General features: G+C 43.1%; 8 protein-coding genes, 6 long non-coding RNA genes, 2 other non-coding genes and 1 pseudogene across 44 annotated transcripts; 6 read left to right on the top strand and 11 right to left on the bottom strand.

Moving 5' to 3' along the window:
- Positions 1-112,701: 112,701 nt before the first annotated feature.
- On the bottom strand, positions 112,702-114,270 carry LOC114116704 (golgin-45-like). The gene is given in 2 exon segments (XM_042255041.2): positions 112,702-113,804; positions 113,807-114,270. Coding segments are annotated over 2 exon segments (1,203 nt in total). The 5' UTR covers positions 114,087-114,270; the 3' UTR covers positions 112,702-112,881.
- A 45,103-nt stretch (positions 114,271-159,373) lies between these two features.
- LOC114116643 (uncharacterized) lies at positions 159,374-188,780 on the bottom strand. Its single transcript, XR_003590508.3, has 3 exons — positions 188,608-188,780; positions 160,554-160,631; positions 159,374-160,091 (listed from the first exon to the last, which is right to left on the bottom strand). It is a non-coding gene; the product is annotated as an uncharacterized LOC114116643 (long non-coding RNA).
- On the top strand, positions 187,920-244,155 carry TMTC4 (transmembrane O-mannosyltransferase targeting cadherins 4). 3 transcript variants are annotated; one of them, XM_015098258.4, is made up of 18 exons: positions 187,920-187,998; positions 194,637-194,852; positions 198,688-198,803; positions 200,092-200,308; positions 205,877-205,964; positions 219,097-219,194; positions 222,378-222,470; positions 222,700-222,864; positions 224,209-224,411; positions 225,906-226,077; positions 226,167-226,298; positions 231,743-231,822; positions 231,993-232,100; positions 232,194-232,335; positions 238,025-238,139; positions 239,191-239,303; positions 240,963-241,032; positions 242,918-244,155. In XM_015098258.4, the coding sequence occupies exons 2-18, from the start codon at positions 194,691-194,693 to the stop codon at positions 243,064-243,066; spliced, it is 2,223 nt and encodes a 740-aa protein (XP_014953744.2). In that variant the 5' UTR covers positions 187,920-187,998; positions 194,637-194,690; the 3' UTR covers positions 243,067-244,155. The 3 variants fall into 3 exon arrangements, with proteins under 3 accessions (XP_014953744.2, XP_042110973.1, XP_042110974.1); XM_042255039.2 differs by lacking the exon at positions 222,700-222,864; XM_042255040.2 differs by lacking the exons at positions 198,688-198,803; positions 200,092-200,308.
- An 11,233-nt stretch (positions 244,156-255,388) lies between these two features.
- On the top strand, positions 255,389-308,267 carry GGACT (gamma-glutamylamine cyclotransferase). Of its 11 annotated transcripts, none has more exons than XM_042255037.2 (5): positions 255,389-255,415; positions 297,022-297,076; positions 303,475-303,628; positions 306,805-306,955; positions 307,301-308,267. In XM_042255037.2, the coding sequence occupies exons 4-5, from the start codon at positions 306,894-306,896 to the stop codon at positions 307,740-307,742; spliced, it is 504 nt and encodes a 167-aa protein (XP_042110971.1). In that variant the 5' UTR covers positions 255,389-255,415; positions 297,022-297,076; positions 303,475-303,628; positions 306,805-306,893; the 3' UTR covers positions 307,743-308,267. The 11 variants fall into 11 exon arrangements, with proteins under 11 accessions (XP_042110971.1, XP_027829557.1, XP_060250645.1 ...); XM_060394662.1 differs by lacking the exon at positions 255,389-255,415 and adding an exon at positions 255,516-255,988; XM_042255036.1 differs by lacking the exon at positions 255,389-255,415 and adding an exon at positions 274,560-274,635.
- On the bottom strand, positions 308,088-686,638 carry PCCA (propionyl-CoA carboxylase subunit alpha). 2 transcript variants are annotated; one of them, XM_015098256.3, is made up of 24 exons: positions 686,506-686,638; positions 671,308-671,385; positions 664,728-664,775; positions 664,551-664,619; positions 624,485-624,598; positions 622,326-622,379; positions 580,453-580,584; positions 557,255-557,291; positions 532,752-532,830; positions 523,105-523,207; positions 518,594-518,688; positions 516,171-516,321; positions 497,908-498,051; positions 496,488-496,562; positions 492,273-492,341; positions 490,486-490,561; positions 468,342-468,452; positions 457,938-458,046; positions 434,403-434,505; positions 399,987-400,085; positions 381,519-381,572; positions 324,222-324,362; positions 312,805-312,882; positions 308,088-309,704 (listed from the first exon to the last, which is right to left on the bottom strand). In XM_015098256.3, the coding sequence occupies exons 1-24, from the start codon at positions 686,608-686,610 to the stop codon at positions 309,636-309,638; spliced, it is 2,193 nt and encodes a 730-aa protein (XP_014953742.2). In that variant the 5' UTR covers positions 686,611-686,638; the 3' UTR covers positions 308,088-309,635. The 2 variants fall into 2 exon arrangements, with proteins under 2 accessions (XP_014953742.2, XP_060250641.1); XM_060394658.1 differs by having other exon boundaries at positions 309,358-312,882.
- Positions 686,639-694,258: 7,620 nt separating this feature from the next.
- LOC121820486 (asparagine synthetase [glutamine-hydrolyzing]-like) lies at positions 694,259-711,249 on the top strand (annotated as a pseudogene).
- A 3,403-nt stretch (positions 711,250-714,652) lies between these two features.
- LOC132657309 (uncharacterized) lies at positions 714,653-740,802 on the bottom strand. The gene is made up of 3 exons (XR_009595294.1): positions 740,065-740,802; positions 717,170-717,300; positions 714,653-716,166 (listed from the first exon to the last, which is right to left on the bottom strand). It is a non-coding gene; the product is annotated as an uncharacterized LOC132657309 (long non-coding RNA).
- An 11,324-nt stretch (positions 740,803-752,126) lies between these two features.
- On the bottom strand, positions 752,127-757,147 carry ZIC2 (Zic family member 2). The gene is made up of 3 exons (XM_027973755.3): positions 755,737-757,147; positions 753,743-753,906; positions 752,127-753,539 (listed from the first exon to the last, which is right to left on the bottom strand). The coding sequence occupies exons 1-3, from the start codon at positions 756,806-756,808 to the stop codon at positions 753,198-753,200; spliced, it is 1,578 nt and encodes a 525-aa protein (XP_027829556.1). The 5' UTR covers positions 756,809-757,147; the 3' UTR covers positions 752,127-753,197.
- Positions 757,148-759,040: 1,893 nt separating this feature from the next.
- LOC132657308 (uncharacterized) lies at positions 759,041-762,431 on the top strand. Its single transcript, XR_009595293.1, has 2 exons — positions 759,041-759,178; positions 760,499-762,431. It is a non-coding gene; the product is annotated as an uncharacterized LOC132657308 (long non-coding RNA).
- Positions 762,432-767,206: 4,775 nt separating this feature from the next.
- Positions 767,207-775,936, top strand: ZIC5 (Zic family member 5). The gene is made up of 2 exons (XM_004012344.6): positions 767,207-768,830; positions 773,196-775,936. The coding sequence occupies exons 1-2, from the start codon at positions 767,285-767,287 to the stop codon at positions 773,636-773,638; spliced, it is 1,989 nt and encodes a 662-aa protein (XP_004012393.4). The 5' UTR covers positions 767,207-767,284; the 3' UTR covers positions 773,639-775,936.
- Positions 775,937-781,728: 5,792 nt separating this feature from the next.
- LOC121820466 (uncharacterized) lies at positions 781,729-879,217 on the top strand. Of its 2 annotated transcripts, XR_006061014.2 has the most exons (3): positions 781,729-781,814; positions 865,427-865,660; positions 865,842-879,217. It is a non-coding gene; the product is annotated as an uncharacterized LOC121820466 (long non-coding RNA). The 2 variants fall into 2 exon arrangements; XR_009595292.1 differs by having other exon boundaries at positions 865,427-879,217.
- LOC105616228 (uncharacterized) lies at positions 783,673-787,751 on the bottom strand. The gene is made up of 3 exons (XR_001043210.5): positions 787,636-787,751; positions 785,221-785,360; positions 783,673-784,782 (listed from the first exon to the last, which is right to left on the bottom strand). It is a non-coding gene; the product is annotated as an uncharacterized LOC105616228 (long non-coding RNA).
- CLYBL (citramalyl-CoA lyase) lies at positions 819,754-1,060,918 on the bottom strand. Of its 15 annotated transcripts, none has more exons than XR_006061010.1 (11): positions 1,060,844-1,060,918; positions 980,185-980,275; positions 936,812-936,998; positions 866,867-867,055; positions 862,827-862,928; positions 861,039-861,132; positions 859,533-859,700; positions 854,727-854,851; positions 835,684-835,803; positions 827,266-829,670; positions 819,754-826,510 (listed from the first exon to the last, which is right to left on the bottom strand). XR_006061010.1 is itself a non-coding variant. In XM_060394657.1 (9 exons), the coding sequence occupies exons 1-8, from the start codon at positions 1,060,903-1,060,905 to the stop codon at positions 835,708-835,710; spliced, it is 1,023 nt and encodes a 340-aa protein (XP_060250640.1). In that variant the 5' UTR covers positions 1,060,906-1,060,918; the 3' UTR covers positions 819,754-829,670; positions 835,684-835,707. The 15 variants fall into 15 exon arrangements, 6 of the variants coding, with proteins under 6 accessions (XP_060250640.1, XP_027829555.1, XP_027829554.1 ...); XR_003590505.2 differs by lacking the exon at positions 980,185-980,275 and having other exon boundaries at positions 819,754-825,574; positions 826,369-826,510; XR_006061008.1 differs by lacking the exon at positions 980,185-980,275 and having other exon boundaries at positions 819,754-821,944; positions 826,369-826,510.
- A 28,331-nt stretch (positions 1,060,919-1,089,249) lies between these two features.
- Positions 1,089,250-1,089,356, bottom strand: LOC114116734 (U6 spliceosomal RNA). Its single transcript, XR_003590561.2, has one exon. It is a non-coding gene; the product is annotated as a U6 spliceosomal RNA (small nuclear RNA).
- A 134-nt stretch (positions 1,089,357-1,089,490) lies between these two features.
- On the bottom strand, positions 1,089,491-1,089,563 carry TRNAG-CCC (transfer RNA glycine (anticodon CCC)). Its single transcript has one exon. It is a non-coding gene; the product is annotated as a tRNA-Gly (tRNA).
- Positions 1,089,564-1,098,740: 9,177 nt separating this feature from the next.
- TM9SF2 (transmembrane 9 superfamily member 2) lies at positions 1,098,741-1,148,781 on the bottom strand. Its single transcript, XM_004012221.5, has 17 exons — positions 1,148,477-1,148,781; positions 1,132,271-1,132,338; positions 1,130,480-1,130,573; positions 1,127,032-1,127,159; positions 1,122,440-1,122,569; positions 1,121,012-1,121,136; positions 1,119,946-1,120,057; positions 1,118,324-1,118,403; positions 1,117,433-1,117,541; positions 1,113,377-1,113,509; positions 1,110,963-1,111,082; positions 1,108,305-1,108,362; positions 1,107,564-1,107,723; positions 1,105,657-1,105,808; positions 1,104,496-1,104,607; positions 1,102,398-1,102,569; positions 1,098,741-1,099,440 (listed from the first exon to the last, which is right to left on the bottom strand). The coding sequence occupies exons 1-17, from the start codon at positions 1,148,639-1,148,641 to the stop codon at positions 1,099,373-1,099,375; spliced, it is 1,986 nt and encodes a 661-aa protein (XP_004012270.1). The 5' UTR covers positions 1,148,642-1,148,781; the 3' UTR covers positions 1,098,741-1,099,372.
- Positions 1,148,782-1,149,643: 862 nt separating this feature from the next.
- On the bottom strand, positions 1,149,644-1,151,997 carry LOC114116703 (uncharacterized). The gene is made up of 2 exons (XR_003590549.3): positions 1,151,909-1,151,997; positions 1,149,644-1,150,070 (listed from the first exon to the last, which is right to left on the bottom strand). It is a non-coding gene; the product is annotated as an uncharacterized LOC114116703 (long non-coding RNA).
- Positions 1,151,998-1,153,433: the final 1,436 nt, after the last annotated feature.

The raw sequence follows: 1,153,433 nt of genomic DNA, 5'->3' as shown, positions 1-1,153,433 counted from the left end.
ACCAGAAATTCAATTTCCTAATATGAAAGTTCAATGACCATGTGTCTTGGAAATGAAATATCTAGGAGATCAATAGTCACAGCATCAGATCCAAAAATGCGATGCTTGCAAATGCACAATCCAAACTGCTTTTAAGAGATAATCTATAGAGGAAATAAAAGTAAAATGAATCATTGAAGTTCTAATTAAGGTCTTATAGGAGATTTCTCACTAACTTAAAAGAATTAACAGGAGACAACCATATCTCCTCAAGCTATAATCATTGAGCTTTAAATCCCCAAATCTTTCCATTAAAAAAACAAAATTTCTTATATTACAAGATAAGTACTTTCTCTTCTGTATGTAAAAACCATGACCAAATTGAATGCCTATTATTAAATCTTTATTGAGAAATCCTTTCCTAACTTTTTCCAATAAAGGAATTGCAAAAATGAAAGCACTCCAGGATATAAAAGTGTGTGTTGGAAATAGTGACACTTAACTTAGGACCTTAGGCTCTTTGGAGGGATTTCAGGTGGGGGGTCGCCAGCACTTGGATATTCTTGTGGGTTGAATTGTGTCCCCTCTCCCGAGAATGATACAGCAAGTGGAAGTTGTGACCTCTGGAATCTCACAATGTGGCCTTATTTGTAAATAGGATAATTAAGGTGCAATCACGATGAGGTCTTACTGGACTTACGTGGGCTCTTGATCTAGTATGACTGGTGTCTTTATAAGAAGAAGGAAATGCAGACATAGAGACACCTGGGGAAAAGGTCATATGAAAACAGAAGCAGAGACTTGAATGAGGAATCTGCAAGCCAGGCACGGCCAGGGGCAGCCAGCCACCACCAGAAGCTAGCAGAGAAGCGCAGAAACAGAGTCTCCTTCAGAGTTCTTCCTCCACAAGGAACCAAGCCTGTTGATTTCGGACATCTGGGCTCCAGAGGGAATGAATTTCTGTAATTAAGCCACACAGTTTGTGGGACTTCTTTAGGACAGCCCTAGGAAATGAATACAAATGTGTGTGGAACTTGGAAGCTTGTCTTAGCAGATTTCAACTTGTATCCACATCCTACACGTTGCATTAACCATCATTTTCGCTTTCTTACAAATCCAAGCAAGAGGGACTTCCCTGGTACTCCAACGGTTATGAATCTGCCTCCCAATGCAGGGGTTGTGGGTTCGATCCCTGGTTGGGGAACTAAGATCCCAGGCGCCACAGGGCAGCTAAGTCCATACACTGCAACTAGATAGCCCGTGAACGGCAAAAAGACCCAGCATGGCCAAAAACTTGAAAAAATAAAATAAATTCAAGCAAGAGTCTTGGGTTCTGGAAACCTTGGGAATCACCTTTCTTTCCTTAGTTCTCCAAGAAACAGGAGAGAGGAAACTGTTTTCCCTGCTGTTTCATTGTTCAGTCGCTCAGTCCGACTCTTTGCGACCCCATGGACTGCAGCACGCCAGGCTTCCCTGTCCTATACCATCTCTCGGACTTTGCTCAAAATCATGCCCATAGAGTCGGTGATGCCACCGGCGGTCCACTGGAGGAAGGAATGGCAAACCACTCTAGTATTGTTGCCTCGAGAACCCCAATGAAGAGGCAACACCACTTACCTTCCAACAGAATTTCATAGATGATTTTCTGTGGGTATACAGGGGCTGAATGCACAAATCCATATTCCAACACAATCCTAAATAAGAATGCACATAAAAAGAGGCTTGGTGAGAAGCTAGCGGGAGTCATTCAATTCTATAGCACTTTTTGTTTTACAGAGCATTTTTACATACATTTTATGGTTAGCTTGTAACAGCTCTGCTAATGCCACTATTTTAGAGATGTAGGCAGTCAGAAAAATTAAATGACTTGCCTGTGGGCACACAAAAAGTGTAACTCACATCAGGCCTTTCAGTTCATATGTCCTGATACAAATTCCTAAGACAGAGCTTCTCATTGTCCAAGTTGATAAAGAGTCCAATGTGATTTAGTTGCCTGTAGCAAACTCTGTAGGCACAGGCTTACCTGCTATTCTTAAACTATTCTAGGGTCCTATTACTGTAATATCACCTTTATTTATTACTTTTTTTACTTACTGGGGATGTTTGCGAAGTCACTTGAGTCATGTCTGACTATCTGAGAGCCTATGGGCTGTAGCCTGTCAGGCTCCTCTGTCCATGGGATTTTCCAGGCAAGAATACTGGAATGGGTTGCCATGCCCTCTTCCAGGGGATCTTCCCTACCCAGGGACTGAACCTACATCTCTTATGTCTCCTGCATTGGCAGATGGGTTCTTTACCACTAGTACCACCTGTCACTGGTTTATTATAAAAGAATGGAATTCAGAAGCAGCCAGAGGGAAGAGATGCTTAGGGCAAGGGGTATGGGAAGGGGTATGGGCCTTCCATACCCTCTGCAGGCATGCCAGTCTCCCCAGATGTCCCCATTTTCACCACTCTGTAACAAGCTCTGTATCACTACTTCTGATAATGTCCTTTTCGGGGAACTTTTGTCATCAGCACCATCATCAACAGTGTTTCTCCTCGCTCAAATGAGAAAGTAAAGTGTTAGTCGCTCAATCATGTGTGACTCTTTGCAACCCCATAGGCTATAGCCTGCCAGGCTCCTCTGTCCAAGGGGATTCTCCAGGCAAGAATACTGGAGTGGGTTGCTATTTCTTTTTCCAGGGGATCTTCCCAACCCGGGGATCGAACCCCAGTCTTCCCCATTGCAGGTAAACTCTTTACCATCTGAACCATCAAGGAAGCCCATGAGAAAGCTTTATATGAAATTGCTTCCTTCTCAAAATAAAGCTCTAGGGATTATCTGACGGAACTGTTTCTGAAGAGGGGAAGTGGGATTATGGATGGCCCCAGGCCTACCATTATTCCAGATGTCACCTGAGGCATCAGAAACACGAGATCATGAGGATTGACTTCCCAGATGGTCCAGTGGCTAAGAATCTGCCTTGCAATGCAGCAGATTCACGTTTGATCCTTGGCCAAGGAACTAAGATCCCACATGCAGAGCAGCAACTAAGCCCATGAGCCTCAGCTAGAGAGTCCATGAGCCGCAGTGAAAAATCCCACGTGATGCAAGGAAGATCCCAGGTACTGCAGCTAAGACCTGACACTACCAAGTAAATAGATATTTTTTTTTTTAAAAAAAAAAAGGGGGAAGAAACACAAGAGATCTACATGCTTATATTTGACTGTCCTATATCCTGGGCTTACCAGGGGGCTCAGAGGCAAAGAGTCTGCCTGCAAAGCAGGAACCACAGGAGATGTGGGTTCAGTCCCTGGGTTGGGAAGACCCCTTGGAGAAGGACATGGCAACCACTTAATGTTGTTGCCTGGAGAAGCCCAAGGAGAGAGGAGACTGGAGGGCTACAGTCCATAGCGTCCCAAGGAGTCGGACACGACTGAAGCAACTTAGCAGGTACCCACAGACCATTCCATAAGCCAAGAGACTCAAACTCAATTGTTCAAATACCCCATAAAATTAGTTTGAAAAATAATGTGTCCCATTTGCACACTTTCACATTGACATTTATACTTCTTTCTTCATAAGCTTAAAGAGTTGTAAAGAATGTGGATTCTAACAGGTTGTAAATGCTAAAATCTTGAAATTAAAGCTATGGCATCCTCTTAAATATATGTAATGAAATCTAATATGCAATATAGTTTGAAAGCCACCTGTCAGGAAACAGTTGCTTTTTCTTGTTGCTTCTGACCCTGGTGAAACCCTGCAGCAACCAGGGCCCTTCATCACGAGATATGAACACATAAACTGGCCCAGGAGTCAGAAGCTAAGAGAGGATGCTGGGGGAGCTGGAATACCTAAAGGCCTCAAACCAACAGGGTGCATCAGTAGGTCAGGAACAACATGCATGAAACACAACATAGCTGCCACTCCCCTTGGGCCCTGCAACTCTCCCACCCTGACCAGAAACGTAAAGGAAAGAGAACTGGGAGAGACGTAGTCCAGCCGAAGCAAGCAGACCCTTTACAAAGTCATCCACACCATAACCCCTGCCGAGCCCGGGGAGCCAGCCCAGACTTGAGCACACGCTGCTCACTGTGTCCTGAATAATGAAGTCTTTTGTCCCAGGAGTCTTGTGTCTTCTGCCAGCATCCATGAATGAAGCTGTGGCAGGCTGACTCACTAATTTGTGGGGAAAGTAATATGACCCTTTATGACCCTTGACAGTACTATTATCATTTTCAGTTCAGTCAGTTCAGTTCAGTCGCTCAGTCATGTCCGACTATTTGCGACCCCATGAATCGCAGCACACCAGGCCTCCCTGTCCATCACCAACTCCCGGAGTTCACTCAGACTCATGTCCATCGAGTCAGTGATGCCATCCAGCCATCTCATCCTCTGTCATCCCCTTCTCCTCCTGCCCCGAATCCCTCCCAGCATCAAAGTCTTTTCCAATGAGTCAACTCTTCACATGAGGTGGCCAAAGTACTGGAGTTTCAGCTTTAGCATCAGTCCTTCCAAAGAACACCCAGGACTGATCTCCTTTAGAATGGACTGGTTGGATCTCCTTGCAGTCCAAAGGACTCTCAAGAGTCTTCTCCAACACCACAGTTCAAAAGCATCAATTCTTCGGCGCTCAGCTTTCTTCACAGTCCAACCCTCACAGCCATACATGACCACTGGAAAAACCATATCATTTTAACAGTACACAAATGAGGGACTTGCCTGGTGGTCCAGTGGACCAATGCAGGGGTCCTGGGTTCGATCCCTGGTCAGGGAACTAGATCCCATGTGCCGCAAGTCAGGGCTTGCATGCAGCAATTAAAGACATGCACGGCCAAAATAATAATAATAATAATAATAAAAGAACATGAATGAACTTTTTAAACTTTCAGAAATGTTTACATTTCCTTTCTTTTATTTCTATTTCCATGGTTTTTCCTTTAGATTTATACCCTAATGTAATAAAATTTAATGCTTGGAATTCATTGATCACATTATCACTCTTTGTTCAACACAGATATGTTTACAGAAATTGCATTTTAAAAATTTGTTTCATTTCCTATGATTATAATGTTCTAAGTGTTACATTAAAATTACTATTACTGAACAACAGATCAATATATAAATACATTTCAATTTTGAATAAATACTGAAGTGGGTTGCCATGACCTCCTCCAGGGGATCTTCCTGACCCAGGGATTAAACCCACATCTCTTATGTCTCCTGCATTGGCAGAGAGACACGAGTTAACCACTAGTGCCACCTAGGAAATCTTGAATAAATAATTAATAATCATTAGTAAAAACTTATTGGAAATAAATCATCTATTAATGCAATAGTATTAGAATCAATCCATGCAGAAGCTACCATGTATAATTTCATGTTAACAAGTTGAAAATATTAAAATTTTATAACATGAAGTAAGATTAACTAAACCTAGAATAAATATTTTATAATATAGTATGATAAAATAATTTTTAATCATCTAATTGAAAAACACATCCTGAATCTAAACGAAATGACATAACAGTTTTACCCAAGGGCTCCGCATAATGTATCATAAAATTTTGGGTAGTTCTATAAGCATTCCACTTATATTTAAAGATTCTGCAGCACTAACCTACTGGCAGGCTGCTCAAAGTTCTCTTCTTTCCAGCCAATAAAACAGACTAAGGTAAATTCCTAAGAATAGCTACAGAGTTGCTTACAGTGAAGTACATGGAAAAGGTCATTTTTAGCATTCATTATGTCTTTCAGTGCACTTTGCTTCTGCTCTCAGGGAATCTTACATTCTTTGGCAGAAGGAAAGGAAGGCAAGAAACGAAGTCATTAAACAGAAATTGTCATAACTCTCGGTGTTCCTATATCTGAACCAGAACATTCCACTCTCGTCTAAATCACTGAACCGTACCCTGAACAGCATCATGATGGAGAAATATAGGAATCCTTATGGGTTTATTGAACATTGATTAATTTTTAAAGAGGACTTCCTTCCCTTTGTTGGAATCCTGAGAGGTTTGCACATTTTCAACCCGTGGATAAGATTTGGGATGGGTGAGGCATCCGCTTCGGGCTTATCAACTGAAAGAGACTCTTGCAAATTCAGGCAAGTTCTCCAGGAGTGAGTTATAACAGAGGGGACCTATGGAATTTCAGGAGTCCCTGAAAATTTTCTTTGGCCATACACCCCTTGAAAAACGTATTCCAGTTGAAACCGCTTCTATAAACCTCTTGATCTTCCACCAAGAAGCTCCACTATTGGATGATAAATCACAGGAGAATGAGAATAGTGAAGAAAAGAACCAGGAAGATCATGCGCTTCTGAAGGGGTCCAGTTCAGTTCAGTCGCCCAGTCATGTCCGACCCTTTGCGACCCCATGAAGCACAGCACATCAGGCCTCCCTGTCTATCACCAACTCCTGGTGTTCATTCAGACTCGCTTCCATCGAGTCAGTGATGCCATCCAGCCATCTCATCCTCTGTTGTCCCCTTCTTCTCCTGCCCCCAATCCCTCCCAGCATCAAAGTATTTTCCAATGGGTCAACTCTTCCCATGAGGTGGCCAAAGTGCTGGAGTTTCAGCTTTAGCATCATTCCTTCCAAAGAAATCCCAGGGTTGATCTCCTTCAGAATGGACTGGTTGGATCTCCTTGCAGTCCAAGGGACTCTCAAGAGTCTTCTCCAACACACAGTTCAAAAACATCAATTCTTCGGCGCTCAGCCTTCTTCACAGTCCAACTCTCACATCCATACATGACTACTGGAAAAACCATAGCCTTGACTAGCAGGGGTTAGAGGGTGGCTTTCGGTTGGCCAAGGGCAGAGGTAAATTGCGAATGCCAAGTCTCTGAGGAGCTGGAGGAAGTGTATGCCGCCTTGGTAAAGGGGTCTAGGCGGGGGCCCAGTTGTACTCACTTCGCTAAGGGCTGAGAATGCAAACATAAGACCCAGCCTGTGCCTTCCAGATGCACTCAAACACAGGATATGTATCTATAGATAAATAACTCCTCTTAAAATCTTTTTTTTTTATAAAATAGTGCTCTTTCTGCCCTGTTCTTTGAGATCAAAAGTATATCTTTTATTTCATTCAGTAAGTATTTGTCTGCCCCTGGTTAGCCAGGTACGCTACTCAGAGCTAGGAAAGGATTCTAATGGAAAGCGGGTATAAGAAGGAATTCAGGCAGTATCTCTGTCTCACAGAATCTAGACTATTCCCGTATCTGTCATAGTGATCACATCTAGAAAAAAATGAAAGTGTTCGTTGCTCAGTCGTGTCCAAAGTCTCTTCGCAACCACATGGACTATAGCCTGCCAGACTCCTCTGTCCATGGGATTCTGCAGGCAAGAATACTGGAGTGGCTTGCCATTCCCTTCTTCAAGAGATCTTCCCAACCTAGGGGTCGAATCTAGGTCTCCTGCATTGCAGGCAGATTCGTTATCATCCGAGCATCAGGGAAGCCTGCTCACACCTAACCGACTTTTATAATCCCTGTTTACTTGCCTACTCAGTTTTTCTACCTATTTTTAATTATGTAAACTATATATAGCATAACATTTACCATTTTAACCATTTTTAGGTGTCCAATTCTTGCTAACGCCTTCTAAAAACAGTGCTGTCTTCTACCAAGAGCTGGATGCTTGCCCTGGTAATAGGAGTCAGATAACCCTGCCTTTGACCTTTGGAGGAAAAAAATCCCTTACGCTCTGGAGTTCTTACGGCAAAATTAGCTTTCTGCCATGCTACCAGTTATGATTTTTGGTACAGTGATCTCAGGCTTTCAGCATGTCCATGTGCAGAGGAGATCAATTAAATCGCCCTTCACCAGGCTAACTGTGTCAGCAACTGCATTTTGACCCCCTAGTCTCCACATACCCTATCCTCAGAAAACGGATGAGGGCTCTGTTTGCTGGAAGAATATAAATAATTAAAATCCTGCAGGGAGCAGCTTTGTATCTGCAGGGCTCCATCGTCTTTCTTGTACCTGGTGGGAAGATGGGAAAATTACACAAGTTTATTAAAAAAGCAAAAATTGATGGTTCCAGCTCCCATACCTCTATCCGGTGGAATGAGACAAAACAAGAAGCAAGAGCTGTCAGTGTTTAAAGAGCTGTCACTGGGATGAAAAGGGGAGCTAACCAGCATTTGGCAGAATGACTTCTCAGATGGACACCCTCCCCATCGCACCCAGCGCCTCCCGGACGCCACCGCCTCTTGGAGTTCAGATGTTCACGCTAGGAAATGTTGCCAAGCCGAACCCTAGCTCTCGCTGGATGTTCTATTTCATCATCCCCTCTTTATTTATGATCCCCCCCAACACACACACATTTCTTAAGATAAAAGCTTACACTGCAGACACAGTCTAAAACTTACCCCCTGCATACAAACTGATCCCCAGATTACCAGTGAAATTGCTGCCTTTGTATACTTACAGACTGACGTGATAACTGAAAATAACTTCCATTAGCACGATAAAAACTCCAGCTGATACCAAATGAATTTCATTTGATACCAGCAGAGAAAAATATTGGCTACTGAGATATTCTTTGTTCATGGTTATTTACAGGTAGCTAGAATCCGTGTACAATGCCGCCAGCCAGAAGGCACAAAAGTGATTTTTCTCACTCGAGGACCTTGTGTGGAAGGACTTCCACAAAAGACTGGCTCACCTTTATTTATTGAAACACAGGGACCACTCTTGTTGCACCTGGAAATGTGCGACATTTCCATTGCTAGACGTGGAAATGTCTAGCAATTAAATTCTTTGGAGTAAGAAAGATGCCAACAGGAATTTGAGAGATGCGTCGTGCGTCGACTCTGACGTTTCCCCTCCTCATCTCCACCCCATGGCTCTCCTGTTTTGTAAATCTTGGAGTCAACTAAAAATGATCAGAACATTCTCCCAAAACTCTGACTTGGGGCATTTTTAAAATGTTGATATTGGGTTGGCCAAAAGGTTCATTCAGGGTTTTTTTGTAAGATGTTATGAAAAACTCAGATGAACTTTTTGGCCAACCCAGTATTTCAAATGAACACGTATCACCACTGAGAATTAAGGGTCAAGATTGTGCTATGTTCCCTTCAGAATTTTTGCTTTTTTAAGAATCATCACAGTTACCACTGAGGTCCCTCATTTAGTATCTGCCCTCTCCAAAGGAAATCGATATCTCAAAATTGTCCAATCATGTTGTTATAGTTTTAACACATGTGTTTATCATAAACAATTTCACCAGTCTTTAAATAATATATACCCCTATTTTTCTACAGATTGTCTTCGTTCAACATTATGGTTTTTAGATTCTTTGTCATAAACATACGTGCAGTTTACCATTTAATCAATTTTACCTGTGCAATGCAGTGATATTAATCACAGTCACAATGTTTTGTGACCATCACTGCTAGCTATTTCCAGAACTTTTTCGTTATCCTAAAGAGAAATTCTGTACTAACCTAAAAATAATTCAGTGTTTTCCCCTCCCCCTAGCCCCTGGCCACCACCATTCTACTTCCTGTCTCCATGAACTTGCTGCTCTAGGTAGCCTATGTAAGTGGAGTCAGGTATTTATCCTTAAGTCCTTGCTTATTTCACTTACTATCTCAACAGTACTTTTTAAGCTTTTTATTTTGTATTGGGGTATAGCCGATTAACAATGTTGTTATAGTTTTAGGCAAACAGAAAAAGGATAAGTATCCATTCTCCCCCCCAAACTCCCCTCCCATCCAGGCTGCCACATAACACTGAGCAGAGTTCCATGGGCTCTCCAGTAGGTCCCTGTTGGTGATCCGTGTTAAATACAGCAGTGCTTACATGTCCATCCCAAACTCCCTAACTATCCCTTTCCTTCATCCTTCCCCCCAGAACCACAAGCTTGTTCTCGAAGTCTGTGAGTCTGTTTTGTAAGTAAGCCTATTTGTATCATTTCTTTTTAGATTCCACGTATAAAGGATGTCATCCAATATTTCTCCTTCTCTGTCTGCCTTACTTCACTCGGCATGACGCTCTCTAGGCCCATCCCTGTTGCTGCAGATGCCATCATTTCGCTCTTTTTAATGGTTGAGTGGTGTTCCAGTGTACATTTGTATGACATCTTCCTTACCCATTCCTCTCTGGATGGATGTTTAGGCTGCGTCCACATCTTGGCTAATGTAAACAGTGCTGCAATAAATATTGGGGTGCATGTATATTTCCAGATCATGCTTTTCCTTGGATATATGCCCAGGAGTGGGATTGCAGGGTCACATGGTAGCTCCATTTTCAGTTTTTTAAGGAACTTCCATGCTGTATTCCATAGTGGCTGTACCAATTTACATTCCCACCAACAGTGTAGAAGGGTTCCCTTCTCTCCACATCCTCTCTAGCATTTACTGTTTGTGGATCTTTTGATGATAGCCACTCTGGCTCATGTGAGGTGATATCTCATTATCATTTTGATTTGCATTTCTCAACGCTGGGCTGGAAGAAGCACAAGCTGGAATCAAGATTGCCAGGAGAAATATCAATAACCTCAGATATGCAGATGACACCACCCTTATGGCAGAAAGTGAAGAGGAACGAAAAAGCCTCTTGATGAAAGTGAAAGAGGAGAGTGAAAAAGTTGGCTTAAAGCTCAACATTCAGAAAACGAAGATCATGGCATCTGGTCCCATCACTTCATGGGAAATGGATGAGGAAACAGTGGAAACAGTGTCAGACTTCAATTTTTTTGGCTCCAAGATCACTGCAGATGGTGATTGCAGCCATGAAGTTAAAAGATGCTTACTCCTTGGAAGGAAAGTTGTGACCAGCCTAGATAGCATATTGAAAAGCAGAGACATTACTTTGCCAACAAAGTCTGTCTAGTCAAGGCTATGGTTTTTCCAGTGGTCATGTATGGATGTGAGAGATGGACTGTGAAGAAAGCTGAGTGCCAAAGAATTGATGGTTTTGAACTGTGGTGTTGGAGAAGACTCTTGAGAGTCCCTTGGACTGCAAGGAGATCCAACCAGTCCATCGGAGATCAGTCCTGAGTGTTCATTGGAAGGACTGATGCTGAAGCTGAAACTGTAATACTTTGGCCACCTCATGGGAAGAGTTGACTCATTGGAAAAGACTGTGATGCTGGGAGGGATTGGGGGCAGGAGGAGAAAGGGATGACAGAGGATGAGATGGCTGGATGGCATCACTGACTCAATGGATGTGAGTTTGAGTGAACTCCAGGAGTTGGTGATGGACAAGGAGGCCTGGCGTGCTGTGATTCATGGGGTTGCGAAGAGTCGGACAACTGAGCAACTGAACTGAACTGAACTGAACTGAATAATTAGTCATGTTGAACATCAACAGTACGCTTTTTATGTCAACACATTGATACGTGCTGATCCAGCTCATTTGTCTTAAATATTGTATGTGTGTGCTTAGTCACTCAGTCATGTCCGACTCTGTGACCCCATGGACTGTAGCCCACCAGGCTCCTCTGCCCATGGGATTCTCCAGGTAAGAATACTGGAGTGGGTTGCCATGTCCTCCTCCAGGGAATCTTCCTGACCCAGGACATCCAGGTCTCCCACATTGCAGGCAGATTCTTTACTGTCTGAGCCACCAGGGAAGCTAAATATTATATAGTGTTCCATATACATATTTTATACTATAAAATGATAAATACTATATAGTATTCCAGTATATTAGAGACAATTATTTAGCCATAACTTCATAGATGAACATTTAAGTTTTAAATTTTTGCTGCAACAAAAGCAAAGTTGTAGTGAACAGGAGTGATTCACTGCAAGTAGAAATGAAGGTGCGTGTAACTTCAGTGTTACTAGAGAGCTGCCAGGTTGCCTCTATTGTCACTGAACCAATTTGCAACCTACCACAGTGGATCCGAGTTTCTGCTTCCCCAAGTCCTTCCTTGCAGTGACAGATTTTCAGTTAATTTTTGGCAATCTGATGGGTGTGAAATGTTATGTCAATTTTTTAAAATTCTCATTTTCCTAATTAGTAGTGAAGTTGAGCATCTTTTCACATTTATTAACCATTTTACATGTTTCTTAAGAGCTCAAACCAGTCAATCCTAAAGGAAATCAGTCCTGAATATTCATTGGAAGGACTGATGCTGAAGCTCAAATACTTTGGCCACGTGAGGCGAAGAACTGACTCACTGGAAAAGACCTGATGCTGGGAAAGATTGAAGGTGGGAGGAGAAGGAGACGACAGAGGATGAGATGGTTGGATGGCATCACCGACTCAATGGACATGAGTTTGAGAAAGCTCCAGGAATTGGTTATGGACAGGGAAGCCTGGCACACTGCAGTCCACAGGGTCACAAAGAGCCGGACATGACTGAGTGACTGAACTGACTGACATGTTTCTTTTCATTTGAAATGTCTGCTTATAACCCATTTGCTCTTTAGATAATTTTTTATTGATTTCTGGCGGGGATAGATACATTCATTCATACAACCTGTCAGGTTCCTCTGTCAATGGAAATCTCCAGGCAAGAACACTAGAGTCAGCAGCCATTCCCTTCTCCAGGGGATCTTCCTGATGCAGGGATTGAACCTGGGTCTCCCACATTATAGGCAGATTTTTTTACTGTCTGAGCCACCAGGGAAGCTCCTACATAGAAATACCTAGATTACACAGATGGACGTTCTGCATAATAATCACTTGACTGCTATGTAAACTTCAGATAACTTTGCCAAACAGCCCTGTTATTTAGTTTTCTTGTTCATTAATTTCTAATTATATCCTTATTATATTTTCCTTTCTACTTTGGTTTACTGTTTTTTCTATGTCCATTTTCTTGATTTGGACACTTTTTTCTTTTCCAGTTTTTCTTGGTTTCTCGTTTGTGCATGTGAGGCCACCAATTTCTCCCAAAGTAAATGCTTCGGCTCACCCACAAGCATTGATAGGTTGTACTTTAAAACATTTTGGGGGCTTCCCTGATGGTCCAGTGGTTACGACTCTGTGCTTCCACTGCAGGGAGCACAGGTTTGATCTCTGGTCAGGGAACTAAGATCCTGCATGCCACGCTGCTGCTGCTGCTAAGTCGCTTCAGTCATGCCCGACTCTTAGCGACCCCATGGCTCTTGGGCTCTGAGGCTCTTAGGAGCCTATCAGGCTCCTCTGTCCATGGGATTTTCCAGGCAAGAGCGCTGGAGTGGATTGCCATTGCCTTCTCCGCGAATGCCACACAGTGCAGCCAAAAACCAATTATAATAATTTATAATTGTTTTAATGTCCCTGTTGCGGAATCCCTTATTGTTCCTTCAGTAGAGGCCTGGGGCCGTACACTTTCTTTTGTAGATCTGAGCAGGTCTTGATTTGCCTTAACTCTTACCTGATCCTGGGTGATCAGGAGGATATGTGTTCTCTCCCAACCTCTTTTTAAATTTTCTTATTTATTTTTGGCCGTGCTGGGTCTTCACTGCTGCTTGCAGACTTCTCTCTAGTTGCAGGGAACAGGGGTTACCCTCTAGTTGGGGTGCGCAGGCTTCCATAGCTGTTCCTCACTGGCTTAGTTGCCCTCTGGCATTTGGGATCTTAGTTCCCAGACCAGGGATCAAACCAGTGTCCCCCACATTGGCAGAGGGGTTCTTAACCATTGGACCAACAATGAAGTCCCTTCCCCCAACCTCTCAAAGATGATCTTCAGGCACCTCTTGTTGCTTTGAGGAAGCAGCTGTCGGTCCAGGTGCCACGTCTGTCTAATTCATCCTGGTAGGTAGAGCATAAGATGTCCTTTCTTGTCCTTGATTCTTCACAGTTTAATTTTGATGCATCTGGGGTGATTTTTCCATTCCTTTTGGACTTGGGTATTCCTTAAATCTAAGAGCTTGTATCCTTCCTTTGTGTGGAATATTCTCCACCAACATGCCTCTCGTCTAGTCTTTCCATTTCAGGGTGGTACATAGGAGACGGGTCAAAGGAAATGAATGATGCCAGAAGTTAGCCGCAGTGAATGTATTTGCATCTTCTTTAAACACACAGACTTATAAACAGAATGCAGTTTTATACTGTGATAGACTAGCATAATGCTAATAAGATGGCACACACATAACAAGATAATTTGAGGAGGTTTGTAGGGAAAAGGTCTGTATACAAAGGCCTGGGCCAGGAAGAAGGGAACCGCAGTGCATGAGAGCACAGTAGCCTGGGGTTAATAACAGAGCTAGCCCCACATCTAGGCCTAAAGGATGAGCGAAGGTGAGACATTGGCACTGAGAAGACGAGACACTATGGAAAAGCCACTGGGTATGATCAATGGACCTTTGATCAAGGGTCAAATGACCTTTGCTCCACGGTCACAGCCAGCCTGATGTGACTTCACAAGGAGGAAGCCAGTGGTTTTAAAAAGGACCTCATTCTTCTGCTCCCTCCAATGTCCTGCCAACATCTCTCTTGGCCAAACCCAAGTGGGAGCCAGAGGACAAGGAAGCTCTGACAGTGTTCTTGTAGGTCAGCTGTCCAAGCGCTAATAGAGACCAGGTCTGGAGAAACAGGTGACCTCATTTACCCTTTATCACCTCCTCACAGGCCCTGTCTCCAAGTATAGTCACGTGGTGATTCAGGCCTCATCGTGCGAGTTTGGGCAGGGGACACAAAACTTCAGTCCATAGCAAAGAGTAAACAGTGAAATATTTAGGGGCTATGTCCCATTTCAAATGAACACATGACGATCAATAGGGACCTTTCTCCAGAATGAACATCTCATTCTGTTGAGAGAAAAATCCTAACAGCACCATTGTTGTTCAGTCGCTCAGTCATGTCTAACTCCTTGTGACCCCAGGGACTGCAGCACGCCAGGCTTCTCTGTCCATCACCATCTCCCAGAGTTGGCTCAAACTCTTGCCCATTGAGTCAGTGATGTCATCCAACCATTTCATTCTCTATCACCCCCTTATTCTCCTTCCTTCAATCTTTCCCAGCATCAGGGTCTTCTCCAATGAGTCAGTTCTTCGCATCAGGTGACCAAAGCATTGGAGCTTCAGCTTCAGCATCAGTCCTTCCAGTGAACATTCAGAGTTGATTTACTTGAGGATTTACTGGTTTGACTTTTTGCTGTCCAAGGGACTCTCAAGATTCTTCTCCAGCACCACAATTTGAAAGCATCAATTCCTTTGGCGTTCAGTCTTTTTTATAGTCCAACTCTCACATCCATACATGACTACTGGAAAAACCATAGTTTTTACTAAATGGACCATTGTTGACAAAGTGGTATCTCTGCTTTTTAATATGCTGTCTAGGTTGGTCATAGCTTCTCTTCCAAGGAGCAAGCTTCTTTTAATTTCATGGCTGCAGTCACTGTCCACAGTGATTTTGGAGCCCAAGAAAATCAAGTCTGTCACAGCAGCATTGAAGTAGACTAAACCTCAAGTTTTTGTTTCCCCACTTAAGTCAACAGGCTGAATCTGAGATGTGGCCCACTTGTTTCAAATGCTCTGGACGCTCATCTCTGTGTAACCAGCCTGCTATACAGCACACAGCAGAGTTCCTGTCAGCTGCCTGGAGCAGATACATTGTTTGCAAACAAAATGCATTGGCTGGTATATAGCAGCTGTGATTAAGTTAATGACTAAGCGCTGTTTTAAGGTGCCATATATCCGAAACCCACATATCTTGCATGCTATTATTTGGTTCTGTAAATGTTTAGACAGCTGGCGGAAGTTTGCCCTGACACTGGCATTAAACTGCACCCTTGATGAGCACACCAGGCACTCCCAGTGACTGAGTTTCCTCTTTTTCCAAACAGGAGAGACTGCTGTTCCAAGGCAAAGCCATCAGAGCACCACCCTCTGTGCTTGTGAGCCACAGTTTGTGTTCCATACGATGGAAAATATGCAACTGCCCCTTCGTCACTGTCTCATAAGAGCACAGACACCTTTTAGCTGAAACAAGTTTACTAATCTCCCGATCCAGTGGAGTCCAAACTCCCTTTAGCAGCAGAATTCTGTTTTCAAGTGAAATAGCCTGCAAAAAGGGCTTCCCAGGTGGTGCTAGTGGTAAGAACCCGCCTGCCAATGCAGGAGACATAAGAGACGCAGGTTTGATCCCTGAATCAGGAAGATCCCCTGGAGGAGGGCATGGCAATCCACTGCAGTATTCTTGCCTGGAGAATCCCATGGACAGAGGAGCCTGGTGGGCTACAGTCCATGGAGTTGCAAAGAGTCAGACATGACTTAGCAACTAAACAACAGCATCATTTTAGGGAATAGAATTAGGCCCCTCCTGTAGATCTTCAAAACTGGCAGCCTAGTAGGGAGGACTGGGCATGAGAATTAAGACTGAGAACTTCCCATCACCTCTGAGCTGACATCAGCTATGAGGTCTACGTGCAAAATAGTTGAAAGGAAAAGTAGAGCCCATCTCTCCCGGGTAGGAGATAAACGTTTATAAAATAATAGAGAATAAAATATGGAACAGTGGATTCCTGACTCAGATGGGGCAGGTGTTCATCCAGGTGTGGATCCTGGTTGACTAGGTTGGGAGTAAGAGGCCTGGGACCTTACTCACAGGTCATCTGCCCACCCCACTCAGTGAGAGTGGAAGTCTTGGAAACACTTGTACAGAAGGCTAAGTCTCCACCATTAATATATTTCTTTCATTCACCATGAATATACTTCTTTGTGATAATCATAAGTCAGTAAGACCATCACAGACAGATGGCCTCTACAGTGCTGGAAAGGGTTTTACCTTTAAAGCACATCCACATAGTAGGTGGGGCTGGTAGAGCACGGGGCTAGTGAAACCACCGCCAGAACGGCAGAGATGCCCCCACCCCCGGTCCCAAGGCTGTCTCACTTCCCCCGAGCCTCTAAAACCTGAGCTTGATTCAGGAAGGAGCAGGTCGGCATCGACTGGCCTGAGTCAGGGTCTCAGTTTCCAACTGCTGGGGGGAAATCTCACCTAAAATTCTAAATTAGAAAGTATACAGCTTTAAAGCCAAGAACATTCAAAATGCCACCGACAAACTTCTTATCCTTCAGGGACCATGTGGAGTGAAGCAAGAATTCAGCTCCACTTCCCCAGACAGCAACATCTGTGCCTGCCATCATCAAGACAATGGCCCCAGGTATTCTGCGAGAAGAACCTGAGGCTGGAGTTTGGGCGTCAGATTTGCCTCCTTTCTCTCTTTACTCTTTGGGACACACGGGGGCGGGGGCCTGCTGCCAGGATCATCAATTCACAGGACACGTTTTTTGGGTTTTGGGGACTGTGGTGGGTCTTCATTGCTGAGCAGGCTTTTCTCTAGTTATGACAAGATGGAGCTACTCTCTAGCTGCAGTGCATGACCTTCTCATTTCAGCGGCATCTCTTGTCATGGAGCACGGGCTTTAGGGTACCTGGGTTTCAGCAGTTTCGGCACATAGGCAGGAGCTGTGGCTCCCAGGCTCTAGAGCACAGGCTCAATAGTTGTGGCTCCTGGGCTTAGTTGCCCTGCAGTATGTGAGATCTTCCTGGATCAGGGATGGAACCCCTGTCTCCTGCATTGGCAGGCAGATTCTTCACCACTGAGCCACAAGGAAGCCCTGCAGGACACATTTTGAAACCTGTGCTTCAACACTGATGCCCATAATAACAACAGTGGGTGTAGGAAGTTACTAGTGAGAAATAATGCTTCTATCATGTCCAACTCTTTGCGACCGCATGGGCTGTACAGTCCATGGAGTTCTCCAGGCCAGAATACTGGAGTTGGGTAGCCTTTCCCTTCTCCAGGGGATCTTCCTAACCCAGGGATTGAACCCAGGTCTCCCACATTGCAGGTGGTTTCTTTACCAGCTGAGCCACAAGGGAAGTCTAAGAATACTGGAGTGGGTAGCCCATCCCTTCTCCAGCGGACCTTCCCGACCCAGGAATCATGCTGGGGTCTCCTGCCTTACAGACAGATTCTTTACCAGCTGAGCTATCAGGGAAGCCATAATAATAATAAAGGGTGTAGTAAGTTACTAGTGAGAAATGATGCTTCTAGGTGGGGCCATCCAAAAGAAATCATGCCTCAAATCAAGTCAGTCTTAGCATCTTCACTCTTCTCCTGTCCTCCTGCCTACTCTCAAACATGAAATGTTCTATGCTGCTGAGGAAAAAGCTACCAGATAAACTTCCTTACACTAAAGTTTGGGGAACCACAGTTCAGTCTGTTTATGACACTTGTAGAGAGACGAAGAAAGAGGGCAAACTCGCAAACAAGCCAAGAAAGCCTCTAAAGAAAACTGAAGATGCAAGGAATGAGGAAATTAACAACCACAGGTCAGTTCAGTTCAGTTCAGTTCAGTCGCTCAGTCGTGTCCGACTCTCTGCGACCCCATGAATCGCAGCACACCAGGCCTCCCTGTTCATCACCATCTCCCGGAGTTCACTCAGACTCACGTCCATTGAGTCCATGATGCCATCCAGCCATCTCATCCTCGATTGTCCCCTTCTCCTCCTGCCCCCAATCCCTCCCAGCAGCAGAGTCTTTTCCAGTGAGTCAACTCTTCGCATGAGGTGGCCAAAGTACTGGAGCTTCAGCTTTAGCATCATTCCTTCCAAAGAAATCCCAGGGTTGATCTCCTTCAGAATGGACTGGTTGGATCTCCTTGCAGTCCAAGGGACTCTCAAGAGTCTTCTCCAACACCACAGTTCAAAAGCATCAATTCTTCGGCGCTCAGCCTTCTTCACAGTCCAACTCTCACATCCATACATGACCACTGGAAAAACCATAGCCTTGACTAGACGGACCTTAGTCGGCAAAGTAATGTCTCTGCTTTTGAATATGCTATCTAGGTTGGTCATAACTTTTCTTCCAAGGAGTAAGCGTCTTTTAATTTCATGGCTGCAATCACCATCTGCAGTGATCTTGGAGCCCCAAAAAATAAAGTCTGACACTGTTTCCACTGTTTCCCCATCTATTTGCCATGAAGTGATGGGACCGGATGCCATGATCTTCATTTTCTGAATGTTGAGCTTTAAGCCAACTTTTTCACTCTCCTCTTTCACTTTCATCAAGAGGCTCTAGTTCTTCTTCACTTTCTGCCATAAGGGTGGTGTCATCTGCATATCTGAGGTTATTGATATTTCTCCTGGCAATCTTGATTCCAGCTTGTGTTTCTTCCAGTCCACAACTCCCCTCAAATCACAACTTAAAGGAAAGACCTCCTTCACTTACTAGATAAAGCAGAGTTTAAGAAGCTGGCATGAAACAGCCTTGGGGAGACTCCATTTGAGCAGATTTTTCATGCACTTATAGTTTAATCAATACTTTAACCAACATTTATTGAGTACCTTAGCTCAGACAGTAAAGAATCCGCCTGCAATGTAGGAGACACAGGTTTGCTCCCTGGGTTGGGAAGATCCCCTGGAGGAGGGCATGGCAACCCACTCCAGTATTCTTGCCTGGAGAATCCCATGGACACAGGGGCCTGGTGGGCTACAGTCCCTAGGGTCGCAAAGAGTCGGACACGACTGAAGACTTAGCACACACATACGTATCAGGAAAACATTGATGAAGCCCTGTGGTGTCAAGACAAAAACACAACGTGTAAGACAGGTATCTCTGTGGAGCCTCAGAAAGAAAGAGGCGTCCTTGATTTCAAGTGTGGCACATTCAGTCCGTGATCACGCTTTTCGGGCCTGGTGTGTCGCTCCTTTCTAATCTCCAAATAAATCAGAACGTCACATGCCACAAGAGCTGTGAAATTCTGAGCCTGCCATGGAAGTACGACTCCTGATGCATGTCAAAAGAAACTGGTCAAATTCAGCAGAACTTCTTCCAAGGGAAGCTTTGCCTTTTTCAGCCCATTGTTTTCACCTCTGTATTAACTGCACTAAACATAACATTATGGGTTAAAGATTACCCTAAAGTTTACCCTTACTGTTATTCATTAAAGAAGTACTATTTATCTATCTGTGCATAATTTGCGGTTAAAAATTGACTCTGTCAAAGACTCTATCAACAGTCTCTTTCCATTACATGAGATAAACTGTGAAATTTGTCATTTATCCATGACCATACCATAAAAATCTATTGTCTTTCTCCATGGTTTCCATCTTTCCTTCCAACTTTATAGACGAGTTGGAATTTTTCATGGAGTATCAATGGACTTAGATCAGTAGTACAATTTATAATTGCACACCTCTGATGAAGGAAAAAGGCTAAAATGGGGACATGCCAATATTTCCCCTCCAGTTAAGGTGGGTTGGCTGATGATGAGGGAAAGAGGTCATCAACTTATGAGATATACACTCAGTTTAAACCTCAGATACTTCCAGGAAATTCTAGAAGCCTTTAGCCAATAAAAATCAAATGGCTCTACTCTATGTCATCTGAGAATTATTTCTCCTTCAAGCTACACCAAGATTATGACTACCTATGTCTCATCTAGTTATGAGGATTAACTCACATGATGTTTTTGTCTTACTAGGGGCAATTCTAGCACAGATATGGCCCTTAGCCTGGACAGCAACCCCTCAGCCCTCAATGATCAAAAGTGCTGATTCTAAGATGAGAATCTAAGTCTCTTTGTAAATATTGTGATGATGCTGAGGGTAAGTTGTCATTTCTGCCACATGTTTATTTACAAAATATTTGAAACCCATTAGAATCTTTAGGACATGAACTGTTTACTTTTAATTCCAGGAAAAGGAGATTTCCTGTAAATTTCACAGGGAAAGGAAAAAGGAGAGGCAGGAAGGTAAAGGGGTTTCCAAAATCAGTACTTGAGCTTGGAACAGGGTTCCCTGGTGGCTCAAATGAATCTGCCTGCAATGCAGGAGACTTGGGTTCAGTCCCTAGGTTGCGAAGATCCCCTAGAGGAGGGCATGCCAACCCAGCTCAGTATTCTTGCCTGGGAAAATCCCAGAGACAGAGGAGCCTGGTGTGCTATAGTCGATGGGGTCACAAAGAGTCAGACATGACTGAACAACTTTCACACACACACACACACACACACACACAAAGCAGACTGATGGAAAATATCTTGCAAGATCAGTCTGCAGAGTTTCAAATTCAATTCCCAGCAGCTTTTTATCCTTTTTCATGAAGGTGAATAAACAGTTGAGACACTTGTATGTTTCTATGGTACTATAGTAAATGCAAACCCAAATATGTTAGAAAGATGTCATTGTTTCTATTCAGGAGTTAATGTTATTTTTTTTTAATAGGAAAATAAGCCCAAGGGCATCTGTAACAAGGAGAAAACCGTGAACAGCAAAGAGACAGCCCCTCCAGAAGAGCACAAAATGGAAGGTGTAGGTGTTTACAAGGTGTGAAATTTCAGTGCTGTGGGGTTTCACACAAAAGACTAGACTGATTTCTACAAGGAACATTACATTTCTTCCTCCTACGAGAGCAGTTCTCCAAGCATGTTAAAGTGTGCCTGCATCCATTAACGCTTCATTCTGAAAAGCCTGCCTATGACAGAGGGAAAAGCTGAAATCTCATCTCACCCTAAGCATCCTGCTTAGTTAGAGGTCAGAAAACAAAGATTTCGTTTCAGCAAAGCACAGGGAGTACAGCTCTGATACTCTCCGGTAAGAGCAGAATTACACAGAGGCACAAAAACATTTCCTTCAGGGAAATGAATGCCTTCACCTAACAGTTGCGTTATTGTTGTTCAGTCACCAAGTCGTGTCCGAATCTTTGTGACCCCATGGACTGCAGCATGCCTTCATGGATCACAGCCTTGTTGCGGCAAAGGGGCTTGTGTAACCCAATGAAGCTATGAGCCATGCCATGCAGGGCACCCAAGATGGACAGATCATAGTGGAGAGTTCTGACAAAACATGGTCCACTGGAGGAGAGAATGGCAAACCACTCCAGTAGTCTTGCTGTGAGAACCCCATGAACAGCATGAAAAGGCAAAAAGATATGATACTGAAAGATGAACTCCCTAGGTCGGTAGGTGCCCAATATGCTTTTGGGGAAGTGAGTATTAGTCACTTAGTTGTGTCTGACTCTTTGCAACCCCCATGGACTGTAGTCCACCAGACTCCTCTGCCCATGGAATTCTCCAGGCAAGAATACTGGAGTGGGTAGGCATTTCCTTCTCCAGGGGATCTTCCCAGACAAGGGATCAAACCGAGGTCTTCTACATTACAGGTGAATTCATTACCAGCTGAGCCACAGGTGGAGGGCAATCATTAATAGCTCCAGAAAGAATGAAGCGGCTAGGCCAAAGCAGAAAACGACGCTCAATTGTGGTTGTGTCTGGTGGTCAATCTAAAATTTGAGGCTGGAAAGAACAATATCGCATAGGAATCTGGAATGTTAGGTCTACAAATCAAGGTAAATTGGATGTGATCAAGCAGGGGATAGAAAGAATAAACATTGACCTAGAAGTCATAAACAACTCTAAATATTCTGCTGCTGCTGCTGCTAAGTCATTTCAGTCATATTCGACTCTGTGCGACCCCATAGACAGCAGCCCACCAGGCTCCCCCATCCCTGGTGGAGTGGGTTGCCATTTCCTTCTCCAATGCATGAAAAGTGAAAGTGAAGTTGCTCAGCGACCGCATGGACTGCAGCCTTCCTAGCAGGTCCCATATCCCACGCAAGGAGAAAACAGTGACCATGGAGACATGGAGCCATTTTGAGCCGCCAACAAGAGCAAGAAGGCTCAAAAAATGGTATAAGACAGAATTTTCTTCCCTTTGTACTTCATCTCCTTGGGATGACAAAGCCATTGATGTCCTCAACAAAAAACTGCCGTCATGAAATGATTTTTAAGAGACACAATGTGCTTGTGTCTTGACAACAGGAAGTGTGACCAAGTCAGCTTCATAGCACTCAGCTTGACTCCTAGAACTCGTGTCCAGAGGTCAGGGCAGGGCTGAGACGGCAGCATAAGGATGTGTGTCCACTTCTAAATGGATACAGATGAACCCCTCATCACAGGGTTGTGCAAGATCGGAGACTGGAAAGACGCAGTGGAAGAACAGAACATGGGACACAGAATATTTCAGTCTCATCCTTAGGAAAATGTAGAAAGAAGTCAACTTGGGACTTTCACTCTCTGAGAGCCGAGCACTGGTCTCAGAGATTTAGAGTCAGACTTCTGTGTCCACCAAGGTGAGAAGGACCAACAAAGATAGCCTTTGGTCTTGCTTTCATGGGTTCTCTTCCCTCCACCTAAGGCTTGCTGTTCCTCTTAGATCATTCTTTACCTCTGTGCCCTTGACTTGCCCGTCTCAAACACATCCCCCCCGCCACTCACACACACAAACCCCCAAGCCTGTCCCAGATCCTTTATTCTTTCCATTCAAACTCAATCACTATAAAATGTGTCCCCTCCCCCATAGCTAGTGACACAAAAGCCTCCACGGACAAGACTATATTTATCATGTAGGCCAGGGACTGAGAAGAATGGGCTTCCCAGGTGGAAGCCTGCCAAGCAGGAGACGCAGGTTTGATCCCTGGGTAGGGAAGATCCCCTGGAATAAGAAATGGCAACCTGCTCCAGTATTCTTGCCTAGAAAAAGCCTATGGACAGAGGAGCCTAGCAGGCTACAGTCCATGGGGTCCCAAAGAGTCAGACATGATTGAGCACTCACGCACTGAGAAGAAAATGAGTCACTGCCTCAAATTCCCAACCACTCAATTATGTTGCAATTTTTATCCAATTAATCTCTACGTAGCCCTTTGAGACAGGAAGGAGCAGTGACTTGGATAAACCAAATACCCTAAATCTATCTTTTTCATGTAGCCCTTTGCATGCTAAAGCCAAAGGCAGCCGTGTCTTCACTCAACAGCTATTGCTATCAGTTGACACTGCCAAGTTCAGCCTTAAAGAGGATGAATACAAATAAGGCATATCTTGAAGTTTGAGTCGGCTCCTGAAATTCCAATTAGAAGGATTCAAGCAAAGGACCATCCATCCCTAAAATAAATAGTATTGCAACCTTTCAGAAAAGACACACACCCTATGATATCACTCATACATGGAATCTAATTTTTTTAATATACAAATAAACTTAGTTACAAAACAGAAGCAGACTTAGAAATACTGAAAATAAACTTATGATTACCAAAGGGAAAACCTGGTGGGTGGGGAGGGAAAAATCAGGAGCTTGGGGCGAACACAAGCACACTACTATATATAAGAAAGATAACCAACAAGGACCTACTGTGTAGCACAGAGAACTCTATCCAATATTCTGATAACCTATATGAGAAAAGAATCTAAAAAGAATGAATATAAAAATAGGTATACCTGAATCACTTTGCTGTACACTTGATACTAACATAACATTGCAAATCAATTGTGTGTGTGTGTTCAGTCAATTCAGACAAGTCCAACTCTTTTCGACCCTTTGGAACGTAGCCCACCAGGCTCCTCTGTCCCTGGAAATCTCCAGGCAAGAATACCAGAGTGGGTAGCCATTCCCTTCTCCGGGGGATCTTCCTGACCCAGGGATTGAGCTTGGGTCTCCTACATTGCTGGCAGATTCTTTACTGTCTGAGTCACCAGGGAAGAAGCTTGTCTTGGGGATCAGACAAAGCTTGGTCGGAGTTACACCACCACCACCACCCCCACCTCACGATGTGAACTTGGGCAAGGTGCTTTACCTTTTTAAGACAAGTTTCTTCTTCTGTGAAATGTGGCTAATAACGTCCAGCTCAAAAAATGTTGTGAGGATTAAAAAAGATATCACACATGAGATTCTGGGAATGTGATAAGGGTTCAATAAGAGTGACTCGGTGTTGATTGCTGCCCAAGTCTTTGACCTTGATAGACCATGAATATAAACAGCAATGACATTAAGAAAATAATCTCGCTGGATGCTGAAAATGTCAATCTTTGTAGTTTATAAGCTCTTCAACATCAAAGGAACATGAGTCATCATAAGCTAACGGTATCTTGGATGAATTATGAATAGTTCTGCTCACAGCCTCATAAGTTAAATATGATACTTTCAGTAATGAACTGATACAATGGATTCAATAAATTTTAAGAACTTTTCCAAGAGGTGTTGAAATCTGAGAGCTCGTCAATCTTTAATGCAAAACTATTTAGTTCCTAAACCCTAATCCAATTATTGTGCCTTACTGGATTGTCCCACTGGGATGGGGATTTGAACCAAGCCAGATGACCAAGAGGTTAACAGAACTATAGGAAGACAGACTCTTGCTAAAGGAATGCAAAGAGTAATTTGGGAAATGTTGCCAAATGTCATACTTCAATCAACTACCTTGATTTTGGTAGTCTTAAAGATAATACTGTTGTTAAGTTTAGAAAAGTTTGAATGAAAAACACAGGATTTCCATCAACTCAAGAAGATTATAGCTACTTGGAGAATGGAGTGTGTGCCTTGGGATGCAGGCAGGGGCACTGTAATTAAAGACAAGGGCCTGACAGACAACATATCCTGACATGGATATGTTGGAATAAACATAATTTGGAAGGTTCCAAACCAGCACAAATGGCTTCTTGATTGATTTATTCAGTTTTATTTTGTTGTTTGGCTGTGCTAGGCCTTCACTGCTGCACGGGCCCTTTTCTCTAGTTGAGGCAAGCAGGGGCTACTCTCCAGTCGTGGCTTCTTGATTGATTTATTCAGTTTTATTTTATCATTTGGCTGTGCTAGGCCTTCACTGCTGCACGGGCCCTTTTCTCTAGTTGAGGCAGGCAGGGGCTCCTCTCCGGTCGTGGTGCCTGGGCTTCTCACTGCAGGGGCTGCTCTTGTTGTGGACTGTGGGCTCCAGCACCCGGGCTTCAGTACTTGTGGCTCCTGGGCTCTAGAGCACAGTCTCAGCAGTTGTGCACAAGCTTAGTTGCTCCAAGGCACGTGGGATCTTCCAGGACGAGGGATCAAACCCATGTCTCCTGCATTGGCAGGTGGATTCTTTACCACTGAGCCACCGGGGAAGCCCCAGCAGCACACTTTAAATATCTGTCCACCACTTACCTGGAGCTTCCCTGATAGCTCCGTTGGTAAAGAATCTGCCTGCAGTGCAGGAGACCCTGGTTCAATTCCCGGGTCGGGAAAATCCACTGGAGAAGGGAGAGGCTACCCCACTCTGGTATTTTGGGGGTTCCCTTGAGGCTCAGCTGGTACAGAATTCACCTGCAATGCAGGAGACCTAGGTTTGATCCCCGGGTTGGGAAGATCCCCTGGAGAAGGGATAGGCTATCCACTGCGGTATTCTTGGGCTTCCCTTCTGACTCAGCTGGTAAAGAATCTGCCTGCAATTTGGGACACCTGGATTCAATCCCTGGGTTGGGAAGATCCTCTGGAGAAGGGAAAGGCTACCCTCTCCAGTACTCTGGCCTAGAGAATTCCATGGACTACAGTCCATGTGGTGGCAAGGAGTCGGACATGACTGACTGACTTTCACCTCACTTCACTCTCTTCACTTACCTGGAGGACCACCACTGGGAGGGCAGGAGAATAGTGGCTCTGGTGGGTGGCTCCCTGGTTAGCAGAGCAATTATCCCCACAGCTAACCTAAGCCACCTCTTCTAAAGAAAGTTCATAGCCTACTTCTGTGACTAAAGTATGCCCTTTGGGTGTCTCAGTCTTACCTCCAGGAGAGTGTTCAGTTCCCTGAGGGAAGTTCTAGCAAGGAGCAATTTCCAAAGCATATTACATTTCCAGTGAGGCTTTAGAACCCAGTATGCTGTCTGTCTTTTTCCTTAATTCAAGGAGCCTGGGTACCAGGTCAAAGGGTAGGGTTGATGAAAGTAAATCCATGCACAATTCACAAAAAAATGTACTTTAACTGAGGAAGAAGACTGTAGGGAAAAGAACTCTCCAAACTCATCTGGGAGGTTGTCAATATCTGGCTTAGGTCCCATAAGGCCTTGGAAATCCTCGGATGGTGAGGAAAAGAAATGACAGGAAAGACTGCTACCCTCTAAGGAGGAGGAAGCAGGGATGTGAGAGGCAAGAGAGAACCATTCCAGTGGGTTGATCTGGCCTGGCAGCTCCATAGTGGTGCTGATGTCACAGAGAGACTGCGCTGAAACACTTCAAACAAGGGTGTTGTGCTGAGCACAGTCCTCAGACTATGGGTGCTATGGCCTGAACACTGTCCCAAGTTCATATGTTGAAGCCCTATTCCCCAGGGTGACGGTACTGAAACAGGGTCTACAAGGAGGTAATTAATGTTCAATGATATCAGAAGGGTGGGGCCCTGATCAATAAGATTCAATTCAGTCGCTCAGTTATATCCAACTCTTTGCAACCCCATGGGCTGCAGCACGCCATGCTTCCCTGTCCTTCACTGTCTCCCAGAGTTTACTCAAACTCATGTCCATCAAGTCAGTGATGCCATCCAACCATCTCATCCTCTGTCGCCCCCTTCTCCTCCTGTCTTCAATCTTTCCCAGCATCAGGGTCTTTTCCAATGAGTCATTTCTTCACATCAGGTGGCCAAAGTATTGGGGCTTCAGCATCAGTCCTTCCTTACAGGAAGAAATGCCAGCAGCTCATGCTCTTTCCCTCCCTCCCACCTGCCTTGTGAAGACATAGTTAGAAGATCTCTGAAGCGTAAAGTGTTAGTCAGTCAGTTGTGTGTTCTTTGCAACCCCATGGACTGCAGCCCGCCAGGCTCCTCTTTCCATGAACTCTCCAGGTAAGAATAGTGGAGCAAGTAGACATTCCCTTCTTCAAGGGCTCTTCCCCACTCAGGGATCAAACCCAGGTCTCCTGCATTTGAAAGGTGGATTCTTTACTGTCTGAGCCATCAGGGAAGCTGAGTCACCCTAATACCAGGTCTTGGGCTGGACCCCAGTTTCCTTCCTCCATGGCTGTGAATCTCTGAGATGAGCATCAGAGTCCCCTGAGAGGCTTTTTCAATCTGCAAATGTCCACTTCCCACCCCAGACCCACCAAATCACAAACTCTGGGATGAGGCTGGGCAGTCTGGGTGTGACAAACTCTCCAGGTCATTGCAGGGATTCCCAGGTGGCTTAGTGGTAAAGAATCTGCCTGCCATTGCAGGAGATGGAGGAGACCTGGGTTCAGTCCCTGGGTCAGGAAGATCCCCTGGAGTAGGAAATGGCAACCCAATCCAGCATTCTTGCCTGAAAAATTCCATGGACAGAGGAATATGATTCACTGCCTCCAATTCCCATCCACTCAATTATGTCACGTTTTTATCCAATTAATCTCTAAGCAGCCCTTTGAGATTGGAAGGAGCAGTGATTCAGATAAACCAAATACCCTAAACCTATCTTTCTCATGTAGCCCTTCGCATGCTAAAGCCAAAGGCAGCCATGTCTTCACTTGACATCTGACACTCTCAGCTGACACTTCCAAGTTCAACCTTAAAGAGGATGAATACAAATGAGGCATAGCTCAAAGTTTGACTCAGCTCCTGAAATTCCAATTAGAAGGATTCAAACAAAAGACCATCCATCCCTAAAATAAACAGTATCGAAACCTTCTAGAAAAGACAAACATCTATGATATCACCCATACGTGGACCCTGACCAGACCCTGAACCTGCCAGCACCTTGACTCTTGAAGTTCCTAGCTTCTGGGACTGTGAGAAATAAATGTTTCTTGTTTAAGCCCCTCAGTCTATGGAATTTTGTAAAGGCAACCCAAGCAGACTAAAAGTGTAAGGAATTTATTTAAAATAAGAGGTATATTTCTCCCGGTAGGAAGTAAGGGAAAAGATTGTCCTCCCTTCTTTTTTCATTTACTTTAGAAACCTTAAAGTTGTAAGTAATTTCTCCTCTCTTTGAAACATAGGTAAATCCTTTCGAGAACAAGATAGACCTTTTGTCAGCTTTATGACTCAGAAATGCCTTTCTCAAAGATTGGGACCCATCTCTTTAAAAATGAACGTGTCAAGACAGATGGCACCCCTATCTCCCATTTTCTGCAGGCATCTGGCTCCAAACGGTATAGCTACCTTTGATCATAAAGAAAGGAGAAATTTGATTTCCCTCTGTGCACGTGTTCTTGGTTGTGTCCAGCTCTTTGAGACCCCATGGGCTATAGCCTGCCAGATACCTCTGCCCATGGAATTTTCCAGGCAAGAATACTGGAGTATGTTGCCATTTCCTACTCCAGGGAATCTTCTTGACCCAGGTATCAAACCCACATCACTTGAGTCTCCTGCATTGGTAGGTGGGTTCTTTTCCACTGGCGCCACAGCTAACACAGACAGTTACCCAATTACCAGATAAAGTTTGTGACAAATGCTGCTGTCAAGTCCTCCTACTTGAGAGCTAGTTATTGTTTATCTTCAGAACATGTCTGTAATGAGTTGTGTCTTCTTGGCTATATGAAAGGTGAGATTGCTTTCTGTTTTGCAGTCTCTTAGCAGGTTGTCCATGACATACATCACGATCTGATTTAATCCTTATTCAATAATAAAGCTGGTTTCTTTCTCTACTACCTTTGTGGAGAGGATCTCTGGGGTGGGAGAAGACTCTTTTTTCTTCCTTTAGCCGCAGAGTTTATTGTTTGAATATTTGCAACTATTATTCTATACACAACTATTCAGTTCAGTTCAGTCTCTCAGTCCTGTCTAACTCTTTGTGACCCCATGAACCGCAGCACGCCAGGCCTCCTGTCCATCACCAACTCCCAGAGTCCACCCAAACCCATGTCCATTGAGTTGCTGATGCTATCCAACCATCTCATCCTCTGTTGTCCCTTTCTCCTCCTGCCCTCAATCTTTCACAGCATCAGGGTCTTTTCTAATGAGTCACCCCTTTGCATCAGGTGGCCAAAGTATTGGAGTTTCAGCTTCAACATCAGTCCTTCCAATGAACACCCAGGACTGATCTCCTTTAGGATGGACTGGTTGGATCTCCTTGCAGTCCAAGAGAATTCCCTACAAAACTCTATATTCTATATTGCTAGGTCACTTTACTGTCCACTTTCTGCCACAATTCCATCAAGAACTGTTACCCCCAATCACAATCTGCCTGATTGTGTGTTGTTGTTGAGTTGCTAAGTTGTGTCTGATTCTTTGTGGCTACCAGACTCCTCTGTCCATGAGAATCCCAGGCAAGAATACTGGTGTGGGTCACCATTTCCTTCTCTGACTCTATTCTTAATTCTATTTCCCCAACAGTTCAGTTCTGGACGCCCTCTCTGCAGCCTGAGAGACAACGTGTAGGATACAGGATTGAAGGACTCCGGGTAGCATATAGTACTAGCAAACTTATTGTTGGGACTGAGCTCTGGAGATGTTTTCTAACTTCTGATTTCCCCTCTAGGCTGCTGAACCTTAGAGAAGCATAGGTATTTGATGACTACTCACTCAAAGAATATGCAGTCACTGCTGCCCTGTACCCCAGATGCTAAGAATGGTGTACTGCTGCAGTAGTTTGACCTCTGAAGTGTGAAGTGTTAGTCACTCAGTTGTGTCCGCTTCTTTGCAACCCCATGGACTGCAGCCTGCCAGGCTCCCCTTTCCATGAATTCTCCAGGTAAGAATACTGGAGCAGGTAGACATTCCCTTCTCCAAGGGATCTTCCCCACTCAGGGATCAAACCCAGGTCTCCTGCATTTGAAACGTGGATTCTTTACTGTCTGAGCCATCAGGGAAGCTGAGTCACCCTAATACCAGGTCTTGGGCTACAGTCCAGTTTCCCTCCTCCACGGCTGTGAATCTCTGAGATGAGCATCAGAGTCCCCTGAGAGGCTTTTTCAATCTGCAAATGTCCACTTCCCACCCCAGACCCACCAAATCATAAACTCTGGGGATGAGGCTGGGTGTAACAAACTCTCCGAGTTATTACAGGGATTCCCAGGTGGATCAGTGGTAAAGAACCCGCCTGCCAATGCTGGAGACCTGGGTTCAATCCTTGGGTCTGGAAGATCCCCTGGAGTAGGAAATGGCAACCCAATCCACTATTCTTGCCTGGAAAATTCCATGGTCAGAGGATCCTGGCAGTCTACAGCCCATGAGGTCACAAAGAATCAAACACGACTGAGCAACTGAGCACACACACAATTCAGATTATTGTATGCTCATTAGAGCTTGAGAACCACTGCCCCAGAGCAATGGTTTAAATCTGAGGAACTTTCAAATGACTGATGTCTGGGTCTCATACCAGGTGATTCTGATTTAATTGGCTTAGAGTCAGCCTGCTTAAAAATTCACATGGTTTTTTAAAACTATCCTGATGTTTTTAATATGCTACCCAGGTTGAGAATCTCTACCTCAAAAAGTCCACACAAATGGACTCATTTATGAATGCTCATGCACGAACATTCTGAAGTTTTATGTAAATTTGGATATATGTGTACTTTTCTGAAAGAGGATCCTTATATAACTTTCATAAAATTCTCAAACAGGTCTGTTATCCCAACAGTGTTGAATAATAATGAGACAGTGCATTTTCTCTTATTTACTTAGTAATGGGGAGATTTCGTGAAGAAAGTGGTTCAAAATTCAATGAGTGCCAGAGGTGCTAAATTCATATTAAATAACCTTTTGCAACCAATGACAATACGGTTTCATACATTTTAGAGCAGGGAAGGGAAGAGTGAGGACAGCTATTACTTCATACTAGTCTCTATCATTGTCATCATTAGAATTTATTCACCACCATAGAGATCAGGCTACCATGCTGGCTATTTGCTTAACTCATCTAACCTCTGGCAACCTTATGAGCCATGACAGGGCGGGTTATTATGATCCTATTTATATATAAGAAATTGAGTGAGTTGCTCAAGTTGCTCAAGTGTTTTGCTCAAGTTGGAGCCAAACAAGAACAGTGTTCGGTCTCAACTATGACAGAATGAACATAAAATGGACAATAATCAGATCATATATAATATAGAACTCTGACCCACAACCTGTAGCAGCCTGCCAGGAAAGCCAAACTCCTGTCTACAATAGACAGCCCAGGAAGCCCGCCTGCTGTCAGTCAGACTTGCAGAAGCTAGGTTGCCATCTCTAGTGACAATCCAGGTAACTAAAGAATAACTGCTGCAACAGTAGGCCCCAAATGGCTAGGACTTGCTTAGCAACTGCCAGTTTCTCTAATTTTTGTCCTAACTTCCAACTTGGGCCAATCAGAGAAAGCCAAATATGGCCCCCAACCAATCACATAGGGACTCTGCTCCTATTGGCCTGCCTCCAGCTTTCCAGGCCAGCAACCTCCAATCAGGGCACATGGAGAGCCTGCCCTCTTCTCTCTGAAGCTCTGCCACTCCCCTATTGACAGTGGCTGACTCTTGCTATAACAAGCTCTGAACAGCCTTTGCTTTTGGCATTGGCCCAGTCTTCCTTTATGTCCACAGCTCTCAACCCAAGCTTGCCCTTCACAGTTTAAAACACAAAGAATATCACTAACAGCAAAAACACTTCACACTTTCATACCAATACATGAAGAAGATGATACTTCTTCAAGTTAGCCCAGGGTGGGGCTTTTTCCAAAGAACTTTCTGTAGACTCTACCAGTGTGGGGGTCAATACAACAGCTGGATCTATGGAATAGATCCTAATCCCAAAGTGATTCCCAGAGTGAGGATCTAAATCACATCTGAAATGAGAGTCCTAAATCACACCCTTTCCCCCTCCTCCCCTGAGGTCATATCAATCTGACCTTCAAATTTGGACATCTCTCTAGGGCAATGGTGATTTCTCAGCTATGGATAGGTTTGTTGTTGTTTTTGTTGTGGTGGTGGTGGTTGTTCTTACGTACTCAAATTTTTACAGTAATATAGCCAAATGACAATATTATGTTAGTTTCAGGTGTACTGGCTTCCTTGGTAATTCAGCTGGTAAAGAATCTGCCTACAATGCAGGAGACCCTGGTTCGATTCCCACGTTGGGAAGATCCTCTGGAGAAGGGAAAGGCTACCCACTCCAGTCTTCTGGCCTGGAATATTCCATGGACTGTATAGTCTATGGGGTCACAAAGAGTCAGGCATGACTGAGTGGCTTTCACTTTTAGGTGTATTACTTAGTGATTTGGTATTTTTATAAACTGTATTCCTAAAGCATTCTTTATTAGTATTCACTCCTCTTGTTGAATGTGAGGTGTGTGGGGCAGAGAAACAAAAGGAAACTGATCTATAAAGAGGTTGTGTAGCTTCCTCAAGATCACACAACCAGGGTCTAGGCTTCCAACAAGACTCTCTATTTCTTTCCCAAATACACAGCACCACCCAAGGCAAAAACATGGGACACTGCTGTCTTCACATTGTCAGCCCTTATCTTGCTCATAAGGCCCTCCTGTTTCCAAGAAAAGGCATTCTCTTCCCTCATTACCAGCTCACCTTGTCCCCAGGGAGTTTGGAATAAGTTTCCTTCACAACCTCTTAATATCTCAGTGGGATTGGAGAAGGACGTTGCTGAGTCATTTCCAGCCAAATGAAGGTGTTATTTACAGCAACCTGCACAAACCAACTTCAGTGTTTGCTGAAATGACTTCCTTCTGGCACAAGGTAAGCACCAGACTAATTGTCACCAGTGCCTTCTAAACCAGTTCATGAATGGGCTACAGTCCATGGGGGTCGCAAAGAGTCAGACACGACTGAGCAACTAACACGTTTACTTTTCACTTTCACGCTGCACATAAGCAGGTTCTTTAACCTCTCCCAAATGGTTGCATCTCACACAAGCTCAGACGGTTCTTCTTCCAATATAGTTTAAGTCAATATTGTTCATTCCTGACAAAGGATAACTACAGGAGGAAATCTGCGATGTTTCCATCAGTGGATGGTCTCCATAAGTTGCTGCTGTGCTGTGCTTAGTCGCTCAGTCATGCCTGACTCTTTGTGACCCCATGGACTGTAGCCCACCAGGCTCCTCTGTCCATGGAATTCTCCAGGCAAGAAGACTGGAGTGGGTTGCCATGCCCTCCTCCAGGGGATCTTCCCTAGCCAGGGTTCAAACCCAGGTCTCCCGCATTACAGGAAGATTCTTTATCATCTGAGCCACTAGGGAAGCCCAAGAATACTAGAGTGGCCTATCGCTTCTCCAGAGGATCTTCCTGACCCAGGAATTGAACTGGGGTATCCTACATTGCAGGTGGATTCTTTACCAGCTGAGCTACCAGGGAAGCCTGCCTCCATCTGTTGCTATATAACTACTATCTGACCCTCCTCTGCATTTCCGTCATTCAGCCTTTCACTGCTTCCTTGCCCTTGCACGTTATCCTCCACTGTGCTCACCAGGTCTCTCATCTTCCCCATGTACCAAAAAGGTATTAACTCCAGAGGCAGGACTCATTTCTTGCTCTTGAGCTTCTCATCCAAGTGCCTAGCCGAGGTTTATGTACCAGAGCACAGGGTGAAGTGAGCAAGAACGATAGATGATCCTTGACAATGGATGAGTTCTAATTACTCATTGTCTTGCATTCTACCCAGCGAGACCATAAAGCAAGTTATATGTACTGTCCCTTTATATTACAGCTCTAATAGCTGTCACTGAGTCAGTGCCCAAATAATTTGGTTGAATCAATGTCTTTATTATACAGTACACCCTGTTCCCAGTATTTGGAAAATAAGCCTGTGTGATTTTTCTAAGGTTCTCACACATGCCCATTTTCTTTTTTTGCTTGTTCTGAGATCTGCAGGAGTAAATAGTAAGGTTAAGTTTTCTCTTTGTCCAACCAACTCATTTCACCTAGCATAATTCCAGCAAGGTCCATCCATGTAGTCACAAATGGCGAGATTTCAGCTTCTTATGGCTTAATAGTATTCCATGGTATTTATATACCATATTTTATTTATCCATTTACCCCTTGATGGGCACTTAGGTGCCCATCTTGGCTGTTGTAAATGTTTTGATGTAACATTGGCCCAGATAATTAAGGACATTTTTCTAATAAAAAATAAAAATACATTTTCTCTCATATTTAACTATTACTAATAAGAAATAGTATCAAAACTCTTATGCTTGAAATTTGGAGTAGACATATATACATGTATAAAACTTTACTTGAGACTTCAGACATAAATAAATGCTTGAAACTCTCATTTCTACATTTATACATAAATATTATAAAACCTAAAGCGTATGAAAATTTTAAAAAAAAAGAGATGATCATTGAAGTGATATTTTTACCTTGGCCATGGGATAAATTAATGTTTGAGGTCTCTAAAATGCTATGATACACCATTTAAAGGAGGTAACATGAATTTGTAGGACACTACACATTATTATTATTTGTTCTACGCACACATGCTTATTGATGCATGAAAATGTACTTTTACTCTCTTCATTCTTTTTTTGAAATTTTACAAATGAGTGCAGTTATATTCTAACATAACTTTCTTTACAAAAATAAGCAGGAGGCTGGATAGGTCCATGGGCCATGATTTATTAGCCCCTGGTCGAAACCAATATTGTAGCCACTAACCACAAGTGGATATTTACATTTAAATTAGTACAATTTAAAATTCCTTTTCTCAATTCCAGTCACTCAAGCCACATTTCGGGTCCTCAGTGACCACATGCAGCCAGTGGCTGCCATATCGAGTAACACAAACACAGAACATGTTCATCACCACAGAATAAACTCATCGCCCAAGATCTTCAAATTACATTAGAATTCGTTGGGTAAGAGTGGGGAGGGGGAAGCATTTTATTTCTTAAGATACTAAACCCTAGTCATTTTTGACACCCTGAATATGAATGATTTATAATAGCATCAAGTAGTGTGAAAGCTTCATGTTCTGTACCAAATTGCCATGGTGTGATTTTAAGCAACATTTTCATTTTCACTAGAGACAAGGTGTTAAAAAGCATGCTGGAATTTTATTTAGAAAATTTAAGAATGGAAAACCAAAACCATCTATACAGTGAAGATTTTAAAGTTGGCCTCCATTTATCTTTTTTTTTTTTTAAATAAAAACCTGGACTTCCCTGGTGATACAGTGGATAAGAATCTGCCTGCCAATGCAGGGGACACAGGTGTGATCGCTGATCTGGAAAAACCCCACAGGCCCAGAGCAACTAAGCTGGTGTGCCACAACTACAGAGCCCATGAGCCCACAACTGCTGAAGCTCGTGTGCTTAGAGCCTGTGCTCAGCAACAAGAGAAGCCACTGCAGTGAAAAGCATCGCTCACCGCAACTAGAGAAAGCCCGAGCAGCAATGAAGACCCAGTGCAACCAAACATTTTTAAAATAAATAAAGTGATGAAATCTGAAATATAGTAATTTCAAATAAACTCCCAAATTTGACATAACCATGTCTAGGAAATATGTCTTTAAACGCTACCATCTGGTTCCAGAAGTATTTGAAATGGACTTTGTTCCGATATCACTTCCCATGACTTCTACTCAAGAGCTTGTCCTGGTTTGCTCCGGAATCAAGAGTGGAAGCATGGTGGGCCAGGGACACCTTTTTAAAACTGGAGTTTTAAGAGGCTCCAACTGATGAAAAGGCAGCTTGCAAAGCTACACAGGACATGGAGAATAAGGGGAAGGACTTTCAGAGAAAACACCTCCATCACATCCCCAATCTGTTCATCAGTTCAGTTCAGTTCAGTTCAGTTCCGTCGCTCAGTCTTGTCTAACTCTTTCTGACCCCATGGACTGCAGCACACCAGGCTTCCCTGCCCATCACCAACTTCCAGAGCTTGCTCAAACTCATGTCCATTGAGTCAGTGATGCCATCCAACCATCCCATCCTCTATTGTCCCCTTCTCCTCCCGCTTTCAATCTTTCCTAGCATCAGGGTCTTTTCTAGTGAGTCAGTTCTTCACATCAGGTGGCCTAAGTATTGAATCTGTCCATCCAGATCTGATCATCAGATCTGCATAAACTGTCATTTTTCCCATGCATTTCTTGGTGAGTTAGGATACACTTCTTATTGCCTACCTGTAATTCCTTTTATAGAAGGAGAATTCACACCCCAAGAAAAATAGAAATTCAGAGTCAGCAGAGTGAAAGCAGGTCAAGTTCATCCACTCCCCTAGCAGCCAAGTGAAGTTAGTCTCTGCAGCAGCCCATTTGAAAGAGGGTGGGTAGGCAGGCGGCCACAGCAGCAGCAATCAGCATTTGTGCTCAAAAGAATCATAACTGCCAACTACGGAAGGGAAGGTCAAGAGTCAGGAGCAAGGCAGTTTGTTTTTGACTTTGAAGCCCGCAGCATGTCGAAAGACCAGAGAGAAATGTGTTCAGTTAAACTTGGCACAGAATGGGGGACCAACAGTCTCATTCTAAACTGCATGACTTTATAATTAAAGACCAGGGGTGGCCAAAATAAACAGAAAGACATTAATCAGGGCTTAAAAATACCAGTGGACAAATCGATCTCTTGGCTCTCAAAGAAACTTTGATGGCTTCCAACAGTATCATCTTGTGCAAATGACACCCTGTAGCCTGTTTGGGGCTTCCCAGATGGCGCATTGGTAAAGAACCTGCCAATGTAGATGACGTAAGAGATGCAGGTTTGATCCCTGGGTCAGGAAGATCCCTTAGAGAAGGAAATGGAAACCCACTCCAGTATTTTTGCCTGAAAAAATTCATGGACAGAGGAGCCTGGTGGCCTACAGTTCATGGGGTCACAAAGAGTTGGACATGACTGACTGAGTGCACACACGTGCACACACACACGTGCACACACACGTACACACATGTATATCCTAACTGTTTAACTAGCTCAGGTATCAAAAGGCTGATGTGTCGCCAGTGGAAATCCCAGCATCACCTACAGCAAGCTGGGAAGCAGTGACAGCGGTCTCTGCATGATTACGCTCACATTCCTCATGACAGTCACCATCCCAGGTCTCTCACCAAGCCCTCTGTTTTCTCTGACTCTGTTTCCCTCTATAAGCATGGCCAAAACATGAGCCTCCATGGGATTTTCCCCCATGGGAATTCTCTGGGCTATGATGTGGTTTCTGGGGACATACTTTGAAGGTGAAGGCAGTGAGTTTCACGTGAACAAGCCAAAGTGAGTTGAGGTTCTCTAAAGCAGTGCTTCTCAAACTTTAAGGGGGTGCACGTTACCTGGGGACTCTGTTAAAATTCTGATACAGGAGGCCCAGATAAGACTTGAGATTCTGCATTTCTAACTAGCTCCTACGTGATGGCAATGCAGCTGGTCCGTGGGCCATACTTTGAGTAGCAAAGCCAAGTAGCACATTCATTTTCCGTGATCAAAGAATGGTCTTTAGGTACAGGATTAATAGAGGGTATTACTCTTTAAAGGCAGAATTGAAAAATGCTAGAGTGAGATGGGACCTAAGAGATTTCCCAGAATATACTCCCTTCTTGAGGGGAGGTGGGGTGCAGGGCCAGGTGCCTTATAGAATCTTAGTTCCCTGACCATGGACTGGACCCATGCCCCTGCAGTGCGAGCACAGAGTCCTAACCACTGGACAACCTGGCAAGTCAAACTCTTCATTTTTAAAGAATTAAGGGACTCACCCAGAGTCTCAGTTCAGAGTGGTGAGAGATGCTGAGGCTGGCTTCCTTTTAACAGATACGACAACACAGATCCCCCTAAGTGTGTGCTGTGAAGGAAGGGAGGGGAGGGTGACTGAGCAAGGAGAGGACGAGGGCGACTCATTTCTCTCTCACCCACCTGCATAACTGAGATAAAGATCCTGGTCCACAACCTTAAGAACCATTGGAAACAGGTCTCAGGCTTGCTAGGTTCCCATGAAATAAATCAATCCGCAATGACTATATCATTTTTATCCACACTTTCCCTTGTAAGCAAAGCTATCACATTGTGAAAAAGCAGGAAAGATGCCATGAATCCCATGCTTGGGCTCAGTCGCTCAGTCATGTCCGACTCTTTGCGACTTCATGGACTGTAGCCCACCAGGCTCCTCTAGCCATGCGATGTCCCAGGCAAGAATATTGCACTGGGTTTCTATTTCCTCCTGCAGGGGATCTTCGCAACCCAGGGATCAAATCCAAGCTTCCTGGGTCTCCTGCACTGCAGGTGGATTCTTTATCTCTGAGCCACCTGGGAAGCCGTGCTTAATGTCTAGTAAAAGTCTTATTTCTCTCCACTAAAGAGGAAGGAATCAGGTTTGCCCTAGCACCTACTTGCACCTAACACCTTGCTAGTTTCTTTACATCCCATTTAATTCTTGCAACAAATCTGTAAAATGGAGAGAAATATCCTTGGTTTCTAGATGCCAAAAGTGAATTTGAAAATGACTAAGGACCACGTCTGTGGTAAAACAGCTAGGAAGCGGCTTAGCTAAGATTCAAATTCATGGCTGCCTACGCCAAACCCTGGGCTATATTTTCCTTTCCAAGCCTAAAATCATGTCAGGCCCATAGCACACATCAACCTATAATTAGTCTCTAAATTTATACAGGTATACCTCAGAGATAATGCATGTTTGGTTCCATACCATTGCAATAAACTAAGTCACAATAAAGCAAGTTACCCAAATTTTTTGGTTTCCCAGTGCCAATGAAAGTTATGTTCATACTATCCTGTATCCCATTTAGAATGCAAAAGCATTACATCTTTAAAAATATACATACCTTAACTAAAAATTACTTCATCACTAAAAAATGCTAGCCGTAATGTAAGCCTTCAGTGAATCACAGTAGTAACATCAAAAGTCACTGCTCACAAATCACCATAACAAATATAATAATGGAAAAGCTTGAAATACTGTAGGAAATAACCGTAATGTGACCAAGTGAGCAAATACTGTTGGGAAAATGGTGCCAACGTGCTTGCTTGACACAGGTTGTCAGAAACCTTCAATTTGCAAAAAATGCAGTATCTTCAAAGTACAATAAAGTGTAATAAAATAAGTCATGCCTGTATAATTTCCATTCTCAAAAACTAGAATTATTTCTAAAAGAAACTTCCTGCCCCATGCTTTATCAGCTTGTGGACCTAGGCTTTTAATAAAGAATAATCCAATTTCATCTTTCAGACTCTCCAGCCCATGTAAGTTCCCTACATACTTGAGTGCTTATATACAAATGTTTTGCAGTGGGCAATAAGAACTTTAAATTCCCCAAGAACTGCCATCAAAATTAGTAGATAAATCAATTTCTGGAGTCCACCCATCATGAGAAGTGGATGTAAAAGGAGGAAAGAACAGGAAGCATTGCATGTCTGAAAACGCAGGGCCTCCGATGAGAAGAACAGCATGAGTGATTACCAAGAGACAGTAATAACAATGGTGAATATGCATCTTCTGAGAGACAGTAATGACAATGATGAATATGCATTAGCTTTTATCAACTGAGTGCTTAAATAGATCATTCTAGTGGAGGTCAGTCCACAGATGGAAAGTTATCTTCTATCTGGTTTTTAAAATACCCTCTGGCAGAAACACAACGAGCAAGACCCTATGAGGCCATCCCAGAAAAGACCCTTATTCGTGTTATTTGCTTGCCTTTTGTCTTTATAGGAAAAACTTTAATTAAAGAATAAATTCAAACAGAAAAGTGAGAACATGTAGAAAGAAAGGAAAACAGTCAAGCGAGACAAAATAATAATACTTAAGCCATTAAACAAAGAATCTTTAGTTCTTCTTCAAGGACTATAGATAATATTCTGACCCTTGTTCTTTGAGCTGTGTAGCAGTTACTGCAACCTCTACCAGGTGGAAGACATTCACTGTTATGCTGCCCACAAGCACTTGGATCCCAGACCAGTTGGAAACAGAAGGTTGATGATGCTGACTCCCGATGACCTCACCACCAACCAATCAGAAGAATATCCATGAGCTGATCACGCCCTGCTCCTGGGACACTATAAAGACTCCTCACTATCCCCTCCAGGGTGGGACACACAGTTCTGAAGGCACTAGCCCATTGTGGCCCCCTCTGCCTGGCAAAGCAATAAGCTGTTCTTTTCTACTTCTTCCAAAACTCTCTCGGCGCTGGTGAACGGAGGCCGAGTTTCGGCAACAGAAGCAGAGAGAAATAGAGAGAACTGGGGCTTTCAGGGGGATTGGGTCAGCTTCCTCCAGGCAGGAACAGTCATAACTTATCAATGAAATCAGGATACGAGATTCAAGTGGGGTCTCTGAAGAACCAGAGAAGGAGGGATTCACTCCAGGTTATCCATTAACTAGTTTTTATTTTCCCTTTAGGATCTTCACTATATAGATTTTTAATTAATCATACCTCTTTGTTCAGGATGTATTATAATAGTTATTTCAGATCCTATGGACTGCAGCCCACCAGGCTCCTCCGGGATTTTTCAGGCAAGAATGCTGGAGAGGATTGCCATTTCCTCCTCCAGGGGATTGTCTGGATCCAGGGATCAAACCTGAGTCTCCTGTATTGCCAGCTGGATACTTGACCAGTGAGCCACTTGGGAAACCCTCAATTGGTCCATGTGGTGGTGGCTTAGTTGCTAAGTCATGTCCAACTCTTGCGACCTCACGGACCGAAGCCCATCAGGCTCTTCTATCCATGGGATTTTCCTGGCAAGAATATTGGAGTGGATTGCCATTTCCTTCTCCAGGGGATAGCCATTTGCAAATCAAATTTGCATACGATACTGCTCTTTTTTTTTGAACAAATATTCCCCAAACAACATGTCCCGCTTACTGCTGCAAATGCACTCAGGGAGCAGTTTTAGCCATTTCATTTGGGCATAATGCATCTGAAGTGAAGCAGAAAAAGAATGCCACTCAGGAGTGGAGAAGGGAAGGGGTCCAGTGGAATTCAGTTTAGTTCAGTTGCTCAGTCGTGTCTGACTCTTTGCGACCCCATGAATCGCAGCACGCCAGGCCTCCCTGTCCATCACCATCTCCCGGAGTTCACTCAGACTCACGTCCATCAAGTCAGTGATGCCACCTCATCCTGGGTCGTCCCCTTCTCCTTCCCCCAATCCCTCCCAGCATCACAGTCTTTTCCAATGAGTCAACTCTCCGCATGAGGTGGCCAAAGTACTGGAGCTTCAGCTTTAACATCATTCCTTCCAAAGAAATCCCAGGGTTGATCTCCTTCAGAATGGACTGGTTGAATCTCCTTGCAGTCCATGGGACTCTCAAGAGTCTTCTCCAACACCACAGTTCAAAAGCATCAATTCTTCGGCGCTCAGCCTTCTTCACAGTCCAACTCTCACATCCATACATGACCACAGGAAAAACCATAGCCTTGACTAGACAGACCTTAGTTGGCAAAGTAATGTCTCTGCTTTTGAATATACTATCTAGGTTGGTCATAACTTTTCTTCCAAGGAGTAAGCGTCTTTTAATTTCATGGCTGCAATCACCATCTGCAGTGATTTTGGAGCCCAAAAAAAGAAAGTCTGACACTGTTTCCACTGTTTCCCCATCTATTTCCCGTGAAGTGATGGGACCAGATGCCGTGATCTTCGTTTTCTGAATGTTGAGCTTTAAGCCAACTTTTTCACTCTCCTCTTTCACTTTCATCAAGAGGCTTTTTAGCTCCTCTTCACTTTCTGCCATAAGGGTGGTGTTATCTGCATATCTGAGGTTATTGATATTTCTCCTGGCAATCTTGATTCCAGCTTGTGTTTCTTCCAGTCCAGTGTCTCTCATGATGTATTCTTCATAAAAGTTAAATAAGCAGGGTGACAATATACAGCCTTGATGTACTCCTTTTCCTATTTGGAACCAGTCTGCTGTTCCACATCCAGTTCTAACTGTTGCCTCTTGACCTGCATACAGATTTCTCAAGAGGCAGGTCAGGTGGTCTGGTATTCCCATCTCTTTCAGAATTTTCCACAGTTTATTGTGATCCACACAGTCAAAGGTTTTGGCATAGTCAATAAAGCAGAAATAGATGTTTTTCTGGAACTCTCTTGCTTTTTCATGATCCAGCAGATGTTGGCAATTTGATCTCTGGTTCCTCTGCCTTTTCTAAAACCAGCTTGAACATCAGGAAGTTCACAGTTCACGTATTGCTGAAGCCTGGCTTGGAGAATTTGGGGCATTACTTTACTAGCATGTGAGATGAGTGCAATTGTGTGGTAGTTTGAGCATTCTTTGGCATTGCCTTTCTTTGGGATTGGAATGGAAACTGACCTTTTCCAGTCCTGTGGCCACTGCTGAGTTTTCCACATTTGCTGGCATATTGAGTGCAGCACTTTCACAGCATCATCTTTCAGGATTTGAAACAGCTCAAGTGGAATTCCATCACCTCCACTAGCTTTGTTCGTAGTGATGCTTTCTAAGGCCCGCTTGACTTCACATTCCAAGATGTCTGTTATCTGGGTCATGAAGATCTTTTTTGTATAGTTCTTCTGTGTATTCCTGCCACCTCTTCTTAATATCTTCTGCTTCTGTTAGGTCCATACCATTTCTGTCCTTTATTGAGCCCATCTTTGAATGAAATGTTCCCTTGGTATCTCTAATTTTCTTGAAGAGACTCTAGTCTTTCCCATTCTGTTGTTTTCCTCTATTTCTTTGCATTGATCGCTGAAGAAGGCTTTCTTAATTAGTTTCCCTCTATTGGCAGTTTTGCTTGATCCTTACTGTCTTTCCTCCTAGATATGTCTGTGAACATAGACAGAGGAGCCTGGTGGGCTACAGCCCCTGGGATCACAAGAGTCAGACACGACTTAGTGGCTAAACCACCACCACTATAGACATAGCACTGGAAAACGACAGGTGGATACAGGTGAAAATGGTGCCCTTAATGCATAAAATTCAGACATGACAAATTGGCATAACAGATTGACTTTACTCCATCGAATTCTTCTTTAAAATTTGTTTTACACTTTTTAATATATTTACAGGATGAGAGCTACTTATTTTTGCCTTTTACTTAAATTCAATTATAAAGATTCAGGCCATAATCACCCAGGAAACTGTCAGGATGATCTTAGACTGGAGGTTTATTATAAAACAGACCATCACTGAGATAATGGAGCACAAATGTGAACCATGTGTAAGCTTTTATTTTCTATTGCCTTGAGGACATCCAAACCAAGGAGGGCAGGCTGGCTTCAGAGGTCAGATGTGTGCTGGTGGGTCTCACAGTTGAATTGGCATCAGAAGCCCCCAGAAGGTGTATTAATTTGGGGTTCATTTTCAGAGTTGGTGACTCAGAGGGTCTGAGGCTAAGGCAAGGAATCAGCTTTTCTCACAAATTCCTACATGACGCTGATGCTGCTGAACCAAGGCTTTCACTTTGAGAACCCCTGTTGTGTCAAGATCCCCCTGTACTGAAAGATTAAACAAAGGACTGGGCTTCTCAACTGAATATGTTTTGACTGTACATGGGCTTCCCAGTGCCACTAGTGGTAAAGAACCCTCCTGCCCATGCAGAAGACATAGGAGATGTGGGTTCAATCCCTGGGTTGGGAAGATCCCCTGGAGGAGAGCATGGCAGCAATCCACTCCAGTATTCTTGCCTGGAGAATCCCATGGATGGAGGAGCCTGACGGCCTACAGTCCATGGGGTCACAAAGAGTCAAACACGACTGAACTTACTTAGCACACACGTCCAGACTTATTTATAACACATGATTTTTAAAATCATGTCCAACATGTGTCTCCTCATTTTTCTAAGTCCTTATGATTCTCTCCATACATATTTATAACAAATGTTACCCGGTACTCCAGAAAACTTGTAATGGGGTATTTAAACACTCTGTACCCTCAATTTTTGTCTACTTGATGTGCCAGGTGCTGAGAAAGAGGTGTTAAAATCTCTCACTATGAATGTAAATTGTCACATTATTTCTTTGCCTTATTTGTATTTCAAAACTATAATGAGAATTGTAAATTGCTTTATGATTCTCCTATTTTCTTGGTAGGTGTTTTATTAATATAATGCATCTTTTCTTTTTCCTTTTCAATGCTTTTACCCTTGAGTTGTATTTTGTCATTTTAACATTGTTACTCCTGTTTTCTTTTTTATTAACATTTGCCTGGCATATAATTTTCTTTCCCTTTATTTTCAGACTTTCTGCACCATTTGATTTTGCATTTACCTCTTGTAAACAGCTCATGACAGGATTTTAAAATTCAATTCTGGGAGTCTATGTGGTTCACACAGACTGTGGTTCCTGACTTGTTTTTTCCTTTCTGCTATCTTGTTTTGGTTTTCTGTTTAGTGTGCACCCTTTTAACTTTTATTTTTCTCCTGTCTCTCATTGGTAAAATTTTCTTTATTCTATCTTCCTCCTTTAATCACTTGGAAACTACGTCTGTTGCTTACTCTTTAAATAGTTACCCTAAACTTTTTAACATGCACCTTGAAGCATATTTTCCAAAGCTTTCCAAGTATTAATTCTTTTAATTCAAGAAATATCTGATGCCTGCTTACACAGTCCTGGAAGGAGAGATTCTGAAAAGTATTACATGGACAATAATCTCATGGAATTTACATTTGAGTGGGAGCGGACAGACAATAAAATGGCCTGTGGGTAGTGACAGGCCAGCAAAGAGACCAGTGAAAAAGAAGGCCGTGAGAGGTGAAGTAAGGAAGGTAATGGGGGCCAGGTCACAAGCGGCCACATGGGTCAGAGTGAAGACCTTGGCTTCCACGTTTTGTGACTTCACAACCACTGGAGGGTCCTGATCAGAGGAGAGAAGCCCTCTGACTTGGGCTCACACGAGGTCACTCTGGCTGCTGAGCTGAAAGTCTAATAAAGGGAAGCAAAACCAGAAACGGGAAGCTATTGCAAAAATCAGGTGAAATATAACGGTGGCTTGGAATGGAGGAGTGGCCAAGGTAGTGACAGGTGGTCAAAAGATTCTGGATGTACTTTGGAGGTAAGGGCCAAAGATAAACTTTGCTGGGAAACCAGATTGTTGTAGGAGCAAAAGAGAGGAAGACAAAGATTCTCTCTGTGAACTAACCAGTCAGGTTCCTCTCAACCCTCAGACCCCAACCTTGGGCTGTGCCCTTGGCTCATTTAGCTTAGCTTTAGCAAGAATTCTTCTAGGTTGCTTTAGTGAAAAGCCCTCACCCTTCATAAATGTATCAACACTGAGCAGCCGCCGCTTGATACCCCACGTCCAAGGTCAGTAGCAGTGGCCGTGAGGAGATACGTCATGTCCGAGGCAAGGAGCAGCAGCTGTGCTTTGCTGGAGCAGCCGTAAAGAGATACCTCCACGTCCAAGGTAAGAGAAACCCCAGTCAGACGGTAGGTGCTGAGAGTGGGCATCAGAGGGCAGGCAGACTGAAACCACAATCACAGAAAACTAACCAATCTAATCACATGGAACATAGCCTTGTCTAACTCAATGAAACTATGTCAGGCCATCCAAGACAGATGGGTCATGGTGGAGAATTCTGACAAAATGTGGTCCACAAGAGAAGGGAATGGCAAACCACTTCGGTATTCTTGCCTTGAGAACCCCATGAACAGTATGAAAAGGCAAAAAGATAGATAAACTCCTCGGGTCAGTAGGTGCCCGATATGCTACTGGAGATCAGTGGAGAAATAACTCCAGAAAGAATGAAGAGACAGAGCCAAAGCAAAAATAATACCCAGTTGTGGATGTGACTGGCGACAGAAGCAAGGTCCGATGCTGTAAACAGCAGTATTGCATAGGAACCTGGAATGTTAGGTCCACAAATCAAGGCAAATTGGAAGTGGTCAAATAGGAGATAGCAAGAGTGAACGTTGACATTCTAGGAATCAGCGAACTAAAATGGACTGGAATGGGTGAATTTAACTCAGATGACCATTATATCTACTACTGTGGGCAGGAATCCCTTAGAAGAAATGGAGAAGCCATCATGGTCAACAAAGAGTCCGAAATGCAGGACTTGGATGCAATCTCAAAAACAACAGGATGATCTCTGTTCGTTTCCAAGGCAAACCATTCAATATCACAGTAATCCAAGTCTATGCCCCAACCAGTAACGCTGAAGAAGCTTGAAGCTCAATGGTTCTATGAAGACCTACAAGACCTTTTAGAAGTAACACCCAAAAAAGATGTCCTTTTCATTATAGGGGACTGGAATGCAAAAGTAGGAAGTCAAGAAACACTTGGAGTAACAGGCAAATTTGGCCTTGGAGTACAGAATGAAGTAGGGCAAAGGCTAATAGAGTTTTGCAAAGAGAATGCACTGGTCATAGCAAACACCTTCTTCCAACAACACAAGAGAAGACTCTACACATGGACGTCACCAGATGGCTAACACCAAAGCCAGACTGATTATACTCTTTGCAGCCAAAGATGGAGAAGCTCTATACAGTCAGCAAAAACAAGACCAGGAGCTGACTGTGGTTCAGATCATGAACTCCTTATTGCCAAATTCAGACTCAAATTGAAGAAAGTAGGGAGAACCACTAGACCATTCAGGTATGACCTAAATCAAATCCCTTATGATTATACAGTGGGAGCGACAAATAGATTCAAGGGATTAGATCTGATAGGCAGAGTGCTGATGAAAGATGGACATTCGTGACATTGTATAGGAGACAGGGATCAAGACCATCCCCAGGAAAAAGAAATTCAAAAAAACAAAATGGTGTCTGAGGAGGCCTTACAAATAGCTGTGAAAAGAAGAGAAGCAAAAAGCGAAGAAGAAAAGGAAAGATACACCCATTTGAATGCAGAGTTCCAAAGAATAGCAAGGAGACATAAGAAAGACTTCCTCAGTAATCAGCGCAAAGAAATAGAGGAAAATAATAGAAAGGGAGAGACTAGAGATCTCTTCAAGAAAATTAGAGATACCAAGGGAACAATATGCCAGCAAATATGGAAAACTCAGGAGTGGGCACAGGACTAGAAAAGGTCAGCAAGAGAGTTCCAGAAAAACATCTATTTCTGCTTTATTGACTATGCCAAAACCTTTGACTGTGTGGATCACAAGAAACTGTGGAAAATTCTGAAAGAGATGGGAATACAGGCCACCTGACCTGCCTCTTGAGAAATCTGTATGCAGGTCAGGAAGCAACAGTTAGAACTGGACATGGAACAACAGACTGGTTCCAAATAGGAAAAGGAGTACGTCAAGGCTATATATTGTCACCCTGCTTATTTAACTTCTATACAGAGTACATCATGAGAAACGCTGGGCTGGAAGAAGCACAAGCTGGAATCAAGATTGCCAGGAGAAATATCAATAACCTCAGATATGCAGATACCCCACCCTTATGGCAGAAAGTGAAGAAGAACTAAAAGCCTCTTGATGAAAGTGAAAGAGGAGAGCAAAAAAGTTGGCTTAAAGCTCAACATTCAGAAAACGAAGATCATGGTATCCAGTCCCATCACTTCATGGGAAATAGATGAGGAAACAGTGGCTGACTTTATTTTGGGGGCTCCAGAATCACTGCAAATGGTAACTGCATCCATGAAATTAAAAGATACTTACTCCTTGGAAGGAAAGTTATAACCAACCTAGACAGCATATTCAAAAGCAGAGATATTACTTTGCCAACAAAGGTCCATCTAGTCAAAGCTATACTTACTCCAGTAGTCACGTATGAATGTGAGAATTGGACTATAAAGAAAGCTGAGTGCAGAAGAATTGATGCTTTTGAACTGTGGTGTTGGAGAAGACTCTTGAGAGTCCTTTGGACTGCAAGGAGATCCAACCAGTCCATCCTAAAGGAGATCAGTACTGAGTGTTCCTTGGAAGGAATGATGTTGAAGCTGAAACTCCAATACTTTGGCCACCTGATGCGAAGAGCTGAGTCATTTGAAAAGACCCTGATGCTGGGAAAGATTGAGGGCAGGAACAAAAGGGGGCGGCAGGATGAGATGATTGGATGGACATGATCAATGGACATGAATTTGAGCCAGCTCTGGGGGATGGTGAAGGACAGGGAAACCTGGTGTGCTGCAGTCCCTGCAGTCTTGAAGAGGCTGGTCCTACTTTTCTGGACTTGCTGATTCTTCCCCACCCCCCCAAAAAAAAACCTGTTATGGAGAGAGAAATATACTCAAAACTCTGGAACGCAGTAGCTTAAATAAAAGCTCCACATTTCAAGATGAAACAGATCGACTCCAGTGACTTCCTAACTCAGAGTTCTCACGTTACCAAAACTTCAAATAATTAACCATTAATCAGCCCTGGGATTTCTTTGGAAGGAATGATGCTAAAGCTGAAACTCCAGTACTTTGGCCACCTCATGCGAAGAGTTGACTCATTGGAAAAGACTCTGATGCTTGGAGGGATTGGGGGTAGGAGGAGAAGGGGACAACAGAGGATGAGATGGTTGGATGGCATCACTGACTCAATGGACGTGAATCTGAGTGAACTCCAGGGGTTGGTGACGGACAGGGAGGCCTGGCATGCTGCGATTCATGGGGTCGCAAAGAGTTGGCGACTGAACTGAACTGAAATACTGTTCCCTACCATAAGTTCATAAACTGGGCATCAAGTCACATTTCCCAGTTTCTCTTCTGATACTGAAATCTCCACATGGATTTTCCTCTCTTCTTCAGTTCTGTCCCTGCATTCTAATTGCATTTTTATTATCTCAGATAATCAAAATAATCTCAAATGACAAATAATAATCAAATAATGACTAAAATCTTAGGCCATATAAGGACACACTTCCTTGATGCCACACCCAGAGACAGAACACATGGGTTAATCTCCCACTATTGGAATGGGAAACTGTGAGCAAGCAAATGAAGACTAGAGTGATTCTTGTAGTAATGAATTTGAGTTCAAGAACATTAGTGTGATCATATGGGTAAAGCTATAGTGAGAAGCAAAAAAGAAAAAAAAAGATAATTAGCATCAAAATAGTGGGTCTTCTCAGGGGCTGGGAGAGGGATGAGCCCAGAAAGGAGCCCATGGGAGACCCCAGTGGTCTTTGTGAAGCTCTGCTTCCTGTGTGAATACCCTGATATTCATGTACAGCATCCCTTTTCATATGCCCTTTCTTGTGCTTAAAAATTTTGTAATAATAATCTTCTTTTAAACAGAACATTTCAATATGAACTCATGTTTAGGCTATTTAGTTACAGATAGATACATACAGAAATGTTTTTAGATACACGCATATGCATGGGTTAGTGTTGCTGTTGCTGTTGTTTGGTTGCTAAGTTGTGTCCCACTCTTTGTGACTCCATGGACTATAGCTTGCCAAGCTCCTCTGTCCATGGAGATCTCCCAGGCAAGAATACCAGAGGGCACTGCCATTTCCTCCTCCAGGGGATCTTCTCGACCCAGGGTGGAGCCCTCATCTCCTGCACTGGCAGGCAGATTCTTTAGCACTCAGCTACCTGGGAAGGCCACATGGATTCGTATACACACATATATTTTGTTGCCGTCTCAGCTGGGAAGCCCTGGAAGCAGTGACATGCCATGAGCCATGAGCACACCTATTAGGCTCTATTAGCTTCTAATACCACCGACCAATGAAAAGAACCAGGATTTCTTGAAGAACTGGCCGATTCCAGGGATGGGAAGGGGATTATATAGGATGAGCTTGGAGAATCTTGTAATGCCAGAAGTCGAGAAGTGCTAAAAAAAAAAAAAAAAAAAAAAGATGGGTTTATGTAAAAGGGACACCGGAGTCAACCTGAAAGAGCTCCCAACGGCCAAAGCTGGAAGAATTTGAGCAAAAAAAAATAATTTATTGTTGGACTACAACTCCATGTATAAAATATGTGTGCATGAATCCATACTGATAGAAATAATCGACTAAATAAATGGGGAAGAAGAGACAGATTTGTCACATAGAAGAATCCTAAATAACTTACATAGATATTCCCCCCTCCAAGAAGTTCAGTGTGGGCTGCACTGAGCAACCTGCTTCTAAGAAATAGAGAAAAGCAAGAGGGGGGAAGAAGTCCAGGAGAGAATCCTGGCAAACACTGCCTGAGCCGGGGGATGAAGGTTGACACCCGCTGTGATAAGTCACGTTGGTAGCAAGTGACATGTCCCCTTGATCTGATGTGGTGAGAGGGACACCACTCCTCTGCTGTCCTCCTCCCCAAAACCAAAAGAACCCCAGTTATACCGTGAGATAAGAAGCATCAGACAAAGCCAACCTGAGGGACCATTACAAAATACCTGACTAGTACCCCTCAAACTGCCAAGATCCTAAAAAACAAAGGAAAGTCAGAAACTGTCAGAGACAGAGGAGGCTCAGGGGACGTGATGATTAAATGCAATACAGAATCCTAGACTGCATCTTCCTCTCCATTTCACTGTAAACGTGAAACTGCTCTAAAAAACAGGCAGTTAAAAATGCAATCAACTTTCCAAAATATGAACTCTATCTTTTATCACATTTATACAAATGGGCTTACACATTTAATATGTGTACACATGTACATGTTTTTACACACAAAACATTTCACACACATACATAAAACATACGTACAAAATCTCCTTTCCAAAAGATCACCATTGGACAGGGTTGTTTCTGCTTCTTTGTTGTTTTCTGTTGTTTACTTTTTGCCCTCTAAAAAACAACACTGCAAACAAGCTATGGTGAAATCCATACTTTGCCTGAAATGCAATCTTTTATTTCATAGCATGCCCACTTTTTTTAATATGCTGCCAATCATTTTACATATTTCCTGCTGCTGCTGCTGCTGCTAAGTTGCTTCAGTCATGTCCTACTCTGTGCAACCCCATAGACGGCAGCCCACCAGGCTCCCCCGTCCCTGGGATTCTCCAGGCAAGAACACTAGAGTGGGTTGCCATTTCCTTCTCCAATGCATGAACGTGAAAAGTGAAAGTGAAGTCCCTCAGTCATGTCTAACTCTTAGCGACCCCAAAGACTGCAGCCCACCAGGCTCCTCCGCCCATGGGATTTTCCAGGCAAGAGTACTGGAGTGGGGTGTCATTGCCTTCTCCATTACATATTTCCTGAGTGAGTGACGTTGCTTAGCCGTGTCCAACTCTTTGCGACCCCATGGACTGTAGCCTACCACGCTCCTCTGTCCATGGGATTTTCCAGGCAAGAGTACTGGAGTGGGTTGCCATTTCCTTCTCCAGAGGATCTTCCAAGACCAGGGACTGAACCCGGGTCTTCCGCATTGTAAGCAGACACTTTACCGTCTGAGCTACAGGGAAGACCATCTTGCAAATAAATCTCTAACACACACAGTTCAACAACATCCGGGGAAGGGAAGGGATGCTCTGACTCCAAGGCGATAAAAATTCACAATATAGCCACAGATGTAGCAGAGAGAGAATTGCCACACCAGCAGGAACTGGAGATAAAAGAGGATTACACATGATGAAATGCGGTAATTGACTAGAAGTCACCGAAAAATACCAGATGGATGTCACTGCTCTATACATCTCTAATGTGCCCGTCAACTTTATTGAGTATCACGAGAGCTTCCCTTTTAGTATTTTCCTGAGTGTAGTTGAAGTTTATTGATATGTTCTTATTGCCCAGTTTAGATGTAACCATAAAAAATACAGTTTGATACACTTGCGTCTCCATAGAAATCTTGGGCTTCGCTACTTAAAATAAAAGCTCATAGAAATAATTGGCATAATATTTATTCCTCTTCTTCCATTAGACCTTTACACAGAATATGGACAGTAACTGCTCCAGACAGCATTGAAATTGCAGGGTATTGGGGTATTTTCAGGAGTGATTGGCGCATAAAAGATCAGACGTGCAATTTTGGATACTCCCAAGCGAGACTTACAAAGGACTTTTATGTCGAAGGTAGAAGAAAACAAATTTATATGCTAAAGTGAGTTGCCATAGGTGGTGTGGTTCCCCATTAGTCATCAAGGATTTATTTCCTATTTAGTTTTCAATCTAGGAAGAGGATGAAAATCACTGTCCATCTGAGCTAGAATATTCATTCTATAAACACAGAAGCCTCAGATCTCAACAAAAGACCTTTCAGTATAATAAGCAAAGGCCATTTCCCTCCGCAACAAACAGTTTAAATTAAGCTGGACATAATGGGTGTGAAAATGCTTGCTTCTCAGAGCAGCGAAGAAAACCCCTCGGTGGGAATTCCAGGTGCATCTTGGATCATATCACCGATGAGTTAGTATCAATCGCTAAGAAGCTGCTCTAAGGCCCAAGTCGAAGGGCCATGCAGTTTTATTATATTTTCACAAGCTGAAAGTCAGATTTCACTAGTAAGGAAAACCACTGAATTCTGGACTCTGGCGAGGTGCTTGGAGTCAAGTAAAGCTGACAGCAATGTGTGGCTGCGCCCTGGCAGCCTGAGGCTTCCTGGAGGAAACGGACAGGGAGCCCCAGCTGAGGGGGGCTCCTTTTCTTTTCTCCACCCACCCCCTTCTCCAACCCACAGACACCCCAGCCCCCCGGAACTCCCCGCAGGTCCCACCCAACACACTTGTATCCCAGGCTGCACCTTCAGTGTTGAAAGCAATGTGCCAATGCAGATGGCATCTCAACCTGCGCTGCCAGCCTGGCAGCAGGGCTGCTCAGAGGGCTTCATACAGGGACCACCTGTATGGGAACCTCTGCAGGATTCATCAGAAACCCAGGTTCCTAGGGGCCACACTGCACCCACTGAATCAGAGTCTCAGGAATCTCTGCTTTTGTAATAAGCTCCCACAGGAAGTTCATCCACAGAAAAAGTATAGGTGGCACTGACTTAGAGTTTACAAAGTCAACTCTTCTGCTTCTGGACAGAAGGGTAACCAAGTAAAGGAAAAGAGGACACCATGTTCCCAGGAGGAAAAATCGTCTAGACATATGGTGCTTAACTCTGTATTTGGCACATAGTAGGCTTCTGATTGGGCTTCCCTGGAGGCTCTGATGATACAGAATCTGTCTGCAGTTTGGAAGACCTGGGTCAACCCCTGGGATCGGAAGATCCCCTGGAGGAGGGCATGGCAACCTGCTCCAGTATTCTTGCCTGGAGAATCCTATGGACAGAGGAGCCTGGCGCGCTACAGTCCATGGGGTCGCAGAGTCAGACACTACTGAGCAACTAAACAACAACAATAAGGCTCTCGATAAATCATGCATGCATGAATAAATAAAGGAAGAAATTCAAATGAATAGAAGACTCCTTTCTTTCTTGTAGGCATCAACGTATTTTCACAAATGATGTTGAACATATCTGCAGCTACTTCTAATCTACTTGGGGCAAAATCAATTCAAACATGCAAAGCAGTTTGCTGCTCTGAAAATGAGATAGCCACAAGTCGGCCCAGAAACACTGTGGAGCTGGCTGGATTGGAACAATCAGCCAGGGGTTAAGAGGAAAAAAGCAAGAGAGACGAGTTAAAGCCTGGAGCGGCTCAGCTCACCTGGGGCTGTTTGCACACAGCAAGCCCCAGGTGGGGAACATGTCTTCTCTCTCTCTTTGTTTTCCACCACCTCAAGATCTTGACTATGAAACAAGACTCCTCACATATCCATAGGCATATTCCCATTTTGCAACAACACAGAGATAAGAGAACTATGCTGAGAACAACAGGCCATATGCCGTTACTGTTACTGTTGCACGCTGGCATACCTTTCCCATCTGGCCCATCTGGTCTGTTTCTTTTCCTTGTTTACTCCTGCTCTTCCATATGTACATTTTCAACACGTGATCCAGATTTCAGTTTGGGACCGGGGGCTGCTGTGGACAGCAAGCACAGAAGCAAACACCAGATTTGTTTCTGGTTTTTTGTTTTGCTTTCCCCTATAGAAATCAATGGAGAAGGGAATGGCAACCCACTCCTGTATTCTTGCCTGGGAAATCCCATGGACAGAGGAGCCTGATGGGCTACAGTCCAGGGGGGTCGCAAAGAGTTGGACATGACTGAGAACACAGAAATCAAAGCACATTCACTCAACAAAAGGGCTGAGCATTGACTTGGGACCAGGCTCTACATTAGGCTCTGGAGGTATCCCAGGGTGTGCCATGCAGTCCTTGCCCTCAAGGAGTCCTCCTTGGTCATGGGAGGTGTTAGGGCCTGAACTGAGTCCCCCTAAAATCCCCAAGTTGAAGTCCTAAGCCCCAGTGCCTCGGAATCTATTTGGAAATAGGGCTTTTAAAGAGGTGATTAAATTAAATTGAGGGCATGGGGCTGGGCCCTGATCCAATATGACAGGTGTCCTCATAAGAAGAGGAAATTAGGACACAGACTCGCACAGAGGGAAGACCACGTGAGCACACAGGGTGAAGAGGGAGAGAGGAAGCTAACCCTGCTGCCACCTGGGTCTCAGGCCTCCCACCTCCAGAACAGCGAGGCTACACATCTCCCTTGTTGAAGCACCCCTTGTGTGGTACCTTGTTACCGCGGCCACGGCAAACTCACACAGGGAAAAGCACATGAGAAACAGCCAGCCTTTCCTTCCATTCCAACTCTGGCTGGATTTGCAAGGCCAGAAACTGAGTAAGGAATTGTGCCTTCTCTCCCGCATGGCCCTTGCCAAGAACACCAGAGCATCATTGTGACATCTACAGGCACCAAGGGAAGGGCTCCTTGTCTCAGCCAAACCCAACCCTTCCCCTTCACCTCTGTGGAGCAGGAACCAGAGGTGCTGGGTAACTACCCAGCTGGCCTCATAAGTCTGTGTGGAGAATGGAATTGCTCTTTTCAAGGAAGGTTCGGTTCCGGAACAGAAGGCCAAATCTTAGCAGCCCTAGAACCTGAGGCTTCTGCCAATAGCCTCTCCTGTCTGCATTACAGATGGCAGCACAGGGCATGTCTAGCCTGGCTAGTGAGTAGCTTGACATCACTCACCACGGTTACCCTACAAAACCATGCTTGAGGGCTGGGTCCACTAACGGGGTCCTTGGGAGAAAAACATCACACATGTGTGGGTTTCAGGTGTCCACTAAAGATAGGATGAGAGGAGAAGCCGCTGTGGTTGTGTGCACTGCCTTCCCCACGGAAGCTTGTCAAAGTGAGCCTAGAGCCACTTGTTGTCAAGCTCCCCAGGAGAAAGGAGAGTGGATGGCACACAGGCTGTGGTTCAGATGAATTCAGGTTCAAATATACTTGAGAAGAACACTGAATCTGTCTGACTCTTGAGTCTCCTACTTGTGAAAGGGGATCGCTAAGAGGCTCTGGAGAGTTTAGACCTTAAGAATCTCAAAGAAGAGAATGCTTCTGTGTTCATTTCCTCCAGCCGCCATAATGAAGTACCGCAAGCTGATTGGCTAACAACAGAGATGTATGGTCTCACAGGCTAGAAGTCTAAAATCAATGTGTCAAGTCTAAGATGCAAGGTCCCTCTGAAGCTCTGGGTAGAATCCTTCTTTGCCTCATCTGGGTTCTCGTGGGGGCTGTTAACCCTTAGCCTTCCCTGGCTCACAGGTGTACCCCTCTAAACTCTGCCTCCAGCATCACGTGGCCTTCTCCCTGTGTGTCTTCACTCCATCTTCTTATAAGAACACCAGTCATGTTAGATTAAGTACTATCTACTACCAGTTTAAGAAGCAGTTTAAATAGCTGATTAAGTACCTGCTACTACTACACATGGTTTTTCCAGTAGACCTATATGGATGTGAGAGTTGGACTGTTAAGAAAGCTGAGGGCCAAAGAATTGATGCTTTTGAACTGTAGTGTTGGAAAAGACTCTTGAGAGTCCCTTGGGCTGCAAAGAGATCCAACCAGTCCATCCTAAAGGAGACCAGTCCTGAATATTCATTGGAAGGACTGATGTTGAAGCTGAAACTCCAATACTTTGGCCACCTGATGTGAAGAACTGACTCAGAAAAGACCCTGATGTTGGGAGGGATTGAAGGAGAGAGGAGAAGGAGATGACAGAGGATGGGATGGTTGGATGGCATCACTGACTCGATGGACGTGAGTTTGAGTAAGCTCCAGGAGTTGGTGTTGGACAGGGAGGCCTGGAGTGCTGCAGTCCACAGGGCCACAAAGAATCGAACACAACCGAGTGACTGACCTGACTAACTACTACACTACTCCAGCACCATCTCATGCAGCTAGTTATATTTGCAATGACTCTACTTCCAAAGAAGTTCCCATACAGGAGATGAGGACTTCAACATGTCCTTCTAGGGAACTCAAATCAGCGCAGGGCAGCTTATTTCAAACACATCCAGTATGAGGGGGTAGACAGAGAAACTCCCCCCTCAGCAGTACACTTATCACAGGACCCTCAGCCAGGATTTCCTGACTCATACAGGTCCAGCATCGCGGGCAAACAGGAAGAGCATTCACCATCACCAGCGACAGCGGCAGCTTGAACAGAACCCAGGCTGCATTTCATTGTCTTCTCTGCATTCTCCCAGGATGAGACCATAGGAGTTGGTTTAACATCTCCCGGAGGTTTGGAAGGATTCTCTTGGGCAAAGGAAGCGTCTCCATTTCAGGGGTGACTGGACCGCCTTGGCTACTGTACTTGTGGGGCTCACAGTCTAGTGGGGAGACTGTGCTTTCCCCGCTCTGCTTTCCATGAGGAAACCATACTGCAAGCTCTCCAGGCCTCCTGATCTACTACTAAAGTGAAAGTGAAAGTCACTCAATCGTGTCCAGCTCTTTGCAACCCTAGGGACTAAAGTGTCCACGGAATTCTCTAGGCCAGCATACTGAAATGGGTAGCCTTTCCCTTCTCCAGGAGATCTTCCCAACCCAGGGATCAAACCCAGATCTCCCGCATTGCAGGCAGATTCTCTACCAGCTGAGTCACAAGGGAAGCCCAATCTATTACTAACCTCTATGGAATACGCAGAAGGACTTACCTGGTAGGTTTGGTTCAAGCCTCCACTGTGTGGAGCTAAACTCAAAGATGTGGGCAGAGGACATCTGCCCACAGAGGGGAAATTTACCTTCTTTCTTTTCCACATGGCTCACAGAAACAGCCTCTAGTCAAGTGTAGACACCCTGAAGGCTCTGACTTGCCCCCCAAGAGGGCTGTCCAAGGGCTCAACTGAGGGAAAAGAAGGTGCCCGCCCATCTGGGCACAGATATTAACACTCTCCAGTTGACATCCCAGCCTCCTTTGGTGATGAAGGTGCTACTTCCATTTTCCCACTGGGACTCTTTGTATCTTATGTTCCAATGAACCCGAAACTTAGGTGGAGAAGAGGGTGTTGTGTGATAGATTCCCTCAAAGATTCTGACACCATCTGATTAGAGGAAACAGGAGAGAAAAAAATAAGCCAACTTCTAATTATACGGTCATAAATTGAGTACTTTGGCACATATCCTGCCTTCAAGGACCTTACAGTCTATTAGGGAAAATAAGACATGATGACACACGGTTTTAATGCTTAATACACTGTGGCACTAAAGAGACAAAGTGCTATAGGACCATGAGAGAGAAAGCCAGACATGAAATCTACACAGAAACCAAATTCCATGAACAGCCAGGCCCTTTTTGTGTGCATTTCCTTGGCAACTTCTAGGCATCTTCCATGACAGGGGCACTCAGGATTTGGAACAGTGAAAATGACATTAATTCCATGTTCCCAAATGAACACTGGCACCATTGTGGTTTCTTATTTCACCTTGTTTCTTGGCTGAGACAGAAATTTATGTTTTGATTTTCTGATAATTCATGTCATAGTAGCAATAATTATAACTTCTCAGTTGCAGCTGTTTCCTTCCTCTGCTTTTGATCACACAGCTTTAAGAGAATGTTTGCAGCTTTGGAGAATGACAAGAAAATACGGTGCAGAAGTCATAAAACAGGCAACTTCATTGCAAACAAACTGGGAGAAAAAGAGGAAGAGGAAAGTTTGAAATAACAGGACAAAGCAGAAGCTAAACATTAGGAGACGGCAAGGAGCCACAGGTAGAATCAGTGGCCCTGCCTTCACATTTTTCATTATTGCTGTAATAAAGACTGTCTCATGTGGACCACTCAGTCTAAGATGGGTCTAATTCTAGAGGGCTCTCTGACCAAATCTTTCTGTTCTATAGACGCAGAAATGCTGTACGGACTTTGATCTAGCTCTCCAAAGCATCTTGGGCTCAGTCTGACATATCACAACTTTTTTTCTGCTCCCTGCTAGCTTGTCAACTCTATGTACCAGACCAGTTACACTAACCCCCTCCTAAGTGACTCCTTTGGAAAAAAAAAAAAGTCTGAGTTCCCTTTGCTTTAAAAAGATGAGTGTCACCCAGACCTCACCATCATGGTCCTGCTTCTCACGATCCTCTTCCTGATTAGGAAAATCCCTAGTGGAGTCACACCAAAAAGAGGCAGAAGCAAAGAGACAAGGGCACCTGGTGTGGGTGTCATCAACTGTTCCCACTGGCCCACGGTGGCACTTGTCAGCCTGGCCTGCTCCCATGTACAGATAGACACCGATGCACATACATTCTCCCAAAGATGTTTGGACTATGGGTAGGCAGGGCCAGGGTTCCCTCTCTGAGAATTCAGATTCGAGGAGGCCAAGGAACAATAAAGACAGAGGTTTTGAGGCTGGATCTGTACTTGGTAGATTTCAGTGGCCTCGGCTCTGTTTGCCTCGTAGACAGAACAGCAGGGAGAGCCGATCAACCCAGGGAAAAAAATAAAGACAAACCACAGCAAAAGAGAGACCAAGAGATAGGTAAGAACACCCTCTGGGATTAAAGCAGGATTCCTGCTTCCTGCTACGATCGTCTCTGAATCCCAGCTGATCCCTGACCTTACGTTCTACAACACATCCCTGACTGTGGTTAAAAGATAAACTGATGTATATTAAAATTTTTTAAGAGATTATATGAGCAAAAATCATTTTAGGCAGCACCAACCTGGTTAGGAGGGTCCAGTGGTCTTGTCAGGAGCTGGGGCAGCAGCAAAGCAAGAAAATGACTGATTGGCTGGAGTTTAAAGCCTACTTGGCTGTCTGTGGGGCTTTCCAAGTGGCTTGGCGCTAAAGAATCTGCCTGCCAGTGCAGGAGACACAGGGGAGGCAGGTTCGATCCCTGGGTCGGGAAGATCTCCTAAGAAGGAAAGAGTAACCCCCCCCTCCCCTCCCCCCCACACACACACAACTGTCTGTGACTGATTGTCCTTCAGTTGTTCAGGTCAGTCACTCAGTCGTGTCCAACTCTTTGCGACCCCATGGGCTGTAGCACGCCAGGCTTCCCTGTCCATCACCAACTCCCGGAGCTTGCTCAAACTCACGTCCATCGAGTCAGTGATGTTGGGTTGTCCTTAGGTTTTGCTTTTGTAATGTTGAGGCGTTTACAGGCTTTGTCAATTTGGGTTTGCTTACTAGATCACCACACACAGGATTAGAGCCGTCTCAGGCTTATGGCCTCCTTGTTGAGTTAGTTTAACCCTGTGCTCTTGTTGCAGGAAGGGGGACCCCTTCCAGGGCCCAAAACTGGGCACTTGTCTAACACTCGGAAATGAATCGTCCGAGGAGATGCATGTGCTGACAAAGCAAGAGATTTTATTGGGAATGGGTGCCCAGGTGGAGAGCAGTAGGGTAAGGGAACCCAGGAGAACAGCTCTGCCATGTGGCTCACAGTCTCGGGTTTTATGGTGATAGGATTAGTTTCCGGGTTGTCTTCAGCCAATCATCCTGACTCAGAGTCCTTCCTGGTGGTGCATAGCTTGTTCAGCCAAGATGGATGCCAGCGAGAAGGATTCTGGGAGGTGGTCAGACATGTGGTGTCTCCTTTTAACCTTTCCTGAACTCTTCTGGTTGGTGGTGGCTTATTAGTTCCGTGTTCCTCACCAGGACCTCCTATCGTAAAACAACTCATGCCAATGGTTACGATGGTGCCTGGCCAGGGTGGACGGTTTCAGTCAGTGTGCTTCCCCTAACACTTTTATGATAAATTCCTTTTTTTTTTTTTCACTTTTTTATTGCTTGAAAGCCAGAGACCAGTACAGTGCAGAGCTGTTGTAAGAAGTCCCTGGGCATGTCAGTTGTAGCAAACGTCATCATCAACAGTAATGTCTTGCCTGTGTGAGACGTCACCCTCCTTGTGACCTCCCCTGCATGTCTCTCACTATCAACAGACATTCTCCAACCCCAACCCAAGTACCTCCAGCCCCTCCTTGTTGTTGTTGGCTGGGATGGGCCCAGCCACTCCCATCTCCATTAAGATAATAGGTGGAGACAGTGCGTCTCAGATAAAAAACACGGGGCTCAGCAGTGTCCAGCCCAGAACATCAAAACACAAAGGCAATCATTTACATCAGTCACAAGTGGCTCCACTTAACAGCCTTTTTGAGGGGGAAAAAAAAAAAGGAGAAAAGAGCATTCTTGTGGCCGCATTGAGAAGTGTGAAAATGATCATTTGTATAACACAGCTCCTGGCTTGAACACCAAGATGCCCACCATGCAGATGGAGATCAAAACAGCCCAGCAAACAAATAGCACAGAAGTGTCTCAAGAAGAACACCCAGGGTTTCGTTCTCAGATTCATTTAAAAGGCTCGCGGGCTGCAAGCATCCTTTCTTTCTCATTTCCAAAGGGTTTGTCATGCCTGTCCCGTGCCAGTGTGTCTGAGCTGGGTCTCCAGTGCCCTTCTTGAAAGCCTGCATAAAGCCAAGGTGCCCACAGCTTGCCCAGAGCACCGGACCCAGCAGCTGCCACTGTCCTGGAATGCAGGCCACCTCGGGCCGCAGAGCAATGAAAGCCCAAATCAGACATCTCTGACGCTTTGATTTTCAACAACAGCTTGACACCCATAACAACGTGGCTAACGTGCAAAACACAAGATAAAAACATTCCATTTAATTAAAAGCCCACAGTTCAATGGTGGTATAATTATTACAAGTGCATTTTATGGCTGTCTGCGTTCACTTTGGATACATAAATTAATATGCAAATTACCAGTCCCTCTCGTGTTCTTAAGAAGTCCCCTATCAATCTTTTCTCCAACATGTCAATTGCATAAAACATGGCTTTTAAAATGCAAAATAAAATTCACATTTATGGTTCTGAAATCTCCCTGTGCCAGCCAGCTTTGTTTTAGATGAGGAGTGTTTAATTAACAGACCATACCCATCTCTGAAGGCCTTCAGGACCACAGAGAAAAGGCCAAGACAGGCACACACGGTCTTCTGACTAATCAGGATTAGAGACTATTTTTCATCTCAAGGACCACCTATCAAGGTATTTGTGGTTCTCCGTTCATCCCATCAAGGACTTTGTTATGGGAAAATACGGTTCTGATTTACGAAAAAAGCAAATTCCCAAAGCGAAGACGGGCAAATCTAATGTTATTCACTGGGAAATTCTATACCGAACCACTTAATAGATGGTTGGTAGGTAGAAAATCATTTGCACACAAGCAGCAAACACTGAGAAGCAATGTGGCCTCTCAGAACACAGCGTGCCCAGCTGCCCTCACATCCCTCTTTGAAAGAGTTACCAACATGGCTTGGCGGCAGCATGCCGTAAGTTTGTCTCACTGCGACTAAGGTTCTGGGAAAACTCTCTCGTGACTTCCTAGCAGACGTTATCAGAAGATGAACCAGCTGTTTGAACAGTCACATCGGTTTTTCTTGGGCTTCTGGCGACTCCAAGGTGGGACCTACAGGTGAACTCTGACCCCAGGCTTGGTACCAGTCCATCATTACCTGCAGTGTCAGCCTGAATAAAGAGAAGGACACCAGAATATGTCACCCCAACCTATGACTCTGACATAAGAATTATTTTTGAGCTGAAGGCAATTAAGGGGCAGCAATCATACAAAAAGCTTCCTACCCTCCCCTATGTGCTAAAAACAGAACATAGATTTACAATGGGGTCCCTCCTCCTTTCCATCAGGAAGGACCAGAGTTAATCCCTGAAGACAACTGCAGATCCTCCTCGGCCTGGAGATGGCGCTAAAGGAATCTGCAGAATAGACACCCCCAACCAGCCTTGATCCCTGTGATCCCCTGCATCTGACGTCCCTCCGTCTGTCTCCCTGAGGGTCACAAGGTCCTTTTGCTTTGTCTTCTCACTTCTCTAAACCTTACTATTCCATGACCCAGTGAGGCAGGGCACGCATAGCTGGTGCTCTGGGACAAGCCAGATGGAGGGGTTGGGGAGGGAGGTGGGAGGGGGTTCAGGATGGGGGGACACAGGCACGCTCGTGGCTGATTCATGTCAATGTATGGCAAAACCACCACAATACTGTAAAGCGATTAGCCTCCAATTAAAGTTAATTAATTAATTTTTAAAAACTTACTATTCCTACACTAAGATGCTACATAAACTCAAGTTCTAACCAAAGCTTTGAGTTCATCTCTGGGTACTCCATATGTTACATGCACCATGAGCAAGCCAAAAAAAAAAAACTCAGTTGGTTTTCCTTTTGTTATTCTGAAAGTCTCATTTAGAGGGCCCCAGCTGAAGAAGCTAAGAGGGAGAGATTTTTTCCTCCCCTACAAAAGTCAGAGCAAATATGCTTGCCTGCGCTGGGTGCTCAGTCATGTCTGACTCTTTGCGACCCCATGGACTGTAGTACACCAGGCTCCTCTGTCCAAGGAATTTTCCAGGCAAGACTATTGGAGTTGGTTGCCATTTCCTTCTCCAGAGGTTCTTGCCCACCCGGGGATCAAACCTGCATTGCAGGTGGATTATTTGGTGGCTCTGCGGTAAAGAATCTGCTTGTAATGCAGGAAACATGGGTTCAATCCCTAAGACATGACTTAGCTACTAAACAACAACACAAAAGTCAGAGGAAATATGCTTGTGTGATGTATAAATGTCTCAGTACTAGAAGAGACAATTAATATATTCTTTGTCAGAATTAAAACTCCTGGAGTAAAAACATCTCTGGAGTCTAAGCCTATTTAATGGAAAAAAAAAAAAGTTGCTTTTAAAGAACAAGAATGACTTACTTCATTTGGAAAAAATAAAAAAAAAAGTTTTAGTTTCCTATGAATCCAAGAGTGCCTGTTAGCTTTCCATGGATGAATAAAAAATGATAGCAGATTTCATTAAATAAGAATTATATAAGCTAAACAAGGGCAAGACCTTGGTCTTTCTCACTGCCAGTGCCAAGAATAGTGACTAGCACATAGTAGGTACCTATTATTTATATGATAAACAACATATTTTCCATCCAACCTTTTAAAATTATAAGTAGAATTAATATTGATTGTAGAAAATTTGGAAAGCATAGAAAAGCAAAAGAAGAAATGAAAAATTACCCTGAGTCCTGAAATAATCTTTCTTAATATTTTAAGAAAGTGTAGTTCCTTCAAGTCTTTTCTCTATGTACTATTCACATGGGCTAAATAAATAATTTTCTATCATAGCTTATTTATGTTATAAAAAAACTATTTTCTAAATCACTAAAATCTTCATAAATGCAATTTATGTAACTATACAACAGTCCATTTTGCTGTTGTATCACCACTAACTGTTGGCTATTGAGATTGCTTTAAAATGTTTTATATACTTAAAGGATGCTGGGGAAAATACCTCTATGTGTGAAGTTCTAAGTTTCAGAAAGAGTGAGACTTTCTTGCAGATAGAGATCTCCAGAAGGAAATAGAGTTCCCTTATGAAAATAGCCAAGAAGGCAATTGTCCCTCCTAAAATACAGTGCCTGCCAGTGAAGTGACAGAGAGTTAACTGTGGTGAAGCGTGGGCTTTGGAGCCACAGATTTCTGTTTGCTTTTGGCTCTGCTGTGCACCAGGGCCATACAAAGTTTTCTGGTAACCAAGGCTCAGTTTCCTGTTCTGTGAAATGGGAGTGATCACATGGGCTTTGCAGAATTGCTGGGAAGGAAAACGGGAAATAGTGCCTAAAGTCTTGGTGTAGTAACTTAGGACACGGTGGCTGTTATTGTGAATGGGTATGTGACTATGTAAGCTTCAAGAGACTGTTTACAGAATTCTGTAACTTTGCTCCCTGGAACGCATAACCAATCACTGTTGGGCAGAAAGTTCCTCCAAGTCAACTGATCAACCCAAAGGCTTGAGAACAAGGCTCATCTCTTGGAGGGCACTAAATTCATACCACATCTGCCTCTGTTAATAGTCTGCCACTACCTTCCAGGATATAGAGTTCTGTCCTTGTCTAAAAATTTTACCAGAAGATTCCAGAACATTTGTTATCAATGTATACATATGTCAGACGTTTAGTCTCTCCGTCATGTCCGACTCTTTGCAAACCCATCAGGCTCCTCTTGCATGGGATTTCCCAGGCAAGAATACTGGACTGGGTTGCCATTTCCTTCTCCAGGGGATCTCCCCGACTCAGGGATGGAACTCAAATTTCCTGCATTGCAGGTGGATTCTTTACCACTGAGTCACCTGGGAAATCTTCTCAATGTATACTAGTAGCTAATAATTTCATTCAACAACAGCAGAAGCAGTAGGGCTTTCCTCCCATCTCTAGAATCTAAAGCAATATTGCTGCAGTTTATGAGAACTATAGGGGAGGGAAAATTATTTTCCTTCTGCCCTTCTGAGTTCTTGGCTGAGAATGCCACTTGGAAAAGATTGACAAGAGTAAAACAAACTGAAGCTTATTAACATGTATACCTCACATATATATAACAGAAATCCAGGAAAACTCAGTAATTCCCCAAGAGTTAATAATAATTTTTTATTGTAACGGTTTTAAAACACAAAAACAATGAAGTATAAACTCCTTGTGCTTATAGCTCTGAGACAACTCTACAACCAAAATAAATTTACAAAGCATGTACAAGTGAAACCAATATGACTTTTCAAAAGTCATTAATGTGATGGATGATGCTTACTGAGAGCAAATCACTAACTGCAAGGTTAATAGAAAAAAAGACGTACACATGCCTCTGGATTTCCCTTATTCTGGAACCTCTTGACTTTAAGAAAGATGGATCCTCACTGAAGATTTCACTGTTACTTCTGTTGCTATTTTTCCTTTCCAGCACTGAACTGAAATGTGACCCTGATTCATTTCATTGGTGGGTCTGACAATGCTGTTGTTGTCACTGTTCATTTGCTTAGTTGTATTCGACTCTGCAACCCCATGGACTGCAGCACACCAGGCTTCCCTGTCCTTCACCATCTCCTGGAGTTTGCTCATACTCATGTCCTGAGTCAGTGATGCCAGCCAACCATCTCATCCTCTGTCGCCCCCTTCTCCTCCTGCCCTCAATCTTTCCCAGCATCAGGGTCTTTTTCAATGAGTCAGCTCTTCCCATCAGGCGGCCAAAGTATTGGAGTTTCAGCTTCATCATCAGCCCTTCCAATGAATATTTAGGGTTGATTTCCTTTAGGACTGACTGGTTTGATCTCCTTGCAGTCCGAGGGACTCTCAAGAGTCTTCTCTAGCATCACAGTTCGAAAGCACATACTTTCAAATAGAAACAAAATATTAGTAGAACCTTTTACATTGTCATTTAAAGAAAATAATTCATAACTTCATATTTGAATGAAATTATTAGCTACTAGTATACACTGAGAAGATTTCCCAGGTGACTCAGTGGTAAAGAATCCACCTGCAATGCAGGAAATTTGAGTTCCAGCCCTGAATCGGGGAGATCCCCTGGAGAAGGAAACGGCAATCCACTCCAGTACCATTGCCTGTAAAATCCCATGGACAGAGGAGCCTGGTAGGCTACAGTCCATGGGGTCACGCAAAGAGTCGGGCATGACTGAGCGACTTCACATTCACGTTCATATTTCATACTGTAATCATTGCTAATAAATTATTGAAAAGATATATGTGCACATTTGGGATCAGAGCAACAGCAATCAATATTCTAACATATTGGTTCTTGCATGTTGAGCAACTATAAGCCATGTGTTAACTCAACTTCCAAATCACTTTTTCATCCAGTGTCCTAGCACATTCCTGGCTCATGTTTAGTACAAATATGACGGTAAGTAGGAAAGCAAGTGCCAGGCTGCAATTTCTAGGCAGTACCCACTTAAAAGATAGTCATGCAGGTCGCTCAGCTTGTCGTCAAATAAACAGAAGTGAAAATACCAAGATGGTAAAATTTTATAAAACTCAGGGACCCTGGAGAATATAGCCATAAGTCCCAGGGGCCATAAAAGCCATCTTGACAAGTTTTAATCTAGCCTTTGCTCATTGCTCTACGTTCTTTTTTTTTTCTCCTCCAGTTGCTGTAATTATTTTGTTCCCATAAATTTTCCTCCTTCCCTAAGGTGGCCCAATATGTTTTGCTTCCCTCTCTCTTGCCTGATGGAAAACCCCACAGATATTAATCTCCCACCTGGCAATCCTTCCCTCCTCATCTCTGGTGGAGCCCAGGCCACCTGGATGAGCTGAGAAATATAATAAGCCAAGGGCTGCCTACTAGTGACGATAACAGGCATCATTCCAATTTCCTCTCCAGCAAATGCACCGATGATACATTTTTCAGTGTTTCTTCCACTACAGTTGCTTACAGGGTGTTCAGATGACTTACACCACAGTATTACCTGGTGGTGGTGTTCTAAATACACCGACTCCTTCTCGGGGGACTTTCACAGTCGTGACAGTGAACATCTGCTGGTCTCTCCTCACCCCGTACATCAGCTGGGCACCTTGTGAGAGAGTCTACGGCTGTAACACAGCAGCTACCATGCATCGGACCTGGGCCATCAGCCTTATTACGATCCATCCAGGTGCGCTCCACCTCCTGAGTGAAACAGCCGGAGATGCGGTCATCATCATTTTTATTCAACTAAAATGACTGCTAACATAGCTGTTTCAGAAAAGAATTTTGAAGGTACTCATATCACACAAGCATATTGTCACAACATGACTGAACAAAACTACTCAGTGCCAAATATTGAAAAAAATGGTGAAGTGAATGGTTGAGGGAGGAACAAGAGAGTAAATGAATACAAGTGAATGAATGAATGCTGCCCTTGGGTAAAAGGGAAACAACCATCAAGGAAACAGGAGAGATGAATGGTACTTCCAGTTTGGAAAATTTAAGGGGAAAAATTGGCATGTGTTTTGGAGTCAATGTGCAAATGAGAGGGAGGGGTATTGTTTGTTTAGAGCTTCCCTGGTGGCTCAGAGGGTAAAGAATCTGCCTGCAGTGCAGGAGACCCAGGTTTGATCCCTGGGTCGAGAAGATCCCCTGGAGAAGAGAATGGCTAACCCACTCCAGTACTCTTGCTGGAGAATTTCATGGACAGAGGAGCCTGATGGGCTACAGTTCATGGGGTCGCCAAGAATCAGAGACGACTGAAGCGACTTAGCACGCATGGAGGGTGTTCCTAAGAGCTGAGCGTTTAGCATGCATCAGGAAGAAATCAAGGGCAGAAACTGAGAGCAGCTGTCTGTCACCAAGGACTGCAGGCTGCTAGAGGCAGGCTTCTGTGAAGGGACAGGAGTGATCACAGCAAATGTTCACTGAGGCAGTGCACACGGCTGCCGGCTTCTTTCCACACCTGTGACTCATTCATTTCCTAAGAGGAGGTTTTTATTAATACCTCTTAATCTCCCTCACCTATTTCTCTCACATGGCTGCTGTCTTGCGATAACAAAGACTGAGTTCCTCTGAGTGCAACAGTTTCATCACGGTTTGCTAAGATTCATACCATTCCTCTCAGATACAGTTTTGTAGCGATAATCAAGTTAATATTACACTATAGTCAGAACCCCTGTGTCCCCCCACTTCCTGTGTTGAAATTCTAACCCTAGTATGATGGCATTTGGGGGTGATGCCTTTGGGAGGTAACTAGGTTTACATGGAGCCATGATAGTGAAGTATTATCCACAGTTCAATGGCACGAGTACCATCTTATAAAAAGACGGTATGCCAACAAGAGAGCATGGCGGGGACACAACCAGGACCCTCTCACCATGCACCTGACCGCACTGGGACCCTGAACTCAGCCTTCCAGCCTCCAGACTCGAGGAATAAAAGTCTGTGGTTTAAGCCCATTAACATGCAGTCTGTGGGTGTTATATAAAGTCTAGTATGGTATTCTATAGAGTCCCCAAACTGAGCAAGACAGTGTGCCAGTGACGTGTGCCAATGACTGTGCCAGTGACTGATGAGAACAAACTATTGGATAAGACAATTATCAGTTCAGTTAAATTCAGTCTATCAGTTGTGTCTGACTCTTTGCGACCCCATGGACTGCAGCACGCTAGGCCTCCCTGTCCATCACCAACTCCCGGAGCTTACTCAAACTCATGTCCATTGAGTCGGTGATGCCATCCAACCATCTCATCCTCTGTCATCTCATTCTTCCCCTGACTTCAATCTTTCCCAGAGTCAGGGTCTTTTCCAGTGAGTCAGTTCTTCACATCAGGTGGCCAAAGTATTGGAGTTTCAGCTTCAACATCAGTCCTTCCAATGAATATTCAGGACTGATTTCCTTTAGAATGGACTGGATGGATCTCCTTGCAGTCCAAGGGACTCGCAAGAGTCTTCTCCAGCACCGCAGTTCAAAAGCATCAATTCTTCGGCACTCAGCTTTCTTTATAGGCCAACTCTCACATCCATACATGACCACTGGAAAATTTAGCAGAGAAATTTTTTTCTTGCAGCTTGCAGGATCATAGTTCCTCAATCAGGGATCAACCCTTGGCCCTGGCAGTGAAAGCACAGAGTCTGGGAACCACTGGACTGCCAGGGAGTTCCTTTATTTCACCCATTCTTATGGACATACATGCATGCCTGCATTTTCCATAGGAACTGAGCCACCATCACTAGGGCAACTAACAATTCAGAGAACCCACTCAGAGAAGGAATCTCCCCAGTAGTGATAAAAACTTAAATAGCTAATTTTTAAAAATGTATCCAAGAGGAAAATTTTACAAGCCCTGGGCAACTAATTCATTTGAAATGAAAAATAAGTTCTTTATTGATTCTCACTGAATAGCTTAGTGACATTTTCAGAAATTTTTTTCTCCATTGTCACATTCTCATTCTGGCTACATGACAATATTTTTACCAGCTTTGACATGTTCTCATGTAAAAATTGCAAGCTGAGATTAAACTTAAATTTTTCCATTTTCTTTATGGCAGAAAATATCAATATATTTTCCATCTTCATCAAAGTTGTCCTATAAGATTTTTGTTACAGTGGGGATTCTAAAACTTGATACGTAATGAATAGCAATGAGTATACACTTGGAGAGGCTAGTGAGGGTTTAATCAGACCATTCCTGCCTTCAGATTTGCACTTATAGCTTTCTAGGAAATGAAAGGGGAAATATCCTCCTCACTCGTTCAGCATCAGAATGCTATCCTAAGTCTATTACCTGAAAAATCAATAAATTGAGCTCTCTTTGTGTGCTCCCCTCAAATTCAGGCATAATACTAGCAATTACCAATCTTCTGTACAATAACACTTTCTTTTTTATTTATTTGTGTTTATTTCTTGGAGGTATTTATGGATTTTTTTAAAAGTTTTATGTTCTCTTAAATTTATAGGAATGATATATACCCATGGCCTTCCTAAAATCAGAAAATACAAAATTTTTAGGAAAAAAAAATAACAATCACCCAAACCCACAACCCAGAGTTAACCACAGTTAATCTTTGTGTTTGTAGCCTTTTAGGCTTTGTATATTACTTTGTATATTGATTGTATATTGTAAAATTGATTATGAAGTAGTTATATTATACATGCTTTGTATGTATACACACATAGTAGGTACATAGTTTTATTATGTATGATTTTTTCCCTTAACAATTTACTATGGATATCTTTCCATATCCATGTCAATAAACATAGATCCATGCCATCATTTTCAACAGCTTCATAGTATCCCACTGCCTAGATCGAAGATTGGCAGACTTTTGTTTCTGAACAGACAGAAGATGAGCAAAGTGGGTCAAGTTTGACCCACTGCCTGTTTTCATACAGCTCACAAGCCAAAGATGGTTTTTATAGTTTTAAATGGTTATAGTTTAAATTATCATATTAATGCCTATATAGTATCCTCAATTTTGACTCCAAAACCTAAAACATTTTTATCTGGCCTTTGAGAAGAAGTGCTGACCCCTGGTTCAGGTGTATCATAAGTCACTCAGTCCATCCCAGACTGATGGATGTGCTTGGCACTTCCTGCATCTCTCTAAGGTAAGCACCACTGCAGTGAAAAACCTGTAGGTATACTTTTGAACACTGGTCCAAGTTCTTCCGTAGGGGAAAATCCTATCAGTGGGATTGCTGGAGCAAAGTAGCTCTTTGTTAAAGTTTTGACACATATTGCCTAATTGTTCTCCAAAAAGCTGGCCTCTTTAAGTTGGACTGAATGGACTGAATGTTTATTTTCCCTTAAGGTTCACATGTTGAAGCCCCAACCTCAAGGTGAAGGTTTTAGAAGGTGGAGCCTTTGGGAGAGGGTTAGGTCATGAAAGTGGTCTGGTGGGATTAACGCCCTTATCAGGAGAGAGAGAGAAAACTTGCCACGAGGACACAGCAGGAAGGTAGACACTTGTAAGCCCGAACTTGCAAGATAGACTCTCCCCCACTTCTGCAATCTGTGGTAACCCTTCCTCTCACTCTAGCCTACCAGTTGAGAGCAGGTCTGTTCAATCTTTGCCAACACGGTGTGTGAAAACTAAGTCTACATTTTCTCTTCATTTTCCTCTTCTATTACTCATGATGTAGACTCTTAATAAAGTAGAATACCCATTAGTTCTTTTCAGGAAAACCAGCTTGTCCTTTGCCCATTTACCCATGTGGTATGCAAAACCAGTAGACTTCCAGAGAATGGTTGTGTCTTCTTGGTCTTGTCTTGTGAATAATTAGAGACCCTGACTAACATGCCCTCTTTTCCAAGATTTTAATTATTTTGTGACTCTTCTCTGAGCGCTTTCCAGCCACTTTCTCTCCACACAGGTTTGTAGACAGATGTTTTTAAATGGCTTCCATCACGTTAATTACTCCTGGCTGATGGTAAACTCTCATGGGAAGTTCCTGGAACTGAAGGCGCAGAAACGCAGAGTGAGAGTGAAATGAGGTTATCTCACTGTACTTCCACATGAAACCAAGTCCAACAGCTTGAACAGCCCGCTCCTGCCACTATGAGGATGCGCTGAAAGTCTCATACATCAGCCTTAGAACCTTTAGCCAAAAGAAAACTCAAGAGAGCTTAGTTGGTATCTACTAATTTTCATCCTTGGAAATGGAGGTGCTTTTCAGAATTCTCTGCAATGCCCCAAACTATAAAAATCTCACTCTCTCTAGCCAGTGAACAATCAGTATATTCTCTAAATCTCAGAGTTCACTTGAAAATAGAATTCCACATCAAACTACAATATGTGAATATCTAGCTTCCCTGGATGACTACGGTACATGTCTGATAGAACTCAGTAGCAATAACAATCTCCAAATTCTATTAGGAACTGTCAGTTACACCCCTCAAGTGTCATGAATTCACAGGAGTATCTCCACACTAACTCTCTAATATTGCATAGACTATAAGTAGTAGCAAGATAACGAATTTCTAATGAAACCCATCTGTAGTATAAAAACAGTGAATCCTGAAGATCTTGGAAGAGAGCTTATGGAAATCAAAGCAACCATCACCCCTTTCCATCCTCACTGAGAATGTCATTTACCCACATTGGGAAAGCTAAACCAGAAAAAAATCAATAGCTAACTAATTAGTAGGCATTACCTGTCTGCTCTGCTTGAAAGGCCAATCAGGATTTAGACAAGAAACACTAGGAGATTTCACACTGGTGCTTTAATTCTAAATGAGGCCACATTAAAGACTGAGCTATTTTCAGAGTATTAAAGGAAGCTGCATCAGGCTATTTGCTTTTTGTTTGGCTGGCTGATTAGTTTGCTTTGTTTTTATTCAGTATGTGTATTTTTCATTTATTAATGCATTCAACAGATATTTTTTACTAGAATAAAACCTCTGTATGCCTGCATATAAGTAGAATTTGAAGTTGGCCCCTCCAGCTTCAGCGGCCACCTCTCCACATTTCTTTCTAGAAACTCGTAGCAGCAGGATGATGTGTCTGAAAGAGAAAGACAACTTAACAAATGCTTGGAAAATGTGGAAGGAGGAAATCAAAGAAAAGGCTGGAAAACCTGAGCTCTCAATGTCTTCATCTATAAAATGGGAGTGTCAGTATTTTTATTTTAGATGTACCCTGATGATAAAGTGAATTATTTTATGTGGGGTTCCTATAACAGTGGCAGGTGGTAAACACTCAGTGTTAGCTATTCTTTTTTTTTCTTTCTTTTTGGTTTAAATTTTGAGTCAGGTACTACACATGGTGCTGGAAAATACAACCATAAGTCCCAATTACTGACCATGTGTTACTTACAGTCTAGAGCAGGGAGACATTCAAGTAAATTACATATTACAGCCCCATGTGGTACCATTCAATAAGAACACTGCATGCCAGACTCTGTGCTAAATTTTATATGAATTATCTTATTGAATCCTATTCAATTCAATTGTTATGCCCATTTTACAGATAAGGGCACTGAGTCTCCGAGAGATTACCCACATTGCTCTAAGGGATACAAAATACCATGTCAGGGCTGAAACAGACAAAAACTCAGTTCTATCTAAACCCAGTGCCTACGCTACACATGCTCTCTTAATGTCATAGTCTCCCTCCTTGAGCAGGTGACATTGAGGACAGAAAGCTCTGGGTCCAAATAAAAGAGTGGAGAGGGGATCCCACGGCAGAACTCACATCTTGCTCTGAGTCAATTAACTAATTAGCATTGGAGGGTTCAAAATATTCTTCAAGATTTCTTTGAAGTTTAACTAGATAATCTCTCCACCTGCAAAATAATGATTTTTTGAGTATGAGATGGGACAGGGAATGCTGGTGGAAGGGTCAGAAGAACGGAATTCGCATCCTAGCTCACTCCCTCCTTTGCTCTGTGAACTCTGGCCTTTCTATCTTTATGAGCCTTCCTTTCTCATCATATGAGAAATGAAGAGGCTGGCCTAGATATTCCTAGGATTCCCTCCAGCTCTGACATTCTCTGATCTCTATTTCATGGTCCAATGTGAGCAGTATGTGTGTGCAATCACTCAGCCTTCTGAGTCTAGACAGTGCTCTTAACTATGTTTCCTAAGACACCCACCTACATGCACCTCCCCTTCCAAATCCAGTTACTCTTTGAGCCGTGTCATTGGCTGCTTCATCTTTTTTTCGCTCTGGACCATGTATTGGATTCCTATTGCTGGTGTAAATTAGCATGCCCTCTGCGCCTTATTGCATTTATTATCTCACAGTTCTGTAGTTTAGAAGTTGAAATGGATTCTACTAGGCTGAGGTCAAGGTGTTGATGGAGCCGTCTCCCTTTCTGGTGGCTCTAGGGGAGAATTCTAGAAGCTGCTCGCATGCCTTGGTTTCTGTCCTTCTTGCTCTGTCCTCCACGCCAGCAACAGCCATGAGCAACTAAATCTCAGCAGCTAAACCCTGAGCCCACCTGAATAATCCAGAATAACCTCCCTAGTTTAAGGTCAGCTGATGAGCACACTTAATCCCACCTGAAACCTTAATTCCTCTTTGTCATAGAACAGGTTCCATGCAGAGGAATGAAGACATCTCTGGGGTCATTACTCTGCCTACCACAATCCTTTAATCCTTCATAGTCTCTATGGTACTTTCAGCAAGTTTGGCCAGCACAGATAGGAGAACATGAGCGATTTGTCTTGCTTTAAGATCAGGTATGGAAACTAAGAGTAATCCAAGGATTACCTGGCCCAGTCCCAGAGCCATCACACCCCGAACAGTCCCAGCACTTCACTAGGACCTCTATCCCACAATGCCTTGCTCTCAGCTAGGCATCTTTAAAGCCATTATTTACATTTAATGAAGCTCAAACCAGTATGTGAATAAAGAAAAGACCTAGAAGATTAAAAAACAACAACAACAACAACAACAACTCTCTAAGAACCACAAGAATGAATCTAAAGGAGATCGCTTAGGTAAGGTACCCTACCTATAGGGTAACAATATAAAACACTGAGTTAAATTTGAACCTCATGTTAACAGCACATAATTTTAGTATAGGTATGTTACAAATATTTGATGAGATCCCCTGGTGAAGTAAATAGCAACCCACTCCAGTATTCTTGCCTGGGAAATCCTATGGACAGAGGAGCCTGGTGAACTACAGTTGTTCATCTGAAATTGATACTTAGCTGGGTGCCTTGCAGTTTTATTAGCTAAATCTAGCAACCCCATCTATCTGAACCTCTTCAAATGATAGTATCTTAGCTACATATTCCTTCTCTCCAAAGGTCAGACGCATTTCCGATGTTTGCTGCTGACTAGTCCAATAGAGAACCACATCGTACAGATCCAAAACTATGATAACAATAGTTGCCAGAAATTGTAAAAGCTGCAGAATGGCAATTACTTTTTCTGCACTCTTTCCATGCAACCTTCCAGTCAGTCCTGTAAGGAGCAAATGCAGTCTTGGAAAGAATCTTGCCTTATGTCATCCAGCTACTGAAATGCAGGAGTTCAAACCTGCATCCATCTGCCTCCAGACACTAACACCATTTCCCCCGGGGAGTCACAACTTATTTTCCCTCATATGCTTCCTTGGTTTTGCCATCCACACACTCCAATTCTCTTCATCAGGGCATTCTTTGGCACTAATGAAATCCTATCTGACTGTCATCAAACCAGAAATAGATGTATACATGGGCCCCAGACAGAAAAAGTTGAAAAGGGCTACCCAACTATAGTGAAAGTGAAAGTCACTCAGTCGTGTCCGACTCTTTGCGACCCCATGGACCATACAGCCCATGGAATTCTCCAGGCCAGAAAACTGGAGTGGGTAGCCTTTCCCTTTTCCAGGGGATCTTCCCAACCCAGGGATCGAACCCAGGTCCCCCACAATGCAGGCGGATTATTTACCAGTTGAGCCACAAGGGAAGCCCACCCAACTCTAAGACCAGAGCAAATATCTTCCCCTGTCACACAGCACAGTAGCTCAGAGATTCCTGTATTGGTAGTTTCTTCTGTATTCCTGTTTTTAAAGTCGGAGGTGTATCATTTACTAGGCCGTCTTTGACTAAGTTGACAGAATCAACTTTTACTTAATCCCATTCAATATTGAATGTGCTCCAAAGGCTCTGATTATCTGAGCTAAAGGAGGGTACTGCCAAATTCAAGAAAAGGCAAAAATTAAATTTCGCTTCAGAATCTATTTCTCCACTTACCATTCTGTCCAACACTGTAAAGCAGTGAGTCAGAGGCTCCCCTACCTGAATCCTGTCTACCCCTACGCTCTCCCTCATGTTCGGCTCTCCAAAACCCCAGACAAGAATGGCACTGTACGCTCTGATCTTCCCCCAAGACACAGGGATGGGGCAAACTTCTGGCCTCCAGAGGGCTGCCCTATTGAGGCCCAGCTGAAAATAGCAGCTTCAGCTTTCAGGGCTATAGCTCCAGCCCAAGTCCCGCCAAGTGATGAATGAGCTATAACACCTTGCCTATCACTAAACTGGGGCTTCCCAGGAGGCACCAGTGGTAGAGAATCTACCTGCCAACGCAGGAGACCCAAGAGACTCAAGTTCAACCCCTGGGTTGGGAAGATCCCCAAGAGAAGGGCATGGCAACCCACTGCAGTATTTTTGCCTGGAAAATCTCAGGGAGAGAGGAGCCTGGCAGGCTACAGTCCATGGGGTCGCAAGGAATTGGACATGACTGAACAACTGAGCAAACACACATATAGTTGAATTATCAATAAAAACCATTTATCCTTTCTTCCTCCAACTCCGCAGGTGTTGGGAAAACAAGATACACTATACATTACCTCTGCCCTCCAAGGACTCATAATTTGGAGAAGAATTAGAATAACAACAACAACAAAAATACAGTGTAATATGCATGCCTTAAAAAAAGTAGTATGTATATAGATGAACCTTGAAAATATTATGCTAAGTGAAATAAACCAGACACAAAAAGCTAAATACTGTCTGGCTCCACTTACATAAGGTAATTAGAATAGTTAAATTCATAGACACAGGAAGTGGAAGGGGTGAGGGGGAGTGGGGAATGACTGTTTAGTGGGGTATGGAGTTTCACTGGGGGATGATAAAAATTCTGGAAATGAAGAGTGGTGATGATTGTACAACATTGCAAATGTACTTAATGTCACTGAACTGTACACTTAAACATGGTTAAAATGATCAACTTTATGCCATGTCTATTTTGCTACAATAAAACTCTCACCAAACTGAAATTTTCCTCTTAAGGTAACTGGAAGGTGTATAAAAAACCAACAGCTAATTATTTCCCTGCCAAAAGGAGATAAAAAAGGAAAAGTGCTATAGCAGATAAATTCTATAATTATGAAAAAAAATCATCTGAACATATAAAACCAAGGTGGCTGCTTAATTCACAAGGAGGCTAGTAATATCGTTTTGCTTTATAACATTCAAAGCATAGTGAAGAATATCTTTCACTTAGGAAACTAGATCATATATTGGGCTTCCCTCGGGGCTCAGACAGTAAAGAATCCGCCTGCAATGCAGGAGACCTGGGTTCGACCCCTGGATTGGGAAGATCCCCTGAAGGAGGGCATGGCAACCCATTCCAGTATTCCTGCCTGGAGAATCCATGGACAGAGGAGCCTGCGGGCTATAGTCCGTGGGGTCGTAAAGTAACTAAGCACAGCACACACAGATTGTATATGACTCAGATATAAGCTGCTACAGTGGGATGGAAATTGAGTGTCAGTCAGTCAATTTGCAAGGGGTTGGAAGGAGCTTTCTTGAGATGTGGCAAGAGAATCAAGGAGTTAGTCATGGCCCTCAAAGAAATCTATCAGAGATCACAGCTCGGGTGTTTCCCTAGGACATGGCCTCCCTTCACACCTGACTCAGCCGCTAGTGTTCAGCGCCCAGGGATCTCCATAGTGACCACTTTCCCCAGCTCTTGTCATCATTGACCAGGGCTTCCCTCCCAGAATTATGCATAATATTGCGGTTCTGGTGATCTACCTATTTCTAAATTGTTCCATTTCATATTTCATTGGCAAAGAAAGAACAATAAACCTGAAAGTATAGCTTTCCTTGGGAAAACTAGATATGAAATACGAAAAGAAAAACTCCATAGTGTTAAATCTTTCATGCCTGCTTGAGTTAGACTTTGAAAATATCTTGAGCCGTAATAAAGATGGCCTGTACCCGTGTATTCCTCTTTTCATGTAGTCCTTCTCATATCACATGCAAGGTATGGGTTTACCCTGCTGCTGCTGCTGCTGCTAAGTCGCTTCAGTCGTGTCCGACTCTGCACGACCCCATAGACAGCAGCCCACCAAGCTCCGCCATCCCTAGGATTCTCCAGGCAAGAACACTGGAGTGGGTTGCCATTTCCTTCTTCAATGCATGAAAGTGAAAAGTGAAAGTGAAGTCTCTCAGTCATGTCTGACTCTTCCCAACCCCATGGACTGTAGCCCACCAGGCTCCTCCGCCCATGGGATTTTCCAGGCAAGAGTACTGGAGTGGGGTGCCATCGCCTTCTCCCCTACTCAGCATCAAAACACCAGGCTCATTATTTACAAAACACAAAGAGACTCACAGACTTAAAGAACAAACTTATGGTGGTCAGGGAGAAGGATGAGAGGAAGGGATAGTTAGGGAGTGTGGGATGGACATGTACACACTGCTGTATTTAAAATGGATAACCAACAAGGAACTACTGTATTGCACAGGAACTCTGCTCCACGTCATGTGGCAGCCTGGATGGGAGGGGAGTTTGGGGGAGAATGGATACACGTATATGTAGGGCTGAGTCCCTTTGCTGCTCACCTGAAACTATCACAGCATTGTCAATCGGCTATATCCCAATATAAAATAAAAAGTTTAAATAAAAAACCCACTTGGCTCAGTTGCCAATATGTGTGCAAATGATATTTGCAAATAGTAAGGCAGAATTAGGAAACATTTCTTTAAAAATATTTTTGAGCATGTTACTAAGAATAAGTATCAGTTCAGTTCAGTTCAGTTCAATCACTCAGTCGTGTCCAACTCTTTGCGACCCCATGAATCGCAGCACGCCAGGCCTCCCTGTCTGTCACCAACTCCCGGAGTTCACTCAGACTCGCGTTAAACTAAAATGTTGCTTTAAATATTGCACAAATAAATCCAAATTCTACTCAAAACTGAATTCTTGCAAAACAAGGTCAAGGTACCCAGGACTTTTGGCAGCTGGGCAAGACTAATCTTGGCTTCCGTGATTTAAAAACAAAGAAAAAATGATTGGAGATAAGATCAGCTTCTCCTAGGTTACACTGTCTGCCTTTTCAGGGATCCACAGCAATGTGCGTTCCCCCTATAGTTTTCATTTTATCAACTGGCTCATTTTCTCGTTCTTAATGTGTGTTGAAAATATTGTACTGTTAGGGTTGATTTTATTAAATGTCAGAGAGATGGATATAAATGTGATTAATAAAACGGATTATAAAATGCTTTACAAAGCATCATACCCTTTTTTTCCCAAGTAATCAATTCAAAATGTTTCACTGAAACGATAAATGGCCTGGAAGAAGCAACATCTTACTAGTCAATGGATATATACCTTTATCTGAGTTTCACAGAGAGGATTTTGTTTCCACCATAAGATATATTGGTTCAAGTCCCTGGATGTACATCTCCAAATTATCAGTCTCAGAATTAGGGGACCATTTCTCAGGAGTGCACATCACATTCTGATTTCAACTCTGAAAGTACATTTGCTGCATACCCTAAAAAGATTTCCTACCCCAACAGTAAGTCATAGTAATACTTTGCTGCTGATAATGCCTCTACTGTCAGCATCAATCAAGATTATGCTGCAGGCAAATTTTTGCTACAGAAGTAATCTCTGATTTAAGTAAGAACATCATGACTGAAAGAATAAGAAAATCACAAACTTACTGGAAGGCTATAGAATGGCATTGTCCAGTAGAATTTCCCGCAATGATAAGACATATTTTCTGTCTTCACTGTCCAACATGCATGGAGCTACTGAGCACTTAAAGTGTAGCTGTGAAAGTGAGGTGTGTTAGTCACTCCGTCATGTCCAACTCTTTGTGACCCCGTGGACTGTAGCCCGCCAGGCTCCTCTGTCCATAGAATTCTCCAGGCAAGAATACTGGAGTGGGTTGCCATTCCCTTCTCCAGGGGATCTTCCTGACCCAGCATCGAAACTGAGTCTCTTGCATTGCAGGTGAATCTTTACCTCCTGAGCCACAAGGGAAGCTCTGAAGTCTGGCTAGTGCACGTTAAACAAACATTATATTTAATTTAAATGAACTTATACAGCCATTGTATGACTTATATCCATCACATTGGACAATGCAGCTGCAAAACCAGGAACCAGGGTGGGTTGGCAGTAGCCACCACAGCTAAATCCCTCCCTAAAAACTAACACAGAGAGGACTCGTTTCCTCTATAACACAAAGCAGCCCAGGACATGCAATTACAGCCATCGTGACCTCTAGAAACCGATCCTGCTTCTACTGGGACAAGCCGCCTCATTGGAAACTCTGTGATCCCAGAATCTCTGTACAGGATGCTGGCATCACATCCTGGTTGGTTGAGCCTGGTTTAAGGACCCACTTCCTTTATCACTGCACTACCTGGGAAGCCCCTAAAGTGTATCTGTAAGCCCCAAATCAATACTCAAGTCACTTTCACAATCATTCGTGGACATGCTTCAGAGCATCAGAAGTTCAAGGTGCCTGGCATGCACATTCCCAGTTGAGGCAGAACAAGGTGATGTTCTGCCTTCTTATTTCAGGTCAGGCTGTAAACAGGTGTCCTTGTCACTGTTTACACGCCTTGTTTTTCACATGCCTTGTGTTATTTCTTGGTGGTTTCACCTTTAAAATGGCCGCAACTGCAGCCCTAAAGTACTTACTGCCTACAGAGAAAATATGTGTTCAGTTGGGTCTTAGAAAAGACCCTGATGCTGGGAAATACTAAAGGCAGGAGAGGGGGATGACAGAGGATAAGATGGATGTCATCACCAACTCAAAGGACATGAGTTTGAGCAAGCTCCAGGAGTTGGTGATAGATAGGGAGGCCTGACATGCTGCGGTCCATGGGGTCTCAAAGAGTGGGACGCGACTGAACTGACTGAACTGGAGCTTCCCAGGCGGTGCTAGTGGTAAGAACCCACCTGCCAATGCAGGAGACATAAGAGACAAGGGTTCACTCTCTGGGTTGGGAAGATCCCCTGAAGGAGGGCATGGCAACCCACTCCAGTATTCCTGCCTGGAGAATCCCATGGACAGAGGAGCCTGGCTGGCTGCAGCCCGCAGAGTCACATACAGTCAGACAGGACTGAAGCGACTTACCATGCACGCATGCAACGTTCATTCAAGTGTGAGTTACAGTCTTTATACAGAAATACACACAAAACAAGGTTATGCACTGATCAGTTAACAAAAGTGTTGTGATCTGTGGGTCATAGGAACCTAGCCCTGTATTTCCCCTAGGCACTGTGGGTACAGTATTCGCTAGCTCTCTGTTGGTAGTGACCATAAAGCAAAACTGCCCTGACTGTTGAGAACTGCTTTTTTTGTTAATAGCTGGATGGGAAATGACCACAGTAGTCACACTCACAGTTGAGGCCTTTGTATCAAGAGTGACACTTGGCAAAGTGAAAAGACAGCCTTCTGAATGGGAGGAAATAATAGCAAATGAAGCAACTAACAAACAACTAATCTCAAAAATATACAAGCAACTTATGCAGCTCAATTCCAGAAAAATAAACGACCCAATAAAAAAATGGGCCAAAGAACTAAATAGACATTTCTCCAAAGAAGACATATGGATGGCTAACACACACATGAAAAGATGCTCAACATCACTCATTATTAGAGAAATGCAAATCAAAACCACAATGAGGTACCACTTCACATCAGTCAGAATGGCTGCGATCCAAAAATCTGCAAGCAATAAATGCTGGAGAGGGTGTGGAGAAAAGGGAACCCTCCTAACACTGTTGGTGGGAATGCAAACTAGTACAGCCCCTTTGGAGAACAGTGTGGAGATTCCTTAAAAAATTGCAAATAGAACTACCTTATGACCCAGCAATCCCACTGCTGGATATACACACCAAGGAAACCAGAATTGAAAGAGACACATGTACCCCAATGTTCATCGCAGCACTGTTTATAATAGCCAGGACATGGAAACAACCTAAATGTCCATCAGCAGATGAATGGATAAGAAAGCTGTGGTACATATACACAATGGAGTATTACTCAGCCATTAAAAAGAGTTCATTTGAATCAGTTCTGATGAGATGGATGAAACTGGAGCCGATTATACAGAGTGAAGTAAGCCAGAAAGAAAAACACCAATACAGTATACTAACACATATCTATGGAATTTAGAAAGATGGCAATGACGACCCTGTATGCAGGACAGCAAGGGAGACACAGATGTGTATAGTGGACTTTTGGACTCAGAGGGAGAGGGAGAGGGTGGGATGATTTGGGAGAATGGCATTCTAACATGTAATACTATCATGTAAGAAATGAATCGCCAGTCTATGTCCGATGCAGGATACAGCATGCTTGGGGCTGGTGCACGGTGATGACCCAGAGAGATGATATGGGGAGGGAGGTGGGAGAGGGGTTTATGTTTGGGAACACATATACACCCGTGGTGGATTCATGTCAATGTATGGCAAAATACAGTATTGTAAAGTAAAATAAAGTAAAAATAAGAATTAAAAAAAAAAAAGAATTGATGCTAAAAAAAAAAAAAAAAAAAGAGTGACACCTGATATGGCAGTGAGTATGCAGGAAGTATTCTTGGAATAAAGAAAGAAACTAATTCATTCACTAAAGATCAAAGCAGCCAATAACTTGTGTTAGAAATTTTCTTTGCTCTTAGGAATTAGTTCTGAAACAACGGCAATGAGTGTCCCATAGAGGGGATAGCACAGAGGTTTTAAAATCGCAACCTATCAATTGTCACCACTGCTTCAAACACTCCCAAACCACATTCAGTGGTTTGCATTGAACTTAAGCCATATTCATATTCACATTTTTATAAGTGTTTGACAGTGTTTCACAGCCAATGCATAAGCCCCAGAACAAGAGAAACAGACGCGGTGAGTCTAATTTGCTCGTCTGAGGTCAGCAATAACCCAAGGGAGCAGATTTGAAGCTCCCCATGTGTGTGTGTCATAACCCTTAGCCAGTATTCATTTCTTCAAAGTGAAGTCATTTTCCAAAGAGAATAACTTCACATTTCAGTAATTGGAGGTGTCACTATACCCAGAACTGCAATTTCAGTGCTTCCGTGTTGGGGCAATTTGGGACTTAAATTTTACTTCGTTACATTTCATTATAAATATTTCCACTGTCAAAACAGAGTTCAGCTGGCAGTCTTTTCCCAGAAGCATCTCAGAACTAATCTAGCATGAGGAATTCAAAGCTATCTTCCTCCATCCCCGGTTTCTAGGTCGCATGGAACAAGAGGACGGAGGGGCCCCGTGTTCACGGCTCCCAGCGTTCACTTCAGTCCTCTCCACAGTGCAATTGTCTTACTAGGCACTGAAAAATCTATTACGTGAATTTATGGCAGCTCTGGAGTCCTAAGACAGCACAAATTGTTCCCATTTTGATTGGAAGGATAAACTGCAATCAGTTCAGAAGGAAGCTCCACGCTGGACGCCCTTGTCAACCAGAGCGATTCTCATTGGGAAAGAAAGCTGGTCATGGAGGATGGCCAGCGTGGGGGTAGGATCACTGTCTCTAAGGTAGCATGGTTCCTATCACAGGTGAGAAGGGATGTGTTCACTGAGCAGGCTGCAGAAGCCTCAGCAAGTGTAAGTTTGGAGGGATTAATAAATGACTCATATATTGTATGTCAGATTCACATTAGCCGTAATGAAACAGATTGCAAACACCGAGTAAAGTCATCAGCACAATATTTGCCATGCCCAGAGACGCCAGGAACGATATTATGGTTCTCGCCTCAATTTTAAACATGAGCATCAAGTCACAGTTCATGGTAAAAGATGAAGCACATGTTAGCCTCTGCCAGGGCATACAGATTAGGGGAAGGAGGGGAAACAATGAGAGAAGTAAATGCCCACAGTCTTATAGGAAGACAGATTTTAGAGTAAGTCACAGAGCCTGTGTAGACCAGTAGAAGAAGCACTGAATTGACAGTCTGAAGACCTAGGTCTGAGGATCACTCTGCCTACCATAAATGGATTTGCCTTTTGAGACCAGTCACTTATGTTTTCTGGCTCTCAATTTTGAATTCGGTGAAGCGAGTACCATTAAAACCTTACCTCTCTCTATGAAACAGTTGTGAGGAAATGCTATAAAACTATGTCCAAGTTTGTCAGAAGTCTGCATATTACCTGCATAGGACATTTAAAGGTTAGAGGAAAGTACCGCTCCATTCATTGCAGCACTATTCACAATAGCCAAGAAATGAAGGCAACCTAAGTGTCCATCAATAGATGAATGGGTAGAGAAGACGTGGTGTATGTTTGCAATGGAACACGACTCAACCAATGAAATGAACAAAATATTGCCATTTGCAGTAACCTGAATGGACTTGGAGGTCATTAGAGTAAGTGAAATAAGTCAAAGACAAATACTGTATGATACCATTACATGCGAAAGCTGAAAAGTACAATGAACTCGTGAATCTGACCAAAAAAAGCAGACTCACAGATACAGAGAACAAACTAGTGGTTACCAGTGGTGGGACAGGGGCCAGTTTAGGGGTGGCAGAGTGGGCAGTACAAACTATTGAGGGTACAGTAGGCTACAAGGATGTATTATTCCACGTGGGGAATATATCCAATATTTTATAATAACTGTCACTGGACCACACACTTTAAAACTTGTAAAAAAGTTAAAAAGATTGGAGGAAGGTTAGCTAATGTAAATTTGGATTTTTATAAACATAGATGTTCACAAAGGGATTGTTGGCTCTGATCCTGTCCCTACCCACAGTCAAGGCAACTGTTCAGGAAGAAAATCTGTCAAGACACTCAGAGTACTTTCCCAGCCCTGCCACTAACTAGCTAAGGAGTTTGAACATCTCACAGCAACTTTGAGACTTACTCATGGACTTACCTGTAACATGAAGTAACTGGACTAGGTGGTTTCTAAAGCCCTTTCTAGAAAGTTCTAAGGTTTTATGGAGGATACGTTTCCATGTGCTGTTCTGAGTTACAGATACTGCCAATCTCTTCCCCTTGCTTACGGATCTTGTCCATTCCAACTTCCTTGGAAATGATACTGCCCTAAAAAAAAAAAAAAAAAAAAAAAAGCTTTAGGCAGAGAGAGGGTCAGTTAAAAAAAAAAAAAGAATTTCTTTTTCTTCTCCTTTGCTGAGGTCCCATTACAATTTGTACGAGTAGGAAATGGGGACGACTGAATTCTTGATAGGAAGAGGGTGCTTGGAAGGACAGCTGACTTTGCCAAGTGTCACAAACTCCTGAAAGTGATGCTATCTGAGCGGAGTGCTCCTATGAAGCATGTTCAATGAAAGTATATTGATTGACAAAGCAGTCTTCCACAGCCGAGAAAAGAGGAGACAGCGATCAGAGGACGAAAGCTCCCCAGACTTCAATAATGTATTGTTAACTGGTGTAATCTTCTGAGAAAGTGCGAGCTCTCAAATTAACAGCACTGTATTGAGCCTAATAACTACATTGCCCGACATCATATCTCCTCCTCAATCAATACTTAATTTTCTCACAAAGCCCTCAGCCTTCTACAAGCTTTTATTATGTTTTGCAAGGAACAGCATTGACCTTGAGGTGTGCCAGTCACCTTCAACCTTAAAATCCCCAAACAGCTGCAGATGAGTCTGGAAGCATTCCCCAGATAAATAGAGGCTAAAATCCATACCCAGAAAAAAAACATATTTTCTTATGATGGTCACTTCATATTGCGTCAGAAGTGTCCGTTCTTCATCATATGGTAAGCTTAGAGTGGTTAAGCCTGGGAAATCAACTCATGCTTTTAGAAGTCACTTTGAGTCACTTTGAGGTCACACAAGTCAGATCAACAAACCCACAGTCTGAGGCTGCATTTTGCTGCCTAAATTTCACATCCCCTAGTCCTGGCTTTGGTCACTGAGGCTCAACCAAGTCTTGAGGGAAAGTGACTTTTTTCCATTTCAGTTAACAAAGATTACTCTGGAGGGTGACGATCGGATTAACTTTGAATCTTCAGTTATTATTTTGTTCCAGCCTCTCAATGTTGTATGTTCTATAGGAGAGCTACATTTTAAAGTTAGGGGAGAATTCCACCCTCCCCAATAAATCATCTTTTCTCTATTTACTCATTTAATTCATAAATGAAGTGCTGATTTGACATTTCTTCGCAAGGCAAAATAACCTCAAAGAGACGGGTCAAGTCTCATCACAGCCTCCAAAACGTTCTGTGGTTAACTCTTCAGTAAAATGTTGCCATTCCTAACATCTGGTTAAACCTTATTTTAACCTTGGCATCTGCGTTGGATTTCGGCCAGGCTTCTGTTGTCAACATAACAAATGACTGTCTGCATCCAGCAGGAAATACGTGCGTCTTAGTCTGAGCATTTCAAGAATATTTCTTGAGATTCACTATGATTAGACTGGGTTAGTTCTTATGATCGCCAGACTCTGAGACCAAACCAGTCTCTGATTGGTTTAACCTGTGTCCCCTGTTCCACCCCTTGAGCAAGACAGAAGGCAAGGCTCTTTGATTAAAGTAGACATAAGTGGGTGTCAGGCAGCAAAACATTATGCAATTGTCCACGGGCTCATTATGTTTGAATGCTTTCATCAGCTTTGTTGAGGGATGAGAGTATGTTATCTGCTTAACTATTACCTCATTGTTGAATATATTAGGGTATTTCAACTGTCTTACTACTAAAAACTAGTCACCCAAACAGTCATGTTGCTCTGGAATATTCATTTTATTTGAGAAAATTTTCCTGAAATATATTTGCAGAAGCAGAGATACTGACTCAAATATACTAGGCTCTTTGTTCTTCTTTTGGCTCTGCTTCCCTGGTGGTTCAACAGTAAAGAATCTGCCTGCTAATACAGGAGACAAGGGTTCAATCCCTGGGTCAGGAAGATCCCCTGGAGAAGGAAATGGCAACCCACTCCAGTATTCTTGCCTGGGAAATCCTATGGAGAGAGGAACCTGGAAGGCTATATAGTCCATGGGGTTGCAAAAGAGTCAGACACAACTTAGTCGCTAAACAACAACAACGTATGGCCAGAAAATATTCTTTAGGATTTCAGAAAGAACTGGCCCAGTGACCCTTCCTTAGAAGCCCGTCCCAATGTCTTATTACCTTCATAGACCTCAGACAATGATATATGTGAGAGGGAAAATACGGATGGGAAAATAAAAAGTACACAAGAGTAAGTTAACCAGACAGACAATTTTCTGGAGGTTCTAAGATGGACTCAAATTACCCAGGATTGAAGCAAATCTACAGTTGCAGTGGGCACAGCTGCTGGAACCGGTTAGCCCAATGCGTTGTTGGCATTGAAATGGCCAAGAGAATGTTTAATACAATCAGGATCAGAACTGCACAGAAAACAGAACCCATAATCATCATCCATGCAGTCAACCTAGTAATGATGTGTCCCTCCTCACAAGAGATAAAACTAGAAAAAAGCAGAAAAGGGCAACATCTAAGGCAGAAAAAGATTCATTCAGCAAGATGGATTGGTGGAAATCTCTGACGTTCCTTACTAGCTAGCTACAGGCCTGCCTCCAGCCACAATAGAGAAAGCACAGCATTATACAAAAGAATGAATCTTCCAGTTTTACATTTAAAAATGTAAATGTAAAAGTCTTTCCCTCAAGACTTAGTTGCACCTCAGTGACCAAAGCCAGGATTGGGGGATGTGAAGTTTGGGCAGCAAAATGCAGCCTCTGACTGCGGCTTTGCTGATCTGACTCGTGTGACCTCAGGCAAAGTGACTTCAAGTTACTTCTCCGAAAAGCATGGGTTGATTTCCAAAGCTTAATCACTCTAACTTTACCATCTGATGAAGAACAGACACATCTGACACAATATGAAGTCAATATCAGAGGAAAATATTTTTCTTCTGGGTATGGATTTTAGCCTCTATTTGTCTGGGGAATGCTTCCAGGCTCACTTGACACGTTGGGGATTTTAAGGCTGAAGGTGACTGGCACACCTCAAGGTCAATGCTGCTCCTTGCAAAACCTTTACACCAGTTGCCGACCAGTGGGTTTTGGCCCTTCAGTTGGCATACACTGGCCCCAGCACTGAAGAGAAGTTGCATTCCCAGCTCCTGGGAAATAGAGGCTGCTTTCAACAGCTGCTGTCACTTTACATAAACCAGTCCCAAGATGTTGCCGCACGTACCTACAACAGGCAGCCTCCTCTCTCGACAGAGGAGGGCCTGAAGCTTGTGGACATTATAGACTAAGCGAGGAGGATTAATTAGACCATGTCCGCAACTCACATTGAGCTCCTTGGAGGGAGGCCTTTTAATTACAGTATTGGCCAGGAGCAAGTGGGAAAATAGGGGAATAATATCAGTTTTGTCAGGAGCACAAAGGAATACTCCATTTGGTTTCCTTTCTTGCTTGCCTCAAGTAATCCATCTGTATTTTCCCACCTTCTTATTCGAGAATCTAGATATGTTTTGAATAAGACACAGTAATATGTCTTCATTTTCTTGGAGGATGTGCTGTGTCATTCTTTTTACTGTCATTATTCAGACATATTATTATTCTGCTCAACTGATTTTTGAAAATTGCCTTTTAAAGGCAGAGAGATGTTTCTTTTCTCTGCCTATTTTGAATTGTGTGTGAAATGGAGAGTGAGAGAATATTTACCCTAACTTGGTTACAGGATTTGGTTAGAGATGTAATTTGTGAATTTATTCCATTTTGAGAAGTAAACATCAGCTACTAACCACCTGGAAAAGGCACCACTTAAATTTCTAGGAAATTTAGCTATACTTCAAAGTTCAGATTTAGAAAGCCAAACAGGGCTTTCCAGTTGAAGAACAGATTTCCTCTTTAACAGATTCAATTCCACCTGCACAAAAAGCCAGTTTAAAGAGTTCATACTGATGCACCTTTCATAAAATGTTGACATAATCAGCATTTGGGCCCATATAGCAATTTGTGCATTAAATCATTTGCACTTGGAAAGTGGGCTCTTTGACATTGTTTTGTTTTGTTTTGTTTTGTTTTGTTTTTGCCTAGCTGCTCTGGTAGTTCAGATGGTGAAGAATCTGCCTGCAATGCAGGAGACCCAGGTTTGATCCCTGGGTCGGGAGGATCAGGAGGGAATGGCAACCCCCTTCTGTATTCCTGCCTGGAGAATCCCATGGACAGACCATGGGTTGCAAAGAGTCGGACACAACTGAGCGGCTAACACTCCACTCCCTATTATGATTTTGGGATTAATCATTTAGGATTAGTTTTTCAATTAATGATATGAAGGAATTCGATTTGGTGAATGATGAACAGAGGAGAGATTCTCTAGCATCCTCAGATGTGTTCTAATTTTGATACATTGAAAAAGAACTTGGATTGGTGAGTCCTACCTTGGCACGATGGGCCTTTGGACGCAGAAAGCAGCATAGAGCTCCAGTCGACGTACTAGAGGATTAGGGTTGAAATGACAGGGGCTCATGGACGAAGGTTTGCACATGCTTGGCACAGACACACCCTTCCTCTTTCCTTGAAGTCTGTTAAGGCAGAAAAATAAATATAGGGTTCTTCTATCCTGGCCTCCTCCAGAGTAACTAGCAACTAAAAGTGGAGGAAGGAATGTAGAGTCTGGAAATAAAGAGAAGCCCAAATACAGTCACTTAGGGCTTCCCAGGGGGCTCAGCAGTAAAGAATCCACCTGCCAAGCAGGAGATGTGGGTTCGATTCCTGGGTCAGGAAGATCCCCTGGAGGAGGAAAAGGCAGTCCACTCCAGTATTCTTACCTGGGAAATCCAATGGACAGAGGAGCCTGGCAGGATACCCTCCATGGGGTTGCAAAGAATCAGACATGACTTAGTGACTAAACAGCAGTCACATAGCTCACCTGTTCAAAGTCATTTCACCTGTGAGTCTGAACACTTGAGCAGGAGAGGACCTTATTGATGATTAAATTGCAGCTAGCTGCCTGCAGCATTGGGCTTCCCTTGTGGTTCAGCTGGTAAAGAACCCGCCTGCAATGTGGGCGACCTGGGTTCGATCCCTGGGTTGGGAAGATCCCCTGGAGAAGGGAAAGGCTACCCACTCCAGTATTCTGGCCTGGAGAATCCCATGGACTGTCTAGTCCACGGGGTCGCAAAGAGTCAGACATCAAATGACCTCTAGCATCAAATGTCCTTTCCTGTGGAGCCTTCTAGGCCCCGCCTGCATGTTAGTAGCCACAAAACAAGCTATGGATGCCTACTGAGGGCTCCTGCCCCAGCAGGCATGCCCAAAGCCAGGTTCGGGCCTCCTTCCAACATCCCCAAGTTCTGCTCAGTGTGCTGTTTCCCAGAGCTCTGCGGTTCAACTCAGAGATGTTTTATCCTTAATTAGAGAAAAAGCAGCGCGAGCTAGGGAATTTAAACCTTTTGACCTATCAATGAAGCGAACAGAAATCTTCACAGCTCAGCAATTCCGTTGCTTTTGCCTCCTTCCCTTCAGTGTCAATCCTTCTAGGAAGCTTCCCAGAGCCACTGTCAGAACCTCAAGGTCATCTCTCCCGGGAGGTTCCCTGGGCCAAGGGCACACAGCTCTAGGTTGGATAACTCCCAACTATAGACGGCCTTTGTCATTTGCATTATGGTTTCTTCTTTGATCCGTTGGGCTATTTAGATGTGTGGTTTAATTTCTAAATGTACAGGGTTGTTGTTGTGTTTTTTTTTCAACTTAATCTTCTTACTATGTGTGCTGTGTGCTTAGTTGCTCAGTCACATCTGACTCTTTGTGACCTCATGGACTGTGATCCACCAGGCTCCTCTGTCCATGGGATTCTCCAGGCAAGTATACTACAGTGGGTTGCCATTCCCTTCTCCAGGAGATCTTCCCGACCCAAGGATCGAACCCAGGTCTCCTGCATTGCAGGCAGATTCTGTACCGTCTGAACTACCAATTTCTAACTTAACTACACTGAGAAAAGAGAACGTGGTCTGAATAATACCAGTTCTTTGAAAGTGGCTGATATCTGCTGGAGGTCTATTATGTGGTCAGTTTTGTACATGTTCGATGCTTGCTTGCAAAGAATGCACCTTGGAACAGAATTCTACACATGTTCAATAAATCAAGAACAGTAATTGTATTATGCAAATCTTGTTTACTATCTTTTAGTCTCCTTGATGTATCAATAATTCAGAGAGATATGTTGAAATCTCCTGCTGTGCTGATACATTGTCAGTTCTTCAATTTAGTTCTAACAGTTTTGCTTTATATATTTGAAAGGTATTTTATTATGTGCATGCATATTTAAAATATTAAATCTTTATAGTGAAATAAATCTTTGTCATTAAGAAGTGATGACACTAATAAATCACTAATAATGCCATTTGTCTTAAAGTCTACTTTTGTTTGATAATAATCAGGCTGTCCAACACTCTTTTTAATTGTATTTGACAAGAATGTATATTTCCATCCTCTTTCAACCTTTCTGTTCTTACAAATGTGTTTTGTGACAACATCATAGTGCTAAATTTGTTTTGATTTTTTCCTGTCTGACTGCTTTTCTGAAAATCTCTCTTAGATTGTTAATCTAGCTTATTTCTTGTTTTTGAGATTAACGGTATACTTGAACTTGCTTCTACCATCTTATTTTTTAATTTTTATTTGTCTCTCCTTCTCCATGCATCATTTATTCTCCTTCCTCACCTTTCAGTGCTTTTTTTCCCTTTGGTCTTCATTTTGAATTGACTGAGGATATGTTTGCATTCATACTACTTTTCCATTTATTACCTTTGCAAGCTTGGAAATTAAAGCACCCTAAACCTATTCTTTTAGTAATTCCTTTGAAATTATACTATGTACATTTAACTTAACAAACTCTAGTAATAGATTATATCTTAAGCTCTTTACCAAAAATACAAGCACTTCAGGGCAGATTTACTGCTGTGTCCCTAATATTGTTAACAAGCTTACAGCTAACCAGTGCTTTCTTTCTGGGTCTTTTTTAAGGACAAACAACACTCATTATTCATTTATCAGAAACACTTGTTTAAATGTATATGTTTACCATTTTACTGGCTGGCCATTCCTGTTTACCTCTCAGACCTTCTTTCTTCAATCATTTTTCTTCTTCCTGAAGTATACTTTTCAGAGGGCTATTTAATGATAACTTGGTGGTGGTAAACCCTATGTATTTTTTATCTGAAAATCTCTTTACTTGTCTCTCTCACTTTTCCAAGGTAATTTTGCTAGGTATAAGAATTCTAGGATGACATTTATTTTCTCTCATAAAGATGTTACTCTATGCATTCCATCATGGCGATTGTGACATCTACTCTCTAACAGCCTGTCTTCATTAGTAATCTCTCTTTGCTCCGCCAATTTTAAAATCTTCTCTTTGGCCTTAGTATCTGAAGTCTCACTGTGCTATATGCAGAAATGGAATCTATATTTTCATCTCTTTCAACATTTTGGAAAATGTTCAGCAATAATCTCTTCAACTATTGTTTCTCTTTATCCACTCTTCCCTTCTACCTAGAATCTCTTAGACTTATCATATTACTTGTCATTCTATTTGTCCTCTTAAATTTCCTGCCATATTTTCCATCTCCTTTCTCTGTGTATTCTGAGTAATTTCTTCAAACATATCGACCAGTAATTTTCTCTTCAGGTATGTCAAACTCACTGCTCCTTTATCCCCTGAAAAAGTGAAAGTGCCTCGGTCGTTTCCGACTGTTTGCGACCCCGTGGGCTTGTCCATGGAATTCTCTAGGCCAGAATACTGGAGTGGGTAGCCTTTCCCTTCCCCACGGGATCTTTCCGACCCAGGAATTGAACCAGGGTCTCCCGCATTGCAGGTGGATTCTTTACCAACTGAGCTATCCGGGAAGTGTCCCCTGAAGTTTTCTTTTTATTTCCAACAATTAAAGTTTTCATTTTTAGAAGTTCTATTTTGTTTTTTCCTGAATCTCCTTGAACATTCTTGATGTCTCCCATTGCTTTCGCCATGACTGGTAAGGGTTAACTTGTCCAAAACAGATTCTCTGAAAGTTGGCCTTCTAGAAAAGGACTTGGCTGCCTGCAGAGTACCATGGAAGCCAGCCACCAGCTCAGTGCTTAAGGTAATCAATCCTAGTCAGCCTCAAAGCTTGGCCTGCAGCCCTCTGACCATGCCAGGGGGCGGGCTGAATCGACAGTCCAGCTCTGGAGCCAAAGTTCTGCCACATCGTATTGCTATTGTACCCCTTCCTGAAGCACACCGCTCAAAGCCCCCCAGCCCAAGGGCAAGGTCCTCCTTGTGAGATTTGGCTCCGCACTACCTTTAATCTGTGCATTCTACCCAATAAACACTACTCCAATGAATCAATACGCAGATGATGCCACTTTAATGACAGAAAGTGTAAAGGAACTAAAGATCCTCTTGATGAAGGTGAAAGGGGAGCGTGAGAAAGCTGGCTTAAAATTCAACATTCAAAAAAAAAACAGATATCACGGCATCTGGTCCCATCACTTCACAGCAAATAGATGGCAAAAAAGTGGAAACAGTGTCAGATTTCATTTTCTTGGGCTCCAAAATGACTGTGGACGGTGACTGCAGCCATGAAATTAAAAAACGCTTGCTCCTTAGAAGAAAAGCTATGACAAACCTAGACAGTGTATTAAAAAGCTGAGATATCACTTTGCCAACAAAGGTCGGTATAGTCAAAGCTATGGTTTTTCCAGTAGTCATGTATGGATGTGAGAGTTGGACCGTAAAGAAGGCTGAGCACTGAAGAATTTACACTTTCAAACTGTGGTGCTGGAGAAGACTCTTGAGAGTCCCTTGGACAGCAAGGAGATCAAACCAGTCAATCCTAAGGGAAATCAATCCTGAATATGCATTGGAAATACTGATGCTGAAGATGAAGCTCCAATACCTTGGCCACCCAATGCCAAGAGCTGGCTCATTGGAAAAGACCCTGATGATGGGAAAGATTGAAGGCAGGAGTAGAAGGGGATAACAGAGGATGAGATGGTTGGATAGCATCACTGACTCAATGGACATGAGTTTGAGCAAACTCAGAGAGATAGCAAGGGACAGGGAAGCCTGGCATGCTGCACTTCACAAGGTCGCAAAATCAGACACAACTTACTGATGGGACGATAACAGCACCAATGAATCAATGCCAAGTTTTCTGGTCAACTGCCCTCCAGCTGCTGGCCCTCAGATGGTACCCACTCATAGATCAAGATGCTACTGTTGGCAATTGCTCCCCTGATAACCCTTTTCCTCCTGCTAACTTACTACTCAGAGTTGCTCACAGTTTGCTTCTTTGGGGAAGGAAGGGAGGAAAAATCCCCTCCATCCTTCAAGCTAACCAATTCTTCAAAAAGTAGGTATTAATTAAGATCTACTTGGTCTTCAATAGAAAGACCCCCACCAAAGTTCTCAGCCTCATGCTGAGCGAACAGATGTCTAGGGAACACCCCAAAATTAATTCTAGTTGTGAGGCCTGAAATGCAGCAGTGGTCCCAATACGGCTCCCGACAGATCTTAGGTGTCTACTTAGCTTACGCACCTTGTCTCCCACATACACTCTGACTTTACCGCAAAACCAAAGCCAGAGGTTGGTTTCAGCATCCGCCCCTCCATCTCCAACATCAATTCTCAGGCGCTGGTGAGACTGCTGGGAAAACGCTAGGATCTGAAATATTGTTGGAGGCAGTTGTTCTCGGTCTACAGGTTAGAATCATGGGGGCAGTTTTTGAATACCCCAGTGCCCAGGCAGTGCCCCTGACCAATTGCTTCAGGATCTGTGGATGTGATCAGCATTTGGATACAAAGATAAATAATTCATCATGCTGTACTTAGATGAGCTCCTCCACCAGAGGAGGAAACAGATAAAGCAGATTAGCAAAATACTATGGCCTTGGCCACATGAGAGAGCTGAAAGAAATTGGAAAATGCCATTCCAAAATATGTCACTTTGGCCTAGGGATTATCTTGAGTTGAAGTCATTTGATAATAAATTTGTGTAGAAAGAAGCCTTCTCAAAACTTCCCTTATCTGAATAAAAGCAGGAATTTCTGAGAAATGAGGACTGCCATAAATCTCTTGTCCCTGGAGTTTTACTGCCAGAAAGAAACTGGAACATCAGCCCTGAGATAAGTCTGCACAAACAGACCTCACTAAAATAACTCCTGTCTTCCATTAGTTTCCCTGTATAAATACCTTCACACAATTTACCCTCCCTAGAAGCCCAAAGCCCTCCTCCCTTTGTACAGTCATTTCACAGTTTATTGCCCTTTGCTAAGACGGTATATAAGATTCTGAGTCTAACTACTTCTTTGGGTTTTTACTTCTTTAATGTGAAGCCCCCATGCAAGTAAAAATATTAACAACAATAATAATTTTTAAAAAGCATCTGCCTTTACGGGCAGAGGGAGGGAGGAAGGGGAGGGTAAGGCAAATAGAGAGTCATAAACTGGGTTAAAGGTTTACTGAGCGTGGCCTCACCCGCCAGTGCAGTTTTCCCCATAGCCAGTCCCTCCCATCAGGAAGCTTGCACAAGCCTCATCCTCATCCATCAGAGGACAGACAGAACACCACAATCACAGAAAACCAACCAAAACGATCACAGTTTCATGAGCTTAATGAAATTATGAGCCATGCCCTGTAGGGACACCCAAGATGGACAGGTCATGGTGGAGAGTTCTGACAAAAGGTGATCCACTGGAGAAGGGAATGGCAAACCACGTCAGCATTGTTGCCTTGAGAACCTCAGGAATGGTATGAAAAGACCCAGGGATAGGGGCAGACATACACAGTTTGATTCCACTTGTACGAGGTACCTAGAATAGTCAAGTTCATAGAGTCAGAAAGTGCAGTGGTAGATGCCAGGGCCAATGGGGTGGGGTGGTGAGGACGAGGGACGGGGAGTTAGTGTTTAATGGGGACAGAGGGTTCAGTTTGGGAAGGTGAAAAATTCAGGCGATGGATGATGGTGAGAACTACACAATGCAAAGTACTCAGTGCCACGGAACTGTACAGTTAAACATGGTCAAAATAGTGTGTTTTATATGATGTGACTTTCACCACAATATTAAAAAAAAAAAAATTAAAAAAGAGAGCAAGCTCCGGAGTCTGCAAAGTAGAAGCCATGGATGACAGGATAAGTCTGAAGTCAGGAAACTCCATCAGGAAGATCCACGCCCAGTTAAGAAGTGATGATGACCTCAGACCGTGGGCATGGAGAGAAAGCAGAAGAGACCCTCAGGAGGCAGACTCAACAAGGCATGGTGAAATGGGCCAGATGCCAGGAGCAGGGGAGAGGAATGATCCGGCAAACTAGGATACACGGAGCGCACATGAGAGGCAGCACAAAAAGTCTAGAAGAGAGTGGAAGGAAGCGACAGGCACAGCCTTTTCTGGTCCATTGTTCCAACCTGAAACAGCGTGAGGGGGTACAGACTTGGCAGGGAATACAGGTGCCCACTCCTCTGAATGATGAGGGCAAACATCATGCCCATATTTATATCTGCCAGGCCCAGCTCGTTCCTGAATAGGTGATTAATAGACTAACAAAAGAAAAGGGAACTTTATATCTATCAGCTAATGGCAACATACTGGTCCAGCACCAGTGAGCCTGCTGCACAATAAGAAAGTGGAAGTGTTGGTCCCTCAGTCCTGACTGACCCTTTGTCACCCCATGGACTGTAGCCCCACCTGGCTCCTCTGTCCATGGAATTCTCCAGGCAAGAATACTGGAGTGGGTAGCCACTCCCGTCTCCAGGAGATCTCCCTAACCCAGGGATCGAACTCGGGTCTCCTGACAGAACCCAAATCAGTCTTGCTCCAAATCCTGTGTTTTTTCCAGCATCTAGTACACTGGGGGGTGGGGGTGGGATTCAAAGTTTGGGCTTTGTTCTTATTTTTCCAGTTTTTTTTAAAAATTGGGGATGGTCTCAATTGTGTTTAATCAGCACGGTTCTCCTAATCAGGATCATATGCCATTTTGCAAATTAGACACGTGTGTAAGGAAATCAAAGCTCAGAGTTACCAAGAGTCACAGAGCTAAGCAGGGTGTGAACCTGAGCTCACATGCTTGCCTGTCCTGCTCCAAATCCATGTTCTTTCCACTGCGCAGGGCAGGTTCAAATACTGCCTCAGTTTCTGCAGGTCACGTTCTCAGCCTTCATGCCCTTGTCTGTGAGGACAGTACAGGGCTTGCCTCACGGCGCTGGGCATGCGCACAAAGGCCATGGTGCAGCCTCTAGTCCCAAGCAGGTGTTCCCACCCATCAGTCCTCATGCGGCAGAACAATGGTCCCCAAATACCCCCGGCCTGATCCCCTGGGACTGTGGCTGTGTTGGGTCACATGGCAAAGGGGACTTTACAGATAAGCAAATTAAGGACCTTAGGACAGACCTGGATAATCCTCGATTAATCAGAGGAATGCAGTATAAGCACAAAGGTCCTTCCCAGGAGAGGAGGAGGAAGAGAGGCAGAGAGTTCAAGGAGAGCGTGAACAGCCCATGAGTGAGTGGCTGGGGACTGTTCCTCAGAGAGGTCTGGACAGGCCAGCAGGTCAGGCTTAGTATGAGTAGCCGGGGATACAAGGGAAACAGGTAAGCAAACAGCACAGGTGCGTGGTATCAGGTCATCCCTCCACTTAGGAAGACGGCATCTCTCAGCCACACCACTGGCCCGCGGGCCACAGGTACTATTCAATTCAGCCCACACAGTGGGGCGTTTTTTTCTCATTAGCTGCCAAAGTTAAAAATTGGAATGGTTCATGTAACACTCCAGGAAAGCTGTCAACACAGGCTCACATCCCATAAAGCAAGAGCGAGCTGGAGAGCAGAGCCTCCCCTTTATAGAGACTTTTACTCGGTGCCCACCTGGCCACCTGCCCCACCTGCCCCACCTGCCCCACCTGCCCCACCTGCCCCATCTGCCCCACCTGCCCCACCTGGCCACTTGCCCCATCTGTCCACATGTCCATCTGTCCACCTGCCCCACTTGCCCCACCTGGCCCACCTGTCCACACCTGTACACCTGGCCACCTGCCCCACCTGGCCACCTGCCCCACCTGGCCACCAGGCCACCTGCCCCACCTGGCCACCTGCCCCAGCTGGCCACCTCGCCATCTGGCCACCTGCCCCACCTGGCCACCTGGCCCACCTGTCCACCTGGCCACCTGCCCCACCTGACCACCTGCCCAGCCCTGGAGGCTTGAGAGCTCAGTCTCACTTTTGGGAAGCCATGGAGGTAGTGAAGAGTCACCAGGAGGCAGAGGCTGAAAGCCAGACTGCAGGGTGTTTCCGTCACCCCCTGAGTGGTCAGGAGACACAAGCATTGCCTCTTATCCCTATAACTTGAATAAAACGGGATTGAAAATAAACAGGAGAGGTGGGGAGCACAGGAGATGTCCCCACCATGTAACGTGGCTGAGAGGCTAAAGGCCTTTGGAAAAAGCCAGGCCCGGTTTACCTGCAAGAGGCCCAGCTGGCCCAGCCTCTTCCCTTCTGGGTCTAGCCTGGGAGGCCCCCGAAGAGGTTACTGTTCAGTAAAATCCATCCTCTAGCCCACACACACAGAGCACGTGCTATTGTGGGTGGAACTGTGTCCCCCCAGATTCATGCACAGAAGTCCTTACCCCCAGTACCCCAGCAGGGGCCGCAACTCAGAGTTAGGGTCTTTACAGAAGTAACCAAGTTACAGTGAGGTCATCAGAGCAGGCCCCAACCCTACGTGACTGGTGTCCCTGTAAACGAGAGGGGTTCAGAGACAGACCCTCAGGAAACCACACCTTGATCTCAGACCTCTGGCCTCAGGAACCATGAGTCAACATTTTTCTACGGCTTGAGCCACCCAGTTTGGGGCTCTTTGTTACAAACGAATACACATGTGTACACACATGAGCACACGTACACACACACACACACACACACACACACACACACACACACACAGAGGGCCCCCCACCATCGCATCTGCTCTCTGACTGCAGGGAAATTTGGAACTCTGAGGATGGCTACAATTTAAGGAAAAGTTCAAAAAGGAAATGGATACCACCGGCTCAGATTACTGCCTTCTTTCTCGCATCCGAACCCCCTCATCACCACTACCATAAAGAAACCTCTGTGGTCAGCCAGCTACCTGTGAAGAGCTGGTGGTGCTAGCTGGTAAACCGGCATGACTCTCGCTGCACAGAGCTCCATGTGGGTGAAGGGTGACACTGCCTCTATTTTATTTTATTTTAGGCTGTGCTGGGTCATCATTATGGTGCACTGGCTTCTCTTGTTGCAGAGCCTGGGCTCTAGAGCACACAGCCTCAGTAGCTGCGACGTGTGGTCTCTCTGCCAGGGATCGAATCCGAATCCCCTCCATTGGAAGGTGGATTCTTAACCACTGGACCACCAGGGAAGTCCCGGCTTCTACTTTCTTTAAATGAAGTAAAGGCTGGCTCTGAGTCCCCTTCTGCGCAACTGCTAATTTTGCCCTACTCATGATTAGACTCTCTCAGCCCCTGACCCCTAGGGTCTTGGAGAAAAGAGAGCATTTGAGGAGGTCACAGAAGGGTACTGCTCAGGCCCACGGGGTACTGGAGAGTGAGGGGGCCAGGAAACTCAGCCCTCTCTCTCGAGAGGAATCCCCTCACTGTCACACGTTTCCTCCTCTTTACAGCAGGTGCTGTTGTTCACTCAGTCATGTCTGACTTTTTGTGACCCCTTGGACTGCAGCATGTCAGGCTTCCCTGTCCTTCACCAACTCCCGCAGTTTGCTCAAACTCATGTCCGTTGAGTTGGTAATGCCATCCAACCATCTCATCCTCTGTCATCCCCTTCTCCTCCTGCCTTCAATCTTTCCCAACATCAAGGTCTTTTCCAATGAGTCAGCTCTTTGCATCAGGTGGCCAAAGTATTGGAGTTTCAGCTTCAGCATTAGTAATTCCAGTTCATATTCAGGGTTGATTTCCTTCAGGATTCACTGGTTTGATCTCCCTGCTGTCCAAGGGACTCTCAAGAGTCTTCTCCAGCACCACAGTTCAAAAGTGTCCGTACAGCAGAAATCACCCCATAGCTGAGTCTTCCTGAAAACCACAGCCATGGGAGGCTGGAGTAAGCAGTACCTGCCTGAGGCCAGTGGTTGAGGAGCCTGCTGCCTGTGGACAAGCCGGGAGGAAAATGCAGCTGACTTCTCAGTAAGCACCAGGCTATGCCGGGCAAAGGCAGCATCCCATCCTCTTAACAGAAATAGCTCCTGCCTATCCAGTGTCCTGGTAGCACTCTCTGTAGTCTCAGCTTCATCTTCACAGCAGTCCCAGAAGATGCATGCTGGTAGTATCCCCATTTTAAAGAGAAGAAAACTGAGGCATGTGAAAGTTCAAAGCTTCTGGCTCTAGGATCCACGTTTATTCTCTATCTAGCTTTTCACTGTGCCCTGATGCCCTTTCTCAGGCTGTCAAGAGCTAGCCAGCTGATATACATATAAATATATATATACACTTTTTTTTTAATTCAGCAGAGGGGGACTTCCCTGGTGGTCCAATGGTTAAGACTCTTCCACTGCAGGGGGCATAGTTTCAATCCCTTGTTGGGGAGCTAAGAGCCCACATGCCAAGTGGCCAAAACCAGAAAATGATTAAAATAAAATAAGGTTCAACAGAGGAAGAATGTGGTGGTCATCCACACTGCTCACCAATATTTCTAATTGTGTGCCCTTCCAGGGGCCTGGAGGACCGCTTTCCAGCTCTCTTAGAAGTCAGGCATGACCGCATGACTGGCCAGACCAATGAAATGGGAGCAGAGGTTTCCGGCATCATTTCCAGAAGGAAGTATGAAAGGGTCTGTCACATGTCCCCACACCTCTGCTTCCCACCATGGCGGCCTTGAAAACACACGTAGAAATGGAAAGGGTCTCCGGGTAGCCCAACAATGTGAATGGACTTAATGCTACTGAACTGTATGTTTTTAAATGGTTAAGATGATAAATTGCACCTTAGGTATGCTGCTGCTGCTGCTAAGTCGCATCAGTCGTGTACGACTCTGTGCAACCCCATAGACAGCAGCCCACCAGGCTCCTCCATCCCTGGGATTCTCCAGGCAAGAATACTGGAGTGGGTTGCCATTTCCTTCTCCAATGCATGCATGCAGGCATGGTAAGTCGCTTCCAACTCTGTGCAACCCCATGGACAGCAGCCCACCAGGCTCCTCTGTCCACGGGATTCTCCAGGCAAGAATACTTAAGTGGGTTGCCACTTCCTTCTCCAATCTTAGGTATATTTTGCCACAGTTTTAAACAGTACACACCAAGGGAGGTCCCTGTAAGATGACAAACAGCAAAGCTCCCTGGATAGTTAGCAGGAGCTAAAAATAACCTGTTTGTTAAGCCACTGAGATTTGGGGATTGCTTGCAGTTTTGCTTCATTTTACTGAACACAGGGTAGATTTAGCTTCTGTGATTCCTCTCAAAAACTCCAGTACTCAACCACAGTTAAAACTCACTGTTTACTTGTGGATGTAGCAGGAGAAGGAAAGAGTGGAATGAACTGAAAGGGTAGTATTGAAACACATATATCACCATGTTGAAATAGATAGCTGGTGGGAAGCTGCTCTGTAACACAGGGAGCTCAACTCAGTGCTCTGTGACGACCTAGAGGAGCAGGGTTGCAGAGGGGCGGTGGTGTTGCAGAAACCAGTACTCAAGAAACCAAACACCACACACGGAGAGCTGGAGAATCACGTTTATTACGCCGACCAGCCCAGAGGAGTTCACACTCCAAGCTCTGAGCCCCAAATAAAGGGATGACAGAGTTTTTATACATGGACGGGCATGGTTAAGCTGGTTTGCAGGTTTGCAGGAGCTAGGGCGATTGCAAAGAGCAGGACAAGGGTGAGTGAGATAAGTTCCAGTTCGGACATGGAACAACAGACTGGTTCCAAATAGGAAAAGGAGTACATCAAGGCTGTATATCGTCACCCTGCTTTCCAATTGAGCTGTTTCAAATCCTGAAAGATGATGCTGTGAAAGTGCTGCACTCAATATGCCAGCAAATTTGGAAAACTCAGCAGTGGCCACAGGACTGGAAAAGGTCAGTTTTCATTCCAATCCCAAAGAAAGGCAATGCAAAAGAATGCTCAAACTACCGCACAATTGCACTCATCTCACATGCTAGTAAAGTAATGCTCAAAATTCTCCAAGCCAGGCTTCAGCAATACGTGAACTGTGGACTCCCTGACGTTCAAGCTGGTTTTCAAAAAGGCAGAGGAACCAGAGATCAAATTGCCAACATCCACTGGATCATGGAAAAAGCAAGAGAGTTCCAGAAAAACATCTCTTTCTGCTTTATTGACTATGCCAAAGCCTTTGACTGTGTGGATCACAAGAAACTGTGGAAAATTCTGGAAGAGATGGAAATACCAGACCACCTGACCTGCCTCTTGAAAAATCTGTATGCAGGTCAGGAAGCAACAGTTAGAACTGGACATGGAACAACAGACTGGTTCCAAATAGGAAAAGGAGTATGTCAAGGCTGTATATTGTCACCCTGCTTATTTAACTTATATGCAGAGTACATCATGAGAAACGCTGGACTGGAAGAAGCACAAGCTGGAATCAAGATTGCTGGGAGAAATATCAATAACCTCAGATATGCAGATGACACCACCCTTATGGCAGAAAGTGAAGAGGAGCTAAAAAGCCTCTTGATGAAAGTGAAAGAGGAGAGTGAAAAAGTTGGCTTAAAGCTCAACATTCAGAAAACGAAGATCATGGCATCCGGTCCCATCACTTCATGGGAAATAGATGGGGAAACAGTGGAAACAGTGTCAGACTTTGTTTTTTTGGGCTCCAGAATCACTTCAGATGGTGACTGCAGCCATGAAATTAAAAGACACTTACTCCTTGGAAGAAAAGTTATGATCAACCTAGATAGCATATTCAAAAGCAGAGACATTACTCTGCCGACTAAGGTCCGTCTAGTCAAGGCTATGGTTTTTCCTGTGGTCATGCATGGATGTGAGAGTTGGACTCTGAAGAAGGCTGAGCGCCGAAGAATTGATGCTTTTGAACTGTGGTGTTGGAGAAGACTCTTGAGAGTCCCTTGGACTGCAAGGAGATCCAACCAGTCCATTCTGAAGGAGATCAACCCTGGGATTTCTTTGGAGGGAATGATGCTAACGCTGAAACTCCAGTACTTTGGCCACCTCATGAGAAGAGTTGACTCATTGGGAAAAACTCTGATGCTGGGAGGGATTGGGGGCAGGAGGAGAAAGGGACGACCGAGGATAAGATGGCTAGATGGCATCACGGACTCAATGGACGTGAGTCTGGGTGAACTCTGGGAGATGGTGATAGACAGGGAGGCCTGGCGTGCTGCGATTCATGGGGTCGCAAACAGTCGGACACGACTGAGCGACTGAACTGAACTGAACTGAACTGAGTATTGCGATTCCCCACTTTCTGAGACCTACGTGATACAGACTTTGCAAGGAGCAAGCTGAGTTACAGAGGCAGAAGGAGCAGGAGGTTCTGCAAAATTTCAGCTTTTCCTCTTCGGTAGTGGGGGTTCAAGAGAGAGGGGACATATGTATACTTAAGGCTGATCCATGTAGTTGTTTGGCAGAAACCAACACGATGTTGTAAAGCAATTATCTTCCAATTTTAAAAAATCATAAAAAAATTTTGCTGTTTAACTCTGCTATGTTTTAGGATTACTACAAATAACCTATTTAAAAACAAGAACAGCGGTTTTTTATTTCAATAATTTCTGATAGCATTTTTGTTACATTTTAAAATCCTCCAACAACAAAAAGTAAAGCTACCCTAACATCAAGGCTTAAACCTACTTGCAATCTAATATTTACAAAACTCCTTTACTTGCATTTGAAATGTGTCCCCTCTAAACAACCCTGAGCTAGGAATCATTCCTTATTGCTGTTGTTCAGTCGCTCAGTCACATCCGACTCTTTGTGATCCCCTGGACTGCAGCACACCAGGCTTCCCGGTCCTTCACCATCTCCCGGAGTTTGCTCAAACTCACGTCAATTGAGTTAGCCATGCCATTCCACTATCTAGTCCTCTGTCTCCCCCTTCTCCTCTTGCCCTCAATCTTTCCCAGCATCAGGGTCTTTTCTTATTACCCACATCCAAGAGCTGAGAACACAGAGGTCCAGAGAGACTGGGAAATAAGAGAAGTAGGACTAGAACCCACGTTCAAGGGCCCAAGGGCTCCCCTCTCTGCGCCTCACTAGTTAGGAGCACTGCCAAGACAATGTTTTCATCCCATTTCTAAACACCCATGCCTTATAGTTAAGACAATATAGCCAGCATAAGGACTAAAAGTACTTTAATCCAAATTACAGCAATGTAGTGCAAAGCTTAGCATAGCGTTACAAAGAGCTCATTGAACCAAGGCCGCTTGTTTGCAGGGTAAGCAAGCAGATTTTCTGCAAAATGCAACAGTGCAGCTGATAATAGCAGGCACTGAGATAAAGGAGGAGGTGGGGAGTGGGGGTTGGGGGTGGGCGCTCATTTAGGAACAAGAGGTAGACTCTAATGAAATTGCATTTTGGCCCGGATCATCATCCTGAGAAAATGCCCCTCGAGGTTTTCCATCGGATTCCGGGGCATATTTATGAAGATCAAAGTAATGGCTTTTTTAAATTAATTACATGGATTGGTAGCTTGACAACACCAAGTGGAAGGCGGGTGTTGTACCCCATGCCTTGTTACAGCTGCGTATATCACATCACACACATCAAAAGCCCAGGACGCGGTGTGAGCACGCTCCCTGCCCCATCAACCCCCCAGCAGCTGGGACAGACGTGGAAAGAGTGCACAAGCTCATCCCCCAAGTTGTTGTGACAGCTTAATTGTATTACAGCGCTTGGGTAATTCCCACGTGTTTGGCTTTTTCCTCCGAGTGAATGCTGGCCCCCCAAGCATAGCTATTACCAGGAGAATTAAGATTCACAACTTTGATGGTTCCTCTTGCTCCCTCTAATACCAGCCCTGCTCAGGAGACCCGGTAATTGTTCCGCAGTGATCAGACTTCCCCCTAGCCCTTCGGCATGCTGAGACCCCACAGCAGCTAACTAATTGCAATTAAAATCTGCCACGTGAGTGGAAGAGAATAACATAAATTAATCAGTACATTAGCAGAATTACATTTAAATGTTCAAATGTGCATTCAACATGGTGGGACATTTTAAATTATAAAGCAAAGTACTTCATTATGGATGCTGATATTTTAATGAGGAAATGTGATGTTTGGTTAAATAGGAGTGCAATAGAGAGACTTCCTTAAAATTAGCATCAATGATGCATTTTTAATTCAAAAAACAAGTTGTGGTCTGTGTCAGTCCAGCATATCAATGTGGAAAAATTGCCTGGGGCTGTGGAAACAGTTGAGCATCTCATTCTCTGAAGACTTAATAATTTCGGCTGCACTAACTAGCGCTTTATGTAAATTGTCAGATAAATCACAGCAATAAATACAGGTTTTAGAAGAACAGAACAGTATGCTTATCCTTAATTTATTCAATCATCAATTCATGTACACTGAAGCTGAGGGGATATGAAAGATTAAACGTTCCAGGCGGGCGAAAAAAACAAAAAGAAAGGAAAAGAGGAGAAAATGGCTTTGATAGCAACATGGAAGGAGACTCCAGAATAAAGGTCTCGTACAATTTTACCAAAAACATGCATATTAAAATTGCTCTCTGTGGCATGTAAATATAAAAGATGGGTTACAATTTTACTGCTTGTTCTCAAAGACACAGAAAGATTGGTAATCAACACACACACCGGAGTTTTAAGACTTCCTTATAAAATCACTGTCTTATTTAATTGCATAAAAGAGAATTTAGGCAATACACATGTATTGAAGACTTCTTCAGGTTGTCTCTATGGTTTTTATGTATCATTTGAAGCTTATGCTGTTAGAGGTTCAAACCTAAGGACAGATGATAAAAGTTGATAGACACTTGACTTGCTATTCTTGTCACTGGTTAGAGATGGGGCAAGCCCCAAAGAGATTTTGTCTTCTTCTGGGGTGGCCTCTGATTATGTTAGCTGTGAGATGAATTCTTGCCAGTTTCTGTGATATATCAAACCCAGGGCAGAGCAACACATACATATGGGACCACTCTATTTACTGGTGGCTCAGAGGTTAAAGCGTCTGCCTCCAGTGTGGGAGACCCAGGTTCGATCCCTGGGTCGGGAAGATTCCCTGGAGAAGGAAATGGTAACCCACTCCAGTATTCTTGCCTGGAGAATCCCATGGACAGAGGAGCCTGGCAGGCTACAGTCCACGGGGTCGCAAAGAGTCGGACATGACCGAGCGACTAACACTTATTTACCTAGGACAAGGCCAGACACGGAGCCTCCAGTTCCTCCTGTTGGCCCCTCATGAGACTAGCTGAACCACCTATGCCCAGTGATAAAAATGCTTTTTAACCAAACTTTCCTTAAGCTTCACTCCTTCCTCCAGGCTCTGAATGTTGACCCACTCTTGGCCTGAACAGCAGACGATCCCTTGTGAGAACAGGCTGGCTTCTGGGTCAAACATTCGGTGATCCTTCATCTCATCATATCCCCATACCCAATCCTTCTAGTCTTGACTCCTCTTTACAAGAGGAAAAACCCTTTTGGCCTAATTCTTGAGGCACTCACAGACCTTATGGTTACTGCTGGCTCCCCCAACCCCTGCACTCCTTTGACATAAAGTCTCTCCCTACTAAGTACAGACTTGTGTTTTATTTGACATCATCGATAGCCAGGGTTGTCTAACTGCCCCCACTCTATGCAAAGAAATCTCCTTCTATTCTGTGTGAATTGTGAGGACTAACCCACAGAATGAGCTAAGGCTATCAGAAATTGCTACAGACAACAGTATTTGGGGGGTACGATCAGATTTAAAAGCTTATTATTTTTGTTGACCTGCAAACACAGCAGCTGACCAATCCCACCAGTCTCCATTCACAGTGGCCTGGGTCTAGTCTGAACAAAGAATTAAAAAAGGAGCGAGGCCTTTCCAAAGATCCCATCAGAGTAAGAATGAATCCTGAATTGTCGGAAGAACATATGCACAGTGGTGCTTTGTGTATTAATATGGCAAAGCTCCAAAGCAGATGTAGGAACAATGACGGCTATAAAAGCTATCATTTCTTTATGGTCCCAGCTTTCTCAGTGGCTCAAGCAGTAAAGAATCTGCCTGCAAAGCAGGAAACGCAGAAGATGTGGGTTCAGTCCCTGGGTTGGGAAGATCCCCTGGAGGAGGAAATGGTAACCCACTCTAGCAGTCTTGCCTGAAAAATTCCGTGGACAGAGGAGCTTGGCAGGCTACAGTCCAAAGGGTCACAAAGAGTCGGACATGACCGAGCAACTAAGCACACACACAAGCTACTTACTAAAGAGCTGCTTATTATACTTGCGCTCGTGTCTGCTTTCATAAATATGTCTATGAATTTTGTTTAGTTTATTTTTCTATTCCACGAGTATACGTAGAAATATTCTCAGGAAACAAAATAGCTATATTAGTCACATAATTTCCCCAGTCTGCTAATGAGAATGGAGTAGTTATTTCATCTCCTCCCAAAACAGCCAACAGTGAAAGCGAAAGGAAATGGAGACCAAAACTAAGAATACTTTCCATATGGTGACCTGGAGGTTGGACCTGTCCACTGGTTGGGGCTTAAGAATGTGACATTGTATTCCATGAGTCTGTATTTATTGTGAGCTCCATTTTTCACCAAGAGCAAGAAATGACATTGATAAAAAGCAAACGAGTCACAGCAAAACTGAAAACGGATTTCGTTCTGGCATTGTTTCTCTTTTCTCATCTTTCCAGTAGAACTGGTCTACCATATACGTTATTTTAATAATCCAAAACGAAGCCCCGCGTGGTAAAGTAAACAAAGAAACAAGAGTGGAAAAGCCGCTGGATTTCGACTTCAGAGCCCACTGGAATGAAGAAAGAGACAAAACGACACTTCAGAACAGTGAAAGATTGGTTACCAAGTGCAAAAACTAGGCAGAAGGGGAATGAGAATCATATACATAAATCAGAAGTTTCCTGTTGTGTGAGCTTCAAGGTAAACCTCTCAATAATTAAAGTTAGCTTTACTGTACACAATTTTGTGAACCGAGCTACGTTCACTTTCTCCTCACCCTTTTTCCTTAGCAGCGTAGGAAGACAGGTGCAGAGAAGAAGAAAAAGGTTCTCATGTCACGATGGAATGGGAACTACCTCATTTCATTCACCAGGCAACAAAATTTTATAAAAAGGGCCCAAGGCATCCACAGAAGCCGACATTCAGACGACTTTAAGGACCGTGATTCTAGCTCATCCCCTGCCCTTACAGTAGTCACCAGCTCCATTTTTTGACTAAGCTGGTTCTGCCATTTGCACCCAAGAGTCCTAACACATACCTGCTGCTGCTGCAAAGTCACTTCAGTCGTGTCCGACTCTGTGCAACCCCATAGATGGCAGCCCACTAGGCTCCTCTGTCCCTGGGATTCTCCAGGCAAGAATATTGGAGTGGGTTGCCATTGCCTTCCCCCCTAATGCATAAGGTGATTATTATTGTAACAACGCCTCTGTAGCACTTTCTATACGGCAGGCACTCAGAGTGCTCTTAGTACACAACCACCCAAAGTGGGGACTGACCATTCCTGTGCTACAGACGGCATATCCAAGGCATAAAGAGGTTAAGTACATTGTCCAGCCCCTTCATGGATCACAGCTTTGACATGTTGAAGGGGCTTGCATAACTCAGTGAAGCTATGAGCCACGAAGAATTGATGCCTATGAACTGTGGTGCTGGAGAAGACTCTTGAGAGTTCCTTGGACAGGAAAGAGATCAAACCAGTCCATCCTAAAGGGAATCAACCCTGAATATATATTGGAAGGACCGATGTTGAAGCTGAAGCGCCAATAGTTTGGCCGCCTGATGCAAAGAGCCAACTCATTGGAAAAGACCCTGATGCTGGGAAAGATTGAGAATGGGAGGAGAAGGGGCAAGCAGAGGAGGAGATGTTTAGATAGCATCACTGATTCAATGGACATGAATCTGAGCAAATTCCAAGAGACAGTGGAGGACAGAGCAGCCTGGCATGCTACAGGGGTCCCAAAGAATCAAACACGACTTCGCAATCAAACAACAGCAAGCATTGTCCAAAGTCACTCACCGATGAAGAAAGGGAGTAATGACACAGACTAGAGGACCATCTGGATCTTTGCTTTTTAATGTTTTTTTATTGTGGTAAAAGTCACAAAATGCAAAGCATACTATTTTAACCATATTTAACTGTACAGCTCAGCGGCACTAAGCACGTTCACATAGCTGTGCAACACTCGCCGTCATCCATCTCACGAATTGTTCACTTTCCTAAGCTGAAACTCTGTCCCCATTAAACAGTGAGTCCCCATTCCCCAGGCGTTCCTGGTGGCTCAAGGGTAAAGAGCCTGCCTGTCAATGCAGGAGATGAGGGTTCGATCCCTGGGTTGGGAAGATCCCCTGGAATGGCAACCCACTCCAGTATTCTTGCCTGGGAAATCCCACGGACAGGGGAGCCTGGTAGCTGTCCATGAGATCACAGAGACTTGGACAGGACTCAGTGACGGAGAACACGTGCACGCACGTGTGAGAGGAGAGGCACCAAGCTCTGGGCCAAGGTGTCCATGTGCAGGGAGAGTAGAAAATTTACTGAATAAGAGGATTTCCACCCATTAAGTCATCAAGAAAAAACACTCTGCTTTAACAGGTATTCAAATAGAAGTGGCAAGAACAAGCGCTTGAGTTAAGAGCGCCCTGAAAGTCAAACTGGAAAGTCATTACAATTGCTGTCTATCAGCAAAGATAAAGAAATAGGGCATTTGTTTTATTTCTGTTCACAAATTAGGCAAAGGTGAGGATTTGATAAAATTTTAAAACCCAAAGAAATAGAATCAAAGGAATTAGGTAATATAATCCAAAATTCTTATAACTGGGGACAGAGTTGGGTCTCATAAAGCTTACAGACCTAGAGAGCCACAGAGCCAAGTGTCGTCCAACCCCAAGATAAAGGCTGATTCCTAACAAATATGAAGAGGGGACTTGGGAAGTCTAACATCAGCAAGATGGCAAAACAGGAGATTCCAACCCTCATATGCCACAGAAACATCCATTTTGACAAACACCCAGAGATATATCTCTATGAGGGCCTGGGAGTCCAGTGGAGAGGTCATGAAGCCCTGTTTAAGCAAAAACCAATTCAGAGAAATAGAACAAGCAATCCTAAAATTCCTAGGGGGCCAGATATGGTTAGGCCAACAGATCAGGAGATGAGTATCGTTGAAGAGACAGTTTGTTGTCCTTACAGGACCCAAGAGGAGGAAGCACACCCCATGGGGCAGGATCACTCGGGGAAGTACTAAGGTTGGACAGGAGGCCAAGGAAAATGTGGGCAAGACAATGATGTAGGTACAGGTAGCAAATATGTCTCGTTAGGAATAAGTGAAGGATAAGCATATGACATAAAATAAAATCCAAACAACTCTCTTCAGTTAGTGTACATTGCAAATGCTTCCAGGAATTCTGAAAATACATCTTCCATGGTAGCTCAGTGTTTAAAAAATCTCTCTTCCAATTTCCGATCCAAGGGTTCAATCCTTGGGTCAGGAAGATCCGCTGAAGAAAGAAATGTCAACCTACTCCGGTATTCTTGCCTCGGAAATTGCATGACAGAGGAACCTGGCGGGCTACCGAGCATGGCGGTCACAAAAGATTCAGACTCGACTTAGCAACTAAACGATGATGACAAACAATTCTAAAAATAAAATGATGGGCATGCTGACCCCCATTCTAAGTTCAGTTCAGTCGCTCAGTTGTGTCTGACTCTTTGTGAGCCCGTGGACTGCAGCATGCCAGGCCTCCCTGTCCATCACCAACTCCTGGAGTTTACCCAAACTCATGTCCATTGAGTTGGTGATGCCATCCAACCATCTCATCCTCTGTCATCCCCTTCTCCTCCTGCCTTCAATCTTTCCTAACATCAGGGTTTTTTCAAAGAAGTCAGTTCTTCACATCAGGTGGTCAAAGTATTGGAGTTTCACATTCAACATCAATCCTTCCAATGAACACTCAGGACTGATCTCCTTTAGGATGGACTTGTTGGATCTCCTCGCTGTCCAAGGGACTCTCAAAAGTCTTCTCCAACACCACAGTTCAAAAGCATCAATTCTTCGGCACTCAGCTTTCTTTATAGTCCAACTCTCACATCCATACATGACTACTGGAAAAACCATAGCCTTGATGAGACAGACCTTTTTTAGCAAAGTAATGTCTCTGCTTTTTAATATGCTCTCTAGGTTGGTCATAACTTTCTTTCCAAGGAATAAGCATCTTTTAATTTCATGGCTGCAGTCACCATCTGCAGTGATTTTGAAGCCCCAAAAAAAGAAAGTCCGATACTGTTTCCACTGTTTCCCCACCTATTTGCCATGAAGTGATGGGACCAGATGCCATGATCTTCATTTTCTGAATGTTCGTTCAGTCTTAAGCCAACTTTTTCACTCTCCTCTTTCACTTTCATCAAGAGTCTTTTTAGTTCTTCTTCACTTTCTGCCATAAGGGTGGTGTCATCTGCATATCTGAGGTTATTGATATTTCTCCTGGCAATCTTGATTCCAGCTTGTTCTTCATCCAGCTCAGCATTTCTCATGATGTACTCTGCATATAAGTTAAATAAGCAGGGTGACAATATACAGCCTTGATGTACTCCTTTTCCTATTTGGAACCAGTCTGTTGTTCATGTCCAGTTCTAACTGTTGCTTCCTGATCTGCATACAGATTTCTCAAGAGGCAGGTCAGGTGGTCTAGTATTCCCATCTCTTTCAGAATTTTCCACAGTTTATTGTGATCCACATAGTCAAAGGCTTTGTCATTCTAAAGCAGATAGTATTTGAGATCTCCATCCTTGTAACTTTCAGAAAGCGCCATCTTATTCTTGTATAATTTTAGATGCTATTATCAAAAAGACAAATTATATTACATACTGTTGAGACTTGATAAGTAAAATATATCAGCTGTAATTATGCAGACAAAAATGTGGTTTCTGTGGGAAGCAACCTGCAAGGTGGGTTTAGGATTGGCCAGTTTGAAAAGTTACAGCAGGATCGGGGGCCCGGGGCCATCCCCAGTTGCTGGGTACCCAGCCCTAGGGTGATAGACAAATGGTCTCAAGTGTAAGAATTGAGTGAGGGAGGTGGTCAGGTGCATGGCCTCTGGAGGGCTTGGTTTGCATGTGAAAGGCATGCAAATAATTGAGTCATTTGCTGTCTCTAGACAGTGGCCAGTCCTTCCAGGGCCAGCAGGGCCCCAACATGTCAAAGCATTGAAAGCACAGAAAATAAAAAAGCAGGGTTAATACATACTGTCACCAGAAAAGCCCATTAATGATGCTCAAAACTCAAAAATGGAATCCGGGTAACAGGACAAAGTCTAACCTTTTCTTTTCTTCTGTGCTTGGTCTAGTTTCATCACTCACAGGCCTTGTACCAGGCACTTCAGACCAGAGTTCCTGGAGCTGAGATGGTGACACCAAGCTGTACCATCCGCTTGGTGGGCTGAGTCCAGAAGCTGCACCTGACATCCAAGATGCCAGAGTAGGCCAGGTGCACAGATGCTGCCCCGGGGCACTGGATCCAGAGAGTGAGCAGTGAGGCTGTACCCACCCCTCGAGAAAGCCCTCCCCCCACCTCCCCGATGCTGAACTCCGTTAAGTAGCCCCACCTAGCCGGGGAGGGCGTGTTGTTCCAAAGCAGGGATCCCTGGCTGCTGGAATCTAATGCCTAATGATCCAAGATGGAGCTGATATAATCAGTTCAGTTCAGTTCAGTCTCTCAGTCGTGTCTGACTCTTTTTATTTTTTTTCTTTACCCTGAGGTATTTATTAAGAAAGGGTAATCTGGAGTCCAGTACATGAAACATCTTTGGGGATATATATTATTAAAATAGATCATCCCCATGTACCAGCCCCAAGCATGCTGTATCCTGCGTCAGACATAGACTGGTGATTCGATTCTTACATGATAGTATACATGTTAGAGATGACCCAGAGAGATGTTATGGGGAGGGAGGTGGGAGGGGGGTTCATGTTTGGGAACGCATGTAAGAATTAAAGATTTTAAAATAAATAAATAAATAAATAAAATAAAAAATAAATAAAATTTTAAAAATAATTTTAAAAAATCAAAAAAAAATAAAATAAAATAAAATAGTGATTTTTTTACCATAAAAAAAAAGACATAAAATAGAAAGTGATAATACTTCTAGCATCCAAAGATCCCCAGCTCCCAAATAATAATGACTCTTGGGTAAAAAGCAAGTGGCTATAGTGTGTGCCTCCACCATATTGATTGTTAAAGGGCAATAAGTTCTCCCTGGCAGTGATTGCAGCAATTGAAAGTTATATTTTCATATCTTGTATAAGGATGAAATCGTCCAATATTTTTCTTTGTAGCAAGTAAGATGGTTGGTGAAGACTCAGAAAATGGATTATCAGGTGAGCTTTCTGTACATGTAACTGGATCCAAAATGCGTAGAACCGTTTCAGCGATTTTTTCTGCTGGAGTACTGCAGAATTCAACTGTTGATGGAACCTTTTTTTGACCATTAGTGCCAACATTTCCCAGAAGATGAGAATTTACTGCTTTTGCCAACTTGTGATTTGTTAATGCCAGTTCTGCCATGCTGTGAGGTTGCCCGCTAGGGTAGTAAGTTTGCTCCCTTCCCCACTGCAAAGAGACCAAGAGCTCCTCCAGCAACTTCTGCGTAGCTATCATTTCCTGACGAAACTGTTCCCATTCACTCAGGAGATCTTGTATAGCGCTCTGTGCATCACGGTTCTGATGCTACAGAACTGCTCTGGAGTTGGTTAACTCATCTGCCATAACCCTGCTTGCGAGGAATTTACTTCGCCGCACATCACACTGTATCGACATCCGTTCTAACTGTTCAGAAAGCTGAGCAGTGTTTTGACCCAGGGCTTCATTTTCTAAAATAAGCTGATTTTTCTCACGGGCTACACATTCAAAGTGATACTGAAGGTCATCCCCAACAGAAGCCACCAGCAGCTTTTTTAACTCAGGATTGACCTCTGACTGTACTCTGAGCTGATTTGAAAGGCCTTCTTTGTCCTGTAGCAATCTCCTTTCAGAGTTCTTGAGCTTTTCCAATGTATTCTTTACCTCGGACAGTTCGTTTCTGGGTTCTATGACTCCCTCTGGCTGGCCAAGGAGTTCTCCTTTATGATGTCCCAGAGACATAACCTTTGCATTTTTTAGGGGATACTATGGCTTATAGCGGCTTTGGGAACTAATATTCTTACAGCTTCAACTTCCACGGCTTTTTCAGCAAGAATCTTCCCTAGCTGAAGAACTCCTGGGCTCTCTGAAGGGACTGCTTTCTTTCGTGGACTCTGAAGGATGTGATGTGTTATAGGTTGGATTCCAGGAGTAACTTCAATAGATTTAGGTGGCTCCTCAGTTTCCATTCCATCTCCCGCTCCTCGGATTGGGGATGAAGTAAGGATGACTTTGGTTTCTAAGCTTTCAAGAGTAGTCATTGTTTTTCACCAATGAAAATGTACCCCAAGACTTCTACTGAAAAACCGCTCAGATTCTTACTCTTCCTATTGCAGGGGGCCTCACTTTACAGATTCTACGTCCAGATCTCACTGGTTTAACGACAGACACTCCTCTAGCATTCTGAAGCCGATCCGCCCAGGCCTTGGTGACATCAAGCTTCTCCGTGTCTGACTCTTTGTGACCCATGGACTGCAGCACACCAGGCCTCCCTGTCCATCATCAACTCCCAGAGTTTATTCAAACTCATGTCCATTGATTGAGTCAGTGATGCCATCCAACCATCTTATGCCCTGTCATCCCCTTCTCCTCCCACCTTCAATCGTCCCCAGCATTAGAGTCTTTTCCAATAAGTCAGCTCTTCACATCAGGTGGCCAAAGTATTGGAGTTTCAGCTTCAGCATCAGTCCTTCCAATGAATATTCAGAACTGATTTCCTTTAGGATGGACTGGTTTGATCCCCTTGCAGTCCAAGGGACCCTCAAGAGTCTTCTCCAGCACCACAGTTCAAAATCATCAATTTTTCAGCACTCAGCTTTCTTTGTAGTCCAACTCTTACATCCATACATGACTACTGGAAAAACCACAGCTTTCACTAGATGGACCTTTGTTGGCAAAGTAGTATCTCTGTTTTTTAATATGCCGTCTAGGTTAGTCATAGCCTTTCTTCCAAGAAGCAAGCATCTTTTAATTTCACGGCTGCAATCACCAACTGCAGTGACTTTGGAGTCCCCCAAAATAAAATCTCTCACTGTTTCCAGTGTTCCCCCATCTATTTGTCATGAAGTGGTGGAACCAGATGCCATGATCTTCGTTTTCTGAATGTTCAGTCTTAAGCCAACTTTTTCACTCTCCTCTTTCACTGATATAATAATAATTGAAATAAATGAAGTGAAAGTTCCTCTCCTCCTTCGCTGATACAATAATAACTGAAATAAGTGAAGTTAAATTTGCTCAGTCATTTCCCCATGGGCTCTTTGCAACCCTATGGACTGTAGCCCACCAGGCTCCTCTGTACATGGGATTCTCCAGGCCAGAATACTGGAGTGTGTAGCCACTCCCTTCTCCAGGGGATCTTCCCAACCCAGGGATTAAACCCAGGACTTTGGCAGATTCTTTACCATCTGAGCCACCAGGGAAGCCTTTGCACAATAAATGTAATTCACTTGAACCATCCTGAAACCATCACTACTCCCCATCAGTGGAAAAATTACCTTCCATGAAATCAGTTCCTGGTGCCAAAAAGGTTGGTGACCACTGCTCTAGCACCTCCCGTTTCTCTGATCAGAGAAGGAAGTCTCCCTTCGCTTCTGACCCAAACTCAGGCTCATTCTGTTGGCTCTCCTGACACAAGGCAGGAAGACCCTTATTGCAGGCTAAGCTGGGAGAATTAGCAACAAAATATCTAAGCCCTTGCAGATGGCCCCTCAGGCCTGAAATGTTTGCTAAGCTGACCTGAAAACGGACAGGTAGGGCCCTGAGGAGTGGGAAAGGGTGGGGTTGACAAGTGAGTCAGGAAATAAGGAAGGGTCTGGAATCTTTGGAAACTAGATTAAAGTGGTAGTCACTCAGTCTGTTCCGACTCTGTGACCCCCATGGACGGTAGCCCACCAGGTTCCTCTATCCATAGAATTCTTCAGACAAAAATACTGGAGTGGGTTGCCAAAGCCTTCTCCAGGGGATTTTCCCAACCCAGGGATTCTGTGTCTCCTGCATTGCAGGCGGATTCTTTACCATCTGAGCCACCAGGAAACTACATCAGTTCAGTTCAGTTCAGTCGCTCAGTCGTGTCTGACTCTTTGCGACCCCATGAATCACAGAACGCCAGGCCTCCCTGTCCATCACCAACTCCCAGAGTTCACTCAGACTCACGTCCATCGAGTCGGTGATGCCATCCAGCCATCTCATCCTCGATCGTCCCCTTCTCCTCCTGCCCTCAATCTTTCACAGCATCAGGGTCTTTTCCAATGAGTCAGCTCTTCGCATGAGGTGGCCAGAGTACTGGAGTTTCAGCTTTAGCATCATTCCTTCCAAAGAAATCCCAGGGTTGATCTCCTTCAGAATGGACCGGTTGGATCTCCTTGCAGTCCAAGGGACTTAAGAGTCCAGTTCAAAAGCATCAATTCTTCTGCACTCAGCCTTCTTCACAGTCCAACTCTCACATCCATACATGACCACAGGAAAAACCATAGCCTTGACTAGACGGACTTTAGTTGGCAAAGTAATGTCTCTGCTTTTGAATATGCTATACTTCAGCCCTATTCTGAGAACTCTATGGGCTGCATTAAGAGCCAGGGAAACTTACAGGAGACCACACACACCCCAGGACCCTTGGGAATAAGGAAAGATGCCCAAACAATCAGGGTTGGCATCCTCCAATTTTTAAATACCTTGGCAGTCACTTGAGAGGCGACCTGTTTACCAAGTCAATCATATGAGGAATATTGACTCAAAAAGAGAAATTCAATTGCCCATATCATCAGGTAAAATGAAACCTAGATTATTAATATGAAAGTTTTCATCACTGTAGACCCGTCAAGATGGATCAGAGCAATTGATATATAAAGATTGGCCTATTAACTATTAACAAATTAATGTTTAAGATTCTCCACACAATTTAAAATTCTTTTATATTTGAAAGAATCTTTACTTTGGATAGGAAAATCCTGGAGAATTGTCAGTCTCCTTGATGACATAAATGTGTTTGCCCTCAGGATAATTAATCATAAAATCATGCTGGTCACTGGGAACTCCCACATGGCACAAAGGACTTTTCAGAGCCCTGTGCTAAGGGACCCGACAAAACTTCAGCCTGACTTCTACCCGTACTGTGCTGTGTCCCACAGGTGACCCCAGCCGTCCATGCTGCATGTTTCTTCAAGAAAACACAGTGCTGCCAAATTGAGGTGCGTCCCAGGTGGCGCTGGTGGTGAAAAACCTGCCTTCCAATGCAGGAGACGTAAGAGACACGGGTTCTATCCTTGGATTGGGAAGATCCCCTGGAGATGGAAATGGCACCCCACTCCAGTATTCTTGCCTGGAGAATCCCACGGACAGAGGAGCCTGGCGGGCTACAGTCCACGGAGCCTGGCAGGTTACAGTCCCTGCAGCCTCAAAGAGTCAGACATGACTGGGCAACTGAGCATGCACACACCAAATTGAGAAATGTACATTGTCCCAGCTCACTTTGCTAAATCATTATCAGTAATTTCCGCTCACTCGCCTGCAGTCTTCCATTTCCCCATCTGCCTCCCAGCCCCTCTTTTCTTCTCCTGCCTTCACTTCTCCACAATTCCCTTTTGTTCCGCCTCCCTTGACAAACCTCAGCCACCTTGTCTTAATTGCAGTTGAACTCAGTTGACCCCGGACTCTTACTTCCCTCCTGCAGGCGTCTGAATAAAGGCTACCTTGCCACCAGCATCCAGCACTGGTTTCCTCTGACATTGGCAGAATCAATTAACCAGAATCATTCGGTCTTATCCCCAAAAGGTGGCTCCCTGTTTCCTTCACGTTCCCACGTGTGTAAGCTCTAGGTCAGGGATTGAATCTTCTGGCAGAAAAATCAAAAGAAAATCAAAAGATAGCTTCCGGAGAGCAGCGTTCCAGACATTCATGAGGCCATGACATCACTCTGAGGTGATGTCACCACCTGCAGACTGTCCCTGGGGTGGAGATAGGATCCCCAGGACAACTACAGCCCAGCAGCAGGTGACTTTGTGTCAGCCAGCTGCCAGCCCAAGATCCAGCTGAACAGGAATCGACTGTGGAGCACTAACTGGAACTGAAAAGCGTAATTTAATTGTGGTTAATGTCCTTTTTCTCACAGCTATTGACCAGACACAAATAGACTGCCAGATGTTTCTCTAGCAAACTTGGGTTTGTTTGGGATCAGCAGAGAATTACAGGGCTTCCCTGGTGGTTCAGTGATACAGAATCTGCCTGCCAATGAAGGAGATGTGGGTTCGATCCCTGGGTTGGGAAGATCCTCTGGAGAAGGGAATGGCAACCCAATTCCAGTATGCTAGCCTGGAGAATCCCACAGACAGAACAGCCTGGTGGGCTGCAGGCCATGTTGCTACTGCTGCTTTTATTGTTGTTTTTCAGTCACTAAGTCACATTGGACTCTGCAACTCGTGGACAACAGCACGGGAGCCTTCTCTGTCCCTCACTGTCTACTGGAGCTTACTCAAACTCATGTCCGTTGAGTCAGTGATGCCATCCAACCAACTCATCCTCTGTTGCCTCCTTCTCCTCCTGCCCTCAGTCTCTCTCAGCATCTCATTGGGTCTTTTCCAATGAGTCGGCTCTTTGCTTCAGCCTTAATCCTTTCAATGAATACTCAGGGTTGATTTCCTTTAGAATTGACTGGTTGGATCTCCTTGCTGTCCCAGGGACTCTTAAGAGTCTTCTCTAGTCCCACAATTCGAAAGCATCAATTCTTCAGCGCTCAGCCTTCTTTATGGTCCAACTCTCATATCCCTATACAACTACTGAAAAAATCATAGCTTTGACTACATGCACTTTGTCAGCAAAATGATATCTCTGCTTTTTAATACACTGTCTGGGTTTGTCAAAGTTTTTCTTCCAAGAAGCAAGCATCTTTTAATTTCATGGCTGCAGTCACCATCTGCAATGATTTTGGAGCTCAAAAAAATAAAGTCTGTCACTGTTTCCACTTTTCTCCTTCTATTTTCCCTGAAGTGATACGACTAGATGCTGTGATCTTCATTTTTTGAATGTTGAGTTTTAAGCCATTTTTTTCACTCTCCTCTTTCACCCTTATTAAGAGGCTCTTTGGTTCCTCTCTGCTTTCTGCCATTAGAGTGGTATTATCTGCATATCTGAGGTTGTTGGTATTTCTCCTGGCAATCTTGATTCCAGCCTGTGAGTTTTCCAGCCCAGCATTTCACATAACGTACTCTTCATAAAAGTTAAATAAGCAGGGTAACAATACACAGCCTTGATATACTCCTTTCCCAAGTTTGAATCCGTCTAGTGTTCCATGTCTGGTTCTAACCGTTGCTTCTTGACCTGCATACAGGTTTCTCAGGAGACAGGTAAGGTTTCTCAGGGGACAGGTATTCCCATCTTTTTAAGAATTTTCTTCAGTTTATTGTGATCCACACAGTCAAAGACTTTTATGTAGTTCATAAAATAGAAGTGCATGTTTTTATGGAATTCTCTTGCTTTCTCTATGATCCAACGATTGTTGGTAATTTGATCTCTGGTTCCTCAGCCTTTTCTAAATCCAGCTTGTACATCTGAAAGTTCTCAGTTCATATATTGTTGAAGCTTAGCTTGAAGGAGTTTGAGCATTACCTTGCTAGCATGTGAAATGGGTGCAATTGTACGATAGTTTGAACTTTCTTTGGCATTGCCCTTCTTTGGGATTGGAATAAAAACTGACCTTAGGCCATGGGGTCACAAAAGAGTCTGGCAAGACTTAAGCACTAAACAACACCACCAGAGAATTGCAATTCAGGGTCTGCAACCACTAAGATCCATGTTCAAGGCCCCTCATAGCAAGGGAAGGACACTTTTATAGAGAGGAAAGGAAGTTGGAAGGGTTGTAATCAACAAAGAACAGCTTTTCATTGGCTGAAATCTTGCCAAGGGAAAGGAATCTACCTTCTTCAAGCAGTTCAGTTCAGTTCAGTTGCTCAGTTGTGTCCGGCTCTTTGCCACCCCATGGTGGCAGCACGCCAGCCTTCCCTGTCTTTGAGTAGGGGTTGGACAGTATTCTTGCAGGGTGTCAGAGCTCCCCCTTCTGGCCACTCGATTCTAGCCTGTTAAATTAATTTTTTGATAAGTCTGTTTATTAACTTTTTACACGGCCATAGGAAAAAAACTCTTTCCTTTCACTTCAATCTATCTTTTCTTTCTAGTATTTAGCAGGCTAATCCTATGCAAACTGCAAGAAAACACTCATGGAATGGTACCTGGCTCCCAATCTCTTTTCGGAATTCAGAGGAAATACTATATGAGAAATTTCTATATAAATTATAGGCTAATAAATTGACAAGAGAATAAGGATGATGAGTCTGGAGTACCTACACTGAGTCCCTTACTTCTCATGGCAGGGTAGTCATTTATGCAGGTTCAATTAAAATCTATCTTTGTCAGGATGTAATATAAACCAAATCTATAACCATTGCAGAAATGTCTTATTAAGTCATATTTAATTGAGTATGAAAGGCCCACTATTAAAGAACAAGGACTCTATTTCACATGTAGAAACGATGCCTACAAAAACCTTGAGGGAACATGGCTGATGCTTGCTCTCTGATTTATGCAGCCCAGTACTCTTGCCTGGAAAATCCCATGGACGGAGGAGCCTGGTGGGCTGCAATCCATGGGGTCGCTAAGAGTCGGACACGACTGAGCGACTTCACTTTCACTTTTCACTTTCATGCATTGAAGAAGGAAATGGCAACCCACTCCAGTGTTTTTGCCTGGAGAATCCCAGGGACAGGGGAGCCTGGTGGGCTGCCGTCTGTGGGGTCACACAGAGTCAGACACGACTGAAGCAGCTTAGCAGCAGCAGCAGCAGCAGCAGCCTTAATAGAAGTCAAGGCGTATACTTCCTGGCAAGCTGGGACAGGCAAACCTGCTGCTATAAATGTTGATGTCTTCCAGTTCATATGTGGAAATTCTATTCTCCAGTGTGATAGCGTTAGTGGGTGGGGGTCTTTGGGATGTGATTAGATCATGAAGGTGGAGCCCTCGTGAATAAGATTGCTGCCCTTCATAAAGGGACCCCAGAGAGCTCCCTTACCGCCCCCCATGTGCAGACGCAGTGAGAAGATGGCAATCTATGAACCAGGAGGCAGGCTCTCACCAGACACCCAATACACAGGCACCTTAATGTTGATTTCCCAGACTCCAAACTGTGAGAAATTTCTGTTACTTAAAAGCTGCACGGTTCATGGTACTCACTACAGCAGTCTGAACAGCCTAAGACAGGAGTCCCCAACCTCGAGGAGCTAATGCCTGATGATCTGAGGCAGAGCTGATGTAATAATAATTGAAATAAGGTGCATCATAAATGTAGAGGGCTTGAATCATCCTGAAGCCACCCACCCCACCACGGAAAAGTTGTCTTCCGTGAAAACAGGTTCCTGATGCCAAGAAAGGTTGGGGACCACTGGTCTGACACATGGGAAAAAGAAAGAAAATAAACCTTACTGTTGCTGCAGGTGAAACCTGCTCAGCATTCTTGGTTCTTAGAATGAAAACAGATGAACAATAAAAGTAATACAGGATATTTCTGGCATAATGAAAGTGTCCACAAATATGACTCGAAGAGCTTTGTAAAGGAATCATGGACACAAATTGACTCTTTAACCTGCTGATAAAAAAATTAATCAGTTGATGTAGGAAAGAATTGGAAAATTTTATTTGAGCCAAATTTGAGCATTGTAACTGAGCAGAGCACCTGAAAAATTTCTGAGACCTGCTCTACCGGTTAGAAATGAAGGCACAGTTGTATAAGTGTTTTGAGACAAATGGCTGTACATCAAATGATATATTCTTGACAGTTTACATAGTCCAGATCTAAATGTCATATTGGTGGGTCTTGAGACCTCTTACAAGATTAAGAAGGAATGCTATTTTTAAGGAGTTGTCCATGCAGGTGATGCAACCCACTCCAGTATCCTTGCCTGGAGAATCCCATGGACAGAGAAGCCTGGTGGGCTACCGTCCATAAGGGCACAAAGAGTCGTACACGACTGAGCACGCACACACACACACACACACACACACACACACACACACACACTCTCTCGTTGATGCTGGGTGAGTGTTTCTCTTTATGGTTGAGCAGGTATTGCTAGGGGTGGAGGAGTTTTGGTTGATGCAGAACGCAGATGAACAATGCATGGTGTGGGGAGAGAGGTGACCAAGGGGCAGAGAAGAATTTTTATGTTTAAATTTTTTTCTCTGGCCATAACATATAAATTTTATTTCACAAACCGTAACATCCAAGCATAAGACAAGCAGGTCTTACTGTAGTTACCATCTCTTCTTTTTGTACCTCTATCAATTAAACCACCCACACAGAATAAAACATCAAGTTAATGATTTTCCATCAGAAAATCTAGAGCAGATGTATTTGGTCAAATGTATGCCTTCCTCATAAGAGGACATGAAAAAAAAAAGAAACTGACATTCTTATCCTTAGCTTAGCTTCATCTGATAGAAGAATATGGCAGCTACCACAGCTCAGGGAAGATTTACATTTTTAAAAGCCATGCATTCCCTGAGATAAGCCTTGAATCACAGGGCCATTCTAAAGCCTTACAGAGATAAACTCTGATCCTGTTTCCTATTGTCAGAGACAAGACTTTCAATCAGAACAGAGCTGTCAACTGCTACATAATAATTTGAACTATAAATATAGCCTTTTCTCTTTATTCTGGGAGTCCAGTGACTCTGAAAGCTTGACTAAGTGATAAAAAAAAATAAAAAGTATATGAGTGGAATTTTGTATTGGGGAGAGGGAGGATATATTTCTTTAGAAAAACAATATTTTTTTAATGAGTGGGAGGAGTGAAAACAGTTCAAGGTAACTGCCCAGCCATCATCCATAACAACTAAATCATGGTTTGCACAGCCTTTATTGGAATGGTTAAAGAAAACCAAGGTTGGATGGGAAAGCAATAAAAACAGATTTTACTCAGGAAATATTGCAATAATGCTAACGAGACCTCAGTGTGGAACTTGCTCAATTCCAAATAAGACAGAGATAAGTGGGAGTTTACATCCAAAGAGCAGGGTGCGGGTCACGCGTGTGTGCTAAGTCGCTTCAGTCGTGTTGGACTCTTTGTGACCCTATGGACTGTAGCCCACCAGGCTCCTCTGTCCATGGGGTTCTCCAGGCAAGAATGCTGGAGTGAGTTGTCATTTCCTCCTCCAGGGGATCTTCCCAAACCAGGGATCCAACCCCTGTTTCCTGCATCGGCAGGTGGGGTCTTTACCACTAGCGCCACCTGGGGGTCAGTAGATGGGAAATTACTGAGAAAATAGGGACAGAAGGGATTCTGGTCAAACAGACCTAACAGGACTCTTGTTGCAGGCAGACTGGGTGATCAGAGGAGCCTTGCGGCATGGTGGGGGATGAGATTTGATCAGATATCTGGGGTGATCAGGTAGGAAGGATGGCGGATTCTCGCTAGACTGACTTAACAAGATGCTTGGTACATCTGGGCTCTGAAGGATAACACCCATCAACGGGGCAGAGTCACAAAAAGGGCTCAGAGCAGCCTGTCTTGAGTTTGGTCAAGGAGAGAGTCAGTTGGCAAGGAACTGTGCTGGTGAGTGTCCTCACGCTTATGTGATGGAGACCCGAGTTACCCTGGCAACAGAATCCCCCACTTGGGAATCTCTGCTGCCTTGACCGTGGAAGGTCACAGAGAAACCCCTCCGTGCCTGGCTTTGGTTCTGTAGTAGGGACAGGTGGGCTCAGTCAAGGGAAGGTGATGTTTCCTGGAGAAGGAGCCAAGATTGGGGAGAGAAAGAAAGGAAATGGGGAGCGGGAGGAGAGAGGGCCAGGCAGGAGAAACTGGTGCAGGGAGTGAAGAAGTCAGGACGGGTGACAGGCGTCTGTTGGTGCCTCCGCTCACCTTCGCTGCTTTTAAAGTCCATCCAGGGGACCCTTAATCTCCAAAGAGTGCCCTCTGCGGTGCTGAGTCCTCAGATAACTGGTGTCATACATCTGATGCTTTTGCACTCCTAAGTCTGAAACTAATTGGACTTGGACTGAGGTTTTGCTCGCCAAGTTGTCAACTAAGCTCCATCAGGACGCCCCAGAACCATCACGGAGAGACGGAGCCAAGGGGATTGACCACGCCTGTCTCACGAGCTTTCCCGGAGAGTGGGGCGAGTGGTCGGGAGCGGCTCTCTGCCAGGTGCTCCCTCCTCCGGATTTTGCATCCAGCCAGCGGCTGCTCTGACCACATGCCTTCAGCCACAGTGACTTTTTACAGGCTTAATGTGCACGTCAAAAGCCAGATGGGGGAATCTCCTGGTGGTCCAGTGGGTAAGAATCCACCTCCAACGCAGGGGACACGGATTTGATCCCTGGTCCAGGAAGATTCTACCTGCTGCAGGGCAGCAAAGCCGGTGTGCCGGAACTATTGCGCCTGAGCGCTGGATCCCTCGAGCCGCAGTCACTGCAGCCCGAGAGTCGCACATGGCAACTACTGTGCTTGTATGCTGGAGCAGATGAAAAAGCCCGCACACCTAAAGCCCGTGCTCCGCACCAAGAGACGCCACTGCAGTGAAAAGCCCATCACTCCAACTTAAGATAGCCCTGCTTGCCGCAATTAGAGAAAGCCCACAGGCAGCAACGAAGACTCGGTGCAGCCAAAAAGAAATATTAAAAAAAAAAAAAAAAAGACGGAACTAAGCCAGTTTAAAAAAAAAAAAAATCCCGTCTCGTGTAACCAAGCCACCCACGTCACCACTAACATCACAGAGACCTCCTCAGATGGGCACCTCCGTCCTTCCCTGCCCTGGGGAAGGGGGGTCTCCTCCCCAAGAGACCCCAGATGCCCCCGGACCGCCTGATTCATGAGGCTGAAACTAAGCTCACCTCCCCTCAGCTAAGTGGAATACGCACTGGGCTGGTTATGAAGAAATTCCATTTTTCTGGGGCTTCTCTAGTGACTCACAGTAAAGAATCTGCCTGCAGTGTAGGAGACTCAGGGTTCAATGCCTGGAACAGGATGGATCGTTTGGAGAAGGGAGTTACAACCCACTGCAGTATTCTTGCCTGGAGAATTCCATGGACAGAGGAGTCTGGCAGGCTACAGTCCATGGTGTCGCAAAGAGTCAGACATGACTGAACAACTTAACACACACCGAGAAACACATACACAGAACATCAGTTTTGATTCTTGAAAGTCTGACACCAGCGAAGGACTGAATCAGAATTATCCTGAACTGCTGTCTTAAAGAATCCACATCCAGAAAGGAATTTTTCCCAACAGGCTGAACACAACTTCCAGCACTTTCCCAGCTCCTCCTTCCACAAATGTCCCGTGAGGCTTCTTGAGTCTTGCTCCCCCTCCAGCCCTCGGGCAGTTAGATATGAATGAGACTCAGAGACTCTGGGTTACAGACGAATACAAATCTACCTGAACTCTGGTTTGACCGAAAAACAAGAATCTTAATAATGCCTGATCATAACTGTTGGGCTTCTCTTGTGGCTCAGCTGGTAAAGAATCCACCTGCAATTCGGGAGACCTCAATTCAATCTCTGGGTTGGGAAGATCCCCTGGAGAAGGGAAAGGCTACCCACTCCAATATTCTGGCCTGGAGAATTCCATGGACTGTAGAGTCCATGAGGTCGCAAAGAGTCAGATAAGAATGAACAACTTTCACATTCACTTTCATCAGTTCAGTTCAGTTCAGTCGCTCAGTCGTGTCCAACTCTCCGTGACCCCATGAATCGCAGCACGCCAGGCCTCCCTGTCCATCATCAACCCCCGGAGTTCACTCAGACTCACGTCCATCGAGTCAGTGATGCCATCCAGCCATCTCATCCTTTGTCGTCCCTTATTGGTTATAAATTCCACGAGGTAAGAACTAGATCAACCTGGTTCACCATTGTACCAACAGCACCACACAGTGTGCCCAGAACCTGCTGTTATTTAATGTGCATTTGTTGAGTGAGTAAAAGAATGAAGGAATGAAGGCATCCCGCCTTGTTAGGTTTTTGTGAATATCAATTAAGATCACATATGATTTGCAAACAACACTTCTCTGCAAATAATAGCTAAAAATAAATTAACTGTTATTGTTACTCTCAGAGGTCTCTACTGTAAGCATGGTTTATTACAAAAATTAAAATGAATCATCTTTATTGTAGAAATCATTCCCCAGAAAGAGCACATTTTTCTCAAATGCTAAAAATGGAAGAGATTGCTTATTTTGAAAGGCCTAATATTTAAGCCACTCGTGTATGATAATAAACACATTTTATATTGAAGCCATAAATACCATGTGCAAAGAATTCACAGTGAAATTAAAAGTATCTTCAACCTTGAGAATCAGTGCAGGGAAATAAAAATAATAAATGTCTTAGAAATAAGCATCTGACCATGTTTCTTCTGCTCTGAACACACACATACAAACATACCTCACACACAAGTAATGAGAGAAGGACTGTGAGCCATTGTTAGGTGCTACAAGCTGGGAAGCTAAATGGTTCTTCCAGAATGGAGGGAGAAATTGCTAGAAGCAGCAAATAAGGGCTAGAATTAGGCATCTCCTAGGACATTCCCAGAAACAAGCCATCCTCTGGTGTGATGGGAAGAAAATTAACTGAGGACCTGGGGTGTCCAGAAGTAGCCATCATAAAATGGAAGGAAAGCAAATTAAGCTGTCATCACAACTGTGACACACGAGAAGTGAGGGACCCTGAAAAGGCAGGTTTCTCTAATGCATAAGAAAAGTTATCCTAAAAAGGAGTGCTGGGGCTTAGAATTTGGCGGCATTTATGCGACACAGTCCCAGGAAGGAAAACACTTGCCTGATGGACATGAAGAAGGTGGCTCTCTGACGAAGTGGAGGAAGAAATCCTCAGGCAGATGATAGAATTCTCCTCCTCGGCTTGTACCGATTCTGGGCTCCGCAGGCAGGTGTCTGGAGAGCGATTTCCACCACCAGACGTGTCCATACTGAGAGGGTTCTCTAGATTTCTCTCCTTTCATGTCATCAGGGTTTTCTCCTGGGGCCCTAGGCTGCACGTGTAACAGGCCACATTACCGCGTCCACACTGGATTGACCACGTGACCACCGCCTGGGTGCCAAGGAGCGGAGGCCGCCAGCTGGAGGACAGCCAGAGCCACTCAAGGCCGGCTCCTGTCTCTCCGCGTACCTTCTGGAAGGAGACTGGCCCCTCTCTGCATTCATCCTGCCCCAGCTGGTCTATTGAATCAGCTCTGGGGTTGTTTGCAGATCAAAGGGGTTGCTTGTTGTGCCCTGGGGAGCGGGGGCAGTGTGGGTGTGTGTGTGTTTTCCTCAATTTCCAGTCCCTTGCCATCGCTCTGACAAACACACCACTCGGCAACTCAGCCTTGCTGAGATCACAGCCTGAGGACCAGCTTTATTCAAAGTGCAAGCAGAGTTCTGTCTGCTAAATGCTTATGGGAGAGGTATGTCTCTTTAATGACGTTGGTTGCTGATTTCCAGCTTACAGTCTTCAAACTGCAGCAGAAGGCATTTTCAACCATGGGAGGTCTCAAAGGTAAACAGATTAGGTTCTCAAGCTTTGGGAGTCAGTCTTCTGAAACTCCTCACAAGGATTAGTGTAAACCCGTAAATGGAAGATACGTGGTTACAGAAGCACCTTCTAACTTCGGGATTTTTCGGCCAGAGAATGGGCTTTCTTAAGAGGAATGGATTTCTTGTCAACAGAAGAAGCCACCATGCTAGCAAGCTCCCAGACTCCTTACTGTTGTGGCTCAATGGCTCAGTTGTGTCTGACTCTTTGCGACCCCATGAACTGTAGCACACCAGGTTTCCCCGTCCTTCACCGTTTCCTGGAGTTTGCTCAAACTCATGTCCATTGAGTCAGTGATGCCATCCAACCATCTCATCCTCTCTTGCCCCCTTCTTCTGCCTTCAATCTTTCACAGCATCAGAGTCTTTTCCAATGAGTTGGCTCTTTGCATCAGGTGGCCAAAGTATTGAAGCTTCAAGATCAGTCCTTCTAATGAATATTCAGGGTTGGTTTCCTCGAGGATTGACTGGTTCCTTATAGAAGGTGTTTCAATTACTGTGTTTCTAGATGCATAGATACATACATTTGAAATTTTAAAAATTCACAACTCGTGTGATTATTTCAGTCACCAGAAGAAGAAATAAATAAGTAAAATGGAAATTGAAACCATTCTTTTTTTAAATTTAAATTTATTATTGGAGGCTAATTACTTTACAATATTGTATTGGTTTTGCCATACATCAACATGAATCCGCCACAGGTGTACACCATAAATTACCTTGACTGCTGGTGCTCGAGGGGATTTGGTTTAGTTAAATGCAGGTGGGCGAAGCATGGAGATCTTTGCGGATCTTCCAGCAGGATTTGAGAATGCTGTCCTACTTTCAAGACGGAAGTCTGGCCCTCTGTCTCCTGATCCCCTTTCCTCAGCGTTTGTGTTCAGGCATGTCTGACTCTCTGTGACTCCATGGATTGAGGCCTGCCAGGCTCCTCTGTCCAAGGAATTTCCCAGGCAAGAATACTGAAGTGGGTTGCCATTTCCTCCTCCAGGGGATCTTTCTGACCCCCTGCCCCCAAGGATCAAACCCATGTCTCTTGAGTCTCCGGCACTGACAGGCGGATTCTTTGTCTCTCCGCCACCTGGTGTAGACGTCTCCATGTCCTTAGTTTTGGGTCCTGATTGAGGGGAGCTTCAGCCTTCAAATGGCCACTGTCTCTGTGCGTGTCAGCCAGCTTTGCTCTTCAGGGCCAACAGCACTGCCCACAACCTTCACAACACAGGGATTATGGATCTAAGCCAGCAGGAGAACAAAGTCCTCTTTTCCCCAAAATGAAATGTCACATGAACACAAACCCCTTACAGTTGAAAATGAATAAATAAGGACTGAGAATGGAATGCAACATTGGCTATTTGTTGTTGATAACCTTTCCTGGCCCAGTTATTAAACAGGGAATTGTTGAAACAGAAATACTGACACATTGTGAACAAAACAGATTTGTTGCAGAATCATGCTGTGGAAAGGAGCTCAGAAATCACCCAGCTGATAACCAGTATTCATAGCCCGTCCTAAACAGCTGTTTCCTAATGCCACTTGTTGTTACTGTTATTGCTATTGTGGGGTTATTATTTGTTTTCAGGCTCATCTCCTCCCTGGAATTAAAAGTGCCCTAGGCCTTTCTCTGGTTCCATTTTTCCTACTCTGTCTCCATTACCCATGTGCCAAATCCCCAACCTGGGGAACTTGAAATAATCAGACCTAAATCAAATCCCTTATGATTATACAGTGGAAGTGAGAAATAGATTTAAGGGACTAGACTTGATAAACAGAGTGCCTGATGAACTATGGACGGAGGTTCATGACATTGTACAGGAGACAGGGATCAAGACCATCCCCAAGAAAAAGAAATGCAAAAAAGCAAAATGGTTGTCTGAGGAGGCCTTACAAATAGCTGTGAAAAGAAGAGAAGCGAAAAGCAAAGGAGAAAAGGAAAGATATACCCATTTGAATGCAGAGTTCCAAAGAATAGCAAGGAAAGATAAGCCTTCCTCAGTGATCAGTGCAAAGAAATAGAGGAAGACAATAGAATGGGAAAGACTAGAGATCTCTTCAAGAAAATTAGAGATACCAAGGGAATATTTCATGCAAAGATTGGCTCAATAAAGGACAGAAATGGTATGGACCTAACAGAAGCAGAAGATATTAAGAAGAGATGGCAAGATTACACAAGAGAACTGTATGAAAAATATCTTCATGACCCAGATAATCATGATGGTGTGATCACTCATCTAGAGCCAGACATCCTGGAATGTGAAGTCAAGTGGGCCTTAGGAAGCATCATTATGAACAAAACTAGTGGAGGTGGTGGAATTCCAGTTGAGCCGTTTCAAATCCTGAAAGATGATGCTGTGAAAGTGCTGCACTCAATATGCCAGCAAATTTGGAAAACTCAGCAGTGGCCACAGGACTGGATAAGGTTAGTTTTCATTCCAATCCCAAAGAAAGGCAATGCCAAAGAATGCTCAAACTACCACACAATTGCACTCATCTCACATGCTAGTAAAGTAATGCTCAAAATTCTCCAAGCCAGACTTCAGCAATATGTGAACTGTGAACTTCCAAATGTTCAAGCTAGTTTTAGAAAAGGCAGAAGAACCAGAGATCAAATTGCCAACATCTGCTGGATCATCAAAAAAAGCAAGAGAGTTCTAGAAAAACATCTCTTTCTGCTTTATTGACTATGCGAAAGCCTTTGACTGTGTGGATCACAATAAACTGTGGAAAATTCTCAAAGAAATGGGAATCCCAGACCACCTGACCTGCCTCTTGAGAAACCTATGTTCAGGTCAGGAAGCAACAGTTAGAACTGGACATGGAACAACAGACTGGTTCCAAATAGGAAAAGGAGTACGTCAAGGCTGTATACTGTCACCCTGCTTATTTAACTTCTATGCAGAGTACATCATGAGAAACGCTGGGCTGGAAGAAGCACAAGCTGGAATCAAGATTGCCAGGAGACATATCAATAACCTCAGATATGCAGATGATACCACCCTTATGGCAGAAAGTGAAGAGCAACTAAAAAGCCTCTTGATGAAAGTGAAAGAGGAGAGTGAAAAAGTTGGCTTAAAGCTCAACATTCAGAAAACTAAGATCATGGCATCTGGTCCCATCAGTTCATGGCAAATAGATGGGGAAACAGTGGAAACAGTGGCTGACTGTATTTTGGGGGGCTCCAAAATCACTGCAGATGGTGATTGCAGCCATGAAATTAAAAGACGCTTACTCCTTAGAAGGAAAGTTATGACCAACCCAGACAGCATATTAAAAAGCAGAGACATTACTTTACCAACCAAGGTCTGTTTAGTCAAGGCTATGGTTTTTCCAGTGGTCATGTATGGATGTGAGAGTTGGACCGTGAAGAAAGCTGAGCGCCGAAGAATTGATGCTTTTGAACTGTGGTGTTGGAGAAGACTCTTGAGAGTCCCTTGGACTGCAAGGAGATCCAGCCAGTCCATCCTAAAGGAGATCAGTCCTGGGTGTTCATTGGAAGGACTGATGTTGAAGCTGAAACTCCAAGACTTTGGCCATCTGATGGGAAGAGCTGACTCATTGGAAAAGACCCTGATGCTGGGAAAGATTGAGGGCAGGAGGAGAAGGGGATGACAGAGGATGAGATGGTTGGATGGCATCACTGACTCAGTGGACATGAGTTTGGGTAAACTCCGGGAGTTGGTGATGGACAGGGAGGCCTGGCATGCTGCAGTTCATGGGATCGCAGAGTCAAAGACGACTGAGATACTGAACTGAACTGAATCTATCTTACTCCTCAGTATTCTGATCAGAAAAGAGGGACACACTCCAGCCTTTGATATTCACCTTCATTCTAGTCTCTACTGATATCAAGTTACCTAGTCTGCATAGCTGGATACAAAGCTACATTGCGTAGATTTCACGTCAGTCAGATGGCATTTGCAAAGAAATAAATATTCACGAATATTCTACCACTTTGGTGATCCAGTAACAAGGGAGGAATAAAACACCTGCTTTCAGTCTTCTGAGAATTGCATCACTGTAAACTAGGACGGAATGACATAAAATATGCATTGGAATCACATCCTCCAAAAAAACATTGCAAAGAAATATTTCCCTTGAATATGATCACCCAGCCACAGTGGGAAGAGGTTCTAGGCAAAGTATAACCCTGGAAGGAGGGCCAAACCCTACCGCAGTCTGTTTTTGTACAGCCTGCAAGCTAAGAACGGCTTTTCACCAGTTATAAGATAATAAAGAAGAACATGAGATGGAGAACATGCATGAACAGCCAAGACAAAAGGTTGTCAAGCCCTGAACTAGACTATCATAGAAAAAAGGTGTAAGAAAACTTCCCTCTGCTATGGGTAAAGTTGATGGCATTCACGTTTCCAAAGTGGAAAATAGAAGCCATCCACCTAAACAGATTAGATGAAAGGAGGGATAAGAGCTAGTGTATATAATAATTATTAGCCATTGACCCTATTTGTTCTTGTCATATTGACAGTTGGCAAAGTGCACATAAAAAAGATGCTTTTCCGTGATACCACGGACTCTTTGTGACCCCCATGGATTGTAGCCCATCAACCTCCTCTTCCCTGGGATTTCCCAGGCAAAATTACTGGAGTGGGTTGCCATTTCCTTCTCCAGGGGATCTTCCCAAACCAGGGATTGTAACAGATTGGTTATTACAAATGTACTACATTGGGGGAATGTTGATAATGGGGAAGGCTGTGCACATGGGCTGGAAGGAGGAGTCAGGGAATAAATGGGAACTCTATACTTCCTGTTCCGTTTTGCTGTGAACCTGAAACGGTTCTAAAAACGGAAGCTTAATTTAAAAAATTTTTTTGTTTTAAGATACTCTTCTGCTATAATGGGGGGGAGGGGTGGGAATGCCCCCTACTGTACCAATAGGCAGATATATTCCTCACGCATCCTGGTAGTAGTGATTCTGTGCTCACCACTACACCCACTACGCTTAGAGAAAATAGTCCCATCCCCGGGCTGATGGTTTTTCTACAAGGAGGAATCCTAGACCCAGACGGAAGTAACAAGCCCTGAGCTCCTGTGAAAAGCCCAGACACCCCACGAACAAGGAGGGCTGGACCGCCGCCACTGGTCTACTTAACCACTCTAGTCAATAAAGTCACTAAAACTTACAGCCCTAAAGGCCAAACCACGATATCCTGGCGTAGGCACCAGAGTTAGCTCCAGAGATGCCGGGGGGAGTCAGAATGGTATCCTCCTAGGCACCAAGTCGAGTCGCATGCGGCTGCCTGGCTCCAGCGGAGATTTTATTTACACCCCAGAAGGCTGGAGTTATGATTAAGGACAGCTGCCTCCTGCCCGCTTATAAGCAGAGACGACTCAATTGTCCCTCCCCTCATCTATGGCGTGCCCACTACTCATGGAGGAAAAATTCCCGTTGGCTTTCATATGTCACTCAGGAGTGACCCCTGGTGCAAGGGTCGAGGTATGTATTATTTACTGAGCGGTAATAAATCCAGAAGACTACATGTGTGTATTCAGAATCAAATTAATAGAGATCAACATTAGAGACTCAACAGACACAGTTATTCCTGGAGTAGGAAATGGCAACCCACTCCAGTATTCTTGCTTAGAAAACTCCATCGACAAAAGAGCCTGGCGGGCTACAGTCCATGGGATTGCACAGAGTCAGACACGGCTGAGCACGCAAGCGTGCAGACACATTTATCGTGTCTATCAGTCATTTTAATCTGAGCTTTCACTAGAATGAGCGTAAAATGCATCGCATTTCTACTTTTTTCTGTCTCCCTGCTAATGCAGATATTTACCTGACCGGAGAGCCCAAAGCAGTCTGTGAAAGATTTAAAGTTTTCCCATCCTGTTGTAAAGAACCTCTTTCCCCGCAGGTTTCCAAGGAGATTTCTAACATAAAGATTAATACAGTATCAATAATCTTGACAGAAATAGGTAGAAAACATATTTTGTTTCTTAAATATGCACATTGTGCTATGTTCCAGGATTCTCCAGTCAGCCAGGAAAAGCCAAAACTATTAAAAGCTATAAAAACAGAGACATAGGAATCTGCAGGCTAAACTTCCATTGGAAAAAATGTCCTTATCTATGGCTTTTTTTTTTTTTTTGGTTGCACCTTGCAGCACATGGGATCTTAATTCCCCAAGCAAGGATCAAACCTGGGCCCCCAGCATCGGAAGCACAGAGTCTTAACCACTGTACAGCCAGAGAAGTGCCCCTGTGGTTTTTTAAATGTTATTTTACTTTGTTTTATTTTTAGATCAATGCTTTCCTTTCCTTGGGAGAAATTAAAATCTAACAATAAATAAGTAATTAATTATAGAAGTGGTGCCTAAGCAAATACAAAAAAAACCTATAATTTTGTATGATTCCATTTATGTAAAGCTTTATTGTAAAACAGGCAAAGCTAATTTGTGGTACTGGTATTAAGATTTTGATTATGCTTAGAAAAGAGGATGAGAGTAGATGAGAAGGGGGTTTCTAGAGTTCTGCTGCTGCTGCTGCTAAGTCACTTCATTTCTAGGAATGTTCAATTTCTTGATTTGGGTGGTAGTTACAAGGGTAATTTCACTATGAGACTTCCTCAAGTTACACACTTAGAATTTGTATACTCTTTGGCAGGTATATTACTACTCCTCAAAAACAAAAAAGTTTATTAGAAACAAGGGAAATATAACTAAGCAGAAGTGGACACATTTTAAATAGAAGGGGGCAGGAGAGAGAGCAAAGGGCAAGAGGTGAGGTTAGATGCAAAGACATCACTGTGACCTTGGAGAGGTTCGCTTCATGAGCATGACAAAGTCAAGCGTCACCATCAGGGAACCAGGAGAGGGAATGGGGGAAGGAAAGGGAGGAAGTGGTAACGACTGTTCAGGAAAGAAAATAAAGCAGGAGGTAGTGGTAACGTTGAAAACCAACTGTGTCTGAGGGCATAGAAGATGAAGGTCAAAAGCACCAGTGAGGACTTCCCTGGTGGTCCAGAGGTTGGGACTCTGTGCTTCCAAAGCAGAGGATGCAAGTTTGATCCTGGTCAAGGAACTAAGATCCCACATGCCACTCAGCATGGCCAAAAACAAAAATAAATTTTTTTAAAAAAAGCATCAGTCAAAGAAGGAGAATGAATGAACTGAGGGGTACGTGCATGGGTGGAAGAATGATCACTTATTGTGGCTTCCTCTGTATCAGACTCTGCTGTTAGGGAATTTTGAGTAAAAAATAAAAGGACAGGATATAGAAGAGAAGAAATGAGAAGAGCAGTTTTGTTCCCTGAAATGGTCAGGCTGCAGCCTGAATCGATGACACTTCAAGCGTTCATCATATTACAGCTAGCATGTCAGCTGAAGTCAAACTTGTCACCACACATAAGGCAAAAACCATCTCTGTAAGACGCACAAGACAGAGCAGCTGCCTTTGAGGCAGGTTGGTGAAAACTTTCATAAGGACTGCCTTTGTTCTCTAGGGCTGCTGTAACAAAGGACCCCAAACTGCAAAACAACAGAAATATTCCCTCACAGAGTTCTGGAGGCTCCAAGGCCCAACTCAAGGTGTTGGCAGAGCCTGACATCGTGGGCTTTTTCTGTTTTTTTTCACCATAGTGAAAAAATACAATGTTAGAGTCAGGAACTGACTGATGAGCAAGCCATACAAATTTTAAAATTCAATCTTTTAGTTGATATTATCACAGTAATCCACATCAAAAATTTACTGCAATGATTAGATCAAGAGAGCAGATTCTCATGGTATATGGAACATCATTGCATTTGATTTAAACAAGGATTTGTTTCATTTGCCCACTCCCTTCCTTTCAACTTGTTCCTGGTTTTTTGTTTCTTTGGGTTTTTTTTCATTTATTTCTTTTAAGCTGTGCAGCATGCAAGATCCTAGCTTCCTGACCAGAGATCGAACCTGGGCCGCCTGCAGTGGAACTGCAGAGTCTAAACCATGGGGCTGGCAGAGAAATTTCTAGTTTCTCAGTTTTTAACGAGCCAGCTATACGTCACACGTTAGTTGGTGAAGGTGAACTCAGTTTGGGAGGGTAACACTTCTGCAAGTTGGTACTTATGTAATGGAAATCTTATACATTTTTTTTTTATATTGTGTAGCCTTTGCTTTGAAAACTTAAGATAGTTAATCTTGCAAGAAATATGACAAATATGCCACAGCAAGCATTCAATCACTTGTCACAAGCGTAATTGGCGCAAGTGGTATTTTCCATTGCCTTCCCTTATGCTACTATAAGTGTCTGTTTTATTTTAGATGCTGTCAACAAATGCTTCTCTCACTAACTCAGTTATGGAGCCCATGTAAATAAAATCAAAAGCAACTTGGGTTTTTGTTGTTTGCCTAAGAATGGGACCCTCTCATATTTGTAGCCTGTATGTTTTGAATTGCAATCAAGATAAACAGAAAACTGAATCAGGGATCAGGCTCTAAGAACAGAACAGGAAGCTTTTCGCATGGCTACTGATGATTGCCTGAGTGTCATGAAGAAGCCATTTCCACAAATCCAGCAGAAAGCGTGCAAAGGTGTGTCAAGAATTTGTTTCAAAGGATGCACGAATCTGCAGTGTGATTTTGTCTACAAGCTCCTAAAGAGAGCTCATTCATGTGTTTGTGCTAACTCTCAATTGTGTCCGACTCTGCAATCCTATGGACTGTAGCCCGCCAGGCTCCTCTGTCCATGGGGATTCTCCAGGCAAGAATACTGGAGTGGGTTGCCATGCCCTCCTCCAGGGGATCTTCCCGACCCAGGGACTGAACCCGTGTCTCTAATGTCTCCTGCAGTGGCAGGTGGGTTATTTACCACTAGCACCACCTGGAAAGCCCCAGGAGAGCTCTGCATCTCCCAAAGCTTGTGTCAGGAGAGGAAAGAGGGAACACGAAGCGTGTCAGGGGTCATCTTCTCTGAATTCAGGAGGACGCAGCAATCTAAGAAAAAGAAATGGCAAAAAGCAAATAGTTTAAAAAGAAGAATTTCACCGGATTTTAATTTGCTCAGACGAAGTGTTCCTTTCTTTGTTCACTGCTCACACTGGAATGGTACATACGGGGTCCATCTCGGAGGTTTCCTGCCTCTGGTTCTCTTCCTTTATTCAGTTTGTAAACAGGACCATACTCCTCAAACACCATAATTCTTCCCATTGAGACTGGGGGTCAGCGAGAGAAGGCAGGGCACAAGCATTGAAAGAATCACACACAAACATACGAGAATGACGCAGATGTTGAAGATAAGACAAAAACTGGGTAGAACCTGTTAGATCCCATTTTCCCTCATGCCTCGTTCTCCTGCAACACCGTTTGATTTTTTAACCAACTTGAAATGTAAATTCATGAAATAAAAATGTGTATTCTAAGACAAGTCAAGAAAAATTTGAACACAAAAATGTTTTGCTGCCCTTTGACCTCCTCTCTCATGCATTATGCATGGACCACACCTCCCCATTGGCAGAAACACCTGCTCAACCAAAAAAAAAAAAGTTCTCCTAGCAGCAATAAGATAATGCCTTAGGAGATAACTTTCCCGCTTTACTAATCTTGTAAAGGGCCACAATGATCACATAGACCCGTACTGTGTAAATTGTCAGTAATATATCACTGAGTGTACAGCCCTCTGTTTCAAAACCTTATGTAGCTATGCTTAGATCTCTAATGGGTAGAACAGTCCTCAGAGCTTTCTGAGAGGCTGCTTCCAAGGTTATAATCCTCAGTTTAGCTCAAATAAAACCTTTTCTCTCTTTCTTAGATGAACAGATCAATTTTTTCATCCACAAAATCAACTCAGGTCTCCTATTAATAAGTGTACGCGTGCTCAGTCACTCAGTCGTGTCTGACCCTTTGCGACCCTATGAACTGTGGCCTGCCAGGCTCCTCTAGTCCATGGGATTTCTGAGTTAGGAATACTGGAGTGGGTTGCCATTTCCTCCTCCAGGGGAACTTCCCGACCCAGGGATGGAACCCAAGTCTCCTGTAGCTTCTGAATCTCCTGCACTGCAGGCAGATTCTCTACTGCTGAACCACCAGGAAAGCCCTATTAGTAAGTATCATATTAGTAACCGTGGAGGCTGGCCAATGAGCAAGCACTTCCCCAGCTCCAGCCAGTTAGTTCTCTGGCTGCTGCGGTTCTTCTGGGTCTAGCAAAACAAGCAGGCACCTGTCAACAGGTCCTTTCCTCCCCCTCCTTCCCCCGCACCCATTTGATCCTGTCTCCGCCTCCCAAGGGATGCAAGTCATTGCGCTCCAGGACTTCACGATACTATTTTTGTTTCATGAATGGCAAACGGCAGAATGTTGAGTGTACTATGATCTTATTCTTGCAATGATTTTTTTTCAGTAGACAGTCAGGTATGTATCAAAAAGTTGCAGGGCTCTTGCACAACACTATGGTAAGGCGTGGTTATACGGGAGATTTTCACTTTTATTCATGATATTTAAACTGCATATATATTTACACATCTGTCATCTCTAAAGACCAATTTTTCTAAGACAACCTCTTCTGTGAAATGTTATCAGATTGCCCCTTTTTAACACTGCTCACTCTCATCACTTCTAGAATGTTTTTGACAGCTGGATATCTTTGCCACTGTTTACATGTGTATGTTGTTGCTGTTGTTTAGTCACTGAGTTGGGTCCAACTCTTTTGCTTCTCTGTCCATGGGATTTCCCAGGTCCAGAATACTGGAGTGGATTGCCATTTCCTCCTCCAGACGCTCTTCCCAGGGATCAAATCCTCGTCTACTGCATTGGCAGGCAGATTCTTTGCCTCTGAGCCACCAGGAAACACCATATATATGTATTATATATATAATACATATATATAAGCCCTTATATATATATGCATATATTTCTCCTACTTTTTTTCTGTTATTTTCCTCTCTTCTCGCCTATATTAAAAATCTTAAGATTAATGTAAATTTTATATCAGATAATAGATGAAATATTCTACAATCAAGAGATACAGATGCCTATTTTAATATTCCCTAGAACCCAGTTCATGGTAGACAGTCTTTTGAATAAACGAGGAGTGAGTGTATACAGTAATGAGAGAATCACTCCACCCCTTGGACCCATGTAAAACCTGCTTCAATATTCAATTGTTCTTCAGCACTTGTGTCTTTTCTCCAAAACGTATATAAAATGTATTGTTACACAAATCCCAGTAATTCCTGAAAACCTCTTTTTTTAGTAGCGGCCAACAAAGTTACTTTACCAAAGCTAGATTTTCTTACCAACGATTTCAGTCATTCCTGCCAACTGGTTAAAAACCCAGAACCCGTTTCAAAATCCAGAGATGTGGCAATAAGGATTGCCGTGCTAATGCAAGCTCAGCAGGATCCATAGTGACATATTCCACTTAGCTGTCTCCGATTGGATGAAACAAGATTTTACAGCTTTTTCCAGCCTTGAAGTTGTCTATCAACATTTAATTGTACTTTCAATGACTACAGACAAACCATTTTTAATTCTTTCCAAATGAGAATTTGTAGGGTTTTCTAGTGCCATTTGCCACCAAGAGCTCATCAGAAGATGAACATCCTAGTGGGAGGTCAATGATAATGAAAATCAACAACAACAACAACCAATAGTTCAGTTCCCTGGCCCAGTGATGGAACCAGCAGAGGGCCTTACCCAACTCAAGTTGCCATGGCAAAGCGCCTAATGAAAAATGCTTCCCTTCGGAACTCATCACTAGAGGGTGATTAGAATGTAGATAATAGTGAGGCATATAGGTGATAACATTTTTCTATTAACAAATGTGATGCAAAACACTTTCCCGTTGTTAATAAGTCACCTGTGATAGGTGTGACTACTGTTTATCCCACACCAAAGCCCTGAAACCTTTTACAAAACCCACTGTTTTCCATCGGATCTGTCTGCAAACTTCCACTACATTGCATTAAAAAGATGCAATAATTAAGGCAATTTAAAATTTAAATGGGTTTTGGGCGAGTAGAGCGAAGCCTGTCATTTTTCTCACTGTAGGACGTGTGTAGGGTATGGGTTCGCATCTGTTCCCGGCAATTCCTCCAATTCGATTACAGAACATTTGGAAGCTGCAGAAAGACATGAAGCATCACTTGAATCACAATTTATCTTTTTTTAAACTGTATTTATTTACATAAAATTCAGGATATATATCCCTAACCAATGGTGGCTCAGAAGGTAAAGAATCTGCCTGCCAATGCAGGAGATCTGGGTTCCATCCCTGGGTCGGGAAGATTCCCTGGAGAAGGGAATGGCAACCCACTCCAGTATTCTCGCCTGGAGAATTCCATGGACAGAGGAGCCTGGTGGGCTACAGTCCATAGGGTTGAAAAGAGTCGGACAAGACTGAACGTCCAACACTTTCATCCCTAACCAAAAGTGGGAATTTTACATTTTCCATTCTCTTCTATAAAATACCCCCAGTAATGAAAATCATATGACCCACTGTTGTAACAGCCCTCTTGTTAACCACAGCTCTTGTCTTCTGGACTACCTGGACGCCTACCACAGGAACTTATCTCCTGCGTGGGAAGAGCTGACACTATAACTTCACTTTGGGGTTGAGATGAGGTGAAAAGAGTGAGTGGCGACAATAGCAAGTTGAATAATCCAGAGAAAAAGAGCCCAGAATGTTTGGGGCACTCATTTATGTCTTTGTGCATGTGTGCATTTGATAAGTGTTACCTACTTCAGTTCAGTTCAGTTCAGACGCTCAGTCATGTCCAACTGTTTGCGACTCCATGGGCCACAGCACACCGGGCCTCTCTGTCCATCACCAACTCCCAGAGTTTACTCAAACTCATGTCCATTGAGCCAGTGATGCCATCCAACCATCTCATCCTCTGTCATCCCCTTCTCCTCCCGCCATCAATCTTTCCCAGCATCAGGGTTTTTTCAAATGAGTCAGCCGTTCACATTAGGTGGCCAAAGTCTTGGAGTTTCTGCTTCAACATCAGTCCTTCCAACGAATATCCAGGACTGATCTCCTTTAGGATGGACTGCTTGGATCTCCTTGCAGTCCAAGGGACTCTCAAGAGTTACCTAAGCACCTAGTATAATTGTCATCTGTAGACTAGGACTTTTGTTGGTGTTCAGTGACTAAGTTGTGTCTGACTCTTTGTGACCCCGTGAACTGCAGCACACCAGGCGTCCCTGTCCTTCACTATCTCCAGGAGTTTTCTCAAATTCATGTGGAGGGGGAAGGAAGGGGCTCTCCGAGTTGGTGATGCTATCTAACCATCTCATCCTCTGCCACCCCCTTCCCATTTTGCCTTCAATCTTTCCCAACATCAGGATCCTTTCCAAAGAGTCAGCTCTTCACATCAGGTTCTCTAGGTGTGTTGATTAAGCCTTACAGCCTTGGCCAAAGGCAAGAGGCTACCTTCTCAAAGGGTGTCATCCCAACAGGTAATAAATCTCATCCTGTAACTGCCTACATACTGCCATTTGCTCCACAGAAGGAAGTGTAGGTCAATCACCTAATTCTCTCCAAGGCTGCAGCCATGAGTCACTGCTAGCATCGTGTCACATTTGTGAGAACTACAAAACAGCACCTTCTGAGTGAATAAATTACAAAAGCCACTCTTCTCTCTGAATTTCAGCCCCTGCTTTCCCCCTCCACCAACATACTTTGCAAGTGAAACTCTCAGTCGTGTCCGACTCTTTGCGAACCCATGGACTGTACATGGAATTCTCCAGGCCAGAATAATGGAGTGGGTTACCATTCCCTTCTTCAGGGGATCTTCCCAAACCAGGGAATGAACCCAGGTCTCCTGCATTGCAGGCAGATTATTTACCATCTGAGCCACGAGGGAAGCCCAAGCAAGAATACTGGAGTGGGTAGCCTATCCCTTCTCCAGCAAACCTTCCCAATTCAGGAATCGAACCGGGGTCTCCTGCATTGCAGGAGGATTCTTTACCAGCTGAGCCCATTAGGGAAGCCATGTTTTGACCAACGTACTTTGACCACCTGCTATATATGCACACTGCAGAGAGATGCTGGTTTCTTCCCACTAGTCCAGACCTGGCCCTGCCTCCCCCGTAGAAGCCCCTTCGTGCACATCCTGTATCACAGGATGGAAATTAATATCCCCCTGACTAGACCAATTGGGCTTCCCTGGTGGCTCAGAGGCTAAAGCATCTGCCTCCAGTGCAGGAGACCTGGGTTCGATCCCTGGATCAGGAAGATCCCCTGGAGAAGGAAATGGTAACCCACTCCAGTATTCTTGCCTGGAAAATCCCATGGAGGGTGGAGCCTGGCAGGCTGCAGTCCACGGGGTCATGACTTCACTTTGAGTTGGACACAACTGAGTGACTTCATTTTGACTAGACCAAGGTGTCTTCTGTGAGTCGAACAATGTGGACAAGGTCCTTAACTCTCTCTTCCATGTCGCTCACTTTCATGCCATCCAATCAGCAGAGTGTGACCTCACTAAAGATTCGAGTCCATTGCAATGCAAAGGGCATCCTCTCTCCACATACCAGTCAACTCAGCTGCTGCCAGGAGCCTGCAGTACTGGAGAGCAGCCAGCAGCTGTCATGGATGTTACAAGAGCTTGTGGTCCTCGGTCCACGCCTGTTCCACAAGTCCCTAACTTCGGGGACCTGCCATTTGCCAGCCCCTTCCTCTTCCATCATGGGCTGGCATGGGGACAGTTCTGCCTGGGGCAGGGTCTTCTTGGAGGAGGTTCTGCAGATACTCAGGCTTCAGGGCACATCATCCTGCTAAGTGAAGAAGCCCCACTGCCTTTGGGGGTCCCCAGGGGTCTCCAGGGCAGAGGGACACATGTACTGTCCCCTTACATGGCTCCCACTGGCCTTGTGAACAGCTCCAGCTGCAGCATCAGCCTGACTGCCCGGCAACCCCCTTACAGTGGATACAGATGTCATGGCCCCCATGCCACCTGGTGAAAGGTTCTGCGACCACTACAGCTTGAGAGCCTCAGCAAAGGCAGCAAAGAGATGCGCACCCAGCAAGCAGGCAAAGGGTGCAGCGCTGACAGGAAGCACTGCGGAGGAAAATGAGAAATGATGTTTCTCTGACCTCAGTCCACTACCTCTGTCCGCTCTCTTGGAGGAGGTCCAAGCTCCTCGCAGCCTTCAGAGGAAGCTCTGGAAGAAGTCAAATGGGCTGGGTGTGCTCAGAAGGTCATCAGAGTCTTTCCCTGTAGCCTCACACCCCCCAGTCTGCACCCCGGAAGGTGGGGTGGGGCTCCAGGGGGTTCCCGGGTGATGGGTGGGAGGGGGAGAACAGAGAGAGGGGTGCAGGCTGAGAAGACCTTTCTAGACCTCCAGGCAGTTTGTAAAGGGGAGGAGGAGGGTGATGCGGCAAGACTATGGGAGCCAAAGGCCAGGAAGAAAATATGGTAAGTGTCATTTATTTTTGCCAAAGTTTCAGCTGGGGAGCCGCCTGGAAGCTCACATGGGGGATGGCAGACTTGCTCCTTTGCATCAAAACCTAGTAGGAATGGTTGAATTACAGTTGAAAAAGTAGCAGAAGAAAGGATTTGCCTTTAAAAAAAAAAAATGAGTTTTCTAAATCTCTGTTCAAAGCAAAGAGCCTGAGGCAGGAAATGAGAAACACATTGATCTGAAATCAAACCACCATGATGGCTGTCTTTGGGCAGCTGTGTGTGACTGTGTGTATACGTGTGTGTGCAGGCGGGGGTGCAGCGGGGGGGACCCTGGAGGTAAGCGAGGGCAGGATGCTATTTGTGTTAAATAAGATAATTTTCATATATTCTTTGCACAGGTAGATGGGAACCGTCGTTCACATTAGGTGATTTTCTTGCTTTCATCATTGTGAAATGCCAGCAGCTTTGTTATCTGCTGCTTAGTCACTTCAGTAATGTCCAACGCCATGCAATCCCATGGACTGTAGCATGTCAGGCTCCTCTGTCCATGGGATTCTCCAGACAAGAGTCCTAGAGTGGGTTGTCATGCCTTCCTCCTGGGGATCTTCCGAACCTAGAGATTGAACCCAGGTCTACTGCGTTGGCAGGCAGATTCTTTACTGTCTGAACCACCAGGGAAGCTTTGTTACCTAGATCTAGTCAACCTGATCAAGTCATTGATGGTGACCTATGAGGGTATTGCACCCCTTGGCTCCCACCCCAGCCTACCCAGTCCCTGGCAGCACTTTGTTAACAAAAACAAGCATAGACCTAATAAATTACACAGGTTAATTCATAACCACTGTAAAAACTGGGTGATTAATCCAAACTCCTGGTTCTTACATAGAGTCTGTTCACTGAAGTTTAGAAAGGGTCTCAAATTTATACTCTGCACTATGTAGGTTCTAGATACATAATAGCAAATAAAAGTGACCAAGTGCCTCCCCTCATGCAGCCTGGAATGTAGCTGGGGAAAAAGACTTTATATAAATGAATGTGGAATTTAAATGTGGATAGCCAGACAGAGAAAGTTCAGTTCAATCGCTCAATCGTATCAGACTCTCTGCGACCCCCTGGACTTCACCAGGGGTGAAGCACACCAGGCTTCCCAGTCCATCACTAACTTCCAGAGCTTACTCAAACTCATGTCCATTGAGTCGGTGATGCCATCCAACTATCTCATCTTCTGTCGTCCCCTCCTCCTCCTGCCTTAATCTTTCCCAGCATCAGGGTCTTTTCCAGTGAGTCAGGTCTTCGCATCAGGTGGCCAAAGTACTGGAGCTTCAGCTTCAACATCAGTCCTTCCAATGAATATTCAGGACTGATTTCCTTCAGGATTGACTGGTTTGACCTCCTTGCAGTCCAAGGGACTCTCAAGAGTCTTCTACAACATCACACTTCAAAAGCATTAATTCTTGAGCAGCGAGAATCCCCAGGGAATTTGACTATGGAGGCCAGTGGGACTTGATTACAGAACTTCCACAGGACTGAGGAAACAGACTCTTGGAGGGCACAAACCAAACCTTGTGGGGACCAGGAACCAGAATAAAGGAGCAGTGAAAGAAAGGAGACAGAGACAGATAAGTATATGATGTCACTTGTATGTGGAATCAAAAAAATTTTTAAGATGTAAATGAACTTATTTGCAAAACAGAAATAGACCCACAGACATAGAAAACAAATTTATGGTTTCCAAAGGGAAAAGGGAGAGGGAGGGATAAATTAGGAGTTTGGGATTAACATATACACACTACTATATATAAAATAAACAATAAGGACCTACTGTATAGCGCAGGGAGCTATAATCAATATTTTGTAACAGCATAAAAAGAATCTTAAAAGGAACATATATATATATATAAAACTGAATTACTGTGCTGTGCATCTGAAACTAACACAACATTCTATTTCAACTATACTTCAATAAAACAAAATTTTTAGATGTAGTAAAAAAAATTTTTTAATGTGGATAAATGTGATGAAAAAGTGCAGGACCCTTTGAGAAAGATTTGTATAAGGACTTTATTTAGATTGTGGGGCCCTCAATCTAAAGGCCTAAATTAGGAGCCAGCCAACCAAAGAGGGCAGGAAGTCCTGGCAGAGGGCACAGCATGAGCAAAGGCCATGGGGTGGGAAGGAGGTTGGAGAATCTGAGGAACTGTAAGAAAGGAAGCTTGCAAGGAGATGGAGAGATGGAGGCAGACAGAGGCCAGATTGCATAAGGTCCGTTATGCGACGCGTACCCTTATCACGGTACCATTACGTATTTTGAAAATAGTAGCTTCACAGTGAAAAAAATCTGGCAGATACCATGTTGACCAAATAATAAAAGTTAACACCAGCAGTGGCATAAAGAGTCATTCCACGCCTCCTGGTAGGATGCACTGAGAAGGGCATCACATCATTTCTCTGGTATTCTTGCCAAAACCTGCATAATCAGCATTAGTTATGAAGAAACATCAGGAAAACTCAAAATGAAGAGCATTCTTCCAAAAAAGTCAAGGTCACAAAAGACATAATTGAGGATCATTTCCAGATGAAAGGAGACTATTGAGACAAGGTGACTAAATGTGTGGTCCTAGACCCCAAAAATGAAGTTGGTGGGACAATTGCTGGCAATTAACTAAGGTCTACATATTTGAGACTCCTACTGCATCGATGTTAACTTTCTGGTTTTGATAACTGGACCATGGTTTTGTAAGATGTTAACATTTAGGGGAGCTGGAAGGGAAGCTTATAGGAATAATTTGTACTATTTTTGCAATGATTTTCTAAAGTCTGAAATATTTCAAAATGAAAAGTTAAAAAGTAAATTGAAAAAAAAATGTTAAGCTTTAGATTTCCTCCTAGGTATAATGGCAGGCCCTTGATGGAGTTTAACTAAGGTAGTGTTTAGGTTTTTAAACATCTGTGTGCTCAGAGTATGGCAAATGGATTGAGGGCAGGACCACAGGAGGCGGTCATGATGCAAGAGCTTTGACTAAGTGACAACTGCCAAAAGAGAGGGCTGAACTGTCTGTACTTACAAGGCAGGTTCACGACTTACCTGGGGAACTTCCGCCATTCAGATCCCTGGCACCCAGCCCTTCATGATGACCTGCAAGAGGACAGTGGTGTCTTGGTCTGCTCCAGCAGCTATAACAAAGTACCACAGGGGCAGGGGCTTAAACAACAGGCATTTACTTCCCATGGTTCTGTGAGAAGTCCAAGATCAAGGTTCCTGGTGAGAGCCCTCCCCCAGTGTGTAGATCACCACCTTCTCCTGTGTCCTCATTTGGCAGACAGCGAACTTGGGGGAGTCCCTTTCTTTTCTTATAAGGTGCCAGGCTGATCATGTCAGGGTTCTTCTTTTTTGTCCTCATTTAACCTTAATGATCTCCTTATGGGGGCTTCCCAGGTGGCGCTAGTGGTCAAGAACCTACCTGCCAATGCAGGATATGCAAGTTCAATCCCTGGGTTGGGAAGATCCCCCGGAAGAGGGCATGCTAACCCACTCAAGTATTCTTGCCTGCAAAATCCCATGGACAGAGGAGCCTCTTGGGCTACATACAGCCTAGAGGGTTGAGAAGAGTTGACACAACTGAGCATGAGCACACGTGTGCGTACACACACACACACACACCGGGGCATCTCAGGACAAGAGCCACAGAAGAGATTCTGCTCCGAGACCAGACCATTCTTGGGTGGACAGTTTGCTCCAGCTCCTTGGAAGGGCCAGTGGGACTTCACACAGTTGCCCACAGCAGCGACTACTCCCACAAGCCTCCCTCCTACTGGCTTTTCCTCCTTCCTCTTTCTCTCTCCCTGGCCCCTCATTCCTACTCTCCGACTTTGAAAAATGAGCAGGTTTACACAGAGAGGAGAGAGCACATTCTAAGCAGAAGGAAAGGCAGAGTAAAGACCAGAACAAAGGGAGGCTGGAAAGACAAAGGACGAGAGACATCACTGTTTGTTTGTTGCCATTATGTGCGTGATTCAGAGTGAAGCTTGTCACACAGATCGTGGGACAAATGGATGCAGGTACCAGACCCACACTGGTTATCAAATGCTGTAAATGTGGCAAGAGGGATGTGTGTACAGGCATGCTCAGTTTGTGACCCCGTGGACTGTAATCAGCTGGGCTTCTCTGTCCAAGGGATGCTTCAGGCAAGAATACTGGAGTGGGTTGCCATTTCCTCCTCCAGAGGATCTTCCCGACCCAGGGATTGAACGCATGACTACTGCGTCTTCTGCATCACAGGCAGATTCTTTGCCATTGAACCATCCAGCAGGAGCGGGGAAGATCACAAAATAGCCTGGGCGCATGTGTGCATTCGGCAGGAACCCTGGCAGAGAAAGTCACCTCCGTGGGTGCTCTCCTGTTTCATCACGTGAAATTGCCCTGCCGAGGCTGTTCAGGGCATAGCCTATCTTGCAGCTTTCCAACCAGCTCTAAATTGGCTTGGTCAGCGCCCAACGAGAGGACCACTGAGCCACCTTCATGACGCACGTACCAGGACATAAATATGTGAGCAGTCCTATATTAGCATGAATTAGCAGCAGTAGCCTGGAAATGCTGAGCCTGACGCTGGGAAGCTCTAATGGAACTGTGCGTCTTTTTTCTACCGCAGGAGCAGTCAAGAATCATGCATAATATAAAAGCGCAGAGTGCAGCTGGTAGCCGCAGGCTGGATCACAGGAGATGGTTTCAACTGGGTTTTGTGATCATGAAGAACTACCTTTCATTCAGGGCCCCAAAGCATCTACAGTCCTCCTGCCCCAGGGAGGCGGGGGGGGGGAGGGGGGGGCGCGGTGGGGGGCGGGGCTGGCAGTGCAGAATTGTAATACACAACAGTAAATACATAACTGAAGGAGGGCTACGGGCCTCCTACTCAGAGGGCCCGAAGCCGGGCTCTTTATTGATATTCAGTCCATACTTATAGAGTCTAGCAGAGTGGGTGGCGGCTACATAAAGCAGGGCCACCTGGCCATCCGTGAGGCTGATTCAGACACATGGATGAGCCATTCTCGGATCAGCCCGGAAAAGTCTGCCTCGGACAGGCAGTCTTCTAACCTCAAAATTGTTCAGACGTGGACAAGAAGGGCCAGAGCAGAGGAAAGCCTGTTTAATGGAGTCAGCTCACCTCCTGGTCTTAGAGCATCTCGGAGAAAAAGTGAGGAAAATTCCAGGAAAATTCCTCAATTTAGTCTGCTGTTTATTGCTTTTCTTTTCTCAGCCACTGTATGGATTTCGGGGTTTTTTCCCAATAGCTTTATTGTGACATAAATCACATCCCAAACAACTCACTCATTTAAAGCAGGTAATTGAATGTATTTTTGGTTTATGATATTTTACCAGTGCGTGCTCAGTCACGCAATCTTATGTCCAACTCTTTGTGACCTCATGGACTATAGCTCACCATGCTCCTTTGTCCATGGGATTCTCCAGGCAAGAATACTGGAGTGGGCTGCCATTTCCTTGTAAATTTTGTAATATGTACATACAACAAAATCTGCCATCTTAATCATTCGGGGTAGAGTAATTTTTATTGTGGTAAAATATACATAAAATTTGCTGTTTTAACCATTTTCAAGGGTACAGTTCTGTGTCATTAAGTACATTCAAATTGTTTAACTGTCACCACCATCTGCCTCCAGGACTTTTCATTACCGAAGGCATAAAGTCTCTACTGGTTTAGCAATAATTCCGCATTCTCCCCATTTCCCCCTAGCCCCTGGAAACCTCAAATCTATTTTCTGTCTCTATGAATTAGCCTAGTCGAGAAGTTTCATGTGAGTGGAGTCATACACTATTTGTCCCTTCATGTTTGGCTTATTTGACTTAGCATAACATCTTCCAGGTTTGCCCATGCTGTATTAATAGCATGAATTATCAACAAAATTTCATTCCAAAGAAGTGCCATTTGCAGCAACATAGATGGGCTTAGAGAGTATCATACTAGGTGAAGTAAGTCAGACAAATGTCATATGACATCACTTATATGAGGAATTAAAACAATATGATACAAATGAACTTATTTGCAAAACAGAACAGACTCACAGGGATTGAAAACATATGGTCACAAAAGGAGAAAGGTGGGGGAGAAAGGAATAAATCAGTAATTTGGGAGTAACATATATATGTATTATACATATATAATAGATAAGCAACAAGGACCTACTCCATAGCACCAGGAAATATATTCAAGATCTCATAATAACCTATAATGGAAAAGAATCTGAAAAAGGACATATGTGTGTCTGTGTGTGTCCGAATCACTTTGCTGTAAGCTAACACCACAGTATAAATCAATTATATTTCATTTTTTTTAATTCATCCTTCTTTATAGTTGAATAATATTCCAAATATGTATGTATTACATTTTGTTTATTCATTCATTTGTTGATGAATCCTTCAGCTATTTCCACCTTTTAGCTACTATGAATATTGGTGCTATGAACACTGGCCTGCGAGTATCTGTTCGAGTCACGTATGAGTTCTTTTGGATATATACCCTAAAAGTGGTATTGCTGGATCATACGTTAACTTAGCTTTTTTCTTTTTTTTAAACAGAGGTGCTTCATTCATTTATCTGTGGTTGCACCAGGTCTCCACTGCTGCGCGTGGCCTTTCTCTGGTTGCGGCGAGCGAGGTCTGCTCTCCATTGTGATGCTCGGGCCTCTCGCTGTGGTGGCTTCTTTTGTCGTGCAGCACAGGCTCTAGGGCACACGGGCGGTTGCGGCTTGTGAGCTCTAGAGCACTGGCTGAGTAGTTGTGGTGCGCCAGCTTAGTTGCTCCGTGGCACGTGGGATCTTCCTGGAACAGGGTTCGAACCTGTGTCCCTTGCTTTGCAAGGCAGATTCTTAACCACTGGAACCACCAATCTCTTTTCCATAGCAGCTCTACCATTTTGCATTCCCACCAGCCATGTATGAGGGTTCCCATACACTTTCTATTTTGTTTTTTTTTTTTTTTTTAATTTTAATTATAGCTATCCCAGTAGGTATAAAGTGATTTCTTGTGGTTTTGATTTGCACTTCCCTAATGACTGGTGATGTCAACCATCTTTTTGTGCACTTATTGGCCATTTGTATAGCTTTTTTGGAGAATGTGGTATTAGTTTGCTAGGACAGACATAACCATAACCATAACCAAGTGCCACAGACAGGGTGGCTCAAACAATAGAACTTTATTTTGTCACAGTTCTGAAGGCTAGAAGTCCAAGGTCAAGGGGTCAGCAGGTTTGGTTTTCCTGGGGTCTCTCCCTGTGGCTTGTAGACAACCCCCTGCATGTGGTCATTCTTCTGTGCCAGCCTGTGTCCTGTGTCTTCTTACAAGGACACAAGTCTGTTGCTTTAGGGCATACCCTATGACCTCATTTAACCTTAATCACCTCTTTAAAAACCCAAATACTGTCACTGTCTGAGGTCCTGGGAGTTAGCATGTCAACATATTAATGGGGAAGATTAATATGTGGGGGTACAACTCAGCCCACAATAAATAACAAATGTCCACTTAAATCCTTTGCCTAATATTTTTAAAACTGAGTGGTAACCACAAGTGTTGATGTCGTATGTGTGGTTTAATTTTTGTTTTTGAGGGGTGAAGATCCAGTTAGAAAAAAAGAGAGAAAGGTTATTACTAGGTTTCTAACCTCAAAATGTTTCTTTTGATCAGGTCTAAGTATACTCACCAATGGCACCCCACTCCAGTACTCTTGCCTGGAAAATCCCATGGACGGAGGAGCCTGGTGGGCTGCAGTCCATGGGGTCGCCAAGAGTCAAACATGACTGAGCGACTTCACTTTCACTTTTCACTTTCATGCATTGGAGAAAGAAATGGCAACCCACTCCAGTGTTCTTGCCTGGAGAATCCAGGGGGCGGGGGAGCCTGGTGGGCTGCCATCTATGGGGTCGCACAGAGTCGGACACGACTGAAGTGACTTAGCAGCAGCAGCAGCAGCAAGTATACTCACATTGTCTCAAAGGACACATCTCCTTCAATTTTACACATTTCACTGATGAGAATCCTCTTAGTACTGATACTATAAGCCAAAATTATTTTTTGAACTAGGAGTTTCTAATGTCAGTCGTAAAGGAGTATATTTAATTTCTTAGGTACATATGAATAAATATTACATTAATAAAGAAGGACTAAATTCAATTAATATGCTTTATTCGTGGTAATTGTAATAAAGACAGAGGATTTTTTAATTAAATGATAGGATGGAGGGCAAAAGGCTATGAGATGAAAGTTTCAATACACCAAAAAGTTAAAAATACTCAGTGATGTTGGTTTGTTTGTTTAGTTGCTAAGTCTTGTCCGACTCTTGCAACCTCATGGACTGTAGCCCACCAGGCTTCTCTGCCCATGGGATTCTCCAGGCAAGAATACTGGAGTGTGGGTTGCTCTGCTCTCCTCCAGGAGATCTTCCTGACCCAGGAATCGAACCTGGGTTTCCTGCACTGCAGGCAGATTCTTTACCGACTGAGTATGAGGGAAGCCCCAACAATTATGATATTTTTTAAAAATTCTCCACTTAAGACAATGATAACCACATTCACAAATTATCCACACTGGTTTCAGGCCTCTGCTGGTGAAATACGTTACTTTTTTCGCAAACATCCAAGTAGGCCTGGGCTCCTGTTGGTAGTGGAATAAGAAGGTTTGGCAGACAAGTAACAGGCCCCACCTAGGAGTCTATGGAGCTGCTTCACATAAGGATGGAGAAGGAACTGGCAACCCACTCCAGTACTCTTGCCTGGAAAATCCCATGGATGGAGGAGCCTGGTGGGCTGCAGTCCATGGGGTCACCAAGAGTCAGACACGGCTGAGTGACTTTACTTTCACTTTTCACTTTCATGCATTGGAGAAAGAAATGGCAACCCACTCCAGTGTTATTGCCTGGGGGCCATGGGATTGCAAAGAGTCGGGCATGACTGAGTGACTTCACTTTTCACTTACACATTAGGAAGTTGCCTGACCTCTTTGTGTCCCCCCGTGGCGGTAACTTGAGCCCCGGTAAATCCAGTCAACCCTCTCTGACCTCACCTGACAAGGTCTAATGGAGACCCCTTCTCCTCTGGCTCCATTCACCATCAGTCACCAAAACTGTTGAGCAAAGAAGAAATTCGTCGAAGGAATTTCGCAGATATTACACATTCTTCCTTTGCCAAGATAGCTCTTTTTCGAGGAAGGGCATATGGAACCTTGTGATCACAGTTTGTTCAGTCCATCTTTTTTTCTTTAAAGGGAAGGAAAAATAAATAATTACACAGATAAAACATGTCAATGAAGACCTCAGCTCATAAAGAAGAATCTGATCCAGGAAATCCCAGAACATCTTTTGACATCTCGATGTGCTTTTGTTTTGTGCTTTGCTTTACTTTCTGATCCCCACAGGCTAGCTGCTCTGGGAGAGGGAGAGCCCACTACACGCTGGGGCACGGCCAGCAAGACACACCACACTCTCAGTGTCAGAAAGACCTCTTGTAGTGTGTCACCAGCTCTGACTGATGGGGGTCATGGGCGGTTCCATGAACCAAATCACATGCTCTATCAAAATTATCTGACTCTTAGTTTCCACAGTTCTTCTGGTGAGGGACTATTCAGGTGTACTCAGAAATCAGCAGGGTAAGATTAGCTTCTCTGATCAGGCTGGACAGTTGCTCACAGAGCTAGATTCAAAGTCTGGTTTCATGTGTGGGCTTCTAAGAACAGGATTCTGCAACACTCCTACATACGGATTCGGGCTGGGCTGTCTGACAGTCACCCTGGTTCTTGTTTTCTTACCTTACTTCCCCTTTGATCCCACTCAACGAGTTGTGTGTTGGTGAACGTCCAACCACTCTCCAAAAAACATGCAAATATACACTAACGTTTACTGTCTCTCTAAAATGTATTTGTTTTAAGAGATGGTACTGATGAGCTTATTTGCAGGGCAGCAATGGCGATGCAGACATAGGGAACAGACTTGTGGACCCAGTCGGGGAAGGAGAGGGTGGGTCGAATTGAGAGAGTAGCATGGAAACGTATACAATGCCATGTGTAAAACAGATCGCCACTGGGATTCGCTGTGTGACACAGGAAGCTTAACCCAGGGCTCTATGACAACCTAGAGGGCTGGGATGGGGTGGGACATGGGAGGGAGCTTCAGGAGGGAGGGGACCTACGTTTACCTGTGGCTAATTCATGCTGATGGATGGCAGAGACCAGCACAGTGTTGTAGAGTGATGGTCCTCCAATAAAAAAAATCTTTTTTAATAGATCTATTCACAAAAGTCAATGGTAGCAGGAAGTAAAAATGTGAACTAAGATGGCAAAAAAAAAAAAGATGTGTATATTCAGTATTCTTCACTGTGAATTCCATTTACTCAACTGATTCTCAGAACTCTTTCCTTGATCTTTTTCCAAATTCTCACATATCTAGTCAATCCACGCTTGCAGCTAAAACATAATGTAGTTTTGAAAAGAATATTGGTTGATATTTTTGTCTGCGTGAGTCAGGTGAAACAATAAAGATATATCTCGAAGGGTCACCTGATTATCAACACGATCAACTTCTTTGCTGAATCAGATAATTTTCTAATGCTGGAAGAGTATTTCCTCAAATTTTTGTGCTATTCACAATGTAATGGCTGTGGATGTGACAATTTTAAGTTTTACTCTGCATTGTTAATATTTTCCCCATCTCAAGTCTAGACAGTCATTAAACCAATGAATCAAGCCCTAACTTGTAGCAGTTGTCAAGTTCCATGGCAGATTTCAAGCTATGAAAGTGACACTCAACATGGATATGGGGAGAGAAGCGCAGTAGATAGGATCATAAACTAGTATCGCGTAATATAAACCCAATAGATGTTAATAATCACAAGCATTAGGTAGTAAAATAGGTAGGAAGCAATGAACTTCTTAATACGCATGATTTCACGATGCATGCATGCTAAGTCGGTTCAGTCGTGTTTGACTCCGTGCAACCCTATGGCCTATAGCCTGCTAGGCTCCTCTGTCCATGGGATACTCCAGGCAAGAATACTGGAGCGGCTTGCCATGCCCTCCTCCAGGGGACCTTCTGACCCAGGGATCGAACATGCATCTGTTTCATCTCCGGCATTGGCAGGCCAGTTCTTTACCACTAGCGCCACCTGATTCTTCCTGATTACAAGATAATTACCTTTTAAAGGACATCTAGGAATACTAACTTTTATGTACAATTTGGCTGTACAAGGTCTGTATCAGAGTATCACAAGTCAGATTCCTAGTATAGTAAACCTCATTACAAAGAAAAAAAAAAAAAAACCTCCCTTGTAAAAATTCTCTAGTCCATAGAATATTCTGACGAAATACCATAAACACACTAAAATTTCACAGGGAATTTGAACGGTTCTTTGGAATATGTTTCCCTGGGTTTTGATCCACATTAGTATCATTAAAGAAAGCAACTGAAAACCATTCACACACAAAATGTATTCAAGCAACCCTCAAATATTTTGAGGAACCACCCCCCCAACCTGATACTTGGAGTCCAAGGAAATAGAGCCAGCTGACTTGGGGCTCCCAAGGCTGTCAAGACAGATCTGGTCACTGAGGAAGAGTCTTTCCCATCTGTCACTGTCCAGACACATCTGAGGCAGAGAGAGTCTCTGAGTTCAGAAAAAGGCGGCAAATAAATGTCAGAAAGAATAGTGTCTGGGGTGGACTCTTCGGACTCAGGAAAGAATCGTGGGATGTAGAAATGCAGCAGACCCTTGAGATTATAGCTTCGCTTCTAAAACTGTGTTCTCGGTGGTCAGTTCATTCCGCAAAATGGTTTTACAGGGAAGAAATTTGCGGTCTTTTCTTGAGACTTTTCAGAGGCCTTGTGTGCTGTAAATCTAAAAACAAAACAAACATAATAGCTAGATTTTCTAAGCATGATGTAATAACCAAGGAGCACTCTCCTTTTGTTTTGAAATAACGTACATTTAAAATTTTTTTAATTTAATTGTGTGTGTGTGAGACAGAGAGCTTCCCAAGTGGCATGGTGGTAAAGAATCTGCCTGCCAAGGTAGGAGATGCAAAGAGACACGGGTTCGATCCCTGGATTGGGAAGATCCCCTGAGGAAGAAATTGCAATCTGCTCCAGTATTCTTGCCTGGAGAATCTCAAGGACAGAGGAGCCTGGTGGGCTACAGTCCATGGATTTGCAAAGAATCAGACATGACTGAGCAACTAAGCAAACACACACAGTGTGTGTGTGTGTGTGTGTGTGTGTGTGTGTTCAGTAAAGTATATTTATACACTTATGCAACCAATTTCCAGAACTTTTCCATCCTACAAAACTGAAATTCTGTAGCCATTAAACAACAGCTCCCTGGGCTTAGGTTACATTTTCTATAGCCTCCAATCTTCTCAGCTGAGCATCTAGACATCATGGAGCAAAGACAGGCCATCCCTGTTTTTCCTGTCCAAATTCCTGACCCTCAGAACTTGTGAACACTATGGAAAGGTTGTTTCATACCACTGAGTGTTGTAGTTTGTTACAAGGCAATAGTAACTGAAACAGATAAGATTGCAACCATTCTCTCTTCATACTGTCTATGCTTGCTCCTTGGAAGGAAAGCTCCGACAAACTTAGACAGCATATTAAAAAGCAGAGACATCACCTTGCTGACAAAGGTCCATATAGTCAAAGCTGAGGTTTCTTCAGTAGTCATGTACAGATGTGAATGTTGGACCATAAAGAAGGCTGAGCACTAAGGAACTGATGCTTTTGAACTGTGACACTGGAAGAGACTCTTGAGAGTCCTTTGACTGCAAAGAGATAAAACCAGTCAATCCTAAAGGAAATCAACCCTGAATATTCACTGAAAGGACTGATGCTGAAGCTGAAGCTCCAACACTTAGGCCACCTGATGCAAAGAGCTGACTCGTGGGAAAAGACCCTGATGCTGAGAAAGACTGAAGGCAGGAGGAAAAGCAGATGACACAGGATGAGATGGTTGGATGGCATCACTGACTCAAGGGACAAGAGTTTGAGCAGGAGACAATGGAGAACAGAGGAGCCTGGTGTGCATGGGGTCGAAGAAGAGTCAGATACAAGTTAGGGACTGAACAACAGCAACAAATTTCATTCTGTGGATTTTCCCTTGCCCACTCCACGGAAGCCTCTGTGTCTTCTTTCATAGAAGTAGACTTTTCTAGAACTCTATTGCTCTTTTGCAGATTAGATGCCAAGGATGGAAAGGAAGGAAAAAGAGTGTCTGGGGTGGGGGAGGTGGTTTTATAGAAGGAATGGAAAAAAGTTAAGAGTCCCCAGACTAGAAAACTAGAGCAGGGGCAGAGCTGCAAACTTACAGCCCAGCACCAAACATCCACTAATGGCCACGGAAGGGGTCAGACCTTGATAGGGGAGGCCAATGCCGTGCATGGAGAGATGGGACCCCAGGCGCAGAGCACAGCATTGATGAGACCTCTATGCACAGCCGTATGAAGTAGCAGAAGGAAGAATGGGCTTCTCAGGGGACCAGAACCAACCAAAGATCAGCTCCCAGGACACCCATCTCTGTACATGAGACCCCCAGGACAATATATATATTGCTATATAATGAAGGTACCCCAACATGACTGAGGTTTGTTTTTTTTTTTTTTTTTTGCCAACCTGATAGGGTGGTGGCTTGAAGTTTAATTGGGTATAAGGAACCTGTTTTATGGCAGATTGCCAAGACCTCCAAAGTGAAATTTGTGGAAATTAGACCTTGAAAAGTAAACAAATAAATACACAGGGATGATAGAAAAAGGAAGCTCTGGATCAACCAGAAACTGTGAAGAATTTCTTCAAGTTAGAAAGTTTAGGCAAGAATAGATTGAAGAGGAAAAAGTACAGCCCAGGACAAAGGTGGGAGAGTTCTGCTAAAAAGACTGAGGGTCCCCCAGCCTGAGACGGGGTGGAATCCAGCAAGAGGAAAGGGCAGCTCAAAACCAGAAAGGTGAGATGAGCCGGCTGAGTGTCCGAGCATCCGGCCTCCTCCCTGGGTGTGGGAGCCGGCAGCCGAGGTGTGGTCCTCACTTCCCTCAAGGCAATGGGCACAGGAACTCTGGGAGCGAGAAATGTGCAGTGTCCTGGGGTGCCTTAAAGACCACCTTATCCTGACGCATCACAGAAGCCCCTGCCACGCTCGCTAACAACAGTGAGTACAAGCCTCAGCGGCAGTCCCCACACCCGCTTGGCCAGTCTGCATAATTTTCCGTGTGTCTCTTTTAGTCGCTCGGTCATGTCCAACTCTTTGTGACCCCAAGGACTCTAGCCCGCCAGGCTCCTCTGTCCATGGGATTCTCCAGGCAAGAATACTGGACTGGGTTGCCATTTTCTTCTCCAGGAGGATCTTCCCGACCCAGGGATCAAACCAGGGTCTCGCACATTGCAGGCAGATTCTTTACCATCTGAGCCACTAAGGAAGCATCATTTGTTACAGATGCTATAACAAGGAATTTTAATATTAGGGAGCATAATTAAGAATCAAATATCTGGGGAGAGCCCACATCATAGGATGTGGAGGAAAAAAGGAAAACTAAAGAAGCAGATTAAATAGTGCGATCACAGAAGGATTTTTTTTTTTTAAGACAACTATATCAAAGCTTTAAGGAAACAATGTGGGCGAATGAAGAGACAGAACCAATAAAAGCTACGAGGCATTAAAATTATAGTTATTGAGTTGAAAACTTAATATGATGGGTAAAAAAGAAAAAACAGAACAGGCGCAGCTGAGGAGCAAATCATTTGGGAAATGGAGCCACAGAATTTGCTCAGAAGACAAAATTAAGAGGCTTAATAATGGAATAAATCTAGTTCCAGCATCCATATAATAGGGATTACAAGAGCCCAGAGACTGAAAAACAATAAGAGAAAATAAAATTTAAAGAAATAATTAATTAGAAATTTACAGAACTAAAGTAAGACATGGTGTCTCTTAAAAAAAAAACAACTCACTACCCAGCAGGATAAATTTTTAATCAGACACAGCTAAGAATAGAGAAAGGTTCATTGTACCCACGTAGCTTAACTACTGGGACCACGAATTAAGACCACCTGTTCCAACATGATTTATTTTTTCCAGGAAATCCTTGCCCAGAAAGATAAGACAGTAAATCAGCAGATAATTGTTGCTTACCTCAGAAGTTCCTGAAAACCAAATTGTCTGGGCAAACGGTTTGTACGTCTGGGCAAACAATTTTCCTCTCTGGACAATTGTGTTTACACCTGAGCAAACATCTCATTTATCAAGCAGTTTACATATCAGTTTCAGCTTTGCGCTTCAGTGTGTCCACTAAACTTAAGCAACTAGTTAGGAGCTTCACCCAGTCCCAATCAGTTCCCTGGCCTTGAAAAACCTGTCCTAAATTCCTAAATCACATGAGCCCTGACCCCTCCACCCCCCAAAACAAATCCTGTAAATATCTCGCCCAAATTTTCTCCTTCTGAGACATTGCTAAGATCTTCTCAAAGTGATCTTAGGGTTTTTTGTTTGTTTGTTTTCACTTTGTTTTGGTTTTGTGGCCACACCACTCACCAGCTCCCCAACCAGAGATCAAACCCACGCCCCCTGCTTTGGAAGCATGGCGTCTTAACCACTGGTCTCTGCATACGTTTAATAAACACCTCTGCTTTATCAAAAAGTTGCTTTTGATAGACAATTTGGGGGAGCAAGGTGGCAGTTGCAAATCCGTGAGGAAACCATTAAAATGAAAAGAGAACCCTAAGGCCGTCTACAGAGGCGGACGCTAGTCATCTACAAGGAAAAAGAATCTGGTTGACCTCGGGCTTCATGGCAGCAGCAGTGGCACCAGGAGACATTTGAGCAGTTCTTTCCAATTTGTAAAGGAAAATAATCTGGAACCTAAAATTCTATATCCAGATTCTATATCCTTTAAAATGGAGGTCAGCAGACGATGGCCAATGGACCAGCCACCTGTTTTCATTAATAAAATTTTATTGGGACATGGACATACCTTTTCAGTTACGTGTTGTCTTTATATACATATAAGGACAAAGCATATAAATACTGTTTATATACAAAAACAGTCAGGGCCTGCTTTTGCATTAAGTGGCAGTGTTGAGTAGTTGTAACTGAAAACTTATGTAAACTTAAAACACTTATTTGAACCATTAAAAAAAAATGGGTGCTGACACCTTCTTTAGCATAAAGACATTTACAGGTATAAGATCTCAAAGTTTGCTACCCAATGACCTTTTTGGGAAGAATTGTTATGAAAATTTGGGGTGTGGGGAAAGGGAGGCTCCAGGAGAAATAGGTGAGATTTATAAAGAAACAAATCAAATACAGAAGTAAAATGTACTGTTACATTTAAAAAGTATTAAATAACTGTGAATACTCTGACAGTCCAGTGATTAGGACTCCGTAAGGATTTGATCCCTGGTTGGGGAACTAAGATCCCACATGCCTTGCAACAAGCCCAGAAAAAGAAAAGAAGAAGAAGAAAAAAAAACAGTATTAAATAAGAAAAAGTTTTAAATAAAATGTCCATACAGTGTTGAATTCTATGGAGGCAGGGGAGATTGCAAGAAGGAGAACTAAAAAGGGCAATGAAGTTCTTTCATTTTTGGTGGGAGTGAGGAGGCCTGAGGATAAAGACAACTGCAGAAAAAGTTTATTCATTTTAGCTTATTTCTAGATGATTATTCATTTTAAGCAATGGGTAAGTATTAGAAGATTAGAGGTAAGGTGTACAGTGTTATGCCCAGAGTCCGAGTCCCCAAAACTGAGAGAATAAGACGTCCACAGCAATGCAAAAGCATAAAGGGGTTTATTGCTAACTCGAGTTAGGGCTCAAGTCTCATCCAGCACAGTGGAATCTTGACGAGGGCCCCGAGCTCTGAATCACAGCTGCTTATATACAGGCGGTCTTTTGTCTCAGCAATAGTGTAGTTGGCGTGTGGTGATTGACTCAACCTTGGGTCATCGTGGTGATTGACTTAACCTTGGCGTCATCGGTGGCCGGGGGGGGGGGGGGGGGTGGAGCTTGGTGTCATCAGGGACCTTGGTGGGGCTTCCCAGAATTATGGCTCATGCTTACAAGAACCTGAGGCCTAGGCCTAGTGTGGCCTGTTGAGCCTGTCATGGCTCAGGTCAGGTTCCAACATTCCCCCCGTCTCTCGATCATATAGAGGAATCTTCCTCTATCTGATGGTCCAGGGTGATTCGTCTGGGTCCTGTCGACGGGTGAACTTCATCTTTAAAGGGTTGGAGGGATGTGGTGTCACCTTTTGTTTTTTTCCGGGCCTTTTTTTGTTCCTCCAGAGTGGCACAGCGCACGTGGTTACAGTGCACCCAAGGTCCAATACCGTCGACCTGCAGGGCAGTAGGGGTAGTAAGAACAACATAAGGGCCCTTCCATCTAGGCTCTAATGTCTTGATTTGATGCCGTTTGAGGGGGTATTACGCACTCGGAAGAGAGCGAAGGGAAGGAGAGTCACCCAGTCCCCACCAGTCTCTATTGCCAGTTTTGTCAAAGTTTTTTAGAGTCCGATTCATTCTTTTTACCTGTCCTGAGCTCTGGGGATTGTATTTGCAATGTAGTTTCCATTTGGTCCCCAGAGCTAAGGCCAGTCCCTGAACAATTTGACTCACAAAAGCAGGTCCATTATCAGAGCCAATGGTCACCGGCAGCCCAAACCTAGGCACTATCTCTTCTAGGAGTTTTTTAGCTACCATTGTTGCTGTTTCTCTCTTAGTGGGATATGCTTTTACCCACCCAGAGAAAGTATCGACCAGAACTAACAGATAACGGTACCCATACTTGCCTGGCCTTACCTCTGTAAAATCTATCTCCCAGTGTTGTTCCGGCCTTTCTCCCTGGTACCTTATACCCGTGTGCTGTCCTTTTCCAAACTTACAGAAGGGGAAAATGAAAAAACAATATATCGATTAGCTCAGTTAAGGGCACACAAATTAAGATAGTAGGACTAAACCCACATATATCAGTGAAATCAATAGTTATGATTCAGTTACTTTTAGCTCAATTTCCTGTTGATTACCTACATACTTTGTGCTGGCATTACTAGAGACACTTTCTAGTGTTTCTACACAATTAGCAGCTCTCATGAAGCTTGAATGCATGTGTGCTAAGTCGCTTCAGTCGGGTCTGACTCTATGTGACCCTATGGTCTGTAGCCCGCCAGGCTCCCCATGGACGGGATTCTCCAGGCAAGAATACTGGAGTGGGTTGCCATGCCCTCCTCCAGGGGATCTTCCCAACCCAGGGATCGGAAGCTTATGTCCCACTAAAGAAACAAACCGTGAACCCATATGTATGTAATATAACCTCAGATACAAGGTGCTATTTTAAAAGGAAATAAATCAGAGTAGAGGACTGGAGAGTGATGTAAGCTGGTCACCTTGGAGGCTACTTCATCGGTCCAGGCAATGTGTGGCGGGAGCCCGATTAGCGTGGTTTTTGTGGAAGCCATAGCAAGTGATAGTATGGGTGGAGGTGGTGAAGGAGAAAGATGAGAGGATTTGCTGATGTAATCTATTGAAGAGGTGAGGGTCAGGGCATATGACAAGGAACATTCAGTTTTTTGTTAAAACACATACAGAGAAGCATATAATCAACTATCTTCAGTTTACAAAAGAAATGGCTATAGACGCCAAGGGGACCCACCCATGTCCTTTTCCAGCTGGTGCATCCACCTCCACTGTGAGCGCCGGTTCTCAGGCTGCCTCCCTTCCCAGAGGAACTGCTGATGGCAGCTGCTCATATGAGTGGTTATCCAAGCAACCACCCCCGCCCATGTACCAATTGGAAGAGACTTCTCTAAAGATCGGAGAGGAACACACACACACACACACACACACACACACACACGTCCCATAAGGCGCCCTGGATTTCCTGCATTGTGCACACTTCTGTTAACTGTTTTCTTGTAAGAAAGTAAGGATTTTGAGCCCTGCTGGAACACTGAATTTAGACCTGGAGTGGAAAGCCATGGTGAGACTAAAACATTTCTTATCTCTGTTGCCTCTAATACCCCAGACCATTCTCAAAGCATATATTATCTTGAAGAAGAGTTCTCAGGAGAGCAAAGCAGAGCTTTTGTAAGAAATATTGAATGCAAAAAAAAAAAAAGGCTGTTTCTCCTTATTTTTAAGTATAAGCAATTCTTTCCAGCTGCTCTCAATAGTTGTACCCTAGGATATTCCAGCAGCTAGAAAGAAAAACATTCAAATAGTGAAAACTGCAAGTGCTGTGATTTTTTTTAACGTAACTGAATTTTTTCTGAAAATACATTTTTTCAACATGTTTTTGACAAAACTCACAAATGAAGTTTCACATTATTTCTTGCAGATAGAGGCAGTTATAGAATTTCATGAAATCATACTACAAAATTTTTATTCCAACTATAGTCACGCCTCATACTAGTTTATAGTTGAAGTTTTCCTTAAAGTTCTCTAGTTCCTATTAAAAGAAATAAAAATGAAATTGATGCTGCACCCAATCTCATTTAGGCAATATCTTCAACTATAGGATTCACTTCCTATTGCTGCTGTAACAAGTTTACATAAATTTAGTTGCTTAAAACAGGGCAGATTGATCATCTTATCATCTATATCATCTAGAGTGTATGTGTTGTGTGCTAAGTCGATTCAGCCCTGTCTGGGTTTTTGGGACCCCATGGACTGTAGCCCACCAGGCTCCTCTGTCCATGTGATTCTCCAGACAATACTGGAGTGGGTAGCCTTTCCCTTCTCCAGGGGATCTTCCCAACACAGGGATCGAACCCAGGTCTCCCTCTTTACTATCTGAGTCACCAGGGAAGCCAGGTTCTTTACCACTAGCGCCATCTGGATAGCCCCTTTATCATCCTGTGCTGAAGTCCAAAACAGGTCTCACAGCATTAAAATCTAGGTGTCATCAGAACTGAGTTCCTTCTGGTAGCTCTAGAGGAAGAATGGATTTCCTTGCCTATTTCAGCTTCTAAGGACTGTTCATGTGCTTTGACTCACGGCCCAATCATTTATCTGCACAGCCAGCATTATCGGGTAGAGTCCTGAGGCTGCCATCTCTCTGGCTTCTCTCTCTTCTGCCCCCTTCTTCCACTTATAATGATCTTTGTGAATACACGACCGACCTGGGGTCGTGTAATAATAATTCAGGATCATCTCAAAATCAGGCAATTACAAATTTAATTCCTTCTGAAATCTTAACTCCCCTTCACCATGTAACCTAGCATACACACAGGTTCTGGAGATTAAGAGTGGCCATTGATGGGTAACTGGTATTCTGCCGATCCATGTACTAAAAAACTACCCCAACAAAATGGACTTTTATGTTTAACAATTATTTATCAAAATGTGCAGTATATTGTTACTTTGCTCAATTACATTCTCATTTAAATTATAACTACTTATAGAATAAAATTCTTATCCCTAAGAGCCTGAGAGTCATAGGAAAAAGATTTTCAATCAGGAGGCATAATTTTATTTGTTACTGTTGCTATTTAGTCACCAAGTCATGTCCCAGCTCTTTTGAGACCCCATGGTTTGTAGCCCGCCAAGCTCCTCTGTCCATGGGATTTCTCAGGCAAGAATATGGGAGTAGGTTGTCATTTCTTTCTCCAGGGGACCTTCCTTACCCAGGGATGGAATCTGCATCTCCTGTATTGGCAGGTGGATTCTTTATCACTGAGCCACCTGGAAAGTCCCATAATTTTATTACAAATATGTATAATAGGGTGAACAATAAAGATTTTAAAGCATAAAATTGTATTACATTAGGATAAAATTCAGTGGGAAAAGGAAATGGAAATGCAAGTCAAGGAGAAAGAGAAAATAAGGGTTTTCCCAATGTTTAAGGAAGATTTGTGTGTGTGTTTGTAAAGGATGATGGTGTTTATCAAATCATTATATGGCATTTAGGTTCCATTGAAACATTCTGAAGCGTGATTAATAGGTTTACCTTAAAATGTTGATACCACTGAGCCTCAAAAACTGATTTTGAATAAAAGGAACCAAACTATATATTCCGTTCATATAACATTCAGAAATAAACTGACCAGTGGCATGAGAAGTTAGGATAGCAGTTCCTTGGGGTGGAGCAGAGAGTGACCAGAAGGGTCCAGGGGTCACCTATGTAAAGGCATAAATTAGGACCTGTTTTCCTGTTTGAAATTCAGTCTAGTTATTTTTCAAAAAATCTCATTTTGTTATTTATAGATATAGCTGATAAGCTCCCCAAAATCTTGCTTGTTTCAAAACATTTGACTCCCAAAAGAAATACGTTCTAGCCCTTTTCTCTCTAAGCCCAGGTAACAGAAACACAAGAATTCCTGTAACAAAGATTTAATGTTTCCCAACCTCCTCGTCATTCATCTCTGCTTTCAACTCCTACTCAGTGCATTTCCCTGAGGGAGTCTGACTTCTTATCCAATTCACAAATGGAATCCTGACACAAAGAGCAGCTGCAGAACCTGTCAGAAGAAAGACGGATAGAAAGAGCAAAGAAATCGGCACACAACTGGAAACAGACCCGCTTTGGGACATCACCTAGTAGCCGGGTGACTAGATAATAGAACCGTTTCCCCGGCTTGGTTTCCTCCCCCCAAGGTGTGAGTGTTTCCATACACACAGACCACCCTGAACCTGTACACACACAACGTGAGGTTACTTGTAGGCACTGATTCACAGGTCTCTCCATTTTTGTTAACTTCCTGTAAATATCACATTTATACATGAGTTACAGTCCACAGACTCAGGTGCAAGAAACACCCCATCTCTATATAAATCAGCCTGATTTCTGATTCCCATGCCAATGATATAAGGCTGGTAAAAAAATGTAAACTCAACCATTTTCAGAGTTTCCAGACAGTTCCTTAGAGCTACCAAAAGGTTATGGAGGGACTGCCCTGGTGGTCCAATGACTAAGATTCCACGCTCCCAATGCCGTGGGGGTGTGGGGGGGAGGGTCACGGTTCGATCCCTAGTCAGGGAACTAGGGCCACATGCTGCAACTAAGAGCTCACATGCCACAGCTAAAGATCCCACATGCTGCCACTAAGACCTGGCATGGCCAAATAAATAAATTTAAAAAAAGGCTATGGAGGTTTGTCATGGTTTTGGAACTAGCCCTCTGGACAAGCGTTGGGGGGTTCACCCAGATCATGGCTGAGACATCCTCTTCTCTTTGCAATGTCGGGCTGGCCACGGAGCTCTGCTGCTGGCGTACGCAGGTAGGATTCCACCTGCCCACATGAGCTGTGTGTCCGCTCCCTCTCCCACCTGGGGTCCTCCAGTGCCTCCGGGAAGCCATAAACAAGACCCTCTCCTCAAAGACCCCCAGCTTCTCCTCTCTTCTTACCAAACTCTTTCTAATCCGTGGTGTGAAGTGGCTCAGGTGATCAGGGGGACCTCTATTGCACCTCTCTCTCCTGATTCACCAGATCTTCAAGCAGAATCCTCTTATTGGAAGTTCCCCTCAGGGATTGACAGCCTTATCTCCTCAGTGGGTTTATGTTTTGGAAACAAATCAGTGGGTCACAAGCTTTCTCTGAACAAAGAATATTAGCCTCTGCTGTCTGTCTGAATAAGGAGAATAAAGGCGAGAAACTGGGCTGAAAATATCTCATATATCTCCCATAAATATCTCAAAATGCCATTTAGCCAATAGTAATGAAAACACACAGCCTTTCTCACCCAAACCACAGTTCATGCTCACATCCAACAGAGTCCCGAAGTTTAGATGAACTCCCGTCAGTTGCTGTGATTCAAGTTTGTCTTCGAGTCCTGCGCAGGCGGGAAGATCTAAAGCGTATATGCCAGGATTACTCTTTCCCTTCAGAAGCTGTCTCGCCCTTCGTGAAAAGTCTACAAGTTACTTTGGCATTTGGAGAAGGAAATGGCAACCCATTCCAGTATCCTTGCCTGGAAAATCCCACGGACAGAGGAGCCTGGCAGGCTACTGTCCACGTGGTTGCAAAGAGTCAGACACAACTGAGCAACCTCACTTTACTTTAGCATGAATGTCCCAGAACGTAAAAGAAGAAGTTATTTAGGAGCGTATGGGTGTTTTTTGGCTGATTGCTGCAACTCTGCCATTCCCAGTTTTCTCCAACAGAGTGAATTACTCTTTCTTTTATTCCCCCACAGTGTGAAATTTTTAGGTATTCTTGGCACTGACTTTATTCTGCCTTGTCTCTGGGGAAACAAATGAAGATCATCCAAAGGAGAACAGGCAAAGACTATTTATCCAGTGCTTGTTATAGCAAGAGAATCAGCCATCACCACTTGCCTCTGGCAGAAACTCAGGGCAGGCAGGGGCTGGGAGAGCCTCAGAGAGAACAGGGAGGGCTCCTCCCTAATTGGAGGCTGTTGGCCTGGGAAGCTGGGGGTGGGCCAACGAGGAACAGGGTTCCTATGTGGTTGGTTAGGGTGTCTATTTGGCTTTCTCTGATTGGTGAGAAGGTGGAAGTAGAGGCCAAAAAAACAAAAAAACAAAAACAAAAAAAAAACAAGGAAACTGTCAGATATAAACCAAGTCCTGGCCATTTGAGGCTGTTCCCTATAGCTGTTATTGTTTGGCTTCCTGGACTGGTTCCTAGAAATAGCCTTCTTACTTTGGACAAGTCTAACTTACAGAGAGCAGGCTGGCTTTCTGAACTGGTTACTGTAGATAGTGGGCAGGTTTCTTGGGCTAACTGCTGAAGATTTGGGATCAGAATGTTGTTTTTGTAAATTTTACACCATAGGTCTGGCTAATGTTCCTTTGTGTATTGTCTCCCATGTATTGGAGCTGGCTGTTTAAATTCATGATGATAAGCTCCTTGAGGGCAGACACTAACTCTTTGTATTTCAATGTACAGGGTCTAAGACAAACATATTTTAAAAATAAAATTGAATCCATACCTATTTGTGGAAGTAAATTGAATATATTTCATTTTCCCTAGTACAGTCATTGGGTTTATTTTTCCCTTTAGCACAAAATTCTAAACGGATGATATCACACAAACTTCCATTTAAAGCAAGGCTCCCCTCCACATGCTAAACCTCCAAATTTCACTTATGACCAATCTGCCCTCAATTACATCTCTGTCCTTCCATCATCTTCCTCTATCTTCCCAGGCCTGAGTTCCGTCCAACTTAAGGCAACAGGCCATGAGACGTTGGCTTTGTCCATCCGTATTTTATTGTTGTTAGGAAGTTGAATTTCGTCTACATTTCCCACACTGGCTTAAAAACAAGATGCTCTTGTAGTGAACCAACATTTTCTGGGTATAATTTTTTCCTGGAGCGTATTTTCATTGAATTATACATTTTTGTGTCTTGATTTTGATTGCCTATGTGACATTTTCACACCCTCTCTAAGCAAAATAAGATAGGACAGTTTCAGGGACAAAAGAGATGTTTCAGTGATACTTGAACTGTTTTTCTCTGTATTTTTCTATGGAAACATCCGTACCAGAAACCTGACTCTCCTTGACTCTCTCCCTCATTTCCCACATCCAGGCATCAAATTCTGCCATTTTTACCTAAATATTTCAGTTCCCTTTTCTTTCTCCCCACTGCCACCACATTAGTATGGCAAGGCGCCCTCAGCCCCATCCTAGACGTATCCTAAATGTATCCTGGTTGGCCCCCTGACTCCAGTCTACTTCCCACCCTCGCAAAGAGGATTTTTCTACAGTGAAAATCTAGGCATAGCATTACTCTGCCTATAGCCTATAGTGGTTCCCCACCGCTTGCCAAATAAACCAAAATTTTAGCCATGATCTTGGTGATTGGCACCCACCCAGCACCACCTCTTTGGTCTCTTCTCCACACCCCTAGAAGCACCCAACTTCTGCCTCAACGGGATTGAGTGCTATTCTCTAAAACAGGGGTCCTCAGCTTCTGGGATCTAATGCCTGATGATCTGAGGAGGAGCTGACGTAATAATAACAAAGTACTCGAAAAGTGTAATATGCCCGAAACCATCCCTCCCACCCCCAATCTGTGGGAAAATTGTCTTTCATGCAACCGGTCCCGGGTCCCAAAAAGGTTGGAGACCACCATAAAAGACCCAGAGTCTCTTGCTCACTTGCCTTTGCCCAGCTCTTCTATTTAACTTCATAATTCAGATTCACGACTAGTCTTCCTGACTCCCTTTCCCCAAGTCTGAGTTCTCTGTGTTTTTTAGTTCCTAGTCTTTGCCAAGTCCCTGAGGCAGGAGAGGCAGTCATCACATATTTCTTTGATTCAGTAATAAATGGATCCATAGCTCACTGTCATCCTATCATCTAGGCCAGGAACTCAATAGACCTTTTCCTCTGGCTCCCCTAACTTCCCCTTCCATGTCCAATCATACCTTGGAAACTCTACCTTTCCTAGAAGGGAAACCCCTGGTTCATGGTATTTGCCAATTTCTGTACTGTAAATTCTTCCACCCAGGACCAGCTACATAATTTCTAGGGCCCTGCACAAAATTAAGATATGGCGTTTCTTGTTTAAACATGATTCAGAATTTAAAGACAGCAGCAAGAGAGCATTAAACCAAGCACGGTTTGTGCATACGTGCTAACTTGCTTCAGTTGTGTCCGACTCTTTGTGATCTCGTGGGCTTAGCCTGCCAGGCTCCTCTGTCCATGAAATTCTCCAGGCAAGAATACTAGAGTGGGTTGCCATGCTCTCCTCCAGGGGATCCTCCCAACCCAGGGATAGAACCTGTGTCTCCTGCAGCTTGTACAGTGCAGGCGGATTCTTCACCACTGAGCCACCGGGGAAGCCCCTCTCTATAAATATTTGAACTAAAATTCACATACCTAAAATTCGCCATCTTGAAGAGTACAGTTCAGTGGCATTTAATACACTTGTGTTCAACATCACTTCTGTCTTGTCCCAAGACATTTTCATGACCCCAAAAGGCAACGCTGTACCTTGATAAGCAGCCACTCTCCATTCCCCTCCCCCAAGTCCCAGGCAACCACAATCGGCCTTCTGTCTCTTCGGATTTATCTATTCTGGATGTTTCATATCAATGGAAGCATACAATCCGTGCCCTTTGCGCCTGGCTTCCTCCCCTTAGCCTCAAGCTTTCAAGATTCATCCATCCACACTCTCGCCCGCGTTAGTGCTTCATTCCTTTGTCTGGCTGAGTCCTATTTGCTTTATGGATCTCACTTTACGGGTAGACCACATCCGAGTGTCCACTCATCAGGTGACAGGCATCTGTGCTGTTTCTACCTTCTAGCTTTTATGAATGATGTTGCAATAAGTTTCTGCGTGAATACATTTTCATTTCCCTTTGATGTACATCTAGGAGTGCAATTGCTGGGTCATAGACTTATACTATATCCAAATTTTTGAGTGAATCTTCTCTCAAAAGGGCCTGATGTAAGGTGTGCTCAAACTGATTGAAACACACAGGTGGGAAGAGAGACCTAGAATGGGCTTTTCAGTAACCCCCTGAGGGCTCCCTCCTCTTTGCAGCCGAGTGAGACCTCCAGGTACCAGCCCAAGCTGGACTGAAATCATTCATTTTACATCTGAAACCTCGATTAGCCTACAATTCCCCTTGAGTGGGGGCCACGCTTCATCTGTGTAACCTGAGTGTTTAGCATTTAGCACTGGGTCTAGCACAAAAGGGTCAGTGAGTCTACATCGATTTATGAATAATTTAATTAAGGCATCCATTCCTTCTGCAGTTTGGTCCTTCTTTTCTAAAACAAGAGAGTCAGAGAGCTGCTGCTAGGACATTAGCACCATCATCCAACAGGAGGAGCAAGTAAATCGGGAGAGGTGCCCAGACAACGATGGTGATACCTCCACTTTAGGATGGTCCACTTAACCAGTGTGTAGGTTGGAAGTGAGCACCTTTGAGTATTTCCCATTTCGTAGTTCCAGGGTTCATTATCCCAAGCAAATACAGTCTGAGATTAACACTGACACTAAAGCACAGTATCGTGTCTGAGAAAAATAATTTCAGTGATACACTGGTTATATTGTGTCGTTACTGCTCAGAATTTCTGGGTCTACAAGTTCACCCATTCTGCTTCTGCAAACTGATGAGTGTCTCCTGGGAGCATGAAGAAGGACATAGTTCATCTTTAAAATATGCAGGAAACTCAGCCCCAGTGTTAAATGTAGCCATCTAAGAGCGCAAAAGGAGAAGGCAATAGCACCCCACTCCAGTACTCTTGCCTGGAAAATCCCATGGATGGAGGAGCCCAGTAGGCTGCAGTCCATGGTGTTGCTAAGAGTCAGACACGACTGAGTGACTTCACTTTCACTTTCATGCATTGGAGCAGGAAATGGCAACCCACTCCAGTGTTCTTGCCTGGAGAATCCCAAGAACGGGGGATCCTGGTGGGCTGCCATCTATGGGATCACACAGAGTCAGACACGACTGAAGCAACTTAGCAGCAGCAGCAGCAGCAGCAAGAGCTCAATTCTCCGCTGCGGACTGCTGGATTGACATTACATGTTACCTAAACACAGTGCCTGCCACTGAAGAACCTAGAAAAGAAGCCAACACACGGCTCTGTGTTAACTTGCTGTCACTGCAATGAGATCTTTCTTTTCTTTTCCCCCTGTAAACTCCCTTGATGTTGAAGAGCCAGGGCTAAAAACAATCAAACACCAATTAAGCCATAGCAATCTAAGAACTAGGAAAGATGATGACTTGGAAAGGACTGTCTGCGCCTGAAAGATAAATTGAGAACATGCAGGGGAAGGAAATATTAATTCCGGGTTAAAATGTGGGACTTCAGTGTGGCAGGCCATAATCAGAGACCGAATTCACCATGTCCGTCTACATCAGCCCTTCTCTCTGCATTTCCCATCACTGTGCCTGGCGCCTCATCTCCCCAGAGACGTAAGACTCAGGACTTGGCATCAGTTTTGATGCCTTCTTCTCTCTCATCCTGGGAGTCGGTTTCCATATCAACCAATCCAGCTTCCGGAATCCCTCACGTGCACCCCGTCCCTCACCGCCTGTTGCCACATCCTACAAATTATTTGAAGCCTTCAGTAACTCGGGATTATTAAAATAGCCTTGGAGCCAGCTTCTTGCCTCCAGCCTCCTTCCTGCTTTGCCTGGCATTCAAAGCCATCTGTAACATGGTCCTGACTCACCTTTCTTTGCAGTTAAAGTGAGCTATGCTTCTTCCCTGCACACATTCCTAACATCTCACGTGGGTTTCACATGAGATGAGAGTGCATATGCGGGTCACTTACTGAGGGACCTAGACAGGGGAGGGGAACAGCCTGGAAGAGGGGTGATTTCCGACACAGGGGAGCAGAGGGAAGACTTAGGGAGCTCTGTGTGAGGAGACAAAGCTGCTGTGGGAACCCCTGGACAGGCCTCTCAGAGTCCCAGGGACAGAGCTGTTGGAGGCAAAACACACCACAGTTTGTATAGGGGGCGGGGGTGGGGTGGAAGAAGAGAAAAGAGGCCCTGGGAGGATTCAGGTGGATGATGGCAGAGCCTGCCTCCCCCACTTCCCTGCCTGGCATCTTACCCAAGTCACTAGGCAAGGCCTTCCCATCTCCACCTGCCTGACTCCTGACCAGTTTCACAGCCCAGATCGAAAACAAGCCAACACATGAGTGTGCATACATACACACGCATGCACACGCACATGTGCATGAAAAGAGACGTGGACCCAGCCAGCCCTGGTGATCAGCTGAGTGGTCTGGGTACAGAACACTTCCGGTCCCAACCAGAGACACGGGCATCCGAGATGTAAGGGGGAGCGGGCAGCCCAGCAGGTGTCCTTATAACAAAGGAAATGTGGAGTCTTCCCTGGTGGCTCAGTGGTAAAGAATCCACCCACTAGCGCAGGAGACACAGGTTCAATCCCTGGTCCAGGAAGACGGCTTATGACATGGAGTAACTAAGCCCGTGTGCCACGACTATGGAGCCTGTGCTCTGGAGCCTGGGAGCCACCATCCTGCGCCCACGCACCCTAGAGTTTGTGCTCTGCAACAAGAGAAGCCCCCACATCCCAGCTAGAGGGGAACCCTTGCTTGCTGCAACTAGAGAAAAGCACACACGCAGCAGCAAAGACTCAGCACAAACTAAATACATAAATAATTTTTAAAATAAAGGTAAAGGAAAGGAAATCTGAATACGCCGAGAGACCCCGGCAGCGTGCACAAAGACCATAGGACAGTCTGCAGCTGTCTGTAAGCCACGGAGAAAGGTCTCGAAAAAAGCAAAGTAGCTGACACCTTAATCAGACTTGCAGCCTCCAGAGTCGAAAGGAAATAAATGTCCTGTTTAAGCCACTCAGTCTGGGGCATTCTGCTCTAGCAGCTCCAGCAAACCAACAGACCAGCCTTTCTTACTTGCCTGGGAGTTGGCTCACAGCCTGCAGGAGGTGGCTTGAAACGCGTCCCCACAGTATGACCATCTTCATCTTCCCACCCAGGATGCCAGAAATCAGGGTGCTAAATCCATGGATGTCCCTTTCTGTGGGAAAGACCCACAGGAGAGCAGAGATAATACGGAGATAATACCCGAGTGTCCATTAAGATCTGAGCACAACCCCCGCTCTTGTGTGATTGAGGGAAGACGCCAGAGGCGTTGGTTCTTCCAGACCGAAAGCTGGCTCAGCTTGATAAAGTGTATACCTTAGCACTTAAATCAGCTCTGATGGTTGGTCTAAATGGAATCACGCAAGCATTAGGCACCAATGATGTACAGTCCAATTGCAACCTCCGCCATTGATAAAGGCAGGACCTGTTGGAGCAGAGAGTGAGTGAGATGGAGTTGATGGATTTACTATCAGTTTTGTTGCCAATGTTAAGAGCTATAATCCTTTTCTACTGTTTTTTTTAAATACACTGCTGCACTTCATGGAAATCTGATAACATTCTGGCAGGTCTTAGGAAAGGGACTGAATAATAGTGGCTTAATTAGATTAATTGCCTGCTGTAATTATCTGGAGAATGTCTTCATCCTTATTTTTCTTCTTTTTTTCCTCAGCTCTTGCCTTTCAGAGTTTTTACCAGTGGGTGATATGTTTGAGACTGTTGGGATGGTGGAAGACAGAAAGGAATTACTAAGACACTTGTGGCTCTAAAGACACTTGCCTAAGCTTCTTCCCCTCTTCATGTACCTCTGGGCCCCCAGGACCCACCTCCAGGGAAGCCAGAATTACCTCTGAGAGACATAGGGTTCGATTTGCAGCTGGAGAAATGAAAGGGAAGCTGGTCTGTGGTGGAGGTGACTCAAGACGGAGGATTCCAGTGTGCGGAAAAGACAGGAAAGTTACAAATGGGAGGGGCTACCCTGGTAGCTCAGTTGGTAAAGAATCCACCTGTAATGCAGGAGACCCCAGTTCAATCCCTAGAAAAGGGATAGGCTACCCATTCCAAGTATTCTTGGACTTCTCAGGTGGCTCAGACAGTAAAGAATCCACCTGCAATGTGGGAGACCTGGGATTGATCCCTGGGTTGAGAAGATCCCCTGGAGGAGGGCATGGCAACCTACTCCAGTATTCTTGCCTGGAGAATCCCATGGACAGAGGAGCCGGGTGGGCTGGAGTCCTTAGGGTCGCAGAGAGTCAGACACAACCAAAGGAGGCAAGCAGCAGCAGCAGCATAGCATGGGAAGGAGAGGTTTAATCAGAAGGAAGAGAAAGAAAAGAGGAGTTGTGGGTTGAATTGTGACCACCCACCCCAAACACACGTTGAAATCCTAATTTCTGTACCTGTGAACATGATCTTATTTGGAAATAGCAAAAGTGGAAATAGTGACTTCTTTGGAAGTTGCTCAGTCATGTCTGACTCTTTATGATCCTATGAGCTATAGCCCACAAGGCTCCTCTGTTCTTGGAATTCTCCAGGCAAGCATACTGGAGTGGGTATCCATTCCTTTCTCCAGGGGATCTTCCCAACCCAGGTATTGAACCCAGGTCTGCCACACTGCAGGCGAATTCTTTTCCATCTGGCCACCAGGGAATAGAGTCTTTGCAGATGTCATCAGGTTAAGATGAGGTTACACTGGAGTGGCTCAGTAGTAAAGAATGTGCCTGCAAATGCAGGAGACACAAGAGATGTGGGTTCGATTTCTGGGTTGGGAAGATCCCCTGGAGGAGGGCATGGCAACTCACTCCAGTATTCTTGCCTGGGAAATCCCACAGACAGAAGAGCCTAGAGGGCTACAGTCCATAGGGTCACAAAGAATCAGACACAACTGAAGCTACTGAGCAAAGCTTCCATACTGGAGTAGGATAGGTTCTAATCCAACAAGACTGGTGTCCTTATAAGAAGAGGAACCTTTGTGTCCTTTTTTATTTTACTATTGGAGAATAAATGCTTTACAATGTTGTGTCAGTCTCTGCTGTAAGGAAGAGGAATATTTAGATATAGACAGACACAGAGGGACAAGACGGCGATGAGAAGGCAGAGGCAGAGACTGGAGTGATGCTGCTATAACCCAAGGAAAGCCTGGAGCCACCAGAAACTGGAAGAGGTGACGATGGATCCTCCCCTAGAGGCTTCAGAAGGAGCCAATGCCTTGATTTTGGACTTCTGGCTTCCACAACTACAAGAGAATATATTTCTATTGTTTTAAGCCCCCAGTTTGTGGTACTTTGTTACTATAGCCCCGGGAAATAGAAACAAGGAAAGAGCATAAAGAAAGACGTTTCCTACAGGTGTCTGCTTCTTAAGTGGCTGACACGCTGGGAGCACCACAAACATATTTGAATTAACACACTAGGACGAGAGTGACCACACTTGTACACAAGGTGCTCAGAACAAAAATGGGAGAGGAACTAAAGTGAGAACCCATTTCACGTATCTCTTCTTTCTTCCCCATCGGCTAGCTCAGTGCCTTGCAGAAAATAGGTATTTAATGGAAGCGTTAATCAACTGATGAATTCATTTCCACCATCAGCTAAAGCTTATTTTTATGGACTTAGGTTGTACAGTTCTGCAATGAGGTAATTTGTTCTCCGGACTTAGAACAGTTATTTCATCGATCTAAAAAAACGACTGGGATCTCATCATGGATCATTTTATCTTCTGTACAAAGGGATGAAGGAGAAAGAACCAGGAGTCCAGAAAAGAGGAAGGAGAAGAGGAAGAAATAGAGGGGAGAGGATGAACTATGAGAAGGAAGAAAAGGAGTTGTTTCAACCTTAAATGCAGAAGTAATGAGGGCAGCTTACTCATGGTTCGTTGATAATTGTAACATTTTTGAAATAAAATTAAACTTTCCTTGCCTCTCAAACTGGCAAAGATCAAATATATTGATAAAACATATTTGGGGAAGATATGGAGAAATAGATTTCCATGGACTGTTGCAAGAAACATAAATGGATATAACCTTTCTAGAAATCTTTCTGCAAAACGTTTGTATATTTTTACTAGCAATCCCACTTCAAGGAATTTATCTTCATATGATAATCGCAAAATGTGAAAATGTAGGCACAATGACATTTAGCATTGTTTACAAGGATAAAAATTGGAAGCAACTGACGTGGCCTTTGATAGGAAAGTAAGCAAATTATGGTATGGACAACCTGATAATCTCCAACCATCATAAGTGATTTCTAGATCTTAGATTTACAGAAATGGAAAGATGTCCATCACAAATTGTTGAGTAATGGTGTTGGTTATAGAATATGTATAGTATGGTGGTGGTGGTTTAGTTGCTAAGTCGTGTCCAACTCTTGCAATTCCATGGACTGTAACCCATCAGGCTCCTCTGTCCATGGGATTCTCCAGGCAAGAATACTGGAGTGGGTTGCCATTTCCTTCTCCAGGGGATCTTCTCAACCCAGGGATCGAACCTGGGTCTCCTGCATTGCAGGCAGATTCCTTACCCACTGAGCTACAAGGGAAACCCAATGTATAAACACACAGTATACACTTATTAAAACCGTGTACATATATAGTATATATAGCACACATTTTTAAAACCATGTACATAAATGTACATACTGGTCTGTATGCACCAATATGGTCACCATTGTGAGGCAGAATTTCTAGTGTTTTGTCTCTTTATTATTCTGCTTCATATTAAATGTTTTATGAAAAGTAACATTTTTAAACAAAAAGCTAATTTTAAACAGAGCTACCAAAACAGCAACAATAACAGCATTTGCAACAGCTCCACATTATACCTAGACCTTTTCTATATCAGCTACTCCTTAGAGATGACAGCATCTCTGCCTTTTATAAAACACATGCTCTAAAAAAAAAAAAAACAAACAAACAAACCAAGAAAAAGACACAAAGTGCACTTTGGCAAACGCCGGAAGAAAACTAACAGAATGTGTGTCATCGTTTGTTCTCAGTGAGATCATTCTGCCGAACTCTCTCGAATGCTTTTCCAGAAATAAGAATGACACAATTGTAGGCAGGAAGCCAGAGTTTTCATAACAAGAAGGGGGAAAGGAAGGATTCACTTACCTAGTGGTGACTTGAAACAAGAAGAAAATTGAGCAAAAATGTCACTGACAGCCTTCCAACTGGCTGATCTACTTTATCAACCTGGAGAAAATTAAGATCCTTATCCATGTCATTTTTCTCATTTCTTGCTTGAGTTATCACCTACCCTATTCATCAGAAATGTCATTATCTCCTTCTGGAAATCTTCCATATACCTGCCATTTCAGTGCCAAGAATTCAAAGTTGAATTGCTCAGCCCCCAAAGACCAGGCAGAGGAAAACCTGAGTTTTGCAGGTTAAGCCCGGCACCCTTGCTGCATAGAAATTATCATGCTTGACAGATGCCTGGTTGGCAATTGAGGCTTCTTGGTTTCGGACACAACTCTACCCTAGACCAGAGCTTAGAAGATAACACATTTAGTTCAGCCATGTGCTCAACCATTTCTCCACCATGAGTCTTAGCCAGAACATTTAGATTTAGGAAGCCTGCAGATATTTGTGTTGTGCTGAGCCTAGTTCACCAGCGAAGATGTCTTCCCTCCCAAACAGATCAATGTAGATGGATAGAGAGGTAGATAGATAGATATAGACAGGCTGATGAATGGATAGATACACGAGTTCCCATTTGAGTCCTAGGTGGGTTTTCCCATCAACAGACTTCAGCTGGGTTGGGGCCATTCTGACTCATCAGAAAAAGTCTGAAGAACACGGAATCTCAACAGTGAATGTGTAGGGGGACTTCCCTAGTCATCCAGCCATTAAGACACTCTGGTTCCACTGCAGAGGGGGCAGATTCCATCCCTAGTCAAGGAACTAGATCCCACATGCCGCACAGCATGGCCAAAACATGTTTAAAAATTCAAAAATGAATGAACACTGAAAGTGTAGGAAATGAGCCTCAATCACTTTCCTCTCAAATCTACCTGCCTTCTGATTCAGTAACCATCTCTGCCAAACCACAGGTGCTGTTTGTTTGGGGAACAAAGTCTCAAAGACCTCCTGCTAAATTACACCAAAATCTTCCCCAGGGTAATGGATCCCTATTCACCTAACATTCATATCACTAACAGCAGGCTTGGAAGTGACTTCCCAACCGTCCACCAACAAAAGTCTACTCTAAGGAGATTTGTTACAGACTAACTTAGATGAACAGTAGCACCTTAGTCGTGTCCACTCAGTTGCTCAGTCGTGTCTGACTCTTTCGCAACCCCATGGACTGTACCCCACCAGGCTCCTCTGTCCATGGAATTTTGCAGCCAAGAATACTGGAGTGGGTTGCCATGCCCTCCTCCAGGGGATCTTCCCTACCCAGGGATCGAACCCCTGTCTCCTGCATATCCTGCATTGGCAGGTGGATTCTTTACCACTTTGCCACCTGGGAAGTTTTTCTCTGTTATAAAATCCTTAATTCTGCCTAACTGGACATCCTGTTTAGAAGCTGTCATTTAAACCAAAATAGGAGGGCAGGGAAGCTGCCTGTATAGCTGCCTTAAAATTTTAAGCTGCCTTAAAATCCCCTCCTCCGTTTTTAATGTGAGTCAAGACGGACTCTCCTGAATCTGTCCAAATAACTCTAGGGGCACGCTGCACATCAAAATAGTTCAAGAAAATGATTTCTCCCCCGAGTAAGACCACTGAGTGACCTGAGACCTGCACTGGAGGTGAGGCTTTTGCATCGTTACATTCAAGCATTCTTATTTTATCTCTACCTTTGGCACAGAGTTAAAGAATCCGCCTGCCAATGCAGAAGATGCAAGAGACACGGGTTCCATCCTGGCTTGGGAAGATCCCTTGGAGTAGGAAATGGCAACCCACTCCAGTATTCTTGCCTGGAGAATCCCATAGACAGAGGAGTCCGATGGGTTACAGTCCGCTGGGTCCATAGAGTTGGACACGACTGAGCACACATACATACATAGTATCTCTCCTTTGTATTTTATCAATAAGCATGGAGATTCTTGCAGCTGGGTGACTAACACCGAAACACATAAGACATCAGTTCCATTCAGTTCAGTCATTCAGTTGTGTCTGATTCTTTGCGACCCCACGGACTGCAGCACACCAGGCCTCCCTGTCCATCACCAACTCCCAGAGTTTACTCAAACTCACGTCCATTAAGTCTGTGATGCCATCCAACCATCTTATCCTCTGTCGTCCCCTTCTCCTCCTGCCTTCAATCTTTCCCAGCATCAGGGTCTTTTCAAATGAGTCAGTTCTTCCCATCAGGTGCCCAAAGTACTGGAGTTTCAGCTTCAGCATCAGTCCTTCCAATGAATACTCAGGACTGATTTCCTTCAGAATGGACTGGTTGGATCTCCTTGCAGTCCAAGGACTCTCAAGAGTCTTCTCCAACACCACAGTTCAAAAGCATCAATTCTTTGGCGCTCAGCTTTCTTTATAGTCCAACTCTTGCATCCATACATGCCCACTGTAGAAAACATAGCCTTGACTAGACGGACCCTTGTTAGCAAAGTAATGTCTCTGCTTTTCAATATGCTGTCTAGGTGTGCTTCCCTTGTGGCTCAGCTGGTAAAGAATCCGCCTGCAATGCGGCAGACCTGGGTTCAATCCCAGGGTTGGGAATATCCCCTTGAGAAGGGAAAGGCTACCCACTCTGGTATTCTGGCCTGGAGAATTCCATGGACTGTATAGTCCATGGGGTCGCAAAGAGTCGGACAGGCCTGAGTGACTTTCACTTTCACAGGTTGGTCATAATTTTTCTTCCAAGGAGCAAGCATCTTTTAATTTCATGGCTGCAGTCACCATCTGCAGTGATTTTGAAGCCTAAAAAAGTACAGTCTGTCACTGATTCCATTGTCTCCCCATCTATTTGCCATGAAGTGATGGGACCAGATGCCATGATCTTAGTTTTCTGAATATTGAGCTTTAAGTGAACATTTTCCTCTCTCCTCTTTCACTTTCATATAGAGGTTCTTTAGTTCTTCTTCGCTTTCTGCCATAAGCGTGGTGTCACCTGCATCTCTGAAGTTATTGATATTTCTCCCAGCAGTCTTGATTCCAGCTTTTGCTTCATCCAGCCCAGCATTTCTCATGATGTACCCTGAATATCAGTTAAATAAGCAGGGTGACAATATACAGCCTTGATGTACTCCTTTCCTTATTTGGAACCAGTCTGTTGTTCCATGTCAAGTTCTAACTATTGCTTCCTGACATCACGGAGAGACTAAGAAAACTAGTGAAAACTGCCACAGCTGAGTCTTTCAAACTTGGAAATAAGATGCAAATGTAGCTGGCATGTCCTTTTACTGTCATAATGAGTATACTGGGTTGAAAAGTGTCCCCTCCCTGCCTCTCAGAGCCATGCCCTTTCTGGAACCTCAGAATGTGACTGTGTTTGGAAATAGGATCTTTGCAAATGGAATTAGTCAAGAGGTCACACTGGAGTACCATGGGACCCTAATCTAGTATGACTGGTGTCCTTATCGAGAGGAAACACAGGGAAACGACAGGCTCACAGGGATGAACACCATGTGATGACGGAGGCAGAGACTGGTGGAGTGTCTACAAGCCAAGCAACACCAAGCATCGCCAGGCACCACCAGCAGCTCGAAGAGATGCCTGGTTCCTCACTCACAGCCTCCAGAAGGAACCAGTGGTGGTGACATGCTGATTTCAGGCTTCTTTTCTCTTGAACTGTGAAAGAATAAACTTTACGTGGTTTTAAGCCACTCAGTTCATGGTGATTTGTTACAACAGCCCTGGGAAGCTAGCACACTGCAGGTATTGTTTAACAGGCTCAGCCAAGTATTACTGACTTTTTTTAGGTGATTCCCTATAGTTGCTTTTTTCTACTTACTATTAGGTAAGAGTTCCATCACTGTGAATTTACATGTTAATCTGTAGACCTTGTCCACTGAAGATCCAAGTCATTTCTGTCTGGTCAAAGGTTGCAATTTTACTGTCCTGAATGACATTAACCAGTTTTAGCTCAAACTCAGCAAAGTTATATCAGAATGTCTTATATATGTGTTATATCTGGTGGAGATAATTCTCTGTGCCCGTACCATCCTAGGCTTGCTGTATACATCAACTCATTTGGCCCATACATCCATAAAATCAGTAATAATAGCAAACTCCAGGCAGGTATTAGGTTCATATAAAATAATCCATGAAAGCATGACATATGCTGACACATGGTAAGTTGTCAGTGAAGATTAACTGTTATTATTGTTCATTGTTATGTTAGCATAATATTTATTTTAAATAGAGATTTAAGGTAAGACAGCTGAGATGAAGAGAAGAAGATTAGATGCAGGAAGACGGCAAAGACTGAGGAAATAAAAATGCAGATTTTGAAATTCTTGGCCATGTCGGGGAAAGCGAGTGAACGGATAAATCTTGACCTGTTCCTGGCCAGGCTGTCTGACCTCACCTCCCAGCTCTGCCACGTCCAGCTGTTACATAACTCTGCTGTGTCTCAAGGCCCACATCTATCAATAGAGGGGTAGTAACAGTTGATCTACATTATACAGTAAATACAGAGAAGGCGATGGCACCCCACTCCAGTACTCTTGCCTGGAAAATCCCATGGACGGAGGAGCCTGGAAGGCTGCAGTCCATGGGGTCTCGAAGAGTCGGACACGACTGAGCGACTTCACTTTCACTTTTCACTTTCATGCATTGGAGAAGGCAATGGCAACCCACTCCAGTGTTCTTGCCTGGAGAATCCCAGGGACAGGGGAGCCTGGTGGACTGCTGTCTATGGGGTTGCACAGAGTCGGACATGACTGAAGCAAGAGCAGCTTCAGCAGCCTACATTAAATACGTTATACATTAGGGTTTCCCAGGTGGCACTAGCATTAAACAACCCACCTGCCAATGCAGGAGACATTAAGAGACAAAGGTTTGATCCCTGGGTCAGGAAGATCCCCTGAAGGAGGGCATGACAACCCGCTCCAATATTCTTGCCTGGAAAATCCTACGGACGGAGAAGCCTGGTGGGCTATTTGAGTTAATATATACAACATGCCTAGGATGCTGTGGGCACAGAGCAAGCTGTCTATGTTAACTATTTATTTCCTCCTCTCATATCACACTGCTTTCACCAATTATTTTATGATTTAAAGTTTAGGTTCAAATATAACCACATAGGGTACACAAGCTCTGTTGTTTAATTTATGGTTACATAACTAGTGTTGAAAATGCACATTAAAAATGAAAATTTATAGAAATATCATGTAAATATGATGCTTTGTTAAAAATATGATGCTTTAAGATTAAGCAAATGAAACCCTTTGGCATTCTTTCAAAAGCATTTTTTTAACCCATATAAAAATACCAAAAAAAAAGAAAAATTCTACACCAGACAAATATTGATTGACCTACAAAAGTTCTCACAACTCTTACAGAAATCAGGGAATTCTAAAAATAGAAATGATCGTGAGTCTCTTGCAAAGAGGAACACTCAGGAGAAATAAAGACAGGACGTAGTTAATTTAAGAGAGAGCAGATAGACCGCTAACTGGTTAATGTGGGTGAACAGGTCAAAATATAAGATGTTTCAAAAAAGTAGACCGTGCACGAATGGGACGTTCATGTTATTTAACATCATTAAATTCTTTTTAGCTCGGTGGGAAAAGAAGTATCTATTCCAACCTGTCTCTGGGTTAAATTTTTTCTTAGTTTTAAGAGACCATGATCCATATTATTTATTTTTTTCTCCTTCACCTTCAGCCTCTCCCTCTCTTCCAGTTCTTACTTCTCAGCATACAAACAAATTTAAATCTTTTATGTGTTAAAAATAAAATTCTCAGGACTTCCTTAGCAGTCCAGTGGTTAAGCCTCTGTGTTTCCATTGCAAGGGGGCACAGGTCCATCCCTGGTAGGGGAATTAAGATTCCACATGCTGCATGGCGAGGTTAAAAAAATAAAAATCTCCTTAGATACTCTACTTTTCCATGTGCCATCTGATAAAACATACTGACGGGGGACTTCCCTTGTGGTAGAGTGGACAAGAATCCATCTGCCAATGCAGGGAACATGAGTTCAATCCTTTGTCCGGGATGATTCCACGTGCCCAGAACAACTAAGCCCATGAGCCAAAACTACTGAAGCCCGCGTGCCTTGAGCCCCTACTCTGCAACGAGAGAAACTACCTCAATGAGAAGCCCGTGCACCATAACATAGAAAGAGAAACTAGGAACTGCAACCAGAGAAATCCCTCATGTAGCAGCAGACCCATCACAGCCAAAAAATTAAATAAATAAGTCTTTTTACAAATATAAAATAAGATCACATTTGCAAAGCATCCGCACAGTGCCTGGCACACATTAGCTCACTTTCCGTGAGTGTGGTGACCCCAGAGCTCCTACCCAAGGGGCTGGGGCTGGGGGGTAGGGGTCAGTGGATGGCCCAGCAGCAGGGAGATGTTCTTTGTAGCTTACACTTCTTATTAAACCGTAAGATTGTAACAGGCAGAATCAGCACCCTGCTTATCTTTATATTCTCCACAGAGCCTGCTGCCGTGCTCAGTACGTAGTATGAAATCATTTTGATCACGGCTAGCTCAGCAGTTCATGGAGCAGAACACCCCTGGATTAAGCCAGGAGATTCCAATTCTGACTCTAAACACTGCTAGTAACACGCAGAATGACTTTCAGAAACGTACTTCTCTCTGAGAGACACCGTGGCCTGTCTGCAAATGCGGTCCTTGCCTCCGTGGAAGTCTAATGATGGAGATGGACTTGATATAATGAGCGTGTGGTTAGTTAGCAACAATGGTGATAAGAACTATGGGAGCATATTCAGAGGCACCTAAAGGGGTTGAAAGAGAAAATTCAAGGAAGGCTTTATCTGAGCGATGGATATTTGCACAGAGACCTGAGTATGGAATAGTCGAGTGTCATGGAGGTGAGCAGAGGGGAGCACTTTCAGGTATGTGAAAGATCCAAGATGGACAGGAGCAGAGCGCCCTGTAGGACTAGAAGAGGCCCACGTGGCTCAGCTCAGGAAACAGAGGTGAAAGGGCCATGAGATAACTCAGAGGAAGCAGGCAAGGGGCCAGGTCAGGCAGCAGCATTGGGGCCTTCAGACTAAGAACACTGGGAGCAGCGAATCATCCTGGGGGTCAGAAGTAAGGAGAATATTGTCTATCGAGAATTGAAAGGGAGTCATAAAACTAAATATAACCTTTAATTTTCACCATTCACTCACTGGCAAATTTATGTCAACCAGTAGTATGTTAGTAAATGCTTAACAACTTATTCTCACAATAGATATATGCCTACGCACACACGCACATGCACACTCACACACACAGGTGTATGTATTATAAATGTTACAAATGACATAAAGGATTGTAACACGCAGCTTGCAAGTAATGATAAAAGCAGGCAAATACTCTTTTTCCTGAAAATTCTACATAGTTGATGGAATCTCATGGAATACTTTTGTTGCTTTTTGCTAAAGGCTTGTGTGTATATCAATCTGATTGCAGTGCTGACCATCTGGCAATGTCCATGTGTAGAGTCTTCTCTTGTGTTGTTGGAAGAGGGTGTTTGCTATGACCAGTGCGTTCTCTTGGCAAAAGTCTACTAGCCTTTGCCCTGCTTCATTCCATATTCCAAGGCCAAATTTGTCTGTTACCCCAGGTGTTTCTTGACTTCCTACTTTTGCATTCCAGTCCCCTATAATGAAAAGGACATCTTTTGGGGGTGTTAGTTCTAAAAGGTCTTGTAGGTCTTCATAGAACCGTTCAACTTCAGCTTCTTCAGCATTACTGGTTGAGGCATAGGCTTGGATTACTGTGATATTGAATGGTTTGCCTTGGAAATGAACAGAGATCATTCTGTCATTTTTGAGACTGCATCCAAGTACTGCATTTCAGACTCTTTTATTGACCATGATGGCTACTCCATTTCTTCCAAGAGATTCCTGCCCACAGTAGTAGATATAATGGTCATCTGAGTTAAATTCACCCATTCCAGTCCATTTTAGTTCACTGATTCCTAGAAAGTCAACATTCACTCTTGCCATCTCCTGTTTGACCACTTCCAAATTGCCTTGATTCGTGGACCTAACATTCCAGGTTCCTATGCAATATTGCTCTTTACAGCATCAGATCTTGCTTCTATCACCAGTCATATACACAAATGGGTATTGTTTTGCTTTGGCTCCATCCCTTCATTCTTTCTGGAGTTATTTCTCCACTAATCTCCTGTAGCATATTGGGCACCTACAGACCTGGGGAGCTCCTCTTTCAGTATCCTATCATTTTGCCTTTTCATACTGTTCATGGGGTTCTCAAGGCAAGAATATTGAAGTAGTTTGCCTTTCCCTTCTCCAGTGGACCACATTCTGTCAAGGAAAGTTATGACCAACTTAGATAGCATATTCAAAAGCAGAGACATTACTTTGCCAACACAGGTCCATCTAGTCAAGGCTATGGTTTTTCCTGTGGTCATATATGGATGTGAGAGTTGAACTATGAAGAAAGCTGAGAGCTGAAGAATTGATGCTTTTGAACTGTGGTGTTGGAGAAGACTCTTGAGAGTCCCTTGGACTGTAAGGAGATGCAACCAGTCCATTCTAAAGGAGATCAGTCCTAGGTTTCACTGGAAGGACTGATGCTAAAGCTGAAACTCCAATATTTTGGCCACCTCATGTGAAGAGTTGACTCATTGGAAAAGACTCTGATGCTGGGAGGGATTGGGGGCAGGAGGAGAAGGGGACGACAGAGGATGAGATGGCTGGATGGCATCACCGACTCGACGGACAAGGGTTTGGGTGAACTCCGGGAATTGGTGATGGACAGGGAGGCCTGGCGTGCGATTCATGGGGTCGCAAACAGTCAGACACTACTGAGCAACTGAACTGAACTGAACTGGTGTGTATATCCAACCAATGATTGTACTCTTTGCAACCCCATGGACTGCAGCCCGCCAAGCTTCTCTGTCTGTAGGGATTCTCCAGGCAAAAATACTGTAGTGGGGGGCCATGCCCTCCTCCAGGGGATCTTCCCAACCCAGGGATTGAACCCAGTTCTCTTGCATTGCAGGTGGATTCTTTACCATCTGAGCCACCAGGGAAGTCCAAGAATACCGGAGTGGGTAGACTATCCCTTCTCCAGGGGAACTTCCCAACCTAGGAATTGAACCAGGGTTTCCTGCATTGCAGGAGGATTCTTCACCAGCTGTGCTGGTAGTTGATGGAATCTCATGGAATGTTTTTGTCGATTTTTGCTAAGGGGTTGTGTCTATATCCAACCAATGCTTGTAATTCAGCCATGGTTTCACAAATGGAATTTCATCTCAATCTGCTCTTTTCCCAATACATTCAGTCATTAAATCTGATATGTCATCTGTTCAACTATGTCTCACCTTTGCACGAATTAAACCCACTAAATTAAGATCTTTTCATGTCATCACTAAACGCAACACATTTTTAAGTTTCATCTGCATTATTATTTCCTCCATCACTTTCTTAAATCTAGCAAAGAAGACAGTGGACAAAACATCAAATTGAACCCTGATTTGTGTTTGCCAATGGTGTAAACAACAGAGGATGAGATGGTCGGATGGCATCACGACTCAAAGGACATGAGTCTGAGTAAGCTCTGGGAGATGGTGATGAACAGGGAAGGCTGGCATGCTGCAGTCCACGGGGTTGCAAAGAGTTGGACACAACTGAGTGACTGAACTGAACTGAAATACTCCCACAGTGGCTGACCGCAATCTCCCAGTGTGACATCACTGACTGTGGGTTAGGAAGACACACGCAGTAGCACAGCACTAAACGCAGCGGTGAAAAGGAGAGAATTGATCAGATTTGATCCACATATCACAAGGAGAGTCTTGGTGACTTGTTAACATACCAAGGGGAAGTACTGGAAGCATCACCGTGACAGGGAGACCTGAAGAGGAGCAAGCAACGAGAGCACACCTCTCACTTTACATGAGTTCCATTTGAGGTCCTGGTGACAACCAAGTGGAGAAGCTGAATAGGAAGCTAGATACACGGGTTTGGACCTCAGAGAAGGAAGGATCCGAACTGTAAATTTGGCAGATATTCACTGAAATGTTGGCAGTGTGTTAAATCATGCAGGGAAAAACTGTGGCTTCAAAGCAAAGGGCTGAAACCTTTCAAATACATCACTTGTAGACCCAGAGCAAGCCAAGGAGACTGGGGGTGGGGAACGGGGCGGATTATCGCTCTTACCAGAGTGTTCTAAGGAGGAAGAATGAACTTTGCTAAGCGATTAGGTATAACGAAGTAGGACAGTGTTCTTTGTGTTACTGACTGCAGGTAGCCAAGACAGTTTCAGTGGAATGCAGAAACCAAGAACTGAGTGCAATCTGGGAGACTAGAGAAGCGTGGGCCGACAACCTTTCAAGGAGTTCAGCTACAGAGAGCAGCAGCAAGGCAGAGGGGCAGCTGGAAGGGCACCTGGAGGGGAAGAAGGTTTGGGGTTCATGAAATGCCTATGACTCGGGTCCAGTGAAGAGGGAGATACTGAGCTAAGATAGGACTCTGATACTGGGGGAAAAGCAGGATGGAGGAAGGGTTCAGAATCAGTGTTTTTAGTAGCAGGAGTAGCTTTGTAGGTTTGAGATTTCCCTGGTGGCTCAGACAGTAAACCATCCGCCTGCAACATGGGAGACCTGGGTTCAATCCCTCGGTTGGGAAGATCCTCTGGAGAAGGGAATGGGCCACCCACTGCAGTATTCTGGCCTGGAGAATCCCAGGGACAGAGGAGCCTGGTGGGCTACAGACCATGGGATCGCAAAGAGCTGGACACGACTAAGCGACTTTCACTTTCCATTCTTGGGTCCAGGAGATTCCCCTGGAGGGAATGGTTACCCACTCCAGTCTTCTGGCCTGCAGAATCCCATGGACAGAAGCTACAGTCCATAGTGCCTCAAAGAGTTGGACACGACTGAATGACTAACACTTTGTAGGCTTGGCAGTGGAAGTGTAGAAAGTTTCTCTTTTTTCTTGACACGGGAGGCAGAAAAATCTAGTAAGAATGGGGGTTATGAAACGCGCGGAGTGGCAATGCGGTTGGGAGCGGAAGTTCAGGACAAAAATGACTTGGATACAGGAGCCGGAAAGGGTTCGTGGGTCAGCGGGAGATGCGAGACTAGAGCCGTGGAACAGGGTCTGCTAAAAACAAAGGCCGGGTACCAGCAGGGCCTTGGACGGAAGAACGCAGTCTCATCGAGTCTTTCCCGAGATGCAGAAAGTTGAGACACACACTCGAAACAGCTCCTCCCAGGCAGGAGGAAGTCTAGCGTCCGGATCGCTGCGATCCAGCTCCCTTTCCTGAAGGGACGCGGCAGCACCCCTCCGCCGAGCGCCACCGCCAGCGCAAGGAGCGCCGGACAAGCTGGGAACAGGCTCCAGCGCCGCGAGGGACAGGGAGGAAGCGCCTATAAGCCCACGGCGGCCCCCGCAGCCTGCTGCCCGGGGCCGCCCCCTCCAGCCCCCCTCCCGCCGCCCGTGCCCTGCCCGGGGATCCGCGCCCAGGACTCCGCTTCCTCCTCTCGCGCCGAGTCCGCCTCTCAGTCCCTGGCGGCTCCCTGCGCCGCGACTCGCGCCCTCTGGCCTGACGTCACCGGCGCGCCCGCCAATGAGCTCGAGAGGGACCTGCGGCGCCCGCGAAAGTGACGGCAGGTGCAGCCAATGGCCGCGAGGAGGGGGCGGGCCGAGGCGGCGGGGGATGTGAGGGGGGCGCCCGCGCGCGTGGGGAGCTGCGGTCCGTGCGGGCGAGCGTGCGGCGCGGGCGCCGCGGGGCGGGGAACGCGGCGGGGGGCGGGGGCGCGGCGCGCGCGGCCCCTCCCCCTGCCCAGCTCGGGGCAGGCGCCCGTAGCCGCCGGACTTCCCGCGTCCGCCGGGGAGATGCGGCCGCAGCTCGGGCTCCTTGCAGGTAACACGCGGGGCGGCCCCTGCAGGGCCGAGGGCGCCGCGGCTGGGCAAGCGGAGTTGGGCGCCGAGCGGACGCGGGCGGTCCCCACTGCCCGCCGCGCCCCGAGCCCCTGCAGTGCGAGCAGGGCCCGGCGGCGGCGCCGCCGAATGAGTTGGCTCCGGGACCTGGGCTGCGGCCGGGGCCGGGGTCACGGCGGATGCGGGCCCTGGAGCCGTGCGCCCGGGTGTCAGCGGCACGCGGGACAAAGGGCGCGGCGTGGAGGGGGCGCGCTCACCGCCGCCCCAGCAACGCGGGCTCCCCGTCGACCCCGGGCGCACGGGCGCCTCTGGCGCGTCCCCCGGAGCGGACACCTGGCCGCGGGCCCCCGCTCCACCCGCCAGCTGGCCGCCGCGCAAGCGATGGCTGGGCGCAGCCGGGCCGCCTGGCCGCCCGCCCAGGGGTAAAGGCGGCGCCCTGGCCGCGCCGCCAGTGCCAGCCTCCCCGCGCTGGCTGCCCGGCCGAGCGGCGTGCCCTGGGCCGGGGCGCCCGGGGCCACTACCGAGCTGCCGCTTTCCTGCGCCGGGCTTGGAGTTTGGGGAAGCCGAGCGGGTGGCGCAGCCTCCGCCTCACCTCCTGCGAACTCCGCGGGGCTTCTCGTCTTGTTGATGTTGTGTCTGTAGGCTGTGCGTATTTTCTTTCTTCTTTTTTTAACCGCACACAAAAGAAAGGAGTTAGAGGAACGAGCTAGCCAGAGCCTCGTGAGTCATCCCACGCTGCTCTTTTCTCTTGGAGCGCAGATGGATGGGAGTGTTTCTTGAGAAACAGTTAACAGTGAGGACTCACGGGGTCCCCCTCCCTGTCCCGTCTCCCCGCAGCCCCGACCGCGCCTGGGGCGCCCCAGAGGGAGGTGGGGTGAAGTATCACCCGTTGACTTCGGTGGGAAAATGGCTACAAGCTAGCAAGCTGTAAACTTTCTGGGACAGTGGAACTGGGAATGTCGAACCTCCCGCAGTCATTCTTGCTGTCGGCAGGCGTGGCTCTCGCGCGTTTCTGAATTGAGAAACAGAAGGCGATCCGAAGAGGAAGCTACTTGGAGTAGCATTGTGTTCAGCGCTGCGTGGGGGGAGGGCGGGAGAGATGAGTCTCCAGTACCTTGGGGGCCCCGAGAGAGGAGCAGCCAGCTCAGGTCTCCAGGAATGGTTGTGTTCTTTATTCTGGTTTCCAAACGCACTCTCATTTCGGGCTGGCAGAGGGCAACCGGTGTGTGGATGGATCAATACTGATGAGCTGGAAAGGCCAGTCTGAGGCCAGAAGGCCCTTCAGTGCAGCTGGAAGAATATTTTTTAGTAGGTGTTCACTGCTAATTTTTCCAGGGATCGTGTAGGTTTGATCTGTATCTGTCAGCCCCTTACTGCAGTCCAGGCTGCTGTGTCAGGCGGCACCGAGTCCCCAGGGTTCAGAGCTCAGTGACTGCTGTGTGTTTGCTTTTGAGGGATGGTGTGCCCTCTCTAAGGTCTCTTTGACCTTTTCATTGACGATTGATTGATGGGTTTTAACCCCCTGAAAATAGAAGCTTGGTATAAGGAGTTTAAGATATTGAAAATAAAGAGGCTTGTGCTTCAGTTCCCAATCTAACTACATCCACACGCCAGTGAATTCTCAACACGGTGAGGATAAGCACAGGAATGGGACAGGAATCCCATCAACAGTGTGGTCACTGGTAGAGCTAACTGGAGCCCTGCATGGGCTGAACCTGAGGCCATGATGTTGTTCCTTCTCTGTCCATGAGGCAGACTTCCAGGGCTCAGGAGCCAGGGCTCGCAGGCAGGACATCCCCTGGGGAAGACGAATGGGGTGATGCCGCCCAGGCCCCATCCAGAGTGAGAAACAGGCTCCTCTGGTCCATGGGATTTCCCAGGCAAGAATACTGGATTGCCATTTTCCTTCTCTTGGTACAAAAAGGTGGAAGGGCCCCGTCTCCTTCCAGGTGCCACTTTATGCTGGCAGGGCTTCTTGTACCTGAGCTTCCAGCCTGCCTGCAATCCTTGCAGGAAAAAATCCATCTACTGTTGGAGGAGGAGGATTAATGTGTTCAGCCATGGGGTTTATGCAGGACATACAGATGCCTGGTCACAGAGCCAGTGCCCTGCTGCTGCTGCTAAGTCGCTTCAGTCGTGTGCGACTCTGCAACCCCAGAGATGGCAGCCCACCAGGCTCCCCCGTCCCTGGAATTCTCCAGGCAAGAACACTGGAGTGGGTTGCCATTTCCTTCTCCAGTGTGTGAAAGTGAAGTGGCTCAGTCATGTCTGACTCTCAGCAACCCCATGGACTGCAGCCTACCAGGCTCCTCCGTTCATGGGATTTTCCAGGCAAGAGTACTGGATTGGGGTGCCATTGCCTTCTCCAGTGCCCTGGGTCTGCCCAAAAGAAGGGAGCCCTTCTCTCAATTGCATCAGGTTACCTGATGGGCTACTGCTGGCCTTGGTTGGCTAGCCTATCCTCAAGAATAAAAGTTGACAGCAACATGTTGTTCAGTCACTCAGTCGTCTCCAACTCTCTGCGACCCCATGGACTGCAGCCCGCCAGCCTTCCCTGTCCTTCACTATCTCCTGGAGTTTGCTCAAACTCATGTCCATTCAGTCAGTGATGCTATCTAACCATCTCATCCTCTGCCACCTGCTTCTCCTCTTGTCCTCGATCTTTCCCAGCATCAGGGTCTTTTCCAGTGGGTCAGATGTTTGCATCAGGTGGTCAAAATACTGGAGCTTCAGCAACATGATGGCAATATGGGTGATCCCAAGACAGGACGTCAGGGACTGGGCACTGGGAACTAATCTCTGCAGAATAACGAAGTGAAGTGAAAGTCACTCAGTCGTATCTGACTCTTTGGGACCCTGTGGACTATACAGTCCATGGAATTCTCCAGGCCAGAATACTGGAGTGGATAGCCTTTCCCTTCTCCAGGGGATCTTCCCAACCCAGGGATTGAACCGAGCTTTCCCGCATTGTAGGCTGATTCTTTACCAGCTAAGCCACAAGGAAAGCCCAGTAATAACAGTAGTGGGAACCAATTGTTTCCATATATGCTCTCATTTAGTTCTTAGCACAACCTCCTGGTACCCTATGGTGCTGATGAGGAATGGATCCTTGGAAAGACCAGGCAACTCAAGGTCATATAGGTAGCAAGTTCAAGTCTGTCTGCCCGCAGGGCCTGTGCTGTTAACCACTGGGCTAGACTAAGGTTCCTGATGCACTGTAGCAGCATTTGCTGATCCACAGTATTCTCTGAGCTACCCTACTCTGCCCATTAGCAATCAGGCCTTAAATGGAAAGGGCATTTGTGAGTGTCCTTGGGGGCAGCAGAGAAGTGGGGATCTTGGATCAGGGAAGGGAAGCAGCAATGAAGAGGGAAGAGTCAGCCAGGATGGGGAGCGGGGCAGAGTCTAGGCTCCCTGATGTCCCTGCCAGAGAAGAAGGGGAGCCCTTCTGAGATGGGCTCATCCATCCTGTTGACCCTCCAAGAGTCCAGGCCTAGTCCCCATGTTCGGGTCTGTAGTCTGCCTTCCGTCTATCTCAGCAGCCCTTGCCTGAGTACCAAAAGCACTAGTGTGTGTTACAGATAATCTGATATGAAAAGGGAGGCACAGCAACTAATGTTGTTCAGTCGCTAAGCTGTGTCTGACTCTGCAACCCCATGGACTGCAGCACGCCGGGCTCCTCTGTCCTTTACCATCTCCCGGAGTTTGCTCAAATTCATGTCCTTTCAGTTGATGATGCCATCCAACCATCTCATCCTCTGCCGCAACAACTAATTCAGGAGCACAAATTAGTTCCTGATGCAGTACTCTTCCTAGAGGGCCATTTGAACCTCAGAGATCCACTTGTAAAATACTGGCATCATCAACTCAATGGATATGAGTTTGCGCAAACTTCAGGAGATGGTGAAGGACAGGGAAGCCTGGCATGCTGCAGTCCATGGGGTCGCAAAGAGTCAGACACATCTGAGCGACTGAACAACAAACTCAAATATCTGGGCCTGAAGCAGACAACATGAAGACCAGTTAATGGACCATCTGTCAGCTCACAGCTCCATTTCACATTTAAAATTGATATGAAACTAATATAAACCATTTGCTTTCCTTCATATTCACTTTCTGAACCAAAGAACTCATATTCCCTCCGTATTACGTCAGGATAGCTTCCTAACTGTCCAATCTTTTTTCACTTCTTGTAGCAGGAGTAGTTTCTGGAGCTCAAATACAGACACAGTGGTTGGGGCCTGCATGGTGACCTCTACTGTGTTTGCAACTGTAATTTGGATTTGACCAGTGGTTTATCCTTTCAGTGACAAAGTAGGGGGGCGGGGGGCAGGGTGACACATAGAGGCTGGAATATTCCCCCTGTACTTGCTGAAAGCATGAGTTACAAATGAGTTACCTCAGGTGGAGAAGCTAGAGGGCCCAGCACCGCGAGAGCTGCAAAGCCCTTCCTCTCTGGAGGGTAAGACTGGCCTCTTCCCCGAGCCTGGACAGGAACAGTGCTGCCATAGAAGAGAGGGTCCTGTTGACTGTTGCTGGATCCTCAGCACGTTCACTCAGACAGAGGGCTGTGGAAAAGAGGCCCGTGACGTCCAGTGGCCCGGTGGACTGACTTCTCATTGATTCCGTCATCTGGGGCATTCCCTGGAAGACCTGGAAACAAATACAGGTTCAAACTCATGTTGACCTTTGAACTGTGTGGGTACACTTATATGCAGATTATTTTCTGTAGTAAAGACCTCAGTACTAAAAAAAAAAAAAAAAAAAAAATTGAAAAAAACAAAATTGTAGGGGGTGCAAGTTTGATCCCTGGTCAGAAAACTTAAGATCCCACATGCCACACGTGGAGCCAAAAAAAAAAAGACTACATGGTGTGTGGTTAGTTGAGTCCCTGGATGACAAGGAACTGCAGATACAAACTTACAATAAGCTCTACATAGATTTTCAACAGCGAGGAGGGTCAGTGCCCCTAACCACCGAGTTGTTCAGGGGTCATCTGTACGTCTAAAGTGACTCCCAGTCAAAGGGCCTGAAATATTCTTCCATCTCAGTGTGAAGGAGTGGGGCTGCTCCCTTAGTAGGGAAGACGAGAGTCTTGGTAATTACCAGGGGATTCTCAAATTATTCTCAAATGAATGTGCTTCCTTCTTCCTTGAAGAAAGTGCTTGTAATAACAGTTAACCTTCCTTTGGCATCCGTTAAACCCAGTGCTTCTAAGCACTTTCAGTGGGTGTCCTGGTTAGCCTTCATGACAACCAGGTTAGGTGGGCCTGGTTATCATCCCCATTTTAGAGGTGAGGAGACTGAGGCCCAGAGAGGTGAAGTAACTTGGCCAAAGTCAGGTGGGATTAGACCTAGACAAGATCCTTGTAAAACCAAGGAGGGTGCCTATTGAAGGTGTGGTGGGCATGGGGACGGACATACAATGTGATGGGGAGGGGAGGTGGTTTCATAATTGGTGAATTCCAGGTTAGGAAGTCCTTAGGCAACTGCTGGGAAGTTCTTTTGCTTTGCCGAGTGCACAGGACGTGAACTCAAAGATAGGCAGCACACACAAGGCCACCGAAGTCAGAAATGGCAAGGCTGGGAGACAGCATTTCATTTTAATGTTTTGCCTATTTGAAAGAAAAGCTAAAATAAGTGTCTTTATAACTTGACTCCCTCACCAACATTGGAGGTCATGTCCTCACCTAGAAGAGGACCCCACACTCTCCTTTAGGACACAGCCTAACAATGCTGTCCCCAGCATCAGTCTGCAGTGGGCCCGCCTTGCTCTGTCTGTCCCCTGGGTGAGAACCACGGCCGTGTACCTGCCACCTCACCTCTGTTAAACTCTTCTTTGTCCCAGATTTTCATTGAATGGGCGGGAGTGTCTGTGTTCTGCAGAGAGGCCATAAGCTCTTTCACAGTCAGGACCAGGCTTCACATGCACACAAAAACACACACAATTTTTGTGCTAAGACTCAACAATGAATATGTATTGAGTTTTCTTGATTGCATGAAGCAAGATGGTATCTTTTTTTTTAACTTTGTAAACTGGTTCAAGGACTATAAAAATGATCTGCCTTATGGGGCTGATAAACATAGGATTCCCTTAAGTCAGTGTTTCTCAGGGATAATCCAGCATCAGAAACCCAAGGACTCCTGACGTAGTCGGTTGCATCTGGGCCCAGGAGAAGCTCCCTGTGCCCAAGGTGATGGTTCTGCCCACTTGAGTTTTCAAAGTACACCTTAAAGGTGTTTAGGATCACATCCTATAAACTCACATCATGAATAAATAATTGACCGTCTAGCTGTTTTTCACTTGGGGCAAACATGCCTACTGTATGTGTGCGTGTGTGCTAAGCTGCTTCGGTTGCATCCAACTCTTGGCAACCCAATGGACTGCAGCCCACCAGGCTCCTCTGTCCATGGGATTCTCCAGGCAAGAATACTGGAGTGGGTTACCATGCCTTCCTTCAAGGGGTCTTCCTGACCCAGAGATCGAAGCTGTGTCTCTTACTTCTCCTGTATTGGCAGGCGGTTTCTTTACCATGAGCCCCACCTGGGAAGCCCGCCTACTGTATGTATAAACCTGCCAAGGCATTGATGAGTATTGATGTCGTGTTACTTATCTTGCAGGTTTCTAGCCAGCAGAATGCTGGACCCAGAGGCCAGCAGGGCACAGCTGTCAGGATGGCTGAGTGGGACGCCAGTCTGGACCACATCATCCCATCCTCTGTTCTTCCTCCCTTCTGGGCGAAGTTCCTTGTGGGTTTTGCTTCCCTCGTGTGTTTTGCCCGGAGCTACGATGGAGACTTTGTCTTTGATGACTCTGAAGCCATTGTTAACAATAAGGTGCGTATCTTGATGTCTGTCTGGTAAACTGACTTGCCTGCATCTCAGTAATGATCTGCATCAGTTATTTTCTGTGGCCGTGGTCCTCAACTTCTCTGACACCAGGGACCAGCTTCCTGGAAGACAGTTTTTTACTCGGACTGGGGCAGCGGGGGAATGGTTTCAGGATGATTCAAGCGCATTATATTTACTGTGCATTTTATTTCTATGATGAGTACATCAGCCCCACCTCAGCTCACCAGGCATTAGATCCCAGAGGTTGGGGACCCCTGCTCCACTGAACTTTGGCTGAGCCTTTATCTGAGCCCTCATCATGTTCCAGATTTCCCATCTTTTTTTAGAGAGCATCTCCTTGATTTAGGGCCCCTTTTATTGCTGGCAGCAGGGTCTCCCAGCCTTGCCTAACCTCAGGCTTTACCTTGGCTGGGTGCCCTGCGTGAGGTCCCAGCCCATGCACATATCAGAGAGACCGTTCTTCTGACATGACAAGGCCACAGTATTGCAGAGCCTTGCAGGCTATTTCAGGTTTTGTGAGAAAATTTTACAGAGCTCTAGGCCAGAAGGATGCCCCCATCAGACACACACACACACACGCACACACACATGCACACACACATCTCCTGCAGTGATGGGCAAGTCTGATCCCCCACTGGAAGGTGTGTCCTTGGCTGTAGGCAGTGAGCCGGCCCCTTCTGTGTCCTTCGCTGGGAGCATCAGGACATCCTGCTGACAGTTGCGGATGACCCGGAGTTTGCTGCCCGAGGAGACTGCAGTCCCTGCTCGTTTCCTGTGTGGAGACTCAGATTTGCTGAATTTGCAAAACCCCAGCCAGTTCTGCTCACCAGTGGGTGCAGGGGAAATGATATTCCTTTTCAGTCGCTGACTATAGAGGTAGGGAAGAAGAAATCGGTTTGTGGGAAGGGAAGAAAAGGGTTTCATTGAGCTAAAAGAAAATCCGAGCAAGAAACCTGGAGGCAGAGAGAGCCCAGAGGAGAAAGAACGTGGAAAGAGCGTAGTTAGAACCTTTGTGACGGGAAATGGCTACCCTTTCCAGTATTCTTGCCTGGAAAATCCTATGGACAGAGGAGCCTGGCGGGCTACAGTCCATGGGGTCACAAGAGTCGGGCACAACTTAGTGATTAAACCAAACCAACCCCTACTCAGCCGATGTTCTGTGTCTGCCTCAAGGGGCCAAGAGAACCTGAAGGAATTCACTCCTCTCTCTTTCTCTAGTAGATACAATCATAGCATCTCTTTGTAGCACTTTTCCTTAATGCTCTGCAAATTTTGAAGTCATAGATTTTCCCGAATGTGGAGAGAGCCATTTTCCTATTAAAAGTGTTGAGGAAAATTCTCTGTGCAAGGAACGTGTATTAGGTGGGGTGGAGGGGAGAGGGGGCGAGGGGAAAGGGGGTGACTGTTCGGCAGATATTTCATTTGTTAACACCCTGTGAATGATTTGCTTCATTTCCACGGCACAGACTTCAGTCGTGGTGTTTATTTTGAATCCAGGTTCTTCACTTGTAATTTCCCTCAAGTTCATCCAGCGGTTTGAAACATCCAACTGCCGATGTTTCTGTTTCAGTCCTTTTTGCAACAGCGCTTAGGAGCAAAAGAAGTGTGTTAGCTCTGAGCAACTGTGTCACAGGGGTGGCTTCATAGCTATTTTCCAGCGGGATACGTGGCTTAATAGCTGCTTTCCAGGGAGGACACATGACTGTGCCTTTGTTTTCTTGGCTGAGCTGGGCCTTCCTTGCTGTGCGGGCTTTTCTGTGGTTGTGGGGAGCAGTGGCTACTCTGTATTTGCGGTGCTCAGGCTTCTCGCTGCCGTGGCTTTTCCTGTTGGGAAACACGGGCTCCAGGGCACACGGACCCAGCCGTTGGCTGCACGTGGGCTCAGGAGTTGTGGTGTGCGGGCTTAGTTGCCTCGCAGCATGTGGGATCTTCCTGGACCAGGGATCGAACCTGTGTCTCCTTCATTGGCAGGCAGATTCTTAACCACTGGACCACCAGACAAGTCTGCCTTTATCATTATTATTTTTTAATTCCATTTGCTGAGAGTTTCTTGGCCCTGCCACTCCTGGAGGATGTATGAAGTGTCGATTCTGGACCCTCGTTGAAGAGCTCTGGTGAGCGAGGCGGGGAGACACAAACCATGTCCTGCGTGAGATGCCCTGGATGAGGTTGAGCTTCTCTTTCCTTCTGGGAGCGAGGGCAGAGGAAGGCGCTCTGTGACCCCGTGCGTTGTCTTGGCAGCGTTTTCTGGAGCATCACACTGTGCCCCTTTGTTCACTTGCGAGCCTGCTTTTCTCCCCTTCCCTGTCTACTGACAGGCCCTCCTCTGTGCATTGGCACCGTGCCTGCAGTAATGTGAAACAGGCTGTGACTGGAGTTTCTTGGTGTTAAAGGCTGTTTTCCAGATGCTTCCTTGTAGTGTTGAGTTGCCTGTAGTGTTGAGTTGTTCACGGAGATGATGATTTTCTTTGAGTCAGTGGAATCAGCATGCATTCGAGACACAGCACATCTTTCCTAGAAATCATTAGGAGGAAAAATTGACCTTTCTTCCTGTGGCGCACCTTGCTGTGAGGGCTACACCCAATCAAATATTTAGAGCTTTGTTGGCGTTCGTTTGCTGCTCAAACGGAGGGAAAGATCCTTTGCTCCTCCCTCCCTACTAGCTGAGCCGGTAGTTCTGGGACAACGCAAAAGTACAGGACTTCCAGTGGGGTAATGGAGTAAACGGAGTTAGTAGGTGGATTGCATGACCCTCATGAAATAGCGACTTGACTCTTAGAGAAGGGTGTGTGCACTCAAGGCCCCTGAAGCTGATACCCACCGAAGTGAAATTCACCCACAAAGTGGGTGTCAGGTCACCAGCTTGCCTCTGTCCCACGTGGTCAAGCTTTTCCCTTTGCATCATTAAGCACCTAAGGCTTCCCAGGTGGCACTAGTGGTAAAGAACCCACCTGCCAATGCAGGAGACACAGGAGACACGGGTTCGATCCCTGGGTTGGGAAGATCCCCTGGAGGAGGAAATGGCAACCCGCTCCAGTATTCTCGCCTGGAGAATCCCAGGACAGAGGAGCCTGGCGGGCTACAGTCCATGAGGTCACCAGAGAGTCGGACACGGCTTAGTGGCTAAACAGCCGCCTTACATATTGGCTGTGAGAGAGGGCGATAGTGACCTCACTTAGCTGCTTGGTCCATTTGTTCATTCTGCATGGATCAAGCGCTTTCTGTGCACTCCCCCCAAACACGGGGCGGCCCAGGCCTGGAGGAGCCCCAGCGCAGTGGGGCAGATACCAGTCACGTGAACCTCCTGGGAAACAGGCGCTGTGAAGACAGGTAGAGGATGCTCTGGGCCCCCCAGGAAGAGAACCGCATCAGCTCTGGAACGTTGTAGTCCAGTGCCTGAAATACGATGAGCGGGAGGAGCTGAGCTCTGGGGAGCTGAGGGGTGACCATCCGGGCACAGACCCGTCTTGGGGCGGGTGGCAGCAGGGGCCATTTGGGGACCAGAGACCAGGAGCAGAGCCAGCGTCTGGGAGATGTGCCGGCCACGTGCAGCTGAGGGGCCAGAGCACCCCAGCTGCGGTGTCCCCGTAAGATGTCGGCTTGGTCCTGGAAGGGGTGGGGCTCTCGTAGGGGGTGGGAGAGATCCCTTGGAGAACGCGCAGAGCGGGGCACAGTGGAGCCCTGAAGAGGCCCGGCCGGGTGCTAGGTGTGAGGGTGGCGGGGGCTGGACCCAGGACTGGCGGGAGACATGGGGAAGAGAGGGCTTCCGCCCAGGGGGAGGGCGCAGTCCCGACCCCGCCGTCTGCTGTGTTGCCTGCAGGACCTCCGTGCAGAGACACCTTTGGGGGACCTGTGGCATCACGACTTCTGGGGCAGCCGGCTGAGCAGTAACACCAGCCACAAGTCCTACCGCCCCCTGACCGTGCTGACCTTCAGGTGAGGTGCCGCAGGACTGCCGTCGGGGAGGGGAAACCTGAGGCTTGTGCTTGACGTTGCACTGGGTGGGGTGTAACCAGGGACCCCGGTCAGGGGTTCCCACGGACGTACAAGCCGCGGTGCAGACACTGACCCATGCAGCCGCACAGAGGAGACCTGCCAGGCCCCCGGCATGGCTGCTCTGACAAAGCGTTCCCTACGCTTTGCACAGTTCTCTCAGGTTGGACCCTTTGCCACTTAAGCTGGAGGAAACAATATTTCAAGGCAACAGGTAGCCTCTAATTAAATTGTGTTTGCTTTCACTATATATAAAAAGTAAGTTATAAATCTTCCTCCTGTGAACCACATCAGGCTTCCCTGGTAACTCAGAGGTGAAGCATTCACCTGCAACGCAGGAGACCCGGGTTCGATACCAGTCAGGAAGATTCCCTGGAGAAGGCAATGGCTACCCACTCTAGTTTTCTTGGCTGGAGAATTCCATGGATGGAGGAGCCTGGCAGGTTCATGGGATCACAAAATGCTGGACACGACTGAACATCTAGCACTTCACTTCTGTAACCACATCAATATCCAAAAACAAAATGAAACTAAAGATAATCTCGCCACCCCACCATGAATCGGGGAACTGTTTGCATTAAATAGATTAATTGATCTCACAGAAGTTCCCATGCATAGCTGTTTCTCAGGTGTATTGGATAACCTATGTGTAGATCCCTCAAAAGTGAAAGTGAAAGTCGCTCAGTCGTGTCTGACTCTTTGCGACCCCATGGCCTATACAGTCCATGGAATTCTCCAGGCCAGAATACTGGATGAGTGGCCTTTCCTTTCTCCAGGGGATCTTCCCAACCCAGGGATCGAACCCAGGTCTCCCACATTACAGGCGGATTCTTTACCAGCTGAGCCACAAAAAGAAGTATAGAAATGATGAATCAGAACCATTCATGATTGAAAACGAGACAAAAATCCTTGACAGGGACAGCCTTGCCTTTATCTCACCTGAATAATTGTCTTTTTTTTTTTTTTTGGCATTTCCTCTCCAAGTATTTTCTGTCCCACTCCTCTGAGAGGTCCTTATCTCCCGTTTTCCCCTCTGCAGTTAGTTACGTTCTTAGCTCTTCTTCACCCTTCTTGGCTTAACAGGCATTATTTATCTTGACGCTATTTTTATCAACTGCGCACACGCTCTCCTCCTTCAGTATGTTCACACACCAGCCTTTCCCTCCAGCCGGTTCGTGTTTTATTTCACGAGCTTCTGCATCTCCGTTGTGAATACCTTCCTTCCTTGCAGGATGAACTACTATTTGTCAGGAGGCTTCCACCCCAAGAGCTTCCACGTTGTCAACATCGCCCTGCATGGCGGCATCTGTGTGCTTCTGGTGGATGTCTTCTCTGTGCTGTTTGGGGGCCTGCAGTACACGAGCAAGGGCAGGAGGCTGAACCTGGCCCCCAGGTCGTCTCTGCTGGCCGCCCTGCTGTTTGCCGTGCACCCGGTGCACACTGAGTGTGTAAGTACCGTCTGCCAGCCATCTCTGCCCTTGTGTAAGATCGATGCGGTCCACGCACTGGTTTGTTCCCTAAAACAAGCTTCCCTTGGCTGCTTGTACGGCTCTAGAAGGCCAGCTTTCAGACACCCAGAAGGGTGATTTGTGGGGACAGCAGGTCCCCCTTAGGACAAACGCAGGGTCCATGATGGGCCAAGACTTCATAAAGACCATATGGCATGATCTCTGGTGATACTCTCTGTGTCCCTTATTAGACCACACTGGGAAGGTGTGACTGGTGAACCTTGCCCATCTTCTGGGTCTAAAGCCAGAGGCTGAGATTGCCTTTTTTTCCTGAAAAGGGGTCTGATGCAGCTTTCCTCTGTTAGCCAAGAGCTTTTGTGATTTCCAAAATACTCCCTCACACTTCATACGATTATCACCAAAACACTGTAGGTTCAGCTGGAGCAGCATAACAATTTCCACTTTACGGAAGAGGAAGCAGCCAGGGAGGACAAATTAGGGACTTAACCAAGGTCGGTCACATGGCCGAGGAGGGTAGGGACAGAATTTAAGATCTGGTCACCTGAACCCGTCCCAAGGAGAGGTCGGTGTGCTGCCAGCTGAGCTGGTGAGTGGGTCCCCACGTCCTGCCGGGACCTGCTCATGAATTTGCCCCACCTTGCTTCTCATCTCCCATCCCACCATTCCATTACAGCCATTCAAACTCAAATATTTGAGAAAAAGCTATCGGTCATTAAAAATTAGCATTCCTAAGACAAATCAGCTGTGTGTTCACCTTTCCTTGTTTCTTGGCAAATAGGCAATATTCAGTTTCATCCTATCAGTTCGGTTTAGTTCAGTTGTATCCAACTCTTTGTGACCCCATGGACTGCATGCCAGGCCCCCCTATCCATCACCAACTCCGGGAGTTTACTCAAACTCATGTCCATTGAGTTGGTGATACCATCCAACCATCTCATCCTCTGTCATCCCCTTCTCCTCCTGCCTTCAATCTTTCCCAGCATCAGGGACTTTTCAAATGAGTCAGCTCTTCGCATCAGGTGGCCAAAGTCTTGGAGTTTCAGCTTTAACATCAGTCCCTCCAGTGAACACCGAGGACTGATCTCCTTTAGGATGGACTGGTTGGATCTCCTTGCAGTCCAAGGGACTCTCAAGAGTCTTCTCCAACGCCACAGTTCAAAAGCATCAATTCTTCAGCACTCAGCTTTCTTTATAGTCCAACTCTCACATCCATACATGACTACTAGAAAAACCATAGCCTTGACTAGACAGACCTTTGTTGGCAAAGTAATGTCTCTGCTTTTTAGTATGCTGTCTCAGTTCAGTTACTCAGTCGTGACCCCATGAATCGCAGCATGCCAGGCCTCCCTGTCCATCACCGTCTCCCGGAGTTCACTCAGACTTAAGCCCATTGAGTCCGTGATGCCATCCAGCCATCTCATCCTCTGTCGTCCCCTTCTCCTCCTGCCCCCAATCCCTCCCAGCATCAGAGTTTTTTCCAATGAGTCAACTCTTTGCATGAGGTGGCCAAAGTACTGGAGCTTCAGCTTCAGCATCATTCCTTCCAAAGAAATCCCAGGGTTGATCTCCTTCAGAATGGACTGGTTGGATCTCCTTGCAGTCCAAGGGACTCTCAAGAGTCTTCTCCAACACCACAGTTCAAAAGCATCAATTCTTCGGCGCTCAGCCTTCTTCACAGTCCAACTCTCACATCCATACATGACCACAGGAAAAACCATGGCCTTGACTAGACGGACCTTAGTGGGCAAAGTAATGTCTCTGCTTTTGAATATACTGTCTACGTTGGTCATAACTTTACTTCCAGGGAGTAAGCGTCTTTTAATTTCATGGCTGCAGTCACCACCTGCAGTGATTTTGGAGCCCAAAAAAATAAAGTCTGACACTGTTTCTACTGTTTCCCATCTACTTCCCATGAAGTGATGGGACCAGATGCCATGATCTTCGTTTTCTGAATGTTGAGCTTTAAGCCAACTTTTTCGCTCTCCTCTATCACTTTCATCAAGAGGCTTTTTAGCCCCTCTTCACTTTCTGCCATAAGGGTGGTGTCATCTGCATGTCTGAGGTTATTGATATTTCTCCCAGCAATCTTGATTCCAGCTTGTTTCATCCAGTCCAGCGTTTCTCATGATGTACTCTGCATAGAAGTTAAATAAGCAGGGTGACAATATACAGCCTTGATGTACTCCTTTTCCTGTTTGGAACCAGTCTGTTGTTCCATGTCCAGTTCTAACTGTTGCTTCCTGACCTGCATACAGATTTCTCAAGAGGCAGGTTAGGTGGTCTGGTATTCCCATCTTTTAAAGAATTTTCCACAGTTTATTGTGATCCACACAGTCAAAGGCTTTGGCGTAGTCAGTTAAGCAGAAATAGATGTTTTCCTGGAACTCTCTTGCTTTTTCGATGATCCAGTGGATGTTGGCAATTTGATCTCTGGTTCCTCTGCCTTTTCGAAAACCAGCTTGAACGTCAGGGAGTTCACAGTTCACATATTGCTGAAGCCTGGCTTGGAGAATTTTGAGCATTACTTTACTAGCATGTGAGATGAGATGTGATATGCTGTCTAGGTTGGTCATAATTTTTCTTCCAAGGAGTAAGTTTCTTTTAATTTCATGGCTGAAGTCACCATCTGCAGTTATTTTGGAGCCCCAAAAATACAGTCTCTGGGCTTTGGGCTGGGTCCCCAGGGGAGGGAAGAGAGCTAATGGAGGGGGTTTCCTTGCCTCTTGTCTTTTTAGAGACCAGGGCATCGGCCCCAGGGTATTCCCTGAGGATACTAGCGCCGCTGCAAGATTTTCTTTCCTCGAAGCATTGGTGAGGATTTCAGATTGCGTGAGTTCAGATTGCAGAGTGTCAGAGAGGGACGGCCAGATGTCCTTGCTACTCCTGCTCATCCAGTGAAGCCAGAGTTTATGTTGAAGGAATCAGGTGGTGAAATACCACCCCCTCTTCCCTCATTCCTTCTATGGCTCCCGCACAAATCGTGCCCAGTAGGGAAACGCCACCACCTTGTCTGTTACAGATTCAGGGAATGGCGGTGACTTCCCCAGAAAACTCTGTTGGGAGTGTCTCAGGTTATTTGTAAGAAAAAAAAAGTCTTTATAAATAGCTTTGCCTGAAAATACATATTAATGCAAATAACAGAAAAGAAAAAAATCTCTTTGTACCCATGCACATTGGCCAAACAGTTCAACTCAGTACCTTCTTGGAATAGCCTTTAAAATTTTCTTCCTGTAGAATCTCTTTCTGCCAAAAATTCACTGAAGGACTAAATACTCTGTACACTGAAACACTTGTCACACTCTTTTTTGAGACTTATTTTCTTTTTTAAATTACTTTTTATTGGAGTATAGTTGCTTAACAATTTTGTGTTGGTTTCTTGTGGCATAGCAAGTGATTCAGTTATCCTTACACACATATCCCCTCTTTGTTGCATTTCCTTCCCAGTTAGGTCCCCAATGAGCACTGAGGAGAGTTCCCTGTGCGATACAGTAGGTTCTCATTAGTGCCATACTTTTTAAAACCTGTTTTTCTTCATGTCAGATGATGTAATGTACATTCCTTAAGACCTGGGGGTGTCTTCACTTAGCCAAAGGCAAAGTGTTTGTTTTAAAAATGAGTTTATGATATTTAAAGTTCATTTTAGTGGAAATCTTTTTTTTTCTTCCAGATTTGGATGATTTACAACATTATATGTTAGGGAGAGTCTTTAAATGTACCTCAACTGCTCAGATAATGAGTGGTTTAGGCTGGCCTTTTTGCCTCCTACCCCTGGTATTTAACCAAGCCACTTCCCTCCCCTTCACTCAGTTCAGGAAGCCTTGTTCTCTGACCCTCCACGTTCCCAGCCCCTGCTTCCCAGATGCTCTTGCTCTCAGGACCTTCTTGGATGCCCTTCTCTGAGCTGGCTTCTCTTACTGTCTCCTCTGAAAGGCTGTGGGATGCAGAACCATCCTCGGGCCCTGTGAAGAGCCGCAGCTGGCAGATGCTGCTCACACTTCTCTCTGGTCCTGATGGGAGGCCCACGGCACCATCTGCTTCCTCCATCGCTGGCCGCGGAGCCGCAGAGCCCACACCTGCTTCTCCCTAAGCTGCTGTGTCCTTGGTCCACTGCTCTTTCCCCCCGAATCCCTCCAACCATGTGTCCCTGTTGGATTGACAGTGAACCAGCACCCACTGTGGGCCGGGGTCTCATTGCATCCTCGATTTCACCGCATCTCTGAGCAGGTTACAGGCCAGAGGATTCCAGAAGTCTCATGATGTATTCGCTACCTTCGTGAAGTAATCATTCCATTTACCCCTCCAGCACACTGGCCTCCTTGGCCCAGATCTGTTGAACCTGTATTTGTCTTTAGCTTCCTTCCCGGGAGGAAGTTTTTTCACGTGCCTGGCAGTCACAGGTGGGACTCAGCTGCCAGCCTTCTTAGTGATCGCGTCCCCCGGCATCAGGAGCTCGCCATTGGATGGGTGTTTGCCCCGCCAGCATCGGGAGCCACGCTGGTTGGATGGAAACTGCTCCTAAAAGGCATTCCTTTTAGCTGTGGCTTGTACATGCCCTGGGCACAGAATATAAATATAGTGATTTTCACATTCATTGTGAAATATACTCTCTTACCTCTGTTTGTAGGCTAGACTTTACTTTGGATCCAGCATCACACTTCTCACTTTTAAGATGAGCTTCCCAGGAACTAAAATGAAACCTTGAGAGTCACAGTGCAAGCTCTGATACATGTCCTGTCCGGGTGCTAGTTAGTAAAGGATGCCACATAGACTAGACCAGTACTCGGGAGCACAATTCTCTGTCTTTGGTTGACCTGAGACTTTTGGAGAACAATTGTTGGAGTAATTAGCTTGAAAGAAATGAAGCACCCATTCTGTATTGCCTCTTTAACACTAAGGTGGAGAAAAGGGCCATCATCAGATGCAGAAAATGGGGAGGGGCACACAAGAAACGATGGAAATCGTACTCTGTTTTCATCTTACTGGTCAACCTCTTTTGAAGCCTTCCACTTTCCAGGTTAACCCGCTTAATTGATTTTGGTCTAAAGGGAGGGAAAGACAGTGACAGAGGCTTTGAACCCCCTGTGTCTTATTCTCTCTGCTTGATGACATGTAGCGCTTACTTCCCACCTGTCTTTCATGTCTCCAGTCAAATTTTCTTTCTTAAATATCATGCCTTTTGAGCTGATAACATTTTCCAATTGAAAAATGCACCCTGGGCACCTGATCAGGGCAGAGGTATCTAGGGCTGTGGGCACAGAGTGCCAAGTGACAGGGTTTTCCCTGCACATGGGCATCGCTGCCTGTGTGCGACCCACAGAAGAGCCACAGTAGGTCAGAGTCAACCCAGCCTTCCCATGGAAGCAGCTGACCCAGATCCTAGACCCAGAGTGAAGAGTCAGTTGTCAGATCACACCACAGTTACAGAGTTTATTTTAACAGATGGCTGAGTCTCATAAGGTTTTCTGTTTCTGAGGATGTTTTTGTGTTTCCAAAGTTTCACGTAAATGTTTTTTTAACATAAATCTCTTTCCTCCGTCTTCTTTGAAGGTTGCTGGTGTCGTCGGCCGTGCAGACCTCCTGGGTGCCCTGTTTTTTCTGCTGTCTTTCCTTGGCTACTGTAAAGCGTTCAGAGAAAGTAAGCATGATGTTTTACCCTCTCAATTTTGCATCTTCTTCGTGTTTCTGTTCTGTCGAGCGTGTTTTAACAGATGGGAAGGTGTCCGCTCGTATAAGTTTATCACTTTGAAGGAATGTAGGTCAAAGGTATCAATTGTTTTTAGTGATGTCTGTTACTCAGGTTGCTTTTTTGACGACACAAAGGTTGTGCTTCAGCGTTCACAACGTTCAGGAAGCATCTTGCTGAGTAGTGAAACCAAGAGCTCCTGCTCTTAGTGCTAAAGCAGTTGTGATTGATTTTTGTGATTTTTTTTTTAATTTCCAGTAAAATTGAAGAGGGGAAAAGCTTTTTGTTATTTATTTATTTTTAATGAAAATATGTTGGAGGAAAAATATAGAAAAATTGTAAAAATGTATAGCTATGAATATGCACCTGGAGCATGAGGTTCTTATTTTTTGTCATGTTAATGGTACTGAGAAAGTCTTTGTTGCTGGAACCAATGGAGCTGAAATGACCAGTTGTGTGTGTGTGTGTGTGTGTGTGTGTGTGTGTGTGTGTGTGTGTGTGTGCGCGCACGCGCATACATGCATGCAAGTGGCGGGGGTTGAACTGCCTGTTTGTTAGCACCAGTGTATTTATTGAGATTCAGTAGAATCCCCATATAACTCTACTAATTATATGAATTCTGATCGACTCCAAGTGACATCATCCCTTCCCAGTTGTCTTACAGTAGAAATTGGGTATGATACATTTATACATTTTGGCCCTGGCAACAGTGTTATAATTTCAACTTCTGTTATAAATTCAGTTCATGACTGTAGAACTCTCTCCTTATATAACACAATCAATTGAAAAGGGAAAGTCAGAAGAAAAGGGAAAGTGAGAGGAACAATTTCTGTGGGATGCTTGACAGGGCTGTTTCAGCAGAGTGAGTGAAAGTCACTAAGTTGTATCCAACTGTTTGTGAGCCCCCCATAGACTGTAGGCTACCAGGCTCCTCTGTCCATGAGATTTCCCAGGCAAGAATACTGGAGCAGGTTGCCATTTCCTTCCCCAGGGCCTCTTCCCGACCCGAGGATCAAACCTGGGTCTTCTGCATTGTAGGCAGATGCTTTACTGTCTGAGCCACCAGGGAAGCCAGTTTCAGCAGAAGCTGATATAGTAGTACATTGGTTTCCTTGAGTCCTTTCCACAGCACTTCTCAAAGCTTAGGTGTGGTCCCCTGCCAGGGCCTTAATGTTATTGTTCATGTACTAATGCTTATACTTGGATTCCTCTTGTAAGCTGATATCTTATTCATAAGCAAGGACAGACCACTCATTCAGGATTTTGTCTCTGCTGGGGCTGGTTGAAGTGGGGTCACTCAGGACTGGTTTTTGCAGAGTTAGGAGTTTCCATAGAGGCTGCCTGGCCTATGAAGCCTGAAATTCTTACTGGCCTATCCTTTGCAAAGTTTGCTAATCCCTGGGACAGATGACTGACACGTAACTGTCACCGTGCTAGTGGTTCCAAAAGATTTTTTTAGCTAAGATTAATAGGGAGTTTCCAGCACGAAATTTTTCTTTACTCATGAAGGTAGAGGAGTTTCCTGTAACATAAGTTACCATTTTTTGACTGTCTGCTGTCACACATATGTGTGTGTGGTTGTCAATTATGTTACAGTCTTCAGTTCAGTCGCTAAGTTGTATCTGATTCTTTGAGACTCCATGGACCGCAGCACACCAGGCTTCCCTGTCCATCACCAGCTCCCTGAGCTTGCTCAAACTCATGTCCATCAAGTTGGTGATGCCTTCCAACCATCTCATCTTCTGTCGTCCCCTTCTCCTCCTGCCTTCAATCTTTCCCAGCATTAGAGTCTTTTCCAGTGAGTCAGTTCTTCCCATCAGGTGGCCAAAGTATTGGAGTTTCAGTTTCAGCATCAGTCCTTCCAATGAATATTCAGGATTGATTTCCTTTAGGATGGACTGGCTGGATCTCTTTGCAGTTCAGGGGACTCTCAAGAGTCTTCTCCAACACCACAGTTCAAAAGCATCGATTCTTCAGCCCTCAGCTTTCTTTATAGTCCAACTCTCACATCCATCTATACATGACTACTGGAAAAACCATAGCTTTGACTAGACCTTTGTTGGCAAAGTAATATCTCTGCTTTTTAATATGCTGTCTAGGTTGGTCAGAGCTTTTCTTCCAAGGAGCAAGTGTCTTTTAATTTCATGGCTGCAGTCACCATCTGCAGTGATTTTGGAGCCCCAAAAAACAAAGTCTGACACTGTTTCCCCATCTATTTGCCATGAAGTGATGGGACCGGATGCCATGATGTTCGTTTTCTGAATGTTGAGCTTTAAGCCAGCTTTTTCACTCTCCTCTTTCACTTTCATCAGGAGGCTCTTTAGTTCCTCTTCACTTTCTGCCATAAGGGTGGTGTCATCTGTGTATCTTTAAGATAGGTGGAGTTACTTTCCCTGCTGTCCACATGTAAGACACAGAGTTTAAGTAACTCACCAGGATCACACGGCTATATATGGCTGAACTGGGTTCACCCTCTGTGTCTAACTCACTTCAAAGCCAGCCCCAACTAAATTGTCTTCATCGGCTTCCCTGTCCTCATGGGACCAGTGAGGCAAGCTTGTCAAAACAACCATTAAAAATAAAGAGGAGGTGCATTCAGTTCTGTTAATGAATTATTTAAATGTTAAGTGTGGTAGAAACATCAAAAGTATGATTTAAGAACTCCCCCTGCTACTCACGTTGCCCACGTAAGTGTGCAGCCAAGAATCAAAGCTCTTTTGTGGAAGAAGTTCAGTCTGGTACTTGTGGAATACAAATAATAATAAATGATATTTGTTGTTTAAACCTATGATTTAAGTTACCTGGTCTTTGTTCTTTCAGATCTGAACATCAATTCAAAGAACAGTCAAGCATTCATTCCTCATAAACTTGAAGTTTAAGAGAGGTTTTTTACAGAGGAACAAATTTAATATTTTTTATAAGGGAACAAAAAATTGAGTGTTCTGAAGTGAACGATTTAACTAGGTAAAAAGATCTTTCGGAGAATACGTTCCTTTTTAATAACCTCATTAGCTTTTTTTAATAGATGCACTGTCTGTATTATAAAGCTCTGGACAATTTTTAACTGCCTGAGTTTATTGTAACAAGCAATTCTGTGCTAACCTCTGGAATCCTCGCATTTTTTGAGAGTGAAAAAAGAGTCTCATGTAACATTTCTGGGTTTTTTTTTTGTTATGTAGAATAGCTCCAAGTGGGCTCTTTTAGAATAGAATTTTTTTTTTAAGAAGAAAATAGCCTTATAGAAAAGGATAATTATTTTAAAGGGAAAAAAGAAAGAAAAACACTAAGTCGATGATGCGCTGGTTATTATTTCTGAACACCCAAAATGAAAAGTATTATTCTAATGATGAGACATCCTTCTCTGTTAAAGCCTAGTACATATTTTGGATTGGAAAAAGGTAATCTGTCTGTATGGGCTTCCCAGGTGGCACTAGTGGTAAGGAATCTGCCTGCCAGTGCAGGAGATGCAGATGTGGGTTCAATCCCTGGGTCGGGAAGATCCCCTGGAGAAGGAAATGGCAACCCACTCCAGTATCCTTGCCTGGAGAATCCCATGGTCAGAGGAGCCTGGCAGGTGTCAGTCCATGGGGTCACAAACGTCACATACATAATCCTTCTGCACAATAAACTTGATAGAAGAGCCAAAACAATTTCTTTTTATAAATAAATACCTTAGAATATTGTTTCATGGGAATTGGGATGACAAAGAGAAATTTCATTAGTCTCATTTATATAGTGGGGAGGAGAGAACCTTTTCAAGAGGAAAGGAAATGGGTACATTTCTAGAATAACCATTTTAAATCCTAAGCTATTATGAAACACAAGATCTCAAGTCTCAGTTGTTTTAAGTTCTTCAAATTTATTTTAGTCACTCTCCCTACCATAGTTCAGGGCTTCCCAGATGGCTCCTTAAGAAAGAATCAGCCTGCCAATGCAGGAGACGTGGGTTCGGCCCCTGGGTCAGAAAGATCCCCTGGAGGAGGAAATGGCCACCCACTCCAGTATCCTTGCCTGAAAAAAATCCCATGGACAGAGAAGCCTGGCAGGAATACAGTCCACGGGGTCGCAACGAGCCGCACACGACTAAACACAAGACAGTCGCACCATAGTTCAGGCAGCTAAAACAGGATAACTGTCGACTCTTGGGATCTCGTTTCCTGCTCTTTTCCACTCTGATTCAAGACACGTTTGTCTTTGGCTTACACAAAGTCACACAGCTTAAACGAGGGCAACTGTGTAACTCACATAGTCTAGGACGCCTTTTTTTTTTTTTTTTTTTTAGATTTGGGATTGCTGCCATCTGAATTGTGACCGCGGTATTCACGTTGGGTTCTCTTTCTCAGGGGTTGCTACACTGGCTCGATTCTCCCAAAACGTGCTTTTAGTTAGGAGATTGGCCTCCGAGTTGCCTCATTCCGCAGGTAGAAGCGCCGCTTGCTTGGCTCCCACTCCTGGGAGGGGAATCCAATGCGTGTTGTACGGCTCCGTGCTCCAACCGAGGGAGCCGGGGCCGCCTGACGGAGTCGAGTGACTTCCGCCCACGCACCGCGACGCACGCCGGCTTCCGGGCGGCTAGACGCAGGCGTCGACTGGGGAAGACGGTGTCTCCTGGGATGCAATGCTTTTTCTTTTCTGAAATGACAGCTTCCCCATCGAGCGCCCTGCCAAGTCCGCCACGCAGCGCTTCCCTGAATTGCCCGCGTCTGTTGGGCACTTGAGGGTGTTGGCGCTGGCCAGGGTCTTGTTAATGCTTGTGGGGTTTTTGTTTCCCCCACCGTGCTCCTTCCCCTGGCCGCCGCCCCTGCTGCCCCTCAGGCTTTGCCTCGGTTTACTGACAGGATCGCCTTACCTAAGAGACAGACACGGAAGCAAGGAAAGCATTTTCCAAGCCAGTCTTTCTGAAATTCTGGATTATAAAAGGTTCATGTTTGCGAACGCTGTACAGTTCTAGAGCAAGTTGTGAGAGATGTTGCATGCAGTAGGAACAGTTTTTTAGGTTTTTTTGTGTTTGCTTTTTTCATTTTCTCTCCTGGACCATTGTTGCTTAACAGCTTAGCAGACTGGACGGATTTGAGATGGAGAGTTCTTAGCCTGAGACACTTACACAGAGTTTGGCTTCCCGCAGTGGCTCAGGGGTAAAGAATCCGCCTGCAGTGCAGGAGACTCGGGTTCGATCCCTGGGTGGGGAAGGTCCCCTGGGGAAGGAAATGGCAACCCACTCTAATATTCTTGCTGGAAAAATCCCATGGACAGAGGGGCCTGTTGGGCTATAGTCTGTGGGATTACAAAAGAATTGGACACAACTGAGCGAGTAAACAGCAAACGATGCATCAGTTAGAACTCCCTATTTGGGGGAGACTTTTTGAATAAAAGTACTCATAAATGCAGTTGTACTGGAAGTGATATCCACCTCTCAGGATTTATTTTTACTGTTTTTAGCTGTTAATTCTAAAATGAAAATGATCCGTTTTTCCTGTCTTTTTAATATTATGTAATTTTTAAAAAACAATTTTTTAAGATCTCTTACATGACAGATTATTCCATTGTGAGGAGGTTCAAAGACTAAAAATGAAAGGAGGACTTCTGGCTGTATTCATTCACATTAACAAATTACTGACTTTTCAGTGTTAATTACATCTCAATTGCCTTTGAAATAGAGTAATATAGTAAAGCTTCTAACAGACATCGAAATAAAACGGTTGACTCATCCAATATTTATTGAGTGCCAGCTATATGCAAGGTGGCCTACTGTTTTCAGTTTCAACTGTCTTATTAAAATGATCAGGCAACTTCCCTGGTGTTCAGTGGTTAAGATTCTGCGCTTCCAACGCAGGGGGTGCAGGTTCCATCCCTGGTCGGGGAACTAAGATCCCACATGCCTCGGAGGCATGACCAAAACAAGAAAAAAATTTTTAAATAAAATGCTTAAAATTGGGAATAAAAAAAAATAGCTTACGTTAGTTACTAAGTAAAAACATATAAAAACACAAGTCCAGATTTATCTAGATTATTTTATATATTTGCAGCTGTTCACATTAGTCACCTTGACAGATTAATACTCAAAGAAAATAATAATTTGACAAACTAAATGGTAAAACTGCTAGAGGAGGTCTTATGACCATAAGTCTACTAGGCTGTGCTGTCCCTAAACTCAGGACCACTTTCCCAGTTGATTATTTAATTTTTATAAGGCCTTTCTTGATTGTCCCCAGTACGAGAGATACTTTGTCAATACTTTGTAGGCTGGCCTTGGTTTATCATGCACCTCCCTTCCACACATTTGTAAAGAGGACCCCTTTGATTTATATGAGATAGTTTAAAAGTGCAGTTAGTGCGTGGGTATGAACTGCACAAGTCCATTTGTAGGCGAATTTTTTTCAATATGCACTTCAATAGTGCAGAACCAAAAGTTGGTTGAATCCACAGATACAGACCAGCAAATGCCAAGCAACACAGTGGGGGCTGACTGTGAAGTTATATGGAAGGCTTGGGCCCTAACTCTCCAGTTTAAGAGTCAACGGTTAAGCTCAGCTTTCCAGTTTGAATTGTGGAACAACTGAAGTGTGTGTGCATGCTGTCTTATGACTCCTGATAGCAGATCAAGTGACTAATCTGGTAGGGGTTGGAGGAGAAAGAAGTGAATTTTAATAAGCAAGTCACTTCATATTTTCCGAGTTTTTGAAGGCAGACTTGGATTAGAAACAGCCGTGTAGACCATTTCATGGATGAGCTGGGTCTCTGAGCATGTGTCGTTGACAGTGCTGCGTAGGAAATACGATATGAGCCCTTCAGGTCATCGCAAAATTTCTAGTAGCCATGTTATAAAAAAAAAAAAAAAGAAAGAAAAAACCAGATTAGCTGAATTTTAATGCTAGTTTCTTAGCCTAATATATCAAAAGTATTTGCAACATGTAATCAGTATACAGATTATGAGCTGTTTGACATTCTTTCATATGGAGTCTTCAAAATTAGGTAGTGTGTTTGACCCTTCCAACATGTCTCAATAGGGACCAGGTAAATTTCAAGTGCTCCCCAACCACCATGCCTCCTCTTGGACCGTGGTGGTCTAGAATTGGTTTTCTGAATGTAAAGCCATCGCTTGGTTTATAACTGAGCCCTGAAATTACCATTGTTGAGAAGTGACCTGCCTTCCTGCTAAGTTGCTTCAGTTGTGTCTGACTCTTTACGACCCCATGAACTGTAGCCCGCCAGGCTCCTCTGTCCGTGGGATTCTCCAGGCAAGAATACTGGAGTGGATGGCCATGCCCTCCTCCAGGGGATCTTCCCGATCTAGGGATCAAACCCGGGTCTCCTGCCTTGCAGGTGGATCCTTTATTGCTGGGCCACTGGGAAAGTGACACTCATTTAATAATCACTGAAACTGAAAACACTTCTTCAGCACAGAACCATTGTCATCCTCTTTCACAAGTTTCCATACTGGAATCAAATCAGAAGTATAAGGCAAGTTAAAGAGTAGGATGCTCCCAGAACAATTTGCTGAGGATTTGAGAGGTGGAGGGAGCCTGAGTCCCTTAAAGAAACTTGGAGTTCTAGCAGTATGATGGAATTATGCGGTGAGATTAGAGAGAAGGCTGTCAAAGAACCAGGAGGTTGTGGTTTTTTAATGTGTTTTTCTTCTTCTTTCGGTGAAATCTCAGATTGAGCCATCTAAGGAGAAATCCACTTTAAATTCCAGGCAAGTGGAATGTGAGTCTTGGGGTAGTTTACCTTTGTGTTCACAGAGTGCTTTCAAGAGCAGTCCTTTGGGTGTTTTAATGGAGGAACTGGGAATTTTTTTCCTATCCAAAACTACTGAGCCGTGGAGGGTGGGGTGGAATTAATCCATGTTACAGTCAAGTAAAACACAAGCTAATTCAGTTTTTCTAGGAAGAAATGTAAAATGATCAAGGGACTAAAATGTTAAGATCAGGGAACATTACACTGGGAAATCACAGTATATTTCAAGACGTCTGAACACAAATTGTGGGAATAGAAGCTTAAAAAAATCAAATTCCACTAAAGGGGTGAGGAGGGAAGTGGTCCATTTTTTGTTTTGTTTTGTTTTTGGAAGGGTTTTCTTGGCCGCTCCATGTGGCTTACTGGAGCTTAGTTCCCTGACCAGGGATGGAACCCATGCCCCCTGCAGTGGAAACCTGGAGTCCTAATCACTGGAACCCAGGGAAGTCCCTCCATTATGGTTTCTAGAGAACTACTGAACCTAATGCCTAGTGGATATGAAAACAACAGCTGGGTCTGAGGTGGGGGTTTTCGAGGGCGCAGGAGCCAGGGTGGGAGACTCCATGGTAATCAATGTGTTCATTTATAATTAAAGGGTATCTATTTGCATATAAGGGATTCCTGGGTGGCTCAGTGGTAGAGAATCCGTCTGCCTTTGAGTCGGGAAGATCCCCCAGAGGAGGAAATGACAACCCACTCCAGTATTCTTGCCTGGAAAATTTCATAGACAGAGAAGCCTGGTAGACTACAGTCCATGGGGTTGCAAAGAGTCAGACATAACTGAGCACACACACATTTGCATCTAAGCTGCTGATACGAGCAAATCCCAAAAGTGGTTGGATGCAGACTCAGCACGAGCTGTTACAGGAGGAAGGGCTGAGAGAACACCCTCCACTGAGAGGAGAGGGCAAGCCCTGTGGGGTCACCCTCCGCCCATCGCTGTCGTGTGGCAGAAGGTGTGGGATTCCATGCTCTGGCGTGGTGTGGAATGAGCGTGACCCCTCTGCTTGGCCTGGACCCTTGTGCTCACCTGCTAAAACTTGTGGGACTTTTCTCAAAATTATATCCTAAGAGGAATTAAGTGATCCATTAGCTTTGCCTCCTCTTTGGCTGTATTTTTTTTAGAGGTCTCAATGCCTTGGTGTCTATAAACACTTGTCTGCTGCTGATTGCTAGCAGATGCTCAAAGTAAAAGTCGCTCAGTCATGTCCGACTCTTTGCGACCCCATGGGCTATACATAGTCCATGGAATTCTCCAGGCCAGAATACTGGAGTGGGTAGCCTGTCCCTTCTCCAGGGGGTCTTCCCAACCCAGAGATCAAACTGGGGTCTCCTGCATTGCTGGCGGATTCTTTACCAACTGAGCTATTGAGGGAAACCCCAAGAAAATAAGAAATCCCAATAAATATATGAATACCCCAATGAAATCATGTCTAATGTAACAGGGCTTTGGGCTCGTAATTGTGATCTCTTGATGTTACGTGTATAATGTAATTAATTTCTACAAGTGGAATTATCCTTAGTTTGCTTGATAGAACTAAATACTCTGATATACTGTGGTTTTCAACAAAGACAACTTGGCTTCTAGGCACTGTGCCGCCTGGGATATTGGAGAGATGCTGCTCAGGATGGTGGGAGGAATGTAGAAGGCAGGTATGGGCTCACTCGAAGTTAAAACTGAAATGGACTGTCCGTTCTGGAAGTCACAGCCATGTGGCCCCCTGCCTGAAGCATCTTGGGAGGGATTCCTGCTCTGCCCTCACTGCCAGGGAGATCACAGGGAGATCCACGACCTCCTGGAAGCGCTCCAGCTGTTCCTACATTATGGCTATATGATTTGTCAGTTCCTTGCCCCTCCTGATAGGTAATCAGGTACCCCAGATTCTGGAGCTTGGAGAAGATGCTCCAATGAGCCAGACCTGGTACCCGGGATGCAGCTGTGAGCAAGCTTCCCACTGAGGTTGATGCTCCTCGACCCATGGCATCAGAATCACCTGGATGGCTGGTTAACAGGCTTCCAGTGTGGCTCCACCCTTGAGTCTCTGAGTCCAAGGGCCTGGGTTGGGCTGGGGTGGCCTGAGCATCTGCCTTTCTTAGAAGATCCAAGGGCAGGATCACACACTGTGAGTAGCACTGGTTAGTTTAATGGTCTCCACTGGGTGTGATCCCCTCCCACCCAGGACATCTGGCAAAGCCTGATGTTTTGGGTCATCACAACTGAGAGCTAGGAGGGCTGCTGACTTCTCGGGGGGGTAGAAACAAGGGAGGCACCGAGCATCCTACAGTGTTGAAAATTGACCCACATGTCAGCAGTGCCAAAGGTGAGAGCTTAAAATCAAGCATTTGTAGTGACGTGTGAAAAGAACACGCTGGCAGATTGTGCTGAGGGCCATCTAGGGGGCTACTGCTCGGCCTGACTTAATGTAGGGGGTCAGTTAGGGTCACCGCGGTGCATGGGACAGACCCTGCTACTGGGCAGTCAGGTGTGCACACAGTAGGACCATTTGCTGTTGTTGCAACTGTGAATAAAACAAGTGAATCAGAAGGGAGGCTGCCCAGGAGGATGGGTTGCACAGCCTGAGTGACCTTTGATGGCCACAGGATTCTTCTGGGGCGTTCTAGCTTAAGAGAAGGGAACATGCAAAGCCCAGTGAGAGTAGATTGGCCTGTGTGCTTGGAATTTAGACCCAGGGAACCTGGAGAGGCTGTGTCACCCCATAAGGAAGGCCTTAAGTGCCGTTCTCAGCATTGGGACCCCTTCATCCTGTCGACCGCAGGAAGAATCAGATCAGAAAGACTTAAAACAAGAGTGCTGGTTGATTCGGGACAGTGGAATCCGAATCAGTGAGGCTTTACTGTTTATTGATCAGTTGGGCTGGTGAAAAGCCTTCAGGTGCCTCGACTGTACAGCCAAAGAAAACTTTTTTGTATTCCGTCAGTTCTGCCTGTTTGTACATTAATCCCGGAAATCCAACAGAGATTCCCAAGAAAAGCTGAAAAGATCAGACAGTGTCAGCCTGTGTGTCCTTTTGCTTGACTTCCAAATCTCCAGCCCCCGAGGCCTATGTGTGAGTGAGGACGTTTTCCCAGCCAGCCTACTGGGCCCTCAGACAGCACAGGGGTCAGTCCTGCTCACAGTTTGTTGAAAGTCCAGGGGGCTTGGCTGGGTGCAGCCCCTCAGCATCCTAAGAGGAGTTTCCAGCCATACGTGGAAAGTTCCCAGTTAGCAGCATCCCCTCCCCCCGGCTCCAGACCCCACAGCTGATCCCAGACAGGGAGCCCAGGACTTTGGTCTGGGGCTTTGCCGATGACTCCCAGATACCCACTTCATTCAGGATTGCCTCTCTCTGTCTCCCTGTCTCTCTCACATATGTACTTTAATTGTTGGTTTTCTGCTCAAGCAGTTTATTGAGAACTTGGTGTATCTTGTCACCGCATAGCGAGCTTGGCACATTTCGGTGACAACGTGATGGATCAGTCACCCCCTTGCATCAAAGCCCCATTGGAGACCCTCTCCCTTGAACTTGGGGTGGTTTTGTGATTTATGTGCAACAAACAGTGAATGCTTTCTGTGGTCCCAGCAGTCTACCAAGGTTTTTTGTTTGGTTTTTTGATGTTTAGTTTTTAGTATGGTTTTTAATTCATGCACATAGTTTTTAAAAAATGTACATGATATGAAAGGTTTTGCAGTGAAAAGTAAGACTTCTTCCCTCTCCTTTCCAAGGTTTTCTTAAAGTTGTTTAGAGGGGATTCACTGGCAGGCCAGTGGTTAGGACACAGGCGCTTTGGCTGCCAGGGCCTGGGTTCGATCCCTGGTCAGGGAACTAAGATTAAGCTGCACGGTACAGAAAACAACAATAACAACAACAACAGTTTAGAAACTACTGTAGTTGGTTTCCTATGTGTTCTCCAGAGATATGTTTTGCATGTACAAGCAACTTTTATATATAACTTTTAACACAAATGGGCAGGTATTTCTTGTATACCTTTTTTCTCACTCGAGTAGGGAAGGTACAGTTATTGTTGCACCCATTTTATTGATGAGGACCCTGAGGCTACAAAAGTAACTTGCTCCAGGTCACACGGTGAATGGCGGTGCTGGGATTTAGGCCAGGAGCTCTGGTTTTAGGCAGAGCTGACCCAAGACCCAGGGGCACCTCCTCCAAGCAGGTTCACTTTGCCCCACCTCACACTTAGGTCTTTATAAAATGTTCCATTGACCTCAGTGAGGAGCTGAGGGCCTCACAAAGGACAGAGAGAAGTATTGCACAAGCCCTCTCCTCTCGTCAGCTCTGGTCCCCGAATTGCATCCTCCACACCCCCTGCTGGTAGAGAGCAGACCCTCCTTCCTCAAAAGGTGTTCAGTCGGTCAGTCGTGTCTGACTCGTTGCAACCCCATGAATTGCAGCACGCCAGGTTTCCCTGTCCATCATCAAAAGGTGTTCAGGGACCATCGGTTATTACTGGAGCCTAGCCGCACCTAAACCAAGCAGCTTACTGCCGCGGTCACATTTCTGCCGAGGTTTCAGTTTCCTGTTGATGCTTGAGTATCCATGCAGGTGAGCTCAACAGTCCGGCATCCTTCAGAACTAGTCCACGCTGGAAGCAGAGAAGGTGTTCTTAAGGCATCTAGGGTTCAGAGAGCCCAGACTCCACCTGGAAGTGGTAGACACTCTCAGAGCAGTGCTGGACCCCGACCCCGGGAGGTGTAGAGATTCTCAGAGCAGAGGGGGGTAGCCAGATGCAGTGCCTCCACCACCAGTGGGAGTCCTCGGCACAGGCTGTCAGGACGGCCTGTTAGGTGACTGGTGGGCTGGGAAGAAGAACCTCGCCCCTGGAAACTCTGCCTTGAGATGTCTTTGTAGCAGGGCTGCATTGCAATGCCTCCTGAAGGCTCTGTGCTCCTGCTGGGGGACCCTTGAGAAGGAGATGTGTATGTCACGAAGAAAGTGAAGGTATTAGTCACTCAGTCGTATCTGAGTCACAAAAAGTCCAAAATGTCCAGCTTTTTCCCACCCCATAGCCTGCCAGGCTCCTCTGTCCATGGAATTCTCTAGGCTAGAGTACTGAAGTGTTGCCATGCCCTCCTCCAGGGGGATCTTCCCAACCCAGGGATCAAACCCTGGTCTCCTGCATTGCAGGCAGAATCTTTACCAGCTGAGCTACCACCATCTAACCAGAAATGTGGGTCTAACACCCTGGCCCACAGAGAAATGCCGTCCAAAGACCAAACTGTGTTTTTAAATGGTGACTGTCGAAGGTGCACACTGAGAATTTGAGTTCCAGGAGCTCCCAAGACTGAGCTGAGTCATGTGACTCTGTGTTTGTCATTTCTCCTGGTCGGCAGCCACCAAGGAGGGGACCCACTCCACGTTCTGGGTGTTGCTGAGCATCCTCCTGGGAGCAGTGGCCATGCTGTGCAAAGAGCAAGGGATCACCGTGCTGGTAAGACCCCAGGCGCCCTCACGGGGGTACCCATGCTCCCTACGCCCCTTTCCCTCCCGTGAAGACACTTTGCACTGCCCTGCCTGTGGGACCCCTCTACTGCACCCCTATTGCCGGTCTTCACCCTAGCCCTCTCTGGACTGATTACAGGGGCCACCATGTTCCCGGTGGTTCAGGTGGGAATTGACTATCTTGGTTGATTCATTAGAGCTGGTGGGCACGGAGAGGGGACAGCTCTGAAGAGCAGGTGACTAGCCCCTGTGGAGAGGTCCCGGAGGAAAGAAACAGTGGTGTGGCCTTTCTGAGGTGCTCTCATGTTTCAGCAGTCCTAAGTACAGCCATGTTGTGACCCTGCTGCTGTTTCTGGTCCTGATTAACAAGCATTGATGTGTGTTCTGTTATATCTGCCTGTGTCCGGAAATGTCAGGGAGGACAGGAGAGGGCTCTGAAGGGTCCAGGTGTGCACCCCCTACGTCTGATCTGAGTAAAGCCCCTGGAAGGGAGAGGCGTGGAAATGCACTCTTTTTCTCTGTTCTAGCTAATTTTCTGCCTTACATTATCAGAGGGAAACTGAGACATTAGGGATGTGAAGAGATGTAGGCAAATGGAAAATAGCGATGTGGGGTGTGCCCATATGGGAAGCCGTGGGAAAGGATCTTCCTTTCCCAGGTCCAAGCTCTTTGGGGCTGGACACCAGCTGAGGCAAAGATAAATGGTTTTATTGAATTCAATCTGTACGAATAAGGTCAGCTAGCTAGGAAACAGTATTGAAAGAATTGCTGTGCAAAGATACTAGAACTTCATGAGTTACTTTTTTAAAAGTTTGCTCTAGACCAGTGTTTCTGAACCTTGGCATTATTGGCATTTGAGGCTGAGTCATTCTTTCTTTGGGGTGTGTCCTGTGCATCATAGGATATTTAGCAACATCCGTGGTCTCTACCCACTAGATGCCAGAAGGACACCTCCTCCCTCAGTTGTGACAACCTCAAATGTCTCCAGACATTGCCAAGCACACCCCCCTGGTAGGGAGTGAAAATCATTCTGTGAGAACGGCCGTCCTGAAATCCTGCTTGTCTCAGTGTGGCTTGAAGACCAGTGGCGTTGACACCATCTGGGAGCTTATTAGAGATTTAGGATCTCAGACCTCCCACCGCCACAGGCCTGCTGAAACAGCACCTCCATTTCACAAGGCCCCCAGGTGACTCCCACCTCCTTTAAGAAAATCACTAAAAAATTAGGTTGAATTTTCATGAATAAAGATAGGGTGATGTTGAGCAGGTTTCCAAAAATCTGACTAGAATGTGGCCATTTTGATGACGTGTTTAAATGGGAAGGGAGAGAGAGAGCCAGGCTCATGTTTGGTTCAGTCCTCGTGAAAGCCTGACCGCATCAGCACTGGGTGACTGTCCTGTAGCTCCCAGGCAGAGAAACACATGGCATAAGAAGACAGCACAGCTCAACAGGGAGCTTCCTGCCTTCTAGAAAATGGTTCACACCTGGGCAGAAGTGGTCCTCTGTGACCCAGGAAAACCATGCATCACACGGGTGAGTAAAATGAGGATTCTGTGAAGTGATTAACCCAGCGCTGGCCCGTGTGCTGGATAATTAATAGCTCCCAGCATGTGTGGGAGGGGGCTGAGGAGAGATGTCACCCTTGCGCTGAAAACCACAAATTACCACTGGCTTCTGACGACTTAGGATTGATCCTCTTTGCCATGAAGCTCCGTGTTTGGAGGCCCCACGTCATCGAAGGGCAGGTTGAACCATCCGCACAGTGTATATTCTGACCACTCTGCCGAGTTCCAGCAGGGAGTTCAGCTGCATGGCGTTGTCTACAGCAGCCACGTTTATGGAAAGTCCACTGCAGGGTAAAGGGTAGAGCCCAAGGCCAGATGAGCCCTCAGCTTGTAACCACAGGTGTCAGAGCTTTAAGAGCAGCCGAACCTACTAGAAAGGAACTATGGTGCCGCTGCTGGAAGCTGTTAGCATTAATGCAGCTGCAGTATCACACTTCCTAGAGCTGGGGGTTTTGCATACTTGGAGTTATTGACCTTCTCCCTGAAGGTCATGGGCAGAGGTGGTCATGATTGGAGTTATTGATCTTCCCCCTAAAAGTCATGGGCAGAGGTGGCCATGCTCCACACAGTGGGGCTCTGCCATCCTCAGGGTATGGTTTCCAGTGCCACTCCAGACACCTCCGTCATCTCCTCCACAGCCAACTGGACGGGAAACCAAGGGTGGGGCGTGCTCTGGTCCATGACCAAACCTCCAAGAGGTGCGTGATCACTTCTGCCCACATCCCATTGGCTAGAACTCAGTCACATGACCACGCTCCCCTGTGGGGCTGGCTGTGTGCCAGGCAGGAAGGGACAGCTGGTGGGTGACGAGGAGTTTGAGCCTGGGATGTCTCTGCAGCCCCACCAGGGTCTGTATGTTCTGTTCCCTCTCTTCCAGGGCATATGCCCTCATCAGGCAGCACCCCAGGTTCCTGAAGTGTAATTACGTACATGGCTGGGTTTTCAAGGTTGCTGGCTGCCTTATTGGCTTAGGCATAGCCACTGCACAGGTATTGGCTCTGCTGCAACTCTGGGACAGTTTTAGGGGGAAAAAATGGAAGAGGGGCCTCTGCAGAACTTCTCCTGGGAACCCCAAAGCTCTAGCTCTCCTGCCTCTTATCATACTCTTGCACGCAGGCTATGAAACTGTGACTAACAGGGGATTTACTAGACAACAAATCTGATGGGACTTTCTTGGTGGTCCAGTGGTAAAGAATCGGCCTCCCAATGCAAGGGACACGGGTTTGATCCCTGGTCCAGGAAGATTCCACATGCTACAGGGCAACTAAGCCTGTGCGTCACAACTACTGAGCCTGTGCTCCGCAACGAGAGAAGCCAGCCCAATGAGGAGCTCCTGCTCACCGCAGCTAGAGAAAGTCTGTGCACAGCATCAAAGACCAAGTGTAACCAAGAATTAAATAAATAAACAAGTAAATTTGATATGAATATCATGAGCTAATTTCATAGGAACCGTAGGATTTGTTTTGTTTTTAGAGCTGAAGAGATTATCTACGGTGATCTAATCCAGGATATTTCTCGTCTAGATTATGCGATAGAATTGTGGCGTATCCTGGCTACCTGATCAGTTAGGCTGTCCCATGGCTGATTCCTTGCTTTGCTTTCTTAGGGTCTGAATGCCATCTTCGACATCTTGGTGATAGGCAAGTTAAATGTCCTGGAAATTGTCCAGAAGGTCCTCCGTAAGGACAGATTGGTAGAGGTGAGTATCTTCTTTTGTCTCCAGCCGAGATGTGGAAAATGTCACGTACCTGCTGGCTTAAAAAACCATTTTCAAAGTACTTCTTGCAACTTTGAATTCTAAAACAGGCAGCCTTTTAAAGCCCAGTGTCAGCGAGGTTCAGCCAGAATTGCTGCACATTTATACCTGGCTTGGCCACACTTTTATTTGAAAAATCCTCAACATTGCGGGCCTTGCGCTGTCCTTTCAGAGCCCTGGCATGCTCCGGACAGGGGGCCTCCTCTTCAGAATGACCCTCCTGGCTTTGGGGGGAGCCGGGGTACTGTATGTACGCTGGAAGATCATGGGCACCGGCCCACCCGCCTTCACCGAGGTGGACAACCCCGCCTCCTTTGCCGACAGCGTGCTGGTCAGGGTGAGTCCTGGGTCCATCCTCCGCTGGGTCATCTTTGCCCACCAGATCCCCAGGTCTTCCCTCCCTCTTCCTCCTCACCTCCCTCCCCAACATACCCACAAAACCCCCCCTTAATCAGAACACTTCCACATGTGTTTCCGTTCACCAACGAAGTTCTGGGGTGAAACCAGGTTTTTATCAGGGCTTTGAAAGGGTGTAAAGTCTTTGTATTTACTTGTGGCTCAGACGGTAAAGAATCTGCCTGCGATGCAGGAGACCTAGGTTTGATCCCCGGGTCAGGAAGATCCCCTGGAGAAGGAAATGGCTACCCACTCCAGTATCCTTGCCTGGAGAATTCCAAGAACCAAGGGGCCCAGTGGGCTGCAGTCCATGGGATCACAAAGAGCCAGACACGGACTGAGCAACTACTATTTTCACTTTCACTCTAAACGAAATCAAGAGGAGTGGTTTAGAAAATGTCAGGTTTCTTGCCAGACTCCTTACATCGTCCCCTAACCTACTTTTGGTATAATGGAAATTGATGTGTTGAGGTTAAGATAAAATATAGCAGTATTGATGGTATCTTTTTAAAAAGTCATTTATTTATCTTTGGCTGCACTGAGTGTGTTGTTTTGTGCGGGCTTTCTCTAGCTGCAGCGAGCCGGGGCTGCTCTCTAGCTATGGTGCGCGGGCTCCTCATTTTGGTGGCTTCGCCCCTGGCAGAGCACCAGCGATAGGCGCCCAGGCTTCGGTAACTGCGGCACGCGGGCTTCGTTGCTCCCAGGCATGCGGGATCTTCCTGGACAAGGGATTGAACCCGTGTCCCCTGCATTGGCAGGTGGATTCTTACCTATTGTACCACCAGGGAAGTCCCTACTGGTGGTGTCTTTAAAAGTCTTAACGCTGTCCAGACTTTCTTGTCAAGGTTTGCTTTTTCTGAAGGCAAGGGTGTCTTAGCTGTGCGTTTCATACAGACAGAAATCTAACACCATAAAACCCTCCGCTTGTATCGTCAGACACGTGAGAGACCCCTGGACAGCAAGTTTCCTGGGTCACGGACTTGGGGCATCAGTGAATAATTAGGACATAGCATCCCCAGAAATATAACAAATGTAAAGCGGAGTCTGGTGGCTTTGCTGTATTTTTAAAATCTATTTAAAAACAAAAAAATCTCAATGTATTTAGTCAACTGCACACTTCAGCCTGGTGCCCAGGGCAGAAAATGGCAACATTTTATTTTATATAACTGGGCTCCTTGAGCAGAAACATGAAGGCCTCCAAAGGGAAGCTAGGAGATGCATATATATATATGTATTTTTTTTTCCAAGTTCAGTATCAAATGTTTATTTTTCTTTTGACTGGCAGGCCATGAACTATAATTACTACTATTCATTGAATGCCTGGCTGTTGCTGTGCCCTTGGTGGCTGTGTTTTGATTGGTCGATGGGTTGCATCCCCCTCATTAAGTCCGTTGGGGACTGGAGGGTGATTGCTCTGGCAGCGCTCTGGTTCTGCCTAATTGGCCTGATACGCCAAGCCCTGTGCTCTGAAGACAGCCACAAGAGAAGGTAAGAGGCCGAGCTGAATTTTAACTTCCACACTGGGTGGAGTCTGAGCATGTTGCTAAATCCAGCACCGCGGATTATCATAATGATTTTGTGCAAGGACGGGTGTTTCAGTAGAGATGCTCACGTCTGGGCAGGATGAGCTCTGTCCACTCGGAATCCATGGCTGGCTTCAACTCAAGGGGAGTGGACTGGAGGGGGCGCCTGATGACTGCTTCATCTCCCCGCCCGCCCCCCGCAACCGTGATGTTGCATTTTGAGATCCTTCTCGCCATAGGTGGTAAAGAGTAATTTATGGTCTGAACGGAGAGTGTAACTGATGTGTGTTGTGCCCATCATTTCACAGTTCCCCTTCAGAAAGCCCTAGTGGATGTGACAGCGATTCCTTCTCTTGTTATTTGTACAAAATAAGCTGCCACCCCAGAGAGACTCTTATTTCTCACCAAAAAAAAAAAAAAAAGCAGGAGGTGGGGGGAGGGAAGGGTATTGAGGAAATAATTGGGAGGAAAAACCTGTTCTGGGGAAAAGAAAACTATTTAAGATGATTTCCTTTAGGCATAAGTGTTTCTGGAATGAGATGAGTAATTTCTCAAAGTAAATTCAGTTCTGAGTTTACCCTGTGCCTTAAATCGGTTCGTAATTCTAAAGGGTGACACACCTCTGTCCCAATTCGCTGTGCGTGTGCCAGCGGGAATTTTCTAACACTGCAAGCACAGGTTTGTGGGAAGGAGCTATCAGATTTGACCGGCCTTCTTTTTGTTTGGTTTTTAATTTTGTTGAAGTGTAGTTGAGCTGCAACGCTGTGTTTAGTTTCTTTATACATCTGTGTGTTGCTTTCATAGTCTTCTCCATTACCGTTTATCGCTGGATTTTGAAGATAGTTCCGTGTGCTGTGCAGAAGGACCTTGCTGTTTGACCCAGCCTCTGATTCATCCTCTTAACATCACCTGGGACTCTGGGAATGCTTACCTGCTTCCATAAGTGTCCCGCTGCTCTCAGCTTTCTTTTTGCTCAACTGAAATTTATGCTGGAGCATCCCCAAATGATACGAGTTTATTTCAGATCTTGTAAAGTTTAAACCAGTTAAGTGACATTACATCCTGTTAAAGATCAGGAGACTAAATTGGACTAACTGGGACCAATATCCCAATTAGCCCAATTGGGATACTGTAGGTGTTGAGCTATTTGACTCCGACATGGTTTGAGATATAGTTAGAAGCAGGCAACTTCATAAGACCTCGCTAAGTAATCATTCTAACTTTATTCATGTGAATGTGAGGACTTCTAAGATTTATTCTTATGCTTGATGCTAAGATTTTTCTGTCTTATCTTAATGGTCCTCGGTTAGACCCTCTACTGATGCCTCTTCTTAATTGCTGGCATGAAAAAAAAAGAGAAAAAAGGGAAGGGGCGTCTTTATCATGGATTTCATATAGAGTAGAATACTTTTCTTGAAAATTCTAAAAGTAGCCATTCTAACTACTTCTCGTCTTCCAGGATCCTCACGCTGGGCCTGGGACTCCTCATTATCCCATTCCTTCCCGCAAGTAACCTGTTCTTCCGAGTGGGCTTTGTGGTGGCCGAGAGGGTCTTGTACCTCCCCAGCGCCGGCTACTGCATGCTGCTGACGTTTGGATTTGCAGCGCTCAGTAAACACACGAAGAAAAAGGTATTGGCCCGGTGAGGTGGGTGCCGTTCCTGACCAAGACGATGGGTAGGTTTTACTAATGACATTTCCCATATCCCTCTCTTCTTAAGAAATTGATTGCTGCTCTCATCCTGGGAATTTTATTCCTAAACATGCTGAGATGTGTGGTTCGCAGCAGCGAGTGGCGGAGTGAAGACCAGCTTTTCCAAAGCGCCCTGTCTGTGTGTCCTCTCAATGCCAAGGTATGTTGGCTGCCACGTTTTTAAGTTTGACAGCGGAGTGAGGAGAATCTGGAATATGACCTTGGTCATAGACTTGGAGGTTTTCTTTTTCATTCTTTTTTTTTTCCCTTACATGATCTTGACAAAGTTTACTACAATTACACTTTAGGCAAAATAATTAAAAAGGAATCATTAAAACCAGACAATGTCAGGGAAACAACATGTTTCTTAAACATGTTTCTATTCATCTTCCAGTTGGTCCAATCATGGATCGAGGTGGTGGCAGGGTGGGCAACTCCATGCATTCAGGCTCAGGTCTGGGGAGACCCATAGTCAGACCTCTTAGAGCACACTTTTTGAAACATGCACTCCAGCTTCCTCCAGTCTATAACTGGAAGATGATAATACCTACCAGCGGACAGCAGTTTGGTTTAGGAATTTAAGGATGCTCTGTGGGGTGCAGTACGCACGTTTCTATCACCTGTGGCTTCTCTGCCTAGAGTTGTTTTTGCCAGATTAGGTAAAAATAAAATGCATAGACTCTAAAATTGGCAGTGTTCTTGTTGACACGGTCTGGTAGGAATTTGTTTCACTTGTATCCTTGATGAACTCCATCTCTTCGCTTACCCAGCTGTGCATCTTTGGGCAAAATGGTTTTGAACATTGAACGCCCTTATCTGTAACAAGGAGGGGGACCATGGCTGTCCCCTGGGCTTGTCGTGAGGCCTTCATGAATGTGGTCTCTGAAATGCCCTGACATGGTACTTAGAACATGGTAAGTGCTCAAGAAATGTTTGTTTTCGTAGGCTCCTTTTTAGTATTGGCTGTCCCGTTACATGAAAAGAAGGGAGTGATACTGGCTCAAAATGGGAGGCCAAGGAGTCAGGTGAGAATATTTTCTCTTAGGGCTTCCCAGGTGGGGCTAGTGGTGAAGAGCCCTCCTGCCAACCCAGGAGACATAAGAGACTCAGGGGTTCAATCCCTGGGTTGGGAAGATCCCCTGGAGAAGGGCATGGCAACCCACTAAGTATTCTTGCCTGGAGAATCCCATGGACAGAGGAGCCTGGTGGGCTGCAGTCCATAGGGTCGCAAAGAGTTGGACGCGACTGAAGCGTCTTAGCATGCATAGATCATTATGTGATTAATAATGGTGTCTTTCGGTGTCATCAGGATTGGAACTTCCTCAGATGCTTAAAAGCGATCCTCTTTGGAGCAGGGTCAATAAAAGCACCATGAAGTTCTATATCATTTCCACATTCTATGCTTAAGAGAAAGCAGTGATTTCAGGCAAAACTATATGAAGAAATCTAATGAATAGCTGATGTCTTACTGTGACCCTGCAGTGAAGGATAGTATTATATAAAACGTGTTGACTCTTTGTTTGTCTTTCCCTTGGTTTGAAAAAACTTGTTCATGTTTTATAGTTAAGAGGCTTAGATAAAAGAGTGAATTACTTCAGTCTTTTATTGTCTGTTTGATTTGCTGACCTAACCATTTATGTTATGCTACTGAAAGTAAATCAGCCTGTGATTTAATTTCATAAATGTTAATAGATTTGCTTTGTTTTTACTTTTCTGTTTGAATAGCAGTAATTACCCCTTCTATTTTACTTCTTCCCCAGAAGGAACTCACATTTCTTTGTAGAGGCTCTGTCATTAATTTCCATTATCCTCCCTTGAAGGCTTTTAGAGAAAGGTTATTATGTTCCTTAATTTTCCAAATGTGAGAGACTGAAGCATAGAAGGACGGAGCTGATGGTATCTGGGTTAGTAACTCAGGTGGTAGGTAGAGACCGGGTATAGTCCTGCACCCAGCTTACCCTGGGGAACAAGCAGGGATGGGACCGTGTGATGTCTGAGCCCACACGGCTGCCCCAGTGAGTGACTTCATATATCACAGGCTAGAAAACTCAGGGGCTGTGCAGACAGACACGCACACAATCATGTGCCTGTGTGTGCAGTTTTTGCCTTTAAATTTAAGACATACACATAAGATCTCATCTTCAAAGTGCACCCAATAGTGACAAGCCTCTCCAGGAACATTTTTTAGTGATGCCATTCAGTATGGGGCTTCCCTGGTGGCCCAGACAGTAAAGAATCTGCCTGCAATGCGGGAGACCTGGGTTCAGCCCCTAGTTTGGGAAGATCCCCTGGAGGAGGGCATGGCAACCTCCTCCAGTATTCTTGCCTGGAGAATCCCCATGGACAGAGGAGCCTGGCGGGCTGCAGTCCATAGGGTCACAAAGAGTCAGACACAACTGAGCAACTAAGCACATTTAGTATTTATGAGCAAGATAGAGTTGGTTTTTTGTTTGTTTGTTTTGGGTTTTTTGTTGTTGTTTTACTTGGCACGATAAATTGAAGTGTATTAAAATTCTCTACACTTCTTTTTTTTTTTTTCTTGGAAAAAAGGTTGATTTCAGGGAAGAGATCTCCTTTAGGATGATTTCATTTGACTCTGTTGCACGAGATGCATTTTCTGCACTCGTTCCACTTTCTATCCATTGACTGTTAATTTAGCAGTTGGCACTATGCTGTAGACCAGGCCCAGATTTACAAATGCGACTCGGTGCTGAGCCTGGTCAGGCATTGGAATTACCCACAGTGCCTTGCATCTGGTAGGAACTTGTGATATTAGTGACTGAACTGAGCCAAATAGAAATTAAATTCCTACTACAGATGAGATACCAAGTATCTGATTATACTTGCAGCCATTCTTCGTTTTCGAGGCTTGAAAGTATGAGGCATTTTATATCAATCCTGGGATACAATGCTAAGTTTGTTTAGCTATGAAAGGGATCATTTACCACAATGAGGTATTTCCTTAAGGATGAGGCAGGGTGGGTTATAGGACTTTTATGTGGTTAAAACATTTTAACATCAAGTGTTAACAGGAAATTTGAAACCGCTGTGTTGAATGTGCCTTCTTCCCTTACGGATGCTTTCACTTCGTTTGTATTTACATATCCTTGACCAGGGGTCTTATCTGTGGCTTCTGTGCTGGTTCGTTGCCTTGGCGTATGAATCACAAAGGCTGGAGGGAAGGTTCAAGGATCAGCAGACTTTTTCAATCCTTTACATTCCATGGAAACAAAAATCATTCTTTAAACTCTGTTTTAAGTAAACTGTTCCTGAGCGTTTTGCTTTGGTTTTTCAAGTGGGTTTTCTGTTCAAATATGTCCCTGCATATAACCCATAGGATAAGGCTGGCCTCTGAGTAAGCCTGTTCTGCAGTCGTAATTATGGGCTTCTAGGCGGCTCTCTGATCTTTAACTGGTTCCACTGACTTCCCTGCAGTCTGATTCTGCAGAGGCACCCTCCTCCCTCCGCTGATTTCCTGGTCTAACAGAACAGTGGCTCTACTGCAGAGGGCAGTTCAGCTCTTTGTCTGAGCATTTGACTGAGAAAACAGAATTTCCCAGGAAGTGGCAGGAGCTCGCTGAGTTGAAGTCTGTGTAGGAGCTGTCTTTGTATTCTGGGGACCATAGGCACGTCCACATTCGCAGGTTGGAGCCTCCCTTTGTGTGCAGGACAGGAGTGAAGTTAACACTTCCAGCCTGGGCCTGGGACTGGGACTGGGACAAGCCCCAAATCAAACCATTTAGAGCACACTTTCCCAAACCCAGGATCCAGCCATAGCCTCCTCCAAGCTATAACTTGAAGATGGTAATACCTATGGATAGACAGTAATTTAGTTCGGGAAGTTTAAATTATATAGCGTGCTGCACAATATTACACATTTCTGTCACCCATGATTTTCTTGTTTTCTGATTCCTTGTGCGCAAGGAGATAAAAATAGAAATATAGACTTTAAAATTGGGAGTTAAAAAACAAATCTCTGCTACATACGTGCTTAAAGAATATCGCACTGTTCTATACCCTTCTAGAAATAGTAGTATCTTTTGAAGACGATTGATAAGGCAGGATGTGGTTAGACTTTTAGAAGGGCTTTTGAATGCTCAGATATAATGCTACTTGACTGTACTCAAACCATTATTGTAATTCACTACATATCAGTCCACTGTTGTTGTTCAATTGCTAAGTCATGTCCAAAGCTCCGTGACCCCATGGACTGTAGCACACCAGATTCCTCTGTCCTCCACTGTCTCCCGGAGTTTGCTCAAATTCACGTCCGTTGAATCAGTGATACTATCTAACCATCTCATCCTCTGCTTTCCTCTCCTTCCCCCATCCCCAACTCTGCGACCAACCCCTTTGCCACCCTGTGAACTGGGGCCCACTAGGATCCTCACCATGAGATTCTCCTGGCAGGAATACTGGAGTGGATTGGAATTTATTCCTCCGGGGGACCTTCCTGACTCAGGTCGAACCTGTGTCTCTTGCATTGACAAGTGGATGCTTTACAACTGAGCCACTTGGGAAGCCCTTATATCGGTCCACTAGGGCTACCATAACAAGACACTTGCGTGGCTTAAACAGTAGAAGCTTATTTTCTTACAGCTCTGGAGGCCCGAAGTCCAAGACCAAGGCATCAGAGGGCTGGCTTCTTCTGAGGCCTTTGTCCTTGGCTGGCAGACTTCTTGCTAAAACCTCACGTGGTCTTCCTGTGCCTTTCCTCTGCGTGCGGGCATCCCTGGTGTTTCACTGTGTGTCGCCATTTCCTCCTCTCATAAGGACACCATTCAGATTGGATTAGGGCCTGAAGAACCTCGTTTCAACTTAAGGACCTCTTTAAAGACCCCATCTTTCAATTCAGTCACATTCTGGGGTACGAGGGGCTAGGACTTCAACATGAACTTTACCGTCACAGTGCAGCCTGTAACACCCCAAAAAAGCATTATTTTACCTGAAGAGAAGCAGCAGAGTGAGTGAGTGGGTCTAGAAGTTGCCTTGAGCAGCTGGCCCGTCTTCACCTGGCCCCCTCAGACATGGGTGTGATGCAGGGGGAAGAGACACAGGCTTTGGAGCCTGGGTTCAAATCCAGCACCACAACCTTGGGTAAGACGCTTAGTGACAGCGAAGCAGCGCGTCAGCACCTGCAAGTCGCCTGTTACTGTCTCTGTCAGCATGCAGCGTGCATTTCTGTAGCATCATCTTCTCTGAGACTCCTGTTGACCTTTACATTGTACGCCTCCAAAAAGAACGTTTGATGATGGAGAAATACTTTTGACCCGTTTCCCTGATGGCTCAGCGGTAAAGAATCCTCCTGCCAATGCAGAAAGGAGATGCAGGAGACATGGGTTCAATTCCTGGGTCAGGAAGATCCCCCCGGGGAAGGAAATGGTAACCCACTCCAGTATTCTTGCCTGGGAAATCCCATGGACAGAGGAGCCTGGTGGGCTACAGGGGGAGGAGCGACCATGGAGTCGCCAAAAATGTCGGACACGACTGAGCGACTAAACAACAACAACAGTCCTTTGCTTTCAGTTAGAAGGTATGATGGGCCTCCCAGGTCCAAACAAAGAAGCCTGGCAGCTGACAGCCAAGTTTTTCCTCTCTTTTCAGGTTCACTACAACGTTGGCAAAAACTTGGCTGATAAAGGCAATCAGACCGCGGCCATCAGATATTACCGGGAAGCGGTGAGGTACTGCGAGCGGCTTATCTCGCAGAAGACGTGCCGTTTTTACAGTATCTGTGTCTTATTGTAACTTGCTAGCACTAAAAACCTGCCCCCGCGAGGACCCTGACTTTAGGTTTGCCAGTGCCTGAGAGCTGGGTGAAGACTGCGGGCTTGGTTTCTTTTTCCACTTCCAGATTAAATCCCAAGTATGTCCATGCCATGAATAATCTGGGAAACATCCTGAAAGAGAGGAACGAGCTTCAGGAAGCGGAGGAGCTGCTGTCGTTGGCTGTGCAGATACAGTAAGCATCCTCTTATAATTGTGTTCACGGCAAGGACGGGCGCTCCTGCCTCCTGGGGGCTGACGCTTTCTTTTTGCCTCGTTCACCTTCCAGGCCAGACTTTGCTGCCGCATGGATGAATTTAGGCATTGTACAAAACAGCCTGAAGCGGTTCCAAGCCGCGGAGCAAAGTTACCGGACAGCGATCAAGCACCGGAGGAAATACCCGGATTGTTACTACAACCTGGGGCGTTTGGTGAGCTTGCGGTACTCTGCGGCTGCGGAGGAAAAGCATGATTTTGTTTCCCTCTTTACACAGTTATCATTGTAACGTCTGTTTGGTACTTGCCCTCTTAGTGAAGTGAAAGTCGCTCAGTCGTGTCCGACTCTTTGCGGCCAGAAGACTGGAGTGGGTAGCTTGTTTCTCTCTCCAGGGGATCTTCCCAACCCAGGGATCGAACCCAGGTCTCCCGCATTGCAGGCGGATTCTTGTCCTAGCACTATATCCTCCGTACTTTGGGGGAAGACAGAGATTGATCAGGAAGAATCTAGTCCAGCCTCATAGGATTGACTGTCACCAGGCAGAAGAAAGTGATTAGGTCATTTGAAATATTGTATTACTTCAGATGGGATTTTACAAGCAAAACTGATGAAACATTCAAGTGGAAAAAATAGGAATCCACCTGGCAATGCAGGGGACACGGGTTCGATCCCCTGGTCAGGGAAGATCCGACAGGCCACAGGGCAACTGGCTTAGTTGCCACAACTGCTGAGCCCTGAGCTCTAGAGCCAGGGAACCACAGCTGCTGAAGCTCACTCACCCTGGAGCCTGTGCTGGGCAACAGGAGAAACCACGGCAGTGAGAAGCCCACGCCCCAGAACTAGAGAGATGCCCCCACTCACCGCAGCTAGAGGAAAGCCTTAACAGCCATGAAGACCCAGCACAGCCAAAAATAAATACATAATTTCTTTAAACGACACTTTAAAAAAAAGTGAGAATAGCGACACCCATTCTTGCCCTGTACATCTTATGAAGTCCTTTCACAGGCGTTTATCTCAGTTGAAGGCAGCTATTTGATTTCCTAATATGTGGGTTTTTTTTTTTTAAAGCTCTAATTAGAGAGCAAGCCAACTCGAATTAGCCAAGTTTAAGAGATCATAAAGGCAACAGGTTAAACTAAGGAGTAAATTACAATTTTTAAAGTCCCTTTGTGCCCTGTAAAATGGTGTTCCAAGGGGTTACTTCCTGATAAACATTGGCTTCTCTGTTTTTTAAAACACGGATAAAAACTGAAATTTAAAAAAACAAACCCATAATGTGATTTCTGAGCTTTCCTTTTCTCCTGTCTCAAGGGACGGTTCCCTGGGTTTTTACAGGGAACCACCCCTCACCCCCATAAAAGAAAGCTCAGGAGCCCACAAAAGGGCTTTGAGATTATTTAATGGAAATTTTGGTTACTAACCCACTCCAGTATTCTTGCCTGAAAAATTCCATGGACAGAGAACCCTGGGAGGCTACAGTACTTGGGTTGCAAAGAGTCAGACACAACTGAGTGGCCAACACATACACACTCACACACACACACACACACACACACACACACACACACACACACTCACACACAAATAATCTGGTCCTGTGTATCGTTTTCTTGGAGAGAAGAGAGACAGTACAACTTCTCTATAATGATATCAGTAGAGATCAGAAAATCCAATCACATATAACGCAGGTTAGATTCTTACAAAGTTCATGAAATGAGAAGAGGTCTGGAAACAAGTTGGCTATTATCCAAATACCTGCCTTGGTGGTTATGGCAGAGATTACTGTTTACTGTGTCTACACCAGGACTTGCATTGACATAGTATTCTTGAGATCCACATGAATTCTTCTTTGTTTTTTCCCCAACTATGGTTCATTACAGAATATTGACTATGGTTCCCTGCGCAGTACAATAGGACCTTGTTGTTTATCCACTGTCTGTGTAATAGTTTGTATATGCTAGTTCCAAACTCCCAATCCGTCACTCCCCCAGCCCCCACTGAATTCTTTGATTCTTTTTTGTTCCTCTTTTTTGGAGGCAGCTCTTTTGCTTCTCATTATTGTTTGTGAAGTGAGTGTATCTGCCTGGAGTCCTGGGTTAATACTTTAAAGCTCTAATACTTAGCAGTCTTCTTCCTTCCTGCAATAGCTACCGGTCGCTGCCGTTCCTTGGGGTTTGCGAAACTGAGAATTTATGGTAAATGAGCCAAGTTAACGTTCAAAGAAAGGAAGATGGAATATAAACTAGAGGATTCTAGCACTGTGCTCCAGGTCCTGGGACTCATCCCCTCTCTCACGCAGAAGATCATCCTACTCTTCACTGGATGGAAACCTTCTGCCACTCTGTGTATTGTTTACTAATTATGCTGCCGTGAAGTAATCTTCATGCATTCTCTCCTGCCAGCTGTTCTTGCTTATTTAAAGATTTTGTCCTCTATTGTGGTTTAATTATCTAGCTTTTGCCTGCTTGACAGCTTAAAAGCATTAAGAGCTTAATTTTTAAAAGCTCAACCAGTATATTTATATATCAGCAAATAATAGGGACTTACCGTAAGAGTTTCTGTTTGGAAAAAAAATCCTCCGTAGTCACTCTTTAGTAGTGGGAGACAGAAATGTGTTTTGATGTCTGGATCCAGATAAGAAGGGAATATAATGAAGTTCCCATGTGACATAGGAAGTGGGAAAGAGCTGGATTATTTGGGACCCTGGTCTCCTGCACTGCAGGCGGATTCTTCACAGTGTGAGTCACCAGGGAAGCCCTTACTTGGGACACATCACTGATAGTAGAGAACTATGGTAATGGTGATGGGACACAGTTCACTGTGCAAGGACTGACTGTATCAGTCTGGAGCCATTCAGGAAAACCAAAACCATGCTAAGTATGTTAGAGAAGATTCAGTACAAGGAACGGGTTATACAGCTGTTGGAAAAACACTTGTGGAAAAATGATATTAACTCGGGGAGTAAAAGGAAACTGCGTGGGGTTAGGGGGACAAGCGGGATGAGGTGGTGCCCCCATGGAAGGCAGCACATCTCAGGAATTATCATTACCCGAAGACTGAGATGTGAGACGTGAGAGCTGGACTATAAAGAAAGCTGAGTGCCAAAGAATTGATGCTTTTGAACTGTGGTGTTGGAGAAGACTCTTGAGAGTCCTTGGACTGCAAGGAGATCCAACCAGTCCATCCTAAAGGAGATCAGCCCTGGGTGTTCATTGGAAGGACTGATGTTGAAGCTGAAATTCCAATACTTTGGCCACCTGATGTGAAGAGCTGACTCATTGGAAAAGACCCTGATGCTGGGAAAGATTGAAGGCAGAAGGAGAAGGGGACGACAGAGGATGAGATGGTTGGATGACTTCACTGATTCAATGGACATGAGGTTGAGTCAACTCTGGGAGTTGGTGATGGACAGGGAGGCCTGGTGTGCTGCAGTCCATGGGGTTGCAAAAAGTTGGACACGACTGAGCAACTGAACTGAAGACTGAGATGGTGATAGAACAACCACAAAAAAAAAAAAAAAAAGAACCACCACAGTCCAGCCCTGAGACTGGAGGAGGGCACATGACCACTGTAGAGATGCTGCCAATGATAATAAGGAAGGAGAGAGCGAGAATGAGGGACAGGGCTACTCCTTGTCCAACCATCTGATCATCACTTGTGACTCCTATTGGCAAAGACTTAACTGGGAGGAGCCAAATAGCAAAGCACCCTGGGAAATGTAGTTTGCAGAGCATAGAAAGCTCAGCATGAGTATTAGGAAAATAATGTGCTTATTTACTTGTTTACTTCCTGGATGAGTAGTTCTTATTAAATCACCATTTTTATCTGTTTCACTTAAAGTGCTTGTTCACTTTGTATAGATGCTATAAAGGCAAGTGTGTAAAAGTAAGTGTTAGTCGCTCAGTCGTGTCCACTCTTTGTGACCCCATGGACTATATAGCCCACCAGGCTCCTCTGTCCATGGGATTTTCCATGCAAGAATACTGGAGTGGGTTGCCATTCCCTTCCCCAGGGGATCCTCCCAACCCAGGGATCAAAGCTGGGTCTCCTGCATTACAGGCAGATTTTCTACTGTCTGAGCCAGTTCAAGGCAAAATAAGAGTAAATGTTAATCTGGTTCAGTCAGGTGTTACTCTTTAATAAATAGTAATAAATAATAAAATACGTAAAGAATGTTCATGTAACGAAGTTATGCTAGTTTTCCTGAGTGCTTTAGAAAGAATGTCACTATGAGTCTTGTCCATGTGACTCAAATGCATGTTACTTGCTGGAGAGAATTGGCTGAGAAATCAATGGAATATCAAATATAAAGAGGAAATTAACTGTTGATATAATTGACTTCCCTGATGGCTCAGATGGTAAAGCATCTGCCTACAATGCGGGAGACCTGGGTTCCATCCCTGGGTCGCAAGGATCCCCTGGAGAAGCAAATGACAACCCACTCCAGTACGCTTGCCTGGAAAATCCCTATGAGTCTTGTCCATGTGACTTAAATGCGTGTTAGTTGCTGGAGAGAATTGACTGAGAAATCAATGAAATATCAAATATAAAGAGGAAATTAAATGTGATATAATTAGGCAACCTAAATTATTTGAAGTTTTTTAACTTTACATATTTCCTCATTTAAGGGCTAAACTACTTTAACCAGAGTTCTGAGTCTCATGGGAGATTTCAACAACATCTTTAGCAAATGGATATTGACAGATATTTCCGTAATTCATTCAACATTTCTTTTTCTGGCATAAGATGTCACCTGTTTGCCGTGTGGGTCACAGGGCAAGTCACAGTGTTTCTGTTGTCTAAGGAAAAGACAGACTTGATGGTAAATAAGGAAAGCGCCTTAAATTCTGATAAATTGTCATCACGTGCACTTTGTTTGCAGTTAAAGGAACCATGTTCATTCAGTTGAGATGTGCATTTGAACTGAATTAGAGAGGGCCAGGTAAAGAATCCACCTGCAATGTGGGAGACCTGGGTTTGAACCCTGGGTTGGGAAGATGCCCTGGAGATGGCAACGGCTACCCACTCCAGAATTCTGGCCTGGAGACTTCCATGGACTGTATAGTCCATGGGGTCGCAAAGAGTGGGACATGACTGAGCGACTTTCACTTTCAGAGAGGGCCAGAGGGTCACCTGCTAAAAACGCCCATCACATTCCCTCCGCGTGCTTTTATTAACTATGTAAATTGAGAACTAGCCATTTTATATTCTGTTGTCAGTGTTAGCATTCTCTCTCAAAAGGCAGCAGTATATCATTCTCTCCTTCCTGAGGGAGGCAAACAGGCTCCAGATTGACAAAGGGGTTTACGTCCTTGCTTGAGACTTTTCCAGCGATTCATAAAATATGTCTGGTATACTCATAGTTTCATAGGATTGAAGGCTTAGATTGAGGCAGGAAGACCATTTTACACAAGGTGAGCTTGACACATGGAGCTTAATCACATTAAACGTTTTGTTTGCCATTTAAAATAATACCTTAAATAATACCTGGACTATATGAAGTCTTTCTAGAAAAATACTAATGATTTCGTTTTTTTCCTTACCTCTCCTCAGTAGTATACAACATAACGACACCTAGAATCACTAAGTTATGGGTTGTAGTTAAAAGGTTGTAGGCTGAGGAGCTAAACCACCTGGTCCCGTTCCCTGCTCTCCCATTTCTAGATGTGGAACTTTAGGCAAGTTACTTCCTCTTTGTGTGCCTCAGTTTACTTCATCTGTGAAATGGGAATAGTTCTCCTCATCCCTGAGATTTTTTGGAAAATTAAATGAGTTAATGTGAAAATTTGGAAGCTCGATACATGCAAGTTTGGTTTGGTCTAGGTTGGTTAGATCTTGGAAAGAGAAAGCAAAAGAGAATTGGAGTATTGATTGATTGCCAGGAGTCCATGCTTTCTTTTCAGTACGCAGATCTGAATCGTCACGTGGATGCCCTGAACGCGTGGAGGAACGCTACCGTGCTAAAGCCAGAGCACAGCCTGGCCTGGAACAACATGATCATACTCCTCGATAACACAGGTGCGGAGTAGTGATTCAGTCAGTCCCCAGTACTGCACCATTGGATAATTAAGGAATAGAGATGGGTTTTTTTAATAGTATGTTAGAGTTCTTTTTTTAACATGAAACTAGGATTCAGTATTTTGCATGGCAAATATAAAATCTAGAATATGGAGTTTCCTTTGACATACTGGAATATGAATGTTTGGGAAAGTGACCCTTTGCGTAGAGGTGGTGTAGAGTAATGGGGCCGGTGTGCACTAACATCTCATTTCATCTTAAGCCTGTCATGTGACAACGGGCCTCATCTAGGATGCTAGAGGTTCCCAGAAACGAGTAAGGATGCCTTCCAGGCTTATAAAATGGACGGTGCTGAGTCCATGCTCTAAAGTTCATGGATGGTACCCAAAGGAGATGCCCTCAAACTTACCCTCAGAGATCCTTATTTTTGATACAATGATAATAATAAACTTGATGACCTGGTTTTCTTAGCATGTGGGAGACTGGATCAGTTGGAAGTTTCTCTATTCCCCAGTTTAAAAAATCTAACCATCCCATAAGAAATGATAGTTTTCATTTGGCAGAATTTAAAGCTAGTCAGCCATCTGTACAGTGTGGAGAGAGAAATGCACTTGTTTCTAAAGGAAGTGTAGAATGTGAGCTTCAATACTATAAATATTCAGTTATTAAAGGGTTGCTGGGATATTCTTATTCTGCAGGCTTGTTTGCTCCTATTTGGGTAGACCTGGTATCTGGGGGGAAATTAAAATTAGATTTTACATGCTGTGACAGAATTTAATCCAAAACTGTTAGTATATTATATCAAAATTGTGCTGGACTGCCATGGCTTTGCAGCTGGTAGGTCCTGTGTGTGTGTGTGTGTGTGTGTGTGTGTGTGTGTGTGTTGTGTGTGTTGTGTGTGTGTGTGTTGTGTGTATGTTACATGTTCCATATTTATTTCATTACAAAGTTTACTCATAATTTTACATTATGCACAAAAGCCTTGTTAATTAGACTAAAACACTACTACAGTGCAAACGTGTTTTTTGAGTTTTCCATTTTTCACTCATAGGTAATTTAGCCCAAGCTGAAGCTGTTGGCAGAGAGGCCCTGGAATTAATACCTAATGATCACTCTCTGATGTTCTCCTTGGCAAACGTGCTGGGGAAGTCCCAGAAATACAAGGTGTGTAGACCCCAGGCCGTGATTTCTTGCACTGAATGCCAGCAGCTGACAGGAACCATAAACGTAACTTCTGCCCAGTTAAGTTGAGAACGCGGCCCGAGCCGTGCTAGCCGCATACCAGCGTGGCTTAGTCTGTCTGCATCCTGGAGAAGCTGCCCGAGAGGTGCCTCTGTGGCCCCAACTCCACATGGTTTCTGGCCCTCAGATGTGGGAGGGAGGAGAGGCCCATGAGTCCTGGCGGACTCCCCAGCCCCTTCCCCAGCACAGAGCAGTGACGCTGTCCTGGCAGTGGGGCTGGTGGTCTTTGCACAGAAAGAATACTGGTCCAAGGCGAGATAGGATTGGTTCTTCCTGCTTCCAGGTTTCTCCTCACCTGCAGGAAGTTACAGATTGCCTGCAAAGCCCTAGAAATTTCTGACCAATGAAAACTGATTCAGCTGTGTGTAACTGGGCTCCCAGGAGAGGCCAGTAGACTGTGAGTCACAGGGCGCATCACTCCCTGTGTACTGAAGGGGACTCCGTTCCCAATGGCACTGATCTCAGACTTTAATTCTGTGTGTCAGAACCACCGAGGGAGCCTGTGAGATTACAAATGCTTATTCTTCCCCATGACTCAGTTGGGTAAGGTCAGCAAATAGGCATTTTTAACCAGCATCCTGGCCTCCTAACACAGATGTTACAGAAAACACACTTTTAGAAGCAACATCTTAGTCCTTTCATGAGAGAAGCACTTCCTTCCCGAATCAAGGACCGTACATGATTTTGATCGCACCAGGCCTAGAAGTACTCATTAATTCCCGTTTGTCCCATGTTATTTACTTCTCTTCAGCTCATGAGATAGCATTCAATTCAGTTCAGTTCAGTCGCTCAGTCATGTCTGACTCTTTGAGACCCCAACAACCTCAGAGATAGCATTGTCAGTATAATTTTCTGAAACAACACGCAGTTAAGATATTTCATGTATTTCTCTCCTTTTCGAGTTGAATACTCAGGGAGTTTCATAGCTTCAGTATACACTTTTGAATTTCTAGATTTTGCTGACCGATAACCTTTTAAGGGGTATCGTGTTTATTTTTTGCAAGTCTACCTGTGCAGAGGGGACCCAGTTGTAGCTGTTTCTCCCCAATTCTCTCTGCTTATTTTCTCCAACTGACTGGGCTGCTTCTGGGTTCCCCAGGGGGTTGTGGGTTCTTTGGGGAGGTTACCCAGACCCCACCTCCTAACCTGGAGAATCCCGGAGATGAGTTCACCGATGGTGACCGGATGTGACCCTTCCACAGGTATTCTCAGAGCCCAGCGCTTTCCTGCTTTGACCTTTGTTCATCCTCCCCTGCACCCTGAACTAGCTGCTTGCTTGATGTGGCAGGATTCCCGCCACTTCTGGGAGGCAGGTGGCAGAGTCCTTAGCGTATTCATCCTCTTTTCGGCCACTGTCCTGACTCCGCTGTCACCTTTGCTCCGTCACACCCTGCAGTGGGTCACCGTTCCCAGCCTCTTCTCAACACAGCGTGGCCCTGCTGGGCCTCCTCAGTGTTGGGAGGAGGATCTGGTGGAACAGAAAGAGCACGTTCAAAGTTTGAAAACCACAGGCGATGAAACTGTGCATGAAACCTTTGCATTGCGTGCCATACCTTATCTTGTATGTGTTTCATCTTCTAGGAATCCGAAGCTTTGTTCCTCAAAGCAATTAAAGCTCATCCAAATACAGCAAGTTACCATGGCAATTTGGGTAAGGAAAATTTTCAACTTGAATCATACGGGAATTCTATATAATCTTAGTGATATTGGGCTTCCCTGGTGGCTCAGCTGATAAAGAATCCACCTGTGATGCGGGAGACCTGGGTTCCATCCCTGGGTTGGGAAGATCCCCTGGAGAAGGGAAAGGCTGCCTACTCTAGTATTGGCCTGGAGAATTCCATGGACTGTAGAGTCCATGGGGTTGAAAACAGCTGGACACGACTGAGCCACTTTCACTTCGTGAAATAGGTACATTTTTGTAAAATCACTTGGGAGAGTTGTTTTTCAAATCTAGCGTGTGTTGGCCTTGGTGAACTGAGAATTGCTTTGGAAGTTTGCAGTCTGACCTGTGTGTGCTTGCCTTTTCTGTAGTGGACCTTCCTTCTAACCTGGTCTTCCTTGCATTCGTATGTTCTCTGCCTTGACTAAGAATGCATTTACAGTGATCTATACCCTAGAATTCCTTTCTTCTATTTTTATATCCCAGTAATTCAGATTTTTAAAAATAACTATTTGGCTGCATTGAGTCTTAGTTGCTTCTCTCTAGAGGTAGCATGCAGGCTTGGTTGCCCTGGGGCATGTGGCTGCACTGCAAGGCAGATCTTAACCACTGGGCCACCAGGGAAGTCCCAGTAATTCAGATTTTTAGAACAAGGCTTGTTGATATTTGGAAGGCTCAGTCATGTGAATGTTTTTCCTACCAAATCTCTTCCCTATAGATTCTGTAGCTTCTCCTTGCAAAAAAAAAAAAAAAAAAAGTGATGAAGCATCAGTGGTTGCTGTACTGCTCACATCGAAAGTTCATTTTACTTAAAAAATCATTATAATCATCAGAGGCTTACTATTCTAATAAGTAGATTTATTTTACTGTCACTCTGTGGTCAGATCTCGATGTGAGAGCCCTGAATTCCAGCTGGCAACAAACAAGCTATGATGTTGCCAAAAGGTGTAAGGGAATCTTTATTAAATAAACAGCTGGTCTTGGGGCGTCCCTGGTGGCTCAGTGGTAAAGAATCCACCTGCCAGTGCAGGAGACAGGGGCTTGATCCTGGTCCCGGAAGATCCCGCATGCTGCAGAGCAGCGAAGCCCATGTGCCCACGACTACTGAGCCCATGTGCCCAGAGCCCGTGCTCTGCCGCAACGGAAGCCACAGCAACGGGAAGCCCATGCACTGCACTGAGGAGTGAGTGAGTGAAGCCGCTCAGTCATGTCCGACTCTGCGACCCCGTGGACGGTAGCCCACCAGGCTTCCCTGTCTGTGGGATTCTCCAGGCAAGAATACTGCAGTGGGGTGCCATTTCCTTCTCCAGGGCATCTTCCCGACCCAGGGATTGAACCCGGGTCTCCCGCATTGGAGGCAGATGCTTTAACCTCGGAGCCATCAGGGAAGCCCAAAGAGTAGCCCCCGCTTACTGTAACTAGAGGAAAACCCTTGAAGCCTCTAGGACCCGGCACAGCCAAAAATAAATAAATAAAAATTATTTTAAAAAAAGAAAAAAAAGCCGAACAGCTGGTCTTCTACATGGTGGCTTTGTGCTAAGTGGTGTGGCAGCCCAGCCCTATCCAGTCCGGCTTCCAGGAAATTTCAGGGCAGCATCACCAAACTTAAGGAACTTTTCTTTTACTTGTTTATGCAACACTGTTTCTGTTGGGAGATGGTTCAGAACCCCAGGAGTAACTGGGAATGGTTAAACGGATGATCACCAAGGGGTATGATTACAATAAATAAAGTTGGCAGTACAAACAGTATTGTTTTAAACAATGGTTTTGGAAAACTGCTTGCAGAGTTTCTGTTATATTTCTTTGTGCAAGTGGTTGGGAAGACAGCAAGTTATTCAGAAGCCTTTCCAATGAAATTGATCTCTTGCTATTTCAGCTGTGCTCTATCATCGTTGGGGCCATCTAGACTTGGCCAAAAAACACTACGAGATCTCTCTGCGGCTTGACCCGACAGCGTCGGGAACTAAGGAAAATTATGGTCTTCTAAGAAGAAAGCTGGAACAAATGCAAAAGAAAAACGTCTGATCCCTTTTCCTTCGTTTTTTGAGTTTGTGTGTGTGTGTGTGCATGAGGCAGATTGTCCATATCTCGTGCTTGCGTTTAACCATGTAAAGTCCTACATGTTGTTTACTTCATTGTTTTTTTTCCTGTGAAAACAAAGACCTGCAAAAAGATTATAGCACCAGCAATTTACTCTTGAATGCTTGATGTGGTTTTTGCATTGAAATTGTATTTTTTCAGACAATTCAAACATAACTTCTGAAAAGCCAAGAATAAAGTCTTTTTTAATTAAAAAGAAAAAGAGGAAAAAAATTATCTTGAGCGACTTACAGCAGAATTAAACCTGCTTTTGGAACGAGTCGTGTTGTATAGAGACTCATACTATTAAACATTGACTGTGAACAGAAAATGACAAACGGACTCCTACATTTATATAAATATCTAATGTGTCTGTATATTAGAATTTTTATTTAATGACAAGTAAATTAAGATTTTTGGTTTTTTAATTTTTTTTTCAAACAATATGCTATGTACTTCATTTGTAAGGAAATATTTATTTGTATTTTTATGTTTTGAACAGGGCAAATAATTGAATGAAGAGTGGAAATTTTAACATCTAGTATATTTACACTTTTTCCATAGGAAGAAATTCACTCCTCCAATATTTTTTGGATTCTTCAACTCGTGCTATTTGTAGCATGCAAAATTGTGTAGTATTCTACATAAACTGTCACTCTTAATGGAAAATTCAAGCTATGCTTTAGATAAAAACAGACAGCCTAATGTCTTTATTTTTGTTATATCCAGTATTAAGAGGGCTACACATCTACGTAAGTTGTGTTTTTATATGTGTAGCTGGAAAGCCGTTTCCCGTTTAGCTTCATAGAACCACAGTCTTATCCAAAAAATGCAAGAGGTAAACTTCCTCTCAAAAGGAACCACATTTGAGGAGTTTGTGATATTTTTAAGAACTGGTTAATTTATCATGTTTTATTGGGTCAGAATAATCATATTCATTTTGTTTTATTCTTCTGTATTTGCTGTTGACCTAATGATTTATGCAATCCGTGTAATTTCTTATGCAGTAAAATTATTACACAAACCAGTATAAAAGTGTCATATTGCCTCCTTAATAGCTGATTTTCAAGTTGCTTGGTTGGCCAAATGTTTGTTTGGATTTTTCCTTAAGATGTTATGGAAAAACTCAAATGAACATTTTGAACAACCTAATATTTGACTCTTGGTCTTCTTTCCTTAAACTGAAATCAAAGTGACCAATTCATTCTTTCTAGAATGTGGCTTCTATTTGGTTTTTGTTGTCATTGTTTAGTCAATAAGTCGTGTCCGACTCTTTTGCGACCCCATGAACTGTAACCCACCAGGCTCCTCTGTCCATGGGCTTTCCCAGGCAAGAATACTGGAGTGGGTTGCTGTTTCCCCCTCCACTATTTTGTTTTAGGCACCGATTAATAGTAATCCAGGTTCAACAAACGGGGTGAGTAGATCTCACATTGAGATGAATTGATTGTCTACACTCGCTTGTGGGGAGTGGGGTCCGAGGCCAACCAGCATAGAGTCGTAAATCGGTAATTGTAACCTACGACGGTTGAGATCCTCAGAAGAGAAAATGCTGTTTCAAACCTTTGAGAAACAGTCCCCAAACAACAATAACAGTTTATAGAGCTCTGAGGAGCGGGGGCTGCTTTATTGCTCATTGTGTTCCTATAGCACTTAGCTTGGGAGATAATAGATGTACTATATGCTTGTTGATTTTTCTTTTAATTTCTTTCTTTAAAACAGCGCTTGTCTTTTGAGAGTAAAGGAAAACCATTTCTTATAACAGCCTGTTTGTGATTTTTTTTTTTTTTTTTTGGTACTGATACTAAAACTTGTGTCAAATCAAGACGCCCTGCCTGCAGAATGAACCCCCATAGCTCTCACTGCTCCATCTCAGGACTTCCATCACAGCTGCCTTCGGCCCAGAGAAAATAGTCATTCGCCTGATTGACATTTCATGGAGCCTTTTATCTCGGCAGATTTTGGAAGTGGGCCATGCTGTTCATCTTTTCTTCCTCCTTTTTTCCTTCTTAAGGCAGCCACCTTCTTCATTTCTTAGGTTTCCCTTCTAACAAGACTAAAGTGGAGATCTGACTCCCAGTTCCCCCTCGTTTTTGATATTTTTCTTAAACTTGTGTTTGTACTGCTCAATCATGGTATGGGGTTCAGTTGAGGGCCGGGGTGGTATCAGAACAAACACAGCGATCATTGCCAGTTTGGGAAATCAGAGAGTCCAAATAATTCTTCACCTCTCTGATAGTAAACATCACAAAGCCTCAGAAGATACTCCGGGGATATTTTTTATTTCTCTGTACATCTCTTCCCTATTAAATGCAATGTTACATTTATTTCTTAAGACCTGCACTGTGTAGACGTAGCCCACTGTGCCTTCACAGGGCTCTTTGGGTTTCTGATTCTATCACATTTCTTAAGCATGGTCTTTACATTTTATTTCAGATGACTGAGTTAAAATCTCACAGAATAGACCAAGCCCCACAGTAAATCATTGGACATGTATATTCATATTCACACCTATTAGACTTTGAGGTGAAAAAAACTACACTTGGTTCTTGGCTCTAGGGCTTTGATGTCATAGGCAAGTCATTTAGCATTGCCTCAACTCCAGTTTCCCATGTGTAATGTGGGCATAATAAGACCTCCCTCCCAGTACTGAGGTGCTTGACTCAGTACTTGCCTTAAATGATAGACTCGACTTTCGGAGGAAGGTATAGGCAACCCACTCCAGTATTCTTGCCTGGAGAATCCCGTGGACGGAGGAGCTTGGTGGGCTACAGTCCATGGGTCACAAAGAGTCAGACATGACTGAGCGACTTCACTTTCACTTTTATAGGTTTCTCAACGGACAGGTTTGACCTATCTGTCATGACTGCATGGTTACCAAATAGCCATAGTTGGTAGGGGAAAATATTTTTCTCTATTGACTAACTGAAGCTAATAAATGTTGAAAGAATGGCAATTAGAAAACCTTTTTTTTTTTTTGTCCCCAGTGAAATTAATTGATTGAGGCAAAGATCAGCAGTGAATAAAATCACTAGATGAAAGATCAGTGGAGAACTTTTTAGTGGAGGGGACAGCTCTGTGATTTTATCACAGGTAGATTTGTGAGGTCACTACCGTCGAGTCCCCTGGGCTGCAAGGAGATCAAGCCAGTCAATCCTAAAGGACATCAATCCTGCATTGGAAGGACAGACGCTGAAGCTCCAATACTTTGGCCACCTGATGTGAAGAGCTGACTCATTGGAAAAGACTCTGAGGCTGGGAAAGCTTAACGGCAAGAGGAGAAGGGGACAACAGAGGACTAGATGGTTGGATGGCCTCACTGACTCAATGGACATGAGTTTGAGCAAGCTCCGGGAGAGTGTAGGACACGGAAGCCTGGTGTGCTGCAGTCCATGGGCTTTCAGAGTCAAGACAACTGAGCGACTGACCAACAGTCAAGATACAGAAGAGTCCCATCACAAGGGGCCCTCAGACTACTTTTATGCTATTATCTTTTTCAAAATATCTCCTTGAGCACAAATTGTGCACTGGCAGTGTGCTAGCTGCTGAGGATATGATGAATGATCACAGGTGATGCCTCCCCTGTGGAGCTTACAATCCAGGTTACTTCAACCCTTGCTGTGTGCGCAGGTTGGGCTTGCTGGTGTAGACATCAGGGACTGAGCATTGTTACCAGCACCCCCCTTGCAGGGGCCTCTTGGGGACTCTCCTTTGTAAATTACTGCATCATTTGAAATAACTTTTCTTTGTAAATAAAGGAACATGTGTGACATCACAGATTCCTCTTTTTTCAAGAGAGCCATGGATGAGTTCATATACAGCTGTGATAAGGTGCCTTGGTGGTAAAGAGACACCATATGGGAAAGTCGGGTAATGGAAAAGTAGTTGCTAAATTGCTCTGCCCAAAAGGTGGGGGAGACGCTGGGGGGTGATGTTCCAGAGTGATGCTGAGTGAAAAGAACTCAGGAGGCTTGGATTGTTGGCTGAACGACGGGGTGTGCAATGCAGGCTCTTCTGAAGCAAGCTTTTAAGTCTTCAGGAAACTGTGTATGCTGTATGGCTCTCTTGGTAATCATCTAGAAATAGTTGGCCTTTGGGGGCATAATACTTGAGTGTGAAGGGAAAATCTGTGTTACACCCAAGTTGGAACCTCACAGACCTTAGGCAAGTGTAGGGAGTGTCGACTAGTATCCCCCGCTAAAATTCATATCCACCCAAAATTTCAGAAGGTGACTGTATTTGGAAATCAGGTCTTACAGGTAAAATTAGTGAAGGATCTTGAGAGGAAATCATCCTGGATTTAGGGTGGGCCCTGAATCCAATGGTTGGTATCTTTTAAAACAAAGAGAAGATACATAGAGCAAAGAAGGCTGTGCCTAGGATGGAGGCAGAGACTGGAGTGAAGACAAGCAATGCCAGGAGTCACCAGAAGCTGGAAGAGACAAGGATGGGTCCTCCCACTAGAGCCTGCAGAGGAGTATGGCCCCACCCACACCTGGACTTCAGACACCTGGACTTCAGACTCCTGGCCTTCAGAGCATTTCTGTTAGTTAAATATTTATTTGTATTTGTTTACTTATTTGGCTGCACTGGGTCTTAGTTATGGCATATGGGATCTAGTTCCCTGACCAAGGATGGAACCCAGGCCCCCTGCATTGGGAGTGCTGAGTCTGAGCTGCTGGACCACCAGGTAAACCCCACATTAATGTTATTAGGGACTTGTGTGGTGGCTCAGAGAAGGCGATGGCACCCCACTCCAGTACTCTTGCCTGGAAAATCCCGTGGACAGAGGAGCCTGGTAGGCTGCAGTCCATGGGGTCCTGAAGAATCGGACACGACTGAGCGACTTCACCTTCATGCATTGGAGAAGGAAATGGCAACCCACTCCAGCATTCTTGCCTGGAGAATCCCAGGGACGGGGGAGCCTGGTGGGCTGCCGTCTATGAGGTTGCACAGAGTTGGACACGACTGAAGCGACTTAGCAGCAGCAGTGGTGGCTCAACTGGTGAAGAATCCACCTGCAATGAGGGAGACCTGGCTTTGATCCCTGGGTTGGGAAGATCCCCTGGAGAAGGGAAAGGCTACCCACTCCAGTATTCTGGCCTGGAGAATTTCATGGACTACTCCATGGGGTCGCAAAGACTCAGACACGACTGAGCAACTGTCTGTTACTGCACACAGACTGTCCAGTATTCTGGCCTGAAGAATTCCAAGGACTGTATATCCCCTGGGGTCCCAAAAAGTCAGACAACTGAGTGACTTTCACTTTCACTTCTAGGGCTTCCCTGCCGGCTCAGACAGTAAAGAATCTGCCTGTGATGGGGAACACCCAGGTTCGATCTTGAATATTATTACGTGCCAAGCTTGGGTCTAGGGCTTTAATATACGTTTTCTCATTCAAACTTTTCAATAAGTCTCATTTGGTAAAGAATCCACCTTCAAGCCACCCAGTTTGTGGCCATTGCTGGCCGCCTTAGAGATCCAATCCAGCAAGTAACTCAGAACCTCATCTATGAAATGGTGGATGCTAGTGGTTTAGTCACTAAGTCATGTCCAACTCTTTTGTGACCCCCATGGACTATAACCCTCCAGGCTTCCCTGTCCATGGGATTTCCCAGACAAGAATACTAGAGTGGGTTGCCATTTCCTTTTCCAGGGGATCTTCCCTGACCCAGGGATCGAACCCAAGTCTCCTGCATTGCAGGTGGATTCTTTGCCAAATGAGCCAGGGAAGTCCTTAAAATGGTGGATAATACTACCTTTTTCACAGACTTACTGGAAAGTTTAAATAAGAAAACATATATAAAGCCCTAGACCCATCCTTGGCACATAATAATATTCAATAAATAACTGCAGGAGAGCTAACTCACTTGAGGTTTTTATCCTCAAGACCTTAAGGTACCCAGAAACAATCTCAGGTTTATAGTCTTATCACCTGATTAGTTCTATGAGTTCTTGAAACCTGTTACATGGTTTATCAAAACCGTCTTGAGTGTCCTATTTCTAATCGTTTTGTTTTTAAATATGTGGCGTTTTTCCAAGGCCAATAAAGCTTTCTGCTTCCTACTGGTGATAAGTGTTTGAGAAAATGTGTTCCCTGTAGATTTAAATTCAATTTTACCTATCACTTAAAACCAGTTTGGGGGACTTCTCGGGCAGGCCAGTGGTTAAGACTTCACCTTCCCTGGTCAGGGAACTAAGATTCCATATGCCTCGTGGCCAAACAAACAAAAGCCATGTTGAAACAAAGTCAATAAAGATTTTAAAAGTGGTCCACATCAAAAATAAACTGTAAAAAAAAAAAAAAAAAACTACTTAAAAAAGTTTTGTTTCAGCAGTTAATTTCAACAGCATTCATTTTGATGAGTAGACTTGAGACTTGTCTCAAAAATTTTCAAAACTGCTCATTTCTAGAACTTTCTGATAACGGGTAGGGATGACAGCTTTTATAGTACTGGTCTAGGAATCTGCAGACCTCAGCAAACAAGGTGGTACGGTGCAAAGAACAGAGACCAGGAGTGTGAGAGCTACCCTACGGCCAGCTTCACTGGCATAAGTCATCTTTTTAAGCTTCAACAGTTCAATTAGACGTGAACCCTTCCCATCCGGCCATTAGTTACCAGGACTCTGAAATGAGTCATTTAATTACTGCATGCCTCAGTTGCTTCTAATAAAAATAATGCTGCTGGTGGTGGTGGTGGTTCCTTTTGTTACGAGTTTTTCTTCCATGAAATGAGAGGGTTGGACTAAGCTAGTGTTCTTCAAATATTCATAGATGCTTAACCTTTAAAATATAAAACCTAACTCTTATATAGAAGTCCACTATAAAAAGTTATAAAAGTGACCTGGGTGCTTATATAAATCCTCATAAAAATCTGTTGTGTAATGTAAGAATTTTTGAAATTCCAACACTCTTGTGGAAATAAAATATTTTGAAGCTTTCTATCCTGATATATTCTGATATGGTTAAAAAGTCCCTTAGACTGAAAAAGTACATTTTTGCTCTGCCATTCATCAGGCTGACATAGCACAGATGAAGGCAGTGGGGAGTGAAGAGAAAATCACATTTTTTCCCATAGAAATGCTGAGGTTTTAATGTGTCAAGGAACCCACTTCTAAGGGTGACTGCTGCTTTGTTATATATGGAGAAACCTTCTTCTGGAAAAGCACTATCAGAAATGTTGCTGTTTTAAATCATTAGGAAGAATGAAACATCACAAGCACCCTCAGTTTCCAATCTGTGCAGAACTTCATTTAAAGCACTTCTGGACACACCCATTCACATCTCTTAAAAGCTTTAGTCTCCAAGTTCATAGGATCCTGATCCAGCAGTTGGTTCTGCTGCCCAGACTGTGGAGCCCTGTACCAAGGTCACAGGATGAAAATCTCTGAAACTGACCAAGCCCCATAGCAACTGTTGCCATGAGCCTCTGATCAAACCGGCCAGTTACTTGACCCCATATTAGGTAAAGTACCCACCCTATTACCCACCCTATAGCATTCTAACCTATCACCTAATGCCCCCATTCCAGTAGGAATTTTCTGTCTTGAGGCTGTAGAAATTGGCTGCTGCTGCTGCTGCTGCTGCTGCTGCTAAGTCGCTTCAGTGATGTCTGACTCTGTGTGACCCCACAGATGGCAGCCCACCAGGCTCCCCCGTCCCTGGGATTCTCCAGGCAAGAACACTGAAGTGGGTTGCCATTTCCTTCTGCAATGCACGAAAGTTAAAAGTGAAAGTGAAAGTGAAGTTGCTCACTCATGTCCGACTCCTAGCGACTCCATGGACTGCAGCCTATAAGGCTCCTCCGTCCATGGGATTTTCCAGGCAAGAGTACTGGAGTGGGATGCCATTGCCTTCTAGAAACTGGCTACTAGCCCGCAAAAGGGTTTGGCTTGTCCTTGAGCCGGCCTGCTGTTCTCCAACAGCGTCTCCCACTCTGATAAACTCTATTCTCTCATTCTGCCTCATATCTGGAAATTCCTTCCCAACCCAAGCTTGGGCCACAACACAGGCCTAATGTTGACCCTTGGCACACAGCCCTGTTCTGCCTTCAGCCTGTGAAAACACTATTACCTTTAAATTCCACCTAACCTCTACCTCCCCCAAACCTCCTGACTGCGTCTTTGTTTGGTGAGTCATCTCAGGGCAGTGAGGGTGTGTAGAGCTCATTCACCACTTACAAAACAAGTGGTGGCCTGGATTTTGGTTGCAGGATATTTAGAGTCAAGGATGGTTATTTGTAATAATTTACTAGAATGATTTGATAACATTTCAGTCAATTTTATAGTGTTATTCAATTAGACTTCAAGCTCTGTACATAGCACCCAGGTTCTGTTGTTTATTTCACATTATAATTATCTTTTCAAGAGATGAAGAATATATTTTCCCATCTACTGTGTAGTACTTACAATGCTGGAGATGCGGGGGAGGGGTCAGAAGGAATGAGGTGGGCCCCTTTTGCATAATACAAAGTGTCTGTGCATTGCCTCAAATATATATCAGCCTCTAACACCAACTTCCCTGGTGGCTCAGAGGGTAAAGCGTCTGCCTGCAATGCAGGAGACCCGGGTTTGATCCCTGGGTTGGGAAGATCCCCTGGAGAAGGCAATGGCAACCCACTCCAGTATTCTTGCCTGGAAAATCCCATGGATGGAGGAGCCTGGTAGGCTACAGTCCACGGGGACACAAAGAGTTGGACTTCACTTTCACTTTCTAACACAAAAGTCTGGAAAACAGAGTTTGGCAATTACCTGCTGGTATTTAGAAAACAAAATGACCAAACTGGATAATTCCAGTAAGAGACAATTTGACAGTTTAAATCCTTTGAGTTGATAAAGCGTTTGTTGAGCTTTGAACCTGGGGTGTAGCAGTTGGCCAGCTGCTTGATCCTGAGCCTGGAGGGTATGGGAGACTGGACAGCAGAGCATCAGACCAGAATGAACAGAAAAACAGCTGTTAGTGGGCTGAATCCTTTCTAGCAAAGGACTCACCTATACCATTTGCAGGCAACTGACAGCCTCTGTGAGTCAACTCAAGTTATTAAACCCACTAGAGCAGTCGGCTCTGATGTAACCCACCAACCCAAAACTGAAGCCAAGACTTGTCTGAGTTGATCAATCAGTTTCCTTGAGAAACTGATTTTTCTAACATAACATTGTAGTTTTTCTAATGTAGTATTGTAGGTCAGTTACACTTCAAAAACAGAGAAACATAAAAACTCAACAAAAAGTGGATCAAATGTGTGGTTACGTCAGGGCGGGTGGGGGAATTGAAGGTACTGAAAACTTCAAGTTGTAAAATAAACAAGTACTAGGGGTGTGATGTACAAGATAATAAATATAATTAATACTCCTGTAGGAAAGTTATTAAGACAAGTATATCCTAAGAGTTCTCATCACATAAAAATTTTTTTCTATTTCTATTTCTTTAATTTTATATTTATATAAGATGATGGAAAGTGAAAGATGATGAAAGTGAAAGAGGAGAGTGAAAAAGCTGACTTAAAATTCAACATTCAGAAAACCAAGATCATGGCATCTGGTCCCATCACTTCACGGCAAATAGATGGGGAAACAGTGGAAATAGTGACAGACTTTTTTGGGGCGCTCCAAAATCACTGCAGATGGTGACTGCAGCCATGAAATTAAAAGACGCTTACTCCTTGGAAGAAAAGTTATGACCAACCTAGACAGCTTATTAAAAAGCAGAGACCTTACTTTGCCAGCAAAGGTCCGTCTAGTCAAAGCTATGGTTTTTTCAGTAGTCATGTATGGATGTGAGAGTTGTACTATAAAGAAAGCTGAGTGCCGGAGAATTGATGCTTTTGAACTGTGGTGTTGGAGAAGACTCTTGAGAGTCCCTTGGACTGCAAGGAGATCCAACCAGTCCATCCTAAAGGAGATCAGTCCTGAGTGTTCATTGGAAGGACTGATGTTGAAGCTGAAACTCCAATACTTTGGCCACCTGATGTGAAGAGCTGACTCATTGGAAAAGAACCTGATGCTGGGAAAGACTGAAGGCAGGTGGAGAAGGGGACAACAGAGAACGAGATGGTTGGATGGCATCACTGACTCGATGGACATGAGTTTGAGTGGGCTCCGGGAGTTGGTGATGGACAGGGAGGCCTGGCGTGCTGCAGTCCATGGGGTCGCAAAGAGACAGACACGACTGAGGGACTGAACTGAACTGAAGATGATGGATGTTCACTAAACTTGTGATAATCATTTCATGCTGTCTATAAGTCAAATCATTATGCTGATTTAATCATTATGCAAATTACCTTAAACTTTTATAATGCTGTGAGACAATTATAACTTAATAAAAATGGGGGGAAAATAAATGATTATTATGAAAAAAAAAAGAAGCACTTGTTAAAATGCATTTCATTTTGCTGGGTATCACCCCCCAGAGTTGGTTATTCAGAAGGCTTGGGGTGTGGGCTTTGAGTTTACATTTCTGAATTTCCAGGTGCTGCTCATGTTGCCCATCTGGGACCATATTTTGAAAATTACTGTTATAAATTATTTTTCTGTGGGTGACTTTTTGACAGTTAAACTGAATATGTCATCCCACAGAGCCTAATCCATATTGGAACAGACTCTCCCAGCCTTATCTGGCAATAAATGCAATTTAACACTCACTTCCTTACCATCTTTAATCTTCCTTTATCAGGGGAATTATTTATTCATTTATTTCCCTCACACTTTCTTTTGATGACATGACCTTCCTCCTTCAAAAAATTAATAAAAATGGAACCACTCTTCCTTTTGGTAGAGAAAAATTAAGATGATTACAGCTACTCTTTAAAAATGATATGTTAAAATATACATTAGATGTGGCTTTTTTATACTAATATACATTTAAATTTAATTATGAACTTCCCCACACAAGAAAGAACTCTATGAAAATTATGGTTTATGAATCTGATCTTTTAGATTTCTTTAGAAATTGCACATCTGTTCAAAACACAACCACATCAGCATTATTGGAAATGTTTGGGTAGAAACCAGATTGTAAAAGCCACATGAGTCCAACCCCATACATGAGAGAGTGGAAAGGCAGAAAATGAGTAAGGGGGATTATTTCTAGTCCAACAACTAGTACTTAGGCATTCATCTTTGGGGTGGGGGCAGAAGTGGCTCCCCTCAATCTCTCTGCCATTCTTTTCACCCAGGTCCTCAAAGTAGGACTGCTTAAGCCCAGAATAACTAAGTCTAGAAAGAAAAAAAAGAGAGTCTTCACTCCTCTCATTGCTGGGGCTCAAATTTAGTCCTGGGATCCAGGGAAGAGATGGTAAATGATCCCGGGGAGGAGGGCATGGCAACCCACTCCAGTATTCTTGCCTGGAGAATCCCATGGACTGGGGAGCCTGGTGAACTACAGTCTACAGGGTCGCAAAGAGTCAGACATGGCTGAAGTGACTAAGCATGAACTCCTCCAACCACAGTTTTAAGTGAAAATGGAGAATTGGTAAATAGTAGCAGATGGTAAGTCATGATCCCCTGGAGGAGGGCATGGCAACCCACTCCAGTATTCTTGCCTGGAGAATCCCATGGACGGAGGAACCTGGGTGGCTGCAGTCCATGGTGTCGCACAGAGTCGGACACGACTGAAGTGACTTAGCAGACTTAGCAGGAGTATCAAGGTTACACAATTACCTGTATCCAGTATCAGTGCCGAGTGGAGTGTGGCTGCTGGAGTGAGGCCTTGGTCATCACTTTGTCCATCTGTCCTACAGGATACGTGGGCTCATTTCTGTGTGTGTGAGTGTGTATGTGTGTGTGTCCAGGTGGGTCTGGGTCCAATATGGACTCAAGATTGATCCTGGACGCCCAGGCGGGCTACCTTAGAGGGTGTGTGTGTGTGTGTGTGTGTGTGTGTGTTCAGGTGGGTCTGTATGTGTGTCCAGATGGATCTGGGCCCAACATAGACTCAAGGCTGTGTGTGTGTGTGTTCCCAGGTGTGTCTGGGTCCAACGTGGACTCGTGTGTGTGTATGTGTCCCCAGGCGGGTCTGGGTCCAACACGGACTCAAGGCTGACCGTGGACGCCCAGGCGGGCCGCCTTAGAGCGCACGCAGCGGTAGAGAAGCCCCAGGTGTGCGTCCTCGGGGCTCCCGGCGCGTGCTCGGGTGTGTGCGCGCGGCCCCCGCGGGCGGGCGGGTACCGCGTCCCGCCTCCAGGGGGCGCCCTCGGGGGCGGCCTCCCCGGGGCGGCCGCCCCAGCCACGGCCGGCCGGGATTTCCGCTCGGTCGCTCGGGCCGGCTCTCGCCGAAGGGCGCCGCGCTCCGAGGCAGGTGAGTCGCCGGGCGCGGGCCGAGCCCGGCCCCTGTCCGTCCCCGCCCCCGCCGCGAGGGGGCCCCGGGGCGTGGGGGCGTCGCACGCCGGCGCGTCTCCGGGGCCCGCGCGAGCCGGGGACGGAGGGCGGGGACAGAGCCGCGGCCGTGGCGGGACGCGGCGCCCGCGGGAGCGGCTGGAAGGGCGGCGCCCCGGGCCGTTAGCGCGTCCGCACGGTGTCCGGCGCAGCGCGACGCGGACGCCTCGGCCAGTTACCCAGGTGTAGACGCCGCCTCTTCCCAAAGAAGACGTGATGACCCATCAGAAGGGTCCCCTTGAAAAGGATCTCCCGGTCTGATGCTTCTGGTTTTAACTTTGGAGATCCCTGTTTGCGAGGAGACCAGAAAGCTGCACAAGAAAAGAGACCATCTGGCGCTTGTCAGTTTCTGAGTTCGGGCTTCTTTGGAGCTGTTAGTGACCCCGCTGAGTTTTTGAAGAAATCTCTTTTACTGCCTTGGTTAGGAAATATGCTTATTGAGTTTTCACTCTATTGGCCAAGAGAACACCGCAGCCGCACTGGTAACGCTAAAGAGGTGCACGATTTTTTTTTTTAATAATTAAATTTATTGGTGCATGATTTTAAAACACACCTGACTCCAGGCTGTTAATATTGAACTGATAAGAAAATGAGACTTGGAGCCACGTCTTCTTAAAGCAGGATATTAGTTTTGCTTAATGTCCCAGGGAGAAATCTTGGATTAAAAACTAAAAGTTCTCTCTAAATCAGTTGGATTTGACCAATATAAAGTGTAGGTCTCACACACACGTTTTTATGTACTTTTTCCTGTAACTGAAGACCGTTCTCCCTGGTCTCACTCAATTTATTGAAATGCTAATAAGAGACCCCTGCAGGTTGCCCACATTTTCCCCAAATGCCTTGTTTTTCCTAAAACGACTCCCTGGAGAAACCAGAAGTTCCTGAATAAGCAGACTGCCTGGGTAGAGAGCATTTGTGTTTCAAAAGCTGAGTTTGCAAAGGTAAATTAATTTCTAATTGGTGGACCTTTGTACAGAAGTGTTTTGGACTGGCTGACCTTGCAAACCAGGGTCCTGACTATTAGCACTAGACCTAGAGAAGGTGGTTATTCACGCTGACCTTAGGTAGCCAATTGTGGGCAGAAGAATAGAGCAAAGATAGAACATGGTATTAAGTTTATAAAATGATCTGTTCATTGCCCTCTTATTTTATGTAGTAAGATCTTGAAAGTTCCAGTCTGGGTCAGCTCTTGCAGGTGGAGTCAAGGCTCTGTACTTGAGGGCTTTGTACTCAAGTCCGCTGGGCCTTTCCAAGGGGCTAGGGCACCGGTGGGCATGGAGATTAGTGCAGCATTGTTGGCAGACGGACGGTCCCAAGGAAGGTGACGACAGGAGGACAAAATTCAAGCAATCTTACTCTTTTCTAGGACCTTCTTCATCCAAGAGGTAACGCTCAGATTAGAGACTTTATGAAGAGAGTGTTGGTTAAACAGGGCCGGCATCTTGCGTAACAGATTCGTTCTTTAATTGAAGCTCTCTCTGGTCAGTAATACTGCTCAGGGCAAAATGACCTTGCCTAGATTGGATCTGAGAGCTAGGCAGAGAGTAGGCAGAGATTACAATGTGGAAGGTGTTATTATGCCCCCATATTATACCCCCTGAAACTGGTTTACAGTTAGTAGAAGTCTCGGGTTTGTATGACATCACAAGGTAATGGACATGGTAAATAGCTAACATTTCTGGAGGATGAAATAAGTGCCCAAGGGCAGTTAGAGCACTGGGAAATGAATTCCTGGCAGAGGACTGGGGGAGGTCGTAGTGAGGCTTCACCTTGGACCCAGGGTAGAATTTTTACAGGCAGAGGAGTGGAATGGGGACCAGCATTCCTGGTGGCAGACTGTGCCTGTGTGCGTGCAGGCTTAGTCATGTCCCACTCTTTGTGATTCCATGAACTGTAGCCTACCAGGCTCCTCGGTCCATGGGATTCTCCAGGCAAGAATACTGGAGTGGGTTGCCATTTCCTGGTCCAGGGGATCTTGTAACCGTGTTGGAGAAATAGGGATGAAACTCTGTAAGGATGGTGCGGCCGGAGGCCTGCCTAGAGAGAAAGGCCCTCTGGAGATAAACTCTAGTTTTTGATCAGAGCTCTGATTTTTAATTTGCTTTTTATTAAAGCAAATTTAAAAGGGAAGGGAATGGTATAATGATCTTCCATATATCCATCAACAATGGTTGATTAAAACAATTTCTTTTTTTTTTTTGGCTGTATCTGCTAATCTTTTCGTTGAAGTAGTTTAAATTGCAGATAACATATTTCACCCCTGTCTAGGGTAGTTGCTTTTGTTTAGTTATGGCTAAGGTCATGCCTGACTTTTTGCGACCCCATGGGCTATGGCCTGCCACGCTCCTCTGTCCGTGGAATTTCCCAGGCATTGATCCTGGTATGGGTTGCTGTTCCCTTCTCCAGGGGATCTTCCCAACCAAGGGATCGAACCCGGGTCTCCTGCATTGGCAGGCGGATTCTTAACTACTGAGCCACCCAGGAAGCCCGACTAGTGTGGCCTGTACCTCCAAAAAGGCATTTTCTTGCATAACCATAATACCGTTGTTATCTCTTTATCAAATTGACAATAATCCCTTCATGTTTTCTAGAACCCAGTCCACAGATTTCCTTGATTGCCTCAGAAATGCACTTTTACCCTTGGCTTGTGTGAGTCAAAATGGGCCACACAGGGTGTTTTGTTGAGTGTCTATTGTCTCTTAGTCCAGGACAGGGTTTGACAGACTTAGTGAAAAGGGCTAATGACTAACTCCTTAAGCCTTCTCAGGCCATGTGGTCTCCGTTGCAGCTACTCAGCTGTGTTGCTGTAAAGACTCAACCATGGATGATATGTGAATGAGCATGGCTGTGTTCTAGGAAAATTGTTTCCAAAGGTTTTTGTTTTAAACTCCGCCTGCAGGTGGGAGTTATCTGAGGGCCGTAGTTTGCTGACTCTGGTCTGAAGCAGTCCTGTGGGTTTCTTGAATGCCATGATTCGCTGGTATCGCCTGGTCGGCTCTGGACGGCTCTCATTCTGGGTTTATTCAGCTTTGTATAGAGTGTAGGTTAGCTTGTTCCTCTATCTACTGTGTCTGCATAAACTGCAAGGTAGATCTAAAGGCTTAATTAGAGTCAGAGTCACCATTTACGGCAAGTATGCTTCAGATGTGATTTGGATGTTTTTTCTAACAGTTGAACGAGTCACTATTTTATCTGTTGGCCGTACCATGCAGCATATGGAATCTTAGTTCCCTGACCAGAGGTCAAACCTGCGCCCCCTGCATTGGAAGTGTGCCATCTTCTTGGACTGCCAGGGAAGTCCCTGAATTTTTTTTTTTTTTTTTTTTTTTTTTGGTTCTTAATTTAGGACTTTAAAAGATTTGAGCTTCCCTCATAGCTCAGTTGGTAAAGCATCCACCTGCAATGCAGGAGACCTCGGTTCAATTCCTGGGTTGGGAAGAGCCCCTGGAGAAGGGATAGGCTACCCACTCCAGTATTCTTGGGCTTCTTTTGTGATTCAGCTGGTAAAGAATTGGCCTGCAATGCGGGAGACCCAGGTTTGATCCCTGGGTTGGAAAGATCCCCTGGAGAAGGGAAAGGCTACCCACTCCAGTATTCTGGCCTGGAAAATTCCATGGACAGTATAGTCCATGGGGTCGAAAAGAGTGGGACACGACTGAGCGACTTTCAATTTCAAAAGATTCGAGGGGATTTCCCTGGCAGTTCAGTGGTTAAGATTTTGCTCAATGCAGGGGGATGAGGGTTTGATTCCTGGCCAGGGAGATAAGATCTCTCCTGCGTTACAGCCAAAAAACCAAGACATAAAACAGAAGCAATATTGTACAAATTCAATAAAGACTTTAGAAATGGTCCACATAAAAAAAAAAAAATCTTTTCCTAAAAAAAGACTCAAATCCACGTCCGGGAAACTCAGTATTCCTAAAATAATCTTACCCTGATGGCTGAAGATAGACTCCATTCTTGTTTTCCTTATCTGAAGGAGAGGCTATAACTGCTGTTTCTCAAAGTTGAGAGCTTTGGGCCCCTCTGCTACACCAGTGCGAGCTTGCCTCTGTTCTAGGCATCCTTCAGCCCCCTGGGTCATGTTTTTCCACTGAATGGCAGTCCCTTCCTTCTGAGCCGCACACCCGAGGTCTGAGATGCCATCCAGGGGGCTGGGTGCTTTAGCCTTTAAGCCCTCATCTCTTAAACACTCCGCGTTCTTCACTCACCTTCCTCTTCATCTCACCCCCGGCGGGACTGAGAACCGGACACCTGGTCCGTGGACTTCTGGTCCCACCGTGAGGTGGAACTACTTGTCCTGCATCCTGTTTGGAAGGATTCCGAGGTCAGACACTCTTCAAGCTCCCTCTAATGCAGGATTCTAAGGCTCCGTGGATTTGAAGAAAGCAGCTTACAGGTGTCAGTTGTTTTCCTCTTTTCGGGAGTGTTTGCTGTTGTAAACTGTAGAGTACCAGAGAAAGTGTGTTGACAGGGGGTGTTAGTCGAAGGCCTGTCTTTTTGTCTTTCAGGAATAGTGGTGAATCTGTTGAAACCTTTTTTTTTTCCTAGATAATGTGCCATTGGTCTTTTTCTTACTGATTTGTAAGAACTCTGTATACATTGAGGATGCTAATCTTTTGTCAAATATGTTACAACTGTTTCCCCATTTTTAAAAACTTTGTACAGTATTTATTCTCTAAGAAAAATTTTAATTTTACATAGGGGAAAAAATGTCAATCTCCCCTTTACAGTATCCCTGGTTTGTGTCTCATGAAGAAATACCATTTTAAGCTCTTTAAAAAAAAAATCTGTTAACACAGATTAATAAGCATATGATGAAAACTAGGTACATATGATTCTGAAAATAATACTCTTTCTACCAGCTATTATAATATCCATTTGATTAAATGTTGGCCTTTAAGATGGGCCCTACGTTGACAAGTTTTGATGTTGGGAGATGGGTATTTTGGGGGTCATCATATCATGACTTCTGTATATCTTTGACTTCCCAAAATGAAAAAGTTTTCTTAAATAGAAAGAATAGTAGATGGAAAAGCCATTTTGTCCTATTTGTTCATATTCAGCAACTATTAATTCTCTACTCTGTGGTGAATACTAGGGGTATTTTGTTAATAAAGGCAGAAGATGTTGGAATTCACATTTCTCATGTCAGAGGCAGATGCTAATTGCATGGTTAAAGGCACCAACTCCCATGTTAGACTGCCTGGCTTCACCTACTGGCTGGGTGATTTTGAACTTCTTAATTTAAAAGATGGAGGCTAAGAATCACGTCTACCTGCTAGGGTTTTGGGGAGGCTTGAATCAGAGAACCCATGAAAATTCCTTTGTGTGGTGCTCCGAAACTCCAATACTTTGGCCACCTCATGCAAAGAGCTGACTCATTGGAAAAGACCCTGATGCTGCGAAAGATTGAAGGCAGGAGGAGAAGGGGACGACAGAGAATGAGATGGTTGGATAGCATCACTGACTCAATGGACATGGGTTTGGGTGGACTCCGAGAGTTGGTGATGGACAGGGAGGCCTGGTGTGCTGCAGTCCCTGGGGTTGCAAAGAGTTGGACACGACTGAGCGACTGATCTGAACTGAACTAGCATTTAGTCAACACTCGATAAGTGTAGACTCTGAAGGAAAGAATTCAGTCAAGCCAGGCCCAAGCTGAGAGGTGCTAAGAGAATGCCTGGAGTGGGCTCCTGGCCTCGCCTGGCATGGTTAAGCAGGGTCTATGGTCAGGAGAGCTTTTCCGGGGGGAGGGATACTTTTGAGTGGAGATGTGAGATGTGGGCGGCACGTCTTTTAATCACAAGTACCCTTTTGTGGGGAAGTGAGGAGGCAAAGTGGCAGCAGGGGGCTCAGGCGGAGGCCTGGTGACTTGAGGAAGCAGGTCTGACTTTGTCTTAGTTTCCTGGTCCTGCCGGAGCTTAAACCACCCAGATGGATTGTCCTGTTCTCTAGGGCAGGAGTCCAGCTGGGTGTCACTGGGCTGAAATCTGGGTCTTGGGGGGGCCATGTTCCTCCCCCCGCCCCGGAAGCTGTGGAGGCGAACGTGTTTTCTTGACCTTGCAGCCTCCACTTGCAAGGGAGCCCCTGTATGTCCCTGGGGGCCCCCCAGCCAAGAGAACGGCTCCGTTTGGAAGCTTCGTGGTTCGATTGGGCCCCCTTGGAGCATCCAGGGTAATTCCACATCTTCAGGCCCTTAACTTGAACCGCACACAATCCATAGAGCCCCCTGTACCAGGCTCTGGGGCTGAGGACAAGGCGTCTTTGGGGGCCTTTCTGCCGCCACCTCGCTGGGTTGGCGGTGGCTCCCCAGATGTTTGGGCGGTTGGTTGCGCTCCGGCCAGGTGCTGACAGTTATCCTGGTTGCTCGGCTTTCCTAGGCTCCTGGGCTCTCCGATGGTGGCGGTTCGGTGCAGGCAGGCTTCTGTGAAACCTCCCCGATTGTGTCTCCACGGAGCGGCGGTCAGGATCTTCTTTGACCGACTCCTGTGCCCCCGTGCCCCCATCCCCTCCAGGTCACGCCTGCTCTGCACCCTGACGGGGGTTTTGAACCGCAGCTATTTTACCTTCTGGTTTTTCTGTTGCTTTTGCCTGTGTAATTCTTTTTGCACACTAGCCTTAAATACTGCCTTATGATAAATAAAATTCATATTATAATATTGGGTTGGCCGAAAAGCTTATTCAGGTTTCCAATCCTGTCTCATGGAAAAACCCAGAAGAGCTTTTTGGCCAACCCAGGATTGAGTATTTTCTTCTCCGTTAATACTGACTGGCTGAGAGCTAGGCCTCCCTCCTAACAGACCCCCACTGACTGGGAGTGCTTTTATAGACCTCTGACCGTTGGAGTTACACCAGAGGAAAGCAGAGAAAGAGTAAATTAGAGAGAACTTGTATTATGCTGTGTTCTTGTCTCTGTCCATTCCTACATCTGCCTTTAAAGCTTTTTGAGCGTTAATTACCTCTTCCTGCCGTTGTCATCTGCACTTAGGTAGGTATAGCAGATAAATTAATGAAAACTATTAATATTTCTATAGCTTATGATAGTCTTAATTATTTATGAGCATTAAATGAGATTTAAAAGCATTCTTTGAGCCACTATTTTTGAGACGAATCACAGCTGCCTTGAATTACTCTTTCTCTCTCGACTCGGTTTTCTGTAAAGTTAGATGCAGATTATAAAAGCCTAAAAAGCTGTGGGGGGAAATTAATCTATCTTCTAAGTGAATAAAGAACAGCTAGATGGCATTCTTGGGAGTATTTATGAAAAATAAGTCCCTGGTTTTTTTCCTCTCGTCGTTTTTTTAATGTACATCTCCAGTTCAGTTCAGTCGCTCAGTCGTGTCCAACTCTTTGCAACTCATGGACTGCAAGCACACCAGGCCTCCCTGTCCATCACCAACTCCCAGACTGTGCTCAAACTCATCATCAAGTCGGTGATGCCATCTACCCATCTCATCCTCTGTCACCCGCTTCTCCTCCTGCCTTCAATCTTCCCAGCATCTGGGTATAAATATCTCCAGCGCTCCTCAAATAAGAGCACAGTAAACCCTTGTGAACCCGCAGTGGCAGAATCCACACACCATCCTGGCTTTACCATACCTGCTTCAATTGCCCTCCTTTCTTTGCTTTTTGAGTTTTTGTTCATTGGCTTGCTTCTGGAGAATTTTGAAGCAAATATCAGCACCTATGTCATTTCACCCCTAGATTTTTTTTTTCTTAATATATATATTTTATTGAAGTGTAGTTGACTTATAATGTTTCAGGTGTGCAGCAAGGTAATTCAATTATACATATACCCGTATATTATTTTTGAAATTATTTTCCATTATAGGTTATTATAAGATATTGATTATAGTTCCCTGTGCCAGACAGTAAACTTTTGTTGCTTGTTGCATGCCAACTTTTAAAATTAGAAATCTAGTATGCTATGCATACTAAGTCAAACAAGTGGAATCAAAATGTCATACATTTTTTAGTTAGGCAAAAATTCACAAGCTTTCTAAAATATATATAATACATATTTATATATGTATACAAAGCTTTTATACTATTCTTGATAAAGGCTTGAGAAGGAGCATCAAAAAAAAGGATGGAGAAATTGGAAGACATGAACTAAATGGAATGGGAGCCCTGAATATGAAATAGAAATAAATGAAACAAACTAGATAGGAATAAAAGATCATCATATAGGTCTGGTGTTCCTAAACATGGCTTCTCATTAGAAATATATCTGGAGCTTTGGAGGAAAAAAGCAATACCTGGGCATTTGTATTTTTCAAAAAATTCCAAGATAATTGATATGCATCTAGATTTTAAAAAATGATTACAAAAAAAAGTGATTACAGGTTTTACTATTAAATAGTAGTTTTTGTGATATAGAATTCTATTGTTTTTCTGTTGACCAGTCCTGATACAGTGAGTAATAGTTACATAATCATAATCACAATGGTAAAAGATGTTTATCAGTTTTCACAATAGCCAAACAAAAAATAAAAGATAATTACAGTTGTGAGCCATAATGGGGATGTGATTAACCTAGCAATATAAAATAATTGCATGCAATTTGGGGGGTCACGTGAGTGATGTGATGAGTGGAAGCGCATATATGTCCATGCTTTCATCCACCCAGCCAGTCTCTGTCTTTTGGTTGGTGCATTTAATCCATTTACATTTAAGGTAATTATCAATATCTGTGATCCTGTTTACCATTTTCTTCATTGTTTGGGATTATGTTCTGTAGGTCTTCTCTTATGTTCCAGCCTGGAGAAGTTCCCTTTGGATTTGCTGTAAAGCTGGTTTGCTGGTGCTGAAGTCTCTGAACTTTTGCTTGTTTGGAAAGCTTTTGATTTCTCCATCAAATCTGAATGAGAGGCTCGCTGAGTAGAGTACTCTTGGTTGTAGGCTCTTCCCTTTCATCACTTTAATATATCATGCAGTTCTCTTCTGACTTGTAGAGTTTCTGTTGAGAAACCAGCCGATAACCTGAAGGGAGTTTCCTTGTATGTTATTTGTAGTTTTTCCCTTCTTGCTTTTAATATTTTGTCTTGTCTTTAATTTTTGTCAGTGTGATTACTGTGTCTCTCACGACGTTCCTCCTTGGGTTTATCCTGCCTGGGATTCTCTGTGCTTCCTGGCCTGGGCTGTCTATTTCTTTTCCCATGTTAAGGAAGTTTTCAGCTATTATCCCTTAAAATATTTTCTCAGCTTCTTTCCCTCTCTCTCTTCTCCTTCTGGGACCCCAGTAATGCGAATGTTGTTGCATTTAATGTTGTCCTAGAGGTCTCTTAGGCTGTCTTCATATTTTTTTTCCCCCATTCTTTTTTCTATATTCTGTTTTGGAGCAAGTGATTTCCAACATTCTGTCCTCCAGGTCATTTATCCATTCTTCTGCCTCAGTTATTCTGCTGTTGATTCCTTCTCATGTATTATTCATCTTTGTTTGTTTGTTCTTTTAGTTCCTTGGTAAACATTTCTTGCATCGTCCCCATTGTTTTCCCGAAATGTGGTTTTTGTTTTAGCCACTGTGGGATTGTGGTTCTTCTGTCTGCCGTCTGAAGGAGCAGGCTAGAAGGCTTGTGCAAGCCTCCTGATGGGAGGGACTGGTGGTGGGAAAAACTGAGTCTTGCTCTGGTGGGCAAGGCCTTGCTCAGTAAAACTTTAATCCAATTATCTGCTGATGGGTGGGGTTGCGCTGCCTGTGTCCTTTGGCCTGAGACAACCCCGCCCTGGGGTCTGTGGGCCCTCTCACCCACCCGGGGTGGAGGGGTGTGGATTTGATTTTATCATGATTGTGCCCTTCCTGCCATCTCAGTGTGGCTTCTGCTTTGTCTTTTTTTGGTGGGTTCCAGCGTCCTCTTGTCAATGATTGTTCGACAGGAAGTTGCAGCTTTGTTACTTTCACAGGAAGAGATAAGCTCATGTCCCTCTACTCTGCCATCTTGAACCGGAAGTATCCCTCACCCCTAAATATTTTGGTATTGAATTTTATTCAAAAATTTACTTTTAAAATAACTATAATCCTACCTAACAATTTGGAGAAGGCAATGGCAACCCACTCCAGTACTCTTGCCCTGGAAAATCCCATGGACAGAGGAGCCTGGTAGGCTGCAGTCCATGGGGTCACACAGAGTCGGACACGACTGAAGTGGTTTAGCAGCAGCAGCAGCAGCAGCTACCTAACAATTAACAAAAAGTCTTTGATATTGTATAATGCTGTATTCAAATATCCCCAGTTGTCTAAAATAATCTGTTCAGCTGTTTTATTCAAAGCAAGATCAAAGCAAAGCTCTTTTATTGTATTTGGTTTATATTAATATATCTCTTAGTCTGTTTTAATTATAATAATGAATACGTGCCATCTTAGCTTAATTCAGAATGCTCTTACTCTTATATCTACCTTTTGCTTTTATCTCATTGTTTGACATCAATTGCATGCTCTCATGCTTTCAGTCATTATTTTGAATTTATATAAAGTAAAATTGACCTTTTTTGTTGTATAATACTTCGAGTTTTAAAATTGATTCCTGTAACCTTATAGAGCACTCCCATCACCAGAAATACCCAGAAAACAAAAGAAGCCCTCCCTCATTCTGCACCCTTGAAGTGAAACCCTCACCCTGCCCCTAATTTCTGATCACCCTTGATCTGGTCTCCATCTTTATACTTTTGCCTTTCCCAGAAAGTCACGTAAGTGAAGTTACACAGTATGTAACCTCTGAGACTGGCTTCTTACATTCAGAGGACATCTTTGAGATTCGCCCACATGTGGATCCTTTCTTCATCTGCTGGACATAGCACGAGTTTATCCATCCACTGTTGAGCATCTGTTGAACATTTGGATTCTTCATAAATTTTGGTGGTTATGAATAGAGCTGCTACAAACATTTGTATATGGGATTTTATGTGATCAAAAGTTTTTTTATCTTTCTATGGTGGATCCCTCTGACTAGGTGGCTGGGTCAGGGGGTAGGTGTACGTTGAACTTCATAAGAAACTGCCAAGTTGTCTCCCAAAGTGGCTGCTGTTGGTCAGTCGCTAAGTGGTGTCCGACTCTTTGCAACGCATGGACTGGAGCGCACCAGGCTCCTCTGTCCAGAGGATTTCTCAGGCAAGAATACTGGAGTGGGTTGCTATTTCCTTCTCCAAGGGATCTTCCCTACCCAGGGATCGAACTCGCATTTCCTGCTTTGGCAGACAGATTCTTTACTGCTGAGTTACCAGGGAAGCCGCACCATTTTGTATCTCTATCAGGAATGTAGGAGAATTCCAGTTGTTCTGTGTCCTTGACAGCACTTGATATTGTCAGGTTTTTAAAATTTGAGCCACCTTAATTGGTGTGTTGTTTTTTTTTCTTTTAATTATCTGATTTCAGTTTTTTGAGTATCATAGAAATATTTTAAATAATTCTTGAATAAATTACCAAACTAAATTTATTTTATATACCCATTAGAAATATTTCTGGTATTCTGGTGATATTCTACATTTTAATATGTTAAATATTCTGTATCGGAAAATAGCTAGATTAAAACCAGATTAGTCTACAGATGCGCGTCTTCCTTGGATCTCACCCACTGACACGTCGTATTTGGCAGAGGTTTACAGAGCAGTGTCTGGACCGTGATGCATTTTGCAGTGACCATTCATTATATGTGTCTCGTGCATGTCTTGCTCCCAAAGGCATGTGCTTTTACCATGAGCACTGTGATTTCTCTTGCCATCAGTTTTATGCTAGATTAGATTGATTGGTGAATAGTTAATTCCATGAAAGCAAATGGATGTAGGCAGAGAGTGATTTCTTTGAGTGCCTTTTAGCCAGGTGAACCCTGTTGTCCTTTAAAGATGGACCGCTCCTGTGTGTCTGAGGCAGCAGTAAATGCTTGTGTTTGAATCCCTTTTTCCTTCTGAAAGCATGCTGAGCTCAGGAAGAAAACCATTTGAGATCTGTGAAATAAAGCTCATATATCCCCCACTGGAAGATTTAGGAACATGGCTACTGATCACTGTTGCTTGCAAGTGTGGAGTTGACTCCTGGACTGCTTACCAGAATATCCCTGGTGGTGCTGTTCCTCACCGCTCACATGAGGTGAAACTGTGAAGTCTTGGGGTGGACAAGGTCTTTGCTAAGATGGGGCCTATCTTTAAATTCAGGTCTCCCCCATTAGCTGCTGTGGTTTGAGCTTCTGGTGGGTAGTAGTATCATTTAAAAAGCGTGGACCTTACTGTCATCTAACTGGAAGAGTAGTGTCCATGTAGGTTTTACTTTGTGACCAGACTCTCTCTGCTTTTGCTTCTTGAAAGTTGCTGGAGGGTCAGACCTATTGACAGACCTTCCTTTGTGACATAGGGCATCAGAAAGAAAAATGCGTCTGACCAAGGAAGGGAGACTGAGGACAGATGGCCGGAAGGGCTTCACGTTGCTGTGGTCTAAAGCCTCGGAGGCCAAGTGCCAGGAAAATTCAGTTCAGAATGAAAAGAAATGGGTTTCTGTGGTTAAGTCATTTTTAAAACGGACGTACTGATAGACTTTTATTACATCAGTTAGATTGGAGTACATCAAAATTACTGAAGGATTGATTAGTAAGGATGTTGCCTCCATTGGACCCAAGTCTTTGTTTTAAGAGTTATTATGGATATTCTTTAAACTTTATGCTTGTTGGTATTAATAAAGTCTTGGATATATGTATATTTTGGAGGGGGTTGAAGGAAGGCATAATGCAAATTTATTGGGGCTTTAAGTCCAGGGTTTCGAACACCGGACTAATGCACCTGCTGCCCCCTGGTGGCGGCGTATTAAACAGTGCGGTTCAGAGGAGTTCTGGAGGGCGCAAGCCCATTGCTCCTAGAAGAGGATTGTAGAGGGAAACAGGAAATGGTTTCTCTTTCCAGCTTTTCTCATAATTACCACCTGTAATTATGACCTCAGGCAAATAATGTAGTTTGACTAAGTCTAGATTTCACTTTCTTCCATTTTAAAATGTAATTGCTTCCTGTTTTAGCATCTTAAAATTCTCCTATGGTAACAGCAAATATTAGTGAAATGTTCCACTTCTTCCCTTATTAGCTGAATCCTAAAAAATCCCAGATATTTATTCAGGAAAGCAGACTCCAGAGCAACTCCTGAAGCTTAACACAAATTTGACTCAGGGCCACGAACTGCATAGACCTGTTTGTAGCATCAGTTCAGTTCAGTCGCATCCGACTCTTTGCGACCCCATGAATTGCAGCACGCCAGGCCTCCCTGTCCATCACCAACTCCCGGAGTTCACTCAGACTCACGTCCATCGAGTCCGTGATGCCATCCAGCCATCTCATCCTCTGTCGTCCCCTTCTCCTCCTGCCCCCAATCCCTCCCAGCATCAGAGTCTTTTCCAATGAGTCAACTCTTCTCATGAGGTGGCCAAAGTACCGGAGTTTCAGCTTCAGCATCATTCCCTCCAAAGAAATCCCAGGGCTGATCTCCTTCAGAATGGACTGGTTGGATCTCCTTACAGTCCAAGGGACTCTCAAGAGTCTTCTCCAACACCACAGTTCAAAAGCATCAATTCTTCGGTGCTCAGCCTTCTTAACAGTCCAACTCTCACATCCATACATGACTACTGGAAAAACCATAGCCTTGACTAGATGGACCTTAGTCGGCAAAGTAATATGTCTCTGCTTTTGAATATGCTATCTAGGTTGGTCATAGCTTTCCTTCCAAGGAGTAAGCGTCTTTTAATTTCATGGCTACAGTCACCATCTGTTTGTAGCATAGTCCATATTAAATCAACATGGTGACTGTGTATTATGAAAGCATAATTGATACAAGTTGCATCATTTAAAAGTTAATTTTCTTATATTTAACAGTGGTTTTTAAAAAATATAAGATTTACCATCCTAACCAGTGATAAGTGTACAGTTCAATGTATTTATAATGTTGCACACAGATCTCCAGAACTCTTTCATCCCGCAGAACTGAAACTCTTACCCAGTCAACAAGTCCCCATTCCTTTCTCTCTGCAGCCCTTGGCAACCATCATTCTGCTTTCTGTCTCTGAATTTGATGACTCTGGGTCCCTCCTGCGAGTGGAGTCGTAGCAGTCTCTGTCTTCTTGTGATTGACTTATTTCACTTAGCACATTGTCCTCAGGTTCAACCATGGTGTGGTGTGTGCCTGGAGCTCTTTCCTCTTCAGGGCTGATGGTCATGTATAGAGACCACATTTTGTTTGTTCGTCCATTGATGGACACTTGGGGGGCTTCCACCTCTTAGCTACTGTAATGTTATTTCATAATTATATAATGCATATATTACTGATGCAGAGAGGCCTTATTTATTCAGTTTTTTTCCTGTGTATAAAAGGTTAAACTTCATCAGAAAGGACACCATTCAGCCACACTAGATGACTAGGATATGACTTTTTTTATGGATGAGTTGAAAAGGAACTAACATCTATTGGACACAAGCTCTGTGCCAAGTACTTACATATCTGTGATACATTCTGTTGCTTAGTCCTTATAATAATTCTTTGATTTGTCCTCTCTCAGAAGGGGACTGATACTTACTAATATCACTGTGTGCCAGAATTTTGATGTACTGAATACATTGTCTCATATAATTCCCATACATCAGTCTTGGAGGTGGGCATTATTAGCCTCATTTTTTACGTGATGTAACTGTGGTTCAGAGGGATGAAACACCTTGAGCAAGGTCACACGGCTAAAGGCATCAGGGTTTCATCTGACGAGGAAGTGAAACACGTCCAGTGCAAAAGCACGTGTCCTTCGGTCTGCGCCCTGCTGACCAGAGTAACACCTCTCCTGTGGGCCTGGGGGTGTGCTCTGCCGTCTTCTCTGAGGGTTCCTGTGCGCCTCGCGTGACTCTCCTCGGGATTTAGAAACCTAGAGCTGGGGCCAGTTTGAACCCCCAGGGCAGTGTGAGGCGGATAGAGATGGGGCTGGACAGTGGCTGACCGCTGTGACCAGCATGAAGAGACTTGACCCTCTGAGTGTGTTACCCCAGCCTTAGTGGCTGCAAGCAACACATACCCGCCCACAGTTTAGGGGATGAGGGTGAGACTCGGGGGCCACTCAGCTGGGTGGCTGTAGCTCGGGCTGGCAGGACTGTGGTTGCTCCAGGCTGACTTGGGGGGATCTAAGCTCACCCACGTGACAGCCCGCAGGCCTTGGGTCCTCTCTGTGTCTCTGGGGAGACCTCACTTCATCTCCACGTGGGTGTTTCCTGACTTAGGCTTGTCACTGGCTTTCTGGAGAGCAAGGGGCTCAGATGGAGCCAGGGTCTTGTTATAACCCAGCCTCGGAGGTGACAGCCCATCAGTTCCTCTGTGTTCTGTTTGAAGCGAATCCCTGGACCCAACCTTCACCCGAGGGGCAGGATCATGGGGGTCATCTGAGAGGCTGCCCGCCAGAGCCCCAGGCTGGGACTCAGGAGGGCAGCCTGGAAGCAGTGAGACCACTTGGGGGCTGCTCATCCAAGATGTGACCAAGTGGGCGAGGAAGAGGGAGGCGTTGTTAGCAAGCAGTCAGGGGAAGGAGGAGGAGGTGGGAAGGAGGAGGAGGTGGGAAGGAGGAGGAGGTGGGAAGGACCAGGTGGTCTGAGGGCTGCCCAAGTGACACGCGTGCAGCCGCCAAGCAGCATCGTCTTCAGAGTCTTCTCTTGAGATGCTGACCGTGTGCAAAACTACTGACCGGTCAGCAGATCTGTTCCTGGACTTCAGTCATGAGAAACCAGCTTCTGCAGAGAGGGCTTTGCAGGACCCCTTTGTGCCAGGAAACACATGAGAGGTACTAGGCAGTTAGCTCGTTTTAACACAGGTTTTCAAGTCGCGAAGTACCGGGGCTGTAACTTTTCAGCCTCATCTTACAAGTGCCGCTGTGCCTGGACTTTCCGTACTGAGACGCATTATTCGGTGGCCAGGCAGCTGAGCCAGGCTCCACAATTCTCACGTGTCCTCTCACGGGTCCGCGCTGCGTCCTTTACTCATGATGTCGGAAGGACTGTGTTTCTCCTTCCTGAAATCTACCCCCTTTGACGTCTGACCGGAACAGAAATTACATGAAAGAATGATATATTCACAGATCTTGGATATTTAGTTTCTGGTCACGTTAGCAGCAAGCCAGTCTAAAGATTAACTGAATTTGGGGAGGAGACGGGGGACATACAGGGCCAGAAGATTGAGGGGGCTGGTGACAGGCCATCACGCATGAACTGTTACAGCCAGAGAAAGAGTATTTCAGGTTTATTTCCCTCCAGTCTTTTCCTTGCATGAGTACATTCAGACTTAAAAAGCAAATGTGAAAAACCGTCCTTTAAACCTGTGTGATTCCTGGGAATGCAGCTCCCTGGGTGCTGGCTGAAGCTGTGAGCTGGGCGTCCGGGCTTCCCTGCCCGTGAGGGCCTGGCTGCAGCTGCCGTGGGCACACCCAGCACAGAGCAGGCGCAGTCCTGCAGTGTGTTATGCTGGTGACACCAGCTGTCGAGAGTGGAAACTGTGATCTCTCCCACAGCGTTAAAGAGGCTGGTTTTGTTGCCTGATATTTACACATAGGCTGACCTGGACTCATAAGAGAGTAAACATAAACTGTTTACTTAGGAAAATGTATATTCAGAGCTTCCCCGGTAGCTCAGTGGTAAAGAATCTGCCTGCCAAAGCAGGGAACAGGGGTTCGATCCCTGGTCCAGGAAGATCCCACATGGCGCAGAGCAGCTAGGCCCAAGTGCCGCGACTGCTGAGCCTGTGCGCTAGAGCCCGGGAGCTGCAACTCCTGAGCCCACGCCCACAGTTGCAAAGCCCGCATGCCCGAGAGCCCGTGCTCCACACCCAGGGAGAAGCCAATGCAGCGACGAAGACCCACAGCCAAAAATAGAGACTAAAAGGAAAACGTATCCTCAGCAGTACTGTTTAGGGAACGGTCTCATAGCTACACAAAATGCTGGGGAAGTCCAGAGGACTAATGAGCACTAGATTTGAAAAGGGCCGCCTTGTCGTCAGCCTGAGATATGTTTGATTCGGTGTTATCTTTGTTTTTATGTATTGTTTTCCTTTTTGTATGATGTGGACTTACGGCATTTTTCTAAGAAAAGACGTATGTTTGTACATATGTTGATGTTTGGAAAATTTGCTTTTCTAGTTAATTAAAACTTCCCATATAGATGAAGGCTAAGAGAACATCTTTGCTAGAAAGTCTTGGGAAAATCAGCTTTCCTTCCCGGTTTTTACAGTATACAGAACATGATGAATCCTCTTTAATCCATACGTTAGGGATTGTTCAACAGCATCAATATAGACGGAAAGACCTTATTCACAAAAGACAAGGTGTGGAAGCAATCTCAGTGCCTACCAGCAGATGAATGGGTGAAGAGAATGTGTGTATCTGTATATGTGTGTGTACAGTATTTCATTATATACACGGGCTTATGCACACACACGTATATAAATTTACTCAGCCATACAGAAGGCAGGCCTCCCGTTCACAGCAGCATGGATGGACCTGGAGGATGTTATGCTAATATTTCAACCAAATGTTTACTGGGAAGCTGCTTTGTTGTTGTTCATTTCTTTGTGGTCAAAATAGAGACAGTTGGCTAAAGGAGCATTCCCAGGACCAGACGAATGAGCCCATTCCCGCCCTCCACACAGGTTTTGTTCTGTGGGGAACAAGTCCAGTGGGTCCCTGCCCTTCAGAGGGTTGGCAGGAGGGAATAACTGGAAGGTGGGGCAGAACGCTCAGATGCAAAGGACTGAGGAGGCTTTGGGATGGAGCAGGACTAAGCTGGGGAGTGCAGGGTGGGTCAGATTTGGGGGGAAGGTGTCAGTGTGGGGTCCCGGGTAATTGTCAGAGATTGTCACTGAGGGGCTCTAGGTAGGGCTGGGGGGCAGGGGCTAAGTTGGTGGGGCTCAGGCCACAGTCATGAGAGGGGGGGGCGTGGCCGGGCTGCCAACAGCTGGCTAGGACACCGGAGTCCTGAGCCCCTGAGGGGCGTCACACTCGGCCTCAGGAGCTCAGTGTGGCTCGGGGATTAGGGTGGTGGGTGAGAGGATCCTGCAGGGAAAGGCCGGCTGGGGATGTAACTGCTCGAGGCTGGTACGGGCAGAGGCTGCAGGAGGAGGGGACCACGTGGGCAGCCTGGGGAGGCTGATGCCAGTGAGGGAGAGTTGGGAGAAGAGATGGCGTGGAGAGGCGAGCGGGGGCTCCAGCTTGAGCCGGGCCAGGGCGAGGGACCAGGGTGGCCCCTGGGGAGCGGTCAGGGCAGCCCCCCAGCCAGGGCATTGGCTGGAGGCTGAGGGACAGGGGTCTCTGCACGGAGGATGGAGGGGTGGGTGCCTGAGGCTGCTCAGGGGCGGAGACACCTGAACGGGGCCTCAGACCCTGGAGCTCATCCTTCTCGGTTCTGGAGGCCGCAGGCCCGACATCCAGGTGCGGCTCCTCCCCGGGCTCGAGGGCTGGTTGGCTGCGCCATGGTTTGCTCTCCTTGGCTCTGGGCTGGCCTTGAAGCCAGGAGGTGGCTGTTTGAAAAGAATATCCTGTTTATTCGACAGAAATTTCCAGATACATGTATCAGTGTGAAATAAATCTGCGTACACCTTGATGTGTTTGCTAAACAGGTGAAACAGTAAAAATGAAGCAACCGGAAGGAAAAAAATTTCTCCCCATATGCTCATGTGGGAGCATGAGCATATGCTGTTTCTCCCTGTGTGTTCATGTGGCCTCTCGCCTCCAGGCCCGTTTCTCCCCGTGTGCTCACGTGGTCTCTCCTCCGGGCCAGTGCACGTGGGCGGCCAGGTCTTTTAAGGCCTCAGTCCTGTTGCAGTAAATGTCCCCAGTGACCCATGCTAACATATCCACCTCTTGAAAGACCCCGTCGCTGGTGCAGTCACAGCCTGACTTCAGCATGTGAGTTTGGAGGGACACAGTTCATTCAGCCTGTAATGGATATAAAGGTAATCTATCCAAGTACGATTGGATAAACTGCTTACGATTCAGGATGAGGAACCCTTTGACTTTGCCCTGTGTTTTCAGAGTGGCATGGGCTGGGGCAGGGGATAAATGCGCTGATCTCTGGAGGCAGCCAGTCCGCACCTACTGGCCGTTTGGCTTTGGGCAAGTCCAGCACTTTCTACCTACACCCTTGTCTGTTTTCTTATAGGTAAGATGGAAATGAAGGTGCCTCCTTCAAAGGTTGCTGTGAGGATTAAATTGGTTAAGATAGATGAAGCTCTTGGAGGTGTACTTGGTTCCTAGTAAGTGCCGTCTAAGTGCTGGTTGTGGTTGTCGGTTACACAACCCTCCCTTTGGAGAGGGCGGTGTTTATGCAGAGCTAAAATATGTATATGAGGATGGAAATTGATGTGTTGCCCCCCCTGAACTTTGTTGTATAGAATGTCTAGAGTCGGTGGGCAGGGGCTTCTGACGTCATGGAAAAATTAAACAGTGTTTCTGTGTACTTCTCGTCATTTGACCTCGTGGGTGAGCCTGTGACTTAGGCAGGATGGGGGTTTGCTCCCAGCGAGGCTGAGTGCGGTCCCCCAGGGGCGGCCCTGGACACAGTCCTTTAGAACCCTGCAGCCAAGTATGGCCTAGAAGACACCCCAGGCCGCGAGCCTCATTTCCGCTGTCTTCTCAGGGCAGGGAGGTTCTGGAGGGTGATCTTTTGAGCAGAATTAACAACATTCTTTGTTGTTTGTGTCATTCAGAGTAACTCTACTGTCTATGGTCTCGACGTTTGTGTCCTCCCGCCAAGACTCACCTGTTGAAATCCTGACCTCCAGCGTGATCATATTTGGGTGCTGGGCCTTTGGGAGGCGATTAGGTCATGAGGTTGGAGCCTTCATGGATGGGATTAGTGCCCTTATGAGGGGACCCCAGAGAGCTCCCTGCCCTTTCTGCTAGGCGAGGACACAGTGCTATGCCCTCTGTGAACCGGAAGGTGGGCCTTCACTCAGCACTGAGTCTCCTGGTGCCTTGAGCTCAGACTTCTTATCCTCCTGAACTGTGAGGAATAAATATGGTTTATCAGTCAGCCTGTTCACGGTAATTTTCTCAGAGCAGACTAAGACAGACTCCTGCTTGTTGGGTCCCTGCCCTTGGAAGGGTCCGTGCGGGCACTTCACCTGTGCCATCTCAGGGGTGCCCACCCGCCTCTGGGAGGCACGACTGAGCATTGGATGGAGGAGGACACTGAGGCTCAGCGGTCCTGTTGCTTGCCAGCGCCAGTGCCCAGGCAGGTCTGATCCCGAAGCCAGGCGCCCCGCCGGCAGCCCTCCCACCACCCGGGGCCCGGGTGGAGGTGTGGCGAGCAACCTCGGCAACAGAGCGGCCGAGTTCTTCTAAGTAACAGGCTGTTGATGCACAGATCTGTTTTCTTTTTGAAGAGAGTAAAGGAGGACCACTTGGAGATCGTTTCAAAATCACATAGTTCAGGTGTTTGTATCACCAGGGAAGAGAGGCCTCGTGTCTCAGAAGAGCCCTCAGTGGCAAGACAAGCTCTAAACTGGGTCAGAAATGGGAGTAACAAGGCAAGAGGTAGGTCTCACCTCTTAATAACCATCAGGGATGGCAGCTCACAGGGGCAGTGTGTGACTATATTATGGAAATTTTGCTTATATGAGAAAACAAAAAGTAATAAAACAGAGTCCAAGGAAGCTTAGATATTAATAATTAATGGTGAGTTCAAGGAGGTTTAGATAAGTAATGGTGGGTTAATATCAGAACTTTAACTAGAAATACCAAACCCGAGAGGTGAAAGTGTCCCGGGAATATTAATGTATAATGAGACAGAGGTGAGTGTAGCCAAGAGCTCACCGCTGAGCAGAGTCCGAAGTCAGGGAGGAAAGAGGGGCCTGCTTCCTGGGACTGGGTACTTGAGACAGGTCATGGCTGATGGAGTCTGAGGGCCTGTGCTTGCGATGAAATGCCCCCTACCCCCCGACCCCCAGCCCTGGAGGAGACGGGGGAGGGTGCAGCCTGGGCTGTGGGCGATGTTCTGGACAGCAGAGATTTCTCCACATACACATCAGTCTTGCTCAATCTCATGTCCTGCTTCTTTAGAAAATAACTCAGTTGTACTCTGAGGACGCTGTGTCCCAGGAACACACTTACACATAAATACAAAATTTGGACAAGAGTCTAGCAAAACAGAGATCCATTATGTGAAGAAATGAAATGCCTGTAACAAACCAAACCAAATGGGCAGGCAAGCCAAAGGGATCTGGCGGGGTCAGAGGACACTGGCACGTGAAGTGGCTGTGGGTCCTTACCTGGGAGGGTCATGCGGGGAACAGTGGGCTTCGCAGGTGCTTGCTGCCCTGGGGACTCCATCTTCTGGGGGACCTGGCTGACCAGGGGGTTTCATGCGGCCAGGAAGTGTGATGCCACACAGCCGTCCTGTCGAGGCTGGGACTTGACCCGGGGCAGTCTGAACTGCCTCTGGAAATGCGCTTGTGTGCCCCCTGGGCAGAAGCTAACAGAGAAAGGTTTCTCAGCCATCTTCGTTCAAATTAGAGTGGAGAGGAATGGGCAAGTCACTTGGGCAAAGAAGACAAGGCCCAAAATTCACAGGGTACAAACGTTTTACAAGAAGCAAGTAGAATCACGGTGGATAAAAGGGCTTTGCTCAAATGCTGATGTTTGATAGGCCTTTCAAAAAATAAATAGGCTTTACTGATTTGGGTGTGAAAAAATATACCCATTTAATAATTAAAGTTCAGTGAATTTTTAAAAAATGTTCAGTGAGTTGTGCCAAATGTACGCACCCCCAGAATTGCCACCACAGTCAGACACGGGACCATTTCCTTCAACCCAGGGGGTGCCCCCGTGCTCCTCTGTCAGGCTTCTCCCCAAGCCCTGCCCTCAGCAGTCCCCACTCCGCTTCCTGGCACTTTGGTGCGCCGTTTCCCGAGCGTCTGTGGACTCTTACGGCATGTCGCCTTTTGGGTCTGGCCGCTTTCACTCAGCACATGCGTTTGGGATTTAGTTGTATTATTCTATCTATATCCCTCGGTTTCTTTATGGATACTCAAGTTGATGGGCATTCAGGCTGTTTCTAGCTATTATGAATAGAGCTGCCACAAACACTTATGTGCAGGTCTTTATGTAGATGTATGAAACCGTTTATGGTGGGAGTATTCCCAAGAGTGAGACTGCTCAGTTATATGGTGACTATATGTTTAACTTTGAAGATTCTTCCCAAAGTTACTGCACCATTTTGCATTCCCAGAAGAAGCAAGGGACAAGAGTTCCAGTTACCCTACATCTTTGCCACCTCGACTTGCTATTAGCAGTAATTTCAATTTTGCTCATTCTGGTGGGTGTATGATAGTATCTCATTGTGGTTTTTATTTTCATTTCCCTAGTGACTAACGATGTTGAGCATCTTTTTGGGTGCTTACTTGAGATTCATGTATCATTGGTATAGTATCTGTTTGAATCTTTTGCCCATTTTTAATTGGCTTCTTTTGCTTTCTTCTTGAGTTCTAAGAGTTGTTTCTATATTCTGGACACAAGTCATTCATCTGATATATAATTTTTGTTTTCCAGACAATTTCTCCCACTCTGTTTGCCTTTTCATGTAATCCTGGATGCATTTTGAGGGCAGACTCTTCTGATTTTGATGAAGTCCAGCTTATCTAAGTTATTGGTTCTTCTTGTTTCCTAATAAAAGATTTTCTTCTAGAATTTTAGCTCTTGCAGTTGGATACATTTTGAGTTTAAGTATATTCTGAAGGAATATACCAGTCCATTCTGAAGGAGATCAACCCTGGGATTTCTTTGGAAGGAATGATGATAAAGCTGAAGCTCCAGTACTTTGGCCACCTCATGAGAAGAGTTGACTCATTGGAAAAGACTCTGATGCTGGGAGGGACTGGGGGCAGGAGGAGAAGGGGACGACTGAGGATGAGATGGCTGGATGGTATCATGGACTCGATGGACGTGAATCTGAGTGGACTCTGGGAGATGGTGATGGACAGGGAGGCCTGGCGTGCTGCGATTCATGGGGTCGCAAAGAGCCGGACACGACTGAGGGACTGAACTGAACTGAATGGTGTGAGATAAGAGTTGTAGTTAGTTCATTCTTTTTGCATATGGATAGTGCATTGTTCAGCATCATTTGTTGCAAAGACAGTCCATTCTTGAATTGCCTTGCCACTTATATCAGAAACATCTAGCCATACAAATGTGCTCTGCTTCTGGACTCTGTTCTGTTCCACTGATTGTTTTTACCCGTTATTTTTATTGAGGTATAAATCATATACCATAAAATTCACCATATTAAAATGTATAGTTCATTGGTTTTTAGTATATTCACAAGATTATGCAACCACCACCACTGTCTAATTTTACAGCATTTTCATCACCCCCAAAAGACTGTTCCAGTGATTTTTTCCCCCAGGTTCTCTGATATAATTGACATATAACATTGTTTATATTTAAGATACAATGTGTTCAATTACACTTAATATACTGTAGTATAACTACCATCGTAGTACCTCATACCATTCATACTGTTGCAAATGGCAGGATTAAAATTTTAAATTCTTTCTTTTGACTCTTTCTTTGACTAATTGTTCAGGAGTGTATTATTTAATCTCCAAATATTTATAAATTTTTCAGGTTTTGTCTTGTTGCTCTCTAGTTTCAAACGATTGTGGTCAGAAGAGATACTTGCTATGATTTCAGTATTCTTAAATTTGCGAAGATTTGTTTTGTGACATAAAATAAGATGGATCCTAAAGAAAGTTCCATGTGTGTTTGAGAAGAATGTTTATTCTGCCACCTTTGGATGGAATATTCTGTATATGTTTGTTAGCCTCACCTTGTGGTTCAAGTCCAATGTTTCCTTGTTGATTTTTTGTCTTCAGGATCTACCCACTGATGGAAGTGGGGTCTTGACGTTCCCTGCTGTTAATTGTGCCGTTGTCTTAATTCACACTTCAGGTCTGTTCCTATTTGCTTAACTTTTACAGTGCTCCGAAGGTTGGAGGCATATATATATATTTATGGTTGGTATATCTTCTTGATGAATTGATCTCCCTCTTTGTCTCTTATCACTGTTGGCTTCTGTTTTGTCCGTTTTTAAATATCACTACTCCTGGTCTCTTGGTTTCCTCTTGCTTGGAGTATCTTTTCCCATCCCTTCACTTGGAGATTATGTGTGTCCTTAAAGCTAAAATGAATCTCCTGTAGGCAACATATAGTTGAGTCTTGCTTTTGTTAAATCCCATCCAGGCACTCCATGTCTTTTGGTTGGAAAATTCAGTTTACATGTTAAGGTAATTGTCAGTAGGTAACACTCCAGTACCCTTGCCTGGGTAACCCCATGGATAGAAGAGCCTGGTAGGCTGCAGTCCATGGGGTCGCTAAGAGTCGGACACGACTGAGTGACTTCACTTTCCCTTTTCACTTTCATGCATTGGAGAAGGCAATGGCAACCCACTCCAGTGTTCTTGCCTGGAGAATCCCAGGGACGGGGGAGCCTGGTGGACTGCCGTCTATGGGCTCGCACAGTCGGACACGACTGACGCGACTTAGCAGCAGCAGCAGCAGCAGACACTTATTAATGCCATCTTACTGCTCTCTGACTGTTTTGTAGTTCCCTTGTTCCTGTCTTGTTGCCTTTCTCTGGTGGTGTGCTCCAATTCCATTCTCTTTATATTTTCGAATCTGCTGTAGGTTTTTGCTTGTGGTTGCCAGGGGACCCATATATAACATCTTATAGATATGTCTATTAGTATTCTGTCCTTTAACCTTTGTACCACAATTAAGTGGTTAACACACCATATTACAGTATTAGAGTATTCTGAATTCGGCTGTGTGTTTACTTTTACCAGTGTGCTGTATATTTTCATATGTTTTCATGATACTGATTAGAGTGTGTTCCTTAAGCATTTTTTTTGTTTATTTGTTGTTTTAATATTTATTTATTTTAATTGAAGGTTAATTACTTTACAATATTGTATTGTTTTTGCCATATATCAACATGAATCTGCCACAGGTATACACGTGTTCCCCATCCTGAACCCCTCTCCCTCCTCCCTCCCCATACCACCCCTCTGGGTCATCCCAGCGCACCAGCCCCAAGCATCCTCCACTCTGCATTGAACCTGGACTGGCGATTCGTTTCATATGTGATATTATACATGTTTCGATGCCATTCTCCCAAATCATCCCACCCTCTCCCTCTCCCACAGAGTCCAAGAGACTGTTCTATACATCTGTGTCTCTTTTGCTGTCTTGCATACAAGGTTATTATTACCATCTTTCTAAATTCCATATATATATGCATTAGCATACTGTATTGGTGTTTTTCTTTCTGGCTTACTTCACTCTGTATAATCGGCTCCAGTTTCATCCACCTGATTAGAACTAATTCAAATGTATTCTTTTTAATGGCTGAGTAGTACTCCATTGTGTATATGTACCACAGCTTTCTTATCCATTCATCTGCTGATGGTCATCTAGGTTGCTTCCATGTCCTGGCTATTATAAACAGTGCTGCAGTGAACATTGGGGTACACGTGTCTCTTTCATTTCTGGTTTCCTCAGTGTGTATGCCCAGCAGTGGGATTTCTGGGTCATAAGGCAGTTCTATTTCCAATTTTTTAAGGAATCTCCACACTGTTCTCCATAGTGGCTGTACTAGTTTGCATTCCCACCAACAGTGTAAGACGGTTCCCTTTTCTCCACACCCTCTCCAGCATTAATTGCTTGTAGACTTTTGGATTACAGCCATTCTGACTGGCATGAAAGGGTACCTCATTGTGGTTTTGATTTGCATTTCTCTGATAATGAGTGATGTTGAGCATCTTTTCATGTGTTTGTTAGCCATCCGTATGTCTTCTTTGGAGAAATGTCTGTTTAGTTCTTTGGCCCATTTTTTGATTGGGTCGTTTATTTTTCTGGAATTGAGCTGCATAAGTTGCTTGTATATTTTTGAGATTAGTTGTTTGTCAGTTGCTTCATTTGCTATTATTTTCTCCCATTCTGAAGGCTGTCTTTTCACCTTGCTTATAGTTTCCTTTGTTGTGCAGAAGCTTTTAAGTTTAATTAGGCCCCATTTGTTTATTCTTGCTTTTATTTCCAGTATTCTGGGAGGTGGGTCATAGAGGATCCTGCTGTGATTTATGTTGGAGAGTGTTTTGCCTATGTTCTCCTCTAGGAGTTTTATAGTTTCTGGTCTTATGTTTAGATCTTTAATCCATTTTGAGTTTATTTTTGTGTATGGTGTTAGAAAGTGTTCTAGTTTCATTCTTTTACAAGTGGTTGACCAGTTTTCCTAGCACCACTTGTTAAAGAGATTATCTTTAATCCATTGTATATTCTTGCCTCCTTTGTCAAAGATAAGGTGTCCATAGGTGCGTGGATTTATCTCTGGGCTTTCTATTTTGTTCCATTCATTGATCTATATTTCTGTCTTTGTGCCAGTACCATACTGTCTTGATGACTGTGGCTTTGTAGTAGAGCCTGAAGTCAGGCAGGTTGATTCCTCCAGTTCCATTCTTCTTTCTCAAAATTGCTTTGGCTATTCTAGGTTTTTTGTATTTCCATACAAATTGTGAAATTATTTGTTCTAGCTCTGTGAAAAATAGCGTTGGTAGCTTGATAGGGATTGCATTGAATCTATAGATTGCTTTGGGTAGTATACTCATTTCCACTATATTGATTCTTCTGATCCATGAACGTGGTATATTTCTCCATCTATTAGTGTCCTCTTTGATTTCTTTCAAAATATGCATAGAAATGAATGAAAATGAAAACGCAACAACCCAAAACCTGTGGGACACTGTAAAAGCAGTGCTAAGAGGAAAGTTCATAGCAATACAGGCATACCTCAAGAAACAAGAATAAAGTCAAATAAATAACCTAACTCTACACCTAAAGCAACTAGAAAAGGAAGAAATGAAGAACCCCAGGGTTAGTAGAAGGAAAGAAATCTTAAAAATTAGGGCAGAAATAAATGCAAAAGAAACAAAAGAGACCATAGCAAAAATCAACAAAGCCAAAAGCTGGTTCTTTGAAAGAATAAATAAAATTGACAAACCATAGCCAGACTCATCAAGAAACAAAGGGAGAAAAATCAAATCAATAAAATTAGAAATAAAAATGGAGAGATCACAACAGATAACACAGAAATACAAAGGATCATAAGAGACCACTATCAGCAATTATATGCCAATACAATGGACAACGTGGAAGAAATGGACAAATTCTTAGAAAAGTACAACTTTCCAAAACTGAACCAGGAAGAAATAGAAAATCTTAACAGACCCATCACAAGCACACAAATTGAAACGGTAATCAGAAATCTTCCAGCAAACAAAAGCCCAGGTCCAGACAGCTTCACAGCTGAATTCTACCAAAAATTTAGAGAAATCCTACTCAAACTCTTCTAGAAAATTGTAGAGGAAGGTAAACTTCCAAATTCATTCTATGAGGCCACCATCACCCTAATGCCAAAACCTGACAAAGATGCCACAAAAAAAAGAAAACTACAGGCCAGTATCACTGATGAACATAGATGCAAAAATCCTTAACAAAATTCTAGCAATCAGAATCCAACAACAGATTAAAAAGATCATACACCATGACCAAGTGGGCTTTATCCCAGGGATGTAAGGATTCTTCAATATCCGCAAATCAATCAGTGTAATTCACCACATTAACAAATTGAAAAGTAAAAGCCATATGATTATCTCAATAGATGCAGAGAAAGCCTTTGACAAAATTCAACATCCATTTATGATAAAAACTCTCCAGTAAGCAGGAATAGAAGGAACATACCTCAACATAATAAAAGCTATATATGACAAACCCACAGCAAACAGCCTAAATGGTGAAAAATTGAAAGCATTTCCCCTAAAGTCAGGAACAAGACAAGGGTGCCCACTTTCACCACTACTATTCAACATAGTTTTGGAAGTTTTGGCCACAGCAATCAGAGCAGAAGAAGAAATAAAAGGAATCCAAATTGGAAAAGAATAAAACTCTCACTGTTTGCAGATGACATGATCCTCTACGTAGAAAACCCTAAAGACTCACCAGAAAATCACTAGAGCTAATCAATGAATATAGTAAAGTCACAGGATATAAAATCAACACACAGAAATCCCTTGCATTCCTATACACTAATAATGAGAAAATAGAGAAATTAAGGAAACAATTCCATTCACCATTGCAACAAAAAGAATAAAATACTTAGGAACATATTAAATACTACTAATAATATATTATTAGTATAATAGAGTAATAATACCAAAGAAACTAAAGACCTATATATAGAAAACTATAAAACACTGGTAAGCATTTCTAATAAGGCATTTCTAAGGAAATAGATGGGGAAACAGTGTCAGACTTCATTTTTGGGGGCTCCAAAATCACTGCAGATGGTGATTGCAGCCATGAAATTAAAAGACGCTTATTCCTTGGAAGAAAAGTTATGACCAACCTAGATAGTATATTCAAAAGCAGAGACATTACTTTGCCGACTAAGGTCGGTCTAGTCAAGGCTATGGTTTTTCCTGTGGTCATGTATGGATGTGCGAGTTGGACTGTGAAGAAGGCTGAGTGCCAAAGAATTGATGCTTTTGAACTGTGGTGTTGGAGAAGACTCTTGAGAGTTCCTTGGACTGCAAGGAGATCCAACCAGTCCATTCTGAAGGAGATCAGCCCTGGGATTTCTTTGGAAGGAATGATGCTAAAGCTGAAACTCCAGTACTTTGGCCACCTCATGCAAAGAGTTGACTCATTGGAAAAAACTTTGATGCTGGGAGGGATTGGGGGCAGGAGGAGAAGGGGGCGACAGAGGATGAGATGGCTGGATGGCATCACTGACTCGATGGACGTGGGTCTAAGTGAATTCCGGGAGCTGATGATGGACAGGGAGGCCTGGCACGCTGCGATTCACGGGGTCGCAAAGAGTCGGACACGACTGAGTGACTGAACTGAACTGAAGGGTAATGAATTCTCTCAGCTTTTGTTTGTCTGGATAATTCCTTGTTTTTCTTTCATTTCTGAAGGATAATTTTGCCAGATAGAGTATTCTTCATTGGCAGTTTTTTGTTTGTTTTTGTAGTTTCAGCACTTTGAATATATTACCCCATGCTCTCCTAGATCTCTGATGAGAAATCCACTGATAGCTTAATGGGTGTTCCTTTATGGATTACAGTCGTTTCTCACTGCTTTTAGGATTTTCTCTTTGTCTTTGATTTTTGAACAGTTTCATCATAGTGTATCTTAGAGAAGATCATTTGGGTTTGAAATAATGGGGTGACCTATATCTTCATGAACATGGATGTCCAGATTTTTTTCCCTGGTTTGGTAGGTTCTCCACCATTTTTCCTTTAAATAAGTTTTTTACCCTCTTCTCCCTTTCTTCTCTTTCTGGAACTCCACTAATTCACGTATCAGTTCTCTTGCTGGGTCCCATAATCCATCTAGGCTCTCTTCGCTCTCTCACGCTTTCCTCGTTATTCTTCTGTGTCTGGGTTGTTTCAGAGTCCTTTCCTCTAGCTCACAGATCCTTCCTCTGTGTGGTCTGTGGTGCTGATGGTGCTCTCTGTGCACTTTTCATTTCCTGCTCTGAGTCCTTCAGCTCCAGAACTTCTTTCTGGTTCTTTTTTAATAATTTCTCTCTCTTTGCTGATTTTCTCATTTTGTTCATATATTGTTTTTGTGATTTCTTTGACTTGCCTTTCTGGGTTTTCTTGTAGCTCAGGTTTCCTTAGGACAGTTATTTGTAACTCTCTGTTGAGTACATTGTAGAGCTCCATGTATTTGGATTTGGATACTGGGAAATTATTGCTATCCTTTGGTGGTGTCACATTTCCTTGACTGTTCACGTTTCTTGGACTTTCGTGTTGCTTTCACATTTGAGGTAGCAGTCACCTCCTCCCCTCTTTGCTGACTGCCTCGATAGATTCCAAAGCTCTCTCACAGCTCATGTCCCCTAGCCCTTCACCACATCTCGCCCTCAGGAGCACGTAAAGGGAGCCGTTCTGAGAGTCGAGGAGGTGTGGGCAAGGCAGGCAGTGTGCTGGGGGTGCCCACAGGCCAGGTGGGGGCTTCTTGCGTGAGGCTTCCCCAGCAGCTTATAGACGGGCTTCTTGATGGAGTCCACAGTGCAGACAGAAATTAAGGACCTCCAAGAATCTAACCTGCTCTTGTTCCCGTCTGTCTCTGCCTCCAGTCCTGGAGGGCCTGATTTGATACCCTGGGTGCTGCAGGAGAGAAGTGTCTCTCTGACAGTCTCGCAGCTGGGGAAGCTGGGCGCTCTCCCTCTCCCCCAGGGAGAAGGCCTTGTTTCCCCCCGGGTACTCCAACCTGGGGGTGGCGGTGATGCTGGCATGGTCAGCCTGCCCCTCCTGGAGTCCAAGCAGGCTGTCCACACAGGACCAGTGTGTCCAGGCATGTGGTTTTCTGCTCTGGGGGGCGATGGAACCTCTTTGGAAAGCTGGATTCACCAGGCGCTCTCGTCTGTAGGTGACTACCCAGGTCTGTCTTCTCAGGTGCTCCCGGCTGGCGGCTGAGAGGGGTGGAGCCTCTCACGGGTCCCTGCTGGTTCCACAGCCCCCATTACCCGATGCGCAGGTGGGCCGGACTCCTCCTGAGTCCCTAGGCAAATGGTACTGGACCCCCCCAGCTCCCTAGGGGCACTTCCATTGGTGGAAGGAGGCTGATTTTTGTTGTCGGAGAACAAAATTGAGGGACATCTGTGACTCAGTTTTCCATTGATCTTGATGTGTGCCCTCTAATTCTGCAGTCGTCTGTGCATGGCTCTGGAGTAAATATCGAAGTACAAGCTTTGGTTGGCTTCTTCCATATTGTTTTTGCTATTCTATTCTCTAATTTGAACTTTTATTTATATTTTAGAATCAGCTCATCAGTTTCTTCAAAAAAACCCCACCAGAACCTATTGTGATTTTCATTAAGATTATGTTGAATCTATAATTCAGTTTGAGGAGGATTATCATTTTTACAGTATTGAGTTCTGATCTGTGAGAACATGGTCTATCTCTTTGCTTGTATGTTTAATTTCTCTCAATACTGTATAAAATTTTAATTTACAGGTCATACTTTGTTAATGTCCATATGTAGTTCAGATTTTTGGTGCTATTGTAAAGGATACTAGATTTCCAAATTTCAAGTTCCCTTTTTTTGTATATTTTATAAATACTAGTTCTCTGCTAGTATACAAAAATAAGTTAATTTTTGTGTATTGCCGTTGTATGCTAAGACTCTGTTAAATTCACTTATTGGTTCCAGTAGGATTTTTAATACAATCATGTCAGCTGTGAACAAAGATAGCTTTATCTTTTCCTCCAGTGTATGCCTTTTCTTCATCACCCTGCATGTGTGTTAAGTCAGTTCAGCTGTGTCCGACTCTTTGCAACCCAATGGACTGAAGCCCGCCAGGCTCCCCTGCCCATGGAATCCTCCAGGCAAGAATACTGCAGTGGGTTGCCAGGCCCTCCTCCAGGGGGTCTTCCCGACCCAGGGGTCGAGCCCAGCACCTCCTGGGAAGCCCTTCTTGATCTGGCTAGGCTCCGTATCCTGTGTTGAACAGAAGTGGGAAGAGTGGAGTCACTGCCTTGTTTCCAGTCTGAAAAAGTGAAAGTCGCTCAGTCGTGTCCAACGGTTTGTGGCCCCATGGACTACACAGTCCACGGACTACTCCAGGCCAGAATTCTGGAGTGGGGAGCCTTTCCCTTCTCCAGGGGATCTTGCCAACCCAGGGATCGAGCCAAGTTCTCTCACATTGCAGGCAGATTCTTTACCACAGAGAAGCATTTGATTCTTCATTAAAAGGGGTGTTAGCTGTAGGGATGCTATTTATCAAATTGAGAAAGTTCTCTTTTCTTCTTTGTTTGCTGATAATTTTTATCATGAATTGTTGAATTTTGTCAAAGAATTTTTCCTCCATGTGTTGAGATCATTGTGAGGTTTTTCTGTTTAAATCTGTTGATACGGTGATTCATTGATTGGTTTTCAAATATTAAGCTTAATTTACATTCCTCAGATGAGACAGTCCTTGGTAATGATGTATCATCCTTTTTACATATTGCTGGCTTTGATTTGCTCATTTTATTGAGGACTTCTTTTTGTTCATGTTCATAAAAGATATTGGCCAGTAGTCTCCTTTGCCATGAATGTCTTTATTTGGTTTTGTTGTCAGGGTAATGTTGACCTCATACAAGAAGTTGTGAAACGTTCCTTTCTCTATTTTCTGGAAAAGTTTATTTAATATTCATATTTTTATACTTAAATGTTTGGTAGAATTTACCAATGAAGCCATATACCTCTCCAAGTAAAAGTTCACAGATACAGTTATTCAGCTTATTTTTTCCTTTAGTGACATTTGATTGTGTCTTTAAAGGAATTTTTCTACTTTAAGTTTAAAATTTACTGGTATAAAGTTGTCCACTATATACACTTATTAACCTTTAATGTTTGTAATATATAGATAGATAGATGTCCCATCTCTGATTTCTTATATTGATAATTCAAGTTTTCTTTCTTTTTTGGCTAGAGAGCGTAGAAGTAGAGATACTAGTACAATGATTCTCACATATCTATTACCCAGAGTCAATAATGATCGACATTTTGCCACAGTTCATTAATCCTTTTTTTAACTGAAGTATTTTAAAGTTCTACACACTATATTTTACAACTTCTAGATAGTTCAGTATGCATCTCTTAAAAACTAAGCATTTAAAAAATAGACCCATATGCCATTAGCTTCCTAAAACTATTAACTGTGATTCCTTGGTGTCATCTTTAACTTAGATATATGCCTATATACAGGATTTTCCTGATTGTCTCAGAAATGCCATTTTATAGTTGATAGGTTCAAATCAGAATCCAAACAAGGTCTGCACCTTACCTAGGGCTGTTATGTGCCTTAGATCTCTTAATCCAGCATGAATCATTTTAATAAAATTTCCTCCCATAGTATGTTCTACATTCTGGGTTTGACTGTTTCCAGTTGGCTTCAGTTGACTTCCTTCTTCCATGATAAGAGCTTCTTCAGTCTGAGTCACTGTGAAATGTCTCAGGGCCTCTGTCCTCCCGGGAACCCTTCCTCAGCTCTCATGCCATGGGGTGTGGAGTGGGGCACCTCCCACTTTACAGCCAGGGGAATATCTGCTATTCCGTCCAACTCAGACCAGGCCACCGCTCTGCCACCTGGGTCTCCCGCACGTCTGCGTGCTCAGTCGCTCAGTCATGTCCAACTCTGTGTGACTTCATGGACTCTATAGCCTGCCAGGCTCCTCTGTCCATGGGATTCTCCAGGCAAGAGTACTGGAGTGGGCTGCCGTGCCCGCCTCCAGGGGAATCTCCCTGACTCTTGCACCTCCCGCATTGGCAGGCAGAGTCTTTACCACACTGCACCACCTGGGAAGCCCCTCTGACTTCTGACCTCCACTTAATTACCTGTCTGTCTTGTTCAAGGAGGTTTTCCATGTGTTTTAAGCCTTGTCCAGCAAATCTGTCTTCTACTCTGATGCTGTATGTTTTCTTTAAATGTTACATTTTATGAAAGCATAACACACAGAGAAGTGCAGAGATCGCAAGCTTGATGGAGTCCATAATAGGAACGCACCCTAGATCAGGTGTCCCTCTGTCCTGACGTCCAGCAGAGAGGTTGGCCAGGCTGTGATTTACCGCCACGTAACTCTAAGCACAGGTGTTCCCTGGTGGTCCAGTGGCTAGGATTTGCCACTTTCACTCGTGTGGGCCATGGGTTCAATCCCTGGTCGGGAAATTACTGCAGCCAAAAAAATTAATTGAAAAACTAAATATAATCACATAGTTGTTGTTTTAGTTTCCAAGTCATTTCTCCTGCAACCCCATGGACTGTAGCCCACCAGGCTCCTCTGTCCATGGAATTCTCCAGGCGAGAATTATGGAGTGGGTTGGCGTTCCCTTCTCCAGGGGATCTTCCCGACCCAGGCATGGAACCCGAGTCTCCTTCATCGGCCGGCGGAGTCTTTACCCTGGGCCACCAGGGAAGCCCATATTCACAGTGTGTGTGCAGTTTCTGTCTGACTCTCACTCAGCATTGCTTTAAGGTTTACACGTGTTGCTACACAGAACAGGCTTGTCCATTTTCATCACTGTAGAGTGTTCCTCAGCTTGCCCACCACTGTTCATTAGCCCATTTTACTGTTGAGGGACATTTCAGTAGAATCTGGTTGGGACTATTCTAAATGACACTGGTCAGAATATTCTCATCCGAGTCTTTCTGGTGAACCTGCACCCAAATTTTTGTGTCACGTATGCCTGGAGTGGAGTAGCTGGGCTGTTGCGTCTGCAGAGGGTTAGCTTTTATAGATGCTGCCAAATGGTCTTCCACTGTGGTTGCACTAGATAATTTCTTAAAACACGGAACTTACCCTGTCTCCTCCCAGCCTTACCTAATACCCTTCAGTACCCCATCACACAGAGGCGAAATCCGCCTTTCTTAGCGCCTTCTCCAGGGCTCCCAGCCCCTGGGGTGCCCAGCTGTTCCCTCTGCTCAGACCACCCTCTCCCCTGACCACCCTCAACCTGTGCCTGCCTGTTGTCTCAGGTAGCTCTCCCTCAGGACGCGTGGTGTCCCCATCTTTTCATCTCTGGGTAGGGACTCCTGAGAGACCAGGGAGACCTCCAGTAATCTGCCCCTCAGATACCAGGAGGGGAGGAAGACACAGCTCATCCCCCTGACCACGGGCTGCTCCCACAACAGGGTGGGGAGAGGGGAGAGACCTGATTTTCTTGTCCTTGGCTGACATTGCTTTGTTCATTTTTATAGAAGAAAGTTGTTTTGGGAGAGGAAGGAGACAAAGTTCCTATAAATCAAAATAAAAAATTGTTAGTCACCTCACTGAAATGATCGGGCTGTTCAATTAGGAAAATGGCTGTATACACCCAGTGGAACTTCCCTGAGTCTTTCTCTTTATTACGATTGAAAGAACCCTGTAAACTTAATTTTAAAAGAGAAAAAGGCCCATGATGAAAAGCAGTTATTTTTTAAACAAGTCTGAAAAAGTGGTTAACCTGAGCGTGGCAGCGTTTCTTCTCTGCTGACCACAGGTAATTTTTACATTTTAACTGGATTTTGGTCTCCCAGGAGTGGCCTGCCTGTTGTTTTTTTAAAGTGCTTTTGAAAAGCCAAGCGTACATCAGATCGAGCTTTTTAGTGATATTTAGGGTCCTGACATCTGCCCCCAAACGCCAGAGGCCAAGGTGTGTGAAGGCTGCCGTCAGCCTCCTGTGGGTGCCGCCGGTCACGTAGCTTTCCCAGTGGGTTTGCCTTTGCTTGTTTGGCTGGGGACAGAGTGTCTAAGAGGCTTGGATTCACTTGGCTCAGTGCATCCAGCCCCTTCAAAGCCCAGTCACTCCAACAAAATACATTTTTCTGGGAATTTTGGACTCAAGGTACTCTGCCACTGGCAAGCAGTGATCAGATGAGTGTTCAGACTCACAGGAATATGAATAAACGGATCCACTTTATGTGAAGTGTTTAAGCACACGTTCAGTAATGTGCCCTTCATTTCCTCCCCTAGTCCCTTCTTGCTTGTAATTCAGAGTTTTAATTGAATTTTACTTGGGCTGGAAAAGCACTGAAAGGATCGGCATGCTTTGCTTGGTCACGTCCGACTCCGTGCGACCCCATGGACTGTATGTCGCCCACCAGGCTCCTCTGCCCATGGGATTTCTCAGGCAAGAATACTGGAGTGGGTTGCCATTTCCTTCTCCTTGAATGCTCTGGGGACACTTAACTAATCAAAAAACCCATCAGGCTTAATTTTGAGTTGTATTTTCATTTTTTAAAGGCTTCTTTAAAAAAACAAAACCTTTAAAGCTGGAATTGTGTGTGTGCACGTGTGTGCTGGGGGTGATTCTCCTTCCGTGTCCTGAGGGAGGCGTGAGCTTTCCTAGGTTTGCATTCCTCTTGCCTTCCTGACCGCCTCCAGGTAGCCAACATCCTTCTAGAGAACTTAAACTGGTTTTTCGTCATATTCTTAGCAAAAAGTAATTCTGAAGGTGCTTCTGTTACTGCCACCGGAAGCAGTGAGTCCAGATTCCAGAACCCTGGAAATGGAGTCCAGTTGTTCCTGACTTGCGTGGCCAGCAGTGCCCACCCGCGGTGGGGTCCTGGGCTGGTGCCTCCTGCACGGGGCTCAGGGCTCCTTTGTAGTGGAGGTGCTGTTCTGGGGTCTCGGGTTGGCGGTCGTCTTCCAGAGTCTTCTCCCGGAATTCATTCTGCCCCACAATGTTGGCCCCTGGCTGCTCGCCTGTGGGTCCTGGGCCCCCAGGTAGCTGAGCTCGTGTCTCCCACATCTCCCACCACCTGCTGTGGCCCGGCCCCCTTGGCCTGGGTGATGCAGGCCCCTCCGAGGTTGGCAGTGGCTTGGCTTTGACCTTTGACCCTCACTCCTCCAAAGCTGTGAAATACTGCATTAAATATAGGGGACCTGGGCCTAGCTGGGGCCTCAGCTGCATGTTACTGATTTATTTATTTATTCACTTTAGGGGAGGCTTGACTTCTAAAATGGTTATCTAGAAGTTGTTTGAATGGGTCTATTTCTTTTCTTTCTGGGACATTTTGTTAGCACACTACCTAGAAGGGAATGACTTTGTGTGATATTTCCTAATTGTTCTTTTGTGCTGCCTCCAACTTAAATTTATGTTGCATTTCCAGACTCCCATTTCTCACGTAAGAAAGCAGACAGTCAGAAACCACTTTAAGTTAAGCATTTAAGCCTTAAAATGTTTCTGAAAGACAAAACCTTTTAAATAGTCCGGTAATGGGTAGTGGACGCCATTGCTTTCTGCCCAAGTTGTGTCCAAGATGGAAAAAAAAAAGATGTTTGGGGGCATAGAGTCCGGTGGGAGTTACCTGCCTTCACAGAGACCTGCTGGCCCTGCAGGCGGTGGGTGGGGAGAGGGATGAAGGGTCGGGGGGCACAAATGCAGATTCCTGACTCCTTCCCCATTGATGGGGGGCTTGCTCCTGGCAGAACAAACATGTTTTGAGCAACTGCCAGCAAGCAAGTTAGAAGCTGCTCTCTAGCAGGCCTGCAGAACAGCATCCTGGGAGGCAAGTCATCTGCTGCATCTCCCGGTGTGGCCGCAGTGGGAAGGCTCTGGGCAGCTGCCAGTGGCTGGGCCCCGGGTGGCTCATGGCAGCCGGTGAGGCCCAAGTCCTCCCCCCAGGCCCCGTCCCGCAGAGGGGACACCTCGGACTTCTCGCCCCTCCTTCTAGGAGTCCAGGTAACAGCCTCAGAGAAGTCTGCCTGCTTGTGTTGTATGTGGGGTTCCAGAAAACAACTGAATTTTAAGGGAAGCCACTGCAAAGCTGTTGTAGAGCTACTCGGATACTGGTGGAAATTCAAAGGGAAGTTTTTGCTATTGATTAGGGATTGTGAAGTGTGTTGAACCCAGATGAAAATATAAACTGGTAATAATCACAGGCGGAGTGGCCGACAGATTGCCTTCTTTCCACAATCCCACTGAATCTTTTTTTCAATCAGCTTTCTTTGACGTATAATTTACATACAAGCAAGCTGGCACATTAAGTGCAAAGATGGATGATTTTGCCAAATGTATATGCCCATGGAGCTACTGCCCTTGTAGAGATAACACCCCCTACCCTCACCCTGCTCCCCAGACACACACACTGGTCTGAGTGTTGTCCCTGGAGGTTGGTTTCTTAGGTTCTAGATGATGGCCTTTCGTCGTGCATGGATGCTCACCACGGGGGAGGCTGGGGCAGGGGTGGGGGTGACTGGCCCTGAGTCAGTCTGAGTCCAGGGTGCTTGCTCTCCCTGATCCATGCCTCCGTGTCTGGCTTTTGGAGGAGGCGGCGACAGAGCCCCCAGACAAGGTGTGGCTCCCATAAGTCTGCACCCCGCGCGGCATCCGAGCCTGTGGATTTGTGACAGAGAACGTGAGAGATTCCCAACAGGCTGAAGGCTGCAGGGTCTCTTTGGGAGTCTGGACTGAGACGGAAACCCTTTGCTTTACTGTAGCAAGTATTTATTAAGTGCCTGCTGCATGTGTGCTGGGTGATGTGGGAAACATGAGATGAAGAGAATGCTAGACCCCTACCCTTGAGGAGTGTTGTGGTTTCGAGAAAGTTTAGAGAGAATGGTTCCAGGCAGAACAGAGTGCAGGATGGAAACACGGGGTCCCCTGTTGAGAAGGCAGGGAAGTGCTGTTAAAGGTCTTGAATAGGAAGCCTTTTCCTTTCTTCACTCTCTCTTGACTTACCGTGTTTTTTCAGTCGCTATTTTACATTTTATTGTATATTGTTTTACTATTATGTTAAATTCTCAGCCTTGAATTTATCCTTTACCTTTATATTGGACAACTTCAGTTTTAAGTTTAAATGCAAATACAGGAACATTTAATTCATATGTGGAATCACAGAAGTGACTATTTTGTAACTCATGCATACATACATATTTCATTCTTGTCGGAACTGGAAACTCTGCTCTGAACTCTCACCTGCATTGATTTCCCTTTTCAACACGTGCACGCTCTGCGGACAGCCCGCCCTCCGCCCGCAGTGCTGGAGCAGAGGCCGAGGACGGGGCCGCTGTCTCTGCGGGCCACCCTGCCCTCCCTGTGCGTTCGTGTGTGTGGTCGGCCTGTTCGGGAGGGCTCGTGGAAGGAAGGGGCAGGGGGCGGGTAGGCTTTGCCTGCCGGTGTTGGCCTGAACACTGTGCCTCCTCCCTGTGTTCAGAGCGGCTTCTGCCCGGAAGGGACAGGCGTCCGCTCCTGGCCAACCCGGGCGTGGATGTGAGACCCCGCCTCGGCCTCACTCAGCCCCTCGCGGGTCCACCAGGACTCTGTGCTCCTGGGGCGTCGAGGACGCCGTGAGCCGCCGGGGCTGCGCGGAGCTGCTCTGCGGGCCAGAAGGCGGCCGTGCCGCCGCGGGCTTCGCTCACGCAGCACCGGTTCAGAGCAGCACGATGCCAGGACAGGGGCCACTGCGCGTGCTGGTCCCCGGCAGGCTGCCTGGTGGGTGCCCGTGCCTGGGAAACGCCCGCGGGGGCCGGAGGGCTGAGGGCGGAAGCGGAGCCTGGCGGGGGTGTCCGGGCCCTGCCGCCGGGCACCCCCGAGGCCGGGCGCTGGTCTTGTTCCGAGTCTGGGCACCTGGCAGAGTCTGCGCGGGGCAGGCAGGAGGGGCGAAGGCAGGTCTGCAGCCGCCGTCTGCGCCTCCCTTCGTCTGTTTCCTGCCTGCAACAGTGAGGTGGGGAGGCGGCCTCACGGTGAGTGAGACTTGAGCGCGCCGGTGACGGTCTAGCACGGGCCACACAGCAAAAATGCCCAGTCCTGCCAGTGGCCTGTTTCCCCTCAGAGCCGCAGGTGGGGCCCGGCTGCAGGCGGGACAGGCGTGGGAGCCCGGCTGCCCTCCCCGGGGACGCGGGCTCTGAGCCCGCAGCTCCCCGGGTGAGGGGCCACCTCGTCTCCCCGGTGGGCCCTGTTGCAGAGATGGCAGCGGTGGCCGTTACAGCGGCGCGGCATTGTTTCCTCAGGAACGTCTGGCGTGGGCAGCGCAGGACGGCGGCCAGGCCGCACGGGGAGGCCCCGAGGGCCGAGGGGACCCGGAAGGCTCAGAACCTGCGGGGCGACCGCGCGTGGGGACCAGCCTCCGGACCTCAGAGGCGCCGTGCCCCGCGGCCGCGGGCGCCCGTCAGGAAGCCGCTTTGCTGACACGTGTCCGGGGTCTCTGGCGGCAGGGAGCCCTGGGCCGTCGTGAGCGAAGCGGGCGAGGGGGCCATCAAAGTGGGCGCAGGCCCGGGAGGGGCAGCCTGAGCCCGGCCAGAGGTCGAGCGGCTTGTTTTCCCACCTGTTTCCTACAGCTCGAGGGACTTCTGAGGGGTTTCCGTGCAACTGGAGCAGACACTCGGGCGTCTCTCAGGGGAGAGGCGTGTTAGAGGGGGCAGGCACGGCCCGTGCAAGGAGACGAGCCCCCCAGAGAGCACGCGTGACGCGCGTGTGACCGAGGCCCGCGGCCGCACGGGGGCCCCAGCGTCGCGTCGCCGAAGCAGGTCCTCGGTCACGGGCCTGGTGGGAGCCGCGTGTGACACACGAGGTCGACCGAGAGCTGATGACGCGGCCGCCGGGGAGGCCGCAGTGAGTGGCCGTCCCCAGGCCGGTCCTGCCGCGGGCCTGCACCCAGCGGGCGGTGACTGTGACCCAAGCCAGTTGTTGCTCCTGCCTTTTCTAGCCCTAATATAACCCTGATGGCAGGCAGTTGATGCTGTTCATGGCTTAAGGATTTATCACCTAGAGAAAACAGTAAGATCTCCGTGTACTCATTTCTAACTCTTTAGCATTGCCTCGTGTCATAAAATATTAATCCAGCATGAATATTTTGTACAGACGCCTTTTTTGTAGAGGTTGTTTTCATGTTAGACGCTGGTGCCCATTTACATCCTTTTGCAGAGTTTAAGGCGAGTTAAATATTAGCCCTTTTCTAGTTGGTTCACCTGGCGTGTGTTTCTAAATATGGTCCCAGTGTGTACAACAGTTCTAATTCGTAAACCAGATTAAACTCTTAAATGAAATCCTGCCTTTTTACACTCTTGCCACCAGGTGGCTAAGAAAAAATATTAAGCAGGAAAAAACCAACAATTATGCGAAGGACTCATAATTACTTTCAATTTCTGCTTCAGCAATGAAATAGGAAACTCTAGATGGACTGTGTTTCAGTCAGAAAACTGCTGAATAAGTGACAGAGGCATTTCAAGCAGTGCCAGACCAAATGGACATTTCCATGAGTGTTTTTGTTTTCTTAAAGATTGACAATGTTAAACTCACCAAATTTTGCTGAAGTGAAACTTTTTGAGACTCTCTCTGAGCCTGTTCCACCTCTGCGCTGACCCCTGGACGTCCACATTATTCCTGACCTGTTGGACTTGAGACAAGGGTTTGGCTTTTGGGCTTCAGGATTCCCGAGGGGAGGGTGACTAAGTCCTGATCACAGCAGGGCCTCCCGGTCCAGGCTTCATACATCAGTAAAGTTGTCTGCAGAAACACTGCTTGAGTTCATTTAGAATCCGCTCTAAAACCCGAAAGTAAGATGCACCAAGTTGAATGTTAACTCCTGTGTGTCCCTTTTCATGGATTCTTTATATGAACGGTAAGATAAGAGAGGGAAATCCGTGCCTGGGGGTGGTGGCACAACAGGGGAGAAACCCCTTCCGGCTTCTCTTCCTGGAATAGATCTACTAAAGACAGCACCCTGTGACAGAAACCCTACCCCCGCCCACACTGCTATAGCACCCTGGCCGCGGCCCCGTCCAGTGAAAACGCAACCCTACCAGTCGCTCACCAGGCCCCCTGTGGCCCCTCAGCTTCCGTGCCTCCACTTTGCCCTTCAGTGCTCTAAGTTATTAACTTTGACAAGTAACCTCTTGGTTGTACAGGATTTTATTCGCAATTCATTTTTCTGATTCAAAGTGAACATGAGTGCCTTAATCCTCTAATGGGAATTAATTGCTTGTTTCAGTGCTTAACTCTGATCCTTTCTCAATCCCCACAGGGACGAGGCTCTTCCTGAAGGATCTGTGTGTGTTGTTCAAAACACAATCAGAAAGGTAATGATGTTTTTCTTGTGAAGGGAGCCAGAAATGCACAATATTAATTTTTTTTTGTTACATAAGTGATAGTCTTAAACTAATATTATATAGGATGTAATTCAGTAGATAAAATGTAGAGAACTATAATGTGTTCGTTCTATCAGGCTAGAGTATTTCCTAGAAAAGAAAGTTAACTTTTTATTGCCAGGTTTTCTTTTATGGAAATAAGCCAGCGTCTTCTGCAGAAGAAAGTTACTGAACTGATTTTCTACAGAGTTGGAATCAACACACTGGCCTACCCATGATCATTTCTATGTAATGTCACCTTCCCGGGTATTTGCCTTGGCTCTGCAAAATTAAGGTCACGACTAATGCTTGATTCCCCTCTCCCGTTTATTATGTAGAATATTCTTTTGTTTCATTTGTAAGGGGCTTCCTTGATAAGAATATAAGCTAGCAGATATGTAAGATCTTGCTATAGGAAGCAGTTGGGGTGGAGAACTTAGGTGGGAATACAGTCACAGGGAAGAGGGGATTAACCTCTACTGGGTCGCAAGGCCTGGCACAGTCAGGAGAGATTAGCTCTTAGGGAGACATAGGAATGAATGCAGTTTTCAACAACAGGCACAGACGCTCGGAAAGTTTAGCGTGCCCAGAGGCCCGCATGTGCTAGGTGGCGGAGGGTGAGTTTGATTCAGGCCCGCCCCTGTGCCATAGCGCCCTTCAGCGGGCCGACCTGGGAGCGCCTCTTTCACGCTAGAGATGAACAGTCTTCAGTTGCTCTGGAAAAGCCCAAACGGCTCACCTCCACCTCCTGTGTTATTTGCTGAACCAAGTCCTTACGCTTTATCCAAGACTCGGACCCTAACCCAGGGCTGTGGAAGGAGTTGCGTGGCAGGAGGAGAACGGGGTGGGAGACACATTAATGTGCCTCCGACAGAAGGCAGCGTCCCCCTCCATCATGGCACTGCCGCCCCTGCGACGCTGACCCAGCGGGTGGTGCTCAGGAGGGGCCCAGCGTGCTCGGGCAGAAGGCAGCGCCCCCTCCGCAGTGGCACTGCTGCCCCTGCGACGCTGGCCCAGCGGGTCGTGCTCAGGAGGGGCCCAGCGTGCTCCTGACCAGTGGGTCGCAGGCGTGTTCTGAGGCAGCCCTGCTGCGGCTGGGAGGACCTGCCAGTGTAATAGTCTTTCCCATGTTCTGCCGGGCGCGACCCTCACGGCAGCCCTTGGCAATCAGCTGAGCATGGTGGACAGAGGCCAGAGCACAGGGCAACAAGGAGCTCGAAAGAGAAAAACTAAACCCAAAGCCAGCAGAGAAAGGAAACAGTGAAGGTTAGAGCAGACATGACTAGAGAAAAATCAATGAAACCAAGAGCTGGTGTTCTTAAAAGAGCAAAAAATTGACAAACATTTAGCTAGATTAAGAAAAAAAGGAGACAATATAAATCAGAATGAAAGTGAGAACATTACAACCCATTTTACAGAAATGAAAAGGATTGTAAGAGAGTACTTATGAACAATTATATGGCAACAAACTGGTAACCTAAATGGATAAATTCCTAGAAACACGCACCTCACTAAGACTGCATCATGATGAAACAAAGTCTGAACAGACCTGTTACTAGCAAGGAGATCAACCTGGTAATCAAGAATCCCTCCACAATGAAAATACAAACCAGAGGCTTCACTGTTGAATTCTACCAAATGTGCAAAGAGAATCAGCACCAGTTCTCCTCAAACTCTTCCCAAAAATTTAAGAAGAGGGAACACTTCCAAACTCATTTAGTGAGGTTAGCACTACCCTGATAACCAAAGCCAGAAAGAGACACTATATGAAGAACACAAACCAGTATCTCTGATGAAAATTGATGCAAAAATTCGAAACAAAATACTAACAGAGAATTCAGTGACACATTAGAAGGATTATATACCATGACCGAGTGGGATTTACTCGTGGAATGCAGTGATGGTTCAACATATGAAAATCAGTCAGTATACACTGTAGTCCAATATACACTACATGAATGGAATGAAGGGGAAAAAATACTATCTCAGTCGATAGAGAAAATCACGTGACAAGATTCAACACTACCTCCTGGTAAAAGTATTTAATTAGGAATAGAAAGAAATTAATTACACCATCCTAATAAAGGCTGTATATGATAAGCCCACAGCTAACATCAAACTTAATGGTGAAAAAGCTTTTCCTCTAAGATCAGGAACAAGACAGCGATGTTTGCTTTTACCACTTAATTTTAGTAGAGTGATAAAAGAAAAAATAATAATAGGCATCCAAATTAGAAAGGAAGAAGCGGAATTCTCTCTGTTCACATGATCCTATATAGAAAATCCTACCATTCCCACAAGAAAATTATTAAGACTAGTAAATGAATTTAGCAAAGTTGTAGGATAAAACCAGTACACAAGAATCAGCTACATTCGTATACATTAACAATGAACACTCTCCCCCCAGATTTTCCACTTACGATTACATAAAAAGAGTAAAATACTTGGGAATAAACGTAACTAAGGAGGTGAAAGACTTGTACACTGAAAACTATAAGACATTATTAAAGGAAATGAAATAATTGGAAAGACATCTCATCTTCATGGATTATGGCTTAAATTATTAAGATGTCAGTACTACCTAAACAGATTTAATGTTCTTATCAAAATTTCCAAATAGTATTTTTCTTTCAGAAATAGAAAAATCCATCCTGAAATTCATACAGAATTTCAAGGAACTGCAAAAGAGCAAAGCAATCTAGAGGAAAAAACAAAGTTGGAGGTCTCATAAGTCCTGATTCCAAAACATACTCCAAAGCTACAGCAATCAAAATAGCACAATACTGACATTAAGACAAATTTAGTTGAACACAGTGAAAAGTGAAAGTTGCTCAGTCATGTCCAACTCTTTGTGACCCCATGGACTATACAGTCCATGGAATTCTCCAGGCCAGAATTCTGGAGTGGGTAGCCTATCCCTTTTCCGGTGGATCTTCCCAACCCAGGAATCGAACCGGGGTCTCCTGCATTACAGGTGGATTCTTTACCAACTGAGCTATCAGAGAAGCCCTATTGAACACAATAGAGAACCTAGAAATAAATCCTTAGATGTATGGTCAAATGATTTTTTGACAAAGGTGGAAAGACCAATGGGGAGAAAGACAGTTTTTTTCAACTATTGGAAAACTGGGTATCTATATGCAAAAGAATGGAGCTGAACCCCTACTTTATCTACACAATACACAAAGATTAACTCAAAATAGATAAGTCTTCAACATAAGATCTAAAACTATAAAACTCAGGAGAAGATACAGAACAGGAGCTTTATGACACTGGGCTTGGCAGGGGTTTTTTGGCTATGACACGAGAACTATGGGCAATAAAAGCAAAAGTCGGGTGACATCAAAATGTAAACCATGTGCAGCAAAATACACGATCAACAGAGTAAAAAGGCAGCCTGTGAAATGGGAGAAAATATTGGCATATCATATATCTAATAAAAGGGTAATATTCAGAAGATCCAGATAACTCCTATGACTCAACAATGAAAAACAATCTGATTAAAAACCAGGCAAAGGACTTGAATAAACATTTCTCCAAAGAAGATATATGGTCAACATGAAAAGATGTTTAAAATCAGTAATCATTACAGAAATGCAAATTAAAACCCACAATGAAGCGAAATGAAAAGACAGCCCACAGCATGGGAGAAAATATTTGCAAATGAAGAAATCAACAAGGGATTAATCTCCAAAATACACCAACATCAAAAAACAAAAATAGGCAGAAGACTTATACACTTCTCCAAAGATGACATACAGGTGACTGAAAAGCACATGAAAAGATGATCAGCATCACTATTTATTAGACAAATGTGAATTAAAACTATAATGAGATATCACCTCACACCAGTCAGTATGGCCATCATCAAAAAGTTTACAAACAGTAAATGCTAGAGAGGGTACGGAGAAAAGGGACGCTTCCTCTGCTGTTGGTGAATGTAAATTGGTATCGCAACTATGGAGAACAGTAGGGAGGTTCCTTAAAAAACTAAACACAGAACTACCATATAACCTAGCAATCCCACTCCTGGGCATACATCTGGAGAAAACTAATTCAAAAAGATACTCGCACCCCAGTGTCCACTGCAGCTCTACAGCAGCCAAGACATATAAGCACCCTAAATGTCCCGACAGGAACGGATGAAGAAGGGGTGTGTGTGTATAAGTCTGTGGAATATTAATTATAAAGAACGGAGCGATACCATTGGCAGCAGTGTGACTGGACCTAGAGATGATCATACTACGGCAGAAAGACAAATACATGATGGCACTCGTGTGGACTCTAAACTATTACACAAATGAACTTATCTACAACACAGAAACAGACTCTCAAGTTTTGAAAATAAACCTGTGTTTACCAAAGGGGAAAGTTGAGGAGGGTGATAAATAATGGACACAGGAGTAACATACACACTATAGATAAAGTGCAGCACAGGGAACTCTACTCCACATTCTGTCCTGGTCTGTGTGGGTAACGAATCTGAAAAAGGAGGAACATGTGAATAACTGAATCACTTTGCTATACACCTGCAACGCGGTAAGTCAATTATACTCCAATAAAAAAGTTTTAAAATCCTTAATGAGATAGCACCTCACACCCTTTAGGAAGGACACTGTTTAAGAGAGAAAGAGAAAGGGAGGGAGGAGGGGGGAAATAACCAGCAGTGCCAAGCCTGCGGAGACACTGGCACCCTTGTGCACTGTAGGTGGGAGTGTAAAATGGTGCAAGTGCTGTGCAAAACAACAGAGGCCCCTCCAGAAATTCAATATAGGATCGCCATACGACCCAGCAGCAGGTTTCCAGGTATATATACAAACCCTGAATACAGGATTTTGTAGAGCTGTGCATACCCACGTTTATGGCAGCATTATTTGCAATAGTGACGAGGTAGAAGGAACCCAAACATCCACTGACAGATGGGACGAACAAAACGCGGCAGACGCGTGAGTCTCCTGCAGCCTCAATTTAGGAAGGGAATTCTGACACACGCTACAGCATGGATGAGCCCTGAGGATGCTATGCCAAGTGAAATAGCCAGCTACAAAAAGGTATTTCTCTTAAATGCGGTACCTCGTGTAGTCAAGACGCTTGGAAACCAAAAGTAGCGTGGGGTCACCAGGAAGGAGAACGGGAGTGACTTTACAAGAGGGGAAGTGCTGGAGAGGCGCACCAGTGGGGGTCGTGCTGTACCTAGTGCTCCTGAACTGTACGCTGAGAAACGGTGAAGATGGTGAACTTCACATTTTGTGTGTTGTACAGTCTTTTAAAATCTAGAAATCACTTGCTTCTCTAGTTTTCCTCTCTGTTGGGGAGTAGGGGGCGGGGGGAGAGGAGTCTGGAGAGGCAGGGTCCCTTATGAACGCCAGCTGCCACTGCAGAGCCTGAGTCCTTCTGAGGCTGGGCCTGACGGGTCACCCAGGCGTGCAGCACACCTGGGCCCAGTTCCTGGTGCTGACCCGGAGCCCCGGCCTGAGCCGCCCGACTGCGTTCCCTCGCGTGTTCAACAGGGAGGACCCCTCCTCTCTCGGGGTTGATGCAGCTGTGCACGCAGACACCCAGGCTCTTAGCGCAGGGCCCGCAGAGCCCCAGCACCGCCGCGGACGTGGCCAGCCCTCCTCAGCACGCTGTCCTCTGCCGTCTCCCTGACCAGACCTTCTTGCCCTCCCTCCTCCTGGGTGAAATATTCCTTTTCTCACTTTGTGGTTGAATCTGAGTCGTGAAAACTGGGAGCAGCCTGTGCTGAGAACCTGCTTCATCCTGGCACCTCCCCGCTGTCCCTCCGCAGCCCAGGCTGCGGTTCCAGACCGCGCCTGCTCCAGTCGTAGCCCCCTGGCGCCCCCACCCCACGCACAGCAGCCAGACGACCTGCGGACCACCCCTGCCGCATCTCCCCTACTCCAGGGGCGCGCTCCGCTCCCTTCTGGTTCCTTCTCTGTTTGAAGCTGCCTGTCAACATGTCTGTCTCCCCTCGGCCTTCTCACCGGGCAGGCGGTGTCTTGTGTGTCCCTGGGCTCAGCCTGGGGCCTCGGGGCATGCAGCCTGCTGCCCACCGAGCGCCGCGCGGCCTCACCCTCTCCCGCAGCCGCTGCCTCTGGTCCCCTGCTCAGGCCTGGGGGAAGCAAGGTTCCCACCACCAGCCCCTCTGGTGCCCACGGTTGCTGCATCACTGGCTCTCTCCTGGCGACCTTGATGACACACTCATGTCCCCTGTACCCTGATAAACTCTTCTCGCCAGCCCTCCCTGCAAGCAGCCCCTGCTTCCTTCCTGTCCACCCCCAGGGCCTGTGATGGAGAGCCGGGTGGTGCAGCAGAGGGAACAGGTTCCTTTATCCCTGCTTTGTCCCCAGATGCCACTGCCGTGACCCCTAAAGACAAATGATGGGAGAGGGGCTGCAATTCTGGAAGACAGCTCAGAGACAAGTGGTGGCTGATGGCACCCAGGGGCCCAGAAACCTAAGTCCCTGCAGGGAGCCAGCCGACCAGGGCCCTGGACACGAGAGGGTGAGGACAAGGTCGGGGGGGGGGGTGTCAGTCTGTGCAGGCAGCAGTGACCCCCATCACCCCTCTCCCCAGCAGGGGGAAGGGTGCGTTACTGTCCGGAGAGGCTTGGTACTGGGGGGACCAGGCCCAGCTGAGGGCGCAGTTGAGGGGGCGCCCTGAAGACCACAAGGGTGGGAAAGGCCACCAACTTGGGGATTCAGTGGTTAGCCAGGCCCCCTGCCAGCCACCGCACCCCGCCCCCCGCCCCCGCCGACAGCTTCCTATAGGGCATCTCACTTTTCAACGTGAAAGGCTAGCCAAAGATTATTGAGACGTCTGAAGGAACCCTCTCAAAGAAACAAAAGAGGAATTTTGGAGGAGGAGCAGCAATACAGGGAAAGATAAAAAACTTAAATTCACAGTAATTAATATCTTCCCAAGGAGGAGAGATGGTATTATGCTGAGAAAGAAACAGTATGGTAATGACATGAGGGAACAAGAAAAAGATCCTGGAGATAAATATGATGATAAAATAGTTTTAAAAATAATAGAAGTACTGGAAGGTAAAGTAGACTATAAAGAGACAATTGGGAGATTCACCCGGGTTATGCCCCATCTGAGCTCTGGAGATGCAGGAAGGAAGGGGAGGGACAAAGGGTCCCGGCATCTGCGCTGATGAGTCTTCAGATGGAGATCTGTGGCACAATGAACAGAAAACATCCACAGGGAGGGTCCTCACTATGGGACCTCACAATCCACGGGAGAGAAGACCACCCTAGAAGCCTCCCGAGAGAAGAGCCTGGTTCTGTACAAAAGACTGTGGGTCCCAACCGCCCTGAACGGCTCAGCATGGGTTTGGGACATCAGAAGACAAAGAAGAGATGCCTTTAGAGTTCTGAAGGAAATTATTTCTAGAATTCTCATCCTCAGTTCAGTCGCTCAGTCATGTCCGACTCTTTGTGACCCCATGGACTGCAGCATGCCAGGCCTCCCTGTCCATCACCAACTCCTGGAGTTTATTCAAACTCATGTCCATTGAGTCAGTAATGCTATCCAACCATCTCATCCTCTGTTCTCACCCTATGTACACTATTAATTGAGGCTGGTAAAGAAGCAGCTTCAATCAAATGAGGGAGTCAACTAAGAGGGGGCCGTGGGACCCAGGGATGGGGCTCTGGGAGAAGCCTGGGGAGCCCGGGGCACTGCAGACCCAGGCTGGGGCAGGAGGGACACGGAGCCACAGCCCCAAGGGAGAACAGAGGTGATGGGTGGTCAGGGCGGAAAAGATTCTTACGGCGCTTCCAGAAATCATGAGGCCGAAAGACTGACTGTCAGAGAAACTTGAGCAAAGTACAAAAAAAGAAGAAAAAAATAGCTGAAACAATTTTTAATTCCAAGAAAAACAAAAAGTTGTCCAAGAAAGGAAATTAATCATAGTACACTCTGTGCTTTATCTGAGAGCAGTGTTTACATAGCTGTGATGCTGAACTGAATATGGACTTCACCAAAATCTGTGATGCGAGCCCTGCTGGAGGAGTGGGGCTGAGTGACAGGCGCATTTTACCAGACTCACCGAGCATGCGATGTGAACTGCTGCGCCTCACTGCGGTCCCTCGAGGCGGGTGGCTGACACCACTTCCTGACAGTGCAGGATACTGAGTCCCAGAGGGGTGATGTGGTTTGCTTAAGGTCACACAGCTGGTTAAGTGGCAGAGCCAGGATTTCAACTCAGGCAACCTGGTTCCAAAGTCTGTCCATAAAACTAACACTGTGCTCACCTGCTTTGGGGTAGGAAGGCAGACGGTTTAAAACATCAGGAAGCTGTGGTACCACCAACAATATGGAGATATTAATAAATAGCAAATACAACAGTTGAGAGGCTTAACCAGGTCTCTGCAAGGGAGTGGGAATGGGTAGAGATTTTATTTTTCTTGGAAACTTACTTGACTAGTTCACTTTATGGACACACTGGGCTTCCCTTGCGGCTCAGCTGGTAAAGAACCCACCTGCAATGCGGGAGACCTGGGTTCGATCCCTGGATTGGGAAGAACCCCTGGAGAAGGGAAAGGCTACCCACTCCAGTATTCTGGCCTGGAGAATTCCATAGACTGTATAGTCCATGGGGTCGCAAAGAGTTGGACACGACTGAGCGACTTTAATCAGAGGGAAGGGACGCTAGAGCCCCAGGGCTCAGGGGTGCAGTCCCCCGCCGGCCAGGCCCAGCTGTGTGGCCCCAGCCCTCACTGACCTGGGACTCAGCCCTGAAGGCCTGGGTGGTTTTCGGCGCCCTCGCGGCTCTTCTTGTTCTGTGGTCACCAGGAGGAGCAAGGAGAGAGTAAGCCGGGGTGAGGGGGCTGGAGGGGCGAGGGGGCTGGAGGGGCGAGGTCACCTGGGAAGAGGGGGAGGGCCTGATGGGGCCCTGGGACAGGCTGGGGGGCCGAGCCGCGGGCCACCAGGGTCCTGGGGGACGGTCTGGCGAGGGTGGGAGCATGTATTTGGGTTCGACCTGGAGCTGCTACTGCAGAATGTGCTGGAAGGTGGGGCTGGTTGGTCCTCCTGCCACCCCTCCCCCCTCTCCCTACCCCCCGCCGTTTCGGTCCTCCCCAGGCATGCCACCCCCTCCCTCCCTGTCCCTCAGCAGTAGGGGGCCTGTGTCCCCTCTCCCCTGTACCCCGAGTCCAAGTTCTCATTCACACCTTGACTTTCAAACCCATACAGCTGCCCGATGCCCCCCGACGCCAGCCTGGCCTCCCTGAGCCATCTGGAGCTGAGCTCCATCAGGTCTCTGCCCTGCGCAAGGCGGGCTGCTGAGGCCACAGGGCAGGCAGGGGCAGCCGTGTTGGCTCGTGGGCTCTGCCCATCCGCTGCAGACACCCTGAAGAGATGGGGCAAGGCCTGGACCCCCAGACCAGCTCGTTTGCTGGGAAGAAAGCCCCAAGGGCTTTGTGGCTTCCCCAGGGGCCACCCGGCCACATGGCTGGTGGCAGGGCCTGCCTGGCACACCGGGGCCAAGTCCCGCAGTGTTTGGTGGGTTGGGGGCCAGTGGGGCAGCGAGGTGCCAGCCTCAGATGAGGGGCCTGGCCACTGAACTTCCCTGTTTCTGCGTGAGTCCCTTATGCCCGATCACTTTTGGTCTGTTATGTAATGGAGTCAGCCCAGACCCAGGAGTGAGTAAATACGTACCTTCTCCATTGCAGCCGAGGTCTCTCTGCTGAGTCCCAGGCTGGCATCCTTAACCTCCGGGGCCCTGAAGAAGGAAGGAGCGCTGAGAGGTGCAGTTAACGCCATGCCCGGGCCAGAATGTAAACTGAGCGCTGAAACCGGAGCTCCCTGTGTCACCGATGACAGGTGATTATTATATACAGGTATACATACATGTATTGCCATTTATGTGCTAATAATCACAGCACATACATGTCTACCTCTACATGTGTGCATATATTTGTCTACTTCTCATTATTTATTTTTCTGTAATATTTGTTTCAAGTCCTTTTATTGAAAACTGACTTCACGAAACTGCAGCCCTGCCGGGCCTGAGCCCCGAACAGCCTGTCTCCTCTGAAAGTCTGATCTCAAAGCCGGCCCGTCCTCCAGGACCCCGTCCTCCGGGACCCCGTCCGTCAAGGAAGGCCGCTGGGGAGCGGGGCCGGCCGCGCCCACCCCTGACCTGTCCACTGTCTTCTCTGCCCGCAGCTCTAGCCGCCTGGTCCCCGTGTTCGTGTACGGGACGCTGAAGACGGGCCAGCCCAACCACCAGGTCCTGCTGGATGGCACCCACGGGCACGCGGCCTTCCGGGGCCGGGCCTGCACGCTGGAGCCCTACCCGCTGGTGATCGCAGGTGAGCACAACATCCCACGGCTGCTGAACCTGCCAGGCCGTGGGCACCGCGTGGCCGGCGAGGTCTACCAGGTGGACGAGCGGATGCTGCGCTTCCTGGACGAGTTCGAGGGCTGCCCTGACATGTACCAGCGCACCCGCCTGCACGTGGCCCTGGAGGGCACGCGCGCACCCCTGGAGTGCTTCGTCTACACCACGGCCACCTACCCGCCCGAGTGGGTCCACCTGCCGTACCTCGATGACTACGACTCACAGGGGAAGCATGGGCTCCGCTACAACCCGCGGGAAAACAGATGAGCCCAGCGGGCAAGGGAGGCCGGGACCAGCCCCGAGGGGCCGCGCTCGCTGAACGAGGGCGCCATAAAGTCCCTGGAAACCGGTACTTGAAACAAATACTCTTATCTGTCAGGGGGTGGGCAGGGAAGAACACCTCTTTTTCAGTGGCAGCCGATTTCCCGAATAATTTGGAGGGACTGATAACAAGACTGTTTCTGAAATCTGTCTCACTATGCTGCTTTCTTGCTTGCTGCTTAAAGAGCATCTTGGGTTTGAATGTACCGGATGAGAAAAACTCAGGACTTTAATTCCCCTAAATGGCATTTGAAAACTCATGTTATCATGCTTTTCTGATTATGCTACGTGTTTTTTTTTTTTTTGCTTTGCTTTAATCTGAAGATAACATTTAAAATGAATATCAAGTCTGTGTGACAGCTAGATTTTAACAGCCCTGCTGTATTGATTCTGACCTGTAGCACTGAGAAAAGAAAAAATTTTAAAGCTGATTTTAGACATCTCAATGTAATAAAAGAACCTCAAGAAACACATGCTGTATTTTAGAGTTCTTTTGAATATATATGACATCATTCTTCACAATTTTTTAGATCAAGCTTATATAGAGATGATTAAAGATCATATCAAGTTGAGAAATTGAATATAAAAGTATTGGTGCTACTGTTAGCCCTCTTTCTGAGTCTGGTAGCAGGTTCTTTTCCTCCTAGTCTAGCAAAATAGCAAGCACACACTTGCCAGGCCAGCAGAGCAGCTGAGCACCCCGATTTCAGAGAGGCTCACTGGAGCCCTGCCCCAGAAGGGAGCTGCTGTGGGGGACGAGCTTTCCAGAGAAGAACTAATGCATTAGTAATTTGTTCTTCAGGCCTGACAGAAAGCTTGGCTTCCAAATACAAACAGCACTTAAAATAATTTTTGCACGGCACGAAGTACCAGTTACTACCCACCTCCATCTGACACTCTGTCAGAGTGGCCTCAAGGCCCACATGACTCTGCCTCTGCTCACTCACCAGCAAGCAGGAAGCGCATCCTGAGAGTTCCAGACCCGGATGAAGGTGCAGCTGCTGGTCCGGGTAACCTTGTTCTCCGTCAGAAGAGCTCGCTCACGCATCAACTTAATAGTAGACTGAGATGGCTAACTGCATCTGCTCCAAAAGCATGACTGTTATTTTTAGCCCTTTTTTTCATAATTGGAAACTCGCTTCACAAAAACAAAAAAGAGATGATGGGAATCCATTGCTGGGCTCTGCAACCCCACCACCACCACTGGGGCCTGGGAACCCTGACTGGTGCTCACGCTAGTGCCCTGGGAGGGATGGGGGGGGTCACACCCGCGGGCTCAGGGGACCCACACTCACTGCTATACCACCATGCGTGCTGTCTGGGCGTCCGGAGATCATGACCAGCCAACCACAAGCGGGACTCAGGGCCTCAAGCAGGATAAAGCAGGTAATGAGATTACAAGGTGGCAAATGCTCATTTAATGAAACTGAAGGCAAAGAACTGGGATTTATATACATTTTTAAAAAGCATCCCAATGAAATGCTGGTATTTTAAAGCCTACTGGCACAGCCTGTAGCCTCTTAGGTACATTGTCTTCATGCAAAAAAAGGGCAAACTAGTATTTAGACAAATGCTCAGTTTTATTGGTTTCATTTGGACACTAGGAAATCTCACAGCAGAAGTACAAATCATATGTACAAGTATTTATATCAATAAAAAATTTCCATTGGTGATTTTTTTGGCAGAATGTTGGTTTTGACTATATGTAGAGTAAATATGACCATGTAAAATCTGCCGCGCAGGGGTGCTCCTGCCGAACGCCTGAATAAATTGAGTGTGAAAGAATAATAATACAAATGGCCAATTAAATTGGGTGATGACTGAAAGGCTGCAAATGCTTCATTCCAGTTCCACAAGCAGGTCTCCTTCTCCAACTGTGTCTCCAGCTTTACAATGTACCGATTTCACCTTGAATTTGAAAAAGAAAAAAAAGAAGAGGGGAGAGTAAGAATTACTAAGCAGACCAGGAGGAAGCAGTCTTGTCTGGTTCTGGAAGTGAAGGCGCAGCTGGGCAGGTGCTGGAGCGCAGGCAGGAGGCCGGCGGTGGGGGCCCGTCGAGGGGACCTCGCTGAGGGCGTCCTCACGTGGTGGGGCTGGCCCTCACCCCGCCTTATCCTTGCGGCTGCTAGAAGCCGCTATGCCCCGTGTTGCTGCGGTCCTTTGCACCGGGCGCCCCGGGGTCAAGGCCGGCGAGGACGATGCTGGGTGAGTCTTCACCCCCGCCTCCTGTCTCTCACAGGTTCAGGTTTGGAGAAATGCTCCCTCACGGTTAATGGTAGGAAAAGAGAAAACCAAAACCAAACCCCACACACAATTATCCAAGAGTCAGAACAGGTATTAATCAACAGCAGAAGTGCCCGGGCCTGATCCGAAGCATCCTGTGAAGGGAAATGAAGTTCTCAGAATGAGGGGTGAAAGCCGTGGCTCCCACGACGTCACCTCCGTGCCCCAATTTCTCCTGATTTCAGTCAACTTTTGCTTTCCCAAATTTGTGTTCACAGTTAAAACTAGACAGCCCACTGGACTTGGTGGTTCTTGCCTGGACGTGAGGATGAATTAGGTTAGAAGTAGGCATAAGGTTAGAAGTCACTGGCCGTCTGAGCAAGTGGCAAAACAGCCAGAGCTGTGGGTTGGGTGCCCTGGCCTGCAGTGGCGAGAGCGGCCTTCATCCCCTGAGTTCCAGCCTGGGCCTTTCGGGAAGAAGAGAACCTACGTGGCAACACTTGGAAGGCCTCGTTCCACGGGGCTGTTTGCACTGAAGTGGCTGCCTTTTTTCTGTAACCTCAGATATGCAGATGACACCACCCTTATGGCAGAAAGCGAAGAACTAAAGAGCCTCTTGATGAAAGAAGAGAGTGAAAAAGTTGGCTTAAAGCTCAACATTCAGAAAACTAAGATCATGACATCTAGTCCCATCACTTCATGGCAAATAGATGTGGAAACAATGGAAACGGTGACTTATTTTCTTGGGCTCCAAAATCACTGCAGATGGTGACTGCAGCTATGAAATTAAAAGACACTTGCTCCTTGGAAGAAAAGCTCTGACCAACCTAGACAGCTTATTAAAAAGCAGAGACATTACTTTGCCAACAAAGGTCCGTCTAGTCAAAGCTATGGTTTTTCCAGTGGTCATGTATGATGTGAGAGTTGGACTGTAAAGAAAGCTGAGTGCCGAACAACTGATGCTTTTGAACTGTGCTATTGGAGAAGACTCGAGAGTCCCTTGGACTGCAAGGAGATCCAACCAGTCCATCCTAAAGGAGATCAGTCCTGGGTGTTCATTGGAGGGACTGACGTTGAAGCTGAAACTCCAATACTTTGGCCACCTCATGCGAAGATTTGACTCATTGGATAAGACCCTGATGCTGGGGAAGATTGCAGGCAGGAGGAGAAGGGGACGACAGAGGATGAGATGGCTGGATGGCATCACCGACTCAATGGACATGAGTCTGAGTGGACTCCGGGAGTTGGTGATGGACGGGGAGGCCTGGCGTGCTGCAGTCCATGGGGTTGCAAACAGTCAGACATGACTGAGCAACTAAAATGAACTGGTTGCTTTTTAAGGTCTGGAGCCTCTGGTGTTTTGACAGCTGTGTCCGTCATAATGCTGTGACTCAAGACTAGATGGCCTGCCTCCACTGTGAACCGGGCCGCGGGAGGTAAACTGGCCTCTCAGAGCAAGAACCGCCAGCCCCAGGCAGGCTTGGGCCCGCTCCTCTGCCCTGGGGGGCAGGACTGAGCAGGCAGGGCAAGGCCAACGTGCAGGTTCATCTAGAGCCCCTCAGCTTCCTGACAGCAGCCAGGAGTCCCATGAGGCTCTGGGCCCTGAAGCCATCAACCACACGCAGGGGCAGGCTCCTGGATCCCTGAGGGAGCTAAGGCTGTGTTCGTTTCAGGATCGGATCCCCAGCCTGGCACACTGGCCCTTGGTGTGCATCAGACACATATTCTGGATCCTCCAAATGAGGCCAGGTTCTCATCACGAAGGGAAATCTCGTGCCAACAATGCAGCGTAAATGTCAGCTAATCCCGAGGAACGCATAGAACAATTTTTACAGGAACACAAACCAACATGTTCTCGTTCACGTCTTAGAAAGGAATCAGGTATGGCAAGCAGGATTCCCCTGGAGCCCAGATCGCATCAGTCTCCCCAAACTGGGAGGAGACTGGGAACAGTCGTCCGAAGCCCCCTCCAGCTGGGCCCGGCACTGGGCCTCTGTCCTCCCGGCTGGGGTGGGACTGGGCGTCCCCGTTGGCCTGGCCCCTGAACACGGGTTTCACTTGCTCTGTGGGAGGCGGACAGAGGCCGCGTCTGACGCCAACTCCACAGGCGGCCGCCAGTGCCTCTCTGCCAGGACACCCACCGTACCCGAGGCTCCAGGGCCCTTCCCAGGAGTGACCACAGCGCAGAACACGGCCAGTCTGCACTGCTGTCCCCACACACGAGCCACGCCTCGCTCCACTGTGCAGTGCTTCCAAAGCAAAACACCCTTCAGAAAAGCATCGTTCTGCTACAAACGGTGCCTTTCAAGTTGGGAAGAATGATGAAGTTACGCTTAAAAGGACTTTCCTATTTTCTTCGACAGAAAGTACATTTAAGAAGTTTTAACAAATCTCAGTAATACATCTCTCTCTCTTTTTTCCCCCCCTCCCTGAATCGTGAAGTCCCACATGTGTATGTGGGCCTTTCAGCTCCTCTTGATCTAAAATTGAATTGTTCTCTTTGTGGAGAAGTTACCTTTGTAGAGTTGCATTAATTTCTGCAATCTCTAAAAACCATTTCCTGCTGGGTCACCTATGTCTCAGATAACTCACTGCCTTTAAGACAGATGTAAACATTAAAAATTAAAGACCCCTTAATTTGAAAGACATTAAGGTGAAGAACAATTGTTCTTCAACCCATCCCCTCCTGCACCCCGGATGTCACACAGACTCTCCCAGGCCCGACATCTAGGACTCCAAGGTGGAGGCTCCGCTTGCCATCAAGGCATGGCCCTTGGGGACGTACCTTGCCAGTCTTCCCAGCCGTCATACTGTTCTGCATCTTCATGGCTTCAATCACACAGATTTCCTGACCTTCTGCTACCTGGAAAACGCACAAAGAGGGGACAGGCGTGTGAAAAGCATTCGAATTTCACAACAACGTTCAAGAGGGAGGCTGTTGAGTCTTCGTCAAAGCTCTGAAATATAATCGCAACAGCAAGAGTCTCTTAGTACTTGGGAATTCCCTGGTGGTCCAAGGGTTACGACTCTGCGCTTTTACTGCCGAGGGCCCCGGGTTCCATCCTTGGTCGGGGAACTAAGATCCCACAAGCCATGCAGCCAAAAAAACAAACAAAAATTGTCTCTAATACTTTATATTCCAAGCACATCTTTGGGGGACCGCAGACAAAGGCCCTTCCCTTGTTAAGTCATCATCTGAAAACTATCCCTGACAACTGGAGGTTTTGGGTGCTACTGGTGGGGCTTTCCCCAGGGAACCTCTGAATCAACTTCTGCCAAAGAGATGTGGCAGAAACAGAATGTCTTCCCTTAATCGAAGCATCCAGAATTAGCACGTCTCTACAGACAAAAAGACTCGTGGTTTCCAGTGGCGGGGAGGGGAGTGCCTGCGGATGGGTGCAGGGTTCCTCTGGGGGTGACGGCGTTCTAAGGCTGGCTGTGGTGATGGCCACACGATTGTGTGAAGAGGCCAAGCCACTGAGGTGCACGCCTTACAGGGTGATTGTATTGTGTGTGAACTTCATCCTGGTAAAGCTGTTAGCAAACGGCGGACTTTCTGTGTGGAGCCCTGGGGGGCTGCGAACCAGAGCCAAGCACCCAGGTCACAGGGACACTGTCCCAGCCTTTGCAAGACAAGCAGGTGGAGGGAGCCACTCCTCCATGGAGTGCCCTCTAGCGCCCTGTCCCCTCCTTGCAAGGGGCACTGACTACTGTTCACCAGCCGGTGTGGGGGAACTCCAGGCGGGGCTGCCATATAAACCCCTGGGGCTCAACCTGGGACTCCCACCCAGGTCTCAGGGTGAACAAGGGCCCTTCTGGATCTTCTCCTTTCTCTGCTCTTGACGGGACAGCACCAGGAGCCAGGCTGCGTTCTCCTCCTCTCTTCGTGGAAAGAGCCCCCGTCTTCAAAATGGGAGAGCTGAACCTCCTGGGGCACCCGGCTCTCTGGAGGGCTGCTGGACACCGGCGCCCATCTCGCGAGGCAGAAGTGCCCGAGAACGTTCCTTCCCCCCAAATCCCCCAACGATCCCCGGGCCCCCACAGCCCCCTGCGCCGCACAGGCTGTCTTGCTGGCACCAGTGCCGCTTGAGCCCGCGTGCTCCTCTCCTCCACCGGTTGGGTGGTGGGCTGCTGCTCCCTGGCACGGGATATGTGGGAGGAGAGGGGATGCCAAGCTTGGCGGCTGGCACGGAGGCTGGAGAGCTGAGCGGACACGTGGCGCCCGCGGCCCTCCGTGACCCACCAGCGCCTGCCTTCCAGGGAGCCGAGAGCCAACTGCGGGTCCGTCCTCACCACGTGGGGGGTGTCAGAACGGCCAGCCCGAGAGGCAGCACCTCAGAGCCTTTTTCTCTCTTTTCAGAGGCAGGAGGGACATGGCGAGATGGGAGGAGCCCTGCCTGCACACCCGGCGGGCCCAGACCATGGCTCTCAGAGGCAGCAGGTCCAGGGCTAGCCGCACACAGCAGCGTTCCCACCCGGGATGCGCGTTCCAGCCTCAGGGCCCACGGAACTTTCTGGGAAGTGGATCTGGAATTCGGCAACGGAAGTTCCGTCTAAAAAATTGTGATGGGTTCTCCGCCTCTGGGCTCCGAGAGCTCCTTCCTCACAGAGGGAGCCACGGGCGCTCGCCTGGCACCCTCGCCCAGCTGGGCTTCCTTGCTGGTGTCTGAGTGCCCAGAGCCCACCTCTCTGTCCTCGGCCCCAAGGGCATCTCTGTGGCGAGCACCAGCGTGCCTCTCTGGCAGCTGCTTGGCACTGCCGGCCAGATACAGCCCTTCACCGCTGCTCTACAGGATCCTCCAAAAAGTGACCTCGCAGTTAAAGCGACTGTGAAAAAGAAACGAATGAACCTGGAAGATTTCCAGTGGTCACCCAGGGGGCGTAGAAGGGCTGGGGGACTGGCCACAGCCCCAGTCCAGCTCAAGCCAGCTACACTGGAGGTGCAAGCAGAGCCTTGGAGCCTGGCGGCGGTGGAGACGGCCAGAAGCTTCTGGGGCTCCAGTGACCTGCAGGTCCCAGCGGCTCTGTGCGCCAGCAGCCAGGAGGGGATGTACAGGTAGCTGCGAGGGGTGGGTCTCCAATCACCCACCGGAAAAACACAACCTCTGATCCAGCAGAGATACTCGGGAGAGGTAGGCAGGTGCCCAGCGAGAACCATGCCTTCTCCCAGGTCGTGTCTCTCAATCGACTACGAAAAAGAAACCAATGAACCTGGGAGGTTTCAATGGTCACCCAGGGGGCGGAGAGCAGACTGACAAGGGTGCCCAGAAGAGCTGCTTAGAAGGGCTTCCGTGAAAGCACCCGCGACTGGAGTGCCGCTGCCTCGGGCCCTCCAGGCTCCCTCCTCCTCATCCTGTCTGGCTCCCTCCTTCTTCCCCCACCTCTGCTGGCCTCGACTTGACTTGCGTTCTCTGGTGGAACTTTAATTCATGTCTCCTTCTGCACTCACTCATTCACGCACAACAATCTGCTCTGTGGCGTGCTTTTTGCTCCTTAGTCCCTGAAAGAGGAAAAAACTCTGGGATAAGTTGTTCCCTGACGCTCCACCAAACAGACGCGTTGCGGTCAGCAGAATCGTGTTATGCACGCACGCACACACGGCACGCAACCGTGTAGACGCACGTGAACCTGACCTAAATTCAAGCTATTTCGTCCCTCGCCAATCAGGCAGGGAAGCGAACACAGTACAGGCCGGACGCCAAAGAACAGAGACAGGGGCTGGGACTGTGGCTACTCCCCCGACCTGCGGGGCCCACGGGCTCCAGCGCCAACAGTCACCCGGGCGGCAGGACACAGGCCTCTCCCCTCAACAATCTGGAAGCTTCCTTGTCTAGGGGTGCCTTTCACCCTCCCCTCCCCGAGCTCCAGGAGCAACAGAACACCGCCCACATCTCCCCCGTGTGCTTGGAAGCCGGGGCGCGAGCTGGCTGAGCAGAGAGGGCGCTGGACGGCCGGGTCTCCACCCGACAGCGCGCACGCGGGGCCGGGGCCGCCGCGGGGTTTGCGGGCGCACACTTCCCCGACACGCCGGTGGATCATCTGATAACAGACTTAGTGATTGTGACAGGACGTCTCCAATGTCGGGCTTACAAAATGGTCACAAGCCTCATGCAAGTCTTTTTGATAAACCTACTCGGCCTGATGTATTTGGCCGCTCCCTGTCTAATTGGTGTAAAGTTTGGAGGTCTGAATCCCGTATCTTTCATCCGGCTTATTGCGTCCTCTCCTTTGACACGGGGTCAGGGTTCACATTCGCATCCGATTATCGGAGCGCACTCATTAGGCGGGAGCCTGCCTTGCTCCGAAATGAGTAAGCCGCGGAGAAACCTCGGCCCATTTACTCGGCAGATTTTAGCATGTTTGGGAGGCCTGAATGTCACCCGGCACGGCTCTGGGCTGAAGAGTTTCAGACATCTCCAGCTGATGATTAATTGTGAGTGATGGGAAATAAAATCCAGTAAAGCCAGCTGCTTGCCATGGTCGGCAAAATGACTCTAATGGATATAGGCTGCCAATTTTCCAGTTTTACTGGCAAGTCTTCCAAGTGTAATTAAGGGAAGTTATAAATGATATGGAAATCTATCAAGTTCCATTTATTTTCAGAGGACTCTTTCCCCAGAGACTTTTATCTTCAAGCTTATAGTCGGCTTTGTTGTGCTAATGATTTAAACCACTTCTTATTTCTGATTAAAGCCCCCAATATCCTTCCACCGGGTTTGCTGTACTCCCTCCCCAGAGAGGAAAGACACAAAACCTTCTCCAGCATGTGTCCCTCTGGGACACCGCTCTGGCCAGAACGCATTTGGCAACTTGTATCGTTCCAACTGCAAACGCAAGGAGAAAGCCCCAAGAAGGTGCAGTGGGAGAAAGAGAGGAGAAACGGGGGAGAAAGAGCTCCTCCAAACATAAAAGGAAGCCCCCACTGACCCCAAGTCCAGACTTGAAAGCTGCGCTCAGGACCAGCCATTCATCAGAAGGTGCTGTAGCTCACTAATGTTATTTGATTTGGAATAAAAGCATGAAAATGATGGCAAAGGCCTAAAATTGGAGATGTGAAGGATGACTGCACAGTATTCCATTTCTCAATTTCATCCTTCAGAGCCACAAAATGGGGGTGACACAGTGACGGGATGAAATTTACAGTAACAGCTGTGGTCTTTCCACACAAGGGAGGCCCTTCTAATGGGCTGAGGTCTGTTTTGAACAGACGGGGAGTAACAAAACAAGGCTTCCTATTAAGAGTGTGCAGTCATATTTCTGATGAAGAAAAGGATGGTGGGAGTCGGATTTCCTTTAAGACGGTCCCTATCCTCCTCTGTTGTCCACAACCAGGGCTGTTTTTAAGGCGTTATCCTGGAAATAGAGGAAAGAGGCCACAAATGGCGTGGAGGGTCCCCCCCCCGCCCCCCCATAAGCCTACTCTCTAGCATCTCTAAAGTATGCACGGGAAACTGTGCCAGTGGCATATGGCTTTCTACTGCGCTGAACATTCATACAAAAGACAGGTTCATCAGTCACTGGAGTATCTGGATAAAAAATTAGCTCCTGATGGATGGTATTTTGAGCTTACCTGCTGCTAGTACATTACCAGAGAAACACAGGTTTTGAAACCCACATGACATTAGAAACTGCAGACCATGAAATACGACACGTGCAGGAGCACATAACGTACGCCAAATTATACGAAATAATAAATAAGCTGTTTAAGCCCTCTGCCTAAAACTGGGCCCGCTGCAAGGAACCCTGGGTCACTTCTACGCAGGCCAATTAATGCACAGCATCTGCTGTATAGAAGCAGGGCACGAAGCACTTCCGAATGATTTCAGCAATTAAAAGAAAAGTGTTTCCTGCCTGTTCAGACAGCAACTGTTTCAATGCAAGAGTGAGCACCAAATCACTGCATGCAGCTGAAAAATTAAATCCCTTTTTTTGTGGGGGAGTGGGGGGAGAAGGGTGGGTGGGAAGAATTTTTATGGAAAAGGTAGCCTTCTTTTGTTGTCCTACGTTCTGTGTTTTTCTGCCAAATTAGACAGAAGGCTCGGAGGGCTCACCGGCCCGCCCTGGTCTCCCCTTCTGCTGCGCTGGGCCACCTGAAAGCAGGGATCAGTGTCAACCCTGCTGCCGACTCCACAAAAGTGAAAATCCTTCAATTACAGTTTTAAAGGCTGTGCGACTGAGAACACAGGTGCCTGAATGCGGTGCATTTTGAGGCCCTTAGATCTGAAGACAGACGCTGTTAACAGCTACAAGCAAAAGGCATCTTAGATTTGGTTAAAAAGCAATGCGAGGATCTGATTATAATAACTTCCTCTTTCTGAGCTGGTAAGATAGGGTGGGTAATATCCCCTGATATTTCCCAAAGAAGAGACGTGCATTCACATCCCAAGATCTTCATGTAAAGAGGGTGGGAGAAGAGACCCCAGGAGACCGGGCAGTGTTTAAGCAGCGATGGAAGGAACCATCATCAGATTACAAAGAAAGAGCGGGCAGGCGACGGAAACGCTGCCAAAGCCCTTATCTGCAGCGTGAGGCCTCCTTTACTGGGTCTGGGCACCCAAGACTCCCTCAGGAGGCTGCTAAGGGGAGAGGCACTGGCCCAGCCCAGCACTCCTGGGGTCTCCTTGCCCTCCCATCCAAGGCTGCCATCCTGACCTGGACGCAAGCTGGGCATCAAAGCGGGGAGCTCAGAGTCTGGGGCAAGAATAATGAGAGGCGGCCAGTACAAAACGTGTCCAGCTTTTCGGGAAATTCCTTAAAATGAAGAGAATTACTACTTCCCACCACCCCAAAGTGAGCTCAAAACCGGAGTCAGAACCTCTAAGTTACAAAGAAAACCAGTTAAAACTGATGTCACTGATGGTACCTTTAACAAATCACTCTGAATTCTCAATCTATGTGAAGCACGCTGCTTTAAAGGACTCTGTGAGACAATGACCTTTTAAAATTTATTATTGGTACTATTATTTTTAGCAAAATGGCAAGTGAAAGTATTTGGAATCTCCTTAAGGTTGGGAATTGTCATCTTCAAAAACGTTTAAAACAAAGAAAACATGTTGCCTCACCCCAAGGAGATCATCCCTTGAAAAATAAAATCAGATGCCAACTTGTAGACATGCCTACAATATCTGACTGGTCCACAGAAATATTTCATTTTATATTGATCCTTGTCAAGTTAAAACTGTAAAAACTCCCCACCTGTTACGATCAACAAAAACTTATCAACAACAGTCAAAAATAAATGTCATCTGGAGAAGATAGAAAGGCCAAATTCAGGATGGCCATTCCTCTGAAGAAGGCAGGGCAGGAATTCTGCTGGGCAGAGGCCACAGGCAAGTTCTCCGTATCGGCCATGTTTTGTTAAATAAATAAAATCTGAAGGAAAATATGGTAAAGGTGAGCAGAGAGCACATGAGTACCTGCATTATTATACTCTACAATGTTCTCTATGTCTGTAGTATTTCATAATTTAAAGTTGAAAAATGTTCCAGAACGAGCGCATGAAGCTAGACGTGCCTTGGAATACAGCCAGGTGTGCATGAGACACGGGCAGCTTATGCAACACACTGAATTGCCCCCGCTATGTAAAAGTGGAAACAATAATGGCAATTCTTTCAGGACTGGACATCCTAGAAACTGGAGACTCTATCCAACACCCAGGCTCGGTCCTCTGCCAGGGAGATGTGGCTCTCAATACTGGGCTGCGTGAGGTTGAAGTCACCCCCACTCAGCCCTTCTCCTGTGGGAGACCTGCGGGCAGAGGCGGCCTCAAAGGCGAAGGGGAAGGTCTCCTGGCAGGTTCATTCGATCTGCCGTAAGCGCAGTCACAGGTGGTTCAGGGACGCTGGGCAGCTCTGAGTGCCGTGCACACACCCGTGTCTCCAGAGCAGTGGTCGTCCCCACCCGCCCCGCCCCCCAGAGGAACACATGCCGGGAGGAAAGTCAACCAGCATGAATCTTGGGGGGCACGCCTAGTACTGATCCCACACTTTATGTTCTCCTTGTGCACTTTATAGAATATGCCATTTTTTGTTTTTTGCCTAAGACAATTGTTCATGAGAGCAGCAATCTCAAACAGCTAATGACCCTTCTGCTAACGGTCAGTTTCATTACAAAGTGGGTCTTCCTCATCTCAGCCCCACTAAGCTACTCCAAACTCTTGTCTTGCCAAAACTGAACAGGCTAAGTGGTTTAAAAAAGCAGCAACAGGTACTTAATACCGATCTAGGATTTTACCTGGTCTGACAAACTAGTCACTTACAAAATCATAATTAAGAAAGAAGGAAATGTAAATGGGTATACAGCCTGCTTCTGGTTCATGTCTCATAGTGTGTGATGTATTAGATGGGTACTGTTTCTTTTTCTTTTTCTTGTAATTTCCCATTTTATTTAGGTATAACTGACATGAGTATACTGTATAAATTTAAGGTATACAGCCAAATGAGTTGAAGTTCATAGATCATGAAATGACTACACCACAATAAGTTAATATCCATCAAACTAGATGAGCATTTCTGATGCAAATCGCAGATGACTGTAGAATCTAAACAGAACTTGAAAGAATCTTACTCAAATGCAATATTAAAATGTCCCCATGGTTGCCTCACTTTTATTTTTTGTTTCTTATGTCAAAGCCAAAATGAAAATTGTACCACAAATTCAGCAGTGGTGAGTCTAATGCTGGGGAAAAGAAAAATATATTCAGCATCATTCTGAAAGAACATATATTTTTAATATTTTTGTTCAAGAAATTATAAAGACAGTAGTTTAAAAACTTAAAACAAGTTATCTTTTAAATGTTAGCTTTGATTATAGAAGTGCCCCTGGTTTATGATATTGTTAAATGTATAGAAAAGTAGGTATTTTTTCAAAACGAAAAATCAGTTATTTTAAGATTATTTTCAGAAGGAAGATGAAAAAGGCACACAGGAAAGGCATATAAAAGTCACTCTGGCAACTGTTTTCTGAATTAAATGTGTGATTCTAGCTGTTCTCAATCCACCCTGACTTCATTTCTTGTTGGTTTACATGCTTATATGCATTCTGCTGCTGCTGCTGCTGCTAAGTCGCTTCAGTTGTGTCCGACTCTGTGCGACCCCATAGACAGCAGCCCACCAGGCTCCCCGGTCCCTGGGATTCTCAGGCAGGAACACTGGAGTGGGTTGCCATTTCCTTCTCCAATGCATCAAAGTGAAAAGTGAAAGTGAAGTTGCTCAGGCGGGTCCGACTCTTCGCGACCCCATGGACTGCAGCCCGCCAGGCTCCTCCGCCCCTGGGATTCTCAGGCGAGAGTGCTGGAGTGGGCGCCATCGCCTTCTCCGGATATGCGTTCTACTACTTATGAACTAGCATTCCCTCCCAACATATTAAAAAATATTATATAATACTTTAAAAACTGATTTTCCTACCACATTTAATGTTAAACAGCATGTAATAGACACTGAAAAAGTACTAGCGACTTTTGCTGTGTGAACTTAAAATGAGCATGAAGAGTAAAACCCAGCCTCTGTGCTGGGGATGTGGGTGGGGGGCAGGGCGAGCCCTCTCCCCACTGAGCTCTCTGACCACCTCTAAACAGCCACCTTGGGTCATTTTGTCCTGAGGCCCTTTATGGTCTTTTAAAACTCTACTTCGCAGAACAGATTTGCCGTTTATTACCTATGTGACACGCTATAGTTCCAGGCCCACCATTCCAAGACGCGTCAGGTTTTATTTACACTAAACATAAAAATTACAGATGGCTGGGATTTAAACCATACAAAGCAAACAGAATACAGGTAGGCCCCTCCCTGTTCTCCTGGTCAGTGTTTTCCTTGAAAATACGCAGGGATGACTGATTCCATTATCTTTCTACTGATAAGAGGGGAACCCTGGCCCAGCTATTGTTATTGCTAAGAACAAGACAACATGCCCCGCAGTGTTAAAATAATTTTAAACCTCAAAACTGGAAAGCTACCAGAGTTATTTTCCTGCAGTGTCCTCAGGTATGGGCCGTGCCTTTGGCCCAAGAAAAGTTCCTTGTGTTCTTATTACGCAAGGCAGCATTAATTGTAGAAGCTGTTAGGAGAGCAGGCAATTAAACGTCTCACACCCTGCATCTGGTTCAGGTCTTAGCGGTCTGGGACATTTTTTACAAATGATAACTCAAGGGAAAATACTGTTTTATCAAAATACAATGATACAGAATATGAAAGAAAGTCCTGCAAGGACCAAAGTGGCATCGGAAGCTGGAGAGAGAAATTTAAACAAACACCTGCCCTCCATGACCAGCCTGGGCACACAGGTGAGCACTGAGAAGGTGACCAGGGGGCAAGTCTGTGGACCTCCCCCCCAAAGCCTGTCACGTGCTCTATCTTCAAAGAAATACTTAAAACAGAGGCCCCAGTTCCTTCTCAAGGCAAACCACTCTTGAACACCCACATTTAATTATCGGTGGTGGTTTCCGATGTCTGAGCTCCCCTGAAATGAACCAAGACCTAATACCACACTGTCCCATTTTACTAAAATGCTGGGCTTTCCCACATTAAAATATGAACCAGGAAACGGAGATTACGAAGGCCAAACACTTGTGGTCTCTGGAGCAGCTAGGCCAAGAGGAAGCTCTTGATGTAAAGGAGAAGGCTGCGGGCTCCCCGTCCTCCAGGGAGGGCGCTGCCAGCCTGAATCCCAAGCCAACCCCCATCTCTCAGCAGGAGCACCGCCCCATCCTCCTCCCCCTCCTCTAAGGCCCTGATTCAGGTGTTAGAAAAGTAAGGATTTCAGTGACTGTTTCTTTCCTAAGTGCAAATGTGGTTTTATAATTAAAGTCGCGTAATTAGAACTGACAAGCTCAGGATGGCTGCATACAGCCTCTGTGGCTTCCAGAAAAAGCTTAAGGAGGAAAATGAAAAAATAAAAACAACCAAAACACGACTCCCTCCCATTGTTTACCAGCCTACACTCCTAGTCGCTAGGAGATTCCACTGACTGCTCTGCTCATGGAGTGGGTATAGGCCTTCTCAACGTCAAGGCCAAAGTCTTCAGAAGGAAGCGATACAAGGCAATCCCCACCGCCATATTCAACCCAATCTTGAATCCGCATCACCTCTCCCAAATCCTTGATGCTAGGTAGCCTAACAGTCCTAAAGAGGGCTTTCTTTTGGGGATGTCAGTGCTTTCAAACGTAACAATCCCCAGCTCCGAACCTCTTTTAAAAGCCGGTACTTCCATTTCTGTGTCATCAGGTACAGCACTTGTTGGGTCAGTTTTCCAACTTCACATATCAGTTTCAGGCCTAATCATTTTAAAACAACTGAAACCAATCATTTTTTGTTCATATTTGCCTACTGCAAGTACTTTCTTTAGAAGCTAATGCCAACCAACTACATCAGTTTTTCTCAACATTAGTTTACTTACGTTAATAAAGAAACAGAGAGGCAGTTTTCATATCATGTTTACAGGAAAATGCATAAATGCCTGTGACATAACTGAGACACAAAATGGAATCACCATATCATCCACTGAAGACCATCGTGCTTGGCTGTGCTCTCCCAGCACAGAAATAAAAATGCAAGGACTGAACTGTTCCCTGGAAACCTTCCGGTTGCTTCTTTGTTTTCTTTCTACTTTCAATGCTGATCAATAGATTTCTATCTGTTCTAGGACAATGACTGTATCCTACCAATCTGTCCACAGCAAACGACCTGGAGACTGAACATGTGAGGAAATACGAATAATATACCCTTGATTTGTGCCTTAATGTCACAAGGTCAAAATGAAAAAAATTCAACCTCTGATCCTAGATTTTATTTGGGAAGTGCTCTGGTATCACAAAGATTACGGCAATAACTGTCCTTAGCACCCTTCCCGTTTATTCCAGGATGCATGCCAAAAGTTCCCCATGGGCGGGGGAGGGGGGACTATTTCTTGGTATGACTTCTTCAGGAATGCTTAAACCACAGAGAGCTAGAGGGTAAATAGGAATTTTAAATAAACGCTTCCTGAGACGCTAAATTTGCCAAAGAAAAATGGATCTGGCCTTATTTCTGTTCCAGTTTCCCTGGGTCGTTGGGGAGGAGAGGTGCTGAGAGAGACTGTGATGTGAAATGCTGGACAAAGAGCGTGCAAAAGGTACTCTGCTATATTGTGGGGTGATGTGACTCAAGACTGGGACCCTGCCTTGGTCTGCCCCCCCCCCCCCCCCCGACAGACAGGGACAGTCCTTACCAGGTCCCCGGGCTTGACAGAGATGGCCACCACCACACCAGGCATTGGGGAGCGCAGAATGCTGCTTGTGTCCTCGGCAGCTTTTTCCAGCATAAATTTGTGCAACTCTGCGGCAAGTTTGGTGAGGATACGCACCTTGTACTACAAAGGGGGAGAAAAAAAAAGTGAGATCACACGATGAACTTTTCCTCCTCCAATGCAGCAACTGTTCAAAATCAGTTTGCAGCTTTTAAGTTACACCACCTCTGAAGTCACATAGTTTTTCACGATTGCACACAGAAGCAAAACGCATTCGTTTGCTTCTGCCCTATGCTGTGAGCCAGTTGTGTATGAAATTTCTTGAAAGCGGAACGAGTCCAGTAATTCATTAGTGACAAACAGTAATCATCCTGGATCATTGAGGAAAACATCTTAAAACCTTACAAAGAAGACAGAATTCTCCTGTATTCCCTTAGAAACTTTTCCCAGCGGACACATTCTGCAGCTGGGCCGGCCAGCAGAGAGGCGGGTGCTGCCAGCACTCACCGGTAGGTGGCAGCAGACGGCTGTGTCAAACCCCCGGCTCCCTGAGACAGCGGCTGGACCGAGTTATCAGTAAGTTAAGACAAAAGGTTTTGGTGTTCATTTGGGGCAAAAGAATATTTAAAATTCAGGTGTTTTTTTTTTTTCTTTCCAGTGACATAAAACATTATATTCATGATTGAAAAAGTTACTTTTTCTTTTTAAGCACAACATTACGTGGTCTTTCCAGCATTAACATGATGGTTCGAGTTGATGAAAATGAAATATAATGTGAATATCCTCTACACCAAGAGACAATAACTCGATATTTTAAAAACCACTGAAGGGAAACGATTGCAAGCCCAGGACTTCAATGGCCCATATTCTAGGTGGCCCCTCAAATGATGAGGGGCACATGAAAGGCACCTCTGTCCACCAGAACCTTTCTAATACAAGGAATTTCTGCCCGGCGGGGGGCGGATCCTAGATCTCTGTGAATAAACACACGGGTCCAAACAGAGACAAGACACGGTTGGGGGAAGTCTTGCTTGCTCAAGTTGGAACCACCACCTGAAGATTTTTCTGATTCCTACCAAAGAGCATCTCAGCTGGGGGCAAGAGAGATGGCGTGACCGGCAGCTCCATTTTGTTAGAAAAAAGCTGTTGTAGCTTAAAGACTCCTTGGGTATTGTGATAGCAGGGAGGCAAAAGCCAAATGGAATCACCCTTCATCCTGTCCAGGGCGGTGGACATCTCTAAGTGTGTGCTCAGGGCCTACTTTCAAAGGCATGGGAGGGGGAGGCTGGGGGCGGGGAGAGGGCCCACGGAAGAACTTGATGGCCTAAATTCCAAGTGGACTCGTGGCGCTGTGACAGGTTGAATAATAACGTCTTTTGCATGTTTTCCTTTACTCCTGAGCATGTACTTTGCAATCCAGACGTACACGTGTCTGCCAGTTTCTGAAGGATATGATCCTTAAGTGAAATTACAGCGCAAATAAAAGCTTTTTGCTCCTATTAAAATTCATCTGAGTCATAAGTGGCGAGGGAAAAAGCAAGGAGAATCACTCTGCTTGTCACTCCAATAAACATTCTGGGCAGAGGGGCTATTTATCAACGACAAAATGCACCTCAAAGTCCTTCATTAAATCTATGGGGGGGGGGGGCTGGCTTGACTGCGGGAGGGGGGGAGAATATAATTGTACCAAATTGCACAGTTTTAATATCTGCGCTCTGAATGCCTTGGAAAAGCAAATCCCACCTCACTAGAGGCATCAGAGTCAACAACAAAGTAACAGAAAGTTACCCGTCTGCCTGACATCCTCCCGTGCGGCTTCTTCTTGGGACTGCTTAGCGCTGGGTCCAGCTGGCTAGTTTTCCCCCGAACATACAGATCTTTTCTTCTTGTGTTTCGCACAATTTGACTTCAAAATGTGAACTCGGGGCAAGGTTATCTTTCTACACCCAGGATAATTTGATTTATCACACTTCACCATGGAGGATACCCTTAAAAACCAATGTTAGCTGCATCCCAAACCAACCCCTTCGGGTAAATAAAGTGCCAGGATTGTCCCGAGCACCAGTGCACCCCAGAAATGACAAGATCCTGACTACAACTGGATCCTTTTACTATTTTTGTAATTTTCCTATCTGGATTCCTTTCTCCGTGGGACTCCTGCTTTGCTTGGAAGGAGATGTAAAAGACTCACAGAACTCAATGCCTTTGGATGCGGTCTTTGTTATTGATGAGACGTTCCTTTTCCTTTTGTATTTGTTTATTGTTCTTAAATCTGTTTGGGGGATAAGCGACTTATTGTAATCACAAGCAAAAAATAACAACGGGCGTAAATGCCTTGGGAGAGGCTCTGTTGCAAACAGTTGGCTTTGAGATGACCTTTCTGAATAGAAAAAGCAGTGGTGGAGGAGAAGGTTTTCGTTTTAAGGTTACCTTTGATGTTGTCCTGGCCCTTCAGCGTGCCCACACGACCTCTGGGCTGGCACTGCGGCGGGCCAGGGGGCGCTGGCCAGGATGGGAGGCGAGCGGCAAGGCAGCACTGAGGCCCATCGGGGTGAACTGCGTGGTGAGAACTGCAAACGCTTTCTGATGCCCCAGAAAGGGAGCCATTTAAGAATGCGCATGAGGGCTTTCAGAGCTTATGATCAAAACAGCTATTTATTGGTATCTGAATTCTTAGGGGGCATAGGCAGAGCAGTCAACGAGGTGAGAGATTTCAGGAAAATACTCTATGATGTGTGCGCACTTTTATCCTATGCTAAATATTTTAATATTCCTACGGGGTCCCCTAGGACTTTTCTGGAGAGTTTTGCTGGTAAGTTATTATCTTCAAGCAGGAAAGTGTTACTCGCTCAGTTGTGTCAGACTCGTTCGGACTCCATGGACTGTAGCCCGCCAGGCTCCTCTGTCCTTGGGATTTCCCAGGCAAGAAAACTGGAGTGGGTTGCCATTTCCTTCTCCAGGAGAATCTTCCCGACCTAGGGTTGGAACCTGGGTCTTGTGCACTGCAGGCAGATTCTTGACCGACTGAGCCCAAAGCAAGCAGACAGACCACCAATTCGCTGTTTTGGGGGTGGCTGGCCAGGATGCTAAAGGTTCACTGATGAGAGAGAGAAGCAGAATCTTGGGAGAAGCCAGAAGGTTCTGCCCTCCTCAGGTCTGGAGAAATGTCTGCTTGATGCGGAGGCTGCTTGCTGGTCAGGGGAGGCTGGAAGCTGAGCGGCTCCAGGTCTATCAGGAGGGAACCTCACCTTCCGGGTATGGGGAGGTGCTCTCCAAACCACAGGCAAATTATTAAGTTCCTGAAAACACACTTCTTAGTGTAAGTTGGAGTGGAAAACAGGTGCTCCCCGGAGCTCCAGTTCCTCAACCCAGGCTTTATCTAGTAACCGAATCATGGTCAAATAACCCCAGCCCCAGCTTTTAAGCAAATTCATTTTGTGGCGTCTGCAGTGAAAAACCATGTCTAACAAGAAAATTTCACCCTAGAAAGTTCAAAAGAAAGAGATAAAAATCATACCAGACATAAAAAGGATCAGGAAGAAAACTATAAGAGATGGACAATTAAAAGGAACATAGCAGAACTGTGTTAAAAATGAACATACAGCTCTCAACAGGGAACCTGAATCAGGAGGGGAACGGTGGTGAGGCAGGGGCTGCCGGGTGGGGTGGTTGCTAGGGGAGGAGTGGGCCCGTCATGGTTTGGGGGGAGAGATGCTTTTTAACCAGACTTGGTTAATGGAAACATCCTGCCAGTGGGCGTGCCCATTCCTGCCCAGCACTCATGCTGCTCGGTGCCCCGGGCAGCAAAGAGCCCTTTCAGCGGACACACTGCACTCAGACGGTCACACAACGCACCGTCTTGCTGGTATCGGTTCGTTTAGCATCTGTGTCCCCTCATAGAGCTTAAATCCCCGTGCTTCTTCCCGAGGCCTCCAGACATACCAGCGGTTTTATGCACCCCGCGTGCCTGTAAGACTCAGGGGTCTGGGGGTCCCCTCACAAGACGAGTGCTTCCGATTTCCTTATTTTTTTCAGTTGTGTCTTCAGAGGCTCCTCTCTCATTCCTCGTAAAGCAGGCTCAGCTCCGGTCTCCCTCCCTGCATCATTCTTCCCAGAGCAAGAATTGTGTATACGTCCAGCTAATGCTCTGCTCGCGGTTTTCATGTCAACCGTGGGCCCGCGCAGCCATCACAGACTGAAGGATAAACGATGAAGCTTCACCATCAATTATTTTACATCAGTTATCTTAACATCCTGAAGCACTGGCCTTGTACGGCACCTCGGCCCTGGCTAAGTAAGGTGGCCAACACTTTTGTCCAAATACAAGGATCTCTTCTCATTCAGAGTTTTATACCTTCTGCCCCAAGGGTCTGCAACGTTAAGCTGTGTCTTCATTTCCACAGTGTGGCAGTGAGAGCTAAGGCTGAAATGCCTAACCCTAAGCCGGAGGGAGGGAAACGTCAATGGTTCAAAAGTGACAGAAATGCCGAGTTGCAGAAATGATGATGCATCTCTGAAAACAAAGGTGTTTAAAAAACCTAGGGGAAAAAAAGCCCACGAGAAATACAGCATTTAGGTGGAACCAGGGCTGTAATTCAAGCTTGTTTTCCTTTCCTAAATTCTTTGTGGAACACACAATTGACAAAGCAGCGGTTTGAAGCCAGGTGAAACACATTCCCCTCTACTTCAGCACCAGGCCCTGCAAAACCAAACCGACAGAAACTGTCCACGGAACGGCGCGAGAAACATACAGGATGAAAGCCTGTCGCCGTCCTCCTGGAAGTACAGGCCTGGCGAAGAAGGCGAAATGGAGAGACAGCAGTCCAAGCGCCTGGCACAGCGGCCGGCACCGGGCAGCCGTTAGCGTAATACGGAGACAACTCCATCAGCACAGTCTCAAGGTAGCCGTCAATCAGAACGCATCATTTAATCCAACAGCACTCGGAGGACTTTCTCCGACAGCCCGCGTGACAGCGTATCTACAGCTCTATTTATATCGGCTCCGGGTTGTGTTTACAATGCTTGTTGTAATTAGAAAAGACGCAACAGGCAGCAATATTACTGAGATCTCCATTTTGCGGTATTGCCCTGGAAAGTGTGATCTTGCTTCACAGAGTCATGCTAAATGACAAAAGGCTATTTTCTTCAATCTCCCGGCTCAGACAGCACTTCATTTGCAGCTATCTATAATTAGATTAATGGTGTAGTGCAGTACAAAGCAGGCCCACTTCACATCAGATAGCATATGAATTAAGACAAACACTTATTTCAATTCCAGGCAGAGAAAGCAATGACTGGGGTATTTAGCATACCCTTTATGGTGGAATGAGATGTTAATTGTGTACCATTACCTCTAAACTGCTTGCTTGTTGTATAAATCACTGTGCTAATTGATGCAGAGATAGAAATGTAGCCACAGGCAAGAAAGCAAAGGAATGAGGGCTGAAGATGGTGGATAAAGGATTATCGACTAAAACCATATGGAGATGAGGCTCCTTTGAAACCTTTCCTTTCTGCCCAGGAGCTGGATTTCTAACAAGTACAGAAAAACTGTTGTATCAGGAAAGAAAATTTAATTTTTTGCGTTTCTTTTTAAAAACACAAATATCTTTTGAAAGTTCCTAGCCACCAGAAATCCAACTAAGAGGCAGGTGGAATTAATCTGAAGTACCCGTATAACAATACGGAAGGTGTAAAGTTTTCAGACAGTCAGAGCTCCCTGTCTGGGTTTCTGGCTCCCAGGTTTACTAAGCGATACCTGGAGGGGATGTTCCTGACATGCCCACAGGACAGAAATAAAATTTTCCCAACACCTGAGGCTGTTCTTGGCTTGGGAAGAACGGACTCACTGGAAAAGACCCTGATGCTAGGAAAGATTGAAGGCGGGAGGAGAAGGGGATGACAGAGGATGAGATGGTTGGACGGCATCACCAACTTGATGGACAGGAGTTTGAGCAAGCTCTGGGAGTTGGTGATGGGAAGGGAAGCTGGGCTGCAATCCATGGGGTCGCTAAGAGTCAGGCATGACTGAGCAACTGAACTGAACTCTAGGAACAGAGGCTGTTCTTACAGAGGAAAACACAAAATGAGCTTGGGCTGGCTTAGGTATGTGAGAAGACGTTAATGATGTAGAAATGTTTACTTGGGGCGTGAAGCTAACAGAAGAGGACCATTATCATCTGCCACTGGACTAACGGTGACTCTCCACCAAAACCCTCAGATGCGACTCCTCTGGTTCATGATTTTACACCAATAGGAAGGAACGAGAAAGGAGATAATTTTTTCCTGTCTTTTTTTTTCTTTCTAAAACTAGCAAAAAATAATAAACACAAGCACATGGTAATTTAAAATGCTGCTCTTCCTTGTTAAAATGTCCCATTCAGCACCCAACAGCTCTTATGGGGTAAAACGAGCGTCTCACAAATACAGATATCAAATGCTACACTCGTGGTTACAGATCCACAGATAAATGTGCTCCTTGGAAGCTCATAAATCAAGTCTGTGCACTCCGTGTACGTGTTCACAATTTTTTTAAGTGGCAAAGCAACACTAAGGTGCAAATTACTGCTGTGCACTTTTTCACAAATTCAGCAGTTTGGTAATTAGCACTGTTACAACAAAACTTTATACAGAGAACAAACAAAGGGGGTCAGTTAGTACTTCAAATTCTCATCTGCAGAGTAACAGTTAATACATCCACCTAATGCCACCCAACTCCAGTACTCTTGCCTGGAAAATCCCATGGGCGGGGGAGCCTGGTAGGCTGCAGTCCATGGCGTCGCTAACAGTCAGGCACGACTGAGCGACTTCACTTTCCCTTTTCACTTTCATGCATTGGAGAAGGAAATGGCAACCCACTCCAGTGCTCTTGCCTGGAGAATCCCAGGGACAGGGGAGCCTGGTGGGCTGCCGCCTATGGGGTCGCACAGAGTCGGACATGACTGAAGCGACTTAGCGGTAGCAGCAGCAGTGCAAATACACATTTAAGAAATGCTGTATATGGTTTAGCCTTGTGAAACACGAAAGGCCCTAGAAATGCAAAGAAATGCCAGCAAAAGAAACAGTGTGAACTGCCCTGAAATATCGCCTCCCAACTGTGCGGCAAGGTCACAGAAATGGAAATCCACTGAAGGAAAGATCTGGAAGCTGGGTGAGTGCTTGCTCCTGACCATTACTCACTTGTTTACACCATTTAAACTGGAGCAGCACGGCCCCCAGCACAACCCCAACATACCACCCCCCACCTTGTGGGACCAAAAATGCTGGTGTTAACAGGAGAAAATATATGGTTTCTGATGCTGCGTCCTCAGTTCCTTTAATTGAAAAAGGCAGTTAAACACAAAGTAAATCATTCCGTTAGGTGAATTGTTTAAGGATATGCAACTGACAATGCTAATATGCCGCGGTGACATAACGCATCACTTTCAACGTGTCCGGCTACGTTTATGGATCAACCTCTCCTCGAGGTTTCTTTGTTTAGCTGCTAAGTCAGTTCTTGAACTTCAGTGTGCCGCAAGGAGCCTCGACGGCAGTGAGCAAAGGGCAGTTTTTGAGGGAAGAATCACAGGAATAGAAAGGGAGGAACATGCCAACAGAACAAAGCAGAAAGGCCCAGAATCTACTTCAACAACTCACCTTTCAAAATTCTGGCCAAAGGGGGGAGTTTCCAGAAAGGAAGAACTTAAGGCCAATGCCAAAACCTCCGATGAAAGGGATTAGTTAAGTCTGGGTATATCTCCAGCTATTTCCTAAAACACAACATTCTCTGGAGAAGAAAATATGGGGCTGTCTTTCAACAATGCAAAAATTGAACCTAACATTTTCTTATTGAGTTTTGTAATCAGATACACAAGGGTCCTTCCAATTCTAATATCCTAAGATAAATAACTTTCCTCTTTTTTTTTCTTTTTTTTACCAAATTGCTGAGAATTAAATAGAAATATTTAATTAATTTAATGTTTAAATTAATTAAACATTAAATCCAGCACTTAATGATAGGATTTACTTCCTCGGGCTCCACTGAGGTTACTTTCCTTGTGATTTGAAACACTGGTGTCTTGATACGGATCCGAAAATGATGGCAGGGGCGGGGCGGAGGAGGGGGGCTCTGTATACGGAGCCAGCCACACTTCGGGTCTGCAGGGAAGGTGAGCTTGGAGAGCAAGTCACCAGTGGGTTCCTGGAGGGCTCTGTTAATCGGGCAACCTCCTAGGAGCTGGGCGCCGTGGGACGCTGTGTACAGGTGGGCCCCCATAAAGGGGCCCAGCCTCTGTGTCACCCAGGTGCCCACAAGCTGTCTAACATATGCCACAAAGGCAATCTGCTGGAATAAGTGGCACTTTCCCATCCACAAAGGCAAGTCCATTGACAATGCGCTGTACGGAACTCACAAAATAGAACATATGCGTTCTGTTTGATCAGGAGCCTCCGTGATACATTGTGGCTATAATGAGTCATTTCTTTCCTTGCTGCACAAGAAAAATATTATAGATCTTTGAAAGCCTTGTGCTCAATTATGTAACAATACCAGCCAACATCTGTTAACAGTACAGGCGGTTTCCATTCTGTATCCTGAATTGTTTTATGTAATTACGAGTTTATAAGGTATTTGGTAAACCAGTAAGAAGGTACCTTTTGAAAAGCACTATATAATTTGGGGTACAATGAAACGTTCTCTTGAAAATCTATAATTAGGGCAGCATCAGCTTACAGAAAAGTACAGGGAATGTTATAAAAACACAGTTATGTAAATAAGCGTGCAGGTAGGGAAGTGTACCATTTTGCTAGGTCCCCACCCGTCTTCTCACCTCCTGTTCTCTGTGAACTGCTCTTTGCTCATCTCAAGTTAAAGTAAAATGGTCTCCAGGGAGCGGAATAAGTGGACTCTGGGGAGCTGGGCTTTCCCGTGCAAGTTCTCCAGCGCTGAGAGGGAGCACCAGAGGCCTGGGGCGGTGCCAATGCCAGGGGCTCTTCAACAATGCTTTGACTTCACAGGGATTTTTTTTTTTTTTAATAGCTGGATTCTTTTCATTTTATTTCTGTGGTTTGGCCAGGCCACGCGGCACATGGGATCTCAGTTCCCAGACAAGGGGTGGACCCCACGCCACGGGAAGAGCAGAGTCTTAGCTGCTGGACCCCCAAGGAAGTCCCTTTACAGGGCTTTTTTTTAAAATGATAGAATAGTTTTGCTATAATGCGTTCACTGGAGAAACTCACTGTCTAACACACCAAAATGCTGGCTCATATGGGTTAGAGATTCAGAAACTCAAACATGAAGAGACAAAGCAAACACATGACGGTAACACGGTGTAGTGAACCACTGACCAAAAAGATCAGAGCAGAAAACGATGAGAGAGGCTGCAGCACGCCTCCCCCGAAGATGCCGCTGCGGCATAAGCATGGCTGCCTGATGAGAGCAACGAGCTCTCCATCTTCCACTTGCTGTCTAAAATTTGGGCATAAACGTCCCCTGGAAAAGTGTCTGTCTTCCACACCAGGAAAGGAACCACCCCACAGACAACTCCTATCACCTGTGTGGAACTCTTCTCTGCATAATAAATCTTTCTAAACAGCTTTCTACAAGTCATACATTTCCTAGTTACCTGCTCACAACTCACCCCAGCCCAGAAGCCCCCAAACTCCTTTGTCTAATCTCTTCTCCACACTGTATTGCCCTCTGTTAAGATGGTATATAGCCCCAAATTCTCACTGCCTCAAGTCACATTTCTTTTTGTGAATTCCCATGTAAAAGTAATATAATCTCCATTTTTTCTCTTCTTAGTTTAGTCTATAATGCTCTAGACACTATATAGGAAGACAGAAAAGAAAGCCTCCTTTCCCTCCACAACCCAACAACCACTGGTCTAAATGACTGGGCATGAATTCCATCAGGGGTCACAGCAGTGGCTAAGCCATTTTGTAGACTAGAATTCTGATGTATCTTAGGAAGGAAGTTTAACCAGAGCTACTACATGGATTTCTCACACACTACATAGTGTGTATTACACAGAAAACACATTACTGAAGGCAGATGAGACCTGTAAAGCCACGTGGCTAATCTCAGGAACAGGACACATGGCTGGCATGTTGGAAATGGTGAAAGCGTAAAACACAAGGCTTTGAAGCCAAATGACCTCAGTCTGCCATCACTTTTAGGGCAAGTGGCCTAACTTCTCAGAACAAATTTCTTCATTTTTAAACATCAGGATTTTAATTAAGTGAAAAATGAACAAGGATTTGTAACTAAGAAGTGCCTTACAGTAACTATTCATCAAACAGTATTTCTCTGTCTCAAACATCTCAGATTTTTCAATAGACAGTAGCAGATTTTTTTTATTGCATATGGTAAAACATCTTGGATTCAGTTCTGTTCAGTCGCTCAGTCGTGTTCGACTCTTTGCGACCCCATGAATCGCAGCGCTCCAGGCCTCCCTGTCCATCACCAACTCCGGGAATTTATTCAAACTCACGTCCATAGAGTCGGTGATGCCATCCAACCATCTCATCCTCTGTCATCCCCTTTTCCTCCTGTCCCCAATCCCTCCCAGCATCAGGGTCTTTTCCAATGAGTCAACTGTTCACATGAGGTGGCCAAAGTATTGGAGTTTCAGCCTCAGCATCAGTCCTTCCAACGAACACCCAAGATTGGTCTCCTTCAGTATGGACTGGTTGGATCTCCTTGCAGTCCAAGGGACTTGCAAGAGTCTTCTCCAGCACCACAGTTTGGATTAGCAATGCCTAATTGTCTAGTTCTAGCTCTGTGGTTCTAAATCTTAGATTCCTTATTTATAAACTGTGGCTCATAACAGTACCTACTTCAAAAAGTTGTGAGAAACCACCAATGGATCACCGAAGAAATCAGAAAGGAAATTTAAAAAATACCTAGAGTCAAATGAAAATGAAAACACGATGATTCAAAACCTGTGGGATGGAGCAACAGCAGTTCTAAGAGGGAAGTTTATAGCAATACAAGGTAACCTAGGGAAACAAGAAGAATCTCAAACAACTCAACCTTACACCTAGAGGAGCGAGAGAAAGAAGAGTAAAGAAACCCAAGAAGGTGGAAGGAGAGAAATCAGAAAGACCAGAGCAGAAATAAACGAAATACAGGCTAAAAACCGAGAAAAAAAGATCAATAAAACTAGAAGCTGGTTCTCTGGAAAGATAGGTAAAATGGATGAACCTTTAGCCAGACTCAAGAGAAAAGGGAGAGGGCCCAAATCACCTCTCCCCACTCTAGCAGGGAGGTAGGATGGTGTGTTATTTACAACCCACCTGAGACTCTCTTGGGCTTCCCTGGTGGCTCAGATGGTGAGGCGTCTGCCTGCAATGCAGGTGACCCAGGTTCGATCCCTGGGTCGGGAAGATCCCCTGGAGAAGGAAATGGCAACCCACTCTAGTACTCTTGCCTGGAAAATTCCATGGATGGAAGAGCCTGGTAGGTTACAGCCCACGGGGTCGCAAAGAGTCAGACACGACTGAGTTGACTTCCCTTTCTTTCCAAATCAATAAAATCAGAAATGAAAAACAAAACAAACAAAAAAAAGTGACAACCAATCCCTCAAGACAGAAAGGACCATAACAGGATGAACAACGACATGCCAATAAAATGGACAACCTAGAGGAAATGGACAAATTCTTAGAAGGATAAGACTGAACCAGGAAATAAGAACAGATCAATCACAAACAATGAAACTGAAGCACAATGTGAAAACTCCCAAAAGTCCAGGACCAGATGGCTTCACAGGAGAATCCCAGCAAACATTCAGAGCAGAGTTAACATCTACCCGCCTCAAACTCTTCCAAAAGGCTGCTGTGAGGACTCGATGAATTCTTTCATGAGGAACGCGCAGACACGGTCAATGCCATATTCATATTTAGTAGCCATCACTGCTGCTCTTTTGCTTTTTTATTATCATTAATACATGTCTACAGATAGAAGAAAATTAAGTAAAAGGGGAATCACCCATTTCTTTTTCATGCTCTGCTCAGAGTATTTCTGGTCACCAAATGTGCGGGCATTTCCCCACACAGAGCGCTTCTCCACCTCTCTCTGAACGTCAGCTGGGAGTCCCACAGCTCCGTGCAGGTCCGACGCTGTGATCCCACAGGTTACGGGCTTCATCTCATAGGACTGTCCTCCATGTCAGATGGCAATCATAAGTCCAGGCCTGTCACCCACAGAAAGTCCTCGTTTCTCCAGGTGTGTCCCTCCCAGCACCCTATCTGTTCACCAAGCTGGAAGCTCTCTAACTCCCCCAGCTGAGAGAGAGAGAGAGAGAGAGAGAGAGAGAGAGAGAGAGAGAGAGAGAGAGAGTGTGCGTGCTGGGGGCGGGGCTTAAAGTTCCCATCCGTCAATCACCTGGCTGGTTCCCTGGGAACGAGACTCAATCTCAGGGGCTTCCTAAAAGTCATCTCATTAAGCTCTCGTGCGGTTGAGAGGGACTTGTTATAAATAAAGACACTCCTCATCACTCATTTCACTCAGTAAAATTCCAAGGGTTTTAGGAGTTCTGTGCCAGAAACGGGACAAAGACCAAACATACAATTTCTTTTCTACTATAAATCACAATATCTCAAGTCAAAATTCAGATGCCAGAATTCTTGGGCTCTTCCCTGGGAAGACACTGGAGGCTCCTCTGGGTAGGTCTTCTACAATTAGTGAAAACACAGTGGCTCAGATGGTAAAGAATCCGCCTGCAGACCCTGCTTCGATCCCTGAGTAAGGAAGATCCCCTGGAGAAGGGAATGGCTACCCACACCAGTATTCTTGCCTGGGGAATCCCATGGACCTAGAGGAGCCTGGTGGCTGGAGTCCATGGGGTCCCGGCGTTCCCGTCGCATCTCAAGAGGAGGCGCTCTCAACAGGAAAGGCGAGAGGAACTCCAGAGTCGTGCCACCATTCCAAGAGTCCCCCAGATGTCTCAGTCCATTCCAGAGGAACCTGTTTTCCCTGCACTGCCTCAACTTTCACGCCGAGGATCGACTCACACCACGGTGGCACGTGGGACAGCCCTGTGGGAAAGCCTCGAGGGAAAGCCACAGATCCCTTGATCCACGCAACGGGAAGTGTGACACTGCTGCTACAGCTCGGGAGGAAAGCGCATGTGCATGCCCCCACTCGAGACGAGGACTGACTCCCCTGTGGAGACGCCAGAAGTACCCCAAGATCCATGTCAGCACTGGAGAGGAATACTCAGGTTCCGGCCCTGACTCCACACAAGGTCTTAGGCCCCGGCATCGACTGGAGAGGAATCCCGAGAGGCCCCCTAGGAACTCGCATGGGGACTGGCCTTTCCTGAGGCCATCAGAGCGGGACCCTGAGGTCCCCGTCGTAACTCGAGTGCACCTGCTGCAACTCGAGAAAATTCAGGAGGTTCTCCCCTCCAGGCGAGATGAGGCCCACACTCACTAAGGATCTGAATCTCTCTCAAAGAGCACACATCGTACAAACATGGAGCTTATCAATCCCTCGCAGAAATTCACTTGGCATTTCTTCCGATAAAATTGTTCGGCCTAATAACTTGGGCTTCCACTCAGTTCTCCTGAGGTCTCTCCAGACTGGAAACGACTACCACAGCCTTTCCCTAGACTTTGGGTCTTTGTTTTTTTTTCAGCCATGCCTCAAGGCTTCTGGGATTATTTCCCTGACTGGGGATCGAACCAGGGTGCTCAGCAGGGACAGCTCGGAGTTCTAAGCACTGGACTTTCAGGGAACTCCCAGGTCTGTGTTTCTGAATTCTGGCAGGAGAATTCATATTTGAGGAACTTGAGATTTACTAGAAAAAGAGAACTGGGGACTGAGTGAAACCTGAAAGCTCTTATAAAATTTAAGATGTATTTTATGGACTTAACAGTTACAGGCTGGCTGCACAAGTCCTACAATGTAAGAGGTGTGTAGAACAGGCTAACAATCCACACCCCCCAACAACCTCCAGGCTCACTCCCCAGATGTCCTGGTAACAGTTTGCTTAAAAATCTTCTCACATACATCTATAAAAATATAAACATACACATCTATATTTATAAATGCTTTTCCACTGGGTAAAACACAACGATGTCAGTGTATTTAAAAAGAAGGAAATCCATGACGTTTTTGCCATTTGCCATCCTTAACTCACTCTACATAAACCTCTTTGTTTTTACTCTTTCTGGATGTTTTTTTTCTAATTTCTTTCTTTTTAATTGGAGGATAACTGCTTTACAGTACTGTATCGGTTTCTGCGTTGCATCAACACGAATCAGTCACAGGTGCACATGCATCCCCTCCATCCTGAGCCTCCCTCCCACTGCACTGCACCCCTCCAGGCTGTCCCCGAGTCCCCTCGGTCCTGAGCCTCCTTCCCACCGCATTTGCACCCCTCCAGGCTGTCCCTGAGTCCCCTCCATCCTGAGCTTTCCTCCCACCACACTGCACCCCTCCAGGCTGTCGTGGAGCACAGCCTGAGCCCCCCGGGGCACACAGCAAACCCCCCTGGCTCCCTATCTTCCACTTGGTAACACAAGCTGTCTCCATGCTACTCTCTCCACTCGTCCCCTCCTCTCCTTCCCCTATTGTGCCCACAAGACTCTTCCCTACGCCTGAATCTCCACTGCTGCCCTGCAAACAGGTTCATCAGTACATGAAGGATGTTTAAGACAGAAAGAACTTTAGGTCGCTTCTTCCTTTTACATGCTTAGTTCAGCTGAAGCAGGGGGAAACTCCCAACCCCCTTCCATAACACACAAACTCTGCCCTTGACATCTCCACAGTGTCTCCAAGTACGCCCACCTGGCCCCGCCAGCCCCTCTTACCCAGGGCTCAGCTCCCCTGTCCCCGAGAATGATAAGCCCAGATGTAAATAGGACCTGAAGGCCCCAGGGAGGCTCCCCCTTAGTTTCTCGAACCTTCCCAAGGCTGCAGGGACAAATCACAGACTCGGCCACCTGCTCTACCTCCCTCTCGTTTTCTCAGATTTGTTCCTTTTTCTCTAATTCCCCAACAGCGTGACTGGTTATCTGTATATGACAGATAACTCTGCCTGGCTGCAATGACTCCATGATAATTTCGTGGAAGCCTCTATCCGTCACCCACATACCAGTGCATATTATCTGAAATGCTAATATTCATACCGATCAACATAAAACTCTCCTAAATTTACAAACTGTCACCACTCAGCTGATTTAGACTCTGGAGGGCCAGAAATGCCAAAAGTAACCACCGAAAGCTTTAGTCACAGAAGTTGAGATCTCTTCCCTAAGGACCAATTTCTAAGTGGCAGCTGTGTAATCGAACTGAAAAGGGCACACTTAACTTTTACCATTACTGTTAAATGACGCTACACAGTAGCTGTGAAGTAACACTAGAAATATTTCACTTGTGTCTATAATCGGGACACCAGGAGTACTGAATCTCAGCTATTCCTTACTGACCTGCGATTCTTTGCTCTTAGTTGCAAACACTAGAAAGAGTGAGTCCTGAGAAGATGGGACGGGATGCTTGCCATCAAGCAGCCTTACTCCCTGGCATCTGTCTGCATTAACCTGCCCTGAATCAGGCTCTAGGCCTCTGGTACACAGGCTTAGAAATCAGATTTCCTCTGTTAGCTTAGAATGGATCATTCAATCATTCTCAACTAGACTGATTCCCTGTCAAGCTCATAAGAAACTGAGGCATAAACTATCTTATGAATTTAGAATCAGAAATATAAAGGGAGCCAGCACACCACCTAACTGCAGTGTGAGTACCTAAACCATGGTCAGTGGTCGTTCAATTAATATGGAAGGGGCAGCAGCTCATCGAAGGCAGTGTTCTCCACTAAGATAGCATGAGCAGTGGTTCTCAAATAAGCGTCCAAACTCATCTGGAGGACCTGTTAAAACCCAGCATGCTGGGCCCCACCTCCAGAGTTTCTGACTCTGGGTTGGGGCTTACATTTCTAAAGAGTTCCCAGGAACCACACTTGGAGAAGCATTGACACAAGGCAGCCTTCTCTGCTATGGGATCAGGCTTTCTGATGGGACTATCTTAGACCCTTAGGGCTACTGTAACAGAATACTACAGATTTGTGGTTCATTAACAATAGACGATGACTTCTCACTGTTCTGGAGGCTGCGAATCCAAGATCAAGGCACGGGCAGATGTGAGGCTCTGGTGAGACCCACTTCCTGGTCCACAGATGGCCATCTTTCTGCTGTGTCTTTATATGGTAGAAGGGGTGAGGGATCCCTTTGGGGTCCCGTTTATAAGGGCACTGATCCCATTCATGTTCTTTGCTGTTAGCTGTTTAGTCAGTAAATCATGTCTGACTCTTTGCGACCCTATGGACTGTAGCCCATCAGGCTCCTCTGTCCATGGGATTTCCCAGGCAAGAATACTGGAGTGGGTTGCCTCTTCCTTCTCTAGGGGATCTTCCTGACCCAGGGACTGAACCCATGTTCCCACATTGGCAGGTGGATTCTTTACTGCTGAGCCAGTCAATTCCAGAAGGCTCCAGTTCCAAACACCATCACATTGGGAATTAGGTTTCAATGCATGGACTCTGGCAGGGAGACAAAGCTCTGTTTATAGCAGGGATCAGCTCATGTTCCCTGGTGGCTCAGTTGGTAAAGAATCTGCCTGCAGTGCAAGAAACCTGGGTTCAATGGGTTGGTAAGATTCCCCTGAAGGAGGGCATCGCAACCCACTCCAGTATTCTTGCCTGGAGAATGCCCACGGACAGAGGAGCTGGTGGGCTACAGTCCCCAGGGTTGCAAAGAGTTGGACACGACTGAGTGACTAACACTTTAGCTCATGTCCGCTGAGCAGCTTTCCTTTCCCAAGACTCAGCTGAACATAACACGGCTTCTCCGATTCTTGCTCTAGCTAGAAAAATCTTCTGAGTAACTCTTTTTTCGTATAGATAATTCCTGACAAACCTGGGACATTATGAGTATCTGCTCTCTGCTCTGCTAAGTCACGTCAGTCGTGTCCGACTCTGTGCGACCCCACAGACAGCAGCCCGTCAGGCTCCTCCGTCCATGGGATTTTCCAGGCAAGAGCACTGGTGCTGGTAAAACTGGGATTCAGGGTCTAACTGAGTGTGGCTTATGATTATTACCTCACTCCTCACCCCCTAAAAGGAGGAGGCCATTGCTCGCCCTTTTTTGGCTGCACCTTGCGGCTTCGCAGGATCTTTGTTTCACTCATCAGGGACTGAACCTGGGCCTCCTGCAGGGGAAACAGTGTCCTAAGCACTGGATTCCTAGGGAACTCCCAAATATTGCCTGTCTTACAGAATTCTTTTCTGTGGAAATAAAAACTGGTAGGCCTATTTTAAGATCTGAATGAGGTAGTAGGTGTGAATCGTCTGGCACAGTTTCTAGCAATAAATGCTATACTTTCCCTCACCACAACCCGGTGTCAGTAGACTGGCTTTGCTCTGCGGTTGGGGGAGTGGACCTGAGTTCAGTTCAGTAATAAAAATAAACCTGCTGGTACCTGGTATTGGACTTTCAGGCTACCGAATCGTGAGGGAATACCCTGCTGCTATTTAAGCCATCCAGTCTGTGGTCCTTTGTTGCCATAGTCTGAACTGACTCATACTCTACTCACGGAAGAAATGCCTTTAATGTGCCTTTTGCATGTGTTCAGTCCTGTCCATTTGATGTTTTGAACTTTTGCAAGTGGTATGCTGTCTACAGTCACCCTCCTATTAATCTTCTTTGACCTCAATGCTTCTGTCCCTAGTTGGACCATATACATTATTATTGTAAGGGTGCGATTAGGAAATGAAGCATCCACAAGCAACCTTCAGAGGCTGGAGAATAGCCCTGGGCTCAAAGTGTTCTCTGGAGAGGGAACACTCTCTGTGTTCTCTGTTGTAAATAAGTATCTGTTTTAGATGGACCGAAACCAGGCATAACTGCCCGATATCTGAGAAATTGGGGGAGTGTTCATTTGATCTCTTGGTTTATTAAAAAACGATGGGGAGGCTAAAAAGTCCTAGCAAAGTTGGCAAGGTAACTTCCAATGGAATGCATATGTTATGAAACAAACTGAGTACAAAACCCTTGAAAAGAAACTTTAACATTAAAAAAAATATATATAAAATACCCAAAGGAAAATTCTAGTCTCAACAAATGACAATGACTGTACTGCTAGACCACCACTGCCTTTGGTCTAGCATCTGCAAGAGAGGACGATACACTGAACCAGTGTGGCTTTTAACTTTCAGCCTTTCTACAACCTTACTAGAATACACAGTCTGGCTACTCCATTTGTTTTCAAACTAATCACCTCAATCTGAAAAAAAGGTCCCCTTAAGAGAAAATGGATTGAACTAGAATTATTTTAGATCTTTTGGACAGAACTCCATTCTTGCCAAATTTCTTAATTCCGTTCATTTCACAGGTGATTTGAGACCTACAGTGTTCTGAAGATGGGTTTCAAGCACTGCCTGTCTGATCTGTTATTCATCCCCCTCGAATGACTGAGGCATGAGTTCAATGAATATTGCTTCGAAACTGTTCATTAGAGACTCTTAACTTGGGGACAATCAAACCCTAACACCTCTAGTAAAGTCTCAGGCCATCTGTGAATCAGAAATGTTCAAAATACTTTTTTTCCCTGGCTTCTTCTGTGTTGTTTTGAAAATCATCTTCTGTGAAGGGAAAAAAAATTTTTTTCTTATGTGAAATATAGTTGAAATTTGTTTACATCAGGAAGTTATGACCAGGGTCACACGAGCTTTGGTCTTGTCTCTGTCCCTCACTGTGATGGATCAGAGCTCTTCTCTGTGGCACAGGGCTCAGCAGTGAAGTGTGGATGTGGGGGCACCCGTCCCCCCGGGGGGCACTGGCCACCACACTCTGCCAGGAGCAGGCACAGCGTGAAAAGCTGGACCCTACTTTACCAAAATGTCACTAGTCCCAATGTGAAGGTCTGTCTTAAGGCATCCTGCCGGCTTGCCTATCATCCTGCCAAATAAAAGAGGTCACCCAGTACTGGAAAGATGAGGCTGAAGCCATGTGGCCTGGAAACAGTGATGCATGAGCCAGGAAAATAAAAAAGAGGTATAGCAGTTTCTCTGTCAAACACTAGAAGTCACCAACATCAGAACAAATATTTCACTAATATCTTATATATCACATTGAACAGCAGACAGAAAACCCCTTTATTTTGGCCCAACATCCCCATGGGACAACAACTATCTCCCAGGGCAATAAGCTCTGGTATCTCCAGTATGCCAACACTGATGCTAACAAAGGGAAAAATCTTATTTTCCAAGCCTCTTTTGGGAACAATGGAGGCTACTGATATTTGAGAACTGGTGATGCAGTTCGAAGATGAACAACGGAAGCAAACCCAGTGTACTCTGTGCAGACTGTACACCTGGGATTTCTACTTGGGACCAGTGGAGGCCACCCCCATCACCCCAACGCATGGTTTTCCACAGGGTGTGAAGTGACAGCAATCATTCTGCCCACAGTGGCGATGGCAGCCAGCAATACTTTTCTCTACTATGGAGAAGTATGCTAACATAAATTGAGTTTAAGTTGAGTCTTTAAACTATTTCCATCCCTGAAATATCACTGTGAAACAGTTCAACAGGGAGGAGTTAATTTTCAAACATACCTAAAGAATACATTCGGAAATAGAGTATCATTCAGCTGTGAAAAGGAGATCCAACCAGTCCATCCTAAAGGAAATCAGTCTTGGGTGTTCATTGGAAGGACTGATGCTGAAGCTGAAACTTCAATATTTTGGCCACCTGATGCAAAGACCTGACTCATTTGAAAAGACCCTTATGTTGGGAAAGATTGAAGGCAGGAGGAGAAGGGGATAACAAAGGATGAGATGGTGGGATGGCATCACCAACTCAATGAACATGAGTTTGGGTAAACTCTAGGAGTTGGTGATGGACAGGGAGGCCTGGTGTGTGCTGCGGTTCATGGGGTCGCAAAGAGTCGGACACGACTGAGCAACTGAGCTGAACTGAACAGGAATGGAGTGCTGATATATCGCATGACAGGTGAACTAGAAAGAACACTAGGCTATGGGAAAGAAACAACACAACAAGTCACATATTATATGCTTCCCTTACATAGGGCCTGTAGAACGGGGGAATCCAGAGACAGAAAGTAGACCAGTAGTTATCAGAGTCCGGGCTTCCTTGGTGATTCAGATGGTAAAGAATCTCCCTGCAATGCAGGAGACCCAGGTTCGATCCCTGGGTCGGGAAGATCCCCTGGAGAAGGAAATGGCGACCCACTCTAGTATTCTAACCTGAGAAATCCCATGGACAGAGGAGCCTGGCAGGCTACAGTCCATGGCGTTGCAAAGAGTCAGACACAACTGAGTGACTAACACTTTTCTTCTTTCTATCAGAGTCTAGGGAGAGAGGAAAATGAGGAATGATTGCTCAGAGGGTACAGGACACGCTTTTAGGGCCATGAAAATGCGCTGGGAACAGACAGAGACGACAGCATTGTTCATGTGCTAAATATCACAGAACAGTACATTTTAAAATGGTTAATTTTATGTTATGTGAATTTTAACTCAGTATTTTAAAAAGAATATATTTGGCCACATGAATTGTGTACAGCTTTTCTTTTAAGGCTCTCTAGTTATGAGTGCGGATGCTGCTGACTGGTGGCTGGCCTGTTCTCTTTTTTGCGTCTTCTCTGACAGACGGTAAAAACCCCCACAAGCTAGAGATCATAGTCTGGTACACAGAAGACACTCAATTCCATAAAGGAAAAAAGAAAAGACTCTATAATCCTTTTGGCCGAGCTATACATGACTCCATGCAGGCAGGAGGCAAAAAGCACTAACTAGGAAAAGTTTTAGCACCAAAGAAAGAGATTCCACTAACCTCAAACCCAATGGAGAAATTTAAGGGGTCCTGGAGACCTCAAGGAATTCATCTGAAAATATTTCTGCCTAGACATTGCTGAAATTTAGACAGAGATTCATACTCTTTTTCTTGCCGACAGAATCACTAATGTTCAACTTGCAGAGATGACCTCGTTGATCGGGGAAACAGAGAAAGTGTCTTGGCATGAATTTAATTTGAACACTCTTGGCAAGTCAGCTTGTTGACTGGAGTCTGGAAAAGTCCGGGCCACTCTGACTGTATCTGCTACCTCATGCCTAGGTAAGGCAGTGCATTTTGCCACTAAAATTAAAAAATTGAATTGACTGAGTGTTAGAGAAGAGGTTACCCACTCCAGTGTTCTTGCCTGGAGAATCCTAGGGACAGGGGAGCCTGGTGGCTGCCGTCTATGAGGTCGCACAGAGTTGGACACGACTGAAGTGACTTAGCAGCAGCAGCAGCAGCAGAGAAGAAGGTTACCATTCCACAATTTTAACTACTTATTCAAGCTAAAGAATAGCAGGCTTTTCAATATAAACTTCTAAGCTAAAATCAGGTCTTTTGTTTCATTTGCACAATTTTTCATCTCTCTATTTTCATTAATTTTGACATTCAAAAAAGGAAAGAAAAAAGGGACAACTCTTTGCAAAGATAATACTTCTCTTCTATAAAAAGAAACGCTGGAGAAAGGATAGGCTACCCACGCCAGTATTCTTGGAATTCCCTTGTGGCTCAGCTGGTAAAGAATCCACCTGCAATGTGGGAGACTGGGGTTCGGTCCCTGGGTTGGGAAGATCCCCTGGAGAAGGGAATGGCTACCTACTCCAGTATTCTGGCCTGGAGAAGTCCATGGACTGTACATTCTATGGGGTAGCAAAGAGTCGGACACAACTGAGCGACTTGTACTTTCACCATGAAAACAACACCAACTTTCAGTACAATAAATAGAAATTGTGTATCCTAATGATACAACCTCTGTGACTACCAAATACTGTGATTCCTCTCCTGCCCTCAATGTCCCACTTCTCTGCTGTTTTTGGCTCTATGTGAATTAGGGGAGGGACAGCTATGAAATTCTGAGGCAAAGAGATCCCACAAATCCTGACAAAGAGCACAGCCTCTGCCTCCAGCTTCCCATGAGACCTTGAGCCCTCAGTTTCCCTCCTGGGAATTCCGCAATTTGAGAATTCAAACCGAGGACTCAAGCTGCCAACCCTTGCAGATTCCCGAATACACTATACAGCTTCATGGCTCCATGACTGTGTTTGTGGTAATACACCCTTCTAGAATATTCTCCCCACTTTCCTTGGCTCACCTGACCCATAATCCTTCCTTAAGTCTTAGTCAAGGTGTCATCAACTCAGGAGCCTTCCCCAAATTCCACATACAGGCTCTGAGAGCACCCTGGCTATCTGCCGGTCTTACCTACCATATTATGTTGAAGTAACCGGGATAGGGGTCTATCTCCTTTACCAGATAAATAGAAAAAGGAAAGCAGTAACTTTACAAAAGTGGAAAAACCAGACGCCACCTTATGCAAGTCACCAGCGCAATGGCAGCAGTGATGGGGAAAGCAGAAACCCGACCCTCCTCATGATACAATGCTCTGAAAAGAACGCAGTATCTCCCCTGTGCTACCTCTGCCCCAAACGGGCAACTCAGTGTGATGATGGGGGAACGCCAGACAAATCCAAATTGAGGGACATCTGACAAAATGAATGCTCCGTCTTTAAAAATGTAAAGGTCATCAAAGACAAAGAAAGACTGAGGAACTCTTCTAGGCTAAGGAGATGAAAGGACATGGAAACTAAATGCAGTGTGCCTCTGAATTGGATTCTGAAGCAGGAAATTCAAAATATTTTTTTTTCTCTTGCTATAAAAGACATTAGTAGGAAAACTAGAAAAATTTGAAAGGCTTATAGGTCAGCTAATCATACTTATTCAATGTCAATTTCCTGCCCTGTGATTATAAAAGGTGATAGCCATCTCCTCATTAGAAAATACACTTAAGTATTGTTAGCAACTTACTGAAATGGTTCAGAGAAAAACAATCATATAGACAGTGTAAGAGAACACAATAAAGCAATCACAATAAAATGTTAGCATTTGAAAAACTGATGAAATTATATGAACATTCTTTCTACTACATTTTGCAACTCTCCCCTAACTCTTAAATTATATCAAGGTAAGCTGAAAACATTTTACAGTACAAAAACCTAAAGAAAACTTTCCTTTTAGCTGAGAAGAATAAAACACGGGATTAGAAAAGTACATGCTATTAATACATTCAGGGTTGATGAGAAAATCTGCAGTAATTACTTTTAAAGTGAAATCAGTGGTTATACAGAGTGCTAATTGGAAGTTGGCACAATTCCAGGTCACTGACACTATCTCCCAAATTAACCCAACAAACTGGACAGCAGAGCAGTAAAAGACAGTTTCTTTATAGTGTAATCATGAATGAGAAGCCAGAACACCACCAAAAAAATGCTGCGCTATCCACCTACTTTACAAATAAATATTTTTCTCACAGGCTTTACAAAGTAAAAAACCCATCTCTGCTTTAAAGGCAAACCATCTTCCAATTACCCGATAAAATATACGGGACAATGCGTTGCACCACGATTACAACTCATATACCTTCTGGATGCTCTCTGCCAGCAGCGGTACCAACTCTACGGGGCTGGTCACTGCAGAGAGTTAGCATTCCCTATCACAAGATGAGCTGTACTAGCTACTGGGCTGTGAAACAGAAGAGTAAGATGTCGTGTCTCTCGTCTGCAGGTTCACCCTGACGTTTGGGGTAGATGCACCTACAGAGGTAAGTCGTGGGACCAGGGAGGGATGTGGGTGGGAACTGCCAGGAATCACAAGGAAGTGCTCAGCAAATACCCCACGAAGGGAGAGGAATCCATTCATTGGCCCAGCCCCAGAAGACAGACTTCAACCCGACACGAGGAAATGATTTCCAGTGGAGCTCCCCAACAACAGAATGGGTGGCCTTGTGAACCAGGGAGCCTTTCGCCACTGAATATATTCAAATATACCTGAGATCTCCTCTTCAAATACTCCAAGGATAGAGATCCTTATGTCACGTAGGTTGGATCTAGAAACACTGAAGGTCAGATTTCTCAGGCTGGCCTCTACCCACCAGATGTCATAGCACCCCTCTCCCCGTGGTGTGATAGTCAAGACTATCTCCAGACATTGCCACATGTCCCCAGGGTAAAAGTGTCCCTGGCCGAGGCACCCCTTAGAGCAAACTGCTCTGGGTCTGTGTGTTAAGAAAATGAAATATTACAGAATTTCAGAGCAAAGAGCCTATGGGAGTCAGACGAAGATTTACATAGAGAAGACAGGACTTGCGGTAAGCCTTGCAGTAAAAGAATTCTGCTGCAGGGCAGAGGTAGCAGTGAGCTTTCCTGGACAGGGGTGCTACGATTCAGGTGTGGAAGAGCCAAGAGAGAAGAGCCTGTCATGGGATCATTAGAAGGCCAGCTGACCAAGCAGAAACGTTCAACAGTAGGTCAGGCTAGAAGTGTCTGTAATGTTGCTGCTTTTCAGTCGCTCAGTTATATCCAGCTCGGCAGGCTTCCCTGTCCTTCACTATCTCCAGGAGTTTGCTCAAACTTGTGTTCACTGAGTAATGATGCCATCCAACCATCTCATCCTCTGTCGTCCCCTTCTCCTTCCGCCCTCAATCTTTCCTAGGATCAAGGTCTTTTCCAATGACTTGGTTCCTCACATCAGGTGGCCAAAGTAGTGGAGTTTCAGCTTCAGCATCAGTCCTTTCAATGAATATTCAGTGTTGATTTCCTTTAGGACTGACTGGTTTGATCTCCTTGCAGTCCAAGAGATTCTCAAGAGTCTTTTCCAGCACTGCAGCTCGAAAGCATCAATGCTGTAATGCACAGAAGGAATTTCGAATCTAGAGTCAAGGTTGCCTAGGTTGGCATCTTGAGCCATCCACCTCTCAGGAAAGTTCACGTTGAATGCCGTCCTGGGAGAGACAATGTTCTGGGAGAAGGATGGGGTGCTGGAGAGTCAAGCTTGGCATCATATTACCTACTACTCTTTCAGAAACCTTTCCCATTTGCTTTCTTATCTGCCACTGCTCTCTACAGCTGGATGACTCAGAACTGACTCCCATCCTAAAGTCTACTTTGATTCCAAACTCCCTAACTCTCCCTTAGGATTTGGGAGGGACATGCACACACTGCTGTATTTAAAATGGAGAACCAACAGAGACCTACCCTACAGCACAGGGAACTCTGCTCAAGGCTACGTGGCAGCCTGGATGGGAGGGGAGTTTGGGGGAGAAACGGATATGGCTGAGTCGCTTTGCTATGCACCTGAAACTATGACAGTATTGCTAACTGGCTATACTCCAATATAAAATAGAGCCGTTTTTAAAAATGGGAGGAAAAAAAATAAAGTCTACTTTAAAGAGAAACTGAAAGCCACCAAGTGGGGGGTAGAGGGCTGGAGAGGAGGAGAACAGCAGTTGCCAGGCGCAAGACTGAAAGGTATCACATTTCCTAAAAGATGGAAGAATGTTAACATCCTGTGATACTCAAGCCACACTCATGCCAAGAAGGCTGGGGTCTGCACAGGTGTGGATGACCACTTCTTCAGTCTTTATTTGGGCTGGGACCACAATGGGGCTTTCTCAAGTCACCCTGGGAGTGTGAGACCCCTGGGGTCAGGGTCCTGAAACCACGCCCACAAGGTTCACAGAGACCGAAGGCTCACCGGGACTCCTGAGCTTGTCTTGCAGAGCAGTAGACAGCAGCACAGCTTCTTAAAACCCCTCTGCTTGTAAACTGCCTTTGCTGAAAACGCTTGCTTTATTTTTTCTTTTTCCCTCTCTTTGATCGCATACCTTCCCAGCTTCAGGAAGCCCAGTTGTTCTACAAGAATCTGGATTCACCTCACCTCTCCCCATGCCTAAGACCACCCTGCTTACCCCATAAATATCCTACCTCTTCGCATTTGGGACTTTCTAGCTGGTGCTAGTGGTAAAGAACCCTCCTGCCAATGCAGGAGACATAAGAGACGTGGGTTTGATCTCTGGGTCGGGACGATCCCCTGGAGGAGGGCAAGGCCACCCACTCCAGTAGTCTTGCCTGTGAATCCCATGGAGAGAGGAGCCTGGTGGGCTACAGCCCATGGGGTCACCAGGGAAGTGGATCTGAGACTTGTTCTCCCATCTTCTCGCATGGCTGCCTTGTGAATCAACTCTTTCTGGGCCGCCGACCTGGGCGTCTCAGCATGTGGCTTGCTGTGTGTCAGGTAAACCCACCTGCCTTGACAACAACATCTGTAAGGGTGGTGGATTTGATCAAGGTGAGCGTTAGCCTTAAGAACCCAGTTCCCCTCTTGGTCTGTGGCTCAAATGTACTGAGAAAGGCTCCGTTCGGAGGAGTTGATGGGATCCTGAAGGCTCTAAAAGGGCCATTTCTAGTTGACCGCCTCTGGACAGATGCTGGCTGGCAGTGCGGCAGGGCTGGTACCCACCCTGTATCCAGCCACGCTCGAGGCCTCTCGACATCCCAGAAGGCCGACTGGGCCCCCCACCGCAGTCAGAAGTTCAAGGGGGCCGTCCTAAGGCCACTTCCGTTGTGCCCTCTGCCACGTGGCCCAACAGACACCCTTCTGCCGCCGACTCCACTATTCTTCGCAGCCTAGAAAAAGGACAGTCAACTGGAGCAGTTACGGAGGAGCAGCAAACGGGCGCCTTTTCGTTAAGAAACATATCAGACCACCACCTCTCCAAGCAAATGAACCTCTTTTTCAGTGATTCTTCTCCTGCGTTCGGAAAAGCTTCTGAAACGGGACCTCCGGCTGACCTCTGCTGGGTTCTTCGATGGCTGCTACTTCCGCATCTCTCTGGCATCATCTACAACTTCCACTTTGTCTTTTGGTGGGGGGGGATGGAAAGCCGCCGGACTCACCTTTACGTGGACTCACAGTCACTAAAACAATTTTATTAAAAAAAAAATACAGGAAAAGATACCAAAATATTTACATTTGGAGGTGATTTAAAATAAAAAGCATTACAAATGCAAATAAGTTTGTACAAATGGAGAGCTTTCAATCCGGGCCTCCCTGCTGAGCCAGCCCATAAACAGCAGCACCTTCTGCCAAGCATCTCGCATTAAATGGAAGCGCTTTCTCGAGGGCTAAGAAAAAGTTATTAAGAGTGTGAGCTCTGGCCATTATTTCACAATTCAGTTAACCTCTATCCCGAGGGCAACATTTTGCAGCTGTCTGCAGTGAGTCAGTACTTTCCTTTCAGTCTTTTTTTAATTCTTTTTTAATTTTTCTTCTATTTAGGTAAATTATCCTTTACATTTTTGCCTGTGACTGGAGGCATGAGAACAAAGTTTGGCTCTGCTTCTTGTTGCTGTGAATAGCTATCTGCTTTTTAAAGGGCAGAGATGGCAACAGCTGAGTCACATGATGTTAATTCATTCTGATTACAAGTTACAGAATGATGGACAGATATGGCGTGTGCACATAAAACCAGCCTCCATGCCATGTCGAAGGTGACGGCAAACATCACTTTTCAGATGGAATTTAGTGGTTATGATGATAATTCAGTCTCATGATGCACATTTCCTTGCCCTAGAACCAGCAATATTTGCTCACCAAGAATACAAAACAGACCCATCACAAGAGTGGCAATTTTTTCAAACTGTCTGAGATCGTATATCAAAATAGGATCCCCTGACCAGCATTATCAGTGAGAACTTGTTGGAGAGACAGATTTGCGGGCCTCACCCCACCTATAAAGAACCAGGGATTCTCAGGTGGGCCCGGCTGTCCAAGCTCTAACAAGCTCTCCAAGTGATTCTGTTGTACACGAGCCCAGGTTTGTAGCGACTCAGAGGGTCTGGCCCCTAACAGCCTAGGCTCTCTCTGTCTCACTTCCACACCAGTAAAACTGAGATAATGAGAGTAACCCGTCTTACAGCAGTGCTCCAAGGAGTAAAGCAGTTAATAACTATAAAATGTTTACAGCGATTGCCTGGCGCTGGCGCTGGGATCAGGAATTAGCTGCAAACGGGCAGAATACAACGTTGGGTGATGGAAATCTAAAAACTAGGTTGTGGTGACGGCTACACAACTCTACAAATTTACTACAATTCATTAACCTGTAACTCACAGGTGTAAATGTTATTGTCTGTAGAAAGTACTTCAAAAAAAACTGTAAAATGTTTAGAAGAGTGTCTAGTTTAAAGTAATCAGATGATGGTTCTCATCACTGTAGCCATTTAAACAGACTTATCAAATGATACATGTTCCAAAAGGCACTAATCTCCCTTCAAAGTATGAGGGTCTTATTCTGCCTTACTGTCTTGAGTGGGACCTGTACTGTTGTTGTCTGGGACTGACTCAAAAAGTAAAGCAGGCCTGTGGCAGTCCTTCTTATTATAAAGATTTTTACAGATGGATAAAATGATAGTAATATCACAGAAATAGCAAATTGACATGTAACCAATCCCTTTTATATTATTCCATAGATACTACTTCCCTTTTGAAAAAAAGTTGGATGTGTCTATTTGCTCTAATTCATAATTGCTGTCTCTATTCCAATACGCAATGACTTATCGTAAGTGTATTGACTATGACATAGACAAGAGAAGTGATGGAAGACAAAATACAGGAAGAGACAGAGGAGGCCTCGGATAGAACATTAGAAAACAGCCACATTTTAGGGTCAGAACTACATACAAGTGGGTACTGGATGATATTTATTGACTTGGTTGACAGTTGACAACGCTGACTTTTCCCCAAGCCCTGTGTTCCTAGAAAACAGAAAGAGTTCCAGAATCCTCCACCCGTGTCTGATAAATGGCTAAAGGCCAAGGAGCTGCTCTCCCTTCCCGGGAGTCAGGCAAAACTCACATCCACTGTGCCTTGTGGATTCCACCAGACTCTCAATGCCCGCTGTGTACCTGGCCCGACACAACACGGGCCCTCCCTTTCCTTTGAGACATTCCTCATTGAGAACCTGATTAATAACCTCTCCCTCTGGGAGTTGGTGATGGACAGGGAGGCCTGGCATGCTGCAATCTGTGGGGTCCCAAAGAGTCGGACACGACTGAGCGACTGAACTGAAACAAAATTATCTTCTTGATTGTCCCGTGCATTTTGTTTTGACACACAAAAACAGAATGAACAAGTTTGGCTGGATTTTCTACTCATTCTTGGTTAGCACTGTTAGTTGATAAGACGTTTTAAGATATTTCATAATATATACACATATGCACACACATACATATACCTATATTTGATTTTTAATGCACTTCCCAGGTGGTGCTAGTGGTAAAAAGCCTGCCTGCCAATGCAGGAGATACAAGCGAAGCAGGTTCAATCCCTGGGTTGGGAAGATCCCCTGAAGGAGGAAATGGCAACCCACTCCAGAATTCCTGCCAGGAGAATCCCATGGACAGAGGAGCCTGGCAAGCGATAGTCCACAGGGTCGCAAAGAGTTGGACATGACTGAAGTGACTTAACACAGATACATTTACCTATATTAGATTTTTAATTACATGTATTAATGCTAGTGCACAAAAAGAGAGGGTAAAATTAATTTGCACACATAACTACCTACAATTAATCATTAGGGAAGAGATGGGCATGCTTTTTCTATAAAGGGTCAGACAGACAGTAAATATTTCAGGCTTTGCATGTCATAACTAAGCTCTTGCCACAATGTGAAAGAAGCCACAAAGAAAACATATATGAATGGCTGTGACTGTGTTCCAATAAAACTTTATTCACAGAAGTAAGTGGTGAGGCTATCCATTGCCCCTGATCTGGAGCTGCTGCTGCTGCTGCTGCTAAGTTGCTTCAGTTGTGTCCGATTCTGTGCGATCCCATAGACGGCAGCCCACCAGGCTCCCCTGTCCCTGGGATTCTCCGGGCAAGAACACTGGAGTGGGTTGCCATTTCCTTCTCCAATGCATGAAAGTGAAAAAGTGAAAGTGAAGTCGCTCAGTCGTGTCCGACTCTTAGCAACCCCATGGACTGCAGCCTACCAGGCTCCTCCGTCCATGGGATTTTCCAGGCAAGAGTACTGGAGTGGGGTGCCACTGCCTTCTCTGATCTGGAGCAGTGCCTCCCAAAGGTATCCCAAGGAACACTACCTTTTAGGGCTTGTTAATAGGTATGTGAAAAAAATTAAATATGGGGATAAGGAAGTCACCTGTGTAAAACAGATTTGGGAAAATCTGGGGAACAGGCCTCTTTACTACGGTACTTCTCAGCTTAAAAATGTTAATGTGCACTGTGGATCTCCAAGAGAGACCCCATGCAAACCTTCAAAATCTCAAGTCAGAGTTATTATTTCTTAAAAGTATTCTTAAAAATCTACAGAATTATTAGTAAGGCTATATAATATATATTTTAAGTACTAATTATAGTTTAATTACCTACGTATTTGAAACATTTCGATTTGTTATATATAATTCCATTCTATAATATATGATTCCTACAGAGGATGAGATAGTTGGATGGCATTACTGACTCAGCCGACATGAGTTTGAGCAGCCTCCCAGAGACACTGAAGAACAGGGAAGCCTGGCATGCTGCAGTCCACGGGGCTGCAGAGTCGGACACGACTTAGTGACTCAACAACAGCTTATAGAAGTATAATATAGAGAACATAGGTTATTCCAACTGAGACAAGCTCCTCTAAGTCCTGCTACTGTATCGCCCATAAGACTACAGTTTTCTGGGGGTTGGAGGATTTTTCTGTTTGTTTATCTGTTTATTTTTGATGGGAAACGGATCTCCTCTCGAATCACTGGAGTTTCAGCTATTACTTCTGTTCTCAGTCTTCTCTGCCATCCTGCTTCCTTCAAGTCCTAATTTAAAAGGTCCCAAGGTAGCATCTCCGATGTTTTCTACAAAACCAGTTTTAGTAAAGGCTAATACACACCTAGTGAATAAAAGGATTCAGTGGTCAAAATAAGCTTGAGAAATACTACATTCCATATTTCCTCTTAGAGAGTCAAAATGAATATCAGCTTAATAATGACTGAGAAGTCCTGAAGTAAAAGAAAAAAACATTATTTAATTGAACCTAGCTCTTCCCAAATTTATCTGAAATAGAATACTTTTGGAGTGCTACTACTATTTACATTGCTTGGCAAAAACTGTCCTACACACACACAGATCAGCAAAATGAAATTCTTAGAATTCTATAATATGTAAGAGTCGATAAAGTCGTGAACTTAATGACACCTCAACCAGTAATTCTCAAATTTTTTTCCCAGTTATTCCCAGTGGGGAAAAAAATCCATGGTGAAATACTTCCAGAAACCTGGAGTGTTACTATATTAAAGAAATGTGGTTTTCTCCTTTTATCTCCTTAGTAATAACACTGCTTTTTAAATAAGTTCACACAGTTATGCCCCCTTAACTTGTCTATTATATAAGTAAATGTAATTATTTGTAGTTTGTGGCCTTCAGCTACTTTTCATTATACAATTTCTGTACCTTGATATGTTTGTTGAACATACAGCACTTATAAGCAATATATGTTCATTATTTAAAAAAAAAAAAGCAAACTAAATGTTACCAAAAGAGCATAATGAAAAGCCTACCCAAATTACTCTTAATATTCCTGGATTCAATCTTCCAAGTTTGGGTTTTTAAAACAAAATAGTATCCAAAATGACTTTTTTTTTGGCATGTGGGATCTTAGTTCCCTGACCTGGAAGACCCCAAAACCAGGCCCTTGGCAGTAAAAGTGAAGAGTCTTAACCACTGGACCACCGGGGAGATTCCCAGCACATGCCATTTTGACCTTATTTTCTCATGTCACCCTATAGTTCATATAGCATCTTTCCATGTTAATAAACACTGACCTGCTCATAATTTTAATGGCTACATATTAGTGTCCTACCACGTGGAATACTATAATCCTGTTAATCAAACCCCTGCCGATGGACAGTCTCGTAGTCTCTAAAGATTGTGCTAATGTAAATATCACAGACGACTATCTATGGGAACGCATCCCATCAGTCCACAGGGTGGGCTTCAATCTTGGGACCTTTCCCATCAGAGTCATCCTAAGTGGTAGTCCACAGCCTTGCGTAGCCCCACTTCCTATCCCTGGCACTGACTGATGGGATTAGAGGGCAGCAAACCTTGGATGATCCAGTAATCCACCAAACATCTAGGTGAGAAAAGATGAGATGGACCAGTCAAGAGCCTCCCGCTCTCAGGAATGAGGCGGCTTCCAGGGAAAGCACGACCTGGAGGATGCTGATGAGGCTGTGAGACTGGGGTCCACCTGCCTTTTACAGAAACTGTAGCCAGCAGAGGAAGGCAAAGCCAGGGGTGGATGGCAGCAGACCCGGGCGGAGGCACTGTCACGTTAGCAGTGGTGCCCAGAGCGAGACCATCCTGGAGCTGCTTGTAACGGGCCTCTGGGCCCAGCTGTGCCGTCACACAGCCCTTGGGCCGAGTCCTGTTTCTGGTACCGGCTGTGTGACCCTGGAAGATGCCTGTGCATCTCAAGTCCTTCATTTCAAAAGCGAACAGTAATCAGTACTGAGGCTCACCTCATGGGAAGAGTACAAGAGAAGGCAATCCAAAACACCTCATATCTATGGTGTGCTCAACATGGGCCAATGCTCAAGATTATACTATTAGGATGAAGATGATCTGAGCCAGAAGATCCAGAAAACTACCAGCTAATGCATTCCCCAGGGTCTGGGCAACTGGCCTTTTCCAAAGGCCTCTGTCCACATTCCCTGGTACGAAGTTTAAGAAACGTGAATCTCCTACAAGCAAAATAACCTAACTAAAACAACTTCTGAGGCTGAATTCCCGGCGCTGGGATTTCCAGATTGAAAAGGAGTCTAATTCTCTTGGAGAAGCTCCTATTACAAATTACGCATGCTGGACACTGGAGTGAACTGCTCCTCTGAAGGCACTGGCCGATGGAATACCTAAACTAGACATGCTTGAACCCAGGATTTGGGGATCTGTAATACAGTTATCTGTGTTCAAGCTCAGTATGGGTCTCAGAGGACACAACTAGAAAGTGACAGAGCACCCCTACCTCCCTCAGTGAGCTTTGCTGTTTCAGCCACTAAGTCGTGTGTGATTCTTTGCGATCCCATGAACTGCAACACGCCAGGCTTCCCTGTCCTCCTCTATCTCCCAGAGTTGCTCACACTCATGTCCATTGAGTCGACGATGCCATCCATTCATCTCGTCTTCTATCACCCCCTCTCCTCCTGCCTTCAATCTTTCCCGGGATCAGGGCCCTTTCCATTGAGTTGACTCTTCGCATCATATTGGAGTTTCAGCTTCAGCATCAGTCCTTCCAATGCACATTTAGGATTGATTTCCTTTAAGACTGACTGGTTTGATCTCTTTGCTGTCCAAGGGACTCTCAAGAGGCTTCTCCAGCACCACAGTTCAAAAGCATCAATTCTTCGACCCTCAGCTTTCTTTATGGTCCAACTTTCACATCTATAACTGACAACTGGAAAAACTACAGCTCTGACTCTGTAGACTTCTGTCAGCAAAGTGATGTCTCTGCTTTTTAATGTTCTGTCTAGGTTTATCACAGCTTTCCTTCCAAGGAGCAAGCGTCTTTTAATTTCATGGCTACAGTCAGTGAGCTGGTTCTGGGTAAAGACTCAAGGATACAAAGGATAGCAGAGAAAGAGATGACTCCACCAGCCAGTGCTTTAAAGAACAATGAGGCTGATGCAGAAACTGGGCCCAGTCCTTAAACCCTTTCCACTAGTGTGAGTGCAACGGGCTGGGGCAGTTTCTCCCTTCCACGTGCTCACTCACTCCCCTCCCCTTCACCCCTCTGCCCCTCTGCTCAGATGGCTAGATCTTAGAGCAGTGCAGTCTCTTCAGTGCTGAACTGATAGAGCGAGTGAGAGGAAGCAACAGGCACCAAAGCAGGAGCGGCCAGTGTGAAATGCTCTCAAGCCTTTATTTCTTAGGATGGCCCTAGGTCCTATCACTGAGTCAATAGTGAGCAATAAAAAGATGAGCCAAACCAAACCATACTCAACAAGAATTCATAGTGGTGATTATACAGAGATAGGCAACAGAATCTCTGGGGAAGCCTCTTCAAAAAGGATTCACCCAGGCTCCATGAAGACCCAATACCGCGCTGCGTTAAAATCTATAGTGAAAAAGAAAAAGAAAAAAAAAAAACCCAACAACAACAACCATAGCTGCTTTCTGAGTTCCAGTAGCTTATTGTTGCATTCCATCTGGCTATCGGCTAATATCTGGAAGAAACTGATATTACTAGTGGCCCCTCAAGTTCTACACACAAGCCAAATATATCCACAGGAAGAAAAAGAAAAACTCCAAGCATCTCAAGTGATCTTTGTAACCTCAGGCTTTTATCTGAAGGATATTGAACACAGTGTTTAGAAGCGAGGAGTGACCACAATACATCAAAAACTTTGGGTACATTTAATGCGTTTTTCTGGTCCTTCCTTAGCAAACACAGTTTATTTTTGGAAGACAAGGTCACGTGCATGGAGCTCATAGTGCCTGAGCACTTTCTGTAAGATGGGTCAAGGTGTCAGGGCTTTGGGAGAGCCCCGATCAGTTCCTGCAGACCGCTGCAGGCTTGCTCTTGACTTAAAATAGGGCCACAGTTCTTACAGTGTCCGCCTTAGGATCATAAACACGAATGACCGTCTGAAACCACAGAGGACCGGATGTGAGCCACTTATAGTAAAACTGAGCCAGAAACAAGAATAGCAGGAAAGCTGCCTGCTCTCTGGTAGTGGAGCCCTTTGAAGTTAACTATTTATTAAACACCATATTATAGTGCTCCTGACAAAAATCTTTGAAGGCAGGTTATCCTCCTCTGCACAGTGGCTCACTGCTCACGAATTGCTTCCTTTTCCTTTTTGGTTTTGATTTGTTTTTTGTTTCTTTTCCCATTTGTGAAACTGAAACCTGGACTGTTTTCTTCCCACCTATGAAGCTAGGTGACACCAAGCACCTCTTCTGGCAAAGATGCTGATCAATAGAAAGGGTATTAAAAACATACACCAACCCATCACCATCACAACACAAGCAGTTGTTATAAACATAAAATAGGTAACTTATAAGGACCTACTGTATAGCACAGGGAACTCTGCTCAGTACTCTGTAATGGCCTATATGGGAAAAGAATCTAAAAAAAACAGTGGATATACATATAACTGATTCACCTTGCAGACACCCAAAAGTAACACAATGTTGGAAATCAACTCTACTCCAACAAAATTTTTTAATAAGATTAAACATGAGGAAGAAAATCACAGAAGAAAACCAAACAAAAACAAATTGTTACATAAAGTTCAGCAACCTCTAACATAAAACCAGGTTACAGAAATGATGAGAGGAAGGGACTAAAAATGGCAAGAATTCAAAATATAGGATCTTTTACATTTAGGAGCAAAACTTATCTACTACATTTCCTATTTCAAAACTACAGATGAACATGCCTTTTTTCAGCTGGCATTTTCCCACTTATCAATAAAGCCCCCAAGATATACCAATAACAGTTACATCTAAAAGAAATATTCAAAACAAGAAAAAAAGTGTGATACCATTTATTTTTCCGAACCAATCATTAACTTAAAAATCTTTGCCTTTAATCAACTATACTCCAATATAAAATTTAAAAAAAATTTTTAAAAAGAACCTTTGCCTGGAGAAGAACTGAGGCCCACGCCTGTGCTAACACGTCCTGGGTGCATGGTCCAGCCCCAGCCACTCACAGGCAGTGTCTCTAGCTCAGCACGTGCTGAGGAGACAGAACACGGCGTTGCCGGACATGTGACTAGGTCTGTCTCAGTGTGGCTGGGAACGACGGGAAGCTTTGTAAAATCTAGAAATACATCAAAGGGCTAATGCAGATTAAGCCCTGCTCCTTTTTTTCTGAAAGGCTCACTTTTGTTCCTAATATAAAGACTTAGATGATATTTCTTTAGATCATAAAGCAAGTTGTACTTTTAATGATGGATTAAAAATTATAAAAGTAAAAGATGGCCTGTTCTCCCCATTCTTTTTTTCCCCCCTTTTTAAGTGATGAATGCAGGAAAAGACCAGTCTGGGCCAAATTTCTCTCTTGCTGACCTTCAGGGGTGTTGAGTAAGCCAAGCAGGGGGATAGTACAAAGTCACCTTTGGATAATTGAGTTGCTTTTTTGCTAACTCCACTATTAGATACGTTAGATAATAAATGACAAACAGCATCTATGGTATACATAGCTTTAAAAATAGTATGACTTAACTCTAAATTAGTGTAAAGTAAAATACACTTGTTCTTATACTGGTCTTTTAAATAGAAAAGCTTATTATATCAATAGAATGAAAGTGAGTGAAAGTGTTAGTTGCTTAGCCATGTCCAACTCTTTGCAACCCCATGGACTGTAACCCACCAGGCTCCTCTGTCCAAGAGATTCTCCAGGCAAGAACAATGGAGTGGGTTGCCATTTCCTCCTCCAGGGGGTCTTCCAACCCACAGACTGAACTTACATCTCCCAAGTCTCCTGCATTGCAGGTGGGTTCTTTACTGCTGAGCCACTGAGGAAGCCCAGCCGGCATGCATTCTCTCATCTAATCCTCACAATAGCCAATGAGGTAGATGCTGTTATTACTCTTATTTTACAGACCAGGAAACTGGTCTTAGAGAGCATTAGTAAGCAAAGCTAGAATAGCCAATCAATAAGTATCTGCCTGACTCAAAAACATAGGTACCCTATAAAGGTGTATGTGTCCTCAATCACTAACCTGTACATTATATTTTAAAAAATAGTCTTTATGTTTTAGAACAGCTTTTTTTTTTTTTTAGCTTTAAGCAAAATTATGCAAAAGATATTCCCTGGTAGCTCAGCAATAAAGAATCTACCTGCAATGTGGGAGGCATGGGCTCATTACCTGGGTCAGGACATGACTAAGCACACACGTGCAGTTTCCTACACATCCCCTCCCTGGACACATGTACAACCTCCCTCATTATCAACATGTAAATCACTTTCTGTGTACGAACTGAAGGGATACACACAACTGAAGTAATAAGTATAGAATCCAGTTTCAGGGCCAGTGGCACAACGGGTAATGTATCTGACCACCGATCAGAAGATTTCCAAGTTCAACTCCTGGGTGGCTCAGTTGGACAAGTGCTCTCTGGGCCTTCGTGGTGGCTCAGACAGTAAGGAATCCGCCTGCAGTGTGGGAGATCTGGATGCAATCCCTGGGCTGGGAAGATCCCCTGGAGAAGGGAATGGCTACCCACTCCAGTATTCTGGCTACTATGTGGGAGATGCAGGTTCGATACCTGGGTCAGCACATGACTGAGCATGCACGTGCAATTTCCGATATACCTCCTCCCCGGACACGTGTATAACTTCCCTCATTATCGACATGTAAATTACTTTCTGCGTACAAACAGAAAGGATACACATAATTAAAGTGATAAGCACAGAGTCCAACATGAAATTCAAGAAAGGAAGCAAGATTGTTACACTTGGGGAAAGTGACTTAAGACAAGAGAATGAAAAATGGCTCTTAACGTTATGAAGGGAGAAAAGAGTGCCAAACATCAGAGTCAAAGGCTTCATCCTCCCCTTTATGTGACTTCCCTGCCCCACCTCCAATAGGGCACTCTGAGAGATGACCTTGGTCTCCTCCAGTTTTGCTATGAAAAGCTATGAAAGCTTGATTTTTGTGGACATACCAATATTCACTTCCTACACTGTATATACCAGTTGGTTGCTGCCTACTTGTGATCCATGTTTCTGTCCTATTGAAACTGGTCCACGTCCCCAGCACCCAGGGCATGGTTTGGGATATAACAGCACTCAACAAAATCTTGTTAAGTGAATGAACGAATGAATGAATTTGGAAATGGATCACAGATTTCCACGGTTATTCCCAGGTGACACAGTGGTAAAGAATCTGCCTGCCAATGCAAGAGACACAAGACATGGGTTCGATCCTTGGGTTGGGAAGATTCCCCTCGAGAAGAGAATGGCTACCCACTCCCTTCCAGTATTCTTGCTTGGGAAATCCCATCGACAGAGGAGCCTGATGGGCTGCAGTCCATGGGGTCACAAAGTGTCAAGACACGACTGAGTGACTCAGTGATGTGGTGCAAAATATCAGTGCAACCTAGACAAGGACTTTTTCCTCCAAGCGTCTGATAATTTTGAACTAGTGACTCGGAAAGATACTTAATATGTTTTTCCTTCTACACAATATTAGTGCTAATTAAATACAATGTCAGTTATTACAGCCCTTACAAACACACGTAGGTGGTCTACAGAACAGAATTAATACCTAAATGACTAAAGAATTAAAACACTGGTATTTGAAGCTTTGACAAATATTTTCACTATCTGCGTTTCTGAAGCAAAACATCAGTTCACAGGCAACCAGAGGGGATGGCCCAGGAATGTGCACAAAACATGATTAATTGGTTTAAATCTCAAAACAGTACAAGGTGCCTATTAAAAAATTATACGAACAGCATTAACTTTCTCTTCGATGCTGATTATTCTTTTTTCTTCTCTTTATGTAATGACCTTCCTGCACAGTATGTGCTGCCATTAAAAAAAAAAAAAAAAGCCTAGGGAAATAAAAGGAACTGCTTGCTTAATATAAAAACATTGTATTTGAGGAAGAGATAACAATGTAATGGAAAATATACAGTAATTAAAATGTATATGCTTTGTTGTTTTGTTAGGGTTAAATTTGTTTTAATAAAACAACTAATACACAGTTTTGGATACTTTTGCATTTACCGTAAGTGCTAGGGAGAAGGAGGAATCCTATTTAAATGAGTCCTGTAGACTCACAGACTTAGAGAATGAACTCATGGTTGCTGGCGGGTAAGGGATAGTTAGGGAGTTTGGGACTGACATGTATACACTGCTATATTTAAAAGGGATAAGCAACAAAGATCTACTGTACAGCACATGCAACTCTAATCGGTGTTCTGTGGCAGCCTGGATGGGAGGGGAGTCTGGGGGAGAACAGATGCATGTGTATGTCTGGCTGAGTCCCTTTACTGTCCATCTGAAACTATCACAACATGGCTGATTGGATATACATCAATATAAAATAAAAAATTTAAAAACTCAAAAACAAAAAAAGGAGTCCTGTCTGCATACCTACTAAAAGACATTAGATGTTAACTAGACTTTCATGCATTGGAGAAGGAAATGGCAACCCACTCCAGTGTTCTTGCCTGGAGAATCTCAGGGATGGAGGAGCCTGGTGGGCTGCCGTCTATGGGTGGCAGAGAGTCAGACACGACTGAAGCGATTTAGCAGCAGCAGACTTACTGTGGTGATCAAAAACAATGCAAAAACCGAATCATTATGCTGTACGTCTGAAACTAGTGTAACATTAGATGTCAATTATACTTCAAGAAAAAAAAGATACCGACACATGTTGGTAAGTGAAAGTGAAGTTGCTCAGTTGTGTCCGACTCTTTACAACCCCATGCCGTGGACGTAGTCCACCAGGCTCCTCGGTCCATGGGATTTTCCAGGCATGGATACTGGAGTGGGTTGTCATTTCCTTCTCCAAGGGATCTTCCCGACCCAGGGATTGAACCCAGGTCTCCTGTATTGTAGGCAGACACTTTACCGTCTGAGCTACCAACGGGAAGCCCATTGCCAATAATGTGGAGAAACAAAATAATGTTTGATTAAGTGCTGAGGGGAATGTAAAATGGTATAATGGCTTTAGAGAAGACTGGCAAATCCTCAAAAACTTAAAGACACAGAATTGCTACATGACCCAGAAATCCCACTCGGAGGTATACACTCAAGAAAAATGAGAACATGCATTCACACAAAAAACATATATAAAGGATTGTTCATAACGGCATCATACACAATAGCTCAAAAGACAAGCAAGGCAGATGACCATTCTGAAGGAAAAAATGTGGTATGTCCATAGAATGGAATATTATTTGGCACAGATGAATGAAGGGCTGATGCTACGACATGGGTGAATCTTTAAAAAGTGCTAAGTGAAAAAAGCCAGTCACAACAGATCATACGTTGTATGGCTTTGTTTATATGTAATGCCCAGGATGGGTAAATACACGGAGATAGAGAGTAGGTCAGCGGCTGGCAAGGGCTGAAAGAAAAGAAAACAGGCAGTGACTGCTAATGCATTTGGGGTTTCTTTTGGGGGGTGAGGAAAATGCTCTAAAACTGATTACGGTGAGGGGTGTACAGCTCTGAATAGACTAAAACATACTCAGTTGTACTCTTGGAACGATGGGTGAATTGCGTGGAATGGGAATTATATCCTAATAAAACTGGTTTGTTTTCTTAAAGCTTCAGAGGCAGCCATTTGAAAATTCTCTGTAAATCAAGCACCTGTATTTTGGCCAGAGGCAAAAGGTAAAAAACGGATCAGGAGAAGAAAACGGCAAAAACGCAAAACATCTGCAAAAACAGCAACAAAAACAGCAATGTCGCAATACATGTACGCAAACTGCTTCTAGGGGCGAATACTTAGAATTAAGTAGTAAGCAGGATGCTGACTACTGCAGTCAAAAATAACTACTTTTGATATATATAAAAGAAAAACGTGAGTCTTCACTTTGGAAATTCCACTTAGAATCAAATGAACTTATTTGCATTTGAAATTGAATAACAAAGGAGCTTTAGTTTCTAATAGTTTTGACCTATTTTAGACAGATATTTATTAAATATTTATTAAAATGCTTTAGCTTGAAATACTATAGGCACCAGGAAGAAAACAAATATGAGCAATTCAATTCTATACCTTCTGTTCAATAAAACTCGCTTCTCCATGGCAGGTGGTACACAGAACTCTACCCAGGGGGTTAATCAAAATTCCCTTAGAATAATTGAAAAGCATCTGCATTTCCCCCCCAAAAACCGCAAAAAAGTCACAGCAAGCAGAACATATCATCTTCATTATTAGCTCTGAGCCTGTAGCCACACAATGTGCTGTCCCCAGGAATTGAGTGACAGGACACAACAGCAGTATCTGATAAGCCAGGGACGTCTGCCCGTGTGAGACGCAAGGAAATTTTTCAAAAATCAAAAGACAATGATAATAAGTTGCACATGTGATGTTTTTGCTACCAGTGCGAAGCAAACTGCACATTGCGACAAAAGTCAGCCTTCTCAGAACGGGATGGTGCCAGGCAAGAGCTTGGAGGTCACTGACCTCGACCTCTCATCTTACAACAAAGAAAGCTGAGGTTTCGGAAGGTCACATCACCAGGGCAAGGCATTGCTGGGGCTAGAAATGAGATCTTTCAAGGCTGTTTCCACAAAACGTTTTTTTTTTTTTTTCCCCTGTCTTGAGTATATGTACTACAGAGAGTGTTACCTAAGAAATGGAAGAGTCCTAGGAACTTCTGGGAACTGTGTTGGTAAAACTCCACACAGAAGTGCTATAGTAACCAACTATGGACACGCACGACTGCAGAGCTTGGAGACACTCAGAGTTTCAATCCACGCGATGTGTACATTAGTGTAAGGGAAACAGGACTATACTCTGCAGGGTACAAGTCAGTTATGACAGCTGGAGGGCTGCAGCCTGACTGAACACACGAGTCCATTCTGCAAGAAGGTGACTGTCGCACTAAGGCACAGAAAACAGAGAAGGAACGGAGGTGGACCCGGAAGGGTGTTCTGGCAGAAGGTTAACAGGGACACGCAGGTTTCGCCAGAGCATAGGTATGCTCAATCTCGCTCCATTTCCGTTATCACATAACCCAGACCAGCTCTAAAATTATTCTAACTAGCTTCGTAATTATTTTCATGAAAGAAAGTGAAACTGACAGTCACTCAGTCGTGACTCTCTGCAACCCCATGGACTACACTGTCCATGGAATTCTCCAGGCCAGAATACTGGAGTGGGTAGCCTTTCCCTTCTCCAGGGGATCTTCCCAACCCAGGGATTGAACCCAAGTCTCCCACATTGCAGACAGATTCGTTACCAACTGGGCTATCAGGGAAGCCCAGTTATTCCCGAACCACCATTCAAAGCTCTAGAAGGAACCTTTGAAGATCTGGAAGAAATCTTCGTCCCCTCAAATTAACATATACGCATTCTGGCTTAGACATCCAGTCTTCGTGAGTTTAGTTATTGGACACCAGTTCCCTTGTTTCCAACTGTTTGTAGGTTCTCCGTGTATTAATCACAGTTCAGTTTTTTATTTTCTGTATCTTACAATGATTTTTAAATCTTGGAGGCCTTAGAGACCTGAGAGATCCTGCTCACCTGCCTCCGGCCCCTCCCAGGGCTAGCTTAACTCTTAAAGACAGGGCTGAGCCTGGGAATGCACCTTTATATTCCACCAGCCAAACCTTTTACCTAACACAAACCAAGGCATTGTTTCCTGCCCTGAATCACCCTAGGGCCAGGTACTATATAAGGAGGACCACTCCTTGAGCCCACCGACATTATTCAAACTCGCCAGTCCTAACCTGTTTACCCGGCGCCACTTGGCTTTTCATTCAGAAACCGCAGTAAAGGCTGCCCCCCGGCTCCCCCGCTCCGTGCTTTCCCCTCACTCCTTTTTACCTCCTAACCAACCTGGAACTTCCCCAGTGGCCCTGTGTGGCATGGCAGACCCCCTTCTCTCGCAAGATGTAATTAATGAACTCTTTCAGTGGGCATTAACTTCTCCGAGTTGGCACGAGGTCACCTCGAGAAATTAAAATCCTACGGGTACATCTCAGAACCCTCTGCCAAGTGCAGACTAGCCAGCAGACCCACAGAGGGCCAGGCTACAAGACTGCACAGGGTGGGCATGGAGCAGGGGGAGCTGTAAGTGAGGGATGGGCCACCACTCTCACCTCCTCACAGGCTCGCCTTCAGACCTCAAGAGCTGCCCTTTGGAAGATGGCAGGCTTTGTCTCAAGCTCAGACATGCTGTGCACACATGTGGCGCACACAGCATATATTTATGTAGGTTTGCTTTCAACAAACTGATAAACTGATACAACAATATCTGACTGATCTTTTACTCTGAGGAACATTAACAGAGACGATCCCACAAGAAAACTCTACTGATGGGTGAGCCTGCAAAAACTTTGTTCTTTTTTGAAAAGAAATGTAGATACAATCAAGAATAATCTCGCAAAATCCCGTGGATCATAACTGCAGATACTGATGAAGAGAAAACTTCATTGATAAAAATTGATATGATGGTCAAAATTTTGTGAAGACACAGAAGCCTACAAAGAGGATCATCAATGTTAGGAAAAAGTAGTTAATATATACGACATGCATGTGTATGGGCCCCAGTTTTTCCTTTCATACAATTAAGATGCCAACAAGAAGTAAGCTACAGTGAACAGGGTGGAATCGCTGCGCACTACTTATCCACGGGCACGTAAGAGTGAGTTTGTGGAGCATCGGACAGCTTTAATTAGAAGTCCCATCACTTCATGGCAAATAGATGGGAAACAGTGGAAACAGTGGCTGACTTTATTTGGGGGGCTCCAAAATCACTGCAGATGGTGATTGCAGCCATGACATTAAAAGATGCTTACTCCTTGGAAGGAAAGTTATGACCAACCTAGATAGCATATTCAAAAGCAGAGACATTACTTTGCCAACAAAGGTCCGTCTAGTCAAGGCTATGGTTTTCCAGTGGTCATGTACGGATGTGAGAGTTGGACTGTGAAGAAAGCTGAGCGCCAGAGAATTGATACTTTTGAACTGTGGTGTTGGAGAAGACTCTTGAGAGTCCCTTGGACTGCAAGGGGATCCAACCAGTCCATCCTAAAGGAGATCAGTCCTGGGTGTTCATTGGTAGGACTGATGTTGAAACTATAATTCCAATACTTTGGCCACCTGATGCGAAGAGCTAACTCACTGGAAAAGACTTTGATGCTGGGAAAGATTGAGGGCAAGAGGCGAAGGGGATGACAGAGGATGAGATGGTTGGATGGTATCTCCGACTCAATGGACATGGGTTTGGGTGGACTCTGGGAGTTGGTGATGGATAGGGAGGCCTGGCGTGCTGTGGTTCATGGGGTTGCAAAGAGTCGGACACGACTGAGCAACCAAACTGAACTGAACTGAGACAGCTTTAAGGTTGAGGAGATGGTCACAGATGTTTATATGCCCTTTTATAAATATCAGCTAGACATGGACATTTTGGCACTATTGACATTTTAAGGAGAATAATTCTTTTGTAGGGCTGTCTTATTTATTGTAGGATGTTTCAGAAGCCTCCTGGGTTGGATATGTTCTCAATATATTTAAGGAAATTAGTCCACTATATTTCAATAGCAGCCCACCACTGGTAACAACCAAAATGTCTCTGGACATTGCCAAAGTCCCCCAGGGAGCAGCACCACCCAGGCTGAGAACCACCAGTTTAGAGGTGCAATATCACGAAATATTGCCAGGCACCTGTATTTTGCAAACTACCTGCATTATTCCTAAAACCCTTGAAGGGGACTCAGAGTTTTGTTTAGCAGCGGGTAGAGAAAGAGAGGTTCAATACTTACAAAAACAAGAGTGCATCTTCCACAACACACTTTAACCGCTGTTCCATGCCCCAATCACCTGAAGGGTCAACTGAGGTCTTCTCACATGCTCACTGAGAGGAAAGGCTTTATATAAAGTGAACATCAAGTTGCAATTTTAATCTATTTTTAATAGCCACAATAGTTACTTTGATCAATATTATCCTTTCTAAAAAAAGAACCACCCCCTAGCCCCAATATGAAAGCAATTCTCACGAGGAAACCGAGGGGTGCAGACCTCCAGCCCTAAGCTAAGTGGGTGGGCTCTAAGACCAAACACAGAAGAGGAGGGTTAGTCCCTCCTGACCCCCGCTTCACAAACTACTCTCCACCAGGTGGTCAGGAATCATACGGAGGTGTGGAGGGCCGTGGAGGACCTAAACTCCAACCATGCGACGCACTGCTGGGAGGAAGCCAAGCTGTGTCGTCGGTCCAGGTCTGTCCCTGTGGCTGCCCACACTGTACGAGCCATTCTGACAAACTACCATCTGTAAATTTACAGCAGAGACTTGGCCTCATCTGTGAGGTGGGGGCTCTGCCAATGATCTCAACGGTTGGGCGGATTAAACGAGGTCACGAGCCTAAAGCAACAAGCTCACTGCAGGCACACTCAGGGCACGCTGTCTCCTGGGCAGCCCAGTCTTAAAGGGCCGCTCAGCTGAGCAACGGAGGCGGGTGCTCAGCTTAGCAGCAGGTAGTGGCCCGAGCTCTAGGACACAGTGGACTCCAAGGGGGACTGTGAGAACTTACACATGGATTATCTCCCCATCCTTAAATGAGGCAGTGGTTCCATTTCAAACAAGGGCACGTGGCAGTTTCACGTGTCCCCTGATGCTTGGTAATTACCTGGGTAATTAGCATGGATACCTTAGTCATTACCTTAGCTGTCCCCGACAACCTTGAGAATTTACATCATATGAAACATGGGAAAGCTACATCTCAGGATACAGACTTGAGCTACTAGTGACAGCTGGACCTTTCCATGCCTTGCCAGGCATTCTGCTATGTATACACTTTCCATCCACAGGGTAAGGGGCACAAAACACTACAGAGCTAGGCAACTACATGCTAGGTGGAAAGGAACAGAAAAGCATTTCTTCACCAATGCCATCCTGAGGGATACATGCAGCGTACTTGGCTGGATGAATCTCACCTGGACGATGGCAGGGCCCACTGGTGTGGAGCCATGGGCAAGCAGTGGCTTCTACGATCAGGGGGTAACTACACTCTTGCTGTGGACTCAGGGTGTAGGGGTCTCATGCAAACAGTGACAGTAGGGCTATTCCAATGGATAAAAGGATCCAAGTGAACAGAATGCAATTAAACAAACTGGGGCTTGGCCTTCCTCTCAGGAATGGGCTGTCCACAGCAGAAGTGGCTTATGATCCAGCAGGAGGAAGACTAAGCGTGAGTAACCCACACAGCCAATAGGCAAGCGTGCTTTTAAGCCAACCAAGCACCAGGCTCGCTAAAGCTGGCTGCCAGTCTCTCTGCAGGAGGCATCTGAGTAGGTCAGGGTGGATACAAGAACTTGTAAGCTTCAGGCCATTAAGAAGTATCACATTTGTTCTAGAGAGTTCATCTCCAGTAGAACATTATATTTATTAGTGAAACAGAAAAGGAAAGTCTGAAATCCCACTATGACTATTACTATAGTCTAGGCCAGAGATTCTCATCTAGAGATGACTGTGTTCCCTCCCCACCCCCAGGGCCACTCGGCAAAGTCTGCAAACAATTTTAGTGGTTACATCTGGGCAGGTGTTCTGGCATCTAGTGGGCGGAGGCCTGGGATGGTGCTGAACATCCTATAATGCACGGAGCAGTCTTCCACAACAAAAAACATTGCCCATCTCAAAATGTCACCACTGCCAAGGTTGAGAAACCCTGATCTAGGCCAAAAGTAAAAATGATCGCTGTCCTGTGGGTCTAAGACTTGATACAATGCAGACCAAATCTAAAAGACTGTGTAGCTGACATGTAAACTGAAAAGGTACAGTCGATCAAACTATGGATTTAACTATACATTAGGTGCTATCAGGTCCCTACCTGATTAAAAAAATACATATATGTATTATGAACATATATAGCCATCAATTAATTAGTACAAATAATCAGTATATATGCACTGTGAACATAAATAGCCATCAATTAGTGCAAATAATCAAAATATATATGTATTATGAACACATGCAATCATCAATTAACTAGTTTAAATAATCAAATGCTTATTCTATCCTTTTATTAAAAGAAACATCTAGAACACTGTTGCTATGTGTGACTCACAAGACCAGTAATACAATGTAGCTTTTGGTATCCACTTCCTAAATCAGATACTATGTTAAACACGTGTGAAAATATACTCCAAATCCTAGTCTTGGGCTACTTGAAACTGGTAGATTCTTAGGCTTTAACTCAAACCTAAGGGATCAGTTTCACTGGATCATGGGGATCTGCGTTTTTAGCAAGTTTTCCAGTTAATTCCTACATGTGCTCAAGTTGAGAATGACAGTCTGACTCGGCTTCCATGAGAAAGAGTTGCCAATTCCATATCACTCTCACCATAAGGTAAATAATAATCAATGGATTTTATGGATGAAGGATCAGCCATGCATGGTACTACACTACAGGGGCCTTAAGTGGTAAGTGAGGTTGGTGTGTGAAGCCCCATAAGCACTGTCATATCAGGTCCTATATGCAAAGTATGCTGCCTTTCAAACACAACACGCCAAAGTCTTCCCAGTCAAGGCTGTTCTTGGTGAACTTCATTAAGCTTCAAGGAAGAAGGCGTTCTTAAGAATCCTGCTGCCATAGGTGCAGGTTTAAATATGTACTTTATATTTTAGCATTCAATGACAGATGATATGTTAACTATGTGAGGAGGTCAAATCATGGGATGAACAAAAATTAGACTTTCCAAATAAAAGAGAAATATTTTCCTTCTGAATTTTTCGGTAGATTGCCTACCAAGTGTGATCTCAGTTGAGATTACAATTTCAGATGACAGCAAGTCTTCAAAGCAAGTGAGAAAAAGGAAGAAAAAAAGTGAGGCAAAATGATTGCAAAGGAAGAGTGTATTCAATATTTTCAGGGGTTATAATAATAGTTGAGCAACTACAGGCTAAGTTCCTATTATATTTCAGCATTTTACCAACATTTTCTTATTCAACCATCACCAATTCCATAAAAGTAGACATTTTTCTGGCAGGAAAATTGAGGACCAGAAAGGTTAAGTAATTTGTTCAAGGTCACAAAGCTGGTAAGTGGGAGATTTGAGATTTAAACACAAGAATCAAACTTTATTTAGTATACCTCCCCCTAACCCTCTCCCACCCCAAAAAACACTCACATGCTGGTGAGAGAGTTAATTCATAGGTAGGCTGATAAGGGGTCCAGGGCCCTCAAGGAGGAATGGGTCCAGGGCCCTCAAGGAGGAGAAAAGGACAAATGCTTTTTTTTTTTTTAATTCCTTGTCTTCAGTTCAGTTCAGTCGCTCTGTTGTGTCCAACTCATTGAGACCCCATGGACTGCAGCACACCAGGCCTCCCTATCCATCACCAACTCCCGGAGCTTGCTCAAACCCATGTCCATCGAGTTGGTGATGCTATCCAACCATCTCATCCTCTGTCGTCCCCTTCTCCTCCTGCCCTCAATCTTTCCCAGCATCAGGGTCTTTTCAAATGAGTCAGCTCTTCACATCAGATGGCCGAAGTATTGGAGTTTCAGCTTCAACATCAGTCCTTCCAATGAATAGGGTTGATTGCCTTTAGGATAGACTGACTGGATCTCCTTGCAGTCCAAGCAACTCTCAAGAGTCTTCTCTAACACCAGAGTTCAAAAGCATCAATGCTTCGGTGCTCAGCTTTCTTCATAGTCCAACTCTCACATCCATACATGACTACTGGAAAAACCATAGCTTTGACTAGACAGACCTTTGTCAGCAAAGTAATGTCTCTGTTTCTTACTATGCTGTCTAGGCTGGTCATAGCTTTTCTTTCACAGAGCGAGCATCTTTTAATTTCATGGCTTCAGGCACGATCTGCAGTGATTTTGGAGCCCAAGAAAATAAAGTGTGTCACTGTTTCCATTGTTTACCCATCTATTTGCTATGAAGTGATGGGACCAGATGCCTTGACTTTAGTTATTTGAATGCTGAGTTTTAAGCCAGCCTTTTCACTCTCCTCTTTCCTCTTACATTCCTTGTTTTAGTCACATAAAACATTTTTTCTTTAAGCCCAGAGCTTATGGCTCAATGCTTTTCCTTTAAGCTCTGTACTAAGGATTATGTAACAACAATGTATCTTGCTCAAGGACATGTTTCTCCTTTTTACCAAGAACCTTCTGACTAATCTTATCTTAAGAGGTTATGTATGGGAGTGGGTCTGGCAAGATCTTTCTATTGTTAGTTCTAATCTTGTTAATTTAAGATGTTTGTTGTAGGAGTGGGTAAAAGTATATAAGGCCTTGATAAGACTAGCAAGTGGGGTATTCTCATCCCCCTTCTGATGTCTGTGTCAGAAGCTTCTCTGTCCTTTGTCACTTTAATAAAACTCTGTTACACAAAAGCTCTTAAGTGATCAAGCCTGGTCCCTGGTCCTGAAGCTAAATCTTCTTTGGAGATCACGAATCCAACAACGCTTACCAGAAGCTATCACTGGTAGTTCACATAAATTTCTTGTGAGCATATAACTGAGTAATTGCAAATATTTTAAACTGACAATATTTCAAAGAGCAACTCTAAAGGTGTTATATGGCCTGTCTCTCTTAGAAATGGGATGGAATCAAATAAGCATTCTAAAACCCTAAAGCATCACATAAGTGTAAGGCATTATGTTATTCATTAAAATTAATTTTTATTTTGAGGGTCTTTGGCAGACAGCAGCAGGATTTTGAGACATTCTGAAATAATTAGGGACACCCTAGGACACTGTGAAATCATGATTGAGGTTGCACTAAATTGGCTCCCAATAGCCACATATAATAGAAATGGTTTGGACAATAGATAATGTCACTTTTAAAGGATTCTATTAGAGATGCTAGAAGCCTCCCCCTTGGAAGTGGGCATTCCCCAGGGGTCCATTCCGGGCCTGTCCCTTCACCATCCCCTCAGGTGATCTTAGCTACTGCAGGCTTCAGATACCACATCTTCATGTCCAAAGGCACCCACTGACATGCTCACCCTTCATCATTTCCCTGATCTTTCCTTTACATCATACATGTCCCTCTGGCATTTCAGACTTAAAATGGTCAAAAACCCAACTCATTATCTATTCCATCTGAGCCCAGGTTCAGTCCCTGGTTGGGGAACTAAGATTCAACATGCTGTGTGGTACGACTGAAAAAAAAAATCCAGACAAAACAAAATACAGCTCAGGTGATACTGCCACCCTCGCTAGCCAGCTTCCTTTCCCTTAAATACACGGACAATCTCACGCATCTCTACGTTCACTTATTTTATCCCCTGTGCTTTCTCCACCATCACTGCAGAGCCGTTTCTGAACGTGCTGTCTCTGGGTCTTTGCAGATGCCGTTCCCCTCTATCTGAACACCCTGTCCCTGCTTCAAACTCTATTCACCCCCAGAGTCTAAGAATGAGCTGGACATATTTACCAGGAGCTTCCCATAATCCTCTGTTTCTTTTTTTCAACCCCCAGAATACTTCTTCTTCACACAAGGCTCTGATCATTCCATCATGCTAGGATTTCAACACCCTGGGGTGGCAGTGGGTCATGGCTGGCAGAGATGCTGTTTTCCTTTGAATTGCCAGAACTCAGTGTCCTCACATAATAGATGCTCAGCCAATGTGAGATGACTGACTACCATGACAACCAATACATGCCAGGCTTTATGTATGCTCGTTAAAAAAAATTAATGACTAACAGGATATGAAAAGGAGGTTCTTATTCAAAGAGCTATGCCCTATGGCTTACACTTTATGCTTTTGTATCAGAAAGGAAAAAGTAAAGCTAATAGATCCATGGCTTTTTGAAAGGAATGATGCTAAAGCTGAAACTCCAGTACTTTGGACATCTCATGTGAAGAGCTGACTCATTGGAAAAGACTCTGATGCTGGGAGGGATTGGGGGACAGGAGGAGAAGGGGACGACCGAGGATGAGATGGCTGGATGGCATCACTGACCCGATGGAGGTGAGTCTGAGTGAACTCTGGGAGTTGGTGATGGACAGGGAGGCCTGGCGTGCTATGATTCATGGGGTCGCAAAGAGTCGGAAACGACTGAGTGACTGAACTGAACTTCCCTGGTGGCTCGGTGGTAAAGAATCCACCTGCCAATGCAGGAGACCCAGATTCGATCCCTGGGTCGGGAAGATTCCCTGGAGAAGGAAATGGCAACCCACTCCAGTATTCTCGCCTGGAGAATCCCCATGAACAGAGGCGCCTGGCAGGCTACAGTCCATGGGGTCACAAAGAGTGAGATACACCTTAACAACGAAACAAGAACAACATGGAACACATCTCTGTTCTTCTCTGCCGGCAACCCCGCCTCTGCATCCCGTCTTGCCACCCACTGCGTACTCACAGTGCTGCTGGCCTGGGCTTCCCTGCAGCCAGTGCACTACTGAAGGGCAGGAGCCAAGTTGTGTTCATCCGTCATACAGCCTAGCATGTAGTTAGGAGCAGGCGGCCCACGACTTCTTTCACATTTTTGCTCAAAACGCTTCATACAATGAGATATTAACAACTCCACGTTTGAATTATATTCAGCATGCCTATTTCACAAGGCTGGAAAGTAAACATATTCTAAAAGTTCCTTCTTAAGTCAGGTACAGTATAGGCAGAACACCTCACCACTAAAACAATGTTCAAGATTAAGACTGTACTTAGAACCTCATCTTATCAAATCTTATCTTACCCCTATTTTAGCTTTATCTTATCCCTATTTTAGCTGAAGTTTTGAATACTGTAGGGAAATGCAGGAAGGGATGCTAAAGCTTTACTTTTTTCTTAGCATTATATTTATTTATTTTAATTGTAGGATAATTACAATATTGTGATGGTTTTTGCCATACATCAGCCATTGGGTGATGTATGGTAAAAACCATCACAATATTGTAATTATCCTACAATTAAATAAATAAATTTAAAAACAAACAAACAAAACCAGAGAGACTTCATCAACCCTTGACAAAATGTCAAGCCTGTGGCCACAGCTGCTTTCTACAGCTGGATGGGAAAAGCGTCAGGAATAACGAGAGCTTGATCTCGTGGGGATGGGGCCCTGTGATTATTGGGTAGAAGTGCCCGTCAGATGTAGGCTCTGGGGTTCTATGCCAGACACCTCCCAGGCCCCTCTCCTTCCCATCCAAGGAAACTGGGACCAGGGCAGCTTGGGTTAATGGGTCAAGTTCCAGGGGTAATTCACTCAGATGTCCCTGTTTATACAGGAAAGTAAGCCTCTTGGGTGGCTGCAAACCCAAGGACATGGGACCAGCATGCAAGAAATCCCAACAAGCCACCTTGTCACTTCTGAAACCTCCCTGATACGGAGCAAGAGATGGAAAAGAGAAGGGAGAAAAAGGCGAGTGAAGACTAGAGACGAGTCAGATATGTAACAGAGGGATTTATAAGGTACAGAAGACCAAAGAAGTTCTCTGGATGTTGATTTTTGGAAGACAGTAATAACCAAAAACGTGACACAGGTTACTTCCCAAAAGAGTACTGGTAAAGGAGATGGGTGCTTAGTCGCTCAGATGTGTCTGACTCTTTGGGACCCCATGGACTGTAGCCCTCCAGGCTCCTCTGTCCATGGGATTCTCCAGGCGAGAATACTGGACTGGGTAGCCATGCCCCTCTCCAGGGGGTCTTCCCAACCCAGGAACTGAACCCAGATTTCCCGCATTGCAAGCAGATTCTTCACCGTCTGAGCTACCAGGGAACCCCACCGGTAAAGGAAAACAATAACAAACCTAGTTCTTTTCATTTGCCAGTTATTTGGATTTTCAACAAATGGGAGTTTACTCTATTCAAGTTCAATATCCATAAGGGAGTTTTCAGAAAGAGTGAAACTTTTTGACGATGTTCATATTTATATCTATAAATACGAAGGATGCATGTTTGAGCCTTGTGCTATCAGATGACAAGATACAGCCCAAGCTTCAGCTCTTGCTAATTAAACGAATCAATTAAGAGACTACAGTTGCAACTGTGTAGCTGCTGTTCTATAGTAGCAATAACAACCCCGCGGGGAGGTCTTTTACTACATTAAAATGCTGTCCTCCACAACTCCATCTGATATTATTAGAAACAGTTATTTGTGTCTTGCTGTCATATTAGTAGCAAAGGCAAATTATGGAAATATGCAGACCAGAATGGTCCCAGTATGAGACCAGGTTGGGTTTTCAGCCTCCAAGGGAACAATTGCTGAAATTCCAAAGTTCCCCAAAGTTCTTTAATGGAACTGATAAATCTATCAGCACAGCATCCATTTAGAAACTAGGTAAGGGTCACATATTTACATACTTTCCTGCTAAGCTGATACAATTCAACTAGATGAATTATCATATTAAGTTTACCCTCCTGAGTTAAACTGATGGAGTTCAAAATTGTTTTCGATGGTTGTCATTAATCGCTGTTACTTCGTAAATGCTAACTTTGAAATCTAATTGTGCTAGCGTACCAAGGGTCATATTAATACCATTCTTAATGGTAAATCTTTGTAAAACATGTTTATTCTACTGATATTATTACTCAAGCTTTCAAGGCTAATAAGAAATAAAGTATATTTATTATCAATAAAAACTTAATTTAAAATGTACAATTAGAGATTTAAATTAGCTTTAGGAAGTTCAGCGTGATTTGGTTTCATTAAGATCCCTGGCTAAGCTTCAAAGACATATAATTTGATAGTTCCTCAAGAGTCCTTGGGTAAATGCCAACAGCACAGCTATGAAGAAGCTGCTCAGTGCAACGTAGGTTATTTTCTCTTTCGGGCAAATGCATTGTTTCCACAATAAAAAAAACTCAGTCTTACACAGATACGTTTGTCTTAGAATTGTGGTGTTTTAAAGATAATGGTACTTAAAAAAAATTAAATACAAGCAATGATTACAATACAAAATTTGGAATCAAATGGTAACTTCTGTATTCTTCAAGTAGTAACAAAATATTCATCCTTATTGTGAATCACAGTTCGAGTAAGGAATCTGGGTTATGTAAAACACTGAACCTCTTCTTATATCTGACATGCACAAACTCACAGCTTCACTAAAAACGTGTCAGCAAAACAAACAAGCAAAACCCAGACAATCTACAGTTTGAGTAGGCACAGATCACCTGGAAAAGCTCTGGGGAGGACAGCTTTGACAGCTAAACACACGTTATGGACTGAATCCTCGTGCCCCCTCCACCCGCTTCATACATTGGCATCCCCATCCTCAATGGGCCGGTATGTGGAAGTGGCGCCTTCGGGAGGTAATCATGTTTAGGTGAGGCCATGAGAGCTGGACCCAGCAGAGGACAGGCCAGTGAGGAGGCCCGGATGCTAGCGCCTGACATGTTTGAAGACAAGCAACTAGGTGGGCTGAGCTGATGTCTATTTTAAAAGGATCACTTTAAACGCTGTATTAATTAGCAGGGAGCAGGGGTGGAGGGGGGAAGACTGGCTGCTGCAACAATTTGGACAAGAGGTGATGAAGACTTTGGTCAGGATAGGGGCAGTGAGAATGGCGGAAGAGGGAATTCAAGGAAAAGACAAACTTTTAGCTTAAATTGCCATTTTCTGAGATAGGAAAAATTGTAGGAGGAAGTTTATGTTGGTTTGGGTTTTCTTTTGCAGGTTGTGGTTGTCAGGAAGTATTTTCTTCAATGTCTGAACCCTGAGAAATCTATTAGAATGCAAGGAGCAATAACAAATAGCAGAGACAGCACAAAAACCCTTTCTAGAATGAGCACAGGAGGTCCAGAAGACCCTACCTATAATGTAAGTCCAGGTAGCTGTTAAAAAAAAGAGTGGCATGGATCTTTATGCAATGATGTAGGAAGATGTTCACAATTTACTGTTGCATGAAAAGATGTGTAAATCCGTTTCTGGAAGAATACGTCTATTGTTAAAAACTTCAAAACCTCTAAGGGATAAAATGAACACTTTCACAATGGTTACTTTTGTGTGTTAACTTGGCTAGCCAACAGTATTCAGATTTTTGGTCAAACAGTATTCTAGATGTTTCTATAAAGGGTTTTTTGTTCCTTTTTTTTTTTTTGGACAAGGCATGCAGGATCTTAGTTACCCGACCAGGGACCAAACCTGTGCCCCCAGCATTAGGAGCACAGAGTCTTAACCAATGGACCTCCACAAAAGTGCCATGGTTTTATTTTTTATTCTTTTCCTTTTTTAGATGAGGTTAACATTTAAGTCAGTAGACTCTGAGTAAATCAGATTACTCTCTAATAACATGGTGGGCCTCTTTCAATCAGTTGAAGAAAAAGGACTAACCTCCCAAGTAGGAAGGAATACTACAGGCACACTGACCTTGAACTTGAAATGTAACTACCCTGCAGGTTTTGGAATTGCCTGCACAATCACAGGTATCAACTGCTTAAAGTCAGTCAACCAACCAATCTCTCTCTCTCTCTCTGTACATATGAAAACAAAATACACATACCCTGTTGGTTCTGTTTCTCTGGAGAAGCCTAATCCAATTTCTTATGACATGAATTTAAATAATATTTAAATTGTTTAGTTGAAAAAATAAACACATGCCAAAGTCTTTGACTGTGTGGATCACAATAAATTGTGGAAAATTCTGAAAGAGATGGGAATCCCAGACCACCTGACCTGCCTCTTGAGAAACCTATATGTAGGTCAGGAAGCAACAGTTAGAACTGGACATGGAACAACAGACTGGTTCCAAATAGGAAAAGGAGTACATCAAGGCTGTATATTGTCACTCCGCTTATTTAACTTCTATGCAGAGTACATCATGAGAAACACTGGACTGGAAGAAACACAAGCTGGAATCAAGATTGCCGGGAGAAATATCAATAACCTCAGATAAGCAGATGACACCACCCTTATGGCAGAAAATGAAGAGGAACTAAACACCCTCTTGATGAAGGTGAAAGAGGAGAGTGAAAAAGCTGGCTTAAAGCTCAACATTCAGAAAACGAAGATCATGGCATCCAGTCCCATCACTTCATGGGGAATAGATGGGGCAACAGTGGAAATAGTGTCAGACTTTATTTTGGGGGGCTCCAAAATCACTGCAGATGGTGACTGCAGCCATGAAATTAAAAGACACTTACTCCTTAGAAGGAAAGTTATGACCAACCTAGACAGCATATTCAAAAGCAGAGACATTACTTTGCCAACAAAGGTCCGTCAAGGTCTTCAAGGCTATGGTTTTCCCAGTGGTCATGTATGGATGTGAGAGTTGGACTGTGAAGATAGCTGAGTGCTGAAGAATTGATGCTTTTGAACTGTGGTGTTGGAGAAGACTCTTGCAAGTCCCTTGGACTGCAAGGGGATCCAACTAGTCCATCCTAAAGGAGACCAGTCCTGGGTGTTCATTGGAAGGAACGATGCTAAAGCTGAAACTCCAATACTTTGGCCACCTCATGCGAAGAGTTGACTCATTGGAAAAGATCCTGATGCTGGGAGGGATTGGGGACAGCAGGAGAAGGGGATGACAGAGGATAAGATGGTTGGATGGCATCACCGACTCGATGCACATAAGTCTGAGTGAACTCCGGGAGTTGGTGATGGACAGGGAGGCCTGGCATGCTGCGATTCATGGGGTCACAAAGAGTCAGACACGACTGAGCAATTGAACTGAACTAATAACTATTAATCAGAAAAGCAAGAATAACTACAAGTCTTAGGTGCAACACTTAAAAATTACATATTGGACAGATGTCTTCACATGTACTTTAATCTGTAAATTATACCACACTTCTATACATATAGAAAGTACAAAGCATGAAGTAAATGGACATTGCTACTGATATCCTCTGTAACTCAGTGGCAAAGTCACTATTCTTTTGATTTAAGCCACAAACTTGTCCTCTGATATCCTCAAGTTACAGAGCCAACAGAAATACCCAATGTAAATTTACAACCTAAACAAGGTACCCAAAAGATATGAACAGACATTTTACAGATTATAAATGATACCTAACGAATCAATACAGAGAGAAATATGCAAATACCATAGCAAGAAGTGGAGAAATGATATTAAAACAATAAAGTACCTTTTTCACCAAATTATTTTGGAAAATTATACTATTACTAATATGGTACCTATAAACTCGTAAGTAAAAATAAGTGTGAAATAAGTTTCTTTTCACTGTGTACAGCTATATAATTTTGAAATTATGATTCAATTTCATCAGAAGTGTGGGCCTAATAGAAGAAGCTAGATGGAAAACTGAGCAAAAAAAAAAACAACAACAAACATAAAATATCAGTCACCTGTTTTTGTTGTTTTGTTGTTTTTTTTTGGTTTTGCCACCTGGCTTATTGTGGGATCTTACTTCCCTGACCAAAGACGGAACCTGGGCCCTCGGCAGTGAGAGCACAGGGTCCTAACCACTAGACCACCAGGGAACCCTCCAAGGTCACTATCCAAAAGCATCTTTTTAAAATCTGTTATTTTTATCAAAAATAGGGAGAACGTCTCCAGCGAAAAAAAGTACTTCAAAGACTCAACAAACTGCAAATAATTTTTAAAATTATTTTGTGTCTAATAAGAAATAGCTAAACTTATTCCATCATGAGAATTTTCTCCACATGTTAAAGAATCCATTTCTTATACAAAGATATCTCACTCAACAGCAAAACAAAACCACGGTGAAGCCAAGCTCAAACACAAGCATTAAAACCAGCCGATCACTTTTCCAGTTGATCTCTCTGTAAATTAAAAGAACATACAAAGTAATCATCCTTTCCTACTTACCACTGTGCCGAGAAACTGAATGCTCATGTTGCCCCCTGCTTCTCGAGAAAGACACTGGGGGAAAAAAAGAGACGTAAAATGAATTCTCAGCCACACAAAAACACGTACCTGAATGTTCACAGCAGCATTACCCCTACTAGCCAAACAACCCAAATGTCCATCGACTGATAAATGAATAAACAAAATATGGTGTCTTCACGCAACAGAATATTGTTTGGCCATAAAAAGGAATGAAGGGCTGATACATGTATGAAGTGAGATGCCAAGCACCTCTTCCTATGCTTGTTGCCCACCTGTGCTTCTTCACTGGAGCAACATCTATTCAAGGCCTTTGTCCAACTTTTAATCAGGTTATTTAATTTCCTGTTAAGCTGCAAGAGTTCTTTATATATTCTGGATATTAACCCTTTATCAGATGTATGACTTCAATTTGAATCAGTTCTAATGAGGTGGATGAAACTGGAGCCTATTATACAGAGTGAAGTAAGCCAGAAAGAAAAACACCAATATAGTATGCTGCTGCTGCTGCTGCTGCTAAGTCGCTTCAGTCGTGTCCGACTCTGTGTGACCCCATAGATGACAGCCCACTAGGCTCCTCTGTCCCTGGGATTCTCCAGGCAAGAACACTGGAGTGGGTTGCCATTTCCTTCTCCAATGCATGAAAGTGAAAAGTGAAAGTGAAGTCGCTCAGTTGTGTCCGACTCTTAGCAACCCCATGGACTGCAGCCTAGCAGGCTCCTCCGTCCATGGGATACTAACGCATATATATGGAACTTAGAAAGATGGTAACCATAACCCTGTATGCGAGACAGCAAAAGACACACAGATGTATAGAACAGTCTTTTGGACTCTGTGGGAGAGGGAGAGGGTGGGATGATTTGGGAGAATGGCACTGAAATATGTATAATATCATATATGAAATGAATCACCACTCCAGGTCCGATGCATGATACAGGATGCTTGGGGCTGGTGCACTGGGATGACCCAGAGGGATGGTATGGGGAAGGATGTGGGAGGGGGGTTCAGGATGGGGAACACGTGTACACCCGTGGTGGATTCATGTGATGTATGGCAAAACCAGTACAATATTGTAAAGTAATTAGCCTCCAATTAAAATAATAAATTTATATTAAAAATGTATGACTTAAAATATTTCTCCCATTCCACAGGATGCCTCTTCACTCCGTTGTGTCCTTTGATACACAAATTTTTTTTTAATGTGATGTAGTCCAATGTATCTATGTTTGCTTTTGTGCTTACAGTTTTGGAGTTATATCCAAGAAATCACTGTCAATTCCAAAGTCATGAAGCTTTTGCCTACATTTTCTTTTGGAAGTTTTATAGTTTTAGGCATTATGCTTAGGTCTTTAATCCACTTTGAGACAATTTTTGTATCTAGTGTAATGTAAGGGTCCAACTTCAATCTTTCGTATATGGCAGATCCAAGCTTTTACAGAAAATCTAATGAATATGATCATCAAATTTACGTTTTCAACTCCCATTTATCCTGAGTTCAAGACTCATGTAGTCATCTGTTAGTTGGACATCAATACTTGGATATCTAATGCACATATTAAACCTAGCAAGTCCAAACAGAATTCTTGATCTGCCTCCCCAAACCTGCTTCTCCCCTAGCCTTCCCGTCTTGGTAAATACTATCATCATTCACTCATGGCTCATCTCCAATTCTTTAACTTCCTTCATACCCAGTTTCTAATCCACCTACCGATCTTTTCTGTATTCCCTCCAAAATATACGTCAAATAGGTTCACTTCAAGTCATCGCCACCACTACCACCTTAGTCTACGCCAAGGGTTGACAATTTTTTTATCCAAAGGGCCAGATTTTGCTAGATTCTTCTCTTGATATCTGCTTTAGCGTAACATTATTTTGCAATTTAATCACTTCCAATTGAAGGGTAAGTGAAATATCCTCAATAGTACAGGTATGTAGATTAGAAAACATGGAAATATTCTTTGCTTTTGCGTTGAGATTTGAAAAATGCTGTTGGATCTATAGTCCACTTCTTCTTTTGACAGCCCACGGAGTCTAAAAAGCAACTTGACATTAGCTGTGACTCAAACATCAGTTGTCAAAATGACTTTGCCACAGTGTGCCTTTTGCATGTAAATGCTGTTTTGTCTAACAATTTCAGCGTGAATTCATTAAGAAATATTATCAAGTCCACAGCACAAGCTAATTTTCAAAGCCGTAAGATGTTCCATAATAGTGGCTGAGGACAGTTCTTTCTGTTTGGAAAAAATTCAGTCTTGGTCTGGCATAAAAAAAAAAAAAAAATCTCAACAAACTCCTAAGCCACTGAAATACTATCAAAGGGGAAAACCACGGCACTGAGTTGCTACATATGATAAAACTCCATAGACAGATAAAAATGAATAAAGGTGGCTGTGTTCTGGTAAAACTATTTATGAACCTGAAATCTGAATCTCATATACTTTTTATGTGTCATGAAACATTCTTTTTTTCCCCAACCATTTAAAATGTAATACTTCCAAACTTTAAAAAACCACTCAACTAGTGAACTGTACAAAAACTGGCAGTGGGCTGGATTTGACTGACTCCTCATTGAAACCATCATCAGCACCTCTCACGTGGATGACTGCCATGGACATACAAATGATTTCCTTGTCTCTACCACTCATCCCCAGGAGTCCACCTGCCTCACAGCAGCCCTTTTAAAGCACATCTTGCTGCTGCTGCCAAGTCGCTTCAGTCGTGTGCGACTCTGTGAGACCCCAGAGACGGCAGCCCACCAGGCTCCCCCGTCCCTGGGATTCTCCAGGCAAGAACACTGGAGTGGGTTGCCATTTCCTTCTCCAATGCATGAAAGTGAAAAGTGATAGTGAAGTCACTCAGCCGTGTCCGACTCTGTGCAACCCCATGGACTGCAGCCCACCAGGCTCCTCCGCCCATGAGACTTTCCAGACAAGAGTACTGGAGTGGGGTGCCACTGCCTTCTCCTAAAGCACATCTCACCATTTTTCTACTCAAACTCTTCAAAAGTTTTGCAGTAGGGATTGAATAAAACCCAATTTTCTGGGCCTACAAAGATCCTATACGACCTGGTCCCTGTTTATATTTAGCACTCTCCTAACTACACTTGCAGAGTACATCATGAGAAACGCTGGGCTGCATAAAGCACAATCTGGAATCAAGATTGCCAGGAGAAATATCAATAACCTCAGATATTCCAGATGACATCACCCTTATGGCAGAAAATGAAGAACTAAAGAGACTCTTGATGAACGTGAAAGAGGAGAGTGAAAAAGCTGGCTTAAAGCTCAACATTCAGAAAGCTAAGATCATGGTATCTGGTCCCATCACTTCATGGCAAACAGATGGAGAAACAATGGAAACAGTGACACAGTTTATTTTCTTGGGCTCCAAAAATCACTGCAGGTGCTGAATGCAGCCATGAAATTAAAAGACGGTTACTCCTTGGAAGGAAAGTTATGACCAACCTAGACAGCATATTAAAAAGCAGAAGCATTACTTTGCCAACAAAGGTCTGTCTAGTCAAGGCTATGGTTTTTCCAGTAGTCATGTATGGATGTGAGAGTTGGATCATAAAGAAAGCTGAGCACCGAAGAATTTACACTTTGGAACTGTGGTGTTGGAGAAGACTCTTGAGAGTCCCTTGGACAGCTAGGAGATCCAACCAGTCCATCCTAAAGAAAATCAGTCCTGAATATTCATTGGAAGGACTGGTGCTGAAGCTGAAACTCCAACACTTTGGCCACCTGATGCAAAGAACTGACTCATTTGAAAAGACCTTGATGCTGGGAAAGATTGAAGGTGGGAGGAAAAGGGGATGACAGAAGATGAGATGGTTGGATGGCATCACCGACTCTGGACATGAGTTTGAGTAAACTCTGGGAGTTGGTGATGGACAGGGAGGCCTGGCGTGCTGCAGTCCATAGGGTCGCAAAGACGACACGACTGAGAGACTGAACTGAACTGAACTGACTGAACTACACTCGCATTGGAATAGCCCCTGAGGCTGGCAAAGACTAAGGGCAGAAGGAGAGTAGGGCATCAGAGGATGAGATGGATGACTGGATGGCATCACCGATGCAACTGACATGAACTTGGGCAAAGTTTGGGAAATGAGGAGGGACAGGGAGGCCTGGTGTGCTGCAGTCCATGGGGTTGCAAAGAGCTGGACACGACTCGGTGACTAAACAACTACACTTGGGAAACTGACCTTTCTTCTGGCCTCCACACAAACCAGTCCTGTTCCTGCCTCAGGGCCTTTACACTTGCCATTCTTTCTACCTGGGACCTTCCTCCCCTAGATTTTTGTAAGGCTTCCTCCTGCTTCCCACAGGTTTCATCTCAATGGTAGCTATTCAGAGAGGACTTCTGAACAAAAGCTTCTCTCCCTACCTAAAGCTATCTCCCTTATCATCTTCTATGATTATCCTGTTACAGTCTTCACTGACCTTCTTAGCACTCAAATTACCCTCTTTATGTGTTTACGTGTTTGGCATCCACATCCTCCTGATACAATGTAAGTCTTGGTCACCGCTGTATCTCCTGAGTCTAGTAGACTGAGTTGTATTGGGCATTACTTTCTATGTAGGAGACATTTACAAAATACAACGGTTCCTTTCCCTTACCCTACAAGGGTTGGGCTGATTCCCAGGCAAATAGAAGTAATTTTGCAATACGTAAAATGGAAACAGGTTTAGAATTTATATTTTTACAAACAAGTAAATTGTAACAATGAATATGTAAACCATACATATAAGTACCAATAAGTTACCCTAAACTTCCCATTCAATTGAAAGCAAGTTAAAATTACATATATATGGAGTCTCAGATTGTTCTCACCACAGCTACTCTAGTCTGCGTACTTGAAAGCATCCACACCTGACATATCTCAGCAATAAAGACGGATGTAATAGAAAACAGGGAAATAAAAGTTTACTCAAAATTGGAATTTACTTGGCTACAGGAAACAGGAATGTCCACTTTTCTCACAGTCTAGAATTGAGACAATTTGGTTTATGAATCCACAAAGAACAAAGCACTCCATGCTTACGATGAGTCTGAGGCACGCCTAAACAAACACAAACTGGCCACTTGTTAGGCTCAGAGCAAATATAAAATAAAACTTAAAACTTTATTTTATTTTCCTGAAACATATCCTACCCGAAAACATTTTCTCCAAATATTTTACCCCTTTTTCTATTTTAAATGGCACTTCATAGCTAGACGAAAATGGCCTTTTTTGTTATTCTAATAGTCTGCTTCAACATTTATAAAATATATTCCCTTTTCCCTTCTTTAAGGAAAAGACTATTTAAGAAGATTTTGTTAATGCAACAATTTTAACATTTGTTAGAATCAAATTCATGCACAATTAGCAAGATTGCTCACTCAAAAAAAGCAAAAACATTCACAAAGTTTTAAAACGCTCCAAAGATATCTCTCAGATAATAAAATCAGAGGCGGTTTCACCTTTAAAAGTAATCTTGCTGAACAGTAAAGAGAAGAAACAGTCATAGTTGTCTCTTTCCCCTCACCGATTCCCAACCTGATAATATGTTTTAAAGGCCATTACTATGGGATTGGTCTTATCGGTCTCCAGTGCAGCTGCCTGCATTATTTTCCATAATCAGTGTTTATACTATTCAAAATCCTCTTCTTGTGGCAGCTACTAAAACATAATTTTCTACTTAACAGATAGTAGAGAAGAAAGAAGTATGTGTGGGGTGGGGAGGGGATTGAGAAAGACATTTTCCCATTACATTAAAATTTTAAAAGCAACTCCAAATCATAAAACACGTGCCCACTAGAGACAAGAGAATGGCTAAGCTTCTAGGCTACACTACAGAAGCAGGGAGGCCTGCACTGAAATGAATAGTTTGAATTATGGCTGTAAATACATCCCAGCTGTTAAATAGGGATTAAATTTTTTGAAGCACAGTGAAAGGAGCTATTTCTGTGCTACTGGTGGGCTTGTTTCTAAGATGTGTAACTGTAATTGATGTTTTCAGGAATGTGAAAAGGAGATGGTTAATAATTACTCTTTCATTTCCTACTTCATTAGGAAAAAAATACCATCCTCTACTTCTTCAAGTTATTTATTTACATATCCTATACATTCTAAATAGATGGTTTCATATTACATTTGATGACTCCAGAGTAACTACATGCATATAGTTTAAAAATAACAGCTAATTACTTCTAAGGAAATGGGGAGAATCATCTTAAAAATGTGGGGTACACTTATTTGGGGCCTAAAAACATAATTACTTTCAGATTCACTTTTCCTGATACTGGTGCAGTATAAGCAAAATGTAGGCTACTTCATTTAATTTTCTCATCAAAATATTCCTAACATATTTATTTTAGCACCTGTACTCATACGTTTATTAGGATTAAAACTAAAGTTTGTTCTCAGAAGTTGTAGGAATTATTTTAATCTAAAAACCAGAAAAAAGGAAATAACATTTTTCACTTGTCTTCTAAAATGGTGAGAAAGTCCATTTTCTTTAGAAACAGAAAATCAAGGTTAAATCTTAAAAATCTATTCAAATTCTCTCGGGACAAGCATTTGGCAAATATATTACAGACATACATTCAACAAATACGATAACCTCTCTTCTATTATATCCATGTGCTTGTATACTATTCTATATTACAAAGGCCCACTCAGCATTTTAAGTTATCATGTTATATCATCTATTTAACACTGCAATCAATTCACAAGTAATCCATTTAATCTGGTATTCTGTAGTAAATAACATGAGATGCATGTGACATTATTCCAAATTTGTCTGCTTTAACATAGAAAATTTGTTCCACTTAGTTGAATATCAATGACCTATTCAATGCAGAATGCAATAGGACTGCAATCAGCTTTGTACTGTTATTTATAATAAATTTATCTTCTCTTGAAAATATTTAAGCAAGAATATGAGAAATAAAAAGAAAAAAGCTTTCAAAGGTACACCATGAATAGCTGCACATCACACAAATGCGGAAATTGTTAAGACCTTAGCAGGATCTCAAGATATTTTCTAAAGTATTTAGCTACTCTTCAGGCCTATAGACAACCTGCTGTGAGCAGGTGGGGAGAAGAAATCATGCCACACAAAGAAGCAGGCCAATAGCAGTTAGTGGGCTCTGCTTGCAAATGTTCAAACAACGTGACTACGCAAAATAAAAATCTAGTATGGAAAATGCTAGCGAGAAATAATACATCAAATCCCAGCAGACAAATTACATTGTAAGAAACTGAAAACTGAATTGTTTAGAGTAAAATTAAAGCTCTTCTTAAAAAAAAAAAAAAATTACTTCACAGGAACAGACTACAGTCACAGGAATAATTTTTAAAAAGTTCTATTTATCCGGCACGTTCCAGAGTAGGAAGGTGCTTGGATGTGTGAAGAAAAGCAGTGAGCTTAACATGTATAGAACAGCAAAATTTTCTGTTTAGTTTCAACACTTCAGTTATACGTTCCAGACAGGAAATCACTTCACTTTTAAAAAACTGTTCTGATTTCTGTTAAGCTTCTAAATAAAAATTTTAAAAGGTTGTCACCTACATGAGAAATTTATCTTCTCTTTAAAAATGAATTTAGTTCATCTGTTTCTAATTTTTAATGATAAAAACCAAAACTGTGGTTGAAATGAGAAGAGGAGCACTTTCTAAAAATGTGTTGTTTTTTTTTCCCCTTGCATTAACACCATCTGACTTACAAAAGGTTTTATTTGTGAGCCGTCTAACTAGCCACATATGGATATTGAGAATTTGAAATGTGATTAAAGCAACTGAGAAAAGAAATTTATAGTTTAATTTTAAATACAGAAGTAGTATATATATATTCTTTTAAACACAACTTCCTTGTTTTGGTGTTTTCCACTTTAATCATTCAACTTACATTACTTTTTGTCATATATATGTCAGGGGTACATTTTACTTCCAATATCACATTAGTAATTCTTAAATATTGTTTCATGTAGAATGTTAACACTTTGGAAATACTGGATTAATAAATGGATTTTTAAAAAGAATTTCAGTTGTTCTTGTTTTCTTAATGTGGCTACTATGAAAACTCAAGAACTGCAAATATGAACAATATTAGATTCCTATTGGACAAACCATTTCATTTCATAACTTTTAAAATTAGTAATTTAGAAATGAGACTATATCTTTCCACAAAGAATGAGAAAAGATTTTTGGTTTCTCAGGTTATATCATTAAGACATATTTAATATGCACTATTACTGATGGATTCCACATATACAGTGAAAATAATAGGAAAGCTCTGGTATACAGCCAACAGTAAAAAGAAAATAATGAAGTACTATCATTTTATTTTCATTGAACAATAATATTTGAAGGAAAATGTTTAATTATTAGATGAAGAAATGGATTTTAAAAGTATTAGAATTCTAAAGAGGGCCTTTAAGTATCTTCAGGAGTTTTTAAGGTTTCTATCCCCAGTTCTTTATTATAAATTACCTTTTTTCAAAACATATGCTCTCTTCCCCCATCAGATAAATGTATCATTAGCTCTAGACTTAAAGTTAGTAACAATGGTGGAAATTTGTGTCCAAGAGTATGAGTCTCTTGAATCTTAAGTATTTGAAATACATAAAAAAAAAAAAGAAAGTACCATGTAGACACGTGGACATACTGCAGTAACAGGTGGTACGTGCCATGAATAATCAGTGATGCCGGGGGAGAGTGCAAGCAAGGTGTGTGCACACCCGGCAAAGGAAGAAATGAGCAACAGTCTGAGGTGGACCCTACTCAATAACCATCAACAGGTGGTACTGATCGTCTTCAACAGCTCAGGTGCTCCCACGGCAACTGAAGGCAGAGGTACTTGACTGGAAAGAGATGTGCTATATAAGCAAGATACTTTTGTGGGCAAGTTCCTGGGAATACAGTGATTCTGTATCTGCACAGACCAACCCACCATGCTATCCAATAGAAAATGGATTTCGCAAATGTTGGAAGATCAGGAATTAAAGAGAATTGATAAAATGGCTAAAAAGGCTGTCTTATGCACATAACTTAATTTGATGAAGGCTTAGAAGAAGTCTAAATGAAGGTACAGATACGGCAGATTTATTTCTGAGATTACAAAAATGAGAGATGACTACCCATTCATCCACCCTCTCAACCATTCACCCACTTATTGAGCTTTAACATGGGCCAGGAACTCAACAAGGAGGTGGAAATTCAAGGTCAAATCAAAACTGAAACAGGTAATTCAGACCAATTAAAACAATTTAGTCATTTATAAAATTCATTATCCAAATAATGGTACATGCCAACATACAATTTATTTTTAAGGAAATGAATGGATAATATTAAGTTCATGAGGCTTACCAATAAAAGCAAGGAAAGTGAACAGACAAATGTAACCTGACTGGAGAAGGGAACCAACTACTGAAGCAAAAGTAAGGCTTCCTCCCCAAGTATTAATATTTCTTCATCTAATCAGATAAAGATGTTCAGTGCTCTTTCCATGTAGACACAGGGTGGTGGAGGTGAAAGCCGCTCAGTTGTGTCCGACTCTTTGGGACACCGTGGGCTACACAGTCCATGGAATGCTCCCAGCCAGAATACTGGAGTGGGGAGCCTTTCCCTTCTCCAGGGGCTCTTCCCAACCCAGGGATCGAACAGGGGTCTCCTGCATTGCAGGCGGATTCTTTACCACTGAGCTATCAGGGAAGCGTGGATTATCAGGGAAGACTCTGTAGACACAAGGATTCAGCAATAAAACTAGAGGGGTGTTAAATACCCACATATCCTTAAGCAAGATGGTAGACCACACTATCTAACAGGACATGCTAGGCAAGAAACTAAGAAACGGCAAAACCAGCAATTATTCATTCCTACTTCAAGACAATAGGAAAGAGGTTAAAAAATAATTAGAGGACATGAATTCTTAAGCTAAGAGTTCAAGGTTGAGAACTTCAAGAAATTCCTGAGACTCTCTTGATTTTCTGTGACTGGTGGATTTTGAGGGACACCTAGGGAGGATAAGCAAGACTCCTGGTAACAGGAAAAGAAAGCAAGACTGTGGCGAGGCGCGCATGTGGCCTGGACGTGGCCACACGGAAGGGACCCACACTGGATTACTTTAAGAGACTCTGCCTACCAGGAGGGACGGGAATAAGGAAAAGACAGAGCAGGGCATTAAGAGATCTGCAAGTGAGGAATTCCTCCCAAACCCACAAAATGTCCTAGAAGACCCAGACAGCTTTGGGCACTTGTCACACCCAGGAAGAATGAATACTATGTGCCTTGGTCAACCTAGTTCCTCCAACAAGTTACTACTCACCCTCCCCCATCCTGCAACTCCGGAGAGACCCCAGAATAGCAGGTAGGAAGTGGAGGAGGATATAAACCAAGGAAGAAGAAAGCAACACTCATATTCTCTAAAAACACTTCTCAGTCTGAGAAATTTTACCAGCTTTAATCGAGAGGTGTCTTGGGTTTTTTTAATCAGTTTTGACGTTACAATGAACTAGACTTTCAGACACATTCCCTGCCAGATAGGCTGTGACTTTGCCTATGACCTGACAGTAACTTTACGGACTGTGAGACGTGTACGTGAGCTTACGCATGGGAGGAAAAAATAAATTGAGATGACAAGTTTGAAAGAATGGTTGTAAGTAAGATAGTTACTTCTACCGGCAGTAAAAGAGTTCCATTTATGCAATGAGTTGGTTACACAGTAAAACAGATAAAGAAATGGCAAGTATTGAGAAGTACCCTGAATGCTTTTTTAATGACAATCCAGAAAATCCTGTCCCACAATGAGATGCTGCTTCACATCCATTAGGAGAGCGATTACAACAACAGCAATGATCAGAAAATACCAAGTGTTGGTGAAAATGTGCAGAAATTAGTCCTTGAGTGGTGCTGGTAGGAGGGTAAAATAGTGCAGCTGCTGTTGAAAATAGGATGGAGCTTCTTCAAAAGATTACCCTAGAATTACCCTGTGATCCAGCAATTCCAAATGTGGGCATATACTCCTGAGAACTAAAAGCAGGGACCAGAAGAGGTATCTGCACACCCATTTTCATCCACAACAGCCAAAAGGCAGAAACAGCCCAAAAGTCCATCAACAGATGAACGGATAAACAAAATGTGATATGTATATATATATATATATTTTTTTTTTTTAATGATTGATAATTAACTTTGACATGTATCACAACATGGGTAAACCTTAAAGACGTTATGCTCATCAAAATAAGCCAGGCCCAAACATACACACACTCTGTGAGCGCACTTCCGTGAGGAGCCTAAGGTAGTCAAATTCACAGTGACAGACAGCAGAACAGTGGCTGCCAAGCACCGTGAGGAGGGGGAATAGGGTGGGGGTGGGTGCGTGGGAATTGGTTCAGGGAACAGAGTTTCAGTTTGTGAGGACAGAAAGTTCAAGAGATGGACAGTGGGTAATAGTGGCACACCAATGTGAATGTACTTAATGTCACTGACCTGCACATCTGAAATTGGGAAAAATAGTAAATTTCATGTTTTATAATTTATGTATATTTTAGCACAATTTTAAAAATCCTGATGAGGTTACAAAGTAGTGTGGAAGGAAGAAAAATCTTGATAAAAGTGCAGCAGATCTGACCTCAGGCTGGCATAGAACTCTGGTAGGTGACTGGTGGGGGCTTCTCTGGAGGTTCAGTGGTAAAGAATCCACGCACCAGTACAGGAGAAGCAGGTTTGACTCCTGGGTGGGGAAGATCTCATGGAGAAAGAAATGGCAACCCACTCCAGTATTCTTGCCTGGAGAATCCCATGGACAGAGGAGCCTGGCAGGGCTACAGTCCACGGGATCGCGACATTGGACACAACTTAGTGACTGAACCACCACCACCAGATAATGGGTGGCTTGGCATGTAAAAAAGCACAGAATGCAGGGTTCACTTTTAAAACCTTGTTTTTAAGAGGATAACCATCTAACAATGATAGGCAAAGCCAGTACAAACAAATTTAAAAAAAACAATAAGAAAAATGGTCAAAGCAGAAGACCAGTGCTCATGGGAGACAGGATTCTGTGGTTGCTACAGTACCCCACTATATGGATGTGAGTGTGAAAGTCGATCAGTTGTGTCCGACTCTTTGTGGTCCCATGGCCTATACACAGTCTATGGAATTCTCTATGCAAGAATACTGGAGTGGGTAGCCTTTCCCTTCTCCAGGGGATCTTCCCAACCCAGGGATTGAACCCAGGTTTCCCACATTGCAGGTGGATTCTTTACCAGCTGAGCCACAAGGGAAGCCCAAGAATACTGGAGTGGGTATCCTATCCCTTCTCAAGCAGATCTTCCTGACCCAAGAATCGAACCGGGGTCTCCTGCATTGCAGGCAGATTCTTTACCAACTGAACTATTAGGAAGCCCTGCTGTATGCAGAGAGAATTCAACAAACTGTGTCAAGTTCTCATCATCAGCTTCTCCCAAAGTCAGCCCTCTCTTTTCTGTACGCTGTCAGCACCCTACTCTAGAACCCATTACCTCATGAGTGAAGTAATACGAATACTATATCTTCTAAATGAACTTTTCCACTCATAACCCCTCTTTTATTGTTAAGACACAAGCTCCCACAACAGCATTCTGATGGACATTACTTTCCCCTGCAAAAAGTGTCAATGACATCTCTGTTGGTGATTGAAAAGCATAGACTCTTTAACCTTTCGTTCACAACTTGGCTTCTCCAACCTAATTTTCATGTGTAGCTTACATTACTTCCTTACTTGAATCTTCCCCATCCACCTCCCATTTCATGAACATACAAAAGGATCCCAAATGTCATCCGAGACCCTTAGCCTGCAAAAGACACACACAAACTCACAAACTTTAAGTGGCGAGGGATTCCCCAGAGATCAACGACAAATGAAAGTAACTGACAGCTCACAAAAGCAAATACAGTTCCAGTACTTCATATTACGGAAAAAGTCACTCTTCTGTTGACATAATTGAGGAACATTTCACAGAAACAAAAAGGCTTTTAAAGAATTTGGGGGTTGGAAAGGTAAGATGGTGGAAAAGACTATTAATAGTAAGGGAGAGAAAAACACGACTGAAAGTAGTGATGGTTTTTGTGTTTTAAATATAAAATATTTAAAAAACTAAACATATTTCAAAAACTAAAACTGGGTCCTAACTCACACCATACACAATCGTCAATTCCAGAAGGATTAAGGGTTTAGATGTGGAAAAGCACAACACAGAACACAGAAGAAAGCGTGGGCAAGCATCTGGAGGAGCTTGAGGGTAGAAGAGGACTGTTTAAATAAATACAAAATACACAGACCATAAAGGAGAAGATCGAAAATTCTCACAGTAAACCTCAGATTCAGAACTTTACTTGTAGAACTTGAAAAGGTAAAAAATCACAAGCTACAAACTGGGAGAAGTTGCTTGTAACACAAATAACTGACAGCGGGGCTTAGGGCACACAAATGTGGAAGAACTTCTGTGAACCAGTAAGAAAAAGAGTCAAATGAGAAAATGGGCGAGGCATCCCTGGCGGTCCAGTGGTTAAGAATCTGCCGGCCAATGCAGGGGACACAGGTTCAATCCCTGCTCTAGGAAGACCCCACATGCCGCGGAGCCCTTGGGCCTCAACTCCTGAGCCTGAGCTCCAGAGCCTGGGAGGTGCGACCACTGAAGCCCTGAGCCCAGAGCCTGTGCTCCACGGCAAGAGAAGGCCCCGCAGTGAGACACCCACACACCGCAACTAAGGGGAGCTCCTGCTCGCCACAACTAGAGAAAGCCCGCAAGCAGAAAGAAAGATCCAGCACAGCCAGGAAACAAAAAATAAATAAAACTTTTTATCAAAAAAAAAGGGGCAAAAGCCATGAACAGGTATTTTGCAGAAGAGAAAACAGGACTGTCAATAAAAATATTTTTAAAATGCCGTTGCTAATCAGGGAATATGAAAGTGAAGTTGTTTAGTCATGTCCAACTCTTTGCGACCCCATGGACTGTAGCCTACCAGGCTCCTCTGTCCTTGGGATATTCCAGGCAAGAGTACTAGAGTGGGTTGCCACTGCCTTTTCCAGGGGATCTGCCTGACCCAGGGATTGAACCCAGGTCTCCCGCACTGCGGGCAGATGCTTTACATCTGAGCCACCAGAGCCTCACCAGGGAATATAGTACATGTTAAAACCACAGAGGTACTATTAAATCCCTCAGTCAGGAAAAACTTAAGTCACCTGGATATCAAGAGGTCATATGACATGAAGAACAATTGTTAAGGGCACAGATTCCTGTGTTTGAATTCTGGCTCTTCCATTTACTAGCAGAATGCCCTGGGCCAGCAATTGAGCCTTTACAAGCCTCAGTTTCTCCAACTGCAACATGAGAAACAACAACACATACTTCACTGAACTGCTGTGAGGATTAAATAAACTAAAAAAGTGTTTAGAAGAGTCAGTGCCTGGCATGGAAAGTAAACAAAAGTGTTAGCTCATTATTCATAGTGCTAATATCATCATCTCCATCACTACTGGTAGCATGTAAATTGGTACACCCACACAGGAAAAACCATTTGGCATCACCATGTAAGATTAAGGATACTTAGTCCCTAAACCCAGACATTCTACTGGTATATCTTTGAAGAAACAGTTATTTCAACAGGAAATGTGCAGTAAAAAAAAATGGTCACAGAAGCATTGTGAACACAAATGTCTCTCTAGCAGAAGAATAAACAAACTGTGGTGCATTAATATAACTTAGTAACGTGTAGCATGGAAATAAACTACATTCACTAACACAGACCAAACTACAAATGAGACACTGGAGGAGAAAGCAGCTCAGGGAAGCCTAGACAGTGCGGTGCCACTGATACCAAGTCTAAGAACCCACGTAACTACATGATACATTGCTTGTTGTTTTAATCTGTATCTAAATATCCTGGTGGCTCAGACAGTAAAGAATCTGCCTGGGATGCAGGAGACCCGGGTCCGATCCCTGGATCAGGAAGATCCCCTGGAGAAGGTAATGGCAACCCACTCCAGTATTCTTGCCTGGAGAATCCCAGGGACAGAGGAGCCTGGTGGGCTGCTGTCTCTGGGGTCACACAGTCGGACACGACTGAAATCACTTAGCAACAGCAGCGGCAGCTACCACAAAGAAATGCTCTTTCTGAACTCCAATTCTGTTCACATCATCACCTTCTTAGCTTAAGCTCTTCCACGGGGCCCCCTGGCCTCAGAAGGAAGCAGAATCTCTACTATGTAACTCACAAGGCTTCAAACCCCTTGGATCCTACTTAGTCACTTTGCTCATCACTATGAGCTTAATCTCTGATTGTTGTTGTTTGGTTGCTCAGTTCTGTCTGACTCTTTGAGACCCCATGGACTGCAGCACACCAGGCCTCCCTGTCCTTCACTGTCTCCAAGAGTTTGCTCAAACTCATGTCCTTTAAGTCAATGATGCCATCCAACCATCTCATCCTCTGTCATCCCCTTCTCCTGCCCTCAATCTTTCCCAGCATCAGGGTCTTTTCCATTGAGTCGACTCTTCACATCATATTGGAGCATCATCATCAGTCCTTCCAATCAATATTTGGGTTGATTTCTTCAGAATTGACTGGTTTGATATCCTTGCAGTCCAACAGACTCTCAAGAGTCTTCTCCAACACTATAGTTCAAAAGCATCTTTGGTGCTCAGCTTTCTTTATGGTTCAACTCTCCCATCCATACATGACTACTGGAAAAACCATAGCTTTGACTAGATGAACCTCTATTGGCAAAGCAACGTCTCTGCTTTTTAATATGCTGTCTAGATTGGTCATAGCTTTTCTTCCAAGGAGCAAGTGTCTTTTAATATCATGGCTGCAGTCACCATCTGCAGTGATTTTGGAGCCCAAGGAAATAAAGTCTGTCACTGTTTCCATTGTTTTCCCATCTATCTGCCATGAAGTGACAGGATTAGAATGCTATGATCTTAGTTTTTCAAATGTTCAATTTTAAGCCAGCTTTTTCACTCTCCTTTTTGACCCTCATCAAGAGGCTCTTCACTTTAGAAGACTCTCAACAGTCTTCTCCAACACTGCAGTTCAAAAGCATCAATTCTCTGGCACTCAGCCTTCTTTATGGTCCAGCTCTCACATCTGTACATGACTACAGGACAAAGGTTTATTTAAGGCAGTGGTTCTCACACTGTGGCCCCTGCAGCATGAACATGACCTAGGAACTCAGAAAGGCATGCCTCACCCACACCTACTACATGAGAATAAACTCTACAGGGGGGTCCAACCACTTGAGTTTTACCAAGAAGTTTTAACTTTCCACTTGATTCCAAAGCACCCAAAAGTCTGAGCAGCACTGGCTTAAAGCATGAATGAGAGATGAATTAATCTCTGCAGAGCTCCATGGGAGAACAAAAAGCACTGGGCAGGACAGTGGTTAGAGGCGCACATCCTGGGGCCCCGGGGCCAGGGCTCAAATTTCTGCTCAGCTTCTCCCTGGCACTGCCATCCCAGGGAGGTTCTGTAGCTTGTCTCGGCACAGATCCTATAGAAGGCTGCTTGGATTTCAATGCTGGTCCTATTTCCCAAGAGCTGTGTGACACTAAGCAAGTCATTTACTTTCTCTGGGCCTCAGTTACTTCATTTACCAAAGTATAAATACGAGCACCTGCTTCATGTACTTCTTGTGAAAAGGAAATGACTTAATATAATGTGCTATGCTTAGAACTCTACCTTATACCCATTAAGCGCTATTTATTACTATAATTATTATTAATTTCACAGGAACACATTATAGTTTAGAGATAAAAGAGTCGACACTGAGTACTAACGCCCACAGAAAGGAAGTAAAACTCATCTATTCTGATGAGGAAAAATTTTCCTCATCTTTTACTAGGTAAGTGACTTTTTTCCCCCCAGTTTACCACTCACCTCTCCAAGTTTACTTTTTTCCCAATGATGGAGCACTTAACTAGAAGCAATAACCTTCTCCAAAGAGTCAAGGGGTCTGCCTTGAGGGCCATTTATTTCACATTAACACTTCTTTTTTAAACAAAGCACTTATGAAGAATGAAAAGAGATTTAATGCACATTATCCCTATGCTTGGAAAAATATTTCTGGGGCTTATTACAAACTTTGCATGTAAAAATGCTGGTAAGACACCCCTGTGCACAGTCATTGAGAAGAACACTGAAAATACCATGATGCAAAGATGTGGAGAGCAGGACTCTGTATCTCTCTCCTCACTACCAAGAGGTCATGTACTATGTCCCCCAGAACAAAGCGCATGAATGTCAGCCACTGCACATCCAGGGCAGAGCATATTCTATTCACATAAACAGGGGCAACAAAACCATGTGTTCTGAAGACAGAATAACTGGACATCCCTGATAGGAAATTATGCAGTGAAAATTTTCCAAGGGTCTCTTAGTGTTTAACCTCATACTTAGAAGATCAAAGAAAATATAAGAGACAAAACATCCCAGGGCAAGTCACAAAACCAAAGTCTAAATAGAGGGCTCATTACTGAGAGTTCATTGCTTCTTGCAATGACAAAGGTAATAAAATAGAAGCTTGAAAATGAGTTTAGTTATCAATATTTATTGAGATTCTAGAATCCCCTGCACCACAGTTTCTAATAGAAGTACGTATGAATCTGGGGTACATAATCTTTATCTGTGACTTTCTTGATTTCTCTAGGTTTAAAAAAAAATCAGTTTCCTGTGTAAAATCAAGTTAAGAGAGTGCAAAAACATTTTCATAGAAAAGAAAAAAAAATGAGCATTTTTAATGCCATGGAGGGCTTACGATTTTTATTTGCACGTGAGAGCCACATGTTCTGTGCTATTCTGTTTTGTTTTTCCTGGACCTCAACTATGTGGTGAGGTAAAGGAATTTTCGCAGAATCTGTTTTCATAATTTTGTACTTTCACATACAGGACACTGATTTCAAAGAACATTCAATCAATGCTAGATTTCAAGACATATCCTCAATGCAACAACAAATTTTATATTGGGGGAAAAAGAAGGGTTAACAAATTAAGATTACTTAATTTTTAAAAGGCACCATGTGCTATGGCAAGTCAACCTGAGTAGCTCATGTTTCTGTTGATCTAATACCCCACAATTTCAATTACAGAGGAAAGAGAAGTAACAAAGTCATATTTTACAACTAAAAACCCAAAATGGCAAAGAAAACTGCTAATCTTCTAGTATTTTTAGAAAAGCACATAGGATGCTTTATTTATACCAAAATATAATACATAACCTTCCTGGATTGCCTGGAAAAGGAACACGCTGATTCCTCAGAACAGGATGTAACTCAAGATCCTCTAAAACAAGAAAATATGTTTTCAACTATAAGATGCATGAGGTGGATAAAATGTAGCTTTTCCCTACTGTATCTGTCAGTATTAGTGACATAGGTACCGGTAAGGATATTGACGGGGCCCTCTAAGTAACTCATCAGAACATTTACCTGTATCGTCCTCTGAGTGCCATCAACGTTGACAGACAACAAGGGTGAAGCCAGGTTCCACGTGCTGGTCACATTTAGTTTCGACCCATCAACTTCCACCTGTTGTGACACCAAAGAAGACTGTTACCATGAAGAAAGACAGAGAACTGATCTCAAGTTCATTGCTGCATACAAAGCAGCAGCCATCTTAAACAGATGGCTCCCCAAACAGCCTGTCATGTTTACTGCTCCCGCCATGAAAGACAGGGTCCACGAGAGTCTTCTCAGGCATCTCTGGGGAGAGGCGAAGGGCCTGGGCACAGCTGCCTCTGGGTACTGAGGTTTCGAGTGATTTCCAGTAAGTAACAAACAGCCTTCTAACTCTAAACCTATCTGGACATGCTACATTTACCGCAATTAGACAAGTAATGCATATAAATTTCAGTGACACTTTGCAACCCACACAACAGGGCTTGCATATAATATCCTCTCCAAGGACCAAGAAAGAACTTTTTCTGTGTTAATTTTAATGAAGGACTATGCATTGTTATCTTAATTAAACAGAAGCTTTAATTAGGCACAATTCTTTGGCGTTGAATATTAAACGTCTATTTGAACTTTGCAAACTTCCGTCATATTGCTGTCCATCATAAATGACTAATTTCATCAAGTCGTTGTTCATGGAGCTATCCCCCAAAGCCCATAATCTTCTAAAACAGATATTCTTAGCAGGAACATTTTAATAGCCAAGTAAGTGAAAGCAACTGAAAAGAAAAAGAACTCAAAGCTAACTTAAAAGTATCATTCCTCATTTCTTCCTTTTCACTCACCCATTCCCTAATTCTTCAGTATGAGAGGAAAGGGAAAACATACATGATCCTTAACCATTCTTTCACTATCAATTCTGTTAAAAGACACTCACTAAAATCAAAGACACACACAGACTTGTACTGTTTAAAAGAGTATGTGTCTACCTATACATTTGGATAGTTATTTGAGTGTGTGCTCAGTTGCGTCTGACTCTTTGTGAACCCATGGACTTTGGCGTGCCAGGCTTCTCTGTCCATGGGACTCTTCAGGCAAGTACACTTAGAGTGGGCTGCACTTTCTTCTCCAGGGGATCTTCCCAACCCAGGGATTGAACTGGCATCTCCTGCATTGGCAGGCAGATTCTTTACCACTGAGCCACATGGGAAGGCCATTTATGTACATAGATTTCCCCTCTAATGTGGTCATGAAGTCTAAAAACAAAGACAGGTTACTGGCTATATAATAAAGTATCAGTAGGACATACATCACGCACTGGCTTGAACTTCCAGGTTTAGTGGCCTCTCTGCACACAATAGAATTCAATTACAGGCAAGAGAAAAACAACAGCTCTGGAATCACACTGACTTGGGACTCACTTGACACTGCTGTTTTACCAAATGAAAGTTGTATACTAAGTTGGTGTATTTAACTTCTCTGAGCTTCAGTTTCCAAACCATAATATAGTAAAAATGGCTATCTGAGAGGGTGGTAAATAAGTTAACGTATGAAAGTCTGAACCAATATGCTTGTCAGGGAGGGCCATAAATATTTTCTCTCTTCCCCTGTCTCCTGGCTCAGATGGTAAAGCGTCCACCCGCAATGCGGGAGACCCGGGTTCAATCCCTGGGTCGGGAAGATCCCCTGGAGAAGGAAATGGCAACCCACTCCAGTATTCTTGCCTGGAGAATCCCATGGACAGAGGACCCTGATAGGCTACAGTCCATGGGGTCGCAAAGAGTCAGACACGACTGAGCAACTTCACTTTCACCCTTAAAATAGTCTTAAAAATAAGGTCAGATAATAATATCTCATATATTACTTATATATTACTCATATATTACTTACTACTATATGATAAAGATGTAAGAAGCAGAAAAGGCTGCAGTTTTGATTAAAGCAGCACTAATATCCTTCAAATCATGCTATTCAGCCCTCACCCCCAAATTAAGTATCTCCTTATGCAGTAAAAGATTTCCAAAAGAAGCTCTCAAAAGGTAAGAGTTTTACAAATAGTAAATGCTAAAAATGTCTTCTAAAACTGAAATATTGCTTTAAAATAATTCTAAATTTAAAAGTTTAGAAAAGCTCATCAATCAATTATAGAAGTTTTGTTTGTTAAAAAGAGAAAGTTAGATGTTGTAAAGAAAGCTTTTGAATGATAATCATTTAAAATTTGTAGTTGATATTAATTTCAAGTCAGACGAGCTCATAATGAAACCACAATCACCATCTTTGGGGCACATGAAGGGGAACTGAGAAAAGCACCTCATCTACTCAGATCACTTTAAAGGAGGAGCCAGATTATTACATCCTGAAGCAAACCACTGTTGTGCATGCGTGCTAAGTCGCTTCAGTCATGTCTGACTCTTGGCAACCCCATGGATTGTACAAATGTCTGAATAAAAAGCGATATATCCACACAACAGCATATTATATACCTGGCAATTAAAATGAATGAAATACCAGTACACGTTACAACACAGGTGAACACTGAAAACATGCTAACTGCAAGAAGACAGTCACAGAAGACCACAAATTATACGGCTTCAAGGCAAACAGTAACCAGGGTTACAGGTAGCAGAAGCCTCTTTCATGACAAATAGGGTCTGCCGTCACTGGCCCAGGTCCTTGCAGCAAAGTCCTGTGGGGACACTGGGGGTCTGAGGTCTCTGTCCCACCTGCACAGTTATGAGGCCAGTGTGACCACATTCCCACTGGCCCCTCTCACATGCATCCAGACTCCATGCCTCAGTGGAAGGAGGGGAGAGTGGGGAAGAAACCTAAAGTACTCCGGTGCCTAAAAGGAGCTAGCCAAACCAAGAGAGACCAAGACCCTGCTTATTAGCAAGCTTTTTTCCCCCCTCACCTCCTACGAAGGATCATATGTGATAAAGAAACTATCCTTCCTTATACACCTGGGAAGTAATGAATGTCAACGTGCATGCTCACAATCTAACTGAAGGGTCAGCTCCAAATCCTAAACTAGCAAACAGATCTGCAAATGTTGTGAGGATGAGAACATGCCGAAAGCCAGTGTATACCTTGTCAGTCCCCAGGCAACAGACAGATTTCAAACATCAAACAAATGACAAAAAACCGTAATTGTGAACAGCAGATGCAGATTCTGTTGATGAGTGGAAGCTAGATGTAAGTATAAGCCATACAGAGGCAGGGAATGTCTCTTTAAACCACAGTTTAACACCACAGAGAGGTGGGGGCAGACATGAAGAATCCTTGTTACTACGCCAAACATACTGTTCACACGTAATTTTTCAGCCGAGGTGACTAAGCAGGAGACACAGAGCTTAAGTGGCATTTATTTCACTCAGGCAACAGAGAGAACCTGGCATAAAGAGCCACCCTGTCATCTCAGTGCCAAAAACTGAGGGGAAATGAAATCGAGGGCAAAGGAAGTGATAGGTCTGAGACAAGAGTTAGGGTACCCAGCCTGACAAGGAAAAGCTGCAAGCAACCTATACGTACAGCTGACCACCTACACCCCTGCAACATAAATAATAATCAGAAAACAATCAATATTGGATCTCTGCACAGAATTTTCCCCAAAATTTTGAGAAAAAAAGGTAAATTAAGAGCATTCAACACAAGAACTCCTCAAAGAAACACAGGAAGAGTTCAGATAAATAATTCTCCAAAGTCTCAAAGACAGGCATAGGAAACGTGACCCTTCTTTGAAAAAAAAAAAAAAAGAGCTCAAAGAAGAAAAACAAAGGTTCAAAGAAGAGATTAAACAACAACAGAAGGAAATGAAAATCAAGCTGGTAGAACTCAGGAAAAAAATGAAGAGAAAAATAACATTATAGAGATAAAAGCCACGTTAAGAAGCACCAAAAATAGAATAAATGTGACTAAAAAAAAAAAGACAAGGACTATACCAATTCTCCTTCAAAAGTACTACAAGCAAAGAAGAAGAGGGAATTCCCTGGCAATCCAGTGGTTAAAACTCTACACTTTAACTGCTGAGGGCCCAGGTTCAATCCCTGGTCAGGAAACTAGGATTCCACAAATCATGTGGTGCAGCCAACCCCATGCCACTGAAAGAAGAAAGAAGTGTAGATTAAAGGATATAATGGGGTAAAGCTTTGCAAAATAAACAAAATGTTAAATTTGTAGATCAATGCTTATCTGTAAGAAAAAAGAAGGAATTATGTGGATATTTAGGCAAAAATAAGAAATCATGCTCAAGCAAGGAAAAAATTCAGGTTGGCCTAAACTTCTCAAGAGCAGCACTGATACAGACAACCACAGAGCAATGTGGTGGAAGTGCTAAAAAATTAAAGGCTGCCTCCCAACATTTTACTTTTATACTCAGCCAACCTGTCCTTAGAGTGTATCCTAAAACAACCTGCACCATATAAGAACTCAACACCTTCTTTAAAAATGAGGCATCTCTGTACATAGATAAGAAAACATCCCCAAGAAGACACAAAATATTATATATAATATGCTATCATTAATCAAGAAAAAAAAAACCCTTTAAATGTGTGCTTGTTTGTTTTGTTTTGGTTTTGGTTTTTTTTGTTTCACTTTACGGCCACAGTGAACAGCTTGTAGAATGAATCTTGGTTCTCTGACTAGGGATTGAACCTGTGTCCTCAGCAATGAAAGTGCAGAGTCTTAACCACTGGACGGCCGAGTTTCTGTTTTAAACACTGAGAACATCACTTGAAAGATGTGAAAGAGAATCAGAGTGGCTGAGAAACAGGAAAGGAAGGGAAGCATACTTTTCACTGCCAATCCACTCATACTTTTTGAATTTTACATTAGTATAAAATTACATATGTATATGCATTTTACATACTGAAACATTTTTCAATGAGGAGAAGTGTAACTGCCTAATTCCTCATGTGATCAACACCTACTTTAGATCTTTCACTAACGGCATATAATAAATGGTAGCTGTTCTTTTAAAACTTTATTTTGGCCAACAGAGCAATCAGTTCAGTCTGGTTCAGTCGCTCAGTCATGTCCGACCCTTTGCAACCCCATGAACCGCAGCACGCCAGGCCTCCCTGTCCATCACCAACTTCCAGAGTCTACCCAAACCCATGTCCATTGAGTCGGTGATGCCATCCAACCATCTTATCCTCTGTCGTCCCCTTCTCCTCCTGCCCTCAATCTTTCCCAGCATCAGGGTCTTTTCCAGTGAGTCAGCTCTTTGTATCAGGTGGCCAAAGTGTTGGAGTTTCAGCTACAACATCACTCCTTCCAATGAATACCCAGGACTGATCTCCTTTAGGATGGACTGGTTGGATCTCCTTGGAGTCCAAGGGACTCTCAGGAGTCTTCTCCAACACCATAATTCAAAAGTATCAGTTCTTCTGCACTCAGCTTTCTTCACAGTTCAACTCTCACATCCATGCATGACCACTGGAAAAACCATAGCCTTGACTAGACAGACCTTTGTTGACAAAGTAATGTCTCTGCTTTTTAATATGCTGTCTAGGTTGGTCATAACTTTCCTTCCAAGGAGTAAGCGTCTTTTAATTTCATGGCTGCAGTCACCATCTGCAGTGATTTTGGAGCCCCCCAAAATAAAATAGGCCACTGTTTCCACTGTTCCCTATCTATTTGCCATGAAGTGATGGGGCCGGATGCCACGATCTTCGTTTTCTGAATGTTGAGCTTTAAGCCAACTTTTTCACTGTCCTCCTTCACTTTCATCAAGAGGCTTTTCAGTTCTTCTTTACTTTTTGCCATAAGGGTGGTGTCATCTGCATATCCGAGGTTATTGATATTTCTCCCAGCAATCTTGATTCCAGCTTGTGCTTCCTCCAGCCCAGCCTTTCTCATGATGTACTCTGCATATAAGTTAAATAAGCAGGGTGACAATATACAGCCTTGACGTACTCCTTTTCCTATTTGGAACCAGTCTGTTGTTCCACGTCCAGTTCTAAGTGTTGCTTCCTGACCTGCATACAGGTTTCTCAAGAAGCAGGGCAAGTGGTCTGGTATTCCCATCTCTTTTAGAACTTTCCACAGTTTACTGTGATCCACACAGTCAAAGACTTTGGCATAGTCAATAAAGCAGAAACACATAGAAAAACAGGAGTGGATCCGTGAATGAAGGGCAAATATAAGGACTAATGGTTGTATTGAGGCAGAGAGACAAACTGACTGCTAGTCTTCAGCTGCAAGGGGAGGGACTCATGGCAGGGAACGTGAAGGCTGACAAGAGGAGGAGGAGGTGGTGATGTAGACCATCAATGTGAGCTTCAAAGAATAATGGTTTTACCAAAGAGAGGGGAGCAGTGGTCTCGAATGAAACTGGGATAAAACCAGTCCCAGCTCCCAGCTCCAAGGTGCACACTGTCTGAGAAACTCTCCAGCCAGGTTTAACTCTCCTGCCAGATTTCCCTCTGTTCAGGAAAGTAAGAAGTGAAACATTCAGAGAAATGGCTGAGAATCCAGGGGAGTTTGTTGATGACAAAGCAAGAGATACAAAAGGCACAGTGGAGATGGAAGAGAGCAAGCAGAGAGTTTCTGTTGAACAACACAGAAAGGAGATTTAGGATAACAGATGACTGGATATTTAGGCTAACAGATGACTAAATAGGCTTTCAAACTGCCCACCTCCTCTCCATCTGCACCACTACCATCTTAGCCAAACGTGCTACCATCTTGCACCTGGACCACTGTGAGACACCAGTCTCCCACATATATGCTTCCATATATATAATTGGTTCTCCTCACCATAAGCAGAATAATCATAAAGCTGATCTTTTACAAATCAGAAATAAAGGGAAAATAAAAACAACCTTAGAATATCCCAATGGAGGTCCTGCCTGGTTTGAAAACTATAAACTCTTAAAAAGACATATAACACAGTGATCTTCTGTATAAAGATACCATATTTCACAACATTCTGCAATCATTTAAAGATTATAATTATATTCTATTTAAAACACTGACATTATCAACTTGGATCAACCAGAGCAAGGCTATGGTGGGTGGAATTCATGAAATTCATCTCAACACATTCTTTTCTGGTAACTTTTCCCCAGCTTAATCAAAGAGATCAGCTCAGTTGAAAATTATTCATAGTAAGAATATTTATGATGCTTGAAAACAGCAGCTCAGAAACAATGTCTTTCCTATTTTAAGAAAGCATCTTCTCATGTTTAGCAAATCTACCTGTACTTCATATTCCATTAAAAGCCTTTTACTGTATCTGTGGTACAGATAATGTTGATGTGGAATATTTTCCATGAGTTGTTTGGAACATTCAATTTTCCTATCTACGTAATCATAAGGGAAAAAGAAAGTACACACCCTAAACTAATCTGACATATGAGAGAGATTACTTACATCCTTTACGATTAAAAAACAAAAAAGCACTTCCTCCGAGATACCTCATGACACAGTTACAGCTTCTATTGGAGTACGCACCTGCTAAACAGTTTTTTTCAACATTAGGAATGTAAGGCCTACAAAACAAAACATTTGCCAAAAAGCATTTCCAAAGATAACAAAAATTGGGGGCCATACTGGCTATAAGGAGTGTTTGTGATTTGTCATAAAGTCTTTGTTTGGGTCACACACAAATTCTAAATTCGCTTTTTGTCATCAGATGTTAAGTTGATTAGCACAGAGTTACAGAGAAGATAAAAATCAAGGTGTTCCATTAGTTTAAAAAGACTTTGATCTTGTATATTGATTCTATTTCTGGAAACAATATGAAGGAAAAGAAAGACCTGTTAATCAAGCCATAACTAATTCTCAGAAATAACTAGTTCCTGCCCTTTTAATAGGCTTTCAGAGTTAATCTTAAAAATAATCACTCTGCACAAAAAAGTGGGAAAAGAGCTGCAGTTTTCTGATTTCACTATTACGTTGGAAAGGATCCTGGAAATCATATACTCCAGCCCAACCCTCTCTTCCTTTTATTTCATGTGTTGGGAAATTACAGAACCATACAAAGTGTGTAAGTTATAGAAGCAACTATCTTATAATTCTTCTGAGTGTATCACTTAAATCCACATGTCAAAAGCAAAAGGAACCAAAGTAAATCTAAATACTAAGGTACAATGTTTGACCATACTAGTCACTCAGTATGTATTTTGTCTTGAAAGAAAACTGTTCTATAGACAAAGATAGCTATTGGTTCTTTTGGCTTTTATCTCCTAAGTACTGTTTACAAAAATATGATTATTAGATGTGTATCAAACAGATGAGGTTCATCCATACTCCCTAATAACAAACGAATCTATGCATGATGCTGTGATTAAAGTGGGAGAGTACCACCACCCAACATTATCACAGTTCACTGACTTCCACATAAACTGCTGTTGGATATATAGAATACAAATACACTTTCAAAAAAAATTCCAGAAGTTAGGATATTGAAAATAAGAAGCACATAATTTTCACATTTGCTGTTCAAGCACTAAGTCGTGTCTGACTCTCTGTGTCCCCACGGACTGCAGCACACCAGGCTTCCCTGTCCTACTTTTCATATCATTTATATCTATTTACTTTGCTAAGTTATTTACCTCTATATTTATTTCTCCAGTAAACTATGAGAAAAATAACTCATTTTTATTCTATTATAATAATGAATATTTTTAAATATTTTAATATGAACTAAAAAGCCTTTTGATGAAAGTGAAAGTGGAGAGTGAAAAAGTTGGCTTAAAGGTCAACATTCAGAAAACGAAGATCATGGCATCCGGTCTTATCACTTCATGGGAAATAGATGGGGAAACTGTAGAAACAGTGTCAGACTTTATCTTTTTGGGCTCCAAAATCACTGCAGATGGTGACTGCAGCCGTGAAATTAAAAGACGCTTACTCCTTGGAAGAAAAGTGATGACCAACCTAGATAGCATATTCAAAACCAGAGACATTACTTTGCCAACTAAGGTCTGTCTAGTCAAGGCTATGGTTTTTCCTGTGGTCATGTATGGATGTGAGAGTTGGACTGTGAAGAAGGCTGAGCACCGAAGAATTGATGCTTTTGAACTGTGGTGTTGGAGAAGACTCTTGGGAGTCCCTTAGACTACAAGGAGATCCAACCAGTCCATTCTGAAGGAGATCAACCCTGGGATTTCTTTGGAAGGAACGATGCTAAAGCTGAAACTCCAGTACTTTGGCCACCTCATGCGAAGAGTTGACTCATTGGAAAAGACTCTGATTCTGGGAGGGATTGGGGGCAGGAAGAGAAGGGGACGACAGAGGATGAGATGGCTAGATGGCATCACTGACCCGATGGGCGTGAGTCTGAGTGAACTCCAGGAGTTGGTGATGGACAGGGAGGCCTGGCGTGCTGCAATTCATGGGGTCGCAAAGAGTCGGACACGACTGAGCAACTGAACTGAACTGATAACAATCTTAAATATTAATACAACACAAAAGAGTAGGTTTTCTTTATCCTGTTCCTCTGTTTACTAAAATACTTTATTATTTTAAAACACGGTTATGATACCTCTCCTGCCCTTCTAGAGGGAAATGAGAAAACTTGTTTTCTGAAAACAAACAGAGACCACCATTTTCCATGAGTTTATTCCTTATCACCTTGAAAGTCTTATTTCTTTTCCAAGTATATATGTAATAATGACAAAAACATCAACATCAAGAGGAATTAGACATAATGATGATGAAGATCCGTTAATCTGTCACAAAAGATTACATTAAGTATGAGTGTGTTAGAAATGTCATTAAATATATCTTAAAGGATGTGAACTGCAGAAACAAAGTTTAGGTACAGATCTACAATCAGCCAGGTTGACTAGTTTCTGTTTAATTATAGCCTCGTTAATTCATCAGTAACAACTTGGATTTCAGTTGGATTTTTTTTTTTAATCCTACATCATTTTGCTCACAGTTTAATTATCGTAGTACTTTCTTTTGGATTGGTGTTGAAAAGGGTCATTCTCTGTAGATACTGTTGTAAATTATATCAGCTTAATGAACCTCTCTAGGTAGAGGAGCATATGTCAAGCAACTGAAACTGACTTGACTTCTCCAAGTTTACCGAATGGTGGTGGAATCCGGTGTCTTCTCTGTAGCACTGGCCTCAACAGTCAGAATGCTTGTGTCTGAACCTCAGCTCCACAAGTCACCCAATTATTCGTGCCTGTTTCTTCACATGTCACATCTATTCTCACAGAGCGGTTGTGAGGAAAAAGGTCAAGCACTCAGAGCGGTATCTGGCACGTAAGTCCTCAATACATGCTATTTGTTGGCAGTGGGTGGTCCCATTTACTGACACCACGTACTCTTCCCGCAGTATTGATTATTCTCAATCTATTTGTTTCCGTTTCCAAGCATACCTACTTTTGCTTGTTCTTCCATGCTTCTTGTTCTTCCATGAATACTTCCTCCATTATTTAGCCTTTTAATTCTACTTGATTCTTATTAGCATTTATTTTGCTTTTCATATGTACTTTGCTAGCACAGATGATTGCCCAATAAAATCCCATTGCCTCAGCTGGTGGTTCACCACCCCAGGATCTAAGTGGATTACGGGACTTCACAGCAATGTCTTAAGTCTTCCCTCTTCTAAATTCCCATATGCTGTCACTGTGATGTGCTATTCTGTACTGTTATCTACATCATATAACATCTCTCTGTGACTGTTTAACGTTCCAGTACTATCCAGAGACACACATAGTTTGTCCAAATAGACCATTTCTTCTAGCCTAAAACAAATATATCTGATATTCTGTTTTCTATGTTTCTACTATAAGAGAGTATTCAGTGGTTCTGTCCTCTCAGCCTCTGCAACCTTCAGTGATACTATTCCTCATAGATACACTAAGAAACTGTAGTATAACATATTTATTCTTCCCAAAATTAGTATACACTTTATGTCCTTTGAAAAAAGCAAAAACACGCTTTTTAAAACTTCAGCTCAAAATCTTCCTTGGCTTCTGGTTGCTTAATAAATACAAGTCTTAACACAGTCCTCAAGATCTTGGGTACTAATGTCTCCATCTGGCAACCTCTCATTCCTATCGCTCCCCCTCTCTCTTAAATTCAGCAAAGGTGCACAAGACCCTATTCCCTGATCTTTATTCCCACTATTTACTAAACTTGAAACAGTCAGCTCAGTTCAATAGACACCTGCCATCCATTCTTCATTATCTAGGACGTAAGCTCTTCATGTCCTCAGTTTGCTCCTGTCTTACTGCTCCAATCTCCCTGAACCCACCGACATCATCTCTAATCCTCTGCCAAACTAGACAGCAGCTTTCCTTTCTTTGAATTTCTATAACATTTTTGTTTTTCTATGCACTTATCACATTACGCCTATGTCACAAGTGTTAGTGTACTAATCCCAACACTTCCCAAAACACTTCATGAGGCCTACTGAATGCCCTGTTCCTTCATGGAGATCGTGAAGAGGTTAGCACACTGCTTTGATGGTGAAGACCGGAGTGTCCTAGACTAATATTTATTTGTTAAAAATGATCGAATTCAGTGAAATAGAAAATCTTTTCATTTTCATGATTACAGAATTACGGGAAAACTCCCAAAACTATGTTTTTAACTTAAATATCCCCAACATAAAGCAAATAAAAGCATATGAATTGCTTAACCACCCGTTACACATGTCATACAGATAAGTGGCTTTCCTTTTAGATTCTTGACCATTGACAATACAGCTCTGATTCAAAACACCCAAGACAGCTTTTGGTAAAACTAGTAAAGTAACTTTTAAATAAAAATATGATTAGTCGTAATGTCCTATAAAGTATTGATAATTCTTGCACTTTAAAATCCATATGTGCTTATAATAGCAAATTAAAGTTACCCAACTACATAAAGGACTCCATTAACCCTTTTATGAAACAAAATCTACAAAGGAGCTAGTATTTCAGAGATGAACACTCCAAACCTTACTCATGCGTATACACCCAAGCACATGTAGCATAGTTCATTTGGAGACAGAATTTCAAAACAAATTTAAAATGCTACTTAAAATTCTATCCCATCTCTAGGGTTTCACTTTCATGTCCACCCAAATAAAATTATCCATTCAAATTGTTAGATAAATCCTTTTAATTTTGATGACTACAAACAAAGTAAGACCATTCTTTTATTTGTAAAAAACTATGCTCCCAAATGGAAAGGAGAATAAGCCTGGCACTTTTCCAGGAGCCTTGAGAAAGGGCAGGGCTAATATAATACACCAGTTTGGGTAGCAGTTACCAGACACAATACACCCATCATGGCCAAACGAAAAGCTAACAAGGAGAGGGATGAATGGAGAATGATTGAGAATGGTATAGGAAATTAATGAGCAAACAGCATTCATTCCTCCAGAGCTACAAACTAAAAAAAAAAAAAAAAAAAAAGTGAAATTGTTTCTATATTTTAATTCCTTAGAAAGTTATTAAAAACTCTAAAATATTTCAAGCAATGCTACTTTGAAATAAGGAGTAACCCAAATCAATTCTCTGGATAGCCCAAAAGCATGGGAAAAGAAGTAATAGTCTAAGATTTTATTTTGGCTTCTCCACCTCTTACTAGTCAAGAATCAACATTTTAAAACACTTTCCACAAAGTTTATGTTTACTTGGTCATAATAGATCTCAAGGGGACTTTGATTAAAAGCAGAGTACAAAATTTACATAAACTACTCATCTATGTAATAACCAGAAGACAGAAAGAGCAGTTACAGTAACTGTTTTCAACCCCTAATTTTCAAGCTGAAGTCTCTAGCAAGCTTCTCTCCCTAGAGACTCCTTTGCAAAGGGACCTTTGATTCAAGGAAATAAGACTCAACTCTACTTTTCAACACAGGTAATTCTAAATCATTTGCAGATAGAGAGGGGACCAAAAACACATGGAAACACCTACAGGAACAAAGATAAGATACACAAGAGTCACACCCTCTCCTAACTCACCTAAAGAAAAACATTTTCTTTACGGAAATTATTTCTGCTGAAGGAAAGTACAGCATTATCTCCAGCACAAAAATGCTAAGATCAATCATTACACAACCCTACAATTGTTAACACTTCTGTGAGGGGTGGTCCCCACATAGAACAGACAAGAAGACCCACCCCAGTGATTAAAAATTCCACCCGGAGTCCTTTCTTTCGATTAAAGAAGTGTCTTTAGAAAGCTCCTATTATAATCACTCTCTCTAGACATTAACTCATTTGTGCATGGGCACACAGATTGGTTTATCAGGTTATTAGCACTGATTTTAGATAAGTCATTTTTGATGAAAGAAATCAGGAAAAAATTTTAAAGCAGGTACTGGGAAGGATCTGGCCAAATATAGAAGACCTTCTAATAGTAGGGAGTAAGGTCACTGAGCATATTAAACCAACCAACAAACAAGCACCCTTCTGTGGTGGAAAATTTCGAACATATGCAGAAGACAGAACAGCTTAATAAACCTCTACAGTTCCATCACTCAAGCTCAAAACTTTCCCACTCAAAGCCAATCTTGTTTCATCTATATGCCCGATGATTCACCCGCCTGCTCCAAGAACACTTAGAAGCAAATCCCAATCTTCTCATTTTATCCATAAATTCAATTAATACACTTTATTAAGTTTAGCCTAAAGTATTGATGATGCTCATCTAGTTTCGGCAAAAAAAAAGTCAATCAAAAATTAATTTCATATTCAGTATAATAGTTCTTTTCTATTTCACACATATACTTTGGTTTCTTTGAGCCCTGGAAGGCGGGTGGGGAGAGGTGGAAAGTGGGTAATGGAGCAGAGAGCTGTAAAAGGTTACCTGGAAAACAATCAGTAATCACACACGCACACGGCATATTATGCTTCCTATAATTTCTATTCACTGAAGGATGAGGCCACAATGAAGTGTTCCCGTTAGTCTGGGTCACAAAAGTAATTTAAGATGCATATAAAAATGCTTATTATCATTCAATTTCTCTAAACCCATTCAACCATTCAGCCCTTTGCTTTCTGATAAGACTGCCAACAACTATGCCAATTAGTGTCAATTGCAATGTTAGATTTTTTAACATTTGCACCTGCCTACCCAGTTAGTTTAGTGGGCAGAAAGAAGTGACTGATGGTTACAAGTTTCACCAACACCAAATGCTAACTGTTCGTATGTTAACATTTGCAAGTCTACAAATTCACCAATCAGCTTTTTCAGGAAAACATATTTTACATACTAGCTTCTGTCGGGGATTCTTCTTTTATATGGAAGGTTTAGCCACTATATTGTGAGCTATAGCAGTAATAATAATTTTTAAAAGCCTGAAGTTTTTTTAAGTAAGGAGAATGTAATTTACAACAAACTCAGTGAATTACTTACAGTTACTTCATAGTTTCACTCAGGCTAAATTCATGCATTTCATTTGACACATGATCAAATTTTTAAAGACCACCTACTCATATTCTTTAGTTTTAGAACCAGATTTTTGGTTAAAGTTTCTTTAAGAATTTGCAAGCCAAAGATTAAAGCACATATAAAAGATCAAGGTATATTTAGCATGGAAAAAATCATGAACATCTAGAATTTGATCTTAAGATATATCTTCGTACTAATTAACTTTGCATCTCTATTTTTTAAATGTTAAACAACTGCCCCTAAATTTACAAACATGCAATAACTCTGAAATATCAGGAACTAACTACAATCATTAATCGATCCTCAGATCAAAATGTTTCACTCTGGCTTATTATAATTAATAACAACACAGTATTTTCTAAAATTTCACAATTGAAGCAAATGGTATGTAGCTGATGAAAGCTACTGGAAGTAATATAGTAGTTAAAGGCAAAGTGCATTACTAAAGAGAAATAAAAGTTGCATGTCAATATCTAAAAGTATGGGAGATGCATATAACGTAGCACATTCTATGTAGTGTCATTACTTAAATTGCTACTTTTCCTCAACAATCTATTCTCCAGCTCTAGCAAGTAGAATAAATGGTAATTTTACCTGCCAAATTTGGCACAAAAAAGGACAAGCAACTTCATTAACAGAACAATGCTCTCAATATGATTTTTTTTTCCTTTTTCCACCCAGTGCCAAGTAGTAGAACAATTGGAATCAAGAAATCTTAAGCAAAATTATCTCCCCTTGTTGAAGTTTTACATGCTTGAATAAGCAAATGATACATATGGAGTGCAAGCAAGAATATCCTCCTGGTAAGTTAGTGTATTTCTTGTACTGCAGCTTAACTCCAAGCTGGTATGCTAAACTTAAGCGACCCCATGAATATACAGTCCATGGAATTCTCCAGGCCAGAATACTGGAGTGGGTAGCCTACCCCTTCTCCATGGGATCTTCCCCACCCAGGAACTGAACCGGGGTCTCCTGCACTGCAGGTGATTCTCTACCAGCTGAGCCACAAGGGAAGCCCAAGTTAGTATAATTTTTGTACTGCAGCTTAACTTCAAGCTGGTATGCTAAACTCAACAACAAAAAGAAACCCTTTTGCACTGAGCTGAAGTTCTCAATGTGTGATGTGGCATTGTGGGGATATATGATCATTTAAAAGCCAATAGAACAGACGAAACCTGAAAGCCTTGATTTATTATTGACAGGCTAAACTTTGGGTGGCAACATCCATCAGTGTACAGTATGTGGAATGAAACAAAACAGATCTTTCTTCAGTCTTTGATAAGTTAAACCAACGGAAAACGACACCCACCACCAGCAACTTTGCCAATTACCACTGCTCTCACACTTAGCTGGTGTTGTCAGTAGCTGCCTATAAAGAGAATCATAAATTCTTTTAAGCCTTATTTCAAACAACTATAAAAACAATAAGCAACCACAAGTCCTCTATTAATTGAGCTGGACCTGTATCATTAACTGAGGTAACACTGAAGCTAGTTTTCAAGTAGTCATCATTAGATTCTGAAAGCTAAGCGTAAGCACTTTTTATCTAGTTGCGTGAATTTGGTAGCTTCTCACAAGTTTGTCCATGGCTGCTTACAAAGAGGATTGTGCTCTGTTTAATCTCCAGCTGGTTTCCTTACTCTTGCTCCACAAGAAACCATACATTGCGCATCTAAACACAGTCCCCATTTTAGAAAAAGCCAAGCAACAAAATGAAGCAAGAGCAATATAAACCAATCATCACGCTGACGTGGCAATAGGGCTGAGAGCAAAAACACCCACACAAAGCGCACTCAAAGTCATTTGCACTAAATCTTCAAATTTCAAGCAATATGTCTACCTTTGCGAGATTTTATAATTCTATCTTAGAGATAAAATGCCTTTAAAAAAGAAAACAATATTGAAATAGACTAGAAACTCCAATAATGGTAACAGCCAGATTATTAATGCCCCTTGGTTTTCTTTGCAGCTAAGCTTTTGTCACTTGTTCAGAAAGTGTGTGTTAGTCACTCAGTTGTGTCTGACTCTTTGCAACCCCATGGACTGTAGCCCGCCAGGCTCCTCTGTCCATCGGATTCTCCAGGCAAGAATAATAGAGTGGGTTGCCATGCCCTCCTCCAGGGGATCTTCCCAACCCAGGGATCGAACCCAGGTCTCGTGCATTGCAGGCAGATTCTTTAACATCTGAGCCACCAGGGAAGCCTTGTTCAGAAAAAAATGAGCCTAAATTGAAGAAAGGGAACACGCACTGAGTGGCGAACATGTATCAGATATTTTAATAAACATTAAACTCACTGAATCCTCAGAGTAGGCCTGCAATGGGGATGTTATTAACCATGTTTTATAGATGCCAAATCTGAGGTTAGAGAATTTAAATAAGGGTTTATGGTTCCACAGTTAGTGAAGGAACATATCCAAACCCAGATTGATCTGATTACCCCAACCAAGCCAGTTTAGATAGTTGTAGATAAATTCATTTGGAGGGAAAATACAGTAACAAAGGTCAATATTTTACTGAGGAGCATGGTCACTACAATAATTGTGTGGTAATTCCATGGTGCCTGGAGCTTTTCAGAATGGGTCGAGTATGTACAAGGAGATGGTGAAGGACAGGGAAGCCTGGTGTGCTGCAGTCCATGAGACCGCAGAGTCGGACACGACTGAGTGATGGAACAACAATCCATGGATATGAGGAAGGCTTTGAAAGAAGGGCAGATCCCCCCGAAGGGCTGGATTCTGTCAGCCAGGCACCTAAACCACGCAGGTGTGCCCCAGAGTGGGGGAGGTGGAACTGCAGAGCCACTGGGCGTTCAAACCACAGCAGGGCCCCAGGGCACCAGAGGCAGGGGTGGGGGACTGCGGTAGACGGCTCATCAGCCCCACAGAGAACACGGCCCAAAGTGGATCACGAGAGGCAAAGATTATCTCTCTAACACTCTCCAGGTATTCTATTGTGGCCTCAAAAAGGGCTTCATAAAATAAACGAAGAATACCGTTCTGGCAAAGAATTTTAGAATCTTAGAAGATGAACTGATACCCACAAACCTCGCTAAGGTATGTGTGCACAGTCTTGGTTAGTCTTATTGTTTAACCTTTCCACGAATTTTTCACAGAATGGAAAAGAACTGTTTGCAAAGTAAACGCTATTTTAGATTCTTTCAAAAAGCAAATTGTCTCTATTTAAGGGGGAAGGGAGATGGTTCCTTCAGTACCTACTACATGCCAGCCACTATACTAGATACTTTAAATACTTTATCTTATCTGATTTTAACAAAACTCTGTAAAGAATCCACCTGCCAATGCACAAGACCCAAGAGACTCAGATTTGATTCCTAGGTTGAGAAGAATCCTTGGAGAAGGAAATGGCAACCCACTCCATTATTCTTGCCTGGAGAATCCCATGGACAGAGGAGCCTGGCAGGCTACAGTCCACGGGGTTGCGAAAGAGCCGAACACGACTGAAGAGACTTAGCACACACACACTGAAGATTATTATCCATTTTATAGATGAGGAAAAGGAAGACTCAGAAAAGATAAGTAACTGCTGCTGGTTTGAGTCAGCAGTCTCAGGACTAGTATTTAAACTCAAGTCCATTTGACTCAAGGACTTTATATTCTCCTCTGTACTGGCATTTATATAAAATACTATATAAAATACTGCAGTGTCTCAGAGGGGTTAAATGGCTTTTCCAAAGATTAAGGACCATCTGTCTTCAAAAACTGTTTGTTTGTTTTTTCCAAGTACAATGTTACATGACTGTTTCTCTACTACACCCTTACCGAGCCCCAAACTAAACCTTATTAGTAAATGCAGACAGTTAATTTTTACACCTGAAGATAAGGGAGGGGGCATACGACTGCCTGTGTCCCCGTATGCATGTGATGGATGCTTCTTTTTATAAAAATATCCCCGCCTGCAGAACAGAAAATGTGATCACTGTGATACTTACTAACTTCAAATACGAGAAGTAGGGTTCCCTAACATATTGTCCTGCAAATGTATATACAAGATAATTCACAAATGTTCTGTCCTTTGTATTGGAGGTTTTCTATTTCTACCAAGATTTTTAGGGCACTTGCAAGAGATACTAATGCTGTGAAGCCACGGAACACTGTACGAAAGTCAGAACCATTAAAACAACTCCTGAAGTAAATCTCATCCATAAAATTGAATAAAATCATTCTATTCACACATGTGTAACAAAACATTCTTGAACCATGTGTCCACAGTTCTCCTGACACCAGGAATCCCACAAAATAGTCACAAAAAACACACAGAGAACAGAGATCATTTCCCCACAGTATGTTGGTCCTCCCGGGGAAATCTCTGACTTATTGTGAGCACTGTTCGAAGTATTTTTTGAAACTGTTTTAAGCCTTTGTGTTATCTTTTTCTCATATCTTCAATGGTGGAACATGCCTGACCTTTGAGTTTTGGAAACTGGCACAGTTAAGAACTGAATCTGATAAATAAGATGGGAAAGATCAGCTATGACTTCCAGAAAACGGAAATATAAGCCTGAGATTCTACAGATTCTTGGATGGAATACTGAAACAAGACACCAAAAGAATTTGTGGGATATATTAATATGTATTTTTCAGTGTGATCTGTGGCTTTGGGACAATTTTAAGCTTGAATAGTCTAAATTAACTTGGTCTTTTCAAGGAAAGTAAAGATTAATAAGAAGTTTGAGAATATCTTTTAGGATTTTTATACAAATCAGCATGTTAGAACAAGAGAAGCTTTTCGAGAATGCAAACCTGTGCCTGTGAGTGAAAAGCCCCCAAACCCCCTGAGGCATTTCATCCTAAAGAATGACTGGGATTCTGGGAGAGAGCACAACCCCCTGAAATGTAATTAGAATCGTGGGCATGGGAGAAAAAAACTGCCTAGGTGATGAACTATGCCAGACCCTTAGACACACTAACTGGAGAATGGCATTATTTTCAGGGGAAATTCAAGTAGCTCTACTAACGAAATGTTAAGTTTTAAGGATAAGTGTAAAAAGTAGTAGTAGCAAATATTTTTTTAAATATATAATTTTACCAAAGAATGTATGTTTTCCATTCTTTCAACGTATTTATTGAAAGCATACCATGAGCTTACACTGTAGGCAGGATAAATCACCATTACAATTACTATGTGAGTTATGGAAACTCTAGTTAGGTGACTAGCTCTGCTTTTGTGGTTAATATTAGAAGCTTCTGAATCAAACATCTGCCTTATTAACGTATTTGGTACCAGTTTTCGCCTTATTCTGCTTTCAAACTTCGTGTTTAGAGAATTTTTTTCACAAGCTTATGCCCCATTTTCAGTTCACGCCTCTCTGAAGTCAAATACGCAAACACACACACAGAGCAAGATCTGTTCCACAGGTCTCGACTTCCACCCATACCCGGCACTGAGACAAAAGGACCCTCGCAAAGAAAGCTATGTTTTCTTAATAATAACAGTTGTATAAACATAAGGTCTTCTCAGTTAAAGGGAAACCGACATCAAAAAGCAGTAAAACACAGAACCCTAAACCCCTCTTTCTTTGAAGAAACCCGTTTGAAGCGAGGTGTTTCTAGTTATGGGTGAATGAAATGAGAATTCAGCCGCAGCAAGCGGACATCCAGTCCTATGGAGGACTAATTAAATCCATCTGAGGAGCTGTATCTCAAACCGCCTCACACATTTCAAAGGAAAGCACCCGTCTGCCTTTTGCAAAGACATCAAAACCTTCAGTCACAAATGACGCACATCGAGGCTCTATGACAATGCTGTTTTCATGGGCTACAAAGCTCCATAAAAAGAATATTAAGAGTTTACACTATTTCATTACTGAAGAATCAGAGTTAGGACATGTTTACTTATCGCTACCTGAAATTTCTTTCCAGCTTCCAATTCTATAGTTTTCTGGATCTTCTCCAAGATCTCAAAAATAACACAGGAGATGCGTCAGTATTTAAAGTGCTTCATATATGTGCTGAGCGGAAGTTGTTAAAAAAATACATGAATTAACCATGATTGCATGGTTATTGCTTTCTTTTTGATACATAAAACCAGGATTTTGATGTTCCATTAAGATTCTTGAGTAGTTAATAAAAGATCATAGAGGGTGCACAAAACTTTAAAACCTCACTGGTTTGACAAAATATCCCATTTAATAGCCATTATTTGGGCTCTAAAGTGGTAGGGGAAAAAGTTATATTCAGAATTTGAAATATTATCCCAACAGAATGAAGCCGCCTTAGTGTCTGTGTCTATCTCCCCAAGCCTGTCAAACCTTCTGTAATTGGTTGTGAGAAGCTCATATACAGAGGAATCACCCTTTTAAAGCTGCATCATTTTTTTTTCTTAAGAAAGAGTATTAGATGTGACAGTAGGTAAAAAGCTCCCAAATAGGAGAAATTCAATACTTTAATTTTTTTCCCAATATATTATAGAGATAAAACTAACACCATCTGCATGGATGCTAAATTTAAGTGTTTCTTTCCATTGCAGAGAGCTCAATATAAAGAGCAGGACTAGCCATTAGGAGACCCGGGGCTTCCAGCCTTGCTCTCTTTAATCACCCAGCAATCCTGGGTGTCCCAAATGTTAGTCGCTTAGTCGTGTCTGACTCTTTGCAACCCCAAGGACTGTAGCCTGCCAGGCTTCTGTCCATGGAATTCTCTAGGCAAAAATACTGCAGTGGGCAGCCATTCCCTTCTCCAGGGGATCTTCCCAAACCAGGGATCAAAACCGGGTCTCCTGAACTGCAGGCAGGTTCTTTACTATCTGAGCCACTAGGCTCCCCAGGTGGTGCTAGTGGTAAAAAAAAAACAACAAAAAAAACAAAAAACAAAAAAAACCCTGCCTGTCAAGGCTGAGTATGCAGTCGATATTTATCCTGCATATAACCTCTTCATAAAAGTGTTTTGTTTCCTCAAAAGCACACTACTGTATATAGTAAGCAATTTTCTTTTTAACAAAAATGAATGCTTTTCAACTCAACTGGTATCTTGCAAGGAGGTGGGTAGTTAGGGCTGTTCTTCTCCATGTGGTTACATGGTAAGACTGCCATCTCCCATCCCCTAAAGGAGGGGCATGGTCACACGACCCGCTGTTGCGATGGGATGGAACATGAGAGGAAGGATGCTGGCTGAAGCTTCAAGAACCAGTCATGACTCGCCATGTTCATTCTTTCCCTTGGTCAGAGCGACCAGCAGCATGGCAGCCCGAGCCTCCTGGTCAGGAAGAGCCCCAGCACACACACAAAGGACATTTAACATGTCAGAGACAAACTGTGGGCGTTTTAGGTCCTTGCAGTATTAGAGCAGCTGTTACTCACAGAATGTTCCAGTTAATCTCAAATGGTATAGGAAGCTCTCTCCCCACCTCTCCTCCTCTTCGGCCCTTCCTCCCCTCCTCCCCTCCCTCTCTCTCAACAAATACTTCCTGAGAACTACAAGGCATAACCACCAAGGCAAGGTTCCCATCCTTATAAAGATTATATTTTAGCGTGAAGAGATGGAACTTAGTCAAATGGAAAAAGAAAAACAGAAGGTATATAATTAAAGTTTATGATAAATGCAATGAAGGAATTAAATCCTATCATATGATAGCAAGTGACTAATTGGCCACTTCAGAGACCTGAACTCTCTTACTGCTTCCCCAGGTAAAAACAATGCCAAAGGCAAAGCAGTAGCCATCAACCACAAAAGCTCTCAACTTCACCATCTGACATCAAGCAAGTGTTCACCGAAAATACGACACAAATTCCGGGAGATGGTGAAGGACAGGGAAGCCTGGTGTACCGCAGTCCATGGGGTCGCAACAAGTCGGCCACGACTGAGCGACTGAACAACGACACAAATCTATTCATTCCTAACAGTGACCAAGGTACAGAGTCTACTAATCCTCACAAGTTATCGACTTAAACACAATTTAGACTTTCTAGAAATCTCCGTCCATCAATAGTATTCTCTAAAACATACTTCTAAATTGCTCTGATAAGAGAGGGCTAGAATTAACAAACAACTCAGAATGTTATTACTACTCAACAAACGCTGTGCAGCTAACTCTACATTTTAAGTCTCTCTACTGTCGATGTATTTTTTTCTCACTGCCAAAATAATCGGAGCTGAGGATACTAGCACCTCCTATTTGCAATGGTGCCTCAGTGGACCCTAAGACGTCTCCTTCACCCTGCACTCCTGCAAGTACTCTCCGCAGCGTAGCCCAAGGGTGTTCTTTCTCACAGGCAATTCTGATCCAGTTTCCTGAAGGAAGGCCTTCTCTGGTTCTCCCTGCTCTCCAGATAAATCCACACCATTAACACAAAGAGTCGGGCACGACTTAGTGACTGAACAACAACCGATTTTCAAAACTTTTCAAACAGGATATGCAGTGGGTATCTATCCTGTATTTAACCTATTCATAAAAGCGTTTTGTTTCTTCAAAAGTACCATACAGGTATAGCAGGCAACTTTCTAACAAAAATTAATGTTTTTTTCAACCCAGCTTGTATCTTGCAGGGAGATGGATCAGGGCTGTTCTTCTCCACGTGAACACGTGGCAAGATTTCTGTCTCCCATCCCCGCATCATCGGGCCTCTGCTCACTTCATCTTGGTGTCACCCCTCACACCTCTCCTCTCACCACCTTCCCTCCCTGCCACCAAGTCCCCTACAAGCTTTCCACGTTTCAACTCTTCCATTTCCCCAGACATATCGCACAATCTTTTAGCCCTTTTTACAGTTTTTACGTACGCTTTCAAACTCTGACCTCTTGCCCTCCTCTCCCCTCCCCAGGCGGACTTCCACAGGACTCAGTTTGGCCTTTGTCTCCTTCCTAAGTCCACCCACAGGCACCGCATGTCCAGGTCAGACCCCTGCCCCACACCAGGTGGCCTCCATAGCATCCACCGCTCCCTGGCATCATCACTCGTTCTACCTGGCACAGCCCTTATCTAAATAGTACAGAGAGAGACTTCCTTGTCTCGTTCTAATATATTATCATTTCAGCCTGTTCAAAGGTATCTTCATGGAACAACTGATTACTTTGGTCTCTTCTATAGAATATGTGCCTTGTCTCGGTTCAGTTCAGTTCAGTCGCTCAGTCATGTCCGACTCTTTGTGACCCCATGAATCGCAGCATGCCAGGCCAACTCCCAGAGTCCACTCAAACTCACGTTCATTGAGTCGGTGATGCCATCCAGCCATCTCATCCTCTGTCGTCCCCTTCTCCTCCTGCCCCCTATCCCTCCCAGCATCAGAGTCTCTTCCTCAAGCACAAAATTAAACACTTCATGTACGTTGAAGGACAGTCTTTGTCCTCGTCATCCTCTACAGATGACAAATTTCATAGTCAGACATCACCTCTCTTGATTACTACTGGTTCTCCAGGAACTATGTCATTTGAAGTATCCAATAAATGGCTATGAAACTATATTACAGCTAAATGATAAATGTAGAGTGGCTACAAATATACTGAAATTCATCTAATGGTTGAGTCACTCAGCAAAGGCACTCAACTGTTTTCTTCACTGTTTATTTATGTACAATAAGTCTGAGAGGCCATCCGTATCATGACAAAATAAATAAAATGACTTACAATAAATTTTTGTGATAGAACTTTTACCAGTGCCCATAAAAGGCTACTCAACTACTATGGATTATCTATAAGTGCTTATAAAATTGAACTGAACTCAACCTGAATATCTGGTGTCCACACTGAAAATTTGATTCCAAACAAAATTTATCAGAAAGTGGCTGAAACCAGGCAGTAACACCAAAAATCACTTGGAGTTTTAATAGCATTTGCCAACCTTAATGTTATAACAACCAATACCACTTAGCTTTTCATTTCCAAAGTAGCTGGCTTTCATAACTTCTTTTTCCCCTTCACTGGGTCACATAACAAGTTACTTCACTCTTGAGCACAACACGACTGAGTCACTCAGGAGGGTACAGGTGTAGCTATGCACCCCATTAGACAAGCAATTTTCCAGATTACATGGGCAGGAGCCTCATCTTTTTGTGAAATCTAGTCCTATGGTTCACAAGTGCAGTCCCAGACCCACTGAACCAGGTGGCATTTAAAAAGTAAGCAGATCAAGCTGGGCATGATGTACTCTTCAGACTTTATTTTTCTACCATCTTGTTTATTTGACCCCCTCCTACATTCAGGAATAAAATATTCTTTGACACAGAGGAAGAGAGACAGATACAATAATAATGTTGTTGTTTTTCTTTTTTTCCTAAGGAGGGTATTTGAAAATTATTTTTTTAAAGAACAATCATGATTCTTACCATGTCCCTATACAAATTCTAGTACCTACATGATTTAGCATTACTCTGCAAGTGAGATAAAAACTAGATTATGATGTAAACTGCAGGTATAAACTTTGCCTGGAGAAGGAAATGGCAACCACTACAGTATACTTGCCTGGAAAAGTCCATGGACAGAGGAGCCTGGCAGGCTGCAGTCCATGGGGTTACGTGATTGAGCACGCACGTGTGAGGAAGGTGGAAGGAGATGGGTTGGTAACAATAAACTAGTAAAACTAAAAAGAAAAAAGATTCTTTTCATTAATATTTGAAAACATGAAGAAAGGGTTAATTTGTACACAAGATTATGTATTGGTATATGCTAAGTTCCTTTAATTCTTCATCTTTTTGAAAAATGTTACATAAAAAATACTCAGCTCCACTTAAAACTACATTTTCAAAATGTTCTCTAAATATCAAAACAAACTCTGGTGGAATGTTTTCTTAGTCAGGAAATCTAGAACAAAATGCATAGTGGTAGAAAAAATGAGAAAGAGTTGGCTATACTAGAGAAAGAAAAACCTCACACAATGCATATATAATTATTTCTTATTATGCATCCATATGTAATTATTATTTTTTATTCTTATGCTCATCACCATATTCTTCCTTTGAGAAGAAAAATATAGGGTGGTAATTTCAATAATATGACTATTACAAAACATTTCCCTCCCTCCACCACAGGCATCTCAAGTTGAGACAATTTTACATCAACCAAAATGAACATTAAAACAAAATGCAAGCACAAACAAAATCTTTTAAAACAAAACGAAAGCACAAACAAAATCTTGTAGATGCAATATCTTATGTATTTCAAATCTTGTGTTGCTCTAAAAATTACTACTTGCTTGGATAAGACTGTAAAATTACCATGAAAAATCAGTACTTTGAACTTTAACACAACTGGAAAAGTATGTTAACATCCACAAGAGTAGTAAGACACTGAAAATGCTTTCTGACAAACTAGTCTTAACCAGTATCTCTAATTATACACTTTGTGAAACTGTACATTATGTAATACCATGATTTATTCACGCTCTTGTGATGCCTTCTGGGCTGCCTTTAAATGGAATGATTTGACCCTCAATGTTTAACACAAAGAAACTTCCTATTATCATGAGACCAAACTGTTCTGGCTAGAAGTGTATTATTCCTTAGATTAACAAAGATGTGTCCAGAGTCTAACAGAGCTAATTTTCCAAGCTGGTGCTACTACTTCTTCAAATTTTCTCTAGCAGAAGTACTTTGTAAAGTGAGATGCAGAGAGGTACCAGTTCACAGGCCACGGAATCATATTGATACAAGTTTAATTTTGGATCCTACGTTTCTGTGTGACTTCGGCTTTAGTATTTCCGAACGTCAGTTTCCAACTCTTCTGTCAACTAAAGCTAATAACACTGACCTTGCAGTTTATCGCTATCTCATTTAGAACATAGGTCAAGTGTTTAACACAGTGCTTGAGACAAGGCACAAACTAATCAGCTCAAAGTAATCAGCTGTTTCATGAAGATACCTTTGAATAAGCTAAAATAAGTATCAGAAAACAATATAATTAGAACAAGACAAGGAAACCTCTAACTATACTATTTATAGAAAATCAGTAACAATAAAGAAAGCAAATATTCCCATAATAAAAAGTCAAAATTATCTATAAAAGATGTCTCTGATTTTTCCACAAGCTTTGCTCTCCCACACCAACAAGTCTCAATGTTTTTCCTTACCTTCTTACACTGTGAATTAGACTCAAGTCCTGGCTTATGCAAAAATCATGTTCTAAATGGTTATTCATTAGTCATCTCAGCCAAGGAAAACTTGCATCTTCCTCTACATCCTTCCTTTCCCCCAGGCAGATGACTGCTTTCTTCTTTCTTTCTCATGGATTTAACTAGTTGAAGGCACCTCCATTAAAGCATTTATCACTGTATCTCAATCACTTTCAAGTCTCCTTACTCTAAGTGAGACTGCTTACCTGGCTATCTCTGAGGGAAACTGCCATGAATTCATCTTTTCCTTCCCAACACAATACCATGTTCATATTAGCAATTTTTCGCTGCTTCCTTGGAATGACTTTCTAGAGGTAGAATTAGTAGGCTGAAGAATATCAATGTTACCAAATTGTTTAGTAGACAGGGTAAATAAATATATATTCCTATTTAATTTGTCTTTTAGTTGCTGACATCTAGCCAATGGCACCCCACTCCAGTACTCTTGCCTGGAAACTTCCGTGGAGAGAGGAGCCTGGTAGGCTGCAGTCCATGGGGTCGCTAAGGGTCAGACACCACTGAGCAACTTCATTTTCACTTTTCATTTTCATGCACTGGAGAAGGAAATGGCAACCCACTCCAGTGTTCTTGCCTGGAGAATCCTAGGGACGGGGGAGCCTGGTAGGCTGCCATCTATGGGGTCACACAGAGTCGGACACGACTGAAGCGACTTAGCAGCAGCAGCAGCTGCCCAGCAACTATTACTTGGAAAAATTATGTGAAATATTATTTGAAAGGTAAAATACATCCACCACAGTAACAAAAATATAAGTAAGTCTAAAAATACTTAAATATTTGTGATAAAATACTCATGATAGAACTGAGGTTCTGGATAACCCAGATGTTTAACTTTTTGAGGAAATATCAGCTTGTTTTCCAAAGTGGTTGCATCATTTTACATTTTCACCAACAGTGTGTGAGGGTGCCAATTTCTCTATATCTTCAACCCTACCTGTTATTATCTGACTTGCTTACTGTAGCCATTCTGATAGGTGTGACGTGGCATCATCTCACTGTGCTTTAGATCTGCATATCCCTGATGACGAAGGATGCCGAACACCTGTGTATTTGCTTACTGACAACTGGATATTTTCTTTCAGAGATGTCTGTTTAGGTTCTTTGCTTATTTTTATACTATATTGTCTTTATTATTAAGTTTTATTATTGTCTTTAGTATTAACTGTTCCTTACGCATTTTAAATGCAAGTGCTTTGCTGGATATATTATTTGAAAATAGTTTTTTCCATTCTGTGGTTTGTCCTTTCAATTTCTTGCTAGTATTTTTTGAAGTAACGTTTTAAATTTTGACAAGCATCAAAATAATTTTTTTTGATGCTTGTGCTTTTGAGTCAAATCTAAGAAAACAATGCCACATGCAAGGTCACAAAGATGTACTCCTATGTCTTCTCCTGAGAGTTTTATTGCTTTATCTCTCATACTTCATATCTTTTATCCATGTGGGATTTTGTTATATTAATTCAATATGAGGTAAGGACCCAACTTCATTCTTCTTATACATGGATACCTAATTGTTCCAGCACTACTTGTTAAAAAGGTTATTCTTTTCCTACTGAATAATTTTGGCGCTTTTGTCATATATCACCTGACCATACATTTATGGACTTGCTTCTGGATTCTTAATTCTATTGATTGATCTGTAGGTTTCTTTATGCAAATACTGCACGGTCTTGATTTCAAGACAATTTTATAATAAGTTTAGAAAGGAGGAAGTGAGTTCTCCAACTTTATTCTATTTTTCAAAATTATATGGTCTATTCTGGATTCTTTACATTTCTATTTGAGTGTTAGTATCCGCTTGAATGTCAGCATCAATTTCTGACAAAAATGAAGCTTGGATTCTGATAAAAATTACATTTAATCTATAGACCAATTTGGGAGGTACTGCCATCTTTATAATGTTAAGTCACTCAATTCATGAACTAAGTCACTTCATGAATTTTCAATAGCTTGAAGATTTCACAGTATAGGTATTGCACTTCTTTTGTTAAATTTACTCCTAAGTATTTTATTCGTTGGATGCTTTTGTTAATGAAATTGTTTTCATAATTTTATTTTTGGAGTGCTCATTGAAAGTGAGTAGAAATACTATTGATTTTTATATATTTTGTTTCCTGTACCCTTGCTAAACCTGTTGTATTATTTGTAGCAGTTTCTTAATGGCTTTTGTAGAATTTTTGACATACAACAGCATATAATTCTGTAAATAGAGATTTTTTATAATATTCAGCAATTATAGTTTGCTGCTGTTCCAAAAATGAATCTTTGCCATTTAACTTTTAGTATAAATTTTATCAATACAAAACTTAGTTGAAACTGAAAGAATGAAAGGATTGTGACCACAATTTAAAAGTGTAGCAAAGTTTTATGCCTATCAAAAAGTTAAGTTTTGATCTGTATATAAGAAGCAGAAAAAAAAATCTCATTTAGGAAAATAAACTGAAAAGAGATTTTTTTTTAAGTGCTGTTTTTCTTGATCTTAATATTTAATGTTATTTTAGATCATTTAGATTTTTCTTTATAACCATTAACATAAAAATTACATTGATATGACAAAATTCAATAGTCTAAGGATTCTGATTATTATTAAGAAGCATTTCACAAGGTCCATAGAGAAATTTCTATCAGTCATTCACTGTAACAAAGAATCTCTAATTCATTAGGAACACTACAACTTTTTTCTAGTTTATTAAGTGCTGTGTGTGCTCAGTTGGGTCCCACTCTTTGCAACCCCACGGACTGTAGCCTGCCAGGTAACTTCATCCAGGGAATTTTCCAGGCAAGAACACTGGAGTGGGTTGCCATTTCCTGCACCAGGAGATCTTACTGACCCAGGAATCAAACCCATGTCTCTTGCATCTCGTGCACTGGCAGGTGGATTCTTTACCACTGAGCCACCCAGGGAACAGTTTATTAGTAGTTAACATGAAATACTGGGCAAAAAAGATTTTTTACAGCATGTACAGTGTTCATTTTTACATCCTTGGGAAGCCCAAATTCCCAAGCTAATTTTCGTCATGTCAAGAGTACTCTAACATTTTTCTTCCACATGAATTTAAGTCCATTATCTTTAACATCAACACATGAATGTTTTCCAGTTTTGTGTTATGCAGAATAAAAGAGAAATGGGAAACATCCTGGGAATCCAGAAGGCAGTCATGAAAATACTATAAAAGAAATTTGTTTTTTACATATATGAGTATATCACCTTAATAAGCTAAATAATATCTCAGCCTTGTACGTATCAGGTTCTTTTCTTCTTAATGATGCTATTCATTTTGACACATATTCAGCGTCAGAATAAAAACCTATAATACATAAAATATCTTTTACTGCTTTTTCACTGCTTGCGTTATTTCCCCAAATTTTCATCCTCCTTACTGAAAAATTTTTCAGTAAAATACTAATTTGCAATGGCCTGTATCAAATTTGTATGAAGTCTGATAAAATGTGTCAGAATTTTCTTCCGTTTAAAGGTTAAATAATATTTCCTTTCATGTATATATTTTGCTTATCTATTCACTTGGCACTGGGCCCTTGGGTTGGTTCCACTTCTTGGCTATTGTGACTAAGACTCCTAAACATGAGAGAGCAAGTATCTCTTCAAGATCCTGCTTCCAACTGTCTGGGATAAACAGCTGGCAGTGGAACTGCCGGACCTTATCAACTTTCCACTTTTTACATAGACCACAGTACTGTTTTCCACAGCAGCTGCATAAAGGATGCACAAGGGTTCCAATCTCATCTATACTCACCAACACTTACTATTTTCTGGAGCTTTGTTTGATAGTAGCCATCCTAACTGCTATGAATTGGCCTCCAATTATAGTTTTGATTTGTGATTCCTTAGTAATTAGTGATGTCAAGCATCTTTTCACATGTTTATCGGTCATCTGTGTATCTTCTTTAAAGAAATGTCTATTCAAGTTCATTGCCCATTTTTATTTATTTCACTTTATTTTTGGTAATAATTTAGATTTTTATTGTAGTACTTTTAGCACTACTAATAACCAACATTTAATTTGCTCTGGACAACATTCCAAGCTCTTTAGATATATCATTTCACTCTATCCAATTAAAAGACATTATACTTTATCTCCATTTGATAGAGGAGGAAACTGAAATTTAGGGGAATTAATTTCCTAAGAGCATACAGCTGTTAACACCAATCACAACATAGTGTCCAAATCACTCCATTATACTGCCTAATTGTCTCTTTCTTAATAATTCTTTTATTTATCTACTAATGTAGATATTTTTAACTTTGTAATAAGTCCTTTGCCCATGTTTAAAACAGATTGCTTCTGTGAGTTACTTTATATATTCTGAGTAATATGCAAATATATCCTGCATATGCAAATATTTTCTCTCATTCCATGCACTGCCTTTTCGCTGATTTTGATGCACATAAGTTATAAATGTTGACGCAGTCTAACTTAGCTATTTTTCCTTTGTTGCCTATGCTTCTGATGTCATAACCAAGAAATTATAAAGTCCAATGCAATGACTATTTTCTCCTAAGAGTTCTATACCTCTAGCTTTTTCATTTAGGTCTTTAATACATTTTGAACTCCTTTTGCATAAGGAGTAAGATAAGGGTCCAATTTCATTCTTTGGCATGTGGATATCCAATTTTTCTCAGTACTATTTGTTGAAAAGACTGTCCTTTCCGTATGGAATGGTCTTAGCACTCCTGTCAAAAACCACTTGATTACTTATCCACGGGTTTGTTTCTGGGCTCGCTATTCTCTTGGTCTGTGTGTCTGTCTTACTGGTGTTCATGCTGTTTTGATTACTGCAGTTTTAAAATAAAATCTGATGTCAGGAAGTGTGTGAGTTCTCCAACTTTGTTCTTCTTTTTCAACATTGTTTTAACTACTGGGGGATCCCTGAGATTCCATATGAATTTGTGGATTTTTTTCTATTTCTGCAAAAATTCTGTTGGGATTTTGATAGGGATGACACTGAATCTATATGCTTTGAGTATACTGACATTATAGCATACATTAAGTCTTCAAATCCATGAACGTGAGATGGCTTTCCATTTATTTGTGTCCTCTTTAATTTGTTTCAGCAACATTTTATATTTTCCAGAGTGCAAGTCTTTGTCCTCTATGTTTAAGTTTATTCCTAAGTATCTTACTCTTTTTGATGCTATTATAAATGGAATTGTTTTTGCTTTGTGTATTTTAAAATCTTACATAGATGATATCATTAAATATTGATATATATTTTTTTCACCTCTTTTTCATCATTATTATGGTACATGAAATATTTCATTATTATTATGGCACGCTGAAACTGTAACAACATGTACAAGAAAGACATGGTACCTTCACGAAAGATGTCATCTCTAGAGAGGAAGAGAGCACAATGGGATGATGTAAAGAAGAGATTTAGCTGTATCTACTAATTTTTTCTTTTTTTAATAGGAGACCTACATAGAGATTTATAAATTTGCTATATTTTCCTCATTTGAATTCTTATTTTTTTTATTTTAATGAAATAAAAGACTTTCAGAAAACATGAACACATTACTGTGAGGAAAACAAATGTGTATTACCTCTTGCGTCATTAACCTAGACTGTCACCTCTTAGCTAACTTCCTACTGATGTGGCAGAGGGTGATCTAGAAAAACAAGTAAATGGTCACAACTCTCCCTTCTGAGACTCTAAAACCAGGGGCTCCCCACTATTAAAATCTAATACCAATGAAAGCCTTTACTACTGCATACTATTCAACTTGTCTCCTTTCATAACACTGATGCTAAATGAAGCTCAGTCCAAATATGGTCAGGAAAAAGGGATATACTATCAGGAATACTCAACTTTTATTATGCCTGATGCTTCTGATAGTAGCTAAGCCAATACATATAGGAAGTAGTTTTTGATACTATATATCAAAGTGGATATTTTCCAGGGAAATTTTTAATGTATTAATTTTGAGGGGTTTTTTTTTAAACACATCATGAGCTGAAAAGTAAAATGAGGTTAATTCTACAACAAAAACTCAACAGATATCACTTGAACTGTGCCAATGATCTATAGCTTTCCAACATGGAATCTGAAACAAGCACAGAGAAATAACAACTCTTAGACATAAGCTGGGCAGTTTTCTTATTAAGGCAAGGCACTGCTTAGAAAAACACTGTATCAGATTAACAGTAACACTTCAGTGGTGACTCAGTACAGAACTGAAAATTATGCTAAGGCCTACATTTTTGCAAAGCTAACCTTCCCCTAGGAAAATACTATACTACATTATCTTTTAATATTCAACACATGTAATTTGCTACTCAATTTGATGCACAGTTAAGTGTCCACTTACAGAGCTATTTTTCAAATGATCATATAGATAGGAGAAATATAAAGAATCATATAAGTTCATCACAAAATACATCATAAGAACATGGTTTAACTCCATCACAGTTTTATTTTAAGACAGTTGAGTGAAATATCTTAGTAACAAATGCTTTAGCAATTCTGGCATGTAGATGAATCACAAAATTTAAAGACAAGCAAGAGTACTAACACAACACTGCAAAATAATTATACTCGAATTAAAAAAAAAAAGAAAAAGAAAGACAATCAAGGAGACCAACCTTAATTCAGAAATTGATCTCATTTACTTGTGACATAAAAATGTCACCTTCTCCAGTGTAACAGCCTTACACTTATCTAGTACACAGTAGGCATGCGATAAGTATTTGCTGATTAAATGAATTCTCATTATTTCTCACTTGAAGTATTTTTCTACCTGGGATAAGAATCTACCATATATATCAAGCCTCTCCAAGTACTGTTTCAATGAAATTACATTATTTTGATTTTCATATCCAGTTTAAATTTTTTGATGAAAAGTCATTTCCTCCCCCACCTGGTAAAATGACATCTCAGTGCAACTCAGCCATGAGAAGAGAAATGTAGATTAATACTCATTATGAGCATGCGTGCTAAGTCATTTCAGTCATGTCCAACTCTCTGTGACCCTATGGACTGCCACCCGCCAGGCTCCTCTGTCCATGGAATTCTCCAGGCAAGAATACTTCAGTGGTTGCCATACCCTCCTCCAGCGGAACTTCCCAACCCAGGGATCGAACCTGCATCTCCCAAGTCGCCTGCATTGGTAGGTAGGTTCTTTATCACTAGCACCACCTGGGAAGCCCAATATTCACTATACTAATATATATAATATATAAAATCAACATATAATATTCATTATACTAACTATACAACTAGATAGCAGCTTCTGTGGTTCATGCTGAAAGTTAAAAAGGACCCAAGTTAAAATAGTTACTCCTGGGAATTCCCTGGCAGTCCAGGGATTAGGATTTAGCAATTTCACTGCCAGGGCCCAGATTCAATCCATGGTCAGGGAACTAATATCCCACAAGCCATGTGGCCTAAATAAATAAATAATAAAATAGTAACTCTTTATGGTATTTTTCTGGCAATTTTAAATCACAGGATTGAAACATGTCATTTATACCATAGTATAAATCTTACTGCAACACCGTTCAGTTCAGACCAGACTGAAAATAAAGCAGTCCTCTCATGGGTATGACTCAAGGGGTTTACGTCTTCTAAACAAAAAGAATGTCACTGTAAGGTAAATTCAGCATAAAGAAAGTCCAACAACAAGAAATCTCAAGAAAATGTTATATGAGGCTTTAAGTTACTTGTCTTAAAAGAAACAAAGCTATCATGTACTTGGAATTATTGTTAAAGATGCTCTTCTCTATAACAAAGGCAGAAGTATTCCTTCTCAATAACAACAGAAAAATAAATCAGGTAACAGGAAGTGGATTTAGAATGTGACTAAGTCTGAGAGTACATTTCCTCATTAACGTAAGAGGTAAAAATTTCATTTCCATTCAGCTTCCTAAAGAAGACGAAAACAGAAACACACCTATATTGTATATGTAAAAGATGAGACTCATGGAATGTGCTAAAATTGTTTTAAATATTCATAGATAATTTCAAGATAGTCAAAAATTTAAAAAAAAAAAAAAACAACGACAACAACTCACGGAGAATGTTGGCCCACTTTTGGATGCTATGACAGTATGAATTTCGTCATGCAGTTTCACTGAGAGCTCCCAGCTAGCCACTTGTGGTTTTACAATAGGCACTCTAAAGTTGAAAGAAAAGATAGAGTTAATAATTTCATATTATTCTCTTTGAGTAAACTGATTTTCCTTTGACATTAAGTGTACAGAGTAAAACTGCCAAACACTGTATTCGAGAACATTTCAAAAGGTTCTATTCTTGGAAAAAAGGTTTAAAATGCAAACTAGAGAGATGAAAAGCAAAAAATAGCACACACAAACACTCCAAAGACAGCAACGGTCATTCTGGGGAAATTGTGGTACCATCATCTGTTCTATGAATCTGAGTTGCCTAATTTTTACATTCCTTCAAAATTTAACCTTCTTTAAGCATTATTTTGTTTTCAGTATTTGGTTACTTTTCAAGACTATTTTTCAAGACTATTTTTAAAACCTTATAATACTAATCTTCTTTCTCCAGCTTGAGTTAAATTTGTATGCAAACAACTGCACATGTATTTAATTTGATGAGTTTGGACATATTCATTCACTCATGTTATCTCACCACAATCAAGGTAATAAAACATAGCTATCATTTCCGAAAGCTGCCTTATGTCCATGTGTTTTGTTTCAGTTTTTTGTTTGTTTGTCTGGGTGAGAAAACAGCGTCAATGATGCTAATCTTAGCACACAGGTCTTTTCTTGTGATGATCAATGGTACACACTCCAGAAAAATTGGGACAAGCAGCCTAAGACAAACAAACATTTCAGAATACAAATGTTTCTCCCAATTTTTTAAGCTAACAAAATTTTAATGATTTAACCTCATTTAAGTAAGGCATATTTACATTATTTATATTGACTAAGCACCAAGCATGTAGTATCCAGACTCTGCCTTAAGTCTTAGTTCTAAAAATAGGTTGCAGGACAACATCCTCTGAATTTCAAAGGAGTCTCTATGTAGTCAATTTAAAAAAAGCTACAAAAACTGTAACTAGAATCAAATCACCTCTAGTCACAATGTCTAACGGAGGATGATTAATAATTTAGGTGAATATTTGTATTCAGAACACTCTTTACTGAATTATTTTTTGGAGATGAAGGAAATGTTTTTAACACTGCTGCTGCTGCTAAGTTGCTTCGGTCGTGTCCGACTCTTTGCGACCCCATGGACGGCAGCCCACCAGGCTCCCCTGTCCCTGGGATTCTCCAGGCAAGAACACTGGAGTGGGTTGCCATTTCCTTCTCCAATGCATGAAAGTAAAAAGTGAAAGTGAAGCCGCTCAGTCATGTCTGACTCTTCGCGACCCCACGGACTGCAGCCTACCAGGCTCCTCTGTCCATGGGATTTTCCAGGCAAGAGTGCTGGAGTGGGGTGCCATTGCCTTCTCCAGTTTTTAACACTACACAGATGAAAGTTAAAGAAAAGTTTTTAAAAATGCATCAACAAATCAAGAATGATGCACACTGTAAGTCTGGAAAACTATTTTTTGGCTATTTGAAGAGGGCTGTTTGAGAGGATAGAGCTTCACATATGATAGCTTGAAAGAACAACAGGGGCACACAGAGGAGGAGGAAGAGAGAGAAGGCAAACGGGGGCCAGGAGGAGCGGGAGGAGCAGCGAGAGGAGGGGGACTCTGTGACCCAGCTTGGCCTCTGGGCATCTTTTCCACCGGGCACTTGTTTATGCCTGTCTCACCCACTGGCCTGTGAGCTTCTAAAAGCCCAAAAGGTGTTGTCACTCAGTCGTGTCCGACTCTTTGTGACCCTACGGACTATAGCCTACAGGCTCCTCCGTCCACGGGATTTTGCAGGCAAGAGTACTGGAGTAGGGTGCCATTTCCTTCTCCAGGGGATCTTTTCGACCCAGGGATTGAACCTGGGTCTCCTGCATTGCAAGTAGATTGCTTACCCTCTAAGCCACCAGGGAAGCCCAAGATCATGCCTTACTTTTCTGTCTCCAAACCCCATTGCAAGCTGGGGCGGGAGGGCTGAGGGTGGAGGTGAGCACGAATCAGAGGAGCACCCACTAGGTGCCAAGCCCCTCAGAGGCACGGCCCGTCTCCCCAGGGACACAGCACCAGCTGCCGAAGGAGAGCTCCCAGGCTCGACTTGGCTGCCTGCGACTACGGGGGTGACCTCACAATGCTCACCTGACTCACCTTCAAATGAGGTCAACACCCCCGTCCGTCCCCCGCCACCAAGGAGTATCACAATGACAGATTGCTATGCGATCTGGCTTTCTGGAATCTGCTCTCTGCCACAACTGGATCACTCTCCTGTTCAGGACTGTTGTGTGGTTTTCTACTTTACATCAGGATAAACTTCAACGGAGCTAGTGGTAAAGAACCCACCTGCCAATGCAGGACATGCAAGGCACACAGGTTCAACCCCTTGGTCGGGAAGATCCCCTGGAAGAGGGCGTGGCAACCCACTTCAGTATTCTTGCCTGGAGAATCCCATGGACAGAGGAGTCTAGAGGGCTGCAGTCCATGGGGTCACAAAGAGTCGGACATGACTGAAACAACTTAGCACACACACTCAAACCTTCATCAACCATCATTCAAGTTCCTTAAAATAAAAGAGGGCCCCACTCTTCGTTTTTATTTTTGACTATTCCCTGACTGGTATATCTGACTGGGGCAGGACCTTAAATTACTTCACAAAACAAACTGAGCTGAGCTGACAGGAGCAGCAGAACCAACTGCAGTGGTTACAAACTCTGGATCCAGTGACTCGAGAAGGCAAAAGAAAACCCAGCTCTGTCATTAAGCAGCTGTGACCTCAAGAAAAGTCTGTTTCCTTATGGATAAAATTAAGACAGTAATAGTGTCTGGGTCACAGTGTGTTGAGGATAAAATTAAATAATGCAGGCAAGTGTTCATTTTCTTTATTATTAGAAATATTTCATAATAAATATTTCATATTATCCCACCTCTAGGCCTATGGAGAAGGAAATGGCAACCCACTCCAGTCTTCTTGCCTGGAGAATCCGCATGGTCAGAGAAGCCTGGTGGGCTACAGTCCATGGCGTCGCAAAGAGTCGGACACGACTGAGTATGCACACTCAGTCACGTCCAACTCTTTGCGACGCCATGGACTGCGACACGCCAGGCTTCCCTGTCCATCACCAACTCCTGGAGCTTGCTCAAACTCATGTCCATCATGTTGGCAATGCCATCCAACCACCTCATCCTCTGTCATGCCCTTCTCCTCCCGCCTTGAATCTTGCCCAGCATCAGGGTCTTTTCCAATGAGTCAGCTCTTGGCATCAGGTGCCAAAGTACTTTTTATGCTTAAAATTTTTCACAATGCAGAGGCCCAGTAACTCTTTCCAGTAAATGTGGCGCCTCTGTTTCCAGAGGCATCTTGGGAAGCTGCTCATCCTGGCATCCTGCTCAAAAGCAGGACACGTTTTCCCACGGAAAGCAACCTTATGAATGGTGGCGAGATGTCATTGCTGCTCTTTGGAATCTAGCTGCTATTTATTTTTCTGTTGTTTTCTTTGGATCCACATCTGTTTCATACATGTTGGAACCTGCCCCGACAGGGACCTACAGAGCATGCAGAGGCTCTTTCGAGTTAAAAGGCTGAGGGTCTCATCTCAGCACGTTCATCCGACTAGCACTGTTACAGGGAACTCATCCAATCCTTTGGAGCCAAAACTTCCATGCTTTAAAATAAGGATCAGAGCAGGGACAGTGAAGTGACAGGGGAGGCTGCTGCTGCTGCTGAGCTCACATACGATGCCTGAAGCAGCAGTTCTCTAACAACATAGCAAAGAGGCTCCTCTGTGAAAGCAAGACCTTGAGACACCAAGAACACAGGGTCAAACAGTGGAATCTCTTTACAGGAGTTCATTCTTCTACAAACAAAATTTGTTAAGATTCCTTCTGGCTCTGAGTAAGTTTTAAAGTAATTTTGTTTTGGTTTTAAATAAAATGGATGGGTTTAGGGGCATACAAGCCCAATATAAATACCAATAAGTTCTTCAATGGAAATAAGCTGTAACTATAAAGTATAAACTATAAACATAGTAATACATACCAACCTGAAAGCATATGTGTTCTATCTCTGCAAAATTATTGAAACCACATTAACAATAATTACTTCAAAATACTGATATTAACTCCACCAGCACAAACATGTTCATAATGGTAATAATCACCAAAAGTTATATTTTAAATTTTAGAAAAACAATTATATTTCTTCATGAAATTCAAAACCGTCTGAAAGAGGACTTTATGAACAATTCCCTGAAAAGGTGGAGCAGGGCAGAGTCTTGGAGCTTTACGCAAGTCATCACAATAATGATACACAGAAAACAGTCTCCTTTCCTGATGTATGTGTCTAGTGAAAGAGACTGACATTTGATCAAAAATTCCATCTGGGCGACTTATTAGGTAACTGGAAAGCTGATATCATTTAAGCTACTACTTCAAAAACAAACACACAAAACAGTAAAAAGGAATTCATATAAACAGCTACTCACAAAGCAAATCAAATAACAGCTCTTATCCAGACCTGTCCACTTTGATTCTCATCTGCGAGTACAAATGTGTATGCGCAATAAAACTAAATTATCCTATATTTCATGGTAAAAGCTGTCAGCTGACTGTCACAAATGTTAATGGTACAACACTTAAATTTACTGGAATATTTTTTACTCAAAAAGGTGCAAGTAATACTAAGTCAAGCATGTTAGTAACACATGCCATTTGTTACAGCAAGTTTTGTGTAAACATAATGAGTAGCATCTTTTGTTATCAAGGATCATAAGCATCTCAAAACCATACTATCACACACTCAGAAACGCTGGTTTGCCATTGTGCCATTACCTATTTAGGGCTGAAACACTGAGTTAAAACAATGTTAGTGCTCAAAGAATCATTACGCGACCCTTCATCATAACTTTCACAGTGGGTGGTCTGTAAAATGATCAAGAATAATATGCGGCATTCCGCGGCCGCGGAGGTCAGCTTCTGCATACAAGTCTTTGCAGGAAGAAAAAGGCCTTCAGAAAAGTGGGCCATTCATCTGCACCAAGTTCAGAGAATTTCCAGCACGGTGAAAAGATATGTTATGCAAGCACATAGATGTATTCAGTGGGGGTAGACAGAACCAGTTACATGGAGACTACAAAGGAGCCCTCCCATGGCTCATGAATAAGTCGAGGAAATGATCAGAAAAAAAAAGGAGAGAGATGTTTAGACAGATGGCCCACTTAAAATGCCTGAGACAGGGCATAAGCAATTTTAATGAAACTTTAGATCTAGCATATGAATTGTGTCTTATTTCCTCCGGGGGGGGGGGGGGGGGGAAAAAAAAAAAAAGAAAGAAAGAAAGCAAACCGAAGAAGACAAAAATTCAACAATTTGCTGAAAGCCCAGTTTTAGCAAGTTGGGATGGAGGAAGAGTCAAAAATAAAAGTTTTATTAGTGCAATAAATTCACATAAAATTCTTCACAGAGCCATCAGCCATCAGAATGAATATGAAAAAGCATGGAATGAACAGATTAAAAGAATTTTAAACAGAAGTCTACTGCCAAACCAAACAAAAATCTAAGCCTTATTATGTGAGAACTTACAACACTCCAACATTAAAGTTCATCACTGCAGAAGAAAGATAAAAGCAGCGTTTTCAGAGAACCTCTTCAAAGCTAGAACTTGTCATAGCGGAGGAACAGAACTCTGCCTGTATGCAATTTAAACTGTGTACGTGAGAATATAGGAGACTGTGGAGGAGAACGTGTATCACAAAATCGTGCCTAGAAGGAGTTAGGGAATATCCCCAAGTCTAGTTGCATTAGCAATACAAATAGGTACACAAATGACACCTGAATCTAGAAATGAACCACATTACTTATAATCTTAAGTATATTTTAATATTATGCAAACTACATTTTTTTCTTCCACCAATAAGGCTTTATGGTTCTCAGTCTGATCTCTAGGTACAATCAGTGACGAAGACAATGCTGGTAGTGCACAGCCATCACCTCGGCAGTGTCTGACTGATCACTACATGACCTGGGCCTCTCTGGTGGCTCAGTGAAAAAGAATCCACCTGCCAATGCAGGAGACATGGGGTCGATCTCTCACCTGGGAAGATCCTGCATGCCATGAAGCAGCTAAGCCCGTGTGCCACCACTACTGAGCCTGGGCTCTAGAGCCCAGGAGCCGCAACTACTGAGCCCACGAGCCTCGACTACTGAAGCCCATGTGTCCTAGAGCTGTGCTGTGCAGCAAGAGAACCCACTGGAATGAGAAGGCTATGCGCTGCAACTAGAGAGCAGCCCCCACTCGTCACAGCTAGAGAAAAAGCCCTCGTGGCAAAAAGACCCAGCACAGTCGAAAAAGAACCCAATTAATAAAATTTTTTTTTTTTAAAGTTACATGACCTCTACAAGTTACTATATTTCTTGTACATCAGTTTCCTTATCAGTAAGACTACTTAATTCACATGTTGATTAAATGAGATAAAAGGTGTAAAACGATTAGACAGGTGTTTGTCACATTAAAGGCTAATTAAGAGACACTATCAACATTACCATGATTTGTTTGGTGCAGTAACATGTGAAACCCTCCTCTATTGTTTCAACAACCTGCTATTCAATACTATACAATTTAAATACAGTGAAATTTAAAAATCTTAAGTTCCATCATTTATCTTTCCAATAAATCTGCCCCTTCCCAACAACAGTTCAACTATAAAGCTCCCCATAAACTTCAAAAAATACGTACTCCTGTGTGTGGTTTTTACCCAAAATAATGTTTCTGGAGTTCATTCACATTGACTCATTCATTCTTTTTTGGCCGCTGAGCACTTCTCTGTTGCACGCGAGCACATTAAATGAGTTTACCCTTTACTGACAGGCTTTTGTGTGGTTTCCACTTTGGGGCTCTCAGGAACAAAGCTGCTATAAATATTCTTTGTACAAATATTTTTTCAGGACTTATGTTTTCATTTCTTATGGGTAAATATATCTTAATCTTAAGAGTGGAAATTCTATGATGAATGTACATCCAATTTTATTTCTGGACTTCTATTCCACTGATCAACGCATTTATTCCTATGCCAGTACCACACTGCCTTAATTACTATAACCTTGCACTATGTTTTAAAATCAGGAAGTATGAATCCCCTCCCCCCCCGCCCCGATTTTGTTGTTCTTTTTCAAGACTGTTTTGGTTACGCTGAATCTCTTGCACTTTCACATGAATTTTGGAATGTGATTATTTCTGCAAAAAACACAGCTGGGATTTAATAGTGATGGCATCAAATCTGTATATCATCATTTTGTCTTCTGATCCATGAATGGGGGATGTTTATCCATTTATTTGTCTTTATTTAAACAATTGTTCTGTACAGTTTTCAGTACACAATCTTACACTTTAAAAAAAAATTTGCACTTAAGTACTGCATTCCTTTTGCTGCTACTGTAAAATAAAATTGTTAATTTTATTTTTGGTTCATAACACTTCTATTGTATAAAATAAAATTGATATTTATATGCCACTCTTATATTCCACAACCTTGTAAAAGTTATTCATTATTCTAATAGGGTTTTTTTTGTGTGTGTGAATTCCTTAAGATTTTCTATATACAAGACCATGTCACCAAAATTAGAGATGGTTTATTTCTTCCCCATCTTGATAACCTTTAATTTTTCATGCCAAACTGCCCAAGCCAGAAACTCCAGGAAAATGCTGAAAAACAAACAACAAACACCCATGTCTTATTCCTGACCTTAAAGGAAAACATTCAATTGTGTGCCAATAGATATGACGTTAGCTTTGGATTTTTCATAGATGGCCTTCATTGGGTTCAGGAAGTTCCCTTCTATGCCTAATTGGTTGAGTGTTTTATCATGAAAGGCTGCTTGATTGTTCCAAATGTTTTTTCTGCATTTCTTGAAATAAGTCTTTGGATTCTGCCCATCATTAATATGATTTATCACACCGAATGATTTTTGGATGTTAAGCCAACTGTGTGTACCTAAGGTAAAACTCACTTGGTTATGGTACATAATCATTTTATATATTCATGACTTTGGTTTGCTAGCATTTTGTTGAGGATTTTTGCATTAATATATGAGGGAGGTTGGTCTTTAGTTTTCTTTTATTCTAACATCTTTATCTGGTTTTGGTATTACGGTATAATAATACTGGCCTTGGAGAATGAGTTGCAAATTCTATCCTTCTTTTGTATTTTTTGGAGGAGTTTATAGAAGATGAGTATTAGTTGATTTCTTTCTAAATACTTCACTGAATTCACCACTGAAGCCATTATCCCTGTGTTCTTTCTAGGAAATTTTGTGAGGACTAATTCAATCTCTCACAGGTCTATTCAAATTTTCTATTTTCTCTTAAGTTAGTGTTGGTAGCTTGCATCTTTCTACAAATTTCTCCATTTTATCTAAGTTGGCATATAATTATTCACATTATTCCCTCATCATGCTTTTAATTTTCATAAGGTCAGTATGTACAATACTTATTTCATTACTAATTTAACAATCTGAGTCTCTCTTTCTCTTGGCCAATCTCTCTAAAGGCTTGTCATTTCCAGTGATCTTCCTAAGGACCAAATTCTGCTTTTCTTGATCTCTACTGTTTTTCTATTTTCGATTTATTTCCTCTCTAATGTTTAGTATTTTCTTCTCTCTGCTTGTTTTGGGTTTAGTTTGTTCTCCTTTTCCAATTTTCCTGAAATGGAAGATAAGGTGACTGACATGAGACCTTCTTTTAATTCACTTTCTTTATTTTGCTGCACTGGATCTTAGCTGTGGCATGCGGATCTAGTTCCTTGACCAGGGATCGAACCCAGGCCTCCTGGCACTGGGAGCACTAAGGCTTAACCACTGGACCACCAGGGAAGTTCTAAGATCTCCTTTTTCAATATGTGTTTATAGCTCTAAACGTCCCTCTAACCACTAGATGCATTTCACAACACGTTTTTTAATGTTCTGATCTTGTTTTAATTTCAAAATATTCTTCTAATTTCTTTGTGATTTCTTCTTCATCCCATTTGTTATTTAGGACTGAATTATTTAACTTCCACAAATTTGTGACTTTCACAGATTTCCTTTTTTGTTGACTTCTCATTTCATTCAACTGTGTTTGGAAAACATACTGGGTGTATTTCAGTCCCTTTACATGTACCAAGGCGTGTTCTATGGCCTGGCATACGGGATGCTTTACCGTGGAAAGTTGTCACACATGCACTTGAGAAGCTGCATGTTCTGCTGTTGAATGTATTCTTCTATATAGATATCGTCTATTCTTCTAATTTGGTTTATAGTGTTATACAAGTCTTCTGCTTTCTTGTTGATCAAGCCTAGTTCTATCCATTATTGAAAGTGGAGTATTCAAATCTCCAACTATTACTGGTGAATTGTTAATTTCTCATTTCAACTGTCGGTTTTGCTTCATATACTTGGGGACTGCATTATCAGGTAACATATATGTTCAGAATTGTTATAGCTTTCTCATGGATTGACTGTTCTATCATTATAAAATATCCCTCTGTCTCCAGTAACAATTTCTGTCTTAAAATTATAATTATACTAGTATTACAAATATAGTATGTCTGATAACTCTATCCTTTTACCTTCAGCTTATTGTGTCTTTGTGTCAAAGAATATTGTAGAAAGATTATATGTGATCTTATTTTTTTATCCACCATACTAATATCTGCCCTTGATTGGTGTGCTTACTCCATTTACATTAAATATACTTCTTCATTAAGCAAGATTTACATCTGCCATTTTACTTTTCGCTTTTCATATTTTTTTTGTTCTACTCCTCCATTATTTTTTTTTTCATTATTGTTTTAAGTAGATATTTTTCAGTGTACCATTTTAAATCCCTTGATGGTTCATGCACTATTTTTTAAAGCTATTTTCTTAGTGGTTACCTTAGGGATTACAATTTGCACCTTATATTTAAACACTATAGTACAGATTAATGCTAGTCATTCAGTCATGTCTGACTCTGAGATCCCATAAACTGCCGCCTGCCAGGCTCCTCTGTCCACGGGACTCTCCAGGCAAGAATACTGGAGTGGGTAGCCATTCCCTTCTCCAGGGGATCTTCCTGATCCAGGGAAGTGTCTCTTGCATTGCAAGTGTGTCTCCTGCATTGCAGGCAGATTCTTTACCATCTGAGCCACCAGGGAAGCCCGGACTTATGCTAACTTAATTGCAAAAGCATACAGAAAATTTGCTGCAATTGATAGCTTTGTTTTCTCTACCATTTGCCTTCTTGTTGTCATACAAATTATATTTGTACATATGATACAACTGTAAACTTAGAATTAAAATCACTGCATTATGTAATTCTTTTAAATAAGAAAAAAGGGGAAAAGATATGACTAAAACTACATTTATACTGTCTTTTATATTTACTGACATAGTAATCTTTAATCAGTGCTCTTTTTACTTCATACATATTTAAGTTTCTGTTAAATGTACTTTCATTTCACCTTGAAAAACTTCCTTTCATACTTTTTCTTGCATAGGTCTGCTAGCTTTGGTTTCTCTTATTTGTTTCGAAAGTCTTAAAGTCTCCTTCATGTTTAAAAGTTAGTTTTGCTGGATACAAAATTCTTTGTTGACATTTATTTTTAATTCTTCAGCACTTCATATATACCATCCCATTCTCTTTTGGACACCTTGGTATCTGATGAGGTGGGAGCCCTTAATCTTATTGAGGATCTCTTTTACATGATGAGTCCCTTTTCTGATGCTGCTTTTAAGATTCTTTTTGGTTTTTGACAGTTTGACTGTGATGTGTGCAGCTGTTGAGCTTTTTGAGCTTATTCTACCTTGGACTTTGTTAAGCTTACTGAATGTGCAGATTAATCTAGGATGTTTTCAAATCTAGGATGTTTTCAGCTATGATTTCTTTAAACAGTCTTTCTGCTCCTTGGACTCTCAGCATGTATGCCGAGATGTATGCCAGTACATCTCAGTGTCCCAAAGATCTCCAAGGCTCTGGTCATTCTTCTTCAGTTTTCTTTCTGTTCTTCACTTTGGATAATCTCAATTGATAGATCTTCAAATTTGCTGATTGTTTCTTCTGCCACTCAAGAAGAAACAATTATTGAAATCCCCAGTTCATTTTTCCACTGCAGGCACTGTACTTTCATCTCTAGAATTTTTATTTGCTTAAAAAAACCCATTTCTATATTTTAAAATTTATATATATTTATTTATTTGGCTGTGCCAGGCCTCAGCTGTGGCATGCAAACTTTTTGTTGTGGCATGCAGGACTCAGTTTCCTGACCAGAGGTCAAACCCAGGCCCCCTGGATTGGAAGGATGGAGTCTTAGCCACTAGGGAAGTACCAATTTCTATCTTTTTATTAATATTTTCTATTATGTGAGATATGGCTGCCATGATTTCCTTTAATTGCTCATACTGGACTTCCTTCAGTCCTTCAAACATATTTTTAATAGGTTATTTAAGGTCATTGCATAGTAAGTACAGGGTCTGGGCCCCTCTTGGGCAGTTTCTACTGAGTTTTCATCCCGTGAATGGGCCACACTTACAAGTTTATTTGAATGTCTTATAACCTTTTATTGAAAATTGGCACACCTGCAAATGAGATTCTCTCCCCTCACCAGGCCAATAAGTTCCCTAAAGTGCAGGAACTATTTTGTTATTACTCTAAGCCTAAGCATCTTATCACAAGGAGTACCATTTGTTATTTTTGGAACAATCTAATAACTCTAATTCTGAAGGTAAAAAATTATCATCATTAAAATATATACTCAAGAATTTACTCTGATGAAAGTTAAGTGACCTTTGTAAAGTAGATGGTCAGGATACTGGTCATCTAAACCAGTGTTATATAGATTCAGGGTTGTTAGTTACAAATGAACATTCAGAGTATGAAATCAGTCTGACACACTGAGAAACCAGAAATTCAAAAAAAGCACTAAATCATAAAAAGATTTTTTTAAAGGTGGTTTAAAAGAAAAAAAAATAGGCAGCTTAATTCAGAGTTTATCCTATTGATTAATATGAAAACCTCAATGAGTGTAATAATGGAAGAAAAAGATACTTCAAACAGCTACTATATTAATATCTTTGGAAAAAAATGCATTCAAACAATATGGCTACTAGTTGCTGCCTTTCCTTTTCTTATACATTTCTATATATTTATTAGAATATATCAAATTTCATAAAACTTATTCACAGAATAAATTTTACTGAAATTATTATTGGGATAAAGATGAAAAGCTAGCTCTGTAAGTAGAAATTCACACCTATTCAAACCAAAGAATCAAGATCTAAATAAACATAATGCATTTTCAATGTCTACTAACTATAATACACAGAGAGAATTTTTTTACTGAAAATCATGAAACGTCTTCAAAAAACTTATTTTTCCAATTGGCTAATAAACCTCTCTAAACCACCTTTAAATCTTTTTTTTTTAAACAAGGCTGAACAAGTATATACAAATATTCTTCCATCACCTACAGAAAATTGCCTTACACAGATTGGCTCACTTGGGTTTTTAATAATAATTTTTGAACTATGAAAATTAATCATTTAAAATTTTGTTATGAATGTAGTGGTAGTGTTGATTTAGTTTCAGTTCCAAAATCAAGGATTTTACTATCCTATAAAACATATCCTGAGTTCAAAGTATTTAAGGGGGGTTAAACAAAATGCAAACATTTAATGCAACATTAAGCATATGAAATAAAAACTTGATTGCCAAAAGAAAGCATGCTACGCTGTTACCCTGGTGACAGGTTAAAAAAGGGATTGTGAGCTGAATAGCTGTATGATATGAAATTAAAATGTTTCACACTGAACAATCCAAAATGAATTGGGAAAGGTTAGAGTAGAGGAGAGAGAAATCAATTCTCCAATGGCAATGGGTGAATGAGAGAGAAGAATGAATAGGATTTGCCAGTGGGGTGCAACAGCTGCCAAATATTCCTGCAGCCAAAGAATCACAATAATACTGATGAAGTGTGCAAGAGCTTTTGGAATCATTGCAGGGAACAGAGACATTCTCCTGCAATAATGAGTCTATTCTGTCTTCCATTCAGCTCTTGCAGTACAACGAAAAACAAAAAAAGAAAAATATTTTAAAATGTAACATTTAACAAAAAGCATATAAATATGATATACTTTCCACTTAATATTTTGTGCCTAAATTCACATAGGTTTCTAAATCATCCAAGACACAGTCTTATTAAGAAACTGAAAATATTAGAGAGATATCAAAAAGTAAGGCAAGCTTAAAGGATGAAGACTGAATTAACATTTTCTTTCCTCTTGGTGCTTTTGCTTAATTAAAGAGATATTTCCAAAGGCACAATATAGCTGGGTATGCTTGTGAGTGTATACCCAAAGTACTATTTTTAATTATATAGTTATCAGACTATCAACTCCCTTGTCATAATGAAATGGCCTGAGAACAAAAATGAAAGAAGTATGATATAAGTTTTAATTTGTTGTCACAGATGGTGTAAATTTTAATAATTTGATATATCCTTTTAAATTCAGAAATAACTGAAAGAGTCAATATGCAGTGGCCAACAATATTGCTCTTCCTTGGGAATTGTTTACAAATGGCTACTTTTTTCTGTTTCCTTTCCCAGTTTTACTTCATTGATTATGGTATTTCAAAACCTTAAACTTTCATTATCTAATTGAAAACTTAATGAGTGAATGAATTACAAATCTAAAATGAGGCAAGCATATTCTTACTTAATAGCAAGAAAAAAACAGCTAATTGCATCTGTGAGGTAAAAAAAAAAAATCACTAAAAAATTGATTCTCCATTTTATCAGGAAACCAGATGAGGAAAGAAAATACTGTAGAAATGTAGACACAATGACTGCACTTCAAGTGAAAGTCCTTTCCCATTATGCTGCTGAGACTAAAAGTGAAACTGACGACAGGCTGTGCAGCCAGCCAAGATACTTGATACACAAGTTCTGCTAAGCTGGAGCTCAAAGTGGCAGTTCTACTCTGACTCCGTACACCCAAAGTAATCCTCTACAAAAGTGAACACTACATTTGTAAAAACCTGTCTGATTGGAGTCTTTTCATCAGTATTTTCACAGGCCAAAGTGAAAGTGTTCCTTTTCCCACATCTTTAACTTCTGCTCAAATATCAAGAGAGAAAATAGAGAGTTTAAGTAGAAACCATAAACAAGAGGATCTGCCCCAGATTCAGTTAGGATCAGAACTGCAAAAGATTTCAGGAGGAGGACTCATCCAATCCACCACCACCACCTCTCAGAGGAGGAAACTGAAGTCAAAAGTTGAAACATTTTACACAAAGAGTTGTACCACCTTGATACTCAATAGTGGTGCTGAGACCACACTTCTGACTCCGGACACCTGACCCAGTGCTGGTCCCACCATACCAAGAGCTGTGACATTTCACTGCCAGATGAAGGAGCCAAAAGAACCAAAAATGGAATAATTTTCCTAGCCTGAATGACTCAATAGAATAAGCAAGTTAAATGAAACTGTGTACATGACTACAGGGTTGAACAGATGTCAGCTGCACCATCGCACTCTGTACTGCCAGGGACCACCAATACCACATAACCTATTTAATTCCCAGATTTATCAATCCTATCTGAGCAAGATTTTCTATTGCCGGGAGCCAGCGTGAGGAACTCCACCCATGGCAAAGGTCATGAGGAAGGAGGCTTCGGCATACGCAAAGGCGTGATGATCAAGCCTCAGGAAACCCCCTGTTCCTGAGCATCTACCCCCCAAACCAGAGTCTACCTACTTTACTGTTTCATGGGCTCACCTATACCTCTGACTTTACGGGGGGCTTGACCCCCCATTACCTCTCTCGGAGAAGGAGTTAACTTACAGCTCCAAGTCAATAAACATTCCTGGGAGTGACAAGAGTGTTTCAACTTAGGAATTCCTCTGAAGGTTACCTAGCCTGCCTGTACAGGTTCATCCGGCCACATGTGATTGTTTACAGCCGCCCAACCATGAGAGGCACGAGATGTTTTAGACTTACTAAAGGCAAACCCTTTTGGGAAGTTAGAAATATTTGGTATAGTGGGTTGGTTAGGAATTATATTGGTGAAGGGTTTTTCATTTGTTGTGCCAATAATTGCTGCTAACTCCCTGCCCGGGCTGTAACATGGGTGTCTCAGGTCAAACCTCTCGGCTGGCAGACTAGCTTGTGTCACAAGATTATCCATACTCCTGCCAAGCACATGATTGTTTGCTAAGTTGCTAAGTTGCTCAGTTGTGTCCAACTCTGCAACCCCAGTCCACCAAGCTTCCCTGTTCTTCACACCCTGAACTGCAGCACACCAAGCTTCACTGTCCTTCACTATCTCCCTCAGTTTGCTCAAACTCATGTTGATTCAGTCAGTGATGCCATCCAACCATGTCATCCTCTGTTGCCCCCTTCTCCTCTTACCCTCAAACTTTCCCAGCATCAGGGTCTTTTCCAGTGAATCAGTTCCTCCCATCATTGGCCAAAGTTTCAGAGATTCAGCTTCTGCATCATTCCTTCCAATGAACACCCAGGACTGATCTCCTTTAGGATGGACTGGTTGGATCTCCTTGCAGTCCAAGGGATTCTCAAGAGTCTTCTCCATCACCACAGTTCAAAAGCATCAATTCTTCAAAGCTCAGCTTTCTTTATGGTCCCACTGTCACAACCATACATGACTACTGGAAAAACCACAGCTTTGACTATATGGACCTTGGTCGGCAAAGTGATGGCTCTCTTTTCTTGAACCCTCATCAGCTTAACTTTTAACTACTACTTCCCACTCAACATTCCTGAAAACTACCTTTCAAGGTCTCCTATGACCTGCACATTGTGAAACTCAGCAGTCAACAGTCTTTCTCGTAAGTGATGTAATTCAGTTGAACTCTCTGACCTTCCCTTGGCTCTCTGAACACCACGCCTGCCTACTTTCCCACCCTTGTCCTCTGCTCTTCCTTCTCAGTCTCCTTCGCTGGATCCATCTGATCTTCCTGACTCATCAACACGGAGTGTCCCAGGGTAGGCCTGGGACCTCTGCTCCCAGCTGGTCTCCCAGCTTCCACTCTTATCCCTCTTGAGGCGTTTATGATACTGTGGGCCCAATGATCTTGTGGCATATCAAGCTCTGCTTTGTCAAAACCCCGCAAGGTCTCCCCATTGCTCAAAGGTTCAATGTCTAAGGCCTGTGACTACCTAACAAGACTCCTTCTCTACTACTCTACGCCTTGCTTCCTCCTCTCAAGCAAGACTATCTGCCTTCTTGCTCTTTCTCAAACAGGCTTGACTTCGGGTGCTTTGCATTTGCTGTCTCCTCTCATCAGAGGATCTAGCCTCCAGATAATCACATGACTCACTCCTTTCTGCCTTTAGGGCTTTGCTCTAATATTAATCTTCCCATCCTGCTAATCCATCCTGCCATCTACTTCTCTGCAACCAAATTAAAACTGCCAACTACCCCACCATCCACCCCAGGCATTCTTTGGCATTGCCTTTCTTTGGGATTGGAATGAAAACTGACCTTTTCTAGTCCTGTGGCCACTGCTGAGTTTTCCAAATTTGCTGGCATATTGAGTGCAGTACTTTCACAGCATCATCTTTCAGGATTTGAAATAGCTCAACTAGAATTCCATCACTTCCACTAGCTTTGTTCGTAGTGATGCTTCCTAAAGCCCACTTGACTTCACATTCCAGGTTGTCTGGCTCTAGGGAAGTGATCACACCATCATGATTATCTTGGTCTTGAAGATCTTTTTTGTACAGTTCTTCTGTGTATTCTTGCCACCTCTTCTTAGTATCTTCTGCTTCTGTTAGGTCCATACCATTTCTGTCCTTTATTGAGCCGCTCTTTGCATGAAATGTTCCCTTGGTATTTCTAATTTTCTTGACGAGATCTCTAGTCTTTCCCATTCTGTTGTTTTCCTCTATTTCTTTGCATTGATCGCTGAAGAAGGCTTTCTTATCTCTTCTTGCTATTCTTTGGAACTCTGCATTCAGATGCTTATATCTTTCTTTTTTCTCCTTTGCTTTTCGCCTCTCTTCTTTTCACAGCTATTTGTAAGGCCTCCCCAGACAGACATTTTGCTTTTTTGTATTTCTTTTCCACGGGGATGGTCTTGATCCCTGTCTCCTGTTCAATGTCACGAACTTCATTCCATAGTTCATCAGGCACTCCATCTATCAGATCTAGTCCCTTAAATCTATTTCTCACTTCCACTGTATAATCATAAGGGATTTGATTTAGGTCATACCTGAATGGTCTAGTGGTTTTCCCTCCTTTCTTCAAATTAAATCTGAATTTGGTAATAAGGAGTTCATGATCTGAGCCTCAGTCAGCTCCTGGTCTTGTTTTTGTTGACTGTATAGAGCTTCTCCATCTTTGGCTGCATAGAATATAATCAATCTGATTTCGGTTGATTACCCAACATCTATTTCACATCAAGCCCCAGGCAATCATGATAATCCATTTCCCTTTGCAATGATAGGTTCAGGAACAGGATGAGTTCTCCCTGGTCAATGAGAATCGAGACGCAGCTGCTTGGGTAACATCCAGGAGAGGTTTCCTCACATCCTAGAGACAGACATGATCTAGATTTGACTCCTGGAACTTCTACAACTGCCCTGCCATCACAGCCACCTGACCAAGCCCAGGCACAGAGGAAAACAGGGCTAAGGAACTACCAACAAGCAGCACCAGCAGATGTGTGTACCGAGCCTCGTCCTTTCCATTCTCGGAGCCTCCTGCTCAATGTGAGATGTGTCCGTTTGAATCAGGCTTTATTACTTAAATCCAAAAGCATCCCAGTGATTCAGGAGGTTCTATGACTGCTCCTTTTGAAATCACGTAAAAAGTGACTGCAATGGTGGAGCTGGACCTGAACCAGTGTAAAGTGAGAGGAGCGTCAAAGTGCAGAAAGGGGAACTCTGCCCTGTGAACAACATCTGAATCTCACTGACTCAATGGACATGAGTTTGAGCAAACTCTGGGAGACAGTGAAGGACAAGAAAGCCTGGTGTGCTGCCGTGCACTGGGGTCACAAAGAGTCAGACACAACTGAGCAACTGAACAACAAGGAAAACAGGCATTCTGATCAAAACTAAATGAAAGATTTCTGAAAGAAACTATTTTCTTTACTAGTTTCTCCTCCAATCATTAGCAGATAGTGAAACCAATTACCATGCTAAACCACAATGCCAACAAGATCATTTCATCTTCGAATAACATGAAGCGATTGTTCAACCCAACTTTTAATGATTCACTTCTGTCAAGACAAATGTTTAGGAAAAGAAGGATTACAAAGCAAAATAATTCCACATTAAGACAGTAAGTATTTATGCAAAAACTTCATTTGCTTTATTACACAAAGCAAAACTGTTATATGTCTCTGACATTAACTTTACTCTCTTGCTAAAATGCACTATCTTTTTACTATCCAAATAGTAGGGGCAAATATTATTAAATATTTTTCCAGGTCATAATGATGAAAGAATACCATCCATGGAGAAACTGGGAAAATAAGATCAGCAGCCAAAACAAGCAACACAAAGGAAGTGCTGCAGGCTACTAGGTTTGGAGGCAAAACAGCTCCATGACGGAGCCACACGCAGCCACACCTGGAGGCCAACTCCGGTCTCCATTCCCCAGGCCACAGTGAAAACAAGACTGTGAAGCCTAAATGGGAACAGCCAACCAGCTTACATCAACTCTCGTGTTGGGGACCTCTTCAGCAAATAAGCCAACACAGTTTCAATTCACTTCGCCTAACCAAGATTATGCTTTGTCTAAAAGACTGGTACAAACGTTATAGGTCTTTGCTGCTAGGGTGGAAGCAACTTCACAATAAATGGGTCTATTTAATAAATGGCAAGCTCAATAGAAACTCAGCAAAACTAATGTTATTTCGGTAGTATGTCCACAATTATCCACAAAACCGAAATTTTGGCTTAAATATTTCATAAACATAATTTTTTTTCCAACTTCTAAAGGGTAGTGAGAGAGTTACTCACTCAGTCATATCTAACTCTTTGAGACCCTATGGACTGTAGTGCACCAGGCTCCTCTGTCCATGGGATTCTCCAGACAGGAATCCTGGAGTGGGTTGCCATGCCTTCCTCCAGGGGATCTTCCTGACCCAGGGATTGAACCTGGATCTCCTGCATTACAGGCAGATTCTTTACCATCTGAGCCACCAGGGAAGTTCAAAGGGTAGTGAACTCAATAGCAATATAACAGGAGTCGTCGTCTAGGAAGATGACAGAACAGGTAGAAAGCACCAAGAGTCTGTCTCCCCATCTAGACAACAATCACACTGGCAGAATCTGTCTAACAGAACTGAGAGTTCCCAACTTTGTAACTTTCAGAAGGCGGCTCAGGTAGTAAATCGTGATAACTTCTGGTCAACTTCAGCTTTACAGTAGCAGCTCCCCATCCCCCTATCCTCAAGCTGCCCGGCAGGCAACTGTGGGTGTGTTCACTGAAGTAGCTTGCACACAGCTTGTGGAAGCCGGGGTGGGCAAAAATGGACCCTGTCCTTGAAATATTGAGGATCTGAGCTCTGAACTCATAACTGCTGCTTCTGACCACAGAGGAGCAGACAGAGAAGCAAGTAGCCATTGTTACTGTACCTCCAGCATTGCTGCAAGCCCCTCCCCCTCTGGCTGGAATGACTTCCAGGAGATTTAAAGGTATAGTGTATCCCTAACCGCCACCCCCCTTCATTTTTTTCCCTTTTTCAAGAGCTAGGCCTTAAAGGCTAAGATGTTCTAAAACAACTGTATATACAAAGAAAACTGGCAAGTGACTGCACATGCCCAGGGAAAGTCTAAGAAAAGACCTGAGAAGAACTTAAGTTTACATCTTGGCCTGATCCTTGGCACAGAGACAGTCTACAACAATCAAAACAACAAAATGAAAAAGACAATAATGAAAACCACTAAACCTTGGGGAAGAAGGAGAATCTGATTTTCAAAGTCATCACATTATTAGATTAAAATGTTCAATGCTCAACCAAAAAATCGGAAGTCATACAAATGAACAGGCAAGTATGGCCAACTCAAAGGGGAAAAAAAAATCAACAGATTTATCCCTGAAAAGACCTAATGGCAGATATAACAGAAAAAAACTTTAAAACAACTGTCTTAAAGATGCTAAACGAACTAAAGGAGGAAAAAGTCAAGAAAACAATGAGTAAGCAAAATAAAAGTATCAATAAAAAGACAGAAAACCTAAAAAGAAATGAAAAAGAAATTCTGGAGCTGAAAAGTACCATAATTGAAATGAAAAACTCACTTGAGTAATTCAAAGGTGGATCTGAGCAGTCAGAAGGAAAAAAAATATCAGTCAGTATGAAGATAGGACAATAGAATTATCAAGTCTGAAGAATAGAAAGAAAAAAGATGGTTTAAGAAAAGTGAACAGAACCTAAGGGTCCCGTGGAGACACCACCAAGTAGACCAAGATACACACCGTGAGAGTCCCAGCAGGAGAGAAAGACACAAAGAGAATATCTGAAGAAACAGAGACCAAGGACGCCCCAGCCTTGATGACAGACATGAACGTACACGTTCAAAAAGCTCAACAAACTCCAAAGATGAACTCAAAGACCCACAGTCAAACTTTCAAACGCTGACAACAAAACCGTGAAAGAGAGGGACGAATCTTCAAGTGAAAATAAGATTATCAGCAGATTTCTCATCAGAAACTCTGGAGGCCAAAGAGAGTAGGCTGATATATTCAAACTGCTAAAAGAAAAAAAAAAAAAACTGTCAACCAGGAAACCTAAATCCAGGAAAAATATCCTTCAAAGGTGAGGGAGCAGTTAATATCTTCCCAGATAAAACAAAAGCTGAGGGAGTCTATGACAACTAGACCTGCCCTGCAAAAAAAAAAAAAAAAATGCTAAAAGAAGTCCAGCAGAGTGGAGTGAAGACACTAGACAGTACCAAAAAGCCACCTGAATAAATATCTCAGTAAAGGGAAATACATGGACAATCATAAAGGCTAGTATTAGTGCAACAATGCTTGTAACTTCACTTTTTTGTTCTCTACATGATTTAAGGACCTAATACATTTAAAAATTACTAGAGTGAAAGCTAATATCATTTTAGCTTTTCCCACGAGCCGACTCATTAGAAAAGACCCTGATGCTGGGAAAGATAGAAGGCAGAAGGAGAAGGGGATGACAGAGGACAAGATGATTGGAAGGCATCACTGACTCAACAGACTTGAGTCTGAGCAAACTCTGTGAGATGGTAAAAGACAGGGAAGCCTGGCATGCTGCAGTCCAATGGGTCACAAAGAGTCGGACACAAACGAGCGACTAAACAATATCATTTAAAAATCGCTAGAGTGGAAAAAAAAAATCACTGGAGTGAAAGCTAGTATCACTTTATCTTTGTTTTGCAACTCCATGCTTTGTGTTCTATATAATTTAAGAGGCTAATGCATTTAAAATAATTATTGGTTTATAGTTTCAGACCTAGACTGTATAAGGGTGTAATTCATCGATGTTGAACACCTGTACCCAGGCAATCACCTGACCTTTATTCTGTCTTTTATACTTCTGTTCTTTCCATAAATTTCCAATAAAGGAATTATACATTGTATTGTCTTCTTTAACTGATTTCTTTCTCTTAGTATGATTTTCTTTTTAGGTTTATGCATGTAGATACATGTATCAATACTGCATTTCTTTTTATTGCAAAGTAGTCCAACTACAATCAGGTACCACACCTCACTCCAGTCAGAATGACCATCATTTAAAAAAAATCTATAACAAATACTGAAAAGGAAGTGATGAAAATGTAACCCTTCCACATTCTTGTTGGGAATGTGCAAGTTGGGTACAGCTACATGGACACAGTATGGAAGTTGCAGAAAAAACTAAAAACAGAACTACCATGTGATCCAGCAATCCCACTCCTGGCATATATCCAGACAAAACTATAATTCAAAAAGATGCATGCGCCCCTGAGTTCACAGTAGCACTGTTCACAATCAACAGCATGTGGAAGCATTCATCTGTCCATGGATGAAGATGTGGTACACACACACACACACACACGTGTGTGCACACAGACACACACACTGGACTATTACTCAGCCATAAAAAAGAATGAAATAATGCCATCTGCAGCAACATAAATGCAACTAGAGATTATTATACTAAGTAAATCAGAATGAGAAACAAAAATACCATATAATATCACTTATATATGAACCTATCTAATGAAACAGAAACAGATTCAAACACAGAGTACAGACTTGTGGCTGCCAAGGGGAAGGGACTGGGGGAGGGAAGGAGTGGGAGGCTGGGGTTAGGTTAGCAGGTGTCAGCTTTTATACACAGGATGGATAAACAACAAGGTCCTACTGTATAGCACATGGAAATATACTCAATATTCTACAATGGAAAATAATAGTTAAAAAGAATGATATATATGTGTATAATATATATAACTAAATTACTGTATACCACAGAAATTATCACAACATTGTAAATCAACTAAACTTCAATAAAAAAATAACAAAAGAAAAGAGATTTTCTCAGTAAAACAACATTAGCCATAAATATACACCCTAAGCCAAATTTTGTTTTCCTTCTACCTAATTCTTCAGGGGTAACCTGAATTTCTGTTCTGTGCCCTTCAGACCTGCTCGGTCACCTGTCATCTTTTTTCTTTTATTTTAATCATTATTAAAAAGTGAAGCTGCTCAGTCGTGTCCGACTCTTTGCGATCCCATGGACTATATACATTTCATGGAATTCTCCAGGCTAGAATACTGGAGTGGGTAGCCTTTCCCTTCTCCAGGGGACCTTCCCAACCTAGGGATCAAACCCAGGTCTCCTGCATTACAGGTGGATTCTTTACCAGCTGAGCCACAAGAGAAGCCCACGAATACTGGAGTGGGTATCCTATCCCTTCTCCAGCAGATCTTCCCGACCCAAGAATCGAACTGGGGTCTCCTGCATTGCAGGCAGCTTCTTTACCAACTGAACTACCAGGGAAGTCCCTTCCTCTCAAGGAAAAGCAAAAAGAAAAGGAGTTGATATAACACAGTTTTATTACCTGTCTCACTGCAACAAGTAATGGATAGTACTTGCTAATGCAGGATTACTCTAGTAGGTACACAGACATTCATAATAAATAATCCTGTCACTCAGAAGCATGAATGGCACAATGATTTTGTTTTATTTGCCCCGGTATAAAGCAGGTTTTCCCTTTTGCTTATTAGGTTATTAGGAAGCAAAAAGGTACACTTAGGGTTCACAAATAACTAACTCAATCTGCTGTTAATTCTTTCTTGTTTCTTATAAACATTTTTAACTGTTCAGATTATTTCCTACGTTTTAGTACTATCCCCCTTCTCAATACATTTTTCAAGATTAACAGAGTAAGAAAACAGAAATAATAAATACAAACTATTTGAATGGATTTCCTACAAGATTTCCGAGTACCTTCCTCAATGTTGTCCAAGTTTTTCTGCTCATTTATTCTGTTTTAAATGGTTTCACATACCTTGAATTTCCATGGTCTTGAAAATGCTGTGCTCTTAATTGCGATGCCACAAACAAGGATGACGCTACTGCCAGGAACTGGTTTCTCTCAGTCTCTGTTAACTGGTGTCCTGAGGGAAATCATAATGTTAACATCTTTCCTTCTGTATTACAGAACTGGTAGTCATTCAAACAAGCATTTTATCAAATGTCTATTATGGAGCTAGTGCTGTACCAGGGACTGGGCTGTGCCAGGGGAAAGGAGGGAGCAAGATTATTTAAATACAACAAAAACCCCTGTTCACCGCAAGCCTGTAGTCTAATTTGGGAAAGAAGATGTTAAACAGATGCACAGAACAAAACAATTATCAAAAAAAAAAAAAAAAAAACCTATTGACATAGATCTCTAGGAAAACCTGAGGGCTCCTCACAGGTGCTTCCGTTTATCAATGTTTATCAACCCCTACCCCAATTTTACTTCTAAGGAGAGAGAAGATACAGTGAGGAAAAGGCGTGTTGTCAGTCAAAGACAGTGACTGGGCCATGTTTTCTAATGTGAGGAATGAAAAGAAAATAAGTATGCGACTGTCTTGGCTCTAAAATCCCAGTCATCGTTTGAATCTCAGTTAACCAACCAACTGACCAACTAACCAACCAATTTTTTTCTCCCTCTCGAATTCACTCTTCTTACCATCATACAGCTGGACCTGGGGGCAGAGGCCTCACCTGACAACTAGGGGAAGGTGCCCTGGTCTGGCTGGGTGTGGCTCATGGGGGAATCTGCTCTATGCGCAGAAATTCCTCACGAAGTGTGAGAGTCAAGGCAGGATTGGCTGCTCCAGGGTCTCCCGGGGCTAACATACCCCTGTGAGTGCCCTGTAACCTCACCACAGTGTCTAACACCATTTATTTACCACAGTGCTGTACAAAGATGATAAGAGTCCATCAGATGCTACAGCACAGGCAATCTGCGTGCTGGGCCATTTGCACTAAGATGCTACTTGTACAATTAAAAACAGAAAAAAAAACCGATCAGGTAGTTATTTAAATTTATTAGAAAGAAATGAAGCAATTTCAACATTAAGTCTTAAAAAAGTATTCAAAATATAAACGAGACTAAAACTATTCACAATTAGAATATAAAAACCCAATAATCCATTTCTCCTTGAGACAAACCTAGAAGCTCCATAATATGAGATCGATCCAAACCCTCGATGGCTTAATAAACCACATTCCTACAGGCTTTGAAAAGTTCCTAATCATACCCAACCCTTCAGCAGTGATGGAAACATTCTACTTTGATTCTATTAAACTACCCTACATGAGGATTACAGAAATTTGGCTTGGTCTTCTCAAACACATACCATCTACAAGAGCAATTCTCAAAGTATGGCCTGGGGACGACAGGGAGTCCCCAAGAACCCTTTGGGAGTCTGCAAGGTCAAAACTATTTTCATAATAATGCTAGGATTTCTGTTTTTTCCCCCTTCTTGTTTTCTCAGGAGTATATGGTGGGGGTTCCCTGACCTAGGACATACAATGTGTGATGGTATCATTCCTCTGATGTCAACATATAATGGATTTATTATTGTTACTTTGAAAACAAATTAATAATTAATTTTAAAGCTCCTGAGTTTTAATTTATAATATGGAATTCTCCAGGCAAGAATACTGGATTGGGTTGCCATTTCCTTCTCCAGGGGGATCTTCCCGACCCAGGGATCAAACCCATGTCTCTTGCATCTCCTGCATTGGCAGGTCGGTTCCCTACGACCAGTGCCACCGGGGAAGCCCAATTTACAATACAGCAAATATATAACCACAAAGGCTCTTTGGAGTATGAAGAGGACCAGTGCTTCCCAAACCTCACTGTGCATCAGAATCACCTGGATTAAAGCTCAGATTTCCATGCTCTACCTGTGGAGTATGATTGGTAGCTAGCCTGAGGTGGGGCCCAGTAATCTTTATTTCTATTAATAACAAGCTCCAGAGTGATGCTGAAGTTACATGTCTCCTGATCTCATTTGAATAGAAGCTGTTTTCGACTCATCTTTATCAAACTGTGTAACACAAACCACTTAGTAGTAGCTCATGAAAGCAGTTTGTGGGTCAGACCAGCAATAAAACTTTTGAGAGCACTTTGCTCACACTATTATCCAGAGTGTGTGTATCCTAAGTCATGATGTAAAATACATTTATTACAGTGGTTAACAAAGTAGTCTCTTCTCTAGACACATCTGCACGTCATATATCACCAACAAAGGGGGGGGAGGCAAAACAAGGTATCATTAAGCTTTTAAATCACTTGGGTAGTAAGCCTTGTGAATCTAACTGGAATTACACAAAATCAGTGTACTAATCTGAGAAAGACCAGCATTCATAAATGCCAAATCTCCCAAACAATAACTGATTTTTCCTCATGTGTTCAGATTGTGTTTTTTGTTTTTTGACAAGATTTTACAGTTGTCTTCATAAAGGTTCTGTCTTCACTACTGCATTTTCTCTATAATCTTTCAAGATACTATAGTGAATATGAAAAGACTGTGAGTTTGTTTTTTTTTTTTCCATTTTTCTTTCAAGCTAGCTTCCTGCAGTAACCTGCAGGATACTGAATCAGTGTTTCATCTGGTCTAATAAATTACCAGCTACACCGACTCAGGCAATATTGAGAAAGGGAGGTTCCCAAGTAAAAATCTAATTCCATCACATCTCATAGGCAAACTGATACGACGCATAACAACTTTAACCCTTTTATTGATAGCAGAACAGATTTTCAAATTTTGCCAGTGATAAATATGCAATAAATTTGGTATAAGAGTGCTAAAAACTTCTTGACTTCTGCTACTCAACTGAATTTGTTTCTACAGTTTTTTAAAGAATCTCAAGTAATTTTAATAGAAAAGAGCTTCGAAGATCATCAACTCCATCCTCAGTGCAGTGTGGATGTCTCTTCTGCAGTGTGGGACACATGGTTATATATGACCCACAGAACTCCTCCAGGATAGGAAAATGAAAACTTCGTACAAGGATTTCTGAATCATCAGCCAGTTACTTCTCATACTGAGACTGCTTCTTTGTGACTTCCACCCATAGATCTGGACTTTTCCAATCTAAAGTAACATTGAATAATTCTATTCCCTCCTTCGCTTGTACATCACCAATCTAGACTGCAGTTAGACATCCTGTATTGCACTTAGTCACTCAGTGATGTCCAACTCTGCAACTCCACAGACAGCAGCCCACCAGGGTCCTCTGTCCATGGGGATTCTAAAGGCAAAAGTACTGGAGTGGATTGCCATGCCCTCCTCCACGGGGCAGTCCCAACCCAGGGATCGAACTCAGGTCTCCAGCACTGCAGGCAGATTCTTTACTATATGAGCCACCCAGGAAGCCCTTCAGTTCAGTTCAGTTCAGTCGCTCAGTCATGTCCGACTCCTTGCGACCCCATGAATTGCAGCACTCCAGGCCTCTCTGTCCATCACCAACTCCCGGAGTTTACTCAGACTCACATCCATCAAGTTGGTGATGCCATCCAGCCATCTCATCCTCAGTCGTCCCCTTCTTCTCCTGCCCCCAATCTCCCAGCATCAGTCATTTCCAATGAGTCAACTCTTCGCATGAGGTGGCCAAAGTACACGAGTTTCAGCTTTAGCATCATTCCTTCCAATGAAATCCCAGGGCTGATCTCCTTCAGAATGGACTGCTTGGATCTCCTTGGAGTCCAAGGGACTCTCAAGAGTCTTCTCCAACACCACAGTTTAAAAGCATCAATTCTTCGGCGCTCAGCCGTCTTCACAGTCCAACTCTCATACCCATACATGACCACAGGAAAAACCATAGCCTTGACTAGATGGACCTTTGTTGGCAAAGTAATATCTCTGCTTTTGAATATACTATCTAGGCTGGTCATAACTTTTCTTCCAAGGAGTAAGCGTCTTTTAATTTCATGGCTGCAATCACCATCTGCAGTGATTTTGGAGCCCCAAAAAATAAAGTCTGACACTGTTTCCACTGTTTCCCCATCTATTTCCCATGAAGTGATGGGACCAGATGCCATGATCTTCGTTTTCTGAATGTTGAGCTGTAAGCCAACTTTTTCGCTCTCTTCTTTCACTTTCATCAAGAGGCTTTTAGCTCCTCTTCACTTTCTGCCATAAGGGTGGTGTCATCTGCATATCTGAGGTTATTGATATTTCTCCCGGCAATCTTGATTCCAGCTTGTGTTTCTTCCAGTCCAGCGTTTCTCATGATGTACTCTGCATAGAAGTTAAATAAGCAGGGTGACAATATACAGCCTTGACGTACTCCTTTTCCTATTTGGAACCAGTCTGTTGTTCGATGTCCAGTTCTAACTGTTGCTTCCTGACCTGCATATAGGTTTCTCAAGAGGCAGGTCAGGTGGTCTGGGATTCCCATCTCTTTCAGAATTTTCCACAGTTTATTGTGATCCACACAGTCAAAGGCTTTGGCATAGTCAAGAAAGCAGAAATAGATGTTTTTCTGGAACTCTCTTGCTTTTTCCATGATCCAGCGGATGTTGGGAATTTGATCTCTGGTTCCTCTGCCTTTTCTAAAACCGGCTTGAACATCAGGAAGTTCACGGTTCACGTACTGCTCAAGCCTGGCTTGGAGAATTTCGAGCATTACTTTACTAGCATGTGAGATGAGTGCGATTGTGCGGTAGTTTGAGCATTCTTTGGCATTGCCTTTTTTTGGGACTGGAATAAAACTGACCTTTTCCAGTCCTGTGGCCACTGCTGAGTTTTCCAAATGTGCTGGCATAGAGTGCAGCACTTTCACAGCATCATAAACATCCTAAAACTTATTAAATAAAATAAATGTCCTGACCACTCTTGGGGTACTCTGGCCATGTCAAAAGAGGGATATTCAGGTCCAGAAAGACAATGTATCAGAGATACTATCATAACAAGAATACTTTATCCTTTATATTATACTCCTTAGATATAGAGGCACTGCAATATGTTTTAATATATGGAAGCCAATTTTGCTCTTTACTTTTCACATAATCTTCTTGGCTAGTCTCAGAAATCTATGATTACATATAAGCTTTAAAATGATTTATGTAGTAAGCCTTGTGAATCTAACTGGAACTACATAAAATCTGTGTATTAATCTGAGAAAGACCAGTTCCCAAAAATGCAGAGTCTCCCAAACAATAACTGATTTTTTTCGGATGTGTTCAGATTCTGTTTCTTGTTCCTTGACAAGATTTTACAGTTACAACTGTCTTCACAAAGGTTCTATGTCTTCCCCATTTCATCTTCTCTGCAGTCTTACAAAATACTACGGTTAATATGAAAAGGTTTGTTTTTTTCTATTTTCGTTTCAAGCTAGCTTCCACACTAGAGAGTCACTGACTTGGCATATTTTTCTTGTTGTACTCAGCCACCTTGCCAAATTAGCTTATTAAGTCTACAAGTTTTTATTAGTAAAACTAGGATCTCCTGGGTTTTCTAGGAATATAATAATACCTGGAGAAAAAAGTCTCTTTCAAAAATTATTTATACCAACTACTTCCTTTTTTCCATTTTTATCCTTTGTAACAGTGTTTAATAATAATAGTAATTTTATAGTCGACCTCATTTCATCCCTGATTCTAAGGGAAATGATTTCAGCATTTCATCACGTAAAATTATACTTTTTATTAGTTTTCAGTAAGGAGACTTTTAATCAAATTTAATTGGCTTACTTTTACTTTTATTAGAAATGTGTTATTAGAAAAGAGTTTCTTTACCAAGTGGCTACTGAATATATCAAATATCTTTCTCACATCTATTTTTTGGTAAGCAATCAGGAGTTTGCAAAGAGTCAGACACAACTGAGCAACGAACTTCCTTAACCTTCTGGGGGGATAATTTCAAAGCTGTAAGCCCTCAACAGTGTCAATGCTCTCCACTCCAGTGGTTACTGCAGGTCAAGCCCCTATTGCAGCACCTCTGAGGGCCTCTGTGAAGCCCCTGCTATTACCCACCCACCTAGCTTTAAGAAGATTCATCTGTGTTCTCCTAAGTGGTTTTGTTCTAACTGTCTGTGGTTGACACTTTCCTGGGGGTTCCATTTAAAGGCAGTGTGTATGAGACAGTGCTAACAGGGGTCCTGACCCTGAGCCATGTATGCTCTATGTGTGGGCTGTGGCTTGGCCGACCCTTGGCCTCATGGGTAGGGTAGTCTGGGGGTCATTTTGTTTGGGGGGAATCTTTAGGTAATCCCTTTAAGGGTTGGTTAGATTTCTCAGGGGTTTCCCTAGTGGCTCAGCAGCAAAGAATCCTCCTGCCAAGAGGGAGACTTGGGTCTCCTGGGTTCCATCTCTGGGTGGGGAAGATCCCCTGGAGGAGGCACGACAACCCACTCCAGTAGTCTTGCCTGGAGAATCCCATGGACAGAGGAGCCTGGTGGGCTGCAGTCCATGAGACAGCAAAGAATTGGACATGATTTAGCAACTAAACAACAGTAAGCAGTAAGATTTCTCTGGGATAGATATTCTACTAGTGTGCCTATAGCTATTTGCCTGCCAGCACTCTGGGAACCAAGTGGAGAACAGGGCTGGGGAGAGAAGCAATCACCGTATTATGCCCACTTTCACTTGATCCTCTACCTTCTCTGCCTGACGTCCCTCAGGGCATGTCCCTCAGAGTCACGTCTGACTCTTTGCAACACTATGGACTGTAGCCCACAAGGATCCTCTGTCCATGGGATGCTCCAGGCAAGAATACTGGAGTGGGTTGCCATCTCCTTCTCCAGGGGATCTTCCTGATCCAGGGATCAAACCCATGCCTTTATGTCTCCTGCACTGGGAGACGGGTTTTTTATCACTAGCGCCACCTAGGAAGCCCTCATTGTTCTCCACCGGGAAGAACCTCAAAGCCTTTGCCAGGGCGGAGAAGACAGTCACCCTGTAAGAGTGAGAGAGCCGATGCCTGCAGGTCTAAAACTGAGGACTGCCCGTCCTCGGGGATTCTTCTAGGTTCTTCCTCCCTCGCTGCGAAATCCTCTTCCTTTGAATGCAGATGGCTCTGTTTGCTTGTGATCATCAGGTCCAAGTGTAGGCAGTGGTTTGCCCCTGAAAGGTTAATAACCAGCTGGGATGCGGGAAGGAAAAGAGACCCAGTGAAGAGCACATGCTAATTCCCTGACTGTAAACACCTTCTCCAAGGCTTATTTCAAACCACCACCATCACATCAAAGGAGGAGGATCAGGAAGAGATACATGCAAAGTCTCCTGAGGCAGTATTGTGGCCCCAGCACCTGCAGGAGAGTCCTCAGAGAGAGTATTTAACGTTCTACACTCCCTCACCCTTGCAGACATCCTGGTCTCCCCAGATCACAACTGGTTTCCTTTTTCTCTGCTCTAAGACACTCAGTTTATATCTTGACCTTAGTGTTCTTTTTGTTCCGTCCTGTAGTGTAGTTAGTTCTTTACAGGTCTATTTCCCTAATGATATAACCACACTAAGGATGAGGAAAATATACTGTTTCTCTTTGATTTCCTTCTACTACATATACCAATTATTTATTGAATGATTTTAATGACTGAATTTTTAAAGGCGACACTTCAGTCATGTATTTAACACTTTTAAAGGTACAGAAATACATGATTAAATTCAGAGGGAAAAAAAGGGAAGTATAATTTAATGGCAGACTAGTGTTGAATCAAAGTTTTCTAAACATTCTGCAATTTTTCAGAAGAGAAAGATAATTCTAATAATTTCTAATAGAAATTAGGTATCTAATAATTTGATAGGGCTGGTGGTTCAAGTGCAGCAAGGCAGCAGAGAAATAAGAACAAAATTTCCATTTTAGGTGAAATGAAATGATATTTCTTAAAGTATCTTCTTCATTTTCCCTTTATTTCAAAGTCAAAATATCTACTCCTCCATTTTCCATTTACTTTTCAGAATCAAAGGAAAATACCTTTTCAACATCAGCATCTAATAAGTTGACATGACGAACAAATTCTGTGTATTCTATTTTTAAATTTTAGACACAATCTTTTCAAAGTTCAGCCTAAGAGTCTTTAGTAAGTAACACTGTCCTAGTCTATAAACAAACCTGGGATAATAAACATATATAATAGAAAATTTTAATGCAGTCATAAAATAGGCACTAGCCTATGAACAGTGTCTGGGGTAGCTGGACAGATGGGAAGCAGATGGGTAATCCCAAAGGGGCAAAATGACCCAGCCTCAAACATATGGATAAGATCCTGGATTAACTTCAGTTGCCACTTCCTGCTGTCTCTTTCAGGCACATATATCAAACAATCAAAGATGATACAGTTTAATATATTTAAGACCTCCTATGGAGAAAAATTGGGAAGAAGAGGTAGAATGATCTGAAGAAGGAAGAGGAGATATAGGAGCCACTCAGAGAAGAAAGAACCGACATGAAAACAATACAAAGGAACATAATAAGCGGCAGGCGTTCAGAATGGCAAACACAGGTGTGTACTTTTAAAGCAGTTCCGCGACAACACACAGCATACTCCGAAAATGTCTGTGATTTATGATTTATGAATTTCAATTCTAGCACAACAGAATGACTATTAAAACAGAACTTGAAAACTCTAAGTTTAATTTCCGGCTTTATTATGTCACTGATCATTTTGCTTTATCAGGCTTTCTGTGCTTTGGTTTCCTTATACATAAAATGAAGGCTGAATTAAAAACTGCTAAGGCCCTCTAACAACGTACAACAATTTAAAAACTATTATGCATAAGAAACAGAATTACAGTATCTCTGCTAATAATCCCATCCCAAAAAAAGAAGTGTAATATATTAAGCTTATTATAACAAACTACAGTGTTTGTTTGACTTTAAGAAAACTTCTGAGTTCTCTTGAGAATTTGGAACATTTTCAATTGCTGCTAAAGATATATCACAGAGTAACCAACTCCAATTAGAAATTTTAAATGTTCCATGGTAATGGGATATAACACCAAATATGCATAAACACATATATAAATGTGTAAATGTATACATAAATATCCATGTACACACACAATATTTTGATCTGTCATCTCCTCCTGCCTACTGTTTCATGTAAGCCAGGAGGACGCAAATGCACATGGAAATCCAAGTCCACTTCACAACTGACAACAACTTTGAATTAAAAGTTTAGACAGGACAAGAAGCCAAAACTTTAGGATCAAAACAAATTTGTAATCTGAATACACATACAGTTAATTCAAAATAGTCAAGGGGACACCTTCTCACCTACATTATGAGCACCATTCCTTTCATTAATTCAACAAATATTTATTTAGGGTCTGCTTTAGTTCTAGGGATACAATAAAAAGCAAAAACATAGGTGGCATTTGACTTCATGAAAACAAGAGATATTAATGAAATAATCACATAAGGAGAAAAGTGCAATCATGTTAAGGTTGTAATTTATGCTTCTAAAAATTCAAAAGTTCGGGAAAAAGAACATGATGACTTATTGGTCTTTGTTTCAAGTTCCAAAATAAAACACTTTATTTTTCTTGGTACTAATGATAAAGGCCTATAACACTAGAGTTCTGAAATAACAATCAAATCAGTAATCCCCAGTTAGTCTTACAAACACTCCATAATAAATTCCTTGGTAAGATATTGCTTTGTAAATGTATTTAATATCTCTACATGAAGCTGACCTGAATCTACATACAGCTCCTAAAATGAATGAGTCATTTTATATATTAAAACACTTTAAATGGATATGAAGAACACATAACAATTGTGAGAGAAGATCTAATCTTCATATGTACCCAAGTTGATTAGAAACATATGGACAGCTTTCTGGCCTTCACTTGAACATTTCTAGTAAGTCTCAAGTAAGTGCTGTCAGCATCTTAATACCGTGTTAACCATGTTTTTGATGCTCACTCAAGGGTTTTCTCTGACTCTCACTTGATGAGTAACTTTTGCTACCTGGAAACACTCATGGGTAACCCTGCAGTGCTAAGTTTCACAGTCCATTCATTACTTTACTCAAAACTCAATTTTCAGAATAAAACCTTCATCTTCTTGACCATCTCCATTTTCATTAATAGGAATAGCACCTGGTAGTCTGAAATGTTCAGTGCTCATTTTCATAAAGATGCAGTGTTAACATTAAAGAAGAGATCCCATATAATTCTTATCAGCAGGGAATACAAATCTGTATTGGCTTTCAGAAACACAACATTCCACAAACTAGCTGAATTTCTCACTTAAAAAAATTATAGACCATTACACATTCATGAGTCACTCATGAATACTGAAAATCATGAATGTCAATAGCCTAGGATACTCTAAGTATTAATATATTAGTATCAAGCACAACATAGGCGAAAAGCCCTAATTTTAGAAGAGAAGAAAACATCCATTGTAATAAAGTATAAAAATAATAACTTTAATACACTAAAATATTTCAATATATACAAACCTTTAAAGCCATCAGGATATACATCAGAAAGAAATTTAGTGTTGATGTTTCCTTCTATAAAGCGTGAGTTGATTATCACCTCTCGAAGCAATGCGATATTATGTGTAACACCTAAAAATAAAATAATAGATGGAATTGAAAATCAATGAGTCAGTTAAAAATATAATTCCTAATCCCATTCACCATTGCAATGGAAAGAATAAAATACTTAGGAATATATCTACCTAAAGAAACTAAAGACCTATATATAGAAAACTATCAAACACTGGTGAAAGAAATCAAAGAGGACACTAATAGATGGAAAATATACCATGTTCATGGATCGGAAGAATCAATATAGTGAAAATAAGTATACTACCTAAAGCAATCTAGATTCAATGCAATCCCTATCAAGCTACCAATGGTATTTTTCACAGAGCTAGAACAGCAGCAGCAGCAGCAGAACAAATAATTTCACAATTTGTATGGAAATACAAAAAACCTCAAATAGCCAAAGCAATCTTGACAAATAAGAATGGAACTGGAGGAAATCAACCTGCCTGACTTCAGGCTCTACTACAAAGCCACAGTCATCAAGACAGGATGGTACTGGAACAAAGACAGAAATATAGATCAATGGAACAAAATAGAAAGCCCAGAGATAAATCCATGCACCTATGGACACCTTATCTTTGACAAAGGAGGCAAGAATATACAATGGATTAAAGATAATCTCTTTAACAACTGGTGCTGGGAAAACTGGTCAACCACTTGTAAAAGAATGAAACTAGAACACTTTCTAACATCATACACAAAAATAAACTCAAAATGGATTAAAGATCTAAATGTAAGACCAGAAACTATAAAACTCCCAGAAGAAAACATAGGCAAAACACTCTCAGACATAAATCACAGCAGGATCCTCTATGGCCCACCTCCCAGAATATTGGAAATAAAAGCAAAAAATAAACAAATGGGATCTAACTAAACTTAAAAGCTTCTGCACAACAAAGAAAACTATAAGCAAGGTGAAAAGACAGCCTTCAGAATGGGAGAAAATAATAGCAAATGAAGCAACTGACAAACAACTAATCTCAAAAATATACAAGCAACTCCTGCCGCTCAATTCCAGAAAAATAAACGACCCAATCAAAATATGGGCTAAAGAACTAAACAGACATTTCTCCAAAGAAGACATACGGATGGCTAACAAACACATGAAAAGATGCTCAACATCACTTATTATCAGAGAAATGCAAATCAAAACCACAATGAGGTACCACTTCATGCCAGTCAGAATGGCTGCGATCCAAAAGTCTACAAGCAATTAATGCTGGAGAGGGTGTGGAGAAAAGGGAACCCTCTTACACTGTTGGTGGGAATGCAAAGTAGTACAGCCACTATGGAGAACAGTGTGGAGATTCCTTAAAAAACTGGAAATAGAACTGCCTTATGACCCAGAAATCCCACTGCTGGGCATACACACTGAGAAAACCAGAAATGAAAGAGACATGTGTACCCCAGTGTTCATCGGAGCACTGTTTATAATAGCCAGGACATGGAAGCAACCTAGATGTCCATCAGCAGATGAATGGATAAGAAAGCTGGAGTATTACTCAGCCATTAAAAAGAATACACTTGAATCAGTTCTAATGAGGTGGATGAAACTGGAGCCTATTATACAGAGTGAAGTAAGCCAGAAAGAAAAACGCCAATACAGTATACTAACACATATATATGGAATTTAGAAAGATGGCAATGATGACCCTGTATGCAAGACAGCAAAAGAGACCCAGATGTATCGAACAGTTTTGGACTCTGTGGGAGAGGGAGAGGGTGGGATGATTTGGGAGAATGGCATTGAAACAATGTATAATATCATATAAGAAACAAATCGCCAGTCCAGGTTCGATGCAGGATACAGGATGCTTGGGGCTGGTGCGCTGGGATGACCCACAGGGATGGTACGGGGAGGGAGGTGGGAGGGGGGTTCACAATTGGGAACACATGTACACCCATGGTGGATTCATGTTGATGTATGGCAAAACCAATACAATATTGTAAAGTAATTAGCCTCCAATTAAAGTAAATAAATTTAAATTAAATATATATATAATTCTTATGATATGCATAAATGTATTATTAATGTCCTATGACCTAACAAAAACCATGCAAAATTACTTATCTCCTTGATTTGAAGTGATAACAAAAAATCTGAACTTGAGGCAGCAATAAAACACGAAATGTAGACTCAAGAACCCTATGATGGCCATGTCAATTTAATGGGGACATCAATGTCTTTTCAGTAAATGGTAGAACCACTAGATATGCATTTGGGAAAAACAGAAGATGAACCTCAACCCTAACTCACAGGATACATAAAAATTAACTCAAATTGGGTCACAAGCCTAAAACTATAAGACTTACAAAAGGAAATAAAGGAGAAAAATCTTGAGGTAGGGAACAGATTCTTAGACAGTATACAAAACCCATGAACCATAAAAAAAAAGTATACCAACAAATCATACTCCATCAAAATTTAAAAGTCTGCTCTTCAAAGGATTTAGTTAAGAAAATGAAACAGCAAACTACAGAGAGAGAAAATATTCACAACATATATTTCAAATAAGAAACTTGTAACTGGACTATATAAAGAACAATTACAACAATATGATGATGAACAAACCAGGCTTTAAAAAAAGAGGCAAGGTCACATACACCAACTATACTGAAAATGGAAAACCAACACAAACCTATCCTATAGCACATGGAACTCTGCTCAATGTTATATGCCAGTCTGGATGGGAGTGGGGAGAATGGATACAATGTATATATATGGCTGGGTCCCTTCACTATACACCTGAAACTACCACAACATTGTTAATTGGTTATACCTCAATACAAAGTGTTTTTGGTGTTAAAAAACAATGTTTTGTTTAAATAAGCAAAAGATATAAGCAGGCATTTCAAAAAATATATACAAATGGCCAGCAAGTACAAGATGTTCAACACTGTCAAAAAAATATATGGAAATATACCCAAATACCAATTTAAGTGGTTGAAAGTTAAAATATAATACTAAGTGTCAATAGATATGTGGTACAAGTGGAACATCACACTCTGTGATGGTGGGCATGGGGAAAGAAATTGGTATATTTTGGTTTACTTCCACTTTGGACTGTATGAAGGTTTCTTTAAAAGTTAAACATATACTCATCATATAATTCAGATAATTCACTCCTAATTATTTACACAAGTTAAAATAAAAACATATGCCTATACAAATACTGACACACAGATATTAACAGCTTTATTTGCAAAGTGAAAAACTGGAAACAGTCTAAATAACCCATCAATAAAGAATGAATTAACAAAATGTGGTTTGTTCATACAATGAAATTCCGCTTGACTATAAAAAGAATCCAAAATCACTGCAGACGGTGACTGCAGCCATGAAATTAAAAGACATTTGCTCCTTGGAAGAAAAGCTAGGACCAACCTAGACAGCATATTAAAACACAAACATTACTTAGCCAACAAAAGTCTGACTAGTCAAAGCTATGGTTTTTCCAGTAGTCATGTATGCATGTGAGAGTTGGACTGTGAAGAAAGCTGAGCACCAAAGAACTGATGCTTTTGAATTGTGTTGTTGGAGAAGCTCCTGAGAGTCTCTTGGACTGCAGGGAGATCCATCCCAAAGGAAATCAGTTTTGAATGTTAACTGGAAGGACTGATGCTGCAGCTGAAACTCGAATATTTTGGCCACTGGATGTGAAGAGCTGGCTAATTTGAAAAGACCCTGATGCTGGGAAAGATGGAAGGCAGAAGGAGAAGACCACAGAGGAAGAGATGGTTGGATGGTATCACTGACTCGATGGACATGAGTTTCAGCAAGCTCTAGGAGTTGGTGATAGACAGGGAGGCCTAGTGTGGTGCAGTCCATGGGGTCACAAAGGGTCGGACACAACTGAACTGATAAGAAGAAGTGAATCTCCTCATATACACAACAAGGATGAATCTCAAAATTATTATGCTGAATTAAAGAAAGAAGCAAGACCAAAAATAATGCATATTAAATGCAACCTACAGGAAGCATTAGGACAGGGTCAGAGAGAGGGTGGACTGCAAAGGCCATGAGGAAACTTTGGGAGATGATAGAAATGTTCAGTCTTTTGCTTATGGTGATGGCTTCACAGGTCTATACATACGTCAAAACTCACCAAATTGAATGCTTTAAATATGAGTAGTTGATTATATGTCAACTATCCTTCAAAATAAGTAAGAGAAGAAAGGAGAGAGTTGGAGGGATGGGAAAGGTGGAGGACAGAGAGGACAAAGAGAAGAAAAAACCTGATGATCAAGAAGGAAAAATTGAGCTCAGGACACAATGACTGCTTCAAAGGGAAGGAAATGGCAACTCACTCCAGCATTCTTGCCTAGAACTCCCATCAACAGAGGAGCCTGGCAGACTGCAGTCCATGGGTTTTCAAAAGAGCTGGACACGACGTGGCGACTAAACAAACAACAACACAATGACTACTCCAAAGTGAAGTTAAAATAGGGTAACCCCTATGGAGGGACATGAATGGCACAAGGAGGAATACATGATACAGAAGAGTTTATGAAGGAGGTTTATTACAAAAATATTAAGTAGGAATAAAAGGCAGAGTGAAGAGGCATCTTAAAACCAGCTATTAGGGAAAGCAGGTATTAGATCAGGCGTCCACTAGAAGGGCAATTGCAGTATATTATAGAGTTGAAGTAAACAAAGAGGTTTGTTAATTCCTTTCAATTCTTTAACCCACTGAATAGTTACAATTTCTACTACTATGCTTCTAACAAACCTAGAAAGCCTGATTCTGTTCTGGCTATTCAAGCCTTACAGAATCGTTCCCTATACAATAAATACAAAGTAGGCAAAGAATAGCTCAGGTTCAAGTACTTAATTGACCTCTCACTCTGAGTAAGCTATTTAAACTCTCAAAGTTTTAATGTCCTCATTTGTGAAATGGTGATAAATAACAAAGCCTATTTAGGCATCAAGATTGCCAGGAGAAATATCAATAACCTCAGATATGCAGATGACACCACCCTTATGGCAGAAAGTGAAGAGGAACTGAAAACCCTCTTGATGAAAGTGAAAGAGGAGAGTGAAAAAGTTGGCTTAAAGCTCAACATTCAGAAAACAAAGATCATGGCATCTGGTCCCATCAATTCATGGCAAATAGATGGGGAAACAGTATCAGACTTTATTTTGGGGGGCTCCAAAATCACTGCAGATGGTGATTGCAGCGATGAAACTAAAAGACGCTTACTTCTTGGAAGGAAAGTTATGACCAAACCACAAAGTATATTAAAAAGCAGAGACAGGTCCGTCTAGTCAAGGCTATGGTTTTTCCAGTGGTCATGTATGGATGTGAGAGTTGGACTGTGAAGAAAGCTGAGCACCGAAGAATTGATGCTTTTGAACTGTGGTGTTGGAGAAGACTCTTGGGAGTCCTTTGGATTGCAAGGAGATCCAACCAATCCATTCTAAAGGAGATCAGTCCTGGGTGTTCTTTGGAAGGAATGATGCCAAAGCTGAAACTCCAGTACTTTGACCACCTCATGAGACCCTGATGCTGGGAGGGATTGGGGGTAGGAGGAGAAGGGGACGACAGAAGATGAGATGGCTGGATGGTATCACTGACTCGATGGACGTGAATCTGAGTGAACTCCGGCAATTGATGATGGACAGGGAGGCCTGGCATGCTGCAATTCATGGGGTCGCAAAGAGTAGGAAACGACTGAGTGACTGAACTGAACTGTATGACTGCCATGAGGTACAAATGAAATAATGTTTACCACAATGTAGGGCACTCAAAAAAGACTATTATTGTGCTCATCATTATCCTTCTATATGAGAATAAATATAGAGCAGAAGACAACATGTAATTAATAAACAACAGACAGAAGCTTAACAACACTGACCTACCTATCTTCTAGTTCATTTTCTGTAAGAATGTAAGCTCCACAAACTTAAGCTTACATCTAATTCTACCTGGAGGGTGTGCTCATCCTATAAGCAAGATCAGCAAACTACGGCCTACGGTTCAGATTGTAAATAAAGTTTTACTGAAACACAGCAGTGTTTATACAAGGTTGTCTTCATCCTTCAACAGTAGAGCCGAGTGGTTGCAATGGAGACCATGAGACCCACAAAGTCTAACATATTTCTTCTCTGGCCCTTTACCAAAAATTTGCCCATATCTGCTACCAAGTGTTAACAATGTTGTTCCAAGCAAATTAATCTATACCTATCAGTAATTTCTCCACACCTAATACTCATGCAGGAGTCAGATATCACAGGAAGGAAAATGAAAGTAAACTGTATTCTATATGAATTGGGGGAACTTATAGTAACCAGTGATAGAATAAGAAAATGAGCACGAAAAAGAAGACATGAATAAGAAAACTGTGATCCAAAGAGACTGAACCATTCACTGAATGTTTACTACACTATAAATTATAATAGTTCAGTTCAGTTGCTCAGTCATGTATGACCCTTTGCAACTCCATGAACTGCAGCACACCAGGCCTCCCTGTCCATCACCATCTCCCGGAGTTCACTCAGACTCAAGTCCATCGAGGCAGTGATGCCATTCAGCCATCTCATCCTCTGTCACCCCCTTCTCCTCCTGCCCTCAATCCCTCCCAGCATCAGAGTCTTTTCCAATGAGTCAACTCTTGGCATGAGGTGGCCAAGCTACTGGAGTTTCAGCTTTAGCATCATTCCTTCGAATGAACACCCAGGACTGGTCTCCTTAGGTTGGGCTGGTTGGATCTCCTTGCTGTCCAATGGACTCTCAAGAGTCTTCTCCAACACCACAGTTCGAAAGCATCAATTCTTCAGTGCTCAGCTTTCTTCACAGTCCAACTGTCACATCCATACACGACCAGTGGAAAAACCATAGCCTTGACTAGATGGACCTTTGTTGGCAAAGTAATGTCTCTGCTTTTGAATATTGTATCTAGGTTGGTCATAACATTCCTTCCAAGGAGTAAGTGTCTTTTAGTTTCATGGCTGCAATCACCATCTGCAGTGATTTTGGAGCCCAAAAAAATAAAGTCTGACACTTTTCCCACTGTTTCCCCATCTATTTCTCATGAAGTGATGGGACCAGATGCCATGATCTTCGTTTTCTGAATGTTGAGCTTTAAGCCAACTTTTTCACTCTCCTCTTTTACTTTCATCAAGAGTACTTTTAGTTCCTCTTCACTTTCTGCCCTAAGGGTGGTTCCATCTGCATATCTGAGATTACTGATTTTTCTCCCAGCAATCTTGATTCCAGCTTGTGTTTCTTCCAGTCCAGCGTTTCTCATGATGTACTCTGCATAGCAGTTAAATAAGCAGGGTGACAATATACAGCCTTGACGTACTCCTTTTCCTATTTGGAACCAGTCTGTAGTTCCATGCCCAGTTCTAACTGTTACTTCCTGACCTACATATAGGTTTCTCAAGAGGCAGGTCAAGTGGTCTGGGATTCCCATCTCTTTCAGAATTTTCCATAGTTCAGTTGTGGATGTGACTGGTGATAGAAGCAAGGTCTGATGCTATAAAGAGCAATATTGCATAGGAACCTGGAATGTTAGGTCCATGAATCAAGGCAAACTGGAAGTGGTCAAACAGGAGATGGCAAGAGTGAACGTTGACATTCTAGGGATCAGTGAACTAAAATGGACTGGAATGGGTCAATTTAACTCAGATGATTATTATATCTACTACTGTGGGCAGGAATCCCTTAGAAGAAATGGAGTAGCCATCATGGTCAACAAAAGAGTCTGAAATGCAGTACTTGGATGCAATCTCAAAAACAACAGAATGATCTCTGTTTGTTTCCAAGGCAAACCATTCAATATCACGGTAATCCAAGCCTATGCCCCAACCAGTAACGCTGAAGAAGCTGAAGTTGCAGGGTTCTATGAAGACCTACAAGACCTTTTAGAACTAACACCCAAAAAAGATGTCCTTTTCATTACAGGAGACTGGAATGCAAAAGTAGGAGGTCAAGAAACACCTGGAGTAACAGGCAAATTTGGCCTTGGAATACGGAATGAAGCAGGGGAAGGCTAATAGAGTTTTGCCAAGAGAACGCACTGGTCATAGCAAACACCCTCTTCCAACAACATAAGAGAAGACTCTACACATGGACATCACCAGATGGTCAACACCCAAATCAGATTGATTATACTCTTTGCAGCCAAAGATGGAGAAGCTCTATACAGTCAGCAAAAATAAGACTGGGAACTGACTGTGGCTCAGATCATGAACTCCTTAAAGTGTGGAAAACCACTAGCCTTTGAATGTGTGGATCACAATAAACTGTGGAAAATTATAATAGTAATACATATCAAATAAAATTTTAAATACATAAGTATGTTGTGACAGACTGCAGGATTTCCCTAAATTTTACATTTTATCTTTCCACAGTAGAATCCTAACTAAATAAAAGACCACCCAGACAGACTCCATTTTCTCATCTGTGTTGCATCTAGACAGGACCCACTAATTCCAAGGAAAAAAGAGTCTAAGTTAAAGAAATGTATCCAAGTGCAGTCTCACTTACATGAAAAAAAGGACTGCTTGATCTTCCTTTCCTCCCTTCTTCCCATGGGCTCCCTGATAAACTGCAGGCACTGGGCTTTGGCAATGCAGATGAAGGGGAGAAACAAGGCAGGTGTAGGGGGTGCGTGGGGGCGGAAAGAGACAGGTCTGTGTTTCTCCTGGAACAATGGCCACAGGATACTCACTTGCTCCATCAGTGCAGACCAGCCCGACCATTAAATGAGAAGTAGATGAATTTCAATCTTATTTATACCACTGGATTTAAGACTCTCTGTTACAGCAGGTTACCTTGTACCCTAATGGGTACATATGGGGGAGAAAAGTCATTCTCAATATGACTTGCTATCTCTGAGCCAACACACATGAACAACTTAACACATCTTTCCAGGCATTCTTCTATCCATCTCTTTATATTAGACTAGCAACCATATGAAAACTTCTGAGCATCTCTCTTCCTGACTCAGAAGATAATCACGTGTATAATTTTATAAAATCCAATTTTCAGCCTATCCAAACTATTTCAGAACGTTTAGAGAAAGTCCCAAAATTCAAATTTTAATGCTACTCCTTTATTTATTCCATGGGAGAAGTTTTCACATACAGACAGTAATCTAATAAATATCTTTCACAGTACGTGCCCAGGAGAAATGCATAGTTATCTCAACCTTGCTTTGTAGGTAATGACTTGGTCCATACTGAATAACTAATGTTTTGAAGGGTTTTTGTAATTATGTATATCTCTATGAGGAACTATCAAAAAGTATAACAACTTCTGATTACACCAATACAGCTAACAAATCATTGCAAAAGTTGACATTTGCCTATATTACAGGTGATTGTTTTTTCCACTTCCATGGGGGTCTTAGTTCCCTGATCAGGGATCAAACCCGTGCCCCCTGCAATGGAAGCACAGAGTCTTAATCAATCGACTACCATCAAAGTCCCTAAGTGATGGTTTGCTACACAAAAACAAAGAGCAATTTATTAAAAAGCAAAGCATTAGGATGCTTAGAAAGACAAACTGCGTAGGCAAGAATTTAAAACAGAAGATACCATGAAAGAGTTCAAGCTATACAGAGGAAAGCAATCCCTCTGTCATATGTTTCACAAACAGACAAAACTAAATCACTTTGGAAGAAGAAAAGAGTTACGACTTGCCAGCGAGATTTCTATGTACAGGAAATGACAGATGCAGTGTCCTAGGAAGAGCAAAGAGAACTGGCTGGGAAAGAAAACAGAAAAAGGTGCAGAAGGACACAAAAACGGGTAATATTAGAGAGGAACTTAAGAGTATTTAAGAATTTTCATTTTGGTAGAAAGTGAATACCACCAGGCGTTTCTATGAAGAGGACTAAAAGAAGGACGACTCTGTGCGATCCTCTGTTCTATAGCCCACCAGGCTCCTCTGTCCATGGGATTCTCCAGGCAAGAATACTGGAGTGGGCTGCCATGCCCTCCTCCAGGGGATCTTCCTGACTCAGGGATAGAACCCACGTCTTTTACATCTCCTGCACTGGCAGGTTGGTTCTTTACCACTAGCGCCATCTGGGAAACCCAAAAGAAGGACACCAAGGCCAAAGGGTATGGACAGAGGATTGGTGCACCAGAGAAGTCAAACAGGAATATTCAGGGTCTAACAGCCCAGCAAAGACTTCACTTTATCTTGAGAGCAACCAGAATGGCTGAAAAAGGGCAGACATGAGTATATTTGTGCATTCCGGGAATCACTCTGGTGCTGCTGCTACTTTTGGGATTGGGAAGGTTCAAGAGTGAAGATGGGGAAAAGCAAGCTGTCAACTGCAGGAGATGTGCTAGAAAATTGTAAGGCCTCAGCCCACAGTTAGGGAGCAGATGAGATAGGAGACAGGAGAAATAAATCTCTCAGCCACACTTGAGAGATGTCTGGGAGGCAGATGGAGTTTGGTGATTTAGGGGATGAAGGATGGGGAAGGTGAATCAAGCACCAACACCCGAACTTCTGCGTCTGCAACATCACAGACAATAACATTTACAGGAAAGGAGTAGGCTGAAAGGAAAAAACTAGATGCATATTTTGCAAGTTAAATGAGAGATGCCTGTGAGATGGATAGATAATGTCTAAATCATTAGAATTCAGCCTGGCAGGCAGATTAGAATGCACACACATCAGAATACAGAGATGGTGGAGGTGGACACCATCACCTCACCAATCCAGCAAGTTCTGGAAAAAACAAGATCTTAAAGGAGGGAGTGGAAAGAATGAATGTGAGAAGATCAAGCTGCAGTCGTAACTTCATTTCTAAAATACAGTGTTCTTATATATACAGTGGGCTTCCCAGGTGGCGCTAGTGGTAAAGAACCCATCTGCCAATGCAGGAGATGCAAGAGACATGGGATCGATCCCTGGAAAGCTCCCCTGAAGAAGGAAATGGCAACCCACTCCAGTATTCTTGCCTGGACAAGAATCTCATGGACAGAGGAGCCTGGAAAGCTACCGTCCTTGGGGTCGTAAAGAGTCCAACACGACTGAAGCGACTTAGCACAGGCACATAAACACTTTAACAATTTAGAATGTTTTGATTGATAAGTTATTTTATGTAAATAGCAAATAACCTAGAAAGGCAGTCTCTCAGCAAATTTGTCCTTTCTTCCTCCAGTTAAATAAAAATAATACTGTCTACTTTATATGCACCATATTCTGTATTTAAGCTTTACCGGCTTTTCTGTAATAGTCTCACGCTAGTATAAATTTTCTTGCCCTCTGTGAGGCCAATGCCAGTAAAACACAACTTTTAGAAACAGTCAATGATAATCTGAACAAAAACAAGATGATTTACTGATGCCAGTCATCAATTCAAGACCATGACACCTCCAAATTTAAAATGCATGCAACTTTACAGGATAAATGATACTATACTTCAATCCCATATTCAAAGTTGAAAAAGGTGATTTTTAAAAATGTAACTCAAAGGAAACATCAGCAAATATTAATTTATGTGTTGGACATCAAAGAACAGAGCCACTCAACCACACAAATGAAGCATGGACTTTCAAAAATTTTTCTACTTGCTTAGTAAATAGAGCATGAAAACACAGACTTTTACCCTGCTAATAGTGTTTTAGGGATAAAATTAATATACAAGAGCACTTTCCCTTTAATGTTCTCTAAAGAAAATATCACACATTACTATGTAATCTTACATATTACTAGTAATTATCTATTATCTTTTCCTAAGGGCCAAGGCAAGACAAGGGTTAATGGCAGACAACCAAAATCCAGATCCCACAACTGATTGCTCCAAAAATTACTCTATACTAATTAATTCTAAAGTCAATTAAGGGACTAATAAACAATTAAATCTAAAAGCTCAAGAGACCAGATGAAGGATAAAAAGCACTCAACCGCTAAAGGATACCCTACATATTTGAAAGTTACCATTTTGTACTTAGTTTACTTTCCATGTTCCAGTTAAGACAATGCCGTTATATAAGCTGGTCCTGTTCAAACAATAAGCAGATAGTTGAGGTGCCCTCAGGCTTAGTTTTATAACTTTAACGATATTATTAATCACATACTCATAAAAATTATGACTGTGAGACGTGGACTGGGAATTGAGGATGACCTCTGCCAAAGTTCATGGGGTCCCATCTGTATGGGAAATCATGACCAGTCCACAGAAGAGAGGACCCCCAGGAGCAGCCTTCTCCTGACTACCTGCTGCTTCCAAAACACGGGCCAGACATGAGCTACACGCACTGCCAGGATCAAACAGAGGCCAAAAGCCATCGCTTATTTCATGGGGGCTCAGAAATTAACTTTAACCAAATTACATCTTTGTTCTAAAGAAGCTTTATCTTAACAAAAGCTCACAATCGGCTTCAGGAAAAAAAAATTTTCTGAACAACTAAATAGTTATCAAACTAAACAGCAAACTACCTACTGTTCTTCATAAAACAATTTTCTAAGCCCTCAATCCTTTAGAATTAGTCAGATGAATGAGATATAGTACGTATTGCAAATGTGTCTCCATGTTTATCCCTTAAAGGTAAGCTTTGGGAGGAGGGCAGCATATGCTCTCATTTTTTTTTAATCTTTCATTTTGGAATATTTTCAGAATTACAGAAAATTCACAAAAATAGTACAAAGAGCATATACATCCTTTACCCACATTCTCCAATGTTAACATCTGACCACCTTGATTTGCTTTGTCATTCATGGTTTCTCTCTTTATGTATACACACACAATTTCTTTTTTCTTAAACATTTAAGGCTAAGCTGCAGGTAAATACCTCTAAGTATCTCAGGGCGCATCTCCTAAAACCAAGCCAAGTCTCTTCTGTAATCACAGTACAGTGACCAAATCTAAAAATTAACACTGACAATAGTATCATTATTTCATCTACAGACTTGATTCAAATTCCACCAGTTGTCCTATTTATGACCTTTTCTACAAAAGGAAAACATTTTTTTTCTGGTTCAGGAACTAATCCAGGATCACATGTTGCATTTAATTGTCATGTGTCCTTAGTTTCCTTTGATGTAGATAAGTTGATCCGTTTCTGTGTTTCTTGACCTTGACACTTTGGAAGAGTACAAGCCATTTATATTGTACACTTTCTTTCAGTTTGGTCTGCCTGATGTTTCCTCATGATTATATTCATGTTACACATTTTTGGCCAGAACAGCACAGAAAGAATGTGGACTTTTCGGTGCATCAAACCAAGAGGCGCAGGCTCCTGATTTGTTCCATTGTACCAGTGATATTAATTTTCACCATCTGGGCAAGTTTCAAGGTTTATCCATTTTAAAGGGACTATTTTCCGCACTTTGACTAGTTATCATCTGAAGAGATATTATAAATTAAGCAAATACCTGTGTCTCATCATATTTTCGTCCACTAATTTTAACGTCAATCACTGATGATGCATGCAAACAATCTGGTGTTTGCTGAGGACTGATTTTTCTACACTTATTAGTTAAAAACCTACCGTAAGGAAGGGCTATGAGCCCCACCCTCATTCACCTTTTCTACCTGTATCAGTATAAACTCATGCACTCTTCATTTCATGGATTTTAATCTATTCCTAGCATTATTCATTTTCTTGCTGAGGTTTTCCCAGAACTGCCAGCAGAAGCCCCTGAAAGCTGGTTCCTGGGTCTTTTTCTTTTTCGGCATATCCTCATTTCTTCAGCCACTTGATTATGTATTCTTATATAAGATCTCTCATGCTCATCTTCGATTCCTTCTGAAAGTAGCCATTTTTTAAGGAGTGCAGGTTCCATTTATGGGAGGACGGTCTTCACAGAACAAGATCTGGGTGCTTGGTGTGCTCCTTGCTATGGGTGTCAGTGCTTCTGTGACCTCTCAGCAGAACAGTAGTTCTCAATCATTGGGCAAGATTTTCCCCTCAGGGGACATACGGCAATGTCTGGAAGTCCATGATTGTCACAACTGAGGAGATGGTTCTGAGATTTAGTGGGGAGAGGCCAAGGATGTTGATAAATATCCTACAATGCACAGACAGGACAGCCCCGCTCCACAACAAATATGTGTCTACCCCAGACATCAGTGATGCTAAAGTTAAGAAATCCTGAGCTAGAGAGTGTGTGTATATATATATATGCACACACACACACACACAATTACAAATGTAGTAACATGTATTTATTTATTTTTCAATCTATGTTAAAAACTATGAAGTCACGTTGAACTTCCAGCTCAGCACTGCAGGGTTCATTCCATGCTTCTCCATTCCCACATCTGTAACTCCTTTCTCTGACAATGAGAAACTTGGCTCCTCTTATCCACAATACATATATTTATTTCCTCTATCCCAGAATATACATCAACTGGTTTCAGAGCTGCTAACCCGTGAACTAAGAAAAATAAACCTTCTAACTAGAGCTTAGTGTTTGTTTAGACGTATTTTATCTCTACCTTGAGGGTATCCAGTAAAAAATACTATTAAAAGTTATTTAGATTCACTTTCCCTCCCCGCCTCCTTCAGCAAGATTGTATTATTCATACAGTCCTGTCCATCTGTTTGCTTGGATCTCACTCTGAGTTTTTCCCCCAGAACGTTAATGATTTTATGTATTCATTTTTAAATATTAAGATGGATTTACAGGTCAGAATTATACAAAAATGTATAATCAAAGAAGTCTTTCCCTTTCATCCCATGTACTAATACTATTTCCTGTCCCCTAATCATTTCCACCAGACCATCCCGCCACCTCCTACAAAAATGTCATCTTACTAGTCCTGGCCTTACATGTGTGTGTGTGTTTTCAAAACAGAGCAGATACATTTACATATTCTTATTTCTTCTAGCTGTCTGCCAATATCTATTTTCCCTTCCTTCCTTTAATAAGAGAAATGTTATGCTTTAGCTGAGGATATGGCCACCTTGCTATCAACTACATCTCCCATCTTCCTAGCACCTAGGTATGACCACCTAGACTCACCCCCAGTAGGACAGGAGCAGAAATAGAGGGTACTCTCTGGGTTAAGCCCTGAAAATCAGTGAGTGTGAACTCCCCTGCTCCTGCTATCTTCCTGCTGAGCCTGGATGAGAGGCATGAAAAGCAGCTGCTCTGGGCCCTAAAATGAGAACCATCTGCTGTGATCCTGGAGTCACCCTACTGACCCTTGACACTTCCCTTCTCGACTGTTACCTGGGAGAGAAACTGAACTGTATCTTGCTCTGTATTTTTGATTCTGTTACAACTGCTTAGACTGGCTTAACTATGAAAGGCCGTCAGGTGGGGAGAAGACGGTGCAAACCAGGAAACGGAGAAGACTGAAGCATGAGAAAAGGGGGCCTGAAAGACAGTGGTGCAAATGAGGCCACGGAGTCCATGAAGAGGCAACAGGAAGACATAAAGCAGGGGAGTGCTCTCTGGGTTTGTACTTTGTACACCAACCCACTAAAGAGTTGACTGGTGTGGTAAGGAGGACATATGGAAAACCCACTCAGGAAGCGAGAGCTCTCGTCCGTGACATCAAGTGTTGGCTTGGGGCTCAAGGGCTAGGGGACAGAAAGTGAAATCAAAACGTAATCAGACGAAGTGTACACACCCTCAGAATGCATTTGAGACCACGTTTCTGAGCCCAAGTGCTCACCACCATTTACTCTCGGAACTCTGCATCCACCACCCAGAAGGTAAATTTCTCTGCACATCCCTCATCCTCGGAACCTCAGAGGACTCAACCCCACCCTCCCTAGACACCTACTCCCTCTTTTCCAGGCTGGTCCATACCCAGTGAGACCACTGCTCTGGGACTGGTTCGTCTACCACAGATCCGGCACCTTCATGGGACGTTCCACTCACCTCCTTAGTGGCCAGTTGCTTAGTTGTGTCCAACTCTGCGACCCCATGGACTGTAGCCTGCCAGGTTCTTCTATCCATAGAATTTTCCAGGCAAGAATACTGGAGTGGATTGCCATTTCCTTCTCCAACTCACTTCCTTGCATTATCCGAAATCCCCAATGCCCTCAGGGACCTCACTTCTCCAGCGACCCTCACTGCCGCTTCCAAAACATCACCTCTTCTAATCCTCGGAGAAACTTCCATTTCCTTGAGGTTCATTTTATCTGGTCAGAGAAGCTTCTCAATTATCTATCATCTCTCAGCATCCCTGGCACAATGCAATATTCACTAAAGAATTTACATTACCCAACTCTTGACCTTTCCTCTGATCCTAAGTCGTACCACCCATGCAGGTGATCCATTCAACATTATCTCAGCTCAGTTCTTAGGATCACCTCTCAAATAACCTGTTCTCCCACTTTAGCCACCTAGTCCCATAATCACACTCTCAAATCACCTAATGTTTAGTAACTGAGCCACTTTCAAAGTCACCAATTCAAAACACATAGACATCACTGGCCATCTGTAACCCCCAACTTTGCAGCTTATTTCCCAAGTATGTTCTCTAGGGCAGTACTGAAACCTCCAATCTAGAATGTGAAATGTTCTATGCCAATTGCCCCTGGCTCTTCTGAGGAGTTAATGTTATGACATAGAAAGAGGGCGAGAAAATAGAGATATAACCATAAAAACTTTGAATGGACCATATTAGGGCTAAAAAAAAAACAAAAACAGGTAAAAAACACAATGCAGGGAACAACTGGGGAAATTCCCACATGGACAGTACATTAGATGATATTATGAACTGATGCCAGTTTTCTTTGATGAGATAATGGTATCCTTGTGGTTTTGCAGAAATATAGTCTTACCCTTAAGATGCATTCTGAAGTATTTAGGAGTGATGTGTCAGGATGCCTGCAACTTTCTGTCAAATAGTTCAGCAAACAAACAGGAGAGAAGGGGAAGGAAGAGGGAAAAGACGAATAAAGGGAGAGATGAAGAAAAAAGCAAACATAGAAAGGCTTAACAATTAATCTAAATGAAGAGCATACCACTGTGCAAAGTACTATCCATTCACCTTTCCTCTGAGTCTGAAAAATACCTAGAACTAAAACATCTGGGGCAATACCTAAAATTAAAAGAAAACTCGTCTTCTGAGCTAAAAGAAGTTTAATATATATATAAAATATATATATTTCAATATGATGTATAATTATTCTCTATGCTCATTCAAACATAACTGAAGGGCGGGAAGATCTTAACTAAATGTTTGCGCTATGCATTACTCTCCAAACTACTTGTCTATTGTAGTAATACATACAGCTATCACAATTGCCCAGTATTTTACTGTGAAGATTTGTCCACTGAGTAGACACTGAAGCTGCTCAGAATTCTGGCTACTACAAACAAGACTGCTGTAAGTGTCTTTGTAAACAGCATCTCACAATTCTGTCTTTTAACACTGCAGGGCAGATTCCCCAAAATGTGTGCCCAGAGCCTTTACTTCTCCAGCATGGTGAGTTCCGAGTCTTTTTAAAAATGTTGCTATTCTGAGGAGTCATTTTAAGGAAGCACAAGTAAAATATTCTCAAGAGAGGCCCCTAGGAGTCCTGAAGTACCCACATTACTTTCAAAGGACAAAAAGGGAGACGTGTGAAAAGACAGATACCAATCTCTTCTCCTCTAATTTCCCACTGTTTCGGCACCTATGAATTTACATTACACTTATCTTATGTATTTTCCATCCAAGTATACTAAAAACTCTTTGAAATACAGACAGTCTCTCTCTCTCTCATTCCTTGAGTAAACAAATATTTATTAATCACCTACCATGTGTCAGGAACTGCTTAGCACTGGTAATACACAAGTAAACAAGATAAAAACACCACCAGTGCCCTCATGTACTGAATACTCTTATGGGAAAATCCAACAGCAATTAACTGCAGAACCAACACTTTAATTACAGTTATGATAAAAGCTTTGAAAAAGAAGAGGAACACAGTGCAATGAAAGCATTTGACTCAGCACACAGTACTAGGAATGGCCTAAAATGGGCTTTCAATATGGCTTACTAATGGTTTAATACAGTTTACAGAACACCAATGCATTGATAATGATTGACGGCATACAGTTTTTAAACCTGTGGTTTTACAATTGTAAGGAGACGAGGAAGAAAAGAAGAGGGCAACTAAAGTTCCTGAACTCCGCAAGCCAGCACCGTGCCAATACCGTCTACGTACCTAATGCCACTGAGTCCTCATCACTAGTTCATAAGGCAGAGACTCACACCCTATTCCTTAAATGTAGACTGTGAGATTCAGAGGCACAAAACTCACATAAGTTACTAAACGGTATCGAGGATACAGTAGGAATCCAGGCCGGTCTGATTTCTTTCTATTCGATCACAGTGAATCAAAGGTAGAAATTTCAGATGAAGCCTGGAAAAACGTATCTGCATAATAAAATATATTTTGCTTTACACGCGGTACATTTATAAACTTCCAAGAACAGCAGTAAGCCTACTTTGTATTTAAGTCACTTAGTTTAAAAATATAGTAACTTGCATGCCTGCATATAAAGTAGAGGAAGCAAATTAGTGGAAAACATGTTCATTTAAAAATAAAACATGAAGGACCTCCCTGGTGGTTCACTGGCCAAGACCCCGGCTGCCAATGCAGTGGACAGGGGTTCAACCTGGCCTGGAAAGATTCCACATGCCATGGGGCAACTAAGCCCGTGCACCACAACTACAGAAGCCCACATGGTCTAGAGCTTGTGCCCTGAAACAAGGAAAAGCCAGCAAAATGAGAAGCCCCTGTGCCACAACTAGAGTAGGCCCTGCTCACTGGCAACTAGAAAAAGCCCATACACAGCAATGCAAACTCAGCTCAGTCAAAAAATAAATTAATTGAAAAATTAAACATGAAAATGTATTCTGTAAATATAAAAGAATATTCCTTTCAGAGCCCAGCCGTAGTGGGAAAAAAAACTTCTGTGCGACCAATACTAACTTAATATTTTCACAAACTGCCCATGTACCATGCCACTGTTTTACAGTATCAAACTTCAACAGAGATGTGATATGACAAAATATACTTACTCAGACTATTTCGACTTCATCAATCTACCATTCAAGCTCATTATAATGAAACCTAAATTGCTTTGCCAACAAAGACAGACAAAGGTCTGTCTAGTCAAGGCCATGGTTTTTCCAGTAGTCATGAATGGATGTGAGAGTTAGCCGAGCACCGAAGAATTGATGCTTTTGAACTGTGGTGTTGGAGAAGACTCTTGAGAGTCCCTTGGACTGCAACGAGATCCAACCAGTCCATTCTAAAGGAGATCAGTTCTGGGTGTTCACTGGCAAGACTGATGTTGAAGCTGAAACTCCAATACTTTGCTCACCTGATGCAAAGAGCTAACTCTCCAGAAAAGATCCTGATGCTGGGAAAGATTGAGGACAGGAGAAGAAGGGGACAACAGAGGATGAGATAGTTGGATGGCATCACCGACTAAATGGACATGAGTTTGGGTAAACTCCAGGAGTTGGTGATGGACAGGGAGGCCTGGAGTGCTGCAGTCCATGGGGTTGCAAAGAGTCAGACACGACCCCATGAGTGACTGAACTGAACTGAAGTGAAATTAACCACTATCTTAAAGAATCCGCCAGCCAATGCAGGAGATACAGGTTCAATCCCTGGGTCAGGAAGATACCTTGGAGAAGGAAATGGCAACCCACTCCAGTATTCTTGCTTGGGAAATTCCATGGACAGAGGAGCCTGGCAGGCAACAGTCCATGGTGTCGCAAAGTCCCCATGGGGTCTCATGACTTAGCAACTAAAACAACAATAATTTAACAACCATAATAAAAACGCAATGATGGAGCAGGAATGCAGGTGTCAGGGGAAATATATAGAAAACTCATACAAATACTTTAAAGTCCTCTGGGAATAATCTTGTCAAGTACCTTGATTATGTCTATGTATCATTTCCCTTGTGATTCAGCTGGTAAAGAATCCACCTGCAACGTGGGAGACCTGGGCTTGATCCCTGGGTTGGGAAGATCCCCTGGAGAAGGGAATGGCTACCCACACCAGTATTCTGGCCTGGAAAATTCCATGGACTGTATAGTCCATGGAGTCGCAAAGAGTTGGACATGACTGAGGGACTTTCACTTCCTTATGTATAGTTAAACACATACAAATACACGCACACACCCAAAGTGGATGTATGTCTCAAACATGCACTAGAATAATTTTGCAGCAATATTATTTCTGTAGCACAACAGACCTCTCAAGGCTGATTTAACCAACGTACAGAGAAAATATGCATTTGCTGCTTACGGCAGAACACAGCAGAGTTATAAAACCAGCAAACACTACACCATTAGGGCTAAAAAGGAGCTAGGGAAATAGCTAGAAAGAATGTGAAGGGAATTTTTCAAATTCTTAGCAGCTCTGAATATTGATGGCACTGTTAGCCATCATATCTAGGTTCACTGGAGAGCTTTCCTTCTACAGATGGAGGTGAATCACCAGTACATGAGATTAGATACAATCACTGTCACTTACTAGCTAACAAATGGGAAGAAAAGAGGGTGACAGTAAAAGAGAAGGGAGAGAAGACAGTCCTCCTGCTTTAGCAAGAGAAAAGCTGGAAGAGAACACATGAGTTTGAGTAATGGCTGCATGACTTATCTGCCAACAGATGAAAGTTAGCAGGGCAGAGTAAATGTGTAAAAACAGTCACTAAGTTGTCCTGGGCTGCTACTGGACAGCTGTCCAGACTGTTCATGGCACAAAGGCACTTGGTCAAGGGGCAAAGTAAGGGTTTGGCCTGCTCCACTGCTAAGCTGGGCTCCATGTCTCAGGGCTGGAGACACCCAGAGAACCAGAGCACTTTCCCTAATTCACAAGACGTTGCAGTCACTTGTCAAGACTTATGACCAACAGGCTGTGTCCACCCTGATGGAGGTTTTTTGAAACTGTATGAAAGCTACATATGAGCTTGAGGGAGACTGTGTACTCCACCATCATCATACTCCATCACCATTCCACCACTTCCACCTCCAAAATTCAGCCTCCCAGCCTCACTGCTATATGTAGTGAATCACCAGAAAAGAGCCAAACTGTACAGCCAGTCTTTCTCATAGATGTTCTTCTGGCCATGAAATACACTCAGTCGTGTCCGACTCTTTGTGGCCCCATGGACAGCAGCCCACCAGGCCCCTCTATCCATGGAATTCTCCAGGTAAGAATACTGGAGTGGGTTGCCATTTCCTTCTGCAGGGAATCTTCCCAACCCAGGGATTGAATCTGGGTCACCCACACTGCAGGCAGACTCTACTGACTGAGCCACTAGCGAAGACCAGTGTTACTAAAGCAGAATGAAGATGAAGCAGAATGCTGGAGAAGATGAAGCAGAATGCTGGAGAAGATGAAGGATGTTCTTAGATCCAGACAATTTAGTCCTAATTCAAAGTGAACTCATATTTCACACTTTAAATTTGATATGAAAGTCCATTATTCTGAAGCTGATGATAATTTATGTTAGGCTAAACTAAAATGATCTTTTCATTACTAATGAAAGTCGCTAATAAAATTTATACTGTAATTTACTCCTTAAGGGGAATAAGTATAACTTTAATTATTTAAATTTAATGGCTGCTCCTAATACTATTATCACCACACACCCTGAAGGCTTGCAGGATCACACTTGGTTACGCATTCTGTATATACATGAGGTAAGAGAATGGCATTTGCTAGAAAATATTTTATAATTTGCTCTAATTCAGAGAAACAAAGAGCTAGTCCCTCTACTCTTGTTTTAATCTCCATACGTTTTTAAGTTTCCTACTTCAAAACAATGCAAACAAAACAACAAAAACAGACGAAACTGGCTGTTGAACTGCACTCAACAGTAAGAAACTCCAGAATGAAGAGCGCTAGATGTCCATCCAGGAGCGGTCATCAACGACAAGTTCAATTAAATAAGTTCATTTCAGATACAGATGTAAAGTACAGGATTGCTACAGAAAATGAAATACCTATTCTTAATTAGCATGTCAGCTTAATCCAAGCTTTTCTTATTTCTACTTAAACACGTAGTAAGCAAATGTTCTGCTGAATTCTCTACTTAATAAACTTTCCTGCTATTTTCTAGTACGAGACTCCAGGTATAATAACATAACCTCGAGTGTTTGTTTTTACCTCGAATAACATAATTATCCAGGGCATCTTCCATTCTCTTTAGTGCTTCCGTTCTATCAGAACCATACGTGATGAGCTAAAAGCAAGCAAACAAACGTTTATATAGACAGGTAGAGATCAATCTATCCATAAGTCAAACATCTTATCCTAGTAAAAGTTAAAGTATTTCATAACACATTTCCAGAATATATTTTGAAATTTCATTCATTCAGTTGTTTGTACAAACTATGTCAAGTAAGATTTTTTCAACTAAGCAAAATATCAGAAATCAGCTATTTCAGACTTTTCTCCTAGATTTCACTATCACAGAAAAGAGTTACTTGAGGTAAACCAAAATGTAACAAAAACAAGTATAAAAAAATCTGAAAGGAAAGCTATCAAAATTGTCAACATTTAGGATGGGACGAATATAAACATCTGGAATAGCAGAGCATTAGGCAAGATTTGTTTTTTCTCTCCCTTCAAGTTTGATACCCTGAATAGCTAATTTAATGCATAATAGAGCACAGAGGCAAAGGGTTCCTGCCTTAGAAAAACAGAAAATCTTACTGTTCTGTATGATTCGGGGCCTGTTTATGTGCTCTAGATCATAAACAAATTGGCAACAGGAACTTAACTATTCATAAAATAATTTTCTGGTTATTATATGAGACAATCTGTAATTTGCAAGTTTTTGGTACATTTAATTAGCTCTTCAATATCAAGCCAGGTTGAAAATTAATTTTCAGGTCATTTTTCTGAATAGCAATGTAATTTATCTAAAAATGAAACCATGTATCTATAATACTTTATGTATTTTTTATTTTAATTAAACAATGTTTCTCTAATACCTAAAGTTCATTTTAACAATATCAGTGTAAAAAGTTAAGTGAAAAAAGAAAAATGAAATAATGGGTCGGTTACTACAACTTCATGAAAAAGCACACTTGGAAGAAAAAAAAACCATCTTAAGAAACAGCGTTGGGAATTCCCTCATGGTCCAGTGGGTGGAACTCAGTGCGCTCACTGCCAGGGCTTAGGTTCAATCCCTGGTTGGAGAACTAAGATCCCACAAACTGAGCAGCAAGGTCAAAAAAAAAAAAAAAAAAGAAAGAAACAGGGGTTTCAACACAGGTCTGTCACTTTAGGAAAAAAAAAAAAATATATATATATATATATATATATATGTTCTAAATAAAATCCAGTTTCAACCACTAGCATCAGAATTTTACATTCTGTAAGATTCAAAAATATTAAAAGTCTAAAATTTTAAGTGGATTGGTTAATTTATTCTGGAAAGTCAAATTTCAAAAAGACATCTCATAGTCTTACATAAAATTTAAGTATGTTAAATCTACGTAAGTAATTACTGATTCATAAAAACCGAAGCGACAAGGTGAAAAGTCCTCTTAACACACACAGCCTATTACCTCAACTTCTTGATATCACCCCGTCATTCACACTTTCATCTCGGCAATGCTCACGACTGGTCAAGAAACAACGTAATTCCTTCTCTCTGTACTGAGCTAGCTTGCTGCCACTGGTTAGTGAAGTTTGTTACTGTGGGACTTGGGGTGATGGTGTGATTAGACTGGGGAGCGGGGAGTGCTGGCAACTAACAAGATGATGAAATTTCTCTTAAGAGAAAGAAAAGCTGCCCAGCTTTCACTTTTCCATCGGTGGCCCTAACTATGTGTTTAATTACGGCACATGATTCAGGTAAAGGCCCCGTTCCAGACTTTTTAATTATATATGTCCATTGTCATTTCAGAAGAAAACTGAAAGGAACCGTTAAGAGTGGAACTAACTTTCGAGATCATCGGATCATAATAAATGCTAATATCACTTCCTGGTTGAATGCCGCTGTCAACTCGGACCTGGGAGAAAGAGAAGAGAAAAGAGAGTTCACAGTGTGAAGCTATTTTTTCTAACAACAAATTTAATTTCCATGAGGCAGGTGGATAATTTTAATCTCAAATAATATTTCTGCTTCCAGGAAGGAGAAAAACAATCTAAAAATAAAGAGAGATCAAATTATCTTTATCTGTTATTACACAGTTCAATGTATATATTTTTGTTAATGCACTAAAGGAACTAAGGAAGAGCAAAAAAAAAAAAACTTTCTAGATCACTATAGTGGGATGTGTTTGGAGCAATTTGAGGGTGTCTTCCAGCTGAAACAGAGCATGAGTCTGCCGGGCATTCCAGTGCGGTCCCCAGCCAGGCCACGCATCAGTCCTCGGAGCTCTGCTTATCAGCTCCATAGGAACGCTGGTCCTGTGGCTTTCATCTCTGTAACACTTTCCTTTTCTGCCTCACCCTCTCAACTGTAAAACGCTTTTTATTTTTCTGTTACTGTCAGTCCCCTGAGAATTTAATGTTTACACAGCTTTTCTCACGGCTTTGCTTTGTAAGGACACAGCCCCAATTAGAGTTCTGATTTTGCCATTTTCATGGGAGGGGGAAAAAAAGCACAAGCTCAAAATATTCTTTTGAAGAAGCTGATTGCTGTTAACCAGCCAACAAGTTAGTTAGTACATCGCTGAGTCTTGTTTTCATCTCCCTGTTTGATAACAGCAGTAAGGCACAAAGGTTAGCCATGTAAAACTTTCAAATGAGCAGTTGCTGAGGATGAAATATTTATTAAATTATTGTGCTGAAGTTTTGGAATCTGAAGTATTTAAAAGCTAATCAAAACAGTCGAAACAGTCAAACATGTCCTAGGGGTCTTGAGGATAGAAGGATTTAATGGAAGCTGCTAGAACAGCAGGACTTTGATGGCCAACATGTTAAAGGGGTGGGAAGAGAAGAGGCAAATTCACGGAGCTCTTCACCTGTGGGAAGAAGCCTGCCTAATAAACAGCCGCTCATCTGTCTGCAGCAAGGCAGAAAAAGGTCAACACAGCGGCTGTTAGGCCTTTAATATTTTAATTTAGGCAATTATCAAGGGACCACATGTAGACCCTCTTGTCTAGGATATCCACATGAGAGTTCGATGATGGCTTTATTAAACAGTGACATCAAAAGATAAGCCATGGTTTCATTCTCTTAAAAAAAAAAAATCATACTACTGTTATCTTCTTTGTAAGGTTTAAGATAACATTAGCACGTACCCAGAGTGCTTTTATGTATACACTTGTAAAAGTGTCATGCAAAAATATAGATATTTATGTTTGCATGCACATCCATATAGAAAAAACTTCATTCTAAAGGAAAGTCATTCAGTATACTTAAAACATATATTTGGCTTTCTTATTTTCTGAAAACACACTTCAGGGCATAAGTTGAAGCTCTATGAAATTCACAGTGTTTATAAAAACTAGGAAAGAATTAATAGGGCAGCTGTAAAAGCAATAATATCATAATCTGCCTACTGGCCACATTTAAATGGCTCCAAAGTGACAACTGGTGGATCAAGTTACATAATAGAAAAGACATCTCGGAACTTGCATTTTTTAAATTTTAGTAGCAAAATGTTAAGGAGCTGATTTTACCAGTATGCATTATTTAAAATTATAGCATGCTTGCTAAAGCTGTGTTTAAAATTGAGACTGGTACAAGTATTAAAACTTTGGACTTTAAACATATGCTACCATTTACTACATAAACTGCTACAAAACTAGTGTGGAACTTTGATGGTCAATCCACTGGTAAAATAATGGACAATAAATAACGTTTATTACGTTCTCCTATAGTTCACAACTTAAATTTTTAGTCACCTTGAATAACACCATCCTAGGGCTCTTAGATACAACTGTGTCTTTGTTATTTACTACAATTATTATCACAGAAGTTACATCATTTCCATTTAAAAATATATATGGTAAAATAAAGATGTATTACATATAATCAACAAATATCTTTGTAAAGCAAATCGGCATTTCCAATTTAAAACCGTAACAAAACATGAGAACTCTGATTTATAATTTACTGCTTATGCAGCCTTTTTCCAAGTGATAGTCAGCTTTTTAAAAAAGTGTTCCAATAATGAATTTAAATTCAAATTAAGTCTCCATTAAACAAAGCTTATACCAAAAATACATTTTAGCTTTTGCACTAAAAGCTTTAGGAACAGAGTCAAGTGGAACTGAAACCAAATTTCTGAGCAGAACAAAACTGTGGTCTGAAAATAACACTTTTACAAAATATAGTGATCAAAGATAAGAAGAAACTCTTCACCTTTGCCACATAAGCAAACAGGAGACTTACAGAATGTGAAAAGTACAAACCATAAGTTAACTCTGAAGTAGATATTCCTGTGACCAAAAAAGTTAAGTGCTGCAAAGGATCTCCTGAGTTAAAACTGATGGGGTTTAAGGCAGAAAGGAAGAAAACCCACCATCACCACCAATGCCCAAGCACCTATGCGTGAGTCTCAAACCCTTATTCGGAAACCTCAGGCATAATTTAAACATCTCTCTTCACACGGTGGACCCTGTGAAACTGCCAGCCGAGTCCCACCCTTCATTCTCGATTCACCTCTCCCCCTCAGCACAACTCCCAGCCCGCCATGTCTACCTGACAAGTGACAGCCCAATCTGATTAAATGCTTCCAAGGGAGGGGACTCGTGGGCCTCCATGACAGGCCAAAAGTGATCACCATGGAGATACATAATTACAGCTGTCAACGCATCTACTGTCCTGCTGGCATCAAGTTGATTGCTCCCAGCAATAATGATAGACAAAGCTAGTGTGCACACTCCCGAACCCAGTCACTTTATCTATTCCTTGGTCCATTTAGCTGACATGCAACATTCACACAAGCAAATAACAGCAGTAAGCAGAACATTTAAGGCATTTTAATTGTTTTTTCTTTCTATGGATGGCTCACAACTGCAAATGTTATTACATAAAACTCCTGCTGCAGCATTAATTGAAGAAAGATTTGGTGGGACAAAGACCGTAGGGGGTAGAGTTTGTCCATTATCACTTGTACTTTCAACAGGTCTCACGTTTGAAAATTGCAAATTGCAAAAACTTGCGAGGGCAAAATGTTTGACATCCTGTTAGCTGTTACAACATGGTGAAAACTTCTAACAACTCGAGTAATCATTATGAATTCTTATTTAATACTTTTTTTCTTTGATTAAAAAAATGCTTAGATATGTCCCTATGATACTTGTTTTCTCATCTGCTATTTAACGTCACACAATGCCTGTTAAATCTTTACAATTTTTTTTTTCTGCCTTCAGGCTTTGAACACAGCATGGAGTCTCCAAGCCTGGAAAGGGTCAAGTCCCTTCAGAAAGCACATGGGCAAAAACAATTTAAAAAGTGAAATAAATCATATATCCAATAACATCTTCAAATTCAGAATTCTTCCTGTAATCTTTCACCATCTTCATACCAGTAATCAAACGGAATAATCATATTCACAGATGGTATAGCCTATCAGCCACTAGCTAACATAATGTCACATATATACACACTTATTACCTTGATTAACAGAAAGGGTACATCCTTGTTCTTTTTATGCAAGAAAAATGATTTAAATAACAGCCATTAAATACAGAAGTATAAATAAAGTGAACATTGATCACTTTTAAGTGGTATACATACTATGTACTTCTTAAAGTCCTTGACATGTAATAGAATGAGGCACATTTTGTTTTCCTTAATCCATTTCAATTAACGAGCTGATTTTGTGCTGGAATTTCTTGACATCTGACTATATAGGGGAAGCTGGACTAGATTTATTGAAAAGATTACACTGTAATACAGGAAAGTCATTCACCATTCTTAAGATGCCACAAACTTCTTCATTACAATTTTCAGAAGAACTGGGAACATTGGGAACTATCATTTATTTAGAAGCCAGTTGTCTCCAGACTTCCCTATTAGGTGAGTTCTGACTTTCCTGTACACCATAAAGCACAAAATATTAAAAACAAAAAACTGTGATTCCCCATGAATTTCACTTGTCATTCAATTTACACCCTTTGGTGTTGACAAGCTTCAACATAAAAGTGTGACATAAATAAAGATTTTAACCTCTCACTTGGTATTACAGCTTAATGACTTACACCAGGTAGACGTATTGGTTCTTCATACTGAGACAATCTCCCAACAGACGGCAAACCAAAAGACTTGTAGGGGTCCTGAAAGTTCAAAGAACAGGAAGCACAGCCTTTGAAATATAAATCAGCATAAGTAAGGTTAAATATTTATACAATGAAGCAGCATTTTGGGGCCTATTTACCAAATCACAGATTTCGGAATATTATTGTCTTCTCCTCACTCTAGACAACTTAGAAGTGTACTTAAAAAATCAAACAGAACTAAAAGCAGAATTTAGCCTGACCTTGATCACACTTTATTGAAACTGGTAAAATTCCAACTTTTTATAAATCTTCTTAGAATGCCTTGGGCAAAAATAAAATAACCTAGGCGCTACATCAAAACATACTCAAGTTCAGAACAACAAATGGAGTGCACTGAAGATATTTGTTTTTCTTACTCTCAAAACAGCTCACATATGGTAAGATCTGGGCGTTCAGATTCTCCAAATAAAGACCTGAAAAGTAACTCTGCATGTGCTTCTAGACACAGGCTCCGTTTGTAAATATCTTAGATCATCAGAATAAATATTTAATAAGTTCAGTGTCATAACAATAGGGAAGAAGAATACCACTCAAAATATAACGCAAAGAAAAATAACTAAGCCAAGACCTATTTCTCAAGACCCTTGAAAAGCATTCCAAAACAAGGTCCAGGATTCTTAAAACACAGATACTACTAATTGGCTTTTTATTTTACAGACAGGCTTAAAAGAGTAAAAGATGCCATAATATTTCCTTGCATTTTTGTTTCAGTCATTTGAGAGAAGCATTTTCAGATGCTGACTGCTTAATTATGTGGTTAATATAGTTATAAAATAATATTAAAGCACTGAACTAAGAGTTTATGAGTAAAATCCGTAATTAAAATTATGAATTAAGAGCTTTGCAATTTAAATTTTAGTTGTGATTATTCACGTAAGAAATAAAATTATTAGGGGGAAAACTGTTAAAAAAAATTAAACACTGAATTAACAACTGATGTGTAACTAGGGTAGCTCTTTAACATACACACAGAAATAAATGCTCCTGTTTATTTTCAATGTGGTTTGAAAATGAGCAAACAAAACCAAACCCACAGTCCATTCAAGCACAAGAATATTGAACTAATGCTTTCTCGCTCCTTAAACTGATTAGAAGCTATTCTTTCATCCAGAAACAACACATGAAAATTAATTAAACTCAATCCTTTAAAACTATTTTGAGTTATGTCAAAATGATCTAACCTTTCGTTTTCTAGTTCAGCTCTGAATTACATAATCAAGTATCTGACCCCAAGTTACAGGACGCTAACTTTACCTTGTTGCTGAGTTACACGTGGCCCCATGACTCGGGACACAAACACCACCCTTCCTCCCATCATCCCTCCTCCCAATGTTCGCTTTACCTCGGCATAAACTCGACATTCAACCGCCCAGCCGTTGATGGGAATATCGGCTTGTTTGTGCCTAAGAGGGTAACCCTTGGCAACACGTATCATTTCTTGGACCAGGTCCAGGCCAGTGATGCATTCTGTGACGGGATGCTCAACCTGCAAGGCCAAGATCTGCCCGTCAGTAGGTGTGGTGGTGGTGGTCCAGTCACTAAATCGTGTCCAACTCTTCTGCAACCCTATGGACTGTAGCCCACCGGGCTCCTCTGTTCATGGGACTTCCCAGGCAAGAATACTAGAGTGAGCTGCCATTTCCTTCTCCAGTGGATTTTCCAGACTCGGGGATCAAACCCATGCCTCCTGCATTGAAGGCAGATGCTTTACTGCTGAGCCACCAGGGAAGCTCCAACAGATATAGGAAAAAGTAAATAAACAGAAATAAGCAGGGACAATGTCAACAATTTCTGGGTAAAATGAGGTTAATTATATGTAATCATAGTTGACCTGAAAACTATCTAAGAGAATACAATTAAAGCATTAATACCATATAGTACAAAGCTGGGTGAGAAAAACAGACATCCCAAAAGTGTTTGTAAACTGTACTACTTTTCCCAGTGTTTATTTTGATGGGGTCCAACCAGGTTCAACACTTTTAATTTTATACTAATTCTTCACTAACAATTACATATTTATAGCTACCGTCCTCAGTGTGGCTGATCATCAGCCTGTTCTGCTACACTTAGCATGGCATCCACAGAGGCAGCTTACGATTTTCCACAGCACTGGTCCAGCCTGAGTCTCACCCACTTGCATGCTTTCACTAACCTGTCCTGACAAGCAACCAGATTAGCGTACTCTTGCATCAATGCAGTGTAGCAGAAAGGAGCAGATGGATCCTGCAGGTTGCTCTCCCTCCAGACCGGCATGGGGAGTGCTTAGTATGCACAATGGCAACACTGAGCCGGTGAAATCACTGCTCTCTCAGCAAATTGCTGATAACTGTTTTGGACGATGCTGCCGTGGGGATCCCTGGCCTTCCACCCCAGCGCATGGGATGCACATGTACAGAAACATGCACAAACATACAGGGATACCAGCAGACACATGTTATCAATCTGATCGACTGCTGACGAGGTCCTAAAATTAACTGAGCTAAAATAAAGCCACAGAGGGCACTGGTAAAGGGCAGGTCATCTGCCTTCCATGTAAAGCCCTGAGTAAGTTTTGAGAATTTCAACTTTGGCCACATCAGCTGCTTTGATACCAGTTTCCTTTCTCATAAAAATTAAGCATGTTTTAAAAGCACTTCACTATAGTTTCTTTATCATGACATGTTATATTTCATACACTCTGACATGGGAAAAGGTCAATGAACAGACCAATTGTCTTTCCATCTTCAACTACACTAATTGAAGGACAGGACTTAGTCATTATAATAATCTTGAAGCTTATCATAAGCAGACAATGCCATGGTCTTAAAAAAAAAAAGCTTTGTAAAAATAAACAGATGGCATCCATAATTAGCTCTGTGTGTGTTATGAGTTTGTTTACAGTTTCAACAACATTTTAAGACATTTTGACATAATTTTAATGACAAATCATCACTAAAATAAGCATCTACCCTTTGTAAAATATATGCGACACTTAAGTAAAGATTTTATTAGATAGTTTAGAATCTATCTTCTTGAAACAAAACATGGTTTTGAGAGAATCAAGGTTCTGTATGATAAATATAATAAGAAAGGAACAAATGTAAAGCCATTCTATTATTTGCTGGAAATAAATTTCACGTGAGAATGCGTCTTACCACCCTAACTATTCAACCTACTCTGTGACCAAGGGCTTTTTATATCAATACCATCCACTACCTTTGTTAAGTAAGAAAACATTTTTAAAAGCTCACAAAATGATTTAATTTCATCCTTCTATATCTATCGCTCAGAAAAGCACATACTATATACTAGACAAAGAAATATACATTGAATGAATGAATGAGAGTGTAGCAAATTCAGAGTCATGTCTCTAGTAAGCGGTAGAGGCGGGGTTGGAATCTACATCCCTCCAGAGGTGATATTAGCTGCCTGTTCTTCCTCAAGGAAAAATGGATATGAAAGCACGTAGTAAAGATAAACAGCTAAACACTTCTGTGCTGTTATCTTTTATAAAATACATCATTATGAAAGTCTAAAGACCCAAATTCATTGTAAGGCTCTGTTACGCCTTAGAAGACCTCCTTATAACTGTATAGGAAAAAAGTTTATTAAAGTTCTATTGAATAGAATCTAAAATTGGACCCACTTTAACCCAATTTAGAGTTATATAACAGTAACACAACATTTTATAATCTCAGTGAGCAGCAATTATTACAAAATAAAATCAGCAGACAACTAAAATAACAACTACCTACTAAAGACAGAATCATTAAAGAATTTTAAAAAAATATCCACTGAGGTTCAAATACTGTTAAAGTACACAAGATAGTCTGATGTACCTAAATTTTTCAGATAACAGAAATAAGTCTTTTTAAAGGAAAACATAAATTTAAACATTTTTAAAAGAAATCCTTCTAAATACATTTTAACAGAATTCCAAAGTTATTCAACAGGATATGTGAAGCATTTCCTTTAGACCCTGTATTATTATTATCATCAGCCATCTTATGACACTGACTAAATAACCATGTCTACCCCCCATCCCCGAAAACTTAAAAATAGTTTCCCTGTGCAAGTTAAACTCAATGCTTAAGAAGAACAGAGGTTACAAAGAGAAAAAATCATTCCCACGCCAAAACATAATTCATTAAATGTTTTAAAAATATCATTAAAAAAAAAAAACAAAAATGAAAGAAAAGGAAGGGAAGGGGATAAAATCAATGGAAAGTAAAGGTTAACTGAAACAAATATAAGAAAAAAAGACTCAAACACTGGCTTCCGGTAAACCAAGAAATTCATCATGTCCAACCTACAAAACCATGTCCAATCTAGAATAAAAAACAACCTCTGAAAGTATGATGTTAATAAACATCTATTCTGAGGACTACTGTGTCGGGGGAGGACAAGGTTTCTGAGTAACTTCTATTTGGGAAACACTGAGTTAATCTAAGTTAAACGGGTTTTTGCTTTTTTCTGAAAGACTTCTCAAACACATTAACCTGTAAATACGCCTCAGGACTCTGAAAGGAGACTGTACAGCATTTATCTAACCATACACCTCTTCCTTTTGCAGACCATCTTTATGGACTGAGAATCCCAAAGAACACACATTTAGAAACAATGCCTTAAACATTCAAAATATTAGGTTGGCCAAAATGGTTGTTCGGGTTTTTCTGGAACATTGTACAGAAAAAAACAAAACAAAATTTCTAGCTGACACATTACAAAACCCAATTCCCTTATGTGACTCTATCCTCACCAAACAAACTGTTGGTCTTCACACATCAATTTCCTGTCCCAAAGAAATATGTGCTAGTTCCAAGAAACATATGAATAAAGGATCTTCCAGATACTACGACTGTGCCTTAGAGATTAATATACTGACATTCTAGTACATGAACCTTGGGGTTTGGTCAGCAAAATTAATACCTAGCCAAAAAAGTGAGCAAGATGGAGAGAGGGAAAACATACACATATACACACACACACAAGCCCCCAAAAAAGAGTGAAAGTCACTCAGTCGTGTCCGACTCTTTGCGACCCCATGGACTATACAGTCCATGGCATTCTCCAGGCCAGAATACTGGAGTGGGCAGCCTTTCCCTTCTCCAGGGGATCTTCCCAACCCAGGGATCAAACCTACGTCTCCTGCATTGTGGGTGGATTCTTTACCAGCTGAGCCACAAGGGAAGCCCAAGAATACTGGAGTGGGTAGTCTATCCCTTCACCAGCAGATCTTCCTGACCCAGGAATTGAACCAGGATCTCATGTATTGCAGGCAGATTCTTTACCAACTGAGCTATGAGAGAAGCCCATCCAAATCAGAATTTATTAATTCTCAAAGGCAAATTATTGACTGGGATGTATTTATCAGGTCAATGCCACCTTGCAGGTTCTGCTGCTGTTGTTGTTAGTTGCTAGTTGCTAAATCATGTCTGATTCTTTGCAACTCGATGGACCGTAGCCTCCAGACTCCTCTGTTCATGGAATTTTCCAGGCAAGAATACTGGAGTGGGTTGTTTTTTTCTCCAGGGGATCTTCCTGACTCAGGGATCAAATTCGCACCTCCTGCACTGGCAGGTGGATTCTTTACCACTGAGCCACCTAGGAAGTCTCGCAAGTTCTATCAAGAGCTTATAAATCAGCACTGGCAATGCCAATTACAAACCTCGTTATGAATCTTTTATTCAAACAGGTACAAATGACGATTATCAAATGCCATGTTAAGATACATAATCACACTCAAAATCTATGAGTATGTATAGTTATATATGCCTACCTTAGATGGTCATGGCCAGGCAGTTTTTATAGATCTGTTTGCAAATTTACTTTAGCTGTCTTCTCAGTCACCATCAGACTGTCACTACTGTCAGTATTTGAATCTAGATTTCTTGCCACTCCCTCTAATTTTTTGCTTCAAATGTATTTCCCAAAAAAAAAAAAATGAATAACTGAGCTTATCAAATGCAGTGGCAAAGTAAACCAGGTTTCACTTCACGTGAGTACTTGATGTATCAAATTTCAATAGTAATAAACTTAGAAAAGCTAAATGTTTCTGGAATTGTGTTGTCATTATCTGCTTTTGTGAAAGTTATAATCATAAATTCTGCCACTGCCACTGTGACCTTTAGCTTTTGATTCCTCCTCAAATACCAACTGCGTGCATGCATGCTAAGTCACTTCAGGGGTGTACAACTCTTTGCGAGGCTATAGACCATAGCCTACCAGGCTCCTCTCTCCATGGGATTCTCCTGGCAAGAACGTTAGATTGGGTTGCCATGCCCTCCTCCAGGGGATCTTCCTGGTGATCTTCCAGTGATCGAACCTGCATCTCTCAAGTAGCCTGCATTGGCAGGCAGGCTCTTTACCACTAGCACCACCTGGGAAGTCCTAAATACCAATTAGGAAGTATCTGAAACTAGTGAAGGAAAGACAGATATTTCCAGAGTCCTAAAGTCCTAAAGTATCCACCTATAAAATACCTTCATCAATGACAAGCAGAGAAACACTAACATTACTGTGGGGAAATCCAAGACATGCCACCGTAACCAAGGCAACATCACCAGTAATGGGATAAACAGACACTGCATGTCTCCTATAATGGTCCTCATGGAAGAACGGCATTTCTGTAATATTCTTGCAGAATATGCAATGTCTGGATATACTCAAGAGGAAAAAGGCAAACACAAAATGAGAGACACTCTATAAAACAAATGGCCTGTGCTCATTTAAAAAAATGTCAAGGTCATAGGTGACCAAAAAAAAGGACTAAGGAACTGCTCCAGATAAAGACTGAAGAGTCATGGCAAGCAGATACAACATAGGATCTGGAAGCAATATTGAAATGTTGTATTTTTACTATAAAAGACATTAGTGGACAACTCGTGACATGTGAAGATGGCCTGTGGACTGGGAGAGAGCAATATGTCAATGTTAATATTCTGATGTTGATAATGGTAATGTGGCAACGTAAAAGAGCTTTCTTGCTTTTAGGGGATAGATGTTTAGAGGTAAAGGAGCACCAGGCCTACCACTTACTCTGAAATGTTTCAGGTAAAGAGGACAGAGAGAAATTAAGATATGGGTACAGGATAAAAATAAAGCAAATGTAAATGTCAGTAAAGGGTGTACAGATATTTTTAGTAATGTTTAGAAATTTTATGGACATCAGAAATAACTGTAAAATAAAACTTAATAAAAGTTAAAGCAACGTATCCAAAGTTTTTGTTTTTATATTATGAAACATTATTAAGGTAAAGATATCTGACTTGACTGACATTATTGTCTCTTCAATCAGAACCCTTCCACTGTGCTAAATAATCAAAAGCAGATAATTTGCTCAATGTGTTTTCTCTGACTTAAACTTTTAAATATACTTTATTATGTTGATTATCTAATAACTCTAAAGATTTTAAGAATGGGTAACTACATAACAGGCAAGCATTCCTCAAGGGGAACAAAATTCAGACAAATTTTAATTACACACTGAAGTTAACTTCAAATGAATATTAACACTGAGGCATGTTTAAAAGTTTAAATGGGTGTTTCATTTAGATGTTTATAACAAAACCTACCCTATTAAAGAATTACATAATTACTCAAGTTTACAGACGCTTGCTCCTTGGAAGAAAAGCTATGACAAACCCAGACAGCGTATTAAAAAGCAGAGCCATCACTTTGCTGATAAAGGTCCATATAGCCAAAGCTATGGTTTTTCCAGTAGTTGTGTACAGATATGAGAGTTGGACCATAAAGAAGGCTGAGCACTAAAGAATTGATGCTTTCAAATTGAGAGTCCCTTGGACTGCAAGGAGATCAAACCAGTCAATCCTAAAGGAATTCAACCCTGAATGTTCACCGGAAGGACTCACGCTGAAGTTGAACCTCCACTACTTTTGACCACTTGCTGTGAAGAGCTGACTCACTGGAAAGGACCCTGATGCTGGGAAAAACTGAGGGCAGGAGGAGAAGGGGACAACAGAGAATGAGATGGCTGGATGGCATCACCAACTCAATGCACATGAGTCTGAGCAAATTCAGCAAGACAGTCAAGGACAGGGAAGCCTGGTGTGCTGCAGTCCATGAGGTCGCAAAGAGTTGGACACAGCCTAGTACCTGAACAGCAACCACAGGTTTAAAAGAGGAGAAAGTCCTAAAGAGTGAGGAGAGGCATCAGACCAATGAACTATTAACCTGGCCATTATACAGAAAGAGGGTGATGTAAAGTTTTCACAGTTCCTTAAACAGAGGGTAGGGTTTCTTTTAGGTGGTAAGCGGAGGCCCAGCTGCTTAGTCAAGGCAGAAGCTGTCCCTAAAAGCAGAAGACCCATGTACACATCATAACTAATATCTGCATGGCACTGAAATTTATCAAATCCGTCCATGTTCATGAACTTGCTCCCTGTTTCACTGTCATTTTACAGACAAGACACATGAGATACTCACAAGAAGTATGTGGTAAGAGAATGTTCTAACACCCAGATAATATTATGTTAAATTAACATAACTTAAAGTAACTTCTTTATTAAATGCAAGTCTAACTGACAGATACTACGAAGACCCAGTTTGTGAAAGCCATCTTTTGAAAGAAGAACTTGTTCAACTGAGCAAAGCAGTATAGGTACGATTACCTGCTGAAATATGAGAAAATTGTCCTGTTACATAAAATTGGGTTTCATAATGGTATTTGGCATAATAGGTCTCTATCTTTTTTCGTTTGTTGTTATTCTGGCCTGAAAGGACAACTGATGTCATTATTTTTGGTTTTGCTTTTTCAGGTCAAAGAGAGTCTTTGTCCAAAATGGAATCTAACATATACCTATTAAAATACTGAAACTCTACCTCCTGGGAATACAGGATTTCAAAATAAAGATCTAAAGTCATTAAATTTTGATCCACAGGCCTCAAAGAAAAAAAGCATGTTGGGAAATAGGCCCCAACACACCATTCCTGTAAACTCACCTTGAAAATAATGGCTACATTCAAGGGTGGTGCTGAAAACTGAACAAATTCTATTATAGAGCTTTCCTGTTGACCGCCACACAGTCAGATGAAGAAAGGATAAGAGAACTATTAGGGGTTGAACTGTACTCCCCTCACTTCTGCCCAATTCATATATTTAAGTCCTAACCCCGAGTACTCAAAATATGATTGTGTTTGGAGATGGGGTCTTTAAAGAGGCAATTAAGTTAAAATGAGGTCATTAAGGAGGGCTCTAATACAATGTGACTGATGTCCTTGCAAGAAGAGATGAGTACACAGATGACACATAGCAAGAAAGGAAGATCAAAGGGACACAAGAGGAGGAGCTCTAATCTGCGGCCACGGAGAAACGCCTCCAGGCGAAGCCACTCTGCCACACCTTGACACACACTCCTGTCTCCACAAGTGCAAGAAAACGGCGCTTAAGCCACCCAGTCTGTGATAAGCTGATGTGGTAACCCTAGGAAACAAATACAGGAACAAATTTGGAAAGTTCTAGATGAGAATCTAGAACTCGAAGACAACAACATAGTTTACAAAATGCTTCAAAACAAAAACTAATGAAAAATGTCTGACAAATTCAACTATTCATGTCTGTTTAACAAAAACTTCTTTCCTTCAATTTTCCAGTAAGACTCAAAGAGAGACATTAAGTGACAGTATAACATACCCTACTTTATATTCTCCATTTCCTAGGAAAGTAACTTCAAATATTCCAGAGTATTCCAGTTCTGGCTAGCTCCAGCCAGTCTGAGAATCCTGGCCTCTGTGACTTCAAATACAATCAAAATGTCAATTTCTGTCCAGATCTAAAATATTCCTTCTGGCAAGAAGGGAATTTTACAAATTAATTACAAATCCATTTCCCTGTAATTTCTCCTATTTCCACCAATTATTCTTCCAGTCAAACACTTTAAGTGCATAAAAGGCTAAATTCATTAAAGTACTTTTTTAAATTTAAAATTGCCCTGAAATAAGAAAAAGATATTTGTTCAGTTACAGTCAATTCTCAGAAATCAGATTTAGGCTGCAATAATTCTTAATTTTTTAATGTGCGAAACTGTGAAGGATAGCAATCAAGATGTCAAAAAGGTTTTCCTAAAATGCTCCTGGAAAACAAGGTTCCATATGATACAAATATCTCTGATGGTATCTCTGATGGGATATGGGGATATCTGGCCTCTAGAGAATTTCAACAGCACTATTACATTTTTTTTTTTTCACAGCAAAAGTAGATTCATCTGCTCCTTCACTGTTGCAATCAGTATAAGCCACTGACTGAGGTCTAACAAAGGGGATACAATTTATATCTCTGTTCTCCAAGATGTGGAATAGCCAGGTGACCATGTTTGGGCATTAAATTTAACATGTTACTCCTTTCTATTTGAGAGTTTTCTAGTTTGTTTGTTTGTTTTTTTTTTTTTGCCTTTGTAGACAATATTAAGAAAGCTTTTCAAAAACAAATCTAAAAATTACTTGGATTTGGAAATTAACAATTTTATACACACACACACACACAATTTGGAAAGGTATAGTCAGGATTCAAAATACTAATTTTAGCACAAAGATCTAAGCAGAAATAGCTTATCAATGTAACCCTTTAGTGAGTTTCATGTTCAGAAGAAAAGATTTCCATCTCCACTTTTCTCTTACACAAAACTCTTACAACGAAACGGAGACTTCTTCCAAAGCAGGTAGTATTTCAACTATGTTTGTTCATTTGCAACAATAATTTTTCAATCAACTGACAAAAGAATAAGAGGAAGTTATTATTAATTAATTTGTGGCCCAGTTTGCCACCTGAAAAAAAAAAAAAAAGACTACTGACACACTTTTTAAATTATAATGACAACAGTAGTAGTGAACATATTAACCAATGTTTAACCAACATAGCATGCAGAATATTACTGGTAAGATTCCTACAGTTAGGAAGAAGAGTAAGTGCTTACTACAAACCAGACGCTATTTTGAGCAGTTAAATATTCATTCGTTAACGCTCACAATCCTATAAAGCAACTGCTACATTACTGTCACTTCACAGATGAGGGAAATGAAGCATAGTGAAGTTAAGGAACTTGCTTACAGACACACAGCTAGGAAGGAGCAGAGCTAGGATTTACTGGTGCTGAGTGAAAACGGTGGATGCTCATAATTTACGGAAACAATGATTAAATGAGCTCCCACTGGTCAGTTATGACTGTTCTGAACCGTTTTAGAGTCTAGAACCTCACCAAGTTTCTCCTTGGTAAAGTGTGCATCCAATTTCAGAGGGTCCAGAAACTCCCCTCCAGCTCATTAAAGAGCCCAGATAACCCAGCTTAGATGTTTCTGGTTTGCGAAGAGGGAAATAAGCAACACGGTTCACTCCCCTCCAGGGTCTCTATCTCCCTCGACTGCTCACTAAGCACTGGTGAAGCCCTGGTATCTGGGGGCAGTGACAGCTGACAACAGGTAACAGGCTCTTCTCTTTCATGGGCTGGAATGAACTGAGACCAGCTTCAGAAAACTCCAGGGAAGAATGTGAAAGGCACAGGTCATGGAGACAGCTTGGACCCTGCAGAGACTCATGCACCCTGGAGAGAAAGTCAACCAAGGCTTCAGAAGAGTCCCTGTTCTCTTTGTCAATGAATCCAAGTGGTCCATGTATGTTAGTTGGATTCTGATCTCTGGGTCCTTGAGACAAGGAGAATAGTGGGGACACAGGCTCTTTCTATCCTTGGAAGTAGATACAATCCTATCACCAACTACTTGAATATCACAACAAATAGGATTTGGTACTGACCACTCCAAAAAACCACAGCTAAACCAAGAAATGATAGGATGAGGATGTACCCACCAAGAAAGGATAGGAACTCAGAATAATGATCATATAGGCCAAGTGAATCTAAGCAAACTCAAGGAGACAGTGGAGGACAGAGAAGCCTGCTATGCTGCAATCCATGGGGTCGCAAAGAGTCAAATACAACTTAGCAACTGAACAACAATGCTAAGTGAAACAGAGCAGCTAAGAGACAGGATAAAAAAAAGCAATTCTATCCAAAAAACCAATAAAGGCACCTGGAAACTCCAAGAGCAGCAATACAAGCATGCACACACACCACTCCACCCGCAAGCAGACTTTCTGGGATAAAATAACATAAGATCCTTATGGGGTGATGATATGTCCTACAACCGGATCCTGCTCTTTGCAGCACAACTCCGTGAATGTTCAACCTCTCACTGACTTGTCTTAGTCCCTTTGCACTGCTGTAACAGAGTAATACAGACCGAGTGGCGTATAAACAACATAATGTATTTCTCACAGGTGGAGGGGCTGGGAGGGAAGCTGAAGATCAAGGGACAGCTGATTCACTGTCTGGTGAAGGCCACATCTCAGCCCACAGACGGCCACCTTCTCCCTGAGTCCCTACACGCAGGAGGGGAAGGTTCTCTTTGGGGCACAAACCTCACCCATGAGGGCACCCCCTCAGAATCTAATCAATTCCCAGAGGCCTCACCTCCCAAAACCATCACTCTGTGGGGGGTATGTTTCAACATATGAATTCTGGAGAGACACAAACATTCAGTCTACCATATCTGTATACTTAAAATGGGCTAATGTCATAATATGCAAAGTATACCACAATAGAGACTATTAATTTCTTTTTCAATAGTTAAGTTAACATAGGGAGTTCCCTGGTGGTCTAGTGGTTAGGATTTGGTGCTTTCACTGCTTTCGCTGGGGTTCAATCCCTGGTCAGGGAACTGAGATCCCACAAGCTGTGAGGCATGGCACAAAATTAATTAAAAAAAAAAAAATTATAGAGTCATTTTCACTCATGCAAATTCTCGTATAATTTAGCTACTATGCACTAGTCCTCAGGAAGCTACTTAAAGATATGCTGTAGGGAAAAAAAGGAATAAACCAACAGTGCTTAAGACAAAAGTCCAGGAGAAAAGAAATTTTTACAAAGAGAGATAGAAGAAATTCTCAGGACAGGCAGGGAATATAGTGGGTGAAAGGAAACCAGAGACTACTACACAAAGGTAAAAGTGACCCCCCCCCAAAAAAAACCACTCAGTGGGTTTGAATATAATGAAACACAGATCAAGTATGTGGATAAATTAGTGCTAAGTACTTAGAAACCTAAGCCAGCACACAGACAAACCAGAAGACAGTTTTTAGCTACAGAGAAAGCAAAATGGTGCAGGAGAGTGAAAGTAATCTTAAGAGACAACACGACTGCCACGAACAGGCTTCACACTGTGATAGTAATAAAATCCCTGATACTGGGCTAACCCAAGCCATGACACAGCGATAGCAGAGTCGTGAATCGCAGGCTCCCTTGCGAGATGGAGGCGATGATTAATTCTTCCTAATCAACGGCAGAGAAGCTGGAGCCTTCTTCCAGCCTTTTCCTCCCTCAGCAGCCATGGCTGTTCCTCGCCCAGAGCAGCACGTCCCTACACACATCGCTTCAAAGAGGCTCCCCTCTTCCACATGGTTTCTCATTTCTCTTTTATTTCTTTTTCCTTCCTTTTTTTGGGGCGGGGAGGGCAGCGGTGGTGGTGGTGGTGGTGGTGGTGGTGGTGGTGGTGGGTGGGTGGGTATCGGTAATTACTCAAGGGTTGATATTGGGTCAAAAAGCCAGTAACGTGTTAATCCAGCTGTTTCAAGCCCCATAATTTTCAAGCCCCATAATCTTTCACGTTTATGAGATGAAAGATGAAACTGTAAGAATAACCTTGTGTGTATGTGTGTTAGTTGCTCAGTCATGTCCAACTCTTTGAGACCCCATGGATTGCACAGCTTACCAGGCTCCTCTGTCCATGAGATTCTCCAGGCAAGAATACTGGTGTGGGTTGCCATTCCCTTCTCCAGGGGATCTTCCTGACTCAGGGGTCAAACCTGACTCTCCTGTACTGCAGGTTGATTCTTTATCACCTGAGCTACCAGAGAACATTATCACCCATCTAAGAAGTCAGAATATAGTACCATGGATACCTCTCAAAATAAATTCTTGATTAAAAAAACAAAAATATATAAGAACCACCTAACCACAAGTGAATCAAAATGCAGACTGATTAATCATAACGCTATGGTAAGATGCAGATCATCACCAGGACAGCAAGTTAAAACACAAAGGTATGATGAAAACACCTGAAGATTCAGAACTACAGAACAGGAAGTACAGTAATGTTACAATAATGAAAAGCTAACAATGAAAAGAGCAAAAATGAAGGGTTAGGGAAGAAATCAGGATTAAATATAAGTATGCCAATTTCCACTCATTTTTATAAAAAAAGAAACAATATACTTTCAAAGTGGAATATGAAGAAATGCGATGACAAAAATATAAGTAGTTCCAATAATCATTTGTCATGTTAAGAACATCTTTTAGGAATTAATATTTCAGTGGAAAATAAGAAACATTTATCTAATAGTTCAGCAATTTCATCATTTCAATGAGCTAATTCAAAAAACAATACGAAAAAATAAGAGTAATGAGAAGAGTCCTACTGGATGCTGTATTATAATAAAAAGATATAACATCTAAAACAGTGTGGTACCAGCACATAAATAACAAAAAGGCTAAAAAAAAGAAAATAGTAAAGTAAAAACCTGCATATATATGAGAATTCAGTACATAACGAAGAAGACTCAATTAACACCGAAAAGAATAATTATTCAGTAATGGTTGTGACAAACAGGTAGACATTTGGGGGGAAAAAAATCCCCAGGGAAGTGAAAATTTCACCAAGGAAGATAACATGAGTACTAAAAGAAAACATGGAAGAAAAAATGAGTAAGACACGTCTAAGTATGTGATAACATCAAAAATAAGAGATTTAGCAATTCAACTGCAAAATTTTAAAACAAAAATTTTCTCCCTAGAAAGAAAAACTACATCAAAGTAAACATGACAGGTAAGAGGTGAAAGGAAAGTAGCTAGGAATCACATCTGTATATTTTATATCTGCATTCATTTGCTTATCTTGCCAGGAAACAGTTTCCTGGACTGGAGAAGGAGGCAACTGTTAACTCACAGAGCATCCTCACACCATTTCTCACACCCTGGTTCCCCATGGTCTGATGTCCCTGTGTGGGCAGAGGGGGGTACACCTATCACTGGAGAGCAGCCCCACACGAGTCATCTAAACTGACATAAGCGATGCTGCCGTGTCTGCCCTTTCTCAGCCCTGGAGAGACAGCAAACTTGACTCTGGAGAGTAAATAAATCTGTCCAGAGAGAGAAGGGGGAAGGCCTGGAATGTGAACAAATAGCTCTGGGGAAAGATAAGACTTTCTCTCTAGCAAGCTCCATCTTTAGAGTTGTTATCATTTAATCAGGTGCCAGAGGTCTTGGCTTAGAAAGCCCTCACTCTGTAAAAATGTGAAAATATTCATGGAGCATTGCTTCCTGATGATATCACAAATGGCTAATTTCCTGAAAAAATATATAACATCTACAACTCAATAAGAAAACCTAAAGGGCAAAAGAAATGTAAATGACTCTATGAAAAAAAATTCACCCTCACTCAGAAGAAAAACAAAATGAAAATGTGGTACCATTTCTCACTATCATACACAGAGCCAAAGGCAAAGATCCTTTTAGCCAGGCAAGTTCTCATATAAAAGGCACCTTGATACTATTTCACTAAATTATACAAGAACCTATCACTTTCCAGGCAATTCTACTTTCACATGTGCAAAGTCATAATATAAAAGGTATTTCATAATTGCACTATTTAGGATAGCAAAATACTGGAAAAATTAAAAATAGGAAACTGGTGAAATGCATACTCATACAAATGAATATTCAAAATCATAATGAAGAAGATAACACTTTAAATTTAAGTATGAAACACTACAAAAGACAATTTTTAAGTAAAACAAAGGTTGCCTCTACAAAAAAAATACACAGTTATGACAAAAAATGTGGTATGGGAAGTTATTTTTCCAATGTTTACTCTTCTGGATATATTAGGTTTTCTTTTAACCAATGATTACTACTTCTTAGTATTTCAGTTCAATAAAGTAAGAAGATTATTCAAGCAAAATTACATATTTATTTCATTAAAATAAGATTTTAATAAAGTTGCATTTTTGGTATTTATCCACTTCTCTATCCATCTTTCAGATGCAGAGAAGGAAACATATAAGCATGGGTGGGTACATATGCACACTTCTACTAGGACAAGAGATGGGGACCATTCCAAGCAAAGGGAATCAAACTTGATAAGGGCACACAGAGGTCAAACAGAATCCAGGAAAAAGGAAGGAGAGATTAACACTACAGAGCAAAGGGACTTGTAATGTAAAAGCATTTGAATTATATCTTTAAGAAAAAGAAAACAACAACCTCAGATATACAGATGACACCACCCTTATGGCAGAAACTGAAGAGGAACTAAGAGTCTCTTGAAGAAGGTGAGAGATGAGAGTGAAAAAGTTGGCTTAAAGCTCAACATTCAAAAATCTGAGATCATGGCAGCTGGTCCCATCACTTCCTGGCAAATAGATGGGGGAACAATGGAAACTGTGACAGATTTTATTTTCTTGGGGTCCAAAATCACTGAGAACAGTGACTGCAGCCATGAAATTAAGACACTTGCTCCTTGGAAGAAAAGCTATGACCAACCTAGACAGCGTATTAAAAAGCAGAGACATTACTTTGCCAACAAAGGTCCATCTAGTCAAAGCTATGGTTTTTATAGTACTCATGTATCAATTTGAGAGTTGAACCATAAACAAGGTTGAGCATCAAAGAACTGATGCTCTCTCTAACTGTGGTCCTGGAGAAGACTCTTCAGAGTCCCTTGGACAGCAAGGAGATCCAACCAGTCCATCCTAAAGGAAATCAGTCCTGAATATTCATTGGAAAGACTGATGCTGAAGCTGAAGCTCCAATACTTTGGCCATCTGATGCGAAGAGCTGACTCACTGGAAAAGACCCTGATTCTGGGAAAGACTGAGGGCAAGAGGAGAAGCAGGCAACAGAAGATGACCTGGTTGGATGGCATCACTGACTCAATGTCAATGGACATGAGTTTAGGCAAACTCAGGGAGATAGTGAAGGTCAGGGAAGCCTGGCTTGCTGTAGTTCATGGGATTACAGAGAGACAGGACTTAGCCACTGAACATTAAAAGCGTTTGGATTTTATCTTTAAGAAAACAGTGACTTTAAAAACAAACATATGAGGATGGCATAGATAAACCTGATACATAAATTCTCACCAAAGAGAGATAAAAACCAGTATTTATGCACCAAACCCAGTGACTTTCTCAGTGTTTCTCTTTAAGGAGAAATGGTATTTATTTCAAATGTCACTCTTAAGGAAATCTAGCAAAGTGACGATGCTACTCACACTGTGTTACCAGGAAAAAATGTACAAGTTCTAAAGCTGGAAAAAGTGACAATTCAATCAGGAAATTTCAAGGAAAAAAAAAAAAAAAGAAAAGAAAATTATAGCTCACCAGCCTCAAACTGAAACACTAATTAGAGATAACATATATCTTAGAAGATAAAGAATTTGGTGAACGTGCCTTAAGTATTATAATTTAAGGTTAGTAAAGAAATTTGAAACAGAAAATCTACCATTAAAAGGACATCTGAATTGTTTAAACAATATCAGAAAGACATCTTTGAAATATCTAAGCATGGCTTTCGGAATACTATAAAACACAAGATCCTTTTTTTCATGCTCCCATTCAGTCACAGACTCCACCATGAAATATCCCTCCACCACACAGATGTTTCTTTAAAAAAAAAAATAATAATAATTTGTTTAGTTACTGACAAGACTACTGTCCCTGGAAGCAAATGCAAGAGAGAAATGAGATATTATTAAACATTAAACAGGAGACAGAAATTAATAATTGTGCTATTATATAGCACGGGTTTAGGTACTATCAGTTTTTTTTCCTGAAATTCATTTATGTATAATCTTTTTTTGAGGGTACTGAACACAATTTCCTAGCAAGCCACTCATGATACAAATTGTAAACACAGGTACCTAAGTGATTTAGACTGATACCACAGAATTATTTGATAATAAATATCAATTTTTAGAGGTCTTATACCAAAATTGACCATGGAACAAACTTGAAAAAACTTATGCACTGAGATACATGAGCCAGAAACAAATAAAAACTAAAGGTTTCTTAAAAAAAAAGTGAACATAATAACAAAGTGCCCTAAAGAAAAAAAAAAACACTGATTATTAATTCTGCAAAATCTGCTAAGTATCCCAACTAAAGTCTAGTATTTATTGAGTCTTGAATACAATAAATATACATTGTAATCACTTCAAATTGCCTTCAGGATCATATTACAAAGGTATTATTCTCATCACAACATAATCAAGTCTCCATTTTAATCAAAAACATGATTTCCCAGCTAATTATATAATTAGACATACTTCATTATAAAGATATATATTTAATCAAAATCAAATTAATCTCTAAAAGGCAAAATTCTGTCAATTCTGAAGATATCCACAACAACAGGATAGAGGCTAAAAAAGTGATTTCAAACAGAAGTATTGTAAGTTTTCAGCAAAAACTACTAAGGTTAATACTATACAAATTATAAATATGAATTACCCTTGGTCTCAAATGCATCTAGATACACAAATTTTACCACAATATATGAAAATCTGTCCCATGGTATAATCTCATAAGCATAACACTGAGAAAAGAAGCCGTGTACAAAAAATTTATATATAATACAATCCCATGGATTGAAAGTTTAAAAAAGAAACAGACAAAATTATTTCTATTGTCAAGGCGTGCATAAACAAAAGGAAGAACTATCCAGAAATATAAGGAGATGTTGTTTAGAATTCAGTCAGAATAATAAACAGGAAGATGGAGGCGGAATCTCTGAGAATGGGAAGAAGTTGAGGGCCAGGGGTAAGAAGTACTGGCATTTTGGTACTTCTCGATCCAATTGATGCTCACATAAACTTTTGCTTTTAATAATTTTTTTCAACTACACATTTTTATTCTACATATTTTTCTGAATTTGTTTGTCAGTTTGCAATTTAAACCAAAGAAAAGGGGGAAGAAGAAGGGAAATAAAGCCATCAGTGAGTTAACAGTATACCAGTGGCTTCCCGAAACCTTGCTCGGAACTGACCAAGTATGTCCCTGAAGTTAACAGTTCCAGGTGGCCACTTAATTTCTCAATCTCCCAACTGTGGCAGAGGTGTCCATTCCTCTAGAAGACAGGTTGGATGGTTCAGTTCTGAGAGTCATTCCTGAAAGCTCACTCTCAATACCTTTACTTTCCCCATCTCTTCCAAAGATTTGTAGGCACTTAATTCCTTTCTATGCATGATATCTTGATTAGTTTCCCTTTTCAGCATATGAACCCTAACTAATGCACTTCATCAAGAAAGGTTCAAGAAAAAAAAAGAGAACTGGAATTTCCAATATAAAGTACTAGCAGTAACGAAGCAGAGGGGCTAGTCACTGACCACCAAATTAACCTGATACTCATCTGTCATTTCCAACAGGTTTCTTAGCACTAACATAAAAACTAAATCTTTATTTCCCACTTTTAAGGAATTGGTTTTTAATTTTTATAAGACCAAAAGGGGTGGTGAGGAGGGGAAAAGTTTAGAGGCATGGAGAGGAATGAAAAACAGAGGTTTTGTTACCTGGAGTCTCGTGTTCATTTCCAAGAAATAAAAATTCTTTTTTGAGTCCACAAGGAATTCTACAGTTCCAGCAGAAGAATAATTCACTGCTTTGGCAAGGGCAACGGCTTGTTCTCCCATTGCTCTTCGCGTCTCAGAATCTAGAAAAATGCTGCAAATATACACAGAGTGACCACCTACATTTTGAACAAAAATTAAGTAATCTTTTGTGTGCATTAATTTTCTTTAAGTTTACTCAGATATGATCATCTAGGTCAACTCAAGATTTCAAGGTATATGCTTAGAATATATGCTTACTGTTAATTAAGCATAACAGGTTGAAATATATCAACTTCAAACTTTTATACAAAACTAACATCTAAACCAGTCAATCCTAAAGGAAATCAGTCCTTACTATTCATTGGAAGGACTGATGTTGAAGCTGAAGCTCCAATACTTTGCCCACCTAATGCAAAGAACTGACTCACTGGAAAAGACCCTGATGCTGGGAAAGACTGAAGGCAGGAGGATAAGGGGACAACAGAGGATGAGATGGTTGGATGGCATCACCTACTCAATGGACACGAGTTTGAGCAAACTCCAGGAGTTGGTGACAGACAGGGAAGCCTGGCGTGCTGCAGTCCATGGGGTCACAAAGAGTCAGACATGACTGAGAGACTGAACTGAACATCTGAACTTTTCACATTATACTGCAACTTTAATCAATCTACAAAATATACAGCTGCTTTAGCAAAACTAGTTGTTTACAACTAGTAAAATTTTACACATAGATTCAAAATTTCTCCAAGTAAGACTGGAAGATGTGCTTTATGGAGAAAAGGTGTGTTAGGTGAGATTGCTTCAAGCAAGTATTACAATGCTGCTCACCAAGATGGTGAGTGCAACATTAATGAGTCAACAATATGCATAAAATAAGGTGTCTTTCAACAGAAACACATACAAAACAAGATTATGCATTAATCGGTTGATGAAAATGTTCTGACTCGAGGGTCACAGAAACTTAACTCTGTATTTCCTGTGAGAGTAACACTTCAGTATTGTAACTTTATAAAACATAACTACCACAAATAATAAGAATCAAGAGTACATCTAACAAATCCTCACAACTTTTGCTTCACAATAAAGAAGCACCTTCCAACAGACAAATAGAGTTTCAATGAACCCTGAAAAGAATATTATCAGATCATTTCCACATTTTCATATACTTGTTTCTATGAAAGAAAGGCTCTGAGAAACAAAACATTGACTATTTTTCTATCTGTGGATTAAAATTAGTCTCAAATGCATAAGATTTAGATGATATCTTATAAACATTTTATTATAGAAGAGCATAATGAACTTGAGCTTCCCTGGTGGCTCAGCTGGTAAAGAATTCACCAGCAATGCAGGAGACCTGGGTTCCATCCCTGGGCTGGGAAGATTCCCTGGTGGAGGACATGGCAACCCACTCCAATATTCTTGTCTGCAGAATCCCATGGACAGAGGAGTCTGGCAGCTACGGTCCATGGGGTCGCAAAGAGTCAGGAGATGACTGAGCGACTAAGCACATAACAAACTTGCATGTATCTGCCATATGTAACAATTATTACTTTACAACCACTCCCGTCCTGTCTAATGGCACGCCTACTTTTCTACCAGCATCACCCCTTTTATTTTAAAGCAAATATCAAATTAGGTATCACTTCTTCCATAAAAACTTCCCTATCTATTTCTGTAAGTACTTTTGTAACAATCACACTTCAAACATTACCAAGAACTCTTTAATAGCTTTAACATCTATATTAGCATTCAAATTTCCTAGATTATCTCATTAATTTTTTTATAGCTAATCTCTTTGAATCAGGATCTAAATAAGTTCTAGCCACTGCATTTTACATCTTTGTGATTCTTTTAAGTGGTAATGTCCTCTTCACTTTCTTTAAGCCAAAAATCTGATCATTTTCCTGTCTCATTCAGGCATAGATGACACTTCAACAACAACTGGATGACAGAATTAACGCAACCAAAAAAAAAAAAAAAAAAAGGAAAGTGCAACTAAAGATTAACATCATAACATCTGGATAATCACAAGCACAGCTGAGTAAAACTACTCTTGACCTGTCTGGTTCTGCTCATTCCCTTGTCATAAACTCTCCTAGTGATCCTCAGAGCTGCAGACAAGCTCATCACTGTGCTCAAAGCTCAGGGGTAGAGACTTTCCTGGTGATCCAGTGATAATGAATCTGCCTTGTGATGCAGAGGACATGAGTTTGATCCCTGGTCAGGGAACTAAGATCCCACATGCCATGGGACAACTAATAGATCCTACTATTACTGTTAAAGTAATTTCAGCTCTATTAAATAGTTTTTATTACAATGGGAAAGAATCCTAAAAAATACAGAATATCAGACTACTCTGTATTTTCCTCAGGAAAAGCACTTACCTTGGTGCTTCCTCCACCACTTTCTGATTTCTTCTCTGAATTGAGCACTCTCTTTCATTGAGCCACAAGGCATTCCCATGTTTATCACCTAAAACCTGAAGGAGCAATAATACCACTTGAAAAATTATACAGCCATATCCATAGCACACATGCCCAGTTAACATGTCTCCACGTAACACCCCCTAGTTTTCAATACTCCGACCTCCTAAAACACAAGACACCAGTCAAATACAGTATCCTTTTGGTTGACACCAGTGCAAGAAAATTTTATCATCTACCACTCCAAAACTCAATGGAACATTTTTATTAAAAAGACTTGAGGAAAAAATTTTTCATGTTACATTTCCAATACACTGGGTAAAATATTAGAATCAACTGTACAAATTTGTGAAGGATACTGAGCATCAGTAAAGGGAATACATCTAAGATTTCAATGGCACCTGGGAGAGCCACGGTGCTATGACAAACATCTACTTGTTAATACTGCAATGTCTGTTGATCAGAAAATGCTATTTCATTTACAACCGATATGCAGTCTGTTACTTTATACACCGATATTTTTACTGTTTTATTTTTGTTGTAAGAAACTAGTAAAAAGTTTGGGGTTAGTATATACCATTATGGTTTTTTCCATTTGTGATAACGAGAAATAAACTGGAGCTTTTCATTTTAATACTTATTTATATATTTATTATTTGACTGTGCTGGGTCTTAGTTGCAGCATGTGGAATCTAGTTCCCTAAGCAGGGATCAAACCCAGGCCCCCTGCGTTACGAGCTTGGCGTCTTAGCCACTGGACCACCAGGGAAGTCCCTAGAGTTTTTAATTGTAATAAAAATATTAAAATACTGAATGAGACATACTTAAAAAAACACAAATACCATTTATCTGAAATTCAAATTTAACCTGTATTTCCTTAGCTAAATCTGGCAACCCTAAAACACACTTTTTGTTCATGTTTTTCACATTTAAAAAAAAAAAAAACCCAGTCCTGGGTGTTCATTGGAAGGACTGATGCTGAACCTGAAACTCCAATACTTTGGCTACTTCATGCAAAGAGCTGACTCATCTGAAAAGACCCTGATGCTGGGAGGGACTGGGGGCAGGAGGAGAAGGGGACGACCGAGGATGAGATGGCTGGATGGCATCACAGACTCGATGGACGTGAGTCTGAGTGAACTCCGGGAGTTGGTGATGGACAGGGAGGCCTGGCGTGCTGCGATTCATGGGGTCACAAAGAGTCAGACACAACTGAGTGACCGAACTGAACTGAATCAATTTTCATGATTAAGGAGTAGATATATATTACTGAATGCATATATTTAAGCTAATGGAGATAAAAGCTATTCTAGAAGCAAAAAGACTAGGCACTAATTTAAACTCCAAATAGCTATGTAATCTCTCTGGGCAAGTCACTCTGTTTCTTCATGCGTCATTAATAGTAGATATCATCTTAATATTTTATATGGCTCCTGGAAACATTGAAAAGATTGTGATTTAACAATATATTAAACAATAAAATGAACAGTTCATACATGACTGCTTAATTAATTTTTAGGAATTTATCCAAACCTCAAGAATGCTTCCAAAGGGAAACATTACAGTAATGAAATGCCAGTAAGTTGGAATTTTATTTCTAGGACTCCAAAGTGACCACAGAACTACATCCAGAATTAGTTTTAAATGTTAAATTTATTCTACCTTTTCTTATTCTAATTGATATAGAAGTGAAAGTAAACTTAGCCTCCAAGAAATAAAGTGACAATAATCGAGAATTCTCAGAAACATTTTCAACTGTAAGATATTAGATTCAAATGTACATAAATGATCTACTTTTCTTTTCATTTTGGTCACAGAGTCAAGCTTGCTTTTCTCTGAAGTCTGTGCATAGTTTTTCTTCTGGACACACCATGTGACTTTTGGGATCTTAGTTCCCTGCCCAGGAACGGAACCTGGGCCACAGCAGGGAAAGCCCGGGGTCCTAACCACTGGACCACCAAGGAATTCCACTAAACAAATTAAGAGACAAAGTAACCGGACAACATTATAAAAATAAAAAAAAAAGTGCTTGTAAGGGAAGTTAATGATCAAGTCATCATGAGGTTTTTAAACTATCCATATCACCCTTTACAGACACAAGTGATAATGATTACGATTATAAAATGATCTCCCAGGTATCTAGCTTATTAGGAAAAGCTTCATTGTTAATAGACCACTTCACGTAATTCAATCTTTCAGCATCCATGGACCCAGCCCATAAAATGCCAGCAGCACCCTGGTTTCAACAGACCAGTGCCATTCCTACTGTAAGCACAGAGATTCAGCACGACAAAGGACAAAGTATGTGATAGCTCATTGAGAAAATAATACTGCATATATATATATTCATCGACTATAGCAGGATATTCAAAAAACAGTAACAGTGTCGGCTTCCAGAGATGGAAACCAGGGAGCTTGGAGACAAGAGTGAAAGAAGGCTTATTTTCTGTTAAATACCCTTTATCATGTGCACATACTATCTAATAGGAATTAATTAAAATGAAGAAGGTAATTAAAAAAAAGAAAAGCAACTCCCAAGTGCAGATCAGATCTGGGAAACACCTGTGCTGCCTATTTAAGTTACTGGGAGGCACTTTCACCTGATGTTAAAAAAATATCAGCATAAATATATGCCATGGTTAATTAAAATAAGCTAAAAGCTGACATAGAAATATAATTATTTAACACAACAAACATTTATTGAGTATCAGTAAAAAAAAAATGTGATACTTTTTAGTGTGGAAAAAGTGAGATGGCTAAAGGTAATATGGCTTAAGTGGTCTTCTGATAGCACAAATAAGTGCTGGATGGGGAATACAGAGAAGGGGAAAATCTATTTTGCCTCTAGGATCTTACAGGAAGGACAGCTCAAATATTAATATCTCCCCTAAATTATAGGCTCCAATATCCAATAGTCTACTCAAACCCACATTTTGGTATCTGATGGGCATCTCAGCCTTCATCTGTTAATCTTCATACCCTGATTTCCTCCCCCAAATATGCAGCTCTCACAGTCTTTCCCATCTCAGTAAATGATAGTCCCATTCTTATCATTTCTTGGGCCAAAGCCTAAAACTATCTCTGATGCCTAATTTTTCTTATATAGCACATCAATCTTTTAGAAACTCTAGTCTGCATTCACAAAACACCCTGAATTCTATCACCTCTCACCACCTCCACCACATGCTGGCCCAAAGGACTACCCTCTCAAACTAGAATTAGTATAAAAACCTTAAGGACTTATAAACAAAATAGATACAAAACCCTCAACATTCAATAATTTTTAAAAAGTCAAATTTGAAAGTGGGAGTGGGGAGGGCCAAGGATGAGATTTGAGTGGTCACTTCATAAAATATGATATCCAGTTCTGGTTAATCAACTTTAAAAAAAAAAAACACATGCTTAACATCAATATTCATTAGGGAAATGCAAATTAAAACAGAGATACTATTACATGTCCACCAAAATGGCAAGACATTAAAAAACTGAGAATATCAAATGTTGGGAAAGATGGCTGAACTAGAAACTTTCTATGAACAGTTCTATGAAGACCTATAAGACCTTCTAGAACTAACACCCAAATAAAGATGTTCTTTTCATTATAAGGGAGTGGAATGTAAAAGAAGGAAGTCAAGAAATACCTGGAGTAACAGGCAAATTTGCTCTTAAAGTACACAGTACACAGAGTTTTGCCAAGAGAACACACTGGTCATAGCAAACACTCTCTTCCAACAACACAAGAGAAGACTCCACAAAGGGATATCACCAGATGGTCAACACCAAAATCAGGTTGATTATATTCTTTGCAGCCAAAGATGGAGAAGCTCTATACAGGCAGCAAAAACAAGACCAGGAGCTGACTGTGGCTGAGATCATGAACTCCTTATTGCCAAATTCAGACTTAAATTGAAGAAAGTAGGGAAAACCACTAGGCCATTCAGGTATGACCTAAATCAAATCCCTTACAATTATACAGTGGAAGTGAAAAATAGATTCAAGGGATAAGATCTGATAGACAGTTGCCTGATGAACTATGGACGGAGGTTCATGACACTGTACAGGAGACAGGGATCAAGACCATCCCCATGGAAAAGAAGTGCAAAAAAGCAAAATGGCTATCTTAGGAAGCCTTACAAATAGCTGTGAAAAGAAGGGAAGCTAAAGGCAAAGGAGAAAAGGAAAGATATACTCATTTGAAACGCAGAGTGCCAAAGGATAGTAAGGAGGGATAAGAAAGCCTTCCTCAGCGGATCAATGCAAAGAAACAGAGGAAAACAATAGAATGGGAAAGACTAGAGATCTCTTCAAGAAAATTAGAGACACTAAGGGAACATTTCATACAAAGATGGGCACAATAAAAGACAGATCATTCACAATCACCCAAAAATTTAAGAGAGGATGTGTTTCTAATAGGACTAAGTAATATTATTTTAAAGTCATAATGATTTGAAAGTATCTTAAAATGTACCAACCTGGATTTCTATATGACGGGGGTTATCAATAAATTTTTCTATTAGTAGCCTATCATCACCAAAACTAGAAGCAGCCTCTTGAGATGAAAATCGAAAACCATCCCTATGAAGAAAAACAGAAGAGTCCCATGAACACAAAACAAACACAGCCCTTGATATAAAGAAAACTAAAGGTTTATTTTTGCATACTTCTGAGCAAAGCAGAGAAAAATATACTTAACATACAAATAACTCAATTAATTTTGACTGAACAACAAGTCTTCCACTTACCAGTACTGTGACTCTGGGTAAATGCTTTAATTTCCCTGATCTTAGATTTTTATAGAAAGAGGAACACCAAATACTTATTTCACCAACTGCTTTAAAAAAAGAGACATTTTAATAAGCCATCAAAGCATGTAAAATTTCATTTCTTGGACCTTAATATACCTTAGTTCCACTAATAAAAATATATTAAAATGCATACCCATTTGACTCAAAAGTGAGACAATGCACACAAAAATGTAAAGAAACAGGCAACTGCACAGCTGGGGCAAAACCACAGCAAATAAACTCAGTAAGAATAGGCGAAGAAAGTCCTCAAGAACATTTCCAAATATTTTAAGTACACAACTTTGAATGGTCTCCCACATGTCCATATAGATCATTATAATTTTTATCTTCTTTAAAATTGCTCAAAAATAGTCAACAAAAGAGAACAGCTTGATTTTTTAAATAAAAACATGAATTTGAATATTGTTATATGTTTATTTCCAAACTACAATAACTTAAACATTATTATTAAAATATGCTTACTAAAGTCATACACTTTGACATGAGTTCATTCAGTCTATTAAAAACTCAGACTTGCTTACTTAAAACTAATTGAGGATCTTATGTTCCATTCATCAATATATACAGAATATAAACTTTAATTCCTTTTACATGTAATTAATAGTTTCTTACACCTCAAATACCTGTATTTAATGTTCAACATTGAAATTCTTTTAATCCTTTCATTTGCAAACACTTCAGCTGGCAGTATCAGAAATAACTATCTCATTTGTTTGTGTGCTTGAAAAATACAACATTGCAAATAAACACTGATTTCAAAACATATTGCAAATATTTCTGTCTCTCAGTAGTCTCAGAGACAAAGTGTCATGTTTTCTCAGGCCTCCATTACTTTCACAATTTAAGGGAATGGAGTTTAGATCTCAGGAGACTGAAAACATCAAAGAAACTAAAGCACGATGAATCATTGTTTTCAATATCATATAACCAACTTCTTATTAGGTGGGATACAATGATTCACAAAGGAAAAACATAATACTTTACAGCTTGTCTCTGCTCTAATGATTTTAAAGTTTTTATTTTGCTTTGAAATCACAAATACCAAAAGTAAAAAATCAAAGTCTCCCAAATAAAGTATCAAGTTTGACAGCATTACCAAAATGTTTTAGAATTCATGGAAAATTGCATTTAGATCATTTGTACAACTTAGTAATATATTAATTCTGTTAGGGGAAGCACACTGATTGAAACCGCCCACCCTGGCCAGGCACCATAGTAACTATTTGCATGAGCTGTTTTATGACAGGAGATCCTGATAAGGAATACGGAACTAATAAGCTACCACCAACCGGAAGAGTTCAGGAAAAGTCTAAAGGAGACACCTTGTGTTCGTCCACTTCCCAGAATCCCTCTCGCTAGCATCCATCTTGGCTGAGCGATGCATGCACCACCAGGAAAGACTCCAAATTAGAATGATTGGCCAAAGACCACCCAGAAACTAATCCCATCACCACAAAACCCGAGACTGCGAGCCGCGGCAGAGCAGTTCTCCTGGGTTCCCTTACCCCACTGCTCTCCACCAGGGTGTCCTTTCCCAATAAAATCTCTCGCTTTGTCAGCACATATGTCTCCTCGAACAATTCATTTCCGAGCATTAGACAAGAGCCCAGTTTCAGGCCCTGGAAGGGGTCCTCCTTTCTGCAACAGCTCCATAAATACTAACAGTGAAACTGAGTCTGGTGCATATATTATGTATGTGATAGAATTACAAAAATAAAACAGAAACTGCCCTTACAATACCTGAAATCACATAGGAGTACTCCAACATGTAGAGAGGATTAATTTTCCATTCATGCCACATTTCATTTAAATTGGCATAAAGAAAAGGAAGCCAGAGATTGTGAAAATATATGAATTTATTTTCAATAACCTCCATGACTCTCACCCTAATTTAATATGTTGTGGTTGTTCAGTTGCAAAGTTGTGTCCAAATCTTTGCAACTCCATGGACTGCACTATATGCTGGTTATATGCTATAACCAACACTAAACTTTAAAAAAAATCTTCCAGATGTTCTAAAATGTCTAAGTATAGATGATACTTCCCTGAAGATGTTACAAAAGGGACACACTTCTTAGGATAATAAACACCTACTAAATTTTCTGAGGAATGTTAGAATTTTTGTGGAATATGTGAAAAATTTCTTCCTCAAGTTAGGAGAAAGGAAGGAATAAATGCAGTTCAGCATTATGTCAACAGCTGGAGAATTAAAAAGGGAGAGATGCCGGGAGCCAGCGTGAGGAACTCCGCCCATGGCAAAGGTCATGAGGAAGGAGGCTTCAGCATACACAAAGGCATGAACAAGCCTCAGGAAACCCCCTGTTCCCGAGCATCTACCCCCGAAACCAGAGTCTACCTACTTTACTGTTTTATGCTCTCACCTATACCTTTGACTTTACGGGGGGCTGACCCCCATTACCTCTCTCGGAGAAGGAGTTAACTTACAGCTCCAAATCAATAAGAATTCCTGGGCGTGACAAGAGTGTTTCAACTTACGAACTCCTCTGAAGGTTATCTAGCCTGCCTGTACAGGTTCGTCTGGCCACATGTGATTGTTTCAGTTCAGTTCAGTCGCTCAGTCGTGTCCGACTCTTTGCGACCCCATGAACTGCAGCACGCCAGGCCTCCCTGTCCATCACCATCCCCCGGAGTTCACTCAGACTCACATCCATCGAGTCCGTGATGCCATCCAGCCATCTCGTCCTGGGTCGTCCCCTTCTCCTCCTGCCCCCAATCCCTCCCAGCATCAGAGTCTTTTCCAACGAGTCAATTCTTTGTATGAGGTGTCCAAAGTACTGGAGCTTCAGATTTAGCATCATTCCTTCCAAAGAAATCCCAGGGTTGATCTCCTTCAGAATGGACTGGTTGGATCTCCTTGCAGTCCAAGGGACCCTCAAGAGTCTTCTCCAACACCACAGTTCAAAAGCATCAATTCTTCAGTGCTCAGCCTTCTTCACAGTCCAACTCTCACATCCATACATGACCACAGGAAAAACCATAGCCTTGACTAGGCAGACCTTAGTCGGTAATGTCTTTGCTTTTGAATATGCTGTCTAGGTTGGTCATAACTTTTCTTCCAAGGAGTAAGCGTCTTTGAATTTCATGGCTGCAGTCATCATCTGCAGCGATTTTGGAGCCCCAAAAAATAAAGTTTGACACTGCTTCCCCATCTATTTCCCATGAAGTGATGGGACCAGATGCCATGATCTTCGTTTTCTGAATGTTGAGCTTTAAGCCAACTTTTTCACTCTCCTCTTTCACTTTCATCAAGAGGCTTTTTAGTTCCTCTTCACTTTCTGCCGTAAGGGTGGTGTCATCTGCATATCTGAGGTTATTGATATTTCTCCCGGCAATCTTGATTCCAGCTTATGATTGTTTACAGCCTCCCAATCGTGAGAGGCATGAAATGTTTTAGACTTACTAAAGGCAGATTCTTTTGGGAAGTTAGAAATTATTAGTATAGTGGGCTGGTTAGGAATTATATTAGTAAAGGGTTTTTCATTTGTTGTGCCAATAATTGCTGCTAATTCCCTGCCCTGGTTGTGACAAGGGTGTCTCAGGTCAAACCTCTCTGCTGGCAGACTAGCTTGTGTGACAGGATTATCCATACTCCTGCCAAGCACATGATTGTTTACTACCTCTCAACCATAAATAGCACAGAGAGTTGGGAGTATTTTGAAAATCTTAATTAGCATAGGGGTTTTTCTCATTGTTGAGTCAATGATTCCCACCAGGCCTCCATATCCTTAGGCACCTGGGAATATATTAATCAATGTATTTGGAATATAGAAAAGGAAATATAGTAGTTTTTGATGTTAGCAATACTAGACTTTTTGAGTTAATGAATTTTCTCTTTTGTGATAGATCACTGTACTTTGTTATAAATCACTGTGTCCTTGCTATGCAAAAATGTAACTTTATCACTATCTTAAGACTAAATAGATCTTAAGGGGAACATTGGTGAAAGGATTTTCATTTGTTGGGCTGATGTTCTGCTGCTAAATCTCCATAGTCCCTGCCCTTATGATGAATATAACTAGCATATAGGAGAAATAAGTATTAACCTTTAAGATTAATCATGTTAACCTTGGGTTAAATAAATTCCTTTCTTGATTGTAACTCACTACACCCTCACCCTACAGGAATGCAACTTTATTTGGAGGGTGGTGCCTGGTTTAAGAAAAAACACCCTTGGAAAAAATAAGTTTTTTGGTTATCAGAAAGAAAGGATCATAAAATGTCAGCAGGCCTCATGGCCAGAAGATGATGTAAAACCCCTAAGACCTTTATTCATACATTTATGTGAAGCACCTGATTTTGACAAGGGTCAGGTCTGTTGACCCCCGAGAGACTCTGTATTCATCCCTATGTGTAACAAAAGGTATATAAGCAAACCTAAAAAATAAAGAAATGGGATCAGTTTCTGGAAAGACTGATTCCCCCATGTCGTTTCTTTCTTGCTCCCCGTTTTTCTGGCTGAATTCCCATCTGGAATGTGGGTACTCACCAAGCCTGCTAATTTTGCCTGAGATTCTAAGATTGGACCGGGGAGGCCTCAGTGCCTCCTCTCCTTCGGGAGAACGGAAAGACGCCTGTGGCCTATGTAGGTGGTGACTGGTATCCCATGTAAACCAAGTTATTCAGCCTCTTTTTCTCTGCTAATTTTCTAATCCCTCTCTATCTATAATTAAATAAGTTTTTTCCTAGGACGCCGATTCTGTCCCCACCTTCGAATTACTGTGGATCCACTGGGGCTGGACCCCGGCAAGTGACTCCAAAAGACAATATATGGGTATTTTCTGGACTGTTCCCTCAATTTTTCCAAAGTTTTTATTTTTCCAAATTAACAGAGGTTACAGAGCAAATTTTTTAAATGAGTATCCTATATCATTATATCAAATAATGTCATACTTTTGTTAATCTCAATAGAGTTTTAGACATGGCTTATTTATCAAGTTGAAGGGAATAATTTTAGGTAGAAAAGTGTTTATGTACATACTTTTACTAATTATATGAAAATATTTTGAAACAATGTGCCATTTACTAGCCAAGAAAGAGTTAACTTATTTACCAAAGAGGCCCAATATAAGAATAGATATGGTGATTTCAGAAGACACTGAATTCTAAATTAAAATCCACTGGTTAAAAACCAAATCCACTGGTGAATATCCACTGGTGAAAATCACTGACTGCCAGGAAACTGATGAGTAATCTCACTATAAAAGAATATGTTACTAAGAGTAGCCTTGGAAAAACGACTGATAAAAAAAAATCTGCCACCCTAAGAAGCATAATGAAAACTGCATGCGGGAGTTCCCTAGTGGTCCAGTGGCCAAGACTCCACACTCCCAATGCAGGGGTGACCCGGGTTTCATGTCTGCTCAGGAAACTAGGTCCCACATGCCACAGCTAAAGATCGTACGTGGCACAGCTAAGCCCTGGTACGCCCAAAAAACAAAAATTTTTTTTTTAAAAAAATAAATGCTAGATAAGAGTTTTAGTTAAACTGCTCTATAATTGCTATACAAAAGGGGAAAACATGGAGGAAAAAAGAGTTCACAAAATACACATCTCTTATAAAACCATGAAGTTGTGTTTAATATCTTTTTTTTTTTTTCTTTTTTACTACAGAGACTATAGCAGATTGTGCTTTCCAAACATGGCCACCACGGCATCTCCCACTCAGCATGCTCTTCTAAGAAACTTGCTACTCCTGCATGAGGAAGTGAAGTCTAACGTTCCTCCCCTTGAATTCAGGGGGAATTTGTGCTCACTGGTAATCAAACAGTATGGTAGAAGGGAAGCCGTGTATGAATTTTGAGACTGGATCATAAAAAGTGATACAGCTTTCACTTGGATTTGAAACAAATGCTCTTGGACCCTTGGGTCACTAAATAAGAAATCAAAGCCACCATACTGTGAGGAAGCCCAAGCAACCCATGGAGACGTCCACTAAATCACTGGGGTTACAAACAAAGCACAAGAGATAGCTTCAAACCCTGAACTTCAAAAGATAAAAGTCAAATAAGACAAATTATGTGGTAAAAATGGGACTAAGCATGCCTCTTATCCTTAAGTCTGCTTCCGCCCACACACAGCAACCAGCCAGCCCAACTGCCAACATTTCAGAGAGGTAACCAATGCTCTGTAAGTCTCCACCATCAAAAGGAACACGGGGAGAAGAATCCCAGAGAGAGGCTAAGAAGCAGGCCATGCTTCAATCAAGCATTCTTCAACTGTGAAGATAAATGCCTTCATTCTGACCTTAACCTCTCAGCATTTCCCAAGAAATTTTCAAGTAAAGCAGTGTTGCAGCATAGCCATTTAATTCATATATATGAACTCCCTGGTAGTTCAGTTGGTAAAGAATATGCCTGCAAAGCAGGAGACCTGGGTTCAATCCCTGAGTGGGGAAGATCCCCTGGAGGAGGAAATGACTACCCACTCCAGTATTCTTGCCTGGAAATCCCAAGGACTAAGCAGTCTGGCAGGCTACAGTCCATGGGGTTGCAAGAGTCAGACACGGCTTGGCGACTAAACCCCCAAGGCCAAAGAGACAGTAAGAGCCAAACATCTCTCTCTCTCTCTCTCTCTCTCTCTCTCTCTCTAACAGGGCCTGTAAGTCATCCTCAAGTACTTAAACTCTATATCCGATCATTCAGCAAATTCTGTTGCCTCTCCTTTCAGGATTAAACTCTTTCTTACCACTTCCACCATTACACTGGGGAAAGCCACCACCATCATTTTTTTTGCTTGGGTTATTTCAACAGCCCCCTGTCTGGTTTCCCTGATTCCAGGGTTCATGATTCTGTCCCCATTAAGTCTATTACCAAGATAGCTGCCAAAGTCATCCTTTTTAAAACTTAAGTCACAAAATCTTGACAACTGGTTCATCTGGATAATATATAGTACAGAAGTTCATTCCATTCTTCTACATTGTTGTATGCCTGAAAATTTCTACAATTTGAAACATGTAAATAAGGTGAGGAATTTGTTGTGAAGTTCCACGATTGTGACTTCTCTGCTGAAAACCCTCCAACAGCCTACATCTCACTAAGCATGGCCTACAAGGCCCCAGATAGTCTGTTCCCCATCTCCTTCTACCCCTCCCCAGCCCCCACCACCTGGCCACCTGCTTCTCTCCAGACCTGCTCCTGCATCACCACCTCCACACCTGCTCTTCCCTAGCCTGGTCCTCATCTCCATGTACTCTAACCTCACCACCCAAATATGCCTACTCAGCAAGGACAATCCTGCCAGTCCTGTTTACAACGGGAATTCCTTCCAACACTCCCCATGCCTCTTCCTTTCCTCCTTTACTTTTTTTTTTATATTGCTTATCACCCTCCACAATAGTATATCATTGATTTTCATCTTGTTCACTGTCTCTTTCTACCAGAATGGGTTTCTAAACCTTGTTTATGTCACAGATGCCTTTGGCAGGATCACGAAGCATTTGTCAAAATATGGCTCGAAGTGATTTAAAACACAGAAAAGAGTATGCATCGGATTTCATAAGAACTTACATTGAAATAAAGGTATCAAGATATTCTTTAAAAACAAATTTGGGATATCCTGTAAGTGGCTCTTTATTCATTAATAAGCTCCAACAACAAGTCTAACTGTTACTTGTTGCTACTGTTACACTGTTACTTAGAGGAACCTGCAATAACTGTGACGTGAACATATAAGGGATTTCCTGAAGGGTGCAAAGTTCCACAGATACTACTACTGTTGTAGTTTGTTGTCTATATTAGAGGAAACACTAAATTCCAGGTAGAGGCTAGTAAACAAAACACGTACTTTTTTCCCCCCTTATCCAGATGCATGAACATCCCTGAACTTTATGTGTCTGTAAATTCAAAGGTTAAGAACTCTGGATCCAGTCATACACTGGCTATGGAGGAATAGAGGGTTCCCTCTATTGCATGTTTCTGTTCATGGCTCTCTTCCTGGAAACTTACTAAAACGCTGCTTGGCATATAGGAGGCTGCCAATATCAAACACCTCAATAACAGCACCAATGCACCCGATGAGTTTCTTCACACTGGATAAGTGTAAGATGGGAGAGGGGAATCTGATGGGGCCTTGCTCACTATGTGGTAGCAGTAACGCTGAGCACGAGGCTGGGGTTGAAAGACTTGTCTTAGGCATATATCATCACCCCACCTCTGACATAAAACCCAAGAAACAGCAGGGTTCTGAGACAGTCATCTTTTAGAGTTAAAACTGTCTGTGCAAGTCTGCAATGTGGTGTCTGTCCCCTCAGATTTTAGGGTAATCTATTGCCCCTGAGAGATTTTTACCTTGTTATAAGTTCATTTTAGAACCTAACTTCTGACTTAGCTTTGCACTGGATGGCTTTCATACCGACCAGTCCTGATTTCTCTCTTTCAGAGATTTCAGGGAATAAGAAGGAAAGGAAAAGAAAAGGAGAAAAAAGAACTAACCATTTGGAAGACCAAATTATTTCTGGGTAGAGAAAGGGCAGGAAAGGCAACATTAAGGGTAATAATTCAGTGATTTTTTTTTTTCATCCCTTTCCTTCAAAAAATTACATAAATCTCCCTTACTGTCAAGCTTTGAAGTATGTAATAAAATCTGAATAGAGTCCCCTAAAACCTGCATGGACAAGGCAGTTGTTGAAAATTTTATTTTTCTACTCACCATGATGTTATCAATACATTAAGTTTTTAAAATTTTGTTTTCAAAGTCTCTTTTGATTTCTGAAACTACTACTAAGAAACTGTTCAAATACATAACAGAGTACACTGCATATGAAGGACATACTATAATTTCAAATTCAAAAGGAAATTTCACACTATAAATTATATTGAAATACAGTAACAGTATAAAGATAACACTAAACTTATCAAAGTAGTTCACGATTTTTATAGGCAATCAAAGGGAAGCAAATGAGTACTGAGTAATACATAAACAGATGAAATTACTACTGCTTTCAAATATATTAGATTCAAATCTTTGATCATATTCAGAATTAAATAGCCAAACATTAGCAATTTTTACCTAAAAGACAGAATCATGACTGTAATCTTTAAAAATACACTGTAAAAGATAATCCTTTATTAATGTTTGAGATAGTAAAAAAAGAAAACTTTCCATAATAGGATAAACACCAAAATATAAATAAGAAACTTTTCTGCCTAATATTAATTTTTCCCATCTGGAGGAGTAAAAATTAGATGATTGTTTTAATTATTCCATTATGCTTTTGGTATCTGTTTACTTGTCAGTTTAATAAAACTCCAGTGACTGCTATTTTCATCAAAAGTATATTTTGGACAGAATCTCACCTGGTCTCTTCATCATCCCAAGCGATCCGCATGCCCTTCCCACCACCGCCTGCTGAGGCCTTGATCATGACAGGGTAGCCTAACAGCAGGGAAGAATGAGACAGCAGTTCAGGCTTCGATCATCTGGATGCATGAACATGACAAGTGACCACATGTTCAGTAACACAGGAGACAATAACTGATTTATTTAAAAGTTCCTTTCTTTAGCATCAGGAAAATAATGCCGGTTAAGGATCTTACATATATTTCATATATGTTTCATATATATTTTTAAATGAGTGTGATCATTTTTAAAAGAAAAAGACCGTGTGTATCAATAAATGCAACATTTTACCCAATAAGAAAACATAACTTGACAGTGGATTCCAAAAATGGAAGTAGATACAGTATTAATTAACCAAAGATATAAAAAACAACTTATATAGTATTAAGGAAACACACACAAATACACGCATTCCTTTTGATTCCCCCAAACTGCTGTTTGCAGGCATAACAAATTAAATTCCTTGTTTTCAAAAGTAATGATTTACAGGTACTTGAGGTATTTTCATCTGCAAAACTATAGGGAACCCCTGCAGTTTTTATCTGCAAGAAAGACATGATGGCTCTGGGAAAAATCAAGCCATGGCTGTTCTATTATGACTGGAGCTGAAGAGGCAGGGCTTGCTGCCATTGTGGAGAAGCTACCAACATATACCATTCAGTCACCAGGGGATGAAATGCCTAGACGTGGGAATATTATAAAAATACAACATCAGGCCCAAAACAGAGGACGCTTCCAGCCAAAGTCTTGTAAGAGAAAAGAATAAAACTGCTGTAATTAAACAGGACTGAGTATTTAGAGTAGTTAAATTTTGACAGCATGAGTCATCTATGATGACTTACCAAGAAAAGCTGCGAAGTCTCTGTGTTTAGAGGGTTTCTGATAATACAGTGGAGATACTCATGTCTGAGACCACTTGTTTGCGATCGTTTGTGAGGAAAGAAGAGGTCAGGGAGGAGCCCTTCAAGGACTCTGCCTGCCCAGGGCAGCTATCAGCACTGCACTCTAGCTATGGGATCTTTGAAGAAAAGGGCAGACAGGGCCAAATGCCACAGACATCTGACCCCTAAACCACAGAACATCACTCTTAACTTCGACTTAGTTAAAAATGTTTCATAATTAATTCAGCTTTGAAAGTTCAGATACTGGTTACACTTATGTGAGATAGATTTATGTGGGACAGCACTATAAAAGCAACACTAGATGCAATAAGAAGAAAGATGAATACACTATTCTCACACAGGGAGCCATATAATCTAGGAAGAAAGAGGCGTAGGACCCCAGATAATTCTCTCAGTGGGAATCATAGCAAAGAGAAAAAGGGATTAAGAAAAGCATATTATATTGGGTTAGCCAAAAAGTTCATTCAGGTTTTTCCATAAGATATGATGGAGAAACCCACCCAAATAAACTTTTTGGCCAACCCAACAGACAGGAGGCTAGCGGTGGTGCCAGCGGTAAAGAACCTGCCCGCCAACACAGGAGATAGAAGGGACACAGGTTCGATCCCTGGGTTGGGAAGATTTCCTGGAGGAGGACACGGCAACCCAGTTCAGTATTCTTGCCTGGGAAATCTCCTGGACAGAGGAGCCTGGCGAGCTAGAGTCCATGGGGTTGCACAGAGTCAGACAAGACAGAAGCAACTTAGCACACAGCTCACAACAGATAGGGCTATTTATATAAGACTATGCAGGACGAGCAGGATATGAACATGTTAGGCAGGAAGAACAGAAACAAAACAGAGGTAGGGAAACATAGGAGAGGTTTAAGGAAGAACTGAAACAATCTGAAGTACAGAGTTTATCTGCAGGATGGAAGAGGAAAGAGAACTGGACACATAAATCAGATGCAAATTACCCTACACACTTCTGCAGTCTACAGATTCTGCTTGAGAGTAACAAGAACATTATTCGCCTTTTAGCACTGCAGCCCCACAATGAATATCATATAAAGGAACTAGATTGAAGTCAGGAAAGAAGAATTAGCTTGTTTTTTTTTTTGTTTTGTTTTTGTTTTTTTTTTTTCAGAGAAAGAAAATTTAATAAAGTTAATGGATTGAATTTTCTCAATTTTAAGGTTTTTCACAATAAATTTTTCTTAAGCCTTTGTTACCTATTACTTGTCCAAATGCTGGGATGAAAAAAGGCTCGTTTTCATAGTTTTCTAAGAAATATTATCCCTAGATGATATCAGAAAATTTAAAACTGTTGATCAATTAATATTATGCTGTTTATGGAAATATGCTTACAGTTTGTACATATACTGCTTAAGAGTCATATTTTCTTATAATAAATTTGTTACTAGTTCATATACAGAATTCAATCTGTAAACACTTTAATGTACCCCCAAAAGTATTATGAATTTTAATTCTTTTGTTCCTAGACATGTTTTGAGAATCACATCAAAGTTTGGCTCTAAAGCTATCTTTGGGATCCATGCCAAAGGAATGCTTTCAGGTGTATCATTAAGGATAAGGTTCTAAGGTAAGACCACCAAATTCTTTTCTAAAATGAAAAAAATATGGGAAGATTCCAGTACAGATGTTAGCAATGTTCCCATTTTTTTTTAATATTTAGCATGTAGTTTAAGTGTGTAGATATTACAGATTTTTATTTGTATGTATCACTGTATTACAATGTGGGAAAATTTTGCAATATTCTTTCAGGCAGTTAGCTTTAAAATAAGGAAACTTCAGCTCTTAGCACAAAGAGCCCTGAGAACAATGCATTCAAACTACAACTAGAAATAATCTAATTGAGAAACTTTAAAATACAAAAACAAATTCTGAAAAAGTTGTAAAAAAAAAAGTTACCAACATTTGAGGCACTACCAGACTACAGTACTTTTAAGAGTTGGAAGGACTTTGTAAAAAGAACAAACATACAAAGCTATGTGTGCATATGCACACATGTTGTGCTATAATGAAAAATTGTATCCCCAAATTTTATAGCCTAAACATTTTATTGCAGCATCTCCTATTAAAGATTTCATGCTCCGGCTGCCGGAGGGTAATAGTTATAAAGCATCCATACAGAATTTTGTACCATAAATGGAAATGGATTCAAGAGCTTGCTGCTGCTTCTGCTAAGTCGCTTCAGTCGTGTCCGACTCTGTGCGACCCCACAGACGGCAGCCCACCAGGCTCCCCCGTCCCTGGGATTCTCCAGGCAAGAACACTGGAGTGGGTTGCCATTTCCTTCTCCAGAATTAGCTTGTTTTTGAGCAGTGAAGAAACAATATCTAAAAATTAGAAATCAGCAGGCCTGAGATATCTTTTTAAAAACAACTTAAGGTCTTTATTAAAGTCATATTCCCCCATAAAACATATTACCAATTCACCATCAAAAACTATTTATCCATGTGAACAGGAAACCACAAGAGGAATGATATCCACATCTCATGTCTCTACTATTTTCCACTCCCGCTGAGGATTAGGAAATGTCCAGTTATTCTGAGTCCAGTATTAATCTCATCTTAGTCATTTACTATGGATCCTGGACTATTTAGGGATTTGTGAGGTTCAAAATAAGATTTGGAAATTTTCCTTGATAGCAAAGAACTAGATGGCAAAACAAGACATGTAAAATCATTTGTCAACAACAAATTATTTTCTGTTAAGTGCTGTCGCTTCAGTCGTGTCTGACTCTTTGCGACCTCATGGACTGTAGCTCCCCGGGCTCCTCTGTCCATGGGATTATCCAGGCAAGAATACTGGCGCGGGTTGCCACGCCCTCCTCCAGGGGATCTTCCCAACCCAGGGACTGAACCCACATCTCTTATGCCTCCTGCATTGACAGGCAAGTTCTTTACCACTGACCCACCAGGGAGTTCCCCTATTTTATGTTCAGAAGAGATGAGACACTGTTAGGCAACGGGGTAATATACAATAAGACAATGGCAACATAGTGCCCCCAAAGGAGGTGATGCAGCAACAGACCTGTGAATACACACAACCCAGAAGAGAAGACTCCTTGACAAGAATTTAAGAAGCCAAATATTAAACAACAGAGAGACAGGAAGAAACTGGTAGAAGGTGGTGACATTACAGCCATGAACTCAATGTAATTTTTGAGCTATAAGTGAAAATAATATAATAGTAAGGTATTCTACTCAAAGTCTTATGCCAAGTAAGTCATTAAATTTCGGACAGCACATATTTTTATGCTGTCATCATGCCATGGAGAAATGAGAACTAGCCATTTGAAAAGGAGAGAAAAAAATATTCCACATAGATGATATTAAGTAATATCAAAAAGCACAGTCTGTCATCCCCACTTTCTTATTGTGCCTGTGACTCTAATTAGGGTAAGTTATGGGATGCCAGGAACTGGAAGAAAAAGGAAAAAAAAAACCATTCAGTCAAAAGTTGGCATTCCTGGGAAAGTCAAAAGTGATCAAGTTGATGGCTTGGAACCCCTCACTTTTTCCAGCCTGGGTATGAAATATCCACTAATGTTCTCTCACATTGTTTAACCCATTAGAGCACTTATTCCTCTGTTCAACTTTTGTCTAGAACACATTTCTTTAAATTTATCATCTTTAGCTGACTAATGTTTGAAACGGAACAACCTTCCTTATCAGTTCAGTTCAGTTCAGTCACTCAGTCATGTCCGACTCTTTGCAACCCCATGAATCACAGCACCCCAGGCCTCCTTGTCCATCACCAACTCCTGGAGCTCACTCAGACTCACGTCCATCGAGTTAGTGATGCCGTCCAGTCATCTCATCCTCTGTCGTCCCCTTCTCCTCCTGCCCCCAATCCCTCCCAGGATCAGAGTCTTTTCCAATGAGGCAACTCTTCGCATGAGGTGGCCAAAGTACTGGAGTTTCAGTTTTAGCATCATTCCTTCCAATGAAATGCCAGGGCTGATCTCCTTCATAATGGACTGGTTGGATCTCCTTGCAGTCCAAGGGACCCTCAAGAGTCTTCTCCAACACCACAGTTCAAAAGCATCAATTCTTCGGCTTTCTTCCTTCTTCACAGTCCAAATCTCACATTCATACACGACCACTGGAAAAACCATAGCTTTGACTAGACGGACCTTAGTCAGCAAAGTAATGTCTCTGGTTTTGAATATGCTATCTAGGTTGGTCATAACTTTCCTTCCAAGGAGTAAGCGTCTTTTAATTTCATGGCTGCAGTCACCACCTGCAGTAATTTTGGAGCCCCAAAAAATAAAGTTTGACACTGTTTCTACAGTTTCCCCATCTATTTCCCATGAAGTGATGGGACCAGATGCCATGATCTTCGTTTTCTGAATGTTGAGCTTTAAGCCAACTTTTTCACTCTCCTCTTTCACTTTCATCAACAGGCTTTTTAGTTCCTCTTCACTTTCTGCCATAAGGGTGGTATCATCTGCATATCTGAGGTTATTGATATTTCTCCTGGCAATCTTGATTCCAGCTTGTGTTTCTTCCAGTCCAGCGTTTCTCATGATGTACTCTGCATAGAAGTTAAATAAGCAGGGTGACAATATACAGCCTTGATGTACTCCTTTTCCTATTTGGAACCAGTCTGTTGTTCGATGTCCAGTTCTAACGGTTGCTTCCTGACCTGCATACAGATTTCTTAAGAGGCAGGTCAGGTGGTCTGGTATTCCCATCTCTTTCAGAATTTTCCACAGTTTACTGTGATCCACACAGTCAAAGGCTTTGGCACAGTCAATAAAGCAAAAATAGATGTTTTTCTGGAACTCTCTTGCTTTTTTTCCCCATGATCCAGTGGATGTTGTCAATTTGATCTCAAAATAAAATTCTCCAAGGTTTTTAAAACAAGACGAAGCTCCTGGTATGGTAAGATTGCTTTAAAAAAAAAAAAACAACCCTCAGGTCCTAGTGCTGTTGGCAAGTTTTTCCCCACCTTTACCATCCTTTCACTGGACGTCTGCCTGGGACTCTAAGTAAGGCTGACTGACTGGGCTTCCCTGGTGGCTCAGCGATAGAGAATCCACCTGCCAACTCAAGAGACACAAGAGCTGCAGGTCTGATCACTGGAAAAATCCCCTGGAGAAGGAAATGGCAACCCACTCCAGTATTCTTGCCTGGAGAGGTCCATGTAGCCCTGGAGGGCTACAGTTCACAGGGTCGCAAGAGAGTCAGACATGACTTGGCAACTAAACCACCACTAGAGGAGAGCTGTAACCCAGACTCAACTGAGAGAAAGGTCTAGCCTTGTATTAGAGGTAGAGTCAGTACAATGTGTAAACAGAATGTGGATGAAGGGAGCCTCTAGGGCTTGGTGCTTTCCCACTCAGTTACGAATCCCAAGTCTGACTGCATTTCTTGGCCAACACACTATGTTGAGCTACACAAGAGACACAGTATATAATCCAGCCCCCTTTAAGCAAAACCTGCCCCTATACACAGTGGCATAATCTGATACTGTAAAGGTTGGTGAAATGACTTCTTCATGATGTAAATATCATGAGTCATATAATGAAGAATTTTATATAGTTTTTCACCTACAGCTTCTTTAATAAAAAATTCATAGACTGTAATGACTGATAGAGAAAGAAATGTAAAAAGAAAGGAAAAGTGAAATATTTCTAGAGAAATGTCCAATTCCTAATTTGGTGGTGCTAACCAGAATCTCCTAACAGAGCTCCCTATTAATACAGTTGTTCCCATCAAACTATAAAGAGGTCAGCAAAATTCTTTAATATATACATATGATCACTTCTCTCTCCTACCTAAAATGGTAAGGATTTACATCGACGAGTAAGCCATACATGTAAGAACCGTGCATGCTAAGTCACTTCAGTCATGTCCAACTCTTCCTAGGATCAGGAACAAGGCAAGGATGTCCTTTCTTACCCCTCCTATTCAACATCTTACTATACGTCCCAGCTTATGCAATAAGACAAGTAAAAGGTAAACAAATTGAGAAGGAAGAAATGTCATTAGCAGGAAATAAGATCATCTATGAAGAAAATCTCAAAGAATCAAGAACCACAACCACCACCACCAAAAAAAACCCAAAAAAAAAAAACCTTCTAAGACTAATGTAATTACAAGTTGAATTGCATTCCCACATACCAGCAATGGAAACACTTGAAGTTAGAAACAATACCATTTACATTAGTACCCCAAAGAATAAAACACTTAGGCATAAATCTACAAAATATGTATAGTATCTATATGCAGAAAACTACAAAGTTCTGATGAATGAAATTAAGGAAGATCTAACTAAATAAACAGTGGAAACAGCATCAGACTTTATTTTTAGGGGCTCCAAAATCACTGCAGATGGTGACTGCAGCCATGAAATTAAAAGACGCTTACTTCTTGGAAGAAAAGTGATGACCAACCTAGATAGCATATTGAAAAGCAGAGACATTACCTTGCCAACAAAGGTCCGTCTAGTCAAGGCTATGGTTTTTCCTGTGCTCATGTATGGATGTGAGAGTTGGACTGTGAAGAAAGCTGAGCGCCAAAGAATTGATGCTTTTGAACTGTGGTGTTGGAGACGACTCCTGAGAGTCCCTTGGACTGCAAGGAGATCCAACCAGTCCATTATGAAGGATATCAGTCCTGGGTGTTCTTTGGAGGGAATGATGCTAAAGCTGAAGCTCCAGTACTTTGGCCACCTCATCGAAGAGTTGACTCATTGGAAAAGACTCTGATGCTGGGAGAGATTGGGGGCAGGAGGAGAAGGGGACGACACAGGATGAGATGACTGGATGGCATCACCAATTCGATGGACATGAGTCTGAGTGAACTCCGGGAATTGGTGATGGACAAGGAAGCCTGGCGTGCTGCAATTCATGGGGTCGCAAAGAGTTGGACACGACTGAGCGACTGAACTGAACTGAAGTGAACTAAATAAATAGAGAAAAATTCCACATGCCTGAACTCAATATTGTTGAGATACCAATTCTCCCTAAATTGATCTATAGATTCAAAGCAATATCAACCAAAACTCCATTAAGCTATTTTGTATATATCAACAAACTGATTTTAACATTTATATACAAAAGTAAGAGACCTATAATGGCCAACACAGTATTAAAAGAGGACAACAAATTCAAAAGACTGACATTACCCAACTTTAAGGCTTACTATAAAGCTACAGTAATAAAATCACCAAGATATTGGTAAAAGAATAGTCAAATCAATCAATGGACTAGCATGGAAAGCATGGGAAAAAAACTCACACAAACACAGTGAATGATCTTTGACAAGAAAGCAAAAGCAACTCAATAGAGAAAAGATAATCACTTCCAACAAATGTTGCTAGAACAACTGGAAATCCGTGGGCAAAAAGTGAATCTAGACAAAGTCCTTCACGTTTCACAAAAGTTAACCCTAAGTGGATTGCAGACCTAACTATATAATACTAAACAATAAAATGTCTAGAAGATAAATAAGAGAAAAGTTAAGTGACCTTTGGTTTGGCAAACATTAATGAATAGTGATTGAGCATGTGAAAATATGCTCGACAGTATTAAGGAAATAGAAATTAAAATCACAATGAAATATAACTACATATCCATCAGAATGACAAAAACTAGAAAGACAAGTATTCACAGGGATGAAGTAAGCAGCTAACTAGAACTCCTGAAACACTGCTGGTGGAAGTGTAAAATGAAGGAAGCAATGTTTTTTTAAAAGAACAGAAATAAAATCTATACCTTAATTGTAGTGACAGGTACTAAAATTCTCTAACCTATACACTTAGAATAGTTAAGATTTCGTTCTTCATAAAGCATTTCTGCATGAAAATCATTTTTATGAAGGAGCCGGACAAAAAGAACAGACTGCCTACAAAGGAGTAACAAAAATGAGACTGACAAGTCTCTCTTCAACAGCTGCAGAGCACCATACAGTACAAATGTCCCAGCTCGATGCTAACAGAAAACTACTACCAACCTCGCCCTGCATCCACCCCAAAGCCATCTGTTAACAAAGAACGTGAATCAGTTCAGTTCAGTCGCTCAGTCGTGTCCGACTCTGCAGCCCCATGAATCGCAGCACACCAGGCCTCCTTGTCCATCAGCAACTCCCAGAGTTCACTCAGACTCACGCCCATTGAGTCCATGATGCCATCCAGCCATCTCATCCTCGGTCGTCCCCTTCTCCTCCTGCCCCCAATCCCTCCCAGCATCAGAGTCTTTTCCAATGAGTCAACTCTTCACATCAGGTGGCCAAAGTACTGGAGTTTCAGCTTCAGCATCAGTCCTTCCAATGAACACCCAGGACTGATCTCCTTTAGGATGGACTGGTTGGATCTCCTTGCAGTCCAAGGGACTCTCAAGAGTCTTCTCCAACACCACAGTTCAAAAGCATCAATTCTTCGGTGCTCAGCTTTCTTCACAGTCCAACTCTCACATCCATACATGACCACCGGAAAAGCCAATGTGAATAGTCCCATCTAAACAAAAACTGAGTTAACTACCTGTAGAAACTCTAAGGGGTAAATTCCAGGAAAAACAGAAATAATCCCATTTGTAAAGTCAGGGATGGAAGAAGGAACAATGAACAAAGAAAATAAATATCTGAGTAAAGGTACATAAATATTAGCTATTTATAGCCCAGTAATAATCCCTAATTAGTGGGGTAAACAATTAAGGAAATAGAATACAAGAAAGCATATAAGGAGGAAATCTTTGGTAGGAGAGAAAACTGTAGATTGAATTTTAAAGTAAGTAAACATTTTAAAAAGTTTAGGATACTGAGGAATACCTGAAGAACTGTCTCCAAATTCAAATTTCTACAGTAAACCCTGAAATAGAAATAAGCATAAAATTTCTATCACAGTGGAAAGGAGTGGGGGGGGGGAATGGAATAAAGAAGAGAAATTTTAAAGGCAATCGTTATCAAAGGGAAGTCATGAAAGGAGAGAAAGCAGAATCCAAGAAGTGGAACAAAATGAAAAAGAAGATAATATAAATAAATCAGAAAGCAGTCAACACAATAAATGTACATCAACTGAAATCTATGGTTAAAAGACAATGCCAGTCTTGAATAGAAAAAGAAAAACATCAGTATATACACTTACAAGAGAGATACCTCAATCAATAGACTACTGGCTGACTGGAAAAAAAAAAAAAAAAAAGAACATAAGAAAACACCGAAATAACCTGGTTTAGTCATAACAATACTGATAAAATGAAATTAGAAAGCAAACTCAGAAAAAGCCATACATTTTGATTAGAAGTAAAATTAGCCAAGAAGACACATTACACTGCTATATTACCCATTAACTTCCTGGCAAGCAAGAAAACGTCACTAATCCACTCTCTCAAAAACTGATCAAATAGCCAAAAACATCACTAGAAATAGACAGACTTGACCTATTGGTCATCTATAAAACATGGCCTACAATAATGTGAAAATACACACTGTTCAGGTACACATGGAAGATATATTCAAAGTGATTTACTCCTTGGCCATAAAGCAATTCTCATCAAATTAGAAAGTTTCTAAATAAGAAAGATGATATTCACTGATCAGAAAGCAATTAACTTAGAAATATAACAAAAAGTTGAAACTGTTGATGTATTCCTTAATAACCTGATTCAAAAATCATAACAGAACTCTGAAAATACTCAGAAATGAACAACTGTGGAAAATACATATTAAAATTATGAAACAGAGCTCTGTCCATCTCACCACTTTAGGACATTCCTCCAGCTGCTGGAAGTATCATCAACCAAAAGTTGACTTATCCTCAGCTTGTATTACTCCTTCCAAGGGGCAGCCTGCACCCAAGGCTTAGTTAACACAGGTGTATAACAGTTCAATCTTATTGCCTCAATTTGAGACAGCTATTTAATATAAAAGATCAGCCAATACTGGGCTTTCCTGATAGCTCAGTTGGTAAAGAATCCACTTACAATGCAGGAGACCTGGGTTTGGTCCATGGGTTGGGAAGGTCCCCTGCAGAAGGGAAAGGCTACCCACTCCAGTATTTTGGCCTGGAGAATTCCATGGACTGTATAGTCCATGGGGTTGCAGAGAGTCACGACTGAACGACTTTCACTTTTCAATACGCAGGACTCTCTGCAGTAAGAGCTAAGGCCGTTGCTGAGTCTGAGTCTCAACTCAATTCAAATCCCCCTTCAGTCCACAATTTCTTTCACTCCCTCATGTGCACTGGTCCCAAGAATATTCCCCAATAAAATTCCAGGGTCTGCTTTAAGACAGGTATCCAGTCTATGACAGAGGAGCCATCTGGAAGGCTATTATAGTGACCTAGGCAAAAGATGACACTAGCTTGAACAAATGGAACCACAGGATAAATGGAGAAAAGGGGATGAATTCAAGATTTAGGACATGATGACGATGATACACAAATTGCAAAACCAAACAATGCAATATAGTCGTGAATGCTGAATTACAGAGAACTGCTGATCAAAATCGAGACCCCTCTACTTCCTGCCTCCATGATCCGTGCCACTGTGGCTGGTAGAACCTCCATCAGCCTCATTCCCGGACAAGGCTGGCATAGAACAGAACTCCAACGCACCCCACAGTCTTACCAAAGGGAAGTGAACATGGAGGATGAGGAAAATCTTTGCTGTTTAAGGTTACAGGGCAGGGGCAATAAAAAGGTGTAACACTACAGCTCTGATAAATGAATAACAGTTGCACAGACTCAAATAAGAATTACCACATTACTCAGTTTTCCAAGGAAATAATTCAAGATTTACTAGGCAATTTGGCTGCCATGCAACACTTGGCTACACTAAAAAGCTCCTACTGTGAAGACAAATAAGGAGATAGTTCAAACAATTTGGAAAAATAAATTCCATCATCAATGTGTTTCCCATATTGTTATTTGGTCATAATTTTCCACTTTTTTGTTGTTGCCTTTTAATTACAAGTTATAGTTACATCAGTCATTATCAATTTAGTATTGGTATATCTTCAGAATAGCACACTTCAGACTGAAGTGATACATATTTATATTTCTCTAGGGCCTATAATTATCCAGTAATTAGAACATAAACATATATGTGTTGCAGTCCAACTATGAATTATTCATATCTGTACTACTACTGCAGATGAACAAAATCTCTAAAAAAGGTACCTAGAGGTGATCTTTATTATCACTGAGCTTTTGCCACTGGAAAATGAAAAAGTGTAAAGTGGACACAGGACATTTTGCCTTTCCTAAGATGGCTATGCACACATGAACACACGGATATCTATACAAATACACTGAGTCTAAATAAGAATGAATCGGTAGTATACACATAAAGATTTAATCAAGCTATGTTATAAGAAAGTAAACCAGTATATAATAGTACTTGTTTAAATATGGCAAAGAGAGGCAATTAGTTTTTGGTTTTTTTTTTCCCTTGGGAAAACTGATCTGGGCTACCTTTCCTCTACTCAGGCAAATAAAAAATACTAGATCCCTAACTCTGATTCAGGGATCAGAAATAAAGCATGGTTCAGTGTCTAGACTGCAGCAGAATGAGCTGACAGAAAGTTTCCAAACAAAACCCAAGGACTTAATGTCTTCACATTAGTGTCTGAACATTATGTAGAGTCTTTTGCAATAGACTGATAGAAAAAAGAAAAGGGATGCAAGAACGAACAACAATAAAACAACAAGAGAGACACTGAGGACAAATATAGCATGGCGAAATGCAGAGGGAGAACCTGTGAGATAATGCTGGAACCCAACGGGCGTATATTGGAGCAACGAAGGAAAATGTAAGGACCCAACTGACGAAGAAAAGAGAGAACGGATGCAGAACACGGACCACCACTGCAACCTCAAATGACCACAGGACTTCAATAACACGAAAACTGCAAAATAAAACCCTCATTCTTTCATACTTTATGAGAATGAGAATGACACTATTTTCTTCAACATAATTTTTCCTGAGGCATTTCTTAGGAAATCTCCTAATTACATAAATGAATATTAAATCTCTCTTCTACTGAGGACCAAATTGGAAAATGAATCAACAGGATGTTAAGATTGGGAAAAAGATACAAATTGCAATATTTTTTCAAATGCTTCCTTGACATGTCTTTAACCACAAAGTCATACACAACATGTGACGTTTTCTAAGCAGCATGAAAGAAAGAAAAGATTTGAGGGCTTAGCTAAGTATTTCTATCCTTCGTTAGCACGAACAATTTGTTCTTCTACATTAAAAAAACAAGAGCAACTTTTCTAAACGTTATACCATGCCAAAAGGAAAATTAGCCAAAGGAAAGGAAAAAATAGCCAGGGCAGAGAAGAAAACAATATAGTTCCTACATACGTATCAGAGACAGGAGCCAAGGTGGTAGGAAGACTAATATCAAGAAGAAATTTATGGGAGAGCCTAACCTGCAGAGAACGTAAGATATAACATCATAGGTTAGTGTGAAGCCAAGAAGGTTCATTCAAAGACTCTCACACATTTGCATCTTAAAACTTCCATTAGTCCTGCCTAATGAATCCAACCACAGCCTAAATGGATTGACGTGCTCTAGTCATTAACAATCACATACTAAGTTTACTTAAATAAACCTACCTTTTTTTTTTCTTTTTAGTTATCTGTTAGCTGAGAGTTTATCCTGGCTTACTTAATATTGCTACTCTTCCCAGATAGCTCCACTACAAACTTGGAAATGAAGGGGGGGAAATGAGAAAAAATATTGTCAAATCATGATTTATAAACACTGTGAAAAAAAAAAAACAACTTTAAAATGTGGGTCTACTTACTTCATTTCCATAAATAGACATCTCTATTTGGATTCACTCACTGAATAACCATTCACTGAATACAAACTTATGTGATGATCACTGTCTTAAGTACTAGAAATCTTCCACATTGTAGGCGGATTCTTTACCATCTGAGCCACCAGGGAAGCCCAAGAATACTGGAGTGGGCAGCCTATCCCTTCTCCAGCAGATCTTGCTGACCCAGGAATCGAACTGGGGACTCCTGCATTGCAGGCGGATGTTTACCAGCTGGGCTACCAAGCAAGCCATTAGAAACCAGAAATACAAACTAACCCCTGGTCAATTTTACTATAAAGTACTAAGCAAATGACCATAAACCAATCATTTTCAAAGAAAGAATTTACTTAATGCGGAGAAAATCCCACACTATTTTTAGAGAAGAGCAATCTATCAAGGTAATTGAGTACAAGAGACAGGAGAGTATTTCCATATCAAACTAAATCCTGGGATTCTGCAGGGAAAGGGACAAACTTTATGAGATACTGTTCCAGCTTGATACTATTTTCTCTTTTCCATCTCTTTAAAACTCAGTTCTTTATATCTCAATCATTCACTCTTCCATTTAACAAGATAATTACTTGAGACAAATATGTACACTTTTACTATTGGGTAGAGTGTCCTATATACGTCTATAAAGTTTCATTGGTTTAAACTGTTACAATCTTTACTTCTTTACTGATCCTCTCTATGGATGCTCTTACTCATTATTTAAACTGTACTACTGAAGTCCCCAACTATTATTGTATAACTATCTATTTCTCTTTCCAAGACTGTCAATACTAACTTTATATATTTTCAGTATCAGCTGTTTGGTGCATATATGTTTATAACAGTCAATACACAGTGTCTTTTATCTCTTTTGACAGTTTTAGACTTTAAAGTCTATTTTGTCCGACAGACAAAATATGTTTTAGAATAGCCACCCCAGTTCTCTTTTGATTACTATTTGCATGGGATATTTATTTCTACTCTTTTGCTTTCAATCTATCTCTGTGTCTAGAACTAAACTGAGTTTCTTAGAGACAGCATATAGTTGGATGTGTTTTTATCCATTCTGCCAATATCTGCCACAGTGAGATATCATTTCACACACACTAGGATGGCCATAATATTAAAAAAAAAAAAAAACCGGAAAATAACAAGTATTGGCAATGATGGGAAGAAACTGGAAACCTCATACAGTGCTGGTAGGAATGTAAGATGATTCAGCCACTGGGGAAAACAGATTGGCAGTTCCTCAGAAAGTTAACCATAGAATTACCATGTAAACCAGCAGTTCCACAACTAGGTATATACCAAGATAGTTGAAAACATATACACAAACATGCATAGGTATGCACATTCACGGCAGCACTATCTACAACAGTCAGTATATGGAAACAACCCAAAGGTCCATCTGCGGCTAAACGAATAAATAAAATGTACTATAAACACACAATGGAATACTTTTGGGCTTCCCTGGTGGCTTAGCTGGCAATGAATCTACCTGCAATGCAGGAAACCCCAGTTTGATTCCTGGGTGGGGAAGATCCCCTGAAGAAGGGAACGGCTACCCACGCCAGTATTCTGGAACAGGAGGGAATATTATTTGGTCATAGAAAGAATGAAGTACCAATATACGTATAGAGGAACTTTAAAAATATAATGCTAAGTGAACACAGAAGGTCATATGTTTTATGATTCCATTTATATGAAATATCCAGAATAGATAAATCCACTGAAACAGAAAGCAAATTGGTGATTGCCAAGGGCTGGAATATAGGGAGTGACTGTTACTGGATAGCTGGGGAGGAAATGGCAACACACTCCAGCATTCTTCCCTAGAGAATCCCATGGACAGAGGAGCCTGGTGGGCTATAGTCCATGGGGTTAAAAAAGAGTCGGACGTGACTGAGCACATGCCCTCATGCACACACACACACAGGAATGAATACAGAGTTTCTTTTGGGGGTACTGAAAATGTTCTGGCATTAGAGTGGTAGGTGGTGGTGGTGTTCACTCACTTAGTCATGTCTGGCTCTTTGAGACCCCATGAACAGAAACACGTCGGGCCTGCCTGTCCTTCATCATCTCTCGGTCCTTGCTCAAACTCATATCCATCAAGTCAGTGATGCCATACAACCATCTTGTCCTTGGTCATCACCTTCTCCTCCTGTGTTCAATCTTCCCAAGCCTCAGGGTCTTCTCTGATGAGTCGGCTCTTCATATCAGGTGGCCAAAGTATTGGAGCTTCAGCTTCAGTCCTTCCAGTGAATATTCAGCACTGATTTCCTTGAGGATGGACTGGTTGGATCTCCTTGCAGTCCAAGGGACTCTCAAGAGTCTTCTCCAACACCACAGTTCAAAAGCATCAATTCTTCAATGCTCAGCCTTCTTTATGGTCCAGCACTCACATCCATACATGACTACAGGAAAAACCACAGCTTTGACTAGATGGACCTTTGTGGGCAAAGCAATGTCTCTGCTATTTAATAAGCTGTCTAAGTTTGTCACAGCTTTTATTCCAAGGAGCAAGTGTTTTAATTTCATGCCTGCACTCACCATCTGCAGTGACTTTGGACCCAAGAAAATCAAGTCTCTTACTGTTTCCCCATCTATTTGCCATGAACTGATGGGACTGGATGCTGGATATTAGTTCTCTGAACGTTGAGTTTTAGGCCAGCTTTTCACTCTCCTTTTTCACCTTCATCAAGAGGCTCTTTGGTTCCTCTTCAGTGGTGAAGATTCACTAATTCTCTGAAAATACTAAAAACCACTGGACTATACACGTTGAAAGGCTGGATTTTATACTATCTAAATTTTATCCCAATTTTTACAAATCTAATATTTACTATTTGAGGAATCAGTGAATTAAAATGGACTGGAATGGGTGAATTTAACTCAGATGACCATTATATCTACTACTGTGGGCAAGAATCCCTTTCAAGAAATGGAGTAGCCATCATAGTCAACAAGAGTCCAAAATGCAGCACCTGGATGCAATCTCAAAAATGACAGAATGATCTCTTCGTTTCCAAGGCAAACCATTCAATATCACGGTAATCCAAGTCTATGTCCCAACCAGTAATGCTGAAGAAGCTGAAGCTAAACAGTTCTATGAAGACCTACAAGATCTTCTAGAACTAATACTCAAAAAAGATGTCCTCTTCATTATAGGGGACTGGAATGCAAAAGTAGAAAGTCAAGAAATACCTGGAGTAACAGGCAAGTTTGGTCTTGGAGTACAGAATGAAGCAGGGCAAAGGCTAATAGTGCTTTGCCAAGAGAATGCACTGGTCATAGCAAACACCCTCTTCCAACAACACAAGAGAAGACACTACATGTGGACATCATCAGACGGTCAATACGGAAATCAGACTGATTATATTCTTTGCAGCCAAAGATGGAGAAGTTCTATACAGGCAGAAAAACAAGACAGGGAGCTGACTGTGGCTCAGATCATGAACTCCTTATTGACAAATTCAGACTTAAATTGAAGAAAGTAGGGAAAACTACTAGACCATTCAGGTATGACTTTAATCAAACCCCTTACGATTATACAGTGAAAGTGACAAATAGACTCAAGGGATTAGATATGATAGAGTGCCTGATGAACTACGGACGGAGGTTCATGACACTATACAGGAGACAGGGATCAAGATCATCCCCAAGAAAAACAAATGCCAAAGAGCAAAATGGCTGTCTGAGGAGGCCTTACAGATAGCTATGAAAAGAAGAGAAGCAAAAAGCAAAGGAGAAAAGGAAAGATATAAGCATCTGTATGCAGAATGCCAAAGAATACCAAGGAGAGATAAGAAAGCTTTCCTCAGTGATCAGTGCAAAGAAACAGAGGAAAACAATAGAATCAGAGAGACTAGAGATCTCTTCAAGAAAATCAGAGATACCAAGGGAATATTTCATGCAAAGATAGGCACAATAAAGGATAGAAATGGTACAGACCTAACAGAAGCAGAAGATATTAAGAGGTGGCAAGAACACACAGAAAGAAAGAAAGAAAATGAAGTCGCTCAGTCATGTCTGACTCTTTGCGACCCCATGGACTATAGCCTACCAGTCTTCTCCGTCCATGGGATTCTCCAGGCAAGAATACTGGAGTGGGTTACCATTTCGTTCTCCAGGGGATACACAGAAGAACTATACAAAAAAGATCTTCATGACCCAAATAATCATGATGGTGTGATCACTCACCTAGAGCCAGACATCATGGAACGTGAAGTGAAGTAGGCCTTAGGAAGCATCACTACGAACAAAGCTGGTGGACGTGATGGAATTTCAGTTGAGCTCTTCCAAATCCTAAAAGATGACGCTGTGAAAGTGTTGCACTCAATATGTCAGCAAATTTGGAAAACTCAGCAGTGGCGACAGGACTGGAAAAGGTCAGTTTTCATTCCAATCCCAAAGAAAGGCAACGCCAAAGAATGCTCAAACTGCGGCACAACTGCACTCATCTCACACGCTAGTAAAGTAATGCTCAAAATTCTCCAAGCCAGGCTTCAACAGTACGTGAACCGCGAACTTCCAGATGTTCAAGCTGGATTTAGAAAAGGCAGAGGAACCAGAGATCAAAATGCCAACATCCGCTGGATCATATAAAAAGGAAGAGAATTCCAGAAAAACATCTACTTCTGCTTTATTCACTATGCCAAAGTCTTTGACTGTGTGGATCACCACAAACTATGGAAAACTCTTAAAAGAGATGGGAATACCAGACCACCTGACCGGCCTCTTGAGACATCTGTATGCGATCAGGAAGCAACAGTTAGAACTGGACATGGAACAACAGACTGGTTCCAAACCAGGAAAGGAGTACATCAAGGCAGTATACTGTCACCCTGCTTCTTTAACTTCTATGCAGAGTACATCATGAGAAACGCTGGGCTGGAGGAAGCACAAGCTGGAATCAAGATTGCCGGGAGAAATATCAATAACCTCAGATATGCAGATGACACTACCCTTATGACAGAAAGCAAAGAAGAACTAACGAACCTCTTGTTGAAAGTGAAAGAGGATAGTAATAAGTTGGCTTAAAGCTCAACATTCAGAAAACAAAGATCATGGCATCTGGTCCCATCACCTCATGGCAAATAGATGGGGAAACTGTGGAAACAGTGACAGACTTTATTTTGGGGGCTCCAAAATCACCGCAGATGGTGACTGCAGCCATGAAATTAAAAGGCGCTTACCCCTTGGAAGAAAAGTGATGATCAACCTAGACAGCATATTGAAAAGCAGAGACATTACTTTGCCAACAAAGGTCCGTCTAGTCAAGGCTATGGTTTTGCTAGTAGTCACATGTGGATGTGAGAGTTGGACTTTAAAGAAAGCTGAGCACTGAAGAATTGATGTTTTTGTTTTTGTTTTTTTTTTTTTGAATTGATGTTTTTGAACTGTGGTGTTGGAGAAGACTCTTGAGAGACCCTTGGACTGCAAGGAGATCCAACCAGTCCATCTTAAAGGAAATCAGTCCTGAATACTCATTGGAAGGACTGATGCTAAAGTTGAAACTCCAATACTTTGGCCACCTGATGCAAAGAACTGACTCATTTGAAAAGACCCTGATGCTGGAAAGATTGAGCACAGGAGGAGAAGGGGACGACAGAGGATGAGATGGCTGGATGGCATCACCGACTGAATGGACATGGGTTTGAGTAAACTCCAGGAGTTCGTGATGGACAGGGAGATCTGGCATGCTGTAGTCCACTGGGTCGCAAAGAGTTGGACATGACTGAGCGACTGAACAGAATATTTGGTATAAAAATTGAGAACAGGTTGTCTCTAAACCTGGTTGTGGGGGGAGTAAGGACCAAGCACTGAGTATGAAGGAACTTTCTAGGGTGACAGTAATGTTCAACATCTTGGTGGTGTTTGGGGTATGCATATATCAAAATCAACAAATACACACTTCGTATATGTTCACGTTAACTGTATATAAAGTTTGCCTTAAAAGAACCAAATTGTAATACAAATACTGAATTAAGTTAATGACATGTGTACTCCAGTATTTGGCCACCTCATGCAAAGAGTTGACTCACTGGAAAAGACTCTGGTGCTGGGAGGGATTGGGGGCAGGAGGAGAAGGGGATGATCGAGGATGAGATGGTTGGATGGCATCACGGACTCGATGGATGGACATGAGTCTGAGTGAACTCCGGGAGATGGTGATGAACAGGGAGGCCTGGCGTGCTGCGATTCATGGGGTCGCAAAGAGTCGGACACGACTGAGCGACTGAACTGAACTGAACTGAACTCAAGTATTTAGTAGGATGCATACTGGTATTTGCAATGTACTATGAAATATACCAAAATTTAAATAGTTTAACAAATAAGCAATAAAGCAAATTTAGCAAAAGATTAATAATGGAGTTTTGGTGTTGGGAACATAAGTACACGGGGCTTCCCTGGTAGCTCAGTTGGTAAAGAATCTGCCTGCAATGCAGGAGACCCTGTTTCAATTCCTAGGTCAGAAAGTTCCCTGGAGAAGGGATACGCTACCCACTCTAGTATCCCTGGGCTCCCCTGCTGTGGCTCATACAGTAAAGAATCTGCATGCAATGCGGGAGACCCAGGTTCGATCCCTGGGTTGGGAAGATCTGGAGAAGGGCATTGCAACCCACTCCAGCATTCTTGCCTGAAGAATCCCCATGGACAGAGGAGCCTGGCGGGCTCCAGTCCATGGGGGTCTCTAAGAGTCGGACACAGGTGTGCAAAGCATAGCACCTATAGGAACACACTGTAAAATCCTTTTAAAATATTGTCTGATTGAAATTTTTCAAAATAATACACCAGGAAAAAGTTAACAAGCAAGAAAAATATCCAAAAGTCATGAGTACTTTGCAGAGATTTAGAACTTGGTTATAAAACAGAATGACTGACTGGAAATGTTAGAGTGTCTTCTCTTGAAGACATGACACTTAAGCCAAGATATGAAAGATATCAGCAAGAGTGTTCTAGGCTTCCCACCCTATCCCCAAAAACTTATTCTAAGTTTGATGTGTTCAAGAAAGCTAGTGACTAAAGTATGGTAGGCAAGGAAGTGAGTAGCATAAAATGGGATTGGAGAGAAAGGCAGATGTCAAATCATTCTGGGTTTGTAGTCCCAACAAAGAATTTTCATTTTATCTAAGTGCAATGGAAAGACATTAATGGGTTTAAAGCAGGAATTGACTGGGTGGGATGAGATGGGGTGAGTCCTCATTATTTAGAGTTTAAAAATATCACACCAACTGCTATGTGAGGAATGGCTAGAGAAAATATTATCATAGTCCCCGCCAGAACAACGGTGATCTGGAGGAGAGTGCTAGTAGTCAAGACAGTGAGCAGTGAATATGGGAGATATTTTGAATGAAGAAGTGACTGAACCTATCAATAGCGTGACAACAGGATGACAGGGAAAGGGCGCCACGATAGAGCTCGGGCTTCAGCGTTGGCCACCAAGTATGTGACATCTACTCAGGCCTAAAAGCCCTGGGAGAAACAGGTCTGCAGTGTGATGACCTGAGGACCAAAAAATTTTCACTTACATTGGGTATGATTTTTAACTGTGAGAAAGACAGGCCAAATAAAGGAATTAGAATAATCTGGAAGTTGTTAAAGACTGATTTGAAATTTACGATTTCTTTTTCTTTCAAGAATCAATTTTGGCCTGACTGTATTAAGGACCTTTGATCCAGATCAAACTGTAATGCAAATCAAGCTCACTGATTGCTGTCGTCTATCTCTGGGGTTAAAGATAAACTAGAGACCAATAGGTCTTGTATCTTCAAACTTAGAGAGGTCAAAGGGAAAATATCAGGAGTGAGGATGAGGGAGAAAAGGAAGGCCAAAAAAACAAGTACACAGAAGTAACATATTAAGTCTTAACTGTCTCTCAACCTGACAATGATAAGAGGCTATCTGACCCTTAAATTCCACATATAACATGCTTAAGTGCCTTGTACTATTTTACACAAAGTGGCAACTCAAATTTTAGCCCACATCCTCTAATCCTATTAGTTTTACCAAAGTATCTTGAAAAATACATGGTCCCTGGAGCTAAATGAACCTAAATTTGAAGCACCCCACCACTCAGTAGCTCTTCGACCTTGAGCAAATTACTTACCATTTCTAATCCTTTGTTTCTTAAATGTAAATGAAAATAATTAAGACGAGAATTAGCATTAGAAATAACATTCACAAAAGTGCCTGCTACTGGGGAAAAAATGCTCCATAAACAAGAGCTACTATTATGCAAAAAACACCTAATTCATCAATGCTCAAGGCAGCAGTTTCCTCCTTGGGCCGCACAGGAGAAAAGAAAAGTACAGATGTGAGAGAGAAGGAAACCACAGAAAAGATCAATTTCATTTTCACCACATAACCCAGAAAGATAGTAAAACAAAGAAATCTATGAATAGTTATGACCATCCACAACTTACAAATGGACAGGTTTGAGAGGTTTGATTACATTTCAGCTGTTTAGAAAAGGGAACATATTTTACCAGGGAATCAATGTTCAGTTCAACTCTTGGACAAACTCACGAGAAGTCATTAAACTCAAAATGTAGTTAAAATGTGATATATCTCAATAAAATTAGTATAAAAGTGATGAATCGCCAAACAATACAGAAAACCCAGAAACTTTAATAGTATGTAATTTAACTTATTTTAGAAGCTGGCACTTGAGGGAAAAGGTTTTACGGGAGGTTTCGGGAGTGATTCAGAAGGGGCTTTCAGGGGAATTCCAAAGCTTTATAAAGTTGATGACCCTGCCCTGTTCTTTATTATGTTTTATTTCACCTCAAATTTTATGGCTTCCCTTTCTTTCAGCATAAGCAAAACACTGCTGCTGCTGCTGCTAAGTTGCTTCAGTCAGTCGTGTCCGACTCTGTGTGACCCCATAGACAGCAGTCCACTAGGTTCCTCTGTCCCTGGGATTCTCCAGGCAAGAATACTGGAGTGGGTTGCCATTTCCTTCTCCAATAAGCAAAACACTAGCACTCTTATATTTAATAGCCATGATGGCAATCGTCCATTTCACAAATGAGAAGAAGCAAGTGAGGAAGAATTAGAGGAAAGATAGGAAAGAGGAAGGCCCATAAAGGATGTGCCCAGATATTAAAAGAGCCTCAAATTGAAAATAACCTCAGTAAGTATAAAACTGAAGTGGCGGGGGGCGGGGGGTGGCTCGGGGTGTGGTTAAGCACAGCATTAAAATATTAAAGGAAGAGAGCCAAGTGATGAGCACTGGTCAGAGTCCCGTTGTGATTAAGTGGTTATTTTAAAGGCTACAGTGTTGTTGTTGTTTTTTTAATTAAGTGGAAGACAAAACATGAAAGAGCAAGCTAAACAATCTGTCACTTACACAAAGGATATTTTTCAAGAGCTGAAGATTCACAATTTAAATTGTGACAAACCAGTGTAATTCAAGATTTTATCCTAATCTCTTTGTATTTCTCAAAAATTCCTCCAAATATTCTGCTCTTGTAGATACTACTGCGATATTACTATTACATCCTATTACATAGATAATAATAATACCTAAACGAGAACTAGAAAGATGACTTTTGACATTTAGAAGTACATAATGGAATAAAATTATTTTAGGAGACTGTCTGCAAAAGCCAGCAGATAGGTTATAGCCTCTTAGGCTATGAGGAATGCCAGTGATTTCAAACCACAGAGACAGAAACTGTTGATTTTCTTAAAGACATAAACCCCAAAATAGGCCCATGTAGTTCAACTTATTCAGAATCTAGCAAATCTTCCTGTGAGGTACTGAAATGCTTTCTGATGAACCTGGAGAAATGATTAAATGAAGAGCTGTTACAGTCAGATAAAATAAGATTTTCTGGGGTCTGGTCTCAACTCCAGGACCTGTATCAGTCAAATCAGCCAAATCAATGCTCTCCGAATGAATAAAGTAACTCTAAACAATCAATCTAATGAGAAAACAAGACTAAAGAAATGTTAATGTGGGGTGCTGAAAAGCTTGGCTCTATCAGTTCAGGAATGCTAAGATGCTGGGAATTCCTAGCTATCAAACATTGTCTAATCTCTCTCCTATTCCTACAAATTTCTATCAAATGTAAACAAATATGAACTGATTAATACAACACTGCAGTTATTCAACAGTAGTACTAATCCATGATAATGCTAGGCCCCTGCATTTTCTTAATTACCAGGTACTAAAAATACACCAGTTGTCAAGAGTGCCAGGGATATTTTTGAAAATAAAAAGTCAGGAAGCACTGGCCCAGTGCAATTATACATAAAACAGTCAAGTAAAACAGTCATTAAAATGTTCTTTAGTTTACCTTTTACTCCAATATAGAATATTCTGTTCTAATCTCTCACATTGTATTTTCTCTTTCCTAGCAAGATGATAAAGTTGATATTTAACATCTTAGGAAAAGGTAAAAACTTGAAGAGCCTTGTCAAAGAGGAAATCCTCATTTTAACCATGAGTGCCCTTAAGTAACTTGTGGTCAACTCCATATATATAAACTTATATCCCATCCAGTCTCAAGAACAATTAAGACAATTTTTTCTTTTAATTAGCCAGTGACTTCATCTTACAAAAGAACTATCATGAAGGTCAAACTACTCTTTAAAATTCACAGTAATAATAGAATAGGGTGATGCTGTTGATAAATTCTTCCAGAGGAAAAACTCATCAGAAATCTGAAGCTATTAAAGTACGATTTGCTCTCTGGGAATTAGGTATTACGTGTTTACTCAACCATATCTGCTGAAAGACACAGAAACTCAACCAAAGTTAATTTAAGAACTTACCAATTTCCCTTGCAATTCTGACAGCTTCATCTGCATCCTGAAAAAGCAGGAAATGAGACTCAACATTAATCCCATCAGCCATTGCACAATGTCTTTAGGGCAGTCATATATTGCACTACTGTCTCCTCCGATTCATTTAATGTTCAATTTTACAACCTTCTAACTCTTTTCAGTCAGAGAAATGTAAAATTAATACCATAAGTGGAATGTAAATTCTACCTCATCATTATTATATTAAGAGACTCAAAGCAGTTGGAAATGAGCCGGCAGGAAGCACTACCAGAAATGCCAAATGATTTGGTGCAGTGGCTGGAATTTAAGGGCAGAATTTAGATGTTTACAATCAATACTGAATCATAAATCAGATCATTAAAGCTTGTCCACAGCCAGCTCCTTTCTGTCTCTGATATTTATACGTCATGTTTTCCTTGATTCTGTCAGCAGGGGGAGTTGATTCTCTATTGTTTGGGAAGAGCTCGACAGATTTTCCAGAAATAAAGTAACTAAATTTCCAGTATCTATAGGAATTGCCAATTGTTCCCCCCAAAAAAATTCCTTTAGTAATCTCCATTACTTTTTTTTTCAATCCTTTTTTCAGGCACATAATTTTATCTTTACCAGTTGTACCTTGTTAATAGAAATTAAAAATCTGAAATTTCATGAACTATCTAGTGGGGGGGGGGGGGGGGAACTTCCCAAAAGCCAAAGAAAGGAAATGCATTCTAAAATAGCACACGGTAACACTGTAAGTCAATTTTATTTCAATAACAAATAAAACAGTACAAGGTAAGAGTTTATGAAAGCAAGGATTAGTCATTGCTAAATAGTGACCAATGCTATTGAATGCACAAAAACTTGCCTTGAATCTAAACTATTTCATTGATCATTAACTCTCACCTAACACGCCCAACATAGGACATTCCCCTTACATTTCCTCCATAAACAGCAAAGAAAAGCTGAAAAGAATTTAAATTCAAGTAAATCCTAGTAAACTTAACTTTTTAAATAATTTGGTGACATAAACTATCACAAGGAATGACAATAATGTTTTGAAACCACTGGCTGGTAAGAAAGCCTGAATTTTTGGAAAATAATTTTAAACTATCAAAGTAAATGCTGGTGTTCTTTTTAAGTTTTTACGTTAATACTTTAAAAATGTAGAGTAACCATGTCAGAATCCTCCCCCAAAATGGGGGGCGGGGGATGTTTATAACTGGTTCATTCATGTCTAATAAAAAAAAAAAAATCTTCCTTAAAAGTCTTCAGTACCTAATAACATCCCCTGAATAAGGAGGTTGGCAGGGGAAGTTGTCAGAAAAATTTAATTTCCTTTCATTAGCCAGTCTGCTCCACAAATAGGTGCTTGTTAAGTTCAAAGCGGTCCTGAAAGCGACATCAGTTTTAAGTCTTTTTTTTTTTTTAAACTCCAAGCAGTCACATCTGCTAATGAGATTTTCCAAATAACAATTGTTTTCAAGTCAGAGATAAATCTATACTTCCCATTCTATTCCCTCCCCACAAAAAAAAAAAAAAAAAAAATCAAGGTTTACTGCTTTATTACACCTTGCTGTTTTTGCTGACCCTACATTCTCCAAATTTTAGCTTAAAGGGATAAAATTCCATGAAAAGGGTCATTTAAGAATGTTAGTGGTTTCCACACATTGAGTTTGAAGGTTCTTTGTTCAAGCCACTGACAGTTATTGGAGAATACTTCCCCTTAATAGCCTCTCTGTCAGGAAGTGTTAAACCTGCCAAATGCAGACAATTAGTGCCTCGCGAACAAAATACAGGAAGAGTACTGGCTGATGGAGACTGGATTATAAGAAGTCTAGAAGGAAACTTTTAACATATCTTTTCTTTCAAACATGTAATAGTATATTTGCAAAAGATACTCAAAGAAAAAAAATAAACCCTGCTATCTAAAACATTCATTTCCTTGAGAGAACTAACAGGCAAATATTAGCTCATTAGTAATATTTTAACATGCATTTATATATAAATATTAGGGATGGACTGTGTACAGAGAGAGGTATCATTTACACAAAGCAAAACTTCCAAAAATTCTTCAGCTATTACAAATCCATCTCTTGTACAAACCACCACAAAATCATCTCGTGTCTTAACTAATCGGTAATGCTTAAGTTTTCCTACTATGAAAAGCAAATTCACTAAATGACCTTCCAAGTAAAATCAAATAGTCTTTAAAATTAGCTTTTCACTTGTCAATAATTCACTGCAGAATTATTTTGTTGAGAACATATAATGTACTAGACACTAAAAATCTCTATTACCAGTTTCAATAATAAACTATTAAGTACATCTGGCTCCAATACGTTCTCTCAGCACATATATTTATAAAACTACTTTTAAAGGGATAAAAAGCCCAATATAGCTCGAAATTCAATGGCACTGACGCATCCCACAGTGTAACTTCCTTGTAGGGCTGAACGTGAGGGAAGGTGATAAGTCACTCAGTCGTGTCTGACTCTTTGTGACCCCCATGGACTGTAGTCCACCAGGCTCCTCTGTCCATGGGATTCTCCAGGCAAGAATACTGGAGTGGGTTGGCATTTCCTTCTCCAGCGGATCTTCCCAACCCAGGGATCGAACCAAGGTCTCCTGCATTGCAGGCAGATTCCTTACCATCTGAGCCACCAGGGAAGCCCTCCCTACAGGGCTAGAGGTAGAAAAACAATTCTTAGTAAAAAGAATTAAACCAACAAGAAAAAGACCAACAGTCTTCAGGAAAAAATGGGCAAAGGATTAAATAAGAAGTTTACATTAAATGAAATTTAAAAGGGTAACATATAAAATATGTTCAACTTTAATCATAATTACGAGACAGTACTTTTCATCCACCAGTGTCTGAGAAGAGCCAAGAGCGGTGACCTGAAGGAGAACCAGCACTACTCTCCCTACTGGGTATAATGTTTTTAAAAAGAAACGGTCAGTATCTATCAAAAGTGTGAGGGCATACATCTTTCGACCCAGAAATTTCATTTTGGAGAAGTTATTCTACAGATATACTCACATGCACGCACAAAGAGACATATATAAAGACATTTATTATTTTCACTTGGTTGGTGGTGGTTTGGTAAAGAAAGAAAATCAGAAGGAAAAAAAACCCAAAAACTTAAAAGGCCTTAACTAGGGAAACTGGTAAACGGGTACCATAAATGGTTCACATATCAACATGGAATACTACACAGCCTTTTAAACAAATGAGATTGCTCCATATGTTCTTATGCATCCATCTGTGCATTAATTAGGAAAATATTTACAGGGAAATACCACATGAAGTAGATTTTGCCCTCACGGAACATACAGCCAAATAAGAGAAACAGAAAAGAGAGTAAACAAATCCACTGAGACTTGAAATAAATGTTCCATGGAAACCAATGGTACAGAGGCAGCCAGTAAGAGGGAGAACCCATTTTAGAAAGATCGCTCAGACAGGGGGCTTCCGAAGCAAAATTTAAACTGAAACCCGAAGGGAACGGCAGTTAGCCACCATGGGAAGATTCAACAGAAAGAATTCTAGACAAAAGGAGCAACATGCATGACAACCCTAGACTAGAAAGCTCGGTGCAGAAGCACAGTAAGGATGGGGCAGAAAAGGGCAGGAGGAAGCATCGATACGGGTAGAAGCTGTGGTCTGCTCTGACGGGACCTTATGGGATTCGGTCTTGGTTCAAATGCCTTGGCACTAGGCAGGAGAAAGATGGTTCAGGTTTAGGTTTCAAGAAGATGACTCTCACACACTAAAGAGATGCAAAATACGACATACACTGTGGGGGGAAGAGGAAAGTTAGAGGACAATACACAGCATGTGACCTCATCTACATTAAGACAGAAAAACATACATCAATGCTTATAAAAACTTACGTACGGACATATTAAAAAACTCAGCTTGAGTTACTGCTCAAAAACAGGATTGAGAGCTGGGGGAAGGGGGAAATTTTACTTCTCATTGCATACCCTTAGTTTCACATTGAACTTTAAAAAAAAATAAAGATAAAAATTTAACCCTACGTTCATAATTCAAAAATTAAATTAGGGCTTCCTTGATGGCTCAGTGGTAAAGAATCTACCTGCCAATACAGGGGACACGGGTTCGATCCCTGGTCCGGGAAGAGCTCACACACCAGGGGACACCTAAGTCCGTGTGCCACAACTACAGAGCCATAGCTCAGAGCCTGGGAGCCACGACAAGGAAAGCCGCTGCAGTGAGAGGCTCAAGCACCAGGACCAAGAGCAGCCCGGCTCACCAGAACTAGAGAAAGCCCGTGCACAGTGACAAAGATCCAGCGGAGCCAGCCAATCTGCCACACCCGACGGTGTTATTCCAATTATCTAACTAGTGATTTCCAGAGCTGTTAACAAAATACAGTGGTGGTGGTGGTGGTTTAGTTGTTCAGTCGTGTCAAACTCTTGCGGCCCCACGGACGGTCCACCAGGCCCCTCTGCCCATGGGATTTCTCCCAGGCAAGGATACTGGAGTGGGTTGCCATTTCCTCCTCCAGGGGATCTTCCGACCCAGCGACTGAATCTGCATCTCCTGCACTGGCAGGTGAGTTCTTTACTGCTGAGCCACCGGGGAAGCCCCCCAGAATATAGTCTAATCCCAATATCCGCTTCAAATCTGCATGACTTCTTGCTGCCTCGGAACGAAATCTCAGCTCCTTCACTGGATTTCCATGCCTGTTCCTGTCATTCTGAGCCACCAGTCCATCCTAGTCTCTCTCCATCCCAATGCCAGGCACTCTCTCCAGCCTTTCCTCAGCCAACCTGGCTCAGCCAGAACTCTATTCTCCTTCCCCACCTTCAGCAAACCGACTCACAGTACTGTATGTCCCACACTAGGCCCTGAAGGCACAGGACAGAACAAGAAAAGCTCCTCTGTAAGTAAAAAATTACAATATTACACCCCAGCCCTCTTGTAATCTATAGCCTAGAGAAAAAGACAGATCTTAAACATGACTGCACGGCAGCTAAGAAATCAGTACCGAGAGGCATGCTGCAGAAGCGAAGAGGGCACATGACAACAGGGGATCTCGAACTCAAAAACGGTCTCAGGAGGCTTCTCAGACATAGCGACTTTGAAAAGAGACCTAGGAAATGAAATCACGGTGGAACACAGTCAGGGAGACTGGGGCCTGAGAGTCAGCCCACTGCAGAGTGAGGCAAGGCCTCAGAAAAAAGCATGAACTCCAGCATAAGAGCAAGGAAATGAGGGGACTCACTTTGGCAGCCTTTGACAGACTTTTAGCATAGAATTTACTTATTATTTGTATATTGTCTTACCCTGTGTAGCCCCTGATCCCATTAAAACGTAAGCTCCAGAAGAGTAGAAATCTCTGTCCCGTTGGCTCAGCGATATACTTTCAGTGCCTAGAACAATGCCTGACATGCAAGAAACAGCTGCTGAGTGAAAGAAGGAATGAAGGAGTGGACAGATGACTTCTTTAGAGAGAGGTGAACGGGATCTGTGGAGTCCAGCCGGGAAGCGGCAGTCTAGGGGAGAGACAAACGACCATTTTCTCTTAAAGTGAGGGGTGCTTGCTTCGAGCCTCACCCAGACGTCACTCTCTTTAGAAAGCCTTTCCAGTCCTATGCCAGGTTAGGCATCATTGCCCTGTGATCACATTACACCCTGCCCCTCCATTAGGACGGCCCCTGCCGCACTTCATCTCCAGGAGCGACGTGACTAGCTTGCTCGCTCTCTCTGCTGAATCCCCAGAGCTTAGCAAATCAACACATTACTTGTTGAATGAATAAACAACCATCCATCAGCCTCCAAAGAAATCAGTCTGTTGTGACAGGACGATCTCCTGAATGACTGACTCCAGTGCCAACAGCACTTCTCATCTCAGGAGCATCGATGTTAGAAGGGGGTGAACCTGTATCCAAGGAGACGGAGAGGCTTGTCCAAATTCCCGTATCTAAGTGACACACAGAAAGGGTGTGCTGTACATTAATCTGGAGCACGGGCTCAAGAGCCAGACAGGCTCCAGTTCTGCCCTAACATTTTGATGAAATATTGTCAACACTGGGCAAAACCAGCTCCGGGTATTCACCCTCACGTCTTAATTCTCTCTCAGTCAAGCACTTTTCTCACTGCATCAGGCAATCTCAAGTTTTGACATTTATATTTTCCAAAAAAAAAAAAACCCTGCTGTTAAAAACAAATATATAATGCTACCCATATTAAGGATTTTAAAATGAACATTTCTTTAATTTTTTTAAACAGTCAAACTTAACGTGGTAGTTAGCTTTCAAAATGAAGGGTCACAGTTTGCCAACAAAGGTCCGTCTAGTCAAGGCTATGGTTTTTCCATCCATCTATGGATGTGAGAGTTGGACTGTGAAGAAAGCTGAGCACCGAAGAATTGATGCTTTTGAACTGTGGTGTTGGAGAAGACTCTTGAGGGCTACAAGGAGATCCAACCAGTCCATTCTGAAGGAGATCAGTCCTGGGTGTTCTTTGGAAGGAATGATGCTGAAGCTGAAACTCCAGTACTTTGGCCACCTCATGCGAAGAGTTGCCTCATTGGAAAAGACTCTGATGCTGGGAGGGATTGGGGGCAGGAGGAGAAGGGGACGACAAAGGATGAGATGGCTGGATGACATCACGGACTCAATGGACGTGAGTCTGAGTGAACTCCAGGAGTTGGTGATGGACAGGGAGGCCTGGCGTGCTGTGATTCACGGGGTCACAAAGAGTTGGACACGACTGAGCGACTGAACTGAACTGACTGACTAATCCTGATGACTTCAACTCTAGAGGTAGGAGAAATAATCCAATGACATCATTTGATTCTCTTCCTCAAGCAATAAAAATTCCTGTCATTCATTCTGTAATGCCAACCTGCCTTGAACTAAACTCAGTTTCTCAAGTTATTTAATGCATGGAAATACTGATGAGGGAAGCACTGGAGGAAAGCATTAAGCTATAAATTCTAAAGCAGCAGTTCCAGAAATGGAGAAAGACGAAAGAAGCCAACAGAACCAGTAACCATTTCTTTTACTCCTCTATTTCGCTTGCATTAAGCGAGCTTTATCATCCAACCCAAGAATAAAACCGTGAAAAATCCTGTTTTCCAGAGAATATGGTGGGAAGGGTAGGTGATGTTGCTATAAGCAAGTTAGTGAAAGTGAAATTGCTTAGTTGGGTCCGACTCCTTGTGACTCCATGTACTATAGCCTACCAAGCTCTTTCGTCCATGGAATTTCCCAGGCAAGAGTACTGGAGTGGGTTGCCATTCCCTTCTCCAGGGGATCTTCCTGACCCAGAGATTAAACCCGGGTCTCCTGCACTGCAGGCAGACACTTCACCGACCGAGCCACCAGGGAAGCCCCGAGTAAGCAGATCACAAACATGTAGAAAGAAGCTAAAAAAAAACTGGCTGCCTTTTCTGCAAGCCTAATATACCTGCTGGGTTTGTTTCCCTGGTAGCTCAGCTGGTAAAGAATCTGCCTGCAACGCAGGAGACTCCAGTTTGATTCCCGGGACAGAAAAATTCCCTAGAGAGGGGACAGGCTACCCACTCCAGTGTTCTTGGGCTTCCCTGCTGGCTCATACAGCAAAGAATCCACCTGCAATGCAGGAGACCTGGGTTCGATCCCTCGGTTGGGAAGATCTCCTGGATGAGGGCATTGCAACCCACTCCAAGGGAGAATCCCATGGACAAAGAAGCCTGGCAGGCCACAGTCCAGACGCAACTGAGCAGCTAACCACAGTGTACCTGTTAACGGTCTAGAGCACCCACCTGTAAGGCAGTGAGGCTCAGTAGCTAAGAGCAAAGGTGCTGGGGCCAAAAGGCATGGGCTCCAATGAGGACTCATTGACAGTGTATGTGTTACCTACCAGTGTGCCTCTCTGGAATTAGGTTTTCTCATCTGTAAGATGGACACAGTATCTCCTAGGGATTATTAAAAAGATGAAATCAGTAACAGATGAAACATGCTAGAACAGAGTCTGGCAAGAAGTAAGCACTCAGGGTTGGCAATGTGATAAAATGGGCAGCCCGCACCCTCAACTATCAAGCGTGGTTCTCTCCTACTTGGCCCTGGGTGTTCTATCCTGGGATCATCACTCACTCTGAAACTGCATGATACAGAATACGGAACTAATACTGATGCTACACCACAAAAAATGTGTCTAGGGGAACCTCCAGCACACTTGCCTGGATCCACTGACCTGAGTACTCCTCCTAGTGGGTGATCGGGGCTGGTCTTGGGTGGGGAAGGGAAGGAAAATCTGTAGCAAAGATGCAGATTCAAATAGTCCTCCCCGACACTGAACACCCCATTCTTCCCTAGAGATGTTGGTGTCAAATACCACCTCCACCATCTGCCACTCAGACGACACCTCTCCTCCCTCTCTCACCACAGTCTACTTACCAACCCCAAATTCTGGGCTCACTGGACCCAAGTCCTGCTACTCATCTGTACGGGAAGCTATTTGGGAGTTTACTTACATCAGCTGGTTTTTGAACAAAAATGTGACTGCTTTTGAAGAAAAAAAAATCACTGCTTCAAGACATTATGGGGAAATGGTATATCTGTGTACAAAAAGCTATACACCCTCAGTTCAGTTCAGTTGCTCAGTCGTGTCCAACTCTTTGCGACCCCACGGACTGCAGGACACCAGGCTTTCCTGTCCATCACCAACTCCCAGAGCTTAATAGACCCTCAAGTCATATACAAAAATAAAGTAGAACTTCCAACAATCCTGGGTTCAAGAAATAGGCTCCCGCTGATGATGTGTTTCCCAGATACTCTGAGTCAAACAGAAGACTCTTTCTGCTTAATTTATTTGCAAATCTAAATTTTAGCACACATTTCTCTAATTATAAAGCACTGTAATAAACATGGCTGAATAAATCTTTTTTTTTTTTTTCCCAAAAAATATAAAGCCTCTGTAGCATCATCAGGAAAGTTACTCTTGGTTTAGCAGGGGAAAAGGATACTGATGTCTAACAGTATACTTTTTGATTCCTAGGAAAGAGCTTTTCTTTTTTGGTTTTTGTAATGATTCCCTTCATACCAGTTTTTTGTACTTATTATTTGGCTCTTTCTACTAAAGCAAAAGTGCAGTGTTGAAAATCTAGCTAATGAGGTGATAAAAATAATTACTACTGTGAACCTATAGTATAAACCTCATTCAACTACGTTACCATAACTTTGAGATGCAATTATTACTATTCTCTCTTACAGAGCAACAGAAACTTGAACAAGTTTAATAAATATCCCAGGAAAAAAGGTAGGTATTAGAACCAAACAAAGCAATTTAACCACTGGTGATTCCTCCCCCTGCTTCACCCCTGACATCTAAGGGATCATGAAATCTTCAACCTCCAGTGTTTCCCCACACTGCCTACTTGGCTCCATCCTAATATCTTACTTCAGGCCCCCATCATTTCCTGTCTGGATTAAAGGAAATGCGTTCTAATTGGCCTACCAACCTCAAGCTTTGCACTGCTCTAATCCATTTTCCACATCACAAATCAAAATCAGTTCAGTTCAGTCGCTCAGTCGTGTCTGACTCTTTGCAACCTCATGAATCGCAGCACGCCAGGCCTCCCTGTCCATCACCAACTCTCGGAGTTCACTCAAACTCATGTCCATCAAGTCGGTGATGCCATCCAGCCATCTCATCCTCGGTCATCCCCTTCTCCTCCTACCCCCAATCCCTCCCAGCATCAGAGTCTTTTCCAATGAGTCAGCTCTCTGCATGAGGTGGCCAAAGTACTGGAGTTTCAGCTTCAGCATCATTCCTTCCAAAGAAATCCCAGGGCTGATCTCCTTCAGAATGGACTGGTTGGATCTCCTTGCAGTCCAAGGGACTCTCAAGAGTCTTCTACAACACCACAGTTCAAAAGCATCAATTCTTCGGCGCTCAGCTTTCTTCACAGTCCAAGTCTCACATCCATACATGACCACTGGAAAAACCATAGCCTTGACTAGACAGACCTTTGTTGGCAAAGTAACGTCTCTGCTTTTGAATATGCCATCTAGGTTGGTCATAACTTTCCTTCCAAGGAGTAAGCGTCTTTTAATTTCATGGCTGCAATCACCATCCGCAGTGATTTTGGAGCCCAAAAAAATAAAGTCACCCACCGTTTCCACTGTTTCCCCATCTATTTCCCATGAAGTGATGGGACCAAATGCCATGATCTTCGTTTTCTAAATGCTGACCTTTAAGCCAACTTTTTCACTCTCCTCTTTCACTTTCATCAAGAGGCTTTTAGTTCCTCTTCACTTTCTGCCATAAGGGTGGTGTCATCTGCATATCTGAGGTTATTGATATTTCTCCCAGCAATCTTGATTCCAGCTTGTGCTTCTTCCAGCCCAACGTTTCTTATTATGTACTCTGCATAGAAGTTAAATAAGCAGGGTGACAATATACAGCCTTGATGTACTCCTTTTCCTATTTGGAACCAGTCTGTTGTTTCATGTCCAGTTCTAACTGTTGCTTCCTGACCTGCATATAAGTTTTCTAATTCCACAATTTTGATCATGTTAGCTCTTCTACATGAAACCAGAGACTCCCAAATCCACAAAAATGATGCCCCAGCACAGCATTCGAGGCCACACGTGGGCTCAGTCACTCAGTCGTGTCCAACTCTGCAACCCTACGGACTGTAGCCCACCAGGCTCCTCTGTCCATGGGATTTCCCAGGCAAGAATACTGGAGTGGGTTGCTGTTTCCTCCTCCAGGGGAATCTTCCCCACCCAGGGATCAAACCCGCCTCTCCTGTGTCTCCTGTACTGCAAGTGGATTCTTTCCCACCGAACCACCAGGGAAGCCCTGAGACCACACATATCTAGATCCTAAGTATCTGTTCAGCCCCGTCTTACTACAGCCCCTCACAGGGCATCCCTGCAGTTTTTTAAAGCTCCTGTGGTTGCCCAGCTCTGACAAGGTATTTTCACTGACCATAATGCTATATTTCCATCATTAGCCTGACTTTTTTAGCTAACTCATTGTTACTCAGACTTCAGATATCACTTAAATATCCTTCCTGTGGAAGTCTGAAACGGGGTTAGGGGCCCCTACTACATGGGCCCCATGCACTCTTAGCCTCACGTTATTAAAATGTATTAAATTGCCTGTCTACTTGTCTCCCTAAGGGGAGCTGAAGCTCTTTGAATTCAGGGTCTCTGGCTGGTTGTTTTGTTGTTGTTGCTGCTGTTTTGGCTAAACAAGTAGTTGGGGTTCCAACCCTATCTACTGGCGGCTTCAGAAAAACACTCTTCATTCTGTTCTCAAGCCCCTGAGATCTAGTTAATAAGATACTGAATACAATGAAAGGCAAATACTTGATACCAGATGAGGAGCTGAATACTTGACTACTTTAAGTAACACTTGAAAATAACACTAGTTTCTCTCTCATGAAAAGAGCAACTCAAGGACAAGACAAAAGGAAATTATTCCAGAAGACTCCTTAAGTACAACACACAATGGTTTAAAAGAATATAGTAAACCATCTCCATGGAACCTCCAAGTAACATTCAGTTATTCAAATAGAAAAGGAACAAATGTTTTAAAGAGAGATATAACAAACTGAAACCACATTAATCTACTCAAGCACTTGGAAAGGAAAAAGGCAGAATATAGTTGCCGAGAAAAAGAACTGCCTTAAAAATACCACAGATCAATGGGGAGAAGAAAGAATGGATTTTAAAAAGATGGAATTATCTATAATTAGCACATATAGTCTTCCAGTGCAAGAGTACTGCTTAATGCAGTTGCTAAAACTACAAGGTATTCCAAAAATTTACACTATTTATCTGCATCAGCAAACCTCTATCTGCATAGACACCATCAAAAACAATCTTTTACCTAACAAATCTAAACTACACAATGTGAAGAGTAGTGCAGTTTCAAATTAAAGTGGAGTTACTACAGGCTTCTAAAATAATCAAATTTAAAAGAAAAAAATGTATTGCTTCTTATATCAGAAAGAATTAAAAGCAAACTAGAAATAAAACTAGTATTAAAATTTATCTGAAAAACAAAAGGGCATTCCATAAAATTATTTTCAAAATATTTATCTGAAAACTATATCCTATAGATTCAATTGCAGTTTAACAAATTCATTCAGACAAGTGGTATTTGGAACTGTACACCACAGTCAAAGTTACACAGGCAATGACAATCCATCATTATTTAAGAGTATTAAGAGGATCTTAAAAATCACCTAAGGCATACAAGGAGACGATAGTGAAAAACAGTGGATTTCTTTTCCTCAACTTTCTACTTTTCCCTATTTTTCAAATGAACAGAGGTTGGAAATTCATATACAGTTTGTCGAATGAAGCCTCCTTGAAAAGAAAACCAAGAACACCCGTTGAAGAAGCAAAACCAAGTTTACAATTAGAAACACCTACTACAGTAAAAGGCACTATCATTTTCAGGCAATTCTGGAGGTTTCACTGGGATCAGTTCAAGGCCTACTAAAAGCCATAGAGCCCCCCACCCAGGGATCTCCTCAACCACAATATGGAGAAAAATTTCACACTAGAGAGAGCTCCAAAAATATCAACATTTTAAAGTCCATAAGATCAAGTTCACTGGGAAGCAGACGTGCATGGGATCTACAAGTTCACCTTCATGCAGGCTCCAGGAGCCAGTGAGTTCAGAAGGTTTCAAGGGTGTTCAAACAGGACAAAATCTACATTGAAACCCTATATCAAAACCTTGAGGACTTTCCTCTGTTTTTTGTCTGTGGGAGTCTGGGGCTGGTAGATCTCCCTTCCAAATGCTCAACCACCAAGGCCCTGCACAGAGCCAGGTCTCTGATTAGAGATGGCCAACCACAATTTGATAAGCCAGTATAAGATGTTCATGAAAGGTTTGCCTCAGGCTGCCTGTGCTGTGAGTCAGACTACTTCTCCTCAAACATATTAAATCTGTAACTCAAACTCTAGTTCCTATCTTTCTCCATGGCATGATTTCACCAAGCATAATTTAGAATTACAACAGATTCTTTCGAAAGCTTTTGGTATGAGTGGTTCATCTGAGAGGCACCTTAGGGAAAAACAGGGGCACAAACTCTCAAACATCCAGAGTTTTTGCATTTTTTAAATCAACGTGAAGAAGCTTCCAGAAGAAATTCAAATGCCAAATCTGTTTCCTTATGAAATTAACAGGGACGACAAGATTCACAGAGAACAGCAAAGGCACAGAAAAAGCCAAATGAAAAATGTAAAAAATTTAAAACTCTCTCAAACCTACTGGTCTTTATCCTGCTCTTCCTGTTTCTCTATTCTGTGCTCCTCCGCTTTCCCTGCCCTGTTCTTCCTTCCCCTGACTTGTTCCCCTTTTCTCCTGGCTGACCAGAAACTTGTCAAATGAGGGCAAGTCCCTATGGCTGAAGTAAACCTCGATCTCATTCTGAACTGAGAGGCAGTATCAAAGATTTCCCAAAGCCTCCACAAAATAGAAGTTTACAGAGAAACAGAGTATTCTAGGAGTGTATAATCTAAGGTACCCAAGTTTATATCAACTGGTTCATACTACTAGCAAGAGCCTCAGGCAGAAAATATTGGATTAACGGGGAGAAGAGGAAGACCCTGAAAGTGACTTGAGACTCCTAACCAAACAGAAACAGAGGTTTAGAAAAACTGTACATGATGGGCAAGGTCTTTGGGAGACTACCACCAAAATCCGCCCTGTGAAGTTCCATTGGACTCTAGTGCAGTTCTGCTGGCAGAGACAGCAAAGTCCTCTGGAGATGTCAGAGATGGCCTCTTTAATGCCCTTCGACAGAAATCAAGGGGAGATCCTGAAGCACTTGCAACCCCAGCTCTCCATGTTTTGTGAGCAGTCTTAAACCAGAAATGGGAAATTTCATGAATAAAAACTGGATGGAAAACAGCCACATTTTCAGGTCTTCAATTTCATACTATACATTTTGAAGGAGCCTCAAAACAAAAGTAGAATAAGGCCCAGAATAAACTAATGCCCTTACAGATAAAATTAGATGCTCCCATTCCAGATATTAATATAGTCTTCTGATAAAGACACCAGCAGATTTTGTAACCAGAAGTGACAATCAGTAAACAATTGCTCGATATTAGCCAAGAAAATGAAGGAAAAAACTGTAACAGTGTTTCAAAAGTGAATCAAATACCCATTTCACCTATCAACTCAAAGGAGAAATTTCACTAATTACTAATTATTGATACTGCTGGTACACTATCAACCTCAAACACCACCATTGTTACACAGCCCTCTCTGAGTGTCAACAAAGTACTCAGATAACGGGTATCTCTAATACTTGTCACATTTTCCATATGCCAGTACCCAGCTTTGAATCTTTACTCAAGGAACATTCTGGAGAAGGAAACGGCAACCCATTCCAATATTCTAGACTGGAAAATCCCATGACGGAGGAGCCTGACAGGCTACTGTCCATGGGGTCGCAAAGAGTTGGACACACCTGAGCAACTTCACTTCTCCTTTCTCCTATGAGACACTAGACTCACTGACTCACAAGAAAGAATGCAAATAGAATTTTTAGATCAAATGCTCTCCTAATGACCTCTTCCTTGAACTCCTGAGGACTATTACTCATCAAGACAAAATTAATTTGGACTCCAAGCCCAAAGTGAATATCTCAAGGCCAGATTTCTTGTTCTATATATATATTTATTTATGTATATAAACATACAATTATACTGGCAGGAGGGCTGAATAGATCAAAGTTCAGAAGACCACTACCCAAATGCTGGGCTTTCCTGATGGCTCATATGGTAAAGAATTTGCCTGCCATGAAGGAGACCTGGGTTCAATTCCTGGGTAAAGAAGACCTCCTGGAAAAGGTTACCCACTTGAGTATTCCTGCCTGGAGAATTCCATGGACAGAAGAGCCTGAGGGACTACAATTCACAGAGTCACAGAGAGCAGGACACGACTGAGTAACTAATACATTCAGACTCTCTGAGATGAGAATGTGAGGAAGGACTAAAACCCAACAGCTGACAGCCTAATCAAGAAAACACTTATCATGCTCTTCTTGGGGTCTTTCAAGGCTGCAATCAAGGCATGGGCCAGACGGCACTTTCATTTAGAGGCTCAAATGGGGACAAATTCAACATCATTCAAGGGACTGGCAGAATTTATTTCCTTGTGGCTGGAGAACTGATGGCCCCACCTTTCTGCTGGCTCGGAATGGAGGTCACCTTCATTTCGATCCTCAGAAGGGGTTTGCCATTCACTGCCATGTGGGTTTCCTCAATATGGCTGCCTTCATCATCAAGCCAACACCTAGAATCTGTTCTCTCATCTCTCAGAAAGGAGTCTTTTAGGATAAAACACAATTACACAATTATATTTCACCACCTTTGTGATGAAATTAATCAAGGGAGTGAAGTAATTAATTAAGGGAGTGACATGCCATCACCCTTTGCCATAGTCACTGAGTGAGGGAGGTGAGGCAAACTGAAGAGGGGATTACACAAAGGCGTGAATGCCTGGAAGGTCCTCAAAACTTTAACACAGGATTATCATTATGACTCAGCAATTCTACTCCTGAGTATATATCCAAAAGAACTTCAAACAGATATTCAACAATACACCTGCACACAAATGTTCACAGCAACAATATCCACAATCACCAAAAACTAAAAATAATTCAAATGTTCACTAACCAATTACAAACACATTTCCTACACAAACAATAACCAAATGCATTTCTTACAACAACAAAAACAAGCCAAAAAAAACGCCACAAAAATATCCCAGTGGTATTTTCATGCAAGGGAATATTATTCATCCATAAAATCAGGGATGAAATACTGATGCATGCTACAACATGAATCCTGTATTCTGCTTCACTTACTATTAAGCATTTCTAAAGTTCTTATTTTCATATACAGTATTTATAGCTATAGAAGATTTATTTAATTTCCTAGTAGGTTCAAATTCTCTGGTGAAATTCTTTATATGGTTAGCTATTTTCTCCACATTTCCCCCAAAGTTCTTTAACACCGTAGTCATACTAATTTTATAGTCTTTTCAGCCAATTTTAGTATCTAGAGAGACAGCACATGTGGGTCGATTCTAATGTCCGTTTTACTGTTTCTCTTGGTTTTTATTAGTTGGGTGTTCCCCTCTATCGGTGTGTCTAATAAATAGGCACTAAATGACAGATAATTTATATACAACGGTATGTGTATAAAATGCATCTCCTAGAACACTATTCATCCAACAAATCTTGAGTCAGCGCTCACTGTGTGCCAGGTACCACGCGCAAGTGATACGGTAAAGAACAGAGCACAACCTCTGTTAGCAAGCAGCGTACTAGGCAGAAGCAGATACTTGACCCACCTCTACAATGGGCAAAAGGGCTATAAAATGAACTTGCTGCTACATATCTGACCCCTGTTACCTCTTCTCTCTCCCTTGATCACTCCAGTCACGTAATTCCATACTGTTTGTTCTTTAACCTCATTACTTTGGCACTTGTGAACAGTTTCTACTCAGTAAACCTTGTTTCTCTCCCTGATCATCACACGACACACCCTGTGACATCATGCAAAACCTCGTTAAAACTGTGAATAAACTCTACCCTAGAGCATGCCCTTTCCCCGTTCCCTGTCCTATGCTTCTTATTTTTTGTGTATTGTTTGTCTCCTTCTATAGCGTATGTTCTATGAGGGCAGAATAGTTTGGTGGTTTTGGTCTCTTTTGATCCCTACTATATCCATGCACTTAAAACAATGTTAGACAAACAGCATGCACTATGTTAAATATCTACTGAATAGATGAGTAAATAGTTTTAAACTTGATAAATGAAGTATAGGCTTGTTGTTGTTCAGTCACTAAGCTGTGTCCAACTCTTAGCAACACCACTGTCTGACGCTGTCTTTCACCCCAGGCTGCCCTATCCACTATCTCCTGGAGTTCATTCAAACTCATGTCCGTTGAATCACTGATACCACTCAACCAACTGATCCTCTGTTGCCCCCTTCTCCTCCTACCTTCGGTCTTTTCTACTGAGTCGGCTCTTAGCATCAGACAGCCAAAGTGTTGGAGTTTCAGCTTCAGCATCAGTCCTTCCAATGAATATTCAGGACTGATGTCCTTTAGGATGGACTGGTTTCACCTCCATGCTGTCCAAGAGACTCTTAAGGGTCTTCTCCAGCACCATGATTAGAAAGCATCAACTCTTTGGCACTCAGCCTTCTTTATGGTCCAACTCTCACATCTATACATGACCACTGGAAAACCATAGCTTTGACTATACCGAACTTTGTCAGCAAAGTCATGTCTCTACTTTTTAATATGCTGTCTAGGTTGGTCATAGCTTTTCTTCCAAGGAGCAAACATCTTTTCATTCTGTGCTGTCTACAGTGATTTTGGAGCCCAAGAAAATAAAATTTGGCACTGTTTCCACATTTTCCCCATCTATTTGCCATGAGGTGATGGGACTGCTGCTGCTGCTGCTGGTAAGTCACTTCAGTCGTGTCCAACTCTGTGCGACCCCATAGACGGCAGCCCACCAGGCTCCCCTGTCCCTGGGATTCTCCAGGCAAGAACACTGGAGTGGGTTGCCACTGCCTTCTCCAATGCATGAAAGTGAAAAGTGAAAGTGAAGTCGCTCAGTATCCCATGATCTCAGTTTTTTGAATACTGCATTTTAGGCCAGCCTTTTCACTCTCCTCTTTCACCTTCATCAGGAGGTTCTTTAGTTTCTCTTCACTTTCTGCCACAAAGGTGGTGTCATCTGCATATCTGAGGTTATTGATATTTCTCCCGGCAATCTTGATTCCAGCTTGTGCTTCATCCAGCCAGGCATTTCACATGATATATTCTGCATATAAGTTAAATAAGCAGAGAGACAACATACAGCCTTGACGTACTCCTTTCCCAATTTTGGACCAGTCCGTTGTTCCATGTTTGGTTCTACCTGTTACTTCTTGTCCTGCATACAGTTTTCTCAGGAGACTGTTATTTTCTCAAGTGACCTGTTATTCCCATCTCTTGAAGAATTCTCCATAGTTTACTGTGATCCACACAGTCAAAGGCTTTCACATAGTCAACGAAACAAAGGTAAATGATTCCCTAGAATTCCCATGCTTTTTCTATGATCCAGCAGTTACTGGCAATTTGATCTCTGGTTCCTCCGCCATTTTGAAATCCAGCTTGTATATCTGGAAGTTCTTGGTTCACCTACTGCTAAAGTCTAGCGTGAAGAATTCTGACCATAATCTTGCTAGCATTGGAAATGACTGCAATTGTATGACAATTTGAACATTCTTTGGCATTGCCTTTCTTTGAGGTTGGAATGAAAACTAACCTTTTCCAGTCTTGTGGCCACTGCTGAGTTTTCCAAATTTGCTGGCGGATAGAGTCCAGTACTTGAACAGCATCATCTTTTAGGATATAAGATAGCTCAACTGGAATTCCATCATCTCCACTAGGGTAATTCAGGGAAAATATATAGTAGAAGACCGAATCTAATACATACAGTCAAGCAATGCCTCTGTGAGAAATGCTATGTTTAAGCCATGACCTAAACTATGTGGAGAAGACAACCAATAGCAAAGACTGAAGCAGAATCAACACGCCCATGTTAGAACTAGGCACAGAAGTTTCAAAAATCTGAACGATGTCACAGGAGACTGGCTCATTCGATGCAAAGAGCAAGCTGACACAGTTTCAGTTTGAAGAGACAAACACAGGAGAACTATTCAAAGGATTTAAATCAATCATCACTGAAGAGTTTCTAAGCACAAGCATATGATCAAATCAGGATACGTGAAACATCACTTAAGTTTTAGTGTCAAAAAGTAACTGAATGGGACCAAGACTGGCTACAAGGAGAGGACTTAGAAGGTTGGTGAAGTAATCCAGTCTATACAATGTTAGCTGGAACCTGGAGTTAGCATGAGGACCAAAAAAAAAAAAAAAAAAGTAACAGATCAGAAAGATATTTAAGTAATTCTCTTTAGCAATATATATCAAGAACTCCTCAGTTTCTAGCTGGTGAAATGCTGGCATTTTCCCAGGCAGGGAAGAATGAAAAATGAGAAGCTTATACTAGGAGTCAGCAAACTTTTTCCTGAATAGGCCAGCTAGTAAATATTCCAGGCTTTGTGGGTCGCTTGATACAGTTATTCAACTCGGCCATCATCACAGCAAAGCAGTCACAGACACTTGTAAAGGAAAAAGCATGGCTGTGTCCCAGTAAAATTTTATTTACAAAAACAGGTGTTCATGGAGCCACCAAATGGCAGTCCGTGGCTAGAGAGAAGAGGATGAGGTGGGCTTCCAACTTGTTACTTTTATGGTGTCTCAATGTCATCAGGTCAACTTGTCTAAGAAGCAACTCGATATGCAGTTCCAAGGTGATATCTTTTGGGGGGCTCCAAAATCACTGCAGATGGTGACGGCAGCCATGAAATTAAAAGACACTAGCTCCTTGGAAGAAAAGTTACGACCAACCTCAGTTCAGTTCAGTCGCTCAGTCGTGTCCGACTCTCTGCGACCCCATGAATTGCAGCACGCCAGGCCTCCCTGTCCATCACTAACTCCCGGAGTCCACTCAAACTCACATCCATCGAGTCAGTGATGCCATCCAACCATCTCATACTCTGTTGTCCCCTTCTCCTCCTGCCCCCAATCCCTCGCCGCATCAGAGTCTTTACCAGTTCTGCAACTTAGGAAGAACTAAAACCACAGTGCCCAAAGGAGACACTAATGAAAACCTGATTTCCCTCATAGAAGCTCAGAAAGACTCAGAACAAAGGCACCAGGGACTTTTAAAGATGAGGCTGAAGCAGGGAGTTTTGATAAAAACCTGCAAAACCATTACTGAATGGCATTAACCCGAGGAGAGTACAATCAGCAAGCAGTTCATTTTTCTCTCACCACCACCCTCAATCTCACTTAAACCTAGCTCCCCGTCTGGAGATGACCAGGCTGATCCTGTTGTCTTCCAGTCACATTCAAGTATGAGTTCAAGCTTGTTTTCAAGTATTTAAAAGAGCCAGTAAGAACTGAAATGAAACTTTCACATCACAGACAGCTGTTTCTCTCTGAGCAGGCACCATCTCAACCTCAGGAGCTGGAATGCAGCCTTTCAGGTTTTTTGTGTTTTTTTTTTTAACCACTTTCCTTGTTCTTTAAGTCCATCTAGTCAAAGCTATGGTTTTTCCAGTAGTCATGTATGGCTGTGAGAGTTGGACTATAAAGAAAGCTGAGCACCGAAGCATTGATGCTTTTGAACTCTGGTGTTGGAGAAGACTCTTGAGAGTCCCTTGGACTGGAAGGAGAGCCAACCAGTCCATCCTAAAGGAGATCAGTCCTGAATACTCATTGGAAAGACTGATGCTGTAGCTGAAACTCCATTACTTTGGCCACCTGATGCAAAGAACTGACTCATTTGAAAAGACCCTGATGCTTGGAAAGATTGAGGGTGGAAGGAGGAGGGGACGACAGAGGATGAGGTGGTTGGATGGCCTCACCAACTCAATGGACATGAGTTTGAGTAGACTCCAGGAGTTGGTGATGGACAGGGAGGCCTTGCGTGCTGGAGTCCATGGGGACCCAAAGAGTAGGACACGACTGAGCAACTGAACTGAACTGAAGAGACAAACAGGTTTGAGATCTGAAGCCATAAAAATAAGTTATATTGCTTAGAATGAGTCTGTACAATAAGAGAAAACTCAGAATAAAATCAACACTTAAGGGACAAAATTAGGAAGAAAAATCAGCATGAATGCTAAGAATGAAGCATTTAAACAAGCCAAGAATACAAACACAAAACTAGAACTAAGAGTAATGTGCCAGAAGTATTTCAAGAAGCAAAGAGTGGCCAAGAGACGGAAAGGCTTTGAAAAGATAGAGGTAAATATACACTGTACAAATGAGGCTTAAAGCTCAACATTCAGAAAACGATGATCATGGCATCTGGCCCCATCATTTCATGGGAAATAGATGGGGAAACAGCAGAAACAGTGTCAGACTTTATTTTTCTGGGCTCCAAAACCACTGCAGATGGTGATTGCAGCCATGAAATTAAAAGACGCTTACTCCTTGGAAGGAAAGTTATGACCAACCTAGATAGCATATTCAAAAGCAGAGACGTTACTTTGCCAACAAAGGTCCGTCTAGTCAAGGCTATGGTTTTTCCTGTGGTCATGTATGGATGTGAGAGTTGGACTGTGAAGAAAGCTGAGCACCGAAGAACTGATGCTTTTGAACTGTGGTGTTGGAGAAGACTCTTGAGAGTACCTTGGACAGCAAGGAGATCCAACCAGTCCATCCTAAAGGAGATCAGTCCTGGGTGTTCTTTGGAAGGACTGACGCTAAAGCTGAAATTCCAATACTTTGGCCACTTCATGCAAAGAGCTGACTCATTGGAAAAGACCCTGATGCTGGTAGGGATTGGGGGCAGAGGAGAAGGGGACGACAGAGGATGAGATGGCTGGATGGCATCACCAACTCGATGGATGTGAGTTTGAGTGAACTCTGGGAGTTGGTGATGGACAGGGAGGCCTGGGGTGCTGCGATTCATGGGGTCGCAAAGAGGTGGACACGACTGAGTGAACTGAACACAGTGTAACATATGTATGACATGACATGTTAGCACATAAAGTTTTCTTGATCTTTAATCTCTGAAATTAAATTGTGTAAGTTGTTGTGTAAGTGCCCCCAAAAATTACTGGGGAAATCCGTGTCCTACTTACACTTTTTATAGACCAGTCACTGAGGACAGTTTTATATTGTAAACAATCACTGATATTTAGTCAACTATAAAACTGTCTTAAAGCAGTTCTTATTTTGTACTGTTTTTATTTTTACCTGCTATTTTTCTGTGTACTTTAGGACCCACATACTTGGGAAAAGGAATACTCTAGATATTAACAGATATTAAGAAGAATACTTCCTGGTTGCTTAAAAAAAAAATACACACACATATCACACACTGCATTTTTTGAGAGGGAACGGTTGCCAGTAACCTTCGCAAAAAAATTTCAGTGGGAATGAGGAAAGGAGAAAGATGTAGACTACAGCTAAGGGGTAAAGTGTGAAAATGAAAGCAAGTGAGGACAATTCTTCTAAGGCTGTGAAAGGATGGAGAACTAGGGCAGCAGCCCTGGTGCGACCAGATGTTCCCATGCTCTCAGAAGAGGAGGAGGACAATTTCTCTCCCTGCAGACTGGAAGCACCGTGGTGTGAGGGACCAGCAGCCTCTTTTATCACTACGCTCAGGGGTCAGTACCTTTTTGACCAACTGAGTTCGTTTAACAGCAGTGATAATGGAACGGTGCTAAAAGACAAGGAGAGTTTTAAGACATGGAAGAGAGAAAACACCATCAGTGAACACTGCGGCCCGTGAGGGTGATACAGCTGGACATCTTGGACGTAAAAGGAAGAACTGGCTTTATGGAGGACGGGAAATATCTTATCCATTGTAAGACGAAAGAAGAAAAAAAAATGGATGATTACGTATTAAGGTAAATATAGACAAAACATTGAGGATATTTCCTAATCAGGGGTCCAGCTTGCTAACTATCCTGTAATGCGTGAAATAACCCAGCAGAATGATGAAGAATCGCCCAGTTCAGAAAGGGCAATAAGAAACACTGAGATGAAAAGGTCTTGCAAACTAATTCAAATTGCAAGGTGAAAGTCTACAAAGAGACTCTTTTCTCATGAGAAAAAAAATGAGTTAATTTTTCCTTGATGGTGGGAAGAAGTGTAGAGAGGGAGGGAAGACATACACTCTGACTTCTGCCCTTCTTCCTTAGAAGCCTTCAGCTGCTGCAGAAGCTGTTGAGGAGATGTCCTTGGGATCTACAGAGACACACAGCTATAGTACGACTTATGTTTTATGCATATGGACAGGAGCTCAACGGAAAGACACAGCAACATCATGTTTCAAACATTAAAGAAAAACCACGAATAAATGAAATCCATATAGGTAACAGCACATTTCTTTATCACCAAGTTTTCTCCTGTGAAAGTCAAATACTCATTAAATACAATGCTTAAGTGGCTTCTTCCTCTTTTTAACTTGTGCCATTCAAAATAATCCAAGTGTAAACAACATGGATTTTTTTTTTTAATCCAACACGAATATTTTAAAAAGCAAAAACTGCATTTTATCTTACACTTTGGACAAAATGTTTGGTCTCAGGACATGTACTGGAAAGATTAGAGTAAAATAGTTTCTCACCTTGACCACTCCATCAAAGCCAGGGATTGTGTTAACCTTTGCTTTCTTAGCTAATAATTTGCTTTCAATCTTGTCACCCATGGCTTGAATAGCATGCGTATCAGGTCCAATGAAAATGACATCTTCTGCTGCCTGTGGAGAAAAGCAAGTAGAAATTTGTAACAAAAACGTTACAGTGCTTGATATGGAGTCACAGTTTCATAATAAAAACCCATATGTATACTTACTAGTTACTCACAGGCCATAAACAACTTAAAAGCAAGCATCTGAGCCAACATGTTACAATATATGATACAGTATTTCATATAGTATAAGTGTGCAAAGATACATGAAACAAAGTCAGGTCAGATAAAAATAATTAAAAGAACTCCTATGTGATATTAACAGTATTCTTTGGAAAAGCAAATTCTATGGTGTTGAAGCTATATCTAGTACTCTGTCACCCAATTTAAACAGTAAATTCACCTTTCAAATGTCCTACAAATCTTTGTATTCTCCATGACCCACAGCACAGTGCATTTTCAATGAACACCAACTCTGTCAGGCTTTGAGCTAAGTGGAGGGGATAACCTAGACAAAAATCACAGGATATCAATTAATTCAAGGGGACATGAAACAGATCACCAGTACCTCAGAGAAAGAGACAAATTAAAGTATGGAATGTTAATATCTTTGTGACTACAAGAACAGAACAAAGACTACAGTAGCAATTTACCAGGTAGAGTTAATGGTTTCAATAAAAGCTACTAAAATCACATTTAGTTCCCCAGCAATAGGTCCATGTCTCTGCGTTGATGTTATTAAAGTAAACAGAAAGCTCATGGACATTAATAAGGAATAGAACAGAATACGATGGAGTTAGTGCCACTGTAGAGCCCAGTCTAGAGAAATAAAGAAGGGGTTTGCTGAGGTAAAGGATGTGGTCATTGGGTAAAGAACTGAGGTTAGATACAAAAAGGCGAAAGTCAGATTGCATGCAGGGCATCATTGGAATAAGGCGCCTAACTGTTGATTCTCTCACGATCTCTGGCCATGGTCAGTATAAAGAATAAATCATATAATTAGCATCTCATATCCTATCTACTGGCACTGCAGCCTGAAAAGGCTCTTGGCTTCAGAAAGTAGCTTCATTTTCCTGATGGGAATATCATCCAGAGTAGCTACTGCAGTGTGTTGCTTGGTTGCTCTCTGCCATCATGGGCAAAGAGCATTCACCCCAAAGACATCTGCTCCTTGGAAGAAGAGCTATGACAAACCTAGACAGCATATTAAAAAGCAGAGACACTAAAGAAGGAATTCATAGGGCCTGGACTCCATCTTAGGCCTGTTCATGCTAATCATGCTCAGCCACCTTTCCAATGGACTCTGAACTCTGTGTTTAGTGCCTATGAAAACAACAACAGAAGGATAAGCCCCCCTCCAGACAGGGGAACCTTGAAGATCGTATCTAGGTTACTCATCGCCTAAGAGAAAACATATACTAATCACTCCTTCCTCCAGACAGGCCATAAATTTTTCTGTATCTATCGGAGTGTAACCTCGGGTTTATTGATTATTGGCTAATTGTTTGACTGTTTGAGCACATGAGCACATAGCACGTGAATGATGGGGTTATTGGGATTGTATTTTCCTTGGTTTATGTAAGTATCAAGGAATTTGGAGTGGTGGGTTCAGACACGTACACATGGGGTATAAAAGATTTTCACAAATGCTGGTCGGGGTCCTTGGCTAAGAGGAGACTCTGCCTTGGGGCCCACCGGTGTAATAAACTGCACTCCACTATCTACATTGTTCTTCTGAGTGAGCGAGTTTGTTTCCCGGAACGCGTGGCTACAACATCACTTTGCCAACAAAGATCTGTGTAGTCAAAGCTATGGTTTTCCCAATAGTTCTATACGGATGTGAGAGCTGGACCATGAAGAAGGCTGAGCACCGAAAAATTGATGCTTTGCAATTGTGGTGGTAGAGAAGACTCTGGAGAGTCCTTTGAGCAGCAAGGAGATCAAGCCAGTCAATCGTAAAAGAGATCAACCCTGAATATTCATTGGAAGGACTGATGCTGAAGCTGAAGCTCCAATACTTTGGCCACCTAATGCAAAGAACTGACTCACTGTAAAAGACCCTGATGCTGGGAAAGACTGAGGGCAAGAGGAGAAGGGGATGACAGAGGATGAGATGGTTGGATGGCATCACTGACTCAGTGGACATGAGTTTGAGCAAACTTTAGGAGATAGCAGTGAAGGACAGGGAAACCTGGTGTGCTGCAGTTCATGGGGTCATAGAGAGTTGGACATGACTGAGCAACTGAACAAGAGCAGGAGATGCAAGGATAACAGGGAATCAACAAAGGGACTATATGAGGAGATAAATATTTGGGAGATGATATGACAATTTCAACTTTACAAAGTCTGAGCCAGTCAAGTGTGGGATAGTCAAGTGTCTATGTTCAGGAGTCAGACAGAGACATCTGGAGGTTATAAGGCCTTATAAGACGTATAAGGTTATACGTCTAGGCTAAGATTTGGATGTTTAAAGGCATCTAACAGGAGGAAATTAAAGATTGTAGATAAAGTCACTCAGATAAAATGTACAGAAAAGCCAATGCCTTTAAACTCAGGCACTCACTCTGACCCAAAATCAAAACAGAAGAAAGAGGAATTTTTAAGATTCTGAGTTTAAAGCCTCTTTTGTGTGACAAGGGGGATAAGGGGATAATAACCACCTTGCCAGTTTGATGGAAGGATTGAATAAAATAATAATGTAAAACAGGAAGCTGAGTGCCTCAACTATTAGTTCTTGTCTCTTACCCAAAAGTCCGGATAAAGAGAGAACACTAGAACGAGAAGACAGCTAGGTTCACAGGACCCCATATACATTACAGGAACTCAAACCAGCAATCACTAGTGTCACTACAAAACTGTTAGTCACTCAGTCGTGTCTGACTCTTTGCGATCCCGTAGACTGTAGCCCACCAGGCTCTTCTGTCCCTGGGATTTTCCAGGCAAGAATGCTGGAGTGGGTTGCCATTCCCTTCTCCATGGGATCTTCCCGAACCAGGGATCGTATCTAAGTCTCCTGCATTGCAGGCAGATTCTTTACCGTCTGAACCACCAGGGAAGCCCGGTGTTACTACAGTAGAATGCTAGATAAGAAATCTCTCAGCCGTAACTGGTGCTCATAACGTACATCTCCATCAAATGCTTTTATGCAGTTTTAACAGAAACTCATTTTCTTACAAAAGAAAATCGTATGTGAAACCCCCCAAACGTACAGCACATAGAAAACTGAACCGCTCTGTTTGAGGGGAAGTGATGGTAGGACCGCACCCCACATACTCTGTGTCTCTGGAAGGATAAACTGGTCGTTTTGCACTAGAGCAACAGTCATGCTCACTTCTCTTTATCCCACCCAATAAACGCTAACTCAAGGGGAAACTATCAGGTTTCAACTATCAATTGTCTTTCCATGTTCTCATCTTACTTGCTAAGATGGAGGAATTTTTATTATAAATTGTTTTAAATACCACTATGCCAGGCAGATGTAATCAAGTAATCAGAATACCCACACAAAGAGCTGAAGAAATAACATAAAATGAGAACATCCAAAATACATTGTGATTATACAGTAAAACTTCTGATTAACAAGAGCCCAACGACCAGGAACCACTGATTAACCAGGCTTTTTCTGTGCATTCTAATTTGAGGAAAATTACTCACCCCAAAATGCAAAATTACCAAGAAAGAACACGCACATCAAGCATTTTAGTGACTATTCTTGCTTCCGTCCAACACAAAGAAAAACAGCCAGTGGCACACTGAGTAACTACTCAAACAGATGTTTCAATGAACTAACTTCCCTTCTATCTTCCTATGTTTTGGTAGCACTCCCTGGGTTAGCCTCTAAATGTAATTACGGCAAACTGTAGCAGTATCATAACTCCTGACCCCCAACATTCTTGACCAAAAAAGCAAGGCTAAGATGTACGGTAATTGCAAAGTGACAAAGCATGTTTCAGAAGTCCTAATTTTTGACCAGAGTCCTTTGCATAATTGAGAACTTAAGGCCAAAATTTATGCACTAATAAACTTTCAATACTCCACTGTTAGCCCTGTATCTTTTCTTATTCATTTTCTTTAATCACCAGTAAACCTGTTTGATATGACAAAGCAATAAAATTTACTTCTCAAACTAGGCTTTTCAAGGACCATTTAAATTTACCATGAATGACAAATATAATACCTAAATACAGGTAAATGTATAATGGTCATGAAAAAGAGGAATTTTTTTTCATAAACATCACATCATTATAGTGATATGTAAAAAAATTATAAAAAGCTGAAACCACTGCTCCTAATTGCAAAAAAAAAAAACAAAAAACAAAAAACAAAACATTGGTTTCATCTTCTAAATTCTGTGATTTCATGGTTCTGATTTTATTTTGATAGAAAAACAGGGGAAAGGGTTGAGTTTGAGCAATATGTTAGGTAAACAGATTTAATTTACAATAGGCTTTATGTTATGAATGCAGGACAGAAATAATCGTCTGTAAAAATTGGAATGTATGATATATATTCTTAGAAATACCATGACAGTAAATTGCTATACTATGAATCCAGATTCTTTTTTTCATGTATACATGTTAAACTCATAAAGAATTATTACTTGGATAAACTGTAAAAGCAGGGTCAGACAGACAGGAGACATAGCTATGGGAAAAAAACTGCCTAAAGTACCTAGATTCTAGATTTTAATTTTTATTCCCTAATTAAAAAAAAATTTTTTTTCTCATAGAAAAGGCCAGTTTCTGGGCCTTCTCTGACTGGGCAGATAAGTTAGCACTTGAGATTTAAAAAAAAAACTGAGTCAGTGAGAAAGCTTTCAAAAAATTAACATAGTTATCTCAAAAGCACATATTATATAAAAACGGCTACCCCCTGAGTGTGTTGATAACAATATGAGCATCAAAAAGAAGAAAAGAAATTACAAGGTTAATTCATCTTTTCAAGACCTCAGAATAAATCTTTTCCTGCTATCTCTGTTCAAATATTTGAACTTCTTAGACATGTATTACCAATTTTAAAAACCATATAGCTCTTTTAAAAGAAATATACGGGAAAACTAATTTCACACATAAAACTAAGCAAAATAAAAGTGTCTAGGTAAAATCCTATACATAGTTTTTATGAGAAAAACAAGAACTAGAATAACATCCATGGAGGAAAGAAAGCATGAGAAAGACATGGTAACACAGCAGATCAGTGTCACTTATCATTTCAAAACAAACTGAAAGACATTTTAAAATAAGAAAACATGAAATAACATAAATTGGAATTAGAAATGCTCAGAAATGAGGTGACAGACCTAAAGAAAGAATTAGAAAGGCAAAAGAAAATAATTTTGGAAATCAAGACTAAACTAGAGGAAAATTAGAGTGAATAAAGAAAACAAAGCCTTACAAGAGACAGGAAGTCAAAGGAAGAAACTTAAAAAAAAAAAAAAAAAAACTTAAGATCCAAGAGAAAAGGACAAATACCAAAAATAAACAAAGAACATCCAACATATGAATAAGAGGAGTCTTTGGGGGGGAAAAAAAACTAGAAAAAAATACTAAAAACCAAAACTTGAGCAAATTTTCTTAAAATTGAAAGTTAACTATTAAACATACCACAGCCTATTTGAAAAATTCAACCCAGAGCAAACTGTACCATGATACATTCCAGCAAGACCACTTAAAAGGGAAAAAAAGTAACTTGTTCAAAAGAGAAGTTTACATTATCACCAGATTTAACAGCAATAAATCATGCCAAAATATAATAATGTGCTCCACTGAGTAAGATATTCAAGAAAAGAAAGGATGAGCCAAGGATTTTAAATCCATCACAAATGATCCCCAAGGATAAAGGGCAGAGAAAAATGACCTTCTGAGGAATCCAACAGCACAAGGGTTTGCACACTAGTCTGTGGGCCAAATCTGGCTTACTACCTGTTCCCAAATGGTCCACAATCTAAGGACGCATTTTACATTGTTTACATTTTTAATTGTTTGGGAAAAAAGTTTAGGGGTGCTATATCATGACACGTGAAAATTACATGAAACTGGAAGACAGTTTTACTGGAGGAGAGTCATGCTCTAGCTTACATTTGCGTGGCTGCTCTCTCACTCCCACGATAATACTAAGAACTTGCAACAGATCACATGGCATACAAAGCCCAAAATACTTGCTATCTGGCTCTTTACAGAAAAGGTTTGCCCATACTAGAGAATGAGATTCAGGAAACTAAAACAGCTACAGAGAGATTAACTTGGAAAGTCAGCAGTTACTCACTGAACCAAACCTAAATGAAGGCTAAGAAGAGAACATGAATATAGCAAGTGGAATAGCTGGATTTTCTGGCATTTTAAATATATGGTGATGGTGAAGTCGCTCAGTCGTGTCCGACTCTTTGCGACCCCGTGGACTGTAACCTACTAGGCTTCTCCCTCCATGGGATTCTCCAGGCAAGAGTACTAGAGTGGGTTGCCATTTCCTTCTCCAGGGGATCTTCCCAACCCAGGGATCGAACCCGGGTCTCCCACATTGGAGGCAGACGCTTTAACTAACCTCTGAGCCACCAGGGAAGCGAAGTGGAGGAGAACAGGGAGATGTGTAAAACTTTAACTTTTCAGTAAATTTTTACATTGGTATTATAATTGTTATCCTTTGCTGTGTGTGTACTACTGACAAATAATTAGGAGGTACTTTAATTATATCATTTCTTCTGTCCATGAAAGTCAGAATTCTAACTATGGAAGGATAAAGATACAAGTTAACAAAGAAGAGGTTAAGTAAAAGTTCTATAATCATGAACTTTAGTTGAAAGTATTGGTTTGGCGGAAAAGTTCATTCAAGTTTTCCTGTAACATCGTATGGAAAAGCCCAAATGAACTTTTGACCAACCTAGTATTACTACGATCACAGTTCGTATTCCTATCTCACATAAAATACAGGCTATATTTAATTATAGTTTGATATCATGTTACACATACCACATATTACAAAACTATTCCATATTTCATTGATGTAGATCTTTATTATATCATATCTATATTCGATATTAAATTTGTGTTATATATACCCTACTTGGGGTTGAGGTCAGCATTATATCTAAATACACACATATTAACTATATCAATGTCATATATTCTTTTAATATAACACAGTTAATATAACAAAGTATACGGACTTTCATTAAGTATATGGACTGTCGGGTACCAGACTCCTCAGGCGACAGCCCATGGAGTTTTTCAGGCAAGAGTACTGGCGTGGGTTGCCATTGCCTTCTCCAGGGGATCTTCCCAACCCAGGGATCAAACCCGGGTCTCCAGCATTGCCGGCAGACGCTTCACCATCTGAGCCACTCCAAATACCGTTAAAAGGAACCAATACATCTGAAAAAGTCACCTGATTAAAGGCCTGGAGCAAGAAATACAGTACTTGAGCCTAGAATATAGTATCAGGGCAGAGAAGCTATAAAATATTACGAGAGTCAAGTCAAGAAGATCAAGAGCCAACTTAGGCACCCCCCAACCAAACAGTGACAACTGGAGCTTCACCAGTAATTTCAGCAGACTTAAACCTACAGAATATGTCTCAATGAAATGACTTCATAGTGATACTTTTACACAGAACTGGTTAACTTTGAAGAACTTAACCGAGTAAGGAACCAACTTATTACCCCAAAAACGATAAACAAAGATAAAGAATTATACACTATCTTGCTCTTTTTATATGAATTCCACCACTAGGAAACCAAACGATGAGGGGAAGAATTTCTTTATAAATATACTACAATTAAATAATGCAAAAGATGTTAGAATTAAAATATCACCATTTTTGCAATCTAATGAAGGAATGCTGCTGGTAAGTCAATTCAGTCGTGTCCAACTTTGTGCGACCCCATAGACGGCAGCCCACCAGGCTCCCCCGTCCCTGGGATTCTCCAGGCAAGAACACTGGAGTGGGTTGCCATTTCCTTCTCCAACGCATGAAAGTGAAAAGTGAAAGTGAAGTTGCTCAGTCGTGTCTGACTCTTAGCGACCTCATGGACTGCAGCCTACCAGGCTCCTCCGTCCATGGGATTTTCCAGACAAGAGTACTGGAGTGGGGTGCCACTGCCTTCTCCTAATGAAGGAATAATAAGCATCAAAGGCTGGTTAGACCTTAAAAACCACTAACAAGACTTGTGCCTCCTACAGTCTTGGTTAAAGGAATTGAAGCTGAAGTCTGGCAACCTGGATTCAGGGATGGGACTCATCTGCAGGAAACGCTGAAGGGTGCCATGATTACATGCCATGATTATCCCATCAGCTAAGTCAAGACTGAGAGACACTTTATCGGTCAAAAAGCCCAAGGTTTATTCAACAGATAAACTATAAAGTAAGAGAAATGTATGAGAGAAGCTATGGCTTGAGAGAAACTTAGAAGACATATCAAAATTGAAAATAAATGGGCAAGACAGATCACAAGGTCCAGGGAGACACACTTCGACAATAAGATTACTTTATAATGCCAGAAAAGGATTACTGTAAATGTCAAAGCAGTTTGTATGTAGAGAGAGAGACTGGAGGTTGGGATTGAGACGGGTCATGAGGACAGGCACTCTAGGATTAGGGCTGATGTCTGACATCCGAACCTATATAATGGTTACACGATTATTCGCCTTAAGCAAGCCCACGTGTGTTCTACGTAGTTTTCCTCTGTATCTGGCTTTTATTTTCAAAATAAAAATTTTGAGAATGTGTTCAGAGTAGCCACCAGCTTCTAGGAGTAAAACCAACACTGGGACCAGGAGGTGAGGTGTTGCTCAGACGAACTTGCTAACCTCTTCAGGGACCTGTTTTTGGCTTTTAAAAAAGGTAGGGGAAGGGAAAGAGGTAGAGAAAAAGGAAGGAAGAAAAAGAAAGAGACAGAGAGAGGAAGAAAAAGAGAGGGAGGGAGGGAGAAAAGGAGGGAGGTAAAGGAAGAAAAAGAAGAAAGAAAGGAGAGAGAGGCAGGGAAGGAAGGAAGGGGCATTCTCATGTCTGGCTGGAAGGCTTTAGTACATGGTTATTTGTACAAACTGAAGCCTGATGAACTGTCAACAACTGCTGCCATTATAGGTAAAAAGTAACAGTGATGAAGTCGAGAAGCATCACCTTTGCGGGATGACACGGACAGCATCCAGCCTCGGCAGCATCGCTGCTTCCAGAATACGCAGATCGTGCTGTATGGATGAGGTCCAGGAAGAGCTCACAAGAAGACCAGAGGGAGAGCTGATTTGGGATTCCATCTGACTAGTTCTTTGCAAAGAAAAAGACGACTTTCCTGTGGCCATGAGCACCGTTAAAGTCACAGACGAGCTTGGACTGCATTCTCTGAGCAGCGGAACGCTGGTCCATCCGTGGAGGAGGACCGGACTGCTGTCCCATCTGGGATAAAACCAGAACCCCTCGGGGAGAATCCCGTCCTCCAGCCTTCCTCCTCTTCCTTTCACTGCCTCTGCCTCACTGCCAGTGGCAAACCGAGCTCGCTGTGGATCAGATGCAGAAGCTGCATTCCATTACATTCTTGGTCACAATGGGGCTTCCCTGGTGGCTCAGATGGTAAAGAATCTGCCTGCCATGCAGGAAACATGGGTTCTATCCCTGGGTTGGGAAGATCCCCTGGAGAAGGAAAAAGCAACCCACTCCAGTATTCTTGCCTGGGAAATCCCACGGACAGAGGAGTCTGGCAGGCTACAGTCCACAGGGTCGAGAAAGGTCAGACATGACTGAGCAACTAACACTTGATCACAGTATATCATACTATATTGCAAATGTCACACAGGCAAAAACCTACAAACTGATTTATTTACCTTTTGCTTCCAATGAGACCACTTCTGGTATTTGATGCAATGTTACTCAGCTTTTTTTTTTTCTAAGTTATAACCAAAGATCTCAATTCAGTACCAAGAAGGAATTTCAGCCAAGTTGGCACCTGGTCTCTAACAAGTTACTATGTAGAAGATGGAAGGGTTCGCCTCTTAGATCATGACATCAGTGCTGAAACCTGTCTGGGCAGTTGGCTTTGAACCTACACTCAGGGTACTTTTCAAAACAGTGATTAGAAATAAAAAGGAGGACATTTGAACACAGAGATGGGAAAACCATTCATAGCGTAGTGTTCACGGTCATGGGTAAACACCAGTCAGCTGGGTCTTCACCCCCACTATTGGGTACAAGGTGTGCATGAGCATTTACAGGGAGTCCCAGGCTGAACAGTGCGCACACTCAAGAAGATCAGGATACAAACCCTAATTCGCTTTCCTCCACACTGACTGCGGGGCGTCCACGAGAGAGGTGCAGAACCTCCTGGAAGAAGGTCCCATCAGCCCCCACCCCCTAAGTTTGTAGGAGTCATTTTCTTCAAGTGCTAGTCTGCTCACTGCAAATTAAGAACCCAATTTACAGTGATTCATTAGGATAAGAATATTTAGGAACTTGACTGTTGCCAGGGGTGGATAGTGGAAGGGGAAGCAAAGGCTCTTTAAAATTCTCAACGTAAACTTATAAACCAGCAAAGTTCTTCAATTTGTTTGGGATGCTAACTGCAAGATCACCTGAAATCTAATGACGTGCTTACAAGCTGTATTTAACTGAGGGTACACTGTATATGTTATGACTTGGTTCAACCAAAGGAAACTGTGTCCTTCTCTTGTGATATGACTAGTATCTGGATTTCATTCAATCTAATGTATATTTAGTATTAAGTGTATACTTGGCCCAATGCACTCAAGTAAGGTTATAACTTCCAGATGATAGCCATGTACAATATTTAGTTAGGGAAACAGGATAGTGGTAACTTTTCACACTGTAACAACTGGCAGAAGTCAGGTTTTCTAGTTAAGGAATATAAAATCTTGTTTTTCATGCATAGGACTCTTTCTATTTCTAATATTTGACAGTGAGTGGGATGGTTTCCATTTCTATTCTTCAGCTATTGTCAACCCCAAAAACTGTTAAGTGCCTTTTACTAAATGATATGGGTTTCTGACAAAGGTTCTTAGGGCAAAGAAGAGGTTTCTAGTACTAATTTAATAGAAATCATTTAAATAAACAAACTAAAAATATCTAAATATCTTTGTGTGTGGGGGGGGAAACTTTTTAAGCTCAGGTGGAAAACATTCTACTTTTAGAAATTCAGGTTTCTATATTCTGTATTGGGCTTCCCTGATAGCTCAGTTGGTAAAAGAATCCGCCTGAAATGCAGGAGACCATGGTTCGATTCCTGGGTCGGGAAGATCCCCTGCAAAAGGGATAGGCTACCCACTCCAGTATTCTTGGGCTTCCCCTGCGGATCAGCCAGTGAAGAATCCGCCTGCTATTGATTACGGGAAATGTTCCTTTCATTTTAAAAGACTAAGAGTGAGGTCTGTTAGTGTCTGCCATGCTTTTGTGCACATCTGATTTCTTCTTTTTATTTCCCAGAAATCAGCACTGATACCTATTTCCAGAGTCTCCATGATTGTTAAGGGGAGGCTGTGTAGTAGCTTCCATCTTCTACACTCTCTGTGTGCAGATCAGGACATTAAGAAGAGATGAGTTTACAGAAGCCTGAGTGGGCTGTTAACTTTTTTTTTTTTATCTCCGAGGAAATGTAGATGCAGTAACACTTCCAGATGAAAGCAGCATTCTAAGTTCCCAATGTTTAAGGATGCAGATGAAGCATTCCGTCTTTTTGGTGCCTGGAGGTGTTATGTGAGAAAACAGAAAAGCCTCTAGGATTAGTTCCACACACTTCCTTTATCATGTAAACTCTCAGACCGGGTGGCTCTGGTCAGAATCGAAAAGCCAAAGAGAAGACACCCAGAGAAACTGAATTCAGTAACTTCTTTAGCAGTAAACGCAGAAAATTAGCATTAACTAAAAAGTCGATCTTTGAAATAAATTTTAGCCTTCTTCCTTTGAAGAAACTCCAGTTTTAATACTAGAATATATATCCTTTTAATATTAGCAAAATGTTGATGATCAATTCATGACATTAAATTTGCTTGGGTGAAACCGTTAGCATTTAGCTACCTGGCATTTTCCAGAAGTTAAGCTTATTTTTGGTTTGTAATACAACAGTAATAATGCCTTAATTAAAGATGCAGGCACAATTGTGAACTTATTGTTGAATTTCCATAGAGACAGATCTTCTTACTTGATGTTTGAAATATGTAAATAATTGACATAAATAACATTTGACTATATAAAAATTTAAATGTGTTCATATAAAATTATTAATGTAAAACCTTAAACTCTTAATCATTAAGTACTGGATTGAACAAAGTATGACACTCATGATTTGAAGTCCCAATTGTCTAAAACCCATAAGAAATTCTATTTTAAACACAATGATTACATAGAGTTTAATTCCTATTTAACAGGACTACCTGTAGCAATGTGTCTGTGTTCCAATACTTCTAATAAATGTTACTGTAAAATAATTTTTTAAAAAAAAGACGCAGACACAAATGTTAAAGTATTTCTTCTAGATGTATTTTTTAAGAGGATAAGAAGCTTTATAATAAAATATGGTTGTGTATTGGTAAGGTTCTCCTGGTCATAGGAATTATTTCGTTATGAAATGTAATTTCCTTCTTTTGCACGTCACGTGAAATACTTTTATAGCTCAACAATCTGGAAACTAAAAATGAGTTGCTTTCATTTTTCCCCAATCAAATTATTTTTTATTGTTTTATGAACACTAAAATTGATTGGTACTTTTGGATTGAAAACTAATTTTTCCAGTTCAATTCTGGAATATACCATATAACAACTATGGAATTAGATGAGCATTTTTACAGTTTAAGTCTTTAAAAAAAAGTAAGATTTAGTAATACTTCAATTAGCATAAGGGAATGTTAATGCAGATGCCTCCTGGCTCACCTTCCTGTTCATTCCTCACAAGCCATTAACATTTACTGTTGGTAGTAATGGAGAAGGCAATGGAACCCCACTCCAGTACTCTTGCTTGGAAAACCCCATGGACGGAGGAGCCTGGTAGGCTGCCGTCCATGGGATCGCGAAGAGTTGGACACGACTGAGCGACTTCACTTTCACTTTTCACTTTCATACATTGGAGAAGGAAATGGCAACCCACTCCAGTGTTCTTGCCTGGAGAATCCCAGGGACGGGGGAGCCTGGTGGGCTGCCGTCTATGGGGTCACACAGAGTCGGACACGACTGAAGCGACTTAGCAGTAGCAGTTGGTAGTAAGCTGGTAAAACTGGTGAAAGGCTAGAGATTTTGTGTTTAATCCAAACATTAGATATTAACTTTTATTTTTAAACTTTTTCAATTAGTCTGGCACATTATCTGAATTATGTACTCTCCTTAGAAAACTTGAATTTCTTTTAAAATTTGCTAAAACTAGAAGTCCTTCCACATACTGTACTAAATTTACTGCTTTCTGGAACACATCAAGTTTTCAATACCACTGCTGGATGGAAATAGGAGTCATATGGTTTGAATAAAGCATGCTCTACCTACAGTGAGGACAGTCTTTTTTGTTAGCAGATTTAATTGCTGTGCTCTAGTACAGCCTACATTAGAAAGCTTATCTCAAATAATGAATGGAATGCAAAAAAAAAAACAGCAGAGATCATGATGTTCAGTTAATTGCCTAGATTAACTACATAATTCCTCACCCGACTCAGCATCAGTCTGAGTGGCCAACCTGTTACTTTTACCCTTTATTTTGGTTATTAACAAGGATACAATGAAGAGAAAGCGACAATAAGACGTAGCGAAATGACCCAAGTAGAGATAAATTTAGGTAGGAAATAATTTTTTAAAATTTGAAGAGAGTAAAAGAACGAGGAATGCACTAATATTAACAACAACAATGATAAGTATTTATTTACTTCCTTATTTTGCACTGTCTAGGAAGCACTGTAGTAAGGCTCACTTTACCCTAAAAACCATTTTATAGATAAACATTTCAGTCATCAGGTTCCAGTTGGTTTACAAAGTTAGGAAGTCTTCAATTTATTCTAGAATTACACATATTAAATAAAATATCTTACTGTAATATTCCATAGTTTTTAAAGTTTCAAAAAGTTTTTCACTGAGGTATAGTTGATTTACACTATATTAGTTTCAAGTGCACAAAACAGTGACAACATTTTTATAGATTATAGTTCATTTATCGTTATTATAAAATAATGGCCATATTTCCTATACAGCACAATATACCCTTTCAGTTTATATATTTTATACACAGTAGTTTGCACCTCTTGAGCCCCTACCCCCTACTTTGTCCCTCTCCCATTTCCTCTCCCCACTAGTAACCACTAGTTTGTTCTCTATATATCTGTGAGCCTGTCTCCGTTTTTTTACAGTCAAGGCAATGGAACCCCACTCCAGTACTCTTGCTTGGAAAACCCCATGGACGGAGGAGCCTGGTGGGCTGCAGTCCATGGGGTCGCAAACAGTCAGACACGACTGAGCGGATTCACTTTTACTTTTCACTTTCATGCATTGGAGAAGGAAACAGCAACCTACTCCAGCGTTCTTGCCTAGAGAATCGCAGGGATGGGGGAGCCTGGTGGGCTGCCGTCTATGGGGTCGCACAGAGTCGGACACGACTGAAGTGACTTAGCAGGAGCAGTTTATTGTCTTACAGTCCACATACAAGCGGTAAAATCTAATTATAGCATTTGTCTCTCTCTGACTTACTTCACCAAGCATCACGTCCACCGGGTCCACCCATGCTGCTGCAAACAGCAAAGCTGCATTACGGCTGAGTGGTGTTCTACTGAACATATATACCACATCCTCCATATTTATTCATCTGTTAATGGACACTTAGGATGCTTCCATATCGCGGCTACTGTAAAAAAAATCCTGCTATATATACTGGGGTGTGTTATCTTTTCCAAACTGTATTCCTTAATCATTCTGCCTCAAAAAAAAAAAAAAACAAAAGCAGGGCTAAGAAACCAGCAGGACATAACTAGTCATCTCTGCTTAATATGTCAGTAAAACTGGGATCTGAGGGATGCAACCAAATATCCACCATGCCTAAATAGGTGAAGTGGCAGAAACAAGATAAGACCCAAACCAGCATTTTTTTACCTGTAACTCTGCTACTTCCTCATGCCCTGGGTCAGGCGGCACATGCTGACTACTGGGGAGGCTCATACGCCTCCTGACATGGCTCCAGAACACACCTATCACCCCAGCACCCATAGGACTAGCGCCTCTTTTCACTCTGCAAAGCATGCTAGTTCGGACTAGTCTGGTAGTCTAGTAGAACAAACTATACATCCCAAACATTAAAAACAACAGATGGGAGAGAGCATAGTAGAGGCGCTGAACAGGTAAGGAAACATCAGGCACAGTCAACAGTCTAGCCAGGGAATCAAGGAAGACGCCACGAAATTTGAGGGAAAAGAAGACAATTTGGATTTTTAGGATTTGAAAAAGCAGCATGGGAAAACAAACATTTCCGTATTCAAGAGAACAACCCACTCACTGGTCTGTAAAAGGTTCTATGGTCTCTAGAGAATCACGATACATCTAGAGAATCACACAACCAAAGGTCTCCTCTCTCTCTTAAGCCTTACAACAATCCAATCTCAACTGTATACTTCAGTATACACGTAAGGCCACTCTACAAACACCCGCTAAGCATCCACGCTGTGTCAGGCACTGTGTTAATTCGAGGGAAACGATGATGGATAAGACAAAGACGCACCACTGCCCTCTTTTAGTTGACAAACCAACTGGGAAGAAAGGATACCACAAGCAGTTACAGTCACAGAACAGCCTGGCTGCCTTGACTCAGAAGTACAGTAGTATACTCTGGTAAAGGAATGGTAACTAGAATAAAGAATACAGGCACAGAAACTGTTAGCCAAATCAACCTAAGTTTACTGTGATGACACTTCCACATACAAAGTAGCAATGATGCCACTGTCAACAGCGTAAGCGATAAAAGACAAGGGAATTCTTTCCAGATAAAATTTCCTCCCCTCAGCATCAGAGAATCTCCCTCTTCTGCTCAGATTTAAATACTGCTGCAACTTTAACATGCTCATATCACCTGATATTTCTTTCTCAGAAAGTCCACCCAGGGCCTTTCTAACCTACTAGATAAATGAGACTTGAGAATGCAATCTTTGCCCTTCAGTCTAAGTCTTGTGACTGAAGAGGGGGTAAACTGACATCACATGTAATAGATGAAGAATCATTTTATGCCAACTACCTAAATATTAACTTCAGCAAAATTATATTCTTACCAAGATTGCTGGGAGAAATATCAATAACCTTAGATATGCAGAGGACACCACCCTTATGGCAGAAAGTGAAGAGGAGCTAAAAAGCCTCTTGATGAAAGTGAAAGAGGAGAGTGAAAAAGTTGGCTTAAAGCTCAACATTCAGAAAACGAAGATCACGGCATCCAGTCCCATCACTTCATGGGAAATAGATGCGGAAACAGTGTCAGACTTTATTTTGGGGGGCTCCAAAATCACCGCAGACGGTGACTGCAGCCATGAAATTAAAAGACGCTTATTCCTTGGAAGAAAAGTTATGACCAACCTAGATAGCATATTCAAAAGCAGGGACATTACTTTGCCGACTAAGGTCCGTCTAGTCAAGGCTACGGTTTTTCCAGTGGTCATGTATGGATGTGAGAGTTGGACTGTGAAGAAGGCTGAGCACTGAAGAATTGATGCGTTTGAACTGTGGTGTTGGAGAAGACTCTTGAGAGTCCCTTGGACTTCAAGGAGATCAACCCTGGGATTTCTTTGGAGGGAACGATGCTGAAGCTGAAACTCCAGTTCTTTGGACACCTCATGCGAAGAGTTGACTCATTGGAAAAGACTCTGATGCTGGGAGGGATTAGGGGCAGTAGGAGAAGGGGATGACCAAGGATGAGATGGCTAGATGGCATCACGGACTCGATGGACATGAGTCTGAGTGAACTCCCGGAGATGGTGATAGACAGGGAGGCCTGGCGTGCTGCGATTCATGGGGTCGCAAAGAGTCGGACACAACTGAGCGACTGAACTAACGAACTAACTAACTAATGTTTTGCCAGCCAGTGTGAGTCCCGTCAAATATATACCCTCACCCTCTTGCATGGCTTTTTGAAGTTTTCAAGTTATGACTGACACCACCTTTAAAACCCCTCACCTCCCACGGCTCTTGCGTCATACAGAACAACTGTCAGGCAGGGTTGTAAATTATATCCTCGCACGAAAGAAAGGCAGGGGTTTCCCTAATGGCTCAGTTAAAAAGAATTCGCCTGTCAATGCAGGAGACATGGGTTCGATCCCTCATCCTAACAAGATCCCACATGCCGAGCAGCAACTAAGCCCATGGGCCACAACTACTGAAACTAGGCTCAAGAGCCTGGGAGCCACAGCTACTGAAGCCCCCACAGCCGAGAGCCTGTGCTCCCCAACAAGAGAAGCCACAACAATGAGAAGTCCAAGCACAGCAACTCGGGAGCAGCCCTCACACTCCGCAACTAGAGAAAGCCTGAGCGCAGCAACGAAGACCCAGCACAGCCAAAAATAAATACATAGTTTTTTAAAAAAAAAAAAGGAAGGCAGGAATTAGAAACAGTAGAGTATAATGGTTCAGAGCAGGGACTGTGGAGGCTGCCTGAACTCCAATTCCACCACCAACTACATGGTTGGCCTTGGACAAGTTACTTAACCACTCTGTGCCTCAGTTCCTGTATCTGGGAGGGTTAAATGAATTCGTCAGTGGAAAGCACTGGGCTTCCCAAGTGGCGCTAGTGATAACCTGCCTGCCAGTGCAGGAGACGTAAGAGACCCAGGTTTGATCCCTGGTTCAGGAAGATTCCCTGGAGAAGGAAATGGCAATCTACTCCAGTCTTCTTGCCTAGAGAATCCCCATGGACAGAGGAGCCTGGCGGGCTACAGTCCGTGGGTCATAAAGAGTCGAACACTGCTTAAGTGACTTAGCACGCAAAGCACCTGGCACAGAGGGGACCGCAGGGAGCTGCTGCCCTACTGTAAGGAATCCAGAAGTCACAGTTCCACAACTGTTGACTGGTGAGGTCTCCCCACCCGCCTTCCCACATGCAGGTGTTTAAATTATTCCAAGAGTCTTGGTCCTGAGATGGTATAACCCTTCCTAAAGCAGCTAAACTTACCTCTTCCCCACACCTTTCACCTCCTCCTCTCACCCGAAAACCCTGCTCTCTTGTAAATCTACTTGTCCTTCCATCGCATGGCCAAAGTTGAGGCAAGCAAGCAAGTCACTGTTCTCAAAGAAGCAAAGATGCTCTTCAGATGAAAGCTAAACCCCGCCCCCGCCCCCAACACACACACAATTACAGCAGTCAGCTGACTCTGGCAACAGAAAATATAGAGAAGCTAAGCAAGCACAGACAGTGTTGGAAGGCAGACAGAAATGACACTATTGTGCATGCCACCTTGAGGAACACAGGCTCTACAAACAGCAGTAAGCCAGGGAAGAATTCTGAAGTATATGAAGTCATCCGTGGTCCAGGCGAAAGAAATGAGGGAGGAAGTAATCTGACAGCAGCAGAAATTCAGTGAAGAGAAAAGCAGTGAGAAGAGCCGCAATGATACTAGTTAATAGTGGACCCGGCAACAGATTTAGGGAGGATGACAGAATTCAGAAGTACAAGGGAAGGGGAATAGTCAAAGTTGACTATAAGGTTTGCAGATCAGAAAACTTAATTCAGACAGGAAACTAGAGAGCAGGTTTGGTTACAAGAATAAGTTTCATTTTAAGTTTCATGTAAGTGACTTGTTGGCAGGACATCCAGGGGAAACTTCCATAGGAGACACGCTTACATGGGATGGAAATGTCTTCAGTAAGGCAGATACCAAACCAAATACAATTTCCTGTGATAAAAACTACCCAGAACTTGAAACCTTAAAAAACCGTTATTGTTGTTCAACTCATTTTGCAACCCCATGGACTACAACCCACCAGGCTCCTCTGTCGATGGGATTTCCCAGGCAAGAATGTTGGAGTGGGTTGCCGTTTTCTTCTTCTGGAGATCTTCCTGATCCAGGGATCAAACCCACGTCTCCTGCACTGCAGGCAGACTCTTTACCACTGAGCCACCAGAGAGCACAGTTACTTGCATAATCACTGCTGCCATGTGCTGCAGAGTTCTGGGAGATTTCGAGTAGTTTACTCATGTTAAGCTAAGTCGTTTTAGTCGTGTCCGACTCTGTGCAACCCCACAGACGGCAGCCCACCAGGCTCCCCCATCCCTGGGATTCTCCGGGCAAGAACACTGGAGTGGGTTGCCATTTCCTTCTCCAATGCATAAAAGTGAAAAGTGAAAGTGAAGTCGTTCAGTCCCTACTACCTTAAAACTTCATCATGCAAGAATTGAATCGCCAGTCTATGTCTGACGCAGGATGCAGCATGCTTGGGGCTGGTGCATGGGGATGACCCAGAGAGATGTTATGGGGAGGGAGGTGGGAAGGGGGTTCATGTTTGGAACGCATGTAAGAATTAAAGATTTTTAAAAAAAAAACAAAAAAAAAAACTTCATTGCCAATACAAAAAGGGTGTGTTGGAGTACTACTCTTCACGCTATAAATCTCTGTGATTTAGAATGTTTTTCAGTTTTCAAAACTGAATTTTGAAACAGCAGTTACTCAACTTGACCAGAGACTTCAACTCTGATTTAATAATGCTATTTAACAACAAACTTCAAAGTCTGAGTTTTTAGGTTCAGAATCCACAGTAGAAACTGCATAAAGAGAATTATCAGAAGTCAGGAGAAGATATAAACAAGTCATTAAGGATGAACTCCATGATCTGGGAAGACGTGTCAAGGCATTTTCACAGCATGCTGAGACCCACCCACCAACCAGACAGAAAACAGTGCTCTCATGCTATAATACCAATCCATCATAAGCAATTTTCAACTATCCTAAGAAAAGCCTTGCTGTTGTTTAGTCACTAAGTTGTATCCAACTCTTTGCGACCCCCTGGACTGCAGCCCACCAGGCTCTTCTGTCTGTGGGATTTCCCAGGCAAGAATACTGGAGTAGGGTGCCATCTCCTTCTCTAGCGGATCTTACGGATCCAGGGATTGAACCCACGTCTCCCGAACTGGCAGGTGGATTCTTTACCACTGAGCCACCAGGGAAGCCCTAGAGGAGGCTAGACTATAGTTTAAAAACCGATAAAGAAATAAAAAGCCAACACACCACAAAATGCAAGTAATTGGAGATTAAGTCTTCTATCTTCCTTGAAAAAGTGAAAGTGAAAGCCGCTCAGTTGTCTCTGACTCTTTGCGACCCCATGGACTATACAGTCCATGAATTCTTCAGGCCAGAAGACTGGAGTGGGTAGCCTTTCCCTTCTCCAGGGGATCTTCCCAACCCAGGGATTGAACCCAGGTCTCCCACATTACAGACGGGTTCTTTTACCACCTGAGCCACAAGGGAAGCCCCTATCTTCCTTAGGTTACCTATAATTAAGCTCTAAAGAAATTCAGTCCATTTCCAAGATGGTTGTCCAGTCTAGCAAAGACTTTGCAAATTAACAACATGTAAGTTGATTTCAGGTTTTTTGGATATGAAGACAGCACAGAAATGATCTTAGGCTAAAAAAACATAATTTTATGGGTTTAAAATAAAAACCATACAGTTCTGGGAAACAAAAAGTTATAATCATTGTTGGTTCTAAATGGTCAAGACATAAGCAAAATAATCAACAACTTACTCAGGTATAACTTTCTAAATAAAATAGAAAAAAGTTGTTTTAAATATTTTAACTCGCTATTTGCAACAACTCAGGATGATGTCACAGGTCCTCCAGAAACAGCACAATTTCAAAGAATGAAGCCTAAACACAGAGCAAAAGGCCCGACAGCTGTTTAGTCTCTGTTTCTAATACTTTCCTCAAAGCTCCCAAGCTTCTCACTCCGGGATTCCTCAAAACACCCATGGACAATGTACACTGTGGGCCTAGCCACCCAGCAACACCAGTAAAGCAGCTCACAGATTTGACATTGTCTCCCTGACTTATTAACCTAAGGGTTAATGCTTTAAGCTCTGGTTCTGAAAGTTTCAACTGAATAGTAAGAACTGAGTGTTCTCTCAATCTGCAAAACCAGTACAAGAGACAGCCACAGAAGGAATCAAAAGCTAATGCCCATAAATAAGATTCCTGAAAAAGCAAGTCCCGTGGCCTGCTTTATTTCTTAACTAAGCTGCTCAGTGTCCAGCACAGTGGGACAGAAGACTTTTCGGTAAATATCTGGTCAAGTACAAAAGGGCTTTCCCTGACGGCTCAGTGGGTAGAGAATCCACCTGCAGTGTAGGAGATACAGAGACACGGGCTTGATCCCTGGGTCGGGAAGATCCCCTGGAGAAGGAAATGGCAACCCACTCCAGTAATCTTGGCTGGAGAAGTCAATGAACAGAGGAGCCTGGTGGGCTACAGTCCACAGGGTCGCAAAGAGCTGGACACGACTGAGCGACTAAGACAGGGAGAAAGTACAAAATGCTGTCAACCCACGAAGCACTCTGACTCTCCCCTCCCCCAACACACACTCCCTTCAGCACCAAGAGAAACTCTTCCAAAAGGTTACCTCCCAAGTCTGGGTTTCTCTGCCACTCTTTCAGATCCGTCCCATTGTGTAAGTCAGCTGTGTCCTTGGCTGGCTATCCTCACAGTCACAAAATGGCTGCCAGATGCACCAAGCCCTCTCACTCACCGAGGGGTGGGGGGTGGGGGTGGGGTGGAGCTTGAGCACCAAGGCCTCTCTAATGAATGAGAAAGCTTCTTTCCCAGGAATGCCAGAAAAGCCTCACATTCTGTTTCATTGATCCAAACCGGCTTGAGCCTTCAGTGATTCATCCTTGAATCAATAATTGTCAGAAGAGATAACATGATTATAACCAGCTTAAACAAATCACCAGTGGTGGAAAGAATGTTAGAGAGGCAACTGTCCACTGGAATGTAAGCGATTGTGGGCACATGTCCACGCCTACCATATACAAGCATTCACCGGAGCACATTTGCTTGGTATAACCATCACCTGCTGGCCAGACAGAAAGGTAAAGAAGTTTATCAGTAATTAATGGGCTTCCCAGATGACTCAGTGTTAAAGAATCCGCCTACCAGTGCAGGCGATCTGGGAGACACGGGTTCAATCCCCGGGTCGGGAAGATCTCCTGGAGAAGGAAATGGCAACCCACTCCGGTATTCTTGCCTGGAAATTCCATGGACAGAGGAGCCTGACAGGCTACAGTCCATGAGGTTGCAAAGAGCTGGACACGACTAAATACACGAGCACACACATCAGTAATTAACACTGGCAGAAAGATATCAAAGGAGACGGAATTTCAAGTGGCCACCTTAACCTATGATACCATCATTCCCTTTGTATCTACACCCTCCCCCTGACTGTCCTTAAGACTTGGAGGGTCAAGAGTTACTATGGATGGTCTTACTAGGTGTTTTTCAAGACTGAATAATCAAGACTTAAGGAAATAAGTCACTGCGGGAAGAGGAGTGTTTCTTGGTCTCAGACTAATTTGTAACTAAGGGGGTGCTTACTGAAAAGGGGATGATTTGCAAAGTACAAATCAGAAGACAGCACTGGTTTCACAGGGACATGTGTCCTAGAAGCAGCAAGACAAAGTTAAGGAGGGAAGATTTATACAGAAAGACCAGCAGGAGACTTCTAACTTCTAGGATGGTTTCTTGTTATATATAGTTTACATTTTTTCCTACTCCCATTATCATAACTGCTTTTAATCACATAATTCTCCAGTCTGATATGCATTTGTTACAGTTAATATAGAAATACACCACATTACGTTACTGAGGTGAGGTGAAGTCGCTCAGTCGTGTCTGACTCTTTGCGACCCCGTGAACTGTAGCTTACCAGGCTCCTCCGTCCAAGGGATTCTCCAGGCAAGAATACTGGAGTGGGTTGCCATTTCCTTCTCCAGGGGATTTTCCCGACCCAGGGATCGAACCCAGGTCTCCCACATTGGAGGCAGACGCTTTAACCTCATCACGTCACTACATGCTTAAAATTCCCCACTGTGTCTCCCCAGCGCTGCTCAGGTTAACATCCCAGCTTCTTACAATGAACCTCGTAGATCTGCCCTGAGCCCATCTTTCCAAGCGCATCCTGCAACACATGCCTCCTCAGGCAGTCTTCTCCTGCCACACGGGCCTCTTTTCCTCTACCCAACATGCTAATCTTCTAGCCTCAGAACATTTACACCTGCTCGTTCCCTCTTCCTGGAAAGGGTTTACCCGCAGATCCTCACATGCTGGCCGCTCTGTCTCATCTTTCAGCTCTTCCAGTTCAAATGTCACAACCTTCTCTGTACCCCACCGCCACCCACAACCCCCACCACACACGGCCCCATCCACACCCACACTCCCTGGGCCGAGGGCCTTCCGCAGACTGACTGCCTTTGGGTCAGATGCTAATCCCTGATCCGATCAACTGTCAACAGAGTGACAGGCTCACAAGATAAAGAGAGCCTGGCAATTCAAACAACAGCAACTGCAAGCAAGGAGGCAAAGAGAAGCAAGAATATAAGCAACAAGTTCAGTGTTAGTGACCAAAATGAGCCACAAACATAGAAACGATTGATAAGTCAAGCCTACAGTGATCTCAAGTTTCCTAAAAGATTGAGAAAGTATTTCAGGGCAGAGAAGTAAATTATTACCCCAATTCAAATACCAGCCATAAATTTCAGTCTTCTTTCCAGTAAAATACAGCTATCAACTATTCTCATTTCTGAACAGCAGCGCAAGCATGAAAGGATGACAGGAAAGCCACACGGAGCACCTCTAAGAGCATGAGACCCCGAGGTGGTATTACTCATCAGTATATACACCATGTTTGCTAATAATATCAGAGTTATTTACAGGAGCAGTAAGCACTGTTTTAGCGTATGTCATGGTACAAACCTTATATTTATCTTCACTATTGTTAGGTAAAATTCAAGATTAAAAAAGCTCATACAAACCAAAATTTAAGTTAACAGTGAAAAAAGTACAGCTAAATGCTGCATCTAAATTATATTTTCAAAGAAATAGGCATTAACATGGGTATCAAAGAAACATATTATAGAAAACAGGAATTCTCTGACTGAAAAGAAAAACACCTTAGCATTTGCCCATAAGATGCTGCCTGAACCTCCCATCCATTCTTCTATATTTGGGGAGTCTTAAAGAATCTCATGTTAGCAATCAAAGCCAGTGCTGCAACCCAACTGTAGCAATCCACCTTCAAAATTCTTAAAAACCCATTTGGGGTTTGTCGGTAGGAGGTAAATTAAAGCCTTATGTATTGAGAAGCAAATAATTTGAAAAATGTACTGGGGCAATGAACCTTGAAGTTATCAGGCACTGAAATGACTATAAAAGTGTTTTGTGCAGTTTAAAGAGAAGAGCTAAATTTCCTATTTTTCACATATTTTTAAAAAATGTGTAAGAAACTGTTAAACTTGGCCTTTGGGTTTAAGATGCTACTTATCAACTGTTAATTTATATAAGCATCTTTTCTACTTATTAAGTTGAAATAAAATCAATACAGCATCCAAGTAACTGAACAGGACAGATTTTGAATCACATTAAACAATGCAATGATTTTCTGGCAGCAAAAACACATTACTACATAAACATTTATCAGATATTCTAAAGTAGACAATTAAAAAGAAACCTGAATTAAAGGTTTCTTAATATTAAAGTCTAGTGATATTAGGAGACTAATCTGAGAAATGCTGCTGTAAGTCCTAACCACTTTCTAAACACAATTTCACCTCTAACATACAGATCTATTCAAATAGGAAAAGGAGGAAATCTACTTTCATATTAACGATTAGAGAAAAAAAATCATCCTCATAGTTGAATTTTTAAAGACACTTTCTATAAAGAGACTACTCAGTACCATGCTGAAATTTTCAGTAACTAGAAAATGTAAATGTAGTCACTATGATGAAAATATTTTCTTTGGTCTCTTTTAGGTCTGAGAATGTCTGAAGTCTTGAGTTATTTTTACAGGCTCTTCTTGAAGGAACTGATTTCTCTACTCTTACGTTTTACATCTTAAAATGTTTGGGAAATGGTAAAAACAGAAATAATCTATTTCCTTTTTCAACAAGGGGTCCATGCAAGGCTACCTTTGTCAAGAATCAAATACTCCTTTCTCAACAACACAAGTATATATAAGAGAATATCATCTTAAAGTTCAGTTTGAGATTTTTTAAGCTTTTTTTTTTTACTATAAAGAATTTAACAAAGAAGTTTACTAAATAAATAAGACTTGAGAAACAGAATAATTTTATAATGCCTGACCCCAAGTCTACTAGACCAAGAATCACTAAAACTAGTTAAGTGTTAATTATACAAGAGGCAATTTGCCAGTAATTGAAAAAAGCCTACAAAATTAACAAATGAATACTATCTGACACAAGAAAGCTGGCAATGGTTATGGACGCTTTTGCCTTCTAAAAGCATAATCAGAACTCAGAACGATTAATCAACATTTTAACACTTTGCATCTGTATAAGTACTCAAGGTAGTACTCTGTCACTTGACAAGTTGCTTAGCATTGCAAAATTTGATAGTTCATGTCTTACTGAATTTTTACTGACTTGGAAGAAAATAAAACACCAATTAAAAGCAGATGTCACCTTTAATTCTAACTGGCTGGCAAACTTCTCACTTTTTTTAATTCAATGCAGAGACAGAACGCACGTAGATGACAGTTTGGACAGTTCAATATTTAAAGTCACTGATATCCCCCACAAATTTGCAAGTGATTTTCCAGAACTTAACCCCATGGGGCTTTTATCTGGCAAGCATCCAAGAGGAATAGTTTCAAGTCGTCATCTAGAAAGTAAATTTATGGTTACATTTTTGCAAAGACTACAAAAACTGATTAGAACATTTCTAAGCTAACATCCTCAAGACTGCCTTCATCTTTACCATATTTACCTTCATACACATAAAAAAATTTCCAAAAACTACACTGCTCCATGTTGCTCTTCTATTAAAATCTACCTTTAAAAAAAAACCTAATATAAAGATTTAATAAACCGTGCTTAACCTACATTCATGTTTAAGAGCTGAATCACACCCAACTCAATTTACCATAAAATAGTAACACATATTTTTCATCATCTTTCAATATTGTATTGTTGGTCATAAATTCACTCACCTTCGCTTCTAACCATGAATTCTGAACAAAACTTCTTAAATTCAATGTTTTGAAAAACATCAGAAAAATAAATAAGTAGACAGGTGACCATACTAACACCCAACGGGCAAAATAGTATCTACTTTCTCACAAGAAACCCGAATTTCCATGTATATGTAAATAAAATATATAGAGAATTACATTATTAACCTTCTAAAGACAGTGAGGCTAGTGTTTCCTAATGCTACTGTTTCTATGCATAAAGTAACTTAGAATAAAATCCCAAGGTCTAAAAATGTTTCTAATATAGCAGGTTTTTCTACAAGAAGGAAACTTCTGGATCTTCCCTAACATCCCAGTTTCGAGGACAACACTGTAACAAGAGACCTGGCCTGATGTGCAGTAACACTGACCCACAGGTTTCACAGATTACCCCTGAATGATCTAAGCCAGCTTTCAAAAGCCAGAACAAGCTGCTACCAATCAGGCAAAGAGGGAAAATGAATCCCAGAAGGAATCACCCCAGAGATCCCTCACAATAACAGGGTCCCTAGGAGCTCTAAAGGCCTAGCAAGGCTTTGCTCACATCGACTCATTGCATAACAATCAGACTTGGCTTAACAGTCAGAAGGCGTAAAGGAACCAGGTCGATCCTCTATTGTTCACCTCTGAGCTCTAACGGAGTATTTGCACTTTGACAGCAAGTCTGTCTTGAAAGAAGAACCTGAGGAAGATGAAATGGAAAGGTGGTCACAGAAAGGGGATTTAAGGGAGTGGCCTGCCTGTGACAACTTCTGCAAGCCTCGTCTTTGCATTTCCACCCTGCTTCATGCATTGCTAATCAGAGATCCACTGGAAGCTTCAGAACCAACTGAAAGGCCTGGCAGGGTATTTGGCTTTCAATTCTTCTACTCTGTTTATTCCCAGTATACATTCACTGGGCTTAGAAACAACTCTGGAACAAGGGCAGCCACTCAGCAATGAAATGTAAATTACTGACGTGTGCTGAAACCTGGACTTGCCATCACTAATGAGCACATTAAAGGAAAAATGCTCGCTAGACTACTGCAACCTTTTTACTGAACCCTGTGTGCATGGAAAGCCACAATTCAACATCAATTAAAAGAACTAGCTGCAAAACAGTAACAGAGAGGCCCTGTCACCACTTTTAATACCTCAGGGACCGAAAAGCTAAGACAAACATGAAATTTTTACACTTCATCGGCTAAAAATGTTGTGCGAAACATTATCGTAAATGTGGTCCACTTTGGTTAAGATTTGTGAATCATTATTTTAGTTTCTGAAGAGTGAAAATAAGATCTCTGGTGGTTTTAAAAAAAAAACAACAAGCTATTAATCTATTGCTTTATTCATTAATTCAGTCAACAAATTCTAGACTTAGTGATCTAAAACTCACCAGAGACTCAGCAAGACTGAAACTTATATAAAGTTTGTCAGGAAAAGAAGTATAAACCATAAGCTAATGATTTAATCTCAAAATAAGCAAAATATTTGGTTTATATGAGGAGATAATATATAGAGAGGCAAAGATTATTATTAACCATTCTCTAATCAGCGATTGACAATGGAAAATTCTGAAACAAAATGTGAACAGACATCTAGTATCTATTAACTTTTATAATAAAATTTTCATAACTAAAATAAACTTTATAAATTTTTTATGAAAATTTCAAAGTAAAAGTGGCATGGGAATGAGTAAGATAAGGCTATCATTAGTTAAATTTACCATGTTAAGTTATTTTGAGTTAGTTTTCCAAAGAATACTCTAGTACAAGTAAGCACTCACAATATTAACACATTTGAATACAATTTTATCTTTCTTTGATAACCTAAAAGCACAGCAGACTCTTAAGACCTTAAACGATTAATAACAAATAACCATTTGTTACAACATTAAAAACCTGCTTATTTTTTCATTGTGGGAATGGCAATCCACTCCAGTACTATTGCCTGGAGAATCCCACGGAGAGAGGAGCCTGGTAGGCTATAGTCCATGGGGTCGCAAAGAGTCGGACACGACTGAGCGACTTCACTCACTCACTCTGGTTCAATTTAAGTTTTCCGTATAATGGCATGCAGTTAAACTCCAGCTTTTTCGAACTCTCAGGGCTGGAAAACACAATGAACTTTAGTCAAAAGAACTGACAACCTACTAGTGTAACATGAGGAAAATCATTTTATTTCAGATGCAGTGTCTTCATCTAAACTTTAGATAGTGATACCACAGCCTATATACGGCTTGGGGGTGGGGAGGAAGCATGTGCAACCACTTGTTATACTATTTGATAATAACTCAATGGACACGAACTTGGGCAAACTCCGGAAATAGTGAGGATTCACTATTGTGAATAAAGGTTGCACAGGCAGGGCCTGCTGCAGTCCATGGGATCGAAGAAAATCAGACACAACTTAGCAACTGAACAACAATCCCCCAAACAGGAGATTCATTACTTTGCTAGGAACCCAAGTCTTCATTCCTCCCCTATCTAACAGACCTATCTAACAGACCCATCTCTTACCCAGAGGTATACTGCCTATCTATCAGGAATCCAGGAACTTTTGACTTTCCTTCTCCATGAAGAAAATACACACTTGTCTGGGTGATTTCCTCAGAGGACACAAGCAATTGCGTACCTTCTAGAGGATATATACTTCTGCATTATTGGTTATTTTTGACAACTCGGAAGGATTATTTTCTATCTCTTCTTATTCCTCGATTATCTTTCAGTATCTGTAGTTTCCTCACCCTCAATGCTGTTTCTAACCTCTACCAAATTTTGTTACAGCTGCTAAGACCCACATACCCCTATCACTAGAACAATACTGGCCAAGACATCTGAAAAGGGAGTCAGCCAACATGGGTGTTCTCGGTGGCTGAGGTAGCTGCCACACATTGGCCCAACCAGGACCTCCACACCACAGACTCCGCTACAAACTACAACCGTTGCTTTCCATTTCTTTTTTTCCTATATGCTTTTCTTATTTTAACTGCTTCTTTTCCTCACTTCCAGCTTTCAGGAGAAAAGTTTAACTTTTGCGGAGAACTCTTTAGATAAGCTTTAGATCAACAGGACTAACAAAATCATAATTATTAAATTATATAGTTTCCCGGTGGCTCAGTGGTCAAGAATCTGCCCGCCAAGGCAGGAGATGCAGGTTCCATCCCTGGGTCAGGAAGATCCCCTGGAGAAGGAAATGGTAACCCACTCTAGTAGTACTGCCTGGGAAATACCACAGACAGAGGAGCCTGGGGGGCTACAGTCCATGGGGTCACAAAGTTGGATACAACTGAGACAGCACACATAGTCTGGCAAGGAAAACATAATGATGAGTGAGGAAAAGAAGAGTTGAAAACTTGTAAAGGTTTTGTTTTGCTCTGTAACAAGTTGTATAATCTTTTCTACAGCCCTGAAGATAGGAGGGTAGGTGATGCCTGGGCTTGAATCCTTGCCCAGTTACTAAGAGCTAGCTGAGCAATCTGCATAAATTCACCTTGCTTTTGCTTCCTACACCTATGAAAACAGTACTATCCACCGGTAGGGCTGTTATGAAAGCAAGAGACTCAGTACACATAGAGTGATTGGAACACTGCCTGGCACACAATACATATTCAAAAAAGTTAAATTGCTAAAGGTAGAAATCTTATCAATTCACATCATGATCACAGTTGTTTTGCTTGTACTCTTCTATTGTTGTAATCAACAACGGCATCGATATTTATTAATCAAAATATTTCCTTATAAGTACAGTGGCTGAGAAATGGAACACATAATTTTTTCTAATGATATGCTATTTCTTTGGTTGTGGTTCAGTTGCTAAGTCACGTCTGACTCCTTGAGATCCCATGGACTGCAGAACGCCAGGATGGTCTGTCCTCCACTATCTCCCAGAGTTTGCTCAAACTCATGTCCACTGAGTCAGTGATGCTATCTAACTATCCCATCCTCTATTCCCCTCTTCTCCTCAAGTTCTCAATCTTTCCCAGCATTAGAGTCTTTTCCAATGAGTTATATCTTCGCATCACAGAGAAGGCAATGACACCCCACTCCAGTACTCTTGCCTGGAAAATCCCATGGGCAGAGGAGCCTAGTGGGCTGCAGTCCATGGGGTCGCTGAGAGTCAGACACGACTGAGCGACTTCACTTTCTCTTTTCACCTTCATGCATTGGAGAAGGAAATGGCAACCCACTCCAGTGTTCTTGGGGAGAATCCCAGGGACGGGGGAGCCTGGTGGGCTGCCATCTATGGGGTCACACAGAGTTGGACACGACTAAAGCGACTTACCAGCAGCAGCAGCAGCTCTTCACATCAAGTGGCCAAAGTATTGGAGCTTCAGCATCAGTCCTTTCAATGAATATTCAGGGTTGATTTCCTTTAGGATTGACTGGTTTGATATCTTTGCTGTCCAAGGGACTCTCAAGAGTCTTCTCAAAAGCATCAGTTCTTCAGCACTAAGCCTTCTTTATGGTCCAATTTTCACATCCATACATGACTACTGGAAAAACCATAGCTTTGACTAGACAGACCTTTGCTGGCAAAGTAACGTCTCTGCTTTTTACTATACTGTCTAGGTTTGTCATAGGTTTTCTTTTAAAAAGAAAACTGTGTTCTGCAGTCCATGGGCTCTCAAGGAGTCAGACATGACTTAGCAACTGAACCACAACCAGAGAAATAGCATATCATTAGAAAAAATTATGTTTTACATTTCTCAGCCACTGTACTTATAAGGAAATATTTTGATTTAAAAACAAGCATCTTTTAATTTCGTGGCTGCAGTCACCATCTGCAGTGATTTTGGAGCCCAAGAAAATAAAATTTGTCACCATTTCCACTTTTTTCCCATCTATTTGTCATGAAGTGATGGGACCAGATACCATGATCTCAGCTTTCTGAATGTTCAGTTTTAAGCCAGCTTTTTCACTCTCCTCTTTCACCTTCATCAAAAGGCTCTTTAGTTCCTCTTCACTTTCCACCATTAAAGTGGTATCATCTGCATATCTGAGGCTGTTGATAGTTCTCCCAGCAATTGATTCTAGCGTGTGATTCATCTACTTGACATTTCTCATGAGGTACTCTGCACAGAAGTTAAATAAACAGGATGACAAAATACAGCTTTGACATACTCCTTTCCCAATTTGGAATCAGTCCATTGTTTCATGTCTGGTTCTAACTGTTGCTTCTTAAGCTGCATACAGATTTCTCAGAAGACAGGTAAGGTGGTCTGGTACTATTATCGCTAAGAATTTTCCACAGTTTGTTGTGATCAATGAACCAAATGTTTTTCTGGAATTCCCTTGCTTTTTCTGCAATCTAATCCAATGGATGTTGGCAATTCAAAATCTCTGCTTCCTGTTTTCTAAATCCAGCTTGTACATCTGGAAGTTCTCAGTTCACCTACTGCTGAAACCTAACTTGACGGATTTTGAGCATTACTTTGGCAGTATGCGAAATGAGTGCAACTGTATGGTAGTTTGAACATTCTTTGGCATTGCCTTTCTTTGGGACTGGAATGAAAACTGACCTTTTCCAGTCTTCTTCTCAGTCCACTCCTGAGTTTTCCAAATTTACTAACATACTGAGTGAAGCACGTTACCAGCATTATCTTTTAGAATTTGAAATGGCTCAGCTGGAATTCCACCATCTCCACTAGCTCTGCTCCTAGCAATGCTTCCTAAGCCCACTTGACTAAACACTCCAGGATGTCTGGCTCGAGGTGAGTGACAACATCATGGTCACTATTTTGCCCAGTTCTTCTATGTATTCTTGCCCCCTCTTCTGAATCTCTTCTGCTTCTGTTAGATCCTTACCGTTTCTGTCCTTTATTGAGCCCATCTTTGCATGAAATGTTCCCCTGGTATCTCTAATTTTCTTGAAGAGATCTCTAGTCTTTCCCATTCTACTGTTTTCCTTTATTTCTTTGTATTGTTCGCTTAAGCAGTCTTTCTTATCTCTCCTTGCTAGTCTCTGGAACTCTGCATTCAGTTGCGTATATCTTTCTCTATTTCCTTTGTCTTTTGCTTCTCTTTTCTCAACTATTTGTAAGACTTCTTCAGACAACCACTTTGCCTTCCTGCATTTCTCCTTGGTGAGGTTTGGATCACCACCTCCTGGACAATCTTACAAGCTTCCGTCCATAGTTTTTCAGCCACACTCTGTCTACCAGATCTAATCCCTTGAATCTATTTGTCACTTCCACTGAATAATCATAAGGGATTTGACTTGGGTCATTAAGGTTATTTCTCTTAAAAAACTGCATTCAATAACCAACTCCTATGTGAAGGGCTGAATAAAAAGCTAAGAAAGTGCACACATTTGCAGACATGCCCTAAGCATGTTGGGAAGTACACACACACAAGAAAGGAACACTCTCTGCTTAGGCAAATTAGCATGTCACACACTGTTTTCAGTATGGCACTTCAAAAACTTTGTAACAGTATCTTTAGATAAGGTCCAGTCAGAAAACAAAGCCCCAGAATCATCTCATTATTTCTGCCTCTTTGCCCCTTTTTAGAAAGCATGTACTGAAAAGCCTAATTTTAGAATGTATGTGGGGCAGCAAGAATCATTAACTATATGTAACCATGATAATTAATGTTACTTCATTTAGTCCCACAAAATCCTCTATCTATTACCTTCATGAGAACAACAATCTTCTCCACTAAATTTTAAGTATAAGAGTTACAAATAAATGGATAAAAATAGAGATCACAAGGTTACTATGTTAAAAATTGCATTACAACAGTATACTACAGAGAGGCTTCACAAATACCCTTTCTATTTTCAAAATTCCAAATTTTAATTCAGCAACTTCTCTCATCTAAAGAATAGTTAACAGACCTGTACTGAAAGCTTCTTGAATGGTACAAAAAAACTAAAAAGGGTAATTTCTACCTTCTACTCATGTACCAATTGGGTAATAATCAACAGACAATGGATAAACAAAATGTGGTATATATCCATACAGCAGACTATTATTCAGCCTTCAAAAGGAAACAAATCCTGACCCATGCTACAACATGGATGGAGTAAAGACATTATGCTAAAGTGAAGTAAGCCAGTCACAAAAGGACAAATACTGTATGATTCTACTAGCTTCCCTGGTGGCTCAGATGGTAAAAGCGTCTGCCTGCAATGTGGGAGACCCAGGTTCAATTCCTGGGTTGGGAAGATCCCCTGGAGAAGGAAATGGCAAGCCACTCCAGCACTCTTGCCTGGAAAATCCCATGGACGGAGGAGCCTGACAGGCTACAGTCCATGGGGTCGCAAAGAGTTGGACACAACTGAGCGACTTCACTTTCTTACTTTTTTTCTTTCTTTCTTTCTTTCTTTCCACTTAGAGTTACCCAGAGAAGTTAAATTCAGAGACAGAAAGTAGGAGGGGTAGGGGAAACAGAATGTTACTATTTAATGGGTGGAGAGTTTCAGTTCTGGATGATGAACGAATTCTGGAGATGAAGGTAGTAATAGTTAGACAGTGTACCAATAAGCATACTTAATACCACCAAATTGTACACTTAAAAACGGACAAAAAGGTAAAGTTTATGTTATGTATATTTTACCACATTTAAATATAATAAAAAATGAACTTAATAATTCTTCTACATAACCAAAACAAAAAGAACAAAAACAAAAATCAGTGTTAATTTCAAGTGAATGAATGCTATTTGGGTCACTAATGAAGGAAATGTCTTAACTCACTTCAAAAAACATTTAAAGGGAAAATTATGACATTTTTCCCATGGAGTTTATAACATATGCAGATGAAACACATATGAAAACTCAACACAGAGAATGGAGATGGAAAGAAGGAAATAGTGGGCTATGAGACTGCAAAATTTCTACACTGTACATGAAATGGCATAATACTGTACTAGGTCTAAGTAGACCATATAAAGTAAGGACGTATATTGTAATCCCTAGGAAAACCACTGAACAATTTAAAATGGAATTCCAGAAAATAAAATAATCCAAAGAAGACAGGAAAGATGGAGAAAGAGGAGATAATCACAAAATTTTATAAAATGTTAGACATAAACCCAGTCATAATGGGAATTTATTAAATGGTAATAGATTCTACAGAAATTACATAGTGGCAATAGTTATATAACTTGTTTTTACATTATAAAAGGGTGAGTGTTATGATATAAATTATATCTCTAAAAAAAAGCTGTCTTTAAAGAAAATAAGACTGAGGCCAACCAAAAATTTTATAAGGCCAAACACTACAATTAAAAAATACAGATGATCAGAAGGATTGAAAAAGCGTGGCGTGACTACAGGCTGGCCACAAGAGACATGAGTCAGATGGAGAAAACCAAACCCTGCCAACAGAAAGCACGGGACATCAGTCTTTCAAATCAAACACTGAGCAACTTGTCCAAGATCACAGAGCTCCGAACCAGCAGAGTAAGAACTTGAACTCGGACTCCAGACGGTGGTAATACCAGCAAGCAAGCAGACAGAAAGGAGAGGGCGGAGCAAAGTGTGAGTATAAAATTCCAACTGTTTTAACCTCAAGCCAAAGGGAGAAAGAAACCTTCCTACTGAAATCACCCCCAAGCCCCACAACTCTAAACGAATCTGCCCTAAAGACTCCCTAAAAACAGAAGATTTCTCCTTCTCAGGCATCTGATTTAGAGCATTTCTAGGCTGTATCATCTTTCCGAAGCTGAATTCTGAGCCAGCGCATTCTCAACCATGTCCTCAAACGTCCCACACACAGTCCGTTATGAAGGACAGTCACCAGATCTCTCCTCTAAATTCAGGAAGACACTGCGAATTCAACAGAAGATCCCTGAGAGGATGCGGACATCCGGGACTGTTCTGTAGTTTCTCCCAACTCACTTTACCTGTAACACCAAATCCAAGCCAAGAGTTACTTTCACTGGCATCCTAGCTCAGGAGATCAGAAAACCAAAAGAAATATTCTGATTTTAGACCTTAACAATGGTACACCAATTAGAGGGGGGACAGGGAGTCAAAAGAGAAACAGTTTCCACCAACAGTTAAAATAGGTGCCAGCCAAAGCAGTCAATTCAAAACAAAACACTAACAATTCCATCTAGTTCCAGTTCATCTTAGAAGCAGTTCACAACATTTACTGAGACTGGGATTAACAAAGACTTTTGTAAGATACTATGCTCTCATTTTCAGGTTATGGTTTTTCCTGTGGTCATGTATGGATGTGAGAGTTGGACTGTGAAGAAGGCTGAGTGCCAAAGAATTGATGCTTTTGAACTGTGGTGTTGGAGAAGACTCTTGAAAGTCCCTTGGACTGCAAGGAGATCAACCCTGGGATTTCTTTGGAAGGAATGATGCTAAAGCTGAAACTCCAGTACTTTGGCCACCTCATGGGAAGAGCTGACTCATTGGAAAAGACTCTGATGCTAGGAGGGATTGGGGGCAGGAGGAGAAGGGGACGACCGAGGATGAGATGGATGGATGGCATCACGGACTCAATGGACTTGAGTCTGAGTGAACTCCGGGAGTTGGTGATGGACAGGGAGGCCTGGTGTGCTGTGATTCATGGGGTCACAAAGAGTCGGACACGACTGAGCAACAGAACTGAACTGAACTGAAGCTCTCATTTTCAGGCTATGTGACACTGGGCAAGGCACTTATTCTGAGATTGTTCTCTTTGATATAAATCATAAGATACCACACATTGTCAGAAAGATTAAGTAGGAACGTTGCAGTGTAGGTGTTCCACATCTATTTCTAAAAGTCTGGGGGAAGGGAAGAAAATTTCTGTGCCACTTCTTTTCTTGTTAGTTTACTGGCTCAGTCGAGTCTGACTCTGGAACCCCCATGGACTGTAGCCCGCCAGGCTCTTCTGTCCATGGGATTCCCCAGGTAAGAACACTGGAGTGGGTAGCCATGGCCTCCTGTAGGGTATCTTCCCAACCCAGGGATAGCACCTGCATTGGCAGGTGGATTCTTAACCACTGAGCCACCTGGGGAGCCCCACTTCTCTTCTTAAAAACAAACAAAATCTTACTTCAGCAAATATGAGTGCCCTGTATAACAAATTTATAAGCAAATTCTCCAGGCTAACACAAATGCATGCATGCACTCTAGAAGAATACACATTTGGTAGCAGCAGGGGATTTAAACTAGGGGCCGGGGTCAGACATTCACAGATAGAAGAAACCTTCCTTTTCAATGTATACATGTGACTTAAGTTTCTTAAGAAGTTACATTCTCAAAACTTTTTTATTTTAGTATAGTAAAATCATAGACCTGTGTCCAAAACAGAAATTTCTAATAATGTTAAGAGCAGCTATGTAGTTAAAATTAGATGTCTATAAAATACAGTGTAGTATTAACCTTTTTAAGCCATGACATACATAATAAAGTCACACACAAAACATACTTCCATGAGCTATGCACATCACAACCTATGTAGATAAAATAAGAGTTATAAAACAACTTTGGGTTTGCAAGGTCTTTGCTTTTTTTTTTCTACTCAAAAAAAAATTTTTTTTCAAATATGAGTGAACAGGGCATAAAATGGATTATTTTAAATGCACTCTTAACATTTTAAGAACAAAAATATTATTAAAGTCATTGGCAAACTTGCTAACTTTATAATTTTAGTATCAGTTGCCAAGTACTTACTACACACTTTACAATTCCTACACACTGTGGGTTACAATCTTGCAACTGAAGACCTATGACCTTGCAAAAGGGTTTCTTCAAATTTCTATCTACACAAGCTGATCGTGTGCTACCTCTGTTATTATAAACTGGGGGAACAGATTTCTGTGTGTTCTGGCTAAATTCCCTACAGGTATCTGGTCTTCAGTGTTTGGCTTGTGACGCTTTTCAACTAAGCAACTCACGGTACAGGGTTTTTTTAAGCTCTATGTACTTATGCTCATCCCACTGAGGTAAAGTCCTGATTCTGTTCCTTACCAATAGAGTGTGATTGCTGGCCTATCACTGCATCTGAGTCTCAGATTTCTTTTTGTTAAATGGTTGCATGAATTAAATGAAATCATATAGGTCAAGGTGAAAGTATTTTGCAGACTACAGAATCATGCATGTGTGTACAGGAATATATTATTATCAGATTATTAATCTCAACAGGAAAAACACCTAAACTCACAAAATACACATGAAAATAATATCAGATTTCCCAAAAAATGCTAATATTAACTATCTCATTCTCAAAAAAAAAAAAAAGAAAACTCTTTAATAGCTCTATTGACTAAAGTAATAATGACTAACACCTATAATGATAAGGTGATCTGCCTGGTAATGGCGGACTTTGTGCTAAGTTCGTTATACACGTGGTTTCTAACCTTTACAACAACCCTACAGAGTAGATGTTATTCTCTTCAATTTAAAGGAAAAAAAATTGAGCTATTTCCAAAACTTGCTACTATGAACAACCTTACAATGAACATTTTTAAAGTATATCTTTGTAGGTGAAATTCTTAAGAGTGGAATTATTGAGTCAAAGAATATATAAGCTTTAAATTTTGGTAATCCTAGCAAATTTCTGGAACAAAAAGGAAAAAGGAGGCTGAAAAAATTTACACTCCCATGAACAAGAAGACGCTTCCTGTTCAATTGTCTACACTGGATATTATAGCTATTTTTTAAATGTTTGGTTAATTCAATGGATTTTAAAAATCCATCTCACTATTGTTTTTGAAAGTTATACTCTCTATCTTACTAAAAAGTCTCCAACAAAGAGAGACAAAAATACAACCATCATACCTCAACTGCTTCCCACAGTTCCTCTCTCCACCCTCACTGCTGAGCATTGTGGATAGAATGCACTATCTGTATATATGCATATATACACTTATCTTTTAAACACATGGTTAAGACCCATACATGAGACACAAATTATCAAATCTAACATGAATTTCTTATAAAGGCAACTACTGCAACTTATAATGTTGTGCTGCATTAAAATACGATATGATAATATGAAAAAATATATATATACATAAAACAGAAAGATAACAGAATACTAGGAAATCTTTTCAATGCGTGCTCAGTCTGACTTTTTGCAACCTCATGGTCTGTAGCCTGCCAGGCTCCTCTGTCCATGGGATTTCCCAGGCAAAAATACTAGAGTGCCACTTCCTTCTCCAGCGGATCTTCCCTACCCAGGGATCAAACCTGCATCTCTTGCATTGGCAGGCAGATTCTTTACCAACTGAGCCACCTGGGAAGCCCCAGGAAATCTCTTTAAATCTCATTTAATCTTTAAACCACTCTTTCCAGGGGCTGAAACAAGATTTTGTTTAAATTATATGCAGTAGGGATACTCTATAATCCGATCTCACTTCATGTAAGTTAAGCATAAAGAATACTTAGCCTTATAAAAAAATATGTAAGTTTAGAATGCTTTTGACATTTGATTCATGGTACTTTCTAAAGCAAAAAAAAATTGCATAAATCAGAAAAAAAATTAAGAAATCATTTTATTCAAAGCTGTAAACTAAAAACAATGTATAAGATGATAAAGAACAAATATCTTTTCTATCAACAAAGTAAATATTATGCTGATTTTGAACAGCAATAAAACAAATACAAAACCAGAAATTAACAGGGGGGGGCTCTCCACATTTGATTAAATTTCAAACATAAGTCACACTATTACAGTAAAAGGAACTCCGCAGTAATTAAACTTAAAAATTTCTTTTCTATATTCTGCTCATCTTTCTTGCCAAAGGTTGTCACCAACAGAGTAGTCTATCACCACTGTCTTGGAAAACAGATTCTAATATACCCAATTTGAGATAATAAGTATTAGATTTCAATGGCTAATCACTAACCACACAATGTTGATATGAGTAACAAAATCAGTAAGCAATTTTATGTCATTCTGCTATTTTTACAGAATTTGGCAGCTATAGCCAGACATTTCAAAAGGAGTAATTTAAATGGCACACTTCAATGGGAAAAGTTTTAATGCTAGGAAAATTATATCCCAAGTAAGAATCTTGCCATGATGTACAAAAAGAGAAGATTAGTTATCATCACGATATGTCTTCACAGTGAATAAAAACACACAGCAATACCACTTTTCCATTACAAAACCATCCCTTCTGTCACAGGAGGAAAGTTTTCTTGCAGGTTATTTTATGATTCTTCATCTAATAATATTTCCTGAATCTTTCCATAACATTCACTGAACTTACTACACAGAAATCATCAGGTGATAAAAGAGAATCAAAGAACGAGAAGACCAAGTTTCTTATTTTAAGAGACTAAAATAGAGAAACAATTTTAACATAATAGGGAAGGTGGTATACCAAGTAAGAAATCAAGAAAGAAAATGTCAATGCTCTAGAAGACAGAGGAAGGAGATTAGTCCCCCCTCTCACCAGGGGGACATGGAAAGCTATTCTGGTAGAGGTAACATGAGCTGTGCCTTCAGAGGGAGGTGGCCGTTGGAGACATGGAGCGAGGGGACAGGTGGGACCACTGAGGACAGTGGTAGGAAGGATGGGACAGGGAGAGCCAGCCACGTTTGGGAACAGCGCTCTGTCTGGCTTGGCTGAGGCATAGCATGGATAAAGGAAAATGGAGCAGATAAAAATAGAAAGATAAATGAGAAAGGAGGGTAGTCACACATTCTCTCCTCTTTTCTCTCACATGAAACGGCCAACGGCACAATCTTATCCTCATTAACAGAGAGTCTGAACTTCTTGATAACACTTTCCTCCCTGAAGTCATGTGAGTACCTGACATATTTTTCACATGACTGTGAGCTACTCATGAGCAGGACACACATCTGATGCAATTTTATATCGTTCTTAAATGCCTTGAACATAAGATATCAACTAATCCTTTTTAATGACTGCATAAATGCATGAATGAACATATTAGCATTTCACTTCTCCCAGACTCAGATACTCCTCTGTACCAGGAGCTGGCAAACTTCTTCTATGAAGGGCCATACTGTAAATATTTATTTGCAGGCCATTCAGTCTTTACTACAGCTCTGCAACCCTGTTGTTCTAAAGCAGAAGCAGCCACAGACAACTCACCTGTTATCGCTGCGAGGCTGTGTGACAATAAAACTTAATTTATAATACAAAAACAGACCGCAGCTGCATTTGGCCTGTGGACCATAGTTTAGAGACTCCTCATTCACACAAACTTAAATATGTCATATTGTACAAATACATTTAAAATATATTCAAATCATTTTCTTACATAATGACAGAACCTCAGCCAAAATTTCAAACAAGATAATAAAAAGTGATAAACAGGAAAATGTGGATATACTGCACAAAACCTGGGAGATCTGGACCCTCAGATACCTATACCTTGTGTGCCCTCTCCAGACATTTCTTACTATTAGCCGTCTTTGTGAGCTCAAGTCACAACTTCAGGCCTTAGTTTTTAATCTATAAAGTAAATTGGTTGAAACAGATCATTCTGAGCTGGAACTCTATGATCTTTAAATTTGTCCCAATTAACTTTATGTATTTTAAGTGAAAATAGTCAATGCTATGGTTTTTCCAGTCACCATGTAGACATGTGAGAGCTGGACCATAAAGAAGGCTGACTGCTAAAGAATTGACGCTTTTGGATTGTAGTGCTGGAGAAGACTCTTGAGAGGCCCTTGTACTGCAAAGCAATCAAACCAGTCAATCCTAAAGGAAACTGACCCTGAATATTCATTGGAAGGACTGATGCTGAAGCTGATGCTCCGATATTTTGGCCACCTGATGGTGAAGAGCCAACTCACTGGAAAAGACCCTGATGCTGGGAAAAATTGAAGGCAAAGGAGAAGGGAGCAGCAGAAGACAAGATGGCTAGATAGCATTACTGACTAAATGGACATGAATTTGAGCAAACTCCAGGAGATAGTGAAGGACAGGGGAGCCTGGCATGCTGTAGGTCATGGGGGTCACAGAGTCAGATATGACTTAGCGACTGAACAACAACAACATCTTCAAAATGGTAATTGCATTCAAAAGTAACTTTGAATCAACAGAAGAACAAAATACAAGCATATTGCAGAAAAAAATATAATGTACTAAAATATTAAGTTAACTTAATACCTAACTGATCTAAGGAGTTTCTTGAAGCATTATTCAATATCATACTTTAGTACCCAAAAACTAAGGTTTCAGTACCATCTTGAATGTAGATGTAAACACACTTGGAAAATCAGTTTAATAGCAAATATAGGTTCACATGCCTAGTCAGGATGATGGTATCAGAAGGATACTCAGATCATTAAAAAAAAAAAAAACTTTTCCCACAATAAAGAAGCAGTAGTAAGATTTCATATTAAATGTCATAATAGGCAAAGGAACAAATACCAGAATCTTACTTCTGGCTTCACATTCCTGCTTATGGTACAATAATTAATAAATCACTGGACTGCTGACATATTTAGCTAAAAGTCTGACATGTTTAATTTTAAAAGTCAAAGTCCACACAATGTGTAAAAAAACTAGGTATCATTCATTATGTGTAATGATGATTTTACAACTTTTCCATTTTTACTCTTCAAATCAAGACTTTAGAATAAGTCTTCAGTTTTCCCAAACTATTTTCAAAGAATCATTCTGGGGTCAATTAAAAGTCTATAACTCACCACTACCCACGTTTACAAAAGCAACACCATCACACTGCTTTCTGAATTATAAGCTAACAGTTTCTCGCTAACTACAAACTTACCAAACATTTGGCAAATTCTTTGTTTTCTGAGAGAAATCCATAACCTGGATGTACCTTAGAAATGAAAACAAAAAGCACTTTCAGTTTTATCGATTTGCAAAACCTTTATAATAAGCAAAACAAAGAGAAGGTTAATGCATTTATTGTTCAAGGGCTCTCGAGTACGGTTACTGACCTCTCTAACATCCTGAATATCTCTAACTCAGTTCAAACCCAAATGCCAAGAAATCACTGTCAGCACGCTGCTTCTGACCTAACCACAGTCAGAGCCAGCTACATACACACCTTCCTACCCACTTGCACTTGGCTATGCTAGTCAACCCCACCCAAACTCCCCCACTGTTCCTGAGACCAACTTTGGTCATAAACATGGTAGGTCAAAGAGTTATGTTAAAGGAAACCTTTCACAAGATGGATGAGAAACTCTTAACTCCCCTTCCTTTATAGTACCAGAAAAACTGCTGCTTTCCAACACCCTGGCTACTAAGCCAACGAATGTATTTTATTCCTGATAATATGAACATACTCAGCCACTACCCAATGATCAGTTTTCATCAAACCTAACTGAAATCAACATTTGGCTTTACTTTTTCACCATACTCTGGATTTTTCTTCTAATATTTGCCCCCTTTCCCCTCCTCATTCCACTCAGCCAATCAACCATTCCATGCTCTCCTCTCTCACAAGCCACACTGCAACAACTTAAATTCTACCATCCTGTTCTAACCAAGTAAATTTGACCAAACATAAATTTAGCCACCCTATTATTAGTATTAAACATATTTCTAGGAAAATAATTCTGCTACATGTCAAATTTCTAAGTGAGCCAATATCATAATCTAATCTAGAAGTATCTATGCATTTGAAATTTCTTTTTTTACCTGAATTTTTTTTCTCTGCAATTACATGATCAACTTGGTATAAAAAGATAGGATCTTTTCCCCTCAATTTTAAAGTTTAATCTACTTTTTCAACTTTTTATTTTGGAGCATAGGCAATTAATAATGCTGTGACAGTTTCAGGTGGACAGCAAAGAGATTCAGCCATACATATCCATGTATCCACTCTCCCCCAAACTCCCCTCCCATCCAGGCTGCCACATAACTATCTTCACATCTGAGATCTTTTACATGTTAAACTAAGCTTTATGAACATGGTACAGAGTAATTTACACTACTACATCATATGAGAGGAGTTTCACTCCAACAATTTCATTTTATATAAACACTTAACTGAAGATTGTATTCTGGCAATCTATAGTTTTACTATAGAGTTAAGAGAGTTTTATCTTTACAGGTTAGCAGAGTTTTACCTTCACTAACTCTGCTAATAAATTATAACATCTATAATAGGGGCTCATGAATTCAGTTTTTTCTTCAAACAGGCATCTTAGTAAAAGTTGTTGGGTTTTTTCCCAAAAGAAATGTGCCCACTAATTGGAACACTCCAGGCTAATTGCTGGTACTGGCTGCTTCTATCCAATTTCAGGTAACTCTGCAGGGGTTTTCAACATTATATGTAATTAGTTCTGTGATAAACACACATACACACACACAGCAACAATATTAAAAAAACACTATGGCCAATCAGAAACTATTTTTTTCCTTGGATTCCACTCCATTCATTCAGAATTGGGGATGGAGAGAACTGCCAATTTCTCCATGTAAATCATGTACATTCCATTGACAAAAAAAAAAAAAACAACAACAAATAATTACCAACTGCAATTTTATTTCTGGAAGTATAAGGAGGCACAGATAATTTCTGAATGATTAAAACAATTTAAGACAGGGTCTTTTGGATCTTATTTACAAAACTTTTTTTTAAAAAATACTATTATCACACTGAAAGGGTTAATACTCAAAACTAATTGGGATTTCTTTTTTTTTTTTTTCCCCCTTCTCCTAGCAAATTTGGAAATGAACTAAAACTGCTCCCTGGTGTGAAAGCTGAACCCAACAGCCACCTGCGAGATCAGAGGCCAACCCTGCCAGTTGCCACGAAGCCTCTGACTCCCAGTAGCGGATTCGGCCACATTTCACTCATGTGACATGAACTGCAACAGCACTTTCGATCATTCTTTCCCTTTTTTTAAAAATACAAACTCTAGCGTCCCTCTCACTACATATGAAACAGCTGAAGGGTTCATTGGGACTCACAGCTTGGGCCCTGGTGTTCCTGACGGCGTCCATGATGGCGTCCATGTTGAGGTAGCTCTTACTGGTGGGCGCTGGGCCAACGCAGACAGCCTCGTCTGCCATCTTCACGTGAACCTGACGAGAAATCTCTGCGTTAACAGGGCCTCCCAGCAAAGAGAACCACCTGCACCTGCAAGCACACCCAGAACTGCGAACCTGAGTGCATCGCTGTCCTCAGGTCTCTCTCTGAATGTGCACTAGGAAGCTACAGTGTGGCAAATAAGCTCAGGGCTATGTTAACCAAGATTTCATTTATTACAAGCCTAACTCACTGTCTAACCCGATAATTTCCACACCAGTTTGATTAGGTAAAATCACAGCAAACAATTTTAGCCTCCTGCAAACATTCAGTTCATCTCTACATAAATCTTGTATCAAAAACTACCCTGTTACATGTAGCCAGGCTAGCCTAATATACTAATAACAAGCACTCCTGCCCAGTTCTAAGCAAACTCCCCAGGAAGTGGAGATAATCAGAGAAACTGAGTGAAGGGATGGGGTCAGTGTTCCTGCACAGCATTAGGTCAGCACCAGGCACAAACTGAAGCTCCGGACTGAAGAGTTCAATACCACCACACATGCGCCAGAAAACCTTGAGAATCGTTTCAACGGTCTCACATACGATCCTCATCCATTTTAACCTTTCTTCCTAAAAGAACCGATACATGCATTAAGTTCTAAATCAACTCCAAACTTAAGAATATGTGCTCCATTTTTAAGACTATTTCCTCCACAGTGTTACAAACCTGTTTTTGCTTAAGAAACGCAAGGCATTCAATACAGAGTAGAGTAAGTTACTTACTTCTGAAAGCAATCTATTCTTTTAAAATGATGAAAGGGATTCATAATGTTTTTGAAATGGCTTTTCCTAGCAGTTTAAACTTATTTTACAAGGCAGACATTAAAAACTGGAACACATCCATATACCTGGGCATGTATGCCCCTCTTCCAAAAAGTCGAAGGTGGAAAATAAATTTGGGTATTGCTAAGTTATATTCCCCAGCTATAAAGTAGTTTTTAAAGAAGCACTTGGTTTTAAATGAGATTAAAAAAAAAAACACCAACCCACCCAAGTCACCTTTAAGAAAGTTCAGAGTTCTCTTTATCAATTCAATATTTTCAAACTATACACAAAACTGTATGGTGTATTGAAACGTTAAAAATACTTACTACTCAAGGGATTTACAGATCGGTATCTTAACATCAAATACTCAAATCTACACAGTTCACTTTCTTTAATAATATCCGAGGAAAGGCAGCCGGGCTCGCAAAAGAATCCTAAAGATTCCCAAACTCAAAGCAAGGGTCTCCTGTATGCCTTGCCTATTCCCAACTTCAACTTGCTCTTCTCCCCTCAGACCAGAATGTCCGCTTTTCTACTGCCTTCTGTCCAGGTCAGTCCCTATTAATAGCAGTTTTGTTGCTGTAGTTGTGGTTGTGGGTTTTCTCTATAAGAAAGAAACTGAACACTGAACAATCCTTTAGAAAGAATGCCTAACTCAGGCAGGAATGGTTTTAAAGGTAAACCCACACTTATTCTGTGCCTTCATCTCCCTCCAGGTGCCACTCAGTGTCTCAAGCTTCCCTTCTACCCGAGTCTTCAGATCAATCTCCCGCGATCTGAGCTTCCACAGCACCTGATACAAAAGTCAACCTTTCATCGCCTCCTGCCCAGTAATGTCATTTTGACTGCTTTACAGATTATGTCTGTTAAAATTTATACACTCTCCTTTGCCAGATCATAAGGTCCTGCAATGCAGAAGCTGTCTTAAATTCCTTTTTTAAAAAAAATCTCTCCCAGCACAGTTTTACTGCTACAAGCTTTTAAATTTATAGATACACTTGAATGACTGCTTAACTTTCACTGTTAAGCCATTGTCTTTGAGGTAAAAGGCTATGCTAAATTAAACCTTCTCCAATTTTAGTAACCCATGGCAACTAAGGATTATATGGTGGGGGGCAGGGGATGGTGGGGGTGGGACTGAAACATCTACACACGTATCCATGTGTATTGGTATGTCCAAACTTTCTACAATAAATATGCATTAAAAAGGAGGGGAACCCTAATAACATTTTGACTTGTTTACTTTCAGGCTTTTTTTTAAATATACTTCTGTAACCAAACTGCATATATAATGTTGCATCCTTTGTTTTCCAACTATCATCAAAATAGACACTCTTCCTAGGTTAGCACAAACTCTTACATGTAAACAAACTGAGAATCTAGCTCAAAGCCTATAACATGTTTTGCTGCTAAGTCGCTTCAATCGTGTCCGACTCTGTGCAACCCCACAGACGGCAGCCCACGAGGCTCCCCCGTCCCTGGGATTCTCCAGGCAAGAACACTGGAGTGAGTTGCCATTTCCTTCTCCAATGCATGAAAGTGAAAAGTGAAAGTGAAGTCGCTCAGTCGTGTCCGACTCTTAGCAACCCCATGGACTGCAGCCTACCAGGATACTCCATCCATGGGATTTTCCAGGCAAGAGTACTGGAGTGGGGTGCCATTGCCTTCTCCGATAACATGTTTTAGCAAATCATTAATATTGTTTGAATAAACATTCAAACAAATACATCAAAAGCAGGTCAAAACTGCCTATGGACTTTACAAAAAAAAGCAAAACATGCTGTTTCTAAAGGGTTGGTCGGTTTCTTCTATTTCTCAGAAACAAATCTTGCTTTAAGGTAGAAGCATATACTAGCATCTCAAGTCCATAGTCTGGCACAGGCTCAGTACTAGCAAAAATATGTGGTAAAACCATTTGAGAGAAAAAAAAACTAGGAACATTCTGCTGCCTTAGTGCCCGAGGAGATACTTATGAGCCAACCAGGAAAGAACAGTTTAAAACACTTTCAAAACCCAATTTAAATTTGGTTGCTACTGTTCTAAATGACTAAAGTGATTTCTTTGGCTTAATAATATTAATACAAAGTGAAAGTCACTCAGTTGTGTCTGACTCTGTGCGACCCCATGGACTATATAGTCTGTGGAACTCTCCAGGCCAGGATACTGGAGTGGGTAGCTGTTCCCTTTTCCAGCATATCTTCCCAACCCAGAGACTGAACCCAGGTCTCCCAAATTGCAGGCATTTTCTTTACCAGCTGAGCCACAGTGGAAGCCCAAGAATATTGGAGTGGGTAGCCTATCCCTTCTCCAGCAGATCTTCCCAACCCAGGAATCGAACCGAGGTCTCCCACATTGCAAGTGGATTCTTCACCAGCTGAGCTACTAGGGAAGCCCATGATATTAATACAAAACAAACTGCATTCAAGCAGTGCAGACTCTCTTCTGAAGAATGACTAAGCAGCATCACCCACACTGACTAGATGTATTTATGTCTCACAAATGTCAATACCCTGAAAAAATATAAATTTCATTTTTATATTTCAATAGTAAAAGGAAAATATAACAATAATGGAAAATTGAAACTGAACTAGTGAATTAACCAGGATATTGCTGACAGCAAGTTTCAAATAGAAAATCAGATTTTAAGTACTAAGTCAAGGAGTCAGTCTTCATAAACTTTTCCAATAGAAAAGTTTCCAAATGGGGTTTTATTTATTTTAAAGATTATTAGTTTCCTCCTCAAGCACTAGTTTTTATATAGGTAAAGAACCTACCTGCAAGACAGGAGATCCGGGTTCGATCCCTGGGTTAGGAAGATGCCCTGGAAAAGGGAATGTCTACCCACTCCATTATTCTTGCCTGGAGAATTCCATTCAGAGCAGTCTGATGGGCTATAGCCCATGGGATCCAAACAGTCAAGACACAATTTAACGACTAACACTTGGAAAATTTCTGATTCTTTAAATAGGGGAAAATTACTTGTATCAGCCTTTTATTTTAGGCCAAATAACAATCTAGCAGAACAAGGATATGTTTTTAAATTTATGGGACTGAAAAAATCATCTTCCTTATTGACTTTTTGTTTAAATAATTAAATGCTTGGCCACAGATAGGTTAAAAATTATGTCTGAATTTTAAAACTTTCAGTTAATGGAAACTTTCATATTAGTCCATTAGATGCCTGAGACATGATGTAAAGATAACTCTGCTTGGGCCCTAATCTCATCAAATAGATTGCACCTAAGGTGAAAAGGAGACTAAAAAAATAGACTAGACCAGCTCTATCTAGGGAAAGCAAGCCTTGAAATACCTGCTAAACTAGCAGAGAATGAGAAAGCTAAGGAAGACAAGCAGCGCTAAAGATGTTTCTTCCCCACAGACAGAGAGGACAGACTTGGACACAGTGGGGCAAGGACAGGGCAATCCGAATGGAGAGAGCAGAGCGGAGATAAACACACCACCATAGGGAAACAGACGGCCAGGGGAAAGCCGCTGTGCGACGCAGGAAGCTCAACCTGGCGCACAACCAACAGGGGCTGACAAGGTCCATAGGGACTGACAACGGCGGCAGGGCATGGCCTTCACAGCCCTGAAGGGGCTCAGAGCGCGGATGGCACAGAGAGCTGGTGAGCATGGGGGCCCCACGCTAAACTAGCAGAATGTGGCCACTGTGAGAAGGGCAGCAAGGTAGGGAAGTGGGGCTGGGAGAGGCAGCCTGACCTCCTGCTCTTGTCTTCAAACCCCCAACCCAAGGCAGAGGTCAAGGAAGCTCCATCCCACTGCTGGGCATACACACCGAGGTGACCAGAACTGGAAGAGACACGTGTACCCCAATGTTCATCACAGCACTGTTTTTAATAGCCAGGACATGGAAGCAACCTAGATGTCCATCAGCAGACAAATGGATAAGAAAGCTGTGGTACATATACACATGGACTATTACTCAGCCATTAAAAAGAATACATTTCAATCAATTCTAATCAGGTGGATGAAACTGGAGCCTATTATACAGAGTGAGTAAGCCAGAAAGAAAAACACCAACACAGTATACTAATGCATATATATGGAATTAAGAAAGATGCTAACAATAAATCTATATGCAAGACAGACAAAGAGACACAGATGTACAGAACAGTCTTTTGGACTCTGTGGGAGAAGGCGAGGGTGGGATGATCTAAGAGAATAACATTGAAACATGTATATTATCATATGTGAAACAGATCGCCAGGTTCAATGCATGAGACAGGTGCTCAGGGCCGGTGCACTGGGATGACCCTGAGGGATGGGATGGGAACGGAGGTGGCAGGGGGGTTCAGGATGGGGAACACATGTACACCCATGGCTGATTCATATCAGTTCATGGCAAAAACCACTACAATACTGTAAAGTAATTAGCCTCCAACTAAAATAAATAAATTAAAAATAAAATAAAATTGAAAAAAAAAGAGATACACTCCACAGATGTCAGTCTCTGGAAGACTGATCCATAAAGGAAAAAGTCTGATAGAATTAATCAAAATTTAAAACTTTTGTTCTTCAAAGACAATATTAATAACAATGCAATTCCACTTCCTGCCCGACAGGATGTCTATAATCAAAAAGATAATGACAAACATTGGTGAGAATGAGAAGAAACTTGAACCCACATACTCTACTAGTGGGAATGTAAAATGGTACAGCTGCTTTGGAAAACAGTCTGTTAGTACCTAAAAAGTATAGTTATCAAATGACCCAGCAATTCCACTCCTAAGCATACACCCAAGAGAAATGATAATATATGCCCATGCAAACACATGTACACAATTGTTCATAACAGGCTTATTCATAATATCAAAAACTGAAAGCCATCCAAATGGCCAGCAGCTGGTAAATGGACAAAGCAAAATGTATTCGATTCATATAGTAGAGTATTACTCGAACAAAAAACGGCCACAAACTGATAAATGTAGTAACATAAATCTCAAAAACATCCAAAATTGGGATAGGAGTATGTCAAGGCTGTATATTGTCACCTGGCTTATTTAACTTATATGCAGAGTACATCATGTAAACTGCCGGCTGGATAAACCACAAGCTGGAATCAAGACTGCTGGGAGAAATAACAACATTAGATATGTAGATGATACCACTAATGGCAGAAAGTGAAGAGGAACTAAAGAAGCTCTTGATGAAGGTGAAAGAGGAGAGTGGAAAGGCTGGCTTAAAACTGAACATTCAAAAAACTAATATCATAGCATGCAGTCCCATCACTTTATGGCAAATAGATGTGAAAAAGCTGGAAACAGTGGCAGATTTTATTTTATTGGGCTCAAAAAAAAATCACTGCAGATGGTGAATGGAGCCATGAAATTAAAAGACCCTCGCTCCCTGGACGAAAAGCTATGACAAACCTAAACAGCATATTAAAAAGCAGAGACATCACTTTGTTGACAAAGGTCTGTACAGTCAAAGCTATGGTTTTTCCAGTCATCTGCGGATGTGAGAGTTGGACTGTAAAAAAGGTTGAGCTCCAAAGAAGTGATGCTTTTGAATTGCGGTGCTGGAGAAGACTCTTTAGACTTCCTTAGACAACAAGAAGATTAAACCAGTCCATCCTAAAGGAAATTAACCCTGAATATTCACCGGAAATACTGATGCTGAAGCTGAAGTTCCACTACTTTGGCCACGTGATGCAAAGAGCCAACTCATTGGAGGAAACCCTAATGCTGGGAAAGATTGAGGGCAGGAGAAAGAAGGGGGCGACAGAGGATGAGATGGTTGGATGGCATCACTGACTCAATGGACATGAGTTTGAACACTCTGGGAGACAGTGAAGGACAGGGAAGCCTGGTACACTGCAGTCCATGGGGTCGCAGAGTCAGACGTGACTTAGCGGCTGAACAACAACTACAAAAACATTATTCTACATGAAAAAGCCAGACACAAAAGGCCCACTATTAAATAATTTGATGTATCTGAAAATTTTTAGAAAATGCAAAACTACAGACAGAAAGTGTATCAGTGGCTACCGAGGTGAAGGTGGTAACAAGAGTGACTGTAGATGGACACAAAGAGGTCTTTCTGGGTAATGGCTGCGTTCTAAAAGTGGACAGGGTAAGGGTTGCACAAGTCTAAAAAATACACCATGATTCAATGAAATTGTTAAGTAAAATCAGGAAATTTCATATAAAAATATTTTAAATCCACTGTGCTGTGAGGTCTAATGAGATACTCCTGGTACATAGCACAGTGCTATATGCTATTAATTTTTGATTAATCACTAACCAATAAAGAGAAAGTTAAGATTCACCTGACAAAGAAGATTTCTGAGACAGAAGCCAACTGAGAAGGGCATTCCAGCAGTACAAACACTGTACCAAATGCACGGAGGCCTGGGAGGGAATGAAAACGGTATGGAAGTAGTAAGCATCAAAGCAGAAGGAACCAGTGCTGAGTGCTCCAGATAGACCAGAGAAGGTAGGGATTTAGAATAGCTATTGGATCCAACGAACCAGATCTCTGGCAACTTTGGGGACTTACTCGAAAAACAGAAATAGAAGCCAGACATCCCTCGGTTGAAGAGCAAATGGGGGGCAAGAAAAGAAAGGCAAACTGAAGGTGACTAGTCTTTCATGCGGCTTAACCGTAATGCCAGGGAATGGTGGGGGATGCAAGAGTATTTTACCTTCTTCTCTAACTGTTGGTAAGATGCAGTACACATACAAGGTATTCAATAAAACTTCTTCATTGCACATTGATAGAGCTTTTCAGGGAGATGTCCTCACAGAAATACCTAACAGATGTGAGTGTGTGTGCCCAGGCTCACAAACTTGACTAGAAGCCCCTAAGATGGAAACAAAACCACTATGAGCAGCCAAACACACAGCTGTGAAGGCAAAAGACAACCTGGAAAGAGTCTGCAAAATTTATAGAGATTCAATGGGAAAAGTTCTGGAAATAGAAGGTGGTGATGGTTGTACAACAGTGGCATTAAACACACAATGCCACTGAATTGTACAATTAAAAATAAAGTGATAAACTTTATGCAATTTTACAGTCTTTTAAAAAAACTATATAGACTCATCACCACTTGCAGACTATCACTGACAAGCGATTGTGAAAAAATGTAGTTTCAGAACTTATATAGTGTGCTACACACACACACGTGCACGCGTGCGCACACACACGCTGCAGTTCACGGGGTCACAAACAGCCGGACACGACTTAGTGACTAAACAACAAGAAGAAAAAATCCAACAGGGGAGGAAAAACACAAACACCACAAAAGAGAAAATATCAATAATGAGAATGTGGGCGTAATCCTAGCTTGTAATCATTTTCCATTTACTAAAGAAAAGCTACCACACATTCATTTAAGACTCTAGTCACGAAAGCTTGCATATACATATGCAATTCTGAGTATAGATTTCTGAAACAATGTTAGAGTGAGAGTCTAGGAACAGAATTAAGAAACACCCTCCATTGTAAGCAGTGTATCTTTCTTAAAGCCTACGAACAGTTAAATGTCAGTTCTAATAATTTAAATACAAATAGTCACCAATTACATGAGCTCTCGAAAACTCCTAGAACCTGGCCAGCACCACCACTGCTTCTGAGGTGCCGCTAATTGATAAGACTACACATCCAAGTGAGTCATCCAGGTGTTCTCAAGTTTTATAATCCCAAGTAATGTAAGAAGAGCTTGACAGAAAATTTAAAAGTTTAAGCAATACAGATAACCATAACTTCTCATCCCCATTAAGGCCCCTAAGTCCCACTTCCCAAGCTGAAACAAACTGTCAACAGTCTTGTATGTGTCCTTTCAGACTTAGCTATTTTCAAATGTATAGCAGACATTAAAGTGTATGGTTTTATATTAAGTTTAAGATTCTCTTCCCATAAACTGCATCACACTACGTATTATTCTTGCAACTTGTTTAACTGCTATATAACATTCTAGTAACTGGGTAAACCATAACTTAACCTTTTCTCCAGTAATGGATATTATGGCCCATCTGCAGATATTACAAGCTGCAAAAGGATTCTCTGAACATGTATGCTTATTTCTATGAGAAAAATATTTGAAAGTGTAAAGGCTATAAACCACATACTTAAGAGCCTATGTCTATTAACATGCTGAGCAGAGATGAACTTCCCCACACCACACCACCACTGAACATTTTTACTGTTTGCTGATCTAATTTTCTTAATCTAATGAAGAAAAATGACTCCTGACTTTTCAATTTGCATTTCTCTGATTATGATTGCCTTTGGGCATATTTTCATGTTTGTGAGCTATCTGCATTTCTTCTTTTGATCACTGATCATTTCACCCAGATAATCATGATGATGTGATGACTAATCTAGAGCCAGACATCTTGGAATGTGAAGTCAAGTGGGCCTTAGAAAGCATCACTACGAACAAAGCTAGTGGAGGTGATGGAATTCCAGTTGAGCTGTTTCAAACCCTGAAAGATGATGCTGTGAAAGTGCTGCACTCAATATGCCACCAAATTTGGAAAACTCCCCAGCAGTGGCCACAGGACTGGAAAAGGGCAGTTTTCATTCCAATCCCAAAGAAAGGCAATGCCAAAGAATGCTCAAACTACCACACAATTGCACTCATCTCACATGCTAGTAAAGTAATGCTCGAAATTCTCCAAGCCAGGCTTCAGCAATACGTGAACCGTGAACTCCCTGATGTTCAAGCTGGTTTTAGAAAAGGCAGAGGAACCAGAGATCAAATTGCCAACATCCGCTGGATCATGGAAAAGGAAGAGAGTTCCAGAAAAACATCTACTTCTGCTTTATTGACTATGCCAAAGCCTTTAACTGTGTGGATCACAATAAACTATGGAAATTCTGAAAGAGACAGGAATACCAGACCACCTGACCGGCCTCTTGAGAAATCTGTATGCAGGTCAGGAAGCAACAGTTAGAACTGGACATGGAACAACAGACTAGTTCCAAATAGGAAAAGGAGTACGTCAAGGCTGCATACTGTCACCCTGCTTATTTAACTTCTATGCAGAGTACATCATGAGAAACGCTGGACTGGAAGAAACACAAGCTGGAATCAAGATTGCTGGGAGAAATATCAATAACCTCAGATATGCAGATGACACCACCCTTATGGCAGAAAGTGAAGAGGAGCTAAAAAGCCTCTTGATGAAAGTGAAAGAGGAGAGTGAAAAAGTTGGCTTAAAGCTCAACATTCAGAAAACAAAGATCATGGCATCTGGTCCCATCACTTCATGGGAAATAGATGGGAAACAGTGTCAGACTTTATTTTTTGGGGCTCCAGAATCACTGCAGACGGTGACTGCAGCCATGAAATTAAAAGACACTTACTTCTTGGAAGAAAAGTTATGACCAACCTAGATAGTATATTCAAAAGCAGAGACATTACTTTGCCGACTAAGGTCCATTTAGTTAAGGTTATGGTTTTTCCTGTGGTCATGTATGGATGTGAGAGTTGGATTGTGAAGAAGGCTGAGCACCGAAGAATTGATGCTTTTGAACTGTGGTGTTGGAGAAGACTCTTGAGAGTCCCTTGGACTGCAAGGAGATCCAACCAGTCCATTCTGAAGGAGATCAGCCCTGGGATTTCTTTGGAAGGAATGATCTAAAGCTGAAGCTCCAGTACTTTGGCCACCTCATGGGAAGAGTTGAGTCATTGGAAAAGACTCTGATGCTGGGAGGGATTGGGGACAGGAGGAGAAGGGGACGACAGAGGATGAGATGGCTGGATGGCATCACAGACTTGATGGACGTGAGTCTGAGTGAACTCCAGGAGATGGTGATGGACAGGGAGGCCTGGCGTGCTGCAGTTCATGGGGTCGCAAAGAGTCAGACACGACTGAGCGACTGAACTGAACTGAACATTTTTTCATTTAAGAGAGATCTTACAAAGAAACAAAGGCATCTTTGGGTTTTGGTTTTTTTGTTTAAACAACATGTAACACCAAAACATTGTTCTTGTTCAAAGCTAAGCTAACAACTCTTTCAACCACACCTGCAACCCCATCACATTTTTTCTCTCCAGTTATCACTTCTCAGGTGAAGATGCAAGCTTAGACCTTTGTCTATGCCAGGGATCTCAACTGGGAGCAACTTTGTGCCACGACACAGCTGGCAACGACTGCAGACAGTTTTGCTGGTCACGACAGTGGGATGGAAGGATGCTACTGCTGTCTAGTGGGGAGAGGACAGGATACTTCAAAACATTCTGTTAGACCATGAGCAGGACAGCCACCCATAAAGAAGAACCACTTAACCCAAAATGCCAATGGTGCCACTGCTGAGAACCCCTGGTCTGTGCTTTTACGTAATGTATATACTATTTTTTAGAGTGTGTGTGGGGAGGGTGGGGTTTAAACATTAACAGGGTTGATTTTCTTTTGGTCAGGCCATGTGGCATGTAGGATCTCAGCTGCCTAATCAGGGATCACATCCTACATTGGGAGTGTGGAGTTTTAACCACGGGACTGCCAGGGAAGTCCCATACTGACGATATTTTCATATCACATGTCATTCTATATGTTCTTTTTCAGTCTTTAAAATGTCAGAGATGTTCTATCAATACATAGAGATCTATCTTATTATTTTTTTAACTACTAAAGAACTCTGAGACATGGCCCTCCAGTCTGCCAGCCATCTCCCTGCGGGTGGACCCGCAGCACGAGGAATCACCACCTGGACGGCCATCGTGATGTTTCCTAAGCAGACACCCTGTCCACAGCCCAGGTCCCGTTCTGCTCTGGATCTCTCTCTCCTGGAAAGGCTCCCGTCTTTTACAGCCATCCTCTCCTGTCCATGTTGTAGACAGCGGTTTTCTACTGAACAGTACCATCTGCTCTCTTTCAGAAATTCCTCATCATTTCCAGGACCATACTCCCCACTCTGTTTTACAACAAAATTCTGGTTGTTTTTCTTTTGAATTTGTCTTTTTAACTGTTTCTCTTCCTTGGGAATTGGAATGGGAAGACAGAAGTCTGACTCATTCCACCAGCCTCAATTAGAAGTCAAGATCTTTAAAATTTTGTATTTTTTTTACCACAGAAAATACAGTATATTTTAATAAAAAATCAAAACTTGTGACCAATATAGCTTTCCAAAATGAAATAGTTAAAACTTATTTTTAAGACTGTCATAAAAAATATCAACAGTTTCTTACACAGAATCTAATTTGTAATAAAAATCTGAAAATGCTCATCCAGCTCCTAAATTACTATGGCCACAAATGCAACCTGGCTGCAGGTAACACAGTTACCGCTCCTCTCTTTGTGCATCTGAACGGTGAGTATCTTTTTCATAGCATCCATTCTACCTAGTGTCTGCGCATTCCTAGGAGCTCCCAAAGCTGGCTTTCTAAACCTCAGATTCCACTTCCCAAATTGTCCAGCGTTGCGGCCGTGTTCACAAAGGGCATAAAAACCTTGATTTACAGCATATGATTGGTTGGTTTCTCTCCAAAAAGCTTCAGATAAGTATCAAAAATAACCTTCCCAATGCTGTTCTCCCCTGAAAATTCCTGGTACTCTATAGTTAGCTCCCTTCTATGAAGCAGCGAGCATCAAAAGCCGTCAGGGAGATCAGGGTTTTCACGAGCATAGTCATTCTCAATAAGCAGGGACAAGATACAGGAAGCCACCCCAAAAATCTGGGAAATGTTTCATTTTCTAAAAATATCCTTCGTTCTCATCAATGACAATCCCACCCCCCCCCCCCCCCAAAAAAAAACCCTCTTCTTTGCCAGAGGACAGGATAAGTACTTTGAAGGAGCTCCAAAAACTATTTTGAATTTCTATTCCAAGCCTAACAATTCACCTTGACAGTTACCAATCCAAAGTGAGTTTGCCATTCAGTGAATTCCCCTGTGACTCCGTGACTGGGCCTGGCAACCAGGAAATGAATGAAAGGAGAGAAGTGCTTCTCTGGGGACTTAGTCTAGAGACTCAGAGTAACTCAGATAAACAGAGCAAGGGTGTCAGGAATGAAGCAAAGATCTTCTACCTTCCTTGGAACTGACACACCTAATCTAAGGTGAAGGGTAAGAAGACTCAAAAAGCAGAAAAAGTAGATACATGTCAGGAGAGAAGAAGTCACCTGCTAAGCTGAAACATGACTCATCTCCGGAGTTCTGCCCCTTCCAGGAAGCCTGGCACACTCTGCCAGGTCAGAGGTGAGCATCAGCAGAAAACATCCGGAGCATGTAACTTCAGTGAACTTACCAGCTGCACGGAAGTACTCAGGTACAGATTAGAGCCTGTACAAAGGCTCATTTCATATCACAGAGACTTCAGAGTGAATTAGGTCTTTACTTTTTGGAAAGAATTTGTGACAGGATGCTATAAAGACAGAGGTTAAAAGGTACCCAATCTGGCAGCAGCAATGGGCGGGGGGGGAATATATATATGTATGTGTGTATATATATATATATATATACACACATACATACATGACTGCATAAGCCTGCAAGCAACTTGGCTTTTACTTCAAAATCTAACTTTTCTCTAAATCCAAATGTCTGGTTGGCTTAGGACAGAACAGAACACTTGGTGCAGCTGCTGGCATGCCGCTTTTGTATGAAAGAGTAAATAAATATATCCAAATTGAAAGAAACATCTGGACAACAGAAGGGAGCAAAACTGTGTGGCAGCTGGTTCTCTAGACAGAAAGGACGACAGGAAAAGCTGTCCTACCAAAAAGAAAAAGTGTATATAATTAAAAGACCAGGAAAATGAGTATCTGAGTATTATATCCAAAACTCAAAGGAAGAAAACATTTCCCCCCACCAATGTTAGCTCCTAATTCCATTTACACAATACTGGTCCCTGTCTCCACTCTTTTCCAATTCAGCTATTCCATGTTCCACCCAGGGGGCATCCCAGGTGGCTCAGTGGTAAAGAATCCCTCTGCCAATGCAGGAGACACAGGTTTGATCCCTGGATCAGGAAGATACCCTGGAGAAAGGAAATGCAACCCATTCCACTATTTTTGCCTGGGAAATCCCAAGCACAGAGGAGCCTGGTGGGCTACGTCCAAAGGATGGCGAAGAGTTGGGCACAACAGAGCACATGTTCCAGCCACCATATCCCTTTTACCATTGAGTAAACCCTGAACACTTCCCTGACTCTGTCCAACACTCATCATAGATGCTCTACCACAGAAGGATAAAACGAGATTTGATAAATCAGTCTCCTCCCCTCTAGGGATTCAGTCCAGTGCAAAGATAGACTTCCATACCAACTGCAATTAAAATAAATAAGAGCATATATAAAGAGCTAATGCAAAAAAATGGTTTCACGACAAATCAGTTACAGAACTATTAAACTGGATCACTGATCTAAAGGAAAAAGTGAGAGGGGAACTATCATAGAGAAAGGGCAGACTCAAAATCACGGAATGCGAAAGGCCCCAGCATATTTAGAAATCTGTGAAATGGCTTGAGAACAAGGTGAGGAGGAGTCACTAGGAGGATGGTAGAAGAGAAAGATCGACTACAAGGGAAACCAGCTTGCAAGGAATCTTGAATGCCATAGTAGAGTTTGGGCTTTAACCGGGAAGTCAGTGGTTCTCAACATTTATCTTCCATGGAAAGAAGATAACTGTTCATATGAGGAATGTGACACTCCACTATGAATAGCAGCTTACTATATGCGGCCGCAGTTGGGCCATTCAAAGCAATTAGCTGCAAATGTTCTCCTTTCTCTTCCAAGTCTCTCATATGAAGCTTAATAAGTAGAGACCTTTCTACTTAGGCAGAGACCTTTCTCGTCCTCTGACGTCACCTAACCAAATTTTTCCCATAATGTAGGATATACAGCATAACATGTAGGATGCAAAAACAAATTCAGGTATATCAAAATCCTACCCACACTCATTTTTCAATAACTTTTCATTAACACCACTTCAGGTAAAATGGAGTAAGCATATTCCATTCTGTTTGTCCCACTGAATGCAGCTATGAAATCTGAACAGAATACATTAACCAACTACTTGTGAACTCTGAAAGAACACAGCAACAGGCAGACGGAGGGAGAACAGAATTCAAATGACCATGAACCAGCAATGAGACCAGCACTTTCCTCTGGGCACTGGGGTGCTGAGAGAGACAGAAGCCCTGTATTTCTGACTCCAGAAGCAGAAAAGGGAGCTGCTAAGCAGTATGTGAAGCGAGAACTTCCAGATGCACAAGCTGGGTTTAGAAAAGGCAGAGGAACCAGAGATCAAATTGCCAGCATCCACTGGATCACAGAGAAAGCAAGGGAATTCCAGAAATACCTCTACTTCTGCATGATTGACTATGTTAAAGCCTTTGATTGTGTAGATCACAACAAACTGTGGAAAATTCTAAAAAGAGACCAGAATACCAGACCACATTCCCTGCCTCCTGATAAACCAGCATGTGGGTCAAGAAGCAACAGTTAGAACCTTACATGAAACAACAAACAGATGGTTCAAAACTGGGAAAGGAGTAAGTCAAGGCTATATATTGTCACCCTACTTATTCAACTTCTATGCAGAGTACATCATGCAGCCACAAAATTAAAAGACGCTTAGTTCTTTGAAGAAAAGCTATGACAAACCTAGAGATCATATTAAAAACAAAGACATCACTTTGCCAACAAAGGTCCCTATAGTCAAGCTATGGTTTTTCCAGTAGTCATGTACGGGTGTGAGAGGTGGAACATAAAGAAGGCTGGGCACCGAAGAACTGATGCTTTCAAACTGTGGTGCTGAAGAAGACTCTTCAGAGTGCCTGAGACAACAAGCAGATCAAACCAGTCAACCCTAAAGGAAATCAACCCTGAATATTCATTGGAAGGACTGATGCCAAAGCTCCAATACTTTGGCCACCTGATGATAAGAACTGACTCACTAGAAAAGACCCTGAGGCTGGGATTGAGGGCAAGAGAAGAAGGGGATGGCAGAGGATGAGATGGTTAGATAGCATCGTTGACTCAATAGAAGTGAATTTCAGCAAACTCGAAGAGGTAGTGAAGGACAAGGAAGCCTGCCATACTGAATGAAGTTCATGGGATCACAAAGAGTTTGACATGACTTAGTGACTGAACAACAAAGAATGATACACCACAATCAAGCAAAGCTTATACCCAAAATGAAGGATTGGTTCAATATTTTTAAATCAGCCACTCAATGCAAAATATCATACTATAATCAAAAGAGAAAAATACAGATAGTCATGTCAATTGATTCAGAAGAAGTATTGATGAAAAAAAATTCTTAGAAAACCAGAAGTAGACAAGATCTTCCCTAACCTGATAAAGGGCATCTACAAAAATCAACAAATAACATCAAACTTAATACTGACTGACTGCTTTCCATTAGATTGGAAAATATGTACTATCAACACTCTCATAGCAAAACATACTGGAGAGTTCCCACCTAGTGTAATAAGGAAAGAAAAAGAAATGAGGCATACAAATCATAAAAGAAGAAATAGAACTGTTAGTGTCAGACAGCTTAATTGTCTTCACAAAATATCAAAAAAAGTGAAAGCATTAGTCACTCAGTTGTGTCCAACTCACTGCAACCCCATGGACTGTAGCCCACCAGGTTCCTCTGTCCATGGAATTTTCCAGGCAGGGATACTGCAGTGGGTAGCCATTCCCTTCTCCAGGGGATCTTCGCAACCCAGGTAAGGAACACAAGTCTCCCACATTGCAGGCAGATTCTTAACCATCTGAGCCACCAGGGCCAAAGGGATCTACCAAAAACACTCCTACAACTAGTGAGCTAGCAAAAACACAAGATAAAAGATCAACATGTAAAAACCTTTCCGGGATTTTGACTGTAATTGTGCAAGAAAGATTTTTAATAAACACAGAAGAAACTCTAAAAATTTACATGGGAAAGCACAGAAACTCAACTAGATAAAACAATCCCAGACAAAAAAGAATAAAGGTGAAGGAATCCAACTTTAACACTGATGATAAAGCCACAGTAATCGAAACAATGCAGTACTGCCAAATGGACGCATATACATCAGTGGACTAGAAAGCGGAGATCAGAGACAGAATCGTAGAAGTCACTATTCGATTTTCCACACGGGTGCAAAAGCAATACTATAGGGGAATGACAGTCTTGTTTAGTCCTTTCACCAAATGGTAACAACTCAACACACGCATATGCAAACAAACCCCAACCAAGACTTAAAATCTTGCAAAGAAAGTAACTAAACATAGATCTTATATCTAAACATTAATAAGAGACCTAAAAGCTTTTAGAACAAAATCTTCCTGAGCTTAGAATTAGGCAAAGAATTTTTAGACATGACACGAAAAACAAAACCCACAGAATCAAAAACTGATAAAATGACTATCAGAAGTAAAATCTTCTGATCCGCAGTAGACATTGTCAAGAGAAGGAAAAGGCAATTTCTCCAACTGAAAGAAAATGTTCACAAATCATATACCCAACAAGGAATTGTATCAAGACTACATAAAGAAATCTCTAAATTCAACAGCAGGAAAACAAACATTTTTTACATGTGTGAACCTTGAACAAGGATGTCACCGAAAAGGATATATGAGTTGCTCAGTCATCTCCAACTCTGCAATCCCATGGACTGAAGCCTGCCAGGTTACTCTGTCCATGGAATTCTCCAGGCCAGAATACTGGAGTGGGTACCTGTTCCCTTCTCCACCGGAATCTTCCCAACCCAGGGATTGAACCCAGGTCTCCTGCATTGCAGGCAGATTCTTTACCAGCTGAGCCATCAAAGAAGCCCGAAAAGGATATAAGAATGGAAAATAAGAACAAGAAAAGATGTTTAACACTCTAACCATTAAGGAAATACAAATTAAATTACACTGAGATACCACTACATACCTATTAGAATGATTAACATTAAAAAATTCTAACTGCTGAAAAGGACACAGAACCACTACAACTCTGACATACTACTGACAGGAACGTAATATGCACTGAAACTCTGAAAAGCTATGGTAGTTTTCAACGAAGTAAAACATACACTTATCATACGATCTAGCAATCCCACTCCTAGCCATCTATCCATGAGAACTAAAAACTAATATTCAAACAAAAATTGATACATAAATGTTTCTAGCAGCTCTATTTATAATTCTCAAAAGTATGAAACAATCCAAATAACTTTCAATGAATAAATGGATAAACAAACAGTATGTATGCATACCATACAATGCAATACTACTCAGTATTTTTATTTTAATATAAATTTATTTATTTTAATTGGAGTCTAATTACTTTACAATATTGTATTGGTTTTGCCATATGTCAACATGAATCTGCCACGGGTATACACGTGTTCCCCATCCTGAAGCCCCCTCCCACCTTCCTCCCCTACTCAGTATTTTTAAAAGGAACAGACTGATGAATCACACAATAATTTGGATGAATCACAAAAGCATTTTGCTGAGTGAAAGCAACTAGCCTCAAAAATGAAAAGAAGGGACATCCCTATTCCCATTAACATTCCCATTAAGATCATGAACAAGGCAAGGATGTCCCCTTGCCACTGTTTTTCAACATCATACTGGAAGTCCCAGTCAATGTAACAATAAAAAGTAAATAGATTGCAATGAAACACATAAAACCATCTGTATTCACACGGACATTGAAAGAATAATAAAGGAATACTAGGAACAATTCTATGCCCACAACAGGAGAAACAATTCTAACAGCCTAGATGAAATGGACCAAAACAGTAACTGCCAAAACTTACACCAAACAAAAAGGAGAATCCAAGTGGGTATGTATCTCTTAAAGAAATTAGATCAATAATTAAGAGCCTTCTAAAACAGAAAGCACCAGCCTCACACGGGTTCACTGGTGAATTACACCAAAATTTTAAGGAGAAAATTATACCAGTTAGGTACAATCTTTTTGGAGGACAGAAGCAGAAGAATACTTTAGAATACTTTCTAAATCACTCCACAAGGCCAGCATTACTCTAACACCAAAACAAAGACATTATAAGATAAGAAAATCCCAGACCAGTATCTCTCATCAACATAGATGCAAAAATTCTCAACAAAATAATAACAAACTGAATTCAACAATGTATTTAAAAGAAAAAAAAGTATACACCACAACCAAGTGGGATCTACCCCAGGCATGCAAGACTGGTTCAACATTTGAAAATAAATCAATGTAATCCATCATATCATCAAGCTAAAAAAAGAAATTTCACAAGACCGTATCAATAAAAGAAGAAAAAGCATTTGACAAAATCCAACACCTGTTCATAACAGACTGACTATTTAAAAAAAAAACTGTTGCTAACATATTTAGTGATGAGAAACTCTGAAAATTTCCCATAAGATCAGGAACAAGGCAAGGATGTCCCTTTACCACTGTTTTTCAACATTATACTGGAAGTCTCAGCCAATGCAGTTAAGAAAAGAAATTTAAAAATATACACATTGGAAAGGAAAACATAAAACTATCTTTGTTCGTATGATATGATCATCCAATAGCAAGGTTGTAAGATACAAGATTAATATAGAAAAGTTAATTTGTTTTACTATGTATCAATAATGAACAAGTAGAATTTGAAATCTGCAAAACAATACCATTTACATGAACATCACCAAAAATGAATTACTCAGGAACAGATCTAATAAAATATGTACAAGATCTATATGAGGAATACTACAAAACTGATGAAATCAAAGAACTAAATAAATGGAGAGAGTTTCTATCTCCATGGATAGAAAGACTCAATATTGTCAAGATGTTAGTTTTTCCCAATTTGATCTATACATTCAGTGCATTCAAAATCCCAAATTATTCCATGGGTATCAACAAACCTATTCTAAAGTTTATAGGAGAGGCAAAAGACCACATAGCCAACACGATACTGAAGAAAAACAAACGGAGTATTAACACTCAACATCAAGACTTATGATAAAGCTACAGTAAGCAAGACAGTGTGGTATTGGCAAAAGAACAGTCAAATAGATCAAAGCAACTGAACTGAGAGCCAACAACTACACCCCACTGATCTCTGACAAAAGAAATAAAGCAATACAAATGGAGCAAAGATGGCCTCTTCAACCAACGGTCCTGGCATAAATCAACATCCACATGCAAAAATAATAATAATCTAGACATAGACCCTATACCCTTTACAAGTATTAGCGCAAAATGGTCCACAGAGCACAGAAGAAAGAGCAGTTAAAACACAGAACTGTAAAACTCCTAGAACACAACTAAGGAGAAAACCTGGACAAGCTGGGGTATGTCAATAACTTTCTACAGTAGATAAATAGTATCAAAGGCACAGTCCCTGAAAAAGAGAAGCAGCTAGACTTCGTTAAAATTAAAAACTTCTCTGCAAAAGACAATGTCAAGAGAACTAGAAGACAAGTCACAGACTGAGAGAAAATATATGCAAGAGATATCTGATAAAGGACTATTATCCAAAATATACAAAGAACTCAAACTCGCCAATAAGAAAACAACTCAACTAAAAAACACGCCCAAGACCTTAGACACCTAACCAAAGAAGATACACAGATGGTGAAAAAGCACCTAGAAAGATGCCCCACATCACATAACAAGAAAATGCCAAGCTAAAGCAGCAAGATAACACCACACACCTGTTAGAACCACCAAAATTCAGAACACTGACGACAACATCAAAGGCTGATAAGGACGGGGAACAACAAGAACTCTCAGTCACTTACTGCTGAGAATGCACAATGGTACAGCTACTTGGGAAGACAGTTTGGTGATTTGTTACACAATTAAACATGTTCATACCATATGATCTGACAATAGACTCCCATGTCTACACACAGATGTTTCTAACAGCTTTATCCCTAAGGACCAAGAGCAAACGAGATGTCCTTGAGTAGGTGAATGACTAAATAAACTATAGTAATCTAAACAACACAATTACTGATCAGCAATAAAAAGAAATGAGCTATCAAGCTATGAAAAGATGTAGAAAAAAACTTGAATTCATACTACTAAGTGAAAGAAGCTATTCTGAAAAGGCTACATACTGAATGATTTCAATTATATGATATTCTGGAAATGGGAAAACTATGGAGATCATAAAAAAGCCAGTGGTTGTCACAGAAGGCAGGAAATGAACGGACAGAACACAGAGGATCTTTACAGAAGTGGAAATACACTATCATACGTAATGACAGATGAATGTCATATGCACGTATTCTAAGCTGCTTCAGTTGTGTCCTACTCTCTGCGACCCCAGCCCAGCAGGTTCCTTTGTCCGTGGGATTCTCCAGGCAAGAATACTGAAAAGAGTTGCCATGCCCTCCTCCAAGGGATCTTCCCAACACAGAGACTGAATTCCCCTCTCTTACATCTCACATCTCCTACATTGGCAGGTGAGTTCTTCACCAACAGTACCACCTGGGAAGCCCACATGTCATTATCAGTTCAGTTGAGTCACTCAGATGTGTCAGACTCTTCGCAACCCCTTGGACTGCAACACACCAGGCCTCCATGTCCATCACCAACTCCCATAGTTGACTCAACCTCATGTCCATTGAATCAGTAATGTCATCCAACCATCTCATCCTCTATCATCCCCTTCTCCTCACACCTTCCATCTTTCCCAGCATCAGGATCTCTTCAAATGAGTCAGTTCTTCCCATCAGGTGGCCAAAGTATTGGGGTTTCAGCTTCAGCAGCAGTCCTTCCAATGAAGATTCAGTACTGATTTCCTTTAGGATGGACTCTCAAGGGTCTTCTCCAACACCACAGTTCAAAAGCATCAATTCTTTGGCACTCAGCTTTCTTTACAGTCCAACTCTCACATCCATACATGACTACCAGAAAAACCATAGCCTTGACTAGACAGACCTTTGCTGGCAAAGTAACGTCTGTGCTTTTTAATATGCTGTCTAGGTTGATTACAACTTTTCTTCCAAGGAGCAAGTGTCTTTTAATTTCATGGCTGCACTTAACATCTACAGTTGATTTTGGAGCCCAAAAAAATAAAGTCTGTCACTGTTTCCACTGTTTCCCATCTATTTCCCATGAAGTGATGGGACTAGATATCATAATCTTAGTTTTCTGAACATTGAGTTGTAAGCCAACTTCTTCACTCTCCTCTTTCACTTTCATCAAGAGGCTCTTTAGTTCTTCTTCACTTTCTGCAATAAGGGTGGTGTTATCTGCATATCTGAGGTTATTGATATTTCTCCTGGCAATCTTGATTTCAGCTTATGCTTCATCCAGTCCAGCGTTTCTCATGATGTACTCTGCATATAAGTTAAATAAGCAAGGTGACAATATACAGCCCTGATGTTCTCCTTTTCCTATTTGGAACCAGTCTGTTCTTCCATGTCCAGTTCTAACTGTTGCTTCTTGACCTGCATACAGACTTAGGAGGCAGGCCAGGTGGTCTGGTATTCCCATCTCTCAGAATTTTCCACAGTTTGTTGTGATTCACACAGTCAAAGGATTTGGCATAGTCAATAAAGCAGAAGTAGATATTTTCTGGAATTCTCTTGCTTTTTCAATGATCCAATGAATGTTGGGAATTTGATCTCTGGTTCCTCTGCCTTTTCTAAAACCAGCTTGAACATCTGGAAGTTCACGGTTCACGTATTGCTGAAGCCTGGCTTGGAGAATTTTGAGCATTACTTTACTATCATGTGAGATGAGTGCAATTGTGTGGTAGTTTGAGCATTCTTTGGCATTGCCTTTCTTTGGGATTGGAATGAAAACTGACCTTTTCCAGTCCTGTGGCCACTGCTGAGTTTTCCAAATGTGCTGGCATATTGAGTGCAGCACTTTCACAGCATCCTCTTTAAGGATTTGAAATACCTCAACTGGAATTCCATCACCTCCACTAGCTTTGTTTGTAGTGATACTTCCTAAGGCCCACTTGACTTCGCATTCCAGGATGTCTGGCTCTAGGTGAGTGATCACACCATCGTCATTTTCTGGGTCATGAAGTTTTCTATATAGTTCTTCCATGTATTCTTGCCACCTCTTCTTAACATCTTCTGCTTCTGTTAGGTCCACACCATTTCTGTCCTTCATTGTGCTCATCTTTGCGTGAAATGTTCCCTTGGTATCTCTAACTGTCTTGAAGAGATCTCTAGTCTTTCCCATTCTATTGTTTCCCTCTGTTTCTTTGCATTTATCACTTTTTCCCCACATATACAGATGTGAAAGTTGTACCATAGAGAAGGCTGAGTGCTGAAGAATTGATTCTTTTGAACTGTGGAGCTGGAGAAGACTTAAGAATCCCTTGGACAGCAAAGAAATCAAACCAGTCAATCCAAAAGGAAATCAATCCTGAATATTCATTGAAAGCACTGATGCTGAAGCTCCAACACTTCAGCCACCTGATACGAAAAGCTGACTCATTAGAAAAGACCCTGATGCTGGCAAAGACTGAAGACAGGAGGAGAAGGGGATGACAGAGGGTGAGATGGCTGGATGGCATCACTGACTCAATGGACATGAGTGTGAGCAAGCTCTGGGAGATGGTGAAGGACAGGGAAGCCTAGAGTGCTACAGTCCATGGGGTCACAAAGAATCGGACACGACTGAGCAACTGAACAACCACCGAATGTACAACACCAAGAATGAACTCTAATGTAAACTATGGACTTTGGGTAATCATATGTCAATGTAAGCTCATCATTTGCAATATACGCTCCGTTCTGATGCTAGATGTTGATAATGGGCAGGCCATGTATGTGTGGAGGCAGGAGTGTATATGAGAAGACTCTATACTTCCTCTCAATTTTGCTGTGAACCTAAAACTGCACTTTAAAAGAGTATTTAGAAAAATAAAGTATATGTGAAAGCATTTATCAAGAGGAAAAATTAAACCCTTCACAAATAGGTTTGTGTGGTTTTGCAACTGTTTTCCCCTCCACAGAGCATTCCTGCTGAGTTTCATCAACATAGCCTAGGGATCTATAACACTTAATTGGAACAGCTCACTGAAGTTACTCTACTGTATTTAATTATAAACTCCTTTTCACTAAAATATCTAGTATCAATTTGGGGGACACATTATAGACCTGGAAAGTAAACTAATATATGATTAATTTGTAGGAAGACCTGGAAGGCACTGAAATGTTTATAAAATAAGACATTTAAAAATACTATCTGGATCAGTTTTACCTGGACTGTCTCCCTCATAGAAAGACAAGGTTCCTGCCTTTTGTCCGAAGCCTACAAGCCTCCACTGAGAGACCACATCCCACTCCCAGCACCTTGGCAATGCTCTGTATCAACAACACTGAACGGATGCAGGACCCAAGATGGCAATAATAGGATTTACCTGAATTGGAGCCTCTCTTCCTTAGGCTAGGCTTCAACTCAAATAAACTGATACATCAGACATAAATCTATTGTCACTCAGACAGCCTTATATCTTCCTGAAGATGCCTCCTGGACTCCCCCCTGCGCTAGTCCAAATTGACAGCTGCCATTATGACAATCAAGCAAGAGGAGCAGCAAATAGCAAAAGAAGCTGCCCCAAGAAGGGTCAAGCCACTGGCTACTACTGCTTGAGATCAAGAGCTAGCAAGTAAATGAAACGCCTACACAGGCTGAGTCATGCTGATTTACATGTTAAGAACCAATCTACTGAGCTGGCTCAGGACCATTGCACATGCTGCCCCATCTGCCTAACTGACTGCCTAGTTAAGAGCTGACTCTCATCTGTCAGGTCTCATCTTACCTTTTAAAGAATTTCTCTGATCACCACTATTCTCTCTCAGCAACTGGTCTGTTTCCTTCATAACACTTACCACAGTTTGTAATTATTTGTTTGCATGTTTTCTTATTTTATCTCTACGACTAGACTCAAGTGCCATGAGAGCAAAAATCAGTTTTCTCCTAGTCACTATCCTAATTTTAGTGACCAGCATAGCATCTGGCCCACAACAGGCCTGCAACAGCACCTAGCACAGCATCTAACCCTAAGAAACCTGACTTTCTTTGGAGGAGAAAAGGGACTTCTCCATATGCTTAGCACGGGAAGCAATATGTTACAATGGAAATAGTACAAGTTGGAGATGTAAAATTAGATCTTCAGTTCCATTGCTTGGCCTAGCTAAGCCATCTTTGACAACCTAGTTTGTAACCAGAAGCCCCAATTTTCTCAACTTAAAATGATGACAATAACACTTCCCTTACATAATCACCAATTCTCTAGGAAACTGCAGATATTCAATAAGTGACATTTATTAATAGTTCTTAGAATGATCATATCTTTCCATCTACTAAGAAGTCTTCAATGAATGAGACTATAACAGAAATGAGTTAAGTCAAAGTCTTATAAACGTGGCAATATCAAAAATATTGTATTTATAAAGGTAAGCTATATTTTCAAATCTTTTTTTGTATGTTTTTTCAGTAAGACTACAGAACTTCTAAACCTATGTAAATAGATGTTTAAAGAAAACTAAATCTACGATCAAGTATTTTTTTTTGTACTATCAGGTACTAACCTACATCGAAACACATAATATTCTTTTTCAGACCATGCTGTTTAAAGTCACCAAAGACTTTCAGATATATAAGAAGAAAAGGTAAGCTCAGTATTTCACTGTGCTGTTTTTAAACTAAACTTTTAGTATCAGTGAAAGGATAAAGGTCTTAATAACAAAAATTAAGGACTTAGGGACACTTTTTAATTTTGGAAAGGAAAATTGTCACAAGTCACTTTCCAAAGATTAAGAATTTTAATGCTTTTATAATGGTTAAACAGCAATTATACAAATACAATAATTCATACATAAAGATACTGATATCAATACTTTTTTTTGCCCCTGTCCAAATATAATTTTTGCCTTCCTGCTAAATAGTCACAGTCCTTCCTTACTGGAATGATTGGTTTATCCTTAACTCCACAGGACTTAAACTATCAGTCTTTTACGAAGCTTTGACAGGTTTTGACTATATAACCTGCTGAGCTCCCAGCACCCAAGGGAGGGTCCTGGTTGCAAATTTAACTTCTGATATAGCTGACCACTAATACTGGCTCCACAGATAATGGATTTCAATAACCACCACCCACAGGTTAACACTTTGAGTAGTACCCATAATACTGCTTTAATTAAGTTAATACATGAAGGTCACAGTTTGGTAGAAAGTTTTATTAAATTTGGCAGTGCTTACAATAAAAAAAAAAAAAAAAAAAACCCCAGCAAGAAAGAACTGTGTATAGGAACTCTATAAATTTGCCTGTTGATATAATCCAGTCTGCTCATGGATTTATACCGCATTTCAATTTATTTTCTAAAAGGAATTCAATTTATTAGTTCCATTTCCCCAAAATGTGTACATTTCTAGCATTTCTAACCGGTCGTTTCACAACAGATGGCTCTAACCATGCTGGGCACAGAATGGGTATACCTGCCACAAACAGGCCACCCACTAGGGCAAAGGCAATTCCTACCACCACCATGCCCACCCCCTGATTTTGGTGGAAAAGAATGATGCTTTGATTTGTCTTGTGTCTAATGATTAGCTTCATGTGTTACATATTAATGTCTTTCTGAAATCATGAAGTTATTTTTTCATCCTGAAAAATAAAGATATATAAAAGTTGTTTTGGAACTTAAACCCTTCATGCAGTAGAAACTAAGACAAAGAGTATTTACAATACGTGAAAAGGCAAAACAACCAAAAGTTTAAATGAATCTGAAATTAAAGGTTCACTTTAAAGTGTTAAAAAGAAAATGAGATAATGTATTTTAACACACAAATCAGTCAGTGGGGTTGATACATTTTTCTATTTTTATATGTAGTATTAGGTAATTTGAGGTTATTTTGCAGAGAAGCAAAAAATGGTGGTTGAATTTATACATATTGAATTCAGCCATAATTGTATTTTTTAAATACACAACCTGTCAGGCACTATGGTAGATAATAATGAATCAGCATGGGAGCCATTTAATATACTTCTTGATTAACTCATTGCCTGTCCACTTCGCACACAGACACGCTTACATGTCATAATCGTCATAATTCCCATCATCCCCACTGCTAACACTCAAGCTCCTTGATTAGTGTATAACTCCCAAACGAGCCATTGCTAATGCTAAATAATTCTCTTCAGCCTCCTGCTACTATTCTGCAGGATCTCCAATTAAATATAATGTCCCTGATGAGCCATATTAATGTGAACAAATTCCTACCAGGGAATCCTAACCTATTCCATTTTCCCAAAAAATATGTAGAGAAAGTAATTTAGTCAAGACAAAGATAATCAAAACAGTTTAAACTGATATAGTACAATGTCTCTGCAAAATATCTTTTTTCAAAGACAATAAAAGAAAAAGGATGGGAAAAGTAATGTCTAAACATCTTAAATGATTCCTTCTGAATAACCTGTTCTTCACTGAAAAGCCTAGTGTTTTAAATATGCATACATAGATACACTGTATTCTTAATCCAAAAAGGTTACTGAAAGCTAAGTTTTAAGAAAAGTGAGCATTACCAAGTTTCAGAGTATGCCATTCAAAAACCCTTTAATTACCTAATTACCAGAACTCCAAGGTCCATAATCATATTAATGAAACCAATTCCTTCCTTCCCATTAAATGCAGTATTACAGTCACTATCAGAGGCTTTGCCATGGAACTCTATGTTGCTGATAAGAAAACTTCATCCTGAACCATGAAAACTAGAAGCATTTTTTGCAAGAATGAATTAAGAATCCTATAGATTTTCTATCGCAATCTAAAAGACTGGGAAGGTTTCTGACCTAATTAAGACCAACCAGGAAACGTGGACTATGATGGCCATTATCTTAAAATATTCTGCACTAGTGAACCAACAGAAGAAAACAGTAGATACACCATCTCAACTACACACATACATATGACAAAAGGTCATCTGATTTCTCAGTTACCATCCCCAAAAAGGTTTACAAATCTGACTCTGGTCACTGATTCCTATCTGAAGATTAACAATGACACTAGCTGCAAATAAGTCCATTAAAAGATTTTGTAAAAAAACAAAAAAAAATTTTTTTTATTAAGAACTTTAACTCTCTTCCGAAGAAAGAAAGGTTGCAAAATATCCTGAAAAGTAAATGAAGTAAATAGAAAAGGTAAATGCTTGAGGTTTTGACACTTAAATAGCTTTCAACTCTTGATGTTTACATAGGACAAAAGACATTCGAACAAAAATGCTAACAGATCTAAGTTTATTAAAAGATATATATATATATAAATATATAAAAAGATATAAAACATTCTAACCAATCCATAACATTTTTAAAAGGTTTTCTCTAACGTCTTTTACGTCTTAGCCTGCACTGATATATTCCATCTCCATTTACCTGATCATTACCCTCCAGTTTGTTCAGCTGGAACCAACATACACTAATTACACAGACATCACAAAGTCCTATTTGTCCCCAGTACCTCCCCAGACAGCAGGGAAATAACACCAAGGGTAGGCAAGCTAAGTGATGATCCCCCCCACCTTGCTGTCAATCATCCCAGAGCGCTCACAGGGGCACCCCACTCAATCTCATTACCGAATCCTAAGGGTAGGACTACAACACTCACCAGGAGCCACAGTTCAAACAGCAGGCTGCCTGGCCAACATGTGCGTCATAACGACTCCTTCCCTGATTTTAGATTTTGGTATTAATGCAATAGATATCAAGTATTTCTCATTTAAATCCAACGTTACAATACACAGACAAAGCAACAAAATATCAGTAAGTTCAATTTAGGAATCTAGATAGGAAATACAGTCAAAGGTTGAAGTTCAGAGTCATTTAATACCATTTAAAAACAAAAACTCACAGCCCTAACTTCATGTTTAAAACAAATATAACAATATTTTGCAGTTTCTTAGGGGAAGGTTTAGTAAGTCTTTTCACCTGAAAACATACATACATAGATAATTACCATAAAAGTAAATTAAGTTATCTAACATGCATTTTGAGAAGTACAAACAATCTCTAAATTCTCATAATTATTTGTTCCCACTATTCACCAAACTAATGAAGCAAGATCTGACTTCCCATTTAAAAAGTCTTGGTCACCAAAATTGTCAGACAGTTCTCATTACTTACTATTACTTAACTTCTCTGGGGCTACCTCAAATCATAGCACATTAGGCATAAAACCCTACAATACACTTCTGCCTTTTATGTTAATATTATATTAATAAGGTCCTCAAACAAATAAAATCTCACACATCAGCCCTCTACCTAAAATCGAATGAATTTATTCCATAAATCTGTGTCTTCTGGCTCCAAAATTTTATGTAATGGTCCTAATAATTTCCACTTTATAAGGTATTACAACTCTTTTTTCTTTTTTTTGGCTACACCACATGGCATGAAGGATCTTAGTTGCCTGACCAAGGACTGAATTCACACTCCCTACAGAGGAAGTTTGAAGTCTTAACTCTTGGACTGCCAGGGAGTCCCCAATATTTTTTAATATCTGTTAGTGCGGACACTACTGAAGCGACTTAGCAGCAGCAGCAGTCTTTATCTTGGAGAAGTGAGTGGCAACCCACTCCAGTATTCTTGCCTGGAGAATTCCGTGCACAGAGGAGCCTGGTGGGCTGCTGTCCATGGGGTCCCACAGAGTTGGACACAACTGAAGCGACTTAGCAGCTGCAGCAGCAGCAGTACAGTTACCTCTTTGATTTTCCTCAAAATTTCCTAGGCTATTCTTGCATATTTTTTGTCAATTCCCCTTCCCCATTACATGATTACATTTATTAGGATTTAATATTAAAACACAGATCTAGAAATAAGTAGCATTTACAATATTGTTTCCCCATAAAAAAAAGAAGTCCTCATATAAATCATACAAATTCACTTTAAATTCATATGTTAAAGTGTTTTATCTTTAGCACTATTTCTATGAGGTTAACTTTTTTTAAAGTTGTATTTCTACCTTGTTAATGTTTAGGAAATCTATAGATATTTGTATTTATTTTTTTAACTATCATAGAGGCTTTCCTCACTGTTTCTAAAGAGTTATTCAGTTGCCAGTGTAACTGGAAACTCAGTACTATCTTATCATTTGGGCCTTTCCTGTCCACCATTTTATAACTCTTCCCTAAAACTGAAACTCCAGTACTTTGGCCACCTCATACAAAGAGCTGACTCACTGGAAAAGACTCTGATGCTGGGAGGGATTGGGGGCAGGAGGAGAAGGGGACGACAGAGGATGAGATGGCTGGATGGCATCACTGACTCGATGGACATGAGTTTGAGTGAACTCTGGGAGATGGTGATGGACAGGGAGGCCCGGCATGCTGCGATTCATGGGGTCACAAAGAGTCGGACACAACTGAGCGACTGAACTGAACTGAACTGCATTGCCAAGTACTTCCTGGATGCTATTAAATATCAGTGGTGATAGTAAATGTATGGGTCTTCATCTGGACTATTATGAAAATGCTTCCTATAAGGTATGACTTAATTTTTATTTTGGGATGGAAGTAGTTATCTGATCCTGTCTTACTAAGGATTTTACAAGAGGAAGACTGCATTTCTTTTAAATGACATTTAGGCTTCTATCGATGCTTTTGAACTGTGGTGTTGGAGAAGACTCTTGAGAGTCCCTTGGACTGCCAGGAGCTCCCACCAGTCCATCCTAAAGGAGATCAGTCCTCGGTATTCATTGGAGGGACTGATGTTGAAGCTGAAACTCCAATACTATGGCCACCTGATGCGGAGAGCTGACTCATTTGAAAAGACCGTGATGCTGGGAAAGATTGAGGGCAGGAAGAGAAGGGGACAACAGAGGATGAGATGGTTGGATGGCATCACTGACTTGATGGACATGGGTTTGGGTGGACTCCAGGAGTTGGTGATGGACAGGGAGGCCTGGCGTGCTGTGGTTCAGGGGGTCGCCAAGAGTCGGACATGACTGAGCGACTGAACTGAACTGAAGGCTTCTATCAAGGTGATCACACAGTTTTCCTCCACTAACCTATTAGCATATTCAATTAATAGTGTCTAATATTGAAACCATATTGAAATGTCATGAATACACTCTGCATGACTGCAGCATTTTATTTAAATAAATTTTATTCTAGTTCCTATTACTTAGGATTTTTCTAACAATATGTATGTCATTTCATTTTCTGCTTACTATCTTTGTCCAAATTTTGATTTCCCAGTGACTAGGCTGGTTTCAGAAAACAGAAAGAGAAATCTCTTTTTCTTTCTCTAAGTCTAGAGCAATATAAATAGTGTCAAAATTTCCTGCTTCCTGAAAATTGCAAAGATTCCTTGTGACAGTCGCTAGGCCTGGACACTCAGAGTTCTTTAGTCATTTTCTACCTTACTTTTCTGCCTTAGCGTTTTCAAGCACAGGGTTGTGGGCCTATACTTGTCACCAATTTTATAAACTGAAAAAAAAACAAAATACTCAGTAATTTAAAGGCTTTCAAAAGTATGTTAAACTCCACTTTCAATAATGTATTAAACCACCAGGCAATTAGCCAGGATAGATGACTTAAATATCTTTATGAACCAACCAGTCCTAAAGACAACTACAGAACACTCCACCCAGCAACAGCAGAATATAATCTTAAACTCACATGGAACATTCTCCAGATAGTTCATATGCTAGTCCATAAAACAAACATTAAAAACTTTTAAAGGATAGAAAAAGAAAAAATACATTCTCTGACAAAAGCTGAAGGAAATTAGAAACCAGTGACAAAGAAATTTGCTAAACTCATAACTATGTGAATTAAACAAAATTCCTAAATAATAAGTGGTTCAAAGAAAAAATCACCAGGGCAACCAGAAAATACAAGGCAACCAGGAATAATAATGAAAATACAAAATGTCAAAACATGGGACGCAGCTTAAACAACACGAGAAAGCTGTATGGTGAGACCCCCTATATTAAAAAGACCTCAAAACAACCTAGTCTTCTACCTTAAGAAATTTTTTTAAAAGAGCAAACTAAATCCAGAGCAAGCAGAAGGAAGGAAACAGAAACTAATGTAAATATAAATGAAGTAGAGAGTTTAAAAGCAGAGAAACCAATGAAACCAAAAGTTGGTTCTTTGAAAGATCAATGAAACTGAAAATCTTCAGTTAAATTGACCAAGGTAAAAAATGGAAAAACTCAAATAACTAAAATTTAAAAGGGCTTCCCTGGTGGCTCAGATGGGAAAGAATCCACCTGCAATTTGGGAGACCTGGGTTCAATCCCTGGATTGGGAAGATGCCCTGGAGAAGGGCATGGCAAACCCAGTCCAATATTCTTGCCTGGAGAAACCCCATGGACAGAGGAGCCTGGCAGGCTCCTGGGGTTGCAAAGAAACAACACAGGAATAGAAGAGACACTACCACTGGCCTTACAGAAATAAAAACAATAAAGAAATACTATAAACAATTATTTAACAATAAACTAGATAACTTAGGATGAAATATCTTCCCTAGAAGGAAATAAACTATAGAACTAACTCAAGAAGAAATAGGAAATCAAGAGGCTGAATTAGTCATCAAAAAACTACTCACAGGGACTTCCCTGGTAGTCTAGTGGCCAAGACACCATCCTCCCAATACAGGGGGCCCAGATTTGATCCCTGGTCATGGTACTAAATCCCACATGCCACAACTAAGAGTTTGCAAGCCACAACCAAGGATCCCACATGTTACAACAAAGACTGACGATCCCGTGAGCTGCAACTAAGGCTGCCACAGGCAAATAAATAAACTTTTCTTAATGTTAAAAAAAAAAGCAACTACCCACAGAGAAAACCTTGGATCTAGATGGCTTCACTGGTGAGTTCCACCAAACATTAAAGGAATAATTAATAACAACTCACAAACTTCCAGAACAACGGAAGATGAAGAAACACATCCCATAGTATAACATGAAGCCAGAATAACTCTGATAGCAAAACAAAGACATCAGATGAAAAGTATAGACTAGTATCTCTTACAAATATGGATGAAAAATCCTCTACAAAATACCAGCAAACTGACTGCAGCAATATATACAAAGGACTATATACACTGCGGCCAAGTGTGATTTATCCCAGGAATGTAAGGCTAAACATCCAAAAATTAATTAATTAATACAATATACCACTTCCCTGGTGGTACAGATGGTAAAGCATCTGCCTACAATGCGGGAGACCTGGGGTCAATCCCTGGGTCGAGAAGATCTCCTGGAGAAGGAAATGGCAATCCACTCCAGTATTCTGGCCTGGAAAATCCCATGGACGGAGGAGCCTGGTAGGCTACAGTCCATGGGGTCACAAAGAGTCGGACATGATCTGGGTGACATCACGTCACCACATCAATGGAATAAAGGATAAAAACCACATTATCATCTTGCTAGACACAGTGAACGCATTTGACCAAATCAAACACCCAATCATGATAAAAACTCAACAAGCTAGCAGGGCACTTCCTCATCCTAATAGTGGAAATTGATGAAAATCCCAGAGCCTAAATCAAACTTAGTTATGGAATACTGAATGTTTTGTTCCTCATTTCAGGGGGAAAAGAGAGTACCTGCTCTCATCACTACTTTTCAATAATTCTGAAAATTAAAGCTAGGGAAATTTGGCAAGACTATAAAATCAAAAGCACCCAGTTAGAAAAGAAAGATGTAAATCTCTCTCTCTTTATACATGACAGGAGCTTCTAGACAGAATCCTGAGAAATCTGTTTTTTTAACTATTAGAAATAATAAGGAAGTTCGGCAAAGTTGCAGGACCCAAATCACTATATGAAAATTAACTGTATTCCTATATACCTGCAAATAAAATAAAAACTGAAATTAAGAAACTGCAATTCTAGGGAATTCTCTGACAGTCCGGGGGTTACAATTCTGCACTCCCAATACAGGGGGGCACGGGTTCAATCTAGGGAACTAAGATCCTGCAAGGCATGCAGTGCAGCCAATAAAAAGACAGAGAAAAGAAGAAGAAATAGCACTTCTAACAGATCAGAAGTAATACTAAAGTACTTAGGAATAAATAGAGCAAAGTAAGTGAAAATCACTCTCTGAAAACTATAAAACTGTTGAAAGAGATTAAAGCAATGTGAACAACATCAGATGGAATGTCCATGCTCACATATAGGACTTTAAAACGTTAAGATAAAGATACTTCCTCAAATTGATCCACAGATAACATACAACGCCTATCAAAACACCAGCAGGATACAGTGTCCCACTAGGACCATTTTCCGCTCATAAACCATTCTCCACAAATCTTTTCAAAGAGTAATAGGGGCCTGGAGAATGACAGAAAAGACAATTCACGACTTGATAAGAGGCTTAACCCCTATTTTGCTCTCTGGTCCTGATCATTTCCCACTGGAGGAGTTTATACTGTGTTGACTCTCGCCTCATCCCTGGAGGCGGCTGCACTAACCTCACCAGTACTAACGAACTGTTCTCCTGGGCGATGCCTGCCTCTGAGACTGCTCTGGGTCAGTCTTCTCAAAGAAAGCAAGAGACTGTTTTCAACAGAGGAGCAGGATAGCATACTATTTTAAGATAGTCCAGTAACAAGCAGACTAGATAGAAAACCCATAAACCCTCCCTAGAAGCACCTAAAAATTCTAGATTAAATATAACAAATTTCCTCTAAATGAACAGTCTGGCTTACAAGAAACCACAAGCAATCCCTAGGGATCAAAAACAAAGAAGCAGCTAAACGTCAGACAGTATCCACTAGAACCAACACCACTAATCTTGGAGAATGTAAGCGGGGATCTGGGTAAACTAGAGAACTTGAGTTTTAAACTCTCAGAGATAGGAACCACGTGTGAGCTAAAGATTTGAAGGAAAACTACGTAAGGCCTTGCTGCTCAAAGATTATGTCCTCAGTGAAAGGGGGGGTCAGGGGGTGGGAGGATGAATAAATAATCTACTAAGTAGGGAGTAGACAAATACTATCAGCTGTGCTTCAAGGTTAAGCAAAAAGTCTCCTCAGGAAATTAGAAATTATGAGCCTATGGAACAGAAGGAGGGGTGGGTGTGGGTGTGTGTGTGTGTGTGTGTGTGTGCATGTGTGCACGCACGCATGTGTGTAGTTCCATCTTGTTTTGCCGATCCTAATAATTCAGCAGCCTTCATGCCAAGAAACGAATATAAAAGTCAGTCAGTGACACCCTGGAGTGATCGGCAGAAGCCAATAGAATAACCACCCAACAGGATTACATCTACAACCCAAACCACACAGAATTCAACATTAAAGATAACAAATGTGGTATCACAAGACAAAATCTACATGCGTGAGGAAATAATCCATTGCGAGAGAACAGTCAGAAATAGAAATAGGTATGCAGGAACTTGAAATAATATGATAGAAACATTCAAATTAAGTTAGGCTATAACTAAGACATGGAATGACTCAGATACACCAAGAAAAAACACAAAACAAAAATCAGGCAGGGAATTCCCTGGTGGTCCAGTGGTTAGGAAATGAAGCATACAAGATTCTTTCACTCCAAGTAATATTCAAAATTCTGACCTCTTGAAAATAAATACTGAAATATATATAATACATCTGAATAGCATGCCTTGTTCATAATATCAACATTGTAAAGCTGGCTAGATATGGTTAGATATGATGCTAACCTTTGGGATCAAGTGTTAAAAAAGCAAAATATGCTGTTAGAGGAATTCACGTCTTTGTCTTTCTTGAGACTGAAGCAGAAACCAAGCAGTGGATGTGGCCTTACTGCCGAGGCTTAAATCAAGCTCTGAGCATTCTAACCATCATGATTATTACCCTGTTTTTACTTATAATATCATTCTAGAAACCGACTTACAGAAGGTCATATTAAGAGGAAGTTTTGACTTGAGCAAGCATTGCTTGCTTCTCATTGGGAAGCCTGGCAACTTTTATTCTAAACTATGAATCATAATCTTTGGTTTAAAAAAAAAAGTGGCTAAAAGTTTTTAAAATATAAAAACTACCACCTCTGTTTCAGGAAGGATAAATGTCAAAGATTCAAAACTCACACCAACTTTTTTGAAAGCAGTTTTGCCAAAGATTAGAAAGTGTCCACAAAGCTAGGAACAAAGTACTCATGTTCTTTGAGGTAACAGCTTATAGAAGCAGACTACTCTGGAACATCAATATTGAAACATAAATAAATAGGAAAGAATGAAAATATAAGTAATTTTGGACTATCCATGTCAACAGTCACCTCCAGAACACCACAGTATAGAGAATTAACTATTCTATGATAAGAAAAAGAAAATTATAAGTGAAAGGTTGCTGTTACGCTTGAAATAAAAACAGTGACTATCCACAATTCAGACATTCTTCTCTCTCAATTTATCTATGAATGAAAACATGGCCTGAGCTAGATACACTGAAAATAAAAACATGATGAAAAGAGTGTCCCAATTAAAATCAAATTAAAATTTTTTAAAATGAGAAGAGTGAATTTTAAACCTACTACAAGCTTGATGAAAACACAAGCTTTTTTCTGGAGGAGTTTACTATTGGTAAATGCCTTACTTTATTAATCAAGAATGACATTAAAGCCACAGTTTTCTCACTATGTCATGAATATTTTGTAGATATAAACTAATCAAACTATCAGTTGAAACAAATTATTAGTAAAGAAGCCAGAAAAGTCAAAAAAAAATCAAACGCTATGTATGCAAAACAAGTTTTAATTGCTTCATTTAATTATTCAAAGCAAAAGATAAATATTTTAAATGTACGGGCAACGGAAGACGAGACAAAATGAAAGCTAGTGGAAGGGATGGAATTCCAGTTGAGCTATTTCAAATCCTAAAAGATGATGCTGTGAAAGTGCTGCACTCAATATGCCAGCAAATTTGGAAAACTCAGCAGTGGCCATAGGACTGGAAAAGGTCAGTTTTCATTCCAATCCCAAAAAACAGGCAATGCCAAAGAATGCTCTAACTACTGCACAATTCCACTCATCTCACACACTAATAAAGTAATGCTCAAAATTCTACAAGCCAGGCTTCAGCAATACGTGAACCATGATCTTCTAGATATTCAAGCTGGTTTTAGAAAAGGCAGAGGAACCAGAGATCAAATTCCCAACATCCACTGGATCATGGAAAAAGCAAGAGAGTTCCAGAAGGACATCTATTTCTGCTTTATTGACTATGCCAAAGCCTTTGACTGTATGGATCACAATAAACTGTGGAAAATTCTGAAAGAGATGGGAATACAGACCACCTGACCTGCCTCTTGAGAAACCTCTATGCAGGTCAGGAAGCAACAGTTAGAACTGGACATGGAACAACAGCCTGGTTCCCAAAAGGAAAATGAGTACGTCAAGGCTGTATATTGTCACCCTGCTTATTTAACTTCTATGCAGAGTACATCATGAGAAACGCTGGGCTGGAGGAAGCACAAGGTGGAATCAAGATTGCCGGGAGAAATACCAATAACCTCAGATATGCAGGATGACACCACCCTTATGGCAGAAAGTGAACAAGAACTAAAGGGCCTCTTGATGAAAATGAAAGAGGAGCGTGAAAAGTTTAGCTTAAAGCTCAACATTCAGAAAACTAAGATCATAGCATCCGGTCCCATCATTTCATGGCAAATAGATGGGGAAACAGTGGAAACAGTGGCTGACCTTATTTGGGGGGCTCCAAAATCACTGCAGCCATGAAATTAAGACACTTACTCCTTAGAAGGAAAGTTATGACCAACCTAGACAGCGTATTAAAAAGCAAAGACATTACTTTGCCAACAAAGGTCTGTCTAGTCAAGGCTATGGTTTTTCCAGTGGTCGTGTATGGATGTGAGAGTTGGACTATAAAGAAAGCTGAGCACCAAACAATTGATGCTTTTGAACTGTGGTGTTGAAGACTCTTGAGAGTCCCTTGGACTGCAAGAAGATCCAACCAGTCCATCCTAAAGGAAATCAGTCCTGGGTGTTCATTGGAAGGACTGATGCTGAAGATGAAACTCCAATACTTTGGCCACCTGATGCGAAGAGTTGACTCATTGGAAAAGACCATGATTCTGGCAAAGCTTAAGGGCAGGAGGAGAACGGGATGACAGAGCATGAGATGGCTGGATGGCATCACCAACTCAATGGACATGGGTTTGGGTAAACTCTGGCATTTGGTGATGGACAGGAAGGCCTGGCGTGCTGTGGTTCATGGGGTCGCAAAGAGTCAGATATGACTGAGCAACTGAACTGAACTTCTGAATAAAATTTTAAAGTCACAAAGACTGAAAAGTCTCTGCATTAAATCACTATACAATAAAAGCTGACATTACCAATAGGTCCTGTTATCAAAAGTAGCATGAAAGAGTGAAAAACAGTAACTTACCAAAGTACAACTACTTACATTTCATTCCATACAGTCCCAATAATTTATATACTTTCCCCACAGGACTTTTTCTCCTCATTCATAGTCTACTACTGCTACAAATGCCTGCTGTGATAAAAAATCTCCAATAACAGTTATCATTCACCACTGTATGCTATACCTTCTTTTGTTCATGTCCAATCAGCATTAGTCTTCCATTTTTTTTAATCAAACTTTCAGCTGAGCACAGTACAGCATTTAGGAAGGTCAAACAGTTAGAGCATCCCCTTAGTGGCAAGGAGTAACCCTGTGGGGAAATGTGTTCCCATAAGGCAGCACTGCATAAACATTTCATTAATAGCTAGCTCTTTTAACTTTCTCATGCTCTGCCTAAATGTACTTGGTGACCAGAGTCCCTCTACGAACTGTTTATTCTAGTCTAACACCAGTGTTCTTGCCTGGAGAATTTCAGGGATTGCGGAGCCTGGTGGGCTGCCATCTATGGGGTCGCACAGAGTTGGACACGACTGAAGCGACTTAGCCGCAGCAGCAGCAGCAGCATCCAGCTTTTAAAGCCTCGAAAATAAAATAGTTAAGACACATATTGAAGACATTATGAGGCTTCCATTTTGCTTAATACAAGAATCCGTTCAGTTCAGTTCAGTCGCTCAGTCAGGTCCGACTCTTTGCGATCCCATGAATTGCAGCACGCCAGGCCTCCCTGTCCATCACCAACTCTCAGAGTTCACTCAGACTCACATCCATCGGGTCCGTGATGCCATCCAGCCATCTCATCCTTGGTCGTCCCCTTCTCCTCCTGCCCACAATCCCTCCCAGCATCAGAGTCTTTTCCAATGAGTCAACTCTTCCCATGAGGTGGCCAAAGTACTAGAACTTCAGCTTTAGCATCATTCCTTCCAAAGAAATCCCAGGGCTGATCTCCTTCAGAATGGACTGGTTGGATCTCCTTGCAGTCCAAGGGACTCTCAAGAGTCTTCTTCAACACCAAAGTTCAAAAGCATCAATTCTTCGGCGCTCAGCCTTCTTCACAGTCCAACTCTCACATCCATACATGACCACTGGAAAAACCATAGCCTTGACTAGACGGACCTTAGTGGGCAAAGTAATGTCTCTGCTTTTGAACATACTATCTAGGTTGGTCATAACTTTCCTTCCAAGGAGTAAGCGTCTTTTAATTTCATGGCTGCAGTCACCATCTGCAGTGATTTTGGAGCCCAAAAATATAAAGTCTGACAGTGTTTCTACTGTTTCCCATCTATTTCCCATGACATGATGGGACCGGATGCCATGATCTTCATTTTCTGAATGTTGAGCTCTAAGCCAACTTTTTCACTCTCCTCTTTCACTTTCATCAAGAGGCTTTTTAGCTCCTCTTCACTTTCTGCCATAAGGGTGGTGTCATCTGCATATCTGAGGTTATTGATATTTCTCCCGGCAATCTTGATTCCACCTTGTGCTTCTTCCAGCCCGGCATTTCTCATGATGTACTCTGCATAGAAGTTAAATAAGCAGGGTGACAGTATACAGTCTTGACGTACTCCTTTTCCTATTTGGAACCAGTCTGTTGTTCCATGTCCAGTTCTAACTGTTGCTTCCTGACCTGCATACCGGTTTCTCAAGAGGCAGGTCAGGTGGTCTGGTATTCCCGTCTCTTTCAGAATTTTCCACAGTTTATTGTGATCCATACAGTCAAAGGCTTTGGCATAGTCAATAAAGCAGAAATAGATGTTTTTCTGGAACTCTCTTGCTTTTTCCATGATCCAGCGGATGTTGGGAATTTGATCTCTGGTTCCTCTGCCTTTTCTAAAACCAGCTTGAACATAGGTATTTTTTAAATTGTGTACCTTTTCAAGCCAACAACAACAAAACCCTCCATCTTTCACTTTTTTCTATTCGATCCAAAATAAGATCCTAACTCAAATAAAGCAAATATACTTACAGAACTAGCATCGACATCACTGTGGATGGCAACCGTCTTAATGCCCATCTTCTTGCAAGTTTTAATAACCTATATTAAAATACATTAATGTTATCTACAATAGTAATTCATGTTTAAAGGGATTTAATAGTAAAATTCACAGAGTCAAATGGAAAATAAGATTAAAATTCCACTCACCCGACACGCAATTTCTCCTCTATTAGCAATAAGAATTTTATCAAAAGTCTAAAGAGAGGAAAACAAACACATAAGAAACTGTTAACTCTCACTATGAGACCAGAAAACATCAAGCTTTGTTTGCCACAGTTACCACTGGGCATAATCCTAACAAGCACTACTTCCTACATGGTATTAGATACTATGCACGTGTTCACTTACAACCAGGCTACTACTAAACTCATCGGGCAGGATTTGGCCTTACAATTACCTTGTTAAAAAAGTATCAGTTGATGAGGTTCAATAATTCATTAAGGAACTACATTTCTTGCCAAAAGATAATCTTCAAATGAGATTTCAGAAAACTAAAAACTTTAGTTAAAATTGCTTGAGAGTTTACTTGTTTCCTAAATTCGGAGAAATTCTAAATGTTATGTTTCTCAAAGTCAAGTCTGATATAATTTATATTCCATCTCTTTGGGATTGGGGCATAGCATTAAGTGATATTTTCAACAACTCAGAACAGATAAACTAGTCATGCTTTTACCCAAAGAGTTCCAGACCACGCAGGTTATGCTATTTGAGTATAACGCTGAGTTAATGCTATTGATTATAAATGTTGAGTATAACATTATGTATAACGTTAAGTTTGAATAACCACATTTCGAAACAGCTAAGGCCACATAATAGAAAAAGATGTTCCATTTTGTGTAGGGTGAGACACCTAAATTCTAAGCCCAACTTTGCCATTAATGACCTATTTTACTCTAAGTAAATCAGTCTCTGAGGACTGCAATCTCTTGATTTTGACATAAATAAACTGATAGAGCATTCTACTGGGAAACTATTTAACAAAGTTCTCTCCTGACTCTAGAACTGAACAAGCTACTCTTTTTAAAGAAATGCACATGAACAATTTTAAGTAACATGGATGCTATACATTAGTACACAATGATTGCTGGGTTAGTGAACTGTTGCATTTAAATGGACCCTTTTTTAAAGTTTTAGTCATATTTCTATAAGAAAAGTTAAAGGTATATATGATCTTAAAAGTTCTCTTAAATAACTTAAAGTAATACGTTAACCTGAGAGCAAATTACAGAATCTCAGAACTGCAAAAGGCCTTTAAAGTCTTGACTGAATCTTTATACCACACACGGGCTATCCTACCCAACTGAGATAAGCCTCCACCTGGGCCCAAAAAACACCCTAATCCCACCTACGGCTTGGAGCTATAAAATTGTGTGTGCGTGTGTGTATGTGTGCGTGTTGAGTCACTTTAGTCGTGTCCAATTCTTTGCAACCCCATGGACTGTGGCCCAGCAGGCCCCTCTGTCTTTGGGATTCTCCAGGCAAAAATACTGGGGTGTAGCTATAAAATCGTGTGTGTGTGTGTGTGTAAAATCATGTGTGTGTGTATGTGTTCAACCGTGTCTGACTCTTTGCGACTCTATGGACTATCACTTGCCAGGCTCCTCTGTTCATCCGATTCTCCAGGCAAGAATACTGGAGTGGCATTCCATTCCTGCTAAGCAGTAAGCATATACTACAAAAACCTGTTCCTACTTCCCTGAACTGTATCTTTAAACACTGATTAAATATTAAGCAGACTACCCCAGATAAAAGCAGCACAAACACTGGAACTTCCACGTTAACAACAAATTATAATAATATTACAGGGAGTACAAATTCCATCCTAATTTCTATGGAAGAAGTAGAATGAAGGTTAAGAGCTAGTCTGAAGCCAGCCTGGCCCAGTTGGAATCCCAACACTACCACGTGTTCCCCTGTGGACAAGCCAGCCTACTGAAAGCTCATTTCCCGGTTCTTAAAACGGGAGTAAGAGCTACCTGACACGGAGGTTGCCGGAATCTGAATTCACACCATAAAGGGTTTAGTGTAGGGCCTAGCGTGCACTATATATTCAGTATGTGTTAGCTAGAGTGTTGTTATTCGATCCTTTGGACAGCAAACCAGATTACGAATCTAGGAATGAGATTCTGTCTCATGGGGACAAATCTGTGCCAGCATGACTGCGGCGCCTGACACACTCCCATTCGTCTCTGTTCAGGGCTTCTGATGGTTAGTGTTATGAGCACCTTGACTGGGCCACAGGGTGTCCAGGTGAGGCATTTTTTCTGATGGTGTCTGTGATGGTGTTTCCAGACGAGGCTAATGTGAATCAGAGGACTTGGTAAAGCAGACAGCCCTCCCCAGTGTAGCTGGGCACCATCCAGTCCATGGAGGGCCTAACAGACTAAAACGTGGAGGAAGAGAGGACTAGTTTTGCCTCCCAGGTTGAGCTGGGATGTTGGTCTTCTCCTACCCTTCAACCTCGGACTTACACCATCAGCTTTCCTGGTTCCCAGACCTTTGGACCTGGACTAGACTTACACGCCAGCTTTCCAAGGTGTCCAGCTTGCAAAGAGCAGACTGCAAGGGACTTCTCAGCTTCCTTAATTAGGTGTGTTGGTCGCCTAGTTGTGTCTGACTCCCTGCGACGCCAGGAACTATAGCCTGCCAGGCCCTTCTGTCCATGAGATTCTCCAGGCAAGAATACTGGAGTGAGGAGCCTTTCCCTTCTCCAGGGTATCTTCCCGACCCAGGGATTGAACCCAAGTCTCCTGCACTGCAGGCAGATTCTTTACCATCTGAGCCACCAGGGAAACCCAGGAATTAGGTGAGCCAATTAAAAAAAAAAGAAATTTTCATCTGTCTCTTACTGGTTCTGTTTCTCTGAAGAACCCTAACAGAGGACTATTAGTGGATTACCAATTAGTACACAAGTTCAATAAAGCTAATACCAATTAATCTTCCATACCTCAGATTTTAACTAACTAACAAATGAATATGGTTCAGATCTTAGAAGGTAAAAACGGGAACACATATTAGGGACACCCAGATCCTTGCCCCAAAGGCAACAATTACTACTAGTTTCCTGAATATTCTTCCAGATAGGCTATGCATATAAAAGAATATACACACAAATAAATTTTAACCAACTTCTTTTCTTTGGCCACATGACACAGTTTGCGGGATCTTAGTTCCCTGACCAGGGATTGAACCTTCGCCCTCAGCAGTGAGAGAGCAGTCTTAACCACTGGACCACCAGAGAACTCCCTAAACCAACTTGACACCTCCCGTCTGCATCAACAAGAACAGGTAAATGTCAAGGGCATTTGATAACTTCAATGTACAATATGGCACAATCACAATAAAGTACGTTAAGTGCTACAATCAAAACAAAGTGTGTTAAGTGCTGTGTTAAATGCAGCAAAAGGAGAGAGTGAAGAGTGTATGTTAATAAGGCAGTGACATTGAAAGCAGATGGTAGCACAAAAACCACAAGTAATTTTTAAGATAGCTCAAGCACAAAACACAGTATGGGGTACTGCGGCAAATAAAGCTGGGGTAAAAATGCTGATTAAGAAAGGATTTCTATGTCATTTAAAGACCTGGGACTGGGACGTCCCTGGTAGTCAAGTGGTTAAAATTCCACACTTCCACTGCAGGAGGCACAGGTTCCATTCCTGGTCAGGGAACTAAGATCCCACGTGCCTCTCTGCATGGCCAAAAAACAAAAAATAATATGAAAGTTAATTTCACCTGTTTATTTTTTAATATGGCTATTAGAAAATTAAAAAAATTATATATGTCCTGCAATTGTCTCCACTTTACATTTCTATTGAGCTACGGTGAATATAGATCCTTTGTTCTCCAAATTTCAAGATTCTGAGTAGTTTTGTATACTTTGGCTATTTAGAAGACCACTTCATTCTCAAATAATCATTCATATTAGTTCTACTTTCGGTTCAGTTCAGTCGCTCAGTTGTGTCCGACTCTTTGAGATCCCATGAATCGCAGCACGCCAGGCCTCCCTGTCCATCACCAACTCCCGGAGTTCACTCAGACTCACATCCATCGGGTCCGTGATGCCATCCAGCCATCTCATCCTTGGTCGTCCCCTTCTCCTCCTGCCCCCAATCCCTCCCAGCACCAGAGTCTTTTCCAATGAGTCAACTCTTCACATGAGGTGGCCAAATTACTGGAGTTTCAGCTTTAACGCCAATTCTTCCAAAGAAATCCCAGGGCTGATCTCCTTTAGAATGGACTGGTTGGATCTCCTTGCAGTCCAAGGGTCTCCCAAGAGTCTTCTCCAACACCACAGTTCAAAAGCATCAATTCTTCCGCACTCAGCCTTCTTCACAGTCCAACTCTCACATCCATACATGACCATTGGAAAAACCATAGCCTTGACTAGATGGACCTTAGTGGGCAAAGTAATGTCTCTGCTTTTCAATATGCTGTCTAGGTTGGTCATAACTTTTCTTCCAAGGAGTCTTTTTTTTTAACTAATTTTTAATTAATTTCATGACTGCAATCACCATCTGCAGTGATTGTGGAGCCCCAAAAAATAAAGTGTGACACTGTTTCCACTGTTTCCCCATCTATTTCCCATGAAGTGATCGGACCAGATGCCATTATCTTTGTTTTCTGAATGTTGAGCTTTAAACCAACATTTTCACTCTCCTCTTTCACTTTCATCAAGAGGCTCTTTAGTTCTTCACTTTCTGCCATAAGGGTGGTGTCATCTGCATATCTGAGGTTATTGATATTTCTCCCGGCAATCTTGTTTCCAGCTTGTGCTTCTTCCAGCCCAGCATTTCTCATGATTTATTCTGCATAGAAGTTAAATAAGCAGGGTGACAATATACAGCCTTGACGTACTCATTTTCCTATTTGGAACCAGTCTGTTGTTCCATGTCCAGTTCTAACTGTTGCTTCCTGACTTGCATATAGGTTTTTCAAGAGGCAGGTCAGGTGGTTTTGGTATTCCCATCTCTCTCAGAATTTTCCACAGTTTATTGTGATCCACACAGTCAAAGGCTTTGGCATGGTCAATAAAGCAGAAGCAGATGTTTTTCTGGAAGTCTCTTGCTTTTTCCATGATCCAGTGGATGTTGGTAAGTTGATCTCTGGTTCCTCTGCCTTTTCTAAAACCAGCCTGAACATCTGGAAGTTCATGGTTCAGGTATTGCTGAAGCCTGGCTTGGAGAATTTTGAGTATTACTTTACTAGCATGTAAGATGAGTGCAATTGTGTGGTAGTTTAAGAATTCTTTGGCATTGCCTTTCTTTGGGATTGGAATGAAAACTGACCTTTTCCAGTCCTGTGGCCACTGCTGAGTTTTCCAAATTTACTGGCATATTGAGTGCAGCACTCTCACAGCATCATCTTTCAGGATTTGAAAGAGCTCAACTGGAATTCCATCACCTCCACTAGCTTTGTTCACAGTGATGCTTTCTAAGGCCCACTTGACTTCACATTCCAGGATGTCTGTCTCTAGGTGAGTGATCCATTGTAATTATCTTGGTCATGAAGACCTTTTTTGTACAGTTCTTCTGTGTATTCTTACCACCTCTTCTTAATATCTTCTGCTTCTGTTAGGTCCATACCATTTCTGTCCTTTATTGAACCCATCTTTGCATGAAATGTTCCCTAGGTATCTCTAATTTTCTTGAAGAGATCTCTAGTCTTTCCCATTCTGTTATTTTCCTCTATTTCTTTGCACTGATTGCTTAAGAAGGCTTTCTTATCTCTTTGTGCTATTCTTTGGAACTCTGCTTTCAGATGCTTATATGTTTCCTTTTCTCCTTTGCTTTTGGCTTCTCTTCTTTTCACAGCTATTTGTAAGGCCTCCTCAGACAGCCATTTTGCTTTTTTACATTTCTTTTCCATGGGGATGGTCTTGATCCCTGTCTCCGGTACAATGTCACAAACCTCTGTCTATAGTTCATCAGGTACTCTATTTATCAGATCTAGGCCCTTAAATCTATTTCTCACTTCCACTGTATAATCAGAAGGGATTTGATTTAGGTCATACCTGAATGGTCTAGTGGTTTTCCCTACTTTCTTCAATTTGAGTCTGAATTTTGCAATAAGGAGTTCATGAATTGAGCCACAGTCCGCTCCTGGTCTTGTTTTTGTTGACTGTATACTTTATTGACATTCAATTTGTTTTTTTTGTTTTTTGTTTTTTTTTATTTTTTTGACATTCAATTTGAATCATCTCTTCTTAACCAAAACTCTTCTTCTGCCTCTTTGATGTCATCGTTGTCACCAAATCATGTTTCACCTCCGATCACCACTTCCAGTTCCTTTATTTCTCCATTACAGGCCTCAGACATTATCATATACCAAGATTTTAACCAATATTCCCTTGTCCCAAAATTTACAATACCCATAATTGCCTTCACTCAAAAATAGTTGCAAATATTAAGTAAACAAAAAAAACATTAATAGTTTAACTAAAATCTCTCAACTGCCTAGTCTAAGAAAGAATGTATTAGTGATCCTGCTGAAAACAAGGGAAATACATTGGGAATTTATTCAATTTGTGGTATAGGTACAAATACAAAATTAAAGCCTCGGGTTGTGGTCCACAACGAAAAATGGGACAAATACTGAACACCTATAAAACCTGATGTATAGCAATAAAAAATGACACCGCATCAATAAAATGGAACCTGCCTGGTGAACACAATGTGGAGACAACGAAACAGTTTAACTTTGCTGTTAAAACGATTTTTGAAATACTTACTTTTTCATTAGAATCATATCCAGCTGAACACAGAGTACGAGACGCCACTAAGTACCGTCTTGAATAATGAGGAACATGCTACCAAAAGAAAGAAAAGAAAAAAAAACGAGAGTGAAATAAACGACAGGCTCTTGAATGAGCTTTAAAAATATTTTTCAGGGTAATTCTTCCAGTATGCTTCTGGCTACAGTGTTTCATCAATCAATATATGTAGTTCTAAGCAATATACCTTAACTAAAGAAGGTAAACCCCAACTAGACACATTCCCTTGGCACACATGAGAATCCAAAGACATCAAAACAATCTCCAGAAAAGTGTAAGAGTCAATGGGTCAAATAAAATCTGAAGAAAAGTCTTTCTGATCATGCAGACAGATATAGCAGGATCAGAATGTCACATACCACATAGAACTTTAGACAACATAAAACAAGCGTCTTGGCTTTCAAAAAGCTTCAATTTTAACAGGGCCCAGAAAATAACAAAATATATTTTACTTATTCTGGTATAAATGTGGCTTGGCAGATAAAAATGAGAAGGTTAACACTAATAATCAAGTTTACTTTAATTCATTACCATATATGTGCGTGGGAAAAAGTATATCTTGAGCCTTTAAAACATTAAGAAGAATCACTAATAAAGGTTATAGCAAAGGTTTAAGAAAATAATTAATCCTATAGTCACTGATGAAGGTAAATCAAGAAAAAAACGGGGTGAGGGTGTCGGGGAAAGGTACTCAGAATTTTCTAACAGCTCAAACAGGAAGCAGGTAATTTACAACAACATTTTAAAATGAAAAAGATGAATCCAATTATTTTTTAGAAGTAACAAGCGCCAAACTACAAAATGTAATCTTTATGCAGAAGCGAAAGTAACAGAGAAGATACACTTTATAAAATAAAACCTAGTAAAACTTACCACACCAAGTAAAAAGGACTGGTGATGAATAATGAGCTGAAAATGGGAAGAAAACTGACTTCACTACTGTCTCCCTTTCCCAGACCAAAACACTCTTACAGTTCTGCGAGCATCCCTGTGCATTCCAACTCCAATTTAGAAAACTGAGTCTCAAGAATTTTAATTTTGCAGAAATGTCAAGTCTAGGCTGCAATGGTAAAGAAAATTTAAACACAGATCTGGTAAAAGGATTATTAATTTTTTTATTTTGAGATAATATAAATAGTGGCACTTCCACATTAATACTAAACATCTGTGCAAAGAGATGATTTGGTGTTTTAAAAAAAAAAAATGTACCAAGGGGGTACACCCCCACTTCTTTTTGATCAAAAAAAATTCAGTCTTCCACTGCCCTCAGCAGAATGGCTATAATCTGGCAACTTTACTCTCACATCAGATTTAACAGGATAAAGGTAACACCTCCTCACTTAAAAACCATATATTGTGTTTATAGCTTAGCCAATGCAGAAGGCAAACTCAGAATACAGAAAAGGTCTTCCCTAGTGGCTCAGTGGTAAAGAATGAGCCTGTCAATGCAGGAGGCGGGTTCTATCCCTGGGTTGGAAAGAATACCTGGAGAAGGAAATGGCAAATCACTCTAGCATTCTTGCCTGGGAACTCCCATGGACACAGGAGCCTGGCGGGCTGCAGTCCATGAGGTCACAGAAGAGTAGGACACAGCTTAGCATCTAAACAACAACAAAGAAAAAAAGAAAAGCAAAAGCTACCTGGGATTTCTCACATGTAGTCTGCACCAAGGCAGCACTAGGGTATTTACACAAGAAAAGTAAAGAGCATACCAGCTTCCTAACAATTTAATAAAATGAAAACAGCTTACAGTTTTACCAATTTTCCCTAATATCATAAGGCACATAACATTCAGTTGTAGGCATGTGTCAAAATATCCTTTCACAAAAGTATATACAAGAAAGGATTTTACAAAAATCATACATGTGTCTTTAATTACTAACAAATAAAGGGCATAACTGATTCCTGATGGCAAAAGCCAAATGTGAGTCTTTCAGAGACAAAACACAATCTGGGGTAGACATTTTGGGTATTCTAATTAGCTTTCGGGAGAGTAAACAGTGATGTTTATGTCTGGGGAAGGCAACACTTCCCAGCCTACTGCCTAGAACAGAACTCTGGGAGAAGAGATCAAAGAGCCTGAGTTCTAATCCGAGCTCAGTCTGACACTATTTTCCAGGACTAGAGCAAACCACTTTAACTCCCCAGGTGTTTTCCTTAGGTGTTTGCGTGCTAGGTCACTTCAGTCATGTACTACTCTGTGCGACCCCATGGACTGTCGCCCATCAGACGCCTCTGTCCATGGAATTCTTCAGGCAAGAATACTGGAGCAGGTAGCCATTCCCTCCTCCAGGGAATCTTCCCGAGCCAGGGATCGAACTCGGGTCTCCTGCACTGCAGCCAGATTCTTTACCATCTGAGTCACCAGGGAAGCCCAGTTTCCTCTAAAGTCCCTACTCACCTACACCACTGTCATTCAGAAAACAAAAGCTTACTACAGAGATTCTAACATGCGTGAATATCTGACAATTATGAAGAATATGCAGTTAACCCAAACCGAACGTGTGGTCCAAGAAGACAGTGACAGGCATCTCACTGCCTGACAGCTCCGAGAGCAACAAACGCTGAGTTGTTTGGTAGAAATGGAGCAAATTTCACAGATTCGAATAAACATGACTGAAGGATTAAGTTTCTAGAATACCTTTGGGAATAAAAGCCTCAGGATTCTATCCCATCAGATGGGCTCATGAAAAAAATGGACGACACTTAGTCCTCAAGGGACAGTTTCTAACCCAGAAGAATCAGACATCTTCAAATGGCCAAGCTCTGGAAGAGGCTTGGGTTAGCCGACTCAGTATAATCTACATTCACTCAGGAAACTGCCAATAACATAAAACTCAAATTTTAAAATGTCTACACCACACAGTTCTTGAAACTAAATCAACTCTATTACAAACCATTGCTGTTGTTCAGTCGCTAAGTCGTGTCCATCTCTTTGCAACTCCACGGACTGCAGCCCGCCAGGTTTCCCTGTACTTCACTATCTCCCAGAGTTTGCTCAATCTCATGTCCACTAATACAAGTTGCTGCTGCTGCTGCTGCTGCTGCTAAGTTGCTCCAGTCGTGTCCGACTCTCTGCGACCTCATAGAGCACCTGACCAAAATGTAGGAGACAAGCTATAGCAGTACAGGTGGATCAAATTGGGTTTGTTTGTTTTTTCATCTTTTTATTGCTGTTTTTAAATACTTCTTTCTGACGATCTAACAGACTATATTTTACCACCATTATCAAAAAAAGAAAGCATACAGCTTGTATACAAATGAATTTGTGATCACTGGACCCCAAAACTGAAAAACACAGGTGCCCCTAATTAGCCAAGTACCTGGAAGTGGAAATGATGCAACCAGTCAGAACCTTAGCAGCAGAACACACCTACAGAGGAAAAACAGGAGGCTGAGCCATTCCCACAGCAAGCCCAGAGTGGTTTGCAGTCAGCTGTATCCTGCTCTCTTGCGCTCCTGTTTACCCCTGACAGAGCTTCAACAAAGTTCAAAGCTATAATGTACACCAGTAAAAAATCAGATAATTTTGTAGAGCCACAACATAATTTTTTCCAAAAAATACAGGGAACGAGTTGGTAGAAATCTGCTAATTTGGACCTCTACATAGAATTTTTAACATTTCTTATTTTTGTTGGGCATATAAAAAACAGGCTACAAGCCCAGTCCAGAACTCTATGTCCTAGAATAAGACTTCAAAGGAAAAATGTTAACCAAGTCCATCTACAAAGACTTTTTAGCCTATCACAGCCGAAAGGAGAAAGGTCAGTTCAGTTCAGTTCTTCAGTCATGTCTGACTCTTTGCGATCCCATGAATCACAGCACGCCAGGCCTGCCTGTCCATCACCAACTCCCAAAATTCACTCAGACTCATGTCCATCGAGTCCGTGATACCATCCAGCCACCTCATCTTTGGTCGTCCCCTTCTCCTCCTGCCCACAATCCCTCCCAGCATCAGAGTCTTTTCCAATGAGTCAACTCTTCCAATGAGGTGGCCAAAGTACTGGAGTTTCAGCTTTAGCATCATTCCTTCCAAAGAAATCCCAGGGTTGATCTCCTTCAGAATGGACTGGTTGGATCTCCTTACAGTCCAAGGAACTCTCAAGAGTCTTCTCCAACACCACAGTTCAAAAGCATCAATTCTTTGGCGCTCAGCCTTCTTCACAGTCCAACTCTTACATCCATACATGACCACAGGAAAAACCATAGCCTAGACTAGATGGACCTTAGTTGGCAAAGTAATGTCTCTGCTTTTGAATATACTATCTAGGTTGGTCATAACTTTTCTTCCAAGGAGTAAGCATCTTTGAATTTCATGGCTGCAGTCACCATCTGCAGTGATTTTGGAGCCCCAAAAAATAAAGTCTGACACTGTTTCCCCATCGATTTCTCATGAAGTGATAGGACCGGATGCCATGATCTTTGTTTTCTGAATGTTGAGCTTTAAGCCAACTTTTTCACTCTCCTCTTTCACTTTCATCAAGAGGCTTTTTAGCTCCTCTTCACTTTCTGCCATAAGGGTGGTGTCATCTGCATATCTGAGGTTACTGATATTTCTCCCGGAAATCTTGATTCCAGCTTGTGTTTCTTCCAGTCCAGCGTTTCTCATGACGTACTCTGCATAGAAGTTAAATAAGCAGGGTGACAATATACAGCCTTGACGTACTCCTTTTCCTATTTGGAACCAGTCTGTTGTTCCACGTCCAGTTCTAACTGTTGCTTCCTGACCTGCATATAGGTTTCTCAAGAGGCAGGTCAGGTGGTCTGGTATTCCCATCTCTTTCAGAATTTTCCACAGTTTATTGTGATCCATACAGTCAAAGGCTTCGGCATAGTCAATAAAGCAGAAGTAGATGTTTTTCTGGAACTCTCTTGTTTTTTCCATGATCCAGCGGATGTTGGGAATTTAATCTCTAGTTCCTCTGCCTTTTCTAAAACCAGCTTGAACATCAGGGAGTTCACGGTTCACGTATTGCTGAAGCCTGGCTTGGAGAATTTTGAGCATTACTTTACTAGCATGTGAGATGAGTGCAATTGTGTGGTAGTTAGAGCATTCTTTGGCATTGCCTTTCTTTGGGATTCAATGAAAACTGACCTTTTCCAGTCCTATGGCCACTGCTGAGTTTTCCAAATTTGCTGGCATATTGAGTGCAGCACTTTCACAGCATCATCTTTCAGGATTTGAAATAGCTCAACTGGAATTCCATCACTTCCACTAGCTTTGTTCATAGTGATGCTTTCTAAGGCCCACTTGACTTCACATTCCAGGATGTCTGCCTCTAGAGTAGTGATCACATCATCATGATTATCTGGGTCATGAAGATCTTTTCTGTACAGTTCTTCTGTGTATTCTTGCCACCTCTTCTTAATATCTTCTGCTTCTGTTAGGTCCATACCATTTCTGTCCTTTATGGAGCCCATCTTTGCATGAAATGTACCCTTGGTATCTCTAATTTTCTTGAAGAGATCTCTAGTCTTTCCCATGCTATACTTTTCCTCTATTTCTTTGCATTGATCGCTGAAGAAGGCTTTCTTATCTCTTTGTGCTATTCTTTGGAACTCTGCATTCAGATGCTTATATCTTTCCTTTTCTCCAATGCTTTTCGCCTCTCTTCTTTTCACAGCTATTTGTAAGGCCTCCCCAGACAGCCATTTTGCTTTTTTGCATTTCTTTTCCTTGGGGATGGTCTTGATCCCTGTCTCCAGTACAATGTCAGGAACCTCATTCCATACTTCATCAGGCACTCTATTTATCAGATCTAGGCCCTTAAATCTATTTCTCACTTCCACTGTATAATCAGAAGGGATTTGATTTAGGTCATACCTGAATGGTCTAGCGGTTTTCCCTACTTTCTTCAATTTGAGTCTGAATTTGCTAATAAGGAGTTCATGATCTGAGCCACAGTCAGCTCCTGGTCTTGTTTTTGTTGACTGTATAGAGCTTCTCCATCTTTGGCTGCAAAGAATATAATCAGTCTGATTTCAGTGTTGACCATCTGGTGATGTCCATGTGTAGAGTCTTCTCTTGTGTTGTTGAAAAAGGGTGCTTGCTATGACCAGTGCATTTTCTTGGCAAAACTCTATTAGTCTTTGCCCTGCTTCATTCCGTATTCCAAGGCCAAATTTGCCTGTTACTCCAGGTGTTTCTTGACTTCCTACTTTTGCATTCCAGTCCCCTATAATGAAAAGGACATCTTTTTTGGGTGTTAGTTCTAAAAGGTCTTGTAGGTCTTCATAAAACCGTTCAACTTCAGTTTCTTCAGCGTTACTGGTTGGGGCACAGACTTGGATAACTGTGATATTGAACGGTTTGCCTTGGAGACGAACAGAGATCATTCTGTCGTTTTTGAGATTGCATCCAAGTACTGCATTTCAGACTCTTTTGTTGACCATGATGGCTACTCCAATTCTTCTGAGGGATTTCTGCCTGCAGTAGTAGATATAATGGTCATCTGAGTTAAGTTCACCCATTCCAGTCCATTTTAATTCACTGATTCCTAGAATGTCGACGTTCACCCTTGCCATGTCTTGTTTGACCACTTCCAATTTGCCTTGATTCATGGACCTGACATTCCAAGTTCCTATGCAATATTGCTCTTTACAGCATCGGATCGATCTTCTATCACCAGTCACATCCACAACTGGGTATTGTTTTTGCTTTGGTTCCATCCCTTCATTTTTTCTGAAGTTATTTCTCCACTGATCTCCAGTAGTATATTGGGCACCTAATGACCTGGGGATACCCCTCGTCCTAGGTAAGGAGCAGTGGTTGTGCTTTGCTAGAGCAGCCATGAAGAGATACCCCACGCCCAAGGTAAGAGAAACCCAAGTAAGATGGTAGGTGATGCAAGAGGGCATCAGAGGGCAGACACATTGAAACCATACTCACAGAAAACTAGTCAATCTAATCACAGTAGGACCACAGCCTTGTCTAACTCATTGAAACCAAGCCATGCCTGTGGGGCAACCCAAGATGGGCAGGTCATGGTGCAGAGGTCTGACAGAATGCGCTCCACTGGAAAAGGGAATGGCAAGCCACTTCAGTATTCTTGCCTTGAGAACCCCATGAACAGTATGAACAGTATGAAAAGGAGAAAGGTCAGTGTGTGCAAAATGACTTCCAGAGAACATACTGCTCTGCTTCTCTTCTGCAAGAATAAAGATTTTATATAGTTTCCACACTTAGATGAGACGTGCCAGCTAACAAGGCAGCCCATGGGAAGTAGCATGACCTTCTGAGTTCACCACAAGGGTGAAGACCCAGGTCAACGCTTACTCTACTGCTTCACAGGTACACAACACTGAGCAAGTAATTTCTCTGGACCCCAGTTTTCATCTGTAAAATGTACAACATGACACCTCCCTTGCTTTCCTGCAGAGCTGTCTTTAAAACACAAAAAAACCCAAAACACACAAGCCTTTATAAACTGTAACGCACCAACAAAATGTGAGGTATTACCCAACAACTAAATCCAATTATGCAGCTGTAACTTTCTTTCTTAAAATTATCCCAGACCATTTGGGAGTTACCATTAGAGTAATAATGGAGTAATTAAGAGCTCTGATCTAGACTCAGATTCAGGCCCTCGTTGGGAAATTGGCTCAGCCATTTCTTCAAAACAAGAGTTTTTCTCGTATATAAACTGGGCATAAAACCACTTATCTAGGACTTAACACTGATGTGAGGATTAAATAAGAATGTGTAAAATGCCCAGCACAACTTTGCGTATGTTATAGTAAGAATGAAGTAAGTATTAACCAAAAAAAGGGTACAGCTTTTACACAAACTGTTCAGAGGCCTTCCAACCATTGCCAAGAGGGAAATACCCTTTTCTAACCTAAGCCAGCACCTACTTTCACATTTTTCTGCTTGTGGCCTCAGGTGGTAGCCCAAACTCACAAATCCACTAAACTCAAGTTTAAAGCACAATTTAAAAACTAAACCCTACCAAATCCAGAACTCTTAACATAACCACAGGGGCATTCAAGTGAATAATACTAGAACAACTCTACAGACAGGCTAACTCATTAGCACAATGCATTCTACTTCAAAGAAGCCATCCTCAAAACTATGGGCCAAATGGAACAGTAAGATGAGCTTACCAAGGAAAACAAAACACTTGTTAGTGATTCATCTTCAAAATTTCCAGGAAAAGCTCTCCTCCCACGTTTCATGACACAGAGCTGGTAAGCAAGAGCCAACTGCATCTTCCAGCATTTTAAGAGACACAGAATGATGTGGGAAAATGCCCTCTTTAAGACACCACCGTAGGGCCTTTTCACCATGATGTCAGGCCTTACCACTTAAAAATAGCTTTTCTTTCACTTACATTGACTATGTAGCCTTCAGGACTTCACTAGCTATCCCAAACTTCAGCTGCCTGACAAGACTTTCACTTAGCAAGCTAGGTTGAATACCTAATATTTGAGAGAGATGATAAAATCTCAAGATTTACATCAACTATTTCTCAATTATTTCTCAATATTAGGGCTTCCCTGATAGCTCAGTTGGTAAAAAATCGGCCTGCAATGCAGGAAACCCCAGTTCGATTCCTGGGTCTGGAAGATCTGCTGGACTAGGGATAGGCTACCCACTGCAGTATTCTTGGGCTTCCCTTGCGGCTCAGCTGGTAAAGAATCTGCCTGCAATGCAGGAGACCTCGGTTCGATGCCTGGGTTGGGAAGATCCCGTGGAGAAGGGAATGGCTACCCACTCCAGTATTCTGGCCTGGAGAATTCTATGGACTGTATAGTCTATGGGGTCCCAAAGAGGTGGACACAACTGAGCGACTTTCACTTTCACTTTTCAATAAAACTGAAGTTGGGGGGGGGACAGTCAAAAGTCTCCAGTTTTGCCTCCATGATAAGCTGGAACTGTGTGCATCAACTCTAAAGCCTCTTCATTCCAACACAGCCCCCTACCCAGGCCATCCCTCCCACCCTACCTGTAGGAGATGCCATGGGCATGCATCCAGCACCCGTCTTCCAGGCGGGAAGGCCCCCATTGGTGTGCTGACCACCCACGGTTCACACCTGCTCCCTGCTTTGCCCCATCTGCCTCAACCAGACAGGACTTCTCTCTCAAGCCTTGAGCTACATCCCTCCCAGACCACAGCCCTGATTTGACCATCATGGGGTTCAAAAAGCTGCCCCCACTTCACCCTCAAGGTGGGCTCAACTTAGTACTGCAATCTGTGCTTTAGAGCTGGCTGTCCAGTATGGTAGCCGCTAGCCATGGGCAGCTTCTGAGCATTTGAAATCTGCCAAATTCTTGTGTGTGCCAAGTGTAAAATATACCCCAGGTTTGAAGACTTCATATGAAAAACAAAACAGAAACCTTATTAAAGTTTTAGATTTACATACTAAAATATTTTTAATATATTGGGTTAAATCATTGGTGGTGTTTAGTTGCTAAGTCGTGTCTCTTTGGTGACTCCCATGGACTGTAGCCCACCAGGCTTTTCTGTCCATGGGATTCTCCAGGCAAGAATACTGGAGTGGATTGCCATTCCCTTTTCCTGGGGATCTTCTAGATGCAGGGATTGAACCCAATTCTCCTGTATTGGCGGGCAGATTCTTTACCAGTGAGCTACCAGGGAAGCCACTGGGTAAACATAAAATACTAATTTCACTGCTTTAAATTCTTTTTTTAATGTGAGTGCTGCTGCTACTGCTGCTAAGTCACTTTAGTCGTGTCCGACCCTGTGCAACCCCACAGATGGCAGCCCACCAGGCTCCCTCATCCCTGGGATTCTCCAGGCAAGAACACTGGAGTGGGTTGCCATTTCCTTCTCCAATGCATGAAAGTAAGAAGTGAAAGTGAAGTCGCTCAGTTCAGTCACTCAGTCGTGTCCGACTCTTTGCGACACCATGAATCACAGCACGCAAGGCCTCCCTGTCCAACTCCCGGAGTTCACTCAGACTCACGTCCATCGAGTCCGTGATGCCATCCAGCCATCTCATCCTGGGTTGTCCCCTTCTCCTCCTGCCCACAATCCCTCCCAGCATCAGTCTTTTCCAATGAGCCAACTCTTCGCATGAGGTGGCCAAAGTACTGGAGTTTCAGCTTTAGCATCATTCCTTCCAAAGAAATCCCAGGGCTGATCTCCTTCAGAATGGACTGGCTGGATCACCTTGCAGTCCAAGGGACGCAAGAGTCTTCTCCAACACCACAGTTCAATTCTTCGGTGCTCAGCCTTCTTCACGGTCCAACTCTCACATCCATACATCATGACCACAGGAAAAACCATAGCCTTGACTAGATGGACCTTAGTTGGCAAAGTAATGTCTCTGCTTTTGAATACGCTGTCTAGGTTGCTCATAACTTTTCTTCCAAAGAGTAAGTGTCTTTTAATTTCATGGCTCAGTCGTGTCCAACTCCTAGTGACCCCACGGACTGCAGCCTACCAGGCTCCTCCATCCATGGGGTTTTCCAGGCATGAGTACTGGAGTGGGGTGCCATTGCCTTCTCCAATGTGAGTGCTAGAAAATGTTAAATTATACTTACAGCTCACGTTATACTTCTTATTGCACTAGAGCAGTGCTTGTCAAACTTGACTATGCATCATTTTCACCTGGAGGGGTTTATAAAAACAGACTGCTGGCTCTAACCTCAGACTTTCAAACTTGGCAGGTCTAGGGTGAAGCTAGAAAATGTGCATTCCTAACAAGTACCCAGGTAACACTGCTGCTGCTGCTGCTGCTGCTGGCTACAGAGTCCCCTGCTTTGAGAACCACTGCTCCAGGGCTCCCCTGTGAGATGAGACTGAATCTAGTTTCCACCTAGATTCCCTTCCTTGCTTAGATTTTTATTTTAACCCCTGCTCTAGGCAGCCTTCTTTACGATTCTCAACTACCACCACCTGCATGAAATCCCTCTTCAGGCTCTGCTTCTGGGAAACTTTATGATCCCACTGCTACAGAACGTTTTTGTTTTTTTTTTTAACACACTGTAACTTCCACAAAATGCTATATTAATAGCAATCAATGAGATGTCAGTTATCACTGAATTTTTCATAAAAGAGTAACAAAGAAGTTTTTTGTTTTTTGTTTTTTTTTTTACTGGATTGCTAGTTGCCTTTATATAATGAATTCTACATATTCAGTGCTAGGACAAGGTTTGTTTATCCTGATTAATGAATGTTCCTTAGTATAGGGAAGCCTAAACGCTTCCCTCTTCTCCATAACTGCTATAAAGCTCAAACTAGTTTTTTCCCCCGAGATGTGTTAATTTGACCCTTCTCATTTTTTCTCTTCACCCCAGTTGTTAGCAGTCACTCCCATCTCCTCCCTCACCCCTCTCCCCAGCCCTTGGCAACCACTGACCCACCTCTGCCTCTATGGCTCTGCCTACCCTAGATGTTTCATACTCATGGAATCATACACTACGTGGCCCTTTGTGTCTATCTTTCAAAGGAAGGTCGTCCTTGATTCTTCTCTTTCCTTTTATCTCCCTTTGGTTACAGCAAGTACTATTGGTTCTAGTTCCAAAACAGATCCCAAGTCCTACCAGTTCTCACCAACTCCAGTGCTACCAGCAAATCAACGTGACTCTTGGAACCCTCTGCGTCCAAATATCTAAAAGGAAACACTACCGCTCTCCACCCCCGTTAAAAAAAAAAACAAAAAAACACCTTTTTCCTTCCCAAATTTCCTTTTTCATCCCTGTTCTCCCATTTACCCACTTTCTTAAAAACTGGAATCACTTAACTCCTGTTTCTTCACTCAATCAACATGTCACCATCTCTTCCTCTTATTTAGAAAAGAGTTTTACCAATCACTCCTCTGTTCTGAACCTCTTAAGAATAAAATCCAAAAAAAGCAGATGTATAAATACACGAATGTCCATAAACATATTCATTCATCAAAAACTGCTTTCTGTAATAATGTTAGAAGATTTTTTTCCCAAATGATTGTCGGAAATCTATCAGCAGGTGGAAAGATTTACCTCCAGGCAATGCTAAAGCATTCAGATTTGCTTAAACATTCTCTTCCATGACTAGAAAAGAAAATCACAGACTTGAAGGAACGTAAAGCTTGAGCATTTGAACTTCATGAATGCACCATATAATGAGACCATGACCCAAACGAGAGACAAACTGGAAAGGCAAGGCTTTCGGAACATACCATCCAAGGTTCAACATCTATCTCAGGCGGTTGTTTCTTTAAGCAAGTTACTTAACTGCTCTGAGCTTTTGTTTCCTCTTCTGTAAAGTTGGAATTTTTTTTTACCTACTTGTCACAAGGCTAAGAGGAAATATCTGAAAATCATATAAGGCATAAAAAGTTCAATAAACTGCAGCAATTACCACAAGTCCAACATCCTGGAGCCCCTGAAAAATGTAGATAGAAGGGGAAAAAAACTAGTTATTTAAATAGAATGTGTTTAAAAAGCCAAAACAAAAAAAGACTAAAAGGTGAACTCTATGGACAGAGGAACCTGAAGGACAGTCCAAAGAGTGAGACACAATTGAGTGCACAGGCGCAGGTGTGCACGTGCGCACACGCACACACGCACACACACCCTACACACACATACACCCCCTACACACACACGCACACCCCCTACACACACACCCCCTACACACACACACCCCTACACACACACCCCCATACACACATACACCCCCTACACACACACGCACACCCCCTACACACACACCCCCTACACACACACACACCCTACACACACACCCCCATACACACATACACCCCCTACACACACATACACGCACACACACACCCCCTACACACACACCCCCTACACACACACCCCCTACACACACACACACCCTACACACACACACACACACCCTACACACACCCTAAAAACAAACTATTAACTGGTTAAAAGAACGGTTAGAACTCTCTAGACTAGAGTTAGTGTGCTTTCCAACCAACCAAACGATTTACAGGGGTGGAGGGAGAAAGGGGAGGAATAAAATCTTCAAAAGGTTCGGCTTCAAACACAGACTCAGTAATGCATGTTTCAAGTTCATAGAAAAGAAGCCTGGAGAGAAGCTAAGCAGCTCAAGTTCCCTGCTTCCTCCCTCCTCCAGGAGAAATCCTTTACTGGCACAGAAATAACTCTTCCTTCAGTGTCGCCACACATTCAGCACTACTTTGTCAAACGCTGTGCTAAGAAAACAGTAACAGACAAGATGCAGGCTCTGCAAACACGTTTAAAGAAGAAACTCGTAAAGAAAAATCAAAGTTTACATGTCATACAATAAGTGTACAGCAGTAAATAGCCTAACAAATTACTTCTCTCTTCGCCTCTCTGCTCTAACATGTGACAGTGTAACAATCCCTCCCAACTTCAACGTAAATGGCTCCCCATCACCCTGATAGCAGGGTCTAGAGTCAGGCCCAGCATGGTCTGACTCCTGCTGCCTCCGGGGCACCATGCGGTCCCCATGCCAAAGCCCCAGGGGCTTCACCAGTCCCTCTGTCTCAGCATTCCCGCTGGCCCAGGCCTTTTGCATGTGCTGCTGTCACACGCAACACTTCTGTCTTCTCTTTCTGCCTCGGAAAAAAAGTCACTATGTCCTTCAAAACTGTTCCAATTTTCACTTCCAAAGGAAAACAATCCCTTAACCTTAAGCACGGTTTGAGCAATTCACATAAAAAATTTCTTCATCTAGAAATGGCTGTTGTAAGGACTGAATAGGTTAATTCAGGTAGAATACCAGAGCAGTATCTAGGACAAAGCTACAAAGCTCAAAATCTAGACTTGGTTAATCCCTCCATTTTATTTTCTTTACAGCACCAAAGCCTCTCCCCTAAAGGCATTTTACACTTGTCTCCAAACGGACTAAAATTTCTAAAAGAGAAATTATATTCATTCTATAGAGACAGAACACAGGATGTAGTCCAGAAAGATTTGTTAGGAAACAAAAAAATACCCATAAGCAATAAGCTAAGAAGTGACTTGCGTAGTATGCAAAACTTCTTAGGTGTGATTCCAAAGTCCATGCCTTTTCATATCATGTTGCCTCATACATAAATTAAATTAAGAGCTTCTCAACTCCAAATGAGGAGGCCAAACGACATTAAAACATGAGAAAACAATCAAGATTAAGAAACAAAGGTCTTAATTGTGTGCCAGCACAAACAAATTCAGGGATTTTGAGTTGTCAGCATTCTAAAGCTGACCCTAAGCTAAAGTGTCTGCAGACTTACTTTCACTTCCATGATCAGTTCCAGCTGCATCATTTCTCACCTGGGCCTGAGTTCTCTTCTTTTTAGTAGAGTAGGATGGGCTAGATCATCTCTATACTGTCTACCAATTCTAAGGTCCATGACAATAAATCAAGTTATGTGCCTATTTTGTTTTTAAAGGAAGAAAACAGGCAGTGTCCAAAGAAACACTGTAAATAATTTGTTCCAGTGACTTGAACTCTATTAATGAAGTCAGTTAGGTAGTCTTTGTTTAGAAATTACAAGAGACTCCATTCTGAAGACAGAAAGTGTTAAGAGTCATAAACACTCCAACGTGTAAGTCAAGGCTGCCACCATGAAACATGAGGAAATACAGCGCAGAGATGCTGAGGACAACACAAACATTAGCCTAACCACTACAGAAGGGGGAAAAAAAAAAAAACAAAAAACTGACAACATGTGTAAACAGTATAATGTGATGTAATGCAATTAAAATAGGCTCTCCAATCAAATAAAGGTAGTAGCCCATCCTGACATGGTACTTTAAAAGGTGATATAAACGAAAAACCCTAACTCTTAACTGAGCAGCAGTTTAGGGTCTCTTCAAAGGAGGAACAAGGCAGGAGAAAATGGTAACTGAAAGGACCCTTACAAATGCACCTGAAAAGCTCAGAAGCAGCCAAAACCGCACGGCCCAAGAAAGGGAGGACGCGAAGGGCTGGGAAATTACAGCGAGGTGGCTGTCAGCGGCTCCCAAAGCAGCAGAAAACTCAACATCGGCTGCCTCTTTGGGCCGCGCTGCCCTCCGTGATCCCCGGAGACACAGCTGGGGCCAGGGGTGCCGGCTCTGACCCGCCTGGGCGAGCTCCGCGGGGAGAAGGAGTTCGGGGTGGTGGGGGGTGGGGGGGGGGGGGTGCAGCACCGGCCAAAGCTAGGCGGTGCGGGGCAGGCAGCCCAGCGAAGCCCGGGCCCAAGAGCAGTCCCGTCGCTCCTCACCTTCACGGTCCACAGCGCCACGCTCCGCATCAAAGGCTGCGGCCACCGCCGTCCGCGCCGTCCCGCAGTGACCAGCGCCGCCGCCCCAGTCCAGAACCCCGCCATGGCCGCCCCTACAGACCAGAGCTCTTCTGACCTTTCACCCCGGCGAAGGGGGCGGAGAAGGGGAGCGCCGCGCCTGCGGCCAATCACGAGCCGGGCATCCAAGGCGCCGGCCCCGAGGCGGGCAGGGGCGGGGCCCCGAGCCACTAGCCCAACTGCTGCAGGAGGCAGCCGGGCGGCTGGTCCCGCAGGCAAGCGGCCGCGGCCGCCAGCCGGCAGCCAGCCACTGGTGGCGGCCGGCCCGACCTGATCCCGGGATTAAACCAAGCCGGGAGGACACGAGAGAGTTCTGGCTGCCGCTGATCCGCGCCTGGTTGGGGTAAACCCCGACTGTACCTGCACTCCGTCTGGCAACCTGCACGCAGTCCTGCCAGCGATCGTCAGTGAGTCACCTCCGCCCTTGACCACCGCTCGCCCTAGGGCCGCGGTAATGTTTTGAATGTCCTGAGTTTCAGCTCAATTCAGGTCAGTTCAGTCGTGTCCGACTCTTTGAGACCCCATGGACTGCAACACGCCAGGCCTCCCAGTCCATCACCAACTCCCAGAGTCTACTCAAACTCATGTCCATCTCATTCTCTGTCGTCCCCATCTCCTCCCGCCTTCAATCTTTACCAACACCAATGAGTCAGTTCTTCCCATCAAGTGGCCAAAGTATTGGAGTTTCAGCTTCAGGATCAGTCCTTCCAATGACTATTCAGGACTAAATCTCCCTTAGGATGGACAGGCTGGATCTCCCTGAGATCTCTCAAGAGTCTTCTCCAACACCACAGTTTAAAAGCATCAATTTTTCGGCGCTCAGCTTTCTTTATACTCCAGCTCTCACATCCATATATGACTGCTGGAAAAACCACAGGTTTCACTAGACAGACTGTTGGCAAAGTAATGCCTCTGCTTTTTAATATGCTGTCTAGATTCATCAATGCCTTCCTTCCAAGGAGCGAATATGTTTTAATTTCATGGCTGCAGTCACCATCTGCAGTGATTTTGGAGCCCCAGAAAATAACATCTGTCACATTTTCCACTGTTTCCCCATCTATTTGCCATGAAGTGATGGGACCAAATGCCATGATCTTCATTTTCTGAATGTTGAGTTTTAAGCCAACTTTTTCACGCTCCTCTTTCACTTTCATCAAAAGGCTCTTTAGTTCTTCTTCACTTTCTGCCAATGAGGGTGATGTCATCTGCATATCTGAGGTTATTGGTATTTCTCCCGGCAATCTTGATTCCACCTTGTGCTTCATCCAGTCCAGCGTTTCTCATGATGTACTCTGCATAGAAGTTAAATAAGCAGGGTGACAATATACAGGCTTGACGTACTCCTTCTCCAATTTGGAACCAGTCTGTTGTTCCATGTCCAGTTCTAACTGTTGCTTCCTGACCTGCATATAGGTTTCTCAAGAGGCAGGTCAGGTGGTCTGGTATTCCCATCTCTCTCAGAATTTTCCACAGTTTGTTGTGATCCACACAGTCAAAGGCTTTGGCATAGTCAATAAAGCAGAAATAGATGTTTTTCTGGAACTCTCTTGCTTTTCCAATAATCCAGCGGATGTTGGCAAGTTGATCTCTGGTTCCTCTGCCTTTTCTAAAACCAGCTTGAATATCTGGAAGTTCATGGTTCACGTATTGCTGAAGCCTGGCTTGGAGAATTTTAAGCATTACTTTACTAACATGTGAGATGAGTGTAATTGTGTGGTAGTTTGAGCATTCTTTGGCATTGCTTTTCTTGGGGATTGGAATGAAAACTGACCTTTCCCAGTTCTGTGGCCACTGCTGAGTTTTCCAAATTTGCTGACATATTGAGTGCAGCACTTTCACAGCATCATCTTTCACGATTTGAAATAGCTCAACTGGAATTCCATCACCTCCACTAGCTTTGTTTGTAGTAATGTTTCCTAAGACCCACTTGACTTCACATACTGGATGTCTGGCTCTAGGTGAGTGATCACACCACCGTGATTATCTGGGTCATGAAGATTTCTTTGGCATAGTTCTTCTGTATATTCTTGCCACCTCTTCTTAATATCTTCTGCTTCTGTTAGGTCCATACCATTTCTGTCCTTTATTGTACCCATCTTTGCATGAAATCTTCCCTTGGTATCTCAATTTTTTTTTTTTAAGTCACTAAGTCATGTCAGACTCTTACAACCCCAAGGACTGTAGCCTGTCAGGCACCTTTGTCCATGGGATTCTCCAGGCAAGAATATTGTAGTGGGTTGTCATTTCCTTTTCCATCTAATTTTCTTCAACAAATCCCTAGTGTTTTCCATTCTATAGTTTTCCTCTATTTCTTTGCATTAATCACTGAGGAAGGCTTTCTTATCTCTCCTTGCTATTCTTTGGAACTCTGCATTCAGAAGAGTATATCTTTCCTTTTCTCCTTTGCCTTTCACTTCTCTTGTTTTCATAGCTATTTGTAAGGCCTCCTAAGACAGCCATTTTGCCTTTTTGCATTTTTCTTGCGGATGGTCTTGATCCCTGCCTCCTGTAGAATGTCACGAACCTCCATCCATAGTTCTTCACTCTATCAGATCTAATCCCTTGAATCTATTTGTCACTTCCACTGTATAATCATAAGGGATTTAATTTAGGTCATACCGAATGGTCTAATGGTTTTCCCTACTTTCTTCAATTTAAGTCTGAATTTGGCAATAAGGTGTTCATGACCAGAGCCACAGTCAGCTTCCGGTCTTGCTTTTGCTGACTGTATAGACCTTCTCCATCTTTGGCTGCAAAGAGTATAATCAATCTGATTTCGGTGTTGACCATCTGGTGATATCCATGTGTAGAGTCTTCTCTTGTGTTGTTGGAAGAGGGTGTTTGCTATGATCAGTGTGTTCTCTTGGCAAAACTCTATTAGCCTTTGCCCTGCTTCATTCCGTACTCCAAGACCAAATTTGCCTGTTATTCCATGTGTCTCTTGACTTCATACTTTTGCATTCCAGTCCCCTATAATGAAAAGGACATCTTTTTTGGATGTTCGTTCTAGAAGGTCTTATAGGTCTTGATAGAACCATTAAACTTCAGCTTCTTCAGCATTACTGGTCAGGGCATAGACTTGAATTACTGTCATATTGAATGTTTGGCCTTGCAAAAGAACAGAGATCATTCTGTCGTTTCTGAGGTTGCATCCAAGTACTGCATTTCAGACTCTTTTGTTGACTATGATGGCTACTCCATTTCTTCTAAGATATTCTTGCCCACAATAGTAGATATAATGGTCATCTGAGTTAAATTCACCCATTCCAGTCCATTTTAGTTCACTGATTCCTAAAATGTCAATGTTCATTCTTGCCATCTCCTGTTTGACCACTTCCAATTTGCCTTGATTCCTGAACCTAACATTCCAGGTTCCTATGCAATATTGCTCTTTACAGCATCAGAATTTACTTCCATCACAAGTCACATCCACAACTGGCTGTTTTTGCTTTGGCTCCATCTCTTCATTCTTTCTGGAGTTATTTCTTCACTGATCTCCAGTAGCATATTGGGAACCTACCGACCTGGGGAGTTCATCTTTCAGTGTCCTATCTTTTTGCCTTTTCATTCTGCTCATGGGGTTCTCAAGGCAAGAATAAGTTCCAGTTATGTACCCAAACTAAGGTCCTGTATGTTTGAAAGTGCATATTGCAAAGCACCAAACCAAGGTAAGTATTTGGACAAGTGCTATAACGTATGGGCTTCCCTGGTAGCTCAGAGGTTAAAGCGTCTGCCTGCAATGCAGGAGACCTGGGTTCGATCCCTAGGTTGGGAAGATCCCCTGGAGAAGGAAATGGCAACCCACTCCAGTATTCTTGCCTGGAGAATCCCATGGACAGAGGAGCCTGGTGGGCTACAGTCCACAGGGTCGCAAAGAGTCAGACACGACTGAGCGACTTCACTTTCTTTCTCTCTTTCTATAACGTATGTAAAAAATACTTTAGGTCTAGAAATCAGAGATCCCAGCTCAAGCCCTAACTCTGCTGCAAATACTAACATATGCGTGTCTGAGGAATTACTCATAACCAGAGTCAACTGCTCTTGCTTGCAAGTGGGCAACCTTATTAACACAACTACTAAGGGCCAGACCTTGCTACATGCCTCAAATTTTGTCTCGTTTAATCTTTGCAAGAACACTATTGGCCTACACAGTTCCCATTTTGAGAAACTGAGTTTATAGAGAGAAAAAGTTACTTAACTAGTAAGTACTGAGACTATATATTATGGGCTTCCCTTGTGGCTCAGCTGGTAAAGAATCCGCCTGCAATGCGGGAGACCTGGGTTCAATCCCTGGCTTGGGAAGATCCCCTGGAGAAGGGAAAGGCTACCCACTCCAGAATTCTGGACTGAAGAATTCCATGGACTGTACTGTCCGTGGGGTCACAAAGAGTGGATACGACTGAATGACTTTCACTTTCACTTTTCAGTGAAACTAGGGTTTGAATCCAGGTCTGACTATATTCAGGGATAGGACTTTTGTTTCCTTAGGGGCATTTTCTAACATGCACAAAAGGAAAAAAAGACCCCTATGGTCACCCAGGCACATGTGACACAGCTTCAACAAACCAACCTTCTGTTGGTCTTGTCTCATCTGTCCCCCCTGCTTATTTTGTGCTGGAGTATTCTGAAGCGAATCTCAGACACGAGATCCTCTCACCTTACATACAGATGTGCCAGTGTCAAGGGCTCCCTCCTAACTGTTTTGCTTCTCCTACAGCGTCACCTTGACAGCCTTACAAAGCTGGGAATGACATGCAGTGTCTTATAACATGGCAAGTGCCAAAAGGAATGCAGACAGTTTAAGGACAACCAAGAGGTGACACTTAATGGAATTTTAAAATTCTAAGTAGGAACTGTCGTGACAGTTGTCGTGACACACAAAAGAGAAAGTAGTTCAGTTTCACAGGATTTCTCACTTAGGTGTCTTAACGCTGGACTCACTTCCTACCCAGTATACCTACTTTTTTAAAAATCCCTCCCCTTTTCACCCTTTGGATGGATTCTCCCTGGATCCTACGTGTTTTATCTTACAGAGGTTTCTTTAAAGGCATCAGTGCCGGAAACTAATTGTTCCATAATTACTATTCTCCACTCTTTCCTTTAGTAAGAGAGTCCCTGAACTTCAGCTGAGCACATGGCCACCCAGCTGTAGGCTGCATTATCAGCCCTCCCTAACAAAGTGTGGACTTGTGACCATGGTGTACCTAATGGAGTGGAAGAACTGTGCCCTTAAAGAGTAGTCATTACTTTGCCAACAAAGGTCCATCTAGTCAAAGCTGTGGTTTTTCCAGTAGTCATGTATGGATGTGAGAGTTGGACTATAAAAGCAAGCTGAGTACCGAAGAATTGATGCTTTTGAACTGTGGTATTGGAGAAGACTCTTGAGAATCTCTTGGACTGCAAGGAGATCCAACCAGTCCATCCTAAAGCAAATGAGTCCTGAATATTCATTGGAAGAACTGATGCTGAAGCTGAAACTCCAATACTTTGGCCACCTGATGCAAAGAACTGACTCACTGGAAAAGACCCTGATGCTGGGCAAGACTGAAGGCGGGAGGAGAAGGGGATGACAGAGGATGAGATGGTTCCATGGCATCATTGACTCGACAGACATGAGTTTAAGTAAGCTCCGGGAGTTGGTGATGGACAGGAAAGCCTGGCGTGCTGCAGTCCATGGGGTCATCAAGAGTCAGACACAACTAAGCAACTGAACTGAACTGAAAAGAGAAGAATAGGGACATGCCTTCCATTTTCTCTTCCCTCCTTCCTGAAAGAAGACATCCTGGAAGTGCTGGAGCGGCCACCTTAACCCATGAGATAGGAGAAGCCAAGGTCCCTGACACTGTGTAGCCATCTTATCAGTCTTCTACTGCTTAATGCATGGACTGTTATGTGACAGAGAAATGAACTTTTATCTTGTTTAAATCATTGCTATTTCTGTCTTTACTACAGCAACCAAAACTATACCCTCACCAACTCATAAGGGAAATGTTGAAATATGAAACCTGATCTATATGGTGATAACTCAGTGGTGACCACCCCAATATAGCAAACCAGAAGGTGAATGCTGGTGACCCCTTATGCTATGGTCTTTCAAAGTCTTGAATAATATTCTTGTCGCCTCCTTTGATAGAGCCTGTAAGTCTACTACAGTGTTTTGCCAGAAGCATAATTGCCATCTTTGAGCTAAACAGCTCTACCTTCTCTGAGCTATGCCATGCATTCTGGGATGTTTATCATCTCCATAACCCACTTCCTGTTACCAATGTCTGAAAATAGTTGTTTCATATATTTGGTCCAATTTTCTATTTATCTCTAGTGGTGAAGTGAAAGTGTTAGTCACTCAGTCGTGTCTGACTCTTTGTGACCCCATGGACTGTAGCCCACCAGGCTCCTCTGTCCATGAAATTCTCCAGGCAAGAATACTGGCAGGGGTTGCCATTCCTTCTCTAGGCGCTCTTTCCAACCCAGTAATCAAACACAGGTCTCCTCCACTGCAGGCAGACTCTCTACTGTCTGAATCACCAGGGAAACCCTATATATAGTAGGAAGGTTCCAGTTACCCCAGATGGAATCAGTCTGGAACCACTTACTCTGCCTTTGCCAGAAATAATAAATCTCTCAGAATTTGGAAAGCATTTTATATCATCTACTAGCTTCCAGAGCTGCTCTGGAGAAGTCAGATGCCAATCTTTGCTGTGATGCCTTGTATCTTATTACAAGACACAGCCCTACTGTTGTGTGGTGGGTGTGGAGCCGAGGGAAGCTGGGGTATAAATCAGGGAGACATGAGCAGCCACACGGGCAACAAACAGTATGAATCATTCCAAAGTTGGAGACCCTCAACTTTGAGCTACGTACATGTATTTGGCCCTCCCTAAGTGGGAGCGCTTACAGACTAGGTAAACGGGAGGGGAAATTATGTTTCCCCAGATCCTCTGCCCTACATGATTCCGGTAGAGTTAACCAAAAGACGGCCTTCTAAGATACTCAGAAAGCAAGAGCGAAGCAGCAGCCAATACTTCCAGGTTATTACCGTAAAGTAAGGAGCAGTTTCCGAAAAGACCATGTGTCCTCAACCTCCACTCTGCATCCAGCTTGTTTTTCCCACCTGCTGGCCCTACTCACCACCAGCAACCCCAGGTCCACCCCCAGACACTTGGCTGCAGACTCACAGACGTGGGAGTTTTCTGGAGCAGTTGCTTCTCGCTCAGCTCTCTGTGAGAACCTTCTTCTAATTCCTATCTGGCAGTTAGCCAGGCTTGGCTTCTCACCTGTCACGGCTCCTCCAACCTGTCCCAAGTTGTCTACCAATGCTTCAGGCAGACTCGTGTAATCACTCTTTCTCTGACAGTACCTACAGCCACCGATGAAGGTGAGTATGTACTACGGGAAGGGAAAATCCCAGAATCTTCAGGCAATACTTCTAGCTCTGAACTGACACTAATTCCTAGAGACACAAAGTGCTATTGTGTTCCCTCGTAAAAGAAGTCTTATGGAAGTGTACTTCCTTGACTGAACCTATACTGGTACACCAGTGAGAAGGTGAGAAGTCGTGCATAACTCTGTTGAGTGAAGAAGGGGTGGACTGTGGCAGAGACTGCTAGTTGTCGCCTAATATCCATCTTTCTATTGCTTCTTTAGTCAAAGAACTCTCACGGTTTTAGCTGGACACATGGCCTTCGGGTAAGAACTACATTTGCCAACCTCCATCACAGAAACAGGTCTCCCAGGTGGCTCAGCGGTAAAGAATCTGCCTGCCAATGCAGGACACACAGGTTCCTTCCTCCTAGGTGAGGAAGATCCCCTTGAGTAGGAAATGGCACCCATTCCAGTATTCTTCCCTGGGAAATCCCATGGACAGAGGAGCCTAGCAGGCTACAGGCCATGAGGCCACAAAGAGTTGAATGTGACTTAGCCAAGCAACAACAATCACAGCAAGAGTGGCTAGCTTACTAAGTTTTGGCCAAGGGGATGTAAGCAGAAGGGGTGTGGGCAACCTCTGGGTTGTGTCCCTAAAGGGAAGTGACATGCCTTCCACTCTCCCTTCCCCTCTTCCCAGTTTGCCAGACAGTGGGCATAAGGTGGGGGTGAACCTGTCCTCTTAAATGCTAAGAAGGAAGCCAGGTGTTGAGGAAGACAAAACTATATCCAGGGAGCTCCCTAGGTACTGACCCTGGAGCTGCCATGTCAGCCCTGGAATGTTTGCTCAGATTTTTATGCAAAGAAGAAAAACACTGTATCGTATGTAAGTTACTGCATTTTGTTTTGCCTTTGTTACAGTAGACAAGCGTGCACCCTAACCAATAGAACACAACTCTTATGTCCTGGCCCTCTCCATTTAAAATTATAGAGTGTACTCAACAACAAAAATAAAAATAAAAAAGTGAAATAAAAGACCTAAGTAGACATTTATGCAGAAAAGACATACAGATGGCCAATAGGCACATGAAAAGATGCTCATCACCGATACTTAGTAGAGAAATGCAAATAAAACTACAATGAGATATACCGGTCAGAATGGCCACTGTCAAAAAGCAAGTAGTAAATGCTGGAGAGGGTATGAAGAAAAGGGAAGCCCCCACCCACCACACACACTGTTGCTAGAATATAAATTGGTGCAGCCAGTATGGAGAACAGTATGGAGGTTCCTTAAAAAACTAAAAATATAGCCACCATGTGATCCAGCAGTGCCACTTTTGGGTATATATTCAAAGGAAATGAAAACAGAAAATTGAAGAGATATCTGCACTCCCATGTTCCTTGATGCATTATTCACAACAGCCAAGATGCAGAAACAACCTAAGTGTCTATCAACAAAGGAATGGATAAAGATACGGTATATAAACAGAAATAACCCCACACGGGGAGACAAGTACAACGTGGTGTCACTTTTATGTGGAGTCTAAAAAATAAGAAAAAATTTCAAAGTCATAGAAACAGAGCAGAAAAGTATTTGCCAGGGGAAGAGAATGGTAACAGGGTGCAAACTTTCACCAATAAGATGAGAATCTAATGTAAAACGTGGTGATTGTAGCTGATCACATTTTGTAATTGAAATTTGCTAAACGAGTAGAATTTAATTGTTCTTACCACACAAAAAAGTTATATATATGTGTGTGTGTGTGTATATATATATATATATATATATATATATGAGGTAATAGATGTGTTAATTACCTAAATGGGCAGAAATCCTTTCACAATATATGTGAAAGTGAAAGTGTTAGTCACACAGTCGTGTCTGACTCTTTGCAACCCCACAGGCTCCTCTGTCCATGGGATTCTCCAGGTAAGAATACTGGAGTGTTACCATTTCATTCTCCAGGGGATCTTCTTGACTCAGGGATCAAATTTCACCACCCAGATGACCTTCAATCCTTAGGCTAAAGGACAAATAAATTCTCAAACTTTTAGAAACTTTTAGAAACTCTTATACTTGGTTGGCCTCAACTGTTTTGTTGACCTTTTGTCTTAATGAAATCAGTCCCATAGACAGGACTGACTCTGAACCTAGGGCATCTTATCTACCTAGGGATATTGCCCCAATTATAGACTCTGCCTTATTATATATAGGCTGATACAGCCAAATATTGCAAATGACTCATGTGATACTCAGTGTTGAAATTTTTTTAAATTAAAGTATATTCAACATAAAATTAACCATGTTAACCATTTTAAGTGGACAGTTCAGTGGCATTAAGTACAATGACTCTGTACAACCATTACCACCTTCCATCTCTAGAATATCTTTCATTTTGAAAAACTGAAACTTAAAAACCAATTAAAAACCAATTCCTCACCTCCCCCTCCCCCACCAGCCCCTAGCACCCCCCATTCTACTCTGTCCCTATGAATTTGACTACATATCTTGTGTAAGTGGAATCAATACACAGTTGTATCAACCAGATACGAGTAGCTTTTCCAAAATATCCTTCAGAACAACACTATTCACTCTTTAAAACTGAGGCTTCATCTTCTGAAAGAGACATCCAAAAAAGATTGCCCTTGATGGCAATGGAAAGAACGTTACAGGCACTATCAATAACTAACATAGCAGTTAAACCCTGCAGCCTCTACCCTTTCATCTTTGTTTCTTAAGTAAAGAGAAATCAGCCCCTCTTGAATCAAGAAGACTCTTCCTGCCAGAGACCTCAACCTGAGAGTTCTTAGGAATCTCCCAGAAGCAGAAAACAGCCTATCAACAAACGAATCACCATGTGAAAGAGACAGCCCCAGACATGAACAGTTAGGGAACTGGTGCTATACACCGTCACACTTCAATCTGTATGCAAGTTTCCTTAATTTTCCTAAATATTTTCCTTCACCTTTGTTGGCTTAAGGTTCTGAATTGTTGGCAAACAACTCATTATCTGTAAGCAATGGTTAGCTAAAGCCAGATAGAACCAGCTTAAGAAAATCAATTGTTAAACTGTCAGGAATCTTGCCAGACTGATGATAAATTCCTGGTAGCCTGAAATCAGCCTGTGGAAATATTAACACAATGGAAATCAGAAAACACTACAAATCATGGCCCCAGTCACTCCCACTCTCCCAGAGAATCTCCTGTTAAACATTTACTAACACACCACTGCCTCAGTTCAGTTCAGTTACTTAGTTGTGTCCAACTCTTTTTGACCCCATGGACTGCAGCACGCCAGGGTTCCCTGTCCATCACCAACTCCCAGAGCTTACTCAAACTCATGTCCATTGAGTTGGTGATGCCATCCAACCATCTCATCCTCTGTCGTCCTTTTCTCCTCCTGCCCTCAGTCTTTCCCAGAATCAGGGTCTTTTCAAGTGAGTCAGCTTTCCGCATCAGGTGGCCAAAGTATGGGAGTTTCAGCTTCAACATCAGTCCCTCCATTGAACACCCAGGACTGATCTCCTTTAGGATAGACTGGTTGGATCTCCTGGCAGTCCAAGGGACTCTCAAGAGTCTTCTCCAACACCACAGTTTAAAAGCATCAATTCTTCAGTGCTCAGCTTTCTTTATAGTCCAACTCTCACATCCATACAGGACTACTGGAAAAACCATAGCTTTGACTAGATGGACCTTTGTTGGCAAAGTAATGTCTCTGCTTATTAATATGCTGTCTAGGTTGGTCATAACTTTCCTTCCAAGGAGTAAGCGTCTTTTAATTTCATGGCTGCAGTCACCATCTGCAGTGATTTTGGAGCCCAAAAAACCCTTATCATATTGTACTGCTGCTGCTGTTAGGTCGCTTCAGTCGTGTCCGACTCTGTGCGACCTCATAGATGGCAGCCCACCAGGCTCCCCTGTCCCTGGGATTCTCCAGGCTAGAACACAGTGGGTTGCCATTGCCTTCTCCAGTCATATTATTATAATAGAAAGGGAGACTCCTGAATCCACTTGTGGACCTTTAAGAGGTGCTAGTCTTAATAACTAAAATTTCATGGTAGTTTAGTTGCTAAGTCATGTCCTACTCTTTGCAACCCAATAGACTGTAGCCCACCAGCTCCTCTGTCCATGGAATTACCCAGGCAAGAATACTGGAGTAAGTTGCCATTTCCTTCTCCAGGGGATCTTCCTGACCCAGGGATCGAACCCAAGTCTCCTGAATTGGCAGAAGGATTCTTTATTGCTGAGCCATCAGGGAAGGCTCAAACTTTCACAGTAATGGGGTTTTCACAAAGCAGCAGCTTGTGGGTCAGATTTCTGTTTTTCAGTGTGATCTAGCTATCGTCTATCTGTATGTTGGGCCTCTCTCACTTCTCAACTTTTTCACTTTCTTTTCAAATCTTCTCATTTCTCCTTATTCCTCCTTAATATTTGTTTTTTCTCAGAACTCAATAAAGATTGGAAAAGAAGAATGTGAAATGTGATCAAGGTTCAGTGTGTAACATTTTCTTCATTCACATCAAGTTCTCAATAACTCCTGTCTTAAATAAAGGATGGAGAACTGGGGAAATTTTGTGATCCAGAACGCACAGTAAAGTTTGTTCTCATGTATTTGTTGCTGTTCAGTCACTGAGTCATGTCTGACTCTTTGCCACCCCATGGACTACAGCACGCCAGGCTTTCTTGTCCTTATTATCTCCCAGAGTTTGCTCAAACTCATGTCCATTGAGTCTGTCGCCCCCTTCTCCTCATGCCCTCAATCTTTCCAAACATCAGGGTCTTTTTCAATGAGTTGGTTCTTCACATCAGGTGGCCAAAGTATTGGAGCTTCAGCTTCAGTATTAGTCCTTCCAATGAATACTCAGGTTTGATCTCCCTGATGTCCAAGGGACTCTCAAGACTCTTCTCCAACACCACAGTTCGAAAGCATCAATTCTTTGGCACTCAGCTTTCTGTATGGTCCAACTGTCAACATCTGTACATGACTACTGGAAAAACCATAGCTATTCAGGCCTTTGTTGGCAAAGTGATATCTCTGTTTTTTAATACACTCCCTAGGTTTGTCATAGCTTTTCTTCCAAAGAGCAAGCATCTTTGAATTTCATGGCTGCAGTCACAGTGATTTTGGAGCCCAAGAAAATAAAGTCTCTCACTGATTCCATTTTTTCCCCATCTATTTGTCATGAAATGATAGGATCAGATGCCATGATCTTAGTTTTTTGAATGTTGAGTTTTAAGCCAGCTTTTTTACTCTCCTCTTTCACCTTCATCAAGAAGCTCTTTAGTTTCTCTTCACTTTCTGCCATTAGGGTGTGTCATCTGCATATCTGAGGTTACTGACATTTCTCCTGGCAATCTTGATCCCAGCTTGAGATTCATCCAGTCTGGCAATTCACATGATGTACTCTGCATAGTAGTTAAATAAGCAGGATGATAATATACAGCCTTGATGTACTCCTTTCCCAATTTTGAACCAGTCTCTTGTTCCATGTCCAGTTCTGTTGCTTCTTGACCTGCATACACATTTCTCACAAGGCAGGTAAAGCGGTCTGGTATTCCCATCTCTTTAAGAATTATCCACAGTTGTTGTGATCCACAAAGTCAAAGGCTTTAGTGTAGTCAATGAAGCAGAAATAGATGTTTTTCTGGAATTCCCTTGCTTTTTCTGTGATCCAAAGATTTTTCTATGACCCAATGGATCATGAGATTTGTTCTCATGAACAAATAATAAAAAATAAAATAAAATTTTAAATAAATGAAGAAACAGATGGTGTATATTCAGGGGTTCTCTCTCCTTTACACACCTTAGGAGACTGGTACATCACTTAAGCTTAACCCTGAGCTCTTTTGTTTTATATCTAGCTCATGATTTCTCTACTATGAATTCAGTCACTGGCACTGGACCAAAGGGGTTTCCCTGATAGCTCGGCTGGTAAAGAATCCGCCTCCAATGCAGGAGATCCTGGTTTGATTCCTGGTTGGGAAGATCTGCTGGAGAAAGGATAGGCTACCCAATCCTGTATTCTTGGGCTTCCCTTGTGGCTCAGCTGGTAAAGAATCTGCCCGAAATGCAGGAGGTTTGATCCCTGGGTTGGGAAGATCTCCTGGAAAAGGGAAAGGCTACCCACTCCAGTATTCTGGCCTGGAGAATTCCATGGACTATATAGTCCATGGGGTTGCAAAGAGTCAGACACAACTGAATGACTTCACTCGCTGAACCAAAGCTGACAAGTGACTCAAGGTGGAGAACACTTACTTCCCATGAAAATTTTGGCTGAAAACTAGTTCTTAATTCCTTTTATTCCTTGTTTGGCTCCAAAGCAGAATATTTCTCAGTGGAGGTAGATGGGAAATGCAGACCATTTCTCAATCTCGCCTGCAGAAGGCAGGTATCACTGCTTGTCAGCACAAGCCTGCACAACTCAGCACCAGCCTAGGCATTTAATTTCTGTCATTAAAAACTAACATTCCCACAACTGGGAATGATCCCAATTGTCCGTTTCTAGGCACAAGTTGCCCTTACTCTAAGCATGTAAATGTATCAATCTGCTGGATTTAAATTACAATAGAAACCCTTTTTTCATGTCTAGGTTATAAAGAGATGGACTTTTTTTTTTTTCTTAAACTTATATTTTCATTTTTTTACACTGAAATAACTCATCTATTTGGAATAGATTTTAATGAAAATTAAAGGGAATGTAGGGCTTCCCAGGTGGCTCAGTGGTAAAGAATCTACCTGCCAATACAGGAGATGCAAGAGACATAGGTTCGATTTCTGGGTCAGGAAGAACCCCTGAAGTAGGAAATGGCAACCCACTCCAGTATTATTACCTGAAAACTTCCATGGACAGAGGAGTCTGGTGGACTACAGTCCATGAGGTTGCAAAGGATCAGACACAACTGAGCAACTGAGCACACACATATATACGTATAAAGGGAATGCAAATCCAAATACATATGTTTCCAAATGGCTCTCCAGTCATGTTAACACCATTTTCAACTTTTTAAGTTAATCTCTTTCCTCAATGATACAAGATGCTACCTTTGTCAAATGCTAAATTTCCATAGGTACTTGGAACTATTTCCACTGGTTTATCTATCTAGCCAGGTATCAACACCATACTGTTTGAATTATAGTGTCTTTATAGTATTTTTTAATATGGAGTAAAGGCAGCCCCCTCTCATTGCTCTTCCTTTTGAAGACTTAAAGGTGTATGAGTGTGTGTGTGGGTGCATGCTAAGTTACTTCAGTTCTGTCTGACTCTTTGCAACCCTATGGACAGTCGCTCCATCAGGCTCCTTTGTCCATGGGATTCTCCAGGCAAGAATACTGGAGTGGGTTACCATGCCCTCCTCCAAGGGATCTTCCCATCCCAGGGATCAAACCTGTGTCTCCTGCGACTCCTGCACTGCAGGCAGATTCTTTACCATTGAGCCACCAGGGAAGCCCCTTTCATAGGAACTCCTAAGCAGGAATGATACTAATAAATCCCTTATTTATTTTTCCATTTGAAATTTAGGATCCAGTGCTGGGAAAATTTTTGCTAGTATCTTTTTGGGGAATTACGCTAAATTTATATACTGACCTCAGGAGGTTTGACTACTTATGATGTTAAATGGTTCTATCTAAGAACAAGGAATGTGTTTTTTATTTTTGTTGAACCCTGCTTTTGTGATCATTCAAGACTGCTTCAAAACCTTCCTCATATAGCATTTGTGCATAATCTTTCAAAGCACAGTGACCCCGTTCTGTGTGACTAGGTCGGTTGACTATGATGAATCATATCAGCAACTCGTCTCTATGAGGACAGGTGAGGAAGTGGACTGACAGAAAGGGCAACAGAAGAACAAACATCTTCTATGTCCTACTTTCCCTGATCTTAGTTCCATGAACCCCCCTGAAGATCTGCGTATGCGTATATCGCTGGCTATATGATTATGCAGCACTCACTCAAACGCTGTCTTTAGTAAGCTTTACTGGACAATGTGGCTGAGCACAAAGCACAACGGGAAATAGACGAGAGTGAATTTTTGGATCTAGTGTATAAGAGCTTTGGAGTTGGACCATTTTATACTCCATTCAGAGACTTCTAAAGAATACCCCTTCTGCCCAATGAGCTGATTCCAGCAAGAATCAAAGGAGGAATACCAAGCATCAGGAAAGTGGTTTCCCAAAGGTGAAAGCAGGACTTCTCTGACATTGTCAGCTATCTCTCTGTGAGAGATAGCTGAACTCCAGGGTAACTCCAGGCCTGCTTTAAAACCTAACAGCATAACAGAGTATATAAAATAAGGAAATATAGGAGGAAAGGAAAAACTCAATTTCTTTCCTCAAACCCTTCCAGCTCCTCTTTAGCTCAGAGAACAAAGGGGCTTATTTTGTAGGACCAAAAGCAATCTTGTGTTAGTGTGTTCAGCCCTCTCTTTGTTGGCACCATCATCTTAGCTGCCATGGGTCCCTTGAGTGTCCCACGGGTTGGCAAAACAAAAGGCCTCCTCTTCCATAAGGTTTCCCTTGCTTTGAATCTTTCCTAAAAGCCTATTCCATCTTAAAATGTACCAGAACATCCATAAAATGGGAAACTCTGTACCTGTACAAAGGAATGAAGAGGACTCCCTGGTGGTCCAGTGGTTAAGAATTTGCCTGCCAGTACAGGGCACATGCGTTTGGTCCCAGCTGGGGAAGATTCCACATGCTGTGGGGCAACAAAGCCCATGCACCACAGCTACGCTAGGCGCCCCAGAGCCTGTGCTCCACAACAAGAGAAGCCACTGCAATGAGAGGCCCACACACCACAATGAAGAGCAGGCCTCACCCGGTACAAGAGAAAGCGTGCGCACAGCAACAAAGACCCGACACAGCCAAAATTAAAGAAATAAAATTGTTTCAGAAAATCTCTATATACAACAGGGAAACAATTGCCAGGATGTATCGCTGAGAGGGAAAAATCCAGGTAGATAAACTGTGCACAATTTGTCAGCATTTATCTAAGAAAAACAACTGCAGATATAGATACAAGCATGTGTGCACGCTCAGTCATGTCCGACTCTTTGCAACCCCATGGACTAGCCCGCCAGGCTCCCCTGTCCATGGGATTTTCCAGGCAAGAATCCTGGAGTGGGGTGCCACTTCCTGCTCCAGGGGATCTTCCCGATCCAGGGATCAAACCCGAGTAGCCTACACTGGTAGGCAGATTCTTTACCACTGAGCCACCTGGGAAGCCCAGATACACATACACAGATAACATTTATATGAAAAACAAACAATAGAGATGGTCCACCACCCTGCCCCTGCTCCTGCCAGCCTGCTTGGCACATGCCTGGAGATCCTGTAGGTCCACTGCACCACGTGTGGCATTCGGACTCTCTTTGGTTGTGATGACTATTCCTCTGGTCAGTGTCTGACCGATAAGAAAATTGCACACGAAGGTCCAGATGCATTTCATCCTTAGAATGTCAATGGCTATACCAGCTGCTTCTTTGGATTTCACTGGTTGGCAGTAGTTGAGCAACTGTTTGGAAAGCAGCTAATCTGAGCAATGAAATATCCTTAATTGTAGGTTTATTACGACGGTGAGATCTTTCACCACAAGGAAATAAAACACCATTTTAAATTTGATCACCGGACCAAAGCAGATAGTGAGATAATCCTTTATCTTTATGGCAAAGGAGGAACTGAGCAGACAATTTGTATGTTAAATGGGTTGTACACATTTATTTTTTTTGGATACTACCAATAAGAAAGTGTTGCTAGGCAGAGAGACACCTGTGCAGTCAGATCTTTCTTTACGGCCACAACAGAAGATGGATTTGGGGCTGTGTGTTCAGAAGCTAAAGGTCTTGCTAGTTTGAAGCACTCCACAACTCCTTTTTCAAAGTGGAGCCTTTTTTCCCAGCACACAATACAGTTTTGGATTTAAAGCCAAATGGCAAAGTTGCATTAGTAGAGATGAACTTCAGCCTGCCCTCTATAACAGCGTGGAGAGACTGTTATCAGATTTTGAAATAGAAATTATGAAGAGAGGTGAGGTGAACTGGAGACAGCGAGTGTGGACAACTCTTTCAAGGACTTTCGCAATAAAGGAGAGTGAGAAACAGAATAGAAATATTACAACATATATGGATATGCATATACTGTGAATGATCCAGAAGACAGGGGAAAACTGATAATGCAAGAGACAGGAAACAGTGCTGACAACTGAAACTCAAACAGCGTATACCTGCTATGATTCCACTGGAATACAGTAACTAATGCTTGTCTAGGGAAATGAATTTATTCACGTTATTTTTTTCTGCTTCATATACAGGCGTACTTCTGGATCCTTTGTGACAACGCTAAGAAACATCTGATGACAGAAGGACTAGATGCTTTTAATCAGGAGACTTGGATCCCAGATTCTCTGCTGCTGCCACCCTGCTGCAGCAGCTAAAAGGTGCCCAGTAGAGTATGCTCCAGACGGCAACTTGCCTGGAAGACAGCCTCAATTTACTGGCTGCTAAAAGGTGGCAAATCATACGGGAGGAAATATCATGAAGTCCTTTTTAACTCTGAGAAAGGCATGCAGATCCTGGACAAAGTACTGTTTTACTTGGAAACTTATGACATTACAGCAGTCCATGCTTCTATAGACATGAACTGAGATACTGAACTTCCAAGTACCTTTGGAAGAGCACAGATGCCATGGTGATCTTCTCTGGAGAAGGTTCAGACACACTTACATAGGGATACGTATATTTTCAAAAAAAAATTCTGCGAAAGAAAGCCAAGAAACAGAGTAAGAGATGTCTGAAGGAACTCTGTTTGTCTGATGTTCTGCACACAGATCAAACTACTGCTGCCCACTTGCCTTGAGCTGAAGATCCCATTCCTGGATCATTGATTTCCTTCCTATCACTTGTCTCTGCTGTCAGAAAGGAGAATACCGAAGAACAGGATAGGAAATATTTCCTGAGAGGGATATTTAAGGACTCTAGCCTGATATATATAGAGATTCCCTGGTAACCAAAATCAGCCTTCAGCAATAGGATATCCTTGGTGAAGAATTTCTGGTTTGGGGGCTTCCCTGGTGGTTCACTGGTTATGAATCTTCACGCCAATATGGGGAACAGTTTTGAGCCCTGCTCCGGGGAGATCCCGCAAGCCTAGGAGCAACTAAGCCCATGCGTTGCAACTGCTGAGCCCATGTGCTGCAATTACTGAAACCCATGCACCTAGAGCCTCTGCTCTGCAGCCAGAGAAGCAACTACCACGAGAAGCCCGAGCACCACAATGAAGAGTAGCTCCTGCTCGCTGCAACTAGAGAAAGCCCGTGTACAGCAATGAAGACCCACTACAACTAAAAAAATAAATAAAATCTTTTTTAAAAAAAAGAGAGAGAGAGAATTTCTGGTTTAGGTTTTTACAAAAATACACTGAACATGAGGTTGATGATGCAGTGGATGGCTACTGCAGGACAAATGTGTCCCTTCAGTCCTCCTAAGACTAAAGACAGCCATTGCTACCCTCAGATCATTGGATGCCACTACCCAGGCCAGCCTGAGAGGCTGATCAATTCCTGGATGCCAAAGCAGATCAATGCCACTGACCTTTCTGCCCCTACCTTGACCTATTCACAAGTCAGCTGACAAAGCTCAGGTGCTCTCTAAAATGTAGAAAATTCTGAAAGAGATGGGAATACCAGACCACCTAACATGCCTCTTGAGAAACCTGTATGTAGGTCAGGAAGCAACAATTAGAACTGGACATGGAACAACAGACTGGTTCCAAATAGGAAAAGGAGTACATCAAGGCTGTATATTGTCACCCTGCTTATTTAACTTATATGCAGAGTAGATCACGAGAAATGCTGGGCTGGAAGAAGCACAAGCTGGAATCGAGATTTCTGGGAGAAATATCAATAACCTCAGATATGGAGATGACACCAGCCTTATGGCAGAAAGTAAAGAAGAAATAAGAACCTCTTGATCAAAGTGAAAGGAGAGTGAAAAAGTTGGCTTAAGGCTCAACATTCAGAAAACCAGGATCACGGCATCCAGTCCCATCACTTCATGGCAAATAGATGGGGAAACAGTGGAAACAGTGGCAGACTTTATTTTTCTAGGCTCCAAAATCACTGTGGATGGTGACTGCAGCCATGAGATTAAAAGACGCTTACTCCCTGGAAGGAAAGTTATGACCAACCTAGACAGCATATTAAAAAGCAGAGATATTACTTTGCCAACAAAGGTCCATCTAGTCAAGGCTATGGTTTTTCCAGTAGTCCTGTATGGATGTAAGAATTGTACTATAAAGGAAGCTGAGTGCCAAAGAATTGATGCTTTTGAACTGTGGTGCTGGAGAAGACTCTTGAGAGTCCCTTGGACTGCCAGGAGATCCAACCAGTTCATCCTAAAGGAGATCAGTCCTGGGTGTTCATTGGAGGGACTGTTGTTGAAGCTGAAACTCCCATACTTTGGCCACCTGATGCGGAAAGCTGACTCACTTGAAAAGACCCTGATTCTGGGAAAGACTGAGGGCAGGAGGAGAAGAGGACGACAGAGGATGAGATGGTTGGATGGCATCACCGACACAATGGACATGGATTTGGGTGGACTCCGGGAGTTGGTGATGGACAGAGAGGCCTGGCGTGCTGCAGTTCAGGGGGTTGCAGAGTCGGACACGACTGAGCAACTGAGCTGAACTGAAGCTGCAGACTGTAAGTGTTTCTTCTACTTGTGAAGGGTAGTGGGGCTGGGGGCGGGGTGAAGGAGTAATAGTGAGGGCCAACCTCCCAGACTTACTTGGACATAAAAAAAAAAAATGAAAGTCTGAGACTTCCCTGGTGCTCCAGCAGCTAAGACTTTGCGCTGCCAATGCAGGGGTCAGGGTTTGATCCCTTGTTGGAGAACTAGATCCCACATGGCACAACTAAAATCAAAGATCCCATGTGCTGCAGTTAAGACCTGGCATAGCCAAGTAAATAAATATTTTAAAAAATGAAAGTCTCACATCTTAAAAAAAAAAAAAGAAAGAAAGAAAAATTCAGAAGAAATGGTTACCAGCGGTGTGGAAGAAGAATTAGGATGGAGGAAACAGAGACAGAAACCAGACACATTTTGCATACTTGACTCTGAAACTATGGAAATATTCTACATAGATCTAAAACAAAATCAAATTTTAGATATCTCTAAGCATCCAAAACAAAATGGAGCAAGTAAAATCAGTTAGTGTCCTCTTAGCTCCTAAATCCAATGCCCTGCTTCAGAGCACATTCAACTTCATTTGCCTTTGACATTGCTGACTGTTGACCCATTATTAAAATTCTCTTCCTTTTTGGCTTCTCTGAGACCAGTCTTTTCTGGTTCACCATTTAAGTCAAGTCTCTGATTTCGCATCTCAGTATCCCGTACTAGGCTGTCTTCCTACCTGTCCTTTTAACACAGGTAGTTCCCATTCCTCATTTACTCTTTTTAATCTACTGCCCACTCTCAGCAGTGAAACTATACACTCCCTTGGCTTCTATGAGACACATTCACCTCAATATGTGATTATGAGAAAAGAAATTTAAGATCAATATGAGTTGAACTGCTATAGGGAAATACTGTCACAGGAGATTCAGTTTCTTCAAGTAAGTTGTTTCACACATCTATTAAATTCTTGTGTGTTGCTCAAAACCCACCTCCCTCAGTTATTACTTCCTCTGTGAAGCCTTCTTAAGATTTCTCTGGCCAAAATTAATTATTACTTCCTCTTCACTCTGATAACATAAAATCTCTCTTATAATATTTATATATTTCTGGGTATGTGTTCTGCACTGCCTAGACTATAAACTTTTGAAAGCAGTGAGACTGGGTATATGGTGCTAAGAAAGTAGGGGTGGGGGGAAAGAAGACTAAAAAAGAAAAAGAGAGAACAGAGTTGAGCCCACAAGGAATTAAAGGTAAAGTCAGGTAATTGTCTTTCCCAAGAGTAATATACAGGATAGTAGAATCTCCAGTGGAGACACCAATTTAAAAGTGAGTTATATACTGAAGATTCATGAAATTCAAGGAATCTAAGACTGAGATTGGCTAATCACTGACCAACTGATGGAAGTTTTATTGATAAAACAAAAGGAGGAAAAAAAAGATTCATGAAATTCAAGGAATCTAAGACTGAGATTAGCTAATTTCTGACAAACTGACAAGTTTTATTGATAAAACAAAGGAGAAAAATCCATACTTCACCAGTTAGCACAGACACCAAAATAGAAGTGGGTAGGCAAAAACAAGAGAAGTCACAAAGCTGCATAATATAGCATTTGTGAAGGAGGAAGCAGATAGAAGAAAAGGCATCTTATAGCCTGAGAAAACAGAAGCAGCAAAAATCAGCCAGAGGACAGAATAAAGAAAGACTCACAATGAGCAAAACTGCAGGGAGTAGAGTCCGAACTGACCAGAACAGGGATGTGAGGGCAAAAGTCAAAGACGGTTCAGATAAAAAGTGAAGCCAAGAGATCTCAGAAAGTACAAGACAATATTTTTTGAACACTTTGTAAAAACAATAGAAAAGGGAGCTTTATATATAAAGCTACAAAAAGTTATCCTGACTAATCTCTCCCATCTAAGAGTTTGGGCAAATTAATTTCACATGAAAATTAATAACAAAAGGGGAGGCAATCAAATCTCAGAGTTATTATGAGGAAAAAGATGTTAGGGTGACATCAATAAAAGACAATAAAAGCAAAGCTTAAAACATGTTCACAAAACAGATGAAAATCACAAATGGATAATTTTAAATGAGCTAAAACAAAGTAACAAAATAATAGAAGATTTGAGATAACAGGACTAATGAAAATTAGAGAAACTAAAAATGAGATGATAGAATTCAGGAAATAACAAGTGTAACCAAAAATTATATCTTCAGAAATGAAGATTATATTAGAAATAGTATAAAAACAAGTATTTAAAAAGAAGCCTTATATAAATAGAAGGTGAAATTTAAAAATTTTAGTATCAAAAAGAAAATAAGAAAGTCATTTTAAAAGACTTGAGAAAAAAGTAGTAGATAAGATGGTCATAGAGCGGGATCCCCAAAGAAGAAAACTAAAGCAGTAGAGAACAAATACTAAAATACTAACAACACTTTTTTTTTTTTTTGGCCATACCACCCAGCTTGCAGGATCCTACTTTGCCCACAAGGGATCGAACCTGGGTCCTCAGCAGTAAAAGCAAATCCTTAATCACTGGATCTCCAGGGAATTCCCTAAAAATACTATCTCAAGAAAACTGTCCCAATGAGAAAAAAATGACTTGAAGTCATATACTGAAAAGGTATACAGCATATGTAAGAAAATCAACTCAGAACAATCAACTCCAAGACACAACTTAGTAAAGTTATTAAATACGTAAGAAAAAAAATATACTGAGCACCCAGGCAAAAATATGTCCAGGACTTACTTCCTAATAATCTGGAGAGTTAATGACAGCAGGTAGGAGAGTAACTAAAAACAGACTGGCCATGAGTTGATAACTGTTGAAGATGAATAGAAAATGCATACACTATTCTGTATGCTTCTGTGCATGTATAAGGCTTTTCATGGAATATGAATGAACTACTGCTATTCACACAATAAGGGGAAAAAAAAATCTCACAAATTTTGGGCTGAACAAAAAGAAGCCAGATAAAAGTGAGAATGCAGTGTGATCTTATTTACATTATAAAAAAGGCAAAACAAATCTATGATGTTAAAAGTCAGGACAGTGATTACCCTTGAGGAAATAATAACTGAGAGAGGGCCAAAGGATGATTCTGCTGTACCGAAAGTATCCTCTTTTTGTTTGAGGCATTAGTCACATAGGTATGCCTGCTTTGTTAAAATTCATAAAATTGTACACTTACTTACCACTTAAAGTCCTTTTCTGTATGAATACTGCACTTCTTAAAAAAGGTTTTTTGATTCTCAAAATTCAAAGTAGAAGTGAATAAACAGCTATTTGCTGTATATTCTAAGAAAGCTTATTTCTATACTCAATTTCAGTGGATATTCTTGGAAGACAGCTATACTACTAATGATATACTACTAATGATACCCAACTTTCTGCCAATAAAAACAATCAAGCATACACCCAAACCCAGATACTGCAAGAAAGTTAGCCAGTACCTTCAGCCTCCTGAATGAATCAATATATCTGTACAATATCTAACAAGCAGTCAAAGTGACTGCTATGTATACTTACATACACACATGGAAAGCTACTGCTCAACACTGAAATGCCTCAAGCAGTGCTAAGTCCACAAAGCTTACACTGCTATATCAATAACACTACAGCAGTGTGACGTAGCATATTTGACCAACCTGACTAACCAGAGTATACAAACACATCCTGTACAACATTCACAACCCTCATCTTGAAGGCACCGAGGGACAATCGTCTAAGTCGAAGCACCCTGCCTGTTGTGAAGGAAGATGCATACACCTTCTCACCAATACAACATAAAAGCTAGACAAGATAAAAAAATTCTTTTAAAAAATAAAGCTGGACAAGATACACGAATCTGAATGCTGTACTATAACTATGTAAGATGCTATCATTGAGGAAACTGGTTAAAATTATGGGGCATCTCTTTGTATCGTCTCTTATCATGCACATGAATTTACAATTACCTTAAAATTAAAAGTTCAGTTAAAATTTTTAGAAATAAAAGATTTCTTAGAAAGTAGCTTTGAATATATTCAGTAATATGTTATACATAGCTCATTTTTCTCCTTCATGCTCTTAAAGAACCCCTTCCTTTAAAAAAAAAAAAGGTACAAGAAAAGATATACCAATCTAAGCCACACTCTGACTGGTACAGTCTTTGTTTAATACAGAAATAAAATCTATTCCAAGAACTTCTGGATATATCCTCAAATTATTGGAACCAGAATCTCAAAAGCGATATCTGCACGCACGTATTCACAGCAGCGTTATTCACACAGCTAATAAGTAGAAGCGACCCAAATGTCCATCAATGGATGAACAGATAAATACAATGTATATACTCACAACAGAATGTTACTCATAATTTTTGAAAGAATTCTCTCAAGTTATGACATGGGTGCCCTTGAGGACATCATGCTAAGTGAAATAAGTCAGCCACCAAACAATAATAATTAAATGGAGGATTAGAGTCTAGGCAAATAAGCAGTCATTGATTAATGGGCATAGAGTTTCAGTTCTGGAAATCCATTATCCAACAATGTGAGTATACCTAACACTGTTAAACTTGATCATGGTTGAGATGGTAAATTTTATGTTATGTTTTCTATCACAAATAAAAAAATATGTTTAATGTTTTCAAATGAAATCTGAACGAATATGTCATATGTAGACTTGATTTTTAAGAATAGTTATTCAAGATTAAAGAATATGATCTCAGATGAAAGAATAAAACTGCTAGAAGAGATAAAGACATAAAATATTAATATACTGCTCTATCTGCTCGATTTAAATATGTTAAGCTTCATGATACAGGTAAGTATAAGCAAATGTTGATTGCTTAAAACTACAATAAAATCTGTGGAAGTTAAAATGCATGGAGTAAACTATCAAGTTCCTGAGAAATCTGTGTGCAGGTCAAGAAGCAACAGTTAGAACTGGACATGGAACAACAGACTGGTTCCAAATCAGGAAAGGAGTACATCAAGGCTGTATATTGTCACCTTGTTTATTTAACTTACATGCAGAGTACTCTTACATGCAGAGTTTCGCATTTCATGCGAAATGCCGGGCTAGACAAAGCACAAGCTGGAATCACGACTGCCATGAGAAATATCAATAACCTCAGATATGCAGATGACACCACCCTTATGGCAGAGAGCTAAGAAGAACTAAAGAGCCTCTTGATTAAAGTGAAAGAGGAGAGTGAAAAAGTAGGCTTAAAACTCAACATTCAGAAAACTAAGATCATGGCATCTGATCTCATCACTTCATGGCAAATAGATGGGGAAACAATGGAAACAGTGACAGACTTTACTTTTGGGGGGCTCCAAAATCACTGTGCATGGTGACCACAGCCATGAAATTAAAAGACACTGCTCCTTGAAAGAAAAGCTATGACAAACCTAGACAGCATGCTAAAAAGCAGAGACATTACTTTGCCAACAAACGTCCATCTAGTCAAAGCTATGGTTTTTCCAGTAGTCCTATATGGATGTGAGAGTTGGACCATAAAGAAAAGCTAAATGCCGAAGAACTGATGCTTTTGAACTGTGGTGTTGGAGAAGACTCTTGAGAGTCCCTTAGACTACAAGGAGATCCAACCAGTCCATCTTAAAGGAAATCAGTCCTGAATATTCATTGGAAGGACTGATGCTGAACCTGAAACTCCAATACTTTGGCCACCTAATGCGAAGAGCTGACTCACTGAAAAGACCCTGATGCTGGGAAAGACTGAAGGCAGGAGAAGGGGACAACAGAGAATGAGGTGACTCCATGGCATCACCGACTCAATGGACATGAATTTGAGTAAACTCTGGGAGTTGATGATGGACAGGAAAGCCTGGCATGCTGCAGTCCGTGGGGTTGCAGAGTCGGACACAACTGAGCGACTGAACTGAAAATGGCAAAAAGCAGGAAAAGGTAAATGAAAAGACTGTTGTAAGGTTCTTCAAAGTACTAACTTAAATAGCTAAGTCAAGGATGTAAGCTGTCACTTCTAGAGTGATCACTAAAAGAGTAATAAAAAGTTATCAGTAAAAAAGAGAATAGAAAAACAGATTAACACAAATATTTCATGAGGCAAAAAAACTAGAAAAAAATGGGACCAAAAACAGAATAAACCTAATAAAGTCAATATACTTAAATTCAATTATAATAGTAACTATGCTATATGTAAAAGGACTGTATAGTCCAAAGATTTCAGATTGGATGAAATATACTGTATGCTATTTACAAGTTAAGTTTAAAATATAGGTTTAAATAAAAAGTATGAAAAAGCATGAAAACATTAGCTAAAATAAAGCTTGTATTGTCATATTAATATCTGCTAAGTAGACTTTTTAATTATAAAAGTGATTTTACTTAACTGATTATAAATAAAACCATACAAAAGAAATAGTCTAAAAGAGTTATAAACTATTCAGTGAAAGATGTTTTTAAAGGCTAAGTCATTCTCCTTTGGAGGATTCTAAACAAACATAACAATACATGTAAAATACTATATTGCATATTATACAAACAACTTTACAGAAATGGCTGTATTCTTTTTCCTTCACTTTTGCAAACACATCTTTCTATAACCCCATGCTCATCTTTCTGTAGCCCGCCATGCTCCTCTGTCCATGGATTCTCTAGGCAAGGATACTGGAGTGGGTTGCCATTTCCTTCTCCAGGGGTTCTTCCTGACCCAGGGATGGAACTGGGGTCTCCTGCACTGCAGGTGGATTCTTTTACCATCTGAGGCGCCAGGGAAGCCCTTTCTATGGTTACAAATTTGATTTCCAATCATGCTACAGATCAGCTAGAGGGGAAAAAATGTATGTATATGTATTTTTTTTCTTCTTTTTATTTTGAGATATGACAAGCAGACTTTAAGGTTAAAAGAAAATATTACTGAAGATAAAGACGAATACTCATGGTGATAAAAGTACCAATTTGAATGAATATGTAATAAACCTAAATTTGTATTCACCTACAGAAATCCTTTATAAATGTTTTATACGTATTTTATACCAACCATTGGCTGCCAATCTGAAATTGATTTTTTTTAGTAACAACTTCATTGAATTCCAATTCATATACCATCTAATTTATCTATTTTAAAAGGTAAAAATAGGGCTTCCCTGGTGGTACAGTGTCCATGTTCCCAATGCAGGAGGCCCAGGTTCAGTCCCTGCTCTGGCAAATAGATCCCACAGAGAGCAACTAAGAGTTTGCATGCTGCAACTAAGACCTGGCACAGCCAAGTAACTAAATTTTAAAAAAAAATAAAATTTTTCTAAAAAGGTTAAAAAAAAAGGTTTTTTAGTACATTCACAGACTTGTGCAATCACCACCATAATCAATTTCAGAACATTTCCATCACCTCCTAAAAAACCATCGTACCCATTAACAATCGTACACACACTCAGCTCCAATCTGGAGTCCTGGATATCCACTAAGCAATCCACTAATCTATTTTGTATGTACAGATTGCCTCCTGTGGGCGTTTCCTATAAATGGAACCATATAATATGTGGTGCTTTGAGATCTGGCTGTTTTATCCAATTACAGTATCGGGCTCAGAGTCCAGTTTTTGTGAACACTATCAGATCTGGTACAGCTCCTTTGGTGCGGCTGCTCGACGGACTGAGGAACTGAGATCACCCTCCTCACGTTCACCCAACACGCATGATGAGAAGCACAAAGGATTCATACAGGAGAAGAATGGGAGACAGAGGCCAGCTACTCATTCAGAGCAGCAGTTTGGGAGTTCAGCAAGGTGACGTTGCAGGGATCTTCTCTGCTGGCAAAGAATGCTCCTTGATGAGGACACCGTCTCCTTGGGAGTGGCTCCTGGTCTATTGTTCTTTCCCGCCGTTGGCTATACAGACAGATCCTGGCCAGATCAACCCCAAGGAACGTGCTATGTGTGTCCCTCGGCTTCTTCCCCATCCCCGTTCAACCTCTCATCTGCCTAGTGCCCCAACCCCCATCTTGTTTCAGATTCTTATTAACCAAGCCCTTGGGGGGCCAGGGTGGGGGGGATAGTCATGCTATCAGAAAAGTAGGCAAACTAATTATCCTTTATAATGTTTATTATTTATTAATAAAATAGAATTCACGCACACACACTTTCAAAACACCAGAAAAAAAATAGGAGAATAGCTACAATCCAGGCTATATGGTAAGCCACAGCACTCAGAAAGCTTAGAATACCCATGGTAAGTAGCTCATTGAAGAATCCTGAATATCCTGTGCAGCTGGAACCCAGTTAAAACCTACTGTAATTTACTCCCTAAAATAATCATATTGGGTCTTCTCTCAAAGCCTCTTTTTAAAAAGGAGGGGGGAAACTGAGAAACACCATCCAATTCCAGTTCTGCAGCAGCCTCACATACATTCTACAATATTTATTTGGTGTTAAAAAAAAAAAGGTTTCTGCTACCCCACCTCGTCACTTGGCTCTCCCTTCCTCTCACCTCCTGCTCTGTCTTCTACGATGAAGCAGCAACAAATTTCAGCTCTCAGTGACAGCTTCCCCAGGGAAAACTATACCCACTACCCTGAACCAGCAAGACTCAGGGATGCCAATTAGAAGGTAATTTTATTTGTGTTGTGTCCTCTTAATTTTTTTTCCAGAAATGACCCCTTAAGTCTATGAAAAGATACACACTTTCTCTCATAATAAGAAAGATGAATATTAAAATTATGTTGAAAAAAATAAATAAAATAAAATAATGTTGAGATGCCATTTCTCACCTACCGAACTGGTAAAATGCCAAAAGTTTAAAATGCATTGCTGTTGATGTTTTGGGAAGACAGGCACTCTCATACGTTACTGGTAGGTTTAAAGGGTACAACTTCTCTGGAGGGTCTTTTAGCAATATTTACCAAATGCACTTAACCTTTGGCCCAGAAATTCCACTTTTAGAAAATGAGTTCCACCAATATACCTGTGTATGTAACCTGACATGTACAAATTTATACACACACACACACACACACACACACATAAACACACTAAGTTTTCATTGCATTACTTTCTGTAATAGTCAAAGACTATAAATCCCAAGCATCCGGCAATAGGGAACAGGTTAAATAAACTATGGTATATTTAAATAAACTGGTACTGGTTTATATGGTACAGGTTAACTATGGTACAGGTTAAATAAACTATGGTACACCAACTGTGAACTCTAGAATACTATGGAACTATAAAGAGAAAGAAGATCTCTACGTACTGTAACTAGGAAGACACCCCAGTTACATTGTCAAGTTAAAAAAAACAAACACACACACACATGTGACTTCACAGAAGATATCCATCCATCTACCTCACAACTACTGGACCGGCAGGAATTGTCAAAGGTAAATATTTGAACTCTGGAGTTCAGTCAAATGCTTGCAACACTTGCAGCAGAGCCTGACAAAGGGATTGGTAAACTTCGGTGGTCCAACCTCTTGCATAGCAGTTGCCAGGCCTCAGCCCCTCAGCAGGCAGCCTTGGGTACAACAGCCCACATTCCAGGGAAGATCTTCATGACATTAGATTTGGCAAGGATTTGTTGGATGTGACACTGAAAGTACAGGCAAAAACAACAAAAATAAATAGAATGTGACTTCATCAAAATTAAGCTTTTGTACATCAGGCTTCTGGTAAAGAATCCGCCTGCCAATGCAGGAGACCCAAGGGACATGGGTTCAGTCCCTGGGTTGGGAAGATCCCCTGGGGGAGGAAATGGCTACCCACTCCAGTATCCTTGCCTGGAAAATTCCATGGACAGTGATGGGTTACAGTCTGTGGGGTCGCAAAGAGTCAGACATAACTGAGTGCACATGTGCGTGTACACACACACACATACACACATCAAAGCACACTACTGAGAAAGTGAAAAGACAACCCACAGGATGGGAAAAATATCTACAAATTACATATCTGATACAAGGTTAATATCCAGAATATATAAAGTACTCTTGCACCTCAACAATACAAAATGGCTAACCCAATTCAAAAATGGAGAGAGAACTTGAATAAACATTTCTCCAGAGAAGACAAATGGCCAAAAGGCACATGAAAAGGCACAGTATCAGTCATTAGGAAATGCAAATCAACAGTACAGTGATTTGCCACTTGACAAACATTCAGTTCAGTTCAGCCGCTCAGTCGTGTCTGACTCTTTGCAACCCCATGAATCGCAACACACCAGGCCTCCGTGTCCATCACCATCTCCAAGGAAGGTCCTCACAAACATTAGGACTGCTATTATCAAAAGCAAACAAAATAGGTGCTGGATGTAGAGAAACAGGAACCCTCCTGTCTGGCTGGTCAGAAGGTAAAATGGTGCAGTCGCTGTTAGAGAAGTAGCCTGGTGGTTCCTCATAAAGGTAAACACACAGTTACCAAGCGATCCATCATGCTCCATCCGCGTTGAAAAGGTAAATTTTATATGACTCATGTTTTATGGCAATTAAGAAAAAAAGGTCTGAAAGGTATACTACATTTTTTTGTAAGAATAGGAGATTTATATTTGCTTACTGCATAAAGAAATACTGGAGCAATAAGCATATAAAAATGTTTACCTCTAAGAGGAGACAGGAACTTGGGCAAACTCCAGGAGACGGTGAAGGACAGGGAGGCCTGGCGTGCTGCAGTCCATGGAGTCCCAAAGCGTCAGACACAACTTGGTGACTGAACAAGGGGAGAATGGCACCTGGGGAGATGGGGACAGATGTGAGAAGGCTATTCATATCATTTTATTTATCAACGTACAGTTGCTCTACAATGTTGTGTTAGTCTCTGGTGTTCAGCAAAGTGATTCAGTTATACATTTACGCATATATTTTTCAGGTTCTTTTCCATTATAGGCTATTACAAGACACTGAATATAATTCCCAGTCCTATACATAGTAGGATTTCACTGTTTACTTTACATACGGTGCCGTGTATCTGTCGATCCCAAGCTCCTAATTTATCTCTCACCCCCTGTCCCCTTTGGTAACTGTTAAGTTTGTTTTCTCCGTCTGTGAGTCTGTTCCTGTTTTGGCGATAAGTTCATTAGTATCATTCTTTTTAGACTTCACATATAAGGGATATTATTTTAAATTGGTCTTTCTTGCCTGGCTTTACCTCACTCACTAGGATAATCTCTAGGTCCAACCATATGGCTGCAAATGGCATTATTTCATTCTTTTTATGGCTGGGTAATATTCCACTGTATATATATACCACATCTTCTTTATCCATTCATCTGCCAATTAGCATTTAGCTTGCTTCCATATCTTGGCTATTTTACATAGTGCTACTATGAACACTGGCAAGTATCTTTCTGAATTAGTACTTTGGTCTTTTCTGGATATATGCTCAGGATTGGGATTGCTGGATCATATGGTAACTCTTTTTAGTTTTTTAAGGAAAATCCATGCTGTTCTTCATAGTGGCTATATATTTTTCATAACATTTTTATTTTAAATCATGCAATGTATTACCTATACAAAATGAATACATTTTTCAAACAAGTAAATAAGCAAAAATTATTCAGATATATTCTTCCCTGCCCCTCAATGAAAAATGAAAGCAGTCACATGACTATTTCGGACCGTGCTTACATAATTAAAGGTCCTGTAGTCACTTTAAATCACATAGTCTCAATTCCATTTCAAATAAAATGTTTATCCCATAAAATGATGAGAGCTTCAAAGTCAATACCAGGTGAGATCTCATCTCACAGACGACCTCTGCGGGGGGGCATACCCTTCCGATGATGGAGGAGAGCACGGCCCCTTTCGCCTCTGCAGGTGTCCACCCCTCCTCACTGGGATTTTACTAACCTTCTTGTCTGACCTCCCCCCCTCAACTCCACCCTGAGGAGAGAGAAATGTTATTTGACCAGCAGTCATGAGGCAATCTCACACTTTATGTGCTCATAGATATTTAAAGCTCTTCCCCTTCAGGGGCTCTTTGTGGGTCCTGAGAAGATACCACCCACAGATGACTGTTGGATTTTCACCAGCAATTCCCCTGACCTGAAAGGAGGGACTCTGTTTAAGTCGTCTATTCACTTCTACCCACTGGAACGGTGATGGGGCTCTGCCAGCTTCTCCTCAATGAGCCTTTCACCCTTTCCATGGCCATTAGGTCAGATTATGCAATGACTCCAGTCCGGCTCTTGCCACATCTCATTCATGGGAAATACTTGTGCCTTGATTGCCTAACAAAGTCTGGAAGAAAAGGCTGGTTACAGTCTACTAGGAGCTCGCCTTGCGCCACTTCCAAGCAGCAAGCCAAGCTTCAGCCCTCCACCCCTGGCTTTCCTTAAAAGGAGGCACCCATCACAGGAAGCTTTCCAAGCGGCGTCTCTCTTCTGACTTGAGGTGAGGGAGATATCGCATGCCTGCTTGTCTCCGTTGAGAAGGAATCAGGGTCCACACTCACCAACAGCTCTCTCCAAAGAAATCCTTTCAAAACTTCCTCTCCCTTATACTAGAGAAAACGCAACACCTTAGACAAATTATCAAAATTAATATAACCAACTCTAGATGTGATAACTCTGAGAAAAAAAAATGTATCATTAGTGTGGCATTTTGACTAGGGATCACAAACTGGACAGAATCATGAGAGAACAGTAAAACTCAAAATGAGAACTGTTCTCTTAGATTAAAAAAAATTTTTTACAGTATTCTTCAAACCCATCATTATTATGAAAGACAAAGAAAAGCTCAGGAACTGTTCCAAATGAAGGAAACGAAAGAAACAATTAAATGCAATACGTCGACTGCAACCTCTAGTGGAGGAAAACACAAGTGCTGTCAAGGACATTATGAAGTCAGTTGACAACTGGATAGTGAATGGTAGATTATTTTAAAGTACTGCTAATGTTAAAAATCTTCCTGAGGTTAACAACTGTACTGGGGTCGTGTAAGAGAATGTCCTTTTCTTCAGGAAATATTCAGTGAAGTGTCTGGAAACAAAGGGGCATAATGCCTGCAGCTTATTCTTAAATAATTTAGAAAAATATAGAGAAGGATAATAAATCTCTCTTTAACAAAAAAGTAAGTAATATAAAATGTTTATAGTAACTGAATCTGGATAAAAGTAAACAGGTGGTTTTTTTTACTACAATTCCTGCAACTTTTCTATAAGTTTGAAATTATTTCCAAATAAAAAGCTTTTTATTAAAAAAAACAAAAAACTGCTCTCTTCTAAGTCTCACTGTTAACCCTGTGAAAAGTAAAGGGATCAAGAGTCACAGATCAGATTTTTAACAAATCTTTCTTTGTAATCACTTTAATGTAAAAAAAAAACAGCATACAAATAGAAAGCATTACTATGAAAACTCAGTTTGAAAAATAATTACACAAATGAATACCTGTGCACCTAGGACATATCTTATCAAACGGCACACTGTCTATATTTTAGGCACTCCCTCACCCACATGTGGGCTTCCCAGGTGGCTCAGTGGTAAAGAGTCAGCCTGCCAATGCAGGAACCACAGAAGACGCAGGTCCAATCCCTGGGTCGGACATGACTGAGCACACACCCAACATGCCTTTTCCCAGGCACACCTCCATCATTCCACTCCAAGTAATCACTATCCTGAATTTTGTGATGCTTGTTCTTTTCCTCATGTGTTTTTTTTTTTAATCACAAATGTATGTAGAGTTTTACAATGTATAATTTAAATGTGCCTCTTTTCCATTTTAAGCAAATAGAAGGTACTATGGTATAAATTTTGTGTCCTCCCCCATCAAATGCCTATGTTGAAACCTAGCTCCCAAAGTGATGGCCTTAGGAGGTGGGGCCTCTAGGAGGTGATTAGGTCATGAGTGTGGGACCCTCATGAATAGGATTGAAAGTGAAGTTGCTCAGTCGTGTCTGACTCTTAGTGACCCCGTGGACTGTAGCCTACCAGATTCCTCTGTCCATGTGATTCTCCAGGCAAGAATACTAGAGTGGGTTGCCATTTCCTTCTCCAGGGAATCTTCCCAACCCAGGGATCGAACCCAGGTCTCCCACATTGGAGGCAGACACTTTAACCTCTGAGCCACCAGGGAATAGGATTACTGATCTTTTATGAAAGAGACCCCTAGAGCTCCCCAGACTCCCTGCCATATGAGGCTATAAGTCTGCAACCAGAAGATAGCTCTTACCCAACCATGCTGGCCACCCTAATCTTGGACTTCCAGCCTCCAGAACTGTGAACAGTAAATTTCTGCTATTTATAAGCCACTCTTATCTACAGTATTTTGTTACAGCAGCCTGAATGGACTAAAACAGAATGATATAATATTTAGTTTTCTATGACTTGCTTTTTTTTACTCAACACTAAATTTCTGAGATTCATTCACACTAATGAGTACAGCTAAGGTTCATTAATGTTCATTACTGTAACATAGATCAATGTATAACTATATCATGGTCTCTGCATCCAACTTAGCAATGAGGAACATGGTGTTACTTCTATGTTTTAGTCATTCTTAAATAATATTGCTGTTCCAATTGGACTGTTCTTGGGCCATTTTTTTAAGCAACCGTCTTCGCTGTCACTGCTTGGCAATGCACTGACTATCCATGTATCTGCGGGGTCTGATTCTGGATTCTGTTCCAGTCATCTATTTCTCTATTCCTCTGTCAGTTCAACACCATCTCAGTTACTATGCCTTTAGGGTAGATTTTAAGACACTGTAGTAACCTTACTATTTTTCCTTAGGAATGTTTTGGTTATTCTTGGATCTTTGCTCCTTCATATCAATTACAGATTTAGCATCTCAAATTCAAAGCAAAACTCTGTTGGGGAACTGGAATTTCAGTGACTCTTTAGGCAGAATTAGCGTTCTCACACAATACTGAATCTTGCTTATCCACATAAAATAGCTCTACACTTATTTAGATCTCTTGAATAAACTCTTCATTTTTCTAAGGTAGTTCATAATTTTTGGTGTTATAATAAATGGAATTTTAAAAAATTATATTTCTAATATATTTTTTCCTAGTGTTTGACAGTAATTGAGTTTTTATTAGTGCTGGAGCATCCAGTGACCTCGCTCAACATTCTTATTTATTCTAATAATTCATCTGCTGATTATTTAGTTTTTCTATATTGACAATCATATCATTTCTAAAAATGTTGGCTTCTTTTTTGCAAATGTTGTATTTATTTTTCTTCTCACATTACTTGAGAATAACCCTCAATACAGAATATGAATGAAAGTGATGATCTGGGACGTCTTTGTCTTATTCCTAATACAAAAGAAATGTTAACATTTCACAATTAAGTATATTTGCTGTCGGTTTTTGGAGATGGGCTTTATTGGGCTTTGGGAGTTCCTTCATATTACTAGCTTGTTAAGAGTGTTCTCTTTTTATTTTTCTGCAATTAAGAGGATCATCTTAATAATAAAGGGTTTCATCATTTATTCTCCTAATCTAGTAAGTTACATATATTAATTGTAACAAAATGGATTTTTGAACGTCAAACTAACTTGCATTTCTGGGATGAATCCAATTTGGTCATAATGTATTTGTCATTTTTATTCATCACTGGATTCAATTTGCTAAGATCTTTTCTAGGATTTATACATGAGATGCACCTATAAGTTTCTTCTCTTGTACTATCTTTGTTAGCTTTCGGTGCTGCTTTAAGTCAATCTCTTTCATAAAGAATACTGAAAATTTCATAAAGAAACAGTGATGAGAGTGACAATAAACAGTATCCTTGATATTAAAATAATTACTCTCTTATATTAGAATAATAATTACCATCATCCTACTCCCCTTTTCTTATTCCCAGAGAATAATATAAAAGAATAATGATGTATATACTATGTCACATCTTTTTCTTCAAGCTTTTATATTATGTAGAATTTGAGCAAGTATAGGAAAAAATGTAAAAATGACAGAATTAAATACTTAAGTTCTAATTCCTAATTTCTAACCAAACTATCTACCTAAAATAGTTTGCCTACTAATAAGGAGTAAAAACTGCACTGTGGAAATAAATGGTGCTCTATAATTTTCCACTGAATTCTTTAGGACTGTTTCTTAGTACCATGTCATGCCAAGAGTTAATATGTTATTCCACTTAGGAAGATATGTCAATGAATAAGCATGAAAAATAATTTTAAGAAATACTGATAGAAAAAAAAAATAAAGGCCAAGACCTACATATCTTGCTGCTTCCTTGAAAAGTTTAACTGCAGCTGCTGAAAGCATTCACGTACTAGCTCCACAGTACGTGAGAGGAAAGCTGGACTTGAAGTGGAAGTTGGACTTGAAAGTTTTATTTGTTAAGTACAAACAAGACTGTTGACTCAGTTCTCAACAGGAAAGGTAATGTCCTTGGCCCAGCAGTTCAAAACCTAAACCAAACAAATGTTCTATAAACTATCTAGTGACAATATGAATGAAAATAGGCTTAATTATATTCTAATCTTTCCAGAATAGGAACTTGAAATAAATGTGTAAACACTTTACCTCTCATTACCTTATTTTGAAACTGCGGACCATTATTTTCCAAGACTGCCATTTTAAAAGTTATAAAAGCAATAGGAAATTGCTGAGTTAAACACATACAGAGTAGTTATTTAGGCATCAGTTCCCACACTCTGGAACCTTCCACATGTCACATGGCTACATGATATTCCCAAGTCATGGGTTCTGCCGTTTGATCTCTGATGCCGCCTGAAGATATTTCAGGGCTCCTGAAGCTGGGCAGTTCTCTGAATACACTAAGTATACATATGAAGCCGCTCAAATGCACCAGTGCTTCCATCAACAACCACTTCAAAGGTCATTAATAACTTACAGGTGTGAGAGTGGAAATGCCCTCTGCACTCCTCTGCCCCTTCCTGAACTCTGGTTACTCTCTCTGGGCCATTTTTTGTAACAGTGAGTTCTTAACTTGATATTTCTCTTTCTCCATTTTCTTTTCCCTGGCTCTGGGGCTTTTAAGATGACATTCCAAAATCTTCTAGGAAACACAAAAGCAGACAAAAACACCTCAGTGTAATTCTAAGGGCTTTTAAATTTTCTTATTTTATTAGTTTCTTGAGAATAGAGGAAAACAAGTTAAATCCTTCTGAAGAAGACACCTATAAGGAAATGGAAACCTGGAGTAGGAAATGGCAACTCACTCCAGTATTCTTGCCTGAAATATTCCATGGACAGAAGAGCCTGGTGGGCTACAATCCATGGGGTCACAAAGTGTCAGATATGACTGAGCAACTGAGCACCATCACCACCAGACTGATTTAAGACACAATCGGTATATAACTGATTCACTTTGTTGTACACCTGAAACTAACAAAACATTGTATATCAACTATACTCCAATAAAAATTTTTAAAAAAAAATAAATGGAAAGACAGAACAGGTGGGCAGTGAAAATCTGCATGGTTTGAAACACTGGAAAATTCTGATGGACTCTAACATCTGCTTGGTTTCCACTACTGTTGAAGACAGGCTCTAAAACTTTACTGGCATCTCCCAAAATGGAAGTGAACGGTGTGAGTGAGAGAAGCTTAATTATATATCTAAATCAAAGTTTCTAAACAGTGAAACTCTTCTTATTCTCAACCAGAAATTATTTGTGGGAGCTTTCGTGTGCATTGTAGGATACACAGCAGCATCCTCACCTCTACCCACGAGATGCCAATAACAGGTGCCTCTCCCAATTGTCACAACCAAAAATACCTCCAGACATTGACAAATGTCCCCTGAATTGCAAAATCAACTTGAGATCAGTTGAGAACCACTGATCTAGATGGGGGTGTCTTCTGATCTTGAGCCTATAAATATGAATCCAACTCCACACTAGGGCAAGACAGGTAAGACAGGTAAATGCATGCTTACTCACTGGGTGAAGAGATGTTTGCACAGTACTGAAGCATCACTCTGCAGCTTAATTGCAACCACAATGGAGAAAATGAGAAGAGAACTGGCAACTGCAAACCTAACCAAGTGACCAAATGCTGCGTCACTGATAATGGGACAAGCTGACATTATCTATTTAACCTAAATCTAATCAAGCCTCTAGACCTACATCAAGTTTATAGAAAAGAAAAAGGATACAGCAAGTTAAGTGACACCATGAAGAAACAGATCAGATAAACGCAGGATGTGAGAGGTATTATAACAAAGGTAGTCTGGAACTTTCAAAAACTCACTGTAATAAAATCAGAAGTGATGGACTACTCTAAAAAATAAAACTAAAGCGATATAACAATGTGGAAACATTTCATCTTTTTTGAGCTATAAAAGATATCTGTTGAAACGATGACAGAAATCTGAATATTAACTAAATATCAGATAGTAGCTAAGTTGTGATAATGGTAATGTATTTATATTAGAGAATATCCTTATTCTTAGCAAGGGCATGCTGACACCTTAGGGGTAAAATTTCATGATGTCACTTAGGACAGCCAAATTTTTTTTTTTTTAATTCTTTAACATTTTAGAAGAAGCCTATTGGCAATGAATTTCCTCAATTTTCCTTCATCTAAGACTGTCTTCATTTCACTTTCATTCTTTTTTTTTCTTTTTTCTTTTTTTTTGCTCTTTATTTTCTATTTACTTATTTATTTTACAATACTGTATTGGTTTTGCCATGCATGGACATGAATCCGCCACGGGTGTACATGAGTTCTCAATCCTGAACCCCCCTCCCACCACCCCAAATATGTTTTAAAACTTTCAAGATAAAGGATTAGGGGAAAACCAACCCAATCAAAATATGTGCAGAATACCTAAACAGGTATTTCTCCAAAGAAGACATACAGATGGCTAATAGGCCCATAAAAAGATGCTCAATGTCACTAATTATTAGAAAAATGCAAACCAAAAGTACAGTGAGGAACTACCTCACACTGGTCAGAAAGGCCATCAATAAAAAGTCCACAAATAAATCTTAGAGAAGGTGGAGAAAAGGGAACCCTCCTACACTGCTGGTGGGAGGGTAAACTGGCGTAGTCACTATGGAAAATAGTACGGAGGATCCCCAGAAAACTACAAACAGAATTACCATATGATCCAGAAATCCCATTCCTGGTCATATATGCAGACAAAACGAAAATTCAAAAGGATACATGTACCCCTATATTCATAACAGCACTATTCACAATAGCCAAGACAAGGAAATAGCCTAAATGTCCATCAGCAGATATGAATGGACAGAGAGATGTGGCATACATACACTGGAATACGACTCAGCCATAAAAAAGAGCGAAATCGTGTCATCTGCAGCAACATGGATGGACCTACAGATTATCATACTAAGTAAACTAAGTCAGAAAGACAAAAACCACATGCTGTCACTTGTATGTGGAATCTAAGATTTGACACAGATGAACTTATCTACAAACCAGACGCACAGACCTAGAGAACAGACTGTGGTTGCCAAGAGGGCGGGAGAGTGAAAGCAGAACGCACTGGGAGTTTGCGATTAACAGAGGAAACTATGATACACGGAACGGATAAACAACGGTCCTACTGTATACAATATCCTATGTAACCATAATGGAAAAGAATATGAAAAAGAATATATATACATATGAATCACTGCGCTGTGTAACAGAAATTTACACAACACTGTAAATCAACAACACTTCAATAAAGAATTTTTCAAAGATTAGGAGAAAACAAAAGATAAAAGCATGGACTAAACCAAAACTAACGTACAGGTAAAACTGTCTCTCAGATAAACTTTGCATTTGAAATCTTTCAGTCTTATCCCAAGCCCCAAGCAGTCAGACGCTTTCCTGTGTGCCCTCAATTGCCCAGCAGTCCCCTAGAACATACTCTGGACCATGACTGTGACGTTTCCCAACCCCTGACTTTCATCAGAATTTTCCTGAGTACTCCATGAAACTAAAGAACAAAACATTAGATTCTAGAGTATATTAAATTACAAATGCCTAATTATCTGTGTTAGCATTCTAACTAGGAACCACTAAACATAACCCCTTACTTGAGGTCAGGGACTCAAATTAGAAACTTCAGGTACTTCAGTGGCAGGCCAGTGGCTCACAACCTTCTTAAAGCTAAGCCTTATTAAAAAATTTGCTAGGGAAAAAAAAGCTGTCTACTTCATAAGGTCTTATTTTTACTATACAGTTTCCTGATTCAAAAATCAAAATAATACAAAAAAATTCACTGAGAAGTCATAGCTACTTCTCCAGTCCCTCTTATTCCATAGAGATAACCGTTCTTATTAATTTTCTATATTTCAATCCAGTATTTCTCTATGCAATATAGATAATATCTATTTCCCCCTTATAAAAAGGTAGAACAATATATAAACTTCTCCACTCCTTTCTTTTTTCACTTTTCATTATATCCTAGGGATCTCTATACACACCAGTATGATGAGCTTTTCCTCATTCTCTTTTACAGCTGCATTATATTGTATTTTGTAGATAATCCCATTGTTATTTAACCAGTCCCCTATGACCAGGCACTTGCATTGTTCCCAGCTTTTCACTATGTATTATAAGCAATGATATCCTAATATATCACAGAGTCGGACATGACTGAAGAGACTTAGCACACTTGGCACACATCCTAATACATGCTGATGCATCTGTAGGACAGATGCCTAGAATTGACAATGCTAGATCAAAGGGTGTGGTAGCAGAATAAGGGGCCCCAAAGATGTGGACAACCTAATCTCAAGAAACTGAATCCATTACCTTACATTCAAAAAGAACTCTACAACTATGACTAAATGGGGACCTCCTTACGTCTGCCCCAACTTAACCTGGGTGAGCTGGATGTGATCACAGGGATCATGACAAGAAGGAGCCAGGTCAGTGAGGAGGAAAGCTGCTATATGACTACCTTTGAAGATGGGGGAAGGGACCATGAACCCAGAAATACAGATGGCCTCTAGAGACTAGAAAAGGGCAGTTCAGCTCAGTTGCTCAGTCATGTTTGACTCTATGTGACCCCATGGACTGCACGACACTAGGCTTCCCTGAACATTACCAATTCCCAGAGCTTGCTCAAACTCTTGTCCATCAAGTGAGGATGCCATCCAACCATCTCACCCTCTGTCATCCCTTCTCCTCTTGCCTTCAATCTTTCCCAGCATCAGGGTCTTTCCCAATGAGTCAGTTTTTCGCATCAGGCCCAAGTATTAGAGTTTCAGCTTCAGCATCAGTCTTTCCAATGAATATTGTGGACTGATTTCCTTTAGGATGGATTGGTTGGATCTCCTTGCAGTCCAAGGGATGCTCAAGAGTCTTCTCCAACACCACAGTTCAAAAGCATCAATTCTTCAGTGCTCAGTTATCTTTATAGTCCAACTCTCACATCCATACACGACTACTGGAAAAAACACAGCCTGGACTATGCGGACCTTTGTTGGCAAAGTAATGTCTTTGCTTTTAAGCATGCTGTCTAGGTTGATCATAACTTTTCTTCCAAGGAGCAAGCGTCTTTTAATTTCATGGCTGCAGGCACCATCTGCAGTGATTTTGCAGCCCAAAAAAGTAAAGTCTGTCACTTTTTCCATTGTTTCCCCATCTATTTGCCATGAAGTGATGGGACTGGATGCCATGATCTTAGTTTTCTGAATGTTGAGTTTTAAGCCAACTTTTTCACTCTCCTCTTTCACTTTCATCAAGAGTCTCTTTAGTTCTTCTTCACTTTCTGCCATAAGGGTGGAGTCATCTGCATATCTGAGGTTATTGATATTTCTCCCGGCAATCTTGATTCTAGCTTGTGCTTCCTCCAGCCCAGCATTTCTCGTATAAGTTATGTACTCTACATATACGTTAAATAAGCAGGGTGACAATATACAGCCTTGATGTACCCCTTTCCTGATTTGGAACCAGTCTGTTGTTCCATGTCGAGTTCTAACTGTTGCTTCTTGACCTGCATATAGATTTCTCAGTAGGCAGGTCAGGTGGTCTGGAATTCCCATCTCTTTAAGAATTTTCCAGTTTGTTGTGATCCACACAGTCAAAGGATTTGGCATAATCAATAAAGCAGAAGTAGCTGTTTTTCTGGAACTCTCTTGCTTTTTCAATGATCCAACAGATGTTGACAATTTGATCTCTGGTTCCTCTGCCTTTTCTAAATTCAGCTTGAACATCTGGAAGTTCACGGTTCACGTACTGTTGAAGCCTGTCTTGGAGAATTTTCAGCGTTACCTTGCTAGCATATGACATGAGTGCAATTGTGCAGCAGTTTGAACATTCTTTGGCATTGCCTTTAAACTGGAATGAAAACTGACCTTTTCCAGACCTGTGGCCACTGCTGCGTTTTCCAAATTTGCCAGCATATTTAGTGCAGCACTTTCACCGCATCATCTTTTAGGATTTGAAACAGCTCAAAAGGACAGGGAAAAAAAATACTCTCTAGACTCTCCAGAAAGAACATAACCTTATAGACCCATTTTACATTTATGACCTCCAGAATTGAAAAATAAGAAATCTGTGCTATTTTAAGCCACTAAGTTTGTGATATTTTGTTCCAGTAGCAATCAGAAACTAATACAAAGGGTAGATACAATGCAAATTTTCCACAAGTTAACAAATCCCCTTCCATAAAGTTTGAGCTTTTTTATACTTTTACAAGCAATGTGCCTATTTTTCAACTATGTCTCCAACAAAATGTGGTATCTAACTTTTGAAGTTTCGCCCGTTGAGTAAGTGAGAAATGATTTATCTCAATAGCTTTAGTTCTCCAGTGAGGCTGATATAGATGGTATCTTTTGCTGAAACTATCTGTTAAAATATTTTCTGCCTCTCAACAAAGCAGAAACAGACTCACTGACATAGAGAACAGGCATGCAGCTGCTAAGGCATGGTGGGGGCGGGTGGAGAGATGAACTGGCAGTTTGGGGTTCTATGTGTATGTGTACTCAGTTCCTGTACGACTCTTTGCAACCCCATGGGCTGTAGCCCACCAGTCTCCTCTGTTTATGGAATTTTCCAGGCAAGAATACTAGAGTAGGGTGCCATTTCCTTCTCCAGGGAATCTTCCCAACCCAGGGCATGACCCCACGTCTCCTGCACTGGCAGGCAGACTCTTAACTACTGTGCTACCTGTGAAGTTCAGTTTGCGGTTAGTAGATACAAAAACTATTACATATAGAATGGATGGACATGGTCCTACAGTATAGTACAGGGACCTGTATCCAAAATCCTAGGATGAATGCTAACAGAAAAGAATACAAAAAATAACATATATATATGTGTGTGTGTGTATGTATAACTGAGTCACTTTGCTGTACACCAGAAACTGACATATTGTAAATCAACTGCACTTTAATAAAAACTTTTAAAATGAGATAAAATCTTTCCTAAATTTTTCTCCTGTGTTATTACTTCGTTTATAGGTTTTTTTCCTAAAACTTCCTATTTTATGGATCTTACTTCTTTATAATATAAATTACAGATATTTTTCCCACTTGGTCATTTTTCTTTTTACATTGCTGATGATTATTTATTATCATGCTTAAGTCTTTATTATTTGAATTTATTTAATGTTCAAAGTTTTCCTCTTCTATGTTTTACATATTCAAAAAACTTCAGCATGGCCTGTTTTAGTATATCAATAATCCAATAAGACTGCTTCCTAATCTCAAGGACCAGATGTAGTGGTTAACTTTTCTTTCTTATTTCTGCACTGCTGCTGCTGCTAAGTCGCTTCAGTTGTGTCCGACTCTGGGCGACCCCAAAGACGGCAGCCCACCAGGCTCCCCTGTCCCTGGGATTCTCCAGGCAAGAACACTGGAGTGGGTTGCCATTGCCTTCTCCAATGCATGAAAGTGAAAAGTCAAAGTAAAGTCTTCGAGACCCCATGGACTGCAGCCTACCAGGCTCCTCCGTCCATGGGATTTTCCAGGCAAGAATACTGGAGTGGGATGCCACTGCCTTCTATTCCTGCACAGATACTTCAAACTAAGAAAAATTCCAGTGTAAGAAAGACACAGAAGATGGCAAAATAAAATTCTAAGTAATGTAACACAATTTTAGCAAACTTTACTGCTTTACTTAAATTCATGAAAATAATTTAAAAATCCATAAATTTGCTGAGAATTACAAATTATTCCATGAATACATTTTTTATCCCACATGTATTCTTCTGAATTTCATTTTTGAGAAAACTATACCTGTGTTTATAGCAGAATATTCTTTCTCTTTTTTTAAAGTTTAAGCTTTTTATATTTTTTTATATTTTTTTCTACTATTGTTCATCACAGAATATTGAATATAGTTCCCTGTGCTATACATTAGGATCTTGTCATTTAAGGCATTCTTTTAATTAAAACGTATAAAGAACCATTTCTGGATACAATGAAGCAACAACATGTAACTGAGTTACTACTAATTAGGATAGAAATTCAAGCAACTCAAAATATGGGAGCTAAATAACTTAGGTAATTTTGCACAAAAAGTATTTTGTTTACAATTTAAACACTGTGTTTACATTTTTTTAATTTTTATTTATTCGGTTGCCCAAGGTCTTAGTTGCAGCAGGTGGGATTTAGCTCCCTATACCAGGGATTAAACCTGGGTCCCCTGCGTCAGGAGTGCGGAGTCCCAACCACTGAACCACTAGGGCAGTTCCTTATGTTTCCTTTTTATACAAAGTTACTTTCAAATTTAAGGTTTCCAAAGAGTGTTGATACAGTTGTGGGGATTTTAAAAATTATTTGCAAATGCTATTTGATGATAAAGTTATATAGCTACATATGAAAAAAAAAAAACAAACCCTTTTTATGGTTCTTGGGAGTAAGCCTATGTTAGCCTTTGCACTGGGGCCTATTTTTACTAGGGTCTACTGAATGTTGGCCACCAGGCACTGAGACTAGTAAAGGGAGGCTTGCCCCAGAACACAAGCAGCTGCATCGAGCATCTCATCCACTCCTGTGACGCCAATGGCCATAAAGTGACCCTGAAGTCTGTGACTGGCCCCCTTAGCAGATGTGCGCTTCCAGCTTCCTTCCTGACATTTCCATTAGGATATCCCAAAAGAACTAAAATGTGAGTTTTAATGCCCCTAAGCTGAATGCATCATCTCTTCCTCCAAAACCCACAGCTCCTTCTGAATTCTGTTGCAATCCGTGATCATTCTTTCATCTTTTGTCTCATCAATTTATCTTGCACTGTTTTGCTTTTTCACACTAAATTAGCTGTCAAGCACTTTTTCTTTGAAGTATAATTTACAATGTTGTGTTAGCTTCGGCATACAGCAAAGTGATTCAGATACATGTATATATAATTTATAACCTCATAGGTTATTACAAAATAATGAATATAGTCCTCTGTGCTATACAGTAGGTTCTTATTTGTCTGTTTTATATAGTAGTCATGTGTATCTTTTAACCAAATTCCTAATTTATCCCTTTCCCCTCTTTCCTCTTTGGTAACCATTAAGTTTGTTTTCTATGTCTGTGATTTTTTAATCTTCCTATGAAGTACATTTCAAAAGCATAACAGCTCACAATTATCACTATTTCTATAATATTTTAAAGTATTTTAATTGTGAATTATTTGAAACACATATAAAGTATCAGAAAATTAAACGATACCTAAAGATATTACCAGTTTGCATATTTGACTCAAATCACCTTTTCTTAAAAAAAGGAAAGAATGTTACAGATTTTTTGCCCACGCTGATTGAACCCAAGCCCCCTGCACTGAAAGTGCAGAGTCTTAATCACTGGACTGCCACAGAAGTTCCCACAACTGAAGTCTTACCTTGCCTGTATACTCTTTATCTCCACAGAGATACCATTAACGTTTTTATTGGAGTATAGTTGATTTCAAATGGGGCTGCAGTTTCAGCTGTACAGCAACATGAATCAGTTATAAATATACATATACTCACTCTTTTTAAAATTATTTTCCCATGTAGATCATTACAGAATTATCGAAAAGAGCTCCTGGTGCTATACAGTAGGGCCTTATTAATTATCTATTTTGCATATAGTAGTGTGTATATGTCAATCCCAATCTCGCAGTTTATCCCCTCACCCTGCCTCCCCACTGGTAACCGTAAGTTCAACCGCTATCTTAAAGCTTTGTGTGTTCTCCTCATGCATTTTTTGGCTTTCACATGTTCACTATCATGTTCTAGAAATCTATATGAATATTATACTGCATGTATCATTCTAAAACCTACTTTTTTCACATATCTGTCTGAGATTCATGTTGATCATATAGATGCAGTTCATTTATTTTAAATGCTGTATGGTGGCCCCTTGTATGAACAAACCAGAGTTTATGTTCTCATTTTCCTATTGATTTACAGGATATTTCCTATATATGCTATTACAAGTAGTGATGTAATGAAATCTTTGAACATGTCTCCTTGCACAGATGTATAAAAATTTCTTTAAAGCAGACACATTTGTATCAGAGCTTAGCTAGAACTTAGTCATATGGCCACATCCACCTGCAAGGGAGAATGAGAAACGCAGTCTTTACTCTAGATGGCCATGTACCCAACAAAAAATTAGGGCTTCCATTCCCAAGGAAGAAGGAAAAAACAGATACTGGTATTGCGGTAAGCAACTAACAACCAACAGCTGCTGCCATTTTAAGTATTTCCAAATCTCTTTGAAAACTTCAAAGAGGTCATTCCAATTTATATTCCCATCAACAATGAGTAAGAGTTCCAATTTCCCCACATGTTCACCAATAACTTTGGCTATCAAATATATTAATTTACCAATCTGACTGATGTAAAATAGTATCTCCCTGTTGTTTCAATTTGCATTTCCTTGATTACTACCAAGTATAAACACTATTAACCATTCTAGTTTCCTGTTTTTTGAAATGACTATTTCATCATTTTTCTAGTCGGCTGCCTACAAATTAAAAAAAAATTTTGGCTGCACTGGGCCTTCGCTGCTGTAGTGGGGCTTCTCACTGCAGTGGTTTCTCTTATTAGAGACCGTGGGCTCTAAAGTGCATGGGCTCAGTAGTTACAGTGCACAGGCTTGGCTGCCCCCCAGCATGTGGAAACTTCCCAGACCGGGGAGCGAACCTGCGTCCCCTGCATTGGCAGGAGGATTCCTAACCACTAGAGCACCATGGAGGTCCACCTACACATCTTTTATTGCAGGAATCTACACATATTCTTGATATTGATTTGCTTTGAAAATAATTTCAACCAGTCTTTGGTGTGAGTATTCCATTTTTAGATGGTTATCTTCTATTATGAGAAAATTTTAACTTTAAGGCAGCTATTGCAGAGACTGCCAAGTTGTCCACCAAAATGCACTGTCTCTCTCTTCCACAATGATAGTGGGGGCAGATATGTCTACTCAGTTAAGCTGTATTTCCCAGCCTCCTTTGCAGCTTGGTGACTTAAGTTGCCAACACTGGAATGTACCTGGTAGTAATGTATTTGCTGCTGGGTATCAGCCTTTAAAATAATGCACGTTTTTGATCACTTGTCTCTTCAACTTCCTTGACACTGTCATGTTGAAGTTAAAATCTAGACCAACATTGCAAGCTATATGTTGAGCTACCCAACTAGTCTGGATCTCCATGAAGGCTTCATACAGCAAAGCCTATAAACCTACCCTGAACTATTATATCAAAGAGAAATTAATTTATTTGCTGCTGCATTTGGGGTATCTTTTTTTTTCTTTAACAGATACCTGGCCAAATATGCCAAATACGTTTAAGAAGGATTTCTTAGATAACAAACCATAACAAATCAATGTGCTGTGCTGTGCTTAGTCGCTCAGTTGTATCCAGCTTTTTGTGCTCCCATGGACTGTAGCCCACCAGGCTCCTCTGTCCGTGGGCTTTTCCAGGCAAGATGCCTTTCTCTAGGAGATCTTCCCAACCCAGGGGGGATCGAACCCAGGTCTCCCTCATTGCAGGAGGATTCTTTACCGACTGAGCCACCAAGGAAGCCCAACAAACCAATAGCAATTATTTTAGGCTGATTATTCTTTGTATATAATATAAAAAGTTCCTCTTGAGGAACTTTATAAAGTTCCTTTTTATAAATAAGAAAAATTCTTCCTGAGTTTTTAAAATAAATTTTAAGTTCTGTTTTTCAAATACAGGCTTTCATACTGAAATGCGGTTTGTGAATAGGTGAGGTAAGGACTTAATAGTTTTATATGAGACTGGCCGATTGTTTCAGCACTGCTTATTGAATCATCTCACTGATTTATAATCACCTCTGTTATTTACCAAATTAGCAGAGACACATGCCGATCTTCTGTTCCATTGATCTGTGCTTATAACTTTGTGCCACTGTCACACTGCTATGATTACTAAAACTTTATACTAAATCTTAATAGTCAAGTAGACAAATCCCTCATTGTTTTTCAAACTTATCCTGGCAATTCTTGACATTTTACTCTTCCATTTAACTTTTAACATTCATCTATCAAATTATACACACACATGCACATATACAACTATTAGGATTTATGATACAGATGCACTGAATTCATGAACTAACAGAGTAAGAAATTACATCATTACAAAACTGAGTCTTCCCACTCATGAGCATGTTACATCTCTGTATTACATACACCTTTATAATTTTCTCCATAAAGATCTTCAACATCTTTTGTTAGATATATTCCAAGGCCCCTTAGGTTTTGGACCATTTCATATGGCATTTTTTTTTTAATTGCATGTTCTACTTTGTCTGTTGTTGGCATGTGGGAATATTGTTGGTCTTTTTAATACTTGGATTTAATACTTTGGACTTCCTGGTGGCTCAGATTGTAAAGCGTCTGCCTACAATGCAGGAGACCCAGATTCAATCCCTGGGTCGGGAAGATCTCCTGGAGAAGGAAATGGCAACCCACTCCAGTATTCTTGCCTGGAAAATCCCATGGACGGAGGAGCCAGGTAGGCCACAGTCCATGGGGTCGCAAAAAATCAAGAGCGACCTCAACAACTGAGCAACTTCACTTTCTTCTTTTCTTTAATACTTAGCCTATAATCTATAATTTTTCAAAATTCTCATTAATTTTAATTTTTTTGGTTTTTGTTCTTGACACACTACACAGCTTGAGTGGAATCTTAGTTTCCAGATCGGGCATTGAAACTGCACCCTCAGCAGTGAAAGCACAGAATTCCTAACCACTGGATCACCAGGGATTCCCCTAATGTTTTGGTCTTATTATTCTATGTAGGTAATCATGGTGAATAATAACAACTTTAATTTTCTTTTTTAGTCTTCATGTTTTTCATTCCTTTTGCTTTTCTTATTGCCCTGGATAGACTCTTCAGTAAAATGTGGAACAGAATTTAGATAAGCATCCTAGTCTTGTTGCTGACTTAAAGGGGAACACTTTCTAATGCTTCTTTGTCATGTTAACAGAATTCTTTAATTGTTCCTACTTAGTAAACTTATGAGTATGTTTTAAATTTCATCAAAACTTTTTTCTGAATCTTTTAAGATGATTACATCATTTTCTTCCTCTAATGTTTGTGGTAGATTATATCCTTCAATTTTTTACTGGAAGACCATTCTTGAATTCCTGCAATAAATCCTCTTTAAGTTACTGGTTTTTAGACATGACACATTTGATCTGCTCATGCTTTATTTAGGATTTTTCCATTATAAACAAGTTGAAATTGGACCATAATTCTTATAATCCCTGTTAAATTTTACTACCTTCATCAAATGAGTTGGGAAACTTGCCTTATTTTTAAAAATTTTATTAAAACTGCTGCATAAAATAGGAGTTTCCTGTTCCTTCAAAGTTAAAAGTCATCATGAGCCTTTAAAGGTTTAAAAGCATCATCAGCCTGGTGTGTTCCACTATGGTGCAGGCATGCATGCTAAGTCATTTCAGTCATGTCTGACCCCTTAGCCTACCAGGCTCCTCTGTCCATGGGATTCTCCAGCCAAGAATACTGGAGTGGGTTGCTGAGCCCTCCTTCAGGGGATCTTCCCAACCCAGAGATGGAATTTGAGTCTCTTACGTCTCCTGCAATGGCAGGTAAGTTCTTTACCAGGAGCACCACCTGGGAAGCACCCCCACCATCCACTATGGAAATTTTTTAAGTAAATAATTACATTTAATAGTTGTATGCTCATTTAAGTCTTCTCTTTCTTCTTAAAGCAATGAATCACATAAAGAGAAGATGAGGCTCCAGTACCACCTTGAACAGAACTGGTGAGAACTGACATCATTACCTTGTTTCCAATCTCAAGGGGGAAGGTATTCAGTCTTTTCCTTTGAGTATTATGTTAGCTGCGGTTTTTTAATAATTTTTAAAATGTATAATTATTTTGGCTGTGCTGGGTCTTTGTTGCTGCACAGGCTTTTCTCTAGTCGCAGCAAGCGGAGGTTACTCTTCATTGCATTGTGCAGGCTTCTTATCGCAGTGGCTTCTTTTGTTGCAGACCACAGGCACCGAGCTTCAGTAGTTGCAACACATGGGCTCAATAGCTGCGGTTCCCAGGCTCTAGAGCACAGGCTCAACAGTTGCAGCCAAAGGCTGAGTTGCTCCGTGGCACAAGGGATCTTCCTTGATCAGGGATCGAACTCAAGTATCCTGCATTGGTGGGCAGCAGAGTCTTAAACCCTGAGCCACCGGGAAAGCCTCTAGCCGTGGTTTTTTCTATAGCTGTCTTTATCTAGTTGATTGGAGAAGGAAACGGCAACCCACTCCAGTGTTCTTGCCTGGAGAATCCCAGGGACGGTGGAGCCTGGTGGGCTCCCGTCTACGGGGTCACACAGAGTTGGACACGACTGAAGCAACTTAGCAGCAGCATCTAGTTGAGAAAGATGCCTCCTAAGTTTACTGAGAGTGTTTATCATGAACCACTCATGTTTATTTTCTACACTATATTCTCTCAGTTGTGTTCCCATGATGTTTTAAACACCCAACACTAGTCATTATCATTATTATTTTATGCATGCAATAACTGTTTTAGTGTTCCCACATATTGATCATCAACTTCTTTATGCACCATTTCTTCTTGCCATCTACTCTTTTCCTTTGAGGTTTAAGAGACTCCTTTTTCCTGTACCTCTTACAACTTTTATTATGATTCTCCAAAATGAGTGGTAAATTCCCACACTTTTTTGTCTGAAAGCATTTTTTTAAGCCCACACTTTTAAATAAGAGCTTCGTTGGGTATATGGCATTCTGAGTTATAGCTATTTTCTCTTGGCGCTTTCAAAATATTATTCCTTTATCTTCAGATGTGTCTTGTTAATGTTGAAAAGTATGCCGTTAACTTAAATGCTGTTTCTTTGTATATAATCTTTTACAGTTTCTGATGTTATCTTGCTCATCTTTGAAGACTCTAGAAGAATTTATTGGCATTCCTTTTAAGGTACATGGTATACTTTATAGTATTTAGTCTTTCCCCGTGTTTTAGTATTACTTACCTCGTATTGTTTAGGGCTTTCCTCATAGCTCAGTTGGTAAAGAATCTGCCTGCAATGCAGGAGACCTGGGTTCAATTCCTGGGTTGGGAAGATCCCCTGGAGAAGGAAATGGCAACCCACTCCCGGTATTCTTGCCTGGAGAATCTCATGGACAGAGGAGCCTGGCGGGCTACAGTCCATGGGGTCACAAGAGTCGAACACGACTTAGTGACTAAACCACCACCACCACCTCTGTATTGTTTAGTCATTTTACATAATTGCCTTGACTTCCCCATTAGAGAGCAAACTACCTGATGGTGTATAAAAGGCTGTGCATCTTTTCCTATAAAGCCATGCTCTCTTGTGGAATGGGGAGTGGCACAATTGAAAAAAAAAAAAAAAAGACAGAGATCAAAATGCCTTATCTGAGTTAGTAACAAAGGCCTGTTTCAGGGAGTGCCTAGATATCAATTTGTTGACAACTGGCTAATGTTTAAGTACAAACGGCAACTGAGTACATTATCTTTGTATTGACCATTCTGTGCACAATTTATTGTTTGGCTTTCAAAGGATGACTGGCATTCTTACTAAAAATTGTTTAAACATCAAAAAGGTATTAACTAAGTTCAGCAAAGTTTTTATCTGTCAATATGGTCATTTATAGTGTGTATATAGATCTGCCTCTGAGTGAATAGTTGGGGAATAGTCCCAACTATTTCCTAAATGTACAGTCTAAGCTGCTTTCATCACTGGCATTCAAACACAGCTGAGCAATTTTTGAAAGAACAAGAAAACCACCACTAGAAATCTATTTACATGGAAGACTGAGAAGACTCCTGGAAGTAAACTTATTATCTTGAGCAAAGAGAAGATTAGGTAGCTTGATCTTGAAACAAAGTCTTGGTGCTCAGAGGAGATGAGTAATTGTGAATGTACCATAGTTTTTGAGCCTGGTCAGGATTTTTAGCTGAGACTACTGTGGATTCAAATCTAGGTTCTAAGGAGACAGAGGGCTGTAAACACAAAGGGGAAATACGTTTTTCTATTAAAACCATTCACAGAACACACTGCAAACCATTCTGGAACCCTCTGACAGAGTGTATCACAGATAACCAACAATGAACACTGCAGAGGACTGGCCTCTCCACATTGCCAGTGCATTCCTCACCAACTGTATCCCAAAGAATGCACACAGAAAAGCCTGACAAGACGGGCAACACCCGGCAAAACTAGCAACCAAAATACATGAAAAATCCCACAGGAGGTAAATCATCAGAGAGCTGAGCGAAAACACAGAATACTTTCAGCTACTAAATCTGGCAGCTTACCAGGCTTATTAATGAAAATACCTACAGTACCTCTTGAGCACCCTAGAAACATTTGGATGAATTTTACCAGGTGGAGCAGGGAGAACTTAACAGTAAGGTCAGACACAACTGAAGTGACTTAGCGTGCATGCATGCGACAGAAGCGCAAAGCCTCAAACTGAGAATGTTAAGAGACTACTATTCAGGAAAGTCAATTTGTAACCTACTCCTCAAATTTGCAATGCAGTTGATTTTTCTGAATCACACTCAACAATGATATGATATTTTAAAATGAAGATACTTCTGATTTCATGAAAACATTTGACTATTTTAATAACTAAAAATGCCTACTCCTTCCTGCAGCTTACACATTTTAACAGCTAGAACCCCTTCATGGATGACAGCCTTGTCATCACGAAGGGGTTTGTATGACTCAATGAATCTATGAGCCATGCCCTGCAGGACCACCCAGGCAGACAGGTCATAATGGAGAGTTATGACAAAACATGGTCCACTGGAGAAGAGAAGAACCAACCACTCCAGTAGCCTTGCCCCGAGAATTCCATGAACAGTATGAAAAGGCAGAAAGATGTGACTCCGGGAGCAAACTTCGGGAGATAATGAAGGACAGGGAAGCCTGGCAAGCTGCAGTCCATGGGGTCACAAAGAGTTGGATACAACTTACCTACTAAACAACAACAGCTAGAAATAGAAAGCCTAAGAAATCTTTCATGGAACGACAACCAAGATGAAAAATGTCATCCAAGGAACCAAAGTACATAAGTTAACTCTAAAGTGAAATCCAATTTCAAAACAATATTTTTCATTTTACTATAAAATGATCCATTGGACTTACCTTCCTCAGATGTTCTCAGATTGTGTTAGGGCAACACCTTTTTCCAGGTTTCTTAGGTAAGAGAATGAATACAAAAACTGAAATTATTTACTAGCCCATATCTCAAGTTAAAGCCCAGATCTCATCTCTCCTACAGTTTTTATGTGGTTTTATGTTGGGGTTTTTTTTGTTGGTTTTTTTTTTTTGGCCAGAAGCAGCACTTTCTTTCCAACTGAGAGGGTGGGGGGAGGGTGTCATAGCAGAATGTTACAGCAGCAGAAACTTTGAATAGGGGGAGGCTGAGAGGAGGAGAAAAGGTGACTCCAAAATACTGCATTGAATATTAACCCTGAACCAAACATACTCTGCAGAGCATCTGAACTTCTGTTTCGTGGAGGAGACAAAAGCATTTCTAGACGGGGTTGAGCACAGACTCAAAGGGAGCAGGCTAAGAAAGGGAGAGGGCTCCAGGAGGTGCCCAGTCATCTCGGAACAGTTTCCTTTCTACAATCCCGCAGCCAAAAATAACCCAACTCAAGGGAAACGTAGCTGCGCCAAGTACTTCAGGTATCAGTGAAATTTTCTCCCCTTCTTTATGAATTTGGATTATTTATAAGACACTTGACACATGTTTAAACACTTAACATAGCTCCTCTGTTTCAGGAAATATGGCTTGTTCAGCTGAGGGGAGGGGGAAAGCATATAATGAGGGAGTTAACAAGGGCTGATATTTTTTTTACAACATTCTTTAAAAACTGCAAAACCTCTTTAAACACCAGGAACAGCTTAAATAATTCACTCTAGGCCTGCGGGACCCATGCGGACGGTTCCCTCTCTGGCCACGTTCTACCCCGGGTTTCGGCCCGAATAGTGGCCCCGATGGGCGGCCCGGGGCGGCCATGTGTGGCCTTGAGGCCTCCTGGCCGCTTTCCCCTCGCCGCCCCCCAACCCCCGGCGTTGGGGGCCCACGGTGGCTCAGGACGCCATGTACAGGTCGGACCCCGGAAGATAGGCCCGCGCCCTTTGACCTTGGACGCACAGCACGCCGGGAGCAGGCGGAAGTGGGCCTCGAGCGGCCAGTCGCGGCCTGGAGTGGGGGCGTTTCAGGGGCGGCTGAGGGAGGCAAACGGTACCTGAGGTGTTCTGTCGCCGGCCTCACCCCGGGGACCGTTCCAACCCCTGTGGAGGCCACGGCCCTGGGCCCTCAGTTCCCCCTCGGCTTCCCCTTCAGCGGGCGGGAAAGGGCGCTATACGGAGGAAGGGAGGCCCTGCGGCCGCCTGTCGGCCGGCTCGGCGGACCCCTGGCCTTGGTGGCCGCCATGGTGCGCGGGGAAGGTGGACGCGAGCTGCGTCTTCCCGAGTCCCAGCACGCCCGGGGCCGGGAGCTGGGAAGCGGGGCCTGCGGACCCGGCCGGCCAGAAGGAAGGAGGGTGAACCGCGGCCGCCGAGCGCCGCCAGGACTGCGCGGCTGCGGGGGCGGAGGGACGCACCTGCCTCCCGCCCACCTGGGCCCCGGGGCTGCCGCCGTCGCTCGCGGGCAGTCCTCGCGGAGGTAGCCGGGGGCCTGAAACCGGAGCCTCGCAGTCCTCGAGTGCTGCCCTGCCTGGGGTGGGGGGCGACCCGGGTACCCTCGACTCCCTTTCTCGGCTCCCCAGGGCCGAGAGAGTTGGACGCTCTCAAGGAGGGTATCTCAATACAGGAATTCCTCCAGCTTTGCTCGCAGAGTTGAAAGCCCGGGAGGCCGTCGGTTCTGCAAAGAGGAGCAGTCGGGCGCGGGCGAGCAAGCAGCTGATGAAAATAATTGTCCTCGCACACAACCCTGCGCCCAGGGGCGCGTGCACGCGCGCGCGCGCGCGTACACACACACTCACACAACTTGCCTCATCTAGCCGCCCAACCTTAGTATTCTGGGCATGTGGTTTTCAAAAACTTGCTTGACACAATAACAAAGACATTTAAATGCCAGGACGCAGACTTCACTTTTTAACCTGCTGAGAGGAGCTACTTTCAAAGCTTCCCCACCGAGAATAAACTGACAAAAAATATGGGGTGCACTTATAAATTAAACACCTTACCCTCAAAGCAATGTGCGTTAATCAGGTTTCTAAGGCAATAGCCATCTCTGTCTTTTCCTATTCACCCAGATAATGCCCCAAGAAGGAACCCCTTTACACAAGAGAGAGCTGGGGGGGGGGGGAATGAATTATACCCATTGCTAGTAAAAATCATCTTAAATCAATAGAGCACCACTTGAACTTGAGTTTCCATTGTTTCACTAAATCATCAATGTTTTTAATTAAACAGCTACCCTTTCTGTTAAAACATTACATAAAAGGGTTAGGTTTCTACTTTTGTCGAGGCAGCTGGCGTTTGTTGGCTGTTGTGTTTGAGCAACAGACTGTTCAATAGAAGCGAGAAATAGCTCAACGCGCTCTTAATAGACCTGTTTCAACAATGTACCTTGAAAAGGAATACATTGTGTTATTGTGTTAGTTTGCTACAAACCTATTAAAAGAAAAATAGCATCCATCAGGTCTAACAAAACGCATTTGTATTATCCGTACTTATCTGCTTCAAATACGCGTCTTGGCACTATGTCTAGAATTCAACTAGATCATCAAGAGCTGGATGGAAGAACACATACCAGTTAGGTAATGACACACAGGGCTAAAAATAATATCAAAGGAAAGTCTAAGTAGACGGCAATCGCCACTTTTTATCACGAGAAATAGAGGCAGCCCAACTTCAATTGAAAATACATTGCAAAAGCATGGAATCCTATGACAAAAACAATTTTTAAAATATTTCTAGCGTGGGAATATTGATTCAAATCCCATATTTGGAACGAATCTGATACACTTTCGATAGCAATTTGTTTCAGAGGAGGATTCAGGGCAGAAGCGATGCATTTTTAAAGCAGAGTTAAATAGCGCAAAGCGCCGGGTTCTTTAGGGAAATGCGTGAAACAAACAAATCGAAAGCAAGGGTTCCAGCCAAGAGGTTGGGGAACAACGCTGTCTGGCAGTAAGAAAGGAAGTGCTTCTGGAAAGTGCTCTCTTTAAAATGATTTTTAACTTAGGCTATTGCATTTTAAACACAAAATGAAACTTGAAGCAAAGAAACAAGCGGCTTTGCCGCTATGAGACAAGACACCGTGGTGTGTTTCAGGAAGGGCTGCCACTTGGACCACAAATCTTAGGAAAACAGAGCGGCAAATGATGAAGCTAATTTACGTCTGAGATCCGCTTAGCAGAAAAGACACCCAAAGTAGCATCTGTCAGAGGGCGACATCTTTTGCTCCCAGGAAAGGCAATCGATTCAGTTTCCAACCTCAGAGTGCCCAACATTCACTTTCAAGTGCAAAATTGTTAAGGGCATGAGAGAATAGTACACTGTCTACAATTGAATTCAGTTGTCCATAGAAGAGAACCTACACAGATTATAATAGCATGCTATGCAATATGTCTGTGTTAAATAGATGAAGCAATATTTTGCCCAATAAATTGTTTTTGCATTTCTAAATTAATTATCAGATGAAGAATTAAAAACATGTCACCCTGAAACTTTGGATCAGTGTTTTGCCATCCTGTGAAATAGCTGCATTAGACATTTCTGGAAGGCATTTGAAGTCAAATGGCTAGTATGACTTCTCTCTGCAGTTAAGATATTTTTTTCCTCAAAAAGGGTGTGTATATGTATGTGCCAGGAGGTGCCTGAGATGTGTTTGATTTATACTTTAAGACTTTTCACTGATAGTGTCTCCTCCTAGACCAAATCAATTTTTGAACTAATTCTTTAGAGTTAAAAAATAGAAATGAATTCATAAACCCCAAACTGCATACTATGAAATTAGTCTCACATAAGATTGACAGGTTTGACAATTTCAAGGTGAGATTTTCTGATGTATCAAATAATCTACCAAAGATGAAAGACGTTCACAATAAATTGGTTTGCCCGTGATATGAAGTGTTGTTACTAAGGCTTTATAAAAAGTCTTTGATTTTTCATACAGAACTTTAAAAAAACATTTTTATGACAAAAATCAAGCTATCTAGGGGAGAATATTCGGTGATTTTAATTTGGAAAGATTGTTCAGATAAACAAAGAATCACTAAAGAGATCACTTGAAAACCCAGCAGAGGAAGAAATGTATCTTAGAGGCAGACTGTAATTTGATTCCTTATTTTGTTATTGGTCTTCAATATCCTTGATTCTCCACTCTTGCAAAAAATTTTCAATAATACATGAAGTCTAAATATTTTCATTTCTTTAGCTAAAGTAAAAAAAAAATCTAAATAGTCTGTACTATAATTGCCTCCCCATGAAGAATAGGAAGAAGATCATATATAGATTATTTTCCATATGCCCCACAAATTCTTTCTCAAAGGAGACCTCTAGACTATCATTTATCACTCATATCTGGAAGACTTTTGACCAATCAAATCTTTTAAAAAATCTTTACTACCCTTCATCTTAAGCAGCATCTAATTTGAAAGATTCTGTAACATACATTTCCAAAGCGTCTTCTCTTTTCAGTTTCTCGATCTGCCTTAGGTAGGTAAATGAATATCATTTCAGATTTCCTTTTAGCTTTCCTTGCCCTTCAGAAGCATGGATAGTAAAAGAGGTTAACATTTTTGAAACAGTTCTACCACACACAGTTACTTCAATGCCATTCTCTGGTGTTGTGTCTGAAAAACGGGTGGCCGAGCCCGCTGCCCGCAGCGCCAGACTTTCAGCCGGATCCACCCCTGGGCAAAGTCATCAGAGGGAAAAGATTCAGCTTCCAAACTTGATTAAAAACAGCCTAACAGTCTCTGCCACGCTAAAGAACTATGAGATGGGAAGCTGAGTAAACTGCCTATGAGAAGTGGTGGCTGAGGTCGAGATCCTGTTCAGCTGGTTACTGAGAGAAGCTAAAAAAAAAAAAACAAGCAGTGGATAGTGAACTGCACAAGGACAGCTTGTCCTCAGATTTGACACCGACTTTATCCAATTCAGGTGCTGACAAAGGGAGAGGCTACCTGTTAATTGTTCACCTTCATTTGAATGGGAAAAGAAAACACAAGCATATACCAAAGACCCACTGAGATGCTGGGGAAATGTTAACTTGTTTCTGAAATACCCCCCCTCCTTTTTTTTTTTGCTTCCTTTTGGCAAATACTTCAAAATATCCTTCTGCCCCTGAAGTTATATTCTGGGAGACAGAATTAAAAGAAAAATACCAAGATGGGAAACTGAACCAGAAATGAGGAGCGTGTGGGCTGGTGAATAAAATAGACGCCTGTCAGCATCTTCTTAAGGGTCTGTTGTCTTTGTTGTTTTTAACATGTGACATTTTTACAGAGAAAAACTAAAGACATCCAAACAGGAGTCCAAACATGAAGAGAACAGAGAGGTTTCCTGACGTGTTTCAATAGTAAAATGAAAATTGTGTCTGTAGGTGCCTGTGTGTTCTCCTTGGATTTGAAATTTTATTCCAGAAAGTGGTGCAATTTGTTAGCTTTTTTTTTCTTTTTGTGGGCACCGGAGGAGGAGGAAAATATGATACATTTGGGGATTTTTTTTCAGTAAAGCTGTGTTTAGTTTTAATTTTCCTGTATTTTAAAATAAACACATTGACCAAAGCATGTTTGATCTCTGCAAGAAGGAAATATACATTGTGAAGGAATGTGCCGCAGTTGGGTATGAAAATGGGGTTGTGACTCACAGCTGCAGGCAGAAAAAAAAAGGCGTCGTAGTGTCAGCCAGAGGTGTTCAGTCTAATAATTCAAGCTGTAAACTGTATCCCCTAAAATTACCTACATAATAAATCATTGTGTGAAGGAAAAAAAGTTTGGACTGAAAAGTGTAAGTGAAACAGAATCCTCAGGAGACTTCAACACTGGGACCTATTGGCAATGATGTGAAATATGGGTTTAGTTTGTCCAAAACTTTGAGAATCAGAATAACACTGGAAATTACTCTAGGGTAGCTGATTTTTTTTTCTGTTTGTCTTCATTTTCACATTTCTAAATAGTCCATTATAGAAATGGGCTTGCACTTTTTTTTTCCTCGCCTGATCACAAAGCTGAAGCTGCTTTATGGGATTTCCAGTCAATTTATACAGCTTCAGGAGAAAATTCAAGAATGGGTTTTATTTTCAGAAAAAAAAATAGTCTAAGTTATCAAAAACATATCAAGAAAAGAGGCAGAAATCTCTGGAAATTACCTGAGGTTCCCATCTCAGATTTCACTATTGCTTATAGGTACCAAAGAAAAGTACTACTTTTATATAATCTGGTCGAGTCACTTGCCTAGGAATTCACTGCTAGATTGAAACACTTAGACGCTGTGGTTGGCAAAGCCAGTGTCAAATCCTGGAGACTTGAGAAAAGGGAAACTTTGGGGGTGGAAGGCACCAGTTTGGAATAAAAAGGGGGCTCAGTGCCTGGAGAAAAGATGCAATTGTCAAGAGGAAGTTTAAAGGCCAAGGACACACGAAGTCTCTGAAACAATGAGGGTGAGGAAGTCAAGAAGCTGGCTCACCAAAACCACACTGAAACAATTTCTTTTATAGGCTCCTCTACATTCCAGAATTAGCGAGCAGCAGAAGCCCCACGCTGGGAACCCGAACTGTGGGCTCTTGCACACCGGCCCTCCGAGAGGGAAAAAAGTCAAGTTGACATGGGTCTCTTTCGCCTGGGCGATTCAAATGAAAATATAAGGAGGAGGGCGGAGAGAGGAGATAAAACGAAGCTCGGAAAGACCGATTCCGAAGTCTGCAATAAAGATTAACTGGGGGAAAAAATTTTAAAAAGGAAGTCCAGAGCAATTAAAACTCCTACCCCAGCTTATTAGTATTCATGACCGAATGTCCAGCTTTTCTGTTTATCTTTCTCCCAGGATCAATATCCGAGCAGCGTGGGCCTGGGAGGAGCCCAAGCCTGGCCCTGCGAGCGCCTGACCTTTCGCGCCCTCCATACAGGTCAGAGCATCTTCAGAACCGCCCGGCCAGCGCCGCGCTCCTGCTCATTAAAGCCACCATTCATCTGCCAGCGACGAGCGGGAGGGGAGACAGGCCCGGGGCGGGGGGTGGCGAGGAGCAGTGGGCAAACAGACCCAACCGATTCCAAAGAGTTTAGAGAAACCGCAGCCGGCCACACCAACCACCACGGGCCCAGTGGGCCAGGAGTAAGAAAAGAAAACCAACGAGCTGCCTCTGCAGCAGGAGTCCCAGGGCCGCTCCCGGCCAGGCCCTTGCAGGCTCGGCCTGCTTCCAGACCCCACATTTTGATGCGGGGGGTGGGGCGGGGCGGGGGGCAACACAAGAGCCCTCTTCGAAGCCCCCCCTCCCAAAGAGAACCCCAGGCCAGTCCCAGCCCAACAGCGGTCTGGAGCCTCCGCAGGCTTCGGCCGACGTCCCAGGGGCATCTCAGTGTCAGAGCCTTAGCCACAACTATTATCTTTGAAATTATTATTATTTTATTATTTCTACACCCCCTTCCACCTTCTCTAGGGGCGCTGCGCGCCAATCTGTTCCCCAGAATCACCGGCTTGGCCTCAGGGATAGGAAACAAAAAACTGGCTCCAGAGGTTGGGAAAAGAGAGCACTGAGGCGGAGGTTGGAGAGTGTGTGAGTGTAGGGGAAAGTCAGCTCCCCGTGGTTTAACTGAGAGATGCGGGGGCACCCCCCCAACAACGCACACCCGGGTGTCAGAAGGCAGGCGGGACCCTGTCGCCCATCACATTCCCAGGGGAGTGGGCCGAGGGACCCGGACTGCGGCAGCTCCCACCCAAATTAGTGTCAGGCTGGAGGCTTGAGGAGGGGGCCTCGGGGCCTGGCAAGCCGGGGCCCCTCGGAGAGAGGCTGGAGGAGGGACAGGGGGAGCCAAGAATGCTCCGAGGGGCGAGTGCACCCATTGCGGGGGTCCTCAGACCACCTGCCCCAAATCTCCGTGGCTCATTGTGCTCACCCGAGCCCCGCGGTGGGGGCTGCGGGGATGTCAGAGGAGGGAAGTGTGTGTGTGTGTGTGTGTGTGTGTGTGTGTGTGTGTGTGTGTGCGTGTGTGTGAGACTCAGCCTGCCCGTTTGTGTGCACGCACGCGAGGGAAGGGGCGCCCCTCGTTCCAGCCTGGCGGCTGTGCCAAACCTCATCCCAAGTGAGGGGCTGGCGAGATGCGGGATGCGGGCAAGACGCAGGAGGTGTCAGCTCTGCAAAAGCTCGTCGACCCCTGGGAACAAAAAAAGTGAAACTTGCAAGGATGAAGAGGGGGCCCCACCACAGACCTTTCCCCGACTGGGCCCTGCGGGGGCGGGGCGGGAGAGGGAGGACCCGAGCCCCCCGTACCCCGCCCGAGATCTGGGCTGTGGCCGCGCAGGGGCGGGGCGGGGCGTGGACACTGCGGCCCCAGGCGCCCCACCGCCTTGACCGTGAACTCGAACCCTCGGGCTGCCCGGGTTCTGGTTTGCAGAAGCGCTCGTTGATAACACCCTGTTCAGATTGCCTAGCGCTGCCTTTTCGTTCTCAGGAGCCCAGCTGGACGAGCCTGAGGGTTTATGCCAGATTCTCCAATTCAGTCTGGAAGGGTCTAGATTCTTCCCTAGAAGAAAAAACCCAGCAACAATCTGGTGGAGGCCTGGTGGGGGTAGGGATCGGGGTGGGGGTGGGGTGGGGTGGAGGAGGGTAGAAAAGAGGGAGACATTTCTCAGGCCCTGTTCTGAGCTGCCAGTTAAAAATAGAAACCATTCATTGCGGTCTGCTGGGGGTAGCTGTGGGCCCAGGCTCTCCAAGTTTCCGCGGAACGCGAGCGATACCAAACTCTAATCCATCGATCGGCAAGTATTTATTGAACGCCTACTTTTGGATCCCGAGGGTCGCTTTCCAGGGCACGTGTCCCTTAAAGTGAAAATGCATCCCACGGTTCGACTGGAGTCTTGGTGGGGTGTTATTTTGAGGCCTTTATTTCCCAGCTCTTGGAAGCGGGCCTAGCGTTCCCTTTGGGTTATTTCCATGGCGTGATGGGGTTGGGGGTTTAGGACCCGAGTCCCTAGTGAGAGGAACTCGGTGGATCCCCTCGGGTCCCGCTGTGCTACCGGGGGCGCTCATCAAAGACCTACCGGAACCCCCTCATGATGCCAGGCCTGCCGACCCGGGAGGACCACCGGTCACCTGGAAAGCCCGGGGCCTCCTAGCCCACCCCAGGTCTCGGGAGGACAGCAGGGAGCCCAGGGAAACCCTAATCTCCGGTCCAGCCTAGGATCTGCCCTTGATCTCAGTTTTGGGCGGAAAATACATACGCCACTTGAGACTGAAAACATCCGTCTGAGAAAGACAAAGGGACAGGGTGGGGGCAGGAGGGAGGAGGAAGAGAGAAGGTGCCACCAAGAAAAGAAAGCCGGGCGCGGACAGTGTGGGACGGGTTCTGCTGGGCCTGTAACTTGCTTCCTTTTGGCCGGAGAAGAACCGACCCGGGCTTTTTCTCCCGGAGTGACCTCCCCCCAGCACCGACGCCCTCCCTCCTCCGCACCAGCCCGGAGCTTGACGTCCCATCACTGAACCGGGAGATACAGATGCCGAGACGCCAGTTATCACTGCGATCATTAATAATGCAGTGAGGATCACGATAATTAATAATAATAACGATGGGTCTCTCCCGAGGGGGCTGCAGCTGCCTCCAGATAAAGCGAGTCTCGCGTGGCGGGCAATTTTACTCGGTGGTGGTGGATGGAGCGCAGCGTCAAAGGAGCGAGTTTGGGAGATCTGAAGTTCAAGTTGACGGCGTTGACTCGCAGAAACGTGTCCCCCACCGAACCCCAGCCCCTGACCCGGTCCCTGCGGGCAGCGAACCACGGGTGCAGTTCTAGTTCCCCTGAGGGGGTGCGGAAACGGCTCCGTTCTGTGGTTCCGGAGGCCAACCGAGGGCAGGTTAGATTCGGGTCTGTTTAGGCAGGGGAGGAGGTGAGGGCGCCTGCACCCCTCCTCCACCCCAAGCCCAGGTACCTCGGAGCCACTCAGGATCTTGGGCGGCCTGCCCCCCGCGCCCATCTCTGATGCTCTCACACCCTGACAATCCCTCTCCCCCATCCCTTTCTGAGATGAGTAGGGCCGACGTGAAAGGCCAAGACCTGGCCCCTCCGTCGGGTCTGTGACTTGTCTGGACAGAGCAGTGGGCCGCAAGGGCTGGAGAAGCGAGGGATGTTTTGCTGAAAAGCCGCCCCTCTCTGCCCCTCACATCCTAGGATGGACCAGGAGACCGCTCCCGGGCTGTGGTCCTCCTCAGGGCCAGGCCCCTTCCCAGTTTTATTTCCTGCTGACAACCAGCATCAGCACCCCCAGACCTAAAAGGCCCTGGGTAGCTCTCTGACTTCAGCTCTGCAAAGCCATCCGCCAATGCAAGGCTGGGAGACTGTCCTCTTCTCCTGCCTTCCTTTTTTTCCCAAAGGGAAAAATCCAAGGCCTCCAGTTGATACTTTAAAAAAAAAAAAAGAAAGCACTGTCCCCACCAACCTTCTCCTTAGGTTTGGGAGGTATCTCAAAGCTAATAATTCCCACCAAAAAAGTCTAAAACATTAAAACATCTAAAATCAACTATCTCATTCTTGCACAAGTTATGATGAATATTTGATTCATGCGCCCCCCTCCCCCAGGGATGGGGGCATTGAAAAAACTCACAGCTTACAATGTGTTCAATGAAATCTCCCAAGGATCAGTAACATATGCCAATTATTTTAATAATTTTCCTTAATATTATTAGGGGTTATAAATTTCATTGTAATAGGGGGTTGATTTCTTCAGGAGCTGGCGCGTAGGCAGTTCGCTGGGCCACTGGGGAGGGCTAGCCCGGTGGCCAGTCACCCTCCTGGACACACACACACAGCCCCCAGGCTAACGTCTTTCCTTCCCTATTGAATAGGTAGCATGGCCTCTGGGAGGTCAGAGTTGCCCTTCTCCCCAAGCGGCCCTTGGCGGCTCAGCCCAGGGCCAGAGCGGGAGAGGAGCGCCAGCGGCCACAGCCACCCGCCTGGCACCATCAGCTTCAGCCAACAGAGCCCTGCCCATCGATGGGCAATCCTCTGGGGGTGTCGCCCCGCTGGCAACCAAACCTTTTCACCACTGGGTGGTGACTCCGGGCCTGCCAGGGCCTCTCCAAGCAACACGAATCCCCAGGAAGATGGAAATGTCCTGAAGCCTCAGGGATTTCAAAAAGAAATGACCCCACTCCTACCCTTTGACTCTGAATGTTATTGTTGCCTTCTCCCTTAGAGCATCTTGTCTGAAAACTCTTGTGAAACTCTTTCAGGGGAGGGGAGTGAGGCTGTAAACCTTAGAGAAAAGCTGGTGGTCAGTCCTGTTGCCTCACTCACTTCCACCTGGCTGTTTGTCTCTGCAGCTTACTCTATTGATTTCACGGAATTCTGGAAGAGGTTCTCTTTTATTGGGGGCCGATGGTTGATGGTTTTCCTAAATCAAAGTGTAGTCTATTTGTCACCTTCCTCCCTTGAACATCGCACTTATGGGTGAGCAGTAGCTGGGCAGATAAGCAGGATGCCTTGAGCAAGCTGTTTAAAATTTCAAGGAAGGAAAAAAAAAACTTTTAATAGAAAGGGGCCCTTAAACTATCATCATTGAACCAAGTTCAAAAACAAAGGACTCAGCTCAGTTTTAAACCTGCAATTAAAAATAACTGTACCTCCGCTTTTCGAGGGAGGGAGAGGAAAGGGGGCAGGGAAGAGAGAAAACAAAGAATAAGGAAATGGTTAGTGCTCTTCAATCCAGTCCAAACAGCCGAAAGAAAGGAACCGCCTCAGATAATGGAGCCATTAGAAGCTCGGAAGGTTCCTTCTGGCCGGTCCTTGCAGGGGCTTTCCAAAAATGTAATTCACTCTCAGCTACAGAAACAAAGGACATACAAAATAATTTTGACATTTTCTGCCAGAGAGGCAGTTTGGCCCAGTTTCTGGGCATACACCTTCCCCCCTGAATTCGAGGTGGTGCCTCCCATTCAATGAGGCAGCTGACCCAATCCCCTATCAGCCCTCCGCTGCCTCCTGCCCATTTCCTTGAGTTAACTTTGCTAGGAAAAAAAAAAAAAGTATGTTCATGCAGTTTCAACACATTTTATTATATTTCTGTATGCATTACTCTCAAAACATATCACAAGAAATGATCAAACCACTTAAAACCTTCAAATAAAAAATCTGAAACAGTTTATGCCCACAATTGTACATATTTATAGTTAAGAAACATTCTTTATAAATATTGTTTCCTCTGTAGCAAGTTAATACCATAATTTAATTACAAATGGATAAATATGGTAACGGGTATTTACAGAAGGAAGGGTGTTATTACGGAAAAAGCTAACGGCACGACGTTTACTTCCCCCCCCCTCCCCACAATCTTTCATACAGGAACTAACAAATTGAACTTGCAAAAGCACTAAAACATCACATGTAAACCCAGCTAACAGAAAAATACATTCACAAGCGTTGGTGGCGGTGATGTGGATGTGAGTGCTGTGGGTCTGCGTGTTGAAGAAACAGAAGGGAGACTTTGGCACGGCTTTTTTTTTTTTTTCCAGTCTATAGTTGCATGAAGTTTACAATCAAGTTGCCTCATAAAAAGGAACACAATATTCAATACCACAATACAAAAGAAACCATTTTCTTCCACATTACTTAAAAAGAAACCGGGGAAACTAAAAAGAGAAAAAGAAAAAAGCCCATCACTTGGGGAAGGGAAGGGAAGAGAGGCAGGAGGAACAAAATCCCGCAGAATTACAAATGGACAAACTTCTATACACCAAGAAGCCAGTAAAACCACCTCGGAGAAGAAAGGAGTCCGCTATGTACAGTTTGTCAGAAGACTGGGCAAGGCGTGGGGAGGGAAGGGGCGTGGAGGGAGGCAAAGGCGAGGTTTGGTTCAATATTTTTGTGGGTTTTTTAAATTATTTTTTATTTTTTATTTTTAGCTTTAAAGATTCCGGAAGGGATATCGTTGCTTTTCATGCCTAGATTATTAAAAAAAAAAAAAAAAACTTTTAAAAATCCTTCTGCTGGTAAAATCATTTTCATCATCATAAAAATCAGATTGGGAATTTTAACAACAACCATCACCGGGGTGCTCTCGGCGCTGTTACCGGGAGAGGGACAGAGGGCAGCCCCGCCCGGGTCTCTCACACGTACCATTCATTGAAGTTGGAGGACAGGCCGCCGTGGCCCCCGGCCGTCCCGCTGCCCCCGCCGGAGCCGCCGCCGCCCCCGCCCGCCCCGCCGCCGCCGCCGCCGCCGCCCCCGCCGCCTCCACCGGAGCCGCTGCCCGCGCCTCCGCTCCGGTGCACCGCGGACACGGCCGCCGCCGCCGCCGCCGCCGCCGCTGCAGCCGCCGCCGCCGGGGAGAGGGTTGAACTGCTCTGGGGCTCGGCGCTGGGCGACACCAGCCCCGGGGGCGTGGACGACTCGTAGCCGGAGCTGGCGGCCGGGGACGACTCGGAGCCCTGCGGCGAGGACTCATGGACCTGCAAGACAAAAGCCGGGAGGGGAGACCAAAGGGGACTGGGTGTGAGTGCAGCTGCTGTGGGGCCGGGCCTCCCCCGCCACCAGAAGTGGCCCCCCGCCCACGCCCCCGGGGGCCCGGCCGGGACCCTCGCCTTCCCACCACCACCCCGGGGCCGGCGGTGAGCCCGGCCGCCTCGCCCTCCTCGCGCCAGTCCGGCGGTACCTTCATGTGTTTCCGCAGAGAGCTGGGGTGTGTGTACGACTTGTCACACATCTTGCACAGATAGGGCTTATCCGAGGTGTGCACGTGCATGTGCTTCTTCCTGTCGCTGCTGTTGGCGAAGCGCCGGTCACAGCCCTCGAACTCACACTGGAAGGGCTTCTCCCCTGTGGACACCAACACGCGCGCTGGCTGCTGGCGCGCCCGGAGACCCCCCCCCACCACCCGCGCCCCGGGGAACCCTTACCTCCCACCCCACCCCTTGGCCTGGAAGGTGACCAGGCCTCCGGGAGGAGAAAAGAGGGGCGACAGGGGCCTGGGGTTTCTTTGCGCCTTCCCACCTGACCGCCGCGCTTTTATTTCCTATTTTACTTTTCTTCCAGGCTGACTCGCGTTTCCTCACATCTCTGATCAAGTTGGGGTAGCCCCCACCACCGCCCCCAGCCCTGCCTAACTGCCTTTCTTACAAGGCTTCTTGGACTCGCGGCTTCTAACAAGTTGGTCTCGCCATGGAGAAGCTGTTATTATGACAAAATATTTGGGGCATTATCAGAATCACACAGGCTGCTGTCGGCTTCTCTCTGGGGCCAGTAGGCAATTATATTTGGAGATGCTGTGTGTTGTTTGGGGACCGTACTGTGGATAGCGACTGAGCCAGCATTCTTTTTTTCCCATCCAAAATTCTGCAAATTGAATTAACCAGTAATTCTCGGCCGCACTCCCGGCGTTTTGAAGACAACTTGGGGGAAGAGATAAATATGAGATAAGGCAGCACTTGAGAGGGATTGCAGAGAAGCGCAGGCTAGGCCGTGGGGGTGGGGGATCAGCCAAGGCTTTCAGAATTTCCCTGTTTGAATTTTCTGGCGGTCCCCACATTCTGTTGCCAGAATTCCAAATGCTTGGAGTCATTTAGAGGTGTGAGAACTCCAACATTGTTCCACTTGGAGAGGGGATCATTTAACGTTAAATTCCATTAGCACCTAAATTGTTTCTTAAAGACATCCGCTCAGACGCAGGACTCGAAAGCGAGCGTTTCATGCAAATAAATTTCTCAAATTTTAAACCTTGTTAAAAGCTTGTCTCGCACCTCGGCTGCCTCCCTTCCCGGAAGAGAACAATAGGCCGCTGGCGCACCCCCACTTCGGAGTAAATATTGACGGGGGAAGTTGCTAAAACATTTGGCTTTCTTTTAGGAAATCGTCTGGCACGATTTTGGTTGGGACCTGGTCATAGATGAATAATCTATGAGGCGAGAGGCGCGTTCTTTCTCGGCGCTCTCTTCTCACGCGATTGCCCCGCGGGGCCGCGCCGCCCCGGGCTCTCGTTGACCCGGCTGTCGGTCCAAGTTTGGAATCGCAAACCCTCTGGTGCCTCTTAAGAGAATTTCACAGACTGTTGCGAACCCACCGTAAAGCTCCGCGACCCACCTCGAGATGGGCTTTAAAAAACACTTTAAAAACGAGAAACGCTTTACAGCTTCGGCTCACACCAGACTCATTTTTTAATGGGAAACAGTCCGGGTACGGACGTTTGGGCCCGTAGTTTAAAAAAAAAAAAAAAAAAGTGGAAAAACACACAAGCCACTCAAAACGCAGACGCACACCCGGAGCAGAAAAGCACATTCAGACAAGCTGGCAAAATCCTCTCTAGGCTCGATTCCCGGGCACCGAGTTGGAGGGTACTTCTATTTTCTGCGTTCTGTTTAGGACGGAAATTATTCACCGAAGCTGAGCCAACAAAGTAGTTGCATCACCCAAAGCATGCATTTGATGTCACCTCGATCATTTAAAACTCAATTTCCGCACATGGAAAAAAACCAGCCCAATAATAATATTCTTTCATTCGCCAACAATAACAAGCCGCTGGCTCTCTCTCGCACATACGAAAACATCTCCCGTTCCAGGGCAGGGGCTGGCGGTCGGCGCGTTTCTCCCAGCCAGCTAACCACGACTTCTCTCCCTTCTGCGCCCCGACCCCGACCCGACCCGCGCGGTTACCTGTGTGGGTCCTTTTGTGGATCTTGAGGTTCTCAGAGCGCGCGAAGACCTTGCCGCAGCCCGGGAAGGGGCAGGGGAAGGGCTTCTCGCCGGTGTGCACGCGGATGTGGTTGACCAGTTTGTATTTGGCCTTGAAAGGCTTGCCCTCGCGCGGACACTCCTCCCAGAAGCAGACGTGGTTGCTCTGCTCCGGGCCGCCGACGTGCTCCACCGAGACGTGGGTCACCAGCTCGTGCATGGTACTGAAAGTTTTGTTGCAGCTCTTCTTCGGGTTGCTCAGCTGCTCGGGGTCGATCCACTTGCAGATGAGCTCTTGCTTGATGCACTGCTGCCGCATGTAGCGGAAAAAGGCACCAGGGTGGTGGTGGTGGTGGTGATGGTGGGCCGCGGCCGCTGCCATGTTCATCCCCATGTTCATATTCATGGGGCCGTACTGGTTGTGGAGCTGCGCCGCCGAGTAGGGGTCGGTCCGCGGGCTGGCCACCTGGCGGTACTGCTCCGAGCGCCCGAACACCTCGCCGGGCAGCCCGAGGCGCATCTGCCCGTTGAGCACATTCTGCGAGCCGTGCGGCCCGTGCTGCTCCGGGAGGCCGGGGAAGAGGAGGTGGCCCTGCGCGTCCGAGTGCGCGTGGTGCAGGCCGCCGGCCCCCGGCCCGAACAGCCCGTGCTGTCCGCCGCCGGGCGCCGAGTCGCCAAAGCCGCGGCTGCGAAACAGGAAGTCCCGGGTGGAGTTGAAGGGCGGCCCGGAGTAGGAGCCGACATGCGCGGCGTGCGGCCCGAGCGCGGCGGCGGCCGCGGCGGCCGCGGCAGACCCGGGGTAGGCGCCGGGGCCCTGCGACGTGAACGCCGAGCTCTGGCCAGGGGACAACTCGTGCGCCCCCGGGTTGAGCTTGAAGGCGCCCATGTGAGCAGCCGCTGAGTCCACAAAGCCGTTCTGCGCCGCCGCCAGGCTCAGTTCGCGGTCCTGCATCTCCGCGGCCGCGGCGGCCGCCGCCGCAGCCGAGTGGTGATGGTGGCGCGCGAAGCTGCCCACCCCGATGGCCGGGAACTGCGGCCCCGCGTCCAGGAGCATGGCCAGCGCGCCCGCCCGCCCCGCCGGCCCCGGCGAACCCCGCGCTTCCTCGGCTCCCACTCCCGCCCCGCTCGCGGGGCTGCGTCCAGCGGCCGCCCGGCTCCGAGCACAGGCGGCGGCGGCAGTGCTGGCGGCGGCTTCAGTCCCGCGAGCGGCGCTCCTGCGCCCGCCGCCTCCGCCGCCGCCTGGATGTGCCTCGGGCGGCCGGGCGCGGAGCGAAGGCGCGGAGAGGAAGAGGAGGCGGCGGCGGCGGCGGCGGCGGAGGAGGAGGCGCGGGAGGAGGAGGAGGAGGAGGTGGTGGAGAAGAGTCCAAAGCCAGGCGGAGAACCAAAGTGTATTAAAGGAGCTGCGGCGGGGGCGGGCGGGCAGGGCAGGGGAGGGCGGGCGGGAGGAGGGAGCAGGAGGGAGGCGTGGGGAACCGAGCGGAGAGGGGGGTCGGCGGGGGGCGAGCGCCGCGCCGCGGCCCCCACCCCTGCGCGCACTCGCGCGCGCACGCACTCGCTCGCTCGCCCGCCCGCCCCGCGGTCCCGGGGCCCGGCAGCGCCAAGCGGCGCCTGCAGATTGCGATCACCGCCGCGGCGGGGCCGAGGTGGCGGAGCGCGCCGGCGGCGCGCGGCACGGGCAGGCGGGCGAGGCGAGGACCGCGGAGCCCTCGGCGCTTCGGCGGCCCAGCCCGGCGGGGCCCGCGGCTCCACCTGGCCGCGGCGGGGGTTCTGGGGGCGGCGGACGGAGGCCGGGCGCCCTCTCCGCGGCGCGCTCGCTCGGCCGCTCCCTCCCCCGCGGCCCTGCCCGCGCCGCCCCGCGCGCGGCGGGTATTGTTTGGCTCGGCGGCCGCGGTGTTTAGCCCTCCGCGTCCTCAGCGCTTGGCATTGGCTGCGCCTCGCGTAGTAAACTTGCGAGCGGCCCCCGGATTCCCCCAGATGAAGGAGGCTGCCGCGCTGCTCCGTCTTTCTTTAAGTTGTGCGGGAGGAGGAGGCGGGGGAGAAGGGGGGCTGTGGGAGGGGAGAAGGCGAAGGAGGGGAGGAGGGGGAGGCTGGACTCAAAAACAATAACAACAATACCAAAAAAAAAAAAAAAAAGTGTTCTCCAGCTCGCTCGCTCCCTCCCTCTTTCTCGCCTATCGGCTCAGGAACCCGGGGCCCGGAGGGGCGGCCGCACCCGCCAGGACCGAGCGGAATTCAGAGCGAGTGCCCAAGTGGAGGGCGAAGTGCGTGTCCCTGCTTTGGGCTGCGGTGGGCTCCGATCGCCACCGCCTCCGCCTCTGTTTATTTCACCCGGCGCAGCCAAAGCCGCAGCCTTTTATTTTTTTATTTTTTTGTCTCCTCCTTTTCCTCTCCCCTCCCCCTCGCCCCTCGTCTCCCGCCCCAGCCTCCCTCCCTCGCGCTCCCGGCCCGGCCTACTGCTCACACCGCCCCTTTAGCGGCGGCTCCCGCCCCGCCCTCCCACCCGCCCGGCGCCGCCATTGGTCGCTGCCGCGCCGTCAATCCAGCGCCCCCGCCCCCTCCGCTCGGGCGCAACAGCAGCTCCCCGCCGCCCGAGCCGCCGCGCATGGTGGCAGCCCGCCGGGTCGGCTGTCCTCCCGCTCCGCGCCCCCGTGCGCCTGGGCGCGACGGCTCCTCAGCCTGCAGGCTGAGGCGCTCCCCGGAGCCCGCTGGCCGGCCGAGCGAGGGCCTGAGCCGCGGGGGTGGGGTGGGGTCACAGTGCCCTTGGTTGGGTACCCTGCGCCCATGCCCTCCCGAAGAGGCCACCGTTTCTCCGGGGAACGAAAGCGGGCACCCCTGGTTGCTCGAGAACGCGGCTAGCGACCGGGCCCGCGAGGTGGGAGGTTCTGTGCACCGGGAGGCTACAGCCCCAGTGCCCCACCTGGAGGGTGCCGGGGGGCGCGCCGCCCAGGAGCAGATCTCCGGACGTGTTGGCACGCTCCTGGTCCGCGCCCACCTCCCCATAACACACTTTCGTCGACTTGTCCTGGGGTAGTGAACACACAGGTGCAGGATGGGGGGGGGGGTGTCTTGAGAAAAACAGACGTGCCCTTCCCTCCCACCCTTCTGGACACTCACCCAGACGCCGCCCCCTCCCCGGCCGCGGCCCCCACCCGGCTCTCGGCGCGCTCCACTCCTCCCGCCGCTCGCGTCCCGCTCTGATTACCGCTGTAAACACTGGGCAGCGGCCCCCGCGAGGGAGGGGATTGCTTGGAAGCGGTTTAAAGACAGTGTCACCCTCGGGGTGGGTGCCCAGAAGCCCGGGCCTCTGCCACTGTAGGGTGGGAGGTGTGGGGACGCCGGAGGCGCCCGGCCAAGCCAGGCTCAGGCTGTAGTTCGGCCGAAGGTCAGGCTCATCAGAGTCTCGGGAAAAGAAATCTCCAGACTGGTAGGTCTCAAACCTAGAAGATACTTATAAATAGTTCTCCAGAACCGAGAACCCCCACCCCCGCCGCCCTCCGCTCTAGGCGATAGCGGGGCCCGAGGCTGCTCTCTGGGTCCCAAGTCCCCGGTTGCCCGCTGAGGACGTTTCCCCTTCCCGAGGCCGAAAGCTTGCGCTCTGGAGGTAACCGGAGAGGGAGCGACGGGCCCCGGAGGCTGCGGAGGTGCGAATGGAAGGCCCGAGGCCAGCGCCTTTCTTCGCCTAGCTAACAGAGAGAACTGCTTTAAACAAACAAAAAATCTCTGGGAGTTAAAATAAAATTCAAGGAAGAAAATAATGAACACGCATTTCAAAATTTGAAGTTGAAATTAAAGCCACAGGAAAAGAAAACGCGGGAAGAGAACTCCAGCAGGCGATCAGGGGCAGAACCGGGCCCTTGCGCTCGCACAACGCAGCCTCTCTCGGCTTCAGCGGGTCCCTAAAGATCCGAGCTGACCGCAGCCCTGAGCACAAGGGGCCCGGTGCCCTCCCGCTGCCCGCCTTCCCTGTCCCTGCCCCGGGGCTGGGGGCAAGGAGAAGGAAGGCCCGGGCATCTTGTCTGAAAGCCCGGGATTTTGCTCGGTAGCTAGGACTTCACGACTTTTCTGAAAGAAGGAAATGTTCCTCCTCTGGGCACACCTCTCCCTCTGTCGGGGGGGAGGGGAAGGCAAATGCCAAACTGCCCCTCGAGGCAAAAAGGGACCAGGGAGACAGAGACAGAGACAGAAATACGCCAGGCAGAAAGGCTGCCCTGATACAGTGAATCTGCCCAATGCACAGCCTGTCACACTTGTTTCTTGTATTCATCAATTTGTATGGGGGGGTGGGAGGGGGGAGAAGAATTGGCAAAGCTTACCCCGAAAGTATTTCCCAAAGAAAATATTTTCTTAGAAATAATGGTCGTGAGAATAACAATCCTGCACGTCCGCAAACCTCACTCTTCTTCCTTCTTCCAAACCATCAGACTTCTCCAAGTTTTCCTTCCTTCCCACGGACTCGCCCCCGCCGCCCTCCTCTGTCCCCTCCTCCCCGCCCCGTTCTCTCCTTTCGCTTGGATTGCCCCTTCGCAGCGCCCGTTGCGGGCCGAAGCCGCTGGGCGCTCGCGGGCCCAGGATCCCGGGGCCGCGCGGCCGGGTGGTGGGACGGACGGCTGATCCCCGCAGGGGACCCCGCGGCCTGGGCGCTCTTGGCTCTTCGTTCTCGGCTCCAGTTCACCTCTCTCTCTCTCTCTCCCTCTCTCTCTCTCTCTCTCTCTCTCTCTCTCTCTCTCTCTCTTTCTCTCTGCAGGACACGCAGGAGCTGAGCCAAGTTCAAAGTCACGTCGCCGTCTCCTCTTAGAAGTGCTTTATTTCTCCACAAACCGCAAAACCTCTTCGCTTCAAGACTGTTTTTTTTTTTTTTTTTTAAGGGAAGGAGAGGGGGAAGACGGAGAGATCAAGAAAGCAAGGGACAGAGAGAGAGAAAGAAAAAATAAAAAACCTGCAAAGCTTTCAGAGTCATTGCCTCAAAAGTACATTTGAGGTCCTTGGCCGAAGGAAAAAAAGCCAGCCGACTTCCGCGCCCTGCGAGTGAAATTCAGTTTTTCAACAGGTTTCTAGAAGGGCCCGCCTTGTTGGTGTCAGAACCTGGGGACCCCCAGCCATCTCCATCGGGCAAACGTTTGCTCTCTTTGTAAGTTTTCCAAAATTGGGCTTTTCAGATGTCCTGGGGCCAGCGCAGGGCTAGGCCAGCGAGACTCCAGGCTTCTCTGTATATGGATGATCCCAGGGCTGGTGACCCTTTCCCCCACAAGTGGAGAGAATGGCAGTGTAGTAGAGAATTCGGATTGTCTTCAAAAAGAAAAAACACAAGAACACCAGTAAATCCCATCAAACACCCGGGCACTCATTCACTGAACACCTCATTGCGGTTTGTGGGCCTCTGTAAACGAGTGACTGGCTTCTCTTGTAGTATGCTGAGTATTTTGTGTACATATGCCTACAAACAATGTGAGGCACACACAGGGTACTCACATGCTCAGGTATATCTTGTTGGCCAGGAGAAGCCAAAAGCAAACAAGCAGACAAAAGGGATCTTTATACTGGAAAGCAGAAACACTGGGTGAACACACGACTCAACCTTCTAATTTTCCTCTTAAGGGAAAAGATGGAAATGGAGGAAGAGATGGGAGAAAAAATGTGGAATCGACTGTCCATATATACCGGGCCCAAAAAAGGGCAGGGGGGGCGGAATTTCACAGGATTTCAGCACTGTCCTCTGTATCACAGACACTCATAAATTCAACAAGATCATCAACAGGATATTAAGTTGCAGGTCACCTTTGATTCAGCCTCTCAGTCACTCCTGGGCTGGGTGATCCCTGACCCATGAAGGACCACATGTGTGGTAGGGGACCCCCCTCCCCTGTAAAACCACCTAGAATAAAAGAGCTTTGTCCGAGGTTTAGAGAAGTGTAATGTAAAAGAAGGGGAAATTGTGAAAATCTCAGCCAATGTTGTAACTTTTAAATACCATTTTTAAGAAGGGGGAGATTTAGTGGAAGCGGAGAGTATCAGGGCATAAGGCCCTCACTAGCCTGCTCAAAGAACTTTTTTCTACAGTTAAAATTTACTGTTCTGTAACCAGGCTTATAAAAAGTCTCTCTATAAAATATATGTTCACCAGTAGTTTAGTGATAGAGATGCAAATGTTTGTCTATTTGTCATTAGGGACTCAGAAAAGAAAAAAAAAAAAAGGAATCCAACATTTCTGGGTGACAGTGGTTGTGCTTTTGCAAAATGAGAGGACTAACTATCTTTACTTTGTCTCCTTTCCTGATGGGAGAGTTTCTACTGCTGTAAAACAAAAACAAAACCAACCGCCCAAAACAGAAGGCAGTGACTTACATCAATGTGTTTGATTATTTTGAGGGCAGTTATCCTTTGGGCTCCCAGGCAAACTACAGCCAGAGAGGCTGAATACCGGTGACAGGCGAGCAGCTTTCCAATAAACTGCAGTGTTATTGCAATAGACTTTGTAATACAATTTATGCTGTCATTCATAAATAACAATGCCATATGTCAACCATATTGCTTACACAAGTAAATCCGTCAACGTGTCACTATTTGATTTATCTCAACAGCTTCTTCAAATATTGAAGTATAGATATTGGAAGGGGTATGGAGTGAGGGGAAACTACTCACAAAATTTGAGATTAGAAATAAAAGAACTTCTGCTTCTCCTTTATTCCTCATCCAAAAACATTCTAAAGAGTAAAGTGTGAGGGGGAGGAGAAATACATCTTGGAGCCAACATAAAGAAGTACTGGGTGGTTATAGGAACTGTGAACAGGTAAGGAGGTTTCTGCTTACTGGTTAGACCTTGTAAACATATTTTTAAAAAGATGACAACTAGGGATTTTGAAAGAACTTACCAATCTTAATGGTTAAATGTGGGTCAAAGGCCATTCAACAACGCTCACCCCTGAGGATAACAAATGATAACCAAATGATAATATTTGATGACAGGTCAATCTTACTGATTTTTTTCGAAGTGGGGAAGTGAAGAGAGGCAGAATTTTTTAAGGCTTTTAAGTACTAAGGCCAGGCGTAAATGGGATGAGTCCAGTTCTTGAGTATCCAAAACAAATGAATAAACAAACCCCAAGGTTGTAGTGATGGCTTCACAGCCCCGGCCTCTGGGTTTTTTGGTTTGGTTTTGAATCCTCATGAAGTCAATGTTCATGGGACAGGGATCAAAGAAGCACGTATTTGGCTACTCTCAGCCTCACACATGTCCGAGGAGTCTGAGGATTCAGCTGAGGCTCAGAAGGACAAGAAACGGAGGGAACCCTCGGAGAAACTCTTAGAACTGAGACCTGTGTGTTGCTTCCTGGCACCCAAGGCCCCAGGGCCGGGTCACAGGTCCCACCAAGTCAGGTCGCCAGCGGTGAGGACTGGGGGCTGGGCAACTGGTACCCTCCAAGTGCGAGCAGGGCAAGGGGCCGGATACCTCACTGCCTAGTGGCCTGGAGAGCTTGATTCGGGTAAAGCCCTTGAATCCGAAGTCTTCATCACTTCCGGCCACGACAGAGCTCAACTGAAACGCAGTGTTGCGGGTCCTCGTGCTCCCCTCGCCCCAGCTTTTGAGAGGATCCCCCTCCCAGCCTGCTAATAAACCCTCCTCCCAGTTGAGCACCCCCACTGGGGAGCCCTTGGGCTGGGCTACATAAGTCCTCTGACCCCTCGAGGGGCTCCGACCACCCTCTCCGCCCTTGAACCTGCCTCTGGCGCAGCCCAGATGGCCCAAGGTGCTCCAAACCGCTGGGCACCCAGCCCTTCTGCAAGGAGGCCGCCCTTGCGGAAACCACACGGGACGGGCAAGCCATAAAGCAACTGCAAAGGCAATAAAGGCCAGCTCAGTGGGTCCCCCAGCTCCTTTCTTGTCTACCTCCCCGTCCCCAGCGTACCCCCTGCTCCCAACCCCCCTACCCCCGCCTGCCGAAACAATCAGACAAAGGCTCAAAAGCCAGGAAATGTCCAATTCACTTCCCATAGAGTTTATTAATTGCCCACACCCATCGCGAGGAGACTTGGCTGAAACCAGGGACAAGCGGAGGGCACCGGGAGCCTCAGTTCACGCCCCCCGGCCCTCGGAGCAGCGGGGAGCCGTGAGCGCCAGTCTGGGCACCCCGAGATCGGGTTCGGCCGCCTCCGGGCAGCGGAGCGCAGCGTGGCCGCCGGGTTCCGGCCGGCTCAGCGTAGACGGCATCTTCCCACCCTCTTCGCGCCTTGGTTTGGGGCCGGGAACCGGTTGGGGTTCGGGGTGCAGCAGAGAAGTCTGGAAATCGACGTTCCCCAGGGAGCACCTGTTGACCCTAGAAAGGACACCTCCATGGATCGGCACGCTGCTGGCCGCACACCACCACCTCCGCTGCAAACGCGCAGAGAGGAGCAAGGGTTTGGAGGCTCTGCCCTGGGGACCAGCACCAATGCGGAAATACGGGGCTAAAAACACAGGGGAACTGGCATAACGACTTCTACACCCTTTTGCTTAAAAAAAAAAAAAAAAAAAACAACCCACACTAGTATTTATTTTCTTCAACGCCCTGGAAATTGTTGGTGTTTACTTAGGAAGTGTGACACAGTTATTGGGTCCTTAGAAACTCGGGATGTGAAGGGGTTTTGATTTGGCTCCCAAAATGGCTTGAAAAAGAACCAGCGCACCTGGGGTCAGGCAGGTCATCACAATAACAAAAAGCGCCTCTACAAAATAAAAAGCTCTTTTACAAAGAAAAGCAATCCGGAAATCCATTGCGAGCCTTCCTGATGATCATCTAGCCAGGCCTATTCTCAGGTTTAATTGGCAGGCGGTTTATTGGCGCCTTATTGGTGTTGATTGAAATTTTGCTTCCAGTTCTTTCTTTTAAGAATTAGCATCTCAAGTCGATTTACCTGAGTCAATTATCTTTTTTAGTGTCTGAGTTTGGTCATAAGTTTGCAAATATTCATTAAACACATTTCGCAAGTATCTCTCTCATTGCTATTCAAACCTCTATCATTTCCTAAGGAAGATTTTCTTTTTTAAAGCTTCCCATAAAAAGAAATTGATCAGGGAGCTATATTTGAATTAAGACATATTAAATCGATGACAGATACATATCATGCTGTGTTTAACAAGAGTTGTACAAGGAGGCGGGTTCCAGATTCCGGCAAGGCTCTGCTGCACCATTATTCACATTTTTACAGCCTCTCCTTCATGCCTTCACCCATTAAACCATTAAATTTCAGCAATTCAATAAAACAAAGCAGTTATAATTTTGAGGAAAAGCTATTCTGAAAGAGGTGGAGGTACCCATTTTATTGCACAATAAAAATGCTCAACAGTCTATATTAAAGGCTTGGTTGGGCTTATTCTCTTCTTTATTCATTCTTTTTGCTTTGTTTTTACTTATAACCTGCAGGACTGCACGCCATGCTGCCATTATGGACTTGTTGATGACTATTGCTAAAAAAATTCAAATAGAGGAGCCTCATTTGCAAGGTTCTGAGAGGAAGTGAAGACAGTGGACAATTCCAAATAAGATGCTTTCTTCATAAACCGTTGATAGACATGACACAGTCCTTCCTTCACCTTGCCTGGGTGGCTTGAGACTTTTTAAGTCTTGGAAAAAAACATTGCGAAAGACTTCTTCCTCTCCAACTATAGATGTGGATTTTGTCTCTGTTGTTTATTAAATTGTTTTTCGTTGTGTTTGCACTCAAGCCTTGCTTATTTCACCTTATTTGAGCTTCACTGAAGCTTAAAGAAAATACCCATTTGAAATCTGATTGTACTATTTTCTTTGTTGGTTTGTCAGTTTTATAAGAGTAATGACATTCTCAAGGCTCGCAGGGAAATTCCCTGCTAAACATTGTTCACACCAGTGTGGAATCAGCTCTTTTCAAAATAATTCTTCCCACTTCTCAGGATGATCTCACAGATGATGGCTTTATGGAGTCTTTTTTTTTTTTTTTTAACTTGGACAGCAAACGAATAAAGTGGGTAACATGTTTTACTGTATCCCAAACGGGGCGTGGGGGGGGGCGGAATTTTAGTCATGGTTTCTTTTTTAAAAAATAAGTTTATGTAGGGCAGCAAAAACAGTTTAAAAACCTGACTTTAATTTTTGAGCACCATGGCATATGGCAAAATTTTAAGATGTTTTCTTTTTAAAAGCTGAATCACACTTTAGGGCAATAAGAACCCTTAAGTGTGAGGGATGTCACATTTCACTGCCCCTTCCCAAGTGATGCAAGGACCTATTTCTCTCTTCAAAAAGATTTGATAGCAAATCACTTGAAAGGGGGTGAGGCTTACTTTTTGTGAAAGCCAGTTTTTATGGTTTTCAAGGAAAGCATCTCTCCTGCTTGATGAACTTTTTAGAAAAATTGTAACGTGTTATTCTGTTAGCACATAAAGTGCAAAGATACTGCTTGCTTTTAAAATAATTATTTTATTGTCTTCAATCTAACTTGTGGTCCTTTCGGAGAAAATGAGGCACCCATATGGACTGCGTTCTGCACCGGAAGGAGAACTTGTGTTTTAAAGATATGGTTTATTTAGCCGCTTCCCCTTGGACAGATGCTGTCTGTCCTGCCCTGCCAGTGTATCTCGGAGAAGCAAAAGTCAGAATCACTGCCCGATGCCCCTCCCCCTCCGTAGATCTAATTGAAAGTGGCAGATCTAGAACCGATGAGCAGTGAGATTACACTTCGAGCTGACTCCTTTGAACCATGCTGAAAAGGATTCCATGAGCTAAAAAGTCGAGGTAAGACGGTTCCTTTGGGGAAAGATGTATTTTGACTTCACCTGGTATTTTGCAAGCAATAGGATTTTAATATCCTTTCTCATTCCGTCTACTGTCTGTGCGCCCTCCGCGAGCGCTCTGCAGATCGAGTGCCTTCCCAAATAAGAAGTTTCCACCATCCTGTCCTCGAGCACGGTGGAGGCCATACATCTGTTCACCCCCTCCTCCCTTAGAGAGCAGCCCGGTGCTCTTCCAAGGGAGGAGGTAAGAAAGTGTTTGGATGCTGGAAGGGACGCGGTGTGCAGTGAGCGAAGGCTTTTGAAGTTGGGGGCTCCCCCTCCCCTCGCCTTTTGCTCCCCGGAGGGGTCCCCCAGTCCAGAGCCGCCTGGCGCCCTTCGGCCGCGTGCCGGCGCACGCTCTCCGCCAGGCGCGTCCTGGGAACGCGGGGCGCTGCGCGCGCAGGCCGGCCGAAAACTTTCTGCAAGTGCAACTTGGGCATCCCCGGGGAGGCGGGGACGCAGGGCTCCGGGGGAGGAGGGGGCGCAAAGAGAAAGCGAAGCGGCCGCGAGTGCGGGGGCGGGTGCCCCCTGGGCCGAAGGCCGGAAAGGGAGCCAATCGGGCAGCCGCGCCTGCTGCCAATCACGCGGCTTCCTCCAATCCCACCCTTGCTATTTCCAAAATCTCGGTCCCACTGTGCAGCTCCGAGGTGGTGTCCGCTCGGCCAATCGCTGGAGGACCGAGTGGGAACGGGAATGAGCGGAGTTAGGAGGCCAGGACAAAGAAGTTAAAGAGCGCCTAACGTATACATGTTTCTGAGGGCGGGCCGAGGGGGGAAAAAATTACCCCCAGGGAGGGTCCGTGGGTCTGATTGTGTTGCTCTGATGGAGCCCCCTTTGAGCAAGAGGAACCCGCCCGCGCCGAGATTAGCGGATCCGGCCGCGGCTCGCGCCTGGCCGCTGCAGAACATGACAGGCTTCCCGGCGCTGGCCAGCGCGCCCGCCCACTCCCGGGTCCGCGCCGCGGCCGCGCACCTCCGCCCGCGGGATCCGGGCACTGACCCCGGCGTGGCCCGCGCTCCGCTCAGACCGGAGCACATGGCCCAGGCGAGCGCGCCTGACCCCAGCCCTCCCTCCCAGGCTCTCCCGGCGCCGCCCGAGTCCCCGGCGGCCGCCGCCCGCGCCGCCGCCTCGGCCGTGCACCCCGGCGCCCGCACCGCCCCCGGCGGCGGGGGCGCCCGCGGCGGGCCGTCCCCCGCGCCCCCGCCCCCAGCCCCTCCTCCTCCCCCCTCCCCTTCGCCCCCTCCTCCTCCCCCTCCTCCCCCTACCCCTCCTCCTCCTGCCCTCTCGGGCTACACCACCACCAACAGTGGCGGCGGCGGCAGCAGCGGCAAAGGCCACAGCAGGGACTTCGTCCTCCGGAGGGACCTTTCCGCCACGGCCCCCGCGGCGGCCATGCACGGGGCCCCGCTCGGAGGGGAGCCGCGCTCGGGCCCCGGCTCCCCCCAGCACCCGGCCCCGCCTCCCGCCTCGGGCGGCATGTTCATCTCGGCCAGCGGCACCTACGCGGGCCCGGACGGCGGCGGCGGCGGCGGGGGCCCGGCGCTCTTCCCCTCGCTGCACGAGCCGCCGGGAGGCTCCGGCGGCCACCCGCACCCGCTCAACGGCCAGATGCGCCTGGGGCTGGCGGCTGCCGCTGCGGCGGCAGCGGCGGCGGAGCTGTACGGCCGCGCCGAGCCGCCTTTTGCGCCGCGCTCGGGGGACGCGCACTACGGGGCGGTGGCGGCCGCGGCGGCCGCCGCCCTGCACGGCTACGGAGCCGTGAACTTAAACCTGAACCTGGCGGCGGCGGCCGCGGCGGCGGCGGCAGCGGCCGCAGCCACCGGGCCGGGGCCCCACCTGCAACACCACGCGCCGCCCCCGGCGCCGCCGCCGCCGCCGGCGCCCGCGCAGCAGCCCCCCCACCTCCCGGGGGCGGCCGGGGCCTTCCTGCGCTACATGCGGCAGCCAATCAAGCAGGAGCTGATCTGCAAGTGGATCGACCCCGAGGAGCTGGCCGGGCCACCGCCGCCGCCCCCGGCCGGCGGCTCCAACCCCTGCTCCAAAACTTTCGGCACCATGCACGAGCTGGTGAACCACGTCACCGTAGAGCACGTGGGCGGCCCCGAGCAGAGCAGCCACGTCTGCTTCTGGGAGGACTGTCCGCGCGAGGGCAAGCCCTTCAAGGCCAAATACAAGCTTATCAACCACATCCGCGTACACACCGGAGAGAAGCCCTTCCCCTGCCCCTTCCCGGGCTGCGGCAAGGTCTTCGCGCGCTCCGAGAACCTCAAGATCCACAAGCGCACTCATACAGGTGGGTGTCTGTCCCCGGCCGCCGCAGCCGCCGCCGCTTCTTGCCGCCGCTTCTGCCGCCGCTTTCTCTTCCTCCTTCGTCTCCTGCTCGCCTTCATTTTTTTTGTTTTCTCCTCCTTCCGCTGCTTCTCTTCGCATCTGTATAACCCGGACATGTGACTTCTTGTTTTTCTCTCCCTCCCCCCCCCTTTTTTTTTCTATGAATAAGTAATTCGATAGCGCACACACACAGGCCCCCGCGCTCCGTTCCTACGCGGTCGAGTCTCCAGCGCTCCCCGCAGCCCCCTCCGCCGAGACCGGCCACGCGCTCCAGCCCCCGCAGCCGCCGCCACCCCGGAACAGAAGCCGCCGCCGTCGCCGGATCAGGAAGGCGCCCAGGACGGTCGGCAGCCCCCATCCGCCCGGCCCCTTAAACTTGGGGAGGGCGATGGGGAAGAAGCGCCGAACCGGAGCCGCTCCGGCGGCACTTGCCTCCGCACCGGATGGCAGGCCCCGCGCGGTGTCCGCGCTCCGAAGAGCGGGCGTGCTTGGGGCGCGTGGGGGCGGGGGGAGGTGAGGGGTGACATCGAGGCCGCAGGAGGGCCAGCTCGGTGTGGCCCCTCCGGGACGGTACAGGGAAGGGGGTCTTGTTCCTTCCGGGCGGAGTGTAGAGTGCGAAAGGAATGCGCCCCCCGGAGACCTTCCCCCTACACACACACACACTCGCGCGCGTACACACTCACCCACCGTTACACACCCCACACGTACATGTTCACGCGCGCACACATCACACCAGCAACAACTTCACACACCCGTGTTCTTCTGACCCGCTCCCTCAGAGCTGGGACACCCTTGGGCCCTGATGACACAGTCACACTTGCTCATTCACACGCCTTCATACACACACCTACTCACACGCGCCGTCACACGTTTTACCACACGGGCCCTAGAGGGTGCTGAGAAATTGGTTTCCGTCATTTTGGAGAAGGTTCTCCCGAGAGGAGGACGGGGCGGGCTGCAGAGGCTCCTTGAGGCCCACCGCCCGCCGTGGGGCCCCCTCCCGCTCGCCCCGCCCCTGCCTTAGGTGGTGGGGGGCGTGCCCCCTTCTGGGGTGAGGGCGGCTGCGGCCTCGGGCGCCGGGTGGGCTCCGGTGGGGCCTGCGTCCCCTTGGAGCGGGCGCGCGCGCTGGGCCGGAGCGCCGATGAGCGCGAGCTCGGTCGGGATTTATAGGGACAGACGAGATTACCCCTCGGAGGACACTTAAGTAACTGGAGTTTACGTTCGGCAATTACTTGGCTGATTTATCGGCGCGGTGGCGGCGGCGGCGAGGAGGCAGCCGCCAGGCGGGGGCCCCAACGCCTGACCAGCGGCCCAGGCCGAGGCTACGGGGAGGGGCGGGGAATCTGCGCGAGGAGCCGGGTCCGGGGGGCCCGAGGCTGGAGCCCCAGGCCTCGCTCCTGCCGCTGGCACCCGCCAGGCCTCCTGTGGCCTGGCCGATGACCCCGGGCTAGGAGCCCGTTTTCCCCGGAGGCCGGTCTGCCAGCCACGTTGTTTTCTCATCGGGATCGGCCCGCTTTAAGTGATGTTTCCAAAAGGTTTCCCACCGGGCTCTCGTAAAACCTCCCCGGCCCCGCTAAGCCAGCGGCTGGCCCTGGGGCCCAGCATTTCCCGACCAGACGGAGGCCTGGGGCTGTGGCGGTGAAGCGCCCCTCTCAAGGGGAACGCCCTGACGGCCCCCGCGACCTCGGGCCCTTGGCGGCCTTTTCACCTCCGAGGGGAGGGGACCTTCCCTCGGCGGCCCGGAGGTTGCCCCGCGCTGAGGCCGTGCTCGCCCGGGTCCCGCACGGAGCTGGAAGCTGACGGCGCGGGTGCCGGCCCTCCGGTTCCCCCGGGACGGGCCGCCTCCCGCCCCTCGCCTCAAGGGCGCGCCCCCGGGGGCAGGGACCCGGGCCGTTTGGTTTTCGGGTTCCTCGCGCGCAGGACTGCGTCCCCGCCCGGCTCGCGGCGGCGGCGTGGGCCTCGCCGGATCCCTGCAGCAGGGATGCGAGCGCCCGCGCGTAGATGCTCGGATCCGCGCTGGGTGCTCTTGGCGGTCCCTGGGCCGCTGAGCCATGGAGCCTAGTGTCTAGCGGGGGCCAGCCGGGACTCCCCTCCCCACGGCAATGCTCTCCCTTTTTGGAGGGGCGGGGGCGGGGGGCGGGCAGCTATCCGGGGATCCCGGGACAGGCTGATCAAAGGGAATAATCCCCCGACCACTCCAGAAGGCCCGTTTCCTGACCCACGTGCCCCCAGTTATACTTCTAACCTTTCTTGGGGCTGGACTGGGAGTTCTCACACATAGCTTCCCTCACTCTCTAAAACCCTATAAGTAGTTAAATTCCGACGTGACCCCACTGTCAGCGTCTGAAATGTAAACACTGGGACCTCTCACCCTTCCTGGTCAGGTAGAATTTGCTCTCCTCCACCTGCCCACCCCGCGAATAAAATAGGCAATTCTATCACCCTTTCCTTTTATTTTCTATTTTCTTCCTCCATCTCCCCTTGTGCTGGCTTTTGTACCTTTCTTTACGCACGGTATCTGCCTTTTCTGGGCCTGATTCTTAATGCTTCTCTTTATCGTGAGCACTGGTGAAGCTTGCAACGTCCAAGCCGTTTATTCTGCACAATAAATGCTTAGCCTGTGCAGAAACACAATGTTCTAAAAAGCAACATTTGCATAGGGCAAATAAATCCACTTAAGCCTCCATGTTGAAGAAAAGCTGATTATGCTTTTTAGAGGGAAGAATGCTATATTAAGTTAGTATTATCTCCAACTTAAAGTGGAATATAGAAGTCAGGACAAATAACCAGTGTTTTGATAAAACTTGATTTCTGTTGCAGCCCCTCTACAGAGAATTTTTAAAGGGTGTCACTATCATCACATTATGTTGTGTTTTTCTCTCTCTTTGTAGGCCAATGTAGGAGGTATATGAATAATAACTCAATTTTTAAACAATACTTCCAGGTAGGGTAAGTTATGTTACAGGCATCTGAATACTTTTCAGATGTGCTAATATACTCTGGCACTGAAGTAGTTATTCATTGATGAAGTTAAAAGAGAGAAAATTACACCGAAATATTTGTATAGGAGAATCCACCACAGAAAATTTATGTACACTAAGCTGTCTTAATAGTTGTTTGGCTTTTTAAAAACAATTTGTTGAAAAACAAGGAGAAGACTGTATCTTACATATCAGCAGAGTAGCTGCTGAAATGTAGACAAACTCCTTTTAAAATCATTTAAATATAAGGAATAAGTAAATTACTATACCACAGTATGTATGAGATAACATCCAATTATGGACTCAAATACATCAAGTTCATGGATACTAAGGTGGGGGGGTGGGTCGTAACTGCTACCTGCTGTCTTTCTGTCCTTGCTTTTTAAGACCACGGTGTAGAGTGGCTGGGTTATCTAGTCTTCGTATTTCTACTGCCTGCACCCAGACCTTGTGTGTAAAGGCCCTGTGTTCCTGGGGTGGGTAGAACAGCTTAAAGGGCAGTGGGCCCAAAGACTCTGATAAATAGCATTTTTTTCCCTGTTTACTACTAAACAGTATGTTAGAAGAAGCCTCTGGCTGAAGTTTGTGGTCTTTATTAATGCTTGTTAAGGTTCTGTTCCGCTAGGGTCTTAACTGCCCAGTAAGCTGTGAGAAGAGGTGGGAGAAGGAAGAGGCCAAGAGCCTATTCTGTGCCCAGCTAGGCTTGTAAAAAATCTAGTGGTCGGATCGTGGTTTTCACAGATGTCTTTATTTCTGGGGAGAACGGGGTTTTGGTGTATTGCCTTTCCTTTCCATCAATGAAATCCTGGGGAACGCTCTGAAACAGAATGCCATTATTATAATTTTACTGATCAATCCCAGTTTACTTTTACTTGAGTATCTGTTTATTTTCCTTCTCCTTTTCTTATGGTCTTCACCTAAGCTGTGGCTTTGGAAGTTACTTCAACAGCATTGACCTTGACAGGGGGGATCTGTTTGAATTTTTGTGTGTGTAGACCCGAGGAGGACAGGATCCAGGTATTTGGGTCCCCGTTGGATTTCAGCATTATTGCCTAATCCAAGCTCTTAACCCTTCTCGCCTTGACCCCTATGGAACTTCAGGTGGACATCCAGCCTCTTGTAAAACCCAAGTCCAAGGAGAGCCTCCAGGCCAGGGGACACCAGGCCCATCCTGGAAGTATCCCTTCCCTGTAGCATTCTGGAACCTGGGAATTGGGAATGACTAGGCTGGAAGTCGGTCTTCAAGAGAATGGGAAGGTGCATCCTCCTATCTGCTTGAAGATTATTCTCTCAAGTTCAGAGGACTCTGAAGAGGCCCTGTTAACCTCCCCTGTGCTTTCTTGCAGGGGAAAAGCCTTTCAAATGTGAATTTGATGGCTGTGACAGGAAGTTTGCCAACAGCAGCGATCGGAAGAAACATTCCCATGTCCACACCAGCGACAAGCCCTACTACTGCAAGGTCCGGGGCTGCGACAAGTCCTACACCCACCCGAGCTCCCTGAGGAAGCACATGAAGATCCATTGCAAGTCCCCACCGCCTTCTCCAGGAGCCCTGGGCTACTCATCAGTGGGGACTCCAGTGGGCGCCCCCGTGTCCCCTGTGCTAGACCCCACCAGGAGTCGCTCGAGCACTCTGTCCTCTCAGGTGACCAACCTCAATGAGTGGTACGTATGCCAGGCCGGCGGGGCCCCCAGCCACCTGCACGCCCCTTCTAGCAATGGAACCACTTCTGAGTCTGACGACGAGGACATGTACGCGAACCCTGAAGTCGTGCGGACGATACATTAGATTCGATCAGTCGCCATCACCATCAGTAAAGTAATAAGTGGGAGCCCTTGGACCGCATCCTAACCTGAGACAATGCCGAGCTTGAGACAAACCCGACTCAGACTTGCCACCAGGTCTAATTAGCCCTATTTATTTAGTATGAAACCCTATGGTGTTGGTACATTCAATTAATTTAATTAAGATATTTGGGCTTTTTTCCCCCCCTTAGAAAACAAACAAACAAACAACAACAAACCCAACCAAGCTGGACTTGTATGTTGCAGGGGGACAGGACTGGGAGCAAACTGTACCAAGGAAGATAAATGGAGAGATTACAGTTCATCGAGACACACTGCCAACGCAATATATGTAGTTCTTTACAAGGGTTAGAAAAAGAGCGTTGAGTCAGCACTCAACACAGCAACAAGGCCCTCTGCACTTCCCGGAGTGCCTCGAGACCGCCTTTGACACCATAATGGAGCCCCTCTGCTTCCTGCTTGGGCCCTGATTCTACAAAGACCTCTTGATTGTAAACCACACACACTTGCTGCATCACCAACAGATCCTGGACTGTACCTGTGTCCGAAATATTTGTAAAGACCCTTTCAGTTCTAATACTTGTAGTTTTTCATCCCCACTCTTTTATTACTGATCTCACCATAACACAGTATTTTTATACAGGATTACTCCTTCAGTACCCTGCTTGTATGATTAAAAAAAAAAAAGGAGATGCAGTGACCTAGTACATCTCCATGTATTGTGTTACTGTGATTGTTCAAGCAGCTGGACAGAACTGCTGCAGTAGACAACTGTGAAACTGTGATATTTTATAAAATAGAAGAAATTCAAGTGCTTTTTTTTTTTTAATCAAAAATCTCAGATGCTGCCTCTTTACTCTGTCTAAACTTCCTATGTAATAAAAATACTATGTTTTAGATCATAAGTTCTTGGGATGCCAAAATTCACAGGCAAGTGTAAGAAGGGGTGATGTTGGCAACATGCCTATTTTTTAGGAAAGCTGTTGTTTTAAAAACAGGCCAACCTCTCTTTTATACTGTTTATCGACCTTTTAAAAAATCTTTATTTTTCAATGCTGGAAACTGCATTTTAATGCATTTTCTTCCACCTGAGCATACAGAATTCTATCCCACTTGAAAATGACACTGTATGATTTACACTAAAAGAGGGGAGGGAGTTGCCATACATATTAAAATTGTTAAAAGGTTTATAGCTACCACCAAACACTGATGAATGTGTGACCTTTGCCAGAGCTGTCAAGCTGGGACAAAAAAGGTCAAGGACCTAGGACAATAACTCTTAGTCAATTTATTTTTGGTTGTGGTACAACACATCTCGTGTGCAAAACGTAGTCCATCATATACATCATACAAATAGACTAAAGAGCACTAATTTATCCTCAGAGACCCTGAAGACACCCCTTCCCCAGGGTTTGTAGAAATTTGTTTTGTGTGCTGTGAGTGGTTGATGTAGTCTTGTCATTGTTAATAACTTGTATGTGAACACTATTATTTGTACAGTTGAATTAATTTATTTTCAGACATCATCCTTTTTTTTTCCCCCCTGGAAGAGTTCAAAGCACACCAAAGAATTATATTATACATTTTGGTGAGAGATTGTCATTTATGACCTACAATTTATTTTAAAAAAAAGAAAGAAAATGGGAAAAATATATTTTTAAGCTTACTTGAATGAACAACGTAATGTGAAAACCAGGACTCTTCCTGCATGTGTCTTTTTTGCATTGTGTTGATGAGATGATATATAGTTTATAGATATATTCTATTACTAGTACAGTGCATGGTGCTGTCACTTTGAAAGCCTTTCAATGTTGTCTTCAGATTGTTAATGGTGAATATGAAACATGCAGACCCTCCTTTATTAAGAAAAAGACCATAAAACTTGAATATAAAATAATTCTACATCTTTAAAGTTTATTTGATTTTTGTATTATTCATTTTCAAAGCTCTTTCAAATAGACAAAATAAGATGAGGTATGAACTTTGGGGGGATAATTTATGTATCGTAAACTTATTCAAACAAAATATTCCTGATTTATAATGAGTTGTTTTATTTATACAACTTTTTCAATGGTAGTTTGCACTATTCTTTATTATGCTACAGGTTTATTTATTATGAAACAAAGGAATATGTATTTTATGTATTTTGCCATGCTTAGGTTAACTCTGCCACAGATTTATTGGTTCCTGATACACTTAAAGTAAAAACTTAAAATGTGTACCTCCAATAGAAAGCAAGAATGATTATGAAGTAAAGAGTTTAATAAAAGTATTCTTCCTATGTATCGCTTATGTTTTACATGATGGCACATCTCTGCCATTCTCTTCCAAACAGAACAGGTTGCTCATGTAGTAATCATTCGGTTCTCTTCCCTTGATCTCTATTTCTTTACCCTCCCCAAGCAATAAAATATGTTTACAGCTTGGTCTAATTTACAATCTAATCTAGAAAGTACAGTATATTTATGAAGACTAAGCCCTGTAGATTGCACAGCACAGTGGCATAAATCTTAGGGGTTACTGCGCACATTTGTTAAAATTAATAATAGCCTTAGTGATCCTCATCAATGGAGAGCTGAAAAGCAAATTTTAGCGTTTCTTTGCTGTCCAGCCTCTTTCTAAAGAAAAAGGTTAACAACGAGGAAAAGATGGAGAAAAGGACAAGTGAGATGTTTGCAGACACAAAGAAGCTGAAAGAATCAGCTGAGGTGGGTATGGAGTTCAAAACATCCTGAATGAAGCTCAGTAGTGGGCACCAAACACCTCTTCTATTAGGTGATGGGGATCAGAACCCACTTGTACTGTGGTTTACTTGGAAGTTGAGTGCAGATAAGTAATTTAGTCTTTTGCCGCAGGTGTTATGAAGAAATTTGCTTCATTGCCACAAAATGCCCAAGTGGCTTAGAGTAATAAGATTGGCTGTCCATATTAACAAGGCTGAATCCTTGTTTGTTTTTAAGCTGACTGATATGAAACTGATAAAAGGCAACTAGTCAAAAACAATTGGTAGTAATGTCAATAAACAGTTCTCCAAAAGGTTATAGTGGGTTTGTTTTTTTTTTTTCAAGTCGGGTTCAGTTAAACGTAGTAAAGGGGAAAACAGGTTGCAAAGGGTTATTTGAAGCCAGATGACAATAACCAGAAGACGAAGGAGAAAAACACTCAAATGAAGTCCCCAATCAATGGAAAAACTTACAGCTCTCTAATGAAGTTTCTCTTGAAAAGAGGGGTGACACAAAGCCACCAAGACATGAATCATTCATGGGAAATATAAAAGATAAAAGATATCTGACAATGAGCAGAACCTTGTATAGAGTGTATAAAACAAGTTTCCCCTTCTTATTTTCTGCTTTAAAACGCACAATCTCCCACTCCCAGCGTCTCTGTCCAGTCTATAGAGTTGAAATTGACCACTGCTCGTCCTGCGCCACTTCAAAGTAATTTAGTCCAGAACGGAAGGCTTGGCGCTTGGACAACCTTCATGGTGTGTTAAGATTTCTATGGCAATTGGCAAGCAAGAGGTTCCCATCTGAATATGTCTCAAAGAAAGCCACTATTGACACTAAGTTGGCTATCATCAAAGACTTTATCTTTCCTAGGCAAAACGTGGCCCTCGTGGCCCTCTCGAACACTGTTTAAATCATCTACCTTTGTTTTCTAGGCTAGGAGGATCTTCAAACACAGGAGTGTTTGTTGTTTATGTGTGTTTTTCCCCATTTAGGATGCTTTTTGGTAAAGCTAATGCTCCTAAATGCTGAAGTACAGAGAAAGAGCCGGAGGGCAGGCACTATATTCTTTTAAAGAGATGGAGATGACCACACAAGGGGGATAGGAAAAGAGGAGGCCCAAATTCCTTGAAAGCCAAGTCAGAACTGATCTGTGACATCACAGTTTTGCCATATATCCCAAATACCGCATTTGGAAGCTTTCAGAGACCATAGTGGTTCTCTATCCATCTATCTATCATCTATCTCTTTCTCTATGAAAAGGAACAAGAGATGTTCACCTGAACTATTTGTTATTCCAGTTTGGCTGGGAACTACAACTGGGGTGGCAGCTGCAGAGAAAATTTGATTTCTCAAGTGGTCACCTTAAGTCACAGGAAAAGCAAGCTGCACAGAGAAACGAAACAACCCAGACATACAGTAATACTGTCAGCCGGTCACACCACACTGCCCACTGGTCCCTCCACCAGCAGTCTACCGAAACAGACACATGGCCAGGAAAGCCATCCTGCCAGGGCTGGAGGGCTGGAAAGGAGGTCCACGGTGACAGGGCCCTGGGGTGGCCAGCACGCTTGCCCTCTGTGAAGAAAATCTCGCAAAAAACTCACACTCTTGTCATCTCCCACGCCCACTCACACTCCGGAGCACACATTCACACAGGCGAGTGCCTAAGCAGGCACAGAGAAGTTCAAAGGCACGTTCTTTGAAATTCAAAGTACTGCTTTTATGGTACATCCACACTGAGCGTAGGCATTGCTATGGCAATGGGCAGGGCCAGGGGAGTCTGGCAGGAGGGTCCACAGTATTGGAGACACTCTATTAAGATACAGTTGCAGTGACCTTTCCTTTCATGCCAAGTTAGCTCCCTCGATTTTCACCTGCTCAGAAATACATATTCCATATCGCATTGCCTAGATGTAACATTATATATGTACAGACATATATGTGTCTTTCCATCCACTTTTTTTGTTAAGATTCCCCCTTAGAATCTCCCAGCTTGAGAGAAAGGAGAAAGAATGAGGAGAGGAGGAGAGAAAGGCCGGTGGGGGTGGGTGATGGCAGAGGCGGGGGCGGGGTGGAGGGGGGCAGGGAGGGGGGCAGGAGCGCCTCAGCCCGGGTTCCTCTTCCTTCTCTCCCCACCTAAGTACTTTTATTTGCAGAGCGATTGTTCTTTGTTTATTTAATACAAGTACTGTGTGAATGGTGAAAAATAAACACGATGAAAAATAACCAAACAGATGATTCCTCCGAGTGAAAAAGCCCGGACTTAATAAAAGTGCGAAGCAGTCACCGCTGAATGAGAAACCCTTTGAAGTGGAACTTATTATAGGAGGAATACTTCGGGGTTGCCTTAACGACGCCGCTGAATCGAAAGCGCTCGCCTTTGTCAGCGATTTGTTCTCCTTTGCTGGGGTGCCCGCAGAAATTACTTACATGGGCTGCCTTAACATGCAGCCTGCAAATCAGTAACCTTGCAGCTCAGACTTGAAGACGCCACTGGGCCACGGACAAAAAAGAAGTCAGGGGGAAACGCACCAACCTTTCACGCCGGGTCTCCGCGGACGGGGGCACACCGGGCGGGATGGGGGCGGCAGATAATAAGTTGTCTTACAACGGCCCCCATCCTCGGTCCCCACCCCCACCCAACGCCGACCCCTGAGCGCAGGCCCGGGCCCCCCACCCCCGGCGGCCGGGGAAGCTCCGGCCTCACCCGGGCACTCCAGCGAGGGGCGCTCTCCCGCGCGCGGGCCGGGCCTGGGACGTTCCCAGCGGCCCGGGCCATATTTAATAAGGGTCGTTTATCACCCAGGCGCTTTGAAGGGTCGCCTCCAGCCCTGCGCCCATTAGAAAGGCGGAGGTGACATTTAAACTCCGTTTTCAAGGCTCGCGGGGGGATTTCAATGAAAAGGCAACTCGTTTGTCTTATGAGCCTGGAAACAACCCCCTTCTCGCTCCTTTTGACCACATGGCATAACTCAAAAACAATAGTTCAAAAGTGAAATGGCATCGTGGCGTTCACTGAGAGACAGGCCCCCATCTAGCACCAGAGAAAAGAGGGAGCCCGCAAGACAATGTGCTTTTTGTGTCCGACTCTGTCACAAGGATTGTGTTGTTTGCTTTGGAGGCTGCGCCTGTTACACTTTCCTGAAAGTGCTTGTGTTAAACAAGAGTTATAAGTCATCCCAAACAACAAACATTTTGATTTTCTTTGCCTAAAGGGCTTTCCCTGGCTATGGGTACCGTGAAAAAATAATGTCCGTGCTGAGAAAGGAACACCAGTAGTAGCATTAGAAGCGGGCGCATTAAATATTGAATGACATGGGGAAAAAGAGCTTGTCGAGGGGGCACTCAGCCTTAAAGTCTTTCTTCAACTTTGTCTTCGCTGGCTGCTGGACTATTTAAGATGGTATTAATTAAGGCGGCTTCGGGTGACGCCGAGCCCGCCGGCCCCTCGGCCGCCCTCCGTCAATGGGCCTGTGTCCCCGCGCTCTGCTCACGCGTTGGCTGGGCCGAGTGCAAATGTCACTTCTCATTTGGAGGCTGAAGTGAAGGGCCCATCCTGCATTAAGGGCGGCAGGGATGCAGTCGGCAGCAGGCGTTAAAGGAATACGAGGGGCTGGGGGCCGGGGGCGGGGAGGCGGGGACGAAATGGGAACAGCTGCCCTGGGCCAGGGACGAGCGCCCGCCGCCGGCGTGCACAGCTTTGGGCACCTTTCGGAGAGGGTTGTTCGGCAAACACCGGCCGCGCGGGCCTCGCTGGGCCAAGACACCCACGCTGTTTTCCAAAGTCTCCTTTTGTGTGGGGACCATCTACACCTCAGCCCTCCAAAAACTCGAGTAGGCAGTCCGGCGGGGCGTTCTCTTACAAACCGGGTAGCTTCTGCGAAGAAAGACAAAGGGCTGGCGCAAACCGGCTTCTTTCCTGGCTTCCTCCTCCCCCACTCCCGCCCCTTCGCGGATCACAAGTAAAGCCCCCAAGGGCCTCGGCCCAGGACCTCCTATCCAATTTTACAGACGGTCAAACTGAGACCTCAGGCCAGGCTCAGGGTTTCTTGTCCGTTTTCCCGCTAAAGAGTGGAAAGCGAGACACTCATGGAGACCGAAGACCCAGACAAGGGAGGAGCTCTGTTTAAGGGTGCCAACATCCACGCCAAAGATCCCCTTCTCCCCAGTCCCAGGCATTTGATTGAAAGCAAATGGAAGTTGGTTTCAGCAGCTGGAAATTCCTAACATTAAAAAAAAAAGAAGAATCTTTACTGCCAACCAACTGTGGCATAAACGCAGTGCATGTTTTAAGAAACTCTGCTATCAGTTCTCCATGAGGAGAGACAAGACTTGGCTGTGGAGAAGGGGGCAGAAGACTCTGGGGAATTGATTTCTGCAGCCAGATTGCCCCCATGAGGGCCCATGAGCTCCTGATGTGGGGCTCCAGATGGACATGGGCCTTCTCTTTTATTACAAGAGATATCCCACCCTTGGAGGTGGGAAGAAACTCAGTTAAGTCGTCTTTCCTGTGTCTGTGTGTGTGTGTGTGTGTGTGAGAGAGAGAGACAGACAGACAGAGAGAGGGGTTTGGACCCTAAATGTCCTGCACAGGCGTCTAGCACCTTTAACTCTGGATTCATTTGCATTATCTGATTCTCCTGGGGATGTGCCTGTCAAGAGCTCCCTGGGTCCTCCGGGTAAGGCGAGGTCACATTTCCCAGAAAGCCATGCTTCAGGAGAATCAGTTCGAGCCAGGGGGCGGGGATGGGTAGCTGGGATCTGTCTGCCTGGAGACTCGAGCCTGCGGCCTGCACCCTCCGCCTAGTCGGGAGCTGGAGGCGTCGCTCTAGGGTGGGGAGCCGCCTGGTGGGGGCCGAGGTGGGCGGTGGGGAGGAGAGGGGCTGGGCCAGACCAGCCCCCGCCCCCTCGCGCGACAGGTCTGCAAAACCTGACACGGGGGCTTACGTGCTCAGCCGCTGACCTGGGACGTCTTTCTTCATCTCTTTTTTTTGGGTCCCCTTCTTCCTGACTCTACTTTTTTTTTTTTTTTTTTTGCACAAACAGGCCCCAGGTCAGGTCAAGAGATGCAAAAACGTGGCCTTTAGGCCCGGTACACACTGTCCAGGGCGGCGCGTACACACACACACACACACACTCGCTCAGGCACAACTCGCCCCTCGCGCCCCTCCCCCGCCCCAGCACTGGGCACACGCCCGGGCTCCAGGCACCTTGCCAAGAACGCGCGAGCACCCTGCGTGGCACACTGGCTGAAGTTCCTGCACGAAGTGGCGGGGGTGGGGTGAAGAGGGAGGGGGTGGGCGGCGGTGGGCGCCGCCGACTGCTGGCGGGTGCGCACAAGTTCAGTGCTTAACTTCCCGCTCCTAACGAGACCCGAGATCCCTTTGGAGAGGCCCTCGGGAGCCGGCGGCGGGGCTGGGAGTGGCGTGGGTAAGCTGGCCGGCGCGGGGCGCGGGCGGCGGGGCACGAGGGCGCGACAGGAGGAGGGCGCGAGGGTGCCCGCGGCCGGCCGGGCGCTCCGAGAAGTCAGCGCGAGCAGCTGTGACTTCACCTATTAGCCCCGATGTCTTTCCGAGGAGCCTGGTGGAGTTAAACAGCCCACAATGGGCGCTCTGGGGCGCCTCCAGCCTGACCTCCACCCGGGTTTAATAGTTTCATAGGAACTTCATTAAATCAATTACTTAGTGAGCACATCATCATTTATTTGTAATTAGCAGCGAGGAGCGCGTTCTCTCCCCCAGCCCCGCGGCCCGGGTCCCAGCGGGGTTGGCGGAGTTGTGCAAGCACTTTTTGTTTGCTCGAGTGTTGACTCCCGGCATTATTCGGCCCCGGTAATCTTTACGTCTTAATCTAGCATTCAGGGGGCGAAGGGAAAACAAACAGGGCGCAGGCCAGAGGCCAGCCCTGCGGTCCCGGCCGCGCGCGCAGCACGGCCCTCGCTCCGCGCGCGCAGGGCGCGTCCCCGCCGCCCCCTCTCCATCCCGCGGAGAAGGCGAGGGACCCCACGGGGCAGCTGGAGGGGAATGAGGCAGGCCAGGGTTCTGGGAGGGCGGAAGCTCAAAAGTAAAGTGGCGAAGGAAGAAGAGGTGAAGGAGCGAAAATAGAGAAACCGGAGCCGGAAAGCACGTCCCGCAAAGCGAGCGCAATAAGGAAACGTCCAGGCTAGAGCGCGTGTGCCTGCGGCGTCGGCGGGAGAGTGCGTGTGTGCACGTGTGTGCGCGCGCAGGGTGTGCGTGAAATCACATCCATTTCAGCTGCTGGGAACAGGGCGGGGAGAGGCGAGCGCCAGCGGGAGGTGCCGGCCTGACGTGCCTGGGGACAGCTCGCTGGGTGTCCGAGCTGCCACAGGGCTTGCGTTTAGGGGGCACTGCAGCCCGGGGCGCAGCTCCATCGCAGCCCACAAATTGCGAGCGAGTGGTTAGCGATCGGGAGCGGGTGGGGTGGGTGTTGCTGAAAGCCGGGCCTTAACCTGCGCGTGCGGAGCGACGCGAGTCGTGGCCCCGCGAGGAGTTGTTGATTCGTTTCGGGTGTAACTGTCGTTCCCCATCGTAGCGGCGCCGGCCGAGAAGCCGGCGGATCGTGGGGGTCTTGGCTGCCGGGGCCAGAAACGTAGGCGACGCTGAAACGTCGCCGCGTCCCCGGCCGGGCACCCGATTTCCGCTCGCGGTATCAGAAGTCCCTCCGGCACAGGAAACGCTCGCGCTCGACTACAGCGGGAGATCCCAGCGCAGGAAATGGGGGGGGGGCGGGGGAGGCGAGGGGTCACTGACGATCCGGCTCGGGTTCTCAGGAGCCCGCCAGTGTGCACAGCTCAGAGGTTAGCAACCGGCTCGCGGTACCCCTCCCTTCTCCCACCCCAGGAGTGGGCTTCCAGAAGCAGCCCTAATCCCAGAGGGTCCCTGAGGTTCGTCTCCCAGGTGGCCCTCCTGTCTGAATTTTTGAGAAGAGGGTCTTGAATTTCTCCACTGGCTTTTGTGGCCAGGCCTGTTTAATCCAGGTTGGTATCTGGAGGCTCCGTGAACGCAGTGATTTTTACCTTTGGCTCAGTGTGGGCGCAGAGAGAACCTGGTGAGTCAGTGGGTGGGGGCTTGGTGACGAGATCTGTCCTGAGGGGAGTAGGGAGGGAGGCTGAGGATGGCCCCAGGGCCTGGCTGTGGTGGTCTCCTGGGAGTGGCAGCTTTGTTTGCCTGGGACCTTCACGTGGGCTCTCCTGGGGCTTCCAACTGGGAGAGCCTGTACTCATGACACCACCTTGAGGTGCAGAGACCCCCACAGACACCCACCACCCCCACTCTCGCTGATGCTGATCCACCCTGGATTATCTGAGAACTTGGGTCAGCCCGATAAACAGGAAGTGTATCCAGAAAACAGCCTGCCATCCCCTGGCAGGGTGGCCATGGGGGGAAGCACCTTTTAAAATAGAAGAGCACTTTGCAACTTGGCATACTTCTTCCCACCCCCCAAGGCGATCCACGCTGAAGTAGTCAAAACGGTCAGGCTTCCAGAAGGATTACCAGCCAAAGCAAATATGTATGCATAAAGCAAAACACAATCTTCTCACACATATCTCCAAACACTGTAAACACCAGCTCTCCTTAGAACCTGTTGGCCATGTTTCTGCTCTGATATAATGAATACTTATGCAGGTTAAATGTATGTTTGATCCTTCAAGACGATACACATACAGACACAGAGTTCCAGCACATTTAAATCCAACCTTGCATATGATCAGGGCCTACCCATCCCATCTAGCCAAATTTTGGGACAGCCTTGAAGGAAGCAAAACTGAGAAAGACTCCTTTTGAAAATAACAGTAACATGGAATTCACCCCTGACTTGTCTCTCTCTGCTTCTTCCCCTCAACCTTGTGGCGACCCTCCCCCGCCCTCCCCCAGCTTCAACAACATTTAATAAAACAGCATCATCTTAGGGAGAAAAGCCAGTGAGTCAGGCAAGCACTTTATGAGCTGGCAGTGACTTGGGTGAAGCAGCTGATGTAAAAATCCTGGATGCCTGGGCTGCAAAGTTCTCCTAGATAGGCAGATCTGGCTTCCCTCTGCCTGCTCCAGGTCCTGACAGCTTCAAGCCCATCAGCTGGCTCACATCGCACACTCTGCTGTGCTTGTCTTTACTGGGTTGCGTGTCACGGGCACCCAGCCCTGTCCAAGGCCCTGGCTTCACAGTGGCAGCCCTGCATTTGCTCCCCACCTCCTTCCAGTGGGCCTTCCCCGGCAGGTATGGGACCCTTCAAGCCCACTCCCCTATTTGTCTGGGGTCCCTCGCCCTTGGGCCCATCACCCTGAAAACGAATAGAAGTCTGCTCACATTGTGTTCTTGTCCCCATGGAGGGCTCTGAACAGGCTAGTCCCTCACCAGACACAGGATGCCTCTTCCTGACCTGCAGGGAGAAGAGAGCTGGCCGTGACAGATTGTAGATACAAAGCTGAACGAGGCCCGTGTGACTGACCTGGAAGCTCCCAGGAGCCTGCTCTGGGGTAATGGCATGTCAGGGAATTTTAAGGGAAGGCCAGGGGATACTTGGAACTGCGGAGCTTATGCCAACTGTTTGTCTCCTTGTTGACCACCCTGGCCATGTGTTACATAAACTGACCCCAAAGCGCAAGCATTAGAAAACCTGTGTTTAAGGTCGAGTGTCTGCTGTGTTACTGAGAAGTATCTGGGCACCCCTTTCTGCCTTCAGACCTGACGGCATGGGTGGTTCCCTGTGTATCTGTGAGGGGCAAAATTGTGACGTGATTCTCGGCAAGTGCAGGCAAACACTGCCAGCCGGCAAGTGCCATCCCCTCCGCCCCCCGGCCGATGCCATTTTCCTCACCTTTGACTTTCTAGACCTTTCTAGTGACCGCATAAATCCAAGGGCTGAGGTGGTCCAGAGGTGCCTTGAAAAGAACCAGTGTCCTTGGCCACTGGCAAGGAGATGGGTGTTGAGTTAGATTCCTCCAATCTGAAGAATGCCTGTTAGGAAGGGGCAGAGGAATGATATGAAAAATATCCTTCCGGCTTCTTACATTCCTTTAATGGGAAGGCTTCCCTGGACTGCATGCCTGTCTGGAGAACTGTAGACATAAAAAACTTCCCATTTCTTTAAGAGCAAAGGAAGCCCAGCGTGGGCCCTGGGGGAGCCGGGGGCAGCCTCCCTCCAAGGCCCTGGGAGGCCGCTGTGGGCCTACAGTGGCGGAGAGACGCAAGTAGGAGACGGCAGAGGGCGGAGAACGCATGTCGGTTTCTCACGTGCTTTTCTCTCCCTGTTTCAAACATGCTGTAGAATAAGTGTGACATAAAACTTACCATCTGAACTATTTTTAAATATACTATTTTGTGACTTTAAGTACATTTACATTGGTGTGCAGCTGTCAACATCATCCATTTCTGGACCATTTTCATCTTCCCAAACAAACTCTGTCCCCATTAAGCACTAACCTCCCATCCCCCTCCAGCCACTGATAACCTCTGTTCCACTTCCTCTCCTCCTTTTCATAGACTCCACTCCTTTACATGACTGAGTAATGTTCCAATGCATGGATCCATAACATTTTGTTTACCTGTCAGTGGACCTCTGCGGTGTTTCCACCTTTTGGCTATTGTGAATAATGCTACTAGGAACATGGGTGTCCTCACAGGCCTTTATATGTACCTATGCACCTGTGTATTATACTTTTCTGTGAACCGAAGGAAAACCCTTTAAAAGGGGAGCTTCAGCCAAGAATTGAGAATATCTGATTTCTCACTTGGATCTGGTTTTCTAAGGTCAACAAAGTGCAGCTGATCTCAAGGGAGCATTAAAGCATTGTTTTCCAGTTCCATGGTATTCCCATCTGTGTGTGCACGTGTGCGTGTGTGTGCGTGTGTGTGTGTGTCCGGCCCTACCCAGTGCTGTTGCTTCAGAGGAACTATTAACACATTAATATTATCAATAGCAGGCAGTGCCTGAACCATTAGGGATTTATGAAAACATCTGAAGCAAGTCGTTTCAAAGCGCTGATTTGTTTTATAGTCAGTATTACATTTTATGACAGGCTCTTTTGCCAGCAAAATGAGCGTACCGGCATCACACACAGTTCAGTAGACGGAAACCACTGCCCTGCAAATTCGTGTTCCAGATTCCTTGGGGAGCTTCTGCAGTTTGCAGACAAATACTGACCCTTTGCTAAAGGGTCGGCCGGAACCAGATAGCAAACTCCACCCCCTCTTGCATTTTAGCCGTAGAAAAACTATGGCTCCTTTTTCTCTTTCTCACTTCTCTGAAAACTCAAGAAGCAAGCCAGGATCCAGTAGCCCAAGGCCAGACATTTTCCTGGCCGCCTCTACTTTTCCGTTGGATTGATTTTGCCCCTGATTTGCCAGTTTCACTGGGCAAGCTCTCTAGATCTGGGGAAGTCGTTTCAGCCCCGCTTAGAACCCTGGGGGAAGGTGCTTAAGGTGTTCCCTGGAGGAGACGGATGGGTGTCGCTCAGCTCCCCATTCCAACCCGTGCCACCTCCACCCCACCCCCAGTGGCAACCGAAAGAGGAGATGGCATTGTGCGGTGGGGGGAGGGGCGGAAGTGGGGGAGGGGCGCGTGGTGGGGGGAGGGCGAGAGCACACCGACCCCCTGCACCCCCACTCCCACCCCAAAGCTGGGCTTTGTGGGTCTCCTCCCAAGGCCTCCTCTCTGGGACAGGACACCGCACTAGAAAGTTCCCTCTCCGCGTTCCCAGGGAGCGGGGTTTGTAATATTTTACAGCAGCTGTTTAACATTTCCCTACCTAGTTATTAAATACGAAAGGGAGTAAATTAAAACGGCAAAGTAAAATGAAATAAAAGGCGTCTTTTCTTTCTGTAAAGAGACAACACCTAATTAAGGAATATTTGAATCCCACAAAAATGCAGACTCTCATGGGTGACATAAAACTTTTTTTTAAACCGGGAACGAAACTCCAGAAAACTGGGTAACCGGCCCAAGAAGGAAGTCCCTTCAAACAAAGCGCCTTCCTCCGGGGACCCTGGGCCTGGCCCCCCTCCCCTCCTCTCCAGGGTCCAGGGCGGTCGGTTGGCTCCTGGGGTTCCAGCTGGGGGGGAGGGCCCCTGCCCACGGCCCTCGGGCCTCGCTTCCCTCTCCGTTTCCCTCTCTCCTCCCCTCCCGACTCTGCCGCATTTTGTTGTTGTTGTTTTGCAACTCTCTCTGGGTTTCCCATCTTTTCGGGCAGCCCGCCCCCATCATCTCCGCCTCCCAGAGCTGCGAGAGCGGTACCTTCTTGCCTTTTTTTCCTCCTCGGCTCTTAATCTGGTTCTCGATTAGATGACAGAGGCTTTGCTCTCCACGGCGCGATTCCGCCCTGGGGGCCCAATTCGGCCCCGGCCGGCCCTAACCCCTCCCTCCTGCCCTGGGTGTGGGCTCCCCGGCCCGCCGGAAGCTTGGCTTTGACCTTTGCCCTCCGCCCCCTTCTCCTTCGGGGACACCCCCGCCGCACCTGCCCCCGACCAGACTCAGGCAGTGTCAGGGGTGCGCAGCCACAGGGCTTTGGAAGAAGCGGGCTCAGCTCCGGCTGGAAACCTGCCTCCTGCCTCGGTCCGGCTCCGCCGGGCTTTCCCCGCCGGAGGCAGAGACCAGGAGCATCCCTGGCCAGGCCCGAGTTCTTCCCTTCGTACCTGCTCAACCCCTTCGCTCTCAGGGTACTCTTCCAGGAGAGTGTCTCCTTTAGTCCTAGCTTCCAGGAGAAAGAAAACTATGGGGATTAAGAAAATATGGATTAAGGTGTCTTGAAATGTCTACAAGTTAAAGAGATTCACAGTCACACTTCACCCCAGGTTTGCCTTTCTGGGATAATGATTTTAGGATTTTGATAGTTTAAATCTTCCCCCAACATCACAATGCATAGGATAGTGTCAGAGCTGCCCAGATTCCAAAGGAATCCATTTTTCCTTTCAAGAAAGAGAAGCTATTTTGTTGGCCTTTCCCTTTGGGGGTAGATCCTGTGTCTGGCTTGGCTTTTTTAAAAGGGTGAACACAGATGTCACCAAGGTAGGGTGTCATAGAAGCAGTGTCTAGTCTTCCAGGATCTGTTGCGGAAACACTTGTGGCTGCCTCTGCTCGAGTCTGGGAACCAGCCCTCTTGGTCCTACCTTCTGCTTTCTTTTCTGAAACATGTAGGTAGAAAGAGGTTTGTTGTTGTTTTTTTTTTTGCAAGTTTTTTCATTCTTTTCTTCCGCGTTAAAATGCATATAATATTTCTGAGTAAACTTCCCCCGGTGGTGTTTTTAGAGAAAGGACCGGTGGTGTTTTTAGAGAAAGGACCGTAGTAATAAAAATATTCTACATCACTGTTACTATATTTACCTAACACTCTTAAGTCTTGCACATGTATGAATTGATTTGATGAACAAACTACCTCTCTAAAGTAGAGTGGGTGGGATTTGTTTATTCTTGTTTCAGGGGTGAGGAAATTGACTCAGAAGGTTAAGCTCACACAGTAGTAAGTGGAAAGCCCAAATGAGTTCAAGTTCACTTTTTTTTTTTAACCAAAACATAATGGATATAAATTTTTTTAAAAAAGAAAGTGATAGTGATAGTCGATTTGGTGACCAGATCTCTCACATTTTCTGATATAACATAATCGATGTATTCACATAGTTCCATCCACTGCTCTCCTTCAAAAAAGCATCCTTCTTTACACACATGAATGAACAGAAAAAATGGATCTTTGCCCAAACTTCTTCCTAAGCAGCACTCTGGCCATGGTGTATCTTCTTTAATGTGTAAGAAAATCCTTCCACCAAGAAGGCTCTCATCATCTTTTCCATGGAAAGGCACCTTATCTCAAAAGTCAGCCCTTCCATCATCTCTGTCTCTAGTCCTGGGTGAAGTGATCACTCCTTTCTCTAGTGGCCAGACCTAGGAGCTTCTGTAGCCACATGCTTTACTTAATATAACTCATTTAAATCCATGGCAAGGACATGAAGCAAATGCTTTCATTATCTCCATGTACCAGATGAGGAAACTGAAGCACAGAGAGATTAAGAAGCGAGTTGAAAGTGACACAGTTTTAAATAGCTGAGCTGGGATTCAGACCTCTAGACTCTCTAGAGTCTACTTTAGACTCTGGAGTCTGTGTTCCTGACCCTTGCATGATACCGCCTTTCGACCCTTAGACAGTTAGGCATCATGTATGCATTATCTTACAAGGCGATGAATGCCCTTTATCACAGGATGCTATACCATCTCCTTGTAGTGCGTTTCCTATTACGTCTGAGGAGTGTAAATCACATTTTCATCCTCAAGCTGCTTGAGTCGGGTGACTGTGTGCCATCAGGTTTAAATGTCATGTAGTATGTATTGCTTATACAATGTACATACTTGATAAACATATTTTTCAAATCAAACTTTAATCAGCTGGAAAATGATTTGTTCTCCAAGTATTGAGTACAAACTATACAACAAGCACTATTTGGCCTTGATGAGCAAGTCGGAAAAGATTCTTCCTCTTAAGAAACTTAATTTTAATGGAAACAGATGGTAAACAAACAGATACAATAAGAAAACTATGGCATCATCAACTCAATGGACATGAGTTTGAGCAAACTCCGGGAGACAGTGAAGGACAGGGAAGCCTGGCATGATGCAGTCCATGGGATCGAAAAGAGTCAGACACAACCGAGCGACTTGAACAACAAATCAGAGAGTCACTTTGGAAAACAAACGGGCTATGATAGGGAGTGAGGGGGGTGGAGGTACTGCTTCAGGATGGATGATCAGAAAGACCTCTGGGAAAATAAGACCTAAGGTGGGCTCTGGAGGCCAAAGAGTGAGCTGTGCAGAGACGAGAGGAAGGGCATTCCAGGCCAAGGGAATAGCTTGTGCAAAGGCCCTGGGGAAGGAAGGAGATTGGTGCCTGCTTCCTTTAGCAATTTGCAGGATTTCTCAACCTCAGCACTTGTCAGCTTGGGCTAGTACAACAAAATAACAAATGTTCATGGTGGTTTAAACAACAAGTAGTTATTTCTCACAGTTCTGAAGGCTGAGAAGTCCCAAGATCAAGGTCCGGGCAGATTTGATATCTGTTGAAGGCCTCTTCCTGGTTTGCAAAAAATGTCCTTTTGCTGCCGTGTCTTCACATGGCAGAGAGTCTCCTCTTCCTTATGGGAACAGATTTCATCATGGGGGCCTCACCTTCATGACCTCATTTAAGCCTAGTTATATCCCAATGGCCCTACTTCCAAATATCATGGCACTGGGGATTAGGACTTCAGCATATGGACTTGAGGGCAGACAAATATTCAGTCCACGGCAAGGCTGTTGACACTTTTGGGCCAGATAATTCTTTGTCTGGGGGTTTTCCTGTGCCTTGTGGGACGTTTAGGAGTCTCCTGGCACCACCCCCCCCCCCCAGCCTCTACACGTTAGACGCCAGTAGTCCCCTCCTCCCCTCTAAACTGTGGCAATCAGAATGTCTTAAGAGAGAGACCTCCCTGGTGGTCCAGTGGCTAAGACTCCGTGCTCCCAGTGCAGGGGGCCCGGGTTCCATCCCTGATCACAGAACTAGATCCTGCCTACTGCAACTAAGGGTTTGCCTGCCGCGACTAAAAGATCCTGTGTGCCACAGTGAAGATGGAGGATCCTGTGTGCTGCAGCTAAGACCTGGTAGAGCCAAGTAAATAAACATTAAAAACATAACGGCTTTAGCTGGTTTGGGACAGAAGGTCATTCATGTGGAGGTACCTGCTAGAGAGAGGCTTCCCTGGTGGTTCCGTGGTAAAGAATCCACCTGCCAATACAAGAGACGAGGCTTCGATCCCTGGATCAAGAAGATCCCCAGGAGTAGGAAATGGCAACCCGCTCTAGTATTCCTGTCTGGAATATCCCATGGACAGAGGTGCCTGGCGGGCTACACTCCATGGGGTTGCCAAAGAGTAGGTCACGACTTGGCAACTAAACATCAGTAAGAGGAGGGGAGGCAGACCGTGACAAGAGGTAGGAGCGTCGATGGGAAGATCGGGGGCTTCTATCTGCCAGCTTGCATTTTCACACTGAAGCTTGAAGGTGAGGAGAGGCCCAAGAGTGGAGGAGGAGACTGGAGGAAGTGTGAAGCAGTCATTTGGAGAGTGGGAACGGGAAAAAGCCAGGGAAGTATATTAGGATTGATGAGTGAAGTGAAAGTCACTCAGTCGTGTCTGACTCTTTGGCACCCCGTGGATTATACAGTCCATGGAATTCTCTAGGCCAGAATACTGGAATGGGTAGCCTGTTCCTTTCTCCAGGGTATTTTCCTGACCCAGGAGAAGCCGGTGTCAATTGTCCACTAGCTATCTGTGTACTTGAAATTGAAGTGATACCAGCCAACAACTCTGAGGTTTTTTAAAATTCTTTATTGTGGTAAAATGTCTATGACACAAAACTTAAAATTTTCACTACTTTCAAGTGGAATTAAGTCCATTCAAATTGCGGTGCAGCCATCTCCACCATCCTTCTCCAGAATTTGTCTGTTGTCTCACATTGACATTCTGCATCCATGAACCACTAACTCCTGATTACCCCTCCTCCCAGCCCCTGGGAACCACAGCGGATGTGTTTCACCCCAGCGGTGTTCAGGTGTAGACAAGGAGCAGGTGAATGGTTGAGACACACAGCCTTGGAGATCAAAAGGAGAGGAAGGGAGTTAGGGGTGCTTGCAAAATGAGAGTTACAATGGGGCACCCCGTAACTCAGGCTGGATGAGCCAGGAGGTTGGAGGGGGTCATGAAGAGTGACCGATGGGTGTCTTTGGAGCCCCAGAGATGGTGCCATCTTCCTTCTCTTCCTTCCTCGTTATGGCAGGAGTCAAACCTCGCTTCAGATTGAGTCATTCATGTGGTTCCCTACTGCGCTTCTCATCCTGGAGAATGTTCTTCAGAAGAGCCCAGAATGAGTCACCCCTTGAGTCACCTGGCACGGTCCCGCCCCTCTGCACACTGCAGGGCCCTGGGATACACGCACCCAGAGAGGAAAGGGGAGAGACATATGGTGTTTATTTGGGGAAAGAGGTGTGTGTTCTATGAATAGCACAGCAATGCGAACAGGCAGGCTGACAGATGAGTCCGCTTTATCTGATCACACAATATGGGCATCCACACTGTGTGAAATCCCCCGAAGCTTCGGGAACTTGCAAAACGTCCTCCTTGCTTTCTGCCTCTCAGCCCTTGCTTTTCCCTTCACAACTGAAGTAGAGGCAGAAAGGCCCTTTCTCGAATGCTCTGGGCTCTACTTATAAATTTCCTCTGAGCTCACCTCTTTGGTGCTCTTCATATTTAGTGCTGGGCTCTCTTCTGCATTGCTGATGAACTTGTCTCTTCTTCAAAACATGTTGGTTGTCCTTCTGCTGCGTTTTCTGATGTCGTCCATACATTTGGGGTGGGAGCGCGCTCAGTCCCTTCAGCTGTATCTGACTCTGTGCGACCCCAGGGACTGGAGCCCACCAGACTTCTCTGTGCAGGGATTCTCCAGGCAAGAATACTGGAGTGGGTCGCCATGCCTTCCTCCAGGGGATCTTCCCTCCCCAGGGATGGAACCTGCGTCTCTTACATCTCCTGCATTGGTAGGTGGATTCTTTACCACTAGCCCACCTGGGAAGCGGGAGGGCTATTCATTCCATTCCTAAAAGGGGCACTTACACTGTGTATGAGGCTACCCCTTAGAGGGGAGCAGTGCTCCAGGCTGTCTCTCATAGCACAGATGCCCCTGAGGAGAAGACAGAAAGCCACAGAGGGTAGGTTTTCCATGATGGAAGAAGGCGAGGCAGGTCACATTTTATATGGTGACACTGGGTTAACTGTTTGATAGGTAAGTCTAATTTCACATAGAGTTATGTTTCTAGTAATACTTCAGAAGATGAAGGGAGTTCTCCAGTGGCCTAGTGGTTAGGATTCTGGGCTTTCACTGCTATAACCCAGGTTCAGTCCCTGGTTGGGGAACTGAGATCCTGCAAGCCAAGGTTAAAATAAAAAAGTGATGTAGGAAGGCATCCGAATGCACTCTGTGATGATGGTGGCGGTCAGTGCAACAGAGGCACTGATGTCTTAATTTTATTCAAATTGAATTTAAATGGCCACATGGGGATAGTGGCTGCCATGTTGGACAGTGGAGCTTGTGTGTGTGTGTGTGTGTGTATGTATGCTAAGTCCTTCAGTCGTGTCCTATTCGTTGTGACCCTACGGACTCTGGCCCGCCAGGCTCCTCTGTCCATGGCGTTCTCCAGGCAAGAATACTGGAGTGGGTTGCCATGCCCTCCTCCAGGGGATCTTCCAGACCCAGGGGCTGAACCCATGTCTCTTACATGGGCAGGCAGGTTCTTTACCACTAGCGCCCCCCTGGAAAGCCCATGGGGGTTTGTGGTGGAGATCAACTTACTAAAAAGTTACAGGCTTTTCAATTAACATAATTTCAATTCGATTTACCCAATATCTAAATTATTATGATTGTCTTTGGCTGTGAGTAATAGGCTGGCTGAATAGCTGGCTACACAGGTGGGGGGTTTATTTTTCTCCTGTAAGAGAAGGGCTGTTGGGCAGTGGGGGACTAGAAATGGAGATGGAAAATGAACCAAGGGCAAACAGAAAGCTTTGCAAAGTCAAAATCGTACAACTCCTGGAGCAGAGAAGTCGGCAAGATAGACCACAATTATGTATGTTATTACCCTTCAACCCAACAATTCCACTTCTAGGAATCGACCCCACTCCGGAACAGGAATAAATAAAAAATGACTCATGTAAAAGATTATTCACTGCAATGTTACTGATGATTAAAAAAATTGGAAATAACCCAAGTGTCCATCAATAAGGGACTGTTTGGTTAGTTCATAATGCGCTGTGCTGTGCTAAGCTGCTTCAGTCATGTCAGACTCTTAGTGACCCCATGGACTGCAGCCTACCAGGCTCCTCCATCCATGGGATTTTCCAGGCAAGAGTACTGGAGTGGGGTGCCATTGCCTTCTCTGAAATCAATCAACTCTACGTCAATACAATTTTTTAAGTGTTTTAAGAAAATTAAATCCTGGGTTCATTTAATTTATTATTATTTGAAAAAAATTTTTGACCCTACCCCACATCATATGAGACCTAAGTTCCCCAAGCAGGGATTGAACTCGCACCCCGTATGCTGGAAGCCAGAGTCTCAAGCACCGGATGCCAGGGAAAAATCCCAAAACTTTTTAAATTAAAAGAAAAAAATAACTTGGCAATGCATTAAAATAAAAAGCATTTAGCAATGCACGAAATTATTTTTTCACTTAAAAAATATTAGTCAACTTCATTTTTTAGAGAAGTTTGAGGCCCACAGCCAAGCTGAGGGGAAAGTAAGGAGGGTTCTCCTGTTACCCTCTACCCTCCCCCACTCTCAGCCGCCTGCTCGGGACTTGCTGGCGTATTTGTTATAACTAATGAACCAACACTGACACATCATTATCACCCCAGATCCCCAGGGCAGGAGACTTACTGAGGGTTCACTCTTGCTGCTGTTCCATTCTCTGCACTTTGACGATTGTATAATGACACAGAAGCCCCGTGATGGGATCATTCGGAACAGTCGCGCTGCTCCAGAAATCCTCGGGGCTCCGCCTTTTCATCCCTCTCTCCTTTCCTAACTCTTTTGCGCTGTCTGCTGGTGATGGTTTTGGCTGTCACAGCTGAGGGTGTAGGTGTTCCTGGCATCTCGGGTGTTGAAGCCAGGGATACTGCGAAACACATTCTATAAGGCATGAAACAGCCCCGCGACAAGGAATTATCTGACTCAAACATGGCAATAGTACCGAGGCTGAGAAATCTGTTGCCGAAGCTAAGAAGGAACCTCTTTAATCCACGACTATGTAGGGTGCACGGGCTTCGCTGGTGGCTCAGTGGTACAGAATCCACCTGCCAATACAGGAGGCTCGGGTTTGATCCCTGGGTCAGAAAGATCCCCTGGAGAAGGAAATGGCAACCCACTCCAGTATTCTTGCCTGGAGAATCCCCGCGGACGGAGGAGCCTGATGGGCTACAGTCCATGGGGCCGCAAAGAGTCGGACATAACCTTTCAACTAAACAACAACAGTGATGTAGGGTACATAGTAGATACTCAGGAAATACTAAATAAGTAAATGAAGTGTTTGAATAACTCGAGAGAGCTACTTCTGAGTATACACAAAGGAAACATTATCTTATTAAATTCGGGTCCTGTTTGTTGTTTGGTGGGGTGGTTTGGCCAGGAAAGGGCATTTTGACAAGGAGAATGCCATTTTCTTTAATGGCCGTGCACGGAGAGTCTGTGCGATAGAGTTCGTGCAAACACGCGTGGTGGTCTGTCAGCAGGTGTGACACTGGGCAACAGCTGGTCTGTACTGTTAATCTGTAAGACAGAAAAGTCCCGGGGAAGCATTTAGCACAGAAGCAGCACTTCCCTCCTTTGTTTTATGAAACAGCCGAGAGATTCAGAAATGAAGAAAGGCGAGGGTGGCCGGTTCCTAAACACCACTTGAAAGTGCATTTTGTATGCCCCGGAGAGTTTTTAATACAGTGTCTGGAGGAACTGCCAGGGAGAACATAGAAGCAAAAGCCTTCTGATATTTAGCTTGAAACAAAGCACAGAGACGTGAGATTCAAAACTAACGAAGAGAGGACTTTCAAAAAAGAAACTGGGGCTGCATTTCCTGGTTATCGCTCTCAAATCGATCGAGATTTGATTACCTACCACCATGGGTAACCGCAGGCACCCTGGTGCCTCAGCTGTACCAGGAGACCAGGTACTTCTTGCCACACGTCCCTCCTTCGGAGACAATCCTCAGGGAAACTGAACCTCTCTTGGACCTGGTCAGCTTCGTGTATTCCCAAGTCGGTCTTGCATGCTGCAAGCCACCCTTGCCTTGACAACACAGGGTGCCTCTCAGCCTCCTCTTCTGCAGACATGCATGCCCGCCAGAGTAGGGCAGGTCGCCCAAGCCCGTACCAAAAAGAGGGAGATTCCCTCCAAGCTCTGGGAGCTCGTGGGGAGCAAAGGAGACTGTATGAGGATGAACTATGGGAGCCACATGAAAACAGGCTGATTTTTCTAACAGTATTTTCTAAGTGCTCTGAGAACACGTGTGTGTGTGCGCGTGTGTGTAGTCGCTCAGTTGTGTCCGACTCTTTGCAACCCCATGGACTGTAGCCTGCCAAGCTCCTCTGTCCCTGGGATTCTCCAGGCAAGAATACTGGAGTGGGGTGCCATCTGAAAACACTGATGGCAGAGGGTTTATTTTGGGGGGCAGGCACCTCTGCCTGGGCTATCAGAGGATGCCTGGGAGAGAAGGTGACTTTTCATCTGGGTCTTAAACGTTAAATAAGAATGGAAACAGGGGAGAGTAGGGAAAACATTCCAGGCAGGAGGGGCACAGAGGAAAATCTGAGGGGTTGTAAATGGGCCCATTGTGTTTGAGGGTAAGACAGTCAGTGGGATGGGGGTTAGTGGCAGAGGGAGTAAGCTGGAACTTGACTGTAGAAGACGCTCATTAAATGGCAAAGCTAGCTGGCAGGGGTGCACAGTTGCTCAACTCCAGGGGGCGCTATTCCCAGCACAGTGTGAGGCTGTACCCATGGGCTCAGCTAATGGGTGCTGGGTGATTTCTTCTAGAAGGTTCACTGAGAGCTCTGATTATAGTTTATATTATTTGATTCTCACTACCCCACAAGGAAAGTTTTATTTCCATTGCCAGTTTACAGATGGGAAGCTGAGGCACACACAGGTAAACTTGTGCAGCTATGAAGCAGTAAGTTTGGGGTTTTAATTCTGTTTGCTTCTACACCCAAGGCAGAGCGGGTCCTAAGTTTTGTCACTGCTGGCGCTCATAGGACCCAGTAGGGTAAATGATGAAGCTGCTCACCATCTGAAAGGCCCTGGCCCAGGGACTGCTGTGACCCGGGCTGCAGCCTGGCCAGCCTGATGGCTGAGGGGACGCCCGGACCCATTTCTGCAGCGCTGCTGGGAGGCAGGTGGGTCTCAGGTCTGGAGAGGACACGTGAGGTCGCTTTTCTAGACAAATTCGGGTTATATTCTGATTAAGCTCTCAAAGAGGGCATAGGGGGAAAAAGTCCTGTTGGCTTTAGGCTTCTAGGCGGTTGGTTCTCAGTTTTGTAGTTTTATAGATCAAGGGCAAAATGGTGGTGGAAAAGCCTGGGGTCTGGAGACAGACAAGTCCGGTCGTTTTTACATGACTCTGGACAAGATACTCGCTCTCTCTGAGCCTCAGTTTCTCTGGATGGAAAGGCTGTAGTAAATAGGCACTTCATTGATTTGGCATAAAGATTAAATGCAGTAGCTTCTATCAAGGAGCCGGCACCACCTGTAAACACCAGCTTCCTTCTCTGCTTCCTCTCCGCCCTCCAATCTTCGTCTTTCTGATTGGAAGCTACAGTGCTGTCGTGCTGGAGGGCGGTGGTTTGGGGAAAGCCGGGCAGTAGCCATCTATCAGCAAAACCACTTGTGGTGACTAATGGGGACGATGCTAGTGACATCGCCCTTCCGAATGCCTTCCGGGAGAAAGTACTCCTGACTTCTGTGGGCAGAGGCTTATAGCTGTGGAAACTGGCCGTGAAAACTGCTGCTGCCACTTTTTTTCCACATTTGCTTGCCTGTGGTCATCTTGATCATTTAACTGTTTTAATATTTACATTTATTTTGTTGTTAACATGAAATTTACCCTCTTGACCACTTTTTAAATTTTTTTTTGTGGACACACTGCCATGTGTGGGGTCTTCAGTTCTCCCGCCAGGGATCAAAGCCACACCCCTGCAATGGAAGATTGGCGTCCTGAACACTGGAGCACTTCCCTAACAATGAAAGTCCCCCATCTTTGAGTACTTTTAAGTGCACATTTCACTCGTATATTCACATTGTTGTGAAAGACATCTTCAGAACTTTCTGTCTTGCAGACCTGAGCATCTATACCCATGAAATAGCAACTATACCCTCCCAGCCCCTGGCAACGACCATCGTTTAATTTTTCAAAAGACAATTCAGTTTCCTGATAAGATGAACATTCCTCTGTGCCAGTCTAGCAGGTTGCTTTTGAAATCGGTTAAATACTCCTGTGTTAGAGGCTGACCAGAATTTCTGGGTCTTTTTTTTTTTTTTTCCAAAATTAGTATTCAGAGGAGGATCAGTGATACTACTTGAAGACACATATCTCACAGAACACCCACATGTTTTTTCTTCCCTAATAGCTGATGTATCCCACGTTCATCCAATAGTCTGACAGTATCCTAGGTTTTACAAGTTCCCTAAAAGGCCCGCTACTGAGTTTGATCTACAGATCAGGCAAAGTATGAGTAAAGGATGCTAGCAGAAAAATCACCTGGACTGTCTTTCTGTTTGAAAAAAATAATCACCTCCCATCCTCTCCCCAACACGGCCTGGAACTTACCTGTGAAATCCTTGGGGAATGAAAACACACAGTATCTCTTGTAGGATTTGGTCCTGCACCCTAAGAAGGGGCTCAAGCGATGCCTGTGCTGATCAGTAAAAGATAGAAGGACTCTGGGTGAGCAGAAAGGAAGCACTGAGACCCACAGTCACGGGTGCTTATCACATTCTGCAAAATCAGGTCTGTGATGTTCATTATCGTCTGCCTGGTTCTGGCCAGTTCACAGAATATCAAGGATGAAAGGCCCCCTTCCCTAAATAAATTCCACCAAGATATAGGAATCGACCCACAACAAATGAGTTCTCCAGAAGGGGCTTAGCACATGTGGCTGGGGCGACCCCGCCTTATTCGGGTGTGACGGGGCAGCAGGCCGACATTTGTCTTTTCTTGTGTGTGTGTGCATGCACGCATGTGCGTGCCTGAGCGTGCGCACTTGCCGGTTTCTCATCCCCACATGCCTTGTTTCCCCCCTCTGATGGGGATTCTGGGATGCTCAGCTGCCAGGAACAATGCTCCCTTTCTCTGGGACACATTTCCGAGCTGGCGTGTCGCGGGGCCCTTGCCCGGAAGATACGAATCTGCTTTCCTTGGTCATCCAGGCCTCTGTTTATTGGGCCAGAAGCACTGTCTTTCTCCCGGTGGGCATTTATTCGTGTTGACCAGCGAGATTTTTCTGGATCCCACCCGGGACAGCAGACTTCAGCTGCGCTCCTAAGAAGGTCTCCTCCCTGCCCCCTGGCTCAGCTTCCTGGTCCCTGCACCTGGTCCTCAACAAGCTCCTTCCTCTTCACCTGGAGTCTCATCTCTGCGCCTTTTGTTTCCTCACTTGCCTCCCCCGCTCCTGCTCCCGGTTCGTGGCCTAAATTCAGGATCTGGCCCGAAAGCTTTTCAGTGACCACAGGGCGGGCAGCCTTCCTGAGCTCGCTACTTTCTGTGCCCGTCCAATGAGTAATGAATCAGGGAGATGTGTTTCAATAATTCTCTTGCCTTCAATTCTCAAACACAGATCTCAGGGAGGTATAAGGAAGCGGCAGCCCTCAGAATTTCTTCTGTCCTGCATCTTCAGACACTGGGACGCTCATTGGTCTCTATAAATAGTCAAGGAGGCTGGAACTATGGAGGGGGAAGGCTGGAAGGAAACTTGGAAGCCCTAGGTATATCCTGTGTCATCCTCATTCAGAGCAAGACTTGAATGCTCCCTGGGTGTTCAGCTGCCAGAGCAAGTGAGGAAGGTCAGCAGTGGAGATGGAGGAGGAGGAGGAGACAAGGAGCCCCGTCCAGAGAGCGAGCTGGCTATCTGCTGGGACCTGACGGGGGGAGAGGGCCGCTGACGGACATCCGTTTTCATACTTGTGTCATTAAGAGAATATACAAGCTTCAACTACAACATGGCAGGGGAAGCAAGATACCTCTTTTGGGGATTTTTTTTTTAATATATTGGAATTACTGGAATATAATTACAATGTATGTATACGCGTATCCCCCTCTCTTGGACCTCCCTTCCAACCCTCCCCATCCTACCCACTGAGGGTGTGGATAAAGGGAAACCCTTTTGCACTGTTGGTGGGAATGTAAATTGGTGCAGCCACTATGGAGAACAATATGGAGGTTTCTTAAAAGATTAAAATGAAACTACCACACGAGCCAGAACTACCATCATCCCACTACTGGGCATATACCCTGAGAAAACCGTAAATTCAAAAGCACACATTCATCCTAGCGTTCAGAGCGGCACTATTGACATTAGCCAGGCCGTGGAAGCAACCTAAATACTCAACAGAAGAAGGGATAAAGAGATGTGGTATGCATAGACAAGGGGTTACCACTCAGCCCTCAAAAGGAACAAACAACACTGGGTCATTTGTAGAGATGAGGATAGACCTAGAGCCTGTCATACAGAGTGAAGTGAGAAAGAGAAAAACAAGTATCGTGTATTAACGCATAATTGTGGCATCTAGAAAAAAGAGACCTCTTTAGTAATGAACTTTGAAGGAAGAACTGAAGCAATCCTGATGCCTGGACCACAGGCCCAAGGGAAGACCAGGAAAGGATAAGCAGGTGGGCAGTGCTAGCTGGTGGGCAGCTTAGCACAGCCCCTCCCTGGTGTGGCCTCAGGAAGAGGTCACAGGAGAAAACTACCCAGGAAGCAAAACGCATTCTCCCAGAGCTTTCCACTTTCATCCTTTCGCATCATCAGATTTATGTTTCTCTCCTTGTCATATTCTCTCCAGTCTATTTCCAGATCTCAACCATGGGTAACCCTCATTTTCATTCTTTCAGCGTTGGTTATAAAGCCAGCCTTCCTGGCTGGCTTCCTGGGGTAGCTAGTTGGAGTGAACAAGTCATTCTCCCCTGTTCTGCTGGCTGGAGGAGGGGGCTCCGGTAGGTTCCGATGGGTGGACTTATGATGTCCAATAGGGACGTCATCAGTGGGTGCACTTCATAAGTGGAGGTTGCAGTAACGGGAATAAAACTGTGTGCACTGGATGTAGCGTTGAGGTAGTCTAGAGTACTTAATTTGCGTTGTTTAGTCCCTAACTCGTGTCCGACTCTTTGTGACCCCATCGACTGTAGCCTGCCAGGCTCCTCTGTCCATGGGATTTCCCAGGTAAGAACACTGGAGTGGGTGGCCATTTCCTCCTCGAGGGGATCTTCCCCCACCCAGGGATCAAACTTCCATCTCTTGATTGGTAGGCGGGTTATTTATCACTGAGCCACCTGGAAGCCCTTTATATGTATAATGAAGTGAAGTGAAGTGAAGTGAAAGTTGTTCAGTCGTGTCCAACTCTTTTCGACCCTATAGATTACAGCCCGCCAAACTCTGTTCATGGAATTCTCCAGGCGAGAATACTAGAGTAGGTTGCCATTTCCTTCTCCAGGGGATCTTTCCAACCCAGGGGTTGAACCTGGGTCTCCTGTACTGTAAGCAGACTTTACCATCTGAGCCACCAGGGAAGCCCATTTGTATAATACTTGTTATTAACACCCAGGAGGTTCTGTGGAATGCGATCCTCAAAGCTGTGGCTGAAGATCCATGTGTTTGCCATTGCTCTATAGTTTACGGTAAGGACATGTTCTTAACGGTGTTCCACATTAGGCAAGAGTGTTTACTGAGGTCAGGTTCAAGTCCGGAGGGACCCCAACATCTTCCAGCCCTAGATGATTCTCCCACTCACTTCATGATCCAGGCTCTGAAGCAATTGTGGAGGGGGTCTTGGTGAGAAAGTGTGCTTTGAAGCAAAGGGTCGAGCTTCCTTTTGATTCCACGTTGCTTTAGGAGCTACATCAGTTAGTGGAAGGTGAATTCTGTTATCTGCCTGCATATGTGAACAAACACAAAGTTCAGTGTCCTTTCTTTAAAATGTGTTGTTATGATTCCCTGGTAGCTCAGCTGGGAAAGAATCCGCCTGCAATGCAGGAGACCCCAGTTCAGCTCCTTGTTCCAGAAGTTCCCCTTTCTTAAGGGATAGGCTACCCACTCCAGTATTGTGGGCCTTCCCTGGTGACTCAGACAGTAAAGAATCTGTCTGCCGTGTGGGAGATTTGGGTTCAGTCCCTGGGTTGGGGAGATCCCCTGGAGGAGAGCATGGCAACTCACTCCAATATTCTTGTCTGGAGAATTCCCACGGACAGAGAAGCCTGGGGGGTCCCAGTCTGTGGGATCGAGAAGAGTCGGACATGACTGAGGACTGAGCACAGCACATTATGTTGAGTGCTTTTTATATACCAGGCTTTATACCCACAGGTAGTGAACTAAATGCTTTATCCAACAGTCTCACTCATTCCTAAAGAGCTCCCTTAGATAGAAACCCCGTGATCATATCCCCATTTTACAGGGGAGGAAACAGAGGCTTAGGAGTTTCACAGCTCATCATGGAACAAGTGGCAGAGCCAGGATTTGAACCCATTTCTGTCTTGATCCCAAAGCCCACTTTCCAAACTATAAAGTGAGACTACCTCTCACTGCACGTCTTGGGTTTGAGTGATTTCTTCATGTCCAGCGTGGTCTCCAAGAGGCATCTCTGTAGACCTCTCACTCCCATTCCCCAAACACCAGCCTGGCTCCTCTTCTGCTCAGAATTAATGAGGGTGGGTGGCTGGGGTGACATCCGGGTGGCCTCCCATGGTGAGCCCCCCAGTCCAAACCAAATGGCGAGATCAAGCCCACTGGGGGTGTCATTTCCTCACCCCTCTAAAAGGAATTCAGTTGTTTCTGCTTGCCAAACGCTTCTGTTCCCTCGCTAAGCCCACGTTAGTCACTGGGATATGTCAGTATGTGAATGGATTTACTGTGTTCCAACAGCTGCCGAGGGCCGAGCATATGCCCCACACATGGCAGACAGAGGGGCTGGGGGTGGGGCGCCCGGCTGGCAACCGGGATCCCTGAGATCGCGCCCGGACCCTGAGACTGGAGAGAGGAGGCTGGGGGAAGACCAGCAAATCCTGGGGTCCGGCTCTTGGCTCCCCTTCCACCCCCACCCTGCCAAAGTGATGAGGATACTCGTGAGCGGCGAGGGGACAGCCCTAGAAAACACGTCCCCTCCGAGGTGTGGCTCTTGTCCGCTCACAAGGAAGCCCATCTGTCCAACAGTGCCTGAAATAACACCGCCGGCCGGCGGAGGAGTGTCCATTGTCACACGCGCATTTGGACCGCAGGTAGTCCCCACGGGCCCCTGTAATTCAAGTCACAACAGCCTCTTCCGTGCCAGAGAGGTGGGGAGTCAAAATGGTGACGGTGACTCCAGCAACCGGGAGGATTGTTTTCCTAAGCATTTCTGCCAGTGGCCGTGGAGGACTCTTTGTGTGCGGCACCCACAGGAGATCTTGAAATTTAGGCAGCTATCAAATTCCAAATTAAACACACCTCGGTGCAGCCTGGTCCTGTGGATCTGTGTTCGGGAAAGGCCAGAGTATGATTGTGCTGGAAGCTTTTAGATGGAACTCCTCCTAACAGGCTTTCGCAGGATCTCAAATTAGATGCTCGAGTTTGAAGCTAGCAGGCCGACGGAGCTGTTGTTTAAAAAACTCAGAAATAGTCTGCTTTGAACCTCAGGTCTTGGAATTTTCTAGAATGGGCTATTATGATCCAGTCATGTGGGGATTTTTCTTACTGTTTTTTACACCCAGTGGGGCCTGGAGCTGACATCCGGCCTTTGTCACTCTTTTTCAGAGGTGAGCAGCGGTCAGAGTGTAGCAAACATTTTCTCCTTTCCCCTAAATATTGACCTCGGGTGGGAGTGGGGGGAATCAAGATGGTGCCATCCAGGACTGAGGTTTAGAAAAGGATTCTTTTTCTAAACACGAACTGTGTTCTAAACACTGAACAGGAACTGGGAATCCGTACAGTGTCAGATCCTAAACTTGAGTCTCTCCTGCTTTGGGCCCTTGGGCAAATTACTTAGCATCCCCAAGCCTCAGCTTTTTCTTCTGTAAAATGGGGGAAATGGCGGCAAGAAGAACTAACTTGTTAGACTGTTGTGTGAATTAAATGACGTGATTAGGGGAGGAGCTTCCCTGGCGTCCCCATGGTTAAGATTCCCAGCTTCCATTGCAAGGGACATGGGTTCAATCCCCACTAAGGGAACTAAGACCCAGATATAGTGCAACTCAGCAAAAAAAAGTAAAATGACATGATTGGAAATTCCCTGCAGTTGATCCCTGGTGGGGGAACTAAGGCCGTACGAGCTACAGCTCAGCCAAAAGAAAAAAAAAAATGACATGATTAACAGAACATTTAGCACAGTACTCAACTCATGTGATCAGCACTTAATGTATCAGTTCAGTTTTCATGTCCAACTCTTTGCGACCCCATGAATCGCAGCACGCCAGGCCTCCCTGTCTGTCACCATCTCCCAGAGTTCACTCAGACTCACGTCCATTGAGTCCGTGATGCCATCTAGCCATCTCATCCTCTGTCGTCCCCTTCTCCTCCTGCCCCCAATCCCTCCCAGCATCAAAGTCTTTTCCAATGAGTCAACTCTTCACATGAGGGGCCAAAGTACTGGAGTTTCAGCCTCAGCATCATTCCTTCCAAAGAAATCCCAGGGCTGATCCCCTTCAGGATGGACTGGTTGGATAGTAGAGTGTTTCTAAAGATGAAGATGGAAGTTGATTTTTGATGTTCCTTTTGTTCCCTTATCCCTCTTGGGGGAGTGTAAGGTTTATTCTTGGTTTGTTTTCTTGGAGAGGGGCTGCAGGAGCTCCAGCACAAGCACAGCCCACAGAAAGGCGGAAGGCCGAGGCACTCGAGGTCAGTGGTGGAAGCACAGGTTCAGACACTGGGGAGAAGACGCAGCAGCCCCAGGCTGGGAGCTGAGGGTTCCCAGGCCCGCGTGAAGCAGGCCAGGGACAGGGCGAGGCTGTGGGTGGGGGTTTGAGCCCCAGAAGGTTACTTTGTGGGATGCATGGATGGGTCAGCATGGGCTTCAGGATTGGCAGGAAAGAGGTTGATTTTTTTTTTTTTTAATTGTACCACAGTAAAATATACAGAACACAAATTTTACCATTTTAACCGCTTGTTTTTGAAATTTCTTTTCTTTTTTTAAAAAAATGTTTTGGCCACACTATGTGACACGTGGGACTTCCCTGGTGGCTCAATGGTAAAGAATCCGCCTACCAGTGCAGGAGACGTGGGTTTGATCCTTGGGTCAGGAAGATCCCCTGGAGAAGGAAATGGCAACCTGCTCCAGCGTTCTTGTCTGGGAAATCACATGGACAGAGGAGCCTGGTGGGCTACAGTCCATGGGGTCGCAGAGAGTCAGACACGACTGAGCGACTAAGCACAGCACATACTCATTCTATGTTTTATTTTTAAAAAAACTATCATAATGTTTTCCGTAGTAGTTGTACCATTTTTACTTTCCTACCAACAGTGCACACATGTTCTAACTTTACTATTCCTCACCAATACTTATTCTCTGTTTTTTCTTTTCTTTTTAAAAAAATAATTTCTATCCTAATGGGTGGGAAGTGGCATCTCATTGTGGAGGAATGATTTTCACGGCATCCTTAAAGAGTCAGTCTGTAAACAGAAGGTCTGACCGGCCCAGTGCCTGGCATGTGCTGAATGTTTCAGAACTACCCCTCCTTTAAGGCACTAGTGGTTTGAGCGTGTCGGACCGAGCGATCTCAGCTCACTAAATTCTTAGCTTTCTCTGGGGCAGGCCCCATTTGGAGACCAGTGGCCCACCTTGGCAGTGGGATTTTATGGGCATCAATATGTCCATCCGGCCTCAAAGGTGGTCTTCACCAGCTTGGCGTGGTGCCTGATGTCCCCAGCAGGAAGGTTACCCGTTGACATGGAGACGAGGTGCTGGGAGGAGTGGCCCGCTGGTCCGTGTGAGCACCCTGGATGGCTGGTACCGGGCACGGAGTCCTGGGAAGGCAGGCCGGGGCCATCCTGTTGGGAAAAGGCAGGGAGACGATCTGAAGCTGGAAACCAGGCAATCTGGTGAGGCAGGGAATGGCTGGGGACAGCCTAGGGCCAGCTCCTCTGTTCCTGGGTCAGTGGCTGAATGGGGACGTGTCCTCTCTCCTGTCAGCGTCAGAACTCGTGTGCGGCTTCATCCAGAACCAGCACACTCACTCTCTCTGGGACCTCTTTGGAATCTTGTCTCCTGTTCATCTTCTTTCCATCCTGTCCTGAAATGCACCCCCATTCATGCCTCCACTTGCCAGCTCCCTCCCACTTTGAGTTTTAGTCCCCACATTTCTCAGCAGCTGGAGCTTAACTAGAAAATCTAAAAGGCTTGATTCATCTTTGTTCGAGATCGCAAGTAGCTTCAGGCTAAATGTGCCAAGTGGGGTTTAGAGAATAAAAGGAAGATTTTGGAGAACGCAAGATTCTGTCCTTTCCACGTTTAAGAGCGCGTTCTTGGTCGTGTGGCCGTGGCAGTCAGTGGACACGCAGGTGATGGAGGCATTTCCCCTCCTGTTGAGGAGTCTGGTGTGTGGCCAGGGACGTAAACGTAGAAGCCAGCGGATGTGGACAGTTTAAGTGTCCCAGGTGCTGCCGTGAAGATTGTACACGGCCTGGGCAGGGGAGGCAGAAACGATTGGGGGGATGGCCCAGGCAAGGCTTCAAAGAGGAGGTGACCCCAGCTCACTCATCTTGGCTGCAGTATCAAATAATTGGGGTTTGAAAGGTGTCAGAGTCCAGAGCCTACCTTGCTATTGTATATATGGAATTTAAGTTTCTTTCCTTAATTTTCCTATGGTGCTTTTATGTTTTAAGAGAGAACTACATCAGAAAATGAAAGGCCACCAGCCAGGGTTCCAGGTCCCCCTTTCTTACGAGGGATCTCAGGGGACAGCAGTTGGGTTACCTGTTTTCCTATCATTGCTCTATCCTGGGACTGTTGGGGATTAACAAACTGATGCTCAAAGAACTTGAAGAATCTTACATCGAAAAAACTTGTTAGTATCAAGTAGAAAGTACTTCTTATTAATATTTACTTAGAAATGGTCAAACAACAGAAATATATGTGAAAGAAGCTTTAGCTCTTTGATTGATCAAAAAGAAAACATGTTAAAACATTATACTTTAAAAAAAAAACATTATACTTTAAACTCATGAGCAATCAAAAAATATATTTTTCCCTCCAAGTGTATTCATCTCTCCCTTCAAAAGTTAGTACACACTTAGAAGAACAAAAATTTTAAAAAGCAAACAAAAGTAAAAAAAGAAAAAAAAAAGTATACACTTTATAGCTAGTAAACCCACTGTTATAATGGCTGCAGACAGGAGCAAAGCATTTCATTTTCTTCAACTCAATAAATAAGTTAAAATCAAGATTCAAACTATTTTTTGGCATTTTGTATATCTACATGTTATTTTATTCTTAAAAAGAAAAAGTGAACTTTTCTATGTTTTTTTATTTTAGGGATCCATCACTAAGTTTTTTTAACTCCTGATATTGTCTTAAAAAAAATAGGTTTTAAAAAAGACCGCTGATTTTCAGGCATTTATTCAAATATTTCCCTGCTTCTAAAATACATGGAAAAGTGATACGACTGCTTTCTTAAAGGATTTACGCCGGATTACTGTCTTCAAGTAAAGGGATCCTGAATTCAGTCCGGTTGTCAGTTTGATTAAGAAGGAAGTAGCTCATCTTAGTATAAATATTCGTGAACCGTGCTGTGTGACAGTCTGGCCCAGAGCACCCAGTGGGGGAAGCCTTCTAACTACAGCTGGAAATATTCTAAATAATTTATTTTAGAATTAGCGGTGGTGGGTTTGAAGAAAAGACTTCTCTGTGGGCTTGTGATTTTCTTGGGGAGCAGAGTGAAGTCCCCACACCTTGGGGCTGTGGGCTGGTGGCAGTGTGTGGATGCCACCGTGGCTCCGGGATCCGCCTTACTTAGACATTCCTCGCTTCATCCTAAGTGACCTCCCGTCAGTAACACTACACTTACATATTTAAGAAACAGGCACTTACAGTTCCTAATGCGGTAGCAGCAATTTCTTTCCTCTCAGAACTAAGACATTTTTGAAATGTATTGACATGAAAGTTAAGGGTAAGGGATGTGTCTAGATTCGGTGGTTCAGGCAAGAAACGAGGAAGAGAGTCTTGAAGATGTTAGAAACTGTCGTTGCCATTTTGGGCTGTCAGCTTGGCTAACTGGAAGAAAGGAGGCAAGACAGTCTCCTCTCAATGGAAATTCGAGGTGGGCTAGAAGAATATTTAAGAATTAGGGGATTAACATTTTGGGGAAGTGCAGCAGACATGACCAAATTTTGTGGAAGTCATTCAGATGAAAATCTGAATCAGAAATTAAATCTAAGTGAATGGCATGCTTCTTCAGTTTACCAAAATGGTAACTTTAGTGATAGGAAAATAATGTGATCTGAACATGCCATAATGAGAGTGACCGTGGGTTAGTCTGGTCGTGGAACAGGAGGAATTTTGTGTGTTTTGGACTAGGCAGGGGAGGGCTTGGACGGTCACCCTATTTCAGGAATGCTGTGTCAGCCAGGAGTCCTAGGGATTTGCCTGCCCTGTTTGTTATGTTTGAGTCTTTGGCTGTATGTGGGTTCCGTGTAAGATTTGAATGTCCTTCTTGGTTGGCTAGAATCTTTGCATGAGAGCACTTTTGAGGAATATTGGTAATGAAGCTGGGAGCCACTTAGGGAGCTGGCATAGAAATGCTTCTGGACACACGGACAAGCTACTGCAGGAAAGGGGCAGGTGCCTGGGATTAGCAAAGGAATTGCCCAGGAAATGGGGGAATGAGGCGGTTTTCCTGCCCTGTGGCTGGCAAGGCACATTCCAAGCTGTAGTAGCTGGGGCGAGAGGGTGGGGGTGGGTGGGGGTGGGGCTGTTTTCAGGAAGAGGGGACAACCACACCACTTTCTTTCCTGGCAAAGTACACAAAATGCAGATTATACCACAGGTGGCTGAAGCGATGACAGGTTTCCCTCTAGATAATTCAGACCATGGAGATGAATGAAGAGATACCCAGAGCAAAGATGGTGGATGAGATAAAAGCGAGAAGTTTATGGTAGTGCTTCCCATCCTTTATTAATGGTGGCACACAGAGAAAATAGTATTATTTATCAATTATTTTTCAAAGTTTTTTGGCTGCACTGCGAGGCATACAGGATCTTAGTTCCCAGACCAGGCATGGAAGCCATGCCCCTCTACACCGGAAGCACAGAGTCTTAACCACTGGAGTACCAGGAAGTCCCAAGAAGATAATATTTTTATGGCAACCGGGCAGCTCTTGGCAGGAGATGACCACCTGGGAAGCTAAGGGTCGCCTAAGGGTTGAGGAGATCAGAGGTTCAAGCACACACCTGGAACCCATTCTTGCACACTGACTGGGAAAATTCTGGCTCAGTGAACATCATGATTGCAGAATGGAACTCATGGAGCCCTTTGAGAATCTGATGAAGTTTATGGACCCTCATCCCAGAAAAACCATTACGTACGTGCATGCATGCCAAGTCGCTTCAGTCGTGTCCGACTCTGCAACCCCATGGACTGCAGTCCACTAGGTGCCTCTCTCCATGGGATTCTCCAGGCAAGAATACTGGAGTGGGTTGCCATGCCCTCCTCCAGAGGATCTTCCCAACCCAGGGATTGAACCCAACTCTCTTATGTCTGCTGCGTTGGAAGGTGAATTCTTTACCACTAGCGCCACCTGGGAAGCCCTCCATCATGTACAAACACATAGAATTTTACTCACAATTTCAAGGGCTTCATGAAGTGCTCAAGTCCACTTCTGGAATTCAGGATAAGAATCCTCCCTTTGGGTAACTAAAGAAAGGATGTTAATGAAGAAATGGAGGCAAAGTCATGTGGATAAACTCGGAAAAACACTCGGATTAAAAAAAAACCCATCTAAAGAAGGACAAAACCACAAACTCTACCTAAAAGGGTTTTCAAAGACCCTGTCTGTAAAGCTCTTGCTTTGGAAATGGTTCAAAGGTTGGGGACACCAAGCAGAAAATATCCAGTCTAGGTAATTAGATCCAAACAATTGAGCAGATTGCAATGGTTGAGCAGATTGCTGAGCTCCATGTTGTCCACTTTCTAAAGGTATTAGTGCTAACTTGGTCAGGGTGATTATTTGGTAAACGGTCAGTGCAGAGGCACAACTTTCATTTCAGAATCCTTCCAAACTATTTTCCAAAGGAACCTTTTCGAATTCTCTGAATATGCATGGGGGAATGGGCTGGCCCTGGCCCTAGAGGCTATACTGCTTGGTTTGTGATCAATTGTTCTGAGTGACTTGGCTTCACTTGCCCAGCTCAGGGCTATGCACCCTCAGACACCTAGAGTCCTACCACAACAAGTACTCAAAACAAGCCATTCAGGGCTAAATGCCCTACCAATTATTTCAGGGACAAAACAAAAGCCAGATCTCAAAAGGCTAAGTGGTGAGGAAGGCATGGAGGGTCAGCTTTACCTTGAATAATGCATGACTTCTGTTAGTTTAATCTCAGGTTTCACATCACGAGAAAAGTTGTCTCCTTGCAAAATGTAGCCTGGAGGGAAATTTTGCCAGTGTCGTGCTCTGGTGAGTTAATATGCATTGCAACAGTTTTATAACAGATTATTTACCAACGGGAACAGAATGCCTTGGCACGAGATGCCTTTGAGAGAGCAGTTGTGTTGCACCAGCTAATTCCATGTTTCAATCATTTCCACGCACCTCCTAGTTCTTGCAGGTTCTCTCAAACTCTTCCCTCTACTGGTGAAATGAAAGAACTGACAAGTAGGTGAGATTATGTTGCCCTCTGGTGTCTGCCAACCCCAAAGAAAGAGCTAGAACTCGAAGGGGACAAGAAGTAGAAGGAAAATGGAGAGAAGACACTCCATACCAAGAGCAAGAGGGAGGGGTGGGGAGGTGAGGGAATGGGGAGAGAGGAAGGGGCATGAACCGGACATGGATCCCACCTCTTCTTGCTGGTGAGTGACAGGTTTTCAGCTCCCCATACTGGCTGAGAAAGAGAGTGATTTTGGGCTATTGGCCTGATCAACCTGGAGCCTTTGTGATCTGAGATGGAGGAGGAGGTTCACGGGCCAATAGGACCTGGCTTTTCTCTTTGGAGAACCAATGGGGGAAGAAACCTGGGTGGTGGCCATCCATCAGAATTGTAGATGCCTGTCTGAGGACCCATCTCGCCCTTGATTGAAACCGAGATTTCCATCCCTTGGAGATTACCAGAAGATGCATGCTCCTTGGAAGGAAAACTATGATAAACCTAGACAGTGTATGAAAAAGCAGAGCCATCACTTCGCCACAAAGGTCCATATAGTCAAAGCTATGGCTTTTCCTAGTAGTCATATACAGATGTGAGAGTTGGACCATAAAGAAGGCTGAGCACTGAAGAGTGATGCTTTTGAACTGTGGTGCTGGAGAAGACGCTTGAGAGTCCCTTGGACTGCAAGGAGAACCAACCAGTCCATCCTAAAGTAGATCAGTCCTGGGTGTCCATTGGAAGGACTGAAGCTGAAGCTCCAATACTTTGGCCACCTGATGTGATGAGCCAACTCATTGGAAAGGACCCTGATCCGGGAAAGACTGATGGGAGGAGAAGGCAGTGACAGAGGATGAGATGGTTGGATGGCATCACCGACTCAGTGGACATGAATCTGAGCAAACTCCAGGAGATAGTGAAGGACAGGAAAGCCTTGCGTGCTGCAGCTGATGGGATCACAAAGAGTCAGATGTCACGCAGCGACTAAACAATGACTGTGTAAGAAACTCAGGTTGGTGCTAACTAGAGTCAAGGAAACTGCGAAAGACTAGAAAACACAAGGGAGGTTTAGAGGGAGAAAAGAAACCCAAAGGAATCATTTCCAAAGATAGTTAATTCATAGATTTGCAAATTATTTCAATTTATTGAATCATTATGCAACTATGCAATGGAAAGAGAAGTACGCATAATAATAGTGGTCTCCCCAAACTCTTATCTGTAAGAACACAGATAAGGGGGGGCATGGATTGGGTCAGGAACCCTACTGGGCACTTCCTGTTTCAACCTCCCCGAGGTATTTCCTTCACAGGTGGAACAGCTTAGATGGATGCATATGAATGCCTAGGGTTGACTGTTAGGGCAAAGCAGCTGCAAAAGGACACTCTGAGCCCACGTGGGGTGTGTATGGGATCCTACTCATTTCACCTTTGAACTTGGGCTCTTTGAGTACCCCTTCACCTCAACTCACTTCCCTTGCATTTCCCCCCTCAGGAAGTGACTCCACTACTTTGGCCACCTAATTAGAAGAGCCCACTTGTCAGAAAAGACCCTGATGCTGGGAAAGATTGAGGGCAGGAGAAAGGGACGACAGAAGGTGAGATGGTTGGAGGGCATCTTTGACTCAATGGACATGAGTTTGAGCAAATTCCAGGAGATTGTGAAGGACAGGGAAGCCTGGCATCTTGCAGTCCATGGGGTGGCAAAGAGTGGGACATGGAGCAACTAAACAGCTTCTATAACCCTGGCTTTGCCAGTAACCTTCATGATCTTTTCTACAAACAAAGATTTGGTGAGGCTCACTGTTTTCAGACTGGGTTGTTCCTTAAGAAATCAGTTCGTTTTGGCTTTGTTTTGTCAAAATGTGAGATATACCGAATTGGATCAATCATTTTGCTAAATCCTCCCCTTGCCATGACCGTGTCTTCATTTGTAAGTCAAAGCTATTTTGTATTACCCATGCCACAAAATGATTTACAAAATGAAACAGAGGAACAATCTATTCTAATGGTTGGAAAGCAATAAAAAATATTTCAGTGCACCTGGCCGATCTTGACTTCTGGGGAGCGTTCACTTGTGAATTGAAAACCAGCTCTCAGGGTTCTAATTCCGAGGGCACATCTTCTAAGGAAAAAACCATCTTTGTTTTTTGGTTTCAGATTCTGCATGTGTCAAACAAAAGTTATTAGCCTGCACCCCACTATCGGTGATGCTGTGCAGAACTGTAGTTGATTTCTGTGAGGCTGATTCTCAGAACGGAGGCTTGGAGGTTGGCGGTGGAGGGAGAGGGGCTGAGGGTGGGCGTGGAGGTAGGTAAATCCATAAAAGGCGATTCTGTCAGTTTCCTCAGCCAGGGGTAGGGGGAGAGTGGGCTCTTAAATTCTAATCTTCCTAGGCCCCATTTTTTCCTCTATCTTCCTTCCTGTCTCAAATAACAATGCCCTTGTAAAGAAAGATTTAATTTTTTTTTCTTTTTGCTTTTCTTTTATTGATTTTTGTTTTCTTTGACCAGGGTTGAGGGATCTTAGTTCCCCTGAACCAGGGATCAAACCCTTGTCCTGGCAGTGAAAACCTCTGATCTCTAACCACTGAACTGCCAGGGAATTCCCAAGAAAGGTATTTTAAAAATTAAAGAACAACAGACCAAAAAAAAAAACAAAAAAAAAAACCAGGAGTGGGGGACTTCCCTGCTGGTCCAGTGGTTGAGATTTTGACATGAAAGGTATTTTAAAAATTAAGAAACAACAGACAAAAAAAGTCTCAAAAAAAAAAAAAAAAAAGGAGGGGGATAACTTCCCTGCTGGTCCAGTGGTTGAGTCTTTGCCTTCCAGGGTTGGGGGTGTGGGTTCAATCCCTGGTCAGGGAGCTAGGATCCCACATGCCTCATGGCCCCAAATCCAAAACATTAAAAACAAAAAAAAGAAGCGATATTGTAACAATAAAGAATTTTTAAAATGGTCCACATAAAAAATCCTAATAAAACCCCAGCAGAAGTTTCTGGATGCCTATCTCACCCTCCTGCGGGCACCTCCCACCTCTCGGAGCCTGCCTGCAGCCCACGGCTGGGTGAGCAGGAGATTTAAGGCTGTCGGGGTTGGGCTGCAAACCTGCTGGCACCCTGGCTGATGAATCAGTAGTAAAACTCGGCTCAGTAATATTTGTATGGAAAATGCAATGTTTGCACACTAAAGCTCTCCAGATTTTTAGGCCGTAGGAGTGAAGCCAGTTTACAATCAATGATAACAGGTTTCCCTCGTTGCCATTACCACAAATAGTATCTGATTTCGGCGAAATGGTGGCAGGCAGCAGGAGACCCAACAATGCAGATTTTAATCAGAAAATTTAATTTTATATACAATTCACAGTTTGTGCACAGCGAGAAGTGTTTCTCACTGCATGAACTTTCAGGACTTGGCTCCAAGCAAAAAAGGAGTTTCAATTGATGTAACGCCTTTCTCAGCACACAATACCCCCAAAGTACTTCCTGGTAATACGGGCTGGTGCTGCTGCAGGCCACATCTTTCTGAAAATCACCCAGAAGATTTATTCAGAGCAATTAAAAGAAGCGGCTGCTCCCCACACAAATCTGCAGTTAATGTAGATATTAAGTTGGCCGAGATTTTAAGGCCGCGTGGCCTCCCTGGGTCCTCTCTGGGCTGAGTTGCTCCCTGCTAAAAGGTAGATTTCCGCCTGGGCTCATTGTGTTTCCTAGTTGACTTGTAAACTGAACAGAAGCTTCAGTTGAAAATGTTGATGGAGCCTTTAAGAGAAGGGCACTGGAGGAGCTGCCTCTGAGGATGAGCCCAGCAAGAGTGGTGGGTATGGGGTGAAGGGTCAGGGGTGCGGGCTCCTGATTCCCTCGCTGGACCAGAATGCTGGGTGCGTCCTAAGGGGTCAAGGCTGGTATTTTGGATTTGAGGGTGGGACCGGAGGAGACCCTGTGTGATGGAGTGGGGTGGGGGAATGTCACACACATACTTGGTAGGACTCTTGGTAAGAGTCGGAGGAGGCAGAGTGGGGGAGGCAGGAGATGGAAATGGCCAGAGGCTGAGCATCACGGGGAAGTTCAGTTCAGTTCAGTCACTCAGTCGTGTCCTACTCTTTTTGACACACCAGGCCTCCCTGTCCATCACCAACTCCCGGAGTTAACCCAAACTCATGTCCATTGAGTCGGTGATGCCATCCAACCATCTCATCCTCTATCATCCCCTTCTCCTCCTGCCCTCAATCTTTCCCAGCATGAGGGTCTTTTCAGATGAGTCAGCTCTTCGCATGAGGTGGCCAAAGTATTGGAGTTTTAGCTTCAACATCAGTCCTTCCAATGAACACCCAGGACTGATCTCCTTTAGGATGGACTGGTTGAATCTCCTTGCAGTCCAAGGGACTCTCAGAGTCTTCTCCAACACCACAGTTTAAAAGCATTAATTCTTTGGAGCTCAGCTTCCTTCACAGTCCAACTCTCACATCCATACATGACCACTGGAAAAACCATAGCCTTGACTAGACAGACCTTTGTTGACAAAGTAACGTCTCTACTTTTTAATATGCTGTCTAGGTTGGTCATAACTTTCCTTCCAAGGAGTAAGCATCTTTTAATTTCATGGCTGCAGTCACCATCTGCAGTGATTTTGGAACCCCCCCAAAATAAAGCCTGACAGTGTTTCCACTGTTTCCCCATCTATTTCCCATGAAGTGATGGGACCGGATGCCATGATCTTAAGTTTTCTGAATATTGAGCTTTAAGCCAACTTTTTCACTCTCCTCTTTCACTTTCATCAAGAGGCTCTTTAGTTCTTCACTTTCTGCCATAAGCGTGGTGTCATCTGCATATCTGAGGTTACTGATATTTCTCCCGGCAATCTTGATTCCAGCTTGTGCTTCTTCCAGCCCAGCGTTTCTCATGATATACTCTGCATAGAAGTTAAATAAGCAGGGTGACAGTATACAGTCTTGACGTACTCCTTTTCCTATTTGGAACCAGTCTGTTGTTCCATGTCCAGTTCTAACTGTTGCTTCCTGACCTGCATATAGGTTTTTCAAGAGGCAGGTCAGGTGGTCTGTATTCTCATCTCTTTCAGAATTTTCCACAGTTTATTGTGATCCACACAGTCAAAGGTTTTGGCATAGTCAATAAAGCAGAAATAGATGTTTTTCTGGAACTCTCTTGCTCTTTTGATGATCCAGCAGATGTTGGCAATTTAATCTCTGGTTCCTCTGCCTTTTCTAAAACCGGCTTGAACATCTGGAAGTTCACAGTTCACATATTGCTGAAGCCTGGCTTGGAGAATTTTGAGCATTACTTTACTAGCATGTGAGATGAGTGCAGTTGTGCGGTAGTTCGAGCATTCTTTGGCATTGCCTTTCTTTGGGATTCAATGAAAACTGACCTTTTCCAGTCCTATGGCCACTGCTGAGTTTTCCAAATTTGGTGGCATACTGAGTGCAGCACTTTCACAGCATCATCTTTCAGGATTTGAAATAGCTCCACTGGAATGCCATCACCTCCACTAGCTTTGTTCATAGTGATGCTTTCTAAGGCCCACTTGACTTCACGTTCCAGGATGTCTGGCTCTAGGTGAGTGATCACACCATCATGATTATCTGGGTCGTAAGATCTTTTTTGTACAGTTCTTCTGTGTATTCTTGCCACCTCTTCTTAGTATCTTCTGCTTCTGTTAGGTCCATACCATTTCTGTCCTTTATTGAGCCCATCTTTGCCTGAAATGTTCCCTTGGTATCTCTAATTTTCTTGAAGAGATCTCTAGTCTTCCCCATTCTGTTGTTTTCCTCTATTTCTTTGCATTGATCGCTGAGGAAGGCTTTCTTATCTCTTCTTGCTATTCTTTGGAACTCTGTATTCAGATGCTTATATCTTTCCTTTTCTCCTTTGCTTTTCACTTCTCTTCTTTTCACAGCTATTTGTAAGGCCTCCCCAGACAGCCATTTTGCTTTTTTGCATTCTTTTTTCTTGGGGATGGTCTTGATCCCTGTCTCTTGTACAATGTCACGAACCTCCATCCATAGTTCATCAGGCATTCTATCAGATCTAGTCCCTTAAATCTATTTCTCACTTCCACTGTATAATCAGAAGGGATTTGATTTAGGTCGTACCTGAATGGTCTAATGGTTTTCCCCACTTCCTTCAGTTTAAATCTGAATTTGGCAATAAGGAGTTCATGATCTGAGCCACAGTCAGCTTCCGGTCTTGTTTTTGCTGACTGTATAGAGCTTCTCCATCTTTGGCTGCAAAGAATATAATCAATTTGATTTTGGTGTTGACCATCTGGTGAGGTCCATGTGTACAGTCTTCTCTTGTGTTGTTGGAAGAGGGTGTTTGCTATGACCAGTGCGTTCTCTTGGCCAAACTCTATTAGCCTTTGCCCTGCTTCATTCTGTACTCCCAGGCCAAATTTGCCTGTTACTCCAGGTGTTTCTTGACTTCCTACTTTTGCATTCCAGTCCCCTATAATGAAAAGGACATCTTTTTTGGGTGTTAGTTCTAAAAGGTCTTGTAGGTCTTCATAGAACCATTCAACTTCAGCTTCTTCAGTGTTACTGGTAGAGGTATAGGCTTGGACTACTGTGATATTGAATGGTTCGCCTTGGAAACAAACAGAGATGATTCTGTCGTTTTTGAGATTGCATCCAAGTAGTGCAAAGGACCCTCGTAGCTGAGACAGGAGCTCATCGCTGAGTCATCCATACTGAGGTCTAGTTGGAGGAGGTAATGAGAGAGGCTCCTAAATAGAGGGGCTTGGTCTGAATTAGGGCCTTCCCTGGTGGCTCAGTCAGTAAAGAATCTGCCTGCAGTGCAGGAGACCCAGGTTCGATCCCTGGGTCAGGAAGATGCCCTGGAGAAGGGAAGGACAACCCACTCCAGTATTCTTGCCTGGAAAATCCTGTAGACGGAGGAGTCTGACGGGCTCCAGTCCATGGGGTCACAAAGAGTTGGACACGACTGAGGGACTAATATTTTTTAGGGCTTCCCAGGTTGGGGAAGAACGCACCTGCAATGCAGGAGGCACACGAGATGTGGCTTTGATCCCTGGGTCTGACAGTTCTGTTGAGTGGGGACACTGGTGGCTTGGACAGAAACCCCCAGCCCTGTTTTGTGCGGGACCCTGGGGGTGAAGTCACGAAGGCGCTGTGTGTGGCCAGTGGGAAGATGGCATTTACTTTTGACAGAGAGCCGGCGTCACTTACACACATGATCACTTTCAAGCCTCACAGCAACCCGAGGGAGGGTATGTTTACCTAGAAGGAGCTGGTGGCTCAGAGAAGGGGTAAGTGACTTGCTTGGCTGCAGTCAGAGTCAGCCAGTGACCATGGACCCACAGGGAGGGCCAAGTATTAACAGAGCCGGCCCCACTGGTGATCAAGTGCCAAGAATAGTGGAGCTTCAGCTTCGGCATTAGTCCTTCCAGTGAATATTCATGGTTGACTTCTTTTAGGAATGACTGGTTTGATCTTGCTGTCTAAGGGACTCTCAAGAGTCTTCTCCAGCACCACAATTTGAAAGCATCAATTTTTAGTGCTCAGCCTTCATTATGGGCCAACTCTCACATCCATACATGACTTGGAAAAGCATAGCTTTGACTAGACGGACCTTTGTCAGCAAAGTGATGTCTCTGCTTTTTAATACGCTGTCTAGGTTTGTCATAGGTTTTCTTCCAAGGAGCAAGCATCTTTTAATTTCATGGCTGATGCTGAAGCTAAATCTGCAATACTTTGGCCACTTGATGCAAAAAGCCAACTCATTGGAAAAGACCCTGAAGCTGGGAGAGATTGAGGGCAGGAGGAGAAGGGGACAACAGAGGATGAGATGGTTAGATAGCATCACTGACTCAAAGCACATGAGTTTGACTCAGTGGACACTCTCTCCTGGGAGAGAGTGAAGGACAGGGAATCTTGGTGTGCTGCAGATCATGGGGCTGCAAAGAGTCAGACAAGACTTGGTGACTGAACAACAGCAACAGTGGTGCTCTCTCAGGAGTGGGGGCAGGCAGGTCACTGTGGGATCCAGGCTTCAGTCCTAGGAGAAGGGCAGTCATGCCATGGCTCTGGGGGACAGGAGGGCACCCAGTATGTTCAGTGAGAAAAAGGACCCTGAGGCTGATCCAAAGGTAAGGTTTAGGCCAGAGAGGCAGAGGTAGAGACACACGACAGGCCCTGGTTAGCAGTCCCTGCCTGGGCCCTGTTTGGAAGCAGTGCTGAGCCTGCATCTGGACTCAGTTGGAAAGGATTCTGAGGTCGATTAGCCATGTCTGCCCTGGACCAAGGGAGGGGGAGTAGTAGTTATTTAGAAAGCATTTGCAACCCGCACTTAGATGTTTCTTGGCTTTGAGAATATTCTTCTTTTGGTTAAATGCTTATTCAGGCTTCCCAGGTGGCTCAGATGGTAAAGTGTCTGCCTACAATGCAGGAGACCTGGGTGCGATCCCTGGGTTGGGAAGATTCCCTGGAAGAGGCCACGGCAACCCACTCCTGTACTCTTGCCTAGAAAATCCCATGGACGGAGGAGCCTGGTAGACTACGGTCCATGGGGTCACAAAGAGTCAGACACGACTGAGCAACTTCACTTTAAATGCTTATCATCTTCCACAAACAGGAATCTTACGTCTCCTTCCCTGATTAACCTGAGCGAGTCCACGGTTTTGGAGTTACACCGCATCACAAGTCCTAGTGGGGGAGAGTCGTCAGGCATACACAAAGAGAAAGTCAAACAGAGTTCTTAATGAGAATTTAAAATTCACAGAACACAGGGAAGTTTAATTTATCTCATATTTATTTATATGGTACTTAGTACAAGCTGGCTTATAAAAAAATCCTGAGCTTTACAGATGTTAACTCATTTACTCTTCATAACAACCCTAAAAGATAGGTTCTAGTATTAACCTCATTTTACAAATGGGAGAGCTAAAGCCCAGAGGAGCTAAGCAACTTGTCCACGGTCACATAGCTTTGTGAACTCAAGCAGTCTGATGCCAGTCTGCATGATTAAATCAACTGAGTCCACATTTCTGTTTTGCTTTCCTTGTGGTATTGTGCCTTCTATGCTTCATGTTTGTTTTCCAGAATGGACTGTGAATTTTGAAGGAATGGATCATATTTAATTTAATTTCTTTTTCCCCCACACTTTGCAGTGTGCAGGATCGAAGTTCCCTGACCAAAGATTGAACCCTCGCAGTAGGAGGTAGAGTCTTAACCGCTGGACTGCTGGGGATATCCCTTAACTTTTTTAAATTTGTTTTAGGATGACATTTTACTGTGTATAAGTATCTGACACACAGGAGGAGCTGAAACAAGTCTACTATTAGTGGTATGATTTGGGGAATCAGTCATTTTGTATTTGAGTCATTTTCCATTAGTGTGTCTGGTTCCACCACTAGAGTGAGCTTCTGAGGGTGGGACTGTGAGTTATTTCTTTCTCTGTCCCCATGATCTAACACAGTAGAGAGGAGACCCTCTCTCATTTGTTCATCAATCCATTAGCTCATTCAACAAAAATTGACTAAGAACAAGCATCATGCTTAGTGCTAGGAATGAACAAAATAGAAGAAATTTCTGTCTCTGTGGCTTAATTCCAACCTCGCAAGAACAGATATTAAAAAAATGATGCCGGCATTCCTTAACGTTGACACGTTTGTGCATTTTGCCAAAAATAATACTAGATTATCTGTCACGGCAACTTGCAGTTCCTTCCTTTGCATACTGTGTGATGAAGTCAAGTCGCCAACAGCTGTTTACTTCCTCTTTTACGGACCAGCAGCCCTGGTAGCCCACTGTTAGTCAGATCTCATGTTTAAAGGTAAGAGCGAGCCCTTTTGGTGTAGAGCCGGCGCAAGAGTGATTGGGTTCCCACAAGGCGAGGGGGAACCGCGTCATCCCCTTTTGTTATATGAAAAGCTTCAAGCCTTATTAAGTGATGACAGAGAGTGCACTTGGCTTCTGGGATTTCTTTGAAGGCTTGCCTGTGGCCTGCCGCCTGGAAGCAGGAATGATTCCACAAATGGTCTGGGAGCCACCGTGCAGACCGCCCCTCGCACCAGGTCCAGGTGTGTAAACAGAGCAGACAGGCCCTCCCCCCAGGAGAGGGAATTCCGAGGGTGGACAGCTGGAAAGGAGCGGCGTTCCGGGCCGCTTTTCCTCCCGCAGTATCTCAAACATTCTCTTGACCCACTTTTCCAGTTCTCTGAGGCTGCTAATGCCATTAAGATCCTCCTAATGGAAAAGGAGCAGGCTTTCTTCAGGACCCACCAGGAGTAGGTGGCCAAGGCAGGGGTGGGGGGGTGGGGATCAGGTTCCTCTCATGCCAGTCCTGGGCACGGTCCATGACTGGCCACAGCTGAGCCCATCCTCCCAGTGCCCACATCCTGGCAGCAGGAGGCTTTAGATCGTATGAAAATTTCCTGCCAGGGTCTCTCTACCCAGCGCCTTCTAGGTGACCGCAGTACCATCAAAAGCGGTGTTTCATAGATTCTGTTTATAATTAGCTCCAACTTGCTTTTTAAAATTTTTGATATATATTTCATGAAAAATTTGGAAACACAAAAATGTAAAAAGAAGTCAAAATGAAAATCAGCAATAGGCTCTACCTCCAGACACAATAATTGCTAACATTTTGGTGAATTTTCTTCTGTTGCGATTTCTTGTTAACACCTTTGGAGAAGGAAATGGCAACCCACTCAGACACGACTCAGCGACTATACACACACGAAATCACATTGTAATAATAATAACAGCTAACACTTGTTGAGGGCATACCATGTGTCAGGTACTCATCTTTTCAGTTAAGTCTCATAACCATCCTATGAGATAGGTACCACTATTACCCCCATTTCACAGAGAATAAAACTGAGGCACAGAGAGGCTAGTTTCTTGCCCAAGGTTCCTCAAATGTAAGAAGTAGATAGAAGTCAGACAGTTCAGCTCCAGACTCTACATGCACAGCTTGGTATCTGTTGGTAGATGAAGCTTTTCTTTATTTTATTCAGAAACACAAGTTTTAAGTGGCTGCTTAGTATTCCATCATGGTTTCCATACTTCTCTAATTTAAATGATACAACTGTGAGTTGTGTTTGTGAATGAGGCTTTTTCTATATTTAGGATCACAGACTTTCCCAGATCCAGAGGTAAAAGGAATAAGTAAGTAACAGTAAGTCTGTGGATACATATTGCCAGATATTTTCCAGGAGGACTATACCTAGTTACACTGCCACCAGCCTTGGCAGGTTTTAGCCTTGGAGGTTTGCACTCAAAAAATGATTTAGTTTGCTAGTCAAAAAACTTGGAGAAGGCAATGGCACCCCACTCCAGTGTTTTTACCTGGAGAATCCCACAGACAGAGGAGCCTGGTGGGCTGCAGTCCGTGGGATCTCGAAGAGTCTGACATGACTGAGCGACTTCACTTTCACTTTTCACTTTCATGCATTGGAGAAGGAAATGGCAACCCACTCCAGTGTTCTTGCCTGGAGAATCCAGGGGGCAGGGGAGCCTGGTGGGCTGCCCTCTATGGGGTTGCACAGAGTTGGACACGACTGAAGCAACTTAGCAGCAACAGTCAAAAAGCTTATATTATTGTTCTAGATTTTCTCTGGTTCAGTTTCTGACTACTCTTGTAATAACAATGAACTTTCACTCTCATCCAAATTTTGATTTTGGGGCCTTCCCTGGAAGTCCAGTGGTTAGGATTCCATGGTTCCACAGCATAGAGTGGGGGCCTGGGTTCAATCCCTGGTCTGGGAACTATGGTCCCACTAGCTTCGAGTGGGAAACAAAAAACAAATTCTGATTTTTGTCTAGATTTATTTTGCTCACCTCTAGTCATCCTTACTTAAAACAACAAAATTAAATGGTAACAAACATTTTTCTGTTTACAAAACTTAGATCCATTTTAGACAATAAGGAAAAACCCCAAATCCCACATTTGGGCTTCCCTCGTGGCTCAGATGGTAAAGAATCCTCCTGCCAGCACAGGAGACTTGGGTTCAATCCCTGGCTTGGGAAGATCCCCTGGAGAAGGAAATAGCAACCCACTCCAGTATTCTTGCCTGGGAAATTCCATGGGCAGAGGAGCCTGCCAGGCTACAGTCCATGGGGTCACAAGAGTCAGACACGACAGAGGCGACTAAACAACCACAATTTTATCATTCATCGTATTTCTTGGCTATCACAATGATACGAGTTCACTGTAGCCAATTTGAAAAGTATAGAAAAGTGTAAAGGGGCAGAAAGTGAAATAACCAAGCAAGGGCAAATGTTTCAGCAGTTCTTGTCATTAAATGTTTTAAAAATCTTTTCATAAACATTCTTTTTTTATGATTGCATGAGAATCTACCTCTAAGATACTCTTGATTTCTTGCTGATTTTTCGGTCTCAGGCCTGGAGCTGCGATCTTGGTGCACGTTTGTTGTAAAGGATAAGGAAGAGTAATTAGAACAGGATGGGGGCTGGGGAACCAGAATGAGAAAGGCTTTAACCACCCACGTTCTTTCACTCTGAAGGATCTATTGGACTCGGGGGCCTTGGGGCCAGCCTCAGGATGACCCTCTGAGCCCATCAGTGACACAGTGACATCACTTACTGCAGGCACACCGTAGAAGCTCAATTAATATCTGCCGGAGGAGTGAATTAATGAGCGTATACTATGTAGGTATGCCACATATTAGCGTGCCATCTCCCTGTAACTCTATAGCTTTAATCATTGCATCTCGGCATTCCTTTCATTTAAAAAAAAAAAAAAGAAAAAAGGTTTGCATCTGGGATCCCAGGTCCTGGCCTTATTAGGATCCTTGAGGAGTGTCCCAATAGAGGTCTTTCAGCCCAAGGCAAATAATTGAGATCAAAGCTCCCTGGATCTTTCCTGGGAGGTCCTTGGCCCTTTAGTCCAAATGACTGGAGCGCCCCTTTTCCCTTGGTGACCTGCAAGCATGCCACCTCCGATGCATGGGGAAGGGGAATAGGAGGCAGCTACGGTGTGGGAAGGGTGAGGGGGTACTGTACTTGGGGGAGGCGGGGTGAGGGCCAGCATTGGCCAAGCTGGCTCAAAGGGCCAGGGAGACCCCAGCTGAGACTTTTTCCTAGAAGGAGCCCTTGCTTTCAGTGTGGTTTCCCTTGCTCTCTTGGGGCCATCAGAGGTGACAGCTAAGCTCACGTCTGCCTTCGAGGGGCCCTGGGATGTCCCTTTGCTTCTGTTTTTATAAAACCGGTATGTTGTAAAGCTCTATGGTTCGAGTGTTTTGAGATCATCAGATGACACTGGGAGAAATACTGCTTTTGCCGAGATATTTTACATAAAAAATAAGTTCGAGACTATCAGTCATGGAGCATGACACTGCCACTGAAAAGAGCCAACTTAAGTGAGTTCACAGGAAGGGCAGACATCCATACAAGTGTACCTTATTTCAAAAGTTAAAGGGAGACATCTCAAGGCTGTGACCATTCCAACCTATTCTGTGACCAGTCAGGGATGTGCATGTGGATAAAATTCCAAAGTATATCGTGGGAAGAATCACTAAACTACTGTTCAAACGGTATGGCCCAAAATGTAGTTACGGAGACCTAAGTTTACTTTTTAAAGTTTAGCATAGCCAGGAGTTGCCAAATCATGTTACGATATGGTACCTTAGACCTCTAATGTAAAAGCCATATTGTGTCTTTCAGAGTTTTGTTTGGTTGTTTGTCTTTTTAACCTACAAAATGATGGGTTCAACTGGGGTATTTACTAAATGTTCACCTGATAATTCTAATATGTGCCAGGGTCCAGATCTTTGGCTAAGGTGATCTTAAAAGTCCTTCTTTGGCACCAAAATGCTGTGATTTCTACAATTTTAAGTCATAATAAATAAGAGAATCAGATTCACGTAGCAGATAATTCTGCTTCAAAACATCTTCCTAAATTCAGAGGTCTCAGAAATCCTAAAATGAAACTTACTTAATAAGTGGTCCAACCCTCATGAAATATTTTCGGTGGAGCTTATGAATCTGGCAAGTTTATGTTTGTTCCAGATTCCAATATTCCTATATGAGTTTTAAGTCAACACCAAAAAAAAAAAAGGATTTTTTGTCTTTGAGAGTCAGAATGTGGTCAAAGTGTTTCCAAGTGGAAATCAGAAGGCTCAAGTGAAACTTTATGGATAAGAGAGGAGAAATGAAGATATTCAATCTTTGCCGGTAGCTTGAGATGACACCTCCGTGTGTTTGTGTGTGTGTGTGTGTGTGTGTGTGTGAGAGAGAGAGAGAGAGAGAGAGAGAGAGAAAGAGAGAGAGAGAGACCTGGGAGGAGCAGCTGAGGTCGGGGACTGTGTCACAGAAACTAGAGATGGTGGCAAACTGCAACCATGGGGCCAGCATGCTCCTGGTTTCAAACTAGGAACCCTTTTCATTGAAGACTATGTCCCCAGAACCATCAAGTTTTCAAATGTAGTTCAACTGGAGATGGTTTTTATTTTCTTGCTATGAAGTCTGGGGTCCCAAGTTCAGGACACAAATGACCATATTCCGTGTCTACCGGAGAAGAGTGTCTGTTGCAAAAACATGTGACATTGAAGCCTCTCCATGAATAAGTCAGGAAACAGAACCATCCAAGTCTGGTATTTAGATCAGAAATACAAGTGAAGAAGGAAGGTTACCATCAGAAATGTGCATTTCTAAAGATATTCATTTGAAAGTTTTGAAAAAAAGTAAAGCTCATGCCCTGGGGCTTCTGGGTGTATGCACAAAATACAATAATTAAATTAAGTCCAGCAGTTAAAATTCCTCATAAAAAGAAAAAGCTGGAGCGCTTCCCAATGGGGAATGCTTGACTTAAAAGGAAGGTTTTACTCTGTGGCCTGAAGGTCAACAAACTGAGACTCTGTGGGAATGTATAAAATTTCTTAAAGGGGTTCTCCAGTCTTTGTTTTGTTGAAAGAAAATAAAAGAGCAAAAAGGGACAAGTTTTGAAAATTCAAAAAATGAAGGTGCAGTCCTAAAATCATCACGATTTTTATTAACGCAGCACTGGAGGCTATGGAAACACGCTCTTTTCTGAGTACTAATGCAAGACATATGCTCTCTGAGAAGGAAGGGAAAAGGCCAGTGGTGCCTTTGGAGCCAACTGTTTTCAAATGTGCTCATTTTCAGAGGCAGTGCATGCAAATTCATGACCCATTTATTTGCTACTTATTTTGAAAATATTCGCCTGAAATAGTCTCATAAATATATGTCACAATTTAAAATTCCTTAGATGATGCAAAGATGGACTGGTTTTCACAAAGCTCTTTGCAAAGCCAAGTTGTGAAAAAAAAAAAGATTTGGGGGGATTCCACCCTCAGTCATCCAAAGTGGAATGTTTATCATAATTTGAAAATACCTGTTTTTATAAATAATCATTTACTGTTACCTTTCTGTTAATGTCCTCCTCCGAAGAAATAAAGTTAAGAATGGGATAGAAAGCAGATTTTTATCTCTTTAAACTCTGTTATTCGTAAGCAGCCTTCTGGGTTCCCACGTGAGTTGCAGGTTGCACACTCACATGACGTCTCCTGAAACATAAAGAACGAGTAACCAGTTTGCCAGACCCGCATCTTCTGGTTCGCTTAATGAGAATCTGAATGTTGGCCCTGCTTTAAGACGGCGCAGTCAAAATGCTGGACGTGAGAAATAGCAGCTTTGGCAGCAGTGTTTAGTTTACTGAGTGATTAGCAGCCTCACTGACATTTCTCCATGGATTTCCAAAGTATGGTATTAGCTCTCCTCTGCACTCCGGCTCTCTGCAGTGAAATGGGCCAATAAACTACCCCCTGCCAAGTTCACAGTAAATGAAGGACCACAGAGGGTCCTAGAGGGGGAGTTCACAGCTTAAGAACCCTCGACTTGCTACTTCCCAAACACAGACACGTCACTGGAAAAATTAATTTTTACCCACTTTTGTTTTCTTCCCTACATTCATTATTTTTTGGTTTGCGAATTTGCAAGAAGAAGGAAGGTCAAAAATTATAAGGAAAAGGGAAATAGAAGGAGAACAGTGGATGGAGGGGCTGGATGGAATGCAAGGTGATGCACAGAAGGGCAGGGGCCACGGGGGGATGCTGCAGGAGTAGGGGGCAGCCAAGAGGAGACCCCATCCTTGGGTCCAGGTCCAGCTCCTTCAGCCCTCTCCTGGAACCCCTTTCCTGATACCACCCACAACATCATCCATCCATTGCACCAGTCCTCCCAGGGGGTCATCCTGGCAAAATGTGTGCAGGGCTCTTTAGTCTGGGAGGGGCTCGGGGCGGGGGGGCGGCACGAAGCCTACCTGGAGGAGGGGCTTGCGTGGCAGCAGGGCTCCCTGGCTGTTTGAACTGTGAGGATCTCGCACACCCTCGCCAGGGTCAGGCAGTGTCTCTGAGGGAGGCAGCTGTTGAAAAAGAGGCTTCAGCTATGTTCTCGTTGCTTCAAAAAGCTCCTCTGGCGCTTCCTTTGTGGGGAGCATAACAGGGGGTTCACGGTTGTGCACCCGTGTGGTTCTGCGATTTCATTTCCAGACTGTGGTCGAATTCTTGGTTTTGCCAGCTGTGTGACCTTGAGCAAGTCCACTGGAAGGGCCAATATTTGTACTCATCTGGGAGGCAGGATGTCTGATGGAGGAAACTGAGGTCTCAGGGCCTACTTTTAGTGAAAACATCTTTAGTGAGCTCTTACGGGGGTGCAGGGGGCTGAGCGATGAGGAGGAGTGGGATCTTGACATGCGTGGCAGTGTCCTTTGTTCAGCGCCCCACGCTGTTTCGGGGACACCCAGCCACCCCAGCACACAAAGTATTACATCAGAGCTCTTGACCCAGTGCAGTGGAGAACCAGGGGAGGGCCAGCACGTTGTCTCTGGGGAGCTGGGAAGACTTCACAGAAGTGCTCTTTAAGCTGCGTCTTGCAAAATGGTTAGGAGTTGTTGGGTACCATGGAGAGGCGGGGGTGGCGGCTTGTGCACAGCCTTTGCACTGGAGTGTCAGGCCCTGAAACCAGGCAGGCAGAGTCCAGCTGCGCAGTGGCCAGGGCCCCCCGGGGGGCAGGCAGCATGTTGCTGGGTTGGTGTGGGAATGCCAGCAAGGCTCCTGGTAGCCGGTGCTCCCTCGCACCACGCTGGGAAGAGCATCACAGAGCCACCCTGGAAGCCGCTGCCTGAATTCCACTCCCTGGAAACTCCACGGAGGAAACGGATGTGTTCCTCTCCAAATTTGGGAGTTTGCATTATTAACACAGTTTTCCCAGAGATTCTAAGCCAGAAGTTCATGCTGGTTTAATGTTCTTCCTTCCATGGAACCCAAAAGAGCCCATTAAAAAGAAAAAAAATTAAGTAAGATGCCTAGAGTGGGTAGTCTTCTGAAGGAAGTCTCCACACCACAAAGCTGTGTCAGATGGAACGTTCAGTTTTCTCTGGACTCTTTCTGCGTCTGAATCACCAAAGCAACTGGATGCATTGTTTCAAGTCAAAACAAAACCCAAACCAGCTATGTGGCACTATGTAGACAAAAAACAAAAACAGAAAACACCCAGCCTTCTTTTCACTGAGGTCACCTCCTTAGCTAGGTTTTTTTTTTAAGAAATGTACTTATTTTTAACTTGAAAGATAATTGCTTTACAATATTGTGTTGGTTTCTGCCATACATCAGAATTAGCTAGATACTTTAACGTTGGGATATAGTCGGTGTTTGGTCTTCTTTTGGTGTTCAGTGTATCAACTCTCTTACTGATATAATGAAGGGGATCTGTGAAGTTCCTTCTAGGGCTTAGACTAACCTCTGGGACCATGTCCCGTTTTCTCTGTGTCAACATGCTGCACACAGTGTTACAGAGAAATAGGTTCTGAGCAACCGAGAAGTCTGATGGAGTTGCAGGATTCCCCCCTGGGTCAATAGGTAGGCACAGGTGATCTGAACCTGGGTGGTTCTTCCTGGTGATGCGAAGCTTTGTCTTTGACTCAGGGTTTGGCAGTGATACTCCAAGAAGTCTGGTCCCCTCTGCCCTTCCTGAATGTCTGTCCTGATTCCGGAACAAGAACTCGTATTGGAGAAAAACACCCTGAGTTGGCCAAATTCGGCCGTAAGACTGAGCGCAGCTTTCCAATTCTCGGTGTCCGGCCAAGGGCAGAATGGGGCCAAGACCCAGTGTGTTTGATCTTTTAGCAAATCTGACAGGCTGTTTACAAACACGCGGAAAGGCTGACTTCGTTCCTCAGACCTCAGGCAGGACTCTGGTGTCAGGGCTGCAGCCTGGCTGAACTCGCAGGGGCCAAAAGAATTAGGGAGAAGGAGATGAAATAGGTGGGGTGAAAAAAAAAGTGGCTGGTTTTCAAAGCATATGGCGTGTAGTTTTTCAAAGGCTACAGATTCTTCATTCGCACCTCTCCTGTTACTGTCACTGCAGTAGCCAGTGGCAGTTCTTTTTGTTTTGACATTTGATAGTATTTTATGCCTTTACTCCTTTTTTCACTTCACAGAAGGACATTTTAATTTTAAAAGAAAAGTGCGTCCAGAACCAGTCCTGCGGCTTTCAGACTAGCTGTCTGGCATCCAGTCGTGCTCAAGAGGTGTTTGTTGAATGAATAAGAGAATGAATGAGGTGATTCTCTCGAAAAAGTTATGAGGAATCTTTACCGTTAGCAAAGGTTGGGTTATTTTTCTTCCAGAAACTCGGAATTATCATTTAAAGTATCCTCTACGGAATCTGATAAGAAAATCAAAAAATAGGCTTTTGAAGCAAGTCACTAAAAAGCTCTCTGAAAGGGAATGTTCCTTTTTCTCTTGATTCTAATATCGTGCTTAATAAGAGGGCAGTCCCTCCCACCCCCTGCAATGATTGAAAAGCAAGGGGACCCCGATCGGCCAAGGGTCCCCCGGTTAGGGATGGGCTCCGCGCTGGGCAGGCTCAGGGCTCCGGGCTTCAGTCAGGGACCCCTGGACCCAGGGATGTGCCTGGCGCTAGGCAGGGCCCCCAAGGGCCTCGTCCCGGCGCCCGGCCGCGGCGCCGACCTCGGAGGAGGGCACAGGGGCCGGCGGGTCCCCGGGGCGGGCGCGAGGACCCCGCGCAGGTGTCGGGCCTGTGCACGGGGTGCGGCGGGGGTGCGCGGGGGCCTGGGAGACCCGAGAGAGACGTTATTGTTGCACTGTAACGAGTCTGATTAACATGCTCCTGACACTTTCTCTTAGTTTCTCGGGCTCCTAGCAACAGCGCACAAAGGCACGGGATTGTCCGGGCTCCGCGGGGACACGGGGCAGCCTTTGATCTGCCACCACTGCAGCGGGGCTGCGCGACGGGCTCGCCGGCTCGGGGCGGCCAGCGGTCCCGGCCCACTGCGCGCCCCCGCCCCGCCCGCCGGCCCGACGGCGCAGCCTCGGGAGCGGCCACCGCGCGGGCCGGGCCCCGCACCGTGCGCCCGGACCTCCGGCTTCGGGAAGCGCGGGTGGCGGGGACGCGGACTCAGCGCGCGGTGGATCCGCGCGCGCAGGTCCTTCCGACGGGGCGCGCGGTCCCAAACATCCGCCGCCCTTCCCGTCGCAAGATGCAAACGGTAAAACCTAGCGGGTCGCTTAGAATGGAAGAAAATAAAAATTAAAAAAAAAAAAAGGCGTGAACAACAAACAAATCCTCGAAGATTTTGTAAAACATTAAAAATTGTAAAGAAACATTCTGCAGGCTTCAGCCCGTTTAGCTAAATCTGTGCTCGATCGGAAGGGGCTAACGATGATTTCGGTTTTCTCCTACAAATCACTTTCTTTTCGTCGCTGGCAGTTCTTATAGATTCGTAAGGAAATATGCTGCTAAATAGTTGCTGGAATTTAAACCAGCTAACCACCACCACCACCATTCGTCACAGAGCAGTAAAAAGCTGCCCGTTCCCACCGCGCCGGCTTTCAGGTACTAAGGTCTTTGCAAGTCATTTATTTTCCATTTTGTTCATTCTCTTAACCCCCCACCCCGTTCCGATGTAAAATAAAGTGTGGAAAGAAGGACTAAGGTTTTAACATTTTAATGCTGAAGTCTGCTAATTACTTTCCCCCGAAGTTGTAACGTGGAAACCTCGCGGGGATGAGTGTCGCGCCGGGAGGACAGTGTCCCCCAGCCTGGGGTTCGGGCTTGCGGTTACAGAAGGTTCGGTGGCCGGCCGCAGCATTAGCCGGCACAATATCCTGCTTTTACTCTCAGGGCCCCTTTCGTAGCATCAACTGCCTTCCAAGAACCAGAGGTAAAAAATCAAAATCAAAACGGAAGACGCTTAGCTTTCCAAGATAAAAAAGCAGAATTCCCTTCAAAAGAAAAAGCGTGTATTAACTGCTCTCAAGACATCACTGGAAAATTCATCCTCCCTCTTGAAGATCATTTTCCTGACGTCCCAAAGAATTATTAGGGGCTGAGGTGTTCATGATAATAACATGCATGTTTTAGAAGAGAAAAAGAAAACCCTACATGGTCTGTTCCATTTACTCAGCAAAATATGCCAGGCAAGGAGTTACTTTGAAATTCAAACTGGAGGCGGCAAGTCTTGGTTCTAGAAGACACTTTTCCCAGTCAGTCCCTGGAGGAGAGGATATCCAGGCGGTTGGGGATTCAATACTTGTAAATCTGATGTCTAGGAACTTCCCAACTTGTACTCAGGACAGTACCTGACTCCGCTGGAGTCCCCCTCACCATTTCAATAAAACATGATTGTACTGATATAATCCTCTATACATTAAAATGAGGTTGTCACAGATTGTCATTAAGACCTCAGTAAAACAATGAAGACATTATTGGGCACCCCCCCTTAGGCAAGGTATTAGGGGATAAAACAATCTACACCACACGGGTCCTATTGAGATTAATGAAAAAATTATGCAAAAAAAAATCTCAATTTCATTTCCCCGTGACGGGGCTTTGCATACATACAGTCAGTCTTGCCTTACACCTGATGATTTATTAAACTAATCTGCAGTGATCACCACTGATGTTCTCAACTCAATCTTGTCCTGGCTCATTTTCTAAGTAATTGTTTCTCATTAGTTCTGATAATGTTTTAATAGTGTTACCCATAATTTAACCCCCAAGAATTAATAACAGGGGGGTAATATGGCAAAGCAGCTTGTGATGAGCTGCACAAAATAGAAACAGGTATGGTTTTTAATTAATCAAATTACTGCAAGGTTCTCTTCTGATAGCCAGTCCATGCCTAGATGGGAGGAATTCCCAGGTTGGACGTTGTCATATGCCAAGGGGGGTAAGCTCATCAGCTCCCATTACCCACCCTGTATGACCTTAACCCATGGAGGCACCAAAGAGAAGTGGGTATGAAAACAGTGGGGATACCTCTAGGCTCCCGACATCTTTGTTCTTCCTTGACCCCGACTCAGCCCTCTTCTGGGTCCCTCACTAAGGTATGTGCTCAGAGAGTGGGGACCTTGGCCCAGATTTTTTACTTGATTGGGTCCTGGTGTCATGAGCTTACCATGATTGGGACCCTGGTCTATAAGATGATAAATCTGATACTTAGGGAGACTTAAACAAGGTGGTTTTCTTGGAACAAAGTGTGGTTTGAGATGAAGGGTGTGGTGACTAGTCCAATACGGCCCGAAGTCTGGGAACCTGTGATCCCACTGGGGATGGCAGTGGGGAAGACCTCACCAGGCCCGGCTTTCAGGGCCACCTGGAGATCCTGCTGAGATCATTGCTTTTCTTGAGGTCTGCATGCCTTTGCCCTGGCCTCTGGGGTCCCTTAGAGTGGGGGCTTTGGTTCTCAGGGACCTCCAGTTTCCAAGAAGTCCACCTATCGGGTTTTGGGGTTGCCTATGTAACAGGGGTAAAAATGAGGATGTCTCCCTTTCATGCTGTCAAAACCTGGGGCTAGGGGGAGGTTAATCTGGATCAGCGTGAGGATGGGCAGGGTAGCTGCATTGAAATGGGGGCTGCCTGTAGAAAGAACGAAGAAAGGCTTTTATTACCTTCTTTTGTTTAAGACAGGCTCTGCCTATGCTTCTGAAAACTAAGATCATGGCATCTGGTCCCATCACTTTATGGCAAATAGATGGGGAAACAAAGGAAACAGTGAGAGACTTTATTTTCTTGGGCTCCAAAATCACTGCAGACAGTGACTGCAGCCATGAAGTTAAAAGACACTTGCTCCTTGGAAGAAAAGCTATGACAAACCTAGACAGCATATTAAAGAGCAGAGATGTTACTTTGCCGACAAAGGTCTGCATAGTTAAGGCTATGGTTTTTCCAGTAGTCATGTATGGATGTGAGAGCTGGACCATAAAGAAGGCTGAGCACCAAAGAATTGATGCTTTTGAACTGTGGTATTGGAGAAGATTCTTGAGAGTCCCTTGGACTGCAAGGAGATCCAACCAGTCAATCCTAAAGAAATCAACCCTGAATATTCATTGGAAGGATTGATGCTGAAGCTGAAACTCTAATACTTTGGCTATCTGATGCAAAGAGCTGACTCACTGGAAAAAATCCTGATGCTGGGAAAGATAGAAGGCAAGAGGAAAAGGGGATGACAGAGGATGAGATGATTGGATGGCATCACTGATTCAATGGACATGAGTTTGATCAAACTCCAGGAGATGGTGAAGGACAGAGAAGCCTGGAGTGCTGCAGTCCATGGGATCACAGAGTCGGACACACCTGAATGACTGACTGAACAACAGCAAATGCTTCTGATATCCTGATGGGTGTTACAGTGCAGGAGAGAATGAGAGGAAGCCTCCCTCTGCCTCCAAGCAGTCCTCCTGGATTTCAGTGTTCTGAGAAGCAGGGTCCGGCTGCACAAAACCATGGTTTTTAAACCACAGGTCATGATTTACCCTGCGTACACTGACAGCTTGCCTCGGTGGGCACAGCTGCTCAATAGGTTGGGGGTCTGGCTTCTTCCTTGACTGCTGCCCACTGCCACTGTCCGAAGTCCTGAAGCCCAGTATGATTGCAGGCTGGTCACCGCCAAGTTGGCTGAGACACCACCTTCATCCCTGCAGCCCCTCTGAGGGAGGAGGAAGCAGGTTCCCATCTTCTTTTTTTCCAAGTGGACACCAGTCAAGCACATCCCATCTCAGTTAAGAGATGATGTCTCTTCCTGTCCCATGTTGGGGAGAATATCAGTTCATGTCTTAAGCCTGTGTTTTCCCAGGACTTGCTCAGCCTGGATCATGTTCCTCTGCGTGTCTGTGGCAACTGCTCTGCCCTGGTGGTGAATGCTGTGTGACTGCTTGTGGGCCTCTCCCACTTCATTTGGGTTCCGTGGTGCCTTTCCTTGTACATAACCGTCAGCCCTACTCCCGACTCGGGCTTCCTGGAGGAGCTGGAAGAGGTAGGAGAAAAGCAAACCCCAGGTTGGGGCACATGGTAGGGGCCACATGGTAGATAAAAAGGGCGTAGGAGGAGGTGAAAAATGAAAAAAAAAAAAAACCAACTGTTTTCTATTTACAAATTTAAATAAACAGAACAGCCTTCCCCACAGTGTTTGTCTAAGAGTGGCAGCTTTGCTGCTGTGTAGGTCATGAAAAGGTTGGTGTAGAGTTTAAAACTTCCCATTCTGTTAATTTCTTAAAGAACAGTCGTCCGGAGTCTCCACACAAAGGCTCATGATTTAATGAGGAGCAGAAACAAAATCTCTGATTGTTGGTGTTTCAAATTTCATTGGCGTCCTCTGGCAAACACAAGTTGATCCTCTGCGGCTTCAATACCCTTTAGCCTTCAATATAAGAGCACATGCTGAATAGGGAAGAATGGCTGGTTGTTATGTTTATTTACCCTTACTACAAGCTGGGTTAACCTCTTCAAAACAGCTTTACTAAGCCCGTTAACCACACCACCCATATGACCTGTAGCCGCATCTCTAATGTGATGCAAATCTCACAGGGGACCATATGCACCAGCTCGGAGGCATTGTGTCTTCTCAGAGGCTACAAGTTTATTGCTGAGGAGGCCCTGTCCCAGCCGTACATTTACGGGGGGAGATGGCCTCAGTGGCAAACAGTTAAACAGGGAAATAAAGGGAGAGAATGGATGGTCTTGTGTTTCTGCACATTTATATTTTAATTGCTGGTAACAGTTGACCCAAAAGCATTCACCCAGGATGAGGGCTTTCAGAGTCATCACCTAGGAGCTTGAGGAGAGGGAGGTTTCATTTTGGAGGAGAGGGTGGAGGTGAAAGCAATCAGTTTTGACGATTTATTTTTACAAGGTATCTATATAAACCTGTATGGTCCTTAACTTTTCTATGCTATATCTGTTGTTTTACCAGGTTACTAGTGAAATAAACACCATCCCTTCATTGAGTTGTTATTTTTTAAAAGGTTGGCCTTTCTTAAAAATTAACAGTGTTGTGTGAACAATGGACAATGTGGGGAACATCTAACATCAGCAGGGAGAAGGGAGTTTACGTACTCGGGAAAAATATGTTTTGTTAAAGACTTAACTTTCACTCACAGCCCATCTCTCCCCACTATTTTATCTCCCTGCGAAATCAGAAGTCCAAACTTGGAACACATCCATGAACAGTAAAATCACACACTTGGAACCAAAAAGAAGAAAGTTCATTTTTAGAGGAATAACTGGCCCCAGTGAGATAACAAAAAAAAAACACCACACAAAACTTGTGATTAACATGAACTGTAAACAGGGAAAGGCTCCAGTCCAGCATACTAAGAAGTTGCCTTGAGTATAATGGTTTGTCTTTAAGAAAAACCACTGTATATGTTCGGCCCACCTGATGAGAGCTTCACTTAGCAGATCATTTTTCCTTGATGGATGTGGCAAGCGTAACAATGTTCTGGGCCTGCTTCAGTAATGGCATGTCGATCATACTCCCTCGGAAAGTAAAGGCTCCCTGGAAGACAGAGAATACAAACTTCCTGAAAGAATGCGCGGAAATTACAGGCTTCCTTTCTGCGCACACTTGTACGACAAGAACATTTCAGATTCCACCTGAATTATACTGACTTTCCTACCCAACTTTTGAGAAAGCCAAAGTAAATTACAGGGGACAGACTTCTTTTCTTCCTCCTAAAGAGGGGGAGGGAAAAAAAAAAAACAACCCTTCAGCTTTTTAATGGAAAGGAAAAACCATCAAACACAAGATATTGGAAACTGTTCATTTAACTCTTGAAATCAAGCAGAAAACAAGGGTGGAAGGAAAATGTAAATACTTCCTTATATGCTTTTTGAAATATTGCATAGGAGTGTGAAAACAGTAATACACTCTGGCAACTGATTGTTGTTGGGGTAAATAATTGTACGGTCAGGTTAACGGGAGAATGCTTCCTTCTTGCTGTAACCTAATTGCGGGGTAGCACTATCGTGTGACGGGAAGACCTAAGGTAGGGAGGGCTACACTGGGTAAAAAGAGATCCCTGTCTGTCAGTACACATTCTTCAGAAACAGATTAAAGTGACAGGGGCCGTGAGTCTGTACCAAAGAAACCATAGCTCTGTTGAATGGTGAGCCTGGAAAGAACCTGCAGTCTCTTGGTTTATCCCCATTTTACAGACTCACTTTAAAAAAAAATTCTTATTTATTTATTTGGATGCACCTGGTCTTACTTGTGGTATGTGGGATCTAGTTCCCCGACCAGGGATCAAACCCCGACCCCCTGCATTAGGAGTGTGGAGTCTTAGACACTGGACCACCAGGAAAATCCTCCAAGGCTCACTTTTTTTAAAAAAAAAAAAAAAACCTTTTGTAAATACTTATTGAATGTATCACATGATCTCAGTCCTGTTCTAGGTGAGGACTCTGAGGCCCAAAGAAGTTAACGTGATTTTCCAAGGTCACTTCACTAGGGAATGTTAGAGCTGGGGCCAGTACTCGGGTCTCAGAACCCCAACCCTTCATTATAGACTCACACGTTAAGAGGACAAAGTAGTTCATTTAGTGCCTCAGAGAAAAGAAGAATTAAATGGACAGAAGCAGCATGCCCAGAGTCTGAAGTTAATGTCTTGTTATCCATGTTATTTTAATCACTTCTTTTTGCCGCTTACAATTATAGCTCTTCTTCTTTCAAAAATATTCCCTGATGGGTCTGATGGTAAAAAAAATCTGCCTGCAATGCAGAAGACCTGGGTTCAATCCCTGGGTTGGGAAGATACCCTGGAGAAGGAAATGGCCACCCACTCCAGTATTCTTGCCTGGGAAATCCCATGGACAGAAGAGCCTGGTGGGCTATAGTTCATGGGATTGAAAAGAGTCCAACACGACTGAGCAACTAACACTTTCACGTTATTTATTTGGCTGCGCTGGGTCTTAGTTTCAGCATTTGAAATCTAGTTCCCTGACCAGGGATGGAACCCCAGGGCCCCCTGCATTGGGAGCACAGAGTCTTAGCCCCTGGACCAGCAGGGAAGTTCTGTAATCGTAGCTCTTTTTAATTCCTTTTCTTTCTGTTGGTAAGTTTGTGGGTGTGAGTGGGGAGCGGGTGGTCTTTGGGGACCTGGAGGAAATCTCAGCCCTCATGCATGGTCCATTCGCATACTGTTGTTGTTGTTGATTGCTCAGTCGCGTCTGACTATTTGTGACCCCATGGACTGCAGCACACCAGGCTCCTCTGTCCTTCACCATCTCCCGGAGCTTGCTCAACCTCATGTCCATTGAGTCAGTGATGCCATCCCACCATCTCCTCTGTCATCCCCTTCCCCTCCTGCCCTCAATCTTTCCCAGCATCAAGGTCTTTTCTAATGAGTTGGCTCTTTGTGTCAGGTGGCCAAATTATTGGAGCTTCAGTTTCAGCATCAGTTCTTTCAGCGAACATTTAGGGTTGATTTCCTTTAGGACTGACTGGTTTGATCTCTTCGCAGTCCAAGGGACTCTCTATAGAGTTTTCTACAACACCACAGTTCTAAAGCACCAATTCTTCAGTGCTCAGCCTTCCTTATGGTCCCACTCTCACATCCATACATGACTAGTGGAAAAACCATAGCTTTGGCTATACAGACCTTTGTTGGCAAAGTAATGTCTCTGATTGGTATATACTGCCATTCATATATACTGCCCTCCAGTTGTGGATTTTACAAGTACCACCCCTCAACAGTCAATATTGTCATTTTTCAAGACTTCCGGAATGGTCTCTCGGGCTCCCTGGAAGCCCTCACCCCTTATAATAATATAGAGTTATACACAGAATGAAGGTTAAAAAAAACTGGCAGGGAATCCTTAGCAGTGACTCTGAAATTTATTTACTGATCAACAATTGTAATCATACAATGTTGAGAAATACATAACAAAATAAAATTATTGGAGGACAATTGCTCTACCATATTGTGTTGGCTTCTGTCATGAAATTTATTTTTTAATCAAGACAGAGTTAAAAGTCATTAGGATTAGAATCCTCCCCATTGCCTAGCCTTCTCAGCCTTGGAATGAGAAATCTGATTCAGATGAACACCTGCCTGGCCTAAAATCCTACACCATGAAGTCATTTTCCAACCTGCCCATTTTACTATTTGAACCCACAGATTTGGTCTTTGCCTAATTTCATTCAACCTGGAGCTAATTTTGATCATCTCTGTGACCATGATGAATTTGGTTAGAAGTTGTAAGATACTCTGTGGGTTAGTGTGATAGGTGGAATCAGGGCGTGGGGCTCATGCTGCTTTACAAGGCAATTGTCTAGTTTTCTTATTGGAGTAAATGATGAAGACCAAAGGCCTCCTGGTTATCCGCCTACCGAGTGGATTAGGGCCCTGTAAAACAGCACATCTGTCCTGCGAACGCTTAATAGGCTGGAGAGATGAAATTAGCATAGATGCACATGAAATCATAATTCTGCACAGAGAATCAAGGTGATGGCTTTGGTCTACGCCATGTTCCCTGAATCTGCTTTGAATTCCACGTGCACATCAGAGATGCAAAATATTTCACGTAGAGTTTCAAGACAGGGAGATCATTTCTTTCTTTTATGGTGGTGGATTTTGCTTGACTTCCTCTGTTAAGCTTAAGCTGGAAAACAAAAGTTAACATTTTTGTTCTTTGTGTCCTTCATCTCTGCAAACAGGATTTTAGTGTGAAGAATCAGGCTTCCTAGTATGAATATCCTCCTGCTTTCATGTATCAACCTAGAATATAGTTGGTCTTTTGTTTTGGTTTTTTGAGCATACTGGGCAGGCACATGGGATCTTAGTTCCCTCACCAGCGATTGAACCTGTGCCTCATACAGTGGAAGTGTGGAATCTTAACCGCTGGACTGCCAGAGAAGCCCAAGGTTGGTTTTTTAACACAGGGAGCTACAAGTGAAGTTGAACGGTCTGCTGGTCAAGATTCAGAAAACTGAGGACTGTCAAAAGCTATCTGCATTTGTGGGGAGGGTCTGAAACATTCCTTAATGAGTGACTGGTTACAGATAGGTTTTGGTTTCACAGCTCAATGTGTTTCTGGGAAATTGGCGGCCCATTCTGGAAAGAAGCAGTAGGGCCTCCCTGGTGGCTCAGTGGTGGAGAATCCGCCTGCCAGTGCAGGAGACATGGGCTCAGTCCCTGATCTGGGAAGATCCTACGTGCCAAGGAGCAACTAAATCCAAGCGTCACAACTACCGAGCCTGTGCTGTACAGCCCAGGAGCTGCAACTACTGAGCCCGCTTGCCGCGACTGCTGAAAGCTCTGCAACAAGAAGCCACCGCAATGACAGGCCCTGAGCACCACAGCTAGAGGTGCCCCACTTGCCCCAACTAGAAAAAAGCCTGCACAGATCCAGCACAGCTATAAATAAATACATGCATAAGAAGAAGAGGGAACTTCCATCAGCTTGAAGAGTTGGGCTATAATTTGGTTTAAAAATGCCTTTTAAGAGTCAGAAAGAGAAAGATAAACATCGTAGTCTAATGCATATATACAGAATCTAGAAAAATGGTACTGAAGAATTTATTTACAGGGCAGCAATGGAGAAACAGACATAAAGAATAGACTTATGGACATGGGGAGAGGGGAGGAGAGGGTGAGATGTATGGAAAGAGTAACATGGAAACTTACATTACCATCTGTAAAATAGAGAGCCAACAGGAATCTGCTGTATGGCTCAGGAAACTCAAACAGGGGTTGTGTATCAACCTAGAGGGGTGGGATGGGGCAGGAGGTGGGAGGGAGGTTCAAAAGGGAAGGGATATATGTGTCCCTAAGGCTGATTAATGTTGAGGTTTGACAGAAAACAACAAGATTCTGTGAAGCAATTATCCTTCAATAAAAAAATTAATTAATTTTTTAAAAATGCCTTGAAGTATTAAGTCATTCATAGCAACCTGGCATGCTGCAGTTCATGGGTTCGCCAAGGGAAAGGCATGACTTAGCAACTGAACAACATTCTCGGTTAAAAACCTTAATAACCATCACTACAGCAACAAGAAAGAAAGAAAGAAAGGGAAAGTGAAGTCGTGTCAAACTCTTGCGACCCCACGGACTGTGGCCCACCAGGCTCCTCCGTCCATGGGATTTTCCAGGCAAGAACTGGAGTGGGTTGCCATTTCCTTCTCCAGGGGGATCTTCCTGACCCAGGGATCGAACCCGGATCTCCTGCATTGCAGGCAGATGCTTTATCATCTGAGCCACCAGTGATTCGGTACAGCAACAATAACAGCTCTAATTTCCTGAGCAGTTCCTAGCCTCGGACTGTGCCGGGCCCTTGACATGCTTTATTAACCAGAAATGCTTGCAACAACCCCGTGAGGTAGATACGATGACCCACGCCCATTAACAAATTATTTTCCTTTTTCTTTTCAATTGTAGTAAAAACAAATAACGTTAAGTTCACCATCTTAACCATTTTTAAGTGTGTGAGCTGATAGTGTGAAGTTGATTCATTCTGCTGTGCAACAGACCTTGAGAATGTCTTCATCTTGCAAAAGTGAAACCTAGTCCTATCAGACAGCTACTCCCCATTACCCTTCCTCCATCCCCTGGCCACTCTGATTCTATGAGGATGTATCCATCCCCATATTATAACTGGGGAAACTGAGGCACAAAGAAACTTCTGTGAGTCTGCCCTGTAGCTCTTAAGTACAGAACTGGGATAACACCTACCTCTATTTGATGCAAAGTGTGAGCTCCAGACCCACATTTGTGGATTGTTCTCTGGGTGGGTTGCCTGGCCACCCAAATCAGAATCATCTGGTGGGGAGGCCGCTTGTTAAATGCAGATTCTTGGGCTCCATCCAATGAGGTTTCATGCAGAAGGTCCGGGCATTGGCAGGGAGCCCTCTGATGATTTGAATAGCTCACTGAAGTTTGAGAAGCTCCATGTTTTAGCTCTCCTGGGTAGCAACAGTTAGGCTGGCTTTGACATGGGTACAACTCCATCTTTGCTCTCAAGAGACGCAGGTGCCATACAATGCAACAAGAATTAGAGAAAAAGCCAGTGTGGTGAGCAAAGAGATGGGAGGCCTGGAAGGGCTGCCTTTCTCCCCGGTCAGGACCACGTCTGCCAGTTTGCGCTGCTGACTTAGACACGATGCTCTGTACCTACTGATTCCCCCTAACGTTTCCCCCCAGTGCCATGCATTTGCCCCTAGAGCTGCCATGTGGCCTCGGCTCCATGCACAACAGCTTTTGTTCAGCCATTACCTATTGAGTTATTTGTTGTAATAAATCACTAGTCAGCCACTTTGGCACATCTTTCTATAGCCATGTAAACGGCTTCAGTCTCTTGCCAGTGAAGAGCAGTATCACCTTAGCATAGTTATCTGCATAGGAAGGGAAACAATTATTTATTGGGCCGTAGGTTTTCTAACATCTGGGTCATTGCATGGTGGTGAGATAGGCATTCAAGTAACACGAATGTTATCAGATCCTGATGTTCTTCAAGCAGGGAGAATCTGACTTACAGTTTGATGGCAAAAGGACGGGTGATGATGATGCTGACAGCAGTAATCATATGTATGGGAAATAGTCACATATTTTGCATTTCTGGCACTTAGCTCTTGCAGGTTTTTTCCCGCTGGAGTACTAAAAGAGTAATTTTCTAGCATCCATAAATGAATCTTCTTCTTTCCCTACTCACTGTATTTTCCAACAACTTCTTCGGGCATTCAGGGAGTTCTCTTTGGCACATTCCCATGATGGCGTTGCTTATGTCAGAATTAATAATAATATTTGAGCACCGTTGTTATAGTCCTTTTTTCAGAGTAACATTCTCTTTTTTTCCTCTATGATGCTGTCTCTTATTTTAAATTAGCTTTTATTGGAGCTTAGTTGCTCTACAATGCTGTGATGCCTTCTATGGTAGGCTAAGTCTTATGCCCAGTGTATTATTTACCTCACTACGGTTCCTAGTGAATTCCTAGAACTTTTAGTCAGCATTGACCACTATGGAATTTGTGGTCTTGCTTGTGTCCTCTTCTTGCTAAAATCTCTTGGGCCCAGCCCTGACGTCCCGTCACACCGCTCTTCCTTATTCCCAAACTTAGCTGTTCCTGATACCTCTCGACGGGGGAAACGAAGCTCTCACAGACTCTGATGGGCACCGTTTCCTTCTTTCTTCCCCAGCTTTCATCCTATCACACTTGGAGTCCTTGGACAGGTCCTAGGATGGCCTGGGTCCCCTCACAATTTGGTTAATGGGTAAGGATGGCTTCCCTGGTGGCTCAGACGGTAAAGCGTCTGCCTGCAATGCTGGAGACCCGGGTTCAATTCCTGGGTTGGGAAGATCCCTTGGAGAAGGAAATGGCAATCCACTCCAGCACTCTTGCCTGGAAAATCCCATGGACAGAGGAGCCTGATAGGCTACAGTCCATGGGGGTCGCAAAGAGTCAGACACGACTGAGCAACGTCACTTTCACCAGGCACCCGAAGTTCAGTAGGGAGGCTGTCAGCCCCCCAGGCTGGCTAGCAGGGGTCTCACTGAGAGAGTGCTGGGGCATTCACAGGAGAGCTACATCTTCCTAACTGGGACCATGAGGTTATTTTTCTAGGATATCAGATAAGATCATCCACCTCCTTAAGCCTTGCTTTGTCTCCCTTTGGACTTATAGAATCAAGTGCAACCTCCTTAGCAGGGAGCCCAAGGCTCCCTGTGATGAGACCACACCCTGCCTCTGCTCTCGGCTTTGTCTCCTGACAGTCCACACACACACACGCACACATGCACACACATGTACATGTACACACAGGCTCTGCTCTGATCTGATCGTCCTTTCCCTATCTGACCGGCAAACTGCTGCTTATACTTCAAGATGACAGAAAGATGTTATGTCTGTGAAGCATTTCTAGACTTCCCTGGTTGGGCTCATTTCTCTCCTTCCTTCCCTCACACCCCCTCTCATCATAACCTTTGTCACGATCTACTATGGAAAAGGAAATGGCCACCCACTCCAGTGTTCTTGCCTGGAGAATCCCAGGGACAGAGGAGCCTGGTGGGCTGCCGTCTATTGGGTCGCACAGGGTTGGACACGACTGAATCGACTTAGCACCAGCAGCGGCACGCTCTACTGTGATTATTTGTTTACACTGCCTTCTTTCTCACTGAGAAGCCCTTGAAGACAGGGGCTCCTATATCTTTGAATCCCCAGCATCCAAAACAAGGTTTTGAGTGGAGGTTGGCTCTTCTGTGGGGCCCAAGCTGAGTGATGGAGGGGAGAAAGACTTGGGAAGACAGGATCAACCTTACCTTTCTGCTGCCCTTTATCTGCAAGTGTCTGTTCCATGTGATCATTCCCTGGCCTGGTCATACTCCCTGGTGAGTTGGCTGAGCCTCCAGTAGGACACAGGGATAGACCGAAACAAATGCGCGATGCTGGGTTGGGGTCAGGTTAACTCATGCAAATGACTCAACGGTTAAAAGTGCAAGTGAGTCCATCTGTAAGTGGTGCTTAAGGGATTAGAAGCTACCGAAAGAGCCATCAAATGGGGTGGTTTGGCCTGGGAAGGGCTCTGGGGGAACCGGAACTTTGAAGGTCAGCTTTGGAAGGTTAGGGATGCCCACTGAAGGTCAAGAGAAGGGCGGGGGAATGGAGCAGTGCATCCCAACGTGAGAGTGGAGCTGGCCTTCTGTGTCCTCTGCTCCCTGTGCCTCTGGTCGCCAGGGACTCAACAGATCAACCGATATGAAGGACCGCAGTATGAGCTACTGGCTCAGTCTACTGATGAAGGGGTTTCTCCAGGGCCTGAGGAACCAGAGCCTACTCTCACATCAGTGAAAGCCATCGGAAGAGGGATAACAGACTTCCCCCAGGACAAAGCACACGGGACTTAGTCTCCGCTTGATGCAGCAAGACTGCAACCCACAGGACTCCCTCTGTTCTCACTGCCTGCCCTGGCAGACCCGAGACTCACTCATCCCTGGACCCCAAGGGGAGGAAGTTAAAGCACTTGTTTTTTCCTTTATTCTGAGTAATTTTCCCTCTGTTCTAGGATAGTCTGGGGATCCAACAATTTGATTTACAGATACAAAGGTAAATCTTTGTATCTGTAAAAAATACATATCTTTTTAAAGGAACTCCCTGATAGCTCAGATGGTAAACAATCTGCCTGCAATGCAGGAGACCCAGATTCCCCCTGGGTCAGGAGGATCCCTGGAGAAGGGAATGGCAACCCACTCCAGTATTCTTGCCCAGAGAATTCCATAGACAGAGGAGCCTGGGGGGGTTACAGTCTATGGGGTCACAAAGAGTCTGGGTGACTAACACTTTCACTTTCACATGAGTAGGATAGGACTAGAATCTAGGGTTTTTCACCCCAAATCTCAAACTCTTCCTGCTAATCAGTATACTTCAAATTATGACTGGTAACTATGGTACTTAAGAGGATTATAAAATTAATATCCAAAAATTTAATATTTATTATTTTACATATACTGTATTTTAAAATTTTATTTAGATGTGACATAAAAAATGCCTAAACTGTTATTTCAGAGATATCATTACTTGAAATGAGGCTGAAAAGATTAATGCTATACAGAGAAGGTCCAGATAAATAAATATGTGAAAACATGATTTTAATAACTGACTTGGGAACAACTGAAATATAATATGCTTTCATTCAGAGTTCCCACTTGGAAGCTCTTAAAAATAATTATTATGATGGCAGAAACACCAAAGGATATTTTCAGTGAGAAAAAAATTCAATAATAAAAATGTGAATGACATTTTAAGTCCTCAAAATACCTGAAGCATTTGTAAGAAGGATTAAAGGAGGTGACATTTGATCCCTGTATGTGCTTCTGAATATCAGTAACCCTTTGTGTTATGGAGAAACATCTTCTAAAACTGCCAGGGACAATAAAAGAATACTATTGAAGATCTGGGAAATAGAAAACATGTTTTTCTTTTTTAAAACACTTTAAATTGGAGTGCTCATTTGATAGGTATCTTAATATTTTGAATTAAAATTCAATGGCCATTTACTCCTATGACCAGAGAATTTGCAGATGCTCCTGTATCTCTACCTGAAATTTCTAAAAGCTCAACTGAAGTCAATCAACATGGGCAATTCACATTGGGCTGATCTGTCATTTCTGCTGGCACCGAGATGCTGATGGGTGATGTTCCTTAGCCTTTGATGGGGAGGCCCTTTAAATAATTCGTAAGAATGTTAACAGTTGCAATATTTGAAGGGGGTTCATTTTGTGCCTGATCGGGGAATACAGTGACTATTCAGGCCTGTGGAACTGCTGCAAGAGATCCCTTCTGCCCCTGCCTCGGAGCCTGGCCTCAGAGGGGGTGTCCGGAGCTGGGAATCCTGCACCCTGGGCAGCCTGTCAGGTTTATCTTCTGTGTTCTAAATGGTGGGAAAGCCTGGAGAAGCTCCGTTCTTAGCCCGCCCAGCCTCCCTCCTGTCTTTTCCCCTGGAGCTGTCTGGCTTGAAGAGCACAGAACCCTCCTTGGAGAGTGGGATGAAGGGGTCTGTACGCCCCCACTGCAGGTCCACACAGGTCAGCACTGCAGGTCAGTGCTGCCCAAGAGGACGTGCGGGTCGTCCATTCAAGCGGCCCTTCTGTGACTTTCCACCTAACAGAAATGGGCAGCTCCCCGGGCGAGCACATTCTCAGTGGAACTCAGGAGCCTGCGGTTGAAACAAACAGCCATGCACAAGGACACACCAAGAGAAGGGACCTGCTTCTCAGGGCTCTCTCACCTAGGGCGGTGGCTAGGAATATGGGCTTTCTGCTCAGCTCCTCCTGGATTTTCTTTTTTTTCTCCACTGGGTCTGTGTTGCAGCACACAGCCTCTTCATTGCAGTGTGGGGGCTTCTCTAGTTGCCCCCAGCAGAGGCGACTCTCGAGTTTCGGGGCCCTGGCTGTAGAGCATGTAGCTTCAGTAGCTGTGGCCCATGGGCTTAGTTGCCTTGCAGCAGCATGTGGGATCTTCCCCGATCAGGGATTGAATCTGTGTTCCCTGTACTGGCAGTGTGTGTGCGCTAAGTCGCTTCAGTCATGTCGGACTCTATGTGACCCTATGAACCTCAGCCAGCCCCCCAGGTTCCTCTGTCCGTGGGATCCTCCAGGCAAGAACACTGTTATGCGTTGCCATTCCCTTCTTCAGGGGATCTTCCCGACCCAGGGATCAAACCTGGGTCCCCTGCGTTGGCAAGTGGATTCTTAAGCACTGACCCACCAGGGAAGCCCTTCAACCTGAGTGTGCATCTAGGCTCTGCCTTTTCCTAGCTTCGAGTGATCTGAGCCTTGATGTCTTCATCTGTAAAATGGGGATGATGATCCCTCCCCTTGTAGGGTTGTTGTGAGGATTAAATGAAAGGACGTACATCACTAGACAGGCTCTCAGTGTGTGGGAGCTGCGATTGCCACCACTGCTGCCATCACTGTCACCACGGCTGTGGTCCTGCCCCCAGTGAGCCGCTGCCACTCCCGTCATCAGGGCGGTTACCTCCGCCTGTGGCTGTGTCCACCTCCAGGCCCACTGCCACCACACTGTGGCAGTCACTGCTACTGCCGTTGTTAGTCAGAGAAAGTGTCATCCGGTTTATCCCAGGAAGGGCCAGGGAGGAGCAGAGCATCGGATTATGACCAGGTTTGAAGATTCCAGACTAGCTCTAAGGGTTCTGAGAGTCATCTGGGTTCTAGGAGATGTATGAGTAGACGGTGACTCCCTCCTCCCCAAAGCTTCCTGTTCCCTCTAAACTCTTATAAATCACAGATTGATTTGTCCCTGTAAGTAATGAGACTGAGAGGTGCTATGTATTTGACACAGCACCCGTATTTGAAAACAAATGCATTTTAAAGAATTAAAAAACAAAAAAGAAACTTAGAATATCTGCTGGAGGAGTTTCTAATCAAAGGCAGGTGACCAGAAGTTGGGAGCCAAAATCAGGCCAAGCATATACCACATGGAAAACTACCTACCAAAGTGAAACAGTTGGATTTCTAAACATACAAGCCTGAGGCTTTGGTCAAATGGTACAACTTTCAGTAGCCGGTAAGCAGGAAAAGGAAAGGTACAGCATAAAACGAGGAGATTCTTTGGAACATGGGAACTGAGTGGATGTAAAATGAAGATTATCATTAACATCTTGCTTCTTAATAAGGAAGCATGAAATCATTTAGCTTGAGCTCTATACAGGAAGTAGAAACACGCATGTGTTGGACATTGGTAAGATTAATTTGAGACTCTGCCCATAGTTTTACGAAACTGGTGAAGTAAAGAAGAATTAGCAGAAGATCTGGAAGATGAATTTGGAAGGGAAGGTAGAGGTGGCTGAACAGTAGGGAGGAGAGCTGAGGTGAATGTTTGGGTCAATTATCTTAATACGTGACCTGTCCTGAGCTGTCTACTTGCCCAGATGGAGTGTCTCCGTGGACCAGAGCCTCTTTACTTCACAGACAGACAAGGAGACTAAAGACACCTTCTGTTTCTAAGATTCTTCTCAGAACCCACTAAACGTAGGCAACAAGCTTTATCTTCTGTTTTTTAAAAATAGCTTTATTGAGGTATAATTTGCATACCATAAAGTTCACCCATTGTCAAGTATATAATTCGTTGACTTTTACTAATTACATAGAATTCTGCAACTATCACCGCTCAGATTTTTTTGAAACTAGCAATCTTGTTGGAAAATATTTTATTTTTTAATACTGAGATAAATATGTAAATGCCTTGCATTTAATATTTTATGTCAAATTTAAGCTGATATTACTATGAGAAAAGCAGAGAATGAAGGCCATTTTATAGCAGTTTGAAGCTGAGACTAATAATTTTAAACTTCTATTTTATATGTTGTAGTCTTATTTTTTCTTTGGAAAATACATCTAAACAAACTAACATTAACTAGAAGGCACTTTAAATTTTAGACCATTTACTAAAATATAAATGATGAATAATAATTGATGAAATAGTGAAAATTTTTTCTTTCAATTTTTCTAGAAGGGGAAAAATGTCAGTATCATATATATTGTTAAAAAGTACAACGAATACTTTCTTTTTAGCACTGTCAGAAATTTAGAAACCAGCTAGCTAAATAGTATTTACTAAATGTGTATCGTGTACTGATTTCTAAGATGCTGCAGGAGGATGTACAATAGGGAAAATTCTTTACTCTCTGGGTTAGTGGTAAGATATGCCCCCACTTTTTTTTTTTCATTGAGGTCCACTAACTTGAAAAAAAATAAGAGAATTCTAGAAACTCTTGCTTTCTATTTTTTAGTAAAATAAAAGCTCCATTTGCCTGCTTTTAATATTAAAAAGAATTAAAGGATTCTTTAATAAGCACCACAAAATATCAAAGGAATGCTCGGAACCTCTCTAGTATAATCAGCAGAAGGAGAGAAGGCAGGGGACAGGGGTGGGGTGGTGGAGATGACGTGGCAAGAAAGGAAGGGAGAGAGATACAGAAAAAGAGAAAACCAAAAAGAGTCCACGGAAAGGGAGCAGGGGAGGCAGAGGAAGGACATACACGGAAACACACGCAGACTCACATATCCTGAGAGGGAGAAGTCCCGTAAGAGGGAATGAGAGAGAAAGATGTCCCAGAGTGAAGCCACACTTTCATGGCCCTTGCTTGGTTCTTGCTCTTAAAGGAGCTGAAAGGCATGGTGTATTTCTGCAACCACAGGTGTAACTGAGAACAGGACTTTGGGAACTCGTCCTTTGAGTGAGATGAAACCCAGCTCGGGGTCAGACAGGGCCTCTTTACCAAAGGCCCCAGTCTAGCTCTGAGAGTTTCCAACCTAGCTTAGGAGATCGAATGACTAATAAAACAGAATGAGGTTTGCAGTGATCAGAGCCAAGATGTCTTTCTAGGGCAGGGCAGGTGGACAAGGCCAAGACAGAATTGAGAAGGAGGGAGCCACGTGGGGAATAATGGCTGGGAAGTTACATGGATTTTCAGCGCTCTTTCTTTTCTCATCACTTACTGTTCATGCGGGGGAAAAAAAAAAAAAAGGAGCATATGACGAAGAAAAAGATTCTAATCTGAACTAATCAAATTCACATTTTGTTTTTGAGTGAATGCTTTTTAAAGCTCTATCTAGTTTTGGTCATTAGCGTGCAGATTCATTGTGACCAAATTGAAACCAGATTTAAGTTAATTCTGCTCATATCTTTAGTGACAAAGTGAGCCCCGATTTCTGGTAAGGGCTGGATCACCACCTTGGGTGTGAGTGACCTTGGGTAACTTCCAAACCCTTGTTGGCTCTCTGTGTATTTTTTAAGTTGTAAACTAAAAGGATTTAACTAGAAGATTTTCTGAGATTTCATCCAACAGAATTACATTGTTTTCAATTGAAATTAAGCAAGGAAAAAAAAATCCTGAAAAATATAAGCCAGAAGAGAAGTATTTTGATTAAACTATCTTTAGGAATGTGTTATAAATTAAGGATGAAACAACTTGAAAAATCATCAGATTTAACCTACATACAAAATCTCTTATCCTCTAAAACTAAGCCAGCCACTTGCCACTAAACCTGTGTGAAACAAGGATATGATCAGCAGTAAAACTGTATTGCCTTGATTTAAATGCAATTTGTTGTTAATCAGATCAACCTTAAAGTCATTGTAGGCAGACTCAACTTTCTAAGAATTTGACTTTTTAAAAGTCCAAAGTATGGCATATAGTTCTAAAGATTTTCATTAACAAGGAAATAAATGGAGAAATGCAATAACTAAGCATCTCAAAAGAAGAGTGATGTCCCTTCCTCTCTCATTTTCACTGGCAATCACTCGGTTCTGATTTTGAATGTTTCTGCTTACAAATAAATGGGGCAAGGCTGTGGGTGGTGGGGTGCATTAGTGTAGGAGGGCACACTGCTGTCTATTAGTGGAATCAACTCTTTCCTTTGACAAAGACAACAACCAAATCTTTGGATGGTTTATTTGATCTGCGTGAAAGAGTGGCAGTGGGATTTCTGGCACTTGAATAAGCGGAAACAATATTTTTGGCTAGAGAGACTTCTGAGTTCTCTCAGGGAGCCTTCTAGAAGGCCATCTGGACCAAACAGTATTTCTTTTGTAAAGCCCTGCATTTGGAAACACAAATGAAAGGTGTGTGAGCCACAATCAGATACCTATGAAAATAACTTTCTTTCAGTATTAGGGAGGGGGTATTATTCTTTGGATTTTTCTAGATCAAAAGATTTACATGAGGAAAAAAACCTCTTTCTTTTTTCTTTCTTTATTAAGATATAAGTTCCCATTTATATTCCTGTAGAGAATTTGCTTATTAATATAAACCTATTAATCTGAATTATTGCTTTCTCCGGAGTGAAGTTAGAATGTTTCAGTCACATGTATTGTTTATAGTTGTTATGTCAGCTAGTGACCTTGTTTTTGACCTTTATAATTACTAAAGGAACCTAGATTTTAAAGGTAGACACTTTCCCTTCCTTGGTTTTTAGCCAGCTTGCAAATGAAGAAAAAATACTAAAAAATTTACACAAAATCTTTCCAAAAACCAAACAAAGCATTTAAAGATTTCATATGAATAAAACAGACTGCTTAGAACACTGAAAATGTAGCAAAGTCATATTGGCAGCCAGACACTGCAGAAATATGAATATTCTAGCAAAGTACCTTTAAAAATCGATCTCACCTAATACATGTTGCTATTCTTAATATCTTCTGCTATACTTTCATATTTTTCTGTAAGAGCCTCTATTTGGAAAGAAATGGTAAATTCTTAAATCAGAATTTTCTGGCATTATCCATCATTTTAAAAGAGCAATTGACTATTTCCTTTAGCTGTCATTTTTGCCCAAGAAGTGATGAAATTAACACTGTGTTTAGAATATAGACATGAAAAAATACACAGTATCATACATATATGAATGTATATTTAGTACAAATATGTATATGTGTTTATATATAAATTAAGGTTTCTATTAATATTAACTAATTATGTGTTTGAGATGGTTTCAATTATCCAATTTTCATACTATACATAATTCTTAGTTAATAACAAAAGAACTGTTAAAATCATATCTTAAACAATACTAAATTCAGTTCTAAATGGAGAATTTTCAAATACTGAAATCATTATGAAAAATGACATCAAAATGATGTAAACTTTTAAGAAAATATAAATTTAAGACAAATCACATGGGAGTGATTTATCCTGGCTAAAATATTTCACCAAATAATTTGAGGCTAACATAATTAATGACATGCAGATTGTATCTCAAAATGTATTTTTCTAGAAGGATAGAAGAAAGACTCAAGTTAGATTAATAGTGTGGATATATACCTCAGAACTGATGTCAGCTGAAGCAGAAATATTTTAGCTTATGGGAATTAAAACAGGAGCATAGAGTATGTGGAATGTTTAAATTACTTCCAACCGATTTTAATGAGTCCCTAATATTAATCTACAGTCCTAATTCTTATGCTGGGAGCTGTTACTATGCCAGACAAATTTTGTTAGCTTGAAAATAGTTTCCTTAAACAAAGCAGTCATAAGTATCATTACCTGCCCTACAGTGACAGATTATATGAGCAGATTATTATTTTTTATTATTTAAAAATTATTTTTAATGTAAAGTATTTTTTATCCAACACTAGGATGAAGGGTATCAAACTTTATTTCCTTAGAACTTTCAATTAATAAAAAACTAAAAAATTTCCCATGATACTAAAGATAAACCCCAATAATTTATCTACTTTGGACCTAAGTATTCTCATGAAATTTGTTATTTGGAGGGGAGAGGAAAAAAAGGTAGAACTTTAATTTCCTAATAATATTATTATTATTACTACTATAGAAAATCCAAATGGCTCAGCACTAATGGTGAACTTAAGCTATACCTTTCGTCTTAGGGCAAAGTATAGTTTAAGATAGGAGCAGGAAGTAGAGAAAAGCAACGATACATAATTTTGCCTTCTTGAGTCATTTCTACTTGAAAGCATTACTTGAATGAAATTTTCATCAAAGGGTGAAAAAAAACATCTTTTAGAAATTTTAAGTATCTCCCTAGGACACAAACCATCAGCTTCCCATTCGTTGAGTCACCTGTGCTTTGGACAAAATATCCGAGGGTTTATGTTTTCATCAGTGGGTCACATTTGAAATAAAACAGATTAGATGTTTGTTGGAAGCAGTAGTTTATACAACTGAGCGACCTATTTATACTAAATCTTTACAAACAGAACCTACATTATTTAAACCCCAAGACCCCTCAAGACCCAGAGTCACCTACCTGGCAGACCCAATTTTTGTGACCAGTCAATTTATAGGCAAAGCGAAAGAAACATGCGAACTGGACAAAATAACCATATGTCCCCACTGGAAGCCCCATTACTTGAGTCATTTAAACCTTGCTGGACAAAGCACCAGGAGAATTTGCTGTAGGAAACAAACCTACACGAATGGGGCAGGGAAGAAATGACCTAATAGTAAATCTCCCTTCTGCTCTAATTTCTATGGTTCTGTGTTAAGAAAGGCTGTGCTACCACAATGTTGTGAAAGCTTATGCCTCAACAAGAGGGCATTTCTTATTTAAAAACAAAAACAAAAAAACCCCCAACAGTTCATAATTTAACACGTAAGTTGCCATCATCAAAAGGCAAGGACACTTTAGGGCAATTTTCCCTGGGAACGGCACTTTCATGATACAATGGAAAAGTGTTGCTTTTTCCTTCATTCAAGAACTTAAATGCCAGTAAAAGAGTGTATCTCTAGTTTGAATTTTGTTTGCTGGCTACTGAAACTTAGGGAAGCCTCTCCCCACACCACTAGCTGCTTATAATACCAGTGGCATCCTTTGATTTTATTCAATGGGAAACCCAGTGTAGACAGTTAAGGGAGGCATTGTTGGCCCAGAATGGAAGTCTACTTGGTCTGTGTTTTGATGGTGCCCATCCTGCCTCAGTTTATGTCAGGAGGAAGTACTTAATCAGGTGCATATCCTTAGCTGGAATAAGGTACACACTGAGGTAGAGAACATTTAGTCAGTGTGTGCACAGGTAAGCAGGCAGGAGAGGGCAGTGAATGGAGTTATTTTGCATACATAAATGTAAAAGTACATGGCTCTTCTCTCTAGATAAATATATTTATTCATGGAGGAACTGAATTGGGGGGGTCAAGATACAGAAAAAATATTTTTATGAACTTCATTTTTTTAATGGTTATTATTGATTTCAAACGAAAGGTTGCTATTTATCCTGAAATTGGTATAAGCCCTGATTTGGATGTTCCTAGTGTCACATTTTCTGCCTTTTGATTTTAAGTGCAAGTTTGTGCACAGAGGAGCCTACAAGTATGTGAGGGCAAGCATGCGTGCACGGTTGGGATTGAAGGCAGGTAATGAGAGAGAGGGAGTGACCCATTTAATATTGTTACCTAGTTTTGAAAATCTTGGGATTTTTAGGTGTTTTTACTCCAATGAAAAGTATAAGCCACACGTTTCACATTGATATCACAGGTTCACCACTGAAAACCAACTTTGTTCTTTTTTTTTGGTGGGCGGGGGTTACTGTTTAACATTTAGAAACTTTATAATGTTTCAACACTCTTTCTCCCCTGAGTAGTTTTGCATCCTAGGCATCAAAACTTCACTCTTTAAGTAACAAGGCCGAGTTTAGATATAACCTCTAGGATGGATTTATAAAGGCAACTTTCCTCCCATCCCCTTAAAAAGAGGCAAACGGTATTATTGCAAATAACCTTTAAGATAATTAACTGACGATGCTGCAACTAGCATAAAATCTTCCTTCGGGCGACACCTCATTTAAGTGTTACTGGCACAAAGTGGAGACAGATTGTGCATCACCACTGCAATATTTACACAGCAGAAACCCACAGAGCAGGAAACGCGAGGCTCAGTGATGCACTAAATTACGAACAACCGTACTCCAGTGTTAATTTGCTTTCCATTCGATCCAAATCTCAGGTCCAGAAATTGGTACTAACACACAGACAACCTCCCACTCTTAATGACTAAACCGGAGGAGATTTTTGTACTCCCCCCCCCAATTAAAATAACTTGAAATTTATTTCTTCTCTCCCCAAGAATCATTTGATCAAACTGTGTTTATTTCATTACAACTTGCTCTCATTTTGATCTAAAATTATTTTCATATGAATGCCGCATTGGGGTCTGTAGAGTAAAACTAAACAGACTTCTATTTTCTCAAAGGCTGCCAGTATAAGTTTATGAAAAGAATAAAATGGGAAACTTGGGAGCCAGTGAGTGAAATATTTAGGAACGAGCAACAAATTTACCTTAAATGAATTTCTCACTGATGAATGATGTCCCCGTCTAAGCCCACACAAATCCTCCTCCCCCAGATAGGAGTTTTTTTAGAACCACGCAAACAATATATATTTTTTCATTCTTCTCCACAGTATTTTAAACATGAGTTTCACCCACCGTTTCGGGACATTTTAACACGTTTACCTTTCCTAATTGTTGATGTTCTTTAAAAGCAGCAATCAGTTCTTCAGCCCACTTAATTTTTTCAGCAGAAGGAGAAAACTGCTCCTGGACCACCGCAATTTGGTTCGGGTGTATCACCTGCTTACCTACGAGAAGATTAATAACACCGGAAGCACAAAACAACAAACAGATGTTCAAACAAAATGTCTCAGCCGCGCCAGGCTCCCGAATGCCTGCCTTACAGACTGTATGTAAAATAACTCATTCTGTTCAGAACTTTTTAAAAAGAAAATGACCACAATCAGGCAGGCCTTTCCAGAACACCACAGAAGAACAAATACAACAAAGGCAGTAATTGTGTTTTGGATGCTATAGAAATGTCACCTTAGTGCAGAAAATCTCCCATTTTTAGTTACAGGTGGATTGACCAGGCAGCTCACTGATTGACTGCTTTGGCTGGAACTTTAAAGGATAATGTCTGCAAATTAGAACAATTATTTTGAATTAAAGTAGAAAAAATTACGTGTTAATTCTTTCCAATTCTGTAAGTTGTCTTTGGCTTTTTCTGTACCATTATTCCACCTTCCATGATTTCTTTTAAAAGCGGCCTGTCGGTTTTCATAGAGCTTACGGAAGCAGGTGTTATAACTACATTAATATCAAATGGTGTCTTACAATAATACGTTTAATTTTCGTTCTTTCAGATGAATATGGTGCATCTTGTCTAACCACTAATAGAAAATTGGATTTCAATTAAAAAATTTTATCCAATATAGTAAAAAAAGAAAGCAGAGTTGAACACTGAGGGTCTCTAGATTACCACATTTTTAAATGTTTAAATAAATTAAAAAAAAGTTTTTCTAACAACAAAAAAAAAGCCCCAGATTTTCCCTTTCTGCTTATGGAATGAAGATTGGATATTTCTCCTTTATACAGATTATTAGACACTGCAGAAGAAATCTTATTTCTACAGCAATAGCTTAAAAAAAACTTTAAGAACCTTAAATAAAAATATTACATAAGAGTCACAGGATTCTATGAAATCATGCAGTCATTAAAAAAAAACAATTTAATAATCAGGGAAGAATGAAATCTAATCAGGTCATTAATAAAGTACAACATAATTTAATGTAATAATGATGAGATTATATTTTATTATATGATAAAATTATAGACATATTTGTTTCTTTAAAAATGAATGTATGCTTAATGATAATTTACTCTGCCAAGTATATTTGCTGGCATATCAATTTGCTTTGCTTTTGAAATAGCTGTTTTAAGTACAAATTATATCCTTGATGTTTTATAAAAGTCCATTCCTGTTACGGTCATTATTCTGTCGAATAAGAAAAAGAACAAAGTTTCTAAGAAAAAAATTTTTTAGCATTTCATGAAAAAGAGTTTAAGTGAATAAATATAACAATATCTTGTCTTCAGAGTGGCTTAATTAAAACATCCTCACATTGTTGTTTCATTCTTATCTGAAAGCATACTAATAAAACATTAAAATCCTATATAAATTTCTGGGAACAAATAACATCAGTGATGACAAACGAGTTTTTTCAATATCAGATACTGAAATCATATTTAAGTAATCTAACAGTTGTTACAATGTGATCAATAAAGGATGTCAGTCTGGTCGTCATTGTGTACTAATTGTTGGTCCTGAATTTTATAATTTATGTACACAACTTACACTGTTGGGTAAAAAGCCAGATTTCATGGGAACTTCTTGGTACAGATACCATAAATTGAGAAGCAAAACTTAAACTATTTACAATGCTGTGAAACTAATGGAGGCTTTCAAGTAGCCATATTTTGGTAATGAGGCTAAATTTTAAGGTATGTGTTAAGTTTTAGAAATTTATGAACCTCCATATGTGAAGTTATCTTTCATTGATCTTCTATATCCCAACAACTGAATGGCAGACTTTAATGCCATGTGGGAGTGAAGCAAATATTTTATACAGAAGAGTTGTTATTGACAAGTTACTGAGAGGGTGCAAAATTGGAAGACATTAAAATTTATGACCATGAAATCCTTTTTACAGTACCACTTGATATATCGTGCTTTAAATCAATACCTGTCAAGTCTTTTAGGTAACTGTATGATGGTGTCATTTTTGTCTTCTACAAAAGACTGCAAAAAAGAAGAAAACCCATAGTGCTTCATATTTATAATCTTTCTTCTCAGCATGTAGTACTGGAATAACTGTGATGCCTAAGTCAGCTGTTAAAGCTTTATTCCAAGATTTATTTTTGGATTCTTTTTATAAAAATAATTCCTAAAGTTAATAGTCATTTATATAACTAATGCATTGATTTAAAATCAATCTACATGGATTGTGGCCCTGTGAAACAATGATTACAGAAGAGAAACTGTAACCTGCTGTCTGAGGCATGGTTACGTGTCACAAAAGGACAACTCATTAAAAAAAATCTAATTTTTTAAAGCCTGGAAAATTCTTATAGCATAGATCCTTATCAGTGTTATAGATAACACAATACTTCATTGAATTTTAAAACTTTCAGTCTTTTGCTTCAAATAGGGTACGCAGTTCTCTTTTCCTGCCCTCCCTCCTTCCATCCCCTTTTCTCCCTTCTTTCCTTTTCTCCCTTTTTGTGCAAAGCTCAAAGTATGGCAAATACATGACAAATAATTAGGACAAACAGATCATGAGTGGTGTAAAATGCTCATTAAAGCATTCGTTGTTTTAAAATACTACCAATAATCTCCTATCTTATTATCAGACCAATCACCTTTTATTGGTGTATAGAAATAACGTTGGGACAAGAAAGACCTTTCTTTCTAAAAATTGCAAGATGGCTCTGAAGTTTAGCTTCCTACTTCCCTGACTTATTCCCTTGAATGTATAATGGGCACTGTACCCTCCCTACCGCCCCCTCCCTTCTACTTCCATTTTTTTGTGTGTGATTTAATACTCCCTGTTGTTGAGAAACAATGGTGCCAAGTCTGTAAGCTCCTCACACTGAGTTGGGCACAGTCTGGAAATTTAAATCTGATTTGAAATAACTTGTCTGCTACGATCGAATTAGGGACCAATTCAATTCAGTCCTCTCTCTTGGAGAAACTCGCAAACTCTCTTACAAGTTCTGGAGCAAACACTTACCCTAGAGGAAGCAGAGGACACCCAGGTTATCCTGAGTGATGATCAGAGAGGCCCCATCAATTCGGTGCTTTCTTTTTTTTTTAAAAAAAAATTGTATTAGTGCCCATTTCAGAGTAACATCTGGCTGCTTGGCAGCCAGTGCCACATAGTTTAGACCAACAACATCAGGGTCTATTAGACAGATTTCATGGAGTCTTTCTCCAACTTTTCCATTTGGGTCACATCCTAAGAGGTCATTGGAAAGAGGCAGGTGTCACAGGTACAGAGACAAGGACAATCAATGCCAGGAACTCTTTTCTTCTGGGTCACTATTAAATGTAGGGGCGATTCATTTATTAATAGTTCAGATGATTGAGAAATTCTCTATAACACATCTTATTCATTTAGCAGATTTGGGGGAATCACATTTTTAACTCTTTGTGTTAAAAACACCAACACATAATATTTGTTTTATTTAGACTGAAAGATCTCTGGTCAGGCACCTTGCCTATATTATGCACTCTGTCAAATGCAGAGTGTTGGCATTACGCCTACTGCCACAGTTAAAGCAAATAATGATGCTCTTTTAAATAAAAAGTCCCCCTGAAACCCTAAAAAAATAAATAAAAACACAAATGCAAAGGTCAGGGCTTTATTTAATTCTCCTATAACACTAACATTGTTTCTTCAGTCTTTCCATTTTACTTTGCGTTAAATTATCATCCATTAAGGTATCTTTTATATTGAAGGTCATTTTATGAAATGTTTCAGTCACCTCTATGCAAACACATTTCGAAAACATTTACAAAAATAATAGCATGGATGCTTGTCTCTCTTATTTTGGGGGGTGCATTTCTGATCACAATATTCTTAGAACTTGCAGCAGAAGAACAAATAATAATAAAAGAGATTATGGTGCTTTTTACCCACAGTTGTGTGTGTGTGTGTGTGTGTGTGTGTGTGTGTGTGTGTGCAACTGCAGACATGTTTGTGTATAGAATCCTATTGTGGTTTTTAAAAAAATAGATTCTTATTGCAAAAATACAATTTTCGGTTCCTCCCTGGGCTCCTGGGTATGAGTGACTGGGCACACCAATCAACAGATATCTATCTGCCTGCGCTCCGGGACCGGATTTCAAGGACCCGCTGATCTTAATGCCAGCCAACGCCCGTAGGTGTCACCCGGTGCACAGACGCTCACTGGGTGGTGGAAGGGAAAGGAGGGACTTGAAGTGGCAGAAAAATAAAAAGCTGGTTATTAGTTTAAAAAAAAAACAAACAAAGAAAATATCACTAGATGTTTTTCAGAAATAAATTAGTATTTTGGATATTTGAGTACATTTTGTTTCCTACCCATCAACTCAAATTCTTAAGGCAGTTCACTCAGAAACACTGCTTATAATGGCCTTGCTCTTCCCCTCACATCAGCAAAAACTGCAGAAGAATTATTATTAAGAGGACAGAAAAAACTGGTAGGTATTATCAGGAGAAACTAAAATGAGTGCTTTGTTTTTTGACTTGCAGAGCTAAAGACAGATATTACCCTTTGTCTGGCAGGTTCTTGTTCTGGATAACTTTTTCATGTTTCAAACAGTGGGATAAGTATATGAGTCACCTGGCTACATTAAATACACCTAGTTCCTAGTTACATTTCTATTTTTCTGGAAAGTTTGCATAATCTAGATACTGCTTTTTAGGGTATTATCGAGAATCGTACCAGTAAATCCCATTGCAGCTCCTTCTCTCGACTGCCTGAGGAGCCCCTCTTCATCCCGGAAGTCGATGTACACCAGATCTATGGCCTGTAGACCGAAGGCCTTTGCTACAACAATAATCTTTTGTCGAGCGTAGAGGATATCTTGGGTTTCCTTGCTACTTGTTGCACCTGAAGTGTTGACAGAGAAAGCAGATGTTAACTTTGGAAACTGGACCTTGACCTAATATTACAAAAACTCAAGTGTGTAAAGACTTCTGTGTCTACCTGGGGATTTCACCCTAGGGAAAGGATGATGCAAATAAAAAAGAAGAGAGGGATCTGCGTAGGCAGAGTTAACTCTCACTTGTGTCTCTTTATCATGCAAAGCTCTTTTCAAGTAATTACTTGCACATGCATTAAGAGAAGGCCCCTCCCCTATCTCGCAAACTAGACACAAATGACTCAATAGGTCACAAAGGACTCCTGGTGTATTCTTTTCCTTCTTGCCATTGCTCAGAAAGTGTCACTCCAAAAAAAAAAAAGAAAGTGTCACTCCAAAGTTAGCACTATACAAGGTGGCCAAATAGCTGTGCGTGGAAATAGTTAACTCCCTTCGCTGAGCACAGAATTCGGGTACTGTAGCTGCAATGCTGTGTCATAACCGAGATTCTGAGCCAAACACAGCAGCTTTGGGGTGTGGATGGGGAACTGGGGGAAACGAAAGGACACTGGTTTTGAGGGAGGCAGAAAGTGTCCACTGAGCTGTTGTATACACAAAAGTCTCCTGGAAAGAGTGGTATTAAAATAAGTTCCTTTCTTTCCCCCCAGGAAGGGGGACGAAGTGTCACTGTTTATATTTGGACCATGACACTGCTTAGGGAATGCTCCAGTTTTCAGGTCACTGGGACTGGGGTTTTGAAAATGCTATGTGGCTGAGGCCCCTTTTCTAGACATACTCACAGCCTCTAGTGATACATCTACCCAGACCAAAGACAGTGTGCCCGGGGAGGAGGAAGATCAGTGAAAACCAGCATACTATCTCAATAAATATTTTATAATATAGGAGCTCAGAAATATATTTTAGGGTGGATTTGAGATCTACGTTAAATATTTACATACTACATTCAGTGTAGAAAATGATTCATTAAAGCAATGTGAAATTGCCTTAAATTTGTGTTACAAGTCTAGACAGCCCTCAGACTAATGGGAAAACAGCGTGTTTAAACAACAGAGAAGTTGTTCACATAATGTACTTGTTATGAAAAATAAGTAGACGTCATATAGACCTGAACACATCTGAGGCTACGACAAGCTTTTTATTAGTTATTTTATAAATGAATGGAAGTGTTGATGTAGGGTTCTGGAAGCAGGACAGCTATGAGGTGCCCTAAATTATCCGGAAGTGTTGCCCATGGGCATGGTTGGCAAATTGATGTTGCCATGTAAATGCCCATTCTTGAAGGGGCAAAGGGAAAATATATACACATAAACACAGCAGGAATGAGAGGAGAAACATGTCTTTGACACCTATGCTGGCTCGAAAGTCTTCTCCTCCAAAAACTACAGCATCTAGAAAAAGACCCACTTGAGGCCCGTTCTTTACTGCTTCTTCACACACTGCCTGTAAAAGAACAGAACAGAACCATACACACACACATTAGAGAGAAGCAGCATGGTATATTTCAGAAACAGAAAGATGCAACTCCTAACACCGTTTGGCTGAAAGCTATCCCGAAAATGCAGCCCCAATTCACCCCTTTCAAAAGTACTTAATATTGTCCAATGTAAGTTATGTTGCATATATTTGCTTTGCTTAATGGATTATATTAATATAGTTGTAAATATGTTATTAATATTGATATAATGTTCACATTTTAGTTCATCCAATCTTTAGAGAAACTTTCAAGTTCACTCATTTTGATGGTACTAGAAGTTACTTCTGTTTCTTCCAAAATTTGTTCCTGCTTTAGGAGACCTTCCATGAACATAAAGGCGCAGGAGAAAAGGAAAGAATTTAAAAATCAAACTAATTGGATTATTTGCACTGGGATCAAGATTTCTCAGTAAATGGTCTCAGGATTAAAAACAAACAATACAGAACTCTACAACTCCAGAAGAGAAAATAAAAACGCAATAAGTCATCCAAGATGTATTAATAAGCATGGACATTTCTTGGTGAAAATAAAGATGAATAGCGGTCATCTTAGACACAACTATGACTCTGGCAAGGTGGAGAGTCAGCATGCTAATATATGTGGGTGGGGAAGACATGAGGAACGGGTGAGAACACTGTTGATCAATTTCAGGGGCTGTGAGCGCTTCTAAGTATATTATAAATAAAATGGCAAGTCAGTGCTTCAAATGAAATCACTGTATGAATCTAGCTGCGTCTAGGAAATATGCATCGATTATATTCTCAGAATTCTAGGGCAGGCTGGAAGAACTTGTGGTTCCTGGTGTAAACGTGCTGATGCAGACCCCAAGCGTCTGCACTCTGCCCCTCCTGCACGGGCCAGCAGGTCTCCAAGTTTCCTCTCCGAGCACTGGTTCGCATATTACCTCCCCAGTACAGCTGGACTTTCTCTTTTTGTTTTTAGGTATTTCCCCTCTCCTGCCCTCTGAGATGGGGTGCTACAGTGATGTTTACAGGTCAGATGGAATGTGAATGAAGCATATTTTGGATAACAACTTAGATGGCCACTGATCAACAGGAAGAAACAAGCTGGCTATGAATTTGTTAAGGCACATAAGTTCAATGCGATCATACAATGGTGAAAAAGCTTGTATGTACATTAGGAAGTATTTTACGTTCTAATGTGGCAAGTTAAAATAACAGAACAAATTAGTATGTACACTAACTCAAAAACAGTAATCTCGGCTGTTAGACATTATAGTTAATGTTGCTACAAACAGGCCTGAAAATTTCCCAGTAGATGGCAATTGTCACAAAAGAATAATTGAAAGTTAATTCATAAGGGTGACATATGTTCATGTACACTTACTCTATAAATGAAATAATTCACAGCAAAAATTTACAGTGATTAATTAAAATTAATGCCAGGGATATATAAATGTTTCATTTAAATATTTAGGACTAGGAAGTTTTTTCTTGCTACTTAGCCAGTTTCTTTGTTTTCTAAGATGCTCACAACCTGGTTTTTGGTTGTTACGGATAATACATGGTGCTCAAGGTTTACTGTGCTTTATAAATCTTTCTAGAAAAATATTTTAAGCAGATGTCAAGACTGAAAACCAAAGTTCTTTTCAGGTGATAAATAAAATACTGACTTATTAGCCACATTATGGATTTCTTACCTTAAAATTGAGCAAACCCATTGCAGTTTCCACAAAAGGGATTAAATTCATAGGTTGTTCAAGTTTTCGGTCTTTTAAGTAGAATGAAAATTTGTCTGTAAACTAAAATAAAAAGAGTCTTAGGTGACTAGTGGGGGCAAAAATGTACAATCATTGAACTCTAAAATAGAAGTAGTATTTAAGTCTTTGACCTGAGGAGGTAATACATAAAAGAATTTTAAAGAAGGAAAAAACAGAGGAAAGACTAAGGAAAAAAGGTAATAAAGTTTCCACCAAATGAAATAGTAAAACCCCAAACAGTATCATTTTTTTTTTTTCCTGAAGGAACAATTTGAGGCCTAGGAGTTAGAGACAGAAGGAGAGATTCTTGAGTTTAAATACTTTCCTTGAAAACATATTTACTTAAGACCCCTCGCCTCCATTTCGTTCAGTGCAAGTGGCAGGCCCCTAAAACAATGAAGGCTCGATCTACCTGCCATTCTGGTTTCGTTTCCGACCCAGAAGGACATCAATGTGACTGTTCAGCAGCCTTCTACGTGGAATCCATATTATTCATTATAGCGACATTACCCTTTGTTCCGAGGTTTTTCTCCATAATTTTTTAGCTTACCTAGGAAGACCTTAAAAAGGAAGTTTAATTCTTTGAAGACCAAAGCTCGCCAATTTTTTCCATGAGACCAGTTCACAGCTAGCTCTGTGCTGTCAGTGGGGTAGCCCAAATTCCAAAATCTATCATCTGGAAACATACAAAAGCTCTCACACAGATCTCCCCCCACCCCTTTCAAAGGGGAAAAAAAAAAAACCCACCACACTCTAAATTGTAAATCTATTATGTCCATCTAGATCTAATAAGATGTGGGGAGATAAAAACACACACATACACACACACACACAGGTACGATAAAGATATTTTTGTAAATAAAGATAAAAACATATATATCCATTTTAAATTTAAGGAATATTCAGCCACTAATGGATATCAAAGGAAAAGGGAATTTTAATCATCTCTCCATTCAGTCTCAGTTGGGTAAATCATATCTAAGAGATTTGCATAAATATAAACCATCAAAGACTTTTCATCTTCAAAGGGGGTTTCAAGACCCTATAAGCTTTGTACTGTAATCATCGCAGGTCACCGCCCTGCAGGAACAGGGCTGCTATGGCAACATAAAAAAACTAATGCTTAAGGCTTAGCATAATATTCTGACTAATAGAAAGGAAACTCATTTTAAAAGCTGGCAGCCTATTTACCAGAAGCAGGATTAGAGGTGTTATTTCCCCTTTTAGCTGCCCCCTCCTTGCCTATGCAGCGTCCCTCCCCACCACAACCACCAAAAAAAATCTAATCACTGGGATCTTTAAAAAGCTTTTGAGCAATTTGCAGTAACTTTACAATTAGGCTAAAATAAATCACAGCTTTCAGTAATGAAGAATTATTCCCAGTTGCACCCACTGCCCCTCCCTTCCTCGACACCATCATCATCACCTCCTTAGCAACTTTACAAGGGAAGGAATAACTCAACCAAAATAGCAAGGAGGAAGCGAAGGCTACAATTTCAGGGGACAAACATATAGTATTCCACGAAAATGGAAAGAAAACATAATTTATGTCACATTGAAGCTAGAAAATGGGTGATAAAATATTAGTGGCTTTGGGGTTACCTGTATGGCCAAAAGAAAATTTTTTTTCTTGTTAAAAACAAAACCAAGCCTTGAAACGTCACTTGTCCCATTCTTGGTGATAATAGTTATAACTACAAAACCCGTAAAAAACTGGGTAAATCTTTTACAACCCCTTCCCTGGTTCCTAGTGAGAAAATTCTCTAATGCCTTTTGTTTTTAAGCCAGGAGGGGCATTTAAAAATTAAATATTCTAGCCCATCCTCCTCCTCCTCCTCCCCTTCTTTCTTAAAAAATTGCATTAAGTACTAACACAAAAGGTAACTAGTGGAGAAGTTTCAATTAATTTTTTCAAAAGGAGACGATTAAATGTTTCCGGCCTGGTAAAGTGTTCATTTCAGCGAGGTGGAGGGGACTGGGGGGGGCTGTGTCGGGGGAGGGAAAGAAGGAGGACGATCACAAAGAGATTGGGGAGGAGATGAAGTAGCCGGGCTCAGCAATTCTTTCAATTCCAGTGCACACCCAATAGTGTGCTGGAAGAATGCACCCCGTTCGGGATTTGTGGGAGAATTGTCCCACCACAAAGGAGGCAGAGTCACGCTTGTTATAGTCCAATAAGCCGTGCCAGTCAAACAAGAACCCACACTAGCGACAAAAGGCCAGTAAGAGATTCTCACACAAAAGAAAACAAGGAAGCCCATCTTTCAGTTGTGCATCAGGCTCTGGGTTTTATGCTTCACATAAATACAAACGGAGAGCAAAAAATAAACAGCCCCAAAGACTTCTGTTAACTAGAAATCCTATTTAGATTTCGGTACTTTCCTCACAAGCCAGGGATTTAAAACAGCGAACAGAGGCTGTGGCCGAAGGCCGGGGTGAGCCCTCCCCTCTCAAATGAGGGGTAATAACAGTGATAAATAGGCATTAACTCAGAATCCAAAAGGGAACAGTGACTTCAGATTCCATTTCAATCAACCTAGGACACGTCTGGATCAGTCAGACCTGGAGGATGTGAACCTCCTCTCACCAGCACCTCCCAGCTGCTGGGGGGTGACCTGGCCCAGGAGAACTCTAGTTTGGAAAGTAAACGGGGGCCCTTGAATGGAGGTCTTCAAGAAGACGCCACGTGGAACTGTCCAACAGAAAAATAATGGCAGCTGTGTATGTCATTCTAAACTTTGCAGTAGCTGCATTAAAAGAAAAGGATGAAACAGGTGAGTTTCATTTTAATAAGAGGTTTATTCACCCCAGTGTATCTGAAATATTATCATTTCAACATGTCATCGACATTAAAAATTATTGAGATGATTTACATTCTCTTTTTTGCAGGGGGGTGGGTGTGTGGGGAGGGTGCTGTGAGGTCTTCGAAGTCCCGGGTGTATTTTACATTTACAGCACACCTCAGTCTGGACTGGCCACACTTCAAGTGCTTCTACCCACGTGTGGCAGGCAGCCACGGCACTGGAAAGCACAAAGCTGACACAGTTATGAGGGCTGAAAAGGTGAGCTGTGTCTGGGTGTCATGTCTAAGACTCAGTTGTAAGCCACCACCTTAGAGGTCACCTCGGACATGGCATCAAAAAGCTGTCCACAGGCCCTTACCACGCCTCCAGCATCTGGGTGCCATGGGCACCCCCCCTGCCCGCGACTGGCACAATGGAACCACCCTATATTCAGCAGGGATCTGCAGCATCACAGTGACCCCTAAATAAAATCTAGCCCCACCCAACCCCCCAACCCAGGTCCTGCTTTAACAATGAAAACAATCAGTATAATTAGGCCCATTTCAAAGTTTTCTTAAGTAATTTGACATGCCAGGGTTTTATTGGCTGAAAAGTCTGTCATGAAACAAACACACCTGTCAGCAATTTAAAAAGGATGAACTAGGGAACTGTTCAGGAAATAATATCTGTGCTAATTAAAACCACTAGTTAAAAGCTTCCTGTCTCTTCCTCCAGTTGCCCTAAGGAGTGACCTTTTCCTCTCCTCCTTTAGGTTCATTTTTTTCCTTTGCAGTTAATGTGCTTTCGCCATCCACGATGACTTCAAATCAATCTGCCTAAGAGCCATGCACATCTCTACTCTTCCAGGTGGAGGGGTAGGGCCTAGCTGTCTCTAGTCCCAGGTAAGCTGGTTCCCAGGGTTGCTCTAGAGGAAGCTGTTCTGTCTAAACCACATATCTGTGCAGGCAGCAGAAGCGTCATTTCAAGTGTAGAGTGTTTCCTGTTGAACACTTAGGGCAAAGCCAGGTTCTCCTTGGATGCAGGATATGGTCTTTTTGGTTCCTTTTTCTCGGTTCCATTCTCCTCTGCTCTGTGTATGCATTTTCAAAACCTGAAGCATCCAAACCCTTCCTTTCTGCTACTCCTTCTTAGCCGCTCCCCAGTCTTTAATTAAAGCAAAGTGTATGAGCTACTCACCCAGTGGATTTCTTCAGGACCTTCAACCTTCGGGAGCATGAGGCTGGAAGGAAGGACCTGAGACTGCAGGATGGCCTCCAGGTCTTCTTCGGCCAGACCACTGGACACCGAGTTGATCCTCACACACTTTTCAGTAGGGCCCAGGTCAAAGTCTTCAAGAGTTTTTACTATTCTCAATCTAGCTTCATCCTATAAGTGTAGATAAAATGTATCTCCTTAGCTTATGTGCCATTGAGGGGAAACCATCCATGAAATTCTCATGTGGGTTGAGAGTCTGAGCACCATTACAGTGCCTACTATAGCCACCAAGTAAATGATGTTTGAAATGACGGGCAAGTGATTGATTTCCAGACTTTATTAAAGTTGACTATAGCAGAGATGAGAACCATTGTCATGCATGCTGGCGAAACTCTAAATATTTAACAGTAGGCTCATCTTGCTCATTAGGGCTTCCCTGGCGGCTCAGCGGTAAAGAAACTGCCTGCAAAACAGAAGACGCAGGAGAGGTAGCTTCGATCTCTAGGTCAAGAAGATCCCCTGGAGGCGGGCATGGCAACCTACTCTAGTATTCTTGCTGGGGAAATTCCATGAACAGAGGAACCTGGCGAGCTATGGTCCATGGGGTCCCGAAGAGTTGGACATGACTGAAGTGACTGAGCCTGTACGCAGGCACTTGCTCATTAGCATTACTTTTCCACTGGAAAGATAAAATAATTACTAGGTCACATTTATTGAGCATTTACTAAGCACTAGGCATGGTACTAAGTGCTCTACCTGCATTTTCTTATTTAATAAATACAAGAAACTAGATAATTTATGGACAAATGGTAGTCTTGACTGCCAGCATATTCACATTAGGGAAAAAACAAGGTTTTGTTTTTCTCTATCTACAGGCTTAATGCTTTTTATTCACTTAAAAATTATTTTGCAACTGTGTTGAATCTTGACATTCAATTAGGAAGGTGCTCACAGGAAAATGACACTCCCCGCTACAAAAAAGCTCCAACTTCTTCACATGGAAGGCAATAATATCACCAAGAAGAAATCCCTTCATGACACGGGAGACAAATACATTTTTTTCCCCCTTTGATTTGACAGGCTTTGCTCCACAGTTAAGTAAAGCTGAAAGGTTGAAAATCTGCTTCAGTATTTGAATTGTCCCCAGAAAAACTGTACAAAATTAAACATGTTATTTACTGACTTTGAGTTGGGGGTGATGAAGGTGGGGAAGGGGGTGGGGAGAGAGGGGTGCATTGAGGGCGTCGGGGCTGAAATCAAGAGGAAGAAAGCACTTGGGGTCATTACTTCCTGCCAATTTCAGTTTCAAAAACAAATTCCTCCCACTTGCCAACAGCCCTCAACAAATTCTCATTGTCAGAATGAACACTTATCAAAAGTAGTTTCATTTGAGAAGGGTTTTTATGATACTAATAAAACTTTAAAGCTTCTCACTGCTGATGAATGTAGCTTGGGGAAAAAAAAAAGTCTTAACAATATACAGCCATTTGAACAGCCATAGTTATCTAGGAAAATCACAAACCAAAGTGGAGAGAAAAAAACAAGTATTTGAGCCAATACTGAGTCAAAGTCCAATCAAGAAGACCAGCCAGGACAGTAGATTTAAACCAGACGGATGTAGGTCTGAGACTGGGTGGAATCAGGGAAGACGTGGTCTGAGTTAAACAGTGTGAGGAAACGCTTAGGGTTGTCAGCTCGGAAGCAGAGTCCAAGGAGCAGTTTAAGATGGCTCCGTGCAGTCCTGATTTACTGAGCTCTGACTGCTAATAATTAGGCCGAGCTTAGACGAGAACTCGTACTAGCTACTGTGGGGGAGGATGCAGCCGCGGTGGCTGGGCTCCACCACGCTGTGGGCTGTTCTGCAGGGACAGAATGTTCCCACTTGCTCTACTGTGCCCTCTTGCTACAATCACTGAATAAGAAAACCCTGATGGTGAAGAGCAGAAGTCAACTCACTAGGATGGTTCCCAGGCTGTCTATGACTGTCAGGAGAAACGATGCCTGCGTGTATTTAGATCCACGGCCTCAGAGAACCCAAGATGTGCTAATGCTCCATGAAGCCTGGTGCAGCTGTAGAACTCAGGGTGGCTCCAGCTCAGAAACATTTCAACTTCCAGGTTTTCCAAGGGCAGGTTGGGTGTGGAAAGGGTCTCCTGAGACAGAGTGAATGGAAAATGGTAGGGAACTAACCAGATTGTTTAGGCTGTAGTGCGTTTCATTTATTTGTTTATCGCTGTTTTTTTAACTTTTTATTTTGTATCAGGCTATAGCTGATTAACAAACACTGTTGTGATAGTTTCAGGTGAACTGCAAAGGGACTCAGCTGTATGTATACGTTTGATCCATTCTCCCGCAAACTCCCCTCCCATCCAGGCTGCCACATAACAGTGAGCAGAGTTCCCTGTGCTGTACAGCAGGTCCCTGTTGGTGATTCATTTCAAATATAGCGCTGTGTACATGTCCATCCCAAACTCCCTAACTATCCCTTCCCCCTTTCCTTCCTTCCGGCAACCATAAATTCATTCTCTAAGTCTGTGAGTTTCTTTCTGTTTTGTAAGTTCATTTGTATCATTGCTTTTTAGATTTCACATGGACCTAGAGAGTGTCATACTGAGTGAAGTGAATCAGACAGAGAGGGAGAAACATCACATGAAGTGCAAATCTGAATCATCACTGCCATCCTCCCAGTTTAATCTGCACGTGTAAGATCCCCGGCAACATCCGCTTCCTAAATCGTTAATGTTGGGGTCAAACAAAATCTGACCTCTAAGCTGTTCAGTCGTTTCACTTGGATTTGAAGGGGACTGTTTGTTCAAAGCTCATGTTCTAAACCTGTCTGTGATTTTTATCTAAAGTCAGATTGCCATGGTTTCAGCACATTCTGGTTTACTTAGTAAAATTCGGCCCTTGTGAAATTGGCTGCAAATGAAGTACCCCATTCCAATTTTAGGCATAATCTGATTAGTACTTTTCATGCTATAATAATGAGCAGTGAATACTCAGCATTTTATTAAACTCTCCCCCCTCACCCCGCTTTCTGGCTCAGAATTCAAACCAAGCTCTTTCCAGTTCATCATTCTATACCTTTCCAAAAAAAGATGCTCGCTTTGGAGGTATTTTGCCACACAACACCCTTATTAACAGGCTGTTGCTTGTGACAATTTACATAAACCAAGTGTGCATCCCTCTGCTATGTATCCTAAAATATCCAACAACTTCCCTGAATTTACACCAACCAACAAGCATGTGGATTTTTTTTTTCTTTTTGGTATTTTAATGGTGAAATATGTTACTGCGCTAGCAAACACACCCATGCCATCTGTTGGGTGAGAGGAAGGCAATTTCTAGGAACAATTAGGTTTAGCTCTGGGTGTTTAGCTAGAGAGAGCCACAGTCCAGCAGTTGTGAAAAGAAGGAAATTCTGTCCTCGCTATTCTCTCTCCCTTTCTCTCCAACGCAGACCTTACCTCTTGCTACCGGCTTTCTTACAGCTCTTTCATCTCCATCACCTCACTCCCTTTACGCTTTCATCCTCTTTCCCTCTCTTTCTCCTGTTTGGCCCTGACCATCCTTCCAAGTTCCATCTCATTAGGGGGATTAGTAAGTCTTGGCCTGGCAGACACCACCTTCTCGAAAGGGCTATATGGATGATCTGCTGAGATTACTGGGAGGTAAGTGGTCCCTGGAGAAAGGAAGAAAAGGAAATGGAGGCAAAAAGAGGCCACTAAGAAATGAAATTTTTGGAGGGCTGGGGGCCTGGGGGCAAGGGTGGAGGGGGTCTTACATTCTGGTAACAAAACAGGTCTTCCAAAATAAGGTTTAGTAGGAGCTGCATTCTAAATGTGTGAACACTGCAGCACAGCCTTGGCCAGCATTTCTCAATGTAGGATAAACTTGTCCTTCTAAGTCCTGACAATCTGAAAAGAGGGAATAATGAATTTAAGGCCTTGCTCAACAATTACATTAGGTTTTTGCAGAGACTTAATTAGCATTGTGTGTTTGGAGTAGGTCTGATTCCAGAGGTAGGGTCTGCAAAGGTCACAGAGCAAGTTGGCACAGGTCAGAATGTTCGCAGGCCCTGGGTCTAAAAGGTGATGTTACCAAAGTTCCCACATTGCAATCGATATTTCGTGCCATGGGCTGCTCAGTGCAGTGGACCAGGGGCTAATAAACTTGTCCTTATACATAAGCCACCAGATTATGTGACTCTGTCTGGGCCGGGAACCAAGGCGTGCTATGATTTCAGAGACCGGGTTCTCATCACCTGGGGAAGAGAGACACACTCTGCTGACGTAAGAAAGCGAATAAATCAACCATCCCCGAAACCTGCAGACTCCAAAATGAAAGGAGAAAATATGCATGCAGTTGGTTCACTTGGCACCCATTAGAGCTAATAACTAATCATCCTCGCAAGTTTTGAGCTCAGAATGATCAAATCTGCAAAGAAAACAACATCCGTCCACTTTTACACTCCAGTGGAAGAGGTGGTCCCTCGCGGCGGGGCGGCACAGTCTCGCCATCTGGAGAATAAATCGAGTGTGAAGTACAGTATAGTTTGGGACCAAGCTCCGTGGCGGCGGCTCAGCAGTCAGTTCATTAGTTCCAAACTTGCAGGGATTAGAGCGGCGTCACTTTTACTCGGATAGGAAGAGACAGACAGGACCCGAGATGCAAGGAGGATGGTGACAACCAGGAGGAGCCCCTTGGGCTTATTTATAAAACTACAAAGTATAAACATACCCAAATAAGTATCTTAAATAATAGCATTATCACAGTTTCATAACATCTGAATTAGCACCTTTTTCTTCTCCTACCCGCCCTCCACCACCCCTTGAACCTTTTATGTTAACCTACAGTTTGTTTTCAGAGGAAATCGCCAAGACAACCCTGAATGCAACAGGAACAGAGGGAAAAGCCATGTGGTCGCAAGGAGATCTGGGTATTAAGAAATAATAAGGGTTCCTAGCTCCTAATCTGTGCAAATTTTTTAAATGAGCAATTAGTATTCTTTTCCTACAAAAGCCAAATCACCACATCACATACCCAGAAATACTAGTGAATTGTCTTTCCTGAATTTGTCCAGTTCACCTCACTTCCATTTTATCTAATTCATCAAATGATGTCATAAGCATGGACTGGAACGAATTTGGGGCAGAAGGCCTTGATATCAGCATCTATATGAAATGATTTTTTGGAAAATTTTGAGATTGGTTGGTTTAAAATAAAAGGTTCTGATGCATTGTTCCATTTAAGGACTTCTTTTCCGTGTAAGTTCTTTTTAAACATTAATATTAAAAAACAGAAGTGCCTGTGACATAATCAAGTCATCATTAGTAAATTATTGTATTTTTCTGGTAAATATATCATAATCACAGAGACTGTTGTAGTGACTGTATTAGAAAAAAAGACAAATTTTCGTTGATTACTGCAACCTGGTAGTGTTTCTTCGGGTAAGGTGATACTGTTGAATTTTCTGGCCCATTGTTTTTCCTACACGGAAAAAAATCTTGGTTTACCCAGGTTTTTTTGTTTTGTTTTGAGCTGAACCATGCAGCATGTGGGATCTTAGTTCCCTGAACAGGGGTTGAACTCATGCCCCCTGTGATGGAAGCACAAAATCTTAACCACTGGACTGCCAGGGAAATCCCATGGTTTGTCTATTTTCAAAAAAAAAAAAAAAATCTACAGCAATACTGAACACACTATAAGTTCTCTGGCACAACAGGGAAGCCTGGTGTGCTGCAGTCCACAGGATCCTGAAGAGTCGGACATGACTGAGTGACTGGACTGAACTGAACTGGCTTAAAATTTCATTCACTGATAACACCAAAAGCACAGGTAACAAAAGAAAAAATAAACAAATTGAACTTTATGAAAATTTTTAGATATTATACATCAACAGAATAAAATCAATATTAACAGAATAAAGACACTATCAATAGAATAAAAAGGCAACCCAGAGAATGGGAGAAGATATTTACAAATTATATATCTGATAAAGGAATACATATTCAGAACATATACGGAACTCCTAAAACTCAACACCAAAAAAAAACCCAAACAAGTCAATTCAAAAATAGGCAAAGGACTTGAACAGACATTTCTCCTAAGATGTACAAATGGCCAATAAGCACATGAAAAGATGGTCCATATCATTAATCATTCAGTTCAGTTCAGTCATTCAGTCGTGTCCGACTCTTTGCGACCCCACGAATCACAGCATGCCAGGCCTCCCTGTCCATCACCAACTCCTGGAGTCTACCCAAAACTATGTCCTTTGAGTCAGTGATGCCATCCAGCCATCTCATCCTCTGTCGTCCTCTTCTTCTCCTGCCCCCCATCTCTCCCAGCATCAGGGTCTTTTCCAATGAGTCAGCTCTTTGTCTGAGGTGGCCAATGTATTGGAGTTTCAGCTTTAGCATCAGTCCTTCCAATGAACACCCAGGACTGATCTCCTTTAGAATGGACTGGTTGGATCTCCTTGCAGTCCAAGGGACTCTCAAGAGTCTTCTCCAACACCACAGTTATTAATCTTTTTTTTTTGGAAAGTCACTCAGTCATGTCTGACTCTTTGCGACCCCATGGACTATACTGTCCATGGAATTCTCCAAGCCTGAATACTAGAGTAGGTAGCCTTTCCCTTCTCCAGGGGATCTTCCCAACCCAGGGATCGAACCCAGGTCTCCTGCATTGCAGGTGGATTCTTTACCAACTGAGCCACAAGGGAAGCCCTACTAATCATTAGGGAAATGCAGATTAAAACTACACTGAGATATCACTTCATACCCATTAGGATGGCTACTATCAAAAAACCCCCCAGAAAAACACAAGTATTGGGGAGGATGCGGAGAAATTGGAACTCTAGTGTACTATTGGTAGAAGTATAAAATGGTACAGCTGTTCCAGAAACTAATATGGCAGTTATTAAAAAAATTAAAAATAGAATTAACGTACGATGCAGTAATCTCACTTCCAGGTATATACCCCAAAGCACTGAAAGCAGATCTCCAAGAAATTACTTGTACATCCATTTTTATAGCAGCATTATTCACATGAGTTAAAATGTGGAAGCAACCCAAGAGTCCACTGCCAGAAGAATGTGTGTTACTCGCTCAGTCGTGTCCGGCTCTTTTTGACCCTGCGGACTGTAGCCCGCCAGGCTTCTCTGTCCATGGCATTCTCCTGGCAAGAATACTGGAGTGGGTTGCCATTTTCTTCTCCAGGGGATCTTCCCGACCCAGGGATAGAACTCGGGTCTCCCACATTGCGGGCAGATTCTTTACTGTCTGAGCCACTGGGTACTCGGACAGAAGAATGGACAAGCGAAATGTGTTAAATACATACAATGGAATGTTATTCAATTTTATACAGGAAGGAAATTCTGACACATGATACAAGATGGATAAACCCCGAAATCACTGAGTTAAGTGAAATAAGCCAGTTACAAAAGGACAACAATGTGAATGTACTTAATAATCACTTAATGGTACACTTAAAAATGGCTACGATAGGGCTTCCCTGGTGGTCCAATGGTTAGGAGCTTGCCTGTCAGTGCAGGGAACACGGGTTCAATCCCTGGTCCGGGAAGATCCCAGGTGCCACGAGGCAATGAAACCTGTGAGCCCCAGGGCCTGGGCTCCAAAACAGAAGCCACCACAATGAGAATCCCGTACACCGCAACTAGCAAGTAGGCCTCACCCACTGCAACTAGAGAAAGCCCTCATCCAGCAACAAAGACTAGCACAGCCAATAAATAAATAAATAAATAAATAAATATTTTTTAAAAAGAAACACATGGTTTAAAAAATGAGTATGATGGTAAATTTTAAGTGATGTGTACTTTATCACAATTTAAAAAATGAGGAAAATGTTCATTTACTGATTTCATCCCCCAAGTTATTACATTCTAGGCACTCTGCTCTGAAACTGTAGATTTTGGTACAGCAAAGTTTCTGATGTGTTTATTATGAGAGATTCTTAAAAACACAGGTTTATTAAAATGCCAAATCAGCTTCCATTCAAAGGACTGAAAAGGCTCAGGATGTGTATGAGGGCGTACTTTGGCATACAAGTCGCTCTTTAGCTCTCTGTTTTTAATTCTTCTGGGTATATACCTAGGAGTTGAATTGCTGGACCATTTAGTAATTTTATATTTAACTTTTTGAGGAACTGCTGAACTGTTTTCTATAGTGGTGTACATTTTACATTCTTATCAGCAATGTAGCAGAGTTCCAAATTTTTCCACACCCTTGCCAACAATTATTTTTCAATTTGTTTTTGATAATGTGGTGGGTGTGATATCTCACTGTGGTTTTGATTTGCATTTCTCGAATGATTAATGATACTGAGCATCTTTTAATGTGTTTACTGGCCATCAGTACATGGATCTCCCTTGACTTATGATGGAGTCGTGTCCCGATAAACCCATTGCAAGCTGAAAGTATTATCAGTTGAAAATGCATTTAATACACCTAACCTACTGAATATCAAAGGTCAGCCTAGCCTGCCTTAAATGTGCTCCGAACACTTAAATTAGCCTACAATGGGGCAAAACCATCTAAACATGAATACCTCATGTAATTTACTGACCACAGTCCTTAAAAGTGAAAAACTGAATGGTTGTCCGGGTAGAGAAGGGTTGCAAGTATATCGACTGTCGACCTCAAGACCACTTTGCTGACGGGGAGCTGTGCTTCACTGTCGCTGCCCAGGATCACCAGAGAAGATCAGATCATGTAACACTTGACCAGGGGAAGATCAAAATTCAATATTCAGACTATGGTTTTCATTGAATGTGTATTGCTTTCCCACCAGGAGGACCACTGTAAGTCAAGTACCATCTATACTTTCTTTGTAGAAAAATCTATTCTAGTGTTAAATTTTTAAAAATGCGTTGTCTTTTGGTCGTTGGATTATAAATGTTCTTTATATATCCTAGATAGTAAATCCATATCAGATATCTATGATTCACAAATATTTTCTCCCCTTCTGTAAGCTGTCATTTCACTTTCCTGATGGTGTCGTATAATGCACAAAAGTTAATTTTGCTGAAGTCCAATTCATCTATTTTTTTCTTTGGTAGCTTGTGCTTCCGTGATCATTTTGTGATCATTGCCTAATCCAAGGTTACGGAGATTTACACCTATGTCTTCTTCTAATAGTCTTACAGTTTTTACTTTAACATTTAGTCTTGATATAATTTCGGTCAACACATTTGTATTCAGTGTGAGGTAGGGAGGCTTGTGGTAGTTTTATTTCATGGTTTCGGTCCTCATCGCTCAATAAAATACAATGAAAAGTCCCTGGAAAGAGAAAACGCAGGTGGAAAGAAGGGGCTTACTCCTCTGGGACTCTTCACTCAGCTCTGCCCTTGCCCCTGACTGGAGAGTGGCTGGTGTTTAGCCCTCCCGTTCCCAAGGCCCTCTCCATTCCACATCACCATCCTGCTAGCTCTTCCTCTTCCACTTTGCCATTTCCCCACCTGATAGCTCAGTTGGTAAAGAATCCGCCTGCAATGTGGGAGACCCCGGTTCAAGTCGTGGGTCAGGAAGAGGGATTCCTGGTTCAATCCCTAGGTTGGGAAGACCCCCTGGAGAAGGGAAAGGCTACCCACTCGAGTATTCTGGCCTGGAGAATTCCATGGACTGTATAGTCCATGGGGTCGCAAAGAGTCGGACACGACTGAGTGACTCTCACTTTCACTTCACTTTCACTTTCCCCCACCTGCTCCGAGTGGATTTTCCTCAACTCTACATGACAGGCCTCGTGTATATGTGTGTGTGTGTGTTTCTGAGGACCTTGCCAGACTGTCCCATGAGCCTCTGAGGGACCTCAAACCCACACCCATAGGGAAATGTCGAGCTAGTCCTGAGAAGGTGTCCTGCATGGGCAGAGCTGTGTTTTTAACGTTTCTTGTTAACTTTGTGATTTAATAGTGAGGCTTTGAGGTACACTTTGCACACAACACTCTGAAAAGACAAAGTATTTGCTTACTAAAGGCTGGCATAGCTTTTCTCAATGTCAAAAACAACAACCACACTCATGTGACTGGAGCTCTGGAGTCTGCAAGTTCACGGCTCTCTCTTCACTCATTGCTTTGTTCTCGCTCACTGCTTGTTCTTAGCCTTAGAAAGGCCGTGGTATTTCTGTGTTCCAGCTGTGCAGCAGGGCACAGGGAGCCATGAGATTTGTTCCAAGGGCACTATCAGAGGGAGGAGGGAGGAACGGGGTGCTGTGACTGCTCTCTCCTGGGGGGTGAGGAGGGGCTGGGCAGTGACCACGTCTCCACGATGGGAAGGATCCGGAGGACACCTGCACAATGTCTCACATGTGAGGTGTTTTATGTACTGAAGACCAAGCTTCTAGATACTTGGAAACATTTCAGTTCAGTCGCTCAGTCCTGTCCAACTCTTTGAGACCCCATGAACTGCAGCACGCCAGGCCTCCCTGTCCATCACCAACTCCTGGATCATGCTCAAACTCATCTCCATGGAGTTGGGGATGCCATGAAAACCTTTAGATAACTGATAGCGTTTGTCCTTTTTAAAAAATGACTGCTTGTGATTCTGAAAAGAGCACTTCTTGAATATTATTCTCACATTTCGACTCGATGTCCGTGATCTGGAGCAATTAAAATTTAACAAGTAGGATAGGGATCAGTCAAATGTTATCCACCATGCTGTGGATAAGTGTGGAGGAAGGCAAAAGACACATGTTACTTTATACATGCATGCTAAGTTGCTTCAGTCATGTCTGTTCTGTAACCCTATGGACTGTAGCCTGCCAGGCTCTTTTGTCCGTGGGACTCTACAGGCAAGAGTACTGGAGTAGGTTGCCATGCCCTCCTCCAGGGGATCTTCCTAATCCAGGGATAGAACCTGCGTCTCTTTCGTCTAACCTGCTTTGCCAGGCGCCTTTTTTTTTTTTTTTTTTTTTACCACTAATACCACCTGGGAAGCAAGTCACTTTATATTGACATGTAAATCAATGCAGGAAGGTATCACCCAGTTGCAGGGTCACAAGGCCTATAGGATGAGAAGTGAAATAACAGTTCGAATCATCGGCACAGACATTAGGATGCGGGACTCAGAGGCAGGAGGGAACACTGCAGCCTGAGAGCAGAAGCATGGGGGCTTGAGGGTTTCTGCAGGTGCAGAGGAGAAGGGATGACCCAGCAGAGAGCTGGCAAAGCGCAAAGGGCAGAGGCAGGAAGAGCGAGTGAATAAAAGGGCGGATGATCAGTACCTGTGACGTTAGGGACGGTAGGGGCCTTGCTGGGAGATCAACAAAAAGCCAGGAGATTCCCAAGCCGCCAGAGAGCCCAGGATTTAGGAGGCCCTGTTCCACCGGGGGAGGAAAGGGTGATGGGGTGGGTGGGACAAGGGTCACAGTTCAGGGGGTACTTCCCTGGTGGTCCAGTGGTGAGGACTCCGAGCTTTCTGCTGCAGGGGACGCAGGTTCCATCCCTGGTCGGAGAACTAAGACCCCCACGTGCCGCGTGGTGGAGCCAAAATAATAATAATAATCATGGCAGTTCAGTTCTGCTTCCACAGTAGAAGCTGTCTGGTGCTCAAGCCTGGACTGCGAGAAGGTCCACCCTGCAGTCCCTTGAGCACTAAGACAAGGGTCCTGCTTGAGGCCGCCCTGTGCATGCTCGGCTTGGGGGGCGGGGGCATGGGCTTCCAGGGAGAGAGGGTCTCGGGTCCCAGAGCCACTGTTTTTGCCTTCGGAATGGGCGTTTGTATGCATTCTGGGATCTGAGTGAGGGGTGTCACAGTACCTTGAGAGCCCTTGAAAGCGAAATGGAAAGTACACGTGGGGCGGGAGAGCCAGCCTGCCGTCCTCCCCGCCCCTTCTAATTGGTCTCTCCCCACCTGGCCTCTGTCAGCGAAGGTGGCCTCCTGCCCACCTTGTGCAAAGCACAGCCCCAAGCAAAGCTGCCCTCTCCCTCTCAAGGGGCTCTGTTTGTGTTGGGTTGGAGGAGGTAATTAACTGTTTTGGTTTAAAAGCCCTCCTGCTGGGCTGCAGTCTGCGTGGGAGAATAAAAGCAAACAAGTGAAAGAGGAGTGTGTCATCAAAGGACGCTCCCCTTACCTGGCTTCCTTATAAGGATGAATACAGGGCTGCCTGCCACAGGTGTCACGGATTCCCCACACAGGGCAGGGCCGCGGGTCTTACATTCTTTCTTTTTTTTAACAATAAACTGAGAGCGATCGGTTCATAGTTTAATGAGGCAGCCTTGCCAGTGGTTCCACAGACACACCAGGTAACAGCCGTATCACCTGAATCCTGGCCTGAGCAGTTTTACTGTGATGCCAACATATTCTGGCTGATGACTTCCTTTACCTCTCAAGCCAACAGTGAGATCCATGGTTAGAAAGGGATCCAAATGGTCTTAATGTAAATATCAAGAAACAGTTTTTTTATGGTCCTGATGAACCTATCTGTAGGGCAGGAATAGAGACGCAGAGGAAGAGAACAAACATGTGGATGTGGTGCGGAAGGAGAGGGTGGGACAAACTGAGAGAGTAGCGCTGACATATATACCCCACCACGGCATATACACCCCACCACGGCATATACACCCCACCGCGACATATATACACCCCACCGTGACATACACACCCCACCGTGACATATATACCCACCATGACATATATACACCCCACTGCGACATATACACCCCACCAAGACATATATACACCCCACCAAGACATATATACACCCCACCGTGACATATACATCCCACCGTGACATATATACCCACCACGACATATATACACCCCACGACGACATATATACACCCCACCGCAACATATATACACCCCACCATGACATATATACACCCCACCGCGACATATACACCCCACGGTGACATATACACCCCACTGTGACATATACACCCCACCAAGACATATATACACCCCATCGCGACATATACACCCCACCGTGACATATACACCCCACCACGTGGAAAGCAGATGGCTAGTGGGAAGCTGCTGTGTTGCACAGAGTTCAGCTCCATGCTCTGTGGTGATCTAGAGGCATGGGAGGGAGAGGAAGGAGGCAGGCTTGTGAGAGAGGGGGTATATGTAACACATGAGCAGGTTCACTTTGCTCTGCTACAGAAACTGACCCAGCATTGTAAAGTAACTACGCTAGTTTAGTCGTGGCCTTCTCTGCGACCACATGGACTGTAGCCTACCAGACTCCTCTGTCCATGGGATTCTCCAGGAGTGGAGGAGTGGGTTGCTGTTTCCTTCTCCAAGGGATCTTCCCAACCCAGGGATCAAACCCAGATCTCCTGCGTTGCGGGCAGAGTCCTTACAACTGAGCTAGGAGGGAAGCATACTCCAATTTAAAAAAAGGTTTTAGAAAAGGATAAATGGAACAGAATAGAGAGTACAGAAAAACACCCACCACACCCAAACAAATATAGTCAACTGAACTTTGACAAAGGAGAAAAGATAATTCAGTGAAGAATGCTTAATCTTTTTTAAAAAACAAAAAACAGTTTTTTCTTGTAAGCCAATGTTTCTTCACTTATGGGGCTTCCCTGATGGCTCAGTTGGTGAAGAATCTGCCTGCAATGCAGGAGACCAGGGTTCGATTTTTAGGTCGGGAGGATCCGGCTCAGAGGTTAAAGCGGCTGCCTCCAATGCAGGAAACCCGGGTTTGATCCCTGGGTCGGGAAGATCCCCTGGAGAAGGAAATGACAACCCACTCCAGTATTCTTGCCTGGAGAATCCCATGGACAGAGGAGCTTGGTAGGCTATAGTCCACAGGATCGCAAAGAGTCGGACACAACTGAGTGATTTCACTTTCACTTTCTAGTATTCTTGCCTGGGAAATCCCAAGGACAGAGGAGCCTGGTGGGCTGCAGTCCACAGGGTCGCAAGAGTCGGACACGATTTAGTGACTCAACTTCAACTTCTTCAACTTTCTTCAATTATATGGAAGAAAACATTCGTTTCCCTGCCCATCACCAAATTTTGGAGGCAGGTGGGGCTTTTTCTCTGTGAGGCTATGCTAAGTAAAGCAGGTTAGGATGGAGCTTGGCTGCAAAACTTCTGCCTGAGTGCCAAGTCCTTCAATATTACTTTGCTAAGGTGCTGACACAAAGGATCTTGTCTCCATAAGTAGGAAGTTATAAAAGCTTACAGACAGAAGTATAAACGTCTAATGATAAGGCACAAACAACCAGACTGAGCTAACAGGAATTTGAGCTGGCTGTGGGTTCAAGGTCTTGACTCCTATTCTGGGCAGGAAGCTCTACCCCTGTGGCAGAAGAGCATCCCGAACAGGATTCTTTCCATTCCTTAGTGTTAATTAGTCTTCCTGGCAACTATGAATGAAGAAATCAAGTAACTGAATAAGCTCTGGGATGGCAGAAACAGAATGTAAAGAAGTATTTCATGCAGTACGTTAAACTCATTAGTCTCACAAACTGCTTTTAAGGTAGTGAGGCTTCACAGCTAAAAGGAATTTAAAAATTCCCCATACAATATTACCAATTGGTTCTACCTTTGTTTCTTTTGATTTCTGTTGCTCAAATGTATACTCGCAACCTCATTTTTTAGTAGCTGATCATTTATTTTTCATGGCTTGTTATTGTTGTGTGTCTTGCTTCCTAGTCATTTCCCAAAGAAAGTGGTAATTCAGAAAGAGTTTTTTTCTTTTGGGTAGCAGATGTAAAAGTATTATATTTTAAAGGGTAGAACTTTTCCATCTTATTCCTTATACATTTTATTTTATTCTAAAATCAGTGAGGAAGGGAATTCTCTGGCAGTCCAGTGGTTAGGACTCTGCATTTTCACTGACGGGGCCTGAGTTCAATTTCTGGTTGGGGAACTAAGATTCCAAAAGTTGTGAGGCACAGCCAAAAAAAAAAAAAGAGAGAGAGAGAAAAATCAACAAGGAAAGAAAAAGAAAAGAAAAATACATTGTGCAAACTGGAAGAATAGAGGGTGATGATAGCCATCAGAAGAGTCTATTTTTATTTCTATAATTTTGTTTTTATTATTTTGCCACACTGTGGGGCATGCAGGATCTTAGTTTGCCCACCAGGGATTGAAGGTATACCTCCTCCAGTGGAAGTGCAGATTCTTAACCACTGGACCACCAGGGAAGTTCCAGAATATTCTATTTTTCAAAAGGCAGATTCTGCCCTATGAAAACTAAGCTTTGGTTACAGTGAAGAACCCTTCTTCAAGGACCAGGCTGCACGGAGGTTTCTCTCTGCTGACTTTACTCGGCAATTCCTCAGAAAATGGAAACCATGGAGAGAGTGGCAAAGCCCAGCATCATCTTCCCTAGCTCACGGACACCAGATCTTCTATGATTAAATGTTTTCCTTGAGAAAATGCTAATAAAACAATGCAATGGCTGGCATTGCCACACTTGGTTTTCATTGCATTTTACACCTTTTCCTCTTGCCAACTCTTCATGTTGACTTTCATTCCTTCACTGGTGCCAGGCAGGCTCACTGCGGAACCACTTGGGTTTTCTTCCCTCTTTCTGCACCCGGTGAATTTTCATAAAGCATTTAACGTGAGAACAAGCAGGTTAATCTGCCGTGCCGGTGAGCCAGGCTCTCAGAAGGCCCCCTGCAACACTGCCATGTTTTGGCGTCAGAGTCAGAGGCCTGGGTCCCAGTGGTGGGGACGCTTGCCAGAGCCATCTCTGTGCAGACACCAGGTGTGATTTAGCATAACAGATTGTGCGGACGCTCAGCGGCTCCTGTAACCCGTGCGTCAGAACCAAATCGCAGCCTTCGTGCAAGATGAAGACGAAGAGTCTCATGGGCTAGACATTCTGCCAGGAAAGGCTTCTGGACATAGAGGAAATGGAGAATCACCCCCGCTCCCCCTCCCCCGCACTTGCAACAAACGCCTGGTTTCAGGAACATTGACGTTCTCCTTCATGGTGTCAGTTCAAATCCCCTGTCAAATCACAATGCTATTTTCTTCTACTGACAGACAGGCAATGAGAACCAAAGATCATTTTTCATATTTAAAGAGAATACACAAAAAACGGAATTATAACGAAATTTAAAAGCTCACTGAATGCAGGAGATTTCTACGGTGGTCCAGTGGTTGAGATTCTGTGCTCTTAACACAGGGGCTTGGGTTCAATCCCTGGCTGGGGAACTAGATCCCACATGCCACAACTCAAAGAACCTGCATGCTACAACTAAAGATCCGACATGCTGCAATGAAGACTGAAGATCCTGAATGCCACATCTAAGGCCTGGCACAGCCAAATAAAGAAAAGAATAAATAACTTATATTTTAAAAAAAGCTCACTGAATCCAGCCTTTGCTCTATATCAGTTGACATTGACTCCAAATGCTGATGCTCTAGGTGTCAGCTCTCATGGCAATAATTAAGGAGATTGAGGAGGACTCCCAGGGAAGAGAACTTCCCTGGTGGCTCATATGGTAAAGAGTCTGCCTGCAGTGCAGGAGACCTGGGTTTGATCCAGGGAAGATTTGGGTTTGGGTCGGGAAGATCCTCTGGAGAAGGAAATGGCAACCCACTCCAGTATCCTTGCCTGGAAAATTCAATGGACAGAGGAGCCTGGCAGGCTATAGTCCATGGAGTCACAAAGAGCTGGACACGACTGAGCGACTTGACTTCACTTTACTTCCCAGGGAAGAAGCCAAGCCTGGTGGCCAGCACAGTGTAGATTCCAGAGATGAGAAGAACAAGCTCCTTGAGGATGGCAAGCACAGGGAACCTCAAGAAAAGGACAGGCTCAAAGCAGAGGCACAGGCTGCCCCCATAGGGAGAGTGGCTGCAGTCACCCAGAAGACAATCTTAGGACAAACTTAGCAAACATGATGGGCTGGAACTACCTGCCTTTTTGTCTAGATCACTGCCACAGGGCAACTTACTGCTCAGCGACGTGCAGTGAGTTACTAGAGAGAACCAGTGTGTTCCAATGCTGAGCAATATGGCTTTGGAATGACGTCTGTGTGCTCAGACATTCAAAGTCCCTTGAAAACAATGATGTACGGGCATACATGGTTCAAAGGACTTGTCTCTCATTTGCGATCACAGCACTCCTGAGGTGTAGGCAGGGCAGGTATTATTACCCACGACTGTTTGAAGAATGTGGGACTTACCCAGAGATTCCACACTAGTCAGCAGTCGAGATGAGGATGAACTCAGATGCCAGGCTTCCAATCTTGTGCTCTGTGTGTAGAACTCCTCTTTGAATATTTTATAGTCTCTCATTTACCCAATAGCCTATAATCAACTATTTGTGTTCTGCTTAAACTCAGTTCATTCTGTAGTTGGCTACCAGGAGTCCTGGCCAATACAGGGATCATATACACATGCAAGATCCCATGTCTTTTTCACACGACAGGTAGGGGATACCTTTTGTACAGGGCAATCTACATAATCATTACAGATTCTTCTGTAATGATACAGAGTCTTCTATTGCATGGGTATGCTGTAATTTTTCTAATCAATCCCCTTATGATTAAGATTTAAACTTAATTTTTTTGCTATTAATTCACTCATTTTATTTAACAGATATTTACTGAGCGCTCTTCATGTGCCAGGTACTATTTTAGGTAATGAAGACAACAGCTCCCTGTCTACACAGAACTTACATTCCGGTCAGAAAACAACTAATAAGCAAGTAAACTAATAAACAAATGCAGGCTATGAAAAGATCTAATAAGAGAACAGAATTTAGTAACGGGAGAGCTGTATATGAGTATCAGAGAACATTCATCTTAGAGCACTTGTCTGAATAGTCCCTTAGGATAAATCCTGAAAGTGCAAATGTAAGGTCAAAACACAGGCTCATTTAGATGCCATAAGGGGGCCATGAAATTCTGTCACAGTCCTCTTCTAAACTGGCTTTGAATCCAGCAAGTCTAGGTTCCAGTCCCAACTGGGCCGGTGACTGGCTCTCTAAGAGACTGGAGAGGCTGCTATCCACTGCACATGTCTGCACTTCAGTGTCCTCATCTGAGAAGTGGGGGCGATAAAAGTGCCTGACTCAGGAATTGGTTAAGATTGAAAATGATATGGCATAAGTGGTTAATAATGTTAGATGAAAAAAAACATACTCATTTAAGCGTGTACACTAAAATTGCTTTTTATTTTTAATTTTTTTAAATTGCTTTTTAAAAAGGGGTAGGACTTCCCTAGTGGTCCAGTGGTTAACAGTCTGACTGCCAATGCAGGGGATACAGGTTCAATCCCTGGTCCGGAAAGATCCCACATGCTTCGGAGCAACTAAGCTCATGTGCCGCGACTACGAAGTCCACACTCCAGAGCCTGTGCTCCTCAACAAGAGAAACTAGCAAAAGGAGACGCGTAGGCACTGCAAAAATCAATAACTAAGGGGCGTACAAATTTAAACTCCTGTTTCTTGGTGCCCAGCCACGTCGGGTTGGTTCTGAGCTCAAACTAGCTTGACCTGTCTGTTTTCCAGAACCCAGCATCCACACACCACCTGCAACCACGTGAGGACTGGAATGGGATCTCATTCCAGTGGCTCTCGTGTCCCTAGTGCTCAAACCAAAGGGAAACGCAGGGGGCTGGTCTCCTGTGCTCAGGAGAGTCCCCCAAGCAGCCAACATACTCACGGATGGTGGGACAGCTGCCTCCCGAACCTTAGACCTTTCATTTTGTAGGAAACCAGATCTTACATACCACGTCTACTTTCCTACAGGCGCCATGGCCTTCTGTTGGCTGGATTCCTCAGCAGGGTGGGTAGGTCTAGCGTGCTCACCGCTACTTCATAAAAACCACAAATAGCAACTTGCTGAATGTTGTTTCAATGTAGAAACTCCAAACTGGAATCCTGAACTGGTGCCTTGGCAGCACTGGAAGGCCACAGGTTGCAGATGGCAGATGACTCACTGCCATCTGAAAAGGTCGATGCTGTTGGTCCAAAATGTGACCACGTCCCACTTCTTTCTTTGTCCAACTGTTGTGGCCTAGGAGTGATGATTTTATTTATTTATTTTTATCAAAAAATTTTTTTTAATTTTAATATCTTTAATTCTTACATGTGTTCCCAAACATGAACCCCCTCCCACCTCCCTCCCCATAACATCTCTCTGGTCATCCCCATGCACCAGCCCCAAGCATGCTGCATCCTGCGTCAGACATAGACTGGCGATTCAATTCTTACATGATAGTATACATGTTAGAATGTCATTCTCCCAAATCATCCCACCCTCCTCTCCTCTGAGTCCAAAGGTCCGTTATACACATCTGTGTCTCTTTCCTGTCTTGCATACAGGGTCGTCATTGCCATCTTCCTAAATTCCATATATGTGTTAGTATACTGTATTGGTGTTTTCTGTATAATCGGCTCCAGTTTCATCCATCTCATCAGAACTGATTCAAATGAATTCTTTTTACGGCTGAGTAATACTCCATTGTGTATATGTACCACAGCTTTCTTATCCATTCATCTGCTGATGGACATCTAGGTTGTTTCCATGTCCTGGCTATTATAAACAGTGCTGCGATGAACATTGGGGTACATGTGTATGCCCAGCAGTGGGATTGCTGGGTCATAAGGTAGTTCTATTTGCAATTTTTTAAGGAATCTCCACACTGTTCTCCATAGTGGCTGTACTAGTTTGCATTCCCACAAACAGTGTAGGAGGGTTCCTTTCTCCACACCCTCTCCAGCATTTATTGCTTGCAGATTTTGGATCGCAGCCATTCTGACTGGTGAAGTGGTACCTCATTGTGGTTTTGATTTGCATTTCTCTAATAATGAGTGATGTTGAGCATCTTTTCATGTGTTTGTTAGCCATCCGTATGTCTTCTTTGGAGAAATGTCTATTTAGTTCTTTGGCCCGTTTTTGATTGGGTCATTTATTTTCTGGAATTGAGCTGCATAAGTTGCTTGTATATTTTGAGATTAGTTGTTTGTCAGTTGCTTCATTTGCTATTATTTTCTCCCATTCAGAAGGCTGTCTTTTCACCTTGCTTATATTTTCCTTTGTTGTGCAGAAGCTTGTAATTTTAATTAGATCCCATTTGTTTATTTTTGCTTTATTTCCAGAATTCTGGGAGGTGGATCATAGAGGATCCTGCTGTGATTTATAGGAGTTTTATAGTTTCTGATCTTACATTTAGATCTTTAATCCATTTTGAGTTTATTTTTGTGGAGTGATGATTTTAAAGTTTCAAATTTGGACTGTATATAAGCTGATTTCTCAAGCCACATCCAATATGGTTTGGCAACCGGTACTATTCTGGTGTGGTCTGACTAACAAGGTAGTAACGAACACGAAGGTGTCTATCTTTTTGCAAACTGTATGCATAGGTCACCTCTTTGAATGAAGGTGGTCGGGATTAAGGTGGCCGGCCATGCGCTTGATTCATAAGAAGCCTGGTAAGAAGTTTTGGTCGATTACGACTAATTCTTCATCTACTCAGTGTGCTGAACACCACAGCTTCCATTGTTGTCTTCTTAAATCCAGCTATTCTTAACACCAGTTTTTCAAAAGCGTGTTAAGAATGTTGTTTAATAACATAGGAACATGGAAAATCACCATATTTCATAAAAGTCAGGCTTTGACTTCTTCCAAAGCCAAACAACACATGTATTCAGAATTTTTTTTTTGGATATTTCACCTTTTTAAAAAAGAATGTTTCGATTTTTCTTGTTTTTGGCCATGCCATGCAGCATGTGGGGTCTTAGTTCCCTAACCAGGGATTGAGCTCTCGCCCCTTGCATTGGAAGGAGAGTCTGCCAGGAGCTACCACTGGACTGCCAGGGAAGACCTTGACAACTCACTTTAACTGCCATGGAACATATGCCACAAATGGTAGCATTCCTGAAACAAAAATTCTATGTGTTTAGGGCCTGAAAAATTGGTTTCTGAGTTTCTTTCTGGCTTCAACATTCAACATTCTCTGTATAGCCCTACTCTGGTCAATTGTCTAAGAGAATCCCCTCCCTCCAACAGTAGAAATATGTACCCTTATGACTTCCTTTTGGATAAAAATAATGATATATTGCTGGCCTAATATTTTAATGGCACAAAATATCTAATATTTGAGGATTCTTTTGCTTTAAATATAAAAGCTTATAATCTTTGTCATTTTAGATGGAATAGGTTTTTAAACATTTGCTGAAATTTATTATTTACCTTTAAAATACATCTAATAATTTATCCATAATCAAAGAATAGACAGATAATGCCTATCATCTTTACTGCCTGTTTTTAAATTTTTTGGCCATGCTGCATGGCACGCGGGATCTCAGTTCCCCAACCAGGGACTGAGCCCATGCCTCCTGCAGTGGGGGTGCAGAGTCTTCACCACTGGACCCCAGGGAAGCGCCTGCCATCTTACAACTGTATTAAAGAAGCACTGGGCTTCCCTGGCGGCTCGGTGGTGGAGAAGCCACTGCCAAAGCAGGAGATGCAAGAGACGTGGGTTCCATCCCTGGGTTGGGAAGATCCCCTGGAGTAGGAAATGGCTACCCACGCCAGTATTCTTGCCCGGAAAATTCCATGGTCAGAGGAGCCTGGAGGGTGACAGCTCATGGGGCCACAGAGAGCCAGACAGGACTGAACAGCTAAGTACACACACAGAGAAGCATTAAAGGGTTTAGAAGCACTGGCACGTTCAGGAAGTAGAATCAGGGGATTTGGTGGAGGGCAAATCAGACATATCAAGTAAGGAAAAACCAGTAAGTAGTTTTCAGGATCCAGTTTTCAGTCATAGTTAAGAAGCTCTATGATAAACCTTTCCAAGTATTTAGCAATGTATTTCTCTGCTCTTCCTTGAGTGGATTGGTTTGGGTAGGGCATAGATGGGTATTTTTCAAGGCTCCCCTGGTGATTCTGATGGACAGTCAGGGTTGAGAACCCTCTCCTAAAGGCATATGCAAATATCTTGCCTGCTGGACACACAGCCGTCAAAGCATAGGTTAAGAAAAGCCTGCTGGGGAAGAGGGAAAACAGCAGCCTCTTAGCATTTGCCAAAAATGTTCAAGTTGCATTCTATTTATCACATGAATCCTCACAAGCTAGTGGTAAAGAACCCATCTGCCTAATGCAGGAGACATAGAGATGCGGCTTCAATCCCTGGGTCGGGAAGACTCCTTGGAGGAGGGCATGGCAACCCACTCCTGTATTCTTGCCTGGAGAATCCCATGGACAGAGGAGCCTGCAGGGCTATGGTCCACAGGGTCACACAGAGTCCGACATGATTGAAGTGACTTAGCACACACATCCCACTTGCAGCTGGCTGTTGACCTCCACTGGTGGTCAAATGGAGCTTTTGTTGACAATCTCCTCCCACTCTCTAGCTACCAAAACCCAGAGGTTACTGTGGAACCCACACTCCTAATTCTGATAGTGACCAGTAGTAAATGGCTAGTTTACCCAGTCCACTTAGGGAATGGATTCTTGAGCTCCCTTGGAGGATAACTATAGGACTAGAGAAGTCTGTCTGACAATAAACTTCCTCTCCGGGGTATTTCTCAGCTTCGATATAAGTCTGAACCCACCAGCTCCCATTCATCTCCACAGTTACGCCTGTCAGTCTTTGCCGTCATCTAGTGAAATGACTTGTCTATATGTTGGGTTTTTCTACAGCGTGTTGCACTTATTTAATGTGTCTATTGAATTGAATTAAAAAAGCAGAAGAAGTAAGGTAACGGTGGGGTCTAAGGTGGGTTCTATCAAGAGATCCTCTTGAGGTATGGAAGGAGAAACCAGTGGTACAAACTGGGGGTTGGCACCATGGTAACAGAGACTGTCAGGAAGATCCAAGACCAGTACAAGGTAAGTGCTTTCACATTTTTCCTACTGGGAAAATCAGCCATCAAAGCTAAGTTGCAAATTGGATTATAAAAAACAAATAAGCATATAATGTGTTGCTATTTAAAAACAATTGTTTGGAAATAAATAAATCCAATATTGTCACAGGGCCTCCCCAGTGGCTCAGTGGTAAAGAATCTGCCTGCAGTGCAGGAGCCATAAGAGACACAGGTTCGATCCCTGGGTCAGGAAGATCCTCTGAAGGGAAATATGGCAACCCACTCCAGTATTCTTGCCTGGAGAATCTCCATGGACAGAGAAGCCTGGTGGGCTACAATCCACAGGGTCGCAAAGAGTCGGACACAGCTGAAGTGACTTAGCATGCATGCAATACTGTCACAAACACTGTGAGCTGTTCACCCACAATTGTGAGCTAGCAAATTGAGTATAATAACAATAATGATATAGTTCTAACACATAATATAATCAGTTCAGTTCAGTTGCTCAGTAGTGTCTGACTCTTTGCGATCCCATGAACCATAGCACACCAGACCTCCCTGTCCATCATCAACTCCTGGAGTCTACCCAAACCCATATCCACCAAGTCAGTAATGCCATCCAACCATCTCATCCTCTGTCGTCCCCTTCTCCTCCTGCCCTTAATCTTTCCCAGCATCAGGGTCTTTTCAAATGAGTCAGCTCTTTGCATTAGGTGGCCAAAGTATTGGAGTTTCAGCTTCAACATTAGTCCTTCCAATGAACACTCAGGACTGATCTCCTTTAGGATGGACTGGTTGGATCTCTTGCAGTCCAAGGGACTCTCAAGAGTCTTTTCCAACACCACAGTTCAAAAGCATCAATTCTTCGGCACTCAGCTTTCTTTATAGTCCAACTCTCACATCCATACGTGACTAATATATTAATAACAATATAACATTCATATTCTAAATGTGAAACAAAAACTATATTGGAAAACAGTTATTAAAAGATGTACTGAGACAGAGCTTTGAGAATATGTCAATAAATTTGGGCCAAATGACCAGAGAGTGAACTGTTTGATAAACGTATAATAAAACAGCAGAATTTTACTGATACTATTACTCCATGAAGCTGAAATACCCTAAAACAGAAAGACCAACAAAGAGCATCAATCTGGGACAGAAATGAAGATACCAAAACAAGCCAGGGATGGAGGTCTGCAACCCATTTCTCTGATACTGGAGTGTTTCTTTCTTACAAAAAACACACAAAAAACCTTAAGAAAATGGTTCATTCAGAAGGTGGTATTTCTACACAGCTGTTACATGAACAAAAAATGTTGATCTCTGAAGAGATCCAATATTCCAATTCAATAATGCTATTAATATTAATGCTGTTTTAAGTCAGCATTTTTTATTTTTATTATAGTAAAACTGACCACGATGTTACTAGAAAAAGAGATATCATAGCTCCCAATTAATGAAGTCCATCCTTTGAAATATACTCTTCTGAAGTACATTAGTCCCTAAGGCTGCCATGAGCAATTATCAAAGCTGGCTGCTTACAACAATAGAGACTTCTCCTCTCCCAGCTCTGAAGGCCAGAAATTGAAATCAAGGTGTCACCCGGGCCATGCCCCACCCTGGAGAATCCTTCCCTGCCTGTTCCAGTTCCCTCGGGCTGCTGGCGCTCCCCATGGCTGAGTCAGTCTGATTTCTGACTCTCGGCCCATGTGGACTTGTCCTCTGTGTCTCTGTGTCACTGGAACTTAGTTCCCATCTGGGTGATCTAGGCTGGTCTCATTTTGACACCGTAACTATATCTCAGAGAACCCTTTTCCACACAAGGTTGCCTTTATAGGTTGTGGGGATTAGGATGTGGACACACCTTTCGAGAAGCCACCAATCAATCAGTCCACTACAGAAAGCACATTCCACGAACAGCGGAATGAAAGGTTCTTCAAAAGAGCCACTACCAAATCGTGTGTTAATGAAGAAGAATTCTCCCTTTCCCATTCTCTTTAAATTCTACATTAAAGATCACAATGCTGTCTGGAGCCATATTCAGGCTGCCCCTGTGTCCTGTGCATCACTGCCTGTTCTTGTCCTTTTTGGTTCTCGCTTCCGCTGAAAGTACTTGGTGAAGGAGAAGAGGACGAGAGTGAAGCAATTCTGAATCACTGCTTTTAGGATGTGTGCTTGGGTTAATGCTTTCCTCCAAGAAAGCTGACTTTTAAACTTAGGTCTAGTAGATATCATCCAAAGAACACATTTTCAGATGGCTGGCTAAGGTCTGGAATCATAAAAAATACAATTTTAGGGATGAAGGGAGTTCACTAATTATCCAGTCATTTTAGAAACCAGGAGACAAAAGTGAGATCAATAAATCACTGGAAGTCATCAATGTGAGGCGGGGCAGAGTCGAGACTATAACTCAAGTCCTCTGATCCCTACTTAAGCGTCTTTTCACTTAATTCAGAGGGTGATGCAGAGCTCTCTCCTCTGTGGACTACTCAAGCTGGTAGCCTCATGGGTACCAACCAATGAGACAATCAACCTTCTGTGGTCTGAACGTTTGTTCCTCTAAAACTGCTATGGTGAAGCCCTAACCCCCAAACATGATGGCATTCGGAAGAGGGGGGTAGTTAGGTCATTAGGGTAGAGCCCTCAAATAGGATTAGTGCCCTCATAAAAAGAGACACAGGGCTTCCCTGGTGGCTCAGATGGTAAAGAATCTGCCTGCAATGCCAGAGATCTGGTTTGATCCCTGGGTTTGGGAGGATCCCCTGGAGAAGGGAATGGCAACCCACACCAGTGTTCTTTCCTGGAGAATTCCACAGAGGAGCCTAATGGGTCCATAGGGTCGAAAAGAATTGGACACAACTGAGCGACGAATACTTCCACTTTCAAGAAGAGACATGGGAGAAGATTTTTCTCCCGTGTGTGGGCATAGCAAGATGATAGCCATCTACGAACCAGGATGAAAGCTCTTACCAGGAAGCAAACTGTCCTGCAACCTTCGATCTTGGACTTCCAGCTTCCGGACAGAGACAAATAAATGTCTGTTGTTTAAGCAACTCAGTCTACAATACTCATGATATCAGCTCAAACTGATTAAGTCACAACCCAGTGAATATATTCCAAAATATTTACTGAATGTGTGCTACGGGCAGAGCTTGCACACTCAGGTGAGTGAATGACTGATGGCACCGGAAAGGCTGCAAGGCTTTGATGCAGCTTTCACATGAGGGTGTTGGGATGACTCTTCACTCCAGCCTTGGAAAAAAGTGAAGTGCCTAGAGTTTATGCCCCCACTTAGAACTGCTTCTTAACTTGTCAGGTATCGTCGTTTGAGTCAAAAGCACTTCTTGGCCTAGAAAATAAGTCTCCTCATTCCTCTCTAGTGCTGAACTCTAAGATGAAGCAGGATCCTAAGGTCAACAGCCTAAGCTTTTTTTTTTTTTTTTTTTTTAATTAAAATACACCATTGTCCATAAAATAAAGTATCATCCCTGGGGAAAAAATAAAGTATCATCTCTGGGGAATAGTAAAGCTATCAACTAGCTACTCATAAATGAGAGAGTCATTTTCTGGTGGACACAGTGAGCAAAAAAGACCCAGATGGTAGATCCTTTTGGCATAGACTTATCTGCTCTGGCTGTCTAATACATTTCTTCACTGTGTTAATTCTTGCATCAGAACCATCATGGCAGTGTGCTTATTTCCAAGGAAGATGAAAATGGAGAGATTGTTGTCTGTAGGATTCTTGCCTTCCTCCTTCAACATGAGGGTGCCCTGTTCACTGCAGCAGGGGGCAACTGAAATGACCTGGATTGTTGGGTGAAAAATCTCAAAGCTCTGGCCCATGCAAGACTCAACATAATCCCTTCCCCATGAAACAGGAAAGGGGATTAGACTTTTTGGGGGTGGGGTGGGAGGGTAGTGGGGTAGTATTTTACCTGGGCTGGACCCGAAGCCTGAGGAAGATTCAGAATTTATTTTAAAATGAATTTGGCTGCCTGGGTAGAGCATGTTGCATTGCTGCTGGCTGGAGAGTGAGTCCCGCGGGCTTGCGGCCCTGCCTCCTTTCATGAGGAATCCCTGCCAATCCAGGATCTGTGAACTGCTTCTGCCAGCCAATCACTAATTTAGCATATGCACAAAGCCAATTTTTGGACACCATGATGGTGCCTGGCACCTCTGCAGCCCACCATGTTTGCAGAGCTCACAGTGAAATAAGTAGCTAGCAAGAGAGAGAAAAAAACATGCCATGCAAAGCCTTTTGAAATTCACAGATAAATCGTCTATGTATTAAACATGTATGTGTGTCTCTCTCCTGCTTTTCCAACAGAAACTTCCCCCACGCCTTTCCTTGTAGTTATTTCATTTAGATTTTCAGTCTGGGATGCACTTAGCAATAGTCAACACTGACAAAGATAAAACCCGGCTACCCGCTGAGAACATCTGATTTTTAAAATGTAGAAATGCTGCTCTTTACAACATAGGACATTTCCCTTTTAATTAGCTTCCAAATACACCCAAATAATTTGCAACTAGGAAATGATGCCATTTTCAAATACTGAAAAATAATTCCGAGGCACTGCAAAACCAATCTGATGAGAGGCACAAGCCAGTGAAACCTTCCATTCTGAGACAAATTCAACTGTTTCTTTGGGAACAGCTGTCATAACCATGGGCTCATTCACTTAACCCTCTGGCTTTGATCATTGTTTCCTCTCAGAAAACCTGTGTCTAAGGTGTACTTGCTGAACTATTTGGGAACAAGTAATACAGGCTCAAGGGCACCCATGTGGATCTTCCTGCCTCCCTCCCTTCCATAGACTTCCTTGCCAATCCTCTAGTTTTCAAACAGTTCTTCAGGAGACAAGGTAGTCGCAAAAGCTCTCTGGTGTCACATCATGCTATCTTTGAAAGCAAATACATGGACGGTGCTCACCCTGTGATGTGCTGGTTCTGAGTCCAAGGAGGGGTTTTCTGACTGTTTCCTGGGCATCAGTTCAGTTCAGTTCAGTTGCTCAGTTGTGTCCAACTCTTTGTGACCCCATGAATCACAGCACGCCAGGCCTCCCTGTCCATCACCAACTCCATGACACCAAGTCTCTGGACAGAAGGGAGGGGAGAGCCATTTGGTTTTCTGATGTGTCTTTCTCCCAGCGCTTAGACGGTGATGAACGGCCCACGTCTGGACTCTCTTGGTAAGTGGCGTCCCCGCTCTTCTGGCCGGGTGAGCCATCGCTGATAGGTTTGCTAAGCGTGGGGTGCATGAACCCTACCAAACTATACCCGGACCTTACCTGCTACGGTTTCTGTTGGTTAAAAAAAAAAAAAAGTCTGAGCCCTGCCGGTATAAATATTTCAGGAGCTTGGCTGATGGCAAGCCTCGCACGACCATGCGGAAGCCAGGCGTGATTGCCCTGGCCTGGTGTGGGGCTCCCCAGGTGGCAGGGGCTGCGAGCGGGCCACGCCGTTGATGGGGGGCAGACCTGAGTGCCTCCAGTCATTCCGAGTAGCCCCTGGGCTGATTGGTGACGAGGGCTGACAGGCTCCTGAGGGGAGGTCCTGTCCAGTTTCTCTCTGAGGCAGGCATGATGGGCCAGGCATGGGGTCCTGAAGCCGAGACTGGGGACTTTCTCGTGTGACTGTGAGTACATTCCTCCTCCACGAGGCCACACTCATGGTCTCTTTGGAGGCCCTTGGCTCGCCAGAGGATTACCATTAAGAGACGTCTGCTCAGCGGCGCCAGGTTCTTTCCCCGCCCCTCGGGGGCCAGCACGGTGCCTCCATGCGGCTTCACCCAAGCCAGACAGAAGGGCAGGCCACCAGGTCTGGGAATTAGAGAGGGCGATCGATATGTGTATACGGAACACAGTCACGGACAATTGAAAAGGCTTACACGTAACCCCACTGGGAACGGCTTAAAACTGAAGCCTGTGATAAGTGACTCACGGAACCCAGACCCTGACGAGGACGCCTGGGGATGACCAGAGGTGAGGTTCCTAACATCTGTGATTCTCAGAGTTCAAATGGCTGGAAGTACGTTAACGATTCTAGGACTGGTTCTGCAAATAAATATACCTACTTAAAACAGGGAAGCAGTTTTCACTCCTGAGTGATCCTGAAACCTTGAAATATGCAATTATCACTTCTTAAGTTTCATGTCAAAGGCAAGACCACGTCATTGAAATATAAAGCTTACTACTTCAGCCCCACCGTCTTTGCAACTGGAGACAAGTGCCACCTCAATGGTATACTGAGGTTCTTTAGTGATGGGCATGTGCTCAAGTGGGGAAACCACCTAGGGGAATAATTAGGGATTATAAAATTATGATAATAAAGGCAGATATGGGATTCAAATACAGATATTTTGAACTTCAAACTTCTGATAAGATACAATCAATAAGGATTTTTTAAGGTGTACTTTAGTTCTATCCGAGTTTAGTAGATTTTAGGAAGATCTTAACTGCATTGTAATTTGGGATTAATTTATATAGTTTGTTGATTTACTAATACAGTTGATTTTCCTAGTGTAAAGAAAACATCTTGAACCTTGGACCACTGACAGCTGGGTTTCTAATAGAAAACAAAAAAGGCAAACTCAAAATAGAGAAAGGTTGTATCGATCAGGGCTCTCCAGGGAAACAGAACCAAAAGGAGATAGAGAAGTGATAGACAGACAGATAGATAGACAGATTTATTTTAAAGAATTATCTCATAAGATGATAAGTTCCAAATCCATCAGGCAAGTTGTGGGCTGGAAACTTGGGTAGAAGTTGATGCTGTAGTCTTAAGGCAGAATTTCTTTTTCAGGAAACCTTAATTTTTGCTTCTAAGGCCTGCAATTGATCCCATGAGGCCCACCAACATCACCCAGGGTAATCTAATCTGTGTAAAGTCCACTGACTGTAGATGTTAACCACATCTACAAAACATGGTCCCAGGAACATCGATATTCATGTTTGATTAAATAACTGGGTATTATAGTTTAGCCAAGGTGACACATAAGGCAGATCATCACAGTAGCTTTATTCCAAGCTATGAAAAAATAGTAACTGCCTTCAGTCCATGGAGATTCAGCCTTCTTTTTCCCCTTTGGAAGAGTCCAAGTAATACCCCATTATATGAGGTATGACTGCTCGTGATCTGTAGCTGTACCGTTTTCCTCACCAGATACCCACTGCAGGAGGGTCACAGATCCTGAGCCTTGCACAGACGATGTGCAGAAAGGGGACTGGCAAACAAGCTGAAACGGAGGGAGGAAGATCTACCTATTTGGGTTCTACCAGTATCTCTGAAGCAGTTCCTCCAAGCACAGCCAGTACACAAACGGTTGTCTGTGCTGCCCATCTGACTGGTCCCTGGTACCTGTATTCCATTACCATCACTCTCACCTAGTCACTCAATATGCCCTTTGAGCACGGTGTGCTCTTGACATGTGAGATTATGAACATATTGTATTGGGTCAACAAGCTATGGGTAGTCTTATCCCAGAGAAACATAAGCTTCCTTCTCTGCTAATTATACTCTAAATCTTTCCTGTCATAATTTTTGTATTTGTAAAACACTTTAAACACAAAACATCCTTCATCTGTGTGTGCTTAGTCGCTCAGTCGTGGCTGACTCTTTGAGGCTCCCATGGACTGCAGCCCACCAGGCTCCTCTCTCCATGTGATTTCCCGGGCAAGAATACTGGAGTGGGTAGCCATTCCCTTCTCCAGGAGATCTTCCTGACTCAGGGATCGAAAGCAAGTCTCCTGCATTGCAGGCAGATTCTTTACCATCTGAGCAACCAGGGAAGCCTTCATCTAAAGAGGACTAAATCAAAAGCACAAAACAAAACACAGAATAAGAACATGTCCTTCTGGGACTTCTCTCGTGGTCACTGGCTAAGACTCCAAGCTCCCAGTGCTGGGGGCCTGGGTTCGATCTCCAGTCAGGGAACTAGGTCTCACATGCTGCAGCTAAAGATCCCACATTCCGCAAGAGCGAAGATCCTTCATGATGCAACCAAGACACGTGCAGCCAAATAAATAAATAACAAATTTTAAAAGAATGCATCCTTTCGATCTCTGAGGTCAGACAATAGTAGGTAACATTTACATGGTGCTTTGTCATTTGTTAAGTGCTTTCACATACATTTATTTTATTTTTATCTTTGCAGCCACCTTGGGAGGTCGATGATGGTATTATCACCATTTTACAGATGACGGAACCAAGGCTCAGAGAGGTTAACAGACTTTCCTGATGTCACCTGGCCATCAAGCTCTGAAGCAGGGACAGGAGCTGGGATCTTCTGCTCCGAGCTCCATGGTGAGCTGCCTAGACTACTTTGGGGCTTGTTGCTGGTGACCACCCCAACTCGCAGACCTCAGTTTATGGAGTTCGATAAACATGGCCAGAATCTGACTGTCCGATTAATCATGAAGTGACTATTTACCTATGGAAGACCGTTGCTGGAGGCAGTGTTCCCACATATGGTCAGGAACCTTTCCCTCTAGGTGTCTTACTTGGGTGCAGAAAGCTGTACTGGGAAGTAGTGGGAGCCAGCACAGTGAAGAGCAGGGAGTGAGAAGGGGGATGTGAATTTATTTCATACAGTGGAAACTTACGTCCTAACAAATAATTAAGAAAAAAATCCGAGGTTGTTTCCTCAGCTGATCATCACCAGCAGAGCCAACTTTGGATTAAACACTTCTGCTCAGTGGTTTTGACATTCTCAGTCAGGCATATCTTGATGAAATTAGAGATGCAGAAAATATTTTTTGATGGAGTGCAGGGGGAAAAAATGCTAGAAGGGAAGCCAATTCTGTGTGCAAACTTGTGCAGACGGAGATAAAGAGAAAGTAGGAGAATGAGAAGTGTGTGCGTGTGTGTGTATAAAATAAATGAAGGAAGATGAAAGCAAGTGACAGAAGAGGAAAGGGGAAGCTAGGGTGATGCTAATTAATTAAACTTTAAGATCTTGGCAGCAAGAGGTGTGTTTATCAACAATCCTCACTGAAACATACCTTTCCAACTATTAACTGTTTTATTTGCCAGAAATAGTCTCTGTCTAATTATTCTGTGCTTGTTTCAATCCAAAAGTGGAGAAGGAAATGTTAGTAAGTGAACATAGCCACTCTTATGCTATAAAATATACCTCTGCACAGAGGTTAATGTTTTAAAAATGCTCAATTAATGAAATGTAGCTGATTCAAACTATTTTACAAAAAAAAAAAATTAAGTGGAGGGGTCTATTAGTTTGAAGGCCTTTGAAACAGTGGAAAAGAAAAACTAGACCAAAGATACAAAAAATAATAGAAGGTTAACCATTTAGTAATCTCTAAAGAACATGCTTATACTAGGCCAACAGCAAGTCAACTTGTTTTCCTCTTGGGATTTAAGTCTAGAAAAGTCTGATTTGTGAGGATAGAATAAAGACTTGCAGACATGTCAAATGCTTTAAAAAGATTCTCTCTCATGTATCCTATCTGAGGTAGTTAATAAAGGATATACCATTAAAATAAGAGAATAAACCAAGAAAGAAAAATACATAAGATCCAGTAAACAGAATATTCAACTCAACAATTAAGTCAAAGAACTTCCCAGGAAGGGAGGGGAGGTCCCAAATAACAATCTAGTGAGCCACCAGCTCAAGACTGGAGCAGTACATGGTGGAGAGTCTGGGATTCAACCAGGTGAGAGAAATGGAGAAAATAAAGCAAATTCCATAGGTGAAGGGATAAACTGTCATACACTCATAGAGTAGAATACTATTCAGCAATAAACAGAAAAGCCATTAAACCACAAAAAGACATGAAGGAAACGTAAATGCATATTGTTAAGTGAAAGAAGCCAGTCTCATTCCAACTATATATCATTCTGGAGAAGGCAGAATTCTGGAGACAGGAAACATATCAGTGACTCCCAGGATTCCCTGGGAACAGGTGGAATAGAGCAGAGGGGATTTTTTAGGGCAATAAAACAGGATTGCCCTAACCCTAACCCTAACTGGATGGATCCAGTAAACAGAATATTCAATTCAGAAATTAAGCCAAAGAACTTCCCAGACAGGAAGGGAAATTCCCAGATAACAATCCAGTGAGCAACCAGCTCAAGACTGGAGACTCTCTTGGAGAATATGGGATTGAATTAGGAAAGAGATAGGTAGAAAATAAAGCAAATTCCATAGGTGAAATTAACTGTGGACTATAGTTAATATTTATGGTATCTGTTCATTCATTTATTCACAGAATAATGTGAATTAAACCAATTAAGTGCCAGATATAGGGTTAGATGCTGGGAATCCAAAGATGAATATGTTATAGCACCTATCTTTAAGGTGCTCAGAGCCTAGTAAGAGATAACGGACAAACAGAGATATACTTCAACATCCAAAATCTAATCCATCCCCTGAAAATGGCCAGAGAGCAAGTTTTGGGAGGGCATGAGCCTATATTCCATCATTATGAATAGAATCAAAAGTATTATGTTTTCAGCCCACCTGAAAACCTTTAGAAAACATTTTTGACACTTTAACTGCCCACATAACCATCCACCAGTCTACACAATGTAAAGGATTTAAAACATTGATTATAATTATTTAACAATGAATGAGTACTCATGGGTGTATTTCTTACAGTACATGAGACTATTTAATAGCAGATACAACTTATATTTTCCTTCTACACCATATTAAACATGTATGGTAGTGTACATAAACAATGTAACTATATGCTAATGAACCTCTCTTGGAAGACAATAACATGAGATGGAATTGATGTTAGTGATAACATACATGTTTAAATGACATGCAGTGTGATCCCAGCAGGCATGCAGCTGAACACACTCTGACCTGAATTCATTCGAAATCCAAACTTTCTTTGCCAGTACACACATACAAACCCATGTTGGAATTTTGATCCAGATGGTAAATGCTGGGTTAAAAGTTTCTGCAAGTTGTGACTTGCAAGACAGTGACTGCTCCAATGGTGAGAGTTTAGACAGTGCAGAAGTTTTATACTAATATTGAGACTATGAAACAATGTGATGATGTCAAGGGTTATTCGATGGAAGTAGGAAACAAAACTGAACTTAGGTGAAAATGGCTAGGCATATATTATGTGTGCATACGGGCACGGCCATTCTGAAGGAGATCAGCCCTGGGATTTCTTTGGGAGAAATGATGCTAAAGCTGAAACTCCAGTACTTTGGCTACCTCATGGGAAAAGTTGACTCATTGGAAAAGACTCTGATGCTGGGAGGGATTAGGGGCAGGAGGAGAAGGGGACGACAGAGGATGAGATGGCTGGATGGCATCACTGACTCGATGGACGTGAGTCTGAGTGAACTCAGGGAGTTGGTGATGGACAGGGAGGCCTGGCGTGCTGCGATTCATGGGGTCGCAAAGAGTCAGACACAACTGAGCGACTGAACTGAACTGAACTGAACTTACGGGCATGGTAAACAAAGGGTCTTGAAGTAGTACATCCACTGTTACTTTGATGAATTTCTGAGTGATGTTTTCCTTTTCTATTATTCTATTATTGCTGTTACACTGCTGTTTGCTGTTGTATTGTTGTTTTTGCAGTTAAGACACGATTTTTTAAACATGCAAAAACAATGGATACAAAGATAAGCCCATGAACACAACCCCCAGCCCATGATCTTAGTGCCTGGTCAGACCACTGAAAGTGGAGGAGGTCCAACACTCAGGAAACATTTCCCGGATCAGATTTGCTTTAGGGAACCTGGGATTCTCTGCAACCAGCAGCCAAGAATGCACGTATCAACATTTGTATAATAAAATACAGGTATCTTGCTTTGCATAGTAGGTGGCTGAGGGTATATTACATGTTTGTAATTTAAATTATACTAAAGAAACACAAGGGGAACTCAGTATTTAAAAGTCCCTTGCAGAGAATTCTTTTGATGAGTAAAAATGTCTTTAACTTTAGTAGTCACCCCCCTGACTTAACTGTTTTGATAAGCTGGATTGTTTCAAAGCAGGGTATAACAGCAGCATCTCACACTTGTTTTAGACAATTATGGTACATCAGCTTGATGGAATATTAAACAGTCATTAACATTTATAATTACGAAGACTGCAGTGATGCGGAAAAAATGCTTGTGGTGTGCTAAGTGAAAAAGAGCTAAATATAAAATTATAGTGAAACTATTACTGCAACTAAGTAAAAATGCATGAGGAAGAGCAGGAAGAGAACATGGAATAAGAAAAATATTTTTACACACATCACATTTTGACCTCAAGGGGATTAAGTGGAGCTTTTCACAAAAGTAAATCCTACCTTACAGCTATAGAGATTGAAGAGGGCAGACCTCACGTTTTAACCACAGCAGTATGAGCTCCTGTAACAGACACCCACAATCATGGGGGCTTACCACTAGTAGTTCCTTTCTTATTCTTGTCAAAACTAATCTGTGATGGGGTGGAGTCGGGGTGCTGTGTCTGCTGGGACCCAGTGTGTCAGTGGTTCTCATCTTAATCCACAATGACCAAAGTCTCTCATCTGGCTGTTATATGGAAGATAGAGAAAAGCTTTTGTGGGTGAGAGGTTTTTGGGCTTTGGAGGTGGCACAGTGGCAAAGAATCCGCCAGAAATGCAGAAGACTCAGGTTGGACTCTTCCGTCGGGAAGATCCCCTGGAGTAGGAAATGGCAACCCACTCCAGTATTCTTGCCTAGGAAATTCCATGGACAGAGGAGCCTGGCTGGTGACAGTCCATGAGGCTGCAGAGTCAGACGCAACTGAGTGATTGAGCATGCATACACAGCTGGAAGTATGCATCACTTCCATCCACATTCTGTGGGTCCAAAGATAATCACATGGCAATGTGACACTGCCAAGGAGGGAGGGAAATGTCATCTACGTAGCAGAAGGAAGTAGAAGAGGGTTTTGGTGACTAACTGGCTGATGTCTACCACACAAATTTCCACATCTAACAAGAGGGAGGGCAAGAACTGGAACCGAGGTCTTCCTATCTTAGCTCAGCACTTATGTTTTTCTCTCTCACTCATATTCTGTGTGTGTGTGTGTGTACACACACACACAAAGGGAAAGACTTATGTGTTGAAACCTAAGCAGAAGACAGTGCAAGTTGCTCAGTCATGTCCAACTCTGTGCAACCCCATGGACTTCTCCACGGAATTCTCCAGGCCAAACCACTGGAGCGGGTAGCCTTTCCCTTCTCCAGGGGATCTTCCCAACCCAGGGATCGAACCCAGGTCTCCCATATTGCAGGGGGATGCTTTACCAGCTGAGTCACAAGGGAAGCCCAAGAATACTGGAGTGGGTAGGCTAACCCTTCGCCAGCAGATCTTCCCAATCCACGAATCTAAACGGGGTCTCCTGCATTGCAAGCAGATTGTTTACCAACTGAGCTATCAGAAGACAGCTGTTCCACATTTAAGTACAACCAATATAGTATCTAATTCTTTTTAGGAAACACACTATATTCTCAGTGAAAATCATCCCTGGGAAGGAAATACCAGGGATGAACTCAGGTCCTTGAGCAAGAGAATCTGGTTAGGAGCTGACCTGGCTGAGAAAGAATGAGCAAATGCCTACGTAATTACGTGGCCCTTACATTTCCAGTGTCACTCACATCTTTGCATAAGTATGATCCCATTGTCGATGGGAAGGAAGAAAATCCAATCCTACCTGTTGCATATATTAAGACCCCCCGCCACTTCCCACGAAATCCCAGCCAGAAGGCACTAGAAAAGAGCTGGCATATTTATCTTCTTTGCCACCTTCTTTTACTCAGCCTTGCTCAGCTTTTCAGGTCTATTCCACTGTGGCTGTGACCGATAAACGTAAGGACACAGTCACTGGGAGCTATTTTTAAGCAAAAACATCTTCAACGGTACATTAAAATATTATTTAGGGCTACATCCTGAAAAACAGATTTCTGTCCCAAATTTGGCATTTAAAAATTTATTTATTTATTTGGCTGCACCTGGTCTTAGTTGTGGCATGTGGGACGCAGTTCTCTGATCAGGGATCAAAACCGGGCCCCCTGCATGGAGAGAGGGAAGCCTTCGCTACTGGACCACCCGAAAAGTCCCAAATTTGGCATTTTTCACATTAAATGTTTTCATTTGGTGAGAAATCAGTTCAAACCAGGACAAGTTGCCAAATCTTATTGGAACTTGGTGGAGCTTGGTGAGTGCTGTTTGTATCAAACAAGCCAGAGCTTAAACTGGACAATGAGAAAAATAAAACAGCTATTTTATATTCCTCTGTCCCCTGCCAAGGCTCACCAGTGCAATGCTTTGAACATTGAAGCACTTGGTAAATACTGAGCTAATCATGATGAACGTAATTATTATGTTATGCTGTTTGACTACAGTTTAGAAATGATTGAAGTAAGAATGGATAATCGAACCTACAGCAAATGCTGCCAGGCTGCTCTGCTTGTAGACTTCCTCTGAACTATTTTTTTCTTTTGGGCCACATTGTGCGGCATGCAGGATCTTAGCTCCCCAACCAGGGATCAAATCCATACCGCCTGCATTGGAATCGCAGAGTCTTAACCACTGGACCCCAGGGAAGTCCTTGCTCTGAGCATTTTAAGGTTCACCCATTCTCTCATTCACACATTCCCTCATCACCCACAACCCCTACGTGCTCTCCCCCATACATCTATACACCCATCCATACACGCCATCCACACACAAACACATCATACTCCTAGAGATACAACACACACACACACACACACACACAACTGTACACACCCATCCACACACAGCATCCACACAAACACATCTACATACAGCATCCACATAAACACCATTTACACACACATACACATACACACACACCCCTGAACATACCCATCCACACACAAAAGCTGTGCCTTGAAGCTTGTAGGGTTTCAGGCCTCTTTTGGAACTGTGACGTCTAACCTTTATTCCTGGGAATGGCGCTCCTCACAGTTGTTCCACAGGGTGATCCTACCGGTCCTGGTGAGCAATTGGGGCTGAAGTGTCACCTCAAGAGGCAGAGTGGGACGGCCGGGGCCAGGCATGCCACCCTGGGGCCACTAGAGAAGCTTGTGCTTCAGGAGCCCCACCTTGGCTCTCTCCCCATTTTTTTTTTTTAATATTTATTTATCTGGCTGCACCAGGTCTGTTTAGGAGCCCTGGTGGCTCAGAGGGTAAAGTGGCTGCCTGAAACACAGGAGATCCGGGTTCGATCCCTGGGTCACGAAGATCCCCTGGAGAAGGAAGTGGCAGCCCACTCCAGTACTCTTGCCTGGAAAATCTCATGGACAGAGGAGCCTGGTAGGCTACAGTCCATGGGGTCGCAGAGAGTCGGACACGACTGAGCAACTTCAGTTTCACCAGGTCTTAGTTGAGGCAGGCGAGATCTTTAGTTGCAGCATGCGAACTCTTGGTGGAGGCATATGGTATCTAGTTCCCCGACCAAGTATTGAACCCAGGCCCCCTGCATTGGGAGTGTGGAGTCATAGCCACTGGGCCAAGTCCCTCTCCCAATTTTTCGTTTCAGTGTTTGAAAGAAACCTTGCCTTTGGGATAAAGGAACATCTAGGAGGCTTAATTCCCATGCTCTGAATTCTCTGTTTCAGACTCTAAGACCTGGGTAAATTCCTTACTTTTTCAATGGGTTTGCCAGCCCTTGAACCAGGACTTGCCGTAACCCATAATATCTAAATGCTGCGGAGGAGGAAAGGGTAACTTAAGAGCTAGTGTCAGAATTCTTCAAAGAGAAAATGGTCTTTTAAAATTTTTTAAATTATTGCCTTTGATAAAGTTGGTATAGAAAGGCTAAGGATAGAAAGAACTATTTCTGTTTGTTTAAAAACAAGCAAAAAAAAAAAACTGGCTAGGCCATTTGCTAGTGGAAAGAACTCTCAGGGCAAGGCGGGGATGAACTAGGAATGAGAGAGAAAACCCAATTTCTCTGCAAAATAAAGTAAGAATGGAGAGGAAGCAAGGAGGGAGTAGGTAAGGGGGGGGTGATTTTGGTCCATAACAATGGCCTATGGAGTTTTCTGTGATAGGAAATTTTGTGCTGTGATGTGATTCTCAGGGGTGGAGGACCAGGGGACGGCAAAGTGGCCATCATCTAGTTTTAGGTTAAGATCTCCTGAGCACTTATTGTAGGCCAGGCAGTAGGCTATGCTGTCAACATGCACGTTTTTTTTTTTTTTTTTTTTGGCCATACCACTCTGCATGTGGGATCTTAGCTCCCTGACCAGGAGTCAAACCTGCATCCCCTGCACTGGCAGCATGAAGTCTTAACCACCGGACTGCCTGGGAAGTCCTGACATGCATGTTCTGATTTAATCTTCAAACCTACTACTCTGTGATAAGCCCAGGGCTTCCCTGGTGGCTCAGCAGTAAAGAACTCCCCCTGCCAAAGCAGGAGACGCAGGTTAGATCCCTGGGTCGGGAAGGTCTCCTGAATGGAGGAAATGGCAACTCACTCCCGTATTCTTGTCTGGGAAATTCCATGGACAGAGGACCCTAGCGGGCTACAGTCCTTGGTGTTGCAAAGAGTCAGACATGACTGAGCGACTGGACAGCGACAACAAATCCCCATTTTACAGAGAAGGGCTTGGAGGCGTGCCAAGAGGCAGATACTCAGTAAATCAGAGTCCAATCTGAGTTTGACTGACTCTAAAATCCATCCTATTTATTAGTCACTGGAGCATATTCTCCTCATGAACACTGAGGACTACAGCACTAAGCTATGGAGCAGAGATTATTTGTGGTTTACTAATTAAGGGGGATAAAAGCATCCCAGAAATGGCAAGCACTGAATAAGTACTAGTATCATTGTCTTGGAGCATGACACTGACATCTGAAGGAAGCACTGCCATCTAAAATGGAAACATGACAAGCCAACAAGGGCTTATTAACGTCACGTGAAAATGATACAGGTAAATACTCATGTTTGCATTCCACTGGATATTTACATTCTGAAAGCCATGCTCTCAGGCACTGGACTCTTCATGAAAGTCAGTCAGGATCGTTGGCAAATGCAGTAGAAAATACCGCCACATCACTTCATTTTTTTCTTCCCCTGGGACAATAAGAAGGAAAGCGGTGCACCATTTTGACACAGATCTGTAAAGCAGAAATCATGGTGCCTTTACTACTCTTGCTTCAAAGAGAAGAAATTATAGCCTTTCGTTCTCCTAGCAGCATGTAACTAAGGTTTAGATGAGTGAACAGATGCATGCAAAAATCAGCCACGCGCATAGAAAACATTCATTTTCACAATCTGGTAAATCTGCTAGGTACACATGAAACAGAGCCAAATTGATTTCAGCAGAATGCAGTGCCATAGCCCTGGCACGACAGAGATCCTCCTCAGCCTCACTCCTTGGCAGGCCCGTTGCCATCCCAGATCCTGGGGGTATCGATCACCCAGCACCAAGGATGTATGAGCGGTTCTGTACATGGTGGCACGCTTTACCAACCCCAGCTGACTGGCTGTGTTATTTCCATCCCTAGGAATGGACCAGAACAGGCACCTGTGTCCTTGCTTTCCCCACTTCGAGGCCTTATCTGAGCTTCTTGCTACCCAGCCCCTCATCCCTCCTGTAGGTAGCTCAAAGAATTATGGAATATAAAAACCCAAAGTGTCCTTAGGGACCATCTTGTCCACGTCTTTCACTTTATGGATGAAATCCAGGGAGGAGAAAAGTCTTGCCCAAGGCCACATGGGTCATTAATAATGGCCCAGGCACCTTCTGACTCCCAAACCCATGCTTTTTTCACCGCATGCAGTCTCCATTGAAATTTGGATTCAGACTATGGAAGAGGAAATTTCCGCAGTTCCATCAACCCCAAACATCTCTATGGCTATTAAATATTTATAGCGCAAAGGGCTCTATTTAGTCTGCCCTCGGGTTTCCTAATTGTCCACTAGACCACAAGGCCTCAAACCCATAACAATGCAAGTTTACCATCACAGGTTAGAAAGGCTGGGAGACAAAGGTATTTTAGAATGAAGAATCTTTTGGGAAAGGCAAAAGGTTACGCAGGCAGTTTATCTTATGTCATCCCACCCAGAAACCTGGAGCAAAATGTAGGACTAGTCACACACAGTGGATGGAGTCGACCAATTACCCCATGTCAGTTTAGGGTAGGTTTTGCTCCCAAGTGAAATCAGCTGAAAACTCATAATAAAATTTTTTGGCTTTCGGAGCTCTTTGGATTTTGAAATATAAATCATATAGGTTGTGGCATTAGCTACATAATTAATATTATTCATATTAAAACATGAATAATAGGGTTGTGGATTCCTATTATTCACTTCACAAGTGGCCTTAAATAAGTATCAGGGACCAGTCGAAAAGCATCACTTTATCCACAACAGGGTAGCTTGTCACTAGAATTTCCATGGCTAGACTTAGGTTTCTCTGTAGGTTTCAGTTATGCCAGTTGCCTCTCGGTTAAATCCTAGATATTAACAGAAAATGGAATAGCCCTACACTGGCCAGACCTCAGGGAGCTTGGGTTCAGAAGCCGACGGCCCCGTTGGTTTCTTGGATCTTTTATAAAACAGATCCAGCTGGGATCACCGGAGGGGCAGGCACGTTACGACCAGCTGGGGAGGCCGTATGGGGACGGGCAGCAGCAGCACCTGTCCTCTTGGGCTTCGGTAAAAGCACAGCAGAGCCGACTTGCCACCGGGTCCCCAACGGGCAACTGATCGCGCCTGCATCCCGGGGCTTTCTCGGGCTCCAACCGCTTCTCAGCTTCCTCCTTCTCATCAGATGGGCAGGTTTCCAGAGCTGTCAGATTTTCTTCTGCCCAAGTTAACAGGGACATTGATTTTGGAGGAAGGGAGGCCCTTCTCCCCCAGCCCATCCTTGCCTCGCTCCTGGCTCAGCCACGCCAGCTCCGTGGCATTGTCCGGTTTGATTAGCACTGCCTGGATGAGGCCCCCTTTCCCAGGTGGCCCCGGTGGTTCCCAGCACCTCTCCTCTTGGCATGTGGACATGCACTTCTGCTCTCCCATGGAGAGCCCGCTTACCTGGGTAATGGGCACTTGACCCCCTGGTTTCCAAAGTGGGCTTCTGTATCACAGCAGGGCCTGCATCTGTTTTTATTGTTTTCTGGATGGTCGCTGGGAGGGAGTCCTGTAAACGTGACCTTGCTTAGCTGGCTTTGGGATTGATGGAAATCAGATCACTTTGGGGGTTCTAATGGGCCTAGGCAGGGGGCTCTTGGGGTGGAGCAGGAGGGTCTACTGCATTTATGAGGAAGCCCTTCACTCCTTCAGAACTGAACATGGCTTTCCTAAAATCTTTCCAATGGCAGAGAACTGTAGGTACCTGTTTCTTTGAGGAAGTTCTCCATAAAGATAGGAGGAGGGAATTTTACTTGAAAACTGTAAAGATCTTCTAAGAAAAAGAGTCCATTTCTGTCTTTTGGAGCAGAGAAAGTAGATAAGTTTGGAGGGGAAGGAGGGAGGGAAGGAAGGAAGGAAGTGAGGGGGAGAGGAAGGGAGGGCAGGGGACCAGGTCTCCCATGTCCCTTGCGTCCCTCATCACCTCCTTTCTTCCCACTGACCACTGTGATGGCACACGGATGGCCTCACCATCCACTCCAATCCATTCCACAGCATCCGGAATAATATTTTTATAAGCCTCTCATCTCTGCTGCTTAAATCCCTCAGTGGCCTTCCTCTGTCCTTAGAATACTTGGGTAGATCTGACGGTTCCTACCCAGGTCTGCATCACCCCATCCTGCTACCCCTCGAGCCTCATCCTGCACGACCCCTGGGCTCTGGGCACTCCAGCCTCATGACCTTCTCCCAGGCTTCCTGCTCCCCCTGGGCCTTTGCCGATGCCTCTCCTCTGGCTCCCAAGGCTCTCCACTGCACTCCGCCCCGTATCCCTCTCTCAGTCTCGTTCTCGCTGTTGGAGCCTAATGTCATTTCCGTAAGGACTCCTTCTCTCCAGCCTGTGGTCCTGTTGTATATGCCCATAGTACGTGCACTTTGTCTTCCCATCATTTATCACAGCTATACATCAATCATGGTGGCCACTGGACCGATGTGAGCGTCTCTCTCCAGCCCATGAGCTCCACGGCAGGAGGGACCGCATTTTCTTTGTTCACCTCCAGGATCAGTCTTCCCTTGCTGAACAGTGGATTCTCAACAACTACTTGATGAGAACTTCCTTAGTGGTCCAGTGGTTTAGAATCCACCTGGAAACAGAGGGGACATGTGTTTGATCCCTGGTCCCGGAAGATCATACATGCTGCGGAGCAACTAAACCCACATGCCACAGCTACTGAGCCTGTGTGCTGCAATTACTGAAGCCCACTCACTTCAGAACCTGTGCCCTGAAACAAGAGAAGCCACTGCAATGAGCTGGTGTACCATAACTAGAGAGTAGCCACATCTAGAGAAACCTCATGGGAACAACAAAGATTCAGCAGAGCCAAAAAATATATAAATCAATGATTAAAAAAAAAAGAATCTCAATTCAAAAAAATGAACTACCTGATGAGTTACTGAGTGAATCATTTTTCTAGCTGGTATGACAACTTTACCAACAATGCTAGGCCTATCTAAGAAAAAAGCCCCCTTGTTACTCGAGTGGGCAATGGGAATTTCCACTTGCCGACAAAGTCAGGGATGGGTTATTCTTGAGAGGCAGCATGATGAGCCTGTGTCTCTTACTCCCTGGGGACAAGTCTGCTGTGGTGGCTGCACCCAGCTTCACGTTTCCCTCCAAGGGGCCCCTCTCATGGCAGACTGGCATGCCTTCCCTGAGTTTTTGTGTCGGCCAAGAGGCACATGTCACATTGGTAATAATGTCAGTAAACTCCGAAGCTGCCAAGGAGAGCAGCAAGCGAAGGCCCAGAGGAAGCCAGCAGAGCCTTAAACAAGAAGCCCTGGAAAGCATCTCATTACCAGAGGTGCCAGCCGTTACACCCTGGCTGGAAGGGCATAATTGCTGAAAACAGCTCATCACTAACAGCCTGACAGCCAAGGGCCCGCCCCTTTCTTCACTCCCAGATCTGCCCCGCCATGAGGGGAAAGGTGCCAAAAGAGGAAACCATGCGTGAAGACATGGCTCCCGCCTTGGAGAGAGGACATTTCTGCCCCCAGCTTTCTCAAGATGCTTTGGGAGCCCTCTCTCTACTTGTTCCCGAGCTTGAATCCTTGATGGTTGTTGTTTAGTCGCTAAGTCCTCTCCGATTCTTTGCAACCCCGTGGACTGCAGCCTGCCAGGCTTCTCTGTCCATGGACTTTCCCAGGTCAGAAGACTGGCGTGGGTTGCCATTTCCTTCTCCAGGGTATTTTCCCTACCCAGGAAATCAACCACTGTTTCTCGCACTGGCAGGCAGGTTCTTCACCACTGAGCCACCAGGGAAGCCCTGAATCCTGGATGCTTTTGCCCATACAGAGTGCCTCTGGGTCCAGAGATGTGATTGCGAGCTCAGCACGGCAGAGGACAGTCTTCTGCGTGGCACTGGCCACCCAAGGAAGGGAGTCTCACAGAAGCAACAGTTTTCTCTTGGGAGGGTATTGGGCAAATACAGATCAGGAACTCATCACGTAGACATGACTGGGGGAAAATAAAAATAATAATTCAGCTGATGTGAAGAGCTGAGTCATTGGCAGAGACCCAGATGCTGAGAAAGATGGAGGGCATGAGAAGAGAGCAACCGAGGATGACATGGTTGGATGGCGTCACTGACTCAATGGACGTGAGTCTGAGCAAACTCCAGGAGATAGAGAAGGACAGGGAAGCCTGGTGTGCTGCAATGCATGGGGTCGCAGAGAGTCGGACACAACTTAGTGAACGAACAACAGAAAAAGATAATAATGGTCCTCATAATTTCTTTGTCCAGTTGTACTTGTTATAATGTATTTATAGTAATCGATTAAAGCAAGTGGACGGATTCATCTAGCAAACGTCCACATAGATATCAAAACAGAAGTTACTGCACCTATCTGGGCAGGTCTCTACTGCAGGTTTTATGTGTACAAAATTAGCAAGCATAGCACTCGGATAAATTCAAGCATGTCTTTTCCCCCTAAGCCACCTCCTTCAACCACCTGTTGGGCACATTTTGTGTGCCTGGCACCATACTAGGTACTTAGGACACAAATGTGGTTGTGGCCTCAAGGAATTTGTGTACTAGTGGAAGAAACCCACAGATAAGTCAGCAAGTGTGCTGTGGAGTAGAAAGTCCTAGAACTGAGGCAGTCAGTATAAATTTTTTGAATGTCTGAGGGTAGCTTTTGTGCACAGAAAAGACCATGTAGGTTACCTTGGTTTTTAAAATTACCAGCGCAAAGCATCTATCTTCTTTAGGCAGTGGTGTTCAGTCTACAATCTTATTACTCTATTCATAAAGAGAATGGATTAACTCAGGTTGAATAGGTTTAAATAAGTTCAAATCTCAACTGGTACCATTAACAGCTTTATTAAATTCCCTGAAACTTTAAAAACCATATTCATGAATTGAATACATTTTCTTTTTAAGTGATTCAAATGCTTGCCCCAACAAGCTGAGAGATGTGAGAGTTGGACTATAAAGAAAGCTGAGCACCAAAGAATTGATGCTTTTGAACTGTTGGTGGTGTTGGAGAAGATTCTTGAGAGTCCCTTGGACTGCAAGGAGATCCAACCAGTCCATCCTAAAGGAAATCAGTCCCGAATATTCCTTGGAAGGACTGATGTTGAAGCCAAAACTCCAATACTTTGGCCACCTGATGCGAAGAGCTGATTCATTTGAAAAGACCCTGATGCTGGGAAAGATTGAAGGCGGGAGGAGAAGGGGATGACAGAGGATGAGAGTGGATGGCATCACTGACTCAATGGATATGAGTTTGAGTAAACTCTGGTGATGGACAGGGAGGCCTGGCGTGCTGCAGTCCATGGGGTAGCAAAGAGTCAGACATGACTGAGTGACTGAACTGAACTGAACAAGCAAAACCTTTCCAAATACTTCAGTAGTGCTTGCAACTCTTAAATTACTGATACTATCTGTAGGGACTGACGTTCCCCACAGGCCAAAGATGACCTCTCAGCACACAGATGCCCAGGTGACTCCTTGCTAAGAAGATCCCGACCCCTCTTAGGGTTGCTACGACAATGGGGAATGTCGAGTTTCTACCCTTCCAACAGAGTTGGTTTTCTTGAGTCTAAATTATAATCTAACTCAATTCTTTCCTCTCATTTGAGCTGTAGGCTTCTCACGCAAGTTGCTGCTAACTTTTTACAATGAACCACTTTTCATGTTCCTCATATTCTTGGTTGCGTCCCAATTTTTTTTTTCTTTGACAAAGTATCTTATTGTGGTAAAATATACCTAACTTCAGAATTCATACACATTGAGCATGTGTCAGAAATCCTTCCCTTTTTAAAGGTCGAATCCTATTCCATTGTATGGATATACCACATTTTGTTCATCTATTCATCTGTCATGGACACTTGGGTCATAGCTACAGTTTGGCTACTGTGAACCATGCTGCCATGAACATGGGTGTGCTGGGTTCTGATTCTTAGAGACACTTTAATGCCACCCAACTGGATTTTACATCTAGTCAGACCTCTGTGGCTTAGTCATACCCATGTCAGGGCTTGAGCCTGATTCTTGGGAGCCCAGAGGGGAAGCGCCTAAATCAGAGGAGAATCCTGCAGCCACTGAGAATCAGAGTCTTCATAAAACCAATGGGGCTGGACTCAAGGCAAAAACATGGAAAATTAAAAATAAAAAACAAAGGAGGCAGACAGAATGAGAAATAAGTGCACATGAGAAGAAATTTCTTTCTACTATAAAAATATACACTGTACTATATCTTCAAATATTAAATACATGAAAAATGACTAACATGCAGATGAGCTATGCAGTGGAGAGTGTAGGCCTTGGAGTCACTCAGCAGTCTTGTGGCAAGCTGTCAAACTTCCTTCATATCTCAGTAAGAAAGCTTATATATAAAGTGCCTCTCGAGGACTAGGTACTAAAGACACGTGGACTGGATATTCTGCTCCTTATTGCTCTGAGGAGAAACAGCCAGCTGCGGTTTGCAACTGTGGCAGCGGAGCCTGAACCAGCTGGAGGTTAGGAGGCTACTTTTTCCCGTGAACATCCTTGCCAATAGGGGCTTCCCTGATAGCTCAGTTGGTAAAGAATCCTCCTGCAATGCAGGAGACTCAGATGGATTCCTGGGTCAGGAAAATCCTCTGGAGAAGGGATAGGCTACCCACTCCAGTATTCTTGGGCTTCCCTTGTGGCTCAGCTGGTGAAGAATCCGCCTGCAATGCGGGAGACCTGGGTTCGATCTCTGGGTTGGGAAGATCCCCTGGAGAAGGGAAAGGCTACCTGCTCCAGTACTCTGGCCTGGAGAATTCCATGGACTGTACAGTCCATGGGATTGCAGAGAGTGGGACACAACTGAGCGCCTTTCACCTTCCTTTTCACCTCAACAATCCCAGGCGAATGCCAGCTCTCATAGGAAGCACTCATGAGAAGCACAGGGCACCTGAGACGGGGTGTCTGTACATCCTTCCAATTCTGCAGTCCCTCTGTTGACCATCCATCCCTCAGAATGGAGACACAGACAACCGGAGTGACAACAATGTTTAGTCAGATCAGGTCATGTCTATGTGTGAGCACGATGTCAGGGCTGGCCCTGTACAACCCGCCCACCCTTAACTGTCTCCCAGCAGCTCAGCCACTCAAGAGTGGGAGGCAACAGGGAAAAAAGGTAAATACAAGATGATACAGAAGGAGAGAAGGAAATCAGGTAGGGGGATAACTTGAAGTAGTACGAACGAAGAGGGTTAAAATTAATTGAGCATATTCTATGCACCAGGCACTGTACTAAGGTGATTCATATACATGATCTTATTTAATCTTCACAATAATCCAAGGAGGTAGGTACTATTAGTGTTTCTGTTTTTGAAAATGAGAAGTGTGAGGCTTAATGAAATTAAATATAACTTGCCCAAGATTAAGAAGTAATCGAGAAGAACTGAATCTATTTTTGCTTCCGGTATCTAAGGCGTTCATTTTACTGCAGAACTGCTAAAGTCACACAGGAGATAACTGGGCAGAGGGCGTAAAGAAGCAAAATGCAGGAAACTCCCTGGTGATCCCGTGGTTTAGGTCTCAGTGCTTTCACAGCTGTAGCCCAAGTTCAGTCCCTGGGCAGGGAACTAGCATCCCACAAGAAATAAGTCTTAAAAAAAAATGTCTAAAAGGAAAAATTTATATAGATGAAGCACTTTACTGCTAAAATTATAAGATGTTAAGCTATATAATAATTACACAATAAGATTCTATAATAACTATTATAAAACTGCAGTGACGAACTGGAGACCATGTACATTTTCAGCAGTAGGGGAATGGTTAACTGAACTGAAACCACTTGATGCATATATACATCTATTAAAATAATAAACACAAAGATTTCTATAGCAATAAAAAAGCAGAATATAAAATTATAACTATTCAATCATACAGGAATTATAGCAAAGCCTGAAAAAGAACAGGGAAGTATTAGAGTGAATTTTGCGTGAGACCGGTAGATTCAAAATGATTTCTTCCCTTTTAAAAATATTCTTTATGGTTGTTAAAAGCAATAAAAGTTAAAAATTTGAAGTAGCTGACATGACTTGTCCATAAAAATAAGGGCACCTGCTGGGTTGTTTTGATGACTAAATAAGTTAATGGATGCAAAAGCTCCTAGGAACAGCCCCTGCAGGCACTCCACAGGTCTCCCTCCCTGCCCTCTTGACCTCACCTTTCCTTCCTTCCAGCTCCAGCATCCTGAAACTGCAGCATCAACTCTGGGCTCATGGTACCTCTGCCCTCTCTTTCTCAGTGTGAGTGCTTCTTTTGCTTTCTTATTGCTTTTATCTGTGACTTCCAGAGCTCAATAAGATCTGGTCACTTAACACTTTCTGATTCTCTCATCAAAATAAACTTCTTTTCTTTTGGTTAATATATGGTTTTGGTGGTTTTTTTGTTTTTGTTTTTTTGCTTTAAAAAAAAAAGTATTTAGTATTTAACAGTCTGGTGGTTCTCCCAAAAATTAAACATAGAGTTACCATATGACCCAGGATTTCCACTTCTGGGTATATATCGAAAAGAAGTGAAAGCAGGGACTTGAACAGCAGCATTATTCACAATAGACAAAAGATGGAATAACCCATGCCCAATGACAGATGAGTGGATAAACAGAATGTAGCATATATATATACAATGGGATATTATTCCAGCCTTAAGAAGGAAAGACATTCTAGGGATTTCTTACTTTCTCCATGGCATGTGGGATCTTGGTTCCTTGACCAGACAAACCCATGTCCTCTGTATTGCGAGGTGGATTCTTCATCACCAGACCACCAGGGAAGTCCCATGGGGCAGCTTCTGGGCCGGCGAAGCCAACAGCTCAGCAATGTCAAGGATGCCAGTTTCTTCTGTACCCCCTTTGCCGCCCACAACGTTGTCTTTGCCCTAAGGCAGACGGTCCTTAGTAGTAACTGTTGTGACACACCCCTTTGTTGTTATTAGAAAGAAAGACGATCTCTCTCTTTAAAAATGCATATTTATTTATTTATTTGGCTATGCTGGGCCTTAGTTGCAGCATGTGGGATCTTCTATCTTTGTTGCTGCGTGTGAGATCTAGTTCCCTAACCAGAGATCGAACCCACGCCTGCTGCGCTGGGAGCGTGGAGTCTTAGCCACTGGACCACCAGGGAAGTCCCCTGATTCTCTTCTAAGAGGAAGCAAAACTTTACTAGAAACCTTCGGCAAACCATTCCACATACCACACTGACAATGAGCAGGGGTCACCGGCCAGAGGACTTAATTAGCCTTCCCTGGCCTAGTCTGGCTTAGCCCTTGAGTCAGGATGGGTTCCACGAATTCATTTCCTGATGCTCAGAGGGGAGAGCCTACCAAGGCCATACCTCTCCCAGCTCCACTGAGACCAACAAAGTAGCACATGCAGGAACACAGCTGGTCGCTAAGGATCCAGACTGAATTCCTGCCCTCCTGGGGCTTCCAGTCTAGAGCAAAAGAGAAGCCCTGTACAAGTAGTACAGGGGTGATGCATTTTACAGAACGGAAAGTTCGTACAGCACAGGTGGCAACGGAGCCGGGGAAGTCACTGAGTCTCAGTGGTTCTGCAAGGCCTCCGAGGACAGATGCTCCTGTGAGACTCAGGGAGGATGCTGAGCAGAAGGGAGGGCGCATGTGAAGACTGGAGTGGAGAACAGACTGGACAGCGCCAGCCCTAGACCTTAAGTCCTGGGGACACCTCCCGGCCAGGGACCAAGTGTTTGTTCAGCCTTTCATTCACACACGCATTCATTTCATGAGTATCTACCTACAGCAGGTGAGAGAACATGTGTACATCACTGGTGAGAAGGACTTACCTAAAAGATGATTAGTCTGTGAATGAGCCAAGCCTTTCCCCCTCATTCTCATTAACCATCTACTGTTTATTTGAACTTCACTTGGAGTCTACCCACTAAAAATGTGAATTGGACTGGCTAATGTCAATTGGACTGGCTAATGTGTCCTTCCCTGAGCCAATCAGCGTGGCCAGTGGTATGTCACTGATTGCTTAGTCTTGAACCCCAGATTCCTTGGGGGCTGAGATCACACCTAGATAATCTGAGTTGGAATAGAAATGAAGAGCTGACCTCTGAGGAAAGAAAAATAGATGGTCAAGGGTAAACCACAAATGTCCTCTACACTGGTTCACATTCTTCCCAGGGAATGTTTCCACTCCTGTAGGAGACAAAGCCTTAAAACAAGAGTCTTAAAAGGCTCTCTAACCATGGATTTTCCTGTGCTCTACTGGGGAAGCCTTGTGGATGGTGCTGTTTCTTCACCCCACCAAGTCACCAGCCCTGGTGTGCGCCCAGGGACACGGGTCCTCCTTGCCAACAGAAGTGAACATATGACATGACTGCTCTGCATGTAAACCTCTACCAGAAAACCAGCGTGTTGACATGATTGATATCCACATAATTATCCACATTAGTACATGAGACAGACATGCACAGGATTATCTACCTCAATACCTAAAGTGATTGATACCCGTGTGATTATCTGCCATGAAGACATGCCCTCCCCTGCTTCTAATGCAATTACCTTTCTCCGGATACATGGAATCGATGCCCACGTGATGACCTGCTTCAGATACACACATGATTGATGCCCATGCAATTATCTCACACAATGATATGCCACTGATTGATGCCCATGTGATTATCTGCTAAGATGATACCCATGCAAATGAAAATTGGCAAAACCTGCCAGCTCTAATAATAACCCTTACCAGCAAGCCAAAACCAATGGCTAAGACTTACGGAAGGTTCTTCTTTAAAAATAAAAAAGTCACTCGTACACTATTAAGTGTATGTTTGTGTGTGCGTGTATGAGAGAAAGATCCATCTTCTTGTGGTGCTTAAAGTAAAACTTGGACGAGGACTACAAAAATTAAATAAAATAAATGTCAAGGTCCTTCCCAGCTCTAAAATTCTCAGATTCTCAGGGTCTAATGATAACTGAAAAAGTGTTGGTGATTTCACAGAGTAGCAAAATATTTCTTCCACCACCAATTTGTGCTGTAATTAATGGACTCTTTGTGCCCTTTAGTGATCATATAAGGAAACCAAGAGCAGGGAATTACTGATGCAGATAACCATCTATGACCAAAGCTGGAGCACTGACATGGAAATCAGCAAGGCCACATTTCCAATTTGAGGGCGCGTGCCAGAATTACAGACAAGGCCACGCTCAGCTTTACCTCCCAGCCTCCACTGCTCTTCTTAAAAAAGAAACAGTCTAAGTCATAGCATGTTCAGTCATTTATCTTGTTCCCTTTCCTCAATTCGCCGTTCTGACTTTCGAGAAAGGCATGTAATATCCCCATAGAATGTGATGATTTTCTTTGTTATTGTCAAAAAATGCTAATCCATGAAGAGAACCTTCCTGGGTAATGTTAATTCAGCTGCCTGTTTTATAATAGGATTATGTTTTCCAGGATTTAAAAATCCCACTTGTTAGCTACCAAATAGACTTCTACAACAGCTATAAAATCTAATTTAATCCCTACTGGCATGAACGAAAGAGCCGAGGTACAATTTGTGTATAACTCCACTTAACACCCTACAACCTCCAATAAATATGTAACATTGCTTTTGAAGTTATAAAAGGAAACTGTTCAGTGGGATAACGGGAGTCTCGTGGGTCCAATCATGCAATATCTCTAAGGCAGAACAAATGTTGTTTACATATGGTGAGGATTATGGGGAAAGTTTATTTAAACAGATTAATCCATGTTTACATGTATTAATGCTCCCTTTTCCATCATGCAAATTCAAGTTAAAATGATCTTCATTTCTTTCATTTGAAAATAATTATAGGGAGAGAGTCAACTACTTGGTCTCTTACCATTTAGTTTCAGACCCTAATTAGTTTAGAATAAATTTCAGAACACTGTACCAAACTCAAAGTAGAAGGCTAACACTGTGTTTCAGTTTACAAAGGTGGAGGGCATTTTCTGGAGGATAAGTGAAGATAAGAGAAAGAGAGGGGACCCAGAAATGATCCTGTGGGCCAGAGAGAGTGGTGGGCAGATTCCCTTTTGTCTTTGGCTATTCACTCTCCTATCATCCTCTCTTCACAAGTGCAGTAGAGTCGGCATTAAAGGGCCTTCTGGGAATGTAAAATTCGAGGGCGGTGAAACGGAGACATATTTCTTCTTGTGCCCCTGACCACCCCCTCCTCCTTCAGACAGGTGACTATCGGGAAGCTTATGGTAAGCCAGATGGGACCAGAGATGCTCTGGCAAATATTGTTTCAAGATGAAGGAGAGGAAAACAAGGAGGCTGACATGCAACATATCAAAGACTATCCAGGCACCGGGAAGTTGAACATGCATCTCAGGGCAACCCAACCTCTTTAAAGATGCAAATTGCAGTCAAACACAGAAAACAGTAGGGTTCTGTTTATCCTTTCACAAAGGGTGCAAACTGCTAATCAGGCTCCATTGCTAGGCTGGCCACTTTGTTTATCAATAAACAGGAAGACAGTTAGACTATAATTTTCTTGCCTAGCACTGATAGCCAAAAGGAAATGCTGGCAGCTTGGTAGTACTGAGTTCCAGTTGCATCAAAACCCAATTATTATTGTAATAATGTATGAGTGTTTGCAAGTTGCACAGGCGTGCTACACATGTCCCCGGAATCATGTGAAACATATTGGCAGAGAACAAGCTTGGTGATACATGGACTAAGGGGAGCTGTCAAAATAGGCCAGTCCTCCAAGGGCTCAGCTGCGGAGTGCTGTTTAAAAACACACACACGCCGGAGTTAGTGTGGCAGATATGGAAGTCTTCTACATGTAAGACAACACAACAAAAACACGGTTTGACGAATATCAAATGACACATAGGCTCTGAAATGGGAAATTTGATTGGAAGATGCTATAATTGCCACTACAAGCTCTGTTACCACGGAACACTTGTACACCCTTTTAAAGAGATGTTTAAAGTTACTTTCATGTCAGTGGAGCTCCCTGCCTAAGATACTGTAAAATCCCAAATCTAAGATATAGTGCAAGATCTCAAATCTAACATGCAATAAAATTTAATCATACATGTGTTTAGGCATTCAAATTGCCCAAATCGTGACCTTAGATGTTTGTTTCATTTTGTCTGTATAGATGCTGTATGAGAAATTAAGAGGGGACCTCCCTGGTGATCCAGTGGTTAAGAATCCGACTCACAATGCAGGAGATGCGGGTTCAATTCCTGGTCTGGGAACCAAGATCCCACATTCTGTGGAGCTACTACTGAGCCCAAGCACCATAACTGCTGCAGGAAGGGGGACCCCTTCCAGGGCCCGAAACTAGGCACTTGTCTAACACTCAGAAATGAACTGTCCGAGGAGACACATGTGCTGACAAAGCAAGAGATTTTATTGGGAAAAGGCACCCAGGTGGAGAGCAGTAGGGTAAGGAAACCCAGGAGAACTGCTCTCTCACATGGCTTGCAGTCTCAGGTTTTATGGTGATTTAATTCGTTTCCAGGTTGTCTTTAGCCAATCATTCTGACTTAGAGTCCTTCCTGGCGGTGCACGCCTTGTTCAGCCAAAATGGATGCCAGAGAGAAGGATTCTGGGAGGTGGTCAGACAGGTGGTGTCTCCTTTTGACCTTTCCTGAACTCTTCTGATTGGTGGAGGCTTATTAGTTCCCTGTTCCTTACCAGGACCTCCTGTCGTAAAACAACTCATGCAAATAGTTACTATGGTGCCTGGCCAGGGTGGGCGGTTTTCAATCAGCATGCTTCCCCTAACACAACTAGAGAGTTCATGCACCACAGTGAAAGATCCTGCGTGATCCAACGAAGACCCAGCATGCCACAACTATGACCAGATGCACTGGTCTTAAAGGAAGAAGGAAATAACTTAAGATACACTTAATTAAATAAAGAAAGAAATTAAGATACACTCCAAGGTTCACATAGCTTGCAAGACAGGGCATGTCAAATATAAAGTACAAAGGAACTATAAGTCCTGTAACAATGCTTCTACTAATGTTGAAATACTAATGATACAAGGGTTAATAAGTTACTATTCTATTGATCACATGTAATTCACTTATTCTTGAAATGTTTGCTGAGCACTTGCTACATACTAGGCTCTCTGGTAAGCTGGGGGAGGGGATACCGTGGCACCCTGTTACAACAGCTGACAGGGAAGTAGACATGGGATAAGTCATTACATTAAGCGGTGATGACTATTATAAGAGGGTATGTGAGCCACTCACTCGTATATGCACCTAAGCAGTCTTTACCGCTATGCCTGGCTCTCCAAGGTGACAACCCAAAGCTACCTACCTTGGCAACTTGAGGTAGGGAACTGTAACTCAATTCTGTTAGGGCAATACTCATGAAAATGTGGCAGGTTCTCTGTGGCTCTGTTCATAACTCTCATTAGCAACTATAGTGACCAAAAGTGCATCATAGGGTATGAACTGACTGGCTTCCTCACTCCTTAGCTGTGTGCCTTTAGCTAAGTTTGTTAATCTCTCTGTACTTCACTATCCTTGTAATCAATGGGGATAATAACAACACTTCTTTCACAGAGTTTCTGAGACCATGAAATAAGTTATTCCATGCAAAGCAGTTAGGGATAGTGCTGCCACACAGAAAATGCTACGTACTTAGTGTACGCATCCTCAATCACTAAGTCACGTCTGACTTCTGTGACCCCTGTAGCCCACCAGGCTCCTCTGTCCATGGGATTCTCCAGGCAAGAATACTGGAGAGTGGGTTGCCATTTCCTCCTCCAGGGGATCTTCCCCACCTAGGGATTGAACCCACGTCTCCTGCATTTCCTGCACTGACATGTAGATTCTTTTACCACCAAACCACCTGGAAAGTCCATATGTACTCAGTAAACGTTCTCTTTCTTTGTGCTGTGCTCAGATGCTCAGTTGCGTCCAGTTCTTTGTGACCCCATGGACCACAGCCTGACAGATTCCTCTGTCCATGGGATTCTCCCAGCAAGAATACTGACGTGGGTTGCCATACACTTCTCCAGGGGATCTTCCAGAGCCAGGGATTGAACTTGTGCCTCTTACACCCCTTGCACTGGCAGGCAGATTCTTTACCGTTAGCACCACTCTTTCTCTGCTGCTAAGTTGCTTCAGTCGTGTCCGACTCTGTGCAACCCCACAGACGGCAGCCCACCAGGCTCCGCCGTCCCTGGGATTCTCCAGGCAAGAACACTGAAGTGGGTTGCCATTTCCTTCTCCAATGCATGAAAGTGAAAAGTGAAAGTGAAGTCGCTCAGTCGTGCCTGACTCTTAGCGACTCCACGGACTGCAAGTCTTTCTCTAATACTGTTCTAAAACCATCTTCAGCACCTTGGTCAGCTCCAAGAGGCCTGGTCCTCCTTGTTACAGCAGAGCTGGAAAGAATGATTGCGCTGAACTGCCTTTTGTCCCAGGAATGGCCAAAGTTGAAAATATGTATGCAGAATGTCTCCAAGGGGGATATGGAAAACCCGGTCATGGCTTAGTCCAGAGAGGCGTGACTGGTCTGACCAGAGGCAGTTCTTGATCTGGTTCCCCTTAACCCTCTTAAGACTCCAAACTTGGGTTCTTCATACCCACTTCAAGCTCCCTGTTCTCTCACAGACTATTTGGAATAGCCTTTTTTTTTTTTGCATTTATTGACTCTGTCTACTTTGCCTTCTCCCAAGCATTTATCCATCCACAACTCTAGGGAAGAGAAGCTCTTGACATCCCCTCTGCTCTGACACCTGCATCAGGCAGGTCAGACCTTCAACGTTCCCCTGCTGCTAGGGAAGGGGGGTTAGATGGTGTGGATAAAAGGCCAGTGGAACAGCCTCTTGGTGCTCAAACCTAGCTTTGCTCTTCTATGACACACTGAGAAAACTTGAGGAGTCCGACAGAAGCCCACGTTGATCTCAGGCCAGCCTCCTGGCTCATCTTCCTCTCTTGACTTTTTGCTCTTCTGACCAATGTCTAGGGAGTTCTTTTTGGCCTTGTTATCTGGAGCCAATTAATACTTTGCCCAAGAACATGCTGCTGTTTAGACTAGATCTGGCCGAGGAGGTTAATTTTTCATCAGTGAACAGTGAGCACAGTCACATCAGCGGGAAAAAAAAAACTGTAAAAACATATCCAAAACAGACAGCATATCTTCAGCAGAGGCATCCTTGAGTTAATTCACAACTTGACATTTGCTCCTGACTAATCCATACTTTCCTTTTCTTCTCCCTTTAAAACACCATCTTTCCTAAACTACAGAGCTGGTATAGAATAAAAATTAAACTATGACCACCCTGGGAAGTTCTAATGTACTTATATCTGGCTTTTATTGAAGTGCAGTTTATTTACAATGTTGTATTAATTTCTGCTGTATAGCAAAGTTACTCAGTTAAACATATACATACTCTTTTTCATATTCTTTCCCATTCTAGTGTATAACAGGATATTGAATATAGTTTCCTGTGTTATACAGTTGTTGTTGTTATTTAGTCATATCTGACTCTTTTGTGACCCCAGGGACTGTAGCCCATCAGGCTCCTCTGTCCATGGGATTTCCCAGGCAAAAATACTAGAATGGGTTTCCATTTCCTTCTCTAAGGGATCTTCCAGATGTAGGGAATCACCCCAAGTCTCCTGTATCAGCAGGCAGAATTCTTTACTGCTGAGCCACCAGGGAAGAGCCATGCTAAACAGTAGGACCTTGTTATTTATCCATCCTATGTATACCAGTTTGCACCTGCTAATTCAGGCTCCTCTTGGCCCCCACCGCTGACCTCCGGCCCAGGGCAGCTCCTCTCGGCCGCGCTTGCTTGTGCACCAGTGCAGCTGCTGTGCTCGTGCGCCATCGCAGCTGCCACACTGGAAAAGGTCAGTTTTCATCCCAATCCCAAAGAAAGGCAATGCTAAAGAATGCTCAAACTACTGCACAATTGCACTCATCTCACACACTAGTAAAGTAATGCTTAAAATTCTCCAAGCCAGGCTTCAGCAATACATGAACTGTGAAATTCCAGATGTTCAAGCTGGTTTTAGATAAGGCAGAGGAACCAGAGATCAAATTGCCAACATCCAATGGATCATCAAAAAAGCAAGAGAGTTCCAGAAAAACATCTATGTCTGCTTTATTGACAATGCCAAAGCCTTGACTGTGTGGAAAATTCTGAAAGAGATGGGCATACCAGACCACCTGACCTGCCTCTTGACAAACCTGTATGCAGGTCAGGAAGCAACAGTTAGAACTGGACATGGAACAACAGACTGGTTCCAAATAGGAAAAGGAGTCCGTCAAGGCTGTATATTGTCATCCTGCTTATTTAACTTCTATGCAGAGTACATCATGAGAAACGCTGGGCTGGATGAAGCACAAGCTGGAATCAAGATTGCCGGGAGAAATATCAATAACCTCAGATATGCAGATGACACCACCCTTATGGCAGAAAGTGAAGAACTAAAGAGCCTCTTGATGAAAGTGAAAGAGGAGAGTGAAAAAGTTAGCTTAAAGCTCAATATTCAGAAAAATAAGATCATGGCATCTGGTCCCATCACTTTATGGCAGATAGATGGGGAGACAGTGGAAACAGTGGCTGACTTTATTTTTTTGGGCTCCAAAATCACTGCAGATGGTGACTGCAGCCATGAAATTAAAAGACGCTTACTACTTGGAAGGTAAGTTATGATCAACCTAGATAGCGTATTAAAAAGCAGAGACATTACTTTGCCAACAAAGGTCCGTCTAGTCAAGGCTATGGTTTTTCCAGTGGTCATGTATGGATGTGAGAGTTGGACTATAAAGAAAGCTGAGCGCCAAACAATTGATGCTTTTGAACTGTGGTGTTGGAGAAGACTCGAGAGTTGCTTGGACTGCAAGGAGATCCAACCAGTCCATCCTAAAGGAGATCAGTCCTGGGTGTTCATTGGAAGGACTGATGTTGAAGCTGAAACCCCAATACTTTGGCCACTTGCTGTGAAGAGCTGACTCATTGGAAAAGAACCTAATGCTGGGAAAGATTGAGGGCAGGAGGAGAAGGGGACAACAGAGGATGAGATAGTTGGATGGCATCATCGACTTGATGGACAAGGGTTTGGGTGGCCTCCGGGAGTTGGTGATGGACAGGGAGGCTTGGCGTGCTGCAGTTCATGGGGTCACAAAGAGTAGGACACAACTAAGTGACTGAACTGAACTGAATTCAGGCTCTCAATCCTTCCCTCCCCCACCCTCTCCTCCCTGGCGCTCTATGCCTGTGAATCTCTTTGTGTCTCATAGGTACATTCATTTGTGTCATATTTTAGATTTCACATATAAATGATATCATATGGTATTTGCCTGCCTTTCTGACTTACTTTCCAAAGCATGATAATCTCTAGGTCTATCCATGTTGCTGTGAATAGCATTATTTCATTCTTTTTTATGGCTGAGTAATATTCCATTTTATATATATATATATATATATATATAGGTACATACATACATATTTGGAATCAGTCTGTTTTTTCGTGTCTGGTTCTAACTGTTGCTTCTTGACTCACATACAGATTTCTCAGAAGGCTGTAAGGTGGTCTGGTATTCCCATCTCTTTAAGAATTTTTCACGGTTTGTTGTGATCCACACAGTCAAAGGCTTTAGAGTAGTCAGTGAAGCAGATGTTTGTCTGGAATTCTCTTGCTTTTTCTATGATCCAGCGGATGGTGGCAATTTGATCTCTGGTTCCTCTGCCTTGTCTAAATCCAGCTTGAACATCTGGACATTCTCAGTTCACATACTGTTGAAGCCTAGCTTGGAAAATTTTGAGCATTACTTTGCTAGTTTTCTGAGGAACCTCCACATTCTTTTCCATAGTGACTGTGCCAACTTACATTCCCACCAGCAGTATAAGAGAGTTCCCTTTTCTCCATACCCTCTCCAGCATTTATTATTTGTAAACTTTTTAATGGTGGCCATCCTGACTGGTGTGAGGCGGTACCTCGTTGCAGTTTTGATTTGCATTTCTCTAATAAGCAGCAATGATGAGCACCTTTTCATGTGCCTGTTGACCATCTGTATGTACGTCTTCTTTGGAGAAATGTCTATTTAGGTCTTCTGTCCATTTTTCAACTGGGTTGTTTGCTATAAAGTGGTTTGAGCTGTTTGTATATTTTGGAAATTAAGCTGTTGTTGGTCACATCATTTGCAAATATTTTCTCCCAGTCATGGCTTCCTTTGCTGTACAGATTCTTGTAAATTTGGTTAGGTTTCATTTGTTTACTTTTTATTTCTATCGCCTTGGGAGACTGACCTAAGAAAACACTGGTACAATTTATATCAGAGGATATTTTGCCTATGTTCTCTTCTAGGAGTTTTATGGTATCATGTCTTATATTTAAGTCCTTAAGCCATTTTGAGCTTATTCTTGTGTATGGTGTGAGGGTGTGTTCTAATTTCAGTGATTTACCCTCAGCTGTCCAACTTTTCCAATACTGTTTTCTGAAGAGAATGTCTTTTCCCTTTGTATGTTCTTGCCTCCTTTGTCGATGATTAATTATCCACAGGTGTATAGGGATGTTATTTCTTGTCACTCTAAATCAGAATTTTAAATTCTGCCTTAAAATATACCCACTAATTCATTACTGAAAACACAGTGGTATTTAATACTTTGATATGAGCTGCTATTGTTGTTCAGTTGCCCAGTCGTGTCCAACTCTTTGCAACCCCATGGACTGCAGCATGCCTGGCTTTGTTGTCCCTCACTATCTCCTAGAGTTTGCCCAAGTTCATGTCCATTGCATCAAAGATGCCATTCAACCATCTCATCCTCTGATGCCCTCTTCTCCTTCTGCCCTCAGTCTTTTCCCAGCATCAGAGACTTTTCCAGTGGGTCAGCTGTTTGCTCAGATGACCAAACCACTGGAGTGACAGCTTTAGCATCAGTCCTTTCAACGAGTATTCAGGTGATATGACCTATGGCCACCCAAATAAGCGAACCGGGACAAAACCCAGTTCTTTGGAATCAAGCACTTGCCCTGCAGGATTTCCAGCTGTGTCTGCTTTCCGCCTGTGTCCCGGTATTCTGGTGGCGGCTTTGTGCGCTTGGTTCTTTGGTCACTGAGATTTAGCAAACTGAAACATCTTGGGCTTCTTTAGTGAAACCCACCTGTGTTCCCCTGATTAAAAAGAACAGACTTCAACTGGTAACCAAAGTTGGAATAAATAAGCCGACTGGTTTTCACTCTAGTCTCCAAGCTATTTCTTACTTCATTTCAGAGGAAACGGCTACAGTTTCGACTTTGATCAAGTTTGGCTTATTTAAGCTAAGTTCCTTCCTTTCAACCTGAATTTTAGACCTGGGCTTTCCATAGGCAGGTATATCATGTTATAGACACGCCATCTTACTTAATTGGATTCTTATAAATTGCTGGAAAAGATATAACCGGCAATTTGAAGCCTGTATCTCTTTGTATAAAGAGATTTTGCTGAGCTTATGAAATGGAAATTGCTGACTATTAAGACTGTAATAAAGGTATTTGAATCCTTGCACTAAGAAGATGCCCAGTTTGAAGAATAAAACAATGGGAGTTGCGGGGGTGGGTGGCGGCAGTGAGTTTTTGTTGTTGCTGTTTTACCAATTACTCCACAAAAGGGAAAGACTATTTAAGGCTACAAAGAGATTAATAAAAGACTGGAAATATTTGACTGCTTTTATGAAAACTTGGATTGGTTTTCATATCAGAACCTTTAAGGATCAAAAAGACCTTGCAGAGTTCCTAAGCACATTTCATCTCTCCATACTGTTCCCAAAAGACTCACAGACACCAAAATTCCTATTGAAGAATCTCCCAAGCACTCAAGTCTTTTAATAAAAGCAAGGTCCCTGGGAGAGGAACCTTCCCATCCTAATTTCACTCCCCTATTGAAGAGGCGTTGGCTCCCCACACCCTGTATACACTGAATCATTTACTGAATGTCAGTTAGCTTTCTCCCTGTTGGGACAACACACCTCCTTGCCACTCTACTATTTTATTTCAACCAAAGTGAAAGCATTGGAGTATTTAAAATTTAACCCAGTCGATTTGTGTATGCGTATAGTAAGTGTAAATGGGGGCTTAATGTCTATGTACCTATGTGTGAGAGCACACACACTTGCACAGGAGAGCCAAATGAGAGAGCACAAATTAGAATATATAAGCTCAGGGAAGAAAAAAAGGTTAGAAAAAAAAAGGCAATTAAAAGCTTTACAGAGGAACTCAAGGGTTAACTGATTTAACGTGAAGAGTGTCAGGAACTCATATTTATATTACTTGAAGATTAAAGATAAGTCAACAACCTTGATTGATATTTGATATTGATATTTGTGTTTTGTTTTTGGTTTTTTGGCCAAGTGGCATGTGAGATCTTAGCTCCCTGACCAGGAATGGAACCTGTGCCCCTTGCAGTGGAAGAGCAGAGTCTTAACTGTTGGACTCCCAGGGAAGTTCAATATTTCGTGTTTCTTAATGAGCAACTCATGGTTGCTTCCCTGGTGGCTCAGACCGTAAAGAATCCGCCCACAATGCAGGAGACCCAGGTTCGATCCCTGGGTTGGGAAGATCCCCTGGAGAAGGAAATGGCAAACCACTCCAGTATCCTTGTCCGGAAAATCCCATGGATGGGGGAGTCTGGTGGGCTACAGTCCACCGGATTACAAAGAGTCACACACGACTGAGTGACTAACACTTTCACTTTTCACACTTGCAAATGGGCTTCCCTGGTGGCTCAGAGGTAAAGAATTCACCTGCAGTGCAGGAGATGCGGTCCATGGGGTCACGAAGAGGCGGGCACAACTGAAGAGACGGAGCACGCACACACGCTTGCAAATGCGATGACTCCTGGGTTCTGCAGACTCTGACAGGTAACTACAGGAGTCCTGGTAAGAAGCGCTCTCTCTGCAGAGTACTGAGAAAGTGGTTTATCGTGGGGAACAAAGGTGTACTCCCCTCATCTCTATGGTGTTACTTCCAACTGTCTCTCTACAACCACAATCCTTTAGGCCTTACATAGGTCCTTGTATCCAGGATGGATGGAGGGAAGCAATCAGATAATGTGGCCTAGGGCTTCCCTGGTGGTCCAGTGGTAAAGAATCCACCTGCCAGTGCTGGGGACGTGGGTTCGACCTCTGATTCTAGAAGAGCCCACATGCCGCAGAGCAACTAAGCCTGTGCACCACAGCTGCTAAGCCCTTGTTTCTTAGAGCTCCGCAACAAGAGAAGCCACTGCAATGAGAAGGCCGAGCATCGCAGCTGAGAAGCAGCCCGATCACTGCAACTACAGAAAGCCTGTGCACAGCAACCAAGACCCAGCAAAGCCAGTAAGAAATAAGTCTTTACAACAAACAAAAGCAACAAAGAACATGGCCCTGGGCGGGGGGCGGGGGCAGTGATCTTCTGGGGTTTCTGTAGCACTGACGGTTACTTAGGAGGCAAATAGCTTCCCCTTGCTTTTCACAATCGACAAGATAGCCCTCCTGGCAGCCCAAGGGGCTCCACATGCAGAGCGGAGGGAGGGGAAGGGAGCTGCTTCTCCAACCCCTCACCGACCATGGGCTCCCCTCAACTGCTAAGGGCACCCCTCCTCCAACACCCCAGCCCCAGCCGGGGCTGTCCTCCTGGTCTGTTTCCCAGAACTGAGAATGGTGCTGTGCAAGGGTATTCTCAGGGGAGAAAGGCCTTCAGAGTCAGCCACCTTCCTCCACCCTTCTCTTACTCCTTTCTGTCAAGGACCCAGCACAGAGATGCAAAGTGAAAATCTACTGCTTAGCTGCTTGCGAAAGATAATTTTCTCTTTGTTTTCCTGAGGAAAAAAATTAAGTAAGATTTTTCTAAGATAGCTGTTTCGAGCCCCCTAGTGTTAAGAAATCTGTGAAGGTGCTTGAAAGAAAAAGTGGTTATTTTGCTGTCCCTAGAGTCTTTTCTTTGTCTACAATAGTGGAGAGAGAGGCTAAAAAAAAATTAATTATAATAATAATAGCAAAACTGGCAAATTCTGTGACATTTAGAGCAAAAACTTACCTGTGCCAAAACATTACCCTGTGAGAGTCAGGAATCCAGAGTACAAACCAATACCAGTAACCCTCGGCATTCTAAGCAAGCATCAGTGACTTGAGTTGATGCATCAGACTCTTGGCCAGGGTTGCAGCTAAGACAATTGCTCTGAGGTATTTATCAACTACTCATTCAACGCATTATATGCCAGGTACTGTCCTAAGAAGCACTTTACAAGTACCCACCCACCCACTTAATATAATTTTGTGGGGGTAGATACTGTTGTTACCATTACTGCCTTCATTTTACAGATGAGGAAACTGAGGCACAGAGAGATGGGCTAAAGTCCATTTGTCCAAGGTCACACTGTTAGGACAAGCTGATGTCAGACTCCAGACACCGGAATCCAACAGTCTGGCTCCATAGTCTGTTCTTGACCATCAAATTACTTGAAAGAGACACCTTAAGGAATATGCTAAATATCCATTCTCTTAAATCTTCTAAGCTTCATTATTTTAAAAACGACATGGCTGCTTCTTTAGAAAAGCAGTATTTATCTAGCACTTGCAAGTTTGCAAAATGCTTTTCTATTTGCGCCTCACAGCTAGCCCTGTGGTGGGTAGTACAGGATTCTTTATTACCAATCTCATGGGACAGATAAAGAAACAGAGCCTCATAAACTACAGGACTCAAGTTCCCTGGATAAATAGTGTTGAAATTGGGACCTTTACGTGGATTGTCTGTTGTCAAGCCCTCTACCCTTTCCACTGACCTGGGTTGTTGGTCTCAAATCAAGTTGCCTATGAGTAACAGCCCAGATTTCACTAGCTCAGGTTCCCATAGAAAAGCCTTCTTCAAGTCACAACTCAGAGCTCCTCCTTTGGCTTCCTGAAGGATCCATGTAAGACCCTCATGATCCTACTCTCCAAATATACTCCCGCTCTTTACAAATCAAATTAGGAAAAAATCAGATTGTACATAAGTTGCTTCTGTCCTTCACAGGGAAACCTCTTCTCAGAAACTCCTGGAAGGTGTCCTCACCCAAATGTACTCAGATATAAAAACTCAGACAACAGGATATCCAACCCAGCTGAGAAGAGAAGGAATTCCCAGGGTGGGGGAAAGGTGAGTTTGGGATTGCAACTATGCTACAGGCCTGAAGGACAGCTACTTCAGACTTGAGGGGATCGGAAGAGTCAAGGAGAGAGTTCTCCAAGAAGATGAAACTGAAAAAATACCAGATGCTTTTAAACATATTAAGAGGAAATTCAGACAATTAGGAAGAGGTGGGTTTAGCATTAGCAACAGCTGAATAGAAAAATAAACCAGGCGGAAAAAAAGATAACTATGAACTCCAGGGAAAACAACAGGCTGGCAGAAAAGGAAAGGTGATCAGTTTATTACTATGTGACTCAACTCTGCTATTTTTTACACTGAACACCAATCTCATCAAAGTTACATAGAACTGTATTAGGACAACTGAAGGATGGGAAAGGTTCACATGCAATGGGGACAGGGTGGTAGTGGGGTGAGAAACAGTTCCCATAGCATGGAGTCAATATCATGCCTGAAGTTGAAAAGATAATTCAAAAAGTGTATTGTTTAGAGACAAGGGACCATGCCACTCTCTTTGTTCTCCTCCTGCTTGCCATGGTGCCTGGTTGAGTAGGTACTCAATATTTACTGAGTATTTCAGTTTACACATTGAAACGTTAAACAAAGTTAAATATTTACTCAGCTAAAATAGCAGCCCAGGAGCCCTGCCTCTATCAATTTCACTCCTACCTTCTTGGCCTCACCCAGCGTCATGGAGATTCACCAGAAATCTCTGCATTACTTGGCTTCTTTTCACTGTGTCCCAGCAAGCAGTGGCTTAGACAGCCTTGTATCTCCTCATGTATTTAAGAAGGAAAAGGAGAAGATAAGAGGGGAGTGGAGATGGTCTTTTCATCATCCATGCTTGGAAGGTGAGCTGGTAGGCCATCCCTGACATGAAGGAGCTGCTTAAACACAAATTGGATTAACAGGACAGGATTAGAGACTGCTGGAAGGTATTATATACTTATAAACTGCTCTGCTGAAGTGCCTCTTGTTTTCATTACAAGCCCACACTCCATAGAACCAGTCAGATGAAATATGGAATTGGTCAGTTACTAAAAATAGAAATAAAATGAAACATATAAAATGAAGTGACTAAGCTTTAATAATGCCCAGAAAGTTGAATTAGGCAATAAGAGTTCAGTTTAGCCAAACCATAACTAGATCATTTGAAATGAGAGTTTTAACATGGTAAGAAGTAAACATTAAAATGGTCTCTATCTCCTCCATCAAGAGGAATAATATTCAACAAGAAATATGATTAAAAGGTGACTTCAAGAAAGGAAAAAGAATAAGAGCTACATCAGAAGTTTCAGACTTATCTGGACATTTCAAATGAATTTAAGTCACCAAGTTTAAATGCACTAAAATCCTAAAAGACTGGAAGAATTTGCAGATGTGAATACAATGCTTCTGTCGGTGATCTTTGAGAAACTGCAGAGTATACAAAGGTGACAAAAGATAAAGAGAAGCCAAGGTACTAACTTTCAGAGAAAGGAGGAATAGATTATATAATATGAGCTATGTAATATCCCATCACTTCCTGGCAAATACATGGGGAAACAGCGTCAGACTTTATTTTGGGGGGCTCCAAAATCACTGCAGATGGTGACTGCAGCCATGAAATTAAAAGACGCTTACTCCTTGGAAGGAAAGTTATGACCAACCTAGACAGCATATTGAAAAGCAGAGACATTATTTTGCCAACAAAGATCCGTCTAGTCAAGGCTATGGTTTTTCCAGTGGTCATGTATGGATGTGAGAGTTGGACTATAAAGAAAGCTGAGTGTCAAACAATTGATGTTTTTGAACTGTGATGTTGGAGAAGACTCTTGAGAGTCCCTTGGACTGCAAGGAGATCCAACCAGTCCATCCTAAAGGAGATCAGTCCTGGGTGTTCTTTGGAAGGCCTGATGCTAAAGCTGAAACTCCAATACTTTGGCCACCTGATGTGAAGAGTTGACTCATTGGAAAAGACCCTGATGCTGGGAGCGACTGGGGGCAGGAGGAGAAGGGGACGACAGAGGATGAGATGGCTGTATGGCATCACCAACTCGATGGACATGAGTCTGAGTGAACTCCGGGAGTTAGTGATGGACAGGGAGGCCTTGCGTGCTGCAATTCATGGGGTCACAAAGAGTCGGACACAACTGAGCGACTGAACTGAACTGAACTGAATATGCCAACAAGTGAACTTGAGGCTGATTCCTGGCAAAAATTCAGGAGGTTCAAATCTTGGTTCTGCCATATAATGGCACTGTGTTCCTGGACCCTGGACAAAGTTTTATATAAGGAGTAAACAAGATAATTAAAGTATTTATTATAGCACCTCTTACATTCTCAGTACATGGTAGCTATTACCATTTTTCTATCTGCAGCACTTCAAAGTGAAGGTGGTAATGACGAGGCAGTACTGACAGGGGTTCTTCAAGATCAAGTCTCATCTACTTAAACTCATTTTTTTGGAGAGATGGAGGTACAGGGAGAGAGAAGGCATTGCTAAACCATGTAGATCAGAAAGGAGTCTTCATCTTGAAACACATTAGGTAAAAATCTCTTGTCTCTTCTTGTGAAAAGACTGGATTTTAAGAGAATCAGGTGACTGAATAACCATCTTCACAGAACTCATTCATGAACCTGACCTCTCCATGCTTCAGCTTCCTCATATGTGCTGTGCTTAGTCACTCAGGCGTGTTCAACTCTTTGCGACCCCATGGACTGTAGCCCACCAGGCTCCTCTGTCCATGGGATTCTCCAGGCAAGAGTACTGGAGTGGGGATGGAGTTTAGGGTGAGCAAATTGTGCCCACTGTCTTGGTGAAGATGTGCAGACAGTCAGAACAGTGCAGTTCTCAGTGCACCTAAAATTGGTGTTACCTCCAGGGGATCTTCCCGACCCAGGGACTGAACCTGAGTCTCCTGTGTCTCCTGCCTTGCAGGTAGATTCTCTACCCGCTGAGCCATTAGGGAAGCCTTCCTTATCTGTATACGGAGTATAATAATAGTAATTCAATGGGATGTTATGCAAATTGAAACCTTTAGAACAATGCTTAGCATTTAGTCACCACTATATAAATGTCTGTTAAGGGACTTCCCTGGTGGTCCAGTGGTTAAGGCCCTGCACTTCCAATGCAGGGGTTATGGGAAAATACAACTCCACATTCTGCCTGGTGTGGCCAAAAAAAAAAAAAAATGTTTGTTAAATAAACTTGAATAGAAGTTTCTAGCGGCATGTTTGCATAGCACTTGGCTCCAACCTCTTCAACATCTCTATCAGAAACCTGTCAAATTTTTGTACAGGGTGCTGGTCAAGTTCTCAGATAACATAAATGTTGGATGAGGAAATCAAAACCCAAAAAGACATTGACAGGCTGGGGCTATAAAATGAAATATATGAGATAAAATTAAGTCCTGAGTAAAAATTTTAAGAGAAAAAATGTGTTTTACAAGTGCTGGCCTGGCCTACCAGAACTCTCTGTGGGTAAGAAAAGGAAATTTGCTTGACTCCAAGTACAGCATGTGTATAATAGTGTGTCTGGCAGTTAACACCAATTTTAGGTGCACTGAGAACTGCACTGTTCTGACTGTCTGCACATCTTCACCAAGACAGTGGGCACAATTTGCCCACCCTAAACTCTTCTCCCCTCGCCCCTCCTTAGGTTCCTCCTAAGTAGTGGCTCCAGGTATTCGGATGCGCTTCAGAATGCAGACTAACAGTAAGCAAACATGAGGCAGGAATGAACCATATTTCCAACTCAACTGGGTGGCAGGAAACATCCTTGGGTAGCAATGGGAAGATAGCCTCAAGGTTTGTGAAGAAATATAATTAGAAGTTTATCAGAGCACCGAATGGCTCACTGTGCTACATGCTAAAATAAATTCCCCTCTAATCATGATTACTACAGGATTTATCTAATCTATTTCCTATAGGAAATCAAACTACTCGAGGGCATTTTATCAAACTTACTCCTTGTTATAATCCCTGTCCCTGACAAAAGAAGATTTTTGTCATCCCATGGTACAGATAAGAAATTGAGGCAAAGAAGTAGAGTGAATCGCCCTGGGTCACAAAGAACTAGAACTACAATTTAGTATCTAATCTTAGAGTGGCTATGTGAGTTCTGGAAGGAAGAATACTGGAATCATATTACATCCTTCAAGAAAAGCCCTATTTACCTTAATCTGTGGAAGAAGATTAATTGTATTTTCCTCGGCGCATGCCAAAGATGTTGGGTAGATGCTTTAGATTCCACGTGTTTATTCTAATCCTTTACCATATACTTGTAAAGCCTTGGTGTCACCATTAGAAAGATGCTGGAAACTAACTTTAAAAAAAAATAAGGCCACTATTGGTTTGCTAGAATCTCCAGGGAAACAATTAATCAAAAAAGTTGTATAGGACAAATATGCTATTTCAGATCACCAAGGAAAAGAAACTATCCACATAGATAAAACTTCAGATGGCCAGCTCCTCTGCGCCTCCAGCCCAACCTCACTGTCGAGGGACTGGACAGGGGAAGGTCGAGGGAAAACATGTTTTTAATTTAAAAAGTTCCGTGGCAACATCAGTTATTATAATGATTTATGTGTTTTACCCAATTATTTGAACAAATCTGTGTTCATTATAAAAACCTAGAAAATGAAGAGAAGCAAACCAAAATGAAACAAAAGGCATTCATCATGTTACCAGCCAGCAAGGACCTTTTGTACCTGTTTACAAACTGGGTATTTTTTAAGACGCATTTCTCTGATCAGGCCATGAGAAAACCAGCTAGAACCTGCAAGTTTGAAGTTCTGTGTGTAGTTTCCCTTTAACTATGGAGGGAAAACAGTGACTTACCCATTGAAGACTATTTGTTATTGGCACTTGTCCCGGAAAAGATAAGGTCACTCACTACACTTTTTACCTGGCAGTAAAAAGACACAAATTCCTAATTTCATCTTATTGATCTGAAAAATTCATACCATAAGTCTAGGATTAACTGATTTACTTAAACAGCAAATATCACAGCCGAAACAGATTGAGAATCGAATTCTCTTTCTTTTTAAGCATATATCTCTGTATCTATACACACACACATAATCATATATACTGAAGATCACAGTTTTAAATATATTTTGGCTGGATTCCTCCTGTCTCTTGGAGAAAAGAACCATACACATTCAGAACCCATACAAGGGCTGGTCAAGAATATATTGCATGCTGATATATTGTTCTTAGTTGCTCAGTCGTGTTCAACTCTTTGCAACCTCAAAGACTGTAGCCCACCAGGCTCCTCTGTCCATGGGATTCTCCAGCAAGAATACAGGAGCGGGGTTGCCATTTCCTTCTCCAGGGGATCTTCCTGACTCAGGGATCAAACCTGGGTCTTCTGCATTGCAGGCGGATTCTTTACCATCTGAGCCACCAGGGAAGCCCATGAGTATATTAGTAATTAGCACACAGTGAATATGGGACACTCTTTCCAAATCGTGAGCAATGCTACCAAATTTCAATGCATTTCTGTTTTCCACTTGAAGGAAAAATCATGCTGTTACCTTTTTGTTCACAGCTACACCATCCTCACAGTCGAGCACCACACAGTCTACATTCAGGGAGGGAATCTTGTTTATCTTCTTTTCATCATTGCCAGGTACGTACAGCACGGCCCTCCGGGGGATGTACTTGTGGCTGAGTGAGGAACTGCATCCAAGCCTGGACACATCAGCTGCCAGGGACGCTTTCCTGCAGGAGACATAATTCAAGTTAGTCCAGAATAGAATTTACTTACAGACTTTTGAAAGACCTTATTTAAATGCAAAATTAAAAGAGAAAACATGGATAATTTTTTAGAATTACCACAGAACATAATCACACATAACGACTAGGAAAATAATTATAGAAATAATCAAGAAACAGAATGTCATTTTGGCTGAGGTCTAAAAAATATATAACACGGTTTACTGACACAACCTTCTGAGAAAAGAAGGAGGGTGTACCTATCTCCTGTTGGAAAAACCCTTCCAGCATTAATATACTGTCTGGGTAGCATCCATGGAAGAAAAGTAAGCAAATTTATATCCAAAAGCTCGCAAAGAGTAAAACTACCTACAATTATATGAAAGTAAAAAGTAGAAAATAAACAATCTAGGGACTTCCCTGGTAGTCCAGTGGCTAAGACTCCATGATCCCAGTGCAGGGGGCCTGGGTTCCATCCCTTGTCAGGGAACTAGATCCCACATGCCACAACTAGAATAATCCCACAGACCACAACAAAAACTGAAAATCCCGAGTGGCAAGTAAGACCTGGAACTGCCAAAATAAATAAATATTTTTAAAAACGAAAAAGAAAGTAAACTATACATGTAAGCAAAATCTATGGCTCTCTCCCTGATAGTGAATCTTTTTAAGTAGACAAGTGATTTGCGTTCAATTTTAACAACAAAGAGGAATAGCTACTTCTTAAGACAGTAGAAAGGTGAATAAGAAAAGACCATTAGTAATAATAGCTCTATAATTATGGTCAACTTGACTGCTGAAAATCTCAGATTCTTCATGTGTAAAAGTAATACTCACCTTGCAGTTTGTTGAGAAAATTAAGTTACAGGAAATAATGTATAAGAAGCGATCAGTTAGAGCCTAGGGGCTATCAGCTTGATGTGGTTGTGGGTGCGGCAGGCATGGCCGCCATCGCTACTGCTCTTCCTGGAGACACTCCAGCTCCAGCAGCCTGCCTGCTTGGAAATTCTGTTCTCTCCTCGCTTCTCCTACTGTACTAAGTTTAGCCTCCTGCGGAAATGAGAAGCGTTGGCTGAAAGCTCCTGTAGCTCACTGCAGCCCTTGCCCCTAACCTGGTCTGAGTTTGGTCCTGTGGACAAACCATGTTTTAGCCCATAATACACGGCAAGGGAAAATGAAATCAGTTCTCACCAAGACCAGTTAGATCATTTGAGGTACCCTGTGTAAAGGGCTTTCCTGGTGGCTCAGTGGTAAAGAATCCACTTGCCAATGCAAGAGACTTGGGTCAGGAAGATCCCCTGGAGAAGGGAACAGCAACCCACTAAGTATTCTCCCCTGGGAAATCCCGTGGACAGAGAAGACTAGCAGGCTACGGCCCATAGGGTCGCAAAAGCAACCTAACAACAAGAATCCTGTTTAAAATGAAAATGCAGAGCCCTTGTTCAAAATGTATGCGGAATTTCAAGACGGAAATAGAAGAACATCACACGAAGCACCAGACCCTTCTAAGCATAGGGCCTCTGTGACCATGCAGGTCGCACACCCATGAAACTAGCCCTGCTCCTAAGAGATGGAGCTATACGTCATGAAAATCCCGGTCAAGGAAAGGTTAAAGCCCCAGCAAACTTGGGAACACCCTAATGTGTTACTCCCCCAGGGTAAATAGCATCATCCTTCTAAAAGTATGTCAGCTATACTCTCCATGAAAGCTCTTGACATTTGGAAGTTATCTGAAGTTAATTCCATCAAATATTTTATACAGTTATAACATTTTGCCATATTAGTGTAGCTTGTGACAATGTATACCAAGAAAAATCAGAATCTCCTTGGTGGCCCATCAGTTTTGTGAGGGCCCCCTTATTTGCTTTTTTAGCATATCTTAATAAAACTTGAGTCTGAGTCTTATTTTTCTATAACATAAGCATTGTGCTATGTGAGGTATGGTGACAAATAGATGGATTTTAAAAGTGTATGTATATTACAAGAAAAATTGATGCTTTTGAACTGTGTTGCTGGAGAAGACTCTTGGGAGCCCCTTGGATTGCAAGGAGATCAAACCAGTCAATCCTAAAGGAAATCAACCCTGAATATCCATTGGAAGGACTGATGCTGTAGCTCCAATACTTTGGCCACCTGATGCAAAGAGCTGACTCATTAGAAAAGACTCTGATGCTGGGAAAGATGGAGGGCAGGAGGAGAAAGGGGTGACAGAGGATGAGATGGTTACATGGCATCATCAACTCTGTGGACATGAGTGTGAGCAAACTCCGGGCGATAGTGAAGGACACGGAAGCCTGGCATGTTGCAGTCCATGGGTCGCAAAGAGTTGGACATGACTGAGCGACTAAACAACAACAAAATTACAAGACATTTTACTTAGTATTTGATAAATATATTTGATATAGATATTTGATATCTCTAGATATATCTAGTGTATTTAATATAAAATACACCAGATAATTGAAGAATTCTAAAAGTATCCATCATCATTTCATATTGATTGACATATCTGGTTTATCTTTAAAAAGAGAAAATATAATGAATAGCAACAACCATGTTTGACTTATTCATACTGGAAACCAGAATTTGCAACATATACATTTCCTTTAAAAATGGCAAAAAATGCAATCAAAAGAGATAAAATTTTTATTTACCAGGAAATTCTTAGGACAATTCTCATGAGGATTTATTATGACTGCATGCGTAAAAACCAAAGAGACCTTCATTTCATGAAAACTGAGATTTCCTCCGTGTGAAATAGCTTCTGACTGCCAATGTGGATCCAGTCACTGTGGTCTCCAAGCCACGCCGCCTGAGTGTAAAAGCTGGAGCCACACAGACATGGCTGACAGGTCACACCACCATCACACTAAACATCCCGAGGGCAAATCATTCTTAGGATGTTCATATGATGTATAATTTTTAAAACAGAAAACCATTTTATTTTATTTTTTATTTTTATTTTTTTTTTTTTTTCAGAAAACCATTTTAAAAAGTCTTCTGCTACTGCTCAAGGTGTTTCTGCTGGTTTCCCAGATAAAGACTCCTATGACCACTGAAACATTGTTTTCCTCTTATCCCTGCTCAAACACTGTCAACAGCTCCCCATTACCTACAGGATTCAGCTCAGGCTCAGCTGACAGCCCTTTTCTGAATTTATATCCCAGGCTGCAACTGTCTGCCCTAGGAAAATTAGGTTATGACTGTCTCCACAAAATGCCATATCATTTCCATTGTACCTGTGTTTCTGCTGGAAGTTTATTTGAAACTTATGGATCCTTCTGGCTTGGCTCAGGGTCCACCTGACTGTGGAGCCTTTTCTGACCATTCATTTTGAAACTCTCGCAAGTTCAAAAACAGCGTTTATCATTGGTAACCAAACCAGAATCAGCAAAGGACTGGCTCTGTCAAGTTAACCAAGAGGCACGTGCTTTCTGGAAAGCCAATGGATGCTATAAACCAAGACACTTAAAAAAGGTTCCTGCTTCATATCCAGTAATTTCAAGTAACTCAACCCAATTCCTGCTGGGAATTGCTGTAGGTTAAATTCTTGTGTCCCCCACTCCAAAATTCACCTGTTGAAACATAATCCCCAAAATGATGGAGAGGGGGGCATTTGGGAGGTGATTAGTTATGAAGGAGAGAACATAGGTGATTAGTGCCCTTATAAAAGAGACACCAGAAAGCTCCCAAGCTGGCTCTGCCATGAGAGGACATAGTGAAGACTGCCATCTATGAACCAGGAAGTGCATTCTTGTCAGACACTGACTCTTCCAGAGCATTGAACTTGGATGCCCCAGCCTCTAGAACTGTGAGAAATAAATTTCTATTGCTTATAAGCCACCCAGTCTATGGCAATTTGTTACAGCAGCCCAAATGAATTAAGACAGAAATTTATTTTTTAAAATGATCAGAAATAAAACTAGATATATATAATATTAAGAACTGAAAACAATCTTTAGGTCCATCCACAGGATAAATTATAATACCTACAACCAATGACATTTTAATGCCATCATTAAAAAGTGTGTTAAAAACATTTACTGTTATATGAAGACTGTTCTTTTCATAAACAGAAAATATAACATTATATATGCAATAACATCTCAACTTTATAAAAAATGCAAAGGAAAACATCTGAAATAAAGTACATCAAAATGTTCTTAGGGATGCCTCTGAACTGTGCAGTCCAGGATTAAGATTTCTCTGCTTCTACACTCTTATCCTATTTTGCACACTTAAAGCATGACTTTATTTTTCTTACACAGGTTTATTTTCCTAAATCTTTATTTGCTTTTGGTCGCGCTGGGTTTTCACTGATTTTCACGGGCTTCCTCTAGCTGTGGTGAGCAGGGGCTACTCTCCAGTTACAGCGCGTGGGCTCTGCATTACAGTGGCTTCTCTTGTTGAGGAGCGCACTCAGCTGTTGTGACGCACCGGCTTAACTGCCATGTAGCATGCGGAATTTTCCCAGGGCCAGGGATCGAACCTGTGTCCCCTGCATTGACAGGTGGGTTCTTATCCACTGTACCACCAGCTAAGTCCAACCATCACTCTTTTCTAAAAAAATCCTTTTATAATAGGCTTGAAGTAAAGTGAAATGAAAGTCGCTCAGTCGTGTCCAACTCATTTGCAATCCCACGGACTGTAGCCCACCAGGCTCTTCTGTCCTTGGGATTCCCCAGGCGAGAATACTGGAGTGGTTTGTCATTTCCTTCTCCAGGGGATCTTCCCAATCCAAGGTCAAACCCGGTCTCCCACATTGCTGGTGGATTCTTTACCACCTGAACCACCAGGAAAGCCTTAAAACAAACCAGTAAAATCATGTAAGAGGTTTCAAGTGGCAGGATAATATTGTGGAGAGTGTAAGAACCACCTATATGAAATTGCTGACATCTGACCATTTTGGCCACCAAAAATGCTAATTTTGTGTGGTTCAAGCCCATATTGTGACTGGCAGTCAGAAAAGAGTGTGAGAAGCACCATAATGGCTGCCCCATACAGGAGAGAGTCAAGTAGTATACTCATGCATAGCTACTATGGTGATCTGACACCCAGGTGGTGCTGGTCAGCATATCCCCATGTCAGGAATCTGGCTGGACACCAGAAACCCTCAGTTAGATCACAAGCTTGCTGATGGAAGGGCAGTCTTAGGTCTCCCCACCCTTCCTTAGCACAGGGCCTTGCTTACAAGAGGCATACAATTCTGTTACCTCATTACCCACCCCAGAGAAGGCAATGGCACCCCACTCCAGTACTCTTGCCTAGAAAATCCCATGGACAGAGGAGCCTGGTGGGCTGCAATCCATGGGGTCACTAAGAGTCGGACACGACTGAGCGACTTCACTTTCACTTTTCACTTTCATGCATTGGAGAAGGAAATGGCAACCCACTCCAGTGTTCTTGCTTGAAGAATCCCAGGGATGGGGGAGCCTGGCGGGCTGCCGTCTACAGGGTCGCACGACACGACTGAAGCGACTTAGCAGCAGCAGCAGCATTACCCACCCAAAGCCAGCTCTCCAGGAAGTGGGACTCTTCTGTGACCACCCTGTCCTTACTCTTCTTGGGCAAGAGTCAAGCTTAAGTGTTGGTTACAGGTAGGAGGCTGTTTTCTATTCCTTCTCTCCTTTGCCATTCTGGAAGCTTTAACCCAAGCCACAGACTGTTGCTTCTCTGTTTACTCCTTTTTATAAATACAGTGGATGTCCTCATTTGGGACCTTCTTCACCTTTACTTAGAAGACCGTGGTAGCGTCTTATTTACCCTCCCTGCATCTACTTTGTTCTTCTGTTCATGCATTCAGTGAGCCCTTAGCAAGCACACACTGGGTGACCTGCGTCAGCTCTCCACTAGCACCAGGGGCAGGTCCCTTTCTGCATATTAGAAGGTGCTCCCTGGAGCCTGCCAGCAGGTGGAAGGGCCGAGAGGTGCCTCCTGCTCCCGAGGTGGCAGCTTTGATGCATAGAGATGAGGTGAAACTCAGCCCCACGCGTGGCCTCAGTTTGGTAGGCGCCTTGATCAGGGCACACCCTGCACAACCACACAGGGCAGTCCTGACCCACACTGTGCTGGGCACTGCGGGGAGGTGGCACAGAAGATGCAGGTCAAGTCCAGCAGGTCCAGGGACACCCAGAATATGGCCCACAAGCAGCTCTGGCAGACTACAGGCCCGTATAGAATGAAGCTTCAGGGAGCGAGATCACAGGTGGTTAGGACTGTCTGGAATAATGAGGAGGAGAGAGGTGTAGGGGGCACGGTTCAGGCTTCAGGTTATGTCGCAGACTCTGAGGTCCCGGTGGGGGCTGTCGCTCAGCAGGTGTGGCAGGAACCTGTCGTGGCTTCCCCAAGCCGCCCTCCTCCTGTCCTCCTGGCTTGTCCTCTCCTTCCCCCACCTCAGGCTGTTTCAAAATCTGTTCCCAACTACAGTTGTGCTCAGCACTGACTACTGCGTATGAACACAATTGCGGTGGGTGCAAGATCCAATTTATTTTATCTTACATATTTGAAATTAGGGCCTCTTGATAGTCAACATGTAAATGTATTCAAATAGTATGCAAAACAAGGGCATAAGATGAGTGGAAAAAAATCTGGTGGCCTTATGGTGAGTTCTCTCTACAGAGGGACCTTATTTCAGATAAGACATCCCTTGGTAGGTTCAGGGGCTCTTCTGGCTGGAGGGGGCTCCCTCCTGGCCTTGCTTTGGTCTTCTCCCTTTTCCTCCTCCAGCAGATATCATTTATTAACCATGTATACCACAGGAGGCATAAGCTAGGCCCCAGTGCTGCTGGGGTTATCCACCTAGGATTCAACATAACCATCACCTGGGGAGCTTGTAAAATTTGTCAAATCCTGAACCCCACCCAGTGCGATCAAATCAAGCTGCTAAGTCACTTCAGTCATGCCCGACTCTGTATGACCCCATAGACGGCAGCCCACCAGGCTCCCCCGTCCCTGGGATTCTCCAGGCAAGAACACTGGAGTGGGTTGTCATTTCCTTCTCCAATGCATGAAAGTGAAAAGTGAAAGTGAAGTCGCTCAGTCGTGTCTGACTCTTAGTGACCCCATGGACTGCAGCACACCAGGGTCCTCCGTCCATGGGATTTCCCAGACTAGAATACTGGAGTGGGTTGCCATTTCCTTCTCCAGGGGATCTTCCCAAGCCAGGCATCCAACCCGTGTCCCTCTCCTGAACTGGCAGGCAGATTCTTTACCACTGAGCCATCTGGGAAGTCCACATATACAAGTAGATGCTGTGAAAGTAATAACGTCATAACTGAAAATGCAGCAAACTTGAAAAAAAAAACAACTCATGTTTAAAGAAAAGTCTTCCTTATTAAAAAAAAAAAGATAGTATTTGAAATAGCAGCAACTATCAACTAAACTAATGTCCATTTGAGACTCTGCAGCTTGGTATGTGACTTCTCACCCAAGTTAGTGGTTTCTTTACTTAGCTGACTGCTAGCACAGAGGTCTCTACTTTGGCTGCACATTACAGACCGGGGAACTTAGAAAAAGAGAAAACCCCAGGCCACACTCCAACCCAATTAAATCAGAGCCTTGTGGTGAATCCCAGGCATCAGTTTTTTTTAAAGCTTCCAGGGAGATTTCAAGGTGCAGCCAAGATAAGAACCTCTGCATCACGGTTTCAGAGTACCACCAAAGTGTCTTATTGATCCTAGAAAGAATCGGGAGTCACTGGACTTTGAGAGTGGCCAGCATGTAATCCTACCTGCCCAGACTCCACTCCTCTCTTCTGGCCCAGGTAGCTGAGGGTCTGGAGGGCCCAGATGGGGGCTCCACCAAACTTATAGCAAACACAGACAGAGAAGCAGCTTGCCGGAGTCCAGGCAAACATCCGGATCTGGGGCTTGGTTGACTGGGCAGCGTAGGACGGTGGGTGGAGGCTTGGGCTGAGCTTTCTTCACAAGCAGCAGAGCTCTCTGAAGCCAAGGCCAGGCGGAACATGCTGATCAGAGTCCGGGACCCTAACCGAGGACTCCACATCTTAGCCTTGACCCTGATACCTGGCTCGGAGATGCTCTTGCCTCACCCATGGATGACCCTCAGCCAGCAGCATAGGCTGGAGGGCTCAGATGGAAGCAGGGAAGCCAAGGGACTTCCAAGTTGTCCTTCTTGTTACACACACACTATCACTTCACACACAAAAGTGTATTGATCCTATAAGTTCCGGGCCTAATACTTTTTTTGGATTATCTCAATGGCAGTCCAGACTCAACCAGGTACAGAAAAGAACTTGATTCAGGACTTTTCATGTCACTCAAATTCAAAGCTGAGTTAAAGAGCAATTTGGACTGCAATGATGATTTAGGCAGCACAATTAATTCTAAATTATTTTAATGGATAATACCATGACGGTTAACGTTATATGTCAACTTGACTAGGCCACAGGGTGCCCAGACGTTTGGTGGAACGTCATTCTGGCTGTGTCTTGCAGATATGTGTGGATGAGATTAACATGTGGGTTAGGAGACTGAGTAGAGCCTTCCCTAGTGTGGGTCGGCCTCATCCAACAGTTGAAGATACTGAATAAGCCAGTGGTGCGTACACGCCAAGTCGACTTACTCCCCCAGTTAAAAGAAACTCCTGCCCAAAAGCTTCCAGCTGGGACATGAGGTCTTTTTTCCCCCCTGATACTTCAGACTTGAACTGAAACATCGGTTCTTCCTGGTTCTCAAGTTTGCCAGCTTCAGACGGGAACATACACCAAAGTCTCTCCTGGGTCCCCAGCCTTCTGACTGCCGCTCTTAGGACTTGTCGGCCTCCATAATCATGCCCGTAATCATGCCGGCCTCCACAATCTTTTTGGCCTTACAATACATCTCTTATATATTACACACTCACACACACACATGGATGTACCCTATTGGTTCTGCCTCTCTGGAGAATCCTGACAAAGACACTTACACATTACTAACTAGAGAGTTAACACATATTGGTGTTAACCAGGTGCTTTCCACACACCTCCACCCTGCACCTCCCTGTCCTGACCCAACACAGCTGTGTGTGTAGCTCTCAGACCCCTGCCCGGCCAGCACAGGGGGACTGGACTGGACTCTCAAGCAAACTGAAGGAACAAATGAACTCAGGGCTGGATGGGTGGTTGGCTGGCAAGCTTTTAAGGAGAGAGGGCCACATGTTTCCATCAGCTGCTGTCCTCAGAGGGCTAAAAGGGGTGGAAGTGGTCACCATCATGCTCTTCACAGACTTTCCTGGACTGTCTTCCCAAAGGGCTGTACTAATTTATCCTCCCACCAGCAGAGCATGCGGGTGCTGAGCTGACCACGCGCTCATGCGCAGCCTGGCACTCCTTACCCCAGGCCTTTGGACATTCCAGTGGAAGAGGCATGATGGAGTGAGTGAAGGCGGTCATGAAAGGGGCTGGAGGGCTGAAGCCCTGGGTGAAATTTTACAGCGGCCTTATTTGAGCAACGATGAAACAATCTATTTGGTGTTGTTCAGTCACTAAGTCAAGCTTCTCAGGTGGTGCTAGTGGTAAAGAACCCGTCTGCCTATGCAGGAGACTTAACAGGCATGGGTTTGATCCCTGCGTCGGGAAGATCCCCTGGAGGAGGGCATGGCAACGCACCCCAGTATTGTTGCATGGAGAATCCCATGGACAGAGGAGTGTGGAGGGCTATCAGCCATAGGGTTGCAAAGAGTTGGACACAACTGAAACAAGTTAGCACACATGCACAGTTATGAAGTCGTGTCTGACTCTTCTCAACCCCATGGACTGCAGCACGCCAGACGCCTCTCTCCTCCACTGTCTCCTGGAGTTTGCTCAGATACATGTCCATGGAGTCAGTGATGCTCTCTAACAATCTACTGATCATGTTAAGTCTTCAAGATTTAGTACTCGGGAAAGATCAGTATTTCCCACCTTGAACTGATCTGTATCCCATCGTTTTACACCTCTGCTGGTCAAATATTACTTCTTTATTGTGGCAAAACAAACACAACACTAAATTTACCATTTTAACCATTTTTAAGCCTACGATTCAATGGCATTAAGTACACTCCCATTGTTGTGTAACCATCACCACCATCTATCTCTGGAACTTCTCATCTTCCCAAACTGAGACGTATGTGTCCATGAAACAACAGCCCGCCCATTCTCTCTGCCCCCAGCCCTTGGAAACCACTATTCTCCTGTCTCTATGAATTTGACTACTCTAGGCGCCTCATGTAAAGTGAAATCATACAGAATGCGTCCTTTTGCGGCTGCCTTATTTCTATTAGCACAATGGCTACAACGTTCACCCATGTTGTGGCATATGTGAGAATTTCCTTCCTTTTTCAGGTTAAATAATACTCCACCACATGTACATTTCAGATTTTGTTTATCCATTCGTCCACTGATGGACACGGGTTATTTCCACCTTTCGGCAACTGTGAATAATGCTGCTATGAACAAATATCTCTTCAAGGCCCTGCTCTCAATTCTTTTGGGTCTATCTCAGAAGTGGAACTGCTGGATCATGTGGTAATTCACCTTTCTCCCCCTTAGGCTACACCGCACAACGTGCCAGATCTTAGTTCTCCGACCAGGAATCGACCCCCTGCAGTGCAAGTGCAGAATCTTCGCTGCTGGGAGCCCTTAAGCACCAGGAAGTCCCTCATATGGTAACTCTCCGTTTAACTTTTTGAGGAAAAACCATATTGCCTTCCATATTGGCTATATTACTTTACATTTCCACTCAAACATTATTTTAAAATAGTTTATGCTACATTCAAGTCCAGTTATCCCTAAAAGGGTGTTTTGAACCAAAAAGCAAAAAATGGTAATAATAATCTTTCGTGTGCCTTTGCCCTTTAGGAACTATCTTCACAACTGCCAAGAAATTTTGGTAAATTCCCAATTGTTCATAAACATAAAAATAATAAAACAAACAAAGCATCCCTTTGAAATAATACATCAATACATTTCTATTTAGAACAGCACACAGAAGTCAGATGGCCCTTTAAGTTCTTTCCAAAAGATTACGACTCTAGGAGCTGATAAGGTTGAAAATAAAAATTTCTCACAGGAAAGGATGCACAAATCCTGATTCTTAGCGGATTCCTCTATTTGGGGCTGTATCTCCAGTCTTTTGAGGGGATTGGAGGAGCATACCTACACTGACTAGTCTATATACTGGGAATAAAACACTCAGAAAAATTGAGTTCTCTCTTATAAAACCTGTGGTCTGACCCTGTATGACAATTCTGATGCTCATGGAAGAACATGTGGGACTACAGTGAAGACAAGAGCCCATTCCTCCATCTTTTACAACCCACCCCACAAGTGACAGTCAAATTCAGCTACAAACTGCAGCCATGCTTCTGACTATTAATAATTAGGTGTTTCCACCAGCATCTGTAATAACTGCGGCCCACGTATGTTCTCACTTTGCTAGGTTCCCAACTGCCCAGAGAGATTCCTTCCCTGTTTTGAAGAACTATGTTTCAGTTACTATGGCAACAGGGCAAGGAGAAGTGGGGAGCTTCGCTTGGGCGCTAGAGCAAAAGAACAGCTATCTGTCCCCCCACCAGCAGAACAGGGCCATTTGTGAGATTAGCATGGGGTGCAGATACACACGAGCGTGCGGCCCACTTCACAAACACCAAGACATTTTCAGGGCCAACTCTCTCACAATGCAATTATATCACACCTTAATCAAGTGCTCCATTTTGTACTGAAAGGAAGAGATAGTCTTTTGTGTCCAAAGCAGATACACACACACACAGGATTGCCGTTTGCAGCCGCTGTGGGTTCACTTCTAAGGGAGGAGTCAGGGCGCATGGTGGGGGAGACCCATGGGCTGTGGCTCAGTCTTTTGGCCTCTGTGCGGTGCATGGGGAGGAGGGATGCTGGTGAGGGACGTCTTCCAGGCCTGCCCAGGAAACCCCAGGGAGAGGTGAGTGTCAAATAAGGGACAAATTTATCAGAAATGGAGGAAAAAGCAGAATCCTTATTTTTGCTCACTCTGGTAAAATGGGTGTAATTCTGTTTCAGTGCAGATCTCTTCCTCTTTGGACCATCAGAACGCCAAAGGGCAAAAGCAAGTGACCCCGGTGATGGAAGTCTTTTTCTTCTTTCACACAACAGAAGAAAGCAAACAAACATCCAAATCAAAAATTATTACTCTCCTAAGTGAAATAAGCCAGACATACAAGGGCAAGTGGTGTATGACTGCACTCTGCCAGGTACTGAGAGCAGATAATTCAGAGACGGAAGTAGCATGTTGAGGGGGAGAGGGGAGGGGAGTTACCATTTGGTGGGTACAGAGATTCACTTCAGGAAGATGAGAAAGTTCCGGAGATGGATGGTGATTGATGGTTGCACAACAGTGAGAACCTACTTCATGCCACTTAGGCTTCACATAGTTAAAATGGTAAATTGTATGCTATGTACATTTTACCACAGTGAAAAAAATGAAAAGTTAAAAAATCTGTTTATACCATATCTGTTATATCTGTGCGATTGTTTCATAAACACAAATGTACTCATCGAATGCAGTACTGTTAATGCTCGGAGTCTACCACGAGCTGACCCTCAGATCAAGGGCTGAGCAAACATGGACAAGAAATCATGTGTCTAGAGACTCTCACTGGTCACTGAATCCGCTTCTTTGTCCACAGAACTGTAGTTCTCCAGGGAGGTGAATGGGTGGCGTACGTCCCAGAAACATAGAAAACCCCATACAACTGGGTGACCATTAAGGCTTACCATGTGGCGCTAGCAGTAAGGAACCAACTACTAACACAGGAGATATAAGAGAGGTGGGTTCCACCCCTGGGTCGGGAAGATCCCCTGGAGAAGGAAACGACAACCCACTCCAGTATTCTTGCCTGGAGAATCCCATGGACAGAGGGGCCTGGTGGGCTACAGTCCACGGGGTCGCAAAAAGTCGGACACGACTGAGCAACTAACTGCTTTCAATGGGTCCCAAAGAAGAGAGCAAGTTTTCCATGAAAACAGAGATCCATGTTTATATCCCGAATGCATTAGTCTTTATAAATAAATGTGGCGGGAGCACCACTCTACCCGGAGGCACTTGGGAACCTGGAAGCACCTCGAAGGGCAACACTGCCCTTTCAGCGAAAGGCAAATGAAGAAGATGTCTGATGCCCGCTAAGGCTGAGTCAGCGCAGTAGCCAACAGGGAGCAGAGAGGGCAGGGGTGAGGGTGTTTGAGAGGAGGTGAGGGAGAGGAGGAGAATGGGGAGAAAGGGAGGGAGGTGTAAGGACGGATCCCGAGTTACGAAGGCAGATAAGAAAGTGGGGGGGAGGGAAGGGAGGCGGAGGGGAGGGCCGAGGGAGGTGGGGGATGGGACGAGCGGAGGGGAGAGGAGCTTTGTTTTGCGGCAAAGCCCCTTGATTCCTGTTGAAGAGGGGACGACAATAGAGCATGTGCCTGCTAGTGGGCATTCACCGTAATCCCACTTTCTTGCTCTACTTTTGGTGAGAAGAGGAGGAGCAGAGGTTTTATCTGAACGGAAAACTGGAGGGATTTTTTTTTTTCCCTCCTCCCAGAGTGACACTGAGGTCAAGAGGGAAACCTGCTCTCCTTCACTGAACACGTTTAAGAACACAATGCGATTAGCATCTCTTCTGTTTCAGGGCTGCTTTTCAAGCTGGGGCTGGGGAAAACACAAAGAAGTCTAAAGGATGTTGTTTATTAATAGTTAACTGTTGATGTCGCTGAGAGCTTGGTCCAGGAACGATGCTCAGGACACTCTACCCATAGTGACTTGATAGATGGATTTCCCAGTGTTGGGAACCCTCAGAGGAAGCACCTGTCAAGCACAGAACGTGGAGCTTTCCCTAAATTGTAATTAAAACTCAAAGGACATGCCAGCCGACTTTCCTTAGCCTCTGTAAAGATGATTTGGGGTTTTGGATGGTGAAACTCTGATTGTAAGGAATAAACAGCTTATTTGTTCCACTCCTGGCCAAAGCTGAACACCCAAGAGCAGAGCCTTATGTTTAGACTGTTCACTGCTGGCATTCCTGCCTGTGATCTGATTCTAAAATGAGTTGCAGAAAAGACAGTATTTAGTAGTTAATGTATCCTTATTAAAACAGGCTATGGAGAGTATAGGAAATATTGTTACCACCAGGTCCATGAAAACACAACACAAAAAAGATCATTTACAAAATTTCTCCACTTAGAGATTCCATTAGTACTGGGTAATCCTATCTCAAAAAAATAATTTAAAGCTGAGATGACTGTTTCCTGGCTTGGGTAGAACTTTAGAAGTAACTGAGCAAACGTGAACTAGACAGATAAATTTCTCCTTAACTTCTTTTAAAAGGTCACAAAAGAAGACTGTCAGCCTGACAGATGTAACCATGGATTCATTTACAGAGTCCTTCAAAAGCTCAGAGGCTGCTAAAAGTGTCAAACAAGGCATCTTCCCCATGCCTCGGGTTCTTTGGTATGAAAGTAATCAAGGGAGAATTTTTTTCCTCCAGAAAATGGATCACAATTTTGAGAAAACATTCTCTCCGCATCTTATGTATTTTATATTATTAATTTTTTTGGTAGCTGTCATGAAAATCACTTAGGTTAAAGGAATCTCCGTTTTCTCCCTAAATTCTCTCAAAAGTTCCTTTCAAGTGTCAATCACAATGAAATGAGGCCAAAATGTTACACAGCTTAGAATTTTGGTATTTTGTGAGCTATCATCTTCTGATTATGCTGATTTGTAGATGTGGGGAAATTTTAATATTGATCTCTCTCTAGCGCTGAATAATTTTTAGAAAAAACCCAGTCTGAGTCTAATTGCCAGACCCGTACCACACACACGAAAGCTGTGAATACAAGCTGTGATCACGAATCACGTGTATGTGGCTTTGATTGTGTGGGACCCACAATAAGATTAAGATTGCTTTTTTCCTTCTTAATTATTCAGAGCTAAGTGTGATGAAAATTAAAACTAAACATATGGATGTAATCATGAAGACATTCTCTAATATAGTTTTTTTTTCTTTTTTTAAAAATATGTTAATGTGCTACAGGCACTAACCCCTTTAAATATTTAAGGAAGGACTTCCTAGAACTTGCTCTAATTTTAGGGGAGCTTACAATTTTTTTTTCTTATTCAATGCTACATTTTGCAATGCACCAGCCAAAACGCAAAACAGCCTCTTCTTCCTTTATATTTAAATCCCCCCAAATCCACTCTTACTGAATATGTATTGTGACTTAGTTTTCTATGGTATAAACTGGTCAGACTCAGAGAGTAATACTTTTTATTTTAAATATAAAAGGAACAAAAATTAAAATTAAAGGTGAATCTTTTCCACAAGCTATAGGCCCATAACAATCTATGTTATAGTTTATTTGTGACTTGATGTAGGGGTTTTCTATGCTAATGGGAAGAGAGAGGAATAGGCTATCCAGAGACCAAGATAAGGAGACCATTTTTCATGTTTGTCTTTGGAACGCATCCACTAATTTCAAAAGCGAGTTTAATCTTGTTTCTATCTAGAGTTAACACCGATATCTGTCCTCCATTGGCATGTGTGACTGATATGCTGAGGGACAGGTGGCTCAGAAGCCGGTTAGGTGACAAGGACAGGCCACGTGAGGCTGAGAAGCTGTTGCAGGTTATCATGGCGCCATATGGACTGTCTCCAAATGGTGCTTCCTCTGATTCTGGCTTCAGAAATGCAAGCAGGGGACAGGGGAACTCTGAGCTACAAGTTAGGAGGCCTGAAACCACCATTTGTAGATAAACTGACACTGGATTTTGGCCTCTGCCTACCTGGCACAGTTCCCTGGCACCCTGGTTCCCTTCCTCCCAGCTCTGTCACTGACTCCACATTTAGCTGAGCTCACATTTCCTTGCTAACCCCAAACTCCTGGATGCACTTCCACGGGGAATTCAACTGCAGTCTGCCTCTCTAAACTGGTCCTTGCCCCAACAGTCCCTTTTGTCTTCCTCCTGGTTCTGCTCGCTTAGCTAGGTTGCAGCTGGAGGGCTTAGCAGAATGCTGACTGTCCGCAGGAGCCAAGCAGCCCCCCGTTACTTTAGTTTGACTAAGTTCCCCCTTGCCAGGTCTCTGTGACTGCAGCACAAGCACTCAACACAAGAGGATCTATTTCGGTTCAAAAACCAAATAGAAGAGCAAACTTTGTCACAGTCCTCCATGTCATCCAGCACTTTAAAGAAAACAGAGAAAAGGAGGAAAACTCAAGAACTCAGTTTATCTCATCCCCTGCAAGATCAGTAGACTGCAATAACAACCCAAAGGCAGGAGAAAAAAAAAAAACCCATAGGATATTAACTTACAAAACACCAACATTTACATAGTAATTCCCGCTAATTACGAAAGAAAGATATAAGTTGTTTGTTATAAACATCACCAGGTCTTGAGCAAACACCAAGAGCTCACCGCAGAGCCAAACCAAGCATTTGTCTAATCAGAGCCACTTCCCCAAGCGTTTTATTGGTACAGCTGCAGAGCACACATTTGATCACACATGCTAATAATCCCAGTTATGGCGCCTACATTTTAATCATTTGTTCTGGGCTTGTTTCTCAAACAATTAGCACTAATGAATGGTCAGAATACCTCGGATCATATATGTCTAATTGCAGTCAAGAGCGGTTCTCGTCTGCATGTACATTTCAATTTACCTCTGGGGATAATGTTTGTTAATTGTATTTCTTTATACGCAAGCGAAGAAAAAGGCAGCTCAGGCAAAAAGGGACTAAGTGTTCTCCTCTTTCCCTTTGTTCCCACAAGAAGCTAAAGTCACTTCAAGAGGCACTTAATCCCATCATCCCCGGTTACAATTGCCTTGCAGCATCAATCAAAAAGAATCTGAAGTAAAACGATGCAGCTATATTGTGTAATTAAAAGCAATTCAGGTACTTATTGCTTGGGGCCCTTTACGGGTCCAAATACTTAAAATGGCCCTGCAGGGATCCTAAACATTGTAGTGTTTTAAATTTGGACCGCGGTAATATCCAAAGGAAAGGAAGGAAGATGCAAAACAAAAAACAAAAAACCTGAAAGACACAAACAACAAAAAAAGCCCACGACCTGTCCTCGTGCGATTTGTAAAGAAAAAGATCAGCAAAAGTCTGAAGTGAAAAAACCCATGAATCACAACTACAAAGTGAAATAAATGTAGAAAAAAGGGAAAAGGAAAAAGAAAAGAATTGATGTTTTCCAAATTCAACAGTCCCTGTCCCAATTCAACTTATGTATTTAAGAGAAAAAAAAAAAGGGTCATAATATTGGCTGGGTCTCTTCAACCTGAGATGAAACAGCCTTTGACGATCTGTAACAAATGGATCTATATTATAACAACCAGAGGCTGTCTGAAAACGCAAAATACAAAGTAAATATATGGTATGTCTAATGCTAGTCACCTATAAAGGCAACATGTTAAAAGTACTTTTTTAAAGTTTGGCACAGATATGTAAAAAGTGATTTATTTAAGTCATTTAACAAAACTAAGTGTCTTGGCTTTTAAGGCTTCATATATGACTTTTTAAGCCAACAAGACTTTAACATATTATTTTCTGTTGTGTGCTTTTAACAAAGAGCCATCATTGACAGGAGGCTGGGAAAAGGCATAATTCTCTGGTTTTGATTCTTGGCTAAAATATATTTAAGTAAAAACACAATTCCTCAACAGATGTAAGACTAGATGTTAAAATAACAACGTGTGTTTAAGTTTTACCATCATTTCCCCCTTTATAATAAAAATGGGAAGGAAGGCTTCCTGTTGATTTATGAAAGAATTTCAGGGGAAAATGCTAAGCTTGTGCCAGAGTGAGCTATTGGATATTAAGGAACTTTTCAGAAAGACACCAGTTTACTCCCAGGATAAGGAGCATTCTGGAAACAGATGACTAGAGGAAATACTCCACACCACCAGAACACAGCACTTCACGGCAGCATCTATAAATACCAAAATACAGCTTAGTGGCAAACGTTATTGTGGCCTGAAAACCATATGTGTGCACACGTGAGGGTCGTATGACTTAACATCCACATCACAAAATGATCGTCAAATAAGATATTCGACAATAGTTCATTTAAACATAGAACTGACCTCATTTTCCACACATTCTACCAATTTGAGTGCAGAAGTCTAGCTAAAAAACGCAAAAGTACTTCCGCAAAGCTTAACCTTATGCGAGCTGCTGGTGCCAAATGACAGAATGGAAAGGATTTTGCTTCCCTGTTTAAGAGAACCAAACTTTAAAACAAAAATCTATCATTTAAAAGAGTCTGCTGACCATGCGTCTTCAATTATATGGATCATAGTGTTAGAGATGCTATATGTGCTCAAGCAGTTTCATGTCGTGAGTTAAGTATATCCAATACATTTAAACCTATTTATTATTAGTCAGCATTCAGTCTTCAAGTATCTGTTCAAAATCATTATCCTCAATGAGTGGTGAGGGGTTGGGGGGGCCTGACACACCCTCTTCACTGCAGTATTCTCATCACCTCTACCTTCTACTTGCCCTGGTGAGGTGGCACACTCCAAGGGAATAAGAAGAAAATGTGGGTGACAGAAGAGCCCTGGGTTTGCCTGAGCTTGGTTCCCTGTCTTTCCATTGCCACCAAACGGCCCAGGTAATTTACTTCTTCATAATCAGGCACAAGTGTTTCTTTGCCACAAACTGTGCTGCCCTACTTGAAATGGGCTTCCCAGGTGGTGCTAGCGGCAAAGAACCTGCTTGCCAGTGCAGGAGACATGAGACACTCTGGTTCAATCCCTGCATCAGGAAGATTCCCTGGAGTAGGAAATGGCAACCTATTCCAGGATTCTTGCTTGGAGAATCCCATGGACAGAGAAGCCTGGCGGACTACAGTCCGTGGGGGTCACAGAGTCGGACACGACTGAAGTGACTTAGCATGCATGCATGCACCTGAAACAAACTAGAAAAAGACAGGCACCAAGCTGAAAAAAAAAAAAACAACAAAAAATCTTCATTTTTGATCTACCAAAGTATCTGTTCATGTCCTACAGTTTTTATTTCACTAGCCTTTGAATCAAGATAGGCAGGAACCTAATCTTAGGAAAAGGAAGTGTAAACTTTTAACGAGGGACATTTTAGGAACCCAAAACTGCACTAAAGGAGGAGAAAAACAGATTCACTGATAATGAGTATCGGGCCAAAGTCTGCCCTGTGATCTATCTCCTGTAACGCTTCCCACTGACAGGTGCTCATCAATATCATATTTCTTTCGTCTCACACGCCAGGTTTGCTCACGGCTCCCCTGTCCCTGGTGCTCCCCTGGAATTCCCCAGTGATGGTGCCCACCACAGGGTGCCAGGAGGAGCCCTACAACCGGCCCTTCGATTCCTGCCATTGATCCAGCTGTGCGCATGCTGGCTAAATGCTACCAGGTTCAGACTGGAGAGCAGAACTTGAAAATTCAGTGCTAATTACCGTGATTACAATCTGTGTCTCAAGCAGCCTCTGGGAAGTTGTCTACAGGAGACCTATCTCTGTATCCAAAGTCTCAGTTTGAGATGTAGAATCTATATACCCGAGGACTTTAACTCGTTAAGTTATAATATGGGCGTCAAGTTGTTCATGATACCTTCTCGTGCACCATATATGACTGAGGCAAGCCCAGAACACAAAGTGTTCTTAAGAGACGCAGAGGGGAAAGGACCAGCAGAGCCACAGAGCCACATACATCACAAACACCGGCCTTGCAACCTGATGCTCAACGGTGATTCTTGTGAGATGATTTGAGATTCTTTGAACTCACTGAGGCAGTGAGGCTTAAAGGAACGTGCTCACAGGCATCCTCCGTCCTCCAAGAGCTGGGGCCCAACTTGTCCTGAGAATCCTGAACCTCTTAGGATGCATGCCGGTTGTGTATTTACCACTGAGCTCCCAAAGGCAGATGTAGTGGAGTCAGAGAAAGTGATTTCATGAAGATATTTCTGTGACATTAAAGAATCCAAAAAAACGCTGATGTGAGAGCATTTTCCTGGGCTCACCAGCATTTCTTTACATACACATGACTCCTTTGGAAACAGGCTGGGGAGCAAGGCAGCTAGTTCTCTGGACCACGAGGCTCATTTTCCTTTCTCCACAGATGATGTGCAGATATGCTTGTCCCTGACCAAGCATATACAAATAGAATTCTTCCCGGGGCATGAACATTAGAACAGAATTAATTGCTCTGAATCCTCATGCAGAATTCTAAAGGGATTTCTATTCTTGTGGCGACATCACAATGCTACGTTTCTAGACGCTGCCAAAGAGCTGAGTGTGATTTCGCCTCTAACCCATCACGAGAGCCCTTGTGCAGCTGGTGAACACCACACGGGCTTTCTGATTTGTGCCCAAAGCAGGGCTTCTGAGAAGGAGAGGTTTTTCAGGGGACACTTTGGTGACAAGTGGGGTCCCAGGACAGTAGGCAAAACCTGAACTGTCATTTCGAGCCTGCCCTGAATCAGCCAACACATGGCAAACACCACAGGGCCTTTATGAAAATGTGACTTCAAATATTTTTCTTTCCTCCCCTCATTTCCTTAAGTACTCAGTTCACAAGGTGTGTGTGTAAGTGTTTATTTGGAAATGAAACCGCTTTTAAAGGGCTAAGTTGTTTAACATCAAGAACCCTGAAGATAGAACATAAAATATTCAGTATGAACTCATTCTATAGAACACCTTTATTTGATGACTTACTTGCTGATTACTCAATCTAAATACAATTTTAAAAACAGAAGTGACTGCATGTTTTAAATTTTTGGTAACCTCAAATGGGTACTTCTCCTCTTAAGGATTAAATGAAGTCAGTGTTAGCAAAGCAAACCATTTCTGCATTTAAAAAATTTACTTAGCTCTATGTCAGGAGCTCCTGCCACTCAAAGTGACCAATCAAAATTTGGGGATACATTAAGTTTTCATTTTTTTGTTGTTTTTACTGTGTATCATGAGAGAACCAGCAAATCTCCTTAGTCTGTTTCTGAATCTGGGTCTGTTTAGTTAGCAATAAGAACTCGGCCCTTTGATTAATTTCTAAAATACACAACAGCTCATATAGCTCAATGTCCAAAATGAAAAAAAACAAAAAAACAAGCAACCCAACTGAAAAGTGGGCAGAACACCTAAAAAGACATTTCTCCAAAGAAGAAATACAGATGGACAGCAGATGTGAAAAAATGCTCAACATCCCTAATTATTAAAAAAAAGCAAATCAAAACTATAACCAGGCATCATTTCACACAGGTCAGAAAGGCTATCATCAAAACATCTACAGGTAATGAATGCTGGGGAGGGTGTAGAGAAAGGGAACACTCCTACACAGGTGCTGGAATGTAAATCGGTGCGGCCGCTATGGAGAACAGCATGGAGGTTCCTTAAAAAAGTAAAAACAGAGCCACCATATGATCCAGCAATCCCACTCCTGGACATATACCTGGAGACAACTCTAATTCAAAAAGGTCCAGGCATGCCAATGTTCGCTGGAGCAATATTTACAGTAGCGAAGACACGGAAGCAACCTAGGTGTCCATCGAAAGACGAATGGATAAAGAAGATGGGTACACATATACAATGGAATACTACTCAGCCATAAAAAAGAATGAAACAATGCCATTTGCACCAACATGGATGGATCTAGAGATCACATATTAAGTGAAGTCAGTCAGAGGCAAATGTACGATATCACTTACATGTAGAATCTTTAAATAATGATACAAACGAACTTATTGACAAAACAGAAACAGACTCACAGACACAGGAAACAAATGTATGGTTACCAAAGGGGAAGGGGGAGGATAAATTAGGAGTACAGAATTAATAGATACACACCATTATACACAAAATAAACAAGGATTTACTGTATAGCACAAGGAACTATATTCAGTATCTTGTAATAACTTAAAATGGAAAAGAATCTGAAAAGGAATATATGTGTGTATACACACACACACACACATATAACCAAATCACTTTGCTGTACACCAGAAACGAACACAACATTGTAAATCAAAAATACTTCAATAAAAAAATAAAAAAGAACTCGGCCCTTTGGCTTGTGGACACTAATACAAGTTGATTAGTATCCAGCAAGGTGTGGCTTGGGGCCACACTCACGGGTGTGGACCAACTTGCTTACCATCTTCCTTCCTGGTTAATTGTAGGGACCATCCAAGTCACCAGCACTGGGTTTCTCAATGGCCAAGATACACTTACATTTGTTTCCTTTCTCAGACAAATTTCTCTAACAATTGTCTGCCCTATTTACCATACCATAGGCATAAATCTGTCCCCTGCAGGCTGAAAAACAGAGCTTACTCTCTTATTCTACAAGCCCACTAAATAGAAAATGCACCAAAAATAGGCTGTGATCAATACAAATAGGTCCAATGAAGACTGCTCCAGAAATAATTTCAATCAATTTCATACAATTGATTTGTTCTTTCAAGGAGCCCTTAATTTACTCAATCCCTGATTGAGTTGTTACATGAATCATGAAGGATTAACTATGAAGATAAAGGCAGATATTTCAATCAGGGAATACCCACGATGGCTTAATTAAAGAATTTTTGCATCTCACTTACAGAACAGTGCTACTTAAGTACAGCGTGGCATTTATTTAAAGTGTCCCAGAGGCAATTAAGCCCTTGATTAACAATAAAATTTTCTTCCTTAACTTCATTCTCAATTACCATGAAGCTCATTTCTCATTGCCGGGAACTTTCAACACGTGGTACCCAGTGGCTTTAACTTGCATGTGATTCCACATAAACCATCAAAAAGGGTGAGGAGGAACCAAGATACATAGGAACCAGCCTTTTCTAAAAGTTGGAAGTCTTGTTTGGCCACTTGCTCACTCGCTTCCCTCAGCTTGCAGCCTAGCCACGTCCATGTATCTGTGATGCCCCTACTTCGAGTTACAGTAGCAACAGGGGACGTGGTGACCAGGATGAAATTCCTCTGAGAGTTCAGCTTTTCTTGAACTAACAGCAGACTTGGATCTGGTGACACCGTAAGCGTGTCAAGTATCTCGCACACACAGGAAGTCCAATCAATAATAGCTCCTACTCAGACCTCCCTGGTGGTCCAGCGGTTAAGACTCCGTGCTTCCACTGCAGGGCAGATGGGTCAATCCCTGGTTGGGGAACTAGGATCTCATATGCCACAAGGCACAGCCAAAAGATAGAAAAGGAAAGAAAAAAAAAAAAAGCTACTACTGTTAAGGATAAGACACCCCTGTCTCTTCCCTGACCTCTGTGAGCTAGACACGTGGGTCTGGGATAGACTGTCGCCTAGGATTCTACACAGGCATGCCGCTCACACACCCACACAGGCAGATGTTGTGGGGCACTCTGTCACATCTGGGAAACACACCTGCCAGGGGCACTAGGGAGCCTGCCTCCACGCTAAGGGTCGGCAGCACAGAAGATAAAAAAGTCAGATTTATCTCTCCTTTCTGATGCCCCTCAAGTTTTCAGAACTCAATAGCTGGACAAGCTATATACACATTTGGACTTATCTGTGAATTTGTCATCGGCTCTACAAGAATGTTTCATGATTATGCACAATAATTTACATCTAAAAGAAAGAAAAATCAAAAGGATTTGGCCACTTTTTATTTTAATGCTAGTGACATATGGAATAAAAATTTATCTGATTCAACAAATAGATACTGGACACATAAGCCAGGCAGAGAAATTCAAAAGCAGAGGAGAGGATTGGCCTGGAAGACACCGAAGTCTAGCTGGGGAGTCTGGGATCTCCAAGGTAAGAGGGCAAATTCTGACACTAGTTGGAACAGTGGGAGGGGCGACTCTGAGAAGGCTTCTCAGAGGTGGTGACAACAAACGGGGCCTTGGAAGGGGGAGGACAAACTCCAGAAGCAAAAAGTGCCTTGTGGATGCAGTACGATGAGGAAGAATGAGACCACCTCCTCAAGGGTCACCAGTGACTTTCTTTCTTTGTAAACGCCATGCCTGCCTTTAATTCTTATCTGTTGCCCTCCTGCATGTGGGGGATGGATTTTCAGGTATAAACACCAGCTATTTGAAATACCAAGGCAGTGTGTCCTGTTTCCAATCCTGTACTCTGTCACAGATGGCGACCGAAACAGTGACAATATTCTAAAATTTTCTGACCTAAAACACTCCCTTTTTTACTCTCCGGTGAGATTTATTTATGCTTTAAAATCACCTTGGAATATATTGGACTTAAATATTAAGTAATAACTCTTAAACCGATAGGGTGTTCCTTTAAAATCAGAATCATGTTGAAAGGACCAGATTATATTTTGCATTATCTGAAGCTTATGAGAAAATTATTTGGGGGCTTCCTGTGGGCAAGGGACAGAATGTCTGACACAGATACAAAATGTTTAAATGAAAGGTACCACGATTCACACATACTAAGGAAAACAAACAAGTTCTCCATGGTAGACTTTGTTCCAGCTTTTTTCTTTTTAACATCTGTTGTGTCCTTTATTTGTATTATCTCACTTAATCCTTCCAAAAATCCTATGACATAGGTACTATTATTGCCATCTATTTTATATAAGGAAATAGGTTTATTTTATCCTGTAACCTTAAATTTTCAAACAGGCAGCAGTTGACACCATTATGCCACATTTCACAACTGATGCCAGTTTTTTCAGGGCATTGCACAAGCCAAAGAATATTAATTCACATCCATACTGGCTTCACGTTTAAAAAGAAAACTGAAATGGAGATTCAGGCAAAGAATGACAGTGAAGATATCTTTTTCTCCCCTTCAAAATTTCTCTGTGTGACAGTTCAGAATAGGACTCAACAAACTTTATCTGAAAAGGCCAGATAAATTATTTTAGCTTTGTGAGGTGAGAGATGAACTCAAGGGTATTTAACAGGGCCTTGTGTAACAAGAGGGAACCCAAATTTCCACACACTTGGTAATGACAAAATCCAAAATTAAATTGAGAACAATTTTTTAGTCATAAGGTTCTACCCGTGAGAATGGCACTCCTTTGCAGGGGGCGGGTGTGTGTGTGCGCACGCGCAGATATAGTCAACTGAAGTTCAAAGGCAATGTTCCCTCTTCTCAATTCATTCATCTGGAAAAACCATTCTTAGTTTGAAAGCTGAACAAAAATAGACAGCAGGCAGCAGGGCCCAACGACCCTGGTTTAGAATATTTCTCTGAGAGTTTAGCCATAGACAACCTCATATACCCTGGTGCGTGTGTGCTAAGTCACTTCAGTCGTGTCCGATTCTTTGTGACCCTATGGACTATAGCCTCTGTCCATGGGATTCTCCAGGCAAGAATACTGGAGTGGGTTGCCATGCCCCCCTCTGGGGGATCTTTCTGACCCAGGGATTGAATCTGGGTCTCTTACGTCTCCTGCACTGGCAGGTGGGTTCTTTACCACTAGCGCCACCTGGAAAGCCCCATATACCCTGGAAACTCAGAGTTTTGCAGACACAGGGCCCAAGGCACAGAGGAGTACTCAGCTCTAAATCACAGGCCAGGGTATCAGCCCTGGTTAGTATTATCCAGAGACATCAACAAGCAGAAAGCCTCCAGGGCCCCTGGCTCCCCTCCCATGGATTCTCATTTTTTAATATCACTTGTTAACTTGGGAGCTTTGAAGTCACTGCCACACCTACTAGGTTGTGCTGTAGTAAAGAGAAGTCAGTTTGTGTAAATCATAGATCAGTTTGGTGTATATTTTCCTATATTTGTGGCATTAAAAAGACTCAATTTCTCTTATCCCCCTTATCCTGACACCAATAAATCTCCTTTTTGGTAAAGTTTTAACAGATCAGTTTTGTGTTCCTAAGTGTATGCAGCATTTCACCCTCCTTTTAAATATAAACCCTAGAAACTTAGTCCTTTGTGGGTCCCCTGCTGTTTGTGCAACCACAGGGTAGGGGTAGGGGAGGAGGGGGGAAGGAGGTGAGGAGGAAAGATCCTGGCTTATAAAAGTCCAGAGTATTTGACTAAAAAAATGCAGAGCAGGGTAGAAGACACGAATCAGAAATCCCACAAACAGAGGAGGTTATTTTTTTTGAAAGGATTAAGGATTGTAGATTTGCACGCTTACTTAGACAGAATAAAACAATATTGTTAACTTTTTGCCTCGTTCAGTTTAGGTCTGAACAAGATAAAGGTCGGGCCCATTCAAAACTCCTATTATAATTATCTTCTTCCCTTTAAGATAATGGGACATTAGGTGAGAGATTTGGGGTTATACTCCACTCAGGAAACCACCATGGAGAAGAAAGTGGGGAACACACCCAGAACTCGAGGGGAGACTGACCTGGTACAGCTTTTCCCTGCCTTTCAAGGAGACAGACATTCTAGGTAAAGCTTGCTCGCCACTGAGAGCTAAATTCCAGTTCTAGCATCAAACCAGACATTTTGATTCCAGTTGTTCAGGACAAACAGGGAAATGCACGCAGCTAATTTATAAGTGTCCAAAGGAACATGAGCTGTTTCTTTTGAGAAGAGGAACCAGATTTTCCAAATTAGTCCAACTTCTAGTTGATAGGCTAAACGCCCATATATCTCCATCCAGAAGGAATAAGGGCTCCTGATGATTAATCATGCTTTCAGGAAGTAGTTAAACACCACTGTGTTGCACACTGGTAGTGCCCAAGATAAAAAGCCAGGGGAACAGGCAAAGGAGGAGAGGGAGGAAGTTAAGGCAGTAATTTTGACAATAAAGTGGAAAGGGCTTCAAGGGTTCAAATTACAACAGGGTCCGTTCAATTCAGCTTGAGCAGCCCTCCTTGTCTACACCAGTAAGTCTGTTGATGCGCCTGATACAGCCAACTCCCCAGGAATTAAAATTTCTTAAAGATTTTCTCTTTAACTATCCCTCCTGCACAGTATATCACTGGGACTACAAGGTGTTAAAGACTTAATCTAAATGACTGGCCACAATGATAAAGAAGAACAGGAGGTAATATCTGAGAGGGGGAAAGAGAGACAAAGAAATAACTTTAAGAACCACGATTTTAGGGAGTTGTGATTTTAGGAAGTTTTGCTTCCCAACCCAAGAAGCGAACCCGGGTCTCCTGTATTGCAGGTGTATTCCTTACCAACTGAGCTATCAGGGAAGCCCATACCTTGAATACAGTAGATGCTAATTAAACATATAAATGAGTAAAAAATGAATTTGTAAAAGCTCCAAATCTTAAACTAGCTTTATATAAATATCTGCCCCTTAATCACTTAATAGTGATAATAATTATTTGTAAAGAATTTTAAAAATTAGAAGAGCAAGTATAATTATATTGCTTCCCTACTAACCAATGTACTCCATTAATCATGCAAATGAAAACAGTGACTGACACAGTCAGGAAATTTCTAAAGAAGTCAATGTATTTTTAAATATCTTTGAGTGAAGTATAAAGTCCTGTAGAAACTGAAGGGTGGTGGGTGAGGGTGATAAATGCCTCTTTGACTACACACTGTGTTTTTATATTTTAGCTCTATTTTTAAACTCTCAAGATATTTATAGCACTGAGTTTATGGCTATGTTCTCAGAGATAAGGAACAGGGGGTACAAGTTTTATTTAAAACTCACTTAAAATAGCAAAATTATAAAACAGTGATTCATTATCATAATCCTCCTGTGGACATAGATCAAAACACACAGGAAACCGATTTCTCTCTGAAAAGTGAAGAGAGAAAAGACCTCTTTAAAACAATGTCCTATAATGTTGAAATCCTTAAAACAATTTGGTCTGAAAGATGTAGGCATCTTTACATAATATATTGCATCCAGAAAAGAGGGAAAACAAAGAAAAAAAGGAATAGATACTCCCAGCAAAAACAAAGCCCCAGCAGAATATACTGCAAAAATGCAAAGCTTCTGACACTGGTCATGCAAATATACATACACTTTCTGTGTTTGAAAATGCATCAACCCCTTAGACTCCAACAGAGAAGCAAGTGAGTGACAGGTTCTACTGAACAATCAAGTAGCGGTTCCTGAAATGCTAAAGCAATGTGAAACCATTTTGGGGTGGAGTTTGGGGTGGAGTTTCCTTTTTAGCTAGAAAACAAAGAAGTCAGAAGTGACAGCACAGGCCTTCTGAACATCAGGAGAGTCCGAGGCTCCCCCATGCCCATCACTCGGCATCACCACCATCTGTGTTTCCCTACACTCTGTACATTAGACACATCCATTACATGTCTCTCCTCCAGCCTTTTCCCACCTCACGGCCTCTATCTCTTCACACTTCTGAAACAAGTGCACAGCCTTCTCCATCACTCGTCACATTGAGAATTGCAATATTTCTGTTCTTTTGGTGAACTCATCAGTGGTTTGATGCTTTGAGGCATTCTTCCTTTTTTAAAAGCAAGCTAGAGAGGGACTTCCCTGGTGGTCCAGTGGTTAAGACTCCAAGCTCCAATGCAGGGGCTAGGGTTTGATCCCTGGTCAGGCAGCTAGATCTCACGTGCAGCAACTAAGATCGAAGATCCCATGGGCCACAACTAAGACCCTGAACAGCCAAATTAAGTGAAAGTCAAAGTCGCTCAGTCCTGTCCAACTCTTTGTGATCCCATGGACTGTACAGCCACAGAATTTTCCAGGCCAGAATACTGGAGTGGGTAGCCTTTCCCTTCTCCATGGAATCTTCCCAACCCAGGGATTGAACCCAGGTCTCCTGCATTGCAGATTCTTTACCAGCTGATACAAGCGAAGCCCAGGAAATTTAGTAATTAATTTGAAAAAGGCAAGCTAGAGAGTCATTTTTCCTGCTGTGAGGCTTTTTCATTTAAGTAAAGTCACTTTCAGTTTATAAAGAAAGCTTGCTAGCCCTATTTTGACCATGCCAATCCTTCTAACTTTTCTACCGACAATCATGTTTCTTTACAGAGTGTGACCTGCCTATATTGACAAAGTACAAGGTACAGAATCCTCGACGCCCCTCCCTGAAGCCCTCCAGTGAAGCTCTCTGGGTCCTGGCGGGCTCCCTCTCACACTCTGGTGCTGGGTGGACTCCCTCCCAGCCATGGATTCCACGGCCCTCCCCTCCATGGGGTCTGCCCCTTGGTGTCCTGAAGAAGCATCTGGGGCTAGAATGCTGATCCCCGGGGCCTCTGGGGCCCTTGTGCACCACTCTCAGAGGCAGCCCTGATCCTGAGTCTCACTGTCTCCACTTGGAAGGAACCTACCTCGGCTCTCCTCTTAGGCCAGTTCAGCCAGGCCTAAGGAAAGACGAAGGGCAAGCATCAGTACTTGAGGCAGCTGTCCCGGGTTCTGATTAGCAAAGAGGTCAGTAAGGCGGCCAAATGCTTTCTGCCCAGTCTTGATCAGTAATGGGGCTGTCCCTGCTAAGGCCCGTTTTCTGTGCCTCCTGCCTGCCACTGGGCCTGCCACCCTGTCCTTGCAGTTGTAGGCTATGGTGGTAATCATTTCATGGACTGTAATCCGTCAGGCTCCTCTGTCCATGGAATTCTCCAGGCAAGAATACTGGAGTGGGTTGCCCTTCCGTTCTCCAGGGGATGAAACCTGGGGTCTCCTGCACTGCAGTCAGATTCTTTACCATCTGAGCCACCGGGGAAGCCTATTTCTACCACATCTGCTAGGCAAATTATAAAAGGCAAACTCAGATGCTGAACAAAGTCCATTAACACAGGAATGAAAGGCCTTGGCCACCCACTTGAGAGGCTGGTTTCCTGAGCAACCGCAGGTGCACCCTGCGATCCATGGCCAAGGTGACAAGCTTTGGAAAGATGGGCCTTACAGCACCTGCCGTCTCCAGCCAGGGGCTGGTCTGGGAACAGCACTAAGAGCGTAGCACAGCACTGACTGGGGGTGCAGTCAGGACAGCCACAAGCTTGAAATTCAAGAATGGGCTGAAAGTGGCCCAGGGTGCAGCGCTCCTCTTCCTCTATTCCTATTCTGTATCCAGGCTTCCTCAGTGGCTCAGCGGGAAAGAATCCACCTGCACAGCAGGGGCCACTGGAGACACAGGTTCCATCCCTGGGTCAGGAAGATCGTCTGGAGGAGGGCATGGCAACCCACTCCAGTATTCTTGCCTAGAGAATCCCATGGACAGAGGAGCCTGACAGACTACAGTCCATGGAGTCGCAAAGAGTCAGACACAACTGAAGCAGCTTAGCACGCATGCAAACTGTATCCACAGTCGAAAATCTCACTTGGTTAATTGACAGAGAAAGAAAAAGAACCTGTCAACAACTCTTAAGTTCCCCACCTTTGGGCCAAAGGCCATCTGTAATTTCTCTGGTCCTCTCTGGGGGAGGGAAGGAGTGAGGATATACCAGCTGGCCCCTCTTCCCATCTACATACATTTCCAAAGCCCATCAAACTCTGAAGATATTCAGCCCCAAACTGACCAAGGTGTCCAAAAGTACACACCTTACCAGATGGAACTATGCCTCAGAGAGACACTGATGGCCAGCACCACCAACCTCCACTTCCGGTGTCTTTTCCTTAAGCCTAAGTGATACTCAAGCAGATGACTGACAAAGGAGTCTAATCTGAAAGGTCGTGGAAGAAAGATTCAGTAACTGACTTGTAAGTGGAGGCCTTTTTGGCTAAGATCATACATGATATATAAGATATAAGATTATATATATATATATAAGATATACATATATATGTGTGTGTATATAAGATATATCCATGATTTCCTTAGAAACAGCAGAGTACATCTGCAAGTCACCAACAGTGCGTAAGGAACACTGTAGCATGCAGAAACACCCTCCCCCACTTAGGGCTCACACGTTTAAAAGACAGGAGAAATCAAGCAGAAACCTTCTCAGTGCTACTTGTTCTGAACTTATGATGAGAGAGAACTTTCAATGCAGTCCTTTATCCTAATCTACAGGAAGAAGACAATTGGATGGCCCTTACCACTATGCTCTCTCAAGCTCTAAAATAACAAGGCCCCATAGAACTTCCAGTTCCATCACCTCATGGCAAATAGATGGAGATAAAGTGGAAACAGATTTTATTTTCTTGGACTTCAAAATCACTGCGGATGGTGACTGCAGCCACAAAATTAAAAGACACTTGCTCCTTGGAAGAAAAACTATGACAGACCTCACTACTGCTGCTGCTAAGTCACTTCAGTTGTGTCCGACTCTGTGCAAACCCATAGACGGCAGCCCACCAGGCTCCCCCATCCCTGGGATTCTCCAGGCAAGAACACTGGAGTGGGTTGCCATTTCCTTCTCCAATGCAGGAAAGTGAAAAAGTGAAAGTGAAGTCGCTCAGTCGTGTCTGACTCTTAGCGACCCCATGGACTGCAGCCTACCAGGCTCCTCTGTCCATGGGATTTTCCAGGCAAGAGTACTGGATTGGGGTGCCATTGCCTTCTCCGGACAAACCTCACTAGACAGCATATTAAAAAGAAGATTCATTACTTTGCCAACAAAGGTCTGTCTAGTCAAAGCTATGGTTTTTCCAGTAGTCATGTATGGATGTGAGAGTCAGACCATAAAGAAGGCTGAGCATCAAAGAACTGATGCTTTCGAACTGGTACTTTCGAACTATGGAGGACTCTTGAGAGTCCCTTGGACAGCAAAAAGATCAAACCAGTCAATTCTAAAGAAAATCAACCCTGAACATCCACTGGAAGGACGGATGCTGAAGCTGAAGCTTCACTACCTTGGCCACCTGATGTGAAGAGCTGACTCACTGGAAAAGACCCTGATGCTGGGGAAGATTGAGGGCAGGAGATGAAGGGGACGACAGAGGATGAGACGGTTGGATGGCATCACTGACACAAGTTTGAACAAACTCTGGGAGATGGTGAAGGACCGGAAAGCCTGGTGTGCTCCAGTCCATGGGGTCTCAAAGACTGGGACAAGACTTAGCAACTGAACAACAACAACATAGAACTTCCAGAACACACTTTTCCAGAAAGTTTTCAGCATTACAAAGCAGAAGCAACAACTGTCTTGGATATTAAAAAAAAAAAAAAACCCCAAAACTGCTATTTTAAATTAATACATATTAAGAAAGACCCATATTATACTGAATGGGTTTTTAGAAACACTCACCAAACACAGTAAAAGCAGTATAATGGGATCTGTAATATTACTTCTAACATTCTCTGTAAATAAAGACCAAAAGGTATCATTTTCTGTGAGATCTATTATAAGGTAAAAGGACAATTTTCTTCCAGAAGCACTTTGTGCAGTTAGCTGTGGGAGAGAGAACTGGGGGGGTTTTCAAGCCTCGATCTGTTACCAAGCCTGTGTTTCAGAGGAAACGATTCAGTTGCTCAGTGGCCTACTCCTGTTACTTTCTGGATCCCAGATCTGACCCGAGAGTGGCAGAGGCTGAAATGCACTTCTGTTGACTCTTTTTTTCCACTTGGTTTCAGAAGACAAGGTTTAAGGTGCCCAGATGACCACAATCCTCCCATTTTACAAGTGACCTTCCACCCACCTGCCCTCTGATGATAAGACCTTTATCTGAAAAGAAGCTATAGCCCTGGAAGAAATGTGGCTTGGTTTTGGTAAGAAATTAAGGCTGTGGCCTCTTTCTTCTCAGCAATCACCATGCTGATTTTGGAAAATTTCTACTGTACAGAAATATTTCAAACACTGTATCTGCAATTATGCTTCAAATAAGCAAATGAGGTGGGTATTCCCTGGATCCGAAAAATCTTGGCAGTCTTTTCCACTGAATGAAGTTCTCAGTATCATCCCTGTTCTCTATCTGGTAGGGGCATCAAGAGGGAATGAGCAGGTAATTTCCTGGCTCCTGAGTGTGCATGATGCGAATGGGATGCTGATGCCTGAGGCCCTGTGGATACCTCAGTGTCCCCTATTTCTGGGGAATTAGGAGTGAGATTTGCTGACGATTCCACATGGGACAAGCCCCGTGCTAGCCACTTTACCATATGCAGAGAACTTGGTTCATGCACCAAGCCCTGAGCTCCTGCCTTTCAGGGGAGGTAAAGTAAGTGACAGCTTGTGTTCTTTCCATGAACCATTCTGCCTCTATGGCTCGCTTGAATTTCAAATCTGGAGAAATCCATCAGTCAAGCAATGTCAGCATTCCAAGAGCTATGGTCAGGCTCGAGTAACCTATTCATAGACAGGCTGGTGGCTCAAACAGTAAAGAATCCACCTGCAATGCAGGAGACCTGGGTTCAATCCCTGGGTAGGGAAGATTCCCCTGGAGGAGGGCACAGCAACCCACCCCAGTATTATTGCCTAGAGAATCCCTGTGGACAGAGGAGCCTGGCAGGCTGCAGTCCATGGGGTCGCAAAGAGTCAGACACAACTGAGCTACTACGCACAGCACACAGCACAGACAGGCTTCAGAAAGAACACAGCCACCTTCACAAGGAGTGTAGGGTTATGACAAAGAAAAACTAGGACACGTAAGGGTTTCCAGTATTTGTAATAATCACTGTAGATATAAATAAAAAACCAATTACACTGATAATTATAATAATGTTGATACAGTTCTATGAGTCAGCAGTTTAATAAACATGTGATGAATGAACAGGTTTGTCTTTGGGTTCTTAATCTGGGAACAATACCAAAAAAAAAAAAAACCCACAAACGAGAGGGAGCTAACATCTTACTCATTTCAAAACAACAATTTTTGGACTTCCCTGGTTGTCCAGTGGTTAAGATTTCATGCTTCCAATGCAGGGGGCACGGGTTCGAACCCTGACTGGGAACTAAGAGCTCACATGTCACGTGGTGTGGCCAAAACAAAACAAACCCCAGATAACAATTTTAAAAACTTTTATGATTGGCTATTAACCATTAGCAGTATTGCCGCAATGATCATGAAACATACTCTAAAATTAGTTCTGAAATCTTGCCTTCTTTACATAAGCATATCTCACACATAAATTCATTAAAATAAGCCCAACTATCCCATTTTCAAATGGAAAACCAAAAAACCAAGCAATTGTACCCCCCAGACCCCAGACTCTCTCCTTATGTCAGGACTTAAGTCAGGACCTGTTGCCTTCATGAGCATGTGCAGTGGCTGAATTAACAGGACAGGAAGCTGCAGCCCTAAGAACCGGCCCAGTGTACCTAGTGAGTAAACCACAAAGGAGAGGGGATTTAAACCATCACAACGATGCTCCCCTGGGAGCCGTTCCGGTCCATCAGAACCCAAATTCTAACGTTTCAGTGGCGCTTTAAATGCAGGCACACCTAACAGACTTTGCATTTGCAATAAAGAAAATTGTATACCTTTCCAAAATCAGCTCATAAAACACAGTAAATACCTGATTACGTTTCTAACTAAGTGCTTTAAATACATCCTAACCTGTTTCTGGGTTACAGCAGCCAAAAGAATGACTACCCGCCCCTGGGTTTCTACAGTACAGTACTCAAAGGTCCCCTTGCAGCTCTGACGGCCTCTTGCAAACAAAGCTGGTAAATAAAAGAGAGCGGATGACAAAAGAATCCAGTTTCCTACCTGATCCTGACCAGCCAGCCCAGGGCAAAACTTCAACTCTCCCAGAGCAGCCTCGGGGAAAGCAAGCACTGGTCGCCCTTACTTGCCTCTTTTCTTGCTTTTGTTTCCTTTGAGAGTCATGCCTGCAACTTCCCCAGGATGTGAGTTTCTGAGTCAGAGGCAGATCCAGTGCCTCTAGAAGAGTTCACCATGGTAAAGCACCATTGTACTTACTGTTAGTTCTCTCCTTCTCTTATGTCAAGATTTCTTTCTGCCACCAACCTGAGAGCGGGCTCTTCGCTGAGCCAAGATCTCAGATACTGGTCATGTTGAAAGGCTGGCCCTGCTCGACAAAGATTAGCGAGCTGTCTGCAGCAGCCCCTTCTCTTCACCATAGCCAAGTAGGCCCGATAAATGCTAATACTCAGCATGACGCATCAAGAACTTTAAGCCTCCGCAATGGCTAAGCAGAAAGTATCACAAATTTACTGAAATTATCTGTGGCACAAAAGAAAAGAGAAGGAATTAATCAAAGTCTCTCTCTTAATGCAATGCTTGATTGAACTACCCCAATCCCTTTTTAAATAGGATACTGGTGGCAAGTGACCCTGATGGCAGGCCCTAGTGAGACACACAAGGAACACTTGTTCCATTTTTTTCTTTTATGACCTCATTAAGGAGGATTTTGAAGATTGTTCCTGAATATGAGAACAAAGTGTCTTAAGACATCTCTGCTTTTTGTGTCTTTTAGCCTTTTACTGCTGGGATGGCCTTTAGGTCTGTGTTTATAACTAGGTACACTTATGCTCATACTCATCTCCCCCTCCTAAAACAAGAATCAAGTGAGAGGATCTGGAGGAAAGGAGTTAGAGCTGTACACCTCTAGATGCAGAGATGCACTAGTTTCTTACACCAGAAAGTTTTGCCAAGACCAACTTGGGATCCACTCTTTTTTCATCTCCTGCGAGTTGGAGCTGCCATTAATTAGCCCTGGCGGCTGTTCGGAGGCTCTTATCAAGGGAGGGCTCAGACTGCCAAATCTGCTGGTGTGAAAATAGTCCACCGCCAGCAACATTTTTTCTGTGTGTTTGTTGACTCCGCGCTTCGCTTTAATATGGAAGATTATATTTTAAGATCAGAAACAAACAAACAGATTTACAACCGAAGGCTTGAAAGGCAAACAGCAAAAAAGCCAGCCAAGGACCGAGCCTAAGTGTAGTATTTTTATTGACTTCTTAGAAACCAAATAACCTGGCATATTAGTGTGTGCATTCTGCAACAGACATTCAGCCCCATTGTACTACTTAGAAGAGAATAAAAAGAAACCCTACTGTTTGAAACCCAGCGGAACATCCCCACAACAGGGCACAACTGTTCCCTCATGCATGAATGGGAAGGAGATGAAAGAAAAGATGGACTTCTGAGGTACAGCAAAAAACAAAGACAACAAAAGTGCTGATCATGAGGGAATGACACAACTCAGTACAGCGAAAAGGATGAGAGAAAGGAGCTCGGACAATGGCGAGGACAGCGAAGTGACACGCGGGAGAATTGAAAAATCTACAGAAGTGTCTCTTCTCTCCACCCTTGATGAAAAACAATTAAATGTTGGTACATCTGTCATAGAAAAGATCACTGAAACCTGTTACCATCATTATGTACGGTACACTCAACTGCCCAAACTGTAACTCTCCAATTAAACGCCGCCACCTCTGCTTCTCAGCCTTGCTAAAATGAAAAGTGTTTACTTCTACGATGCTTCACAACATCTGAATATGTTGAAACAGATGATAAAGGCTGAGGGGTACTGAAAATGTGTATCTATGCATGTATGTGTGCACAGAGGTTTAAAATACTCTATGTAAAAGGTGGGCTTCAGGAATTGGTATATAAACTCAGCTTTTGTTTGTAAAATACTCTCTCCTTGACTCACGTTATAGAGATATTTGCTCTAAATTTTGCATTGGTTTTCATCCAATAGCAGCTCCAAATATTTTGGCATTAAGTTTGTTTGTTCTCAAACCCCACTACCAAGAAGATATTGTTTGCAAACGCCTAATATGGATGAAGCTCACAATCGAATGCTACTTTTAGGTAAACGCTGTCATTTGTAATGGGATGGGAATAATTACTTTGGAATGTTTCTGTTTTTCTTAAGAAACAGAGGCATGCCTGTCCACACTTCACTCATGTTGAGCCCTCCTAATAAAGTGTTCAGTGAAAAAATCCTATCAACCAAATACATTATCAATTTTAAAAAACACCATATGAAATCCTCACACGATGCTTATTGCTCCAGAAGTCCACCAGCCTGGGAAGTCACACTGCTTTTAAGTGAGCTCCTGAGCGTTACTTCTTGCTTGATAACGTGCAGCCCCTCACGAAACCCCAAAAGCAGTTATTGACCCTGTCAGGATGCCTGATTAATGGACAAACGTAGTAACTGATTAGCAAAGAAGTGTGAATTAAAAGGGGGCACAGCATCAATAACCAGCTTCTAACAAAAGTGGTTGACGTAAAATGTAAAACAAGAGCCCGCGGCTATATCTCATCAAAGGCACGCTTTCCTTACAAAGGGGAGAGACCGGGAAATAAACAGGCCTAGTGTCCTGAGCCCTGTGAGTCTTTAACCCTTCCTCTTGGTAAGGGTCCTGTGTGGAGTCAGCAAGCAGGTTGGGAACTGCCTGTCCATCCACTTGCAGTCCACTTTCAGATGTCGAGCAGATGAGCCACTTAACTGTTCCCATTGTCCCAAGACTTAAGAAAAAGCACGTAAGAAGTCCTATTCTCTCTTCATTTTGTTTACTGCGACCTCTCTTCACTTATGTCCTCATCGAAAAATAAATTCTGCTTGCTCAGGGGCCCCTGGAGAGACAGGCAACATTACTCTCTAGAATGTTGCTTCCATCTGCTTCTGAGCATGAAAAATAAATTTATTCAGTCAATCAGTCAGTCATCCAGCACCTGGTACAGGCCAGTCATTCCTCTGAGCTGGGCGATACAGAGATGAATAAGGTTCACAGCAAGCTGAGTGAATGCAGACCCTGCTCCTGCTTAAAACACACAGGAATATTGCAGAATCTAAAGCAAAAGTTAAAGGGAACGCGCTGGCGGTCCATTGGTTAGGACTCGGTGCTTTTACTGCTGTGGCCTCGGTTCAATCCCCGGTTGAAGAGCTAAGATCCCACAAGCTAAGAGGCACGGCCAAGAATAAATATATACATAAAATAAAGCAAAGGTTTAATACATATCTCAGCTTGAAACAGAAAGGAAATCTTCAAGTGGTGAAACAAAGCAAGAATTTCAGAGCTGGAGTTCCTAGAGCTGATGCCAAGTCTACAGAGGGGCATCAGCCCTGGAACAAAGACTAGGGGCTGGAGTGTCAACACCCTTGTGGGACAGAAGACACCAACTTGGGCTTGTGCAAGGTGAGGGAACTGGACAAACTGGACCCCTTTAAAAGCAATCTAATCCACAAATAGGGAACTAGAACCTAGACAGCATATTAAAAAGCAGAGATATTACTTTGCCGACAAAAGTCTGTATAGTCAAAGCTATGGTTTTTCCAGTAGTCATGTATGGATGTGACAGTTGGACCACAAAGAAAGCTGAATGCCAAAGAATTGATGCTTTTGAACTATGGTGTTGGAAAAGACGCTTGAGAGTCCCTTGGACAGCAAGATGATCCAAGTAGACAATCCTAAAGGAAATCAGTCCTGAAATTTATTGGAAGGACTGATGCTGAAGCTGAAACTCCAATACTTTGGCCACCTGATGCAAAGAACTGAATCATTGGAAAAGACCCTGTTGCTGGGAAAGATTGAAGGCAGGAGGAGAGGGGAATAACAGAGGATGAGATGGTTGGATGGCATCACCGATTCGTTGGACATGAGTTTGAGCACACTCCGGGAGATAGTGAAGGACAGAGAAGCCTGACATGCTGCAGACCATGAGATCGCAAAGAGTTAGATACAACCGAGCAACTGAACTGAGAAGAACAATGTCCAGAAAGAAACAGCAAGATGGTCGGAGGTCTGGCTTGGGCTGTATGAAAATAAATAAAGCTTTTTATATGAGTCATTAAAACCACAAGCCTGTGTTAACAGCAAGTACAGGCATGAAGTTTATACCACCTGGATGGGTTTGAAGTCACAGACAGAGAAATTAAAATTAAAAACTTGAGTTTAAGACTCTAAAAAAACTGAGCTTTAGTCTGCAGAAAAGAAATGCAAAGCAGTGCTGCAAGAATGTATCCACAGTCCAGGGTACATGAACCTCCAGAGGTGAAAACAACCCCTTCTAAAGATGAGCTCACAACAGAATCCCAACCATGGAAGGAAACAACCCACCAGGAGGGAGACTCACTAAGCACACCAGTACTTTGGCCACCTCATGCGAAGAGTTGACTCACTGGAAAAGACTCTGATGCTGGGAGGGATTGGGGGCAGGAGGAGAAGGGGACGACAGAGGATGAGATGGCTGGATGGCATCATCAACTCGATGGACGTGGGTCTGAGTGAACTCTGGGAGTTAGTGATGGACAGGGAGGCCTGATGTGCTGCGATTCATGGGGTTGCAGAGTCGGACACTACTGAGCGACTGAACTGAACTGAACTGAAGGGTGAATAGGTATCTGGCGAGAGTCCCTTGGACTGCAAGGAGATCCAACCAGTCTATCCTAGAGGAAATCAGTCCTAAATATTTGTTGGAAGGACTGATGCTGAAGCTGAAACTCCAATACTTTGGCCACCTGATGTGAAGAACTGACTCATTGGAAAAGACCCCGATGCTGGAAAAGGTTGAAGAGGGGAGGAGAAGGGGACAACAGAGGATGAGATGGTTGGATGGCATCACCTACGAGATGGACATGAGTTTCAGAAGGCTCTGGGAGTTGGTGATAGACAGGGAAGCCTGGTGTGCTGAAGTCCATGGGGTTGCAAAGAGTTGGACACGACTGAGAGACTGAACTGGACTGAACTAGAAATGAGTGAAAAACCTCAGTAGGAATATGAAATATATATCTGAAGTTATTAAAAGTGACACAGGAAGGAAGAGTAACCATTGAAAGATTGGGACAGTATTGGAAATAAAAATTAATTCGAAAGAATCAAATTTAGCATTTTTGAAAGGGAAAAAATATAGTCACAAAATGAATAAGTAAAACAGTAGGTTAGATATGCCTGAAAAAAGAATCAGTGAGTTCCGAGGTCACTTAACAGTACATGAAAGAACAGCGTAGGAAAAGGGCAATGAAAGGGACCAGGGAAACCGGCAGACTTTAAACAAGCAACATGCCTGGGAAGATAACCCCCTCCTTTACCTCTCTCTCCTGCCTGGGTAAACAGTCACAAATTCCCTCAAGTCCTGTGTTGACTTCGTAAGTCTCAATGACAAAGATCACTGACAAAAATGTGGTGCAGTGTAAATAATAACAGCTTTATTATTCCCCCAGCTCCACTGGGGCAGAGAAAAGCAGCAGACGGTCCCCGGAAAGAACAAATGTTAGTACTGCCCAGTCCAGAATGCAACCCGCCACATTGCTCTGGGCCTCTGGAGGGGAAAAGGAGAAACACTGTCCAATCTCAAGTTTCTTAAAACCAAACACACAAAGAAAAACCCAAGCCACCAATTTAGAGATAGTTAAGAATGAAGTCAGTTACAGAAATGCAGTAAGGCTCTCTCCTCCAACTAGATCTTTCATCTTCATTTCTTTTTTTTTGTTTGTTTGTTTTTTTTTTTTTTTGCATTTTCTTTTTTTTTTTTCTAGATATTCTTTTTTTTTTTTAATTTTAAAATCTTTAATTCTTACATGCATTCCCAAACATGAACCCCCTCCCACCTCCCTCCCCATAACATCTTTCTGGGTCATCCCCATGCACCAGCCCCAAGCATGCTGCATCCTGCGTCAGACATAGACTGGCGATTCAATTCACATGATAGTATACATGTTAGGATGTCATTCTCCCAAATCATCCCACCCTCTCCCTCTCCCTCTGAGTCCAAAAGTCCGTTATACACATCTGTGTCTCTTTCCCTGTCTTGCATACAGGGTCGTCACTGCCATCTTCCTAAATTCCATATATATGTGTTAGTATACTGTATTGGTGTTTTTCTTTCTGGCTTACTTCACTCTGTATAATTGGCTCCAGTTTCATCCATCTCATCAGAACTGATTCAAATGAATTCTTTTTAATGGCTGAGTAATACTCCATTGTGTATATGTACCACAGCTTTCTTATCCATTCATCTGCTGATGGACATCTAGGTTGTTTCCATGTCCTGGCTATTATAAACAGTGCTGCGATGAACATTGGGGTACATGTGTCTCTTTCAATTCTGGTTTCCTCGGTGTGTATGCCCAGAAGTGGGATTGCTGGGTCATAAGGTAGTTCTATTTGCAATTTTTTTAAGGAATCTCCACACTGTTCTCCATAGTGGCTGTACTAGTTTGCATTCCCACCAACAGTGTAGGAGGGTTCCCTTTTCTCCACACCCTCTCCAGCATTTATTGCTTGCAGATTTTTGGATCGCAGCCATTCTGACTGGTGTGAAGTGGTACCTCATTGTGGTTTTGATTTGCATTTCTCTGATAATGAGTGATGTTGAGCATCTTTTCATGTGTTTGTTAGCCATCCGTATGTCTTCTTTGGAGAAATGTCTATTTAGTTCTTTGGCCCATTTTTTGATTGGGTCGTTTATTTTCTGGAGTTGAGCTGCAGAAGTTGCTTGTATATTTTTGAGATTAGTTGTTTGTCAGTTGCTTCATTTGCTATTATTTTCTCCCATTCAGATGGCTGTCTTTTCACCTTGCTTATATTTTCCTTTGTTGTGCAGAAGCTTTTAATTTTAATTAGATCCCATTTGTTTATTTTTGCTTTTATTTCCAGCATTCTGGGAGGTGGATCATAGAGGATCCTGCTGTGATTTATGTCTGAGAGTGTTTTGCCTATGTTCTCCTCTAGGAGTTTTATAGTTTCTGATCTTACATTTAGATCTTTAATCCATTTTGAGTTTATTTTTGTGTGCGGTGTTCGAAAGTGATCTAGTTTCATTCTTTTACAAGTGGTTGACCAGTTTTCCCAGTACCACTTGTTAAAGAGATTGTCTTTACTCCATTGTATATTCTTGCCTCCTTTGTCAAAGATAAGGTGTCCATATGTGTGTGGATTTTTCTCTGGGCTTTCTATTTTGTTCCATTGATCTATATGTCTGTCTTTGTGCCAGTACCATACTGTCTTGATGACTGTGGCTTTGTAGTAGAGTCTGAAGTCAGGCAAGTTGATTCCTCCAGTTCCATTCTTCTTTCTCAAGATTGCTTTGGCTATTCGAGGTTTTTGTATTTCCATACAAAGCTTGAGATTATTTGTTCTAGTTCTGTGAAAAATGTGGCTGGTAGCTTGATAGGGATTGCATTGAATTTGTAAATTGCTTTGGTCATCTTCATTTCGTACAGGTGCTCATCTGCATTTCCTTTTTATTGAAAGAACATACACATAAAAGCCTACTGATAAACTCCTACCTCTCGTTAAGAGTTTGGAATTGCGGCAATTTCTAGGAGTTAACAATTTATAAGAGGTTGTGATCTTTCCAAAAAGAGAACAGTCAAGCTGAGAAGTTGAGGAGAAATGTGGGAAGAGAGAAAATAAACTTTTCAACTACAGAATTTTCGGAACAGACACTGGAGTGAAGGGCATGGAAATTTTCTTGAACACCTGTTCTTGCTAGGAATTTTTTTTTTTTTTTGCATGCTCTTGCATGAGACAGAAAAGGAAAAAAATACAAGGTAAAAGGAAGCAAATGGATTCCCCATTGGCCAGGAAATAGAGGATGGTTTTCACATCAGAGAGAAATACAGTGGGCAGACAATGATAACATCCACTGTATTTGCTAGCGGTGCTGTGCACTATGAGAGAAGTTGCCTCAGTTGTGTCTACTCTTTGCGACCCAGGGACTATAGGCCACGAGGCTCCTCTGTCCATGGGATTCTCCAGGCAAGAATACTGGAGTGGGTTGCCATGCCCCCTCCTGGGGATCTTCCCGATCCAGGGATCGAACCCACGTCTCTTATATCGCCTGCATTGGCAGGCAGGTTCTTTATTACTAGCGCCACCTAGGAAGCCTAGGGCTGTGATAACAAAGTTCTACAAACTAAATGGCTTACACATTTCTGGAGACCAGAAGTCTGCAATCAAGGAGGGAGGGACCTGTTCCAGCCTCTCTCCTTGGTATGTAGATGGCCATCTTCTGTCCGTCTCTCTTAGTTAAGTTAACCACCTTAACTTATTTCATCCACAACAACCATACTTTCAAATAAAGTCACATTCTGAGTCCTGCGACCTCAATATATGCATTTTGGAGAGGAACACAATTCAGCTCATAACAACAACTTTATTTTTTGGGTTCTTACTGGGTGCCAGGCACTGCACGATGCACATTTCATGTAATTCTCTTAAATTATTATTCCCATTTTATAAATAAGGAGGATTGGGAACAGAGAAATTAAGTAATTTACCCAAGCTCCAATCACAGCTGGAAAATAACAAAGTTAAGATTTCAGAACCTGGTCCAATGGATCCACCATGCTAAGCATTATCCTTTACTCTGTATCTAATAAGACAGTGTTTCACTCTTTTGGAAATCTTTATGATGGAATCAAGAAATATATGCCCAAAAGAATGTATGAAGTACATGAATGGGGGATGAACAAATTGGTGGGTGGCTGAGGATTCTACACAGTGAGGTATTGCCATCGATGAGGTACTGATGAAACTTTGCCATCACCTGATGAAGTACTGCCGTCACCCACAGCACTCACATTTCCAGTAGAATCCTTAGGTCCACGTGGTACATCTACGTGCTATATGACACGTGCCGGGAAATACACAGGCTGCGGAGTCTGACAGAACCTGTTTGGTGGTGGCAGACACAAATGTTAATGATTTCTGTGTGCTCAATTCTAAAGAAACAATTCTGAAATGATTTTTGAACATAAGGGAAATGATGAGTTTTGAGGAGCTAGCCTGGTAAAAATACAGCTTGGGCAAGTACACACATCATGCAGCTCTATCAACTCCCTAATTCAAGGTCAACCATCATCTCAACAGCAACAAGATTAACTGCCATTACAAAGAGAACTTTTTTTTTAGTAACTAGTGTTTCAAACTTCTAAATCTGTTTTATCATAGATCATACCATTGTAAACGATCTCTCAAAATCATTAATCCAAAAATGAAGACCAAACCTCTCTCTAAAAAAGTCAACTCAGGCTTGCACTTAAGTACTCAAGTTCAACTGCATGTGCTTGGAAGAAAAAAGTTGAAAGGAAATACTTTAAATAGTATAATTTATGCCTGGCTCCGCCAGCCACTTAACTCACTAAGAACAAAGATGTAAATCAGCCTATGAAAGTACCCCAGGTCCCCTGAGCCTCTCATCGTGTCTTGGGGGCTAAGTGTGATGCCTGGGTTTAAAATTGAATTGCGAACTATGCATTTTCCCAAGAGTCTGCCTCTAAATGTAGCCACCCTCCCCTCTGGCATTTAGCTGAAGGAATGGAGATCTGCCCCCATGCTAGAGGCAAAAATAAATCTGTGGCCAATTTAATGACATATTATTTAATATAACAGCACAACAGATTTGAACTTGATTGTATATGACTATCCCTTTTCCAACGGTTTTTAATGCCAAACACCCAAGACAGGTGCAATTACTTCAAATCACCTTTCATACAATGATACTCTATTGATAAGTTTTTGTCTCAGAAGTACAGAACAAAGTCATCCAAAACTACTAAGAAGCCAAAATCCATCCACTTATCTGCAGCCCCAGTGTGTCACCCACGAGAGCCTCATAATAACTGGAGCCATTCAATGAGGGACCTCTCAGAATGAGACGTGGCAAGAGACCTGGAGAGTGGTAGACAAAGCTTTGAGATGGTTTCATACTTTCTGGGCATATCTGGCCCAGGAGCACACTGTATATTCTCCAGTGGCTTTGTCTTCGTTGTGTGTGTGTTCTTTTAATTGTGGTTAAATATACTTAACATGGGCTTCCCTGGTGGCTCAGATGGTAAAGAATCTACCTGCAATGCAGGAAACTGGGATTTGATCCCTGGATCAGGAGGATCCCCTGGGGAAGGAAATGACAACCCACTCCAGTATTCTTGTCTGGAGAATCCCACGGACAGAGGAGGCTGGTGGGCTATGGTCCATGCAACTGCAAAGAGTCGGACACTACTGAGTGACTTTCACTTTCATTCACATACATAACATACAATTGACCATTTTAATAATTTCTAATTGTTTGGTTCGGTGGCATTAAGAACATTCTCACTGTTATGCGAACATTACCACCATTCACCTTCAGAACTTTTATCATCATTCCAATCTGAAACTCTGGACCCAGTAAACAGTGCTTCCCCATTCTCCGCCTCCTCCGGTCCCTGGTCACCATTATTCTATGTTCTGTTTCCATGAGTTTCACTTCGTTTGTACCTCAGGTAAGTAGAATCATACAGTTATGTCCTTTTCTGGCTTGTTTCACTTAGCATAATGTTTTCAAGGTTCATCCGTGTTGTAGCCTTGGTCAGTATTTCCTTCCTTTTTAAGGCTGAATAATACTCTGTTGTACAGGTACACCTCATGTTGTTTATCCATTCATTCCTCTATGGACACTTGGGTTGCTCCCACCTTTTGACTATTGTGAATAATGCTGCTATTTCCTGGGTGTGCAAATATCTGTTCAAGTCCCTGCTTTCGATTCTTTTGGGGCTATTTGGTCATATACCCATAAGAGGAATTGCTGGATCATATGGAATTCCATGTTTAATCCCTTCATTATATTTTTCTTACAGGTAATGTAAACAGATGCATCCTTTGCAGCGTGTGCCAGGTGCAGTGCGTGGTGAGGTTTCTAAATGCCAATTTTTTAAAAGCTCCAAATGAGTAAATTAAGTTTAAAAAGCAAATTTAAAAGACAGATGTGATGAAAACACTGCCTAACACATAACAGATAACCAATAGGTAGTTGCTGAATGAATGTGAAAGTGGTTTTAAAATCTAACAGACCTGGTTCCAAGTGTTGGCTGCTATTTACCAGGGGTATGACTGAGTCCTGCTTCACTCCTTTGATAAAATGGGGATAATCTTACACAGCTGCTGTTACGTTGCTGAATTAAATGAGACAGTCTATGTGAACTGGTGAGGATTCCCCATGTGCACTAAGTGCTCCATAAAAGGCTGCTATCATTATTGCTGCCATGAGCATTCATGACCTCTAGCTACTTATGGTCACAGAGATCATTTGGAGATTTGGTTTCCGCACCCCACCAAGGGCACCCACGGCTGTCACTGAAACACCTCTAAGCTTGCACCACGCTGAGCTGAAGAGACAACAGACAAGGGATAACGGCTGTCTTACATCATCCTCCACAGCATCACGGAAGCAGTGTCAGCGTCCTCTGCACTCAGAAGGGAAAATACACACTCTGAAACTGACATCAACAAAGGAATCTTGACAATCAGGGTGGGGAAAAAAATCCAACTTTCCCGTAACGAACAGTAAATCACTTGTTTTCAAGTTCCTTCGTGCTGTGCTCAGAGACAAGAGAATATATTGACAGGATCCCACAAATACCTTCACACTGAAAAGAAGAGTTATTACAGTGTTGATTCTTGAGGCATAAAGCGTATTACTGTGGCAAATAACATCTGGGTTCGTGGAAACCTTGCTCGAAAGGCCATCCATAAAATGCCAAAAGCCAGGACCAGCCATGTCTTCAAGCATCACAGTGTGAAAAGGAACATAAAGCCTTCTGCACCCTCAGCTGCTGTGTAAAAGTTGTCTGTTGTGATTCCTTGTAGACGGGGGCTGTCAGAGCATTCAACAGGGAAGGAGTCACAACTCCAGAGTTTACGACACCAATACGACGGACGGCAGGACTGTCACTCCTACACGGTAGGTCCTGTGCCCAACAACGGGTGTTTACAAGTAACCATTTAGCACCTTCCTTCCAGTATTTTTACACCACGCTCCTGCCTTTCCTGTGGAGAAGAGAAGCGAGGAGAATACGCTTTCTCTTCGGTGCTGAAATTTAAAATTGGATAATGTAATCACATGAGAGTTGGGTTTTTTCCTTTTAATGGCAATGCTTAAAATCTCTTCTGTGTCAATGATGCAGGGGAAAAAAAAAATCTTACTCCTTAAAATGACTCTTTCATAGAACATCAGGGTTAGTTTGTGAGTGGCACGTTTTAAAAACATTTAATCAGTGATCTGAATATACGTCAACACCTTCTGGCGGCGTGCTATAAAACGTGAACCTTGTCAACAGCAACAGAAAAAGGTGACACACGTGGGACACAGAGCTTTTATGCTGACACACAGTAATAATATAATTTTAAAATTTATCATCTGTTTAGCTGCAAGCAACAACAATTAATCTTTTTGACAACTCATATAATGCTTTAAATAACACCTGGGAAGAAAAACAACGCATTCCAATTCTTACTTTCATTGTCTTCTAGGCCTTTGTAGCTACAAGTGCATATAAAACCACACACAATAAATTTTGTGATTAGGATTAAAATGTTAGCAAAAAATATTTCCCTGTCACCTCATGCCCCCCTTTGCCTCAGTTAATAAAATTACTTAACACAAGAACCGTAAGTGAGAGCGAGTCCCAGGGGAAGCGTGGGCCACCGAGGGTTCACTTCTGTCACGTCAAATGACATTTCATTCCCAAATCATTTAACCTACGACTTCACGGGACTGGTTATAGCTTGAATGGAATTCTAGTGGGGGCCCAGAAATGACACTAATCCCTTTCCTGGAAACTCCATCAGGGCCTGACAATCCCAAGCCCATCTGATACCAACAATTTAAAAACTTCAGCCAGGCAAACCGTCTTCATAACGTTCAGAAGCATGTGAACATGTATGTGGTGTACGGTCTGCTCTTTTGCATGTCCTATGAAGCTTCATGGGATTTAGATTAGACTACATCAACACCCTTAATTCATCTCTTTCCTATTATACATTAAATCAAAGCATTTTTCCTAATGCACCTGCTGACCCAGTGCCCTGCTCACCCTGAGATTTGAAAGTCTGTGGGTTAAAGCAAAGGCAAAAACATCAGCACAAAAGAGGGCTGATGTTCCTCTCACTAGTAAATCGCAAGCTTGTGACATTTGCAGGTGAAATGAAATGGGAAGGTTGTTGCAAATCACCCCACTGTCCACAAATCTCTTTTTTTAAAAAAGATATTTTTATTCATTTATTTGGCTGTTGTTGCAAACCACTGCACGGTCCACACACCTCTTTCCTTTTTTAAAAAAAATATTTATTTTTCTTTATTTCTTTGGCAATGCTGGGTCTTAGCTGCAGCATGCAAGATCTTTAGTTGTGGCATGTGAACTCTTAGTTGTGGCATGTGGGATCTAGTTCCTTGACCAGGGATCGAACCTGGGCCCCCTGAATTGGGAGTGCTGAGTCTTAGCCACTGGACCACCAGGGAAGTCCCCACACACCTCTTTCAACCAGTCTCTCAAGACTCTGACTGTCCTCATTTGACAGATGAGGAAACCAGAGTGCCAAAACTCTAATTCAAGGATTTGCGAAAGCCACATCCCAGGTGTTTTCTATTGTCACACACCCTAAATGGCAGCCAAGACTCAAAAATAAGAAACTAGCTCCAAGAGCTTGGCCAAATGGGTCTGGACACTAGAGTACAACGGCTTATGCTTTGGGAAAGTACCGGCAGCAGACACACAGGAAAAATACGAGCTCTGCTGCAAAGCAGAGGGAAGACAGTGTCAGAGGAGGACGTAGGTCATGAGATCTCGGTGTGCATGTTTGTGAAAAAATAAGAGGTTGAGCATGTACAGCCCTTTGTCTACAGGTATTTTGTTCTTTTGGGGTCTTTGTTTTCATCCTTTTCTTTTTCCTTCTTTCCCAAGTCTAGGCCTCCCAGGAAGTGATCAAACTGATTTTTACCGTGTGTGTGCTGTGTGTCTTTTATGCACGTTAGGACTTGAGCCGTAGATTTCAGGGAAGCCCTAAGGGCTCACTGGTAAAGCATCCGCCTGCCAATGCAGGAAACACAAGAGACGTGGGTTCCATCCTTGGGTCAGGAAGATCCCCTGGTGAAGGAAATGGCAACCTACTCCAGTGTTCTTGCCTGGGAAATCCCATGGACAGAGGAGCCCGGCAGGCTACAGTCAACGGGACTGCAAAAGAGTCGGATACGACTTAGTGACTAAACAACAACAAGAAGTAGATTTTGATTTCAATACTTTTTTTCCCTAATGAATGATCAGTGTTACATGATTCTGGTGCCAGACTTCGATATGCCCCGTAACTTGCTTTACATGTTTCTTAGAAAAAAACTGCAAATTCTTTTTCAGATAAAGATTTTTCAGAGAAGAGCCTGCCAGTCTACACAGAATGTCAGACTTTCTCTAATGGCTATGCTGACTTGGGGACCGTTACTTTACATGTATATTTGGAGCCTCTAAGCAAAAAAAAAAAAAAAAACTTCATAAAGGTTTCCTTCATCCTTTGTTAATTACTGGTGAACTAATCCCCCATGTGACATGTCTCCCTCTGTGTCTGAGCTCTAACCAGCTGCTTGTATAGCATTTGAAACTGTAGCAGGAACTTCTAAACATGGACAGGTTATTTTGAAAGGGAGAATTCTGGGGTGAATTCTGGATCTGTGAGGGGACCATTGCACCCCGAAGGTGCTCCGTTCTCACTGTGGGGACCAGGAAGCTGAGACAGAGGGCTTCGAGAATTTGCTGACATCTGTGCTCCTGATCTCCTGACTTCTGTCCAATTTCCTCCTGGTACTTAACCATTTTCTTAGCCCTGAAAGGCATAAAAAGACTTTTCCACCAAGGAGTTCTTTCCCCAACTATCAAAGCAGGGGGAAAAAAAAATCCCCCATACTTAATTAATTGATATACAAGTTTCCTTTTAACTATACCTAGTATTAATATTTAAGTCTCCGGCCTGAACCAGACCTCTCCAGCTAGTGGGAAAGGCACATTGATGTCCTTTCCCAGTACATACGCGGGAGAACAACTCTTAAAATGTGTTTAATTACAGGGAGCCCTTCACAGCATGGAACCGGAGCACTGGGATCCCAGAAAGCAATTTTCCATTTAGTTGGTACTCCTCAGCTAATTAAAAAAAACAAACGGGCCAGCAATCTGGACAAGGAAACAGTGCACACGCCACACGTTACAACCCAGGGAAAGGCACGCGTGAGCCTGAGTGGAGCGAGAGCCGCAGGAGCCCAAAGGTGGACAGCAGCCCTTTACCGCAGCGGCCCTGACGGGTGGGGACGCGCCTGGCTGGCGACCCACACGCCGCCCTCTCACTTCCTGGCTGAGACATGCCAGCACTCCGGCCATCTGTTGTATCTGCAGAGATCCCCAACTCAGAGGAGAAGAGAAACACGCTTCAGCTGCAGCTGGAACACACATGCTTGCCAGTGATGTGGGCTCTTGGCACGGCCAGGATTTCAGGTTTGAGCCCTCAGTGACTGACTACTTTCCCCACTCCTCGACTGTTTAATCAGGTTCCCCGGGTCTTTGCAGGAATCTGTCTGGGCAGTGAGAGTGATAAGGGAGGGAGGGTGCAGAGCAGCCACTGGCTTTCCAAGGGCCCAGTTCTCCTCTGACTGTTGAAATGTTTCCTGGGGGAAGGAAGGAGGTCCCAGAGACCTGGTGCAGGTTGCACCCACCATAAATCCTGCTCAGCTTCCTTCCATTTACAGTCTATTGCATTAACATTTCTTTTGTGCTGGCTTCTGCTGGGAAGCTATTGTAAATTTGGGCAATTACAACTTTGGTTCCATCCGTCCCTCCCCTCCTTGGTAGGCACTGGAACATCAAAGGTGGCCCGTTCAGCAGAGGTTGGCTCTGTCTCTTAAATCCAACCTGAAATAGATGTTATTAGGAAGAGCTGGCTCTGGACAAAAGGTAGCAGGATGAATTATAAAGACGCTGCTCTGACCTTCTGAGAAAGTCTTAAAATAAGCTTTCTTAAACCCCAGGCACAAGCTGCCAAGTCAAAGCCTGGGCAGGCACTGGAGGGCCTCCTTGTCCAAATCCTCATAAAGTAGATGCATGAGTCACGTCAGACAGGCGTGGGCCCCTGAATGGCAAGGTTCTACCAGCCCGGCCTCTGCTTGTGCCTCAGTGGTGCTTAAAATAATCTTTCTTTCAAAGCATCTGTGTAAGCCAGAGTGGGTCCCCACTGCTGCTGTGCGGCTCAGGCAGCCTGGAGGAAGCCCAAGACCCTGGTGAGGCCCCCAGCAGATATAAGGAGGGTCAGTAACCAGCTGGAAAGCTTGATGGACGATAGGGAGCTGCTTCCATTCCTGACAAGCTGTCACTTGTTACAGGGAAGAGAGAGAGTGTGTGCGTCTCAGGGGTGCTGGGGATTTCACTGGTCAGCTTCAATCTCAAAAACTTTCTGAGAACCTACTGGGTCCCGTGGTGGGTACTGGACTGGCAGGAGTGGGGTTCAAGGATGAACAGCAACAACCCTTGTCTCAAGAAACTTAAAAGCCAGTGGAAGATGCAGGCTTGATGATATCTGACTGTTAGCTGCTTCTTAACAAGTTTCATCATATAGGCACAAAATGCCATCATTCTAGCTCTTCAACACATTAAATCCAGAGTTATCACATGACCTAGCAATTTTACTCCTAGGTCTGCCCAAGAGACATGAAAACATATGTCCACAATGTACGCGAACGTTCACAGTGGCATTATTCACAATAGCCAAGAAGTGGAAATGACTCACATGTCTATGGTGCATGAATGGATAAAGTGCAGTATATTCTTGCAATGAGACATCATAAAAAGTAATGAAATATCAATCTATGCTATGACAGGGAATGTAGTAGTGTTAGTCACTCAGTTGTGTCAGAGTTGTGACCCCATGGACTGTAGCCTGCCAAGCTCCTCTGTCCATGGGATTCTCCAGGTAAGAATGCTGGAGTGGATTGCTACTTCCTTCTCCAGGGGATCTTCCCAACTCAGGGAAGGTCTCCTGCATTGCAGGCAGATTCTTTACTGCATTGCAGGGAAGCCCCACAACAGGGATGAACCTTGAAAACATTACGATAGAGAGAAAGCAGCCAGACACAAAAGGGCACAACCATATAATTACACTTATATGAAGTGTCCAGAATAGGCAAATCTAAAGATTGGGGAAGCGGACCCAGGGATTCTCAGGGAAGGGAAGAGGGGAATGTGACAACTGATGGGTATGGGGCTTCTCCTCCGGCGAGGAAAACATTCTGGGATTAAGCAGCACTAATCATTGCACAACTTTGTAAACAGAGTGAAAAAGTGAATCATACATGTTAAAGGGTGAATTTTATGGTATTTGAATGATATCTCAATAAAACTTCCCTGGTGGCTCAGACAGTAAATAAAGAACCTACCTGCAATGCAGGAGACCCAGGTTTGATCCCTGGGTCTGGAAGATCCCCCGGAAGAGGGAATGGCTACCCACTCCCAGTATTCTTGCCTGGAGAACCCATGGACAGAGGAGCCTGGGTGGGCCAAAATCCAAAGGGTCACAGAGAGCTGGACATGACTGAGAGACTAACACATTCATTTTCAATAAAACTTATTCTTTTCTTTTGATAGCTTATGGGATGTTAGTTCCCCAACCAGGAATTGACCCCAGGCCCTCAGCAGTGAGAGCCCAGAGTCCTAACCACTGGACCACCAGAGAATTCCCAAATCTTATTTTGAAATGCTATGGGAGTTTAGGGTTGGGAGTAATGTGACTAAGGGAAAAGGACTGTTATATATGCCACCTCTGCTTGTATTAAGAACACAGTAAGGATTCTAAGAACTTTATAAACAGGAAAGCATGAATGAAGGACGAGAACAGGTTACTGGATGCATTGCTCACTTGGATACCTCCTGGTTTGAAGAATGGACACTGAGTTTCTACTTTGTGGATTACTGTTACTGTGATAGAGTCCACAGAAATAACATTCTAAAAACACAAGGATTTAGAGCACTCTGTGCAGTGTGAGTTTCAGGTTTTGAGGTTTCTAGAAATTCCTGTTCTGTGTTCCCACCACCCTCCAGGCTCTGTTTTCACCATCATGTGGAGCAGCTGATATTATTTGTCTTTTAAGCAGTTTGGGGGGCAGTAACTATCCCTTTCACCCCTAGTACCAGCAGTACATATAATAGAGGGGACTCAACAAGTGCTTGTGGAAGAAGGAAGGAAGGATGAAGGGAGGGAGGGAAGGGGTCATTATTTGCTTATAATGAGCTTATAGTCTAATTCCTTAGGCTTTCTTATTTCTCCATTTTCTTATCAGGAGGTGTTATCACACTAAAAATTTTTGGTACTCTAATGCTGTTTTTGAATGTCAAAAGTGGTCAGACAGCAGCAGTTTCCTATGGTTCAATCTAATAAACGGTCACAAGAAACTATCATTTCAGTCCTATTTCATTACACAAATGTGTTTTGAACTTGGGGCTCTGGAAGCTCCGTAGGGAACACCAACTGAGAGGCAAGTGAAGGGTCTCTGATCCTCTCCTTGTTGTTGCTGTTCAACAAGTCGTGACTAAGTCGTGACTCTGCGACCCCGTGGACTGTAGCCCACCAGGTTCCCCTGTCTTCCTCTATCCCCTGGAGTTGGCACTGCTACCTCCTCCAAAAAAACAAACCAGAGGTTCTATATTGAGTTGGTTTGAAATAAAGACACGTGTCTAAAAATTAGTTTGCACAGTTAATTTACAACTCTAGACCAACTTGGTTATTCACTAAGAAAATGACCTTTAGGTCAAGAAAATAAGGAGTAATGCTTAAGCTCTTTCCTCTCTGTTCCACTGAAAACCATAATGCTGACAAATTTTCAAGCTACCTACCAATAGGGCATCTAAAGAGAGGCATCGGCAGGAGAGACAGCCATGCTAGAAATTCTGCACGGGGTGGCGACAGGCGTTAGAAACTCGAAGCAGTAATCCAAGGGTTAATCAGGAGAGAGACTGAATCCAGAAAGTGCTTATTAACCCAAGCCTTTCAGTACTGTCTATATCACCCTGCTGCCTCTAACCAAATAGGACACTGTAGGTCTCAGGATGACAGAAAGCTTTTGTTGAAGTAGGAGGTTGACAGCTATCTGTGAGGAGGGTTTTTTGTTTGTTTGTTATTCAAATAACTTTCCCCCCTGAAGAAATTCAAAAGGAAAACGTCAGAAGTCAGTGATTAATGATTTTTAAAAAATAGATGGGATTTCCACACCCCATCCCCGTTGAGCTGAAAAGTATGTATGGAAAAGGAATCCACCTCATTAAATGGTAAATCCTCATATGTAAGTTTGATATCGACTCTTTCAAAGGAATTGTGCTTGTAAGTCAGATGAGGGACAGGAGGGTGTGTCTAAGTATCAGTGTTCTCTGAAGGGCAGCTGTTCAGGAACATTGTCAGATCATAATGACAAGAACTGGAACTCTGATGATCAACTGGTGATGGGGAAGTCACCCAGTCCTGTCTTCTCCTCCAAGCTGTGCATTATTAATGTGCTTCCTAAAATACCTTCATAATTATTTTTTAAAATACATGCTGTGGGGAAGGCTGGGGTGGCCAGGGAAGGTGGTCACCGGGGGTAGGGGGTTGGAGACAAGGGGAAGATTCCAGAAAGGCAAAACCTACACTAAAAACTACCTCCTTTTAATTTTTTTAAAAGGTTCCTCTAAATCAGCTCTTAAAGCAAAGGCAGAAGCTGAAAACATTCCATGTAAATGAACAGCAAAGGACTCCAAATGCTTAGCAGACCAGAACACCGGAAAGAGCTCACTTGGTACTACCAGGCATGACCGGCTTTAGTGGATTTAACAACAAAAAAGAAGATGGCGCCAAATAACCAAACTACATGGGACCCGCCCTTCCAGCAAGAAAAGTGGGTAACACTTTCCACTGGGGGATGCAGGGGAGGTCTAGGGAGATAAATTCTACTTAACACAACAATGCGGATAGCATTTAGGCCGCATGCAAATTTCATCTGCAGAGCTTGCAAATGGAATGCAATTTACTGCTCAAAGGATGTAACCTATTTGAGTTAGAAAGCTAGTTAATAAAACCTTCTAGAAAAGAATGCAGAGTTAATCGCCATCCATCTCCTGGGCTATTTCAACTTGGCTCTTTTTATTTGCTGTTAAGCAAAATTCTAAATATTGTTACAGCAAATCATGTTTCGATATCCTAAGAAAAGACAAGTTAGGTTTTGGTCGAATTTAACTCCCTTTAATAAAACCCTTGATAAGTTGAAGCTGAAGCTGCTCTTCTCCTCAGAACTTGTTCTGTGGTGGATAAAATTTTCAGCAACTATTAAAGTTTCAAGTAGGGTCACATCTAGAAAGTAATAGTAAATAAACGTAACCACTCATAAACGGTGCTAGATTTTTGCATTCCTGAAGTTGAAATAATTGAGTACAATCTTCAAAAAGCATTCACTTGCAGATATAGTTGGCACATGGGATGTAAACCCTACTCCTTCCTTGCTGTGAATCATGGAATTAAAGATAGAAATTATTTTTATCTCCAGTTTTCCTCCTGACTTTTTCTTCCCCTGCAGCATGCCTGCACTAAATAATTTTTGTTTTTCACTGATAACAAGAGAAGTTTGCGCCAGACTATTCCTCTGGGACAACCTGTCAATGATCGCAAGGATCCAATTCAAAACTTCCTGCAAACAGTGCGCTCACGGCTCTTTCTTGATTCCATTTCCCCCTGAAGCTTGCTGAAGGAAGCACAGTGCTTCTTCATTCTGTGTTGGTATATGTGCTTCTGAATTCTGAAATCGAGCATGAACCATACCCACTTTTCAATAACTAGGCTTAAAATGTCAAAGACTTGATAAGAAGTCGTTGAGTAGAACGAGATACTTCATGGATTTGTATTAAGCCCTAAGGGCTGGATGCTAAGACCTTCTACACTTCAGAGTGTTGAGTGCAGCCAGCCACTTGCTAAGGGTGCGAGGGGTAATGCTTGGGGTGTGAGGCTTACTTTATGGAGCATCCTTCCACACCTGAGTGGGCAGACCTGGAAAGTGCAGGCCTTACCTTGGCCACAGTCCCAAAAGGTACATCTGTACCACTGGCTTTTGTCAGGATGAATGATGGTATTGAGTCATTTCAGGAAAGCAACCCAGTTGCCAAAATATAACTGCCAAAATATTTGGAATAATGTAATTTAGCGCTTTAACGTCATTTTACTTCCTGAATTTACAAATAAGGAAGAAGCTGCCTCTGGCCATTATAGCTTTTTCTTGCTCTGTACGTTCCTTTCCAGCATCAGCTATTTTCACTACACTCCAACCCACATTGAAGCTGGAAGAGACACTTACTGAGCACACTGCTTCTCTCTTCATGTCACCACTTCCTCATTCTCAGTTCACTTGCTATTCTCCTGGTAATGCTGAGTCTGAATGCTTAAAAAAATTTTTTTTGACTAAAGAAAAGCTTAAGGAATGATATCATTAGCAAATGCAAATATGCTAATTCACATAAAAAGATAAGGCTTAAAAAGTCCAACCTGTCATATGTAAAATTATTTTAATGACATATTCAAGAAGAATCTGGAGATTATGTTGCCAAAAAGGCAATACTTCTAAGGCAATCTTACAAAGTATATGAAATCACAGACTGTAAAATCCTGCAACTATTTTAATTTTAAAAGCTCAGTTTACAAATATATACCAATATTTTTCTCACTTTTAATCACTCCCCCACTGTTTTAGCATAAGAGCTAAAATAACCTAAAACTGCCCCTTAAAACACACACAGCAAGTCTGTTACACAGATCGAGAAAACAAAAAATGTATGAAGGAAAGAATGTTTTAAATAATCTGAAACAGAGTAGCAAAAAATGTGTGGTTTCTAGGTTTCAGCTACTATTAAAGAATTTTCCTGGGAGAATTTTACTTTAAAGCAACTCTAAATGAAAATGCATATAATTAAGGGAAAGACCATTGCTTCAAACAGATTGACTGTCTTTAACAAGTTTCTCTCTTTCTAGCTACTCAGATATGCTATATTTCCTAATTATCACCTTTTAAGGGCCATCTGGGCCCATTCCTCCCCATCAGGGGGCAATTCCATTTGCATTGTTCCTGGGTTTAGTCATGATCAAGTAGTCTGGTGGTAAAGTTCATTAGAAATTAGAACAGAAGCAGTCAACCCAACACAGTAAACCAAGTATCTGATGCTTAGGCACCCACAGGAGAGACGTAAGCCCTCCCTGCCTATTCTCACATAACTAACAAGTCTGCCATGTGCATTTTATCAAATTGCTTAAAGAAACATTCAGCTAGTCCCTGGCCAGGTATGTAATGAAAATTTGATTAAGCCTCCTCATACTGCAAAATATTTCTCAATTAAAGCAACATAACGATAGTCCCTTATGTCTTCTGGTTCCAAAGTCTATTAAAAACCCTTTAATGATTCCCTCATTTAGCCTACCATTCACAAGCAGTATACCACTTCCTTCCTGTAGAGAACACACAAGAATTATCCTAATTGTATTTTCTGTGAAACAAATGCACATTGCAGAGAAGGCGTATCCAACCCACAGACCGACACTGATGGGTATGGGTTCCAAAGACATTCCCTTTTGTCCTCATCAGTGGATAACCCTATACATCCACACATTCCTTACAAATGTGTCTGTGTGCCAAAGGGAAGCTTGGCCCCTGGATGTGCTATGGTTAGGCAGCTGCCCTACAACAGGGCTGATTGCAAATAGCGTGGCTAATTCAAGGCAGCCACATACAAGGGTTCCCGCTTCATACCTCGTAAGGCTAGATACATAAAACCCAGGAAATAGTTACTGCCTCATCTTGCAGTTTCTGAGCCTGGCTTGCAATGGCCATCTTAATCCGAAATGCCAGCCTATTGAGATCGAGAAGGAGCGCTCCCTGCTGAGACCCAGAGCCTCATCGGGCTACACCTTAGTCTTGCAAATGAAGACAGCTGCAGCAGGCCCTAATCTATGCAAGGCAGGTGTAGCCCTGGGGCGCTCCAAAAGTGACCCTAGGAGCTCTTAGGGCTGTGAAGTTAAGAAGTTACTGTTATAAAAAGACTTATTTCATAGCCTCTCATTATCGAGGTTACTATGCTTTTTAAAAGAACAATGGCTTATTTCCTCCCATTTGTACCTTGGTTTTCTCCTCTGCCTTTCTGAAATTCCCTTATTTAGACAGTCCCTAATTCTGACTCCAGCTGGGACACAGCAAATCAGTGGCCTAGCTCACGCCTAAGTCATGCTACTCATTCAATGCTTTGTTGAAAAACTGGTTCTACATCAAGTTACCCCATTTAAAAAACCCATCCTAAAATCTACTCTTCACACATTAGTAGAGATTTCAGGAGAAACGTATGCCCTATATCTTTCTGAGGTCTGACTCGTAAATAAAAATAATTCAATATTGCTTCGTAAAAAGAATCTACAGCAAAACAGAGCACCACTGAAACTGAGCCAGCAATAATTAGCTCAAGAAGTAATCACTGAGTCCCCCCTTTCCTCTCTCACCCTCCCTTCTCTCTCTCTTTGAATGTGTTAAAACAAATACATCTATGTCGGAAGCCAGTTCCTGGTCTCCGGCGTCCTTCCAAAGGCTGAGGAAACAGAAAGTCAGGGGTGTTTCTGCCTTAAGAGGGACTGGGGTGCACCTGGGGAGGGCTTGGCTGGGTCCCCAGCAAGGCCACCACCTGAGGCTGAGATAGGACCCTGAACTGTGAATATGTGGAGGGTTCCTGACAGAAAAGGGGATTCAGCAAACCTTAAAGCTTATCCTCTGGGGAGACCCCCGCTCCCCACCCCCATTCTGAAGGACTGAAGTTTTGCTCAGATGATGCTTAAGTCATGTAGGTCTCGACAGAAAAGGCTGATGAAAACCCAAAACCTTATATGTGATTTCTATACTGAAAGCTTGTCATTAAATGTCATTTTTAATAGTATTACTTTGAGACATACTTTGGCTTTCCAGGTAGCTCAGTGGTAAAGAATAAGCCTGCCAATGCAGGGGACGCAGGAGATGTGGGTTTGAACCCTGGGTAGGGAAGATCCCATGGAGGAGGAAATGGCAACCCACTCCAGTACTCTTGCCTGGAAGATCCCATGATCAGGGCTCTCCTAGCCCTGAGGAGCAAGGCAGGCTACGGTCCATGGGGTCCCACAGAGTCGGATATGACTTAGCAACTAAACCACAACAACAAAGGCATACTTCTAAAATCTGGGAGCTCATATGTGAATTTTGAAGTAAAGATGATAAATATTTTTAAACACTAGCATTTTCTTGAAGAATTATTTTAGAACTTTTTATAATCAGTTCTCCTTTAGTTTTCTACTCTTCACTTTAGGAATACACATAATAGGCTCCCCGCCCCCCACCCCCCCACAATTCCCATAGAACTGTTGAGTCTTTATAAAAGTATAAAATTTGAAACAAGTGCAGAAAGCCTGTAAATGTGCCAGAAATACCGGGCTACACTTCCACACCCATTACCTCTAACAATTTCACAAGAAGGGGCACATTTTCATGAGTTGTCTGATGTTTTAGCAACAAGACTCCTATGGGCTTTAATGGAAGTCACACAGCTAAAACTCCATGTACCACTTTGAAAATTTAAGAGTAATTGCTAAGTCCCCCTTAGAGGGTCATAGAAATATTAAAAACCAAAGTATTTTGCTAAGAACTCCAATTATGCCTGAAGGCTTACATCAGATTTTATAAAATGATTGGTCACATATATAATGTACTCTAATGCTGTTTTATTGGCTGGTTGTTTTCTTTATAAAAGAGGGTCTTTGTGAAGTCCTGTCTGAAAGGGAACATACAATACGGTGAACTGCCGATCTGGGGTTCACCTAAACCCATGGCTCAGTCTTACAGGGGAGGGATGTGTGAGAAATAAATGGACTTAGGAACATTTTACCTTGTTATTTATGGACCCAGAAGGGATTGTTTAGTTCACTGTTCCATCAGGCTGATAGAATTTTAAGAAATGTATTAAACTTTTGAACAAAACCAGTCTGCTGCCCTGGTGGATATTCATCTTCAGAATCTGTTTTGACTGAGTCAGTGCGACTGACCCTCCACATGTGACACAGCAGCAGCCTTTGTCTGAGGACCCCTGTCATAAGGAGAACTTCTGACCTCTTTCTGGAATCATGCATAAGAAGTTTTATTAATTTGAGGGAAGAATCCAACATTTCTATTTAAATAATTTCAAACTAACAGAAAAGCTGCAAGCATAGCACCACAAAACTCCTGAATACCCCTTACCAGATTCACCAAGTGTTAACATTTTGTCACAATTGCTTTATTATGACTTCCTCTCTCTGTTGATTGACTGATGTTCATCTATAATATGTGTGCTTGTATTTTCTTCTGAACCATTTGTACGTTGTAAACATTGTGTCCCATTACCTCTAAATACTCCCCCAAATCAAGGACACTTTCCTACACAACTGCACCACAATGTTCAAAATCAAGAACAACATTGGTACCATACTGTTATCTATTCCATAGATATAATTGATATCTCATAAACTGTCCCAATAATGTAATTTATGTCCATTTTTCTCCTGGCCCATGACCCAATCCCAAATCAGTCACTGCATTTAGTTTTCACACCTCTTCAGACTCAGCAAACTGCAATACTATATTCTTCTTAAAGATTACTCACAGGATCTCTTTGGTAGTACAGTGGCTAAGAATCCACCTGCCAGTGCAGGGGACATGGGTTCGATCCAGGGTCTGGGAAGATTTCACAAGCCATGGATCAACTGAGCCTGTGTTCCCCAACTACTGAGCCCGTACTCTAGAGCCCACGAGCTACAACTACAGCACTGAAGCGCCACAGCTACCGCAGCCTGGTCCGCCTAGAGCCGGTGCTCCACAAGAGAAGCCGCCACAGTGAGAAGTCTGTGCACTGCAGCCAGAGAGAGCCCAGGCGCAGCAACAAAAACCCAGTGAAGCCAAAAATAAACAAACCTTTAAAAAACCTGTGGCATCAGATATTCTCTTGTACACATGTGGAGGGAGACACTGCTTTTAAAGAATGCCTTCCATCTGCTGTTGTGGGCATTGCCATATTGATATTCTCCCATTAGAGGCCAACTTCTAGCTGCCACGATCCATAAAAACATTAGCCAGTGAAATCTTAGCCACTATATACCATTTTGGTTTCCATCACAGTCCTGAATGCAAAAGTTTCCCAAACAAATATCGAAAAATGCAGACTGAGCATCCTAAATTTTTATATTAAATATTGTCCCAGGAATCAAACATGGGCATTTAGATACTGTTATTTAAATTCTAAATATGCACACTGGAGAACAGTACAATTTAGGATGCCATTTCACACACCAGGACTTGACGGGTCAAATATTTTCTCCGAATGAAGTTGAACAGGGTCCTGGAAATCTGAAGGCAGTTGCTGATTGTTGTATATAATCAATGGCTAGAGCAATCTTGTCTTTAGAACATTTCTTTCCATTTCGAACCGACATCTCCTCAGTATCCTCCTCCCATTTTGTAAGCAGCGGAATAACAGTTCATATAAAATGGGTTGTGGTTACTCACTACACGACACCTGGACAGACGGGCCCTTTGCAGATAGAATGGGTCTGTGCTTCACTACCACCCCCACCCACACACACACAGCTATTCACATCCCCATCTGAGGGGCTCCAAGAGTGACTCAAAAGGTAAACAGAAAGTCCCAGCTCAGTGAACATCTGAGTACCGCTCCAGTAAAGATTCCTCACTCAGATCCTCCAAGTGAGGAAGGTGTAAGTGAGAATACTCCAAAAGACCACATTGCTAGAGAGGAGTTCTGGGACATTAAAGAGCACTTCTTGATGCTCCCAAAACACTGCAGTCTCCCCTTTAAAACATGTACTCAGGGCAGAGTTTAATTAGCTGTACAATTGAGGTCACAAAGCTTTTTTTCTAAAGGAGCAGCATATTAGCAGTACAAACAGGTTTGAATATTCTGAATGAGAAAAACCAATCACTGCAGACAGACTTTTCCCTGCCTGGAGCAAGGACCAGCACTTGGGTCAGTCCTCATTAGATGTGTGGTGAGTGAATGAACGCTGGGAGAATTATCTTGCACTTTCTGTTTTTAAAGAGTTAACCTACATAAAAATATCAAGAGAATGAAATATTTCACAGTAACGCTTACTGCCTACTTCTTAATTATACAAAAGATGATTGTAACAAACCTGCTCCTAAAACAAAAAAAAGGATAATAATATTTTCCTAATTTTGGTTTGGTTGCAGAAAAGGCAAATTGGTGTATAATTAACAATTTGTTGGTGCAAATTTATCTGCATCTTTTAATTGGTGTTAATTAGATTAGGACTAAAATTTCTTTAATCCTCTATCTTGCCTTTTTTGATGCAAACTAATTTTCTCAGCTGGATGTCAAAGTTTCCCATTAATTACACTTTTCTAACTGGAGCTTCTTCAACCACAAAGACTCAAACATATAGAATGACAGCAGTTTTCAGAAGGCCTAGGGACCAACCTTTTGGGGAAAAGAAGAAACAGTGAGAACTGACACTTTGGAGATAAGCAGTGAACCCACCCAAATTCACTGGTGAAGCAAGGCTTCCACAGTTAGGAGATCCTGGCCTGTCTGAGAGGAGCCGCCAGCATTTGGTGGTTGTAAATGACATCCTGTGATGTGAGCCTGCCATACAAAGCAGGTGTTAGAGCAACACAACAGTGACAAAATGTGTAGCCATACAGTGACGAAGATCATCTATTGTAAATGCCAAGAATAACAACATGCTGCCTTTTATGGCTACCTAGGAGCCATTCCGAATAGTGGTAGACCCTCTTCCAACGCAAAACAAACGCAAAGGTGAAGTTCCCCATTTCATATGGTTTCCTCCAAACATTGTAACCCTTCTACCATGGCTAACGTGTCAGGGGGAAAGCCACACAATACATCCAATATCTTTTATGACAAGGTGACCCGAAATAAAACTTAATGTAGTTGAGGATTTTTGATAGCTCTTTATCCATTGCTTTCCTCTCACTACGCAGCAATGATGATTGAAACCTGATGTGTACTGAAAAAAAAAAGGGCTATAAAACATTTTATGTACAAATAAAACAGTAGCCATTAAGTTCTGCTATGATGTCTGAGTAGATATTCAGCATGAAAACATGATAAAACAACTGTAAACCGATTGTGATCAAATGTTATTACAATGACTTGTCTCCAGTGAATGTCATGAACTAAACCCAGTCACAGACTTCTCCAAAATTACTTTGGGCAGAGAACCAAGAGAACACTATATCCTTTCTTCACTAAAGGCATTTTGCCAAATAAATCGCAAGCACACAAGCTTTAATAACCGCGGCCAAAAAAGCACTTGGGAACTCATTATGGAAATGTTTAAAACCACGCACACACACGCATGTGCACACGCACACACACACAATCATATCTTATAAAACTCTTTCATATTAATATAATTCCACTGAAAATGCCACATGTTTGAGGTTTTTAATTGGTGCTCCCCAGAAGTAAATCCACGGACTGATAGGCAGTTACAAGTCTTTTTTTCTCTCCTCAAAGTCAATGTATTTGGCTGCCTTTCCTGTCATCTTTGTTTTGAAGATGCTGTAAGAAGATCTACTTGAAGACTTTGATGCAGCTGAAAGTAAACAATGACCTGGATTCTGAACGTAACTGTAATTTTTCAGTAAGTCAATGCAGGTAAACTCTCTCCCTCACTCTACCCTTTCTGATAGGGCTTACTACAGTTTTATGTTCCAAAACAGAACAAAGAAAAATATCTATTCATTGAACACTGAAGTAACTCAAAGTAACTGTTGTTTGAAAAGCTCTGGGAACTTAGGACCAGGAAAATAAAGAGATGCATTCCAGGTCCTCCTTTTTAACCCTGTCTCATTTCTTCACCTTGAGCCCTGAAATGTGGCAGTACCAATACAAGCTAAATATTAATGTTAGTAGGAAAGTAGAAATTTCATTTTACTCCTAAGAACATACCCCAGAAAACACATGTCCACACAAACACTTGTATTCAAAAATTCATAGCATTATTACTCACAAGAGTCAAAAAGCAGAAACAACCCAAGTGTCCATCAGCCAATCAATGGCATTTACAATATGGTCTATCCATGCAATGGAATATTTTTGAGCCATAAAAAGTAGTCAATACTCATACATGCTAGAACACAGACGAACCTTGAAAACCTTATGCTGAGGGGAAGAAGCCACTCACAAAAGACGTTATTACATGACTCCACCTGTATGAAATATCCAGAAGCAGCAAATCTATAGAAACAGAAAGTAAATGTGTGGATGGCTAGGACTGAGGGTCACAGAGGCAATGACCACTAATAGGTATGAGGTTTCTTTCTAGGGTGATGAAAATGTTTTAAAATTGACTGGGGTGATGGTTGTACAGCTCTGTAAATAGACTAAGAGCCACTGAACTGTGCTCTTTAAGTGGATAAATTGTACGGCATGTAAGTTATAGTTCAATAAAGCTGTTACATGTGTGTTAGTTGCTCAGTCATGTTCAACTCTCTGTGACCCCATGGACTGTAGCCTGCCAAGCTCCTCCATCCATGGGATTTTCTAGGCAAGAATACTGGAGTGGGCTGCCATTTCCTTCTGCACAGGATCTTCCCCACCCAGGGATCAAACCCTGGTCTCCTGGATTGCAGATGGACTCTTTACCATCTGAGTCACCAGGAAGGTACAAAGGTTATACAAATATTTTTAAAGCAGAGATCATAATGTTTCTGGGCCCCTTTAATGTGTGTTTCAATAGAAGCTCCAGGGTCAAGCATCAACATTGATGAGTGCTCCAAATACACTTTTATTTAAATTTTCTCCTGAAGAAAACTACAAAAAACCCATACTTCCTCCAAATCTGCTCCAACGAGACCACCAGTGACCGCCCCCTAGCCCCCGCCTTGTCGCTAAATTCAGCAAGTAGCCAGTTCTCAGTTCCCAAGTTACTTTCTGCACAAGCAGCGTCTGGCACCGTCACCACCTCCACCCCCTCGATATACTGTCCCACTTGATTTCCAGGACCCCGTCTCCTTAGTTGTCGTTCTCTCTTTCTGCTTCCCTCTCACCTCCCCCACCCCACCTCTTGATGTTGGAGTGTGTTGCTGGCTCTGCAGCCTTGCACTCACTGCTGCCCAGTCTTACTGCTTTAAATCCCACGTCTATGCTAGCAATGTGCACAGGCTGATCTCCAGTCCAGGCCTCGTTCTAAACGCCTGACCCATATATTCAACTGCTGAGTTGGCATCTCCACTTTGACTTTAATTGTTGCTGTTGTTCAGTCGCCCAGTCATGTCCAACTCTTTGTGACCCCATGGACACTAGCCTACCAGGCTCCTCCATCCATGGAATTTTCCAGGCAAGAGTACTGGAGTGGGCTGCCATTCCCTTTTCCAGAGGATCTTCCCAATCCAGGGATCGAACGCAGGTCTCCTGCATTGCAGACAGACGCTTTACCATCTGAGCCACCAGGGAAGCATAACAGATAATCTCAAATTCAACACGTCCAAAGCTAAACTGATCTCTCCCCTCTCCTTGTCCCCAAACCCAAGAAAATCATGCGATAGCCTCTCCCATCTCACTTGAGAGCGGCTTCAAGCCAAAACTCTTGACAGTCATCCTTGTCACTTCTTTTATTTACAGCTGAGAAATATTCAGTCCACCAGGAGATCTTGTTGCTTCTGCTTCAGAATATGTCTAAACTACCTCTCACCACTTCCCACTCTGGTTTCAGCCACCATCAGCCCTCACCTAGCTCAAGGCAGCCACCTTTGACTGGTTTCTCTGCTTCTACCCTTTTCCCCTACAGTCAACCCCCACCATAGATTCCAGAGGCATCGGCTTAAAATATGAGTCCTGAGATTTCCCCATGGGTCCAGTGGTTAAGACTCCACGTTTCCACTGCAGGGGGCACAAGTCTGATTCCAGGTCAGGGAACTAAGCTCCCATAAGCCACGAGACGCAGTGAAATAAATTTAAAATACAATAAATAAAATAAAGAATCCTACCAGGTCTCTTCTTTGTTCAACACTGCGAGGGTTTCCTCTCCGTTAGAAGTAAAGGTGAAAATCCTTATGACGATCTGGCCCCCGTCACCTCTCCCCTCATTGCCTATTGCTTTAAACCCTTCTCATTCCACAAGCTTCCCGGTCTCAGTGCTATCCTCAGACACACAGGGCTGTTCCCTTTGCCTCAAGAGCTCTCCTCCCAAATATACGCATTTATATATAAGATACATAAGTCCCTCACTCCTTCAAGCCTTCGCTAGCATTTCACCTTCTCAGCTGGGCTTATCCTTACCATCCTATTTCATTATTATCATCATTATTATTATTTTTTGCCAAGCCTCAAGGCTTGCGGGATCTTAGTTCCCCAACCAGGGATTGAGCTCTCGCCCTTGGCAGTGAAAGCACACAGTCCCAACCACTGGGCAGCCAGAGAAATCCCCTTACCACCCTACTCTAAGTGGCAATTTGACTCCCACCTCTGCTCTGACCTGTTTCCTTTGCTCAATTGCAACTTTTCTGTCACCATCTTCTAAAATTCTGCATGATTTACCTGTTTATTATCTCTGCTGTTTGTTGTCAGGCTCTAAAACATAAGTTCCAGGAGGGTGGATCTTTGTTCTGTTCACTGATGGATCTCAAGTACCTAGAACATGGTAGTTTCTCAATTCATATTTGTTGGATGACCGAATGACTGTTGAAAATCCGACCAGACTCATCAGCAGCTGCCCACGTTTGTTTAATAGTGACTTTATGACTTAAGGGCATACAGTTTTGTTACACGGAATTTTAAACAAAACAATAGTGGGGAAAATCAAGCTAAAGAGTTACTGTTGCTGTTTAATATATATATTAGAGCCCTAAAACATGCCAGGTAACACAGAGGAGAGTCTCTCAACTCCATGAGTCTTCAATGAAATTGTGGATGATGAGATATTCACACTCGTCTAGTTAGAACCCTGTATGGAACAACTGATTGGTTCAAGATCAAGAAAGGAGTATGACAGGGCTGTCTGCTGTCATCCTGTTTAACCTGTACGCTGAGCACATCATGAGAAATGCCAGGCTGGAGGAGTTACAAGCCAGAATCAAGACAGGCAGGAGAAACATCAACAACCTCAGACATGCAGATGATACATGCTAATGGCAGAAAGGGAAGAGGAATGAAAGGGCCTCTTGATGAGGGTGAAGCAGGAGAGTGAAAGAGCCGGCTTAAGACTAAATATTAAACTAAGAACATGGCAACCAGCTCCATTACTGCAGGGCAAGCAGAAGGGGAAAAGGTGGAAGTACTGAGTTTTCTTCTTCTTGAGCTCCAAAATGACTGAGGACAGTGACTGTAGCCATAAAATCAGAAGGTGATTGCTTCTTGGCAGGAAAAGGACGACAGACCTAAACAGTGTGTTGAAAAGCAGAGACGTTACTCTGACGACAAACGTCCATATAATCAAGGCTGTGGTCTTCCCAGTGGTCACATATGGTTGTGAAAGCTGAACCATAAAGAAAGCAGAACGCCAAAGAATTGATGCCTCTGAACTGTGGTGTTGGAGAAGACTCCTGACAGTCCCTTGGACTGCAAGGAGATCAAATCAGTCAATCTTAAGGGAGATCAACCCTGAATATTCACTGGAAGAACTGATGCTGAAGCTCTAGTATTTTGGTCATCTGATGGGAACAGACAACTCGTTGAAAAAGTCCCTGATGCTGGGAAAGATTGAGGGCAGAAGGAGAAAAGGGCATCAGAGGATGAGATGGCTGGACGGCATCACCGATGCAATGAACGTGAACATGGGCAAACTCCAGGAGTTGGTGAGGGACAGGGAGGCCTGGCAATCTGCAGTCCATGGGGTCTCAAAGAGTTGGACATGACTGGGCAACTGAATAACAACAACAAGCAAATGGAAATTCACAGGTGAAGGAGAATAATGTAGTATAGGTCTCCTAAGAGCTTAAGCGTCAGCCCTTGGAGCAGAGAGGAGGAAAGATTTTGGAGAAGTCCATCTGATCTTTGAGGCGTTCAGAGGTGGTATTTTGGCCATGCCACTCAGCTTGCAGGATCTCTGTTCCCTGACCAGAGATGGAACCAGAGCCCCTGGCAGACGGAGCACTGAGTCTGAACCACTGGACTGCCAGGGAACATCCTGTTCAGAGTTCTATGGGGGTTCTTCTCCCTGCGATAATATATAAGATGGCCTTGAAATAGATAGAGGGTCTGAAAATTGCTCAGGCTATAAAAGGAGAAAAGTTAGTGACCTATCCTGTTTATAACACTGGTCTTCTTGTAAGCAAAATGTGTGTTGAGTCTAGAAAAAAAAGAACACATTGATCTTACAATTTGCAATTTTAGAAATGCTATATTACATTTTCTGATGAGACTGTGGAAGCACTGGTGTATCCTCAGTCAAAATTTTATATATTAAAAAACTTATCCTTCTGGCATTTTCTAACTGACAAAAAAACCCCAAAGCAAAAGATGCAAAGCAGTTCCTGACAGTGTGTTTGCTTTTTCTTGAGAAGGGCTCATGCAGGGGCTAATAAGAACATAGCTATTACCACAAATAATATTGCTAATAATAATAGCTAACAGCTAATAATAATACAGCTCTGTATTAAACAGCTATACATCTTCTAGAAGACATGCGACAGATGCGACGCTCGCGCATCACCCGGGAGGGCTGCAGCACCTGCTCCGAGGCGGCAGCTCCAGCACATAGCTCACCTTCCCTGTGCTCACAGCCGCACCTGGCACAGGGGGCGCAGAGTAAACTCAAAAAATAAAAACACCAGTGACTGACGAGGATTTGTACCTCTGGACCTTCAGCATGGCTTACATCTTCTTTCTAAGCATCTTTTTTTTTTTCACGTTTAAAATTTTTTCTTCTTTTTTAATACAGAGAGTCCATAAGTTCAGTTCAGTCACTCAGTCGTGTCCGACTCTTTGCAACCCCATGAATCGCAGCACGCCAGGCCTCCCTGTCCATCACCAACTCCCGGAGTTCACTCAGATTCACGTCCATCGAGTCAGTGATGCCATCCAGCCATCTCATCCTTGGTCATCCCCTTCTCCTCCTGCCCCTAATCCCTCCCAGCATCAGAGTCTTTTCCAATGAATCAACTCTTCACATGAGGTAGCCAAAGTACTGGAGTTTCAGCTTTAGCATCAGTCCTTCCAAAGAAATCCCAGGGTTGATCTCCTTTAGGATGGACTGGTTGGATCTCCTTGCAGTCCAAGGGACTCTCAAGAGTCTTCTCCAACACCATAGTTCAAAAGCATCAATTGTTTGGCACTCAGCTTTCTTCACAGTCCAACTCTCATATCCATACATGACCACTGGAAAAACCATAGCCTTGACTACACGGACCTTTGTTGGCAAAGTAATGTCTCTGCTTTTCAATATGCTATCTAGGTTGGTCATAACTTTCCTTCCAAGGAGTAAGCGTCTTTTAATTTCATGGCTGAAATCACCATCTGCAGTGATTTTGGAGCCCCAAAAAATAAAGTCTGACACTGTTTCCACTGTTTCCCCATCTATTTCCCATGAAGTGATGGGACCAGATGCCATGATCTTGGTTTTCTGAATGTTGAGCTTTAAGCCAACTTTTTCACTCTCCTCTTTCACTTTCATCAAGAGGCTTTTTACTTCCTCTTCACTTTCTGCCATAAGGGTGGTGTCATCTGCATATCTGAGGTTACTGATATTTCTCCTGGCAATCTTGATTCCAGCTTGTGCTTCCTCCAGCCCAGCGTTTCTCATGATGTACTCTGCATATAAGTTAAATAAGCAGGGTGACAATATACAGCCTTGACATACTCCTCTTCCTATTTGGAAGCAGTCTGTTGTTCCATGTCCAGTTCTAACTATTGCTTCCTGACCTGCATATAGGTTTCTCAAGAGGCAGGTCAGGTGGTCTGGTATTCCTATCTTTTTCAGAATTTTCCACAGTTTATTGTGATCCACACAGTCAAAAGCTTTGACATAGTCAATAAAGCAGAAATAGATGTTTTCCTGGAATTCTCTTGCTTTTTCCATGATCCAGTGAAAGTGAAGTCGCTCAGTCGTGTCCGACTCTTTGTGACCCCATGGACAGTAACCTACAGGCTCTGCAGACTATGGGATTTTCCAGGCAAGAATACTGGAGTGGGCTGCCATTTTCTTCTCCGGGGGATCTTGCCAACCCAGGGATCAAACCCAGGTCTCCTGCATTGCAGACAGACACTTTACCATCTGAGCCACGAGGAAAGCCCATGATCCAGCGGATGTCGGCAATTTGATCTCTGGTTCCTCTGCCTTTCTAAAACCAGCTTGAACATCTGGAAGTTCACAGTTCACGTATTGCTGAAGCCTAGCTTGGAGAATTTTGAGCATTACTCTACTAGCGTGTGAGAGGAGTACAATTGTGTGGTAGTTTGAGCATTCTTTGACATTACTTTTCTTTGGGATTGGAATGGAAACTGACCTTTTCCAGTCCTGTGGCCACTGCTGAGTTCTCCAAATTTGCTGGCATATTGAATGCAGCACTTTCACAGCATCATCTTTCAGGATTTGAAATAGCTCAACTGGAATTCCATCACCTCCACTAGCTTTGTTCGTAGTGATGCTAAGGCCTACTTGACTTCACATTCCAGGAAGTCCGGCTCTAGGTGACTGATCACACTATCATGATTATCTGGGTCATGAAGCTCCATATTCTGCCCCAAATACTAGGTCAAGAGGAGAACAGGAATTCACCCAGGCTCCTCAGGAACCACTGCAGTCTATGCTGGGTAAAACTGGCCCACACGTGAACATCTTTGAGTTTTACACTAGCTCTTTATAAATTTCTCAATATATCCCATATGACTCTTTATAATATACCTTTGGGCAAACTATAATATTGCCCAGAAGCTTCAGTTTTATACACAAATATTAAAAAAGATGAGTAGCCCCCATAGGGAGAAGGCAATGGTACCCCACTCCAGTACTCTTGCCTGGAAAATCCTATGGACGGAGGAGCCTGGTAGGCTGCAGTCCATGGGGTCGCTAAGAGTCAGACACGACTGAGCGACTTCACTTTCACTTTTCATTTTCATGCACTGGAGAAGGAAATGGCAACCCACTCCAGTGTTCTTGCCTGGAGAATCCCAGGGATGAGGGAGCCTGGTGGGCTGCCGTCTGTGGGGTTGCACAGAGTCGGAAACGACTGAAGTGACTTAGCAGCAGCCCCCATAGAATATGAAGGATTGAATAAAACAATGCTTATCATTGTAAGTCCCAATGTATCTGTTATTATCAGTAAACTTTGTATCACAAATCTATGAGCGCTGGATATGGGACCTTAGTGGGACCACCAGGGATCAAACCTGGGCCCCTGCCCTGGGGAATATGGAGTCTTTAACCACTGGACCACCAGGTACATCCCCCAAATCTAAATGTATTAAACTGCTTTCATTATGACTACTCCCAATACTAATTAAAATTATGATAGTGAAGTGAAGTTGCTCAGTCGTGTCCGACTCTTTGCGACCCCATGGACTGTAGCCTACCAAGCTCCTCTGTCCATGGGATTTTCCAGGCAATAGTACTAGAGTGGATTGCCATTTCCTTTTCCAGAGGATCTTCCCGACCCAGGGATCGAACCCGGGTTTCCCGCATTGTAGACAGACGCTTTACCATCTGAGCCACCAGGGAAGTAAAAAAATTATGATAAGCTATAATTAATAGTTACGTGGCTGAGTGCTAACCATATTCCAGGCAATAATCTTAGAAGTTTAGATACACAAGTCTCATCTGATCACAGTAAAGGTATCCTCATTTTTCAAAGGAGAGAACTAAGACTCAGAAAAATCAAATGACTTCCTTAGGGTCACAGAACAACAAATACAGTGACAGGATACTAATCTCTGGGGCCTATGCGCCTAAACACTAAGCTCTCCTGCCTTCAAATTAAAACCAGAAGTGGAGGAATGTGCATTAACCACTTGTTGCTGCTGTTGTTCAGCTGCTAAGTTGTTTGTTACCCCACAGACTGCAGCACCCCCAAGCTTCCCTGTCCTTCACTATCTCCCAGAGTTTGCTCAAACTCAAGTCCATTGAGCCGGTGATGCCATCCAACCATCTCATGCTCTTTCACCTCCTTCTCCTCCCGCCCCCAATCTTTCCCAGCACTAGGGTCTTTTCCAATGAGTCAGCTTTTTGCATGAGGTGGCCAAAAGTATTGCAGCTTCAGCTTCAGTATCAGTCCTTCCACTGAATATTCAGGGTTGATTTCCTTTAGGATTGACTGGTTTGATCTCCTTGCTGTCCAAGGGACTCTCAAGAGTCTTCTCCAGCATCACAATTCGAAAGCATCATTTCTTTGGTGCATTAATCACTCCAAGATCACAGCATAAATTACTGAAAGTTTGCATAGTAAGTTGCTCAGGTTGATTGTTCAGCAGTATTTGTTGAACACTTATTATGTGCCGGCTAGTCTGCTAGACACTTGGAAGGACGCAGGAGGATGGGATCCTTGGCCTGGGGGCTGCTGGCCTGTGTGGGAATCACCCAAAGGTCAGCAGGAGCCTGAGAGTCACAGCTGAGGACTGAAAGTGAAGGAGAGAAGGTGAGGTGGGGAGTGTGTGCTTGCCAGTGGGTGGGCAGCATGATTCAGGGAGTGACTCCAGGCAGAAGAGGAGTCTCTCAGCGTGGGTCTTCTCACCTACAGACAGGGCTATCCCAATCACTTCCTAACTTAGGTGCTGTCTCCAGTCTTTCCCTTGCCTCCAACAAGCCCTTGAATCTACCTTGCTGACTGCCATGGATAAATCTTCCTAACATGCAATTGTACACATTCTTAAGTTTGAAAATTCTTAGAGGCTCCCCCAGATCAGCCCTAACTCCTCCAACGTGATAGTCCAAAGTCCTTCATTAAATCTTCCATTCTTCATTGAGCGTGGGGCTGATGGATGTCTGTTTTCAAAGCACATGTCTAGAAATTGTAAACAAGTTATAGTTCAGAAAATAATAAAATGCCATGGGAAATTCCACATAAAATTATTTGCATAGTGAGAACTTTTAAAGCATCATTTATACGCAGGGAAATTTCTAACAGATCTTTCAGGAAAATTAAATAATAGAATGAGAAAACAAACCTATAAGGAAACTGAACAGATTGTCTAAGACCAAACTTGTCCTGCAGTTCCAGGAACTCTTTTTCTAATCCTGAGATGTGTACTGTGTGGGGTGCAGAATATTGTTTATATCTCAGTTGTAACAGCTCTTAAAAGCTAAAAATAGGGGCCTCTATGTGGAATGAAAAAGAAAGTTTATAATATCCATGCAACTGAAGGCTGGCTCTCAGTGACTAGGAAATCTTTCAGAGGTGAAGAAAACAAAACAGTAATTTTTAAACATCATCCAACTTTACATTTCCTATTTGCAAACTAGGGTTCCTGGGGATACCCAACTTTGTCAAGGCTTACGATTCCCTCACCTCGCTGCTGATTCTTAAAAAATACTGTAAAAAGAGTCTGGATTTTTTGCACATGGTTAGAGAAGGCTCTGGAGAAGGCAATGGCACTCCACTCCAGTACTCTTGCCTGGAAAATCCCATGGATGGAGGAGCCTGGTAGGCTGCAGTCCATGGGGTCGCTAAGAGTCAGACACGACTGAGCGACTTCACTTTCACTTTTCACTTTCCTGCATTGGAGAAGGAAATGGCAACCCACTCCAGTGTTCTTGCCTGGAGAATCCCAGGGGCAGGGAAGCCTGGTGAGCTGCCGTCTATGGGGTCACACAGAGTCAGACATGACTGAAGCAACTTAGCAGCAGCAGCAGAGAAGACTCTGGAAGGAAGTTAGGAAGGACAACTCACAGTTCTTCACAGTATCTTGAGCCCTTAATACTTCACTCCCCATTCAAAGCTGAGGCCCTGGGACTTCCCTGGTGGTCCAGTGGCTAAGATTCCAAGCTCCCAGCGCAGGGGGCCTTGGTTCAGACCCTGATCAGAGAACTAGATTCCACATGTCACAACTCAAGAGTTCACATGCCTCAACTAAAAGAGCCTGTGGGCCACAACTAATAGTCAAATTAATAAGTAAATATTAAAAAAAAAGCTGAGGCCCATAAAGACACCAGTGGTTCTTCCTGACAGTTGGAGACACTGCTGGGGGCTCCATCTCCTGACTTTCGCCTTGAACCAGCTTGTCCAGCTCCCTGGTGCTTTGAACCTACCTTCTGTCCCTCCAGTTCTTCACCTAGATTACCATCTTAATTTGACTGTACCATGGCCTCCGAGTTTGGTTTTATCCCTTAATCCTATTTCGTGGTTTGGCTCCAGCACCTCGGACCTGGCTGGGCCACCCTCAGCTCACCTCTCCAGAAGGAACCCTGGGCTGGGGATGCTGTGCCAGCTTCATGTCCAGGCCATGAGGAGGTTTTGTCACAGGCAATGGAGAGTGGCAGGTGTCCTCATTTTATCTGCAAACACATCTGTCTACTCCAAATGGCCAATGGTTCATTAACGGTGAAGTTTTATTTTTGTTGCTCATTGTTTCATATGTATTTAGCTAGCATTATTGGAAAATGGGCTTCCCTGGTGGCTCAGAGAGTAAAAATTCTGCCTGCAATGTGGGAAACCCCAGTTCAATCACTGAGTCGGGAAAGAAGGGAAGGGCTACCCACTCTAGTATTCTTGCCTGGAGATTTCCACGGACAGGGGAGCCTGGAGGGCTACACTCCATGGGGTCGCAAAAAGTCAGACATAACTGAGTGACTAACGCTTTCACTTTTCATTTTCACTGAAAAATCATGGGCAAAAGCTTTGTTTCTCAGATGGCCATAGAATTCTTCAAATTATACACACACACACATTCCATTCATATTCTTTTGTTCTGAAACAGACCAACTGCCAACTGGAATATTAGGGATAGTTTAATCTTTAGAGGAAATCAGGTGAATGTGGAAAGAGTTGACTGGTAAAACTTAAGAGAAAATGTGTGACTATTAGGAATATCTACTATAGTCAAAAAGCTAAAGAAAAAAAAGCCTTTCAGGTAATACCAAATACATTATGTGACTTCACAAAAACAATTTTGAAGGTGGGTATTAATTGGTTTCACTAAAATGTTCAATTTTATTCTGTAAACACCCAAAGACCATCTAGGAAACTGAGGCCAAAACACATACAGACAAAACTGTGTCTTACTGATCATTTTCGAATCCTAAACCTATTGTAGAATGAGACGCAGGGCGGCCTCTCCAGACTTCCAATGGCAGTGTACCATCTATAAAAAGCAATATCCTTTAAGCAGGACTATACTTCAATCCTTTCCATAATCTGACTGCGGGTGTGAGAGAAAGAGAAGAGGGGGGAGAAACAGTGACAGGGGCAAGATTACAGTTGATTTAAGATGAAAACAATGGATTATGTGCTCAATGTTCCTCCTTCCACTCTGTTCAAAACTTAGCCAGCTTCACATTCACAGACTGACTGCGTGCGGGGGGCTTAGTTGCAAGTGTCAGCACTACTATATTCTGGCAGGGCAGTGATTTCTGACAAACCCTGAATCCAAAAGCTTCCAATAAAACCTCCCAATGCAACTTGCTTCTCTGCTTGTTTTGGGGTCTACATGAAGGTCGTTTAGCTTAGGTTGGAAACCCTCCAAGCAGAATTCTGACACATCTCCCGCGTGCAGACCCTCAGTTGGGGCCCAGGACATTGAGATGCCGCTCCCACGTGCTCTGCCACTCTCAAGGGTGAGACGCACGGCCTTCCAACAAGACCTCCCCAGTATAGGCAGCGTCGTGTGACAAACAGGGAAACCACCGCAGAACAGCCCTGAAGATCACCAAGAACATCCTTAAAGTCAGCGGCTCATTTTAAATTTTGTTAATCTAGGTGACTTTGGGGTCCAGTGGCTTTGGAGGACAATGGAAATTTTCACATTAACGGTGTGAATTCTGTACTGTATTTTGATACCTGCTACATCTGATTCAAATGCATAAAAAAAGGTCTGCATAATGAAAAGCCATTCATTTTTCCGTTTCCTGTCTCAGCAGGAATAGAAAGCAATTCCAAGCCACTCTGCAAATATACCCAAGGTTAAAGATTTTGGAGGGAGGAGCCTGCCAGCATCTCATGCCCTGAATCACTGAAGCATTTCAGTAGACTAACTGATTCAAAATAATAACTGAAGAAAGAAGGAAGAAAAATCCTGTGAGATTTGCAAAGGTTCTAGTACAGAACAGGTTCTTTCTAGAACCATCTCAAGAGTGGCTGGTCACGCTGGTCTCTATCTCTGGGGTTTGCTCCTAGATGCACCACGGTGCCCCCTGAATTCGGTGAGGGTCAGACAGCTGAAAGCCACTCTGGAGTGGTCACAGTTAACACTCGGCCCAGGGTGGGGTCTCAGCTTGACAATGCAAGAGTTCTCTAGGTGACAATCTGTTTATCTCCACCCCCTAGACTGTTCTCAAGTGTCCATCCCTTCTTCCCTTAATCCCCATTGCCATCACTCTCCATGTGGCCTGTCAACCGTGCTGCCTAGAGAACCTCCCAGAGACCATCATCACCCAGGCCTCCCGACCCGAGTTCCTTGGAGAAGGTAGCCCTGGATACGGAGGTCTCTTCTCTCTTCTCATCCTCAGCTCCTCCAAATGAAGCCCGCAGTAAATCCCTCCCCAGACATATCTTGGAAATGATTAATCTCTCAGATTAACCGAATGGGCTCAAATATAAAAATATTTTTAAAGAACAGTAGGGTCGTTAAAGAGTGACAGATTTAAGCGCCATCTGGGCTCGCTGGTCAGGGTGGCGCGAATTCCATCAAACGGCTGAATGGTGCATGATCTGGGAATCCCATCTGTTTTATCTAACATGAATCAGTCCAATGGTTTAGCCATTTTGATGTTAGAGTTGTTTAAAGAAAACCCCAGACATATAATATCAATAGTTTTTTCCCCCTCTAAACTTCTAGAAGCAAATTACATGCTTGATTATCACAATTAAAGTAAGAAATAGAGCTTAATTTGATTCTAAGAACAGACCTGGTGAAATTCCAAATAGGCTTTTTTTTCCATAAAATGATTATTTTCCCATTTTTTTTTTTTTAACTTTGGGACCATATGCGGAGACTTTTCTTAGGGTTATCATATGAAGTTTTTAAAAAGTTTTTTTTCACTGAAAACTATATTAATAAGATTTTGGATCTTATAGAATAGCAAATTTTGAGGTCTTCTTTCTCATTTTAATTCTTCCTTCTCTGCTCCCCTCAATGAAAATATTTTTAATGAAAATAATATGAAAGTACTGTAACGAAAAAGTAGTCAAGACTATCACTTAGACAATTTTAATTTTTCTTAAGAAATATGTATTTATTTTTTTAACAAGTAATATCTTTTCCTAGTTTTTATAAATTGCTTTTAACCTTGCACTTCGGATTGCCTGCCTGTCTTGCTGTGCTATAATAGTTCTTAGAAACACTAATCAGATTTTCCTGCCCAATAACATAGTTCTGTTTCTGAACAGTAGCAACAAACATCTCAAAACAAATATTCTGAATACCTAGTCTTTAACAAGCAGGGGAAAATATTAAAAGTAAATATATTTTGTCTGTTTTGAGATCTCATAAGAAAGAAATTACAGTCAACTACAAATCAGACTATCCTTTAATGGGAAAACACTATTCTGCTATGATATTGTGATTATAATTTTTATTTTTAAAAATATGAGGGATATTTTACTATTTTTTATATTTTAGTATTATGCTATAACATAGCATGCTATGATATAGTAGATGTGAAACAGATGAAAACAAAGCAATCATCCAACAAAAATTCAGATAGCTGTGCATTCAAAGGGGCATTGCACACTATCACATGATTGTATTCCTGTTTTTGTCATCTTTCATAGCTACTATGTGAAACCAAAATAAATTCTTCAGTCTTAGATTTGTAGTTTTTAGCCATTTTACATACGAAATATATTTCCTAAAGCACAGAATCCTCTGGAAATATAATGCTGGAACTACATGGTATGTTACACGTGTGTGCATTTACTGATTCCTCGTCTATAAAACCAGGATAATAATATATTCCTGTCAAACTCTTTTAAGAATTATGTGCAATCATCTTTGTAAAAATTCCAAAGTGCTGTGTAAATGTAAGGTATCATTAGTAATCATAATAACAATAATTCCATATTCTTATTGAACAAAACTACAGAAAAAAAAAAAACATCCTTTCTCTAAATCTCCCTTATGATTAAATGAAGAAGCACATTTATATGAACTCTTTCTAAAGCAGCATTTCACAACTGGCTTCAAAGTATATAGGGAATTCCAAAGATTCAGAGAAAAAAATTTCTGCAATTGACATATTTTTAAATGCAGAAGTGAACAGTCAAATTATTATAAACTTTATTTGTATCCTTTACTTTCCTAAAAGCTGCTGTGGCCAGTTCAGAATTCTAAAAAGCATATGAAAACTTCTGGCTGAGGGTACTGGTCCAGAGCTCAAACAGGATTTATGTTGCTAATCATCAGTGGTCGAGAGTTATTCATTTAGATGAAGGCAAGTGCTGGGACCACAGACCTTTTCTCCTTTTCCTTCAAGTTTATAAAATCACAAAAAGAGAAGAGACTGTTTGGAGGATAAATGCTATGTACAAAGTCTTTATGGAGAAAAGCCCTGATTATTAAAATGTCATTATATTTGCAGTTCTATCCCTCCCTGCCTCACCTGAAACAAAAGAAATGGGTCCCAGTATCAGCCCCAGGGTATTCTTCCCCTCCCTCCGTTGGGGCCAAGCCTGCCGAGCTCCTGGAATAGCAGGAGCCAACCAGATCCAGCCAAACCCAGGTTTCCTGATGCTGGAACAGCTCAGGTTGTCCCCGTGAGATGCCAGCTGGCTTCTGCACAAAGGTGTCAAGCTTTGTGTGTCGATAATCCCTTTGGCTTTCTCAGCATCCCCAAGGCAGGCAGACTGGATACTTGAATCAGGTGGTCACAGTACTGACGTCTGGTCCCCATGCCTGTGAGGTGCCCACATCCCTAGGTTTTTCCCCAACTGCAGGGCCTGGGGCACTCACTCAGCGGGCATACCCCAAAAGGGCTCAGTTACACTTGGCTGTGAGCTGGTCCTGCTACCCAGCTGCAGGGTGTTAGGACACACGAGGCCACGGGCTGGGAGGTGGGCAACAGTAAGTGCTTCGGGTAAGAATTACAGCAGTTACAGTTGTGGGGGAACTACCACAGTGACATTCTTCCTCGGCAGCTGAAAGGGCCTTAGTGAGGCAGTGCGCATTCAAAGATGCCAACCAAAAAATGTTATTATTGATATTTATACCCGCACATGTGGCTGGTATCAAACAAAGCCCTGCCTGCTCCGGTTTCACAGACATACAACTTGCTTGCTCTAGTTCAACTGAAGGATGCCATTTCTAGGGTTTATAAAGGCTAAGAAAATATTCCCCTTGGGGATCACCTATGTAGCACAATGTGAGCTAAGAGAAGTGATAAGCTAGTACTGCCCTGTTTTCTTCCAGCATATTCCTTGACAAAATAATCATTTTGAAACCACAGGTCATTTAAATGTATCTCACTCTCCATATCTGGGTGTATCTGAGTCATTTTATTTAACTGTGGTTTAAAGAAAATGCTCAGTGTCCTGAATCCAGCCTGAGAAGCTTTTTCTTTGTATTTTGAGCAACTGAACAGTGGCCTGTTTAAAAGTAATGTAAACAGAAAAACCCCACAGTACAAGAAGAACAATGCCAGTAAACGAATAAGTGGCTGAGTGACCTAAACAATATTTAATTCTCAATAAGATCTCATACCTTACCAAACCAGTGAAGTGTGCCATGAGATCGGGAAATATTTTATTAATGTGCTGCACTTTATAGGTTATCAAGTGAGATGGTGGCAAAAGATAAAATGGTATGACCCATTTGCCAGGTTACCCCGTAAATCTGTACTTTTAAATGTGACAATTTGTCAAATTAGTAATATGAATGAAAAATTAGCCTTCTCCTAAAAAAAAAATCTTTACTTTCTATTCATTATGATCATTGCCTAATGTTTCAAACACTTAGAAAGTATAAATCTATTTTTCAAAGAATAATTTCAACAAAATAGGATGAATGGCCTAACATCAGTAGCTAATGATTCTCGATGAAAGCAGCTATGGGGAAGAGACCCTGGAAGAGATTTAGAATCTACTTTGGCTCAAGATAATTGATGAAATTCTATTCCCCTATAAGAAAAACTGTTAGTAGCTGGATCAGACTTTTAAAAATGATGTTGAGTGCTAACATCTAGTCCAATCACTTAAAACATACACACACACACCACAATTAAAGCTGTGCGGAGAAGTATTTTAAATAATCCCAAACATCCAAAACTTCTGTGGCTTTGGTAAAAGGATCGTAAAGTACGCGACAACCAGAGCAAACCTCTTTAAAGCGACAGAATAGCAAGGAAAGGTCAGGGAGCCACGCAGGTCAACAAAGTCCTTCTTCCCCGTTTGGGGTCATTCTTCCCTCCAGCACTGATTGGTCTCCCCGTAAATTCCACATTAGCTCCTCCCTTCAACGGTAGCAGGAACACTTGAACTGCCTTCTCTCTCCACAAAAGTTTAGTTTGCTGATTGGGCGTGAAACAAAGGGAAGACAGCAGGGGTACAGTTTATAAGGGGGCAGGCGAGGTTGACAGGCTATTGTGCTCTGGAGGCATCCACAAGCTGTTAATTCTATTTTAACATCGTTAATAAGACTGTTAACACATCAGACTTTGTTTAGAGACCTTGAAAACATCAACAAACTATTAAATGAACCACCTGAAATAAAATAGTATCTACTTTGGAAGTATCAAAATCATATTTTCTTAAAAAGGAAAAACCAAAAACTCTTGAGATGAAAAGACTAAAGAAAGGAAATAGGAAATTTATTTCTGTAAAATGTGTGTAAAGACCCTGCATTCTTAGGTTTAACGCTCTTGAAACATTCTTTTTTATTTTGATATCATCTTCCATCTATGGATTTTGCAAATAAGGAAGTTAGATCAAAACACAACCATGTCCTTGTCCTTATGCAAAAAGGGATTAAAAATACAGGTTTAACTAAATATTTTAAATGAATAATAGTCTTTCAGATTAACAGCAGTTAATTTTACAATAGAATAGGAAAATGTTTTGATCTCACTCTTCAAAAAATTAGGAAAACACCTCATTGTATTTATAAAGGCAATTTGTGTGTAATTTCATGTCCAACTAAAAAACTGTTGACTCATTTCAGTAAGAGTGAAAAGCTCCAATTCATGACTTAGGGAAAATAACATTCTCTAAAAACTATTTTAATTTTTTCTCTTTTTCTTCACTTATCTTAATTTTAGGAATTAAGACTCTTCAAAGTGAAAAGTATTATGCTTAAAATCAAGGAGACTAAATAAGCAGTAATCTATATTCAAAAATAAATGTAAAGAAAATATTTTCATTGGAATTTTTTGGTGTAAATTTATTTTTAGGGTCAAACTTTTTTCAATTAAAATAGCATATTTCTTATAGAATAGTCTAACCACTAAAATTATTATAATTGACATTTAACTATCTTTTCACTCAAAGCAAAACAGCCTCAAATATATAGGAAATACTGTAGTGATTTTTAAAACAATTTTTAGGCACTGTATATATCTGAAATCTAGTGACAGAAAAAAATTTAAAGCATTCTGGATGTGACAAAGTATTGATTTTCCCAACACTCTGTAGTACAAAATATGTAGAATTTTAAATATCCATGCCTGTGATTTAAAAGAACCATTATTTCATACTGTTGCCAGCATGGGAGAGAAAAATCAAAAAGCACGAGAAATTATGGTAGTGTAACATTATAGAGAAGCGATAAGACAGTTTTTGGAAGAGAGCAGAGAATCCTCGGGAATATTTAAGTATTTTGATTCCTTTGAGCGCTGCTGTTTGTTTGTGGACTTGGGTGGGGGAAGACAGTGGATGAAAACTGGGAGAGAAAATTCACAAAACAAGGACATCAATACGAGAACACAGACGTGCAAACTTCTGGGCAAATGCACCTTCGTACGCAGGAGAGAGTGTTCTCAACAGGTCAAGGGACCCGTGTGCAGAGGCTGCTGTGTGCAAGGCGTGGTGACTTCGGGTGACACAGTCTGGGAAAGCCTCAGCCACCACACGTTCTGAAAAGTGGAAACCAAGGCAGCGGCCCTGAATGATGGCCGGTGGGGGGATCATATCTCGCTGCCACTGTTCAATCGCCTTGCCCACATACAATGCCTGCTTCTTCCTCCAGCTTCCTGCAATCTTTCATGTTTCAGACGCACATATTTCCACCCAAGTGTTTCAGTTGCCATAACAACTTCATAAATTTGTTCTCAGATGTCCCTTTTAATCACATCATTTACAAAAAGCTGGATGGGTCAGGACACTGCCTCAATTTATTCCATTCACACCTGGCTCCTGAGGAGTCTTGTTACTTGTTCCTTTTCTCTAAGAAGCTCAAACACCTGAAAATAATGTCACTATTCCGCTCCCAGGCAGAATTTTTTGGTTTTTTTAAATCAGTTTGTGTGTGGCCTTATCAAGCTTATCAGGCGACATAACGCCCAGGAACCTTCCTCTGCCTCGTGGAAGTACTGGACGGTGCTGCCTGCGCAGTGGTATACGCACAGAACGGCTGCTTGATTTCCAGATATCAATTATTTATGCCACTAATAGGTTTTTGATAGAATCCTAGCCATTTTAATCGGCTTCTGGTGACTATTACTACCTGGTATCTTTAAAATATTATCTACCTTAGGATGGGAAAATGCAACTATGCTAATTTATAACAGTTCCAATGGCAGGCATTCATTTTTAAAATACTTGGGGATCTTTTCGGGTTTTGTTCCAATAAAGAATAAGGCATAATATCTCTGGCACCATTAAATGAATGACTTTTGCCAACACCAAGAACCAAACAATGGAAAACAAGATGCCACCAACAAACAGAGAGTTGGGGCGGGGGTGGGCGGGTGTGTGTGCAAGTGGTGTCAAAAAATTCGGCTGGGCTTTTTGCAAATGCAGAGAAACCCAAGGCACTTCTGAAATGCAGCTAAGAACGCAAAAGGCCCTGAAGTGGTGTTGAGGGCCACAGTTTGCTATTAGACACCACAGAAGGAAACATGTGAAAGTCCACGCAAGTGAACTTTAGAATGTGCAAGCGTAAAATAAAATCGAGAGTAAGAGAGAAGTTAGGGCTATTTGTCGGTCCTAGAGTTTTAGTTTTAATTGTACTCTTGGTTGGTTAGAACAGAAATACAGAAATTCAAACTTAAGAGGAATGAGCTGGAGGGGGAAAATACTGTTTATAACTCCATCTGTTGAAAATTAAAACGCAAGGTGTATGGTATGCAACTCATGACTAACAAAAACAAGTAAATATTGGTTATATTTAGGAAAGAGTATAAGAACAGATGTTATATAAAAAGTTAGACCTTTTACTTCAAAAAATACTACACATGACAAGTTCTTTGCCACTGGAAAAAAAAAAACCTTTTAATTATGTAACGAGTGAGAAGGTAGGATTCTTTACCTTTGAATACTAAATGAGGAAACAGCAGCATCAAAGGCAGGCTTGATCTGTTCTGCCTGAAAAATTAATAGGCTTGACAAGTCCTGTAGGATAGCTTCTCCAGTCGCAAAAAAAGAGGCTCTAGTGACACCCACAGTCCCGGGAACAAAATGCAGCTGTGAAGGAGGGTCTGGGGTTGGGGGAGGGCTTTTTTGTTCGTTTGGGGGCTTTGGGTTTGTTTGTTTTTTCTTTCCTCACAACGGCAAAGCCTCCCGCCATAAGCCTAAGCAGGCTCTCCGGGTGCTCCCACCCCTTCGGCCGGCTCTGCCCGCTTCTCTGCGCGGCCACCGCCCCGCTGCCAGTCGGAGGGGGAAGCCTGCAGCTACAAGAGGGCCTGGTTGGGAGACCCGGCCACCCCAGGCCCGCGGTTTCAAAGGGCAGGGAGTTGAAAGGAGGGGAGGACCGCGAGAGGGGCCGGGATGCCGAGGGAAGACATCAATTCAGCATTCCTCAGTGGCTTCAGATCTTCACCCTTGTTTTCTTTTCCCCTCTTCCCTCCTGGAAGGGTGAGGCGGGAACCAGCACTTCAAAGGGAAAACTTTCCCGGGGCTTGCGTGGAAGGATATTCGCTCTTGCTCTTCCCACCGGTGTGATTAACACCAGAGGTTGTTATTATTTTTGACAAAAAAATGATCTCGCTTAAAGAAGACCACCTTTCATCTCCTGAGCCGCTTGTTGATGAAGCTGTTGGTGTTAAGACAGGGTGGGGAGGGTGACAGCCCAAGAAGCCGGGCCCCCTTCAGAAAAATGGAACGGACACTTCTGCAGGGCAGGGGCAGGCAGGCGGCCTTCTGCTGGCGCGGCCAACTCTCATCCTCGTCTTTTGTCCTCCACCCCTCTGCACCCCACTCCTGTGGCAGGGCCGACGGGGGGCCAGAGCTTCAACGGAAAGGGGAGGGACGGAAAAAGATTGCCAATTCAATAGTAGGAAACCAACCGTATGGGGCAGGATAAGGCGGGCGCACAGGCTTGAGCTCCGCGTCTGGGGCTGAGAGGAAACATGGAGGCTCAAGGCAAGTGCCTCCTAATGAAACAAATTTGGCTTAGTTACTGGGAAACGCTGATAAAGAAACTAGCTGAAGACGACTATTGAAAGATGAAGGAAAGCAGAGCTGCTTAAAGCACTCCATAACAAATCTTAATTGCTCAAAACAAAGCAGCCGAGTTTCAAGAGCGCTTAAGAGGCCTTTCAGCTATAACTTGCAGCACAAAGCCCATGCAATGTTATCTTAAAAAAAAAAAATTTTTCAGGATCAAGGATGGAGTTAGAACTTTACCTTTTTTGAAGGGTTTCATTTTTTTCTATCCCGCCACCCTCCCACAACTAAGTCAAGATTTAGGTAACAGTTACTACAATTTAACTACAAGTCTTTTACTGCCTTTTTTTAAAGCAAATCTAAGGGAATGAGACCCACGTGGCTTCATTTCAAAAAGGCTCAAAATGTGAATTTAAAAGAATAAAACATTCCTGAACAATTATAAAGTCAAGACGGATTTTGGAAAGAACTATCAAAAGACAATATTTGTATAGAATTTGAGCATTAGCGGCTAGCCTGACACAGCAAAACCATTGTATTTTCCACTAGTTTTGTTTTGCTATATACAGCTGTGTTTTCACAGATGCAAAGCCATGTGTCTCCACCAAAAGGCCTAGCCTTCCCTTCAGATGTGAATGCAGATCAAAGGTTCAAACGCAGAAATACAAGATCCTTTCCCCTTTGGAACATGTTTTTATTTTTCTGCAGTGGCTGCAAACCAGAATTTCCATCTGTTGCCCTGCTGCAGTGTAAAGGTGAGCCTTAACAGTGGGACTCAGAGCCCTGTTATCTCAGCTAAGAAGCGCATGGAGGGAGCACGTCTGCATGGACGCGCCGAACGCTCCCCAAGACGCCCACACAGCTGAGACAGAACTGAGCCAGGCAGGGGCAGAATCCATTTTAGTTGATAGGTTAGACATTAATTTTCTTATTTCTTTAAATATCAGAACAGATTAGAGAATTTTTTAAGATCAGGTTTTGCAACATGCACTTTGATAAAGATAACAATCTCAACTGTGATTTCCTGCCTACCCCTTCTCCCCACTATCCCCAGATATTTTACATTTGAATCTCGGCTTATGGAAAATTCTCCAGCAATAAAAAATAATTTCATAAAATTAAGTGACTTTAAAAATTTCATTATAAGTCTCTACCATGTAATTTTTAATGGAAATATTTTAAACATTTCTTGTTCCCATTATCTTTTTAAAAATAACTCTTTCCTCCTCAATTTCCATTCTTTTTATTGAATAGACCCCCCAGGATGACTGAGGAGAAACGAGTTTCCCTCTGTTAACTGCTCTAAAAATGGATTTACTGCCACGTAAATATGTGCTTAAGAGAACAGTAAAAATACAGCACTGTGGCTAAAAATGTGGGAGGCTTTGAACATATTTTTGGCAGGTTTTTAGAAAGACCGACAGGCGCACCTACCTATCGGTAGAAGATCAAGAAAGGTTAGAGGGGTGAATGGGTGGATGGTTGGTGGAGATGGCAGATACAAAGCTTTGGCTAGTCCCTAGAGAGATTTTACAACAGCCCAAAGTGGAAGCATGGCATGGACCAGTCCTAACGCCAATGTGTGAGTGCCATCTAGTGGTCAGCCCAGAACTGCACCCTAGTCTACCTACACCTACAACCGCTCTGTTCTATGTGGCTCCTTATCCCTATTTCCTCGCTCGACTGTGGCTCATTCCAGCAATCCCAACCCTCCTGTCCAATAACTGTAGCTTTTCTGCCCTAATATAAACAACAACAACAAAAACTCAAAAGTTTACGAACAAAACAAGTTTAAAAAGGACGATCCCAAAGGTTGGGTCTGCCAGAAGCAAACTATGTAGCCACAGGTGTCCCCACTCCAAGGAGGCGGGGAAGCCACGTGAGAAGCCTTACAGAGGCTGCAGCCACACCTGACGCGCCAAGTTGCTTCAGTCATGTTCGCCTCTTTGCGACTCAATGGACTAGAGCCCACCGGGTTCTTCTGTCCATGGAATTTTCCAGGCAACAATTTCCAGAATTGTTGAGTGTGTTGCCATGCCCTTCTCTAGGGACATCTTCCCCACCCAGGGATCGAACCCATGTCTCTTATGTCCCCAGCACTGGCAGGCAGGTTCTTTACCCTGAGTGCCACCTGAGAAGCCCTGAAGGGCCAGGCTAAGTAAACAGCCCCGCTGTCTGCACACACACGCTCTCTGGTTTCAGTCCAGTCTTTCCTGGGAGGGTGGGGGGGGGGGGCGCGGTGTGGGGAACAGCTTTACGACTGGACAGCAATACTCCTCCACTGGTTCCTGAGAGGTAGAGAAAGGGAGGCAGTCAGTTACAGCTGAAAAGTCCCTATTTCAGCTCTCACTCTCCAGCTCAAGTGACTCAGAATGGTGAAGACGCTCCACCAGCCCACCACCAGCTGACCCAGGAGATGAGAACTACCTTCATCATCCCCTCCTGCTCTGAGAACCACTGGGCAAATCTGAAATGAGGAAGCTTGTCTTATTAATGATAATGAGAAACAGTGCTGATATTAATCCTCCAGCAGGACTGACACGAGTGAGGAGAGGCCCAGAGCCCACTCTCCCGGCCCAGTCGCTAGAGGCCACTGCTCTGGCTTCATTCTGGGAGTCACGCCCCCAAAAAGCACAGCTATCCAGACTGTGTGTGTGTGTTTGTGTGTGCTCAGTTGTGCCCAGCTCTTTGTGACCCCCCCCTGGACTGTAGCCCACCGGATTCCTCTGTCCATGGGATTATCCCGGCAAGAAAACTAGAGTGGTTGCCATTTCCTACTCCAGGGATCTTCCTGACTCAAGGATTGAGCCCTCATCTCTTGTGTCTCCTGCACTGGCAGGCAGATTCTTGACCACTGCGCCACCTGGGAAGCCCAGAAACAAGAGGCAATACTGCACACTTGCCATACCCCATTCCCAGCTTTACTGAGACAACTGACGCATCATACTGTGTACATTTAAAGTGTACAATGCAATGATTTGATTGACATATGTATGGCAGAATGATCACCATGATAAGGTTAGTTAACCTATCACTTCACATAATTACTATTTGTGTGAGTGTGGTAAGAACATTTAAGATCTACTTAGGCCTGGCAAGGAGGAGGGTTCTTGAGACAGATCAGCAAATACACAGAAAGAATGGGCTTTGGAGTGAGTCTGTGCAGGTGTCCGGTTCTGCCAAGCATTGGTGTGTGATCCCAGCAAGATACAACTCTCTGGGTCTCGTGTCCATCCAGTATGAAAGAGGGATCCCAACACCTGTCCTGCATCAGACTTAAATGAGACGATGAGTTCATGAAGCTCAGAGGCAGCCTAGGAGTGGGACTCAGGGCACATTCAGTGACTGACAGAAAGGAGGGAGGGGATCACCAAGGGATGACAGTGGTGTGCATCACTATGGGTGTGTGTCTGTGTGTGTGCGCATGCGCGTGTGTGTTCAGTCATGTCCGCCTCCTTGTGACCCTATGGACTGTTTAGCCCACCAGACTCTTCTGTCCACGGGATTCTCCAGGCAACAATACTTGAGTGGGTTGCCATTGCCTCCTCCAGGGGATCTTCCCGGCCCAAGGATTGAACCCGTGACTCTTGCATCTCCTGCACTGGCCGGAGGGTTCTTTACCTGGGAAAGTCCCCTTGGATGCTATACTGAAAGGACCCAAAGCACTGTCCACGTTCCCCTGCCCATGCAAAGCAGGCCAGCTGGGCACAGCTGAATGCTTAAGAACACCTTAAGGTTCTGAAGTTTCTTAACCTCAATGAACATGTTCCCTAATCTATAAATCGGAGCTGGTGATAGCATCAGGCTTACAGGACTGTTCCGAGGCATAAAAGTACAATAGGTAAAGCACCGAGTACAAGTCTGGCTCATACGTGGCAGTGTGAGGCTGGAGATATTAGCCACTGGGTTTAATCCTGTAGGATTCATGTCAGCACTTTTCTTTCTCATTGTTGTTAATAAGACCAGCTTCCTGCATTTCAGTTTTGCCTGATGAACATTGACAGTGAGGACCCGAGACATTTTCCTTTTATTAAAATACTACTTAATTTCCGGGCATTCCCTGGTGGTTCAAAGCTAGGACGCCACGCTTCCACTGCCAAGTGGTGCAGGTTCAACCCCTTAGTTCTTACGGGAACAAAGATCCCATAACCTGTGTCGGACGGAACAACAACAAAAAATCTGTTTAAATCAATCCCTGGTCAGAGAACTAAGATTCCCATAAGCCGTGTGGCTCTGACCAAAAAAAAAAGGGGGGGGGGTCAAATTATTTAATTTAAAAGCTGTGACTTGGGACTTCCTTAGAGGTCCAGAGGTTAAACATCCACCTTGCAGTGGAGTGGATTGCAGGTTCGGTCCCTGGTGGGGGAACTAACATCCCACGTGCCATGGAACAGCTAAGTGCACGCGCCGCAGCTGCTCACTGAGCCTTCACCCCCTGGAGCCTGTGAGCCACAACGAGAGTCCATGTGCCGCAACAAAAGATCCCACACGATGCGACGGAGAGCCTGTATGCCACGACTAAGACTCGACACAGCCACATGAACAGGTAAGTAGTTTTTACAAAATAAAAGCTGTAACTCGTCTCAGAACCTACTGTTTGTGGAACTCTGCTGAATATTACGTGGCAGCCTAGATGAGGGGGCGTCTAGGGGAGAATGGATACATGCATATGTGCGGCTGAGTCCCTTTGATGTTCACTTGAAACTACCACAACATTGTTAATTGGCTCTACCCCAATCCAAAATAAAAGGTATTTTAAAAAAATAAAAAACACTGTGATTTGTCTCAGTGTGGTTCTCCCCTGGCTTTGAGGCTGGAGGCTCTGTGCTCCACGCACCTGTACCCACTGCTCTGTGACTGCTTTGAAGACCTTGCTAATGAGCAAGACTGCGGTGACGCGGAAGCAACAGAATGTAAATGGGTGGAGAAGACTCTGGGCCCGAAGATGTGGGTTGGCCCGGCCCGCCCTGCCACACGCAGGGCTGAGAGTGAGGGTGCACAGCCGAGCCAGCCCTTCCTCCTCACGCCCGGCTCAGTCCTGCCCGTGTGGACACGCTGGTGTGCGTGCCCAGGTTCCATGCCTCACGCCCCAGGCCTGCCCGACCCTTCAGTTACCCTCTGGTCTGGGGTGCCAACGCTACTGCTGACAGCGTCAGCACACTAGATGGGCCATCTATCGATGCCCAGCTGACAATGCCATTTTCCAGTCCTTCCTATGTCTGGGTATATTCTGGGATGATGTTCTGGTTGATAAGGTCTGGTCAGAGTGAGCAGAAATATGGAGCCCCCTAAAAGGAAGGAGTGTGTCCTCCCATTTCCGGTGTGATGAGCCGGGCCTGAGCAGCCGTCTTGGGTAAGACATGTGCCGTGTGCTGAGGATATAAGAGCCACGGGATAAAAGGAACCTGGGTCCTCACTGAGCCTCCGTGTGAGTCCTCCTCCACCTACTCCCAGTTTAAGTGACAGAGAAATTATCTTTGATGAAGGCACCCTTTTTTGTGGCCTTTTTTTACCACAACACCCAAACCTATATCCTGACTGAAACTCTATAGCTACTGGATGCGTCTGAATGAAATGGGCACTGAGCCCATCGTGTCTGGCATGTTATCACTTGACTCAATCTAATTCTGAGCAGAAGGGACAAGTAAACCAAAGCTATTCTGCTGATCCCCATGGACACTGGATCACTGTGGGATTCCAAAGTAAAGGAGGAGGTTAACAAAAACTAACCAGGAGGGACTTTCCTGGTGGTTCAACGGTTAAGACTGAACTGCCACTTCAGGGGGGTGCTGGTTCAATCCCTGCTCAGGGAACTAGGATCCCACCACTGTGCATCATGGCCAAAACCAACAAAAAACTAGAAAACAGATGGAAAGCCAAGGAAAGGAGGAAATAATCCTAGCAGCTTCATGTGCGGTATTTTTGAATTTTCAAGTAGATGTAGGTGATTGAGAAGATACTTCAAAATGAAACATCATTTCAGTTCAGTTCAGTCGCTCAGTTGTGTCTGACTCTTTGCGACCGCATGAATTGCAGCACGCCAGGCCTCCCTGTCCATCACCAACTCCCGGAGTTTACTCAAACCCATGTCCATCGAGGCGGTGATGCCATCCAGCCATTTCATCCTCTGTCGTCCCCTTCTCCTCCTGCTCCCAATCCCTCCCAGCATCAGGGTCTTTTCCAATTAGTCAGCTCTTCGCATGAGGTGGCCAAAGTACTGGAGTTTCAGCTTTAGCATCAGTCCCTTCAATGAACATCCAATGAACATCTCCTTTAGAATGGACTAGTTGGATCTCCTTGCAGTCCAACAGACTCTCAAGAGTCTTCTCCAACACCATAGTTCAAAAGCATCACCTCTTCAGTGCTCAGCTTTCTTCACAGTCCAACTCTCACATCCATACATGACCACTGGAAAAACCATAGCCTTGACTAGATGGACCTTTGTTGGCAAAGTAATGTCTCTGCTTTTTAATATGCTATCTAGGTTGGTCATAACTTTTCTTCCAAGGAGTAAGCGTCTTTTAATTTCATGGCTGAAATCACCATCTGCAGTGATTTTGGAGCCCCCCAAAATAAAGTCTGACACTGTTTCCACTGTTTCCCCATCTATTTCCCATGAAGTGATGGGACTGGATGCCACAATCTTAGTTTTCTGAATGTTGAGCTTTAAGCCAACTTTTTCACTCTCCTCTTTCACTTTCATCAAGAGGCTTTTTACTTCCTCTTCACTTTCTGCCATAAGGGTGGTGTCATCTGCATATCTGAGGTTATTGATATTTCTCCTGGCAATCTTGATTCCAGCTTGTGCTTCTTCCAGCCCAGCGTTTCTCATGATGTACTCCGCATATAAGTTAAATAAGCAGGGTGACAATATACAGCCTTGACGTACTCCTTTTCCTATTTGGAAGCAGTCTGTTGTTCCATGTCCAGTTCTAACTGTTGCTTCCTGACCTGCACACAGGTTTCTCAAGAGGCAGGTCATTTCAGTTGGTTATAATATTGGCAAATGAACACCATTACCCTTGGATGAGTAAATGAGACACAGACACGTGCAAAGGAGTTAACAGTGAGTGACTTAAAGTCAAGATTCCAAGCTTTCTAGGTGCTCCCCCTCATAGATGATTTTACTTTTCATCTATTTTTGTCCCTAGATTATCCGCCTCAAGAGAGGGACTCCTCAGTGTCCCGTTACTGAATCCCACTCTTTCAAAAACAGCACGTATCACGATGCTTGCATTTTGAAACACCTGCAGGTGCTCCTAGTTGCCTACAAAGCAACGTCTGAAATCCTTAGCCTCGGGACTTCCCTGGTGGTCCAACGGTTAAGACTCCGTGCTTCCACTGAACGAGGCACAGGCTCAGTCCCTGACTGGGGAACTAAGATCCCATGTGCTCTGACTGTAGATAGACAGATGATAAGACTGTTGTTGCTGCTCACTAAGTCATGTCCGACTCTGCAGCCCGTGGACTGCAGCCTGCCAGACTCCCCTGTCCTTCACCATCTCCCGGAGTTTGCTCAAATTCATGTCCATTCAATTGGTGATGCTGTCAAACCATCTCACCCTCTGTCACCCTCTTCTTTTGCCTTCAATCTTTCAAGATAGATGGATAAAATCCTTAGCCCAGCGGTCTAGGCTCCCTAAACTTGACCCAAACCTGACTTTCTGATCTCATCTCCTAATCTTCTCCCAGCACAAGGCACACCCTCGTGCCTCCGTGACTGTGCTCACAGAATTCCACCTCCCAGGGTTATCCGCCTTCTTCCATGTGCATTCAAAGCCTACTTATCCTGGAAATGTTACTCTGTCGCCACCTGCTCGTCATCTTTTAGGTCGTGTCTCTCCCAGCTCCTGACTGCAGCTCCTCCCACCTTTCTCTCAGCCACCCCAGGTGGCCGCCTCAGTCCTTCCCACTTGGTTGAGCGGTAGCCACTGTTTCATCTGATTGCTTTAAAAGGAGAAATAAACTTCAGGGGCATCTTCGCCTGCAGGGCCCAACCAAGAACCCCACTGTCTCCACACAGAAGGAAAGAGGACGTGACCCATTGAGCAGTCTCCCACACACCTTGCCCACCTTGCTTCCTCCACCCTGCACCCCCAGTTTCTATTTTTGGCAAAGTGATGCTGGCTGGCAGGGGCTGTGTTAGCAACCCCTCCCAGGGGTATAATGCATTTCAAAAGAACGTCCCTTTGGGGAGAAGAAAGGCTTGCTCAGACTCCCTAGAAAGTCACACAGAATGGCCAGTCTGGGTGCTCAAATGCTAGAAATGGAAGATCGTTCCATGTGAACACTTTGTGGTTACTGACTGCCCCAGATCCACTCCACCTCTTGAGAATCTGCCTCATCCTGCTCACAGCTTAAGTGTTAGTCGCTCAGTCGTGTCTGATTCTCTATGGCCCCATGGACTGTAGCCCGCCAGGCTCCTCTGTCTATGGGATCCTCCAGGCAAGAATACTAGAGTGGGTTGCCATGCCCTTCTCCAGAAGATTTTCCCAACCCAGGGATCAAACCCGGGTCTCCTGCATTGCAGGCAGATTCTTTACCATCTGAGCTACCACCAGGGAAGCCCCATAGCCTGGTCTGCTGGAATCATCATCAAGGTGCCCGGCTCTCTCAGAGCTGAGCGGTGGACATGGTTAGAGCAGTCAGACACTCCTGTCCCAGACCCTGCCTCTTGTGGGGGCAGTGCATCCAGCCTGGTGGCTGAGCTGGGGAAGCTGGTGGTGCCACCTTCCCCGATTCTGAGTGTCTCCATACTCTTCCGATAAGTCCCCCTTTCTCCTGAGAGCCAGATTCAATCTGTTGCTTAACCGAGAACTCTTTCTTTTTTTTTTTCCGGCCACACCTCCCTCGAGGCATGCGGGATTTCATTTCCCGACCGGGACTGTACTCCTGCACCCTACAGTGGAAGCACGGGGTCTTAACCACTGGGCCACCAGGGAGGTCCAAGAATCTTTCTTTTAAACTAAATTTTACTGGAGTATAGTTGATTTACAAGGCTGTGTCATTTCTGCTGTACAACAAAGAGAACCATTATACATATATCCACTTTTTTAGATTCTTTTCTCATATAGGTCAATACAGAGTATTGAGTCAAGTTCCCTGGGCTACACAATAGGCTCTTAGAATCTATTTTATATATAGCAGTGTGCACATGTCAATCCCAATCTTCCAATTTATTCCTTCCCCACTTCCCCCTTGGTAACCATAAGTTTTTAACCAAGAATCTTACCTGACAGAAAGTCAAAACCCAGAATTTCATTTCATTCAAAAAGTATTTATTCAGGTCTTGCCACACACTCAGCACCGAGGCAACTGCCTTTTGAAAGCAGGTAAAGGGCTCTCTCCCTCCACAGGTTTAATTTGACATGGGGGACAGGAGGGGGTGCACAGAGCGCAGTCACACACGAGCGAAGCCACAGGGGTGCTGGGGAAGGGCGTGAGCCAGCCAGGGTGGGCGTGGGGGACCAGCAAGACTTTGCAGGAGCAAGGTGGTATTTGCTCTGCAGGATTTCACCAGGTGAAAAATGGGGAGAAGGGCCCCGCTGGCAGAAGAAACAGCCTGAGCAACGGCAGAAATGGGGCTGCCTCATTGCAGTAAGAATTTTAACGTGACTAGAGGATCTGGCACAAGGGGTGGGAAGGAGATAATTCTGGAAAGGAGATTTGGGGTCAGGGTGTAAAAGACACGGTGTGGCCACGTAAGGTCTTCAGTCTTCAGTGTTGGGAGCTACTGGAACTTGTAGAGTAGAGCAATGAGCTCTGTACGCAGAGAGCTCCTTCTGGAAGATGGACAGGAGGGAGGAGGGGCCAGCCAGAGGGCAACAGCAAGGGGCCAAGACGGCCGCGAGGAAGAGACGACAGAGGCCATGGCCGAGATATAAAAAATCAAGGGGGTTGGCTGGAGTCAAGGGTAATTCCAAAGGCATCAGCCACAAAGCAAGGAAACGTGGCTTCAGAGCCAAGGCCTCAAGGGGTGGAATGGCCAGGACGGCGCCTCCCCACTTACCTTACTCCTCAGAAGGGCACCTTTACCTGTGGCCAAACCAAGATTCAACCTCACCCCTAAGGAGGAACTTAGGGGTACAGGTTGACTCCCAGGCAGACAGAAATGGTGAAAGTGGACCAACACTCTGTTCTCTGCTACTTCCCTTCTTCAAAAATTTTTTTCATGAAGATTTGAGAACATTTAACACATAAATCCTTCATCACAGTTTCAAAATTTCCCCCACCCCTTATCTCCTTTAATAACACATAAGTTAAGATTTGCCAAAGAAACGATGACATTGTAAAGGTACATCTCACTGAAATCTACTTAATTGTTACATTTGTTTAGCTTTTTTGACATAATTTTTAAGAGTGTTTATATTCTTCCAGAACTGCATTTGGACTATCATATGAAAAATGGGTGCCAATTAGAAGTATTTTGGCTAAAACCAGTTCCCGCACATCATTGTCTTATGCTAGGAGTGAGCTGGCATGAACAACAAAGGGTTGCTATTAATAGCACAACACAGAACACAAGCGGAAAACTTGAGTGAAATTATGTTTTTTAAAACCCACTGTTTAGTGCCCAGAAAAGGGACAGACTGTGCAGCATCTGTGCTGGGGGGATATGGAACTAATAAATCATTGCCATTTTTACTACGCACAGGCAGAATACGATAGTCTGTCCAAAGCCGAACATGTGCTGTCCGAGAAAAATGATTTACGTTCCAGGGCTTTTTTTTTCCACTTGATTTGAAAGTTTACGCATTTAGGCATCTGAAATGACTTTATTAATTTAACTCTCCTGTAATCATTAACAGGTTTTTTTTTTAAATTTGAGAAGGGTTACATTTATGAATGAATATTACTATAAACATATATACATCCTTATGTTCAAACGTAAAACATTCATTGCAAAGTCTGATGTAAAGCCACATCATACCTATGACTGAGCTGGAAAAAAACTGGACTTTGATGCCTGTAAAAAAAGTGACTAGTTTTTAGAAAACTCCTTGTGAAGCAAGATGGCTAACTTTCTACCATCAATCCAAGAAAGCCATAAGAAAAGCCTACCTTTTTGTGGAATTAATTTTGTCAGAATATCAAAGCAAGTTTTATAACAGACTTGAAACACTGACGACAGTACAATATCCTTCCTCAATAAGCAACTACCCAAGGCTAATTTCTTAAGCCTTAGGCACACTTGGCCATCCTATCTGCTCTGGAATACATTAATGTAATAGAAAGGCACTTCTAAATAGTAACACAGGCAGTTCCACTAATCAGATTATCATCGTAATGTATTGACAGTGAGAGAAGTCACAGAAAACAAGGACTGACAGGATGCTGTTTCAGGATTCAAAGGACAATGGACTCCTTATTTTGGCATTCCATGATCATTTTACCTACACCCTCTTTGAGAAACCTGGTAAAATTCAGGAAGCAGGGCCTAGAGGGGCTAATACATACTTGGAGTCTTCTGAACAGTCAACGGCGTTCAGGTTTTTGTCCTAGGACTTGAAAAGTTAAAGGCATGGTCCTGCCAATTGTGAGATGCCCTCTCCAACATGGACCACCCACAACTGCGGATTTTCCATCTGGTGAACAAAACAGACAGCTCCCTAATTATTTTTAAAAAGGATTTTTTTTCCCCTAACATACTTTCTTTATTTGTCTGTGACCTGGAACTTAATGGAAAACCTGGTGCATGCCAACTTCATTTCTTATAATGAAACATCCCATTTTTATTGTTTAAACTAGGGTTTTCCAAAGGCTCTAAGATAGAAATTATTACCCCCAGAGCTAACACACCAAGTCACCAAGACAATTCCCATGAACAACTGTTTTCTCTGAACAGAGAATATCTTGTTTTAAATATTAACCACTGAAGTTTTCGCTTACAATCAACATGATGAAAATAGGAGGGAAATTATTTTCAATCGTTTTCAACGGGGCACCCATACTGCTAGTGTCAAAATCGATGGCTTTTCCAACAAGATGGCCACCTCTGCCAAAAGCATGCTCAGAAATGCCAACTGTAATTAAAATCTGGCACCTGTCTTGGGCACCAAATTTGCTTCTAATATCTCCATGTTGAAATGTGTCTCAGCTTTGAGAGGATGTAAGATGCTTCTTGCCCTCTGCCCTTTGGAAAAACACTCGAGTGGAAAAATTGACGGCTGTTTTCCCGAAAATTACATTTTAAAATCTGAGCTATCCTAAATTTTCTCTGCTTTCTTTCCTTGAATCTGTTTGTTTAATTAGTCCCAAGAGACTCAGCATACATTCCCTTCACACATTTTGTTTTTATAAACCTCAGGAAAAATAAGTTCTTCCTAGTATGGAGTTGTGCTTGGTGAGGGGCGGGGGGTGGGGGGGGGGGTTGGTGGTGGTTTGGCATGGATAGATTTCACTAACATTTACATTCTATGCAAGTGGGAGGCATAGAAGCGGTTGGAGGAAGGCTTTCCTACGAGGGTTTTTCAGAGACCAGAGCAATAAATCTTGACGTGATGCACAATGTCCTCTCTGGCCATGGTCAATGGACAAGCCTGTGCCCCAACTACTGCTTTGTTGAGCTGGGGCCCCTAGAATCTAAGGCTTTAGTTCTTTAAAGTATCCACACCATATCCCCAAAAGGAAATCTCTTCTCTCTTATAATGCTGTCACACACTGGACATCTGGGTCCACCTAGGTGAGGCCAGAGTGGTCTTCAGGCCCCCACAAACCCAGGGGACAAGAGGCCAGAGTGTGCGATGGCCCAAAAGCAGGCTCGTGCCCACCTCACTAACCACTGGAGTGCAAGGCCTAGCAGAGGGCCTCGCATGGAGAGGGTGCTGAACAAATGCTATGGAAAGAAGAGCGGGCGGATCCCCTGTGAATGCACCTTTGTAAAGAACGCCTTATGCTGAGACTTCATAAGGCCACCTTGGCTTCAGTAGTAAAAAGAACCTGATGAAGTGGATTGTAAATCCTTCATGTGCAAGAAGATGCCTTTCTACCAAGACTTCTTGGGGGAGCAAACACACAGATGTTCTGACCTTGGGACTTGCCGGCCTCCCTCCTCAGCTGACCATCAGCAACGCTATGCACCCCAGACCCCTCCTAAGTTCCTGTAACACTTCACTTTTCATCAGAAGTGAGACTTAAAGAGGTAAGGGAAGTGTGGCAGACCACATAAGGTTCAAACAGAATTTACTATTAAATAAAGCAGGAAGCATATAAAAGCGGAGCTTAATGTATGACATGTCTATGCTCAAAAAGACTCATCCAATCCTTTCTAAAAAGAAATTCACCAAGAGGTTGCTTCTTTGGAACTGAAAATTACTTTCTCCCAATGGTAAAGATATTACTAAGGATGGCCAGGCACTCACGACGGCTCACAAAAGCCCACTTGACCCCACAATGTTCCAGAATGCTGAACGACACCCACCACTCTCTGCAACAGCCTGCTCATGGGAAGGGAATGTGGAGTGTAAACTCAGGAACTCCACAGCTGCAGGAACAAAGACACCCAGGACATGGCTCGTAGCCTATGGATGCCTCACACTCCCCTAAACAAAGCCATCTCCCTGGATCAGAAATTTCTCTAAGGCAGCATTAAAAAAAAAAAAATTTTTTTTTTTTTTACTGCAGCCCACAAGAAAAAAACATTTCCGATGGAGAGCCCATAAACAGACACATCCCCCACATATTAGAAGAAATAAACGTTTTTTATAAAATAAAGCTTAACCTGTGATGTACTTTGACTAGAACAGTTTCTACATTATTCTGGTTCATCTTTTCAAATGCTCGTCATGACTCAAGAAATATATTTACAGCTCGCTATGGGTTGGGATGGGCTTCCCAGGTGGCACAGTGGTAAACAATCCTCCTGCCCATGCAGGAGGCCCAGGTTCGATACCTAGGTCAGGAAGATTCTCTGGAAGAGGAAACGGCAACTCACTCCAGTATTCCTGCTTGGGAAATCACATGGACAGAGGAGCCTGGTGAGCTATAGTCCATGGGGTCGCCAAGAGTCAGACATGACTGAGCAACTGAGCACTCAGATGGGTGGGGACCCCCACAATCTAAACCACCACTGTCCAGAACGGCCCAAATGGAGGAGCAAGGGTGCAAAGAGTGGTGGGTGCTGAGGTGTATTCCCTCCACTTGTTATATTGTATGGTTAACCTTTAATGTGACTATGAACAACAGGATTAAAATGAGACAATTTCCTGCAAATGTGTCAGAAATTCATGCGTCCCTTGGTTCAGGCTCCCACCTGGTCAATTCTCTCCTCCTCTTTGTCCACCTTGTCGAAGATGTTAGGTGTTAGCAGAAAAGCTGAGGATACGGATAATTATAGATGCTAGGTAACAAGGACAGAGACTGCCAATCACACTGATGAAAAGATGGAAGATGTGTAAACTTTAAAAGAAAGAAACCTGGCTACGCAGAACACTGAGCTGCCACTTACTCAATGATTGGGCTGTTCTCAGCACAGCGCTGCACACACTGTGGCTCGCAGTGGAACCAGTCGGTGCCCCCCCAGGAGCCGCCGCAAAAGGCGGAGAGGCGTGGGATCCCGAGCCTTCTAGCCCTTTTGGTACAGACCTACCACTTTCCTCTCTAGAAAAAAGCCCGAACATTCTGGATGAAGGAACAACCCTGGTGACTCCAGGGTCACATAAGTACCAAGAGGAGCCCCACGAGTCCCGGGGCAAAGTCCTCAGAAGGCCCAGTGAGCACTTGAGTTCAGTGGATGAGAAAAGAGGCAGTACTCTGGCTCTTAGCCTAGTGATGGACTCAAGCAACGCCCCCCTACCCACCCCAGCCCCAACCAATGCCATGACCACCGCCAGCCCTCCCTCCCCTGGCTGAGGCTGACAATGACGGGATATCCCCAGTGATCAGGGCCACATTCACAAGACGCACACGGTAGCCAAAGCTGCAGTCCTGAAGGGTTAGAGTGTGAGGTTCCTGTGTGCGCTCAGTCACTCAGTCGTGTCCGACTCTTTACGACCCTGTGGACCGTAGCCCGCCAGGCTCCTCCGTCCATGGGAGTCTCCAGGCAAGAATACTGCAGTGGGCTGCCATTTCCTTCTCCAGGGGATCTTCCTGACCCACCGAGCGAGCCCTGCGTTTGCAGGTGGGTTCTTTACCACTGCGCCACCTGAGAAGCCTGTGAGGCCCCCACCCCTCCCCAAAGAGTGTGAGCTTTCCAACCAAACTTGAGGATTCTTCCCGGTGACCTGTCAGAACCACCCTGCATCGTGTCTGAGACCCTGGGGCCCTTACAGGCATTCCTCCCAGGGGGAGGGGTCCTCTATGAGATATGTCCCATGGGTTTTCAGCACCATAGGCATGAATCTTCTGCATTCTGTCGTATTTTACTTTTAAATTCCATTCAAAACTTGGGGAGCATGATTTCAAGATTAAATTTTAAATGGTTTAATTTGACTTAATGTTTCCAAAAGGAAAATACACGGATCTCAGAAACATCTCACTCCACTGAGTTCATTTTGAACCTTTTATTTCTGTGCTCTTTCCTTCTTCTGTTGTGGGGCTTTTTAAAGAAATAAAGTGATGAAGGGCATATGATAAGTAATGTCAAGATGCATACAGCATCAGGCGTCAGTGCGTGCTAAGTTGCTGAGTTGTGTCTGACTCTGTGTGACCCCATGGACTGTAGCCTGCCAGGCTCCTCTGTCCAGGGGATTCTCCAGGCAAGAGTACTGGAGCAGGGAGCCGTTCCCTCCTCCAGGGGGTCTTCCCGACCCAGGGATTGAACTGAGTCGCTCATGTCTCCTGCATTTGGCAGGTGGCTTCCTTACCACTAGCGCCACCTGGGAAGCTCATGGTGTTAGTACCACAATCTAAATAGCCCTGGTTCATGTGGGTTCCTAACTTCATCCACTAACAACTCATTTTAACCTGCAGGTTATAAATGACTAATTACCCACATTAAAAACTTTTTTTTAGTTGGAGGATGACTGCTTCACAATGTTGAGTTGGTTTTTGCTGTACAACAACATGAATCAGCTATGAAAGTGAAAGTCGCTCAGTCGTGTCCGACTCTTTGCGACCCCATCGACTATATAGTCCATGGAATTTTCCAGGCCAGAATACTGGAGTGGGTAGCCTTTCCCTTCTCCAGGGGATCTTCCCAATCCAGGAATTGAACGCAGGTCTCCAGCACTGCAGGCGGATTCTTCATCAGCTGAGCCACAAGGGAGCCCAAGAATACTGGAGTGGGTAGCCTATCCCTTCTCCAGATCTTCCCAACTCAGGAATCGAACCGGGGTCTCCTGCATTGCAGCTGGATTCTTTACCAACTGAGCTACCAGAGAAGCCATATATCTCCTCCCTCTACCCTTATTTTAAAATCAGCACAAAGCATGCTATGTCAACTGGGGTTATATCAACTACAAATAATGTCTGACTGTAGGCTTGCATTGGTGATCTAGGAAAAGACTCTCAGCAGGATTGAAGGCGAGAATTTTCAGAGAAAACTCCACAGGAAAAAACGATATGTTTGTTGTTTGGCAACATGGTTGATAAAGCCAAGCAATGAAAATCCTATGTTAGAAAGATGATAAACGTGAAACAAAGTAAAGGTAGGCACTTGTTCTCTGTGTTAACTCCTCTCATAAGGGACACATCTTTAGGAAACACGTCAGCATGACTAGTTTGAATCCGTACCTCCCTCCGCACATTCCTATACATACATCTGTGCGTGTCTATGTCTGGGTACGTGCATACCGATTTCCAGAGCAGCAACAATCCCACAGTCCTGAAGACGAAGTAGCAGGGGGCATTGCCCATTAAGTCATCGGTCCCAGGCCTTCACCTCCTAATTGACAACTTCAGGGCTACTTTCATCGCTTGTCAACTGCAAACCCACACTCGATTTTTCCTTCTAGATGACGCTACATCTGCAACACAGCAGTGCTTCTGACACACTGCAGCAAGTCTCCTATGAGTATTTCTTCGGAAGCACAACTTAATAAAGGGCGGATTTGGAGGAAACCTGCTAAATGTTTTTCACATCTACCAACAACTGAAAAGCACATGGTGGGGGAAAAAACACATTTTTATGCTTAAAATATTTTCCACTAGTCAGCAGTAATTCAAGCTATTTAAAGCAAATAGATACGGATTTAAGTAAAATATATAAGGATATTTGATACAACCAAAAATACCTTTAGCCTAACACGGTGAAACTAGTGAAACATTAAAGATGACAATTTACATAAAAAACAACAGTGAAATATATTCAGCTCTAAGCTAAGCGATTTTTAAAACCCATAATGAGACAAACAAAATACTAAACAGTTTACCACGCAACTGTTCAGTTTATTAAATTGCCTTTGAAAAAATAATTGGTTTAATAGGTGCTTTAAGCATTATTTTCATGATTAAAAGAACACCAAAAATAAATGAACCAATTCAAATTTTACTTTTATAGTATCAAAAGCTAGATTAAAATCACACTGTTCTGTTTAATTAAACACTATAGTACACAGAAAATATAAGTTTTAAACCAAGCATACATCAATCACACATCTGGAATTTTCCCAGATAATTTCATTTTTAAGTATTTTGTCCAATTAGCCATTTCTATAAACGTACTCAAGTCACGTGTGGTTTGTGGGAACCAATTTGTGATTCTAAAAATACAGTCACCTTGAATAAGCTAAAAGGATAGGTTTTATGTTTTCTTCTCTTTTGGGCTTTCATTTGTTATATACTGACATAAATGCATTTAAACAACTGTGAAAGCAGCGGGGCACTCCTTTAAGAATGATTCTAAATACTTATGTTCTAGAATTGGATTTGGCCAAGTATTTATTGTTATAGTTACCAATATTTATGAAACAATGGATGATTAAAGCATAGTGATTTGCGTATCTAGAGGTTTAATGCTCCATATTGCCACTGTGACCACAATGAGGTGGGTAAGGACATGGAGAGAATCCAGAATCATGCATTTTTCCTAATTGCCAGCAGAACTACCATTTCACCTACACGCTAGCCAAGAAAACCAGGCTTGCTATACATGTTACAAAAGATAATCACAAACGTTCTCCTTTAAACCTTGTCGGGAAAATCCGCTAGAGAAGGGAATGGCAACCCACTCCAGTATTCTTGCCTGGAGAAGTCCATGGACAGAGGAGCCTGGTGGGCTACGGTCCATGGGCGACTGAACTGAACTGAAGCGACTGAACTGAACTGAAGCAGGCTGCAGAAACAGGCATTTGGCTCCTACTCTATTCTTCAGTAGGTCTGTAAATCTGGATAACTCACCTTACTTCTCTGCATCCCACGTTCTTCACCTGTAAAACAGCCAAAAGAATACTTTCCTCATGCTAATGTTAATGTATAAAAGCACAGTCTTTGCAATGCAGCAAGAACTCAAAACAGTGTAGTCCTCCCCAAGAATAAGAACTGGATCCAGGACCTCCTTGGTGGCGCAGCAGGTGTAAGAGCCCACCTGCCAATGAGGGTGACGCGGGTTGGATCCCTGGTCGGGGAAGATCCCATATGCCACATGGGACAACTGAGCCTGCGTGCCACAACTGCGGAAGCCCACGCACCTAGAGCCCGTGCTCCTCGACAAGAAGCCGCCGCAGTGAAGAGCCCACGCACCACACCAAACACCCAGGGCAGCCAAAAATAAATAAATAAAATTACATTAAAAAAAAAAAAAAAACACCTGGATCCAAAAGAGGGCAGAGATGGAGTCAAGATAAAGAGAACAGTATGCTGGGGATGAGAGCTCCAGTGGGATGGGAGGTCACAGAGGAAGGCGGAAGAAAAGAGGAGAGAAGGAAAAAAGAGAGGCCAAAAATAACAGGTCTCTGTTCAAGGGAAGATTCCATCAAACGTATCTCGTTCAGAACACTTCAGTCAACATGTTTGGAAGCCCTGCCCACAACTCTTCCACTTTTAAGAATTTCTCTGAAACTTCTGGGCTCCTACCAGCCTGGTACCTGCCTTATTACTAGGAATTCTTTTCAGAGACTATACTAACCATCAGCCGTTCTAAAGCTATTCCCAACCCCAAGAAGACCGTCCTTACAAATACGTTAAGGCGTGTACTACAAGTGGTTCCCAGAGTAAAGAAAGGGGAGGAGGCCTGACAGAAGGGGATGGCTTTGAAAGAGGCACTGCACGATTCAGCAGGACAGTATCCCCCACACTCCCTCTAGGAAAGGCGGTGCTGGGGTAACCCACCTGATACTTCCGCTAGGAATGCCCCAAGCTGCTTTGGCAGGAGAGGATGGGCTTGTGTAGCCAGCATCTGAGCCTGTTTCAGCTCGATGGCAGCAATCCACTTCCAGGGTGGGCCCCAGCTCACAGTGATGTGGAGCACAGCTACCGAGGGAGAGAAGCCACATCCAACCACCTCCACACCTCTCAGGGTCAGCGGGGGAGGAAATGCTTTCTGCCACATCATGAAGAAGGCCGCCTGGTGACTCATAACAGGGGCACTGGCAGAGAGTCCTTCAGATGAATAAACCACGCGCCAAGCAGAGAGGCACGCATCAGGACATTCTGAGAGCCTCAAAGGAGGGTCAGCATGAAATCTCCTCGGGAAAGGAAGAAGTCTTCAGAAGAAACCGGACTGAAAACAGGAAGCTGGAGCCACAGAAGCCAGAGGGACCAGTGGCTTCTCCCAGATAACTCTGGTCTCCTGGCGTGGGGCCACCTCACTGCAGCCCAGACCCATCTGTGTCTCTGGAAAGACCTGGGCTTGATATGAAGGATGGAAATACTACCGAATGCCTACAGAGTCCACTGTCAGAGTCCCTCTGGGTCATCCGTGGGAATCAGGAAGAATGTTTCCTACCGGACAGAAAAAGAGACGAGCTGCAGAAGGCCCCGAGAATAGGAGGGTGTCGCTGAGCACCAGGGACAGCTCTGAGCAGACCGAGGCAATTAACTAAGTATGTTACTCCTGGAGGAGGGGAGGTGGCGGGGACTGGGCACACTGAGATTTAGTGTCACGTGTACGTTGGGGGGCAAAGCCTAGAGCACCTTGGTCACACACATCATTACGTCCAGGTGGATTCTGCAGACTTTTCTTGATCGACAGGTTGTTGAACTGTCCCCAAATCTTCCGCTTTTCCTCGTGGTTTCAGTTAAAGGGTTGTTAGCAGGGACTCTGAAGCTGGGCCGGCCCACCGTGAGAGCCGTTTGTCATTCCCACAGGCAGCCAAGAGCCTGAATCCCGTTCCCATGCGGTGACTCTCCACCTCCCGAGCCAATGGAAGCTGGAAATGGTTCCCCATTCTCCATTCGCTAAGGCCCCTCTCCGTCCCACACACCTGCCCCAGCCTGGGAATTCAGTCAGCCACACAAAAGTGCCAGAACCGTACAGGAATAGCCGTTCCAAGGTAAAACCTCCATACTGGCCGTGACACAACTGTCATCAGAGCCCACATTTATTTTTAATTTAACGAAAAGTATTCAGTTACACTTGTCCCACTTGTAGCAGGGCCCATTTCCTTTCCACCCTCATTCAATAACGAAGGCAGAGTGAGAAAACGCAACTTCACGACAAGTAGGAAAGAGCTGGCCGTTGTCTCGGCCTTTGCAGTCAGATGTCTCACGGGATTTGCCCTAAATGCTTAAAGGCACCTTTGAGATTCTGATAACCCAAGACTAGAAGCTGTATTATGGACTGACCGCCGTCCAGAGCCTAAAGCGAAGGTTTACAAGCCTGTTCTGCCTTCCTTCAGCCCCTCCGTGCTTATAAATGACACCTTCCAGTGTCTTAAACTATGAGAGGAAGCTTGCCCCAAATTCTCAGGCTGCTAATGGTTTCACATAAAATGAGCTCCTACAATTTTATTACCACCCTGGTGTGAACTCGCAGGTGAGGGGCCACCAGGGAAAGGATGAAGACTTGTCTCTCACTCCTGGCCTCCTGACTTTTCCAACTTTTCCACTCAGGGTTTCAAATGATGGCTTTAACTCCCAAGGCTGCTGCTGAAGCCAAACAGGCTCTACTATGTTACTTAGAGAAAGCAGGAGTAAGCCACCAAGTCCCTCAGCACAGAGAGGGAATTCAGATTCATTTCCTAACTTTACACTTATGAAGTTGATAAAACCACTGACCCCATACATTTTGACATGGCAAAGAGATTCAATCATTCCATCCTAAAGGAGATCAGTCCTGGGTGTTCACTGAAAGGACTGATGCTGATGCTAAAACTCCAATACTTTGGCCACCTCATGCGAAGAGTTGACTCATTGGAAAAGACCCTGATGCTGGGAATGACTGAGGGCAGGAGAAGAAGGGGATGACAGAGGGTGAGATGGTTGGATGGCATCACTGACTCAATGGACGTGGGTTTAGGTGAACTCTGGGAATTGGTGATGGACAGGGAGGCCTGGTGTGCTGTGATTCATGGGGTCGCAAAGAGCTGGACCTGACTGAGTAACTGAACTGAACTGATACATTTAGTGGGTATCAGTCAATCTGCATGTTGGGAAGTAACTACCGGAAAATGTTCCATTTCACATTTCAATCAGGTAAGCCAGACAATCATCCATTTTGAACATATCATATTGGGTTGTTCAAAAACTTCCTTCGGGTTTTTCCATATGCTGATACAGAAAAACCCAAACGAACTTTTTCGCCAACCCAATATATGATGCCTGTGTCTCACACCACCAAGATCAGATCACTCTACTTAGAAAAGAGGTCGTGTCAGCATTCAAGGAAAACATCCTGTGCACTGCACCGTTCAGAGCCTCTGCATTCATCTGAAGTTTCAACCACACACCACATGCCAAATCAGCACTGATGAGCTGACTCTGAAAGAAACCTTTAAACCAGGGCTGATTATCCACAAATACATGAAGTTCACATGTTCAGATACATCTAACGTTGTATGACTATTTCTTACCTCTGGAAGTGATTTATGACAGGCTAAATAGATAAATGGGTTCAGTTCAGTTCAGTTCAGTTCAGTCGCTCAGTCATGTCCGACTCTTTGCGACCCCATGAATTGCAGCATGCCAGGCCTCCTTGTCCATCACCAACTCCCGGAGTTCACTCAGACTCACGTCCATCGAGCCAGTGATGCCATCCAGTCATCTCATCCTCTGTCATCCCCTTCTCCTCCTGCCCCCAATCCCTCCCAGCATCAGAGTCTTTTCCAATGAGTCAACTCTTCGTAGATGGTATTAATAAATCTAAAAATATTTACAACATTATTTCTCCTAGGGGAATTTAAAAGCCTAAAACTATACAATTAAGAGTAATTTCACAGTTTTCAAAAGCAGCTGACTAATAAATAATGAATGCTTAGTGGTGGGAGCTGAGGATGTTTCTCAGTACCTTTTAAAAAACAGAAAAGGCAAACTAACGTAAATGTCTAAATGTAAAAACAGTTCAATATGGCAGGCTTTAACTACTTTCAAAACTTAAAAAAAATTTCACATTCAAATAAAACAAAATTCCACATAAATGGCTTATATGTTCAAAAGCCTTCAAACTCAAAATTCACACACAAAAAGCTTCCCTTTTTAAGACCAAAGTTCTTCTAAGATCGTTTGTCATAGGCTTAGAAGTGGTGAAAACCAAACCAGCTGCCAAAAATTATTTACTTTGTAGCACAAACGACAAAGGATGTAACACCCACTAAGTGACCTGCAGAGAAAATACAAGGTTAATTTATTCTGCATGCTTTCCGTTTTACTTTCTGTTAAAATAATGCTCATCACCATATCCAACTCTTTCTTCGGGCATTTTATCCTAATCAAAAATAGAGGCAAAGGAAGGAACACAGAGGGGGAAAATGCAAGTGGCAAGAAACAAACAGATCAGGATTTCTCAGTCAGAAATTTAAGATTAACCCTTTCATTAAGGATAAATCTACAATAAAGAACAACACAAATACTCTTTTCCTCTCAAACGTGTAGGATTAAAACTTGGATTTATTGCAACATCTACTGTATTCTCAACATGTTTTTATATACATAGTAGCTTTTGGATCTTTTCAGATTCAAAAGCACCAGCCAAAACACAGCCAGAGTGACTGCCCTGAACCGAGCTCCTGCCAGATAAGCCAGAACTGTAGACAGTCCTCTAAGTGTAGTGACAACAGACCCGGTTTGTTAGTCCTGAAAATATATAAGTTCTTTGTAACTGAAGCTCTGGAATGGCATCTGTCTTAAATTACATCCACCTGGGATTGTGTTCCAACAACCAATATAGGCAGATTACTGGAACTTGAAAACCTCACTTTTTTGGTAATTGACATTTAAATTGTTTGAAGTTTCTCATTAAGGTCTCTTAAGAAATTAACTACAGATGTTGGAAACGAAGTGGAGAGCGCTCAGAGAAATGAAGTCACCTGAAGGCTCCCAGTAACTAGAAGTATTTAAATATGGTAAGTGCCTTGGAAGGAGAGGATGGGCTGGCCTGCCTCACAAGCTGCAGAGCCTCGTCCCTTTTTCTCTATTCCCGTTAGGTGTCCCAGCACATTTTGAATGTAATTAAAAGAAACGAAAGAGGCAAGAAGTTGAAATGATACGGGACTACCACCTAGCACAGAGTGAAGAGCTCACTTGCTGAAGGCTGAGAGACTTGAAACATCTCCACTGCCTCCGGGTTACCGATGGGATGTAAATCTGAAATCCTGGTCTGGTCTTAGAAGCCCTTCACAGCCTGACCCCAACTGGCCAGCGAGCTTCACGTCCAGCCCTGCTGCCACAAGGCACCCACACTCCACAGGGACCCGTCTGACGGCCCCTGCTGGGCTCTGCACATACAGTTCCTCGGCCAGGAAGGCTTTGCCCTCTCCAGTGATCCTTCCAGAGCTGCTCAGAGGTCCACTTCCCTGTGAATGGACCCCAAGTCCTCTGAAGGCACTCCCCCTCTCTTCCCATTTAGATGATACACTTCTTAGAATGAAGTCCCTATCTGACATGAAATGTACCAAATAAAGGATCTCCAGGTGCCTGCCACCAAAAAGACCTTTGGGAAATTTTCTCCCATTCCCCCTTCTTGGCAGCGGCCTAGGACTTAGCAGGGATATAGTTCTCATTCTTTTCAGGAGAAAGTATAAATGAATGACTGAATAATTAAAAGAGATGTGTTAAAGGGACTTTTATTTAAAAAGAATACCATTGATATGTTACAGAATTTCCTGTTGGAAAAACCGTTCTATGAAGGAAAATACTTTTCCCATTTACCTGCATAATAAAATCAATGAGCTCTGCTAAAAAATGCTTTTGTCCTAACTAAAATAAAAATCAAATTTAAAAACACTGAGAGCGAGCGAGAGAATCACATCAAGCAGTAAACCATATGGTTGTGGAAATAAAAAGATAAGTTTCCTCATCCCTCATTAACAGCAATGCTGGAAATGCTAACATTGCTACTAATTCCTCAGAAACAGTACACTAATTAGTAAAAGGCACCTGTGTCAACAGTCCTATTTCCATTTTTAAAAGTCGTTTCTTCAGCTGAGGCCTGCGGTCCTCACTTAGCACATTAGACATTTGTGGAGCCTAAAAACTGCTCATCACAGCTGGTCACTGGCTAGTTGCTAATGCTCAGCGGCTTCCACACACAACAAAACGTGTGGGGCCATCTAGCTGGTTTTAGAAACTCGCGAGCTAGCCGCCCCACTCCACCGAGGCGCTGCGCTGGGACAGGAATCCAGGAAGGTGGCACCTTGTCCTCCAGGAGCACACAGCGCAGCGGGCCTCCCGAATGGGGGGATTCTACCCCAGATCCAACCATGACTTCCTGAATTCTGGATGGAGAAGATGAGAGACTCTTCCAACAGCAACTCAGTAACTCCAGTGCTGGCCAGGAGGAGTCCACAATCAAAGTGGGAGGTGCACGCTTCCTATGACACCTCACTTCAGCTGACACCCCGGGCTATCCGGGCAGGGAGAGGGGAATGATGAGGGGTACCGGGCAAAACAGAAGCAGAAAAGATTTCCGAATAAAAGCTGCTAAAGTTCCTCCATTGAGCTGAAAGACCATGGACTTTTCTTTAATACACCTTCCAGAGGCTGAGTTGAAGAAAAGAAGTGTGTTCCACAGGTGAGAAATTCTGAAATAAACGGAATGTACCTGGGACAGAAACCCTGGCTGAGGAAGCGCTTTCAAGTCCACAGACTTGGACTGAGGGGCTTCTCCCAGTGACCCCCCATGCTGGGTCACAGCCACGTACTACCAGCAAGATCTCATCTCCCCCTCCCCACAGCTCGCGCTGGTAAATGAATCCTGTAGGCAAGCACACACAGAAGACACCCCCTTTATGCTTTCGAAAACTCTTTCCCAAAAAGGAGAATACTGAGGAGGCTGAAAACAGCCCTGGACTGTGTTCAAAAACTCAAGCCAAGAAAGAACCTTCAGATTTGACATCTTAAATTAGCAGCAATGTTTAGACAAATCTATAATCGAGGAAAACATACATACACCCACACTCACACCAAAAAAACTTGCCTTTCCACCCTCTCATGTCAAGTGGATAATTAATGAACTGTTTACTGTGACTATCTGATGATTTTTTTTCACACAGGAATTTTATATTAAGCACCTACTATGTGTCAGACGCTGTGCTGGGCACAAGCACAGAGGGGTGAACGCAGAGATTCTAGCTTCGTGGAAGAGACCAATCATAAGAAGGAAGTGCACCCATCCACATCCCGAGACTAAACTGAAGATGTGACGAGGGATTAGAGGCCGAGGGCAGAAAGGGGGGTGAGGGCGGGCATGCTTCAGCCCAAGGGGCTGAGGGGAGTGTGGGCATGGCTTCATGAATCTATCTTCTTTTTTTCTCTTACGTCCACTGTTTACTGGTGTTCTTATGAGCCAGGCACCATGCCCAGCGCCCATTTCATTTCGTTCTAACCACTCTCTGTGCTATCATGGGCCCCTCTTACAGAGGAGGGGACCGGAAGGAGCTGGCTAGTCAGTGGCAAGGCCGGGGCTCTGTCTCAGGTCTGGGGTCTTGGGAAACTGTCTGAACCCCACTGGTCCTCAAAGCCTTCCTCGCTTAAGGAAGCAAGAGACGGCGATGATGCTGGGATGAGTGTGTGAGAAGGGTGGGAGGGGGTGAGAAGTGAGACAGAGAAGGGGTGAGAACAGACACACCCTGGAGGGCCACAGGAGGGCGCTGGAAGGGTGCTAAGCAGTGAAGTGAGATGAACCAACTTGTGTATTTCAAACTAGTTTGGAGGAATCACAAGCAGACACCACTCCACACCACTAGGATGGCAACAATGAAAGCAATGGAAAGTAACAAGCGCTGGCAAGGATACAGAGAAACTGGAATGCTTGTGCACGGCCAGTGGAACCGCCCAGTGGCCAGGGCAGCCGCTGTGGAAAACGGTTTGGTGGTTGCTCTGAAAGTTAAACACAGATTTATCACGTGGCCCAGCAATTCATTCCCAGGTACACGTCCAAAAGGATTTAAAACCAGTGCTCAAATCCTTGTGTATGGATGTTTACAACAGCACCATTCACATCTGTCAAATGTCCATCAACTGATGAATGGATAAACAGAATACAGCCTATACCTACAAAACTACAATTAGCATCTGCCTACAATGCAATACTGTTCAGCCATAACGGGGAGCAGAATACTGACTGATACATGATACAGATACGGATGAATCTCAAAACTGTTATTCTAGTTGAAAACGTCCAGTCACACAAGGCCACAGGCTGCATGACTCCACCTGTATGAGATATCCAAGAGGAGGAAACAGCCCAGTGGCTGCCTGGAGCTGCAGGAGGAGGACTAGGGAGTGGCTGCTGGCAGGCACAGGGTTTTTTTGGGGTGATGAAAATGTTTGGGAATAGAGATTATAGTTGTACAACACTAAATGTATTACACTGTATACTCTAAAATGGCTAATTTTATATTATGTAAATGTTACCTCAATTTAAAAAAATGTGTTGGAGGGGTATAGTGGATGTGCAAGACCCCCTTCATAGAGGTCCAGATGGGAGATGGTCACTTGAAAGGTGACACTGGAGACAAAGTGAACCACGAGACATTTTTGGAGGCAGACCCAACAAGTCTTGATGATATAATATACATGCCAGTACCTCTGCAGGCGGCACGTAACATGGGAGGTGAGGAGGGTGGTGAGGCAGGAGATCAATCACAAAGCTACTCCACAAACTCAAACCTGAAGAGAGGAGAGCGGACGTGGCAAGCAGAATAATGGCCCCCAAAGACATCCCTGGCCTAACTCCTGGAGCCCAGGAATGTGGCAGGTTACACGGCCAAGTGGAATTAAGGTTGCTAATCAGATGACCCTGAGACGGGGAGATTAGCCTGGATCATCCAGTAGGCTCAGCATAAACACAAACATCCTTGTAAGTGGAAGGATGAGGCAGAGGCAAGAGAACCAGAGAAATGGCAGCCTGAGAAGGATCTGACCCACGGCTGCTGGCTCTTGACGGAGGAAGGGGCCACAAGCCAAAATATCTGGGCAGTGCTAGAAGCCGGAGGAGCAAACGGACCCTCCCCCGAGGCCTCCACAAAGGGGTGCAGCTCCGCTGACACCTTGGTTTCAGCCCACTGGAGCCCACTGCAGACTCCTGACTTCCAGAAATGTAAAGTAAAAACTCTGCACTGTTTTAAGCCACCAAGTTTGTGATGATGTTACAGCAATAGGAAACTAACACAGCGGGGAAGAGTTGGCAGCTGAAGAAGAGAATCAACAGGCCTGGCAACAGACATGGGCATGGGTGGGAGGAGAGATGAGGGCGCCCCAGATGACGGGGGGTCAGGCCCGAGATGCCCTTAACAAAGGGACAGAGGGGCGAGCGCTGTCAGAGGGGCTGTGTTGCAGAGGGAAGGGGCAGAGGGCTGCTGCCTCAGAGTCTGGGGAAGGGCGACTTCGAGGAGGAAGTGGCATCTGTGACGGTCCTAAGGTGAGAGGCGGGAGGAAGAGTGTGAGCAAATCGGAGAGGGGACAGGGCTCGGCGGGTGTGGAGAAGGTGGGGGTTCTGGCCGAATGGCCCAAGGCGACGGGAGGAACAATGGCAAGGGGTGAGGGATGAGGGGGCCTGTGCCGCCATCCCGAGGGGTCCAGGCAGCAGACCGCTGGAGGGCATCAGGGAATTGATGCCATCTGGGGGGGCGGGTCGGAGGACTGGAGGCCAGCTGTAGGAAGCTGGGCAAGAAGCGGGTACGCGACTGTGAGTGTGGGGCTGCTGAGAGTAAGGCTTCTCCCCACTCTCAGGCATGTGTCCAGGCCCCTGGTGAATCCAGACTGTTCTACAGCACAGGAGAGACTGATGACCCAAACTCACAGGCTGGACCTTTGTCCAGAGGATGGGGGATGGGGGAGGGACACCTCAAGCCTCTCTGATGCCCACACTTGCTTCCCTGGCAGAGGAAAGATTCTCTGTGCCAGCCGGCTCTTGCAGGTAGGACGTTTGTTAAAATGTGCAGCGCTCGGGTGGGGCGGCACGCCACGTTCGCACACGCTGGTTTTGTCAGTCTCTGAGCATCACTGGACTTCCCCGGTGGCTCAGACAGTAAAGAATCCGCCTGCAGTGCAGGAGACCTGGGCTGCACCCCTCGGTTGGAAAGATCCCCTAGAGAAGGGAATGGCAACCCATCCCAGTATTCTTGCCTGGACAATCCCATGGACAGGAGAGGCTTGTGGGCTACAGTCCATGGGGTCACCAGGAGACGAACACGACCGAAGGACCAGCACTTTCCCCCTTTCTGGGCATCACTAGGCGAACAGCTGACCATGAGAACTAAGAACACTGTGCTTCGAGCACTGGGGCATTTGTGGGGCAGGAGGAAGCTCGAGGGGGATGGGATGAAAGCAGAAGTCACACCTTTACTTTTCCGAGTCATTCTTGCAGATAACACTTATTTAGGACACATGCCTCTTCTTACTCCTGAGTTCTTCTAGGCTCTGTATTCCCACTACACCCCAATTACTTCAGAATCACAGCCCCTCTGTACTGCGGCAGTCAGCAGTCACTTGATAGAGGGCTTGGACAGAGCGCCTGCCAGAGGTCCCTACTGCAGAGAGAGAGGGGGAAACGGTGAAAACACCTCCTGACACCTGAGACCTAAAGCAAGAGGATGAATAACGCATGAACAAACATCTCCCAAGATGGCAGGAGGGAAGGGTACAAATCAACCGATGCAGGCTGTGCCCCTAAATTTAGGGGAAGCAGAGCTTTTATTATCCTCAATCTCTGGTCAAATTGAACTCAAATGGACCAAAATAACCCATAGCTCAAAAAAGCCATGTATTTCATATTTCTGAATTCTCCAAAGTCCTCTTGCTTGAGGTCAATAATTCCTTCCTAGATTACGGAATGTCAGTAGGCAGGAGGCGTCTAGTTCACCCTCTTTGTTTTAACTGTGAGAAAATAAGGATCAGTTTAGACAAGGGCCTTGAATGAGGTCAAGGGCTAACAGCAGGGTCAGCACTGGACTGGAACCCTAGAGGACCTATCCAGGGTCTTCCTGCTCATAACAGTTAGAAATCTGATCTTGTAAACTGCTTTTTCTTTTTTGACTTGTAAGAAAACCCTGAACAGCATCAATAAGAGATATTAGACCAACTCCAATTTTTAGGAGCTTGACTACTTTCTCCTTTAATCTGAACTATTTCGTGAAGGCAGAAATCACCCAAGGGTGACCTGTGACTCACTGGTACAATTTAAAGATGTTATCACTGTTTCAAAGAAACCCACTTTAGACTCAAACCCTTAATACCGGGCTTCTGTGCTCTGTCTAAAACAGGCACTAACAATTGCCAAAGGGTGGCAGTAGCCCAAAGTTCTACTGATGGATTTGCAGATGAACAAAGTGTGGTATGGACACATAATGAGATATTATCCAGCCTTAAAAAGGAAGGCAATTCTGATGCCCCATAATACGCATGAACCTTCAGGACATTATGCTAAGTGAAATAATCCAGATGCAAAAGACAAACCTCGCCTGCTTCCACTCACAGGAGAATACAGAATAGCCATTTGTAAGACAGACTAGCAGTTACTGTTACAGGGACTGGGGGTAGGGGGATGGCGAGTCACTGTTCAATGGGTACAGGGTTTCAGTCTTGGATGAGGAAAAGGTTCTGGAGACGGATGGTGGTGAAGATTGTTAAAAAAAAAAAAGGTGACTGTACTTAATGCCACTGAACTGTACACTTTAAAGTGCTTAAAATGGTAAATTTATGTTATGTGTATTTTTACCACAATAAAAAAGGCACTAATCTCCAGATGCAGTATCTTTCATCCAGCAAATCTCTATCGGGCATTTACTGGGGCCAGGTACTGCTTCAGGGCCAAGGTACAGAGCAGCGGGATAAACAGACCAAGCCCATGTTCTCAGGAACACGGAGGCTGGGGGTGGGGCAGACAACCTACAAACAGGTGAGCACACAGAACGGCAGGTGGAAGCGAGTGTAACGGAGAAAGACACCAGCGGGGCGAGACGAGAGAGTGTAGCGGGTGAGGCTGTGCTTCGTCGGGAAAGACCCCTGCAACGGTTGACGTCTAAGCAGACTTAAAGGGACTGAGTGCTGCGGGCTGACCCACGACCCTGAGGAGCTGGAAGGGGCAAGAGGAGGGAGGGGCCGATAAAGAAGCCCAGAGCTGCTTCTTAAATGTCTCATAAACTGTCATATCCACGGGGTCGCAGAGAGTCAGACACGACTGAGCGACTGAACGGAATTGAAATTGTCAAAGGGACCGTTTATAGGTCAGTATAGAAAGAAATATGCCTTCTACATCTATGTGTCTTTCATTCACCTTAAAATGAACAGGAAAACCAATTCCCCTATCTTTTACTAAGATGCAAGCCTCTCAGGAGACAACTTACATCGTTCATTGTTAGAGCGCCCTCCAGTGTCTCCGTATGAAAACAGCATCGGGCACGGATAATTTTTTTTCCCTCCTCAATTCTGGTTTTTGGCCAAAAAGTAAAGTGGGCATATCATCTTGCTCACAAAGAATCCTGTGAGATTAAGTAAGACAAGTCAAGTGGAAGTGCTTTGAAATAAGCCTGCACTTCTTGTAAGGCTGTGCAGCATATACATAGTATGCAATGATGTAAAATGACTAGATAAACTTTTAGAAGGTTCATGTTTTGAAATGCACTTTTTTTTTTTTTTTGGCAAAGTACAACTTACAGCTAAAAGGCAAACACAATCTACCACTAAATTTTAACGCTAATTTTACTAGGGGTGGCAAGTGCTGTCTTTACAATTTTTCAGTATTTGGGGGCTCTAAATATCAATATTAGAAGAGACCTGCATATACTTAACAGAGAATTTTGGTCACTCTGCTTTCTTCGTCAGAAATACAGCATGGAGTAAATGATGGTTACATTTTACATTTTGGAGTATAAACTTTAGGAACTTTTACTTTGCATTTATGTGTATAGATTGTATATTATATACAATCCCATACAAAGTTTGTCAGAAAGATTGAAATCATATTATATGTATAGTTTTATAACCTCTTTTTGGCACTTATCAATTTACTGTGGCAAATTTTTTATGTTAAAAAAAAGAATACAGCATGAGGAAACAGTTCAGACAGACTTGTTTATATCAAGCAGCCTATTAAAATGGAATCCTTACTTTCTCATGGAAATTGGTTTTGGTTCCTTTATTATGGAATCAAGCACTTTTGTCAGTCTCAAAGCCTTAGAGGAAGACGTTACATGCAGTGTAGTTCTGAAAAGAACTTAGTAGAAGTTTAACTACGTGGCTGTTTACAGAAGCACTGGTAGGCTGGGTCAGTGTGACGCTGAGGCCACAGAGGGAAAAGCCACCAGTGGTTACAGTCAGGAGACGGGGCTCTCTCTAGACCTGGCACCACTAGCTGTCTGACTAGCAGGAAAGACAGTCTCTGCTTATTTTACTGTGCATGAGTCTACTGATGCCAAGGAAAACGTGCAAGTAGGCCTCCAAAAGACATACTGCAATCCAGGTATATCCAGCACCATTTCTGGAGGGCAATCTGACAACAAGCATCATAAGGCTTACGATGTCCACACTCTTTCACCCAGCAAGTTCACACACAGAAGATCACCTCCAAGAACTTAAGTAAGGGTAGCCACAGAGACCTGAATATAGGGACATTTATCCGTGCTTTTCTTAAGAAGAACGAACAAACTTGGAAATACACACAGTGAACAACTGCGGCTATATACAGAGAAATATATATGTGACGGCTATGGAACAACAGTAAACACCAATGCTCGAAGATTAGTGTGTGTGTGTGCTCGGTCACGTCTAACTCTTTGCCATCCCATGGGCTGGAGTCTGCTGGGCTGTTCTGTCCATGAAATCTTCCAGGCAAGAATACTGGGGTGGGTTGCCATTTCCTAAACTTTAACCAAAACATAAAATGAAAGCAACTAAATAAAAAGTCATCTGAAATCTGGCTTATAATTGAAAAAGGAAGGAAAGGAGGGAGGAAGGAATGGAAAATGAGACAAAGAAGGGAAGGAAAGAGAAAAGGAAGGAAGCAGGACTTCCCTAGTGGTCCAGTGGTTAAGAATTCACTTTGCAATGCAGGGGACATGGGTTCGATTCTTGGTTGGGGAACTACGATCCTACATGCTGTGGAGCAACTAGGCGCACACACCACAACTAGAGAATCCTCGCACCGCAAAGAAAAATCCTGCACGCAACAACTAATGCAGCCAGATAAAGAAAGAAGGAAGAAAGGAATGTCAATTCTGGGACCCACTTATTGTCTCTATCATTCAAATGAGTTATTTAATTGATAAGGTATCTTCAAGTAACAACATGAAATAAATTAAAACTTTTATGAATTATAATGGATTTAAATGTACACCCAAGTGACTTATATGAAAACACAAATACTATTTCTTCGGAATTTTCTTTATTGATTAGTAAAGTTTTAAACTTAACCTGTCAAGATCACGAGCAATGCACAGAGGATAAATAAGAAACATATAACAACAGAACACAGCCCAGCTGCACTCAGAGGCAAGAAAGCATTTTGTTTTTACAACTAACAACTCTTCCATTCTTAAGAATGTTCATCAAGCCCACCAACAGCCACTCCCCAAGGAGCCCAGCTTTCTTCTCCCTGTCTTCCTGACATCTCAGCCACATGCACCTGTGGGCTTCCCCACAGGGAATCAGTCATGTAGAAAATGGCAGCTCCTACAGAGCGGCCTCTGCAACACTTAGTTAAGGAAACTGTGACCAGAGGCTGTTTTCAGAAATTACATCCATCAGACCTTGGCTGTTGCAAAGCCATCGCTGGAGAAAATAACCACTTCAGGAAGTGCCGATGCTCAGCAGTGTCAGCCTCCCCAGACGCTACCTCACTGACCGTGTGAGGCTCGCCTACACCCGAGCATACGCGCTCACCTCTCAGACTCGGATGTGAACAGAGAATACCCATCCTCAGTGCCCCATTATGGAGTATGTCTAGAACAATACTCATGACATAAGAAGTGCTGATGCCACTCAAACATTCCACGAAGCAGGGGTGCTCAGGAGAGTTCCCTGAGAGGACAGACTTTGGGGGCTACAGTTATTCAGAGCAGAATAAAGAAAAGCACATGTTATGAAACTGTCCTCCAAGCCTTTCTGGATCCGTGGGGCCCAGAAGTGAGCAGGTGAAGGTTTTTCCGTTCCCGTTCCCACCTTTCCTCCCTACCCTCAGCCTCTCCCTTGGCCAACCCAGTGACCTTCCTCTCAGGGTTCTAGCCCTCAGCAAAACTCTACACAAATGTACGAACGGTACAATGGGAGTGGAAGCCCTACACAGCTGGAATGGGTCCACCAGCGAAGCTTATGCTAATCTGCAGACTTGGCACAGCCTTGCTGGCGCACAGCCCCTGGCTGGGAATCTCCCTCCAGCGACATCTGCTCCAGGAGGCACCACCCACGTGCCTGTGCGTCTCCCAGCACAGGCCGAGCTGCCGCTTTCAGCTCTTGCTCGCCAGCTTGGTTACTGCCCAGTAGTTCTGATGCTGGTTTTACCTCATTTCCCACCAACTTCTCTGTCCAGGCCACAGGCATGTGCCCTGCCTCCAGGCTTCGCCTGGTCTATCTACCCTCTTATGGTATTTCCTATTTCCTCAGAGTCTCTCACCTCTTCTCTGCAGCCCTACTCCTAGCAGAGGCTCTTTTTTCTCAAAAAAAAGCATTCCAAATACTCTTTCCCATCCCCTTCTTTTAGTTGCTTAGTATGTCTGACTCTTTGTGACCCAACTGACCATAGTCCTCCCATCTCATTCTTTTAGGAGGCCTTTCTAGAAGGCTCTAGGTCCAATTCTTGGACCTCTGGTCTATCATCTTAGATCATCTTTATTCCATCCTTCAGCCCTTCCTTTCTCTATCTCTACAGTAAATAACCACCCTTCTTTGCGTGAAACAGAGGAGCTTCCTGGAATGTGGAACCTTCAATGCTAAAACCAGGACAGTAGTCCTAGGCAAGTTGAGACAGTTGTTTCCTCTACCTCCCTGAACTAAAGTTTCTTTCTGCCTCATAACCCAAAACATCATTTTTTGTTTACAGCATCCCATTTAGCTTCTCACTATGCATTTGGGCAACTAAAGTCAATTTCTAATGATGCCAACAAGTATTTTAAAATACCTAACACTTCACACTGAGCTTTTAGTATCAAGTCAAGTGACAAAGTACACATATTCTTAGAATTCTGAGTTTTTTTCAAAATGCTCACTCAAAAGCTTGTTCTTTTTAACCCGGGCCTCCTTTTTACCGTTCTTTCTATAAAGGCTTTTCCCCTTGCTCGCTCACTGCTTTCAGTCTTCTATGCCCTACAGTTTCTCCCCTCTGCACTCTTCTTCTCCCATCTCCATCCTCCATTCGAGTGGTTATTAACAGATCAAATTAAACCCAAGGTAAGCTGAAGACAAAAAATTATAAATATTGGAACAGAAATCAATGAAATTCAAAACAGAAAATAGAGAAAAATCAATAAAACCAAAAACAGTTCTTTAAAAAGATCAATAAACTGAAAACTCTAGCCAGACTGATCAAGCAAAAAGCAGAGAAAAAAGGACTACAAATATCAGGCAGAGAGAGCAAGTCACTACTGAAAAGGATGACAGGGCTGGAGGCAGGAGTGAGGGTTAGTTGCAAAAGGGCTCACGAGAACTTGGGGGATGGCAGAAATTCGGGGGTGACCTAAAACTGGTCCATGGGGATGGGCTGCACAATTCTGTATTCAAGAATTGTTGCATACAATACTCTTACCAGCTGCTTTAGCTATTATCAAGGTTCTGGGACATTCTAAACTTGATTTTCTGGAAGCTAGAGTGTACCAACTTGCTGATAATAATTCAAGGAATGCTGCCCTTAAAGGGACCAACAGCAGCCAAACTTCTGTTATGATCCAAAGGGATATTTCCACAAATGATCATTTAGAAAAATTGGCTAGAGAAGCCCAACAACTGGCCTCAGAAAAAGGAAAACAAATCCGGAAATTACATAACTGTTGGTTTGATAAAAAGAGAAAGCTCTGGTTTGGGCAAAACAACAACTCAGTCCTACCAAGACGCTAAAATACCCACTCCTCACCCCCATACCTGCATTAAACCACTGGTCTACTGACAAATGATGGAGAAGGGAATGGCAACCCACTCCAGTATTATTGCCTGGGGAATTCCACGGAAAGCGGAGCCTGGTAGGCTGCAGTCCATGCGGTGGCAAAGAGTTGAACACGAATGAGCGACTACACACAACAACTGACAGATGATAGCCCTCATGCATCAGTACTGGTGGGGAAATTACAAGGCCACAGAAGGTGTCTGCCCCACCTGTTACACAGTCCAAAGTACAATCCAGGGAAGCCATTCTTATTGCTCCCAGGTATCTTAACCTGTTTAATGAACCATCTGAGGTCTGGCAAATGAATTTTATACATTTACTCCATCTAGTGGATATAAATGTGTTTCACTCAGGGCCTGTATGTTTCCCACTGAACCGAAGGCTTCCCCTGCAGAATTCCTCTCAAACTTCATAGAAATTAAGGAATCCATGTTTACTGGCCAGGCACTTCAACAAGTATGTGCTGTCTGTTTGGTTTTACAGCACTTTCATTGTACTTGCCACCCTCGATCATCTTGCTTAGTTAAACACACTAACATCATTATTAAGACTCAATTGGCAAAACCTGTAGAGACACTCCAACTATTTTGGCCAAAAGCATTCCATTGATATTTCTAAATCTCAGATCCACCCCTTTGGAACTCATAAACTCGCATCCTTTGGAACAGTCACAGAATGTCCAATACACTTGACTCCTGCTTCTTTTGACCCACAGCTGATAAAAGCAGAGATACTCTAATATTGCAAAGGCCTAACTGGTGCTGTTAAAAGTAACCATGTTTTGGTAGAGCAATCTTTTCACAGTGTGCCCTCAGGAAATGAAGACCTTAAGCATCACACACTGATTGCAACCTGGAGATTTCATCTTTTGAAAAAGACACCTCCAGAACTCTCTTCAATCTCACTGGAAAGGCCTCTATCAGATATTGCTAACCAACCACTGTGCCACCAAACTCTAAGGAACAGACTCCTGGATTCATGTGACACCCCTGAATAAACTGCGAAGTCTGACTGGAACTGCATGTCACCTGGTGACCTGAAAGCAAAGATTTTCCAGAATTGAAGAAGATAACAACTGATGAGACAGCTTTCTATATACATACAATACGTAAAAATAATCATATAATAAAAAAGCAGAAAAGGGAACTAAATAGATATAATATTTCTCTATTGTCTGGAGTTAAGTCAGTATAAATCAAAAGTAGATTCTGATAAGATATGTACGGTGATATACAAACAATTAAATACTATCCAGCCATAGGAAGGAATGGAGTTCTAATACATGCTGCACACCATGGAAGACTCTTGAATTATGCTAAGTGAAATAAGCCAGAAACAAAATGACAAATATTGTGTGATTCCACTTATATGAAATACCTAAAAGAGGCAAATTTAAGAAGACAGAAGGTAGATTAGAGAATACCAGGTGCTAGGGAATGAGGAGTTACTGTTAATAGGTGCAGAGTTTCTGTTTGGAGTGATGAAAAAACTGAGGGGATAATGATGATGTCTGCAGCACTGTGTATGTACGATAATCTGTACACTCAAAACAGTTAAGACGGCAAAGCTTGTTATACATATTTTACCACACTTTTTAAAAGAGGCATATAGCAAGCCTGAGGGCAACCACTAAAAAAAGAGTGAAAAAAATCATTAAAGAAATAAAAAATATCATGCAAGAATATATTCACTTAATGCAAAAGAAAGCAACAGTAAAAGAATATAAGAACAAAAAAGGGACGAAACATATGGAAACCAACACCAAAGAAATACATTACAAGAAAGGAAAACTACAGACTAACGTCACTCATGAATATAGATGTAAAGCCCTCAAAAAATATTCACAAATCAAATCCAACAATGTATACATAAAAAGAACTATAGGCCATGACCAAGTGGGATTTATTCCAGGTATACAAGGCTAGCCCAATATTCAGAAATCACTTAATATCATCTGCCACATCAACAGGCTAAAGAGAATCTTACTGTTTTACAAATGTATGAAATCACCTCACTGGAGGGGCTGGGGAGAAAAGGTGCTAACCCAAGTAACTGGAAATAAGTGGAATCTCTACGACTAAAGGGAAAGGAACTGTACCTAAGCTCCGGACTTTTAAAGTCTTTTCCCGTGAAGTATGGTCTAACAAGTCAGACACTGCTACATATACACTGAAATTGAATACCTAAGTGACTGGATAGTGTATGGTGGGAGCCAGGTCTCTCACTGTGGGGGTAAAAATTTACAAACAAGCCAGGTGAGGAGCCTAGAATGATCCATGTGGTAATGGATTAGAATATAATATGAACTCACCTTTAGCTTAATATAGATGCAGACGGTTACATGAGAAATATTTCTAGATCTGTACATATGCATGGATTACTATTTACACAAATTTACAAAACTTACAGAAATTTACACAAATTCCTTTGCTCTGCCAGCTGAGAGGATTTAAAAGACATTCCTAGCTGTGGGCAGTTACGTGCCCCCAACGAGGGCAGGGTATTTCTGTAAATTGGTCAGTAGCAGCAGAGAGCTGCTGGGCTGGAGAAAGGAAAGGCAGGGAAGCACCAGGGACACCTCTGCAACAGAGGGAAACGCTGGAGGGTCAGGAAGAGGGCTCATTAACTGCCTAACAGCAACGCTGCTGATGCTCTAAAAACAGAAGACAAAAGCCACCAGAAGCCAGCCCACTGGCTTGAAGCGGAAGTGCTAGACAACTGGGATAGAAGGTAAGACCCCTGCAGGCAGACTTTTTAAAGCTGACCTTGGGCACATTTACTTTTCCCATCACCGTGTGTTCTGAAGGCGCCAGGACCCACAGAATTTAACCTGGGAAGGGGTCTGCATGAAAGCCCACTGCCACAGCCTTGGTGGGGTGTCTAAGAGTGCTGAGAATAGGCCAGCATGCTAAGAGGAATGAAGTGCATTATGAGCTTAGCCCCAGGAGCCTTAGAAGCCAGTGACTGGGTCTGGTCACTGGACCCATTGTTGAAGAGGCCACAGAAGCTGGCCCCTTCATAGGCCAGAAAAGGACTTTCTGGAAGGGTCTGAGTACACCCTTTCAGGGGCTCCTCTGGCTTCACTGTTGACCCCAGAACCCGGAGAGATTACCAGGACAGGATCTAGGAAATGGGAAGGTGGGATGCACAAGCCAGGTGGCTCCTGGCATGGAACACCAGTGAGTCAGGAAGTACCGAGCAAGCAGATGTAACCAAGGTCCAGAGCAGGAGCCTCTGATTTGGTTTTTTAACCCAACTCTGCCATTCTCTGCTTTGAGTGTCAGTCAGCCTCTGCCAGCCCTGGTTTCCTCATCTTTATAAATGAGTCACCCAGCTTCTTTCCATAGTGATCAGGAAACAATGAGGGAACACATATGCGCATGCGGTTGGCAAACAAGCAAATCTCAACCAGCAGTTCTCAAAGCGTTATCTGAGGACACCTGGGGTGAGGAGGCGGCACCCTGAGAACCTGTGAAAGGGTCTTCGAGGTCTTCCCTTTTCCAACTGGCTTGTGCATGAGCCTGGAAATTTCTAGGTAAACTTTCTCCAAGACAGGTGATATGCGACTCCAACTGTCCTTAATTAAACTGAAGACATTTTAAAAAATTTAAAACCACGCCACTTTTTTTTAAAAAAATATTTTTCATTAAAGATGCAATCTGCGTTCAATTTAAATGGATCTGTGATTTTAAAATGACGAAACTTTTAAATTGAAAAAAATCAACAGATATAAGCAAAAACTCTTCGAGGTCTTCAATAATTTCTCAGCGAGTAAAGGGGTCCTGAGACCAAACAGTTTGGGAACCGCTGCGTGAACAAACAGGTGGAGGCGAGCCGCCTCCCGGCCCTACGTTCCTGGCTTCCCTGTGTGGGGCCGCGAGTTTTGTTTTCTGGGTTTGAGAGGTCGAACTTTTGTACCCATTTTCCAGACTCAGGAGGCGGCCCTCCCGCACTGAGGCGCCGACACTGCGGGGGGTGGGGGCGACCCCCGCGGGGCGTTGCCGACCTTGGCAAAGGTCGAGCACGCGCGCTCGGGAGGTTCTCGGCGCTCGCGGCCCGCGGGGCTTCCCGCCAGAGGCCGAGGAGGCCGCGCCTGCGCAGCGCCCAGCCGAATCCCGACCCACAACGAGCGCGGCCGAGCGGCGGGGGACTGGGGACCTGCACTCACAGCCTAGGCAGCGCCGCCGCCGTCGCTCCTCGCGCCGCCCTCCTCAGCAATCGCTGCGCCATCTTCCCGACGCGCGCGCCCCGCCCCCGCCCTGTCCGTCTTCACTTTGTCCCGCCCCTCTCCACGCCCCGCCCACTCCCCGCAAGCCACGCCCCCGCCCTCTGAGCTGCCCCCTCGGGCTGTCAGAGCTTCCAGGCTGAGTTCAGTTCAGTCTAATCGCTCAGTCGCGTCCGACTCTTTGCGACCCCATGGACTGCAGCACGCCAGACCTCCCAGTCCATCACCAGCTCCCGGAGCTTACTCAAACTCATGTCCATTGAGTCGGTGATGCCATCCAACCATCCTGTCCTCTGTCGTCCCTTCTCCCGCCTTCAATCTTTCCCAGCACCAGAGTCTTTTCAAATGAGTCAGTTCTTCGCATCAGGGGGCCAAAGTATTGGAGCTTCAGCTTCAGCATCAGCCCTTCCAATGAATATTCAGGACTGATTTCCTTTAGGAGGGACTGGTTGGATCTCCTTGCAGTCCAAGGGACTCTCAAGAGTCTTCCCTTGTGGCTCAGCTGGTAAAGGATCCGCCTGCAATGTGGGAGACCTGGGTTCAATCCCTGGGTTGGAAAGATCCCCTGGAGGAGGGAAAGGCTACCCACTCCAGTATTCTGGCCTGGAGAATTCCATGAACTATATAGTCCATGGGGTCTCAAAGAGTCTGACACGACTGAGCGACTTTCACTTCACTTCACTTCAGGTTCCAGGCTGAAACACGAAGCAAAGTCTAAAGGAGGGGTGAGGGGTTCCTTCTTGAGCGGGTCTTTGGGTGATTGAATCCAACCCTGCCCACGCTTCTGGGTTTTTAGGGTGGCTTTTGAGAGACCTTGCATATTCCCAGCCCAACATAGCCAGATTTTCAAGGGATTTCTTTGTTGGTTTTGTTTAAATATTACCTAACAAAGTTTGTGAGCCTCACCTTGTGCGTGCCTTGGTTAACAGTTAATCCTTTATGGGGCATTTATGCCTGTAATAGGGTCAGAAGAGTTACTGCTGGCAGTTTTCTGGCCCAGGGAAATGCTTGTTGAAGACAAGGGGCAGCACACACCACCCTTCACTCCGACTCCTTCCTGCCAGATAGCAAATACAACTCTAGCTTCACAGTCAGGAGAATACGAAGGTATTGAACAGCTTACCAGCTGTGTGACTTTGGGCAAATTACTTAACCTCACCCTGCTTCAGTTTCCTCCTGTAAAAAGGAAATACAAATAGTACTCACCTCATAGGGTAATTATAAGGTATTATAAGGATATGTTGCATTAATGTATATAAAGAGCCTAAAACCTCTTCTGGCTCAGAGCACATGCTCAGTAATGTTAACTACTTATTATCATCACACCAATTCCTTTCTTAACACTCCTTAGTGACATCTGATGAGAAGTGTTAAAAAACAAATGAAGACCCACCTTGAAAATTCTGAGTAGACAAACAAAGTTTCATTGCACAATCAAAGCCTAATTTGACTTATTTTGCAAGACAACTTGACCTAGGTTATTTCTTGCTTATGCCTCTGGAAATCACAAGCAAAACTTGAACTACTTCCCAAGGTTGATATGAGGTAACTGCTGCTCAATTCCTTATCATAGAAGAAGAGTCGAATACCATAAATATCATAACTAATCACTGTGAAGAATAAACAGTCACTACTTTCTCACTAAATGCGCTGCTTGGTCTCATTCCATGCTTTGGTTTGAGTGCTTCCAGTTTGCAAGACGTCTTTTCAGTCTGTCCACAATAAACTTTCACCAATTACTACCTCGGGCATCCGTTGGTTTTACTTCTGTTACTTATCAACTTTTGACAGTGTTTAGAATAAAACCCCAGTTCTTCACCGTGACTCTGAAGCCCGTACTCTAATTTGGCCCCTGCCTGTCTCTTCAACTTCATCTCAGCCCCACCTATCTTGTTTCTGTGGGTTTTTTTGGGAGGAGGGATTTTTTTTTTGGGGGGGGGGGTCAAGCCCCACAGCATGTAGAGACCTAGTTCCCTGACCAGGGATGGAACCTGTACCCTCTGCTTTGGAAGCTTGCAGTCTTAACCACGGGACCACCAGGGAAGTTTTTTGTTTTTTTAACATGATAAGCTCTCTCCCACTTCAGGGCACATGCTGTTTCTTATCCCCAGAACTCTTATGGCTAGACTGTCGCATACCCTACCTGCCACCTGCTCGAAGAGCCTGAGCCGACAACCCGCACTAGAGCATCCTCCTGGTCTGTTTCACTGGCACAGCAGCCTGAGCGTCTCCATCACAGCCCGCATCACAGCGTTTCTTTACCAACTTGTGAATTTACTTTCTTACTCTTGCCCTTCCTCCCGAGGTTCTCAAGGTGGGAGGGAGTATGCCCATAGTCGGATGGGTTTGAGAGCGTGTGGTTGTCATTTAGAAAGTAGGGCTAGGGATGTTTGGACTTTCCCACTCACAGAAAGGCTGCTAGTGCTCTGCTCTAGAAACACTGTCTATAGAAATAGAATGTGACCTCTTTAAGAGCAGGGACCCAGTGTATCTTGTCATTGCTGTGTGCCCCCAGCACAAGGCCCAGTGACTTGCCACCTGTGGGTATTTAATAAATATAAGATGAATATGTTCCTCTGGCCTCATTATAATTCTGAGAACTACCATGTGAGTTGTTATCCTTACTAAAAATGCCTCGGACCTTATGAATTTTTTAGGTAAAATACAACCTCCAGTGACTCTTTTGCTGATTCCAATTTCTTTCAAATTCTGCTTGAAGAAATTATAGCTAAGCCCATTCTAACCAAGACTACTGTGGTTTTATTGAACCTCTTGTGAGATTACTAACTTGTGGGTTTTAAGGATTGTTTCCCTGGTAGCTCAGACGGTAAAGCGTCTGCCTACAATGAGGGAGACCCGGGTTCGATCCCTGGGTCAGGAAGATCCCCTGGAGAAGGAAATGGCAACCCACTCCAGGACTCTTGCCTGGAAAATCCCATGGACTGAGGAGCCTGGTAGGCTACAGTCCATGGGGTCACTAAGAGTCGGACACGACTGAGCAACTTCACTTCACTTCCTAATGTTGGTAGACTTTATTAACTTCATCTACCTAGTATACGGATTCCTGGAGGAAACTATTTTTCCAGATATAATAGAGAAAGGGATAGAGTTCTTTTCCTGGAGCTAGTCAAATCTGTCTTTACTCAAGCCTCCAAAACTGAAAGAAAAAGAAAATTGTGTTTGCTCCAAGGGCACTAAAAAAATGAAATTTAGCAGGTTGAATAATTCTGTGAGACCTTGTTGAGTTAAGCAATCTGGTGAGATAAGAAGAAAGGCTAACAGAAGCATCACAACTCCAGCGCACACTGGGCTTGCAGGTGACGAGGGTGGGTACCAGAATAACCAATCAACAATGATCACTGTTGAAGCTGAGAAATGGATACATGGGTGGGAGTGGGGTTTATTATGTGTTCCTCAATTTACATATGTTTAAAAATATTCTTAACAAAAAATTAAAAATCAGTTCAAATAATGCCTTGCATAGAAAGAGCCAGATGCAAATTTATCCAAAGCCAGTTAACCTCAGGGCCGCTGACTTGCACTGGTCCCCTCCAAGTGCCCACCAGGGCACAAGGGCGTTTGTTTTTGTAAACTGTACCAAAGTAAGATATTTTAACTACCGTTGATTAAGACACTTTCTTCGTCTACTCCAACTGTACCTCTCTCAGATTTCCTTGATGTTGGATGGCGTTGGAACGGCTGCATGTATTTTGGGAGTCCAGCTAAGGAAAAGCTGAGCTGGGACATATTTGGCTTAGATTTAATAGAATACGTTTCTGTGATTTGCAGTCACTTCCATGTTTAATTATGAGCAGTTCTGGTTTAAGAATGGCTTTCAGGAATTCTGCTGCCCACTGTACTGACTTGTGTGCATAAAGATGCAAAGGTCAGAGGTCATATCCCAATAAGAACGTGCCCCTTGGGCACCTGGCCCCAGCAGTGCGTGCGTAGTAAAAGAGAAACAGAATTTGGAGGGCATGGAGCCAGAGACCATCTGTGGGAAATTCTTCCAGTCACCAGAAATGTAAAATTGTCGAGAGAGGGTTTGGTCCTTATCTCCATCTGGCCAATATGGAAGCTATCTCCTGTGTGGAATACACTGTAATAGCATCGTGATGGCTTTCATAGTGTTGGCGCAGCTTGGCTGGGACCACTTCTCCCAGAATTTCCTTGCCTGTGGGATACCAGGTTGGGGTTGTTCACAAGAGACATTCGCATGAGCTCTGGAAGGTGGAGGTGAAGCCCCAGGTCTTGTAGGCTCACCCTGTTGACATGGGACAGTCAGTGTTTACTTCCTCTCTTTTGAGACTATCTACAGATTCCTGAGTGTTCATTGGAAGGACTGATGTTGAAGCTGAAGCTCCGATACTCTGGCCACCTGATGCGAAGAGCTGACTCATTTGAAAAGACCCTCATGCTGGGAAAGATTGAAGGTGGGAGGCAAAGGGGATGATAGGATGAGATGGCTGGATGGCATCACCAACTCAATGGACATGAGTTTGGGTGAACTCCAGGAGTTGGTGATGGACAGGGAGGCCTGGTGTGCTGTGGTTCATGGGGTGGCAAAGAGGAGGACACCACTGAGCAACTGAACTGAACCGAACAGATCTCATGACTTTACCTTCAAATCCAACTCATTCTTTTCCAGCTCAGACAAACATTTATTGACATGATTCCTGATCTCAAAGTTCAGGCATGAGCTACAACATGGATGGAGCTTGAGGACATTATGCTAAATGAAATAAGCCAGTCACAAAAGGACAGGTACTATACACGATTTCACTTATATGAAGTTTCCCAGAGTAGTCAAATTCATAGAGACAGAAAGAGAATGGGGGCTGCCAGGGCCTGGAGGGAAGGGAAATAGGGAGCTAGTGTCTGATGGGTACAGAGTTCAGATGAAGTCTTTCTGAAAGATGAACAGAGGTCTAGGGGTGGATGGTGATGGGTCCATAGCAGTGTGAGTGTACTTAACGCCAGTGAGCTGTACATGTAATACGGTTAAAATGGTGAATTTTATGAAGTTCATATTTTTCCAAATAAGGAAAAAGATTTCATTTACCCATTTTTAAAGTATAACTGATTTACAGTGTTATATAGTTTCAGATGTATAACATAGTAATTCAATATTTTTATATATTACCTGCCGTTTAAAGTCATTCATATCCATGAATCTGTTTCTTATACTCATTCATGTTTTATTTTTTAGATTCCATATATAAGTGAAAACATCCAGTATTTACTTGTCTTTCTCTATCTGACTTACTTCACAAAGCATAATACCCTCCAGTCCATCTATGTTTTTGCAAATAGCAATTTTTAAATTCCTTTTTTTGTAGCTGAGTAATATTCCATGGTATGTGTTCACTACATCTTCTTTATCCAGTCATCTGTTAATGGACACTGAGGTTGGGTCCACTTCTTGGCTATTGTGAATAACGCCGCTATGAGCATCGGTGTGCACATATCTTTTCTAATTAGTGTTTCATTTTCTTTGGATAAATGCCCAGGAGTGGAATAGTTGGATCATATGGTAGTTTTTAATTCTTTAAAAAAAAAACAAACGATTTTAAAAAGCAGCAAGAAAGGGCCAGCCAGGTAAGTGGGAAAAACAGGTGAGCTCTGAGTCTCTGCTGGTGCATGTGGGAAGGGGCATATGGAAATAGAAAAGATGCTGCAATTCCTTCTGTGTGAGAGGGCCAGGGAAACCAGGAGGCTCTGCAGAGAAGGGATAAAACTGGACGTGGGGAGTGAGCCTGAGACATTAGAGGAAGACCGGAGCAAGCAGAGAGGGCTGCTCCAGACTAAACCACAGGAACCCCCAAGTCTCAAGCAACACTGCCCTCCAACATAAGGGTCTCCTGAATGGAAACAGGGTACATTGTCACCACTTGGTCTTTTTGTTTTTGTTCTGACAGCAGAGAATGCAGGATCCTAGGTCCGCTGACAAGCGATCGAATCCTGGTTCCCTGCATTGGAAGGGCAGAGTCTTAACCACTGGACTACCTGGGAAGTCCCACCATTTGGTCTTAATAATTGTCATGAAACTCGAATAACTCTCACTGTTAATCTTCGAGGTACTGAATTTTTGTATTGGCTCAGCTACACTTTTGGAAAACAGTCACACCCCAGGAGATATTGAATAACAATAATAATCAACCCATGGTTTACAGTAATCATTTCAAGCTTGAATAACTTAAATAACCACTTACAGCAGTGCCGATTAGGAAAATGAAGCTGCATTATTCCTTTGTTACAAACACCAAAGGCTCTTTATCATAATCCATTTTCCCCTTCCTTTGGGTGTCTGGCCCATGTAGGTTATTTTCACCAAAGTTGCGTCTCAAAGGCTGGAGGCCAGTGTCACTGATTCAAGACTTCAGAATGTTGCACTTAGAAAGAAGCATATTAGAAGTTCTGTAGAATAATTTTTCAACAGTGGCATGGATAGAACTACACTCTGAAACCATCCAGGCCTCCCGCTGCTCTAATACAAAACCCTCCCAGCCTTACCTCCTGGCAGGCGCTGCCTTTGATAACGTGATGACTGTGTCTGGCTTTCTTGGGGAGAGAGGAGACTGTCTGTCAAATTTAGGCCAAATGCAAACTAACTAGAGACCACATTGTGGACTTTCTGAGCCTCAGCTTTCTCTTTATAAGGTGGGGGAAGTTAGACTTAGCTGACCTCTAAAATTCCTTCTGGCTCCCAAATACTGATTGTATAACTAAGATTCTTTTCTAATCTCAGCCTCTGAAACTGTGCTGCAGCGCCCCCTAGTGTCTCAGGCAGATGGTTTCCCAACCCCCGCCATCCCTACCCCCACCTCTCCAACCTCCCGCACTCTCCCTCTGGGACTCTCTGGGGCCCTTCCCCTGATCCACTTCCTTTTTTCCAAAGCCCTTTGTTGTTGTTTAGTCTCATCCTAGGGGAAAAAGTGAAGGGGAAAAAGTGAAAGTGAAAGTCACTCAGTCGTGTCCGACACTTTGCCCATGAAATTCTCCAGGCCAGAACACTGGAGTGGGCTCTTCCATTCTCCAGGGGATCTTCCCAACCCAGGGATCAAACCTAGGTCTCCCGCATTGCAGGAGGATTCTATCAGAGAAGCCCTCATCCTCAGGGACTGGAATGCAAAAGTAGGAAGTCAAGAGATACCTGCATTAACAGGCAAGTTTGCCCTTGGAGTACAAAATGAAGCAGGGCAAAGGTTAACAGACTTTTGCCAAAGCACTTCTAAATAACTAGATATTATTTGTGATGCTTCTGTTGAATGTAAGCCCTGTGAGAACAGAGATTTTTGCCTGTTTTGTTCACTGATGTATCCCAAGCCCCCGGAACACAGCCTGGCATCTGACAGACGTTTAGAATTCATTTGTCAAACTAGAAGTTTCAATCTTGAGGCATCCTCTGCCAAGATTTTTATCCTTTGCTTAGTTTTCCTTGTTGCTTTTTTTTTTTTTTTCAATTGGAGGATAATTGCTTTACAATATTGTGTTGGCTTCTGCCATGCATCAACACGAATCAGCCACAGGTACGCACATATCTCCTTCTTCCTGGACGCCCCCCCAACCTCTCACCCCATCCCACCCCTCCAGGGGGTCACAGGGCACTGGGTTGAACTCCCCTTGACACACAGAAAATTCCCACTGGCTATCTATTTTACACATGGTGATGTATATGTTTCCATACTATTCTCTCCATTCGTCCCACCCTCTCCTTCCCCCACTGTATCCACAAGTCTCCTCTCTGTGGCTGCTTTTCCATTAATTCCCTGCAAATAGCTTCATCAGTACCATCTCTCTAGATTCCATACTCGTGCATCAATATACATGTCTTTCTCTTTCCGACTTGCTTCACTCTGTATAACAGGCTCTGGGTTCACCCACCTCACAATGAATACTGGAGAGGATGTGCAGATAAGGGAACCCCTGTCACTTTAATTCACTTTTTATATTAAGGATTATCTTAATATATAATTCTTAATATATATTATATAGAATAATATAATTATCTTAATATATAATTATCATAGTATATAATTATCTTAATATATATGCTGTTTCTTCTTTTTTAATTTTGAAAAAATTTTTATATTTTGGACTCACCTCACAGCACACAAGTTCTTAGTTCCTTGATCAGAGATCAAACTCGTGCCTCATGCATTGAAAGCATGGAGTCTTAACCATCAGACCGCCAGGGAAGTCCCCAGTTTCTTTTTCTTCTTAATTGCCTGTGCCGTGGGCTGCATAATAGCCCCCACGATGTCTGCATGCTAATTTCCAGAACCTGTGAATATGTTACTTGGCAAATGTGATGAAATTAAGGATCTTGAGATGGGGTGATTATTCTGGATTGTGTGGCTATGCCCAATGTAATCACACGATCCTTGGGACAGAGAAGCAAGAGGGTCAGGGTCAGAACAAGATATGACATAGACTCAAGTTCAGAGGGATGAGGGGCCCAAGGTGAGGAATGCAGGCATCTTCCAGAGACTGGAGAAGGCAAGGAAACGGCTTCTCCTCTTCAGCTGCCAGGAGTAACACAGCTTTGCTGATGCCTCAGTTTTATCCCCATGAGAGCTATTTTGGACTTGTTACCTCCAGAACTGTAAGATAATAAAGCTGTGTTGTTTTAAGGCACCAAAGTTGTGGTCATTTAGTACAGCAGCAGGAAGAAGCGAATACATCCAGTAAAAATAAAACCTGCCCAAGCACACTGCTTCATACAAACCAGCCAATTTCAAGCCCAAAGTGGCACAGCTGGTTCAGATGACCGCAAACATCTCTATCAGTGTCAGACAGAATCATCAAACTCTCGCTCTGGCCAGAACCTCCTTGACTGAAAGTTTCTAAAGAGAGCAGCTTCAGTACTTTTTCAAGCCAGAATTTTGGGATCTTTTCTCTGTATGTCATTTGAAAAGGATTCTCCACTCCTGAACTGTTTAAATCGAGATCCAAGGCCCTTACCACTGCCTGAAGTCACATTATACACTTACTTGTTTATTGCCTGGCGTTACTGTCATTCATTTGCTGCCTTCCATTAGAATGTAAGCCCCGTGGGGGTGGAACCTGAGTTTGCTTTGTTTTCCACTGTGTGTTCAGTGCCTCAAATGATGCTGAGACCCAGTAGATGCTAAATAAATGTTGAGTGAATAGCTGGGAAGTTGACTTGCTAAGGAGAGGTCAGAAATCCTTCAGCACCACTTTGTCCTACCTCTGAGAGAAGACAAATAGCCATTCAAATGCAGCTGAAAATGATGAGATTCAAGGGGGGAGGACAAATGCGGTGCATGCTCAGTCATGACCGACTCTTCGGACCCCATGGACTGCAGCCCACCAGGCTTCTCTGTCCGTGAAATTTTTCAGGCAAGAATAGTGGAGTGGGTTGCCATCCCCTCCCTCCAGGACATCCTCCCGGCCCAGGGATCAAACCTGAGTCTCTTGCATCTCCTGCATTAGCAGGTGGATTCTTTACCACTGAGCCACCTGGCCAGGTTGTTAGTTTTGAGTGATGAGAGGAAATGAAGGAGTCACGTAAGGATAAGAGTGAGAATGGAGGAGGCACGGAAGTTATAGCCAGGCTTTGAAATGACTCCTTGCCTGACTCTTCGCAAATTACACATTTAGGAAATAAAGAGGACGTTTGTTACCTGTAAAAATGTACTACGTCCAGCAATCCCACTTGTGTCGTGGAATAGCTGGTTGCTGTTGTTGTCACTCAGGCCTGTTCGGCTTTTTGTGACCCCATGGACTGCAGTATGCCAGGCTTCCCTGTCCTTCACTATCTCCCTGAGTTTGCTCAAATTCATGTGCGTTGAGTCGGTGATGCCATCCAGCCATCTCATCCTGTCATCCCCTTCTCCTCCTGCCTTCAATCTTTCCCAGCATCAGGATCTTTTCCAATGAGTTGGCTCTTCACATCAGGTGACACATCAGATCACCACATCAGGTGGAGCTTCATCTTCAGCCGAAAACGAATTCAAAAAACTATATGCACCACAGTGTTCCCTGCAGCACTGTATACGATAGCCAAGACGTGGAAGTAAGCTAAATGTCCCTCAGCAGAGGCATGGGTAAAAATGTGGTGCATGTGTACAATGGACTACAACTCAGGCATGAAAAGAATGACAGAATACCATTGGCCACAATGGGGATGGACCTAGAGGTTATCAAACTAAGTGAAGGAAGTCAGACAGAGAAAAACCAAAATCATATATTGCTTATATATGAAATCTAAAAAAATGATAGAAATGAACTTGCTTACAAAACAGAAATGGACACACAGATGTAGAAAACAAACCTATGGTTACCAAAAAAGGGACTTGTGGTTACCAAAGGGCTTTCCTGATAGCTCTGTTGGTAGCAAATCCGCCTGCAATGCAAGAGACTCTGGTTCGATTCCTGGGTCGGGACGATCCCCTGGAGAAGGGAAAGGCTACTCACTCCCGTATTCTGGCCTGGAGAATCCCATGGACTCTATAGTCCTTGGGGTTGCAAACAGTTGGACAGGACTGAGCGACTTTCACTTTCACAAAAAGGGAATGGTGGGGGGATAAATTAGGAGTTTGAGATTAACATACACACATTATTATATATGTATATATATATATGTAAAACCAAAAGGGACCTACCATATAGCAGAGAACTATATGGTAGGTATGGAACTATATGGGACAATATTTTATAATAACCAATAAGGGAAGATTATCTGAAAAAGAATATGTGTGTGTATGTATGTATAACTGAATCACTTTGCTGTATACCTGAAACTAACACATTATAGACCAACTATACTTCAATTTTTAAAAATCTATTAGAAAATCTTTTAGAAATCTATTAGAAATATATTAAATTAACTTAATAATAAGTTAATTTATTAACAAAATAATAAGTTAATTTCTTAACAAAATAATAAGTTAGTTTATTGACTTATGGTGCTAAGGAGAGCGGCCCCTGTCTTGGCTACTACTAGGTAGCCCTATGAAAGGTAAATAGTAATAACTTGCGAAGGAACTAATGTGCATGGTTCTTCACTGTATCATGATTTGTTATTGCAAAATATTAGGGAAAAATCTAAATGTTTCATCATGGGGCCAATTTTTTAAAGTACGTACATGAAACAATAGAAAAGTATGCAATCATAAAAAGAATTTCCTTAACAGTTTATGTCCTTATTCTTTTTACTAATTTCTGAATGTAGTAATACAGAAGCAGTTTCATTCCAATAGAATGCATTGCAAGGGAAAAAAAGACACGGCACAGGACAGTTGTATTATATTCTATCTTTTGTGTAAAAAGAAGACTGAAATAAAAATATGGTTCACACTTTATTAATTTTTAAATGTGTTTTATTTTGGGCTGCGCTGTGTCTTCGTTGCTATGTGAGGCCTTGCTCCTGTTGCAGCAGCTTGGGGCAGCTCTCTAGCTGCAGTGTACAGGCTTCTCATTGTGAGGGCTTCTCCTGGTGCAGAGCCTGAGCTGTATTTTCATAAATGAAAACCACTTGTAGTATTTAATCAGTACTATATGTCTTTTTGCAGAAATAAAATGCTGCTTAGAGATTCTCTTTAAATATTTCTTATTTTTGTGTTTAAACATATTTTCTGTTGATCTATGGAATGTTCTGTACAGAGATGCATTGTTGTACTGTTGGGCTAGGCCGTTTTTTTCAAAATCTGGAGTTATCCAAGTATCTTTGACCATGTTAAAAAAAATAGTATTTTTTGTTATTAAAATTTTGACTGCATAATTAAGAAAAAAACTCTGAAGGGAAAAATGTGTGTGTGTGTGTTAGTCACTCAGTCGTGTTTGACTCTTTGCAGCCCCTGGTGGACCACAGCCCACCAGGCTCCTCTGTCCATGGAATTCTCCAGGCAAGAATACTAGAGTGGGTTGCCATGCCCTCCTCTAGGGGATCTTCCCAACCCAGGGATGGAACCTGGGTCTCCTGCGTTGCAGACAGATTCCTTACCATCTGAGCCACCAGGGAAGCTCGAAAGGAAAAATAATGCTTCTAAATGATAGGGGTCATCTGTTGGAGGAAGCAGGGACGAAGCACATGCAGATGGCGATGGGGAAGGTTTCCACCGTATCCCTTCGGCAATTTTAAAACTTTTGAACCATTTACATGTATTATTTATTCAAAACATTAAATTTAAATCATATGAACAATAAGTCAAAAAGAAGAGAAGCCACAGTCTTACCCCCCTAGACCCAGGTCCCTAACGCAGCCTGACACAGAGACCCTGCACCACGGTTGCCTGTGGACAGTGGGGTACCATACGCATGCTGGCGTCTCCGTGGCCACAGAGCTCTGGGTCTGTTTCATATACCATACTGGCTTGAAAACTCCCCAAGTCCCAGCCTCTGATTCCCAGACTCAGGGCCCAGCGACTTGCACAGTGGACAGAGTCTTCCCAGCCTCTGTGGACAGGAGACTTGATAAAATGTGTAACATTGAACCCTATGATGAAAGCTGGTTGGTTAAGACCCTCTGGCTTTTGTGGAATAATCTTTAATGCACCAGACAAGAAGACTGCTAACCAGCCTTATTACTGACAATTTCCTCCCATCCCTGGTAGGGCAGGCAGACGATTTGAGGATTATCCAGGCTCTGACAAATCCCCTGGGCCCTGACAATCTCGTTTACAAAAGAATCAGATCTGTTTATTGCTGATAATAAATACTATGCCCTAAGGTTTGCTTGTAAGTAACATGTCGCTTTTTTTTTTCTTTTAGCAATAGGAACCAAACTTAGATTCATCCTGATAAACTGGGCATTTGGGATTTTATGTGATGTAATTTCTCTGAATGATTTCTTAATCCCCCTTTTCTAAACCTTTATTCCCCAGCTCGTGATGACATAAACAGCCTTGATTCAGAGCAAAAATGGTCCATCTAACAAAAGAGCCTGTTCCTGAGGCTAACATTCACTGGTCATGGCACTTTATTTTTATTTGTTGCTCTAAGAATTATTTAAAACAAAAGGACAAAGCACATCTTGAACTTATATGTCTGATAATCTGAGCTCTCTGAATGCAAAGACCGTATCCTCATTTGTCTCTGTATTCCTTGCAATAGGTATAGTAGCTCACACACTGTAGATTCTCAAAACCAGTTGTGAGATTGCCTTGTTCATAAACTACTATCATTTCTTCAGTGAAATGTTCTCTGGTATTTAAATGTTAGCGAACTACATTTAGAAACCCAAATAATGAATAATTTACAGTAGCTCTGTCCTTCCTCTTGATTTCTGAGAAGTAAAATGCCCTGCCGAATTCTAACCTATACATATTATGAGTATTTAATCTTATTCATAACATCTCATTGAACGTGGCTATTTTTTCAAGTACTGCTGCATAAGGAAAATCTCCAAGCATAAGTTAATATCTCCCTTCAGTTCAGTTCAGTTAAGTCACTCAGTTGTGTCCAGCTCTTTGCGACCCCATGAATCGCAGCACGCCAGGCCTCCCTGTCCATCACCATCTCCCAGAATTCACTCAGACTCACGTCCATCGAGTCCATGATGCCATCTAGCCATCTCATCCTCTGTCGTCCCCTTCTCCTCCTGCCCCCAATCCCTTCCAGCATCAGAGTCTTTTCCAATGAGTCAACTCTTCGCATGAGGTGGCCAAAGTATTGGAGTTTCTGCTTTAGCATCATTCCTTCCAAAGAAATCCCAGGGTTGATCTCCTCAGAATGGACTGGTTGGATCTCCTTGCAGTCCAAGGGACTCTCAAGAGTCTTCTCCAATACCACAGTTCAAAAGCATCAATTCTTTGGCCCTCAGCTTTCTTCACAGTCCAACTCTCACATCCATACATGACTACTGGAAAAACCATAGCCTTGACTAGACGGACCTTAGTCGGCAAAGTAATGTCTCTTCTTTTGAATATGCTATCTAGGTTGGTCATAACTTTTCTTCCAAGGAGTAAGCGTCTTTTAATTTCATGGCTACAATCACCATCTGCGGTGATTTTGCAGCCCAAAAAATAAAGTCTGACACTGTTTCCACTGTTTCCCATCTATTTCCCATGAAGTGATGGGACCGGATGCCATGATCTTCATTTTCTGAATGTTGAGCTTTAAGACAACTTTTTCACTCTCCTCTTTCACTTTCATCAAGAGGCTTTTACTTCCTCTTCACTTTCTGCCATAAGGGTGGTGTCATCTGCATATCTGAGGTTATTGATATGTCTCCTGGCAATCTTGATTCCAGCTTGTGTTTCTTCCAGTCCAGCATTTCTCATGATGTACTCTGCATAGAAGTTAAATAAGCAGGGTGACAATATACAGCCTTGACGTACTCCTTTTCCTATTTGGAACCACTCTGTTGTTCCATAATATTAATCTGTGTGACTCTGGTCTTCTGACTATTTTCCTCTAAGTTGCTCCTGAAACTGATGCAAAAGCCTGGACTTGGAGGGAACTCTGGGCTCCTATATTTCTTTTGTGGAGGGGTGGGCGAAGGGGGAACTTACTCTTCTGTATTTTGTACACTAGTCTAGGGATTAATGAGGACCTGTCTGGTGAAGAAACAATCATTGGTACCCCAATTCATCCTCTTCCATGTATAATATTCCTCATTCTAGTTTTCTGCCTAATGAAGCAATACAGCTAGCCGGATGATTTCCAGCATTCAAAATCAAGGCTTCTTCTGAAGGTTTCGTCACTAGTTTTCTCCAATTTAGAGGAGTTTTAGGATTCCAGAGGTTGAAAAGGCCCAACTGTTACATGTCTCTCTCCCTTTTTAAAAACAGTTTTATTTATCTCTATGTGGCTGTGCTGGTCTTCACTGCCACACCGGCTTTTCTCTAGCTGTGATGAGCCGGGGCTGTTCTTTGTCGCCGTGCACACGCTTCTCATTGCAGTGACTTCTCCTGTGGAGCAGGGCTCTGGGGCGTGCAGACTTCAGCGCTTCTAGCTCCCAGGCTCCAGAGCACAGGCTCAACGCTTGTGGCGCACGGCCTTAGCTGCTCCCTGGCACGTGGGATCTTCCCAGACCAGGGATCAAACCCATATCTCCTGCATTGGCAGGCGGATTCTTTACCACTGAGCCACCAGGGAAGCCCATCTCTCTCTTTTAAAATCCCATTTAGTATTCAATATATATTCATTATAGACTGATTGAAATATATGGAAATAAATCAACGGGGGCATGGGGAGAAAGTTAACATTCAAAGGTAATTATGAATATTCTGATGGTTTCCTTATAGATAGATTCTTAAGCATTTTTCTATTGTATGTGTGTATTTCTCTCTCTCTCTCTCCATAGATGGATAGATGATTCACACACACACACACACACACACACACACACACATATTTCTATGGGGTTGCAAAGGGTCGGACACGACTGAGCAACTGAACAACACTCTTAACAAATACAACACGTATACATACTGCTTTAAAACTTGTTTTCTTTGCTCTCAATAAATTACTAAAACATATACTTAAGGTTATGTTGTAACACTCCAACACACATGGAAATATTCATATATTTTCTTCTGTGGAAGTAAAAAGAAATAAAATACATATGTAAAAATACTGAAAACAAATCTGGTGAAGAGTCCTATGTAAGCCATGAAAATGAGTTCAAAATATTAGGAAATTAGTTTCTTCTAATTCAAATTTTTTTCTTTACTTTGGTTAACTTTGGAAAATATTTTTCGCACCATAAACTTTTTGTAGGAACACAGCTAGGAGATTCTCCTATTGTCATGTAATCCTAAGCTTAAAGTTGGCAAAGTCTAGTTTTTCTTCTTCTTTTTCTTCTTCTTTTTTTATTTTAAGCCTTTTAATTTAACTTATTGACCCCAGTATTTTTGCTACATCCATTGCTAGGATCAAATCGTTATACTTTTCAAAAGCATTCCTTTAACCTGAGGTCAAACAAATGTGAAATATGAGGAAGTTATAAATAGACTGAAATCTAGAACAACCATAACCCTGATATCTAAATTTTTATATCTTTGAAGTACACTGAATACAGTAAGAATGCAGACTTTTTCTTTTCCAGCCAGAGAAACCACACACACAAAAAAAAGAATAAAAAATGGTCTCTTTCTCATTTCTGTAGTCAACCTCTCAATCCAAAAAAAGAAAGTGGGGGAGGATTTAAGTCAAGCCAACAAAAATAAACTGTTGCCACTGTTTATTGAGAAAATAATTCCTTGAGATTTTGTTTTTCCCCAAAGAACTACATAAAAAAAAATCATAAAGAAGATCTCTGGCTTAGTTTATTTCCTAGAGGAAAAAATTGTTAACATTTGTTTATTTTGTAAAGCCTACCAATAACGAGTAGACCCATAAAATTTCCCTCTTTTTTGTGTGTGGTGGGAAAGAAGCAGGGGGCAGGCTAAGTTTGGCCTGCAGTGTGAATATAGTTTGCTGTCTGGAATTGCCCAATCTTGTCTGGCTTCTATAAGATTCCCAGGGTCCATGAATCATGTCCCAGATGAAGAGCCCAAAGGGTATTGGATGGATGATTGGAGGGAGACCAGACAATGGGAGACTCTGAAATCCAGATGGTAGAGTCTAGAGTGGACTCTGCGGTAGATTGGGTCTCCCCTTTTCTCTGCGTCCACACCCTTCCATAGGCTCAGTGGAGGTCGAGTATCTCTCCTGGTCCGTTGACTTTGAGCTTGGCCAATGATGGTGTGTCAGTTTCCAACTCTAGGCCTTGGGAAGTCTCCGCGTTTCTGCATCGCCTTGAGAAGAGCACCCTCTGGCAAAGCCCACCCTCTGGACAGGAGGTGGCGGGGGGAGGAGGGTCCTGTGGGCAGAGCTGCCCCCTCAGACCTGCAGGAGACACAAAGCTGCCCCAACGGGAAGCAGAGCCCCAGCTCAGTCCAGACTGGCTAAGCCTCAGCAGACAGATAAACACTCACCAGTAATAAATACCCATGGGGTAAGCCCCTGAGTTTTCGAGGGCTCTGCTATGCTGTGTATGTATTACTGTGTTTGTATTACTGCTTTCATTGCAGTAATACTAACTGAGACACACTTTTAACCACTCTTCCCCCCACAAAAAAAAATTAAAAAAATTTTTTTTAAGAAGCTAGGGACTTCCGTGGTGATCCAGAGTTAAGACTCCATGCTCCCAATGCAGGGGAACCATGCAGGTTTGCTCCCTGGTCAGGGACCTAGATACCACATGCTGAAACTAAGAACCTGCATGCCTCAACTAAGATCTGGTGCATCCAATTAAATATTTTAAAAGCATTTTTTTAAAAAAGAAACTATACTTTAGGGAGTTTAACATGTGGCTATGTGCAGGATGGACTGGGATAGGAAAGAGACAGGATCGTCATCTGGATGTCAGACGATAAGCCCGGAGCAAGTGTGGAGGTGGCAGGCACAGAGTGAGGGAAGAGAGTGACCACTGGCCATGAGAATGAAAGAAGAGTCTGACTCGAGGAAGGAGACAGCAGAATCTCACACCTGCAGACGGGAAATGGTAGTAGCTATGGGGGACTTTGGATGTGATTTTGGGAAAAACAACGACCTCACTTGGTGCCACGTTGGGTTTGAAGCAACAGCAGTATAATCACAAGGCCATGTGGGCTAGAGGAGAGACCAACAGGGACAGACAGACCAGCTCGCTAGTCCCAGCTTGATTTCTTGCTGATCGTGGGGCTCTTCCAAGTCACACAAACTCTTTGAGCCCGAGTGTCCACCCCCGCAGCAGTCTTCACTCTTCAGAGTTGTCCGGATTGTAGAGACAGGGCCTCTGAGAGGGGATGGAGGTCCTGGTCTGCCCAGCTTCTCTGCTTTTGGGGACGCCCCACCCTTGAAATCCAAAGGACTGTCATGCATATGACCACCTTCTCTGCCCCCGTGATTCATCCAATCAAACAATGAGAGTCCACTTTGGTGGGGTGGATATGAATGTTTGATGAGAAAAGTATCTCTTCTAATATTCAGTTCAGTTCAGTTCAGTTCAATCGCTCAGTCACGTCCGACTCTTTGCAACCCCATGAATCGCAGCACACCAGGCCTCCCTGTCCATCACTAACTCCTGGAGTTCACTCAAACTCATGTCCATCGAGTCAGTGATGCCATCCAGCCATCTCATCCTCTGTCGTCCCCTTCTCCTCCTGCCACCAATCCTTCCCAGCATCAGAGTCTCTTCCAATGAGTCAACTCTTCACATCAGGTAGCCCAAGTATTGGAGTTTCAGCTTCAGCATCAGTCCTTCCAATGAACATCCAGGACTGATCTCCTTTAGGATGGACTGGTTGGATCTCCTTGCAGTCCAAGGGACTCTCAAGAGTCTTCTCCCACACCACAGTTCAAAAGCATCAATTCTTTGGTGCTCAGCTTTCTTCACACTCCAACTCTCACATCCATACATGACCACTAGAAAAACCATAACCTAGACTAGACGGACCTTTGTTGGCAAAGTAATATCTCTGCTTTTGAATGTGCTCTCTAGGTTGGTCATAATTTCCTTCCAAGGAGGAATTGTCTTTTAATTTCATGCGAGAGGGCATCAGAGGGCAGACACACTGAAACCATAATCACAGAAAACTAGTCAATCTAATCACATACACCACAGCCTTGTTTAACTCAGTGAAACTAAGCCATGCCCTGTGGGGCCACCCAAGACAGGCAGGTCATGGTGGAGAGGTCTGACACCATGTGGTCCACTGGAGAAGGGAATGGCAAACCACTTCAGTATTCTTGCCTTGAGAACCCCATGAACAGTATGAAAAGGCAAAATGATAGGACACTGAAAGAGGAACTCCCAGGTCAGTAGGTGCCCAATATGCTACTGGAGATCAATGGAGAAATAACTCCAGAAAGAATTAGGGGATGGAGCCAAAGCAAAAACAATACCCAGTTGTGGATGTGACTGATGATAGAAGCAAGGTCTGATGCTGTGAAGAGCAATATTGCATAGGAACCTCGAATGTCAGGTCCATGAATCAAGGCAAACTGGAAGTGGTCAAACAGGAGATGGCAAGGGTGAACGTCAACATTCTAGGAATCAGTGAACTAAAATGGACTCGAATGGGTGAATTTAACTCAGATGACCATTATATCTACTATTGTGGGCAGGAATCCCTCAGAAGAAATGGAGTAGCCATCATGGTCAACAAAAGAGTCTGAAATGCAGTACTTGGATGCAATCTCAAAAACGACAGAATGATCTCTGTTCATTTCCAAGGCAAACCACTCAATATCACAGTAATCCAAGTCTATGTCCCAACCAGTAAGGCTAAAGAAGCTGAAGTTGAATGGTTCTATGAAGACCTACAAGACCTTTTGAACTAACATCCAAAAAGATGTCCTTTTCATTATAGGGGACTGGAATGCAAAAGTAGGAAGTCAAGAAACACCTGGGATAACAGGCAAATTTGGCCTTGGAATACAGAATGAAGCAGGGCAAAGGCTAATAGAGTTTTGCCAAGAAAATGCACTGGTCATAACAAACACCCTCTTCCAACATCACAAGAGAAGACTCTACACATGGACATCACCAGATGGTCAACACCAAAATCAGACTGATTATATTCTTTGCAGCCAAAGATGGAGAAGCTCTGTACAGTCAGCAAAAACAAGACTGGGAGTTGACTGGGGCTCAGATCATGAACTCCTTATTGCCAAATTCAGATTTCTAATGTTAGGAACACTAAAGACATACAAGTCTCGAATATATTGAAGGTGGCTCAGATGGTAAAGAATCTGCATGCAGTGCAGGAGACCTGGGTTGGGAAGATCCCCTGAAGAAGGGAATGGCAACCCATTCCAGTGTTCTTGCTTGGAGAATCCCATGGACAGAAGGGCATGATGGGCCCCGGTCCATGGTGTCCTGAACAGTTGGGCACAACTGAGTGAATGTTTCAGTTCAGTTAGGCTGCTTTGGCGAAAGAAATTGCCTGATAATTCAGGTAGCCGAGATGAGAGATGCAGATAAAGGAGAGAGAAAGCCCCAGTGATGTTGCTTGAACCCCTAGATCTAACAAAGCCATCTACTGGACTTTCCAGTTACATAAGCTGGTATTTGCATGTGTGTGTGTGTATAATGCATTTATGTGTATAAATATATATATTTACTTTTTCCCTTTTGCCTGCGCAGCTTACAGGATCTCAGTTTCCTGACCAGGAATTGAACCTGGGCCACAGCAGTGAAAGTGCCAGATTCTAACTGCTAGACCAGGGAGGAGTAGGGGACAACAGAGGATGAGATGATTGGAAGGCATCGCCAACGCTATGGACATGTGTTTGAGTAAGCTCCGAGTGTTGGTGATGCAGTCCATGGGGTCACAAGGAGTCAGACATGGAACTCCCTATATATATATATTTTTTTTTTCCTGGTTAATATATTTATTATATAACAGTTAGTTCTGAGACAAAGTCAATTCAAAACATATTATTGAGGATTTTGTAATAGTTGACTTTAGAAATGGCTAGTGCTTGCGCTCAGTTGCTTCAGTTGTGTCCGACTCTTTGCTACCCTATGAACTGTAGCCCGCCAGGCTCCTCAGTCCATGGTATGCTGGCATAATCCAAACCTACTTTTCCAATGAATTTTAGTTCCCCAGCCAGAGATCAAATCTGTGCCGTTAGCAGTGAAAGCGTGGAACCCCAGCCAATGGACTTCCAGGGAATCTCTTTCAATAAATTTTCTCATATAACCACCGAAGACTTTTTCACTGCCACCATTTGGCTCTGGAAAACCTTTATAGGCAATAATATTTTTACATTAGAAAAATAATTAAGTACTGGTGTTAGGCACAGGTTAAAAGGGTGATATGCGCAAAATATAATAATTACGGATCAATACTGACTGCAAGGAGATCGAACCAGTCCATTCTAAAGGAGATCAGCCCTGGGTGTTCTTTGGAAGGAATGATGCTAAAGCTGTCACTCCAGTACTTTGGCCACCTCATGCGAAGAGCTGACTCATTGGAAAAGACTCTGATGCTGGGAGGGATTGGGGGCAGGATGAAAAAGGGACAACAGAGGATGAGATGGCTGGATGGCATCACCGACTCGATGGACGTGAGTTTGAGTGAACTCCAGGAGATGGGATGGACACGGAGGCCTGGTGTGCTGTGATTCATGGGGTTGCAAGGAGTCGGACACTACTGAGCGACTGAACTGAACTGATTGATTTGAACACACATTTGTATTTAAACTGTTCAAATCATTGTTTTAGATAAATTAAAGCATGCTTCAAGAATCAGTTTTAACATCTCTGTTCTAATGCACTATAGAAAAAATTTCTTTCTTATTTCTTCAGTAGTAGAGCCTCAAAAGTGGTGTTAGAAATCCAGAATCTAACCTTGTCCTCTCAAGAAACAAGTGGAAGAGGTTTTAGATCTGATTAAAAACATTATTCTAAGGGAAATATCTGCAGAGAGAGAAACCCTGGGTCTACATTTTTAATTAATGTAGTTTGAGCTGGGATTGGGGCTCTTGAAACTGAGAGTCCTAAATCAGCAGGTATTCAAGAAATAGTAGCTGAACAGCATTCAATAGGGAATTGACTCTTAGAGCTTGCCTGACTTCATATTTCATGCTTCTTCCTATAAAGGCCTTGAAGCCAAATGGCAGCAGAAAAGGCATAAAGTCTGCATTGTTGAAATAGACGCGGATTCATGGGCTTTTGAAAGGAAACGTGACAAGAGCCACACTGTGAGATGTGAAGATCTACAAAGCCACAGTGAAAAAACAAAATGGGACAAGGCCCAAAAGCAATGTGGTGCTGGCAGAGGAACAGATAAATAAGCTGGTGGGACAGAATGAAAACAGATTCATTTACATGTGGGAGCTGATGCATGATTCTCAACACCACAAATCCGTGCTGTTAGGAAACCAGTTTACTATATAGAGAAAAATAGACGCCACACAAAAGGGTCAGTTTTGGATAGTCTAAAGTGTGAAAGATAAAAATATAAAGGGCTTCCATAGAGGCTCAGTGGTAAAGAATCCACATGCCAATGCAGGAGACGTAGGTTTGATCCCTGATCTGGGAAGATAGATCCCCTGGAGAATGAAACGGCAACCCACTCTAGTATTCTTGCCTGGGAAATCCCACTGACAGAGGAGCTTGGCAGGCTACAGTCCATGGGATTGCAAAGACTCAGACATGATTTACTGACTGAACGAATGAATGAAAAACAGAAAACCAAGAGAAAAAATATCAGATATGTTTGTTATCTTGAGGTTGAGAAGAACTCCATAAATTCTAAACTGTGAGACAAAAACAGATGGATTTGAACCCATCAAAATGAAATAATCAACCAAGGACACCACAGACAGCAGGAGAAGAGAACTGTGATGTCAAAATCCAACAAGGAAGTCATATCTAGAACAGAGGTTGACAAAACTGTGGTTCACAGGCCAAACTCAGCTTTGCCACCTGTTTCATAGGTAAATCTTTACTGGAACACAGCCCACTCATTCACTTCGCACCATCTATGGCTGCTGCGTGCTACAGCGGCATGGCTGAACTGGTGCAGCAGAGAACAGATGGCCGGCAAAGCCTAAAATACTGCCTGGGCCTTTACAGTAAAGTGTACTGACATCTTATCTAGAATACACAAGGAAATGAACCAAAAAAGTCAGAAATTCGGTAGAACAATAGGCCAAGGATATAAAAGGGGAAATATGAAGACACGCTCAATCTCACTATTGTTTAGTCACTAAGTCATGTCCAGCTCTTGCAACCCATGGACTGTAGCCCAACAGCCTCCTGTGTCCATGGGATTTCCCAGGCAAGAACACTGGAATGGGTTGCCATTTCCTACTCTAAGGGATCTTCCTGACCCAGGGATTGAACCTACATCTCCTGCATTAGCAGACAGGTTCTTTGCCACTGAGCCACCAGGGAAACCCAACCTCACTGTTCAGTTCAGTTCAGTTCAGTCACTCAGTCATGTCTGACTGTTTGCGACCCCATGAATTGCAGCACTCCCTGTCCATCACCAACCCCCGGAGTCCACCCAAACTCATGTCATTGAGCTGGTGATGCCATCCAACCATCTCATCCTCTGTTGTCCCTTTCTCCTCCTGCCCCCAATCCCTACCAGCATCAGAGTCTTTTCCAATGAGTCAGCTCTTCGTATGAGGTGGCCAAAGTATTGGAGTTTCAGCTTCAGCATCATTCCTTCCAAAGAATACCCAGGACTGATATCCTTTAGGATGGACTGGTTGGATCTCCTTGCAGTCCAAGGGACTCTCAAGAGTCTTCTCCAACACCACAGTTCAAAAGCATCAATTCTTTGGTGCTCAGCTTTCTTCACAGTCCAACTCTCACATCCATACATGACCACTAGAAAAACCATAGCCTAGACTAGACAGACCTTTGTTGGCAATGTAATGCCTCTGCTTTTGAATATGCTATCGAGGTTGGTCATAACTTTCCTTCCAAAGAGTAAGCGTCTTTTAATTTCATGGCTGCAATCACCATCGGCAGTGATTTTGGAGCCCCAAAACATAAAGTCTGGCACTGTTTCCACTGTTTCCCATCTATTTCCCATGAAGTGATGGGACCAGATGCCATGATCTTAGTTTTCTGAGTGTTGAGCTTTAACCTCACTGTTAGAGAAATGCAAATTATGTAAAAGCAGATTCCCCCTGTACACCCACACCATAGGAAAAATTAGAAAGTCAGATGATAGCAATTGTTGAGAAAGATCTAAGGAGGTGGAAATTAGCATGCAATGCAGATGGGCAGGTAGACTCTGCAGTCTTCTGGAGAGCAGCTCAGCAGAGCTCAGCAAACCTCCTATGTGTACACCCTATGAGCCTGCAATCCCATGCCTGCACGCAACTCAGGAAGTTTACCCTGGTCTGTAAGAGAAGGTATACAAGGATGCATCCTAGCCTTTTGTGGGAGTAGGCGATTGGAGTCAGAGCAGTCATATTGAAGGGAAGGACAGAGCAACTGTGCTGGGTGCATGCCAGGGGGCTGCAAGAACAAGAGGTTCACACAGCTGCATGAGTAGGTCATGCTGTGGAGGTGAGCAAAACAAAAACCGGAGACCCAGAGCCCAAGACTGCATGTATGTGCATCTGTATGAATATGTACATACATGTGTATGTATTGCTGTTTGTTGTTCAGTTGCTAAATTGACGCTCTGCCACTCTACTGCCGGCAGTACTCCAGGCTTCCCTGTCCTTCACTATCTCCTGGACTTTGCTCAAACTCATGTCCGCTGTTTTGATGATGCCGTCCAACCATCTCACCCTCTGTCGCTCCCTTCTCCTCCTGCCCTCCATCTTTCCCTGCATCCAGTTTTTTTCCACTGAGTCAATATGTACTGAGTTGGCAAAAAAATTCATTGTGGCCTCTCTTTAAGATGTTACGGAAGTGAGGAAGCAGCTAGAAAGATTGGTAAGTCCCTTAAGACAAGGCTATAACCAGATGGCAACAGATTCGACTCTGGTTTTCAGACAATCAGGGAGCTTCAGAGCCACCTCGATGGCTCATTTAACTTCAGCTTCCTGGGTGGCCCCCTACACCCTGCAGAGTTTCCAGTCCAGTGGGTCTGGGCCTGGGCCTGAAAGTGTGGGCTTCTAACAAGTTTTCAGATGCTGCCGCTGCTGGTGGTCTGAGGAACCACACAGAGCCATCAGAGCTTCAAGAAGAAGTGAGTGGCTAAGAAAATCAAACACCACAGAGGCTTGGCAGGAAGTACTGGACAAACTGAGAAAACATCTCTGCTGTCAGTCCAGACAGTAATTTCCAGAGAATAGTGGATTGGTGCCTTCCTGTCCCCTGAAAAAATACCCCCTGCCCCAAAGTTCTTCCTATCCCCTGGGAATACCCCATGGTCAAAAGCTGCAGGCAGCACAGATGAGTCTTCTTCACTAAAGCTGCCATCAATCACACTGGCCCAGCGCCCAGCCCTGCTTAGAACGGTCGCAGTGGGTTAGCGGGTCAGTCCGCGTCCGTCGCCCTCGGAGTCCTGCCCTTTTAACCAAACACCTCGGGTCAAAAGCCTTCCATGCGATAAAGGCACTCATGGTCTGAATCCATATTTCAATAGCACAGAAACTGAAAATAAGCAAAATCACTTTGAAAGGTGATTAAGAGAGTCACCCCCGGAAAACAGCTATTATTCATCCCTCATCTAGGCTAGAGTCTAAATAGGAACGGGGGAGCGAAGGCTCTAGAGCTCCCTCAGGTGGACTATTAATTTCAATTCTGTCCCCACTTCATTTTTTAAATTTTTTAATAACTGAAAAAAAAATCTTTTAGTGGATCTGCGTGGCCTGTGGAAGCTGAGTTCCCCAACCAGGGATTGAGCCCAGACCTTCTGCCTTGGAAGCACAGAGTTATATCCACTGGAACACCAGAAAGCAAGTTCCATTACCTGCTGAATATGGGAGATTGCTGGTTGCCTGCTGTGTGAGTTTCCTAGAGCTGCAGAAGCAAGTCGCCACAAAATGGGGCGGGATGAAGGGGGGATGAAGGGAGGCTTAAAACCACAGAAACATGTTCTCTCACAGTTTTGGAGGCTAGAAATCCAAACTCAGGGCGGCTCTGAAACCTGTGGAGATGGGTCCTTCATCGCCTCTCCCAGCCTCTCGAGATTTGCTGGCCGTGCTTGGCCAGCAGGGGCCTCACTCCAGGTGCTCTTAGTCGTGACGTGGCATCTCCCCTTTTGTCTCTGTCCTCATGTGGCTCTCTCCTCTTCTAATAAGGACACCAGTCAGGTTGGAACAGGGTCCACCTCACGCCAGTATGCCCTTAACTTGGCTAAGTCCATCTGCAAGGACCCTATTTCCAAATAAGGTCACATTGTGAGGTGGGGCCAGGGAAGGGCGGGGGCAGGGGTAGGATTTCAACACATCCTTTCTGGGAGGACACCATTAACCCATAATATTTCCGCAGGACCCTGTACTCTTTTCTCTCTTCTAATCAAACCCAGGTTTCCCCCAAAGCACATTAACTGACACAACTATGACACACAGAATTCCAGGCTGAGACTGGGAAGACCCTGACCACATGGCAATGGCCTGTCCCAACAAGTCATTACTGGGCACAGCAACAGGTACCTGGGTAACTCAGAGACTGTGCTCTTGAAGAGCTTCCAGCTAGGGGGCATCTGGGCCAAGGGACAAGCCTTTAAAAGATGGGGCTATCAGAAGGCCATGTATGGCAGTTCAGTTCAGCTCGGTCACTCAGTAGTGTCCAACTCTTTGTGATCCTATGAAACACAGCACACCAGGCCTCCCTGTCCATCACCAACTCCCGGAGTCCACCCAAACCCATGTCCATTGAGTCGGTGATGCCATCCAACCATCTCATCCTCTGTCGTCCCCTTCTCCTCCTGCCTTCAATCTTTTCCAGCATCAGGGTCTTTCAAATGAGTTAGCTCTTCGCATGAGTTGGCCAAAGTATTGGAGTTTCAGCTTCAGCATCAGTCCCTCCATGAATATTCAGGACTGATTTCCTTTAGGACAGACTGGCTGGATCTCCTTGCAGTCCAAGGGACTCTCAAGAGTCTTCTCCAACACCACAATTCAAAAGCATCAACTCTTCGGCACTCAGCTTTCTTCACAGTCCAACTCTCACATCCATACATGACCACTGGAAAAACCATAGCCTTGACTAGACGGACCTTTGTTGACAAAGTAATGTCTTTGCTTTTCAATATGCTGTTTAGGTTGGTCATAACTTTCCTTCCAAGGAGTAAGTGTCTTTTAATTTCATGGCTGAAATCACCATCTGCAGTGACTTTGGATCTCAGAAAAATAAAGTCAGCCACCGTTTCCACTGTTTCCCCATCTATTTCCCATGAAGTGATGGGACCGGATGCCACAATCTTAGTTTTCTGAATGTTGAGCTTTAAGCCAACTTTTTCACTCTCCTCTTTCACTTTCATCAAGAGGCTCTTTAGTTCTTCTTCACTTTCTGCCAGATGATGGTGTCATCTGCATATCTGAGGTTATTGATATTTCTCCTGGCAATCTCGATTCCAGCTTGTGCTTCTTCCAGCCCAGCCTTTCTCATGATGTACTCTGCATATAAGTTAAATAAGCAGGGTGATAATATACAGCCTTGATGTACTCCTTTTCCTATTTGGAACCAGTCTGTTGTTCCATGTCCAGTTCTAACTGTTGCTTCCTGACCTGCATAGAGGTTTCTCAAGAGGCAGGTTAGGTGGTCTGGTATTCCCATCTCTTTCAGAATTTTCCACAGTTTATTGTGATCCACACAGTCAAAGGCTTTGGCATAATCAATAAAGCAGAAATAGATGTTTTTCTGGAACTCTCTTGCTTTTTCCATGATCCCATGGATGTTGGCAATTTGATCTCTAGTTCCTCTGCCTTTTCTAAAACCAACTTAACATCTGGAAGTTCACGATTCACATATTGCTGAAGCCTGGGTTGGAGAATTTTAAGCATTACTTTACTAGCATGTGCCGCTGCTGCTAAGTCGCTTCAGTCGTGTCCAACTCTGTACGACCCCATGGACTGCAACCCACCAGGCTCCTCTGTCCATGGGATTTTCCAGGCAAGAGTACTGGAGTGGGGTGCCATTGCCTTCTTCTTACTAGCATGTGAGATGAGTGCAATTGTGCGGTAGTTTGAGCACTCTTTGGCATTGCCTTTATTTGGGAATGTATTGCAGTGGCCCTTCTCAGGTCATTAGTTTGCTAGTTATCTGCTTTCTTTTTTTTTTTTTTAGTTTTTTTTTTTTTTAGTTTTTATTTTTTAAATTTTAAAATCTTTAATTCTTACATGCGTTCCCAAACATGAACCCCCCTCCCACCTCCCTCCCCATAACATCTCTCTGGGTCATCCCCATGCACCAGCCCCAAGCATGCTGCATCCTGCGTCAGACATAGACTGGCGATTCAATTCTTACATGATAGTATACATGTTAGAATGTCATTCTCCCAAACCATCCCACCCTCTCCCTCTCCCTCTGAGTCCAAAAGTCCGTTATGCACATCTGTGTCTCTTTCCCTGTCTTGCATACAGGGTCGTCATTGCCATCTTCCTAAATTCCATATATATGTGTTAGTATACTGTATTGGTGTTTTTCTTTCTGGCTTACTTCACTCTGTATAATCGGCTCCAGTTTCATCCATCTCATCAGAACTGATTCAAATGGATTCTTTTTTACGGCTGAGTAATACTCCATTGTGTATATGTACCACAGCTTTCTTATCCATTCATCTGCTGATGGACATCTAGGTTGTTTCCATGTCCTGGCTATTATAAACAGTGCTGCGATGAACATTGGGGTACATGTGTCTCTTTCGATTCTGGTTTCCTCGGTGTGTATGCCCAGAAGTGGGATTGCTGGGTCATAAGGTAGTTCTATTTGCAATTTTTTAAGGAATCTCCACACTGTTCTCCATAGTGGCTGTACTAGTTTGCATAAAAATATGGAATGCTTCACGAATTTGCGTGTCATCCTTGCGCAGGGGCCATGCTAATCTTCTCTGTATCGTTCCAATTTTAGTATATGTGCTGCCGAAGCGAGCACTAGTTATCTGCTTTCCTGGTTATTATCCCCATTAGATTGGGAAGGTTGACCTTTTAAAAAAAATGTATTTATTTGGCGGTGCCGGGGTCTTAGTCGCTGCATGAAGACTCTTAGTTATGGCATGTGGGATCTAGTTCCCTGGCCAGGGATTGAACCTGGGCCCCCTGCATTGGGAGTACAGAGTCTTAGCCACTGGACCACCAGGGAAGTCCCAGGTCAACTCTTAAAAAAATCTATCTTAGTTGTTACTATAAAGCCGAACATACAAAAGGCACTCAAGTTGAATAAATGTTTCAAATATTGTTAAATGCTTATTCTGCTAAATCCTCTTTCTGCCCCATTGTGAGCTGTTATCTGCCTATGTCATAGAATGAGCGAGGAAGCATATTACTAAAGGAGCAGATATTAGTTTTCCCAGCTCGGAACCAGGGAAGCGGATGTAGAGCTTGAGGGCCGGCTCTGGGTGATCAGTTACCACGTCCAGCACTTTCACAAGTGCATTAGATAACAAAGTGGCGAATGCTGAGAAGGATTGCTGGAACAATGGCAGAGGGTCTGTTCTTCCTCTCAGGCACCAGGTAACTGTGGGTCCCCAGGGATGTAGATGGCAGGCTTCCCAGGTGGAGCTAGTGGTAAAGAACCCGCCTGCCAGTGAAGGTAGACGTGAGAGGCATGGGTTCGATCCCTGAGTCAGGAAGATTCCCTGGAGGAGGGCATGGCACCCCACTCCAGTATTCTTGTCTGGAGGATCCCATGGACAGAGGAGCCTGGCGGGCTCTAGTCCATGTGGTTGCACAGGGTTGGACACAACCGAAGCAACTTAGCGTGCACTTAGGACGCACGGAGGGACGTAGACGTGGCCCAAGTAGGGCTCAAGTGGCCTTGGGAGGAGGTCAACTGGGAGGATGACTTTAGCTTGGCCCATGAGGGACAGGCTGGACTAGACCCCAGGTGAGGTCAGGACTGAGTGAGTTTCCTCCCCACCCACCCCTGACCCTCCAAGTTGGGTGTGAATTACTCTCAGGGACCCCCTTACACATTGCAAAATAGGTACGCTAGGAAAATGGCCAAAGGTTTGGAAACGGGCAAAAGAGATTATTAGTATTCTTCCAATAAAATGCTAGTCTGTTGATCATTCAAGAGTACCAGATCCTATAAGGGTGTGTGAACCTCTGATTGCTTTTGGTTGAACTAGTATTTAGTTATGTACAGATATAAGTAAACGTGTGGAAAATGGATAGTCAGGCAAACATCCTTTGTCTCGAGCCATGCCAATGAGTCCTGTTCATAGTAATGCAAAAGAATATTACCTAGTGGAGAATATAAATCCCTGCAAGTCTAAATCTCATTCGACCTGGTTTAACCTCTTATTCATTCTCTCACTGATTAATAAGTTAAATAAAATTTTTAACAAGCAAGAAGTGTATGTCTGTCTGAGAGTCATGTTTTACCTTCCGGGATTTTATACTTTAACAGGTAAAGAAGTAAATAGAAGTGAAGTGGGGGGCAGCAGGGATGCCTGGAGTCTCAAGGTTCAACACAGAGGTAGGTAACTATGGAGAAAATCAAGGCAGGGTTGGGGATGGATGAGGAAGTAATCTGCTGCTGAGAGATGGCTACCCTCCAGCACACCTGCTTGAAGGCTGTGCCAAGGAATATTGCTACCTCCCCCTCTCCCCTTCCTATTAGCTGGTATGTTAGTTTTGTAGCGCTGCCATAACAGAGTATCATAAACTGGGTGGTTTACAAAACATAGATTAATTCCCTACCATTTTGAGGCCATAAGCCCAAGCTCAAGGTATTGGCAGATTTGATCTCTCCCAAGTCCTCACTTCTTGCCTTGTAAATGACCATCTTCCCCCTGTGTTATCATCTCCTCTTCATATGACACCAGTTATATTGGATTAGGGCCCACCCTAATGACCTCATTGAACTTGATTACCTCTTTAAAACACCTGTATCCAAATACACTTGCATTCTGAGGCACTGGGCATTAGGGCTTCAACATATGAATTTGGGGGGCAGGAGGGGGGACAGGCACACAAGTTAGCCCTAAACACACCACTCTCACATGCCCTGTAAGCTTGTAGTTTGCTGATTTGATGAAATTGGGTTTATGGGATAGGTGCTCACTATGTATTGACATAGCCTGGAATCTGCTTAGTGGACACGAAACCATTCAAGACCAGACCCAAACTGCAGAAATCCCTGGGGGGAAACTGCACTAACTCATTGACTCAAATGCACCCCAGGGCAGGATTTTCTGGCTGCTTCCTGAGAATGTCATTCTCCCTGAGCAGGTGGTGGGGGACACGGGGGGTGCTGCCACTGAATGGGGGTGGGAAGAGAGCTGGTGTGGGCTTTGTGATTTGGGGTAAACTGTTTACCTTGCCTGGGCTTCGGTGTCCTTCTCTGTGAGAGAGAGGGGCTCTTTAGGCCCTTCCTGCTCAAACCTGGGCCAGGAACCAGGAGCATTGCACCTCCTGGGGCTGATGGGAAGGGCAGACTCTCCGGACCCACCCCAGGCCAGGTGTGTCTGAATCTGCATCTTACGATCTCCAGGTGATTGACAGGCACGTGGAAGTTTGAGAGGCACTGATTTAAGACAAGCTGGGCCTGGTGGTCACAGATGGAGACCACGGAGCCCATCATTATGAAACATGAAGGCCTTCATTTCTCCCTTCCTTCATTGCCCCTCCTCAGAGAGCAGGTTGGAGGAAAGATGCTCATCCCTGCTTCTAAGCTGCTGTGCATACCCGTCCTGTCATCCCACTGAAAGCAGAAAATAGGGATTCAAATGCAAGTCCCTCACCTCACCCCCACCTTGCTAATAATCCTTGGCTAAGAGATCCAGGGGATGAGCAAAGACCCAACAGAATTACTGGGTTAATTTCAGAACTTCCCCCTATCTCCACCCTGCAATCTGTTTTAAAAAGGGAGAGCTGAACTCAACAATAAAAACCAGACAATCCAATCAGAAAATGGGCAATGGACATGAACAGACATTTTGCCAAAGATGGCAACTGAGCACACGAAAAGATACCCAGTATCAGTAGCCATAAGGAAAGTACCGATTAAAACCACGATGTCAATACATACCTATCAGAACATAAAAAATAGCGACGTCACCAAGGGCGGGTGAGAATGTGGAGAAGCGGATCTTTCCCATGTTCCCAGCGGGAATGTAAAATGGTGCACAGCCACCCTGTGTTTGGCAGCTTCTTATAAAACTAATCGTGGAACTACCATTTGACCTTGTGATTTCATTCTTGGGCATTTATCCCAGAGAAATGAAAACTCATGTTCTCGCAAAAAAGTCTGTATAAAAATGTTCAGAGAGGCTTTATTCATATTCGCTCCAAACTGGGAACAATCCCAATGTCCTTCAATGTGGGAAACAAACTCTGAACATCCATACTCTGGAATGTCATCGATAAAAGATAGTGAACTGATGCACAGTACAGTTGGGATTAATCTCCAAAGACTGATAGTGAGTGGAGAAAGCCAGGCCTAAGGATCACATACCGCTTGAGTCCATTTAAATGATATTCGTGAAGTGGTAGAATTCTAGAGATGGAGAGTGAATTAATGGTGGGAGGAGGCTTCAGGGAGGTGGGGATAGCTATGAAAGGGCAACCTGAGGGATCCTGCTGATAGAGATGTTCTGTATCTCCACGAATCAGTGTCAATGTCCTGATTTTGATATTGTGCGATGGCTTTGCAAGATGTCATTACTAGGGGACCTGGGCAAAAGGTAATCCAGGGCCATCTGTGTTGTTTCTTAAAATTACATATAGATTGACAATTCTCTCAAAAGAAGAGACAGAGAAAAAAAGAAAGAAAAAAAAAAAAAAGAACGTATTCTTGTCAATTAAAAAAAAAAAAGCGAGCGAGATGTGTCCTGGTCCTCCTTAGAAAAATGTGCAGGATTCTTTGCCAGTTGAGGAATTCTGGTGCTTCTGCTGGATGTGAAGCGGGAAGGGGGAAGGTCAGAGAAGGTAGAAAGATGTTTTATATATTCCCTAGAAAGGCCTATGTTTCTATGCGAAGTAGGCAACTGCTCAGATATAACTGGTCGCCAAAGCCCAGCCAAACCTCAGAACCTGGCAGAAATCCTAAGAAACTACAGAGTTGGTCTCCCGTGCCCTCGTGGGCACTGTGTCAAAAGGCCTGTCTGCCAGCAGGACAGGCCCTGGGGGACCCTGATCTGCAGCTTCCGGCTGTGGGAGAAGTCTGTCTGGGGTGTGGCTCCAGTCACACTCCATCAGGAGGCTCAGCCTGGCTTGGCCATTATTGAATCAAGGCCCTGTGTGTGTGCTCAGTTGAGTCTGACTCTACAACTCCATGGACTGTAGCCCACCAGGCTCCTCTGTCCACGGGATTTTCCAAACAAGAATACTGGAGCGGGTAGCCACATCCTAGTCCATCAAAATCCTGAGCAGGTTCTAGAGCCTGGCTTTGACTGAAAAGTGAAAATGTTAGTCGCTCAGTCGTGACTGACTCTTTGCGGACCCATGGACTGTAGCCCGCCAGGGTCCTCTGTCCATGGGATTCTCCAGGCAAGAATGCTGGAGTGGGTTGCCATTTTCTTCTCCAGGGGATCTTCCCGACCTGGGGATGGAACCCAGCCAGGTCTCCCACATTGCAGGCAGGTTCTTTACCATCTGAGCCACCAGGGGAGCCTGGTCTTTGACTGAGGAGCTCATCGAATCCCATTTGAAGACGAGGGAGTCTGTGGCACAGCTCCCCTCTCCGAGGGATGCTGGTTGCCTGGTCTGAGGGTTCCAGAACTTCCCTCCCCCTACATCCCTCGGCATCCGGCCCACTTAAGGCCTGCCCCTCCAAGTGCTCACGGGGTGCTCACAGACGGGTGGAACTTTGGCTTTCTGCCCTGCCCGATGTAGACAAGGACAGGAAAGGCATGAACAAAGGGCACCTTGGGCTGCCCTGCAGTTTACAGAGCAAGTAGCAGGAGGGTGGGAGTCTGAACTCAAGTCACTGTCCTTCCTTTAACTCCCCACCTTTTGACTCAAGAACAGTTGCCATTCAACTGCCACCTCCTATCCTGTATTTTGTTCATGTTTTCTGTCCATGAGAAAGCCAGTGGATCCGGGCTTCTCAACCAGCAGTCAACAAAAACTTCTTGGTCAACCTCCAGTGGTTCCACCTGCGTCCCATGCCTTGACTGGAGGGGACTGGGGCTTGCTTCCACCACCCAGTCAGCAATGTAAACCCTCTGCCTGCACCACCAGTCAGCTGCTTCTTGCCAGAAGCCTCTCCCTCTCCCAACAACGCTCACATGCTCCAGCAATTCCTCTCCTTCTTGTATGGTCACACTAGGATTTTAAGGAAATGATGTACTAGTCTTCACAATGCACATAGAGGATATCTAAATGCTGCAGAAAATCGGATAAAATTAGGATAAACATTGCAATGCCAAACCATTGGGTTTGTAACTAGAACACTGAGAAGATTAGAGATAATGGTGGTTTAATACACAATGACATCTGTATCCAACTCCCTTTTAGCCTTTTGTCACCTGCTGGGAGAACTTCACATACATTGACTCACACTTGTTCAGTCGAGAGTCATGTCCGACTCTTATTGTGACCCCATGGACTGCAGTATGCCAGGTCTCTCTGTCCCTCACCATCTCCTGGAGTTCACCCAAGTTCATGTCCATTGACTCAGTGATGCCATCCAACCATCTCATCCTCTGCTGCTCTCTTGAAGGGTAAATATTTGAATCTAAGTGTTGGTCAGGTGGGATCAAGTAAGAGTTTATAGATTTTTCATGGTTCTGAAAATAGGCTACATCTTCCAGTGAAAGAAGGCAGCTCACGGGCACTCAGGTATGAGGTCTCTCCCTGCTTTCCTTGGAGCCCATTTCCCCACCAGCACCTTGGGTTTTGGTTGGTGGGGGTCTTCTCCTGGGACTATCCTGGTGGCCAGGGCACACACAGCAGGATGTGCCTGGGGGATGGCCTGAACCCGGAGCCTGAGCCCCGAGTGTCTGAGGCTCCAGTGCGCCTGGGCTCGCAGCCACAGCCAAGCTGTGGACAGTGAGGGGGAACAAGCGGGGTCCCTTCACAGCCGGAGGGGCTGCTCAGGAGCGTGAAGTCAGCCACCTCAGGGGAGCGACGATGAGGGTGCGGGGAAGGAATGGCTCCTCATTTGTTCACACTGATCCTTGGACTTCTTGCCCCCAGGAATCAAAGCTCACTTTACTGTTACCCATATGGTTAAAAATGCCACTGCCCTGACAAAGATGTGAAAAAAACAAAGCTCACACCTGAGGCAGAAATAAAACACATCGTGGCTTCTTCTGAAATTAAGCTTTCTCAAGACTGGGTTGGGAGGGCACCCAGCTCCTGAGGCAAAGTGTGTGTGTGTGTGTGTATGTTCCCGAGGCCAGCTCTGCATGTGTGCGCACGCACGCCTGAGCATCAAGACAAAGTGCCAAGCGCACATTTTAGCCAGGCACCAGGCTGTTTTTAAGCTCCTTTTCCAAAAATCAGTAACAAGGGGCCACAGGAGCTGAGGTCTATTTTTTTGATTCCTTTAAACATTCATAAAATCATCTTGTTTCAGAAGTCATTTCCTCTTAGGTACAGATTCTGTGTCCAGGATGGGAGTTTTCTCCAAGGCACCCGGGTGCTTTGGGGACCCACTCTGGTGCGCTCCTGCCTGACACCACCTCAGCTCTTTATGGAAACACCCTCTGTGAGCTGGGTTCTTTTCAGATCTCTCGTCTTGTAGAGTCTCTGGGCAGTGGAGCTGCAGCAACTACCTCGCTATGGAGTAAGAGAATTTTCTAAGTTTCTCTCAAAATTTCTTTTCCCAAACAGCTCCTAAGAGGTGGTTTATACCACCTTACAAATCTATTAAATATCAGTGGTGACTGTAACAGCAATGCTTTGTACTAATATATCAAACATACTCCATCCAATAAAAATACAGTCTCCACAGCTGCTTTCTTAAAACTCTCACAACCAACTCTGAAACGGAATACTCTTAATACTGTCAGTTAAATAGGAAATCAAAAATGAGGTTTCAAGTCGGTACATTAAGAACAAAGTTTCAATTTCTGGAAAGAAATGGTTAAACCATGATTGTCTCCAGGCAAGAGAAGTCAGTGAATGGAGGTTGAAAGGAGACTGACTTCTCTCTATATTCTCTTATACATTTTGAATTGTTAACCATGGGTGTGGATTACCTACTCCAAAGAAAAATTTGAGTAAAAGTCAAAATTAAATATTCAGAATCTAAATTGAAACTGTGAACACAGACTATCCCCATTAAAGTGCTTTTTCTTAAATCTTCAAAATAAAAGCCCTCGCTCCTACATCCCCCGCCACACTTCCTTCCGTAGCTGCATGTAACGCGTTCAAGGAGCAGAGTAAGCTTGTGTAGGAGTTAAAAACACATTCATCCCCCTCTCCCCACCACCAGATTTGACAGAAGTGTGGCAAGGAGGGCCATCTGTTTTATTTGAATGAGAAATAACCCAGCATTCTGATTTCAATTAGCCTCTTTGTAGCTTTATGTTTGAGCTGGTTCCATGGGTAACAGTTCAAACTAAGTGTAGAGAGAAGCTGGCCAAGTTCTGCCAGTGCTGATTTGTTTTTAACAACTGTCAATGAACAGAGAACAAGTGTACAAGACAATGTGGCTGGACGCACATAAAAATGCAAAATTTCCCAAGATCAAAACAGCACCTTCTGGCATCTGAGAGCTAAGCAAAACATTGAAATGGTGTCTATCATTCTATCAATTTAAATATTTAAAATCAATATCACTTATCATTTAAGTTCCTAGTTTTGATGAACAAATACGTGCCTTATTCTTCAGTCGCTCAGTGTGTTGAATCTTTGCAATCCCATGGACTGCAGCACACCAGGCTTCCCTGTCCTTCACTATCTCCCAGAGTTTGCGCAAACTCATGTCCATTGAGTTGATGATGTCATCCAACCATCTCATCCTGTCGCTTCCAAATACACACCCACTACATGCAAAGTCCTGTTACACTTGAGGCCTGAACTAAAGGAGCGTAGTAGTTCCTGCCCTTGAAAGGCCTGTGATCTATTTGGAAGGATAAGCCTGCAAAGTTTTACAATAATCTTGAGTAATATTAATATTTAAGACAGTAACAGAACTGTCAGACATCGGTATTGCACAAAGCAGCGTGAGTTCTGAGGATGGAAAGGGAATACTTTTGTCAAAGGCTTTACATTGGAAGGGATCTGCTCATTAGTGGCAGGACAAGGCTGAAACAATGTCATCTCACACTTGGGTCCTTTCCACATCACCTCTGCTCCCCTTTTCACCCAAGCATGCACGCACACACACACTCAAAAGCCCAATGAGGCATCACTGCATTGGTGACAGTTCAAAGCCTCGCCCGTGGCTCCACGGAAGCCACTGCCTCCCAGGGCGTATTTGTCAAAAGACACCAGATTCCTGAGGCCCCATCCCACACGGCCCAGTTCTCTGACAGCTTCATGTAATGGGTCTCAAGGAAGTCATATGAACCAGTGGGGGCAGGGGAAGAGTTGTTTCTGATGGCAGCTGGTTTGCACAATCAATCACACTGACTGAGTTGCATTTTCCCACGGCACCCAGGGGTCCAATCCTTACTGTTTCCTTGAAGTCCTGAAAGAAGAGTCTATGACCTCAGTTCTGCAGCTTCATCAGTTTCTCAACAAGTCCCTCCTCAAGGGGTTGGCCAGTTCTCCAAAGCCACATCGTCCAGAGCAGAGGGGTCATGGTGGAGACAGCCAGCAGGAGGGGACCCTGGGGCTGGGTCCCGGCTCAGTGGCAGTATCACGGGATGGATGCTGAGCGCTCAGCTCCTTCCACCCCAGCTCTGCTGACAGGTGAATGTCCACAATGCGGCTGACCCAGCCCCACCCGCTTAGCTTCCTGCTGTCCAGGAGACAGTCCCAGTCAACACACTGCAACACAGTGATTTCTCAATTCCAGGAAATCCAAATTAAGACAAACGTGACCATAATGAAGAAGAGCTGCTAGTTAAAGTATAATCATAAAAACTGATTTAAAAAAATAAAAAATACTGTATTTTGAAAAACAGGTTAAAAAAAATATGAAATCCTTAACAGCAATGCAATAGGCTCATATTAACTACTATACTTACATAATTCATCTGGCTAGATATGCATGACTAAAATTTCTGTTACTGCCTAATAGTGAAAAGTTTAGTTTTGTTACAAAGCCTGGGAAGTTGGAATTTCATTTAGCTCAAAGCTCAAAAAGTACATTAGCAAAAATCAGTAGAATCTGATAAAACAGTATAAATCACTTAAAAACACCACTGGTAAATACAGAATCCCCATGAATATACAACAGGTAATGATGCAATGAAGATGTTTTTACAATATTTATTAAGATAACAAATTTATAAATTGAAAGACTCAGAGGCACATAGTTTTTAAAAGGCCAATACCATGGAATAATGAAGTCAACACAGAAAAGAAGATATGAACAGTTACAACCAATACAAGATTTTTTTAAAAGCAGCATCCCTACCCCCCTCCCCAATACACATCATAGGAATCATCCTTCAAAATTACCATGATAAAAAGTTACTTCCTTCAAAGAAAAATAATTCTTTCCACCTACCGAGCCTAGAAAATCCTATTTACAATGAACTGTCCTGTATTTCATCAGTATTGTTTAATACGGCCTCTTCTATTCTGCCATTAGAAGTACTGAAAATTTTATAGCTATTATATTTACAAATGCACATAATATTTAAATTTGCTCTTCATTGAGAACAACTGAATATATACTTAATCAAATCACGATACAAATGTTTTAGTGCTGATAACACATTCTGCGGGGACGGGTATGCGGGGAGAGGTGTATTTAGAATCATGTTGTTTCTTAAGGATTACTAGGCCAATAAGTCTGGTAAAACTCAAGGTAGTCACAAAAACAGGTGTTTGTTGATGAAGAATTTAATTTATTTCTGTTTTAACTGGACACACTGGGCTTCTTCAGTCAACCTTCACCACACTGTATATTTTGGTAACAAACCAAAAGCATGCAAAGAAGCCAATTGTTCCTATAAAAGAGAAAACAAGAGTCAACCTCCTTTCAAAGGCAGCATCATGATTTACGTAAAAGTATAGACTTAGAATGACTGCTTCCTTAAAAAAGCCATAAAACTGTAAACCAAAACTATAAGCCATTACCAGGGATACACCAAAGACCCATGAACTTTCCTGAAAAACACAGAGCCAATTCAGATCAAATTTCTTACAGAAATTGATTAAAAACACCTTTTTATGCTATAAGATTATCTAAAGCTTTCTATAATATATTCTTTTTCTTATTATACAGAAAAGGCTAAAATTGGAAGAGGAAAAGGATGCCAATCTTACTTTCCTATTTAAAAATATTTTCTTACCACAAAATGCTATTAATTCAACATATGATATGAACAGCTTTAAAATCAGAATATCAGATTCACAGAATTAAAAGGGAATATTTTCTAAGTACAGTTATTGGGAATGATCAGTTTTCAAAGATTATTATAACAAAATAACTCAAAAGATTTTACAAAGTGTTAAAGTGCTATGATGAAGAATAATAATAAAGAGACACTCCCTCTGAGATGAGAGGTGGCACAGAACTGGAGGACACAGCAGCTCTGTCCTGAGCTGTGTGAAACATCTTTAGATGAGTCACGTGGAATCTCCACCCCATTTCTTTATCTCATTAAAGAGAGATAATTTTATCTGCCCTACCGGCCTCCATAAATCATGAAAAAATACAGGCCTTGATTTTCAGGTATTTTTATCACTTTAGAGTCTAAAAATTTTGAAGTATTTTTATCACTTTAGATTCTAAAAAATTTGAATGCCGGACAGTTGACAAAAATGAGGCTTTAAGGATTATGTAACTGTTTAGGGCCCATGGATGGTAAGAAAGGCCAGGATTCAGATTTCTTTCTGATTTCAAGTGTAGTATCCTTTTAAACTATACCATACTTACATGTACTAAATGTAAATTCAGAGACTGTTTTGCAAGAGAACATGTACTAAATTATGAAACTGCCTACCACGTTAGAATTGATCCATAACATTTTTCCAAGATTATCCCCTAAGAAATAGTCAATAGATAGGGCTACAGAAGCATGTAGAAGCGGATACACATGCCCCTTGTGGGAGTTTTATATTTAAAGTTCCAATGGTTTCCACCACTGTTTTAAGATTTTGTAAGTCAAGAGACTGTAGCTGGGACATTACCACGGAAGTTGTGAGTGTTATTATACCCATTCTTACATCACATATATAACCAAGGACCTGCTCTGCACATGCCATGTACTGTGTTTTTTCGAGGACACACAGATATACCTTCTGGATATTCAAAGGGTCATTATTAAGGCTTGAGAAGAGATTGGGGTTAGTTCCAGAAAAGTAAAGGTGAAAACATAAATATACTGAAACAATCTTATGTGAAACAAGAACTTCGAGGTAACAGAAGGCATTTTAAGATGAGAAAAAAACATTTTATCATCATACTAGCAACTCTAAGAAAGTTAAGTTTACTTTGTTGTTCAAGTACTTCTAGTATTTTATTTTGTTCTTAATACTGAATGGGTTTAGTGTACATACTAAAAGTGGCATCTTTCCTAATGTGGCAGAATAATAATTATTGTTTTCTAAAACAGATTGACTTAAAAAATGGTGTCAGTGCAGAGTCCTGAAATAAATGTGGATGTTTCCTTCCCACAAACTGAAATACACTAAAAGTCACTGGCTTCACTGCTTGATTTAAATCTGATGTGGCTCCAGAATTTAGATTAGAAAATTTGTTTTATCCAAAATAAGTAGAACTATGACACTTTAAAAATCAAGAACAATAAAGTTGAGGTGATGGTTGAATTATCATAACATGTGCCTGGAAAAACAAGACATTCACCCAGACCATGATTTTTTGTGTGTAATAAGGAATAAATTGTATATGTATTTACAGACATGGATACAGATGCCCCCAAACAGTAATCCTCATTTCACAGGCTATGACTGTTTCACAGATCATTTATAGAGACTTACGGCTATGGATCTAAATCTATCACACGGAGACCAAGATACGCATCCCCTCAACACACACACACACACCTACCCCACTGTATCTGACCAATGAATGACCTGATGTACAGAACTGATCCGGGTGCCTGAATCTTGTTATATATACTGACATAGCAACAGGGGCACTTCAAAACTCTACCTAATTCTGTTAAATACTAACAGATGAGCAGAAAGTAGAAAAGCTAATTTTTTAACAAGTTTTTCTTTTTTGACTGCTGTACTTCCTCACATAGCGTGCAACACAATCTTAAGATAAAATTTCAGATGTACACTTTCTGTGACAAAGAAATGGTCTCTCAATTTGTGGTTGTTGTTTAATCATGCCACAGTTGCTAAGTACCGAAGCACTGAAATACAGAGAACTTTCCTAGGTGGACAGAGAAGACGTACATATATAAACACCAATGTAAAGCACACTTTATGCCATTAGGTAAATGGATTTTAAAGTGGTGATATAAACCTGCAGTTTAAAACTTCTAGAATAAGGGATGTCCTATGCTCATCTTTCCTTGGTATCATTTATTCTCAATCTCATCTTAAATTTCTAACCCCCAATTTCTACTTACTCCTAAATTAGGTAGCTAGAGCTTTTTACTCTATTTCTGAAATGAGAGCAAAAACAAGACTGTTCCATTAAGAGATGGACAGGGGAAAGCCTTGAGATGTTCTGGCCAAGGCACCCCTGTACTTCCAGCACAACAATGGTCCCTGGTTAGTCTTCCACTAGGCCTGTCTTCCCGCCTCTGCTTTACTGGTACTCACCGCCCCCTCACAGGGGGCAGACCAGACCATGCTCAGCTGCACTGAGAACTAAACATAGGATCACTAAGTAGCAGGAGCCTTCACGGATTTTATAAAAGCAAACTAATCATAAATAATTTGCCTAAAAACGTATTAACTAAAAAACAACCATTCTAATTCTTACCTGTAAAAAGAAAGAAGATCAAAACCATTATCATGGTATACCCGAAGTACAGGATTGTACTTGCAGTCCCTGTGATTTGCAGTTTTGAGAAGAAGTAGTGTATTGCATATATTAAGAAATACACTGCAGTAAAGCCACTGGTGAGGAATGAACGCCACTGCCAATGATAATCCTGGGTAGAAGAGAAAAAAATCCAGGATCAAGAATTACTTTCCAATTAAGAGGTAATGCAGCCGAAGAAAGTTACTAAAGAGAACACAGCTAAGTGGAATAGCCCCCAAACCTAATTTTTGCTATTGATTCCAGTCTCTTTTCATACTGAAATTTGCCAATTTCGCCAAAGGTGCTCAGAAGCACCTTCTATGTTTGATGGAGCTACTTAAAAGATTGGCTAAATACATGTAGAAAAATTTTAAATGGTTTATGAACAATGAAGCATTAGGCTGTATTTTAAAACGTATGATTCCCTAAAAGAAACGAAATATACAAAACCTTTGGTGCCAAAGATATCATTAAGAAAGTGAGAAGACAAATTACAGAATGGAAGAAAATATTTACAAATCAGAATCTGATAAAGGTTAGTATCCAGAATACAGAAAGAACTCTTACAATTAAACAAAAAGATAAATCATCTAACTTATAAATGAGCAAGGGAATTCAACATTTCTCCAAACAAGATACACAAGAAAACATGCAAAACCACAATGAGACACCACTTCACACCCACTAGATGGCTATAACTTAAAAAACCAGAAATATCAGGTAACTGGCAAGGATGTAGAGAAACTGGAACCTTTGTGCATTGCTAGTAGGAATATAAAAGGGTGAAGCCACTGTGGAAAAGTCTGATGGTTCCCCAGAAAGTTAAATAAAAAGTAACTATATGACTCAGCAATACCACTCCTACATATATACCCCAAAGAACTGCAAACAGGTAAAATGAGAATTAGTACATGGACGTTCACAGCAGCACTATTCACAACAGCCAAAAGGTGGAAACAAACCTAATGTCCATCATGAATGAATGTATAGACAAACTGAGTGTAACTACATGATGGAATGTTACTCAGCTATAAAAAGGAAGAAGCACTGACACACGCTATAGTGAGAGAGGAACCTTCAAACACTCTGCCAAGTGAAGGAAGCCAGACACAAAAGGGCACACATATCGTGCACTTCCACTTGTACGAAATATCCACAACAGACAAATCTGTAGAGAGAAGCAGCCAGGGTCTGAGGGGAGAGAGAACACGAAGTAACTGCTTGGTGGGCACGGGGGTTTCTTTAGGGGTGAGGAAATTATTCTGAGGCAGAGACAGTGATTACCCAATACTGCATATGTAGTAAGTGCCCCTGAATTGTTCACTTTGTAATGGTTGATTTCATGTTATGTGAACTTAACCTCAATTTTCTAAAAAAGCATATCAAATTTAACAGTTAAGATTTTATCTCCTGTATAGAAAACAACTATAAAACAATGATTTAACCACAATCTAAATCTTTTAAAAAGTCACCCAAGGACATCATCATTTTGTCTTGCTGCCAACTATATAACTCACTGCAATGAAATCTCAGAAATGTTTTCATAAATTTTTCCACGTAAAATGTTTGCTGTCACTAAATGTTCAGTCTATAAGTGTCTGTTCACAATAAGAATAATTTTAAAGTCCAACAGTTTAAAAATTCAGCATAATGTGTTATTCTTAGGAAATTAACATTTTAAAAGTTAACTTCTAAATAAATAATAAATATACTGCACTGGGAAATTATCTTAAATCAGGCTTAAAGATGGCTGCATTTGATTTAGGAATGTAGGTCAATTTCTACCTATAACTGAATATGTGCAGTTATACTTGCTCACTGAACAAAAAAATACTGACACACAAAAAAAGACTGCAATCTTTTGATAATTCAGGTTTGGGGGGCTATTTTGTGACATTAGAAGTTGACATGGAAAAAAAAGACAATAAAGAAAATTACTTCACAACTTGCCCCACAATAACACAGTTACTTCAATTAATAGTATTCAAGGTTACCTTATGTCAAAATTATAAATACTGTTAGCAAGTTAACATAAGTGAATATTGCTAATACATACCTCTGCACACAGGTGGAAATAGCAAAGAAGTATAGTTGCTTCAGAACAGGTAATAACCAAAATGATAAACACCAGGAACAGGAAGCCAAACATGTAATACATCTGGTGTGACCTACAATCAAACAAGTCAGAATGAACCCATCAACAGTTTCTTCTTGACACAGCAAATGACACACTCCTCTCATTTCTTTGAACTGAAAATGTTTGCTTTCTCTCCCATCTAATCGACAACAAATTCTCCCAGGTTTAGACGATGTGATGTATGTGGCAGAGGCAGGGCAGGGCAGGCAGGATACAACAATGCACTCGAGTGTCTTCCTGCTCAGGTAGGACTTGCAACTCGTATTTATTCAAATATGCTTACTCTGTCTGTCTACTGGTGAGTCAGAAAAATTTGACACTTCCCCCCAAAAATTAATGTAAAGACAGAGCCAAACTAAGAAAGGGTTATATTGGGTACAGATTGTTTCTTATCATATATGACAGCATCAGCTGAATCTGGAAAACACTATAACAAACAGGAAGGAAAGACAGGCTCTAATAACTGAAAAAGTTCAACTTTAGTTCTGACAATGCTACCTGGAACCCTGATACTTTCTGTAGCATATGTCAATGTGATCAAATAAAGATCACAACATACTGTAGGGTATGAGTGGCTCAAAATTACCACGGTGCGTTTTCCTACTCAAACAAGAAACCAGAGAATGAAGTGATCTTGGGATAAGAAACGACTTTGAAGGTTATCTAGCTCAACAATGCTTGCTTGAATTCCCTCCCATCAAGAGCTCAAAGACACTCCTTTGAAGCAGTATGGATTACTTATTAAAACACAGGACTGGAGAGACAGGTGAATTTTCTGTCACACAGTAGCCGGGTGACACAGACAAATTACCTAACCTCCAAAATCTCATTTCATCTCGTTAAGTGGGACAGTATCCACCTCACAGAGGCGTGAGAACTGAGCAATAAATAATAAGCCCTTGACTAATAATAAGTGTTATCACAATTCTTCTAACACTGAAAAGATAAAACAACTTTTTATCTCTTAAGATTTCTGATTATTGGAGAACAGCTTACATTTAAAGGTATAAACAGTAAGCCCTATCAACAAAAAGAGAAGCTAGTAGTACGTACAATAAGAGGACTTAGTGCTCAGCTTACCAAATACTATTCAGGATGAAGAAAAGCTGTATAAAGATGCACCCAAAGGGCAAAATCCCTCCCATGATAATACCAGGTAATGGCTTTGTGTAGAAAGACTGTTCAGGAATCTGACGTGGAATCTGATTGGTTCGAACTGGGTGTTCAATGGCCTTCAGTTTAAAAAAAGAGAGAGAGAGAAAGGGTTAATAATTATGTATCTATTTAAGAAATTCTTCTCTGCACTAGATTATTTGTCAGCTTTTTCTCAGCTTCCAAGCTGACATTAGTGGCAATACAAGTCTACCTAGGTCATCAGAGTGAAACTTGTATTCAGAAGCCCCAAACCAGATACCATCAGGTACAATAGTCTGTCTGTCTCCTGGAACAAGCCACCACTGTTTCCAGCAGTGATCCAGTGACTAATGGCTTAAACAAAATAAGAAACACACAGGAGGAAACAATATAGGACTCAGAAAACAGCAGTTAGTACAAAGGTAGAGTTAAGCTTCTCCTTTTAGTATATATTTACTGCAAAAATATATACTGGTTCTGAAACTGTTGTCAATGTGTTTTTTGGAGATGGACAATGTCATTTCTATTAAAACTGCTCAATTTTTGCTAAGACTTAAGAACACAAGGAAGATAATGAATGGTTATATGAAGCTTTATGATCATAAATTACTGCTGATGTTCTCAATTATTCTCTAACACACTACATTACATGGTAGCATAAAAACAACTGAAGCCTAAAGTACCTAAACACAGTAACATGAGGGGGAGGGAGCAGAGTACACATGTAGAAATTTACTTTCTTGCAAAAAAAGTTCAAAACCTACTTCTATAGTTTTTGTGATGATATAGCAAAAGTTAAAACCTGATATTCTCATTGAGATTATACTTCTGTGAACTTGATTATTTCATATGTCAGTGTATGTGTATAGAGGCAGAGAATCACTATACCATTCTTCAAATTTTATATTTTTAGAATTTTAAGTACTTATTTCATCTATGCAATTTAAAAATTTCAAATCATGTCAGTTTACTATTTATGCTATACAGATTTCAAGTCATAAACAAAATGTCAAAGAATTGAGAAATCTTTTAGTAGCCTGGCATGGTAGGTGCAGTGGAAACTCTGAAGTCTCTTAAAAGTACATAAGTTTCTTCCAGGGTATTCCAGGTCCCCTCACAAAGTATGCTCAACTACGTAACTTCTTTTAGCCTTGTGGAGACATTTTCAGAGAAGAGCAAAGACAATGGAGTTAGAGGAGGACCCAACAGTGAATTCTCAGCTTCCTCTGAGCCTGCAGGTAGAAAGCGGGCAGCAGAGGTGGAGGCAGACAGGCTGGAGGGAGGGACTGAGCCGCGATTGCAACCCGTCCTAAAACCAAATGCCAGCAGGTAAGCACATAAAGTTTATTCCAAAACTACATATGAAAAACACTGCTATCCTTACTGTATGGTCACTAACTTTTTTTTTTACAGCTTTATTTCCTAACTCATACTCAGTTTTACCCAGTTTACTTAGTTAAGTTATATAGGTTAGAAACATTTATTGCTAAGAAAAAAAGATACAGGTATTTTTTAAGTTAAAAAAAGGGAACAATTTATTTTTAATGTAATAAATTCATATTTTTCATTAGTTTAAATTAGCATTCATTTCCTATAAACTATTTCAGTTTTCATTTCCATTTACTTATCAAACTCTGAAATCTTAACTTTACATCCATAACCTCTCTCTAACCACATTCTTCTGAGGACTATTTTAAGAATGACTGCAGTCAAACGAAGAAGTCATCCATTTTCTGTGACATTCAGATCCCACAGGACTAGTTTCTATCTTCTAGACATGTGCATCTTTAAGGTGGCATACGCTAATTTCCACGGCTGAGATTCATTCAAATAAGTTACATCTGTAAACTTACATTCTTCTTAAAACCAAAGTATGCACCAATAAATGTCAGAGGCACAGATATACAGAACCAAAGAGCCAAGATGGCAACCAAGGTCCCGAAAGGAATGGCTGCTGAAGAGCCTTCTCCCCACAGAATCAGGTTCATTATGAAGAAGTCAGCAAACACAATCCTGAAAGACACAACAGGCGTCTGGGTAACAGTTGAGGCAGAAGCAAAATGATACAGTGGCAATCATATGCAGCAAGTATCACAATTTCTGTGCTATACACAGTAAAGTGGAACTGCTGGGTCATTAGGGTATGTGAATTTAAAACTTCAGTAGATGCTGATGTTTGTTAGAAACCAACGCAATACTATAAAGCAATTATCCTTCAATTAAAAGTAAGTTAAAAAATAAAAAAACTTTAGTAGAAAACTGAACTGCTCTTCAAATTGGTTTTGCTTGACTTATAACTCCTATCAGCACCTTATGAAATTTACCCCTTAACGTACTTTCATCACGCTTGGGACTGCCAGACTAAGAAACAGACTTTTAAGAAAAGGAATATAAAAAACTCTCCTGTCTAAAGGCAGTTTTTCCCAGGTAAGACAGGTAGTAGTCATTCTGCAAATGTTCGCTGAACATTCACTTTTTAAAAATTAAATTTATTTTCTTGGATACACACAGGAAAGATTAGACATACAGGACAGAAATTCTGGGAACTAAAATATGACTATGTTAAGCAAGTTATTATTGAAAACCCCACTTACCCAGGACAAAGAAATGATGTTAATAAAACATTTGTTTTCCACTTCTCACCTCCAAAGGCTGCAGGAGAAAACAAAAGTGGCATTAACTCAAAGACGTACCTTCAAAGCAAACCAAATGTCCACATCTCAGGTCTGGCACTGGACAAATGAACACGCACTGGATGCCTATCCCTATAAAACTGACGTGAGCAAAAGGTCCTAATACTTCCTCATCAAATGATCCAAACCCAGAGACACACATCCCAGGAATGCTTGGATTAAGTCCCACTCTAAAGACTTTTGTTTCAGCATCAAATAAATCTAGTATCAAAAGAAAGTCATCCAAACAAGTTTTATTCTCTTCTACTTTTTTTAACTTCACAACAAAACAAACCTTTAAGTTCTAACCCAGTTTCAATCACTGGGACTGGATGAAGAAAGAGTACCCTGGAAATGCTCATTTACCCTGAGGTCAGTTTCAGAATCTGTTCTCAAACTAGGAACCCTCAGGCCTAACAGGCAGCACTCCTGAATGCCCACAGGAGGTCTGAATCTCCAGGGTGTCTCCAGCAGGGCAGCTTTTCCAGGCCGTGGGGGTCAGGGGTGGGGGGTCAGCGTGTAGGATCAGGTGACTGAGAACAGAAGGGGTGCCGCCACCTGATAGAACAATTTACTTACCAGCTGTTTATTCTTCTTTGCTTCTAACTCCCACCCCCACTTTAAAAATGTAAAGTATCTGGAGTAAAATAAATGAAAGTACTCCTTCACTCCTAGTTTAAAAGTTGGAGATAAAACTGGCTGAGATCTGAACACAGCTTTGATTTTTAAAACAAGTTTTAACAATTTATAAGTTTAATGGACTGTGAAGAAGGCTGAGTGCCGAAGAATTGATGCTTTTGAACCGTGGTGTTGGAGAAGACTCTTGAGAGTCCCTTGGACTGCAAGGAGATCCAACCAGTCCATTCTGAAGGAGATCAGCCCTGGGATTTCTTTGGAAGGAATGATGCTAAAGCTGAAGCTCCAGTACTTTGGCCACCTCATGCAAAGAGCTGACTCATTGGGAAAGACTCTGATGCTGGGAGGGACTGGGGGCAGGAGGAGAAGGGGACGACAGAGGATGAGATGGCTGGATGGTATCACTGACTCTATGGACGTGAGTCTGAGTGAACTCCGGGAGATGGTGATGGACAGGGAGGCCTGGCATGCTGCGATTCATGGGGTCGCAAAGAGTCGGACACGACTGAGCGACTGAACTGAACTGAACTGAAGTACATCTTGGTCTAAAAGAAAAAATAATTTATATATATGATTTGAATTCACAGCATTACTGACAAGACTACTGTGAAATTATGAATTTTGGGGGTTTAATACAATTCCAATCAAAATTCAAATATTATTATTTGAAACATTAAAAATGAATCTATACAATGAAGCACTGTGTGACAGTGTCTCCGAATGTTCTGCCTGATGAATATGCTACTTAATCAGCAGCAAGGTCCGAAGCACAGACAGGAGAAGAAGGGGAGGTGTGTCCGTCGGGCAAGGAGTACGGATGGGAAGTCAAGTGGAGGGAAGAGCAGGTGAGAAGGCCCCAGACAGGTGTGCAGTGCAGAGCCTGACTGAGGAACGGAAGGAAAGCAAGAGGACAGAAACTGAGCGGGGGGAGCAGGCAGGGCTCCAACCCTGTCTCCTTCGTCTTAAAATACCTATGACCAGCCTAATCCTATGTCTGTCAGCAAAGAATGAAAGAAAAAAAGAAGTCTGACAAAACTCACAGAGAGTAAACACACTCACTCACTCACACATGCACACAGGCCTTCACATAACTCTACACATCTAGCAAAATCTAATACTTCCATTTGGGGTTGAGTCTAGCCAACCACACCTTAAGGCTACCTAAGCAACCCTGTGTATTTTAGCTGAAACCTTAGTCCTATCAGAAGACCTTGGGGAACCCTAGCCCTGTGTCATCATCTCCCTGGCATTTTCAATCACAGATTACCAATAGGATCATCTCAACTGGACCACAGGCTTCCTAAGCAAGGCAAACTTTGGCATTTGCTGACCCGGAAAAGCTACTTTGTAAGTCGTCTCATCCTATTTCACTATTCTGTGGCTCTGAATTCTTTTTTTCACTGAACTTTATTTTACTTTTGGAAAGCAAGAACACAAGAGAATGCAACTAAACCTTGCTACAAGAGTAACTTACCTGGGGGCTCTTTAAACAGTGAGATCTGAATTTATGTACAGTGTACCTTCACAAACATTAAATCAATGTAAGTACGACCTCTCTCTCATAAAGTGTTCCTATATACATATATATATATATATGCGCTTTTTGCTTTAATAAATGACTCAGTGATACTTTTTTCCCTTTACTAGACTAAATATATTTCTATGAATGTAGCCAATCTAAGTTGTGCAGCCAAAGCTATTAAGTCAAAACTTAAGAAGGAGAGAGGGGACAATGGATAGGCAGCACCTAAATTTACTGAAGCCACTGTTTAACAAGCGTGTTTGAACAAGCAAATCTAGGGACAGTCATCCATCTCACAAGCTTCTTCAGACACCTCTTAACACACTGCTTGAACAGCCTCAACTACCAGACACAAAGGCTCAGACCCCGACGTGGCAGGTTAGACTCCTGGTCTGATACCCGGCAGGGCAGCTCCTACTTACACTTGTAGAACCTGGCGGCGACGTAGCCTGCAGGAGTGCCCAGCAGCACCCATAAGACCACAGCACACGTCATCAGAGCTCCTCGGTTGGCAGGTGACAAAAATCCCAGGCAAGCAAAAACTAAAAAAATAAGTAATTTAAAGTTATGAATTTTATTATTGTTTCCTTTGAAGTGATAGAAGACCCTGCTCATTTTTTAAACAATAAACTAAATACAACTTCATGAAAATATGCTCCCTTACCACGCAGCCACACTGAATCTTGGTACTATCTAAGGCACTGCATCAACAGGATCACACGTAAGGCAAGCTGCAATCTGGACATTTCCTGTCAGGGTCAACCTTTCCTGTTACCAGTGGAGGCTGACTGCAAGCTCAAGAGTGCTTTCAGCTCTTCTGAGCTTCAAGTACAGCTTTTAAATTAACATCAATAAAAATACTCCCACTGTAAAATATTCTCACTTTCTGTTCCTTTTAAAAATCATACTGACTCCTCTGGGGTGAAAAAAAACCCCCTTGTAACATCCAAACATGAGAGATGAGGCAGAGTCTAGTCGAAGGACAAAAGAGAGGAAAAAAGATTTCACAGCACCATTAGCTTTGTGAACACTAGCTACTGAAGGGCTTGGTCAGTAACTTGGGAAATTGTTTCCTACTCTTATTTAGCTAGTTGCTTGTTTGTTCTTCACTATATAACCCTCCCAACTAATTAAGAAAAAAAAACCACCATCTTATATTTATAGCGATTCCGAGCTTTAAACTGGAAGTCAGATATGACTTTCTCAGAAAGAAATCCAAGAACAGATGCAGGTGGCTCTCTCACTGAAATTTCCGGTGTTTCCCCCAGGAGCACACAGCCAAGCAAACACCACTGCACACCTTCCCAGCAGCATCGACTGGAGAGGAGAAACTCACCATCACAGGAAGCCAAACAGGGTAACTAGAGGATCTACTGGAATTTAAGCTAAGACGCACCCTCCCCCAGTCCTCTCAGGCCTGACATATGGATTGTTCTGAAGCAAAAAGTCCATATTCAAGCACTAAAGAGAAACAATCTCTATCATTTTCTAACGGAGGCTCTCTGAAACTGTCCTTCATGACAAGGTCGCTTTCTAGCTGACCCCAACAAAGATCAGAGAGGGGCAGAAAGCCACTCTCGATCTAATTTGAAAGCCAAATTTCACCCTCAAGCACCACTCTCCTGGAACTCCACCTCGGCTCTCTGGGACTCTGCAATCAATTGTCTGGCTGTGTCAAAACCTCCTTCATGACTCGTTTTCCCAATCTCCCCTCTTCAGTGTAATATACTTACAACTGCTGGCTAGCCTCTCCCATCACATTGACATCACCTTATCTAAGTTGTTAGTAGATAAATATGTTCTAGTTAAGTCTTCAGCGGAGCCGGAAGGTGCAAATCAGTCAACCCCAAACTTTGCAGGTGCCAGACATCTGGAATCTGTCATTCTCTTTCCAAACACTTACGTGTTTAATTGCATCATAAAAACTTGGGACAATTTTACTTGCAGAAAATGACTATAGTATTACGTACTTAATATGCAAACAAACATAAGAACAAGTGTTTGCTAAGAAAGTTACTGAAAAGTCAGTGGTTTCAGAATTTTTCTAGTAACATTCATGTGTTACTTGTTCACCAGTAGCAGGCAACGAGAACATGAGGAAATAAAAGCAAAATTCATAAAACTCTTTTCATAAATATATTTTTCTCTGATAACTTGGAAAACTGAAAGACCACGACACTAAAACATCTCCAGACAGGAGTCTCAGGGCCACTCCTGCTGATGAATACCTCAAGGTCAGCTCTGTTTTTTAAAAAAGAAAAATTAAAAATCTGTCCTAACTGACAAAGTAGGACTTAATAAAATTTCTGAAGGCTTTCAAGAGTCACAAGGAAGAGATATTTTTTTGTGTGTGTAGGAAGATCTTTCCTCAACGTGGCTGGGGAAAGAAATAGGTCTTGCTTCCTAAATCTTGCCAAGGTGGCGAGGTCTCCAAAAGCTTCCTGTCTCGTCCCCTCTGGGTTCTGTCCCGTCTCCTCTCTGTTCTGTCCTTCTCAGTGGAAGCCAAGGATGTCCTGGGATGTTCATCATACGCTCCGGTGAGGTAGGACAGCCAACCTGCATGGCCCTGCTTCCAGGCTGCCCAGATGAGGATCTGCAGCTCCTGTGCTCCCACGACAAGCTTGGTCTCTATGCAGCTGTGAGGGTAATCTAAAGAGTCAACTGTTGGCATGGCTAACCCCGCCCCTGGTCACTTATGGTCAAAGAACACAGATTCTGAGAACCAAAAGACTCTCAGAAACAATAAGCTAGCTTAGCTACAACTTAGGAAAACTGGATTTCAAATAATTATTTTTAAAAAGCATTTTCTACATGTTAGTTTTCACTTGACACTTACATAAAGTCACGAAAGTCATAATCAAAATCTGTGTCCCTGATCCCAGAAAGACGGATAGCAGCATCCCTTTCCTTGGAGGACGGAATATATCACCATGAACCAGCTTCCAGCCAAATTCTTCCTGGGCATCCTCCTGAAAAGGGAAGGAAATCGTTTCATCACCATGGGATCATCAAGAAAACTAGGCAGTTTGTTCATTGTTGAATATGCAGATACAGAAATTTAAAGAAAAACTTACAGATATTAATATGTATTTCAGTTTTGAAGTATGAAAGCTTGACTCATATAACTTTCTTGAATTGTTTCTAAAGAAATGTTGTGTGTGTTAAGATCTACAAATAGTTACTGAGATACTTTAAAAAGAAATACAAAGATAATGGGATACCATGCCCTAGTCAGTCAAGTTTTATGATTCAACTTGATGACAATTTTAAATCACACTCTATATCCTTTTTACCCCTCAGTAACTAATCTCCAAAACAAGCAAATGGTATCAGTTCTCAAAGCTACTCTGCATGCATAGTAGGCTCTGATAATTTTAATAAGCTTGTGTCACCAGCTCACACTGCTCCCCTATCTCCAGACACACATATATACCTGCCTAATTAACAGCTCCACAGGGCTGAATGTGGACACCTTGAGCAGAATCATCCACAAGGAAATTGATTTTCTCCCCACCTCTACCTGCAGTTCCCCCAGTAGATAAAACTCTAGACTACCAGCTGCTCAGTCCCCAAAACCTTGGAGTTATCTTTTTCCTTCCCCACACTTCATACAATCCTTTAATAATTCCTACAGTTTAGCTTTAAGATCTACCCACAGGACAGGTTAGCCCTGTTCAAGCCATCCCCTCTCACCTGGCTATCACAGTGTGCACTAAACTGGTCTTGGTTTCTACACTTCAGTTGAATCTCAATACAGAACCAGAAAGATCCTTTTAACTAATTCGGTGGTTCAGGTCAGAAACACAGGGTCATTCACTGGCTGCTCTCCTCTTCCACCCTCTCAACTGGCCAATCAGCATTCCATCCCACCTCCCGGACACCCTCTGTTTATCTGCCCACTGCCCTACTTCTTCCCTGCTACCATCCCCTGACTGTGGAAATTCATACAGTCTTCTGACTGGTCTCAGTGCCTCCAATCTTGCCCAGCTCCAGACAACTGTCCACACACTGTTAAAAGCGATTTTCCTAAAACATGAATCTGGCCATGTCAACACTGTTTTGTATACTTCAACAGCTTCTCAGTGATATTCAGACTGCACAGCTTAGAAACTCCTTCAAAACGTGGCCCCTGCTATTTCTTCAGCCTCCTCTCTTAACATTTTGTCCAGGGTACTTCTGTAGCCCTCCCCCAAATTCCCACTCAGATTTCTATCTTTGCAGCAGCAGACAAGATTTAAAAATAACTTCCCATGTGGTCTAGTATTTTACAGTTCCACATTTTCATTTAATCATCTGAATATAAGCAATGAAGTTGGAATTTACTTTTTTTTCCAGATGGCCACCTACCTCATCCACAATTATTCCTCAAAGCTACTTTTCCTTTGTTGATACACTTTTGTTAACCTCCATATTTAGACTCATTATTCTTATAGGCAGAAAATATCATTTGAAATTTCTTTGTTAACTAATCCTTCTAAACTTCTCTTTAGGATTATTACTTATTTTCTACTAAAGTATTTCTATAGAAATTCCTTTAGAGAAGGTCTGTTTGTGGTCAGCTGTTTTTGTTAGTTTGAAAAAGGTATTTCACCTTCATTTTTGAAAGATCTCTGAGTACACAGTTCTATGTAAGTAGTTAATTTCTCTCACCATCGATTTAAAGATATTATTTTTGAGTTTCCACTGCCAATCTCACTGCTTCTCCTCTGCAGAAAGCCCAGTCTTTCTCCCTCTGGCCGATTCTAAGTCAAGACCTTCTCCTTTCTCTGGTCTCCTATGGTTAACTGACTGAGGTGTGGATTTCATTCTATTTATTCCACTTTGGAGACACTGCGTAATCTTTATCTATAGATTCTCATCTTTCATCTGTGCTGGAAAATCCTAGCTGTTACTTTTTCATATATCTTTACTTTGTAATTAATAATCCTAATATCTGAAATATTTGGGACCTGGTACAAATTTGTTGTTTATTGTAAATTTTTGTGAATTTTTAGATCATATGTTATGGACCTCAAATGCAGAGAATCCAGCAAACCCAAATTTGGAAGACTTTCCTTCTATTTCAACTCAATTGTGCTCAAAACGGAAGGCATTTACTAACCTAGAATCATTCTGCCCGCTTCAACAATCCAGGCTTAATAAACAGGAGGAGATCAAGGTTCACCACTGACTCAATTTAATTGCCCAATTGGTTAAAAACTTGATATAAGCATACTCCTAAAGGAGAACATTAACCTCTCATGCTGGCACTGCTTCCTGCTCTGGCCTCACTCAATCTTGGGGGATAGGGTGGATCTGGGGGAGTCCTTGGATTCCTTTTTTTTTTTTTTAGCCAGTCGGATGGACGTGAATCTGAGTGAACTCCGGGAGTTGGTGACGGACAGGGAGGCCTGGTGTGCTGCGATTCATGGGGTCACAAAGAGTCGGGCACGACTGAGCGACTGAACTGAACTGAACTGAAGGCCAGCAATGCATCATGTCTGGTACATCAAGGGCTAATTCATTCATTCCAACAAATATTTGCTGATCACCAACTATATGCTTAGTACTGTTTAAAATACCAGAGATCCTACAGTGAGTATAACAGACAACTTCCTATGAGCAGATCTTCTCAAATAAGCAAAATACATAGTATATGAGATGGTGATAGGAATTATGGGTGTAGGGTGTGGGGTGTGGGTGGAGAGGATGTAATCTTAATGGGATGGTGAGGAAGGGCTCACTGGGAAGAGCACATCTCAGTAAAGACCAGGAGAATGTGAGGGACTCTCTGAGGCAGGACACTTGGGGAAGGCAGAAAAGTAACTGTAAGGAAGAACCTGGAACGGGAACATGACCGATGCGTCTGAGGAACAGCAAGGCGGCCAGCACAGCTGGAGCAGAGAGCCAGGGGCTACCACAGAGCCTCGCGGGCCACTGTGAGGGCCGATTCTGGCCTCTGAGTGCGGTGGATGGAAATCACTGGAGGAATGTGATCCAGAGTGAAATGACCTGACACTCTGGAACAGACTCACTCTGACAGCTACCCTGAGAGACTGGCAGGAGGCAGACAATGGGAGCAAGACTGGAAATGGGGTTTTCTGTCCTGTACCCCAAAGCACCTCTACACAAATTAAGAAAAAAATTCCATTAACTTAGCAATTATTTGGAATTACCAATTATGAACAGAGTATTGTGAAATTATTTTAATAAAATACTTAATAAGGCATATAATCAATAATATCATGGGAAAGAAACTGCAGCATGTAAGTGCTAAAAAGCTTATAAACATTAACATGTTCTTTTTTCTAATTAGAACAGGACAGAAAGATGGGTGGGGAGGCTAAGAAGCTAGGGAAGAGAAAACAATGAAAACCTGAGTCTTGAGTATTCATTACAAATCATTGCTGGGAAATGAAAAAGTATGAAATGCAAAACATTACACAACTTAAAATGAGAATAAATGAAGTTGAGACATTAAATTACTTTGAATACACCAAAAGGTTGAAATGATATAAATTCAGTTAAAATTAATTAAAAAATCAAACTTATACACAAAATTTAAATACTTTGCGGCTTCCCAAACTGAACATCTGCTAGAAACAGAGTTGACAGCACGTAAGTGAAAGGAGGGCAGAGCTGGCGTCCTGCACCCGCACTGTTTCTCACCCTCTACTGCTGCAGACGAGACTGTGAACAGTTCAGCTCTGAGAGCTGTAGGCACTAAGTCTCTACCAACAAAACCAATTCTTAAGGATCATTTCCTTATCTGAAAATGTCAATTCAGGATCACTTCTGAGAAGAAATGTTTTAAAAGCAGATTCTGACTAAAGATATTATTTAAAAATTTCCCAAAGGAAAAAATAAAGACTATCCACGGCAGACCAAGGAATAGGTCAGATGTTTCACTCACTGTAGAATCCATCTGATTATATCTGGCAATATCTTTATGCAGTGTCCGTAGCATAATCATAGCCACCATTCCAGACAAGAAGAGGACAATGACCAGGGAATTCATGATGCTGCAGAAATAAGCACGTCAGGATTAACCTAGAGCTTAATCACTGGATCAGCAGAACTCTTTCTAAAAACAATTTATTGAGTAACATTGAAACAGCATTAATCAATTGAAAAATTGACCTAAAATCAAACAAATTCAATGAACTGTGCTCTGGCTTCATGGTCTATTGAGAACAAGAGTTTTTTGTCCATGGTCAACATTAATAACTACTGTGCCCAAATTAACACACCATAAGCTGCAAGGATCAATAATGGACTGGTCTCTACCCTCAAGAAGTCTACTGAAAAACAAGTTATTCAGTAAATTAATGAGTGTCAAAAAGATTAGTCAGTGAAGCAGGAAAAGGAGCGTAATGGCACCTTGAACAGTTCTCTAGATAAAAGTTTTGGGTCATGTTCTGAAGAAAGAGTAACAGCAACAATAACTCTAATCCTAATTATTATTATTTATAAAAAAACAGTCCTAACAGCTGTAGCAGCTTGTATACTGAGCCCTCTTCCATGCCAGGTAAGGTGCTCAAATGCTGTTTTATTACCTCCCTTCAATCCTCAGAACAGTACAGTGAGACAGGTTAATTCTAGATGAAGAAATAGACTCTGAGCACCTGGGTGATCCAGCCTGACTCACAACCAGTGACCAAAATCCAGGACTGAATCCAAGTCTACCTAATTCAAAAGCCCAGCCTTCTGAGTAACTGGCGAGAGTTAGAGTGGATGAGATGCTCACAGCAACAGAGAACAGAATAAGGACAGAGCATGAAGGAGATTAACGGTGTAGTCTTACCTAAACCACTGAATGTGGGTATGAGGCATGGACTCCAGAATGTAGTCCCATCGAGATGCCCATCTGATATTCTTCTCTTCCTAGACAGATTATAAAAAACAAACTCCTCTTTAAATAAGAATTTGCCAACAAAGTATACCAGAAATCCAAAGATTTCCATTCAGAGCTTAACCTTCCAATCAACAATTTCTCATTAACATAACTTGAGTCAGTCGTAAGATTCACTGAGCGAGATTTACTCGAGACTCAGAAAAATCAAGATGAAATTAAGCAGTAAATAAAAAACAATAAAGCAGAGATATTACTTTGCCAACAAAGGTCCATCTAGTCAAGGTTATGGTTCTTCCAGTGGTCATGTATGGATGTGAGAGTTGGACTGTGAAGAAAGCTGAGCGCCAAAGAACTGACGCTTTTCAACTGTGGTGTTGGAGAAAACCCTTGAGAGTCCTTTGGACTGCAAGAAGATCCAACCAGTCCATCCTAAAGGAGTCCAGTCCTGGGTGTTCATTGGTAGGACTGATGCTGAAGCTGAAACTCCAATACTTTGGCCACCTCATGCAAATAGCTGACTCATTGGAAAAGACCCTGATGCTGGGAGGGACTGGGGACAGGAGGAGAAGGGGACGACAGAGGATGAGATGGCTGGATGGCACCACCGACTTGATGCACATGAGTTTGGGTAAACTCTGGGAGTTGGTGATAGACAGGGAGGCCTGGCGTGCTGCAATTCATGGGGTTGCAAAGAGTCAGACACGACTGAGTGACTGAACTGAACAGTATCTAGTTACTTGTATTTTTTAAAGTCTTGTTTTAAATCTTAATTAGCAAAGGCTTATTTTAAATGTTATGATTTAGAAGCTGTATTTAATTTTTTCAGAAAATTGAGTGGAATAGCTTACTCATGATTTTCTTTGATGCTATCTATCTATATCTGCGACATTTAACCAGACCAAAGCTATAACCTAGGCACCCTGAGCCTCTAGCAGGTGTCATCCACACTGAGCTCTTAATATCCAGAGGGAAAGGCGTATTATTTACTGCACCAGGCTTGCAAAATTATATATTATATGGGGACAGTAAATGTCACAACTATATTGAATTGCCAAAATACTTTATTAAAAATAGAGATGGAAGATTGCCCAAGATTCTCATGCAATAAACTTTACTTTCCTCCTAATAAAACCCTCCAGTGAATTTATAATAAATTATCTATCATCAGGAAATTCTTCATTTACAATCACACTCAAATCCTGGTTTCAAAAATGGTGTCGTTTTCACAAATGCTTGCTGCAGTGCTCGGCCATACCAATGCTTGTTGCCTATCTTGGATATCTTCATACCATCCTTTATGCCTCTTTTCTACCTTCTGCCTTGTTTGTGTCTCTTATGGCTTAACTTTTTTAATGAGGCTCAGTTCTCTAATTTCCTATACTTTTTATTTAAATGAAGACTTAGTTTTGAGCACGATTATGTTGCCTGGTGCACTGACAAACTATTCCAAAAATCAGCTCATTAAAAGCTTATCTACTTGACAAGCCTGATCATTAATATTTTTAATTAGTTTAAGTAATATGAATTTAAAATTAATTTCTGAGTTATACTAAAGATAAAATCACACTCACCTCAAAGCTAATAGAGTAAGTATAGGCAACTTTGATCTCCCCAGAAGCCTTGTTACTTATATCCATGGGGGGTCCAGAGCAGTCTGGTTTATCTATATGGGTATGCTTGAAGCTGTAAGAAGAAACATTTCAGCAAGATGCTGATGAAGTAGTTTTTTAAAATGAAGTAAAGGTTAGAGATCTTGTACATATTTCACAACGCTGCTGACAGTCAAAAGTGATTCAGATCACAACTGTACAAATCTTTACTTCATATGAAGGGCTTCATATACATATACATTATCAAACTATTACTCAAATAAGAACCAAACTTTTGAAAACAATACTTGAAGGGTGCTAAAGAATCTTCAAAGAAATCAAAACAAACACTGAGGGAGTGTAAATTAACTGCCATCTTATTATGGTATGCATTTCTTTACCATTAGTGGCATGAGAAAATAGCTATATCAGTTGGTGTTGGGGGCAGGGAGAATCATGGGGGAAAAAAAGAATACTCAATTTAAAAAGCACCTCCCAAATAAATAATAGGTACGTTCACACTAAAAAAGCTGATAATTTGAAGAGATGCCCTTGCAATGACTTGTCACATACTGGCATCTAACATTCATGAAGACTTTCGATATGACACACTAAGCAGCTCGTCTGGGCCTCTGCTTTTCCACTGTAAAAGGGAACACGGTCCTGACCACTCATGTTCTCCATTCCAGGCTGACATGGAAAAGCTGTCAAAAAATGACTGAAAAACAAAACGAACAGGCACCTTGGTTTGCCTACCACCTACCATGACAGGAAAATATTCATATGGTTTCTCGGGACAACCCACTACTCAATAAATCATGTAAAGGGAATTTTAGTAAAAACAACTAAAATACCAAATTATATGTCAGAACACTGACTCACTACTCAATAAATCACGCTAAAGGGAATTTGAGTAAAAACAACTAAAATACCAAATTATATGTCAGAACACTGACTAAAGAAAAGTTAACTGGGCCCAAAATATTTATTCTTTGGGTCTAAATCTCGCTTACAGTTAATTATTTTTTTTTATCTCTTTCACAGTTACCTTTTTGGCTCAAGTTTAGCAGCCACTAATCTTGCTCCCATGGATCCAGTCTCAACGACATGATAGTATATTTTGATGTCAACATGGTTGAAGATGTAAAACGTATCTCTTTCATGGAATTCTGACTGTGGAACAGAGCTGAAAGTTAGTGTTAGAACACTGGCTATAAAAGAATCAAAACATTAAACTTTAAAATGAGCCCCACCATTCAGGAAAATTCGAACCCAGACAGAATTCTCATCTTCTCCATAAAAATGAGTAAGTTTTAAGCTTAAACTCCCCAATCTTTTTTTTTAAAAAATGGTAGTTTAACTAAAGTACAGTGGTATGCTAGCTTCTGGTACACAGCAGTGATTCAGTCATATATGTATCTCCTTTCCCATTACAGTTTACTACAAAATACTGAATACAGTTCCCTGTGCTGGACAGGAAGACCTTGTTGCTTACCTAGTAGTTCGCATCAAATAATCCAAAATTTCTAATTTATCCTCCTCCCCCCTTCCCCTTTGGTAACCATAAGTTTGTTTTGTTTTCTATGTCTGTGAATCTGTTTGTGCTTTGTAAATAAGTTCATTTGTATCACTGTTTAAGATTCCACATATAAGTAATATTATATATTTTGTCTTTCCTGTCTTACTCTACTTACTATGATAATCTCTAGGTCCATCCATGATGCTGCAAATGGCACTATTTCATTCCTTTTCATGGCTGTATTATATCCCACTGTGTGTGTCTGTATGTCTGAATATCATTAAGAGGTTGATATTCAGGTTATATTCATTAAGAGATTAAACCAGGTTAACCTCATTATATAAAATTTGATATATATTTCCCAATAATTTTGACTACCTTCTCAATTAATGCCTTCACTTATTTTGTTTTAATCATAAAAGAATGGCCTCAAAGATTCATGCCTTTTTAAAAAGGTGTAATATCCAAACTTTTGCAATACAATATTCTATGGACTTAACTTTCCAATACAAATTTCATGGACTTACAATGAGGTCTTTCTGGTAGTCCACTAAGAACATTTTTTTAATAGAGTCAGAACATACAAAGTCCAAGCCCATAGCATAGTATTTAGCATGTAAGAGACAATGTCTGTAAATGCTGAACCGCATCTGAATTATTTAGTTCCAGAGTTATAAACTGCAACTCAAGTATGGGAGTTCCCTGGCAGTCCAGTGGTTAGGACCTGGCACTTTCACTGTGGTGATCCAGGTTCAATCCTTGGTTGGGAACTAAGAAGCCACAAGCCTTGTGTTGCAGCCCCCCCCCCCCCCCAAAAAAAGACTCAACATTTGTCCTTCAGAACATGCAAATAGTACTCATTTGATGAATATAACAATCTGTGTCCAGATAAGCACTGAAGCCTTCTACCAAAAAACTTATTTTAAAAGCAGCAGAGTTAGTTTACCAGAAACTTACATTAATAACACAGGCATCTTTTGCATGCCCTTTATCTGTAATGTAACAGCCAATAGGAAATCCAGGATTACAGAATCTCTGACCATCTTCAACATCGTAACACCACGTTACAGGCATATTATCCACAATCCTGTGCATGGAAATGAAAAGTCAAGTTACAAACCACCATGTAACATGACTAGGAATTACTCACCAAATCTGTCATCACTCTGTAAAATTTGAATGTCTAGAAATGCCTTAAGGTGTATGGTATTTCATAAGTGATAGTATTATGCCAATATATGACACATATATAGTAGCTTTTTTGAAAGGGAGCTTTATAAGTTAATTTACTGCAATCACTAACTTAATAATGTCATTATCTAGATACCTAAGTATAATTTATCTTCAGTAGAACACTCAAAAGCTCTAAATAGGTATGAAACAGTATGTTTAGTTTCTTGGGAATAGCTTATGGAACAGTATAGAAAGAAATCTTTTATTAGTCAGGTAGTTCAATAAAAAAGGAGAATATAATTGCAAGATATGGGGAAATATTCAACTTAAGGGCCAGGTGAAAAAGTGAAAATTACAGTGTCTATTAAAACTGTGTAAATCCAACTTATGTCTAAATGAAAGGCTGCTATAAAGCTAAAGAAATAAAATTTTCAAATTCTATAGTGAAAAGAAACTTTTTTAAGAATAAAATTCTGTAGTACTGTATAACCACATTAAAGTCTGAGCATGGGGCTCCCAATGCCCAGAACACACCACAGGATACAAATAAAAATAATTACTAAAAATATACTAGTTCTATTACAGTCATAAGACAACACTCCAGGGCATGTTTTATTTGTTAATTAACGTATGCCTTAGGAAGTAAAATTATGATTCTATATTCACTCAGGGTATACATTTATGACTTAATAAAACACATCTCGTCACATTTAAATGCTATTTAATAGTACCCAATGTACTAAATTTAAGAATCACCTACACTATTAAGTTGCTTATTATTATAACCAGCAGGCTAGCAGTTCCCATGCAAAGACTATAAAATATTAGAAGCATGAAAACTATGTTATATAATATAAATAATTCATATTTTCAGGAGGCCTCAAGAATCAGTTAATTGCTTCAATTTTTTAGACAATGAAGTTCAATCAATGAATATATACTAGCAATATATTAATTCTAATATCTTTATGCTATCATATCAGAGAAAGTACTGTATAAAATTATAGTGCTAGTTAGAAAATGTGAAACTAAGGTGAATATTCTAAATTTACCATTTATATAATGCCTTGATATAGTCTTTTACTGGTTGGAAACAAGAAAAAACCAACCCCCAAATCCTTGGATATAAATGTATAAGTTTCAAATAACATAATTTTCAATTACTGCCTTGCTAAGTCAGAAAGTTGTAGCTACTGAAATTTGTAACACCAAAAATATTAAAAATACTATTTTCAACTAGTGAAAAAGAATATGTAAGACAACTCAGAAAATTAAAGCTCAAATAACTGGCCCCAATTTTTCATCATTAAGGGATACCTTCTATTATTCTCTACCTTTACAGGCTCCATCTGAAACACTTCTATCAGTCAAGCTTCATTTATTAATAACTGCTTTTCCCAACAAATGAATGTCTAGAGTTTCCTTTTTTTAAAACTTCTAGAGCTTCTGATCAAAATGAAATAACCCATGTTGCCACAATACACCAAAAAAATTACAGCAAAAAGCAAGGAAACCTGGCATTTATGTTACTTTTGGGGCTTCCCTGGTGACTCAGATGGTAAAGAATCTGCCTGCAATGCAGGAGACCCAGGTTCAATCCCTGGGTCAGGAAGACTCCCTGGAGAAAGCAATGGCTACCCACTCTAATACTCCTCTTTGCCAGCCAACTGAGATCCAGGATTGGTACTCACTAGACTAAAGTATCTTCAAAGACCCCTTTCTGTCCAATAAGCCAGAGTCTGGCGATTCTATGATATTTTTTAAAAAAGTAAGTACTTTGATAACTAGTTAAATAAATTACGCTTTTATAAATAAAATATCACAAAGACCCAAGTCTTCGGCAAAACTTAGGGAAAAAGCATAATCACAAGCCATGAAGAGAACAGGGATTCAAGCGTCTATTGCTGGTATCAAAACATTTATTGTTCAGTCTCAAGAATCAAGAAGTACCTTAGGTTACCGACAGAGCAAGCCAAGAAATCCTCAAATTATGTTCTAAAATTCCAAGTGAGAATTAAAAGTATTCATCAATTCAGATATGAATATTAACTACTGTTAATTAACTGTTCTCTATAACGAGAATAATGAGTTGGTGCACTAACATAATCAGGCATTTTAATCGTTCAAAAGGTAGTATGGTTAGAATATCATAGAGGAAGAACTACAGGTCAGTCACAGGATGGAATGCTACACAACTACAAAAAGAACGAGGCAGACAGAGATCTACAGATGTGCTTTACAGGGAAAAACGCCTGTATTTTCTTAAAATGACCAGTTTGCAAAATTGTGTACAATACTGTGTACAATATTTCAGCTGTTATTTTAAAAGGCACACCCTCTTTTATATACCTACATATGCACAGAAATCTGGAGACATACATGAGGAATAAACAGTGCTGCTCCTAGGGAGCAGGATAAAAGAAGCTGAGAGCAGTAGAGAACACTTTATCATCCATCTCTCATATTTCTAAAGGCTCATGATGTTTTATCTCTGTCAACTCTTACCTGTGCTTAAAATCAAATTACACAGTAAAAAAACTCTGAAGTTAAGGACAGAAATATACTCAACTAATGGTTCACATGAATTCATCAATATGAATCAATATTTTCCAAATGTATAATGTTAAGGACAAACCCTATTGCCTAGATTTACCAGACTGTATATCTGTGATATGGCTTAGATTTTTTTGTTAATGGATTCAGACTTGAAATCATAAACTTTTCTGACTTAACAACAAAAATCACTGTTCACCAGTACTTTTCCAGTTTATTTTTTTTAAGAAGAATAGTTTAAATTTGCAACTATTTTACATTATTTATTCTTATTATTAAGCATACTGGTATCCAAACAGTACCTATGTTAATTGCATCATAAATAAGTTGAAAATATTTCTAAGTACTTTACTATCAGGAAGCTACAAAAGAAGAACTGCTTCTGTTATCTTTAGGAGCAAGACTCTAACAGTATTTTAAGAACCGAGGGTAAAGCAGACAGCTAAAAAATCACCCATACGCCATTAAGAGTCATTCTTTCATTCATTCAACAAATGATCAACTGTCAGAGAAAATGGAGATGATAGGGGCAAATCTGAGCCTTAAATATGATTCTGTAGGCTGGAAAGAACAATTTATCCAGAAAGCAAAAACACCAAGGGAAACTTTTCAATTACTTGTAAGTAAGAAAGGTATCCCAAGTTACATTAACTCAGCAATTATGCAGTGGTCTAACAGTAGCTTAGAGGAAAAATGCTCTTGGCTTACCAGAAACCAAAGAAATGAGGAGATGGAGGGGCCTTTCAAGCTGCCGTTTGTACTGAGGGTCAGATGAGAAAGAAGCTGACATGGTGTAATGGGCAAGTTTCCCTCCTTGTAACGGAGCCCTGCTATGGGAAACTCATTTCTATGTGGTTCAGGTGTATTCTACCCAGGTGTGGCTAATCAGAGTAAATCCCCTAATCACAGACTAGTTGGTGAATAGCATGGGACCCTGGGTTGCCCCTCTCCAGGACTTCTTTGCTCTATATGTATGGAAGAGAGGATGGGGAGGAACCCAGGAGGCAAGAGGGAATGAGAGGTCCCAACCACCCTATTGAGTCACGGGATCAGGTCATGTCCAAACTGAAAATGAGCGAGGGCAAAGGGCTCAATCTGAGACAGTGACAGGACCGACATTCAAGACAGTATCCTGTTCACCACCTTCAGTACCATATACTTTACGGAAAAGGAGAACTTATGTAAACCGTGTAGACCACAGAATATAGGCATTTGCTGAAAAATTATCCAGAAGAACAACAACTGGTTATCCCTGAAAAGCTGCATTTTTGAGACTCTTTTTTTAATACCGTTTGAATATTGTATGGTAGGTAAATAGTATGTGGGAAGGAAAATAGTTTTAAATGCTTTTTTATTATGATGCAGACTGCTAAAACATCTTGTTAATGTTACATCATGCTTATAAAATAAAAAACATTACACAAAATACAAGGATTTTTATTTGAAATAGATGCTATTTCTCAAAAATCAAATGAAAGTTAAATTTTTTCCCCCATGGTCTTTTTCATGGTCCACAAGTATAAAATAACGTATTTTTCTACCAGTTTGATTCAGTTCCTTTCCCCAAGCATAAATACGCTCCTTTAAACTACACATGAATAAAAGAAGTGCTCTAGGTACCAGGTCTATGTGCCAAAACAAGTAGCAGACAGCATAATAATCTGAGCACAGTTCAACGAGGACACTTTAAGCTGTCAACCTCAGTAATCCTCTAGCAATAAATGTGCTACATTTTAGTCAATGAAGTAATTTACACATTCAATGAAACAGAATCTTCTTCTGTGAAAGGAAAAAGCCCCAAATCCCAAATTTCCATGTCTTACCAGTGATGCTGATAATTGAGTAACATGCTCTTTTTCAAGAATTCTAACTTTTGTTTGTCTTCAGCTTTCTCTGTATGGTAGGTTTTTGTACAAACAAGCTTACACGTCTCCTCCTTCTTAAATGTAAACTGTATTAAAAATAAAGTGGAAAGCAAATTAAAATACCCAGGTCCTTCACACCTATAACAGAGAGTAAAAGCAAAACATTCTCATTAAATTAAGGGCATTAATATTGATAATAAACATAAAAGTTCCTCATAGCTCAATCACATTTAAATTTCAATCTTACTGTTTCTCTAAAAACCTAAGTCATCAATATTTCTTTTGATAATAAGTTTTTATCTTTGATAATTCCAACTTACCGATTTTTTTAATGTAAATGAGTCCTCAGGAAAAAACCCACATGGAGAACAAAACAACACCTGTCTCTCCACAGTAATGCCTCCTGCGGCTTTCAAGTAATAGACAAGCTTTTATGTCTGTATATTCATTCAGTGGATATTTGTTAAGTGCCTCCTATGCACCAGGTGATGGGAGGTTCAGCAGTGAATAACAGACTGTGATGACACAAGAAAAAGCCAAATCTGGCTATCGAGAATCAGTATAAATGTGATTCTTTTTGCTCACAACTGAAAAGACTGTCAATTTTCAAGATGTCATGAATAACGAAGTTCAAACAAAAATTGACAATTTTTTAAAACAAAGTTTAAAAACTAAGTAAGGAGTCCTCCAACTTTGGGGTCGAGGACTTATTTGAGAGCATGAACACATACACACATATTATTCACAACATATTATATCATATAGGCTTACTTTACCAGGGGCTACTTAGGTCTTAATTTAACAAATCTATTTCCAAGTTTTTAGGACTCTGCTTTTGCTGCTTTCTTCACCCCACCCCCAGGTAGTCACAGGGTTCACTCCCTTAACTTGTTTCAAGTATTCTGCTCAAATGTCACATTCTCAGGTGAGACTTTCTCTGGCCTATTTAAAACTGCAAATTCTCCATCCACCTTCTTCCCTGATTTATCTTCAACAGTTCTTTCATCAGCAACAGGCACGCTATGTATTTCAGCAATTCATTTTGTTTCCTTCTCCCCATCAGAACACAAGATCTACAAGGACAGAGATTTCTCTCTTGTTCATACCTAACACAGCGCCCGGCATGTGAAAGGCATCAGCAGTTGTGTTAACTGAGTGAATGCGAGTGGCTGGATGTGAGACTTTCTGATCCTATGATAGGTAGCTCCAGCTTCACCTAATGCATACGATATCCTGCACTGTTTCTTCCTGACCTCAACAGAAGTCGTACATAAGAGACGGCAAAGCAAGTTTGGGGTTTGTTCTGTTGCTGCCTGTTACCACTGCTCTCACTACAGATCTAAAATAAGGCAAAATTCTTTGAAAATAAAGGATAAAGAATCAGTACTGAAATCAATACTGAAAAATATGTCACTACATTTATGGTTGGCTTGGGGGGAAACAGCTGATATTTTAGTCTATGTTTCTGTTAACCTATGCCTTAATCTTAAGAAATACCTGCTCTGTCTCTTTAAGAAAAAATCTGTTTTAGCACAAATCTTGATCCTAAAAAATTCTAGAAAACTCATAGAAAATGTTAGGTGCATATTCTTTCTCCATTTTAAAATGCTCCTTCTGTTCTTCTATTTTACCTCAACTCCTAAGACAAAATTAAACCTGAAAAGCATTAGGCCTAAAAGAAGGATTTTTTGCATAAGCAAGGCATAGTCTTTATATACAAAGAACCCTGAGTAGAATCCTAGTAAAGAAGTAATCTGCCTTTAAAGTCTGCACCAAAGGGAACAAAACTCTGTAGATCTGAATATTCTACCGTTTACTGTCAGAGACTCTGGCTGCCCTTCAAGTTCACTGATGGTGTTACTTACTAGTGCTCTTCCCGCCTTCCATCATTTCCCAAGGTCAAGGCATATAAACAGAAAGATGGGGCTGAGAGACTAAGGGAGGATTTTCAGGCAGTTATACAATTTATATAAAACCACTCTGCTATAAGAAGAATGCGACAATTCCCAAAGTAATCTCAACATACCACAGCAGGGAAATGTTACACAGTTAGTATGCCTGCCCCATTCACTATCGCTCATGTCCATATATTCTGAGTTCCTTCTTTCCTAGTGACTTCATCTCATCAGGCCTTCAAATCTGTCTGAAAAAATTTTAAATTTCTGGCATCTTTACAGTAGAAAATCTCAAAATATTTTAAGATGACATACTTATGGTTGAAAACTATCACATTGCAGTGAATTAAACTTGTACAATTATATGTGTTCCTCTCAGTGCTGCATGGTAGAGACACAGTGTTGGGGTGAGAGGCTAGTGGGACTAATCTAGGCATGAGGATTTGCTGGACAGATGCAAGGGAGATGGATGGTGGTGCTCAGTGAGCAAACAAGGAAGGAAGCTAATCATGGAAAGAAGGATGGGACACCAAGAGAGGAAGCTGTGAGGCTGGGGGATTAAAACCCAGGGTCAAGTTACAGCCAGTAACATGCGTGTGCTCAGCATGCACAGACACCCAAGCAAAAAGTTAAAGAAAAATGCACAGTGCAGAACAGTATTTTAAAACATAAATACACACATTTAATTCTATTTATATGTGCTCGCAAAAATGGAAAATTTCAGGAAAGGTTAACAAGAAACTGTGATGTGGAACAGGGCAGAAGAGAGGAGAGAAACTTACTTTTCATTTTATATTCTTTGTACCATTTAGCTTTGTATATGGTGATATATTACTATTATAAATGAGTTTAATTTTTCTAAAAGAGCTCCATTATACTTTGTGCAGCAGGAGAGCAGATATATATATAAACTGAACAGGGGACTGTGAATTCAGAATGATAATAGGCTTAAAAGATAATAGATTTAAAAGGCAGACTAATTCTGGATGATGATGAAGTACATACACTGAAGAGAATACCTTATATTGTCCTTACAGCTTGGTTTAACTGAAGTTCTAAAAATGCATCAAAGATGTACCCCAAATATACTTTCACTGGTCAAAATAGAACAGTTTGCTTCCCCACAAGCCAATGGGAAAACTGAAGCAGTGCTCTAAGTGCTAACGGGGAAAATCTAGGAATACTGTTCCCAAAGAGGAGGAGGGTAGTATGGAGAATCGTGACTGGAAGCGGGGTTCTGGATCCCTCTGCAAAGTGAGCCGGGGGGTGGATGGGGGGGAGGTCTGAGCACTTTTACCATTGACAATACTGACTGGAGGAATGTTTCTTAGGACAAACTTACTCATGACATATTGTGAAAGGGGAAGGATCTTTCTAAACTGTGAAGAAGTTATTTCTGGATGCAAAAGAGAAATGAATTCCTTCTTAGCTAAGTTACCACAGGCTTTTCTGTAAGGGGGGGAGGGGGAAAGATCCAACTAAATAACGTTTATGTAACACTATATACAAACCTTATATGGTGATGGTTCAATTCTTTCCCCAAATAATACCTGACCCAGATTTTCAGATGGCCGTTTTCCTTCTGATGCTTGGCAAAAATCAAACCTGCAGACAAGAATATTTAAGGTTTTAAGCAAAAAAGGAAGCAATGAGATACCAAACCCCTAACCAACCTAGAGGACAGATTAGGTACTATCACTCCAGCAGCTCTAGTGGATGAATAAGAACTATATTCCTACTCCAAGTTCCATGTACCACATCTCCTCAAAACAAAACAAAAATCAGAAAATTATGCCTTATAACACTTTGATTTTCAAATAATACCTTTATTAAGATATAAATTACAGAATTTAAAAAACTGACACAGTACAATTTATTGTTATTCATTCCAATGATACAATTATTTACATTCTATTCTTCAGGGGAATTCTGCATAATTTATCTCCCTTTGTTATCTTTCTAATATTCAGATATTCACTTAATGACCTTTCAAGATGTGTCAAATTTATCTGTCTCATCCTGATACGACGGCCAACATGAAAAGCGTGGCCAGACAGACCGTCTGAGAAAACAAGAATCATGCAGAAGCCACGACCAGTCAGCTACACGCTTTTCTCTATAATTTCCTGACATTACTGATCAGATTTGTTTGAACATTACAGCCAAATTTCAGCCCTGCTACAGAACATTAAAGGGCAGTACTGTGTTCACTGCGGTTGAGACCAGCACAATGACTACAGACTAGTTAGAGCCGTAAGAGGAAGATGAATCTTGAGTGATAAAAACTACAGCTAGGAAGTCCCCTAATGAAGATTTTCCATCTACTGGATATAAAAGATCCACTGAGTTTTCCCAAGAATATTCACAAAGATTTAAGGAGAGAGATTTGTTTACTTAACAAAAACTAGGAAAAAAGTCTCCAACAGTTACATAAATGGTGGTCCATTCGCTCATGAACTCTGTATCCTCCTCTTATATATGTTTTAAGATTACGAATTCTCATAGGATCACCTTAAATTTTTTGTGTATTTTTCTACAGTAAACATTTTTTTTCAAAACTTAGATAATGCAGAAATTTAGAAGCCAACAAAAATTTAGAAACTGTATTTTACACCCAATATGGTATACAGTGCTCAAATTTTTTAAAAAAGTCTATTTATGCACAATTTTTTATAATATCCCAAAAATGGAAATAATCAAATGTTCATAAACAGAGAATTAGTGAAACAAAGCATAAATAGACTCCAACGATCTCTAAAAAGGGATAATAAACAGCTACTAAAAAGACTGAGGCAGCTGTGTATTAACATAGAAAAGATGTCCACAACAGATTCAGTGAGAAAAACAAGGTGCAAATAAAATATATAAACCTACTTTTATTTAAAACAAAAATGTGTCAGATACATTAGAATATGCAGAGAAAAAAAATGCAGGGGGCAGACAACAAAGCAGTTTTTCCTGGGGACTGATTATGTGGGACACAAGGATTTTGTTTAAAACTATGTGGGTTTTTTAATACTCAAAAAAATTAAACAAAATAGCTATTTATCCAATCAGGTAAAAAAGGAAACCCATGGTCCATAGTTTCAGTTGGTGTTGCAAAGCAACATCAAGAGATCACATCCCACGTTTTAAACCTACCTTAGAAATAAAGAATACCCACTTTAAAAATGTTTTCAGGCCCTGTACATTTTTAAAATGCATGTAAACTTACCACTAACTGTGGAGAAAGTAAAGTTCTAAATGCACAAAATCCTGATGAGTCACAAAATTTCGTATGAAAACCAAGCCAAGAAACTTACGCTGTATATTCATAAGGAAGAACAGATTCCACTGAGTCAAGCCTGTTCACAAATAGTTCTATTTCAGCCTGAAAATGAGAAAATACAGAATGAGAATATAAGCAACTGGAGACCAAAACTTAGGTCATGCCTAGAACTGAAAAGGAATTTGACTTTTGAAATGTGAAATTTTACGATATCCAACTCACTTTACAGAGTTCTCTTATAAATCCATGCACTGAGTAGATTTATATGCATTTAAATTACAACAAAATAATTCTGAGCGCCAAAGAACTGATGCTTTTGAACTCTGGTGTTGGAGAAGACTCTTGAGAGTCCCTTGGACTGCAAGGGGATCAAACCAGTCAATCCTAAAGAAAATCAGTCCTGAATATTCATTGGACAGACTGATGCTGAAGCTCCAATACTTTGGCCACCCGATGCGAAGGACTGCCTCATTAAAAAAGACCCTGATCCTGGAAAAGATTGAAGGCAGGAGGAGAAGGGGACAACAGAGGATGAGACGGTTGGATGGCATCACCAACTCGATGGACATGAGTTTAAGCAAGCTCTGGGAGTTGGTGATGGACAGGGAAGAAGCATGTTTTAGTCCATGGGGTCGCAAAGAGTTGGACATGACTGAGTAACTGAACTGACTGACTAGTTTTCAGCTGCAAATGTCTCCAATATTTTCTAAATGCTCTTTAAGTTCTAAAAATTTCTAACAAATGTAATAAGACATTTAAAATAAATCATTCACCACATCTATATAGATTCTGGTTTTTTTTTAAATCTGGTTTTCATGTTCAATATTTCGTTCTGTAGCAAAGATCATTTTTAAACAATTTAAAAAAAATTCTCACAGCATTCAAGCATTGAAAAAAATGTTGTCAGCAAGAAGAAAAAGAGAAATGGATGCAACCAAGAAATATTTTGAAAATAAATTTGACAGGACTTTGATTGTTGTGTGTTTGTGTGTGTGTGAGACAGAGAGAGAGAGACAGTAAAGATAAGAGTTTAAAGATGTCTTAAGTTTAAAGACCAGAGATGAATTACTTGTCCAAGTTTCTGATTTGGACAAGGTTTAAAAAAAGGACACCGGAAGAGGATTAGGTTTGGGGGAAGAGATCAAGAGTTTGCCTTTAGATATGTTTTGTTTGAAGTGCCTTTGAGATATCTAAGTGTAGGAGGATAAACAGTCATGGCACTTATTTTTAAAAATCTGGAAATATGAATTTGAGACACATTTGTAACTAAGCTGAGATAGTACTAAACTTGGGCCAAAAAACTGCAAAAGCTATATATAATACCTGTGGTTCTTTGAAATGTGAAGTGGTTACAGCCTTTTGAAAAGCAAAATATTAATACATAAAATCTTCTACCTAGCAATCCTACTTATGAGAACTTACCCCCTAGAAATAAAATCGTCCATGCACAAGAGACCATAAATAAGAATGTATATTGCAGACTTATCCACTAAAAAACTAGACACATATCACAGTATGCCTACTGATAGAAAATTAGCTATTAAACATCATCACACTATTAAAGAAATAAAAAGAAATGCCAGGTAGGTAAGACATTTCCAGATCAACTATCCTAGAAATACAATCTCATGCTCTTAAGCAAACAGCAGATGGACAACGACAACATGGTTTTGCTTTGGAGGACAGCTTTAAAGGATCCACTTGAGAATGCTAACTACAAAGGTAGTAACAGAGAAGAAACTCATGAAGACCAAATAAAGTTCAACAACAGAGCAGAGAGAGCAAAGCTGAATGAACGTCCTAGGAAACCTGGGCTAACTTAAAGCCATGCCTGCCTACTGAAGCTCCCTGAATTTTTTCAAGGCATATCTGAAGGTCCATAGAACCCCACCTACCCCCTCCCAATAGTGGCTCACTGCTACTCAGGACAGAATTCTTCAGCTGAAAATGTCAGTAAGTAATTCGTGCCCTGAATTACTTTTGGTGCTAAAAAAAAAAAAAAAAAAAACAAATAGGAGCTGTACCTGTATTTTATAGGGTCAGATCACTATGGCTGCCTCTGGACTCTGACCATGAGGCTACCTGCAAGTGCATAAAGCCACATCTCCCATTTTGATCTCATTTACTAGTGCTGTCAGCAGTCCTCTATACCTGTCAAAACCCCAAAAGTGAGATGAGATGTTCAATGTACAAAAACTAATACTATACTATCATTGGAAAAATACCAAAACAGTGGGCAAGAGCAGATCTCTGGGGCCTCTGTGCCTGGGTTCAGATTCCAGGCTCCACTATTTATCCTTGGTTAGATTATTTAACATTGCAGTTTACTCACGGGTGCTTCAGTTTCTTTATCTGCAAAATGGGCATAATAGTTATTTATCTCACAGAGATGTAAGGATTAAATGAGTTAACATTTATAAAGTATGTCAAACAGTGCCTAATACATGAAGTGCCATGAATCTGTTATATTAAAAAAACCAAATAAATGTAATGATACTTAGAATACGGAATGCCCAAACTACACTGCTCACCCACTAAAATGCTCTTCCAGTATTCATGATCTACAATGGAAGACATCAGCCTCTGTACACAGTACTGAAACAATAGCACATAAACCCCCTAAAACCGTACTCAAATAAAATGACAACTCGATGGCAACACTGTCTCAAACACAAAGAAAGTTTAACTGTCTCCTTGTATAAAATATTCAAGAATGTATCACTGGTCATTTTGGCTAAGAAGACAATTAGGGCATAATATTTAACCTTGCAGATTGTTTGAGTAATTATCACAAATAAATATTTGTAACTGTTTTGAAGGCAAATCTTCCAGGTGACAGCTTACTCTGCCAAAATAATTTTCACTAATTATAAGGGGGTCAACACTGCTATGAAGATACACCAGAATCCAAATGTCTACTTAATATTATCTTATGAAAAATAAAAGCTCCCAAAAAGTTAATCCAGTTCACATCTTTACATTTCTGTCCAGGAAGGAATGTAGCTACTATATTCTACACAACTTTTTCTGTTTTGAGTCTCAAAATCCCCAGAGCCACATTTTCACCACAGAAGCTAACTTCCTTGTGCTACGATTAAGTACACTCCTTACTCTTGACCTCGTTCAGTACAAAGTGATTAAAAGCACAGACTCTGAAGCCAGGCTGCCTGGGTTTAAATCCTGACTCTGACATTCACTAGCTATGGATCCTGGACAAGTTGTTTTACTTCCAGGGCCCTGGTTTTTTCATTTGTGGAATGGAGGTAATAATAATCTCTGCTGCAAGTGGTTTCTGAGAAGATTCAAGAACAGAGCCTGTCACAGAGTACTATGTAAGTATTATCATGCAGCAATGTCCAAGAGACTTTAAGCAATGATGAAAACAGCCTTATCTGCACTGTCAAATTCAGTCGCTACCAGTCACACGAGACCATTGGTCACTTGAAATGTGGTCAGTACAGCTGAAGATCTGAATTTAAATTTTTATTTAATTTTACATTTAAGAGGTCACAGGAGACTAATGGCTTATATATAGGACAGCATGGTAATGGAAAAAAAAATTGAATGTTGCTTAGTACCCTTTATATAGCCTTTTCAAACACTTCATATTTTACTTTAGTCATGACAAACTTTACCTGGAAAAATAACTCAAATGTTAGTCTATCCCAGAGGCTGGCAAGTTTTTTCCCCCAAAGAGCCAGAGAGTAAATATTTTAGGCTTTTCTGGACAGTCTCTGCGATCGTAGTGCAAAAGCAGGCACAAACATTACAGAAGTGAATTAGCCTGGCTGCAGTCCAGTAAAACTATTTACGGGCACTGAAATGTGATATTCATGTAATTTTCACTCATCTCTAAATATTACTCTTTTTAAAATTTTTTTCTAATCACTTAAAACTGTAAACACAATTCTTAGATCAGGACCCTACAAAACAGAAAGCAAGCTGACTAGACTCCTAGAGTTCATTCCCGAGCTCTGTTTTCCGGGTAGTTTTCAATGTTCTTTCAATGTCCCTCTTTGGAAACCCAAAACAGGGCAAAAGGTTCAGAGATCTGATGCCATTAAAAAAAAAATTAGGACACTGTTGAAGAGCATATAAATTTAGAGTAAAAGTTTCTTGCATTTCCACTTAATGGATGAGGCAAGATACTTTCCTAGTCTATGATGTTCTCTCTGAAGTTTCATGGTACATCTCTTGGCTGTAGGATTATAAGACTGAAGGAAAACCCTATTCTCATTTTCTGACTTCTCTCATCTCTCCTTTGAGTCTTAATCTTTCAAAATGGAAAGGTCTTAATCTTCTGAATTGTCGTATCTCCTTGATCATGCCAGCTGCTTTTCACAGGATCTTGCCCTACTCTCATATCTTTCTTAAAAGGTGTACCATTGAGAATTACAGGCAGAATTCAAGATACAGACATCAAAGTTTCATATATGTACAGGATGACACTGTTACTTTTCATTAGCCTTTCTGGCCAAAAGCATAAATTCTTCAATGACACTCTTCATCTCTTTTTTAAGTTTTATAACTGATAGTTTAGAGCTCATCACCTCAAAGAAATACTTTTTAACTCTTTTCCTTCAAATATACTTTCTTAACTTACCTATGACCAAATTTACTACTCTTTGTTTCATATAACTTTAAGAGAGCTTCTGGAAGTATATTCCCAGTGGCTTTTTATTACTACAGAGCTTAATATTACTAGTAAATTAAAACATTTCACATCTTTCTTTTTGCTAAATTTAAGATCCAAATTAGCCTCAGATACTTCTGGAAGTCTGTCTCCACTTTTACCATTCCCCATGATTTATTCTCCAAGCCAGGCTTCAACAATACGTGAACTGTAAACTTGCAGATGTTCAAGCTGGATTTAGAAAAGGCGGAGGAACCAGAGATCAAATTGCCAACACCCGGTGGATCATCGAAAACACAAGAGTTCCAGAAAAACATCTATTTCTGCTTTATTGACTATGCCAAAGCCTTTGACTGTGTGGATCACATCAAACTGTGGAAAATTCTTAAAGAGATGGGAATACCAGACCACCTGACCTGCCTCTTGAGAAATCTGTATGTAGGTCAGGAAGCAACAGTTAGAACTAGACATGGAACAACAGACTGCTTTCCAAATAGGAGAAGGAGTATGTCAAGGCTGTATGTTGTCACCCTGCTTATTTAACTTCTATGCAGAGTACATCATGAGAAAGGCTGGGCTGGATGAAGCACAAGCTGGAATCAAGATTGCCAGGAGAAATATCAATAACCTCAGATATGCAGATGACACCACCCTTATGGCAGAAAGTGAAGAGGAACTAAAACCCCTCTTGATGAAAGTGAAAGAGAAGAGTGGAAAAGTTGGCTTAAAACATTCAGAAAACTAAGATCATGGCATCTGGTCCCATCACTTCATGGGAAATAGATGGGGAAACAGTGGAAACAGTGACAGACTTTCTTTTTTTGGGCTCCAAAATCACTGCGGATGGTGACTGCAGCCATGAAATTAAAAAATGCTTACTCCTTGAAAGCAAAGTTATGACCAACCTAGACAGCATATTAAAAAGCAGAGACATTACTTTTCCAACAAAGGTCCGTCTAGTCAAGGCTATGGTTTTTCCAGTAGTCATGTACAGATGTGAGAGTTGGACTATAAAGAAAGCTGAGTGCCAAAGAACTGATGCTTTTGAACTGTGCTGTTGGAGAAGACTCTTGAGAGTCTCTTGGACTGCAAGGAGATCCAACCAGTCCATCCTAAAGGAGATCAGTCCTGAATATTCATGGAGGGACTGATGCTGAAGCTGAAACTCCAATACTTTGGCCACCTGATTCGAAGAACTGACTCATTTGAAAAGACTGATACTGGGAAAGATCGCAGTGGCAACCCACTCCAGTACTCTTGCCTGGAAAATCCCATGGATGGAGGAGCCTGGTGGGCTGCAGTCCATGGGGTTGCTAAGAGTCGGACACGACTGAAGCAACTTAGCAGCAGCAGCAGCAGGGAAAGATCGAAGGTGGAAGGAGAAGGGGATGACAGAGGATAAGATGGTTGGATGGCATTACTGATTCAATGGACATAAGTTTGAGTTCACTCCGGGAGTCGGTGACGGACAGGAAGACCTGGCGTACTGCAGTCCATGGGGTTGCAAAGAATCAGGTACAACTGAGTGAATGAACTGAACTGAACTGATGGTTTACTCCCTACTTAACTAGCCTTTAGGAAACCCACAACACTTTAAATTCCAGTTTAACCTTTAAAAAAAACTACTTTGTCACAACTTTAGAAATCAGATTCACTGGCTTCCTCTAAGTCTACTTTAAGCCTCTGAATCAAACTCCAGAAGCCAGAAAAATTTCTCTTCTAGACATCCTGCCAGTCTTCTGTTTATAAAATTTAGCATCAATTAAACTGATTATTACCACACTTACTCCATTTCAGGCTAGAGCCCAAAGACTCACACACTCTCCCCCTCACTATTTTCTTAGTTGTACATTACTAGTTTTTATCCATCTCATACTCGGCATTTTGTCTAGTATCAACATCCCATTAAATTTACCTATCAGCTTCTCCTGATCTGGTAAAGTAGCTTCGAATTCTACTCCTAATAACAAAAATGTTAACATCACCTAAGAAACATACTTCACTTTTGGTTTGTGATTTATAAGGACGTCTACAATTTGTGGAGGGCTGTCCACAAGATTTTCCAAAACAGCAAAAAAAAAAAAAAAAAAAAAAATCCTCCCCACAAATCTTTCATCTAAAAACAAAAACTAACACATAACATACAAATAGAGAACAAAACTTCACTTTGGAGGAAGAACAGAGTTAGACTTCTGGATTCATTTCAAATCCTAGGTCTACTGTTAATACACATGTGCTCATGGGCAAGTAATTCTGAATGTGAAGAATGAATGATGTAATAATAAAAAAGAACACAATACAGGTTCATAGTTGTCACACAGTAACTAATAAGTTAAATGTCTAACTGGGGGCCCTGGTGGCTCAGCAGCAAAGAACTTGCCAGCCAATTCAGGAGATAGGGGTTCAATCCCTGGGTGAGGAAGATAACCTCGAGGAGGGAATGACAACCCACCCCAGTATTCTTGCCTGGGAAATCCCATGGACAGTAGGCTAGAGTCCGTGGGGTCACAGAAGAGTTGGACACGACTTAGTGACGAAACTATAACAATAAATGCTTAACTATAGGCTAAAGATAGCTATTACTATCTATTGTTTAAGAGAAACTGGACCTTCTTCAATCTGAATACCTATCAGGATAACCTTGAGGGTTTCTGGGAGAGGCTGTCCCATCTCCCTCTCATTAAAGGATACTAAGGACAGTGGCTTCTCATTTACTGTTTATGCCTATTCATTACTCCCCTCTTAACTATTAGTCTAGGTAAGGGGAAGGTAATAATTATCAAGCACAACTCTCATAATAACCTTATGACCTAGGGATTACTTGCTCTACTTTAAGACAAAGAAAAAAGTTCAAAACCTGGACTGCTGGCTCAGAAAAGCAAGTAAACTGAACTGCTGCTACCACTTTTAATTTCTGTTGCTCTCAGTCCTTTACTTCTCTCCTTCTGACACTTTTCCACAATTACTTTTATAGGAAAGTTGGTCCATCATTGATATCACCACTAAATTATGGAACTTTCCCTGTCATTTGGTGAACTAATCAAAACACATCTTGGATATTCAGTTCGTCTTGGCTATTTTTGTAGCACTTTCATTCATTCTACCTTTTTTACGTTGTTAGATTTTGAAAATTTAAGACATCTCATTTAAAACATACTAAGGGAACTTCCCTTGTAGCCCAGTGGTTAAGACCACGGCAGGGGGTGAGAGTTCGATGCCTGGTGGAGGAATTAAGATCCCACACGTTCTGGGCATGACAAAAGAATATTTTTTAATTAAAAAAAAAAAAGCACAATAAGAATTTAATTTAAAATGAATGATATCTTTTCACACAGAATATAGCAACTTGCAATATATTTGTAAATATGCTACATTTATAACACTCTATTTTAAATACTGACTGTTACAATCAAACAAGGAATCTCAAAAGTATTATAAGTATCATAAAAATAGTATTACTAAGTCTTCTTAATACGACAGTATGATAAATGTTAAAAATCGCAAGAAAGGAGAAAGGAAGTAAGACTGCCAGTGAGTGTATGTGGCTTCATGAAGGGCAAAAGTACGCTACAAACATGACATTTGTCTCTAAAAAATGTTAAGTGCACACACAGATAAAACAAACAGAAGAAAATTTAAACAAACGTTGGTTCTAGAGGGCTAAGCGGTGGATATACTGATCATTATTCTTTCAACTCTTTTGAATTTTGAAAATTGCTGCAGTTAAAAGTTGGAAAAAGAAAAGGCTTTAAAGATAAGAGTGGACTTCAGTCATATTATGAAGTGACAGAAGTCAAATGAAAGCAATAAAAAATAAAGATGAAAGAGTAAAATTTAGTGTGGAAACATGTCAGAAGCAGGAAAGATGACTTCAAAAGAAGTAATAAATAGGGGGAAATACTAAAATTTGCAATGTATGTGAAAACCTAAGAACACTTACAACGACAAATCCTGAAAAACCATGAGAAATTCATTCAATCAACACATTTATTCAAAGCCCATAATGTCCTGTATTAGACACTGTGAATGCTATAATAATATAAAATGCATGAATGCTTTGTCTTTTAAAGAATTTATAATCCAGGTGGGGGAGAGAGGGCATTCAGTGAAGGAAGTAAAAGAAAAAAGTGACAAAGCTATTTATGTATTCTGGGGTAGCTACTGGGTAGACTTAGTTTTCTAAATCTGTGGGATTTAGTTTGCTCTTTCATTAAAATGGCAATCACTATAAGAGAGCACTACTTGATTAACTTTAAGGTCATTTTTCATTCTAAACATCTTTATTTTGCATCCATACGTTAATTAAATGCATCTCCATCTGGAAATTTGCCTTATTAAGACCGCCAACTTCAAAATCTGACATGACTCTGAAGAGTCTTAAGGTTACTTTCAACATCCCCACTTTCAGACTGTCCCAAGATGAGTTATTACAAGCATGAAAAGTTGTGACAACATAAGAAAGGTACAGAGTAATCCTAAGCAAGACTGTAAATCCAAAGCAAGACTGATTACAATATCACCCTAAGAAATCTTTTATGAAAATATTTTTATAAAGAGTTCTAGCATCTCCCTTCTAAATCATCCTCCTCCCAAATGTACAATTTTATTTCTAGTCCCCATCTGCCCATTCCACCTCTGACCCCAACTTTGGTCACAACTGCTGCTGCTAAGCTGCTTCAGTCGTGTCCAACTCTGTGTGACCCTACGGACAGCAGCCCACCTAGAGAACCCCGTGGCTCCTCTGTCCACGGGATTCTCTAGGCAAGAACGCGGGAGTGGGCTGCCATTTCCCTCTCCTTGGTCACAACTACACCCTACTTTATGGCTTCAAGGCACAGCTTGCTATAGGACCGCATTTCCCATTTCCTTGTTCCTTTGTTTTGATTCTTTTACAACTGCCGTCATATATGCCTCATCTTACACCTACTATTGTTTTTCAAGGTAGAGAGAAATCTCAGGGAAGAAATTTGACTTTGGGGACTTCCCTGGTGGTCCAGTGGTTAAGAATCTGCCTGCCAACGCAGGGGATACAGGTTCGATCCCTGGTCGGGGAAGATTCCACATGCCATGGCGCAACGAAGCCTGTGCGACACAACTACCAGGCCCGCTTCGCCCTAGAGCCTGTGCTCCACAAGAGAAGCCATGGCAATGAGAAGCCCATGCGCCACAGTTTACAGAGAGCAGGTCCTGCTCACCACACTAGAGAAAGCCTGGACGCAGCAATGAAGACTCAGCACAGCCAAAAAAAAGGTCACTTTGTACAATGATCAATATAAGTGACTAGTCACAAAAAGATCTGAGATACCAAGGTGTGTGTGCATGCCCACTGAGTCATGTCTGACTCTTGTGACCCCATGGACTATAGCCTGCCAGGCTCCTTTGTCCATGGGATTTCCCAGGCAAGAATACTGGAGTGGGTTGCCATTTCCTTTGCCAGGGGATCTTCCTGACCCAGGGATTGATCTCCTGTCTCTTGCATCTCCTGCATCGGCAGGTGGGTTCTTTACCTGCTGAGCCAGTGGGGAAAGCCAAAGTATAGCCATAGGAAAGGAAAACTATGGAAGGTTCAACTATGTTAATACTGGAGAAGTTCACAGTAGGAAAATGTCTACAGAAGGAAAACCTTAACTTGGATGTAATTTAAAAATCCCAACAGACGTGCTGGAATTCACAACTTCTGAGTTACCTCACCAACAGGGCCCAGAAGCTGCTCTCCTAGATCCTAAGGTTCTTCCTCCACTCCCCCATCAAAAAAACAAAAATTTCAACCTTAGACTGTATCAAAGGAAGGAACAGACATAAAATGTGACTGGTTAAAAACTGATTACCTAGGTAAAGAGCTTTTTGTTGTATGCGCAGCAACTGTGCAAGTCCAGGATTACCAGCAGCTGGGCACCTGTAGCGTGAGGCAGCGGAAGAGGTACCCGCTCGGCCGGCAGACCCAGCAGGATTCCAACGTGAAGAGCCCAGGCTGCGGACTCAACACTCCTGGAGCCGCAGCTTCGATTCATCCTGACTAGAGGGCACTGCATCCTACCCAGCCTTCAGGGTCCCCATCTAAAAGCCACAGGACTGTTCTGAGGATCAACTAAGGTTAATACACACCTGCACACACAAAGTATACAAATCGCAGTCTCTATCACTGTTATTAGCAAAGGGCACTAAATAGGAATGAAAGGTGAGAGTAAGAAGGACTCTCTTAGAGAAAAATACATTCACCAGTTTCCCACAAAGCTTTTCATAGATACTTAGTTAATTTTCATGGCAACAAAGAACGGCCTCATAGAGCGCAGATACATGGGAGCTACAATTCACTACAGTTCAACACTGACTAAGAGGGCCTGGTGATAGCAAACCGCAAGCTAGAGTCCAAGCAGGGCTTTCCAGAACTGGGCTCCGAGGCCCAAAGAGCACAGACCAGTCTCTAGAACTTATGTGTGTCTGCATGTGCGGCACATGGCTGCGGTTTTCAGATGTTCAAGAACACACCTCTTGCAGGGCTTCCTTCTATGGACACCAGAGACAGTAGGACCGTATTTCATCTATATCAATCATGTCTGCTTTCCCAATCCTAGCTCTCACATCCACTATAATGAACCACCACAGCTTTAAAACAATTTCATGCAAAAAAAAAAAAAAAGAGTTTCCCTCATGGCTTAGACAGTAAAGAATCTGCCTGCAATGGAGACGTGGGTTTGATCCCTGGGTTGGAAAGATCTGGTGGAGAAGAGAATGGCTACCCACTCCAGCATTCTTGCCTGGAGAATTCCATGGACAAAATAGCCTGGCGGGCTACAGTCAATAGGGTCCAAAGAGTTGGACTCGAATGAAGTGACTGAGCATGCACACACACGTGTAAATAATATTTTTTCTTTAAATATTTCAAAATCTCCGAACTGTCTCTATGGTCAACTTAAAACACGTAAATGAATGTTCATTCTTGTATCTCTTCATTACAACATTTAGAACTGTTTTCTTAAATTTGACTAATTCTACAATAAAATGCAACTGCTCCCAAAATAAGACACAGAATCTATTAAAAGCTTATAAAAATAACTACCAAGAAAGGAAATTTAAAAGTGAGGTTCTGATTTTTATTTTAATTTAAAAAGTTGTTAAACTAATTCAATTTAAACTTTTTTTCTTAACCACTAGGGGGTACATTTGGTCATTTCCCCTTACTAGACAGGAAAGAAAATCTTAATCTTTCATCTAAGAACATCACAAGCCATTAAATAATTGCTTGAAAGTTAAAAGCAGCAAGGGTGAACTGCTCACTAATCTTCAGCTATTAGCCATTAGAATGCCACTCAGTACACTTAAGACTCAGTCTAAAGCTAACTGCACATTTTACCCTGTGAAGATCTATTTATTCACTCTCGACCAGGGCTTATTCTACTTATTGTAGTCAACATATTACCCCGGAGTTTAAGAAAGTAAAATGCTAGAGGAAAGAAATACCATGGTTTAATTGTTTAATACTGTGGCTTCAAAAACTAACAAAATAAGAGAAAAAAATTAAAAGAGAAACCTCAATAGCAGCAAAAGTAATGCAGCACTAAAAAAATGTTTTGGGTACCATGACAAAGCTATTAAACTTATAAATAAAAACTATAAAATGCAGAGACAGAGGGAGTCATTTAGCTCGTGACAGTCTTCCCAGGTGGTGCTAGTGGTAAACTGCCCGCCCACCAATGCGGGAGACAGAGACGCAGGTTTGAATCCTGGGTCAGGAAGACCCCCTGGAGGAGGGTGTGGCAACCACTGCAGTATGACTGCCCAGAGAATCCCAAGGACAGAGCCCATGGGGTCAGAGCGTAGAACACTAAGCAACCTAGCATGCACACAGGCACTGTAAATCAAATCTATCTTTCTCGGAGAAAACCTGGTGATATTCAAGAGGGCTATAAAATTGTTTCTTGCCTTTGACCAAGTAATTTGTGAATACACAAGTAATTCCTGCTAAATACATCCTAGCAATGTTATTTATAGTAGAGAAAAATCGCGACCAATCTAAATGCCCTGTAAGCAAGAAATAAACCATAGTATACTAACACAATGAAATACGATATATTTAATAAAAACCTCATGAAAATGTACACTATGTTAATGCTCAAAGGTATATGATAGCAAGCTAAAAAAAAAAAAATCACACACACACAAAGCCACAGAATAGAGTCACACTATTTAAAAAGGCAAATGAAGATCATAGACCAGAAGCTAGAAGAACATGAATAGGATCTGATGGTCACTGGATTCCTGATTCTATGACAGTAAACTGAACATAAAATAATTTTGAGAGGAGAAAATAACTGAATCCTCAGGATTCTTTAGACTGTCTCTCAGTATACATAGTGAGCTAGATATAGGACATGGACTTCACAGGATATGTAAAGACTATACTCCATAAATTACACTTACCCTGAAGATAAACTTGATTCATCCCTACACCTATGAATATTGTATAATACTGCAACAATGATAAATACTGTACTTTCTCTCTAGTGAAGGCAAAATATCCTCCAAGGGGAATACATTATAAGCAGTGTGTATTGGCTCAGCCGGTAAAGAATCTGTCTGCAATGCAGGAGACCCAGGTTCGATCCCTGGGTCAGGAAGATCCCCTGGAGAAGAAAATGGCAATCCACTCCAGGATTCTTGCCTGGGAAATCCCATGGGCAGAGAGTTGGGACACAACTTAGGTGGGACTAAACCACCACCACCATATTAACAGGCAAATATGATAATCTCTATTTTACAGATGGAAAAAGAAACTGATGGAAATGGTTATCAATGACCTGCCCAGTTAATCCAACTCCAGATTTCCTAACCTAAAATCACTGCAGATGGTGATTGCAGCCATCAAATTACAAGATGCTTACTTCTTGGAAGCAAAGCTATGACCAACCTAGACAGCATATTAAAAAGCAGAGACATTACTTTGTCAACAAAGGTCCATCTAGTCAACACTATGGTTTTTCCAGTAGTCATGTATGGATGTGAGAGTTGGACAATAAAGAAAGCTGAGCGCCAAAGAATTGATGCTTTTGAACTGTGGTGTGGAGAAGACTCTTGAGAGTCCCTTGGACTGCAAGGACATCCAACCAGTCCATCCTAAAGGAGATCAGTCCTGGGTGTTCATTGGTAGGACTGATTTTGAAGCTGAAACTCCAATACTTTGGCCACATCATGTGAAGAGCTGACTCATTTGAAAAGACCCTGATGCTGGGAAAGATTGAGGGCAAGAGGAGAAGGGGACAACAGAGGATGAGATGGTTGGATGGCATCACCGACTCAATGTACATGGGTTTGGGTGAACTCCCGGAGTTGGTAATAGACAGGGAGGCATGGAGTGCTGCGGTTCATGGGGTTGCAAAGACTCGGACACGACTAAGCGACTGAACTGAAAAGTATCTTCAGGAAATAATCATTTATAATAATTATTATAATATTTATAATTTTAATATATTTCAATGTATGTATAAATTATTATAAATAATCATTTCTAATTATTCCCATGTCACAATTCCAGTTCCAATTTTAAAAATAAGACTTTTTCCATTTTTCTGACAGTGTACAGAAGACTGTCTTCCTTAACAAACGTGGAATGATGAGAAAAAATTATTAATTCCCTGATTGATGTAAAGAAAGTTTAGACTGTTTATTGTTTTTCTCCTTTGAGAGGCAAAGAGAAGAAATGTTAAAGTATACTTTAAATTCCCTAAACCAATTAGTCAAATTTTAGGGAAAAAGTGCTACAAGTACATCTTTGTACTGGTCTGAGATTTGCTACCACTGAACAAGATGTGAATGCAGCTGGCCACACTGAAGAAATCCAAACATCTCAGAACTCAAACATGATCTGTCTTGTGTGTTTTATTCCTGCATCTGTGAGAATGAAAAGGCCAAAAGGACTCCCCGAAATTAATCAAGAGTTTACTATTTTAAAAGTTTTAAAAGTAGCTACCTAAAAGGACCTGTTGAGGAAACAAAATTACCTAACCAGAAGAACACCTGTAAATTTCACTCATACTCATGTTTGAAGTCCATCTCAAATGTCACTTCCTCACTGCAGCTTTCCCTGAAGACTCCAATCCACAGATGTTTCCTCCTTTGTGCTTCAGAGCACTTTGGACATACATCTTTTATAACATCACATTCTGATAATGTCATAAATTTATGACCTTTGAGTTTCCTAGGAGGCAGGTATATTTTTGTCTCTACAGGCACTAGTTATACGATACACAATTGCTGTTAAGTTTAAAGACCAAACAAGTTTTAAAGGCTAGTTACTACAATATTTAACGGAAAAACCAGTGTGCTTGTTAGACTAGCTCTCTCTTCCACTTGGAAGTACTGTTTTGTTTTTTTTCAGTCAGAACTCTCAGAGTGAAAGCGTCTTGCACTGCAAGGTACCAAAGTTACAGTACTGAAGCGCTGTTAACCTGCGTGAAATTTAAAGATCTTTAGATATTTTTAGAGATCCAATTTTTTAAACAGAAACTGTAAAATGCCATGAAAAATTTAACAGCTTTAGTGCCCTAAAATAAGCTCAAAATTCACAACTATAGTAAAGCTAGTAGCAATAAAATTAACACCAGCTTAAAAAATTTAAACTTAGTAAATAAACCTATTTATAGATTGTAAAAGTCTGCTGAACGACTATTTGAATTGTTAAAATTATTAACGGTTTCAAAGACTTTTCTCGCTCCCCAAAGGGTCAGTTTTAGCCATCTAAAATAACTGCGTAGGTATACTGTCCTGCCCTACGCCGAAAAGCAGGTTACTTATGTCTCTTTTACAAAGTAGTTAAACTGAAAGCCTTGGGTTTAAGATCGTTAAGAGATCACAAAGTTTTCAAGGTCTGCCCTAAGAAGAAGAAAACGTCGCCTTCTCCTGTCGCCGGCTCCTTTAAAGTGTTCAAAACCGTCTTAGAGAACTGAACAGTGGGATCTTACATATATACATATTTTTTTTTTTTGCATACTAAAAACTTTTTTTTTTACACTTAAAAGGTTAAGACGTGAACGGTCTCAACCATCACAGCAACTCTTTATTAAATGCAATTCACACGGTTCTGGGTGTAAAAACTCCACAAATAAGGAAGCGACTCCTAATCGTGAGGTTAAAAATTAACACCCCACCCCCAAGTCCTAGAAAGCACAAGACCTCATAACCGACCAGGGTTCCAGAAAAGTAGAAAATCTAGGAAGCCAGGAGATTAAAGAGTTCCTGCAAGACCTAGCGGGGGCCCCTTCCTCGGCGCGAACACACCCTCTTACCCGTGGAGCGCTCGCCGACCCGCACGCAGCTCTCCGCCGCGCGCAGCACACCGTCCCCGGTTCACTCACTCACTCACACACACCTGCTCGCTCAACCTGGTCCCGCCGGACCTGAGACGCGCCGAGGCCCACCGAATCCTCCACAACCCACCCCCGCCGCTCACCGAGGCCCTTCCGGACCCGCCTCCGACCCACGGCCCCGCACTGCTGAGCGGGGGACCCCGACCGCAACCCCGGGCCCACGGCGGCTACGCCCCCTTCCCCTCGGACCCCGGCTCCCCCCAGGGCAGGGTGAGGCGGGTGTTGTCCGCCGGGCCGCGCCCACCTTGCACTCGTCGCTCTTCTTCTCGTCCTCGCAGAAGTTGACGGGCGCCAGGCCAGGCAGGTAGAAAGCGGCGCCCCGACGCGGGCCCGGGGCCGCCCCCAGCAGAAGCAGCGACAGCAGCAACCACCACCGAGGGGGACACGGCGCCGGCAGCCTGGCGCTCATGACGGCTGTCTTGGGGAAAGGGCGGCCGAGCCGCGGGGCGGAAGACAGGGAAGGAGGGACGGGGGGGAGGCTCGGAGATGACGAGCAGGCCGCCCGGGCTGAAGGAGGCCGGCCCCGCGACGGAGAGTTCCGGTGGCGCTAGGAGACGCCGAGGGTTCCGCAACAGAAACCGACCCGGACCTCTTCGGCGCATGCGCGAGGCCGCCCGCACATGCTCCGTGCGAGTGGCCGCGAGCGCCCCGGGGAGTTTCCGGGAGGGAGCGGCGAGGAAATCCACTTTCCATGTTTTCGGCGGGCCAGCACGGGAGATGTTCCAGCGTCCGCATTCCGATTCCAAATTCCGATCTGTAGCCCCCTTGGGGCGTCGGGGAGCGTGTCTCTCTCGACAGGCGCCCCAGGCTTGCTGCCTTGCCTCATTTTCCCACTGTTTTCCTCGCCTCAGTGCCTGAGGCACACCAACCCCCGTTACGGACTTGTAATATTACACAAAGTACTTGCTGATGAAGCTGAGTTGGCGGAGGGAAGGAGAAGTTTGGGAGGCGGTTAGGTGCAGGATAAGGAAGAAAAGAGGGGAGAAACCAGCCCCCCATCTTCAAGTAGCTACTCAGAGGTGTTTGCAGGGTCCGGTTCCCAGCATTGGATGCAGTGGCTCCTTGCGTGGGACAGTTTGTTTTTTTGCATAGTGTTTGCATAGACTGGATAAGACTCCCTTTAAGGGTGAGTGGAAATGAGGTGGGGAGGAAAACGGGACTAGGCAGGTAGGGGAACATAAGGTTGACATGTCTTTACAAAGGAAGACATGGGCATACCTTTGAGCCCAGTGAGAAATGTAGTTCGTGCAAAATAGAAATCTGGTATGATCATAGTTGAGCAAATTTCTGTCACTTTTCCTATTGAAGTGATGCGCTGTCTGTGCTAGTGGTGCACGACGTACATGTGTGTGTTTGTGTGGTACATTGTTCCAGGAGAAACGCTTTTGGTGACAAAGGAAAACACAACATGGAAGTTTCAAGTTTTATTCAAGGACCTTACTGAGGAACATAGCATAGAAAAACCCCCTCTCAGATAGCTCTGAAGAACCGGTCTCAAGAGGTAAGGGAGGAGACAGGATGTATATGAGTTTTTTGGCTGGAACAAAATAGCTAGGCCAATATCAAAAGGTTACTGCTAATCACAAAGAACAGACATCTCTATGTATGAGCGGATGCAAGCATCTGAGTTCAGTAAAATTATTCCTTAGATATGCATCTTAACTATCCAGGGCCAGGCTCCAAAGCACAACATATTGTTTTTTCTCCATCCTGAATTCCCCTCAGGGTGCACTGTTGTTGGGTGACTGCAGTAGCAAATGGCTTGATCCTTGTAGAACTGGGGGTCACAGTTTTTGTTTATGAAGTCCATTCCTCTGATGTTTAACTTTCAATCAAATCTGCAGAAGAAGGCATCTATTTAGACAACATAGCAAGGAATTAACCCAGACGTACCCCCAGCTCAGAATTCAAGAATGGGCAAGTTTGCTAAGAGGGATAATTCATAAAAGTGTGGAGCCCCGTGCAACACTATCTAAATTCTTGTGAGTATCTGCACGTTTCCCCCCTGGAAATTTTATAACATTTATTAAATTTTCAAAGGAATCTGTGACCCAGCAAAAGGCTAAGAACCACTGATCTATATTCTGTGGGGATAACCGGAACAATGGAAGAATGAACTGCAGCTTTGGGACACTACTATCCAGTTACATGCACCTTGAGCAAATTAATTTATCAAATTCCAGGTAATAGGGAGAACTGGGAAGTAGAGAGAAAACATTGTCCATCTTCTTTAGATGGTTGAGAAGATTAAGGGAGGATGGGAGAGAGGGCGGGAATATACCTTAAGCGCAGGGCAGAGGAAAGAGAAAAGGGAGCCATTTTTATAAGGAAAGCTGGGGTTGGGGGAGGAGGTGAGTAGAAGGCTGAGGTGTCTTGAGCGGTGGGATCCTGTCTAGGTCACTTCTCCCTGGAGCAAATCAGTTGACATATTTGTTGAACTTATTTGGGCTGGTGAAAAGAGTTCCATACTTGAAGTCATAGAGATTTACAATATACTAAGAGAAAGCAAATGTTCTCTACATTTAGAAAGGGGCAAAAAAATGAACATTTATTGTCCACTATCTTCTGTTTATCTGGTGCCACTAAATACTTATCTCCACTATTTCACTGGCCCCATCCCAACCTTTTCCTCCTGTTTTACGTATCACCTGCTTCTCAAGCCCCAAACCTAGAAGATAACCTAAATTTCTTCTTCCGTCATTCACCACATACATCCTTCAACAAGTTGTGTTCGCTGGGCCGCTGAAGTACACGAAATCCTTTCAATACTTTCCAAATCCACAGCTACACTCTAGACCAAGCTAAAATCTCAGTTCTCTCGGACTAGTACTTCCTGCAGTAGCCTCTCAGAGTCCACTCTTGACAATAGCGACCTCATAAAATCTTTAAATCACTCAATTCCACTCTTCTGCTTAACCCTGACACTCCAAAACACTTTTCGCTACCTGGCATTAACGTGGTTATTTGTGGACTGCCTCATTCCCCACCCCTCACCCCCGTTAGCTTACACCCCGGGAACCTACAGTAGCGTCTAGAACACGAGGGAGGAGCTAGTAACAGGAGAACTCGACTGGAATTGGTACTAGCCAGACCACATCAATTGTAGATCTGAATTGACAGTCACAGACTTTCACCACCTGATGCGATCAGCCAACTCATTGGAAAAGACCCTGCTGCTGGGAAAGATTGAAGGCAGAAGGGGAAGACAGAGGATGAGATGGTTGGATGGCATCACCAATTCAATGGACATAAGTTTGAGCAAGCTCGGGGAGATGGTGAAGGACAGGGAACACTGGCGTGCTGCAGTTCATGGGATAGCAAAAAGTCGGACACGACTTTTTGAGCCACTGAAAAACAACAGACTTTCAGCGCTGACATAAACCTGACGTTGTCCACACGCGTTTATTCTCCTCCATTCACAGAGGAAAGAAAGGGGACCGGCTGACGGCTCGCCGTCAAATGGTTACTGGAGACCCAGCCCGCAGGAGTGGGGGTGTCTAAGGCGGTTCTTCTAGCTTCCCTACGCACGTTACTACCTCTGTCCTCCGAGCTCAGCATTAGCAAAAACCCGGAAAAGGGAAGCCTCCCTCTATAGCAATGGTCTCCGGGCTCGAGACGCAATCTGGCCCGCCCACTGCGCGGATTGCGCGTGCGCACGCCCAGCAGCCAGCCGCACCTCGCCAACTCCTACCCGAGCGACCTCGTCCCCGCTTCCGCCTTCACAGTTCAGACACGTCACCCCGCGAGGCCTGGCCTGGTGGGCGCGGCCGGGGCGTTGCTCAGCCGCGGGGCGGGGCTTAGCCGCGGGGCGGAGCTCACTCCTCACTTCCGCATCCGGTCTGGCCGGGCTTCTCGCGTTTACCTAGCGCAGGTGCGCCTGCCAGGTACCTTGGGACTGGTGTGGGAAAATCGCCCCGTTCGTCATCCAGGCCGCAAAGTGGAGTCCCTTCCTTGCAGGCGCTTGCTCTCTGGCCGCTGCCACGCAGAAAGGCTGAGTAGGGAATTCTTGATCAGAAATTCTTGATAAGAAATGAAGTTTTCCTTCCATCCTTCCCTGGGCTGTGACCCTCACCTTCCTCCCAAGACAACTAATATTTCTGACTCTGCTCTAACACTTAGGATTTTTCTCCTTTACTCTGGTACAGGTAGCTTTTGCCAACTCTGATGCGAGGCTGTTTGACAGCCTGGAGTTTGGTTCTTCCACTCTTTTTTTGCCAAAGTTATTTGGACAGTATGTTTTTCTGCAATTCCCAGGACTTCTATGTCTACTCGCAAATGAAATAGAGGATCTTAGTTGAACCATGAGTAATTTTTAAGTCTGTGTTCAGTTCAGTTCAGTCGCTCAGTCGTTTCCGACTCTTCGCGACCCCATGAATCGCAGCACTCCAGGCCTCCCTGTCCATCACCAACTCCCGGAGTTCAAGCAGACTCACGTCCATCGAGACAGTGACGCCATCCAGCCACCTTATCCTCTGCCGTCCCCTTCTCCTCCTGCCCCCAATCCCTCCCAGCATCAGAGTCTTTTCCAATGAGTCAACTCTTCGCATGAGGTGGCCAAAGTACTGGAGCTTCAGCTTTAGCATCATTCCTTCCAAAGAACACCCAGGGCTGATCTCCTTCAGAATGGACTGGTTGGATCTTCTTGCAGTCCAAGGGACTCTCAAGAGTCTTCTCCAACACCACAGTTCAAAAGCATCAATTCTTCGGCACTCAGCCTTCTTCACAGTCCAACTCTCACATCCATACATGACCACAGGAAAAACCATAGCCTTGACTAGACGGACCTTAGTCGGCAAAGTAATGTCTCTGCTTTTGAATATACTATCTAGGTTGGTCATAACTTTTCTTCCAAGTCTATATACATCCCAAATATTCTATGGGACTTGCGTATGTTTTACCTGGCAGCCTTACTTCGGTGTCATGTTGCAGGAGAGGCAGTTGTGCCCTGCTCGTTGTGTGCCTGTAGAAATTTTTTATAAGATAAAAATCACCTCATTGCCATTCCATTTCTGATATAAAATTGTGATAGGGACAAAAAGTCACCCATTGTGCTCTTCCCTCCCAGTCTGAACATTGCAACTTGGAAATAAAATTGACCTTGAGGCTGTAAACACAACTCATGGTAGTTCAGAGCCAAGATATCTGAAGTTTTAAGGTGAAAAGTGGTTCCCAGGACAACATAACTTGATCTGTAGGCTAAA

This window comes from Ovis aries, chromosome 10, assembly GCF_016772045.2.
Source record: "Ovis aries strain OAR_USU_Benz2616 breed Rambouillet chromosome 10, ARS-UI_Ramb_v3.0, whole genome shotgun sequence".
Lineage (NCBI taxonomy): Eukaryota > Metazoa > Chordata > Mammalia > Artiodactyla > Bovidae > Ovis > Ovis aries.
Note: the sequence above shows the minus strand (reverse complement) of the source record. Positions and strands in the feature narration are given on the sequence as shown.

Coding starts and splice junctions, on each gene's coding strand:
- ZIC5 (XM_004012344.6), top strand. CDS start 767,285: ATGTTTCTGAGGGCGGGCCGAGGGGGGAAAAAATTACCCCCAGGGAGG. Junction 768,831..773,195: donor CCACAAGCGCACTCATACAG/GTGGGTGTCTGT, acceptor GCTTTCTTGCAG/GGGAAAAGCCTTTCAAATGT.
- TM9SF2 (XM_004012221.5), bottom strand. CDS start 1,148,641: ATGAGCGCCAGGCTGCCGGCGCCGTGTCCCCCTCGGTGGTGGTTGCTG. Junction 1,113,510..1,117,432: donor ATAATCAGATGGATTCTACA/GTGAGTGAAACA, acceptor TTCCCTTTTCAG/GAGGATGCCCAGGAAGAATT. Junction 1,108,363..1,110,962: donor CGCCGCCAGGTTCTACAAGT/GTAAGTAGGAGC, acceptor TTTCTCCTGCAG/CCTTTGGAGGTGAGAAGTGG.
- TMTC4 (XM_015098258.4), top strand. CDS start 194,691: ATGGCTGAGTGGGACGCCAGTCTGGACCACATCATCCCATCCTCTGTT. Junction 200,309..205,876: donor ACCCGGTGCACACTGAGTGT/GTAAGTACCGTC, acceptor TCTTCTTTGAAG/GTTGCTGGTGTCGTCGGCCG. Junction 241,033..242,917: donor AAGTTACCATGGCAATTTGG/GTAAGGAAAATT, acceptor TTGCTATTTCAG/CTGTGCTCTATCATCGTTGG.
- PCCA (XM_060394658.1), bottom strand. CDS start 686,610: ATGGCGGGGTTCTGGACTGGGGCGGCGGCGCTGGTCACTGCGGGACGG. Junction 498,052..516,170: donor AAATGAACACGAGACTCCAG/GTAACAAAACCT, acceptor TTGGCCTTGCAG/GTTGAGCATCCCGTCACAGA. Junction 434,506..457,937: donor CAAGACCATGGAAATTCAAG/GTATGTGAAACC, acceptor TTTCAACTTTAG/AGTGCCTATTGTAAAACCAC.
- ZIC2 (XM_027973755.3), bottom strand. CDS start 756,808: ATGCTCCTGGACGCGGGGCCGCAGTTCCCGGCCATCGGGGTGGGCAGC. Junction 753,907..755,736: donor CCACAAAAGGACCCACACAG/GTAACCGCGCGG, acceptor TGGTGTCCACAG/GGGAGAAGCCCTTCCAGTGT. Junction 753,540..753,742: donor CTCTGCGGAAACACATGAAG/GTACCGCCGGAC, acceptor TTTGTCTTGCAG/GTCCATGAGTCCTCGCCGCA.
- CLYBL (XM_060394657.1), bottom strand. CDS start 1,060,905: ATGGCGCAGCGATTGCTGAGGAGGGCGGCGCGAGGAGCGACGGCGGCG. Junction 936,999..1,060,843: donor GCGGCGGCGCTGCCTAGGCT/GTGAGTGCAGGT, acceptor TGTCTCCTGCAG/GAAAGCGTCCCTGGCAGCTG. Junction 859,701..861,038: donor AGACTTTCGAGCCAGCATAG/GTGTCAAAGACA, acceptor TCAACACTTCAG/GTGCAACAAGTAGCAAGGAA.
- GGACT (XM_027973756.3), top strand. CDS start 306,894: ATGCCCGGGCCAGAATGTAAACTGAGCGCTGAAACCGGAGCTCCCTGT. Junction 306,956..307,300: donor CCCTGTGTCACCGATGACAG/GTGATTATTATA, acceptor CTCTGCCCGCAG/CTCTAGCCGCCTGGTCCCCG.